The sequence below is a fragment of the Pleurodeles waltl genome, chromosome 7, assembly GCF_031143425.1.
Source record: "Pleurodeles waltl isolate 20211129_DDA chromosome 7, aPleWal1.hap1.20221129, whole genome shotgun sequence".
Lineage (NCBI taxonomy): Eukaryota > Metazoa > Chordata > Amphibia > Caudata > Salamandridae > Pleurodeles > Pleurodeles waltl.
This window is the reverse complement of record NC_090446.1, coordinates 1,248,453,300-1,249,606,732: the sequence shown is the minus strand read 5'-3', so window position 1 is coordinate 1,249,606,732 and position 1,153,433 is coordinate 1,248,453,300. Positions and strand designations below refer to the sequence as shown.

Here is a 1,153,433-nt window from a genome sequence, read left to right as displayed (position 1 = left end):
TGGTGGTCAGACCCAGCGATGTCATGAACTCCACAAATGTATTTAGCAATTTTTAAAGCTCCCTCCCTGTTCTTGCCATAAGGACACAGTCATCAGCGTACATTAACACTGGTTGTGGTCTGCCACCAATCTTGGGAGGGTCTGCCTTTTCATCTACTAGGGCTTCCTCTAGGCTGCTTACATAAAAGGTAAACAAAAAGGGGGGCCCCCCTCCCAACCTTGATGAAACAAGTACATTCCCCCTCCAGCCTATATCTGATCTTAGCTTCCACATCACCATGGAGTTTCACCAACAAACACACACATTTAGGATTAGCTCCTTGCTTGATCAGCATTGCCCATAATTTACTTCTGACCACATTATCAAACACCGCAGTTAAATCCATGAACGCTAAATATAAGCATCCTTGCCTTGCCCCCACATACTTTTCTCATAGCAAATGAAGGTTCAAACATTGATCAACTGTCCACACCGCCCTCTGAAAACCATACTGTGCCTAAGAAATTATATTATTATCAAATGCCCACACTTCCAAGCGATCAAAAGCATTCTGCCAAAAACGTTTGCTGTAGCATTAATCAATGAAATAGGGCGGTATCAGGCAGCATCTTTCCAATCTCGTTTTTGAAAATTGGGACAATAATAGCTTTGGACCAAGCTGAGGGAGGGGCAGAGGTTACAGCAGCTCTAAAAACATTAACCAAAATTGATGCCCATAAATCTAGATTGTTTTGAAAAGATCAACAGGGACACCGTCTGGCCCTGGGGCCTTATTTGGGAGTGAACAATTAATAGCCAATATAACATCACTCAGATATATAGCCACTTCCTCGCTGTTAGGATTTTCTAATCCATCTAACACAAATTTCGCACATTCATCCATATTACATGAATAGATCTTTGTAAAGTGAGTAATCCAGCTATGTTCTGGAATGTGAACCTCAATTCCCTTAGTTGAGTCTGTGTTAAAGAAAGGAGGGTTAACTACTTTTCAGATTTGTGCCCCTTCATTTGCACCTGAGGCATCTACTAATTTCTCCCTACCTCTTATCTAATCATCTTCTTCCTTAATGAAATTGCATTCTTATACTGAACTCTACACTTTGTAACCTCAATCTGATTCCTTGGGGTGGCCTTTAAGGCCCATATAAGTTCAGCATGGGCATGTGTGCATGGTTTACCAAACCATTTAACTGGTTTGTTTTGGCTAGGTTGAGTTGATATAGTTAAATAAACCCTAACGGAGGCGCAGATATCTGCGAATGCTCTCAAAACCTGAGCTGATGGGAATTCAGTGTTTAAACACTGTTCAAATTTTGCCAGATTATTACTGACTACATAGGATAGGAGAGCCTTTGGATCCACATTTTGCCATTTGCATTGCACACCTTTATTCCTATTATGTTCAATGAAACATCCCAGTCCCTGCTGACTCACTCTCCTATATCCATTGTAAATTGTAAGAACCAGTGGGTTATGGTCACTTAAACCACTGGTAATTACCTGAAAGGCTCCCATTTATTAAGCCACGACTTTGACATCATTATATGATCAATACCTGAGCCACGTCCTCTCCCAGTAAAGGTTGTATCTAGGGCAGAATGGTTTGGTGAGATATCACTTGTCAGTACTAAATCATAAGGCCTCATAAGATTGTTTAAATTATCCCCACAGGGGTTATGAGTAAAGTGAGAGTTATTACTACAATCCTCACAAACTCCCTGTAACAGGGTGGCGCAGTGATGACAAATAGCCAGTGGTCAGATGCTATGGTGATTTTTATTAGTTGTAAGAATTTCCAAAGAGTTCTAGTTTTCCAGGTGTGGATGATGAATGCTCCTTCTGATATTCTTCTCTTCGTCTTCTCTTTATAGGGCTCTCAGGAGGCACATGTGGGGGAAAAGAGCAAAACAGATAGAGGTAAGTGGACTGTCCTTTACTTGACTCTACTCCCCCCCCTTCTCTAGTCTTGGTTCTGATTTCTTTCTGTTCCTCAGTTTGCTGTAATTGCTGTCTCCGCCTCTTTTTCTCTTGTCCTTTTCTTTCTTCTTTTCTCCTTTCCACTCTCCTGTCTCCTTTTCTTTCTTTTTTTCCTTTTCAGATGCTATTGTAGGTTTCTCTATATAGTCTTTCCTAGTTTTCTTTGCCTCTCCACACTATTCACATTCCTTTAACTTTAAGGATCCGATCTAGTTGCCCAGTATATTTCTCTACACTCTCTTGCCTGTACAAACGCTTTTAATCCCCTCTTCCACCAGTTCTCGAAGGGAGGTCTTTGCTCTGGCCCTGTTTCAACCCTGTTCCAGCCCCCTCTCCTCCTTGGAGTCTGTATTGTCTTGGAATAACTCAAATATACCCTCCTGGTATGTTTACAATCCCAAACTTGGTCACAGGGTTTAAGAAAAAATAATAATTAAAGGCAAACTTTTAAACAAAAGGAGTCAATAAGTAAAGAAATGTCTTCTCCCACCCCCTCCCTCAATACGCTGGTTTATAGTCCCTTCCTTCCCCCTGTTTCTCCCTCCCTCTTGCTTGTGAAGGCCCTGCACCTGAAGGGGCCACGCTTTTCCCAAAGCGTGGCCGGAGCTTGCACTGGGCACCTCCCGCGCCGCTGGTTCGTTCCGTCAGTCGTCGTTACTGTATTCTGCTGGGCCATCTGTGGGGGTCCACCGCCGTCCTCGTTGTCTTCGTCCTCCTTTCTGTCGCCACGGCTCAGAGTTCCCCACTCCACTGCGCTGCTCCCCATATCCGGCAATTCTTTCTTTTCAAGCCGGGTGACGGCGCAAACGGCTCCCTCTGCCTGCTGTCACCTGGACGTGATTCGGGATTGGTTGGTACTCGTTGCACTTCCGGGTTGGGAGTGTCAATGGCGTTGATTCCCTCAGGATATGGTGGGTCCGATTGCGGTAGCATCGGCACGTCACACTCCCCCACAGATCTTATTGTCCCCTATGGTAGAGAGAGAGATATTGTGTGACGGTGCCCCTGACACTAGCATGGACGATAAACTGCCCACCACCTCCGCTGGCGCTAGTGGACACCACCACCCCGCCAAGAAATGAGACCACCCTGATTGTCAACCTACTTTGTCACCCTGTCCATACTTAAACTGCCCCAGCTCCACTTCCAATTCCCATATGGGCAATGTACCTGTGAGACTAATAGACTGGACTCTGCCATGGACATTCCTCTGCCATCAACCCTCACCATTTCACTACCCCCTCCAATATTGAGCACTTAAATAAACACACTTGAAGCACTAAACAATCTGGAGTCTGTCTGTGATTTCGAAATAGTGTATTAGCAATTACAGTGACAAAATGCTCTTTCAATTGTAATGTCAACATACCTATGTCACACAGCTCTAGTCCATGAGGAATCTAAGCAGATGTCATACAGTGGGACCCACATCTGTGAAATCGTAAGGGAAAGTGACAACTCAGTGACCATACATTGGGTGAAAACGACAGACAGTAGAGAGGTAGTAGTGTTAAAATACATGTAGTAGGCAGGTCTGTACTCTTACCTGTGTCTCACTGGAAATATTGCTGGATCACTGAGTCCCTGTTGTTCATGTCTTCTTCCTCTGCTTCCTCGTCTTCACTGTCCACAGGCTCCACAGCTCCACAACACCGCCATCTGGACCATCCTCCTGCAGAAAAGGCACCTGTTGTCGCAAAGCCAAGTTGTGAAGCATACAGCAGGCCACGATGATCTGGCACACCTTCTTTGGTGAGTAGAATAGGGATCCACCTGTCATATGGAGGCACCTGAACCTGGCCTTCAGGAGGCCGAAGGACCACTCGATCACCTTCCTAGTTCACCTATGGGCCTCATTGTAGCGTTCCTCTGCCCTTGTCCTGAGATTCCTCACTGGGGTCAGTAGCCATGACAGGTTGGGGTAACCAGAGTCACCTGCAAATGGTGAGGGACAACTGTTAGACACGCACTAACCTGGAGGGATATCCCCAGACCCAGACAACCATTCCCACTGACTTGCTTCCAGGTGCTCACCTAATAGCCACACACGGTGCCTCTGGAGTTGACCCATCACATAAGGGATGCTGCTATTCCGCAGGATGTAGGCGTCATACACTGAGCCAGGGAACATGGCATTCACATGGGAGATGTACTGGTCTGCCAAACATACCATCTGTAAATTCATCGAATGATAACTCTTCCGGTTTCTGTACACCTGTTCACTCCTGTGGGGGGGGGAACCAAAGCCACATGGGTCCCATCTATGGCACCTATGATGTTGCGGATATGTCCCAGGGCATAGAAATCAACTTTCACTGTAGGCAAATCCTCCACCTGAGGAAAAACGATGTAGCTCCGCATGTGTTTCAGAAGGACAGACAACACTCTGGACAATACGTTGGAAAACATAGGCTGGGACATCCCTGATGCTATGGCCACTGTTGTTTGAAAAGACCCACTTGCAAGGAAATGGAGCACTGACAGCACCTGCACTTGAGGGGGGATTCCTGTGGGATGGCGGATTGCTGTCATCAGGTCTGGCTCCAACTGGGTACACAGTTCCTGGATTGTGGCACGGTCAAGCCTGTATGTGATAATAACATGTCGCTCCTCCATTGTCGACAGGTCCACCAACGGTCGGTACACCGGAGGATGTGCCATCTCCTCACATGTCCCAGCAGACGGTGCCTATGAAGGACAACAGCGAGCACAGAGTCAAACAACTCAGAGGTACGTACCCACAGTTTACACAAAACACCATTCATACACAAAAGATGGCCTGTATGTGTGTAGAGTCTAGGTCTAGGTATGTGTGACGCAGTTGAAAATTAAGCCATGTGGGCCCCTGAAATGGCGGCTGCCCGACCTGTAAAGTGGGACAATGGGATGTGAGGTAACTGCTCTGGCGTTGTACACCGTCGCTGTAGGCGGTCGAAGACCGTGGCGCAATGTTGCATTGGTTAACATTGGACCCTATGGGTCCCAGGAGCCAATTACGATGTACGCCGGCGGTGACGGTACGCACCGCCGCGGACGTGACCGGCATTTTCTATCTGTTTAATCACACTATACCTGATCTTCGACAGGAGAGGACCTACACTGCAAGTGCTGCTGTGACCTCGGTCTGGAAGAGACAATGGCTCGAGTGTCTGGGGAAAGGGCCCCTGGCTTCACATCGGAGGAGTTGGAGAAGCTTGTGGATGGGGTCCTCCCCCAGTACACGCTACTCTACGGTCCTCCAGAAAAACAGGTAAGTACACAGGGAGCATGTTGTATGGGCTATGCCTCTGTGGAGAGGGCTGGATGTAAGAAGGAAGGGGGGAGAGTGCTGCGTGCATGAAAGACGGTGAATGCATGTGCCACATGGCAAGGGTAGGGATGGGGGCAGTTGGTAATAACTTCTCTTTTTGCCCTGTACATTTCATGTAGGTCAGCGCCCACCAGAAAAAAAATATTTGGCGTGCCATTGCCAAGGACGTCCAGACCCTGGGGGTCTACCACAGACGGAGCACCCACTGCCGGAAAAGATGGGAGGACATTCGCCGCTGGAGCAAGAAGACGGCGGAGGCTCAGCAGGGGATGGCCTCCCAATGTGGGAGGGGTGCCCGTTCCACCATGACCCCCCTGATGTTCAGGATCCTGGCAGTGGCCTACCCGGAGTTGGATGGGCGCTTGAGGGCATCACAGCAGCCTCAAGGGGGTGAGTACACTCTCATTCTGCTGGCTTTGCGCGCAGTGAAGGTGTCTGGGTGGGGGAGGCGGGCTGTGGGTTTCCCTAGGCCAGGGCGAGTTCCGTAGGCAAGGCCCCTCCGTAAGGCAGGCCATGTGGCACCCCACCTTTGTAGAGTGCCAAGTACACCTAGTCATGCCCCTGTGTCATCTATGTGTGCAGATGTCGTCCATAGCCTTGTAGGCCATTTCCCAGCAATTGAACAGTGGACCCCAAGAGCGCGGCGTAGTGCAGGGGGCTTCTGTGTCTGTTGTGTCCGCCAACGGTAGCGGTAATGCATGCACTCAACATGTCTTTCGTCTGTCGTCCCCCCCCTTTTTGTGGTCTCCCTGTTCTTGTGTGCATTAGCATCATCAGGCGGAGGAGCAGTGGCACCGGAGCATGAGGGAGCTGCATCCCACATTGCCCTGGAGGGCAAGACTACGGACTCAGAGTTCACCAGTGGGACGGAGGGCGAGGGGAGCTCCACGGCGGGGACAGGAGCTGACACCAGCGACACAGACTCATCCTCTGATGGGAGCTCCCTTGTGGTGGCGGCAACATCTGTGCCCCCCGCATCTACAGGTACAGCCGCCACCCTCCCTACCAGCACCGCCCTCCCAGCAGCCCCTCAGCCTTTGCCCCGTGCCCGCTCACCCAGGAGGGTGGGCATCACCTTCGCCCCAGGCACCTCAGGCCCTGCCCGAGTCACCCCTGCTGCCCTTAGTGAGGAGGCCATTGACCTCCTCAGGTCCCTCACTGTTGGGCAGTCTACCATTTTGAATGCCATCCAGGGTGTAGAGAGGCAGTTGCAACAAACAAATGCATTCCTGGAGGGCATTCATTCTGGTCAGGCGTCCCTTCAGCGAGCTTTTCAGACTCTGGCCTCAGCACTGATGGCAGCCATTGTCCCCGTCTCTGCCCCCCCCCTCCAACTTCCTCCACCCAGACCGAATCCCCTGTACCTCAGCCTATCCCAAGCACACCTACAGACCAGATGCACACACGTCAACACACAAAGGAAGCTCTGGCAAACATAAGCACCACATGTCACACACTTGCAGACACACCAACATCCATTGCCTCCACTGTGTCCCCCTCCTCCTCGTCTCCCTCTTCCCTCCCAGTCTCGTCTACACTCACACCTGCATGCACTACCTCTACAGCCACTACGTCCCTCTCCAGCACACCCACCACCACACCCCGCTCATGTGCAGTCACCACCCCCACTACCATTCACACGTCTCCTGTGTCCTCTCCCAGTGTATCTGTGATGCCCCCTCCCAAGATACACAAACGTAGGCACACACTCACCCAACAGCCATCCACCTCACGACAGCCTCCAGCGCATGCACCTTCACCCAAAGTCACCAAACGTACACCTCCTACAACCACCACCTCTTCCTCCACTCCCAAACCCCCTCCAGCTACCTGTCCCAGTGTGTCAAAAAAACTTTTCCTGTCCACCCTTGACCTCTTTCCCACACCTCCCCCACCCCGTCCGTCTCCTATGTCCCGAACTAGCACCTCAGCCACAACATCTCCGGGACCAGTGGTGCCTGTAGTCACCGGAATCTGGAGTGCACCGGCCACCAGGGCAGCCAGTGTGGCACGGAGCCACAGCACAGACCCCAACCTGTGAAGCATCAGAAGTTGGCCAGTGCCCGGCAGGAGAGGGGGAAGACTCCAGCCACCAAAGCCGCTCCCAGGGGTCCCGGTGGGAGTGTGGAGTCAGCTGTGACACCTTCCAAGGTGGGGAAGGGCCACAAGAAACCCAGCAAGTCTGGGAAGAGCAGCACAGCGGAGAAGACCGCCATCATCCCTGATGCCCTGGAGCCCACCTCCAGCACAAGCCCAGCTGCCCAGGACAGGACCGCCAGCACTAGCCCACCTGCCCAAGAGGCCAGCACCAGCCCACCTGCCCAGGAGGCCACCGCCAGCACCAGCCAACCTGCCCAGGAGACCACCGCCAGCACCAGCCCACCTGCCCAGGAGGCCACCACCACCAGCCCACCTGCCCAGGAGGCCACCGCCAGCACTAGCCCAGCTGCTCAGGAGACCACTGCCAGCACCAGCCTACCTGCCCAGGAGGCCACCGCCAGCACCAGCCCAGCTTCCCAGGAGGCCACCACCAACACTAGCCCCACTGGGCCATGAAGGACCGCCACCAAAAGCCCCGCTGGGCCATGAAGGACCACCAGCACAAGCCCCGCTGGGCCATGAAGGACCGCCAGCAAAAGCCCCGCTGGGCCATGAGGGACTGCCATCACAAGCCTGCTGGGCCATGAAGGACCGCCAGAACAAGCCCGCTGGGCCATGAAGGACCGCCAGCAGCTGAGACCCTGCCATCTCAAGCACCGCTGAACAGGGCACCGCCAACTCAAGCACTGCTGAACAGGGCACTGCCAACTCAAGCACCGCTGAACAAGGCACCGCTGAACAGCGCACCGCCAACTCATGCACCGCTGAACAGGGCACCGCCATCTCAAGCACCGCTGAAGAGGGCACCGCCAACTCAAGCACCGCTGAACAGGGCACCGCTGTGTCAAGCACCGCTGAACAGGGCACCGCCGTCTCAAGCACCGCTGAACAGGGCACCGCCGTCTCAAGCACCGCTGCACAGGGCACCGCCGTCTCAAGCACTGCTGAACAGGGCACCGCCATCTCAAGCACCGCTGAACAAGGCACCGCCGTCTCAAGCACCGCTGCCCAGGGCACCGCCATCTCAAGCACCGCTGAACAGGGCACCGCCGTCTCAAGCACCGCTGAACAGGGCACCGCCATCTCAAGCACCACTGGCCCATGAGCGGCAAGGGCACTGGTGCAACTGAGTCCGTCACGGGGTGAATGATGCACTCTGGGCACCATGCCCCCTCCAAAATCAGTGGAGACTGTCATCCACTACCTCTGTCCTTAGCAGAATGAAGCACTCTGGGCACAAAGCCCCCTCCAGAACCAGTGGAGACTGTCATCCACTACCTCTGTCCTTAGCAGGATGAAGCACTCTGGGCACCATGCCCCCTCCAGAACCAGTGGAGACTGTCATCCACAACCTCTGTCCTTAGCAGGATGAAGCACTCTGGGCACCATGCCCCCTCCAGAACCAGTGGAGACTGTCATCCACTACCTTTGTCCTTAGCAGGATGAAGCACTCTGGGCACCATGCCCCCTCCAGAACCAGTGGAGAATGTTATCCACTTGTGATACTCTGGCTTTGCACTCCCCAGGATATGGCAGTGGGCAACCCATCCACTGTAGAGACTTGAGAGACTGTGGCTTTGCACTCCCCAGGATATGGCAGTGGGCAACCCACCCACTGTAGAGACTTGAGAGACTGTGGCTTTGCACTCCCCAGGATGTAACAGTGGGCAACCCACCCACTGTAGAGACTTGAGAGACTGTGGCTTTGCACTCCCCAGGATGTAACAGTGGGCATGTGGCCCCCTTGTGGATTTGGCGTTGTTCACTCAAGCGGCTGAGGTGCCCCCCCTTTCCCTCCCCCTGAGGTGCCTGTTTAGTTGCTTTCTGATGCCCCTGCAGTGTTCTCTCCGTCATGGTTAGGGATCTTGTGTGGGTCTCGCCCATACCGTGTGGTCCCAGTGTTCCATGGACTTTCTTAGAGCACTAGCTGGACTACTATGATTGGTGTATATTATGTACATGGTGTATATATATATTTCTGCCTACTTGCTTTTAATATATTTCAATGGTTACACTCATTTTCTATTGTCTTTGCATTCTTCCGGGGGGTTTGGGGGGTGTAACTGTGATGTATTGATATGCATTAGTGTGTGTGTTGTAGTGGGTGAGGGTGGGGGTGTTGCGTGTGTGTGTCCCTGTTTTTTGCCTCCCCCGTCACTGTGTCGTAGGTGCAGTACTCACTGTGGTCTTCGCCGCCGGCGTTCGTGCTCCTAGTAGAGGAGCAAGAAGACTATTGCAGGTAGAATTTGGAGTCCCGGGTCCATGGCGTCCTCATTCCTCGTGGGGTGTGTAGAGGTGAGCGTTTTCCCTTCGGGATTCCTGTTTCCGCCGTGTTTTTATCTGCGGTGAATCCGCCCCGGAAAAGGTGGCGGATTGGCCTGTCATAATAGTGTGGGCGGTACATTGTCTCCCGCCTGTCTGTTGGCGTTGACCGCTGCGCTGTTTGTTTGTACCGCCGTGGCGGTCGGAGTGTTAAAGTGGCTGTCTTTGTTGGCGGTTTCCGCCACGGTCGTAATTGCAAATTGTTTACCGCCGGGCTTTAACACTGACCGCCAGGGTTGTAATGACCACCTTTGTCTCTTTCGTGATGGTAGAACTAGCAGTCACACTCACCTTCTCTTTGATCATTATACTGATGTAAATGTAGTTAGATCAACTAGCAGGAAGCCCTATGGCTTTGGTGCCCAAAAAACCAAGAGGAGGGGCCGAGCCGCAGGTGGGCCCAGGAGGAGCTGAGTGTCCTTTAAGCACCTCCAGGCACGAGAGTGCGGTGGAGGCCCTCCTCCTGCCACTATACATGTGGGAGATGTTGTTTCAGACTCCCCCCGCTGCTCCAAGTGTGCATCCAGCACTGCAGGAGCAGGCGAGTGTCCTTTGAGCGCCTAAAGGTGCGAATGTGAGGTGGCGGCTCTCCTCCTGCCGCTATGCATGTTGGTGATGTGGTTTCCGGCTCCCTCTCCTCTTCTGAGAGTGCGTCCTGTGCTGCAGGAGCAGCTGAGTGTCCTTCAAGCGCCTCTGCCGCTATGCATATGGGAGATGTGGGTTCAAGTTCCCCCCTCTTCCCGAGAGCGCGTCCCATGCCATGGGAGCAGCTGAGTGTCCTTTCAGCACCTTCAGGTGCTAGAGTGGGTTGGCTGCCCTCCTACTGCAGTTATGCATGTGGGAGATGTAGTTTCAGGTTCCCCACTTCTTCCGAGAGCGCGTCCCACGTCATGGGAGCAGCTGAGTGTCCTTTAAGCAACTCCAGGCACGAGTGTGAGGTGGCGGCCCTCCTGCCGCTATGCGTGTGGGAGATGTGGTTTCAGGCTCCTCTGCTCTTCCAAGTGCACATCCCATGCCGCGGGAACAGCTGAGTGTCCTTTAAGCACCTCCACGCATGAGTGTGAGGTGGCAGCCCTCCTCCTCCCGCTATGCATGTGGGAGATGTGGTTTCAGGTTCCCCTGCTCTTCCGAGTGCATGTCCCATGCCGCAGGAGCAGTTGAGTGTCCTTTAAGCGCCCCCAGGCGCAAGTGTGAGATGGCTGCCCTCCTCCTGCCACTAGGCGTGTGGGAGATGTGGTTGCAGGCTCCCCCCACTGTTCCGAGTGCGCATCCCGCACCGCAGGAGCAGCTGAGTGTCCTTTAAGTACCTCCAGGCGCGAGTGTGAGGTGCCAGCCCTCCTCCTCCCGCTATGCATGTGGGAGATGTGGTTTCCGGTTCCCCTGCTCTTCCAAGTGCACGTCCTGCGCTGCAGGAGCAGAAGAGTCCTTTAAGCTCCTCCAGGCACGAGTGAGAGGTGGCGGGCACTCCTCCTGCCGCTATGTGTGTGGGAGATGTGGTTTCAGGCTCCCCTGCTCTTCTGAGTGCATGTCCCACGCTGCAAGAGCAGCTGTGTCCTTTAAGCACCTTCATGCATGAGTGTGAGGTCGCAGACCTCCTCCTGCTGCTATGCATATGGAAGATGTGGTTTCAGGCTCCCCCTGCTCGTCCGAGTGCGTGTCCAGCACTGTGGGAGCAGCTGAGTGTCCTTTAAGAACCACCAGGTGCAAGTGTGAGATGGCTGCCCTCCTCCTGCCGCTGTGTGTGTGGGAGATGTGGTTTCAGGTTTCCCCCGCTCTTCCAAGTGTACAGCCCGTGCCACAGGAGCAGCTGAGTGTCCTTTAAGCACCTCCAGGCGGGAGTGTGAGGTGGCGGCCCTCCTCCTGCTGCTATGCGTGTGGGAGATGTGGTCTCAGGCTCCCCCCACTCTTCCAAGTGTGTATACCGTGCTGCAGGAGCAGCTGAGTGTCCTTTAAGCGCTTCCATTTGCGAGTGTGAGGTGGTGGCCCTCCTCCTGCCACTATGTGTGTGGGAGATGTGGTCTCAGGCTCCCCCGCTCTTCTGAGTGCACCTATGTCTGTCATTAAAAAGGCCACCTGTTCCTTGAAGCCCTTAATGCCCAGCTGCAAAATAAGCAGAATTGAAACATATAAGGTATGTAACCTTAGATGGTTTGGTACTAATAGGAACACCAGGGTGCTTTTACTATACAGGCAAGGCCAGCTGTACACAAACTGTGTTTAAAAAGCATTTCTGGTATCCTGGTCGAGGGACAAGCAGTAAAATTAATTCTTACGATACTTTACTGGTTAATGAAAATCTTATTCAACAGAAAATGTATATTGTCCGTACAAGCGTCACAAGATGATTTATGAAAAGGTAGATCAAATCTGCTTTCTCTGGACTGAAGTTAAAACAATTTTGCCCCGGTAGGACACAAATTAGATTTTGCATAAGTTTTCATGGCTTTAACGAACAAATGCAGGTGTAGTCTTATATTAATACTCACAAGTCAAACACAATAAACAGCAAGGAACAGCCTTTGATGACAGTCTTAGCAGAGAAATTTGGTACCCTCACTAAAAGGAAGTGGCATAGTTGGCAACAGTATAAGGCGGTTACTCATTGTTGGGAAGAAGCATGTACCCAGTTAAGCTAGACAAACCAAGAGGTAGTCTTAGAGAACCAAAGCATATGAGCAAGCTGAGCCTCATTTTTGCCATTTTGGAATACCCAAAAATAGTGCTTCCTGCAGTATGTTCTACCAGAAAATACAGAAGAGCTAAAAAAATATAAAGGGGGACAACACGAGTATTTTACAGTGACAGTTTTAAGGGGTCAATACCACTGACAACTGGGGTACCCATACAAATTATGTCTGGCAGTGCTTGCAAATCAAATTTCATCTCAAGCCTAGGAAGACAGGATACAGTTACAATTCCTGCCACCTAAAGAATGGAAGAAAATCTGCTGTACTTTGAATCATCAAAGCTGGAGGTCAATGTCAGCATTAAGGGAGCCAATATCCTGCTATTACTACAAGAGGAGAGAGACCCAGTATTGATCCAGGAGAGCTACAGCAATGCTTTGCCAATTTCTATGCTTCGGAAGAATGAATAGGTCCCCACGAACTCTGTGCGCTAGGCTCCTTGACTGGGTCTCTATCCTGAAGAAAGTGGCTGAGAAGCCTGTTTCTCACTGAAAGCTATAGCTTTATATGGCAAGGAGATTGCAGTGACAGAGTTCCAATTCTATGTCAGGACAGGAAGCGAGGATTATGCTAATCTTTCTTCATTTTAATGAACCAGCAGCCATCTTAAACTCCTAACATTAACCTACATTCCCCATAAACACTGGCTGGGAAAAGGAACATTTCATGACAGCCAATTCACACACTGCATCCTGCTTAACTGTCCGTGACAGCTCTCTCTCCCTCTTTTTCTTTGATGCTCAAGCAGCAGTCAGTTGACTCTTTGGACTTCAGTCCTCAATTTCTCTCTATTACAATATTATTCTGTGCTTGTTTGTATTTTGCTCCTCAGCTGGTTCAGCATTTTTCTCCCCTAGGTTCAAGGCCGTGAGAGCACTTCACCCGCTTCTATGTGGCCACTTCAATGCTGTTCGCCCTGTCTGAGACAGGCAATAGTAGAGCCAAACAAACCGACCTCTCTGCATAGCAGAGTGTGCCACCCTAATGGATTCTGAACTGGTGACGAAGACATCTTGGAAGTCCTGAACTGGCAGGCAAGTGTTCCATCTCATTTTATGGACACTTTGGGAGTTTAGGCGAGATACAAGTGTTTGTAAACAACCCCCAGATGGTAGGTGTAAGGGTCAAAAACAGGTACGAGGAACTTCAGCCCACAGACCTTCTACTTGAGAGCAGCAGGGTGATTCGGAGAATTGGCTTTTATAAGAGATGCCCAGAGGCCCTGGGGGGCTTACTGAGCCTGGAATGGGTGCAATAGATCACTGCCTCCCTGGGAAGGAACATGGCAATGTGCCATGTATAGATCTCTTGGAATCCACAATGCGGAGGGGTACACTGGCAATAGCGGTGTTTGAGCTGAATATGTGGGTTGGAATGTCTATCTTAGGACAGAATATTGTGTACCCTCCTACTGTACAGTAAGTCGCAAACTAAGGTGGAGGATTGTGCATCAATCTCATCTAAGAGTGAACATGCCAGAATCACTGCATTGCTCCTCTCTCACCATAGCTATGACAGAGAAAGATTTAGTCATTGTGCAGAATGCTAGCTTAAGAACCTTAGCACTGGGACCTGTAGCACTCAGTGACTCAGTAGGGACTGGACTATGCCAGGTAACATCAGGTGACTGCTTGCCAACCCTGGAAACAAGACCTATTCCAGACATGGAACCCAAAGATGCTTTCACCCTGGGACTTTGCATGGCACAGATACAAGAGGTTAAGTGGGTTGCATAATCCCGATGATCATGGTGGCAGGTCTCACTTTATGTGATGAATGCATTGATGGGTTAGGTTTATCTTCCTCATGGGTGGGGTCTATAGATTTAATGATCTACAGGTGAAATTCACCTGTTTATAAAGGATAGGCATGGAAACGTCTTAGGTGCACGAATCTTTAAAGCAGAAATCTTCAGCAGTGCACACAAGGTGTGCGCGTAGCTTGATACTAGGATTTGCGTCTGTGACACTTTCACTATGCAAAACGCATAAGTGGAATCAAAACATACTATGGCCCTCATTACAACATTGGCGGTAAAAGCCGCTTACCGCCACGCAGAAGACCGCCAACACACCGCCGCGGCAGCGGAATTCCACTACAGCTATTACGACCAACTGCTCATAAAACGCCAAAATCTAGACACCCACACAAGTCCGCCACACCAAAGGTCAGTGATAAACTGGCGATAACAAAACCTCCACTGTCACGCCAACAGGAATACGCCCGCACTATCACGACCCATGAATCCACACGGCGGTCTTTCAACCGCGGTAAACCATTGGCGGTACACACCACCGTGCTCAAAATACACACACTCTTACAAAACACAACAACATTGGACAATTCGAAATACACACACCTGACCCACATACACACACCACTTCCACACACCCAATACAATATAAAACACACACCCACATTACCCACAAACCCTTACTACCCAAAAATCCAAAGAAGGCCAGAGAGACAGCAAAGCAAACACCAGCATACAGAGGCACACAACACCATCACACATACACATCCACATACAAAACACCACACACCCCTAAACATCACCCTACACATCACAACACACACTACCTCACACATCACCCACGCCACCCCATGGCACCGCAAAGACACCCCAGATTTTCTGAGGAGAAGCTCAGGGTCATGGTGGAGGAAATCATCCGATAGAGCCACAGCTATTCGGATCACAGTTGCAACACACTGCCATAGCTAAGAAGATGGAGCTATGGCGCAGAATCGTGGACAGGGTCAACGCAGCGGGACAGCACCCAAGAACACGGGATGACATCAGGAAGAGGTGGAACGACCTACAGGGGAATATGCGTTACGTGGTCTCAAGACACCACATTGCGGTTCAGAGGAGTGGTGGCGGACCCCTACCTCCTCCCCCACAACTAAGAACATGGGAGGAGCAGGTCTTGGCTATACTGCATCCTGAGGGCCTTGCAGGAGTAGCTGGAGGAATGGACTCTGGTAAGTTAAATCATTAACTATTTCATCTCCCACCCTACCTGCATGCTATCACATACCCCCACCCTCGCCCTCACCCCCATCACTCCAACTCCTCAAATATGTCCCACTATCACAAACCACACATCCCAATACCAAGCCTTGCATGCAACAACAAAGCATGGACACCCATCACCAATGACTGTCCACTACACATACCCACACAGACTCCTAAACAATTATCACAGAAGGTCCTACACAGGAATGGAAGCACTGGGGTACAGGGTCACCCACCCATTGCACACCATGGCACACACAGATACTAAAACTATGCATTTACACCCATGCAGGACCCCTACCCAATGTCACTGGGCAGGAGGTTCCAGACATGTCCACTCCCCCCACAGAAGAGGCCCGCAGTGACGACAGCAGCTCTGTCCAACTGGATCTAGATGACCAGCCCGGTCCATCTGGGACTTCGGGTCAGTCGGATCCCCTCACACAGTCACAGGCCACCACAGAGCCTCCCCCCTCAGGAAACACCAGCACAGCACCCACCCAGCGGGCCCACACCTCTGTCCCCAGGACACGTCAAGCAGCAGTGTGTCCACCAACAAAGGGAACCCAGGCTAACTCACCACCCCAAGAACAGCAGGGACCTGGGGCAGTGGTAGTGGGCACCCAGTTCAGGGGACAGAGGCCCAGGAAAACTGGGGAACTGAGAGGGCTGCTGTGGGACAGGGGGAGGACAAGCCCAGGGGAACCCACTTTCCACGAGACTATCTCCAACATCATGGGAGCCTACCATCATTCCCACGAGACGATGGCAACAGTACTGGCCAAGTTTCAGGAGACCCAGCGGCTGCAGGAGGAACAGTATTTGGGGTTCATGAGGAACTCAAATCTATCAATACCACTCAGGGCACCATTGTAGGGGTGCTGAAGGACCTTGTGAACACCAGGAGGGACACTGTGGCACAACAAGGGACCCCTGACACTAGCCTGGACGATGAACTGCCCACCACCTCCACCGGCGCTATTGGACAGGAGGCACCACCACAGGACCACCACACCAGCACCCCACCCCCTGCAGATGGAGAACCAACCTGCAAACGGTCCTTGATATCCAGGACAAAGACAGAGAACAATGCGAAGACCCCCGCCAAGAAATTAGACAACCCTGATTGTCATCCTTCTGTCCCACTTTGTCACCCTATCCATCCTTCAACTGCCCTAACTGCACTTCCTATGCCCCTTTGGACAATGCACCTGCGAGACAAATAGACTGGACTATGCCATGGACATTCCTCCACCATCACCCCTTACCACTTTACAACCCCCTCCACTAATTTGCACTTAAATAAACACCCTTTAATCACAAAACAATCTGGAGTCAGTCTGTGCTTTCACAAATGTGTATTAGCTATAACTAAGGAAAATACCAATGTCCATTGTATTGTCAACATACCTATGTCACACAGCTCTAGTCCATGAGGTAACATAGCAGAGGTCACACAGTGGGACCCACATCTGTGAAATCGAAAGGGAAAGTGACAATTCAGGGTCCATACACTGGGTGAAAGTGACAGACAGATGAGAGATCAAACAATGTTATCAGATGTAGGAGGGAGGGAGGTCTTCTTACCTGTGTCTCACTGGAAGTATTGATGGATCACAGTGTTTCTGTTGTCTATGTCCTCTTCTTCTGTCTCCTCTTCTTCACTGTCCACAGGCTCCACAGCTGCCACAAGACCTCCATCTGGACCATCCTCCTGCAGAAAAGGCATCTGTCGTCGCAAAGCCAAGTTGTGCAGCATACAGCAGGCCACGATGATTTGGCACACCTTCTTTGGTGAGTAGTATAGGGAACCACCTGTCATATGGAGGCACCTGAACCTGGCCTTCAGAAGGCCGAAGGTCCTATCTATAACCCTCCTAGTTCGCCTATGTGCTTCATTGTAGCATTCCTCTGCCCTTTTCCCAGGATTCCTCACTGGGGTCAGTAGCCATGACAGCTTGGGGTAGCCAGAGTCACCTGCAAATGTTGAGGGACAACTGTTAGACACAAACTAACCCTTAGGGACAACCCCAGACCCAGACAACTATTCACACTGTATAGGGTCCATGTCCTCACCTAATAGCCACACACGGTGCCTCTGGAGTTGCCCCATCACATAAGGGATGCTGCTATTCCTTAGAATGTAATCGTCATGCACTGAGCCAGGAAACTTGGCGTTCACATGGGAGATGTACTGGTCAGCCAAACACACCATCTGCACATTCATTGAATGGTAACTCTTCCGGTTTCTGTACACCTGTTCACTCCTGCGGGGGTACCAAGGCCACATGTGTCCCATCAATTGCACCTGTGATGTTGGGGATATGTCCCAGGGCATAGAAGTCACCTTTCACTGTGGGAAAATCCTCCACCTGGGGGAAAACGATGTAGCTGCGCATGTGTTTCAGCAGGGCAGACAACACTCTGGACAACACGTTAGAGAACATTGGCTGGGGCATCCCTGATGCTATGGCCACTGTTGTTTGAAAGGACCCACTTGCCAGGAAATGGAGTACTGACAGGACCTGCACTAGAGGGGGGATATCTGTGGGATGGCGGATAGCTGACATCAGGTCTGGCTCCAACTGGGCACACAGTTCCTGGATTGTGGCACGATCAAGTCTGTAGGTGACTATTACATGTCGCTCTTCCATTGTCGACAGGTCCACCGGCGGTCTGTACACCGGAGGATGCTGCCATCTCCTCACCTGCCCCAGCGGACGTGCTCTATGGATGAGAACAGCGATCAGAGGGTCAGCCAACAATGAGGTACGAAATAAACAACTTTATTGCACACATTTGTCAATCCGCTATGTGCCTGTCTTAGTGTGTATGCAAGGCCAAGATATGTGTGACACGTGGCCCCTGAAATGGCAGCTGCCTGACCTGTAATGTGGGACAATGGGATATGAGGTAACTGTGCTGGCATTGTACACCATTGCAGTAGGCGGTGGAAGACCGCAGCGCAATCCTGCATTGGTTAACATTGGACCCTATGGCTCCCAGGAGCCAATGACAATGTACGCCGGTGGTGACGGTACGCACCGCCGCGGACGTGACCGCCATTTTCACTCTGTTCACTCACTTGATACCTGATCTTTGACAGGAGAGGACCTACATTGCGAGTGCTTCTGTGACCTTAGTCTGGAAGCGACAATGGCTCAAGTGTTTTGGGAAAGGGCCCCTGCCTTCACATTGGAGGAGTATGACAAACTAGAGGATGGGATCCTCCCCCAGTACACGCTACTCTATGGTCCTCCAGACAAACAGGTGAGTACACTGTGAGAATGCTGTATGGGCAATGCCTGTTTGGAGTGGTGTGGATGGGAGATGGGGGGGGAATGAGGCGTGCATGAAACGACAGTGAGTGGATGTGCGTCACAGCAAGGGTGGGAACGTGGGCCAATGACTATGACGCTCCAGACGGTTATAGTTTTTCCTTTTCCCCTGTACTATTCCTGTAGGTCAGCGCCCACCAGAAGAAGGATATTTGGCGTGCAATCGCCAAGGAAGTCCGGACCCTAGGGGTCCACCACAGACGGAGCACCCACTGCCGTAAAAGATGGGAGGACATTTGCTGCTGGAGCAAGAAGACGGTGGAGGCCCAGCTGGGGATGGCCTCCACCGTTGGGAGGGGTGCCCCTCACACCATGACCCCCCTGATGTTCCGGATCCTGGCGGTGGCGTATCAGGAGTTGAATGGGCGCTTGAGGGCATCACAGCAGCCACAAGGGGGTGAGTACAGTCACATTCATCTGATTCAGCGTGCATGGGAGGTGTCTGGGTGTGGGAAGTGGGCAGTGGGTTCCCCTAGGCCAGGGTGAGTTTTGTAGGCAAGGTCCCTTCGTAAGGCAGGCTATGTGGCACCCCACCCCACCAGTGTTAAGAGCCATCTACCCCTAGACAGGCTCCTGTGACTTCCATGTGGGCAGCAATTGGGCATAGGCCTTGTACCCCATGCCCTGTGATTAATTAGGGAACTGTAAGTCCATGGCGTAGTGCAGAGGGCTGCTGTGATTGCAGTGTCCGCCAACGGTAGCGGTATTGCATGTACTGAAATTGTCTTTCTACTTTCTTCCCCCCTTTTTGTGGTCTCCCTGTACTTGTGTGCATTAGCATCATCATGCGGAGGAGCAGTGGCACCGGAGCGGAGGGAGCTGCATCCCACATGGCCCTGGAGGGCGAGACTACGGACTCCGAATTCACCAGTGGGACGGAGGGCAAGGGGAGCTCTACGGTGGGGACAGGAGCTGAAACCAGCGACACCGACTCCTACTCTGATGGGAGCTCCCTTGCGGTGGCGGACCCCTCTGTACCCACTGCATCTACAGGTACAGCCGCCACCCCCCTACAGTACCGCCCTCCCAGCAGCCCCTCAGCATGTGCCCCGTGGCCGCTCACCCAGGAGGGTGGGCATCTCCTTCGCCCCAGGCACCTCAGCCCCTGCCCCTGTCAGCCCTGCTGCCCTCAGTGAGGAGGCCATTGACCTTTTCAGATCCCTCACTGTTGGGCAGTCTACCATTCTGAATACCATCCAGGGTGTAGAGAGGCAGTTGCAACAGACAAATGCATACCTGGAGGGCATTCATTCTGGTCAGGCAGCCCAACAGCGAGCTTTTCAGACTCTGGCCTCAGCACTGATGGCAGCCATTGTCCCTATGTCCAGCCTCCCCCCTCCAACTTCCTCCACCCAGACCCAATCCCCAGTACCTCAGCCTATCCCAAGCACACCATCAGACCAGCATGCACACACCTCAACACACAAGGGTAGCTCTGGCAAACTAAAGCACCACACATCCCACAGGCACTCACACAAGCATCATACACATGCAGACATACCAACAGCCACTGCATCCTCTGTGTCCCCATCCTCCTCGTCTCCCTCCTCCCTCCCTGTAACGTCTCCAGTCACACCTGCATGCACTACATCTTCAGCCACTACGTTCATCACCAGCACGCCCATCACCACACACCGCTCACATGCACTCACCACCCCCACTACCATTCGCACATCCCCTGTGTCCTCTCCCAGTGTGTCTGTGAGCCCACTTCCCAAAGTACACAAACGCAGTCACACACCCACCCAACAGCCATCCACCTCACGACAGCCTCCAGCCCATGCACCTTCACCCAAAGTCAGCAAACGAACACCTCCTACAACCACTACCTCTTCCTCCACTCCCAAACCCCCTCCATCTACCCGTCCCAGTGTGTCTAAAAAACTTTTCCTGTCAAACCTTGACCTCTTCCCTACACCTCCCCCACCCCTTCTGTCCCCTAGGGCCCGCCTTTCCAGGTCCCAACCCAGCACCTCAGCCATCACATTACTGGGAACAGTGGTGCCAGCAGTAACCGGCTTCTGGAGTGCGCCAAACAGCAGGGCAGCCAGTGTCCCAAGGAGCCAGGCCAAGGACATTCCCCCACCTCAAAAACAAAAGAAGTTGGCCACAGCCCGGAAGGAGAAGGCCAAAACACCTGCCACCAAGGGCTCTGCGAGGACAACAGTTGGGAGTGGCAAGACAGCTGCACCACCATCCAAGGTGGGGAAGGGCCAGAGAAAGAAAGGGAAGTCGCCGGCAACCTGCACGGCGGACAAGACCGCCACCGGCACCGCCACATGCACCCCGCCATGGGCACCGCCGCTCAGGACACCGCTGCCAGCAGCACGCTCAGTGAGCCCCCCACCAGCACCGCTGCCCAAGACACCACTGCCAGCAGCACGCTCAGTGAACCCCCCACCAGCACCGCCGCCCAGGACACCAACGCCAGCAGCACGCTCAGTGAGCCCCCCACCAGAACCGCCGCCCAGGAACCACCGCCAGCAGCACACTCAGTGAGCCCCCCACCAGCACCGCTGCCCAATGAGCGCCGCAAGCACCGCCGCTACTGAGGCCCCCGCCAGAGGCCACGCCACATCCTTTGCCAGTGGCACCACCGTAGACATGGCTGCCATCCCCAGTGGTCATTCGTACGAGGCTGTTGGTCAGTTCCAGGGGCCTGGACAGCTTCCATGTTGGCCCACCGTCAGTGGAGTGTCAGATCCACTACCTCAGTCATTGGCAGGATGAAGCACTCTGGGCACAAAGCCCCCTCCAGAACCAGTGGAGAATCACATCCACTATCTCAGTCCTTGGCAGGATGAAACACTCTGGGCACAAAGCCCCCTCCAGAACCAGTGGAAAAAGGCATCCTCTACCTCAGTCCTTGGCAGGATGAAGCACTCAGGGCACAAAGCCCCCTCCAAAACTAGTGGAGAATCACATCCACTACCTCTGTCTTTGGCAGGATGAAGCACTCTGGGCACAAAGCCCCCTCCAGAACCAGTGGAGAATCACATCCACTACCTTAGTCCTTGGCAGGATGAAGCACTCTGGGCACAAAGCCCCCTTCAGAACCAGTGGAGACTGTTATCCACTTGAGAGACTGTGGCTTTGCACTCCCCAGGATAAAGCAGTGGGCAAACCACCCACTTAAAAGACTTGAGAGACTGTGGCTTTGCACTTCCCAGGATAAAGCAGTGGGTAACCCACCCACTGGAGAGACTTGAGAGACTGTGGCTTTGCACTCCCCAGGATAAAGCAGTGGGCAAACCACCCACTGAAAAGACTTGAGAGACTGTGGCTTTGCACTCCCCAGGATAAAGCAGTGGGCAAACCACCCATTGGAGAGACTTGAGAGACTGTGGCTTTGCACTCCCCAGGATACATTAATGGGCATGGAGCCCCCTCGTGGAGCTGGCATCGTGAACTCATCCGGCTGAGGTGCCCCCCCCTTCCCTTCCCCCTGAGGTGCCTGTTTTATTTCGATCTGATGCCCCTGCAGTGTTCTCTCCGTTTGGATCGGGTATTGAGTGTGGGCCTCGCCCATGCATTTCGGGCCCAGTGGTCCACGGACTATGTGGGTACAGTACATGGACTTGAATTCTTGGTGTACATATTTGTTAATAGTGTATATATATTTTTGAGTAATGGATTTTTCCTGATTACAATCGTTCAAATCATTTTCTTTTGTCCTTGCGTTCTTCCAGGGGTGTTGGGGGGTGTAAATGTAATGTTTCAGCATGTATTGGTGTGTGTGTTGTTGTGTGTGAGGGTGGGGGTGGGGGTGTTGCGTGTGTGTGTCACTCTCTTTTCCCTCCTCCTCCACTGTGTTGTAGGTTCAGTACTCACCGTGGTCGTCGCCGCCGTCGGTCGTGCTCCTGGTAGAGGAGCAGGAAGACAATGGCAGGTAGAATTTGGAATTCCGGCTCCATGGCGTCCTGGTTCCTCATGGGGTGTGTAGAGGTGAGAGTTTTCCCTTCCAAGTCCAGTTCCCCCTGTGTTTTTGTTCGCGTTGAATCCGCCCCGGAAAAGGTGGCGGATTGGCCTCTCATAATGGTGTGGGCGGTACATTGTCTTCCGCCTGTCTGTTGGTGGTGACGGCTATGCTGTTTGTTTGTACCGCCCTGGCGGTCGGAGTGTTAAAGTGGCTATGTTGGCGGTTTCCGCCATGGTCGTGATTCCATTTTTTTTTACCGCTGGCCTGTTGGCGGTGTTACCGCTGCTTTAATACCGACCGCCAGGGTTGTAATGAGGGCCTATATGTCCCAAAGCATAGCACCATGGGATTTCCAGGAAACTTGCAAGTAAGGCTGATTCACAGAGTATGTTTCTCGTTTTTGAGAGCTTTCTTCGCTACGCTTGTCTCTGGGTAGTGCGAGTGTGCTGAATAGCTCTGACTGCATGTACTCTACCTCTAAACCATGACAACTCATTGACAAATTCCAATTAGGAGGTTTGGCGTAGGTATTGCCCAGTAAAAATTAGCAAAAGCTTTCACAAGTTGCATAAAATTATATTGACTGGCAATTTTAAAGCCCTGATTAAATCAAGAGCCCTTTGTCTTTTTAAGAAAACATGCCCTACGAACCCTGTTAACAAACATTTAGGGTTTGGAATAATTTCTAGTGTATATCAATTTAGGACATGGCTTTTTAACACCAACCCATGGTATAACAAAACATGACAAAAGAGCTAACAAAACTGTCCTCTGACACTGCACTCAAAGCAACAGTGGTAACATCACAAACCAAAATATGTTTATTCCGAAATCTAAATAAGTAATTTGTAACATGTGCCTTGAAGCCCCCAAGCTAAGTTAAATAATGGTCACAAGTTAAACATGGAAGTTTTGCTAGTATAAATGTTTAAGTAGCAATGAGTGCATCATTTGGCTGTTACTGCAGAGGCCTGTGGCAGCTGTACTTTGAAAGAGCCTTTTTTTAAAAGACAGTTTTTGTATGATGCGCTGAGGACCCTCCATAATTGTTTATTTTGATCACATTTTCCTGATAATAAACATCTATATCGGGCAGGAACTTACATTTCTAGCACAAGTGACACAAGAACGATCCCAGTAATAATGTTAAATTCTGCCTTCCTTGGACTGGAGTTCAACTCAGTTTTCTCATGTAGGAGACTCCTGCAGTGACTTGTAATTAGGTATTCCTCTAGTTAGAGTACTGACACTAGGAGTGCAATGCTGGCATAATTGCACTCTGCCTGGAGACAATGGGTCTGTGAGCTCACAAACCTCTACTGTAGGCACAGTATCAACAAGAAAGCAAAACTTAACTATAGGAGCCGACACAAACATACACTACCCAGCCCTGGGCTTACTCAGTAGTTAGAAGATATTTGGACACGTGTACCCCAAAAACACAGGCAGTTATACGCAGTCCAAGGGAGAATGTAGCGAGGACGGCCTTTGGAAACAGTTTCAAGACTGGGGATGCTGTTTGCTTGTTAGGGGTGTAGTGAGCCACTCGGGACTATCCCGCGTTGGCTCATTGCCTCGGATGCGCACTTTGTACATCCTCTGGCCAAGGGTGGCCAAAGGCTATGAGATAAACAAGATCTTTCACCCATACTAAACTGCTATGTGAGTGTACGTTATTGTTGCTGAGCAATAACAATATTTCTAGCTATCGCGTCCAGCATTTTTCAATTCTGTTAAGGACACGGAGGTGAGGATTGTGCTTCTCTTTCTATGGCTTTAATTTTCAGCAGCCAATAAAAAAAAATAAAAAAAACGTCAAACCCTGTGACACCATATCACATGGCAACCATAGAGCCTAGCTCTATATAAGCCCATAATGAACGGAACCCCTCCTCTTTCTTTGTGAGAGTCCAATAACAGTAAAAGTCTCAATAACAATCGCCAACAGGAGAAGAAAACTGCAAACCACACAGGATCAATGCTCCCCTGAAAGTCCAATTGACGATGGGACCATCCAAGAGCTCCAAAGCGGAGAACTCCGATGACAAGCAAACATCAACTTCTGAGAAATCTGGTATCACTTGTCTTCATTGCCTAGAAGCAAACAAATAAATTGAGCCATAAACACTGGACGATAGCTAATGATTTAACATTGTATTTCAAAGGGACAGGTAAGAAAAAGGGAAACACAACATGAAAATAAGACATATCAATAACATGCTTGATAAAACATATAAAACATTTTTCCAAGGGAGGGATAATCCTTGCCTCTGTGTCCTTATTTGAATTGAAATAGTCTTGACCTGATAGGTAGAATTTATTTATTTTAAGTCAGGACCGGAGGCTGCGATTATGCTAGTTTAAAGCTGGTCTAGAACAATAGTTGCAATATCTAGAATAGGCTTGTGGTAAAAAGCTTTAAAGGTAGATTCAGAAGACAAGTCAGCCGCTTTTAAAATGTCCTCAAGGCGTGATCCCAAAGAGAACGCCTTAAAAGCCATGGCGCCTCTCGCAGAGTGGGCCCCAAACAGAGATATCAATGCCTGCTTCACTCATTAGCCATCGCATCCATCTAGCCAAAGTGTCCGAAGATACTTGGCGGAACGGCTTTAGCAAAGAAATTAAAAATTGCCCACCCATATCCGAGCGAACCTCAGCAGTACTTACCTAATAAGCCTTCAAACACTGCACAACACACAATTTGGATTTATCAGGGAAACTAGGATAAAAAACAGACCTATTATTACATTTTGTACAGCAAGAAATATTAAAGGAGAATTCCTCAGTAGAAAAAACTCTGCCTAACAGCTCTAAAGCTCTAACATAAGAAACACGTTTGCAGGACACCAAACACAACAACATAGTAAGTTTAGCAGACAACTGCGTCCTGGACAGGTACTTGTTGGCTGCCCAGGATTCTAAAAAACTTAATCCAATGTTAACATCCCAAATGGTAGAATAACGTGATTGAGGGGATTTAGAAAAACGAATTCCTTGAAGATGCTTATACACAATCAGCTGCTCGCCAATAGGCTTCCCTTCTATAGGAAAATGACCTGTTGAAATGGCCAATCTATATTTGTTAACCGATCTGTAAGCCATACCTGAAGCAGCCAAATGAGATAAAAAATTGAGTATCAAAGAACAATTGACCGGGAATGGATCAACACTCCATTCACAGTACCAAGAACACCAGTGTTTCCAAGCGGATGCGTAACTCTTGTGCATGTAAGAGCCCAGGACCTTGCGATGAAATTTTGAGATTCACGTGAAAGGCTTGGGAGAGATCATCGTTCCCTGAAATTCTCCACGCCACCAGTCAGGGAGTGCGATTGTACTAGGGGACGGGGAAGACCCGACCGGTCTAGTAATAGGTTCCAATGATGCAGGAGAATAACTGGAAAGGCACAGGCCATCTCCAGAACTACAGGGAACCAAGCTTGAGCCCTCCAAAGGGGAGACACAAGCACCAATTCTGCTCTCTGACGACAAACCTGAGTCAGAATCCGTGGATATCATCATGAATGGAGGGAACGCGTATCCCAGAAACTTGGACCAGGTCTGCAGAAATGCATCTGTTGCTAGTGCCTCTGGGTCCGGGCGCCAACTGAAGAAACAATCCAATTGTCGGTTGAGGCGATACGCAAAAAGATCTATCGCAAATGGGCCCCACAGACGTTGGAGAGAATGGAATATTCTCAGGTGTAGTCTCCAATCGCTGAAGTCCCAAAGGTAACGAGACTGCCAATCGGCCACAGTATTGCTCTGACCCGGCAGGTACTCTGCAATTACTGAAATCCGATGTTGAAGGCATAAGTGCCAAAATTCCTTGGCAATCTCCACTAGAAGGTGAGATTTTGTCCCGCCCAGCCTGTTGACATACCGGACTGCCAAAATGTTGTCCATCTGGAGAAGGGTACAACAATTCGACTTTTCTAGAGACAGACTGCAAATCGCAAAAGAACCCACCAGGAGATCCAAGCAATTGATATGAACATCCAATTCCTCCCTCGACCAATGACCCCCGGTGACTACCGAGCCGCAGTGAGCTCCCCAGCCCCAGCGGCTGGCATCGGATTCGATCACAACCTCCGGAGACAAGCCAAAGATCGCTCTGCCATTCCAGGCCTCCATTTATTGAGCCACCAACAGATCTTGGTCATGGCTTCGAATGAGAGGGAACTAGGGCAGCATAGCTGAGGCCCTTCTGAAGATGAGAAATCTTCAGATGCTGAAGAGCCAGATAATGAAGAGGCCCTGGGAAAACAGCTTGAATCGTCGAGGAAAGGAGGCCCACCATCCGTGCATGGCACCTCAAAGATAACATCTGTTTGGACAATAATTGCCTCAATTCTTTCTTTATGTTCCGAACTTTGGAAGGGGGGTATCACAGTGCCCTTTCCTCGGGATCTGCACGCTGCTGAGCAAAAGGTCCACCTCCCAGCGTCAGCAACTGAGAAAGCTATTATAGCACAGAGTTATGATGAAGCCAGGCGGGGGGAAGGGAATTAGGGCAGGGAACTGCAGAGAGAGAGATCTGAAAAGAAAAGGTTAGAGCAAATATGCATATACTCATTCATAACAGTATAACTCACCAATAGACTCTTAAATTAAGGCATTTCCGTGATATCAGATTGAGACCCTTTTTGAATTGGGCGTAGCCCCTTCTTTGAATCATGGAACAAGAACAAACTGCAACCTCTGAACCTAGAGATGGCAAGAGCCTTGGACTATGGACATACTCTGATTATCAATCATGTAACCACTATACATTCATAAACCTAAACGCTTGATCTCAGCCTAGAAATTCTCAAAGACTTAAATATGTATCTCACTTATTCTCAAAGACTTAAATATGTGTCTCACATATTATGCTTCCCAAAAAACAATGAAGCTATAATTTGCTTATCTCCAAAACGTTTTCACATTGACTACCTAGGCCTGAAAGTTTTACTCATTGAACTTGAAGCGCTTTGTTTGTTGGGCAGAAGCGCCTTGTTTGTTACACATGAAGCGCTTTGTTCAATATGCCAGAGAACGCTTTTACTTGGTTTGTCTGAAGCGCTACGCTCGTTATGCTAAGGGGCGCTTTACTCCTGTGGCCTGAAGAGCTTTGATTGCTGTGCCCAGGGCGCTTTACTCATGTGGACTGAAGAGCTTTGATTGCCGTGCCAAGGTTGCTTCACTCATGCGAACTGAAGCGCTTTGATTGCCGTGCCCAGGGCAATTTACTCATGTGGACTGAAGCGCTTTGATTGCCATGCCAAGGGCGCTTTACAAGTGTGGCCTGAAGCGCTTTGCTCGTTGTGCTAAGGGGCGCTTTACTAATGTGATCCGAAGCGATTTATTCGTCGCGCCAAGGCCGCTTTACTCTTTGAACTGAAAACGCTTTGCTCGTTGTGCTAAGGGGCGCTTACTTTTGGAAGTAACAACCCCCTTCAAGATTGGGTTCATCAAGACCTTACCGCTACGAGTACAACCTACTCGTATCTGAATTCACCATGGAAACAAGTATACTCCGATTTACTGTCAATCTGCCATGCAGGAAATCTGCTCTTCTTCAGAGGAACCCCCACGAGGTCTGACTGCATCAAACTCTACAAAATAGTGAGCAATGTGCTTGGGTGTTGCTGGGCTTTATAGGCCTGCCACATCCCAAGATGGCCGCTGCCTCTAGAAACCTGGGAATTGTAGTCCATTCCTAAAATAGCACTGATAAGTGCATCTTGTCCACCAATGTCCTGACCCTGCAGCTACATGAGTTTTACCACAGGGCAGGCGACGCTGATGACCACTTTTAGAACAAGAGGGGATGACAAGTGGTGCGCATGAAGCGCCGCAAATACGTGCAGCGGAGTTTCGGGCGGGACCTGGACCGCAAACAGCTTTATTCCTGACAGGGGGAAGCTCAATTGAGCTAGCACCGAGTCTACATGAAAACCCAGAAACTCTATCTTCTGGGAGGGAACCAGGATGGACTTCTGACTGTTGAGGACGAAGCCCAAATCTTGAAGGAGGGAGATCACCCACTCTAAATGGGTCGTCAGAAGGAGAGGGCTTTGAGCCATGAGGATAATGTTGTCGAGATAAATGATCAGGCGAACTCCTTTGGCCCGAAATAATTCTGCTATTGGGCGCATCACTTTCGTGAAAGCCCAAGGAGCTAACCACAGACCGAAGGGGAGGACCTTGTATTCGTAACAACGGCCTTTCCAAAGGAACTGCAGGAATCTCCGATGAGGAGGAAAAATAAGAATGGTCAAATAAGAATCCTTTAAATCCATGCGGACCAACCAATCTTTTTCTCTTAGGACGTCTCGTAATAAGTGAATGCCCTTCATCTTTAAGTGGCGATAAGTGATCCAGCCATTGAAATCTTTTAGATTCAAGACCAGACGGAAACCACCACCTTTCTTTTTTACCAGAAAAATCGGAAAAAGAAAACCCTAAGGATGAGGAGAGGATACCACTATGGCTCCTTTGGATAGAAGTGCTGAGACTTCCAGAGACATGAACTCCTGATCTTGTAGGGAAAAAAACATTTCCGGGGGAAGAACCCCCTGAACAGGAGGAGAGTTGTAAAATTCCAGCCTGAAACCCTGAACGGCCTCTAGAACCCAGAGGTCCTGCGTGATCGTTTGCCAACTGTGAACAAACAAAGCTGTCCTGCCTCCCAGAATTACCTCTGAACATGAAATGATTCTCACCTGTAGTATCGGGCTCCTGACCTGATAGGTGGAGCAGGATCCCTTAAAGCTTCCTTTCCTGAATCGATTACGGCCCCCACGTGACCTGGTGGGGTAAAAGGTGGAAAAGGGATCCTGATATCCTCCCCTGGGATGTTGGTAGGAACCTCGTTGGGGGCCTTGAGAATAATTACGTCCGAAGGCTCGCCCTCTGTAGCATCCGCCCCGGAAAAAAGTGGCCAGAGAACCTTTTTTATGGAGCCTTGGGCCTTGTCAAGATTAGCATAAGTGGACATGAACTTCGAAAGTTCCTTGAGGAAGGGAGATCCAAAAAGTAGACCCTGCATCAAGGGACCTGATTCAGACGAGGCCAGATCAGTCAGTTTGGGATCCATCTTGACGCCGCTCACTGGAAATGGTGCAATTAGCGTTTCCCAGAAAACATAAGGCCCTCTGAGCCCAACCAACCAGCACTTTGGGATTAACAGGAGTACCTGATGCCTTAGCCTGAAAACCTAACTCCAAAATCTTATTGAGGGGACCTGAGTCATCCAGGAGTTTGTCCTGACATCCTCGCTAGGCACGATCAATGCCCTTCTTTGGAGCTTTAGAGATTTCTTAAGATAAGATACCAGGGTGGGATCTATCTCCGGAGTGTCCGTAATCTTCGAGGGAAAATCTGGTCTAGGACATTCCTATCTTATCTGAGACCAGACATCTTTATCAAAGCAATGGCCAATGTGCGCCTGAACATACTCAGCCACTTTGGAAGATGGCGTCCAGGAGAAAGATCTAGGATGAATGATATCTTCCGGTTCAAAAATAAACACCTTCAAAGTCTGCGAAGACACTGAAAAATGACGGGATTTGGCCTTATGCTTCCTATCCGGGCTGTTAGAGCAAGACGAGGTATCCAAATCACCTTTACTCTCATCTGCTAGATGAAGCGACTGTGAGGATGAGTAACCATGCTCTTTATTCAAGGCTTAAAAGAGTTGTTCAAAATCAGCTTGGTGAGGGTTTGCCCCAGAACTTGAGCCTGTATCTTGCAAAAAAGGCAGCTCTTCCTGGCTGTTAGACTGCAGGACCCAGCCCTGTTGCTCAGCAAATCCCAATAAGTGATGCTTAATTGGCTGAATAGCCTGGGCCAAGGCTACGTTGTCGAACACCAGCATCAAGGGCATAGACAAGGTCATGCTCAAATGACCTCACAGAGTCATCATAAAAGGTACCTTCCCCTGATTCTCCTTCATAGCCAGCCACGGCTCACAAAGACAGGTCGCCAACAGTGAAAAAACTTTAAATGGGCAGAACAGCTGCCAAGAGGGACTTCCAGTGAAGCGAGGAGGCAAGCTGAAGTAATTTTTAAAAGCAGGCATAATATGCCTGGGCACAACCCCAAGCAATAATTAGAACGTGGAGGAAGGCCTGCTTTCACAAGGAATTTTTTATACTAAAAAGTGGCATACACAATTCAAGGCCTATAATCTATTACAGCCCAAAAATTAAGAACAATCAGGCATAAATCGGAGAGCAGAGGATAAGCCTGGCAGAGACGAAAACACACGTCTCTCACGTGTTCAAAGCCCATGGGGAAATGAGCCAACAGGGAGGCTCACGCGTGCATGCGCGCGATGCAGGCATCTCTAAAACTAGAAAGAAGATAGCACGTCAAGCAAGACGTGCTGTCCTCGCTCTCATCCTCCCGCTCCACACTACAGATCAAGCAAGGGTTAACAGAAAACCCTCACGGGGAGGGAAGCCACTCCCCAGGACACGCGTATGTGACACGCTAATGAAAAGTAACTACCCAAGCCCACAAAAGTCAGGGCGAAAAGGAGCGTGTTGCGTGCAAGCGAGTTATTTGAAAACTGAAATATACAAAATTTGCTCAACGCGACACACTCCTCGTACACACATAAGTATAGCAATAAAAAATGTAAATACTTAACTGGCTGCGAAGCAGCAAAGAAAGAGGAGGGGTTCCATTCATTATGGGCTTATATAGGGCTAGGGTCTATGGTTGTCATGTGATATGGTGTCACAGGATGTGACTTTTTGTTTTGTTTTCTTATTGGCTGCTGAAACTTAAAGGCATAGAAAGAGAAGCATAATCGGAGCCTCCGGTCCTGACATAGAATTTGAGGGCCCAAGGCCTTTAGTATGTGGTGATCCCATTCCTGGGTCACCACAGAGGGCATGTTGCCCCTTCTGAAAATAGGCAGAGGCAGGCTTAAGCCACACAGGCTGCACGTTATCTTGCTTTGTGTGGACAGCATTGTTTTTCACGCTTTAACCCAGTAGCGCAGTGCTTAATTTGTGCTTGTTGTTTCCGGTGCGGAGCACCAACACTTATTTTTCAGGGCCAGCGCTTAATTCTTCTGCCTCAAGCATTTTCTCTGAGCAAAAGACACATATGGAAAGACGGAGGGAGAGAAAAACGAAAAAGCATCACAATAGGAGAAAGCAGAAAGCTGCAAGGGGCAGGGAGTGGCTGTACATGGATTAAAGAGGCCCGAGATGGCTTCAGGATTACTCTGCCTAAGTATTCCCTGTTCCCACATTTAACTGCAGCAGCCGCGTGTTTAAGAGGAGGGCTTTGAGCACTAGCATGTTTTTTACTTACTAATTAAGCACTGCAGTAGCGATATTCTCCAAGGTGTTGCAGTAGTTAGTTAAACATTTCAGGAGAATCACTACATAAACATACAAGTATAGCAAATCACAGTTAATAAACTGTAAAACACAGAAAACAAATATAGAAAATATAAAAAATGTAATGTCCAAAATGAAAGGCTCCAGATTGCAGTCACAGCTTTAAGTCTCTGTTTCCTCAGGCAACAAGTCACATGCAAGAACCTACTCAGACCAAAAATGATGTAGCCTTGGGTATCCACTTTAAAAAGCCTTAGTTCTGCTTGGTAATGCCTTAAACCCAAGTTCAAGTACATTGGTCAAATCCATTTTCCCCTTATCGCTGAGTAGATAGGACAGAAAAACAAAATGTGCCTTCAGTTTCAGACACATTTGTACAAAATGGGCAACAATCAGAGTCCGTGTTTTGTTTCATCATAAAATTACATGCTTGGAGTTTTTTTTTAGGGGAGAACATGGCGGCTAGCAGTTAGGCTGGTCGCTAGAGCGCGGACCCCCGGCCATGATTCTCTTTGATATGCAATATATGTAGGGATCTGGATATGCCCCCCTACCTGTCTCGGATCAGCAATTCAGAAGAGGAATACAGGAGTCTTTAGCCAAAGACCTGTATGCTGGCTGGAAGCTGCCCTGGAGCTGAGGAAGAACTGGAGGGCCACATCACGCATTTCCCTCCAGGGGGGCATGGGCAGCGGCAGCACAAGCTGTAGAACTGCGTTAGATGGGAAGGACATGCTTCCAGATGCTGGGGTAGCAGTAAATTCCTGGCAAGTCTGGAAAGGAAGAGAGAAGACCCAGCAGGGATCGGCAGCAATCAATTTGGAGGCAAGTGATCAAAATTGTGCAGCAGCAGGTAAGTCTTGGGGGAGAAGGGGTCCTCATGAGCTATGCTCAGTTGTCTATAATTGTGGGAGAAAACCCCTACCCAAAGCAGCACTTTCAGTTCCTCCCCAGGTATCTCCCCAACTTCAGAGACTTCTGTACAATCTGTGTAATCTTTGGAACAACGTCAGAAAGCCCAGTCGAGGAGCAGTAATTCTTGCAAGTGGAAGAGACACAAAAGGGTAGATTCATCGGCCCATCTTTCAAAAATTACGCTCTCACTTCCATCTTTTTTTTTTCTGCCTGCGGTGGTGGACCTGTGAGGGGAGTAAGAGAGGGCATTGAAGGAGGTGTGGAAAGTGGGAAAGACGCAGCAACACCTCAGTCTACGATGGCATTTGGTGGTAATCAGATGGGGAAAGAACGGAATAGGTTTGAGGCCTTGACAAATATGGAAGACACTCCTGAGATAATTGAAAGAGGGAAGGTAGAAGATGTTGGAACCCAGAATGGTAGTGAGGTGGCCATCGGTCCCACTCCTGTAATCCAGAAGTCAGCTGGAAGATACTCTCTGCACAAAGAGTCTCCTACAATGAAGGATAGTGGCTCAATGAATTTAGCCCTTGCTGTTGATGTCAAAAAGGGCTTCTCCGTTTCTGAGGCTAATCAGGCCGAAATAAGGGAGTCATGTGAAGTGTTGGAGAAAAAGCTGAATTTACTGAGTGTGAGGACCCAAGCTGTGGAATATACAGTAGATGTTAAAAATAGTAGAGCTGGGGAAAGTCTGGCAGATATACAATTATTAAAACGTAGGGAGCAGGAAATGCAGGACAAGTTAGAACAGCTCGAGAACAGCTTGCGCAGGAATAATTTAAGAATGTTGAATGTTCCCGAAGGGGAAGAAGGAGACAATCTTAAGACATATGTAATGTCTCATCTAAAAAGAAGAAAAACAATAACGTTAGAGGCGGAGGAAGAAGACATTGCACGGGCATTCAAAGAATCCATCAGGACCCGTTTAGGAAAAATCCTAACAGAACAAGGCCGAGGAAAAGTCTGATAAAGTTTCAGACTTATCCTTTGCAGGAAAATATATTAATGAAAGCGCTGAAAGTGAAATCCAAACGTCTCCTTTGAGATTAGATCAGATTTAGCCCAAGAAACTATAGACCGGCAATGGGAGTTGGGGAAGCATATGGATGAATTTAAGAAATTGGGAGCATCAGTCCAGCTTAGATTCCTGGCTATGCTTCGGGTTATGTATAATAATAAGATGCACAATCTGAAGGACCCCAGGGTAGCTGATGACTTGATGGAAGTCATCGGGGGGGCGCAGGTATCTGAGAACATTTCTTAGACCAGGGTAAATATTACATGCGGGAAGATAAGTGGTGTAGAGTTTTGATGGAAGCAGATAACATGTTTTCTTTGCCGGGTCGGGGGAGTTGGGGGGTCCAATAGGCGTTCTAAAATTGGACTAAAATCCAGTCCAGTTGGAAGTAGGTGATGTTTCTCCAAGGAACCAGGAAGGGGACAGTGGAGGTCAGGATGAGGTGAAGGGTGGAGAGCATGGAGGAAAAAAGAATACTCAAACCTTAGACAGGACTTTCATGGCTGTAGTCAATAGGCAAGATAGACTCCACCTAGGGAGGTAGATGTATTCAGATTTTAGCATGGAATGTTACCGGTTTGCACAGTAGGGAGAGGAGGGATGAGATTCTGCAATATTTGAAAGACTGTTCAGCTCAGATTTGACTTTTACAGGAAACACACCTGGAACTCCAGCATGTTTAGAAGATAAGTTGGCTTTACCAATAGAGAGGGCATGCATTGCATGCTGGGGTGATCTTGCCCAGGGGGCAGGCTACTATCCTGGGAAGACCTATGTGAGAAAACTTGGGGGAACCCCACAGAGAGGAAATTGAATTGGAGAAGAATAATTAGTCCCCACATTAGAGATGTCATGTAGTAAAGATAAAAGAGGGATTGTCTTCAGGCAAAAAGACAGTGTAACGAGCAGAGAAATAAAAAAATAAAAAAAAGAAACCTGTGGTTGGATATTGTAATCCACACGCTGTAATTATGCAAATTATCATGGGCAATATTATGCAAGAATATATGATTATTTTTATTCTTTGCTGCCTGACAATTATATGCATCTTAATTCCTCCTTGCTTGAAGCTGGGTGTGTTTGTAAAGTTTATAGTTACTGCAACTGTGGGTTTATTATGTGATTTGACAGCAGTCATTACATTGACTGGCAATTTTAATGTCCCGATTAAACCAAGAGGCCATTGTCTTTTTCTTAACAAAACGTGTCCTAAGAACCTTGTTAAAAACATTTAGGATTGGGAATAATTTCGAGTGTATATCAATTATTGATATCTGTCCCAAGGTTAGCGGTACCTATGGTATATGTATATGTCATCTAAAACCCTAAGTTTTCCTATAATATCTAGGGCCATATCACACATCATCACATGATTTAGTGTTAGATCAAGAGTATTATGATCACTATCTTCTCTTGCAATAATTTTTACATCAAGGAGTACGATCCATAATTTAAAATCAATACCACTCTTGAACATGTATTCCCTCCTAAACTCCAATGGTGTTCTACCTGTACATACATGCAGCCCATGATTTAAGGTCAGGCATGTCAACTGCGGTGATGCATCTGACCATTTCACAAAAGGTTTAGCCTCTAATACAGAAGAAAAGGTTACTTACCTTTGGTAACGCTTTTTCTGGTGGATACAGTAACTACCTGTGGATTCCTCACCTAAAGAATTTTCCCCTCTCGCCAGCCCTCGACAGAAATTTCTTCTAGCTCTGCACGTCGACGATGATGTCACAATTGCCCGACTCCACACGACGCCACATGACGTCAACCAGGCAATAGGAAGCCCTCGTCGACGTGCAGACGTCAGTTACCACCATTTTTTACGTGCCATTGAGGCGAACAGGTTAAACCTAAAGAGTACACATTCATCCAGAATAGATGAAAATAAAACATTTAATATAAAACTCAATATAAGTCACAGTTATGAACGCTCATTTCGAGATAGAAACAAATAAATATATATATATATATATATATATATATATATATATATATATATATATATATATATATATATATGTATAATCCCAGTCCAAAATGTCCTTTTCACTATCTTAATTACGAAGGAAAAGTATATACAATGAATATAACAATATGCATAAAACAGTTATATACATATATATACAAGACCAAGGATGCGCACCCAAAGAGATCTTGGTTTGACCAATCAGGCAATGGGGAGGTGGGTGGGACCATGAGGAATCCACTGGTAGTTACTGTATCCACCAGAAAAAGCGTTACAGAAGGTAAGTAACTTATTCTTCTGATGGATACACCTACCTGTAGATTCCTCACCTAAAGAATAGAGTCCCCAAGCAGTATAACCTCCGGTGGCGGGTGCCCGAATGGTCAAACCAAGAAATCTTGCAGCACCGAGTGAGCAAAATGGCCATCCCTCCTAACCTCAGAGTCCAAACAGTAATGCTTGGCAAAAGTATAGAGGGACGCCCAAGTCGCTGCCCTGCAGATGTCAGCCACAGGAACACCTCTAGCCAAAGCTGATGAAGCTGCTTTGGCTCTGGTGAAATGGGCACGAAGCCCCACAGGTGGATCCCTCTTCGCTAAAGAATAGCAAATCTTAATACATAGAATGACCCACCTGGATAGCGTTCTCTTGTGGACCGCTCTACCTTTCCTCTTCCCCACGTATCCAACGAAGAGCTGTTCATCTTGTCTGAACTCTTTCGTCCTGGCGACGTAGAAGCTCAGAGCTCTTCGCGGATCCAGCCGGTGGAGCCTCTCTTCCTCCTTAGATGGGTGAGGTGGAGGGTAAAAGGAAGAGAGAGTAATTGACTGCCCCAGGTGAAAGGGTGAAACAACCTTCGGTAGGAAAGCCGCCTTGGTCCTCAACACCACTTTGTCCTTAAAGAAAGAAAGGTATGGGGTTTCCACAGTGAGAGCCTGAAGCTCGCTAACCCTTCTGGCAGATGTTATGGCCACCAGGAAAACTGTTTTGAATACTAGGAACCGTAAAGAACAAGAATGCATAGGTTCAAACGGGGCCCCCATAAGAAAAGTTAAGACTAAGTTAAGGTCCCACTGAGGCATAACGAATGGCGTGGGTGGATACCTATTAGTGAGTCCCTTTAGAAACTTTAAAACGATTTGTGATCTAAAGAAGGATGGTTGATCAGGAAGGCACAAAAAAGCAGATAGTGCAGACAGATAACCCTTAACAGTGGCAATTGCAAAACCTCTCTGTGCTAGATAGAGCGTAAATGACAAAATGTCAGATAAACCAGCTCTGAAAAGGATCTAAACTATTCTCTCCACACCAGCTTGTAAACTTAGCCCAATGATTTGCATGGATTGACTTGGTGGAGTGTCACCTGGCCGATAAAATAACTTCCACCACATCTGGAGGGAGAGAAAAGGAACTCAGGTTGCCCCGTTCAATCTCCAGGCATGAAGATGCAGGCTCTGGAGGTGGGGGTGTAGAATCTGCCCCTGCGACTGCAAGAGGAGGTCCACCCTGCAAGGGAGACGGAGCGGAGGACACTGAGAGAGTTGGAGTAGGTCCGAATACCACACCCTTCTCGGCCAATCCGGAGCTATTAGGATGACTTGGGCTCGGTCTTGGCGGATCTTCTTGAGAACTCGAGGAATCAGGGGTATGGGGGGAAACGCGTAAAGTAACTGACCTTTCCAGGTCATCTGAAACGCGTCCCCCAAAGCTCCTTGCACCGGATACTGGAGGCTGCAAAATAGCGGGCACTGCACATTCTCCTGAGTGGCAAACAGATCTACTTGCGGATATCCCCACATCCTGAAGATATCCAGAACTAGATCTGGATGAAGACGCCACTCGTGATCGACCGAGCTGCGTCGACTGAGACTGTCTGCACGCACTTTCAGGACTCCGGCCAAGTGATGTGCAATCAAGCAGATCTTGTGGTCTTGAAGCCAGGACCAGAGACGAAGAGCTTCTCTGCAGAGAAGATACGACCCCACTCCTCCCTGTTTGTTTATATACCACATCGCAGTCGTGTTGTCCGTTAGAACTTGGACTGACCGGCCGCGAATGGAAGGGAGGAGGGCCTTGAGTGCCAGACGTACTGCCCGCAACTCTAACAGATTGATATGTAACTTCTGTTCCCCTGGAGACCAAAGGCCTTTGATCTCCAGGTCCCCCAGATGAGCTCCCCACCCTAGAATGGAAGCATCCGAAACCACCGTGGCCACTGGAGGAGGCAGTGAGAACGGCCTTCCTTGAGACAGGTTGTCGACCGCTGCCCACCATCGAAGATCCTCTGCAGTGTCTCTGGAGATCTTTATGGAATCTTCGAGATCCCCTTTGTGTTGAAACCACTGCCTGCGGATGCACCACTGGAGAGCCCTCATGTGCCAGCGTGCATGAGTGACCAACAGTATGCAAGAAGCAAACAGACCGAGCAGACGAAGTACCTTGAGGACTGGAACTACCGCTCCATTTCGAAACATTGGAATTAATGCCTGGATGTCCTGAACCCGCTGGGGCGGAGGAAAGGCCCGATTCAATGTTGTGTCCAATACTGCCCCTATGAACAGGAGGCGTTGAGAGGGCTCCAGGTGAGATTTGGGTACATTGACTGAAAAACCCCGGTCGTACAACAATTGAGTCGTCAATTGGAGATGGCACTGCACGAGCTCCGGAGTTTTGGCCATGATCAACCAATCGTCCAGATAGGGAAACACAGCTATCCCCCTTCTTCTGAGCTCTGCTTCTACCACCGCCATCACCTTCGTGAAGCCTCGAGGTGCTGAAGTAAGATCAAAGGGAAGGACCGCAAACTGATAATGCTGCGATCCCACTACAAACCGGAGATACTTCCTGTGCGATTTGAGGATCGGAATATGGAAATACGCGTCCTGCAAATCGACCGACACCATCCAGTCTCCTTCGTTCAACGCCAAAAGAACCTGTGACAGGGTCAGCATTTTGAACTTTTCCTGTTTGAGGAACCAATTCAAAATCCTAAAGTCCAAAATCGGCCTCAGCCGACCATCCTTTTTGGGAATCAGGAAGTATCTTGAATAACACCCCTGACCCCTCTCTTGCTCGGGAACCAACTCTATTGCACCTTTTTCTAATAGGGATAATACCTCCTGCTGTAATAGGAGAAGATGGTCTTCCGAACAGAAGGATGGGCCGGGAGGGAAGGTAGGAGGGAATTCCCGAAAGGGAAGAGTGTACCCCTTCTTCACAATGTTGATGACCCAGGAGTCCGATGTTATGACCTCCCACATTGGAAGAAAAGAGGCAAGTCTCCTCCCTACCGGAGACGAAAGGACAGGGAGTGGAGGAGGACTATGGCTGCCTACCTTGCTGCACCCCTCCCGAGGAAGAGGAAGAGACAGAGTGCTGCAAGGTGGCTCCTCTCGTACGGACTCTGCCCCTGAAGGATCTGTAAGGCAGGGTAGAAGCAGATTGTTGTGGTCCTTGCAATCTTCCCCGAAAGGAACCTCGGCCAAGGGCCAGATGTAGGAAACGTTTAGCGACTCGCAAACAGCAAAAATTGCCGTTTGCGAGTCGCTAAACGCGTTTCCGAATGCAGAAATGCATATTGCGAGTCGGCACCGACTCGCAATATGCATTTCGGAATCGCAAATAGGAAGGGGTGTTCCCTTCCTATTTGCGAGTCTGAGTGGTATGCAATACCATTTGCGACCGCGTACGCGGTCGCAAATGGTGTCGCAGTTACCATCCACTTCAAGTGGATGGTAACCCACTCACAAATTGGAAGGGGTCCCCATGGGACCCCTTCCACTTTGTGAATGGACCCAAAAATATTTTTTCAGGGTAGGTAGTGGTCCAAGGGACCACTACCTGCCCTGAAAAAAAACCGAAACTAAAGGTTTCGTTTTTTTTTTTAAGTGCAGCTCGTTTTCCTTTAAGGAAAACGGGCTACATTTTTTTTTTAAAAACGGCTTTATTGAAAGCAGTCACGAACATGGAGGTCTGCTGACGACAGCAGGCCTCCATGTTTGCGAGTGCCTATACTCGCTATGGGGCCGCAATTTGCGACCCACCTCATGAATATTGATGAGGTGGGTCATTGCGACCCCATAGCGAGTTGCAGTCGGTGTCTGAGACACCGTACTGCATACCAATTTGCGAGTTGCAAATTGCGAGTCGCATGGACTCGCACTTTGCAACTCGCAAATTTTTAATTTGCTACATCTGGCCCCAAATCCCTTAAATCTCCGAAAGCCTCTAAAGGAGGATGAGGCCGACGACTGGAGTCCCAAAGACCTAGCAGTCGCTCTGCTTTCGTTAAAACGTTCCAGGGCAGAGTCAGCCTTTGTGCTGAAGAGCTTCTCTCCATCAAACGGAAGATCAAGAAGTCTGACGAGAAGCCAGATGACCGTGGCCAAGACTGCCGTCTAGAGACTATGGTCGTGCCCATAGCTCTAGGCACCGAGTCCGAAGTATCCAATCCAGACTGGATCACTTGCGTCGCAGCCGCCTGAGCATCCGCTAACAGCTGCAACATCTCCTGGGACAAATTAGGGTGGCCCTTCGCCTCTTCCATAAGGGCATGGATGTAATGCCCCAGTATGCATGTTGTATTTGAAGATTTTAGGGCCATGCTGCAAGATGAAAAGGTATTTTTTGCAGTATAGTCCATCTTTTTTGACTCCCTGTCTGCAGGGGTCCCAGGAAACGAGCCAGGAGAGGATCTGGATGAACATGAGGCTTGCACCACTAGACTCTCCGGAGTTGGTTGTCTGGAAAGAAACACCGGATCCCCAGGCGCCGTCCTGTACCGCCGAGCCACCGCTCTGTTAACCGCAGTGGTGGACACAGGTTTCAGCCAGATATCCTTAATGGGGTCCAGCAGAGCCTCCTTGAATGGCAGAAGAGGCTCAGCAGAAGCAGACGCCGGATGCAGAACCTCCATTAATAAATTTCTCTTGACCTCCGCAGTAGGAAGGGGAAGATCCAAAAAGTCTGCAGCCTTACGAATGACTGCGTGGAAAGAGGCAGCTTCCTCCGTGACCTCTCCAGGGGAAGCCAGATCCCATTCCGGGGTAGTGTCTAGGCCACTAGCTGAATCCAGTCCTTGGAAGTCACCAGAGGGCTCTATAACTTCTCCTTCCTCCAGGTGTTGCCTCGCGTACTCTTCTTCCTCCAAGAGACGAAGAGCCAGACGTCTTGACTTAAGTCTTGACTCCAAGCCTGGAGTCGACAAGGCGTCGGCGCCGAACCTCGGGTCCATCCAAAGCCGGAGGCTCCGGCTCCAAAGGGTTCTTAGACGTCGATCGGATCCGAGGCGAATCCGACGGAGCCGTAACAGGTGTAGCCATCCTGGGCGACGTCATAGGCATCGGCGCCGCTTCAGGTGCAGCAGATAAAAACGGGGTGACCGGCGCCAACCTGTAAGACGCCGGAACACCCAAATCATAGGCCAGAGGGCCAGACGGATCCGCATGACTTCCACCCGGCGTCATGGAAGTAAAGATGTTATACATTGCGTTTAAAAACGCTGCAGGATCCGATCCCGGAGTCGGGAAAGCCGGGTACTGCTGCTGCTGCACCGGCGCTGGCAAAGCTGCCGAAGAGGGTCCAGGTAACTCCTAGCCAGGGGAACCTTCAGGCCTCTGGGGAGGCTCAACCTCAAAGACCGACCCGGGTGACATCGGGGTCGTCGGAGGCGTAGGGGTGACAGTCGGGCTTATCTCCCACGTCGGACGACACCGAGCCGACGGAGAAGCCGATCTAGATCTGGACCGTCCCTTGCTCGATCGGCACCGAGATCCATGACGGCGCCGAGAGTCACTATGATGGTGACGAGACCTTGAGGATCTCGACGAAGACTCCCTCCTATGACGCCTCTCCTTCTTCTTCTTGGACCGGGCCAAGAACAATTTTGCCTCCCTCTCCTTAAGTGCCTTAGGGTTCATGCATTGACACGAACCGCATGCCTCGACCTCATGGTCGGAACTAAGGCACCAGTTTAGCACTGGCTACAAGGTTTAAAGCTGGATTTTCTAGGCTGCGACATCGTAACCGCCGCTGGAAACAGTAGCTCCCTGTGAACCTCGAAGAATTAACCGTTACTCGGGCACGGAAAAAAGGGAACTGACGTCTGAACGTCGACGAGGGCTTCTTATTGCCTGGTTGACGTCATGTGGCGTCGCGTGGAGTCGGGCGACTGTGACGCCATCGTCGACGTGCAGAGCTAGAAGAAATTTCCGTCGAGGGCAGGCACGAGGGGAGAATTCTTTAGGTGAGGAATCCACAGGTAGGTGTATCCATCAGAAATACACATTACCTTGATCCTCTGACTTAATCAGGGTACTTACAGAGACAAGAGTTTAAACGTGATGATAAAATCCCCAGAAATCTGAATAAAATACCTGTCAATGCTTCTAATTAAATGAGTCTCCGAAAGACATAAGATTGCAGACACTACATTCTTATGTGTTGATCGGTCTCAAACGTTGAACAAAAGCACCGGATACCCATTTGGTGATTTCATTCTTATCGCTAACATATCAGGACATGGAATATCTACCTTATGGATTCAACAATTTAGCAAAAGTTTCACCCAAATAAGTAAGCCACCAGAGGGCCGATCAGCTGGTGAAGGTGAAGTTCGGGCATCTACACTAAATGTTAAATACCCCCACACCTATGTGGTGGACCAGTCACCCAGGTTTCTTTAAAGAAAAATATGTGCTATAATTAGGCCTTCTGGTTTCATGCTATTTTTTTTCCATCTGTATTTATCCATACTTATTTTTTGGCCCTCTTATTGGTATTTATCCATATTTTTGTTGTGTTTTGAGAATAAATGGAGTCATAAAATGGTATATTTCCACTTTTATTTAACTGATCAACATGCACACGGTTTTCTGTTGCGTTTTAGAAAATTAAGGACCCTAATATAGCGAAGAGGTACACGCACAGGTAAATATCAGCATAATAATACAAATACATGATAACATATGTCTCTATTTAGGGAAATCTCAACCTGGTTTTTTAACTTCCCATGCTATCTGCTAAGCTGTTGTCTTGGTAATCACAAAAGACAGCATAGAGGGTCACTGACAAGAAGCTCAATTTTCCATATTTTTCTGCTTTTAAAAATAAAAGCAGTCAGGAAACATATTGTTTTCTGTCTGTATTTATCTATAAAAATCAGTACAAACTGAAAACTGGGAGCCTTATATATAAATCTATAAACTCACCAATAGTGTATCAGTGAGCTTCGAGGTTAGAACTGCCAGAATCCACAAAAGTACTCATATTTGTTTAAAACCCCTTTTAATCGGAAGAGTATATTTATTATACAAGGTAGAACCTTAGTTTGTTGGTGGCTTACCGTTGAGGATCTTGTCAATCTGACATTTAAAACCTCCAAATCACTGTGGGGTTCCAATCCAATGTCAGTTATATTATAACTTTCATTTGGACATATGGTTGACCAAAACGGATGTATCCCTCAGTCAGCCAACATGTTCTAATGGGGACAAAGGATAAGGTAGATTTGATGTGTCAAGTTAGCTACTACTTGATAAATCTGTAGAACTCCCTCTGATGGATGATTGGGTTGCAAAGGGAGTATCAAGCGTGAACTGTATCTCGGATTTACAACTGACAAGGTTGAAGGCAATTCTGTGTCAGAAGTGGAGGTGAGGATTAAGCTTTAGATTTCTTCACTTTGTTCTACAGCAGCTATTTTTTATTAATTAACAGAACCACATTTCCCATGGAATACTGGGAACAGTAAAAACAAACAATGGGCAAATAGTCTTCCAGCAAGTGCCAATCACAGGTCAGCATCGGCATGGTAGTCGTCCTCCTCTGTCACCCAATACTCTTTCTTCGCTGCTCACAGCCCAGCTAAGTCGATTCTCTTTTCTCTCCTTGTTCTCCATGTTTGCAGTAGTTTTACTGCACGTGTGAGTATGTAAACAACGTTGCAAGAGATCGCTTTGCCCTCCTTCATGACTGCATATATCCCAGGTTGTAGCAGAGTGCAGGGAAGACCTCCTGAAATCCAATGGTGTTCTACCTGTACATGCATGCATCCCATGATCTAAGGTCAGGCATGCCAACTGTGGTGCTGCCTTTTTGTTGTGGTCTTGCATTGCACTATTTTGGAATTCCTGTCAGTGAAAGGAGCCAAAATTGAGGGTATCTTGCCCGAGTCTCTGTCCGCCCCTCGACAGGTATTGCCCCTGAATGGGGCCTGTAAAGGCTTTCAAGCCTCAGTGTTCATGTTGCTGAAGCCCTTCATGAAGGGCAGGTAGTGAGTGTTTCTGACACCTCAGAGGGGTCTGTATCGTATCAGGCTGCGTAGGTTCTCATTATTCTAATTAGACTACTGGATTTGAGCGGCAGAATCGCCTGTGGCGTGGGAGACTGAGTCTTAACCAACTACAGGTGACACCTGTCACCCCAATCCGGATTTTGCTCCGGTTAACTAGCAGTGCCTCATCTCTACCCAAGAGCAGGGATGATTGGGCAACCCAGCGCATGACACAATTGACTCCTCAAGGAAATCGTGGTTACTCACATCTTGTCCATTTCTCTCAGTTATATTTGTCTCACATTTACAATGACAAGCAGAGGCACTATATGTTTCAATAAGGTTTTAATAAAGTGACTGCATCTTTGACAATAAAGCATTTACTGCAATAACCATGACGATAAGGCATAACAGGATTAAAATTGTGACAAGGAGAGTAAAGCATAGAAATAACGCTACCATATCGTCACTAGAGTCAATATATTAATTCCTATATAGGCTATGTTAGAGCACAGCATGTTAAGCTCTAGTTCTGCCCTTCATATTCCCCTGGGAAGACATCATCCCCGATACCTGAGCAAAGGCCTGAAGTTTTCATAAGCAGCTGTAGCAAAGCGTTCAGCAATCAGCATACAGTTGTGGTCATCTGGCTGGAATCTCCCTCTAACGTGTACGGGACAGGGAAGTGTTTCTATAATAAAACAACTGATGTTCTGAGAAAATGTTGCTACGTAAGAATGTGTGTGATTCTATGAATACCAGAGACAAAACGTTTACCATGTTTACCGGCAACCTATCTTACTGTAGCCTTGAGAGAAGCACAGAGTGAAAGAAATGTTTTGTTTAAAAACACAGTGCTGGCCTAGGCAAAGAACAGCTAGATAGAGAGAAATAAAACAAGACCGCAAATGTGGCTATTGTTAAAATAATAAACAAAGCTGAATAAAATATATCTAGGTTAAAGTGCACAGTGGCAGACCTAGTGTGCTAAAAAAACGTGCATGGAGCTATAACTAAAATGGCTACACAACACCCTCCCCTTGCTGGTTGAAAGTGGTTCACTTATGTATAAAAGCTGCTAAAACTCAGCCTAAGATATATATATATATATATATATATATATATATATATATATATATATCAAAATGTCAATAATGACAAGTTTAAAAAGACACTTGAGCATATATAAAAGGACAATTTAAAAATGTTAACTTGTGGCGTAAAAAGGCCGAATTTCAAGAGTCAGAGTTATTTTGGAAGTTGCCATAGAATCCGGGACAATTGAAGAGAGGAAATCTTCCACTTCGGCAGGTGTTAAAGTTGGAAATGCATTGTCAGGAAGTACCAAGGAGCATTCGTGTTCCATAGCCTGAGCTTCAGCCAAGTGTAGGAAATTGGCTCTGTATATACTATTTCAAAGAAAGAAATAGTGTGCACAGAGTCCAAAGGTTCCCCTTAGAGGTAAGATAGTGGCAAAAAGAGATCATTCTAATGCTCTATTTTATGGTAGTGTGGTTGAGCAGTAGGCTTATCAGAGGGTAGTGTTAAGCATTTGTTGTACACACACAAGCAATAAATGAGGAACACACACTCAAAGACAATTCCAGGCCAATAGGATTTTATATAGAAAAATATATTTTCTTAGTTTATTTTAAGAACCAAAGGTTCAAGATTTACAAACAATACTTTAAATGAAAGGTATTTCACTCAGGTATCTTAGGAACTTTGAATAATCACAATAGAATGTACAGTTGTGGCAAAAATGGCAATAAGCTATTTTAAAAGTGGACACAGTGCAAAAATCAACAGTTCCTGGGGGAGGTAAGTAAATGTTAAGTTCACAGGTAAGTAAAACACTTACAGGGTTTAAAGTTGGGTCCAAGGTAACCCACTGTTGGGGGTTTAAGGCAACCCCAAAGTTACCACACCAGCAGCTCCGGGCCGGTCAGGTGCAGAGGTCAAAGTGGTGCCCAAAACACATAGGCTTCAATGGAAATAGGGGTGCCCCGGTTCCAGTATGCCAGCAGGTAAGTACCCGCGTCTTCGGAGGGCAGACCAGGGGGGGTTTTGTAGGGTACCGGGGGGAACACAAGTAGGCACAGAAAGTACACCCTCAGCGGCACAGGGGTGGCCGGGTGCAGAGTGCAAACAGGTGTCGGGTTTGCAATAGGATTCAATGGGGAGACCCGGGGGTCTCTTCAACGATGCAGGCAGGCAAAGGGGGGGCTCCTCGGGGTAGCCACCACCTGGGCAAGGAAGAGGGCCGCCTGGGGGTCGCTCCTGCACTGGAGTTTGGTTCCTTCAGGTCCTGGGGGCTGTGGGTGCAGTGTGTTTTCCAGGCGTCGGGTTCCTTGAAGCAGACAGTCGCGGTCAGGGGGAGCCTCTGGATTCCCTCTGCAGGCGTCGCTGTGAGGCCTCAGGGGGGTCAACTCTGGCTACACACGGGCTCGCAGTCGCCGGGGAGTCCTCCCTGTAGAGTTAGTTTTCCGCAGGTCGAGCCGGGGGCGTCGGGTGCGGAGTGGAAAGTTTCACGCTTCTGGCGAGAAACGTGTGGTCTTTAAAAGTTGCTTCTTTGTTGCAAAGTTGCAGGTTTGTTGAACAGGGCCGCTGTCCTCGGGAGCTTCTTGGTCCTTTTAGATGCAGGGTAGTCCTCTGAGGCTTCAGAGGTCGCTGGACCCTGGGGGATGCGTCGCTGTTGCAGTTGTTCTTGAAGTGGGGAGACAGGCCGATAGGGCTGGGGCCAAAGCAGTTGGTGTCTCCGTCTTCTCTGCAGGGCTTCAGGTCAGCAGTCCTTCTTCGTCTTCAGGATGCAGGAATCTATCTTCCTAGGTTCTGGGGGCCCCTAAGTACTCAATTTAGGGGTGTGTTTAGGTCTGGGAGGATAGTAGCCAATGGCTACTAGCCCTGAGGGTGGCTACACCCTCTTTGTGCCTCCTCCCTGTGGGGAGGGGGGCACATCCCTAATCCTATTGGGGGAATCATCCATCTGCAAGATAGAGGGTTTCTAAAAGTCAGAGTCACCTCAACTCAGGACACCTTAGTAGTTGTCCTGACTGGCCAGTGACTCTTCCTTGTTTTTCTCATTATCTCCTCCAGCCTTGCCGCCAAAATTGGGGGCAGTGGCCGGAGGGGCGGGCATCTCTACTAGCTGGGATGCCCTGTGGTGCTGGAACAAAGTGGGTGAGCCTTAGAGGCTCACCGCCAGGTGTTACAGTTCCTGCAGGGGGAGGTGAGAAGCACCTCCACCCAGTACAGGCTTTGTTCCTGGCCACAGAGTGACAAAGGCACTCTCCCTATGTGGCCAGCAACATGTCTGGTGTGTGGCAGGCTGGCAAAAACTAGTCAGCCCACCCTGGAAGTCGTGTATGTTTTCAGGGGGCATCTCTAAGATGCCCTCTTGGTGTATTTCACAATACAATGTACACTGGCATCAGTGTGCATTTATTGTGCTGAGAAGTTTGATACGAAACTTCCCAGTTTTCAGTGTAGCCATTATGGTGCTGTGGAGTTCGTGTATGACAGACTCCCAGACCATATACTCTTATGGCTACCCTGCATTTACAATGTCTAAGGTTTTGCTTAGACACTGTAGGGGCACAATGCTCATGCACCTATGCCCTCACCTGTGGTATAGTGCACCCTGCCTTAGGGCTGTAAGGCCTGCTAGAGGGGTGACTTATCTATGCCATAGGCAGTGTGAGGTTGGGATGGCACTCTGAAGGGAGTGCCATGTCGACTTAGTCATTTTCTCCCCACTAGCACACACAAGCTGGCAAGCAGTGTGCATCTGCTGAGTGAGGGGTCCCCAGGGTGGCATAAGACATGCTGCAGCCCTTAGAGACCTTCCCTGGCATCAGGGTCCTTGGTACCAGGGGTACCAGTTACAAGGGACTTACCTGGATGCCAGGGGTGTGTCAATTGTGGAGACAAAGGTACAGTTTTAGGGAAAGAACACTGGTGCTGGGGCCTGGTTAGCAGGCCTCAGCACACTTTCAAATCATACCTTGACATCAGCAAAGGCAAAAAGTCAGGGGGTAACCATGCCAAGGAATGCATTTCCTTACACCAAGGCAGCAGCATTCCGTGGTGTGCCCAGTAATGAGTTCAGAGCCGCATCCTCCAAGAAAGGCAACTCCTAAGCAGCTTCCCATAGCAAACGCACCCTCAATGCGCATGTCCGGTATTGAACCCTCAGCGAGAACATCAACAGATCAGCATCCAATGAAAGCAAGCACTGCATAGAAAGACCAGAGGCACCGAAACACGGGCTGCACACAATGCAAAACCGGTCTGAATGACAGAGACCAGTTACACTCCAATTCTTCCAGGAGTGTTGCTCCAAAGTACTGCATCATATGTTCAAGACACAGCTGCGCTGGTGGGAGCGCTTTCATTCCTTCTTATTGCGGCGGGACAGTCATTGCACAGAAAAAGTAGCAATAGCAAAATTCCAGCTATTATAGCCCAAGTTATTGGAAAACGCCAGAAAATACTGGCGAATACTGAGTAGATGGCTGATGGTATTAAACCCAATATGGAGAAGGTGTGAACAAAACCAGAACCAACAGCTTTAAAAAAGTTTGTGATTCCAGTAGTACTGGACACATTAAATATGTGTCCCACGAGTTCACCAAAGTGTCTCGGAAAGTTGGTACTTAAAAGGGACTGTATCTCAGCTGATGACCTTGCCACCTGAAGTGCGTAGGTCTTGCGTGCAGATGTGAGAGCCACATGTTGTTGGAAAAATAAAGCCTTGAGTCTGCTCAACTTGTCAAAAATTCACATTTGAAGTAGCAATATGGGGCTAAATGTCAGCTACCTCTTTTTGTCTAGTGGGAGGAAAAAGTACATTCCCGCAGCACGTAACAATCTTAGAGACCGAAACAACATAAACTATTTCAGCTTGCATCCCACAACAGTCTTCAATATTGAGGAGAACATAGCTGCCATTTGAAAGCACCTGGAACGCAGGTCTAATCAAGGGGACTGGAAATCCCTTCAGATAACAAGCCAAGTTCGCTGCCGAAGCATTACACACCCAGGGCAAGGACAGCTGTTTACAAACCATCGAATGGCTGACAGAAAACTCACATTCACTACTGCTAAGAAAGACCTCTTTCATGCCACTGAGACATTTGTCCAAAATGGGCAGCTCCCACACCTCATGGATGTAACTTTCTCCCAGCCTTTCATATCTGCCTACTGGAATGTGTTTTAAACAGGACGTGAATTGAAGTGTTGAATTAGGCAGATTAATGACCCCGTGCTAACGTGTTGCCAGGGAATGCGACCTGCCTTCAGTGTTTGAAGTGTCCAACCCAACTGCATAATGGAAGTTAGTTGGCTCTGTCCATGTTGCAAAGAAGACATATTAGTTTGTATTATGTCTATTGCAGAAGAAACAATGTTGTTTAATGTGTATACGCCGTTGGTCAGGGTATTATTCCCATTATCTACAACAGCTAATGCCTTCTGCAAATTTTCCTGGTCTATCTGCCTTAACCGGGCAGCTGCTTCTTGTTGGGAAAGCTTCCAAATTTCATTATATACTTTGTGTAAAAATCTTTTTCTGCGTTGTTTTCTGGGGCCTAATAGAAAGTTCTGTAAATCAGTGTTATTAGACAGGAGACTGAGGTGTTCTCTAACAGCATCTAGTGAGGAACTCTTCAGCCAATGCTGGCATACTTTCCCTACACTGTATGTCGTTACTATACCTGCATGTTCGTATGACACATAGCTAGGGTCTGGCCTATTAGTTCTAAAAAACCCTGTGGGGTTTATAAAACATTCATGACACCCATTGGTATCTATTGGCCACAATAACCACCCGCCAGGACGTGACAGTGAAGCATTAAACGTGCCATTCTGGACCCATTCATCCAGTTGATCTTCAGTTGCATTTATATATTTTTGCCGTTTGTGAAATTTTGCAGGGGCAGGAATACTGGGCGCATTCAATTCCTTAATTTTTGCTAAGCCTAAACAACTTGTTTGTTGTACAGTTTCATTTTAAAATACCACTTGAACAGGTATCAGGCATGCTCTAAATAAAGCTTCCTTCCCCCTTATTTGCCAATTTCGTGTTCCCCACACACTTTTTAAGTCGATCGACTTCAGCCAATATTCATAGCCTTCTATAGCCAACCGGGTAACAAAGGAATCCAAATAAATAAATTTCATATCTGTTAATAATATGTGTACATTTTCTATTGATGGCAATTTAAAATAATACGACTCAGCATTCTTAATATCGTGCATAGAAAAATATGCAAACTTTTCAGAATATGTTTTAGAACTCCCTTGTGGTGGAGTTGGACAATGTTCCCATTGTGTGCAATTAAAAATAGTCTTTTGAGGTACTTGCTCTGTAGATGAAATGGTGTCCATAATAATTATAGCAAAACATATCACCATAATTTCCTTTAGATTGATAAACATCTTCACTTTCAAATACAGTATAATACTGCATTTCAGTCATCATAGAATCAACTGCTTTCACATCCCAGTCATCTGAAACAACTCCGGGTATTATTACATTGGCCATTGAAAGTTTAAACACGTATGGTATTTGAATGACCTCTGTCGGGCCGCATATATCAAATGTTACTTTATCCCAAACAATCCCATCAGGAATTGATATAGTGGAAATGTTCACAAAAGACAAGTCTCTGCGGACCTTGTGAGAAGAAAAATTTGGTTTTAGGGCCTCATCCACCAGGAAGAAAATGACCATGTATTAATAGAAAGAATGTTATAACAAAACCAATCCAAAGGAGGAAAGCCAGTATAGTCAAAGAAAGACACAGGTAGTTCCATGGGAGAATAAAGTAAGTTGCTTTAAGCCAATTTGTCAGCTTACGTGTTTTTGACAGATCAGATGTAGAAGAGGCAAATGAGTCCGAAACAGTGTTGTTGATGTCGGCTAAGTATCCGAAGCAGTTTGTGCAAAAGCTGGAGACGTGTTTGTAGGTGGAGAACCGGTGGATGTTTCCCGCGGTGGTTCAGAATAAATTACGTAATTCGTCTGTGTTGAAGTTGTGTCAAATCGATCAATTATTTTTGTATTGTTTGTTGAAACAGATGTCAGTGGAACCAATGCAAGATCATTTTCCACCCTCCCCAAGCTAGGAGAGGTGTCAGTGTTGCTGCTCACAACTTGTAGAGGGACTTCTTGACCAGTAGTGAGAGGTATTCGGGAAGTACTGGCTGTCCCTCTTGGTCTGCTGTGCAGGATCAGCCACATGGTACAACTTGAATTGTCAGTAGATACAAAGTGGTTTTCTTTAGCACCAGCCAACGGTGATAGAATGACAGTCCTGGTACTGTGTATTCCAAAGACTGGGACCGGTGCATGATAAGAAGGACCAAACTCCGTTTTCACAGCGACCTTTTCATGTACTAGAAACCCCACTTTAGGAATCCAGCCAGTAGATGTTACTGGTACATCCCTAATTCCTGTGGAGGCAGCGCTGACAGAAGCGTTGTCGGAATGAAACTGTTATAATTCCTGTAAGATAGTGACATGTTCATTTATGTCAAAGGGTTTTCTGCCGCCTCCACACCAGGACCATCAAGATCTGGAACATACATTCAGGTTCCGAACAGGCACTCATATGAAGTACAACGTTCTAGGCACATTGTTAAGTGCTCTCTGGACTCCAAACAGATGATTAAGCCAACTACGACCCGTACCTAAGACTCTGGCTGTTAAGGGCTGCTTTAAATCACAGTGTAGTCACTCCACAACACTATTTCCCTCGGGATGAAATGGAGGTGAGTAATGGAGTTGGACCCCTAGCGAAGCCCTGGCGTCCCTGAAAGCCCTTGAGGTGAAAGCAGGACCCTGGTTCGAATGGAAAGTCGCAACTGCATAAGTACCAATAAAGGCTTGCGAATCTTTAATAACAGTCCGAGCGTCAGCCGAGTGTTGTGGCCACACCCATAGAAATCTGGAGCAAGGAATCTGGTGCAAGAGTCAACAGCGACTAAAAAGTATTTGTATGCACTATCTGTTGATAGGGGACCACAATGGTCCAAGTACACACATTCTAATGGTTTGTTGGAAATTAGGAGGGGTGTCTGCAGTGGGCGTTTAGCAGTGAAAACCTTAGTTTGTTGGTAGATGTCACAACAAAGGACATACTGCTTGGCCTGTTTGTATAGACCTGGCCACCAATAACATGCTTGCAACAATGATATTGTAGCCACTTCACCAGCATGGGCAGATGCTACCCCCTCATGCGCTGCTTTAATCAACTCTGATCTTATGTCTTTGTTGGGAATCACTCTAATCTCAACGCCTGGTATTTTTACTTCAGCGTCTTGGCAGCCTCCCATTCAGTAGGAATATTTTGCAGGAAATGCTTTTGGGTAGGGCGTGTCGTCAGTTGTAGCTTTCACGACAGCCCATATGTCATAGTCCGGTTTCGCTCCTGAACGGATTACTGCAGCAACAGTGGCTAGAGCTACTGCTGATTTGGCGGCTTCATCACCCAGTGTGTTTCCAGCAAAGTGTATTCCAACGTGCTGGTGTCCAAGTGTATGTACAACATGGACATTTGGTAGCGTTTCCTTCTGATCTGCTACTTTCCCCCACAGAAGTCTGTGTTTAATGGTGTTGCCTTTAGAATCTCTGAACCCATTCTGGTGCCAGTAATGCAGGTATTCATTGAAGGACTGGGCACAATAGTATGAATCACAGACAATCAGTGTTAGCTGGGCAGGATCCGTATGTTCCAGTGCCATCACCAGAGCATTTAGTTCTGCTAGTTGTGCTGTGCAATCCCCTAGGTTTTGTGTGAACGTATGCTGGGGGCAAAATGTATTGTCCTCCATATAGCCGCTTACGACTGCGCAAGCAGCGGAGTATTGATGTTTTGTGCCAATTGCAGGTACATGACTCTTTGATACTGATCAATAGGCAGTGTATTTGCTCGAACTGGGTATTCTACTTCATATTGCAAAGATTCTTGAGTTTGTAATTTTGGGTCAAAAATGTAGTCTACATCAGTGGCCGTCAAAGACGTTGCCCATTGACTCCAACGTGGATGTAATGCTTTAGCGTTTGGAAAGCTGGCTTTGGCAACAGCCTCAAGGGCTGGAATTGGCGAAACAATAATACTGCGTTTGCTCTGGGCTAGATCTTTTTTTAATGACAGTCATCTGAACAGCAGTGAGAGTTTTCTCAGTGGGAGCAAAGCGATGTTCTGCTGCTGAGTATAAATGTGATTTGTATGCTATTCGGACTGTCTGACCCTCACTGAAAGTTACATAGGTGAAACCACTGGCACCAGCAATTACTCTGATGACCAGATGTGTTTTGTTTTCCCTCGTGTGCTAATGTGCTGCAAGCATATCTGTTTCCAAAGCTCTGAGTATGCATGTGTGTTCGACTGTCCAAAATTTACTTGAAAAGTCAGGAAGTATCAAGGGCCAGATGTAGCAATCTTCCAAATTGCGACTTGCAATTTGCGAGTCCCTGCGACTCGCAAATTGCAACTCGCAATTTGGAATGCAGTACGGTGTCTCAGACACCGACTGCGACTCGCTATGGGGTCGCAATGACCCACCTCATGAATATTCATGAGGTGGGTCGCAAATTGCGGCCCCATAGCGAGTAGAGGCACTCGCAAACATGGAGGCCTGCTGTAGTCAGCAGACCTCCGTGTTCGTGACTGCTTTAAATAAAGCAGTTTTTTTTTTTTAAGTGTAGCCCGTTTTCCTTAAAGGAAAACGAGCTGCACTTAAAAAAAAAAACGAAACCTTTAGTTTCGGTATTTTTTCAGGGCAGGGAGTGGTCCCTTGGACCACTCCCTGCCCTGAAAAAATATTTTTGGGTCCAGTCACAAACTGGAAGGGGTCCCATGGGGACCCCTTCCAATTTGCGAGTGGGTTACCATCCACTTGAAGTGGATGGTAACTGCGACTCCATTTGCGACCGCGTACGCGGTCGCAAATGGAATTGCATCCCACTGCGAGTCGCAAATAGGAAGGGAACACCCCTTCCTATTTGCGAGTCGGAAATGCATTTTGCGAGTCGGAGCCGACTCGCAAAATGCATTTCTGCATTCCGGTTAGGCTTTTGCGACTCGCAAACGGCGTTTTTGGCCGTTTGCGAGTCGCAAAACCCTTGCTACATCTGGCCCATGGTCTTCTAAAGGTTTTATTCGTGATGGATAATCAGGAATGTAAGTTCTGCCAAAATTTAGGAAACCCAATAGAGATTGGAGTTTTTAATGGTATTTGGAGGTTATAACTGTGCACATTTTTCAAAGAATTGTGGCGCTAGGCTCTTTCCTTCACTTGATTGCTCATATCCCAAAAACAGGACACTATGGAAGGGTATTTTTGTTTTTTTTTAATTTAATTTGTAGCTGAACTCGACAAATCCCACAACGTCTTAAACTTGTCTTAAATGTTGCAGTAATTCATCATCCGTGAGATAAGTATCATCTATATAGGTCAATGCTTCAGGGTCAATGTCATGCAGTATTGTAGTCAAAGGAGCTGCGAACCGTCCTGGACTGTTCTTATACTCCTGGGATAAACTACAGAATTTTTTCTGGGAGCCTAGAGCTGAAACTTGTTAAGTCTCTACTCTCAGGTGCTATATTTTGGCGAAGAAACCATTGGAGATGTCCGGTGTTAGGGCAGGGGGTCGGGTAGTTTTTAGGAGTGTGCAGGGTAGGTTTTAGGTTTCAAGGTGACGGCGGCGGGTTGGGGTAGTTTTGAGGACAGGTTAGGGTCCTTTTTAGGACAGGGTAGTATTTAAGGCAGATGTTTGGGTAGTGTTTGGGACAGGGCAGGGCAGGTTTTAGGGTTTTCAACAGGGGGTTCGGAGTCATTTTTAGGACAGTGTGGGGTCGTTTTTAGGATAGGGTAGGCTTTAGAGTTTAGAGCGGTGGGTCGGGTAGTTTTTAGGACAGGGCAGGGTAGGTTTTAGGATGGGGTGGTAGCTTTTCGGGTTTGGGGCAAGACGGTGCTAGGTAGTTTTTAGGACAGGGCATGGAGTGGGGGTGGGGGAGTTGGAGTAGTTTTTAGGCCAGGGCTGGGTAGTTTTTAGAGCAGTTTAGGTATTAGTAGGGTTCAGGAAGGGGGATGGGTACTTTTTAGGACAGGGCAGAGTAGGTTTTAAAGGTTAGGGTGGGGCAGGTAGGTTTTAGGACAGGGCAGGGTATGGTTTAGGGTTAAGGGCAGAGGTTTGGGGTCGAGTAGTTTTTAGGACAGGGTGGGGACGTTTTTAGGACAGGTTAAGTTTTAGGTTTAGGGCGATTTGTTGGGGTAGATTTTAGGACAGAGTGGGATAGGTTTTAGGGCAGGGTAGGGCAGCTTATAGGGTTTAGGGCGGAGTACATTTTAGGACAGGGCAAGGTAGGGTTTAGGGCGGGGGTCAGGTAGTTTTTAGGACAGGGTGATGTAGTTTTCAGGACCGGGTAGATTTTAGGGTTTAGGGCTGTGGCGTGGTCCAGGTTGTTTTTAGGGCAGGGTAGGTTTTTAGGGACCAGGCAGGATAGCTTTTAGGGTTTGGAGCGGGGTATTCTTTTTTTTAGGACAGGGCAGGGTAGGATTTAGGGATTAGGGTGGGGGTTTGGGTAGTTTTTAGAACAGGGTGGCGTCGTTTTTAGAACAGGAAATGGTACCTTTTAGGGTGGGGTGGGTTAATTTTTTGGATTGGGCAGGGTAAGTTTTAGGTTTTGGGGTGGGGTTTTCGGGTAGTTTTTAGGACAGGGTGAGGTAGTTTTCAGGACCGGGTAGAGTTTATTGCTGGGGCGTGGGCCAGGTAGTTTTTAGGTCAGGGCAGGGTAGGTTTTAGGGTTTGGGGCAGGGTATTTTTTTAGGACAGAACTACCCCACACTGTCCTGAAAACTACTCGACCCCACACCTCTGCCCTTACCCCCGGGGCAGGGGAGCTCGGGGTCATTTTTAGGACAGTGGGGGTGGGTTTTATTTTTGAGGGCGGGGTCGGGGTAGTTTTGAGGACAGGGTGGTTTAGTTTTTAGGACAGGGTAGGGTTTAGGGCAGGGACGGGGTTGGGATCATTTTTAGGACAGGTTGGGCTAGGTTTTAGGACAGGGCACAGTAGCTTTTAGGGTGAGGGACGGAATTGCGGTACTTTTTTAGGACAGGGCAGGGTAGGTTTTAGGGTGGGGTTTTCGGGTAGTTTTTAGGATAGGGTGAGGTAGTTTTCAGGACCGGCTAGATTTTAGAGTTTAGTGCTGGGGCGTGGGCCAGGTAGTTTTTAGGTCAGGGCAGGGTAGGTTTTAGTGACCGGGCTGGGTAGGTTTTAGGGTTTGGGGCAGGGTATTCTTTTTTTTAGGACAGGGCAGGGTAGGATTTAGGGATTAGGGTGGGGGTTTGGGTAGTTTTTAGAACAGGGTGGCGTCGTTTTTAGAACAGGGAATGGTACCTTTTAGGGTAGGGTGGGGTAATTTTTTGGATTGGGCAGGGTAAGTTTTAGGTTTTGGGGTGGGGGATTTCAGGGTAGTTTGTAGGGTTTAGGGCAGGGGCGAGGGGGTCTGGGAAGTTGTATCACAACCATGCATGGCGTTACCAAATATACCTTTACTAACCATGCTTTTACAATGAAATTAGTTGTAAAGGCATGGATAGTTAAGATGTGTCGTTGCTCCAACTTTGTTATTAAGCCATATAAGGGTCTGCCAGGCATGGTTCTGTCACAACCAACCGGCAAATAGCCTTTACATGCGGCCGGAGTCACGCAGGCCGTAAGTACACAAGCGTTACCATGCTTGCTCTGAACCAGGCATGTGCCTGAACCACTTAAATGCGTGGTTAAGGCACCATGCATTTGTGTGGTTAAGGCACACAGGAGGAACAGCCGGAAGAGGAATGCGGAGGCTGGGTAAGTGGGGCTGGAGAGGTGGGGGGGATTTTTAAGGGCAGAGTAGGGGTAGGTTTTAGAGTTCAGGGCAGGGTGGGGATGTTGGGGTTGTTTTTAGGACTGGGCGGGGTAAGTTTTAGGGTTCAGGGCTGGGGCAGGGGCTAGGGTAGTTTTTAGAACAGGATGGGGTAGGTTTTAGGGTTCAACAGGGTGTCGGGGTAGTTTTTAGAACAGGGCGGGATTGTTTTTAGGACTGGGTGGGGTAGGTTTTATGGTTTAGGGTGGGGGTTAGGGTAGTTTTTCAGTCAGGGTAGGGTTGGGGGGGTCGGGGTACTTTTTAGGACAGTGTAGGTTTTAGGGTTGGGCAGTGGTTGGGGTAGTGTTAGGGACAGGGTGTAGTAGATTTTAGGTGGGGGTAAAGGGAATTGGGCTAGTTTTTAGGTCAGGGTGGAGGAGTTTTTAGGACAGGGTAGGTTTTAGGGTTTAGGGTGTGGTTGGGGTAGTTTTTAGGGTAGGTTTTAGGGTTTAGGGCAGGGGGTCAGGGTAGTTTTTAAGACAGAGTGGGGGAGTTTTTAGGACAGGGTAGGATTTAGGGTTTAGGGCCGGGGTTGGTGTAGTTTTTAGGACAGGGCAGGGTAGGATTTAGGGTTTAGGGTGTGGGCAGGGGGGCTGGGTAGTCTTTTGGTCTGGGAGGGTAGGTTTTAGGACAGGCAGGGTAGGTTCTAGGGTTTGGGATGGGTGGGTAGTTTTTAGGACAGGACAGGGTAGGGTTTAGGATGGGGGGTCGGGTTCTTTTTGGGACACGGCGGGGTAGGAACAGTGGGTTGGGGTAGTTTTTAGGACAGGATAGGTTTTAGGGTTTAGAGCAGGGTGGGAGTGAAGGTAGTTTTTAGGACAGGGCGGGGCAGGTATTACTGTTCAGGGCGGGGATAGTTTTTAGGACAGTGTATGTTTTACTAGGGTTTAGGGTGGGGGTCTCGTAGTTTTTAGGGCAGGGTATGTTTCAGAGTTTAGGGCGGTCGGTCGGGATGTTTTTAGGACAGGGCAGGGTAGGTTTTAGGACGGGTATGGTAGCTTTTAGAGTGGGGGTGGGGGGGCTGGAGTAGTTTTTAGGCCAGGGTTGGGGTAGTTTTTGTGATAGTGTAAGCATTAGTAGGGTTAATGGCGGGGGATGGGTACTTTTTAAAACAGGGCAGGGTATGTTTTAGGATAGGTTACGTTTTAGGGCGACGTGTTGGGGTAGATTTTAGGACAGGGTTTAGGGCGGAGTACTTTTTAGGACAGGGCAAGGTAGGGTTTAGGGTGAGGATGAGGTAGTTTTTAGGACAAGGTGGGGTAGATTTTGGGACACGTTAAGTTTTAGGGCGGGGGTCGGGTAGTTTTTAGGACAGGGCGGGTAGGTTTTAGGGAAGGTTACCTTTTAGGGTTTAGGGTGGGGTACTATTTAGGACTGGGCAGGGTTGGGTTTAGGGTGGGGTGGGCGATTGGGTAGTTTTTAGGACAGGGCAGGGTTTAGGGCAGGTGGGGGTCAGGGTAGTTTTTAGGACAGGGTGGAATAGGTTTTAGGGTTCAAGGTGGGGGCAGGGGGTCAGGTAGTTTTTAGGACAGGGTGTGTTTTAGGGTTTAGGGCGGGGTGGGGGTAATTGTAGGACAGGGTGCGGTGGGTTTTAGGGTTCAGGGCAGAGGGTCAGAGTCGTTTCTAGGACAGGGTAGGGTAGTTTTTAGGACAGGGTGAGCTTTAGTAGGGTTTAGGGTGGGGTGGTCGGGTAGGTTTAAGGACAGGGCAAGGAAGGTTTTAGGATGGGGTAATTTTTAGGACAGGGCACGGTAGGATTTAGGGTTTAGGGCAGGGGTGGGAGTTGGGTAGTTTTTAGGACAGGGTGGGGTAGTTTTTACGACAGCTTAAGTTTTAGGGTTTAGGGTTGAGGTTGGGGTAGTTTTTAGGACGAAGCAGTGTAGGTTTTAGGTTTCAGGACACGGGTTTGGGGTAGTTTTGAGGACAGGGTGGATTAGTTTTTAGGACAGGGTAGAGTCTAGGGCAGTGTCGTTTTTAGGACAGGGCAGGGTAGGTTTTAGGACAGTGCGGGGTAGGTTTTGGGTTTCATGGCGGGAGCAGGGGGGTCGAAGTAGTTTTGAATGACAGGGTGGGGTAGTTTTTAGGACAGGGTAGGTTTTAAGGTTTGGGGCGGGGGTTTCGGGGTAGTTTTTAGGACAGTGTGGGGTAGTTTATAGGACAGGGTAGGTTTTAGGGTTTAGTGCAGGGGTTCGGGGGGTTTATCATACAACCACGCATGGCGCTACTAAATATACTAAGACTGCTTTTACAATGAAATTTGATGTAAAGACATGCGTGGTTAATACGCGGTTTTTGTTCCGACTGCATTGTTAAGCCATACGTGGTTCTGCCAAGCGTGGTTCGTTCATACAACTAACCGGGAAATGGCCTTTACAATGCAGCCGGAGCCACGCAGGCCGTAAGTACGTAAGCGTTACCATGCTTGCTCTGACCCACGGATGTGTCTGTAGAACAAGTTACTTACCTTCGGTAATGAATTATCTTGTAGAGACTCTAGCTAGCTGCAGATTCCTTACCTTAGAATTCCATGGCGTCAGCTTCGAATCTGGAATTTTTCTGCTGAGCAGTACCCTGCGCGCGCCGTCGGATCCGCGTGTGTCATCCAGCTCCGCGTGGCGGCGTCAGCGTCGTTGGCGCTGTCTATGACGTAACAGTTGTCTATATAGATGCCACCTCGGCGCGTGTACGTCAGTTCTTTTCCCACAACTTTCCACGCCAGAAGCACAGAGTCATGGAAGAACTAACAGTTATGGATTTTAGCTTTTTCACTTGACTGTTTGAAGTAAAAAAAAATACATGCTTTTAAGAAAGGCAAAAATGCCAAAAACATATATGCATACATATGTATAAATATATATCCGCAGTGCTGGGAGGCTTGGGTGGGTGTAAGGAATCTGCAGCTAGATAGTCTCTACCAGATTATTCGTTACCGAAGATAAGTAACTTGTCCATCTGATAGAGACTTCTAGCTGCAGATTCATTACCTTAGAATAGGTACCCAAGTTATAACCCATGGGGTGGGTCTGAAGGATATATTTTATACTAAAAAGTCCTGCAGGACTGAACGGGCAAAATGCCCATCTCTTCTCACCTGGCTATCCAGGCAGTAGTGTCTTGCAAACATGTACAAAGAAGCCCATGTTGCCGCCTGACAGATGTCCAACATGGGTACACCACGAGCTAACGCAGTGGTAGCAGCTTTCCCTCTGGAAGAGTGAGCTCTCCAGCCCTCCGGAGGCTGCTTCTTGGCCAAAGCATAGCAGATCTTTATACAGAAAACGATCCAGCGCGAAATGTACAGTTTCTGTACCGCCAGACCCTTCTTTACACCAACATATCCCACAAAGAGTTGGTCGTCCACCCGGAACTATTTTGTGCCATCAAGGTAGAACTATAACACGCTTTTTGGGTCCTGTCCATGGAGACGCTCCTCTTCCTTAAAGGGATGCGGTGGTGTAAAGAAGGTGGGCAAGGCGATATTTTGACCCAGATGGAAAGGGGTCACCACCTTGGGGAGGAAAGAGGCATGAGTTCTTAACACTACCTTGTCAGGATATATTGTGAGATACGGCGGTTTTGAAGATAAAGCCTGCAGCTCACTCACTCTCCTGGCAGATGTAATTGGCACCAAAAAGGCTGTTTTAATAGTGAGCAGCCAGAGAGGACAGTTATGCAGGGGCTCGAAAGGAGCACACGTCAGAAAGGTAAGAACAAGGTTAAGATCCCACTGGGGCATGACGAAAGGCACAGGTGGAAACAAATGCACAAGCCTTTTAAAAAAAAACTTTGTACTATAGGAGACTTAAACAAAGATGGTTGATTGGGTAAGCGTAGAAAAGCCGATAAGGCAGCAAGATAGCCCTTAAGGGTCCCTAAGGAGGAACCCTGTTGGGCGAGAGAGAGAATAAACAAAAGGATATTAGAAAGAGAAGAAGAAAGAGGATCGACAGACCTCTCTGTACAATATGAAACAAATCGGCAGACATAAATCGACTTAGTAGAGGCACGCATGGCCGCCAGAATGACATCACAGACTTCGGAAGGGAGGTCATAAACCATCAACTGTTAGCGCTCAACCTCCATGAATGAAGCCGCAATGTTGACCGGTTCGGGTGGAGAACCTTCCCCTGCTGCTGCAACAGAAGATCCTCCCGAAGAGACAGCCTGATTGCAGTACTGATGCTCATTCTGAGAAGCTCTGGATACCAGAATCTCCGTGCCCAATCCGGAGCCACTAGGATTACTTGGGCCGGGTCGTTCCTGATTTTCTTGAGAACTCTGGGCAGAAGTGGTATGGGCGGAAAGGCGTACAGGAGGCCTGAACTCCACTTGCGACAAAAAGCGTTGTCTAGCGATAGCCCCCTTGAAAACTCCAACGCGCAAAACTGCTGACACTGCACATTCTCTACAGAGGTAAACAGATCTAACCAAGGCTCTCCCCACTGCTGAAAGAGTCCTTGAGCCACCTCCGGATGAAGATACCATTTGTGATTCGTTAAGCATTTTCAGCTCAACTTGTCCGTCCTGGCGTTCAGAGAACCTGCCAGGTGTTGAACTACCAGGGTTATGCCATGCTGTTCCAGCCATTTCCAGAGATGCAGAGCCTCTTGACAAAGGGTCCACAACCCCACACCACCCTGCTTGTTGCAGTACCACATTGCGGTAGTGTTGTCCGTGAACACCTGCACAACCTTCCCTTTCACAGTAGGAAGAAATGCTTTTAATGATGGTCGGATCGCCCGAAGCTCCAGCAAGTTGATATGGACTCCGGATTCCGCCGGAGACCAGTGACCTCTAATCTCCACCTCTCCCATATGGCTGCCCCATCCCAGAAGTGTCGCATCTGTCACTACTGTGAGATCTGGTTGGGGAAGGGAGAGGAGTCTGCCTTTGACCCAATCACAGTTCACTAACCACCACTGAAGATCTTTTGCAGTACCCTCCGAGATTTGAACCACGTCAGTAAGATTTCCGTGATGCTGTGCCCATTGGAACTTTAAGTTCCACTGCAGAGCCCTCATATGCCATCTGGCATACTTGACCAACAGGATGCAGGAAGCCATGAGTCCCAGCAGGCTCAGTGTCTGTCTCACCGAAATCCAGGATAGAGGCTGAAACATCTGTATCATAACCTGAATATCCTGGACTCGCTGCTCGGGAGGATAGGCCCGATACTGCACTGTGTCCAGAACAGCTCCAATAAAAGTGAGCTTCTGAGAGGTAGTCAGGTCTGACTTCGGCACATTGATAGTGAACCCCAGCGAGTGCAGGAGGTCCGCTGTCGTCTGGAGATGGGTGATGAGAGCCTGGGGCCTGTGAGGCTTCAACAGCCAATCATTGAGGTAGGGGAAGACAAATCCCTGACCTGTGCAGATGAGCTGCTACCACCGCCATCACCTTTGTGAACACCCAAGTGGCACTGGTGAGACCGAAAGGGAGCATGGTAAACTGAAAGAGCTCGTGGCCCACCTTGAACCGCAGGTAACGCCTGTGGGCTGGCAGGATCGGGATATGAAAACACGAGTCCTGAAAGTCCAATGCTACCATCCAGTCTCCTTGATCTAGAGCAGACAAGACCTGAGCAAGAGTGAGCATCTTGAATTTCTCCTTCTTGAGGAAGAGATTGACGTCCCTTAAATCCAGGATAGGGCGAAGGCACTTGTTCTTTTTGGGAATCAGGAAGTAGCGGGAATAACACCACTGCCCACTTCTGACATCGGGACCCTTTCTATGGCTCCCTTGGCCAAGAGAGCCGTAACTTCCTCACGGAGCAAAAACCAGATGGTCCTCCATCAGCCGTTCCTTTGTCGGAGGGATAGAGGGAGGATAAGACTGGAAGGGGAGGGAGAAGCCCTTCCGTATGATCTGCAGAACCTATTGGTGTGTTGTAATGGAAAGCCAGTGAGGGATATGAAACTGAATCCTCCCTCCAACTGGACGGATGTGGTCCTGCAGAACCACACTGGGAGGGCTTAGGCACAGTGGAGTGGGGCTGTGTGGGGGCAGACCTCTGGCCAGACCCTCTGGGTCTGATGGTACCACAACTACGTCCTCTTCTGGGATGTTGTGAAGCATGAGGATGGTGGCTAAACTGTGGCTGGCATGGTACCACGCCCCTTCCGAAGCCTCTATAGAAAGACAGGCTGCTGTCGTGCTGGCACTGAAAGGCCCAAGGATCTGGCCGTAGCTCGAGAATCCTTGAACCTCTCATGCACGGAGTCTGCCTTCTCACCAAAAAGGCGAGAGCCATCAAAAATGCATGTCCATCAAACTTGACTGGACACCCCCCTGAAAAGCCAGTTGAATGTAGCGAGGCCCAGCTGTCGGTCGCGTCCAATCCACACCTGTTCGTAAACTTGGCTGCATATCTCCCATCCTTGACAGCCTAGGTGAGAGTGTTCCAAACGCCCTCCGGGACCTGGTGTAGCACTTGTGCCACCGTATCCCATAAAGTATGGGAAAAATGACCTAAAAGGCAAGCGGTGCTCACGGACCTCAATGCCAGGCTGGTGAAAGCAAACATTTTCTTTCCAAGCTGGTCCAGCCTCTTGGATTTCCTATCTGGGGGTGCGGAAGGGAAGGCACCACGGGAACTAGAGGTTTGGACTACCAAGCTCTCAGGGGTGGGGTGTTGGGTCAGGAAACTAGAGTCGCTCGGAGCGGGTCTATGGAGGTGGCCAACTATCCTATTCACAGGAGCCCCTGTGCTGGGTTTGGACCATGTACCTAGAAGGGCGTCTGTTAGGGCCTCATTGAAGGGCAACATCGGCTCTGATGTTGTCACCCCCGGTTGAAGCACCTCTGTCAGGAGATTCGTCCTGACTGGCACAGTAGGCAAGTCTAGGTCCAGGACCTCAGCTGCCCTACGCACCACCATAGCATAAGACGCTCACTCCTCCGTAGCCACATTAGGAGGAGAGCATGCCAGTATCTGGAGATGTGTCCAGTCCACTGGCCTCCCCTAGATCCTCATACGAGTCCTGTTCCAGGTCATATTCCAAAGGGTCCTCAGACCCCTCCCATTACTCTCCTGTGCCTGGCTGTTCTAAATAATTCTCAGACAATGATCTGGGCCAAATCGAAGTCGTCGAAGACGGAGTCGGCATTGTATGACGTCGCTACGGCTCATCCAGAATAAGGATGGGGCTACCACCGGTGGGCACCGGTGGTGGAGGAAGCGTCGACGTCGGACCCGGCGCCGGAGAAGGTCAACTGTGAGGAACCGGTGCCGGTCCGGATCCGGTATCAGATCCTGGGGTCCCTAACGGCACCGAGGCCGAAGCTGCTGACGTCGAACCCGAAGGGGCCCCTGCAGACCCCGCGGGCCCAAAGACCTACCCCACGGTGCAGCCCGCTCAAAAACTAGACGCATGGCCTCGTAAAATTATTTTATCTGAGCGGGGTCGCTCTGGTCCCCCGAAAAGGGGGAAGATGCGGAGTCGACCCTGGTGACGGCTTCGAGAAACCGCACTCGGAACATCGATGTTCCCTAGATGCCTTGTCGGCTGACGGGCGTGGCGAAGTTGAAGTCCGCTTGGACTTCTTCTTGTGCCTCTTACCTGAATGATCAGATGACCTTGAATGCGAGGAAGAGGACTTGGGGCTCTGGGAGCGGTGCCGCAATCTCCTCCTTCTGCGGGACCGTGACCTCCTTGGAGTCGCGCCGACCGAATATGGCTGTCAGGCCGCAAGAAGCTTAAGGGATCTTTCCATCAAGGCCTTCGGAGCCATAGCCCGACAGTCGGAGCACGAGGTGGAATTGTGATCCTTCTCGAGGCATCAAAGGGAACCTCAGTGCGGGTCCGTCACCAACATGGTGCAATGACATGCACCACACGGCTTGAACCCAGTCGTTCTCGCAAACATGACTTCAAACAGTCGAAAAGATGAAAAGGCCTCGACGAACGTCGAAGAAAGGGCAGCTCTAATCCGGACCTGCGCTTAACTGGCGCGGAAGGAAAAGAACTGACGTACATGCGCTGAGGTAGCGTCTATATAGACAAGCGTGACGTCATGGACGGCTCCGACGATGCCACGCGGAGCCGGACGATGCACGCGGATCCGAATTACACAATTCAGTTCAGGGCGGGGTGGTGGGGTGTTGGAGTAGTTTTTAGGACAGGTGGTAACAGGTTTTAGGGCTCAGGGCGGGGGCAAGCGGGTCGGGTAGTTTTTAGGACAAGGTGGGGTACTTTTAAGGACAAGGTGGGTTAGGTTTTAGGATTTAGGGCAGTGGGGTTAGGGTAGTTTTTGGGACAGGACGGGGCAGGTTTTAGGGTTTCTGGCATGGTGGGGGTGGGGTAGGTTTTAGGACAGGATGGGGGCAGTGGGTTGGGGTAGTTTCTAAGACAGGGTGGGTGAGTTTTTAGGGAAAGGTAGGGTGTAGGGTGGGGGTCGGGTAGTTTTGAGGACAGAGCAAGGTAGGTTTTAGGACAGGATGGGGTAGTTTTTACAACAGGGTTGGCTTTAGTGGGGTTTAGGGCGGGGCAAGTAGTTTTTAGGACAGGGCGGACTAGGTTTTAGGACAGGGCAGCTTTTGGGGTGTAGAGCGGGGTGGGGTAGTTTTTAGCACAGCACAGGGCAGGGTAAGGTTTAGGGCAGGGGTGGAGGGGGTCGGGTATTTTTTTGGACAGGGTGGGCTAGTTTTTGGGACAAGTTAAGTTTTAGGATGGGAGTCGGGTAGTTTTTAGGACAGGACGGGATCGGTTTTAGGGCAAGTTACCTTTTAGGGTCTAGGGCGGGTAGCTTTCAGGACAAGGTAGTGTTTAGGGCAGGAGTTGGGCGGTCGGTAGTTTTTAGGACTGGGTGGGGTAGGGTTTAGGGTGGGTTGGTGGTCGGGGTAGTTTATGCGACAGGACAGGGTAGCATTTAGGGTTTAGGGCAGGGCGGGTCGTTTCAGGGAAAGGGGAGGATTTAGGGTGGATTCGGTAGTATTTAGGACAGGGTGGGTTCGTTTTTAGGACAGGTTAAGTTTTAGGGTTTAAGGCGGTGGTAGATGTCGTTTTTAGGACAGTGCAGGATAGGTTTTAGGTTGCAGGGCAGGGGAAGGGGCAGGGTAGGTTTTAGGGCAGTGCAGGATAGGTTTTAGGTTTCAGGGCAGGGGATCGGGTAGTTTTGACGACAGGGTGGGGTCGTTTTTAGGACAGGGTAGGTGTTTTTTTTTTCACTGTGGGGTTGTAAATCGTTCTGGCTGTGCACCCTTTGCCGCTGGCCACAGTCAAGTACCTTCTTGTTGGTGCATGGGTGTATTTGCTATGCTGTTGGAATATCCACCAGGGGCAGTGGCCTACCTTGTGCCCCTTTGCCGTGGTTATATCGTGGTGGGGTGCACTCAAAGCAAGTTTGCTACGTAGTTCAAGCCGGAGACTGCACAGGCACTCGAGCGGAGTCATCACGTGCACTCAGATGCCGTCACTCGTCTCCCTGCGGTGGCGCACACGTGGTCCACGGTATGTGCCGCCAGTCTGTCCTCGTCGCCAGTTTGTGGTGTCGGCAATGCGCGGGGTGCGTTACATCACTGGCACTGTTACATCATCTGACACCTTAGCGTTGAGGCGGTGCACGGGTTATATACTAACAGGCCGGACGCATACAAAATATACGGACACATGATGGCTTGTGAGAATGTGAGTCCGGCGGGCCGCAAGTGCCTCACCGCCCCTTCGGGTCTCGCCTTTATTACCCTGGTCACATGACCAGGAGAGACACTCACAATACCTAGATACACAAGGGTGGAAGGCCCTGCACCCCTGCGTAAAACACCTAATGTTTCCTCCCACTTAATGTACGTTCACGCGACACTACATTTGACTCACAATGTCTCTGCAAGGGAGGGATGGAGTTACTAAAATGTTACTGATATGTTCACAATTCAATTCACACTCATTTATTTGAATTTTGATATGCTGTCTATCGAAGCAACTGAGACTCTGATGCCGTAGGTCCATCAAACTAATAGGCAAACCAGTTAGACAAAGTAGCACATTCATGAATTCAACATTCTTCCAATTTCATACAATTTTTTCCAAGTGTCAGCTGGTGTTCAGAAATTATTTCCAAAACAAAAATGTGTGTACAATGAATAAACATTTTTATCAATACTCTCTATGCTCAACTGTTTTAAACCAGCATCTTGTTCAGATTGCAATTTTTGCAATAGCGACGTGCAAGAAACATCCTGGAAAGAGAGAACATGACAATTAAGTACATGATTCTAACAGTATTAGCTCTAATTCACATATTTACAGAGACCACATTTAAGATTGCAAATACTTTTGTCAGTGTAAGACACTTTCTCCCTCATTGTTCAGCGTCTTTTCCCAATGGTGTATGTATTTACCCAAAGAACAGTTCTTTTTGATTTTAAAGATCTGCTCTGATGTCAGCTTTTCTTCCAAGTTCGTTCTTAGAACTTTCAGTGATAGTCGGGGAACAAGCGAAATTCAGTTATTTAACCTTCTGGTGCTTTCAAGTTTAATTATTTTCAATCCAAAACCTTGCATGATCATAAAATATTTTCATGGCTGCCTCCATTTGTTTTTGATCTGTGGCTTGCATTACTTGAAAATCATCTGATGCTTATTGGGGTTTCACTCGCAGTAATGAGATGCTAGTGATAATTTATTGTTTTTATTTCCGCCATTGCTTGAATGGTTGATATTACAAACATCAATTGTGCAAACTGGTGTCTTTGTGTACAACAGCCCATAAGCCCAATTTGTGGACTATACCCAAAGATTGTTACTAAGAAGAAACCAAGTACATTGATTCCAGAGCAACTTCAGAATCAGCGCCTCTGACGCCATGCAGCTGCCTGCACCAGAGCCATGGTCCCCACTGGGTGCAGCAACTGCAACCGACGCTGCATGCTCACTGCCGTTGCAGCACCTCCAAAGTCCCGCCACAGGTGAATCCTGGTTGCCTTGTCCCCGCGGTCCGGCACTCCCGACTCTGCAGCAGCACCTGTGGCCCCGTGGTGTGATCACAACACTGCAAAGTTGATGCCTCACATCTTGACCTGCTGGATCCATTGACCCCGCCGGATCGTAAGGAACAGATGCCACATTACCTCCACTGCAACCTAAGGAACCAACACCTCACCCCCCCTGCACAGCAGTAAAGAACTGATGCCTCACCTCCCTGGCAGCAGCAGGGAACCAATGCTGGGTCCAGCAACGCCTCACCTCCCCGACTCTGTGCAAAGTCTTTGTGTCATTGTTTTCCAAAAGTACTGTACCTGGGGTCAGTGCCTGCACTTCCTTGTGAGTGGTATCAGACTGTTGGGAATGACTCCATCAAGACATTGCCATAGCCCTAGATGGAGCTATTGTGTTTCTAAGCACTTTACTGAGATTAAATGGTATATTTGCTTGTGTATGTTGGATTTTTGTCATTTTGGTTTTGTTTTACTCAGATAAACTGGTGTTGAGTACTTTTGTGGTATTTTCACTGTGTTACTATGTGTGTGTGTGTGTGTGTGTGTGTGTACACATACTTTATACATTGCCTCTAAGGTAAACCTGACTGCTCATGCCAAGCTGCCAAGGGGTAAGCAGGAGTTATCTTAGCTGTGTGGCTCCCTTGCCCTGGCTGGAGTGAGGGTCCCAACTTGGACAGGGGACAGACCACTGCCACCTAGAGACCCCAGTCCTAACATTGGTCATCAGCTGTGAGGATAGGACTTGAATTTGTACTTTACATATAGTGATTGGTGTACACTACTTCCATATCGCAGTTTGGTTTGATTGTTCTCTTTTTGTAACTTTTGGGTTTGACTCACAATCATGTCTCAGTTGATGAGCCATCAGCTGGAGTTGCAGAGCTGGTGTTTGAGCATGAGATGTTGGAGACCTATTCAGTGCCTCAGCTCAAAACGTTCTACCAGGAGATCAAATGTACTATTAAAGGCCACACTAAAAAGGAGGAGCTGCAAAAGGCCCTGAGGCCCTGAGGCCCTGGCTGGCGCAAAGGAGGCTGATGAGCATACAGGAGAGGAAAGTGCTATTGTGGAGGGAGAGGAACAAAACCTGCATGATGATTTTATTGAAAATCAGGATCTGCCTGGGAGGAAGGCACCTTCCAGGGCAAGCAGCAATGTTTCCTCAAGAGGTCTGACCCGAGAGGAGGTGGAGGACAGGCGGGCGGCTCCGAATGGAGCTAGAGAAGATGAAGCTGAAGCCGAAGCATGAAATGGAGAGGCAGAGAAAGAGAAAATCACCATGAAGGAGAAGAAAATGCTTTTATCTCAGCTTGAATGAGCTAGATCTAAAAAGCAGGTCTAGCAGGTGGTGGAAGCACTGCTACAGTGCGGTCTGAGGGGAAGGTACATATACCCAAGGATGTGGTAAAGGATTTTGTTATGGAGGATGACATAGAGCAGTTCAGGGGGTTATGAGGTGGCACTGAGAATGCACAGGGTCCCTGAGAGAGATTGGGGTAAAGGCCTGTGGAAGTATTTCTCAGAGCAGGGGAGGGAAACCTTACTGTAACCTGCCCTGAAGTACACCCCACCCAGGAGGTATGGTCTCACCCCAGCGAGTTACAAGGTAAAGCTTAGGGAAAGTGCTAAACTTGGTTCTTAAACGGGTCGAGTATGTTCATTCTTTCTGCAGAGCATTGGATGGTTGGGTGAAGGGCAGCGAGGTAACTGACTATCAGGGGCTGTACACTTTGGTTGCATGTGAGCACTTCTCTAGTCGGTGTTTTCCAGAGGTGCCCCATCATTGATTGACAGCAAGCTTACTGACCCCAGGAAGCTTGCGAAGGAGGGGAAGTGCTGGCTTAGCACCTAGGTCCAAAAGAAGTTTTATGTGGGAGACTCAGCCAAGGGTGGGCAGTGTCCTCAACAGAAGAAGGAGGGGGAGGTCAAAGGAGACACAGACAGGTAAGAGGATGAGAGGAGGGAAAAAAAGGTTCTCATGTCCCTTTTGACAGGAACGAGGAAGGTTTCGGTGGGTGGTGACCCAGGGCACCCCATTTTCAAACCAGTTGCTTTGAGTGTTCCCAGCTACGACACAAGCAAGGGGTCTCTGTCTGTCCTAAGAAAAACCCCACTGGCGGCCTGTCTACAGGGGGTGGCCAAGGTTTAGATAATCCAGAGGGGCATGTCCTAGACCATGCCGTGATTTCCTTTAGTTGGGAGGTGAACTCAGAGGGTGAGTTAGTCCCCAGATGCCCATAGACTGCATTCTGGGGAATGAATTGCCCCTGGTGTCAGGGGAAATGAGAGGGGAGGCTGCCAAAGGCGCTTTAACAATTCCGTCTTCTGGGGAACCATTCCAAAGCAGAAGTTACACGACCCCAGCAAGAGGGACGGGAGAGCCCACCCCTGTCCTCTGCTCAGCCTGCGGATACAGACCCTAGTTTGAGTGAACAGTCTCAGGATACCACCCCTTAACTGGTGGGAGTTGAAGTAGAAAAATGTGTCTGGCACCTGGGGCTACAGCCCCACACCTTTCAAAACCACAGTGGCTATAGACCCCGGGATAGCCTGGGGCCAGGCTCTTGACACTGACAGCTGTCAGTGGCCTCTGTTGGTTGTTGTCCGTTTGGTCAGAGTCTTCCAGGGGTGGGGGACCGAAGTCAGACCCAAGGGGTGGAATGGGCCACATCACACTGTAGGCCATGGTGGTACTGTCTGCCTACTGGGATGCATTTGTGATCAAGGTAAGGTTAGGTGCTGCACAGATGGAGTCCACAGATAAGGAGAAGGGTTCCCCTAGGTTAGCTCAGTGGGCCCTGAGTGTGTAGCCAGAGGGATCCACCTGGGTTCAGAGAGGCATAGTACTGGCAAGAGCCCTGCAGTAGGGAGCCACTGTCAAGGTTCTATCGTCTTAAGCAGGGAAGTCCAGCAATTTGTTGATTGGCTGACCCTGACTTTAGGCTGGGAGAGAGTCATGTTGGAAATTGCCCTGTATCTTTGCTTCTGACCTCCTGTTTTTGATCCTGTGCTGACTTTTGCTTTTGCTGGCTTTGGGACCCTGGACACTTCACCACTGCTGGCCAGTGCTAAGGTGCAAGTGCTCTCTGTCTAAATTGTATTGGTGATTGGTTTATCCATGATTTGCCTATTTGGTTTACTAAAGTCCCTAGTATAGTGCACCAGGTGTGCCCAGGGCCTGTAAATCAAATGCTACTAGTGGGCCAGCTGCACTGGTTTTGCCACTCACATGAGTAACCCAGTAAACATGGCGCAGACCTGCCACTGCAGTGTCTCTGTGGGCGGTTTTAAACTGCCATTTCGACCTGACAAGTGCACCCACTTGCCAGACCCAAACCTTCCCTTTTACTAAAAGTAAGTCACCCCTAACGTAGGCCCAAGGCAGGCCCATGGGCAGGGTGCCGTGCATTTAAAAGGTAGGACATATATTTGTGTGTTTTACATGTCCCGATAGTGAAATACTTCTAAATTTGCCTTTCACTATTGCAAGGACTATCTGACCCATAGGGTAAAAAGGGGATTGCCATGAAATAACTTTCAAGTGTAATTTCCCATTGGGAGCAGAGGTAGATGTGGAGTTTGGGGTCTCCAAACTCATAATTTAAAAAATCATCTTTTGATTTAATTGTTTTTTCAATTGTAAGTTTGAAAATGTCACTTTTAGAAAGTGTATTACAATACAAACAGGGTAATCCAATAGTAACACGAAGGACCTGGGTTGATCATAATACAAAACTACAATGGTCCATCCGGAGACTGTTTACCATCTTTGTTGTACACTTAATGATCCATACACAATTGTAATTAAATTCTAAACAAGCAGCATAACACTACAAAAACAATCAATAAAATACACTGTAAGAAAATACACTTTTAATTATTCCTTACATGATTCTAAAATTCATACCACATCAAAAAAGAAAAGAGGACAGAAAAAATGTGCAAAAGTGAGGTGCTTGTGAATAGAAAATATAGAATTACACAACCAATCCACAATATAGCTACAAACACTTCAGTTTAAGGAGCCTGTTGGTTGACCATTCATACAGTTAAGTCAAAATAATTTCACCCAATAGTGGCCAAACATGGCATGGCCAAACATTGGGGTTTGCCTGAGATTTCCACACTGCAAGATTGGCAGGAAGGAAGATATAGATATATGGCAGCGGAAAGAGTGACTTACAGAAGCAGAGGATGACCTCTGAAGTTCTTAAAAGCCCATGGAAGACTTCCTCGACCCTGGAGGATGGAGAGGAGGACATTGCGGGTGGATCTGGGAAGGATCCTGGATAATTTGGATAGCTGTTACCCCTTGAGTGCTCTCTCTCTCTTTCCCCACCCGTCTTTGCTTCTACACTTCTCCCCCCTCCCCTTCCCCCCTTCTTCCTCTGCCAGCCCGCCTCTTCTTACCCCTTCATTTACTTTCTTCAGTGATACCTGGTGGAGATATGACTAAGTGATGGTGTTTCAAATGTGCCGCATAAAATCTTGATTTTGTAACGGAAATGGAATTGTTGTACATGCTCCAGGTTGTTTGCTTCTTCTGTAAATCTAATAAAGATATTTAAAAAAAGAATAGCAATTCCATAGTAACTTACAAATATTTACCATGATGATATAGTGCTAGTAGATATTTTTGTGTCAAGATTTCTACAGATACATTTTTTCAAGAAACTTGATATTCTGGTCGTTCACCTCATTTTCGAATAAATAAATAAATAATTAACATACGATGGAGTCACATTTGACCCCCATCCCACATATAAAGGAAACAGCCGCACCTCAAATTATTATAATTGAGGATTAGGCCACTTGACACCATACCTTAATATATTAAATTCAATGGCCTCAAACCCACTGCAAGGCTACCAAAGTGTCTAGGGGCTTCACGCTCATAGTACATAGAATATTTTATTTAATTTATAGCCTGATTTAGGGGGTTATTACAACTTTGGAGGAGGTGTTAATCCGTCCCAAAAGTGACGGTAAAGTGACGGATATACCACCAGCCGTATTACGAGTCCATTATATCCTATGGAACTCGTAATACGGCTGGTGGTATATCCGTCACTTTACCGTCACTTTTGGGACGGATTAACACCTCCTCCAAAGTTGTAATAACCCCCTGTGTGTTTGGCTGACGGGTTACTACATCACAACGGTGGCGGATAGCCCGTCCACCAAAATTTTAATCCCACTGAAACCTAAATTTCGGCGGACAGAATATCTGTCACCATTCTGACGGAGTAACTCCTCCGCCAAACTCTAAATCAAGCTTTTAGTTTCTACAGAATTGGAGTGGCTAACAATGTATGTGGAAATCTTGGTTACTGTGTGCTGTAAGAAACTAATCATAGCTATGTTTAGAAGGTACAGGATTGAACCAATAGAAGAAATGTTTATTGAAAAAGAGGATTTTTATGATATTTAAATACTCTGTGGTACATAAAATGTTATTTACATGTTGACAATTATTCACAATGTAACTAAGACATCCTTTCAGTTTCCAAAGGCCAGGCCCTGCACCCAACCTCTGTTAGGTATCGCCAATACCACAACTCTGTGTGTAAATTACTAAGGATCGTTTGCCCATTTTTGGCAGGCTGTCCATTTCTGTGTTGGCAGACAAGGCATGGAACGAGCTTCTGCTCTCTTTGCATGCCATTCAGTGTGAAGCTTGTATCAGAAAGAAACTAAAAATGCTTCCTTTTTTATCTAATCTAATGTAAGTGTCTGTTCTAATTCAAGCAGTGTAGCGCCAGGTTACTCCCGTGAATTAACTCTGCACTCTATAACTCGGTTCATTTATTCAAAGTGGGTTATGACCACATTGGGAATAGGCCCGGTGCTTATTTGAAGTGATATTTCATAATGCTAAACAACAGTACATTACATTAGTCCATCAGTTAATAACACATGTAATTACAATGGCATATATCCCTAACATCAGTGTCACCTGTAACGTTACCTTGAGCTGTGCACTGAGGGGAGGGTTATAATTTTCATTGCTAAACATAACTGCCACGTTCGGTGTTTTTTTACAGTTGTGTTTCCTAATCATAACATCATCTCAATTATGTTTTTAAGAGAACATATATTTCTAAACACTTATTTTAAGAGTATGATAAAGTTACCTTTATTCTTGTGCAACGACTGTTTATCAAAAACACAGAAATTCCAATCACAAACTGCACTTAAAGTGACATATTCACAAAGCAAAACCTAAAAGCCACTGTAATTCCCCAGTTATACTACACCATGCAAACTAAAACCTAGGCCCACACAAGGTAGTGCTCATGACCGCACATATGACATCCAAGGACATTACTGATAATATTGATAACAACTGTAAGATCAAGCATGCATGATGTGTGTGCCGCTGGAGAAAGATACATCACTGAGCACTTCAGCAAATCCCAGAGTAGATTCATCAGGCCCACTCATCTGAACACCAGAACATAGTGACATCCTCCCATAGTCAGCAACCAGGTCATTATAGTCAAAATCAGTGAATGGCATTTACATCAAATCACACAGGAACTCCAGAAAAACTCATGGGCGACCTGATTTAGAAAAAGAGAAATAGCTAACTGTAAACCATGCACCACCCTACCCTAAATTGGTGCGCAGAGTCGGAGAATCAAAAGCATCACTCTACAGATCTAACCAAAATATTATCATAATCCTCACTTTCATGAACTACTAAAGCATGACACAGATTAAGTTCATAGATCACAAAGAGAAAATAGATTAGCCTATTCTCAACAGGACCCCCATGTTGCCAGGGTATAGTATTAAAATGCACGATTTCAACCACCATACTACACTTGTTTAATAGAAGTATGCATAAAAGATAAGGCTATCAGTTCAGGTACACTTGGCTGAGTGCCTATAATGCTATCCTTCTCTGTGTGCCATCACTGTAATTAGGATTGGAATCTGAACGGATAGGCCCATTTCTCTCCGAAGCCTACGATCTTTCATATTTAGCTAATAAACACAAGCACTTACATTCAGGCCCTGAAGAAACTGGAGAGAGATGAACAATGAGGGAGAAAGAAACGAAGGCCAGCTGTATGGAGACCATTATCACAAACTGTAGTCAAAAGGTTTACACTTTCGAAGTCTGAACACACTTCACAAGTAGATCACTAACTATGAATCTTTTGTTATTACACTTACTACCTGGGGGCTATGGGACAAGTCAGTCACCAGGCTGAATCTGGAGATTCTAAATTGAAAGGAGCGGATTGAGGAGCAGCGAGAAGTAAGTAGCAGCAACGGAAGAATCCCTACCTAGTAAAGATACCTTCAGGAATGGGAGAAAATACCAAATGTTGCAAATTTGCGACTACTTAATTTGATGGTGGTATTAAGCAGCAAGAGGATCCCCCTTTTACCAGGGGCACGTGTTCTGAACGGTTTGGCTTCACTCCAATATAAACATTTCAGCAGGAGCACATGGGGAAGCAGTGCTAGTCCATTAGCTGAGGCAAAAACATTTTCGTATGTACAGGATCTCTTTCCACAGTGCGCAACAGGTATTTGAAAGCAAGCAGGCCCAGTTTTTCGTACCCTTGTTGCACACAGACAGGAGGTCATTGGAGCATTCAGAGTCAGCTAATCCGTGTAATTGTCTGATTCTAGAGTGCCCAAGTAACTAAGTCACAGATGATGGGATCCAATTTCAGGCCACTACTGCCACAACATCCATCACCCATCTGTCTTCCTTTAGAAGGACGCAAGTAGAGCTGATTACAGCCTACAATCATAGAAGACAACTCCCTCCGATGTTCCTCAGGCAACCAAGCACGTGTACAGCACGAGGACATCTCTGTGGTGAGGCACACAAGGCTAGGGTTCTAATTAGCGGTGGGCAATCCACGGAAGGCTGGAACCAGATGCCTGGCTCTGACTCAGCTCTAGGTCATCTTGGATCATCGAGTCCAAAACAAACCGCTCTTTCGTGGGGCTTCTGCCTGCCACCTGTTGTACCCTCGCGAGAAAGAGCATTATCCTTTCGTGTAAAGCAAAGAGATACCCATCTACTGGCTGAACTGCACAAATGTGAAATCAGAAAAACTTGGATCAATCTGGTTTCTCAGCTTGACCAAACTATGTGGTCGTACATATTATTTCACCACACTTTTTAATTTTTCTATATTGAATATGAGAGCACCTTGAAATATGTAAATTAATGAAGTGTGCTGTACAAAATATCGTCTGATTTAACAGACTATAATATTGGTCCTTGCATAATAGGACTCTAACCCACATATAGTGAGCAACTGACAACTGCCTTGCCTTTTAGTTCATTTATGGCATTGTCACCAAGGCAGGGTCGGGGGTTTGGTCAATGTTTGATTCTACGTTCTTGTTTAAACATTCTCACTTTAAGTAAATGCCTCTAGATGCAGTGACAAACTGCATGACCAGTTCTGTATGCTAAAGTTAATAACTAATCCTACCCTCTTTTTCACAGGATGGAGAGGAGCAAGGAGCTTCCTCTGCTGGGGTGTGGCTGTAGGCACTGTTCACTCAATGAAGACTCTCTAGGTCAGAAATACTCTCATCGATCACTTAATTGCAGGTTGTACATCCTACCCTTCTTCACATCTGGTGCTAAGCAGCACCTGGTCAGAGTGGGCATGGAGCAGCCACTGGCTTTCCAGCCAGTGCTTAATTTGTAAATAAAAACGTGCCAGTGCCGAAAGCCCTCCTCTTAAATAAACGGCAGCTGCAATTAAATGTGTGAACATAGAATGCTGAGGCAGCGTAATCCTGAAGCCATCTCGGGCCTCTTCAATCCATTTACAGCCTCTCCCTGCCCCTTCAGCTCACTCCTGCAGCTTTCTGCTTACTGAATGCTTTTTAGTTTTTATGTTCCTCAGTCTTTCCCATATGTGTCTTTCACTCGCAATAAATGCTTGAGGCAGAAAATTAAGCGCCGGCCCTCAAAAATAAGTGCTGGTGCCCCGCAACGGAAACAACAAGCACAAATTAAGTACTGTGTCGAGCCCTCCGAACAACAGTGCTGCTTCAAGTGGTCTAAATTTCAGGTTTATACTTTCTTTGGGATGAGCACGATTTTGAACTTTTTTTGTCAGCTGATTGTTTTCAATTTCACGGGTGTCAGTGTCGTGGGGCCATGTTTGGTGGTGTGGATTGAAATTGGGTAGGTGGACTGGAGTGGGTTGGATTGAGGTGGGGTGGATTGGACTGGGGTGCACTGAATTGTGGTAGGTTGGATTTGGGAAGAGATGGACTGGAGTGGGGTGAATAAGACTGGGGTGAACTGGATTGGTTTTGAGTGGAGTGGATTGGAGTCAGTTGTTTTGGATTGGTGTGTGGTGGACTGGACGGCAATGGGTTGAATTAAAGTAGTTTGGCAGGGAATGGGGTGGATTAAGCTGGACTGATTGGATCAATTTGAATTGCTCTGGAGAGGGTTGGATTGGAGTGGAAGGGTGGACTGGAGTGGATGGATTGGGTTGTGGTGTGCTGGAGTAGGGTGTATTGGATTTGAGTGGGTGGGCTGAATTTACCCGGAGTGGGGTGGGCTGGAATGGAATGGGGTGGATTGGACCTGAATGGAATGGATGGGACTGGGGTAAGGTAGATTGGACGACTGGAGTGGGGTGAACTGGAGTGACGTGGAAAGGAGTGGGTTGACTGGTTTGGAGTGGGCTGGGAGGATTGGAGTGGGGTGAATTGGATTGGTGTAGGGTGGATTGGACAGCAGTGGGCTGGATTAAGGCAGTTTGGCATGGACTGGATTGAAGTGGGGTGGATTAAGGTGAATTTGATTGGAGTGGGATGGGTGGACTGGAGTGGGTGGATTGGGTTGCGGTGGATTGGATTGAGGTGGATTAGAATGGACTGGAATAGGGTGGAATGGATTTGAGTGGGTAAATCGGATTTAGCCTGGAGTGAGGTGGGCTGGATTGCACTGGAGTGGGGTGGATTGTGGAGGACTGGATTGGAGTTGGGTGGATTGGTGGGAGGCAGATTGCACTGGAGTGGGGTAGATTGTAATGGGCTGGATTGGAGTGGGGTGAATTGGGATGTAGTAGGATGGATGGGATTGGGGTGAGGTGGGGTGAGGTGGACTGGACTGTAGTGGGGCAGACTAGAGGGTAGCAGATTGTTTTAGACTGCAGTGGGGCAACTGTTTTGGACTGGAGTGCAGCAAACTGTTTTGGATCGGAGTGGGAAGATTGTAATGGGGAAGAATGTTTTGGATTACAGTGGAGCAGACAGGCGTGAGGCAGATTGTAGATGGACAGACTGATTTGGGTTGGTGTGGGGCTGTTTTTTTTATTGGAATGGGGCAGAATTTTTTGGATTACAGTGGCAAATTGTTTTGGACTGGGGTAGATTGTTTTGGACTGGAGTAGGGCAGATTGTTTTGGATTGGAATTGGACAAATTGTTTTGGATTGGAGCAAGGCGAATTGTTTTGGATTAGCTTGAAACAGATTGTTTTGATTGGACTGGGGCAGAATGGAGCAGTCAGGTTGTTTTAGATTGGAGTGGCACAGATTGTTTTGGATTGGCGCGAGACAGTTTGGAGTGGGGCAGATGGGTTTGTATTGGCGTAGGGCAGATTGTTTTGGACTGGAGTGGGACAAATTGTTTTAGATTGGAGTGATGCAAATTGTTTTGGATTAGCATGGAACAGATTGTTTTGGATTGGTGTGGGGTAGATTGCTTTTCAATTGGACTGGCGCAGAATAGAGTGGGCAGACTTTTAGATTGGAGTAGGGCAGATTGTTTTGGACTGGAGTGGTGCCAATTATTTTTATTGGAGTGGGACAGATTGTTTTGTTTTGGAGTGGGGCAGATTGGAATGAAGCAGACTGTTTTGGATCAGAGTGGGACAGATTGAAGCAGGGACAACTGATTTGGATTGGAATGGGTCTGATTGGAGTGGGGAGACAATTTTGGACTGTAGAGTGACAGATTGTTTTAGATGGGAGCGGGGCAGATTGTTTTGGATTGGAGTAGGGCAGACTGAGTGGGGAATATTGTTTTAGGTTAGAGTTGGGCAGATTGTTTAAGATTGGTGTGGGGCGATTGGAGTGGGGCAGATTGTTTTGGATTTGAGTGGGACAGATTGTTTTGGATTGGAGTGAGCCAGATTGCTTTTGATTGGCATGGGGCATATTGCATTGGGTGGGAGTGGGGCAGATTGCTTTGGGTTGAAGTGGGGCAGATTGCTTTGGATTGCAGTGGAGCAGATTGGAGTGTAGCAGATTGTTTTGGATTGGAGTGGGGTAGATTGTTTTTGAGTGGTGTGGGGGAGATTGGTTTGGATTACAGTGGGGCAAATTGATTTGGATTGGAGTGGGGCAGATTGATTTGGATTGGAGTGGGGCAGATTGATTTAGATTGGTGTGGGGCAGAATGTTTTGGATTACAGTGGCAAATTGTTTTGGAGTGGAGTAGATTGTTTTGGACTGGAGTAGGGCAGACTAGAGTGGGGCAGATTGTTTTGGATTGGAATTGGACAAATTGTTTTGGATTGGAGCAAGGCAAATTGTTTTGGATTAGCTTGAAACAGATTGTTTTGATTGGACTGGGGCAGAATGGAGCAGTCAGGTTGTTTTAGATTGGAGTGGCACAGATTGTTTTGGATTGGCGCGAGACAGTTTGGAGTGGGGCAGATGGGTTTGTATTGGCGTAGGGCAGATTGTTTTGGACTGGAGTGGGACAAATTGTTTTGGATTGGAGTGATGCAAATTGTTTTGGATTAGCATGGAACAGATTGTTTTGGATTGGTGTGGGGTAGATTGCTTTTCGATTGGACTGGCGCAGAATAGAGTGGGCAGACTTTTAGATTGGAGTAGGGCAGATTGTTTTGGACTGGAGTGGTACCAATTATTTTTATTGGAGTGGGACAGATTGTTTTGTTTTGGAGTGGGGCAGATTGGAATGAAGCAGACTGTTTTGGATCAGAGTGGGACAGATTGAAGCAGGGACAACTGATTTGGATTGGAATGGGTCTGATTGGAGTGGGGAGACAATTTTGGACTGTAGAGTGACAGATTGTTTTAGATGGGAGCGGGGCAGATTGTTTTGGATTGGAGTAGGGCAGACTGAGTGGGGAATATTGTTTTAGGTTAGAGTTGGGCAGATTGTTTAAGATTGGTGTGGGGCGATTGGAGTGGGGCAGATTGTTTTGGATTTGAGTGGGACAGATTGTTTTGGATTGGAGTGAGCCAGATTGCTTTTGATTGGCATGGGGCATATTGCATTGGGTGGGAGTGGGGCAGATTGCTTTGGGTTGAAGTGGGGCAGATTGCTTTGGATTGCAGTGGAGCAGATTGGAGTGTAGCAGATTGTTTTGGATTGGAGTGGGGCAGATTGATTTGGATTGGAGTGGGGCAGATTGATTTAGATTGGTGTGGGGCAGACTGGAGCGGGAAAAATTGTTTTAGATTCACGTTGGGCAGATTGTTTTTGATTCGAATGGTGTAGATTGTTCTGGATTGGAGTGGGACAGAATGTTTTGGATTCAAGTGGGGCAGATTGTTTTGGATTGGAGTGGGGCAGACTGGATTGGGCAGATTGTTCTGGACTGGAGTAGGGTATACCGTTTTGGATTGGAGCGGGGCAGATTGGAGCAGGACATATTTTATTTTATTTTTTACACTGGAGTGGGATTAGGTTGAAGTGTGCAGATTACTTTGGGTTGGAGTTGGGCAGAGTGGATGGCAGTGGGGCAGATTGTTTTCAATTGGTGTGGGGCAGACTGGAGTGGGTCATATTGTTCTGAGCTGGAGTAAAGCAGATTGTTTTGGATTGGAGTGAGGCAGACTTGTGTGGTGCAGGAGGACTGGAGTGTGGTGGTTTGGGGTGAATGGACTGGATTGGTCTGGGGTGGAATGAAATGAGTGGGGTGGATTGGTGTGGGTGAGGTGGATTGGCATGTATTGGGATAGGGAAGATTGGATTGGGGTGGATTGGGGTGTACATTATGATTTATGTGTTAAAGTATAATCCGGATATTACACATAAGAAACAAACTATGTCGCTTTGCAGTATTTAGAACAAAATAATGTCATTCTTGAAGTGTCATTCTTGAAGAACAGTGCCCACAAGCAAAAACAGAACATGAGTGAAAAGTAAGTGCTTGGCAAAATAAAAGAAACAAGTTAACTATAAAAAATAAAAACTTTGCAATTTTGTTTGTCCTGCTGGGGACATATTTGCCAGTCACACACCTTCTGTTTGCAGGGCCCTAACCATTAAAAAGAAGTACCTCAATGACATCAGGGGCAGCGGACGGGCACTGATTAGGTTGAATCAATCAGTGCTTGGTCCCTGTTTGACAGACAGGGACAGAAATTATGCCATAGGTTTTCTACAAAGCAATAAGCAGCAAGCATAATCACACCTCCCCTCCCCAAATAAGTGCTAAATGTCTTTCAAACCATCCTATTATGTGCACAACATCAAATACACCTGCTGCTCCAAGGTGCACCCCCAATGGAGGCAGAATGTCCAATCCCTTTGCTTGATTGTGCAGCAATGTGGTATTACTGCTTTTGATTTCAACTCCAAGTTCAACAGTGTACATTCATAAATCCTTTATTCATTCATATGCTTTTCACCAATAGTACATAACATGCAGCCAACGTGTTTTGTTGGCTTGCCGTGAACTTCATCAGGGCTGCAAAACAAACACAAAAAAATATAATACATCTGATACCACAATCCACAGATAAACCTATATAAACATTTTCCATCTTTACATAACAAGGACAGAAAAGACCATGCAAGGACACATATTATACATAACATTATATGACAATATACACAAGTGTAAAAAAGAATAAAAACCTGGTGGGTGTACCGTATGTGTCATCCAAACATACATGTAGGTCAGGCACTGGCTTCCATATCATACATAGGGGGTGATTCTAACCCTGGCGGTCGGTGTTAAAGCGGTGGCCAACCCGCCAACAGGCTGGCGGTAAAAAAAATGGGATTCTGAGCCTGGCGGGAACCGCCAACAGACAGCCACCTTAACACTCCGACCGCCACGGCGGTACAAACAAACTGCGCGGTGGTCACCGCCAACAGACAGGCGGCAGACAATGTACCGCCCACACTATTCCAACTCACCAATACGCCACCTTTTCCGGGGCGGGAGCACCGCCGATAAAAACACGGCGGAAACAGACTACGGACGGGAAAACGCTCACCACTACGCACTCCAGGAGGAAGGAGGACAGCATGGAACCCGAATTAAACATCCTACCTGCTCTCGTCTACCTTCTCATCTACCACGAGTACGAAGTCCGGCGCAGACGACAACGGTGAGTACTGCACCTACGACACACGGGAGGGGGAGGACGAAAGGTTACGGGCACACACATATGCGACCCCCCCCCCAACTATGTACTCACCAATGCAGAGCACCAAGTCACAGTGACACCACCCAAACACCCCTGAAAAATGCTAGGACATAATCATATTTGGAATAAATATTTATGTACCAAAAAGCTCCAGAAAATTATCGTACAACCATGAAAGATATTCACAACAAAACTAATGACATACACATCAGTGTATAACTGAAGTACCAAGTCCTGCACATCCTACGAATTCAGCATGTCCGTGGGCCAAAGTCTTGAGAAATAAGGGCAAAGCCCACACAGGAGACCTGAGTCCTTTGGAGAGAACACTGCAGGGGCATCAGATGTAAAAACTACAGGCACCTCAGGGGGAAGGGAAGGGGGGGGCACCACAGCCACATGAGTCCACGACGCCAGATCCACGAGGAGCCACCATGCCCACTGGACCATCCTGGGGAGTGCAAAGCCACAGTCTCTCAATGTCTCTACAGTGGGTGGGCTGCCCACTGGACCATCCTGGGGAGTGCAAAGCCACAGTCTCTCAATGTCTCTACAGTGGGTGGGCTGCCCACTGGACCATCCTGGGGAGTGCAAAGCCACAGTCTCTCAATGTCTCTACAGTGGGTGGGCTGCCCACTGGACCATCCTGGGGAGTGCAAAGCCACAGTCTCTCAATGTCTCTACAGTGCGTGGGCTGCCCACTGGACCATCCTGGGGAGTGCAAAGCCACAGTCCATCATGTGGATGACAGTCTCCACTGGTCAAGGAGGAGGCATGGTGGGCACAGTGAACCATAAACGGTGCTTGAGACGGCGGTGCCCAGCGGAGCGGTGCTTGAGATGGCGGTGCCCAGCGGAGCGGTGCTTGAGAGGAAGGGCCCAGCGGAGCGGTGCTTGAGAGGAAGGGCCCAGCGGAGCGGTGCTTGAGAGGAAGGGCCCAGCGGAGCGGTGCTTGAGATGAAGGGCCCAGCGGAGCGGTGCTTGAGACGGCGGTGCCCAGCGGAGCGGTGCTTGAGATGGCGGTGCCCAGCGGAGCGGTGCTTGAGAGGAAGGGCCCAGCGGAGCGGTGCTTGAGAGGAAGGGCCCAGCGGAGCGGTGCTTGAGACGGCGGTGCCCAGCGGAGCGGTGCTTGAGAGGAAGGGCCCAGCGGAGCGGTGCTTGAGAGGAAGGGCCCAGCGGAGCGGTGCTTGAGAGGAAGGGCCCAGCGGAGCGGTGCTTGAGATGAAGGGCCCAGCGGAGCGGTGCTTGAGACGGCGGTGCCCAGCGGAGCGGTGCTTGAGATGGCGGTGCCCAGCGGAGCGGTGCTTGAGAGGAAGGGCCCAGCGGAGCGGTGCTTGAGAGGAAGGGCCCAGCGGAGCGGTGCTTGAGACGGCGGTGCCCAGCGGAGCGGTGCTTGAGAGGAAGGGCCCAGCGGAGCGGTGCTTGAGAGGAAGGGCCCAGCGGAGCGGTGCTTGAGATGAAGGGCCCAGCGGAGCGGTGCTTGAGACGGCAGTGCCCAGCGGAGCGGTGCTTGAGAGGAAGGGCCCAGCGGAGCGGTGCTTGAGACGGCGGTGCCCAGCGGAGCGGTGCTTGAGACGGCGGTGCCCAGCGGAGCGGTGCTTGAGACGGTGGTGCCCAGCGTAGCGGTGCTTGAGAGGAAGGGCCCAGCGGAGCGGTGCTTGAGACGGCGGTGCCCAGCGGAGCGGTGCTTGAGACGGCGGTGCCCAGCGTAGCGGTGCTTGAGAGGAAGGGCCCAGCGGAGCGGTGCTTGAGAGGAAGGGCCCAGCGGAGCGGTGCTTGAGATGGCGGGGCCCTGTTCAGCGGTGCTCTTCTCCACGGCGGGGCCCTGTTCAGCGGTGCTCTTCTCCACGGCGGGCCCTGTTCAGCGGTGCTCTTCTGCACCGCGGGCCCTGTTCAGCGGTGCTCTTCTCCACGGCGGGGCCCTGTTCAGCGGTGCCTATCTCCACGGCGGGCCCTGTTCAGCGGTGCCTATCTCCACGGCGGGCCCTGTTCAGCGGTGCTCTTCTGCACCGCGGGCCCTGTTCAGCGGTGCTCTTCTGCACCGCGGGCCCTGTTCAACGGTGCTCTACTCCACGGCGGGCCCTGTTCAGCGGTGCTCTTCTGCACCGCGGGCCCTGTTCAGCGGTGCCTATCTCCACGGCGGGCCCTGTTCAGCGGTGCTCTTGTGCACCGCGGGCCCTGTTCAGCGGTGCTCATCCAGCAGGTCAAGGGAGCCAGACCTGGCCTGGACTCCCTGCTCAGTCGCCCTCGGACCGTGACGTTTCTAGACCCTTCGGGGACGGACTCCTGGCCTCCTTAGTGTCCTCCTTCCCAGCTGGGATGTGGCATGTGGGGTCCACCTTCTCCGCGCTCCTGCTGCCCTTCCGCTCCTTTGATGGGGCTCTCGGGCCCTTGCCTCCCCTAGATGGTGTGGGTGGTGAAGTGGCCGCACATTGCTCCTCGGGGGCAGCCCTGTCGGTCCTCGCACGGCGGCCCTTGTTTTTGCGGGTCCTCTTGCCGGGGGGGGGCCTGGACGTGTCCTTGCTGCTGATCGATGTGTCACTGCTGGCAAAGGGTGGGCTCCAGAACCCAGGCACAACAGTGACACCCGAAGCTGGGCTGGTGGTGGCTGCGGTGCTCTTGGGACTCTTTGAAGATGGATGGGGGAGCTCATCGGGGGGAAAGAGGTTAAGGTTAGCCAGGAAAAGTTTTTTAGGGCCAAGGTAAAGGGTAGGAGAAGTGGAGATGGAAGTGGAGGTAGAGGAGGTGGTTGTAGGAGAGTCAGGTGTGCTGTCATTGGGTGAAGGTGCTGCTGCTGTAGGCTGTCGTGAGGTGGATGGCTGTTGGGTGGGTGTCTGCCTGCGTTTGTGTGTCTTGGAAGAGGGGGTGACAGACACAGTGGGAGAGGACACAGGGGACGTGTAAATGGCAGTGGGGGTGGTGACTGCACGAGTGTGGACTGTACTGGAGGGTGAGGTGGTGATGGAAGCACTGGCTGATGTTGGGGTGCATGCAGGTGTGAGTGTAGACGTCACAGGGAGGGAGGAGGGAGACGAGGAGGAGGGGGACACAGGGGTGGCAGTGGCTGTTGGCATGTCTGCATCTGGGTGTTGCTTGGGTGAGTGTTTGTGGGATCTGTGGTGCTTGTGTTTGGATGAGCTGCTCTTGGGTGTTGAGGTGTGTGCAGGCTGGTCTGATGGTGTGGATGGGATAGGCTGAGGAACAGGAGACAGAGAAAGGCTGGAGGCAGTAAGAAGAGGGAGGCTGGAAACAGGGACAATGGCTGCCGTCAGTGCTGAGGCCAGAGCAGTGAACGCTCGTTGATGGGCAGCCTGACCCGAATGAATGCCCTCCAGGTACGCATTGCTCTGTTGCACCTCCCTTTGCACACCCTGGATGGCATTCAAAAGGGTCGTCTGCCCAACAATGAGCGTCCTTACCAGGTCAATGAGCTCCGCACTGAGGGCAGCAGGGGCAACAGGGGCAGGGGCTGAGGTGCCTGGGGCGAAGGAGACGCGCGCCTTCCTGGGCGAACCGGCACGGAGCGAAGACTGAGGGGCTGCTGGGAGGGCGGGGCTGGTGCGCTGGGTGGCGGCTGTACCTGTAGAGGCGGGGGGCACGGATGTTGCCGCCACCCCTAGGGAGCTCCCATCCGAGGACGTGTCGCTTTCGCTGCTCTCACCAGCGGTCCCCGTCGTGGTGCTCCCCTCGCCCTCCGGATCACTGGTGCCCTCGGTGTCTGTTCCTGGGCCCACCGGGGCCTTGTGTCCTGCAGCTCCCTCGTGCTCCGATGCCAAATCTCCTCCGCCTGATGATGCTAATGCACACATGCACAAGAAGATGAAGAGAAAGGGTGGGGGGAGAAAAAAGAAGACCAGGTTGAGTGCATGCAATGTCAACACCGTTGGCGGAGAGGACAGACACAGGTGCCTAATGCACTAAGCCGCGCATTCGGGGTACACTACTCAGTACTACTGACTAAGACAACAGGCCAAGAGACGTCAAACGCGCACAAGGGAGATGCTGGACCTTCAATGGCTGTACTTGTCACCCTACCGAGGTGGGGGCCGGGGGCACAGGGCCATGCCTAAGGGAGAGGACTACACTACAGAAAGCGCCCTGGCCTAATGTCACCCACAGCCCTCCTCCCCCACCCAGACGCCTCCACTGCGCAGAAAGATAGGAGAATGTGCTGATACTCACCCCCTTGTGTCTGCTGTGATGTCTTAAAGCGCCCATCCAATTCAGGGTAGGCCACCGCCAGGATCCGGGACATCAGGGGGGTCATGGTGCGACTGGCATCCCTCCTAGGTTGGGAGGCCATCCCCAGCAGTGTTTCTGCGGTCTTCCTTGTTCCATGGCAGATGTCCTCCCACCTCTTGCGGCAGTGGGTGCCCCGTCTGTTGTGGACCCCCAAGTTCCGGACTTCCTTGGCGATGGCATGCCAAATCTCGATCTTCTGATGGGCGCTGACCTATTTGACATGTACAGGGTGGAAAGGAGGAAATCATGAATGACCTGCATGTTAGATGTGATTGGCCCCCCCCACCAACTTTGCCATATGGCACATGCTCTCATCTGTCGGGCGTTGCACTCCTCATTCGCCCCCCACCCCACCAACTTACATCCACCCCAATCCACACAGACATAGCCCATTCCATGTGCACCCGGTGTACTCACTTGTTGGTCTGGAGGACCGTAGAGTAGCGCATACTGGGGGAGGACCCCATCCACGAGCTTCTCCAACTCTTCAGACGTGAAGGCAGGGGCCCTTTCCCCAGTCGCAGCAGCCATTGTATCTTCCAGACCGAGGTCACAGCAGCACTTGCAGTATAGGTCCTCTCCTGTGGATGATCAGGTCTCGAGTGATTAAGCAGATAGAAAATGGCGGTCACGCCCGCGGCACCGTCCGCTGGGACTTGCGATGAGAAGGAGGAATCCTCGCGTGTACCGACCGCTGGTGGACCTGTCGACAATGGAAGAACGCCATATAATACTTCGATACAGACTTGACCGTGCCACTATCCATGAACTGTGTTCCCAGCTGGAGCCAGCCCTGATGTCCCCCATCCGCCAACCCACAGGGATTCCCCCTCTGGTGCAGGTTTTGTCAGTCCTCCATTTTTTGGCCAGTGGGTCATTCCAGACCACAGTGGCCATGTCATCTGGAATGTATCAGCCTATGTTTTCTAAGATTTTGAGCAGAGTGTTGTCTGCCCTGATGAAACTCATGCAGAGCTACATCATTTTCCCAGAGGAGGGTGACTTGCCTACAGTGAAGGGTGATTTCTATGCCCTTGGACATATCCCCAACATCATTGGTGCCATTGATGGGACCCATGTGGCTTTGGTACCCCCAAAAGACGATGAGCAGGTGTACCGAAACAGAAAAAATTATCATTCGATGAATGTCCAGGTGGTCTGTTTGGCTGACCAGTACATCTCCCATGTAAATGCCAAGTTCCCAGGGTCAGTGCATGACGCGTATGTGATGCGAAATAGCAGCATCCCCTATGTGATGGAGCAGCTACAGAGACAACGTGTGTGGCTAATAGGTGACTCTGGTTACCCCAACCTGCCGTGGCTACTGACCCCAGTGAGGAATTCCCGGACAAGGGCAGAGGAATGCTACAATGAGGCCCATGGGCGTACTAGGAGGGTGATTGAGCGAACCTTTGGCCTCCTGAAGGCCAGGTTTAGGTGCCTGCATATGACAGGTGGATCCCTAATGTACTCACCAAAGAAGGTGTGCCATATCATCATGGCGTGCTGTATGCTTCACAACCTGGCTTTGCGACGCCAGGTGCCTTTCCTGCAGGAGGATGGTCCAGATGGTGGTGTTGTAGAAGCCGTGGAGCCTGTGGAGAGTGAAGAGGAGGAAGACTCAGAGGACGACACAGACAATAGGGACAGAGTGATACAACAGTATTTCCAGTAACACCCAGGTAAGAATCACCCACGCCATTTCACAATTGCTTCTAGCCTCCTGCATCTGTACTTTCTGTAGTTCCCACCAGATCTTTTTGGGTAATTTTTGATTTTCCCTTCCCTTCTCAGTGCTGTATGACGCAGTGCCTGACTTCTGCTTGGTTTGCCCATGAACTACAGCGTATTGACATTGGTATGTTGTCATCACTAATTGACAGAACAGATATTGAACAGTAATATGTAATACATTTGCTAATAATACAGCATGACTCCAAACTGATTTGTGTGCAATATGTGATTTATTTACAGGGCTAGATATTGGTACATGTGATTATAAGGGTGATGGGTGGGGGTGGAGTAATGTCCATGGCAGAGTCCAGTTCTCAGTCTCACAGGTGCATTGTCCTTTTGCCTGTGGAAGGATGGAGCAGAGGCAGTTCATGGTTGGACAGGGTGGCAATGTGGGACAGTGGGAAGAGTTCAGGGGGTATGTCCTGCTGGCGGGGGTCTTGACATCCTACTCTGTCTTTTTTTTGGATCTCAGGCTCCTCTTACGGGGTGGTTGTTCTTCAGCAGGAGGTGGGGTTCTGGTGGCCTGCCGTGGTGTTGGGGCCTCCTGTCCACTAGCGCCGGCGGAGGTGGTAGGCTGTTCCTGGTCCGGGCTAGTGACAGGGGCCCTGTGTGGTGCCACATGGTCCCGCAACGCGTCTTCTATCCTGTTGAGGACCAGGACGATGGTCCCCATTGCGGTCCCGATGATTCTCAGCTCCTCCCTGAACCCCATGTAGCGTTCCTCCTGCTGTGCCTGGATCTCCGTGAACCTGGCCAGTACCGTTGCCATCGTCTCTTGGGAGTGGTGGTAGGCCCCCATGATGGTGGTGAGGGCCTCTTGGAGAGTGGGTTCCCTGGGCCTCTCCTCCCCCCCCTGTCGCACAGCAGCCCTCCGAGCTGGCCGGTTTCCCCCGGCTTCTGTCTCCTGGACGGTGTGCCCGCTCCCACTGCCCCCAGGTCCCTGTTGTTGTTGGGGTGTTGGGTTAGCCTGGGTGCCCTGTAGTGGCAGACACACCGCTGATTGACGTGTCCTAGAGACAGAGGCATGGGCCCGCTGGGTGGGAGCTGTGCTGGTGTTGGCAGAGGGGGTCGGGTCTGGTGTGGCCTGTGTCTGGGTGAGGGGAACCGACTGCCCAGAGGCCCCCGATGGTCCGGGCTGGTCATCAGGTTCAGTGTCGACAGAGCTGCTGTCCTCACTGTGGGCCTGTTCCGGGGGTGGGATGGACATTTCTGGACCCTCCTGGCTGGTGTTTTGGCGTTCGGGTCCTGCATGGGGTAAGAGAGTTTGGTTATTGTTTCTGTGTGTGCAATAGCGTGCGTGTTATGGGTGCCCTCGTCCCCCAGTGCAGGCATTCCCTTGAGGGAGGTGTTGTGAGGGTAGTTAGTGGGGGGGGGGGGGGGGTAAGTGCGGTGGTCATGCTTGGGTGATGGGTGTCCATGGATTGTGTTGGCATGCAGGAGTTGGTGTTGGGATGGGTGGGTTGTGCTGGTGAGACATTGTCAGGGAGGATGTGTGCTGGGGGGTTGGGGGTGAGGGTGGGGGTGTGGGTTGGCATGCTGGTGGGGTGGGGGGGATCTAGTAGTTGAGATTGGACTTACCAGAGTCCATTCCTCCGGCTACTCCTGCGAGGCCCTGAGGATGCAGGATGTTGAAGACCTCTTGCTCCCATGATGTAAATTCGGGAGGGGTGGGTGGGGGTCCGCCGCCAGTCTTCTGGACCGCGATGTTGTGCCTGGAGACCATCGATCGGACCTTCCCCCGTAGGTCGTTCCATCGTTTGCGGATGTCCTCCCTATTCCTGGGATGCTGTCCCACCGCGTTGACCCTGTCCACGATCCGCTGCCATAGCTCCGCCTTCCTAGCTATACTGGTGTGCTGCACCTGTGAGCCGAAGAGCTGGGGTTCCACTCTTAGGATTTCCTCCACCATGACCCGGAGTTCTTGGTCCGAAAAGCGTGGGTGCCTTTGGGGTGCCATGGGGTGGTGTGGGTGAGGTGTGGGGTGGTGTATGTGATGATGAGTATGTTGGTGTGTGGTGCTTTGTGCTACTATGTGGTGTGTGTGATGGTGTAGTGTGCCTCAGTGTGTATTGCTATGGATTGTCTGCTGTGTCTCTCTCTCCTTCTCTCAGTAATTGTGGTCGTAGGGGTTTGTGGGTGATGTGGGGGTGTGTTTTATAGTTGATTGATTGTGTGGGAGTGGGTTGTGTATGTGTATCAGGTGTGTGTATTTGTAATTGTCCAATGTGCCTGTGTTTTGGTGCTGTGTGTGTATTTTGACCGCGGCGGTGTGTACCGCCAATGGAATACCGCGTTGGAAAGCCCGCCGCGTTGATTCGTGGGTCGTAATGGCATGGGCGTTTTTCTGTTGGCGTGACGGTGGAGGTTTGGTCATCTCCAGTTTATCGCTGCCCGCTGATGTGGCGGCCTGCAGTGGAGCTCGGATTTTTGGAGGTTTGGCCGTTGTGGGTCAGAATGACCGTGGCGGCTTTCCGCGGCCGCGGCGGTGTTATGGCGGTCTTCTGACCGGCGGTAAGCGCCTTTTACCGCCGAGGTCAGAATGACCCCCATAGTCTTAATATCTTGTCATATTTCAGATATCCCCTATTTTTAGATTGAATGACCCGTTTTGTTCTTTTATCACTACTAGAGGGAGGTAGTCTAAAGTTGTCGTTTCATCTAATGATGTTCTTTATATGCAATTCAGAATAAATTAAACCACTCCTCATTTCCCAAGATCATCTTGTCACATACTTCCCCTTCCTACATAGTAGAACAATTCCAAAATGATACATACCACAAATTGTTCCACGATCCCATGTATGAAAATAAGTTACTTACCTGTAACTGTATTTTTCCAGTATTGGAATCTTTCATAAATTCACATGCTTGAATCATTCCCCGTTGTTGAGATGGGAGCCCCTGGTATAAATTACACAAGTAGTGTTAAAATATATTCACAAAAAGGTCCTAGGCCTCTTCACTTTAACAGTCTATCAGAGTCATTTTAGGAAAAGGACCAAGCTTGAGTATCCACCAATCAGGCGACAACCACCCTCTAGAATCCTCCTGAGAGAAGCTTCAGCACCTCAGATTTTCCAAGCACAAGTGCGTTAAAGATAGGAAAAGAGAGATAGAGGAACAAAGGTGAAAGTGAGCTTCTCCGGGGAGGTGGGTGGGTCGCATGTGAATCTATGAACAATTCCAAAATTGGAGAACTACAGTTACAGGTAAGTAACTTATTTTCTTACTCCAGTATTGGAACTTTCATAGATTCACATGCTTGAATCAGAGTAGAGAGCAGTACTTATGCACATTGTAGCATTGTAACCATATATGATACAAAACGTGCATATATAAAACATAAGTATATACATCTATATAAATCTATATAACTATATATATATATATATATATGTATATATATATATATATATATATACATATATATATATATATTACAAGGAATACTTCAAAGAACATATGGTATGTGAATACTATCATTAATTATGTCCACTTCTCTGTATGTTACACTGTTCTCTTTCTTTTGTTTTCTTTCTCTTTTTTTTTGTAAATCATAACTCTATAACCGAACATAAGGGATATAAACAATGTGCATACCTGTTCTAGGATGGAGGGATGGAAAAGAGATGGCCCACCTTCACCTGAAGAGATTCCTGAGAACTGCTTGACCCACTGCTACCTCTCCCTGAGAAAGAGATTCCAAGCAGTAGTGCTTTGTGAATGTATGACAGATCTTCCATGTTGCTGCCCTACAAATGTCTTGCAGGGAAACTCCCGCGAACAGCGCTGCTGACGAAGAGGCTGCCCTCGTAGAATGAGCATGTACAGATGAGTGCAGAGGTTTACCCGCTGCTTGATGGCAGAAATGAATGGCTGAGGTGATCCATCTGGAAATACTCTGCTTGGAGAGCGGTTGGCCTTTTCTAGGTGCACTGTATGCTACGAATAGCTGATTAGAGCGTCGAAAAGATTTAGGGGGTCATTCCGACCCCGGCGGTCAAGGACCGCCGGGGCCGGGGATGCGGGAGCACCGCCAACAGGCTGGCGGTGCCCCGCTGGGCATTCTGACCGCGGCGGTTTGGCGGTCCGCTGCCCTTGGAATCCCCCATGGCGGCGCAGCTTGCTGCGCCGCCATGGGGGATTCTGACACCCCCTACCGCCATCCTGTTCCTGGCGGTTCGCCCCTGGGGGCCCCTGCAGTGCCCATGCCAATGGCATGGGCACTGCAGGGGCCCCCGTAAGAGGGCCCCACTGTGTATTTCAGTGTCTGCAATGCAGACACTGAAATACGCGACGGGTGCAAACTGCACCCGTCGCACATACCCACTCCGCCGGCTCCATTCGGAGCCGGCTTCCTCGTGGGGTGGGGTTTCCCGCTGGGCTGGCTGGCGGGCGGTCGCCCGCCAGCCCAGCGGGAAAGCCTGAATGGCCTCCGCGGTCTTTCGACCGCGGAGCGGCCATATGGCGGTTCCCGCGAGGCGGGCGGCTACAGCCGCCCGCCTCTGTCGGAATCACCCCCTTAGTTCTGTCCAAATAGAATTGAACACATCTTTTAACGTCTAAGGAGTGTAATGCTCTCTCCGCCGGAGTAGAAGGATGAGGAAAAAAGGATTTGAAGACTAAAGGCTCATTGATGTGAAAGCCTGAAGGAACCTTCGGGATGAAATGTGGATTAGTACGCAGCAGCAGTCTGTCTCGTTTAAACTGTAAGAACGGCTCTTGAATAGAGAGGGCCTGCACTTCACTGACACGTCTGGCTGATGTGAGAGCTACCAATAAAGCAACCTTCCACGAAAGGAATTTGAGAGAGGCACGATGGATTGGCTCAAACGGATGCTTCATCAGTTGTGCTAAGACAATATTTAGGTTCCACGAAGGAGGTGGTGGTCTGAGTGGAGGGAAAACCCTGAAAAGCCCTTTCAAAAACCTCTTGATCAGATGAGAGGAATAGAGTGAGGGTGAAGCATCCAAAAGTCTGTATGCTGCTATTGCCGCTAGATGTACTTTAATGGAAGAATGTGCCAGGCCTGCTTGTGCTAACTGCAATAAGTGCGGCAATATTTCCTCTGGCGGTGAAGATAGTGGGTCAACCTGCCGCTTATGACACCAGACACAAAATCATTTCCATTTGCAAGAATAAGCCTTATAAGTGCTATCCGCTCTAGCCTTGGACAAGATATCCCTACACTCCTGTGGAATATTCAGATGTGCGAACTCCCTGTGCCCAGGAGCCATGCTGACAACCGCATCGACTGCAGATCCGGGTGCCATTCTTGCCCTTTGCTCATTGTTAACAATTGTGAAATGGCTTCAGCGGAATGTGAGGCTTGATTGACAGTAGAAGAAGTTCCGCAAATCAGTGTTGACGCGGCCAATACGGAGCTATCAATATCAGAGTGCACGGCTCTGCCTTCATCTTTGTGAGGACTCTTGGGATCAATGGAATTGGAGGAAAGGCGTAAGCAGAGATTTCTGACCAGACCATCGAAAACGCATTCCCCCAAGATCCCTTTTGGTGATGCCAACTTGCGAAGAACTCGCATTTGGCGGTTTCTTTGTTGGCAAACAGGTTTATTGTTGGTGTTCCCCACTGGGAAAAGTTGTAGTCCACTATCGACTGGTCCAGCTCCCACTCGTGGCAGCTTGATTTTTACCTGCTGAGTGCATCCGTTGTCTTGTTTTCTATTCCCGGCAAATGCACAGCTGAGAGTGTGATGCCTTGCTGCGAGGCCCAATTCCAAATTCTCTGGGCTTCTCTGGAGAGAGTGAGAGATATTGTGCCTCCTTGTTTGTTGAGGTAATGCATTGTAATGGTGTTGTCTGTTCTTATTACTACGTGCGACCATGAGGTTTTGGAAAGAAAAGCCTGTAAAGCGAGGTACACTGCTCTGAGCTCTAGCCAATTGTTAAGCATCGCTGTGAATTGCAGTGGCCACTTGCCACTTACTTGAAGATCCTGTCACACGGCTACCCAGCCTTCCAGAGATGCGTCCCTAGTGATGGTCCACGGAGCCGGATGATGTAGGAACGAAAAGCCTATTGATAGATGATGCCTTAGAGACCACCATGTCAATGCTCTGAGTATTGCTGGGGTTATGTGTATCTGATCCTCGAAGCTTCCTGAAACCTGGAGCCATTGACGATTTAGTTGCTCCTGTGACAGGCGCATCTTTAGTCGGCATAGAGGAACTAGCGGTATGCATGATGACATCATGCCCAACAGAGACTTGAATAGGCGGACAGAAACCCAGCTTCTTTTTTGTATAGATCTTGTTAGTGTCAGTAACCTTTGTTGCCTGTCTAATGTGGGACATGCCATGGTGGATTGAGTGTCCAGGTTTGCCCCTAAAAAGGTGATACTGCGTGCTGGCAGAGGTTTGGACTTCTCCCAGTTGATGGTGAGTCCCAGATTGGTTAGTAAGGAAACGCACTTTCTTGTTGATCTGCGCGCTCCTGCGTAGGTATTTCCATTTATCAGCCAATCGTCTAAATATGGAAAAATATGGTGTTTCCTCCTTCTGAGGAAGGCTGCGATTGGTGCTAGACATTTGGTAAATATCCTGGGAGCTGATTTTAGGCCGAAGGGAAGGATATGAAATTGAAAATGGCTGCCGGCTATGGTGAATCTCAGGTATTTTCTGTGGGCAGGGTGGATGGGAATGTGGAAGTATGCGTCTTTCTGGTCTAGTGTAGACATGAAATCTCCCTGGTTGAGGCGCAGGAGGACATCTTGTAGGCTGATCATACGGAATGATTGCTTTTTTAAGTAGGTATTCAGGTCCTGTATGTCGAGGATCGGCCTCCAATCTTTCCACTTTTTTCGAATGAGGAAGAACCTGGAATAAAATCCTCTTCCCTGCTGTGCTCAAGGCACCTTCTCTATAGCTCCTTTGAGAAGCATTTTGTTGATCTCCTTCTTGAGTTGTTGTGGGTATCTTGAAGGAGTCCTGCGAGGAGGATTGGAGGGAGGCAGTTGGGTGAATTCTAGAGTGTGGCCCCGTTTCACTAATTGGAGGACCCACTTGTCTGATGTGATGACTTGCCATTGTTTGAGGAATAGGGATATCCTTCCGCCTAAAATCAAAGGAGGAGAGTTGGATGTAGCCGGCGCCTCGGATGCATCAGGCTCTCCAAGCCGAGTCTTTAGCCGGGCGAGTTGAGCGTCCTCTACCACCAGATCTACCATAAGCTGGTTGCGGTGGCTGCCTCTGGGGGTAGTACTGACGGTACTGTTGAGAAGAGGAAGGATAGGTGGAATATCTGTACTGCTGATATCCTCCTCTGTATGAAGGTTGGCCACGCCTTCTAGCTCGAAAGGAGGGCTTTTGATATTGTAGGGTCCCTAATGACCTTGCCGTGTCTGTGTCCGACTTAATGGATTGGAAAGCCTCATCTATGTGTTTTCCAAATAACCCCTGGCCATCAAAAGGTAAGTTCAAGATCTTATTCTGCACCTCAGGAAGGAAAGAGGTAGCTTTAAGCCAACCTTGTCTTCTAAGAACAGCTGCCCCGGCGAGTTGTCGAAATGCAGTGGTTGCTATGTCCATTGCACAGTCAATAAGTTTTGCTGACATGCGTTGACCCTCCTGCAAAGTTTTGTTTGAGTCTGATTTTGCATCTTCCGGCAACTGGCTAATATGTGGGGCAATGTCAGCCCACAGCTACCTGTCAAACCTAGCCAATACAGCTAATGAGTTGGCAGCTCTTACCACTAGGCTAGCCATAGAGGAAAACCTTTTTCCGAAATTATCTAATCACCTACCCTCCTTGTCTGGGGATGCGGAAATCGGGGCAGAAGGATTTTTTGACTTTCTCTGTGCTGCTTGAGCCACCACTGAGTCCGGATGAGGGTGTCCAGTTAGACATGGTGGTGCATCGTCCGGTGCCTTGTACTTTTTGTCTAAACGAGGCAGTACTGCTGTGATTGTAGCAGGATTGTGCATGACCTTTGAATAGAGCGCACGGATTTTTGGAAAGGCTCTTTAAAGTCGTAGAGAAAACAGTCTGTTTGCTTAGATGGCATTGGCAAAGCAAAACTCTTGGCAGCTCTTTCAAGGAGACTGTGAAATCCTCCGATGTCTGGTGGGGACTCTACCTTTGATTGAGAAGGAGAAGGAGGAGCAGGGATGATGTATTCATCCCACTCGGAATGAATGCCCAGGAGCTCCCCTTCTTCATGATCTCCCTCTGACATGTCCGTATCCAGAGGAAGCGTCATATCCAGAGTAGCCACATTCGTGAGAGGTCAAGAAGCTGGTCTCTGACATGGAGTGGTAACCCCAGAGATGGGTGATGGAGGAGGTTGCTCCCCTTGAGGAGGAAAACGCCTGCTGTAATCAGCTAACATTGCTCTGAGGTCAGACAATAAGAAGGATGGAATATATGCCCCTTGTTGGTATTGCTGTTCTTCTCCATAAAATTGAGGGTCATAGGATTCATCATACTCATCCTCTTCTTGATACTTCACGTTCAATTGGGATGGACTATGGGCTGCTCCGAATGGCCCATCGTTGTCTGAGTCTTCATCTCCCTCTAATAGGTGCACTGGAACAAGGGAGGAAACCTTACTAGGTGAGGTATGTTTTGGCGTTCGTTTTTCCTGAATTGTTTGATGTTTTTCCCTCGTCGACGATGTCGTCAACGGTGCACACATGGCCTTCGCCATCGGCGGTGTCGTAGACGCTGAACGCATGGAGATCTTGATGGAAGAAAGCCTCACCGTCAAGTCTACCGTCTACGACAGTAGAGCTGATACTGTCATAAGCGCCGTCGACGATGATGATGTCGGTGGGGTACCTGTAGTCGACAACGTCGCCAACGGTGAAAATGTAGAAGTCGTCGTCGCTGTCGGAAAAACACTCACTGACGGTTTCGTCAACGAAGAATCTGTCATCGACGGTGCTTTTTTCGCAGAAACAGAGGATGGTTTCTTAAAAGGCACAGATGGAGGGACAGAGGAGGATTTTTTGTGCTTCTCTAAACTGCTAGTATGACCTCTCTCCCCTTTGCTGGAAGATTTCTGAGGAGAAGAAGATGGGTGGCGGCCCTCGTAAGACCCTGAAGCAGTCTTTTTGTGGGCTTTCCTTGAGTGTTGGGAGGGAGATCTTGTGTCTGATCTCGCCCTCTTTGATGACCTTTTAGATGTTGAAGAGTCATCACTCTCAGATTCAGAAACTGGATTTTCCCTGTATTTTAGTTTCTGCAGCCATATCAATATTCTGCCTTCCCTATCCTTTAGAGTCTTAGAGGAAAAGGTACGACAAACCTTACAGTCCTTGGTCTGGGTAGAGGCAGTTAGTGCAATCCTGGTGAGGGTCTTCAGAATTAAGAGGGTCATTACAACATTGGTGGTAAAAGCCGCTTACCGCCGTGCAGAAGACCGCCAACACACCGCCATGGCTGCGGAATTCCACCACAGCTATTATGACACACATCTCGGAATCCGCCGAAACTCAGACACCCACACAAGTCCGCCACACCAAAGGTCAGTGATAAATTGGCGAAAACAAATCCTCCACCGTCACGCCAACAGAAACACGCCCATGCTATCACGACCCACGAATACACGCGGCGGTCTTTCAACCGTGGTATTCCATTGGCGGTATACACTGCGGCGCTCAAAATACACACACATCTACAAAACACCGCCACATTGGACAATTCAAAATACACACACCTGATACACATACACACACCACTCCCACACACCCAATACAATATAAAACACACACCCACATCACCCACAAACCCCTACGACCACAAGTCACGACCGAAGGCCAGAGAGACAGAGAGCACAGCAACTGAGAACCCCACCACACAGAGGCAAACAACACCATCACCCATACAACATTACACGCACAATACACCACACACCACTACACATTACCACACACATCAACACTGACACCACCCCACACATCACCCAAACCACCCCATGCCACGCCAAAGACACCCCCAGTTTTCCGAGGAGGAGCTCCGGGTCATGGTGGAGGAAATCCTACGGGTAGAGCCACAGCTATTTGGCTCACAGGTGCAGCACACATCCATAGCCAGGAAGATGGAGCTATGGCGCAGAATAGTCGACAGGGTCAACGCAGTGGGACAGCATCCAAGAAATTGGGAGGACATCAGGAAGAGGTTAACGACCTATGGGGGAAGGTGCGTTCAGTGGTCTCCAGGCACAACATTGCGGTTCAGCGGACTGGCGGTGGACCCCCACCTCCTCCCCCACAACTAACAACATGGGAGGAAAAAGTCTTGACCATCATGCATCCAGAGGGCCTCGGAGGAGTCGGTGGAGGAATGGACACTGGTAAGTCCAATCTCAACTATCATATCCCCCACCCTTCCTGCATGCTCTCACACACCCCCACCCTCACCCCTCCCCTATCACTATAACTCCTCACTAATGTACTAATAACACAAACCACACATCCCAACACCAAGCCCTGCATGACACAACAAAGCATGGGCACCCCTCACCATAGCATGCTCACTGCACATACCCATAACAACCCCCTAACCATCATCACACAAACCCACACACAGGAATGGTTGCACTGGGGTACACAAACACCCACTGTAGGAGGCTGGACTGGCTTGTAGTGAGTACCAAGGGGTACTTACACCTTGCACCAGGCCCAGGTATCCCTTATTAGTGTAGAGGGGTGTCTAGCAGCTTAGGCTGATAGAAAAGGTAGCTTAGCAGAGCAGCTTAGGCTGAACTAGGAGACGAGTGAAGCTCCTACAGTACCACTAGTGTCACTTGCACAATATCATAAGAAAACACAATACACAGATATACTAAAAATAAAGGTACTTTATTTTTATGACAATATGCCAAAGTATCTCAGTGAGTATCCTCAGTATGAGGATAGCAAATATACACAAGATATATGTACACAATACCAAAATATGCAGTAACAGCAATAGAAAACAGTGCAAACAATGAATTGTCACAATAGAATGCAATGGGGGCACATAGGGATAGGGGCAACACAAACCATATACTCTAGAAGTGGAATGCAAACCACGAATGGACCCCAAACCTATGTGACCTTGTAGAGGGTCGCTGGGACTGTAAAGAAGCAGTGAGGGTTAGAAAAATAGCCCACCACAAGACCCTGAAAAGTGGGTGCAAAGTGCACCTAAGTTCCCCAAAGAGCACAGAAGTCGTGATAGGGTAATTCTGCAGGAAAGACCAACACCAGCAATGCAACAACAATGGATTTCCAGACGAGAGTACCTGTGGAACAAGGGGACCAAGTCCAAAAGTCACGATCAAGTCGGGAGTGGGCAGATGCCCAGGAAATGCCAGCTGTGGGTGCAAAGAAGCTGCCACCGGATGGTAGAAGCTGTGGATTCTGCAAGAACGACAAGGGCTAGAAACTTCCCCTTTGGAGGATGGATGTCCCATGTTGTGAAGAGTCGTGCAGAGGTGTTTTCCTGCAGAAAGACTGCCAACAAGCCTTGCTAGCTGCAAAGGTCGCGGTTAGAGTTTTTGGATGCTGCTGTGGCCCAGGTGGGACCAGGATGTCGCCAATTGCATGAGGAGACAGAGGGGGTGTCCAGCAAGACAGAGAGCCCACTCAGAAGCAAGCAGCACCCGCAGAAGTGCCGGAACAGGCACTACGAAGTGGAGTGAACCGGAGCTCACCCGAAGTTGCACAAGAGGGTCCCACGACGCCGAAGGACAACTCAGGAGGTTGTGCACTGCAGGTTAGTGTGTCGGGGACCCAGGCTTGGCTGTGCACAAAGGAAATCCTCGAAGAGTGCACAGGAGCCGGAGTAGCTGCAAAACACGCGGTTCCCAGCAATGCAGTCTAGCGTGGGGAGGCAAGGACTTACCTCCACCAAACTTGGACTGAAGAGTCACTGGACTGTGGGAGTCACTTGGACAGAGTTTCTGAGTTCAAGGGACCTCGCTCGTCGTGCTGAGAGGAGACCCAGAGGACCGGTGATGCAGTTCTTTGGTGCCTGCGGTTGCAGGGGGAAGATTCCATCGACCCACGGGAGATTTCTTCAGAGCTTCTAGTGCAGAGAGGAGGCAGACTACCCCCACAGCATGCACCACCAGGAAAACAGTCGAGAAGGCGGCAGGATCAGCGTTACAAGGTCGCAGTAGTCGTCTTAGCTACTTTGTTGCAGTTTTGCAGGCTTCCAGCGCGGTCAGCAGTCGATTCCTTTGGCAGAAGGTGAAGAGAGAGATGTAGAGGAACTCTGATGAGCTCTTGCATTCGTTATCTAAGGAATTCCCCAAAGCAGAGACCCTAAATAGCCAGAAAAGGAGGTCTGGCTACCTAGGAGAGAGGATAGGCTAGCAACACATGAAGGAGCCTATCAGAAGGAGTCTCTGACGTCACCTGCTGGCACTGGCCACTCAGAGCAGTCCAGTGTGCCAGAAGCACCTCTGTTTCCAAGATGGCAGAGGTCGGGAGCACACTGGAGGAGCTCTGGGCACCTCCCAGGGAAGGTGCAGGTGCTGGGAGTGGTCACTCCCCTTTCCTTTGTCCAGTTTCGCGCCAGAGCAGGGCTGAGGGATCCCTGAACCGGTGCAGACTGGCTTATGCAGAGATGGGCACCATCTGTGCCCATCAAAGCATTTCCAGAGGCTGGGGGAGGCTACTCCTCCCCAGCCCTGACACCTTTTTCCAAAAGGAGAGGGTGTAACACCCTCTCTCTGAGGAAGTCCTTTGTTCTGCCTTCCTGGGCCAAGCCTGGCTGGACCCCAGGAGGGCAGAAACCTGTCTGAGGGGTTGGCAGCAGCAGCAGCAGCTGCAGTGAAACCCCAGGAAAGGTAGTTTGGCAGTACCCGGGTCTGAGCTAGAGACTCGGGGGATCATGGAATTGTCTCCCCAATGCCAGAATGGCATTGGGGTGACAATTCCATGATCCTAGACATGTTACATGGCCATGTTCGGAGTTACCATTGTGACGCTATACATATGTTTTGACATATGTCTAGTGCACGCATGTAATGGTGTCCCCGCACTCACAAAGTCCGGGGAATTTGCCCTGAACAATGTGGGAGCACCTTGGCTAGTGCCAGAGAGCCCACACACTAAGTAACTTAGCACCCAACCTTTACCAGGTAAAGGTTAGACATATAGGTGACTTATAAGTTACTTAAGTGCAGTGGTAAATGCCTGTGAAATAACGTGGACGTTATTTCACCCAGGCTGCACTGGCAGGCCTGTGTAAGAATTGTCAGATCTCCCTATGGGTGGCACAAGAAATGCTGCAGCCCATAGGGATCTCCTGGAACCCCAATACCCTGGGTACCTCAGTACCATATACTAGGGAATTATAAGGGTGTTCCAGTATGCCAATGTAGATTGGTGAAATTGGTCACTAGCCTGATAGTGACAATTTGGAAAGAGAATGAGAGAGCATAACCACTGAGGTTCTGGATAGCAGAGCCTCAGTGAGACAGTTAGTCATAACACAGGTAACACATACAGGGCACACTTATGAGCACTGGAGCCCTGGCTGGCAGGGTCCCAGTGACACATACAACTAAAACAACATATATACAGTGAAATATGGGGGTAACATGCCAGGCAAGATGGTACTTTCCTACACCCACCCATTGCACGCCATTACACACACAGATGCAATAATCATGCTCTTATATCCCTGCAGGACCACTAAGGAACGTCACCACACAGGAGGGTCCAGACATCTCCACTCCACCCACAGAAGAGGCCCACAGTGACGACAGCAGCTCTGCCCTACTGGATCCTGATGACCAGCCCGGACCACTGTGGGCCTCGGGACAGTCGGTTCCCCTTGCACAGGCACAGCCCAACACTGACCTTCCACTCTCTGGTAACACTAGCACAGCACCCACCCAGCAGGCCCATACCTCCGTACCCAGTGCACGTCAATCAGCGGTGTGTCCACCACTACAGGGAACCCAGGAGAACCCACCACCCCAACAACAACAGGGACCTGTGGGCAATGGTAGTGGGCACACGGTCCAGGGGACGGAGGCACAGGAACACAGGGGAACTTGGAGGGCTGCTGTCCGACAGGGGGCGGACAGGCCAAGGGAACCCACTCTCCACGAGGCCCTCTCCTCTATCATGGGAGCATACCACCACTCCCAGGAGACGATGGCGACGGTCCTGGACAAGTTTCAGGAGACCCAGCGCCTGCAGGAGGAACAGTATTTGGGGTTCAGGGAGGAGCTCAGGACCATCAGCTCCGCCCTGGGCACCATCGTAGGGGTGCTGAAGGACATACAAAAAACCACGAGGGACACCGTGGCACTCCAAGGGGCCCCTGACACTAGCCTGGACGATGAAGTGCCCACCACCTCCGCCGGCGCTAGTGGACAGGACGCCCCGCCACAGGACCACCACAGCAGCACCCCCCCCCCCCCTTGCAGAGGGAGAACCACCCCGCAAGCGGTCCCTGAGATCCAGGAACAGGACAGAGCAAGATGGCAAGACCCCCGTCAGGAAATGAGACCACCCTGATTGTCCTCCCACTGTCCCACTTTCTTACCCTGTCCATACTTAAACTGCCCCAGTTCCACTTCCTATGCCCATATGGGCAGTGCACCTGTGTGACCAATAGACTGGACTCTGCCATGAGCATTCCTCCACCGTCCCCCATCACCATTTTACAACCCCCCCTCTATTTCTGAGCACTTAAATAAACACCCTTGAACCACAAAACAATCTGGAGTCAGTCTGTGATTTGGTAAATGTGTATTATCAATGACAGTGTCAAAATGTGTTCTCAATTGTAAAGCCAACATACCTATGTCACACATCACAAGTCCTTGAAGGATGCAAGCAGATGACACACATTGGTAACCACACCTGTGAAACCGTAATGGAAAGGTACAACTCAGTGACCAAATACTGCTATTAAAAACAGACAGGATAGAGGTAGAAGTGTGAAAGTGAATGTAATGTTAAAAAATAAGATGTTCTCACCTGTGTGTCACTGGAAATATTGCTGTATGACTGACTCCCTGTTGTCCATGTCTTCTTCTTCAGCTTCATCCTCATCACTGTCCCCAGGCTCCACAGGCTCCACAGCTGCCACGACACTGCCATCTGGACCATCCTCCTGCAGAAAAGGCACCTGGCATCGCAAAGCAAGATTGTGAAGCATCGAGCAGGCGATGATGATCTGGCACACCTTCTTGGGTGAGTAGAATAGGGAACCACCTGTCATATGAAGGCACCTGAACCTGGCCTTCAGGAGGCCGAAGGTGCATTCGATCACCCTCCTAGTCTGCCCATGGGCCTCTTTGTAGTGTTCCTCTGCCCTGGTCCTGGGATTCCTCACTGGGGTCAATAGCCAGGAAAGGTTGGGGTAACCAGAGTCCCCTAAACCACACACAGTGCCTCTGGAGTTGACCCATCATATAAGGGATGCTGCTATTCCGCAGGATGTAGCCGCCATGCACTGAGCCAGGGAACATAGCATTTACCTGCGAGATGTACTGGTCTGCCAAATATACCATCTGTACATTCATCGAATGATAACTCTTCCGGTTCCTGTACACCTGTTCACTCCTGTGGGGGGGGACCAGAGCTACATGGGTCCCATCAATGGCACCTATGATGTTGGGGATATGTCCAAGGGCATAAAAGTCACCTTTCACTGTGGGCAAATCCTCCACCTCAGGGAAAACGATGTAGCTCCTTACGTGTTTCAGTAGGGCAGCCAACACTCTGGACAACACGCTGGAAAACATAGGCTGGGACATCCCTGATGCCATGGCCACTGTTGTCTGAAAAGACCCACTAGCAAGGAAATGGAGCACTGAAAGCACTTGCACGTCAGGGGGGATTCCAGTGGGATGGCGGAATGGTGACATCAGGTCTGGCTCCAACTGGGTACATAGTTCCTGGATAGTGGCACGGTCAAACCTGTAGGTGACGATTAAATGTCGCTCCTCCATTGTCAACAGGTCCACCAGCGGTCGGTAAACCGGAGGATTCCGCCATCTTCTCAAATGTCCCAGCTGACGGTGCCTAGGAAGGACAACAGCGACCACAGAGTCAACAAATTCTCAGGTATGTACCCACAGATACACAGAACACGACACCAAACACAAAACTCTTCCTGTATGTGTGTTGAGTGTAGGCCTAGCTATGTGTGACGCAGTAGTAAATGAAGCCATGTGGGCCCCTGAAATGGCGGCTGCCTGACCTCTAAACCGGGACAATGGGAATGTGAGGTAACTGCGCTGGCGTCGTACACCGTCGCGGTAGGCGGTCGTAGACCGCGGCGCAATGCTGCATTGGTTAACATTGGACCCTATGGGTCCCAGGAGCCAATGACGAAGTGCGCCGGCGGTGATGATACGCACCGCCGCGGACGTGACCGCCATTTTCTATCTGTTCAATCACTCGATATCTGATCTTCGACAGGAGAGGACCTACACTGCAAGTGCTGCTGTGACCTCGGTCTGGAAGAGACAATGGCTGCTGCGTCTGGGGAAAGGGCCCCTGCCTTCACTGCTCAGGAGTTGGAGAAGCTAGTAGACGGGGTCCTTCCCCAGTACACGCTACTCTACGGTCCTCCAGACCAACAGGTAAGTACACAGGGAGCACATTGTATGGGCTATGCCTGGGTGGGGATGGCTGGTTGTAAGAGGGAAGGGGGCAGAGTGCAGGGAACATGAAGGACTGTGAATGCATGTGCCACATGGCAAGGGTAGGGATGGGGGCCACTCACATCGACGGTGCAGTTGGTAATGACTTCTCTTCTTCCCTTGTGCATGTCATGTAGGTCAGCGCCCACCAGAAGAAGGACATTTGGCGTGCCATCGCCAAGGAAGTCCGGACCCTGGGGGTTCACCAGAGACGGGGCACCCACTGCTGGAAAAGATGGGAGGACATCCGCCGCTGGAGCAAGAAGACGTCGGAGGCTCAGCTGGGGATGGCCTCCCAACGTGGGAGGGGTGTCCTTCGCACCAAGACCCCCCTGATGTTCAGGATCCTGGCGGTGGCCTACCCGGAGTTGGATGGGCACTTGAGGGCATCACAGCAGACACAAGGGGGTGAGTACTCTCTCATTCTGGGGACTTGGCACGCAGTTGAGGGGTCTGGGTGTGGGAGGAGGGCTGTCGGTGTACCTAGGCCAGTCAGAAATATGTACGCTAGGCCCCTCCGTAATGCAGGGCATGTGGCACTCCCCCCTCCTCAGTAGTGGGCCAAGTGCAGGTATAGATGCCCCTGTGGCATCCATGTGTGCAGATGTCCACCATAGCCATGTAGGCCATATCCCAGCAATTCCATCTGTAGAGGCCAAGAGCACGGTGTAGTGCAGGGGGCTGCTGTGTCTGTATTGTTCGCCAACGGTAGTGGTAAGCCATGCACTCAACCTGTCTTTCTTCTGTCGTCCCCTCCCCCTTTTTGTGGTCTCCCTGTTCTTGTGTGCATCAGCATCATCAGGCGGAGGTACAGTGGCACCGGAGCACGAGGGAGCTGCATCCCACATGGCCAAGGAGGGCCACACCACGGACTCAGAATGTGCCAGTGGGACGGAGGGCGAGGGGAGCTACACGTTGGTCACCGGATCACCAACCAGCGACACGGACTCGTCCGCCGAGGGGAGCTCCCTTGTGGTGGCAGCACCATCTGTGCCTCCCACTTCTACAGGTACAGCCGCCACCTCCCCTACCAGCACCGCCCTCCCAGCAGCCCCTCAGCGTTCGGCCCATGCCCGCTCACCCAGGAGGGTGGGCATCACCTTCGCCCCAGGCACCTCAGCCCCTGCCCCAGTCACCCCTGCTGCCTGAGGGCCTCACTGAGAGGAGGCCATTGACCTCCTCAGGTCACTCACTGTTGGGCAGTCTACCATTGTGAATGCCATCCAGGGTGTAGAAAGGGAGTTGCAACACACTAATGCATTCCTGGAGGGCATTCATTCTGGTCAGGCTGCCCATCATCGAACCCTGCAATCTCTAGCCTCAGCACTGATGGCAGCCATTGTCCCTGTCTCTAGCCTCCCCCTTCCAACTTCCTCCACCCAGACCCAATCCCCTGTACCCCAGCCTGTCCCAAGCACACCATCAGACAAGCATGCATACACCTCAACACCCAAAAGTAGCTCAGGCAAACATAAGCACCACACAACCCACAGGCACTCACACAAGCATCACACACATGCAGACACAGCAACATCCACTGCCTCCACTGTGTCCCCCTCCTCGTCGTCTCCCTCCTCCCTCCCAGTATCGTCTACACTCTCACCTGCATGCACTACATCTACAGGCACTAGGACTCGCACCAGAACACCCAGCACCACACCCCGCTCACCTGCACTCACCACCCCCACTTCCATTTACACGTCCGTGTCCTCTCCCAGTGTGTCTGTGACGCCCCCTCCCAAAGTACACAAACGCGGGCACCCACACACCCAACATCCATCCACCTCACGACAGCCTCCAGTACCTGCACCTGCACCCAAAACACCTAAAGTGAGACCTCGTACAACCATCTCCTCTTCCTCCACTCCCAGACCCCCTCCAGCTACCCATCCCAGTGTTCGTCAGAAACTCTCCCTCTGCAACGTTGACCTCTTTGCCCCACTGCCACCCCTCCAATTCATCAGTCCCGTAGTAGCGCCTCAGCCAAAAAGACTCCAGTACCAGTGGTGCGTGTTACAGGTGTGTGGAGTGCACCGACCACCAGGGCAGGCAGTGTGACACGGAGCCAAGGCACTGCCAGTCCACCCCCTGTAAAGCATCTCAAGTTGGAAAGTGGCCGATGGGACCGGGGGAAGATTCCTGGAGGCAAAACTACTCACAAGGGTCCCAGGGGGATTGCAGAGTCAGCTGTGACTCCTCCAAAGCTGGTGAAGGGCCAGAAGAAGTCTGCACAGCCTCGTGAGAGCAGCACGGCGGAGAAGGGCGGCATCCTCCCCGGCGGACGGGACGCCACCGCCAGCACCGTCGTCACTGGTCAGGAGTCCACCGCCGGAGTCAGTGCCAAGGAGGGCACAGGTATCGTCACTGGTCAGGAGACCACCCCGGAGTCAGTGCCCAGGAGGGCAGAAGTATCGTCACTGGTCAGGAGACCACCGCCGGAGTCGGAGTCAGTGCCCAGGAGGGCACAGGTATCGTCACTGGTCAGGAGTCCACTGCCGGAGTCAGTGCCCAGGATGGCACAGGTATCGTCACTGGTCAGGAGTCCACCGCCGGAGTCAGTGCCCAGGAGGGCAGAAGTATTGTCACTGGTCAGGAGACCACCGTCGGAGTCAGTGCCCAGGAAGGTACAGGTATCGTCACTGGTCAGGAGACCACCGCCGGAGTCAGTGCCCAGGAGGGTACAGGTATCGTCACTGGTCAGGAGACCACCGCCGGAGTCAGTGCCCAGGAGGGCCCTGGCTGCCACAGCCCCGCTGGGCAATGAGGGACCGTCATGCCACACACCAATGCACAGGTCAGAGACTGCCATCCCACACACCAATGCACAGGTCAGAGACCGCCATGGCAAAGCACCGCTGAACAGGGCAAGCACCGCTGAACAGGCCAGAGACCGCCATGGCAAAGCACCGCTGAACAGGGCAAGCACCGCTGAACAGGCCAGAGACCGCCATGGCAAAGCACCGCTGAACAGGGCAAGCACCGCTGAACACGCCAAAGACCGCCATGGCAAAGCACCGCTGAACAGGGCAGAGCACCGCTGCAGAAGGAAAACACCACCACATCAATCATCGTTATCCCATGTACAGCTGGGACAGTGACGGGACAGGAACTGTCACGGGGAGCCTAATCCAGTCTAGGCACCATTCCCCCTCCAGAACCAGTGGAGAGATCCATCCACTCCGTCTGTCCTTAACAGGATGAAGCACCCTAGGCACCAGTCCCCCTCCAGAACCAGTGGAGACTGTTATCCACTTGAGAGACTGTGGCTTTGCACTCCCCAGGATGGTACAGTGGGCAAGCCACCCACTGTAGAGACTTGAGAGACTGTGGCTTTGCACTCACCCAGGATATGGCAGTGGGCAAGCCACCCACTGTAGGGACTTGAGAGACTGTGGCTTTGCACTCCACAGGATATGGCAGTGGGCAAGCCACCCACTGTAGAGACTTGAGAGACTGTGGCTTTGCACTCCCCAGGATATGGCAGTGGGCAAGCCACCCACTGTAGAGACTTGAGAGACTGTGGCATTGCACTCCCCAGGATATGGCAGTGGGCAAGCCACCCACTGTAGAGACTTGAGACTGTGGCTTTGCACTCCCCAGGATGTGGCAGTGGGCAAGCCACCAACTGTAGAGACTTGAGAGACTGTGGCTTTGCACTCCCCAGGATGTGGCAGTGGGCAAGCCACCCACGGTAGAGACTTGAGAGACTGTGGCTTTGCACTCCCAAGGATATGGCAGTCGGCAAGCCACCCACTGTAGAGACTTGAGAGACTGTGGCTTTGCACTCCCCAGGATATGGCAGTGGACAAGCCACCCACTGTAGAGACTTGAGAGACTGTGGCTTTGCACTCCCCAGGATGGTACAGTGTGCAACCCACCCACTGTAGAGACTTGAGAGACTGTGGCTTTGCATTCCCAAGGATACATCAATGGGCATGGAGCCCCGTCGTGGATCTGGCGTGGTGCTGTATTCCGGCTGAGGTGCCCCCCCTTCCTTTCTCCCTGAGGTGCCTGTTGTATTTCTATCTGATGCCCCGGCAGTGTTCTCTCCGTTTGTGGACAGGTATCTTGTGTGGGCCTCGCCCATGCATTTTTGGCCCAGTGGTGCACGGACATTGACATGTGCATATCTGCACTACTTCTCGTAATGTATATACTTTTGAATGTGTTTATATCTATCTGTATATATTTGGTACATGTATTTTGATACATTACAATGTTTGAACTGATTTCCTTTTGTCCTAGCATTCTTGCAGGGGGGTTGTGGGTTGTTAATGTGATGTTTGGAAATGCATTGGTGTGTGTGTTGTAATGTGAGAGGGTGAAGGTGGGGGTGGGGGTGTTGCGTGTGTGTCCCCCTGACTTTTGCCTCCCCCCCTTATGTCGTAGGTGCAGCGCTGGTGTTCGTAGATGAGTGGGAAGACAAGGGCAGGGAGGATTTGTAATTCCGGCTCCATGGTGTCCTCCTTCCTCGTGGGATGTGTAGAGGTGAGCGTTTTCCCATTGCAAAAGCTGTTTCCGCCGTGTTTTTATGCACGGTGAATCCGCCCCGCAAAAGGTGGCGGATTGTGCGGTTGTGATACTGTGGGCCGTACATTGTCTTCCGCCTGTCTGTTGGCGGTGACCGGCGCGCTGCTTGTCTGTACCGCCGTGGCGGTCGGAGTGTTAAAGTGGCTGTCTTTGTTGGCGGTTTCCGCCACGGTCATAATTCCCTTTTTTTGTCCGCCGGCCTGTTTGCGGTATTACCGCACCTTTAACGCTGTCAGCCAGGGTTGTAATGACCACCTAAGTCTTTTCTTTCCACAAGTTTAGCAGTTCCTGAAAAGACCCTTCTTCTCCTTATCAGACATGTTGGAGATAGTTTTCCAATCAGGTCAGATAAGTTTTTCTGAGAGAAAATGTGTTGAAAAGGTGTGAAGAAAGAGCAGAGCTCTGAGGAGACTCCCTAGCACGACGTGCGGTAGAAATTCTGAGGTGCTGGAGCTTCTATCAGGAGGATTCTAGAGGGTGGTGTCGCCTGATTGGTGGATACTCAAGTTTGGTCCTTTTCCTAAAATGACTCTGATAGACTGTTAAAGTGAAGAGGCCTAGGGCCTTTTTGTTAATAAATTTTAAAACTACTTGTGTAATTTATACCAGGGGCTCCCATCTCGATGATGGGGAATGATTCAGGCATGTGAATCTATGAAAGTTCCAATACTGGAGTAACAATGCTTTGCTCTTGTATTTCCAATTATTGTCAACCCTCAATAGTAATCATACATCAAACGTTATTGTGATGGAAACATGTGAATTTCTCAAACATAAATACCTCAAAACCACTAGGCCATTACAATAGATTCCCAAACATTAAGGTCAAAATTTCATGTAGGCAAACCTTTCCTACAACAGCCACATGTCACAAACATGATTGTATTTTTTGTGAAAAAAGCTCCATCTTTCCATGACTCCTGTTATACTATAACCCACCAAACCTGTTTTAATATGCCCCTTATCGGCCTCTTTATTACTGCCATGTACTACACTGCGCATCAGCAGGCAGGCTATGAGACATTCTCCACTTCACCACAAAATACCTCACTGTGGCACCGATGGTCTATTTATTTGAGTTCCCCTCGGCTCAAAAAGGAAACTCTACTTCTATTCTCCAACAACCCACCCATTTTAAAATGCCCCTCATTAACATCTTAGTCCCCGCAATGTTTTGCACTGCGCATAAATTTACACGTTGTGAGGCATTCCCCACCTCATCTGCAAATGAGAACATTATGCCAACCTCACCATGAAGCCGACAAAATGTTTATTTATATCCTCCTCGGCTCAACAACACTCCACTTATGATCCCCTTATGTTCCTCAAAAGGTGAGGAAGGCACAGAAACAATAGGGTGCACACCATAAAGCCATCCTTACAATCACTAAATCTAGTCAATCTCCCTCTGGTCTTACCATGATACGTGTCCTTGTTATCACTCAGCACCAAGACCTCGCAATTGGGTATTACGAGACGTGGTGATCCAAAAGTGGTAACCTCGCTCACCTGCCCTTTTTAAACTCTTGTCCCATAGTCCGCAGAAGTCATCTGACCAGGGCTACTTATTTTCTCACCTCCTTAAGGGAAACCCCATTCTATGGAGAACCATCTGATGCATGGTTATATGTACCATGCATGAATACATTCACAGTTACCTAAAATCCTTGTTTCATTGTTTTATACGCGCCCAAATGTGATCTTATATTAACATTACAAAAATATATATAGTGAGCATATTTTCTGATTACACTCGGTTGCGTTAGCCAAACTTCCATATTTCAAAAGGAACGCCCTGCGCAATCAATGAAATTGATTGCAAGTTATCTGGGATGAATATTGTAAGCATGTTTTATAAATATACCAGATTGTGTGAGCCAAACTTCCATATTTAGAGAGGAATGTCCCACATAATTAAAAACCTGTTAGGCATTACACTAAAATTAACCACATATTATCTAGGATCGGTTCTATAACAATTTGGCAGGCTTCGTTGTTCAGAATGTATACTATACTCCAGACTCAGTTAAGTATTGTCTTTAGGAGAGTGTTAAGAAAACATATTCCAATTTCCCTATAATATAATAGGCCAGATTTCCATATTTGGAGAAAGCCCACAAAGACCCACTCCAATCCAACTCATCACATGTATTCTTTCTATTTCCCTATTTTTGCACTTTATCTTTACTCAAGGCACACAAACATAGTATATTACCCGCCTTATCAGGGCTACTAAGAGTGTTTACTTGGGCTAACTTTGGATAAACCTTGGTACTTTCCAGATTTTGTAACAATTCAGATAAAATCTGCAGTACATGCAGCAACGTAATGTTCTTTCACCTCCCAACACTGTCTAGGGCATACAACATTTCCATCACATGTGAATACACCAACAGTGTAGTATAAACACTAATGGTGATCTCATGGGACTCCTAAAAAGTAATGATACTCGTCATCGGTATTTAGACCCACCTCTATACAGCATAGGCGACAAATCCAACCCTCTTCATTGAGTCGTAGCAGTAATTTCATGTCTCCACCCCAAGAGTTCACGGTGACATGGTAGATACCATGGAACCGTACTTCCAACTTCTCTGCATGATGTTTCAGAATAGCAGCAGTCACTGGATACCTACTATCCTTATCTTTAATGGTCCGGAGATGTCCTTGAATTCGAAAATTTAGCGGCCTCATGGTACTCACCACATATATCATTTCACATGCACAAACTATAATGTATGTTACAAACTTTGTCCTACACGTAATATGGTGTTGTATATTATAGGAATACCCCGTGTTGTAACTGATTTGTTTCGTCCTATTTCTAACAAATTTACAGCCATTCCAAGTACAGAAACCTTTATTTGTTCCTAATAACCACATCTTAGTGACAGATGATGTCGTCACATAGCTAGGACACAAACTATCCCTGATGGTTTGGCCCCTCCTATATGACATCCTCGGTCTCTGGGGTATAATCTCTTTTACACCAGGCACTTCTGACAACTGATTCCAGTGTTTCCAAAGTATTTTATATATATATAACATTGCTTTCTCTAGAGTACTTGGTCACAAACCCCATGTATCCCTTCTAGTCATCATGAGGCCTACTACTTTTTGTCAGTGTGTCTTCCCTCTATACTTGTTGAATCTTATTTGATGCCTTCCACACCATTCTTTCCTCATACCTTCTAGCTCTGAACTATTGTTTTATACCTTCCAAGTTTGTTTCATTGCAATTACGTTTAATATGTATCATTTCTCCATATGATATATTATTAACAGTAGATCTAGGGTGTGCACTAGTGGCATGGAGGACACTATTGTAGGTTGTGCTCTTTCCAAACATAGTACTCTGTATCTGTTGGTTTTTGGCATAGAGTTTAAGATCCAAAAATCTTCTCCTTATCATGGGTCATGGTTAATATAATGTTGTAGGGGTTGTCATTTAAGAATGTATGATAATCCATCAACTGTTCCGTATACCCCTTCCAGAGCATAATGATATCATGCTCCCTCTCCCACCACCCCATAAATAGGCCAGTGTATGAGGGAGCAAACCTGGTGCCCATTGCGGTCCCTTGTATTTGGTGGAAATGCTGCCCACTGTGGCGAAAAAAGTTTTTTGTCACAATAAGATCTATAATTTCCATAATCACACAATTATGTTCCAGCCAGTCTGCAGTTCTTGTGTATAGAAATGACTCAATAGCCTGCGTACCAAACCATCTCTGTACAAATGTATATTGACTAGTCAAATCAGATGTCACAAACATGAAGTCCTTAAACCAAGAGATATCTGGAAATGTATTCAAGATGTCTTTGCTGTCTTGTATGTATGATGGTAAATTACACACCAGAGGTTGAAGAAACCTACCTACATATTGTGAGATCCGTTCCGTAGGGGAATCCTCCCTTGAAATAATAGGTCTCCTTGGTGGAAATTCCCCCCTTTATGGATCTTAGGGAGAATACCGATGCATGGGAACCAGGGATTCTTAACAGTGAGATATCTGAATTCCTCATCAGAAATTAGACATCTCTCAAGCCAATAACCTAATTTGGTGTTTATAAGACTGCTCCCTTCCTTAATTGGATTATATGTCACCAATTTGTAATAGATGACATCTGACAATTGTCTATCAATTTCTTGTATACAATCATTCTTATCCATAACCACCACATTCCCACCTTTATCTGCTTCCCTTATTACAATAGTGTCATTGTTCTGCCACCTAGACAAAGCCTCCTTTTCTCCTTGTGCCAAATTATAAGGGCCATTATATCTCCTGTTGTTAATATCACTTAACTTAAACCTTTGTCACCTTTTCTTTGAAAAATTAAATATTCTGATGTGTACCAGAGGGGACCCATTTTGACTGTTGTTTAAAGCTCACTGTCAATATTCAGATTCTCTTCTATATCCAAAGTATATGAGGGCCTTTCAAGAGGAATGGGTTCTTCCTCTGTGATGGATAATAGCTGAAGATCACAAAGGTCAGATACTGTGTGTTCAAGTGGGTGAAGTTGCACAACATGAGACCGACCAGGTGCAGGGTTTGTGTGAAAATTATTTTTTAATTTTATCAATCTTGTAAATTTGTACAAACACTAACATCTCAAACAGATCACCTGTTTGTGCAGGGCAAAAATGTAACCCCTTGCTTAACACCCTCTGTTCATCCTCCTCCAACTTTTGGTTGGATAAATTAACCACCTTTAGGTCGTCGCATGTGATTTCCTTGTCAAACATCCCCTCATCACTCTTTATGTGTGACCCTAATTCTTTCTGGACCATGTCTGCATACCTACCTCCATTGTTCCTATTACCTATTCTCCATCTTCTCCCACCTCTCTGGGTTTAGATCTTTTTTTGGCTGACCAACCTTAACCTCTCCATTTCAATCAGAAATGTAGAATGACCTTGCGGGGCAGAGGTGTAGACACCACTCCCTCTAGATGTCATGTTCTCCCTTGAGGTGTGCGTACCACTATTTGTTGACTACATTTCTGGGGTCTTGTCACAACCCTGCGTACCCTCACCTTGTGGCTTTATGGTGTCATACTTTTTTTATGAAGGTGTAAACCCTCCCCTCCTTATAATCCATTTAATTTCTTTTCATCTTCCTTAGTTTCTTATCCCATAGGTACATCTGGTGATCTTCCATAACCTTATCGAAGATCTCATAATTCTTCTTAAAAATATCCTTCAAATCACTTTTTGCAATCTCTTTTTCCGTTATTTCAATTTCAGCCAGCAGTTTCATAACATTCTTGTCTGCATGCCTTATTAGTATCCTCATCATTGTCACAAATGTACTTCGTAAATTATCTTCCCATTCGTTCAATGACTCCTCATCCAAATCCTCAAATGTAGGGAATATTAAAATTCTTAGGCCCCTCGGAACTCTTATTATCCAAGTATTTCTGTAGTGCGACACCCATCCCACCATCTGGCCAATTACTGTTTTCTCAGCCTTTACAACTTTTGGAATTTAACCTTCAATCCCATTCCTACATTACTACTGTCCCCTTTGTTTGTCACTGCCTTTAGCAAGAACAAGACATATGACAGCTTTTTACCTTTTGTCCCTAAATCTTGACATATTAGGTTTTATCAAGGCAATTCCTAGGCAAGGAGTGCAGTAGGCTTATAACCCAAACATTTTCCAGACAACAATAAGCAGCAGGCTCAATCACACCACTCCTCCCCCAAATAAGTGCCAAATGTCTTTCAAGCCATCCCATTATGTGAACAACATCAAATGCGCCCGCTGCTCTAAGGTGCACTCCCAATGAAGGCCGAATGTTCAGTCCTTATGATTGACGATGCAACAATGTGGAGTAACTACTTTTGATTTCAATTTAAAGTCCAAAAGTGTACATTCATAAATCCTTTATTCATACATATCCTTATCACCAATAGTACATTGCATGCAGCCAAATTGTTTCATTCACTTGCTTTGAACTTCATTAGGGCTGCAATACAAACACAAAAATATAATACATCTGATACCATGATCCACAGGTCAACATTTTCCACCTTTACATAACAAGGACAGAAAACACCATGAAATGACACATACTATATATAACATTATATGACAATATACACAAGTGTACAAAATAATAAAAACCTTGTGGGGTGTACTGTATATTTAATCATGCATCGGACGGTTCTCAACTATAGAATGCGGTGTCCTTTAAGAAGGTGGGAATTAAGTAGCCCTGGTGAGATGACCGCCGACCAGGACAAGAGTTTAAAAAGGGCAGGTGAGCGAGATTGGAAATGATGATAGGCCTGCTGCCACTTACGAGGCAGTAGAGACAAGTACCACGCAGGCCAACAAATGGTAAGCAACAGGTGAGCTCTAAGCCCACTGTGGGATTACAATAGTCTTGAAGAAACAGCACATGCGCTGTCTAGCCGAGACTCAAAAAATATGGGTCATCATCTAGACCCTAGAATGTGTTAGAATATTTTTTATGTGAAACCTATATACATGTCTTATAAGTAAATAAAAGGCAGATTATTTTTCAAAGCCATAACTGTAACTAATAGAGTGCAATAACTTATGTATAGTATTGTTACAATTTCAGTGGCTCTTCATACGCTAGATGGGGCCCACAAAGTGTTCCAATTTGCATAGGGTCAGACATCTGATTTTCAAATCCTCTTCCACTTCCTTGAGTAATCCTCAAGTTGCTAGCCATAGAGAGTCAAGTGTTCAAGGGAAGCAACCATTGTAGGTCATTATGTTCTGAGTAGTCGCTTATATCACGAAGGCCGGCAACCCAACATGTTTTTTTATATTATTGGGTAAAGCCATTACAGTGCAAGCTTGTTGTTTACAAAGATAGAGGCATAATGTCAAGATGTGCATGGAACTGACACATTCTGCACCAAGGTAATTTAGGGCCTCATTAGGTGTGTGGCAGTCTGAGGAGTGCCACGCTCGCATTGACAGTCGGTCTGCCACAATTTAGGCGTGCCTGCCCAATTACAACTCTGGAAGGCAGACCCGCTATGGGACCGCTGTCCCCACCAGGAACATGGTTTCCGACAGCATGATGGCGGTCAGAGTTGTACTTAGCCAGGGCAGCACTGAACTCAGCGCCTCCTGGCTGATTACAACTCCCCTAACCGCAGGCCTTTCCATGGCGATCGTACGGCATGGAAAGGCTGGTGGTGAGGGCGTGCTGGAGGCCACAGGGGCCCTTCACCATCAGAATACACACTGTCTGCTCTGCATACAGTGTGCATTCCTAGGGTGATGGTCGGCCCCCTCTGTGCTACTAGATAGCACTCAGCTCCTTTAAGCGAGCAGTGTGCTATCTCAGAGCACTATTCCTACCGGTCTGACAGGCTGGAACGCTCTATTGTAATGTTCCTGTCAGTAAGACCGGAGGGGACATTGTAATAGGACGGGGGTACGCCACGGCCATGGTGGTGGCCTCCTCCCCTCAGTTTTGTGGTCCTGCAGTGGGACCGCCAAACTCTTAATGAGGCCCTTAGTCTTACAGAAACGTTATGGTCTCTGAACCCCTTTTTAGGGTCGAGCGCACAAGCGCTCCATCCCTGTTGTAATCTCGGTTTGTGCTTTTAACTACGCCCATGTCACACCTGTCACTTTCTTTGGTTTGTGGGCTTGCCTTTTAAAATTCGCTTGATTTTATTAGTGAAAGGCATGCCTACGTCATGCCTTTTCCGGTGTTTAGCCCTCCTCGAGAGCACAAGCCAACTACTGAAAACATACGAGGCTCCATGTTTTCAGCATGGTTCCGGAACTACGTTTTCTTTTTATTTTCCATGCAGCGCGATGGCGCTGGGTTTTTACATAGCACGATTGCACTCAGTTTTTTTTCTTTTAATTTGTGTGGCAAGAAAATTACTGTTAGGAGTTTACAACACTAATAGCTCTAACTAGAGCAAATGCGAGACCAGTTTAATTACAAATGCTTGTTTGTTTTGTAATTATGAGATAAAAATCAATGGTCACGTGGTTTATAAACACCAAGATTTGACCATGATTGACAATTGGGAGAGGTTGTTACACTAGAATTATCACCCAGGGTTATACAAGATTGCTGAAATGACCACTATTGATTGTTGATTCTAGAAGCAGTGCACACATACCCTTCACCAAGGGCACATATCCTGCATCTGCGGTAGAGCTCTAATAAGGAATAGCTACAGCTAGCTATTCAAAAGGTATGCTGTGCGATCCATCCTAAGAAACTCATTAGGCAGATTTTGCTACTTAAAGCTTAAGCTAAGGTTTAGCATAGCTCTTAGAAATAGGAATAAAGTGTTAGTATGTCAGAAACACAGTAAACATGTTGGAAACATACATCTTGTTTCCGCTTACCTGTACATGCTTAACTGCTTTTATTTTTGCATTCTGTCTGGTTACTGAACAAGTTTTATGCACTAGACTGGGGATTTTAAAATAAACATTTTAAAGTACAACTCCTCATTTCTTAGTGCTATCTTTCATAAACGAAAGATTTTTTAGACTGACACTGTGTCACTGAACTCATCTAGAGTGACCTTAAAACATGGCATGCCAAAGATTGCACAGAGGGCTCACATTAGAGCTGTGGTCCACAGACTTTTTGTTTTCACTGATGGTGCATTGAACTAAGTCCTTGCATCAAAGGTTTGGAAATTAAATTAAATTAAATTGTGAGTAGTGTAAGATTTTTTTTTCACAGTGCGGCCATTTTGAGTGTCTGTTCATGTCATCTGTAACGCACCAGCAATGACTTAATGATACATTTTGTATACCTTTGCTGTCACTTACTTGGATTGCCTTATTTTCCTTGACTCCTTACCAGAACATCGGAAACATTTAAGAGAGGATTAGAAGCACTCCGTATCCATCCATTCATTCAACATCAAACCGAAGAAACTTTATTTGGCGACAATGGTTTTTCTTTGCAATTTTATATGGAGCAATCTTGGCCTGGGAGCTTTGCACCAGAATATGATACAGGAGGTTAAATTAATTTTTTAAGTTCTGGGAGATTACGTTATTTCCCAAGAATCACAGGATGTTGATCTGACACTAGGACTTGCACCTAGTGCCCAGTTTCAAAGTCAGCAGCTCTGGCCATTAGGCTACACCTCCTCCGAACTTCCATTTCCTTTCTAGAATTTGCAATATCTTCAGCAGTTCATATGGATCCTGAAATGGTTACAGCAGTGTTAAATTAGCCTCAACCCCAAAATGTAAACACCATACACAAAATCTAGGGGACTGCACATTTTTACAAGCAATATGTACAAACCTTTTCAACAAGTGGTGTGGCATGGTGCTCAAAGGCTCCTTTCTACGTTGCTCCTTGTCCGTTTCTAGTCCCGTGTCTCCCTCTGTCCTCTCCTCCTTTCGCTGCTCTTCTCCATGTCTTCTTCCTCTTCTCCGTCCTCGCTCCTCCCCATGTCTTCTTCCTCTTCTCCGTCCTCGCTTCTCACCGCGTCTTCTTTCTCTTCTCTGTCCTCGCTTCTCCCTGCATATTCTTTCTCTTCTCCTTTGAAGTCCTGACCCCGGAAGTATGTTCGTTGGATCTCCTTCCGTTGAATTGCCCCCAGGGCACTTCTCCGCGAAACCAACTGAGTGTAAGCTGGCAACGGTCGCTGTCAGGATTAACCCTGTAACGGGATACCTGTTACAAAACTCCCCATCCCAGGATGGCCGATCGGGCCTTAATGATCCGGGAGTCCAGGACAGATAGTCAGCAGCGACCAGCAGCTTCCCTGGAAAATGGGTTGCCTGGAAGGAAACAGGTTGAAGAGCTAAGAACCAAGAAGGATCCTGGGATTCTTGTCTTTTTGTCGGGACAGCCATGTTAAAGAAGCGTCATCAGTAAGGATGGAAAAATGATGTCCCAATAGGTAATATTGAAGGGCCTCCACTGCCCACTTTATGGCCAAGCATTCGTTCTCTATGGATGGATACTTCTGTTCATAAGGCAACAGTTTACGACTAATGTAAACCACAGGGTGGGGCTCTTTGCAGTCATCAGGTTGCAATAATACTGCACCTAACCCTTGATCAGAAGCGTCTGTCTGGAGCAAAAAGGGTTTGGTAAAATCCGGGCAACATAACACCGGGTGGGTGCATAGACTCTGTCGCAGAGTTTCAAAACTAGCTGTTTGCTGGGCCCTCAGGACGGGAATGCAATTAGGGTTTTTTCCTTGCAACAAGTTGGCCAATGGGGCAGCCTTCTGTGCAAAGTGGGGTACAAATCTCCGGTAATATCCAACTAATCCTAAAAATTAGTGTATTTGTTTTTTTGTAGTGGAGTAGGGGATGCCTTATATTGCTTTTATTTTGGCTACCTGAGGGCAGATGGTACCCTGTCCAATATCAGACCCCAAGTACCGTATGGAACCCTGTGCTAGCTTACATTTGCTGGGATTCGCTGTGAGATTTGCTTCCCTAAGTGATTCCAATAACTTGTCCAAGTGCAACAGATGGGTATCCCAAGAAGGACTGAATATGACAATGTCATTGAGATATGCGGCAGTGTGGTCTTTATGTTTTAGGAGGAGTTTATCCATGAGTCTTTGGAAGGTGGCAGGGGCTCTGTGTAATCCAAACGGCATTACCTTGAATTGATACAGACTTCAGGGTGTAGAGAAAGCTGTTTTGCGTTCATCTTCTTGGGATAGGTGTATTTGCCAATATCCCTTTGTGAGATCTAGGGTGGACATATACTTTGCTGCCCCCAGTTGTTCTATCATTTCATCTACCCTAGGCATGGAGTAAGTATCAAAGGTCGAAACAGAGTTTAACTGTCAGAAGTCTATGCAGAACCGGAGGCTATTGTCCGGTTTCTTTACCAAGACAATGGGAGAACACCAACGACTTGTGGAAGGCTCGATAATATTGTTATCTAGCATTTTAATTACTTATTTCTCCATGTTTTTTCATCCGGGCCTCTGGAATACAATAGGGTTTCAGACGGACATATTTTTCTTGTTCCATATGAATGTGGTGTTGGGCTGGGATGTTCGCCCCGGTCTGGTGGACAATACATCATGATAGCGATTGATCAAGGACATTACTTGTTCCTTTTGGACTTGTGTAAGATCCTTATTTAGGGCGGGAAGGGGTTCCTCCTTTCCATTGTCTATTGGGGGAAACTGAATATTCAGAGCCTGTAATGAAGGACACTGGGGTCAGTGTTCCTTGGGGCTTTTCTGGCGCTTTTCACTCCTTTAACATATTAATATGATATATCTATTCATGTTTTTTAACATGTGGTACTGCCACTCAATAGGTAACTGGGGTAACTTTTCCAGTTATCAAAAAAGGGTCCTTGCCATTTCACCAACAGCTTATTCTCAGAGGAGGGGAGTGAAATGAGTACTTTACTCCCGATCTGAAGATCCCTTAGTTTAATATTCTGATTGTAATATTTCTTCGGTTTCTTTTGGGTGTTCTCTATCTGTTCATGTACTTCAGCCCAAAGGGAATGTAAAGTGTTGTTAAGGTTGTGTGCATACTCTAAGAAGTCCCTCCTTTCATACTCTTCCTCCTCCCACTCTTCCGCTGCAATGTCCAGTAGACTTCTGGGTAGTCTACCAAAGACTAGTTCAAGAGGGCAGTATCCGGTGGAGGATTGTACATGACTCTGAATAGCATAAAGGACTACTGGTAACTTCTTATCTCAATCTCTACCTGCCTCCGGATTTCTTTACTAGTGACTTATTGGTGCGGTTATTATATCTCTCCACTAGTCTATCTGTCGGAGGATGATAAACAGATGTCCTCAACTGTTTAGTACCTAATAGGTCACAAATCTGTTTCATTAGCACGGACATAAAGGGGGTTCCTTGGTCTGTCAACAGTTCTTTGGGAAAACCTGCTCTTGCAAAGAACTCATCCATCTATTGGGCCACCATTCTCGTGGTCATGTTTCTCAACTAATACCAAAATGTACTGACACTCTCTTAAGGATGTTACTAAAGGTCCTACCAAGTCTATCCCAACCCTTGTAAATGGGACATCAATAATTGGTAAGGGATATAGGGGTGCTTTGAGCTGTTGTGGGGGATTGGTGAGTTGGCATCTGGTGCAAGAGGCACAAAACGTTTGGATGTCAGAGAAGACACCTGGCCAATAGAAGTGGTTTAGTATATAGGCTTCTTTTTTTTCTCGACCATAGTGTCCTCCACCGCATTGACTATTCGCGAAGTGTAATACCTGGGATATAAAGGGACTGGGTTCCAGCAGTTGGGTTTTTGTTTGATCATGAGTTTTCACATTTCTTTAAAGTTAAACCCTTTTTAACAGAAAAGAAGATTCCTACCTTATCCTGTATTTCTGGAATAACCTGTTCCCAGGCATTTTTAAGGGTGGGATCTTCTCTCTGACAGGTACGGAAGCTCCCTGCATTGCTAATCTCGGATTATACTGTTGGAGAGAATGAAACAATATGAGATATGGCTCATTCATAATACTGTTTGTTATTCTGTCTTTTTTTTTTCTACGAGTTAGCTTCACCTTCTCCTTACCTTGCTCTATAGCCTTGTCATGAAAAGGTCCGTCAACAACCACTGAGAAGTTTTTTCTTGGTCGATGGCCTTATCCAACAATAATAAAAAAAAATCAGTGTAATCGGTACTTATTATGAGGTCCTCTATTAAACCCGGTATCCCTCCCACGTTAAGTGCTTCTATGCAACCTCTCCATTCAAGGGTCACTTGCGCAAGGGGCTATGCTCAGGTTTCTCCATGTACACAGGTTATGACCGCTTTCTGGTTATGTTTCCATTGCTTGGGTGCTACTCTTTTGGCTTTGATAATGGATTGGCGACACCCTGAATCTATCAGTACCTGGTTGGGCTGTCCATTGACTTTCAAACTAATTAAGTATTTAGCAGGCATACCCTGTGCACAGAACCCTCCCTTTTGTGAACCCAATCTCCATGGGTTCAGGACTACGCCGGGGATAATTTCTGTCTATGTGGCCCCACTCAGCACAGTTATAGCACTGGGGTTGGGCTCCTATCTCTCTTCCCCCTGGTCTTTTGAGCCTAGTAGAGTCCAAGAGTTCCCTTGGAGATGCTTGTTCCGCAGACGGTTTTCCCGCTGGAAGAAGGGCCTTGTTGCTTCGAGGAGGATAGCTTTTGAAGTCCATGGTTCTAGGATAGGCACTGGCTAACTCAATAGCCTAATTGGTAGATACATTAGGGTGTTGCCTTATCCAATGGCTAGTGGTACTGGGTAGAGCCTCCAAATATTGTTTTAGTAATATATTTTGTATTATTTCCTCTTTAGTGGACTCCTCAGGTTTTAACCATCTGAATCCCAGATCTTGAACTCAGAAAAATAAGGTCCTGGCGTTATCTTGGTTACCCCATTTCTCCCGTCTAAATTTTACCCTGTAGTGTTCACTACTGTATCCCAATCTTTCGAATATAGCCTTTTGATCTTGTTATATGGGGTAGTCCTACCCGGGTTGGCTGCCTGATATGCGGTTTGCAATACACCTGTCAATAAAGGGGCAACATACTGACCCCAATGTTCCTTGGGCCACGTAGTAGAGAGGGCAACCCTCTCAAAGTTAGTAAAGAAGGAGTCAGGGTCTTCTCCCGGCACATATTTCTGTAGGACCGTGCTAGGAACATTCGGGTGTACCTTGGAGCTTGCAATAGTCTCAGTTAGCTTTTCTATAGCTGTTTCATGAACTAATAGGGTATTAGCTTTTTTTGTTGCCTGACTCTTCAACGCTGCCTTTAATTGTTCCTGATCCTTTTCAGCATTTTTTTACTTGTTCTTCAAATATTATCTGTAAATGTCGCTGTCCTTCTGCTAAATGGCGCATCATGTCTGCTATACTGGTATCGGCATCCAATTTTCCAGTGGGTAATGACCTACTATAGACAAGTCCAATTAGATCCCACTTCTGACAACACTGTAGGAGGCCGATGTCATAAATAAGTGGGGTTACCATGGTCTGTACTTGAGGTCATAAAGGTTACTTTTTACTTTTAGGGAGTTCTGGAGATGCACATATTTAATTCACTAATTTTCTTTCTTTATTATTATTTTCTTTTTCTCTCTAGGTTGTTTCTTCAGTCCTCCGGATTGCCTTGGATTGAAACTGGCGTCCCTGGATCAAGCTCCTGACCGATGTGCCTTGTGGAGCCACGTTCTTCCAGGAATGTGGAGTGGTGTTCCCGAGGTGGGCATTGCTCCTTGTCGGTCTCTGCCTCTGATCCCACGTCTCCCTCTGTCCTGTCCCCGGAAGTATTCTGCTACCGTCGGATCTCCTTCCGTCGAAGTGCCCCCAGGGCACTTCTCCACCAAACTGTAAGCAGGCAACGGTCACTGTCGGGATTAATCCTGTAACAGAGTACGTGTTACACTGATTTAATAGGTACACTTAGACACATCGTAACTGTTGGGACAGAAAAGTCCCTTGCATGGTGACAGACCTACACCCCTGCCCTAATTGTCCGGACTGTAATGCCTGGATACCTGATGCTGATTTTTGTTGTCATGAGCAAACACCAATCATGCCTCTGCGCCATGACATAGGCTTGCCTCATGGAGTGCAGTCTTTCTGTACCCGGAGGGGTGCCCAAAGCACTATCCTCATTGTGGTGAAAGGTGACTGCCTTTGCCAGGAGTTATGCAGAACAAGTACTGTGTATTACTTTAGTGAGGATTACAGGCTCACTTATTTATAGTTCCACTGCTAAGTGCTCAACTCATCCTTGGACTACATCGGTTTGGTGTGCAGTGCTGCGCAGTGCATATAGGTTATGGTACAGAGCACATGTTCGCCAATGCTTTCTTGGCACGTACAACAATTCTTCTCCAACTAAGAAAACAAAAAGTTATTACTTGCTATCCGAGGTCTATTTAAAAAAGCAAGGTTTTAACAATTTTCAAAAGGTCCCAAACCCATCTCCTGCGAGATTTTATCTGATAGGGTATTCCAGGTGGCTGGAGCCAGCACTGAATAACTCTGGCCCCCTATGTTTAAAAAATGTTGGAACAAGGCGATTTGCCTTTGTTGATCTCAAATTTTGAAGAGGTGTATATTTCTTGATTACTTTTGCTACAAATTTTGGGGATGTTCCATTCATGCTTTTTATACACTTTACAACAGACCTTAAATTGAATGTGTTCCTTTATTGAAAGCCAGTGTAGTTTTCTTAAGAAGGACGCGGCCGAATTGATATGTCGACGGAGAAGAAAGATCTGCCATGTGGGCTAGTTTTGAATGACTTAAAGTTTATGCTGGGCAACATTAGGCTGCCAAATATAAAAATGATTAGAATAATCAAGACTTGAGGTGATTGCTCCGTTGACTATTAATTTCTTGCCTCAGAGATAGCAGAGGTGCAATTTTTCCCAGCATTTTAACAGAAAAGAGCATTTAGACACAATAGACCCTACCTGGGGATATAACGTAAGGTTTCCATCAATTACAACCCCTAAACTCTTTGTAGAAAATGTAGGAGTTGGTGCTGGACTGAGTTCACTTGGCCAGTAAAGGTTGTTCCAAATGCTGATTCTGCATAGGTATATACACTACAATCAGAAGCTGTCAATGCCTTTATCAAAAGCTTAATGTACAGATTGAATAGGTGCAGCAAAAATGATGAGGTTTGGGAACTCCACATTCTAGTACAATCTTTTCCGCAGAATAAGACTAATTTTATTGACTGCATCTGATTCTCTGAAAAAGGATCTAATCAATTCAAGGAGTTGCCCTGCACCACTGACTCAGTTATATGGACGATCAGAATCTTACGATCGACCATGTTAAAAGCTGCAGACAAGTCTAATAAAACCAAGGCAACATCCCTCCCTTGGCCCTCCTCCTCCCTCCTAAGTCATCATCATAGATGTCATCACCAACTCTGATCTGTGACAAGATCTAAATCCAGCTTGGGCAAGGTGGATAAAGGCAGTACTCTATAGATGTCTGCATAATTATTGGGATACATGGGCCTTTAATAATTTAGCTGGGAATGGAAGCAATGAATTGGACAGTAGGTTTTAAATACCTCAAGGAGCCCTCTCCTTGTTTATATAATGAAAGAAGTCTTAGGCACAATGCCCCGTTGAAGTGATGTATTAAGTAGCTCTGTCAGTGGACTATTTCTTACTGTAGCCATTTCTTTTAAGATAGCTGGTGGGCAAGGGTCCTTTGGAGATCCAGATTGAACCATAGCAAATAGCGTGTCCAATATGCTTTCATTAATTTGCGAGAAGCTAGTTAATTTTATAATATGAGGTTCCTCCATAGGCTCTGGGAAGTCAGAATGGATAGTCGTAATACTGTCTTTGACTATCTTAGTTTAGTCTGTGAAAAAACAATCAAGTGTTTCACATAGATCCTGAGAGTCTCTTGCTTTTGATATTAACTTTTTAGGAGAGGGTGGAATCTTCTAAGTTCATGAAAGTTTCTTTCTACTTCTACCTTCCATTACCTTATTAGTATAATAGTTGGATTTCACCAGGGTTAACTTAGCTTTATATTTTGCTAGCCCCTCTTTAAATTTAAATGTACATTCTTTGTGGAAGTTACTACGCCACTGACATTCAATCTGGCACAATTTGAGTTTGGCCTCCTTCAGCTGCTTAGTAATCCATGGTGCAGATTTTGCCCAGTTGTTTATTCACTTGCTTTTGCAATAGCACAAGCTTTTCGGCTGCAGCAGTTAACCAGTTGGTAAGCTCTCTTTTAGCCTCAACCACTAATTCACTAAATATAGGTCCAGACTGCTTAAGCATGGTTTCCATTTCTTTAGTAATCAACTGTTTCCACTTACGTTTGTAAATTCCACAGAATGACTACTTAACTTCTTCAATAGGGGAACAGACAGCTCTATCAAGTAATGGTCAGATTGGACGCAATCCTGTGTAGAAATATTGGATATCTCCAAATTAAGGGCCAGATGTAGCAAACGTTTGCGACTCGCAAACAGGCCGATTCGCAATTTGCGACAGTGCAAAATTGGAAATGGGATGCAAAAAGCCCATTTCCGACTCGCAAAAAGCGATGGGACCCGTTTGCGAGTCGCATCCGTTGCGAACCCATTTTGCGACCCGCAAATTGCGACTCGCATTTTGCGACTCGCAACCAATATGCAATTGCAAGTCGCAAATTGCGACTAGTCGCAAAAAGCCCAGTTTGCATGTCGCATTTACCACTAACTCAGAGCAGGTGGTAACCATTACCAAAGTATAAAAGGAGACCCAGAAGGCATCTGGGTTACTCAAGATGGCGGACATATACCTGATAGCAGTGAGGAGGAGAGTCTACGCAGCCCAGCAGAGGAGGAGGAGGGGCCACAGACAGGAGAAGATATATAGAACCAGGCAGACCCTTTTCCAGCAAACTGAAGAGGAGATCTATGATAAATACCGCCTTAGCAGCGCAGCCATTCTAGAATTAATAGATTTACTAAAACCACAGCTAGAACAAAAGACTCTGCGTGGCTGCGCCATCCCTACGCATGTGCAAGTACTATGCGCACTGCACCTCTTGGCCTCAGGGAGCTATCAGGGGGTCATTGCAGTGGCAGGTGGGGTATCCCAAAGTGCAGTGTCAAGGTTCCTCAGGGCCTTCCTAGATGCCTTAGTCACGCACAGGTCTCACTTCATATACTTACCAAGGAATGAGGCAGAAATTAACAGCACCAAGCTGGACTTTTACCGCATTGCCCACTTCCCCCATGTCATTGGATGTGTAGATGGGACACACATTCAAATATGCCCCCCTGCTAATCTGGAACATATTTTCCGCAACAGAAACTGTACCCACTCACTCAACATACAGGTTGTTTGTGATGCCCATTACGTCATCACGGACATCGTTGCTAAGTTTCCAGGCAGTACCCATGACTCATACATTTTTAGGCATAGTGGGATACATCAACGCCTGGAACGTGGAGAATTTGGAGACGGATACCTCCTAGGTAGAGCCACAGACACTTGCAGACATACACACAGGTCACTGTGCACGACTATCTGGACTTACTAAGAGTGTACTTTTGTGCCCAACAGGTGACAGTGCATATGCTCTCAGGCCTTGGATCATGACTCCGTTTTTAACACCAAGTAATGAATCTGAGAGGCAATACAACAGTGCGCATAAGAGGACCAGGAACCTGATAGAGCGGACCTTCGGACTCCTGAAGGCAAGATTCAGATGCCTCCACCGCAGTGGAGGCGCCCTCTAATACACCCCCATTACCGCATTCAAAATTGTGGTCGCATGCGCCATCCTCCACAACATAGCCACCCGACGTGGGCTACCTCTCACCCCTGCAGAGCCAGATCCTGATGAGGAAGAGCAAGAACAACCACATCGCCATCATGGGGATAGGAGTCTAGCTAATCAAGGCAGACTGAGACGGGAACACATTGCAACGCAATATTTTGGACGGTACGTGTCAACTCCCACCATACTCACCCATTAACCAAACACTCCTTTAGTTAAGTGGAAGAAAAATAACTGTTTTAATAATGTAATGAATGAACTATACACAAGATGAATTTGTCCATGGGCAGGGAAATGCCAACCAGTCATGTGGCACATTAACGCCATGTGCCACATTTATTTCTCCGGGCTGTTCTCTAGCTTCTCCTGCCCCTCCTGCCAGCCTGGCTGGTCCCTGCTGCGTCCATGGTGCTCTGCCTCCCACTCCTTAGCACCCTACTGTCAGTAGCAGATACACTGCTCACTGTGGAGCCCTCCTCACTATCTTGGGGTGTTTCCCCGGTGGCCCTCGACATCTCCCGTGTCTCCATTAGTTCGATTATATGTGTGAGACGTCCCAGGCCCCTGGCAACATCCCCAGCAAAATGGCCCATCTCTATTTGCAGGCCAACTGTCCTCCTCGACAGGCCTGTTGTGTTGATGGCTAGCCTGCCGATCGATGTGGCCATCCTGTCCAGTCTTAGCATAATCTGACGATCTCTGCGCCGCCCAGCCTCTGCCTGGCCCAGCAGTCCGGCCGCCAGTTCCCTGATGGCAGAGGCAATGTCCCCAGTGTTCTGGCACATCAGGTCCATGCGTCTGTTGAGGTGCTGCATGCTTGCATGGTTGTGTCTTACAAAGCGGTGCAGCACCCCACTAATCCTGCCCAATATTGTGTTCTGCAGGCGCTGACCCCGCAGCAGATGTGCCTCACTGCTGGTTGGAGGAAGTATCCGGGATCCAGACGCTCTTGCCCTGCGACGCCTGCGCTGTGGTGGCTGCCCTGTGCTCCCACCTGTATCCTCCCTGGCTGTTGCTGGGGCAGCTCCTGGCGTTGTTGTTGCAGCAGACGTTACCACTGCAGGAATGCTGCTGAATGTGCATGTGGGGGTGCTGGCGGGTCCTGGGGTGTCCTCCTGGGCCTGGGTGCTTGGGGTGTAGGGGGTGTCTTGCTGGAGACCTGTGGGACATGGGGAACACACTGTCAGTGTCTAGTATCTATTGCACAATTCCTAATAAACATTTGCCTATGAACTGCCTATTGGACTACATTTCCCATAATGCATCATTCTGGCTTTTTCTACCCTGAAATGGAGCTATTTTGGTTGTGCATGCACCTGTGTACATGGTGGGTGGGGTATGACATTGATAGGGGTACAGGCATGTCACATGGTACTCACCGGTTGATGTGCTGGGCTCTGAGGTGTCCAAGTCCCCAAATCCACACACTGCCTCCGGCTCAAAGGTTTCCTCAATCATGTCTTCAAGGGGTGTGGGTGGTGGCACAGATGATGGTCCCCCTCCAGTGCCTCTCATCTCCCGGAGCCTTTCTGCCACCCTCTCCTTGGTCCGGGAGCGGAGGTCATACCACCTCTTCCTTATGTCCTCAATTGTCCTGTGGCTCACACCCAGGGAATTAATTTTCTCTTGCATTTCCTGCCAGATTTTCTTTTTGGTGGCCTCAGGAACAGTGTGGGCTGCTCTCCCAAAGAGCTCATCATGGTGCTGACAACATTCTTCGGTCAGCACCTCAAGCTCCCTCTCAGAGAATTTCATTTTCCTTTTTCGGGGGGTTCCCTCCATGGCTGCTGCTGCTTGTTCAGTGTGAAGACTGGCAGTTATAAAAGGGTGTGGTCCTGCCTCCTCCCAGGTGTATTTGTTAACTTCCTGGCTGTGATGTCATCATCATGTGCCAGGAAGTGTTTCCAGAGTGTTCTGGTGTGCTTTCTGGAGTGTTCTGCTGCACCTGCAAGCAATTTTGAGGGTACCCGCAATTTGCGACACCCACTCGCTAATTGCGAGTTCGTTTTTTGCACACTCGCAAACAGCGACCTCGCAATCTGTGGACTCGCACACAGCGTTGCGAGTCCGGCTGCGAGTCGCTAAATCGGACCGGTTATTTTCCTGGCATACCAAAATGCGACTCGCAATTTTTATTTTTCCTACATCTGGCCCTTAGTGTCCAGACCAAATCCAGAGAATTGCTTTTTATGTGGATAGGTTCAGTTATGTGTTGTTGCAATCTTAATTATGTCACTGAATCTATAAAATCCTGACATTTAGAGTCTATGGTGGTCATTACAACCCTGGCGGACGGTGTTAAAACGGCGGTAAGACCGGCAACAGGCAGGCGGTAAAAAAATTGGAATTACGACCGTGGCGGAAACCGCCAACAAAGACAGCCACTTTGACACTCCGACCGCCACAGCGGTACAGACAAACAGCTTGGCGGTCACCGCCAACAGACAGGCGGAGGACAAAGTACCGCCCACAGTATCACAACCTACCAATCCACCACCTTTTCTGGGGCGGATTCACCGCGGACAAAAACACGGCAGAAACAGGATCTCGAAGGAAAAACGCTCACCTCTACACACCCCATGAGGAATCCGGACGCCATGGAACCCGAGCTGCACATCCTGCCAACCCTCATCTTCTTGCTCCTCTACCAGGAGCACGAACGCCCGCGGTGAAGACAACGGTGAGTACTGCACCTACGACACAGGGGAGGGGGAGGGATAAAACAGGGACACACACACGCAATACGGAACACCCCCACCCCCACCCTCACCCACAACAACACACACACCAATACATATTGATACATTATAGTTACACCCCCCCAGACCCCCGGAAGAATGCAAAGACAAAAGGAAATGAGTGTAATTCATTGTAATAAATTAAAATCAAGTATGCAAAACAAAATATATATACACCATAAACAAAATATACACCAAGCTTAGTAGTCCAGGTAGTGCTCCAATGAAGTCCGTGGAACACTAGGCCCACACGGTATGGTCGAGGCCCACACAAGATCCCCGACCATGACGGAGAGAACACTGCAGGGGCATCAGAGACCAAGAAAACAGGCACCTCAGGGGGAGGGAAAGGGGGAGCACCTCAGCCGGTTGAGTGCACAACGCGAAATCCACGAGAGGGCCACATGCCCACTGTTCAATCCTGGGGAGTGCAAAGCCACAGTCTCTCAAGTCTATACAGTGGGTGGGCTGCCCACTGTTCAATCATGGGGAGTGCAAAGCCACAGTCTCTCAAGTCCATACAGTGGGTGGGTTGCCCACTGTTCAATCCTGGGGAGTGCAAAGCCACAGTCTCTCAAGTCCATACAGTGGGTGGGTTGCCCACTGTTCCATCCTGGGGAGTGCAAAGCCACAGTCTCTCAAGTGGATGACAGTCTCCACTGGTTCTGGAGGGGGCATGGTGCCTAGAGTGCTTCATCCTGCTAAGGACAGAGGTAGTGGATGACAGTCTCCACTGGTTCTGGAGGGGGCATGGTGCCTAGAGTGCTTCATCCTGCTAAGGACAGAGGTAGTGGATGACAGTCTCCACTGGTTCTGGAGGGGGCATTGTGCCCAGAGTGCTTCATCCTGCTAAGGACAGAGGTAGTGGATGACAGTCTCCACTGGTTCTGGAGGGGGCATAGTGCCCAGAGTGCTTCATCTTGCCGTGGAGCTCTGCTCGCCCTCCGTCCCACTGGTGAACTCCGAGTCTGTAGGGTCGCCCTCCAGGGCCATGTGGGATGCAACTCCCTCGTGCTCCGGTGCCACTGCTCCTCCGCCTGATGATGCTAATGCACACAAGAACAGGGAGACCACAAAAAGGGGGGGGGGACAGAAGAAAGACATGTTGAGTACATGCATTACCGCTACCGTTGGCAGAAACGACAGACACTGAAGCCCCCTGCACTACGCTGCGCTCTTGGGCTCCACTGTTCAATCCCTGGGAAATGGACTACAAGGCTATGGATGACATCTGCACACATGGATGACACAGGGGCATGACTAGGTGTACTTGGCACTCTACAGAGGTGGGGTGGGGTGCCACATGGCCTGCTTACGGAGGGACCTTGCCTACTAAACTCACCCTGGCCTAGGGAAAGCCACAGCCCACCTCCCCCACCCAGACACCTCCACTGCGCACTAAATCAGCAGGATGAGAGTGTACTCACCCCCTTGTGGCTGCTGTGATGCCCTCAAGTGCCCATCCAACTCCGGGTACGCCAATGCCAGGATCCTGAACATCAGGGAGGTCAAGGTGCGACGGGCACCCCTCCCACGTTGGGAGGCCATCCCCAGCTGAGCCTCCGCCGTCTTCTTGCTCCAGCGGCATATGTCCTCCCATCTTTTCCGGCAGTGGGTGCTCCGTCTGTGGTAGACCCCCAGGGTCCGGACGTCCTTGGCGATGGCACGCCAAATATCTTCTTCTGGTGGGCGCTGACCTACATGAATTGTACAGGGGGAAGAGAAACTTATTACCAATTGCACCGTCACAGTCATTGGCCCCCATCCCTACCCTTGCCATGTGGCACATGCACTCACCGTCGTTTCATGCATGCCGCAATCCCCCACCATCTTATATCCACCCCACTCCACACAGGCATAGCCCATACAGCATGCTCCCAGTGTACTTACCTGTTTGTCTGGAGGACCATAGAGTAGCGTCCACGAGTTTCTTCAACTCCTCCGATGTGAAGGCAGGGGCCCTTTCCTCAGACACTCGAGCCATTGTCTCTTCCAGACCGAGGTCACAGCAGCACTAGTAGTGTAGGTCCTCTCCTGTCGAAGATCAGGTATCGAGTGATTGAACAGATAGAAAATGTCGGTCACGTCCGCGGCGGTGCGTACCGTCACTGCCGGCATACATCGTCAATGGCTCCTGGGACCCATAGGGTCCAATGTTAACCAATGCAGCATTGTGCTGCGGTCTTCGACCGCCTACCGCGACGGTGTACAACACCAGCGCAGTTAGCTCACATCCCATTGTCCCACTGTAGAGGTCAGGCAGCCGCCATTTCAGGGGCCCACATGGCTTAATTTTTAACTGCATCACACATACCTAGACCTAGACTCAACACACATAGAGGCCACTTTTCGGATTAGGATTCGTGTTCTGTGTAAGCTGTGGGTACGTACCTCTGAGTTGGTTGACTCTGTGCTCGCTTTTGTCCTTCATAGGCACCTCCGGTGTACAGACCGCTGGTGGACCTGTCGACAATGGAGGAAAGACATGTGATCATCACATACAGGCTTGACCGTGCCACAATCCAAGAACTGTGTACCCAGCTGGAGCCAGACCTGATGTCAGCTATCCGCCATCCCACAGGAATCCCCCCTCAAGTGCAGGTGCTCTCAGTGCTCCATTTCCTTGCGAGTGGGTCATTTCAAACAACAGTGGCCATAGCATCAGGGATGTCCCAGCCTATGTTTTCCAACGTGTTGTCCAGAGTGTTGTCTGCCCTGCTGAAACACATGCGGAGCTACATCGTTTTCCCTCAGGTGGAGGATTTGCCTACAGTAAAAGGTGATTTCTATGCCCTGGGACACATCCCCAACATCATAGGTGCCATTGATGGGACACACGTGGCTTTGGTCCCCCCGCAGAAGTGAACAGCTGTACAGAAACCGGAAGAGTTATCATTCCATGAATGTGCAGAGTAAATCTCCCATGTGAATGCTAAGTTCCCTGGCTCAGTGCATGACGCCTACATCCTGTGGAATAGCAGCATCCCTTATGTGATTGTGCAACTTCAGAGGCACCGTGTGTGGCTATTAGGTGACCACCTGGAAGCAAGACAGTAGGAATGGTTGTCTGGGTCTGGGGATATCCCTACAGGTTAGTGTGTGCCTAACAGTTGTCCCTCGCCATTTGCTGGGGACTCTAGTTACCCCAATCTGTCATGGCTACTGACCCCAGTGAGGAATCCCAGGACAAGGGCAGAGGAACGCTACAATGAGGCCCCTGGGTGAACTCAGCGGATTATCAAACGGACCTTCGGCCTCCTGAAGGCCAGGTTCAGGTGCCTCCATATGACAGGTGGATCCCGATTCTACTCACCAAAGAAGGTGTGCCAGATCATCGTGGCCTGTTGTATGCTTCACAACTTAGCTTTGCGACGACAGGTGCCTTTTCTGCAGGAGGATGGTCCAGATGGCGGTGTTGTTGCAGCTGTGGAGCCTGTGGACAGTGAAGACGAGGAAGCTGAAGAAGAGGACATGGACAACAGGAACTCGGTGATCCTGCAATATTTCCAGTGAGACACAGGTAAGGGTACAGACCTGCGTACTACATGTACTTTGACACTACTACCTCTCTACTGTCTGTCGTTTTCACCCAGTGTATGGTCACTGAGTTGTCACTTTCCCTTACGATTTCACAGATGTGGGTCCCACTGTGTGACATCTGCTTTGTTTCCTCATGGACTAGAGCTGTGTGACATAGGTATGTTGACATTACAATAGAAAGAGCATTTTGTCACTGTAATTGCTAATACACTATTTCGAAATCACAGACAGACTCCAGATTGTTTCGTGCTTCAAGGGTGTTTATTTAGGTGCTCTATATTGGAGGGTGTTGTAAAATGGTGAGGGGTGATGGTGGAGGAATGTCCATATCAGAGTCCAGTCTATTGGTCTCACATGTGCATTGCCCAAATGGGCATAGGAAGTGGGGCTGGGGCAGTTTGAGGATGGACAGGGTGACAAGGTTCGGACAAAAGGATGACATTCAGGTCTCATTTCTTGGCGGGGGTCTTGGCATCGTGCTCTGTCTTTGTCCTGGATCTAAGGGACCGTTTGCGGGGTGGTTCTCCCTCTGCAGGGGGTGGGGTGCTGGTGTGGTGGTGGTCCTGTGGCGGTGCCTCCTGTCCACTAGCGCCGGCGGAGGTGGTGGGCAGTTCATCGTCCTGGCTAGTGTCAGGGGCCCTTGTTGTGCCACAGTGTCCCTCCTGGTGTTGAGTACTTCCTTCAGCAACCCTACGATGGTGCCCAGGCTGGAATTGATGGTTCTGAGTTCCTCTCTGAAGCCCAAATACTGTTCCTCCTGCAGGCGCTGGGTCTCCTGAAACTTGGCCAGTACCGTTGCCATCGTCTCCTGGGAGTGGTGGTAGGCTCCCATGATGGAGGAGAGGGCCTCATAGAGAGTGGGTTCCCTGGGCCTGTCCTCCCCCTGTCGCACAGTAGCCCTCCCAGTTCCCCTGTGTTCCTGGGCCTCCGTCCCCTGGACCGTGTGCCCACTACCACTGCCCCCAGGTCCCTGTTGTTGTTGGGTTGGTGGGTTAGCCTGGGTTCCCTGTAGTGGTGGACACACTGCTGAGTGACGTGTCCTGGGGACAGAGGTATGGGCCCGCTGGGTGGGTGCTGTGCTGGTGTTTCCAGAGGGGGGAAGCTCTGCAGTGGCCTGTGACTGTGTGATGGGAACCGACTGTCCCGAGGTCCCCGATGGGCCGGGCTGGTCATCTAGGTCCAGTTGGACAGAGCTGCTGTCATCACTGTGGGCCTCTTCTGTTGGTGGTGTGGACATGTGTGGACCAACCTGTCCGGTGACGTTGGGTAGGGGTCCTGCAGGGGTATAAAACGATGTTTATTACATCTGTGTGGGCCATGGTGTGCAATGGGTGGGTGACTGTGTACCCCAGTGATTGCATTCCTGTGTGGGGCCTTGTGTGATGATGGTTTAGGGGGGTGTATGTGTGGCGGGTTCTTTATCCCGAGTCGAAAGGATATTGGAAGAAGGCGACAGACTCAGGATATTTAAGGGTTAGTGCTTTTATTTCTATCTGCTCGGATGGGACACTAGCCCGTGTCGCAAAACTTTGGTGTTGGCAGAGTCCAGAAACTAATATGAATCCCTTTTCTTTCAGGGCCGAGAGTTCTGGGAATGGCCTGGTCCGGTGTAGAGAGAGGCCTTGTTCCCCCAACACTCAGTGGGACCGGATTCCCCAAAATAAAGAAGAAAGAAAAATAAGGCACAGGTAAGTGGGGAATATACTTTATCTCCTGTTTCCTTCACAGTTAGTAGGAAGTGAGGGGCGAGGTATTGTGGGGAGGGGAGGGGGCTGAGGTAGGTGAAGCTATGTCTCTTAATTCCTTGTAGTGCCCTCTTGGTGACCCCTTTACTCTTAGCTTTTCTTGCTGGTTCTGGGTTAGGTCGTGGTTGTAGTTATAGGCAGGGTCCGGGGTCCCATCTATACTACCTCCCCCTCTTTGCAGGACCTTAACTCCCTCTTCTTGCCGTCCTTCCGCCCAGTCAGCCACCCGTAGCCCCAATTCCACCCCTGGTACGCTCGTACCTGGTTGGGCCACGCCCCTCCAGGGACGCGGCCGGCTTGTAGACAGTCTCCCGGCTTGTCTTCTGCAGGGGCGGGAGGCGCCCTGGGTGTTCCGCTCTTCGCGCGTCCTTCTCAAAGCCACAGTCTCTCAAGTGGATGACAGTCTCCACTGGTTCTGGAGGGGGCATGGTGCCTAGAGTGCTTCATCCTGCTAAGGACAGAGGTAGTGGATGACAGTCTCCACTGGTTCTGGAGGGGGCATGGTGCCTAGAGTGCTTCATCCTGCTAAGGACAGAGGTACTGGATGACAGTCTCCACTGGTTCTGGAGGGGGCATTGTGCCCAGAGTGCTTCATCCTGCTAAGGACGGAGGTAGTGGATGACAGTCTCCACTGGTTCTGGAGGGGGCATGGTGCCCAGAGTGCTTCATCCTGCTAAGGACAGCAGTAGTTGATGACAGTCTCCACTGGTTCTGGAGGGGGCATGGTGCCCAGAGTGCTTCATCTTGCTCGTGACTGACTCAGTAGCGTCAGTGCCCTTGCCGCTCATGGGCCAGCTGTGCTTGTGGCGGCGGTGCCCTGTTCAGCGGTGCTTGAGGCGCTGGTGCCGTGTTCAGCGGTGCTTGAGGCGGTGGTGCCCTGTTCAGCGGTGCTTGAGGTGGCGGGCTACTCTGCAGTGACTCAGCTGCTGGCGGTCCTCTCTAGCCCAGCAGGGATTGTGCTGGCGGTCCTCTCTGTCCCAGCGGGGCTTGTGCTGGCGGTCCTCTCTGTCCCAGTGGGGCTTGTGCTGGCTGTCCTCTCTGTCCCAGCGGGGCTTGTGCTGGCGGTCCTCTCTGTCCCAGCGGGGCTTGTTCTGGCTGTCCTCTTTAGCCCAGCGGGGCTTGTGCTGGCGGTCCTCTCTAGCCCAGCGGGGCTTGGGCTGGCGATCCTCTCTGTCCCAGCGGGGCTTGTGCTGGTGGTCCTCTCTGTCCCAGCGGGGCTTGTGCTGGCGGTCCTCTCTAGCCCACCGGGGCTTGTGCTGGTGGTCCTCTCTAGCCCAGCGGGGCTTGTGCTGGCGGTCCTCTCTGTCCCAGCGGGGCTTGTTCTGGCTGTCCTCTCTAGCCCAGCGGGGCTTGTGCTGGCGGTCCTCTCTAGCCCAGCGGGGCTTGGGCTGGCGATCCTCTCTGTCCCAGGGGGGCTTGTGCTGGTGGTCCTCTCTGTCCCAGCGGGGCTTGTGCTGGAGGTCCTCTCTACCCCGGCGGGCCTTGTGCTGGCGGTCCTCTCTAGCCCAGCGGGGCTTGTGCTGGCGGTTGCCTCCTGGGCAGTGGGGATGATGGCGGTGGCCTCCTGGGCAGCGGGGATGATGCCGGTGGCCTCCTGGGCAGCGGGGGTGATGGCTGTGGCCTCCTGGGCAGTGGGGATGATGGCGGTCTCCTCCGCCGTGCTGCTCTTTCCAGACTTGCTGGGTTTTTTGTGGCCCTTCCCCACCTTGGAAGGTGTTGCAGCTGACTTCACACTCCCACTAGGACCCTTGGGAGCGGCTTTGGTGGCTGGAGTCTTCCCCCTCTCCCGCCGGGCACTGGCCAACTTTTGATGCTTGACAGGCGGGGGACTGTCCGTGCTGTGGCTCCGTGCCTCACTGGCTGCCCTGGTGGCCGGTGCACTCCAGATTCCGGTGACTACAGGCACCACTGGTCCCGGAGATGTTGTGGCTGAGGTGCTAGGTTGGGACCTGGAGAGTCGGGCCCTAGGAGACGGACGGGGGGGGGGAGGTGTGGGAAAGTGGTCAAGGTGGGAAAGGAAACGTTTTTAGGAGACACTGGGACAGGTAGCTGGAGGGGGTTTGGGAGTGGAGGAAGAGGTTGTGGTTGTAGGAGGTGTTCGTTTGGTGACTTTGGGTGAAGGTGCATGCGCTGGAGGCTGTAGTGAGGTGGATGGCTGTTGGGTGGGTGTGTGCCTGCGTTTGTGTATCTTGGGAGGTTGCATCACAGACGCACTGGGAGAGGACACAGGGGACATGTGAATGGTAATGGGGTGGTGACTGCATGTGAGCGGGGTGTGGTGGTGTGTGTGCTGGTGATGGCAGTAGTGGCTGTAGATGTAGTGCATGCAGGTGTGAGTATAGATGAGACTGGGATGGAGGAGGGAGACGAGGAGGAGGGGGACAAAGTGGAGGCAGTCGATGTTGGTGTGTCTGCATGTGTGTGATGCTTGCGTGAGTGCCTGTGGGATGTGTGGTGCTTATGTTTGCCTGAGCTTCCCTTGTGTGTTGACGTGTGTGAATGCTGGTCTGAAGGTGTACCTGGGATAGGCTGGGGTACAGGGGATTGGGTCTGGGTGGAGGAAGTTGGAGTGGGAGGCTAGAGACGGGGACAATGGCTGCCATCAGTGCTGACGCCAGAGTCTGAAAAGCTGGCTGAAGGGCCGTCTGACCAGAATGAATGCCCTCCAGGAATGCATTTGTTTGTTGCAACTGCCTTTCTACACCCTGGATGGCATTCAAAATGGTAGACTGCCCAACAGTGAGGGACCTGAGGAGGTCAATGGCCTCCTCACTGAGGGAAGCAGCGGTGACTGGGGCTGGGCCTGAGGTGCCTGGGGCAAAGGTAATGCCCACCCTCCTGGGTGAGGGGGCACGGGGCAAAGGCTGAGGGGCTGCTGGGAGGGCAGTGCTGGTAGGGGGGGTGGCGGCTGTACCTGTAGGTGCGGGGGGCACAGATGTTGCCGCCACTACAAGGGAGCTCCCATCAGAGGACGAGTGTGTAGCGCTGGTGTCAGCTCCTGTCCCTGCCGTGGAGCTCTGCTCGCCCTCCGTCCCACTGGTGAACTCCGAGTCTGTAGGGTCGCCCTCCAGGGCCATGTGGGATGCAACTCCCTCGTGCTCCGGTGCCACTGCTCCTCCGCCTGATGATGCTAATGCACACAAGAACAGGGAGACCACAAAAAGGGGGGGGGACAGAAGAAAGACATGTTGAGTGCATGCATTACTGCTACCGTTGGCAGAAACGACAGACACTGAAGCCCCCTGCACTACGCTGCGCTCTTGGGCTCCACTGTTCAATCCCTGGGAAATGGACTACAAGGCTATGGATGACATCTGCACACATGGATGACACAGGGGCATGACTAGGTGTACTTGGCACTCTACAGAGGTGGGGTGGGGTGCCACATGGCCTGCTTACGGAGGGACCTTGCCTACTAAACTCACCCTGGCCTAGGGAAAGCCACAGCCCACCTCCCCCACCCAGACACCTCCACTGCGCACTAAATCAGCAGGATGAGAGTGTACTCACCCCCTTGTGGCTGCTGTGATGCCCTCAAGTGCCCATCCAACTCCGGGTACGCCAATGCCAGGATCCTGAACATCAGGGAGGTCAAGGTGCGACGGGCACCCCTCCCACGTTGGGAGGCCATCCCCAGCTGAGCCTCCGCCGTCTTCTTGCTCCAGCGGCATATGTCCTCCCATCTTTTCCGGCAGTGGGTGCTCCGTCTGTGGTAGACCCCCAGGGTCCGGACGTCCTTGGCGATGGCACGCCAAATATCTTCTTCTGGTGGGCGCTGACCTACATGAATTGTACAGGGGGAAGAGAAACTTATTACCAATTGCACCGTCACAGTCATTGGCCCCCATCCCTACCCTTGCCATGTGGCACATGCACTCACCGTCGTTTCATGCATGCCGCAATCCCCCCCATCTTATATCCACCCCACTCCACACAGGCATAGCCCATACAGCATGCTCCCAGTGTACTTACCTGTTTGTCTGGAGGACCATAGAGTAGCGTCCACGAGTTTCTTCAACTCCTCCGATGTGAAGGCAGGGGCCCTTTCCCCAGACACTCGAGCCATTGTCTCTTCCAGACCGAGGTCACAGCAGCACTAGTAGTGTAGGTCCTCTCCTGTCGAAGATCAGGTATCGAGTGATTGAACAGATAGAAAATGGCGGTCACGTCCGCGGCGGTGCGTACCGTCACTGCCGGCATACATCGTCAATGGCTCCTGGGACCCATAGGGTCCAATGTTAACCAATGCAGCATTGTGCTGCGGTCTTCGACCACCTACCGCGACGGTGTACAACACCAGCGCAGTTAGCTCACATCCCATTGTCCCACTGTAGAGGTCAGGCAGCCGCCATTTCAGGGGCCCACATGGCTTAATTTTTAACTGCATCACACATACCTAGACCTAGACTCAACACACATAGAGGCCACTTTTCGGATTAGGATTCGTGTTCTGTGTAAGCTGTGGGTACGTACCTCTGAGTTGGTTGACTCTGTGCTCGCTTTTGTCCTTCATAGGCACCTCCGGTGTACAGACCGCTGGCGGACCTGTCGACAATGGAGGAAAGACATGTGATCATCACATACAAGCTTGACCGTGCCACAATCCAAGAACTGTGTACCCAGCTGGAGCCAGACCTGATGTCAGCTATCCGCCATCCCACAGGAATCCCCCCTCAAGTGCAGGTGCTCTCAGTGCTCCATTTCCTTGCGAGTGGGTCATTTCAAACAACAGTGGCCATAGCATCAGGGATGTCCCAGCCTATGTTTTCCAACGTGTTGTCCAGAGTGTTGTCTGCCCTGCTGAAACACATGCGGAGCTACATCGTTTTCCCTCAGGTGGAGGATTTGCCTACCGTAAAAGGTGATTTCTATGCCCTGGGACACATCCCCAACATCATAGGTGCCATTGATGGGACACACGTGGCTTTGGTCCCCCCGCAGAAGTGAACAGCTGTACAGAAACCGGAAGAGTTATCATTCCATGAATGTGCAGAGTAAATCTCCCATGTGAATGCTAAGTTCCCTGGCTCAGTGCATGACGCCTACATCCTGTGGAATAGCAGCATCCCTTATGTGATTGTGCAACTTCAGAGGCACCGTGTGTGGCTATTAGGTGACCACCTGGAAGCAAGACAGTAGGAATGGTTGTCTGGGTCTGGGGATATCCCTACAGGTTAGTGTGTGCCTAACAGTTGTCCCTCGCCATTTGCTGGGGACTCTAGTTACCCCAACCTGTCATGGCTACTGACCCCAGTGAGGAATCCCAGGACAAGGGCAGAGGAACGCTACAATGAGGCCCCTGGGTGAACTCAGCGGATTATCAAACGGACCTTCGGCCTCCTGAAGGCCAGGTTCAGGTGCCTCCATATGACAGGTGGATCCCGATTCTACTCACCAAAGAAGGTGTGCCAGATCATCGTGGCCTGTTGTATGCTTCACAACTTAGCTTTGCGACGACAGGTGCCTTTTCTGCAGGAGGATGGTCCAGATGGCGGTGTTGTTGCAGCTGTGGAGCCTGTGGACAGTGAAGACGAGGAAGCTGAAGAAGAGGACATGGACAACAGGAACTCGGTGATCCTGCAATATTTCCAGTGAGACACAGGTAAGGGTACAGACCTGCGTACTACATGTACTTTGACACTACTACCTCTCTACTGTCTGTCGTTTTCACCCAGTGTATGGTCACTGAGTTGTCACTTTCCCTTACGATTTCACAGATGTGGGTCCCACTGTGTGACATCTGCTTTGTTTCCTCATGGACTAGAGCTGTGTGACATAGGTATGTTGACATTACAATAGAAAGAGCATTTTGTCACTGTAATTGCTAATACACTATTTCGAAATCACAGACAGACTCCAGATTGTTTTGTGCTTCAAGGGTGTTTATTTAGGTGCTCTATATTGGAGGGTGTTGTAAAATGGTGAGGGGTGATGGTGGAGGAATGTCCATATCAGAGTCCAGTCTATTGGTCTCACATGTGCATTGCCCAAATGGCATAGGAAGTGGGGCTGGGGCAGTTTGAGGATGGACAGGGTGACAAGGTTCGGACAAAAGGATGACATTCAGGTCTCATTTCTTGGCGGGGGTCTTGGCATCGTGCTCTGTCTTTGTCCTGGATCTCAGGGACCGTTTGCGGGGTGGTTCTCCCTCTGCAGGGGGTGGGGTGCTGGTGTGGTGGTGGTCCTGTGGCGGTGCCTCCTGTCCACTAGCGCCGGCGGAGGTGGTGGGCAGTTCATCGTCCTGGCTAGTGTCAGGGGCCCTTGTTGTGCCACAGTGTCCCTCCTGGTGTTGAGTACTTCCTTCAGCAACCCTACGATGGTGCCCAGGGTGGAATTGATGGTTCTGAGTTCCTCTCTGAAGCCCAAATACTGTTTCTCCTGCAGGCGCTGGGTCTCCTGAAACTTGGCCAGTACCGTTGCCATCGTCTCCTGGGAGTGGTGGTAGGCTCCCATGATGGAGGAGAGGGCCTCATAGAGAGTGGGTTCCCTGGGCCTGTCCTCCCCCTGTCGCACAGTAGCCCTCCCAGTTCCCCTGTGTTCCTGGGCCTCCGTCCCCTGGACCGTGTGCCCACTACCACTGCCCCCAGGTCCCTGTTGTTGTTGGGTTGGTGGGTTAGCCTGGGTTCCCTGTAGTGGTGGACACACTGCTGAGTGACGTGTCCTGGGGACAGAGGTATGGGCCCGCTGGGTGGGTGCTGTGCTGGTGTTTCCAGAGGGGGGAAGCTCTGCAGTGGCCTGTGACTGTGTGATGGGAACCGACTGTCCCGAGGTCCCCGATGGGCCGGGCTGGTCATCTAGGTCCAGTTGGACAGAGCTGCTGTCATCACTGTGGGCCTCTTCTGTTGGTGGTGTGGACATGTGTGGACCAACCTGTCCGGTGACGTTGGGTAGGGGTCCTGCAGGGGTATAAAACGATGTTTATTACATCTGTGTGGGCCATGGTGTGCAATGGGTGGGTGACTGTGTACCCCAGTGATTGCATTCCTGTGTGGGGCCTTGTGTGATGATGGTTTAGGGGGGTGTATGTGTGGCGGGTTCTTTATCCCGAGTCGAAAGGATATTGGAAGAAGGCGACAGACTCAGGATATTTAAGGGTTAGTGCTTTTATTTCTATCTGCTCGGATGGGACACTAGCCCGTGTCGCAAAACTTTGGTGTTGGCAGAGTCCAGAAACTAATATGAATCCCTTTTCTTTCAGGGCCGATAGTTCTGGGATTGGCCTGGTCCGGTGTAGAGAGAGACCTTGTTCCCCCGACACTCAGTGGGACCGGATTCCCCAAAATAAAGAAGAAAGAAAAATAAGGCACAGGTAAGTGGGGAGTATACTTTATCTCCTGTTTCCTTCACAGTTAGTAGGAAGTGAGGGGCGAGGTATTGTGGGGAGGGGAGGGGGCTGAGGTAGGTGAAGCTATGTCTCTTAATTCCTTGTAGTGCCCTCTTGGTGACCCCTTTACTCTTAGCTTTTCTTGCTGGTTCTGGGTTAGGTCGTGGTTGTAGTTATAGGCAGGGTCCGGGGTCCCATCTATACTACCTCCCCCTCTTTGCAGGACCTTAACTCCCTCTTCTTGCCGTCCTTCCGCCCAGTCAGCCACCCGTAGCCCCAATTCCACCCCTGGTACGCTCGTACCTGGTTGGGCCACGCCCCTCCAGGGACGCGGCCGGCTTGTAGACAGTCTCCCGGCTTGTCTTCTGCAGGGGCGGGAGGCGCCCTGGGTGTTCCGCTCTTCGCGCGTCCTTCTCCTCTTGCGGCGGGGTTTTCCTCCGGACTCAGTGGGTTGCTGCGTTCGGAGGTGCTCCTCGTGGTGTCGGCGTCTCTCTCTCTCCTTCGTTCCCCTTGTTGTCCGTCTTCCTGCTTCCGTATTTCTCCCTGACGGATGACGTTAGACGTCATCACGTCAGGAGTTCCTGGGATGCCCCCGGGGTATCCGTCGGCGGCCGTCTTCTCTGACCAAGCCGCGGCGTCCGTAGGCGCCCGGCTACACATCCCCTCACACGAAGGGGGCTGTTCGAGCCCCGCAAGACCCGGGAACCGGGATAAATAGTCAGCCTGACCCATAAGGTCACTAGGGAGATGGCAAACCTGGAAGGAGAAAGGTTGGAGCTCTATGAACCATCTTAATATTCGATTATTGGTATCCTTATACCTTGAGAGCCAGGTAAGTGGTGCATGATCTGTATATAACAGGAAAGGTCGGCCCAAGAGGTAATATTGGAGGCTTTCGATCGCCCATTTAATGGCAAGACACTCCCGCTCTATAATGGGATACCTTTGTTCCCTGGGAAGTAACTTACGACTAATGAAGACAACGGGGTGGCTTATTCCGTCTTTGTCTTTTTGAAAAAGGACGGCACCTACTCCGACGTCGGAGGCATCCGTTTGGAGATGAAAGGGACTATCAAACTCAGGGCATCTTAAAATCGGTTGAGTGGTGAGACACCTTTGTAAAGTACGGTAACTATGTAGTTGGATCGGGTTTAGGATTGTGATTTTGTTGGGTTGCCCTTTCCTTAATAGGTCTGTCAAGGGGGCCGCCAAACTGGAGTAGTGAGGAATAAACCTTCGATAGTACCCCACTAGTCCTAAAAAGGAACGAACCTCCTTCTTCGTGGTGGGAGTCTTGGTGTGTAGGATGGCTTCGATTTTATTCATTTGTGGACGTAGTATGCCTTTACCAATGTGATATCCCAGGTAGGAGATCTCGTTAAAAACTAGTCGGCTCTTGGCGGGATTGGCCGTTAGTCCAGCCTTCCTTAAAGCCGAGAAGATTCTGTCAAGGTGGACCAAATGATCCTCCCAGGTCTCACTGAAGATAACGATGTCATCCAGATAGGCTGCCGCGTATCTGTTATGAGGTCGTAATATGGTATCAATGAGACGTTGGAAGGTTGCAGGAGCGCCGTGTAACCCAAAAGGAAGTACCTTAAAGTGATATAACCCTGAGGGAGTAGCGAAAGCTGTTTTTCCCCTATCACCGGGGGCCAACGGAATCTGCCAATACCCTTTTGTCAAGTCGAGGGTGGACATGTATTTTGCTTTTCCTAACCTTTCCAATAATGCGTCTATCCTTGGGAGAGGATATGTGTCAAACTGGGATATGGAATTGACTTGTCTAAAGTCAATACAAAAGCGTACGGACCCGTCAGGCTTGGGTACCAATACCACTGGTGAACACCAGGGGCTTTGGGAAGGCTCTATGATGTCTAGGTCTAACATTTTTTCTATTTCGTTTTCTACGAGGATTTTCCTAGCTTCAGGGATACGATAAGGCCTTAACCGTACTGTTTTCCCTGGGGTGTGATGATTTGATGGTATAACAATCAGGTCCTACCGGGCATCGAGGAGAACACCCGGATATGGTTATAGAGGAGTTTGTCTAACTGTCTATTTTGTTGAAAAGAGAGGTCTGTATTTATGACAGGAATTTCCCTTTCGCCAGGTGGATCAGTGGGACACCATCCTATCTCCAATTCCTTAACGGTGTTAACTAGACAACCTGGCCTTGGTTCGGTCGGGGGTTCTTCCCATCGTTTTAACAAATTAACATGGAAGATCTGTGACCTATTAGGATTATCGTTGAGCTGAATTTTGTAGGTTACGGGTGTTACTATGCCTGTTATAAGGTATGGTCCCTGCCATTTTGCTAACAATTTGTTGTCTGAACTGGGGAGAAGTATTAATACTTTATCTCCTATGGCAAAAGACCTTAATTGGGTATTCCGATCATAATTCCTTTTCTGTTTGTCCTGGGCCCTCTCCATGTGTTCCCTAACGCTTTCCCATACTGTGTGTAGGTGAGTTTTTAAGTCTCGGGTATAGTTTAGAAGGGTCTTTTCTCCTTCTTCCTCTTCCCACATTTCCGAGGCCATGTCTAGTAGGGTCCTGGGTTGTCGCCCAAATAACAACTCAAAAGGACTATGGCCTGTAGATGCTTGTTCGTGGATCCTGATTGCGTATAAGACTAAGGGAAGTTTTCTATCCCAGTCCTTACCTGTCTCTGAGATGGATTTTTTTAGTAGTGTCTTTAGGGTGCGGTTATATCTCTCCACCAAACCATCGGTTTGAGGATGATAGACCGACGTCCGCAATTGTTTAATCCCTAATAATTGACATATTTGTGTCATCAAGTTGGACATGAATTGGGTGCCTTGATCTGTTAAGATCTCCCGAGGAAACCCGATTCGGGAAAAGAACCCAATCATGGCGTGGGCGACACTCTTGGTGTTAATACTAGAGAGGGGAATAGCCTCAGGATATCTAGTGGCGTAGTCCACTAATACCAATATGTAACGATAACCTCTGGACGAGGGCAAAAGGGGGCCAACCAGGTCCATCCCTATTCTGGAGAAGGGAACATCAATGATGGGAAGAGGTTGCAAAGGGGCCTTTCTCCGTGAGCCTGGATCAATCAATTGGCATTTTGGACATTGTTGACAGAACCTCCTAATCTGTGAAAAAAACCCCGGCCAATAAAACTTCCTCAACAAATATTCTTCTGTTTTCTCCCTTCCATAATGGCCACCCCCTGGCTGGCTGTGTGCTAAGTGTAGGACTTGTTGTCTGTAAGGTTCGGGAACTATCAACTGCTTTTTTTCTTCTTGGTTCTGATTAGTGACTCGATATAATAGATCCTTAATTACAGTGAACGAGGGACCCTTGTCCTGTGGGGTCCGTGGTCGTGCGCTTCCCCAGGCATGAATTAGACTGGGGTCTTCTCTTTGAGAGGTCCGGAAGGGGGGAAGAGTAGTGAGGGCAAGAACCTCTGTAATTACCCTCGCGGGACTGGGGTTGTCTGAGTTGTAGGTTTTCTTGATCCTTCTTTTCTCCTTCCGGGAGAGTTTGGGTCGCACCGTCGGAGGTGACAGAGGAATGGTGGAAAAAGGAGCATCTTTCCACCAGGTATTCGGTTCTTCGACCGGGCGAACACTCTCCAAGAGTTTAGAAAACTCCGAAAAGTCAGTCCCTATAATGGCTTCTTCAACCAGCTGTTCTACTAACCCCACCCTTATGGGGTTTTCTTTTCCTTCCCAGATGAGGGTTGTCCAGATCAGTGGGTATTCTCTGGTTTCTCCGTGAATACAGCAGATTGATACCGTAAATCCTGACGTGTGGAGATTCTTAATGAATAAATCAGCCCTGACTACTGACTGGCTACACCCTGAGTCAATAAGGGCCACCGTGGGTTTCCCATTGATAAGCAGTGTCTTTTTGTAAGGGGTTGCCCTTCTCCCAGTGTAAAAGACCCTTCCCCTCGTGACCCCTATTTCCATGGGTTCCGGTTTCTCTGTTTTCAGGGGGCAACCGCGAGCGATGTGACCCCATTCTCCGCAGCTAAAACACTGAGGTTGTTGTATGTATGGCCTTTCAAGACCCCGTGGTTTCCCTATTTCCTCATTGATTCTTCGGCCCCCTGAGGAAGATATCCCAGAACCTTGACGCAGGGGACTAGGCGTGGATCGAGGGGTTGTGACTTTGAATTCGAGGGAGCGATGAAAAGCACAGGCTAGCTCGATGGTGGTATTGGTATCCGGGTTTGGATGTTGCTTGATCCAGTTACGCGTAGAAGGCCGTAGAGCGTCTAGGTACTGTTCTAAGAGCACAATCTCAATAATGTCTTCCCGATTAGTCCCTATGGGGCCCAACCATTTGAGACCCAGATCTTTAATCCTAAAGTATAGAGCCCGGGGATTTTCGGAGGGTCCCCATTTAGATTTTCTAAATCGGACACGATAATGTTCAGAGTCAAATCCCACCCGTTCCAAGATGCTCTTTTTAATATCCTTATATGGGGTTGTTCCCCCGGGGTTTACCGCCTGATAAGCGGCTTGGAGTGTTCCCGTTAATAAGGGGGCGATATATTGGCCCCAGCGCTCCGGTGGCCAGGTAGCGGAAGTAGCAACTCGTTCAAAATTGGTGAAAAAGGCATCGGGGTCTTCACCTTCTTGATATCGTTGTAGGACTGAACTAGGCACATTTGGGTGCACACGAGTAGCGGCTATTGTATCAGTGAGATTTTTAATGGCGGTTTCATGAACCAACTGGTTGTTGGCCATTATAGTAGCCTGGCTTTTAAGTGCATTTTGTAGTGCCTCTCTTTCCAACTTAGCCTCTTTTTGTTGCTCTTCCCACACTAATTGTAGGTGTCTTTGTCCTGAGGCCAACTGTTGCATCATATCAGACATGCTACACTGTCCCTCCATTTTCTGGAAGCCCTTGTCGCCAATTCCAATATCCCACTTCTGACACCACTGTGGCGGGTTCTTTATCCCGAGTCGAAAGGATATTGGAAGAAGGCGACAGACTCAGGATATTTAAGGGTTAGTGCTTTTATTTCTATCTGCTCGGATGGGACACTAGCCCGTGTCGCAAAACTTTGGTGTTGGCAGAGTCCAGAAACTAATATGAATCCCTTTTCTTTCAGGGCCGAGAGTTCCGGGAATGGCCTGGTCCGGTGTAGAGAGAGACCTTGTTCCCCCGACGCTCAGTGGGACCGGATTCCCCAAAATAAAGAAGAAAGAAAAATAAGGCACAGGTAAGTGGGGAATATACTTTATCTCCTGTTTCCTTCACAGTTAGTAGGAAGTGAGGGGCGAGGTATTGTGGGGAGGGGAGGGGGCTGAGGTAGGTGAAGCTATGTCTCTTAATTCCTTGTAGTGCCCTCTTGGTGACCCCTTTACTCTTAGCTTTTCTTGCTGGTTCTGGGTTAGGTCGTGGTTGTAGTTATAGGCAGGGTCCGGGGTCCCATCTATACTACCTCCCCCTCTTTGCAGGACCTTAACTCCCTCTTCTTGCCGTCCTTCCGCCCAGTCAGCCACCCGTAGCCCCAATTCCACCCCTGGTACGCTCGTACCTGGTTGGGCCACGCCCCTCCAGGGACGCGGCCGGCTTGTAGACAGTCTCCCGGCTTGTCTTCTGCAGGGGCGGGAGGCGCCCTGGGTGTTCCGCTCTTCGCGCGTCCTTCTCCTCTCGCGGCGGGGTTTTCCTCCGGATTCAGTGGGTTGCTGCGTTCGGAGGTGCTCCTCGTGGTGTCGGCGTCTCTCTCTCTCCTTCGTTCCCCTCGTTGTCCGTTTTCCTGCTTCCGTATTTCTCCCTGACGGATGACGTTAGACGTCATCACGTCAGGAGTTCCTGGGATGCCCCCGGGGTATCCGTCGGCGGCCGTCTTCTCTGACCAAGCCGCGGCGTCCGTAGGCGCCCGGCTACAGTATGGGTATGTGCAGTGGGCATGCTTTGGTGATGGGTGTCCATGATTTGATGTTGCATGCAGGGCTTGGTGTTGGGATGTGTGGTTTGTGATGTTGGGACATTTGTGAGGAGTTGGAGTGATGGGGGTGAAGGTGAGGGTCGGGGTATGTGATGGCATGCAGGTAGGGTGGGGGATGTAATAGTTAAGATTTGACTTACCAGAGTCCATTCCACCATCTACTCCTGCAAGGCCTCAGGATGCAGAATCGCCAAGACCTCATCCTGATGTCATCCCTATTTCTTGGGTGCTGTCCCACTGCGTTGACCCTGTCCACTATTCTTCGCCATGCCATAGCTCCATCTTCCTAGCAATGGAAGTGTGCTGCACCTGTGATCCGAATAGCTGTGGCTCTACCCGGACGATTTCCTCCACCATGACCCTGAGCTCCTCCTTCAAGAACCTGGGGTGTCTTTGCCGTGCCATGGGGTGGTGTGGGTGATGTGTGGGGTGGTGTGTGTGGTGATAAGTGTGCTGATATGTAGTGGTGTGTTGTGTGAGGTGCGTGGAAGTTATGTGGGTGATGGTCTGGTGAGCCTGTGGATGCTTGGTAGTAGTTTGTAGTGTCTCTCTCTGTGCTTCGTTCTCAATTTTTGTCGTAGGGGTTTGTGGGTGAGTGTTTTATATTGTATTGGGTGTGTGGGAGTTGTGTGTGTATGTGTATCAGGTGTGTGTATTTTGAATTGTCCAATGTGGCTGTGTTTTGTAAATGTGTGTGTATTTTCAGCACGGCGGTGTGTACCGCCAATGGAATACCGCGGTTGAAAGACCGCTGCGTGGATTCGTGTGTCGTGATAGTGTGGGGGTATTTCTGTTGGCGTGACGGTGTTGGTTTTGTTATCGCCAGTTTATCACTGACCTTTGGTGTGACGGACTTGTGTGGGTGTCTGAGTTTTGGCGGATTCCGTGCTGTGGGTCATAATTGCTGTGGCGGATTTCTGCGGCGGTGTGTTGGCAGTCTTCTGCACGGCGGTAAACGGCTTTTACCGCCAATGTTGTAATGAGGCCCTATGTCATATAAGTTTATCCAGATATTAAAATCTCCAAGGACAATTAGTTGTGTAAACTAAGTTGTCTGATAACAACAATTTGCCATGTATTGAGGGCAATGGAACATAAGTAGGCAAGCCACTGTGCTATTTTTAATTCATTCTTAAACAGTAGGAAATTGACAGTTTCAATTCATTTACACTAAAGCTGATGTGTTTGTAGCCTCCTGTTCATAATACCTGCCACCCTGCCTCCCCTTCTTAGCACTTTCTCTATTACTGTATAATAAAAAATAATCCTCTGGGATTGCTTCAAATAGTTCTGGTATAGAATTCTCTGTTAACCATTGCTCATTAATCATCAGTCGATCAGGCTTTGGTCGCTCTATGTCATCATTAATTTCCAGCCTATGTTTAAATAACGAGCACATGTTAAGATATGCCACATGCAGTGACTGTGCCACAGATTCCCTAGTTAAATTATTGATGGCTTGAGTGGTTCGCAGTATGTTAATACCCACTCCTGACTCTATTTGTAAAATTGAGGCTAATAACCCATATTTTTAGAGTCCTAACCAGCTCTGTAGGGATATATAGGCCTACCTTCTTAAACTGATGCACTTCATTCATTGTGTAAGTGATTTTTTGACATAATGGCTGGACCCTGATCCCGGCTGGGCGTAGACAGGTTTGCCTTTGGTTATACATGTGCAGGGTGTATGTGTGCCTGTGAATGGTACAATACATGGATCACCCAGGAAATCCAGAATCATCTGCCCCTGGAGCACCAGTGCCTGCCTGCTTTCCAAGACCAGTGTGACCTTTGAGGAAGAGGAATGCGTTGGAAGGAGTGAAATCCAGTGGGGGACCCTGGTGATTGGATCCTGGTAGCGAGATCTGACGAGAGAGCCGTTGCACCAATTGGGTTGTAGCCCATGTGCGGCGTGGAGTCAGCAACCCCGTACACTAGATGGAGCCACCAAGAATATTACTGCCATGCTAACTGGGCTGTAGCCCTGTGTGGAGTGAAGTTGGTGACCCCATATGCCAGGTGGCGCAGTTGTCAAGGTTGCTGCTATGCCGGTCAGGCTGTAGCCTATGTACAGAGTGAGGATGGTGATCCTGTATGCTTGGGGGATTGAGGAACCACTGGGAAAAGGCAAGGAGAATGGTCTGGTTGGTAGCCATCGAGAGGAGGAGGCCGCCTTGGTGACCCACAGGGGTCAAAACCCTGATTAAGGACCAGAAGTGTCTGATCTCCCCCCACCTCAACTCCCCATCCAAAAGATCCCAGGAAACTTACTAGCATCAGAGAAGCATCAAGGACCCTGCCGGCCTGTGCAGGACCATATGCAAGGAGTTTTAGGAAGCCCAAATGCTGTCCCTCCACAGCTATGTGTATAGAAGTCACTGGAGACAACCTCTGCAGCTTCAGCAACCGCGAAGGGGGCATATTTAGAGACTCCAGGTGTGCGGTTCTGATTGATTTGTGGACCAGAGAACTTGGGGGAACTTGAATGCCTTATAGAGCTTGGTGGTGGAACATTTTTGAATTTAGTAAGACTTGGTATGGAACTCTGAGTCTTAGACCACCACTGGGACTTAACCTGAATGTGGCTTGTAGTGACTGGGGAATAACCCCTACGACACCGAATGGAGAAAGAGAACCCAGAACTCACCTGTTAAAACACTTAAGCCCTGACCTCAGGGAACTGTGTGAATTGTTTGTGAATGCCATATTCTACTTTGTGTTTGATATAGGTTTGTTATCATGAAAGTAAGTATATGACTAGACAATCATTTATTGCTGCTGTTGAAATTATTTTGAGTTGTGAACCTGTGTGCAACCTTGTGTTTATTTACCTCCTTAAGAAGCCTAGGACTGATTGACCCAGCTACCACTGAGAGTCACCGTAGGTTGGACCCCAGAACATCAAGAGTAAAAGGCCTCAAACCCCATAGTTGGATCCAGTAGCTCCTGCTTGCCCTGCGCCTCTTTGAACAGGGCTCTGACATTAACAGACTAGATTGTGATAACAGAGATTAACCTACAAGAGGACCAGCCCCAATTTGAAGCATCTTGCTATTATTGTCTAATGTTTGGGGACCCATACCAGCAATAAAGCCTCCCTAATATTGCACCTCAAACTGCTTTCTTCTTTCCAGATAGTCTTGTGATGGACCCCATATATATCCCTAATTTATTATGGGCAGGCTAAAGCATAGCACAACATTCAGACGGATCACAACAATACATAGCATCTCATAACTAGTCACTTGTCTTAGATAGAGCTACCTTTAACCAGGCAGTAGCCACTCTGCATTTAGCTAATAACAGCAGAGCTGGAAGCCGTGTCACAGACAATGAAATGTTTACTAAATGGCCAGGTCTTCAGGTTTTACAATCGTGGGGATCTGGGTCAGTGGGTTTCCCTGGTGGAAAACTAGTAGTTCAGTGACATGGCAGCACTAAGAAAAAATGCAGTGGGGCACTGCCAAGCCAGCTCAAAAAACTTACTCTCTTCATGGCATATCTGCGACATTCGGTACAAACCACATATATGTAGCACAACAGGAATATAATACATCTTATATAAAGATTTTAAATGAATAATTTTGTCCATATTTCTTGGAGATCAGCCTGACCTGATAACAGCAGTATTACCAAGTCTTCTCATCAATACCAAGTTCTGTCTTCCACAAACTGTAGGGCAGTAATCTCAAACAAACCAAAGCATAATTTATAACATTTTGAAACCTATTATTATAATTATATGAGAATTACACTGTTGTGTTGATGCTTAAGCATACGCAGAATGTTAGGTATGTCATACAGTGAGCTTTAGAATGTTGAATGTTTAGGTTAGCAGTTGAAGGTTGCTTGTTGGATGTGCCGGACGTGTTGGCCTCTATGTAATATATTATTGGAAATAAAGTGTGTTGAACCTCCAGAAGTTTACTGTATTTACTCAACAATGATGTAGACTAGTTGTGGAAAAAACGTGTGCAGATTTATATACTTTTCAACCGCTCTAGGAGATTTGGGAATCAAAAGGACTGGTTAATACCATATTGCAATTTTGCCCTGAGTAGTATATGACTGCTGCCTAGCACTGTGCTTTACAGGGCCAACACTTAGCAACGAACTGTAATTTATGCAAAGTAGCACAGGCATTTAACTGCTTTCTCTTGTGGCGCACAACCTAAAGTGATAAAGTGGACTACTTCCAACGTATGGAGATTATGGGAGTCTGCCTTGCGTGGATTGCTATAAATAGCTGGCATTTAGCTTAATACAATTGCCAATCGTAAAACTGAATTTTACCTTGTATGCAGTGCATTAATTTATTACCACCGCATGAGATTAATCAACGGATTCTTCAGAGCGTGCATGCTCGTCACTGGAAGGCAACACGAGAACGGAGCATATATCATTCAGACAGCGTGAGAATAACGTCACTAAGCGTATGTCACTGTGCGTACCAGGAGTGCACTGGAACGGCAGCGAAAGGAGTCTTTAGTACGAGCTAACACAAGGGTGAAAGTGGTTGCGTGTATGTTATAGCACGTACATATGGGAACACACAAAACAACATAAGGAAATTGTTTCATTGTGAAGCGGTGCGCAACAGACTTCATAGCAGTGACAGGCACACCAAACCAGACCAGTGAATGTTTGCAGTGATAGGCACACCAATTTTATGTCTGTCCATTAATACAGTGTCACGGTGACAGGCACACTGATTTATAATATGTCTACTGTTGAAATGGTTGTCAGTGAAAGGTACACCTATGGGTAAAACATTAGTCTTGATTAATCTGTAAATTTTCACCTGGCGCTAATCGGAGTATTGTGTCAGTTTTTTCTTCAAATACTATACCCTAAAGTGCTGGAACAATAATAAGTAATAACATTTTCACATAATATGTGTGCCAGTCAAACATTTACGTCGACATCACCTCAACCCTTCTTGGGAACCATTGGGTTACCCCACCTCCCCACCCCTCCCCCCCATCAAATGGCAAGAATGGACTGAGTACTCTTTGAACTACATTCAAACTATTGAGGAGGCAGATGAATGACTTTTGCCAATTAGGAAGACACAATTCCTTCTACATTCTTTAGGCCCACAAGGTCTTAAGGTATACAATTCTATTGAGAAGAAAACGCAAAGCGCTAGTGAGACAGATGTTTTCAACAATGCACTAGAGGAATTACACTTATATTATTCAACATCTGTTTGTATAGCCATTGATAGGCATACATTCTTAGTAGGAAACAAGGCAAGTCTGAAACAATTGAGGAATTTGTGTCCGATTTCAAAAAGTTAGCATTGACATGCAGGTTTGGATCATTACATGGTGTGTTTGTGTGTAATCAAATCATTATGCACGTCAATAATGAACATGTACAGGATAGGTTATGGGTACATGGTGAAGCTCAGTTAGGGGAGGGTAATTAGTAAAAGAAAAGTTAGTAAAACAAAAAAGCGGAGATATCGAACAAATGTGCTAACACTATTAATAGTGATTCTAAAGAAAGCCAAATGGAGGTGGTGAATAAAAAAGAAAGAAGTACAGAATCAGAAGGAAAAGAGAAAGAACGATTTCAAAACATGTTACAGTAAGACGTATCCGTCGGCAAGCCAGATATGTGGGGAGTGTGGTATCAAAGAACACTTTGCTACAGTGTGTATAAAATGGGAACATGGAAGAAAAGTTATAGTAATTTAGGATGAACGGAATCACAACTCAGATTCTGAAAAGTCAGCTGGGTAAGGAACATCCGAGGATTCTGATTGCGTCCTAAACATTTAAGGAATTAGTGTTTCTGATGACACCCCAGTCAACCATTTGAGTGTACAATACAGAAAAAAGCCTGCTTGCAAGATAAAATTGGGAGGAGTTGAAACTCTAATTGTTGCAGACTCAGGGTCTCACTATAGGATAATTTATAAAAATGTTTGGGAAGAAAAATTCAAAACGGGTCTTAGGTTCTACAATGGGTCCATCAGTTGTAACTCCTGAGAGATATACTGGCGAACAGATTCCTATGATAGGTTACAGAGTAGTAACTTTTGAATTCAAGGGGAGAAAGATTATTGGGAAATTGTATGTCGCAGAAGAAGGTCTATCAATTTTAGGGTGGATAGATCAAAGAAAACTGGACATTATTCTAGAACCTGATAGTGAACATTAGGTGCTAGTTATCGTTGAGAGTGAACGTTATGGAGTCCAGTTTAAAAAAGAATTTCATGAGAAATTGTCACGGAATATTGGCACACTAGATGGTTATTCTCTTAAAATTGTTCTTGAAAAAATGCTAAACCCAAGGTGGACAAACCAAGAGAAATTCCATGGATTTTTGGGAGGGTGGAGGTAAATAAGGAGCTAGACAAATTACTTAAGGCAGGAATAATAGAAGAAGTGTATGTTTCAGAGTGGATTGCATCGTTAATCATGGCCCACAAATCTAATGGGAAAATCTGCCTATGGGTGGACTTAAGAAAACTAAATAAAAATATTGTGGTGGAAACGTTTCCTTTGCCAAAAAAATATATATATTAGCAATGACAGAGAAAATGAGATGGTTTTCGTTGATTGACCCGTCATCGGTGTACTATTAGGTGAAAGTACAAGAGGAGAGTAAACACTTGACGACCTTTACGGCTCCCCAGAGTTGTTACAGGTATGTTCGTATGCCGTGCGGCCAGGCATCAGTGGATGCAGTGTTTCGAAAGCTAACGGATAAATTATTAAAGGACCTACCAGGCATAATTTTTTCCCAAGGTGATATTTTGGTCATAGCAGAGTCAAAAATGAGCACAATTCTAGGATGAAGAAAGTATTTGAGAAATTAAGAACACATGGGTTATCAGTCGAGTACTCTAAATGCAAATTTGGTGTGCATTCATTGAATTGTTTAAGTCATGAAATTTCGGCTGAAGGTATTAAATCTAAAAAAAGTTATTAAATGCAGTGAGAAATCCCCTAACTCCGGACAGTAAAGATGAACTATGATCCATCTTAGGGTTGGTTGAGTTTCATGCAAAATATGTACAAGGGTTTTCGGAGAAAACATACAATTTAAGGCATCTGTAAAAAAAACAAATCTAGGTTTGTATGGACTGAAATGTTATAAAATTAATTTGAAAGTGTAAAGGAAGAACTTTACAAAGCAGAACAACTGTATAGGTTTGATCCTAAACGTGTGTGTATTGTGACTACGGATGCAAGTAATAAAGGAATCAGTGCTGTATTATCTCAGTGAGGCATTGATGGTAAAGAATACATGGTAACGGTAACGTATTCTTCCAGAGCATTGTCACCAGCAGAAGAACGTTATTCAGTTATTGAGAAGGAACCCTTGCAGTAGTAGGGATTAGAGCATTTTAGGAATTTTATATGGGGATTTCATATGCTCATAAACCCCTCTTGAAAGCAACACCTAAAATGGCAAAGATATCTGTGTGGTTGTTGGATTTCTGGTATAGCATAAAGTATTTACTTGGAGTTAAAAACAGAGTGGCAGACTGTTTAGATTGTCTTTACCAATGGAGCAAGATCCAGGTAATTGGGAAGAAGTTAGTGTGGCTTGGACTAATAAAGGGATTCAAAATGAAGCCATAAAATCAAAAGAATGGAAGGATGCACATTTACAGGATACTGATTTAAATAAATAAATAAAATTATTGTACACGGATGACCTGAAAAGAAAACTTTGAACATAGAAATTAAGACATTTTGGGAAGTATATAACAAATTGGCTATAGTAAAAGACAATGGGGGTCATTACAACATTGGTGGTAAAAGCCGCTTACCGCCGTGCAGAAGACTGCCAATACACCACCGTGGCAGCGGAAATCCGCCACAGCTATTATGACACACATCTCGGAATCCGCCAAAATTCAGACACCCCCACAAGTCCACCACACCAAAGGTCAGTGATAAACTGGCGAAAACAAAACCTCCACCGTCACGCCAACAGAAACAAGCCCATGTTATCACGACCCACGAATCCATGCGGCGGTCTTTCAACCTCGGTATTCCATTGGCGGTACACACTGCTGCACTCAAAATACACACACATCTCCAAAACACAGCCACATTGGACAATTTGAAATACACACACCTGATACACATACACACACCACTCCCACACAATCAATACTATATAAAACACACACCCACATCACCCACAAACCCCTACGACCAAAGACTTTGACGAAGGCCAGAGAGACTGCACAGCATAGACAACCCCACCACACAGAGGCACACAACACCATCACCCACACTACTTCCACGCACAAAACACCACACACCACTACACATCACCACACTCATCACCACATACACCACCCAACACATCACCTACACCACCCCATGGCACGGTAAAGACACCCCAGGTTCTCGGAGGAGGAGCTCAGGGTCATGGTGGAGGAAATCATACGGGTAGAGCCACAGCTATTCGGATCACAGGTGCAGCACACCTCCATAGCTAGGAAGATGGAGTTATGGCGAAGAATCGTTGACAGGGTCAACGCAGTGGGACAACACCCAAGAAATCGGGAGGACATCAGGAAGAGGTGGAAAGACCTATGGGGGAAGGTGCGTTACGTGGTCTCCAGGCACAACATCGCTGTACAGCAGACTTGCGGCAGACCCCCACATCCTCCCCCACAACTAACAACATGGGAGGAGCAGGTCTTGACCATTATGCATCCTGAGGTCCTCGGAGGAGTCGGTGGAGGAATGGACTCTGGTAAGTCAAATCTTAACTATCATATCCCCCACCCTACCTGCATGCTAACACAGACCCCCACCCTCACCCCCTCCCCTATCACTCCAACTCCTCACTAATGTACTAATAACACAAACCACCCATCCCAACAGCAAGTCCTGCATTACACAAGAAAGCATGGACACCCCTCACTAAAGCATGCCCACTGCACATACCCACAACACCCCCCCAACCATAATCACACAAGCCCCCACACAGGAATGCTAGCACCGGGGTACAGGGTCACCCACCCATTGCACACCATGACACACACAGATGCAATAATCAGGCTTTTACACCCCTGCAGGACCACTATGCAACGTCACCAGACAGGAGGGTCCAGACATCTCTACCCCACCCACAGAAGAGGCCCACAGTGATGACAGCAGCTCTGGCCAACTGGATCCAGATGACCAGCCCGGACCATCGTGGGCCTCGGGACAGTCGGTTCCCCTCGCACAGGCACAGCCCACCACAGACCTTCCACCCTCTGGTAACACCAGCACAGCACCCACCCAGCGGGCCCATACCTCTGTACCCAAGACACGTCAATCAGCTGTGTGTCCACCACTACAGAGAACCCAGGATAACTCACCACCCCAACAACAACAGGGACCTGGGGGCAGTGGTAGTGGGCACACGGTCCAGGGGACCTGGGAGGGCTGCTGTGCGACAGGGGGCGGACAGGCCAAGGGAACCCACTCTCCACGAGGCCCTCTCCTCCATCATGGGAGCATACCACAACTCCCAGGAGACGATGGCTACGGTCCTGGCCAAGTTTCAGGAGACCCAGCGCATGCAGGAGGAACAGTATTTGGGGTCCAGGGAGGAACTCAGAACCATCAGCTCTGCCCTGGGCACCATCGTAGGGGTGCTGAAGGAGATACTGAACACCAGGAGGGACATCGTGGCACTCCAAGGGGCCCCTGACACTAGCATGGACGATGAACTGCCCACCACCTCCGCCGGCGCTAGTGGACAGGAGGCACCACCACAGGACCACCACACCAGCACCCCGCCCCCTGCAGACGGAGAACCACCCCGCAAGCGGTCCCTGAGATCCAGGAACAGGACAGAGCACGATGGCAAGACCCCCGCCAAGAAATGAGACCACCATGATTGTCATCCCACTGTCCCACTTTGTAACCCTCTCCATATTGGAACTGCCCCAGCTCCACTTCCTATGCCCATATGGGCAATGCACCTGTGAGACTAATAGACTGGACTCTGCCATGGACATTCCTCCACCATCACCCCTCACTATTTTAGCACCCCCCTCCAATATTTAGCACTTCAATAAACACCCTTGATGCACAAAACAATCTGGAGTCAGTCTGTGATTTTGAAAATGTGTATTGGCAATGACAGTGACAAAATCCGTTCTTAAATGTAATGTCAATATACCTATGTCACACATCACAAGTCCATGAGGAAGGTAAGCAGATGACACATGTTGGTAACCACACCTGTGAAACCGTAATGGAAATGTACAACTCAGTTACCATATACTGGTTGAAATTGACATACAGGATAGAGTTAGAAGTGTGAAAGTACGTGTAGTAGGCAGGAATGTATTCTCACCTGTGTGTCACTGGAAATATTGCTGGATAACTGAGTCCCTGTTGTCAATGTCTTCTTCCTCTGCTTCCTCCTCATCACTGTCCACAGGCTCCACAGCTGCCACAACACCGTCATCTGGACCAACCTCCTGCAGAAAAGGCACCTGTCATCGCAAAGCCAGATTGTGAAGCATACAGCAGGCGATGATGATCTGGCACACCTTCCTTGGTGAGTAGAAAAGTGAACCACCTGTCATATGGAGGCACCTGAACCTGGCCTTCAGGAGGCCAAAGGTGCGTTCGATCACCCTCCTAGTCCGTCCATGGGCCTCATTGTAGCGTTCCTCTGCCCTTGTCCAGGGATTCCTCACTGGGGTCAGTAGCCATGACAGGTTGGGGTAACCAGAGTCCCCTAATAGCCACACCCGGTGCCTCTGGAGTTGACCCATCACATAAGGGATGCTGCTATTCTGCAGGATGTAGGCGTCATGCACAAAGCCAGGGAACATAGCATTTACCTGGGAGATGTACTGGTCTGCCAAACATACCATCTGTACATTCATCAAATGATAACTCTTCCGGTTCCTGTACACCTGTTCTCTTCTGTGGGGAGGGGGACCAGAGCTACATGGGCCCATCAATGGCATCTATGATGTTGGGGATATGTCCAAGGGCATAGAAGTCACCTTTAACTGTAGCCAAATCCTCAACCTGAGGGAAGACGATGTAGCTCCGCATGTGTTTCAGCAGGGCAGACAACACTCTGGACAACACGTTGGAAAACATAGGCTGGGACATCCCTGATGCCATAGCCACTGTTGTTTGAAAGGACCCACTTGCAAGGAAATGGAGCACTGATAGCACCTGCACTTGAGGGGGGATCCCTGTGGGTTGGCGGATAGCTGACATCAGGTCAGGCTCCAAATGGGTACACAGTTCCTGGATTGTGGCACGGTCAAACCTGTAGGTGATGATTAAATGTCACTCCTCCATTGTCAACAGGTCCACCAGCGGTCGGTACACCGGAGGATTCCACCATCTCCTTACATGTCCCAGCTGACGGTGCCTAGGAAGGACAACAGCGACCACAGAGTCAAACAACTCAGAGGTATGTACCCACAGTCTACACAGAACACGAAACATAATCCAAAAAGTTGTCTGTATGTGTGTTGAGTCCAGGCCTAGGTATGTGTGACACAGTTGGTAATTTGGCCATGTGGGCCCCGGAAATGGCGGCTGCCTGACCTCTAAACTGGGACAATGGGATGGGAGGTAACTGCGCTGGCGTTGTACACCGTCGCGGTAGGCGGTCGAAGACCACGGCGCAATGCTGCATTGGTTAACATTGGACCCTATGGGTCCCATGAGCCAATGACGAAGTGCGCCGGAAGTGATGATACGCACCACCGCGTACGTGACCGCCGCGGACGTGACTGCCATTTTCTATCTGTTGAATCACTCGATACCTGATCTTCGACAGGAGAGGACCTACACTGCAAGTGCTGCTGTGACCTCGGTCTGGAAGAGACAATGGCTCGTGCGTCTGGGGAAAGGGCCCCTGCCTTCACTGCACAGGAGTTGGAGAAGCTCGTGGACGGGGCCCTCCCCCAGTACACGCTACTCTACGGTCCTCCAGACCAACAGGTGAGTACACAGGGAGCAAGTTGTATGGGCTATGCCTGTGTGGAGAGGGCTAGTTGTAAGAAGGAAGGGGGCACAGTTCTGCGTGCATGAAGGACTATGAATGCATGTGCCACATGGCAGGGGTAGGGATGTGGGCCACTCACTTAGACGGTGCTGTTGGTAATGACTTCTCTTCTTCCCCTGTACATTTCATGTAGGTCAGCGCCCACCAGAAGAAGGACATTTGGCGTGCCATCGCCAAGGACGTCCGGACCCTGGGGGTCCACCAGAGACGGGGCACCCACTGCTGTAAAAGATGGGAGGACATTCGCCGCTGGAGCAAGAAGACAGCGGAGGCTCAGCTGGGGATGGCCTCCCAACGTGGGAGGGGTGCCCGTCGCACCATGACCCCCCTGATGTTCCGCATCCTGGCGGTGGCCTACCCTGAGTTGGATGGGCACTTGAGGGCATCACAGCAGACACAAGGGGTGAGTACAACATCATTCTGCGGACTTTGCGCGCAGTGAAGGTGTCTGGGTGGGGGAGGAGGGCTGTGAGTTTTCCTAGGCCAGGGCGGGTTCCGTAGGCTAGGCCACTCCGTAATGCAGGCCATGTGGCACTCCATCCCACCTGTGTAGAGTGCCAAGTACAGGTATACATGCCCCTGTGTCATCTATGTGTGCTGATGTCCACCATAGCCATGTAGGCCATATCCCAGGAACTGCATCTGTAGAGCCCAACAGCGCGGCGTAGTGCAGGGGGCTGCTGTGTCTGTATTGTCCGCCAACGGTAGCGGTAAGCCATGCACTCAACCTGTCTTTCTTCTGTCGTTCCCCCCCCCCTTTTGTGCTCTCCCTGTTCTTGTGTGCATCAGCATCATCAGGCGGAGGTACAGTGGCACCGGAGCACAAGGGAGCTGCATCCCACATGGCCATGGAGGGCCACACCACGGACTCTGAATACACCAGTGGGACGGAGGGCGAGGGGAGCTTCACGGCGGTCACAGGATCAGCAACCAGCGACACGGACTCGTCCTTCTTCCGATGGGAGCTCCCTTGTGGTGGTGGCAAAATCTGTGCCCCCCACTTCTACAGGTACAGTCGCCACCCCCCCTACCAGCACCGCCCTCCCAGCAGCCCCTCAGCCTTTGCCCCGTGTCCGCTCACCCAGGAGGGTGGCCATCACCTTCGCCCCAGGCACCTCAGCACCTACCCCTGTCACCTCTGCTGCCCTCAGTGAGGAGGCCATTGACCTCCTCAGGTCACTCACTGTTGGGCATTCTACCATTTTGAATGCCATCCAGGGTGTAGAAAGGGAATTGCAACACACAAATGCATTCCTGGAGGGCATTCATTCTGGTCAGGCTGCCCTTCATCGAACCCTGCAATCTCTGGCCTCAGCACTGATGGCAGCCATTGTCCCTGTCTCTAGCCTCCCCCCTCCAACTTCCTCCACCCAGACCCAATCCCCTGTGCCCCAGCCTATCCCACTCACACCATCAGACCAGCCTGCACACACCTCAATACACAAGGGAAGCGCAGGCAAACATAAGCACCACACATCCCACAGGCACTCACGCAAGCATCACCCACATACAGACACAGCAACATCCACTGCCTCCACTGTGTCCCCCTCCTCGTCGTCTCCCTCCTCCCTCCCAGTGTCGTCTACACTCTCACCTGCATGCACTACCACTACAGCCACAAGGTCCTGCACCAGCACACCCACCACCACACCCCGCTCACCTGCACTCACCACCCCCACTCCCATTTACACGTCCCCTGTGTCCTCTCCCAGTGTGTCTGTGACACCCCCTCCCAAAGTACACAAACGCAGGCACACACCCACCCAACAGCCATCCACCTCACGACAGCCTCCAGCGCATGCACCTGCACCCAAAGCCACAAAAGTTACACCTCCTACAACCCCCTCCTCTTCCTCCACTCCCAGACCCCCCAGCTACCCGTCCCAGTGTTCCTAAGAAACTTTTCCAGAGCAATCTTGACCTCTTTCCCACCACCCCCCCTCCAATTCATAGGTCCCGTACTAGCACCTCAGCCAAAAAATCGCCGGTACCAGTGGTGCCTGTTAGAGGTATGTGGATTGCACCGGGCACCAGGGCAGCCAGTGTGACACGGAGCCACAGCACAGCCAGTCCCCCCCCTGTGAAGCACCAGAAGTTGGACAGTGCACGGCGGGACAGGGGGAAGACTCCAACCGCCAAAGCCGATCACAAGGGTCCCGGGAGGAGTGTCCACTCAGCTGTGACTCCTCCAAAGGTGGGGAAGGGGCAGAAGAAGTTGCCAAAGTCTGGGAAGAGCAGCACGGCGGAGAAGACCACCATCATCCCCGCTGCCCAGGAGGCCACCGCCAGCCCCATCGTCACTGGCCAGGAGGCCACCGCCAGAGTCAGTGCCCAGGAGGGCAGCCCCATCGTCACTGGCCAGGAGGCCACCGCCAGAGTCACTGCCCAGGAGGGCCCCGGCAGCCACAGCCCCGCTGGGCAATGAAGGACCGCCATGGCAAGCACCGCTGAACAGGTCAGAAACTGCAAAGTCAAGCACAGCTGAACAGGGCAAGCACCTATGAACAGGGCACAGACCGCCATGGCAAGCACTGCTGAACAGGTCAGAAACTGCAAAGTCAAGCACAGCTGAACAGGGCAAGCACCGCTGAACAGGGCACAGACCGCCATGGCAAGCACCGCTGAACAGGTCAGAAACTGCAAAGTCAAGTACCGCTAGCCCATGTGCGACAGGGGCAGTGACGGAACTGGGACCGTCACGAGGAGAGTGATGCACTCTGGGCACCAGTCCCCCTCCTGAACCAGTGGAGACTGTTATCCACTTGAGAGACTGTGGCTTTGCACTCCCCAGGATGGTACAGTGGGCAAACCACCCACTGTAGAGACTTGAGAGACTGTGGCTTTGCACTCCCCAGGATGGATCAATGGGCATGGAGCCCCCTCGTGGATCTGGCATGGTGCAGTCATCCGGCTGAAGTGCCCCCCTTGCCTTCCCCCTGAAGTGCCTGTTGTATTTCTATCTGATGCCACGGCAGTGTTCTCTCCGTTTTGATCAGGTATCTGGATGTTTTGGCCCAGTGGTCCACGGACGTTGAATGATGCATTACCTGCACTACTAATCGTGATGTATATTTTGTGGAATGTGTATATTTATCTGTATATATTTGGTTACTGTATTTTGATATATTACAATAGTTGCACTCATTTCATTTTATCTTGGCATTCTTCCGGGGGTTTGGGGGTTGTTACTGTAATGTTTGGATATGCATTGGTGTGTGTGTTGTCGTGGGTGAGGGTGGGGGTGGGGTGTTCCGTGTAGGTGTCCCTGACTTTTGCCTCCCCCTTCCCTATGTCGTAGGTGCAGTACTCACCATTGTGTTCGGCGCCGGCGTTGATGATGGTCGTACAGGAGCAGGAAGACTATCGCAGGGAGTATTTGGAGTTCCGGTTCCATGGTGTCGTCGTTCCTCGTGGAGTGTGTAGAAGTAAGCGTTTTCCCTTTGAAATGGCTGTTTCCGCCCTGTTTTTATCCACGGTGAATCCGCCCCGGAAAAGTTGTCGGATTGGTAGGTTGTGATACTGTGGGCGGTACTTTATCTTCCGCCTGTCTGTTGGCGGTGACCGCCGCGCTGTTTGTCTGTACCGCTGTGGCGGTCGGAGTGTTAAAGTGGCTGTCTTTGTTGGCGGTTTCCGCCACGGTCATAATTCCCATTTTTTTTACCGCCGGCCTGTTTGCGGTCTTACCGCCGCTTTAACACTGTCCGCCAGGGTTGTAATGACCACCAATGTGTTGAGAGGGGAGAGAATTATTCCAGCCAAAGGGTTAAGAGAAAGTCTAATCAATCTGTGACATGGTGGACGCTTGGGTAAAATTTAAAGTAAGAGAAGAATTAAAGAAGTATGTTGGTGGCTGGGTCAAGGCGCAGAGGTGGAAAGGGTTGTCAGACAATGCAGCTGGAGTACGAATGCAGATACATGTCAGACATGAATGAGACCTCCACTTTCACGCGTTCCATGTCTAGTGATGGCCTGGGAGGCCATAGGTATTGATATTATGGGACCTATTAGTAAGAGATGTGAAAGTTGCTATGTGCTAGTAGCAATAGACTATTTCTCTAAGTGGCCAGGGATAAAGGGCCTCATTATGACTTTGGCAGTCTTTTTGGAAGACCGCTGCGGTGGCGGCCACCAAAAGACCACCATGTTGGCGGTAATCCGACCACTGTATTAAGAGTCACACATTAAAGACCACCACTAAACAGTCACAAATCTGCCACCGCCTGGACGCATGAGGGTGGGAAATAGGCGGTTCCACCACCAGCACTACAACTTACCACCCACCAGTTCATGAGCCACAAATCACAACAGTGGTTCTTCCATGGCAGAAAACCATTGCGATGCGAACCGCCACGCTCAAAAACTCACTTCAGACAGAACACAAGACCACATTGGACGGTTTGAATACCCCACACCTGACACACATACCCACACCAGTCACACCTACTCACTGCACTATATAACACACCCCCACTCAACCCACAGTCCTTTGCTACCAAAAACAACATTCACAGACAGTGAGGACCCAAAAACGGATGATTTAACCCTTGTTCATCATAGGCACATATACAATTCCCACGCAGCGCACACCACACACCTGCACGAACAACACAATACACACATCACAAGTACACACAAACACCACAACCGACCATCACATGCAACAAAACACCCCCACTCCATCAAGCACCCTCCACTGCACCCTTACACACCCAACACCCACCCCAACACAACCACCACCATGTCCCGACAAAAGCACCCACGCTTCACTGACGATGAGGTGAGGGTCATGGTCGATGAAATTGTCAGGGTAGAGCCACAAGTGTTTGGAGCATATGTCCAGCAAACATCCATTGCCAGGAAAATGTGCGTGGATGGTTGCCTACTGAGTTCACCCTGTCGACAATTCTCTGCCATAACTTCAAGGGAGGACCTCAGGAAAAGGTGGAACGACGTACAGCATCAGATGCCGTGCAGAAGACTGGTCGACACCACCTCCCCCAGAGTTCACATGTTGGGAGAAGGTCTTGGACATCCTCCATCCAGAGGGCCTCACTGGAATACCAGAGGACTGGACTCTGGTAAGTGATTACCCTGGCACACATTTGCCCTGCATGCTTCCACACCATCCAAACACTCTCCAGTTCACTCCATCTCCCACTACACCACCCACCTAATCACCTAATGCCCCTCTCTTGCATGCCACACCACCACCCAGCCTCAATGCGCACAGAGTCCCTGGCAAGTGCACGGATAGCAGTGCCAATAACAATCACTACGACTCCCACAATACACTAGCACTTCTACATCAAAACCTGCAATGTGCACTTCACATCTCTTGCATGTATGACTATTGCACTAGCTACACCAACTGGACACCTCGACTCAGGACCACTACATGGCAATGACAGCAATGCAATGGCACAACACAATGGCAAACAAGGCCAAACACAGCTTCAGCACTGTCACTAAACCTAATGGCCACTTATCCAGCTCATCAACCCTGAAATGGACTGGACATGGGCTTGAAAGTAAGAAGGTATACTCCATGCACAACATGCACAGACAGGACAAGCAACCTTGCATACACAAATACCCTCCTTCCGCTTGGACATCATGCTGCAATGTAAGCCATTCCCACTCACATCTAGCAATCCTGATTTACCACAAGCTAACAGTGCACACCTGTCATGTGAACCATCACACAGGACCTGAACCCACCCACAGAGCAAAAGTTACCTAGCATGATTGACACCACCCTCAATGGCGTATGGTACACGTCACAATCCATTATCCACAAACAATGTTCGCAGTGTTGCATCGGTTATTGCCACTGATGGGAATCATGTCAAGCCACTGTATGCAACAGACAAACAAATAACCAATCACACATCCACCATTTAACTCTCTCTCACTTCCTCCACAGGTAACCCTGCCAGTGCCACCATGGAGAGGATACCAGAGACAGATAGCCCTCCTCAGGATGAAGGCCCCAGTGAGGACAAGGTCTCTGGATGTCTGGACATTGACGACCTACCTGGCCCATCTGGGACACATGGTCAGTTTACCACTCCCTGCTTCGCCCTGCCCACATCAACCCCCCCCCCCACCCTGTGGCATCATAACAGTCAATCCTTCATCCCCAAAACTGTACCCCAAGGAGAGTTCAATCAATTGTGTGCCCCACAATACAGGGACCCGAGTCGCCCTCTCACACCCAAGACAATGAAGGTCCTGGTGACACTGGAAGTGTGCACACAATGCCTGGGGCACAGGAACATGGAGGCAGGGGACATAGGAGGGTACCCCTGGGCCAGAGGGTGGGACACCAAAGGGAGTCAACTGACCAGCAAACCAGCTCCCAATTCTTGGGAGCTTACCAACAATCACAGGACAGGATGGGCCAGATCATTAACATGTTTGGGGAAAACCACCAGGAGGTCAAGCAGCATCAGTGGCAGGCCCACAATGCCACCACGGCCTCCATTGCAGGGGTGCTCAGGGATCTCAACACCCCTCTGTGTGCTTCCTCCACCCACCAGCATGCCATTTCCACTAGCCACATCACATCTGTGCCTTCCACATCTGCCGCAACTAGTGAAATGGAGGCCCGGTCAGGTAAACCTCAGGTAAACCTCAGGCCTCTGGCACCCCTCCCTCTGTAGCTGAAGAACCCCCCGCAAACTTAGATGTGGACGTTCATCCAGACATCCAGCTGAAGCAGATGCCATGACCAAACCCACTGCTAGGAAGTGAAACTCCCCTGATTTCTCTCCCTTGTGTGCCACTGAGACACCCTGTTGAATGTTCAATGACATTACTCCATTTTCCTATGGCCCTTGGACACTGGACCTGTGCTACCTACAGCTGTGCCACCTTCTCTGATGATTCCAACTACCATGACCCCACTCATCACCTATTTGTCACAGTATGCACCATATATTTATAAATCACATTTCCCCTGTATGCCCAATAAACACTTGATCATAGCAACTTCATATGTGTCTTTATTTAAACATGTACAAATGTTATGTCTGCAAAATGTTATGTGTGTATGGCCACTAAACCAATAGGTAGTGTAATGGACAGCAGAGGGAGGGATCTTCTGCAGGAGACAAAGGGAGTCACTATTCCAGGCACACACTACAGTGTATTCACTTATCCAACCTGAAAAAGAAACCATGACAGAGAGTTCCATCAGGATAGAAGGCGTGGTGCCACATAAAGCACATATGCTGTTCAAAGCTGTCCTGGCCAGTGTAGATTGCCACCAAAGCAGGGCAAAACGGAGATTATTTCTATATCACCAGTCTCAGGAAATACCTAAAAAATCACAGGAGCTAGGATCTGTCATGTGAAAAACTCTATTCTGTAAACAGTTAGCAAAGGCTAATGACCTTGAATGCCTCACGCCATTGGTAGCAGAGGCACTGATTGACATTAAACAGCAAGTCAGTGGAATGACATGAGAACAGGGGAATGCAGAACACACAGCTCAATACAGGTCTGTCCATAGGAGATGTGAATCTAGCAACCTGCAGTGAGTAGAGGTTAGAGAAGATACATTTTAACTCTACACCTTACATGCAATCAGTCACCTCCCCCAGCACACACGTAGGGATAGGAACACATTACAACACCACTGATGACTCAAATCAGGAGGACCATTATCACCAACCAATGATTGTCTGCATTACCAGCCACTGGTCCAGCTGCCTCGTCATCATTAGCTAGCAGTGGTATCTGATATCTCAGGGCAAGATTGTGGTGCATGCAGCAGGAAACTATGGTCTGGCATACCTTTTGGGGAGTGTAGAGGAGGGCACCTCCAGAGACTTCCAGGCACCTGCATCTGTCTTTCAGAAAGCCAAATGTCCTTTCGATTACACACCTCGTCCTGCTGTGGGCCTCAATGAAATGGAGTTCCTCTTCTGTGGCAGGGTACCTCACTGGTGTCAACAGCCAGGGAAGATTAGGATAGCCAGTCACCTATGTGCACAAAAGTAGGACCTGTTACAATACAGATACAGCCACAGGGAAGAATGTGATGACAGCTGCTATAACAGCGACACACATCCAAATGCATACATACCAATGAGCAAAGCCCTCTCCGTGTGTAGTTGTGCCATCATGTGTGGGGCATTGCTGTTCCTCAGAATATAGGAGTCATGCACAGATCCAGGAAACTTGGCTGTTACTTGTGAGATGTACTTGTCTGCCAGACACACCACCTGAACATTAATCGAGTGGTAGCTCTTTCTCTTCCTATACAGTTGCTCATTGGCACTGGGAGGGACCAAGGCTATATAGGTGCCATCTATGGCCCCAATCACACGAGGGATGTGTCCCACATCATAGACGTCTGCCTTCACATAGGCCAAGTTCGCACATTAGGGGAACCTGATGTAGCTGTCCAGGTGTTTCAATAATACACACAGTGCATCCTTCAACACAATACTGAATACGGACTGTGACATCCTTGCTGTCAAGCCCACTGTATTCTGAAAGGAGCCGGTGGCAAGACAGTGTAGCACTGACAGGACTTGTACTGTGGGAGGGATGGCATAGGGATTGTGTATGGCAGGCAAGAGATTAGGCTCCAACTGGGTACATAGATCCATGATGATATGCCTGTCCGCCAGGGTTGCAAGGTCAACTAGTGGACGGTACACTGGTGCATGTCTCAATCTCCTCATGGCAGGGTATCTAGGATAGAGAGGAGAAATGTGCAAAGTAATAAGCACTTCACACATGTAAGCAGAACATGTCATCATCGCACACACCTAAGACTGTAGACATGCGTCGCCCTGCTGACACATAATATAATGGATATGCTGAAGCGGCTTTGACACCATACTTGCTGCACATTGCTGCCCTGTAAATAATTAGTGAGACACATCACATGTGTAATGTACCATGTGTGGCAAACTGACCTGTCCTGCACTGATCATTAATATAGTCATGCTACATTCCTATATGGTTGCACCGCCTATGTGCCTCTGAGTATCTGTACATGCACGTCACCTGACCATATCACGCCACTGCTTCATGTATGTCACATGTATTAGCAAAACCATCATAGGACAACATAGGCCTACTCCGCAGTTTGGTTAAAAATGTGTATGGAGCACTTATTTAGGGACAGCAAGGCATGAAATGTGCATAAAATGGCAGCCGCCTGTCTTGCTGCAAAGGACAGTTGGAAGTGACCTAAGTCCGCCGGCGTATGTCGTCATGACGGTAGGCAGTCGCAACCGCCATGCAACTTCTCGTTGGTTTACACTGACGCCTATGAGGGACTGGGGCCAAAGGTGATCACCACCGGCCGCAGCCGTGACAGCCATTTTCTGCAGCCTTGCTCACTTGACTCCTGACACTCTTGCAAGCATGGCCTCCACAACCTGAGCTGCTGTGTACTGTCTCTGGGAGCCATCATGCAGGTGATAGGGCCCTTCACCCCAGAAGAGCGGGAGAAGCTTGTCCATAGCTGGTGGAGTACCCATTGCAGAAAGCGGTGGGAGGACCTGAGGCGCTGGACCCAGAAGACTGCAGAGGCCCACTGGGGATGTCCTCCCAATGAGTGATGGGTGCCCGTCGGACCCTGACCCTCCTAATGGCCCGCATTTTGGCGGTGGCCTACCCTCAGGTGGATGGGCGTTTGAGGGCAGCACAGCAGCCAGAAGGGGGTGAGTACTGACTGTATCCCGGGACTTGGCTGGGCTTAAATGGGATTAGGTGCCTCACTGCAGGCAATGTGACATTGTAGTAAAAGCACCCTGTTTTACGTCTACTGGAAATGGGTATTATGAACCCTGGCTGAGTATAATTAATAGATGTGTTGCCATGGTTTACTGTCAGTGGATGTACATCTCCCATTTCTAGACCTCTCCATGTCTGGAATGTAGAGATGGTCTAATAACATAGGCACATGTGACTCCGTCCTGCCTATACAATGTATGTGTGTATTTGTAACACCCTAAGCATTGAGTATGACAAGCTACATCAATCTGCATTTGTGGCTCTGTCCACTGTCATCTGTGTAGCATACCTGTATATGCTACTGTGTGACTCATTTTATCACAGGGACAATATACATCAGGTACTGGTAATGGTATTGACTGAATGTGGGGCTGCCATTACAGTTCCACCACAGATATGGCCTTCATGGGACAGGATTATTGACTTGATAGCTGTATAGCCATATATAGGTGATCTGCTGACTGTAGGGTATGTGAAGGTAGCTAAACTGTGATACTGATACATGTTCTATTGATTAGGCCTGGAAGCAGAGATCATGCATTCCTAGGTGCAAGACTTGTGGGGATGTAACCATTAAAACAATGGGATGGTATTAGAAATGGTAAGTGCCTTGACAGTTCTCTTATTTGTCACCATGGTATGTATATGGCATGTATGACAATGCCCTAGCAATTGCTACATTGCTGAGTTACTGCCTACATCATGTCCTAATGGTTAGTTGGGGGCACATCTGATAGGCTGGGACTTTTCTGCTTGCCTTGGCCCAGCTGAAGTGGCAGATTAGGAGACATGACACACAGCATGTTGATGAGATTCAAATGTTGCATTTAGTCTCTTCAGGCTGCCTCATGTAGTAGTGGGATGTGTAATTGGTATACAGGCAGTGGTGTTGGTCCATGTGTACCTAATGCATCCAGACATTTACCGTCTGAGATGTGTGTTGTCTGGGCTCTGTGACAGGTATTGTCATTTCTGTAATGGTGTGTGAGGGTGGAGTTGTCATGTTGTGCAGCAAAACTGGTGTAACTGTGTGTGTGGTGGCACTGTAAGTGGACAATGATGTAATTATGTACGCTCCTTAAGTACATCTGTTGAGACACTACACTCAGTGATTGAGTATGGATGTGTTACATGTGCTACATGGGCCATTGTAGAAGCACTTAGCAGTTTGTTAAGTTGCGGTATATGTGTTTGGTGTCTGTTGATCTGGCTCTGTGATTGGGTCAGACTATTCACATTGCTATACCACATACTCATATTGTACACATCAAAAGTAACTTGTTTGGGTGTCTGATTTGTAAAGGCTACATCGGTGTTGATTTCTATATCAGCATCACTGTACAGAGTGTTTGGTCTGCCATGTAATGTGACAGTCAGGTGCTCTGTGGATACTGAGGAGATGTGAGAGTGGGCAGTGAAGGATCTGTTCCTATTCTTGGACACTCTCTCAACCAGCCCTCTAGGGACAAAGGTAGACCTACTGGCGTGACCCCCCTTTGCACTGCTAACAGTGCTCCTAACCGGACAGTGGGTGTGCCTAAAGGTTCTCTGATCCTCCCTGGGAACTTCCTGGCCCACTTCAGTAGCTAAGTCTTCTTTGTCTAGCACTGGAGGATGAAAATCTACTTCTTCCTCCTCCTCCACTGGGTACCAGCATATTCCTGGTCATCCTGGAGGAGCAGGCCCAGAAGCAGACTCTTATTGGGCTTTTTCCCCGTCTTCAGCTTTCTCTCAGCACACATCTCCCTAAGTTCTGGGAAGGTCAGGGTCTCACAGGGAGAATCTATGGCCTGAGAGGTGTGCTCTGCTGAAGACATGTCATCTAGCTAGAGTGGTGCAGGGTCCCTAACTACTCTTACTCTCCTTACAGAGGTTTGGAGCAAGGGCTATGCCAGACCCCTAGCGTACCCAAACTTAAAAGACTAACTCCCTGCCACTAAGTACAGTGTGTACCCCTAGTCAGTAAGTGGTCTTTCCTGTGAAAAGTGGCAAGTGACAAAGTGGTAAGGCAATTGCAAGTGCTTATCCAACTGCTGCACCACCAATGTAGGGCGCTGGCCTAGTGTGTGGTGGGTACCTGAGGTACTTACACCTTATACCAGGCCTTATACCAGGCCCAGGTATCCCCTATTAGTGTAGTGTAGGCAGTGTGTAGAAGCCAGGCTCTCTAGGGGTAGCTGTGGATGAGCAGCCAAGGCTTATCTAGGAGTCATGCAAAGCTCATGCAACACCACTGTAGTCACACAGCACTTACACACATGAAAGAAAACACACAGTGTTACAAAAACAAAGGTACTTTATTTTAGTGACACAATGACCAAAAAGTACTAGAGAGGCAACCCTTTAATAGAAGGTAAGTAACGCACTAGATGTGTACACTAGTAATCAGAAATAGGCATATACAGCAATAGAAAACAGTGCAAATAGCAATAGACAATAGTGACCCTAGGGAGAGCCCAAACCATATACTAAAAAAATGGAATGTGAATGCAGGAACCCCACTTAGGTAAGTGGAGTGTGTAGAGGGGAGCTGGGGGAACTAGGAAACCCCAAAACTAAATACCACAGTGCTCCCCAGTGACCAGGAGGAAAGGAGTAAGTGACTGGATTTTCCCCAGATCACACAAAAGTACAAAAAGGAAGAGAAATACAACACCCAGACAGGACTACAAGAAAACAGTGGTTGACTCCTGAAGAGGAAGACCTGTGGAAGAAAGAGACCAAGTCCAGAAGTGGTAGGAGTGTCTGGTGGTGGCAGGAGCCACTGCTACCCACCCATCTGTAGTTGCAGGAGTTGGTCGACGGTAGGATGAAGACGGTCAGCAATGCTGCCTTAGAGCCAGAGAAGAGTTCCTGGAGGATGCAGTCGATGTCCCACGGCGGATGGAAGATTGCAGTCGATCAGTGGTGTGGAAAAGCCACCAACAAGCCTTAGCAAAGGCAGAAGTCGTGGTGAAGCAAAAGTGGAGCTGCCGGGGACCAGTAAGGTCCTGAGGACTCAACCCACGGGGTGGGGGAGGGGGGAAGAGTCCTATTGGTAGGACCCTGAGCAAGGCAGAGTCCCAGAAGAAAAGGCAGCCCCCATAGGAGACCACTGGAAGAGGAACAAGGAGTCACAGAGGAGCCCACGCAGCACAAGTGGAGAAGGGTCCCACGCCATAGAAGAAGCACGGAGAGGGTTGTGTGTCACAGGAAGGAGTGCTGGGGGCTGGGGCTACATAGAGCCTAAAGATCCCTTGGATGACTACTCCAGACCACCACCCATGATTCAGGATCCACGCAGCTCAGGATGAGAGGAGGTCCACGCAGCCGGTCGTCGTTGCAGTTGGTGCCTGCGGATGCAGGGGAGTGACTCCTTCACTCCAAGAGAGATTCCTTCTTGCTTCTCATGCAGATTGAAGACTTGCTGCCCTCAGAGGAGGCATTGCTGGGGGAATGTTGCAGAAGCTGGAAGGAGCCGTGCAAAAAGAGTGTTAGTCGTCGATGCAGATTGTCGGTTCCTGGACGGTTCAGTCACAGCTCCAGTGGCTAGAAGTTGAATAAGGGTTTTCAGAGGAGTCCAGTTGGAATCTTGCAAGTGGAATCGCAGCACCCACCCCAGAAGAAGACCCTAAATAGCCCTGAAAAGGGGACTGGTCACCTAGCCAGGTGACCACCTATCAGGGGGGGACACTTACCTCACCTGGCCACTCAGATGCTCCCAGAGGCCTCTGCCCACCTTGGATTCAAGATCGCAGAATCAAGGGACCCTCTGGAGGAGCTCTGGGCACCACTCCTGGGGTGGTGATGGACACTCCCCTTCCCATTGTCCAGTTTTGTGCCAGAGCAGAGACTGGGGGTCCCTTAATCGGTGTAGACTGGTTTATGCATGGAGGGCACCAAATGTGCCCTTCAAAGCATACCAGTGGCTTGGGGAGGCTACCCCTCCCAAGCCATGCAACACCTATTTCCAAAGGGAGAGGGTGTTACCCTCCTCTCCTAAATAAAATCTTTTGTTCTGCCTTCCTGGGCTTGAGCTGATCAAGCAGCAGAAGGGTGGAAGCCTGTCTGAGAGGCGGCAGCTGCTTGGGCTGCCCAGAAAACCTCAGAAGGCTGGTAGGAGCAATGCTGTGGGTCCTTAAAGGAGCCCCCTGAGTGCATGGAATCATACTTCCAATATCGGCAACGGTATTGGGGTATGATTCCGACATGTTTAATACCATGTTTGATAGCAAATATGCCTAGGTTTGGAGTTACCATTATGTAGCTGGACATTGGTAGTGACCTATGTCGAGTACATGCAAAAATGGCGTCTCTGCACTCATGAAGTCCAGGAAAATGGAGCTAGAGTTTGTGGTGGCACCTCTGCTAGAGCAGGGTTGCCCTCACACACAGGTACTTCCACCCTGCCCACTGGGCCAGGAGGTCCTACCAAAGGGGTGACTTACAGTGACCTGGTGTAGTGATCTGTAGTGAAACGGTGCATGGTAAGCCTGCAGTTACATTTTACATGGGCTCCCCCTGGGTGGCATTCTACATGCTGCAGCTCATGGGGATCCCCTGGTACCCCAATGCCCTCGGTACCATATACTAGGGACCTACATGAGGGCACCAGTATGCCAAATATAGGGTGTATGTGGTTTAAGTAACCAGGTTTAAATGGAGAGAGCATAATCACTGGGTTCCTGGTTAGCAGAATCCCAGTGAACACAGTCAAACACACTGACAACAGGCATAAAATAAGGGTAACCATACCAAGAAAGAGGGTACTTTCCTACAACCAGTATCTCACCACTGTCCAAAATCAATTGACCACACAGGGAAGAAATAACATTTAGAAAGAATAAACCCTTCATGATCACAAAAAAAGAGAAAAATCACAGAACCTAAAATGAATGACAAATTAGAGATACTAGGTAAAGGAATATTATGTCCTATTCATTTAATATCCAGTCTTTCAGCGGATTAAGAAATATTACATCCCAGCCATTCCGTGATAGGAACCCAAACCCTGCTCCCCCCTCCTCTTTGCTGCCCCACCCTTATGTACACACAGGATATTTTCAAGATGGAGAATGGAGAGCAGTCCAGCAAGCCAATGATTATATGTGGGAGGGTCTGGGCTAAGCCAGGCCGAGACAAAACAAATCCGTACTGCCTCGGACAGAAAGACAAAATATTGAAAGTGATCAGCCACCTCACCTTCATCTACACCCAATAAGATAAACTGAGGTGAAAGGCAAATCTGTACATGCATGATGGTTTCTAAAAACCCAATAATCGCCTCTTTTAGCCCAGCCAGGGACTGTTGCTAAACATATGAGCGAGAACTGCAATTTGACTGCTACGTCACAGATAATTTATGCCCACCGGTTTCCCCCAGCTAGCTATTTTTGAAGGGGTGTAATAAAGGTTTAAACGTGTTTTATACTAATGCTGAGCCTGTAAACAGCTGACCTGTCTCCAAAGACTCATAAAATTGTGCTTCATTAATGACCAGCCACATACACCATTTCACTTATTGTTTTCCCAAATCTTCCTGCAAAAGCCTGATTAAATATTGTTGTTTTTTTTTTAAATCAAAAAATCAATAAGATGAAGAAACTTTAAAAAATGCCACGTTTTAAGACCAAATTCCTCTTGCACCCCGCAAAATTGGTTGTGATTACAAAAAATCACCAAGCTTCCCAATTCCGGATTGTTCCCAGCTAATGCAGTACTAGTCATTAAATATGGCTGGATGAATCAGAGCTTTCCACAAGGAGGTAAAATAATTATACTGCCGAATGAGCACCTTGTGCTTGACCCGAGGCCAAATCTTTAACACAGATTGCACTGTCTTGAATTTATTCTTTAAAAAAAAGCTCAGACAGCCTGGTTGCTTTTTAAATATTAAAGGCTTCATACATTGAAGGGCTGTGGCCCAGTAATAAAGCCTAGAATTGGGTACAGCCCCCCACCCCTTCCCTTAGGCAGCACTAAATATTTAAGGACTCACCTAGTTCTGGCATATTAATATCCTCCATCTGATTGAATTAGTAATTAACAAATTCCAGTGGGATAGACCTGAAAAAATAAAGAACTCTAGGCAGATTTCACTTGATATGGTAATTCCAAGACTCTCCCAATTTCCTCCAGCTGAACCCACTAATTAGTGACTATCTGGCTTTTCTTCTTATTCAACCTGTATCCTGATATCTCACCAAACCATGATGCCTCACTCTCCACTTCCTTAATGCTGACTGAAGTTCAGGTGTAACCAATGCAATATCATCAGCATAAGCTAATACCTTTGTATTTAGCCGATGCGAAAACACCAGAACAATAGCCTCATTCTCTATGAACCTCCTATTTAATGGGTCTACATACAATGCCAATAGGGGTGAACAAAGGCATCCCTGCCCTGCTCCTCTCATTATCGGGAAAACCTCAGATTCTACCTCTGCTATTTGAACTCTGGCTTCAGGATTCCTATATAGTATCTGTACCACTCTTAGATTAAACCAAGTAGGGGTTAGATTTATGAGTATGGCCCACAAATAATCCCATGCCATCCGATCAAAGGCCTTTTCGGCATCAAATAAAATCAGGGACATGGGATCCTATGCTGCACTGGCCTTATCAAAATTGCTTGACCACACATCTGGTGCGGTTAGTGATCCCTCTTCCAGGTTACCTTGCAGCTAAGATCTTAGCATATAATTGTGCATCTCCATTTATTAATGAAATGGGTGTATACGACTCTGGCTTGATTGGAGACTTACCCTTCTTCTTAAATATTATAATGTTAGTAGAAGCCCAGGATTACGGTGCTTGAATCCCACTTTGCACTTCTCTGAATGAGCTTAACCAACCCTTAGGTCCATAAAAAAATACTTTATAAAATTTGAGGGGTACTCGGTCTGTACCTGCTGCCTTCTCAGATGCCAGTGACCCCAGACCTACTTATAGTTCTTCTGCTACAAATGGAACGTCTAGAGAGGCCTTCTCATTTATATCTAGCTGAGCTACTCCAAACGGTCCAAGATATTGTGCCTTCTCATCATTTGGAGGGGGTAACCTCTGCACAGTACAGTTTGTTATAAAACTCCTTAAATACTTCCAATATCGCTTCTGGAGTAGTAGCCATTTGCCCCTGCTTATCTTTAATTTTCTGAATGTTACCTTGGACCACCTTTTGGCTTGTGCGAAGTGCCAACAATCTGCCCACCCTCTCACTGTACTCATAGAACTCAGATCGATGGGCCAGGTATTTTTCGGCTGCCTGTCCAGCATGAAGATCAGTAATCCTAGCTCTTACCACAGAGATTTTGCATGATATCTACTGCACTGTCCCACTTTTCATTGCCCTCTGCCTAAGTTGTGTCTCCCTATTGCTCAATTCATCATTTTTGTCTTTTATCTTTTTAGTCTGAATTTGCTGTCTATACTGACTAAACCTAAGGGTCTCCCCCCTTGATTTCAGCTTTCAGGGCGACACAGACACAGACAACATTATCAGTGGTGCTTACCCTATTAACCTCCAAAAAAGTGAGGATCTCTTTGTTCATATGAATAACATATTTCAAATGAGACAATAGTCCCCTATCAAATGACCAGGTATGCAGCCTAAGCTGTTGTGTAAGGGTCCTGCTTTCAATCACTAAGGGGTAATGATCTGAGAAGATCTGAGGGAACTTCTCAATTGTTAACCCTTTCAGAAGGCCATAGGATTCCAAGAAATAATCCAGCCTGACATGCTTCTCATGAGGGGATGAATGAAACGTATACTCCTGGATCTGGATACCTCAAATGCCTCCATAAATCCACTAGCTCATGGTTTAATTTCTCTGCAATCCACCTGGAACCGTGTGGGTGTGGAGGAACCACTCCAGACTGCGTTATAGTCTTAAAAACAAAGAAAGATATTGAATGTGGCGTAAAGCAGGTAAGTTTGTTTCAATCTTGAGTTGCTGGGTTTTAGGTGGTGGGATGTTCTTGAGGTTTGGTCTTTACTCGTCTCTTTCTGTCTCTCTTGTTCACAGGTCGTTCCCTTGGAAGCGCATGTGGAGAAAAGAGAATAATATCTGTAAGTGACCGTGATACTAGTATCTCTTTTGTTTCCTTATACTTTCTTTGTTGTCCCTGTCTTACTGTTCTTGACAAGGTTACATTTCTCACATTAGCTCAGGTTAGTATGTGCTTTTTCCTTCTGTTTCTTAGTGGTCTAATTCATATTCTTTCTGTCTTTGTATTTTCCTTCCAGCGCTCAACCGTTCCTGTGCTCGGGTCTTGGCTGGCCCCTTAAAGGTGACGGTGGTCTATGGTGTCCGAAGGTAAGTTTTTGTATCTCTCCCTTGTCCTTGTTCGTTTCTCTCTGTCACCCCTTCCCTTTTCCCCAGTGCTCGTGCATTTATGTTTTCTCAGTGTTTGTCCGTCCCCCTCCCTTCTCCCTGTGTTACCTTTTCCCCTCTTCCCCCTCCCTTTGTGGAATCACGTTCTCCTGGATCCATTTGGACCTAGTAGACCCTGTGATACACAATGAAAATACAGGCCTGTTTCTGTTGAACACATTAAAATGTTGAATTAACTAGGCCTTGAAGAAATGTCTATTGTGCTTGAAACGCATTATGTTGCAAGGCTTGCTAAACTGATGGCCATCATGAGACACCACCGCATGCTAGCTTGCGAAATCCTCACTGCTAAAAGTACTAACGTATGCACTTATGGTTCCTCTTTCTCCACATATAGATGTATCACAAGACATTTGATTCAGAGGACATTGTGCAAGCTTCCTGTCCATGATTCTAACCCTTATATGGAACATCACGTGTGCTATATAGAAACATTTAATCATACGACATTATCAAGAACCAATGAAAATGTATTCAAATGTCTGCGGTTTAATGCTATAAAAGATCATGCATTACTCCTTTGGGCAGACTGTTCGAGCTAGATTTTGCTCGCTCAAGTCTCCGTGTACACGTATTTCTTATTGTGTCTTATTAGTTCTTATTAAAAGTAATCTAAAGAAGAGCGGCTGGTCTCGGTTTGTTTCCTGAATTGTCTGGATCTGGAATACTCTGACTGGGCTTCGATAACTTGGCTTCGACACCTTCTCACTCTGCTCCTTTATATCTTTTGTACTTGCACTCATTCAGGGACGTAGTCTCACGCACCTGAATGGCCACGCTTCTGAAGCGTGGTGGGATGCTGCGTTTCACCCTCCCGGTCGCCTGGAACAGGGTTGTCTGGCAATCGTCTTCCGATTTCTCCTCCGATACCCGGACGGTACCGCCGGCGCTGGTTCACAGGTGGGCTCCGCTCCTCGTCTTCCTCCGCTGGCTGGTTCTCGGCAGTTGTTTTGTCACCCGCTTTCTCCTTCCAGACTCTGAATGCCGCAAGTGCTGACAGCGGCACATTTGACCTTCTGGCGTCCCGCCACTGCGGATCTACCGACCAATCACGGGAAGAGTGACCAGGAAGCTTCGGAGTAACAGGGGCAGAGTCAGCACAAGTGAGAGCCATGTGCGGGCGAACTGGTTCCAGCCCGTCACACCACCCATCATCTGTTTTTGCATTTGTCGCCCCAAGTGGAAAGGATATGCCCAGACATGGGTCCTGTGCTTGCTATGCCACGGGATTCAAGCTAGCCTGGCTGATGAAGGGTGATTCCCTTAAACCGGTCCCAGAATGCTTGTTTCTGATTCAGGGAGGACATGGTCTGTCAGTTCGGGCTGGACTGCTCCCATGGGGAACAGGGTCAAGACTGATTTTCATATGGCGCGGTCCAAACTTGAATGGCATGGCAAGCAAAAAAACTGATGGATTAAACCCAGATCTGTGACTTGGGGGTGAATGTTTGATTTGCTCTGCATTCCGTCCCTCTTCTGTTGTTTTTGCATTTGTCGCTCAAGTGGGAAGGGTATGCCCAGACGTGGGTCCCGTGCTTGCTATGCCACCAGATTCAAGCTAACCTGGCTGATTCTGTCCATCATCTGTTGTTTTTGCATGGTTTATTATAGGCACCTGTAATGCCCAATAAACCCTAGGCGCCCCTCATACCAACAAGTAGGCACAACATCCAGGCCACAATTAAGATGTATGTTCAGATCCTCACATATTATCACTGGATTGGCCCAGGATGCAAGCTCAACATTCATAAAGTCAATTATTGCCAGGTCACCCAAATTTGACTCATAGACACAACATACTGTAAGCATACAGTCCCCAACTAAACACTCTACCAAAACCCAGCGACCATATTTATCTGTGAGTTTCAAAGTAGCCTCCACAATTTTTCTACAAGCTAAAATAGCTACTCACTTTGTAGTGGTCCACTGCATGGTGCATGCCGGAACCGTATGCCCGAGGGGTTCCAAAGGATGTTTCTTTGACCTTGCTATATGCGTCTCCTGCATACAAATGATGTCTGCCTTGTAAACTTTTGATCCTTCTGCTACATTCCTTCTTTTAGAAAAGTCATTCAGGCCAGAGACATCGATTGTAGCAATGCACAGATATCAATTTGTGCCATTTATAAATCTCTCCAACAGACCATATCTTACAGCAGCATCCATCATAAATCCCATCAATCATAACTTCCTCCTGCTTATATCTTTGCTCTGTCTTTCCTTCACTTCTTGTTTGTACCCACCCTCCTGCCCCTCCTCTCCAACCCTAAAAAACACACACACACACACACACACCCAAGCCCCCCCTGTGCTCTCCCCTTCTACTGTTAGAAGCAGTTAGACCTGTACTGGTCTGTAAGATGGACTGCAAGCTCCCCTCCCCTCTCAGCTTACCAAAATACCTGCCCGCCCCTCAAGAAGAAGAAAGAGAAAAAAAAAGAGTTAACAAATGTACTAAGAAAGGACCCTCCAACAGTGTAGCAGCTATTATTCCAGAGACCAATCTAGAAGTCCAGTCTCTCACTGTGAAACAGAAAATTAAATTTCATGCATACAGCAATCCTTAGCCCTGCTAGGTAAGCTCATTCAGACATTCTTTGGTTATAATTTCAGAGGAGAACCCCCAAGTCCCATTTTTATGTTTTTTCTTCAATTGTGCTGGGTTTGTAAGGTATGTCTAAGGTATGTCTCCGCCCCTTTCTGCTGGAAAGGGCTTCTAAGCTGCCTGAGCCTCCAGCTCCTTTCCACTGTAGCATCACTAATGCAGGCCTCATGAACAAGGAAAAACCATCAAAGTACCTTTAAGTCAAGTCGTGCTTTCTCAAATATAGCCTGTCTTAGCAAGACACCGCCCCAACCTTGAGCAGATCTCTTTAGGAAGAGTAAGAACCTATTGGCCCTTTGAATCTCCCTCTCCCAGATACAGCTGTGAGAAGGCACCCTTAAACAATTAACAAGGGACATTACATCATTGCCCTCCACACCTTCCTCACGGCCAAAATCCGTAAGTTGTTTCTCCGTTGTCAGTTTTTAAAGTTCTCCAATTTCCACAGAATATCTGTGATATGGGACTCCTGCATAGTGGATTGCTTCAGCAGCCACCCCCTTTTGTTTCCAATGCTGTAGCCTGAGTCTCAATTTCACTAATTCTTTTGACAGTCTCGGTGCAGGCTTTAGATATCCTACTGACCACCCACTGCAGTTTCCTATTAGCCACCCTCGCTTTTCCCACTGTGTCTGCTCATGATGTTGCATCATTGTACGAAAAATGAGGCCCAAAGAAGGTGGCTCAGGCGCTCCTTCCTGATGGACTGCTAGATTCTGTGGGGTGTTGTCCAGGTTGTCATAGGTTTGTGGGAATAACCCCACTTCAAGCCATGAATAGCCTATGTGGTAGTATTTTAATACTTTTTGGTGCTCTCTTCCAGGTTTTCTCAGTTAGATATAGAAGCTTTGGGTGAATTGCTTAAGCCCCTCAAATAGGAACCAAAGCTACCATCAGAGTCTCCACCAATTAATGCACTGGCATCACTGGTATAGCTTTAAGCAACAGAGAAAAAGAAACAATTCTCCTCAGATTCAACCATTCCATTGTCCAATATTCTTGTACTTATAGTGTCAACCTGTCTAAGTTATTTAATGGCCCCAAACTATTCCCACAGTTCCCCTTGATGACTCAGCACCAAAACCTTTTGAGAGGATGAACCTGTAATCTCTCAGCCGTCCACTAGACCAGGTCTTAGATTGCACTGTATTGCCCCCACTGGAGCCTCGGGCTCATTATTGTGCTCCCGTACCAATGTGTCCATCTCAGACCCAAGCTTTGTGGACATTACACCTTCCATCCCTGCACCATATCCACAAGAAGACTGAGTATCACCCAAAGCGCCTGTGTTACCAGCCTCCATACTCTGAGAGGAAGTATTAAACACAGGCCCCAGTGCTACTTCACTAGAGCAGACATGTACTCCACTCTAGGACCTAATCTGGAGTCCTGTTGCTGACATATACCAATGCACTTCCCCTGTAGCCAGATACTCCAATACGAACACTAACCTGAGGGCAGGGTCCATATAAATTTCCTTGCCAGGCAGATTCTGTTCACCTTGTGTGGCTTGTCTAGTGGGAGCAGCTCCACCCAAGAGTGCAGTATCAAGGGCCCCTACTCCCTCACTGGCATCCAATTCTTTAAGCCGAGAGTCTGTAATAAATCTTCCCCAATATTCAAGCTAGAGTCAACTGCTGGAGAGAGCAATTGAGGGCCACCAGAGAGGCAACTAAGTTGTCCCTTTTTACATGTCATAAACCTTTGGGGGTAAGCCGGGCATTTTACATATTTCGGCCGGCTGCCCCCTTTCTCTCCTCTGACCTCAGCCATTTCTTCTGCTTTCCCTGGCGTTGGGCATCTTCATTTCTGGGCGTACCTCCCTTCCTCTCCTACGTCATCTGCTGTCTGATGAAACACTCTACGGGGGGGTTGCTTCGTATAACTGGTTTGAAGCTGCACACCCTGGGAGCACCTCAGAGCCATCCTGCTGCTGAGACCCTTTAGTGGCTGCTCATGAGGCGTCAGCTGCTTTGCCAGGAGTCGTCTCCTGCTGTATTCTCTGAACTCTGCTTCTGAGAAAAACTGTTGATAGTACGCGGATCCACGTTCTACAGATGTACAGCACAATATGAAGTTCCAAGCCTCGTCTGCTGAATTTGCTAGATACTTTTCTTCAATATCCGCTTCCCATCCCGGTGTTAAGCAAGCATTTTCTCTCTCCTTCTCTCAAGAACCACTCCGAGAGGGAGAGGAGCCTGCACACAGCTGAACATGTAGCTACCACCTTGCTTTCCCACACCAAGTAGTTCCTGATGACATTATTGTATAAAATACTATGTACAGATTGCCTTACCCATAATGGCAGCCTTTAAACACTTGTCGACGATTAAGCTACAGTTTCATAGGAGTAATATAAATTAACTTTTTGTACAAAGATGGAATAAACTTCTTGATACTATCTATATACTATACATGGCCAAATGATGTACATAACCAACGTTTGAGGGAAGCTCGTTTTGAAAGAGCGGACTGCGTTGGCTGTTTGTTTCTTGTATTGCTCTGGACTCCATAATCCAAATAAAGAAAATGTTAATGCAGAAAATTGCCTCTAGGACTTCTGTGGAACGAGATACACTCTTATAAAATATTAAAAATACATTTAAGGTTACTAGCGGTCCCTCTTCTTGTCATATTATTCTGGTCTGGGATAAAGGTAACATCCGTTGCAGGTGGGCAGGACAACACCAGACATGGTGTTACTCGTGGATGATGCATCCCCTCAATGTTTGCACTATTACCAGAGGCTAGAGCATGTACAGGAGTAAGGGATTTTTGGCTGTAGGCACCGCAGGAGAGTAGAACATCTTTTGTAAAGTCCGTCCAGCAAGTCACCACCATGCCTTATGTGTACACCTCATCATATGAATTTCAGAGGGTCTAGGCTGCAGGATGGTTGATATAATTTTCAGTGATCCAGGTCACCTGATCACTCTCTCAAATGACACCTGACTACTGCATTAGTGTACAGAAACCATACGAGATGACCAATAGACGTCCATAAGCTTTGGAGATCTGAATGTCTTCTCAGCATCTAAAAATGCTGAGGCAGCGTCAACGTTAGGATGGATATATTGTATCATTGCAACAAGCATACACCCAGGTATGAACCCACACTGTTCAGGGAGGACCAGTTTAGCCATGTATGGGAACAATCTGTCCACAAGTTTTGTTAGGATCCTGTTAGCCATACTGAGCAATCATAGTGGACATTCTGACTGACACTTCATGTGATCCTTATCGGGTCCAAGCAGTACAGTAATGATGGTCTCCCTAGCTGATGCCATCAACAGGCCGCATTCAAGCTTGTCATTTTAGCAACTGAGATGTGAGGTAATAATGTCTTTGTGAGTTTTATAAAAGTTGGCCATAAGACCATATGACCCTGGAAACTTCCCTCTAAGAGTCTAGGGAAACATTCAATAGCCCTAATGATTTCATTGATGCTAAGGGTGCTTCAATGGGTTCTCAAGATTATCCACCAACTCAGCCCAGGATTTAGGCATTAAGATAAGTGTGCATTTCCCCTGGTGTAGGGGTTCTTTTTGTGGTTTATAGGTCAGTATAGTAAGATGCAAATTCATCTAGAATCTGTTTTCTGGTTAAGACCTTGTACCGCCACACCCACCTACCTCCTAGAAGTTTTACCTCCCTTTCAGGCCAGTCCTTGTGCTCCACAGGTAACTTATTATGTCCCAAGTGTACTAGAGTGGGGATTATCTATCTCAGTCTCACATATGTCCGTGCTGACAAGTATCTGTCAGGACTCCAGAGTACTGAGCAATTGGCACCCAATGTATATAACCTTAAAGGTTCCCAAGCTCTGTAATAAACTAAACTGAGCAAAGGTTACTGACAAAGAACTGTGATCAAACTCTGGAATTCTTCACTGAATAAGCTATCGTGCAGAGCAAGTAAAGGAAACCACCAAAGGAATACCTCCCTTCTTAGACTCAATGCCACTGGGCAGTGATCTAAGACAGTGCGTAGCAAGTCTAGACTTGAATGACTGTGTGCACTGAAAGGGAAAAGGCTTTGTATGTGCCCCTTTCCAACCACCATGCATCTTAAATAAGGCGTTATTTTAATAATTGCATGAGGGGTCTCACCGATCTGAAATGAGCTGGCTGAGTTGTGTCTAACGAGAGATCAACAGCAAATTAAGGACCCCCACCCTCGTATCACCAGAAATTCCTATACTGACTCAACAATGTCTGCACAAATCTGTTCTGTTTCAACATTGGGCGCAAACACATTGATAATACAATGTGATGTCTGTAAGGCAGACATCACTAGTATCCTATCTTCAGGATGAGTGGTGACAGATGAATGAAAAGTGTTGATTCTTCATAATTATGATAATAACCCCTACTGCATATAAACTACAGGACGACATGTAGCAGGATCAACCCCATTTTACTGTATAAGAGGAGGGCCTAGTGGGATCAAGATGTGATTCCTGTAAAAGGGCAGTATTTATTTTAAGCGTGTCAAGGGACCTTCTTTAGATTACATAGGCCTCTAACGCTCTAAAATATGCTTTTGATACAGTGTGCTTCTAGTTCCGTTTTTTGCTCAGTAACTGGATGATTAAAACAAAAAAATCAGGGTAATGTGGTAGATTTTCAACCATGTTTCAAGTGTGCTTTGACTACACTGGGACCATGCTTTGTGGGCAATACCTGTGTTGAGTGGGGTGGATGAAAGATGGTGGGGAGGGAAGCGAATGAGGCATGCATCGCACGACAGATGAGAGCATGTGCCATATGGCAAGGTTGGGGAGGGGGGGCCACTCACATCGACCATGCAGAAAATGATGATATTTATTTTCCCACCCTGTCCATGTCACATAGGTCGGCGCCCATCAGAAGATCGACATTTGGCATGCCATCGCCAAGGACGTCCGGACCCTGGGGGTCCACAACAGACGGGGCACCCACTGCCGCAAGATGTGGGAGGACATCTGCCGCGGGAGCAGGAAGACCACGGAGGCTCTGCTGGGGATGCCTCCCAACGTAGGAGGGGTGGCTCCCGTCAATTGACCCCCCTGATGTCCCGGATCCTGGCGGTGGCCTACCCCGATTTGGATGGGCGCGTGAGGACATCACAGCAGACACAAGGGGGTCACTCAAACTGTAATCCCCAACTTTCAGTACAGCTATCCCAAATAGATAACTACCGGTAGTGGTATCTAAGTGGAATGCACTGAGAAGTGCATGCTGGCACGTGCCACCAATGTCGATCAGCACATGTTAATAACAATGAAAGGAGTAAGTATTGCATTGTAGCTCAACAAAGAAATTCTGATGTTAAATGAACTACCGAGCCTAAGGCATACCCAGCAAGGGTATTAAGGTAAAAGTTAGAATTCTATAACCCAAGAACCCTGAAAACCATTCAGATTTTTGTAGCAAAATGCCAATAGCCCTAAACTTTCATTCAACGTTACTCAGGGGTGTCTTGAGACGTGCAGAGTATTTTGCAGAAGTTTAGCGATTTCATAAAGAAAAGCGTACGACTGTCAGAAACAACCCTCAGCTTAGCCAAATACAGTATGGAGTAAATTAGGCCGGACTCACGCAGCACTTTCTTGGCTCCTGTCAAGGATCTCCTGGCATCCCGCACTGTCACAGTTAAGTCAGGAAAAATTAGATTTTTACACAGTTTAGTGTTCCCTGGCATGTCTCAAAACAAGATCTTGGTCTCTGCGGGTAGGGGATCTATGAGCTCACTCCACTGTGAAGCATTCAAAGAACTTTTCCCTACCAAATGTCCCCATTAGAAGCAACTCAAATATATCAGGTTTTTCGAAGGCAGTAGATTCAGCCACCCACTAACATACATCTTGAGTGTGCCTTGAAGTCTTCATATTTAGCCTTGTGTGTTCTCCGAGCAAGAGTTTTGTTCTTTGGAAGTTCTGGCACATCTTCAAGGTCTGGTATGTGCTCCTCTGCCTAGTCGTCTGCCAGACCAGACACTCCTTCATGTATTTGATGCGTATTATCACCTTGTCTAATATTTGGACAACTTCTCTTAGGTTGGACATTAGTTCAACCTAAATGTTTCATGTTATCCATATAATGGACACTGATTCAAGTTGCGTGTGGTCCATGGTGTAAAGAGTTTTGGAGAACTTTCTGCGTTCAAAGGGAAGCTCAGACTGTCTGGTTTCAGATTTCCCCATGTTTTATGGTGAAGTGTGTTGCAGCAGACACCAATAATAGCTTTGTCTACATCATTATTCTTTGTGGTATTTGAGGGTGTCCAGGGGCATTTGCATTCAATGGATTATGCTTAGCAGTGTCAATTGGGTTGTAAAAAAAAAAAAAAAGGGAGGGGTTAGGGGTGAATCAATCCAGATGTACCCATCTTTCTGCAGAGTCCTAAGATCCCAGCTACAAGGCCCCAGACACCATCATATTAAACTGACATGAGCTCCAACTCGCCAGTCAGAGCACAAAACAATACTGCCATAGACTGTTGGGGAAGAAGCACGAAGGGTACTCTCATAGGCACTCAATGCCATCAGGTTTCCAGGGTTGTTGTGTAGCACGAGGCAGTCTCTGGTGATAGGGTTCTGTCCATAGGGAGCTCTCAGGGTCAAGGTGCCACCCACCTTGCCCATCGGCATAGCAAGACCATGCTCGCTGACTGCAACATGGCAGCTCCCAACCCAATGAAGGCAATACCTCCAAGCAGGTTAAATCTTTCAGCCTGTCCTCTACTGGCCACACTCCAGCCCAGACTGTACGACACTGTTTTTGTCAGCAGGGCACAGTAAGCTGCCCATGAGGCCTCCTTGCGCCACGGCACAGCCTGCCTCACGACTCAGTACTCGGACCTCTCTCCGTTGCCAAATGACAAATCTGCTAAACTACGGCAAAGAGCAGTTAGGGTATGATCTCCAATGCTGTGTGAGGGGTACTAACGAATGGAAGGCTCCTCGCTCGCTGTATTTGATGGTGCCCAATTTATTCTTATGACTCTAAATAACTCTGGAAATATACTGTGCTTCCCTATCAGTGATGATTGTTTTTTGATAACCTATGTCACCTGCCAACCTAAAAAATTTAAAAAATCTTATGTAAATTTCACTAAAGGAATAAAGTGAACAGTCTTTGTAAAGGAGTCCACCGTTGTGAGGGAGGCAAATATACTGTAAACCTCAAGGATATATGGGACACAGTTGACTGGGCACTGGAATGGGTTGTAGAAGCTCATCTGGTTTTCCATGATATGACTTTGCTTGAACTTAAAAGTAAATTTCTTACTATATTAATCAGTTGCCTTCTATATTAAGGGCCACCAAAAAGTGTGATAACAATTCTCTTGAATTCAGCTGCAGGAGTGCTCTGAAAGAAGGAGAAGTAACTTCAACTTTCTTTCCAGAATGTGGAGTCTCTTGTCCTGTTGTAAGCACCTTTCCTGTACATTCACCTCTTAACCCCAGTTGAAGTGTTTATATAAATGGACTTTGCTTGAGCATCCGTCCCCTTCTTCTTGCGACATGTCAGCCTTTCCATGCCTCTCCCTGGTTGATATGGGATTTCATATGAAAAATAATGTTCATCTTGCATGTCTGGCATTGGAATATTTCAGAGGCTTGAGAAACACTTAGGCCCATACTTATACTTTTTTAGCGCCGCATTTGCGCTGGTTTTTGATGCAAAAACCGCACAAACTTACAAAATATAATTGTACTTTGCAAGTCTGCGCTGCTTTTGCGTCACAAAATGACGCAAATGCGACGCTAAAAAGTAGAAATATGGACTTCAGTTCTTATGATATATCCATACTATAGCTTTCTGTACTGCTGTAACGTCTTACTTCATTGCCAACAGTTCTCTATCCCAGCTAGTGTAATTTTGTTCAGGAACCATTGGTGTTTTAGAGTAGTATGCGACTTGATGTAATTTTTCTTTGACTATATTTCTTTGAGCAGTGATGGCACCAATAGAAAAATCAGATTCATATGTCTCCAATACGTACTGTCTCTGCAGTCAGGATGTCGGACGATAAGATGTGCCTTTAGCTGTACAGGTTCCAGGTTAAACTAGCCTACTACCAGGGCGGAATCCTCCTCCAATGACAGGCATTGATAGGGAATCGGAGTTTAAAGTTGAACAAATCTCAGAATCAAGGAATAAGAAACGACAATTGCAGTATCTCACTGGGCTCAACGGTTAGAGATATCGGAGATTTCCTGGGAACTAGTACCATTTATGCAAGCTCCTTACTATAATTATAGCATTCCATCGTAGATATGGGAGGTGTGGGTTGTGCTGGGACAGCCTTTGGGCTCTTTCATAGGGCTACTTACTGTAAGGGTTTACTTTTCCTTATAACAGTTGCTTCCGAAAGAGAGAATAGTTACCACTGATGAGAATCAGGTGGAAAAAAAACAGAACAATGATAGGTCCAAGGAAGAGATGGAGGATGGCCCTGTGGAGGCCCGGGCACAGAATATGGGCAGGACATCAGAAGACACACAGGTCAAGAAGGAGTTAAAATAATTAAGTTTATGGGACTACATAGGCAGAGTCAGCACTAGCAACGAATTGGGTATAGTAAAATTCCTCCCCATTTGTACCAGTTCACACCTGATTTAAATTGTCCTTCATGGTTTATATCCTGTCCCTCTGTTCCCCTCGTCTTATTTGCCTGTACTTTGTTATATTTCTTACATTTTAGTGCTGTAGAGTCCAATTCCTGTCTCTCCCATGTTTGAGGGTTGCATCCCAGTCACCCTTCAGCTCATCGGCATCTGTACTTTTGGAGAAGCAGGCAAGACCTTAAAGAACTGTGTGTTTAGCATGCAGAGTTGGAGTACTGATTCGTGAAGATCTAATCTGATGGTATGCTTTGCAGTATTATCACTGTAGCGGTTACCCAGTCTTGCCTTGTGACCAAATCGAACAAGCCACAATACCACTTCAGCTGTGAACAAGAGATTTCGGCTCAAGTTAATATTGTACTCCTTACCCTCCTTCTATTCCTCACTGAGGATACACATGGGCACTGGGGGGTTAAATATTGAGTGATGTCACAAAGCAGCTGTGCAGCCCAAATTCTTGACAGAACTACATAAACACCAGCTCAAAGGGAACTAAAGGTAGGGATGATTCTGTGAGTAAAACAAGAGAAGAAATTATAATCAAAAATGTACAATTTAAGAGCAGGCTGTACACAACAACCAATGGAAAAGCCTATGTGCTGCTGATAAAGGGGATCAGCAAGTCAAAGATGCATGCAAAATACAATGGGACATTTAAAACTTTAGTGAAACTTGGAAACTAGAATGCAAAATGGAAGCGCGGGGGTGGGGTCGCTGATAACTCAAATACATGGCAACAGAAGCCTGACATCAGCAGGAAAGAGAATAGCGGCTAACACAGAAAACAAGCTTGGTATTTAAATAGGAGTAATAGGAATGAACGTTCTGCAGGTTATCATGCTAAGGTTCATAAGTGCAAATCGCAGGCAACTAGAGACGGAGCAGGAGCTCAAGTGTAAGCAGTGAATAGAATAAATATTAGCGGAGGAAAATATATTTTAATAGGTATTTCTGGCTTCTTAACACACATACAAAATTAACTCTGGAACAGAATGGATGTAGTTTGAAATCTGGTCATGAAAGCATCCAAGAGCAAGAAGGCACAATAGAGACTAAGGTTCGGAGTAAAATCAGTTTCTCTGAAGATCACTTCTGCAACACTCAGCCTTGGAAAAGTAATCAACTACCAGAACACAAGAACAGATAAAAACCAAACTCAGTAACAGAATACGGAATGGCTAAGATTTCAAATATTGATAAGATAGTATGCAAACAAAGGAGCACAGCACAGGTTTCAAAATATTATTCATGTGCCAGGCTGTTTTACAGAAGATCTTCCATCACCGTAGTCTAGAAGCTGAATGTAGGAACCAAGAAAGGTGAGAATTTGTCGGATTATCTGGTTTACATAACAGATGAATGCATTGTGTTCATGACGATTCTGGGGTTCTTGACCTTGCAGACTGAAGCTGGTGAGGTTCCTAGTTACCATTGGCAGTTGGCCATTCAATTACTGAGGATCCATCGCCCAGACACAAGGCTTTCGGTTTCTGCTGCCTCAATTTTGAGGTGGGTGATGCTCATTCATTAACAGGTAGCCAGGAGCAGCCAAAAGCCCTGTGATACAAGTCAAACGAGTTGTCATTGATTCAGGATGAGTATCAACAGTACATATGTAGCACAAGAAACTGTAAAAAGACCCTGTTAATACCTAGGAGCAGAGTGAGGTTGGATTTTAAAAGCAGGTACATTGTTCTCAAACTCTGCAGGACACTAAACTCAATGCAGAATGATGAAGTTTCAAAGACCGGAAGAGAAGTAATTGGTATAGGAACAAAGAGATACAGGGAAAAATTTGAATTACAAGATTGTTGAATTTGTGCGGTAGGGTGGGAGAATGGTATGTGTTGAAACAAGCTTAGAAATTGCGTAGCAGAATAGCTGCCAGACCACTCCATCTCAGTGCAGGCTTTAGGATGTCTCTTAGTGTCAGATCAGATATAGATCAGAAAGGGCTCATTTCATCTCCCAAGATAAAACATGGTGTGAATAACTGACAGAACACCGAAGTTCGAAAAATTAGGAAAGCTGCCTGAAGGGTGCTCTCTCAATCATCTTGTTCAAGAACCATACTCTCAAGATGGGGTTGCAGGTATCGGGTTTAGAAGGGTCATTATAATTTCATCAGGAGGGGTTTGATGTAGCCTTCTTTGAGATAACATCACAGCACATAAATGTTTAAGATGGTCATGGCCACAACGGCTGCAAAGAATGCTAGTAGTAGAACACTAAAGACACCTTGTGGGCAATAGTTTTTGGTGCAAGACTTGCTGCATGACTTTCTGAGAATACTGCAGCTAAGAGTAGCAAGAAAGCAATACAGAGGGCTTCCTGGCCATCAGGGCTTGGGCAAAGCATGGTTTCTAGACCAAGGTTCTGCTGATGCTTTTGTATGGAAGTAGTGTATAGATCTAATGTTTGGTGATGAAGATGCTGCAAGGGTATCACACATTATTTGCTAGTGGTTCAAGCACACAGAGGTGTCCTCATGATTTTTGAATTTAGAGATGATCTAGTTTAGCGTCCTTGATAAACAGGCTTATTCAATTATGCAGAATTCTCTTCATTCTCCTGCCAATTCATGTTGTCAGCCATGGTTGACCAGATCCCTCAAACCCTTACTTCTAGTGCTCTATTGAAGACTTCCAGTTCCTACGTCTGTATGAGTGAGTGTAAAAATAGCAATAGACCATAACACCCAACTAATCTCCTGAGTCCCAAGAGTGGGGCTCTCTTGTGCAGGTCATCTCTCTCGTTCCAATTTCTGGTGAGTCCCCCAGAGCTGGATTTCAATTATGACTTCAGTTAAAGTGTGTGGCTGTCCAGGAAGGAGACTGCATTGTGATCACTTCAGCTCTTTTCACTTCTAGTAATCTAAAAGTTGAATGATATTCACTTAAAAAAAAAAAAAAAAAAAAAAGGTTACAGAAACATTATAGTTAAGCTCACATTTTAAACCTACAAAACCAGAGAAAATCACCTGCTATTTCAAGTGACTGTAACTCGTGCTCTGAGGTAACTATAACTCGAGCCCCTACCATGCAGTTTTTTTAATGAATATTCTTACAACAAATGTTACAGTGATATAATCAATGAGGTTATAAAAGTTGGCATGAGTGCTGTAATATCTGGGGTAATTAGCAGTGCATGGCGAGGACGCGAGTTATAGTTACTTAAGATAACTAACTATAGCAGGTGAATTTCGAAACGTTTGTACGTTTAAAATGTGAGTAACTATAACATCCATGTAACCTTTTGTATTTTTTCAGTGAATTTATGTTTTTTTTTTCAATGTACAGTAATTTTAATTACTATACATTAATCAACCATTGCCATGCACAGCTGCACGGCAGAAGTTGACTGTAGGGCCTGGCCTGCAGCCATCCCTGGAATAACCACCCAACTCAGACAAAGTCTTTGACCGTGCATGACAACCCTGCACCACACCATGGAAGGCGGGGTTGTTTGCACTGCTTGGCCTGCAGCTAGCCCCTTTGGACAACCCTCCTATAACCACACCAACCCCGTGCCTTGCATGGCCTTTTCCCATGTGCGGTGGGGGTTGGCCACAGGGCCTACCCTGTGGGCAACCCCTATAACCACCAAACCTAGCACCACTTATAAGGAGAAATGTTCTGACAAATAGAATAAAATATGTATTTGACAAGTAAAAAGAGTGGGATCACTTTTCTGTATGCACCTTACATTTTTTACTTTAAAAGAAAATTAAAGCGGAGACATGAAATCTGACACTTCTAGACTGGAACCCTTAGCCTTCTGTGTGAGGGTCTGAGACTTTAACCACTAGGCCACAGGTGATTTTTTTACCACGCAGTGACCAGACATCTCTATGTCATTCAAAATAAAGATTTTGCTTGGAAAAAGTCTTCAGAAATATCTGCTTTTAGCAAGCAGGAGTTATGTTTGCTTTTGCTTGGCGGGAGCTGTCAGCTCCCACCCAAGCAAAAAGCTACCTCCCGATGGTGGGCCCCTAAGGAGACAGCAGGAGCAGGCATTGAGGGTGGGGTGGCGGTCTCCAGTTCCATCTATGGCTCCAAAGGGGGGGCCATGTGGCCCCACTTCATTGTTTGCATTTAGCCCTGGGTAGGTGGTGGTCACCGGGACAGCCCCCCCCTTCATTAAGTTATTTGAGCGCCTGGGACATAGTGGTCCCCAGGGAGCAGATGGGGCTGCGCACCCCCGCATACATAATAGTTAATCTCAGGGCACGGGGGACTGTCAGGCCCTCCCATAGATTAACAAACATTTGCCCCGGGGAGGTGGTGGTCCCTGGGAGGGTCGCATGCAGCCCCCCCCCCTACACATTAGAATACTCTTGCCCAAGGGAGGTGGTGGTCCTTGGGGCTTTGATAAGCCCTAGCAGGTGAGACCCCTGGACTCCCCTCCCATATTTTATGAGTGTCTCCAAGACTTCATTTTTACTCCACAGTGAAATTTGTGACCATTATTCTTTTTTTTATTCTTTTTTTTCCGACACTTCAACCAAGAAATGTTGGCAGCCAATCAGATCTCTGCACAAGATCGGCAGTATCCACAAATTTGTCGCAACCATAGATATACAAATTTGGATTTCCTTTAATTTCTCCTGAATGGTATTATCCCAACAAAAAAAAAATACAACTCCTCTATAGTCCAAAATCTACCTTTCTGCCAAATCTGGTGTAATTCAATGGGTCTATGAGAATTAACATAGGAAAAACACTCTTCCCCCCCCAGCCCCCAGTTGGCGCATCACCTCGAAACTTTCCATGCACAACAAGACTGTAAAGAGCACGTTTTTGGGAAATGTTTGTGAAGATTCAAACGGTGCCAAAGATATAAGCAAGTCAAACTATGCTTTTTCAAAGGAAATTAGGTTCTAACTATAACTACCTGCTGGCAACCGCCCGTAGTGCACATGTATGTATGTATATATATATGTATGTATATATATATATATATATATATATATATATATATATATATATATAATAAATATATATAAATTGCAGGCCACATGTAGATGTCAACATTGATCACTCAATCACTGTATTTAATTAAAAGATTGCTGCAAGTTTAAAATCTAACAAATAAATACGAAAAACACGGGAAAGCAGTTTGTGAGATGTATACACACTTCTGTAAAGGACATTAGAGAAAATGTACCCTAGCCTAGCACATTAAGTATTAGGACTAGAAAATACACCTATTAGCATGAAAGTAATATGACAGGCCTGTGATATCACTACTTGTCACATGTTATGCTACCGTAATTTGTACAGCGCATGTACAAAAATCTGTTTCTTGGCACTAGGGCAAAGAAGTCATGACCAAAATGACTGCAGGAAAAGAAATGCTCTAGTTATAAGCCTGTTGGAAAAGCCAGGTGTTAAGAACTTATCTGAATTTATTGTAGTTTGGTTCCATTCGTATCTCAAAAGAAGGGAAGTTCCATATGCAGAAGACCAAGACGGAAAATATGGAACCGCCTATTTTTTTTTTTAAATTCAGATGCCTACAAAAAATTCTTAGAAGAGGAACGCAGTGTCCTGTTCGGTGTGTATTTCAAGAGTCAAGAGGTTATGAAGGCAGGACTTTTTCTTTACAAAGTTTTAAAAATGATACCCCCCACTTTAAAGACAATCCTTTGCTCCGTAGGGAGCCAGTAGAGATCCCTCAGTAAAGGGGTGATTTAAGAGTGTTTAGGCTGCCAAAAACAAATCAGCCTGAATCTGAATAGGGCCATCAGAGGTAAGAAACATGGATTTTTTTTTCCCTGAGGAGCAGTAGGAAACAGGACGAGCACACTGCATCTAGTTTGGGTTTCATCAGTAACTCACTGTTGATGAAAACTCCAAGGCTTTTTACAAATATCTTAGGGAATATCCACGTGGGATGGCCCAAAAGAAGCATTCCAATTGTCATTTGCTGTTTGTGATGACAATATCAATTTTGTCTGTGTTGTGTTTGAGATGGTTGCTTTTCATCAATTGTGGATGAAAAGCATGATTAATTTGAAAGTTTTCCTTAGTCATGGGGAGTCATTGAGCTTGAAAAGTAGCCGTTTATCAGCGTAGTTGTCGATTAATTTATGTTTTTAAGGGCATGAATAAGGGGACGTACGTGTGTGTGTGTGTGTGTGTGTGTAATATATATATAAACATTTATTTTTTTGATTGATTGATTGAAAAGTTGCAGTGGTAGGTAGGAGCCCTGGGTTACTCCACAATACTGATTGGGAACATTCCTTCAAGAACAATTTGAGCCAGTCAATCGCTGGGCTGCGCAATCCTGTGACCTTGATGAGATCCACCAAAAGAGTATGGTCAACCGTGTCAAAGGCCGCTAAGAGCTACATCACTCACTGCATATGCAAATTAGTAATTCTCACATATTCGTGTGATACCAGAGTCTTTCGGTTTTGTTAACACATGTCTTGTTTTCACATGGCTTTTGTAACACTTTATTGTTGTGGAAGCTACCAGGCCCTCTCCATTGTAACAAATATTAGCAAAAAGCAAATAAAAAATAATTTTAAAAAAGTAAAAAAATTTGGTCTCAAAAAGCATGCCTTGCCAGACTAGTTCCTGGCAATGAAAACATTTTTGTGCCAATATGCTTCTTCTGGGAGAGCAACAGATGGATATAGAGAGAAATATAATTTTAATAAAAACTAAATATCTTGGTTAATGCCAGACCTAATTAGGGGCCCAATTCTTAAAGAAAGTCACAAAAGCAGTTTATTTGTTTGCATTAATGGCTTTCATGAATTCCCAAGAATTTAGAGAAGACCAGGGAATCATACTCCTAGAAAATATTTGTGAACTGTATTTTAGCATGAGTAAATTTGCATGTGTAGATTTGCTCATGTGAAAATGTATTGTGTGTTTACAAGTTCACATTCCCTCCAACCACTTCTTTAACCAACTGGAAGAACATTTGCTTCTGCCCTTGTCAGGAGTAAATTTCCAACCCTTCTCAGTATGGGAAAAGATTAGATAAGAATTGGTGAAAACCCTTAAAACATTCAAGTTCGTAGATTTGCACAGACACAAAGGCATTCCAACCTTGGAACTATTGCTTACTCCATCCCCGGTATGTAGATATGTGGTAAGGTGCCAAAATAAGAACATTGCTATAGTAGGGCTTGGAATTGCTAGTATTCAAGTCCTACTATAGTATTTGTCCTGATATAATCTGAGCTCTTATATAATGAGACTGCTGCCATAATTTGTAGCTGCAGTACATGGCACCAAAGGGATAAAGTAGATTGGTTTACAGGACAAGTAGATTTATGAAGCAACTCTTCTCATGGACAAGTATAGATTTTGTTCAATTCTACACCCCTGGCACCATCACATTTATGTTTAACCTAATGAGTTATGCCCCTCAAACAAGGAAAAAATTACTCACCAATTACAACCCTGACAAACTGTTGGAGGAAACACAAAAAAAAAATAGAATTACAGACTTTTTGTTGTTGTTGCTGCAATAGGTAAGCTTTTGTTTCTTAATTGCTGTTTTGCAGAAACCAGTGGTTTCCACCCGTCAGCTTATTGGAAAGCATGCAGCAGACCTGGCCTCGGCTCCTCATGGAGTCGAGGCCAATGTTGTCACACAGAGGGTGCTCCCAGCATCCTCTGAATGCACACTGTCTACCATAGCAGACAGTGTGCATTTCGAGAGAGCTGGGCTGGGGGGACCCAGCACTGGCTTTCTGCCAGCCTTTTCATGGCAGGTTCCCCACCATGAAAAGGCTGAAGAAAACTGGGTTTGTGATCAGCACGGCAGCACTGAACTTAGCACTGCTGTGGCTGACCCCGACTCCCACATCCGCCACCCCGCCGGGAAGCATGCTCCTGGCAGTCGGACCGCCACGGTCGTGGCGGTCCGACCGTGGGTCTGGTGGTCTAAAGACTGCATGACTCGTATTTAGGCCCTAAATTTTGCTGCATGAAGTTTAGCAGGAGACCAATGCCATTGGTGTAGTATTTTTAAATAGTTACATTTCAGATGGGAGTCTCGAAGACCTTTGTTAGACTTTTCCAGTAGTATGATCCATTTCTTATCTGAAAAAAGTTGTGTTTAGTCCGGAAGACCACCGGGCCTTAAGTTATTAGATGTTTCAGTAGAAAAGGAATATTCGATTAGTATAGAATACATGCTGGACACTGTGCCTTTATAATTCTTTCAAGAATTAATATAATGTGCGATTCGTGAATGAAGGATAATTTCCCTGGATTTAACCAAGGTAAGGTGGGATTGAAATGAATGGATTAATATTATTGACCTGTGAACCTAGAAGATTAAACTCCTCTTGTAGTGTTGCAAAAGATTTTAGAGAATTTTGTTGTGTAAACATGACTGAAATTGTACTTATTTTATGCTTAGCCCGAACATGCCCATTGAGTTCTTTCCCCATACACTTAATATCAGCATTAATCAATAATGGAGCTTGAGAATCAAGTATGGGGTTTTGTATTTTTATGTGCTTTTTGCTAGGCTGAGAAGAGTGTATAATAGGGTTAGAAGATTTCATAAAACATTGACTTTTAATATAATAAATAGCAAGAGGAGAATTGTTTTTTTAGTATCAAAAATAGCAAGAGGATTATTGGTTTTAAGCAACGATTGTTCAAATAGAACCAAAAGTGGAATACTCCAATATGCAGAAAGCATAACGAGTGGGCCAATGGTTGAGCCATCCATCTTTCGTAATGGACGCTGACGAATAAGAAATAAGTATTTTTCAGTGTGTGAGGTATACAAATTATTGATTTTGAATTTTATAGAAAGTAATTTCCTCAATATTTCTGGAGATTCCGTTCGAGAATATTTATCTGTAATAATAGAACTTTCTCTCTCAAGATTTAATCTAGCAACATTTAATTGCTTTTTAAGAAGAGCTGAGTCTTTCATAATCAATCCCCTTCTTGAAGCTTTTCCTGCGCCCCATAATGTACCTGTGCTATTAACCAAATACTCATTACCTTTCGGAAATTGTTTGACATGTAAACAAAGTTTAGCTTTATCTTGAGGTGTTTTTATAAAAAGCAAGATTAAATCTCCATGTAGATTTGGTGGGTAGGGACAGGCCTATGTCCAAGTGTATATCTATGATGTAACGATCTGAAAGACTGCAAGGGACTATATCTAGATTTGATACTAACTATAAGAGTGAGAGGGAAATGAAGAAGTAATCATTTCTTGTCCGGACTGAATGTGGACAGACGTGAAAGTGTAGTTCCTTTCACTTGGGTGTAGTAGTCTCCCTGGTTCGTAAAAGGGAGTATGGAGATCAAGTAGAATATGTCTGTCACTGGTATGGTGGGTATCAGGTTATCCTGCTCTACCAACAAATGGGCCAATAGTTACATTCCAAACTCCTCCCAATAATATAAGAGTGGTTCCAAAAGAAGATAATAATCTACTAAATTGAGAAATATATGTAAATTTAGACTTTTTAGGGGAATAAATTGATCCAACAATCAAAAGAGTTATGTATAGGAATTCTGGCAAAAATGTATCTTCCTTCCAAGTCTTCCCAAGTTTGTAGGTAGATTTTGATTAAGAAGAATAGCAACACCACATTTTTGTGTAGGACTACAATCTGCAGATGACTTATTAGAAGTGATACATATATATATATATATATATATATAATAACATGTCCAACCCAATCTCTCTTTAATTTATCACTTTCTATTGAAGCAAGATGGGTTTTTTGTAGTAATGCTTTAATTAAGTACTATTTTGCTTTTGATAAAATGTGTGAGACAATGAACATTTTACGATACAATCTTTAGTGATTTGGTCTGAGGAGACTGCATAATAAAGAAAATATAAATTGTAATACAAGTAAAGGGGGATAAAGAAAGGAGAAGAGAAAAGGTAAAGAACTGGTATTGCAACTATTGAGGGAGAAGGAAGCAGGGAAAGAAGTAAAAAGTACAGATAAAATATGAGATCTAAATATATTGAATAATATGAGTTAGTCTAAATAGAACTAAGGGGATGGGTGCAGAAAACAATATTTTAAGTATATTATAGTCTGGTTAGGAAACAAAAAAAACAAAAAACAGAGATGAAAAGGATCTAATATAATTAGGCCGATCTGCCTACGGGGGGAGCAGAAACCTCTAGTCACCAGGGATATATTTATATTTTTATTTACTTTATGTTTTTATGTATGGGGAGCGACCTCTTAGGCAAGGGTCGCTCCCCTCGGGGGCAAATTGTATTTAGGCCATTTCTGTCCCCCTTGGGGGCAGATCGGCCTATTTGTGTTAGGCCAATGGGGCAGAAACCATTAGACACCAGGGATTGGTGTGTGTGTGTATGTTTTGTTTGGGGGGGGCAGCCCCTTGGGCAAGGGTCGCTCCCCATGGGGACACATTACTGTTGGCCATAGAGTGGCCTATTTTTGGAAGGCCCATATGCCCCCAAGGGGGGCAGAAAGCTCACCAGAGACCGGGGAAGATTTTTTTTTCAAAATAAGAGTGTGGGGTTATGGCCATATACCCCACCCCAAATAAATGGGGCCAAAGTTGTTCTGCCCACCAGTGGGCAGATGAGGCAATTACCCCGATCCACACCCCGGGGGGGACAGAAAGTCTACTAGATGCCATGAAATTAAACAAAAACAAAAAAGAATAGTGGGGCGGTGACTACCAACCAGTATGGGCCTGGGTATGCCCTCACCCGAACTGAAGGGGCTAACAGTCATTCCGCTCTCCCCCGCACACTAAAACATCTTATCCCGTGGGAAGCAAGAGGACATTTGATTTTTTTAGTTTTTGTTTTACATTTGGGCCATGAGAGCTTGGTAACTCTCAAAATCCCACTGTGAATGGTGAGGGCTCCACTTTTTTATTTTTTTTACCTTTGGGACGCTGCCATGTAGAAAAATCCACGAGACCTAGACATCTAGTTGATTCCAGGGTGGTGTGCTTCACATGCACCCCGCACCATTTCCTTACCCACAATGCCCTGCAAACCTGCAACTTTGCTGGAAAGCACACATTTTTCCCACATTTTTGTGATGGAACCTTCCGGAATCTGCAGGAATCCACAAAATTCCTACCACCCAGCATTGTCTCATCTATACCGATAAAATGTCTGCTGCACTTGTCAGCCTAAAAATGTTTTGTTTTAAACTGCCCTTTTGGACCCACTGTTGTTACCCGTCAATTTCAACGTGTTTTTGGCTCTTCCCTGTCACCATCACTTGGCCCACCTACACAAGTGAGGTGTCATTTTTACGGGGAGACTAAGGGGAACGTTGGGTGGTAGGAAATTTGTGCCACAGAAATGTGGGAAAAATGAGTTTTTTTAGCTAAATTTGAGGTTTGCTGAGGATTCTGGGTAAGAAAACATTGGGGGATCCACGCAAGTCACACCTCCCTTGAATCCCTCAGGTGTCTAGTTTTCAGAAAATGTCTGGATTTGGTAGGTTTCCCTAGAAGGCTGCGGAGCCCAGGACCAAAAATGCAGGTGCCCCCACCGCAAAAACAGGTAGTTTTCTATTTGATAATTTGATGTGTCCAGATAGTGTTTTGGGGCATTTCCCGTCGCAGGCACTTGGAGGGGACCATAGAATATTATATATATTTACAAATGTTTTTTCCCTTTAATTCTTGTTGGTGAGAATTGGGGCATAAAAAATTATTAATCCGTTTGGTCTATTGGTATTGCCATCCTCACTTCCCCCTCTGGTGGGCCCCATTTATTTGGGGTGGGGGTATGGCCATACCCCCCCAACCTCTTATTTTTAAGGGAAAAAAAATCTTCCCTGGTCTCTGGTGGGCTTTCTGCCCCCCCCCCCCCCTTTGGGGGCAGATGGGCTTTCCAAAAATGGGCCAATCTGCCCCCAAGGGGGGCAGTTATGGCCAACAGTAATGTGGGAGCAACCCTTGCCCAAGGGGCTGCCCCCCTCGAACAAAACACACACACCAATTCATGGTGTCTAAAGGTTTCTGCCCCCCTTGGGGGCAGATTGGCCAAAAAAAATAGGCTGATCTGCCCCAAAGGGGGGCAGAAATGGCCTAAATACAATTTGCCCCCCAGGGGAGCGACCCTTGTCTAAGGGGTCGCTCCCCATACATAAAAACAAAGTAAATAAAAAAAAAAAAAAAATATATATATATATATATATATATATATATATCCCTGGTGTCTAGAGGTTTCTACCCCGCCCCCCCCCCCCCGGGGCAGATCCACCTAATTATATATCCAGGGGAGGCAGAAAAGGCCTGAAAATATTTTGCCTTCCCTGGGAAGTTGCCCTTGCCAAAGGGGTGGCTCCCCGTATGCGTTAGTATTATAAAAATTCCCTGGTGTCTTGTCTATATTAGGCCGATCTGCCCCCAGGGGGGGGCAGAAATGGCCTAAAAATAATTTGGCCCCCTGGGGAGCGGCCTTTGCCCAAGGGGCTGCTCCCCTTATGCGCAAGTATGAATAAAAGGAATAATCCCTGGTGTCTAGTGGTTTTTGCCCCCTGCCCCTTTGGGGGCAGAAATGGCCTAAAAATAATTGGGCCCCCCGGGAGCAACCCTTGCCTAAAGGGTCGCTCCCCAAACATAAAAAAATTAAAATAAACAAAAAAAATAATTATAATTATCCCTGGTGTCTAGTGGTTTTCAGAAATGGCCTAAAAATCATTCCCCTCCCCCCCCCCCCGGGGAGCGGCCCTTGCCCAAAGGGCCGCTCTCCTTGTGCGCAAGTATGAAAAAAAAAAAAAATCCCTGGTGTCTAGTGGATTTCTGCCCCCCCCCCGGTAGCAGATCAGCCTAATAATATTGGGCCGATCTGCCCCCGGGGGTAAAGAAATGCTCTAGAAATAATTTGCCCCACTGGGGAGTGGCCCTTGCCCAAGGGGCCGCTCCCCTTATGCGCAAGTATGAATAAAAGGAATAATCCCTGGTGTCTAGTGGTTTTTGCCCCCTGCCCCTTTGGGGGCAGAAATGGCCTAAAAATAATTGGGCCCCCCGGGAGCAACCCTTGCCTAAAGGGTCGCTCCCCAAACATAAAAAAATTAAAATAAACAAAAAAAATAATTATAATTATCCCTGGTGTCTAGTGGTTTTCAGAAATGGCCTAAAAATCATTCCCCCCCCCCCCCGGGGAGCGGCCCTTGCCCAAAGGGCCGCTCTCCTTGTGCGCAAGTATGAAAAAAAAAAAAAATCCCTGGTGTCTAGTGGATTTCTGCCCCCCCCCCCCGGTAGCAGATCAGCCTAATAATATTGGGCCGATCTGCCCCCGGGGGTAAAGAAATGCTCTAGAAATAATTTGCCCCACTGGGGAGTGGCCCTTGCCCAAGGGGCCGCTCCCCTTATTGGAATACAAAAAAAAAAAAAAAAAAACCCTGGTGTCTAGTGGGCATTTCTGCTGCACGATCACAAATGCTCAGAGAGACATGAAAGGAGAGGAAAGGCCTTTCATGCCTCCCTGCCCCCTCGACGTGATCAGAGGAGAAATGCTTTTGCATTTCTCCCCCAATCGGCGCTGGAAGCTGAGCTTCCAGCGCAGAGGGGAAGGCTTCTAAGGAGGTCAGTGTGCTGACGTCATCAGACACCACATCCTAGATATCCACGCCACATCCTCGGTGATACGCTTCCCCTGACGTTCGAGCAGGACCGGAGGAGTCAGAGGGATGGAAGTCAGGAGAGGAGGAAAATCAAGGGAAGGTAAGTGGTGCGTCCTGGGACTTCTGGGTAGGGTTAGAAGGCGTAGTGCAGCATGGTGGGTGGTGGTACATGGTAACTCCCTTTTATATGTGCCCAAAATATCACCAATTTGTGAAGTGGCTCTGGATATCTTCCAGCTGAATCTATTGAATGGTCTCAGTAGGACTGTTGACATCACTGTCCTCGCAAGTGCATAGTAGAAAAGCAGTCTGAAACCTCGCTATACAAACAAACAAGAGATAAGAACTCTATGCTCCTGGTTTAACTCAATAATGTTGCGTTGTTTATAAACAGCTCCTCCCAATACCTGCCCCCACGCCACACGCTCTCTCCTCCCTGCCGAGTAGCTTATTACAATGCACTCCAATGCAGGAACGTACCTGCGATAGCCACGTCCCTCCAGGGACATGGAGGGAAAGTGCGCCTGAACGCTGTTTTGCAGACAGCACTGCCGATTCTTGGGCTCCGACGTCTTCTCTGGTGCCTTCAGGTGTCTGTCGTTCTCTTTCCGTCTCCGTCTTCACTCTGCCCTGTGGACACCGCGCGTGTCGGAAGCTCTTCTTTTGAGGTTTTGGGAACCCGGATATCTGGGTTCATGCCGGCCTCCGTCGACTTACTTCGCTCTTCAGTGCCCCAAGGCACTGTGTGATCGGCTAGGGTCAGCCTCAGTAACCTGGGATCTTGCGACCCGGTTACAGCTGCATAGTAGTTTTTAAAATGATGATCCTCCTGCGGTTCCTATACATTTTGCAGAACCTAACATTTCCACTGCCACGTTCCTGGTTTTGCTACCTTAACCAGACCATAAAGTCATTCTTGTGGAAAGGAACCAGACATCTCATTACGCTGCGTCACTGCCAGCGGGTGCTCCATGATGGAGGGTGTTCGGTATGACTAATATCTACCTTTATAATCTGGCGACCCACCTCTTGGCTATACATGATTGCTTTGTTTGGGGGGGGGGGGGGGGGGAATGGTCCGATCCAGCTTACAAATTGGAACTTAATGCTCTGGATTTCCCTAAAGGTGCTAGACCAACTGTATGGATCACCAATCCCCTGGGTAGTGGTCCCAGTGACCAAGGTGGTGTTTCTTGCATGGTGGGCATCTTTCAGGTACACCCAATGGGCTGCCACACTGACGCAGCAGATCCCTCTCTGGTGAGGCATCTGGTTGAGGAAGACAGTGGCGCTACACGGGTTCCACAAATGGGACCAACTGGGAATCTCAAACTTGGGAGATGTATGGTGAGGCTCACACTTGTGCTCCTCTGCAGAATTACAAACGACTTATCAACTAGCACACTCACAGTTCTATAAATACTTAGAGCTTCGACACACACTCCAGGCACACCTTACAGACACTAGCCTTCTGCGGGCATACAGCCCACCTGAGGCTAAACTCCTCATGGGACAAATGGGGAAATGGGGGGGGGATGTCCCAGATATATAAAATGCTGATCAATAACACCCCAGGAAACCTAGCCCACGTACTGGGGTGATGGGAGCGTTGGATCGGACCACTAGCGGCTGAAGACTGGCGCGATGCCCTAATGGTCCCATGGGTTTTTGCCATATTCTCCCACCTGTGACTTATACAAACATATTCCCTTCATGAACTATGTCTATCCCCTGCAAGACTGTAACGAGCGAGGCTCTTGGCAAACCCCACCTTCCCCAAATGTAGTACAACCCCGGCAGACTTCTTTCACATGATATGGTTGGACCCTCTTATACGACGCTATTGGAATACTTATAGAACTCCTTGGCTGTGAGGTCCCGCTATCTCCTCTACCTGTAGTACTGGGAGTCAGGGTCATGGAGGGTCTTGGGGGCACCAGAGTAGAACAGCTCTTCCTGGGCACTGCCCTCATGGTAGCTAAGAGAGATATTGCAATGAGCTGGATGGCAGCGGCTCTGCCAACTTCTCTGCAGTGGAGAATGGGAGTGGACTGTTGTGCTAGACAGGGGAGGCTAGTCTGCAAGGCACCGGGATGCCCTCACAAGTATCATAAAATCTCGGGGAAATGGCTGGGCGAAGTATCCTAATGACCTTACGAAGGGCCTCTGTATATACGCTTTTTATAATAATTGATTGCTTTTGTGTATGTCTGACTGATATGAAGGTTCTGTCACCAAATGTGTTTGTACAGAAGCGTAACGCAATTGGAGTGTCAATGATCATTGGTTGTCCTTATTGCCTTTAAACTAATAAAAATTGATTAAAAAAAATAAAATACTTGTATAGAAGATTACACAATTTGAGACCCGCTTACGGGTCAACTACATTATAGTTAGGTCAAGTAGATTATTCAAATTACTTGATTTGCAGGCCTAGTAAGAATTTTATGATTTTCGAGGCCTGCATATGATAATTTACAACTTATTATTACAGTAAATTTTTTAGCACACACAAATCTCAAAAGGAAACAATTTTTAGCATTCCGCCATGAACTTAAAAAAAGAAACATTAAGGGGGTCATTCTGACCCTGGCGGTCAGTGTCAAAGCGGCGGCCAACCCGCCAACAGGCTGGCGGCCCAAAAAATTGAATTCTGACCCTGGTGGGAACCGCCAACACAGGCCGCCGCATTAACACTCCGACCGCCACGGCGGTACAAACAAACAGCGCAGCGGTCACCGCCAACAGGCAGGCGGCAGACAATGTACCGCCCACCCTATCACGACTCACCAATCCGCCACCTTTTCCGGGGCGGGAGCCCCTCTGATAAAAACACGGCGGAAACAGACATTTCAAAAGGAAAACGCTTACCTCGACACACTCCACGAGGAATCGGAACAGCATGGAACCCGAACTCCACATCCTCCCAGCCACTGCCTTCCTGCTCTTCTTCCAGGATCACGAACATCGCCGCAGACGACAACGGTAAGTACTGCACCTACGACACAGGGGAGGGGGGAGGAGGAAAGGTTACGGGCACACACACATACGCGACACACCCACCCCCACCCTCACCCCCACCGAAATACCTACACACCTATGCAGATAAAAAAGTCAGAGTGATACCTCCAAACCCCCCCCCCCAAAAAAGCTAAGACAAAAGGCAATGAATGTAAAAGTAGAACTATATTATTGCAACAATAAAGTATAGCGATCTTAGCAATATATGAAGAATTAATACACATCTAGAACTATATCCATACAAGTAGCAAAAGTCCGGCCCAGTCTTCCAAAGTCCAAATGTCCGTGGGCCAATGTGCAGCAACACATGGGCAAAGCCCACGCACGAGAACGAGTCCATTGGAGAGAACACTGCTGGGGCATCACAAAAAGATAAAACAGGCACCTCAGGGGGAAGGGAAGGGGGGGCACCTCAGCCACATGAGTCCACGACGCCAGATCCACGAAGGGCCTCCATGCCCACTGTGCCATCCTGGGGAGTGCAAAGCCACAGTCTCACAAGTCTCTACAGTGGGTGGGTTGCCCACTGTGCCATCCTGGCGAGTGCAAAGCCACAGTCTCACAAGTCTCTACAGTGGGTGGCTTGCCCACTGTGCCTTCCTGGGGAGTGCAAAGCCACAGTCTCACAAGTCTCTACAGTGGGTGGCTTGCCCACTGTGCCATCCTGGGGAGTGCAAAGCCACAGTCTCACAAGTCTCTACAGTGGGTGGGTTTCCCACTGTGCCATCCTGGGGAGTGCAAAGCCACAGTCTCACAAGTCTCTACAGTGGGTGGGTTGCCCACTGTGCCATCCTGGGGAGTGCAAAGCCACAGTCTCTCAAGTCTCTACAGTGGGTGGGTTGCCCACTGTTACATCCTGGGGAGTGCAAAGCCACAGTCCATCAGGTGGAATACAGAGACCACTGGTCATGGAGGAGGCATGGTGGGCAGAGTGCGTCGTGAAGGCCTGCCCGACACAGAACCGGGACTGCAATGGGCCAGCGGTGCTTGACAGGAAGGGCCCAGCGGAGCGGTGCTTGAGACGGCGGTGCCCAGTTCAGCGGTGCGTGAGACGGCGGTGCCCAGTTCAGCGGTGCATGAGACGGCGGTGCCCAGTTCAGCGGTGCTTGAGGCGGCGGTGCCCAGTGCAACGGTGCTTGAGTGAAAGGGCCCAGTTCAGCGGTGCTTGAGTGAAAGGGCCCAGTTCAGCGGTGCATGAGACGGCGGTGCCCTGTTCAGCGGTGCATGAGACGGCGGTGCCCTGTTCAGCGGTGCCTGTCTTTGTGGGCCCCTGTTCAGCGGTGCTTCTCACGGCGGGACCCTGTTCAGCGGTGCCTGTCTTGGCGGGCCCCTGTTCAGCGGTGCTTCTCACGGCGGGGCCCTGTATAGCGGTGCTTCTCACGGCGGGGCCCTGTTCAGCGGTGCCTGTCTTGGCGGGCCCCTGTTCAGCGGTGCTTCTCACGGCGGGGCCCTGTTCAGCGGTGCCTGTCTTGGCGGGCCCCTGTTCAGCGGTGCTTATCACGGCGGGGCCCTGTTCAGCGGTGCTTCTCACGGCGGGCCCCTGTTCAGCGGTGCTTCTCACGGCGGGGCCCTGTTCAGCGGTGCCTGTCTTGTGTTTCCAGTGAACCACACCTGGCCAATACTTGCCGCTCAGTCTGCATCGGACCTTTCCGTTGCGGGGCCCTCCTGTGATGGAGCCCTGGGTCTCCTCCGATACCCCCGGAATGGGGCTGGTGGGGCCCTCATGGCCAGGTCGGCTGCTCCCTGCCTTTTTCTCCTTGCTACCCTTGCCCTCCTTGGCAGACTGTCCGTGGCCCTTGGCTCCCTTACCCGATGTGGCAGGTGACGGTGCAAGGCTACCCTCCTTGGGGGCAGGCGTATCAGGCCTGTTGCGCCTGCCCTTGAGTTTTTTGCTCCTCTTCCCAGGGGGGGGGGGGGGGGGGGGGGGGGGGGCTGGCTGTGCCTTTGCTGCTGGACGATGTCCCAGACCAAGGAAAGGGCGGACTCCAAAAACCAGGCACGACGTTCTTGGGAGTTGCTGGGCTGGTGGTGGCTGAGGTGTTTGTGGAACTCTTACGGGAAGGAGGGGGTGGGTCAGGTGAGGAAAAGAGGTCAAGTTTAGAGAGGAAAATTTTCTTTGGAGCCATGGGAAGGGTAGCTGGAGTGGGTATGGGAGTGGAGGAAGAGGATGTGGTTGTAGGAGAGTCAAGTGTGCTGTCTTTGGGTGCAGGTGCTTGGGCTGGAGGCTGACGTGAGGTGGACGGCTGTTGTTTGGGTGCCTGCCTGCGTTTGTGTGGTTGGGAAGCGGGGGTGACAGACACACTGGGAGAGGACACAGGGGACGTGTACATGGCAGTGGGGGTGGTGACTGCACGTGTGCGGACTGGTCTGGAGGGTGTGCTGGTGATGGGTGCAATGGCTGATGGTGGTGTGCTTGCAGGTGTGTGTGGAGACGTCACAGGGAGGGAGGAGGGAGACGAGGAGGTGGGGGACACAGAGGAGGTAGTGACTGTTGGCATGTCTGCATCTGGATGTTGCTTGGGTGAATGCTTGTGTGTTCTGTGGTGCTTATGTTTGGATGAGCTGCCCTTGGGTGTTGAGGTGTGTGCAGGCTGGTCTGTAGGTGTGGATGGGATAGGCAGAGGAACAGGGGAGTGGGACTGGGTGGAGGGAGTCAGAAGAGGGAGGCTGGAGACAGGGACAATCGCTGCCGTCAGTGCTGAGGCCAGAGCGTTGAACGATCGTTGATGGGCAGCCTGACCCGAATGAAGGCCCTCCAGGTATGCATTGCTTTGATGCACCTCCCTCTCCACACCCTGGATGGCATTCAAAAGGGTAGACTGCCCAACAATGATGGTCCTCAGGAGGTCAATGACCTCCTCACTGAGGGCAGCAGGGGTGACTGGGGCAGGGCCTGAGGTGCCTGGGGCGAAGGAGATGGCCGGCTTCCTGGCCTTGCGGGCACGGGCCGAAGGCCGAGGGGCTGCTGGGAGGGCGGAGCTGGTGCGCTGGGTGGCGGCTGTACCTGTAGGATCAGTGGGCATGGATGTTGCCACACCGCAAGGGAGCTCCCTTCCGAGGACGTGTCGCTGACGTCTCCACGGGTCCCCGTGGTGGAGCCCCCCTCGCCCTCCGTCTCACTGGTCATGTCGGAGTCCGTTGCATGGCCCTCCGGGGCCATGTGAGATGCAGCTCCCTCTTACGCCGATGCCACTTCTCCTCCGCCTGATGATGCTAATGCACACATTCACAGAAAAACAAAGAAAATGGGGGGGGGGTGGAAAACATAAAGACAAGTTGAGTGCATGCATTGGGGACACCGTTGGCGGAGAGGACAGACACAGAAGCCCCCTGCACTACGCTGCGCACTTGGGGTACACTACTCATTCACTGGGACATGCCCTACAAGCCTATGGGCGACAACTGCCCACACAGTATACACTGGTCCATGAATCGCGTCACTAGGCACCCTACAGAGGTGGGGGGCGGGGGCACAGGACCATACCTCACGGACGGGCCTATCCTACAGAAATCGCCTTGGCCTAGGGATACCTACAGCCCTCCTCCCCCACCCAGGCACCTCCACTGCGCGCAAAATAGCTGAATGTGCTTGTACTCACCCCCTTGTGTCTGCTGTGATGTCCTCAAGCGCCCATCTAAATCGGGGTAGGCCACCGCCAGGATCCGGGACATCAGGGGGGTCAAGGTACGACTGGCACCCCTCCTAGGTTGGGAGGCCATCCCCAGCAGAGCCTCCGCGGTCTTCCTGCTCCCGCGGCGGATGTCCTCCCACCTCTTGTGGCAGTGGGTGCCCCTTCTGTTGTGGACCCCCAGGGCCCGGACGTCCTTGGCGATGGCACGCCAAATGTCGATCTTCTGATGGGCGCTGACCTATGTGACATGTACAGGGGGGGGAAGAGAATCATCATCACTTTTCTGCATTCTCGATGTGAGTGGCCCCCCCCCCTCCCCAACCTTGCCATGTGGCACATGCTCTCATCTGTCGTTCCATGCATTCGTCATTCGCTGCCCTCCCCTCCATCGTACATCCTCCCCGCTCAACCCAGGCATTGGGCACTATGCATTGCCCCCCGTGTACTCATCTGTTGGTCTGGAGGCCCGTAGAGTAGCGCATACTGGGGGAGGACCCCGCCCTTTCCCCAGTCGCAGCAGCCATTGTCACTTCCAGACCGAGGTCACAGCAGCACTTGCAGTATAGGTCCTCTCCTGTGGATGCTCAGGTCTCGTGTGATTAAGCATAGAGAAAATGTCGGTTACGGCCGCGGCGGTGCGTACCGCGGCGGTGCGTACCGCGACCGCCGGCGCTCACCGCCATTGGCTCCTGAAACCCATAGGGTTCAATGTTGTCCAATGCGGCTCTGCGCCGCGGACTGCGACCGCCTACCGCCACGGTGTGCCACGCCAGCGCAATGACCTCACTTCACATTGTCACACTTCACAGGTCAGGCAGCCGCCATTTCAAGGGCCCACATGGCTTAATTCCTACTGCGTAACACATGGCTAGGCCTTGCACCGATATTCATACTAACCATTCAATCCCGAGAGATTCGTGTACTGTGCATGCTGTGGGCACTTACCTGTGGGTTGCTTGACTCTGTGCTCCATGTTGTCCTTCCTAGGCACTGTCCGCTGGGACTTGCGAGGAGACGGAGGAATCTTCCCGTGTCCAGACCGCTGGTGGACCTGTCGACAATGGAAGAAAGACACGTCATACTCACCTACAGACTCAACCGTGCCACTATACAGGAACTGTGTGCCCAGCTGGAGCCAGACCTGATGTCACCCATCCGCCATCCGCCAACCCACAGGGATTCCGCCTCTAGTGCAGGTCCTGTCAGTACTGCATTTTTTTTGCCAGTGGATCATTTCAAACTACAGTGGCCATTTCATCTGGGATGTCTCAGCCTATGTTTTCAAAGGTGTTGTCCAGAGTGTTGTCTGCCCTGATGAAATACATGCGGAGCTACATCATTTTCCCTGAGGTGGGTGACTTGCCTACAGTGAAGGATGATTTCTATGCCCTTGGACACATTCCCAATATCATTGGTGCCATTGATGGTACCCATGTGGCTTTGGTTCCCCCAAAAGACAATGAACAGGTGTACAGGAACCGAAAAAATTATCATTCGATGAATGTCCAGGTGGTCTGTTTGGCTGACCAGTACATCTCCCATTTAAATGCCAAGTTCCCAGGGTCAGTGCATGACGCGTACATCATGCAAAATAGCAGCATCCCTTATGTGATGGAACAGCTACAGAGACACCGTGTGTGGCTAATTGGTGACTCTGGTTACCCCAACCTGCCTTGGCTATTGACCCCAGTGAGGAATCCCAGGACCAGGGCAGAGGAACGGTACAATGAGGCCCATGGGCGTACTAGGAGGGTGATTGAGCGGACCTTCGGCCTCCTGAAGGCCAGGTTTAGGTGCCTTCATATGACTGGTGGATCCCTAATGTACTCACCAAAGAAGGTGTGTCATATCATCGTGGCCTGCTGCATGCTTCACAACCTGGCTTTGCGACGCCAGGTGCCTTTCCTGCAGGAGGATGGTCCAGATGGTGGTGTTGTGGCCGCTGTGGAGCCTGAGGAGAGTGAAGAGGAGGAAGACGAAGAGGACGACACAGACAACAGGGACAGAGTGATACTGCAGTATTTCCAGTGACACACAGGTAAGAATCTACTCCTGCATTGTATTATATCTGTAACTGTAGAGGCTCTCTACTGTCTGACCTTTCACCCCAATGTATGGTAACTTAGTTGTGTATTTCACTTCCTATTTCAGTGATCTGATCCCCACGGAGTGCCCTCTGGTTTTTTTCCCCATGGACTACCGCTGTGCGACACTGGTATGTTGTCATCACAATGTTAATAGAAATGTTTTGTTGGTTATCTCGAATACATTTGGTTTAAAAAAATAGATAGCGGAATCCAGTTGGTTTTTGTGCAATAATTGTGTTTATTGAAGTTGAAAAATAGGTGTATAGTTCAAAAAGGGTGATGGGTGATGGTGGAGACATGTCCATGGCAGTGTCCAGACTGTCGTTCCTACAGGTCCATTGTCCATATGCCTGTGGAAGGTGGAGCAGGGGCAGTTCAAGGTTGGACAGGGTGAACAAGTGGGACAGTGGGATGACATCCGGGGGATTCCGTGCATGGCGGGGGTCTTGACATCCTACTCTGTCTTCTTCCTAGATCTCAGGCCTTTCTTGCGGGGTGGTTCTTGTTCTGCAGGGGGTGGAGTCCGGGTGGGCCGTTGCGGTTGTGTCGGGGCATCCTGACCACTAGCGCCGGCGGAGGTGGTGGGCTGTTTTTCCTCCATGCTAGTGGCAGGGGCCCTTTGGGGGGCCACATGGTCCCGCAAAGTGGTGACAATCTGGTTGAGTGCCACCACCATTGTACCCATTGCGGAACTGATGCTGCGCAGTTCTTCCCGGAACCCCATATTCTGTTGCTCAGGCAGAAGCAGGATCTCCTGCAACCTGGCCAGGACTGTCGCCATCGTCTCTTGGGAGTGGTGGTACGCTCCCATGATGGTGGTGAGGGCCTCTTGGACAGTGGGTTCCCTAGGCCTGTCCTCCCTCTGTCGCACAGCTGCCCTCCCAGTTCCCCTTTGATCCTGGGCCTCTGTCCCCTGGACGGTGTGCCCACTACCACTACCACTGCCCCCAGGTCCCTGTTATTGTTGGGGTTGTGGGTTACCCTGGGTGCCCTGTACTGGTAGACACACCGCTGCTTGACCTGTCCTGGAGACAGAAGCATGGGCCCGCTGGGTGGGTGCTGTGCTGGTGTTTCCAGAGGGGGGGTAGGTCTGCTGTGGCCTGTGGCTGACTGAGGGTAACCGACTGTCCAGAGGTCCCCGATGGTCCGGGCTGGTCATCAGGTTCTAGGTCGACAGAGCTGCTGTCATCACTGGGGGCCTGTTCTGGGGGTGGGATGGACAAATCTGGACCCTCCTGGCCGGTGTGTTGGCGTTCGGGCCCTGCAGGGGTAAAAGAGTATGGTTATTGCTTTTGTGTGTGCCATGGCGTGCGATTTGTGGGTGCCCTTGTCCCCCAGTGCTGGCAGTCCCTTGTGGGGGGAGTTGTGAGGGTGGTTTGGGGGGGGGATGGGTATGTGCAGTGGTCATGCTTAGGTGATGGGTGTCCATGGTTTGTGTTGGCATTCCCCCTAAATCTTGACTCTTGGAACCAACTATCATGTTTGTAACTTTTCAAGGGAAAACCAAAAAATGACTCATGATGTAGCATTCGTTCTAAACGATTTTAGACAAAAAGAGTCAGAAATGGAATTTAAATCTTCCTCCTCTCCACCTACATGGGAACCATCAAATGCTCCTCCCTCAGACTCAAATAATCAAGGAAGATGAGAAACTGTTCAACGTACTTCGTCTCATGGAGGTAAATTGAAAGCCTGTAAGAATTCACAACCTAGAGAGCAATCTAGATCACCTTTGAAATCTTGATCTTACATGATTTTGATTTTTTCTTAAGGTATAGGCATTACTATTTGGTTTGGTTGATTGTGATATGTTGAATGTGATTTCATTATTCAGTTTTTTTAACCCCGTGGGTGCCAAGGAAGAGACAGCACGTCCTGCTATGGGCCCCCTGGCCAAGCACCCCCCTCCCCTGGGCAGGGATGGAAGAGGAATCGCTTCCCCTTCCACCCCTAAAAGAAAGACAGAGCAACAAATTAGAAAACAGGGGAGAATAACAAGAGAAGACAAGAAAACAAAGGAAGGAGCCGAGGACAGAAAAGGGAAGTACTATTCAGAGCTCAGGAGAAAACAAAGGGTCTGAAATACTTAAGGCAATAGAACAACCACCACTAAAACCAAATCCCATCTCTTGGAGAGTTTATTATACTGTTTCTTCCATAACGCTACACCCACACCTCCTACAGCAGCCTAGAATGTTTAGGAGGAGGGAGCACCATCTTGCTAGGTCCGCTGGCGCACATTGTGTTAATGATCTCAGATTAAGGGTCCAGGTCAAGTCAGGGAGCAGCGCCACCCAAATCCCCAGATATTTAAAGCTTAGTCGCCTGATGGGCAGCGTGTCCTGCCAGGCAAAACAGTCATGTGATTGTGACAGGGGCACAATTACAGAATTCAGGGAGTTACTCAAAGGCCCGACACCTCTTCAAAGCACTGCAGAAAGTGCAGACAGTGTGGGCTGCTGCTCATCGGATTTGCCAGACAGACGTCGTTCGCGTATAACGATATGCGGTCATCGTGATCACTACTCCATCGCCATCCTTCCATTAGAGGATCGGTCCTGACCAAGTGTGCCAGTGGCTGCATCGCCAGGGTAAAGGCGGGGGAAGAGGGCAGCCCTGTCTTGTGCCTCGATGTAAGGGAAAGGCTTGGGACAAGACCCCATTAACCTGCACTCGGGCCTCAGGGTTTACGTATAGCACCCGCACCAACCTGCAAAACCGTGGACCCAACGCACCTCACCTCAGCACCAATTGCAGGTAATCCCAGTCCACAGAGTCAAATGCCTTTTTGAAGTCCTCTAAGAACAAGGCAAGATTCCCAGACAATAGGTGTCGGTGGGCAAGGGCCATCTGAAGTCTGCAGATACAGTGGTGTGTGCTTTGACTTTCCGTAAATCCACACTGATCAGGATGTACCAGTAGAGGCAGGACTCTCTCATTACGGGTAGCCAGGATGGTGGCAAATATTTTTACATCGCAATTTAATAGCGACATGGGGGCTGGGTCTTGGGCATTACTACTAAAGTGGCTGTATCCATCCCCAGGGGAAACACACCCGTGTTATCCACCTCTTCATAGAGGGCCTTATGTCTGGGTGTCAACTGTTCACGAAGTTTGACATAATATTTGGCTGGAAGGTAGTCCGATCCTGGGGTCTTCGCAGGAGCCAGCACCACTATAGCCCTTTCGATTTCTGCAGCCGATAGAGGCTCATCCAATATTTCTTTATCTGCTTGAGGCAGCCTGGGGAGGGTGATGTCATTAAGAAACTGGGCCGAATAGTCACGGTCAATTGTGGGAGAGGCCACATAAAAAGGAGCGATAATGGGCGGCAAACACTTCTAATATTTCAGGGAGAGTGTGTATGATGCAGCCTCACGAATCCTCAATCACAGGAATTATCCTGGCCGGCTGGTGGCGAGTAAGCAGCCAGTAGAGCAACTTCCTTTTTTTGTCTCCTCACCTATAAACCCAGGAAGTGAACGCTTTCCACAGGTGTTTAGCTGCCTCCATGGATGGATTACATGTCTCATCTCGAATGAGGGTCAGGCGATGTGAGTTTGCCTCGCTGGGGTGCCGCGTCAACACCACCTCGGGTTGAAAGGCCCAATCTACTAATTGCGCAATGTGGGACACGCACTCTCTCTCCTGTGAGCGTATAAACCCTCTAGCGAGACTCCTCAATACTGCTCCTCGGTCAACCATGTCAGGCCAAAGATGGTCTCAAAAAAACATGCTTTCCCATCATAGGTTACTCTGAGCCAGGTCAAAAAGAGGAAGTGATATGGCACCTCCATCACTCTCAGCTTTAGCTTAACTTCCAAGTAGGACCTGTGCTGTTGCTGGACCTCCCAGGTGTAACTGGGGAACAGGAGGACCTTGGTCTCTTTACATCGCAGTTCCGTTTGTGATCGGGCCTCTTGAAGGACTGCGTCTTGGTCTCTAAAGTTCAGGAACCGTGCTATCACTGGCCCGGGAGGGGCTTCAGGGGGAAGCCCTGCGGCCAAAGCACTGTGGGCCCCTCATTGGCGAACCACTGGGATAGGCGGGCCACCAGCCCCCATGATCTGATAGAGTCTCCAAGGAATTCCACCATCTGGAGATCTTCATTTTCTGGGATGCCAATAATGCGCATATTGTTGCGTCTTGAGCGGTTCTCTGTATCTTCGGCCCGATGATGTAGCTCAGAAGTATGCGCCATAAGAGGCGTCACTTGAGTTTTAAGCTTGGAGAGGCGAGATTTAGCCTCTGCAATGCATGCCGTGGCATTACGGGGATCTTAGCGCAGCAGTGCGACATCCACACTGACTTCTCCAGTTTTGTTCTCCACTGCTTCTTGGGACGCCTGAATCACTTACAGAATTGTGGCAAGGTCCCCACAGCTGGCTGAATGAAGGCTCCAGATTACACTAGTGGGGCAGCGGTGTACTGATCAATCTTCGTTTGGGCCGTGGAAGAGCAAGTCTCTTTGTCCTTGCCCATGGTTGTTGCACACGGTGGTACAGTTGACTTCCTGCGCTAGGTCGGCCGGGATCCTGGTTGTCCCGAGAAGGAAGGGGCAGTCGGATGTACATACCCCTACAAAGAATGTCTGAGGGGGTGTCGAGGGAAGGCGCTCGGTCATCCACTCTATTTGCTCCTGCTGGTCACCCAACCGCTCCAGGGATCCAGAGGGTGCGCAGGGACGGACCAAGCCCAACAATCTGTGGGTATGTTCAGTTAGGCCTGATCAAGTGGTGGCAATCTTCTGCTGATGGTGCTGGGGCGCTAGAGAACCGGTGAACTTGTCCAACTGAGTTTCGCCTCCTCTCTTGAGATTCAGGGCAGTAGTAAACGTTTACCTGCTAATGGTTGTGGCCATAAGCAGTCAACAGCCACGGACCAGGGAAGGGGGCATGTCTCAAGTGCCTCAAGGGTGCGATCTCTGGGTGGGTCGACCCGAGGCCAACGATTCAGCGCTAGCTGTCACATCACGTGGAGTCCTCTCACATCCTTTCCACCACCACGGCTCAAACTTTAGGGCCCCAGAGCCTCTCCGAGCTCCGTGCCACAACCTGTTACTCCTTTTACCCCTAGGCCCGACCTGATCCGTTCTTCACCCAGGAGGAGGGACCTAGGGTGTCAGTCCTGAGATCAGTCGGGCATCATCACGGGGCCACAGGCAGGGCAAGAAGGTGGGCGCCACCCACTCAGCTCCTCAAGCGTGGGGGCTCGAACCCCAAAACAGCCACAGAAGGGACGTGTGTGTGCGCTCTCACCCCCCTGGTAGGTGCGGCCTCAACCAGAGCGTCTAGCGGTCGCCACCATTTTCTTCTTCGGGTCAGGACAAGATTCCTGGCCACGTCTCAGTCTCAGAAAGGCCTGCATTTCTTTTGGTGTGAGCACATCCAGGACCTCAGGGGTATCAGGCAACCGGCGAATCACCCAATACTGCAGATCTGGGTGCTGAAGGCCGACGGAGGGGTCGGGAGCACTTCTAAAGTGCGACCGCCATCTTGACGTCCCATCCAGGCCCCCATCCTAAGCAAATATTTTATTTTACAGAGTGGCCTTTTCTTTTCTTCTCAAAGTGAGTGCACCTTCAAATATGTGAGTTCAGCATTTCTACTGTACAAAAAAAACCTTGTTTGGTTAAATAGATTAAGGACAAGTTTTACAAGCGGCCTGCGCTGCTGATGAGTCACTTTTTTTTAAAGCACTGGCCTCGCAAGCTGCTGACCCATATCTACAAGGCCACGCAAACCCACTTTGCATGACTTTACATGGCGGTGTATAAATGGAGTGAGGCAACGCAGCCCAAGTTGCTGCCTTGCCTTACTTTGCTTCGGGAGAGGTTCTCCAAGGGTGTTCCCACGCAACACCCATGGATTTTGATGCATTCTGAGATTTACAAGATTTTGTAAACCTGGGAATGTGTAAAAACCATATGCCTCTCCAGGGGTGATGTAGAAGTTATGTAACCAGGAGAAATATCTTTATTTCTCTCCGTTTTTTCCTCTTTCTATGTGTGCTCCATTTTGCAGCACACAGAACGAGGAAACATCCTCTTGGGATTGTTTTAGTGTTAGAAGGTGCCCCTTCCTGCACAAAAACAATCATCCCCAAAACAGCAATTTGTGGCCAGCGAAGGGGAAAAAGACAGGAATGGTCCTACCTTTTGTTTTGACGCAGGGCAGCCATGCAAGAAGGCTTGCGGTGCTGCCTTGCGCCAAAAGATTGTAAATCTGTCCCTAAATATTTGCTCCATGCATAATAAGAATCTAGCCCACATATAGGGTATACATGATCCGTGACTTGCCTTAGTTTACCAATAGTATTGCGTTCAGGTCGGAAGTATTTCCTAGTTTATCTTTAAACACTCTCTCTCAATAAACATTTTACTAAAGCACGATGTGGTAGCACATTGGCTTTTACAGACAGTAAATTTCCAAGAAATGTCCACACACCTTCCCACTAACTTGCAGCTTTACTGATAAAACTATAAGTGTATTAATGATCTGTGAAAACTGGGTTTCTGGAAACATACTTATCATTTGTACATCAACCAGTAAAGTGTTCTTATTTGTTTTCATCCTATTAAAATATTTTTTCATCACACTGAAGAACAAAAGATGGTCTTTCATAGCAACGGACATGTATTTTGAAATGTTTGCACAGTTGACTTAGCCATTTAAATGTTGTGTGTTAGGAAAATCCTGTAACAGGTCACCTTAGACAATCCCGGAACTCTGCAGCCAGAATGGAAAAAGATAAAGTGACTTTTGACCTCTGTCTCCGAACACAGAGCAAATGTAACAAGAACACGATTTAAAGGAATCTTTTTCACTTTCTGACTGTACAAAACATCTTTCTTTGTCAACTTGCCAGAACGGGTGAGTAGGTCCTAAAAATAGCTCGACCTGATTAAACATGACTCGCCATAGCGAGTGGTCGAGTAGATATTTCGAGCCCCGATATGGACCATGTTTCCTGGCTTCTATGATAATCTAACAGTTGCGTTGATGTCATAAGCAACAGGCTAAGATATGACGAAGTTGCGTGGTACGATTAGAGGTTTTTGAAACTATATGATGAGCGTGTTGGAATTCAAGTGGAGGAGTAAAGTTGATGTTCATTACAGTGGGGATTAGGTTAGTCAAAAATTGTAAGCAATCATCTTTTTTGATTGCTCAGGAAGCCCTATAATTCTAATATTGTCTCTTCTACATCAATAATTTTCAATTGTAAATACCAAATGCCTTGACAAGTATCAGGAATTTTATCAATACGAGTTTCAACTTCCGTAAGCTGACCTTCCATTATTTGCAAGCAGGACTGAAATTGATTTACTTCCCCTCTTAGACCCTGTACTTGGAGAGTATTTGCAGATAGAGCTGTATTCAGAGATGAAACTGAATTTTAATGTCAAATATTTCCTTGAGTACTAGATCCACTGCTGGCATAGGAACATCTGGGTCACTTGCCATTGTGTTAGAGGAGTTATTACTAGTAGGATATGACATTAAAGCCTCATTATATGAGAATTGTCTAATATGTCTGAATTATGACATGCAAACAGTAGACAAGGGAAGTAACTAAACCTCAGAAATATTTAGCTGTTCAAGGTGTATAACATAATAGAGGAAATCTACTCAAAAACCTCTGTTTCAACAGGTCATTGTTGATGGGATCTTAAATATAAATGGGACACTAACAATGCCCAAATAACGCACAAAGGAAAAAGCTTTTTTTCCCCATTAAAAAACCTGGGGGGCGGGGGAGGAAATCATGCATTTCACAGTCGCAAACATTTTGAAGACCTAGTACTAAGTTGCCATCTCCTGTGTTGCAGATCACCGCAATGCTCCAGGGATTAAAACTTGCGTCGGTCAGGGCTGCCAAGGGTGCTGTGTAGTGTGCCAAAATCGCCCCAATTTGTTATTGGTGTAGGATGAGGTAAGTATGGGTGATGTAGATGGACTGCAGTCTTGTCTCTGTTTTAATGGTTCTAAGAAAGAACTGTGTACAGATTTTATCCTTTACTAGTTTCTGAAGCCTCCCGTATTATACATTCCCAGTATGACATTGAGTCAAGGATTGTAAAAACAAGTAAACAGTCATATGTTGTGGGAGTGTTATTAAGTCTGCTGAGTGAATCTTATTTGTATGCAATATGAAGCAGAACAGGACGGAAGTTGGCAATTTGCAATCTCACCCTCAATTACGAAGTTCCGATGATGATCCACCATCTTTTGCAGCATTGAGCACTGTTCTTGTGCAGTCAGGAATCACGGCAAAGGAGGAGTCAGCAAGTAAAGTTTCAGCTCTCAAAAGCTGCCTTGATGGTTCCAGTTGTAAAATCCATTGTTAGTGTACGGTGAAGCGAGTGGGGATGTAAACACTAGTATGCAGCCTCACCTCTGCTCTTGAAGCTCTAACAAAGTGCCGCCATTTTCCATGGATGGCATCAAGCTCCAGCCCCTAAATTCAGTCCTTTTGTTAACTCCTTTGCATTCTGGTACTCCTAGGTTTTGGTTTTCTCTATTACACATAGTTTAGTGCAGGGGCCAAACTCTAAAAGAAGAACCAGAAGTGGTCAGAATGAGCTACTAAAGAAAGGCATGGGACAGCTTAAGAGCTCTGAGCTTACAACTCCCTATCAAGTCGAGGATATTGTTTCAAAATCCTTAAATCGTTGAGCAATGTCCTGCAATAAAGAAACGCTTCTAAACCACAACCTCTTACTTCACTGTAAGAAGCTAGGCTGAGGGAAGATGATTTGACAGCTGTACACATACATTAATTCAATTAATGCAGTCCATCCTCTTACTCTGGCACATATTCAAACCTCTTGGCAGTGATGAAACTTAAAATGATTGAATCATCTTACAGTATACGCTGATAGACAACTGAGATTCCCATCAGTGTTCCTTGGTACTCAAAGGTATACTAAGCCCGCCTATTAAAAATCCTTAACTGTAATACCAGAAGGGTGGTTTCTGAGTTCATAATGAGCTCCTAACATCAACATGAATTGAAGGTCAAATATTCAAAAGGATCAGCAAGGCACACTCAGTCTTTCATCTTTCAGAAGGCTATAAAATTACTAAAATAAAAGGGGGTCATACTAGCATGTGAATGACAGCTTACAAATGGCACGATTTACAGCATTAAGCACAATTCAGTAAACTATTTACTATTATTTTCAAGGGGGTAGCTATCAGTTTCTGGAACCCTCTGTAATACTGATTGTGGGGTTTCAACATGCATGGGGGGCGGTCATTCACAGTGGCAGTGAAGTACTTGTCTGCTAACACATTTAATTTTAATTACGAGTGTGTTCTGGTGCACTGGAGATGTAATGCATATTAGTACCTCTGTGTGCCTGCACTAAATTGGCTTCATTAGCTGTGTTATGCCAAGCTTTTAATTATCCAAAATATCAAAGAGCAATAGCTTGCACCAAAATATGCAATAAACTCTATGAAAGTACAAAAGTGATGAATACGTGAAAGGGTCCTTTGCTATCAACGTAAAGGTTCTTAGTCACAAAATTGTGGTAATTTGACAAAGTGCAAGATTTCTTCATCTTGAAACTGCTCTCTTTAAAAAAACAATAATACACACTATCAATCCTTTTCAGGAAGTATTCCTACGATCTGGAACTCAAATCCCACCAGCTATAAAAACTAACTTCTTTCACTTTACCTTAAAAAAAGAACGTATACTTCTAGTCATGATTGACCACACAGATACACCTAGTTGGTCACAGACTATTCCTGAAGAATCCACAGAGAATACAATAATCTATGGTATGCTTGCTTCTGCCATGTACTAAATGATGACCACCCTTCGGGCACAGTTCTGCATAGTCTTGATTACAATGGACAAACCCTGATCCCTCACTCCCTACTTTTGAGACTTCACGCCATATGCCCTTTTTGAGGAAATATTTAACATAATTTAATTTGTTGTACAGTACTCTGATACCCACATGCATCTGGTTTGTGCTATTTAAGCCACAAATATAAAAATACACATTTAACTCAGATTGTAGAAGTCCAAGAAACCAAGCAGAAGACAACAACAAGGGTGATATACACCTAGACAAATCAGAGCTGTGAAACGAGGCTGAGCCAAATGGATAATAGCAATTGGCAAGAAATACAAAAACCTTAATTGGATAATGTATTTACAGTGTTAAAGGGTGCCCAATATAGCCAGCGCCCCCAGACAATGCCTTGTGAATGCCAGAGGGCACAAGTGGTATAGGCTTCCTTCAATGGTGCAATCTTCTTTCAATGGTGCTTTATCCGTGAGCCAGGACCTCAGTAGTTAGAGCGTGTTTTAGAGGCATCTTCTCGGTTCTTGAGACCCTCAACAGTGTCACTGTGTCAGAGCTGCCGCCTCAGTGCTCCTACTACCTCAGCAATGTGACCTTTTTTCTGAAGAGCCTTTATAGTATACTTGGCCCTCAGCAGCTTGAGATTCCTTTACAAGAGATCTCACAATGATTCAGGACCCCAACACTGCATGCTTCATTCTGCAGTGTTATTAGTGCTCCAGGCGGGGTTCAGAGGTTTGAGCTGTCTTCACAGGAGACTTTTCGGCACTCCAGAACTTTGGCAGTTCAAGTTTCCTGTAGAAGAGCCTTCACAGTGATTTAGGACATCAGCATTGTAAACTTCAGCAGTGTCTTATCACGTTCCGGGGGAAGTAGGGGTAAGAGGTCTGAGCTGCCTTCAGAAGTGTATTGTTACTGCTCTGGAAGCAGAGGCCTCTAGGCCCACACGAGTTTTAATGATAAGCATATCAGCACTTACCTGGCACCCCTAGCGTGATATTCCTCAACTCATGCATTTTACGTGCTTTAGAATTCAAGCTTGTCTAAGCTGGGACTACATAGTGCTAGAAAGTGATTTTGCAAGCACTATTTTACATTTATTTGTATTCAGCCTCTAAACCTTGTAAGTTCTCGTTTATAAATATTTAAACGGACACACAGGTTGCCATAATGAGGTCACTACCATTTTCAACTGCACTCATACTAACATTTTGAGCTTATCTCTTTCCCTCTCCTGGATTTCAGGTTCTCCTACACCCACGTGTCCTAGAAGAACACAGAATTACTCTGGCAGTGTGCTAACGCGTCCCAATCTAGTTAATTTATTCACTCTGGGACTCGTTTTAGGCCAATTAATCTTTTTACCCTGATTGAATACACCTTAGGACGAGATAACTAATCAACAAGTCAATAACATTATCAATAAGACTCGGAAACCACCATGACCTTTCAGTCATGAGTAACCCCACCAGTTTAGTACGATTTTTGTGATATTTATTCCCTATTGATTACAATTCTACTAGTAAGTTTATTCGTCTCAAAACCAGGAAACACATTAGCATAGTCATAATATGGCAACTCGAATAGGATTTCATCAAAGCAAAGATCATGAACATTAGAACATAGCACGACGTCAACATGGATTTAACCTTAGCAGAGTATCATTAGCGCATTATTTAACAAAGCATTGATTCAGTCATTTGTCCATTTGCGTCCATTTAGTAAACCCCTTAACTAACCTCGAATTAGCATTGGTATGTTGGGCTTCATGCAAAACAATTTGGTAACACTAATTTTGAAAACATCTAACTATGGTCTCTGTCAAAAGAAGCAGTTGGTACTTAGAAAGGAAAGGCAGACAGACAATTACAATTTCATCATCATATAGTTACCCTCTGTATTGGGTCAGCATACAGGGTCAATCTTCGTCGTCAGGACATCAGTTGATTCGCCATCAGACAGGGAATTCAGCAAGACGGGTAACAAGGGACACTTCCCTCATAAGGAGGAAAAGTATAGAACGGGCAAGATAAGGACGAGGAAAGTTTGAAGAACCAAACAGCAAAGTCTCTATGCAGAGTGACAAAGTGTCTGGGTCATAGCAAATGTTTGCAATGGCATCGCCTCATGGCTCCTAGTGTCAAAGGTTTTTATCCCTTTTCTGTTGTTCAATCCCCTAATTTCTGATTGGATAGGGTTGGTACCCCACTATCTCCATCCAATGGGTCTCTGGTGATTTCATCAAAATTGTCACCTCATTACAATTCTCACGTAGTTTATTGGTTCTTGTGATGGACGTCTTCAGCGGGTAGAATGTCCGGTATGATTTCATACTCTCGTGGTCCTCTCGCATCTTCAGTCAGTAGGTCCATTGTCTGTACCGGTTTAGGCGACCTTGTACCTGTAACTAGTCTACACTGTTGCATCCGGCAAAAATGTTTCTCTGAGCAAGTCGAATTTCATGGGATCGGATCCTCTAGGATTACATGGAAAAGTACGAGTAAATGTCCTTCAGCAAGTCAGCACACTGCACCTTTGAAAAACACATTTAATATGAAACCGTGCAGCTAGGCCTCCACTCATGCTAACTAAAGCCTGATGATTTATTAGCAAACCTTAAAATATAACGCTTTACATTCGTGTAAAATCATACATTATCATCTTATTATTTCATTATTAGTCAATTTCATTAGTCATTGTATACATTGGCGGCCACTCCCCGTGGGCACATTTCAAGCGAACGTTTAGCAAAAACACATTAATACATTTTCTATGCAGCATTATTATGCATTAGTTCATAAACATTTCATGTTAATTTGGAGTATAAGATCTACGCACCCTCAGTCCCTCCTCTGATGACACTTGTCATCACACAAAACCTTTCCTTTCACAACGTTTCACTTTCTTAGTTCGCACATTTCATATTCTTCGCCCCTTCTTGATTTTTCCCAAATTTCTTTGAACATTTTCTCCTTTTTCTTTTCCTCTTTTTTATTGCGTTTCGCCAATTTTCTTTTAATTCTTTTATTAATTTTGCATAACCATAGTCCGAATAAACAAGTCAGATCAATATACCCCATATTATTTTGGCAAGTATCCCATTCCAAATACTACTAAACCAATTCCCTACTTTAGTAATTCCTTTTCCAATCTTTTCCCAAACTCCAGGTTCCTTCAGCTCCCTCAGATCTGTACTATCTCTTGTTAGGTTAGTAAGCATACCTCTAATCGTATTACTATTATCTGGAATAAATGCACAACAGTGGCGCTCATTAAGCATCTTACAGACTCCGCCACTCTTCGCTAAAAGAATGTCTAAAGCAAGCCGGTTTTGAAGAGTCATAGCTCTCTCCGCAGCAAGTTCAGTATTCATCAGGAGTATAGCCCCTGTGAAGTTTGTCAGCATGTTATCCACAATAGTAGACAACTTTCGAATCTTTATGGAGTTTAAGATAACACCCACTGAAGGAATTATGGCTCCAAATATATCACCTACGACAGCCGCCGCTATCTCTCTCTTTTGTCCAGTATGATGTAATTCAGACATTTTAGGAATCTGCTTTAATTCATCAATTTGGTAAATCTTTGGGAAAACTATTCCCAAATAACATGTCCCATACCATCCCTTTGGAAGGCGGTAATAAGCATTAAGTCCACATATGTAATAGATCCCAGGGATCGCTGGATCCTGTCCATTTATCATGAACGTCCACTTACTCTGAAACAAAAACACATGTCGGCATTCACTCGTTCCCACAAATAGTGTCATGGTCAGATTTTGGCCTATATATACAAAGCTTTCCTACGTGTAATGCATCCATAGCTAATTTGCCCTGTGTCTTTATTGCACTATAAGCATAATCATTTTCAAACGTTTGTTTTTCTAATCCCTTTTCTAGCCTTTCCTTTAATGCTTTTCGTCTATCATCAGTGTGATCTAAGAAGCTCTTCTCTACAGGCGTTAGTAAGCAGGTTAGATTATTGTGGTGTGCATAAGCTGTTCCAAATGTCAGTGTCGGCACAAAGAAACCCCTAACTATTTTTATGTTACGTTCCTTAGCTAATTTATTTAGAAACTCAATTAAAGGCACAAAAGAAAACACTACATCTAGATTAGAGTAGAAGTATTGAACATGTTCTTGATTACAGAATCTCGTTAATAGCAAACTACAGCTTATTCCATACATAAGCGGCAAACTATGGTAAGTAACCCCTTCTTGTACTGATGAAGGAATCTTTGTGCACACATAGCAATTCTTTGCATCCATTCTGTCAACATACTCATTCACCAAGCGATAGAAGACATTAGAAGATAGTTCCCTTTTTGAATTAGTTCCCTCATGCAAGTACTTCGTATCCTGCTCAAACCTCTCCCATGGTGTTAGTGTAGCAGTCTCAGGAGTTGAAGCATTATTAAATCGCACTCTTATCCACCAATGGCATTCCCACAATCACACCTATAATTATTATTGCACACACAATACCCAAAATAACACTCAATCAACCACACACCCTACCCCCATCTTCATTTCTAGTGTTACTCGTGATCTATAAAGAATCAGAGAGCAGAATAAGAATAAGCAAACAATCAACTTGAAGATTATATTAAAGCTCTTTTTTTTCGTGCAAAAGTCTCTCTTTTAGCAAGTATTCACTCACTCCCAGGACCCTTTTGTCAAATCAGGTTAGCAGCTTGTCATAATCGGCTTTTTCAAAGTCAATTCAGGTTAATAGTGTCACATCAGGTAATTTATTAATCTCTTTTCTCAGGTTTCTTTCTATTTAATTTTCAACTTAACACAGTCTCTTTCTATGGTTGAATTCAGGTGCCGTAGTATTGACCTGGAATTTCTCGATCAAAACAGAATGCCAAGAATTCTTGTTGCCATTCAGCTGATGTTGCATATGCCCATTCAGGACCTGCGTACCTCCTGTTTGCAACTCTTTTTCTTTTCAGTTTGTGATCACCCTGCAACTCTCCTTCACTGAGATCTTCTTCCCTGGTTGCATCAACTTCTTTCTCTATTGTTTCGTTAGGGATCACTTTTTTCATTTGCAGCTTGTGGCTCAGGCCAGTTATCTCCTTTAAATGTTTTCTTTCCACTCGGCCTTTCAGGATGTTGAACAGTGCCCTCCTCTTGTACTGTGGTGTTTTCTCTTGATGGATCTGCAAGCGGCTCGGGGGGGGGGGGAGGGTCAGAACACCTTCTTCTACCTCACCTCCTTCAGGGTCTGTTATGGGCTCAACTTCAAGCCCGTATCCGTCTGCTTCAGGGAGAACCTCTCCTTGTCTTAGTTCTCCTGGTGCCTCAGTTGAGATAGGCTCACCATCACCCCTCTGGATCTCGTTTGCTGTCTGAGTGACTATGCCATCCTCAACGGGCTGTCCTTCAGTCTCAGTTCCCCTTTGATTACTCTCAGGCCCTGAGACTTCCTTCTCTGCAGCTGTTGTTTTGGACAATTCAAGTTCCTCCTCAGTTGAACACGTCACCTTCTTTGTGTGACTTACATGGATCCAATTTGGAAGACCTGCGCATTTCACAGCAGTGGAAGTTGTCAGTATTACTTGATATGGCCCCTTCCAATGTGGCTCCAAACAAGACTTCCTCACGCATTTCTTGACAACAACCCAGTCACCAGCTTTCAGGGTGTGACCTGGATCACTTATCGGTGTTAATGTGGTAGCTTCCACCTGGTGAGAGAAAAAGCGGACCACGTCAGCCAGACCCTTGCAGTAGTCCAACACCATATCATCCGTGATATTTACAAGAGCATTTGCAGGCACTGCGGGCAATCTCATAGCTCGTCCCATAAGAGACAGTCCTGTTTTCTTGCCTGGTGTGTTTCTCATTGACATCAGCACTAAGGGCAGTGGTTCTGGCCACTTCATATTGGTAGCTGCGCACATTTTTGCCATTCTCGACTTCGAGGTACCATTCATCTGCTCCACTAGTCCTGATGCTTCAGGGCGATAGCTACAATGCAACTTCTGTTCAATGCAGCACACAAGAGCATATTCACCTCATTGTCAAAGTGTCTTCCCCTATCTGATTCTAAAGAGATCGGAAACCCGAAACGTTGTATCAATTCCCTAAGCAGCAGCTTCGCTACTGTGAGGCGGTCATTCCTACGTGTAGGGTAAGCTTCAATCCAGTGACTGAAAATGCACACAATAACCAACACGTATCTCCGACCTCCACACACAGGTATCTCAATAAAATCCATCTGCATTCTGCTAAATGGACCTCCTGCTCTCCCAATGTGGCTCAAATTCACCATAGTCCCTTTTCCTGCATTCATCTGCTGATAGATAATGCACCTGTGACAGATAACTTCTGCAGCTTGTCTGAATTTTGGATTGAACCAATCGACCTTGAACAACCTGATCATGGCATCTCTCCCAACATGCGCTTGACCATGGTAAAACCTTGCAAACTGTGACAAAAGACTGTTTGGCAAAACCATTTACCCCTCCTCTGAAACCCATAAGTCATCAGATCTTTGTACGCATTGCATTCTCAGCCAAGAGCGTTTCTCTTCCTTGCTGGCACGTCCCTGCAATGATTTTAACTCATCTAGTGTGTCAACCACCCTTAATGCATAATTTGAGCACGTTTCATTTTCAGTTTCAGGTAACAACTCCCATTGGTCTTGAAACGATATACAGTTCAATGCACAAAACCTTGCGACTTGATCTGCATATCCATTTCCCATTGACACAAAGTCTTGTGACTTAACATGAGCATTGCATTTCACCACGGCAATTTCAAGAGGTAACTGAATCGCATGCAACAAAACCTTAATTTTCTCGCCATTTTTCACTGGTGAACCAGAAGAGGTCAAGAAACCCCTCTGTGACCACAAATGGCCAAAATCATGTACAATTCCAAATCCGTATCTGCTGTCAGTATAGATAGTGACTTTCAGGTTTTCAGCTGCGTTGCATGCCCTAGTAAGAGCAATTAATTCAGCCACTTGAGCAGAATATACTCTTTCGAGCCAGGAAGCTTCTAAGATACCGGTGATTGTACACACGGCATATCCAGCTCTCAGTACTCCTACCGAGTCTCTCAGGCATGAACCATCAACAAAGATAATGTAATCATTTTCTTCCAAGTGGGTATCTTTAATGTCGGGTCTCGGTTTGGTGCACAGATCTGTTACCTCAAGACAATCATGTTCTACCTCCGCGGCATCATCAATGTCTGCATTTTCAATAGGAAGTAAAGTTGCTGGGTTCAGCACAGTGCATCTTTTTAAGGATACATTTGGTGACCCCAGTATAATTGTTTCGTACTTAGTAAGTCTCGCATTTGTCATATGCTGCGTCTTGGTTCAGGTCAACAGGATTTCAACTGAATGTGGGACCATTACTGTTAAAGGATGTCCCATCACTATACCTTCAGACTGAGTGAGGCTTTGACCAACTGCTGCAACTGCACGCAAACAACCCGGTAAGGCTGCTGCGACTGGGTCCAAAGTAGCTGAAAAATATGCTACTGGCAGTTTGCACCTCCATGGACCTGTGTCAGGACAGACAAAGAACAAGCATCACGTTCATGACAAAACAGTACAAAAGGTTTTGTGTAGTCAGGCATACCTAAAGCTGATGCCCTGCACATGCTTTCCCTCAGTTCCATGAATGCCTTCACCTCTTTCTCTGACATGGTTATGGCACCCGGGCCATCCTGAATCTCTTTGACAGTCAACCTCACCAAAGGTTTAGAGATAATTGAGAAGTTGGGAATCCACTGACGACAGTAGCCCACCATTCCCAAAAACATCCTAACGTCTCTCTTGGATGTCGGGGAATTCATCTGCAATATGGCTGTCACCCTTTCTTTGGATATTTTTCTCGACCCTTTCTCAATCAGGTGTCCTAAGTACTTCACCTCTTTCTGACAGTATTGCAGCTTCTTTGGGGACACTTTATGTCCATTCTTTCCCAAATGATTCAGTAAGGCAATTGTGTCATACCTGCAGTCATCTTTCATTCTGGACTCAATCAACAAATCATCAACGTACTGTACTAAAGTCGAACTAAAAGGCAATTCTAATGACTCCAAGTCCTTCTTTAATATCTGATTGAAGATGGAAGGTGATTCAGAAAACCCTTGAGGAATTCTACACCAGCTGTAAACCTTGTCCAGGAATTTGAAACTGAAAAGAAATTGGCTGTCCTCATGAAGAGGTACTGAAAAGAATGCTTGAGGCAGGTCCACAACTGTGAACCACTGTGCATCACACGGAACCTGAAACATGATCATGGATGGGTTTGGCACTATGGGACAACATTTTACCACAATCTCATTTATTTTCCTCAAGTCTTGAACTTTCCCACAAGGCTTTTTCAGACCCATTATTGGTGAATTACACGGGCTGCTCATCACTTCCTTTAGAACGCCTTGCTTTATAAAGAATGCAATTATCTGTGTCACCTGTATAAGGACATCTTGTGCCATGTGGTACTGCGGTACCTGGGGGAACACTGCATTTGGCTTTATTTCTACTTTGACCGGTTCTACTCCTTTGATTAGTCCCACTTCTTTTCCTGTCAGGTCCCACACCTTTTCTGTTACTGTTCCCTGTAATTTTGCTGGTAAGTCAGTTACTGTGAACATCGGGAATAGAGTTATCAAAGGGTATTCCTCATTTGCAGTTTATATCTCTGACTCTGAGATCTGACCATCGTCCCCTTCATCATCACTGTTTGTCTGCACTTCAATCCCTTCATTGGAACAAGTAATCGAACACCTCGTCTTACACAGCAAGTCTCTTCCCAGTAGAGATACGGGACTCGAGTCACAGACTGCAAATCTATGTAATCCCTGGAAGGTACCAATCTCTACTTGGACCGGATCTGTAATTGGATTTGTCAGGAACTGATTTGCTACTCCTACCACCCTTATGGTACGCCCCGAAAGTGGCAATTCCAGAACCTCTGCACTTCTGACTGTAGAGCGTGTAGCTCCAGTATCAACTAGGAACGAAACTTTGTGACCCATCGCCTTTCCTTCTACATAAGGACCCCTCTGATCTACTTCTAGGGACGCTGCAAGCTTGCACTCCTCACTATCTGAACAATCATCTGATCATTCATCGTTTATTCCATCCTCACCCCACAATGGGAACTGTTGTACTGTGTTATTTTGACTCTTGTTTGACCTGTAACCTGTTGAGGAAGCATCACCTGTTGCTGTCCCATTAGAGCTAAAGGTACCATGGGAATCTGCTGTTGTACCTGCTGCATTTGTGCTGGTTGAACACGTGGCATTTGTATTTGTTGCATGGGTTGGAGACCCTTCATCTGTACCATGTTATTCTGAAAGTTCGGATTTTGACCCCTCTCTTTTGGACCCCTCACATTTTGAATTGTACAGACATCAATGCTTTGTTGAACAACACCATCCTGCACCACCATTGGGCATGCCCGCTTCCAGTGCCCCACACCCCCGCATGCGTGACATGGTGACACCTTTTTTATCCCTTGCACGTCATTTTGAACCACAACAGTATTTAAGTCTGGACCACGGTTCACAAAACCTCCTCAACCTCGTCCTCTTGGCTGTGCCTGAAACATTCCATTTCCATGCGGTTGCTGCTGTACTCCATTTCCCTGCATCCCTGCTTGCGCTGCCTTAATTTGCATCACCTTCAACTTTCTCTGTTTCAGTTCAATCTTGTCACTACAGTATTTTGCATACTGCAACACCTCATCAATCGGCTTCGCTTGCCAACAGATCAAATGATTCTTAATCATCTGGCTAATCTCTGGTCTCAGCCCTTCAACAAACCCGAACACAAGATGATTTATGTCTTTCGGTTCTATGACCTCGGTGCCACTGTAGTGTTTGAGTGCCTTCAGCAACCTCTCATAGTAAGCATGTATTGACTTCTTGCCCTCTTGTGACGTTCGATCAATTTTCTGCCAGTCAGTCACCTTCGGCGACACTTTCTGCTTCAAAAACTCAATCACTTTATGATAATACCTCATCACTTCAGAAGACGGTGCTCCAGTAACCTTGTCCCTTGCCAGTTCCTCTGTCGGCCAATCCACACCCCTCTTGCACTCAAACCATAAATCAGCTGGGACTATAATCTCAAACAAGGTATTAGAGACTTCTCAGAGACATTTCACAAGCTTCACAAACCTATCCGTCTGCTGGTACCATTCTATCGGCTTCTCCCTTAACCTGGGATAATCATATGTGAATGACAGGATGTCACCCCTGGACCACGGTACATGGACTAAAACCCCCCCAGCTGTCTCTCTCATTGGTAACATCTTTATTGTCCCAGTGTCTGGTGAAGCTTTCACCTGCTTTGGTTCCGGGCCATCACCTTTCTCTTTATCTCTCTTCTTTGCCCATCTGCCTTCCCACTTCTCTAATGCTCCCCAAATTTGAGCACTTTGCAGTATCTCTTTAAGATGTGCCTTCATTCCAGTAGATCTCATGTGATCGAAGTCTTCAGGCTCAAAGTCTAACCTATAGCTCCTCTTCAAATGCTTAGTATTTTCTATGTCTATGCCATATTTGTCCGCCAGGTTTACCAACCACTGATGCACCCTGCTCACTTCCTTGGTTACTTTGGAGCAGAGATACCTCAATTCTGCTTCCGTGAATGACTCTAATTTGTTCACCCCCATTGTTCTTTCTACTAATTCGGTGGCTTCTACACCCAGTCTCACAAAATTCAGATATTCTTCTCTTTCTGACCTCTCTACGGTCACTGTAGTAGTTTGCGGAGTGCAGAGCTTGTCTAACCACTCGTTCAATTGTTGCGCTGTTAAGCCTTGCAACGATACATTTCTAGATTGCATCATTGGTGTCTGCGTCGTATTTGTACTCATTACCTGTGGGGTTAGTTTCCCAACCCTGCTTGCCTCATTGTCTCCAAAGGAACCCCAATCGGACTGAAGTCCAACAAAGATCTAGACCTTTCAGCTGTCTGTTCTCCCTGTGTCATTCTCTGTATGTTTCCCGTGGACCCTCCTCTTATTGCCTCCTGGCTCAATCTGCACTAGCTTTGATCTCGTGTATACTGGATCAGGCGGCACCATCAAACTCGTAGTTGTCTCCAATACTGGGACATCAGGATAGAGCCTCTGAATTTGTGGTGGCTGCAACTGTATCTGCGTGTCTGGTGCAGCGGGTACACTGACACCATTCGGTATCGAAACTGTATCACTTGTCTGTACTGTATTCGTAATTCCCTTATTTTGTATCAGATCTTCAGGACCCACACTAGTACTCTGTCCATTATCATTTATGGCATATGGTGGCGGGCGATCATGTAACAACTGATTAAGAAACTCTTCATCATCTGAATCATCTGCGTCTGCCCAAGACCTCTGAGTCTCCTTTGATTTACTAGAGCCTTTGTCTGTCTTACAAGTAGCCTTCTTTCCCTGTGTCTCATCTTCTTGGGTTATTGCTGGAAACATAATTCCATCAACTATTCCCCTTCTCCACATCATGGTCTCATTATCCCATTTAGCCTCCGCTAAAGTCTTCTCTGCTCTTTTCATTCTACTCATAAATTTCTGCTGCCTTTGTTGTATGGCCATTAAATCCCAGACCAATAATGCCTTATACTGAGCTGGACTTGGGGGCGGTTTTTGCACACTTAACATCAATCGCAAATTATCCAAAATTCTTATATTAAACGTTCTGTGTTCCGGAAATGCCAAACATCCCTCCTTCTCTGTCAATTTGCACCACTGCTTTAACCAAAGACATGGCGCGACTCCTTTCTCCTCCATTACGATATAAGTTGAAGTACCCTCAGGCGGTGTAGGCTCCCCCACACTCGCTGTAATGTATGTATCCCCCCTCAAAGCACTCTTTAGAGCCTTGAAAAACTTAATTTTTGCATCTTTTATTTTGTTTAGAATCTAATCGGGAAGTGACTTTAATTCCCAGAACACTTCGCCTGCCTTCTCAACCAACTGCCTCTCACAGACGGCTGCCAATCCGTGCGCGACCTCTCTCAGCAACTGACCTATCCCAGCGTGGCACCAATGAAGTCACACTCAGACACACTGCGGCTGACAAAGTCTTGCAGCTTGTCCTCCTCACACAAAAACTAATGCAATATATTGCGAGCACCTTTAACAACAAAAACCCGAATTTGCCGGTTTACTACAGGAAGGGTAACACAATCGCTTCAGAACTTTACAGAGATTTCACTTGAAGCCTCGGCCGCTACTCTCTCCTTCTCAGCTCCTGCACTCGCAAGCAGAATTCGACCCGCAAATCTTACTCTCGACTTGTCAATGGTTCGTTCTAGTGCACTTTAGAACTTGCCAAATCTCCATCGAAGGTTCCACTCACACAATTTGACTCAAACTCGACTCGTCAACCACGCCCGATTGACCTATCAAACCGCACAAATCACAACATAAACCAAGTGTCTCATACACTTATCAATTTCCTCCGGAGTCTTAGACCACAACGGGTGCGTACATCACCAACAACCACGAGGACAATTTTTTTTTTAGCACAAAGCGCCACATTCACATGAAGTTCGCCGACTTCCCTACTCTCATACTGCGGAGTACGCCCATTCCTACTAAAACAACATTACCTGACCTGAAATTCACACAAACTTCACAATTCACCTGCAATATGCATAAAGTGAGCAAGCGCAAATTCTACACCACACATGCTAAAACGCCAAGAACATACCCAACTCACTTAGGCAAGCTCCGAGATTCCGGGAAAGTCATGGGGAATTTAGAGACACATCATACCTCCAATTTGCATTATTCTGAAAAACACCTTTAAACAATGGTCCCTCGTCCTAGGGCCCCAAAGGGCCTAACCCATCGCTCTGCTACCAGAACTGCTAATGCGCCCCAATCTAGTTAATTTATTCACTCTGGGACTCGTTTTAGGCCAATGAATATTTTGACCCCGATTTAAGACACCTTAGGACGAGATAACTAATCAACATGTCAATCAACAAGTCAATAACGTTATCAATAAGACTCGGAAACCACCATGACCTTTCAGTCATGAGTAACCACACCAGTGTAGTACGATTTTTGTGATATTTATTCCCTATAGATTACAATTCTACTAGTAAGTTTATTAGTCTCAAAACCAGGAAACACATTAGCATAGTCATAATATGGCAACTCAAATAGGATTTCGTCAAAGCAAAGATCATGAACATTAGAACATAGCACGATGTCAACATGGATTTAACCTTAGCAGAGTATCATTAGCGCATTATTCAACAAAGCATTGATTCAGTCATTTGTCCATTTAGTGAACCCCTTCACTAACCTCGAATTAGCATTGGCATGTTGGGCTTCATGCAAAACAATTTGGTAACACTAATTTGGAAAACATCTAACTATGGTCTCTGTCAACAGAAGCAGTTGGTACCTAGAAAGGAAAGGCAAACAGACAATTACAATTTCATCATCATATAGTTACCCTCCATATTGGGTCAGCATACAGGGTCAATCTTCGTAGTCAGGACATCAGTTGATTCGCCATCAGACAGGGAATTCAGCAAGACGGGTAAGAAGGGACACTTCCCTCATAAGGAGGAAAAGTATAGAACGGGCAAGATAATGACGAGGAAGATTTGAAGAACCAAACAGCAAAGTCTCTATGCAGAGTGACAAAGTGTCTGGGTCATAGAAGAAATTTGCAATGGCATCTCCTAATGGCTCCTCATGTCAAAGGTTTTTATCCCTTTTCTGTTGTTCAGTCCCCTAACTTCTGATTGGATAGGGTTGGTACCCCACTATCTCCATCCAATGGGTCTCTGGTGATTTCATCAAAATTGTCACCCCATAACAGTTCTCACGTAGTTTATTGGTTCTTGTGATTGATGTTTCCAGCGGGTAGAATGTCCGGTATGATTTCAAACTCTTGTGGTCCTCTCGCATCTTCAGTCAGTAGATCCATTGTCTGTACCGGTTTAGGCGACCTTGTACCTGTAACTAGTCTACACTGTTGCATTCGGCAAAAATGTTTCTCTGAGGAAGTCGAATTTCATGGGAATGGATCCTCTAAGGTTACATACATCCTCTAGCTTTTGGAAAAGTACGAGTAAATGTCCTTCAGCAAGTCAGCACACTGCATGTTAGAAAAACACATTTAATCTGAAACCGGGCAGCTAGGCCCCCACTCATGCTAACTAAAGCCTAATGATTTATTAGCAAACCTTAAAATATAACTCTTAATATTAGTGTAAAATCATACATTATCATCTTATTATTTCATTATTAGTCAATTTCATTAGTCATTGTATACATTGGCGGCCACTCCCTGTGGGCACTTTTCAAGCACACGTTTAGCAAAAACACATGACTACATGTAGGGTAACGAAAGACAAATCCTTCACCAACTAAGCGTGTTTAGTGTAAGGTTTATTCAGGGATCCACGGCAGGCAGAGAAGCGACTGAAACGGATGAAAGTCAGCCTCCAACTGCCCTACAACAGAATACAGAACCTTAACATAGGAGTTCTATTAAAGGAACGGAATGGAACTAACAGAGTTAAATACTAATAAAAGGTAAAAGAGAAAAGAGGCAATAAGCACAGGCAAATGCAAACAATACATGAATACAAATAATAATAAATACCAATGCTACATCATATTCCTCCTTCACAATGCAAAAGAAAAAACATATTAACAATGGAAGGAAACAGCAGCTAAACAAAGGTACATACAAATAATACCTAAACAGAGGCAAGTGCAACAATACATGAATACAAATAATAATAAATATACTAATACATATACTAATATAAGCAATAATCACTGTATTTCGACGGAAGTTTAACAATTCTATGGCAGCGTGTATGTAGAGATTCTACAGCTGGACCAACCGACGAGGATAAATCAGGAACATCCAATCCTTCCTGATGACGGGAAACAAAAACTTGATCCTTGGAATTACTTTGCATGGGATTCGTCCGGTCTTCTTTGTTGATAGGTCTGTCTATAAATATGCCGCTAGAAGTAGCCTCCTCCTCACGTCCAGCATAGACTTGTTTAAAAATGTCAGCTTGTAAAGGAGAAATAGGGATAATAGAGTTTTTATTCCACCACCCCTTCCCCTCTAAAAGTACAGCAGCTTTAGAAACTCTTAAAACCTTTACAGGTAAAGAATATTTGGAAATTCCTTTGGGCACTTTGCAAGGTTTTTTAATCAGGACATAATCATTCACATTAACTAATATCTCACACACGTTTCTACGAGAATCATAATTACGTTTTTGAATACGTTGTTTCTCAGAGACTCTCTTTTTCAACTCATTAATATCAATCTTCACCTCCTTGTGAGGGATGGTCATCCATGATGGTGTTAATTTAGATCTAGATTCCCTCCCTCTAAGTAATACAAACGGTGAGAGACCTGTGGTGGAATGTGGTGTATTAAGATATGCCCACAGTTTTTCATTCAAAGATTCTTTAACATTACAGTTGGTGGCGATGGCTGTTTGAATCCCCTCTTTAAGAATGCGATTAGCTCTCTCCACCAATCCATTAGAGGAAGGACTGTATAAAGCTACGCATGGATGCTTTATGTTGTGTTTAACTAAGAAACCTTCTATTTTACTAGAAATGAATTGCACCCCATTGTCAGTGACAATGTTAGATGGTGGACCTTCTAAATAAAACATAGATGACAGAAATGCAATAACAGATTCTGTGTCAGTATATTCTACAAAGTCCTAATATATCCATTTGGAAAAATAATCGATGGCAACAATCATGTATCTCATGTTCCTAGGTAAAGCGTTAAAAGGACCAGAAAAATCTACTGCAATACTCTCCCAAGCACCATTGGGGAACGGGATACTATACAAGGGTTTAGTCCGGCATTTACAGTGCTTGTCAGACACCACACAAGAGGTGCACTGATCAACAAAATCCGACACTTGTTTGTCAATACATGGCCACCAGTATTTTTCTTTTAACCTTCTGCAAGTGGCTGGAATGCCTAAATGCCCCTCATGAGCAGCCTTTACAAGCAATGGTCTTAAATCATAGGGAGGAATGCACAGAGAGCCTCTCATGCACACCCCGTTCTCATATGACAATTCAGCAGCTAATTGACAATAGGTGTTGAGTTCCCCACAAAATTTCTGATGTTTGGGCCATCCATGAGTAATATGAAATTTCACTTTAGATAAAACTGAATCTCTAGTCATCGCAGAATTCCAATCATGTTCAGAAAAAAGACCATCAGATGATGAAGCTACCTCCAATACGCCAATGACACATTCAGTGTCCTCATACTCAGTATCAAACAAAGGTAAAGGCAACCTAGACAGGCAATCCGCCCTCACATTTTTCCCACAAGGAATGTATTTTACATCCAGATTGAACTCTTGCAACTTGGACAACAGTCTTACTAACCTTGAAGAGGCTTTACCTAGCCCATTCCCTCCCATTAGGGAAACAAGTGGCTTGTGATCAGTGTAGAGGGTACAAGCCATACCCCAAATGTAAGTCTTGAACTTATGTACAGCCCAGACACAAGCCAGAGCCTCCCTCTCAATGGTGCTGTAATTGACTTCAGTATCTGAGAGAGATCTAGATGCAAATGCAATAGTGTGTTCACGACCATCCACCCACTGGCCAAAAACTGCCCCTACGCCCTTCATACTGGCATCCACAGCTATAAAGGATTTGGCGGATGATATAAATGGCTTTAATGCCGGAGCAGATAGTACAAGTTTCTTCACAGAATTAAAGGCTTCCATAACTTCTTCACTCCATTCAAATTTGCTACCTTTTTTTAAGAGGTTTCTAAGGGGTTGCACTAACATAGCATACCCATGTACAAATCTTGAGTAATATTCGCAAAGGCCCAAAAATGAACGAAGCTCATCTTTATTTGATGGAGAAGGTGCATTTAAAATGGCATCTAGGTTCCCCTGTTTAGGCTTAATACCATCAGCAGACATTGAATGGCCTAAATATTCTACATCCTGGACCAAAAATTTACATTTGTCCTTTTTAATAGTAATCCCATGGTCTCTGAGTATAGTCAACACTTTGTCTAACATAATAGTATGTTCCTCTATGTTCTTGGTGTGAATTAGAATGTCGTCCTGAAAAGCACATACATTATTAAAATCACTAAATAAAGAATCCATTAATTTCTGGAAAACACTCGCTGCAGAGGCTAACCCAAAAGGAAGTCTGAGATACTTATAAGCTCCAAAAGGAGTCACAAAAGTAGTGAGTTCCTGAGAGTCTACACTAAGAGCAATCTGATGATATGCTGAATGCAAGTCAATAGTGGAGAAAAATTTAGAGGTCCCCAAACTAGCAATCATCTCTTGTATACGAGGTAGAGGATGACAATCTACAATTATGTTTTTGTTAAATGATCTTAAGTCCACACATAGCCTTAACTCCCCATTTTTTTTTTTTGTGATAACAATGGGCGAAACCCACTCCGAGGAATCCGTAGGGGTAATTATGCCATCTTTGACTAGTTTCTCTAAAAGATCTGACAGAGTTAGAGACAGGTCTTGCTTTATGAGCTACAGAAATGGCTCCATGCTTAAGCCTAATGCAATGTTCGAAACCTTTTACTACCCCGATCACGTCAGCAAATACTTCAGGGTATTTCATAGTAAAAATTTCCGAAATATTGGTAATGTGCAGGCTGATTTCTGATACTTCTAAAGGTATTTCCCCTAAGACTATAGGATTGTCAAATCCAGGACGTAAAGTTATGCCTAATTTAGCAAGATCTTTCCACCCTACGATATTTCTACCATCCACAGCTACATAAATCTTAGTCACTGTGCTCCTACCCAAGATAAATAATGTAGATGAAAAATATCCTAGAAGATTAATGTCATGGTTCCCAAACGCCTTGGGACTAATATCTGCCTCAATTAGTGTTTTATTTAAGGGCCAATGTCTGCGGTAAGTGGTTTCTGCAATGATGGTGATGGGTGAACCAGAATCAGCCATAGCAGAAATTTCAATAGAATCAATAACAACCTGACAAATGGGCCCCTTAATATTTCTAACCGTAGTAACATCCACAGTTAGTACAACATTAGATAAAATATTTGTACAGTCATTTACACCACCATCCTCCACCTGGTCACATTTAGCATATACATTACTGACTTTAACTCTGGCATTATAGTTAACAGGTTTGTAATTACGGTTATGTTGCCTACAAACAACCTGAAAGTGGCCAATTTTCTGACATCTCAAGCATTTCTTTCCCAATGCTGGACACGACTGATTGTTGCTTAAATGATTGTGTGACCCACAACGGAAACATATTGGTACATTCTTACTAAATTTTGTAGTTCTCTCCTTTATATCATTAATATCAGAGTCTGCTGTCATTTGGTTAACCATTATACCTTCAACATGTCCAGAAACTAATTTGGAAGTAACAATGGATCTCTCAATGGCTTTAGCTATGTCTAATGTCTCCTCTAATGAGGGATTACGACAAGCTAACAACCGTTCCTGAATTTTTTTTGAAGAACAATGAAACACAAACTGGTCTCTAATGTGTAAGTCTACTTGATTGCCAAAATCACATCTGGCAGCTAGCACCCGTAAGTTAGCCACATACTCATCCACTGTCTCATCTACAGATTGCTTGTACATTGCAAAATTGAATCTCTCCAAAAGTACATTGTGTTCATCCGAGAACTGCTTCCCAATCCTTTCTTTCGCCTCAATGTAAGTGTTCCATGTTGTATTATCACCACCACTTTCATCAGGTGGAGAGATCACGGGTAGGTTGTCAAAAACCCGTTGACCAGCCACACCAAGGTGATTAAAAAGTAGAGCTAATTTCCTTGAGGGAGAAAAGTCGTTGGCATCAATTGCCACTAAGTAATTCTCGAAAATTCTAATCCATTCTCTCCACTTAATGTCCGGTTTGCCACTCTTGGTTAAAAATGGTGGAGGTTGTACTACCAAATTATTGGATGCCATGAAGAGACAGCAGAATAATGCAGGTAATATGCTTGTACTGTTGTGACAATGCCTTCTTTATTTTAAATATGCTTGAGTTCAGATTATATTGTTAAGATATGGGATAGTATATCAAATAAATTGCACTCGGCAAATCAAACTTCCTAGAAATGTACTGACGCGTTCGTATAAGCGGAACACTTTTCCTTTAAAAATCCTCGCTAGGTGTAGGCACGTCAGTATCCTAGGAGACCACCACAATGCCACGACGTCAGCAGGGTGAACGCGCTAGTATCCTGGGAAACAGCGCGCGACGGCACGACGGCAGAAAATGCTGAAGACAGGCGCTGCGCGAGCACGGCCGTTGAAGCTCGTGACAAAAGGCGCGTTTAAAATGCATACAAGTAAGTCTTTATAATGCGCATAAAAACCCGCAAAACGCACACGTTACCAATCACCAAGGTAGAGGGTGAAGTCTATGCCGGTCGGTGAATCCCTGGACAGGCACCAACTCCGTTGTGGAACTGCTCCGCAAATTATCTTGAATGTTGGGTTTTCTTCACCCCACTCATGGTACCAAAATATGTAGGGTAACGAAAGACAAATCCTTCACCAACGAAGCGTGTTTAGTGTAAGGTTTAATCAGGGATCCACGGCAGGCAGAGAAGCGACTGAAACGGATGAAAGTCAGCCTCCAACTGCCCCACAACAGAATACAGAACCTTAACATAGGAGTTCTATTAAAGGAACGGAATGGAACTAACAGAGTTAAATACTAACAAAAGGTAAAAGAGAAAAGAGGCAATAAGCACAGGCAAATGCAAACAATACATGAATACAAATAATAATAAATACCAATGCTACAATACACTTTCTATGCGGCATTATTATGCATTAGTTCATAAACATTTCATGTTAATTTGGAGTATAAGATCTACGCTCCCTCAAGTGTTTATGGTCACTGGCAGCCTCCATCCTGTAACGTACCCGTGCTCATGAATGGCTGGAGCTTTCCTAAGCCTTCAAAAGCCTATTACCCCCTGTACTTACTGACATTGAATACTCCGTGGTCTCTCGCAAACCAACAGTAAGAGCTCTCTGCATCTTCGGGAAATCAGTCCCATTCTGAAATTCCCAAAAGCAGTCCTGGCGGCTTCCTCGGGGTCCAGTCAGCGAGAGCACTCCTACGCCGTCTAATGCCACCAACAACCGGAACCCAATCATAGGCAAAATAAACCTTGACTAACTTAATCTTTCGGAACTCACAAACAGGCGGCTACCTCCTCGCAATTAAAGAGAATACACTGAAGTTCCTCATAGCTCGCGGACAGCCCATCCTTTCAAAGCGTAGCGCTCACTGATATAGAGAGCTACTCTTTCACCTATCAAAAAATTCACTGACACCCCACCACAAGAGCTATCCTCCACGTTCCATCAGAGCTCCGGACTCCCGATCAACCTCAGTGTTAGACGACTGGTACTGTTGCCCTCCCCCCTCCTTCTAAAGAGGGCAGTTGGAACAAACCAAGTCTTTAGTCTATAGCGGGGGCGGTACATCTTGCTCCCTGAGGGAAATGTTTTCGGTGTGAAACGCACGTTGTCTCCGCGGAGTTTCAGCTGGCTCCTACTAAGAATATTTAAGTGCAGTATACCTTGTAAGGAGCGGTAGCTGTATGCGCTATAGGCTGGAGAAGTAGTGATTCCCTTGGATACCCCCACCGCTGTATGTGCTGCCTTCGCTGATTCCTCCTTCCCCCGCCTCCACTCCCCCCGCGCGATGACACGTCCCTGCGCCGGAGAGCCATGTCGCGCGCTGCGGCCGTTCACTGAGCCCTGGCCCGGTGCGCTGCGGCACTGCGGCCTTCAGGAGCCCTCCATGGCGGCGCCCAATCCGGGTGGGCTCGGCCCCGGCCTCACGGGGCCGCCGGCGCAGCACCCGGCCGTGAGCAGTATGCAGGGTAAGGACGGTCAGTGAGCTTTATTTCTCCTTATGTCTGTGACCGTGTGGGGGAAACAGTTCATCTCGATATTTGTATATAGACAAGCCTGGGGTTATTCTTAAATCGTATGACATACTCTCTGTGTGCTTCGGTCTGTGCGCTTGTTTATACTCTCACCGTGTTGTTCAAAGTACAAGGCCGGACATCTGCCCCTCGCCCGACAAGAACGGACAGACAGTGAGTGAGCTTTCTACTCTTGTGTGTATACTGTGCATATGCAAGGGCCAGAGCTCATCTCTGTGTAAGCTAAGGTTGATAAGGTTAAGTGTGGCCTTTACAGGATAAGGCGTTCGCTCATCATATATAATATATTCTGTGTGTATTGTGGCTGTAACCTTCAGCTACCTTAGTCCCAATTTATTAGTGTGCATTGAACAGAACCAGCACTTTCTACTCGCACAGGGCATAGATAACGATCAGGAGGATGCCGTGTCTTGAAAACATTCTCGGGCGTATACATTGTATATGTTATGCAGGACTGCAGTCGCAGGGTAAATATACGAAATTATTCTGCTATCCGAATTTTGTATCTCTGTGTAATCAATCAGCGTTTGTAAACTACCCCAAGCTGCATTGCAGGATCTGTAAATACTTGCATGATTGCAGTGTATGTGTGACAGTATTCCCTTTCACAAGTCGCGCTATGAGTCTTGTTTCTTCCTTGTCTGTAGTTACTTGTTTGTTGTATATAACAAGGAAGGCTCTCCTCTTTTGGTCTACACAAGGCTTGGGACTCACCCTCTCAGTCGGGACTTAGTTGAGCACTTTTCTGTGTGTGCTGGTGGGTATCTGCTATGAGTGTAAGAACGGTCGGTCAGCATGTCGCGTGTGTATGTGTGCGCGTAAGTATGAGCACTATTTGTGACTAACATTTTCGCATACTGCATCCCCATCAGAGTCTGATTCCACGTAGGTGTGTGTTGTATAATTGACCCGCAACGTCTATGGCTCGCCTCTCGAGTAAATAAGTCTATCGTTCCTCTTTTTACAGAAACCATAGGAAACGCTCCGGTAAAAAGTTTAAGACGTGGAGTTTGAAAGAATAGCAACAATACAAACAACGAAGTTAACGTGAGAGATTTTGGTATTGAAGTTGACCATAACATATTAAAACTCTAGAGTGCATTAGGGAATAACACCTGGACTAGCAGAACAGTTCTTTTCTAAATACTTTTCAGTTACACGTAGAGCGGTTTGGAACTCCTTATGTATTATTTAGCGCCCATTCAGGTTGAAAACCAATTCCAACTTTAACTCCTGAGGTGTTGTCCTAGTCATACAGAATGCCTCCTCACCGCTTTGTGTGCACCGCGAGGAATAGATAGTGATCCTTTTCACTACTGCACGTAAGTCGGTGTGTACAGTATTAGACTTTTCTTTCTGCTGTATATGACGCATCCACATTTCTCTGTACTGCTCCTTCATCACCTTCATATTGATATTGTGTCCCACGATCTCCTTCTTCCAAGCCCTGTTCTCTGCCTCTCACAGGATGTAGCACACTTCTTGTGTCTGCTTACAAGTCTCACTGGAAACGCACCCAGATTGTGAGGAAGAGCTGGCTAGTCATATTGTGATTAGCTTCGAAAAATTGTGCATCCATAACATATAATAAGATCCCCGGCTCAGCATTAGTAGCAGAAATATTACTGTATGTTGATATAATAATATACATACACCTGAAGAAATTAAATATCTCCCATTGGAAACTATAGCTGCGTAAGGAATGTGCCGTTGGACTGTAATGTCCGCAGTAAATGTATCATCAAAGGTAACCCCCATAGTAAAAACACTAATGTAAGTATTACACCCTCGCCCAAAAATAGCATTAGACACCCCGCCATTTATAAATGATCTTACCTTAAGAAAATGCAACACCCGAATCCCTCCCCTCACCAGGGCAAACACATCACATATCGCATTTGTATAAATATTCGTCCACGTACCCTCTAAGAAAGCACAATATCACTGTGTACACAAATAATAACTACAATATTTCAGGTACTTAAGCAAATAAAACGATGCATATACCTCCCCGAGCAGCAGCCCCTGAAGAAGTATCGCAGATATGTCAGCAGAAGTACCCTCGTAGGAAATGCAACCCGCAATTAATTATTCCTTTGCTAGAATAACTAGGTATAGCCAAATGCTAAATATAGGAGCTATATATTCCTTTCGGGTGAAGTCAAAGTAGCTGAAATATTCCCTCTACGAGTTCTGTAAACATCACACCCCATGAATAAATGCGAACATTAGCAATATCTCAGACAGAAGCAGTGTGCATTCGAAGAGAAGGATACCATAGAAATAGTGCCCTTGAAGAAATTTAAACATACAAAGTAGTTACCTGGAAATCCGCAATAACATTTCCCCCTCAAAATGTAATCCATAACCCCACCACTAAAGAAAAGAAAGTGACATCCTTGCAATAAATATGTTTCTGTGTTTGCACTTGATATCGGATACTGTAAGCAATCACCTTAAAATTGTAGCCTCCCTTCGAGAACTCCAGACGGCAACAATATTTCCCACGCATCAAAAACAAACACGGCAAAAACATCATTTAAGCCTTCCACCAACAACCGGTGGTGTAGCTGAGCTGCCATGGAACGTAATGAAAGCTAGAGAAATTGGCCCTCTGTCCCCTGATTTAGTAGCAAAAAACAGAACTATATTTGGACTCCAGTGGGACTCTGAGCCCCAGTGCCACAGCCCCTGCTGCACTGTGGTTAACTGTGCCCCAGCCGGAATGTTGTATTCATGAAATTTCTAGTCTCTCGCACTGTCAAGTGGTAGTTGATGCTGGCTGTTTCTACGCAACTGGCTGAATATTAGCAAGAATAAATGTTATAGTAACCAGTGTTTTGTAATAAAAATGGTTTCTACCTTTCTATGTTACACAGTGCTATAAGCATGGGTTATACCACCATATAGTGTAAAATAGCATTTTGTTAAATAACTTTAAATAAAATTAAAAAAAACTCAGGATGGCAGGTTAGTTCAAGAGAAAATAAGCTTGTTGAAGTAGCCTGACTGTAAATGTCCATTTATTTATGTAAGGCTTTACTTTAGCATTGAACCTCTTTGTAAGCCCTCCTCCTTTTTGGAAGCCACATAACTGTGACAATTGACAACCTTATGTACACAGTTAAACACACTCTAGGGTAACTTATCAAGAGCAACTACTAAGAAAGCTATCCATTCAGCTTCTAGGACAGGTTCACCAGGGACTAGTTCTGGAGCTACTGGTAGTTCATCAGCACCCTAGAAATAGCTTTTAGAAATGAAGCCACGCCCAGCATCTAACTCAGAGGGTCTGAACATATCAAACAAAGAAGCCCTAATAATTTCAAGACCCTTTTAATGGCAGCCAGCCAGACCTATACTAGGGCCTCATGATCACACCCAAACACACACTGTTTGCCTGCTGGGTTTGCTACATGAGCACCTGTTTCCATTCTCAACCCAGCAAAGTCACAAGGAGATTGGCCATGTTGCAGGCCTTTCTTTCAGTCACACTGTGTGATAACCATGGGCCAAGAACGAAGAGTGCCAACAGTAGCCAGGATAGTAGTGAGTGTGGGACTGCGAGATAAAGAGTGGAAATGTGTGAGCTTGGTACATTATAAGCCAGAGAGCAGGGTCTGGATCCAGAGCTGAGACAGTTAAGAGCCTGAGATGCATGCATCTCTGTGTATGTAAGCATGTGTTTCACATTTATTTGTGTGTGTGTGTCTGACATTATGCCCCTACATAATAAAGTGTTGTTCCCTGGAGCCAATTCCCGGTGTCAGGGATCACCAATCATTAATGCTGTCTCATTATAAGAGGTACATCTCTGACACAATTTTGTCCACTCATGAATAATAGTAGCATTGGCATAATGATGGTCACCCTTGACATAATATGGGCATCCTTTGCCTCATTGTGTCCTAGTGTTATCTGTCAGAACATATTAGGCGCTTGACTGGTGTAATTTTAGTAATCCCTGACATAAAATTGCCCTTGCTCACATAATAATGTCCACGACTGATATCTTGTTGGTATCCTGCACATTGTGGTGTCCAACCTTTGTATAATGGTGACCATTATTGACATCCTTGGCGTTCTAGTGAGCATTCATGACACACATATGTAATTTCTTAGCATTTGAAACAGAAACTGGCCATGTGAGGCATTTGTTCCTGTGAGTACTTAATGAAAATGCTAAGCTGATATCTGTGGACTGTGCATCTCATGAAAATTAAAACTGCTGTTTTTTTGTTTTTTTTTTGTTTTTTTTTTTAAAGAAAAAGGTTTTCTTGTGGAAAAGTGAGTTTGCCCAAAATTGAAAGGGGTATTCAATAAAAAATGTATTTCAGAAACTGATATGCTGATGAAGATAATAGGTTTAATGCTCAAAGCGTGTTGTGAAAGTGGGGATCCACACTTAGAAATGGTTGTTAACACAAGTTCTTTTATTGGAGTAGATTATAAACGCAGGCCTCATCCATAAATAGTAATGACTGCTGTCTTCAGAGTCCTACTAACGCCCCCCCCCCACTTTCAAATGTACATCTTTTACAACTCCTAGAAACATGAGAAACTTTTCTAAAACAATAGTACAAAATAGGGCATATCCACTGATAAAACGACATGCATAAGATACCACTCATGTTTAAAGCTAATTGAAAAGTAATCCAAGCTAAATTGGGGAGGTCGTATTGCTGCGTTTATATCCTTTGTGCCAGAGTGCACCAGCGGTCATTTTATTAGTCATATTGAGGCTTGACATCTTGCTATGTTTTTCCTGGCAACCTCGCCCAAAATTCTTGGGTGGTCACTATTGATAATACTGTTTAGTGTGGTCATAGTGTAAAGTTAACATATGTGGTCAATATTTACAGGGACAAAATCTGCTGTTAGCTCAGGAAGATTTCCTTTTGAGCAGAAGTCAGTCTCAGTACAGAAAACGTGGGTGACCACGTTTTTAGGATAATATACACCTATTGGAAACAATCTAATTTCTATCTGTAACAATATCTACCTGTAAACAATTGCCCAATAGAATCTCTCATTCTTTCCAAAGAATACACGTGTCTCCTTCGGTGAGAGGAAGCTCATCAACTAAGTTTGCGATAAAGAAATTTGTGAAACAGAAACTTCCCTCAACTAGCTGGGAAATAAACACATCTGAATTGCATGAGGCTCGCATGTATGGTAACTGCATAGTAAAGAGGATGGACGTTTTGCTGGTACAAGTTGTTATAGTAAATCAGTCCACTACATTTTTGTAATTTGAAAATGAGTTGCAGCTTTAGAGCTCTTATAATGCAGAATCCATTTATGTTGATTCTACTGCAATGAAGATGTTGGTGCTGCTCTTATAAACTTGTACTACATTTCTAAGCCTCCAATACACTCATCTGACAAGTAAAAACCTGAAGCTGAAATGGCAGACTAACAATGTTGGACAGTGTTGGCTGAAGTTAGTCACAAGTTTTGTTGGGCAGTCTCAAGCTTTCCTCACTGCGCTGTTTTCATTGGGCATCTGCATGATGGGTGATTGGGTCAGCTGACATTCTTGTTGGTGCCCATGGATGCCTGCAACTTGGCAGTAGCCATAGTAATCTGGGGAATTCCCATCTTAAGATGTGTGTAGGTGCTTTTCGCCTCCCATATCCCATCTATCAGGTGTTTGGGCATCCAGAAAGAGAGGATGTGTGCAGCTTTCTGGTGTTCCATGGGTGTGTGCTCTCTGTCCGTAAATATCATAACATTGAAATATTGTAACACAGTGTAAGGATGTGAAGTTTGGCTTCCTGGCATTCTGTGTCCGACATGCACAATTCACACCCGTGTCTGCAGTACATTGGGCTGTGGTAGAATTTCCCTGAAGGGTGGCTCTCCCCATATTCACTGCTGAAGTGGTGAGTGAGAGGTGGCTCGCCCTGCATCAGGGCTATGTGTTGTGCCTTTATCTGTGCAATATTTGTAGAACAGAGACTACAGAAAAAGTTAACTAAATCTGTAATTTTGGCACAGACCAGGCATATGTTGTTTACGCAACCATAGGGACTGAGAGAAACGGTGATACATTTGAAGCTAGGCTCCCTGAAGTGACAAATTACTTCCAAACCAATTAAAGACCAACTAATTGTCCATTGTGTCAGTAAGAAACTGTAGGAGTGCTTATGGGCTGCTTGAAACCCAACTTGGAAAGAAGTAATAGTCATTGCTAAGGTGTTAGAGGAATTTTAAATATGTATGAGTCATAGGGAGAAGATGGAGCAAAAGAAAAATAATCATGCTACTGTCACTGAAGACTCATCAAATTAAGTCAGGAATATCAAAAAGAGGTCTATGGTGTACAGCAAAAGCAGCATTGCAGTTTGACGGGGAGAAATATTTAGTGATGGTTCCCAGGCAGTAATGGGCAAGGGACATGCTACAGATATGTAAACCAATACTATGGATCAGACTCAAAGAACTGTTTTGCAATTGGCAAACAATGTGAAATATAGGGATGTTTTGCCCTGATGTTCTAGGATGGTAGCCATAAATGTGCCGCTGTAGTGACATAACTCGCTCAAAGGGTCTTGAATATAAAACGTTTGGCGGAACCTAAGAGAGGGAAACCTATCCTACAGCACTGTTTTCTGTGAGAGGAAGAGGGCCATCTTTGATGGCATAATCTGGCTTAGGACAGCAATTGTCATTCTTCCAAATATATTTAAAGCCACATTGTCTGGTGTCAATTTGAATACCAAAGACAGGAACCCCAAAAGTTACAGAAGCAGCACTATTGATGTTCCAGAATTCATTTAATGTAACATTAAATTTCATGACTGGGCTACAAGAGGGATGGTTTATGTGGCCAAGAGAGGACCACCCATTCTAGGTTGACTACACATGTTTGACTTGCACATTATTTTAAATCTGAAAGCCCCATACCAAGTCATGGTGATTGAAGAAAGTGGCCTTAATGAAATGGTAAGTAATGCTAGGAATGTTTTTGAAACAAAGTTGGTTTTAGTAAAAGGATATGTGCACATAATAATTCTGATAAAAGACGCAATACCCGTGAGTCATAAACCAAGGAAGATGCCCACAGACCTTGAAAAATCATAAAAATGTTCCTAAGCCTGCAGGTCGAGAAACTTGAATAAACTACTCAACCAGAACTATGTTGTACTTGGCCTGTAAATAGGCCTCAAATTGTGTGATCCTAGGCAAATATTTTAGTTTACAGAGCCCCTTTTCTTCATTCTCGCATATGGGTGTACTTTCAAATATGTAAGCTCAGCATTTCTGCTATACAAAAAAAGGTCTTTGTTTGATTAAATAGACTAAACGTTTTCTCCAAGCATATAAAAAGAAATCTAATCCACATATAGTGGTCCATTATTTGCTTCTTAGTTTACTAATAGCATTGCTACTAGGGCAAGTGTGTTTCTAGGTTTAAGTTTAAACACTCACTATAAATAAATGTATCACTAAAGCATGATGTGGTCACACACTGTCATTTACAGACAGAAAATTTCCAAGAAATGTCCAAAAACCTTCCAACTGACTTGCAGTTTATTTATAAAACTATATAATGAACTACCAGTCGGTGAAGATTGGGTTTCAGAAAACATATTTATTCTTTGCACATCACCAAGTAAAGTGCTCTAATTTGTTTTCATCCTATTAAAATATTTTTTTTTCATCACACAGGAGTACAAACAATGGGCTTTCTTAACTACTGAAAAATATTTTGATTTTGAAATGCTGGCACAGTTGACTTAGCTATTTACATATTGTGTGTTAGGAAAAACCTGACAAAATCATGTAACTCTGTAGTCAGAAGGAAAATTAATTGTAAGACAAACTGACTTTTGACCTCTGTCTCTAAACATGGAGCAAATGTGACAAGAACAAGATTTAGAGGTGTCTTTATTGCTCCTTCATTTTCAGACTGAACAGAACTCCTGTTCTTTATCAACCTGCCAGAAGGAGCGAGTAGGTCTTAAAAATAGCTCGACCTGATAAAATATGACTCGCCATAGCAAGAGTACATTTTCGAGGTCTGACCCATCCTGAGCAGAAAAGAACTGAAGAAAATGTTAAAACACATGACGGATGATGGTGTAATCAAACCTGTAGAGCCTGCAAAATGTCTTTCTTTGGTGTTATCACCAAGAAGGCTGATAGGAATTTAGATGCTGTGTTGACTTGTGTTGTTTAAATTAGCATCTTGTGACAGACTGCTTTCCTTTACCCAACAAAGTTAATGCTTAAAGTAGAAAGCACTTCTCAAAAGTAGATGTGAGAAGTGCTTACCATCAAATAGGATTGGATTCAGAATTAAAAGTGCTGACAGCATTTGTCACTAATAAAGAGGTTTCCCAATTTACTGGACTTCCTTCGTCTTATCCTCAGACTGTCGATCTCAGATGGCTATTTGTAAGGAACAAGAGAAAGTTATATTTTTTGGTGGACTACAAGCCTAAAAAAATCATAAAACTGTTACCAGACCTGCAGGTCTAGTGGTTTGAATAATCTACTCGACCTAACTGTAATGTGCTTGACCCAAAAACTGGTCTCAAATTGTGTGATCTTGGGTAAATATTTTATTTCATTGAGTCACATTTTGATTCATTATCACTTACGCGAACCCCTTCAAATATCTGAGTTCAGCATGTCTGGTATACAAAAACTCTTTGCTTGATTCAATAGACTAAGCCTTTTCTCAATGTACTATAAGAACTTAGCCCACATATAGGGTAAATGTGACCCCTGACTTCTCTGAGTTCGCTTATAGAATTGTCAACAGGGCAGGAAGAGGAATGTTTCTCAGTTTATATTTAAAATCTCTCACATTTAATATATTACTCTGCATGATGTGATAGCATATTGTCATTTACAGACTTCGCGTTTTCCATTGAAATGGCCACATTCTTTTCCACTGACGTGCAGTTTTCTAAGAAAACTTTATAGCCTACAAACGATAATGTGTGGAAATCAGCTTTCAGCAAATGGATATAATTTGCACATCTCCATGTAAAGTGTTCAGATTTGATTTCAGTTTAATTCCCTCGACTCTGCAGTCACAGAAAAAAAAAGTAAACACCAAAGTCCAGGATAAAATAAGCAGCAATTTGTAAGAAGACATAAGCCGACATTTGACTTCTGTCTTTTAACACCCAGAAAATGTGACGAGCTAAGAACAAGATTTAAAGGCATGTTTATTGCTCATTCACTTTATGAATGAATAGAAACATGTCCTTTGCCAACCCAAAGTATTTTTTCAGAACGTGCCAGTAGGCCCTAAAAATTGTTTGCCCTGATAAAATATGACTTGCCGTAGAGAGAGGGCGATTAGATTTTTCGATACCTTGGATTATATTCTTTTGCTTGGATAAACTATCAACGAGTACCATTTAGTTGATTATTTTGTGGGTTTACTTTATAGTAGGAGGTGGAATATCTAGGGTATATGATCTCAGTTGAAGGTGTTAAGCTGAAAGCAGAACTTGTTGAAGCAGTAGTTAATGCAGCAGTTCTAGAGAATACATATCAAATCAGTTATTTCATGAGACAGATAGAATACTGTGCAAAATGTGTACTAGACTGAGCTGATTGGACTGAGAAATTACCTATCTTATTTATAAAAGGCAGAGTTAAATTTTCTAAAGCAAAGGTTTTGTTCGCATTAGATTTGCGCAGGAAGACATTTATAACAGTAAATGTGAGTCTTATAAGAGTGGGTGCTGTGCTCACTCGATTGAGGGCAAGGAAAAGACAGTGGCGTTCACTGTTGGAAGTGGAATACTTTTGCCACAGCATAGGATCCGGAGTACTTCACAAGCTATATTTAAGTGCCTAACATCACTTGAAGAACTGATCGAAAGCCCTTGTTGAAGATGTTGTCTTGGTGGGAGAGGCAATGGGTCAGCCAGGTTTATAGGGCTTTCTGCCAGGTTGCAAGGTTTTAAATAAACATTCGACTACGTAGCTGGTTGGAAAAATCGAGTAGTTGATTGCTTACCCCACCGGCCAGATGTTAGTATGAGGAGTGATGACTAGGAGAGTGATAGTGAGACTGTCGGTCGTCATGGAAGAATTAGGAAGTGTAGTGGACCTTCTTAGGGGTTAGAGTGTTGAAGGTAGTGATATGTTTATTAAAAATAATGCCCAGACGTGAGAGCTGTATATCCGAGTGTGCCAAGCCTTTCTTTTCAGATAAAGTGACATGTAATAACTTGGGGTTAATTGAGGGGGGGAAGGGTCAAAGATTTGTGCCGCAGGTGGGTGCAAGAAGCATGCCATTAGGGGCACTTGGGTCGGACATGAACTCAAAAAAAGAGATCAAAGGAAAGTTTTGGTGGCCGGGTGAAAGCCAGGAAGCAATCAAATGAGTGACAGTGTGAGAATTACAAAGCAGTAGAGAAAAGAAAGATTACCGGTGGGCAGTGTGAATAATCATTCTCCACATTGATGATCCAAGTGCTCATTGGGGTAAAAATAAATTTTGTAGGCCTATTTATTATTTTACCTGATCACTTCAGATTTGTGTGCATTCGAAGAGGGTTGACGAGTTTGTAGGAAGAATCATTACTACCTCCACAGTCAAGATTCTTGAAGATACTTTCAGTAGAGAAGGATTTTCTTTTTGTCTGGTGACAGAAAATGGCACCCAATTAACATAGAAGGAAATTAATAATTTCTTAGAAACTTTTGTATGTGACATGTTCAAACATCTGTGTACAGCCCCCAGTCCTTTAATATGGAAGAGTCAAGGGCTCTTTGGAAATTGCTGTTAAGTCCAGGCTACACATTCAACGGTGCCATAGGTGACATGGTTTGGGCCCATCGCAGCTGATAGCGCCAGCAAAACCCCATTCCTGTTGATTTAAAAGGCAACAGTGCTAGTTCTAAAAATGACTGCGTTAAGGTCAAACCTGAAAGAACCTTGCTTGTTTTTTCCCCATTCAAGACACCTTTCAACTTAAGAAAAGTGTCTGAAAATGTGGGGCAATTTGAAAACAGACAGATGGAACAAGAGGTGTGTAGATCAATATCAGAATTGAGGTTTGTGCCATAAGGTCAACCTTGTGACGGTGGTTGTACTAGTATGATCATGTTTCATGAGAAAATCATGAAGCCATACACCATATCTTCAATGTATGTACCATAAGTGGAGGCTATGGTCAATCTGTAGGGGTGTAATCTTATGAAATCTATTTGGCCAGTGGATGCAGTGCTTCCAAAACCTACTTGTCATGTAAGAAATCCACTTGTCCAGTTAATGCTATGCAGTTAGGTGACAAATGATGACAGCATTCACCTTATAACACAGCTTTGATAATAGCTCCTCTATTTATGCTCAGGCATATGTTATGTTCGGAGTCTAACAAGGTTTTGGTTTTGCCACCTTTCTGCAACTCTACATAGGCCCTGATTACAAGCTAAGCACAAGTCCTGTATAATAATCCTTGTTTTCCTGCCTCCGGCCAAACCCTCAGCCATGGCACATAGGGAACATGTAGTGTTCTCACTTGCCGCCCATCATCGTCCTTCCTTATCACTCGCTCTGCAGAAGTCATAACAGGAGAGACACCACATTTTTCTACCTGGTAGTACTGGGTCTGCACAGTTATTCGCCATTTCCTGGGGATAATGTCTTATTTGCATTGTATTGGTGAGGTGTTTTCGCTTGATTCTGGTTTTTATGGGGGTAAATGTACCAACCTACAAGTACCTTGCTACTCGTAATCGGGCCATATAGGGCCTGGACGTAGGAGATGAAGCTGTATTTCTAGGGTTGGATTATTCTGTAAATCTGTTCACACCCTCAAATTTAACATGTTTACTCATATTCCCAAATTCTCCTACAATCTTTTTCCACATTAGAAATTGATAGAACTTTACTTCTGACAGGCAGGAGTAAAGACTTTTTTCATGGTTGGTGAGGGGAGGGGAAGGGTTTTAAGAAAAGTGAATGTGCAAATATAATCCCTATGCGACTGTGAACGTCATACAACTTTGCTAAAAGTACGTTTTCCAGAGAGATTTCTATCAGCACTTTTCAGTACTTGAAAGTTGTTAGTCTGCACTTCTGGAAGGACACATATATATGTGAAAGTGCACTTAAATGACGTTTTTTCCAAATACTGACATGCGTTAAAGCACGTTTTACTAATGAAACATCAGAGAAATGGCATTTAAGGCTAAATAATAGTTAAACCTTTTCTTACAAGTTGCAACTTGAAGTGTACGTTTTATTTTGGAAGGAATCGTGCTGCTATACTTCCTGCATGTATTTACTTATTACCAGGAAGCATTTTAAGTACCTTTGAATTGTGCACATGCTTACACTGCACCCACTGCCAGTAAGGCAAGCTCAACTCACTTCATTTTCTTAGAGAACTATAAAAATATAAGCTGGTGTATTAATGAATTGCCTTATTGGCAGATAATCCTTTTACACACATTCATAGATAATCTTTTTACACACAGTATTGTCAGCAATGATGTCATTTGATATGTTATCAGTGACAGTCATCAAAGCTTTATACGATTTTTAACAATTCACAAAAGCGCACATACGAATAAAACACAAATAACGTACAAAATAACTTAACTAAAGTTTTAAAATTCGAATAAAACAGATACAAAACTCGACTGATAAAATTAAATCATAAAAGGACCTTTCTCATCAACCGTTCTCATGCCTATTGCATTATCGTCTCTGTACCTAAAGCTAAATACCTTCATCCATTATGTTTTCTTATATGTAGTGCCCCTCTGATAAAAATTGAGAACTGCCAAGCAGACTTCCGGAGATTCCAACGAATACAACAACCTCTAATCATCATAAAGAGAGTCTTGTCTAGCAGATCTCAACAATGGAGGTAAAAATAAAAACCTGGGAGGATAATAACGTGAGCAATAAAACAAAAAAATGGGCAGTTGACTGTCTAGAAACATTATGAGAAGGACGAGCGTGGAGATTTCCCATCCAACCCCTCTCGACCAGAAAAGCTACTAAAAAGTTGACTGTGCCTAAGCACAGCCTTGTCAGATAGAATCTCTGCTGAGGGTTCGAAACAAATAACAAATACATCTGTGGCAAAAAGGCAGACACAACCTCACCAGTATTAGTCAAAGATAGTGGGTAAAGAGGAGAATATAGGGGTCGAATACAGGCCAGTACTGCTCTTTCCATATATGCCAACTTCTTCCGCGATTCGCTTGTGGGCGGATGTTAGCCAGGTCATCATCAAAGCTCCCTAAAGCCTAATTCTCCCAAAACTCGTTTGACATATGTTATCCATAGGAACTTATCATGATTGGACAGAGACAACCAGTCAGAGTTAACTTGTCTAGAGAATTCTAGCTCATCCGATGACCAACTTTTAACCCATAAAAGTAATAGGGCTATGCCTATTATGCTGTTCAGATAAATCAGTCCCACCTCTGAATGGCAAAAGTACATAGAGGACCATCAGTAACCTTCTAAGAAAAACATTCTCTGTCAGCTGTAATATGGAACAATCTGAGTAGCCCCAAACTCCGCTCCCATATGAGGCGGTGTACAGACATTTAGCTTTACATAATGCATGCAACACTCCAACGAGCCTCTGTCCAAGTTTGGCAGCGAAGCGAAAAAGTGCTTATACTATTCGATTGACTTGCTGCACCCTCCTAATGAGAGGATCCCCATTTATCTGATTATTAAAAAGTACCCCCAAATAACAAAACTTTGTCCACCTGTTTTCCCTCGAGATAAAAGGTTATAGTTATTAGATTTAGGGCCACAGACACTGACATATGATTTATTTCAGATTCACCTTCAAGTCCAGCAAGGATATGAATTCTGTGAAGGTGTCAGAAGCATTCTGCAGGCTATTTGCTATTCTGGCCAACAGAACTGCATTATCTACATAGAGTAACAATGGGATAGAAAATTACCTATCCTTGAGTAAGCTATATATATATTGTTTTTGCAGCAGAAAAGCCTCCAATCCGTTAATGCTCACTAAAAACAAGAATGGGGCTAAAATGCAACCTTGACGGATGCCCTCATTAGAAGTAATACAGTCAGTATTTTTACCCTCCCCAGCCCACTGTGGTATTCCATTGGAGCCTCCGAAAAAGGTTAACCAGTGGTTTCTCTACTCCCACGCCCCCTAGCATGTTCCAGAGTTGGACTTGTCCAGTGCCTTCGACACTGGAAAGACAATGAACACCAGATGCATAGAGCTCTTCATGGACTAGGTGTACTTACTTACAATCAAAACAAGTTTGAGGCACTGCTCAACAGTTCCTCAGCCTTTTATAAACCTGTATTGGACTCAACAGTATACTATCATCGCTGGCCCTCGTCTCCTAACAGGTTAACAATACTCTTCCCAAAACCTTCATTGTGTAATCCAACATGGAAATTGGCCTGTAACAAGCTGGATCATTTCTACTCCCTTTTTACGTCGAGTGTGCAAGCGCTTTGACCTGTTGTAAGAATTGTGGGCTTTTAACCACGCCCACCACTATCACTCGTTCATGGGCTTGCCTTAAAAAAATCCTTTGTTTTCATTGGTAAATGCTTTATATTTGTCAGTCCTTGGGGCAGTTTTGCTACCACCTTGCCCATCGACCCTGTTACATGGATAATTGCACGTTTGCCGATATGATTGACTGCGAGCGAACTTCTTTTAACTTTTGTGTCTCTCCTTTGCGCTCAAAGCGGCCGTGGCGCTTTGAATTGGCTTGCTTATGTCAACTGTTTTACTTTTCATTTTCAATTTATATGGCAAGAAAAGTCCAGTTATGAATTTACATCGCTAATAGCTCTAACTTGAGCAAACACGAGACCCATTGCATTGTAAATGCCTGTTTTAAAAATCGGGACTACAATAGCCTCTTTCCATAAAACCAGGAGTGTGCCTAAAATGGCTGCTCTAATTAAATTTGTTAAAATGGAGGCCCAAAGAGCAAGATGAGATCTAATGGGACTCCATCAGGGCACAGTGGTTTCCTCCTTCACTGTGATTGAATTGCTTAAATTGTTAGCTTGAATGACATCAATGGGTGCAGAAGGACCATATTTTGTACCCCTTGGGGGCTGAATATATTGGAAAAATGGGCAGTCCATTCCACCCCAGTGATCACACAGCTTATATTGTAGTCAGGCCCCTCTATAAACAGAGGTCGGTTAACCACCTCCTAAAAAATCCTCAAATCTTTAAGCTGACTAGCAGCCTATAGATCCAACCAAGCACTCTCTCTCCCTTCTTGCCTCAGCCGTGATCTTATAGTTCCTCCAGGTAGCTGCAACAGTTTCTTTTACTTTAGGGACCTCATGAAGGGCAACCTTCAAGGATTTACGGGCGTTCATACAAGCACTGTCAAACCAACTGACTAGAGGGGGATGTGTTTAAAGGTCGTTTGATAGTTAGCTCACTTGATATGGCTTGACACAAAAGCTCAAAGTCCCTAATGTCCCCTGAGGGGCTACCCTCAGAGGAAAGACAAAATAATACCTTGATTGGAACTGTGCAGGATGGCAGGAGTGTAAAGTGGCAGCGGGCTGTCTCTAGATTTTAGATGTAAATAAGATACCAATGAATAATGGCCACTCCCACAGCTAGTGACAACACGAAAATCCGGGGCCAGATTACTGTGGTTATTTAAAATGAGCATAAAATCTTTGTACTTGGTCCCAACCCACCTGAAAAATTGGGAGGCACAGGGAAGGCTTTGTCAGCACAGTCAGATACAAATATTAAATCATTAACAACGACAATACAATTTAAAGCATTACCATAATGTGAATTCCTACAATGTGTCAGGGGCTGGCAAGCCTTATTATCCAAACCACATACCCTTAATTTACTAAACACACATAAAGTGCAGTCAAAATCGTCTACCCGCAAAACACATACATCATGAGATGACCTTTATGACCTCTGAATAGCCTTCCTCAGCAGCTCCGCAACACTGGTGTTAAATTTCTCTCATAATGTACATTTAATCAATTTATCACCAAATGGTCAAGTAAGCCAAACCTCGCTACCTGCAACAATTGGAACCATGGAGAAGAATCTAACTGCCTAATATTCACATTATGGCATTTGTGGGAAAGTAAAACAGCCACACCTCCCTTTTCCCTACCCAATGGTGCTGGTATGGTGAAAGAACGATAACCATCAATGTGAAAATCTGTCTGAGACCATGTTTCCTGAAGACATATTAACTCATGTTCTAAAACAGAACTCTGCCAATCCTCATTCCCTAATTTGGTGATTATCCCCAAAGGAGATAACTTTGAGAAAAGAAGAATTCCTATCGGTGCAAATGAACGGGCCACTCCTTTCTCAGACTCTGGATGCTCAGGATTTTTCTTAAATGGCGCTTGAGGGGGGCTGCTAACCGGTGCAGAGGAAGCATTTAGTGTTGCACAAGAAGTAGCATCACCTCGTGCTTTGTCAGAAGTCAGTCAGGCAACCTCCTCCAAGTCATAGGGCTGAAAAATGATTTTTTTAATACCATATTGCCATCTTATTGAAGGAGTGGCAGGATAGACAGTTGCCTCTGAGGTAGACGGGAAGACCCTTATAGAACAATTCAAGTTCTCCAAATGGCGTAAAGAACATAAGAGCTGCCTTACCAACCTAGATGATCTAAAATTAACCACTACACAGGTGAGAGGGGGTCGGGGAGATGTGAACTGCTTGGGTGATTTCGAAAAGGGTTTGATAATAAGGCTTTACAACTGGTGGGAAATGAGGCCTTCAACAGATGACTTCCCTAATTCAGGTTTAAAGCTCTGACACATGTTGTCAGAAGATTACCCATTAAGTCAAACTTCCACAGGAGCAGATGCCTTTTACCCAACTCCCTCCAACAGATGCGTGCTCAGACTTTAACTGATTATCTGAGCCCTGCATCCACTAAGGGGAAAGGGAAATGGGAATAGAAAACAAGAGACCGCCTTCAGATCCTGTTTCCCTCCACTTGAAGATAGAGTATTCAGTGTGTGTCTCTGAAAACCTGCACCTTTCTTCTTTTTGAGATTTCTTTAAAGGAAGGACCTGGCTCTTTTACAGAGACTGGCCTCTCTCTAAGAGAACAATATTAACTTTAATATCTTCTTTTCTCCAGGAGTCAGGAGTTTCCAAGGTTCTCTGGAGAACTGTTCAAAAGTTCACAAATATACAAGATGCTAATTTCTTTTACAGGAAACGAAAACTCCTTCTCAAGGTTCAGTTTTCGCAATCACAGTCTCTAGTAATTAGTCTGAGAACTGCGGTTTGTCTCTGTATGTATGTGTGTGTATATATATATATATATATATATATAGGCAATTTTGGAATTCATACAAAAGGATTCCTTACTGCAGTTGCTTGAAGTTCTGTTAAGCTAAAAACAAATTCTCCTCAGAAAGCCGATAGCCAGTTGTTGGAAGAAGGAAAAAATTCAGCTTCTTCAAAAGGGAAAAAGTAGCTGGTGTGCACACAGGTACAAGAAAAATAATGAATTACTCAAAACTGGAAGAATTCTGTATGAAACGAAGTGCCTTAGGAACAATGCTCATTCTCCTCAGGATGACAGTTGAAGTGTAGGGCTCCCAGAGAGAAACATCTGGAGGGAAGCCTCAGCACAAGACTAAGGTAGAAACACTAGAGCGCTGACCTCACAAAGATTTGCGGCCACCATCTTGAGTGGCAGTTAAACCTGAGTGGCTAGTTCTAAGAACAGCCTCTGCAAGAGCCACCGTGAGTGAAGACGACGCTACAACCAATGTGGGTACAAGGAAAAGGGGAATCGTTTTTGCTGAGTGAAGAACTTAACTTGACAACCCTGGCAATAGATTTCCTGACATGTGTCATTGACCGACTCTCACACGATTGTTCGGTCGGATTTCTGATATTAATGGGGTTAGAGCAGACATTCTCTGGAGGTTGAAGTAGCTGGGCCAGCAAAGCCCAGAGGAATTAGCTTCGCTACAATGTGTCTGTTGACCCTTGGATGCTATAATGTTGTTGCTTAGGCTGTACTCAAACTCTTTGAGGAGATCCTTTTTCATATCCAACACTTACACTGACAATCTATTAAATAAACAAAGTTTAATTGCTCAAAAACCTCTTTTTGAATGATATTACCTAAGTTCAGATCACTATGGGATTTTTCCTTTGACGGTGGCTTTCTGTTCCGTCTGCTCTGCTTGGGCGGTGGTGGATTAGAACTCAAGACGACAGGAGGAGGTGGTTCTTTCAAAATAATATCACATCAACCCCAGCCCCAAAACAGACTGCTGCACTATTGGCCACAGTACTGGCCACATCCTCTAGGTCACAAACTGAACTACAGGGAGGCCTAGCCAGCCTGTCGACTAGGGGTTGAGTGGACAGGGACAAACCACCTTTATTACTGTGGACATCCGATTGTGGGGGGATTTGGTCATTAGGGAGAACTGTGAAAGTAGAAGGCTCTCCAGGTATGGTTACAGGCAATTAATGCATTGTAACTGTATTAATTCTTTCTTCCACCCTTCCTATTTCAGTCATGGATAGAGATAGTTTGTTGTTGGTGGTTATGTGGCTGTAGAGGCACAGTTATCAATGCTGGCTTTGAGGTCCCATGGCTTTGAATCTTTCTCTTGCCCATGATCCCCAATAACACTAAGGTGGCAAAACTGGTCACTCATGGGTCACACCCAACATTAGCTCTGACAAAAACAGCTGAGGCTTACCTCCAAGGACATTATAATAGGTAAAAGAAGCCAGCTGAAAGAGGATTGGCCCAGCCTCTACTGGCTGCGGACTAGCGCAGACGGGCCCGCTCTTGGCCCTGGCACTCTCCTCGGTCGTACCGCGCCATAGTGGTGATTATACGCTATATAGTTCGACAAAGGCAAAGACCCTCCTCCTGGGGCATATGATTTCTGGGGGACTGAGTCCCATCCCAGAAACCAGCAGAGAACAGCACAAAGCCCCAAAACAAAGAGGTACGTCCCACGCTGTGGTGGTTATTATGCAATATATAGTGCAACGAAGGCAAAGTCCCTTCTACTGGGGCAGATGGATTCTGGGGGACAGAGCCCCACCCCAGAAAGCAGCAGAGCACAGCACAAATACCCAAATCAAACAGGCACGTCCTGCTCCACAATGGTGATTATGCTCTATATAGCACGACAAAGGCAAACTCCCTCCTCCTGGAGCAGATAGATTCTGGGGGACCGAGTCCCACCCCAGAAAGCAGCAGCGCAAGGCACAAAACCTTAAATCAAACAGGTGCATCCTGCACCAGAGTGGTGATTAGGCGCTATATAGCGCAACATAAGCAAATTCCCTCCTCCTGGGGCAGATGGATTCTGGGGGACTGAGTCCAACTCCAGAAAGCAGCAGAGGGCACCACAAAGCCCCAAATCAAACAGGCGCACCCTGTGATGAATTATCAATTGAACGTGTCGTAAGTGACGCAGTCTGTGAGGTCATAAACAGAGCATGGTGGGGCATAAGTTATAGTAAACTATAGCTGGTAAATTGAGTTTAAACTGTTACATTTAACCAACATTTTCACTTTACTTTTTAATTTCACTTGTAACTTTTTTTTTTTTTAAAGTACACTTATAGGGTTACACTGGGATATACATCTTGCCTAATTGGTAGGCAATCCTCTTTTACAGATAACAGATAGATACTGTTGTATTGTGAATTAGCACCCAAAGGTATTGTGCTGCAGTGGGTAAGGCCTACTTTTCAAGAGACAAAATACATTGAAACATGTCCGTAAGCCCAAACAGTATGTCCTGGGCTTTGGGCAATAGGAATTCCACACCTCTGATGCCATTCTTTTTCGTCAGGTATGGGAAGGTAGAGGTTTCCAGCAAATGTGAGTGATCAACAAGCCTATAGTAGTAGTTCGGCAAGAGTTAAGCGTCTTCTGGATTTGGTTGGGAGATTATGTACTGTATGCCGTTAAAAACGAGGCAGGCATGTTTTGATTTTGTTATACCTCATATCTTGAGTACTTTTCTCCCTATGTTCTTTTCCTTTGTCTGATTAATTCATTTGTTAGTTGGTAAGGGAGTTAAATGTATAGTGACTTTTATTATAAATGTGTACATTGGAATTACTCATTCTCAGTCTGTTATGACATTTCAGGCTGTCAGTTAATAGCATCTGTGCCACCCTGAGGGGTGGTTACTGCAAGAAAGATCTTGTGTGGAATGTGCGCCAGGAGAGTTTTTTTTGTACATTTTTTTATTGGCATTTTAAACAAACGAAACTGGTTGCAAAATAGAATTGTTGGTAGGCAGAATGTAAAGTGAAAGCAATGTACTTTTCGTCTGGAGGGAGTATTGGAATTACGTCACACAGTTCGTTAATAGCAAGAGGAGAACACGAAACGGAAGGACCAGCGGCGGGGTCCCTGTAGGTAAACCTCAATCAATACCTGCTGTGCCGGGATTTGTGTTCCTTTCCAGAAATCTAAGGGCACGCTCACCCAAATCTGCACCCATATCCATTCAAAAGCATGGGGCAAACCACACTCAAAAACCAAGATTATTTAAGGAGGTTCCTCCAAATATGGGGTCGTTCCCTGCAATGTGGCAGCTGGTGAGGGGGGCCCCCAAAGGGTTTGGTCCACCCCAGCACAACCACCGGGGTCTGATCTGGGACAGGCCAATAACACAGCATCTCACGCGGGTTGAATCAACACTTTCCATACTCCCCGAGCCGCCTCCTTCCAAATTTTCTCTCCCCAAGTCTGCCCATTTGATCAATTCCAACTCCCATCTATGCACGTCTGGGCCAAAAGCTGACTTCCAGTTCCTTGTTAGCTGTCTGCGAGCAAGGATTAGTGCCAAATATGTGAACCTATCCATCACCTTCTGAGCCGCAACACATTCATGGAGGCCTAGTAGAGAACTGTTGGGGTAGGCACGAAATCCCGACCAGTAGCTCTGCAAACCACTTGAAGGACAGTAGTCCATTATGAGAGCAGCACCAGGCAGGACTGCACCATGTGGAAAAAAAAAAACCAAAAACCCTATATCTTTTGCATAGCACCTAGAACAACGTGGCGGAAAATATGACATGAATGAGTGGGGGATAAAGTAGGCCTAGTGCAAGTACCCTAGGGGTAATCTCCAGCTTCCTCCTCCTGGCTGAATCAGAGAAGGATGTCCCCAAGTTCTCCCAGCTCAAACAGAGATGTGTTGGGTCTGCACACACCCCCTTCAAGAGGGTCCTGTGAGTCAGCGTGACTGCCCTTGTTCGCCCGGTGATGAGAAAAAGGTGACATAAGTAGTCATGTTCTGGCGGTTCTGCAACTTCTCGACCCCCACCACTTACGCATCTCATGCACAATAGTTCAGTGGAGTAAAAATTGCCCCTTAGGGAAGTCATATGTTTCCTGTAAAACCAAGAAGGGGCACAACCCACCCCACCCCCCAAATAAATCACCTGGTATAGTGAACTCCGCATCCGTCCACTTGTGGAATCCCAACCATCCCCCTGTTCATTCCCAGCAGAAGCTCACACGTATACAGTGATTTGGTGCGCATCCTCTGAAGTGCCCTAGCTCAAGTGAACCATGCTATTCTAATTAAGACATTCATATTTTGCACCTTAGAAGAGGGCACCGGCCTCATCAAAACGTTAGATTTATATCATCTAAGTCGTGAAACAACTTTTGGTGGCAAATCTGCTGAGAGGGCTGCAAACAAAGGAGGCAAGTTAGTACAACTATTTTCGAGCTAGCCACTCGGCTCCTCACTGACTTTGGTAACAAGGTCCAGAAGGCCACAGAGCGTTGCAAAGATGCAAGTGCGCGGTAGTAATTTCCTTCATACAGCAAATCTGGAGGAGACTTTAAGTTAAGGTTTTTGTGCAATCAGTGAAAGGATTTGCAGTCTAGAATATTCATTAAGCCAAGATTGAACCACAGTGGAACTGTGGGAGGGTGAAATTAGGTGAAACTTTCTTAAGATTGTTTATTTTTTTATTTTTAAGATGTTGACTTGTTTCCAGGATTGGATATCTGCTAAAATCGTGGTTAGTATTATGATGCATTCAGGGTAGGATACATTTAGGTAGATTTGGGTGTCATAAGGTTAAAGGTGAGTGTGAGGTTGAGGAGAGAACCAAGATACTAATTGCAAAGATAGAATAATTTTAGGGAAACATGGAGCACTGGGGAACAAACACCTTCTGTTTTTACTTTTAAGTTCTGATCTTTTAAGTTAGAGGATGACTGTCATAGGACTTCCCTGTGTCTTCCCAAGCTTTCTGTTTTAATTGCTGATGGGATTGTGGTGGTTGACTCTAGTGAATGCTGCAGTGCTATCCACAAGGATGACCAGGCAAGACTCTGTGTTATCTAGGATGTGAAGTGCATCATCCATTACTGGAAGCATGTCTGTCAACCTACTGGTAAATCAAATCTAATTTGAGGTGTTGAGTCAATCACTCCTCAGTTTGATGATTGAGTTTTGAAGCTACACAGTTATCTATGACCTTTGTTAGGATACCAGATTAAAGTTTTTCAGGTCTTCTGCATCTTCTGTTGGTCTTTTTTGTAAATGCATTACTTGTCCTGTTTTAGGCTTTGCTAGTACCCATTGCTTCTGATGGATACATCTACCTGTGGATTCCTCATCTTTTGAATACCCCATGCGCCAGCACTCGCCAGAAACTTTTTTTCACTGCTCTTCCATGTCAACAAGCAAGTCAGTGTTGTGGTTCTGTGTGACGTCAGTGGAGCCGTAAAGACCCTCATCAGTGTGCTGACTAGTTCCCTTTTTTGTGCACCTTCGGCGCATAACTTTTTTTTCATAGGCTCTCCAGAAAGTTAGGAGTCCTTCGACGTTTCCAGAATTGCAGCGTTGTTGCAGGGTATTACTTTGCCACCTAGGTAATCTGGATTCAATCCTTGCATGGAATGTGACGGTCAGAGGTTAATCACTATTCTTCATGAAGATTGTCTTTGGTGTTTGAGTTCAGACCATGACATCGACGCTGGTTCATCATGTCAGAAGATGAACCCCAAAGCGCTAAAGGAGAGAGAGGCGAAACTGTTTGTGGCCAAGGTGAGACAGGAGAAGAGAGGGCGTTAAAAGTCTCATCCTTGTTCGAAGTCTCTGTCTCTGCATTCCTCAGTTAGCCAAGAGGAAACATAGGAAGAAATGACATCATAGTTCCCGACGTCGTTCTTCAAGAGAGGAGTCTCCGAAGTCTGTGTCACCTTGTCTGAGGCCGTCTGAAGGTTTGAGGTGAGGTGACTCTGGCCTCCTCTCTCCTGTGGACTCTCCAGCACGACCTTTGAGTCCGAGACCACCACTGACTTCGCCTGGACTTCCAGATCCGTAGGCAGAGATAGATGCACTTCCTCCTGTGCCTCCTCCTCATCCTCTGCAGGAGCAAGGGTATCCAGCTTTTCCTGTTCCAAGAACTGATCCTTACTTATTTTTAAATGTGATGTACAGCATTTTCAGCAGGGTGTTGAATCCATCCAGTGCACCTGCGGGCCCAATGGGTTTGCTAACATTTTCCCTAGGAGGATTTCTGGCGCAGTATCAGGAGGCACCCTTTATGCCAATGGCCCAGGTTTCCCGGCTAACTTCAGTGCTGAGAAAGGCTACTCCTTTTCCAGTCAAAGTTCAGCAGGTGTCACCAGTGCTGGTTGCTCCCTCGCCAATGTTGGCTGAATGTGTTCCGGCGTTGCACCATTTAACTCCAGGCCTTTAAGTTCTACACAGGTGCTGAAGTCACAGGCGCCATTACAGATGTCACCAATTCCGCCATATGCTTCACTGATGCCATTGTTGAAGTTGAGACTTAGATCTCAGAGGTAAGCTCAGAAGCTTTGTGAAGAGGAGAAGTATACTTTTGGAGAAGGAGAAATGGAAGAGAAAGAACTAGATTAGAAGTGGCAAGTGAGTTGGACACTTCCCTAGAATGGGAATTGTTGTCTCCGAAACGTATTCCTTCACCAGAGGTCACATCATAACATTCAGTGATAAGGAAGGTGGCTGATATGTTGGAACTGCTTCTTCCGCTGTAGGAAGTTGGCTCTGTATGTGCTATTTCAAAGTAAGGAATAGCATGCACAGAGTCCAAGGGTTCCCCTTAGAGGTAAGATAGTGGCAAAAAGAGATAATACTAATGCTCTATTTTGTGGTAGTGTGGTCGAGCAGTAGGCTTATCCAAGGAGTAGTGTTAAGCATTTGTTGTACATACACATAGACAATAAATGAGGTACACACACTCAGAGACAAATCCAGCCAATAGGTTTTTGTATAGAAAAATATCTTTTCTTAGTTTATTTTAAGAACCACAGGTTCAAATTCTACATGTAATATCTCATTCGAAAGGTATTGCAGGTAAGTACTTTAGGAACTTCAAATCATCAAAATTGCATGTATACTTTTCAAGTTATTCACAAATAGCTGTTTTAAAAGTGGACACTTAGTGCAATTTTCACAGTTCCTAGGGGAGGTAAGTATTTGTTAGGTTAACCAGGTAAGTAAGACACTTACAGGGCTTAGTTCTTGGTCCAAGGTAGCCCACCGTTGGGGGTTCAGAGCAACCCCAAAGTCACCACACCAGCAGCTCAGGGCCGGTCAGGTGCAGAGTTCAAAGTGGTGCCCAAAACACATAGGCTAGAATGGAGAGAAGGGGGTGCCCCGGTTCCGGTCTGCTTGCAGGTAAGTACCCGCGTCTTCGGAGGGCAGACCAGGGGGGTTTTGTAGGGCACCGGGGGGGACACAAGCCCACACAGAAATTTCACCCTCAGCAGCGCGGGGGCGGCCGGGTGCAGTGTAGAAACCAGCGTCGGGTTTGTAATGGAAGTCAATGGGAGATCTAGGGATCTCTTCAGCGCTGCAGGCAGGCAAGGGGGGGGTTCCTCGGGGAAACCTCCACTTGGTCAAGGGAGAGGGACTCCTGGGGGTCACTCCTCCAGTGAAAGTCCGGTCCTTCAGGTCCTGGGGGCTGCGGGTGCAGGGTCTCTCCCAGGTGTCGGGACTTAGGATTCAAAGAGTCGCGGTCAGGGGAAGCCTCGGGATTCCCTCTGCAGGCGGCGCTGTGGGGGCTCAGGGGGGACAGGTTTTTGTACTCACAGTCTTAGAGTAGTCCTGGGGTCCCTCCTGAGGTGTTGGATCGCCACCAGCCGAGTCGGGGTCGCCGGGTGCAGTGTTGCAAGTCTCACGCTTCTTGCGGGGAGCTTGCAGGGTTCTTTAAAGCTGCTGGAAACAAAGTTGCAGCTTTTCTTGGAGCAGGTCCGCTGTCCTCGGGAGTTTCTTGTCTTTTCGAAGCAGGGGCAGTCCTCAGAGGATGTCGAGGTCGCTGGTCCCTTTGGAAGGCGTCGCTGGAGCAGGATCTTTGGAAGGCAGGAGACAGGCCGGTGAGTTTCTGGAGCCAAGGCAGTTGTCGTCTTCTGGTCTTCCTCTGCAGGGGTTTTCAGCTAGGCAGTCCTTCTTCTTGTAGTTGCAGGAATCTAATTTTCTAGGGTTCAGGGTAGCCCTTAAATACTAAATTTAAGGGCGTGTTTAGGTCTGGGGGGTTAGTAGCCAATGGCTACTAGCCCTGAGGGTGGGTACACCCTCTTTGTGCCTCCTCCCAAGGGGAGGGGGTCACAATCCTAACCCTATTGGGGGAATCCTCCATCTGCAAGATGGAGGATTTCTAAAAGTCAGAGTCACCTCAGCTCAGGACACCTTAGGGGCTGTCCTGACTGGCCAGTGACTCCTCCTTGTTTTTCTCATTATTTTCTCCGGCCTTGCCGCCAAAAGTGGGGCCTGGCCGGAGGGGGCGGGCAACTCCACTAGCTGGAGTGTCCTGCTGGGTTGGCACAAAGGAGGTGAGCCTTTGAGGCTCACCGCCAGGTGTGACAATTCCTGCCTGGGAGAGGTGTTAGCATCTCCACCCAGTGCAGGCTTTGTTACTGGCCTCAGAGTGACAAAGGCACTCTCCCCATGGGGCCAGCAACATGTCTCGGTTTTTGGCAGGCTGCTAAAACTAGTCAGCCTACACAGATAGTCGGTTAAGTTTCAGGGGGCACCTCTAAGGTGCCCTCTGGGGTGTATTTTACAATAAAATGTACACTGGCATCAGTGTGCATTTATTGTGCTGAGAAGTTTGATACCAAACTTCCCAGTTTTCAGTGTAGCCATTATGGTGCTGTGGAGTTCGTGTTTGACAGACTCCCAGACCATATACTCTTATGGCTACCCTGCACTTACAATGTCTAAGGTTTTGTTTAGACACTGTAGGGGTACCAGGCTCATGCACTGGTACCCTCACCTATGGTATAGTGCACCCTGCCTTAGGGCTGTAAGGCCTGCTAGAGGGGTGTCTTACCTATACTGCATAGGCAGTGAGAGGCTGGCATGGCACCCTGAGGGGAGTGCCATGTCGACTTACTCGTTTTGTCCTCACTAGCACACACAAGCTGGCAAGCAGTGTGTCTGTGCTGAGTGAGAGGTCTCCAGGGTGGCATAAGACATGCTGCAGCCCTTAGAGACCTTCCTTGGCATCAGGGCCCTTGGTACTAGAAGTACCAGTTACAAGGGACTTATCTGGATGCCAGGGTCTGCCAATTGTGGATACAAAAGTACAGGTTAGGGAAAGAACACTGGTGCTGGGGCCTGGTTAGCAGGCCTCAGCACACTTTCAATTGTAAACATAGCATCAGCAAAGGCAAAAAGTCAGGGGGCAACCATGCCAAGGAGGCATTTCCTTACACAACCCCCCCCCCAAACGAAAGAGGATGAGACTAACCTTTCCCAAGAGAGTCTTCATTTTCTAAGTGGAAGAACCTGGAAAGGCCATCTGCATTGGCATGGGCAGTCCCAGGTCTGTGTTCCACTATAAAGTCCATTCCCTGTAGGGAGATGGACCACCTCAACAGTTTAGGATTTTCACCTTTCATTTGCATCAGCCATTTGAGAGGTCTGTGGTCGGTTTGAACTAGGAAGTGAGTCCCAAAGAGGTATGGTCTCAGCTTCTTCAGGGACCAAACCACAGCAAAGGCCTCCCTCTCAATGGCACTCCAACGCTGCTCCCTGGGGAGTAACCTCCTGCTAATGAAAGCAACAGGCTGGTCAAGGCCATCATCATTTGTTTGGGACAAAACTGCCCCTATCCCATGTTCAGAGGCATCAGTCTGCACAATGAACTGCTTAGAATAATCTGGAGCTTTTAGAACTGGTGCTGAGCACATTGCCTGTTTCAGGGTGTCAAAGGCCTGTTGGCATTCCACAGTCCAGTTCACTTTCTTGGGCATTTTCTTGGAGGTGAGTTCAGTGAGGGCTGTCACAATGGATCCATATCCCTTCACAAACCTCCTGTAATACCCAGTCAAGCCAAGGAATGCCCTGACTTGAGTCTGGGTTTTTGGAGCTACCCAGTCCAGAATAGTCTGGATCTTGGGTTGGAGTGGCTGAACTTGGCCTCCACCTACAAGGTGGCCCAAGTAAACCACAGTTCCCTGCCCTATCTGGCATTTGGATGCCTTGATAGAGAGGCCTGCAGATTGCAGAGCCTTCAAAACCTTCCTCAGGTGGACCAGGTGATCCTGCCAGGTGGAGCTAAAGACAGCAATATCATCAAGATAAGCTGTGCTAAAGGACTCCAAGCCAGCAAGGACTTGATTCACCAACCTTTGGAAGGTGGCAGGGGCATTCTTTAAACCAAAGGGCATAACAGTAAACTGATAATGCCCATCAGGTGTGGAGAATGCTGTCTTTTCTTTTGCTCCAGGTGCCATTTTTATTTGCCAGTACCCTGCTGTCAAGTCAAAGGTTCTTAGAAATTTGGCAGCACCTAATTTATCAATGAGCTCATCAGCTCTTGGAATTGGATGGGCATCTGTCTTGGTGACAGAATTGAGCCCTCTGTAGTCCACACAAAACCTCATCTCTTTCTTTCCATCTTTGGTGTGAGGTTTGGGGACTAAGACCACTGGGCTAGCCCAGGGGCTGTCAGAGCGTTCAATGACTCCCAATTCCAGCATCTTGTGGACTTCCACCTTGATGCTTTCCTTAACATGGTCAGACTGTCTAAAGATTTTGTTTTTGACAGGCATGCTGTCTCCTGTGTCCACATCATGGGTACACAGGTGTGTCTGACCAGGGGTTAAGGAGAAGAGTTCAGGAAACTGTTGTAGGACTCTCCTACAATCAGCTTGCTGTTGGCCAGAGAGGGTGTCTGAGTAGATCACTCCATCTACTGTGCCATCTTTTGGGTCTGATGACAGAAGATCAGGGAGAGGTTCACTCTCTGCCTCCTGATCCTCATCTGTTACCATCAACAGATTCACATCAGCCCTGTCATGGAAGAGCTTAAGGCGGTTCACATGGATCACCCTCTTGGGGCTCCTGCTTGTGCCCAGGTCCACCAGGTAGGTGACCTGACTCTTCCTTTCTAGTACTGGGTAAGGGCCACTCCATTTGTCCTGGAGTGCCCTGGGAGCCACAGGCTCCAGAACCCAGACTTTCTGCCCTGGTTGGAACTCAACCAGTGCAGCCTTTTGGTCATACCAAAACTTCTGGAGCTGTTGGCTGGCCTCAAGGTTTTTGGTTGCCTTTTCCATGTACTCTGCCATTCTAGAGCGAAGGCCAAGTACATAGTCCACTATGTCCTGTTTAGGCCCATGGAGAGGTCTCTCCCAGCCTTCTTTAACAAGGGCAAGTGGTCCCCTTACAGGATGACCAAACAGAAGTTCAAAGGGTGAGAATCCTACTCCCTTCTGTGGCACCTCTCTGTAAGCGAAAAGCAGACATGGCAAGAGGACATCCCATCTCCTTTTGAGCTTTTCTGGGAGCCCCATGATCATGCCTTTTAATGTCTTGTTGAATCTCTCAACCAAGCCATTAGTTTGTGGATGGTATGGTGTAGTGAATTTATAAGTCACTCCACACTCATTCCACATGTGCTTTAGGTATGCTGACATGAAGTTGGTACCTCTGTCAGACACCACCTCCTTAGGGAAACCCACTCTGGTAAAGATACCAATGAGGGCCTTGGCTACTGCAGGGGCAGTAGTCGACCTAAGGGGAATAGCTTCAGGATACCTGGTAGCATGATCCACTACTACCAGGATATACATATTTCCTGAGGCTGTGGGAGGTTCTAGTGGACCAACTATGTCCACACCCACTCTTTCAAAGGGAACCCCCACCACTGGAAGTGGAATGAGGGGGGCCTTTGGATGCCCACCTGTCTTACCACTGGCTTGACAGGTGGGGCAGGAGAGGCAAAACTCCTTAACCATGTTGGACATATTGGGCCAGTAGAAGTGGTTGACTAACCTCTCCCACGTCTTGGTTTGTCCCAAATGCCCAGCAAGGGGAATGTCATGGGCCAATGTTAGGATGAACTTCCTGAACAGCTGAGGCACTACCACTCTCCTAGTGGCACCAGGTTTGGGGTCTCTGGCCTCAGTGTACAGGAGTCCATCTTCCCAATAGACCCTATGCGTTCCATTTTTCTTGCCTTTGGACTCTTCCGCAGCTTGCTGCCTAAGGCCTTCAAGAGAGGGACAGGTTTCTTGTCCCTTACACAGCTCCTCCCTTGAGGGTCCCCCTGGGCCTAAGAGCTCAACCTGGTAAGGTTCAAGCTCCAAAGGCTCAGTTCCCTCAGAGGGCAGAACTTCTTCCTGAGAAGAGAGGTTCCCTTTCTTTTGCTGTGTTGCAGTTGGTTTCCCAACTGACTTTCCTGTTCTCTTGGTAGGCTGGGCCATTTTTCCAGACTCCAGCTCTACTCTTTCACCCTGTGCCTTGCACTGTGCTCTTGTTTTCACACACACCAGTTCAGGGATACCCAGCATTGCTGCATGGGTTTTTAGTTCTACCTCAGTCCATGCTGAGGACTCCAGGTCATTTCCAAGCAGACAGTCCACTGGGATATTTGAGGAGACCACCACCTGTTTCAGGCCATTGACCCCTCCCCATTCTAAAGTAACCATTGCCATGGGATGTACTTTTCTCTGATTGTCAGCGTTGGTGACTGTGTAAGTTTTTCCAGTCAGGTATTGGCCAGGGGAAACCAGTTTCTCTGTCACCATGGTGACACTGGCACCTGTATCCCTCAGGCCCTCTATTCTAGTCCCATTAATTAAGAGTTGCTGTCTGTATTTTTGCATGTTAGGCGGCCAGACAGCTAGTGTGGCTAAATCCACCCCACCCTCAGAAACTAGAGTAGCTTCAGTGTGGACCCTGATTTGCTCTGGGCACACTGTTGATCCCACTTGGAGACTAGCCATACCAGTGTTACCTGGATGGGAGTTTGGAGTGGAATCTTTCTTGGGACAGGCCTTGTCTCCAGTTTGGTGTCCATGCTGTTTACAGCTATGACACCAGGCCTTTTTGGGATCAAAGTTTTTACCCTTGTACCCATTGTTTTGTGAAGAGGCTCTGGGCCCACCCTCCTGTGCAGGTTTTTGGGGGCCTGTAGAAGACTCTTTACTATTTTTAGTTTTGGTTGTCTCATCACTCTTCCCCTGGGGAGTCTTTGTGACCCCTTTCTTTTGGTCACCCCCTGTTGAAGTCTTGGACACCCTTGTCTTGACCCAATGGTCCGCCTTCTTTCCCAATTCTTGGGGAGAAATTGGTCCTAGGTCTACCAGATGCTGATGCAGTTTATCATTGAAACAATTACTTAACAGGTGTTCTTTCACAAATAAATTGTACAGCCCATCATAATTACTTACACCACTGCCATGAATCCAACCATCTAGTGTTTTCACTGAGTAGTCAACAAAGTCAACCCAGGTCTGGCTCGAGGATTTTTGAGCCCCCCTGAACCTAATCCTGTACTCCTCAGTGGAGAATCCAAAGCCCTCAATCAGGGTACCCTTCATGAGGTCATAAGATTCTGCATCTGGTCCAGAGAGTGTGAGGAGTCTATCCCTACACTTTCCTGTGAACATTTCCCAAAGGAGAGCACCCCAGTGAGATCTGTTCACTTTTCTGGTTACACAAGCCCTCTCAAAAGCTGTGAACCATTTGGTGATGTCATCACCATCTTCATATTTAGTTACAATCCCTTTAGGGATTTTCAACATGTCAGGAGAATCTCTGACCCTATTTATGTTGCTGCCACCATTGATGGGTCCTAGGCCCATCTCTTGTCTTTCCCTCTCTATGGCTAGGATCTGTCTTTCCAAAGCCAACCTTTTGGCCATCCTGGCTAACTGGATGTCCTCTTCACTGGGGCTATCCTCAGTGATTTCAGAGGTGTTGGTCTCTCCTGTGAGGGAACCAGCATCTCTGACTATTATTTTTGGAGTCAGGGTTTGAGGGACCCTGTTCTCCTTAGATAGGACTGGTAGGGGGGAATTGTCCTCCAAGTCACTATCCTCTTCCTCTGAGTTGCCACCCTCAGAGGGGTTGGCCTTTTCAAACTCTGCCAAAAGCTCCTGGAGCTGTATTTTGGTAGGTTTGGGGCCCATTGTTGTTTTCTTTATTTTACAGAGTGACCTTAGCTCCCTCATCTTAAGATGGAGGTAAGGTGTGGTGTCGAGTTCCACCACAGTCACATCTGTGCTAGACATTTTGCTTCTAAAAGTTGGAATACTTTTTAAGAATCTACAACTGGTTCTAGAATCTAATTCAAACTTTTACAAACTTTTAAACTCTAAAAGAAATGCTAAACAGGGACTTAACACACAAGGCCCTAGCAGGACTTTTAAGAATTTAGAAAACTTTTCAAATTGCAAAAATCGATTTCTAATGACAATTTTGGAATTTGTCGTGTGATCAGGTATTGGCCGAGTAGTCCAGCAAATGCAAAGTCTTGTACCCCACCGCTGATCCACCAATGTAGGAAGTTGGCTCTGTATGTGCTATTTCAAAGTAAGGAATAGCATGCACAGAGTCCAAGGGTTCCCCTTAGAGGTAAGATAGTGGCAAAAAGAGATAATACTAATGCTCTATTTTGTGGTAGTGTGGTCGAGCAGTAGGCTTATCCAAGGAGTAGTGTTAAGCATTTGTTGTACATACACATAGACAATAAATGAGGTACACACACTCAGAGACAAATCCAGCCAATAGGTTTTTGTATAGAAAAATATCTTTTCTTAGTTTATTTTAAGAACCACAGGTTCAAATTCTACATGTAATATCTCATTCGAAAGGTATTGCAGGTAAGTACTTTAGGAACTTCAAATCATCAAAATTGCATGTATACTTTTCAAGTTATTCACAAATAGCTGTTTTAAAAGTGGACACTTAGTGCAATTTTCACAGTTCCTAGGGGAGGTAAGTATTTGTTAGGTTAACCAGGTAAGTAAGACACTTACAGGGCTTAGTTCTTGGTCCAAGGTAGCCCACCGTTGGGGGTTCAGAGCAACCCCAAAGTCACCACACCAGCAGCTCAGGGCCGGTCAGGTGCAGAGTTCAAAGTGGTGCCCAAAACACATAGGCTAGAATGGAGAGAAGGGGGTGCCCCGGTTCCGGTCTGCTTGCAGGTAAGTACCCGCGTCTTCGGAGGGCAGACCAGGGGGGTTTTGTAGGGCACCGGGGGGGACACAAGCCCACACAGAAATTTCACCCTCAGCAGCGCGGGGGCGGCCGGGTGCAGTGTAGAAACCAGCGTCGGGTTTGTAATGGAAGTCAATGGGAGATCTAGGGATCTCTTCAGCGCTGCAGGCAGGCAAGGGGGGGGGGTTCCTCGGGGAAACCTCCACTTGGTCAAGGGAGAGGGACTCCTGGGGGTCACTCCTCCAGTGAAAGTCCGGTCCTTCAGGTCCTGGGGGCTGCGGGTGCAGGGTCTCTCCCAGGTGTCGGGACTTAGGATTCAAAGAGTCGCGGTCAGGGGAAGCCTCGGGATTCCCTCTGCAGGCGGCGCTGTGGGGGCTCAGGGGGGACAGGTTTTTGTACTCACAGTCTTAGAGTAGTCCTGGGGTCCCTCCTGAGGTGTTGGATCGCCACCAGCCGAGTCGGGGTCGCCGGGTGCAGTGTTGCAAGTCTCACGCTTCTTGCGGGGAGCTTGCAGGGTTCTTTAAAGCTGCTGGAAACAAAGTTGCAGCTTTTCTTGGAGCAGGTCCGCTGTCCTTGGGAGTTTCTTGTCTTTTCGAAGCAGGGGCAGTCCTCAGAGGATGTCGAGGTCGCTGGTCCCTTTGGAAGGCGTCGCTGGAGCAGGATCTTTGGAAGGCAGGAGACAGGCCGGTGAGTTTCTGGAGCCAAGGCAGTTGTCGTCTTCTGGTCTTCCTCTGCAGGGGTTTTCAGCTAGGCAGTCCTTCTTCTTGTAGTTGCAGGAATCTAATTTTCTAGGGTTCAGGGTAGCCCTTAAATACTAAATTTAAGGGCGTGTTTAGGTCTGGGGGGTTAGTAGCCAATGGCTACTAGCCCTGAGGGTGGGTACACCCTCTTTGTGCCTCCTCCCAAGGGGAGGGGGTCACAATCCTAACCCTATTGGGGGAATCCTCCATCTGCAAGATGGAGGATTTCTAAAAGTCAGAGTCACCTCAGCTCAGGACACCTTAGGGGCTGTCCTGACTGGCCAGTGACTCCTCCTTGTTTTTCTCATTATTTTCTCCGGCCTTGCCGCCAAAAGTGGGGCCTGGCCGGAGGGGGCGGGCAACTCCACTAGCTGGAGTGTCCTGCTGGGTTGGCACAAAGGAGGTGAGCCTTTGAGGCTCACCGCCAGGTGTGACAATTCCTGCCTGGGAGAGGTGTTAGCATCTCCACCCAGTGCAGGCTTTGTTACTGGCCTCAGAGTGACAAAGGCACTCTCCCCATGGGGCCAGCAACATGTCTCGGTTTGTGGCAGGCTGCTAAAACTAGTCAGCCTACACAGATAGTCGGTTAAGTTTCAGGGGGCACCTCTAAGGTGCCCTCTGGGGTGTATTTTACAATAAAATGTACACTGGCATCAGTGTGCATTTATTGTGCTGAGAAGTTTGATACCAAACTTCCCAGTTTTCAGTGTAGCCATTATGGTGCTGTGGAGTTCGTGTTTGACAGACTCCCAGACCATATACTCTTATGGCTACCCTGCACTTACAATGTCTAAGGTTTTGTTTAGACACTGTAGGGGTACCAGGCTCATGCACTGGTACCCTCACCTATGGTATAGTGCACCCTGCCTTAGGGCTGTAAGGCCTGCTAGAGGGGTGTCTTACCTATACTGCATAGGCAGTGAGAGGCTGGCATGGCACCCTGAGGGGAGTGCCATGTCGACTTACTCGTTTTGTCCTCACTAGCACACACAAGCTGGCAAGCAGTGTGTCTGTGCTGAGTGAGAGGTCTCCAGGGTGGCATAAGACATGCTGCAGCCCTTAGAGACCTTCCTTGGCATCAGGGCCCTTGGTACTAGAAGTACCAGTTACAAGGGACTTATCTGGATGCCAGGGTCTGCCAATTGTGGATACAAAAGTACAGGTTAGGGAAAGAACACTGGTGCTGGGGCCTGGTTAGCAGGCCTCAGCACACTTTCAATTGTAAACATAGCATCAGCAAAGGCAAAAAGTCAGGGGGCAACCATGCCAAGGAGGCATTTCCTTACACAACCCCCCCCCAAACGAAAGAGGATGAGACTAACCTTTCCCAAGAGAGTCTTCATTTTCTAAGTGGAAGAACCTGGAAAGGCCATCTGCATTGGCATGGGCAGTCCCAGGTCTGTGTTCCACTATAAAGTCCATTCCCTGTAGGGAGATGGACCACCTCAACAGTTTAGGATTTTCACCTTTCATTTGCATCAGCCATTTGAGAGGTCTGTGGTCGGTTTGAACTAGGAAGTGAGTCCCAAAGAGGTATGGTCTCAGCTTCTTCAGGGACCAAACCACAGCAAAGGCCTCCCTCTCAATGGCACTCCAACGCTGCTCCCTGGGGAGTAACCTCCTGCTAATGAAAGCAACAGGCTGGTCAAGGCCATCATCATTTGTTTGGGACAAAACTGCCCCTATCCCATGTTCAGAGGCATCAGTCTGCACAATGAACTGCTTAGAATAATCTGGAGCTTTTAGAACTGGTGCTGAGCACATTGCCTGTTTCAGGGTGTCAAAGGCCTGTTGGCATTCCACAGTCCAGTTCACTTTCTTGGGCATTTTCTTGGAGGTGAGTTCAGTGAGGGCTGTCACAATGGATCCATATCCCTTCACAAACCTCCTGTAATACCCAGTCAAGCCAAGGAATGCCCTGACTTGAGTCTGGGTTTTTGGAGCTACCCAGTCCAGAATAGTCTGGATCTTGGGTTGGAGTGGCTGAACTTGGCCTCCACCTACAAGGTGGCCCAAGTAAACCACAGTTCCCTGCCCTATCTGGCATTTGGATGCCTTGATAGAGAGGCCTGCAGATTGCAGAGCCTTCAAAACCTTCCTCAGGTGGACCAGGTGATCCTGCCAGGTGGAGCTAAAGACAGCAATATCATCAAGATAAGCTGTGCTAAAGGACTCCAAGCCAGCAAGGACTTGATTCACCAACCTTTGGAAGGTGGCAGGGGCATTCTTTAAACCAAAGGGCATAACAGTAAACTGATAATGCCCATCAGGTGTGGAGAATGCTGTCTTTTCTTTTGCTCCAGGTGCCATTTTTATTTGCCAGTACCCTGCTGTCAAGTCAAAGGTACTTAGAAATTTGGCAGCACCTAATTTATCAATGAGCTCATCAGCTCTTGGAATTGGATGGGCATCTGTCTTGGTGACAGAATTGAGCCCTCTGTAGTCCACACAAAACCTCATCTCTTTCTTTCCATCTTTGGTGTGAGGTTTGGGGACTAAGACCACTGGGCTAGCCCAGGGGCTGTCAGAGCGTTCAATGACTCCCAATTCCAGCATCTTGTGGACTTCCACCTTGATGCTTTCCTTAACATGGTCAGACTGTCTAAAGATTTTGTTTTTGACAGGCATGCTGTCTCCTGTGTCCACATCATGGGTACACAGGTGTGTCTGACCAGGGGTTAAGGAGAAGAGTTCAGGAAACTGTTGTAGGACTCTCCTACAATCAGCTTGCTGTTGGCCAGAGAGGGTGTCTGAGTAGATCACTCCATCTACTGTGCCATCTTTTGGGTCTGATGACAGAAGATCAGGGAGAGGTTCACTCTCTGCCTCCTGATCCTCATCTGTTACCATCAACAGATTCACATCAGCCCTGTCATGGAAGAGCTTAAGGCGGTTCACATGGATCACCCTCTTGGGGCTCCTGCTTGTGCCCAGGTCCACCAGGTAGGTGACCTGACTCTTCCTTTCTAGTACTGGGTAAGGGCCACTCCATTTGTCCTGGAGTGCCCTGGGAGCCACAGGCTCCAGAACCCAGACTTTCTGCCCTGGTTGGAACTCAACCAGTGCAGCCTTTTGGTCATACCAAAACTTCTGCAGCTGTTGGCTGGCCTCAAGGTTTTTGGTTGCCTTTTCCATGTACTCTGCCATTCTAGAGCGAAGGCCAAGTACATAGTCCACTATGTCCTGTTTAGGCCCATGGAGAGGTCTCTCCCAGCCTTCTTTAACAAGGGCAAGTGGTCCCCTTACAGGATGACCAAACAGAAGTTCAAAGGGTGAGAATCCTACTCCCTTCTGTGGCACCTCTCTGTAAGCGAAAAGCAGACATGGCAAGAGGACATCCCATCTCCTTTTGAGCTTTTCTGGGAGCCCCATGATCATGCCTTTTAATGTCTTGTTGAATCTCTCAACCAAGCCATTAGTTTGTGGATGGTATGGTGTAGTGAATTTATAAGTCACTCCACACTCATTCCACATGTGCTTTAGGTATGCTGACATGAAGTTGGTACCTCTGTCAGACACCACCTCCTTAGGGAAACCCACTCTGGTAAAGATACCAATGAGGGCCTTGGCTACTGCAGGGGCAGTAGTCGACCTAAGGGGAATAGCTTCAGGATACCTGGTAGCATGATCCACTACTACCAGGATATACATATTTCCTGAGGCTGTGGGAGGTTCTAGTGGACCAACTATGTCCACACCCACTCTTTCAAAGGGAACCCCCACCACTGGAAGTGGAATGAGGGGGGCCTTTGGATGCCCACCTGTCTTACCACTGGCTTGACAGGTGGGGCAGGAGAGGCAAAACTCCTTAACCATGTTGGACATATTGGGCCAGTAGAAGTGGTTGACTAACCTCTCCCACGTCTTGGTTTGTCCCAAATGCCCAGCAAGGGGAATGTCATGGGCCAATGTTAGGATGAACTTCCTGAACAGCTGAGGCACTACCACTCTCCTAGTGGCACCAGGTTTGGGGTCTCTGGCCTCAGTGTACAGGAGTCCATCTTCCCAATAGACCCTATGCGTTCCATTTTTCTTGCCTTTGGACTCTTCCGCAGCTTGCTGCCTAAGGCCTTCAAGAGAGGGACAGGTTTCTTGTCCCTTACACAGCTCCTCCCTTGAGGGTCCCCCTGGGCCTAAGAGCTCAACCTGGTAAGGTTCAAGCTCCAAAGGCTCAGTTCCCTCAGAGGGCAGAACTTCTTCCTGAGAAGAGAGGTTCCCTTTCTTTTGCTGTGTTGCAGTTGGTTTCCCAACTGACTTTCCTGTTCTCTTGGTAGGCTGGGCCATTTTTCCAGACTCCAGCTCTACTCTTTCACCCTGTGCCTTGCACTGTGCTCTTGTTTTCACACACACCAGTTCAGGGATACCCAGCATTGCTGCATGGGTTTTTAGTTCTACCTCAGCCCATGCTGAGGACTCCAGGTCATTTCCAAGCAGACAGTCCACTGGGATATTTGAGGAGACCACCACCTGTTTCAGGCCATTGACCCCTCCCCATTCTAAAGTAACCATTGCCATGGGATGTACTTTTCTCTGATTGTCAGCGTTGGTGACTGTGTAAGTTTTTCCAGTCAGGTATTGGCCAGGGGAAACCAGTTTCTCTGTCACCATGGTGACACTGGCACCTGTATCCCTCAGGCCCTCTATTCTAGTCCCATTAATTAAGAGTTGCTGTCTGTATTTTTGCATGTTAGGCGGCCAGACAGCTAGTGTGGCTAAATCCACCCCACCCTCAGAAACTAGAGTAGCTTCAGTGTGGACCCTGATTTGCTCTGGGCACACTGTTGATCCCACTTGGAGACTAGCCATACCAGTGTTACCTGGATGGGAGTTTGGAGTGGAATCTTTCTTGGGACAGGCCTTGTCTCCAGTTTGGTGTCCATGCTGTTTACAGCTATGACACCAGGCCTTTTTGGGATCAAAGTTTTTACCCTTGTACCCATTGTTTTGTGAAGAGGCTCTGGGCCCACCCTCCTGTGCAGGTTTTTGGGGGCCTGTAGAAGACTCTTTACTATTTTTAGTTTTGGTTGTCTCATCACTCTTCCCCTGGGGAGTCTTTGTGACCCCTTTCTTTTGGTCACCCCCTGTTGAAGTCTTGGACACCCTTGTCTTGACCCAATGGTCCGCCTTCTTTCCCAATTCTTGGGGAGAAATTGGTCCTAGGTCTACCAGATGCTGATGCAGTTTATCATTGAAACAATTACTTAACAGGTGTTCTTTCACAAATAAATTGTACAGCCCATCATAATTACTTACACCACTGCCATGAATCCAACCATCTAGTGTTTTCACTGAGTAGTCAACAAAGTCAACCCAGGTCTGGCTCGAGGATTTTTGAGCCCCCCTGAACCTAATCCTGTACTCCTCAGTGGAGAATCCAAAGCCCTCAATCAGGGTACCCTTCATGAGGTCATAAGATTCTGCATCTGGTCCAGAGAGTGTGAGGAGTCTATCCCTACACTTTCCTGTGAACATTTCCCAAAGGAGAGCACCCCAGTGAGATCTGTTCACTTTTCTGGTTACACAAGCCCTCTCAAAAGCTGTGAACCATTTGGTGATGTCATCACCATCTTCATATTTAGTTACAATCCCTTTAGGGATTTTCAACATGTCAGGAGAATCTCTGACCCTATTTATGTTGCTGCCACCATTGATGGGTCCTAGGCCCATCTCTTGTCTTTCCCTCTCTATGGCTAGGATCTGTCTTTCCAAAGCCAACCTTTTGGCCATCCTGGCTAACTGGATGTCCTCTTCACTGGGGCTATCCTCAGTGATTTCAGAGGTGTTGGTCTCTCCTGTGAGGGAACCAGCATCTCTGACTATTATTTTTGGAGTCAGGGTTTGAGGGACCCTGTTCTCCTTAGATAGGACTGGTAGGGGGGAATTGTCCTCCAAGTCACTATCCTCTTCCTCTGAGTTGCCACCCTCAGAGGGGTTGGCCTTTTCAAACTCTGCCAAAAGCTCCTGGAGCTGTATTTTGGTAGGTTTGGGGCCCATTGTTGTTTTCTTTATTTTACAGAGTGACCTTAGCTCCCTCATCTTAAGATGGAGGTAAGGTGTGGTGTCGAGTTCCACCACAGTCACATCTGTGCTAGACATTTTGCTTCTAAAAGTTGGAATACTTTTTAAGAATCTACAACTGGTTCTAGAATCTAATTCAAACTTTTACAAACTTTTAAACTCTAAAAGAAATGCTAAACAGGGACTTAACACACAAGGCCCTAGCAGGACTTTTAAGAATTTAGAAAACTTTTCAAATTGCAAAAATCGATTTCTAATGACAATTTTGGAATTTGTCGTGTGATCAGGTATTGGCCGAGTAGTCCAGCAAATGCAAAGTCTTGTACCCCACCGCTGATCCACCAATGTAGGAAGTTGGCTCTGTATGTGCTATTTCAAAGTAAGGAATAGCATGCACAGAGTCCAAGGGTTCCCCTTAGAGGTAAGATAGTGGCAAAAAGAGATAATACTAATGCTCTATTTTGTGGTAGTGTGGTCGAGCAGTAGGCTTATCCAAGGAGTAGTGTTAAGCATTTGTTGTACATACACATAGACAATAAATGAGGTACACACACTCAGAGACAAATCCAGCCAATAGGTTTTTGTATAGAAAAATATCTTTTCTTAGTTTATTTTAAGAACCACAGGTTCAAATTCTACATGTAATATCTCATTCGAAAGGTATTGCAGGTAAGTACTTTAGGAACTTCAAATCATCAAAATTGCATGTATACTTTTCAAGTTATTCACAAATAGCTGTTTTAAAAGTGGACACTTAGTGCAATTTTCACAGTTCCTAGGGGAGGTAAGTATTTGTTAGGTTAACCAGGTAAGTAAGACACTTACAGGGCTTAGTTCTTGGTCCAAGGTAGCCCACCGTTGGGGGTTCAGAGCAACCCCAAAGTCACCACACCAGCAGCTCAGGGCCGGTCAGGTGCAGAGTTCAAAGTGGTGCCCAAAACACATAGGCTAGAATGGAGAGAAGGGGGTGCCCCGGTTCCGGTCTGCTTGCAGGTAAGTACCCGCGTCTTCGGAGGGCAGACCAGGGGGGTTTTGTAGGGCACCGGGGGGGACACAAGCCCACACAGAAATTTCACCCTCAGCAGCGCGGGGGCGGCCGGGTGCAGTGTAGAAACCAGCGTCGGGTTTGTAATGGAAGTCAATGGGAGATCTAGGGATCTCTTCAGCGCTGCAGGCAGGCAAGGGGGGGGTTCCTCGGGGAAACCTCCACTTGGTCAAGGGAGAGGGACTCCTGGGGGTCACTCCTCCAGTGAAAGTCCGGTCCTTCAGGTCCTGGGGGCTGCGGGTGCAGGGTCTCTCCCAGGTGTCGGGACTTAGGATTCAAAGAGTCGCGGTCAGGGGAAGCCTCGGGATTCCCTCTGCAGGCGGCGCTGTGGGGGCTCAGGGGGGACAGGTTTTTGTACTCACAGTCTTAGAGTAGTCCTGGGGTCCCTCCTGAGGTGTTGGATCGCCACCAGCCGAGTCGGGGTCGCCGGGTGCAGTGTTGCAAGTCTCACGCTTCTTGCGGGGAGCTTGCAGGGTTCTTTAAAGCTGCTGGAAACAAAGTTGCAGCTTTTCTTGGAGCAGGTCCGCTGTCCTCGGGAGTTTCTTGTCTTTTCGAAGCAGGGGCAGTCCTCAGAGGATGTCGAGGTCGCTGGTCCCTTTGGAAGGCGTCGCTGGAGCAGGATCTTTGGAAGGCAGGAGACAGGCCGGTGAGTTTCTGGAGCCAAGGCAGTTGTCGTCTTCTGGTCTTCCTCTGCAGGGGTTTTCAGCTAGGCAGTCCTTCTTCTTGTAGTTGCAGGAATCTAATTTTCTAGGGTTCAGGGTAGCCCTTAAATACTAAATTTAAGGGCGTGTTTAGGTCTGGGGGGTTAGTAGCCAATGGCTACTAGCCCTGAGGGTGGGTACACCCTCTTTGTGCCTCCTCCCAAGGGGAGGGGGTCACAATCCTAACCCTATTGGGGGAATCCTCCATCTGCAAGATGGAGGATTTCTAAAAGTCAGAGTCACCTCAGCTCAGGACACCTTAGGGGCTGTCCTGACTGGCCAGTGACTCCTCCTTGTTTTTTTCATTATTTTCTCCGGCCTTGCCGCCAAAAGTGGGGCCTGGCCGGAGGGGGCGGGCAACTCCACTAGCTGGAGTGTCCTGCTGGGTTGGCACAAAGGAGGTGAGCCTTTGAGGCTCACCGCCAGGTGTGACAATTCCTGCCTGGGAGAGGTGTTAGCATCTCCACCCAGTGCAGGCTTTGTTACTGGCCTCAGAGTGACAAAGGCACTCTCCCCATGGGGCCAGCAACATGTCTCGGTTTGTGGCAGGCTGCTAAAACTAGTCAGCCTACACAGATAGTCGGTTAAGTTTCAGGGGGCACCTCTAAGGTGCCCTCTGGGGTGTATTTTACAATAAAATGTACACTGGCATCAGTGTGCATTTATTGTGCTGAGAAGTTTGATACCAAACTTCCCAGTTTTCAGTGTAGCCATTATGGTGCTGTGGAGTTCGTGTTTGACAGACTCCCAGACCATATACTCTTATGGCTACCCTGCACTTACAATGTCTAAGGTTTTGTTTAGACACTGTAGGGGTACCAGGCTCATGCACTGGTACCCTCACCTATGGTATAGTGCACCCTGCCTTAGGGCTGTAAGGCCTGCTAGAGGGGTGTCTTACCTATACTGCATAGGCAGTGAGAGGCTGGCATGGCACCCTGAGGGGAGTGCCATGTCGACTTACTCGTTTTGTCCTCACTAGCACACACAAGCTGGCAAGCAGTGTGTCTGTGCTGAGTGAGAGGTCTCCAGGGTGACATAAGACATGCTGCAGCCCTTAGAGACCTTCCTTGGCATCAGGGCCCTTGGTACTAGAAGTACCAGTTACAAGGGACTTATCTGGATGCCAGGGTCTGCCAATTGTGGATACAAAAGTACAGGTTAGGGAAAGAACACTGGTGCTGGGGCCTGGTTAGCAGGCCTCAGCACACTTTCAATTGTAAACATAGCATCAGCAAAGGCAAAAAGTCAGGGGGCAACCATGCCAAGGAGGCATTTCCTTACATCCGCCATCTGAGCTCAAGTCTGATCTGGTAACTAAAGTGTTGCATTCTTCTTCCACCTCAGAGCCTTTTTTGACCTCTTAATGAGGCATTGACTGAGCCAATGAAAAATATTTGGCAGAAACTCATGTCCTCCTCTGGAGTATCCAGAGCGGTTGCGAGGATACACAAGCCTGCTCCAGCGATCCTCTGTTTTTGTCCACTCATCCTTCAGTTTCGTGGTACAAGCCTAGTGTTGGTCCAGGATTAACTGCTTTTATGACGTCCCCAGCAGATAGAGAGTCAAAGAAGATTCAAAAGTATGCGAAAAAGGTGTTTTCTTCTGGTAGCATGGCTCTGAAGTCAACCAATGCAACTTGTTTATTGGGACAGTACATTCATGGTTTGATTGTCTCAGCTAAAAGTGATTCTGAAATTACCAGAGGGTATTCAGGGTCACTTTTCTGAGATGCTAAACAATAGCTGCTGCTCGCGAGGTCATTCAGTTGGGGGCTGGATATGGCGGACTTGATTGAAAGATTCATGGGGACTTAAGTTGTTACAAGGAGGCACGCATGGCTGAGAGGGTCTGGATTCTTTCCACATGTGCAAAATACCTTGATGGATGTATCCTTTGATGGGTCCAGACTGTGACACGTAAGGAGATTCTGCCTTGGAGAGATTCAAGGAGAGCAAGGCAATGGCAAGATCATTGGGCCTTTCATCACAGCTTAGGAATTACAGGCAGTTTTGGATGTTCCGTGGATTTGACAGGAGCCTCTCCTTTTGTGAAAGGCAGCAGTACTAGCACCAGCAGCCGTTTAATCCTCTATAGGAGTCAGAGGAGCCGTCCATCAACCTTCCTCTTCCTCCCCGGCCAACGTCACAGAAAAGCAGCCCTAGTTTTGCCATTCCGTAACATGCTTTTGGGAGGACAGGTGTCCCAGTTTATGCCACAATGGAGATCCATAACATCGAATCAATGGAATTTAAGTATTGTAGAAAATGGGTACGCCCTACTCTTCTGAGAATTTCCCCCGCCCTTTACTTCTCAGCAAGGTTTTTGTGCTGATGACTATCTTCTGCTCCTTCAACTGGAGGTTCTATCCCTACTTTAAAATGGTGCAGTAAACGTGGGTCAAAAGCAGGAACTGGGTGAGGGATGCTATTTCTGGTACTTACGGATTCCCCAAAAGGATGGTTGTTTAAGTCTAATCCTAGACCTCAGGATTTTGTACTGGTTCATCAAGCAAGAAAAGCTCAACATGCTGACCCTAGCACAAGTGCTTATTCTGCTGGACAAAGAAGACTGGATGGTCTCACTCGATTTGCAGGATGCGTATTTTCACATCCCCATTTTGCAGTCGCACAAGAAGTATCTCCACTTCATGGTGGGGTTTCACCGTTACCAGTTTGCAGTCCTTCCTTTTGGACTTAATCCCACACCTTGAGCCTCCTTAATGGTGATGCCAGTGGTTACAGCACATCTTAGAAAGTGGGGATAATTGGCTGATCAAAGCCAAGTCTCCAGATTTGGGCCCTCATTCCAATTCTGGCGGGCGGCGGAGGCCGCCCGCCAGAATTCCCCCCTCCAAAATACCGCGCCGCGGTCAAAAGACCGCGGCGGGTATTCTGAGTTTTCCCCTGGGCTGGCGGGCGGCCGCCAAAAGGCCGCCCGCCAGCCCAGGGGAAAACGACCTTCCCACGAGGATGCCGGCTCGTAATCGAGCCGGCGGAGTGGGAAGGTGCGACGGGTGCAGTTGCACCCGTCGCGTATTTCACTGTCTGCCAAGCAGACAGTGAAATACTTTTAGGGGCCCTCTTACGGGGGCCCCTGCAGTGCCCATGCCATTGGCATGGGCACTGCAGGGGCCCCCAGGGGCCCCACGACAATCCCTACCGCCATCCTGTTCCTGGTGGGCGAGCCGCCAGGAACAGGATGGCGGTAGGGATTGTCAGAATCCCCTCGGCGGCGCAGCGAGCTGCGCCGCCTTGGAGGATTCTAAGGGGCAGTGGAAAACCAGTGTTACACCGCCAGGGTCGTAATGAGGGCCTTGGTGTTTCAGAATGGAGCTATGGTCCTAGAGATCTTGTGCCTGCTAAGTCTGACAGCTTCCTGCATTATGTGGGTCACCCATGCAGGCTGGCACATGAGGGCCCTCCAGTGGTGCCACCACAGGCAGTTCTCAGCACAATGGGGATCTCAAAGAGTCAGTCTGGATCTGCAGAGATACTGCAGCAGCTCTTTAATGGTGGGGTGTGGACGGCAATCTGTCTCAACGAAAGTCGTTTTGCTCTCCACCTCCGGTGGCCCCAGTGATAACGGATGCTTCTACTCTAGGGCGGGAAGCTCATCTGAGGCATCTAGAGATCAAAGGGCTTTGGTCTCCACAAGAACAATTGTTTCATATTAATCTGTTGGAATTGCGGGCATTACGTCTGCCTCTCAAGGCTTTGTCCATTCCATTTGCAGTCATTCGGTGCAGGTCTTAAGACAGTAATACCATAATGTGGTACTTCTACAAACAAAGAGGAGTAGGGTTGTTTTCTTTAGAGAAGCTCTACAAGTTTAGTCCTGGGCTCAGGATCATCATATTTGCATCATGCAAAGTCAGTTGGCCGGATTTCTAAACATTCCTGCAGACAATCTCAGTCCGCATTTTTCAGCTGATCACGAGTGCCATCCCCAGCCGGAAGTGCTACTTCACATTTTCTGGCTATGGTGACTCCTCCAATAGATTTTTTTGCCACTTAATACAACATGCACTGTCTGTCATTCTGCAGCCTTCAGTGTCTGATGTAGGGAGTATTGGGGGATGCGTTTTAATTGGACTGGGGATCCCGGCTGTGTTACGTATTTTCTACCATCCCTCCCCCACCCACTACTACCCTTGATTCCCCAGGTTCTGAGGGACACTTGCCAAGACTGGGCCAAACTCATATTAATATCCCCAGATTGGCCACTAAGGGTCTAGTACACAGACCTCCTTCGCCTTTCACTGTGCCTTTAGCTCAGTTTCCTTCACCGGGCAGACCTCCTCCTGCATAGGCAAGTCTACACCCCCACCACCAGAGCCTGTACTTACATGCCTGAATAGAATGGGGCAACCTGATTTCTTTTTCTCATCCTCCTGATGTGGTGGATGTTATTTTATTGGCCAGAAAACACTTCACCAAATCAGTTTATTCTGGAAGATGGTCTAATTTTGTTAAGTGGTGTGGGAAACATTCTTTAGACCCCTTAAAGGCCTATTTGTCTGCTTTTTAAAAAAGTTTTTTTACGGCATGCACCTTCCTTGGCACAGCAAGGTTGTGAGTGGTGATAGTCAAGGGCTGTCTTCCCTTTTGGCATTCCTTTGTCAACCTGATCAACCATCTCTGTTTAAGTTCCCTATAGTGTTAAGGTGTATTAAGGGACTTGCTAACAAATACCCTCTTACTCTATTATGCTACAGTGGGATCTTAATTCGGTACTAACTTAATTGATGTGTTCTCTGTTCGAACCTATATATAGTTAGCCTTCAAGACTACTTTTTTAATACACTTTTTCTAGTGGCTGTAACATCAGCTAGATGAATTAGTGAGTTGCAGGCCCTTAGTGTTAAGCCTCTCTTCACAACTTCTACGCTGATAAGTTGTTGTTTAGACCCATGGCTGCTTTCCTGCAAAAGGTGGTTACTCCCTTCCACTTGGACCAGTCTATCACCCTTTCTACTTTCTATCCTCCTCCACATCCATCTAAAGAGGAGGAGATGCTTTATCACTTCGACCCCAAAAGGGTAACCTCAAGAAGGTATTGGAGTTCATTCCACTAACGCTGAGTCTTCTAATTCAGCTTTAGCTAGAGGTATCCCTGTAGTTGAAATATGTAAAGTGTCAACTTAAGCTTACCTGCTTAAGCAACACTGTGGACCCAGTTATGTGAGGCCTGAGAGTCAAACACATATGTTCGATGACATGTGTGGCGGTAGATACACATGCGCTTCATAACTCCTGCAGTCAAGTGTTGGGTCCGGAGTGGTGCAAGTTGTTTTTCTTCGAAGAAGCATTTTGAGTCACGGGATTGAGTTACTCCTCCTCTCGGTGATGCATGGGCATCGACTCCTTTGTTAGATTGTTTTCTCTCTGCCATCTGGTTCGGACGTGTGCCTCTTCACTCTTTTTTTAGACTCGCTCCGGTTCAAAATCTTTTTGTCTGGGTGCGTCGACTGGAAATGGCGCACAAGACTCCGGGTGACACCCCGAGCATCTTTGCAGACTAACACGCCCAGGAGGAACCTGAATGACAGGAGGAGGCTTTCTCTACCCAGGACTCCGACATGCAGTTGGACATCGAAAGCCATGAGGTAATATCTACGCAACCTGTGAGTACCGTGGCCCCTCCTACCCACCACAAGACTGAGAAAAAGCCCCTTTCAGAGTTCCCCGACCACTACAAGGCCATGGCCGTTCTGAAAATCCATTATGGCTGCCCTAACCTGCCCGGCCATAAAAACAGCCAAGACAAAACCATTGTCTTCGGCTTAAACCTCCTGCACCTCAGCCTGAGACATTGTTTCCATCCGAACTTCGGCTCCGAGCCGACTGGCTACTTTCTCCACCTCAGTCCCAACTTCAGCTCCAAGCTGACCGGCTACCGCCTTTACCTCGGTGCCGACAAAATTGCATCGACCGAAGACTTCAATGTGGAAATCCATGGATCCGAAAACATCAGAGCAGAGAGACTCCAGTCAGTTTTCGGCTACACCTTCTCCCATGCAAGCTATTCTGGAGACTATGGACCGTCGTCAACAAAGTCTCTATATTTGAGAGGGTGCAGGATGCATTTTTGCTTCTTCCCCTGTACTGATCAAGAGTAAGCTGCCTTTTCAAGAAGCTTTCAACACTTCACCGCCGCAGGGAAGTGACTACCTCTGTGCCCCCACTCATTCCACAGCAGTTGGGGAGCAGCTCCAAACTTTTCATTCAGAATGGGTCAACATCACCAGAAACCAATGGCTCTTTTCCATTATCCAACATGGTATTGTCTGGAGCATATTACCACTTTTCAAAATATTCCCCATCGCACTCGCAGGCTATCCCACCAGCACCTCATCTTTCTCAAACAAGAGGTTCAATCCCGTCTTCTCAAAGGGGCCATCAAGCCTGTTCATTTACAGCCCCAGGTATCAGGGCTATACTCCATATACTTCCTCATTCCCAAAAATGCTGACTCCCAGGCCTATTCTGGACCTCGGATTATTAAACCTGTACATTCTCTCATAACACTTTCATTTGGTTACTCTTCAAGATGTTATTCCACTTCTGCAACAAGGCAACTTAATTACAGATCTAGATCTAAAGGACGCCTACTTTCATATTCCCACCCACCATGCACACTGAAAAAACGTAAGGTTTGAAGGCAGGCAAACATTGCCAGTTCAAAGTCCTGCCTTTCAGTGTCACGACCGCTCCCACAGTCTTCACAAAGTGTTAAGCAGTAGTTGCTGCACATCTTAGAAATCAAAACATCCATGTGGTCCCTTAAAACCTGTGCCTTGCGACAGTGCCAATATTGCACTCAGTTGACGAGGATCTCCTTCACACTCTGGGATTCACACTCAACATTTCCAAATCCCACCTACAATCCCTTCAGATACAGCCTTATTTAAGAGCTATTCTCAATTCAGAGTTGGGGCTAGCATTACCCAACCCGGCCCGCGTTCAGAGTTTTCAGTCTCTTCTCCCCCAGTTTCAGGAGAATCACACATACACAGTCAGGACTTTTATGCGTATGTTGGTGGTGTCCTGCATTGCTATTGTTATCCACCCCAGACTCCACATGAGTCCCCTACAGCAGTGTCTGTCTTATCAGTGGTTTCTGTGAAAAGCATCACATGCAAGATATAGGGGGTTATTACAACTTTGGAGGAGGTGTTAATCCGTCCCAAAAGTGATGGTAAAGTGACGGATATACCACCAGCCGTATTACGAGTTCCATAGGATATAATGGACTCGTAATACAGCTGGTGGTATATCCGTCACTTTACTGTCACTTTTGGGACGGATTAACACCTCCTCCAAAGTTGTAATAACCCCTATAGTGTTGTTAGAGCGCCATACTCTCCTCTTTCTGCAGTGGTGGAACACCACTACCCTGTTGAGCCTTTTCTGGACCCTGTGCCTGAGGTCATTCTGACCACAGCTGCATCACTGACGGGTTGGGGCACTTACCTTCAAGACCTCACAGTACATGGCCTCTGGGATCTCGCTCACCAATCCATACATATCAGATACCTTGAGCTTCAAGCAGTGTTCCTAGCCCTGAAAGCATGTCTTCATCACCTGTCTTACAAGGTTGTCTCCGTCTGCACAGACAATATGACAGCCATGAATTATTTACAGAAACAGGGTGGGGCCACGGTCGTCCCAGTTGTCACAACTCTCTGACAATAGAAGTGGGCACATTCACCTGGTGCCAGAGTATCTCCCAGGAATGGACAGCGACTTTGCAGACCTGCTCAGCAGAATGCAGCAATAAGTCCACGATTGGGAATGCCACCCACAAGTCCTTCAAACATATTTCGCAAAGGGCAGAGCTGCTCAGCTAGAACTTTTCACCACAGCAGAAAAAGAAAAATGCCCAAGGTTTGTCCCTAGGTATCCACATCCTCTATCCAAGGACAATGCTGTATGGATGAACTGGTCAGGGATATGTGTTTGTCTTTCCACGTCTCCCTCTCATTCGGTTTCTGGTTCAGAGGATAAGGCAAATGTTTCTCGTCATGATCTTTGTAGCTCCCACTTGGGCACGTCAGCTGTGGTTCATCACACTGGTGGTCTGATCAGTAGTTCCCCACAAGCAGCTTCCCAACAAGCTGAACTTTCTTACTCAAAATCAAGGACAAATCTGACATCCACACCCAGGTTACTAAACCTTGCATTATGGCTCCTGAAGTCGTAGAGTTTGGTTACTTAGGATTGCCTGCTAAATTCATGGACATTCTCAGGGAAGCTTGTAGACCCCCAACTAGAGCGTGTGTGAAATGTTTTGTTTGCTACTGCCAGGCCAAACATATTGATCACATTATAGCTGCTGTTCAAAACATTTTTTATTTGCCCAGTTTACAAAAAGCAAATTTAACTTACACTTCCATTCACCTACATCTTGCAGCTGAAGCTGAATATCTGTAGAATCAACAACATAGTTCTTTGTTCAGAATCCCAGTCATAGTAGCTTTCATGGGAGGCCTTAGAAGGGTCTTTCCACCCAGGGTGCCTCCTGCACCATACTGGAGTCCTCAATACTGTGCTTCCCGGGTCATGGGCCTTACTTTTGAACACTTCTTTCATTTCCTCTTCAATATCTTTCTTGGAAGGTGGCTGTCTTAGTTGCCTTCTCATCACTCAAGCATGTCACTGAGCTCCTGACCCTAACTTTGGAAAACTATTTTCTCCAAATTTATAGAGACAAGATGGTCTTTCTACCTAGAAGGTTTTCACAGTTCCATGTAAACTAATCCATTGAGCTACCAGTTGTGTGTCTGCAGCTCGACTCTTGTGGAAAGAGCTCTCCACACTGTACAGACTCATGTTTTACACTGACAGAACTAAAGAGTTTTGGAAAAGTAACATTTTTGTAGCCTTTTCACTACCTCACAAAGGCAGTCCGATATCCAAACTTGGCATGACTAGATGGATAGTAAAGTGTATACTATGCTAAAGCAAAGAGACAGTTACCTGTTACCCCTAGAGCACATTCTACTCGGAAAAAAGGGTACCACACTGGCTTTCCTTGGAAACCTCCCTATAGCTGACATTTGTAAGGCAGCTTCATGGTCTGCACCACAATCATTCACAAAGCATTACTGTGTGGATGTACTAGCACATCAGCAAGCCAATGTAGGTCAAGTTGTGCTACGAACGCCTTTCCAGTCAACTGCAACTCACAGGCTAGCTAACCCTTTAATGGCGGGACTACTTTACAGTCTGTGCAGAAAATGTGTATCTACAGCCACCCGTGCCATTGAACAGAAAGCATCTGTTCGTGACATGTAGTGCTGTAGATGAACATGTCCCCTCCCTCCTTTTTGGACTCCTGTTGCCGTTCCACTTACATTATATGTGTATATTTTGTACATATGTAGTTACTTTTGCATAGACATCTTTCTCTATTTTTGCTTCTACACTCCTTTTCTCCCCAACCTGTGGGAAAACAATCTAACAAAGGAGTTGGTGCCCATGCACACTATAACCAAGAGGAGGAGTCATTCGGTCTGTTAATCGAAACGCTTCTCAGAAAAAAACGGAAAAAAACTTGCATCACTCCATGCCCAACACTGGATGGCAGCAGTTATGCAGATGATTTCTATGAATCTAAAGCACTACATGCCAAGAACAGATGCTTAGTGGGTAATTAACATTTTCCTTCTTTCTCTTTTGTTTTTTTTCTCTCCTTTTTACTCCTTTCTCCAGTTCGCCTGTCTGTTTTTTTTTTCCTTTTCCCCTTGCACCCTTTCATTAGCTACTTTCTACATTTGACTTTTCTCCTGTCTCACTTGTTTCTTTTTTTCCTTTTCTTCCTATCTTTCTGTTTCTTTTTGTATGGCCTTGTTCAGTTACTTTATTTCTCTTCCCCTCCTGTTTCTTTCTAGCTCTTTCTATCCTTGTTTTTATCATTTTTTTCTACTCTCTAGTCCCTTCTCGCCTTTTTCTACTTCTTTCTTACCTTTTTGTCATCTTTTTGTTTCTTATTCTTTCCCTCTTTGTTTCCCTTTCTGTTTCTAGCCTGCTCTTTCCTACTGTCTTTTTTCATTTTTTTTCTTTTGTCTACTTTCTTTTGCTTCTTTTTTGCTTTCCTCTTTTCTTTTTATCCCTTCTTTCTTAATCTTTCTTTTGTTGTTTTCTCTGTTTTCTTGGAGCCCGTTTCTTCCTTTCTTTTTCTTCTTTTGTTTGCTCCTGTATTTTCCCTGGCACTTACTATCTCTGATTGATTGTATTTCTCCTTTTCTTCTTTTCTTACCCTTTCTTAATCTTTCTTTTGCATTTCAGTATTGTTTCTCTCCTTTCTTCCTCTTTTTGTTCTGTTTCTCTTTATCTTTTGGCCTCTTTTTATTTTTCTTTCTCTGTGTCCTCCACTCTTTCTTTGTCATTCTCTTTTCTAGTCATGCGTTCATTTCTGTATCATGATTAGCTTACAGGTATACTGTCTGTGGCGTGAGTCTGTGTGTCCAGAGAGATGTTTATTTGTGTTTTTGATAATAGGCTAAGTTAAGGGTACAATGTATATGTTAAAGAAAGAATCTTCTCATTTGCTTGTTTGTGGACCTCAACCAGTGGACTTCAGGGTAATTAGCAGGGCTCCAAAAATACATTCTGATGGATACAAACTACCTCACCTTATGAATTCACCTTTGCGCCAGCATCCTGATGTCACCGTGCCAATAGGAGGTCCTCGCTGGCGTCCTGACGTCAGTTACCTTTTTCCCGTGCCCCCGACGCTAACGTTTATTTCTTAGCTCTCGCTTCTGTTGGAGGTTTCCTCTTGTTACTCTTGTAGTTAGAATATTCTCCCCCGAGGAAATCAGGTTTTAAGCCTTGCAGAGAGTGTGGCGGTCGCATGTCGGTCACTGACCCTCATGTCAAGTGTCTTTGGTGCCTGAGCCCTGAGCATGACGTTGAGGAGTGTCCATCTTGCCAGAGCATGAATCCTAAGGCCTTAAAGGAAAGGGAAGCCAAACGCTTTTTGGCAAAAGCGAAGAAGGGTCATAGGAGCCATAAAAGATCCTCTTCCCACGCTTCTTCGAAGAAGCCTAAGAAACGGCACCATCATGAGACTCGGCGCTGTTCGGCTCGGGCTGATCAAGATCAAGGCCTCCATCTCGCAGTCACTGTGTGATGTGGGAGGTGAGTCCGACGATGACTCCACATCCCCAGAGTCCTGAGGCTTCTACGGTGCCGTCTGTCTTTGAGGTTGTGGCACCTCAGGACAGTCCTCAGTTTTCACCTGCTGCTCAGGAGACAGATGGTCAGCAAGTACGGATTCAACAAGACCAGCGGTATCCTGCCTTCCCGGCTCCGGGAGCGGATCCGGCGGCATTCTTGAATGCCATGTTTGCGATGTTCAACACCATGGCCCCTGCTGGTGCACCGGCTGGTCCCACTGGTCCATTGGCAATTTCTTTGGGACCCCCGGCTCCGTACAAGGCGGCGCCGTTTATGCTGTTCTATCCGGCTGAAGGTACCGGACTGGCGCCGATGACATCGCCTCAAGGTCCTGTGAATCCTGTGACGTCGCCAACTACATCTATGGCGCCGATATCATCACCCCGTCAGCCGGCGCCGATGGTGGAGTCACATGCATCTTCAGCGCCATTAGGATCCGTGCCCATGCCGGACTCGGGTGATGGATTCCAGCGGAGTCAACCCTCCTCTCCGATGCTTCGACAGGTGTTGAAGCTGGTGTCTTCGTCGGCAAACTCCATGTCGACGCTGAGGTTGGAGGCTTGTTTGAGGTCGCGTTGGAAGGCCTTGCGCCTCCTGGAAGAGGAGGAATATCAAAGGCAGTTGGAGGAAGGAGAGATTGTCGAGCCCTTGGGAGAATATCAGGGCTTGGAGTCGGCCAGTGGGCTGGATACTACACCGGAATAAGACTTGTCTTCACCGGGGGAGTTTACGGAGGACTTCCATTGCCTGCTGCAGAAGTTAAAACCAACATATTAACGGAAATGCTGCATCCTTATTCGGCTTGTGCAGACCCTTTGCTTCCTTTTAATGAGGCACTTATGGAACCTATTTTAGAACAATGGAGGATGCCAGTTTCGTCTCCTGCGGTGAATAGAGCTGTGCCAAGAAGATATAGAGTAGCGCCTGGTGATCCGGGGTTTTTATCTCGACATCCTACCCCGGAAAGTTTGGTGGTCAAGGCATCTTGCTCTTCAAGGTCTGCTCCTGGCTCTTTCCCTGTGATTCATTCTGACAGGTAATCCAAGCAGATGGAGCAATCCGCAAAGAAGACTTTTTCTTCTTGCAGCCTGGCTCTTAAGGCTGCGAACGCTACCTGTGTGCTGGGTAGGTATGTCCACGCCCTCATGGACTCTGCGAAAGACATGGTTCCGGATCTGCCGCAGGATACACAGAGAGCTTTTGGGGAACTCCTGTCTGATGCGCAGGCTGCGGCGAAGCAGATAATTCAGTCTGGCCTGGACTCTACGGACTCGGTGGCCAGGGCAATGGGTACATATATTGCTACTAGGAGGCACGCTTGGTTAAGGTCCTCTGGATTTTCTTCAGATGTACAGACCACCTTGTTGGATTTGCCGTTTGATGGGGAGAAACTGTTTGGAGATAAAGCGGACTCTGCCCTGGAGCGCTTTAAAGACAGCCGGGCCACGCCAAAGTCTTTAGGATTTCAAGCCTCCTCTGCTACCCCTTCTAGGTCCTTTCGTAGGTTCAGGGAGTTTGGATGTGGGGCAGCTTATCGAGTGAGACCCCAGTCCTCAGTCCAGCAGCCTACTAGCCTCCCATATCAGTCCTTTAGAGGGCGGGGGAGGGTTAGAACGAGAGGGGCGACCCAGCAGCACCCTACGTCATCCTCTTCCTCTGGAGGACAACAGCAAGGGAAGCAGCCCTAGTTTTCTCCCCTTTGTCGATTATACTTCTCCTATAGGGGGAAGATTGCGGCTTTTTCTCCACGAGTGGGAGTTAGTTACATCAGCCTCACGGGTGCTAAACATTGTGAAAAAAGGATATGTTCTCCCTTTTCAGGAGTTTCCCCCTCCTTTCCCTCCCCGTCCCTCATTTTGTTCAGAAGACCATCTTCTGTTGCAACAGGAAGTTCAGACCCTGTTATCAAAAGGTGCGGTGGAGTTGGTTCCAGAGCAGGAAAAGGGGTCAGGGTTGTTATTCAAGATATTTCCTGATCCCCAAGAAGGATGGTCATTTGAGACCAATCCTAGACCTGAGGATTTTAAATTGGTTCCTCAAACAGGAGAAATTCAAGATGCTGACTCTAGCGCAGGTACTTCTGGCATTGAACAGAGACGATTGGATGGTGTCTGTCGACTTGCAGGATGTGTACTTTCATATCCCTACACTCAAGTCGCACAGGAAGTATCTCCGATTTGTGGTGGGGTCGCAACACTACCAGTTTACGCTCCTCCCGTTTGGTCTTACTTCGGCACCTCGAGTCTTCACAAAGGTGATGGCAGTGGTGGCAGCAAGTCTCAGAAGGGATGGGATATCGGTATTCCCTTACCTGGACGATTGGTTGATCAAAGCCAAGTCTCCAGAGCTTGTGTTGCGTCACTTGCGGATGACAACTCAGTTGTTGTTCAGGCTGGGTTTTTCGATCAACGTAGCCAAATCTCACCTGGAGCCCTCTCAACGCCTCCTGTTCACAGGGGCAGTACTGGACACAACATTGAATCAGGCCTATCCTCCGCCTCAGCAGCTCCAGGATATTCAGGTGTTGATTCCAATGTTTCAAAATGGAGCGGTTGTACCAGTCCTCAAGGTCTTACGCCTGCTCGGTCTGTTTGCTTCTTGCATTCTGTTTTCACTCATGGACGTTGGCACATGAGGGCTCTCCAATGGTGCCTCCGCAGGCAGTGGTTTCAACACAAAGGGGATCTCTAGGATTCGATTACGATATCCAGAAACGCTGCAGAGGATCTACGATGGTGGGCTGTGGACGGCAACCTTTCACAAGGAAGGCCATTTTCACTGCCGCCGCCGGTGGCCACGGTCATGACAGATGCTTCCACTCTAGGGTGGGGAGCTCATCTGTGGGACCTAGAAATCAAAGGTCGTTGGCCTCCAGTGTAGCAGACTTTTCATATCAATCTGTTGGAATTGCGGGCGATTCGCTTGTCTCTCAAGGCCTTCCTCCCGTCCCTTTGCGATCAGTCAGTTCAGGTCTTGACGGCCAACACTACTGCGCTGTGGTATATAAACAAGCAGGGAGGAGTAGGGTTGTATCTTCTCTGCAAGGAAGCTCTGTGACTCTGGTCCTGGCTTCAGGACCTTCGGATTTGCTTGATAGCAAATCATCTGGCCATGGTGCTCAACAGCCGTGCGGACTCTGTCGGCTCCTTTCGGCCGATCACAAGTGGCGTCTCCATCCGGATTTGGTCCTGCACATTTTTCGGATTTGGGGTACGCTGGTGATGGATCTGTTTGTCACTCGGGAGAACGCGCACTGCCAGTCATTCTTCAGCCTCCAGTATCTGGTACAAGGAGCATTGGGGGACGCGTTTCAGATCTCTTGGTGCAACCAGTTGCTTTACGCGTTTCCCCCCATACCCTTGATTCCTCGGGTGCTGAGGAAGATTCGCCAAGATCGGGCTCAGGTTATTTTAATAGACCCGGGTTGGCCACGAAGGGTGTGGTACACTGACCTTCTCCAACTCTCGCTGTGCCCTCCGCTCTGTCTCCCTCTCAGGGCAGACATCCTCTCGCAGACGCAGGGGCAGGTTCTACATCCCCACCTCCAGAGCCTGCACCTTCATGCCTGGAGATTGAACAGGCAACCTGAGTTCCTTTTCTCTCCAACCAGATGTAGTCAATGTTATTTTATCGGCCAGGCGACACTCCACTAAGACCATTTATGCCGGTAGGTGGGCAAAATTTATGGCTTGGTGTGGAGAAAAGCAAGTTGACCCTTTAAAGGCCCACCTTTCTGATATTTTGTTTGCTTTGGACTTAGCAAAGAAGGGTTGTGCGGTGGCCACGGTTAAAGGTTATTTAGCTGCTCTGTCAGCTTTTCTTGGCCTCCCCCGATCAGCCCTCATTGTTTAAATCACCTATTGTAGTTAAGTTTCTTAAGCGTTTACGTAATACGTTTCCTCCCACTCCTTTTCTTGTGCCTCAGTGGGACCTGAATCTTGTTTTTACCTTTTTAATGGGGTCTCCATTTGAGCCCATGCACTCTTGCCCTTTACGGTTTTTAGTGCTTAAGACAGTTTTTTTCTTGTTGCCATAACCTCTGCTAGGCGGGTTAGTGAGCTCCAAGCTCTTTCTGTTAACCCCCCACCCCCTTACCTTGTTTTTCCCAGATAAAGTGGTGTTGAAAACCAGGGCAGCTTTCCTGCCAAAAGGTGTCACTCCCTTTCATATAGGGCGGACTGTTACCCTTCCATCTTTCTACCCTCCTCCTCACCCCTCGAAGGAGGAAGAAAGACTCCACCATTTGGACCCTAAAAGGGTGCTTAGTTTCTACATTGAGAGGACGAAGGACTTTTGCCTGGAAGATCAGCTGTTCATGGGGTACGTTGGACAGAGGAAGGGCAAAGCAGTCCATAAAAGAACTATCTCCAGGTAGGTTATTGTAGGAAGTTGGCTCTGTATGCACTATTTCAAAGTAAGGAATAGTATGCACAGAGTCCAAGGGTTCCCCTTAGAGGTAAGATAGTGGCAAAAAGAGATACTACTAATGCTCTATTTTGTGGTAGTGTGGTCGAGCAGTAGGCTTATCAAAAGAGTAGTGTTAAGCATTTGTTGTACATACATAGGCAATAAATGAGGAACACACACTCCGAGACAATTCCAGGCCAATAGGTTTTTGTATAGAAAAATATATTTTCTTTATTTTAAGAACCACAGGTTCCAATTTTACATGTAATACTTCAAATGAAAGGTATTGCAGGTAAGTACTTTAGAAACTTTGAATAATCACAATAGCATATATACTTTTCAAATAAATCACATATAGCTATTTTAAAACTAGACAGTGCAATTTTCAACAGTTCCTGGGGGAGGTAAGTATTTGTTAGTTTTGGTAGGTAAGTAAACCACCTACGGGGTTCAAGTTTGGGTCCAAGGTAGCCCACCGTTGGGGGTTCAGAGCAACCCCAAAGTTACCACACCAGCAGCTCAGGGCTGGTCAGGTGCAGAGTTCAAAGTGGTGCCCAAAACACATAGGCTTCAATGGAGAAGGGGGTGCCCCGGTTCCTGTCTGCCAGCCGGTAAGTACCCGCGTCTTCAGAGGGCAGACTAGGGGGGTTTTGTAGGGCACCGGGGGGGACACAAGTTAGCACAGAAAGTACACCCTCAGCAGCACGGGGGCGGCCGGGTGCAGTGTGCAAACACACGTCGGGTTTTCAATTGGAATCAATGGGAGACCAAGGGGTCTCCTCAGCGATGCAGGCAAGGGGGGGGGGGGCTCCTCGGGGTAGCTACCTCCTGGGCAAGGGAGAGGGCCTCCTGGGGGTCACTCCTGCACTGGAGTTCCGATCTTTCAGGTCCTGGGGGCTGCGGGTGCAGAGTCTTTACCAGGCGTTGGGATCTGGGAGTCAGGCAGTCGCGGTCAGGGGGAGCCTCGGGATTCCCTCTGCAGGCGTCGCTGTGGGGGCTCAAGGGGGGCAACTCTGGCTACTCAGTCTCGTAGTCGCCGGGGAGTCCTCCCTGAAGTGTTGTTTCTCTACAAGTCGAGCCGGGGGCGTCGGGTGCAGAGTAGCAAGTCTCACGCTTCCGGCGGGAAACGCAGTTGTTTTAAAGTTGCTCCTTTGAAACAAAGTTGCAGTCTTGGGTGAACAGAGCCGCTGTCCTCAGGAGTTTCTTGGTCCTTCTAGAGCAGGGCAGTCCTCTGAGGATTCAGAGGTCGCTGGTCCCTGGGGAGAGCGTCGCTGGAGCAGTGTCTTTAGAAGGGGGGAGACAGGCCGGTAGAGCTGGGGCCAAAGCAGTTGGTGTCTCCGTCTTCTCTGCAGGGTTTTTCAGCTTAGCAGCCCTCTTCTTCTTAGGTTGCAGGAATCTAGTTTCCTAGGTTCTGGGGAGCCCTTAAATACAAAATTTAAGGGCGTGTTTAGGTCTGGGAGGGCAGTAGCCAATGGCTATTGTCCTTGAGGGTGGCATCACCCTCTTTGTGCCTCCTCCCTGAGGGGAGGGGAGGCACATCCCTATTCTTATTGGGGGAATCCTCCATCTGCAAGATGGAGGATTTCTAAAAGTCAGTCACCTCAGCTCAGGACACCTTAGGGGCTGTCCTGACTGGCCAGTGACTCCTCCTTGTTTTTCTCATTATCTCTCCTGGACTTGCCGCCAAAAGTGGGGGCTGTGTCCAGGGGGCGGGCATCTCCACTAGCTGGAGTGCCCTGGGGCATTGTAACAAGAAGCCTGAGCCTTTGAGGCTCACTGCTAGGTGTTATAGTTCCTGCAGGGGGGAGGTGTGAAGCACCTCCACCCAGAGCAGGCTTTTGTTTCTGTCATCAGAGAGCACAAAGGCCCTCACCACATGGGGTCAGAAACTCGCGTCTCAGCAGCAGGCTGGCACAGACCAGTCAGTCCTGCACTGAACAATTGGGTAAAATACACGGGGTATCTCTAAGATGCCCTCTGTGTGCATTTTTTAATAAATCCAACACTGGCATCAGTGTGGGTTTATTATTCTGAGAAGTTTGATACCAAACTTCCCAGTATTCAGTGTAGCCATTACGGAGCTGTGGAGTTCGTTTTTGACAGACTCCCATACCATATACTCTTATGGCTACCCTGCACTTACAATGTCTAAGGTTTTGCTTAGACACTGTAGGGGCATAGTGCTCATGCACCTATGCCCTCACCTGTGGTATAGTGCACCCTGCCTTAGGGCTGTAAGGCCTGCTAGAGGGGTGACTTACCTATGCCACAGGCAGTGTGAGGTTGGCATGGCACCCTGAGGGGAGTGCAGTGTCGACTTAGTTGTTTTCTCCCCACCAGCACACACAATCTGGCAAGCAGTGTGCCTGTGCTGAATGAGGGGTCCCTAGGGTGGCATAAGACATGCTGCAGCCCTTAGAGACCTTCCCTGGCATCAGGGCCCTTGGTACCAGGGGTACCAGTTACAAGGGACTTACCTGGGTGCCAGGGTTGTGCCAATTGTGGAGACAATGGTACATTTTAGGTGAAAGAACACTAGTGCTGGGGCCTGGTTAGCAGGGTCCCAGCACACTTCTCAGTCAAGTCTGCATCAGTATCAGGCAAAAAGTGGGGGGTAACTGCAACAGGGAGCCATTTCTTTACAGTTATTCATTGTATCAAGATCTGCTACTCATTGGCGAAAGAGGTTCCCCCTGGAGGTATTAGAGCCCACTCCACCAGGGCTAAGTCTGCTTCTTCAGCCCTGGCAAGGGGTGTTCCAGTGGTTGATATTTGCAAGGCGGCAACTTGGGCGTCCCTCCATACCTTTGCGAAGTATTACTGCTTGGACTCTGAGGTTCGGAGGATGGCCATTTTGCACGATCTGTTTTACAGGATTTCTTGGTGTAATCAGACAAGCACTCGCCTCTGAGTGCGGTACTGCTTTGGGACTCTATTCATAAGGTGAGGAATCCACAAGTAGTTTGTATCCATCAGAAGAACAAGTTAATTACCTTCGGTAACGCTTTTTCTGGTGGATACAATAGCTACCTGTGGATTCCTCACGGTCCCACCCACCACCCCGTTGCCTGTCTGATTGCACTAGGATATGTGGTTGTATAGATGTATGTACGGTATATATTGATATTTTTCCTGTTTATATAAATGATGGTTTTTGATTGTTGCATCATGAAGGTTTTATGTATATATGTATTTATTGGAGTTATTGCGTAGTCGGTTCTCACCTGTTCGCCTCAAAGGCACGTAAAAAATGGGTGAAACTGACGTCAGCATGCCGGCGAGGACCTCTTATTGGCACGGTGACGTCAGACGGAGTCGCGTGGAGCTGTGCAATTGTGACATCCTCATCGATGTGGAGAGCTGGGAAGAAGATTTTCCGTCATATGCTGGCGCAAGGGTGAATTCATAAGGTGAGGAATCCACAGGTAGCTATTGCATCCACCAGAAAAAGCGTTACCGAAAGTAAGTAACTTGTTCTTTAGGCTGTAGCTCATAGAAGGAGAACAGTGCCATTTTGAATATTGCGTGGCAATGATGCTATAAGCCCAGTGAGACACTCTCCTCTTAAACTTGATCCATACAAGACAGAAAAACAACAAAATTGACTTTGGAACCAAACTTGTAAATCTTTTGCGATACAGCTCTTTTGCCAATAGTGGTATTCACAAATTGGAGCAGAATTGTGGTAATCCAGAGGTGGCATTGGAGTTACTTGGCCTTTGTGTAGCCTTATTCTATCTCTGTATTTGACAGTAGCTCTTTGTCATGTTTAATGATTGAAAATAGCTCTCACTATTGGGAAGGTTAGAGACTCATGCTCAAGATCGCTCTTGATTTTTTTTTTTTTCTAATTGTTTTCATTATTTTGCAACAACAAAAGAAGCCAGGTAAATAACGTACATTATGGTTCCATATAGGTGCTGCCCATAGGTCTGACAGTAACCACAGTTGCATAACCTCTTTGTTGCAAAGGTTCTTATGGGGGGGGAGGAAGAAATCTTCAGCGGGTAATGCAGGAGGCCTAGGAGATGGCAAACATGATCACCTCAGGGTTGCAGAGGCAGGCGTCGGTGACAATGAGGGGGCAAAGTCCGATGTATACTCCTAGCATCCCTCACCCTCTGGGCTTCTATAATCATGTAGACCTTTGGGTCAAGTATATCACTTTATGACAGTGATGGTCTTGTAGGCGCAGAGTATACCCTTTCAAGGTGAGCGTGTGTCGATCTTTGCTTCCACGTTTGAAATCTATATGTCCCATCTGTCACCCATCACCCTTGTGAACCTCTTGGCATGCAGGGATTGCTGCATATTTGATTTTATTCAATGCATGCTCATTGTAGTTAGGTAGCCAAGTATTAAGCATTACCAGGGGCTGTCGGAGCTTTCCGTTGCATTGCAATCTGCCTTTTAAAGAGAATGAACGCTGGGTTTATAATCAATGCATGTTTATCCCCTTGGGCTTTGGAGCAAAGGCCAAGAAGGCATGATTCAGGGGTGGGGGAGATAATGCATGACTAGTTATATCCGCTGTAGTGGTCATGATTTCCACCCATGTTAAGTGTACTGGAGGACATTCCCAAACCATGTGATAGAATTTGGCCTCTGTAAGCTTACATCTTGGGCATTCGGTTGGGGATGCAGTGTATATGCTCTTGATATGTTGTGGGGGTGGTTGTGAGGGAGGTATGCTTGATGTATGTAATTAAATTGTGTAAATCGGAATCGGGGATTTCCGAGACACCTCTTTGATGTGTTAGAGAACTCTCGTCCTGGCCTTATCTGCCTTTCCTATGTCCACTAGTCATCAGTATTATTTAGAATGTCGAGATGGTGCAAGGTGCTCTACCATGCATGAGTAATGCGTGTTGGATGGGCGACTGAGGCAGTTCCGCCTCTCCTGCTCCCCAAGTAGTTCTCACATTATACTGAATAGCTTGATAAGTCAAGAAGTGCCCTTTGGCCATGTCATATGTATCTATTATGTCCGCGAAGGACATGAAGGTACCCTCATGGAAGAGATCCCCCAAGTGATCGATCTCTGCTGCTTTCCACAATGTTGTGTCGGAGGGCCAGCCCTTGCATGCCGGATAATTGGTCTAAGGTAATTAACGGAGAGTAAGGGATGAAGGGGTGCTGTCCATGCATACACTGAAGCCAACATGCCCTCACCGTCCTCATGCTTGAACCCTGCTGAAGTGGGCAGGTACGGTTGTCAGCCAAGTACAGTCTGCCAAGCGTAGACTGGGCAGTTGTCTGCTCAGCAAAGATTGTCTTGTTTGAACTCAATCTCGTTTCATTTTCTCTCTGAAGAACCATGCAACTTTTTCCCTTTGTTGTTTATTGGAGGAACAGTTGATGAATTTGTGGTCTTCTTTCAATTTCATTTCTTTAGTCAGTTTGGGCTTGATCAGTTTTCACGATAGTGAAATTGGATTTAGACTCAAAAATCAGTCTCTGTGGTATCTGCGTCGCCACACAGATTTTTGATAAGTGGTGATTGGCCCCAGATATATTCCGAGTCTCTGCAGCATTCTTATTTTAAGATGTTTGGTGTACCCAAGGCCTGGATTTCTTCTGTGTTTTGTCTTTGTTAGTTCTTAAAGTACACAATCATTTAGTATTTCTGAAATAGACCTGTTGTAATGATTTGTAAATGAATGTATCTCCTGGTCTTTGGATGGATTTAGGAGATATGTTTCTACACAAGAGATATTGATGTGTTTTAGGTCTCTGATTCCAAGTTTTTGTCTTTTAAATGCCCAATTATTTACAGTTTTTGAGAACAAGATGGAGAAGAGTTGTTTTCTAACTTCACCTGGGTCAGTGTCATAATTTCTATCAGACCTCCATTGACTTTTGGAAGTTTAAGAGTTTGGCAGTAATTGTGGGTCTGTTTATCACAAAATTGTCAATGGTTATTGTTGGAAAGGAATGTATATAACTTGGAGAATGCTGTGGCATTGATATTTCCATAATGAAGGTTGATGTCTCCTAGAAAGAAATTATTAAAAGATGGTAGTGAATGAGGTGTAATTAATGAAACTCTCTAGAAAAGGTCCTGAATTATAGGGTACACGTGATGTTTTTGTATGAGTGGTATTTATCATTTTCAGTTTTACTGGTAGGCAAGGACATTTTTGAAGGGTCGATTTTCAGTTCTTTACTGTCTGTAAAGGAAAGACATTCCACTTTTTTGTCCCCTGGTCGAGGTAGTGTGTTTTTTATTGCAGTGCAACAAGGAAGTCTAAGAAATGTTGAGAAGAATCTTTCAACCACAGTGTATTAAGGAATATTAAATTAAGGCTTTTAATTAATGAGGTATGATACACGATTCACTTTTTAACTATCTATGTACATTCATGTAGAGTTCTTTTTAGTTTTAAATATTTTCTGTTTACCAGTAAAAAAGTAAGAAATAAAGTCTCACAACATCAAAGCAGTGCCCTTTTTTTTAAACCTCTTTTTCTCAGTAAGCGAGAAACTCTTCCTACTTTAAATGGACTGTCCATAGTAAGTAACTAGAAACATCTATACTAGGGATATGCACTTTGCATAGCTCACAGGATACCCCAGTGCCATGTACCTGCTTAAGGACAAGTAGATGCAGATTTAAAAGCTCAAAGGATTTCCATTTTTTTCCTAAAAACAGGAACTCATAACTGTATACAATCTAATAGAGGGCCAAAATATGTGTGCTCTGTGACTTGTGGCAGTTCGATGTTTTCCAAACATCAACCTTTATCTTGTTTAAATTTGTCAAATGCCATCATCTGAGTTTTAAGTCGATTAACTTTAAGACATTCTTTGCAACATAATGTAGTATAGCATTTATGTAAGCCAAGTAAGTGCAATATCAAGGACAATATTGTCTGTATTACTAGAGGAAAAACAATTATCTAACTTTTTTTGGTGGGGCTGTGTTCTAGCCCCCACCGTTTCTGAAATTACCCATACCATTAAATTGACTTCAGGTGGATCCTGGAAGAAGAAAGATTGAGGAAACATCGTATATGGCCAGGAACATCTAAGAGATGCATAAATATGCTCTTGGGTTAGCCCAGAAAGTGCACTTTAACGAGGAACTAAAGGGATTGCTGCAAGGGGTGGAAATGATGGGCACTTACTTGAATCATATTGTTAGTGCCGACCCCTTGTTATAGTGTCATTAGGTTTTTGGTTTCCCAGTCTATTACATATAAGATGTGTCACAGATTAGGATGGGTATTGTCCTCTGAATTTGATGCATTATAAACATTGAGTAGATAAAGGATAAGAATGTTTGTGGCCAGTGGAATGTTCTTAATAGAACTAGGGGGCATTGTTGATCCGTATTACCATGTTTAGATGAAGGGCTAAGCAAGATGTTTGGAGCATCTAATACTGTGTGTCTTAAGAGCGTGGTTCAGGAATACCATATCTAGTTTGGTGGAGATACTTTGAGAGTGGCTGTCTGTTCTCTTTTTTTTTTTTTTTTATTATTAAAAACTTCTCATTAAAGCTTTTGTGAACATCATTAGACAATCATAAACCAGACAGTAGGTTTTCTTTATTCCAGAGACTACTCAAATGGAGTACCTAATCTGCACTCTCAATTTAAATTATGGTAAGTGTTTCTGTTCTCAATCCCGAATGAAGTTAAAATATAATCATAACCGTATTAGTGGTATAGAAATCATTTAAGAAACAGGCTGCAGATAATGACCTTACACATTGGCCTCCATAAAGGAAAGGCAAAGGGAACACCCCAAATAAGAGCCCTTGGAAGAAAATCAAATAATTGGCATTATAGGGCAGTCCCTTCCATGTCTGGGCTAGCTTAGTGGCTTCTCTATTTGAAAGATGAGTCTTCTTTAGGCTGGCAATTTCTACCTTGTATTCCTTACGACAGGAGAGAACTCTAAACCATTTTTTATATGAACCCGTCACCCGTACATTCCACAAAAGAAGCTTGAGATTAGGTGTAATCATTATAGGATAAAACGCACAGGGCAGTCTTCACCCTTCCCTCTCTGAGACAGGATGGCAACAAAACCATTGAGAAACAAAGGACCTGTGCCCAACAAACCCCACCCAGGATAAGTAAGCGCAAACCACAACTTCATACAAGTTCACAGTGATCAGAGCCTCAGAGTTACGGCATACCTATCCAGCCCCTCCTCCCCAAAAATCAAATCCACATACAGAAATCCACACCCTCCCAGCTATATCAAATGTCACACACCCACATACAGATACCAAATGATAAACAACTTTCCATGCTGAGCGCACCCACCCCAGGCCAGTAGACGTTCATATGCAGCACCCAGGCCCCGACACCAGGGCGGATTAAGCGTTGGGGAAGAATCATCCTGTGCAGTGGTGGTCCTACGTAGGGGGTCCTCGTAAACTCAAATAACTCAGAGGGCCTCTTCATCCCATCCCCTTCAGTTTAGCAATCAGGAGAAGTAGCTCTCAAATACCCTCCACCTACGCATGGGATAGCATCCTTCCAGGCACCCCACCTGCGAGTAGGGGAAAAGCAAAGACCCTTCAGGGTGATACAGTATCTTGGACAACACCACTGACTTGAGATGGATCATCTGATGGCTTTCCATCTGGCATGGACCCACTCATCAGCATCTATGGCACTCGCTGGGTCTCTGGCTCAGCAGCGTCCATGGTGCCATCATCCCAGACAACAATGTGGCTGATGCCTGCCCTGAAGTATAGGCATATGCAGCAGCACCTCCCACCCCAAGTGTGCAAAGGATCAGTTTTGCTCAGTGCACATGCTGGGAAACGGCCATCTGACATGTCTAGCCAGGACCTAACGTCCTCATACCACCCAAAGATGTGTGACTTCCCTGCTGTGATGACACAGAGTTTAGCATGATAAAGGAGCATGTACTGGAGGTTCATGGTATGAAACTTTCTTTTCACCTCCAGAAAAGACGTTCGCCACTCCTGCACCCTCTGAGTATGGTCAGCGTAAATTGCAGTGTTATTGTTTCAAGCTGTGGAATGGATGCTTCTCTGGCAGTCCTCAGGATCACGTACCTGTCCCTATAATTCAATATTCTACTGATGAGATGCCTCAGCGGGGCACCCAGGGGAGGGACAGGTTGCCTGTGCCCTATGCAACCTTTCCATAACAAAGAAATCAGACAAATCTTTGGGGCATAGTGTGTGCCTCAACCAGTGGTCCAAGAAATGCTCCTCTGACTGTCCCTCCACCCTCTCAGGGAAGCCCAGCATGTGCACATTGTTCTGTCACAAGCGGCCTTCCGCATCCTGGACTTGGTGTTCCAGGGTGATGGAGATGACCTGCAGTTGGGAGACCTGTTTTGGTTGCTGTACTTCTGACTCAGGGGTGTGGAATTTAACAAAATATCTACTTGTTCATGGGACAGGTTGCTTCTTAAATCTATTTGTCCTGTAAAAAAAAAAAAATCTACTTGTCCCTTTGGTGTCATGTATTGCAGCGACAAATTTTGGCAGCAATCTCATTATATAGGAGCTCTGATATTAGCCTCTCTGATCATGCCAGGGATAATACTATAGCAAGGCTTGAATACTTTTAATTTCAATCCCTCCTATAGCAATATCCTTATTTTGCTACGTTTCTGCCGATGTACGTACTGGGGCAGGAGGAAGCAGTAAGCAATAGTTCCACGGCTGGAATGCCTTTGAGTCTGCAAACCTACTAATTTGCATGTTTTAAGGATTTCACCAGCTCTTCTCTAATCTTTTCCCATACTGGGATAGGTTGGAAATTTACTCCTAACAATGGCAGAAGTAGAAGTTCTTCCAGGATTGAGAAAAAAGTGGTTGGAGTCTACAGGAACTTGTAAACTCTCAATAGATTTTCACATGAGCAAATTTACACATGCATATTTGCTCGTGCTAAAATGTCGTTCACAAATATTTTCCCAGGATTATGATTTCCTGGTCTACTTTCTGTAAGTTCTTGTGAATTCATGAAACCACTAATTCAAAGATATATAGCATGGGTTCGCCTTTGGGGCTTTCTTTAAGAATTGGGTCCCTAATTAGGTCTGGTGTTCACCAAGACATTTTGTTTTTATTACATTTCTATTTCTTTCTCTATCTGTCAGCTGGCTTTACTGTGATAGTTCGCATTCTGCTGTTCCACAAGGAGCATATTGGCTCACAAAGTAGTTTTGTTCGGTGCCGGGAACTACTATGGCAATCAGTTGCATAACAAAACTGGAGGGGCCCCTCTGGAAAGAACATGAAGATGCTGCCCCCTCCAGACTCACTCATGGCAGGTGCTGTGCTGAGGGGCTCCCCTGGAGGGGTCCCCCCGCGCTCCAGGGGCTGCAGGGCCTTTGTCACAACACTGTTGGAAATGTGTGCTTTTTGAGACCCAAATTTTTTTTGTGCTTTTTTTTCAGTGTTCTTTACAATATTGAGGGCCTGGCAGCTCCCACAACAATAAAGTGTCACAAAAGCCATGTCAAAACAAGGAATGCATTGACAAAACCGAAAGACTCACAATAAATGTTTGGTTGGCTTTGCCAGTTCTGGTTTATTTTCATGCTTCCCATAATCTTGTCGAACATGGTTACACTGATTTTCCATTAGGAATATTTTTTGTAAATACTAGCATGCATCAACACATTTTACTGAATGACGCTTCAAAGAAATAGCACCTAAAATTTCATAGTAGCGAAACTGTTTTTTTCCTACATGCATTTTTCTTTTCTAAACATTTTATTTTGAAAACAAAGAATCATCACTCTTGCTTACAAGCTTCTGCAAACATTTGCATCTAATCAGAGAGCATTCTTGGGAGCATTATAATTCGAACACCATCAACATATGAATAGATCGTTTACCTCCACAGTACACAGTCCCTTCTCTGTTAACTGGCAGCCAAAGCATTTGTGCTGCAGGGGGATTGGACTACATGTCCCATGGACAAAATAAATATGAAAACTTGTTGCCCTTGACCCGAAACAATATGTCCGGGCGAAGGGGGCGATGGGAACTCCACATCCCTGTTGACTGCAGGGTAGTGATGTTAGTTTCTGCGTTCTCCACCTTCTCTGCCACCTGGCAGAGATCCACCCTCAGCAAATTCATCTCATTAGGACTCTTTCTTCCCCCCCCCCCCTCCAATGCTATTTGGCCTTAAAGAGCTGTTCTAAAGCCCTGTATCACCTTCAGAAGGGCGCTCCAGGGAATGCTCTGGGGTACGGTGTTGGTCCTGGAGAGTGAGGTCTGTGAGTGGCCTGGTGAGGGGTGGTGTGTTGAGTGATTCTATTTCCAGGCTACTAGGGTCTGTTCTTCCCCATAGCGGAGATGGAAAAGGGGGAAGAGTTGTAGGGCAGACCAAAGAGCATAGACAATGTAGAATATCCCAAGTCAGGTTCAGTGGGAATACTGGAGTCTTAAGGGGCAGTTACCACCATGTGCTTCCACCTTAGCCCCAGCAGCAGTCACACACCAAGGCATCAGGTTGTCATTACAGCAGCTGGGAATGACCTCCTCCGGCCTCTGAGGGTGAATGCATGCCAGTAAAGGACAAAAAGGCAGGGGTCTGCACAGGGCCTTGAAGTCTGAAACCCTGGCCAAGGTAGAGCACCAACTGTAGAGCACCAACTGTGAAATCAAAGGCTTTCACGCACTGCTCATGCCTCCAAACTTGACAGAAGCCTGCACACCCCCATAGCATCCCGCACTGTCACCCTGGTTAGAGAACCTGCCAGGTGAGGATGTCGGCTGCTCACAGTAAGGTTCCACCAGGCAGAGTTCACACTCCTGCATGCATCAGCATGATGGTGCTAAGTTCATAGGGGCCCCCTCTTACGGTCCGCCTCAGCTGTCGTCCTAACGGCACTATCCGGGCCACTGATGCCGGTCTGCTGACATCAAGGCCCGCATCCCAGTGAGGCGAGCAGTCAGCACTTCCAACCTCTGTGCGAGAGCAGAACTCCTTGGAGCCTCAAACAGCCCCTAGGGACAGCAGTAGGCCTCAGCCCCATATGGGATTTGGCGACGGAAGGCCCAATGTGCTGCCCCTAAAGTGCCTGCCCTCCAGGTACCCCACACCTGGAACCACGGAGGGGGAGGCATATCCAGCTGAGGGACTCCAAGGGGAGCTGCAGTGAGATGTCAGTCAGCCCCCTCCTCCTTCTCCAGATACTACCCACCAAAGACTCCATGGGCACGCACCAAGGCAGGGGGATCTCAGGTGCCGTGGTGGCCGCTGTCTTGGCTCCTTGTAGCTGACAGCAGCTTGCTTTATCTGGGACACACGGGCCCAGGTGGGACACCATTCCACCTTGGCTCCTCTGCCTTCCCCGGCAAGACAGCACAGCGAGGAGTATTCAGGCAGGCCCCGGGCAGCACAGACCTTGGCATGTTGCGTAGGCACCCTCTGCCCTGCAGTCTGCATCGGAATCACTTTAAGTGCTTCTCCGACATATCAGCTGTGTGTGGGAGACACCTGTCAACAGGCCTTGGCAGATTGGGTGCAAAGCATCAGGATATTGCACGATTTCAAAGCAGATAGACGGAGCTACCTAGGGGCATATCTTGTTGGCTATCTCAGCTGGTCACACAACCGAAATATAAAGTTGTTAGTTTACATCAGGTTTGTTAATGCTGATACAACTTTACCTTAGTAAGTGAATACAGGAAATAACTTGGTAACAGCTTTTTATAAGAGAGCAGTAAGTCCCTGCAACAATAATTTACCTGGAAGTTAGTCAAGAGTTTCATGTGTTGCTGGCATAGCAAGTAACATTCAGTGTACCAGGAACAGTCTGCCAAATAACCTGTTGCAAATCCAAGTATACGATGTGAGGCATGATATGAAACACTAGTGACTTCAATACCACTCTCCCATACTTTAGCCAGGAAGGTTTCCTTGGTCAGGAAGAAGTCTATGCGTGACGATGTTCCATGAGAGCCCAGCAGTACATGCTCTTTCATAAAGTTTTTTTTAGGATCCACATATCATTGTGATTCTGGAGGTCTGGGTGTCCAGATTTATCCAACACAAGGTTCATAGTAATATTCCAGGACCCACTTATGACTAGATGAGAAGATGTTGTGTAGATGGAAGCTATGTTGAATGTAGTGCTCTGTACTGATTATTTGGCAAAGGCTTATCTGCCCTAGAGGTCAGTCCATATATTGTGTACTCGGTTAGTCAATCTTTTATGGAACAGTTTGCTTTTACCCGTTCTGGCGGTCTTGGTAGGAGGTTGACTATCCTGACCTCTACTATCTTTGTTTGGTAAGTAAATCACTTTGCCCACCCAGTCTCTTTTTTTTTCTGATTCTGCCGCCGATAACGAGGTGTCTTGTTAGAAAGCTATACCTGGGTGTTTAGTTACCTGGTATGATAGAACCTTTTCCTTTTATATAATTGGTGATTCCATTTACATTGAGCGGACCGATTGTGAGATCGTTGACTAGAGTCATGTTTCTCTCTTGCTATGTCTGCTGTCCGGTTCAGTACTGATTATGATCTTTGTTATGGCAATGTTAAGCAGGTGGAAAGAAAGGTCAGATGTCCCTGTAACTAGAGACTAATTGTGGCGTGTCAGTGTTTTTTTTATATTTAGATATGTTTCTCAGAAACAGTAGTTAGCAGTTTCACCGAGGTTGTTATTTTGTAGGAATAATCAGCTGCAAATGAGATGGTGTTACATTCATATGTATAAGGCCTATAGTTCTTTGTAAAATCAGCCGAGCATGGGCATGTTGTACTGCACATGCAATAATCAGACTTAGTTTGATGGTGTTGGTGTATTCTTCGTACTCAGTTGTGCTGGTGAAATTCTATTGAGTTGAAAAGTCTTTTCCCATAGAATTTAGGGAGAAACCTGAGGAGGAACGCCGTCATATCTTGACCTTCTGTGCGTTCCAAGATGCCAGTAGTTCTAATATTCTCCCGTCTACTTTCTTCAAGAGACAGATTCTAGATGTGGAATTCTAAATTAGGAGATTTTAGAAATTATCACAGCCCCTGCAATGACAGTGGGGAGAGTTAACGAGTTGAATGGCAGACGTTTATGGTGATGTCATGAGTACATTTGTAGGGTTGGTTCGCCTTCGTCCCAAATTCTGAGAGAAGTTTTATCTGAACTTCACACATATATCTCTGGAGCACGGAGCCACTTTATATTTTGCTGTCACCCGCTTTTACTCATACATACTTTGAAATATCACTCGCTTTAGTCTCCTGTATTGCGCTGAATACATTTGTCATTCCAAAGGATCTTAGACAAGTAGTGGAGCAATCCTGCAAACTGTTTCACACCACGGCAATTGTGTGAGTGTTTGGTAAATGGTTTTCTGTCCAACACCGGAACATGAAAGAAGAGCGTAGGGGGTTTTTATCACCCCGTGGATTATCCTGCTTGTTGGCTATCCCATTATTAAAAAAGAAGCAATTGACACGCGGCATCAGTTGATCACCAGCACTTAAGAAGTTGTTGCCCCCCCCACGGGGAAACTCTAAGCATTTGATCCCACCTCTGGGTCTTAGTTTACAGTACGCGCTAAGAACGGGAGTGACTCCGCCTCTGTAGCACACGCCAAAAAGGTCATAATATTCACAAAGAAGCGCCTATCACTCCTAAGCTGGTGAACAGTGTATGCAGGACGATGACGCTTACAGTTGTTAACTGCTGCATATTCAGGGATGCACCTTTCCGGCGGTGCTATAGATGGCATGCCCAGCTAATTTCCATAGCCCTCCTCAGTTTTTAAGTCCGCTCTGCATCAAGTGATTTTTGTGGCGCAAGCTGGAAAAAGACAGTGAAATCTAGACAGCACATTTTTAGGAGGTTTCCCGGATCCTTGTCCTACTGGCATCCTTTTCCCTTAAAGTGTTGGAGTGAACAGAACTGTTCTTACCTGTGGTCCATGATGCAGTCTTGCTATCCACAAAGAGGAAAAGTTGTAAAGGCGCTGGAGAGTACTTCGTCCGGTTGTGTTATGCATTTCTAACAGGAACTTCCTGTAGTACACTGTTTCGACTTTCAAATACTTGATCTGTAGACAGCGCCATCTAGATCTGGAAACCACAAAAATCACCATCATTTCACTATATTGCTTCTACAACTAAACTAGTCTTGTATTTTTCTTGACATATTTATTAATTTGCATAGTTATCAGGTGCACCGTAAACCAGCATAAAGTTTACTATCAATATTGACAGCAAATCATATTGTACCTAACCTTTCACTTTTCTTTGCAAATAATTAGGGATTCACTACAATTTCACAAGATTCAAACGTGCAGAATGGAACTGCCCAACCATTTTATCTGATAGAGACTTCTAGTTGCAGATTCCTTACCTTAGAATTTCCCTTAGGCGTCAGACTGGATCTGAAGATTTTTCTTCGAGCAATACCCTTGTGCGTCGGTAGGTGGCGTTGGTTTACTCCGTGGGCATTGTTGGCGTCGTAGTCGCCGTGATGACGTCGGAAGTAGTACATAGGCGCCGCTCCCCGAAGACCGGTTTCAAGCCTTGTTAGGACTGTCACCGCATGATGTCGGTGACAGATCTGCATTGGTTTGTTTGTGGTGTCTCAAGTGCGACCACAACCCGAAGTCGTGCTCTGACTGCCGGGCCATGCACTGGAAGGCCTTGAGGGAGCAGTCCTTCAAACTCATGGCGGCCCGGTGCTCGACTCAGCGTAGGTCCCGGTCTCGATCGAGAGGAAGGTCTTGAGACTGTTCTCGGAGCCATCACCACTCGACATCAACATCTTCAGGTGCAGGGAAGAAGAAGAAGTCGAAGAGGTTCCATCGATTTTGTCCCGTCACTTGGCTGACGAGACGTGGGAGGAGCGTCGATGCTCAAGGCCTCCGTCCTCGGAGCCTGCGTCTGGGTCCACTCTGCGCTCCCCCAAGTTCCCAGGTGCCGGAGCGACCCCCGCCCAACTTTAGGAATTCTGTGAGGCCATGCGCCTCATCTTCAGGCAGACTGACCCTGATATCACGCCTTTGGGCCCAAAAGGTTCGGTTGAGGGGCCTTCGGGTTCCGCGCCGGCGGCTTCGGCTCCGATCACCGAGGTCCCCTCCGGATCTGCTTGCGGATTCGCACCGGGGCCGGTCGCACCATTGAGACCTTCCCCGGTGCTGGGTCGATTGTTGACGCTCCCGACGTCGGTAGTGCCCGCTATTGACGTCTACCCGATTCTTATCCCTGACGACTCTGAGTCGGAGCGCCGCCGCCGCCTTTGTCTTCGATGGGGCCTGTTCACCCCAGGTCGGATTCAAACCCTTTTTCTTAGGGGTTCCTGGACCCTTATGAATACCAGGATGACCCATCATGGGCAGAGAAATTGGGTGGGGCCAGTGGACTGGGTACTCCTCCAGACACTGTCATGCTGTCTCCTCCTACCGTGGCCAAGGTGGGGTAGTGACTTATGGTATGGTGTTCATTAGGGCGGCTGAGGTCCTTGGCCTTGAGCTTTCTACTGCAGAGGTCAGATCGAACCTCCTGACGGAGGTGCTTTAAACAGGGGCTTTCACATCTGAGCCGCTTTTACTGTTCAATGGAGCCCTCACTGATGTCCTTTTAGGTAGTTGGTCCAAACCCAACACAGGAGCTCCTGTGAATAGGACTATCGCACGCCACCATTGGCCCGCTCCAAACGACTCTAAATTCCTGTCCCAACACCCACGCTTGACAGTCTTGTCTTCCAGGCTTCCTCTTCTTCAGGCTCATTCCCTCCCCCACCCCTGGAAAGGAAAACAAAAAGGCTGGAACAATTTGGGAAGAAGTTGTTTTCTTCCTCCAGTCTCACACTGTGGTCTGTGAACACCACATGCCTTTTGGGCTGCTATACCCACTCTCTGTGGGATACGGTTGCACAAGTCCTGCCTCCATTGGTCTTTCCTCTTTTACACCCCCAGGGCGTGTCTGATTTTTGCCCCATTCGTGGCCTCGGAAGGGGTTCCCTGTCATTCCCCCACCTAGCCAACCATGCTGTTCTGCTGCTGCGTGGCCAGGGATGCGGAAATCCAACGTGGCCCTGGGACATGGAACCAGGGGTCTGCCCAGTCCATCTCTGCCCCTGCTGCAGCCTCCAAACCTTACTAGTCCGTCCCCTCACTCCCTTCCGGTCGGCGGCAGGATTTGCTGTCACCTGCCCCACTGGGAATCCATGACTACGAACAGGTGGGTTTTGCATATCGTTCGAAATGGCTACTCCCTTCCTTTTGAATCTGCTCCACCAGCCATGCCTCCATCACTCAGCCAACTCATCTGGCACTTCTCCGCCAGGAAGTTGCGACACGCTTGGCCAAGGGAGCTATAGCGAAAGTTGCTGTGCCCGAAGTAGGTCGTGGTTGTTATTCCCGCTACTTTCTGATGCCGAAAAAGGACAAGGGCTTTGCGTCCTAGCCTAGACCTTCGGGATCTGTTCAAGAAGGAGAAATTCAAAATGCTCACCCTGGCTCAGGTTCCCTCTGCCTTAGACCCAGGAGACTGACTGGTAACGTTGGACTTGCAGGACACTGATTTCCACATCCCCATCCTGCCTGCCCACAGACGTTACCTACGATTCGTGGTAGGTCACGGGCACTCTTTTTACTGTGCTTCCCTTCGGCCTTACCAGCGCCCCTCAGGTGTTCACAAAAGTGATGACGGTGGTTGCAGCTAATCTGCGCCGGTTAGGGGTATCAGTCTTCCCCTACCTTGACGACTGGTTGTTGAAGGTGACTCGCCCTAGAAAGTAATCTCCCACGTTCAGGCTACGGCGAACCTCCTGAACATGCTGGGGTTCACTACAAACGTTCTGAAGTCACACCTGACTCCCTCTCAGACGCTCCCCTTCATTGGAGCTGTTCTGGACACAGTGCAGTTTCTGGCTTATCCTCCCGAAAAGCGAGTCCAAGATATTCAGACTATGATTCAGATCTTTCTGCCACTGTCTTGGGTTTCGGTGAGACTGACTCTGAGGCTGCTGGGCCTCATGGCCTCCTGCATCCTGCTAGTGACACATGCCAGATGGCATATGCGGGCTCTGCAGTGGGACTTGAAGTTATAGTGTGTGCAGCATCAAGGGACTCTCTCCATCCTGGTCCAGATCTCAGAGGGAACTGCAAAAGACCTGCAGTGGTGTTTAGTGAACTGAGATTGGGTCAGATGCAGACTCCTTTCCCTTCCCCAGCCGGATCTCATTGTAGTGACGGATGCGTCACTTCTGGGATGGGGTGGCCATCTGGGAGAGGCAGAGATCAGAGGCCTCTGGCCGAATCCAGACTCCATATCAAGTTGCTGGAGCTCCGGGCGATCCAACTGGCATTAAAACCTTTCTTCCTGTTGTAAAAGGGAAGATAGTGCAGGTGTTCACAAACAACAACAACTTAATGGTACTGCAACAAGCAAGGCGATGTGGGGTCGTGGCCCCTTTGTCTAGAGGCTCTGCGTCTCTGGACATGGCTGGAACAGCAGGGCATAACCCTTGTGGTTCAGCACCTGGCAGGTTCTCTGAAAGCCAGGGCGGACGAACTTATCCGTTGATGCCGAGCGCATCATGAATGGTATCTCCATCCAGAGGTGGCTCAAGGACTCTTTCAGCAGAGGAGAGAGCCTTGGTTAGATCGGTTTGCCTCTGCAGAGAACGCGCCAGATCAGCAGTATTGCGCGTATGAGTTTCCAAGGCGGTAATCGCTTGCAAAGATTTTCACCACGAGTGGAGTTCAGGCCTCCTATACACTTTTCCGCCCATGCCACTTCTGGCCAGAGTTCTCAAGAAGATCAAGAACGACAAAAGCCCAAGTCATCCTAGTGGCTCTGGATTGAGCACGGAGAGTCTGGTATCCCGAGGTTCTCAAAATGAGCATCAATCCTCCGATCAGGCTGCCCATTCGGGAGGACATTCCGTTGCAGCAGCAGGGGAGGTTTCTCCACCCGAACCTGTCAACGCTGCGCTTTCATGTTTGGAAAGGCAGCGGATGGGTTCCTCACGAAGTCTGTAAAGCTATTTTGGCAGCTAGGCGTCCCTTCGCTAAAATGATATACGCCTGCCGTTGGAAACACTTTGTATATTATTGTAAAGAAAGGTCTATTGATCCTCTTTCTGATATCCTTCTCTTTATACTTTCCCTTGCCCAGCAGGGTTCTGCCTTGGGTACTCTCAAGGGCTATCTTTCTGCCTTATTGGCATTCCTTTGGCTGTCTGATCAGCTTTCACTTCAAAACCCCCATTGCACATAGATTCCTCAAAGGGCTTGTACATATGTTTACCCCTACGCGCTTTGGTTTGCCTCAATGGAACTTAAATTTGGTCCTCACATTTCTTATGTGTGCTCCCTTCAGCCTTTACACAACTGTCTCCTCCGGCTGCTCACCATCAAGACAGCCTTCCTAGTGGCAATAACATCTGCCAGGAGGGTGAGTGAGATGCAAGCTCTGTCATCAAAGCCACTGTATCTCACTATCTATCCAGACAAGGTGGTACTCAGAATGCATGCCTCTTTCCTCCCCAAGGTGGTGACCCCATTTCACCTGGGTTAGAACATCACCCTGCCCACCTTCTTTGCTCCACTGCATCCCTCTAAGGAAGAGGAGCAACTCCACTGACTGGACCCAAAAAGAGCGTTGTCGTTCTGCCTTGACCTCACAAAAGAGTTCCGGGTGGATGACCAACTCTATGTTGGGGGTATGTTGGAGCGAAGAAGGGTCGAGCAGTGCAGAAGCGAACCATTTTGCGCTGGGTCATTGTCTGCATCAAGATGCGCTACGCATTTTCGAGGAAGCAGCCTCCTTAGGGCTTAAGGGCTCATTTTGCAAGGGGCAAAGCTTATACCACTGCATTAGCTTGGGCGTTCCAGACCTGAAGATTTGTCAGTCTGCAACATGTGCATCTTTGCGCACATTTGCAAAGCATTACTGCCTGGACAGTCCGGTATGGAGAGACGGACACTTTGCCTGCAAAGTCCTACAGGATTTTTTAGTGTACATAGAGGTATCCACAGCCCACCGCTAGGAGGTTATGGGTTGGGTGTCAATTCAAAGGTAAGGAATCTACAGCTAGAAGTCTCTATTAGATGAACAAGTTACCTTTTGGTAATGCATTTTCTGGCTACAGATTTCTTACACCCACCCATGCATCCCCGCTCTGCCTATATGTCTAGTAGGGTTAGGGTCTATCCCTTTCAGGGCGGTAGTTTTGCCCAGACAAACTGTTTGTTCTAACCATGACTCAGCACTTCTGGCGTGGAAGTTTGTGGGTAAAAGATCTGATGTACGCGTTAGCGGTATTACGATGTCTGCTGTGCTGGAGGTGCTCACTTCCAGCGCGGCGGACTGCGGGTAAACGGCGGGATGCGCAGAGTATAGGCGGTTTGGCATTCGCTGAACTCGTAATTTAGCAGTCTTCACTGCCGACCCATCGATAGTTAGACCACCACCGCAGCCCTGGTAATGAGGGCCATTATGTCCATACTAAGATTGAAAGAGAATCTCTGTCCAGTATTAGCTAAAGTGAGGAGCTTACCACTGAGTATGCATGAAGCAGACCGAGAGGAGCTAGAAAGACTATGCAGTCTTGCCTTAATAGAGCCATTAGAAGCCACAGAATGGCTTGCGCTGATAGTGGTTGCAAGGGAAACTGATGGGATGATGAGGTTATGTGAACATTTAAGGGCTCTGAATAAGGAGGAGGTTGTGGACAGGTACTCCCTTCCTAACAGCACGGAAATTATGACCAGGGTAGCAGGGGCTACTGTCTTCTCAACATTTGACATCACATCTTAATATTATCAATCTCTTTGCACCAAGAGTCTCAGGACCTCACAGCATTTATCGTGTCCATGGGGGGTATACAAGTTTAAACGCTTGCTGTTTGGATTAGTGTCTGAGACCGTGAGACCTATATACTTCATTTTGGTGTCAATACATAGGTTTTGGGGGTCAAGTAGTCTTCTAGAGACAAAAAATAACTCCTCAGAACAACCATTCTGCCATTTTCCACAATGGAAGCTCTATAATGATATGGTTTAGCCATCTTATTGGTAATTTATTTTAATATTGTGTTTGTTTAAGATTTTCCCTTGATTCAAATTTCTAAACATGAGCGAAGCAGGTGGTAGCAGAGGATCTTTACCTCCTGATAGTGTTGCTAACTACAAAATCTGAGGACTCCTTCAACAGAGAAAAATATGTCATATGCCAAACTAATCCGAGAGAAAAGCTAACATCAGCTGCATCTGGACAAAACATAGTTCAAGATGCTGCAGAAATACTGTGAGACGAAATTCACAAAAGATTGAAACTGTTGTGTTTAGAGGATCAAATATTTGATCATTGTAACAACAAGTGCTACAAGTCCACAATAAAAAAAAACTTGGAAAACAATTGTCAACAAATAGCAGAAACCAGTGAATCGCAACAAAAATCTGAGACTTCTGAGAAAGTGATGACAGTTAGACCCAATGCCCTTCCACTTAGAAGATCGATAACTACCCCTCGTCCACCTCCAACACCTGATCAGAAAACAGATAACACACTGAAGATCCTCTGTGTGTTAGACAGAAGAAGGTCCAAAGGGATTTATGACAGAACAAAGTACAGAGTATGTGAATCTCAAAGGGCAAACATGTTTTTATTTGCAGCCAGTTTTTTCCAAGATGAAGTTTTCAACCGAGTAGCTGATCTATAAAGCGGGGTGAATGTATTTGGAGCAGAATTGTATCCCCCCCCCGAACTGCATGCATACATTCCAAAATATGAATGTACAGTTAGCTCCCAGCAACAAACTGTCAGCCTTCAGTTAAGTTTGCACTCTTTGAAAAACCAAATTAAGTTTTTGAAGCCACTCGAATGCTGGCTACAGGTTTACACTAGGTGAGATCAGAGAAATAATGGTCAACATTGATGAAACTGTATTGATCCATAATAATGATATTAAGATTTTCTGGTGAGAATGTACAAGCTGATTTGACTCCTGAAGTTCTTGCTGCCAAAATAAGATCACAGGATATAATAAAATCAGCATGAACCATTTTAAGAAACTCCGTAAAAGATTTAGATTTAGGACTTAATGACAGATTTTGTGATGCCCCAGAGCTCCGCAATCATGGGAGTCAACAAAAATGTCTGATGTTGCCTTAACATTTTTTTACATCATTGTTTAATATTAGAAAAGCAAAACTGTTATAAAATAAAGCTCTTGAATTTGGACCAGAAGCCAGCAACATTGATGATAGCTTTGAAGATATAAGCGAAGAAGTGGGAGTCAGTCCCATCACCTGACAGGCTTATGTTGTGCAAATGTACTGTCTTTTCCAAATCATGTTTTATGAATTACATCACAGAGAAAGAAGACATCCAATACACATGATGACTGCCCACACAATCTATGACAAGTGCAAAAGTAGAGAGCTAATCACTTAAATGAATAGGATTGGTGTATCAACAAGTTATGATGACATAGTACAGAGCAGGAACTTGTTAGCAGCTCATGCTGTAAAATCTTGTGAATCTAGCAGCCCACCACTTCCAATTCACTTTACCAAGAAAGGATTTACAATTGTTGCTCTTGATAATTTTGATTTTGAAGACAGCCCTTCTTTGTCTGGAACATCCTGCACACATGATACTGCCATAGTGCTTTTTCAAGACTTACCAATGAAGTAGCTGCTGGAAAACAAGCTGTCAGCTGTAGGCATAAACAGATGAAACTGTGAATTTATAACCCAACTGCCTTGCCAACGTGTGCAAAGTCACCACAAGCCATCAACATGTCCCAATCTACCAGAAAGTTTCAAAGTGACTGAGGACATGGATCTTCTTCTACCTGATGCTGTGGTCCGCAAAGCTGATTTAACTTAATTTATCATATCGCTTATTCATTGCAGACTGAAGGATGAAGAAAAGCCAGTTTGTCTGTGGGCTGGAATTCATGCTCTGATCTCCGAGAATACCATCCCACTAAAGAAGGTTGAGTTTTTTACCAGTAATACTATCTCTAGTCACTAACTCTTCAACAGTATACACAGCTCAAAAAGATTTCCAGTGTGCTCAGCTTTCTAGATGAGCCTGTCCTGACAATTTTCTGCGATGGTGTTTTCTGTATTGTAGCTGGCATTTTTATGAGCAATCCACTAGAATTTGATGATCTTCATTCAGTGCTGGGCGTTTTCTACATGACAAAAGTTGCGTTGAGTTGTACAGGAAGTTATCACGGTGGATGTGGCATAGACGATGCACTTATTGAGGTTGAAATCTTTGGAAGCAAACCTGTCCAGTCAGTACTGAGCGGAACTCATTATGTTAGTTCGTTACAAGGTATGTTCATCATATCTGAGGCTGTAGAAACATTGCATTGGAATGCTTTCTGGGACAGGAATGACAAATTAGATTTTGCATATCTTATCTCAGAAGTGAACAAGGCACAGGGTGCACTTCATTCAAAAGACATAATGCAAAGCCAGGCAATGTTCAGTACACTCAGTTCAAAATCAGAAAACCTAAAAAACAAGTTAGTAGAGTTTGTCAAAGAATTTGAAGAAAAATCAGAACTTTGAATGTACTGCTCTAGTGCAAAACTTGGTACATGCTGATCAGGAAGGTGATTGGGAGCTGCAGGTGAAGACAGCGGAGTCAGTGATTACTGTGTTTCACAAATTTGATTGCATAGACTACCTGAAATATGGAACCTGGTATTTTGGAAAGAGTGAAGAAGCTAATGGTGGAAAAACCATACCTCTACAGAAAATGTATCCAAAGACATTTTGTGGTGAAAGACAGAGAGAGCAAGTTCAAGGCTGTGGCTCCAGGTATGAAACTGGAACAGACGATCCAGAGATGACAGAAAAGCTCTAACGGAATTGTTGGTCACATAATGTGAATATGTTGCTCAATGGCAGATAGTTAACCATGAAGTCCTTTCTATTTGCAATGTTTTCAGAGAGATGACAAATTCAAAATTAATGGACCATCGTAAAACTGTTCCTCGCAATGAACCTGTAAGAAAGACAGGGGAACATTTTCATAAACATGTTGACAGACTTCTTCATTTCATGCAGCAGCAAGGAAACCCCTTTGAAATGACTGAGCCTGTGCGACTACTACTAAACAATGGCCCTCATTATGACCCTGGCAGACGGCGGTAATTTGGGGAAAGGTACTGCCATCTGCCTGGAGGTACCTTTTCCAAATTATGCCATTGCCAAACCGCCAATGTACCACTCCATCCGCCAGGGTGGTAACAGCCGCCGGGCTGGAGACTTCGGTCTCCAGCCCGGCGGCCGTCACAATCACCACCCTCGGGATTATGACCCCGCCTACTGCCATGGTTTTCATGGTAATCTCACAGCCACGAAAATCATGGCGGTAGGCACTATCAGTGCCAGGGAATTCCTTCCCTGGCACTGATAGGGGTCTCCAGCACCCACCTCCCCAGAGTTCTCCCCTACCCTCCTCCTCCCAACGCCCCCCCCCCCGACATCCACACACGCATACCCACAGCTACCCACACCCCGCAACACACACTAGCATACATTGTAGCACACACGCATTCACAACATACACGTACACACACATTCATTCAGACCCGCATGCACGCATACCAAAACAGACACACACCCGCACACAGCACCCCCCTCTCCTGTCGGAGAACCCAACTTATCTGCTTGCAGGGGGTCCTCTGGCAGGAGACGGGATGCAGCGCTGCTGCCAGCAGCAGTGTCCGCCAGCAAAACGTCACCAGGCCGTATCATGGCTCATGAGACGGTTGGTGGTGTTTTTCTGGCACAGCGCCACCTTACTGCTGTCATGATTGTCGACGGAATACCGCCAGCCTTCTGGCGGTATTCCGTCTAGGGTCATAATGCGGTTGGCAGATGGTAGCCACGGTATATTGGCGGTCGTCGCCGTGGCGGTAGGTGGCATTTACCGCCAATTTTGCAATGAGAGCCAATATGTGGGTAACAATATAAAGATACGTCTACAAGATGTCCTGGAACATGGATCAAAACTACGTGGAGAACTGACGCAGGAGAGATTTGTATTGAAGAAGAAAAAACTGTTTCACATAATCACTAAAGCTTCCATGCTTTAATTGCCAAAGTAAGAGTTTTGTCCAACCAGCCAGTACAAACAGGTTACGAAAAAAAAACTTTCACAAGCACATGGAGAGATGGATGTAGCAAAAGAAAGGGGTGACTTTATCAAGGACATTCTGACGCATGATCTTCTTCCAACAAACACATTTTTTAATGGAGAAGCTGCAACAAACAAGTGAAGCACAAACTGTCACCTGAAGAATTTAAATTTGAAAAGGTGTCCTCATTGAAAACTCCTGTTGTTGTGGACCATATATCACAATTGTGAATGGTCAATATTTCATATATGCAAAACCTCGGAGAGGTTGTTCAGAGTGTTATACAGATATCAAAGTCAGTGTGCACCTTGCAAGAACTGCACATTGTCTTTGACAGTTATCTTGAACTATTTGTCAAGGAATGTGAGAGAATCAGATGAATGTCTACAAGTGGAACAATTCACCTTGCCTGCATAAAAATGTCAACACCTACACCTGTGCAACTTGATAAATTCTGGTAATTACATTGAACAAGATGAACTTGGAGTTGTTAACTTGCCAAAACATTGCTGATGCTTCAGTGAACGGTGAATTTCCAATTATTGCAAGTAGATTGATTGTCAATGAGGATTTGGTACATGTAGAGCGAGATTCAAAAGGTACGGGCCATATTGTTCAAGAACTTAACCGCAAATTGAAAGAAGCTGACCTTTGTGTTGCGCCATATGTTGAGTGGGCTGTTCGGAATGGATCCAATTAAGTCATTATACTGTCAAATGACACACGTTGTTTTTGTGCTACTTAGATTTGTTGCAATGTTCATAAGGCAAGTATTGTCAGTTATGGATACGTTATGGAACAGGCAAGAAAAGACACTTGATCCTTCTTCAATATTCTGAACATGAAACCTGACCCAGAGATGTCCAGTGTTCTTACCAAGGCACATATTCTTACTGGTGATGACACTAGGAGCAAAATTGAAGCAAAGCTTGGAGCTTTAACTGCTGAACCTGTGAAGTTTCTAAAAGGATTTGCTGGGATAGAAGAAGAATTTGAGTTTAAAGATGTAGACAAATACCTTGTGCGTGTGTGGAAAACGAGTTCTGACTGTCACATGTTTGACGATCTTCGGTACAGTGAGTTCAAGAGATCAGTACTACTAAGTGACTTTCCACTAACGTCATTCTGTACGTGGACACATTAAAGGAGAGTTCTACTTGATCAGAAGATGTGTAAATGTTTTGGATCATACATATGTAGAGAAATTTGGTTGAGAAGATATTGATGAGGTGCTAAAACCTATGACATTTCTTAAGCCCCTACCCACAGAACTTATACATACATGTACATGCAAAACCTGTGCTACAAAAATGTGTCCCTGTCGATGTGCTCTTCTCAAATGTTCAACATTCTGCAAATGTACCACGAGCGATTGCTGAAACAAAAAAAAAGTAAAGTGAACTATAAGAAAGTGCCTAAAACAGGAGTGATGATCGTTTTTTATTTTTTTGTATTCAGATCATAAACATTGTTTGGGATATGCATAAAAGGATTAAAAAGTGTTTTTTCCCATTTCTATATGTATCTCTTCTTCCTCTATTATAGCTGCCATTTTGTAAAATGAAGAAAGGGTTGCTCTGAAGAGTTACTTCCTGTCTCCATAAGACTACTTGACCCCCAAAACCTGTGTTTTGACACCAGACTGCAGTCTCATGGTTTCTGAAATATTACATCATCACTGCAACACATCCGCCATTTTTAAAAATTTCATCCAGAAACATTCGGCCTAGATCAGCAAGGTCTACCCAAGCCAAATGAATTTCCTTTGATCCAAAAACGCATATCAAAAATGAAACAACTTTTGTTTTTACAGAATTATATCAGGGGTTGGGATTATGGGCAATCCATGGAATTCTGGGTTCATAATAAAGGGACAAGCAATCCTGAGAGATCTCTTGTGTTGTTCAAGACCCTTCCTAGCCCAGATCTTAATCCAGTTTAGGAGGGGATGAAGGGCGGCTATGTCCGTTAAAAATTGAGCCCGTAGTTGCTCATGCAGTACAAAAGCCAGTGTTTTATGTGGAACCTGTGCCAGTTTTCTAAGAAATTGTTTTTCAACACTTTAAATATTGGCTGACCTCACACAGCTCCAGACCTTACTGCCATAGTCAGCCTTCAACACACATTTGGCCTGATAGATTTTAATAAGATTATGCAGCAACCATGAGCCCAGCCTACATGCAAAACCATTCACTGCACCTATGGCCCTTAGTAACACTGACCTTCTTCCTGCAATCAGTGATTTCCAGCTATTGGAGGCATCAGATAACATCCCCAAATAGGGAAAAGCTGAAACTTTGTCCAAGTGTAATTGTCCACCTTAAAGGTCGTAGAGCTATAGGTTCGCGGGCCTTCAACCATTACAAATGGCTTGTTGAATTTAACAGACAAGTCCACAGACCCATAAATCCTACTGCCTTACACGCCATAAGGACTACACCATCAACGTAAAATAATACTGGTAGTGATCTCTGACCTACTATGGGGAAATCTGCCTGAACAGAAATAAGGGCTTGCTCATGACCATTAATATAAAGGGTGAACAAAAAGGGCGCAAGAGTGGACTCTTGACGAAAGACCCTCTTAGTAGGGGAAGTTTGTGTGTGACCAATTTGAGTGAACCGCAGTGATGCGGCAGTGCCGAAATGCAGATCCATGAGGTGGGCCACTATATTTGAGTCCACCCCTAGCTCAAGTAGCAAACCCCACACCTTTACCCGGTTAACCCTATCAAAAGCAGATGTAAGGTCCATAAATGCCAAATGGAAAGAATCATATGGAACAACCATATGCTTGTTGATGATTAGAGGAAGGTTCAGGCACTGGTCAGCAGTCAACCTTCCTTAACCTAAAGCCATATTGAACCTCAGTGAAAATATTATTTGAATCAGTCAGTCTGTTTAAAATTACTTTCCCAAGGACATTTACTACTGCATCAAACATTGCGATAGGGCGTTAGCACTATGGAGTAATTCTTGGCCACCTTCTTGAATACTGGCACCATCACCAAAGAGGGCCATAGGGCTTCACCCCCACCAGTACAGCTGCATTCAAGACCAAGGTCAGAACAGGGCTCCAGATATCGATCTCTTCCAAAAATAAATCCAGGGGAATCCCATTGTGGCTAAGGACCTTATTTCGGGATAGCACTTTAATACCATGCGCACCTTCCTTTAAAGTAAAGACCACACTATCCTGCCTGTTCTGCACTTCCACCATACCTTCACCGCCTTCAAGACCCCAAAATTATAAACCCCTCCAAAATGGACACTCCATTGCTGCTCTGAGATATGGTGACAAATTTCCAGGCTAATACCTTCTCTGAAATAGGGCCTGTTAACCACCTTCCAGAAAAAGTAGCGGTCTCTGAGTTTGCATGCCAGATCTAACTCCTTCCATGCTAATACTCTCAATGAGGATTTGAGTGGCTAGGGCCTTTTTATATGCCCTCGGCACGAAGCTAACAAGTTCCTATCTCTAGTTGCCTGCTTAAGTGCGTCTTTGAACACCGGAGACACCTAGAGCAATCCCCGTCAAACCACTTAGGGGGTGATTCTGACCCCGGCGGTTCCTTACCGCCAGGGTCGGCGGGAGCACCGCCAACAGGCTGCCGGTGCCCCGCAGGGCATTCTGACCGCGGCGGTTTTGCCGCGGTCAGAAGTGGAAAACCGGCGGTCTCCCGCCGGTTTTCCGCTGCCCTGGGAATCCCCCATGGCGGCACAGCTTGCTGCGCCGCCATGGGGGATTCTGACAGCCCATACCGCCATCCTGTTCCTGGCGGTTCTCCCGCCAGGAACAGGATGGCGGTATGGGTTGTCGTGGGGCCCCTGGGGGCCCCTGCAGTGCCCATGACAATGACATGGGCACTGCAGGGGCCCCCGTAAGAGGGCCCCTCTTTGTATTTCAGTGTCTGCATTGCAGACACTGAAATACGCAACGGGTGCCACTGCACCCGTCGCACCTTCCCACTCCGCCGGCTCAATTCTGAGCCGGCGTCCTAGTGGGAAGGGTTTTTGCACTGGGCTGGCGGGCGGCCTTTTGGCGGTCGCCCGCCAGCCCAGTGCAAAAGCCAAAATACCCTCAGCGGTCTTGCGACTGCGGAGCGGTATTTTGGAGGGGGGGGAAGTCTGGCGGGCGGCCTCTGCCGCCCGCCAGACTTAGAATGACCCCCTTAATGTCCTGAGAGGCTGGCCTAGACACTAGCACCTGCAATAACTTTAACACTCTTCGGGCAATATTTGCAGAAGCTTGTAGAATACCCCTCTCTGGGGTGCTAGGGTCCAGGCCGTTAAACTCCAGCTGGCTGCTGGAAAAAAGTTAAACTTTAAATAGTGTGAGTTTCACCTGGGTCCATTTAATCCGCTGCTCCTGGTCAGCAACGGTGAGCCACCTTTGCACCTCACCACCCACCTTGTCAAATTTTGCACCCAGGGACAAGGAGTTATGATCACTGAAGGGACTATGAATGACATGGATTGGAAATATACGTGAAGGGGGGTGGGGAATGAGATAAATATTTAATCTTTAGTAGATCTACAACCCCTCCCTTTGAATGTAGGCACAATATCTGGGGGATGGGGAGTTAACCAGCTTCTCTAATGCAAAAACAAGGTTGTGGGAATCTAAAATCGAGGTGAAGTCCAGTCCCTCCCTATTTTGAGCCAGGTGAAGCCCCTCTTTCATTGTGCATTTGGACACCTTTGGCCCTGTAAGTAGGGGGAAATCATATGAATGACAATTACCTCCCCCTTAGGGCCCTGCTTTGGCAGGAAGTCCAAAATAGATTGCAGCGTGCACCCCATAAAGCCCAACCTGAGCATTATACAAGCATTATACAAGTTGATAAATACTAGTGGTGGGATGCCTGGTACCATCATCCTCAACCCTTGCAACTCATTCATGTCCCATTCAAGATCCTTAACAAACCCACATAATGGCACAGAAACAAAAATAACCAGCCCCCACCCCACCCTCCTTGCCCTTTACAGCATAGCTGGAGGGGGAAAAAATTTATTTATGAGCCTCTACATAAAAAATTGATGTACCTCCCAAGTTTCCTGAAGACAAACAGTCTGGCAGCCCCTGACAAATACTAACCACGCTTGATCTTGAAACTTAGTGGATAACCCCGCAATATTCCATGACTGCAACTTCAAAGCCACAGGTTTCACATCCAGGTTGTCTACAGGAAGAGGAGCAATAGTGATGGGTGAAGATAAGGAGTCGTGGGTACTCAGTCAGCAGGATTCAAGATTACTTAGAGGGGCAAACCTGTTGGAAAGACTCAGGGCCGGCAGACCCGTAGAGTCTAAGCAAGGGCTGCCTTGGAGGTTCTTCCTATGCTGCACCAAAGTCCATGGGGGGCAATAAACTATTTCCGGCTTATTTGAGTAGCCCAGTGGGAGGGCTAAGATACTGGTTAAATTGGTGGACTCAGGAAGGCTAGTATATGTGCAACAATAGAAAATCGATTGAAGTTTACTGCAACACAATCCCCGTCCCATCGCTTCCTATCCGGGCCCACCCTACGAACCATGCTGATTGATCAGAAATACCCACCCCCACGTCGGAAGGTGGAATTAACCAATGCTCAGCCTTGTTTTTTTTAACTCTTCAAGGGACTCCGAAGAGTTAAGCCATGGTGGAATGTTTGCCAAGACGACCACGAACTGGGTGGCTCCCGGAGGCAAATTAATTAATACCCTGTTATTTGGGGAAGGAAGTAAGGGTGCTACTTGAGACCTGGACTTAGCATCAGAGGCCAGTTGGGCTAAGGCGGAACGCCACTAGGGCACTCCAAATTTTGCAAAACGCACCCTGAAGGAGGCAGGTCCTTAGAGGGAAAACTGGGGCAACTGATTTGACCTGCATCAGACAAGGGATATATCGCTAAAGCTGTTAGAGTGCGCAGCCCACCCATCGGGACACCACACTTTTTAATGTGACCACACAGGGAGGAAACTTGATGTTAAAGTGAGGATAACGTAGCCAAGGCGGGTTACAATCTGTCACTAAGCAATTTCAGGAGCTCTGACAAAAGACCCTCACTAGGAAAATCGAAGTCACAAGGGCAGGAGCACTGCAACTCAGTTTGAGCAGCCACGCTAACTGACATTGACCTCCGATTAGAGGCAACCACTTGTCTCCTACGCTTGCATCTGGGACTGACGAGCGGACTGGAGGGTGTAGGCTGTAACTTTTACTCTGCTGCCCTTCCCTTCCTTACCCCTGAGGAAGATGCGGGTCCCTTCTGAGCAACCCCTACCCCTATGTCAACACTAGTTACTCTCAGACCCAATGAATAAGTTGGCGAGGCTTAGGCATCCGGGCGAGGGGATGGACGAGAGGACGAAGGAATACTGTCCATAGTAAGCAACAGCCTTCTTTTATCTAACTCAGTCTCTTTAGAAACCACCCTTACAGTCGGTTCAAGAAGTCCTCAATAATAGAAACTCGAGGAACAGAATGTGAGGTCGTAGGATTAAGAGAGTGTGCTTTTTGTTTCCTTGTTGTCCGGACCAATCTCCGGGACGGATTCTGCCTCCAGCCACTTGAGAGCAAGATGCCTGTAACATAATGATAATGGAAAAAGCTCCAGTTCCTTCTTCTGTAGTGGAATTGAGACCCCTCACACCGGGTTACCTACAATAATCTGTCTGTGACTGTGTGGGTTACCGATAGAGTCTAAGAGGTCCATGAAATAAACACCCCAGGTCAACTTCTTCATTAGCCCACCTTGACAACAAAGTGCACTGAGGAGATAATCCTGGTCTTAAATCTTGCGGTATTGGGTCACAGGTGAATACCAAGAAATCAAACGAAGTAGGAAGCCAACCTGCATCCAAAGACGCAACCCAAGGGTGGTGGCCCGCCTCTTCCTGGCGCTGACGGGCGCAGGACGGGCTTGCCCTTGGCCCGCGCTCATCCCGTGCCGCAGGAATAGTCAAGGTGCTTTCAGCATGGGAGATAGTGGAAGCCCCTTCTCGTCCAACACAGAGCTTATGGGACAGGTAGTACCCCTCTCGGGCCTCCAGGCCCACAGCAGGAGCAACAGAAAAACTTGTGTAGTCATTTACTGCTTGTCTTGCCCACTGCCCCCCAGTTGCCAGTTACAGGATCACCGCCAGCACTCCTTGCCTCATTGGGGTGTTGGTGTTCATGGCACCCAAGTATGTAGACTTGTAGATAAGAGCGGCAGTCATAGTACTATTATGTATGCACTTCATATTTATGCTTTTGTAGCCCAGTAACGGTGCTTCAGTGAGGATGGTTCTTTCCTGATGATGGGTCATTGGTCCCTATGAAGGTTCAGCTTCTTCCATAACTGCAGCATGTATACATTTATACTCTATTTGAGGCTGTTTAGGCACATATGTCTGTGATTGCCTTTTAATAAAGGAAACTTTTTTTTGTTTTATGCTGTCCATTTAATTAAAAGAACGGGACTGAATTTAAAAGGAAAAGTTTATTCTTTCTTTTTTTGGGGTTGAGAGTTGGAAGTGGTCTCGTGGACCACTGCTTACTCCTCAACTGATTTTTATTTTTTTTCTTCACATTCACAAAGGGGGAGGGAAGCCAATGCATTTTGAAAATGCGTTATCACCGTTTTTGAGGTATTGGTAAAATATCAGTGTAGATATTGGTTGTAAGATATTTGTAGATTCTGTATTGATTCGGTAATTGAAGAGGATGCCACATGCCCCTTCCATATAACTAATATGCTAACCTTTATCCATTTGCAATCCCATTTTATGCGTCAATAAATGTTTCCCTACTGCTTAAAAGAGATTAGTGCATCAGAGAAACTAGTTTGAACCCCCAAAGTTTCGCGAAATTCTAGTTTCAAGTTAATAAACTGCTGTGTGTTGCATAGGGCATACCTCACATCCGGAAAACTCAACAGACACTTCCACATAGTGGGGGCAGCATGTTCCTACATATGGTGTGGAGGTGCCTGTAGTTTACTGAGTATTGGGGAAAGATTACAAATACTATGGCAGTTATCACGTCAAAGGAAGTCCCCTTAAGCTGGCACAAGGCTATGAGTAAACTCCAGGACTTAGATTTTATCCTAGAAAAAAGAGAAATATCTGAAATTGGAAAACCACTGGTGGGCCCGTGTACAAACATGGCGAAGAGAGCTGGACTTATGGTCCATGTTATGAGAGCACACTGCTGCTTTTTAGAAGCGAGGCAGAGGCAAGGTTTTTAGACTTGGCCAGGGCTTGGGAGGTATTAGTAGATAGCATGCAAGACCCAAATTCCTCTTCTCCAGCAGTATCCCCAGATAACTCTCAGGAGAGGGCCCTTGTCTTCAATGAATGAGTTGCCCTAGTACAGTTGCTACTAAGGTTCTGAGCTGTGGGGAAATTACGAAATATGTTTGTAAACTACGTACTACTTTGGGTTCAGATGCTTCCAATTGGGACACAACATCATGATATACTGACACATGGACGCAACTTCGGGAGGGGGTAGGATGGGTGAAAGATGGGGTGGGAGATTGTTTAATGATGCACATGTTAGTATGGTGTTTGATGGAAACTCATTGATTAGCTTACTAATCCCTCTGTGGATCATACCATGCTACTATGTAAAAACCAATAAAATCTTTTTTTTTTTTTTTTGTTTTTTTAACAGTCACAATTGCAGAATTGGAGTGCCTGCGACTTAAAATGATTAGATTGTCTGGGCCTTTGTCTTTTTGTTTCACATTTCTTTTGCAGCATTAGTGGTCTGCAGTCGGGCTCTGCTTTTCTTTGAGACATTTGTGTTTCAGATTTAAAGAGCAGATAGCAGTTTTGCATAGGTTAGGTGTAGATGTGTTTCTGTAAGAATGAAAGCCTTATATTGATAGGAGTGTGGCAGAATAAAGGGGCGTATCAAAACCTTTGAAAAGTTCACAAATACGTAAAACAAAGACATAGTGCCACTGTGCTGTGCCTTGTGGACATTTTAATTTATAATAATATGTGGGGTTAAATAGCCTCTATTCCCTGCCCAGTTTCGTACCTTGTTTGATATGATTTTAGAAAATCTCTTTGCTGGTGGACTTGGATTTGGCTCTGTGCCAGACAGCGTCCTTTTTTTTTTTTGGTCTCGCATGTGCTGTCTATTTGAGACACTTTGTTTACATTCAGTGTCACTCTCATTTACCCTGTCTCTATTTGCCATGGCATGTGGGCGTCATGTCATCTTCCTGTGTTTGGCCCTCTCCTGGAGCATGGACGAAGTACTTGTTGCCATCCCCGCTCCTGTTTTTGAGGCTACTGTTTATTGTGTTAAATCACTTTATATGAGTGTTTTTGATTTCAGACTCTCTCATATCGCCGTTCATATACATTCTTTTCCCTCCCAGTGCTGCTCTGTTTCTGTAAAATCCGCACCAGCATCCATATTGCTCTCTCCCCCCTCACTGTATACCTCCTTTCCTACTATATCCTCGTGTTATTTTCCCCTTCCGGTGTGCTTGCTGTCTACCTACTGCTATGCTTTCTTACTATGTGCTTATCCCCCAATTCTTTTTTCACCCGAGTGCTTCCCTCCCTGCCCCCCAAGTTTTGTGCTCTCTTGTTGATTTCGTCTCCTACCGTTCGTCTCGCTCTCTCCCTATGCATCTCACCGTCCATGTTGCTTTTCCCTCCCCACAGAAACCTGGTACTTCCTCCCATTGGTGTTGCACGATTCAAAATAAAACAAAAAGCATAAACTCGTAAACAGACATGTAACCAATCCACTGCTTAACGGAGAAGCAGAGTATTATCTTGGTTAGAAAATCTCCACACTCCCTCTACCGCCAGTTACTAACGGCAAAGCACCGTTTACCTAACAGATGTTTAAAGCATCTTTGCAAATGCCCCCACTCGCTCAGTAACATAAATAAAATATATATGTCGATACAGAAGCATCCAAGTGACTCGTTTTGCATACGTTTAAGATCGGTTTCACCAGAAGGCCACAGGTTTGAACCTGTTTTGCATCTCTAGCAGTCCATTTATGAATGCGTTGTAGAAAAAGATTATTTTTAGATTAAACCACATGAATGAATATGGATGGTTAAGCCTGACTTGTGATGTAGGAGGCAGCGAGGTTCACATATTATATATTCAGAATTCTAAGTGCACTTCTTTAAAAACTTTGTCACAGAAAATGCGCACATACTGAAATAAAGGAGTAGTTTTCCACTCCGTTTACTACAAGTGACATTCTACTTAATACTTTACCACATCTGTTAGAGGTAATATTTTAACTAACTTTTTCACATTTAAATACGTTCTTGTTAATTGGTTAGTGATGTGTGCAGACAAGACGCATTAACGTCTGGACTCTAAGTTACTGTCTGTCATATACTTCACAGGTCTGCAGTCTTTCTGACTTGACCTGTAAATGATTGTGTTTAATTACAATGAAATCAGAAGTAGAAGATTTAAGATTACCTGCTATGTTTTACCTTGGGTATACTGGGTATTCTTGGCCAGTTAGTAAGATGTTGTGGTGCATCCTATAGAAATTTCACCAACTAACCGCCGCTGCTGAGCAGCAATTTCTGTGCATTTGGGGTAGTGGTTATCAAGTTAACTTCAAGCACCTCTCATTCCATTAGAAGCACTTTGTGATTCCCCTTCTTTTCTTTGCCCACTCCTTTCTGTTGCTTATCCTCATCATCTATGTTGCCCCCGCCCCTTCTTTGATTCCTCCCTACCCCATGTTGCGTCCTTCACGCAAGCTACTTCTTTTTGGTTTACTCCTCTATTTCGGATTGGCAAATAGTAAAATATGACCCTGCTATTCTGTGTTCCCCACAAGTCTTCCAATAAAAATGGTAACTCACTGGTGTGGGTAGGCCTAGTGCCAGCGATAGGAAACCGCTCAAACTGCAATGTGGACACATCACATTCTTCCACTGAAAACTAACCTTTTTTTGGTAATGTGCCTAGCTGTGGATTTTGGGCCCTAGCTCGGCTGGCACATACGGAAACCTTGCAAACGTACATTTTCCAAAACTAGACACCTAGGGGAATTCAGGATGCAGTGACTTGGGTGGCTCTCACCAGGTTCTGTTACCCAGAAACCCTTTCGAAACTGGAAATTTGTCTAAAAAAAAAAAAAAAATTCCTCACATTTCTGCGATGGAAAGTTCTGGAACCCGAGGGGAGCCACAGATGTCGTTCCACTTAGCATTGCCCCAAATCACCCTATAAAAATGGTACCTCACTTGTGTAGGTAGGTCTGGTGACTCTGCTTTGGTCACCCACACAAGTGAGTTATCATTTTTATTGGGTGACCAAGGGAAATGCTGGGTGGTAGCAAACTTGTGGTTTATTTCTGTTTCTGGAAGAATATGGCTCAGAAATGCAAGGAAAATGTGTGTGTTAGACACATTTTGAGGTTTGCAGGGCATTGTGGGTAAGAAAACGTGTTGGGATTCACAAGAGGCACACCACTCTGTACTCCCTGGGTGGTCTAGTTTTCAAACATATTTAGAATTAGTAGATTTTTGCTAGACAAGAAGGGAGCACGCTACCAAGTCTCTTACTTCTGTGATGTCCCAAACACTCAAATTGTGAAAAAAGTACCCTTAGGTTTTGTTAAAAAGACCCCTCACCCACCAACCTAGTTGGTGACATGCTTCATCATTGGGGTCCCACCCAAGACAGCTAGCGTGTCAGGGTTGCGCTTCGACACCTGATTACAGCGGAGCAGTTTTTTTTTCCCCAGGTGAGAAGTGCAATAAGATTGTATTGTGGCTACCCTCTGTTATTACATATTCATACTGGTTAAATTTGGCATGAGGGTGAGTGCTGGTTCAATATATAAAATTGTATTAACAAGAGATTTCACAAACATGAAATGCACTGTTCGTAATTGAAAGGTCAAAAATATTAAACCAGTGACTCGCAACTCGAGCTGTAAAGTCCCACGTCAAGGCACCAACCTCTTTACAGTCCATTCACACACCTTACATATGTGACACACACAAGACCATTCACGATGCAAGCCGCAGGTTCATCACATTAAAACACTCACATCAACAGACAGTGCCATTCAAGGGCCCATCCCTTTCATATGCCTACATGCCTGACACAGCAATCACAATGGCTGACGGTGTGTGTGGACTGGTGTTTTTTTTAGCATTGTGTGTAGTGCCCAGAGCAAGTCACTACTCAGCTACCACCAGCCAAGCATCAGCCCACACACACCGCCTGCCAAGTGCCAGTCCATGCACACCATCACTTTTTTTTTTTTTTTTTAACAAAAAAGAAAACTCTGACCAATTGTAAGCAAATACAAACTACAAACGCAACATCTCTAACTAAATACATCACACTAATGTCAACCGTTAAACTGAAAAAAAAAATGTAAAGCGATACAGACCAAGCAACGGTCATGGGTGCTCCCAAAAATAATTTTGCTTGTGGTACATTCTAAAAGAAGCGGGGCACACAGCCCAGGTTTAGGAGGACAGTTGGGTAGTGCATACTACTCTCCTTCTGCATGCCTCTTCACATACAGACTCTACATCTCTTACAGGGATTGTTTGTTTGGTGCATGTGAGGAATGTGGTCAGCAAAGTGGGGATCTTTCAATCTAATGCAACAAATATTCCAGGAGGGCTCATTTTGATATTTAACTAAATATAGACGAATATCAACATTTAATGTTCTAGTCCAAGCATGGACCAATTCTATATCTGAATAAATCCACATAGGGTGTGATATAAAATGGATGTCAATTTTATATGATCATCAAGTTTATCCCCAATTTTTTTTAACAATTTATTTATACAACAAACACTGATTAATCATGTATACAAGCACAGGTAGCCTACTCCAGTCCCACTAGCTCCACATCTAGGGGACACAAGGTGGGCACCAACCCGTGCTTAATTTGTGCTTGTTGTTTCCGGTGCTGAGCACCGGCACTTATTTTTTAGGACCGGGGCTTATTCTTCTGCCTCAAGCATTTGCTGCGAGCAAAAGACACGCTTGGGAAGGACGGAGAAAGAGAATAACGAAAAAGGTCACAATGAGAGAAAGGAGAAAGCTGCAGGTGTGAGCAGAAGGGGCAGGGAGTGGCTTTAAATGGATTGAAAGGGTCAGAGATGGCTTCGGGATTACCCTGCCTCAGTATTCCGTGTTCGCACATTTAATTGCAGCAGCCGCGTGTTTATTTACAAATTAAGCACTGGCACCAACCCCCTGACTATCCAATGCAAACAATAGTTAATACTTAATCAGTCCTGTATGATGCCACAAAGGCAGTCAGAATCCTTCTTGAAATATTGCAGCAGAAATGTGATGTTTCTCGTCATGAGGGTCTGTGGTTGACGTTTCAGTGTCCTGCGGTTCAAACAGTCCCTGAAAACCATCCTCAGGGCAGCTGTCCTGGAGAAATTAATTACAATTGTTGCCCTTCAACATAATAAATACCTTATATTAATAAACCAGAATGTGCAGAAAAAACAAACTATAACCCAAAACATGCCATACATAAACGTGGATTGCTTGCTCACAGAATAAACCACATGCAGTATCCTGTGAATGGAAACATAGCCATCTCATGCGAACGTGAGCCAAACCGTACATTCGTGCCCACATCGAGACCTCACATACATTAGGAGGGACCGATCTCGCCACTAATGCCCGTGCCGCTGAATAGCCAAACCGCTACCTAAGCTCCACATAATATTTAGATGCACCATAACAAAACCACTGTGAGGGACATGCGGAGCAGAGCTTATTTCTGTTTCTGAGACACAGTATCAGGACCCTATTAACTAAATGAAAAAAAATAAAGCTAAACCACTAAATCTGAGAAACTGCCCAAAACCTAGACGACATAAACTTACTCCATCCAACTTCCCATTGTGCTCCAAAGATTCGCTCAGCTCAACATACTATGCCTCCTACTGTCACTCACAATGAGGAACATGTGGGGAATGCTTAATACTATATCTAGAAAAAGGTATCCGGACTCTGTTAACTAAACAAAAATGGACACGCTGGTGAGTCTAAACAACTCAATCTGTCATCATACCTTTAAAATACTGCAGTACAGAGACACCATAAACTTAATACATTCTGGTTACAAGCACGATACACAGATCTACTCCGTTTGGCAAGTCCCGACGGCTGCAAACACACGGGCAGCCAAAGCCACACTAAAAATATAATTCTCAGTCGAAAGCCTCCCATGGTCACATGATTGGTAGCTATCTTGGAGTGGAAAACATGCTCCAAAAAATATGTATTGATCCTCATGTATCTCGACCAAGCCAGACGCACGTACTGGGCAGAAATTCTTCAAACTAGACTATGCAGCAGAAAATACTCCCAAATTAGCTCACAGTTGCTAGCCTGCATATCGAGAACAGTAGCAGGAGCAAAACTATTGAATGGGACAAATGTCATCATCATCAGAATCTAACAACACAATTTACAACCCAAGGACTGGAACGGGGTATAGTACGCAGAAATGTCTCAAAATGCTACACTACCTATAACCCAGGATACTACTGACACAGCACTGTGCAGCTTACAATGTGGACAACATCTGCCATTTTATGTGTTGATTCAAATCTTGGTGCACTGTGTTGGCCAGCCAAGTCAATCTCTTGTTAGTTAGCAGATGATCCACGTCATGTTTGCGTTAAGAACATTTTACAATTTCCAACACAAACCATTTCATTGCAGTAGCAACATGAGACATTCATAAATAATGTTCGATGAGGAGGATTCTGTACTTTGCAACAGATTCTTGATTGGTGTTGTGTGATGCGTTTGGGCGCCTCTTGAGATGTTTTCTCTATGAAAAAGAGCGCAGAAGGACATTGACTACAATATACAACATTTTTGGACCCACAATTGGAATGTTGTTTCAGGGTCCACCTAGGACCATCAATCTCACGGGTTTTTACAACATCCGTTGTACTGCATGCATTAAAATTACCACAAGTGTAGTGCTCAGTGACAGGTTGTAAACCCTAGCATTGGTGCAGAGAACTGGATTCAGGATCATTGTGGGCTGTAACCCAGCAGTTTCTTAGATCTTTTCGTTTTTTTAAATCAAACAGGGGCCTGTATTGAAAAGTCTGACCAGTACACAGCAGATGCCAGTTTTTATAAATGATCTGCCTAATCCTATTGGATTCTGTGCCATAGGTAGATCTTTCAATCTAGTCACATCCTCCTCTAGTAACGCTTGCCTGCTCCACTACAACAAGGCTCCTGAAACTGAACAAAAGTCATCTTTGATTCTGGAGAACAATCCTTGAACAATCATTAAAGGTTGCTAAATGGAAGAGATGGATAACTAACTTCTTATACCAAATGTAAGCCCTACGAACAGCAGTATAAGGTTCCAATGTCTAATCTACTCTATCTACACTACCCATGTGCTTATTGTGGTCTAAAATGTACACAGGTTTGCGCACTTCAGCAACTAGACCCCAAAGGGTCACAGTTGAAGTACTTTCATCATGGATGGTAGTCAGCATGTAGACAAACCCTCCTGTCCGCAAATTTCGTAGCTAGGAGTTCATCACTGTGCAAGGCACTGCACTCTTCCCCTCTCAAGTTTTTTGACAAACAAGTTCCTTTGGATATCTTTTAAGGTTACAGCAGACTATGCCACAGCAACAGTGTCCACTTCGAACAATTTCCCGAACAACTGCACACCAATGTTGAACATTTCTAGATACAATGACCTTTGTTAAAAAGTCCTCTACCAAGTTCCCACGCAGGTTTCTCACTAAGTCTGAAAGTGGACAGATAACCAGGGGGATCAATAGTACAATCCATACCAGTGTGGACCTGGAAATCATAGACCTATCCTGTACCACTCTCAGACAGGAAATACCTCTTATTTCCATAAGTGCCCTGTTGCAAGGCATATAATGCCTAAAAACCAAATGGGCCTTAAACAGAACCAAAAACTCATCCACGGCGATCTCTTTCCCTGGAACATAGATCTCTAAAAATTGATCTACAAAGTGATCAAGGACAGGCCGAATCTTAAAAAGATGGCCACAATTAAGGCAATTTTGTGGCAACGCTAAAGAATTGTCGACAAAATTTAGCAGCCAAAGCAGAAGCAAATACCAATCACAACTTGTGATTGCAGAAAATGTGTCAGTTGCCATCAAAGGACTGGTAGACCAATATGAAGACAGCGACGGCTTCCTTATCAAGCCCATGAAAAATGTTGAACACAAGAACTTCATAAACTCTTCCCTATTTGTGGGAGTCCACTGAGTAGCTCTAGAGCAGAGTTTATGTCTGACACTGTTGTCTTTCAAATACTGTTCAGCATACAAATTAGTCTGCTCAACAATCTCACCCAAAAATATATACTCTATAAACACCTGAAAGTAATTTATAGGCAATAAGTTTTCAGAATTTACTCTACACCCTGTGACACAAATAAAGGCAGGCAACGCCGGGCGCACTGTGTTTGGGGCAGCCCAGAGTTCAGCTCTTCCAATGGGAAGCCTTTTAGTCTCGGCCTGCAATCCAGATGCCTCTTGCTGCAGTATCAGCACATCAGTGTCCTCCTCTAAAAAAGCCACTTCATCCGCACTGAACGTGGCTTTGTCATCAGATGTTTCCTCTCACACAGAAAATTCACTGCCAGAAACTTGCACTTCCTCCTCTGCCTCAGATACAGAATTAGTCTCATAATCATGGTCAGAGAAAGATTAAAAAAGTATACCAACAACCTACTGAGCGATCTTCCTCCGGCTAGCCATTATCCTTACTAATGAAAGTAAATTGACAAATTAGTCAACAACAACCACCAGTGTGTAAAATAAGTAATCAACAAAGTATAACGTCATCACAAAGTCCTATATACTCAACAGTTATACCACTCACTTGTGTGTGACAGCTGGACTCACCAGCACCTAATCTGCTCATACAGCAAGCACCAGCTATATCTCGGTTAAAAGGAAAAACAAAAAAGAATTACGCATAGGACGACACAATACACATAATGCACAAATCCAAGGAGAATTTCACACACAATAAAACATAAGCTAAATATGCTGCTATTATTACACCATTTCCAAAACACTCATTCATGCATGCCAGTGATACTCTTTGACGTAAATGGTTAAAAAATGTTACTAAAAACAAGCAACTACGCAAACTGCAGATTACCACTGCCGATACCGCAAGCAGAAGTAACAGCAAAGGAATCGCAAACTTTTGATTAAATAGAAAAAAGAAGGAGAAATGGAACATTACAATCACAAATGCAAAGAATGCGCCAGTCCACACACAGCAAGCTGGGGGGTAGATGGGCCTATAAATATGGGCAAAGCATTCATCCCCCCTCAAGGGGACGCTCCCCACAACAATATATTGCATAAACCATCCCTCGTATTTAGTGGCTTCTGCCCCCAAGGGGGGCAGAAACAGCCAGAATAATCATCCCCTTAAAGGGAGCAAACCTTGCCCCAGGGACAGCTCCCCACAGCAACAACATATTAAATAAAATAAAATAAACCCTGGTGGCTTCTGGCCTCCCCCGAGGGCAGATGGACCTAAAAGGATAAAGCAAATCTGCCCCCAAAGGAGGGCATAAATGGCCAAAAAACAATCACCCCCCAAGGGGAGCAAGCCTTGCCAAAGGGGTCCGCTCCCCAAACACAAAAACCATGCTCGTGTAGAAATCCCTGGTGTGCTTAAAGGAAAATAGCAAGTCTGCCCCTAAGGAGGGCACGAACAGCCAAAATACATTGCCCTCCAAAATTATGTCCTCTGGGGGCCTAGTTGTTTCTGTCCTCCCCTTGGGGGCGCATGGGCCTATGAAAATGGCCATGGGAAGCAGAAACAACAGGGGCCAAGCAAAAGTGGTTCTGGAAGCAATACAAAGGTCAGCAGGCATCACAGAAGCAACACTGGGAAGGACAGGGAGGCAGGGAAAAACACGGGCTAGGGTCAGGGGAACATGGAAGGAACATGGGCAGGGTTTGGGTTTGATAAAACATTGAGAAACATACAGGAGACTGCAACCGGGAGAGGCATATGAGGTTAACCAAGATCTTCTGAATTTAATGAAATAATATTTTTTTATAATATACTTGGATACTTTCATTCAGCCCTCTTCACCCATTAGTTTGTTGTTATTCACGTTTTAATTCCTCCCATTAAAGCATAGAGTAGTGGGTCAGCCAACTACAGCCATTGGTTAACATCACTGTGAGTGATGGATGGCATTGTACTCTTTTCAGAAAGAGCATTCCTGCACGCAAAGTAACTCCCTTCAGTGCCAGGGACTACTACCTCACTGGGTGCTTTTTGAGGCCAAAAAGACATGTTTGCCATTAGTCAGTGATATTTGTTTCTGTATCTGTGAGGGCCAGCCATCTCTCCTAACAAAGGTTTAATAAAACTCTGACAAAACAAAAACAAAATTACTTACAAAGTCAAAATGCTGTCAGCTAATGCCAGGCCTATTTTCTTTGCCAATGCTTGTTTCAAATATGGAGTGACCGAGAGGGTAAAAAGTCTGCTGAAATGTGAGAAGGGTATGTTAGACGTTGGTGGGGGATCTCATGCAGCCTTTTTTAGCCTTATTATACTAGGTTGTTTAATAAAAGACTGAAACAAGCACTTTCCATTATGTTTCTGAAACTGCATATTTCCAATTTGCATTACCAATTAAAAGCAGAATAAAATCCCTTATTTTGCTTTGTTTGCTGCATCTTGAATCTTATGAAGGTGGTGTGTTTCAGCAGCGTGGCCCCCCAGGTGTCTCACTATTTTCATCAATATAGAATGCCATTACTGAAAGTCTCTGGTGAACCTACTGCAAAATAATCTGACAGAGAGCTCCAGTCAAAATAGATTTTATTTAACGTGGTAGACTTAAATACGAAATGGATAAGAAAGATATACATGAATTTAGATAAAAAGTAATCCCAATTCATCTTTCTCAACAGCTATGCATAACTTCAATTACATACAAATGGACTAAAACTGTTTCCTCTCAGAGGTGGTATGTCAAAAAAAACACAGCCGTTGTGTCATTTTGTAGGTATGCGCACCACACTTGTGTGCACCTACAAAATGATGCAGACTATTGGTTTTTTGTTGATTTTTTCAGAATGGAAATCAACATTTTTACATTAAAATATAGTGTGAATAGTGTTGGGTTTAGATTCTAGTCCTGTGGTTCTTCACTTTAATCAGGTCAGCATCTACAATCCCAGTAACAATCTCTCAACCTTCCAGATATTTGTGAAAATCGTTTGGATTGATACCATCTCATCCTAGTAAAAATATATATTCAACTCTTGTGGTAGAACTCTTACCTTGGGGTTAAGACTGCACAGTGTTAGGGTGGCAGCTCCACCGATTGTGAGTGAAAACAGGGGTGGCGTGGTGAGAAAAAAAAACGATGGAATAAACCCAGATCTTTGTGACTAGGGGTGAATGTTTGCATTGTTCAGCATTCGTCCATCATCTGTTCCTTTGTGTTTGAAGCAGATATTGAGGCACCAGAAGCCACTAAGTCCACAAATAGTGGCTCATAGAAGGCAGCGTGTAACACCTACAGTTTCATGGGACTCTTCTGGCAATGAACCCTCATCCAGAACATTATCAGATTGGCGTCCACAGAAATGACATGTCGTGCAGCGAGAGCCACTTCCAGTGCATATTCAAAACGGCACTGTAAGCAGAAGAAAATAGGCTATATGCAGCTGAAAACCAGTCTGAATGACGGTGGCCAATTATTGTCAAGTTCTTCCAATAGCGATGCCCCAAAGTACTGCATCATACTTCAGGACACTGTTGGGCAGGTGGAAGCTCCATCATTTCTGTTTGTTGAGATAGGGCAGGCATTGCGAATCAAAAACAGCTACTGTAAGCTATTGCCAATTAATGCCAGTGTTATCAGGAATCCCCTAAAAATACTTGATGTCGTCAGACTCTCTCTCCTAGGCAGGATTGCTGGTTTAGGGATGACAGCACTTTTGTTTGTAGGCGACCTGAGTCACTCCTACCACAAGTCGCAACTCTCGGCCCAACCCTGCCAGCTTACTAGCAGTACTTCATGAAAACCCAAACAGTAAAAGGTGATTTCTAGCAGTCTTTACGCATAGACTCTAGATTGCAACATCTCAGGGGAGTCGTGGTGGAACGGAAGTTATCCTTTTCTCACTGTAGCAATAAGCCTCATTCACACACAGGCAATGAAGAAGATGCAGGAAAGTTTTCAATATATTTATTGAAATGACTGCAACCTATGATAAAATTCATGAGCTGCAATGATGAGAATAATGAATAATAAAAGAAGCAGAATTGTGAAGATGAGTAGTGAATACAAAGAACCCCACCATCTTGCAATAAAATAAACACGAAATGTAAAACCCTTAGCATGGAGACCCTAATCTCTAACCTAAGCAGAGCTAGGTTTGATAAACCTGATCTGCCAGTACCATGTCCATGAGAAGCACCTCCTCCCCTCATTACTTGGAATGAGGTCTCTAGGTCAGACTCCGTGGGTAAATGAAGGCTGGGTCTGTATCAAGGCGACATGCAGCATTGATGGCATCTGGTAGGAACTCCTCTGATTACATTGTCTGTGTGAGGTGTATCATGCTGTAGGCCCTCATGTTTGAAATTAGTATAAAACGATGTGTATTTGACAAATAAACAAAATTGCTCCTAGTCTCCAGTTGCTGCCTAACAAACTGGTGATAGTCATTTGAAGTCATTTTTTTTATTTCTTTTATTTTTTCCCTACACTGATGTAAATTGTGCCTAAAATCAATTAACACACACATTTCTTTACCAAGCTTTTCAATAGTGTAAAATCTTGCCAGGGTTGCACCTCTTTTTTTTTTGAGGTTTCCAAAGCATAGGAGGTTGGATAAAATTATTAAAACATACCTTGGTGCATTTCCCTGCCCAATCGGGGAGATGGGAGTCTGTAAGACCAATGATGAGTAGGTTTATGTAGACAGAAAAAGGCCGAGAGAATACAGAAAAAAAATCTGTGAAGAATTTACTTTAAATCAAAGAAAACACCAAAGATGTAGTGTATGAAAAAATATCAGAATTTTAAAGGTTTCGACTGGTTTAAAAAAAAAAAGACTTTTGTGCCGAAGACGTTTCAAGGCTCTCAGTCAAATTGCCTTGTACAAATTATACTCCCACTGGTGTGCTTACTTTTTTTTAAAATAAGCAATAATTCATAATAAAAATAATGATAATTCATTTACGTATTCATTAATACATTCATCTGCAAAGTCAATAAGATGAAGTGAAGTTGATACTAAGAAGATGCAAGTATGGAATTAATAATTGTGGCACCTAAAATACTATGAGCACTTTACTGTGGTTTGTGATGTTTGAATGTCCCTTCACCAGAGGAACAGTTAAGCATAAATGAGGATGTAGAAGTTTTCAGAGAGGGGGACGGGCCCGCCTAGGGGGCACCTCAAGTGATTCCAGGGAGGCGCCAGGCTCTGGCCAAAAGATGCTTTATGTTGATAACAGGGCTTTGTCCTTAGCTGAAAAAAATGATCAGCACCAAACCGCTCTAATGGGCCATCACTAACATGTTTTGTCATTTATATCCAAGCTGAAAGTATGTGTTCAAAGGGAAGAGACTCTAAATACTCTTCAACCCTCCCATTTCTAATAATCACTCTGTGGCTACTTTTACATGTTAGTAAGGCCTGCCTGACCAGAATAAAATGTTTGCCATCATGTATTTGATTGCCTTTTTAAAACAGTAACAGAATTGAACTGCAATCTTTAAATAAGTCTAGACATATTTAAACATTCAGTTTAATAGAATAATTGGGGAAAAATTCGAGGGGGCACAGCATTAAAAAGTTTGAAGACCACTGGATTAGAACAAGAAAAAAATGTTACTTTTAGATGTGTAATGTGATTTTGAAATTTTGTATTTTCAGATATGTTGTAAATTGTAGATATATATATTAATTAACGTGGATGTATATAATAGACATACTGTGATACTTTTTGAAGCGATATGATAAATTGTTAGATGAAAAGCGTGATTTTTGACTTGTCTCTTACGCCCTCTTTCTAAAAGTATTGATTACTTATGGTTTAAAACTAAAGCAAAACACCAAATATGTCAAGTGGTGAAGATTAAAGGAAAAAGCCAAATTGGAGAGTATTTCGTTGGAAAAATGTAGCCTGGAAAGGCAGAGGACTCAGTTTCAGGACCTTGCTACGGGAACAGGAAAAATAATTGTTGGCCACTGTTACTTATAGGGCACAATGGAGTAGTGAAAGAATGTGAGTCTTCAGAGGAAAAGTGTTGGTTTTCCAACCTCGAAAGGCGATCGCCTAGAAGCCTACTTTGTCCCTTTTTTTCTTCTTTTATAACATGTTCGTGCACAGTTTTTATCTGCCAGGTATTTTGCTGGTAATGCATACATTTATTAACATTGGGAAGTTTTCTTTTAATATAAATTGTACAGTATAGCCTTTTGCACCTTTCAGACTAACTCCTTTTTAATTAACTCTCTACTGAAAAGATTCTGCACATCTGTTTGTATTTCTGAAAAGACCCGGGGATCCTTCATATGGGTGGGACGAGTTGCTTCTTATGGCTTTATGGAACACATTCACACATCTCTTCTAAACCTTTTCACCTAGAAGGTTACTTAGTTGCTGTAACTCCAATTGGTGAGAAGCTTTTATGCACTTTCACAATGACAAAGTGGTGCTATAAACTCAACCCAAATTCATTCCAGAGATTTTATCAGTTTTCCAACTCAGTACATTGATTGTAGTGGTATAATTTTGAAACATGTGACTCTGAAAATACCAACATTATAAAACTTTAGTTACTTATAAGTAGCTTATCCCATTGTGAGGAAAACATCAGCGGACTAATTTTGTAACCGGGATCCGTCACATTAATTTATTACTTCGGTGAACACGTCTTCAAACTTGTAATGAAGGAAAGATTCACAGGTGTAAGACCCCAGTTTTCTAAGTTTCTCCCAAAGTATCAGCCCTTCTCTTTTGTCAGTCTGAAAATTTCACGGAGACCATATTTTGGTTGATACTTGTGAATAGCATATTTCAGGGAGAGTAAACTCAACAATGTCATTTTCTGTTATTTAGACTTTTAGCAGGATAAGGATTCTGTTTTTCTCTCTCTTTTACAAAAATATTTCTGATTGAATCCACCAGAGCTATTCTACCTCTGCCAGAGTTTGTTCAGTACGTTTTTGTTTTTAAATGTGAATGATTAAGCTTTCTTGCCAAGAACAAAGTATTTACATTTGTTTATTATGAGGCTTATACCGTGTTTGTAATAATTTTATCACAAAATGTTAGTTGTTCTGTGTAATGCATCTTAGTTCTGGTGCTTGGAACTGGACTACGACTCCAAGGCCTACCCTGACTGCTGTACGATGAACCCAAAAGTGGTCTTGAAGTGTGGGTTGAAGCTTCAGGTTGCTTGGCACTGGATGACTTCATGCTGCTCCAGGTCTTTGTTGCTGGGAAGGTCCTGGTCCCACTCTTTGAGTCGTTCACGTTGGTTGTCATCGAAGTCAAAATCTTCGTTGTTTAAGTCCCACAAAAAGAAGAAGACCAAGAAGTCAAAGCATTCTTTAACTTTGCCACGCCGGTCCAAGTCATCGGACGAAGCCCAGGAACTACCCCACAAGCCTAGGCTCTGCTCCCACACTTCCACTGAGGAGCATGATCCTTGGTCTAAACCTCTTTTTTCGGAAATTCCCAAGAGTGACACCCACCTCCCACCCAATTGAAAGAATTATGAGGCTCTGCACCTCATCTTTGGGCAAGCTGGCCCCTCCTTTGGCCCCCACAAGTCTGGATGATGTCTCAACTGGATTCCTAACAGGCAGGTTTGCTCTCAGTGACAATTGAGCCCTTTTGTTTTTTTGTAAGAAGATTTTATTGTGGTTTGCATCACAAATTATAATCCACACAATGACCCAGAGTTTAGTTAATTACCGCTGAATCTAAATATCCGGCTGTTACATTAAACAATCCCCCCTGCCTCCCACTTTTCCCTCCTCCAGTAGCATCCATGTGTCCCTGCTATTTGATAACATGTTCTAATGTTCTACCTGGATGTATCTCCCCGTCAAAAGTAAAGATGGCCTCCCCTTCAAGACCACAATGTCATTACCTCTCTCTCCTTTATTAGCATTTGTACTCATGCACTTCATCATCTCAGTCAGTGGTGCCAGAGGTCCTCCCCAGGGGGTTATCTGGGGAAACTGCTGTAGGCGTGGTATCTAGGTCTTGCATGGATTCCACTAATGCATCCCAGGCCGTGGCCAAGTCCAACCAACCTCGCCCCCTTCCTGCATCTCTAAGTAGCACTGCACTCTTCTATCCTGACCACCACTCAAGCTCTCTGCGCCATGTTTCCACTCTGCCCCCCCCCCCACCCCGTGGGTTTTTCCGATTACTTGTAATTTCCTGTTTAGCTAGGATTTATGCTAAGTCCTAGAATCGACTTGTAGCCTAATTCTTTGCCATATGTGGGAAACCATATTAAGAGGCACTGCCCCGGTGTGCAAGTAATGTCTTTGGATGGTATATCTGCCACACCTTCCTTTATCCTACCCCAATACTTTGTGGACAATCGAGCCGTGTTGATTTGTTCCCAGATCCGGACCGGCTCAGGTCGCAAATCCACAACCTTCACTGGAGTCTAGTCCAGTGGCGCTGTCAACTCATCGTAATTCTTGGCTCTGGTACAGAGATGAACTGGCGTTATCCAATGTTGACCCCCTTCCCCGGCCGGACCCAAACTCTGAGTAAGAGACAGCACCTCCATTTTTTGACAAGCCCTGTGAAGAATATGCATAGTTGGATCTGAAGAGCCGCATGGTTATCCTGACTCTCTTGAGGAGCTGTTGACAGAAAATAACTGGTATAGGGAAACTGGCTGAAGCCAGGGGTCTGGAAACCCCATCAGACACTGGCCTGGTCACATGTTCTAATTTGACTAGGGAAGAAGGAGCTTCTTTTGCCATGGTTGTGAGGTGGGTGGCTCATGTCTTGGACCTTACACTGTCCTTAGTGGAGGTCAAGGCCAGTGATTTAATGGAGGTGCTTCATCCTGGGGTATCCTCCACAGAACCTTTCCTCTTTTTCAGTGAAGCCCTCACCTAGGTTGTGCTCTGGGTCCGGGCAAGATCTGCACAGATGCTCTTGTGCACAGAATGATTACCTGCTGCCACCTCCCTTGCTCCTGGTCATCAAGCTTTCCTCACCCTCACCCCACCCTTGAGAGCCTGATTGTGCTGGCCTCATTGTCCAGAGTTAACCCTGGCTCATTCCCTACTACTTCACCGGATAGGGAAGAGTCTCAGCACCTTTGGTAAAATTATTTTCTCTTCCACCAGCCTTTTACTGTGGTCTGTGACCACCACGTGCCTCTTGGGCCGGTATACACACACACATTGGTGAACTCAATCATGCAATTTCTTCCTACTGTCTCTGCGGAGGCCTGAACCTTCATGGCCCAGGCTAATGTTGATGGCAGGGAATGCAGCAAAGTTCAAAATATGCTGTGGGCTGGACACAGCAGACGCTCTAGGTAGCGATATTGCTTCATCGGGTGCAGTCAGTCACCACACCTCTCTGAGATTAACTGGCTTCTAGGGGGATGTCCAGGCATCCCTTATGGACATACCCTTTGATAGCATTTGCCTGTTAGGCTTGAAGGCAAATTCATTGGTCGAGTGCTTCAAGGACATCCGGGTCACCGCCCAGTTGTTGGAACTCTCCCTGGCACACGCCAACCCCATTCTGCCTTCAGCTCCTTCTGTAGTTATGGTAGGAGCTACTATTCTTGTCCACTTCTACCTCGCCATCATGGCCAGCAAACTCCTCAGTCCTTTCATGGCTGCTTTCAGAAGCCTCATGGAACCCAAAGCCGGAGATCTGCCCAGTACCCCCAGCATCTGCAGATTCCAAACCCCTTTAACATGCTATTGTAACATCACAAGCAATTGGTTGGCGGCAGGTTCCAACACCAACAGCCCATAACATCGAACAGGTGGGTGCTCATGTTAGCTGAGGTCCTTACAACCCTGGTCCTCGGATACTGGATGGTAGCGATGGATTTGCAGGTTACATATATTTTAATATACCTGTCCTGCCGGCCCACAGACATTACCTATGGTTTATGGCGGGCCTCCAGCACTTTCAGTTTGCTGTCTTTCTTTTTGGCCCTACCAGTGCCGCTTGGGTGTTCACAAATGTGATGGCAGTGGTTGCAGCTTATCTGGGGAGGTCAGGAGTTCCAGTCTACCCCTACCTCAACGACTGGCTGATGAAAGTGGTGCTCGCCTCAAACAGTTGTCACTCGCCTCCAGACTAAGGCGGACCTCCTGCATTCGCTGGGACTCCCTTTCAGATGCTTTCACTGGAACCATACTGGATGCAGTGCAATTCTGCGTCTGTCATCATGAGCAGCCAGCCCTTGATATTCATTCTATAATACCAATACTACAGCCTCTTTCCTTTATTTCGGTGAGATACTCTGAGAATGCTGGGTCTGATGGCCTTCTGCATCCTGCTGGCTGGAATATGTGGGCTCTGCAGTTGGACTTGATATCCCAATGGTGAAGCATGAGGGGAATGTCTCCGACCTGGTCCAGATATTGGAAGGAGCTACAATAGACTTGCAGTGGTGGCTAATGAACCACAATAGGGTTAGTGGCAGACCCCTTTTCTCTTCCCAACCCAGGTGTCACAGTGGTGGCAGATGTGAACTGGGTTGGGTTTCTGGGAGAGGTGGAGATCAAAGGGCTCTGGACTCTGGTCTCTGGCAGAATCTTAGCTCCACACCAACTTGTTGGGTTTGAGGGCAAGTCACTTAACATTGAGAGCCTCCCTTCAAGGGAAGGCTGGTTCAATTGTTCACAGACAACACCAGTGTCTTGCAGTACTGCAACATACAGGGTATGGTAGGGTCATGGGCTTTGCCCCAGGAGGCTCTGTGCTTTTGGACTTGGCTGAAACATCAGGATATTTTCTTCGTCTTCAAAAACTTGAGGCACCTCTGAATGCCAAGGCGGACAAACTCAGCCATCGATGCCTCACGTTCAGGAATGGCGTCTATATATGGAGGTGTTGCAAGGTATCTTCCATGATTGTGAAGAACCTTGGTAAGATCTAGTTGCCACTAACCAGAACGTGTAATCTCAGTACTTTTGCATGTTAGAGTTTCCAAGGCAGCTCTCGATCAGAAACTCATTTCATCTAGTGTGTGGCTGAGAACTCCGGTTTCCGTTGCGACTGAAACTACTCCTGCCCAGAGTTCTCAAGAAGATCACGATGGATCGGGCCAAAGTAATCCTGTGGCTTTGGATTTGGCACAGACCATATGATACCTCAAACTCCTTAGCATGAGCATTAGTCCTCTGATCAGATTGCCTATTCAGCAGCATCTCAAGTTGTAGCAGCAGTGTAAGGTTCTGAACCTGAACCTGTGCATGCTCTGCCTTCATGTGTGAAGATTGAGCCCCAGCAGTTCAGAGTTGTCAATCTCTTTTCCAAAATCTGTGAGGTCATCTTGGCAGCCAGAGTCCCTCCACAAAGACCATTTATGCCTGCTGTTAGTCCAAGTTTGTGGCTTGGTGCATGGACAAACATGTTGGTTCTCTTTCTGTACCTTTGTCTAAAATGTCTAAAGTGTTACTATTTGTTTTGTCTTTTGCCCAGCAAAGCCTTGCGTTGGGCATAGCTAGGGGCACGTTTCGGCCATCTTGGCTCTTTCGCGGTTGCTGGACTGATCCTCCCTGTTCAAGTCACCTGTTGTGACATGTTTTCTTACAAGTATTCAAAATATGTTTCCCCCCCACCCCAAACCTTTCATTATCCCCCTAGTAGGACCGTATTTTGGTTTTGACTTTCTTACTGTGTTCACCCTTTGACCCATGCAGAGTTGCCCCCTATGACTTCTGACGATCAATATAGTTTTCTTGATGGCCATAATATTCACTAGGAAAGTCAGCGAGCTGCAGGCACTTTCTGTTCATCCTCTGTACACCAGCTTCTAACCACACAAACTAGTTCTTTGTATCTGTGCCTCTTTTCTGCCAAAGGTGGCAACACCTTTCCATGTTGGCCAAAGCGTCATGCTGCCTAATTTCATTGCTCCGCCTCACCCTTACATTGAGGAAGAGATACTCTGCTGGTTGGTCCTGTAAAGAGCATTGTGGTTATACATTTCCTGCCGCAAAGAAAACTGGGTGGATGATCAGCTCTTTGTTGGGCTCACTGGAGGGAAAAGCCATGTAGAAATTGACAATTTCCAGAAGGATTGTGTTCTAAATTAGGATCTGCTACACATTGACCAAAGAGCAACCCCCTGAGGGTTCACATGTTCATTTTACCAGAGTGAAAGCTGTGGCCACTGCGTTAGCTCAAACAGTCCCCATCCTGGACATCTGTCAGGCTGCGACGTGTTCGTCCTTGCACACCTTCACCAAAGACTACTACCTTGACAATCCGGTCAGTCTTGAACGTCACTTTGTCTGTTCGGTCCTGTAGGACTTTTCGGTCTAAACCAGTTTGCAGACCCACATCCGGCGAGGCATTGCTTGGGTACCTATTCTAAGGTAAGCAATCTGTGGCTAATCGTTTCTATCAGATGAACAAGTTACTTACATTTCGGTTGACTGCTCTGTCTAGGCCCAGATTCCTTACTGATCTTCTCAGCCTCCCAGTTTCTGTGAGCCAGTCTTTCGACTTAAAAAGGTCCCTATAAGCACTTAGTTTTTCCACTCTGGTCCGTCAGCCTTCTGATGTGACTTCTTCTAGCACAAAAAGAGTTGCCTAAAGAAACTGATGTTAACGCGATGGGGTGGCACCTAAATAGACACCACACAAGTCACATCTGATGTAGAGCCGATCAGCGCCACCTAACAACACGCAGAGTTACTGCATAAGATTTTCCGGATTCAGCCTGACACCTGGAGAATATTATAATGTAAGGAATATGTGGCTACATAGACTCTCTACCAGATTAGGCATTACCAAAGGTTAGTAAATTGATAACTAGTGTTAAAAAGCACTGTTACTGAATTTACTTCTGATATGTACGATGTTACTTGAAATTCCCATACTTGCTCCCCTACTGGAGTAAATTATTTCTACATTTCTTAGTCTTACCAGCCTTATGGTGGTCTTTCCTCAGACCTTTTGCCTATTCTTTGTTTTGCTGAAATTTATCCTTTATTGGTTTAAGGCCCATGTGCACTTTACCCCTACAGGGTTGAAAGACCACTGGCTATGATGGCAGTTTTCTTTTATTAGGCTGCTATTTTTAGATCATACTGCCCCTTCTGGCAGTGGACAAAGAACAGGTGTTCTATTCAGTGAGAAACTGAATTAGCAATTAAGATGCCTTTAAATCTTATTATTGTCACATTTGCTCTGTGTTCAGAGATAGAGGTCAAAAGTCAGTTTGTCTTCTTGTAGTGCAGATACTTTTGACTGCAGAGTTCCAGGATTTGGTAAGGTGAACTGTCTGACCCATGTGAAATAGAAGGCTGTTGGTGTCAGGTTTTTCCTAACACACAACATTTATATGACTATGTCATCTTTACAAACATTTCAAAATTGATTTCAGTAGCTGTGAAAGCCTATTTTCTGTATTTCTGTGTGATGACAAAAATATTTTAATAGGATGAAAAACAACTCAGAACACTTTACTTGGTGATGTGCAAATGATAAATGTTTTCTGAAACCCAATGTACACATATTTGTGTTAATACACTATATAGTTTTGTGAGTAAAGCTTCAATTCTGATGGATACAACTACCTGTGGATTCCTCGCTCATCGAATTTTCCCCATGCGGCAGCATCCGACGGAAATTTTCTCCTAGCTTGAGCACGTCGACGAGGACGTCACAATTGCCCAACTCCCACGCGACGCCGTCTGACGTAATTCATGCAATAAGAGGTCCTTGCCGGCGTGCTGACGTCAGTTCCCTTTTTTCTGTGCCTTCGAGCGACGGTTATTCTTCGAGGGAGCAACTGTTTCTGCTGTGTAGTTACAGTTACTGTTTCTATCGAAATGTCACAGCGAAAGTCGGGCTTTAAGCCTTGTAGAGAGTGCGGGGGCAAGATGTCGGTGACAGACCCACATGTGGATTGCTTGTGGTGTCTGAGCTCCGACCATGAAGTGGAGAAATGTGAATACTGTCAACGCATGAATCCTACAGCGTTGAAGGGACAAGAGGCTAAGCTGTTTTTGGCAAAGTCCAAAAAGAAGGAAAAGCGGCACCGGCGCAGATCTTCATCACCGAAATCTCATCGACGTCACCGTTACTCCCAGCGCCGCCGTGATTCTCGACGCCGTTCGAGTAGAGAGCGTTCACGCTCGAGGTCGCCTTCGGTTCGGCGCCGTAAGACATGGGAGGTTAGTCCCACCATCACTCCTCAGCCGCAGACGCCTCCCACTTCTCCGCCGTCTGTCTTCGAGGTCGTACCTCAACAGGATCCTGAGTTTTCACCTGCGCAATCTGAGATGCCTGGGCCGGCGCCGTTATCACCTCGGGCGCAGGCTCCGCAATATCCATTGTTCCCGGCGCCAGGTGCTGATAGTTCCGCATTTCTTAATGCGATGTTTGCCATATTTCAACAGATGGCTCCGGGTGGTGGTCCAGCTGGTCCTTCGGGGCCATTGGCTTTTAATATGGGTGCTCCGGCTCCTTTACGACCGTCACCTTTCATGCCCTTCCTTCCAATGGGAGGTGCTGGCTCGGCGCCGGTTCCTTTGGCGTCGCCTACAAGACCTGCGACTCCGATGAGGACTGCTGTCCCGGCCCTGGAGGGTTCTTCACCATCTCGTCCTCTGCCTCAGTCGGCGCTGAAAAAGCCCACGGTGCCAATGGATCCGGCGTCGGATGGATCAGAGGATCGGTGTCAGGCGAGGTCATAGACGTCGGCGGATGCCTTGTTGACGCCAAGGATCGAGGCCAGGCTTCATTCTAGGAGGCTAGCTCTTTGCCTCCTTAAGGAACAGGAGCATAACAGGCAGGCCTTGGAGAGGGTGAGATTGAGGAGCCTCTGACAGATCTTCATGGTTTGGACACTGCTAGTGGCTTGGACACTTCCCCGGAGTGGGACTTGACATCTCCTGGGGAATATACAGAGGAGGCTGCTTCTTTCCACTCTGTTTTAAGAAAAGCAGCTGACTTTTTAGGCCTTCCCCTCCCAGTGGCTGAGGCAAAACCCAACATTTTGACGGAAGTGCTACATCCGGCCTCGGCTATTGCAGAACCTCTTTTGCCTTTTAATGAGGCTCTCCCGATCCAATTATGGAGATTTGGAAAAAGCCAGTCACATCTACAGCTATTAACAGGACAGTAGAGCGTAGATATCGTGTGGCTCCTATAGATCCAGGCTTTTTGTCGAAGCGCCCGACTCCAGAAAGCTTGTTGTGCAAGCTTCATGTTCCTCACTTACTGCTCCAGGTTCCTTTCCGGGTGTTCCTTCAGACAGAGATTCTAAAATGATGGACCAGTCTTCAAAAAAGACTTTCTCGTCTTGTAGTATGGCCCTTAAGTCCACGAATGCCACATGTATCTTGGGCAGATACATCTACGCCCTTATGGAGGAGGTCAAGACATCTCATTCTGGATTACCTCAGGAGGTGTTGGGCCTTTTGTCGGATGCTCAGGCTGCGGCGACCCAAGTAATCCAGTCAGGGTTGGACACAACTGATTCTGTGGCCAGGGCTATGGGCACCACTGTCGCTACGAGAAGACAGGCCTGGCTTCGTTCTTCAGGTTTCTCTCCAGATGTTCAGTCGGCCCTGCTTGATCTACCCTTTGATGGGGATACACTTTTTGGGTCAAAGGCGGACTCTGCCCTTGAAAGGTTTAAAGAAAGTAGAGCCACAGCAAAATCTTTGGGCTTGCAGGCCTCCTCCTCTGTTTTTTCACGATCATTCAGAAGGTTTAGGGGGTTTGGTCGTGGCTCCTCCTTTCGGGGCAGGTTTCAACAGCAAGCCACCACTGCCCTCCCCTACAGATCGTATAGGGGGAGGGGAAGGGTTCGAACCAGAGGGGCCACCCAGCAGCACTCTGCCTCATCCTCTTCCTCTGGAGGGGTGCAGCACGGAAAGCAGCCTTAGTCATTCATCAATTCCCTTGCATACTACTCCTGTAGGGGGGAGCTTAATGTACTTTCTCCACATGTGGGAGGCAATAACATCGGACTCCTGGGTCACCAGTATTGTGGGGAAAGGCTATGCCCTTCCCTTTCGGGAGTTTCCACCCCCCCATGTCCATCCTTCTGTTCGGAAGAACATCTCCTGTTGTTAGAACAGGAGGTTCTAGTCCTCCTTTCAAAGGGTGCAGTAGAGTTGGTTCCAGAGCAGGAGAGGGGTCAGGGTTGTTGTTCAAGATATTTCCTGATCCCCAAGAAGGATTGTCGGTTGAGACCAATCCTGGACCTGAGGATTTTGAATTGGTTCCTCAAACAGGAAAAGTTCAAGATGCTGACCCTAGCACAGGTGCTTTTGGCATTGAACGAAGTAGATTGGATGGTGTCTGTCGACTTGCAGGATGCTTACTTTCATATCCCGATACTCAAGTCGCACAGGAAGTATCTCCGGTTTGTGGTGGGATCGCAACACACAGTTTGCGGTCCTTCCGTTTGGTCTTACTTCAGCACCTTGAGTCTTCACGAAAGTGATGGCGGTGGTTGCGGCAGAGCTCAGGAGGAAGGGGATAGCGGTATTCCCTTACCTAGACGATTGGTTGATCAAGGCCAAGTCTCCGGGGCTCGTGCTGCGTCACCTGCAGTCGACAACCCAGTTGTTGTTCGATCTGGGCTTTTCGGTGAATGTGCCCAAATCTCACCTGGAGCCCTCTCAATGTCTCCTGTTCATAGGGGCGGTACTGGACACAACATTGATTCATGCCTTTCCTCCGCCCCAGCGGATTCAGGACATTCAGGTGTTGGTTCCAATGTTTCAAAGTGGAGCGGTCATTCCAGTCTTCAAGGTCCTTCGTCTGCTCGGTCTGTTAGCTTCTTGCATTCTGTTGGTCACTCATGCACGCTGGCACATGAGGGCTCTTCAGTGGTGCCTCTGAAGGCAGTGGTCTCAACACAAAGGGGATCTCGAGGAATCGGTAAAGATTTCCAGAGACGCTGCAGCGGATCTTCGATGGTGGGCTGCGGACGGCAACCTTTCCCAAGGAAGGCCGTTCTCGCTGCCTCCTCCAGTGGCCACACTGATAACGGATGCTTCCACTCTAGGGTGGGGGCGCTCATCTGGGGGACCTGGAGGTCAAAGGTCATTGGTCTCCAGTGGAACAGATATTTCACATAAATCTGTTGGAATTGCGGGCGATATGTCTGGCTCTCAAGGCCTTCCTCCGTTCCCTTCGCGGTCAGTCAGTCCAGGTCCTGACGGACAACACTACTGCGATGTGGTACATCAACAAGCAGGGAGGAGTAGGGTCGTACCTTCTCTGCAGAGAAGCTGTTCGGCTATGGTCCTGGGCAAGGGACAATTGGATTTGCTTGGTAGCAAACCATCTGGCCGGAGTCTTGAACATGCGTGCAGACGGTCTCAGTCGGCACATCTTGACCGATCACGAGTGGCGTCTTCATCCAGATCTAGCCCTGTACATCTTCCAGATGTGGGGATTCCCTCGGGTAGATCTGTTTGCCACTCGGGAGAACGCGCACTGTCCTTTGTTCTGCAGCCTCCAGTATCCGGTGCAAGGAACGTTGGGGGATGCATTTCAGATGTCCTGGTACGGCCAGTTGTTTTACGTGTTTCCCCCCATACCCTTGATTCCTCGGGTTCTGAGGAAGATTCGCCAAGACCCGGCCCAAGTCATCTTAATAGCTCCGGATTGGCCAAGAAGGGTGTGGTATTCAGATCTTCTCTAACTCTCACTGTGCCCCCCGCTCAATCTCCCTCACAGGGCAGACCTCCTCTAACATCGCAGGGGCAGGTTTTACACCCCCCACCTCCAGAGCCTGCACCTTCATCCCTGGCGATTGAATGGGGCAACTTGAGTTCCTTTTCTCTCCCACCCGAGGTGGTGGATGTTATTTTATCGGCCAGGCGACACTCCACCAAATCTATCTACGCTAGCAGGTGGGCTAAATTTGTGAATTGGTGTGGAGAGAAGCAAATTGATCCTTTATGTGCCCACTTATCAGACATTTTGACTTTTGCGTTATCCTTGGCACAGAGAGGTTGTGCAGTTGCGACAGTTAAGGGCTACTTGTCGGCTCTGTCAGCCTTTCTGTGCCTGCCCGACCAACCCTCTTTATTTAAATCACCAATAGTTTTGAGGTTCCTAAAGGGCCTGACTAATAGATATCCTCCCACTCCTTTCATTATGCCTCAGTGGGATTTGAACCTAGTTTTAACATTTCTTATGGGCTCGCCGTTTGAGCCGATGCATTCTTGCCCCTTAAGGCTATTGGTTCTAAAAACTGTTTTCCTTGTTGCCATTACTTCGGATAGAAGGGTGAGTGAGCTACAGGCTCTTTCTGTTAAGCCCCCGTACACATCCTTTTATGGGGATAAGATGGTGTTGAGGACCAAGGCGGCTTTCTTGCCGAAGGTTGTTTCACCCTTCCATATGGGTCAGTCTGTTACACTCTCCTCTTTTTATCCTCCACCTCATCCTTCAAAAGAGGAAGAAAGACTGCATCGTCTGGACCCGAGAAGAGCACTGAGCTTCTTCGTCGACAGGACGAGGGAGTTCAGATTAGAAGATCAGCTCTTCATCGGGTACATGGGAGAAAGGAAAGGCAGTCCACAAGAGAACACTCTCAAGGTTGGTCATTCTTTGCATTAAGCTGTGTTACTCTCTGGCAAAGAAGGAACCCCCTGTTGGAATAAGAGCTCATTCCACCAGAGCTAAGTCGGCCTCTTCGGCCCTGGCTAGAGTTGTTCCTGTGGTTGACATCTGCAAGGCCGCAACTTGGGCATCCCTCCACCCTTTTGTGAAGCATTATTGCTTGGATTCGGAGGTGAGGAGGGATGGACATTTTGCATGGTCGGTGCTGCAGGATTTCTTGGTCTGACCATTCAGGCACCCGCCACCGAGTGTGGTACTGCTTTGGGACTCTATTCAATGAGTGAGGAATCCACAGGTAGTTGTTTCCATCAGAAGAACAAGTTACTTACCTTCGGTAACGCCTTTTCTGGTGGATACACTAGCTACCTGTGGATTCCTCACGGTACCACCCGCCTCCCCGTTGCCTGTCTGGTCTTACCAAGATTCCCTTGGGTGAGCACCTGTATGTCATTGATATGTTTATACTGATGCAGATGTTATACATGCTTGTGTTTTATATATATATATATATATATATATATATATATATATATATATATATATATATATATATATATATATTTATTATCGTATATTTGTATATTGTTTTATATGTATATATTTTTATATATATGCATATTTATACGAATGTTTTTCTATTTAATTTAATTAAATATTATGGTATAAGATTTTATTTGATGTGTTCGTATCAGATATGTTTTGTTGATATTTACCTGTTCGCCTCAAAGGCACGTAAAAAATGTTGATAACTGACGTCAGCACACCGGCGAGGACCTCTTATTACCTGTATGATGTCAGACAGCGTCGCGTGGGAGTCGGGCAGTTGTGACGTCCTCATCGACGTGCTGAAGCTAGGAGAAAATTTCCGTCGGATGCTGGCGCGCTCGGAAAATTCAATGAGTGAGGAATCCACAGGTAGCTAGTTTATTCACCAGAAAAGGCGTTACCGAAGGTAAGTAACTTGTTCGTTAGTGGGAAAGTTTTGGGACATTTCTTGGAAATGTACTGTCTGTAAATAACAGTGCACTACCACATCATGCTTTAGTAATATATTTATGACAAGTGAGTAAAAAAGAGTTTAAACATAAACTGAGAAACACTTCTGCCTTGATGGCAAAGCTGTTAGTAAACTAGGAAGCATGGATCATGTGTACCCTATATGTGGTCCAGATTTATTATACATGGAGCAAACATTTAGTGTATTTTATCAATAAAAGCTGATTTTTTTTTTACAGCAGAAATGCTGAACTCACATATTTGAAGGTGCACTCGTGTGAGAATGAAGAAAAAGCTGACTGTAAAATACAATATTTGTGTAGGATCACACAGCTTGAGACCCGTTTCTGGGTCAAGTATATTGCAGTTAGGTCGAGTAGATTATTCAAGCTACTCGACCTGCAGGTCTGGTAATATTTCTATGATTTTTCGAGGCCTGCACTGCTGACCAGTGCTAAAGTGCTTGTGCTCACTCATTTCCTTAAAATATAGTAAAATTGTCTTTCACCTAATTGGCACAATTAATTTAGTTGTAAGTCCCTAGTAAAGTGGTACAGCTTGTACCCATGGCTTGTAATTTAAATGCTACTAGTAGACCTGCAGCACCTATTGTGCCACCCACTTAAGTATTCCTTTAAATCATGTCTCAGGTCTTCCATTCCTGTCTGTGTGTCATTTTAAACTGTAAATTTGACCTTGCAAAATAATCCTGTTGCCGGGCCCAAACTCCCCTCTTTAATACATATGTCACCCCAAGGTAGGCTCAGAACACCTTACAAGGCAGAGTACATTGTATTTAAAGTGTAAGATGTCTTTTGGTTTTAACTCCCAGATTTGTTTTTCACTACTGTGAGGCCTACCTCTCCCATAAGTTAACATTGGGTTCACTTATTACATTTAGTAAATGATAACTTTTGTTTTGTTTGGGAAAAGGTGTAAAATGTCATGCTTACACTCAAAAGAATTGTAATTTTAAAATCCTCTTTAATGATGTCAGATTTTAAGTCATGATTCTGAAAATGCCACCTTGAGACAGTAGGCATTTTATTTCCCTAACCATTTGGTGCCTGAAGTATATGTTGTGTCCTGGGTCAATTAACTGATTAGAGTGAGAGTTGGTCTTTGTGTATTCCTTAAAGATACTGAGACAAAGGGTGACAAGGTTTTTACAGGAGGAGCCATTCTGTCTGGATGGGAGTGGGTGGAGCTGTTCCATGCCATGCTTTCATTTAAAAGGAGCTTCCTTAGCACACTCACAAAGAACTTCACACTAGTCTTTTATCACCTGAGACCCCCCTGAAGCCTGCACAAGGAGGAAGAACATTCCAAAGCCATCTTTGTGTGAGTTGGGAGGGGAAAACTTTAAAAGATTCTTCCACTTCAGAGCAGGCACCATGTCTAAAAATAGGACCTTCAGACCCACTTGTCAGTTCATTTCTGGACCTGCTGGGACACTCGGAAGGTCTGCCCCATACTTCAGAGTACTGCCCTGCTGCCCCCAGAGTACTGTTGTGCTGCATGAGCCCTGCCATGAACCCCCAGACAACTGCTTGCTACTTGAACCCTGGACTACCAGAGTGACTCCAAGGGCTAATTGGCTTGCCTACTGGTCTGAGCTACAGGGACACAAAAAGCTCCAACGACTTAAACCCTGCACCTGGACCCTTCTTGAAGTGAGTCCTGCTCTCCAAGTGGTGCCCATCCAGTCCTGGATCCTTGGATGTGGTGCTAAAGGTGCCCAAACAACCTAAAACCAAAATTTACAGCCAAAATGTGCCCTGACACCAGAGTGGAGACCGGGTCATATGAGGTTTCTGATCCAACTAAGGTGCAGCTCCGGTTGGCCTGACTTCCCTGTAGCTCTTGTTACGTTGTTCTTCACAGCAGCAAATCGTGTTCAACGACTCCTTGCAGAAGGGGTATCCAGCCCTCCTGGAGCCTCATTGGCTACAGCATGCAGCTTAGTCCTGCTGGAGATTTGCAACTTCCATAATAGTGATAAAGTTGAAGCGTAGAAGTCTTCACCACTCCCTTCGTTCAGTGGCTCCACAGCCCTTCGTCCAGCGTGTGACACTGCCACCTGACTTGCCCCCCTGAACTTTACCTTCTCAGACATATTTCTTAAAAATTTCTTCTAAGTCATGATCTGGCCCAATCCACCTTGTGTATCCGAACAGGGTCCCAGTGTGTCCATAACTTTCGACTTCAGCCTGGTCTTGCTCGACTAGATCTCTGCAGTTGGTGCTTGGTCTTTTAGGTGCTAGTTTTTACTAAAAACGTTCAAAAATTTAAAACTCCAGTTCTGGTGATGGAATTTTAGTTGTTTTGATGATAAATAACTTATTACACGTTACTCCATTTTTCCAAATTGGTGTGCTGTGTTTCACATTATTACTGTTTGTGTGCTGTATACATACTTTAAACAATTCCTTTAAGTTAAGCTTGACTGCTTTTGTGCCAAGTTGTCAGAAGGTGAAGCACAGCTACTTTAGTGACTTCTTTTGTGGTTCATCCTGTCAGGACTTGTGGTTATTGCTTGAGAAGGGTTCATACTGCCGCCCCCAACCAAAACCCAATTTCTAAAAATATTTATACATCTAGCCCGAGCGCCTGTGACAAAATAGAACATGTTGTTTATATTTCCTTTGACGAGGGGGCATGCATTCTACACTATGCTCAAGTCACTCAGGTTTATTTTATCTCATAATTACTTTTTTATTTAACTTATTGTGTTGTTTGACTTTTGGTTTTAGCCTGCATTCCGTGTGATCTTGATTGGGTAACTGGCTAGAAGGTAAGTAAACAGTAGGATTTTTGACCTGCTGTCTTTCCTAGAAACTATAGCCATAAAAGTATCAATCCAATCTATATTCTTAGCAAGGTTAATGGTTCTCTTCCAAATGGATGTCTGTGATCAGATTCCATTAACAAATGTGCTACTATAAATAATACTTTGAATCGCCAAATGAGAAACTTTTTATCTAGGGCACTAGCCTGCAAGGCCATTTCAGTAATGAATTAAATGTTTTCATTTACGACCTTTGGTTCACCGTTAATGCCTAAAACAAATAACAGCACAAGAATAACAAAAGTATACTTCATAGTAAAACTGAGACAGTTATGTATCCCTGCATCTCCCCTCTAGCTCTCTCTCGATATCTATAAAATCAGTAATAGCCTTTCATTGTAGCTTAGTTTGCGGGTAGCACTGACTGAGAGATGACTAGGCAGAGTGAATCCAGTAGAGTACTGGTTTATAGGCACTTCTGGGGGTGAGCATATTGCTCCTGTACTCTTGAAGGCGCATTACACATAGACTTTCCCAGCCAGATGTATGATGGAACCACACATGCATTTACAGCCTTTACCAGTCATCCATTGCCATGCAAAGCTGCCCACCGCCTCAGCCATATCTAGTTCCCATGTGCGCCAAGTGAAACTGGGCCCTCCTGACTAACTGTTGTACCTAGGTTCATGTTACACACAAGCACTGGCACATACCTTTTGGGCTCAAAAGTGCACACTTTACCATAGAAGTCCCGGGCACTGAAGGGAACTACTTCTTTGTCACACGTAGTTGGTGATTGTCTGCGAGATGAGAGTATAGACCTTTGCATGTCCCCACTATGTTAGTCAGGGTTCCAATTTCGGAGATGGTACTTCAAATATTGGTTTTATGTATTTATTTGTTTATTTGGATTTTATATAGGGCATGCAAGGCTCTAGGGTGTCGGAGCACTTACCAGATAACAGCAAAAACATACAAATAAAAAAAGAGAAATCAGACAAAAACTAGGTAAGGATAACAAGCCGATAGGGTACACAGTGGTAAGTTGGAGCTCAAAGAGTTGCAAGTTACGTTATATCTGTAAAGTTAAGGAACATATTTATGTGCAAGAGAATTCCAGCCATGGCCAAATAATATCTAGCAGTATTTATACAGCTGAAGGTTCATTAGAAGCTAGATGGAAATGGTGTTTAGTAATATTTTAAATAGGAGAAAGTCTTTAATTAGTTTCTTGAAAGTTCTACGTGAGGATATTTCTTGGATGTGAGTCCCACACTTTTAGTACACAGCCTGGAAAAGATTGATTCAGATTGTGCACTTTCTTGAAGATGTACTCTTCAAGAATAAGAGCGAGCCAGTGTTCCAATGTTCACGAATGCTGCTGTAATGCTTCAATTTGTTGGCCTAGTAGTGGGATTGGTCAATGTGTCGACAGGATAGAGGAAATTTGTTTGGAGTGTACAGATCCTGTATATGGTAGAAGTGACCAGATGTGGTCTTTCACAGGAAGCAAGATTTTTAATACCAAGAATGAATTTAAGGAGGTAGTTTGCATTTTTGGCAGCAGGATTGATGTGGTCCATGAATTTTAGTCTGCTGTCCAGGCTGAAGCCAAGAGATTTGGGGCCAGATGTACAAAGAGAAGGAATAGCAATCTCCAAATGGCGATTTTATCCAAATTGCTATTTAGAAATATCTATTCGTAATGTATGAAACATTTTGTTTCATACTTGCGGTTCCTAGTGAGCCATTATTATTCATGAGGTAGGTCTCACTTTACAAGCCCTTTAGGAATCGCTGCCATCACACGGATGATGACCTGCTGGGTACAGACCACCATGTCTGATTGCTTTTAAATATAGCAATCTTTTTTTTAAATGCAGCCCGTTTTCCTTAAAGGAAAACGAGATGTGTTTAAAAAGAAAACAATGGAACTCTGAAGTTTAATTTTTGAAGAACAGGCAGTGGTCCTTAGGACCACTGCCTGCTCTTAAAAAATGTTTTTCCAATACTCGCAAAGGGGAGGGTTCCTATGGGGAGCCCTTCCAATTTGCAAATACAATACAGCCAACTTGGAGTAGTAGTTAAAATATTAAGGTTTCCAACCACTTTTCCGTTGCAAAACCTTGATACTTAGAAATGGAAATCGCTATTTGGAGGGGAAGCCCTAAACACACCCGTTCCATATAGCAATTTGTGCACCCAAACGGCGATTCTGGTTTGCACATTTGCAAAAGCATTTTTGCTATTGCAAATGGTCCGATTTTTGGAAATCGGGTGAATTGCGACTGCTAAAATACTTTATGCATATGGCCCTTGGTGTTGTCAACAAATGAAGGGGAGCGGTCAAGAGGGTTCGCTGAACATAGTCAGTCTTGGATGGGCAGAGAAAGGAGACTTAGACCAAAAGTGAAGAAACTCTGTTTTATGTGAAATAAGCTTGAGGTGATGTGAAGTCTTCTAGGTCCTAATTTTTTTCAAGATTGTTGGCCAAGCAAGATATGTCAGCAAAGGAAGAAACATTTGAGGAGCTGTCATCGGTGTCATGGTAGTAGGAGAATCCCCAAGGAAATCCTTGTGGGAGGCCTTGAGGAACAACTGCTGAGTTTGACAGAGAATGCTTATCCTTCTCCACGTAATAGGTAATATGTCAACTAATTCATTCCTGATTATTTGAAACACAAGCTATCTTATGGTTGAGAATTTTGTGGTTGACAGTGCTGAAAGCTGCCAAGCGAGCAAGGCGAATGAGGGGGCATGAATCCATGTTGTCCAGAACTATAGGGCATCATTGATCTTATACAGATGTGTCTGTACCTCAACCAGGCCTGAATCCTGATTGGAACTTATCCAGCAAATTGATTTTTTTGGAGTCCAGACAGTCAGTGTTGCACTTCCTTTTCTTTTGTACATAATATTCTGTACCAAGGAAAGCATTTTTAATCGTGTTGCTAAGATTTTTAAATATTAGAAGCTGGAGGCCTGCTTTGTTTTATTTGCAGCTCCTACAGTCAGAATACATATGTCTGATGGTCTATAGATTAATTTCAGCTGCTGTGTGCTTAAGAAATCTTGTGGTGAAATCTCCTCTTTTGTTATCTGTTGTGATGAAATGGCGGAATTCTGTAAATGCATTAAACACGTTAGATTATCAATGGGCGTTAAGATTTTTTTTTCTTTTTTTCGGTTCTTGGATTTCCATGGTCTCAATGATTTGGCATCCTTGTCCATATACATAAAAGCTGTTTTATGTTATGAATCGATGTAAACTTACTTTTATGCCTCTATGCACAAAACCATTTTTAGATTTCAGGGATTCAATGACAATCTAGCTGAGCATTTTTACTATTGTTTTAGAATTTTTTCCTGTAATAACGACAAATAGTTGCCTACTAATCCTTTGCTATGATGTACCCGAGCTTGCACAGCTGACATAAGACTTAATAAATGCGTAGCCCATACCAGCACTTGGCACTTTGATTGGCACTTTATGATTTTAGGTAATAAAACAGCCTGCCTGCCACGAAGGCTAAAACCATACATTATTGAGGCCTCACAGACTGTGGATTTACATGAGCTAAGTTTTTTTTCTATTATTTATTGTACATTGCCTGCCATGGTGCACTGTATTACTATTTTAAGTATTTTTAACTGTTTTGTTGGATCTTTTAGGGTCTGCTCTTGACCGAATAATGTTTGCTTTGGCTTTGATTGTTTATGACCTGGTTAATTTTGATATTGACACGGCTCTCAAAGAACTTGGATAAGAGGTTTAGTCCAGAGATAGGATGTTAGTTGTTTAGGTCGCCAGGATCATATTTTTTTATTTTTAGTAGTTGAAGTTGTCCAATTTTCAAGGAAAATATATTTCCTTAAGTCAAGTATTTGAAAAATATTTTCTGTGATCATTTGCTGCATGGTAAGTGACTTAATTGTCTATTAGTAAAATGTGTTATTCAATATGCTTTTTAGCATGAAATCTGTTTTCCATGTACCCCAAATGTAAATCAATAACTAATAATTTGGAAGTAGTCAGTGTAAACTTTCATTTTATGGAATTGTCTCCACTATATTCTGAGTACCTGTCTGTTTGGGGATTTTCAAAGAAATATAGCTGATTGAGAAATGTTGGATGACGTTTGCTCAACAACATATTTTAACTCCAGTAGGTGAATATTTTAGCTACTTGACGTAATAGCCCGATTTATAATACACATGGTTCAGTGTATTGACAATTATTTGGTGTTAAATGTCATGGGCCTATTATTAATACGATTATTAAATGAACATAATGTGAGTGATATATGTTGAAAGCTTACTGTTCTTAAAATTACTTTGCAGTGTGAATGAAATAGAACTTATCTTTTTTACTTTAGGGTTTCAGATAAACCTCTGTGAAAAGGCACAAAGTAAGCTTTACGTTTTTTTAGTATCACATTTCCTTTTTTATATCCATCTTGGTACTGGGAATGTGTCCTCTGTTATTTCAACTAACTAACCAACCATGACAATTGTATATTGATGGAAGCTTTCATTTTCTTTAACCTTTGTTGTTATACATCTACTTTTTTGTTATATTTACATTTTTATTTTCAACACACGTTAGGGCATAAGTGGTAAAAATGTTTTCTTCAAATTAAGTTAATTTTGTGGCTTATGTTTTTTTTTTTTTTTTTTTGCTATAATGAATGTGATCTGGGTTTTATTTTCCTTTGTATTAATACGTTTGATCAGCTGATATGTGCAACCTTTTACAAAGGAGTTGCCTTTTGTGGATATGGTTACAATGTGTTCACTGGTATGCATGGTTTTAGCATGTTATTTTTTAGTTTGTGCTTAATATTCAGACATTTTCATCCCACAGCAGACGTGGTCCCATATTTTGAAACGGTCAAGGTATATTGTGGTTTTTAAATATGCTTGAGAAATTATTCTACACTCATCTTAGAGAATCAGTCCTTGCATCTTTCACACTGATGAATACAAGATAGTGGCTTTTGAATTTCTGCGCCAATTCAATATTGAAGTGGTATCCCCACATCATGTTTGCCCTTCAGTTTTTTATGACATACGTAAAACAAGAAAATTACGCTGTGCTGCAATGTTATGAGGCGGTAGAATCTGTATCCACTGCACCATACTCTGCATGTTTTTTTTCCTGTGGCTATTATGCCCCAGTCAGTAACAACAGTGTTTTTTTCACAGAATTTTCCGGGAAAGACTGCAGGGTGCTGTTCACACTCAGTAGCATAGGCAGAATTTTAAAGCAGTCAGTGACTGGGGATCAGACGAAGTTGCCTCTAGTCGTGACCGTACATATCTGACAAACCTCTGTTGGAAGGCTAGCTTAATCACTGCACCAAGCAAGTACAGGCACAAGATCCCAAGGATTGTGGCGAAAACTCGCTGGCAGTCTGTCACTGGTGCTGGAACCTCACTTGTTGGTTTTGAACACTGATGCCCGCCAGTGTTGGATTCTCAGCTGTGCTTTGGGAAAAGCTACACCATCGCTTGATTTACTCAGGTTTATAGGTGTTTGACACATTCAGTTTTTTTAATCTATTGATTTTCATACTACTGGGTGGAGAGTGGCCACCCTACCGCAACAAGCACAGCGAAAAAAAAACCTTGAGGTTTTTTTTTTTTTTTTTCTTTTTTCTTCATGGCATGTATAGCATCACTTGCCCAAGGAACCAGTCTTACCAAAAAGAGCACATGTGTAAGAACAGACACTACGGCGATCCCCCGTCAATGGTGTTAATTATGAAGCTCCGATGCCACCTGGGCTCGTCCAGTGTCCCTGACCACACCTCTCCTTCATGGTATGACCTCTGTGGCTTGTCTCCACAGTCCCCATACCTTATCAAATTTCTTAGGACATCGCACTTCCTGCTTCTTGTGTCAGGAATCATCCTATTCTACCCGGACATGGGACACATTAAAGTCCAATTTTTTTGTACTTCTGGGACAATGAACATTGCAGACAGAGGTAAGAAGCAATGGCACCTAGTTCATAGAAAGACAACTTGCCCATAGATTACATGGTCTCAGTTATGGGCTCTGCAGTCTCAGCTGAACAGACTTCCTCAAAAGTAATTATGTCCTTTCACTTTAATAATGTATCCTGATGTAAACGAAACCAATGTAAAGTCAGCACTTTTATTGCCAGTTGCATTTCTTATGCAGCATTATCGTTTGCATCTTTCATAAGCGTGGTATTGACTATGCTACTGTTCTTTACTTTCTTTTTTCCTATTATCTGTTACTTTCATCCTGCTCCAGTGAACCCACACAATAATAAACAAAATACAACTGCATTTCAATGGTTAAAACAGCAACATAACTGCAAGAGAAAGGAGTTGCATTAAAGGGAACAACCCTCTATACTCTCAGCACCAGGTTCAGCAGCGAGGGCAGTGTTCCTACCATCACTTTAGAAGAATTACTTGGTAGGGGACCCTGTGTCACTGCGGGTGGAATGCTTTGTCACTGTTACTCTGAACCTCTCTCTGCTCCCACTCAAGCCTTTTCGGACATCTTTCCTATTCTTCTTTCCTAATCTTCTGTGCAAGGATGGTTCCTTATTTGGGGCCTCTGTGACCTCTACTGTGTATCCACTGTATCTTCGCCTATTCTAACATAGCTTTAGAAGATGAAGATTATTTTCAACATCCCTGCAAACTTCAGTCCGGAACTATTTGATGTTTCTGTCTGAAAAGAGAGGTGTGGTGGGCAGCTTTGGTATGTTGGATGGAAGTTTCAGTTTCTTTTCTTCAAATGGTGTTGATTTTTGTTTATAAAACAGTACTCGAGCCATGGATAGGCTTAGGGACTTCAAAAAAACTGTTGTCATCATCCGACATTTGCGTTCCACAGTAGTGCATCAGTCAACGGATCCTCATAGTTTGGACTACTTAGCATGAAGCTTCCCATTGTCAGTTGTCTGTTACATCTAGTCAAAAATAATATTCCATGTATTACCCTGATGTCCAATCAGTCATAGCACATAAAGGAGTGGTTGGGTCATCTGGAATCTACTCCAGCTGGATAGACTTTTTAATCAGTGCCATGTGTGATCAAATGAAAGAGACTATAGATAATTGCAGCAACTGTCCAGGTGAGGGTATAGGTAATCCCTGGTTTACTGCATCTGTGATTGCTCAATATGATAGAGACTTCTAGCGGCAGATGCCTTGCCTTAGAATAGTCCCCAGGTGGCAGACTGGATCTGGACATTTTTGAGCAGTCCCCTTGTTTGACAGTAGGTGGCGTAGTTTGGTTTGCATGCCGTTGTCCACACCAGAAGTGAAGTGCGTGATGCCTATATAGGTGCGAACCCAGCACGCTGACCTCCGTTCCTTCTTTTCCACGCCAGCACAGATCGAATTGTGCTCCCCTCAGCTGATTTTTGACTGAATTTTTCAACCTTTTTGACTACTTCAACGACAAGTGTTCCTTTTTGTCCCACCATTTTTGGAGTTTCTCACTCCAAAAAAAACCTGCTGGTTTTAAACCCCGTGGTAGCTGTCACAGGCAAATATATGAATCCGATTGATTCAGCGCCCAAATCTGAATGGGCCACCAGCATGTGCACTTGAACCTCCATGTGGCAGACAACATTCACTGCATTCCCCCTTCAGCACTGATTCTGACAATGGCTATGACCAGGGTGATGAGTTCTCTGAACCCTGTGCCCAGGCTAATTTGTATAAGAACAAGCAGGAAGGTAGTGGGCTAGATACGAATGTACTAAGACGGCACGGAATGGTCTTGTTTTTAATTGGCACCTTGGGATTATGGGCAAGTCATTGGGTGTTATTTTCAAAGCTGGCCTACAGCAATCAGCATTTTTGGAATAAATAAACTTCTGCAGGGAGAGGGAGGTTCTAAAATTTTCATCTCTTGTTTGTTCAAAGTATAAGAGGCCGGGGCCAGATGGACCGGGGACAGAGAGTGTTTGCAGATCTCAGGCATATCCAGGACGCTGGAGTGTGTCATCCTTCCCGTGAGGATAATTGGTCTCTCTCTCCTCGATCGATTCTGTGATCTAGCGATCTGATGCTGAATAGGAGTGAGATGAAGTAGTGATGCCCCTGCCTCATGGTGATGCAAATTGTTTTGATTCATTATTTGCTTTGCATTAAAATATAGATACATATTTGTTGTGTATATTGCAGTGGAGGATCATTTGTACATGTTTTCATTTAATTTGTGTGACCATTTTTAAACGTGTGCTTTCAGCACGCTAATCTCCTTTTACGAACCTTACGGAGTGAAATAATAAATGTCTTCTTTGCACTAAGAAGCGCATTCCAGAGACTTTTGTCAGTGAATGAGTGTTTCAGCTCGGTTATTAGTGAAGCAAAACAATACCTCCCCAGAAACTTCTCTTTTCTGTCTTTCCCCAGCCTCACCATAGAAGAATCTGCCTCCTATTCAGTGGCTATGTGTGTTTTGCAGGTGACGTCCTTGACCTCCAGCTCCCCACAATGGAGATGAAAACAAACATGATAACTGAGGTCCTACAACTGGCCAGACTATTTGTGAGCCCCTGGTCCATTTCAACGATGCCCTTTCTGTTGCAGCATTCTTCCCCAGAAAGCCTTGTGGTCCAGGCTTTCACCAGCCGGACAAAACCCAACAATTGTCCTGCCACTCCCCATAACAGAGAATTAAAGCAAGAGGAGACCTTTGGAAAAATTATCATTGGCTATTTTGACCCTGAGATCGCTTAACATCTCCTGATTGGACAAGGCTGACTCTGCCCTGGAACATTTCAAGGAGAGTAGGGCTACCACTTGCTCTATGGGCCTCTATGCGAAGCGCCTCCAGCTACATCCACTCCAGTGTTCCTTTCCTGGCTTTGGCTGCAGTTTCATGAGAAAAGCTGAGGTGCCCACTGCTCCTCCCCCCCAGCCCCTCCCCCCCCCACAACCAAGGTCAGTCCTCCGAAATGCCCACTCCCCACAGCCCCACCTACTGTTTCTGTTTAGTGTACCCTTATAGGTCCACAGTCACCCGTTGAGAGGCAGAATCCACCAATTCTGTCTGGGTTCACAAGCAATTACATCAGATTGGTGGACCATGTGGATTGTCTGCAGAGGTTGTGCCTTACCCTTCCTTTCATCCCTGTGGGTCCTTCCACTGTTCTCCCAGTGACTAACTAGGAATCATCTCTCCATTTTGCAGCAGCAAGTGCAAGCCCTCTTGACTATAGGGGCTTTTGAGAGGTGTTGCCATCAGATGTAGGACGTGGTTGTTATTCCCACTACTTTCTGGTGCCCAAGAAAGACAAAGGTCTTGGGTGTATTCTAGTCCTATGCCTTCCTCCGTAAGGAGAAATTGAAGATGCTCACCCCCACCCAGGCTCTGTCTGCCCTCGTCCCTGAAGACTGAATAGTGGCATTGGACCTGCAAGATGCCTATTTTCCCATACCTGGTCTGCTGGCCCACCTACGCTACTGCAGTTCATGGCAGATAAAGAGCATTTTCAGTTCACTATGATCCCCTTTGGGCTCAGCAGTGCCCCTTGAGTGATCATGAAATTGATGGGACTAGTGGCAGCACACACTTGAAGGTCAGGAGTGCCATCTTTCCCCCTACCTCGACGACTTGCTTTTGCAGACAGGGTTGCCACAGTCAGTAATCAACCACCTCCAGACTACAGCGAACCTCCTGTCATCCTTCGGGTTCACTACCAACGTGCCAGAGTCACACCTGGCTCCTTGTCTGATGCTCCCTTTCATTTGAGCCATTTGGGATGCAATACAATTCCATGTGCATCCTCTGGAACAGCAAGTCCAGGATATTAATGCTGTGATATTGATGTTTCAGCTTCTACCATAGATTTTAGTGGGAACAACTCTGAGGCTGCTGGGTCCGATGGCCTCCTACTGGTAAACCCTACGCATTGGCTGGAGTCTCAATAGGCACAGTGTCAGGGGAATCTCTGGGACCTGGTCCAGCTACCAAAGAGAACTGCAAAAGACTTGCAGTGGTGACTGATGAACCACAGCTTGGGCAGCGGCGGATCCGTTCTCCACACAACCCAGATCTCAGTGTTGACAGATGCTTCACTCCTAGTTGGGGCAGCCATTTGGGAGAGGGGGAGATCAGAGGATTTTTGTCTCTGGAAGAGTCTCCACTGCACATCTTGCTTGTTGAAGTGGGGCTCTCTTTCTCCTGAGCTATTTTGGACATGGTTCAGTTTTGTGTCTTTCCTATGGAAAGGAGAGTCCAAGACATACAGGCCATGATCTTAGCCGTGGTCCTGGGTTTCAGTGACGTTGACACTGACGCTGCTGTGACTGATGGCCTCCTGCATCCTGCTGGTCGAGCATGCAAGGTGGTAGATGCGGGCTTTGCAGTGGGATCTGAAGTCCCAATGGCCCAACATCAAGAGAACCTCTCAGACCACGTTCAGATCATTTGCGGTCTCCTCGGAGATCTGTAGTCCTGGTTGCTAGACCACAATTGGGTCAGCAGCAAACCCCTCTTCCTTCCCTACACAGAACTGAAAGTGGTGACTGATGCATAACTTCTGGATTGGGGCAGCCATGTGGGAGAGGTGGAGATGAGAGGCCTCTGGTCTCTGGCAGAGTCTGAGCCCCAAATCAACGTTCTGGAGATGAAGGCCATGCACTTGGCATTGAATAGCCTTCCTTCGATCTCTCCTCCGGGAGGATCTCCTGTCGCAGCAGAGAGGCCAGGTTCTCCACCCAGGCATTTGCAGTCTCTACCTTCATGTATGGAGTTTGAGCGGGGCCAGCTGAATGCCTTTCATCTCTCCCAGAGGCAGTTGATATTATCTTGGCAGCCAGTTGTCCCTCAGCAAGGGCTGTAAATGCCTTGCAAGGGCACGTTTGTGGTGTGGTACAGTGTACGCCATATTGAACCCTTCCAGGCCCAATTGTCTGATGTTTTCCTGTTTTTTCTGTCCCTCGCCAGGCAAGGATTTGTTTTGGACACTTTAAAGGTTATCTTTCAGCCAGTTGACCTTCTTACCATTGCCTGATTAGCCTTTGTTATTTAAATCACCAGTTGTGATTACCCTTTTGAAAGGGCTGCTGCGTTTGTTTACCCCTTCTCCTTTTGTGATGCCCCAATGGGACCACAATCTTGTCCTTAGCTACTTAATGTGTTGTCCATTCAAGCCACTCCACAGTGGACCCCTTTGGCACCTCCTCTACAAAACAGTGTTCTTAATTGCCATCACCTCAGCACAGCATGTGAGTGACTTCCAGGCTCTGTGTCCATCCACCTTACACCACCTTTTCCCACTATAAACTGGTTCTGCGAAATAGCTAATGTTTTCTATCAAAATTTGTGATGTCGATTTAAACCATCATGCTTACAGCATCCTGCTCCAGTGAATCCATTTTATTTTTCCTCAATTCCTACATTTCACTTTCACAACATAATGTTATTGTTAGAAATGGGGTGTTTGGTTCGCAGTCAGGTTACCCCTCTGTCCAAGCAGGGACCCTCTCTCTAGTCAGGGTAAAAGAGAATCACCCTCAACTAACTCCTGCTTACCCCCTTGGTAGCTTGGCACAAGCAGTAGGCTTAACTTCAGAGTGCTAGCTATTTGTACGAACATACACAGTAACTTAATGAAAACACTACAAAAAGACACAACACAGGTTTAGAAAAATAGAAAATATTTATCTAAACAAAACAATGCCAAAATAACAAAAATCCACAAGTCAAGTTATCAATTAAAAAGCAAAAAAAATCTTTATGTAGTTTAAAACACACACTAGCACTGTTAGCTTGAAAATGTACCTTGGGTGTGTCAAAAATAACCCTGCACAGGCGAGTGTGCGTCAAAAAGGGCTTGCGATGCGTCGATTCCACTCACGAGCAGGACCTTGTCATTTCTCCTTTCGTCGAGTCTGGTGCATCGTTTCTTCTCTCCGCAGGAGAGCGATGCGTCTATCCGGTCAGCACTTTCTGGTCCGGGCAGGCCTTGCGTTGTTTTTACACGTCCACCGGTGTTTGCCTCGGAAATCCAGCCGCACGATGATCCAAAAACCACCCAGCGCAGGTTGCGATCTTACCAGCCCCTGTCAGCGATGCTGCGTGTCGTTTCTCAAGCTGCGTGCGTCGATTGTTCGGTCGCGTTACAGGCGAGCCGTCGATTTTCAGGCGCGAAGCCAGCGGCATGTCGATTTTCCAGCCGCAGATTGGAATTGCGTTGATCTTTTCACCCGCACGGCACACTGTGTGGATTTCCTCCTCTTTGGCTACCAGCTTCTCCTTTCAGAGTACCAGGAACAAGTTGGGCACCACTGGGCAAAGTATGAGTTGCTCAGAGACTCCAGGTGCTGGCAGAGAGAAGCCTTTGTTGTCACTGAGACTTCACACAACAGGAGGCACGCTCTAAATCAAGCCATTGGAGATTTTTTCTCAAGATGGAAGGCAGACAAAGTCCAGTCTTTGCCCTCTTACTCTGGCAGAAGCAGCAACTGCAGGATAGCTCCACAAAGCACAGGCAGGGCAGCTCTTCAGCTCTTCTCCAGGCAGAGGTTCCTCTTGGTTTCCTGAAGTGTTCTAAATTCTGTGGTTTTGGGTGCCCTTCTTATACCCAATTTCTCCATTGAAGTAGGCCTACTTCAAAGCAAAGTCTATCTTGAATGTGAAATCATGCCTTGCCCAGGCCCCAGACACTCACCAGGGGGTTGGAGACTGCATTGTGTGAGGACAGGCACAGCCCTTTCAGGTGTAAGGGACCACTCCTCCCCTCCCTCCTAGCACATATGGCTCATCAGGAAATGCAGACTACACCCCAGCTCCCTTTGTGTCACTGTCTAGGGTGAGGTGCAACCAGCCCAACTGTCAAACTGAAAACAGTTGACGCCTATGCATAGGAGTGGCACCATTATAGGCCTCACATGTTACTTCCTGAGCCGTATGGCATCAGTGTGCAGTAGCAAAGTGCCACCGTTTGGGACATACGGGCCCTATGAAAAAAGTTTCCAGATCTATCCGGTATGACCCCGATTAATATAAAAAAGGTGAGGATTCTGCAGCTAGATATAAGAGCATTACAGAAGGTAGGTGGTTCAACTAGGTGAATTCATGTTTTCAGCTTGATCATTAGAAACTGGGGGACAAACCAGGGCAGTCACGTTTCTAGTCCCTCAGATGCCCACAATGAAAACATGAGGAATCAGTCACCAGGTGTGGCAGACTCTCCACGTTCCTGCCCATGCCTTTGTCTGGACCTCCCCATCTTGCCTACTTAGGTCCGTCTTCCTTTACAGTCCTTCCTAGCATCTGCCTCTGACCTTTTGTTGGAAAGATTATTTTTCTAAAGACAAGTGCTTAGAGTCAGCAGATTCTTTATTTCTTTTATAACAAACCAATGATTGCAACAGAACCCAGTTCAGAAAAAACTTTAGTTTGCCATTCTGTGCAAATGGCGTTGCACGAAGACAATGGCCCTCGAGCAAGCACCACTCCAACAGCTTCTTGGGTGGTTTCTTTATCGTTAGCAGTACCAGAATAATAATAAACACAACTTTCAAACAATCAAGTTAATTAAGAGGAGTTTCACCTTTGTTTTGTGTACGCCTATTATTCCTGCCCTTGGTTTTCACAGGACATACAACAAAATGTCATTTGGTACTGGATCCTTAGCCTCAATAAAAGCAGCTACATCAAGTATGTGTGTTTTTTCCAGCTAACTTATAGTAAGAAATCCTTTAGTTCGTTTGGTATAATAATGTGTAATGACTGACATCCTCACATTTAGCTATATACTATTCAAATAAAGTTTGCAATTCTTCATGGAACTTTTGCGAATTATCAATTAAAATTGGAAATTGACTCTTGATGTTCAGCGGGTCAGCTGTGGACTAGTGGGCATGAATGGTGACTACGCCTCCCTACTCCAGGGCCTGGATATTTCTGAGTGGGTAGAAGACATTAAGCAGAACATGGGCAATATCATTGGGGGTATTACTGATTTACCTGTTATCCAAGCAAGAATGCTGTTCTACTTGTTTGTTTCCTTCTATTTCTGCTGTTCTTTGTCCTGCAGTCCTTCTTGGACTCGCTGTAATGATAGTCTGGCTACGATCGTTTCTTCAGCACAGTAGGGTACTGAGTTAAGACTGCCTCAGTAGGGGTAAGTTGGGTATCATTGTGTCAACTTCTCATCTTGTTCTCAAACCAGCCATGTTGTTACTTCCTGCACACACTTGTGCTGGATTTTCCTGTGTTTGCTGCTGGCTCATTGACATTGATAGGCGCTGCTCTGCCCCCAGAAGCACCTTTTGGTGTGTTCCAACATCTCCTGTGGTATGGGGAAACCGAAAACCTGTTTAAAAAAAAAAAAAAAAATGCTTCTTTATTCTTCTCCTTCTGAGTTGTCACCAGTGAGATGGGAAACGTATGGCTAAGAAACAGTGCACTAGGGACCCAATACCCTAACTTCAGGTCTCAAGTGACTAATATGGTATCTACATTTCTGTTGAGTGTCTTTCAATGCCTGCAACTTAGATCCATGTTTGCGCTTTATACTTTTTAAAGGTTGTCTATTATTCTATACTGATTTATACTTAGGATTGTTAATGCTGTTCAAATGTTCCATGTGAAAGCTACCATCTTCAGGGAATTACTTTTTATCCTCACCACTAATGCGTATAACCTAATCTAAAGTAACTGATTACACTTTTTAGGTCTGTCCTACTAAACAACACCAGCTGTCTGGTTGTGACAGACCTATTGTGGGCTTACCAAAAGCTTACAGTGGGATTACAGTTTGTCCATTTGTTGACATGTGTTGGTTTTATTATCATTCACATTAGCTTGCTTCTCTTTTTTGTCGGCTTGTTTTTCTCTTGTTGTGTTTGTCCCTCCTCTGAAAGATCCCTACACTGCTTGCTTTTAGAGAAATACTTTTTTCCTTTTGGTTAAGCACTCTTTAAGAGTGCATACTTTTCCAGCTCTCCCCCTTGTGTGCTTCTCCCACATACTCTGCGTTGGCCTCTCCCTTGTGTGTTGATTGCTGTTTTCCGTGTGTCCTTCTCTCTTTCAAATCTCACCGGTGCTCCGTGTTGCTTTCTCCCTCACATGCTTCTCCCCCCTGCTTTTCCCCACCCGTTCCCCAGTTTGCTCTTCTCTCCTGTACTTCACCCTACCCCGATATTAATCTCCTCCTCATGTTCTGCTCTTCCTACCCGGCTTTATTTTGATATAATTCCCCCACTCGTGGTAAAGTGTGTGCCTGCATACATCATCACCCATGCACTCGCCTACAAAAAGATGCTGTGTCATAGTCACACTTTTTTCTTTTTCTTTTGGCTTTACCACATCGCTACATGGTATTGGCAAAGTACAGTAGTTCCCAAAAGCGACATCTGTTCACTTTGCAACTGTTTGTTTGTGGTGGTACTGCACGTATGCGGCGGTTGACTTAGCTTTTGCTATTTTTTGCCTTCATTTCGTCTCTGTATTATCCTCCACAACCAGGTACAGTTAGGTGTCCACTAGCCTTGTTTTGCAGCTCTTCCCATGAAAGGGGTGGAAAAGTAAGTAGGGTAAGGATGGATTGAACAGCTCCTTCTGTCTGTCTGTTCTTGTACAGCGAGCTAGGGGAGTTTTTTCATCCTTGTACACTTATCTCATTGTGTTTTGATACCGAGTCACCGTCTTTTAAAGCTTGCAGGAGAGGTTCAGAGGCAGCTTCAACAGTAGACTTACACATTAATCTACTAGGTTCTGAGTTTAAAGCACTTCTTGTCCTCCCCCTCTGCACCCTTCATGAGCCTTCTGTTCTTTGCAGTGGATTATACACGCTTCTCACTCCTTGATATCATTGGGCTATCCTGTCCCTTTTTGAAACCATATTTGCTTCTCATTGCCTTGCCAGACGCAGTTCCATTTTCAATACAAATCTTTGTCCAATTACACAGAATAATTCAAAGTTTTTCATATGTCACATACATGCTGTTGCTTTCCTTCCCACTCCATATATGAATTGCTGGTGTACAGGTTACAGATACAGTGGCCAACAGCCATAGCTCCTTTAAGAACATAGCTAATGGAGTCCACTTTGTGTTGCAGATCAGTTGTGGCTAGGACAGTACCAATTTTTAGATTGAGCGTAAACTTGCGGCCTCTTGTATAATTTTAGTATATTTTCTGTGGGCTTGAAGCCTTTTTATTCACTTGTTTCAGTGACATTTAAAAATCCTTCCCTGCTAGCAGTCAGTCATGCTCTTTGTCCCTTCTTTTGCTCTTTCGGAGCAGATACCAAATACTGTGTAATTACACTTTGTCCTGTGAATCTCTTCTTTAGGGAACAGGCCTGCTTGTTTATTTAATTACTCATTTTTTTTGTTTTTTAAGCTTTGGAGGCTTTACATGAGTACAGATGCATTGCACAAGGACATATTTGTGTTTTTTGTAGGCACGGAGAGATTAAGTGATGTTGAGCTGATGCCGTGACTTGATCCCGGGTCCTCAGTTCCATAGTCGGGAGCTCTAGTCCTTGTGCCACACCTTCTCCCTGTTCTTGCAGGTTTCCATGGAGCGTATGAGGCATTCCAGTTTCTTTAATTGTTACAGCATGGCACGCTGCACTTTGTTTACATATGGAGGCTGTACCTTGCTTTCTGCACGGCTCGCCCACCTCCATTTTTTATTTATTTACTTGTTACTGTTGCTGGCTGTATTGCTGGTGCTTCTTGGTGCAATTCCAATGCTATAAGTATTAGAATGTACAACTCAGCACTCGCTATACATTGTACTGCTGTGGCTGGGTTTTTGCTTCTGTTCAGTAATTACAAATGCGATTAAGTGTGAATCGAATTGTCACACACAAAGTGTAAAAAGGCCACATGCAAATGCAACACAAACATGGAAGTGTCATAATTAAGCAGACCCAAAACTTGACAGCCGAGCATTAGGATTATCTTTTGAATTGTGACGTGCTTCTGTAACTCCTTAGATAAAGTATTTTAGCTCAGTCTGTACAGCTTTTTGTGCCAAAATGAAACAAAGGGTTTCCCGCAAACACACAACCATAGTTTAACTTGTACTTCTTCACTTTCTTTAAGCGGATGTACTGCATGCTTGTCATTTTACTCCGAGAGCCTGGCCTGTAGACAATGTGAGGCTTGAAACACATGCCGCGGGTTGGTGATTTGCGTGTGATGTACTACACTTGCACCTGTTTGTCTCTGCCAGCGTCCTGAATGGTGGTCCGCTGTCCACATGTGGCAGCAGAATACAGAGTTGTGGGCAGGGCGAGTGCCCCTCCTTTTTTTTTTTTTTTCCCCACCTGTGTCCGAAGCTTGCGCATGGCAGTACATAAAGTACAGTGACTAGCAACTACTTGTATTGTACAGTGCATACCAGGTTGTTGTGCACTAATAGTGACAGCTGATTGTGCCAGTGTAGAGTTTTCAAGAGCCGGGTGTAGTTTGCTATGGGCGACAACCGAAAGTGCGTTTATTGTGTATGACAATTGCCTGTGGCCAGTTAACAACAGACAGTGAGCAGTGTACTGCATGCGATTGCCTTCTGTTTTGTACTCTAGGTGGCTGTGCTTATAGCCCTTTGGCATTAGGTGAAGTGCTCAGTATACTATGGGTGGTAGTAGGCTCTGAACTGTATTGTGGTTGATGTGTTTTTTGGCTGGTAGAGCTGGTCTTATTCTTGTGCTGGGTATAATGCGTCATTCACTACAATGGGGTCATTTAGTTAGTGTGCCACATTTCTTTGCAATGTTGACATTTAGTTTGCATGCCTTATTTCTTTATAATTTTACATCCAGTATGCACTGCCACTGGAATTATGTGGCAGAGAGGACCAAATTATGCGGCTGGCTTGACCAATTTATGTGGCAAGAAAATTCCAGTTATGCATTTACAACACTAATAGCTCTAACTTAAGCAATCGCAAGTCCTGTTGCATTACAAATGATTACTTCGTAATAATACTCTTTTTGGTGTTTCCTGCCCAGCCGTAAATGTACTTGGTCAGGGTACTGGATCATGACAGGTAACAATATCAGAGTGCCACAAGCATTATACTTTTTGTATCTTTGGAGGCCTGTGGAATGTAAAAAATTGCACACTGCTGTTAGCTATGCCTAGGCCATATCCTTTAATGGATGGCTGGTGTTGAGTGACGTTAAAACTTCCACTTAGGGAGTATCCGACATATGCCCACGATGCTAATCACGGGCGTTTAACATTTGATGCATCAGTACCTCGTGGAAACACTTTCTGTGGTAAGTGGTTGTGATTATTTTATATACTTGTGTTACAGATGTTTGATATTCAAGTGCTGATGTCACTGTTCTGTTTCTTCCCATTTTTGTTTTAGTCAACGTCTTATGTAAAGCTCGTTTAGATAACTGCACGTTCATTTTTAGTTCTGGTCTAGAAACAAATTTAAATGTTGCACCAGCCTCATTATTTTTCAAAATACTTCATAATAAATATGCACGTATATACTTGCAAATAGGTGTTTTCAGCCACCCCTTTCCATTCCTCTGATCTGTTCAGATGTCATTTACGTTTTGCTTCCATGCACCACATCATACAGCATGGGGCAGTCCTTTTCATGCAATTTTTCTGATAACTTGTGCAGAGCCGCCTGAAGAAAGAGTGTATTTTAGTGTCAGGGCTGGTGTGCTGGTCTACTCATTTATTTTTAGATTTAATTTTTTCTCTAACTTTTTTTTGTACATTGCATACGTTTGCAAAAAAAAGTATTGCATGCTTGCCAAGGCGAGACATATTGGATTTGCTATTGCTTGTTCGTTAATGGAATTGGTTGGGCATAATATCGCCATTTATATAGCACTGACGTATTTGCATGCTTCAGAGTGAGACTGACAATCCTATCCTTATGTTACTGATCTTTAACCCGTTCATATTATGCACATTTAAGTGTTTCTTGCTTTCTCTTAACATAAATCACTTGTCAGTGAACACTTACATTGCAGTCAAGATCATTGCAAATGCGCCGTTTTTCAGCGCCTCTTTGTGCATATGATGAATTGAATGTGGCCTAATTATGGGCATTGTATTTTAAAACCAACTAATCAGGTCATTTATTAGCCTGAAAAATGTGCTGGTTGACTTGTATCAATGGACCTGATGTATCAAAAGGATTTACTAATTCTGTATCTTGAGGGGAATGCATCTATACACAAGGCCCCAAGCTCTTTTAGAACTGCGTATTTTTGAACTTTTTAAAAACGGAAAAGGCTTCACTTCACAAAAACTCTAAAATAAAATGTGAGTATAGCCACAACGAAGGATAGGAGAAGGTTATATGTGGACAACCGACAGTTGTGGTATAAATACGACCTCCTTCGTAGAACGTTATTTATTGCAAGTGACACTTAAGGTGCAAAAAGTACCAACAATGTGAGAATCAACATCTACGCATAGGAATATGCTCAGATAATATTTATAGCTGTCAATCTTGGATTGCTGCTTCAAATATTGTAAAGAGGCAGTAAATAGATTTTCTCAGGTGACTGTCGGGATGGTGAGCATTGGCTCGGCCGAGAAAATCCAAATAATATATAACTTTGTAGGGGTTAACAAAAAGTCCTAATTGCTTGTTCCACACCAAAATTTAGTTCCAGAAATGTTGGGGTACGTACTTTAACAAACAGCAATAGAAGACATGTACAATTGCACCTGTAAAACTAGCTTTACTCGGAGTATCCCTGAAAAGCTGGCATTTTCTTTGATTTTCAGATGTACTGCTTAAAATGTTGTGAGCCTCATCAAGCATGAGCAGATCTATGCAAATGTTCTAAATGTGTCTGTAATTTAGAGACTAACTCAGTGTTTTGTGAAACAGGCTTACAGTCTTACAATAACTTGGATATCAAGACTCACCATTGAGTCTCCCTAATACCTTCATGTTATTGCACTTCTCTTGTGAGATGCATGCTAATGTGAATATTAGCTTTGCTTACTTTTTCTATTGTTTCTTAGGTAAACGGAAGGCACTCAAGTTGAATTTTGCCAATCCTCATTTTAAATCAACAACAAGATTTACTCTTAATACCACAGCAGTTCCTTTCCAAAATCCACAAATGTGAGTATCCTATTACGTGATACTGAAAAATGCCTGAAAATATCAATTGTTTGAAAATTATTTGTTAAACCCCCATACTGATGTACATGTATGTACCTAATGTAAATACTAGCTGTTTCGCTTGTATGTTACAGTAGCTAGTGAGGAAAAAACTACAATGTTAACTTAGGTAAATTTAAGAAAACCATATATGCTCATTAGTTATTTGCAGACATAATTATTCCTTCTTCTTGCATCATGTTAAAACAATCTGTTGAATGTTTACTTTAAAAAACAAAACAAAAAATTAGGTAATTGTGAACTCAGTTGTTTTAATTTCAGATTGTTTTTATTCTGATTTTATACAAATATAAAAGTGCAACCATATTAAATGTATAACATTGCCAGTTAATTCTGTGTGGCAGATGTACAGCTCTGATGAGAACACCAGCGTAGCTTTATGATAAGGGTTAGGGTCCAGGGTTTGAAAAATCATAAAAAAAGTTACTGGGCCTGCAGGTTGAGTAATTTAAATAATCTACTCAATTTAACCGTAATGTACTTGACCCGTATACGGCTCTCAAATTGTGTGATCCTAGGCAAATAGTTTACAGAGTCACCTTTTTCTTAATTCTCACGTATGATTGCACTTTCAAATATATGAGCTCAGCATTTCGGCAGTACAAAAAACCTCTTTTGTTTGATTAAGTAAAGTAAAGGTTGCTGCATGCATCACAAGAATGTAGCCCAGATACCCATGAGGTCTAGCCCATATAACCCAGGACTTTTTAGTTTACTAACAACATTGCCATCAGGGCAGGAGTGTTTCTCAGTTTCATTAAACACGCAATTTTAATAAATATATTGCTAAACAATGATGTGGTAATATACTGTCATCTACACACAGTAACTTTCCAAAATTTTTTGCAAAATCTCTCCACTAACTTGCAGCTTTACTGATAAAACTATGTAGTGTATTAACAATCTGTGAAAATTTGTTCTCAGAAAACATATTCTTTACACATCAACATGTAAAGTAATCAGATTTGTTTTCATCCAATTAAAATATTTTTTAATCGCGCAGAAATATAAAAAAGGGCTTTCACAACTACTGAAATATATTTTGAAATGTTTGCACAGTTGACTTAGTCATTTAAAGGTTGTGTGTTAGGAAAAACCTGTCCCCCTATATACTTTTATTTTACATTCTTAGCAGCAGGTCACACAGTTCACCTTACAAAGTCCCAGAACTCTGCAGTTAGAAGGAAAATTAATTGTAAGAAAAACTGACTTTTGACATCTGTCTGTGAACACAGAGCAAATGTGACATAAGAACAAGATTTAAAGGCATCTTTTATTGCCCTTCAACTTTTTAACTGAAAAGAACACCTGTTCAGTGTCACCTATCCAGAAGGGATAGTAAGTATTAAAAAATAGCTCGACCTGATCAAAAAAGACTCACCAATGCGAGTGGTCCAGTGGATTTTTTGAGCCCTGGTGAGTCCGAGGCAAGTATGAGTTGGTTACATGGGTGTGAGTTATTGCATAGGAGGATTGGTGATGTTTGTATTGATAAGTTGACGTCTGATTGAAAGGGTGTCTTAGAAAACTGAGGTTCCCCCACCTTTAAGCTGTGGAAGCAGAGTGAATACAGAGCAGAAAAGATGATAGAGAGAGAACAGTAAAGATAGCTGAGGGGAGAATGGTTGGCGTAAGGTGTATGGAGGGGGTGGGAGGAGGGAATTGAGGTAGGGAAGGGGTGTGGTCATGGAGGGTATTAAAGCCCAAAATATGTCAAGCTTGGACCATGTTCTTTCCTTCCTTACATAGTTTGTTTTCAAGTATGAGTTTAGGGTGTTGTCTGCACCTCTAATGGGTAGTATCCATTCCCACCAGGTGTAGGGGGAGAGTTTGAGCGAACTCAGTTGTTTCAAAGCAGGAAATGGGGTGACTGTTTTAAGATGTCTTATTGAGTTCAATGCAATTTGTATATGACCTGGTTTCGATAAACATTACACATTTGCAGTTCAGTGTTAAGTAGGGGTCTACATCCATTTCTGTAAGAAGAGCTACTTATGTTCTGTGAAAATCATAATGAGATACTAATATTGCTAGTGCAATAATAGTGACGCATCAGACAAGATGGCTACTCCATGCAAAATTACCAGCAGTAATCACCTCTGTTTATTCGTTAGTGTTGCTAGCATTATTGTGACAAGGGCTTTATCAATTTAGAATGTCTAAACATTGTATATACATGACAGCCATAACTGTAGTCGGTCTGTCACCAGGTTAATAATTATGCTGGTAAGTCTACCCAAACTCTTTCGCCATATCATTCAAATATCAGCTTAAATGTATTTTTGAAATACAACACTTTTTTCATCAGGTTATGAGTTCTGAAAATACACCTGGTATATATTTATATCTTTAATAAATAATTGAATCAGAAAACTACATTTTTCAAAACAATTTTTGCATTCTACTGGGACATACACCTTTTTTTACTATTTTTTGTGCTTTCAGCCTCCTTCCAGTTAGTGACAGAAATGAGCGTGAAACCATTGATGGATCACGGACAGCAAAACATATCTGAAAAGTAGACAAAAGTCTGAATTCAGCAAGGGGTCATTTGTATAGATCCCACAAGGTGTTCCTACAGAAAAAAAATCTGAAAAAAAAGATATTGAAATTGAGGTGAAAAAAAAAACAGCCATTTCTCTCCACGTTTTACTCTGTAACTTTTTCCTGCAATGTCAGATTTTCAAAAGCAATACACCGTTACGTCTGCTGGACTTTCTGGTTCCGGGATCTATAGGGCTTGTAGGTTCATCAAAACCCAGAGCCAATAAAGGAGCTGCACCTTGCAATGGGTTTTCATTGTATACTGGGTATACAGCAATTAATTTGCTGAAATCTAAAGAGTGAAATATAGGTCTCAAGGAAATATTTGTATTTCCAAAATGGGCACAAGATAAAGTGTTGAGAAGCAGTGGTTATTTGCACATCTCTGAATTCCGGGGTCCCCATACTAGTATGTGAATTATAAGGCATTTCTCAAAAAGTTGTGTTTTTTACACACTACCTTACATTTGGAAGGGAAAAATGTAGAGAAAGACAAGGGGCAGTAACACTTGTTCTTCTATTCTGTGTTCCTCCAAGTCTCCCGATTAAAAAATGGTACCTCACTTGCGTGGGTAGGCCTAATGCCCGCGACAGGAAACACAACATGGACACATCACATTTTTTACATTGAAATCTGACGTGTTTTTTGGAAAGTGCCTAGCTGTGGATTTTGGCATTTAGCTCAGCCGGCACATAGGGAAACTAACTAACCTATACATTTTTTTAAACTAGACACCTAGGGGAATTCAGAATGGGGCGACTTGTGGGGCTTTCACCAGGTTCTGTTACCCAGAATCCTTTGCAAACTTTAAAATGTGGGAAACAAACACTTTTTTCTCACATTTTGGTGCCAGAAAGTTCTGGCATCTGAGAGGAGCCACAAATTTCCTTCCACCCAGCACACCCCCAAGTCTTCCGATAAAAATGCTACCTTATTTGTGTGGGTAGGCCTACTGCCCACAACAGGAAATGCCCCTAAAACACAACATGGACGCATCACATTTTCCCAAAGAAACCATACCTATTTTTTACAAAGTGCCGAGCTGTGGACTTTGGCTTCTAGTTCAGCCGGCACCTAGGGAAACCTACCAAACCTGTGCATTTTGGAAAACTAGACACCTAGGGGAACCAGGATGGGGTGACCTGTGGGGCTCTCACCATGTTCTGTTACCCAGAATCCTTTTCAAACCTCAATCCCTGATGCCTAAGTGGTTTCTGACCCCCTCCCCCCAGATGGCAGATGGGCCTAATAGAAATAGGCAGATCTGCCCCCAAGGGGGGCAGAAATGGCCTAAAATAAATTTGCCCCCCAGGGGAGCAACCCATGCCTAAGGGGTCTTCCCCTTGCGTGAAAATGTTGCACAAATAAATCCCTGGTGTCTGGTGGTTTCTGCCCCCCTTGGGGGTGGGGGCAGAAAAGACCTAATAATTAATTTTACCTCTGGGGTGCTCCCATTGCCAAAGGGGCCGCTCCCCTTATACATAAATAAAAAAAAAAAAAAAAAAAAAAAAAAAAGCTCCTGCCCGATTGCTTCACGATCGGGCAGCAGAAAAAGTCAGAGAGACATCAAAGGAAAGACCTTTCCTTTCTTTTGATGCCTCTCCCACCGCCCAGCACGTGATCAGAAGAGAAATTATTTTGCATTTCTCTTCCGATCCGTGCGGCCTCTGATGAGGTCAGCACGCGATTGCGCGCCAACGTCATCAGATGTCACTAGAGTACAGGGTAGAAGGGGAAGCTATTCCCCTTCCATCCCTGCCCATGGGAGGGGGTGCGGGGCCATCGGGAGGAACGCTAGCGCTTCCCCAGTGGGTCCATACCAGAACGTAACTGTTACGTCCTCAGCAGTCTAGCGGTGCAGCCGAGGACGTAACAGTTACGTCCTGGGTACCTATGGGGTTGAGGGAGGTGCGACATTTGGTGTACTACTGCTACCACTCCTTTGCTTGCATGATGTTATCACCTAAACTCACTCAAGACTAAAAATGTCAATAAGGCAGACTAATTGCATTGCTAATACTTCATTTTAGGTTGTTTGGGGCACTGGTAAAAATTATAAAAAATGATGTTGGAAATAATAAGAGGAGGTGAGAACATATGTGCTTGTTGGTTATTTGTAGTAGAATTAAGGACTTCAGGAAATGGGAAGCATTACAAATATGCTAGTTAACCAGTTATTAAACTGAGTGATTGTGTATCGACATACCTTCATACATTTTCCATTTTATACATTCTGATTACAACATGCCTTCTTGGACACAGGAAGGGATAGTAGTATGGAGGTTACCTCAAACTTGAGAACTGCGTTATTGATTTTTGGAAGGGTGCCACAATGGAAAGGGTATGCATTTTGTTGATAATAGTTACTTTTAAACTGCATGGGAAATTACATTCTTCTGTATGAATGAAATACTATCTTTCTTCTGTTACATTTTTAATGTTAATATGTCTGTTTATATATGATGTATCTTTTCTAAGAATTTTCTTTAATGGTAATGAAAATAAAATACACTTTTAAAAAACATGCTAATGTTATCTCTTATAATTTTGGTATCTTTAACTTTACCAATTACATCATTTGAATGTTGCAGTCACCATCACTTCACTCATTTACAAACTTCCACACCATCTCCAATGGTCATAGAAACTTTGTACAGAATCTCTGGTAGAAATATTTGTATTCGGAGTCAAACAAATGAGCAGATAAATCCTTGCTGGCCAGTCACTGATGCTTGAAGTACATTTGGTTGGTTTTATATTGTGTTGGCATCTAGAAAGACGTATCTTAAACAAAGGGACTATATTTACTGCATGGAACTCCTCCCCTTATTATGAATGATTATCCTTTTTTGTGAACAGAAAGCCGTTCATTACTGTACAGAGTAAAGGACTAGTAGTGTAGACAACAGTCAACTCTGTTGTGGGATACAGGAAGATAAGCTAAACGCCATGCTAGGCAGAGTGCTGCAGTAACAAACACTTTTTGATTTGTAGTTAGCTATATTCAGTTTATAAAACGTACCATAAAAGCTCAAACACATATTATGATAAATGAAATGGACAGAATAGTTCATATAACTAATACTTTGTATAGCATTAAAAATCATACAAAAATGCAAATTACAAAATGTATATTCGGTACCATACATTGTGTAAAGCCAGCAATGTCCCCATCCGTTAATAAGATTCATGTGTATTCCAGAACACATTCAGTGGTCATAAAAAATGAAACGTGCATTTGATTAAAACAGTAAGGAAGGGTATATGCCATAATACTTGCTTAACGAAAGTGACCACACCTGCACAAACTTCGAGTGTAGGAAGCCCTTGCAAGTATATAAGTGCAGGCATATAATGGGCAAAAGGAGTGTCCCTTAAAATGGAATTAAACACTTTCCAGTGTAATAACCATAAAACCCACAAAAACACAAAGTGCGCCAGAGTCTGCAATGAATGCTCATCACAGGGACAGCCCAAAATTCCTTTCGGATCCTGTTGGCCCAGCTGAAATGAAAGCTGACATCTTACCCAACCCACCCTTAATTTAGTTAAAATGATCCTGTCTCTATTTTTCAGGGTCATGGCCAGGTAAGGCGCCAACCCAGGTGATGTTTTCACCTGCAGATAATCTTGGACACTGAGCTTCCTCAACTCAGACAGTTCTCTTTTCCGAGCAGAATGCCACAATTTAGGCAGCCCGGTTTTACAGGACAGATTAGCATTATTTGTTAGTTTGTTGTGTTAAAGAAGTACTGGTTCCAATAAATGTTTATATGGTCAGTTGTAGATGCCGAAAAGGGCTGTTACTCATAACATATTTGTCTCAAAGGCCAAAAAGATACAGAAGACAACAACACTTAGCCCAGTGGCATTCTCTGTGTTATTTGATAATGATGTTGAGTCCACTCATTTTCTGCTCAACGGACATCTTCCAAGGAGATTATAACTTTAAATGGCGCTCTCAAACTAACACAGCCTCTTCACTTTTCTCCCTCTCACTGGACGGTGGTGACCTTTTGCAGTATTCATATGTTCCCAACCCCAAAAAAGGAGATATCCTCAGCCTGCAAAAAAGATAAGGTATACTAGGGTAAACTAAAACCAGTGGCTGTTTAAACAACTCTCTAATCCCATTTTGCCATCTCTAGATATACTTATGAGTTCCTACCCCACAGAGGAATGACATGGACCAAAGACTAGACCATCATATACCACAATCAAAACAGATCAACTCTAGGCAACCTTGGAAGAAGAAAGAACCATGGAAGAAGTAATTTCCCAGATACAAAGGATGAGAGACACCTAGAAACAGAGAATCCAGTTAATTAAACTGCTATAAAGCTAGAACATGATATCAAAACACTCTAAAACATGCTGAATGAAATTGCTCCTCTGAAATGAAAAAGGGAAACATTTAACAGCGACTCCAAAGAGTACACCAGATTAATCTAAGAAGAAATGTAAATGTGATTGATAAAACATGAAGGCACACTTTCAACACCTCTTACTCCTCTTAAAATGTAAAAGATACATCTATAAAAAGAAATTCAAGACCAGAGCAGATTCCTTCAAATACCACTTCAGCCTCGCTGAATACAAACCTACACAAACGTATTACCATGGCTTTCTAGGTTAAATCAGTAACACAGGAACAGACAAGAACAAAGATAGAGAAAAGCACATGATCCATCAAAAAAATAAATTAGTAGGCTGCTATTTGGGAGTACAAAGCTGTGATCTTTAAATAAAAATCTAAATAGTTTACTCACAAAATAGATGATGCTAAAAATCCTGTTAAAGAGCTCTTCTCAGTAGTCCAAGATCTTCCTCAACTTTTAATCCTCCCAACAGTGACATGATTGTCATTTTCTGGCAGCCAAGCAGCCTATTTCCAGGCAACCTTCCAGGATATTTATCCAGAATTTCCCTTAACTAATAAATTGGACTTTAGTATTTTGGTCAGAGAATATAATACAGTCCTTCAAAAATGTTCACACCTGTGGAGCAGCAAGTACAAGATCTTATTGTTATTATGAAGCCCAGGGTTACATGTGATCCTTGCTGTCCCCGAATTCTGCAACTCTTTCGGGCACTGTTGATAGCCATATTTACAGCACTAAATAATAAGATAATCAATTCAGACTGCTTCTCTAGGGATTGATAGAAAGTCACAGTAATCCCACTAATAAAAAGCCATACGTGGATCCTAAACATCTAAAAGAAGATCATCGGCTGAGCTCCCTCCAGCCATTGCCAGCTAAGATTCTAAAGAAATTGCTGAATCAAGAACTCATGACATTCCTGGAGAACCATGACCTTGTAGGTTTTTCCCAGAGTGGCTTTAGAAGCGGACACAGCATAGAGTCAGCTTTAGTAGCAGCCACAGATAATATCAGAGATATTGTGAATGGCGGTGGTTCTGTCTCTGTCATACTACTTGATCTTTCGGTGGCTTTTGCTACTGTCTGCCACCCATGTGCTTGTGACCCTCCTAGTTCAGTTAGACATTAAGATAAGACTCTGGAACTGTTGCATTCTTCCTTGACAGAAATTGTGGCCTGTGGTTAGTTCATATTCAGTCCTTTTTATATGCCCTTTGTGGTCCACAGGGCTTGTCGTTGAGTCTCACCCTTACAATCTTTGTTTCCCCCTTTGCTAATTTGATCAGATTGTTTGGCCTTTGTCTTTACGTATGAAAAATGACACGCAGATAATTGTTACAGTCGGGAAAGATGTTCAACCAGCAGCTGACACCTTACACAATTGTTTGTTAGAAGTAGGTAACAGGATAAAAAATAACTGCCTCAGATTAAATGCAGAAAAGTTAGTTATTATATTTGGAAAGGAGCCAAATACTTGGTGGCCAAAAAAATTGGTCACGCCATTTATTGCTGTCAAATCTTCCTGGAATCTAGGAGTTATATTTGACGATAAACTAAGATTTGGCAGTCAAGTTAGTCTAGTGTTTTAACATTAATGAGAATCCTGAGGAAAATCTTCCCTTTTGTCCCACTTTTTTTGTGTAAATTGGTGGTACTAGCTCTCATCTCATTTTGCTTTGATTACTGTAACACACTGTAGTTGAACACCAGCCAGCTGTGCCCCACATGTTTTGCTTTCACTAATGACCGAGCTGAAAACAATCTCTGGAGTGCACTTCTTAGTTTAAAAAAGACATTTATTATTACTTCACCACGAGGTTCCTGAGAGAGGAGATTAGTAGGTTGGAGGCACACGATTAAAAATAGTCACAGCAGTGAAAGGAAAATATATCAAAGTGATTCTCAATTGCAATGTACACAGCAAATATATGTGATTTATATTATAACAACTTCAAAGCAAAGAATAAAAGTCACAATTCATGACCGTAGGGCCTAACGCTGCTCTTCATCTTTCTCATGCCTGCAAGTTGATGACTCCTGTTTAACTGCGAGAAAGAGATTTTCCACCCGTACGGGACAGGTCAGGCAGCTGACGTCCGCTCCTGACTAAAGTCTTGGAAAATTCCCCTCGCTGCTGCCCAGGGACACCTTTTATCCCTTCCCTCTAATAGTAAAAAAATGCTGGCTACTGTAGGTCAGAGTTGGAAGAAACAAGCGCCAAAGGTTGGCCAAGTCTTCAGGGCCTGTTCTTCCCAAGGCTGACTAGAGAAAAACACAAAATATGCACTTCCTTGTCATGATTAGTGTTCGGTGAGAGAATCTACGAAAAACGCAGCTTGGTTTACCATGTGGAAAAACACAGCTCATCAGCGATGTCTCAACTGCAATGTCTAACTCCACGATAAAGCCAATAGGCAGCTAAACTGAATACAAAATGTCTAATGCCACGTTAAAGCCAATGGGCAGCGAAACTGAATACAAAATGTAATGTGCTACTTGTGAACATTGAACAACTAATATGCACAGTGGTGAAACAGTCAGTGGTCAAACATAATTATTTTCACTACAACTTTAACAGCAGTACAAAATGCTGATGCCCAACTGATCATAAACATTTTAAAATATCAATCAATATAACATTGGTGAATGGTGTCGTGCCTTGCTCAGCAACTATTAAGAGCTCTGTGTTACCCATAATGGGCCGAATTTGGTAGGGAGGTAAAGCCCTCTCCCATGCCACAGCTATTTTATGAAATTTAGTGCCCACTTCCAGTTCACATCTATGGAGGACCACAGGCCATTTAAGAAAACATTAAAACCTTGACCTTTCACACTTTACCTTCCTTCTTGCTCCTGGCCAGTACGCCCTTTGTTTCTCTCTTCTGTAAATATTTCTCTGGGTTATTTGGGGTTTACAGTCAAAAGACCCTCATGGGATTCACAAGTAATTTCTAATTTAATTTTATTAATTTCAATAACATAACATGCAAGCAGCTCAAGGCCTTCTCCCTTGAAGAGCCTGGTGCAACCACAAAAACTTTCAATTACCCCTAGGGGCCAGTACTTGCTCACCTGGCAAAGAAAATCCAGAAATCTTGCCTCATTTTTATGCATGGTACAGTATAACGCAAACCAGTATTTTATTTATAAAAAAAATAAATGGCAGTGCCCAAGGTATTGCACAGCCATTTACTGCAGTTGGCACCATCTCCAGCTCCTGGTGTTACTGTTGAATGGCAGCACCAGCATTATCTACTAATGATCTCACACAAACGGGGGCGGCTCCTCCATAAGTGCGGAGAAGCGTCCACCCCTCACGCAGCAGCGGCTGCAAAACTTTTCAAAGAAAAGGATAATAAACATAGTTATCTATGAAAGGGGCGGGGCCACAGGGTGACGTGCACTGAGCCAAACACACATGCACACAGGGCTCTCTCCAGCACAGCAACACAGTTGCTGGGCTGTAGAGAGCTTGCACAGGCTCCCAGTCTGCCTGGGAGTGCCCTGGTTGGCCGCTCCTAACCAATCCTGACATTGGTGTGAACAGCGCCACTATTGGCACAGGGCAAGCTGGGAGCCTGTGCCTGAAGCGACGACATGGGAGAGAGGAGCGGACTATTTGAAAGAGTTATACACAATGATCTGCTATTCTAAAATATAGACACGCAATACCACTGTGTGGGTAAAAAAAAAAAAAAAAACGTTCCTGTGTTTAGAAATAAATGGTGCTGAACACTGGAAGTCACCTACAAATTAAGCTCCTGTGCAAACCATGTCAAACGAATATTTTTTGCACTATAACTCATCCTTTAAATATTTGTTGCAGCTCAAAAATATCATTGAATACCTTAACAGAAGGTGTGCAAAAAATGAATATTCAGGTGCAACCCAATTATAGAATATCAGGCATCCCATTTTCTAGGAGCATCTCTTGTTCAAAAATAAACATGTACCCATGTTATAGTTTAACGCATCTCCTTCAATATTAGGCCTGTAGTAAACATGGGAATATTTCTGCTCACTGTGCTCTCCTTTGGGCTCAAAAGCGTCCCTCGGGTGTTTACGAAAGTGATGATAGTAGTAGAAGCGCACATTTGGAAGTCAGGTGTGCTATTCTTCCACCGACCTTGATGACTGTTGTTGAAGGCTGGCTTGCCCTAGGTAGTCAGTCACCTCCAGACTACAGGAAATCTCCTGTCTTCTTGGGCATGTTTACAGTGAACACCAAAGTCACACCTGGCTCCTTCCCAGATGCTTCCCTTTCATAAGAGCCATTTTAAATATGGTTTGGTTTTGTGCCTTTCCTCAGGGTAGGAGAGTCTAGGACATTCAGGCTGCGATACCGATCTTTCATCCTTGTTCTGGGTTTGTCAGGTCGTCTTTCAGGCTGCTGGCACTGATGGCATCCTACTGATCGAGCACGTCAGGTAGCATATGCAGGCTCTGCAATGACATCTTAAGTCCTAGTGGGACCAACCTCAAGGGAACCTCTCTGACCACATCCAGATCTTGGATACTAATAGTGTTGGTGCAGTGGCTTCTGGACCATGATTGGGTCAGCAGCAGATCCCCTGTCCCTTCCCCTCCCAGAGCTGACAGTGGTGACAGATACATCACTTTCTGGGTGGGGTGGCAATCTGTGAGAGGTGGAGATGGGGTCTCTGGTCCCTTCTGGAGTCCTGGCTCCATATCGTACTTCTTGAGCAGAGGGTCATCCATTCGGCGATGAAGGCGGTGCAGGTGCTCACGGACAGCACCATTGCCTAGTGGTACTGCAACAAACGTGCTGAGGTGAGGTCATGGACACTCTGACAGGAAGCTTTGTGCCCCTGGAAATGGCTGGCCCACCAAGGAATTTCCCTGGTGGTGAATCACCTGTTAAGCTCTTTGAATACCAAGGTGGACGAACTCTGAAAGAATGTCAGCTAAATCAGGATCTGCCGGGCCCAAGTCATTGGTATGGTTCCAGAAATCCATGGTTTGAGCATATTCTCTCCGATCAGGCTGCTGCTCTGGGAATAGTAAGGTTCTCCACCCTGGCCTTTGCAATCACCACCTACATAGGTGGATACTGAGCAGTGAGAGGTGAACTCCATTGTCCTTCCTCAGAAGATGCTTGATGTCATCTTGGCAACCAGGCATCCCTCAACAAAATCTGCATGTGTCTTACTTTGGGACAAGGTTTTGGAGTAGTGCAGTGGCCACCAGATTGACCCCCTCCCTGCCAAACTGTCTGATGTTTTAATATTTGTGCCTTTGCCTGGAGACAGTTAAAGGTTTTTTTTTTTTTTTTTTTTTTTTTGGCCCTCTCAACCTTCTTGCGGTTGCCTGATTATAGCTGTTATTATTTAAATCGCCTGTTGTGGTGCATTTATTTTAAAGGATTGCAACATCTGTTCATCATTTCCATTTGTGATGCCCCAATGGACCTCAGTCTTGTCCTTACATATCTGATGTGTACACCATTCAAGCTGCTCCACAGTTGTTCCTGTAAGAAATTAGATAGAGGGAAAGCTCTGAAGCTAGAGACAGATCTGACAAAGTGGGAGATAAATTTGGCGCTTTCCCAATTACAGACTACGAAGGCACCAGGGCTGAATTGCCTCCCGGTGGAGTTCCTTTGCTGACGGTCTGTGAAACTGGTAGCACACCTCCACAAGATGTATACCAAGGCCTATGAAAAAGGCTTACTCTCTGGAGATTTGCGGACAGTGACTGTGGTACCTGTCCTAAAATCAGGGAAACCCCCAGATAGGCGGGAATCCTACAGACCCATCTTCCTTCCGAATGTAGACGTGAAAATTGTGGCAAAAGTTCTAGTGAGCAAGCTGAGGGGAGTGGTTTTGGATTTGGTACATCCAGACCAAAGTGGGTTTATGTCCCACAGATCTACAGGGGTTAACCTTGGAAGGCTACAGAACAATATAGCAGCAGCCAGAGTCTTGAGTATCGTTAGTGGTAGCCTTCCGTGATGCCCACAAAGTGTTTGACTCTGTGGAATGACCCTATATGTTTGCGGTTTTGGAAAAAATGAATTTCAGACTAAAATTCTTGGCCTGGGTTTGTTTGCTGTGTACAAAACCTCGAGCACCATTGAAGGGGGAATGGGATCCTCTCTGAGACATTCCCAATTGGGAGAGGCACACAACACGGGTGCCCCTCTTACTATTGTTGTTCACACTAGAGCCATTAGAGGAATGGGTGCAAAAGGATACACAGATTGAGGGATGGAGATGGACCACCTCCATGGGAGGTTTTATATCTTGCTATATGCGGATGATGTGCTACTATATTTGGCCAACCCCGACAAGACCCTGGAAAGAGTAGGTGAAATATTTGCATCTTAGAGGAAATATTCTGGGCTCCAAATCAATTGGAGGGAATTCTCTCATGTTCCGAATGGGTGCCTGGATGGTGAGGGCTAACCTCTCAGTGCCATTGCTTATTGAAGGAACACGCTTTAAATATCTGGGGATATGGATATCTCAAAGTGCAACCTTGCATTATGAGGACAATTTTGCAACACTACTTCGGAACCTGGAAACAGATGTAAAACACTGGAAGGTTTGCCCCTCTCCTTAATGGGTAAGGCATCCTTGTTCAAAATGGTGCCCGTCCCACACTTTACTTACATACTACAAAATATCCCCCATAGGATCCCCAGAAATGTCTCATGGAAGTCGATGCAATAATTAGGAACTTACTGTTAGGCGTGGGGGGGGGGGGTGGGTGGGAGGGGGGGGGCTCAACACAAGCGCTCTCCACCCTACAATGCTCCACTTATAACGTTACTGATAGCATTGGCTAAAGTACAACAGTATTACGAGGCCGCACAGTTGAGCCTACATCAATGATTGTGCATATGTGCCGATGGAGAACCCAGCTTTTAGAATGGACAGTGTGCTGCTGGAAGGGAAAGAATATCTACATGTTCTGTGTGTGTGTGTGTGTGTGTGGTGGGGAGACTAAAAGAGCTCCCCCTTCCCCCTACATCCCTCATCCCCGTCCCCTGCGGCAAAGGTGACGAGAACTCTATGGCATGAGCTACACAGAGAAATGGAATGGAGGGGGTGCCTTTTTCAGGGACTTCATTATGGTTGGGCACAGGGTTGAAGGAGGTGGTCGGCCACGGGGTTTTGCAACAATGAGACCAGATAGGACTCCGTACCCTGGTCGAGTCATGCACAGAAAAAGAAGATTTAAATTTGTTGTGCGAGTGACTTAAATGGGTGGGGAGGAGGAGAGGATTGGTTTTTAGGTTGGTAAATACATGGTATGTGGTTGGAAAATCAATAAAATACTATTTAAAAAAAAAATATATATCTTCTCCACAGTTGTCGTTTAAGGCTTCTCACCCTCAAAACTGTGTTTCTGGTAGCCATCACTTCGCGAGTGAGCTTCAGGCTTTGTGTGTTCATCCTCCATTCATCACTTTCTTCCCTTACATGCTGGTTCTGCCTACTAGGCGAACATTTCTCCTGAATGTTGTGATGTCATTCTACATTACAGTCCATCACTCTGCTGATGTTCTGTGCAAAACCTCACCCCTCTAAGGAGGAGGAAACGAGGCTCCTTTACTTGGACCCTAAGAGAGCACTCTGCCTCTCCATTGATCACACGAAGGACCACCAGGTTGACTATCTTTATGATGTTTGCCTAAGCGGAAAAAGGCAAAGCAGTGCAGAAGCATACCATCTCACCCTGGATCATGCATTAAAATCTGGCTAAGGTGAAGCCTCCTGAAGGACTGGTGCCCACTTCACCAGGGCCGAAGGTCCTACCACACTGGATCCCTGTCCTAGTCATCCGACACGTTGCTAGGTAGGCATCCCTTCAGACATTCGCCAAGCATTGTTTTCTGGATGGCCAGTCCATTGAGAAGGCACTTTGCCTGCTCGTTTCTGTAGGACTTTCTGGTTTGAGTCATCTGCAGCCCCATCTCCCTTAGGTACTTCTTTGGCATCTATTCAAAAAGTGAGTAATCGGCAGCTGTAAGTCTAGATCAGAAGAGCATGTTCCTTCTGTAATGCTCTATGTGGTCAAGGCTCTACTTAGCCACAGATTTTACACCGATCCTCCCATCATCTCCGTTCCTTTTTTGGACTCTATTATTTAATAAGATCCCATGTCCAGGAACTGGCACACATACCAATTTGCTTTCGCGGATCCACGTCTGTAGGGGCGGACAGTCTCAAAAGCAACTGACATCAGTGCACGGTAGTGGCACCTTTATAGGCCATGCACATCCTTTTTGGAATGGAACAGCATCAGTATGGCTCCGCGCAACTCCACCTTCCATAATGCCAAAGTACCACAAAAGTTTCCTTATGCAATCTGATGCCTGGGGAATATTCAAAAGGTGAGTAATCTACAGCTAGATAGTATCTATTAGAAAGAGCAAGATAAATAACTTGTTCTTCTGATGGATACAACTACCTGTGGATTCCTCACCTAATGAATACTCCCGTTGCGCCAGCATTCGACGGAAATCTTCTTCCTAGCTTCTGCACGTCGACGAGGACGTCACATTTGCCCACGCGACGCCGTCTGACGTCATACAGGCAATAAGAGGTCCTCTCCGACATGCCGACGTCAGTTCCCTTTTTTCCGTGCCATTCGAAACGGTTATCTTCGAGGGAGCTACTGTTGCTGTTCGGCAGTTACAGTGTGTTTTTTGCTGTGTGTTTTTTCTCTGAGGTTACTATGTCTCAGAGGAAGTCTGGTTTTAAGCCCTGTCGAGAATGTGGGGGCAAAATGTCTGTTACTGACCCACATTCGGACTGTTTGTGGTGTTTGAGTTCCGACCATGATGTGGCCAGGTGTGATTCATGTCAGCACATGAATCCGAAAGCCCTGAAGGAGCGAGAGGCCAAACTTTTTATGGCGAAGTCGAAGAGAAAGGAGAAGAGGCACCATAGAAAATCCTCCTCGCCGAAGTCTCATCGACGTCATCGAGACTCCCGGCGTCGTCGTGAATCACAGCGCCGGTCGAGTAAGGAGAGGTCTCGGTCGAGGTCGCTATCGACTCGGCGTCGGAAGACTTGGGAGGTCAGTCCCACAGTCACTCCTCATCCATCGACGCCATTGCCTTCTCCAGCTTCGCCGACTTCGCCCGGGTCTTCAGGCCAGCCGCCTTCAGTATTTGAGGTGCCACAGGCTCAAATGTTCTCACCGGCGTCGGTGTCGCCTTCGATCCAGGCACCCCAGTATCTGGCTTTTCTGGCCCCTGGAGCTGATAATACCGCATTTTTAAATGCAATGTTTTCCATCTTTCAGCAGATGGCTCCAGGTGGCGCACCGACTGGGCCTTCGGGTCCGTTGGCTTTCAGTTTGGGTGCTCCGGCGCCGCTGCGACCAGCACCCTTCATGCCCTTTCTCCCCTTGGGGAATGTGGGCTCGGCGCTGGTGTCGGCTCCGGTGGCTCCAGAGGTTTCGGCTCCATCGGCTTCGGTGTTTCGGCCAAAAACACTGTCTGGGCCTTCTGCGACTCCGAGGCAGTCTTCTCTTCATCCGACTCCTGGTTCGGCGTCGAAGCTACCTGTGGCGCCTGTTGACCCGGCGTCGGACGGATCCGGTGATCGGCGTCGTTCCTCGACATCTGCGGACGCCATGTCGACGCCGAGGATTGAGGAGAGGCTACATTCGAGGAGACGTGCTCTCCGTCTCTTGGAAGAACAGGAGTATCAGCAGGTCCTGGAGGAAGGAGAAATTGAGGACTCTGGCGAGGGTCTTCATGGACTGGACACAGCTAGTGGCCTTGATACTTCCCCTGAGTGGGACTTGTCATCTCCAGGGGAGTATACTGAAGAGGCGACCACTTTTCATGCTGTGATAAAGAAGGCAGCTAACTTCCTGGAACTGCCTTTGCCGGTAACTGAAGCGAAGCAAAATCTGCTGACTGAGGTTTTACATCCGGCCTCTACATCAGCAGAACCTCTTTTGCCATTTAACGAGGCGCTGCTGGAACCTGTATTGGAGGTCTGGAAGAAGCCGGTATCTTCCTCGGCTGTCAATAGGTCTGTGGCCAGGAGGTATTGGGCTGCACCAACTGACCCTGGCTTTCTTTCCAGACACCCTACGCCTGAAAGCTTGGTGGTCCAGGCTTCCTGTTCGACAAGATCTGCGCCTGGATCTTTTCCATCAGTGCCGGCGGACAGGGACTCCAAAAAGATGGATATGCAATCAAAGAAAGTGTTCTCGTCATGTAGCATGGCGTTAAAGTCCACCAACGCTACGTGTATTTTGGGGAGGTACATTTATGCTCTGATGGACGAGATAACATCTACGTATACAGAGGTTCCTCAAGGGCTGTTGAATCTCGTGTCAGACGCTCAAGCTGCTGCAACCCAGGTTATCCAATCTGGGTTGGATACAACTGACTCAGTGGCCAGAGCGATGGGCACGGCTGTGGTTGTGGGAAGACAGGCTTGGCTTCGCAACTCAGGGTTCTCTTCGGATGTGCAGTCGACCCTGTTGGACCTCCCTTTTGATGGGGACAAGCTCTTTGGTGCCAAGGCAGATTCGGCTTTGGAGAGGTTTAAGGAGAGCAGGGCCACGGCCAAGTCGTTAGGACTACAAGATATTACTTCTGCCTCCTCCAGATTTTTTAGGAGGTTTCGAGGATTTGGTCATGGTTCATCCTCTTCCTCCTTTCGGGGAAATTCCAACAGCCTACCTCTTCACTCACCTATACGTCTTTTAGAGGTAGGGGTAGGGTTCTTACCAGGGGAGCCTCTCAGCAGCACTCTGCCTCTTCCTCTTCCTCTGGAGGGGTGCAGCAGGGGAAGCAGCCTTAGGCTTCCACCAATTCCCACTCACTCCTCTCCTGTAGGGGGAAGGTTACTGTATTTTCTTCACAAGTGGGAGGTCATCACATCAGACGCCTGGGTTACCAGCATTGTGAGAAAAGGCTACACCCTTCCCTTTCGGGAGTTTCCGCCCCCCATCCCGCCCCGTCCATCTTATTGAAAGTTGGCTCGCCCCAGTCATAGCCCTCCTCCAGGGAACTGGGGAACTACTTGCATTGTTGCGATTTGCTGTCAGTGTACAAAAGTCACACCTGGCTCCTTCATAGAGGCTCCCTTTCATCAGAGCCATCCCGTATATTGTTTGTTTTCATGCTTGTACATTTGGGCTTGGACCCCTTTGTGTCAACCTCAGTCCTGGGTGCCAGTGAAGGTGGCTCTGAGACTTGTTGACTTGTTGGCCTCCTGCATCCTGTGTGTCGGCCATGCCCAGGCTCTTCAGTGGGATCTGAAGTCTCAGTTGGCCCAACATCAAAGAAACCTGTTAGATTCCCTCCAGGTGTCTCTCAGAGACGCATTCCACTTGGAATGTAACACAGGACTCTTACATGCCTTCCTTCCGCCACATCCCTTTCTACAAGTTCTAAAGAAGATCAGGAATGTTTGGGCTGAAGTCATTCTAGTGGCACCCCATTGAGCCAGGAAAGTGTGGTGCCTCTATCTTCTTCGCATGAGCATCTGTCCTCTGATTAGGTTGCTGTTTCAGGAGGATCTTGTTGCTGAAGCAGGGCAGGGTTTTGCAACCGGGCCTGTGCAATTTACACATCTAAGTATGGAGATTGAGCTGCAGGAGTTGACAACATTCAGTCAGTCGCTTGAGGTAGTGGATGTAATCCTTGCACCCAAGGGGGCTGCAAAATCTGTGTATGCTGAACAACGGGACAACTTTGTGGCCTGGTGTGGCACTCATTATACGGACCCTTTCCAGTGAGCAAGGTTAAAGGTTATCTGTCCAACATTTTGGTCTTTTGTGTTTATCGGACCAACTGTCCTCCTTCAGTTTTGCCAGTTGTGATGCAATTTTGTAAGTGGTTTAATCCACGTTTCCTCCTACACCTTTTGTGATGCCACAGTGTGACATTAATCTCCTCTATTCTTATGTGCACCCCTTTTTAGCCACTGCACAGCTGTTCATTCAGTGCCCTCATCCTGAAGTTGGTCTTTATCATAGCAAAAACTTAAGGTCTTTGCATGCGTGAGCTTAAATGTTATCAGTTCAATTGCCCTACACCACTTTCCTTCAGGGCAAACTGGTAATGAGGACTCAGGCAACCTTCTTGTCGAAAGTAAGGACTGCCTTTCAAGTCGGACTGTCAGTCACTCTTCTGCCATTTTGTGCCCCACCTCATCCCTCAAAAGTGGAGCAAAGATGCCAGTGTTTGGTTCCCAGTAGAGTGCTGAGCTTTCAATTCAATCGCACAAATGAACATTAGGTGGACATCAGCACTTTGTGGGGTTCTCCGGGGCAGAATAAAGTAAGGCAGTGCAGAAAATGATTTTGTCCATGTGGATAGTCCTTTACATTAAGAAATGCTATTGTCTGGCCAAGAAGATGCCTCTTGAAGAATAGAGGGCATATTCCACCAGGTCCAAGGCTGCTCCTATGGCATTGACATTAGGAGTGCCTGTCCTAGATATTTGTTAGGCCACAGCATGGGCATCAGTGCACACATTCACGAAACATTACTGCTTTGACAGCCATTTCAGGCATTGCTTATTCAGTCCTGCAGGGCCTTTTGATCTGAGTCATTCTCCAGACCCACCAGCAAGCAATGTACTGTTTTGTTATCAATTCCAAAGATGAGGAATCTGCGATTTATAAGTATCCATCCGAAGAACAAGTTACTTACCTTCAGTAACACTCTTTTTGGTGTATACTCTATCTAAATGCAGATCCTCACTGCCTGCATCCTCTTTCTGTGGAATAGACTCTGTTGCATCTGAGAACGTCCCAAATGAGAGATATGCACACTAGCTCAAATAATTGTTTTTTGGACTCCAAGTCTGAGGGTGCGGACCGTGTCCAACAAGAAAGTGATGCCGGCACACTCGGATGGCGCTTATATGTATCTGCACACATCACTTCTGGGACGTAGTGAAGTTGATGCAGAGCCATGTGCCAACACGCAGAGACTATGTTGAAAAATCTTCTGGATTCAGGTTGGCTCCTGGAGATATTCTAAAGGTTAAGAATCTGCTATTAGATAGAGTATTCACCTGAAAGAGCTTTACCAAATGTAAGTTACTTGTTTGAGTTTGTATGGAGCTTATCATATGGTATCACGTTACACAGAGTTATATTTCTTTAAAATTTAAGTTTCAGAATTTTAAATCTCATTTATTAAAACTATTTTCATTATCTTAAAAACCTCTGAACAGATCCTTCATAATGAACATATTTTTTCTGATTTGTAGTATGTGGATAGCTGGCAGCGGGATGAACATAGTGCCATCAGGAGAAAAAAAGTGAGAATAAAATTAGTATACTATTAGCAACTCTGTTTTATTTGCAAATTGGTATTTTTGTTAAGGTTATAAAAAGTGAATTTTAAAATCACTCTATATTGATTTTCACTCTTGGAAGAACATCCATTTACCTGAAGTTCTGGTTCTGATTGACATAGCTTTTTTCCATTGTTATATGTTACTTGCTCCAACAGTTCAGGAGTGTTTCACATTTACTCACATAAAGCTTTTCTGTGAACTGGACCCTGTGTCTATTAGTGATGCATATTTGTGCTTGAAAGTGGTCGTGTCTAGTGGTGGTTTTTGACTGTGGTGCCAGAAAACGTTCAGCTGACTCACTGTTTTCTATTTGAACTGTTAGGATACCTTATAGATCCCTTTGCCCCAGCTCCCTGATGTTTTTGAATATTTATTAGACACAGAAGCATTATTGTGTGAAGTAGATGTTAAATGTTTCAAGTTTAAGGTATCTGAAGACTGCATTTGGAATCTACACCGTCAATGAAAGGCTAAAATGTTCGTACTAGTTGGTGAAAAGTTTTATCTTTTGTGCAAAGTAAGTCCAGGTAGACTTATCAGTATAATTTACAGGAAAGAGCAATAGGCAAAGAAATCCAAATGCAATCAACAGCACAAATGGAGGTGGAATTAGAGAAATAGAGTTGGGAAACTGGAAATTAAAAATTGAGGAATGGTACGGAGGTGAAAGCCCAGTAGAGCAGGTAACTGTTTAAAGCCACATACTGAAGAATGTGTAAGATATTTGTCTAGTTGAAGACCTTTAGAGACTTGTGTGTCCACCTGAATTAACCTAAAATTTCGAAGCTCAATTCTGAAAAGACTGAGTTCCTGATTATAGGTGGACTCCTTCCCTTTGGAACAAGCTTTGTGGCCTGCTTATTTAAGTAAAGCTCCCAGTCCAATACATACAGTTCTTAATCTTTGTATTTACTTGTAATAGAGATTTATCTTTAGTCCCCCATATTAACAAAACAGCTTTCCACCTGTTCCTTTTACTGAAAATGCAGCACAAAATACTTTATTTTCCTCAACAGGAAAATCGCTTTGTAGTTCTCCAAACTCTGGTGTGCTTGCTTAATCTTCTTTGATTGGGACAGATTGTTTGATCTTCTTGATTGTCTGCAAATCACTCGGAGACCTTCAGCTAAATTTATGCAGGCTGTCCCACACAGGAGCAACGTCTGCAGAAATATAGATATTCTTTTTGGTACCCAGTGGCAGAGATTGACCTTTAAAGTTTTGTGTATTTGTCATGAACCTTTCTATGGACTGGTACTATATTATTGCAGAACAGCCTCCAAACTTGCCTGCTTATAAGAAAGCCCCAGCCTTCTCAGCCAGACATCTCTCATTTTCCGGAATTATGAGAACCTGGTATGGAGGTAGAGCCTTCTCCTTCCTGATGGTCGAGAAGGGCATTTTCCTTCCTCTGACTCCATATAGTACTTCTGATCATATCACATTATGATCTTTCTCGGGCAGGCTTCTTTCTTTTTCTAAAATTAAAAGATCCTGACATGGCAGTTGACCCGTCCGGTTCCTGGCAATCAAGAAGTGGAATTCCCTTCTTCTGGTTCTATATTTCAACTCTAATATTGTCACTTTAAAAAAAATGTAAAAAAAATATCCTGAAAAAGTTGCTCTTCGCACAGTTCCCAGAAGTGAAGCATTAAACAGCTAAGCTGCTTCCTGGCACTAGGGCACCCACCAGAGGTAATTTAGTGCTTAACAAGTTGATAACAAATAGTTACGACTGATGTCAACACGTTCAGATCTATGACCCAGTTTCACACATTGCATGTTTTGAGCATTGGGGGATCTGGGAAAAGGTCTCTGAGTGTAGTACAGAGATGACTGAAGGACAAAGGATTACACCTAAAAAATAAAAAATTTAAATACTAAACTGTGGTGCTGGACCTTGGCTTCGCCACTCATACCCATGCACCTCATGCCCCAGTGGATATGGTGAGAAACGAGGAGCCAAACCTTGATACCCTGTCATTAACAAGCAATTTCAGTGGGTCTCGCGTTTGCTCGAGTTAGAACTATTAGCATTGTAAATTCCTAACTGGACTTTTCTTGCCACATAAATTGAAAATGAAACAGTTGACATAAGTGAGCCGATTCAAAGCGCCATACCCGCCATGACCATGAGCCAGGAGGAAAGACACAAAAAGAAAAAAGTTTGCTTGGAGTCAAACGTATCAGCAGTCTTGCAATTATCCAACAGGGTCGATGGCCACGGTGGTAACAAAATTGCCCCAAGGAGAGACCAACCTAAAGCATTTACCATGATAACAAAGGATTTTTGAAAGGCAAGCTCATGAACGAGTGATACTTATGGGCATGCAGTGGGCGTGGTTGAATGCCCAGAGATTACAACACGTCAGAGCGCTTGCACACTCGACTGATAAACAGAGGTAATGCAGTGATTACGCCTGAAGCTGGTCTTCTGCTTTCTTTAGCTAATATATGCCTTCAATTTTAGATGAAGATTTATAACGTTCTTGTGAAAGCAATGGTTGTTTCATAGCTACACTATTGAATAGTCTTGTATACTAACATCTTAAGAAAACTAAGTTAGTCTTTATCCAATGACAAAGTGACACAATGAATTCGGATGGTTACATGCTAACAAATATATCATGTCTAGGGCACTAGTGATGATGCTGAAACGGATAAACACATCCTCCTCAGGAAGTAATCTTTCTGTTCCTACTCCAGGCCGTTGCAGGCCAAAGCAACTACCCGTACAATATTGAAAGGTTTGGCTGTGGGATACAACTATCATATCCACTGGTGCCAAACTTTGAAATAGCCTGCCTAAGTATTTACTTGACCCCTCTCTCTTTCGATGCTCAAAAAGCAAGTAAAGAACTACCTGCTGTGGTTGAAATAATCCTGTTTGTGTCGGGGTCCTTTGTGAAATATTATCTTTGGTTTACTCTTTGATGGGAGATGTTGGTGCGCTACGTGCCTTAAATCTAAATATAGTTTTTGTTGTCTTTATACTGGGTGGTTGATTAAGTTATTGTGTTTTAATTATGTGTAATAGTTATGCAATTATAGTTTTGCCATCCTTGAATTAGCAGGATCGTCTGAATAATAAAATCCCAAGAGCAGCGGTTATAATTCTGAAAATTCTCAATGAGATGATGTTGTCTGTCACGTTGTTTTGTTTGTATAAATAACTTTTTACCTACCTCAAAAATAGTTTATGGATTTCCAGCATGAACGCCTGTGCATTGTTTACATTATTTTAAGTGTGTTGGTTTACATTGTAAATCAAATTATAGTAGTGTTGTAGAGAAAAAAACAAAAATGTTAATTAGGAGAAATGTTGCAAGCAAACATTAAAATTTGCTAATGTACCGCTAGCCCCTACCCAAAGTTGCTTAAGTCTTGCATGTGGCATCGTCATAGTTATTGTTTCATTACTATGCCTAGTTGTAACGGTTCAGTAAAATAAAGTTAAGTCTGTGTATTCACTGTATTTTCATATGTATGTCTTGCACAGTTTATAATATGTATTCAGAGAGCTGCAACTAGAAAACATTTTCTAAATTGAAATTCCACCCAAAACTCTTAAGTTTTTAAATCTTAATGGACGAATGGGAAAATAATATGCTAGGGTCCTGATTATGAGTGGGCCGGATTTAGCTGTGGGGGTTACTGTGTGGAAGGAAATAATGTTTCTGCCCAGTATCTAAGCTTCTGAATCTGGTTATTCAGAGTCTTTATTCCAAGATTGTTTTTGACTTTTAATGAATACAACAGAGAACATAGATATCATCTTAAGTGGTAGGATTCAAAGAATATATCATGGGGAAATAACAAACTGGATTATTTTATCCAAGTACAATGGCGTTTAACTATAGAGAGAATTTGTGGGTTATTTGGAAAACACATGACAGTACAGCTGTAGAGGGTTAATCTTGCTGGATGACATGATACTAAGTATCATCTGGTGTCTGGTCTGATGTCAAGATTGTCTGGTCTGACATCAAGCTTGTCAGATCAGAGCTGTTAGAGACTAATGCCATTAACCTATTTTTATTTTCAGAAGCTGGGGAACATGTGTGGTCAACCACCCATCTGTTCCTCATCTGAATGGCTTCTGCAGCTTCTGTTTTGTTCTTTTGCTAGACCATCATGTCTCTTTTTAAATTGTGGCAATAGCAGGAGCATTGTCATTTTGCATTATAGCGAATTCCTTTGATATTTCAGGATAGGCTTTTTACATCTACTTTGGGATCTTTATGTTGATTGACTTAGGATCTGCAATCTGTGGATGTTTGAGAATGTCTTTAATTTAAGAAGTGCCAATGATAGCTAAGCTCTAGAATGTATGTGCCTTCCTCTTTATGTTGCATAAGAATGTGTCTTAGCAGGTACGAAGTTACAATAGCAGTGATTAAGCTGCCCTAGGCAGTCAGTATCTTCAAACGATCAGCAAGAAGGGTTGAAAAACATGGGGAGAAAGAAAAGAGCATAAAGGCTAATAAACGGTACCAGACCAAGGAAAAGCTCAATCCTACGCAATGCTCACTCTGACCCTTACCGTGAGTTAAGTGGGAGAGTGGAGTCAGTGAGCGGTTGTACAGCAAAGAGCCCTGGGACCTCTTTCTATTTTTGAAGTGAATGATAGGTAAATGCTTTCTTGAGTATACCTACACAAGCAAAAAGATGGTAATCAACTAATGAAAAGGAGAAAGATTAGGCGTGACAGTTTGAGATATTAAAGTGGCGCTTGGTATTGAAGACGTTAATAGACTATGAAAGAAGAAAAGCACGAGTGGTAGTGCGCATGAGTGCAGGTATTTCAGTAGGATAGTAAGCATTAATGTGAGATCACATTTCGCTGGGAAAGACAGTATCGCTCAAATTGCTAGTTGAACACAAATAACTCTCATAGTAAGTGCTAACAAAAGCATGGTGATAAAACATACCAGTAAGTATGAGCAATAGATGACAAGAGTATCGGGGGCAGAATCTCTCAGTTGACCATTTCAAAGTCCGATACGTTTGACAGAAAGGAGTTCAAGACATCAAGTTAATTGAAAGTGAGATTTCTTTTAGTAAGTGATTTTTAAGCAGACTATGGGGGTTATTACAACTTTGGAGGAGGTGTTAATCCGTCCCAAAAGTGACGGTAAAGTGACGGATATACCACCAGCCGTATTACGAGTCCATTATATCCTATGGATCACGTAATACGGCTGGTGGTATATCCGTCACTTTACAGTCACTTTTGGGACGGATTAACATCTCCTCCAAAGTTGTAATAACCCCCTATATCAGCAAATTAGATGGAATTGACTTGGCTCTGAGGTCATTCCTTTTGGAGGGAAAAGCCTGCATGCTTATGGTGTTTTCTGAGTAATCTTGTAAGGTTCCAGTTTTGGTGCAGTTCCAGATTATATGTTGGTGTCTCTTAGATGTGGCAGAATCAACTTTGTGTGGGTAGTCCTCAGAGGCATGAATATGATGGCTTTTTGAGCTGCCTTTTATCTTTTCAACATTAGTACTTTATGGGCCATCTCAATCTCGGCTTCCCAAGCACAGTTGGTGCCTACTTTTTAAGAAATCAAGGACTATAGGAACACAGCTTATTAAAATCACTCAGAAGGCCAAAAATGCTTAGATTCTCTTCTGTGCTAAGAGCCTCCAATTCCATGATGTCTGTTTCCTGGAGTCTGATCTTGTGTGAATGAGCCTCCACTTCTTTTTGTGGTTTCGGCTTGTTGTCCTCCAAGTGACTAATACTCACTTTGCTTTCTGTGGCTTTTAGTTAGTTCATAAAAGTTTTTTCTCATGCCAGTAATTTTATTTTTCATTATGTCATTATGTGTTTTAGTTGTTTGTGTCAGATCATGTAATGTTGTCAGTCTTTGGAGGACATTTTCCATTGATGGTCCAGTATAACGCTGCCCCTTTATCGGAGACTCTGCAGTTGAAGGCTCAGGCTTGCAATGTTTTTGGCCCGTTTTCATCTCTTTCTGATCTCTTGGGTCTTTTTCCTTGGATCCAATATGTTGTGGCCTTCGGTAGTCAAGAAGGGTTATAATTTAACATTTGCAAGGTTTGGCACATGTTAAGGCTGTGGATGAGAGATGTCTCTGATCATCATATGTACAAGTTTAGTTGAATTACGTAGGAGTAAGTATTATAGGGAGAATTACCAGCAGATGTTTGTTTTTTCTCATGAGTATTCTTTGAAGTGTGCAAGTTGTGGAGTGACCATCTTTGATGGAGGTGGGATGGGCCACAGCTCACTGTTGAATCACTCCCGAAATTATTAAGAGATAGTTTATGAGCTTGGGTGGTTCACCAATATTTAGGCTGAGAATCAGGTTGAACTTAGCGTGATGGCACCGTTTTGGGTGTACTGCAAGAGAAGCTGTTGTAGACTTTCAGTGGCTTATTCTATATAATTTGTATCTTCTCCGGTATGTGAAGCAAAGCATAAAGCAAGTGTGAATGGGGACAGTGTGTATCACTGGAATACAGGCAGGGCATCATTTTGAGTGCACTGAAAAAAACAGTACTGTAGCCTTTCAGTGTCTATATGCTGTTCAGTATCATCAAACTTAGACTTATGGTGGTATGTGAAGGTAGTTGGCGGCAGGTGCATTTTGTACATTTTCACTAATTCTAGGAGGGCATTAGTGGTCGATTACAGCAGTACCAATGCTGATTGAATGAAGACTCGACTTCAGTGGTGGTGTGTCTTGCGTCCAAAATTAGTTTTATGTACACTGATCTCTCTCTCCTATCAAAGTACAGTGAAGAACCCTTAGGCACCTTACTACTCTTTTAGATGGTGGGCATCATGTTATCTTGTACCAATCGCACCTATGTGCAGGGAACTGCTCCCGATATCATAGTCTGGAGATTCAGTCTCCACTTTTTTGTCACTGGGCACAGAGAAGCATCCCACTCTTAAGGTGAAGGTGAGGAGCGTAAAGGTGAGAAATCACCATGATCAAAGTGGTGAGGTGCTGTAACTTTGCTACAAGGTGGTCATTTTCCTCAGGCGTTAATCTGCTGAAACCTTGAAATAAACATGTTCACCTGTTTTTCAGGTCAAATTCCTCACTGTACCCCTATTCTGTGTTAATAAACACTCCCATTTACTACCTGCTGCAAAGCAGTGTAAATAGGGTTCATAAGGGGTCTACTTGTAAGGGGGGTGGGGGCATTTCATGCTACCCTTGTGCTGAAGACAATGGGTTGAACACGGGCTAGGGCTCTGGGCCCTTGCCGCATAAACCTAATGTGATGTTACTGGCCAGATTTTCCAGACAGTAAATTTATTATGGTATTTACACACATGAATATTCTGGGTGTCAGAACAGCGACTAGTTGTTGTTGGGCAAAGCAATATCCCAACCGAGGGCATGGTTCAGCCCAAATCCTAATCTGGCCTTTAGTTGGTACAGTACTTAAGCTTGAAGTCTCAGATACTTTATTTAGATGCCAGTGATAGAACAATATGTAGCTACCAACTATCGAAAAGGTTCGTTGTCATTTCAAAAGATCATGCTGATATTCGTTCAGTCCACTTAGAGGATCAAAGCCTGGAATTTGTGTGATGTACAGACGGACTAACACAACGTTAAACTCTTTTCAATGTGTGTAGTTAAGAAATGATATGTTGTAGTTATTGTTTAGAAACTGTAATACTTTAACTGCTGTGATAATGAACAAAAGTATTTGTTTTTCTGAAACCCCGACGCTCTTGTAATTTTGGAATTGCTTCCATTCCATTCCCAATTAAAGTTCTTTTTTTCTAACTCTTCTAAGGATGCCGAAGCAGGATTCAATACGAAATCTAGAGACATCTTACCATAAACAAGAGCCGAGGATGACTGGCGTGAAGAATTACAGCACAAATGAGCAGGCATCAAAAAACAGGCTGTATGTGCTGTTTCACTAGAATGGGTTATATCAAATTGTTAGCAATCCATATGCTAGAAAGTTGCTTACCTCAACACTGTCAGAATCGGCACTCTTTTTGAGCAATGAGAAATTTAACCCTGTTGATTTGCTTTCCAGGTTTTTTCTTTCTATTAAATGCGAAATGTTGTCCAGTGTTTTGTGAGTTATATCAAACTTCTATGGTGACCTTTTGATATAAGCATTATAACGTGGAACATAGGTTAAAACTAAGCATATTACATTCGTGACACTTGGAGGTAAAGTGACTTGTGTTGCAAAAATGCAGTGCATCGTTTCCGTTCCAGAAAGGCAGTGATAGCATTCTTCCTCACATCACTTAAATTAAATTGTTATTGAAATCTGCAACATAAAACTTGTTAAATTGACAATTTGACATATTTTTAGAGTACTAACTTTACTTAAATGATCTTATGCAGCAGAAGCTATGATAACATGGATTTAAATTAGTGTCATCATGCATTGAATTTTCCCAAAAATGAATTCATTTAACAGAACTCAATAGCGTTTACTTAACTTTAACAGTTACTCCAATTGTAACAGTACCCGTATCATGACTGATACTGTACTCTTAAGACCTGCCAAATAAAATATTTAAAAAATACAATAAATTATTCCAACTTCCTTTTCCCCACTGCTGCAGTGAGTGTAGTAAGCCTGTGTATTATGTAAAGTGTGAATAAATACCTTGTTTATGACCAAACGTCATGGGAAAGCTGGAGCTCTAGTTCACCTTAACAATTTTAGGACTGGAACATCGCCCTGGAAATGTTATTACTAAGAAAATACTTGACCTTGAACCTGTCTGATTTTGATTCTGCTTCTCAGCTGACGGTTTCCAGAAAGAGATGAGGGACTTAGTTACTGCTAACAGTAGACACATTACATTTACAGAAATTATAGGCAGTACCTGGCAAGGAACCTAACGGGGTCCATATAGTTAAGAATAAATTAGCACCTTTCACTCTAATACTACTACTCAAGCTCTCGAAATTACTAGGGTATTTTGGCACCTTTCTAGGCGATGGACTCGAACTGCAGACAACACATGAGAAGATGTCACCTAGGTAATTTGATCTGTCAGATAATGAAAGGGCCAGGACTAGTGAAAAGGTTTGCATCGGACAAACGCATTTATTTGACCCCTAAGCTATAATTTGATTCTTTTGTTAACAAATGATATATTACATTGCTAGATAATTTGTTTACTGAACAATACAAATCTTGCAGTAGTGCCACAAACCTCTTAGTCTTCGGTGCGTTATCATTTATGTGTGAATCATTTTAATATTCCAACAAATAGTGGATGCGTTTAAGTGCATACATTTTCATTGAATTTCAAAGTACGCAGCCACCTAAGTCAGTCGATCTTTCATTTTTGCCACATGACTACAAAAAGATTGTTAACAAAGGAAAACCAAATAATGGTTTTTTTATTGTTAAGTTTGCTTCAACAGCGTTCTAGTCCTTGAAATACTTATTAATTAATACAATTGTTTCTTTTCTGCCCAAACTAAATATTATGATATCCCTGCCACCTAATAGTTGAATCACAACTGCCATTCAAATGCTGTATAATCAGAACATTACCCCTGTATTGTGCATGCATTTGTCAAGTGGTGCATGCACACAAACATCTCTTTGGGACCCGCATTGTGCATATCATTCCTTCACCAGTTTCCACTTTTCCTCCAAGTGGTGAGGATCTGAAATCTTCCCAAATTTTAAGTTTCGCCTGAGAGCGCGCATACACTATTGCTGACAAGACATGTTGTTCGCTTATAGTGGGTTTCGATCCCACCAAGTGCTTATCATTGGTTGGCTTCATTGTTGCTCTCATTTGTTTGCTTCAGACTTGTTAATGTTAACGTCCTCTTGTTCTGTTTGGCTATCCATTGGAGAATGGCCGAAGTACTTGTGTCATTCCACTGCTCATGAGAGTGCATGTGTCTGTGTTGCTTGCCCCCATCCGTCCCCTCCATAGGTGCGTCCTTACTGTTGTTTGTACTCCTCCCTTTCCTTCATGCCCTTTTCCTTCTCATTGCTTGCTCCTTCTGCTGTGTTGCTATGCATCTGCTTTTCCCATTATCTTTGCTTTTCCCAACCCCTCCTTGCTGTTAGCTCCCACTTGCCACTACAAACGAACAGTGCTATCATGCAGACATCCACGGCGGCGTCATAGCATTTTCACCTCACACACTCTGTGTTCCACTCCCTCCGTGATGCATCCTGCCAGCTGTCATGCTGTGATACGTGGTTGCGCTGCTGTACAACATGAATAAAAAAACATTGACAAAACCAATAGATCTCTCGCAGTTGAGACCCATTAACTTTGTCAGTTATTGTTTGCTTTTCTTTTCCCCTCTCCTCCTCCTTTTAGTTTGGCTCCTGTAGTTTCACTGACATTTTAGAGCAACAGACTTTTAAAACCTTTACTTCTCTTGTTCAGGATACATTGATCTGGCATGTGCTCTTTTGGCTACTCTTGCTTCAGGATTTGCGTTCAGACTGAGAATTCACCCATCCAACAGGAAAAGATTCATTTTATCATTAAGACCCTGAGTAAGTAGGCCAGAACAGGGTCTCTACCAACGGGGCAGGCTTTAACACACTTCTTTTTTCTGGTTAGATAGCATGCATTGTTCCCAGGCATCCTCCTTCCTTTTGATAAGAGGGCACTCTCATTAGCACGAAGCTGTTGGCACAACTATAAATGTAAAACACTGCATTTCATGACCATCCGTCCCATGGTACCAGACAACCTCATCATTGCTAATGTCCAGAGAAGGTCTCTTCTTGCTCTGCAGATCAAACGTCTTTTTCTCCAGAGAGTATGTTACACCATTGAGCCAAGCCCAGCTCTCAACTGGGTGCAGACTTTTTAAGCTGCCATTGTGCTGCAGAAGTGAGCTAATCTTAATTTTGTGAATGGTGCTGCAGTCAGGCTTCAGCATGAGTTGAGAAGTGAAAAAAAATCCTATTCTCATTAATCAGTGGGCAGTATCTCCCCAGAAGCTTGCAACATGGAGGAGAACCAAAACCTCATCTGTGCTTGTATATATGTGATATTTCTGATGGATACAACTACCTGTGGATTCCTCACCTCATGAATACTCCCATGGCGCCAGCATTCGACGGAAATCTTCTTACTAGTCTCTGCACGTCGACGAGGACGTCACTGTCTCGCACGCGACGCCGTCTGACGTCATACAGGCAATAAGAGGTCCTCGACGACGTGCAGACGTCAGTTCCCTTTTTTCCGTGCATTCGAAACGGTTATCTTCGAGGGAGCAACTGTTACTCTTGCGGTTACAGTGTATATCTTGCTGCGTACTCTTTCTCTGTGGAAATAATGTCGCAGAGAAAGTCTGGATTTAAGCCTTGTCGTGAGTGTGGAGGCAAGATGTCGGTGACGGATCCTCATTCCGATTGCCTTTGGTGTTTGAGCTCCGACCACGACGTCTCGACTTGTGATTCGTGTCAGCACATGAATCCGAAGGCCCTTAAAGAACGCGAGGCGAAGCTGTTTATGGCCAAGTCAAAGGAGAAGCATCACAAGAAAAAGTCTTCTCCAAGACATCGGCGTCATCGAGACTCCCGGCGCCGTAGAGAATCTCGGCGTCATTCAAGGGAGGCTCGTTCCAGGTCTCCGGATCGGCGCCGGAGGACATGGGAGGTCAGCCCCACGGTGACGCCGCATCCTTCGACGCCGTTGCTCTCTCCGGCGTCTCCAACTTCGCCTGGACAGGCGTCGGTGATTGAGGTATTGGAGCCTCAAGTGTTTTCTCCGGCGCAGACGCCGAGGCTGGCGTCGGGGTTGCCTCCGAGTCAGGCACCCCAGTATCCGGCTTTTCCCACCCCTGGAGCCGATAGTTCCGCATTCTTGAATGCGATGTATGCCATCTTCCAACAGATGGCTCCAGGGGGTGCTCCGGCTGGGCCTTTGGCCTTTTCTTTGGGTGATCCTGCGCCTCTTCGGCCGGCACCCTTTATGCCCTTTCTCCCGTTTGGGAACGTGGGCTCGGCGCCAGTGTCGGCGCCGGTGGCCGCTCCGATGGCTTCGGAGGGATTGGCCCCAGGGATTTCCATCCCGTCGACGTCGAGATTTCGGCCTGTGACTCCGGTGGGTCCATCCGTTTCATCTGCTCTTCAGTCGGCGCCGAAGTTACCTGTGGCGCCGGATGCGGCGTCGGTGGCTTCGGAAGATCGGCGCCGATCTCCGACTTCGGCAGAGGTATTGTCGACTCCGCGGATTGAGCAACGACTGCATTCAAGGAGGCGTGCTCTCCGGGTACTAGAGGAGCAGGAGTACCAACGAGCCCTAGAGGAAGGAGAGCTAGAGGACTCGGGTGATGGGCTGCGTGGACTGGAGTCGGCCAGTGGGCTGGACACTTCCCCTGAGTGGGACCTTTCGTCCCAGGGGGAATATACCGAGGAAGCTGCTTCCTTTCATACAGTGGTACGGAAGGCAGCTAGTTTTTTGGACCTGCCTTTGCCGGTGGTGGAGGCGAAACAAAACCTTTTGACAGAGGTGTTGCATCCGGCCTCAGCCGCGGCGGAGCCTCTATTACCTTTTAATGACGCTCTGCTGGATCCGGTTTTAGAGGTGTGGAAGAAGCCGGCATCTTCCCCAGCAGTTCACAGAGCCGTGGCCAGGAGGTATCGGACGGCTCCAACTGATCCTGGTTTCCTATCTAGGCACCCTACGCCGGAGAGCTTGGTTGTGCAGGCCTCCTGTTCGTCCAAGTCAGCGCCTGGTTCTTTTCCGACGGTGCCGGGGGACAGAGATTCAAAAAAGCTGGAGGCGCAGTCGAAGAAGATTTTTTCGTCCTGAAGTCTGGCTTTACAAGCCACCAATGCAACCTGTATCCTGGGGAGGTATATTCATGCTCTGATGGATGACATCTCCTCTTCGTTTACAGAGCTTCCCCAGGGTCTTTTGGATCTTGTCTCTGATGCTCAGGCTGCTGCGACCCAAATTATCCAGACGGGACTGGATACCACCGACTCGGTAGCCAGAGCAATGGGCACAACTGTGGTGGAAAGGAGACAGGCCTGGCTCCGTAACTCGGGCTTTTCGGCAGATGTACAGTCCACATTGTTGGATCTCCCGTTTGATGGGGACAAACTGTTTGGGGCTAAGGCTGATTCGGCCTTGGAACGGTTTAAGGAGAGCAGGGCCACGGCTAAGTCGCTGGGACTCCAAGCTCCTTCTTCCACGGCCTCTTCCAGATTCTTCAGGAGGTTTCGTGGATTTGGGCGTGGCTCTTCCTCCTCTTCCTTTCGGGGAAGATATCAGCAACCTGCCTCTTCCCATCCCTATAGATCTTTTAGGGGGAGGGGTAGGGTCCGCACCAGGGGAGCTTCTCAGCAGCACTCTGCCTCTTCCTCATCCTCTGGCGGGGTGCAGCAGGGGAAGCAGCCTTAGGCTTCCACCATTTCCCACTCACTCCTCTCCTGTAGGGGGAAGATTACAGCATTTTCTCACCAAATGGGAGACTGTTACGTCGGACACTTGGGTTCTCAGTGTTGTGGGAAAAGGCTACACCCTTCCCTTTCGGGAGTTTCCGCCCCTCATCCCGCCCCGCCCTTCGTATTGTTCACAAGAACACCTCCTGTTGCTAGAACAGGAGGTAGAAGTCCTCCTTTTAAAGGGCGCGGTGGAGTTGGTCCCGGAGCAGGAAAGGGGTCAAGGAGTTTACTCAAGGTATTTCCTGATTCCCAAGAAGGATGGTCGTTTGAGACCAATTCTGGACCTGAGGATCTTGAATTGGTTCCTCAAGCAGGAAAAGTTCAAGATGCTGACCCTAGCACAGGTGCTTTTGGCGTTGAACATGGAAGACTGGATGGTGTCTGTCGACTTGCAGGATGCTTACTTTCATATCCCGATACTCAAGTCACACAGGAAGTATCTCCGGTTTGTGGTGGGATCGCAACACTACCAGTTTGCGGTCCTTCCGTTTGGTCTTACTTCAGCACCTCGAGTCTTCACGAAGGTGATGTCGGTGGTTGCGGCAGAGCTCAGAAGGAAGGGGATAGCAGTATTCCCTTACTTGGACGATTGGTTAATCAAAGCCAAGTCCCCGGAGCTTGTGTTGCGTCATCTGCAGTCAACAACCCAGTTGTTGTTCGACCTGGGCTTTTCGGTGAACGAGCCCAAATCTCACCTAGAGCCCTCTCAGCGCCTCCTGTTCATAGGGGCAGTACTGGATACAACATTGGGTCGGGCCTTTCCTCCGCCTCAGCGGATTCAAGATATTCAGGATTTGGTTCCAATGTTTCGAAATGGAGCGGTAGTTCCAGTCCTCAAGGTCCTTCGTCTGCTCGGTCTTTTTGCCTCCTGCATTCTGTTGGTCACGCATGCTCGCTGGCACATGAGGGCTCTTCAGTGGTGCCTCCGAAGGCAGTGGTCTCAACACAGAGGGGATCTAGAGGGTACTGTCAAGATCTCCAGAGATGCTGCTGTGGATTTGAAGTGGTGGATTGCAAGCAACAATCTTTCACAAGGAAAGCCGTTCCAGCAGTCGCCACCAGTGACAACAGTCATAACGGATGCTTCCACTCTAGGGTGGGGAGCTCATCTGGGGGATCTGGAGATCAAAGGTCTTTGGACTCCAGAGGAACAGATTTTTCACATCAATCTGTTAGAGTTACGGGCTGTACGTCTGGCTCTCAAGGCCTTCCTCCCTTCCCTTCGTGGTCAGTCGGTACAGGTCCTAACGGACAATACTACCACGATGTGGTACATAAACAAGCAGGGAGGAGTGGGGTTGTACCTTCTCTGCAGAGAAGCTCTTCGACTATGGTCCTGGGCAAAGGACCATCGGATTTGCTTGATAGCAAACCATCTGGCCGGAGTTTTGAACGTGCGTGCGGACAGTCTCAGTCGCCACTTCTCGGCAGACCACGAGTGGCGTCTCCATCCAGATCAAGTCCGTTTAATCTTCCAGAAGTGGGGGTTTCCTCGGGTAGATCTGTTCGCCACTCGAGAGAACGCGCATTGTCCGTTGTTCTGCAGCCTTCAGTATCCGATGCAGGAAGCGTTGGGGGACGCGTTTCAAATGACCTGGTGCGGCCAGTTGCTTTACGCGTTTCCTCCCATACCCTTGATTCCTCGAGTATTGAGGAAGATTCGCCAAGACCGGGCTCTAGTAATCTTAATAGCTCCGGATTGGCCAAGGAGGGTGTGGTACTCCGACCTTCTCCAACTCTCAACGTGCCCGCCGCTCCGTCTCCCTTCCAGGGCAGACCTCCTCTCACAGTCGCAGGGGCAGGTTCTACACCCCAACCTCCAGAGTCTGCACCTACATGCCTGGAGATTGAACGGGGCAACCTGAGTTCCTTCTCTCTCCCGCCTGAGGTAGTGGATGTTATATTAGCGGCCAGGCGACACTCCACTAAATCTATCTACGCTAATAGGTGGTCTAAATTTGTTGCGTGGTGTGGAGAGAGGCAGATTGATCCCTTACATGCTCATCTATCGGACATTTTGTCTTTTGCTCCTCTATCTGGCGCAAAAAGGTTGTGCAGTGGCTACCATTAAAGGTTATTTATCGGCCTTGTCAGCCTTCATATGTCTTCCAGACCAACCATCTTTATTTAAATCCCCTATTGTTATCAGATTCTTGAAAGGTCTTCTAAATCAATATCCTCCAAAGCCATTCGTTATGCCGCAATGGGATTTGTCCTTAGTCCTGACTTTCCTTATGGGGTCCCCTTTTGAACCTATGCATTCTTGCCCCTTGAGGTATTTGGTTTTAAAAACAGTCTTCCTGATAGCTATAACATCAGCAAGGAGAGTGAGTGAGTTGCAGGCCTTATCAGTAAAACCCCCTTATACAACTTTTTATGGGGATAAGGTGGTGTTGAGGACCAAGGCTGCTTTCCTCCCGAAGGTTGTTTCACCCTTCCATTTGGCTCAGGCAATTACTTTGTCCACGTTCTATCCTCCGCCTCATCCTTCCAAAGAGGAAGAAAGACTGCACCGTCTGGACCCAAAGAGAGCGTTGAGCTTCTTTATCGATAGAACAAGGGATTTCAGGCTGGAGGATCAGCTGTTTATTGGATACGTGGGCAAGAGGAGAGGAAAGGCAGTCCACAAGAGAACACTATCCAGGTGGGTTGTTCTTTGCATTAAAATATGTTACTCTTTGGCAAAGAAGGATCCTCCTGAGGGTATTAGAGCTCATTCCACCAGAGCTAAGTCGGCCACTTCGGCCTTAGCCAGAGGTGTTCCTGTGGTCGACATCTGCAAGGCCGCAACTTGGTCGTCCCTTCACACTTTTGCAAACCATTACTGTTTAGATTCTGAGGTTAGAAGGGACGGCCATTTTGCACGGTCAGTGCTGCAGGATTTCTTGGTTTGACCATTTAGGCACCCACCGCCGGGCGTGGTACTGCTTTGGGACTCTATTCATGAGGTGAGGAATCCACAGGTAGTTGTATCCATCAGAAGAACGAGTTACTTACCTTCGGTAACGACTTTTCTGGTGGATACATTAGCTACCTGTGGATTCCTCACGGTCCCACCCGCCTCCCCGTTGCCTTTATGGTCTTGCCAAGTAATCCTTGAGTGCGCTCCTCTTGGTCCTTGAGGGTGCAATAGATGTATATATATATAATATATTTGTATATATATATGTGTATATGTGTATATATCTTTATGTATATACTTGGTGTGTGTATATATTTTAAAAGAGAGAGTTTTATATATATATATATGTACATAAAAAGATTTACAGTTATTCATACAATGTGGTGTATTTTACAATATAATGGATGTTGCCTTGCTCTTTCATTGCATTGCCTGGTTGTTCTCATGCACGTAAAAAATGATTGGTACTGACGTCTGCACGTCGTCGAGGACCTCTTATTGCCTGTATGACGTCAGACGGCGTCGCGTGCGAGACAGTGACGTCCTCGTCGACGTGCAGAGACTAGTAAGAAGATTTCCGTCGAATGCTGGCGCCATGGGAGTATTCATGAGGTGAGGAATCCACAGGTAGCTAATGTATCCACCAGAAAAGTCGTTACCGAAGGTAAGTAACTCGTTCTTCTAGAGCATTAACCTACCCAAAGCCAGCGGAGCACTGTACAGGGTCAAATGCAAGGATCTAGTAAACAAGTGATTTTAGCTGTCCCCTTAACAATGTAAAACTTATCAAGTAGGCTCATCCCATTGTGCCATCGCTATCCCTTCATTTTATTCCTGCTTCTGAGCTGTGCTATGGAGAGGTGCAAAAACACAAAAGCAACTGTTCTATGCTGTGGCTTTTGGACACCTCTACCAACCGTATTTATTTGACCAGCTGATGCAGCAGTTTTGTCAGGAGGTAACCCAGACAAAAGAAGCGTGCCATACCCTTAGTAGATAATACTGCCACATTTCCCACCAAACCAGATTCCCAGATGCTAGAAGGGTCTTCGCTGTATAGCAATGTAGTAAAACTCATGATAGTGTGGCTAGTAGCCCACCCGCAGTCCAGATTACAAGATCAGAACCATAAACATGACATCTTATCTACATACAGTAGTAAAGATGTACCAAATCACTCATCATTTTTTGGGAGCGCAGTAACTGTTGTGTTGGGACATTCACAGTTTACTCAAGTAGGACTTATTTCCCCCTCCAAGAATATCACATGCCCACACTGTGCCAGCATTTGGTGGCCTAACAGTGGTTAGGAGAAAGTAATTTTGATTCCCTGGTGTAAGAAATTGGGTTATTGGTGGAGAGTAGTGGAAGCTCCCCTCAGCCAAAAGCCACAGTCCTTATTAGGGTGAACCACAAAAAGCCCCTAAATTAACCTGTGCTTGCCCCTCTGGTAGTTTGTCACAAAACCAGTCAAGCTTACCTTGGAGGCACTGGGTATAATATTTATGCAGCACAAAAACAGTAATAAAGTGATGAAAACCCAACACAAGAAGTTCCCAAACCAATTTAGAAAAATGGTGTCAATTTATTTATTAAAAATCACTCTAAGACATATTAAATACATAAAATGATACCAGAAGGACAAAAATCCAGTTGCTAGATCCGGAAATTTTACATTTTGAAGTTTTAGGTAGCTATAACGCCTAAAACCACTCAGTGGCAATTGCGGTCATCCATTTGCGCTAGACTGGGAAAAAGTAACAAGTTCAGGCCAACCGCGATGAAGCACAGGTCGAATATAGGACCACTGAAATAATTACTTTCTCAAAGTCTGCCGCAAAGAGTTTGTTTCCAGTGGAAGAGGTTGCGAGGAGCAGGGAGAGTGTCACAGAAGGTTGTTGCTGGCCAGGCAGCATGGGCTTTTCTCTTTGTAGTGGGAAGAGCCGGCCAGGTGTTATGGACCGTTGTTGCTGGAGCTTCACGTCCGTGGTCACAGCAGGCCGTTGTTACTATAGTGTGAAGTGCAGATCTCGCCTTGTCGCTGCAGTGCAAAAAGCCGGTCTTCATCGGAGCATCACATTGGCAGTTGCTGCAGACTCTATATGCGAAGGGGCCCGTTTGTGGTTGTAAACAGCCCAAGTGTCAAGATTTCACTTTCTCTTCTTGGGAAGAGCTCAGACCAATGCCAGCTAAGGGTTTAGGACCTGGGTGGAACCTCTTGGAATTAGAAACTCACTCCAGCATAGACAAGCAGGGTTCAGGAGGGTCTTGTTCAGCAGATCAGCTGGACAGTTGCAGGGAGGTCTCTGGAGCTTATGTCCCTGTAGCTCAACAGGAGGTCAGCCAACTAACCCTAGGAGTCACTCAGGTTAGCTTGGGATCAAGGTATGCAGGTCTAGTGTTCCTTCTCAGACAGTAAGGCAGGTGTCAAGCAACATGGCAGTCCTCCTCCTGTAACTTCGACAGGTCCACAAGTGTTCTGATAAATGGCACTGGCGATCCAATATTTATACCTGGTGCCAGCCTTTATGTGGGGGTACTCCATATACTACCCCCACATCTGGCTTTTGAAAGTTCTTCCCCCTATCAGGGCTCCAAGAAATTTTGGGGTGACAAAAGGCTGGTGTCAGGTGACTGTGTGTGTACTGGAGACAAGCCTTTTGAAGCGCAAGTGGGTTGGGGCACAGCTCCATCCTAGCAGGGTGGCCCATCCTACCCACAATTAGTCCCCTTTACGTCACTATCTTGGAGGAATATACAAACCCTAACAGCGGAGCTGTTCAGTCATGTGACACTGGCACCTGGCACAAATGGCTAGAACATGAAATGCCAACTTTCCGAAAGTACAATTTTTAGCATTGTGACTTAAAATTCAACTTTACTGTTACAGGATTTTTAAATTACATTTAATTTTTGTGTCTAAATCGTATATTTCTATCTGCTCCCAACATAGAGTTAGCTCTTATAAATTGAAATGACGTAGCAGAGTGTTAGTCTGTGGGAGAGATAAGCCTTCCAGTAGTGAAAACCCAATTTGGGAGTTTCTCACTCCTAGGCCATATAAAACATAACTACAAATGTCCTACTTTTCAAATACAATGCGCCCTGTTTAGGGCTTAACTCGGGGGTAACTTGTATGTATTAAAAAGGAATGTGTAGGCATGGGAAAAGATTTATTTTGCCATGTCGAAATGGCAGTTTAAAACTGCACTACATACTACAATGGCAGGCCTGAGAAACGTTTTAAAGTGCTACCTCAGTGGGTGGCACAGTGAGTGCTGCAGGCCCACTAGTAGCATTTAAAGACCCTGGATACATATAGTACCATTTACTAGGGACTTATAAGTAAATTAACATGTACCAATAAGATATATGCCAATTGACCATGTTTTAGGGAGAGAGTACAAGCACTTTACCACTGGCTAGCTGGGAAAAGTGTTCACGGTCCTACTGCCAATAAAACAGGTTCAGCAACAGAAGGCAGAAGAATCTGAGGGAGCCCCTGCAAAAAGAGCCAGGTTCAACATCTCGTATTTGCATACTCATTGTAACCAATTTCTCTGATAACCCTCTTTCATCAGGAAAATTAAACTGAAATGAACCTCTTAGTAGCTCCAGCTTGCGCCAAGCAGCAGATGCAGTCCGGATTGTCACTAAACAACATGGACACTTTCAGCATTATCAGCCAACATCATTGCACCTAGCCTTACATTTCAGTTCTGTAGGCCTTTCTGATGCTTGTGTCAACAGTTTTAAAGCACACAGACCTCAAAATACCACTAAACGCTGCAACTTAAAGTTCAAAGGATTCTGTCTTTCGGGATTTTCTCATGTAATTGGCCTGTTTTTCATCACCCTACTGTAATTCCTTCCATCGCTCTTTCATTTGGCTGAAACGGGTTATGAGTATTCTTCACCTGACACCTTCTCTAGATACTGAAGACCACCAAATAAACAGCGTTTTCAAAGCATTTGAGGGGCCTGTTATTTGGACCTGTCCTGTCGATTCGGCATGGGAGATCTGCACTCGTTAAGGTCACTTGCCAAGATTCCATTTGAGATGATATTCAATCCTCTCTTCTCTTCCTTTTGTAGAAATTTGCTGTTTGGTTGCCAGTAACCTGAACTGGAAGGGTTAGAAGACTAAAACCATTACAGTCAAGAGCTCGTATCTCTTTCTGTAAAGACCAGATAATTTATGCAGACTAACCAAAAATGCTTTCTGAACCTTCCCACCTCTTTCCCCACTCAAACAGTAAATCATTCTGCCTTTTTTGTTTCGCACAAGTTGCATACAGTAGCTTTATTTGGATTTATTTTTTTGAAAACTGAAGCTTTCACTATGTGAGGAATGCATAGCTGCAAACTGGTCTACTCCATTCATGCTTCTCCAGTCTCTGTAGCGTTCAGAGAGTCACCCTCCTTTCTACACTTTTGAGACTCCTCCTAATGAAGCTTGTGCTTGCAAATCTGAACAAGGGGTGCATGTGTGTAGGGAAGAACTTGACTTCTATCCACCTCGTTGGCTAGAGTGTGGGTTATATAATTAAATGAATAGGCTGTAACTTGTGCAGTGTAAAACTCAAAAGTTAGGTATCAGTGCTGTTTAATGTTACTTTTGAGGAATTCACGTCTGACAAACCAATATCATTCAAGCATGTGCATTTATGAAAGGCACCAAATCTGGTGGTTGTAGGTCGCCTGTTTGCATGATAATTAAATCATAGCAAAAGCAGCGTTAATTGCTTTCTAAAGACATGCTCCAGTCACAGACATTTCTAGGACACCAACCTGCTTTATACTAGTGCCATTCTCTTGATTAATCTTATAATAAGAATGCAGCTTCTGACCAGACGTTAATTACAGCATAGTTTCATGATCTATTGGTGGACATATATTATGTCATCCCTTCTAGCATTTTAGCGGTGCTGTTGGTTTCCCCAAGCATTTGAGAAGAAAGGAGAGCACGGAGTTGAAGTCCAAGTCCTTAATTTTTGTATAATACCTGAACCAGTTTGTCGTGCTTGGCAGCGAGGCACCTGAAGAGACCTTCTTAATGGTTCTGTAAATATTCTTCCTCTACAGATTCCAGGAAAGGGAAAGAGGCTGTCTGATAATGCCTTCGAGATGAACGTTTTTTCATCCAGTATGTTCAAAAGGGAGACAAACCTCACTATTGTCAAGAAGAGGCACTAACCTGAAAAAGTTGAGGCTTTCATTTTTTTATTTATTTGAAACGTTGTCTGTTATTACCACTTACCGAAACATTATGTAATTGATTGTTTTTGTGGAAGTCTGAAGCTATTTTGCTTCTGTATGGAGATCGGATCCTCCGTGAGAGATTAATGTGAATTTAATGAAGGTGATCTTTTGAACCCTTGCACAGATCTAACCTTGAGCATATGTACTGAAAGTTATATTCTTTCAAATCTGGAACCAAAGCCAGAAGGATTAGTGGAGTTCAAGTTTTTGTTTCCATTGATGAGATTTAAATATTTTTCAAAGAAACAAGGCTGTTCGTTCCTCTGTAAGGGCGTCTGTATTTCAATTGAATGAGGATGTTACATTATCTGCACTAGTTAGTGATTCCAAATTGTCAGCTCAGCAGCCCATATTCGGTTTCTTAGAGATACACTGGATAAAGGGAATATCAAAGGGATTTGGAACATTATTTTTTTTGTAAGGTACCTTGTTGGAGAGCCCTTTACATATATTCATCAGCAGATTGTTAATCGTACTCTTTCTAGTGTTGATTTCAAATTCATTTTTAGAGAGCTCTGAAACTTCAGTGACTTTTTAATTCTCTGAGTAGGGGAAGAACACAGAACACACACACTGCTTATTCCGTTCGAGTAAAGCTGACACTGGATTTGCATCTCTTAAATTTGTCAGGCTCCCATTTGGGGAACTAATGCACAGGGTGTCGAGGCAATGTAGCATTAATACATAAAATTCACATGAGGGGAACATTTGTGAAAATGTAATATTTCTGACTGTGGTTGTAGTTTTCCACATGAAGTCTCTTATTGCTGCATAAATTATCTTCCTTGTCTTCTCTAGGCCTAAGAGCTCTTTCTGTCATGCAACTCCAACTGAAATGGAGGGTCAGTTAGGCTGCAGTGCATTGTGATGCAGGGTGGCTGGCTGGTGGCCCTAAGTGGTCAGCACGTTTTTCCATACCTGTGCATCATATGTATGCATACTGTTTGCTTTATAAAAAAAAAAAAAAAGACGAGTTAGTTTTTTTTGTTTATATTTTTACAACACATTTTGATTACAACCTATTTTGTTCATTCAGCTTGACTATGTGAATTGTCCATCTTGTCATAAGTAAGATGCAGCTAGGAAATTATTCACTAGAACACAGCAGTAAATAGTTGGAATTATAAGTAGTCAAACAGTTATCTTGTCTTAATAATTGAAATTAGCATGCCTTTTTGAATTACCTTGCCGGCAATCACTATCTCTAAAATACTGAAGCAATCATGCATCACACAGACATGCTTACTTCCTTTCCCTATTTGGTGCCCTGCTCATCTGTCGCTAAGATTTTGTTCTAGGCCTGTTGTGGCATGTTTTAAACCAATCTCTTCCTGTGACATTGATCTCTTCTATTTGGAAAATTCCTTCTTTATGTCGTCATCTACACTAAGCGTGAGAGGAGATGCACTTTTGTTAAGCAAGAGTTCAATGCACTGCATTATTTTTAAGTTCGTTCTGTAGATAAAGTCCAATTTGAGCTTGAATCAAAAAATACTACCATGAGACCTTCGGCAAAACAGAAACTGTGCCTTAGGGAACCTGCCTCTTTTGATTAATTCACTCTAGTATGTGCTTCTTATGGATAGAATTCTGTAGTATATTTCATGTTTCTGACATACTTCACAACTATTCTGCAATGGTTGTACACGGGCTTCATGAATCTGGAGCCAGACCTAACGTGGAGATAAATATCTAACAGAAACAGTGGCACTCCTACATGGGCTTCTTCCACGATCCAGTTGTCCCCTATCAAACCTTCCTTGTTCAGGGCCTGCATGATATCAAAATCAGTCGAAACTAAAGACAAGACACTAAATTTGCTCAACCTTTAAAATAGAGCTGTTGCTTCCTTTGAAAAAAAAAAAAAATTTGCTTATTGTGCATAATAGTTTATGTTCATGTTTTGTTGTTTGCCATAAGGTTCCGTAAACTTTAAATAAAAGTAATGGAATATTTTTTTCCGATTCTGTCCGCCTGCCTGGATGAATTCTAAGCCACAGGAATCTGAAAAAGGCATAAACAGTGACGCACCATTCTTACAGACCAGTTTTTTTTTTTTTTAGCCAGCCTGCTGTGCAATTTTACCCGAACCATTTGTGAAGAAATGTACACAAGCATGCTTTGTTTGAGACACTAAACTGAGTATGTTTGTATCATTAAATAATAAGGCTACAATAACAGCTGCTCAGAAAAACTTTGACCGTTATTGGGAATGTAATTTGCTGTTGATGAGATACGCCAGTTGGAAAAAAACCTTCTGCTTTGAACATTGTTTTAGACCTCTACTCTTAAAACAGAGATAATATTTTGATAGACATACATTTGTTCATTTAGTTGTACTGACTAAATAGACAGGCCTAAATGTTATAATACTACAAAATGACTATTCTTTTTTTTCACAGAGAGCGTCTGAGAACCCATAGTATTGAATCGTCAGGGAAATTGAAACTCTCCCCTGAACAGAACTGGGATTTTACTGCAGAGGACCTGAAAGATCTTGGAGAAATTGGGCGGGGAGCTTATGGTTCTGTCAACAAAATGATCCACAAACCTAGTGGACAAATAATGGCAGTAAAGGTAGGTGATTGTGATTTAATTGTTTTAAGCTTTAGTCCGTTTGCTGTTTTGAACTGGATGACGAGGAATTGTGAATACTTAGTTGTATAATATCATAAAAATGAGGCTTGGTCAGATGGGATCTACCATAAAATATGGAAATTAGCGAATATCCTCTGATTTTTTTTTTCTCCTCCAAATGTTGATTTACAAAAGTATAGATTCAATAGTCCAATATACTTTAGGCTATGGCACCAGTGCCCAGCAAGAGTTCTTAATTTATTTATAAAAAATAGAGATCTCTTAGTTAAGTCCAGCTTTCCAAGAAGACTCTACAGTTTCTAGTCAAAAAGAGGCCTCTTTAAATATAGAACACTTCCACTTTTGTTTTTTGGTTTCCTTGAACCCATCTGCCTGGCTTTATATCAGCTATAAACCTTTTTCTATTATGTCTACTTTGATGACTCACAAGAGTCGCAAACACTTATCATCCTATACTGTGTAATACTCAGTAATCTGGTGTTGGAAAACAAGAAGAGAAAAAAAAAACTGATATTGTGTTGTACTACTTCAATGTGCATATTCTGTTATTTTTGCCACTCCTAGTAAACTGCCAAACAAGGAAAAGTACCCATACGTATACTGTATTTCAGACTGTGCTGTCAAAAATTTCCTAAGTGCTTGACAATAATCCAGTCCTGCTCTAGTACTCCAGTGGGATTAATTGTAAGTTTGGAGTGGAGGAGGGGGCCATCCTATCAGGTATAGGAAAATGAAATCAGACCACTGGTACCCTTTCAAATATAAGGGTAGAGTTGCATTTTAGCCATGCCCAATAGGTTCTTCCTAGTTCTTTACTGATAAATATAGTTAATATTGAATAAAGGCCACACCCTATGTTTGTGTACAGGCTTCCATGTATTAATTTCAGGCATTAGTCATAAGGTAGTTAGGTCTCTCATTAGCCATGATCACAGCAAAATGATAGCTTGATGAATATTATATCTCAGCTCTACTAAAAAGTTTTTTTCCTCAGAAGAAGATCTCGAGATTTTTTAATATATAGGATATTCAGATATTCAATGAGCAGACTAGCCTAACAGAATAAGTAAGATTATTCTAGATGAGCGGACCTCAGTTTGGAGAGGTACTCCCAAATGGTTGGTCCAGATCATTGGGGTAGGACGGGCTTCTGAAATCCATGATCTCAATATAACTGTGTGTGACTGAATAGACCAGTAATGATAACAAATTAGAATAGCTTATTTTCTATACGGGAAAAAGCTGAGTCTTGGTCATACCAGTTTGGTAGTATTATAATATAGCATGTGACACAAGCAGTAGTGGACAAATGGTATGCAAACGAGAAGCAGTTGAACTTGGTTTATCATGGGCCCAGAAAATTAGATAAGGTGTCAGATCAAAGTCCAGATCCTCCCAAAGACATATAGTAACTTCACTATATTTTTTTTATTGGTACTATCTTAATGTCTAATTTGGTTAGTTGGTGAGAATATCTTGAAAACAAGGAAGCCTATTACTGCAATGGCTCTTGAATGCATTTAGGATCAGGGCCTGAATATAGAATTACAGTGTATTCTTTTATTTCATTACAGAGCAAGTGCTCAATACAAAGACGTAAAAATAATGTGATTTAAATAGATCAAACTGGGAATTACTGGTATAATTAACTCTGAGGAAATTTTCCTCAAAGGGCGGGATTGAAAGATTTTTTTGATTACTAGTGCTATAACTGATAATGGTGTCAGCTCGAAAGTTGAAGAAACATTTTTAAAAAATTAAAACGTGTCACAATAGCATTATGGATAACATGCAGATGGGGAGAGTGGCTGTGAATCATGAGAGTGCAACAGATTTGCTTTAGTGATTACCACGTTTCTGCTTCACCTGCCTTTAAGAGGGAAAAGTATCAGAATCTGGGTAGCCTGTAAAAAAACTTCGCACTTGTATAGCGCACTACTCACCGTTAGGGTCTCAAGGCGCTGTACGCATACTGCTGTGGAACCCCTCCTGACTTTTCCCTGTGAGGCGCCCACTCCTGGGCAACCCCCAGGGTGAAGCCAGGCATCCAAGTGCTGTCAGGGCCGTTGTGGAGATTAAGCAAGCTACTGCCCAGAGTTACAGAATGGGACCCATTAATTACATTAGGACCAAGGCGAGTATTATCTGGTCCAAGGGAATTGAGCCCAAGACCTGCCAAGGGGGAATTGAACCCTGGTCCCGGGCCAGATCTCTGCATCAGGGTCTGCCGCTCTAACTATTGTGCCACACTTCTCCACTAGCAGGAGTAAGCAGGAGAGAAGCTCTGAAAAACTCCCAGCAGGTAAAAAGAGGAGCCGATATTTGCCGACTCAGTAGGTCTGGCATTGGCAAACATGTTTTTTTTTTGCAAGCATATGCAGTAGCCTTTTAGCTGGTTGTGCACCGTCCATCATTCACAGTCGAGACCCAGTGGCTGGATTAGACTGACTATTGTCCCTGTTGTAAAAGAAAAATAACACTCTGAGAGGCCCATTGAAGTTGAATGCATGTTAAATGGCAAAAAAGCAAGGAGCCAAAAATAGTTGCAAATTTGCTATTCAAAATTTTCTTTAAGCCTCACATGTACTAAATGGAACTTCAGATAGCAGCTAATGAGCAGTTTGGTGCTTGGCTGTTCTCGTGAGAAGAATGTGAGGACCTTGGAATTAAAATATATTAGGCTACAATCGGAAAAGCGGACTAAACTAAATCTGTAGTTCATGCTGGTCAATGCTAGTCTCTGTTCGAGGCGACGTTTACTCGAGCAGTCACTAAATATGCAATATACAAAAGTGTCAGTTAATGTGGAGTAATGTAAGGTCTTTGGCACTACTTTAAGCAGTTATAAAGATGTTTTCACACTATAATATATGCAGTGGTTGGAGGAGGTAAAATGTCAATTTCACTTGAGCAGACCAATGAATAAAGAGGGCTGCCTGAAGGACCTTGGGTATGTTTAGGCATGTTTCTGGCATATACTTCAAACTGCAGATTCCTCACCTTGTGAATACCCCTAGACACCAGACTGGATCTAGAGATTTTTAGTAGCATTGTGCAGTTTAGGGTCAGCATTGTCCCGCCATGGATGTGATGCTAGAGTCTCTTATATGCACCACCCTTGCAGGATCAAGTCTGTTTCTTTCTTTTGGATCCGGAGATCACTCCTTCTACTTTTCCTCATCTTCTTGATGAGTTTTTATTTATCAACATTCTTTCACTGCATGCAAGGGATCTCCAAAGACAGGGTGTGAACCTTGTAGGGTCTGTCACAAGTAGATGTCTTTAACAGACAGATATGTTTATGTTGCCTAGGGTTTTTCCATTTTCCAGGACTGCACCAGGATAAATCCTAAGGCAATCTGGGACTGTAAAGTCAGGCTCTATCACCATCGAGGAACGTAAGTCCCCATTGAAGTTGAGGACTCTGACCCATTCCTGTACTCAAGGCCATTCCAGCAAGAGGGCCTCTTTGAGTTCCAAGGAACCAGATAAGTCTAAATCGAAAGGAAACATAAGTTGATGTGTTACTTACTGTCTTCTTGAGCCTTTCATCAGGAGAAGTCACATGGAGGTCATGGTGCCTCTCAATCTCTGTTCCAGTCCCCTGTATGGGAATGGATTGCACAACTCATTCTGATGCACCCTGAACTTCTTGGTCCATTAGTGACATCGCAGGAAGTTTAAGCCTTCAAGGAAGTCTAGTTGTGCATCGTATGCAGTCTTCCGGCTGGAAGTAGTGTAGTTGATTATACTATACATTACTAGTCACCTCTGTTTCCTATGGAGCTAAAATAGACTTCAGAAACATAAAACTAATATTCTGAAGCGTCTTTGTCTTCCCCACATTTTCGAAATTTTCCAGTGGTAACTATAACAAACAGGACTCCTTGTATACCCTATACAGGAGTCACTCTTTATGTAGCAACTAATAGAGCTGCAGCGGGGAGAGCATTATTAGCACTGGAAAGTACAAATGGGGGCAGTGAAGGAGATTAAAAAAAGGCTATCGCTCGAGGGTGTCTTGTCTCCACCATGGTACATTAGTGTCTCATTGCACCCATTGCGAGACCATTTGTCTGTGGCATCGGTTCTACTTAGGCCCCCCCCTCCATTGTGTAGGAACAGAACTGGCGCCTATCTTCACAGCATCCCCGCAGATGTGGTTCTCCTCCAGCCAAGACCAGGCCTCCTCCAGTGTCGGGAAGGATTTGAGCCTGGCCAGGAACATGAGCATGTATCGTAGCTGGAGGCCTCATAGTCTAACCTTAAGCTCGTCAAAGGTGCACCTTCCCTTCTGCAATTCCCTGGTGTGGTCGGGGAATATAAATGTTTGAGTTAGCATGGCACATTTCTCCCATCTTGCGCCTCTCCGTTAGGACCCTGTCTCTATCACTAAAGTACAAGAATCATGTAATCACTTTCTGAGGAGGTGCCCCAGGCAGGGGCTTGCTCTCCAGTGCACGGCACACCCTCTCTAGGACAAGGCAGGAGGAAAACTTGGCTTGGGGAACAATGGAGTGCAACCAGCTGTCTAGAAATTGCTCTGTCGGGCCATCGACTCCTTTGAGAAATCCCACAAAGCAGAGAGTATTTTGGCAGGTGTGATTTTTGGCATCTTTTAGTCGCCATCACATGCCTTGGTTGGCATCTCGAACTTCAGCACCATCCTTGCGAAAAGTGGCGACCTTGCCCTCCAGTTCTGATATCCTCAACTCCATGGAGGAGACCCTTTCAGCCACGTTCTGGAGGTCCTGACACAATAGGGTGGCTTCTAAGTGCCACCTTCCCTTCAGAGCCTCTCAGGAAGCCTGTATGGCCAGAAGGAGGGTTGTCATTTTCTGGCATGGGTTGCGGGGCAGGCTTCGGCGGGGGGGGGGGGTAGTCACCACTCCTGTATAATGATCAAGCTGCCCCTGGCTTGAGAGTTTGGAATCCTTGTTCTTAGCCATTCTGTCACAGAGGGGTATTCTCAGGGCAACGTCATGGCCATGGGGTCTGCACTAGGCGAAAGGAGGCTTATTCAATATTAGGCAACTGAGATGATACTCGGTCTAATTCCTGCCAGTTCAGACTCCAGCACAGCTCAGGAGTCTTTATCTTCCCCTTGTAGATTCGCTGTGAGAGCTCCTAGATTGAGAAGGAGGCAAGTCGTCCGGCTGTAGGGAGGCTCCGATGAGTGGGAGGGGGTATGGCTCAGGTAGCCCCAGCATGCCTCCATGCAGCTTGGATGCCCGTATTCCTCTCGACTTCAACCCCCCCCCCCCCCCCCCCCCCCCCCCCCCATAAGAAATAAGACTTTGGTTGGGACATGGAGGCACGACTCTGGACGCTTGAGAGCTCACCCAGGCTCTTGCTAATCTGGGACCTTCCAGGATCTTGAGTACAAGAAAAGAGATTGAGCTACAAGTAATGTCCACTGCTATCTACAATTGTAGAACAACAACAACAATCAAGATAACTGAAATACACAAAATGATATTTATTACATATGTATGTACAACAACAAAAGAGCATAATGATCAAGATTAAATATAAAATATTTACATATTCACAGGGAACGACACATACATTTATATATATAGTGAATAGACAGAGACAAAGAATAATGCAAAACAAAACACAACAAATAATGAAAAATAATAGAATCATAACATTGAAAAAAGAAGCAAAAAATCCAAATTGTCCAAAATACAATACAATACAATTTAAATATATACTTTCTCTATAACATTATTTTAAAGCCTTACTAGTATTCACAGTTTTAACATATTAACTTAGAACCAGATCGCGTCTCCACCTAATTCAAAAAAGAAAAATTACTTGGACCCTAAAATTCATATTCCATTATAACAACTGTAGGAACTAAGCCTACGCGCGTTTCGGCGGTAAACCTCTGTTTTGTAAAGCCGCCTTCATCAGGGCAGTTCCTTTTTGATGTTAGGTAACTGATATTGCAGATCTTTTAGATTCTCGTCTTTCCCATCCGAATCACATCTGATAAACATAAAAAGTAACAATAAGGAATACCATGGTCATACATTTAATCTAATTCCTTGAGATTCCGCCAACCTATCTACATAGTACCACAAACCAAGAATAATCAAAAGAAATACCAAAGTGCACCAACGAAGAAATCAAGTGAAAAGATTAAACAACCAAAATTAAAGAACAATAGAAACCAGGAAAAGATTCCACACCAAGAAAAAGTGCAAGAAAATTCAAACACCCACTACATGCAGAAAACCATAAAACCTATGTGGTTTCCCAAACTACTCTCCACAATTAATGTATTAACAATATTAAATACCGGATGACAATGTTGATACGTTCTCTCATAAAGAGAACACGGAAAGGTTGGTTCTCTAGCTTCAACTTTTGGTCACACGGGGCTCCCCATATAGGCCCACACTCAGATTCACTCCTGAACACCGTCATTCCCTCTGAAGGGGAGGGGTGGCGTACAAGTATGCTAACAAGGAGCATAAAGTTAAGGGCTACACCCAGGTCCCGAGGCCTACAGTCTGAACATGAGAAGTACTAGACCTTGAGGGCTAATGTTGTAGGAGGCCTAGTGGTTGCAAGTGGCAAGGGGTAAAGGCCTGCGGGAGCTCTGGGCTGATTGCTTTGAGTCAGGCACCTCGGGCCAGCCACCGACTGGGCTAGGCAGAGGGTTGCTTGATGGTCACTCCTGCACTGGAGGTTGGTTCCTTCCGGTTCTGGGGGCTGCGGTACAGTGCTTTCTCCAGGCACCGGGTTCTTGTTACCAGGCAGTCGCGGTCAGGGGGAGCCTCTGGATCCTCTCTGCAGGCATCGCTGTGGGGGTTCTCTGGAGCTTGAGCTGGGGGCGTTGGGTGCAGAGGGTGAAGTCTCACGCTTCCGGCGGGAAGAGTGAGTTCTTTAAAAGTTGCTTCAAAGTTGCTAAAATGTTGCTGTTGGTGAACAGTGCTGCTGTTCTCTGGAGTTTCTTGGTCCTTCGGTTCAGGGCAGTCCTCTGAGTCTTCAGAGGTTGCTGGTCCCTGTCAGATGCTTTGCTGTGCAGGTTCTTTGAGTCTGTAGACAGGCATGTAGGGCTGGGGCCAAGTCAGTTGTCGTCTCCGTCGTCTCTGCAGGGCTTTCAGGTCAGCAGTCCTTCTTCTTTCTTCAGGTTGCAGGAATCTGCTTTCCTGGGTTCTGGGGTACCCCTAAATACTAGATTTAGGGGTGTGTTTAGGTCAGAAGGGCAGTAACCAATGGCTACTGTCCTGGAGGGTGGATACACCCTTGTTGTGCATCCTCCCTGAGGGGAGGGGGGCACATCCCTAATCTTATTGGGGAAATCCTCCAATCTCAAGATGGAGGCTTTCTAAAGGCTGGGGTCACCTCAGCTCAGGGCACCTTAGGGACAGTCCTGACTGGTGGGTGACTCCTCCTTGTTTGTCTCATTATTTCCTCCAGCCTTGCCGCCAAAGGTGGGGGCAGTGGCCAGAGGGGCAGGCATCTCCACTAGCTGGGATGTCCTGGGGTGCTGTAACAAAGGGCATGAGCCTTTGAGGCTTACCGCCAGGTGTTACAGTTCCTGCAGGGGAAGGTGAGAAGGTTTTGGTCCTGGCCACAGAGTGACAAAGGTACTCTCCCCAGGTGGCCAGAAAGTCATCTGGTTGTGGCAGCCTGGTAGAAACTGGTCAGCCTAGCACTAGGAGTCGGACTGGTATTCAGGGGGCATCTCTAAGATGCCCTCTGGGTGTATTGTACAATAAATTCCACAATGGCATCAATGTGCATTTATTGTGCTTAGACGTTTGATACCAAACTTCCCAAATTTCAGTGTAGCCATTATGGAACTGTGGAGTTGGTGTTTGACACACTCCCAGACCAAATACACTTTATGGCTACCCTGCACTTACAATGTCTAAGGTTTTGCTTAGACACTGTAGGGGCATAGTGATCATGCACATATGCCCTCACCTGTGGTATAGTGCACCCTGCCTTAGGGCTGTAAGGCCTGCTAGAGGGGTGACTTACCTATGCCACAGACGGTGTGAGGTGGGCATGGCACTCTGAGGTGAGTGCCATGTCGACCTAGTCATTTTCTCCCCACCAGCACACACAAGCTGTGAGGCAGCGTGCATGTACTGAGTGAGGGGTCCCCAGGGTGGCATAAGATATGCTGCAGCCCTTAGAGACCTTCCCTGGCATCAGGGCTCTTGGTACCAGGGGTACCATTTACAAGGGACTTATCTGTGTGCCAGGGCTGTGCTAATTTTGGGGACAAAGGTACAGTTTAGGCAAAGAACACTGGTGTTAGGGCCTGGTTAGCAGGGTCCCAGCACACTTTCAATATAACTGGCATCAATAAAAGGCAAAAAGTCAGGGGGTAACCATGCCAAGGAGGGATTTCCTTACAGGGGTGTTTGCAGGTGTGTGGATGGGGGAGGTGTTTGCAAGTGTTTGAACATGTGGGGGTGCGTGTGCCGGTGACAAGAATGGGGATTCCTGTTGCCGGGTGCGTTACCGACAGGGTTTTCGTGGCAGGTTGATGGTCGTGGAAAGCCTGGCGGTTTGCCGGGTCGTAATACCGCCGGCGGTCTTACGGCTGCCCTAGCAACGGTGTGGCGGTTTGACTACAGCCAAACCACTGATGCTAATAATACGGTGGTCTTTACCGCCGGGCCAGCATCGGTAAGACTGCCATGCTTGTAACGAGGGTTACATTGTTATACTTTATATTTATTACACAGCATCTAAGTAAATAGCAACTGGTTAAGAGTAATGGCAACAATTATTAGAATTTAGCAAAGACAAACATAAAAAAACAAAGCAAGAAGACTTCCTAAACGTATTGAACATTTTTTTTCATAAGCCGATGTTAGAACTGGCATCCTTGGCGTGTTTATCCCCTAACATCTTGCCTTTAACCCTCCTGAAGCAGACTTCGTTTTTGCTGGCTTAAGGACTCTGGACACTTTACCTCTGCTAACCAGTGTTAAAGTGCTTGTGATTTCTCTTTAAAAAATGGTAGAATTGGCTTATACCCACTTGACGTAATCAATTCACTTCTAAGTCCCTACTAAAGTGGCACTACCTGTGCCTAAGACCTGTCAATTAAATGCTTCTAGTGGGTTTGCATTACTGATTGTGTCACCAACTTAAGCAGCTTTAAACATGTCTCAAGCCTTCTATTGCAGCCTGTGTGCGCAGATTAAAATAGCCATGTGCATCTTGCAAAATAAACCTTTTGCCATGCCCAAACCTTCTGTTTCAGGGTTGAGTCTGCTGTAGCATGGTCTAACACGTTAGTCTCGCTTGCGAGACACTCTTGTATCCAAAAAGGACTTGGAGTCCGCCTGTTGATTCCTATTTGTCTGCTCCAGCATCACTCTTCTTTGCAGGCATGTTTGTTGGCCAGTGCAGCCAAAACGTCCCTTCCGATGCTTGTCCTGGATCACTGACCAGGCATAATTTAATTCAACTTAGTCCATGCTCATCCAGAAGTTTCTGATGATTGAGGTACTTTTTATTGGCCCCCCAAGAGACAGACAGACACACACAAACAGACACACACACACACACACACACACACACACACACACACACACACCCTTCCCTGCTGTTCCATCTACAGCGCTTGCATTAGTTTAAATTGCACTACCGCCCACTCTGCATGATTGATTGTCCTATTTAACCTCCTCCTACTCTTGCTTTCTCCCTCCCGTCCCTGAGTCTGCTTGGTCTGGCCCTCTCCCACTGTCAGGGTGTTGTTCCTTTGCCCTCTCCTCTGTAACTTGTGTTTCTTGTTTACACTGTTATCCTGTGAGAACAAAGTCCCCTTGGATTGGTGTATGTAATGCAGTGTGCATACACTCACTCTCTAAAATCGTCCATTAAAACACCAGCACGGCAAAGCAGACGTCAGGGCCACTTGTGTGATCTTCTGCAGAAAACTGAGATGATTGTCTCCATTTGTTATTCCTCGAAAGGCTAATGTAAAGGCCAGACTTTGTATTGATTTAAAAGAACTCAACAAAGTGGTTGTAGTTGACCGCCACCCTCTTCCCAACATTAGTGAATTACTGAGTACTCTTGATGGAGCAAAACATTTTTCTTCTCTGATTCTATCTTCGGCCTACCCTTAGGTAAAATTGCACCCTATGTCCGAACATCTAACAGCTTTTATCACTCCTTTTGGCATGTTCAAGTTTTTAAGAATGCCCTTTGGCTTAATTTCTGCAGCCTCTGTATTTTAGAGGGGGGGTGGAAAGAATTCCGAGGGATGTGGGAGGATTCAAAGTATATCAGGACGATGTGCTTATAGTTGGAAAAGATCCTAAGGAACATAAATGTAGGTTAAGGGCAGTGTTGTCGATTACAAACTGCTGGTCGTACCCTTAGAGCAGATAAATGGAAATTTGAGGTGCAAGAAATCAAATACTTGGGCCGTGTGGTATCAGCCACAGGAATCAAACCGAAGAAGGGTCTGGCAGAAACAATATGTAAATTACGAGCACCTCAAAACAAAGAGGAACTCATGAAATTCCTTGGTATGGCTGAATTCTATGATAAATGTATCCAAAACTTGGCAAAAAAAACATACCACGTGAGATAATTACTAAGGAAAGGAATTCAAATGGTATAGTGTTTGTGAAGGTGAATTTGATGTTGTTAAGAAATGTTTGTCTAAAGCACCAGGTCTAAGGAGTTTTTAGCCGGAAAGAGAACCCTACATTAAAAAGGATGCAAGCTAAAGTGGTTTGGAGCTGTCCTTAAGCAGAGGATTGATAGAGAAGAAATATCTATTATGTTTATTTCCAAATCTATGAGGGGAGCTGAAAACAATTACTCAGTTATTGAGAAGGAAGCGCTAAGAGTTTTTTTGGCGGTACGCAAACTGAGAACACTTTTGTAGGGAAGGAAATTTGAGATTCAAACTGATCATAAACCTCTCAAGGAAATATTTATCAAAAAGTGCATATACTTTGTGTCTCACAGAATACGAAAATGGGTGGTAGCATTTCGTGATATTATTGCTGACTGTATCGCGATTAGGTGATACTGAAAGTGAAAATAAGAAAGATGGTGAATGGTTTGCTGGAGAAGAATTTGATGAAGAAATGAAAGTATGTATGATTATAGAAGGATTAGTGTCTGTGGAGTAATGGAGAGAGAATTTGAGAAATTACACTATTTTACGGAGAGCTTATAATGGTTAATGAGGGTTGGTTTGGAAAGAAGGACTGCGAAGAACAAGTAAAATGATATTGGTAAGTTAGAGGTGAGTGATTGTGGTGGGATTGACTTTTGATGTGCGGCAGCAAGCTGATTCCCCTGTGCGAGCTAAGAGAGAGATTAATAATAAATGCCCATGCGAGTCACATGGAAATTGCAAAAACAAAGAAAAGAATGAAAGAAGCATATTGGTGGCCTGCAATGGATGTGACAATTGAAAGAGAGGTTAGAAATTGTTTAGAATGTTCATGCAGTGAGAGTTCTGAAATGTAGGACTCAACCAATAGTAGTGAGGCAGCAAGCCAGTGGTCGGATGTTGCTATAGACATTTTGGGTCCTGTCAGAGCGAGATCTCAGGATCGCTATGTGTTAGTATGTCTAGACATATACTCTCAATGGCCTGAAATTAAAGTTGTGAATTTGAATCAAGAATTGTCATAGACGTTTTGGGGGAATTTTTTGAGAGAGAAGGATTTCCTATGACATTGCTCTCAGACAATGGAGTACAATTTACCTCTAAGGTGGTAGAGGTATTTCTGAAGACTAGAGGTATAAAACATAAAAGAGCAGCATTGTATCACCCTCAGAGCAATGGTGTTGTTGAGAGATTTGTGAAGGTTTTGAAAGAGACCTTACAACAAGCTCTGGTGTCTGGTTTGGATTGGGAAATGGCGATAAGAAAGGAGGTACATGAATATCATTCTACCCCACACTCCTCAATAGGAGTGAATCAGTTTTTTGTCTGTTCAAAGATAGAGTTGCTAATACTGAAGTGATTCCCATGTGGGTGACTGAGAAAAAGAGAAGTTTAAATGACAGTGTTGGCAGAATAGAAGGCTAGGAAGAGCAGGAAAAGGAGAGAATGGAGAAGAGGAAAAAGATGTATGATTTGAGCCCTAAATAGCACTCACCTGCATCTGCCGCCATAGCGTCCAGAAGCGCGCTCTCTCTCTCTCTCTCTCTGTAGTGATACATACATATGCCACGTTATACCCGCATTTCAGTCCCTCTGAAGCCGGAATTCTAGACTCCTGGGGTTTTTCAAGAGGGCTTCCTCCACCGTTCATTGTTAACTCTCTTATTCTTTTCATCATATTGTGTTGTAGCATTTTCTGATTGCTTTTAATTTTTCATCTCACATCGAGTCCTCCAATTAATTTCCTGTGGGTCAAGTGAATGGTTATTATTCCCATAGTGCATGGTTGTGCCTGAAGCTTAAACAGTGTGCTCCAGGAGTGATGCAGTAGCATGTAAGAACGAGTTATTCCTGTGATAACAGCTTTTGTGCAGCTGTGTTTGAACCAGTTAAGGTTGTGATCTGAGGCTCGCTTGAGTCCTGATTTTGAGAAAAGCCAAATCTTGTTTTTCTGAATTTGTAATAAGTCTTTACCCTGACCCTCTGTGCCAGAATATCCACTTCTTGTATGTAAGAAGTGATATGTGGAGTGAATCCTTTTTCCATCTAGGGTCTCACTTTGTTATAATTTATTTAACATAATGGGAATATTGCACCAATATTCAATTAAAAACCAAAGGTTACAGGGGCATTGTAGTTAGGCTAACATTTTAAATGTACCAAACCATAGAAATTCAGTAGTAATAGTTATTTCTGGTAACTATAACTTGTGCCCTAAGGTACCTATAACTCGCGCCCCCGTCATGCACAGTTTTCTCCTCACAAATTTTACAGAAAATATGACATTGATAACATAATTGATAATATCAAAGATGGCATGAGTGTTGCAATAATTGGGGTAATTGCAGTGCATGGCAAGGGTGCAAGTTATAGTTACCTTAGGGCACGAGTTGCACTTGCTTGAAATATCTCTAACTATGACTGTTGAATTTCTATGGTTTTGTATGTTTACAATGTGAGCCTAGATGTAACGTCCCTGTAACCTTTAATATTTAATTTCTTTTTTTAAAATTCTATTTCCTAACTGTAACACCCCGTAACCTTTGTTTTTTCAGTGAATTTCTATGATTTTTTTAAATGTAAAGTAATTTTAATTACTACTCGTTAATTCAACCACCACAGTGCACAGCCTTTGGCCATGTGCTGCAGAGGTTAAACCCACTTTTCACAGTCACTACTTGAGATATTGCTCTAAAAAAAAAGCAAGGATGCAGGCACCTCCATGAAGGTTTACAGATAACTTTTCAAGGTAAAACTGTAAAGAAACACTTGCTTTGCCTTGACCATGCAGAAGAAATTAGGTTGATTAGTACTTTACAGAAGCGGACATTGAAGTTGGCCACCTGCTTTGTTTATATCTGTAAGTGCTTCACGTTGAGGTTTAATTTCTGTGAAATGAGCATTGTGTCAGAATTAATTCTGCCATGCTTATTTATCTAATAAGGGACACTGTTTTGTGTGAAATGTCCACCCAACTTGAATACTTTGTACTGGCTAATTGGCAAGTGCAACCCCTTGGAGTAAATGTATAGTGCATCTCCTACAGCTGCGTAATGGATGTCGAAGAAATGTCTACAGTGATCATATGTGTCTCTAACTTTGCCAGTGTGATTCTTCCGCAAACGTCTTCATAAGGTAAGTTTACAAGATGGACCTGCAGAGAAAGCACACTTAAATTAAAGACAGGAGCGCTGCGGGAGGTGCCTGAAGGCCCTGCAGTCCCAGCCGGCTCCTGTCTCTTGCGAAAGCAATGATTTCATCCCTTTCGCTGCACGTGTGACCCTGCTCCATCATTTAAATTTTGCCCTGGGGAGGTGGTGGTTCCCTGGGCCAGAGGGGGTCTGCAGAACCCACCCCCCCCACCCAACCCCCATTTAATTTATATGTTTCCTCTGTAGGTGGAGGTCCCTGGGGCGAGGGAAATCTGCGCACCAGGATCTAGCTTCCTGCCAAATTTGGTGTAATTCCGTTCAGTGATTTGGTTGTCTAAAGACCATAGGGACCTAAGTGAAAATGCATGGGGAAAACAAGTTTTGGGTCCCCTCACGCCTTTTTTTTCTCAGCCCCCGCTTCATGGATCACCCCGAAACCTTAAGGAAAGCTGCTGAACCAACTGTCATACCAGTTCTGAAAATTTCATGAAGATTCGTAAACCTTCGCCAAAGTTGTTGACCAAACAGATAACGCTCTTCCTATGGAAACTAAATCCTTACCATAACTACCTACTGGTATATGTAAATATATTTACCTTTTTATTTCTACATTAGTATATGTTTAAATCGCACTTTGTGGTTCTCTTGTCAGTTGCTTTGCTAGACCTTTAACATAGTGTTCATGTTATATGGATTAATGTCCATTTTCTGTAATATAGAATATTCCCCTAGAAAAGGTCAAAATAATAAATGTGGCTCTGAAGGACATTCTAATTGGTGTAATGAAGTCGCCCATCTGCTCTTTTCCATTGTGGTTTAAAAAATGTATACAGTTATAGGAGCTAAGAGCGAAAGTAACTAAACTAATTCTGCATGCGTTCCTTTAGTCGCTTTTAACTTACAACTGTCTGACATATTTTTGTACAGAGAATACGATCAACAGTGGATGAAAAAGAACAGAAGCAACTCTTGATGGACTTGGATGTAGTAATGAGGAGTAGTGACTGTCCTTATATTGTGCAGTTTTATGGAGCACTCTTCAGAGAGGTAGGAAGTGCAACATTTTTTATTTCTAAAAAAATATTGTTAGCAACAACAATATCTCTCAGCCACAGACGTGCTATTTAGACATCTACCTAAAATCTCTAAGTAAACTATTATAATTTGGTGGAATGGATTTGTGTATTGTTTGGTAATATGCTTATGTTAGTAGCTTTTTTTGTTCACTTCTCCTTCAAGTACATCAGTTTTATATTTTGAAGAGCTTACCCTAGATTTATAATACAGGGTATTAAACATGAAAAAAAGTGTGTGTTTGCCTCGTTCAGAGTACTGTTAAAAAGCGTTGATAACCTGTGAACTAAGCAGACTCTGTAATAGTGACCACAGTGAGAAATCACTGATCCACCATAGTGCGAAACCAATCGCACAGATGCTGTGGGATGGAAGGTGTGTGTACAGCTGCCACACGTCTGAAAAGTTCTAGCTCTACTGCTCTCCTTAGGTGCTGAGAAAGAGAAATATGTGAAGGTATGCATTCCTTCATAGAAGACTTACTGAAACGTCATCAGCAAGATTTCATAGACTTGCTACAAGAGAACATTCTAGCAGCTATCAGATAATTAGTGTTGTGGTTGAATACAAAGTCATCTTCCTCTACAGGTCATACACTCCTTCCTCCAGAAGCAGACACCCATAACTCACTCCAGTGGAGGGAGCGGTATCCTTGTCTATGGCAGAGTGGACTTCAAGTGCAAGAAATAAAAGGGTTCTAATTATTCTAAATTGTGGATACCTTCTACGTTTCAAGACCACTCCACCTCGAGTCCCACCAAAATCAACTTCAGAGCACCAACTAGTCATTCTCCGGAGTTAAACATCAATACTGTTAAGAAACAAGCATTTGCAATGCAACGGGTCTCGCATTTCTCTGAGTTAGAGCTGTTAGCAGTTGTAAAGTCCCAACCGGGCTTTTCTTGCCTCATTAAATGGAAAAAAGAGCACAGTTGACTCATAATGAAACCTATCGGCAAAAGTGCAGTTATCTATGTAACCAGCAAAAGCGCAGTTAACTATGTAACAGGGTCGATGTCATGCAAAGCCCTCGACTTCTGCACAGCGAGATAGCGCTGCGAAAAAAGAGAAAAAGTAGTTTACAAACCGTATTGAAAACAGCGAGTCTCGTATGTTTTCTGTACTTGGTCGCTGCACTCGAGGAGGGCTAACCACCAGAAAAGGCGTGACGTATGCATGCCTTCCACTAATGGAAGCAAGCAGATTTTAAAAGGCAAGCCGACGAACAAATGAAAAACACTGACGTGACACGGCCGGCAAACGATACACATGCACATTCCGTCGGATCAGAAAAGCTTAGGACGTTACTCCAGATGCCTTCTAGTTGAGAAAAAATTCCAAAATGAATTTGGACAGATAATAAATGTTTGATGTGCAAAAAAGTTATAAATACAAAAACATTTCAGATGTTAGCCTTACATTAAGTATATCCATATCTGAATAAAAGTATGCAGTAGATCTACAAGATGGCTATTTCCACTTCTCAATAGCACAATTACACAGGAAATCCCTCCATGTTGTAGTTCGAAACAATCACTACCAGTACACAGTACTACCTTTCAGCCTCAAACTGTCACTCACTTTTTCGAAAAAGTGTGGCAGCCCACGTGAGAACTAAAATCATTTTAATGTATCCTTAGTAGGATGGCAGGTTGCTAAAGGCTCACAGCCAAAAGGAGGTTAAATAGGCTTTCATATCTGCAGTAAAGCAGGGGTACAACTTTAGTCTTCAGATAAGTAACAAAAAAATCAGTTGCAATACAGGTTCAAAGACCTTCTTATATAGGAGCAATTTTGGACAGCATTAAGGCTACTGTATTTCCTTCGGCAGAGAGATTTTCATCTATCTGGGACAAATGCCACATCCCCAAAGCAACCACACTGTGAAATGAAGAGGCTCACTGCTAGGTTGTATGACTTCATGCATATACGTTGTGCCAAATGCAAGGTTGCATGCTAGACGTCTCCAGCAATGTTTAAAGGGCCTATGTTGTCAAAGAAAAAATAACTGGTAAGGCAACATTATTCTGACCGCAGCAGCAAAACAATCACTGGCATTGTGAATAAGGCAAAAGAGACAGTTTGCTCATAGGGACACATTTCTAAGAATAACTTCTGTCTCAGAGTATCGGGATAGATGCTTCTCTTGCAGGATGCGGAGCTTAATCAAGATCTGACAGTTCGGGCAGTGTACACTGGGTAATTTCGTAACACATAAACTACCTCAAGCTCTGAGAGGTTCATGTGGGTCTTAAAGCCCTTATCCCATCTTTCAGAGCATTGTCTACTATTCAGGCACAAACAGACAACCTCGCTATGCACGGTTTAAACAGACAAGAAAACATCAGATCCAAAACTCTTTCGATGCAAGCTCAGTCATCTGTAATTGGGCTTTAACCAACAAACTGAACATAACAGCTGTGCAAATACCAGGAAAAATGAATAAATAGCCTAGCTGATTTTTTTCAGCCAATGTTATAAAGCATCACATGAATGGGTAGTGGGTGATAGAGTTTCAGACAACGGTTTCGAACAGTGGGGACTGCCTTCAGTAAACCACTTCACAAAATCAGAAAACAAAGAATGTAGAGTGTTTGCCTCCAGCCTCCCAAAACAGGTACTTCTAATGAACGCACCTTTTATTAAATTGTATAGGCTAGTTCTTTACAATTTTCCACCGATTCAGTTTGGTTCTAACTATTATAACGGAAACTTCAAATATTTACATTTATATTCACTGCGCCACATTGACTGAGAGCTGTTGTAGTACCTGGACTTACTTCAGATGTCCATAAAACCACACAAAAGGCTGCTGAACAGACTAGAGCTACTAATCAACCTATAGAATCAAATCCACCACCCTACTCTTTCATCATTGAATTTGCATGAATCTTGAAGTCAGATAGTATGGTCACCTAAATGACCCACCCGCCTGTATGGAGATCTTGAAAGAAATAAAACATCCATCCCTTCCCATAGTTATGTTATTCCTTAAGTTGGAAGAGATACTGTATTTCATGTCAAGAAAAAGGGCACAGTCCTATCACTTATAAATAAGTGGTTTTGCCTTATTTGCTTCATTTAGCTCAAACAAAACTTTAATTTCCATCAAGAAAAGTTAATTTGTCTGCCATTACATCTTACAGAAAATCTCCAAACCAGCTATATTTTTAAAACTTCGTCATTAAAGATTTGTTGGAACTTGGGGACTGAATACAACTTTGGCGGAGCGGTTTAATCCATCCCAATTGTAACGATATCCCGCCCACCGTATTACGAGTTCCATAGGATATAATGGACTCATAATACGCCGGGCAGGATATCCGTCACATTTGAGACGGATTAACCCCCTCCGCCAAAGTCCGTTAGTGTTTCCTCCAATTAGACATCCTTCCTCACCATGAAGTTGAACACTGTGCTGTCAATATTAATGGGCTCACCTTTCGGGCTTATTAGCAACTCTGCATTGTAGCGTTTGTCATGGCTGATTGCAGGCCATATCTACAGTAAGATTTGCAGACATTTCTCTGTGGAATAAACACCAACACACTCTGGACATCCGTGTTAACACAGTGATGATTACTAATAAAGTTGTATCATACATGTGCCAATAGCTGACATATGTAAAGCAGTGGAAATCATTATATATATTCTCAAGGCATTATTGCTTGCATTCTAATGCTCAAATCAATGCTAAAATGGGTTAGGGGTGAGAAATCTATTTAAATAGAGTTCCCCTTTTCTATATCAACTCACGTACACCTTAGTTTGGAGCAATTATCATCCTGCTTCCCAACAGCCACTCTCTGAACTTAGTTATTTAGCTTGCTATTCTGTTCTGGTGTTTATGACTATCAATGAAGACCCTACAAAGCAGAAGAAAAGATTGCTTACTTGTAGTACTTGTTCTGCTTGGTAGCAATCTTCATTGAAGTCATAAATGACCCACCTGCCTTCCTGGCTTAGTAAAATTGGGCACTGGAAAATGAATAAATAATGTAAAGCCCAATTATCTAACTCATCTTAAAAAGAACTGGCCTTCTGGGCTAACTGCCAGTAGGATGCACTATGGGTAGAAGAACATTCTTGACTCTTAGAAACAGGACACTTTTTCTCATTCTACAATGAAAACTTATAAGGGTGCCTTTTCTTTTTTATTTTCTTCACACACTTTACCTTCTTGCACGTTAGATGCAGGCTTGAAATTGTTATTCCAGTTCATCATCATCTTCCAGCAAAAATAAACTGAGCCTCTGATAGACTGTAACTGGGTGTGGCTGGTCATGAATGTGCATGGACATTAATACCTTGTGTGATTTATAAATGAATAATAGGTACATAAGGAACGATCAGGGTTCAATACAGGTAACGTACAATTATTCTATCGCTTTGTGAATTCAGTGAAGATTCCCATGATGCAGAACCAGGGCTACAAGTAAGTAAACTTTTCACTTATGGTCAAATAATCTTTTTATGGTCTTTCAGGTTTTATTCAGCTTTGAATTTTGCAATTAGAATAGGGTAAAACCTAGTCTTCAGCCTAAGAGTATGGTGTTAGTCTTTCTCAATGTCAAATTTTCCTAGCAGCTTTTGCCTCTTAGCAGCTTTCACCAATTACGTCAGAGTTTTTTCCCCCAGAAATCTTTAAAAGACCTGAAAAATTGTATTTTCTTTATAGTTTAATAATTCTGCTCAACCTATCACATTTCATTGTGATAAAGAGTCTTTAACAATCTGCAACTAGATCCATGCAAGAGCCAATGGAGATAATATATGTCCTTTTACATCACATTTTATGCTGAAAAAAAGAAAATGTTTCAATCTGATAGAAACTTCTAGCCACAGATTCTTTACCTTAGAATTATCCTCATGAGTCAGACTGGATCTGGACATTTTTCGTGAGCAGTACCCCAAGCACTGGTAGGTGGTGTCATTTGTCTCTGCGTGGCATTGTCTGCATTGTCCCCACCAGATCTGACATTCAACCTGCCAATATAGGTACCACCCCAGCTCATGTATGTCAGTTCTTTTTTTCTTTCCACGCCAGTCAGCGCAAATCCGGAGAGAACTACCCCAGTCGTTTTTTGACTGACTTTTTCAACATTTTGTCAATGCTTTTTGAGATCTTTCTCTTGATGTAGCAGGAATGTCAAAGGTTAGCTGACTTGTGGTGCCTATCAGTGACAGATGTCGGTGACTGACCTGCATCTTATTTGAGCAGGACCATGATGCCAGAACCTGCGTTGACTGCCGCCCCACGCACCCCAAGGCCTTTAGGGACCAGTCCCTGAAGCCCCTTGCTGCTAGAAGTGTGACACAGCAATGGTCTTTGGATTGGTTGCAGAGCCATCGATCTGTGTCGCAGTTGAAGTCATCTGGAGTTTTGGGTAAGTCTCAAGAAAAAAACAGTAAGAAGTGTTATCCAGTATTGGATCTTTCATAAATTCACGTGCTTGAATCATCCCCGTCGTCGAAGTGGGAGTCCCACGGTACATAAAATAGCAATTAACAAATAAAACTTTTTTGCCATAGGCTGTAATGGAAACAGTAATTGCTAATATAGCCTATCCATGTCCTTTTGTGAAAAGGACCTAAACTTGACTGCGGACCAATCAGGCACCAGCACCCTCTAGAACAGTCTCCAAGGAGAAGCTCCTTCCATCAGATTTTCTACCGCACGTCATGTGAAGGGAGTCTCCCTGAACTCTGCTCAGTTTTCTACTTCTTCAGAGCCTTTTTTCTCTCAAAGAATTTAAAATATGTCGGATTCTTCTAGAAAAAGCCTTTTCCACCCTTGCAGGACCTGTGGAAAGAAAAGGCTCCATGTGGATGATCCACATAAAGACTACTTGTATTGTCTCTACCCACAACTTCAGGTGAAAGACTGCAAGATATGTTGCACTTTCTCCACAAAAACCCTCAGAGACCGTGAGGGTAGACTCCTGACATGGTTACAGGCTAAATCCTGTACTTCAGGTGAGGAGAGTGGGTCAGAGAGGCCACACAAAAGGTCCAAATCTGAGGACCTGGGCCAGACAGAAAAATCTAGAAAGAGGCAGAAATTACATCATGGAAAGGTCTTACAGACTTCAATCTCCTCTGAGCCATCCTCTCCTCTTCAAAAGAAGGAGTCCTACCATCTTTCTCCTTCCTCAGAGCCTTCTCACTCTAGAAAGGTGACTATTAAAATCAAATTGACGACGACACCACCGTCGACGACCGTGACGACGGTACTAACAGCTACCATCTCCACTACATCATCGACGAGACCATCGTCAGCGACGACTACTTTGATATCAACGGTAAGGGCTCCTATCCCCTCAATCAAACCTCCGTCTACGAGGACTCCAGAACGGAGTGCGTCGTTGACATCATCGACGATAACATCGTCGCTTATAACACCGTCGAAGACAGCCCCGTTGACTATAATATCAACGACAACAGCGTCATCGGCTGTCTCACAGTCGACAAGGACACCGTTGAAGAAGCCGTCGTCGACGAGATCATCGTCGATGGAAAAATTAGTACCGTCCACGGCATCTTCAACTCTGACACCATCTACGACTACACTGGTGCCTGTCGGGCAGATAGAAGCTACTCCTTCTTTTTCCAGGTCTCCGGATCTCTGAGCCATTGTCAGGATCACATCTCTGCCCAGATCAGAAATTTATCCCATAGACACGTCTCCAAGCAAAGTGTCAACTTTAGTACCCAGTCATCTTCTTGACTGGGAGGAATCTGATGAGGGTCCATTCGGAGATGCACACAGCCCATCACAGCTCCACGTCAAATATCAAGAAGAAGATGACGAGTATGACCAATACCAACCATACTACTCACATCAGGAACACTATTACCAACCAAGAGAGCCTCAGACAAGAGACTCTATACAGATGCCTTCCTCCTTAATCCAGGATTTACAATCTGTGCTACAGGATTATAGGAGAAGGTTCCCAGTGGCAGCAGAAGATCAGCCACCACCGCCAGTCTCTCCTGCTACACCAACCAATGTCCCTCCTCCTCCAGCTACTCCAAGAATGACACCCCACTCTGTGTTAGCTGCACCCCCTAGAGATGAAGGTTCCACTTCAGGGGAAGAAGAGGAAGGAGAGATTTCTACCCCGCAACATCCTACTGAGGAATGGGATGACTACTTGGCCCCCACTCCTTCTCCACCACCTCCTCGCCCTTCTGATTCTCCACCCGAGGATATAGGTGGTTTCCAAAATCTTATGGACAGAGCTGCTGCACGCTTCCACCTTCCAACATCTGTCTCCCAGTCGGAATGTTTCCTGCATGATTTTAAGGAGCAGTCAAGGAAGTCTGTACGGTCCATTCCGATTATCGATTTTATATGGAGTGAGGGTACAAAGATTATGCGCAACCCGGCAACAGTCCCACCAGTCCCGCAAAAACTGGACAAGAAATACAAGGCAACCCAAGATTCTACGGCATGTCTTACTGGCCACCCAAAGCCTGACTCCGTTATTTCACAAGCTGCTCAAAGGTGTTCTAAGAACCCATTGACGCCTATCTCTACTCCTCCAGACAAAGAAGGAAGGAGATTGGATAATATAGGCAAAAGATTCTCCTCCATGTCATCAATCACTGTCAGAGCAGCAAATTCATTGGCAATCCTGGGTCGTTATGACCGGCGAATGTGGTCTGATATGCAACCTTTCTTGGACCTCATCCCTGAAAGCAAGCAAGCAGAGGCACGGAAGATCCTCCAAGAGGGTGAACGTACGTCGGAAGAAATAATCGACTGTGCTCTTGATATAGCTTCTACTGGTTTTCGTCAGCTAGCTGGTGCCGCTGTCTTACGCCGCCAAGGTTGGCTCAAAGCCACATCTTTCAGGCCGGAAGTGCAGTCCTGTATCCTCGACATGCCCTACGATGGCGAATCTCTCTTTTGCAAGCACTTAGATGACGCGCTCCAAGCCATCAAGACCGACACAGACTCTGGCAAGTCCCTAGGCACCCTGCAGTACCGGAAACAGCCCTTTGGGGGTGCTAGAGGAAGAGGTTTTACCTCATTTCGAGGTTCCTTTCACAGGCAGTACCAGCAATCCCAATATCGGCCTTCCTACCACCAACAGTACAGGCAACCATCTACGGCTTCCTTCGCCAGACAGGAAGGAAAGAGAAGACAGGGTTCACAAATCAGAGATCAACCCAGAAAGCAATGATCTTCTCCAGGCACTGGCTATGCTTCCCCAATGTTTACACCATCAACAAATAGGAGCAAACATTTCCAACTACATCCAGGAGTGGAAGAAAATAACATCAGACAAATGGGTGCTGGATATAGTGACAAGAGGTCATACCCTGGAATTCCTACAAAAACCACCGCATCATCCACCAAGATCAGGCAGACCTCTCCATCTTCGTCTGCTTCAACGGGAGGTATTCATTATGCTTGCCAAGGGAGCTATAGAGACAGTTCCAGTTCAACAACGAGGTCTCGGATTCTACTCCCGTCTCTTCCTAATAAAGAAGATGTCAGGGGACTGGTGTCCTATACTAGATCTCAGGAAACTCAACAAGTTCCTTCGGAAGCAATCTTTCCGGATGATCACACTGTCAGATATCCTGCACCTCCTCAATCCTGGAGATTTTATAACAACTTTGGATCTCCAGGATGCCTATTTCCACATACCAACACATCAAACATCGCAAATATCTGCACTTTACTGTAGCCGGTGCCCATTATCAGTTCAAAGTCCTACCATTCGGGCTGAGATCAGCTCCAAGAATCTTCACAAAATGCCTTGCCCCAGTCGCAGGTTTCCTCCGAAGCAAGGGTTTCCAGGTGTTTCCATACCTGGACGACTGGCTCATAAAAGCTCAGTCTACGCTACTAGCCTCCAAAGCGACAGACGCTTGCTTAAAATTATTCCACAGTTTGGGGCTAACAGTGAATCTACAGAAGTCGGTCACACTTCCCTCATGTAGAAGAGTTTTCCTGGGGGCAGAATTAGACACTATCCAGAACAAGGCATATCTCACTTCAGCAAGGCAGCAGAAGCTAACCCACTTGGCTGTCAGAATCTCCACAAAAGAGTTTGTTTCAGTACGACTGTTCAAGTCGCTTCTGGGCATGATTTCCTCAGCCATTGTCCTAGTTCGACTAGCAAGGCTGAGAATGAGACTGTTGCAAGAAGAACTGCAACTCCAATGGACCCAGTCGCAAGGGTCCTTCGACGACTTAATAATTATCACACCAAAAATTCGGCAGGCGTTGAAGTGGTGGTCTCACACCAACCATCTCTCCCAAGGCCCTACGTTTATAGCACCAATAACAGACTTTGTCATCACCACAGACGCCTCCTTGGAAGGCTGGGGAGGCCATTTGCAAGACATGCGCATTCAGGGCAGATGGTCCAATCTCTAGAAAGCAGTGCACATAAACCTGCTAGAACTGAAGGCGATCCATCTCACGCTCAAAGCTTTTCTACCACGCATCGCAGGGTCCTCAGTGTTGGTCAGGACAGACAACACAACAAGTATGTTTTACATCAACAAGCAGGGAGGAACAAGATCCCTCTCCCTCCCAAGGGAAGCTCAGTCTCTTTGGTCTCTCAGCAGGATGGACGACAACTGCCACGAGTGGGAACTCAACCAGAACATACTCGACTGCATCTTCCAACGATGGGGTCAGCCGATCCTAGACTTGTTTGCCACCAACCTGAACGCCAAATGCCAGTTCTACGCCAGTCGATACCCACTCCCGGGGTCGTGGGGAAATGCTCTTTTGGTGAGATGGTCCGGGATCTTTGCCTACGCATTACCCCCCCCCCCCCACCCCTTCCATCCCTCTGATTCCCAGGCTCCTCAGGAAAATGAAGTCCGAATGCTGCAGGATCATTCTCATAGCCCCCGGATGGCCCAGACAGTACTGGTACACGGTGCTCCTACTCTGGTCCATGGCCAATCCAGTCCGCCTTCCTTGCAACCACAATCTTCTAACGAACAATCAGGATCTCATCCTTCATCCCGACCCAGCTTCGCTGCAATTGTATGCTTGGCTCCTGAGTACAGAGAGTTTCACAATATGAACATCGATCAGGAATGTAGACTAATATTATCTAGTGCACGAGCAGAGGGCACAAATAAGACGTACAAACTCAAGTGGAAGAGATTTTGTGTTTGGTGCTCTCAGAACAACTTCCACCTGTTACAAATTAACCCTGAACAAATTCTTTCTTACCTTCTCTCACTCTCCAAGGCTGTTCTTTGCCATGCATCAGTCAAGATTCACCTAGCAGCTATAGCCTCCTATAGGCGATCAGCTGAGATGCCCTCTATCGGCTCATCCAGAATCATTAAGCAGTTTATGAAAGGGCTTTTCCGCACTTTCCGTCCGGTGCGGTTACCTCCGCCAGAGTGGCACCTTAATATAGTCCTGTCTCAGCTCATGAAAGCTCCTTTCGAACCCATTCACAGGGCGGAACTCAAGTACATCACATGGAAAGTGGCAACCCTGCTCGCTCTCACTTCTACCAGGAGAGTCAGTGATATACAGACGTTCACTACTAAAGAACCCTTTTTGTTTTTTTCTGATGACTTTGTTATGCTCAGAACCAACCCCAAATACATTCCCAAGGTGCCATCTTCATTCCATTTCAATGAGCCTGTGATACTACAAACCTTTTTTCCAAACCCAACTACAATCGCAGAAAAAACTCTAGACTCTTTGGACATCAAACGATGCCTCAAATTTGATCTTCAAAGTACCAAACAAATCAGAAAATCAGATCAACTCTTGGTATCTTATTCTCTTGGACGACAGGAAGCAGGAGTCACGAAGGCCGCTATAGCCCGGTGGATTTCCTCGACAATTCAATTCTGTCACACCAAGGCAGGAAGACCATTGACTAGGCTCCCGAGAGCCCACTCCACGAGAGCAGTCTCCACATCGGCTGCTTTGTTTCAGGGTATTGCCCTGGATAAGATATGTCAAGCTGCGACATGGAAAACTATGCACTCCTTTACGCAGCACTATTGTTTGGAGTCATCACAGAGAACCGACTCTCTAGCAGGACAAGCTGTTCTACGCCATCTCTTTCATTAAGGTGAGACCTTTCCTTGGTTATATAGAAATGGTTTGATATGGAAATAACCGTGATTTCCATCATATATACTTTGACATGCTTCTATCTATAAGTATATGTATGTATGTATATCTTTATATGAATATATATGTGTATTTATAACACAAATGTTCAGTATATGTGTAGATGTACTTAGAAGTATCTATATTTCTCTGAAGTTCATAATGCAAGATTTATGAGCTAACTATTTTATATTGGGGATAAAGGATTTTCATGCTTGCACCCTCCATCCACTGCGGGTGTAATGTTTATCAACAGTACTGCTGACTATTCAGATTCAAGCATGTGAATTTATGAAAGATCCAATACTGGATAAGAAAACAAGTTACTTACCTGTAACTACAGTTATCCAGTATTGGTATCTTTCATAAATTCACATGTGACCCAACCTCCTCCCCTTTGACGCTCACATTTCCTCTCAGGTTATAATCTTTCACTCTCGTGCTGGAAAATCTGAGGGAAGGAGCTTCTCTGGAGAGTGTTCTAGAGGGTGCTGGTGCCTAATTGGTCAGCAGGCAGGTTTGGGTCCTTTTCACAAAAGGACATGGATAGGCTATATGAGCAATTACTGTTTCCATTATAGCCTATGGCAAAAAAGTTTTATTTGTTAATTATTGCTATTTTATGTACCGTGGGACTCCCACTTCGGGGATGATTCAGGCATGTGAATTTATGAAAGATACCAATACTGGATAACTGTAGTTACAGGTAAGTAACTTGTTTTCTTCAGCTTTGCCCCGTCCGTGGAATGTCATGAACGAGACGCTGGAACATCGCAAATCGAGGCCTGGCTCAGCGGTTGAGCCTTGACTGTCTCTGCGCCTCCCTGAGCTTCTGGGAGTTGCAGTGACCCCCGCCCAACTCCAAGAATTTTATGAGGCCATACGCCTCATGTTTGGGTGAACCATGCCCGCTGGCTTGCCTTCAGGCCCTTGCAGGTTAAGAAGGGACCCCTACTAGTTTCTCACTGGCAGAGCTTCTCCTAGGCACCAGTCGGGCTCCTTGAATCCATGGGTGGATCCAGACCGGCGCCGGTCAAACTGTTTCAACCTTCCTCGACCCTGGTCCCAATTTAGACTTTGCTGGTACCCTTTGGCAGCGCTGTCCACATTGTCATCCTCGACTCCGACATGTACCAGACGGGCGTTACTGACTCTGCTGCAGACTGGAACCTTGGGTTCCAGAACCTGAGCCCTATTCTTACGGGGTAAGTCTTGGAGTAGATTGGGTGGGGCCACCCAACCCTGAAGAATACCAGCCCCTGGACCGCAACATGGACTCAAGTGAGGAATTGTTGGATGCCAGTGGACTGGATACCTTTCCAGATACTAGCATGGTTTCTGTAGTCTTCCAGTCACAACAACTCGAGTTAGTATCCTGGTTATCTTTTATTAGATGGGCCAGTCGAATACAGGCGTTAGGGGAAGTAATTTAAAGCCTTATAGTTGATCCTTATATCATCTCTGTGTTCTTTGGGGCTTTCTTCTGATGACTTTTTGGATTGACATCTGTGACTCTTGGGAGAACACAACAACGTGTGTGTGTTCACTGCCAAAAGCCAAAGGTTACTGGGACGTTATAGTTAGTATGTTTTACCTATAAAAAAAGCATCGAAATTCGGCCGTTATAGTTCTACTTCTACTAATCTAAAGAAACTACAACTTGTGGCCTAAAGTTACTTAACACCATGAGTAATAGTTTTTTCAGATAAGTTTAACTATAACGTCTCAATTTCTGTGGTTTTGTAAGGGTAAAACGTCAGCCTAAGTATAACGTCTCTATAAACTTTTTTTTCTTTGTTTCTTTATAAAGTAATACCTAGTTACTGCACTGTAATACAACCACCGCCATGCACTTGCCTTTGGCCGTGTGCAGCAGGAGTTGGCCGCATGCACCCAACCCAATGCCGTACATGGCCTTTGACCATGTGCTGTGTGTTTTGGTGTGCGAGTTGGTGATTTTCCTTCATTGTTTTTGGATCCTTGAATCCTTTACTAATTTACACTAGGGGTCGGGCTGAACGCCGTGATGGATTGGCATAAAAAAAGTTGCCAATTCTTTTACGCCCAACTTGTGCACCTCTCCTGTTGGCCGTACCTCTCATATCCCCTGCAGGGTTGTTGCTTCCAAGTTCCTGCAGACGTGCTCGCTACTAGCATGACGAGTTCTCATTGATTTGTGTGTTTAACGTCGGCCATATTGGATTTCGCTAAAGGTGTGCTGGGCTCCTGATCACAGTCTCTTCTCCCATCGAGGAAGGAGCCTCTTCTGCTATGGTGGTGAGAAGGGTGGCCGAAAACCTGACCCCTAGCCTGCTCTCAGTGGCAGTCAAGACTACCGTCTTGACAGATATGCTTCAACCGGGAGTGACACCCTCAGAACCGCTTCTCCCTTTTAATGAAGCCATTACGGACCCCAAGCTTGGGCCTAGTCAAAGCTCCGCAAAGGGGCTAATGTGAACAGGACAGTTGGCTGCTGCTATTGCCCTGCCCAGGGGACTCCAGTTTCCTCACTCAACATCCTGTAAATCCTGGAGCATTCCCTACCACCCCACCCGATATAGAATCCAAGAGGCTGGATACCTTGGGCAAGAAATGTTGTCTTCCACCAGCCTGGTGCTGTGGTCCATGAATGCTGTGTGCTTTTTGAGCTGTTGCTCCCATGTACTCTGGGATTAAGTTGCGCACATGCTGCCCCCTTGGCCTGGAGGAGGCCCTCACCATACTCTCCCAAGCTATGGGAGACAGAAGAGATGCATCCAAGTTCACATTCATATGTGGGCTGGACTCACTAGGCAGAGGGATTTCTTCATAGGGTGGAGTCCTTCGTCCTCTTTAAGGCCTGCTCCCTCTCAATTGCTTCCTGAGAAAGGAGACATTCAAAACACTCACACTAGCTCAATTTTTATCTACACTCATCCAGGGAGACTGGTTTGTAGTTTTGGGCTTGCACACGGGAGTTACCAGAGATTCAAGATAAGTCTTGAGCACTTTCAATTTTCCGTGCTCCCTTTTGGCCTTACCAGTGCCACTCGGGTGTTCACCAAGGTGAAGGCAGTGGTTGCAACTCTTCTGCGGAGATCAGGGGTACCAGTCTTCTCCTATCTCAGTGACTGGCTGTTAAAAGTGGGCTCACTCCATGCAGTTGTCTCCCACCTCCAGAATACGGCAGACCTCCGGCACTCGCCAAGGTTAATTTTCAGTGTGCCAAAGTCACACCTGACTCACTCTTAGATGCTCCCTTCCATCTGAGCAGTTCTGGACATGGTGCAGTTCCGGGCTTATCCTCTCGAATGGTGTGTCCAGGATATTCAGGCTATGATAACCGATATTTCAACTTCTATCCTGGGTTTCGATGAGACGGACTCTAGGACTGCTATGCCACATGGATTCCTGCATCCTGCTTTTGACACATACCCACTGGCCTATGCATGCTCTACAGTGGGACCTTATATTCCAGTGGTTTCAGCATGAGGGGAACCCCTCCGACATGGTCCAGATGTTGAGGGTACTGCAAAAGACCTGCAGTGGTGGCGAACCGAGATTGGGTCAACAGCTGACCCCTCTCCCTTCTTCAGCCAAAGGAGACTGTAGTGACAGGTGTGTCACTGCTCTGCTGGGCCGGCCACATGAGAGAGGTGGAAATGAGAGGTGAAAGGTCTGCCTTTATGCATGAAGTTTCACTAGTGACAATTGACATCCACCCTAAGTCTGCAATGTTATTGTGGCAGCCAGGCATCTAAGACTGTATACGCCTGCCGTTGGGAGACGTTTACGGCACAGTGTACAGAGAACAACGTTGATCTCTTACCTGCACCTCTAGCAGTTTGCCTTGTTTACTCTCTTTGGCCCAGCAGGGCTCTGTTTTGGGCACCCTCTCAGGTTACCTCTTTGCCAGCGCTGCCTTTTTGTGGTTGCTATCCCTGTTCAAGCCCCTATATTAAGTAGGTTTTTAAAAGATTTTCAATATGTTTTCAATGACGCCCTTTTTTATACCTCAGTGGGATCTCAACCTGGTTCTGACATTCCTAGTCTGATCTCCCTTTGAGCCGCTACATGATTGCCCACCGCATACGCCTCGATATCAAGACGGTGTTCATTGGGGAAATAACATCTGCCAGGAGGGTGTGTGAGTTACAGGCACTGCCTGCTAACCCTTCATATGCCTTGTTCTAGCCAGACCAGCTAGTCCTTCAGACTCGAGCGTCTTTCTTGCTGAAGGTGGTAACTCCGTTTCATGTAAGACAGTGTATCACCATGCATACCATTTATTCCCCACCACATCATACTAAAGAGGAGAAGAGACTCCACTTCGTGTACCCAAAAAGAGTTATTGTTCTACCATGATCATACCAAAGAGTTGCAGGTGGATTAACAACTCTTTGTTAGGATACGTCGGGCAAGTAAAAGGAAGGTGGTGCAGAAAAATACCATTTCTCGATGGATAGTACTCTGCATCAAAATTTGCTATGCATTGGCGAAGAAGCAACCTCTGGACGGCATTTGTACTTATTCCACCAGAGCCAAAGCTGCGGCCACTGTGTTTGCTTGTGGAGCCCTTGTTCTGGTTATTTGTCAGGCAGCAAGGTGGGCGTCTACTGCCTAGACAATTAGATCCAACGTGACAGGCACTTTGCCTTTTGATCTTGCATGATTTTCTGGTTTAATCTGTTTGGCAGCCCCACCTCCAGGAAGGTATTGCTTGGGTATCTATTCTACGATAAGGAATCTACAGCTAAAAGTCTCCATCAGATGAACACGTTACTTACCTTGGTTAATGCCTTATGTGGTAGAGACTCTATCTAGCTGCGGATTCCTTACATACCCTCTGATTCTCCCTGCTCTGTGAACGGATTACATTGATAGGATTACCCCTCTTTAAGGGCTCTAGACATGCTCACCAGTGCACTTCTGATGTAGAAAGTCACGAAAAGAAACTGGCTGCGATTTGGGGTGATGCCTATATAGGCACCATGAACATCATTTTTGAGGTGGCTGGCAATGCTGTGCTGAGCCAAACACCGTGTACTTCGCAACAAAGTTTCCGGATCCAGTCTGGCACCTAGGGAATATTCTAAGGTAAGGAATCAGTGGCTAGATCTGTATCAGATAAGTTGTTACCGAAGATAAGTAACTTGTTCTTCTTTAGTCTGCTTTGACAAACTAAGTATTTAACCACAACACCTAAATACCCCACACTGTGATGGGTGTGGTAATTGCCACTCATATTTTGCACAACTATAAATGAGGACTATAAAAGTTCATCTCTTGTAAGGGGAGAAACAGTTCAGTAATTATTTGTTAGTCTGAAACTGTTTAAAATCGACCACCGCTCAAAGTTATCACTTTCGGTATACTTGATGTAGGAGCTGATTTCAAATGCCTGACTTAGACTCACTCATTTCTAGGAGGGACATACACAAGAGCCACCATTTGTGAAGGACACTTTAAACATTACATTTCAAATTACCTGAACGTGTTGAGGTATGCTGAAAGCAATCTAATTATTTTCATCCCACTGTGGAAGTATCTTAATTGTTTGAGCGGGGGCAAGATATCACTGTTCTCTATCGTGGAATCTTTGTTTTTCTTAAATACTTCTTCAGTTAGTAGTTGGGTGTCAGTCATCTTTGTAGAACTTTTTTTTGTCAAAGCCTTGTTTTTAACTAGGTAGAGCTTTTCTCAGCTGAATCTTGAGTTACCCTGTTGTCTCTCTTTCAATATATATTCCCTGTTGTAGGACAGGGTCCTAGAATTCAGCTCTGAGGTGTCAGGTGTAATCGCAAGAGCCTCTACCACATAATTAAACAACAACATGCTCTGCTATTTTAACCTCCTAGGTCAATGCATCTGTGAGACTATAATAGTTACCCTTCTAAACCTGACCAAGACTGCCATCATGGTACACATTATTGTGTTGGCAACATAGAACAAGATCAGCATCTTGGATATTCCTCTCTCGTCGCTAATCTCACCTGCATCACCCAGTAGATTTGGACTAAGTTGATTGCCATCATCTTCACTCTGCTTCACTTAGACCCATTCACCAAGAACTGTAGAATCTACTCTGGCAACAGACCTACTCATTCAAAAATATCACCGTTTAAAATACTTCACTAGATTGAATCCTCCAGCAGCAGTATCAGACCCAGACACCAAATCTAGCTTTCATCATGCCTTCCTTTCCAGCTTAGACCCATATCCCATCATGTCTTCCTAAGATATGTGACACCTTTTGCTCCATTGTATAAATAGGACCATACCAATAGGAAGGGCTCCATCAGAAGACAGGAGAATAAATGACACTGAATGGATGTCCAAAAAGTTGTGATGACCATGAAGAAACTAGGCACATCTTCATAGCATCCCATCCCTGGAACCATGTCTTGCTACTGAACAAGATGGCTGTGAAAAGTGAAGCACCACTTCTTGTGCAAGCATTTGTCTAAATACAGCATTTAAGGCCGTAATGTGTACTGAACCACTGCGGAGTGGCAGAGCTGAAGATAAGGACACTCAGTGTCACAGAAACAGGACAGGAAACAGACAAGGCCTTCCACTCATGCTAACACGACTTTCGTTTTTTCAGCACAGAAGCTGCATCCTGCACTTAAAGAAGCAGTAAGGGCCCGCACCTAGAATTAAGGGGAATAAGTGACAAACTCCCAGTAAAGTATAAGGGGGCAGACTGCCAGATGCAGACAGATGTTGACCTACTAGTCATGCAAAGACACCTGGATAGAGGCTTGTATACCACATAAGATCTTTAGGACAGCTAAATTTAAATGGTTAAGGCAGATGGGAAGTGGTAACCCTCAAACAATTATTCTGCCAGAGTTGCGATGTTGGAAAAGGAGGCTTGAATCCTCTTGACCATTAGACTACCAAACACATTAATTATGGAGGGCTGTGAATGTCGACTGGCCACTGTGGAGGCTCTACAAGGCGGCAGCTGAACAACCACTACCTATTAAGAACAGACAACAGTAAGTGTTGGATCTCACACCCCTTATCCTCCCAATCCCTTCTGTCCAGCAATTAAATTATGCAACAAGGCTTACGCATACACTGACAGAAAAGGACATGCTTGTAATCACCTAAGTTCACCACATTAACATTAGTGTAGATGGTGTGCTTTGTTGAGCCCCAACCCAGACACTTGACTCTGCGTCTAACTGAGGAACATTGTTGGTGAAGACAAGAATGCAAAACCACCTCAACACCACTATAAAGGCAAATATGCTTTCCTGCAGCAAAAGTTCCAAAAGAGGATAAGCACACCAGTCTACACACTGATTATGGGCCTCGAGAAAACAAAGTTGTTGTTGGAAATCCAACTCATGTGGAAATCAAAATAGATACAGTGAACATTGTCTCTATCCCCGTACTTATTTGTGGGAAATTAAAGAAAGGGTGGAACTCACAGAGTACATTATACTCTGCACTACGGTGGAGGAAAAATCTTTATGCACTGCATAAAGATTTGAACAACCGCATGCATTCATGTATGCTTGGAAGAGGCAGAGGGAAGATCGAGGGGAAATAACATCAGCTAATGGGCTTTATGAAACAAATGTAAGGCCAGTGTGTGGAGTTCTTCTTGGAGGAATGGACAATGACAGTTCTTAAGCCAGCAGTCCTTTCTTGTTTAGAAGTAGCCATGATGCAAGATTTCAATATTATGTTCTTCCTTGATTTCATTTTGGCAGTGAAAAAGGCAGTGCCAATGCTCTTAAGAAAATCTTGAGGCAGAGGGAATTGAAAAATATGATGCTCTTCTCAGCGCATCTGTAAATCCTTGCAGAAGGAAAGTCATGGTACTTCCAAACCACTGATGAAGTATGGGAGTGGCTGAAAAGATTGTGATAGGCTTCTGTTTTGCTTTCACTAATGACAGAGCTGACAAAAATCTCTGGAATGCACTTCTTAGTTTAAAGAAGACATTTATTATTATTCCACCACAAGGTTCCTAAAAAAAAGTGAAGGAGATTAGTAGGTCGAAGGCACACGTTTAAAAATAGTCACAGCAATTAAAGGAAAATATATCAAAGTGATTCTCAACTGCAGTGTACACAGCAAATATACGTAATTATATTATAGCATAATTGCAAAGCAAAGGATAAAGTAAAAATTCATCACCGTAGGGCCTGACAAGCTCTTCATCTTTCTCATGCCAGCAAGTTGATGACCCCTGTTCAACTGCGAGAAAGAGATATCCACCTTCATGGGAAAATGTCAGGCATTTGACGTCCAATCATGACTGAGGTCTCGGAAATTCCCTTGCTGCTGAGCAGGGCCACCTCTTTAAATAACCGAAAGGGCTTCCTAGAGAAAACCCCTCCTCTCAGATGGAAATATTCAAACATGTTGGCTATTGTAGGTCAGAGTTGGAAGAAAAACATAGAAAATTGGCCAGCCTTTCAAGGCTCCCCTTCCAAGGCCAACCTGTTCTCTGCACTGGAGAAAAACAAAAAATATGTGCTCTATTATCAAGAACTGTGAAAAACACAAGCTTAGTTTACCATATGGAAAAACACAGCTCATCTGCAATGTCTAACACCATGATAAAGCCAATAGCTTCTAAACTGAATACAAAATGTAATCTGCAACTGGTGAACACTGAACAACTATTATGCACAGTGGTGAAAAACAAAGCCAGTGGTTAAACCGACCTATTTTCAATACAGCTTCCCCAAAATGGCACAGAAACAAAGATATGTAGGCCCCCAGGTGGAAATGAGATTGTGACCACCATAAGAGAGAGACAATACACATAAGTGGTCAAGGACAATTGGTACAACAAATGACTGCAGCTAGCTCCCAGCTAGCTCAAACAGAAGATGTTGCTACTGGATACTGTTATGACACCCCATGGAGTGGAGATAAAGGAAATGGCAGCCACTTGGTGTGATCTGATGATTCACAGCCATGGCAGCACATTTGGACTCCCAGTCGACATCCTGCATTTAAGGGGTATATGCATGATATAAACTCAAGCAACAGATGGTAAGAGACTGTGAGAGAGGGCGGAGGCAGAGAGTGAGAAAGAGATAAGCAAGCCATCGGCCCCTGCCAACCACCGTTGTCTTCAACTGAACTTGGTTAAAATGTTGACAGTTAAAGCACCAGAATAACCTCACAAATGGATTTTGTGCTATAAAAATACACATAACAAAACAGAGATACTGGTGAACGAAATTCTCTTTAATGTTTTGAATAGTTCAAAGGTGAGGCAAAGGGCACATTGTAAGTTGGGGGATAAGGAAAGTTAGGATTCCACCCCATGGTTTTGTAGCGTGGGTAGCTCATTTGTGAATTTCAGTCACAGATTGATGCATGATCAATGGTGAAGAAGGTTCAAAGATGGAGGGGTAATGTTCAGCTTTGACTTTGTCTGATAGACAGTCACTGATTACAGATATTCCTGAAACATGATGAACAGACTCACTTGTTGAACTTGAATGTCAGTGGACTTGGAAATAAAACCAAAAGATGGATAGTTCAGAGAATACTTTTCAGACACAGGGCAGGCTTAGTGTACCTTCAAATAAACCCACCCTCTCTCTCCGTCAGTGACTGATTGTTTAAGGATAGGCGCGACCAGCCGATAAGTTTGAACTTAATCTGCTAGATGGATCACAGATGATTGTCATGCTGTATCGCTCGCATGTCTCTTTCACTTCCCTCATTCACTAGGCTGACCATAGGCAGCTGGTGTGGTGCACCTGGATGTGATGGTAGCTATACCAATGTTACTCCTCTGTGGCATGGGAAATAGTTGCAGCTGGGAGCCAAACATCAGGGTTTCCATTCATCGAATCTCCAGATTGAGGTATGTATGGGAGTTTGCAGCATTCAAGCATTTGGGGTCCAACAAGAGACTAAATTATTCAACACACACCTGTATATACAGCTGAGGCATGACTTCGAAAATCATAAACAGGTCCTGGCGGAGTTGCTGGAGTTTAACCAGCTTGACACCAAATTAACCATTAAACCACAGAAGGGGAAAAGCTTTTCCAGTGTCACTAATAGTTGATGTCCTAGACCCCCTAAGGGGTCTGTGGGAAAAGTGGAAAGAGGATATTAGACTGATAGAGGATGCCGAATGGGTTGAGGTGAAGATGGCACACAGAGAAGTTGCAAAATCAACTTGTCTAAAAAGGGATGCAATTTAGATATCTGCCTCAGGTATACTACACCCTAGAGAGGATTGGTAAGATGAGAGGTGGTACAGGAATGAAGTGTCTCAGATGTGTGATGGAAGTGGGTACTTTGATGCACATGTTGTTGGAGTACCTGATCATAAAGAAATACTGCTCTCGCATACATACATTGCTGGGTAAAGTAATTCTGAGGCTGGTTGAGATAACATCTAAGTTAATACTTTTGGGTATAATGGGTGATTGGAGAGTGCTCAAAGTGTCCAGAACTCCTGTGAATGAGCCTTCTTTTTGCCACAAGGATGTTGCCCGTCATTGGAGCTCTAATGTCCCCTCCTCTGAAAAAGGAGTGAGAAGAGGGAATTGATATCTGTGATCTGGCGGAGGTAGTAATCTCCTTGAGTAGAGGGCTTCCACAAATGCACAAGAAAAATTGGGGAGCCCTGGAACTTTTATTCTAATGGTACTACAGCTTTTTTAGAGGGCTTGGGGAGGGTGGCTTGTGTAATTTGTATTACCTGTGTTGAAACTAGCTTGAATTTATGTTAAGTATCTGCATGCAAAATGTATATGTTTATTCTGCATATATGGAACATCAATAAAAAGATTTACAAAAAAAGAAACCCACCTATTGGTTAACCAGTGCCATGCTATTGGAAGAGGCAAATAGAAGGTCCTTGTCAATCTTTATGCTACAGGTATAGGGAAGTATTGATAGTTGCCCAAAAATCTGAATAATTTCACCTAGAGAACCCTATTGCTCTTGGGAGGGGGCTTTAATCTGGTGATAGATACATGGAAAGGCAGAACCCACACAACACAACTCTAAGCTCCCAACACATTAAACTGGATCATTGCTATTTCTTTTACTTAGGAGCACACAGTTTGTTTCCGGAATAGAGTTCTTCTTTATCCCCATGTCATACATATGGACACTCAGTGATGCTAAGTACTTGACAAGAGGAGTGTCAGACCTTTGTCCCCTAATGGTTACACTACTTGAAAGGCAAAAGAAACTGGGACTAGACTGGTGATAAGAAACCTTTTTCTTGAAGAGCCCTGGGGTAGTTAAGGGTCTAACATTAACCTCAGATCTTTACTTTAGAGAAAACTAAGGCTATTCTTACCGTGCACAAGTCATTTTTGGAGGCATTTACGTTAATTATTAGGGGTTACTTGATCTAGGGATCTGTGGGTAGTGCTAAAGTAATCAACAATGTCAGAAATTGGAAAACGATAGCTTGAATTTGGAGCGGGGTATATATGGTGTCCCTGGGTGGAAACTAAGAGGGGACTGCATATCAAAACTGAATTTTAATAGGGCATTGCCAGTATGGGAAGCACACACTCACTATCTACGTAAACTCTGAGATTAGAGTCAAAGGTGGGACACTTTGGGCTGGCTAGGTAGACAAGAGGGAGGACTGTGACATGTGCATCATCTCTTCACAGCAATTAATGCATACATTGAAAGTGATCAGCAGCTGATGGAAGAATCTGCTGATTACTTTGAATCTTTCCGTGCTTCACTATCAAATTGTGGGGAAACACTCTATTGAAAAACTGTGTAAATTCTGAGATTGGATAGAAAAATGGGAAACATTTGGGCTGGCTAAGTAGGCAAGAGGAAGGACTGGGACTTTGCAAGGCTCTTCACAGCAGCTGGTTCATACATTGAAGGTGATCAGCAGGTGACAGAGAAGTTTCCTGACTGTTTGGAATCCTTCTGTACTTCCAATATAGAATGTATCTGATAGAGACTTCTAGTTGCAGATTACTTACCTTAAAATTTCCCCCCAGGTGTCAGACTGGATCCGGAGAACAGTACCCTTGCATGTCTGTAGGTGGCGTCGGTCAACTCTTTTGGCGTTGTAGTCGCCGTGGTGACGTCAGCAGTGGTGCAACGACAGCGCTACAGCGCAGTGATGTCGGATCCGGAGAGAGCTACCCTTGGTCAATTTTTGACCGACTTCAACTCTTTTGTCGACTTTAGTGAGTTTTTGGTGCGTCAAAGGATGTCCCCAAAGACCGTCTTCAAACCGTGTGAGGACTGTCACTGCATGATGTTGGTGACGGATCTGCATCGGGTCTGTTTGTGGTGCCTGGAGCGCGACCAAGGCCCGAAGTGGTGCTCCGAGTGCAAGGCCATGTCTCCTACTAATGTGGCTACGGCGGAGGGAGCAACTTATTCCATTGTCACCAGTAGGGCAGCTGAGGTCTACTGTTCAGATCAGGTCTAATCTCCTGACGGGAGTGCGTTAACCATGAACTTCCACCTCTGAGCCTCTTTTTCCTTTCAGTGAAGCTCTCACCGATGCCCTTTTGGGTACTTGGGCCAGACCCAACACAGGGGCTCATGTGAACAGGACAATTGCAGGCCACCATCGGCCCACCCAGAACTACCCTAAATTTCTGCCCCAACACCCCTCGCCTGAGAGCCTTGTTATCCAGGCATCTTAATACTCTGGTGCATTCCCTTCCGCACTCCTGGATAGGGAATCAAAAAGGCTGGAACAATTTGGGAAGATGTTTTCTTTCTCCAGTCTAGTGCTGCGGTCAGTGAACACTGCATGCCTCTACTTGCTCTCTGTGGAATAGGGCCGCTCGAGTTCTGCTGAAGATACCGGAGGAGACCTGCGCTGTCATCTCCCAAGCTGTCACCAATGGGAGAGATGCAGCAAAGTTCACTCTCCGATGTGGGCTGGACATGACCGACTCTCTGGGTAGATTGGTTGCGACAACGGTGGCCTTGAGGTACCATGCCTGGTTTCTCAGGGGATGTCCAACAGAACCTTATGGACATTCCCTTTGATGGCTTCCGTCTCTTTGGAGAAAAGGCGGACTCTGCTTTGGAGAGGTTCAAGGACTCCCGAGCTATGGCTTGGTCCCTCTGCTTTTCCACTGCCCTTCATCCCCAACAGTCCGCCTTTTGCCCCTTTCATGGCCACGGAAGGAGTGTCCCTTTCCCAGCCACCGTGCCACCCATGCTGTTCAGCCTCTGCGTGACTGTGGACGTGGAATCCCATGTGGTCGTGGGACAGCGAATCAGAGGTCTGCCCAGTTCACCCCTGCTGCAGCCTCCTAACCCTCCTAGTCCGTCTCCTTCCTCTGGTCCAGTTGCGGCAGGATTAACCATCACCTGCCCCGCTTAAAATCCATCACTACAGATAATTGGGTATTTCAGATCGTTCGAAGGGGGTACTCCCTCCCCTTTGAATCTGCCCCACTAGCCATGCCTCCATCAGTCAGCCTTCTACCGGAGGATCATTTGGCACTTCACTGCCAGGAAGTTGTGGCTCTCTTGGCCAAGGGAGCCATAGAGAGGGTCCCTGCGCTAGAAGTAGGTTGCAGTTGTTATTCCTGCTACTTTCTGCTGCCCAAAAAGGACAAGGGCCTTGGCCTTATCCTAGACCTCCAGTTCCTCAATCTCTTCCTCAAGAAGGAGAAGTTCAAAATGCTCACTCAGGCTCAGGTTCTGTCTGCCCTGGACCCAGGAGACTGGATGCTAGAATTGGACTTACAGGACGCCTATTTCCATATTCCTACACACAATGCCTACACACAAAGGTTACTTGCGGTTTACTGTAGACCACACACATTTTCAGTTTATCTTGCTCCCATTTGGCCTTAACAGCGCCCCTCGGATGTTCACTAAACTGATGGCAGTGGTCGCAGCACATCTGCACAGGTCAGGGGTTTCGGTCTTCTCCCTACCTCAATGACTGCAGGTGGAAGACGACAGTCTGGGACGAGCCTGCCTTCAACAGCCAGATTGTGATGGACCTCCGGCATTTGCTGGGGTTCATTATAAACATGCAGAAGTCACACCTGACTCCCTCTCAGACATTCCCCTTTATTGGAGCTGTTCTGAACATGGTGCATTTTCAGGCGTATCCTCCCGAGTGGCAACTACAGGATATTCAGGCTATGATACTGATGTTTCAGCCTCTATCCTGGATTTCAGGGAGAATGAGAGTGAGGCTGATGGGCCTCATGGCCTCCTGCATACTGCTGGTGACACATGCCAGATGTCCTGTGCCTTGCTCTGCAGTGGGACCTGAAGTTCAAGTGGTCGTGGTATCAGGGGAATCTTCACAGCATTGTCCAGATCTCGGAGGGAACTGCGCAAGATCTGCAGTGGTGGCTTTTGAACTGCGATTGGGGTCAGCGACAGATCCTATTCCCTTCCACAACCAGATCTGACACTAGTGACAGATGTGCCTCTCCTGGGAGAGGCAGAGATCAGAGGTGTATGGTATCCGGTGGAGTCTGGTCTCCCCATCAGTCTTCTGAAGCTCAGGGTGATCAGACTGGCATTGAAAGCATTACTTCCCTCTCTCAAAGGGAAAGTAGTGAGTGTTCAAGGACATCGTCTCTGTCATGTGGTACCTTTCTGGACCCTTTGTCAGGAGGCGCTACACCTCTGGACATGGCCGACACATCAGTACATCACCCTGGTGGTTCAGAATCTGGTGGGTTCTCTGAACACCAGAGCAGATTAACTGAAGGTGCCGATGCATAGCCCATCACGAATGGCATCTCCATCCAGAGGTGGCACAAGGTCTCTTTTAGCAGTGGGGAGAGCCTTGGTTAGATCTGTTCGCCTCTGCAGAGAATGGGCAATGTCAGCAGGTTTGCATGTTGGAGTTTTCAAAGCGGCACTGTTTCCTTCTCAAGTGGAGCTCAGGCCTCCTGTACGCCTTTCCGCTCATACCACTTCTGCCCAGAGTTCTCAAGAAGAATCGGGCCCAAGGGCTCCTTGTGGCTCCAGACTGGGCACGAAGAGTTTCGTATCCCGAGCTATTGAGCATGGCCATCGATCCTCTGATCAGACTGCCCCTTTGGGAGGATCTTCTGTTGCAGCAGTATTGAAGGGTTCTCCACCCGAACCTGTCCAGCCTCCGGCTTCTTGTGTAGAGGTTGAGCAGCAGCAGTTAAGACAGCTTTCGACCTTCTGGCCAAAATCTGTGATGTTCTCTTAGCAGCCAGGCGTACCTCCACCAAAATGTTATTCTCCTGTCGATGGAACAGATTTGTGGCGTGGTGCACAGACAAGTCTGACCTCCTCTTGTCTCTTTTTTCAGAGGTCCTTTAATGTATTCTTTCTTTGGCCCAGCACAGCTCTGCTTTGGGCACCCTCAAAGGTTATTTTTCTGCCATCTCTGTTTTTTTGTGAATACCTGACCAACCGTCTTTGTTTAAATCTCCTATTGTTTGTAGAATCTTAACCATATTTTTTCCTCCATCACCGTACATAATGCCCAAATGGGATTTGAATCTGGTTCTTACTTTCTTAATGTGCACTCTCTTCGAGCCACATCATCACTGTCCTCTCTTTCTTATGACGTTAAAAAACACCCTTCCTTGGAGCCATCACATCTGCCCTTAGGGTGAGTGAGCTGCAGGCATTGTCATCTAAGTCACCGTACATTTTCCATGTATCCTGACAAACTGATGCTTTGCACCAGGGCTTCCTTTTTACCAAAAGTGGTCATGCCCTTTCAATTCAATCCATCATCTTGCAAGAGTAGAGACTCCATTGCCTGGACCCAAAACGAAGGTTGTTGTTATACCTTTATCATACCAAAGACTTCTGGGTTGATTATCAACTCTTTGTTGGGTATATGGGTGTGAAGAAAGGTTGGGCAGAGCAGAAGTAAACCGCATTGGCTAAAAAGCAACCCCCAGAGGGTTTGCGCGTTCATGCTACCAGAGTGACAGCTGCAACCGCTGCTTTAGTGCGAGAAGTTCCAGTCCTGGACGTGTCAGGCAGCAACATGGGCATCCCTACACACGTTTACCAAACACTACTGTCCAGACAGTCCAGTCCGTAGGGACAGGTGCTTTGCCTTTTTACTTCCTATTATGATTTTGTTTCACAGACCCTCACTTGGGGTTAGTGTTGCTTGGGTATCTATTCTAAGGTAAGGAATCTGCAACTAGAATTCTCTATCAGATGTACAAGTTACTTACCTTCGGTAACGCGTTATCTGGTACAGACATATTCTAGCTGCGGATTGCTTACTGAACCACCCATCCTCCCCGCTCTCATTAATTAATTTCAGGGCCCTAGTTTTGACTCACCAGTGGTCAGTGTTCTTCATGGTTCAGTTCTTCTGGCGTTGAAAGTTGTGAAAAGAAACTGATGTCAGTGTGCCGGTGTGGTGCTTATATAGGTCCTGTGATGTCATATGCAGCCGCTGCTGCGACAGATGCGGGTGAGGTGCACAAGGGCTATTAGGGCAAAAAGCAGGTGTCTTGCGGGTAGATGGAAGTCAATTTGATGGTTGATGTAGGTCAGTCCTTGGTCGTGTAGGGTTTTGTAGGTAAGTGTGAGGGTCTTGAACTGCATCTCCTCTGGGTGGGGTGCCAGTGGAGGTTTCCGAGGAATAGGTTATGTATGGTCTGCAGTCTTCTGAGGAGCTGGGTGGAGATATTGGCATAGAGAGCATTGCCGTTGTTGAGGTGGCTGATGACAAGGGCCTGAGCAATGAGGTTTCTGGTTTTGACTGGGATCCACCTGAAGATTCTGTGGAGCGTGCCAAGGGTGTGGAAGCATGAGGAGGTGACTGCGTTGACTTGTCATTTCATGGTTAGTTTACTGTTGAGGATGATGCCTATGTTGCTTGCATGGTCTGTTGGTGTGAATGTTGGTCTGAATTCTGCTGGCCACCAGCTTTGGTCCTATACGGAAGTGTTCCTCCCAAAGATCAGAAATTCTGACTTGGAGTTGAATTTAAGGTGTTGTCTCTCATCGAGTTGGCTACATGGGTCCTGGCGTCACGGTTTGCTCTGTTAGTAAAGGGGGTCTCCGGTGAGTGCGAGGATAAGTTGAGTGTCGCCTGCGTCGCAAATTATGTTGAAACCGTGGAATTTGAGTGTCTGGAAGTGGGGTCATGTAGGCGTTGAATAAGGTAGGGCTGAGGGATGATCCTTGTGGTATGCCGCATATGATGTCCTTCAGTTCGAAGGTGAAGGAAGGCAGCCGGATTTTCTGAGTGCGTCCTGAGAGGAAGGAGGCAATCAATTTGAGGATGTTTTGCTGTTTGCTGATGTTGTAGAATTAGTTTTTGAGGGTGTGGTGAGAGACAGTGTTGAACACAGCAGAGAGGTCGAGGAGGATCAGGGCCACCATTACTCTGTGGTTGAGGACGACTCTAATGCTGTCTGCAGCGGTGACTAGCGCAGTCTCAGTTCTGTGGTTAGCATGGAATCCTGATTGGGAGGCGTCACGTAGGTAGTTGTATTTCAGGTATTTGTTGAGCTGTTGGTTGATGGTCTTGAGTACTTGGGCCTGGTAAGGTAGCACGGAGAACGGTCGATAATTTTTAAGACTGCGGAGAGTTTTGTTTTTAACAGGGCTTAACCTGTGTGTGTTTCCATTTGTCCAGGAAGGCTGCTGTGGAGATATAGGGGTTAATGATGCTGGTGAGTTCTGTGCTGATAGGGTTGGTTCTGAGATCGAAGAGATATTGGGGGCAGGGGGTCGGGGTGGATGAATGACATGATGTATGTGGTGGTCTGAGTGGTGAGCAGAGGCCAAATGATAATCAATCAGCTGGTGTGTGCTGGTTGGTTGAGGGTGAGAACAGTGGGTTGGGGGCGGAAGTAGTCTGACAGAGTCTCGCTGACTTTTTAGGAGGGTGGATGGTGTTCTCTGTGGCTGCCAGGTTGGAAAATTCTTGGACTCTCTTGAAGAGTTCTTTTGTGTGGTTGGCCGCTGTATCGATGTGCGTTGTGAGATGCTGCTCTCTTGTCTTCCTTTATACGCAGTTGGTAGTTGCTGAGGGCTGCTTTTTGAGCGGCTCTGTTGGAGGGGTTCCTTGTGCTGCGCCATAGTTTCTCGAATCGGTAACAGTTGTGCTTGGTGCTTCTGTGCTCTGGGGTGTACCAGCTGGCCTGTTTGAGGTTATTGTTGTTTTTTTTGCTGGTTTTATCGGTGTGACTCTGCACATTTGCTGATCCATGCGGAGAAGTTCTGTACAGTCATGTAAAGGTCTGATGAGGCTTCAGGTTGGTTCCACTGTGTTTCAGCTACCTTGCCCCAGCTGCCATGGGAGAGGATGTGGTGCTTGGTGATGGTGTGCTGAGTGTTGGAGATGGTGACGTGAAAGATGGCGTGGTCTGTCCAGGGGAGCTCTGTGACATGACTGGATTTAATTCTGTCACTAGAAGTGAAGTTAGGAGTCGAGCATGGACCGATTTTGTGAGTGGGTTTGGTGACCAGTTGGGTGGTGATGTTCAGATTCTCCAGGAGGATAGTGGAGTTGGCGGTGGGGTCGTCAATGTGGAATTTGAGGTTGATAGATGGGGAAGGAGGGGAGGGGGATATGAGTTTGTAGGGCCCCGAGGGTCTGTATATGAGGGTGCATCTCATCATGGTGTTGGCATTAGTTTTTAGTTGGAAGTTGAGGTTTTCCATAAGAGGTATGGGGTCATCGTTGGTGGTGATGCATCGGATGGTATCCTTGAAGATGATGGTGATGCCCCGCTGTGTTTGTTGGTGCGCTCGCGGTGTATCATCTTGTAGTGGTCAGGTGTTTCAGTGGCGATGTTGAGGTTTGAGGAGGGGTTGAGCCATCTGTCAGTGATGAAGGCAACGTCAAAAAGAGAGGGTGGTGATGGTGCCTCAGATTTCTGTGGCATGCTTGCAGAGAGATTGGGCATTGAGTAGGATGCGTGGGAGCATTGTAGGTTGTCCGTGGTCCTCTGGGAGGGAGCGGCTTGTTCTCCAGTGTGGACTGCTGGTTCTGTGTTGCAGAAGAAGTGGCAGTGTCAGCAACTGAAGGGTCCTTTGGTTGATTGGTTGATTGTGGGGGGTGCTGTGCAGCAGCTGTTTGTGTCTTGGGTCCAGGAGCTTTTTGACAGTGCACCAGCGGGTGACAAGTGGGCCAGGGGTCCTGGCGCTGGGCATGTACAAGGTGCTGACGGGTGCAGACGTTCTTGCCTTTTGCGTGCTAACAGGGTATTCGGTGTGCGCGGCTGGGCAGCGGCTTCCATAAGCAGTCCTGGGATGGGCTGGCAGGGAGTCAAGTGGGAGTGTGGAAAACCGCTGGGGGTGCAGTGCCCTGTCTCCTAAGTAAGCAAATAAACAGAAGATGCCAAATAAACAAACTGAAAGAAACCAAACTCAACCAAACTAATACCCAGAACAGACTACTTCAGACTAATATTACCAGCAATATGAAGTATGGATTACCAAGCTGGGCAGCGGTAACCTGTCAGCAGGATCAAACTTTAGGCCTCGAAGGCAGAGAACGTGGCAGGAGTCTAGCAGAGCTGGGCAGTGAGAGAGTGGCTCATGAGACCAGCTCCATATCGACCTTTATCCATTTGCTGCTGAAAACCTTCCTTCCATCCATCAGAGGGAGGCTGGTACAGCTGCTTACGGACAACACTGCTGTCATGTTGTACTGTAACAAACAGGGCAGAGTGGGGTTACAGAACCTGTGCCAGGTGGCCTTGCACCTCTGGAAGTGGCTTGATCACTAAGGAATTTTCCTGATGCTAAACCACCTACGGTTGAAGGTTATTTTTCGTCCCTTTATGCATTTTGAGGTTGCCAGGTCAGCCCTCCTTGTTCAAGTGACCTGTTGTGATGCGATTTTTAAGAGGGCTTCAACAAGTTTGCCCCCTCTCCTTTTGTAATGCCCAATATTATCTTAATATATTCCTCGCTTACTTGATGATCACTGTTTGAACAGCTTCACAGCTGCCCATTGTGTCTGCTTACTGTCAAGACTGTATTCGTCATCGCCATCACCTCGGCTTGGTGTATCAGTGAGTTTCAGGCTCTTTGTGTTTATTCACCATTTACCACCTTCTTCCCAGACAAATTGGTTCTGCTGACTCTGGCATCTTTTCAGCCAAACGATGTAATATTGTTTTATGATGGACAAACCATCACCCGGCCTGTGTTCTATGCTCTGCCTTCCTCCTCTAGGGAGGAGGAGCGACTTCATGGTTTGGACAGCAAAAGAGCACTGAGATTTTACATGCATTGTACCAAAGACCAGTGGATGGGCTCTCTGCTGTACAAATAAAAAAAGGCAAAACTGTGCAGAAAAAACATTTGTTGCTGGATCATGCTATACATTAAGATGTGCTATGCATTGGCTAAAAAGCAGCCTCCAGAATAATTACCTTCTTATTCTACCAGGGCTAGACCTGCTACTACTGTGCTGGCACTTAGAGTTCATGTCCTAGGCATATTCCAGACAGCTATGTGGGTGTTCCTCTGTACGTTCATGAAACACTATTGTCTGAGTGGCCAAGTTTGCCCGCTGACATGTGTAGAACTTTCTGATTTGAGTCCATTCTTAGACCCACCTCCAATAAGCACTGTTTCGGAATCTATCCATAAAGTGATAAATCTGTGACTAGAAGTAATATTCTTTTTCTTAGAGACTGTAGCCGCAAATTCCTCACCAACTCTACCATCCTCCACGTTCTGTGATTGGACTCTATAGGACTCTGCACACTGATGTCAACCAATTCACTCTTGGGGTTTTGCATCTGGGGGATACAGACAGCCTCGAAAGAAACTGACTTCAGAATGCAGGGTTAGAACCTATATGAGCCCCGCATGTCATTTCCGGAGCGGAAAGGCGTCAGCGGGACCTGCATGACGCCCCCTGACGGCACGCCAGGGTACTCCTGAAAAGTTTCTGGATCCACTCTTACAGCTGTGGAATATTTATAAGGTGAGGGATCATAGATTATCTACCTTCACGTAACACCTCCTTACTCCTCCCTTAACCCATCTCCTTTTGTAGCAATAACTTCCAGCCACGCCCCTTTGTCCCTCCACATTTACTAAATACATGTATGCTTACGTGAGATCTCTGGACAGAAAAAATAGGAGATGCCCAAGTGTAGACCTCTGCACACAGGTATGTGAATAGCACTTTTTAATACATCAGTATTATTAAATGTACTCAGCTGTCTGATGATGAGCTCCACACAGAAAATACAGATGTCTGCATGCAGATATGTGAATAACATTGTCTAGTATATTAGTAGTATTAGTATATGTTAAACAAAAAGCAGTTTGTGAATAGGTCCCAGTATGAACTGCTCAATTTGTTTCTTCGCAGGACTTGCGTTTTTTCAGGGCTAATGATCTTAGGCTGTCAGATGTTTTTGAACAGTTGATTAGAGGCGCACTGCCTATCCTACCTATATGATATAGGTAGTCAAAGTCTGGGAATATCCTGAAGTGTTGAAAAGATTAAATTGTTGAAACATTGTAGTCCCAAACGGTTGTTCATATACTCATTGTTTAAGTCCACCTAATGGTTTTGTTGAAGAATTCTACTTATTTTCTGTTTGTGATACATGATAGGTGCATCACCTTGATCGCCTGATTTCTTGTGGTAAAATAGTCACCAATTGCTATGTCTCTCTAGGGACAGCACTCTACTGCATCCTCTGTTCTTTGTTCAGATATTAGTGTTGTCTTTCTGCTTATTCATTGAATTAAATCTGGGATGTACTGACCTGTGTTCTTGTTAGAGTAGCACATGTTCCAGTTTTCTAATTGGACCTTTCCTTAAGGATTGGCACCCACACCCTCCATGAAATCATCTAGAAGGCACAACTATGGCAGGGATAGCAGAACAGCCTGTGTCAGTTCCTGTCCCTCCTGGAATTCAATAGTCTTCTAGACTCTGCCAAACAGGCTCTTGATACTTGAGAAGTTTTTGGGAGTTGTCTTCTAGAGTTATTTTTTTTTGTAAGGATACTTCTTTCATAAACAAAGCACTATTGTCTTTTGGTTCTCTAAAGCCATTCTTATGAGGTGCCAAGGGGTAATTGATTTGCACTACAGTTGTGGACAAGAGGCTATCAAATGTATACCTGTGCATACTTGTTTTTATATTTACTCCAAAATCTGTCTACATAAGCCCACTATTCATACCTACTCTTAATAGTATATATACCTGCTCTTACTTGTGGTACTCTTATTTCTACTTACTCCTATACCTGCTACTGCTATTTTCTCACAAAACCTCTGCTAAAGTTTTCTTTCTGATGGATACAACTACCTGTGGATTCCTCACCTCATGAATACTCCCATGGCGCCAGCATTCAACGGAAATCTTCTTACTAGTCTCTGCACGTCGACGAGGACGTCACTGTCTCGCACGCGACGCCGTCTGACGTCATACAGGCAATAAGAGGTCCTCGACGACGTGCGGACGTCAGTTCCCTTTTTTCCGTGCATTCGAAACGGTTATCTTCGAGGGAGCAACTGTTACTCTTGCGGTTACAGTGTATATCTTGCTGCGTACTCTTTCTCTGTGGAAATAATGTCGCAGAGAAAGTCTGGATTTAAGCCTTGTCGTGAGTGTGGAGGCAAGATGTCGGTGACGGATCCTCATTCCGATTGCCTTTGGTGTTTGAGCTCCGACCACGACGTCTCGACTTGTGATTCGTGTCAGCACATGAATCCGAAGGCCATTAAAGAACGTGAGGCGAAGCTGTTTATGGCCAAGTCAAAGGAGAAGCATCACAAGAAAAAGTCTTCTCCAAGACATCGGCGTCATCGAGACTCCCGGCGCCGTAGAGAATCTCGGCGTCATTCAAGGGAGGCTCGTTCCAGGTCTCCGGATCGGCGCCGAAGGACATGGGAGGTCAGCCCCACGGTGACGCCGCATCCTTCGACGCCGTTGCTCTCTCCGGCGTCTCCAACTTCGCCTGGACAGGCGTCGGTGATTGAGGTATTGGAGCCTCAAGTGTTTTCTCCGGCGCAGACGCCGAGGCCGGCGTCGGGGTCGCCTCCGAGTCAGGCACCCCAGTATCCGGCTTTTCCCACCCCTGGAGCCGATAGTTCCGCATTCTTGAATGCGATGTATGCCATCTTCCAACAGATGGCTCCAGGGGGTGCTCCGGCTGGGCCTTTGGCCTTTTCCTTGGGTGATCCTGCGCCTCTTCGGCCGGCACCCTTTATGCCCTTTCTCCCGTTTGGGAACGTGGGCTCGGCGCCAGTGTCGGCGCCGGTGGCCGCTCCGATGGCTTCGGAGGGATTGGCCCCAGGGATTGGCCCCAGGGATTTCCATCCCGTCGACGTCGAGATTTCGGCCTGTGACTCCGGAGGGTCCATCCGTTTCATCTGCTCTTCAGTCGGCGCCGAAGTTACCTGTGGCGCCGGATGCGGCGTCGGTGGCTTCGGAAGATCGGCGCCGATCTCCGACTTCGGCGGAGGTGTTGTCGACTCCGCGGATTGAGCAACGACTGCATTCAAGGAGGCGTGCTCTCCGGGTACTAGAGGAGCAGGAGTACCAACGAGCCCTAGAGGAAGGAGAGCTAGAGGACTCGGGTGATGGGCTGCGTGGACTGGAGTCGGCCAGTGGGCTGGACACTTCCCCTGAGTTGGACCTTTCGTCCCCGGGGGAATATACCGAGGAAGCTGCTTCCTTTCATACAGTGGTACGGAAGGCAGCTAGTTTTTTGGACCTGCCTTTGCCGGTGGTGGAGGCGAAACAAAACCTTTTGACAGAGGTGTTGCATCCGGCCTCAGCCGCGGCGGAGCCTCTATTACCTTTTAATGACGCTCTGCTGGATCCGGTTTTAGAGGTGTGGAAGAAGCCGGCATCTTCCCCAGCAGTTCACAGAGCCGTGGCCAGGAGGTATCGGACGGCTCCAACTGATCCTGGTTTCCTATCTAGGCACCCTACGCCGGAGAGCTTGGTAGTGCAGGCCTCCTGTTCGTCCAAGTCAGCGCCTGGTTCTTTCCCGACGGTGCCTGGGGACAGAGACTCAAAAAAGCTAGAGGCGCAGTCGAAGAAGATTTTTTCGTCCTGCAGTCTGGCGTTAAAAGCCACTAATGCGACCTGTATCCTGGGGAGGTATATTCATGCTCTGATGGATGACATCTCCTCTTCGTTTACAGAGCTTCCCCAGGGTCTTTTGGATCTTGTCTCTGATGCCCAGGCTGCTGCGACCCAAATTATCCAGACTGGACTGGATACCACCGACTCGGTAGCCAGAGCAATGGGCACAACTGTGGTGGAAAGGAGACAGGCCTGGCTCCGTAACTCGGGCTTTTTGGCAGATGTGCAGTCCACATTGTTGGATCTCCCGTTTGATGGGGACAAACTGTTTGGGGCTAAGGCTGATTCGGCCTTGGAACGTTTTAAGGAGAGCAGGGCCACGGCTAAGTCGTTGGGACTCCAAGCTCCTTCTTCCACGGCCTCTTCCAGATTCTTCAGGAGGTTTCGTGGATTTGGGCGTGGCTCTTCCTCCTCTTCCTTTCGGGGAAGATATCAGCAACCTGCCTCTTCCCATCCCTATAGATCTTTTAGGGGGAGGGGTAGGGTCCGCACCAGGGGAGCCTCTCAGCAGCACTCTGCCTCTTCCTCATCCTCTGGCGGGGTGCAGCAGGGGAAGCAGCCTTAGGCTTCCACCATTTCCCACTCACTCCTCTCCTGTAGGGGGAAGATTACAGCATTTTCTCACCAAATGGGAGACTGTTACGTCGGACACTTGGGTTCTCAGTGTTGTGGGAAAAGGCTACACCCTTCCCTTTCGGGAGTTTCCGCCCCTCATCCCGCCCCGCCCTTCGTATTGTTCACAAGAACACCTCCTGTTGCTAGAACAGGAGGTAGAAGTCCTCCTTTTAAAGGGCGCGGTGGAGTTGGTTCCGGAGCAGGAAAGGGGTCAAGGAGTTTACTCAAGGTATTTCCTGATTCCCAAGAAGGATGGTCGTTTGAGACCAATTCTGGACCTGAGGATCTTGAATTGGTTCCTCAAGCAGGAAAAGTTCAAGATGCTGACCCTAGCACAGGTGCTTTTGGCGTTGAACATGGAAGACTGGATGGTGTCTGTCGACTTGCAGGATGCTTACTTTCATATCCCGATACTCAAGTCACACAGGAAGTATCTCCGGTTTGTGGTGGGATCGCAACACTACCAGTTTGCGGTCCTTCCGTTTGGTCTTACTTCAGCACCTCGAGTCTTCACGAAGGTGATGTCGGTGGTTGCGGCAGAGCTCAGAAGGAAGGGGATAGCAGTATTCCCTTACTTGGACGATTGGTTGATCAAAGCCAAGTCCCCGGAGCTTGTGTTGCGTCATCTGCAGTCAACAACCCAGTTGTTGTTCGACCTGGGCTTTTCGGTGAACGAGCCCAAATCTCACCTGGAGCCCTCTCAGCGCCTCCTGTTCATAGGGGCAGTACTGGATACGACATTGGGTCGGGCCTTTCCTCCGCCTCAGCGGATTCAAGATATTCAGGATTTGGTTCCAATGTTTCGAAATGGAGCGGTAGTTCCAGTCCTCAAGGTCCTTCGTCTGCTCGGTCTTTTTGCCTCCTGCATTCTGTTGGTCACGCATGCTCGCTGGCACATGAGGGCTCTTCAGTGGTGCCTCCGAAGGCAGTGGTCTCAACACAGAGGGGATCTAGAGGGTACTGTCAAGATCTCCAGAGATGCTGCTGTGGATTTGAAGTGGTGGATTGCAAGCAACAATCTTTCACAAGGAAAACCGTTCCAGCAGTCGCCACCAGTGGCCACAGTCATAACGGATGCTTCCACTCTAGGGTGGGGAGCTCATCTGGGGGATCTGGAGATCAAAGGTCTTTGGTCTCCAGAGGAACAGATTTTTCACATCAATCTGTTAGAGTTACGGGCTGTACGTCTGGCTCTCAAGGCCTTCCTCCCTTCCCTTCGTGGTCAGTCGGTACAGGTCCTAACGGACAATACTACCACGATGTGGTACATAAACAAGCAGGGAGGAGTGGGGTCGTACCTTCTCTGCAGAGAAGCTCTTCGACTATGGTCCTTGGGCGAAGGACCATCGGATTTGCTTGATAGCAAACCATCTGGCCGGAGTCTTGAACGTGCGTGCGGACAGTCTCAGTCGCCACTTCTCGGCAGACCACGAGTGGCGTCTCCATCCAGATCAAGTCCGTTTAATCTTCCAGAAGTGGGGGTTTCCTCGGGTAGATCTGTTCGCCACTCGAGAGAACGCGCATTGTCCGTTGTTCTGCAGCCTTCAGTATCCGATGCAGGAAGCGTTGGGGGACGCGTTTCAAATGACCTGGTGCGGCCAGTTGCTTTACGCGTTTCCTCCCATACCCTTGATTCCTCGAGTATTGAGGAAGATTCGCCAAGACCGGGCTCTAGTAATCTTAATAGCTCCGGATTGGCCAAGGAGGGTGTGGTACTCCGACCTTCTCCAACTCTCAACGTGCCCGCCGCTCCGTCTCCCTTTCAGGGCAGACCTCCTCTCGCAGTCGCAGGGGCAGGTTCTACACCCCAACCTCCAGAGTCTGCACCTACATGCCTGGAGATTGAACGGGGCAACCTGAGTTCCTTCTCTCTCCCGCCTGAGGTAGTGGATGTTATATTAGCGGCCAGGCGACACTCCACTAAATCTATCTACGCTAATAGGTGGTCTAAATTTGTTGCGTGGTGTGGAGAGAGGCAGATTGATCCTTTACATGCTCATCTATCGGACGTTTTGTCTTTTGCTCTATCTCTGGCGCAGAAAGGTTGTGCAGTGGCTACCATTAAAGGTTATTTATCGGCCTTGTCAGCCTTCATATGTCTTCCAGACCAACCATCTTTATTTAAATCCCCTATTGTTATCAGATTCTTGAAAGGTCTTCTAAATCAATATCCTCCAAAGCCATTCGTTATGCCGCAATGGGATTTGTCCTTAGTCCTGACTTTCCTTATGGGGTCCCCTTTTGAACCTATGCATTCTTGCCCCTTGAGGTATTTGGTTTTAAAAACAGTCTTCCTGATAGCTATAACATCAGCAAGGAGAGTGAGTGAGTTGCAGGCCTTATCAGTAAAACCCCCTTATACAACTTTTTATGGGGATAAGGTGGTGTTGAGGACCAAGGCTGCTTTCCTCCCGAAGGTTGTTTCACCCTTCCATTTGGCTCAGGCAATTACTTTGTCCACGTTCTATCCTCCGCCTCATCCTTCCAAAGAGGAAGAAAGACTGCACCGTCTGGACCCAAAGAGAGCGTTGAGCTTCTTTATCGATAGAACAAAGGATTTCAGGCTGGAGGATCAGCTGTTTATTGGATACGTGGGCAAGAGGAGAGGAAAGGCAGTCCACAAGAGAACACTATCCAGGTGGGTTGTTCTTTGCATTAAAATATGTTACTCTTTGGCAAAGAAGGATCCTCCTGAGGGCATTAGAGCTCATTCCACCAGAGCTAAGTCGGCCACTTCGGCCTTAGCCAGAGGTGTTCCTGTGGTCGACATCTGCAAGGCCGCAACTTGGTCGTCCCTTCACACTTTTGCAAAACATTACTGTTTAGATTCTGAGGTTAGAAGGGACGGTCATTTTGCACGGTCAGTGCTGCAGGATTTCTTGGTTTGACCATTTAGGCACCCACCGCCGGGCGTGGTACTGCTTTGGGACTCTATTCATGAGGTGAGGAATCCACAGATAGTTGTATCCATCAGAAGAACGAGTTACTTACCTTCGGTAACGACTTTTCTGGTGGATACATTAGCTACCTGTGGATTCCTCACGGTCCCACCCGCCTCCCCGTTGCCTTTATGGTCTTGCCAAGTAATCCTTGAGTGCGCTCCTCTTGATCTTTGAGGGTGCAATAGATGTATATATATAATATATTTATATATATATAGGTATATGTGTATATATCTTTATGTATATACTTGGTGTGTGTATATATTTTAAAAGAGAGAGTTTTATATATATATATATATATATATATGTACATAAAAAGATTTACAGTTATTCATACAATGTGGTGTATTTTTACAATATAATGGATGTTGCTTTGTTCTTTCATTGCATTGCCTGGTTGTTCTCATGCACGTAAAAAATGATTGGTACTGACGTCCGCACGTCGTCGAGGACCTCTTATTGCCTGTATGACGTCAGACGGCGTCGCGTGCGAGACAGTGACGTCCTCGTCGACGTGCAGAGACTAGTAAGAAGATTTCCGTTGAATGCTGGCGCCATGGGAGTATTCATGAGGTGAGGAATCCACAGGTAGCTAATGTATCCACCAGAAAAGTCGTTACCGAAGGTAAGTAACTCGTTCTTCTATGCACCTCCTTCGGTTTGTCTCTTATTTCTGCTCACTGCTTAGCCTCATCTAATGTACAACTATTCCTTCTCACCTACAAAATGCCATAATCTTGGCTTTTGCACTCTTCTCCCCTGTTCTACTCTACTCACTGTAGTCGGTCAATTTGGCCACAAGGTCTTCACTACAGCTGACTTTGTCTGTGTCCCTCTGAAGTCATTCTAAGTATTCGGAAGCAAAGTTACCTCGAGAGACTTGCTCTGCTGATTTTCCACAGCCTTATTTAGGATCCCCATAGACATCAATACATTTTAGGTGCTATAATGTGAGTCATTCAGCTTTTTAAATGTAATTTAACCTGCAATACTTAAGTAACTCTCCATTGGTAAACTCTTCAATGCTTAATCAATGTTCCTTCCATCCAACATTGGTACCTTTGACCTTAAAGCTCTTGCTCCAAATGCACCAACATTGATAACTTTGTCAGCACAAAATACGCTCACACTGGCATGCCTTGCAATCCAAGTACAATCTCCTATCTCAAGTTACTGAATGTCAAGCCGTCCACTGTTTTTCATCCTGAAATCTCCAACCTCATGTCTGACTATGATTTGGCATGATCAGTGAGTTCCAAACCGAACAAGCCACCTGCATAGTTTCAGACTTACTGGAGTTTTGAGAGAGGTGGATTGTGGAGACCAGCGTATAAACTGTTGCCGTAATTGAAGCCTGGCAGGGGATGACCACACTAACGCTTAAGGTGATTTTCTGAGATCAGAACAGCAACTTTATTATCCTATTTAGCACACGTAAAATATAGGATGCTGATTTAGAGATTTCATCTATTTGGAGGATTAATGAGATGTGGCTTAAAAAGATTGCTATCAACTTTCCACAGGGGTTGTTGGAGTGCCCAATTCTTCTGATGGATACACCTACCTGTGGATTCCTCACCAAAAGAATTCTCCCCCTTGCGCCAGCCTCGACGGAAATTTCTTCTAGCTCTGCACGTCGACGATGCCGTTACAATCGCCCGACTCCACGCGACACCGTATGACATCATCCAGGCAATAAGAAGCCCTCTTCGACGTGCAGACGTCAGTTCCCTTTTTTCCGTGCCCGAGTAACGGTTAATTCTTCGATGCTCACAGGGAGCTACTGTTCCAAACGCCGGTTACAATGTCGCAGCCAAGGAAATCCGGCTTTAAACCATGTAACCAGTGCGGGGGTCGGATGTCGGTTACCGACCCCCATGAGAATTGCCTCTGGTGCCTTAGCTCCGACCATGAGGTCGAGTCATGCGGCTCTTGTCAGCTCATGAACCCTAAGGCACTTAAAGAGAGGGAGGCGAAATTGTTCTTGGCTCGATCCAAGAAGAAGGAGAGGCGTCATCGGAGGGAGTCTTCTTCGAGATCCTCGAGATCTCATCACCATCATAGTGACTCTCGGCGCCGTCACGGATCTCGGCGCCGATCGAGCAAGGGACGGTCTAGATCAAGATCAGCTTCTCCGTCAGCTCGGCCCCGTCCGACGTGGGAGGTTAGCCCGACCGTCACCCCTCCGCCTCCTACGACCCCGTCACCCGGGTCGGTCTTTGAGGTCGAGCCTCCCCAGAGGCCAGAAGGTTCTCCTGGCCAGGAGTTACCTGGACCTTCTTCGGCATCTATGCCGGTGCCGGTTCAGCAGCAATACCCGGCATTCCCGACTCCGGGAACCGACCCTGCGGCGTTCTTAAACGCCATGTTTAACATTTTTACTTCCATGGCGCCGGGTGGAAGTCATGCAGGTCCGTCTGGCCCTTGGGCCTTTAATTTGGGCGTTCCGGCGTCTTATAAATCGACGCCCTTCACCCCATTTTTATCTGCTGCACCTGACGCGGCACCTATGCCCTTGACGTCGCCCAGACCGACTACACCTGCTATGGCGCCGTTGGATTCGCCTCGGATCCGATCAACAGTTAAGCATCCTGTGGAGCCGGAGGGTCCTGCTTCGGACGGATCTAAGGTTCGGCGCCGACGGAGATCTTCGGCGTCGGCCGACGCCTTATCGACGTCGGGCTAGAGTCAAGACTTAGATCAAGACGTCTGGCTCTGCGACTATTGGAGGAGGAAGAGTATGCAAGACAGCACCTGGAGGAAGGTGAAGTTTTGGAGCCCTATGGTGACTTCCAGGGTCTGGATACAGCTAGTGGCTTGGACACTTCCCCGGAGTGGGATCTAGCTTCCCCTGGAGAGATCACTGAGGAAGCAGCTTCATTCCACGCTGTTATTAGGAAGGGTCTTTTAGATCTTCCCCTCCCTACTGCGGAAGTCAAAAGAAATTTGTTAACAGAGGTTTAGCACCCGGCTTCTGCTTCTGCCGAGCCTCTTTTGCCCTTTAATGAGGCGCTGCTGGACCCCATTAAGGACATCCGGATGAAACCTGTGTCCACCGCTGCTGTCAACAGGGCGGTGGCTCGTCGCTATCGGGCGGCGCCTGGTGATCCGGTGTTTCTCTCCAGACAACCAACACCGGAGAGTCTAGTAGTGCAAGCCTCATGTTCATCCAGATCCTCTCCTGGTTCGTTTCCCGGAACACCTGCGGACAGGGAATTAAAGAAGATGGACCATACTGCAAAAAAAGACCTTTTCATCTTGCAGTATGGCCTTAAAGTCATCCAATGCGACCTGCATACTGGGGCGTTACATCCATGCCCTTATGGAGGAAGCGAAGGGCCACCCTAATTTGTCCCAGGAGATGTTGCAGCTGCTGGCGGATACTCAAGCGGCAGCGACTCAGGTGATCCAGTCGGGATTGGATACTTCAGACTTGGTGGCTAGAGCTATGGGCACGACCATAGTTTCTAGGAGACAGTCTTGGCTACGGTCTTCTGGCTTCTCGTCTGACGTTCAGGCAACTCTTCTCGATCTACCCTTTGATGGCGAGAGGCTCTTCAGCACAAAGGCGGACTCTGCCCTGGAACGTTTTAAGGAGAGCAGAGCTACTGCAAGATCTTTGCTCCAGTCTTCTGCTTCATCCTCCTTTAGAAGTTTTCAGAGGTTTAAAGGATTTGGACGTGTCTCTTCCTTTCGTGGAAGATTGCAAGGACCACAACAATCTGCTTCTACCCTGCCATACAGATCTTTCAGGGGCAGGGGCAGAGTCCGTATGAGAGGAGCCACCTTGCAGCACTCTGCCTCTTCCTCGGGAGGGGTGCAGCAAGGAAAGCAGCCGTAGTCCTCCTCCACTCCCTGTCCACTTGTCTCCGGTAGGGGGGAGACTTGCCCATTTTCTTCCGATGTGGGAGGTTATAACATCGGACTCCTGGGTCATCGATATTGTGAAGAAGGGGTACGCTCTTCCCTTTCCGGAATTCCCTCCTCCCTTCCCTTCTGTTCGGAAGACCATCTTCTCCAATTACAGCAGGAAGTATTGTCCCTATTGGCAAAAGGTGAGATAGAGTTGGTTCCCGAGCAAGAGAGGGGTCAGGGTTGTTATTCAAGATACTTCCTGATTCCCAAAAAGGATGGTCGGTTGAGACCGATTTTGGACTTTAGGATTTTGAATTGGTTCCTCAAACAGGAAAAGTTCAAAATGCTGACCCTGTCACAGGTTCTTTTGGCGTTGAACGAAGGAGACTGGATGGTGTCGGTCGATTTGCAGGACGCGTATTTTCATATTCCGATCCTCAGATCGCACAGGAAGTATCTCTGCTTTGTGGTGGGATCACAACATTATCAGTTTGCAGTCCTCCCGTTTGGTCTTACTTCAGCGCCTCGAGTCTTCACAAAGGTGATGGCGGTGGTAGCGGCAGAGCTCAGAAGAAGGTGGATAGCGGTATTTCCCTACCTGGACGATTGGTTGATCAAAGCAAAGACTCTGGAGCTCGTGCGGCGCCATCTCCAGTCGACAACTCAATTGTTGTAGGACCTGGGTTTTTCAGTCAATGTACCCAAATCTCACCTGGAGCCCTCTCAACGGCTCCTGTTCATAGGGGCAGTATTGGACACGACATTGAATCGGGCCTTTCCTCCACCCCAGAGGGTCCAGGACATTCAGGCGTTGATTCCAATGTTTCAAAATGGGGCGGTAGTTCCAGTCCTCAAGGTCCTTCGTCTGCTCGGTCTGTTCGCTTCTTGCATACTGCTGGTCACTCATGCACGCTGGCACATGAGGGCTCTTCAGTGGTGCGTCCGCAGGCAGTGGTTTCAACACAAAGGGGATCTCGAGGAGTCGATAAAGATCTCCAGAGACACTGCAGTGGATCTTCAGTGGTGGGCAGCGGTCGACAACCTGTCATAAGGAAGGCCGTTCTCGCTACCCCCACCAGTGGCCTCAATGGTAACGGATGCTTCCACTTTAGGGTGGTGAGCTCATCTGGGGGACCTGGAGATCAAAGGCCTTTGGTCTCCAGTAGAACAGAGATTACACATCAATCTGTTAGACTTGCAGGCAGTACGTCTGGCACTCAAGGCCCTCCTCCTTTCCATTCGCGGTCAGTCAATCCAAGTTCTAACGGACAACACTACCGCGATGTGGTACAGGGAGGAGTGGGGTCGTATCTTCTCTGCAGAGAAGCTCTTCTCTGGCTTCAGGAGCACAAGATCTGCTTGGTTGCACATCATTTGGCCGGAGTCCTGAACGTGCGTGCGGACATTCTCAGTCGACGCAGCTCGGCCGACCACGAGTGGCGTCTTCATCCAGATCTGGTTCTGTATATCTTCCGGATGTGGGGATATCCAAAAATAGATCTGTTTGCAGCCCAAGAGAATGTGCAGTGCCCGCTATTTTGCAGCCTCCAGTATCCGGTGCAAGGAGCTTTGGGGGACGCGTTTCAGATGTCCTGGAAGGGTCAGTTGCTTTACGCATTTCCCCCCATACCCTTGATTCCTCGAGTTCTGAGGAAGATCCGCCAAGACCGAGCTGAAGTCATCCTAATAGCTCCGGATTGGCCAAGAAGGGTGTGGTATTCGGACCTTCTCCAGCTCTCTCAGTGCCTGCCGCTCCGTCTCCCTTGCAGGGTGGACCTCCTCACGCAGTCTCAGGGGCAGATTCTACACCCCCACCTCCAGAGCCTGCATCTTCATGCCTGGAGATTGAATGGGGCAATCTGAGTTCCTTTTCTCTCCCATCAGATGTGGTGGATGTTATTTTATCGGCCAGACAACACTCCACCAAGTCAATATATGCTAATCGTTGGGCTAAATTTGCATGCTGGTGTGGAGAGAACAGTTTAGATCCCTTAAAAGCTAGTTTATCTGACATTTTGTCATTTGCACTCTATCTAGCACAGAAGGGTTGTGCGATTGCCACAGTCAAAGGTTATTTGTCTGCTCTATCCGCTTTTCTCTGCCTTCCTGATCAGCCATCCTTCTTTAAATCTCCTATTGTTTTAAAGTTCCTAAAGGGGCTCACTAACCAGTTTCCACCAACGCCATTTGTTATGCCTCAGTGTGACCTTAACTTAGTCTTAACGTTTCTAATGGGGTCCCCGTTTGAGCCGATGCACTCTAGCTCTTTACGGTTGCTAGTATTCAAAACTCTTTTCCTGGTGGCCATAACATCTGCCAGAAGGGTTAGCGAGCTTCAGGCTCTCACTGTAGAACCCCCATACCTTTCTTTCTTTAAGGACAAAGTGGTGTTGAGGACCAAGGCGGCTTTCCTACCGAAGGTTGTTACACCCTTTCACCTGGGGCAGTTGATTACTCTCTCTTCCTTTTACTCTCCACCTCACCCATCCAAGGAGGAAGAGCGGCTCCACTGGCTGGATCCACGAAGAGCGCTGAGCTTCTACGTCGCCAGGACGAAAGAGTTCAGACAGGATGATCAGCTCTTCGTTGGATACGTGGGGAAGAGGAAAGGTAGAGCGGTCCACAAGAGAACGCTATCCAGGTGGGTCATTCTATGTATTAAGATTTGCTATTCTTTGGCGAAGAAAGATCCACCTGTGGGGCTTCGTGCCCATTCCACCAGGGCCAAAGCAGCTTCATTGGCTTTGGCTAGAGGTGTTCCTGTGGCTGACATCTGCAGGGCAGCGACCTGGGCGTCCCTCCATACTTTTGTCAAACATTACTGTTTGGATTTTGAGGTTAGGAGGGATGGCCATTTTGCTCGCTCGGTGCTGCAGGATTTCTTAGTTTGCCCATTCGGGCACCCACCACCGGAGGTAGTACTGCTTTGGGACTGTATTCTTTTGGTGAGGAATCCACAGGTAGAATGCTTTTTCTGGTGGATATAGTAACTACCTGTGGATTCCTCACTGTCCCATCCGCCTCCCTGTTGCCTGACTGGTCAAACCAAGATATCCTTGGGTGCGCATCCTTGATCTTGTAAATATGTATATAACTGATTCATGTATATAGTTATGATAACTGTATATACAATTTCCTTACGAATTAAGATAGTTCAAAGAAGACCATTTAATCTTGGTTTATATATTTATTTCTCTCTGGTATTGAGCATTCATTACTGTTATTTAGAATGTGTTCTATAATAAATGTTCTATTTTCATTCATTTTCGATGAATATGTGCTCTTTAGGTTTAACCTGTTCGCCTCTTTGGCACGTAAAAAATGGTGATAACTGACGTCTGCACGTCGACGAGGGCTTCTTATTGCCTGGATGACGTCATACGGCGGCCCGTGGAGTCAGGCGATTGTGACGTCATCGTCGACGTGCAGAGCTAGAAGAAATTTCCGTCGAGGCTGGCACGAGGGGGAGAATTCTTTTGGTGAGGAATCCACAGGAAGTTACTGTATCCACCAGAAAAAGCGTTACCGAAGGTAAGTAACTTATTCTTCTGGTCTAAGTAGAGGAAAAGGATTCAGGCCCGAGGAGTAGGATTTACCTATTTACTATCCAGGCAGACATTTTTTTACTACATCCAACTAATATCCTTTGAAAGGTAGGTGGTCAAGTGTTGAAGGTTGCTAGTCTTAGGTTTAATCTTGGGATAAAACTGTTTCTTTAGCATAAATGATTGATAACCTTGTACGGTTATGAAATTTCCGCAAGGGAGTCATATAAGCATTGAACATATACATAAATGTCAATAGTGTTTTGGCTATTCTGGAGAGAAATTTGCCAAACTGATGGGAGCCCTTTTGCAGGAATGACAGCTCTGTTCCTCTGATGCTTTTTGCTATGGGCAGTCTTTCAATTAACATTTGCTAGTTTGTTGTTGATGGCACCAGGTGGGTGCAATAGGACCAAAGTGCAGAGATGGCATTTGACTTAGTTGTGTAATTCATCCCTTATGTTTAATAGAGGGAAGGTCTGAAGCCCGACTGAAAATTACTTATGAGGCTGTTTGATTCCAAGTAGGGTGACATTTGCCTTGTCCTCTGGGTTCATGCAATGCTAGAGTATGATCAGTAATGAGATCATCTATGTTTGTGGTAGATTTCTTTAGAAAAGGTGTCATCATTGCATGTTTGTGAGCTTAAGGGATTATTCATCATGTAGATAGAGGCATGGATAAGGCTGATGACGATCCAGATTTAGTGCTGTGGTTACTTTAGCGTTGTAGATGTGTCAAGCAGATCAAGATTTTCTGAAGGAGTCCAAATCATTGCCTATATCAAATAAGTGACATGTAGAAACAAGCAGACAGGGAGTCGCACAGTCTTGTGTAGGAGGGCAAGTGCAAGGCTAGATGAGTGAAGGTGACAATGTGACCCTAAAAGTCTAATTTCCACTGTGAATGAATGACACAAGATTGTCACAGACAGCCATGGTATATAGCGACGTGAAAAGCAACGTTCATCCTATTTGGTTGAGTTGAAAGATTCAGAAATCCTGATCTGGAAGTGTTCTTTCTTTGTCCTAGCAGATGGTGATTTCTTGCTTTTGCAATGTAACCGACGGACCACGTGATCATTCTGTGATTTGTTTTTATTCTGTCATCATTCTATTATCTTTCCAGTGCTAAGCCATAATGTTTTGACAGTCTACTAGTATACCACTACAGAGTGCAAGTATAGATGGGATCGAGAAAATGGAGTGCCTTAGTTAGTTTGAGTTCCAGGTGATGTATATTGACTCCATGCATTTCCATATGTGGATTAATCATTTTGAGCAGCAATTGAGTGAACATTTGTGGCTACGTTTTGCTAAGATTGCTCCCAAGAGTTGAGTCAGCCAGTGATAGGAGAGTTTGTCAATTTACTTACCTGTTGACTGGAATGTAGAATTATATAGGATACTGGTTGGTCCCGGATAGTCGTTGGAGTCCAAGGAGCTTTTTAAATTTTTTTTATTTTAAAGCGCAGTGAGACGCTCCCCGCTACGGGACCGGAGAGCTCGAAGGCTTCAAATGGCATTGACGCCGTTAGAACACCACGACGTTGAAAAGAGGAGACTTTCTCCATTGCAGACTCGGACGAGGCCGAAAGTGTGCAGTTGGCGAAAACTGTGAGTAAACCTGCCCCTGCCAAAACTCAAGCCAAAATCATGAAGGCCCAGGGGACGCCACCACCGGCAGGCCATGGCTTAACCCGTAAAATCGGTGATCAATCATCGGCACCGAAAAAGGGCACACATGTGTCGAAGTCATCCCGACTCCGGTCGAGATACCGGCACAGAGTATACTCGACACCGAGATACTGGTTCCGAGCAACCTCGACATCGAGATACCGGCTCCGAGCAAACTCAGCACCCCGAAACAAGTGGCTTCGGAGCCGAAAAAGACTGTGGAAAAAGTTTTGGTTCCGAAACACCCAGCATCGGAGCCGAAAACAAGCTCTTATTCCAAAGAACAAGGCCTTTCAGCACAACTACAAGGCCATAAATTTGGACAAGAGTTACAGATGGGGGAGCCGGACTATACACAGAGAAGGCTCCATATTAAAAAAGACACAGGTAAAAAAAAGAACTCTTCCCCCTATTGAAATGAAAAGGAAACTTGCTTTCCAAGACACAGAAAAAAAGCCAAAAGCAAAGGTGGCGAAAGAAAAAACTCCACCACGTTTTTCACCGCCACAACGCTCACCGCAACTGGCACCAATTGAAACACCCTCTATGATGCAATCTCCAACGCACACAGGGATGACTCAGGATGACCCAGATGCATGGGATCTATATGATGCACCAGTATCTGACAACAGCCCAGCAGCTACTTTTCACAATGTAGCACTGCATGCTGAACCTATTGAGGATGACTTTTTATTTAATACTTTGTCGTCAACACACAGCCAGTACCAGAGTTTGCCGATGTTACTAGGGATGTTAAAACATGCAAAATAAGTGTTTCAAGACCCTGTCAAATGCAGAGCCATTACACCTAGGGTGGAAAAAAAGTACAAGCCTCTCCCTACGGACCCTGTGTACATCACGCAACAACTAACACCTGGCTCAGTGGTAGTAGGCGCAGCACGCAAAAGGGCAAACTCACAGATTTCTGGGGATGCACCACCACCCGACAAAGAAAGTCGAAAGTTTGATGCCGCGGGGAAAGGAGTTGCAGCACAGGCAGCCAATCAATGGCACATTGCCAATTCACAGGCTTTATTGGCAAGATATGACAGGGCTCATTGAGATGAAATGCAGCATGTTATTGAACATCTTCCCAAGGAGTTTCAAAAGCGTGCACAGCAAGTGGTGGAGGAGGGCCAAAGTATCTCCAACAACCAGATACGATCGGCAATGGACGCAGCGGACACAGCCGCCAGAACTGTAAATACAGCGGTCACTATTCGGAGACACGCATGGCTCCTCACCTCCGGATTTAAGCCAGAGATCCAACAGGCTGTGCTTAATATGCCATTTAATGGACAACAGTTGTTTGGGCCGGAGGTGGATACAGCTATAGAGAAGCTAAAGAAGGACACTGACACGGCCAAAGCCATGGGCGCGCTCTACTCCCCACAGAGCAGAGTCACCTTTAAAAAGCCACACTTTAGAGGGGGGTTTTGAGCCCAAAGCACAGAACCCTCAACCTCACAAGCCAGACCCACATACCAGGGCCAGTATCAAAAGAGGAGGCTTTTGGGGACAATACAAAGGTGGACAGTTCTCTAAAACCAGAGGGAAATTCCAAAGCCCAAAGACCCCACAAACTAAACAGTGACTTCAATGTCACAAATCCCCAACACATAACACCAGTGGGGGGGGAGACTCACAGCTCATTACAAAAATTGGGAAGAAATAACTACAGACTTGTGGGTCCTAGCCATTATCCAACATGGTTATTGCATAGAATTCCTACAATTACCACCAAATGTGCCACCAAGAACACACATGTCCAAACAGCACTTCGACCTACTACAACTAGAAGTTCAAGCGTTGTTAAAAAAAAAAGAGGCAATAGAACTCGTACCCAACCATCAGAAAGGAACAGGTGTTTATTCCCTGTATTTTCTAATACCCAAAAAGGACAAAACTCTGAGACCCATCTTAGATCTCAGAACACTAAATCTTTACATCAAATCAGATCGCTTTCACATGGTAATACTTCTCAAGGATGTTTACTTCCATATACCCATACATCCTTCACACAGGAAATACTTGAGGTTTGTAATCCAAGGAGTACATTACCAACTCAAAGTGTTACCATTCGGGATAACAACAGCACCAAGAGTATTTACAAAATGCCTTGAAGTAGTAGCAGCACATATCAGAAGACAGCACATACACGTATTCCTGTATCTAGGCGATTGGTTAATAAAAACCAACACTCAGAAACAGTGTCTTCAACACACAAAATACGTCATAGAAACCCTTCACAAATTAGGTTTCTCAATAAACTACCTAAAATCACACTTACAACCGTGTCAAATACAACAATACTTAGGAGCGACAATCAACACAAAAAAGGGATTGCCACTCCAAGTCCCCAAAGAGTACAAGCATTCCAAAATGTAATACAAGGCATGCACCCAAACCAACAATATCAAGTAAAATTAGTGATGAAACTTCTAGGCATGATGTCTTCATGCATAGCCATTGTCCCAAATGCAAGATTACACATGCGGCCCTTACAACAGTGCCTAGCGACACAATAGACACACGCACAGGGTCAACTTCAAGATCTAGTGTTGATAGACTGCCAAACACACACCTCGCTTCAATGGTGGAATCCTATAAATTTAAACCAAAGGCGGCCCTTCCAAGACCCAGTGCCTCAATACGTGATCACAACAGATGCTTCCATGCTAGGGTGGGGAGCACACCTCAACCAACACAGCATCCAGGGACAATGGGACACTCAGCAAAAACAACTTCATATAAATCAACTAGAACTACTAGCAGTGTTTCTAGCATTAAAAGCATTTCAACCACTAATAGCCCACAAATACATTCTTGTCAAAACAGACAACATGACAACAATGTATTACCTAAACAAACAGGGAGGCACATACTCAACACAGTTGTGTCTCTTAGCACAGAAGATTTGGCATTGGGCGATTCACAATCACATTCGCCTAATAGCGCAATACATACCAGGAATTCAAAACCAGTTAGCTGACAATCTCAGTCGAGATCACCAACAGATCCACGAATGGGAAATTCAGCCCCAGATACTACAAACCTACTTCCAAAACTGGGGGACACCGCAAATAGACCTATTCGCAACAAAAGAAAACGCAAAATGCCAAAACTTCGCATCCAGGTACCCACAGCCTCACTCCAAGGGCAATGCTTTATGGATGAGTTGGTCAGGGATATTTGCTTACGCTTTTCCCCCTCTCACACTCCTTCCGTATCTAGTAAACAAATTGAGTCAAAACAAACTCAAACTAATACTAATAGCACCAACTTGGGCACGACAACCTTGGTACACAACACTACTAGACCTGTCAGTAGTGCCTCATATCAAACTACCAAACAGACCAGATCTGTTAACTCAACACAAACAACAGATGAGACACCCGAATCCAGCATTGCTCAATCTAGCAATCTGGCTCCTGAAGTCTTAGAATTCGGACATCTAGACCTTACACAAGAATGTATGGAGGTCATCAGACAGGCTAGAAAACCTACTATGAGACATTGTTATGCAAATAAATGGAAACAATTTGTTTATTACTGTCATAATAATCAAATTCAACCATTACATGCGTCGCGAAAAACATTGTAAGCTACTTACTACACTTACAAAAGTCTAAGTTAGCTTTTTCATCCATTAAAATACAGCAATTTCTGCCTATCTGCAAATTACACATTCAACTTCACTATTGGAATCCCAGTCATAAAAGCATTTATGGAGGGTCTAAAAAGGATCACTCCACCAAGAACACCACCAGTTCCTTCGTGGAACCTCAATATTGTATTAACACGACTCATGTGTCCACCATTTGAACCCATGCACTCTTGTGAGAAACAATACTTAACCTGGAAATTAGCCTTCCTAATAGCTATCACATCGCTCAGAAGAGTAAGTGAAATACAAGCCTTTACCATACAAGAACCCTTTATACAAATACACAAACATAAAGTGGTTCTACGCACAAATCCCAATTTTTACCAAACGTTATATCACTGTTCCACTTAAATCAAACAGTGGAACTCCCAGTGTTCTTCCCAGAACCAGACTCTGTAGCTGAAAGAGCATTACATACATTAGACATAAAAAGAGCACTAATGTATTACATTGATAGAACCAAACAAATTTGCAAAACAATCAATTGTTTGTTGCTTTCCAAAAACCTCATGCAGGGAATCCAATATCCAAACAAGGCATTGCCAGATGGATAGTTAAATGTATTCAAACCTGTTATGTTAAAGCAAAGAGAGAACTGCCTATTACACCAAAGGAACACTCCACTAGGAAGAAAGGTGCCACCATGGCCTTTCTAGGAAATATACCAATGACAGACATATGTAAGGCAGCCACATGGTCTACGCCTCATACATTCACTAAACATTACTGTGTGGATGTGTTAACAACACAACAAGCCACAGTAGGACAGGCAGTATTACGAACATTATTTCAAACAACTTTAACTCCTACAGGCTAAACCACCGCTTTTTGGGGAGATAACTGCTTACTAGTCTATGCACAACATGTGTATCTGCAGCTACACATGCCATTGAACGGAAAATGTCACTTACCCAGTGTACATCTGTTCGTGGCATGAGACGCTGCAGATTCACGTGCCCTCCCGCCTCCCCGGAAGCCTGTAGCCGTTATAAGTTGATAAAAATAAACTTGTACATTTGTAAACTTGTAAATATAACACTTTTAATCACATTATGTACATACATACTTACTCCATTGCATGGGCACTATTACTATATACACAACTCCTACCTCACCCTCTGCGGGGAAAACAATCTAAGATGGAGTCGACGCCCATGCGTAATGGAGCCGAAAGGGGAGGAGTCCCTTGATCTCATGACTCGAAAAGACTTCTTCGAAGAAAAACAACTTGTAACACTCCGAGCCCAACACTAGATGGCGGGATATGCACAGCATGTGAATCTGCAGCGTCTCATGCCACGAACAGATGTACACTGGGTAAGTGACATTTTCCATATATATGTATGTGTGTATATATATATATATATATATGTTCGGTGGCATGTGTAGCTGCAGATACACATGCTGTGCACAGTCCGCCGTCTGGTGTTGGGCTCGGAGTGTTACAAGTTGTTTTTCTTCGAAGAAGTCTTTTCGAGTCACGAGACCGAGGGACTCCTCCCATTTCGATTCCATTGCGCATGGGCGTCGACTCCATCTTAGATTGTTTTTTTCCGCCATCGGGTTCGGACGTGTTCCTTTTCGCTCCGTGTTTCGTGTCGGAAAGTTAGCTAGAATCTCGGAAAAAAACATCGGTATTGTTTGCGTTCGGTATCGGGTTAGTTACAACAAATCAACACCGAATTTGAAAGAGCTCCGGTGGCCCTTCGGGGTTTTTTCGATCCCCCGTCGGTGCCTGGTCGGCCCCGCCACGTGCGACTTCCAGGCTGATGGAACGAACCCCATTCCGCTTCTGCCCAAAATGCCATAACAAGTATCCGTATACGGATCAGCATCTGGTCTGTAACTTGTGCTTGTCCCCCGAGCACAAGGAGGATACTTGTGAAGCCTGTCGAGCGTTTCGGTCGAAGAAAACGCTGAGAGACCGAAGAGCCAGGAGACTACAAATGGTGTCCACGCCGACAGGTCAAGAACATTTCGAGGAGGAAGAAGAAGCTTTCTCCATCCACGAGTCGGATTCTGAAGAACTCGACGCCGGAGAAACAACCAAAACCGTGAGTAAGACGTCGAAAATCAAGACTCACGAGAAGTCCACAAAAGCCCAGGGGACGCCACCGCCAACAGGCCATGGCTTAACCCGAACACTAGGTGACCGATCGAAGGCACCGAAAAAGGGCATGCTGGTGTCGAAGTCATCCGACTCTGGTCGAGATACCGCCACACAGCAACCTTGAAGCCGAGACAGCGGCTCTGAGAAACTTCGGCACAGAGACAGCGGCACCAAAAAATTTCGGCACCGAGACACCACGCCGAAAACAAAGAAGGTTTCTTCGGAGCCTAAAAAGACTTCCGAAAAGGTTTCGGTTCCGAAACATCCAGCCTCGGAGCCGAAAACTAGTTCCTATACAGAGGAACAAGGATTAACCTCCCAATTGCATAGATTTGGAGAGGAGCTTCAAGCTGTAGAGCCTGACTACACGCAAAGAAGGCTTCATATTCATGAGGACACAGGGAAGATAACCACTCTTCCACCAATCAGGATAAAAAGGAAACTTGCCTTTCACCAAGGGGACAAGCAACCACAGGCAAAGGTGGCAAAGAAAACAACCCCACCACCTTCCCCACCACCATCAACACATGCATCACCAGCAACAACTCCACCACTGATGCACTCACCAGCTCATACCACAATGAGTCAGGATGATCCCGATGCATGGGACCTTTACGATGCTCCAGTGTCTGACAACAGCCCAGACTCCTATCCTACAAAACCCTCACCACCTGAGGACAGTACATCCTACACACAGGTGGTCGCAAGGGCAGCAGAATTTCACGTCACCTTACATTCGGAACCAATTGAGGATGACTTTCTCTTTAACACCCTATCCTCCACCCATATCCAGTACCAAAGCCTTCCCATGCTCCCAGGAATGCTAAGACATTCAAAACAAATATTTCAAGATCCAGTTAAAGGCAGAGCCATAACTCCAAGGGTGGAGAAAAAGTACAAACCACCGCCAACAGATCCAATCTATATTACAACACAACTGACACCAGACTCAGTAGTTGTCGGGGCAGCTCGTAAGAGAGCCAACTCTCATACCTCAGGAGACGCACCACCTCCAGACAAGGAGAGCCGCAAATTTGATGCTGCAGGAAAAAGGGTTGCAGCACAAGAAGCAAATCAATGGCGTATTGCCAATTCACAAGCACTTTTGGCAAGATACGACAGAGCTCATTGGGATGAAATGCAACATTTCATCGAACATTTACCCAAGGAGTTCCAAAAAAGAGCGCAACAGGTGGTGGAAGAGGGACAAAGTATCTCAAATAATCAGATACGGTCTTCCATGGATGCAGCAGATACAGCTGCAAGGACAATAAACACTGCAATCACAATACGAAGGCACGCATGGCTGCGTACTTCAGGGTTCAAGCCGGAAATCCAGCAAGCTGTGCTCAATATGCCATTTAATGAACAGCAATTGTTTGGGCCGGAGGTAGACACTGCCATTGAGAAACTCAAGAAAGACACCGATACAGCCAAAGCCATGGGCGCACTCTACTCCCCGCAGAGCAGAGGCACATTTCGGAAAACACCTTTTCGGGGAGGGTTTCGAGGTCAATCCACAGAAACCACAACCTCACAAACAAGACCCACTTACTAGGGTCAATATCAGAGGGGAGGTTTTCGGGGGCAATATAGAGGGGGCCAATTCCCAAGAAATCGAGGAAAATTCCAAGGCCCCAAAACTCCTCAAAATAAACAGTGACTCACAAGTCACACAACCCCATCACATAACACCTGTGGGGGGAAGACTAAGCCAATTTTACAAACATTGGGAGGAAATAACAACAGACACTTGGGTCTTAGCAATTATCCAGCATGGTTATTGCATAGAATTTCTCCAATTCCCTCCGAAAGTCCCACCGACAACACACAATATGTCAAAACAACATATAGATCTTCTAGGACTAGAAGTTCAAGCATTGCTACAAAAGGATGCAATAGAATTAGTACCAAATCTACGAAAAAACATAGGAGTTTACTCACTGTACTTTCTAATACCCAAAAAGGACAAAACTCTGAGACCAATACTAGATCTCAGAACACTAAATACCTACATCAAATCAGACCACTTTCACATGGTCACGCTACAAGACGTAATCCCACTACTCAAACAGCAAGACTACATGACAACATTAGATCTAAAGGATGCGTATTTCCATATACCAATACATCCTTCACACAGAAAATACCTAAGGTTCGTATTCCAAGGAATACATTACCAATTCAAAGTATTGCCATTCGGAATAACAACTGCGCCAAGAGTTTTTACAAAATGCCTAGCAGTAGTAGCTGCACATATCAGAAGGCAGCAAATACATGTGTTCCCGTACTTAGACGACTGGTTAATCAAAACCAACACGCTAAAACAGTGTTCACAGCACACAAAATATGTCATACAGACCCTTCACAAGCTAGGTTTCTCCATCAACTACGCAAAGTCACACCTTTTGCCGTGTCAAACACAGCAATACTTAGGAGCAACAATCAACACAGTAAAAGGGATTGCCACTCCAAGTCCACATATGGTTCAAACATTTCACAAGGTAATACAGGCCATGTATCCAACACAAAAGATACAAGTCAAAATGATAATGAAACTCCTAGGCATGATGTCTTCATGCATAGCCATTGTCCCAAAGGAAAGATTGCACATGCGGCCCTTACAACAGTGCCTAGCATCACAATGGTCACAAGCACAGGGTCAACTTCTAGATCTGGTGTTGATAGACCGCCAAACATACATCTCGCTTCTATGGTGGAACAGTACAAATTTAAACCAAGGGCGGCCTTTCCAAGACCCAGTGCCACAATACGTCATAACGACAGATGCTTCCATGTCAGGGTGGGGAGCACACCTCAATCAACACAGCATCCAAGGACAATGGGACATACATCAGAGACAGTTTCACATAAATCACTTGGAACTGTTAGCAGTATTTCTGGCGCTGAAAGCATTTCAACCCATAATAACCCAAAAATACATTCTTGTCAAAACAGACAACATGACAACAATGTATTATCTAAACAAACAAGGAGGGACACACTCGACACAGTTGTGCCTCCTAACACAAAAAATATGGCATTGGGCGATTCACAACCACATTCGCCTAATAGCACAATTTATTCCAGGGATTCAGAACCAGTTGGCAGACAATCTCTCTCGAGATCATCAAAAGCCCACGAATGGGAAATTCACCCCCAAATACTAAACAATTACTTTCAAATTTGGGGGACACCTCAAATAGATCTATTTGCAACAAAGGAAAACTCAAAATGCCAAAACTTCGCATCCAGGTACCCACAAGATCAATCCCAGGGCAATGCTCTATGGATGAACTGGTCAGGGATATTTGCGTACGCTTTTCCCCCCTCTCCCTCTCCTTCCATATCTAGTAAACAGGTTGAGTCAAAACAAACTCAAACTCATACTAATAGCACCAACATGCGCAAGACAACCTTGGTACACAACACTACTAGACCTTTCAGTAGTACCTCATGTCAAACTACCCAACAGACCAGATCTGTTAACACAACACAAACAACAGATAAGACATCCAAATCCAGCATCTTTGAATCTAGCAATTTGCCTCCTGAAATCCTAGAATTCGGACACTTAGACCTCACACAAGAATGTATGGAGGTCATAAGACAAGCTAGGAAACCTACCACTAGACACTGCTATGCAAATAAGTGGAAAAGATTTGTGTATTACTGCCTCAATAATCAAATACAGCCATTACACGCATCTCCAAAAGATATAGTAGGATATTTACTACATTTGCAAAAATCAAATCTAGCTTTCTCTTCCATAAAGATACATCTCACCGCAATATCAGCTTACCTGCAAATTACTCATTCAACTTCACTATTTAGAATACCAGTCATTAAATCTTTTATGGAAGGCCTAAAGAGAATCATACCACCAAGAACACCACCTGTTCCTTCATGGAACCTCAACATTGTCTTAACAAGACTCATGGGTCCACCTTTCGAGCCCATGCATTCTTATGAAATGCAATACTTAACGTGAAAAGTTGCATTTTTGATTGCCATCACATCTCTAAGAAGAGTGAGTGAGATTCAAGCATTTACCATACAAGAACCATTTATTCAAATACATAAAAATAAAGTAGTTCTCAGGACAAATCCAAAATTTTTACCAAAGGTAATCTCACCGTTCCACTTAATTCAAACTGTAGAATTACCAGTGTTCTTCCCACAGCCGGATTCTGTAGCTGAAAGAGCACTACATACATTAGACATCAAAAGAGCACTAATGTACTACATTGACAGGACAAAACTAATTAGAAAAACAAAACAACTATTTATTGCCTTTCAAAAACCTCATACAGGAAATCCAATTTCAAAGCAAGGCATTGCTAGATGGATAGTTAGGTGTATTCAAACCTGCTATCTTAAAGCAAAGAGAGAGCTGCCTATTACACCAAAGGCACACTCAACCAGAAAGAAAGGTGCTACCATGGCCTTTCTAGGAAATATTCCAATGAACGAAATATGTAAGGCAGCAACATGGTCTACGCCTCATACATTTACCAAGCACTACTGTGTAGATGTGTTAACTGCACAACAAGCCACAGTAGGTCAAGCTGTACTAAGAACATTATTTCAAACTACTTCAACTCCTACAGGCTAAACCACCGCTTTTGGGGAGATAACTGCTTACTAGTCTATGCACAGCATGTGTATCTGCAGCTACACATGCCACCGAACGGAAAATGTCACTTACCCAGTGTACATCTGTTCGTGGCATTAGTCGCTGCAGATTCACATGCGCCCACCCGCCTCCCCGGGAGCCTGTAGCCATTTAGAAGTAGATCTTCAGCTTTTGTACATTTGTAAATATATTACTTTAACCTTTATTATGTACATTTGTATTCATTCCATTGCATGGGCACTATTACTAGCATACACAACTCCTACCTCACCCTCTGCGGGGAAAACAATCTAAGATGGAGTCGACGCCCATGCGCAATGGAATCGAAATGGGAGGAGTCCCTCGGTCTCGTGACTCGAAAAGACTTCTTCGAAGAAAAACAACTTGTAACACTCCGAGCCCAACACCAGACGGCGGACTGTGCACAGCATGTGAATCTGCAGTGACTAATGCCACGAACAGATGTACACTGGGTAAGTGACATTTTCCATATATATATATGTATGTTTGGTGGCATGTGAAGCTGCAGATACACATGCTGTGCATTATCCTGCCATTTAGTGTTGGTCTCGGAGTGTTACAAGTTGTTTTTCTTCGAATAAGTCTTTTCTAGTCACAAGCCCGAGTGACTCCTCCCTTTCGGCTCCATTGCGCATGGGCGTCGACTCCATCTTAGATTGTTTTCTTTCTGCCATCGGGTTCGGACGTGTTCCTCTCCGCTCCGTATTTCGATTTCTGAAAGTTAGCTATATTATCGAAAAATCAACGGTATTGTTATTGTTCGGTAACGTGTCAGTGTATCGGCACCGACATCAAGAGCGCTTCGGCGGCCCTTCGGGGCTTCCGTTCTTCACCAAGGCCTGGTCTGGGACGACCACACCTGTCGTCCCAGACTAATGGACCGGACCCCCTTCCGCTTCTGTCCTAAGTGTCATTCGAAGTATTCTTATACAGACCAGCACTGGGTCTGTAATCGGTGTTTATCACCTGAACACAGGGAGGATACTTGCGAGGCTTGTCGAGCGTTTCGATCGAAAAAGACCCTAAGAGATCGACGAGCAAGAAGACTTCAAATGAAAGCATTTCCATCCTGGGGATGGACTCTGACGAAACCGAAAGTGACCAAACCTTGACGGTGCAGCGAACAGTGAGTAAACCTGCCCCGTCCAAAACTCACACAAAGACATTTAAGGCCATCGGGACGCCACTGCCAACAGGCCATGGCTTAACCCACCGAAAGGAAGGTGACCTAACATCGGCACCGAAAAAGACCAGAGAATTGCCGAAGACTTCCGACTCCCGTCGAGATTCCGGCACCAAACGATATCGACACCGAGAGTTCGACTCACCCAAAGTGAGAAAAATATCATCAGAACCAAAAAAGACTATATCTGAAACCTCGGTACCGAAAAAAGCGGCTTCAGGGCCGAAAAGAAGCTCTTATACAGAAGAGCAAGGACTTTCCAGCCAAATGAAGGAAAGACATAGATTTGAGCAGGAATTGAGTATGGAAGAACTGGACCATACACAAAGGAGGTTACATATCCAGAAAGAGACTGGAAAAATACAAACTTCACCTCCAATCAAATCTAAAAGAAAACTTGCATTTCAGGAGACAGAAATGCAGCCTAAGGCAAAGGTGGTTAGAGACAAATCCCCACCACCAAGGGTATCACCACAACTGTCCCCACCGCATTTCCCACAACTGTCACCAGTGAGAACACCACCAATGCAGTCACCCACACATACTGGGATGACACACGATGATGCTGATGCATGGGACTTATATGATGCACCAGCATCGGATAACAGTCCGGATTGTTATCCAACAAAGCCGTCACCTCCAGAAGACAGTACTGCATATACGCAGGTACTATCCAGGGCAGCTACGTTCCACAACATAGCAATGCACACAGAGCCAGTGGAGGATGATTTCCTGTTTAACACCTTGGCATCCACCCACGCTTCCTATCAGAGTCTGCCAATGCTCCCGGGCATGCTCAAACACGTGAAACAGGTCTTCCAGGAGCCGGTTAAGGGAAGGGCTATTACGCCTAGGGTTGAGAAGAAATACAAGCCTCCCCCAACAGATCCTGTGTTCATAACACAACAACTTACACTGGACTCTGTGGTTGTAGGAGCGGCAAGACAGAGAGCAAACTCTCAATCGTCAGGAGACGCTCCACCGCCTGACAAAGAAAGCAGAAAGTTTGACGCAGCGGGCAAACGAGTGGCAGCACAAGCAGCCAATCAATGGCAGATTGCAAATTCGCAATCCGTACTTGCTCGCTACGACAGGGCACACTGGGACGAGATGCAACACATCATACAGCACCTGCCGGAGGAACACCAGAAACGTGCTCAACAGGTTGTGGAAGAAGGACAGGCCATAGCTAACAACCAGATAAGGTCCGCACTAGACTCTGCAGACACGGCAGCACGAACGGTCAACACAGTGGTAACCATTCGCAGGCATGCATAGTTAAGAAGTTCTGGATTCAAGCCAGAGATCCAACAAGCGGTGTTGAATATGCCATTTAACCAAGAACAGTTGTTTGGGCCGGAAGTTGACACAGCAATTGAGAAGTTAAAAAAAGATACGGACACGGCCAAAGCCATGAGCGCGCTCTATTCCCCACAAGTCAGAGGCACCTTTAGGAAACCACAATTCAGAGGAGGTTTTTCGACAGCAAGCATCAGAACCTTCCACCTCCCAAACCTGACCCACCTATCAGACACAATATTAAAGGGGAGGGTTTTGTGGTTCCTATAGGGGACAATTCCCAAGAGGAAGGGGTAAGTTCCAAACAACCAAACCAAGCCAGACCAGTGACTTCAATGTCACAAAACCCCAACACTTGTCACCAGTGGGGGGAGGGTTAACCGCATATTATCAAAACTGGACACATATTACCACAGACGTATGGGTCCTATCAATTATCCAACATGGTTTATGGAAAGGATTCTCAAAATTCCCACCAGATGTGCCACCAAGAACACACAATCTGTCCAAACAACACTTAGACCTATTACAAATAGAGGTCCAAGCACTAGTACAAAAACAAGCAATAAAGCTCGTACCCAATCATCAGAAAGGAACAGGCGTCTACTCACTATACTTCCTAATTCCAAAAAAGGACAAAACGTTAAGACCAATCTTAGATCTCAGAACACTGAATCTCTTCATCAAATCAGACCACTGCCATATGGTAACACTTCAAGACGTGGTTGCCTTACTAAAAAAGGAGGCATACATGACAACATTAGATCTCAAGGATGCGTATTTCCACATACCCATCCATCCTTCTCACAGAAAATACTTAAGGTTTGTAATGCACGGCATACACTATCAATTCAAAGTGCTACAGTTCGGGATTACAATGGCCCCAAGGGTATTCACAAAATGCCTAGCAGTCTTAGCCGCTCACATAAGGAGACAGCACATGCACATATTCCCATATTTAGACTGGCTAATAAAAACCAACACTCAACAACAGTGTCTTCTTCATACGCAATACGTCATAGAAACTCTACACATACTAGGGTTCTCTATAAATTACCAGAAATCGCATCTGCAACCATCCCAAATACAACAATACTTGGGAGCAACACTCAACACACAAAGGGCAATTGCCACTCCAAGTCCACAAAGGGTCTAAGCGTTCCAAAATGTAACATCAAGCATACAGTCAAACCAACACTACCCAGTAAGGTTTGTAATGAAACTTCTAGGCATGATGTCTTTATGCATAGCCATTGTCCCAAATGCAAGATTACACATGCGGCCCTTACAACAGTGCCTAACAAAACAATGGACACAAGCACAGGGTCAACTCCAAGATCTAGTGTTGATAGACTGCCAAACACACTTCTCGCTTCAATGGTGGAGCCCTATAAATTTAAACAATGGGCGGCCATTCCAAGACCCAGTGCCTCAAGCTGTTATCACAACAGATGCTTCCATGATGGGGTTGGGAGCACACCTCAACAAGCACAGCATACAGGGTCAATGGGACAATCAGCAAAAACAACTTCACATAAATCATTTGGAACTGCTAGCGGTGTTTCTAGCATTAAAAGCATTTAAACCACTGGTAGCCCACACACATCCTTGTCAAAACCGACAACATGACAACAATGTATTATCTCAACAAACAAGGACACACACACTCATCACAACTGTGTCTCTTAGCACAAATGATTTGGCATTGGGCAGTTCACAATCACATTCGCCTGATAGCACAATACATACCAGGCATTCAGAATCAATTAGCCGACAATCTCAGTCGAGATCACCAGCAAACTCACGAATGGGAAATTCATCCCCAGATCCTACAGGATCACTTCCTCCGCGGGGAACACCAAACATAGACCTAGTCGCAACAAAAGAAAACGCAAGATGCCAAAACTTCGCGTCCAGGTACCCACATCCTCAATCCAAGGGCAATGCACTATGAATCAGTTGGTCAGGGATATTTGCTTACGCTTTTCCCTCTCTCCTACTCATTCCTTATCTGGTCAACAAACTAAGTCAAAACAAACTAATACTCATAGCACCAACCTGGGCTCGCCAACCGTGGTACACAACACTGTTGGACTTATCAGTAGTACCCCACATCAAGTTACAAAACATACCAGATCGGTTAACACAACACAAACAACAGATCAGACACCCGAAGCCAGCATCGCTCAATCTAGCAATCTGGCTCCTGAAGTCTTAGAATTTGGACATTTAAATCTTACACAAGAGTGTATGGAGGCCATTAAACAAGCGAGGAAACCTACAACAAGACATTGTTACGCAAACAAATGGAAAAGATTTGTTTGCTACTGCCACACTAATCAGATTCAACCACTACATGCCTCCACAAACGACATCGTAACTTACTTAAAAGTCTAATCTAGCATTCTCTTCCATTAAAATACATCTCACTGCAATATCTGCCTATCTGAAGATTACACATACAACATCGCTTTTTAGAATCCCAGTCATTAAAGCATTTATGGAGGGACTAAAAAGAATCATACCCCCAAGAACACCACCAGTACCTTCGTAGAACCTTAATATTGTATTAACATGACTCATGGGCCCACCATTCGAACCCATGCATTCTTGTGAAATGCAATATCTGACTTGGAAAGTAGCCTTTCTAATAGCTATTACATCACTTATAAGAGTAAGTGAGATACAAGCATTTACTATTCAAGAACCCTTTATACAAATACATAAACATAAAGTGGTTCTCCGTACAAATCCGAAATTCTTACCAAAGGTCATAATCACCATTCCACCTAAATCAAACTGTGGAACTCCCAGTCTTCTTTCCGCAACCAGACTCGATAGCTGAAAGAGCCTTACATACATTAGACATAAAAAGAGCACCAATGTATTACATTGACAGAACAAAACAATTGTTTGTAGCCTTCCAAAAACCTCATGCAGGTAATCCTATATCCAAACAAGGCATTGCCAGATGGATAGTTAAATGTTTTCAAACTTGCTATATTAAAGCAAAAAGAGTATTACCTATTACACCAAGAGCACATTCCACTAGGAAAAAAGGTGCCACAATGGCTTTTCTTGGGGATATACCTATGACAGAAATTTGTAAGGCAGCCACCTGGTCTACACCTCATACATTCACTAAGCATTACTGTGTAGATGTGTTAGCAATGCAACAAGCCACAGTAGGACAGGCTGTATTAAGAACAGCATTTCAGACAACTTTAACTCCTGCAGGCTAAACCACCGCTTTTTGGGGAGATTACTGCTTGGTAGTCTATGCACAGCATGTGTATCTGCAGCTACACATGCCACCGAACGGAAAATGTCACTTACCCAGTGTACATCTGTTCGTGGCATGTTCCGCTGCAGATTCACATGCACCCTCCCACCTCCCCGGTAGCCTGTGGCCATTCTAAGTTGAATGAAAATTGCAAATAAATATTCTTTTGATACGCTTTAAGTACATACATACCTACTCCATTGCATGGGCACCTCTAGTATGCTCACAACTACTACCTCACCCTCTGCGGGGAAAACAATCTAAGATGGAGTCGACGCCCATGCCAATGGAGCTGAAAGGGAGGAGTCACTCGGTCTCGTGACTGGAAAAGACTTCTTCGAAGAAAAACAACTTGTAACACTCCGAGCCCAACACTAGATGGCAGGATAATACACAGCATGTGAATCTGCAGCGTCTCATGCCACGAACAGATGTACACTGGGTAAGTGACATTTTCCATGTGTATATATATATGTTCGATGGCATGTGTAGCTGCAGATACACATGCTGTGCACATCCCGCCATCTGGTGTTGGGCTCGGAGTGTTACAAGTTGTTTTTCTTCGAAGAAGTCTTTTCGAGTCACGAGACCGAGGGACTCCTCCCATTTCGACTCCATTGCGCATGGGCGTCGACTCCATCTTAGATTGTTTTTTTTCCGCCATCGGGTTCGGACGTGTTCCTTTTCGCTCTGGGTTTCGGGTCGGAAAGTTAGTTAGAATCTCGGAAAAATCGTCGGTATTGTTTGCGTTCGGTATCGGGTTAGTTACAACAGATCGACACCGAATTAAGAAGAGCTCCGGTGGCCCTTCGGGGTTTTTTTGTCGATCCCCGTCGGGCCTGGTCGGCCCGGCCACGTGTCTCTTCAAGGCTGATGGAACGGACCCCATTCCGCTTCTGTCCAAAATGCCATAACAAGTATCCATATACAGATCAACACCTGGTATGTAACTTGTGTTTGTCACCAGAACACAAGGAGGATACTTGTGAGGCCTGTCCAGCGTTTCGGTCCAGGAAGACACTCAGGGACCGAAGAGCCAGAAGACTACAGATGGCGTCGGCGCTGACAGGACAAGGGCGTTTCGAAGAGGAGGAAGAAACATTCTCCACCCAGGAATCGGACTCGGAGGAGGTCGATCCCGAGGAAACGCCGAAAACCGTGAGTAAGACGTCGAAACAGAAAACTCACGAGAAGACCGCTAAAGCCCAGGGGACGCCACCGCCAACAGGCCATGGCTTAACCCGAAAAATAGGTGACCGTCCATCGGCACCAAAAAAGGGCGAGCTGGTGTCGAAGTCATCCGACTCCGGTCGAGATACCGGCACACAGCACTCTCGGGTCCGAGATAGCGGGTCCGAGAAGATTCGGCATCGAGACAGCGGCACCGAAATGGCTCGGCATCGAGAAGGCACGACGCCGAAAATAAAAAAGGTTTCGTCCGAGCCGAAAAAGACTGTCAAAGGTTTCGGTACCGAAACATCCGGCCTCGGAACCGAAAAGTAGTTCCTGTTCAGAGGAACAAGGACTGTCCTCACAAATGAAGACACACCGATTTCAACAAGAATTAGAGATAATAGAGCCAGATCACACACAAAGAAGGCTCTTTGTTCAAAAAGATACGGGGAAGATCAGCACTCTTCCTCCTATCAAGATGAAACTTAAACTTGCCTTCCAAGACAAGGACAAACCGCCACACGCGAAGGTGGCTAAACAAGTGACACCACCACCATCCCCACATCACTCTCCACCTCCATCACCTGTAGCCACTCCACCAATGATGCAATCACCAACTCATACGGGAATGAGTCAAGATGACCCTGACGCATTCCCTTTATGACGCACCAGTGTCAGATAATAGCCCTGAATGCTATCCAGCAAGACCATCGCCACCAGAGGATAGTACAGGCTACGCTCAAGTGGTATCAAGAGCTGCAGCATTTCACAATGTCAGCCTTCATTCAGAACCCATTGAAGACGACTTTCTTTTTAATACACTGTCGTCTACACACAGTCAATATCGAAGTCTTCCGATGTTACCCAGAATGCTCAAACACTCCAAACAAGTGTTTGAAGAACCTGTCAAGGGGAGAGCCATTACTCCAAGAGTAGATAAAAAATATAAAGCGCCACCAACAGACCCAGTGTACATCACACAACAGCTAACACCAGATTCTGTTGTAGTGGGAGCAGCGCGCAAAAGAGCCAACTCACATTCTTGTGGAGATGCACCGCCTCCAGATAAAGAAAGTAGAAAATTCGATGCAGCAGGCAAAAGGGTGGCGGCACAGGCAGCAAACCAGTGGCGCATTGCAAATTCCCAAGCTTTGTTAGCCAGATATGATAGGGCCCATTGGGATGAGATGCAACACTTTATTGAGCATTTACCAAAAGAGTTCCAAAAAAGAGCGCAGCAAGTGGTAGAAGAGGGACAGAGTATCTCTAATAATCAGATACGGTCAGCAATGGATGCTGCAGACACAGCTGCTAGGACTGTCAACACAGCAGTAACAATAAGGAGACATGCATGGCTGCGTACATCAGGATTTAAACCAGAGATACAGCAAGCTGTGCTAAATATGCCATTCAACGGACAGCAGGTGTTTGGGCCGGAGGTGGACACTGCCATAGAAAAACTTTAAAAAGACACTGAGACGGCCAAAGCCATGGGTGCACTCTACTCCCCGCAGGGCAGAGGCACATTTCGAAAGACACAATTTCGAGGGGGGTTTCGAGGGCAGACCACAGAAGCCACAACCTCACAAACAAAGCCCACTTACCAGAGCCAGTATCAGCGGGGAGGTTTTCGGGGACAATCTAGAGGAGGACAATTTCAAAGGAATAGGGGAAAATTCCAAAGTCCCAAAACTCCTCCAAACAAACAGTGACTCCAAGATCACAAAACCCCAACACATAACACCTGTGGGGGGGAAACTAACCAAGTTTTACACACATTGGGAGGAAATAACAACAGACACTTGGGTCTTAGCAATTATCCAGCATGGTTATTGCATAGAATTTCTCAAATTCCCTCCAAAAGTCCCACCGAAAACACACAGCATGTCGAAACAACATATAGAGCTTCTAGGACTAGAAGTTCAAGCATTGCTACAAAAAGAAGCAATAGAATTAGTACCAATCAAGAATTAAACACAGGAGTTTACTCACTGTACTTTCTGATACCCAAAAAAGACAAAACACTCAGACCTATACTAGATCTCAGAACGTTAAATACCTACATCAAATCAGACCACTTTCACATGGTTACTTTACAAGATGTAATCCCACTGCTCAAACAACAAGACTACATGACAACACTAGACTTAAAGGATGCATATTTCCATATACCAATACATCCTTCTCACAGAAAGTACCTAAGGTTTGTATTCCAAGGGATACATTACCAATTCAAAGTGTTGCCATTCGGAATTACAACTGCGCCAAGAGTTTTTACAAAATGTCTGGCAGTAGTAGCTGCACATATCAGAAGGCAGCAAATACATGTGTTCCCGTACCTGGACGATTGGTTAATCAAAACCAACACGCAAAAACGGTGTTCACAACACACAAAATATGTCATAGAAATCCTACACAAACTAGGTTTCTCAATCAACTACGCAAAATCACACCTTCTGCCATGTCAAACACAGCAATACTTGGGAGCAACAAACAACACAGCAAAAGGGATTGCCACTCCAAGTCCACAAAGAGTTCAAACATTTCACAATGTAATACAAGCCATGTATCCAAAACAAAGGATACAAGTCAAAATAGTAATGAAACTACTAGGCATGATGTCTTCATGCATAGCCATTGTCCCAAATGCAAGGTTGCACATGCGGCCCTTACAACAGTGCCTAGCATCACAATGGTCACAAGCACAGGGTCCGCTTCTAGATCTGGTGTTGATAGACCGCCAAACATACATCTCGCTTCAATGGTGGAACAGTATAAATTTAAACCAAGGGCGGCCTTTCCAAGACCCAGTGCCACAATACGTGATAACGACAGATGCTTCCATGACAGGGTGGGGAGCACACCTCAATCAATACAGCATCCAAGGACAATGGGACATACAGCAAAGACAGTTTCACATAAATCACTTAGAACTGTTAGCGGTATTTCTAGCGCTGAAAGCATTTCAACCCATAATAACCCACAAATACATTCTTGTCAAAACAGACAACATGACAACAATATATTACCTAAACAAACAGGGCGGGACACACTCAACACAGTTGTGTCTCCTGACACAGAAAATATGGCATTGGGCGATTCACAACCACATTCACCTAATAGCACAATTTATTCCAGGAATTCAGAATCAGTTAGCAGACAATCTCTCTCGAGATCACCAACAGATCCACGAATGGGAAATTCACCCCCAAATACTGAACACTTACTTTCAAATGTGGGGAACACCACAAATAGATCTATTTGCAACAAAGGAAAACTCAAAATGCCAAAACTTCGCATCCAGGTACCCACAACATCAGTCTCAGGGCAATGCGCTATGGATGAACTGGTCAGGAATATTTGCGTACGCTTTTCCCCCTCTCCCACTCCTTCCATATCTAGTAAACAAGTGAGTTTGTTTTGACTCAAAACTCATACTAATAGCACCAACATGGGCAAGACAACCTTGGTACACAACACTACTGGACCTCTCAGTAGTACCTCATGTCAAACTACCAAACAGACCAGATCTGTTAACACAACACAGACAACAAATCAGGCATCCAAATCCAGCATTGATGAATCTAGCAATTTGGCTCCTGAAATCCTAGAATTCGGACACTTACACCTCACGCAAGAATGTATGGAGGTTATAAGACAAGCTAGGAGGCCTACCACTAGACACTGCTATGCAAATAAGTGGAAAAGATTTGTTTATTACTGCCATAATAATCAAATTCAACCCTTACACGCATCCGCAAAAGATATAGTAGGATACTTACTACATTTGCAGAAGTCGAAACTAGCTTTCTCTTCCATAAAAATACATCTTACTGCAATTTCAGCTTACCTGCAAATTACGCACTCAACTTCATTATTTAGGATACCAGTCATAAAAGCATTTATGGAAGGCCTAAAGAGAATTATACCACCAAGAACACCCCCAGTGCCTCCATGGAACCTCAACATTGTATTAACACGACTCATGGGTCCACCTTTTGAGCCCATGCACTCTTGTGAAATGCAATACTTAACGTGGAAAGTTCCATTTTTAATTGCCATCACATCTCTAAGAAGAGTGAGTGAAATTCAAGCATTTACCATACAAGAACCATTTATTCAAATACATAAAAATAAAGTAGTTCTACAGACAAATCCTACATTTTTGCCAAAAGTAATATCACGTTCCACTTGAATCAAACGGTAGAATTACCAGTGTTCTTCCCACAGCCAGATTCTGTAGCTGAAAGAGCACTACATACATTAGACATCAAAAGAGCACTAATGTACTACATTGACAGAACAAAACTAATTAGAAAAACAAAACAACTATTTATTGCCTTTCAAAAACCTCATACAGGAAATCCAATTTCAAAACAAGGCATTGCTAGATGGATAGTTAAGTGCATTCAAACCCGTTATCTTAAAGCTAAAAGAGAGCTGCCTATTACACCAAAGGCACACTGAACCAGAAAGAAAGGTGCTACCATGGCCTTTCTAGGAAATATTCCAATGAACGAAATATGTAAGGCAGCAACATGGTCTATGACTCATACATTTACCAAGCACTACTGTGTAGATGTGTTAACTTCACAACAAGCCACAGTAGGTCAAGCGGTACTACGAACATTATTTCAAACAACTTCAACTCCTACAGGCTGAACCACCGCTTTTGGGGAGATAACTGCTTACTAGTCTATGCACAGCATGTGTATCTGCAGCTACACATGCCATCGAACGGAAAATGTCACTTACCCAGTGTACATCTGTTCGTGGCATTAGTCGCTGCAGATTCACATGCGCCCACCCGCCTCCCCGGGAGCCTGTAGCCGTTTAGAAGTTGATCTTGAACATTTGTAAATTTGTAAATATATTACTTTAAACTTCATTATGTACATACATATTCACTCCATTGCATGGGCACTATTACTAGCATACACAACTCCTACCTCACCCTCTGCGGGGAAAACAATCTAAGATGGAGTCGACGCCCATGCGCAATGGAGTCGAAATGGGAGGAGTCCCTCGGTCTCGTGACTCGAAAAGACTTCTTGAAGAAAAACTACTTGTAACACTCCGAGCCCAACACCAGATGGCAGGATGTGCACAGCATGTGAATCTGCAGGGACTAATGCCACGAACAGATGTACACTGGGTAAGTGACATTTTCCATATATATATATATATATATATGTGTATGTGTGTGTGTGTGTGTTCGTTGGCATGTGTAGCTGCAGGTACAAATGCTTTGCATAAGTCTGCCATCTGGTGTTGGCCTTGGAGTGTTACAAGTTGTTTTTTCTCTCGGTGATAATGCGCATGGGCATCGAGTCCTTTGTTAGATTGTTTTCTTTCTGCCATCGGGTTCGGACATGTTTCCTCTTGCTCCGGTAGATCTCGGTTCAGTAATATCTGAACTTCTCTCTTCTTTTCTATGGACGTCAGTATAGTTTAGTTTTATTAAAAGAGCAGCTATTTCAGGCCCCTGTGCCACAGACCATAATCACAACCAATGCATCAATGATAGGTTGGGGAACCCATCTCAACAACCTCACCATACAAAGGGAATGGAACTCAAATCAACAAACTTATCACATAAACCATTTGGAATTACTGACAGTGTTCCTAGCACTCAAAGCTTTTCAAACACAGATCACACACAAGACATTGTTAATAGGGACAGACAACATGACCACAATGTATTATCTGCAAAAACTGGGGTGGGGGTTTGGGGGCACACTCAACTCAATTGTCCCTTTTATCACAGACAATTTGGAAATGGGCAATTCACAATCACATTCACATACTAGCAGAGTATATCCCAGGGATACACAATCAACTAGCGCACCTTTGAAGCAGGACCCAGCAACAAATACACAAATGGGAGATTCACCCACAAGTGATTCAACAATACTTCCAAATGTGGGGAACACCAGAGCTAGAACTCTTCGCCACAAGCGAAAACGCAAAATGCCTAAACTTTGTATCCACCTCACTATGATACTCATAGCTCCAATGTGGGCATGTCAACACTGGTACAGAACACTGTTGAATCTCTCTGTAGTAACACATCACAAGCTTCCAAACAGACCAGACCTATTGACTCAGAACAAAGGTCAAATCAGGCATCCCAATCCCAGTATGCTCAACCTGGCGATTTTGCTCCTGAGGTCATGGAATTAGGCTATTTACAGCATCCATCTGAATGTATGGATATTCTAAATGAAGCACGCAATCCTACAACTAGACAGTGTTGTGCAACTAAATGGAAACGTGCATATTACTGTGAACCCAAAAGCAGAAGTCCTCATCCTCGGCTCCCCACCCTCTGCCTGGACCGAGTCCTGGTGGCCCACCATCCTCAGAATCGCCCCCCGCCCCTACTGACCACGCCTGCAATCTCGGCATCATCTTGCACTCATCGCTCTCAATGGACCGACAGGTGAGCACAGTCTCATCGGGTTGCTTCCACACCCGGCGCATGCTTTGAAAAATCTAAAAGTGGATCCTCACCGAAGCCAGATGGACAGTCACCCAGGCCCTTGTGAGCAGCCACTTCAACTACGGCAATGCTCTCTATGCCAGAACCACTGCCAAGACCCAGAAAAGACTACAACACATCCAGAACGCGTCCGCCTGTCTCACCAAAAAAAAGTGTACTTGTGGTTCTCATTGCACACAGAAAGTTTCAGGGTCATCTGTCAAGAGGGGGCAGAGAAAAAGTGGGGTGGGTTAAAAAAAAGTGATTCCCATGTTAATTCCCATAGGAGTTTTGAACAAAACTACAGCCTGAACCGCTGGACAGAATTACACCAAATTTGGCAGAAAGCTAGATTTTTTTTTACCACAGATTGCGTTTTTTGTTGTAAATGTGTTCAGTAGTTTTCAAGATATTGAAAGGAAAATACATTTATGTATGTGGGCAGAGGGTAAGGACAGATCTCATGGTGAGATCTGATTGACTGTCAGCTCTTCAACAAGAAATTGATAACAATCTTGGGACCAATATACATGATAGCTTCCCATTGCAGTCCTTTGTAGTGAATGGGAAGTTTTGAGGGTCACAAAAAAGAGAACACATAAAGGGTGATAGCACATTTTAGTTAGAATATAAATCATTTGCTAATTTTAGGAATTGTGGTGTGTGTTCTAAGATGATTTTACACTGCAGTAAATAAGGAAATGTGGTTACCAGATGCTGCGTCCAAACTTCCCGCCTGCCCCCCAACCCTCACCCCCACACCCCCAATCTAAACCTCCACCCCAATGCATTGCAATAGGACTCTTACTTAATATTAAAAAAAATCCTAGGAATTCACTGAAAAAAACTAAAGGTTACAGTGACATTATATTTAGGAAATAGAATTAAAAAAAATAGAAATTAATTTTTTTTTAAAACAAAGGTTACATGGACATTATAGTTAGATTCAGATTTTAAACGCACAATACCATAGAAATTCAGCTGTTATAATGAGTTACTTGAAGTAACTATAGCTCGTGCCCTAAGGTAACTTTAACTTGCCCCCTTGCCATGCAGTGCTAATTACCAGAGATATTACATCACCCATGACATCTTCTTTTACATCATTGATATTATCACTGTAACATTTGCAGTAAAATTGTTGATGAGAAAACTGTACATGGCTATCCATGAGTTATAGTTACCTTAGAGCATGAGAGATGGTGGCAACCATTTTAGGATTTGGGGACTCAGGCCCTGGTCACTTCAAAAAAGTAAAATAAAAACATATAGAGGGCAGGGTAGGCCTTTTGAGGGGGAGAGGAGGGTACACCTCCTTCCCCTTGTTGGCAAAAAACTATGGTATTAAATTGGCCCACATATGTCCCCCTTATTTCACTCAACCGATGCCAGAGTCCTGAGTGTCGAGTTTGGCACCACTGTCGCCAGATGGGGAGACAACAGTTCTTTCTAATATGAAAGCAAATCTGCTGTGACTCCTCCCCCACCAAAGTCTCAACCTTCTTGGCCCTTAGCTTATTCTATTTACTTTACACTATGGAGTGCCTGGCCCCAAGATGACGATACGTTCCAGATCTATAATGACAAAAATGTATTCCTGGGCCTTCAAGATGCCAGTAGTATTGGAAACTGCTCCTGATTCTGACCTCATTCACCCATCCCTGGCCTATCAATGGAAGCATCTGCCTCCTTCGCCATGGTCATTCTGAGAGCAGCAGAGGTGTTATACCTATGACTAGGTACCTCAGATGTCAAAACAATGTCCAAACAGTGGTCCTGCAGCCTGGACAGACCTCATAAGAATCCCTCATGTCTTTTAATGAGGCCTTTATTGACACACTCTCAGACACATAGGCAAAGATAGGATCTTGTCCCCCCACCAGCTAATTGGTAGATAGCCGGGAGACAAAGACCTTCTCCTGGGGGCCCAGCCTTTCTCCGGCAACACCCCATACTATAGAGTCTTGTGGTCTAGGCCCCAAACAGCAGACTACAACCCCACTGTGTTTTGGGCCACCCTGCCAGATAGTAGAAACACTAAAGCAAAGGACTAAAGCAGCATTTTTCCTGAACATTGTCACACCTTCCATATTGGACAGTGTACCCTTCCAGCTTTCTTCGCCCCATTGATCTAAAAAGGAAGAAAGACTTCAGTGCCTAGACCCAAAGAAGGCTTTGAGCCTTTACATTGAGCATGCCAAGGACCATTGGACAGTGGGGTTCCCTTGGTGTGAAGAAGGGAAAAGATATGCAGAGAACCGCCTCTAGATGGATTGTCCTGTATATCAAAATTTACCTTGGATTAGCCACGAAATAGCTTCCAGAAGACCACTGTGCTGGTATTATCTGATAGAGACTTCTAGTTGCAGATTCCTTACCATTTGAATTTCCCCAGGCATCAGACTGGATCCGGAGAATTTTTCTGTGAGAAGTACCTCTGCGCGCCGTCAGGTGGCGTCGGTCAACTCCGCGGGCGTCGTTGGCGTCATGCTCACCGTGATGACGTCCCCGTTGTATATAGGTGCCACCCCGGTGCGCTGACGTCAGTTCTTTTCTTTCCATGCCAGCCCACGCGCAGATCCGGAGAAGAGCTTCCTCAGTCATTTTTTGACTACATCGACATTTTTTCGTATTTTTGACGAGTCCGTGGATGCGTCGCGGGATGTCCCGTAAGACCAGATTCAAGCCCTGCGACTCCTGTCAGCGAACTATGTCGGTGACGGATCCGCACCGCGTGTGCTTATGGGGTTTGGAGCGTGATCACGACCTGAAGTCGTGCTCAGAGTGTCGGGCCATGAATCCGAAGGGTTTGAGGGAGCGGTCTCTAAAGCTCATGGTGGCCCGACACTTGACTCCGTGGCGCTCACCGTCCCGTTCGAGAGGAAGGTCTCAAGATTGGCCACGGAGTCACCACCACTCTTCATCCTCCAAGTCATCGGGACATTCGGGTCACAAGAAGAAGTCGAAGACAGACAAGCGTTCTTCGACTTTGATCGGATGATACAATGCGGGAAGAGTCTTGATGCTCTAGGCCTCTGTCAACGGAGCCTCCTTCTGGGTCAGCTCCGCGATTCCCTTACTTCCCGGGAGCCAGAGCCACCCCTGCCCAATTCAAGTGTTTTACGAGGCCATGCTTCGGCCTCTGCTCCGGAGGGCCCCTCTGGATCCAATTGTGGATCCGCCCCGATGCCGGTCGTGCCACGGCGACCTTCCCCGGCGTCGGGTCAGATGTCGACGCTCCTGACATCGGTTGGGCCCACAATCGATGTTGATCTCATACTCATAACTGACGACCCGGAGCTGGAACGACATCTATCAACGCTGATTCATTTCTCTATGGGCTCTCCTTGGCCCAGGGTTGATCCAGACCGTTATTCTTGTGGGTATGGATACAGGGAGAGTATGGAGGGGTCGCTGGACCCTTTAGAATACCAGCTTGACCCACAAATGGACTGGGTGCAGGATTTGAGTGATGGCAGTGGACTAGACACCTCCCCTGACACTCGTATGCTCTCTCCTCCTAGCAAGGCTAAAGAGGAGGGTGCTTCTTACTCTATGGTGGTGAGAAGGGAGGCTGAGGTCTTGGACCTCGAGCTTCCTTCTGTGGAGGTTAGGCCTAACATCTTTCAACCAGGGTCTTATTCTTCCGAGCCCCTTTTACCCTTCAATGAAGCACTGACAGATGTACTTTTGGGTACGTGGTCCAGACCCAGCACAGGGGCTCCTATGAATAGGACGATTGCCCGCCGTCAGACCCCAAATTCCTGCCCAACACCCCACGCCTGAGAGCCTTGTCATCCAGGCTTCTTCTTCATATAGCGCATTCCTTGCCCCACCCCTGGATAGGGAATCAAAAAGACTGGATAATTTGGGGAAGAAGTTTTTTTCTTCCAACAGTCTAGCACTGCAGTCCATGAACACTGCATGCCTTTTGGGCTGCTATTCCCATACTCTCTGGGATACGGTAGTGCAAGTGCTGCCTGCAGTTCTGGAGGAGGCCTGGGCTAACCTGTCCCGAGCCGTAACAGATGGGAGGGATGCAGCTAAGTTCATGATTCGTTGTGGATGGATATGACCGACTCTCTGGGCAGATCGGTTGCATCGACAATGGTATTGAGATGCCACGTCTGGCTGAGGTCTGGCTTTGCGGGGGTGTCCAGCAATGCCTTTTGATGGCACACATCTCTTCGGAGACCAGGCGGACGATGCGCTTGAGCACTTTAAGGATTCCCGAGACACGGCCCAGTCCCTTGGCCTCGCGCCTGCACCTAGACCCCAGCAGTCTACCTTTCGCCTCTACGGCAGACGCACCCAACCGCATCCTTTTCGATCTGGCCACAGACCCATGCATGCTTTACAGTCCCTGCGCGGACGTGGGATCCTACGTTCTCGGGGATCAGGGAGACAGCGGATCACCCAGTCCATCCTGCCCCCTCAGCCTCCAAGCCTTCCTAGTCTGCAGGTACATCAGGAGCCAGTAGGAGGCAGGATATGCCATCACCTGCCCCAGTGGCAAGCCATTACCTCGGACAGGTGGGTACTCCAAATTTTCCGAAGGGGCTACTCCCTCCCCTTCGAGACATCTCCAGCCATGCCACCTTCATACAGCCACATATCGGAGGATCATATGACGCTTCTCCTCGAGGAAGTCCAAGCCCTTTTGGCCAAAGGAGCTATAGAGAGGGTTCCGTTGCCAGAAGTATGTGGTGGCTGCTATTGCCGCTACTTTCTGGTTCCAAAAAAGGACAAAGGTCTTCAACCTATATTAGTTCTTCGGTCCCTCAATCTCTTCCTAAAAATGAAGGAATTCAAAATTTTAACATTGGCTCAGGTCCTGTCTGCCCTGGAGACTGGATGGTGGCGTTTGGACTTGCAAGATGCATACTTCCACATTCCGTCTTGCCGGCCCACCGGCGTTACCTACGATGCGTGGTAAGTCACAAGCACTTTCAGTTTATAGTGCTTCCCTTTGGCCTTACCAGTGCTCCACGGGTGTTCACGAAAGTGATGGTAGTGGTGGCAGCTCATCTGCGCAGGTTAGGGGTCCCAGTTTTCCCCTTCCTCGACGATTGGCTGCTGAAGGCAAACTCGTCCCAGACAGTCGTCTCCCACCTCCAGACTATGGTGAACCTTTTGCATTGAATGGGGTTCACTATCAACGTGCTGAAGTCACACCTGACTCCTTCTCAGACACTCTTTCATCTGAGCTGTTCTGGATACAGTGCAGTTTCGGGCATATCCTCCCGAAAAGCGAGTCCAGGATATTCGGGCTATGATACTGATGTTTTAGCCTCTTTCCTTGATTTCGGTGACAATGACTCTGAGGCTGCTGGGCCTCATGGCCTCCTGCATCCGGTTCAAAATGCCAGATGGCATATGCGGGCTCTACAGGTGGACCTGACGTTCCAGTGGGCGCAGCTTCAGGGTAATCTCTCCGACAAGGTCCAGATCTTGGAAGGGACTGCGAAAGACCTGCAGTTGTGGCTAACTAATCAGGATTGGGTCAAGGGCAGATCACTCTCCTTTCCCCAACCAGATCTTAAGATCGTGACAGCTGCATTACTTCTGGTATGGGGTGGCCACATGGGAGAGGCAGAGATCTGAGGTATCTGGTCTCCGGCTGAAACTGGTCTCTATCAAGCTTCTGGAGCTCCGAGCGATTCGACTAGCATTGAAAGCATTTCTTCCCTCCTTCAAGGGGAAAGCAGTGCAGGTGTTCACATACAGCACTACCCCCATGTGGTATTGCTAACAAACAAGCCAGAGTGGGTTCGTGGGCTCTTTGTCGAGAGGCCCTTCAACTCTGGTCTTGGCTGGAACATCAGGGCATTTCCCTGGTGGTTCAACACCTGGCAGGCTCTTTGAATGCCAGAGCAGACAAACTCAGCCAACGATGCATGGCCGACCATGAATGGCGTCTCCATCCGGAGGTGATGCAAGGTCTCTTCCTGCAGTGGGGAGAACCTTGGTTAGACTTGTTCGCCTCCATAGAGAACGCGCAATGTCAGCTGTTTTGTGCGTTGGAGTTTCCAAGGCGGCACTTGCTCGGCGACGCCTTTCGTCCAAAGTGGAACTCGGGCCTCCTGTATGCCTTCCCGCCAATACCACTTCTACCAAGAGTTCTGAAGATCAGCCAACCGGTCCCAAGTAATATTGGTGTCTCAGGGCACGGAGAGTCTGGTAACCCGAGCTCTTGAACAATGTCATAGCTCCTCCGATCAGACTGTCTCTTCGGGAGGATCTTCTGTCCCTGCGACTTCTTGTGTGGAGATTGAGCGGCGACAGTTGACGTCTTTCGACTTGCCACCCGAAGACTGTGACGTTATCTTGCAGTCAGGCGCTCCTCAACCAAAACTATGTATGCCTGTCATTGGAAGAAACTTGTGGCATGGTGCATCGACAATTCTGTTGATCCTCTATCTGCTTCTCTCTCTCAGGTCCTTCTCTTTATTCTTTCCCTTGACCAGCAGGGTTACACCTTGGGCACTCTTAAGGGATATCTTTCTGCTATCTCTGCTTTCTTAAGGTTACCTGATCAGCCTTCTTTATTTAAATCTCCCGTTGTTGGGAGGTTTCTTAAAGGCCTCACACATCTTTTTCCTCCTACCCCATTCATCATGCCCCAATGGGATCTCAACCTGGTCTTAAGCTACCTTATGTGTACCCCATTTGAACTGCTTCACTATTGTCCTCTAAGGCTCTTAACTATAAAAACTGTCTTTCTAGTCGCCATTACTTCTGCCCGCAGAGGTAGTGAACTCCAGGCTCTGTCATCTACGCAACCTTTTCTTGCCATACACCCTGACAAAGTGGTGCTTTGCACGAGGGCTTCTTTTCTACCCAAGGTAGTGACACCCTTCCATGTCGGACAGTCCATCACCTTGCCTACCTTTTATGCACCCCCACATCCCTCTCATGAAGAGGAGAGACTCCACCGTCTGGACCCAAAAAGAGCGTTGGTGGTCTATCTTGATCGTACCAAAGATTTCCAGGTGGACAATCAACTGTGTGTCGGATAATTGGGTGCAAAGAAGGGGAAGGCGGAGCAGAAGAGGACCATTTCAAGATGGGTACTCTTATGCATCAAAATGTGCTACGCACTGGCTAACAAATAACCCCCTGAGGGTTTGCGAGCTCACTCCACCAGAGTTACTGCTGCTACCACAGCGTTAACAGAGGGCGTTCAGTCCTGGATATTTGTCAGGCAGCAGCATGGACATCTCTGCACACTTTTACCAAGCACTACTGCCTGGACAATCAAGTCTGAAGGGACGGCTACTTTGGCTCTTCGGTTCTACAGGACTTTTTGGTGTGATCTTAGTTCGCAGGCCCACCACGGGGATGGTATTACTCGGGTATCCATTCAAAGTTAAGGAATCTGCAACTAGAAGTCTCTATCAGATGTACAAGTTCCTTACCTTTGGTAACAAAATATCTGGTAGAGACATATTCTAATTGCAGATTCCTTACCGACCCGCTAACCCTCCCTGCACTGCAAACTGATTTCTAGGGACAGGATTATACCCTTGAGGGCCCTAGTTTTGGCACATAAGATGTTCTTCATGGCTTCGCGCTACTGGCGTGGAAAGTTGTGAAAAGAAACTGAATTCAGTGCGCCAGGGAGGCGCCTGTAAACGACTGCGAGGTAAACACAGCGAGCACAACACCAGCGATGCCTGCCGAGTTGACCAACGTCACCTGACGGCGCACAGAGGTACTGCTCGAAGAAAAATTCTCCGGATCCAGTCTGACACCTGGGGAAATTCAAAAGTAAGGAATCTGCAACTAGAATATGTCTCTACCAGATATATTGTTACCGAAGGTAAGTAGCTTGTACTATTGTGCCAGTCTTGTGCATCTGCCAAGCTGCTACATGGTTATTAACTCACATACAGGGAGTGCAGAATTATTAGGCAAATGAGTATTTTGACCACATCATCCTCTTTATGCATGTTGTCTTACTCCAAGCTGTATAGGCTCGAAAGCCTACTACCAATTAAGCATATTAGGTGATGTGCATCTCTGTAATGAGAAGGGGTGTGGTCTAATGACATCAACACCCTATATCAGGTGTGCATAATTATTAGGCAACTTCCTTTCCTTTGGCAAAATGGGTCAAAAGAAGGACTTGACAGGCTCAGAAAAGTCAAAAATAGTGAGATATCTTGCAGAGGGATGCAGCACTCTTAAAATTGCAAAGCTTCTGAAGCGTGATCATCGAACAATCAAGCGTTTCATTCAAAATAGTCAACAGGGTCGCAAGAAGCGTGTGGAAAAACCAAGGCGCAAAATAACTGCCCATGAACTGAGAAAAGTCAAGCGTGCAGCTGCCACTATGCCACTTGCCACCAGTTTGGCCATATTTCAGAGCTGCAACATCACTGGAGTGCCCAAAAGCACAAGGTGTGCAATACTCAGAGACATGACCAAGGTAAGAAAGGCTGAAAGACGACCACCACTGAACAAGACACACAAGCTGAAATGTCAAGACTGGGCCAAGAAATATCTCAAGACTGATTTTTCTAAGGTTTTATGGACTGATGAAATGAGAGTGAGTCTTGATGGGCCAGATGGATGGGCCCGTGGCTGGATTGGTAAAGGGCAGAGAGCTCCAGTCCGACTCAGACGCCAGCAAGGTGGAGGTGGAGTACTGGTTTGGGCTGGTATCATCAAAGATGAGCTTGTGGGGCCTTTTCGGGTTGAGGATGGAGTCAAGCTCAACTCCCAGTCCTACTGCCAGTTCCTGGAAGACACCTTCTTCAAGCAGTGGTACAGGAAGAAGTCTGCATCCTTCAAGAAAAACATGATTTTCATGCAGGACAATGCTCCATCACACGCGTCCAAGTACTCCACAGCGTGGCTGGCAAGAAAGGGTATAAAAGAAGGAAATCTAATGACATGGCCTCCTTGTTCACCTGATCTGAACCCCATTGAGAACCTGTGGTCCATCATCAAATGTGAGATTTACAAGGAGGGAAAACAGCACACCTCTCTGAACAGTGTCTGGGAGGCTGTGGTTGCTGCTGCACGCAATGTTGATGGTGAACAGATCAAAACACTGACAGAATCCATGGATGGCAGGCTTTTGAGTGTCCTTGCAAAGAAAGGTGGCTATATTGGTCACTGATTTGTTTTTGTTTTATTTTTGAATGTCAGAAATGTATATTTGTGAATGTTGAGATGTTATATTGGTTTCACTGGTAATAATAAATAATTGAAATGGGTATATATTTTTTTTTGTTAAGTTGCCTAATAATTATGCACAGTAATAGTCACCTGCACACACAGATATCCCCCTAACATAGCTAAAACTAAAAACAAACTAAAAACTACTTCCAAAAATATTCAGCTTTGATATTAATGAGTTTTTTGGGTTCATTGAGAACATGGTTGTTGTTCAATAATAAAATTAATCCTCAAAAATACAACTTGCCTAATAATTCTGCACTCCCTGTATTCAGAAAGCACTGCTGCCTAGTTAGGTAGCCTCATCTGACAGGAGAGGCATGTTTCCTGATGTGTCCTGCAGGATTTCCTGATTGAGCCATTCCACAGATCCACCACCTGGGGTGGTACTTCTTTGGTATCTATTGCCAAGGTGAAAAATCTGTGGTTGAAAAGATCCATCAGAATAACATGTTACTTACGTTTGGTAATACTTTTTCCAGCGGGTACCCTACCTAACTGAAAGTTCCTCATAGACCCACCCTCCTTCAATTCTGTGGAATGGAATCTTCTAATCCATACTAATATGATTCCATCTTCGATATCGGGACACTGGCACAATGTGGATAGCAAGGGCAGATATCAAAAGAGTATCAACATTTGGAGGTGATGAGTGTGTAGGGGGCCTCAATTTCGCATTCAGGGTGGTTGGAACTGATGTGGAACCGCACAACACCACCTTTGTGAATTGCTGAAGAAAATTCTCTGTCTCTGGTTTTTCACAAGTTGAGGAATCTGGTTAAATCGATTTTCCACCAGAGAGACTGTTAACGAAGGTAAATAACATATTCATCAACACCATTTGAAACTGCTGGAGGTCATGACAGCGAGGGTTGCTCATGGAGCCACTGCAAGCTCACCACTTCAAGGGTTGACAGCTGATACTGTGACAGGACTGGCTACCATGTTAACAAGTGGTGATTCATGGTTTCAAATTATTTTGAATACTAGTTTTAAGGTAATCTTTGAATAGGAGTAAACAGACTGTTTCTAACCAATCATTTCATTTGAGAGTGTGTATATTAATACAAGTGTGGTTTCTGTTACGTCAGAGCACATTCACCATGTTTGAATGTTTGTGATTTTGTTTCTGCCCTAACCATAAAACATTTAACAAAATACATAGTCATTAAAAATGCTTCTGTCTCTTGTAGGGTGACTGTTGGATCTGCATGGAGCTCATGTCTACCTCATTCGACAAGTTTTACAAATATGTGTATGGTGATTTAGATGATGTTATTCCAGAAGAGATCTTAGGCAAAATCACTTTAGCTGTAAGTTTTCTTTTGTTTCCTATTGGTAAATGTCTCATAGTTTAAAAAAATTGGTAGTTAATATTTGGAATCTTATTGTAACAAGAATGGTGAAAATTTCCAAGCATATACTATGTAGTCTACCTCTTTGCATATTCTTACCCGGTACAAGTTGTTTCTAGTGAAAGTAAAACAATTTAATCTACCTTCATTAACAAGAATTATAATAGATAGATTTATGACTATCAGCTAACCAACTTTTATTTCTCGCTTATTGCACCAGCTGTCTTACCAACCTTAGTATACAAAAAAATGATGGGTGGGATGCTTGAATTTATCTCATTCACTGGTAATTACTCTGGCTGACATCCCTGCTATTTGTTCTTTTACCCAAAAGGCCACCTCAGATTAGACTCAGCCATATACAATCCGCCTTGATCCTGCTTCAATAGGAACAATCCAGGTCCTCTCTGAACCAGATAAAAAGCAACCCAGGACTGATTTTGTCTAGCTGGAGCTCGTCCGTTATGTGCAGCTTGGTTTCAGTAGCAAAGTGAGCATGGGGCCCACCTGCATCGGTTTTCAGGGGTGTTCTTTTCCTTTTCATAATCTAGGAGGAGATTTACACCTGTCATTGGCACAATGTAAATCTCTGACCATATGTACAGTGCCCAAGCACTCTTGGTTTGTCAGTGTTCATTTCCATGGCATTTATGTTTGGGAATGCCTGTTCCTTGCCAGTGTAAGCAGATATATGCTTGTGTAAAATGACAACTTCCTGATGTAATTCAATGGAGTAGATTGATTTACCAAGGCAAACTTACATTTTGTGTACTATAGAACATGATAGAAAATCAAGCAATTTATGCATCAATCAATCAATCACAGGAATGTGTATAGCTCACAGCTACTCCATAAATGTCCCAGCACTATGAAGATTTCACTGATCTTGCTGATGCCTGATTATTGTTAAGCCACACTCAAAAGCAGTGTCTTAAGATTGTGTTTGAATATACGGACATCCTTCGTACCATGAAGATGATAGGGAAGAGCATTCCAGTCCCTGGCAGCAAGAAAGTAGAAGGAGGTTCCACCCCACCGTCTCCTGTTTATTCACATGACTACAACCTTCAGGGCATTGGGGGAATGAAGGGTTATCAACTGCTTATAATGGAGAATCCGGTCAACCAAAAACTGAGGGACGATTTGATAGAAAGCTCTGTGTTCCAGTATAAGTCCCTTGAACCTTACTGTTCCTTGATAGTTAGTCAGTGAAACTCTTTCAGATGGGAACAAAATGATCTCTCTTGGGGGTCTCAGCAGAAGATGGGGCTGCAGCATTTTGCACTAGCTGAAGTCTCTTAAACTGAATTGTTGTTGTAATCCAACCGTGATGTAATGAGGGCTTGTATCACAATTGTTTGCTGCTGAGGTAGAAGTAGATAAAGAAAAGTCTTTAAGATTTCAGAATTTTAAAACAAGACCCAGTGGCACTTGCCCCTTAAGAATGAAATGAAACGGAACTGTCAAACTTCACCCCTAGTTTCTGAGCTGTAGTAGCTGGGGGAGGTGTTGATGGAACACAACTGGGCCAGCATTCATTATCCCAGCTGAGGGCGTAAGCTAAATAACAGTATTTGTCTTACTAGCATTGCACTGTAAGTTACTGTAGTGTATACATTGAAATACCACTTAAATCTAGTAAAAGCATTAGGTGCCTTTCTGTCCAGGGTGAGGTCAATCTGAGTGTCGTTGGCGTAAGACATGACTTGTACGCTGAAAGATTCCACCAGTGCAGCCAAAAGTGACATGTATATATTAACCACCGTTGGACTCCATGCTGAACCCTGAGGAGCACCAAAACCTAGGGGTTTTGGATTGGAGGCAAAAGGGGCCATACACACCACTTGCCTAGCTCCTGATAGGAACGGCTGGAACCAAGCTAGTGCTGATGAAGCAACACCAATATTTTCTAATCTCTGCAAACGGATGGGATGGGACACTGTCTTAAAAGCCGTGCATAGATCCTGGAGAAGCAGTGCCACCTGGTTCCCAAGGTCAAAGGCCAGCTTGATGGTATCCATGACTTCTAACAAGGTACTTTCAGTGCTGAAGCCTGAGCAAAAGCCTGACAGAGAAGTGTGTAGTAGTTGGAATTGTTCTAGGTAACCAAATAGTGGGTAGTTGACCAACTTTTCTATAATCTTAGCAAAAGCAGGTAACAAACAAGTTGGTCTGAAATTAGCCAAGATTAATTTATCAGCAAAGGGATCAGTTTGACTTGTTTCAACAGCTGGGTACCTTCGCTGACTGGATAGAACTGTTGGAAAGAGAAATCTATAGCAGTATAGTTTTGTTGTAGAATATGCGACGGACAGGGATCCTCAGGGGAGGCAGCTTTGAGGGAGTTAATTGTTTTGCTCCTCAGAACTATCATCTCTGAGCTCTTTTTCAAATTGAGAAATTTTTCTGACTAACTTTCAGGTCACTTGATTGTTGGGAAGAGTTCTTTGCCTTTACTGTTCGTGAATTACTCCTACTTTGGCACTATAAACTCTGACAAAGGTTCATAGCAATGTTTTTTCCTGTTGACAGATTCGGGCATTGTTAAACCATTGTTTTTACCAGAAAAGGTATGGAGGTTGTTAACTGACAAGTAGAAAATTCTTCTCAGAGGCCATGTCACCATAGACAATCTTTTAGGAGATATTGCTCCCTTTTCTGTACTTTTTCCACCAGCATTGGATTAGGAATAGATGAGAAACTCTTATTCTACCATTCACAACACTCCCTGTCATCTTCCAGACATTGAAGCTCTTCACATCAAAGGTGAAGTTATTCTTGACTTTGAGGGCCTACATGTAGAGAGGTGTACATTGCCTGGCTACATGACAACGAGGAACATTACTTCAATATCAGTAGGATGAATAGCCACAAGATTTCACCGATGACTGATCAGTGCAGAAGAAGAAGAAAAGCCCTTTCTTTCAAGAACTATCCAACCACTATAGCTTCAGAAGAAAGACCTATCTTAGTATCATATTTAAAAAACTGGTACTTTGAGTCAATAAGACTGTATTGTTAATGGGTCCCTTTCTTATATGTATGTCAATTCCACTAGTTATTACCAAATATTAGAAGGAACACCTTAAAAAAGGTTTACCTAGATTAAATCGTCAAACCTTGCTTACTGTCAAGATAAAATGTTAGCACACTCAAGAATGCTGGTACACAGAAGACCCAAGAGACTCCAAGTGCTATTGTAAACAATTAGAAAGACATTGGAGAACTAGCTGAGATAACCATTCTAGAGATGCCTATAAATCCCCAGTCGGGAAGTACCATACCCAGAGCAATGAAGTCAGGAAAAGGACCCTTCTACTAAGACTAGAATATAGCTCCAGCAAAGGACATTTCAAAATTGTCAGATTTCACCAATCTAACTGCATCCACCTGCCCCATTACCTCCTCACAAGACCTCTGAGACAACCTTCTTTTACTTCCCCCACAAAAAAATACTCAAGATCAATGCCAACTTCGCACCCCGACCCACCGCAGAAGACATCATCACGCAATTGCCACCACCACCAAGAGCGCCCTTCATCTAACGAACTAGAGCCCACTCGCTAGAGAAGGCACCACCAGAATTATGCACTCCATTAATTCAGAATCTCCTACAGAACCCTGCCTACACCACATTTACTACCTGAGAAGAACACTGATTAGCACCATCCTCACCACCATCATCATTTCCTCCATCTTTAGCAGAACTGTCCTGAATAGCTGGAAACATGCAGAAGTCACAGTTCTCAAGAAACCCTTGGCAAACCTGAAAGAACTCATCAACTACAGACCCATCTTGCTCCTTCCTTTCCTGTCAACAGTCCTGCAGAAAGAGACCCCCCCCCCCTTCATCTAGAGCAACACCACCACCGGGACTCCACCCATTCAGGGTTCCACAGCAACCAACAGATGACATCCAGTGGCGGCCTTTGACTTCGTCTTCCATGGCACCTTCATCACCAGACTCTGGGACTCAGAAATCCAAGGGCCTGCCCTGAGATGGATCACCTTCCTCTCCAGCAGAACTCACCGAGTCAGATTCCTCCCTATCCCCAATACCCAACACAAGAGGTTTGTCTTTGAAATCCCCCAGGGATCCTCTCTCGGTCCATCCCTGTTCAATGTGTACATGGCACCCCTCACCCGCATCACAAGAGCCCAGAGCCCACAGCATCAACATTGTCTACTACGCCGATGACACACAGCTCATCTTCTCTCTCACTGACACAAACACCACTGCCAGGACTAACTTCAATGCCTGCATAACCAATGTGGGCAACTGGATGAGAGAGAACTGCATTTAAATCAACATGGACAAAACGGTCATCCTTATCTTCGGGAACAAAGGCTCCCCATGAGACTCCTCTTGGTGGCCATCCGAACTAGGTCCAATGTCCACCCCCACAGACCACGTCAGAAACTCTGCCTCATCCTAGACTACAAACTCACGATGAACATACAGGTTAACAATGTGACTGCAACCTCCTACCTCATTCTCAGTGCTTCGCAGTATCTGAAGCTGGCTCCCCACAATAAAGATACTAGATGCATGGTCATCAAAGCCCTCTGAATCAGCAGACTTGTCTATGACAATGAACTGCACATCGGCATCTCCAACCAGCTCACGCAAAGACTCTGATCATCCAAAACACTGCCAGCAGACTCATTCTAGCTGTCCCCAGTACCTCTCATATCACTTCCTACTTCACTGAACTTGCACTGGTTGCCATCAAGAACGGTTGCCAATTCAAACTGCTCATTCACCCCTGTAAAGCCCTCTGCAACTCCGGACCAGCATACCTCAAGGACTTCAGTGACCGAATTCAACTGTACCAGCTATGCTCTACTTTTCTCACCCTCACGCGGTCAGGATGCCAGGAGAGTGCGCTTTCTCCTTCATCGGCGCCAAGTACTAAAATGATTTTTCCCAACACATTAGGACAACTCCTTCACTTCGCAGCTTCTGCAGGAAACTTAAGACCTGGCTGTTCACCTAGGAGCTCCACCTGGCCTACGTTCCTGCTCCAGAGCTTGGATACCCTCCCGTGTGATAAGTTGCGCTTATAAACCAATGGGTATTCACATGTTCAATTGACTGTTGTGTTGGCAAAGCAGACTATTTGAAGGATCTCTCAGGAAGAAAACTGAAAATAAAATATAAATTAAAAGACATAAGAATGTACTTGTGTACAATAGAATAATACCGCATTAAAGCTTGTAAAGTTTACTTGTAATCAGTTTAGATAAATCTTAATTGTTCACGTAATTGTGCATTCTGGTGCAGATTGAAGACTTGTATTGGGTGAAAACCTGGAAAGGCACAGGATGTCGATAATATCTTACATTAAAGAGTAACACAATCCAATAATGTATACTAAATAAATTAGTACAAAGAATCTTAACAATTTCTGTTACTCATTTCACTCTCACTCACTCTGGATTCTTAGGATACTTACACTACTCGTGGTACTTAGATGGTAAAATATGTTTTTTTTAAAATTATTATTATTATTATTTTTACAATACTTTTGTTCTTACCAGAAACCTGTAACTACTGCTTACCAGCCCGCAAAAAGCCCTAAGCTTTTTGAGCTACAGTGGGTCAGTACATGTACTCATCACTATAGGGTAGTATATACATTATTTCTAGTATAATCTCCATCCTTTCATGTGGTAAAAAGCTATGTATTAAGGCTAACTTAAGTGGTAGCAAGTTACAACGCCAATATGTTTTAATTAAACTAGAGTATGTGAAGCTCCTATTCTCTTGTGGGCCTTTTTTTAAAGACCATCTAATTCGTTTAGATGAAAGCTCAAGGCTGTTTTGTGTTGTAGGGTCTCAGACGATAGACCGCGAAAAAAAGACTTGTGGCATCTAGCAAAGCATGAGGTAACCAAAGCAAATTGCAGAAGTGTGGTTAAAAAGCAATTGTCCTATCATAGATGAAAACTACAAATTTATTGTGTGCATCTCACGAATTGGACCAGGGAACTATATGATAAGTGTATTTGAAAAGGTTTCAGAAATAATGGTCTGTTGGAATGGAGACTTACATTCCTAAGAACTAAAATGTCATTATAGACGTTGTGCAAATTAAGGAAGTTGTGTCCCCCAGGGAATCGAACTAAGGGCCACAATGATATACTGGAACTCAAAATACATAATACAGATTTCTCTTTTAAGAAATCTTTGTTTGAATTAGGATTTACTGACTTCCTCGAAGTAGAATGAATAGTGAATTGCCAGAAAAGCACTTAACAAACGAAATGGCAGAAGTCTTGAACCAGTGATAGTATGGGATTGTCTTGAGTTGACATCATACTAAACTACGGTGTACCAGTGTTTACCTTCATTATGAAAGGACTGAAATTTTAGTTGGTTCATGGGCATATAGCTCTCAATGTTAATTGTTTTGTGAAATAGCATTGCAAACATCTTCTTACTATGTATAAGACTAATGTCCACTTGCGCTGCTCTAAAACGTTGTATTATTTTCTTGATCGTGTCTTGCATACAATTCCCATTCAAGACTAGTTTGCAGATTCTTCATGTCCCCATTCATTGAGTATTACCAGATAGGATGTACTAATGGTTGCTTTAGTGCAGATTACTTTAGTGAGGTGATGTGTTTCATTGATGTGACTATGGGAGCTATTAGCTTTGGTAAAGAGATGGCATTTCATCAAATCAGATTTTCTTATTTGAGAATACTGTTCTAATAGTGTGAGTTCGGTGGAGGATAGAATTACAGCAAGGGAGAGAGTGATGATGGAGACAACTAGAAGGACGAGAATTCAGTGGATATGTAATTATAGACCATCGGATAGTCTTTTCAAGAGGATGTTGGGAGTTTTCATTCACTTCCTTAGAGCGCAGAAGCCATGTTCAATCTGTTTATGTGCTGCAAGTCCTGACTTCAAGGACAAAAATATGAAAAACAGAAAATGAAATCCACTTAATCTCCTCTGGTGGTAGAGCCTTCTTCATATGAAGTTGCTTTTGCCTATTGATTTGGTTGTTGAAAGACGGGAAAGCAATGTAAAGTGTCTCACTGTTGGGCCTCCTTGGTGAACCCATTGTGGAACTAATCATCACCGCTGCCTTCCAGACTTAGGGTCTGATTATGAGTTCAGTGGTAAAATCGCCAAAACTCCAATACGGCAAATTGCCATATTGGAGCCGGCGGCCTCATCACCGTCCTATTGCAATGTTTCCTCTGGGCAGACTAATGGAAACAGTGCGGCTGCATTGGCTTCAGCTCCCTCATGGAGCCAATAGCGTTGCACACAGCACCCTCGGAATGCACACACTCTGATGGTTGTGGGCAGTGCAGGGGCCCCCCTCTTACCCCAACTCTACCTTTCTGCCAGCCTTTTCACGGCAAGGACACACCGTGGCTAACCATGAATTTCACTGCCGCCGACCCTTTGGGATCACTGATCCTGGCGGTGGTAGCGGTCTCCTGGCGGTCCAACCGCCAGAATCCTAATCTGGCAATTAGACTGCCACTGCGAGTTTGGTGGTCTTAGGACCACCATACTTGTAATCAGACTTCGTGTAAGCTCCCACCCGTTTTCCACAGCTGTTAAATGCTTTATTGTCTCCACGAAGAAGGTATTTGCCAATGCAGTAATAGCTGTGAAGATGTTTATTATACTGACACGCTTGGCATGAAATGGCTGACTAGTATCATTCATTTCCAATGACAAGAAAGTGGAAGCTAAAGCCTCTGTCAGAATTGATGTCTGATAACATATTTGATGGGACTACATATATGGATTCAAGTAGTAACAAATTAAGACAAGGCTAGCTTCACATTACCAATTTTAGCTCAGAGATGCGACAAGGCTAGCTTCACATTACCAATTTTAGCTCAGAGATGCGTGCTAAGTCTCTTGACTTAATTGTTTGACTACTTCTCTTTCTTATAGAGTAGAGCAGACCATTACCAGTGATTATGCACCTGCAGAAAAATTGGGTTTCTTGCAGAAAAGATGAGACTATTTCCTTTGCAAAGCCAGTGTATTGAGTTTTGCCCTCCCATTGTGCATTCTGTGGGTACCTGTCTTACAGACAATCAACAGTTACCAGAATCAGGAGCAAAGAAAACAGGAGGCAAAATGTAATTCTTATCCACACCTTCTGTGAAACATAACCCTAAAGCAGGAGACTTACTTCAACCTACGACACCCCAATTTGTGTATAGCTTTCCCTTAGAACATTGGAGTTCTTTAACTGTGAAGAAATGTTAGCTGACTGTTATCATTCATGGACACTGAAGATTTATTTGGACCAGAAGTGTAAGAAAGTTCCCCAGAATGGAAAAACGTAGCAAGGCACTAACCTGCTTTGAAGGAATACATCCCGGCAATGCTATTGAAAGCTTCCAAAGAACCCAAAATCCGCAGAGTAAGATACAGAAACTCACCCATTTGAAAAACGGCAGGTGTTTGGCCATCTGTCCTGCATTTACTGATCCTGTTTCTATGGAAACAACACTGCACAATACACAACAGTGTCTCTTAAAAAATGTATTCTGTTAGTATTTGAAAGAAACATTCTGGTTTTGCAGCGTGAATCTCTTTTGGATTCACATACTGTGTTATTTCACCATCTAGTGGTTAGGTCCGGAATTCTCCATTATTTTGTAGTTCTTCATTTCTTTTTGTTTTTTTTTGTTCGCGCAGTCCGTCCTCTCTTTCTTGTTTTGTTTGTTGGTGGGCCTCAACAGTACCTCCATTTGTTGCCCCTTGTGATGATGTTGTGCTTTCACCGGAAGCTCCCACCTTTTGTCACCATCTTCAGATTGTCTTTTCTGCCGTTGGGTCTGGAAGCCTGCTGAACGAGCTCCAACACAAAGAAATAAATTGCGACAAAAAAGTTGCAAAAAATGCCAAAAAATGTCCCGAATTTGTCTACAACACCGACGCAATTACCCTGGGAGGAAGATTAAAGAGGTAAAGTTTAAAGTCATGAAGAATTTTAGAAAATGCTAGTTCAGGGTGCTCCCTGAAGGGTCTAGATGGAGAGAAAACAGTTTCAGTTCTGTAAGAACTGCTATCACAAGTTTTCTCAAAAGGATAGGCACCCAGTGTGCAACCTTTGTCTCCTCGTTGATCAACAGAGTGAGACTATAATGCTTGCTTGTCATTTACACAGAAAATGCTGAGGGTAAAGGAGAGACAGAGAATGGCTTACTACACCATGCAGAACCAGCAGACTGCACCATCTTCGAGAGACCTGGACCTCTCTAGAACCGTCATGCACACCAGCATTGGTAGGAAATTGGGGAGCTTATGAAGCACCTCCCAGAACAATACAGAAAGAGGGCAGCAAACTTGGTGAATAGTGGCTTCAACCAATTTTAGACTTAAGGTTCATGAACAGGTTCATAAAGACTCAAACATTTGAGATGACAACACTGCAAGAGGTCATCCCTCAACTATAGGAGGGAGACTTCATGACATCTATAGACTTTAAAGATGCATACTTGCATATTCCCATGAATGCACGTCACAAAAGATGTAAACGCTTTATGGTGAACAAGATTCACTATTGGCTTTTAGTACTGGCATTCTGCATGAAATCTGCTCCAAGGGTGTTCCTGGCAGCAGCTCACATCAGAAGAAGGGATACTCATGTCTATCCATACTTACACTATTGGCTGATGAGAGCAAAGTCTTATGAAAAATGCAAGAATCACACTCAACAAGTAATGAAGACACTATTCACCTTGGTATTCTGAATAAACATAGAGAAGTCAAACCCCCCATTCATAACAGGAAATTATATTTCTGGTAGCAAGAATAAATTCTATTCAAGGTAAAGTGTTTCCAAATGAGAAGAGAACACAATCTCTGATGGCGGAGACTCATCAGTACCGGAAGGTATTGCCAGTGGTATCTGACAGTCTGACAGTGAGGACGGTGAAGAAACTACTGTGGAAAATTGTATCGTCCATCCCCTTAATACCATATGCGAGACTGCACCTGAGACCATTACAGGAATGGCTACAAACTCAATGGTCAGAAGCAACAGAGAGTTGGGAGGATCTAGTGGTTGTCGCGCAAGCAGTGGAAACGGAGATAGCTTGGTGGAGCAGATAAAATATAATGCAAGGCATGAACTTTCCACAGCCAACTCCCTCAGTAACAACAAATGCCTCACATATGGGATGAGGCGCACACATGAACTCTCTCAGGGTCAGGGGACTGTGGAAGTAGGAGGCGGCAGTGCAACACATCAACATCGTAGAATTGAAAACCTTGTTCCTATCCTTAAAAGCGTTTCAGAGGCAGTTATCTGGTCAATCTGTGATAATTCAAACAGCCACTACAACAATCTTCTGCATCAACAAACAGGGAGGAACTCAATCCCTGCCCTTTTCAAGATTAGCCCAGGAACTTTGCAACTGCACCATGCAAAGGAAGATATTTTTTTAACAGTATGCATCTGCGGGGAAGGACAGTGTGGAGGCAGACCAACTCAGCAGGCAAGCATCCTGCTCAGACAAATGGGAGTTGTATCGGAAAGTGCTCAAAATAATCTTTCAGAAATGCAGAACACCACAAATCGACATGTGTGCAACACCAGAGAAAACAAAATGCCAAAGCTTTGTGCCCTGACAACATCACCACCAGTCTCTGAAAAATGTCTTGTCGATAAACTGGTCAGGGACATTTGCTTACGCTTTTCCCCAAGTATGACACTTTAACAGGATGATCAACGAATGCAAAAGGAGCAGGATGACACTGATTTTAATTGCACCGCAATGGGCAAAGCAAACTTGGTTTTCAGAGCTAGTCCGGTTGGCAAAGGGAAAGATTCAAAGGTTACCAATTCACAAACTCTGTTATCTATGGAGAAGGGAAGAGTCCTACATCCAGAACCAGAAAGCCTAAGACCAACAACACGAAAGTGCTATTCTTCAGAATGGAAATGATACTCCTTATGGTGTCTTAAAAGGGACTAGTTACGAAATAACACTAAGGAATCAAGGGTATTAAACCACTCAACAGATGTGGTTTGTAAATAATATTATAATTCATTACAGGTTCATCTAGCAGCAGTAGTAGTTTACAAAAGGGGTAGTTTAGGAAGCAGTTTCCTAACGGTACAAGTAATAAAACATTTCTTAGAAGGTGCTAAAAGAATAGCACCCCCAAGGAGAGTTACTGCACCCACATGATGAAACCACCATTTGAACCGTTACATATAGTTTCACATAAAATGCTCACATTAAAGACTGCATTTTTGGTGGCTATAACAATGCTTCAGAGGATGGCGGAAATACAAGCCCTCACAATCCAAGAGCCATTTATGCAAATCTAATTCATAAGAACAGAATTGTCATGAGAACAGATCCTCAGTTCCTATGAAAAAGTAATTTCACAATTTCTAATTAACCAAACTACCCAAATACCAAGTTTTTCCAAAACGCAAAGGATGAAGCAAAACAAGCTTGACATACATTGGACGATAGAAGAGCTATAATGTACTATTTAAAGAGGACAAAATCATGCAGAAAATCAAAGCAATCGTTTGTCTCCCGTGCAGAGAACAACATGAGAAAGCCAGTTACCTAAGATAGTGGCCAGATGGATTTCGGAGACAATAAAAATATGTCACACAAATGATGATTGAAGTAAGGCACACTCAACAAGAAAGAAGAGGGCAACCATCGCCTTTCTTTCAAACACAACATTGCAAGAGATTTGTATGGCAGCTACGTGTGCATCCATGCACCCTTTTACAAAACGTTACTAAATAAACATTCAAATGAGCAAGGAAGCTCAGATGGGCAGAAGGTACTAAAACATTTATTTTCAAATTCAAGTCCATCTTCAACCCATCCACCACAAAACAACCATACTGCTACGTAATCCATGCAAAGCATGTGAATCCAGAAAAGATTCACGCTACAAAACCTAAAGTTTCTTACCTGTAGGTGTAGGTTTTAAACTTCAAGAATTTCCTGGATTCACAAGCAACCCACCCGCTTTCACCAGGAAGAAGGAGAGGGGAAAAAAAATAATCTAAAGATGGCGACAAAAGGTGAGACCTGCTTGAGGAAGCACGACAGCGTCACAAGGGACACCAAATGGAGGTATTGTCGTCGCCCACCAACGAAACAATAAAGAGAAGGACTATGCAACAAAAAACAAAAAGAATATGACTACAAAATACTGGAGAATTTCGGACCCAACCACTGGATAGCAGAATAGTGCACAGCATGTGAGTCTAGAAAATACTTCAAGCTGCAGAACTACGCCTACAGGTAAAAAAACGTTACATTTCCATCAACCAAGAGATTGCCTGTTATCACAAATGGTTTGCTTTGCATTTTCATACCTGTGTTGGGAGTCAGGTCACCGTGCATTATTTTGGTCCAGCACTACAAACGTCATGGTACAAGAACAGGACAGCCAATGCCTACAAAAGCAAGTCTACTGGGATAATGATATCAGTGTAACACAGCATTTCAAGTCAGCCCTCATTGAGTAAACAAACCGTAAAATTCTTCATCTGGGTCTCTTTTTTCTAAAAATAGACCTTTAAGTCACCAACACTATGGGCGTTTCCTTGTGGGTTCCTTAAAGCCTAACTGTATAGGGTGTTAGGTGGAGCAGGAACAGGTGCCCATACAAATGTTGAAACTGAAAGGCATTTTGCTGGCTCACCATGCATTGTTGCGCAGAATACAGAACAACTTAGTCAACATTCAAACACCATTACATTTGTTCTGTATGTTATAAAGTGATGTGTCACAAGTCATGCTCCCCCCCCCCCACCCCACCCCCCCAAGTCAGTGTGCAACCTAGAATAAAAAACAGATTACATTAGAATAGCCATCTTTAGTTTTTGTTATGAATATTCAGATCTGCCTTTGGTTTCTTTATACGCTTGTCGGATTCAATCATGTCTGTGATGTTTCGGTTATTTTGGCCTTAGTTGATATGCTTGATTTCATTCATTTGGTTTAATACTCTCACCTCTTCCACTCTCTTCAGTTCTTAGAGTGCCTTCTTAGAATGTTGATGGGTAAACCACATGAACCTTTCGATAAAGAAACCTTGTAATTTGTGGAATGGAACACTAGTTGAAATTAATGATTACATGAACAGGATGAATGGGTAAAATGAAAACACTCCACATGGGAACCCTATTAAAAAAATCTGATAAGATGTATCCTAAGTCACATTTTCCATCTGCTTTCACCTCAGGAATTGGTCTGGGCCACTTTGTCGGAATCATTCCTCTCCCTTAGAAAGATCTTGATGTTTGCCAGTTGCTAAGAAAGTTTGCAGTAACTATTTGGACAGTACTGTTTACTCAAATCAAACCAGCTGTCTGTTCCCTGTCCCCAGACCAATAAAGAACAGTCTTTTTCGACACAGGGTCTAGAAATATGACTTTTGGCATGCATTACATTATGTCAGAGTAAACTAGAGAGTTACAGATTGTGTTGTAGCCCTTTACCAGAGAGATCATAGTATGCGCAGCACTCCCTGCCGTCATGAGTCATATGTCGGGACGGGGTTTTTAACATTACATGACATTTTCCCACATACCTTAATTGATTTCTCTTGTTAAAACTTACAGCCTTCCCTCAGATTTTACTATGAAGTATGTGAATTATCCATATGTATGAAAGTGTAACTCGTCGAGGCTTTCATTGGCTTTTTAATATGATTTAAATGTGACAGATCGTCTACTAAAATACTTTCAGAAGGACTTGGGAAATATTGTTAAACACACATTTCTTTTCAGGTTCTTTCACTGGCTGCTTTGTTGCCTTAAAGAGGTGACTGTAGCCAAATGTGAATATGAAATATACAGAAATGTGGTGTAAGTGACTGGGCATTTTAAAATGGTAAGTGGTCTGACAATGGCACTGTTATTGCTCCTGGCCCAAATGTCTACTCGCTCTGTTGATAATGACTACAGAAATCTGACATGGACCAGCTGTGAATGATGATACTGCATGATCACATGTATATTCAATGTATTTTAGTCAGACAGCCTTTTGATGGATAATTCTGTATGCAGAGTCTCCATCACCCGAGTCCTCCAAGGAACAGACTGGATGCAGAAGTTTGAAATAACTCTCCTTCACCAGCAAGGTGGTGACTTTACTCCTTCCCATATCCAGCTCCTCCCTGTTTGTGATGTCATGGGGGCATATGTCATATGACTTGCTGACATCTGTTCTTCTTTTTTCTGTGCTATTCAAAACAGATTCACGGTGCTCTCCCTGGTATTTCTTTATTAGTAGTGGCAGCAGTTGGTCCTTAGGCACTTTGTTTCTGCCTGTTGTTGTTACAGACATATGGAAAGCATTGTACATTGTTTTCCATATGTGCATTCATGCAGTGATGGGATCACTGAAGCACCACTGTTCTCTAACTTTGGCCTTCCCCATTCATTGATACTTGTAGTAACTTGAAAATGCCTATAGGGAAGCTCTAGTTGGTTGCAGTCATGGGATCCTGGCTTTCTTCCCTTCCTGGGCAAAGTTATCCATCTCTTTGAAATTTCAGCAGCAGAGCTATTGCAACTGGCATTAGCAGAGCTTGGAAATATTTTTTACTGTCCGTGTTCCAAACTATGATAGACCTGTCATGTGCAAGGTCAGTGGATCTTTTTAAATCCCAGCACAAACTGTTGGTGTGGTTTTCCATTAAATTTGAATTGCCATTAGGACCTTTTAGTCTCCATACTAACAACAAAAACGCTTTCTTCACTTGTATTCTCCCTGTGCTGCCTGCCTCTACTACACACTCTCCACAATAAATTGTCATCCTTATATGTGGAAGGGCCTTTATTTTGTTTGATTTGATTTCTCATTCTGATTTTAGATACTGTTATTTCCCAGAATTACCCAGTAGGCGAGTGCTTTCTAGTTGGAGTCAGAGCGTCTAGGCTTGAAGGTTTGTTTCATTAGTCTCCTTATTTTTATTGACTTACACGCTGACAGCACCTTCTAGCTGTGGACTTAGCCATGCCCTCTTTTTCATGGTGGACTATAACTTGAAGAAACACAGCACCCCTTCCAAAAGCAAGCTTGACAGTGCCCACCTTCACTTAATGCTAGTTCGTATGCATGCGATCTCTCATAGCATCTGGTGTACTCAGCTACTGAGCTAAGCCAACTTCATTCACTGGGTAAGTCATGATCTCACGATCTCACTGTTGTTCAAAATCTGTAACCACACAAGCTCTCTTTTTCTGCAACTTATGCAACATTACTCTTCCTGCAACCTTCTATTTTCCTTAATCCCCATATCCTCCAGCATCAATTGATTGTAAATCCCTTGAACTGTAAAGTACCCAAGAATTTGTTTTGGTCAATTGCATTTTTCTTATTGTCAGGTCTCCTCTGAAGAACCACCTAGAAAACCTTGAATTCAGTGATTCACATGAATGACATGTCTTGTCTCTAACTGAAACGTGGCTCAGTAACGTCTGTGGACCTGTTCTGGTAGAGGCCATTTCCCCTGGCTATTATATTTTCAGGCATGACTGTTAAAGTAGGCTAGGCAGCTGGACTGCAGATGTTTTCCACACCAACATCACCTTTACTGTCATAGATAACTAATTACTCCCATGCTGAGTGTTTTATATTTTTAGTAAAAATGTATCCCTCGACTACCTTCACCAGGGTGCTAATCTTTTGTCTTTGAGGCCCCAAAGTGGCTTTTCGTCATTCTCTACAAAGTCTCTCATGTCCTTATATTTGAGAGGCAACTAAAGTTGCAACGTCTTCAGATTGTGTAGAACTCAGCAGCTTGATACTTCCCAGCATTTGTTCATATGCCCTTATTTCATCTCATCTTGAGACTCTTCTTTGGGCGCCTGCTTACAAATGGTCTATTTTCAAGGTTCTTGTCATTACATATAGAGCAGTTACAAAGCTGATTGTATGTACTCAAGAACGAGATTCGCTCTTTGCCATCCTCCACATTATCTGATTCTAGTATTAAGCTGAAGTTCGAGGCATGTGTGGCTATAGATACATATGTTGTGCATACTCCTGCCATCTTGTGTTTAGTCTGGATGTGTGTGAGTTGTTTTTCTTCAAAGAAGTCTTCGGAGTTAAGCAGTAGAGTGATTCCCTCTTGGTGATAATGAGCCTCAGCTCCATTTTTACAATGTTTTCTTTCCACCATCGGGTTCAGATGGGTGCTCCGGTACTCTAGTAAGTCACCATTGGTGCACAGTATCTTCCCTCCATTGGTATTGTCTTAGATCTTGTTCCTCTATTTTCCTTGCGTATTTGACACTCAAATATTTTGATCAAGCTGGGTCTGTATTGATTGTGCCCTCTCCTGGGACTTGCCCATCGGGACCTACTCCAGTCTTCATTGCGTCTCTCCAGAATGCCTCAACAGTGACAGAATGGATGCCCATTTGCTACTGTCCTCACTGCCACACGAAATACCCTCAGACAGATTTACAGCAGGGCCGAAATTTGCTCCTGTTGCCAGAACACATTGAAGCTGACTGCAATGCCTGCAGCTCCTTCAGCGCCCAAAAAACTCTGTTACCGTTGCTTGTGTTGCCTCGGTATTTCGTGGAGGAACAAAGAAGAAACACCAGACCTTTTCAGACCTGGTGACAGCGAGGGGGAACAACACCCACATCCATTGGCTGCAGATAAAGAGGCTTTCGCCATTGAAAGCAGCCCTGGATCCTACCTAAAGATGGACCTAGAGCTAGAGGACCTACCACCTACTCAACAGTCTGTAAGTATGGTACCCGATCCCCCTCACCCCAATCTTGAGTAGTCTTCTGCAAAGAAAAGAAATGCAGCCCCTCTGGAACACCAAACACAGGCTCTTGGACCGCCACTGCTTTCCGGCCATACGTAGTACCGAGCAACTGCTTTGGACACCTCACCCAGCTCCGGCTCTAAAGATGCCTTTCAAGCAGAGAATTTCAGCAACCTCTGCACTTACCCGGCCCTGTACATCTACCTGACCTTTAACATCACCCTCTTCTGCCTCGGCACCAAGCAGACATTTGGCATTGAAACAATGACTTTCGGATCTGAAGACCTCTGAAGCCAGCCTCCAAGCCTGACTCAAGCATAGCAGTCGGGCTCCTCCTCCATACACTACAGAAACAGCTCTATTTGAGGCAAACCGTATGTAATCATTCACCTTCATATAGTCTGCATCCTTGCCCTGTCTTCAGCCTCTGCTGCTCCACCATCCAAACAGCAGTTATCATTCTAAGAAACCTTGGACACTCCAGTTCTTACAAAAGTACACATGAAGGGAGATAAGGCTACCAGCCCCTTAATTCCTGCACCATCACCAACACCCTTTACCCCACCTTTGTCCTCCCACCCTCATTCTCTAGGCGACTGACTTGACATTAAATCTTAGTGGTCTCCACACTCTGACATGGATGGACGTGATGAGGGGAGAACACATTTGATATGCCGCCACAGGTTGGTCTTTGGGACTCTCATGACATGGACCTGCCAGAGGACACAGACTCTGATTTTTACCCAGTCTTTCCCTTCCCTTCTAATGATTCTGCATCCTAACAAGAACTCATTGGTATGGCTGAGTCCTTCCATCCATTAGTACTTCACTAGTAGTTCTTAGAGGAGGAATTCATTTTTGAAACACTTTCTTCCACTCACTGCATCGCCCCTTTTCCTCCCAAAGCTCAATGGCATGCTCCGTTACACCCCAGACATTTTTAATGACGCAGTCAGAGCTAGGGTTATAACATACAGGGTGAAAAAACAAATCCCCATCTGACCCGACATATATTTGTGATCAGCTTCCACCAGACTCACAAGTCATAACCACTGCCCGTAAACAAGCAAACTCCCAAGCCACCGGAGATACCCCACCACCAGAAAAAGAGAGCAAACTTACTAATGCGACAGGTAAAAAGGGTAGCATGGCAATCAAGCAACCACTAGCATATTGCGAATTCTATGGGCATCCTTGCAAGGTATGACTGTGCCCATCGAGAAAAGATAGAGGATCTTCTCCAATACCTCCCTGAGGAGCACAGAAAATTGTATCAGAGGTCAAATTTATTTCGAATACATCCATTCACTGCTCCTTGATCAAGCTGACACTGCTGCTAGGGGGTAAGCACTAGCATTTTTCTCCGAAGACATGCACAGCTTCATATCTCTGGCTTTAATTTGGAGATTCAGCAGAGTCTGCAAAACATGCCTTTTTTGGCCCTGAGGTGGACCAAACATTAGAAAAAAAAAACAATTACATAGATGACAAAAGCAATGAGGGCATTGCAAACATCAGCTCCCTGTACCTCCTTTCGCATCCTACCGTGAAGGTTCAAAGACCAGCTCCTCTGATCTTTCCACTTCCTATCAGCACACCCAAGGCCAGCACTCATCTCCCAAGAGTTACTTTAGAGGGTCCTACAGGGAAAACTACAGAGGCAAGGGTATTTCCCCAAAAGGAGCTACACCTGCCACCAAACCTTGACTTGCCTCTTCTTCCTCCTCACCACACACCACCTGTCTGGGAGATGGGGTTGAAGGGCTGCAAGGTTTCTTAACAACATGGCAAACGGTCACCTCAGACCAGTAGGTGTTGGATATTATCCAACATGATTTTTGTCTGGAGCTCACTTTCACATCTCCCACCATTCCACCTTGCAAACAAAGACTATCACCAGAACATCAAACATTAGTCAAAGAAGAGGTCTAAGCCCTCTTCCTCAAAGGGGCTTTAGAACCCGTCCCCAACCATCGGCAGGGTACAGGAGTTTGCTCACTATACTTCCTCAAGCCCAAAAAAGACTGGTCCCACAGGTCTATGCTAAACCTCAGGCCCCTAAATAAATACATTCTATCAGAACACTTCCACAGGGTAAATCTTCAGGATATCATGCTTCTTCTCCAGCAAGGCAATCTCATGGCTGTGTTAGACCTAAAGGACGCCTATTTCCACATACCAATACACCAGACATATCACTGATATCTCAGGTTTGTGGTAGGTGGAAGTCATTACAACTTCTAAGTCCTCCCCTTCTAGTCTCTACTGCACCTTGGGTATTCACCAAGTGCTTGGCGGTTGTGGCCGCTCACCTACACAGACAGGGCATCCATATCTTCTTTTTTCTAGACAATTTGCTCCTCAAATTGCCCCCGTGAACAATGCCAAAACCATGAGCAAATCACAATAAATCTGCTACATTGCTTAGGGTTTACCATCAACACTACCAAATTCCACCCCAAGCCCCTACAAATCCAGCCTTACCATGTGCTATTCTTAGCACAGAAGTAGGCTTAGCCTTTCCCAATTCTACAAGGATCCCCTTAAGAATGCTCATGCATCTTCTAGGCATGATGGACTCATGCGAGGCTTCACATGCATCTGTTAGAGAATGTTTACTGCACCAGTGATCTCAGACAGAGGGTCATTTGGATGATCTTGTGTTGATTGCCTGCCACAGTCCTCACTCTTTGTGGTGGTGGAACACCAGCAGTCTGCAGCAGGGGCTGTCTTTCCTCGACCCTGTTCTACAGACCATTGTCACAATGGATTCCTCACTCACGGGGTGGGGTGCACAATTACAGGCTCTCCCCATGCAGGGGCTGTGAGACACACAGACCTATGTTTCCACTTCACCTGCCTTGAACTTCTAGCTGTTCACCTCACTTTAAAAGCCTTCTTACTTCACCTTATGGCCAAGATTGACCTTGTCTGGACGAAGAGTATGACAACCATGTATTACTGTCTGAAAAGACAGACGGGACAGGTTCCCCACAACTCTTCCAACTATCTCAAACCATTTGATGTTGGGCTCTCTGTCAAGACATTCACCTGTTAGTGGAGTACCTTCTGCGGATGAACAACAATTTTGCCGACCCCCTCAGCAGGATGCAGCAACGAGTCCATGAGTGGGAACTCCACTCGCAAGTCCTCCAGCCTTACTATCACAAATAGTTGTTCCTTCAAATAGATCTGTTCGCAACTGCAGGCAGCGCCAAATGCCCAAACTTCGCCTCCACGTTCCCACGTCCATGGGCAATGCACTTTGGATAAATTGGTCAGGGAGAATTGCCTACGCTTTTCCTCCTTACCCTCTTCTTCAATTTGTGGTTCGGAGGCTTTGGCAAATGCTGTCAGCTTGGTAGCTCCCACGTGGGCTCGCCAGCCCTGGTTCACAACTCTGCTCAACCTCTCTCTAGTCCTGCATCAAGGGCTCCCCAACAGGCCAGACCTTCTCACACAAAACCATGGAGAAATCAGGCACCCAGACCCCAGATCCCTGAACCTGTCGATCTGGCTCCTGAGGTCACAGAATTTGGATACTTAAATCTTCCCCTTTAGTGCATGAGCATTTTCAAGAAAGCCCACAAACCTACCACTTGTGCATGCCACACGGCAAATGGAAGAGGTTTGTCTTCTGCTGTCAGTCTAAACAAATTGACCCTTTTAAAGCTACTGGTCAAAACATTGCCTTGCATCACTTACAAATTTCTGGCCTCGCCTTCAGCTCCATACGGCCTCCTCTTGCCACAGTAGCTGCCTTTCTTCAAAAGAGGCAACATCTCTCATCAAAATACCAGTAATTAAGATTTCCATAGAAGGTCTCAAAAGAGTGATTCCATCATGGGTCCCACAGCACCCTCATGGAATCTTAACATTGTACTCGCACTACTCATGAGCCCTCCATTTAAGACAATTCACACCTGCCCCCTTCAGCTTCTCTCTTCGAAGGTGGCATTTTTAATTGCTGTTACCTCACTCAGGTGTGCCAGTGACTGTCATGCATTAACCCAGAAAGAACCCTTCTTCCACCTTCATTGGGACAAGGTTGTTCTCACCAGCTCCTAATTCCTCCCAAAGGTTGTCTCTCATTTCCATCTCAGTCAATCGACCTACCTGTCTTTTTCCCACAACCAGACTCTGTTGAGGAACGGGTGCTCCATATTTTAGATGTCAGGGGAGTCCTCTTAGACTACATTAATAGGACAAAAATGTTTAGAATGACTCAAAAACTTTTTTGTTGCTTTCTCCCAACCTCATAAAGGAAAGTTATCTCTAAATCAGACATTTCCAGGTGGATGGTTAAATGCATGCAACAGGTTATACTAAAGCTAAAAGAACTTTGCATGCTCCTCCTAGAGCACACTCTGCTTCATAGAAAGGAGCATCTGTGGCCTTTCTTGGGGAACATCCCAGTGGCTGACATGTAAAGCAGCTACCTGGTCTACACCACACACTTTCACTAATCACTACTGTCTGGATTTTCAAGCACGCCAACAAGCTGATGTTGCTCAGGTAGTATTACATACTCTTTTATTTTAAAACCACTGCAACACCAACAGGCAAGCCACTGTTTTTGTAGTGGACAGGTTTACAGTCTATGCACAGCATGTGCATCTACAGCCACACATGACTTGAACCGAAAATGTTACTTACCCAGTAACAGACATGGCCGTCCTTTAGGGCGGAGGGGCCACCTCCACCCCACCACCTTTTGCCCCTCATGAAGAGTGCCGGTCAGGCTGAACAAAGGTCAGCCTGACAGACACTCTACATGTTCAGGTGAGGCAGCCAGGAGCAGACCTGCGCGATTTGAGCAGACTCCTGGCTGCCTGAGCTGAACTTTTCTGGGCTAAAGAGGTCACAGCTCCTGTGGGCGTGACCACCTCAGCTCAGCACAGGTGCCCCAAGGCCCTCCCCCTGGTGACGAAGGAAGTGTCACTCATTGACTTTGACCTGGGTGCTTCAGGTTTAAGCACTGAAGCGCCCAGGGCGAGTGTCAATCAGTGACACCTCGTCACAGAGTGGGGTGGGGTCAGCAGTCTCACTGACACCATCCCACTCTGTGACGAAGTTTGGACTGCTGCCTTCCCATATATATATATATATATATGTTCGATGGCATGTGTAGCTGCAGATACACATGCTGTGCACATCCCGCCATCTGGTGTTGGGCTTAGAGTGTTACAAGTTGTTTTTCTTCGAAGAAGTCTTTTCGAGTCACAAGATCGAGGGACTCCTCCCATTTCGGCTCCATTGCGCATGGGCGTCGACTCCATCTTAGATTGTTTTCTTTCCGCCATCGGGTTCGGACGTGTTCCTTTTCGCTCCGGGTTTCGGGTCGGAAAGTTTGTTAGAATCTTGGAAAAATCGTCGGTATTGTTTGCGTTCGGTATTGGGTTAGGTATAACAGATCGACACCGACTTTTGAAGAGCTCCGGTGGCCCTTCGGGGTTTTTTCCAATCCCCGTCGGGGCCTGGTCGGCCCGGCCACGTGTCTCTTCCAGGCTGATGGAATGGACCCCATTCCGCTTCTGCCCAAAATGCCATAACAAGTATCCATATACAGATCGGCATCTGGTCTGTAACTTGTGTTTGTCGCCAGAACACAAAGAAGATACTTGTGAAGCCTGTCGAGCGTTTCGGTCCAGGAAGACACTAAGAGACCGAAGAGCAAGAAGACTGCAAATGGCGTCGGCGCCGACAGGACAAGGGCGTTTCGAGGAGGAAGAAGAAACCTTCTCCATCCAGGATTCGGACTCGGATGAGATCGATCCCGAGGAGACGCCGAAAACCGTGAGTAAGACGTCGAAACATAAAACTCACGAGAAGACCACAAAAGCCCAGGGGACGCCACCGCCAACAGGCCATGGCTTAACCCGAAAAATAGGTGACCGATCATCGGCACTGAAAAAGGGCACGCTGGTGTCGAAGTCATCTGACTCCGGTCGAGATACCGCCACACAGCAATCTCGGGCCCGAGATAGCGGCTCCGAGCAAGTTCGGCACCAAGACAGCGGCACCGAAATGAGTCGGCACCGAGAGACAACGACGCTGAAAGTTAAAAAGGTTTCGTCGGAGCCGAAAAAAGTAGCCGAAAAGGTTTCGATACCGAAACATCCGGCCTCGGAACCGAAATCAAGTTCCTACACAGAGGAACAAGGCCTGTCCTCACAAATGAAAATACATAGATTTGGACAGGAATTGGAGACAATGGAGCCAGACTACACCCAAAGAAGGCTCCACATCCAAAAAGAAACGGGAAAGATCAGCACTCTCCCTCCTATTAGGATGAAACGCAAACTTGCCTTCCAGGAGAAAGACAAGCAGCCACAGGCAAAGGTGGCTAAACAAGTAAGCCCACCACCGTCTCCACAACGCTCGCCGCAAACATCACCGGTAGCCACTCCACCTATGATGCAATCCCCAACTCATACAGGGATGAGTCAAGATGACCCTGACGCATGGGACCTTTATGATGCGCCAGTGTCAGATAATAGTCCTGACTGTTACCCAGCTAGACCGTCGCCACCAGAAGATAGTACAGCCTACGCACAGGTGGTGTCGAGGGCAGCGGCATTTCGCAATGTCAGCCTGCATGCAGAGCCCATTGAAGACGACTTTCTATTTAATACACTGTCGTCCACACAAAGCCAGTACCAGAGTCTTCCCATGCTACCTGGAATGCTAAAACACTCCAAACAAGTGTTTGAGGAGCCTGTAAAAGGAAGGGCCATTACTCCAAGAGTGGAGAAAAAATATAAACCGCCACCAACAGACCCCGTGTACATCACACAACAGCTAACACCGGACTCAGTTGTAGTAGGGCCAGCTCGCAAGAGAGGGAACTCACATACTTCAGGAGATGCACCACCTCCAGATAAAGAAAGTCGAAAATTCGACGCAGCAGGCAAAAGGGTGGCGGCACAGGCAGCAAACCAGTTGTGTATCGCAAACACACAGGCTTTGTTGGCCAGATACGATAGGGCTCATTGGGACGAAATGCAAAATTTTATAGAACATTTGCCAAGGAGTTCCAGAAGAGAGCACAGCAAGTAGTAGAAGAAGGACAGAGTATCTCTAACAATCAAATACGGTCAGCAATGGATGCAGCAGACACAGCTGCTAGAACTGTCAACACAGCAGTGACAATAAGGAGACATGCATGGCTGCGTACATCAGGATTTAAACCAGAAATACAGCAAGCTGTGCTGAATATGCCATTTAACGGACAGCAGTTGTTTGGGCCGGAGGTGGACACTGCTATCGAAAAACTTAGACACTGATATGGCCAAAGCCATGGGCGCACCCTACCCCCACAGAGCAGAGGCACATTTCGAAAAACACAGTTTCGAGGGGGGTTTCAAGGGCAAAGCACAGAACCCACGACCTCACAAACAAGGCCCACTTACCAGAGCCAATATCTGCGAGGAAGTTTTTGGGGACAATATAGAGGGGGACAGTTCCAAAAAAGTAGAGGAAAGTTCCAAAGCCCCCAAAACTCCTCAAAACAAGCAGTGACTTCCAAGTCACACATCCCCAACACATAACACCTGTGGGGGGGAGACTAAGCAAATTTTACAAACTTTGGGAGGAGATAACAACAAACACTTGGGTACTGGCAATTATCCAGCATGGTTATTGCATAGAATTTCTCAAATTCCCTCCAAACGTCCCACCGAAAACACACAATATGTCAAAACAACATATAGATCTTCTAGGACTAGAAGTTCAGGCATTGCTACAGAAAGAAGCAATAGAATTGGTACCAAACCAACAGAAAGGAACAGGAGTTTACTCTCTGTACTTTCTATTACCCAAAAAAGACAAGAGTCACATGGTGACATTACAAGACGTAATCCCATTGCTCAAACAACAAGACTACATGTCAACACTAGACCTAAAGGATGCATATTTCCATATACCGATACATCCTTCACACAGAAAGTACTTAAGGTTTGTATTCCAAGGGGTACATTACCAATTCAAGGTGTTGCCATTCGGAATAACAACTGCGCCAAGAGTTTTTACAAAGTGCCTGGCAGTCGTAGCTGCACATATCAGAAGGCAGCAAATACATGTGTTCACGTACCTAGACGATTGGCTAATCAAAACCAACACGCTAGAACGGTGTTCACAACACACAAAGTATGTCATAGAAACCCTCCACAAACTAGATTTCTCAATCAACTACACAAAGTCACACCTTCTGCTGTGTCAAACACAGCAATACTTAGGGGCGACAATCAACACAGCAAAAGGGATTGCCACTCCAAGTCCACAAAGGGTTCAGGCATTTCAAAATGTAATACAGGCCATGTATCCAAAACAAAAAATACAAGTCAAAATGGTGATGAAACGTCTAGGCATGATGTCCTCATGCATAGCCATTGTCCCAAACTCAAGGTTGCACATGCGGCCCTTAAAACAGTGAAGTCACAGGCACAGGGTCAACTTCTAGATCTGGTGTTGATAGACCGACAAACATACACCTCGCTTCAATGGTGGAACAGTATAAATTTAAACCAAGGGCGGCCTTTCCAAGACCCAGTGCCACGATATGTAATAACGACAGATGCCTCCATGATAGGGTGGGGAGCACACCTCAATCAACACAGCATCCAAGGACAATGGGACACTCGGCAAAAACAGTTTCACATAAATCACTTAGGACTATTGGCAGTATTTCTAGCGCTAAAAGCATTTCAACCCATAATAAGCCACAAACACATTCTTGTCAAAACAGACAACATGACAACGATGTATTACCTAAAAAAACAGGGGAGAACACACTCAACACAGTTGTGTCTCCTGGCACAGAGAATATGGCATTAGGCGATTCACAACCACATTCGCCTAATAGCACAATTTATTCCAGGAATTCAGAATCAGTTAGCAGACAATCTCTCTCGGGATCACCAACAGATCCACGAATGGGAGATTCACCCCCAAATACTGAACACTTAATTCCAGAGTTGGGGAACACCACAAATAGATCTATTTGCAACAAAGGAAAACGCAAAATGCCGAAACTTCGCATCCAGGTACCCACAACATCAGTCTCAGGGCAATGCGTTATGGATGAGTTGGTCAGGGATATTTGCTTACGCTTTTCCCCCTCTCCCACTCCTTCCATATCTAGTAAACAAGTTGAGTCAAAACAAACTCATACTAATAGCGCCAACATGGGCAAGACAACCTTGGTACACAACACTACTAGACCTCTCAGTAGTGCCTCATGTCAAACTACCAAACAGACCAGATCTGTTAACGCAACACAAACAGCAGATCAGACACCCAAATCCAGCATTGCTGAATCTAGCAATTTGGCTCCTGAAGTCCTAGAGTTCGGACACTTAGACCTTACACAGGAATGTATGGAGGTTCTAAAACAAGCCAGAAAACCTACCACTAGACATTGCTATGCAAATAAGTGGAAAAGATTTGTTTATTACTGCCATAATAATCAAATTCAGCCCTTACACGCATCTGCCAAAGACATCGTAAGATACTTACTACATTTGCAAAAGTCAAAGCTTTTTCTTCCATTAAGATACATCTTACCGCAATTTCAGCTTACCTGCAAATTACGCACTCAACTTCACTATTTAGGATACCAGTCATAAAAGCGTTTATGGAAGGCCTAAAGAGAATTATACCACCAAGAACACCACCAGTTCCTTCATGGAACCTCAACATTGTCTTAACACGACTCATGGGTCCACCTTTTGAGCCCATGCACTCTTGTGAAATGCAATTCTTAACATGGAAAGTTGCATTTTTAATTGCCATCACATCTCTGAGAAGAGTAAGTGAGATTCAAGCATTTACCATACAAGAACCATTTATTCAAATACACAAGCATAAAGTAGTTCTAAGGACAAATCCTAAATTCTTACCAAAAGTCATATCACCGTTCCACTTGAATCAAACAGTAGAATTACCAGTGTTCTTTCCACAGCCAGATTCTGCAGCTGAAAGAGCACTACATACATTAGACATCAAAAGAGCGTTAATGTACTACATTGACAAGACAAAAAAAATATTTATTGCTTTCCAAAAACCTCATACAGGAAATCCAATTTCTAAACAAGGCATTGCTAGATGGATAGTTAAATGCATTCAAACCTGTTATCTTAAAGCAAAAAGAGAACTGCCTATTACACCAAAGGCACACTCAACTAGAAAGAAAGGTGCTACCATGGCCTTTCTAGGAAATATTCCAATGACCGAAATATGTAAGCCTCATACGTTTACCAAACACTACTGTGTAGACATGTTAACGGGACAACAAGCCATAGTAAGTCCAGCAGTACTACAAACATTGTTTCAAACAACTTCAACTCCTACAGGCTGAACCACCGCTTTTGGGGAGATAACTGCTTACTAGTCTATGCACAGCATGTGTATCTGCAGCTACACATGCCATCGAACGGAAAATGTCACTTACCCAGTGTACATCTGTTCGTGGCATGAGACGCTGCAGATTCATTTTCCATATATATATGAGAGCGTGTTTTTTTTTTTTAAATGAATGTTTGGTGCGTGCTTGAATGTTGGGCACCCACCTTCCTCCCCAGACACCTGTGGCTGTTGCAGAATCTCCTAAGTCTCTTTTCCTCTTATGCATGGACATTTCTTACCACATTCCATCCTCATCCGCCGTGCAGGAAAACAGTCTAAAACTAGAGTGGATGCCCAAGCACATTATCACCAAGAGGATGCATCACAAACAGTTGCTTACGTGGTAAGTAACTTTTTCCTTTTGGTGCATTTTTCCCTACATGGCTGCAAATATTGGAATTCTCTTCCTGTACCTGGTAGGATGTCTCCCAACCTCCAACTTTTCACAAAAAAGCAAAAACTTTGTTATTCCATTAAGTCTGGCTCACCAGTTACAGGATATATCTTCCAGTGCCAGTATGCCTTTGGGTAACAGTCAAACTCTACAGCCCAATTTCATCCTCATTTTACATTTGTGGATAGTTAGCGCCGCATAGCTGCTAGGTAGTAGTTCCCAAATGGACTCCCTAGTACGTCTTGGTCCTTGGTCTGTTGGAAACAAAGTCTATCTCAGAAGGTCATAACCTAATTTTAAGGTGTGCAAATATTGTTTGTAGTTTGGCCATTTAGCATTCATGTAATTCTTTAGTTGGGGAAGGGATAGAACAAGCAGAATTTCTCATTGAAATTAGTACCTCACGTGAGTACATAGTCAACTTCAATACATCCATTCCAATTAAAACTTTGTTTTTACTAATCCGTTGTGCAAGATAATCCATAAAATGCGTTTATAGCATTATTAAAGGAGCGTGTTGCTGTCTTCTTGTTCTGCATATGGCAGATGGGGTGTGGAGCAGCCATTCATTTGTACAATGGCCTTGGGCTTTTCGTACCTTACTAGTCCACAATTGAGCAATCTGAAGCTGAAACTACAAATCTTGCAGGTCCTCCGGATGATCTGCCAACTCAGGGCCTGATTCTAACTTTGGAGGACGGTGTTAAACCGTCCCAAAAGTGGCGGATATACCACCTACCGTATTACGAGTTCCATAGGATATAATGGACTTGTAATACGGTAGGTGGTATATCCGCCACTTTTGGGACGGTTTAACACCGTCCTCCAAAGTTAGAATCAGGCCCTCAGTCTGTCAAACACCTTTTCAGTTTTGACCGATTTTTAGATGATAATTAAAATTGATGTAAATATACATTTTAATCAAATACAAACAAGTAATTTTGCTAACTTTTATGAAAAATCTATTAAGAATTTTAAATAACTTTAAGTCATGTACATAATAGTGAACTCCTACATATACTCCTGAAGACTGGTATATATAAATAACCCTCTGAAACCTACATATGTTGTACTTCAAACCAACACCATGTAAGTGCCAGTTAACTAGAACATAAAGATGAATGCAATGCAGATTCAGGTTCAACTCATGCTTCTACACCAACATTAGGGGGAAGTAGCTCAGCGTCTACAAAATATATAACATTGTAGAAGGAGACAGCATTGTCTTGATGTAAATGCAGCAGGAATAAGTGATGAAATCATTTTTGTTTCTAAGTAATAGATGCAAATGTTGATAAATAGTAGTTTTTTTTTTTACTTCTTAGATCTTCATTTAGTGATATTTATTTCGTGTTTTGTATTTTGTAAAGTTTCCATCAATTTTCAAAAATAAAGGCAGACCACCTCTCTGATAAAATAAACAGATCTTTGAAATTGTTATATTAATGTATTATAAAAGATTTTTTTGCTGGTGGTTTATTTCCATTTGGAATTCAAGCACTATGTGCAGATATGTGTCTGGGTATAGTTGGTGAAACTGGCTGCAAAGGCTGGGAAATAGCGGAAGTTGATATTGGTGGCAGAGGTGTAGTGCTGTTTTGTTCCAAGTCCCTAGATGGGTGAGAGGGCTGGAAGCTGAATTATAATTTTTAGAAAAACAGGTAAACCCCTTTCTAAAGGATGCTGTACTCGCCAGGGATCTATTAAGTCAAGGTCTTTGATCATTGGTGCTAAAAAACTGGTGGCATTGGGTTTATTATGAACTTTGTTGTTTTGAGACGAATCAAGCCTTAAATCCTACAAAATATTGAAATCTCCCCACCTATAACCAAAAGACCTGGAAATGCAAATAAAGCTTTTGACATTTCTTTGAGAGCAGTTATATCGTCCTCTATGGGACCGTAGAAGCTGGCTATACCAACCAGTTGAGTTCCTGCTTTCAGATGGACAAACATCCATCTTGCTTTGAGGTCCCTAATAATTTTCTAGACTTCCCCCATGAAATTTGGAGAAAGTAGAATAGCCACCCTCCCCTTGCAGCCGCATTTGCGGGTGCAAAAAAACCACAAAAAAAACTTAGAGACAAAGTTTGGTAGTTTGGGTGGCTCAGCTTGTAATTTAAAATGGGTATCTTGGAGAAGAACTACATTGGAGCATGGATTTAAGTTTGACTCGGTTATTAGCACCTTGCATGAGACTACCTTAATAAACTTTCTACTCATTGCCCAGAGCAGGGAATATTAACTTGGGAGATGTACTTTCCTCATACTTTTAAGTGTCCTGCGTTTCTGAGGTCTACACAACATATTTGTGAGTGGACTGACATTTTGAAATTCTTCAACTTGACAATACTGCTTTACCCTAATACTTCCACCTGCATCCCACCCGATACATCCAAAACCCCATCCTCCCTCTCCTCCCTGCCATGGAACCTTGGTTATCCCCACCCCTTAACACCCCCCAAATTCAGTCCAATCTCTGTAGTGCTATTTTCCCTTCTATATAACCATCTAAGAGACAGTGGGGGTGGCAGAGCCAGCGGGGCTTCCTTTTCCTCCCTTTCTCTAGAGGTAGAGAACAAAAGGTTTCTGGCGAGATTGACAGACTGAAAAATGTGTGCCTGCCCCTTGAAGAAGACCTTGAGCTTGGATTGCTGGATAATATCAGCAGGAGCTCCACACCATTTGAAGTCATCTATTAGTGCCACAAAGTCCTTGCATCGTTGTGCCACTAAAATAGACATATCTGGAAAAAATATGAAATGTGACATCCGAGGTCGTAAAGGATCGCTGCTTGATTTCTCTAGATAGGACTTGCTCCTTGATTCTCAAATCACATAAGTTCACAGTGGATACTTAGCATTGGTTGGACGAGTAATTGGAACCCGATGAGCATGGGTAATAGTTAAGTGGGTCCCACCAGGTACCTTATTTGGCTGAACATGTTTAAAAATAAGATATGATATCTCTGACTCTACTGATTGTCCTGTCTCACGATCTTCCGGAATGCCTACAGATCTCAAATTTGACTGCTGTGACCTGTTCTCTATATTATCTAGTTTCAATTGCAGTTCCTCAAGTTCTGCTTACGTTTTGGAGTTTATCCCCTCCTGATCCTACCTTAAATCTTCCAGGGAGGAAACTCTCTGCTCCACTTTGGTCAGCCGAGAAGAAAGTTGCTGGATACGTGTATTGATCTGGTCCAGCTGCTCATTAGTTAGTCCGCTTGCATTCTTCTGGGACAGTTTCATCTCCTGTAATTCACTTAGAATCTGGTTAAGCATAGCCTCTAGTGGGGAGGCCTGAAGCAGAGATGGCACCTCCACTGAGCAGGCATCCATATTCTGAATGGTTTTGCCACCTGTGGTGGTCATCAAGGCCAGCTATAGCCAGTTTTGTGCTGTTAATCTACCTACTGCTCTTTTCTTGAACTTGATCCCCTCCTTCAGGCCGATTCTGGCCTTCCTTGGAGCTAACTGTAGAGAACAGGGAATAAGCATTCTTCATTAGTATGTCTTTATTAGTGAGTGACAAACCAGGCTGAAAAGTAAGCTGACATGATGGTTGTGAAGCCATTGTCAACTGCCCTGTGTCTGTCTTCTGGGCTAGGAGCGGAACCATTTAGAGAGCTCATTAGAGGTGACGAAACCTGGCTTGATACATCCAGCGGGGGGACCGCACTTCAGCTTATGGACCACGGCGAGGCATCAGACTAATGCCTAATGAATCTTTTTTTCATTTCATTGATAGGTTTCTCAAGATGAGCTTCATTGATTTCAGCTGGATGGGTCATACTTGAGAAGGAGGAGGAGCTGGGGTTTTTCACTGGAGAGTTACAAGTTGTATCTGTGCTACACAGACTGCTTCCACATCCCACCGGCTATTGCACCCCTGAGGAGAGATCTAAAATACCTCCCTGGGCTGCTTCAACTTTCTGTCCTTCTCTCCTGGTGCTGCAGCTCCCCTGTCATCGCTTTAAGGCTCCTCCATTTTACAGTGCTTTCACCTTGCTGCTCCCGTCGACTGGTCCCTTTATAGTAGATTGAACATTTTGTTTCTAGAGATTGGTGAATGAAGTATACATCCAAATGTGGCAATGTCTTATCTTAATGCATAGGATCTCAGTACTTCGAGCATTTAGAGACAGGATGTAACTAAAGCAAACAGCTCTATAGAGCTGGAACACTCAATTCACACAGTATTGCAACCCTTCATTTGGGCTCTTCTACTGCCACTGCGCTCATCACTCACTCTCACCAGGTTAAGGGTGCAGAAAAATCAGCTTAAGCTTTATGAACTTTGCCAGCCCTATAGTTTTCAAGCCTTCTGAGTAAGGAAATGCTGTATCATGTTAGCCAAGCTGGTCTATATCATAAAACCCAAACTGCTGATACTTTATCGTCAGGCTGATACTGCTTCATGCAGGAAAGGGAGATTACTCCACTCCATCCTAGAATCTCTGTCTATACAGTGCGTCTTTTCTTCAGATCCTGCCACAGACATGCAGATCATTGCAGTTTTGAAAATCACAATTTGATTGCTATGCAGTCTGATGACTGTCTGAAAAAAAAAAAAGAACAATCACCAATTATAAGTCCGTACAGGGTAAACAGAATAATGCTAGCACTATAAATCTGTAGAATAAATATATGTGCCTTTTAAAATATACAATGATAATTTATCCTAGGACAGTGTTTTTGGAATCAAACATTGCTTTCTTCTGGTAAGTCATTGCTAAGATCTGTCACCAATGTTGAGCAGGGAGGTTTCTGTTCTTTGTTTACAGTCGAAGTCTGAGTTGTTGAAAATGGAGTATAGAGTCTAGATTGTCTCAGTGTGATTTTGGAGCTTACAGGTGACCTCTCTCCAATAAAATCCAAGGGAAACCTGCAAAGGGGAAGTAATTATTTGGGTTGGAGGGTTTAGCATGATCTTTTTTCTGGGAGCATGGTCAATGATTGTTTTAGCAGATGTGGGAATTGTCCTCTTTGTAGGCATTCATTATGAATGCTGTGATGTCCTCAGTGACAGTTTGTGTGTGTGTTTATTGGTGATATTGTGAGGACAGGATTCTATCATTACTTGATTATTTTTAGGCATTGCAGAAATTTGAAGAGTTTGACCCTAATTACTTTAGAAATGTTGAAGTTCTGTGGTTTTATTTCTTTAGTTATTCTGTGATGCAGTTGGGGAAAAGAGGGGCAGTGTTTGCTTTAACGTTTTGCAGTTTTTCAGGGCAAAATGTGGAATATGTAGTTGCACAGATCTTGGGATTTGTGTAATGCAGCGCTGGTGAATTGATGTTTGACGAATTGTTGGATTACTTTTAATTGTTCATGTGAGTTGTTGATTTCTTCTGGCTCTTGCAACGAAGAATGGTCTTTTTAATGAAAATTGTTGTTAGGGAAGTGGACCTAGCATATTTGGATGACTGTGTGTCAAAGAGTTGAGATCTGTTCCAAACATGATTGTAAGCCATGCCATTGGTTCTTGAGTTGCTTCATGAGCCTGACTCTGACAAACAGTCATTGTTTCTTTTTTCTCACTGGACTTTTTTTGTGGTGTTGTACTTATCTGTTATTGTGACTAAGGCTTTCTAAATGTGTGAAATCATATTTTCACCCAATTTGCTATAGAAGGTCTTGAAGTTAAGTTTCCTTTGTGTTTTTTGATTGGAAGATGGTTGGGGGATCTGTTATTTCTGATGGAGAGCTCGGTGGGACTTTCTTGAAGAAAATAATTTTGTGGGCTGACCAAACTGCTGGGAAAAATGTATAAAAATCAGATTAGGTAGGCTGTATTGTTCCACTTTGTCCCATCATTGACATTTGATAGGTAGTTCAAGAGAATCTCCTTATTCTGGCTCTGACAGTTGTTTGATAGTTATGTAGATGAGTGTGTGGTTTAATTGCCAAACAAAATAATGAGCTGATCTTTTACCAGTTGTTAATTACATGTGAGAGAGAGAGGTCAGGTAAGGGAGTAGAGAGATCCTTAAAAGGGTTTGAGCTGGGCTTTGAAAGTGGTAAGCATGGTAGTATATTTAAGGTGTTTACTTTGTTTTGACAGGGTAGGCTTGCAGTACTTACACCATTGCTAGATGAGAGAGTCAGTTTGGGTATGTGGAGTATGATCTTGTGTACCATCCATGGCTGGTGTAGTTGTGGGGCTATGGATCAGCCCTTTTCAGATATTATTTTTTTTTAAATATCTTTTTATTTCAACCAGTACTCAGCATACAATTTTGACACATGTCCTGACCACATAGAAAGCAGCACGTGTAGGGTTTACAGTATCTTCATTGAACTAGACAGCTTTACATGACAACCTTACAGTCTCAATCTCATAGGTCTAACACTCCAAACCTGTCATGTCTACCCCACCTTGGCCCGGAAACGTCACTTTTTCCCTACCCCAAATCATCCCCTCATGTCTCTGTAGGGAATCCACTTGGACCATATTTTCTCATACTTTTTCTGATATCCCCTACCTTTTAGATCACTTGCTCGTTCCGTTGGCACCAATCCTGGTCTTATTCCCAGTCTGCACCCAGTGGGGGGCTGCTCCCTCCCCACCCCTTTGTTATATTTCGCTTGGCAACTCCGGCTGCCAGTTGCAACCAAAATCTTTACATGCTTAGGCCACCCCTCTTCTCCTGTAATTCTTGGGACTAGCTACCTCACCTCCAGCGGCATGATCTACCCTGTGACCTTGTTCATGATTTGTACAACCTTTCCCCAGTATCCTTGAATTACCGGGCATTCCCAAAGGATGTGACAGAAGAATCCCACCTCACCACATGCCCGAACACACAAGTTAGAATCACTATGTCCCATTCTCCGCAGCAGTGATCTATAGTAATATGCTCTATGTAAGACCCTTTAGTTTATCAGTCGGAAGCGGACCCTTAGGGTTACCTCTCTGGGGTTCTGGACAGCCTCCACACAATCGCCATCGATTGTACCCAGATCGCCCTCCCAAGCCGCCCGTAATGACTGCATAGTATCTGGAGAATTATTCATTAGCTTCCTGTAGGTCAGGGAAGATGGCCTTGTCCGTCATGGTTTCTGACAGCAGTCTGTCCCCCAAAGGAGATGACTCTGGCAGTTGTTCCCCTTCCTGTATGTGCCTACGCAGCGCATGCCCCAGCTGCAGAAATCTATAGTATTTGGACTGTCCCATGTCGTATTCCCTCTCCAGGTCCTGAAATGCCAGCAGCGCCCCTCCCCTCTAGACATCGCCCAAATGTTCTTTCCCAATCAGCTCCCATTTCCTAAAACCCTGTAGTTTCCCGACCTCCTGCAGCAGCTTACTGTGCCACAGTGGGGTTCTATTTGTAAGCTTACTCTCCCAGCCCAATAATCTATTTGCGTCTCTCCAGGCCCGCACCACTGTTTGAGTGTGGAATGGCAGTTGGTCCTCCTGTGTCCTCCATACAGGATCCCCACCCTCCTATTGCCTCTGACTCGGAATGCTGGGTCGTCCCACTCCACGAACACCTAGTCATTTATCGTACACATTTGCTCTGGCCAGTAGTAGGAACTGTGGGGAACTGCTAGCCCTCCTTCAAACACACCTCTCTGGAGCTTGATCAGTGAGATTTGTGAACTGCCCCGTCCCATTGGAGACGCTGCAGCTTGGTGTTGATTCTTTGGAACACCATAGCCGGCACCCTGAATGGAGTGTTCTGGAGGATGTGTAGCAGCCCTGGAAGAGCCATAATTTTGAACAGCACTGCACACACCATCAGGGATGCCGGGAGTCCCCTCCAGTGTGAAACATCAGCCTGGAGGCACCGCAGCTGGGAAAGCAAGTTCTTCTCCAAAAACTTGTCCATATTACGTGATACATATATATTCAGGTATTTGAACCAATCTGTTTCCACTGGAGCGGTACAACGTGGAGGCAACTAGGTAGTGCCCCCTACTAGAGGGAAAACAAAGCACTTGTCCCAATTGATCTGATATCCAGAATAGCTACCAAAGGTCTGGAAGATGGGCAGCAGCCTGTCCACCGGGTGTGCTAGGTCATGTAGTATAAAGCAGGATAGATATCGTCCTCATATAGAGAGATACGTTCCTCCCACACCCCACTCACCACTATACCCGCACAAAGTGGTCCTGCCGTATCCAGGCGGCTAAGGGCTCAAGTGCCAGTGCCAGTGCCAGTGTAAAATCATTGGGGACAGGGGGCAACCTTGCCTTGTTCCCCTATTAAGAGCGAATGGGCGGAAGAGTGCCCCATTAACCCTCACTCGTGCCAAGGGGGCTTGGTACAGGAGTTGGAGCCATGCGCAGTACTTTGGGCCAAAACACAACTTGGCCAGGGTAGAAAAGAGATATGGCCACTCAGTACTGTTGAATGTAATCCTGGCATCTAGCGAGAGCACCCCTGCATCCTCATGGCCCGGGGAGTTCGTCATGTTTAAGACCCCGTATAGGCGTCTAAGGTAAGTCTGGTACACCTCTGTGGCTTGAACCCTGATTGATCTGAGTGAATCACTGTTGCCATAACCTTTCTCAGATTATTAGGTAGGACATTTACCAGAAACTTAGCCTCCCCATTCAACAGAGACAAGGGCTGGTGAGAACTGCAGGCCTCAGAGTTTCTCCTTTTTTTGGAATTACTACTATAGTGGCCATTCTCTGATCCATAGGTAGGATCCCCTCTGTCCTCGCCGCTTGGAAAATCTACAACATGTATTTTGTGGCGTCTTTGACCACACATTTGTACAGCTCAACCGGTATGCCATTCAGCCTGGCTGCATTCCTGGATTGTAGCTCCCTAATGGCTTGCCCAATCTCTTCCTCTGACAAGTCCCCCTGCATCTGCACTCGAGAAGACCCATTAGGAGACATCACCAGAGAGGTCTGCACAGTCCTTGATCTAAAATGTAGTCCCGCACTCCAACAGCCTCTCATAGTATTCTGCGACTAATTCGGCTATACCCTCACTGGAAGTGTGTGTTTCCTCTGCTGTGTCCCTGATCATCACCACCCAGCCTCTCTGCCTGTCTCTCCCTGAAGCCAAGCAGTTAGTTTGTATGGCTTGTCCCCAACATCATAGAGACAACACTGGGTGGCAAGGACGTGTCCTCTCGCCTTATTGTCCACTGGATCCCTAAGCTCCTGCTGACAAATCCGGAGCCAATGACACTGCTCAGGGCTTGGCCGTCCTCCCTGCATCATTGCAGACTCTAGAGCTGCAATTTCCTTTTCCAACACCTCACATCAAAGGAACTTCTCTTATCTAATCCCTCCAATCAGGGCCTGGGTCTGGCCTCGGATGACTGTTTTATAAGCCTCCCAGAGGGAACTTGGTGAAGTTACCGACCCGTCATTATCCTGGAAGTACTGAGTGGTCCGGTCCCTTGTCTTGTCTCTAAAGGTGGTCCAACCTTGGGGGTAGCCTCCAGTCTCCATTTGGGCCGCTGAGCACCACCGTCACTGGGGAGTGATCAGATACTCCCCTTGCAAGGTGTGTACCCCCCCTGAAACTGTCCCACTTGAGAAAGTAGTGTAAGGATATAGTCTATACAAGAAAAGCTGTTGTGTGCTGTTGGGAAATATGTATATTGGTTCCCCCTGTGGTTATGCTCCCTCCACAGGTCTGCCAGTCCCAATGCCTCCACAAATGTCTTAAGGGAACTAACATTTTCCCCTCTGCCCCACTGGCCCCTGACAGTCTGTCTTTCCCCTGGTCCATAACATCGTTCATGTCACCTCCCAAGATCAGAATGCCTCAGGGTAGCCCCAAGTGCTCCTCACCCAGCATCTGGTAGGTTTTACTTTTCCAAGCAACTGTTTAGCGTTTGACCCTCCCAGGTTCCTGTCTGCCGTACAAATCTACCCAGGGGATCCACCCTTGTGTTACCCGAAATAATTGGTGCTGATGATTTGACCAATATTCTCGTACCCCTTCAGTTGGACGTGTAACCAGCCTGTGCGACAAGTGCCTAACTGACTTATGTCTGTTGCCTTTCAGGTGAGTTTATTGTAGCACAACAATGTCCAGTGCATCTGTTCTGATGTGTTGTAAAGCTATAGTGCGTTAACTTTTATTCCCTAGGCCATTAACATTCCAGGTCACGACCCTCACCTCCGATTTACTCCTGCGCTCCATGTTGTGTCCGATAGTACCACATTCCCCCCCAACCCACGCATCTGTGCCCTGATGACAAAAAATCCCCCAACCCCCTTTCGACTATGTGGCCATTTCCCAATGCTGTGGATAGTGTGTAGCTGAGCAAGAATAAAACCTAAGGGATCAAAACCTAGCCCAGAACAAATTTGTCCCCGGAACGCCTCAAATCCCTCACCACCCTGCTACTCTGCATAGTGAGCTGAAACTGCCCAACATCCCATCTTGCAGAGCACCTGTCTTCAACTAGAATATGTCTCTACCAGATATATTGTTACCAAAGGCAAGTAACTTGTACCTCTTGCCTCTATATATATATTTTTTCAATCAACAGGGAGCGCTCCTCCGCTAAGGCGGAGGAGTGTGGCCCCACTGGATTGTGTGGAAAGGAAAAATAAAATGAAAATAACTATCTTTTATTTTTCCTGGTTGAAAGGCTGGGTCGGGCTGGGCTGGTGGGAGGGGTGTGCACCACAAGGTGCGCATGTGTGCTTGGCCGGTTGTGTTGGACTGGCCACACAGACATGCGCACTGTAGGAAGCTTGTGTGGTGAGCACCTATGGTGTTATCACCCTATACCAGGTCCAGGTATCTCTTATTAGTGAGGTGTAGTCAGTGTCTAGAAAGCCAGGCTCTCTAGAGGTAGCTATGGATGAGCAACCAAGGCTTATCTAAGAGACATGCAAAGCTATGCAATACTACTTATAGTCACACAGCACTAACGCACACACACCACAGTGTTAAAAAACATAAAGGTACTTTATTTTAGTGACGCAAATACTAAAATACTGTCTAGCCAATACTCTACTAGCAGGTTAGTAATCACACTATTATATAAGTGGAATCTGTAGAGGAGAGCTGGAGCAACTAGGAACCCCAAAAGGTAAGTACCAGAGTGCCCACCAGCGACCAGGAGAGGAGGGAAGAGGAAATTACCTGTTTTTCCCCAAACCCACAGAGAAACTTTGTCAAAGGACTGTGCAAGACTGAAAGAAACAGAAGATGGATCCAGACAGAAGAGGACCTGCAAATGAAGGTGACCAAGTCCAGTTCCAGTTGGAGTGTGCGGTTAGGGCAGGAGCCACTACCCACCTTTCTGGAGATGCAGGACCAGGTCGACGGTCAAGACCAGGAGTCAGAAATGCAGCAGAGGAAGAGTTCCAGTTGTAATTCAGTCGATGTCCCACGTCGGAAGAGTTGCAGTCTGTCAGTGGTGTGGAAAACCACCAATATGCCTTGGCAAAAGCAAGAGTCACAGAAGAGACATTGCAGAGGTGCTGGGGACCAGGAAGGTCTGAGGGGGACTCAACCCAAGGAGTGGGAGTCCCAGGCGACCCTCAGCAGTGAGGAGAACCAGAAGTCGAGGATGCAGCCCCTACAGGCAACTGACACGCAGAACGCACAGAAATCGCAGTAAGACCCACTCAACACACCTGGAAAGGAGTCCCACTTTGCTGTAGCAGCAGGCAAGAGTATGCGTCGCAGAAGAGTGCTGGGGGCCAGGGCGACGCGGAGCCTTAAGCCCTAACAGGCCTTGGTAGCGGCAAAAGTTTCAGTGCACAGGGGTACAGTCCTGCAAGGAGAGCGAAAGAGTCACCACCTCCAAACTCGGACAGCTGATAGAGGGGACCAAGGGGACCACTCAAGACCACTGTGTGTGTTGCAGGATTCATGCAGAGTCGCAGGAGAGAGGACCCATGCAGCCAGTCGTCAATACAGTTGGTGGTACAGATGCAAGGGAGTGACTCTGTCACTCCAAGGGAGATTCCTTCTTGCTTTGCGTTGCAGACTGAAGACTTGCCACCCTCAGAGGAGGCGCAGCCATGGAAATGTTGCAGTTGCCTAGGAAAGTCATGGATGGAGCTGCAGATTGTAGGTTCCTGTGAAGTCCAGTTGCGGTTCCAGTGGCCAGAAGTCAAAGTAAATGTTGCAGAGGGGTCCTGATGGAATCTTGTGTGTTGAATCTGAGGACCCATCCAAGAGGGAGACCCTATATAGCCCTAGAAGTGGGATTGGTCACCTATCAGGCGGGGGCTGTGATGTCACCTGCCTGACCTGACCACTCAGATGCTCCCAGAGGCCTCTGTCCGTCTTGGATTCAAAATGGCAGAATCAAGTGTCCACCTGGAGTAGCTCTGGACACCAACCCTGGGGTGGTGATGGACAGAGGAGTGGTAACTCCCCTTTCCATTTTCATGCCAGAACAGGGACTGGGGGGTCCCTGGACTGGTACAAACCAGTTTATGCAAGGAGGGCATGTCATGTAACACCTCTTTCCTAAGGGAGAAAAGTGTTTCCTACCTCTCCTAAAGGAAATCCTTTGTTTTGCCTTCCTGGTCTGTTAAATCAGCAGGTGGGCAGAAACCGCTCTGTAGGATGGCAGCAGCGCAGGCTGCCTGGGAAAACCGTGCAAACTGGTAGGAACAAAGCTGGATGTCTTCTAAGGAGCCCCCAGAGTGCATGGAATCATACAACCAATACTAGCAACAGTATTGCTGTATGACTCCGACATGTTTGATACCAAACATGCCTAGGTTCGGAGTCACCATTATGTAACTCTACATAGGTAGGGACCTATGTCCACTACACAGGTAAAATGGCTTCCCCAGCTTTGATGGGAGCACCAGTATGCCAATTGTGAGGTGTATAGAGTCAGGGACAACCAAATTTAAAGGGAGAGAGCACAGTCACTGGAGAGGTAGGGGATACATATGCGTCTCCCCCCCCAGGTAAGTGTTTTTTCCCCCTTCCACCCCCCTCTCTATACCCCCTCACTTCCCACCCGCTATCCCCGTTGAGTGGCAGATGCCGCTGCAAAACAATCACTATTTCAGAAATGTCTTGTGTCCATCAAACATCCCACCTCTATACATACCTATGGTTTACTCAATCTATCTTTCCAAAGGTGACTTTTTGTGGCTGCCACCATGATCTACTTTTGTGTTTTACACCCTTACAGTTTTTCTCCCTGTTCTTTCATGTTGGGTACGTCTTGTTCTACTTTCAGTATACTTTCAACGTTAGCGTACTGGGTTCCTGGTGCCCAATATAATTTGTTTCTTTCCCGATAGTCCTGTCTGTAACTTCGCCTTATGATGAATGCCTTCCACACTCCTCTCTACACCATTCACTGATTTTGTGTATGAGTACCTTTAGTAAAAGCAATAAGTCTGTTTCATGCTTGTCATATTGTGTAGCGCTTCGGGCGATTCTGATATTTAACAGCATCTTTGTTTCATGCCGTCTTAATGCCTTATTCTGTAAATGCCACACTGCATAAAGCAAGACTTTGATACTGTGTGCCCTGTTGTGAGAAATTTATTGCATGACATCTTTTGATAAATATATTTTTAAGAATATTCAACCCTGATAGCAGAGGAAAGTTCTTTACACCTTACAGTATAACGAGATGGAACGCCTTACGCTAAAAACAATTAAACATGACACATCACTCATAAGCCTGCAGACAAGGGATGTGGAATAGTCTTACAATATAAAAATTCATACAAACCTGAAAGATATTGTCAGCTTAATAACACAAAACATAATATCAGTATTTCCAGGGATCCTCGCACAGAGATTCAAGAAGAGAGGAGGAGGTTAGCATCAGACACAAGAGAGAAGGGGTAGCTAAACAGAAATACATTTATTTTCTTAAATGTTGACAATCCAAGCACACCTGCTACATATAATATACCTGAGGCCCACAAGAGTATCTGATAGAGACTTCTAATTGCCGATTCCTTTCCCAGGCGTTGGACTGGATCTGGAAATTCTTGCATATGCAGTACCCCTGTGCGTCGTCAGGTGGCTTTGTTCGCTTCCACGTGTCGATGGCGCTGGAAGTGACTTTGCGGTCAACTGTATAGGCCCAACCCAAGCGTACGGACATCAGTTCCTTTCTTTCCATGATAGTTAACGCTGATCTGGAGAAGAGTTACCCTTCTGTCTTTTTGACAGTTTTTTTCAACTTTTTGTCATCTGTTTGTGGAGTGTGTTGAAGGACTGTCTTCTAGGAAGGCATGTTTCAAGCTGTGTGGCCTCTGTCACCTTGCCATGCCAGTTACAGACCCCCTCACATGGTCTGTTAATAGTGTCTCAAGCGTGACCATGACTCGAGATCATGCTTGGATTGCTGGGCCATGGCGGTGAAGGCTTTGAGTAAGTGGTCTCCAAAGCTGCTTGTGGGCCGGCGGTTGACGGCAGGAAGCAAGACACCTAGGGGATCTCGGTCCTGATCAAGGAGAAGTTTGTAGGACCACACCAGGAGCCATAAGTCCTCTGCATCACAATCAAGGTCTTTGGGACCCTCAGAGAAGAGGCACAGAAAGAAGTTGTCGTCCAAACGGACTTCGTCTTTGCCCCATCCTTCAGCCGCTGTGAGGAATATCAGCATTCCAGGGACATTGCCAGGTCTGACTTCACACCTTCACCCATTTCCAGGAGCGGTAGCGCCCATCGCTCAGTTAAGAATTCTGTGAGGCCATTCGCCATGTGTTTGAGCTGTCCGACCACTCGGGAGCGACATCCGGCCCCACGGGTTGGAGGACGACCAATTAGGTTGTGCACCGATGTCTCCTGCTCAGCTCCGATGTATCTCATGGATTCGATCCGGATCGGCATCAGTCGTGCCAATGTGACCTTCTCAGGTGCTGATCTCGATGCGAATGCTCCTGCGCCAGCCTCAATCTCATTCCTGACACCTCACAGTCGCAATGGTGTTGAGCGATGCTGATTCTGGCAGGACCCATTTGTTCTTGGTCATTGCCTGAGCATTTTCTGGAGCAGCCAGGCATGGGGGAAGAGTGGGAGTGGTCACTGGACCCTTTTAGAATACCATTTAGCGACCCCAACTTCATTGGACTGGTATGAGGAATTAGGAGATGCCAATGGACTGGACACCTCTCCCCAGATACGGGCTTGCTCTCTCATCCCACAGTGGCTACGGAGGAGGGAGCATCTTATGCAATGGTGGTGAAGAGACGGAGATCCTTGAACTCGAACTTCCCTCTGTAGTAGTTAAGACCAATCTCTTGACGAAAGTGCTTTATTCTGGGGCTTCCTCATCCGAACCCCCTTGCCCTGTAATGAAGCACTGACTAATGTCCTGCTGGGAAATTGGTCCAGGCCCAGCACATAAGCTGCTGTGAACAGGACAATTGCCGCCACCATCGCCCTGCCCCTGGTGATCCTAGTTTCCTCACTCAACATCCCACCCCTGGGAGCTTAGTAGTTGAGGACTAATCTTTCCATGGGGTCTTCACTGCCGCTTCCTTGGACAGAGAATCCAAGAGGTTGGATAGCTTAGGCAAGAAAATGTTTTCTTCCCCAGCCTAGCATTGTTGTCCGTAAACACCGCATGCCTGTTGGGCCATTATTCCCATACCTTGTGGGATACAGTTGCACAAGTGCTGCCACAGGTCCCGGAAGAGGCCCAGGCCATCCTCTCCCAATCAGTGAAGGATGAGAGAGATGCAGCCAAGTTCACTATTGAACGTGTGGCTTGGGCATGACTAACTTGCTGGGCAGAGTGGTTTTGACAAATGGCCTTACAGTGCCACACCTGGCTGAGAACATCTGGCTTTTCGGGTGTTGTCCAGGCCACCCTCCTGGGCATGACCTTCAACGGGACTTGTCTCTTTGGAGGGAACAGGAGGGGGCGTGCCTCCAAACCAACCCTGTGCCAGCCACTGTTCTGTGTAAGCTTCCCAAGCTGTGCGAGGATGCTGTGCATTTCGGCTCCGTGAGTCTGGTAGCCAGAAGTTGTCTTCCACCCCCCACACCCTCCCAATTAACTCAAACTGCTGATCAGATTTACACCAAATCGTAAAAAGCACAATCTGCAGACCAAGATCTAACTTGTTGCCAACTTTGATATAATCCAAATCAGCGGTTAGGTCTGTAGCCGTAGCCTTGTCTACAGATTGCAAAACCCACATAGACATAGAATGGGGAAAAAAGCATTTTGGGACCCCCTTTTTCTTGGCACACATTTGAGGAATCACCCCAAAATGTTTCAGAGAGCAGCTAAACTAACTTGAATACTAGTTTCGAAAAATGTCATGAAGATTTGTCAGAGCAAACCCCCTCCTGCTTTAAACACCACCCCAGAGACCGCCACCTCCCCAAAGCATGGCCAATATATAAGGGGGGTGCGTAGCCTCCCTCCCAGGGGCACAGTATGAGTAAACAGGAGGATGACTGGTGTTTGGCCCCTTCCTGGGTCATATTCAGCAACAGGGACCACCACCTCCCTGAGGCTGACACTATGCAAAACTTAGGTTCTCCTCCTGGAGCCATTAATGGCCCTGGGGGACCCTCAGGACATAGTAGTTTGCTGTCTCTTGGTGGGATCAATCACAGCTCCCACCAAGCAAGAAAAAACTGTAAGTCCACTCCCAGTGGGTAGGAGCAGGGTAACTGATCCCACCCGCTGAGAGTGGATTTTTTTTTTAATCTGTTTACAGGTGGCAGGAAAACATATGAAAGGGCAACATAATTTCTTCCAGTAGCAGTCCATTACATGAGACAAATTAGTTTTGCAGATCATTCAGAGGGGCTACTCCCTCACTTTCCAGGGTTTCCCTCCCGTATATCAACACAAGAATGACTGGCGGAGGATCATCTGACCCTGCTCAGAGAGTAAGTTTCAGCTGTCTTAGCCAAGGGAGCTATAGGGAGCTATAGAAAGAGTTCCAATATCAGAAATAGACAGTGGTTGTTATTCCTGCTACTTTCTGATTCCCGAAAAGAACAAGGGTCTTCGAGCTGCGAACCATCAATCTCTTTCTCAAAAAGGACCAAGGAGGCCAGCTGCTAGCGTTGGACTTGCAGGATGCATATTTTCACATCCCCATCCTGCCTGCCCACAGGTGTTACCTGCGGGTCAGGGTAGGTCACGAGCACTTTCAGATCACTGTGCTCCGCTTTGGCCTTACCAGCCTCCATTGGGTGTTCACCCTGGTGATGGTGGTGATTGTAGCTCATTGGTGCAGGTCAGGGGTTTCAGTCTTCCCCTACCTTAACGACTGGCTATTGTAGGTGAACTTGCCCCAAGCTGTCCCTTCCCACCTCCAGAGTACGAATGACCTACTGCATTCACTGGGGTTCACTACAAACGTTCCGAAGTCACACCTGACTCCTTCTCAGAAGCTCCCGTTCATTGGAGCTGTTGTGGACACAGTGCAGTTTTGGGCTTATCCTCCCGAGCAATGAGTCCAGGATATTCAGGTTATGATATAGATATTTCAGTCCCTATCCTGGATTTCAGTGAGAATGACTCTGAGGCTGCTAAGCCTCATGGCCTCCTCTATCCTGCTGGTGAATCATGCCAGATGGCATATGTAGGGTCTGCAGTGGGACCTGAAGTTTCAGTGGACGCAGCATCAGGGGAATCTCTCCGACATGGTCCAGATCTCGAAGGGAACTACAAAGGATCTGGTGGCTGACAAACCGCGATTGGGTCAAAGGCAGACTCCTGTCCCTTCCACAACCAGATCTGTCAGTAGTGACAGATGTGTCACTCCTGGAATGTGGCTGCCATCTGCTGAGAGGTGGCGATCAGAGGTCTCTGGTCTCTGGTGAAATCCGGACTCCACATCAACTTGTTGGAGCTCTTTGCAATCCGGCTAGCCTTGAAAACTTTTCTTCTCTCTGTCAAGGGGAAGTTAATGAAGGTTTTCAGACACCACCAACGCCATGTGGTACTGCAACAAGCAGGGCAGAGTGGGATCGTTGGCACTTTGTCAAGAGGACCGGAGTCTCTGGACATGGATGGAACAGTAGGGTATAACCCTGGTGGTTTAACTCCTGGCAGGTTCTCTGAATACCAGGGTGGACTAACTCACCTGTCACTGCCTAGAGGATCATGAGTGGCATCTCGATTAAGAGGTGGTGAAAAGACATTTTCAGCAGTGGGGAGAGCCTTGGCTAAAACTTTTTGCCTCCGAAGAGAATGCTTAATGTAAGCAATTGTGTGCATTGGAGTTTCCAAGGCGTATATCGCTCGGAGGTGCTTTTCATCTCAAGTGGAGTTCAGGCCTCCTGTATGCCTTTCGCCCTTACCACTTTTTTCCTCGACTTCTCCAGAAGATCAGGAACAACCGGACCCACGTTATTCTTGTGGCTCCAGACTAGGCAGGGAGAGTCTGGTATCCCGAGCTTCTGAAGATGAACATCAATCCTCCGATCAGGATGCCCCTTCAGGAGTGTCTTCTGTTGCTGCAGCAGGAGAGGGTCCCCCACCTGAACCTGTCACCTCTCCGCCTCCTTGTTTGGAGATTGAGCAGTGACAGTTGATAGCTTTTGACCTTCCTCCAGAAGTCTGTAAAGTTATCTTGGCAGCCAGGCATAACTCCACCCAAATGGTATACACATGCCATTGGCAAAAATTTGTAAAATATTGTAAAGAAAAGTTTATTAACCCTCATTCTTCCTCTCTGTTCGATATTCTTCTCTTCATTCTTACCCTTGCCCAGCCGGGCTCTGCTCTGGGCACTTTACTGCAGCTGCCTGACCAACCCTCTTTATTTAAGTCTCCTTTTGTAGATATGTTTTTGAAAGGGCTTGTACATGTTTTTTCCATTGCACTTCATCATGCCTCATTGGGACCTGAACCTCTTTTTCGAGTACCTTGTGTGTGCTCCTTTGGAGCCACTACTTAATTGTCCCCTCTGGCTGTGCACCTTTAAGACAGCCTTTCCTGTGGCAATAACATATGCCCAGTGGGTGAGTGAGCTGCAGGCTTTATCGTCCAAGCTTCCCTATCTTACTGTGTTCCCTTACAAGGTGGTGCTTCGCAACCGGGTCTTTTTTTTCCTTCCGAAAGTGGTGACCCCATTCTATTTGGGACAGTCTGTCACCCTGCCCACCTTTTATGCTCCTCTGCTTCTCTCTAAAGTAGAGAAGTGACTCCACTGTTTGAACCCAATAAGAGCATTGTTGTTCTACCTTGCCGCACAAAACAGTTCCGGGTGAACAACCAACTCTTTGTGGGGTATGCAGGAGCTAAAAATAGATCGGGTAGTACAGAAATGAACTATTTTGTGCTGAGTCGTTCTCTATTAAGATCTGCTATACCCTGGTTAAAAAACAGCCTCCTGTAGTATTAGGGCCCATTCCACCAGCGATAAAGCTGTGACCATAGTGTTAGCTCATAGAGTTCCAGTTCTGGACTTCAGTCAGGCAGCAACATCGGCGTCCCTGAACACGTTTGCCAAACACTACTGCCTGGACAGTCAGGTCCATAGACATGGCCGTTTCGCCCAATTGATCCAGCAGGACTTTTCCGCATTCCACCGCCAGGAGGTTGTGGTTTGGGTATCTATTAAAAAGTAAGGAATCTGCAGCTAGCAGTCCCTATCAGATGAACACATTCCTTACCTTTGGTAAACCACTATCTGGTAGAGACATTATCTAGCTGCAGATCCCTTACAGATCCACCCATGCCTCCCTGCTCTGCTGACAGTTTACTTGGGCTAGGATTGTTCCCTTTCAGGGCCCTAGCTTTGACACACAAATCGGTCCATTCATTTCTGGGCTCTGCGCTTCTGGCGTGGAAAGTTGTGAAAAGTAACTGATGTCCACATTCCTGGGTGGTGCCTATATAGGTGACCACAGTGTAACTTTCGACGCCGCTGTGCAAAACCGTATGAAGCCATCTGACGATGTGCATGGGTAGTGCTCATGCAAAAGTTTACGGATCCATTGTGACACCTGGGAAATTCAAAGGTAAGGAGTCGGCAGCTACATAATGTCTCTACCAGATAATGCGTTACCAAAGGTAAGTAATTTGTTTGCTGATGCTCTTCTGGGTATACCGTTTGTCTCTGGATGCAGCTCAATATGGGAACCAATTGGTACATTTACCTTTCATTCCATTGTCTTAATTATTCAAGACACTTTGGATTTTGTTAATGACATTGCAGACATGCCATTCTCAGCAACTGACTGTATCTGTTGACTATATTGGTTATTGAATTCCTTTCATTCCTTTAAACTGATTTATCTCAGTCTGGTGGGATAACTGTCAAACATAACCTGCTTAATACCGGACTAGGTGCTGGCCTTTGTTTGTGGCTTACAGAGAAATTTCTTGAAATTTTACCCGGAATTCTTCTTCCAAAACAAGGGCACTTTCAAGGGCATTTTCTTTTCAGATTTTGCCCTTTTGTCCTTGAGAGCTCATTTATTTTGACACCCAGTAACCTGTTTAGACAAAACATTTTAATGTGGGAGCGTTACATAGATGATATCTTTTTGATTTGGAAAGGGTCTCAAGATACTCATCTTGGTCCAGTGAAGGCTTGACATTCCCCATGATCAGTAAAAGGAAGGATATCCCTTTCTTAGGTGTCTTAGCAGACTATATACAACATTGCACTTCAAGCCCACTGAACGAAACACTCAGAATACTCTAGTTTCCACCCACAATCATTACTGGATTCACTCCCCTACAGTCAGTTTTTAAGAATTTGATGAAATTGCTACCAGAGTGAGAACATCTTTAGGGAGGCTGAACTCTTGTTGGATAAATTGTTATCCCGATGGTACCCAAGATGCTTGCTGACATGCTTCTTGATAGGTGCCTGGTACTGCCCTTGCATAATTCTGCTGACACAACAAAATAGAGTTCAGGCACTGAAACGATTATCCAGTTTTGTTGCATGCTGCAATAAGAAACATTGAAAAGTGTTGGCAGCAGGTGATCTCACCCGCAAACCACCATTGTTTTGCAGTGAAAGATTTTAACCCCTTCGCTGCCAGGCCTTTTCCCCCTCAGGTGCCAGGCCTTTTTTTGGCTATTTGGGGCAGTTCGCACTTAGATCCTCATAACTTTTTGCCCACATAAGCTACCCACACCAAATTTGTGTCATTTTTTCCCAACATCCTAGGGAAATCTAGAGGTGTGGGTTCCCCAGGGGAGACCAAGAAATTGGCCAAAATACAGCGAAAATTGTGTTGTTTTTTTAAAAGAAAAAGGGAGAAAAGGGCTGCAGAAGAAGGCTTGTGGTTTTTTCCCTGAAAATGGCATCAACAAAGGGTTTGCGGTGCTCAAATCACCATCTTCCCAGCTTGCAGGAACAGGCAGACTTGAATCAGAAAACCCAATTTTTCAACACAGTTTTGGCATTTTACTGGGATATACCCCATTTTTACGATTTTTTTTGTGCTTTCAGCCTCCTTCCAGTTAGTGACAGAGATGGGTGTGAAACCAATCCTGGGTTCCAGAAAGCTAAACATTTCTGAAAAGTAGACAATATTCTGAATTCAGCAATGGGTATTTGTGTAGATGCTACAAGGGTTTCCTACAGAAAATAACAGCTGGAATAAAAAAATATTGGAATTGAGGTTAAAAAAAACTCCATATTTCTCCACGTTTTAATCTGTAACATTTTCCTGCGATGTCGCATTTTTGAAAGCAATATATTGTTACGTCTTCTGGACTCTTCTGGTTGCGGGGATGTATAGGACTTGTAGGTTCATCAAGAACCCTAGGGACTCAGCCAATAAATGAGCTGCACCTTGCAGTGGGTTTTCATTCTATACCGGGTAAACAGAAATTCATTTGCTGAAATATAAAGAGTGAGAAATAGGTATCAAGAAAACCTTTGTATTTCCAAAATGGGCACAAGATAAGGTGTTGAGAAGCAGTGGTTATTTGCACATCTCTGAATTCCGGGGTGCCCATACTAGCATGAGAATTACAGGGCATTTCTCAAATAGATGTCTTTTTTACACACTGTCTTACTTTTGGAAGGAAAAAATGTAGAGAAAGACAAGGGGCAATAAAACTTGTTTTGCTATTCTGTGTTCCCCCAAGTCTCCCGATAAAAATGGTACCTCACTTGTGTGGGTAGACCTAGCGCCCACGACTGGAAATGCCCCAAAACACAACGTGGACACATCACATTTTCCCAAAGAAAACAGAGCTGTTTTTTTGCAAAGTGCCTACCTGTGGATTTTGGCATGTAGCTCAGCCGGCACCTAGGGAAACCTACCAAACGTGCATTTTTTTAAACTAGACACCTAGGGGAATCGAAGATGGGGTGACTTGTGGGGCTCTCACCAGGTTCTGTTACCCAGAATCCTTTGCAAACCTCCAAATTTGGCTAAAACAACACTCTTTCCTCACATTTCGGTGAAAGAAAGTTCGGGAATCTGAGAGGAGCTGCAAATTTCCTTCCACATAGCATTCCCCCAAGTCTCCCGATAAAAATGATACCTCACTTGTGTGGGTAGGCCTAGTGTCTGCAACAGGAAATGCCCCAAAACACAACGTGGCCACATCAAAATTATTTTTGGTCCTGGGCTCAGTAGCCATATAGAGAAAACTACCAAATCCAAACATTTCTGAAAACTAGACACCCGAGGGTGTCCAGGGAGGTGTGACTTGCGTTGATCCCCCAGTGTTTTCTTACCCAGAATCCATTGCAAACGTCATAATTCGGCTAAAACAAAAAAAGCACTTTTTCTTCACATTTTGGTGACAGAAAGTTCTGGAACCTGAGAGGAGCCACAAATTTCCTTCCATCTAGCGTTCCCCCAAGTCTCCTGATAAAAATGATACCTCACTTGTGTGGGTGGGCCAGGTGCCTGCAACAGAAAAGGGCGAAAAACCTGTAGAGATTGAGGGCATAGCACAGGGAGTTGATAAGCACATATTTTCATTTTATACATCTTTAGGCTGACTCTGCTTTGGGGACTTTCACAAGTGAGGTGGCATTTTACTTGGGAGACTGAGGGGAACGCTGGGGAGTAGGAATTTTGTGCCAGAGCAGTGATCCTGCAAAGAAAAGCCAGGAAAATATGCTTTTTTAAGCAAATATTGAGGTTTGCAGAGGAGTCTGGGTAAGAAAATGTTGGGGGATCCACACAAGCCACACCTCCTTGGACTCCTTGGGGTGTCTAGTTTTAAAAAATGCCTGGATTTCATAGGTTTCCCTAGATGAAGGCCGCCCCTGGGATCAAAAACATAGGTGCCCCTTCCCCCCCACAACACAGGTAGTTTTGTAATATATCATTTTGATGTATCCATGTACTTCTATGATGTTCCACACACTAAAATTGTGAAAAGAAACGCACTTAGGTTATGTTAAAAAAAAAAAAAAACTCACCCACCAACCAAGTTGGTGGCATGCTTCATCATCGCGGTCCCACCTGAGACACCTAGCGTGTTACAGGTGTGCTGCGACGCCTGATTACAGCGGAGCAGGTTTTGTCATTTTTACCACACATACTGGTTGGATTTGGCACCAGGGTGAGTGATGGTTCAGTAGATCAAATTTTATTAATAAGAGGTTTCACAAAAGTGAAATGCACTGTTAATAACTGAAAGGCCAAGAAACTGAACCAATGACTCAGCTTGTGAGCTGTAAAGCCAAGTCAAGGCACCAACCGTTTTACAGTCCATTCACACACCTTTCATACATGACCTGCACAAGACCATTCACGCTGCCAGCCACGGGCCCGGCACATTACAACACTCGTATCGACAGACAGCGCCACTCAAGGGCCCATCACTTACATACGCCCACATGCCTGATACAGCAATCACTCTAGGTGAGGGGAGTGTGTGGACTGACGTTTGGCTGGCACCGCCAGCCAAGCGCCACTCCACACACACAGCCAGCCAAGCGGCACCCCACGCACACCGCCAGCCAAGCGGTACCCCACGCACACCGCCATCATTTTGTTTTGTTTATAAACAACGAAGAAATCACTAATTATAAAATAAGTACAAAACTACAAATACAAAAGCTTTAACTGAAACACATGACAGAAATGTGAAACTGAACATCTGAAAATATAAAAGAGGCAGTTTACACTCATGGTATTTCCCAAAGACCATTTTTTTGGTGTGGTAACTCCTGAAACAGCCGGCCACGCACAGCCCAGGCTTTGAAGGGCAATCAGGGCATTACATCCGGCTCTCCCTCTGGATACCTCTTCGGGCACATACTCTACATTTCTTAGTGGGCAAGTCTTTTTTGGGAGTGGGAGGAATGTGATCTGGAAATCAGCGATCTTTCAATCTAGCCACATCCTCCACCACTGCTACTCTAGGAACTCATGCCTGTTCCACCACAATAAGGCTCTGTATCACTGACTCCTGAAATTTAAAAAATGTCATCTTTGACTCAGGTGAACAATCCTTGAACACAATAAAAGCATTAAAAGTTGCTGAATAAAATAAATGTAGGGCCAACTTTTTATACCACACTTAAGACTCACGAAGAGCAGTGTTAGGTTCCAACCTCTGATTTACTCCATCACCAACACCCATGTGCCTATTGTAGTCCAAAAATGTACACATCCCTCCTGTCAGAAAATCTCAGAGCTAGCAACTCATTATTCTGCAAGGCCCTGCACTGTCCTCTCTCAAGTTTTTTTACAGACAAGCTCCCTTGGATAGCCTTTCCGGTTAAAACGGATTGTGCTACAAGCAACAGTGTCCACTCTAAACAACTCCTTGAACAATTGCACTACAGTGTAGAAATTATCTACGTGCAAATGGTGACCTTTGTTAAACAGTCGTCTACCACGTTCCCACACAATTTTCTTGCTAACTCCAAAAGTGGGCGGACAACCGGGGGGGGGTCAATACTGGAATCCCTACCAGTGTAGACCCTGAAATTATACATGTATCCTGTACCACTTTCTGACAGCATATACAATTTAATTCCACACCGTGCCCTCTTACTAGGAATGTACTGCTTAAAAACTAAACGCCCCTTGAATAAGACCAAAGACTCGTCCACACTTACCTCTTTGCCTGGAACATACACCTCTGAAAACCGATCTACAAAATGATCAATGACAGACCTAATCTTAAAAAGACGGTCACAGTCAGGGTGATCTTGTGGCAAGGCTAAAGCATTGTCTACAAAATGCAGCATACGAACAAGCAAATAGTGGTTACGAGTCATAGTTGCAGGAAATATAGCCATTGCCATCAAAGGACTAGTAGACCAATAAGAAGCCAGTGACGGCTTCCTTATCAACCCCATCAAAAAAGTCAATCCTAAAAACGTTTTCATCTCTTCCAGATAATGTGGGTACCGACTGAGTAGCTCTACACTAAGGCCTAAGTCTGGCAACGTTGTCCCTCAAATATTGGTCCGCATACAAATTAGTCTGCTCAACAATGTCTTCCAAAAATACATCGTCCATAAACAAGTGAAAGAAGTTGACAGGCAAAAAGTTTTCCGTATTGTCTCTAGACCCTGGGAACCAGTAAATGCAGATAACTATGGCTGCTCCATGTTTGGGGCAATCCAGGTGTCCGGTCTTCTAATGGGAAACCCTTCAACCCCCGGCTGCTGAACTCTTAGCACATCAAGTTCTTCCTCTAAAACAGGCCCTTCATCTGCACTGAGAGTGGCTTCCTCATCAGAAGAATCCTCTCAAACAGAAAACCTACTGACAGAATCTCTCACTTCATCCTCTGCCTCAGATGCAGAGTCAGTCTCATAATCATGGTCAGAAGACGACTCAAAACCCATGCCAACAACCTGCTGAGCGGTCACTCTGCGGCTAGCCATGATCCTTTCTAACAACAAATGGATTGCAAACAACAACTAGAACTAAAATAACTAATAAACAAAGAGTAGCTTTATCACAAAGAGTTATGTACTAAAAAAGCTATACCACTCACTTGCCTGAAAAAGCTACCCACCAGCAACTATTCTGCACAGACACAGCAATCACCAATGATATCCCACTAAAAAAAAAAAAAAAAAAAAGGCAAATTAGACATATGACCACACAAATATCATTGTGCTCAAATCTGTCAGGGAGACCAGATCCTCAGGGTCTGCGCACGTTCCCAACATGTCCAACACTAGATAGCTCCAAGAGTCTGATGGATAAATCACAGAGACTGAGAGAGTCCAAGCGGGAGAAGAGGGGATTAGGATCGGAACAGCTGGGAAGGAGACCTGTAGGAAATAAAAGGTTAAAACACACAATATCAAGATGATATCACATTGACATTTATTGATTGACATTTATGATTCTAAGCATTGTCATACTGTTACCATGGAAAACTTAAAAAAGGACTATATTACTAGGCCTCGACCTCTGGTTACCTGGGAAGGAATGACTAATAGAACTTCTCATTGAAACTTTTCATGAAATGTTACACATTGACTAGGAATATAAAACCTTCTAGAATTATGTTTCCAAAATCAAACATGGTCTTTTTGCATGAGGACAAAAAAAATATTCTGAAAGTTTCCTGGAACACAATAGGAATTGTATTAAGGACTTATTATGCAGATATAATGCAACTTCTAGAATTTTTAACACTTCGTTTTAAGTGCTGAAAAATGAATCGCGCACACTGCTGATTTCAACAAGTGTATATGCAAATGCCATGAAAAGATCGCTCACGCTGCAAGCGATCTGAAACATCAAGTTTTAATTGCAAGGAATGTATCGCGCGTCTTGCCGATTCGAATGCCACCATGTTGTGAGAAGATAGCCTCTTTCTAGCCTTGTTACCCCCACTTTTGGCCTGTTTGTGAGTGTATGTCAGGGTGTTTGTCACTGTTTTCACTGTCTCACTGGGATCCTGATAGCCAGGCCTCAGTGCTCATAGTGAAAACACTATGTTTTCAGTATGTTTGTTATGTGTCACTGGGATCCTGCTGGTCAGGACCCCAGTGCTCATAGGTTTGTGGCCTATATGTATGTGTCACTGGGACCCTGTCACACAGGGCCCCAGTGCTCATAGGTGTGCATGTATATGTTCCCTGTGTGGTGCCTAACTGTCTCACTGAGGCTCTGCTAACCAGAACCTCAGTGGTTATGCTCTCTCATTACTTTCAAATTGTCACTAACAGGCTAGTGACCAATTTTACCAATTTACATTGGCTTACTGGAACACCCTTATAATTCCCTAGTATATGGTACTGAGGTACCCAGGGTATTGGGGTTCTAGGAGATCCCTATGGGCTGCAGCACTTCTTTTGCCACCCATAGGGAGCTCTGACAATTCTTACACAGGCCTGCCACTGCAGCCTGAGTGAAATAACGTCCACGTTATTTCACAGCCATTTTACACTGCATTTAAGTAACTTATAAGTCACCTATATGTCTAACCTTTACCTGGTAAAGGTTAGGTGCAAAGTTACTTAGTTTGAGGGCACCCTGGCACTAGCCAAGGTGCCCCCACATTGTTCAGAGCCAATTCCCTGAACTTTGTGAGTGCCGGGGACACCATTACACACGTGCACTACATATAGGTCACTACCTATAATGTAGCTTCACAATGGTAAGTCCGAATATGGCCATGTAACATGTCTATGATCATGGAATTGCCCCCTCTATGCCATCCTGGCATAGTTGGCACAATCCCATGATCCCAGTGGTCTGTAGCACAGACCCTGGTACTGCCAAACTGCCCTTCCTGGGGTTTCACTGCAGCTGCTGCTGCTGCCAACCCCTCAGACAGGCAGCTGCCCTCCTGGGGTCCAGCCAGGCCTGGCCCAGGATGGCAGAACAAAGAACTTCCTCTGAGAGAGTGTGTGACACCCTCTCCCTTTGGAAAATGGTGTGAAGGCAGGGGAGGAGTAGCCTCCCCCAGCCTCTGGAAATGCTTTGTTGGGCAAAGAGGTGCCCAATTCTGCATAAGCCAGTCTACACCGGTTCAGGGGACCCCTTAGCCCTGCTCTGGCGCGAAACTGGACAAAGGAAAGGGGAGTGACCACTCCCCTGACCTGCACCTCCCCTGGGAGGTGTCCAGAGCTCCTCCAGTGTGCTCCAGACCTCTGCCATCTTGGAAACAGAGGTGCTGCTGGCACACTGGACTGCTCTGAGTGGCCAGTGCCACCAGGTGACGTCAGAGACTCCTTGTGATAGGCTCCTTCAGGTGTTGCTAGCCTATCCTCTCTCCTAGGTAGCCAAACCCTCTTTTCTGGCTATTTAGGGTCTCTGTCTCTGGGGAAACTTCAGATAACGAATGCAAGAGCTCATCCGAGTTCCTCTGCATCTCCCTCTTCACCTTCTGATAAGGAATCGACTGCTGACCGCGCTGGAAGCCTGCAAACCTGCAACATAGTAGCAAAGACGACTACTGCAACTCTGTAACGCTGATCCTGCCGCCTTCTCGACTGTTTTCCTGCTTGTGCATGCTGTGGGGGTAGCCTGCCTCCTCTCTGCACCAGAAGCTCCGAAGAAATCTCCCGTGGGTCGACGGAATCTTCCCCCTGCAACCGCAGGCACCAAAAAGCTGCATTACCGGTCCCTTGGGTCTCCTCTCAGCACGACGAGCGAGGTCCCTCGAATCCAGCGACTCTGTCCAAGTGACCCCCACAGTCCAGTGACTCTTCAGTCCAAGTTTGGTGGAGGTAAGTCCTTGCCTCACCTCGCTGGGCTGCATTGCTGGGAACCGCGACTTTGCAGCTACTCCGGCCCCTGTGCACTTCCGGCAGAAATCCTTTGTGCACAGCCAAGCCTGGGTCCACGGCACTCTAACCTGCATTTCACGACTTTCTAAGTTGGTCTCCGGTGACTCCTTTGTGCAACTTCGGCGAGCACCGTTTCACGCATCCTCGTAGTGCCTGTTTCTGGCACTTCTCCGGGTGCTACCGGCTTCAGGGAGGGCTCCTTGTCTTGCTCGACGTCCCCTCTCTCTGCTGGTCCAATTTGCGACCTCCTGGTCCCTCCCTCCCTCCGTCCAAAAACGCCAAACGCACGATTTGCGGCTAGCAAGGCTTGTTGGCGTCCTTTCGGCGGGAAAATACTTCTGCACGACTCTCCAAGGCGAGAGGGATCCGTCCACCAAAGGGGAAGTCTCTAGCCCTTTTCGTTCCTGCAGAAACCTCAGCTTCTTCTGTCCAGTAGAAGCTTCTTTGCACCCGCAGCTGGCATTTCCTGGGCATCTGCCCATCTCCGACTTGCTTGTGACTTTTGGACTTGGTCCCCTTGTTCCACAGGTACCCTAGATTGGAAATCCACAGTTGTTGCATTGCTGGTTTGTGTCTTTCCTGCATTATTCCTCTAACACAACTATTTTGTCCTTAGGGGAACTTTAGTGCACTTTGCACTCACTTTTCAGGGTCTTGGGGAGGGTTATTTTTCTAACTCTCACTATTTTCTAATAGTCCCAGCGACCCTCTACAAGGTCACATAGGTTTGGGGTCCATTTGTGGCTCGCATTCCACTTTTGGAGTATATGGTTTGTGTTGCCCCTATCCCTATGTTTCCCCATTGCATCCTATTGTAACTATACATTGTTTGCACTGTTTTCTAAGACTATACTGCATATTTTTGCTATTGTGTATATATATCTTGTGTATATTTCCTATCCTCTCACTGAGGGTACACTCTAAGATACTTTGGCATATTGTCATAAAAATAAAGTACCTTTATTTTTAGTATAACTGTGTATTGTGTTTTCTTATGATATTGTGCATATGACACTAAGTGGTACTGTAGTAGCTTCACACGTCTCCTAGTTCAGCCTAAGCTGCTCTGCTAAGCTACCATTATCTATCAGCCTAAGCTGCTAGACACCCTATACACTAATAAGGGATAACTGGGCCTGGTGCAAGGTGCAAGTACCCCTTGGTACTCACTACAAGCCAGTCCAGCCTCCTACACATGTAAATGCCAAGAAATGGTTGCGCACAATAATTATCAAGAGTTAAATGCAAGGAAATGAATTGCGCGTCTTGCCGATTCGAATGCCACCATGTAAATGCCAAGAAATGGTAGCGCTCAATGAGAATCAAGAGTTAAATGCAAGGAAATGAATCGCGCGTCTTCCGATTCGAATGCCACCATGTAAATGCCAAGAAATGGTAGCGCACAATGAGTATCAAGAGTTAAACACACGGGATGAATTGCGCGTCTTGCCGATTCGAATGCCGCCATGTAAATGCCAAGAAATGGTAGCGCAAAATGAGTATCAAGAGTTAAACACAAGGAATGAATCGCGTGTCTTGCCGATTCGAATGCCAATATGCAAATGTCTAGAAATGGTCGCGCACACTGTTGCCGACCCGAATCTCAAAAGTCAAATGGCAAGAATGAATTGCGCGTCTTGCTGATTCAAATATCAACATGTAAATGCCAGAAACCAAGAGCACATTCACACACACAAGGAAAAATCTTCCTATATGAAAACTAGGCCCAAGAACTCAAATGCCTTCGAAAACGGGATCGGGGGCCCAGCCCGCCCTCCGTCTTACCGCCCTGAACAAGGATCACCAATACAAAAAAGGGCAAGGCCTGGAAGATCAAGGTAGGCCTCTGGAACAGGAGCTCATGAAATTGCTGCTGCTCTGCACCGGGACCTCTGAATAGTGAGCACGTGGAGCTGGGCTGGCTACCTTATATAGAGTCTGGCCCAGCTCACAAACCACACCCAGTCATGCTGCAGAGAAAGCTTGGAAAGCCTGCAGCAATACATTGCAAATTAACAGTATTTACAAGCACCTTGAATATAAGTCTTCAGGATTAAACTCTGCAATGCAAAAGGTTAAACAACAGTATAGCAACATAATGCATGGATTACGTTATTTCATAAAACTTGGATTTTTGCATTCCAGTCGCCCGTAGAGGGCGCACTGCCCTGATGTTGACAAAATCCAAGGACAATTTCACACACAATCCTGCATTTAGTACACCACCTACAAACATGTCATTCATGCATGTCAGCAATGCTCCTTTGGAGTAAATTGCTTTTACTTACCTAAAACATGCAACTATGCAAACCGCAGGGCAACTACTGCCAAAACCGCAAAGATCCACAGCAAAGGAAGCAAAAGCTTTGAACTAGAACAAAAAGAAGAAACCAACTGTTATAATCACAAATACAAATACTTCGCCAGTTGACAAACACCCCGCCAGTAAGAACTTAGAAATTGTCCTGATGCCTAAGTGGCTTCTGCCCCCCTTGGTGGCAGATAGGCCTAAAAAACAAATAGGCCGATCTGCTCCCAAGTGGAGCAGAAATGGCCATCAGTAATGCGACCCCCCCACACACACACACACAAAACCCCCACACACAAGATCCCTGGTGCCTAAGTGGATTTTGCCCCAAGGGGGGGGCAGAAATGGCCAACAGCTCGGTGCCCCCAGCACACAAAAAAACAAAGGGGACCAAAAAAAAAAAAAATCTGACGTCTTGGTGGCTTCTGCCCACCCTGGGGGCAGATTGGCCTAAAAAAATAGGATGATCTGCCCCCAAGGGGGGCAGAAATGGCCACCAGTAACGTGCCCCCCCCCCCACACAAAATACACACACAAGGGATCCCTGGTGCCTAAGTGTATTCTGTCTTCCCCCCCCCCCCCCCTTTTGAGGGCATATGGGCGTAAATACTATCGGCTGATCTACCCCTAAGGGGGGCAGAAATGGCCAACAGCTCTGTCCCTTCTTTAGGGTGCGACCCTTGCCGAAGGGGATGAAAGGGGGCACCCCCAGGACAAAAAAACAGAGGGAAACAAAAAAAAGAAATCCCAGACATTTTGGTGGTTTCTGCCCTCCTTTGGAGCAGATGGGCCTAAAATAAACAGGAAATGGCAAACACTAATTTTTCCCCCTTTGGGGGGCACAAAACACACGCACACAATACCTGGGGCCTAGTGGGTTTCAACCCATAGCCGTCCCCTCCACCCCCCGTTTCCCCCTTCCCTTTCCCACATGGCTGATCTAGCACTGGGGGGGTGGGGGCTTATAAAAAAAAATATTGCCCCCAGGGCAATGACCCTTGCCTAAGGGGTCACTGCCCAAAAACGTCATGAAAACAAAATCCCTGGTTCCTAGTGGGTTTCGACCTCCCCCTGGGGGCAGATCGGCTGAAAAAACAGCCGATCTGCCCCCAGGGGGGGGCCAAAACAGGATTTATTATTGCCCCCATGGGAGCGACCCTTGCCCAAGTGCCCGCTCCCCAAAATAAAATCCAGAGGAAATCCCTGATGCCTAGTGGGAATTCCTGCTACACGATCCCGGGCCCCGTCTGTGATCGTGGAGCGGGAATCCATTGAAATCAGGCACAGGGGGAAAGGAAAGATTCTTTCCTTTCCCCCTCTGTCTGTTCCCTCCCCTCCCAAAACCCCCAAAAAGAGAAGGACTCGCCTCTAAAGGGTCCTTTATCTCAACGCGCTGGAAGCAAATGGCTTCCAGTGCGTCCTCAGCAGCTTCTGATGACGTCGGCATGCTGTGAGTGCGCAGACGTCATCAGATTGCCGGGGGGGTGGAAGGGGAAGCGGTTCCTTGTTCATCCCCGAATTGGGGTGTGGGAGGGATGCAGGACGAGCTGGTCTCTTCCCAGGCACCTTGGGGGTTAGGGAGAGTAAGGCCACCGCCAAGTCTCTAGGTCTTCAGACACTCTCCTCAACCTACAGACCTTTCCTTAGGTTTGGGGGGCTTAGCCACAGCTCCTCCTTTCGTGGGAGACAGCACTTCCAAAGTCAGCAGTCTGCCAACCCCCTCTATAAATCTCAGAGTTTGTGGGAGACCTAGGCAGAGTGGTGCTGTCCATGAGCCTTCCTCCTCCTCCACTTCATTCTCTGCTGGAAACCTTTCAGGGAAGCAACCCTAGTTCTCCCGGCTTTTAAGAGCATGTCTTACCTGTAGGGGGGAGGTTAATTTCCTCCAAGAGTGGGAGTCAGTAACAACAGACAGTTGAGTGTTAAACATTGTAGGAATGGCAGGGTGGCGGCAGTAAAGATGACCATCCTACCACGCATACTGTATCTGTTTCAGGCGCTTCCGCTGGAGCCCCCGCCGCGAACGATAGCGACCCTCCAAACGGCAGTCCTAAGATTTATATGGGAAGGGAAGGCGGCGCGTCTATCGTGACAGGTGCTGTATCGCCCTAAGCAGGAGGGCGGGCTGGCGGTCCCCTGCCTCCTACGATACTTTCAAGCAGCACAATTGCGCTTTCTCTTGGAATGGAGTCGACTGTCTTCTGAGAAGCATTGGTGTTTCATGGACCAGGCAGTGGCTGGCTCTCACATATGGAAGGAAACCTGGCTTAGGCGCCGTCACAGAGCGCAGGGGTTGTATGTATCCCCGGTCACGGAGGTTTCGATGAGGGTGTGGGATCGGGTAGCCGGCAGGGTGGGTTTGACGACCTTCCCATCCCCAATGACTCCCTTGGGTGCGAACCCTGATTTTGGTCCGGGCCTGCAGTCTGAGGCTCTGCGTCGATGGTACGAGGGGGGTTGTAAAAGGGTGGGATATTTATTCGATGAGCAGGGGTTGATCCCCTTTGATCAGCTGAGGGAGACATATGGCCTAACCGAGGCTGACAGGATGATGTACTATTAAATACGACACTGGGCCCTGCTTCCAGCCAATAGGATAATAATAGATAGGCCGTTAACACCGTTTGAAAAATGGATTCTAATGAAAAAGGGTGATAAGCGCGTGGTTTCTGAGCTCTATACTCTCTTGAGGGGGGAGGCCCGCCCGCCAAGACTAAGGGTCATTTGAGATGGGAGAGGGAACTGGAGAGGGAGCTATCGGAAGACGAGTGGGAGAGTATTTTTTATAGGGCGCACCACACAGCTTACAATGCAGCAGGTACAGAGACAGCCTATAAAGTGGCCTCCTCCTGGTATTACACCCCAGCAAGGATCCATGCTTGGGACCATGATAAATCTAGTCTTTGCTGGAGGGAGTGTGGGGGAAAGGGAGGGTCACTTGTGCATTTACTATGGCACTGTCCCAAATTACATTGATACTGGAAGAACATAATAGACACTATTGACACAGCTTTTGACACTCAGATCCCTAGATTCCCTGCGTATATCGTGCTGGGCCTCCCCAATCCTCTCACTATCCCCCTGAGATCATTGAAGGGACGGCAGATGGCCTTAGCTTTAAATGCTGCAATACAGCTTCTGCTATCCGTGTGGGGGGACTGAACAGATCCCGTCAGCAGTTTCATGGCTACACAAGCTCTGGTTTATCCTCGCTATGGAAAAGCTCACCCTGACCTCTCAGCAGCGGAGCGGGGACTTTAAAGAACTTTGGCAACCATACCTACAAATTCTATCTGGAGAGTTTTCACAATTGACATGTCCGACTTATTTGAGGGTTCTGAATTTGAATTGAGTGGATGGGGGCGAACCTTTAGGGAGATGTATACATAGGATCAGGACTATACTGTAAAGGAGCCTGGGATTGTTTGATTCTTGTATTGTCAGCCAGCTGTGGGGAAACAAAGTTATATTTTGTATTTAAGTTTTTTTTTTTTTTTTTTTTTTCTCTATCGTTGCGCATGGAGTACGCTGTCTATGAACCTAATGGTAATACTTTGATGTGTTGCATATGCGATGTTCTATAATTGAAAAGTCAAACAGATTTGATCCATAAACATTGTAGGAAATGGGTATGCCCTTCCCTTTTGGGAGTTTCTCCTTCCCTTCCCTCCCCAGCAAACTTTTGTTCAAAGAACATCTGCTGCTGATTCAGCGGGAGGTACAAAATCTGTTTTTAAAGGGCACTGTGGAATTGGTTACAGAGCGGGAAAGGGGTCAGGGATGTTATTCAAGATATTTGCTGATCCCCAGATAGGATGGTCATTTGCGCCCCATCCTGGACCTAAGGATTTTGAATTGGTTCCTCAAAAAGGAGAAATTCAAAATGTTGACCCTAGCACAAGTGCTTCTTACGCTGGACAAGTAATAGTGGATGGTTTCAATTGACTTTCAGGATGAGTATTTTCACATCCCCATTTTGCAGCTATACAGGAAGTATCTACGCTTCACCTTAGGGATACAACACCTCCAGTTTGCAGTCCTTCCTTTTGGTCTTCTGCCGTGTGAGTCTTCACAAAGGTGATTCCAGTAGTTGCAGCTTATCTTTGAAGGGGGAATACCGATATTACCTTACCTAGACGATTGATTGCTAAAAGCCAATCCTCCAAGGTTGGTGCAGCATCACTTGCAATTGACGACACATCTGTTGTTCAATCTGGGGTTTTCAATCAATGTCGCCAAATCTCATTTGGAGCCCTCTCAGCACATCCTGATCATAGGGGCAGTATTGGACACCACAGTGAATCATGTGTTTTCTCCTCCACAGAGGATTGAGGACATTCAGGCTAAAATTTTCATGTCTCAGAATGGAGAGCTTGTTCCAGTCCTAAAGGTCTTGCATCTGCTCGGTCCGTTCGCTTCCTGCATTCTGTTGGTCACTCATGCACGCTGGCACATGAGGACCCTCCAGTGGTGCCTCTACAAGCAATGGTTTCAACACAACAGAGATCTCACAGAGTCCATATTGACCTCCAGAAACACTGCGACAGATCTTCAGTGGTGGTCTGTGGACAGCAACCTGACTCAAGGTAGGCCGTTTTACCTACCACCTCAGGTGACCACAGTGATAATGGATGCTTCCACTCTAGGGTGGGAAGCTCATCTAGGGGATCTAAAGATCAAGGATCTTTGGTCTCTGGAAGAGCAGATGTTTCATATCAATCTGTTGGAGTTGCATGCGATAAATCTAGCTCTCAAGTCTCAGTCGGTACAGGTCTTGACAGAACACACTACAGCGATGTGGTACATCAACAAACAAAGGGAAGTAGGGTTGTATCTTCTCTGCAGAGAGGCTCTACAACTCTGGTCCTGGGTCGTCAACGTATGTGCGAACTTCTCAGCCATCTCTTTCAGCCGACCATATGTGGCGACTTCATCCAGATGTGGTTCTTCTTGTCTTCCAGTTATGGGAGACTCCTCAGATAGACCTTTTTCCACTCATGGAACGCACACTGCCCATTGCTCTGCAGCCTTCAGTATCAGATACAGGGAATGCTGGGGGTGGTGTTTTAGTTGAGCTGGATCAACAGGCTACTTTACTGGTTTCCCCCCATACCTTTGAATCCTCGAGTTCTGAGGAAGATTCACCAAGACCAAGCCCATGTCATATTGATAGCTCCAGATTGGCCAAAGATGGAGTGGAGAGCACAGAAAGTTGAAGGTCTATGTACCACACCATCTCCCTCTCAGGGCAGACCTCCTCTTGCTGTCACAGGGGCAGGTTCTACACCCCCCACCTCTACATGACTGGAGATTGAACGGGGCAACCTAAATTCCTTTTCTCTTTCTCCTGAAGTGGTAGATGTTATTTTATCAGCCAGACAATACTCCGCCAAAACTGTCTATGCTGGTAGATGGGCCAAGTTTGTCAAATGTTGCGAGGACAGATATGGGGACCCTTTAAAGGCCAACTTATCCAATGTTTAACAATTTACTCTTTCAGTCCCCCGTTCACCACTTTCCATGCCAACCAGGTGGTTTTGAGAAGCAGGGCAGCTTTCCTGCCAAAGGCCTTTTTATTTGAGGTAGTCCATCACCCTTTCGTCCTTTTACCCTTCTCCCCATTCCTCTAAGAAGGAGGTAAGGCTGCATCATCTGGATCCAAAGAGATTGCTGAGCTTCTACATGGACAGAACAAGAGAGTTTAGGATTGATGATCACCTCTTTGTCAGCTGCATAGGCAAGATGAAGGGCAAAGCCATCAACAAAAGAACTTTATCAAGGTGGGTCATTCTTTGCATCAAAATATGTTGTGCACTGGCAAAGGAAGATCCTCTTGCGGGCATTAGAGCTCATTCGACCAGAACGAAGTCTGCTACTTTGTCTTTGGCTAGAGGTGTACCTGTTGTAGATATTTGCAAAGCAGCAAATTGGGCTTCCCTCCACACTTTCATGAAGCATTACTGCGTGGACTCAGAAGTTAGGAGGGACGGCCATTTTGCTTGTTCAGTGCTTCTTGATTTCTTGGTATAGCCAGACAGGCAGACACCTCAGAGTGCGGGACTGCTTTGGGACTCTATTCAAGAGGTGAGGAATAGATGCATCCATCAGAAGAACAAGTTACTTAACTTCTCCTGTGGATACAAAATCTACCTGTGGATTCCTCAGTGACCCCCCCACCTCCTCGTTGCCTGTCTGAATTTACCAAGAAGAAAGCTATTTATGTATATTATATACGTATATTGCAAATTATGTATATATCATACAAAATGTACTTGGTTATATAAATATATATACATTTGAGTTTAGCTTGCACATGTGGTGCTTGTGATGTTGGTGTTCACCCATTCGCTTCAAAGGCATGGGAAAAAAGTGTGTGAAACTGACATCAGCATGCGGGCGAGGATTTCTTATGGCTCCGATGATGTCAGATGGAGGTTCGTGCCGAGCCGTTTCATTGTGACATCCTCATCGAAGTGGAGAGCTAGATAGAAAAAAAATCTGTAGAATGCTGGTGCATTGGGAGTATTCAAAAGGCGAGGAATTCACAGGTAGATATTGTATCCACCAGAAAAAGTGTTACAAAAGGTATCTTGATCTTCAGTGTTCTGCAACATCTTCAGGCTAAGCCACTGCTTTTGGGTTGACTGCTTTACAGTTACACATGCCACAAATGGAATATGTTGTTTAACCTGTAAGCACCTTTATGTGGCTTGTAGTGCTGTCGATTCACTAAACCCACCCTCCTCTCCAGAAACCTGAAGTCTGCTGCAGATGACTTTATCTTGATCATTTACTTTACCTAGTCATCTTTACTCTATCACTCTGCTCCAGCCACATCTTCTTGCTTTGTGCAGAAAAGCTAACTATGGAGCTGATGCCCATGCACATTACCTACAATAGCTGAAGTCACCACACCTCGTGACTCAAAAAGACTTATTCGAACAAAAACGAGTTGCACATGTCTGACTCTAACACTAGATGGCAGGAGTATGCAAATGTGTGAATCTGCAGCACTTTATGCCGTGAATAGATGTTTATAGGGTGAGTAATGTTTTCCTTATTTTTGATTCTGGTCACCTATGATTTTTTTTTTTTTTTTTTTGCATGACGTACTCCCTTTTCTATTTTCCTTCAGTCTTTTGCAAGGTCCATTTTTACTGTGAGTATCTTTTTATATATGATTTTTGTACTTCACACAGCATTTCTTGTTTCATTTCTATCTCGGTCTTTTCTTTACTTCAATATGGTTCTTGGGCTTGGTTATATCTAGAGTCCCGATTATGATTGTGTTATCTCCTTAGGGATCAAAACATCGATTGAAATCAAACTCATCTACATCGTTGATTAGCCAAGAACAGACCCTTGTATTTTTGTTTTTAGACATGCACTATTGTCTCCTGTATCATTGATAAGAGAGCACGTTTTTCACTCAAACCCACTGTGCCATTGTACAGTGCTTTTATAAAGAAACATTTTCTTCATTATTAGCATTGTTGCATTCAGATGTCTGTAGGCATTTGTTTTGTATTCTAGTACAAATGGATCAATACAGGGAGTGCAGAATTATTAGGCAAGTTGTATTTTTGAGGATTAACTTTATTATTGAACAACAACCATGTTCTCAATGAACCCAAAAAACTCATTAATATCAAAGCTGAATATTTTTGGAAGTAGTTTTTAGTTTGTTTTTAGTTTTAGCTATGTTAGGGGGATATCTGTGTGTGCAGGTGACTATTACTGTGCATAATTATTAGGCAACTTAACAAAAAACAAATATATACCCATTTCAATTATTTATTATTACCAGTGAAACCAATATAACATCTCAACATTCACAAATATACATTTCTGACATTCAAAAACAAAACAAAAACAAATCAGTGACCAATATAGCCACCTTTCTTTGCAAGGACACTCAAAAGCCTGCCATCCATGGATTCTGTCAGTGTTTTGATCTGTTCACCATCAACATTGCGTGCAGCAGCAACCACAGCCTCCCAGACACTGTTCAGAGAGGTGTACTGTTTTCCCTCCTTGTAAATCTCACATTTGATGATGGACCACAGGTTCTCAATGGGGTTCAGATCAGGTGAACAAGGAGGCCATGTCATTAGATTTCCTTCTTTTATACCCTTTCTTGCCAGCCACGCTGTGGAGTACTTGGACGCGTGTGATGGAGCATTGTCCTGCATGAAAATCATGTTTTTCTTGAAGGATGCAGACTTCTTCCTGTACCACTGCTTGAAGAAGGTGTCTTCCAGGAACTGGCAGTAGGACTGGGAGTTGAGCTTGACTCCATCCTCAACCCGAAAAGGCTCCACAAGCTCATCTTTGATGATACCAGCCCAAACCAGTACTCCACCTCCACCTTGCTGGCGTCTGAGTCGGACTGGAGCTCTCTGCCCTTTACCAATCCAGCCACGGGCCCATCCATCTGGCCCATCAAGACTCACTCTCATTTCATCAGTCCATAAACCTTAGAAAAATCAGTCTTGAGATATTTCTTGGCCCAGTCTTGACATTTCAGCTTGTGTGTCTTGTTCAGTGGTGGTCGTCTTTCAGCCTTTCATACCTTGGCCTTGTCTCTGAGTATTGCACACCTTGTGCTTTTGGGCACTCCAGTGATGTTGCAGCTCTGAAATATGGCCAAACTGGTGGCAAGTGGCATCGTGGCAGCTGCACGCTTGACTTTTCTCAGTTCATGGGCAGTTATTTTGCGCCTTGGTTTTTCCACACGCTTCTTGCGACCCTGTTGACTATTTTGAATGAAACGCTTGATTGTTCGATGATCACGCTTCAGAAGCTTTGCAATTTTAAGAGTGCTGCATCCCTCTGCAAGATATCTCACTATTTTTGACTTTTCTGAGCCTGTCAAGTCCTTCTTTTGACCCATTTTGCCAAAGGAAAGGAAGTTGCCTAATAATTATGCACACCTGATATAGGGTGTTGATGTCATTAGACCACACCCCTTCTCATTACAGAGATGCACATCACCTAATATGCTTAATTGGTAGTAGGCTTTCGAGCCTATACAGCTTGGAGTAAGACAACATGCATAAAGAGGATGATGTGGTCAAAATGCTCATTTGCCTAATAATTCTGCACTCCCTGTAGTTAGTAGAAAGTTGGTGACGTGTTGTCGCACAGTAAGACCCTTTGACAAAGTTGACTGGTCACCTTTTAGCTGCCCAATGTTTTATTTGGGTGGTAAACTAATACTAATGAGATTGGACATCTGTGTACGCTTAACTTTATAGCACAGCACAAGATAATAAAACAGTATGTTCAGAAATTATGCTGCTTTACATAAACAATTTTACCTTTCTTCACACATAATATAGTCAACAATGTCCTATAATTTGGTCCTCCTCTGTCACATAATTTCCATGTCCCTGCCTATCAGTAATGGCAGACAATCAGAATGGCTGAAACAGCTTTCGGTTTCAGGTTGCGTCGGTGAACCTAGTTAAGAGCCACTCAGAAGTTATCTCTGTGGTTAGACCCTTCTGGTTGGCTGCTGGTGCCAAATCAGAATACAGCTGGGCAGCCCACGTATCTATGAACTGTTTTGCATTTGTGGTACAGACTACGTGAACAGGAGAGATTTTCTATAGTTTGGCAAACAAAATCTGCCTTTTTTCTAGCAAAGCAGATTTAAACTGTTGTTGTTTCATGTCTTCACCACATGCACACCTAATAAATAAAAAAGAAGCACATGCCTTCTGCTTTGTATATTACACATTCATAACCAGTGTCCTGGCCATATTGAGTTAGTCTTGAAAGAGAACCAGGATAGTTCGGGGATGGAGCCAGACCTTTGGGTGATTGCTTTTATGATGAAAGCGAGCTGTTAAAAGATTCTCAACGTCTCCAATGTGCAAGTAGTCCACTTAAAAATTCTAACTGAATTCCTAGGGTAAGCCTATGACGTGTGGGTTTAACAGTCACATATGAACTTTCTAATTTCTTAAGCTCCATGGTAGAAGTGCCGAGATTGTGCCAAACCATATTGTGGAATCAGCCACATTATGGAACCATCAGTCATCACTTTGTGTTTTAAGACTTGTGCAAAAGCCTGAGAAAACTGCATTTTACTGGATCTGTGTGTTCGACGGCATTCCCCTTTATACCTTACTTTATTTGCTGTGTTGGTAGAGATGGAGGTGCAGTCTTGTAGAAGAGGTATTGTTGTTAGATATCGATTATGGAATATGCAGGTTTTCAGATTGTGTTGTTAGATAACTTTGTATTGTGGTGTCTCCGTGTTATTAGTGCAGTACTCAGACAAAATGACAAAAGGCTGCCTTTTCACAGCTGATATTTCTGCTTCTTTTCAGACTGTGAAAGCACTAAACCACTTAAAAGAAAACTTGAAAATAATCCATAGAGGTAGGTCTGTACTGTACTACAATACTTTTTCGAGTACTGTTAAACAATCATAATGTGCTATACAATTGTCTTCCCATTCTGCAAAATTTTGCATTACTCTTGTTCTAACTTATATCAAAATTTGAGGTGTTTGGAGGTTGCCTTATTTGAATATGCGTCTTCATATTGCAGTGTTCTGGAATACTCATTGGCAGTATTAAACATTAAAATAAAAAATTAACCGTACAGTCTTTAGTATTAAATTGAAATATTTTCTCCAGTGTGTTACTGCCCTTGAATCAATACTGGTAAAATTAGATCTCCAAGTGAATGACAATATAAACATTTCATATACCATATCATTTATTATATAGTGATCTCATATACAGTGCAGTTGCTTTTTGACACTAAAAATGTTTGTTATACTGTCAGGTATTGGTGATCTTCTGTTGATTTTGGAAGGGGGAAAAGCCGAGTTGGACTAATGCAGGGACGGTTTCTCTTTCAGGGCTGAGGGGCTGCGACCCTCTGAAATTACTACACATTCATATAAAAAATATTAAATAGATCAATTTGTTTGGAGATACGATCGTATCTCTAAACAAATTGATGCATTTAAGTCTGGGCTGTTTGACCCAGGCTGCTTACCCTGCCTTGCTTTGAAGCACGAGATGGAAGCCAGGAGGTAAATCAACTTTCTACACTGTGACACATGGCTCATTGCTGACTGCTCTAAGCCCTTTATTTCCATTGTGGTCTAAGGCAGTATCCAATGTAGGCCAGTGACGCTTTTAGTATCATGATTGTGGGCGTCAGAGTCTTCATCATGTTGTCAGGGCAGCCATCTGTCATTAACAGGCATAAATCCCCATTAGTCATGCGGTAAGAGTGGATGCAAGCATATGTGATATAGTGCCTTGTAAGAATTATAATGCTAATCTTTTCTTAGTTTTATTCTACTGAGATTCCTTGTCACACTAACCTCAACCCATGTGACACCCCAGGCCCTAGCTGCAGATCACTGGCTCGTTTAGAAGTGGAGCTGCTGTATTTGTTCCTCATGAAACTATTCCAAAAGACGAGCAGGGTTCTTGCTCCCTTGCAAAATGGATCCAAATATCCTATTCAAGCGCAAGAGGAGAAATACATGTTTAGAGTAAAGGCAGTTATCTGCTGTATGGCATTTAAAACTGGCTCTATCTTCATGCCACAAACGTGAATTCTTATGCTAAGAATGAATGTTAAAATGTATGTAATATGTGTCAGCTATTTCGTTTCTCTTACTTCACGTGTTTTACTGAATGTTGCATTCCGAGAGAGAGAGAGAGGTTAGCTATTTCATCATGCTGTGTTTCTGTGCATTGTATTACTCTTGCATAGTGCATACTTGGACTCAAGGTGTTTATGAGGGGCTTTAAGAACGCTGGTGCTGAGGCTGAAGGCAAAGCAAAGTGCCTGACAGTGGGTTGGTTTCTCTGCAGATCACACAGAACAATAGTCATGTATTCTGGCTGTAAATGAAATTCAATGTAAATGTGTGTGAAGAGGTGCATAGAGGTCCAAATATTTAGAAGGCAAAAGCAAAATGAAATAAAGTGCTTAAATGTGAATGAGTGCAGTGTATGTTAGGGGTAGTAAAATGAGGGAGATGCGAGGGAGTGCATTCAGGGGCGAGGGAAAAGAGGGTGCTCAAGAGGAAAGAGAGGAGGTTGAAAATGTGCAGATGGATGAGATGTGAAGAGAAAAAGGGCATACGTACCTAACTTGAAAGCAATACTCCTTCCATAGGCCTCAATAATATTTCATTTGCAGTCTCGCAATTTCAGAATTTAAACATTTCCAATGCTAACTAATCACTGTTACTCATTTATCTTAAACAGCTACCAACCATTGACAAAGCCAGTAGTACTGACAGGTTTTCAGTGCATGCCAGTAGTTGTGTTATATTTATGGATATAATAACATCCTGGAGAGAACCAAAATACAGGCCGGGGTGGGGGGGGTACACTATGGAAATCACAGAAATGTATTTTATATGTACCCTTTTAGAGAGCCCCCTCTTTTTTTCATCCCAATTAAGGATCTGTCTGCACATACTTCTGTATGACTGATTGCAGCCAGCAGCTGTGGGTGCTTCCTAATACCTGGTTAGAACATTTTCTTCTAAAGTTGGAACTGCATGCAGTGCAAGACACTGGGCAAGTACATACCATAAAAGGTCTGAAGGTGTTGTGCTGTACAATTTGCACGTTACAGTTGTTGAACTTATTAATGCAGTACGATATGGGGCACTTTTCAATATGCTTAGTGTTTCAAGACTATACATTCCCACTGATTTATAAACATTGCTTTTTAACAGGTTAATTTGCTTTCAAATGCACCATTTGTCAATCTTTTTTCAATTTTTTTCATGGTAGGAGGACTCACCTTGGACCCCACGTTATTCCATTATCTTGCTTGCTTCGCTCGCTACATAAGTCATGCCTAACTTTTACGCCCTATTACTTTCAAACGTCACCAGCTGCCACTGGAGTAATGGACTTTGAACCTCTGGGTTACAGGTTTCACATAGATTTCTGGAGTGGGTGCTTCGCTTGTGTAACTGACTCACTTCCTGAGGCAGTGCTTTGGAAGCCTACGCCACTTGCTATGGAAACTGCTATGCTGCACCACAAGGTGTCGAAAAAGCTCATTTTGTTTAATTTAGGAGCACAAGTTGTTTTGCGGTCAAGGAGTTTCGATTGAAAATCATTCAAATTAGTCTTGAGGTTTAAAGGTTGAACAATAAAAAGAAATATATATTTGCGAGTTACAAGACAATTAAATTTGTTATGAGAGGGAACAATACAATTTAAACTGAACAAAACACACACTACACTGTTAGTAGAAAGTGTTGCAAGGTAAATAACTCAAAAAATTGAAAAAAGACAAACTCTTCTTTGACATTAAAAGACAGCCCTTTACTGTTGCAACAGGGAAATCGACCCTCTGAACACAGGAAGCAGCCAGACTCAAATTACAGTAGCACAGAGAGCCTCTTGTACACAGAATAACACAATACTTCATTACAAAACAGTATTTAATTATTGACTGGCCAGCCATAGATTGAAACAGAAAACACCTGTGACCCTGTAACCCCTTAAGTCTAAACTAATCTTATACATGTTCTTTAGTTGTGGCTTTAACAGTGCTTGACAAACTACCTATTCTTCACTCCTAAATACATGCATTTCCAGGGCAAATATAATTTTAATACCATATGTGCCTTATTGTAACCCTAAAACCGCCATGTAATCTGAGCTGAATAGTTTTCCTACACTCATTGTCTAATCAGATTTACAATCTACTTGAAAACATGAAGTATGTGTCAGTGAACCTATGTGCTTTTGGGTTATAGATTCCTGCGTGTTTGCCTAGTCTGGAATGTGTTTGTTACTTATTTCAGTGTGTCCTTGAGTGAACTCTTCACCTTATTCTGGTCAGCATTGGATTGTGACCTGCAGTGCTCTTTTAGATCATACATCGTATCCATTCATGCAAATGTCTGCTGTTCCGCTATATTTCCGCATACATGTTCTTATTTCCTGTAACATTCCCCTCTCAAGTTGGCATGATAACTACTGAATCTAAGCCTTTGTCTTCATTTGGCTCTCAGTGATGCACATCACCCTGAGAATTTACCACATGTGTTGGTGTCCTAACTGAAAACATCCTTTCCACCTTAGCACCTACGCTTCTACAACATGCTAGAATCAACTGTATGACACAGTATATTAATAATAAGGCTACAATAGATGGAATCAAAGCTCCCAAGAGTCCAGACGTCTAGGATGGCAGTAATGTCAACCACCCACTAAACCAATTGTCTGGGGCGCCTCCTTCATCTACAATTTGTTTTGTAGATTAGGCAGTGTATGTATAGCTTCTGATAAAGTTCAATTGTCTGCATCATTTGCTGTAATAAAGGCACAGCACGCTGTTCCAATCAGTTTGCAGATACCCCCTTGTATGGTTGTCATACGATTGAGAACATCACCATTATTCTCACCACATGCAGTTCTTCCTTAACCACTTTGAACCCATCCTTGGTAGTGTTTATAGTTTTAAGAAGTTCCCATAGAGTCATCCGCAAACATCGAGCTGTTGCTTTGGCCTGAACAAACAGAGGAGTACTTCAGGAAAATAACTGTGCATCATTGAACAAACGGTACTCCTGAGGAATTTCCTTCCAAGTACTCGTACCATAATACGCCACAGTTTTTTTTCCTTCAATTATTATGCAGCAAGGTCGTTGGGCGGCTCAAGGGGTGTTAATGCAAAGATGTCAGATTAATGCCAGGGATTATCAAAACAGGGCGTGCAAAGCCATAGAGGAACAGAGTCCATCCCAGTTTAGTGACAACTGGGCATACAGCAGTTATCCACACTGCCAATAATAGTCTATGAGGTTGGAGGTGCCCCTCAGCATGTCGATGTTATCAATTGTAGTCTTACAACCAGTATTTCAGCCCAGTTTAACTGTGCCATTTCCTCTGAAACATAAAGAAACAGAAGTTAGTCTCATGACAGTCTGAGGATTCACTGTGCTATCCATCAAAGTGTAACGTGAAATGTTTTCATCCCAGATAGTTGTACACTTCTGTATCACATCCTAACATCAATACCTTCCCATAGTGATATAAACCTTCAAGAAAATCTGATATCAGATTGCCATTGATCGTGGGCAAAGACTGATCTGGTGGCTCTAAAACCTGGGCTACAGACAAAATCTGGGGGGGGGGGGGGGAGGCAAAGGATTTACTAAATAGCTGTAACACTCTGTAGGTGGTGTATTACTCCCAGAAAAACCTAGATCTAGAACCACCTGAATCTAATCTGCAGTAGCATGACAACCTGACTTCTTTATGTGTTATATCTCTTTGACATCCTGTCTGTCTGTCTGTCAGAATCTACACTAAATACTTCAGCTAAGGAATTATATTTTGTGACATTAACTGATAAATGTGCTACTTTAACTTGTGTTAACTGCATTTGGACCTTAATCCTGCATAAGTAAAGTTGTAATAAACACAAAGCTATACTTAGGGTCACTTCTCTTGTTAAATATAAGCTATCTGATCATGGCATGAGGAATTAATGAGCGCACAAAACAAGACTCATTAGTATTATCCAAACTTATGTCTAGCATATGCCAATACCACATGTTTTCTAACAAGTGAATATGGGCATTGTGGTTCACATTATCATGATAAGAAATTTCCCTTGGCACATATAACATATGATGACCAAATAACTCATTGTTGTAGAAAAAAAGGATAGAATTGAGAGACAAAAGAGAAACAAAAAAACATATATTTTGTGTTATTTAAAAAATGAATTGTTCAAAAGCAGAGGTGGTGGGGGTATTTTTACAATAGCAATTTTCCTCCCCCTCTTCTTCCATTTACATTGTTCAGAAGTCTTAATGAGATGATGGGCTTAGACGAAGTGAATGTGGTGAATCCAGGGTTTTCTGCCATCCACCATGAGAGTGATAGGGGTCACCATGTACGGCCCATCGAAGCGTGGCGCCTTTCATTTTCTAGGAAATTCCTCACAAAGACTTTGTCAGGCTTGTGGAAATTAACATAATATCTACTTGTCCATGGGACAGATTGCTTCTTAAATCTTCTTGCGGTGTAAAAATATTTACTTCTCTCTTTGGTGCCATGGAGTTCAGCGACAAATTATGGCAGCAATCTCATTATGTAAGAGCTCTGATAATAGCCCCTCTGGGTATGCCAGGGCTAATACTATAATATGGCTTGCAATTTTAAGCCCTGCTATAGCAATTTACTTACTTTGCCACCTTTACCCAGATCTACATACTGGGGCTGGAGGAAACAGTTAAGCAATAGTTCCAGGGTTGGAGTGCCTTTGAGTCTCTGCAAACCTTAAGGATTTTCACCAGCTCTTCTCTAATATTTTCCCATATTGAGAAAAGTTGGAAATTTCCTTCTGACAAGGGCAGAAGTAGAGGTTTTTACCAGGGTTGGGGAAAAAAGTGGTTGGAGGGAAAGTGAACTTGTAAACGCTCAATAGATTTTTGCACAAGCATAGCTACACGTGCATACTTGCTTGTGCTAAAATGCATTTCACAGATATTTTCTAGGAGTATGATTTCCTGCTCTACTTCTGCAGTTTCTTGTGAATTCATGAAAGCCACTAATTAAAAGACATATTCAATGGTTGCACTTTTGTGACTTTAAGAATTGGGCCTCTAATTAGGTCTGGTGTTAACCAAGTCTTATTGTTTTTATTAAAATTCTGTTTCTCTGTTTATCGGCTGGCTTCATTGTGAATGATGGCATTCTGCTCTTTCACAGGGTGCATATTGGCACCCAAAGTAGTTTGTTCAGTGCCAGTACCTATTGTGTCAATGTGTGCTTTCTGGCACCAAAAATCTTGTTTTGCTGTTTGCCAGTGTTTGTTAAAATGATGAGGGCCTGGCAGCTCCCAAAATAATAAATGGTTATAAGAGCCACATTGAAACAAGACACACATTGACAAAACTAAAAGACAAAAATCCAACATACACAAGTAAAGTTATGAATTTTTAAAATAATAGAATCTTATTCCATAGAAAACAATGGAAACTTTGTTACACAAAGTACCTGGTTTGGGTCAAAAATAAAGCTGCACGGGCAAACGTGCGTTGAAAATGTCATGAAATGTCATTTTTGTGTCCCGTAAGAGAGCGATGCATCGATCTCCGGATATGGCACCTTGGGTCCACGCAGGTTCACATAGATTTTGACACCCAGCAATAATTTGTGCTGAATCTGGGCGCACAGTGATGGGAAGCTGCGTTGGGTTCGTGTCGTTTTCAGCAGCCTCAAGCGGGTGTTGCATTGTTTCTCCAGCCGCGATGCAGGTGATGTGTTGATTTCCCAGTCACAATGCAGGTGGTGTGTCAGTTTCTCGGCCGGGAGGCAGATGGTATTTCATTTTTACAGCTGCGTTGCAGGTGGTGCGTCAAAAGGTTCCCACACGGTTCCTGTGCATGGATTTCAGTCTTTGTTCCACAAGCTTCCCTTTTCAAGGCCCAGGGACTGGAGTGGGCATCACTTGGCAGGGCAGGAGTCTCAGCAGAGAATCCAGGTGCTGGTAGAGGAAGTCTTTGTTGGCACTGAGACTTCAAAACAGGAGGCAAGCTCAGTCCAAGCCCCTGGAGACCCTTCACAAACAGGAGCATACCACAAAGTCCAGTCTTTGTCCTCTTTCAGGCAGAAGCAGCAACTGCAAGCCAACCCAGGATAGCACAGGCAAAGGGGCAGTACTCCTCTTCCAGCTCTTTAGCTCTTCCCCTTGAATACAGAAGTAATCTGAAAATCTGGGGTTTTGGGTCCACTACTTATACCTCTTTTTGCCTTTGAAGTAGGCAAATCTCATAGAAAAGTCTCTGTTGTTCACAAGGTCCTGCCTTGCCCAGGCCTGGCACCAGACTCACACCAAGGGGTTGGATACTGTATTGTGTGAGTGCAGGCACAACCCTTTCACCCTGCACGCTGCCGATCTGAACTGCAAGGGTTAATTGCCAAGAATGAATCGCGCACACTGTTGCTGATTCAACCATCAAGATTCAAATGCCTCGAAATGATCGCACACTCTGCCGATCCGAACTGCAAGGGTTAAATGCCAAGAGTAAATCGCACACGCGGTAAATCACAAAGCCAAAAACTCATGTTTCTAGAAAACTGAGTCGAGGGCCTGCCCCGAACGACGCCTTACCGCCCTGCTTGAAGATCAGCAAGATAATGAGGACAGGGCCAGGAAATGTCCAAGTAGGCCTCTGGAAAAGGAGCCCTGGAAAATGCTGCTGCTCTGCACCGGGACCTCTGAATAGTGAGCAGGTGGAGCTGGGCTGGGTTCCTTAAATAGACCTAAGCGCCACCCAGCTTGGCTGCAGGAAAGGCTTGAAAATGAACAATACTTTGAAAGCAGTATTAATGACATTTCAAGATAAATACCTGCAATGCAAAAAGTTAATATGCAATATCAGCACACAATGCATGAATTATTACATTGCATAAGATTTGTCATTTTGCATTATGTTGCCCGTAGAGCACGCACTGTCCTGGTGTTGACACACGGCACCCTGCCCATTGGGCTACCCAAGGACTACCATAGGGGTGCCTTACATGTATAAAAAAGGAAAGTTTGGGCCTGGCAAGTGGGTACACTTGCCAGGTGAAACTGACACTTCAAAACTGCACACACAGGCACTGCAGCGGCATGTCTGAGCCATGATTATAGGGCTACTCGTGGGTGGCACAATCAGTACTCAAGGGCCACTAGTAGCATTTGATTTACAGGCCCTCGGCGCCGCCAGTCATGGAAAAGCCAATAATACATACAATTTACATAGGGAGAGCTTGCACATAAGCAATGGTCGTCAGTGATAAAGTGCCAATAGTACCAAAACCAGCAAAATCAGAGATCAGCACACAGTCAAAACATGGGAAGCAGGGGCAAAAAAGACAGGATGACCTCTCCAAGGACGCCAGGATTAACAGTTCCCATCTCTGTAAACTGGTAGCCAAAAGGTTTGTGCTACAAGGGGTTGGTACTACTTGTCTCAAGGTAAAAAAAAAAAACTAAAAAAAAACAAATGTGTTGTCCTTGACCCCGAACTATACGTCCTGGGTGCCGTGGTATAGGAATTACACATGCCTGATTATCCCCTAGATGCACAACTGGGAGTTCGACCTTCGCACTGGCATGCTTTTCCTTTTCCTTAGTTACCTGTTTAGAAATGAACTTTGCAACATTCATTAATTCAGAAAAATACACATGCATTTCATAGTTTTGGATTTCTGCAGAGCTTTCCTCCTGTACGCTACTGCTGGTGGCAGGAACTTGAATGTTCATAACTCTCCCCGTCACTATCTGCTGGGGCATTAAGTGATGATCAGAACTAGGCGTATTCCTAAGGAAAAAGATTGCCAGTGGTAGGCAGTGTAGCCATTTCTTATGCAATGTAACACATAGCTTAACGATCCTGCTCTTCCAAAACCTGCTTAGACGTTCAACAATTCCATTACTTTGAGGATGATACATAGAGGATAACTTAAGCTTTATCCCTAACTGTGGAAATATTTCATTAATAAAATGGGTGGCATTGCCAGATCTTATTCCCTTTGGAATTACCCATTGTGGATTTCCTTCATAAATTAAAAAGGTAGCTGCTTATTTAGCGACACAATGAATGCATGGCCCTGCTTCAGTCCATCGGGGAAATGGGCAGACCACAACTATAAGATACCTATAGTTGCTGCGCCTCTCAGTAGTGTTCACAAAGTCCAGATGAAGAGCCTTAAAGGGATCTCGTGTTTGTGTGATGGGGGAATTGATTACTTTCAGTGTGGAATTACAAGAAAACTGCTGGGAGACGATGCAGTTATGAAGATACCTAGTAAGTATGTGGTGTAGGAACAAACCAGTCTTGTTGTATTTGCATGGGCAAGTGATCTCTTCAAGTATGAGCTGGTGAATACAACTGATCAAGAGCTATAATAAGTAAGGCCTGTGGCATCACTGGTTTACCTGTAGATAGATGTCTATATATTAGGTCATTCCCTGACTGGGTTCATCTTCTATTCCCTCATAACTGTTATTCATATTGAGGAGCAGGTTCCTGCAGTTCACGCAGATGTAAATGTGCTGTCTCAGCAAAATATGGCGTGTCATTGTCTGTGATGGAATTAGATCCCAACTCGGGCAGTGAAGCAGTTTGAGCTACCAAGATAGGGACGTTGCTAGCACAAACTGGGCATGTCTGTCTGCTCAATCTGCTAATGCATTACCCGAGACACAAAATCCTGTCCACTGGTGTGTGCTGCCCTCTTCACAACTGCCACTACGTTTGGTAGTGTAAGTTCCTTTAATAGAGCTAGGAGTTTTCTATGCATAACAGACTTCTATCTGACTTAAGAAAACCTCTTCTCCACACCACAATGCTCGAATGTACAGTAGTTTTCAAGTAAGCTGAACCTGAATAAATTGTAATACCTTCTCCTGTTCCTTGCTTAAGAGCTGCAATTAATTGTGCTGCTTGCGCACTATAATGCGCTGGTAATGTCAACTGCTCCACTATCTGAATTGTATCTGATAGAGACAACTAGCCGCAGATTCTTTATCTTAAAATTCTCCCCCAGGGTCAGACTGGATGCAGAAAAAAAATTCTTAGCGGTACCTCTGCACGTCGGTAGAGGACGTCGTGCGGCTCCGTATCAACTTCGTCCTCGGATATGACGGAGTCAATATAGTCCCTCCCCTGATGCACTGACATCAGTTTCTTTGGAGAAGCAGTTTTCTCTGGCCATCTTTGGTCTTCCCCTTTCAATGTTTTTTTTGTCATTGGCACAGTGTTTGTGCCTACTGGCTTTAAGCCTTGTGGGTCCTGTGCTCGACAGATGTCGGTCATGGACCTCGACTCTGTTTGCATGTAGTGCTTAGGCACCCACCACGGTATCGAAAATTGCAACGCCTGTCAACAGTTGAGGCCTAAGACGTTGCGAGAGCGGCGGATGAAGCTTCTGGCGGTGCAGTTAGTCGCAGTTTTCGCATGACTCTTGTACACATCTTAGTCCTTCATATTCCATTTCTCATCCCAGAAGACAGTTCTAGGAGTCGATTGTGTGCGGCTCATTCAACCTCTCCGGTTCTGGCAACATCTCAAGGTAAATGTTTCCTACGGGCAAAGTTGTGTCCTCTGGCTTCACCGCCCCCACGTGGCTTCCCGAGATCTTCTGAGAACAAGTCTGCACAGGAGTCAAGCCCGCCCCTTCTGCTTTATCCTGGAGCCGGAGCGACTCTGGCCCAGATGCAGCACTATTATTTTTCCTTGCATGCTGTTTTTGGGTCTACTATTTCCTCTGGTGCGCCTTCGGGCCCTATTGAGGTAGTGAGTACACCAACAGGTTCCTCAGTGGCAGCTTTCTCCTCGAGGCCCGTTGGGCCACCGACTTCGACTCTGGAGTCGGATTGGCACCTTTGCACAGCCTCCCATGGCTCCCATCATCTGTGCTTGGTTCATCCCTTCCAACGCTGACATCGGTTGTAGTGGTGCCTGCAACTTCGCTCAATGCCCTCACTATTGTATCTCTGGAGTCGGATGACGCCCCTTTCGAGGTCAAGGTCTCTTCCTCCCAGGTTGTCTCCAACGCCAGGAGCGGTGCAGTTGGAGTCAGATGTTCCTAAATTGGCATTTTTGGAGCCTCACACTATGGTTCTTCCAAAGGAAGGGCCTGGTGTCCTTCTCAGCCTCTACATTCCGGAGCCAATCCGCTTAATCAATTGGATTGGTTGATTTACTTTGCCAATGTGAGCAGTCTTGATTCCTCTCCGGCTTTCAGCCTCCTGTCACCTCCTGAGTTGGCTTCAGAGGCTAGTTCTGATCTTGCAGACATGTTGAAGCGTGTATCTGAAGTTTTGCTTTTATAGCTTCCTACTGTGCAATTATCCATGGATCCTTTGCATGACATCTTACATTCTTCCTGTCTTCTGTGGAGCCGGTCCTCCCATATTGGGAAGCCTTTTATGATATTCTCTTGGGAGTTTGGACCCAACCAGTTTCTGGTCCCAGTCTGGAGTATTGTATCTCACATTGACACAGGCCAGCCCCGGAGGATCCGTCACGCCTTTGGCGGCATCCAACTACTCAACGTTTTGTGGTGCAAACTACTTTGGCTGCACACAGTTTTATGCCGATTCCTCCTGTCCTGCCAGAGGGAGAAGTCAGACAGCAAGAAGCTTCTGGTAGGAGTATTTTTGCCTCCTCTGGTTCGGCCTTGCTTTTCACTAATACTTCTTGTGTCCTTGCACGCTTCTCCCATGTTTAGTCGGACTCAGTGGAGCGTATTCTGACTTCTCTGCCTGAAGAGGATAGAAAAGCTCTGACCCCTTTGTGCGAGATGGTTAGCAGGCTGCCAAGCTTACTGACAGATGTGGTATGGATACCACGAATTTGGTTGGACGGATTGTGGCGTCTTCAGTGGCGCTACTCAGAAGGGCATGGTTATGTTCTTCCAATTTCTCAGAAGCTGTACTTGCCTCGTTGCTTGATATGCCCTTTGATGGCACATCACTTTTTAGCGTGCATTCCGATTCGGCCTTACGCAGTCTTAGAGATTCCCATGGTGGGACTTCATTTTACATCCTCTTCATACCCCAGAGTCGTTTTCTGGCGTGTTTCCTTCTTCTGGTTACACTTTTTTATACTGCCATTATGGTGGTGTGTTCTTGTTGTTATTTGACATCCAGTGAGAGGTTCCTGCTTAAGTGCTTCTAATTGAGAAGGCCACTCCTGTACGGGGGTTTCAATCCACCCTATGCCCTTTACGTTCATTATACGCTGTTTTACCCCTATGGTGGACAGGTTTTATTATTATGTCGACCAGGTCTGAGACTCATTCCTCTACATAGGGTGTCTTCTGTTGCTACATAGGTTGGTCACCTATTATGTATGTGCTCTCTACGAAGAATCGTGTTCAGCCCCTGGTCTTCGGAGCAATTGGTGTAGGCTTGTAGCCACTCTCTCCTACTTAATTGTTCCCTGCTGTGAACCTGCTCAGTGCTCCTGTGGGAGCTGTATGGTTCCTTATATCCCTATGCAGCCTTGAACTGATTTCTTTTGTTGGTTACACTCTCATTGCTCTTGCTTACAGCCTTATTGTGATTTGTATCTCCTCAAAGGGTGTTTCTCTACTCCATGTTCGTGTACCGTAAGGTTTCTATCAGCTGGTGGTTCTACCACCCTCTACTTATTTTGGTGCACTGGCCTTTATTTTCATCTTTGGCTGAGGTTTTTCTTTCTTGAGGGGTGTACTCTCTCCCCTCTGCCATTTTCCTTTTTCTCCTTTGTGGTTGCTCTTGTGGGGACTTACAATACCCTTGGGGCAAACGAGAATACAAATACTGAGCCCCGTGACAAGAGACATTTTTTTTTTTTTTTTAAAGCATTTTTCAGATCAATAACAGAAAAGCACTTAGCATCCTGAGGAATGTTTGTCAAAATGATAGATGGATCAGGAACAATTGGAAATTCTGGTATTACTCCATCGTTCGAGGGGCACAAGTCTTGAACCAAGCACTTAGTATTACCCTTGGACTTTTTAACTGGGTATATCAGGGTGTTGCAAATAGATACTCCAGGGTAAATTACTCCTTGCTTTATCAAAGCCTGCATAGAAGAGGCAATGCCCTTGTCTGCTTCCTTAGAAAGAAGATATTGTCTCACTCTGGTGTAGCATTACAAATAAGGCCTACATCATGAGGGCCTTGAGTCCATAAAATGTCTGGTACTTGGGACAGATGGGTTTCCCTAACAGAATTGAAAGCTCTTCCTGGTGCTGGTGTCCTCACTTCCAACACTGTCCTTAATTGTGTGTCATATTGAAAAACGACAACTGTTTCACAACTGTCATCACAAAATAGTTGGTCATCCAATGTCCTTTTTTATTATTGAACCAATTTTATTTATTGTTCAATTTATTCTTACAAGCCGGCTATTTTATTACTGTGCACATCCTACAACGAATTATTACATTGTCCAGGAGGCAACATTATACATATGCTTCAGTGGCAAGACAGGAGTTACTGGTTCAGTCATTTCAAATTCTAAACAAAACTTAACTTGAATATCAAACAAAACTGGAAGTTTCTCATCAATAAATGGTGAAAGGATTACAGACAACCACATTGCATCTCTTAATTAAAGTTGAAGTACATTGGTCCACAACATTAGCATTGTCATTACTGGTGAGATATCTATGTATTCCATCCCAGTGTCTCTGACATCTCATTTCTGACAACCTGTGATGTTGAACTAGTCGCCACCGATATTTTCTACTATGGAGAACTGGTATATGACTCCTATGAGAATTTCGGATGTTTGGGGGGGGGCAGGATCTTTGTTTAGGTAGGCTATATACCTTTTAACTTAGTCGCTATAGTGCAACCATTAGAGCTGCATTTGTTCTTGATAGATACGCAACTCCTGCATGTACATGTCCCAGCCACTTGCGATTTGGGACCTTATGCAACCATCCGGCTTCTTTCTGCCTAAGTGCGATCATCTCAGCTTTACCCCATTTCAACAATGCAGCACTCCAGTGGGAAAATGTTGAAGCGTGGGTGACTCCCAGATCATAGCGATGGCTCACCTGCCTATAATTAGTGCAAGGTCAATAAAGTATTTAGTTACAACTGCCCGCTTTGGGTGGTGAAAAAGTCCAAATTGGACACCTTCTTCCATATGTATGTCTGTACGCTGAGTCAGTTTGGTAAGAGTCTCCGGAACATATGTATCATATTGGCAATTGGATCACGACAGCGGGGGCATTCTGATCCAAACATTTGATCTGATAGAGACTTCTAGTTGCAGATTCCTTACCTTAGAATTTTCCCCCAGGCGTCAGACTGGATCTGGAGATTTTTCTTCGAGCAATACCCTTGCACGTCGGTAGGTGGCGTCGGTCGACTCCGCAGCCATTGTGGTGGCCGTGATGACGTCGGGAGTAGTACATAGACGCCGCCCTCGTGCAGTGACGTCAGTTATTTTTTTTTCCACGCCACTTGCTGATCCGGAGAGAGCTACACTAGGCTATTTTTTTAATGAATTTGACCGTTTTGTCAAGCTTTTTTGGTGCCTTGGTGCGTCGAGGATGTCCCTGCAGACCGGGTTCAAGCCTTGTGAGGACTGCCATCGGATGATGTCGATGACGGATCCTCATCGCTTTTGCCTGTGGTGCCTCGAGCACGACCACAACCCGAAGTCGTGCCCAGAGTGTCGGGCCATGCACCCGAAGGCTTTGAGGGAGCGGGCCCTAAAGCTAATGGCGGCTCGTCACTCAGCTCTGCGTAGGTCCTGGTCTTGCTCGAGACGAAGGTCTCACGATCGGTTGCAGAGTCATCACCACTCGTCTTCTTCGAAGTCCTCGGGTCAAGGTAAGAAGAAGAAGCCGAAGAAGTCCCATTGCTCTCCGAATTCACCCTGTCGCTCGGCCGACGCGACGCGGGACGAGCGTCCATGCACTAGGCCTCCTTCCTCAGATATGTCTATGGCCCTTCTTTGTGATTTTTCACTGAATCAAAGAGCACCCTTTTGAAGCGCAAAGGGGGAGAGTCTCTCTCTCGCCCTCTTTTTTTTCTCCATTGTGCCTCACCCATCTCACAGGAATGCAGCAATCCACAAATCTGTCTGGGGGGATTCCTCTACTCCTCATCTTTCCATCAGACAGGCCTAGGATTCCCAAAATGGAACCTAGGTCCTCAATGTAAAGTACCATTGCAGGCACACTTGCGCTCCACATACTGTCCAGTGCGATCGCTTCCATGAATTATGCCACCACAGTCGCACATACACCACACACAGATATTCTATGTGCACTTCTCTGTAATGTGTCCGGTCTGTATTGTACCATGGTGTGCTGCTTGCAAAGATGTACATTGCCAGCACACACCCACACATTCTGGGTGTGCTGCACAACACTTCACCCTTCATGTATTGTATTTCTCACAAGCACACATACACCGAACACATGCTCTGCACAGCACTTCATCTCTCATATAATATATTCCTTGCAGTCATACATACACTTAGTATGTGCACTGACCATGCTTGTACTGCACAGCATTGCTCCATCCTTGTACTGCACCCTTTGGAGGCACATATACATCCATTGCAGAGTCATCACTCCTGCACTGTACAGCACTCTACGTATAACTAATGTATACCAAGGGTGAGTTAAACAATCAGCAACACAACATTTTAAAAGTTGAGTGACCCTGTAGGCCTCACTCAATGACACGGGTTAAAAATTACCTATTCACTCCTAATGATCACTACACAGTATGCTGCCCCCACTGTACTTATGCTGCTTAACTCTTGGTGAAGGTGGTAGCCTTCCACCACTATTGAGAGGAGCGCATTGTGCGCCCCTCCTGGTCCAACAAGACCGAAGTGTGCGAGAGAGGCTTATGTCATGGTGCAAACGCATGATTCGTATTTGCCTGTGACAAAAAAATATGTTTTCGGTACCCAGACAGTAGTACATTTGGGCAATTATGACAGGGGTGGACGTCTTTCACCATGCAGAGGTAAAAGACCTGCATGACCTGCAGATCATGCAAGACCTGAGGTAGGGCTGGTGCCTTACCTCAAGCTTTAGGAGCACCGGCTCTGATTATGGCACTTAGGTTTGAAGTACTCCTCAGTTCAAGGACTTGGGGCAGCCATATTAAGAAAGAGACAACAGCCTAAATCCCTCACCTTCAGTCGGCATCATCAAGCAGTTTCTGCAAGCCCTTCTTCTCTGCATTTCTTCTTGTAGTCAAATCAGCACCTTAGGTTTCTCTATATTGGTGGTTCATTTTATTTAATATAGGCATGCATAGGGTTCTAAAAATATGATGTGAAAGACTAAATGTTATGTTTGCCATAACATACGAGACGAGCTTTAGAATACCACATTTCCCTGACTAGTAAATATATTTTAAATGGATCAAGGGTAACATCGTTTTATTACCCACTCCAGATGTATATGCAGCTCATAAAAGAGAAGTTTCTCGGCCGTCATTAAGTTGTGACTGTCTTGCGTTCCTCCTTCCCATCTCACCTAGATACCGAATGAAAGAGATTGGATGAAAAGTGAGAATTGAGATTGCCTAGGTTGATTCCTGGGCAGAAAAAAAAATTGGTGCGTTTCCAGTTTTTGCTTTATAGGTTAGTGCCTGCATTATGAGTCGACCTTCTGGAACTCTTGTACAGATGCCCTGTCTGTGGTGGAAAATGTCCTGAATAGATAAAAACGGTTTGAATAGTTTATTTTGTAGGCTCACTTTCCAGTAGCAGTTGAGATTTATGTCTAGAGATTCCGTTGTGAAACCCAGAGGACAGGGTTGAAGTGAGCCGGATGGCCAAATGAGCTGCTTTGGGAAATGATCAGAACCATTTACTCCGGAAAAAGTACTATTGCTTTACTCACATAGCATAGAAATGTGAATAAGTTACATTGAAGCTAATGTTAATAAAACAACTGTAATACCAACACACCAGCCCCCTCAGTCACCATCATACATCAATACACCTATCCTGATACAACTAAACACTCACCATAGTACTTGTACCTTTCACCCACATACCCGCCATTTTTTCCAACATACTGACCGTCTTTGACCCACATTACTACCATTTAACAAGCTTGTACATTGTACACCAGCAGCTTAATTTTATTAATTTTACACATTTACAAACATAATGATTTGGTCTCTCAAACAGATTTTATTTCAACCTTTTTCAAGTATTAATATTGGTGGACGCTAAGGTTGATTTAGTATAGCACTGTTACGAAATTAGGTGAATTTAATTTTTCTGAAATTTCAATTGGGGACAAAAGGAAATAACCTAATAAAACTAAAGTTGAAAGGAGTTACATTTTGTTAATATGTTTATAATGTCTTTACTGTGACAAATAAAAATACCTTTCTGAAGTTAAGGTGCTACCTTCACCTTGTCTCAACCCGAACATGCTAAATAAGCCTTAACTCCCAAATCCATCATACAGTATCCTCGACATCAAAAACCTGTTGAAAGAAATGACAAACTATAGAATAGAAATCGCTAAGTGTATCGCACACCAACACGCAACTATCACATATTCCTTCAGTCAGCCCTCGTTCTTTCATGCATGCATTTATCCAACCTCAAATGACAATACAACTATAATCATGCAGCCATCAATACAACATTTTATGACGGCAGAAGCAGTATTACATGTGCACAAACACTGGTATATGATTGCACACCAGTTATCAAACATTCACATTCGTGTGCCAAAACCCAGCAACATATGTCTTCAAACATCAAATGTTCCCACAGCTACCAGCCTATAGTCCCACACACATCATTGTAAACCATAAATATATATGTTCGATGGCATGTGTAGCTGCAGATACACATGCTGTGCACATCCCGCCATCTGGTGTTGGGCTCGGAGTGTTACAAGTTGTTTTTCTTCAAAGAAGTCTTTTCGAGTCACGAGATCGAGGGACTCCTCCCATTTCGGCTCCATTGCACATGGGTGTCGACTCCATCTTAGATTGTTTTTTTTCCGCCATCGGGTTCGGACGTGTTCCTTTTCGCTCCGTGTTTCGGGTCGGAAAGTTAGTTAGAATCTCGGAAAAAACGTCGGTATTGTTTGCGTTCGTATCGGGTTAGTTACAGCAGATCGACACCGACTTTTGAAGAGCTCCGGTGGCCCTTTGGGGTTTTTTCGATCCCCCGTCGGGACCTGGTCGGCCCGGCCACGTGTCTCTTCAAGGCTGATGGAACGGACCCCATTCCGGTTCTGCCCAAAATGCCATAACAAGTATCCATATACAGATCAGCATCTGGTCTGTAACTTGTGTTTGTCGCCAGAACACAAGGAAGATACTTGTGAAGCCTGTCGAGCGTTTCGGTCCAGGAAGACACTAAGAGACCGAAGAGCAAGAAGACTGCAAATGGCGTCGGCGCCGACAGGAAAAAAGCGTTTCGAGGAGGAGGAAGAAACCTTCTCCATCCAGGAAACGGACTCGGATGAGGTCGATCCCGAGGAAACGCCGAAAACCGTGAGTAAGACGTCGAAACATAAAACTCACGAGAAGACAACAAAAGCCCAGGGGACGCCACCGCCAACAGGCCATGGCTTAACCTGAAAAATAGGTGACCGATCATCGGCATCGAAAAAGGGCATGCTTGTGGCGAAGTCATCCGACTCCGGTCGAGATACCGCCACACAGCAATCTCGGGCCTGAGACAGCGGCTCCGAGCAGATTCGGCACCGAGACAGTGGCACCAAAACGGGTCGGCACCGAGACACCACGACGCCGAAAATAAAGAAGGTTTCCTCGGAGCCCAAAAAGGCTACCGAAAAGTTTTCGATTCCGAAACATCCAGCCTCGGAACCGTAAACAGGTTCCTACACGGAGGAACAGGGATTGTCATCCCAGATGCAAAAACATAAGTTCGGAGAAGAACTTTAATCAGTAGAGCCAGACTACACTCAAAGAAGGCTCCACATTCAAAAGGACACAGGGAAGATAAGCACTCTTCCCCCAATTAAGATGAAAAGAAGACTTGCCTTTCAAGAAAAGGACAAGCAGCCACAGCCAAAGGTGGCAAGGCAAACAACTCCACCACCATCAGTGCACACATCACCGGTAGCCACTCCACCACTGATGCAATCCCCGACTCATACTGCAATGAGTCAGGATGATCCCGACGCATGGGACCTTTATGATGCTCCTGTATCAGATAACAGCCCAGACTGTTATCCTGCGAGGCCGTCGCCACCTGAAGACAGTACATCCTACACGCAAGTGGTCTCAAGGGCAGCTGCTTTTCATAACGTCACCTTGCATGCAGAACCAATTGAGGATGACTCTTTGTTTAATACACTATCCTCCACTCATAGCCAATACCAAAGCTTACCTATCCTCCCGGGAATGCTAAAACATTCCAAGCAAATATTTCTGGATCCTGTAAAAGGCAGAGCCATAACTCCAAGGGTGGAGAAGAAGTACAAGCCACCGCCAACAGACCCTGTTTATATTACGCAGCAATTAACACCAGACTCTGTGGTTGTCGGGGCAGCTCGCAAGAGAGCAAACTCTCATACCTCGGGAGACGCACCACCTCCAGACAAGGAGAGTCGCAAATTTGATGCTGCGGGTAAAAGGGTGGCAGCACAAGCAGCAAACCAATGGCGCATTGCCAATTCACAAGCACTTTTGGCAATATACGATAGAGCTCATTGGGACGAAATGCAGCATTTCATAGAAACCTTACCCAAAGAGTTCCAGAAAAGGGCGCAACAAGTGGGGGAAGAAGGCCAAAGTATCTCCAATAATCAGATACGCTCAGCAATGGATGCAGCAGATATGGCTGCAAGGACAGTAAATACTGCAATAACAATAAGGAGACACGGATGGTTGCGTACGTCAGGATTCAAGCCGGAAATACAACAAGCCGTCCTGCATATGCCTTTTAATGAACAGCAGTTGTTTGGGCCGGAAGTCGACACTGCTATTGAGAAACTCAAAAAAGATACGGATACGGCAAAAGCCATGGGCGCACTCTACTCCCCACAGAGCAGAGGCACATTTCGCAAAACACAATTTAGGGGAGGGTTTCGAGGTCAACCTACAGAGACCACAACCTCACAAGCAAGGCCCACTTACCAAAGCCAATATCAGCGGGGAAGTTTTCGGGGGCAGTATAGATGGGGGACAATTCCAAAAGAATAGAGGGAAGTTCCAAAGCCCCAAAACCCCTCAAAACAAGCAGTGACTTTCAAGTCCCACAAACCCAACACATAACACCTGTGTGGGGGGGAGACTAAGCCAATTTTACAAACATTGGGAGGAGATAACAACAGACACTTGGGTACTGGCAATTATCCAACATGGTTACTGCATAGAATTTCTCAAATTCCCTCCAAACGTCCCACCGAAAACACACAATATGTCAAAACAACATATAGATCTTCTAGGAGTAGAAGTTCAGGCATTGCTACTAAAAGAAGCAATAGAGTTAGTACCAAAACAACAGAAAGGAACAGGAGTTTACTCTCTGTACTTTCTCATACCCAAAAAAGACAGGAGTCTGAGACCTATATTAGATCTCAGAACATTAAATATCTAAATCAAATCAGATCACTTTCACATGGTGACATTACAGGACGTAATCCCACTGCTCAAACAACAAGACTACATGACAACACTAGACCTAAAGGATGCATATTTCCATATACCGATACATCCTTCACACAGAAAATACTTAAGGTTTGTATTCCAAGGGATACATTACCAATTCAAGGTGTTGCCAATCGGAATAACAACTGCGCCAAGAGTTTTTACAAAGTGCCTGGCAGTCGTAGCTGCACATATCAGAAGGCAGCAAATACATGTGTTCCCGTACCTAGACGATTGGTTAATCAAAACCAACACGCTAGAAAGGTGTTCACAACACACAAAATATGTCATAGAAACCCTCCACAAACTATAGGTTTCTCAATCAACTACACAAAGTCACACCTTCTGCCGTGTCAAAAACAGCAATACTTAGGGGCGACAATCAATACAGCAAAAGGGATTGCCACTCCAAGTCCACAAAGGGTTCTGGCATTTCGCAATGTAATACAGGCCATGTATCCAAAACAAAAACTAAAAGTCAAAATGGTGATGAAACTCCTAGGCATGATGTCCTCATGCATAGCCATTGTCCCAAAAGCAAGGTTGCATATGCAGCCCTTACAACAGTGCCTAGCATCACAATGGTCACAGGCACAGGGTCAACTTCTAGATCTGGTGTTGGTAGACCGCCAAACATACATCTAGCTTCAATGGTGGAACAGTATAAATTTAAACCAAGGGCGGCCTTTCCAAGACCCAGTGCCACAATATGTAATAACGACAGATGCCTCCATGATAGGGTGGGGAGCACACCTCAATCAATACAGCATCCAAGGACAATGGGACACTTACCAAAAACAGTTTCACATAAATCACTTGGAACTTTTGGCAGTATTTCTAGCGCTGAAAGCATTTCAACCCATAATAAGCCACAAACACATTCTTGTCAAAACAAACAACATGACAACAATATATTACCTGAACAAACAGGGAGGGACACACTAAACACAGTTGTGTCTCCTGGCACAGAGAATATGGCATTGGTCGATTCACAACCACATTCGCCTAATAGCTCAATTTATTCCAGGAATTCAGAATCAGTTAGCAGACAATCTCTCTCGGGATCACCAACAGATCCACGAATGGGAAATTCACCCCCAAATATTGAATACTTACTTCCAGAGTTGGGGAACACCACAAATAGATCTATTTGCAACAAAGGAAAACGAAAAATGCCGAAACTTCGCATCCAGGTACCAACAAGATCAGTCTCAGGGCAATGCGTTATGGATGAGTTGGTCAGGGATATTTGCTTACGCTTTTCCCCCTCTCCCACTCCTTCCATATCTGGTAAACAAGTTGAGTCAAAACAAACTCAAACTCATACTAATAGCGCCAACATGGGCAAGACAACCTTGGTACACAATACTACTAGACCTCTCAGTAGTGCCTCGTGTCAAACTACCAAACAGACCAGATCTGTTAACGCAACACAAACAACAGATCAGACACCCAAATCCAGCATCGCTGAATCTAGCAATTTGGCTCCTGAAGTCCTAGAGTTCGGACATTTAGACCTTACACAGGAATGTATGGAGGTCATAAAACAAGCTAGGAAACCTACCACTAGACATTGCTATGCAAATAAGTGGAAAAGATTTGTTGATTACTGCCATAATAATCAAATTCAACCCTTACACGCATCTGCCAAAGACATCGTAAGATACTTACTACATTTGCAACAGTCAAAGCTAGCTTTTTCTTCCATTAAGATACATCTTACAGCAATTTCAGCTTACCTGCAATTTACGCACTCAACTTCTCTATTTAGGATACCAGTCATAAAAGCATTTATGGAAGGCCTAAAGAGAATTATACCACCAAGAATACCACCAATTCCTTCATGGAACCTCAACATTGTCTTAACACGACTCATGGGTCCACCTTTTGAGCCCATGCACTCTTGTGAAATGCAATACTTAACATGGAAAGTTGCATTTTTAATTGCCATCACATCTCTAAGAAGAGTAAGTGAGATTCAAGCATTTACCATACAGGAACTATTTATTCAAATACACAAGCATAAAGTAGTTATACGGACAAATCCTAAATTTTTACCAAAAGTCATATCAACGTTTCACTTAAATCAAACAGTAGAATTACCAGTGTTCTTTCCTCAGCCAGATTCTGTAGCTGAAAGAGCACTACATACATTAGACATTAAAAGAGCGTTAATGTACTACATTAACAGAACAAAACTTATTCGAAAAACAAAACAATTATTTATTGCTTTCCAAAAACCTCATACAGGAAATCCAATTTCTAAACAAGGCATTGCTAGATGGATAGTTAAGTGCATTCAAACCTGTTATCTTAAAGCAAAAAGAGAACTGCCTATTACACCAAAGGCACACTCAACTAGAAAGAAGGGTGCTACCATGGCCTTTCTAGGAAATATTCCAATGACCGAAATATGTAAGGCAGCTACATGGTCTACGCCTCATACATTTACCAAACACTACTGTGTAGATGTGTTAACAGCACAACAAGCCACAGTAGGTCAAGCAGTACTACGAACATTGTTTCAAACAACTTCAACTCCTACAGGCTAAGCCACCGCTTTTGGGGAGATAACTGCTTACTAGTCTATGCACTGCATGTGTATCTGCAGCTACACATGCCATTGAACGGAAAATGTCACTTACCCAGTGTACATCTGTTCGTAGCATTAGTCGCTGCAGATTCACATGCGCCCACCCGCCTCCCCGGGAGCCTGTAACCGTTTAGAAGTTGATCTTGAACATTTGTAAATTTGTATATACATAACTTTAAACTACATTAGGTACATACGTATTCACTCCATTGCATGGGCACTATTACTAGTATACACAACTCCTACCTCACTCTCTGCGGGGAAAACAATCTAAGATGGAGTCGACGCCCATGCGCAATGGAGCCGAAATGGGAGGAGTCCCTCGATCTCGTGACTCGAAAAGACTTCTTCGAAGAAAAACAACTTGTAACACTGCGAGCCCAACACCAGATGACGGGATGTGCACAGCATGTGAATCTGCAGCGACTAATGCCACGAACAGATGTACACTGGGTAAGTGACATTTTTCATATATTCTTTCATGTTTGTCAGTTGTTTTTTTTTTTTTTTTTTTTTGTAACTGTACCTCGTGTGTTTTAGTGAGGATACATTACATGTGTGGATGCTATTATTGAACATGTGAAATTGTATAAAAACACATAATTCTTAGGGACCCCGGGCGAAATATGGGAAATATTGCATGGTTCCTTGTGAAAAACAGCTTTAATCATTATGACAGTTCCGAAACCACTCTATAGAGATTTACTTTCTCAGGGTCACTAGCCTTATGCAACAAGGTTATCTAAATTATGAGGCAAAACAGGGCCATTTGAGCTGCAAACATTTTTTTGTGAGATCTGCAAGGTGTGTGGCAAATTCAGTAAAACCATAATTATGTTGTACACTGTGCAGTCACAGAATCACATACATTTTTGGCCCTCACTCATTGTACATTGTTTTATCAACAATTTTTGATGAAAAGTAAACCTAAACACTATCAGTGCTCGTTGTAAGAGGTACTTTGAAAAAAACGGTGCTCTGAACATGTGTGACTGCAGATACACATGTGCTGCATATTCTTGCCTTCTAGTGTTGGGTTTGGATATTTGAAAGTTGCTTTCTACAAATAAGTCTTTTGAGTCCAAAGGTGTATGTGCATGGACACAGACTCCATAGTTGCTCCTGGTCTCGACGAGTTTGTCAGTTTCCATCATTGGCTTGGAGTTTGTTGCCTTCCGTCTCGTTGCGAGAAGACTCTTCAGCACACATTTTCTTCTTAAGACTCCTGTTCCGCTCTGCAAACCCATCGTCATTGAGCACCAGGCCTGCAAAGCCTTTTGGGCCACAGTGTGCTCCATTCTGCTTTCGGAGAATAAAGATTCTGTCGAGGTGATGGAACTGACACCTTTCAGAAGATGCCCACAGTGTCATTCTAAATACCCATGAGGTATGCTGACTCTTGTCTTTGACTCTCGTCTGAGCACAACGAGAGCCTGTGTGACTCTGGTTTGGCATTTTGTAGCAACAGGAGGAGTATTTTACAAATTATATATCCACACTAAAAGACAATGGAAGCATATTGTCACTAGAAAGAAACTGATGCATTGCTTCGGTCCGAAGGGGCTCTGAGTGTATACCCAAATGGAAAAAGAACTTGTGATGTGGATGTATTCAAGTGCGCTATTTTTGATCTTGAAGAACATTATTCTCCCACTGTGTTTGTGGCGGTTACTAGATGCACATTCTTTAAAAGGAAGTCACTACAGAACGAGTCCATTTATCAATATGTTTCTAATTTTAAGACACTTGCTTCAACATGCAGATTTGGTAGTTTGCATGATGATGTGATGTGTGATCAAATTGTTATTCCTTTGTACAAAAAAACAAAGGAATTCAATATCAACTCTGGTTTGAAGGTTACTCTAGTTGAAAGGTTATCATGCCTTTGGTAAAGAAGGCTGAGCTTTCTGATAGATGTGCTAAGGCAGTACCTCCCCAAAGTAGCAATCCATCTGTTAACAAGATATCGGGAGGTAGAAAAGGCAAAAGCTTGAATAAGTCTAATTCTGACAAAGGTTCAACCAAAGACAGTAACGTCTACCATGGCAAAAAAACCTCACTTTTTTTTATTGCCAGTGTAGTACCAGTTCACACAACGCTGGGTCTGAAAGGTGTCCAGCAAAATCTGAAAAATGCTTTTTTGGCTTGTGGCACTGCAGGGCACTTCGCCAGGGTGTGCAAGAAAACAGAAGAAAAAAAACAAGTCACTTGTCTAACAGAAACACTCTTCAGTGAATGAGGATCAGCAACATTCTGAGGTGTTAAAAACAAAACATGCCAAAAAGTGTTGCTTTGAATATCATATGTAATGGTGGCTACAAGCCATTGTGTATAATTAATTTTGGTTGTGTTCCCTTACAGGTGGCAGCTGATTCAGGTTCCCCCTTCACCATCATTGCATGCAGTGTGTGGGAAAGCAATTTTGTGAATGTCATTGGGTCACTTTTAGAACCAACTGATATTAATCCGGAGAGCTTTACTGGATTGACATCTTAGTTTACAGATTACTAGTATTCGATTTCAAGAACCGAAGAGCCATGTGCAAGCTGTATGTTGCAGCTGATGGTCCTTTGGTTTGAAGGACCAGAGGGCATTGCATATAATACTTGACCCTAACAGCTCCGAACACGTTTTGGTAGCTTGTGATAGTGAGGCACCAAGAAATTGTTGCTTTGAACTCCAGAAGGTGTTTAATTTGGAAATAAATAAATCATTTGTATAGCACAGCACTATCACCCCTGGTGGCATCTGGGCGCTGGGGTGCGAGGTCTCCTTAGAAAAGCCATCAATCATGGGCAATGATCTGTAGATGAACCAGTCAGTGATCTTTGCTGCTAATATGCAGTGCTCTCTCCGCTATTGTTCTCCAAACTACTTAAACCCTCTTGTCCCCACAGCACAAGACATTTTGTTCACTCCCACACTTACAAAAGTTGGAGTTAACCTACACATCAAATACACTATACCTAGCCATTGTTGCTGCATAGATGCAGAACATGGATCATTCTTCCCTCTTCAAAATCCTTCTAGTTAAAACCTTTATGTAGGACCTTCAACATGTTATTTTATCAAGGATGCCTCCATTCCTAGCCTGGAATCTCAATATTGTCCCTACCAGACTTATGGTGCCCCATTTTGATCGACGGCATTGATGACTGTTGCAATTTCTTACTAGGAATGTTGCCTTCCTTGTGCCTATCACATCCTTGAGGCATATCAGCAAACGACAGGCCCTCAGACTGAAGGAAACCTTTTTTCAGGTGCACAATGACAGATTGGTTCTTACAACCAATCCTGAATTCTTACTGGAGGTGGTATCCCCTTAATCCACCTTAAACACCTTAAACAGACTATAAAGCTCCCAGTTTCTTCCCCACATAACCTGTCTCAATAGCTGATAGAACGCTACACACAGTTGATGGTAAGCTGTCTCTTATGTAGTATATAGATAGAACTAACTGTAGCCTTATCCCAACCCTCATAAAGTCCATGCCATTTCTAAGTCAGGGATCACCAGGTGGATTGTCAAATGCATCCAAACCTGTTACGTTAAAGCTAAAAGAACTTTACCTTCCCACCCCAGCATCACCACCCGCAAACAGGGCGCTACTATGGCTTTTCTAAGGAGCATACCAATAGCAGATATTTATAAAGCTGCGAAATGGACCACTTCACACAACTTTACTGTGTGGACATCCTTGGAATGCAACAAGCAAGAGTTGGTTACACTGTCCTCGGGACCCTGTTACAGAACTCTGAACCATCTACTGGCTAGTAACTTCTTAGGGGAGTATTGCTTTACAGTCAGTGCAGAGCAGGTGACACAGCTGGCACAGCTACACTTGCTGCAAAATGATTATGTTGCTTACCCTGCAAGTATCTGTACGTTGCATGTAGTGCTGTAGATGCACACGTGCCAATCCTCCTCCCTGTAAGCCGGTGTTTGTTTCAGAAATCGTTCATTTTATCATTCTCTTTCAACACACATGGACACTTATTTTCCTGTACAGTACTCCGTTCCTACTCTCAAAAACAATCTAACAGTGAAGTCAGTGCCTGTGTGCATCCACAACCAGAGGAAGAGTCACAGAGGCCTTGTGACTCAAAAGACTTCTTTAAAAAAAAAAAAACATTAAAAAAAAACAGCTTGCGAACATCCGAACAAATGTTTACAGGATAAGTGGCACAATTATTTTCCAAGCTAACTACCCTAATATGAGCATGTAATATTAAAAATACTTACTGGGTAACATGCAATGTGATCCTATATTGCCACCTGAATTCAGGTGACATATAAAGCACACCATATTACAAGGACACTGTTTGGTATCCTGATCTTCATAAATTACATATTTGGGTGTTTTTATTGTACAAAAAGCAGTGGTATAAAAAACCCATGTTTTACAGTGAACTGTGAAGGATGGAAAATATTTCACAGTTCCCTATGAAGTACAGACTTAATCAGCCAAACAAAATCATGGAGGTTTGTCATTGTCTGGACTACTAGGATTAAGTAGCATGGAGGACAAAGTGGAAGGAGCAAGGTATCCCTCCTGATTATGCTGTAAACAAAAGCAAACTATGCAGCACATTATGTGGCACTACTATTTGTATCCATTTTAGATAGAAACTTTTTGTGTGAAATGGGCAAAGTTTGCAAATCATGCAGCAAATTAAGTGAGAAAAGCAGTCAATCCATACCTTTGGCTGCAGCCCAAACAAATCACAAATCTTCTGGTCTTCCCCATTTTTTATTGTTTTTATCAACAGTTTAATCGTAAAAAGTCAATTTAAATATACTAATTCCAATCAGTGTCCATTGTTATCTTCAATTTGAAGGAAAATATTTTTCAAGAAAACTGCTGGAAAATAAATAAACTTGTAACATACCAAATATCTATCTTGGGGTTCTGGGTGACATTAGCAAATCACTCTGACTTTGACCTCCTGATTAATATTGTCACTAGAACTGCTTGATAGCATTATAGGACCATATTACTTGTTTACCCCTTATATACACTCTAAACCTGCTTATTTCAGAATAGTGATCGCCACTGTGTAGTTGTATGCAAGTCAGAGTTTCCATAGGAAGAGCGTTTTTTGTTTAATAACTTTGGCGTTGTTTGATGAGCCTTCACAAACCTGTCCCAAAAAATAAGTTCTCTTCCAGGGGATCTTCATCAAAGTCATAAACATTGAATATTCCCGCCCTTGTGCGGGGACCCCGGAGCATATATCAAATATACACATATTATACATGTGTAATAAATAATCATGCAGACTATCATGTTAAAAACAGGCTAAAAATGCTTTATTTCTATGAAGTTTTTTTTTAATTTTTTTTTTTATATTAAATACTACAATAGAGCATAAATATGTGCCCAAGCTCCTAAAACTAGGATTAGTGAAGTGAGCAGTAGCAAACTCTAGAGAAGAAATAGAAAAAACTGCATTGAAAAACACTGAAGCATTCTTAGCCAATAGGCTGCATGCAGGTTAACACAGGAGAACCATAAAATCTTTGGCACCGTGCCTTTAAGACCCTGAGCACCTCCAGTATCCCACCATGCCTCAGGGGTGAAGGAAAGGTGACAGTTGGTTCACAGTTAGGTCAGTTCTTTTTTCCGGCTTCTTCTGAGAGGATCCTGGAGCATTGAGCTCTCAGTTTTTCTGAGTTTTTTCTCAGAAAAATTATTTAAAAAAGCGTTTTTCATTTTTCACTCGACAAATAACATCTTTGTCTGAGCTAGGAAGGTTTTTTCTGACAGAAAAATGCCTTCTCTTTTTGTCAAATGCCCTGCTTGTGGGAAGAAGAAGGCCCAGTCAGATCCCCACTCTCTGTGCATAGTGTGCCTGCCTCAGAGTCACTGCCCTGACACTTGTAAGTACTGCAAGAACATGTCTAGGAGGACTCTGAAAGACAGAGAGAAGATCCGGCTTCATGGGCTTCAGGAGAGGAAAAGAACATCGTCCTCATCACTTCCCAGACATCCAGAAGGCCATTCTCAGGAGAGAATGGCCCGGTCGACGTCGACAGGTAGGAAAATACCTGTTTGTTCACCGTCGTCGTCGTCGTCGCTACCACCGTCTCACCGGCATAGATCGCCGTCGACGGCGACACACCCGACGTCAAAGGGAACGGCGTCGGGGGAACATCAGAGCAGGGGCAGGTCTCCGTCGACGGCAGCCCGCCGATCGACGTCGAGCCATCGCCGGCGTGCCCGGTCACCGCCAAAGGCTGTGCGCCCCCCGACGTCAGGACACACGGCGTCGTCATCACCACGACGGCACAAGAAACATCCGCCGTCAACCTCCCATCGCTCCACGTCGAGGCACACGACGGCGAGCAGGTCGAGGTCCAAGGAACGTCGTTCGACGTCAAGACATTCAAAGTCGAAGCACTCAACGGCGATACAGGAACAAACGGCTGGGCGCCCCTTGACGTCGAAACAGCCATCGATGTCGAAACAGGTTTTACCTGTCCCACAGGGAGCAGAACATCGCCCCACGCCAGACAAGGCACCATCTCCAGTGGTCTCCATACCGAGTGGCTCTTCTCGGTCTAGAGCGGCATCATCTGGGCATGTCTCGCCCATCAATCTATCTCCGAGATGGCTGGAGAGCCTCAACAGACCAGCGGCATCCCCAGATTCGCAGTATTCGCGAATGTATTCACCTACTGCCTCCCTGCCAAGAACGCCATCACCGACAGCCAGGGCAGAACGGGCTCGTTCAGCTCCTCGCCAACCGACCGCGAGGCCTAGACGCTCTGCTACAGCGTCTCGCAGCAGATCTCGCTCTCAACGGAGATCCAGGTCGCGGTCAAGAAGAAGATCACCCTCTTGGTCTTCATCAGGTTCTTCTGTCGGGCGTTACTCACCCACCCTTACAGATTCACCACCTGCTAGAGTCTCACCGGTGGATGATATTACCACATTCAACGAGGTGTTGCTAAGAGGAGCGCAGAAACTCAACATTGAGGTTCCAGAACCATCTACCTCCTCATCGATCATCTTTGAGACTCTACAACAGAGATCAGCGTCGAAAAAGTTGCTTCCTCTGGTGCCTGGCTTGCTGCAGCCAACTATGGACACTTTTGTGGCCCCAGCCTCGCTTAAGTCTGCACCGGCTAGGATTCTCAAGAAATACAAGGCTCCAGAACAAGACCCTTTATTCCTTAGAAAAGATCCGCCACCGGACTCGGTGATCATAGCTGCCGCCCGAAAGACCCACTCGGTGGCTTCTTCATCCATGGTACCCCCGGATAAAGAGAGCAGGCATTTAGACTCTCTAGGGAGAAAGATATGCGGGACGGCGGCTTCAGCAATGAAGGTCTCCAGTGCGTCTGCGCTCCTGGGCAGGTACGATCGTTCTCTGTGGGATTCCCTCAGTAGATTTACAGAAAAATTGCCCAGAGAAGACAGGCAAGATTTCCAGGAGATACTACAAGAAGGATGCCTGGTATCCAACCAGGTTATCAGCGCGGCAGCGGATGGGGCGGATTTGGCTGCTCATGGGTACGCACATGGTATCTGTGCGAGGAGATCTTCCTGGCTGAGGCTCACAGGCTTGAAACAGGAAGCACAGCAACGCATCCTGAATCTCCCATTTGCCGGGAACTCTCTATTCGGTGCCCATGCAGACGAAGAGATGGCCCGCATGAAGACCGAGGTGGATACCTTGAAGGCGGTGGGCCTCGAAAGAAAGAAAGATTTCAGGCGGAGGTACAGGCCGTATGATAGGCGCCCTTTCCAGCAGAGGGTTCAAACCCCTCATTGGTCGCAAAGGACACAACAGCGACAGGGACGCCCTCTCTTTCAACGAAGAAACACAAGGGAGCGAGGGTCAAGCAGACCTCAACAGTCCACTCCGAAAGCACCCACCAAGCAATGAAATCTCGCTTCCCTCGACACTGTACACCACTCCGGTGGGGGGAAGTATTACGGCTTATCTTCACGAGTGGCACTCTATCACAAGAGACAAATGGGTGCTCAATATTGTCGAACATGGCTATTCTCTTCTTTTCAAACAGCCTCCACCACGCTTGCCACCAACCAAAGACAATCCATCTCACCTCAGCTTGCTACGCAAGGAGGCTCTCGCCCTCCTGAGAAAGAACGCCATAGAAAAGGTTCCACCTGCACAAAGAGGACAGGGGGTCTACTCCCGTTACTTTCTAGTGGCAAAGAAGGGTCGAGAGGGCGTTTTCAGGCCAATTCTGGATCTACGGCTGCTGAACAAATACATAAGGAAGCAGAGGTTCAGAATGCTAGCGCTTCACCAGATTTTCCCTCAACTGCATCAGGGAGACTGGATGTGCTCCATCGACTTGCAGGATGCGTACTTTCACATCCCAATAGCTCCAAAGCATCGGAAATTCCTGCGCTTCCGAGTAGCGTTACAGCATTACCAGTTCAGAGTTCTACCCTTTGGCCTGAAATCTGCCCCAAGAGTTTTCTCGAAATGTATGGCAGTGGTGGCGGCGCATCTCCGAAGACAAAGGATATAAAAATATCCATACCTAGACGACTGGCTACTAAAGGCTTCTTCTCCGGAGCAGGCGAGAAGCCATCGGGACATTGTACTAAGAGTTTGCGAAGCCCTAGGTCTTCAGGTCAATTACCAGAAGTCAACATTGACTCCAACGCAGAATCTTCACTACCTAGAAGCTATCATAAACACAGAAATACAAAAAGTGTATCCTTCGGAGGAACGACTATCCTCAATAAACAAGAAGTGCCAGGACTTGTTGAGAACCAGCGCACCTACGGCACGTCAGGTGACATCACTACTAGGCTCCATGGCATCGTGCATTTTTATTGTCCCAAATGCCAGACCCCACATGAGACCCCTCCAAGAGGCATTGGAGACCAACTGGAGCCAAAGAACAGGTCGCTGGGAGGACACGGTGCGGCTACCGGAGGTAGCACTTCAGTCATTGAGATGGTGGATGCACAGACCTCACCTGTCAGTGGGTGCTCCGTTTCACCAGGTGCTTCCATCCGACACCCTAGTAACGGATGCATCTCTTCAGGGATGGGGGGCTCATCTGGGTCCTTTTCAAGCGCAGGGTCTGTGGTCAGACAAGGAAAAGCAGTACCACATCAATCTGCTAGAACTCAGAGCGGTCCATCTCGCTCTCAAGTCTTTCATACCGCTAATTCAGGGGAAAACTCTCTTGATACAGACGGACAATACAACCACGATGTATTACTTGAACAAACAGGGGGGAACGAGGTCCCTACCCATATCGCGAGAGTCCCAAGCGATATGGCATTGGCTCCTGGCCAGAGGAATGTCAATTACAGCAGTTCACCTGCCAGGTCAGCAGAACGTGGAAGCAGACTTTCTAAGCAGACACCTGGAGGAGTTCACGATTGGGTCCTGCACGGCGAAGTCGCAGAATACATCTTCGCGCAATGGGGTCGGCCCCAACTGGACCTCTTCGCAGACGAAGTAAACAAGAAATCCCCAGACTTCGCATCCAGGTTCTACCGTCCGGGATCTCGAGGGAATGCCCTGTTGATCAACTGGTCAGGGATATTTCTTTCCGCCTTTCCGCCGATTCCCCTCATTCCGGCAGTGATCAGCAAACTTTACAGATCCAGGACCAGAATGATTCTTATAGCGCCGCAATGGCCCCGACAATTCTGGTACACGGATCTCCTCAACCTGTCGGAAGAACCTCACAGGAGGCTGCCGTGCAGACCGGATCTTCTGAGCAGAATGGAGGGCAGGATTCTACATCCCAACCTACCTGAGCTTAACAGCATGGCTCCTGAATTCCTGCAGTATGGGCACCTAGGGCTCTCACAGGAGTGCATGAGCATCTTGAAAGAGTCCAAACGACCTTCCACGCGGCGTTCCTACGCTTTTAAGTGGAAGAGATTCTACATATGGTGCTGTCAGCAAGGTCATAATCCCATACAGGCGCAGGAGGATGTCATACTATCCTATTTGCTTCATCTAGCGAAGTCCGGTCTGCAGGTATCATCTATTAAGGTACATTTGTCTGCTATTACTGCCTATCGCAAATCGCCTTCTCAGGAATCCTTCTTTACAAAACCTGTAGTCAAGGATTTCTTAGAAGGTTTGAAGAAAGTTTTTCCGCCAATTCGGAGGCCTTCTCCTCCGTGGGAACTGAACATAGTCCTGGCAAAACTTATGGGCCCTCCTTTCGAGCCTATCCATAAGGCTTCTTTACAACACCTTACGTGGAAGGCGGCTTTTCTAGTGGCCATTACTTCAGCGAGGAGGGTCAGTGAAATCCAGGCCTTGTCGGCAAAAGAACCGTACACGGTTTTTCATGACAATAGAGTGGTTCTACGAACTCACCCATCTTTCCTTCCGAAGGTGGTGTCAGAATTCCATATTAATCAGACCATTACTTTACCGACGTTCTTTCCCAATCCGGAGACTCCGGCAGAGAAAGCATTGCACTCATTAGACTTGAAAAGAGTGCTAAAATTTTATCTGGACAAGACAAAGTCGATTAGACACTCTAACCGTTTGTTTGTAAACTATGGTCATTTAAGGACAGGAGAGGCAGCATCTAAACGTACAATATCAAGATGGATAGTTTCTTGCATTGTTAATACTTATCAGCTAGCCAATAGACAATTGCTAGCGCGGCCTAAAGCGCATTCCACAAGGGGTAAAGCGGCTACTGCTGCTCTCCTTAACAATGTTCCAATATCTGAGATTTGTAAGGCTGCTACATGGAAGTCTGTCCATACGTTTACAAGACATTATTGTTTAGACTCAGATGCAAGAGCGGATGCCCAAGTGGGGCAGGCCTCTCTAAGAAATCTATTTGCGTAATACCTATCTATTCCTGCACTTCTATCGGACAGTCCGCTGGGTTTAGGGATGGGCTTGCTAATCTATTCAATGTTTATGACTATTGATGAGGATCCCCTGGAAGAGAAGGATAAGTTACTTACCTGTAAATCCTAGTTCTCTTCCAGGGGTATCCTCATCAAAGTCATAAACAACCCACCCTCTTCCCCGGACGCACGTCTCCTAGAAGTGCAGGACAGACTGTGTTTTGAATCAGTTATGAAAATTGTCACCGTAAAAAGAACTGACCTAACTGTGAACCAACTGTCACCTTTCCTTCACCCCTGAGGCATGGTGGGATACTGGAGGTGCTCAGGGTCTTAAAGGCACGGTGCCAAAGTTTTTATGGTTCTCCTGTGTTAACCTGCATGCAGCCTATTGGCTAAGAATGCTTCACTGTTTTTCAATGCAGTTTTTTCTATTTCTTCTCTAGAGTTTGCTACTGCTCACTTCACTAATCCTAGTTTTAGGAGCTTGGGCACATATTTATGCTCTATTGTAGTATTTAATATAAAAAATTTTTTTTTTTAAAAACTTCATAGAAATAAAGCATTTTTAGCCTGTTTTTAACATGATAGTCTGCATGATTATTTATTACACATGTATAATATGTGTATATTTGATATATGCTCCGGGGTCCCCGCACAAGGGCGGGAATATTCAATGTTTATGACTTTGATGAGGATACCCCTGGAAGAGAACTAGGATTTACAGGTAAGTAACTTATCCTTCATCCACCTCAGTTCCTTCCTGGCAAGTTTCAGGGTGAGCCGTCAAGTGAGGGATATGGAAATGGTGTTACTAAAACACTTTTTCGCCAGTGCAATTTCTACAGGGATTTTTGGACCGTGATAAAGAGAAAATGGCTGAACAGAATTACACCAAATTTGGAAGAGAGCAATATCTTTACCCAGAAACCAAGCTTTTTGTAATTTGTTGTTAATCTGTTCTCCCGAGGGAATCCCGAAGGATCACAAATTTTGGTAAAAACATTAACGCATTTTAATTGGTCGCAAGGGCTTTTTTCTTGTCAGCCGGTTTATTGGGTGCCACAGGACTCTGCCCTTATGTCCTGAACATGTAAACATATAAAAAATACAGTAGCAGGTTAAGAGTACCCTAACCCCTTGTTTTTATGAGGAAGTTTGGGCCATAATTTAAAATCTCTTGCAGGAGATTTTGACAGATCAAGCAGGACTGCTGCGTGACCCAGTGCTGCCCCTCAGTGGTCCTGTGGGAGCCAGAGTGCCGAGCCTGTTTTCGTGGCAGTCAAGAGGGTCTTTACAAAAAATTTAAAAAAAGAAAGAAAGAATGTGGGGTGGGGATACATGAGCAGTTGACTGCTCACGGGGACTTGACTGCCCATAGTCAAGCTCCTACTGTGCTATGCTGGGTTTGAGCATATGAAGGAAAGGCCATGCCAGACAGAGGCTTAGCCGTGGACGTATCATAAAAAGCTCTTCTTTTACATTAAAACACATATACATTAGCTGAAAAAAACTGAGATTTAAGTGGAGATATACATAAGTAAGGTGGTAAGATTTTAACTTGTGTTAAAACAAAAAACTTAGAAATTCACTAAAAAAGCTAAGGGTAAAGTGGGGGTATATGCAGATCTTGTAATAATAACAAAAAACTACCATTTTGAAACAAAACAACTAAGTGTAACTCACCACTGAGATGCGGTTACGTATAGCTGGTGAAAGTTAGTTTTTTTTCATTTGAAAATGGTAGGGTTTTTAATTATTATTTAACCTATGTTTTTTTTCAGTAAATTTATAACTATATAGAGTCTCAATGAAAAACAAAGCCTTGTTAAAAAACGGAAGTCTGGTGCAAAAGCACAAAACTACTGAAATGTGCCTGCTACGGTTAGCAGCACACACAACTCATGCCTTAAGTCACACCACCCACCATGTATTTCTCTAGGTAGTCTGTCTTTTGTTCCTGTGCAGTTGGCAAAATGGTGTATCTAGCGTTACGGGCAGTGTGATTTATTTCCTACATTATGTGCGTTGATAGCCATATCTGACTAATTTCATTGGTGTTTGAGCCGTAACCATGACTCACTTTTAACTGTGGTTGAGTGTATTTCAAGGGATTTCTATAATGCATTTTATAATTATAATCTACTTTACTACCAACACTACTGCCTTTGGCTGTGGCAAGCAGGATTTACCTGCAATGCGGGCCTTAGGCTGGTCCAGCACCCAACACACCATGAACAGCAAGTCCCTGCTGTAGCTATGCGCAGTGGGCATTAGTCAGAGGGCATAGACTACAACCTGGCCCAGGGACCAGCCTGGCACGGGCTGCCAACAGTTCATGTTTACTGTCCTTGGCCATGCACTGATAGGGTTGGCTACTGTGCCCTGTGTTGGGCCATCTCAGCTCCCTGTCCACCCTGAGTGCCAACCCCAACATTCTGTGGCTGTTAGCAGTGAGCATTGGGGGTTGGCAAAAGGACCCGGACTAGGCCCTGCAAACCAGTTGCCACAGGCTGTCAACATGTTGCTCATTCCCAACATAGGCAGGCAACAGCCATCAGACCTTGTCTATGCATGTCCTGTGGCTGTGCATAGCTGGTTTTATTTCCCTAATTTTCTCATGCGGGAAAACTATTATCCTATTTCTAATTCTTATTTTTTGTGAGAAATTGCAATTTTAATAGGAATTGTGATTTTCAGCACAGGATGGTGCCCTTTTTTTCCTGCTCACAAAATACCATCCAAGAGATAAGTTTTCCCTAAAATTGTAATTTCTATTGCAGCAACTTTAATGCCTTTGGCACTTTCGTGGGACAAGGTATCTCTAATGCGCCATTGGTCCCCCTCCACTCCCATGTATTTGGATGTTTTTTCCACATTGTGAAAATAGCATTTTTATTACAAATGGTGATTTTCAAGGTCACTCGAAATCAGAAAACCCAATTTTGGCATTTTACTGGGACATACCTCTTTTTTACGATATTTTGTGCTTTCAGCCTCCTTCCAGTCAGTGACAGAAATGGGCGTGAAACCAATGCTGGATCCCAGAAACCGAAACATTTCTGAAAAGTAGACAAAATTCTGAATTCAGCAAGGGGTAATTTGTGTAGATCCTACAAGGGCTTCCTACAGAAAATAACAACTGAAAAACAAAATATTGAAATTGAGGTGAAAAAAACAGCAATTTTTCTCTATGTTTTACTCTGTAACTTTTTCCTGCAATGTCAGATTTTTGAAAACAATATAGCGTTACGTCTGCTGGACTCTTCTGTTTGCGGGGATATATAGGACTTGTAGGTTCATCAAGAACTCTAGGTACCCAGAGCCAATAAATTAGCAGCACCCTGCAGTGGGTTTTCATTCTAGAGCGGGTATACAGCAATTAATTTGCTGAAATATAAAGAGTAAAAAATAGCTATCAAGAAAACCTTTGTATTTCCAAAGTGGGCACAAGATAAGGTGTTGAGGAGCAGTGGTTATTTGCACATCTCTGAATTCCAGGGTGCCCATACTAGCATGTGAATTACAGGGCATTTCTCAAATAGACGTCTTTTTTACACACCCTCTTATATTTGGAAGGAAAAAATGTAGAGAAAGACAAGCGGCAATAACACTTGTTTTGCTATTCTGTGTTCCCCCAAGTCTCCCGATAAAAATGGTACCTCACTTGTGTGGGTAGGCCTAGTGCCCGCGACAGGAAATGCCCCAAAACACAATGTAGACACATCCAATTTTTTGACAGAAAACAGAGGTGTTTTTTTGCAAAGTGCCTACCTGTAGATTTTGGCCTCTAGCTCGTCCGGCACCTAGGGAAACCTACCAAACTTGTGCATTTTTTTAAATTAGAGACCTCGGGGAATCCAAGATGGGGTGACTTGTGGGGCTCTGACCAGGTTCTGTTACTCAGAATCCTTTGCAAACCTCAGAATTTGGCTAAAAAAACACATTTTCCTCAAATTTCAGTGACAGAAAGTTCTGGAATCTGAGACGAGCCACAAATTTCCTTCCGCCCAGCATTCCCCCACGTCTCCCGATAAAAATGATATCTTACTTGTGTGGGTAGGCCTAGCACCCGCGACAGGAAATGCCCCAAAACACAACGTGGACACATCCCATTTTTTCACAGAAAACAGAGGTGTTTTTTGCAAAGTGCCTACCTGTAGATTTTGGCCTGTAGCTCAGCCGGCACCTAGGGAAACCTACCAAACCTGTGCATTTTTGAAAACTAGAGACCTAGGGGAATCCAAGATGGGGTGACTTGTGGGGCTCTGACAAGTGGCTAAAAAACACATTTTCCTCACATTTTGGTGACAAATTTCCTTCCACCCAGCGTTCCCCCAAGTCTCCCGGTAAAAATGATACCTCACTTGTGTGGGTGGGCCGGGTGCCTGCAACAGAATAAGGCCCAAAACTTGTAGAGATAGAGGGGATAGCACAGCGAGTTGATAAGGACATTTTCTTCTTTTATACATCTTTAGGCTGACTCTGCTTTGGGGACCCACACAAGTGAGGTGTCATTTTACTTGGGAGACTGAGGGGAACGCTGAGGAGTATGAATTTTGTGCTGGAGCGGTGATCGTACAAACGAAAGTCAGGAAAATATGCTTTTCTAAGCAAATTTTGAGGTTTGCAAAGGAGACTGGGTAAGAAAATGTTGGGGGATCCACGCAAGCCACACCTCCCTGGACTCCTTGGGCTGTCTAGTTTTAAAAAATGTCTGGGTTTGGTAGGGTTCCGTAGATGAAGACCGCACCCAGGACCAAAAACATAGGTGCCCCCTCCCCCACAACACAGGTAGTTTTGTAATATATCGTTTTGATGTGTCCACATTAGTCTGTGATGTGCCAAACACTAAAATTGTGAAAAGAAACGCACTTAGGTTATTTGAAAAAGACCCCTCACCCACCGACCAAGTTGGTGGCATGCTTCATCATCGGGGTCCCACCGAGGCACCTAGCGTGTCACAGGTGTGCTGCGACGCCTGATTACAGCGGAGCAGGTTTTGTCATTTTTACCACACATACTGGTTGGATTGGCACGAGGGTGAGTGATGGTTCAGTGGATCAAATTTTATTAACAAGAGATTTCACAAAAATGAAATGCACTGTTAATAACTGAAAGGCAAAAAACTGAACAATGACTCACAGCTCGTGAGCTGTAAAGCCGCGACAAGGCACCAACCGCTTTACAGTCCATTCACACACCTTTCATACATGACACGCACAAGACCATTCACACCGCCAGCCACGGGCCCAGCACATTACAACACTCACAATGACAGACAGCGCCACTCAAGGGCCCACCACTTACACACGCCCACATGCCTGATACAACAATCACACCAGCTGATGGGAGTGTGTGGACTGGTGTTTGGCTGGCAGTGTGTTGCAGTAGCCAACAGCAAGTCAATATGTACACTATGTACACACTCAGCCAAGCCCCACTCCACACACAGTGGCATCACTTTTTTTTTTTTTTAAACAAAGAAACCCCTAACTAATTAGAAATAATTACAAAACTACAAACACAAAAGCTCTAACTAAGTACATGACAGAAATGCTAACCATGAAACTGAACACATGAAAATACAAAATAGACATGAGTTTACACTCATGGTTGTTCCCAGTAATTCTTCTGGGTGTGGTAATTCTTAAAACAACCACCCACACACAGCCCAGGCTTTGAAGGACAATCGGGGCAGCACATTTGAGTCTCCCTCCGGATACCTCTTCGAAAACACACTCTACATTTCTTAGCTGGAAAGTCTTTTTTGGGTGTGGGAGGAATGTGCTCAGCAAAGTGGGGATCTTTCAATCTAGCCACATCCTCCACCACTGCTTCTCTAGGAACTCTGGCCTGTCCCACCACAATAAGGCTCTCTATCGCTGACTCCTGAAATTTCACAAATGTCATCTTTGACTCTGGAGACCTATCCTTAAACACAATAAAAGTATTAAAAGTTGCTAAGTGGAAGAGGTGAATTGCTAACTTCTTATACCAAACGTAAGACTTACGAATAGCAGTATAAGGTTCCAACCTCTGATCAACTCTATCTACACCTCCCATGTGCTTATTATAATCTAAAATGCACACAGGTTTGCGCACTACAGCAACCTGGCCCCAAACAGTCACGGGGGAAGTACTCTCATCATGGATGGTACTTAGCATGTAGACATCCCTCTTGTCTGAAAACTTCAAAGCTAGCAGCTCATCATTCCGCAAGGCACTACACTGTCCCCCCTCAATGTTTTTTTACAGACAAGCTCCCTTGGATAGCCTTTCCGGTTACAACGAATTATGCCACAAGCAACAGTGTCCACTCTAAACAATTCCTTGAACAACTGCACTCCAGTGTAAAAGTTATCTACATACAAATGGTGACCTTTGTTGAACAGTCGTCTACCAAGTTCCCACACAATTTTCTCAGTAACTCCAAAAGTGGGAGGACAACCAGAGGGGTCAATACTGGAATCCCTACCAGTGTAGACACGGAAATTATACACATATCCTGTACTACCTTCAGACAGCATATACAATTTAATTCCACATCGTGTCCTCTTGCTAGGAATGTACTGCCTAAAAACCAAACGACCCTTGAAGAGGAACAAAGACTCGTCCACAGCTATTTCTTTGCCTGGAACATAGACCTCTGAAAACCGATCTACAAAATGATCAAGGACAGGCCTAATCTTAAAAAGACGGTCAGAATCAGGGTGATCTTGTGGTAAGGCTAATGAATTGTCATTAAATGGCAGCATCCTAAGAAGAAGCAAATACCGATTACGACTCATTGTTGCAGGAAATATAGCTGTTGCCATCAAGGGACTAGTAGACCAATAAGAAGCCAGTCACCGCTTCCTTATCAACCCCATCCAAAGAGTCAAACCTAAAAACCTTTTAATCTGCTCCAAATTTGTGGGAATCCACTGGGCAGCTCTGGAGTGCGGCCTAAGTCTAGCAGCGTTGTCCCTCAAATACTGCTCTGCATACAAATTAGTCTGCTCAACAATCTCTTCCAAAAGCACATCATCCACAAATAACCAAAAAAAAATTGACAGGCAAAAAGTTCTCAGTTTTGACTCTGCACCCCGGGAGACCAGTAAAGACAGGCAACTCTGGCTGCTCCATGTTTGGGGCAACCCAGAGTTCAGGTCTTCTAACGGGAAACCTTTCAGCCCTCGGTTGCTGCACTAATGGCACATCAGTGTCCTCCTCTGAAACAGGCCCTTCATCTGCACTGAGTGTGGCTTCCTCATCAGAAGATTCCTCTCCGGCAGAAATCTCACTGCCAGAATCCCTCACTTCCTTCTCTGCCTCAGATGCAGAGTCAGTCTCATAATCATGATCAGACAATGACTCAAAAAGCATACCAACCACCTGCTGAGCGGTCATCCTGCGGCTAGCCATGATCTTTCCTACTAAAATTAACTGGACAAATGCACCACCAACAACCAGCACTGTGTAAGATAAGTAATAAAGTGTAGCTTTATTAGTAAGAGTTATAAACTCAATAACTATACCACTCACTTGCCTGAAAAAGCTTGAATCACCAGCAACTACTCTGCACAGACACAGCAATCACCAATGATATCCCACTAAAAAGAAAGAAAGAAAAGCAAATTAGAAATGAGACAACACAAATATCATTGTGCACAAATCTAAGGACAATTTCACACAAACCTGCATTTACTACACCACCTACAAACATGTAATTCATGCATGGCAACAATTCTCCTTTGGAGTAAATTGTTTTTACTTACCTAAAACATGCAACTATGCAAACCGCAGGTCAACCACTGCCAAAACCGCAAGGAGCCACAGCCAAGAAAGCAAAAGCTTTGAACTAGAACAAAAAGGAGGAAAAAAATTATCACAAATGCAAATACTTCGTCAGTTGACAAACATCCCACCATCAAGCATTTAGAAATTGGTGCCTAAGTGGATTCTGCCATAGGGGCAGATGGGCCTACTAAAAGATAGGCCTATCTGCCCAAAGGAGGGCAGAAAATACCTTTAGTAGTGTGCCCTGAGGGCTCACCCACAAACAAAAAATAACCACATGCACACACACACACTAACCCTGGTGCCTACGTGGCTTCTGCCCCCCTTGGGGGCAGATGGGCCTAAAAGAAATAGGGCCATCTGACCCCAAGGGGGTGCAGAAATGGCCAACAGTTCAATGCGCCTTGCCCAAGGGGACACCCCCACATAAATAAACATTTTTTTTTTTAAACCTGGCGTTCTAGTGGTTTCTGCCCCCCTTGGGTCAGATCAGCCTAAAAATAATAGGCTGATCTGTCCCCAAGGGGGGGCAGAAATGGCCTTGGTACATGTGCCTCCAAAGGGGGGGTGACCTTTGCCCAAGGGCCCCCCCCCCCCCCCCCAACACACAAACACACTATCCCTGGTGTCTAAGTGGCTTCTGCCCCCCTTTGGTGGCAGATGGGCCTAAAAAAAATAGGCTCATCTGCCCACGAGGGGAGCAGAAATGGTCAACAGTTCAATGCCCCCCTTGGGGGGGGGGGGGTGCCCCTTGCCCAAGGGGACGCCCCCACGTAAATAAACATATTTTTAAAAAATCCCTGGCGTTCTAGTGGTTTCTGCCCCCCTTGGGGGCAGATGAGCCTTAAAATAATAGGCCGATCTGTCCCCAAGGGGGGCAGAAATGGCCTTAGTACATGTGCCCCCAAAGGGGGGGCGACCCTTGCCCAAGGGGTTGCACCCCCCCCCCCCTCCACTAACACACACACACACCTATCCCTGGTGTCTGTGGCTTCTGCCCCCCTTGGGGGCAGATCAGCCTAAATATAATAGGCCGATCTGCCCGAAAGGGGGGCAGAAATGGCCACAATAAACATGCCCCCAAAAGGGAGCGACCCTTGCCCAAGAGGCCGCTCCCACACACAAACAATGCAAACAAAATAAAAATAAAAAAAATCCCTGGCGTCTAGTGGGCATTCCTGCTGCCCGACCGCAGTGCGTTCAGTCGCCACTCGTGATCGTCTGAGAAGAGCCGACTGAGACTGTCCGCACGCACGTTTTGAACCCTGGCCAGATGGTTTGCTCTTACGCAAAGCCGATGGTCCTGAGCCCAGGACCAGAGCCATAGAGCCTCTCTGCAGAGAAGGAACAACCCCACTCCTCCCTGCTTGTTGATGTACCACATCGCGGTCGTGTTGTCCGTTAGGACTTGAACCGAGTGACCGCGAAGGGAAGGGAGGAAGGCCTTGAGGGCCAAACGAATCACCCGCAGTTCCAGCAGATTGATATAAAACATCTGCTCCACTGGAAACCAACGACCCTTGATCTCCAGGTCCCCCAGATGAGCTCCCGACCCCAAAGTGGAGGCATCCGTTATCACTGTGGTCACCGGAGGAGGCAGTGAAAACGGCTTTCCTTGAGACAGGTTGCCGCCCGCAGCCCACCATTGGAGATCCGCCGCAGCGTCTCTGGAGATCTTTATCAATTCCTCGAGATCCCCTTTGTGCTGAAACCACTGCCTGCGGAGGCACCACTGAAGAGCCCTCATGTGCCAGCGTGTATGAGTGACCAACAGAATGCAGGAAGCGAACAAACCGAGCAAATGGAGGACCTTGAGGACTAGAACAACCACTCCTTTTTGAAACATCGGAATCAACGCCTGAATGTCCTGGATCCGCTGTGGCGGAGGAAAGGCCCGATTCAATGTAGTGTCCCATACTGCCCCTATGAACAGGAGGCGTTGAGAGGGCTCTAGGTGAGACTTGGGCACATTTATTGAAAAGCCCAGACTGAACAACAACTGGGTTGACAGCTGCAGATGATGCAACACAAGCCCCGGAGACTTGGATTTGAACAACCAATCGTCCGGGTAAGGGAATACCGCTATCCCTTTCCTTCTGAGGTCTGCTGCAACACCCGCCATCACCTTCGTGAAGACCCGAGATGCGGAAGTAAGACCAAAAGCAGGACCGCAAACTGGTAGTGTTGCGACCCCACCACAAACCGGAGATACTTCCTGTGTGACTTGAGAATGGGAATATGGAAATAAGCATCCTGCAAGCCGACCGACACCATCCAATCCTCTTTGTTCAACGCCATAAGTACCTGTGCTAGAGTCAGCATTTTGAATTTTTCCTGCTTGAGGAACCAATTCAAAATCCTCATCGTCCAAGATAGGCCTCAGACAACCATCCTTTTTGGGAATCAGAAAGTACCTTGAATAAAATCCCTGACCCCTCTCCTGCTCAGGAACCAACTCCACTGCACCTTTTGACAGTAGGGACAGAACCTCCTGTTCTAGCAATAGGAGATGATCTTCTGAACAAAAGGAAGGACGGGGAGGGAAGGGAGGAGGAAACTCCTGAAAGGGAAGGGCATAACCTTTTCTCACCACACTGATGACCCAGGAATCGGATGTTATGGACTCCCACATGGAAAGAAAAAGAGATAGCCTTCCCCCTCCTGAAGAGGCATGGGACTCAATGGCGAGAATACTAGGGCTGCTTTCCCTGTTGCATCCCTCCTGAGGAAGAGGAAGGGTGCTGCTGCTGGGTGGCCCCCTAGTGCAGACCCTACCCTGCCCCCTAAATGGTCGATAAGGGAGGCTCGAAGACTGCTTTCCTGCCTGCTGCGATCTCTCACGAAAGGAAGCCCCTCGTCCAAAAACTTGCAGCCGCCTAAAAGATCTAAATGGGGTCGTAACAGCCTGCAGGCCCAAGGACTTAGCAGTGGCCCTACACTCCTTAAAGCGCTCTAGCGCAGAGCCCGCTTTAGATCCAAACAATTTAGCCACATCAAAAGGCAAGTCCAAGAGCGTGGTCTGAACGTCTGATGAAAATCCAGATGTGCGCAACTAAGCATGGCGCCTGGTGGTAACAGAGGTCCACATGGCTCCAGCAACAGAGTCTGTGGTATCCAGCCCTGACTGAATGACTTGCGTAGCCGCTGCCTGGGCATCCGAAAGTAGGCCATGCAAGTCCTGGGGCGTTTCCGGTATCGCTGTCTTCGCTGCATCCATTATTGCATGTATGTACCTGCCAAGGATGCAGGTACCATTAGCAGATTTCAATGCCATGCTACACGAGGAGAAAACTTCCTTGGCCGACTGTTCCATACACTTGGACTCCTGGTCAGATGGTCCTCCCGGAAAGGAGCCAGGAGCAGACCGTGAGGAACAGGATGCCTGTACGACCAGGCTCTCTGGAGACGGATGCTTAGACAGAAATTCGGGGTCTCCAGGTGCAGACCTATACCGTCTGGCCACCGACCTGCTCACAGCCGACGAAGTGACAGGCTTCTTCCACACCTCTTCTATTGGCTCCACAAGAGCCTCATTGAATGGCAACAGAGGATCTGCAATGGCTGTGGCAGGATGAAGTACTTCTGTCAGGAGATTGGTTTTAACCTGCGCCGTAGGCAGGGTAAGTTCCAGAAAACCCGCAGCCTTCCTGATAATGGAATGAAAGGTGGCTGCTTCTTCTGCATACTCCCCTGGGGAGGCCAGATCCCATTCCGGGGAAGTATCCGGGGAAGTATCTAGTCCACTGGCCGTATCCAACCCTGGAAACTCACTCTGGGGATCAGCAATCTCCCCTTCTTCAAGATTCTGCTGCTGGTATTCCCTCTTCTCCAGCAACCTAAGGGCCTTCCTTCTAGACCTCAGTTTGGCCTCCAACCCCGGCGTCGACATGGAGCGCGACGACGTCGGCGAATGGCGCCGAGAAGGCGTCATTTCAGGATCTCCGGATACTCCAAACGCTGTAGATGGATCCATTGGCGCCGTGGACAAACGCCCTGCACCCGTCGATGCTATCCGGCTTCAGGGCTCCATCTCAACAGACAATGGCATCGAAGGTCTCTCCCTCGACATCTACTGCTGCAGCACCGGCGCCTGGCTAGCGTCTCTTGCCGGACAGAACGGCATAAACGGTGTCGGCCTGTACAGAGCCGGACTGCCCAAGTTGAATGCCAGGGGACCAGTGGGGCCAGCCGGTGCACCACCTCCCGGAGCCATGTTCTGGAAAATGGCAAACATGGCATTTAGAAATGCCGCGGATCCATACCCGGAGCCGGGAATGCAGGATAGTCCTGAGGAGCCGGAGCCGGACCCGACTCCTGTGCGCCTGGATGCGCTGGAGAAGCTTGTTGACTTGGAGGCTCCACAACCTCAAAAATGGACGGTGCCGGGGATGCCTGCGGAGTCACTGGCTGAGGAGACACCTCTGGGCTGATCTCCCAGGACTTACGGCGTCAAGTTGACGGAGACCTGGACTCCGACCGGCTTCTGGATCGACACCTGGAATCGCGATGACGCCGCTTCTTGTGGCTTGACTTCCCAGACGACGATCTGTGGTGCTGTTTCCTCTCCTCCTTAGCCTTGGCTAAGAACAACTTAGCCTCACGTTCCTTCAAGGCCTTCGGGTTCATTTTTTGGCATGAACCACACTTCTGGACGTCGTGGTCTGAACTCAAGCACCAAAGACAGTTGTTGTGGGGGTCAGTCACCGACATCCGACCTCCACATTCTCTGCAGGACTTGAAACCTGACTTCTTTGGGGCCGACATGTCGACAAAAAACACAAAGTATCCCTTCCGAAGAGCAAACGATACAGGTAGCTGGAAAAGTAACCGTTATCGAAGGCACGGAAAAAAGGGAACTGACGTCAGCGCTCCGGCGAGGGCACCTTCATGCCTGGAGATTGAACGGGGCAACCTGAGTGCTTTTTCTCTCCCGCCAGAGGTGATGAACGTTATTTTATCAGCCAGGCGACACTCCACCAAATCTGTCTATGAGAGCAGGTGGGCTAAATTCGTTCATTGGTGTGGAGAGCAACAAATTAATCCCTTAGATGCCCATCTGTTAGATATATTGCTGTTTGCTTTGTCGTTAGCGCGGCGAGGTTGCGCTGTGGCCACTGTCAAAGGCTATCTTTCGGCCTTCTTATGTCTTCCTGATCAACCCTCTTTTTTCAAATCCCCTTTAGTTAAGGTTTTTGAAGGGGCTTACCAATAGGTTTCCTCCCACTCCGTTTATCATGCCCCAGTGGGATTTAAATCTGGTGTTAACTTTTTTTGATGGGCTCTCCCTTTGAGCCACTTCATTCTTGCCCTTTAAGTTTCTTGGTTTTGAAAACTGTGTTTCTAACAGCCATCACGTCAGCTAGACGTGTGGGTGAGCTTCAGGCGCTTTCTGTTAATCCACCTTTTACAACCTTTCATAAAGACAAGGTGGTTTTGAGGACCAGGGCGGCTTTCCTCCCCCAAGTTAGTGTCTCCGTTTCATTTGGGACAATCCATCACTCTCTACATTATCTCGACATTATACCCTCCTCCGCATCCATCTAAGGAGGAGGAAAGACTCCATCGTTTGGACCCCAGATGGGCTCTCAGTTTTTACATAGACAGGACGAGAGAGTTCAACTTGGATGACCAACTCTTTATTGGATACGTGGGGAAGAGGAAGGGGAAGGCTGTCCACAAACGAACGCTATCCAGGTGGGTCGTTCTTTGTATTAAAATATGTTGTTCATTGGCGAAGAAGGATCCTCCTGAGGGGATCAGAGCCCATTCCACCAGGGCCAAGTCGACCACATTGGCCCTGGCCAGAGGTGTTCCAGTGGCGGACATTTGTAAGGCTGCAACTTGGTCTTCTCTCCACACCTTGTAAAGCATTATTGCCTGGATTCAGAGGTGAGGAGGGATGGCCATTTTGCACGGTTTATGCTGCAGGAGTTCTTGGTGTGACCAGACGGACACCCTCCTCCGAGTTGGTACTGCTTTGGTACTCTATTCATTAGGTGAGGAATCCACAGGTAGTTGTATCCATCAGAAGAGAACGTTACTTACCTTCGGTAACGCTTTTTCTGGTGGATACACTAGCTACCTGTGGATTCCTTAGGGTCCCTTCCGCCTCCCTGTTGTCTGTCTGGTCATGCCGAGATCTCCTTGGGTGTGCTTTTTTATATTCTATTTATGTATATATATATGTGTGTGTGTGTGTGTATGTATGTGTATATATATATATATATATATATATATATATATATATATATATATATATATATATATATATATAGTTGTATTTCTGTTTATTTGCAAGTTCTGAATTGTGTTCATAATGGTGTAGCACTTTTAGGAAGGTGCATTGGTATTGTTTCTATTATTGGCGATTGCTTTTTCCATAAAGGTTTATTGGAGACGGTTATGTGGTGTTTAGATTATCACTGTTTATCTTTTCGTCTCAAAGGCACGTCAAAAATGGCGTAAACTGATGTCAGCACGCCGGCGAGGGCCTCTTATTGCCACGATGACGTCAGGTGGAGCCGTGTGGAGTCGGGCAATTGTGACGTCCTCGCCGATGTGCAGAGTTGGAGAGAAGTTTCCGTTGAATGCTACTCATGGGGAGAATTCATTAGGTGAGGAATCCACAGGTAGCTAGTGTATCCACCAGAAAAAAGCATTACTGAAGGTAAGTAACTTGCTCTTTAGGTATATGGAATATCTAACTTCTATGAAAGTATATGCTACCCTGAGGGCAAGCCCTTCGGCCCTACGCCGCTGCTCCCTACAACAAGCACTTGCTGTGTACCGCCCTCACACACGCAGCAAACCATGGCCTCTGTCATGAATCCTGCTTTTTTGTGGTGTTTTTGTGTTTCCGGACCCTTTGTTGGGGTGTGAGGATCCGCACACTCTTGTAGCCTAGTTAGTCATCCTGTATGCTGTACAGTCCCGTCACTGGTTCTGCAAGCCCATGTGATATGACCAGCAAAGGGTTCTGGACCACAGTCCATAAGGCTAGGTTTGCATACATTGAGGGTCTCTGGGAACAGTGAACCTAGCTACAGAGCCAGTGAATCCAGTACAAAATACATATACAACACTGAAAAAAACAACAGTTACAGGGACGTTATAGTTTGAAAATAGAATAAAAAAACCTTAGAAATTCATTGAAAAAAACAAAGGTTACTTAGACGTTATAGTTAGGTTCTGAATTTACTCCTACAAAACAGTAGAAATTCAGCAGTTATAGTTAACTCACTGATGACATCATCCAGTGAGTGTATGTGGTTGTATCGATGTGTGAATGGGTGTGTGAGTGGGTCTATAGATGAATGAATGGTTGAATCATTTGCTGTATGGTAGACTGAATGGATGTGTAAGTTGCTGTATAGGTAAGCAAGTCACTGTGTGAGCAGCTGCATTTAATTTTTTGAGTGGGTCTGTGGGTGACTATGTGTGACACTGGGTGTCAAGAGTGCTTGTCTGGGTAAGTGAATGGATGTCACTATATTGGTGAGTGACTTGGTGAGTCAGTTAATGTCTGGGTGACTCAGTCAGTGTCTAAATGGCTGTAAGTATAACTGAGGGGCTGTGTCAGTGACTGTATTAGTGGCTGTATCGTAAACTGAGTTGGTTTGTCCGTTTTTAAATTGAATAGTGAGTAGATGTGTGAGAAATTGTGTTGGTCAGTGAGGGGCTGTATAAGTGACTGAGTGGGTATGTGAGTGCCTGTTCGTGTGAGTGAGTTGGTGTGTGAATAGTTGTATAGTTGAGTGATTAAGTGTGTAAGTGACTGTACTGATGAGTCAGTGACAATGTCAGTGGTTGTATGGTGAGTGTGTCAGTGCTTCTACAGCTGATTGACTGAATGTGCCACTAGATGAGTGATCTGTTAATGGGCTGTGTGAGTTATGGTATGGGTATTTGGATGAGTATGTCAATGGGTGTATGAGTGGGTGTGTAAGTAACTGTATGAGGCTGTCAATACCCGACTTAGTAGTGTATGAGTGAGTGGCTCTGTCAGTGGCTGTTTGACTGAATGAATGACTGTGTATCTGTGAGTAGTTGTGTGTGTATGGGTATACAAGAGTTTGTAGCAGCAAATGGCACCTGACCGGCCCTGAGCTGCTGGTGTTGTAACTTTGGGGTTGCCTTGAACCCCCAACAGTGGGCTGCCTATGCCCCAGGCTTGAGACTTGTAAGTGTTTTACTAACCTCCTAATCTAACAGTTACTTACCCCCGCACCCACCAGGAACTGATGATTTTTTCACTGTGTCCACTTTGAAAATAGCTTATTGCCATTTTTACAAAGACTGTACATGATATTGTTTTCATTCAAAGTTCGTAAAGTATCTAAGTGAAGTACCTTACATTTAAAGTGTTTGATGTAGATCTTGAACTTGTGGTTCTTAAAATAAACTAAGAAAATATATTTTTCAGTATAAAAACCTATTGGCCTGGAGTAAGTCTTTGAGTGTGTGTATCTCATTTATTGCCTGTGTGTGTACAACAAATGCTTAACACTACCCTCTGATAAGCCTACTGCTCGACCACACTACCACAAAATAGAGCATTAGAATTATCTACTTTTGCCACTATCTTACCTCTAAGGGGAACCCTTGGACTCTGTGCACACTATTTCTTACTTTGAAATAGTATATACAGAGCCAACTTCCTACAATCGCTAACCTAGTATTTATATCTTTTATAGCATTTTGTGAACACACTGCTCACTTTCTTCAACCTGATATTAATGTATTCATACACTAACTCTTTCTAAAATATAGTATATATCACTACACATACCTGAAGATTCTCTTTCTTTTGCTTCATTTCCTTTTCAGTATCGGTTAGAATTTCTTCTCACTGAACAAAGCTCAGTAAACCAACTACAAGAATGGAAGTCCACTCTTATAGCAAGCAACTAGTAATGGCAACCTCTTCAACTCTCCTTTCAACGTTACCGAGTCAGTAAACCAATGACAATCTCCCTTTCATGTTAATTCAATGTTATACAACTTCTCTTTTTCCAGTGCTCCTGAAAAGTTAGCCAGTACGGTGCGGGTTTCACCGGAGCCACGGATCCACTGCGGCACCCCTGTGTATATTTGCAGGTGGATTTGTGGATCCCTGTGGAAGTTCGAAAATTATTTTTTGTTCTTAAAAAAAAAAAACACATCCATATAAACAATTTCTTTAGAACACAAAACCAAATCATAATATTAAATAATCATTATGAATCATTAATGTCTCTAAATATATGGTAAAACAAAGTCACATTCTACTCTTTTTGTCTATTCCCTTCCCCCATCATGCTTCTCTAGCTGCCATGGTTACACAGTCTGCAACATTCTGCTGCATTAGGTCAAAAGTTCATAACAGTTTGACTAGAGCAAGCTTAGTTTCAAGCCACATATAGCAGGTGTGGTTGAATGTTTCAGAGTAAACATATCACCGCTATTCCTACAGTTTCCAATTTTTCTAAACCGAATCCAACACATACCTACCTTCACCCCCAAAATATCTACAACAGCCAATAGAATCACTTCTTCCAAAATGTACCTACTACCCACCATTTCAACTGATTTTCATTTCATACTGCTGCAGCCATTTCCTGTGTGCTTCTCTGTAATACCTCCAAGATGCTTAGAGTGTGGATTTTAGGTGACACCTTTGTATTTTGGGCCAGAGAGAGTGCAAAAAAAAGCGGTATTGACCTAGGTATATCTAATGTGGAGATTACTTGGATTGGTCAGAGAGGGTAAAAGTGACAGCAATTACTTCCTTTGGTAAAAACTATTGATTGTACACTGTGATGGCAATGACCTAGGTGTAGTCACAGGAATTGGTTTGGAAATCCTAATGAAAGAAACCTTTGGAAAATAGATGACACTCTTCCCACACAGTGCCTTGGTTTTTTCAAACATTTGCCAAAGGCAGAAGTGGAAATGTTAACTCAGTTCTGCCCACAAATACAGAAATTCATGAACCTGTATCTGCTTTCCTCAGGGACCATAACATGATTTCTATATACCACAGCAACTTACAATTTGATATGGAGGGTATATATAGAAGTGACGGAGTTCACCAAACAGAGAAAGGCAACAAACCTTTTCTGCCTACCTTGAGAGACTGTAGCCTCTATCATGTGTAGTAATCACCTACACATCGTAAACACAAAGGTTCTTTTCAGAGCCAATCTATTACCCATATATATGTCTATTTATGTACTTATTTTCTTTTCAAATCTCACTCGGATCTGCAAATGGCTCCGCGGATCTAGTAAAAGGAAAAATAACTTTTTTGGATGCAAGGGTGGGTGTGAGAGTGAGTGAGTGTGAGACTATCTGTAACAGTGTCTGCCTGGATGTCAACCTGAGTATGAGATTAGCTGTCTGAGTGTGAGGATGAGTGTCAGAGTGTCTCTCTGGGTGTAACACTAAATGTGAGCATCTCTGTGTTTGAAACTGAGCGTGAGAGTCTGTGTCTGGGTGTGAGAGGGAGTGTGACAGTGTCTGCCTGGATGCGAGGGTGGGTGTGAGAGTGTCTCTGAGTGTGAGCATAAGTGTAACAGTGTCTGTGTACATGTGACAATGGATGTAACAGCATCTCTGTAGGTGTGACAGTGTCTGCCTGCATGTCAGACTGGGTGTGAGAGGGTTTTTCTGTGTGTAATACTGAATGTGAGAGTGTTGATTAGAATTTACTCTTCTTTTTTTTTTTTTTTTTCTTCATGTTTTCTGAGCTATGCGGATTAACACCAGGCCTCTTTAGGCCCCGTGGGCAGGACCGGGGTTCTCGTGAAGAGTAAAAAAAATTAAAAAAAAAAAAAACATTTTCCACATTTCAAAGGGATTATTTGTCCCATCACCACAACTATATTACCCCAATGGGTTCAGGGAATCTGTACCCTAACCCCATTAACTGAGCTGGCCCCCACATTTCAGTCCGTGGGACCGTTTACCTAGAAAAAAAAATAGTGGCCACAACATTTTTCTCAGTTTGCAGGCAGCTAATTAAATTCATTCAGTGGCGTGTGGCTCCGTGGATCGTCCTGTGGTAAAACCACAGAGTATCCATGTCCCTATATATCTATATTTTTTTGGCCTTAAATTTCTACAAAACTACTGAATGGATTTGTGCCAAATCACAACAGTGTGCGATCTGCGGAACAGGGTCTAGCTTAGTGCCAAATTTGGTGTAATTCTGTTCATTGGTTCAGTTTTTAATATCTGGGGTCCCTTTGGAACCAACTCTCCTGAGTGAAGGACCCGGAAGATGAAAATAGCTTAAGGATGAAGAGAGAGAGTTCCACGTCCTGTAATGGTGACTGCCACATTTTTCTTCAAGTGGCAGCCGGCCAGTCAGAGATTTTCAGGTCCATAGACCCGGCTTTGGATCTGCAAAACCGAAATGGAATAAGGGAGAAAAAGCAATCGGATGCTTTTTGATCTGTTAACTTTGGGTCCGCGGAAACTCTGAATTTAGGTTTGAGGGCCTCTGCAGAATAACGGGCCAGATAGTATTGTATTCCAAAGTTTGATTGATGATTAACATGTGTCTCAGTTTGAGACCTTGACAACTTTTCTTTTGCAGATCTCTGGGGAAACTACTGAACAAAATTGCTCCAAACCAAGCAAAGGCACTTCCATGAGTAGCATTCTAATTTTAGGCAAAGTTTGTTGTATTCAAACATTTTTTTCTGTGGGTGTGTCAAGGGCCTGTAATGGAAGATGAAAGTTGAGAAAGACAATTTTTCTTTTTGAAAATCTCTCACCCCGATAAGCAACCGTTCACCTCCTCATTACTAATTAACAGGGTGTGGTGGTTCACTTGCTCAAATACAGTCAAGCAGCAGAGCTGATGAGCCTCATCCCAAATGACCAGCTATGGTTCAATTGACATAAAAGTACGGTTGTTTCTGTGTTTGCGCTTGGTCACCAAGAACAATATTTGCTTTGGGGAAAAGCTTGTAGTTGGACAACAGCACCTTTTAGTAATAATTTCTGAGGGAAACAAATATCTAGAATGGGTCAGCTATTTGTTCATTTTATATGATTCATTGTCTTTCTTGAATGGTGAAGTCACCTGAGAGTCCTTAAGTGATTCTGGAATTTATTCAAATCGAATGGCGCAGTTTAAAAAGTATTTACTATCCTGAAAGGTGACAATTCTTCTATAAGAATTGGTGAAGATCAAGTGGGCAGTCAATCACTTTCATCTTATTACTAATAGCCTTGCTGGCAAGAAGTTTAATTTGGTAGAAAAGTAGCTGTATCTAAAGCTTGATTAGTCCTCAAGGAAATTCAGATATTTTATGGTGAGTGTTCTTGTCTCTTGAGGATGGCTTGACATTCATTGCACCGTTTAGGTGGAGTCATCTTAGAACGAGGAGGATAATCCCTGTCCGACTGTGGGAGATTCACCCAACCATGTAAATCAATGGAGACATAAACTCTGAACAACAAGTAAAGTTGTGTTTTCCTGCTATTTGTCTAGGTTGTTTGTCTACTCTATATAGCACCATTAAAAAGTTAGGACCTAACTGTCTGCTAGATGATGATGGAATGAGCACTATTCAGAAGTTAGTACCTACTCGTCTGCTAGTCGATTATGATGAAATGAGAACTGTTTACTTGCCGTTAGTTATGTGTTACCTCCTTCCTTAATGGGTTTGCAGTTTAAACAGTGGCAATCAGTGCACACAGCTTTCTTGAGAGTCCTAGGTTTATAGGTATTGGCCTCATTTTGAGTCAGGTAGAATTGTGTCCTAATACTCTTTCCTAAGAAGCTTCCTACCAGGGTTACACTGGATTGGTGTTTCTGTACTGAAGTTTTCTATTGATACTTTATCTGAGATTTCGGCTGTTCTCAAAGCTGTAGTCTCTAAGTGAAATACCACATCTCACAGAATACCGATGAAGCAGCAAATCTTGTTACAATCCTGATTGTAGTTACCAGTGACACTCGCAATGAGAACCTACGTGGTCTGTTTTCTTCTTCTTATTTTTTGTTAAGGTGGTATTAAATGCCACATGATGCATCTGTATGTTTAATGTATTTCAATTAGTTTATCAGTGCTGTATATTTCGATATTTTATATTACAGACATAAAACCTTCCAATATTCTTCTGGACAGGAATGGGAATATTAAACTCTGTGACTTTGGCATTAGTGGACAACTAGTGGACTCAATAGCCAAGACCAGAGATGCAGGGTGCAGACCATACATGGCAGTAAGTAAGAAACCGATAACCCCTTAACATGAAATTCTGGTATAGTTAGTAGCTATATATAAGGCATCATGTGTTTTGTATCTCTTGTATTCTTCCTTATAGCCTGTGTTATTGTATGTTCTTGTGGAATGTTGGATTTCTTGTACTTGAATGTGCAGCTGTGAAGGCTGCCGGAATTTGTCCTGCCTTAGCTGCATTCAGTGACTGGAGTTTTGTTTTCCTACAATAAACTTGGGGATTATTTTAATGCTGGAGATAGTTCTTCTTTCCACAGAGACCCATTTTTATCAAGTGCTGATTAAATGTTGTCATCTTCACCACTCATTATGCACTTGAGATTAACTCTTAAAGCTCTTAAAGAAGAGTATTTTGTGTAACATGAGCCAAAACTGAGCCAACCTGACATTGTGCAAACTGTTGTGTAATTGACAGAGTGGTATGATGACATTAAATTATTTTCCATTCCAATGTCATTGTGTGTTACATTCTTTCTGAATGCATTATTCTTATCATACCGCTTTTAGCTCTCTAATGATATGCTTTTTAATAATTATAATTTGTATCTAGTTGGTGTTCAGGCAAAATTTAGCAGATAATCAAATTATGTTTGGTTGGGTGATTACCTTATTCGGTTGTATACTTTTAACCTCAGACTCCTCACATTTACAATATCCCCATCCTCCAGAGTGGATCTAGAAGATTTTTGAGCATTGTCCGTTGGCTCCAGTAAGTGGCATCATACAGTTCTGCATCTACTCCACTTCACCCAGGAGGTGAATTGGGCCACATGTAAGTGCCACAGTTCCTTTCTTTCTGCACCTTCTTACTCCGATCCAGTCAGTTGACAAGTCTTTTCTCTTCAAACTTCTTCCCAGTGTGGAAGGGAACATGTCCCCTCCTCAAACTACAGGATTAAAGCCTTTTAGAGACTGTTTGTTTCAAACAAATGTCTGTGACAAATGCTTTTGAGGTGCGTCTTTGGTGATTGGGCCACAACTCCTAGCCATGTGAGGAGTGTGCCTTGATACACCCGAGGGTGATCAGGGACATGAACCCAAACTCTGTCGTCAAGCTCAGCAGGAAGTCGTGTAAGGGCTGTTCCTGCTCAGAAGTCAGGGACATGGACCCATTTCCATCCTTGGGTCTGGTCATGCCTCAGGTTGTTGTCATGAACCAAGTCTTCAGGTGAGTGAAACTCCAACACAAAAGTCTCAACTCTCTCTCTAAGAAGTTGTGAGGATGTCAAGTTGCACTGCAGTCTTGCTCCGGTTTCCCTACCGGGGAGCCAATTCCACAGTCGACTCCAATGCATTCTGAATTCCCGGGTCAATAAGAGATACCTCAAGAGATTGAAGTGTTCAAGGTGGCCATGCTCTGCATCGTGGGCACCTTCCAGTTCTCTCTGACACACCTTTGGGCCCAACAGATCCACAGAGACCTCCAGTGGTTTACTGCCTGCGTTCCCACCCTTGGCTCTGACTGTACCTCCTGAAGCCACTTTGAGAGCCACTGGCGTCTCAGATGACTTTCAGATTTCACTCATGGATATGCCTAACAACAAATTCAAGATGCAAACATTGATCCAGGTTCTATCTGCCTTGGGTCTAGTAAGCTGGGTGGTGGTGTTAGACCTGCAGGATGCCTATTTCCCTGTCCTTGTCCTGCAGGCTCACTGGTAATACTTTTGGTTCAAGATGGACCGCAAGCAAAGTGTGCCATGCTCCCTATTTAACCTTACCATGCTTCTCAACGCAAAGGTGATTCTGGTGGTCACGACCTACCTTATGAAATTAGGCACTAGTCTTCACCTACCTCGACGACTGCCAGCTGTTGAAGGCAGGCTCACCAGTCAGTCATGGTTCAACTCCAGACGACTGTGAAACTCCTTACATTGCTGAGGTTCACAGTCAACTTGACAAAGTCACACCTGATCTCTTTGCAGAGGCTTTTGTTCATCTGAGACATCCTGTATACAATTCAATTTCTTGTATTCCCGGCTAGACCAGTGAGTCCAGGCTTTTTAGCCTTTAATTCCAGTTTTCATCATCTGTCCTTGGTTTCACTGAATATGACTCTGAAACTTCTTCACCTCCTGACCTCCTGCATCCTGCTTTTAGACTACGCCAGGTGACACATGTAGGCTCTGCAGTGGGATCTGAATACTCACTGGACCCACCGCCAATGGATCCTGTCATATTCCATCCATGTTTCAGAGGGGACTTAAGAAGATCTGCAGTGGTGTCTGCTCCACTGCAGTTTGAACAGTGGCACACACCTTTCCGTAGCCCACTCAGAGCTTATGGTGTTGACTGGATTGATGAGGTCATCTGGGAGATGTGGAGATGAGAGGACTCTGGTCTCTGGTGGAGACCTTCCTCCACATCGTATTGCTGGCCATTTGCTTGGCATTGAAAGCCTTTCTTCCATCCCTCAAGGGAATGCTGGTTCAGATCCTTACGTTCGGTGGCATGTGTAGCTGCAGATACACATGCTGTGCATAGTCCGCCGTCTGGTGTTGGGCTCGGAGTGTTACAAGTTGTTTTTCTTCGAAGAAGTCTTTTCGAGTCACGAGACCGAGGGACTCCTCCTACTTTGGTTCCATTGCGCATTGGGCGTCGACTCCATCTTAGATTGTTTTTTTTCCGCCATCGGGTTCGGACGTGTTCCTTTTCGCTCCGTGTTTCGGGTCGGAAAGTTAGTCAGAATCTCGGAAAAATCCGTCGGTATTGTTTCATTCGGTATCGGGTTAGATTAGACAGATCGACACCGAATCTTGAAGAAGCTCCGGTAGCCCTTCGGGGTAATTTCAATCACCCGTCGGGGCCTGGTCGGCCCGACCGCGTGCAACATCGAGACTGATGGAACAGACCCCGTTTCGATTCTGTCCTAAATGACACAATAAATATCCTTACACGGACCAACATTTGGTCTGTAACTTGTGCCTGTCCCCCGAGCACAAGGAGGATACGTTTGAGGCCTGTCGCGCGTTTCGGTCGAGAAATACGCTCAGAGACCGAAGAGCCAGGAGGTTGCAGATGGCGTCCACGCCGACAGGACAACAACGGGTCGAGGAGGAGGAAGAAGAAACATTCTCCATCCCCGATTCAGACTCCGAAGAATTCGACGTCGAAGAGCAACCAACCGTGAGTAAGACGTCGAAACAAAGATCACACGAAAAAACAGAGAAAGCCCAGGGGACGCCACCGCCAACAGGCCATGGCTTAACCCATAAAGTAGGTGACCGTCCATCGGCACCGAAAAAGGGCGAGCTGGTGCCGAAGTCGTCCGACTCAGGTCGAGACACAGGCACGCAGCAATCTCGGGACCGAGAGAGTGGTGCAGAAAAGGGTCGACACCGAGATAGCGGCACCGAAGTTGCTCGGCACAGAGAACAGCACCGAAGATGGTCGGCACCGAGAAGGCACGACACCGAAAAAAAGAAAGATCTTGTCGGAGCCGAAAAAATCCAAAGTCACGGTTTCGGTGCCAAAACACCCGGCAACCGAACCGAAAACCAGTTCCTACTCAGAGGAACAAGGACTATCCTCCCAACTAAAAAAACACAGATTTGAGGAGGAATTACAAACAATAGAACCAGATCACACGCAAAAGCGGATCTTTATCCAAAAGGATACAGGGAAGATCCGCACTCTTCCCCCAATCAAGAGAAAAAGAAAACTTGACTTCCAACAAGAAGACAAGCAGCCACAAGCAAAGGTGGTAAAGAAAGTAACTCCACCACCCTCTTCACCGCCGTCAACCCATGCATCACCGGCACAAACTCCACCATATTCACCAGCTCATGCCACCATGAGCCAAGATGATCCAGATGCATGGGACCTCTATGACACTCCAGTATCGGACAATAGCCCTGAGTCGTACCCAACTAAGCCCTCACCACCTGAGGACAGTACAGCATATGCACAGGTGGTAGCCAGGGCAGCCGAATTTCATAATGTATCGCTACATTCGGAGCCTATTGAGGATGACTTCCTCTTTAACACCCTGTCCTCCACCCATAGCCATTATCAAAGCCTTCCCATGCTCCCGGGAATGCTAAGGCACGCTAAACAGATTTTTAATGAGCCAGTTAAAAGCAGAGCAATAACTCCAAGGGTGGATAAAAAATACAAAGCACCGCCTACAGACCCTGCTTTTATTACATCACAACTGGCGCCAGATTCAGTAGTCGTAGGAGCAGCTCGTAAAAGAGCCAACTCGCATACATCAGGCGACGCACCACCTCCGGACAAGGAGAGCCGCAAGTTCGATGCAGCTGGGAAAAGGGTTACAGCACAAGCTGCAAATCAGTGGCGCATCGCCAACTCCCAAGCACTCCTAGCGCGATACGACAGGGCTCATTGGGACGAGATGCAGCATTTCATCGAACACCTCCCCAAAGAGTTCCAAAAACGAGCGCAACAAGTGGTTGAAGAGGGACAAAATATCTCCAACAACCAAATACGTTCTTCTATGGATGCAGCGGATACAGCTGCAAGAACAATAAATACTGCAGTCACCATAAGGAGACATGTATGGCTGCGCACCTCTGGGTTCAAACCCGAGATTCAACAGGCTGTGCTTAACATGCCGTTTAATGAACAACAATTGTTTGGGCCGGAAGTGGACACAGCAATTGAAAAATTAAAAAAGGACACCGACACAGCCAAAGCCATGGGCGCACTCTACTCCCCGCAGGGCAGAGGCACTTGTGGCACATTTCGTAAAACTACTTTTAGGGGAGGGTTTTGAGGTCAACCCACAGAACCCAGCACCTCACAAACAAGACCACCTACCTACCAGGGACAATATCAAAGGGGAGGTTTTCGGGGACAATACAGAGGGGGACAATTCCCAAGAAACCGGGGAAAATTTCAAGGTCCCAAAACCCCTCAAAATAAACAGTGACTCACAGGTCACACCACCCCTTCACACAACACCAGTGGGGGGAAGACTAAGCCAGTTCTACAAATCTTGGGAGGAAATAACAACAGACACTTGGGTCTTAGCAATTATCCAACATGGTTATTGCATAGAATTTCTCCAATTCCCTCCAAACGTCCCACCGAAAACACACAATATGTCAAAACAGCATGTAGATCTTCTAGGACTAGAAGTTCAAGCATTACTGCAAAAGGACGCAATAGAATTAGTACCAGGTCCACAAAAGAACACAGGAGTTTACTCACTGTACTTTCTAATACCGAAAAAGGACAAAACACTAAGACCAATTCTAGATCTCAGAACACTAAACACCTACATCAAATCAGACCATTTTCACATGGTCACATTACAAGACGTAATCCCACTGCTCAAACAGCAAGACTACATGACAACATTAGATCTAAAAGATGCGTATTTCCATATACCGATCCATCCTTCGCACAGGAAATACCTGAAGTTCGTATTCAAGGGAATACATTACCAATTCAAAGTGTTGCCATTCGGAATAACAACTGCGCCAAGAGTCTTTACAAAATGCCTAGCAGTAGTAGCTGCACATATCAGAAGGCAGCAAATACACGTGTTCCCCTACTTAGACGACTGGTTAATCAAAACCAACACGCTAACAAAGTGTTCACATCACACAAAGTATGTCATACAGACCCTTCACAGGCTGGGTTTCTCCATCAACTATGCAAAGTCAAAACTTTTGCCGTGTCAAACACGACAATACTTAGGAGCGACAATCAACACAATAAAAGGGATAGCCACTCCAAGTCCACAAAGGGTTCAAACAATTCAAAAGGTCATACAAGCCATGTATCCAACACAAAAGATACAAGCAAAAATAGTATTAAAACTACTAGGCATGATGTCTTCATGCATAGCCATTGTCCCATACGCAAGGTTGTACATGCGGCCCTTACAACAGTGCCTAGCATCACAATGGTCACAGGCACAGGGTCAACTTCTAGATCTGGTGTTGATAGACCGCCAAACATACATCTCGCTTCTATGGTGGAACAGTACAAATTTAAACAAAGGGCGGCCTTTCCAAGACCCAGTGCCAACATATGTTATAACAACAGATGCTTCCATGACAGGGTGGGGAGCACACCTCAATCAACACAGCATCCAAGGACAATGGGACATTCATCAAAGAAAGTACCACATAAATCACTTAGAACTGTTAGTAGTATTTCTAGCGTTGAAAGCATTCCAACCCATGATAACCCACAAATACATTCTTGTCAAAACAGACAATATGACGACAATGTATTATTTAAACAAACAGGGGGGGACACACTCGACACAGTTGTGTCTCCTAACACAAAAAATATGGCATTGGGCAATTCGCAACCACATTCGCCTAATAGCACAATTTATTCCAGGGATCCAGAACCAGCTAGCAGACAATCTCTCTCGAGATCACCAACAAGTCCACGAATGGGAAATTCACCCCCAAATACTAAACAATTACTTTCAAATTTGGGGAACACCTCAAATAGATCTATTTGCAACAAAAGAAAACGCAAAATGCCAAAGCTTCGCATCCAGGTACCCACACCGGCACTCCCAAGGCAATGCTCTATGGATGAATTGGTCAGGGATATTTGCGTACGCTTTTCGCCCTCTCCCTCTCCTTCCATATCTAGTAAACAGATTGAGTCAAAACAAACTCAAATTCATACTAATAGCTCCAACATGGGCAAGACAACCCTGATATACAACGCTACTAGACCTTTCAGTAGTACCTCATGTCAAACTACCCAACAGACCAGATCTGTTAACGCAAAACAAACAACAGATCAGGCATCCAAACCCAGCATCGCTGAATCTAGCAATTTGGCTCCTGAAATCCTAGAATTTGGACACTTAGACCTCACACAAGAATGTATGGAGGTCATAAAACAGGCTAGACACTGCTATGCAAGTAAATGGAAAAGATTAGTTTATTACTGCCATAATAATCAAATTCAACCATTGCATGCATCTCCAAAAGACGTAGTAGGATATTTACTACTTTTGCAAAAATCTAATCTAGCTTTCTCTTCCATAAAGATACATCTCACCGCAATATCTGCTTACCTGCAGATTACTCATTCAATTTCCCTGTTTAGAATACCTGTCATTAAAGCGTTTATGGAAGGCCTAAAGAGAATTATACCACCAAGAACACCACCTGTTCCTTCATGGAACCTCAACATTGTCTTAACAAGGCTCATGGGTCCACCTTTCGAACCCATGCATTCATGTGAAATGCAATACTTAACGTGGAAAGTTGCATTTCTCATTGCCATCACATCTCTAAGAAGAGTAAGTGAAATACAGGCGTTTACCATACAAGAACCATTTATTCAAATACACAAGAATAAGGTCGTTCTAAGAACAAATCCAAAATTCTTACCAAAGGTTATCTCACCGTTCCACTTAAATCAAACAGTGGAATTACCAGTGTTCTTCCCACAGCCAGATTCTATAGCTGAAAGAGCACTACATACATTAGACATCAAGAGAGCACTAATGTACTACATTGATAGGACAAAAGAAATTAGGAACACAAAACAACTATTCATTGCATTCCAAAAACCTCATACAGGAAATCCAATATCAAAACAAGGTATTGCCAGATGGATAGTACGGTGCATCCAAACCTGCTATCTTAAAGCAAAAAGAGAACTGCCTATTACACCAAGGGCACACTCAACCAGAAAGAAAGGTGCTACTATGGCCTTTCTAGGAAATATTCCAATGAACGAAATATGTAAGGCAGCAACATTGTCTACGCCTCATACATTTACTAAACACTACTGTGTAGATGTGTTATCTGCACAACAAGCCACAGTAGGTCAAGCCGTACTAAGAACTTTATTTCAAACTACTTCCACTCCTACAGGCTGAACCACCGCTTTTGGGGAGATAACTGCTTACTAGTCTATGCACAGCATGTGTATCTGCAGCTACACATGCCACCGAACGGAAAATGTCACTTACCCAGTGTACATCTGTTCGTGGCATTAGTCGCTGCAGATTCACATGCGCCCACCCGCCTCCCCAGCAGCCTGTAGCCATTTGGAAGTAATTCTTCAACATTTGTACATTTGTAAATATATTACTTTAACCTTCATTTTGTACATACTTATTCATTCCATTGCATGGGCACTATTACTAACATACACAACTCCTACCTCACCCTCTGCGGGGAAAAAAATCTAAGATGGAGTCGACGCCCATGCGCAATGGAACCAAAGTAGGAGGAGTCCCTCGGTCTCGTGACTCGAAAATACTTCTTCGAAGAAAAACAACTTGTAACGCTCCGAGCCCAACACCAGACGGCGGACTATGCACAGCATGTGAATCTGCAGCGACTAATGCCACGAACAGATGTACACTGGGTAAGTGACATTTTCCTTCCATGTGGTATTGCCTCAAGCAGGGTGCATGGAGTTCTGGCTCTGTACCAGGAAATCCTGCACCTCTGGACCTGGCTGAATTGTCGGACTATGTCAGTTATTGTATACCACCTAACATAAGAGTTAAAGCCTGAGTGGACATACACAGCTGGAGACCCAGGCAGATAACAAATGGCAGCTGTACCCTGAGGTAGTGCAGGGCGTCTTCCAGCAGTATGAGGAACTCTGGCTTTATCTCTTTGCCACCACCAAGAAAGTGCAGTATCAACACTTTCAGGCTTTGAGGTTCTTTAGAAGGCTGTCTCTTGGTGACCCATTCCACCTAGAGTGGAACACAGGACACCTTCCTGCATCTACCTCTTCTACTCCATGTCTGACCAAAATCAGGAACAGCCAGGCTCATCTTAGCCTAGTGTCCCAAATCAGGCCAGGAGAGTGTGTACCTAGAACTACTGTGAATGAGTATCTGTTCAAAGATGTGTCTGCCACTTCAGGATGATCTTTCATTCGTAATAGCAGAGCAGTGTGCTGCACCGAGACCTGTGCAACCTACACCTCCATGTGTGGAAATAGAGTGGTGGCAGTTAAGTGTATTCTTCCAAACTTCCCAAATTGTAGCTGTCATGCATCCTACTACAAAGTCTGGATGATGGGACATTGGAGGTCAGACTCTTGGATATGTTGTTGTTATTTTTGTTTTCTGCCCACCAAGGACCTGCAATGGACACTATTAATACTTATCTGTTTGCAATTTTCCGTTTACCAGACCATCCTTCCTTGTTCACATCACCTGTTGTGATGCATTTCATCAAAGGCTTGGTCCACATACTTCCTCCTAAGCACTTTTTGATGCCCAAGTGGTGTCTAATTTGGTCCTCACTTTGGTTGTGGGTGCTCCCGCAGAGCTGTCCTCTGTCTCCTCTTCCTGAAAATTGTCTTTCTCATAGCAATAACTTCCACTCGTCGCATGAGAGAAATACACCAACTTCTTTCAGGACAAATTGGTGCTGATGATTAAAGCAGCCTTTCTCTCGAAGGTTGTGACTCCCTTTCACTTGGAACAGTTAATCACTGTTATGATGGTCTTTCCCCCTCCTTTCCCCTTGAAAGAGGAGGAGAGACTCCATTGTTGGCATCCTTGATCATGCCAAAGACCATTGGATGTACAATGAGCTTTTTGTTGGGTCCTCCAGAGCAGAGAAGGGAAGGTAGTGCCGAAAAGGACTATTTTCAGTTGGATAGACCTCTGCATTAAGATCTGATATGCAATCAGATCTGTTATGATTGCAGACCAATTACACAAGGGCCACAGTCACTGCATTGGCATGAGGAATGCGTGTCTTAGATACTTGTCAGACAGCAGCATGGTTATCAGTGCACACGTTCAAGGGGTGCTTTTGCCTTGACATCCAGGTCCAATGGGAAGGAGATTTTGCGATTTGTGCTTCAGGACGTTTTGGTCTGAGTCTTTTCGCAGGTCCACAACTGAGTGGGGTACTGCTTTAGTGTGAAGAAATGAGGTGTATTTTTTGGAGTGGATGTGTGACCTCACCGGTTAATACACCCCTTTAGGACAGTAAGGTTTCTCTGTCAAAACCTCGACTCAACTTTGAGTAGCTGTGTCACTGAGCAGCAAGGCTAATACAGCACTTAAGCAATCTGACACCAATTTATAAAAATAGACTGTATTTGTGTAAAAAATTAGACACCACAATGAAAGATCTGTTGGAGGGTGTGGTAGATACAGATTTTTACAAGTAATAATAAATGAAAGCTATTTTTTTTTTCAACCTCTAACATCCCCTATCAAATTGAACGAATTTGATACACAAAGTTTTTCAAGGAAACCTTGGGTAAGTGTAAATGCGGTTGGTTAGAAGTACTTAGGGTAACAACCTCCTGCACGGAGGTACTCAGCTGGACCAGCAAGGTCCTCAAGAACAGTTACCCCCACAGAAGAATCAATCTTCAAGCAGTTCAGTGCACTTTATCTGTGTACCAATCTGCATGCCAATGGGTTCCTATGGAGTGGTACTGATGCTAGGGATGAAGGGTGCTGAAGATGCTCCAATGATGCTGTGGATGTGACTCAGTCGACGGAGTTCTTTCTGCAGGCACTTCTTGGTCCACGAAGATAGAGCAGGGGTCCTGATTGCAGGCTCGACGAGGTCCTCTTTTGTCTGGCCAAAGTCCAGTTGCCACTGAATTATCAGTTGCCCGGTCTAGGTCACAAGCCTGTCCTTGCTTGATCAGTATCTCACTTTCTGAGGGTCCAGCAGCTCTCTGACAACAGCCCCGGGCTCAGCAAACTATGTGTGTTGGATCTTGGTTCCAGGAGAGAGACGGCAGTGGTGGTAGCAGCTTGAAGACATTGGGCTACCATCTTGTCCCAACAGGCTTCTTTAGCTGTTGTGTCCCTGTGCTTTGAAGAGGAGGCCAGTCATCTGGCTCTTGGAGTTTCTTACTTTTGCTGGGCTCTGGAGACAACTTCTCCTTGAGCAAGACCCAGCAGGCACTGGCCCTTCCTTTGGTATCCACTCGGTATAGTCCTTGTTGTCAGGGCAGCCCCTCTTTGCTGGTCCTTTGGTGCAGCAGAGCAGTCTTCGGGTCTTCTTCCCTTCGATATAGATCAGGATGCCAGCAATGTCCTATTTATCTTTCGCAATAAAAAACACAGTTCGGGTTTTTCACTGGTGGCACACTGAAATAGCAATGTTGAGTTAGCAGTTTTAAACCGCCCTTTAAGTCTGCAGTGGCAGACTGGGAGCCCTATTTTACCTTGTACTCATGGGAACACAACTATTGCTACAGTACACGGGAGACATATAAACCTGCAGGCCCTAGGTACCCCTGGTACCATATACTAGGGACTTTTAAAGTGAGTCGGGCTGTGCCAATTTGGGACAAGACAATTAAAAATACACCAGTTTAAGGGTCAGCACACATACACTGAGACCTTTTTAGCAGGGCTCGGGGAATGTCAGAACCAATACCCCAGTACCTAGTAGTCAAAAGGGGGCCAAACCTGCAAAAAGCCTATTTTCTTACATTTGGTATCTATTCTTAAAGTGAGGAATCTGCTGTTGGAAGTAGCCATGAGAAGAACAAGTTACTTACCTTAGCAAAAGCTCTTTCTGGTGGATACTCTAATTGCAGCTTTCTCACCGCTAGCCCCCATCCTTATTCTTTGGAATGGTCTGTTCTGCATCTACAAAGGTCTCACATCAGTGATCTGCACACATGCACTAATAATAGGTCATTTTGAACTCTGTGTCCAGGGATGCGGATAGTATTTGGAAGAAACGGAAGTCAAACCTCTTGGAAGGTGCTTGTATGTGTCTCCACTCATCTTTTCTAGGTTGGAGCAAAGATGCCCCACAACCCCACCTACTGGCGTGCAGGGTCTAAGTTGAAAAATCTTGTGGCTTAAATCTGATGCCTACAGCTGTTTTAAAAGGGAGACATATGTAGTTCACTTATCCACCAGAAAGAGCATTAGCAAAGGTAAGTAACCTATACTTTTCACCTATTAAAATCCAAAGTCTTAAATGCACAGTCATGATGAAAAGTTATGCATGTTGGCATTGTTTCTTGCTTTGGTGTTTTGTCACACAAGTTGAGCTGATGGAATAAGAGGAATCAAGGAAGTATATGCATTGAGGAAGAGGAGGGAGTGCGGTGAGCACTCTTTGCCTCTATATTTCAATCAGTCACAGTTTTGTGAAGCGCAGTACTGTCACCCTTGTGGGTCTCTGGGTGCTGGGGAGCCGAGTCTCCATCAAAGAGCCATGTCTTTATCTGTTTCCTGAAAACTGCCAGAGAGGGGACTGTCATGAGGTGTAGGTGAAGGTTGTTCCATGCTTTGGTGGCGACATCGGAGAAGGAGCGGCCTCCACGGTGGGTGCGTGGTACATGTGCTTGGTTGAGGGAGGTGGAGCGGAGATTTCTTGCAGAAGTGTAGATTTTCGATCTGTGGTTGATGTACTCTGGTCCTTGAATACGTAGTGCCGTGAAAGCCAGCGTGAGGATCTTGAACTGGCACCTCTTCTGTACTGGGAGCCAATGAAGGGCTCTGAGGTGGTGGGTGATACTGGAGTGCCTGGGAAGTCCAGGATGAGTCCGGCTGCTGCGTTCTGTATTGACTGCAGTCTGGTAAGTGGCTGGGTGGGGAGGCCGGTGTAGAGGGCGTTGCCATAGTCAAGACCAGGCCCAAACATTTTGCCTTCCTTCTCCTATTTTGTTCTGACCGTTTTTGTTGAAGTTAGGACTCTGAGCACTTTACCACTGCTGATCAGTGCTAAAGTGCATGTGCTTCCCCTTCTAAACTTGGTATGATTGGCATACACCTGATTGGCACAATTAATTTACCTATAATAAGACCCTTGTACAGTGGTATCCCCAAACCCAGAGCCTGTAAATTAAATGCTACTAGTGGGCCTGCAGCTCAGCTTGCACCACCCACAGAAGTAGTCTTTCAAACCTGTCTCTGGCCTGCTACTGCAGAGCCTGTGTGCGCAGTTTACTGCCACAGGGACCTGGCATCTTAATTTACTTGCCAGAGCTGGAACTCCCCTTCTACTACATATATCACCCCTAAGGTGGTACCTAGTACCTTATGGGCATGATGCCATGTATGTAAAAAGCAAGACATGTGTCTTTATGTGCCACAATCGGCCTATTTGGTTTCTCACTAGTGTGAGTGCTGTGCCTCTCATAGGAGTGCATTGGAAATGCCCTAACATATGTCTTTGTGGTATTGTCTGATCTACGAGGGGTGACAGAGTCATGTTTGGTATGGTTGGAATGGTAGTGAGAAATGCTGCTTACTGGTGTAGGTGGATTTTTAATTACCATTATAGAAATGCCACTTTTAGAACGTGAGCATTTCTCTGTGCTTATGAATCTGGTGTTTTGCAGCTTCCCTCCAATCCATGTCTCGGACAGGGCTTCGTGCATACTTTTCAGACAGTCTGTACACAGAGAAGGGTGGAGGTGGCACAAGAGTGCATCTGCATACTTAATGGTCTTCCTGGGCTGGGAGAAGGAGAGGCAGGACACACCTGGATTTATAAAGGCTGTGCCCTGACCTCACACAAAGGGTTCGTTTACCCCCTACTGATGTCTGGAACCAGTGCTGGAGGAGAGCGGGGCGGGCCATTCCTTGAACCGGTTAGTGCTGGTTGGAAAACCCTCTCCGCCCTTTTGTAGAATCTGTGCCAAATGAGTATAAATACAGAGAGCTGCCCACACATTTTTAGAGCACTTTTGGAACTGGGACCTAACCTGTGCCAGAGTTGCTACTGGACTGCACAAAGGACTCATCTAGACTGTCCTGTTTTTGGTCCTGCTGCCTGGTGTCTGTTAGGTGGCACAAAGGACTCATCAGGATAATTGTTTCTACTTGTGGCATAAACTGCACTGGCTTTGCTGGACTAGTTTTGGTGATCGCCTCTACCTACCTGTTGGTTGCTGGTCTCCCTGTCCGTTGATGTCTGCCTTTCTGTTCCCCTGAGTGTCTCTGGGGAGCACAGCGCGTGGAGAGCGCCGTGGGTAGCTCCTTGCTTTATTTTTCTTGCATTCTATGTGTATGAAAAGCGTTTTCTTTTATTTATGTATTTATTTTTTGCTTCTTTTATTTATTTATTTTTTGCTTCCTTACAAGTGCTTGAAGAGCACTTTGCTTATGTCCTCCTTGGCGCCAGGAAGTGCTTCTGCATCATCCAGTAGACAGGCTTCCCCCCTCTCTGTGAAATAGAGCTAGCACGAGGAGCCTGGGAGTGAGCGCGGACGAGCACACTCTCCCAGGTGCCCCCTATGCCTTTGTGGGTCCGTACGGGAACGAACTCCATGGAACAACCACTTCCTGGATGCTCAAGGAGAGGAGAACGAAACTGGGAAGCCCCCGCCAGCCCCCCCAACCTCCACACACTCACCAAGTAACACCAGCCCCAGACTTCGCCCAGACTCAGACTTCGCCCAGCTCCTTCTGGCTTGAGGTCTCCCAGACCATCAAGCTGCTGCCACATCACAGAGCCCACCATCGACGCTTGCCATGAACTCCTCACCTGCACAGAGGACTGCCAGGGACTCGCGGGCACCACCATCCCAGCCTGCCTTTTTCCACCTTTGCCGCAGCAGGCATTTTTCCCCTCTGCACCAGTGAGGAAATCGGATCCTGCCTAAACCTACTTTTTTTCAGCCACTCAGTTAAAGAGAGCGTGCGACCAAGATTCTACTGCATGGACTGTAAGAGGAGCAGAGGCGTTTCTGTGCCTGCGGGGAATATTTCACTCCCCATACTGCCTACAAAAGAAGCACAGGGTTGCGTGGTGAGACCGTCGTGCAGGGGGTGCTTGGGGATGATCCCATTCAGTTCTCCCTTCTTTGGACCACTGCCATTACTGTAGCTGACCTAATAATCGGGCAACGATGATGGTTCCCCACTTCACATTTACCTGTCAGGGTGGATTTATGTTGTTTGCCAGATGGGGATGTTTCATGTCTATTCATGACAACATTTTTATTGTGGCATGTGCCTGAAGGGATTATTTCACTCTCTGTGCCTTCATGATGATATCTTGGCATCTTTGGTATTATTCTGATGTGCATTTTGGTGATAATGACAACCTGACTACTGCTTGTGTTGCCGAACAGGTTCTGCCTAGCTGAGGTGCATACCGTAGCCAACTAGAAACCCTGTTTCTAACATTCTTTCGCAGAGGGGAATCCACTTAAAAGTTCTGCGGAGCATCCTGAGAATGCAGAAGCAGGAGAAGGCCACTGCGTTGACTTGCCGTTTCATCAAGAGTTGGCTTTCGATTATGATGCCTAGATTGCTTGTGGGCTGAGGGGAGTGGGTGGGGGTCCGAGTTGAATCGGCCACCAGCTGTAGTCCCAAATGTTGTAAAAACATGTAAAAATGTATGTAAAAATCTAGTAATTTACTCCTTTCCTCCTGGTCGCTAGGGGGGCACTGTGGTACTTACCTTTGGGGTTTCCTAGTACCCCCAGCTCGCCTCTACACATTCCACTTAACTAGGTGGGGGGGTATAAGGTGTAAGTACCTTAGGTACCCACCACACACCAGGGCAGCTTCCTACAGTATATTTTACGATGTGCTTTAATTTTGTATTGCGCTGTGTTATTGCCCTTTGATTATTAAAATGTTTATGTACAAGATTAAAATTATTGAGATAAAGTCCTCTTCGTTTAGTCTGTTATTTCTGGACAGCCAGCTATTTCCAACACCCTCCTACCTCTCCCTCTGTAGTCTTTCAAAAGCATTACACTAATATTGTACGAATATAAGGTGTCACTGGTGAGAGCATCGCATATACATGGCGGTGTTCCATTCTGCATGCTTACAAATTTGCAGTGTCAGTTGCTCCAGTGCTTTGGTTTTAACAGCTTGTTGAACAGTTTCAAGTCCTACCACAAAGTGGCATGATACCCTCATGCTTAGGACTAAAGATTCACTGGGGATATGAAATATTAATCAGTTCTTCCAGAATTTCCACTTGCTTATTCATGCATCTAGAGAATTAACCTTATTTGTTAATTGGTACGTAAAATCATTTATTTAATTTCTCTAATTATTTTTAGCCTGAAAGGATAGATCCTGGTGCATCAAGACAAGGATATGATGTGCGGTCAGATGTTTGGAGTTTGGGTATCACTTTGGTAAGATTCACTTATACATTTTTTCTGCAATAAGCACACAATTTCAACTGAGTTCGTTTTTCTTTTCATTCTTTAAGTCCACCCATAATTTTGATACACATGTACAGTTTTAGGATGTATGTGTTCCTTGCGTTCTAAAGTTTGTACAAATATCTAGTCAGGAAAGAACAGTATATCTTCTTGTTGGCCTGCATCAGTGTCAATGTTTCAGTCTCCCTTTCCCTACTGTAGAACTTGATACCAGATTTTACTGTTTTCTCAGTGGCAGTGGTACGTTCCCAACATATCTACACATACCAAGTTGCACGTTTTAAAATCTGCTGCATTATAGTTTCTTAAAGTCAACTCTCAATTTCTTCGTTACTGATTTGCAAATTCTTTGTAGCGTGGCTGTGTTATTAATCAATGTCAGCTCTTCTTGGCAAGATTATCATCGAGAAAATGTAGAGACTACTAGATTATAGTGCCTGCTGTACTTCTCCAAATAAATTGTTAGTCTGGAAATATGACATTATGCCACTAAAATGGCAGCAGAGTATTTATCATTATTGTCCCTGTCAGAACCCCTTCCAGAGGGCCACGTGCATGCATTGCATCGGCTACTGGGCCCATTCATGGTGGTTGAGGCCTTTTACTCATAATATCCTGGGGTTGCCCTACTATGGATCCTGTCCAACTGGATCAAGTACCCCTTCTACACTTGACTGTCATTGGTAGCTGTGGTTGAGCACTCCTTGAGGTTGGGGGAATTTGATACAGGTCAGTGAACCCCACTCAGAACTTAAATTACAGTCAGTATGAACAATAAATCAGTGCCCAGCCAAATAATTGCCTTCATAAGAAAATGTAGTATTTTATGTCTAAGTGTACACATACAAATGAATACGACATTCAGAAGCAACAACATAATCCACCCCCATGTCGCGGCTCTACTATTTGTCTGGCAAATTCCTGTACCACCCTGCTTAGTGTAGCAAGTAGAATCTCCATTCACTGGTGGCCTCATCAGGGAATGCATACTGTTAGGCCATAATCAAGAATTCGCTTTGGACTCTTCAGGCTTTCAGTCAAAAATGTCTATGGTGCCACAGCACCTTTGGTGTCAGTCTTATCTGCTCCGGCAGTGTGACACGACAGTACAGTGCAGCAAATCCCCTCCCCTCCGATGCTCCCAAGACTGGATCCTGTACGGTGAAGTTGTGCAGCTCGATGGATGTGGCAGTACCCGACATCTCAGGCTCTTCCTGTCCAGCAGCATTGCTGTTCGGTTTCCAGCAATCAGAGCTGCTTTTGCTTAGCAGATAGAAATGTAAGTTGCACTTCCTCTGCAAAAGATGGGAGAGTTGTTTGGCTCCCGAATGGAGCTCCTGCGAGAGTGCAACATCCTCAGCAGCTTCTTGCGATTCTGGGGTGAACCAGTCAGGTGCAGTTGGCAGGCTAGACCAGCAGGTCACAGCAGTAATCCTTTTTTGTCCGGGCCATGGCCGTAGCGATACTGTCATCCCTTTCTTCAAGATGGGGTTGCAGCATGGCTCGCTATCAGGCACTGTCTTTTTGAGGTGGCTGCCGTAAAAAAAAAAGTCTCACGATCCGGCACAAATATTTTCACCTGCGGCTCCCTCTCTAGCATTCGGGGTCACCGCAGCAGTGCAGGCCTGGTGTTTCCTGCACAGCACACTTCACATGGCTGAGATCATGGGGGCATTCTCCTGGCAAACAGGGTCACTGTACTGTTCCTGCTCGCATGCAAGAACCCGCTCAGTGCACAGCTGCTCTCCTCATATCTGGCCCTGGTGACTCCTCTTGTTAGGGCTCACCCCTGGACCTCGCTCACTCCAATACTCTCCTTTTCCTCTCAGGACACACTTGTCTTGGCAAGCAATGGTGCCTTAGGCTCCAGGGCAGGGGCAGGTGATGTCCCCTCACCCAGCAGGGAGACGAGCAGGGCATGGCACCCAGTCCTTGTCACAGGCAGAAGTCTTGGAGAGCTTCCCCTCCTCCCACAACCCTGTCTGGGTGCTTGACAGATGACAATTCATTTTTGGGGACTCAACCTCCCCTTTCTGTAGTCCTATTCCAGGCGCCAAGTGTGATTTAGGGTCTGGTTCTTTGAAGTTGTATGTTATATTCTGCATCTTTTAAAGTGGGTACTTCTTCTTTTCATCTTCCTTCATGGAAGAGGTCTGCTACAACAGACACTACTCTGAAGGAGATTGCCCACAACATATTTCATGGGAGTAATGAGAGTTTACACCTGGAAGCCAGCCACATTGATACGTCCATCATAGGGTTAATCCCAGCCCAGTCCCCCAATACTACTCTTTAGGATTCACTTATCAGCCTCATCTCTCTTCCTGAAATGGCTCTAGCCCCCTTCCTTGTGACCTATCACTGAATCAAAGAGCAGTCTTATAAATGCAAAAGGAGTCTGCTCACTCCAGTGTGTCCTCACCCAGCTGTCAGGAATGCAGCAAACTACAAATCTGTCTGAGGGTGGTGGGGGGGTTGGGGGGGTAGTTCTCTCCTTCTTATGTCTTCACCAGAGGGCTGGCCTTCCCAAAATGGATCTCGGGGTCCTCCATGCACTGTACCACAAATACCTCTACACATTGTACCCTCACATGTATTCAGCAAGCACTCAGTCTGCACGCCCGGTTAAGCATGGAAACTTTTCTGTCTTGAACCAGGGTGCACTATTTGAAAACACGCACACTGCCAACACACACACCTACTATCTGCATGCTGCACAACTCTTCACCCTTTGTGAGTTGTACTTCAGGCATGCCCACATACACCCAGCAAATGTGATCCCTGCGCACGCACTGCACATCATTACATCTCTCATGTAATGTATTCCTCTCAGGCATACATATACTCTGCACATGTATTAGCCACACATGCAGTACACCGTACTGCTCTATCCCGGTACTGTAGCCTTCCTAGGCTTACATCCAGCACAGAGCCACTGTTATGCAGTACCACACACATGGTTGATGTAGGCCAAGGGTGAGTGAAGCACACAACAGCGGATCCTTTAAAAAAGGTGATCACTACTGATCACTACATGGTATGCTGCCACCACTACACTTGTGTTGCTTAACTCCTGGTGGAGACGGTAGCTTTCCAACACTATGGGAGTAGCGCTCCGGGCACCCTTCCCGGTCCAACAGGACCGCAGTCCGTGAGACATCCTATGTCATGGCATACACTCATGATCTGTGTTCGTCTTTGTCAAAAAATCTGCATTCGAGATCCAGACAACTGTATAGTTGGGCTCTCAGGACAGGGGTACACGTCTCTTGCCATGCAGAGGACTTTTCCATCCCAGCAGTCTCTCATTCATGGTTGTCCTCAAAAGTACCTTTTGCCAAGTTGTGTCCACTTAAAGACAGTGGGTTCACAGCGGTACATCCTAGGAAGCCCTGGATTAAACATCTTGCGAGTCCTTGTTTCCAAGCCTATTAGAAGTCTGTGCTGCTGTGTGTAGATCTGAAGCATCTCTCCAAATAGTTCAGTTTACTTAGATATCTTGAAGCAGCAATCTTTCTTAACTGTTCTTAACATTCTTTGACTCCTCCTTTTCACCCATTTGTCTCCAATTGTTTTCACCCATTGTTTATTTTTTACCTCCTTTAAGTAGGGTCAGGGTCGAAAATTGTTTTCCTCAATGGCGCATTTCCTTTCTAGCAGTGTCTGTGTTTTTTTAAACTAGCTTCCCTTTTCTTGTTCTCTTATTTTTTTCCTTCCCCTATATTTTGGAGTCTTGGTGGTTAATGCAAATTCAATTAGTATACATTTGATTAAATCATTTTAGTGCACTGATATTTAAAATAAGGTTTAAGAAAAAATGTGATCAGTACATGGAATTTATAACATTTAAAGGTTAAGGAGATGTGAACACTGAGATAAATGAATAACAAATACATACATTTAAAAAGAAAATTCAAACAATTATGTAATTGTAAAGAAAACATGAATTACTACCTTAAAAAATATACAATAAACATATAGGTAAAAGATTGGTTGTTAATTTGAATTACTTATAAAATTAAGAAATAGAGTAAAAGGCTTAACAGATGTTATCTGATAGTCTTCTAGCTGCAATTCCTTACCTTTGAATTCCCTGGTGTCAGCTTCGGATCCAGAATCTTCTTGCTGAGCAATACCCTGCGTGTGCCGTTGGGTGGCGTTGTTCGGATCCACGTGCGTTGTCCGGCTCCTCATGGCTTCGTCAGCGTCATTGGAGCCGTCGGTGACGTCATGGTCGCCTATAAAGGCACCGCAGTATCAGTATTTTACGTTTCATGTTCCGGCTCTTCCGATCCTTCCCAACTCCTTGTGGTGTGCCTTTAGGCTTGAAAGAGCTGAGAGGCCTTCCTTCTGGGGTACCACCGGCGGGTTCGCCCTCGGCACCAGTTGGACCCTCCAAGCCTGTCACAAAGCCTCTGCTGCCACGGTCCACGTCGGACCATGGGACTTTGACCCCAATACTGAATCCTTCAACATCAGATGAGGAAATAACCATAGGACTGTCCGACACTGAATTGCTGCCAGTCCAATCCCGACCAAAGCTGTGTCTTACAACAGTTGAGGGGCCTCTCCTTCCACTTTATCTGCTGCCTCCACAAGGGAGGCAACGCGCCCCACACTAATTTTTCAGGACGGACTGGGACAGTGACATGGGTGATGAGTTTGCTCAGCTCTATCAAGTTGGTGTGATGATTTGCAGGAGGCTAGTTGTCCCAGTACCTCCCCTGAAATGGGCCTTGGGCCTTCTCTCACCCCTTCGACCAACTACAGAGGAATCTGCTTCCTATTCCATGGTAATGCGAAGGCAGCCTAACTTCTTGACCTCCTGCTCCACACTTGGATGTCAAGTCTAACGTGTTGACAGGAGTTCTTAATTTTGTAATGAAGAGGTTTACCCGACTAACCCTACATGACCTGGGTAAGGAAACATGTATAGATACAAAATTGGTCAAAAGGCTGGGAAAGATTACTCTATGTTCTGGCAAGAGAATTGAGGAATACTCTCTTCGTAAAATAATTTCTTTGTTATATTTATTTATATATGATCATGCAGGACGAAGGAATAAACAAAGGGACGGATTGTCCCAATTAAGCCCGAACATAGCACCAAGGGTGACATTTACACAACATTACCAGTTAAACAAAATGTGAGAAAATGCAGACAAATCATGAGAAAATGACAATAAATTAACAAAATGTAACATCTGGAAATTGTCCCAACTTATTCTCACAAACAGTTAGGAGCGCACCTGCCTGACATCCCAGCAATTAATCTGCCCCATTGCATCATGGTAGATGTAGTATCTTCAAAAAACGCACTCCATTAATTTTTAAATATTTCACCTTTAAGTAGGTACAGCCTTTACTGTGCATCTCTGGACACATGTGTTTCTGGGTTAGTCCCTTCTTCAGCAGAGAACATATTTGCGGGGTGCTGGGAATGCTGCCATAAATCCCCCGGTTTCAGTACCTCTTTCCTGGCATGCTGGTGCCTGCTCCAGAGCTCGTCAGCCCAGTAGCTCAAGGGAGCCTTTAAAGTCACAAACAGTTAGGAGCGCACCTGCCTGACATCCCAGCAATTAATCTGCCCCATTGCATCATGGTAGATGTAGTATCTTCAAAAAACGAACTCCATTAATTTTTAAATATTTCACCTTTAAGTAGGTACAGCCTTTACTGTGCATCTCTGGACACATGTGTTTCTGGGTTAGTCCCTTCTTCAGCAGAGAACATATTTGCGGGGTGCTGGGAATGCTGCCATAAATCCCCCGGTTTCAGTACCTCTTTCCTGGCATGCTGGTGCCTGCTCCAGAGCTCGTCAGCCCAGTAGCTCAAGGGAGCCTTTAAAGTCACAAACAGTTAGGAGCGCACCTGCCTGACATCCCAGCAATTAATCTGCCCCATTGCATCATGGTAGATGTAGTATCTTCAAAAAACGAACTCCATTAATTTTTAAATATTTCACCTTTAAGTAGGTACAGCCTTTACTGTGCATCTCTGGACACATGTGTTTCTGGGTTAGTCCCTTCTTCAGCAGAGAACATATTTGCGGGGTGCTGGGAATGCTGCCATAAATCCCCCGGTTTCAGTACCTCTTTCCTGGCATGCTGGTGCCTGCTCCAGAGCTCGTCAGCCCAGTAGCTCAAGGGAGCCTTTAAAGTCACAAACAGTTAGGAGCGCACCTGCCTGACATCCCAGCAATTAATCTGCCCCATTGCATCATGGTAGATGTAGTATCTTCAAAAAACGAACTCCATTAATTTTTAAATATTTCACCTTTAAGTAGGTACAGCCTTTACTGTGCATCTCTGGACACATGTGTTTCTGGGTTAGTCCCTTCTTCAGCAGAGAACATATTTGCGGGGTGCTGGGAATGCTGCCATAAATCCCCCGGTTTCAGTACCTCTTTCCTGGCATGCTGGTGCCTGCTCCAGAGCTCGTCAGCCCAGTAGCTCAAGGGAGCCTTTAAAGTCACAAACAGTTAGGAGCGCACCTGCCTGACATCCCAGCAATTAATCTGCCCCATTGCATCATGGTAGATGTAGTATCTTCAAAAAACGAACTCCATTAATTTTTAAATATTTCACCTTTAAGTAGGTACAGCCTTTACTGTGCATCTCTGGACACATGTGTTTCTGGGTTAGTCCCTTCTTCAGCAGAGAACATATTTGCGGGGTGCTGGGAATGCTGCCATAAATCCCCCGGTTTCAGTACCTCTTTCCTGGCATGCTGGTGCCTGCTCCAGAGCTCGTCAGCCCAGTAGCTCAAGGGAGCCTTTAAAGTCACAAACAGTTAGGAGCGCACCTGCCTGACATCCCAGCAATTAATCTGCCCCATTGCATCATGGTAGATGTAGTATCTTCAAAAAACGAACTCCATTAATTTTTAAATATTTCACCTTTAAGTAGGTACAGCCTTTACTGTGCATCTCTGGACACATGTGTTTCTGGGTTAGTCCCTTCTTCAGCAGAGAACATATTTGCGGGGTGCTGGGAATGCTGCCATAAATCCCCCGGTTTCAGTACCTCTTTCCTGGCATGCTGGTGCCTGCTCCAGAGCTCGTCAGCCCAGTAGCTCAAGGGAGCCTTTAAATTGCTGGGATGTCAGGCAGGTGCGCTCCTAACTGTTTCCAACTTATTCTCCTTCATTGGAGGTGGTGGTACGTAATCGCTTAAAGACGTAATCCACTCCAAAGCGATGGTTGTAGTAAGTTCTAACAACAGATGCTGTACCCAGATCAATTACTTCCTGGGGTTCCTTGCACTGTGTGATGTACTTCTGGGGGGGTCAAGATATGCTTTCTACCCAACCTCGCCGCAATCCACAAGTTGTCGACGTGTTTCAGCCCCTTCAATTCTGGGCCTCATCAGGACTACAAAGGGACAACATTGCCTAATGGCAAACCAAAACAAGTAAATATCAGCTAAAAGCGTATAAGAGAAACACAAAAAATAATAAATAACCAATTCCAACCAATTAGACAAACGGTGCAGGCTCTGTGGCAGAATGGAGTCAAAAATCCTCCAGCCTGTAAGTCTGAACTGCCATGCTGAGGGCATGGTAATAGCCAAAGCTAAATAAAAATAACTAAAGCAATACATGTGACGCACGTGCTCAGGGTCCTATCTTACCGTGAAACACACAGGCGGAAATGTAAAAAAAATTATATATAAAATGCTCGGGCCCTTGGACAGGGCATGCTTTACCTTGACTGTGCCTGTAACTTGTGGCAGTCAAGGAGTACTCCGTCCGAATGAGCCCTAAACATGGGGAAATATCGAGCTATAAATTGCATGGCATAGAATCTTAAAGATCTATAAGAATTGACTGGGGTTCCAGAGCAGAAATATGAAGCTAATAGGGTTGACTCACTTACTGCAAGAGTCGGTTGGCTAAGTGCATCAAGCTGTCACGCGTTTCTGGTCTGCGTGAAGCTGCTGCCTGTTGTTTGAGTGGAACGTTCTGTTGTTTAGGGCATCGGGGTCACAGCCTCCTGCCAGGCATCGAAAAAGTTATGTAATGTGCCTGGCTCGAAGACACAGCGCTTTTGAAGCTGCCGCGGTTGTTCGCCGTGTCATAAAAAGAGGGCGGGCTGCCTTGGAAATCGGGTCAGCCATCTAGAAGTGGCTATAGGCTGAGGGAGAGGTAATACTAAAGGTTGAAGGGTATTAGAAAGAGTATTAGAAAGAGGGACTGCTGAACCTGCGGGCAAGCATAGCCCGTCCTAGGGGTAAATCAGGAGTCCACTAGTGTGCCTGAGTGTAGACTTTAAAAGGATGCTTGGTGGGAAACAAAAACCGCTAAAAGGGGGGACCCGGCTAATAGTGTGGAAAACTAACATAATGAAGATCTGTAAGCGGTCTTGGCAAACGGCCGTCAGCCGGTCGCACTATAAATAAATCGAAAATACGAGGGCTCTAGAGTCCTATGTGCTCTGGCTCTTGTGTGAGTTTGTGAATGTAGCTACAGGTGTCAAAGATAGAAGTGACGTGTAGAGCCACCTAAAAATACAAACAATAATTGAGGAGGCAAACAAGCAGACTGGCACTGGTTGTTAAATGAGTGCCCAGATTTCATCAATGTCATTAATTCCTTGCCAAGCTGTTTGATATTTTTCAATCAAACGTGCTTCCAGTCTCAGGAGTTTGTTGGTTATGGGTTGTCCATCTGTCTTGGTTTGTACTACAGTCGACACAGTCCAGCGAATGTCCTCTGCTGTGTGTTTCATTTCTGTGTAATGTTCCACCAATGGTGCTCCTTTTGTAGAACATTTTATCCTTGATCTGTGTTGTAGGATGCGGGTCTTGACCAACTGAGAAGTTTGACCAATATACACCTTTTCACAAGGGCACATAATTCAGTAAATTACATTCTTAGTGTTAAAGTTTGAAAAGTCCCTTTGGAAGTGCACTCTTCCATTTATTAACACTTCTTTTGAATCACATGTAAACTGACATGCCAAGCATTTACATCTGTATGTCCTTGTATATTAGGTAATTGAAGCATCGTTCTGAGCCCTCTTTTATGTGTCTGTGTGCTAGCTGCTCTCACCCATTGATCACGTAAGCTATGTGCTTTTTTGAAAGCAAACAGTGGTTTTGTTATCCCTAGATCTTTAACTATCTTCCAGGTCCTCTATATGATGGATCGGATCTTGTTGGCTTTCGGGCTGAATGCGATTACACAAGTGAGGGGAGTTTCTTTAGTTTTTTTCTTTGGGGACTAGACAGGAGTTCTTAAGTCAGGCAGACATCCTCTGTGCCTTTTATCATTTGGGAAGGTACTGATGGATATGTTTCCTACTAGTCCCTCCCCTGATTGGGAGTCTAAAATGGTGGAAACATTTTTTAAGCAATGTTTTCCTTCCACTAGCCTGGCTTCCTCATAAGTAAACGCCAGCTGTGTGCTAGAACGATATTCCCTCGCCCTTTATGACTCAGTGGCTCAAGTCCTCCCTGAATATCTCCTACCTGTACTTGCTCAGGCAATCCAGGATGGTTGTTTTGCAGCCAAGTTCAGGATTAGTTGTAACTTAGACACCACTGATTCCATTGAGGAGGCATTTGGCACCAGTGATGCCATTTGCTGCCATGCGTTGCTGCGATCAACTGTGTTCTGAGGCAATGTCCAGTCCTCCCTTATAGACATGCCTTTTGACTGGACTCACCTATTCAGAGGCAATGCTGACTCCGCTTTAGAGAATTTCAAAAAGAGCTACTGCACTTTCTCTGAGCTTATCTGCCTCCCCTTGCCAACCGCACACACCTAACCACTCAATTAGTGGATTTTGTCAAGCTGTCCCATACTAGCCTCAGCAAGGAACTTGGCAGTTTTGTGGTCTAGGCCATAATGCCCACTGCCCCTGCAGCTAAAGTCAACAGACCACCCAGTCCACTGCATCTCCACTTGTGAAGCCATGTAGCGTACCTTCAGCATGACCTTAGGGAAGTACAAACCCCTGGTAGGGGGCAGGATGCAACGATTTCCTGGCTTGGAAAGCTATAATGTCAAACAGGTGGGTCCTGCAGATCATCTGCCGATCTTCCTTTCTTCTCTGCTGCAAGTTCCACCATTCTCTCAGTGATTGACAGAGGATCATCTCTCTGTGTGGCAGGAATTGCAAGCCCTTTCGTCCATAGGGGTTGTTGACAGCATCAGTCAGGGCATGGTTGTTATTCCTGTTACTTTCTGCACAGAGTAAGGACCGAGGCCTTCATTCTATTCTAGACCTGCCTCCTCTCACTTCCTTCCTTCGGAAGGGGAAATTCAAGATGCCCACAAGTCTACCCTTGTCCCTTGAGACTAGATGGTGTCGCTCGACCTTCAGGCCCCTCTTTCCATATAACCGTCTTGCCTGCCCAGTGGCGCTACTTGCGGTTCATGGTAGGACAGGAGCATTTTCAATTTGCTGTTCTCCTCTTTGGTCTCACCAGTGCCACTCGGGTTTTCACGAAAGTGATGGTGGTAGCATCCAAACCCTTGGAGGTCAGGGATGACATTATTCTCCTATCTTGATGACTAACTTTTGACAGCAGGCTTGCCCCAGGCAGTCATCCATCACCTCCAGATTACAGCGAACCTCTTATCTTTGGGGTTCACTATCGATGTTCTGAGGTTAGTGGTTGAACTCTGCTATCCCCGTCGACATCCTGCATAATCCTCCCTATGTAGCTCCTTGATTCTCTGGTCTGGCAATCGAAGAGGACTGCGGAGGCTGTGCAACCTAGATGGCTCAGTCAGCACAGCGTGCTGCTTTTTCCTGGTAGGGGCCACTCGACACTGAGTGAGCATTGGCCATGGCGGGGCCCTGCCTGTCATCGTGGGAGGTAGAGCGCTGGCTCCTTCCCCATTGGGCGGTTTGGGCCTGGGATGAGAGGCCTGCGGTGCTCAGTGAACTCTTGGAGCGGTGACCTTCTCATTGCTCTTGGGTGTGTGCTAGTAAGCTGATCTTTGGGCTCTGGAAGCAGGGGCTAGCAACATAGGATTCTGTATGGACCTGAATCTATAGCTTACCTGCCCCTGCTGAGGAAGACTGAGCAGAGGAGGGCTCAAGAGTGCACCACATTCCTTAGGGGTTGGACACTAGGTGCTTAAACTGGTCTGGACTGAGGTGGTGTTAGTCATCATCCTGCACTTGAGACTGGCTCGGATAGGGCTGGGATACCTGCTTTTGTGGGAACCCCCATTTTTGACAGGGGACGATATTGCTGAGTGTCTCTGCTATGCTTGAGTGCTTTTCTTTTGCAACTGGCACACTCTTGGGGGTGACGAGGCTGCTGTGGCCATTACATCGAAATGGGAAAACAGAAATCTGCTAAATCTCAGCAGGGCAATACCATCACACAGTACAATGTACCTCCAAGCCTAGGGGCTAAGGAGTGAGGTGACTCCCCAGTGGATTGCACAACAAGGGTAGAACTGTTGGCTGCCTTAGATGGATCCAGGATGGCCATGGAGAGCAACATTTAAGCTGTGGCAATGGATGTCAGCCTGCTCTAGGCAACCCCCAAAAAGTGGCCAACAAAGTGCATGCTGCTGAAGTCATGATCACCAAGCTCCGAACAGAAGTTTCAATGCTCAGAGTGAATGGAGAGAATCAAGACTGTGTTGAAGACTCTGGAGGCCAGGGTGGACGATACAGAGGGGCACTTGAGGTGCAGGAACATTCAAGTGCTGGGATTTCCGAAGGGAGTGGAGAGCGCCTCTGCTGAGCGCTTCCTGGAGCGTGGATCCACCAAACGCTGTGGCCTGTGGGTCTTTCTGTGGTATTTTCAGTAGAGCAAGCGCATAGGACACTGGCGGGTCGCCCTCCCCCTGATCCTCCTCCTCCAAGGGCCATCATTTCTCACATATTCCAGTACATAGACATAGCCTTTATCTTTAAAGCGGCCAGAGAGGTGGGAATATTGCGCTATGAAAATCATAATATAGCTGTTTACCCAGATTACATCCACAGTTTACAAACTCAGCGAAAGTTATAGGGGTTAAGCAAAAACTCAAGGCTGTGAATTTGAAATATATATGGTGTTGTACATGACCATGCTGTGAGTAATCGCCAATGGAAAAACGCAAAAGTTTGATCTAGCTAAGGATGTATGTACTTTGCTTGAGCTCTGAGACAAGGTGCCTTCATGAAGGCTGGAGGGGGCGAGCAGCTCCTTGAGTTCCCCGAGGTAGGGGAGGTGTGTTGTGGCTGGCAGCATGAGCAACCGACAACAGCTAGCCCTGGTACACGTCGTACCCCACGGGTTTTGGTGCAGGAGGACAGCGCTATGCGGCACAAGGAAGTCTCCTCCTCAATGGAGAGCCTCACCTTTTCTGATGCACAAGGAGCAACTTCTGTGGCCGGGCCAGCGGGGACGGACCTGTAGGCTGAGAGACTTGGGAGCTATGGGTCCTGATGTGGCTCGTCTGGTTATAAATCTCTTATGCTGTTTTGGAACTGGAGCATGCCCATGCATTTGTGACTGATGGGATATAGATTTGCAGACTAATTGCTGGAGACCCTCATGCTTATATTTTCGAATATCTGATTTGTGGTACCAGTGTGGGGGGTTTGGGAGGGGGGGGGCGAGGGGGAGGAGATTGGCCACTGGCATGGGGGGAGGCAGTAGCAGCCTACCTGGCGAGATGCTGGGACTGTTATGTTGTGAAGTTATCATACTGCTGATACAGTAGGGATAGGCTACTGGGCTGTAGCCCGCCGTAACAGGGGACCTCTGTCACACCTTAGAGTCCTTCAGGTGTTGGGTGCGATCAGAGATCTCACTTGCTCCTGACAAATGTTTAAAGGACCGAAGGGAAGCTTGTTGAATTGTTGGGAATCTTGTTGCTTCTAGTTAGGGAAATGTGCCAGATTGTAGCTTTAGCCAGAATTATATGCACAAACACAGATTTGCTGGTTTACCCTCTCTATCTCCGGGGTGGGATTGTGAAGAGGGAATTGTTTCTACAGTGCCATGTCTACTTGTTAAATTACTGCTGTGAATTGCGTGGATTTCTCCTTGGTCTCCTTACCCCCTGAAAGGGAGAGTGAGAAGTTGGACTTAGGGAGTTCTTTGCTGGGTATGGAATTGTTGGACTTAATAACTACAACATTATTACTTGGAGTGTCCTGGGCTTTAGTGGATACATGAAGCGCCATAGCGTGCTTGCTTATTTGAAGTGTAACAAAGTTGCATTTGAATGCCTGCAGGAGACCCATCTTACAAAGGTGACAGCACAGAAACTCCCGAAAAAATGAAGGGTGTAGTTATAATAGGCCATGTACTCTGGCTATGCTTGTGGGTGGGGGGTATCAGTGTGGATAGCACCAGGGATACCTTTTAAGCTTAACTACTGATGCAAGCTACTACTCTAAAATTCTGGCACTCTTGACTGAATATGTAGGGGCACCCATATTGTGGGCTGGAGACTTCAATTGTGTCCTGGATGGCACATTGGACAGGATACCACCAAGGCAGCACGCTAAGCAGGGTATGTTAGCAGCCTAGGGTGCTGTTATGTCCAATGGATGTTTGGCATACATGGTCCCTTCACCCGATGTCTAAAGAGTACGCTTGTTGGTCCCCTACCCATAGCACATATAGCCAATTGGGACCGCATCTTGGTAGCTGGTCTGAGCCTCTATAAAATTGTGACTGCTAGATACTTGGGTAAATTCCTGTCTGACCATGCACAGAAGATTGTCAGCTGTATGTGAGTGTTGGAGAGTCGTCCTCCTTTGACTTGGAGTCTTGCGCTGGATATTTTGACAGATGAGATATACTGGGCTGACCTTTCTGAAGCCTTATATGGCTATATGTCCACTAACTGGGGCACTACAAATAAGGGCAAATAAATGGGAGGCAATGAAGGCATTAGTGCAACAGGTGTGTACAAGCTAAGTATATGGGGTAATAAAAAAACTCCTTAGGGATCTAGAGGACTAGGAGGAAAAGCTAGCTGAAGTGCAGTAGAGAGAAGGGGTATCCCCAGAGGCCTGTCTGGAAATGCTAGATCTGTGATGGAGAGTTGGGGAACAACACTGGACAAATGTACGCTTAATGCTTACCAGCAGGGGCTACACATGGAGGGGGATACGCTTGGCTGATTACTTGCATAGTTGTTGAAATGAGAAACAGGCATCTCTGGTGTGCTGCCTGGAGCACCCAGATGAGACAAAGGTGATTATGCAGAAGGCCATAAATTAGGTTTTCTGGTGTCATTTACAGGGTGTCTATAGGCAAGGATGTACTGATGCCTCTGACACTACTAGGAAGAAGTATGCAGCAGGTGTGGGAGACCCCAGGGTCCCAGAGGCTTTAATGGAGGAACTTGATACTGAGCTCACCTTGGATAAACTCAGAGAGGTGGTACGTGCAATGCCTAAAAAGGGTAGGATAATCGAAGGCAATGGCTTCCTGGCGGAGCTGTAGATGGACTTAACCGGTACTGCACTCACAACGTGCATTCTTGAAAGTCTTATTCAGCTAAGTATGGCGCAACATCTGATCAAGTTGATGTGCAGGGCCCTGTAGTCTGATTATCAGAGACCTTTGTATAGAGCTAGATTTGCCTCGGACGCGGGAGTGAGTGCCCTGCTGAATGATAGAGATTGGACAGGAATCTGTGAACTGGTAGGTAGGGTGTCAGTAAACGCACAAGTCAGATTAGTGGATTTTAATTGCCCGCATCGTACACACCTGACCGCAAGCACCGTGAGAAATATGTACCTGACTAGATCACAGGATTTCCCAAGGTATGGCTCCAACTGGGCTACCTTTCTGCATATGGCCTGGTCCTGCCCAAGTGTGATGGAATATCAGTTTGAAATGGGGGAGAGAATAGAGGGAGCAACAGGGATTTTGCTATCTCTGTATCTCCAGATATATTTCCAGTTTTCTGCTGGGTCTCGTGACTCGTCCAGAAGGGAAGCATATGCATTATACGTTTCAACAGCTGGCCTTTCTGCTAGCAAAAAGGTGGATTGCCATGGGCTGACTGGGCATGTGGCACCCTAGTACCACGCTGTGGATGCATGATGCATTAGAATGGTCTCTAGCAGAAGAAACTCACATTAAACTGGTTAGGAGAGATGAGAAAGTCCAGAATGACCTGGCAACTAAGGGATATATTGTTGAGTGCTTCACTGATGGGATGGATAGGCTGTTGGGTATATCTTACTCATGTCCCGAAGGAAATAATATACTGTTGTTCATTAATTGTGTTGGCCGGAAGGGGGAATTTGGGTGGCAGGGGAAGGAGGAGGATACAGAATTGTGAGATTCTTCTTAATTGTCTGCACTTTGACAAGTTCAGAGGGTTTCGACTGTTTTTTCTTTATTTCTGCAGAAATAAAGAAGTTTAAAAAAAGTTCCAAAGTTGTCCCTGACTCTTTCTCAAACGCTTCACTTCATCGGAGTCATTCTGGACTCTGTTCGGTTTCATGCCTTTCCCCTGGGGGAAAGAGTCCAGAACATTTAGGCTGTGACCCGAATCTTTGAGCACTGTTCCTGGTTTTCATTGAAGTCGACTCTGAGGCTGCTGGGACTGATAGCCTCCTGCTTCATGCTAGTCAAGCACATCAGGTGGCATATGCAGGCTCTACAGTGGGATCTGATGTTTCAGTGGGTCCAACATTAAGGAGACCTCTCTGACCACACCCAATTTTTGGAGGAGACTGCAAAAGATCTGCAGTGGTGATTATTGGACCACAAGAAACGTTGCTTAATCTTTTTGCTTCACTTCTGCGTGTTGGAGTTTCCAAGGCCTCCCTTGCTCTGAGACACATTTTACCTCAAACAGAACTGGGGACTTCTCTATGCCTTTCCACCAGTGCTGCTCCTGCCCAGAATTCCCAAGCCAAGTGGACCAGGACCATCCAAGCACAAGTCATCCTCGCGGCTCCAGATAGGACAAGAAATATATGGTATCCAGAACTCCTGAGCTTGTGCATGTGTCCTGCAATCAAGATGTCCCTTTGGGAGGATCTGCTGTCACAGCAGTAAGGCTGGATTCTGCAACCCATGCCATTACTACCTTCATGCTTGAAGATTGAGAGGTGACAGCTGAACACTTTCAACCCTCCACCATAGGTGGTTGATGCCATCTTGGCAGCCAGGTGTCCCTCGACTAAAAATGTATAGCCTGTTGTTGGGTCAGATTTGGTGCTTGCTGCGGCACTCACCAAATACACCTCCTCCAGTGCAGAGTTTTTTGACTTGTTATTTATTTTGGCCCCGCTTAGCAAAGCCTTTTTCTGGCCACTGTTAAAGGGTATCTTTTGGATTTTTCAGCTGTGGTTGCTGGATCACCCTTCAATGTTGAAGTATCCAGTTGTTAAAAAGGGTTACATTTGTGTGTCCCCTCCCCCATTGTCATACTACAGTCGGACCTTAATTTGGTCCTTACAATTCTGTTGTGTACCCTCTTTGAGCTGCTTCACAGCTTGTCCTTGCAGCTTCTTACCCTCAAGACAGTGTATCTCATTGCTAGTACACCAGATTTACCTTCAGCACACCTGCCTAGTAACCTATTCTTCTTTTGTGTATTGTAATCTCTTCTTGTGTCTCTGGCTTTCTAAGACATGGTCTCAAAATAAATCACAGTACCACGTTAATCTTCTAGAACTCGTGGTAGTTCCTCTAGCACTCAATGCATTTCATGTACCACTCCATGCAATTCATCTACCACTCAAATATTTCCAAGCATTGCTACAACATCCCCTGTCCTCACTGAGACACAACATTGTGTTATCTAAAAATGAATGGTGCTTGCTCAGACCATATGGAGGTGGCTGATCTCATGGAACCTCATGAGAGACCTGCTCATCTTAAAGCCAGAATGATTTCTGTTTGACGGCAAAATAGAGGACCCCCCTCAAATGCCTGAGGTACCACACAGAAAGCCACCATGCAAACTTAATCTTTGCAGCCTTAACCTACTTTTTGGGCCCCAAGGGGAAATCATTTCTTGCATCATAGCATGCCAGCCAGCATCCAGAGTACATACCGTACACTTGGTTGAATTTATTGTATACAGATTCTAAAAGAGTTAAAGCACATTTCAGGCGGTACTTCTACAATTTGAAATGTAAACTCAAAAACGTGTATCATATACCTTGCAGGCAAAAAGCAGTTCTACAAAACCTACTTTATTTGGCAAAATTATAATTCTTGAACAATATAACGTAAGTTTCTCCCTCAAATTTGACAGCTCTCCCTTGGGAAGGTATTATTGTTTGGGCAAAGTTACGGAGTCTCCCATATGAACCTATTGAAAAAGCATTTACAACACCTTGACTGGAAAGCATGTTATCTGTTAGATAACCACAGATGCCTTACCTTGTGATTCTCCCAGATTCACAGGCACTGGACGTTATTCAGCAACACTTGAAATAGCTTCTGTGCCCCAGCAAGTGGTGCCTTCAGGCCTCTCATGGCTACAGACATTAAGAAATAGAGTGAAACATAGACTGCACTCCTGCATACTTACATTAGCTCTTTCTGATTACAGCTATTTCTTCTCTAACATGTTTTTGACAGTGTGTATTGATCTCACACCGGAAAGCCACAAGCTTTAAACATTGTTGGGAATAGATCCCGGTTAGAGACTCATCTGATGTCTGCCTCCAATTCCTTGGTACCAATCACAACTTCGACTCTCTTAAGAAATGTCCCCCATTGCATCCCTGAAGCAGTCAGTGAGAGGGAAGCCAAGCTGTGCATCGACGAACACTAGAAGTAGCACTGTTCCTGATACAGTTCAGAAGGCCATTCTTATATCCCTCTGGAAACCCTTTGTGATTTCCAGAAGCTTCTGTTTCAGAGCTGAGGTCATGCTGTCAGAGTTCAAGGAACCAGACTCTGGATTCAGTTTCCTCTTTAGACCAGAAGCAAAATGCAGAGCTGATTCACCTCGTAGTTCTTAGAGTATCATTGACATTATTGTGGCAAGCCTTGCTGCAGATTTTAAAGTTAATTCTGGCTCCCTTTGGTGTGCCTTCTTCCCCCCTCAGCTATGTTGGGGCCTCCAGTAGAATGTCTACCAATAGGCCCTTTTCTGGTGCGGACTGATTCCCTGTGAAGTCATGCAACTTCTCCAGTATTGGGGTATCTTTCATAGATTTACATGCTTGAATCATTCCCCGTCGTCGAAGTGGGAGTCCCACGGTACATAGAAAGCAATAAATAGATTAATTCCCTTTTTTTTTCTTTTTTTTCATTGTAGTCAATGGCAAAAAGACATTCACTTTTCTAGCTATATGCCTCATTAGAAAAGGACCAAAACTCAGTCAATCAGGCGAGACTACCCCTTTAGAATCCTCAGCACAGAGGCTCAGTCTCTCAGATTTTCTACCGCATGTCGTGTGTAAGGGAGTCTCCCTGAGCTCTGCTCAGTTTACTTTCACTCTTAGCTTTGCTGTAGTTCATTATCCATCATGTCTACAGCTAGAAAAGGTTTGTTTAGACCTTGTGGTACCTGTGGAAAATTAAGCCTTCATTGTGAAGACCCTCACAAGGACTGCATATACTGTCTCCATCCGGAACATAAGGTCAAGGATTGTAAGATCTGCAGGACATTTCCTAATAAGACTCTAAAACACCGTCGACAGCAGCTTTTCCTTCATCAACGACAACAGCGACGGCCACATTTACAGCTCCGTCGTCGCCAATGATTATCACTTCATCTCCGCTGTCCGCTACAACTATAACGTCGGTGAGCTTGAAATACTGTCCTTCACCTGCTCACACCTTAAAGATTACAAAGAAACCGTCGGCGGGGAAAAAGGTGAGGTCTCTATCGTCGACGCACTCATCAACGGGTAAGCTCCAGAGCTCTTCGTCGACGATCCTACCGACTGAAGCATTGACAGCGCGGCAATCTACTTTGCCGTCAAAGGTGACTACTCTGTCAATGACACCTCCGTCGACGGCAGCTCCGTCGACACTGGCACCGTCTACGGCAACTCCGTTGACGCTCGCACCACCAATGACGTCATGGCTAACGACGACTCAGTCGACGTCTACACCTTGACGAGAACACCATCGACTAACGTACCGTCGACGAGGACTCCGTTGACGGCTCAATTTCCTGAATCTATATCCAAGCAATATGGAGCATCTCCTTACTTACCTCAAAGGATTCTGCCGATAAAGAGTAAATCTACTCACCTGTTACCGTCTCATACATCACCTAGTAAAGTCGCACCAGTACCCCCGCAGCATCTGTTTGCTGATGAGGAGGAGGAAGATTATATATATTCAGATGACGTTTTTTTCCCGGTGGAACGTAGCCCTTCAGAACTACGTATTAAATGTCAGGAGGAGGATGAAGAGGAGAGTGACTAGCTCTATTTAAGTCCACAGCCGCAGAGTCACTTACGACCTCAAGAACAGCAGGAGCAGACTATCCAGATCTCTTTGATAGCCAATCTTCAGCAGATGATGCAGGATTATTACACGAGATTCCCTCCACCTGGCTCCCCTACTCTGGTACAATCTCCACATACGCCGATATCTACTCCTGTTCGGCCATCGGATTCTACGGAACCTGTCCCAAGTCCTTCATCTGGGCAGGATATTGATCCACCTTCGTCAGAGGAAGAGCAGGAGGAAGGTGAAATTCAGGACACTGACTCACTCATTCAAGAATGGGATGAATATCAGATCCAGACGCCATCTCCTTCAACGCCACCACCGGTGGACTCTCCACCACAGGACATTGGTGGTTTTCACAGTGTGATGGAAAGAGCTGCGAAAAGATTTCAACTGCGAATAACATCAAAGCAGTCAGACTGTTTCCTATATGACTTCAAAGAGGACACTAGGAAGTCCGTAAGAACAATACCTATTGTTGACTACATTTGGGAAGAGGGACTTAGTCATGCAGATCCCATCTTCTACACCAGCAGTACTACCAAGGCTCGAAAAGAAATACAAAGCACCAGACAACTCTCCAGCATGTTTGGTTAGTCATCCTAAGCCAGATTTTGTCATATCACAGGCAGCTCAGCGAAGGTCCAGGAATCCGTCTTCATCTTTGACTGAACCCCCCCCCCCCCCCGGATAAGGAGGGACGACGGTTAGATTCGATTGGCAAAACGTTTTCAACTATGGCGGCCCCTACAGTCAGAGCAGCAAATTCCCTGGCAATCCTAGGAAGATACGACCGTCAGATGTGGTCCGATATGTCGCAGTTTATAGAGCTACTGCCGGAAGATAGTAGAGCGGAAGCGTGCAAAATTTTACAGGAGGGTGAAAAGATTTCGGCTGAGATTATAGACGGCGCCATAGATGTCTCGTCTACAGGTTTCCGCCAGTTAGCCGGAGCAGCCGTACTTGGGCGTCAGGGGTGGCTGAAAGCTACATTGTTTCGACCAGAGGTGCAATTAAAGATACTGGACATGCCCTAAGATGGTGAGCTCTTGTTCGGTAAGCATGTAGATGATGCTTTGCAATCTATTAGGACAGACACCGAGACAGCCAGATCCCTGGGTACATTGCAATACAGAAGACAGCCCTTTCGAGGAGCGAGAGGAAGAGGGATCTATTCTTATAGAGGCAGCTCACATCAGTACCGCCAATACTCATCCTACCAGGGACAGTTTAGTTCCACGATTGGCCAGCAACAGCCGCATACTTATCGGCACCTGTCATCCACACACTTCCGACAAGCTGCGAGAGGAAAGTCAGCTTATAAAGCCAAAGAGACAGCAAGAAAACACTGACCTGCATCAGGTGCCTGCATCCAACCCCTATACCAACACTCTAATAGGGGGCAGAATTTCCAATTTCCTCCACCAGTGGTCCCAGATTACTTCAGACAAATGGGTACTCGATATTGTCAGCAGAGGACATACACTACAATTCAATCAACCTCCCCCTCACGTACCACCGAGGGGTCACCCACCTTCCCATCTCAAGGAACTTCTAGCACAGATTGCCATCTTGATAGAGAAGGGAGCAATAGAGATCGTACCGAGAAATCAGAGGGGAACAGGCTTCTACTCTCGCTTCTTCCTTATGCGGAAAAAGACGGGAGACTGGAGACCTATTATAGATCTTCGTTCTCTCAACAAATTCCTCAAGAAGCAATCATTTCGCATGATCTCCCTTCAAGATGTCCTACGCCTACTCAACCGGGGATATTTCATGACGTCCTTAGATCTCCAGGATGAATATTTTCACATTCCCATTCACCCCAGTCATCGGAAATTCTTACGGTTCAGGGTTGCAGGCACTCATTACCAGTTCAGAGTGTTGCCTTTTGGGCTCAGATCGTCCCCAAGAGTGTTCACCAAGGTCTTGGCACCAGTTGCAGCCTCCCTCAGGCAACGAGGGATTCAGGTGTTCCCGTACTTAGACTACTGGCTAATAAAAGCACAAACAACGTTAAAAGCTGCCAGGGACACAAGAACATGTTTATCTCTCTTCAGGACACTAGGCTTAACAGTCAGTTACCCCAAGTCTCATTTAGATCCTTCGCAGAACATCACCTTTTTAGGAGCCGTCTTGGACACAGCCCAGACCAGAGCCTTTGCTTCGCAGGGCAGACAGAAGAGACTTAAAAATTTAGCAACACGTCTCAGCAGAAAAAGGTCCGCTTCTGATGGATACAACTACCTGTGGATTCCTCACCTCATGAATACTCCCATGGCGCCAGCATTCGACGGAAATCTTCTTACTAGTCTCTGCACGTCGACGAGGACGTCACTGTCTCGCACGCGACGCCATCTGACGTCATACAGGCAATAAGAGGTCCTCGACGACGTGCGGACGTCAGTTCCCTTTTTTCCGTGCATTCGAAACGGTTATCTTCGAGGGAGCAACTGTTACTCTTGCGGTTACAGTGTATATCTTGCTGCGTACTCTTTCTCTGTGGAAATAATGTCGCAGAGAAAGTCTGGATTTAAGCCTTGTCGTGAGTGTGGAGGCAAGATGTCGGTGACGGATCCTCATTCCGATTGCCTTTGGTGTTTGAGCTCCGACCACGACGTCTCGACTTGTGATTCGTGTCAGCACATGAATCCGAAGGCCATTAAAGAACGCGAGGCGAAGCTGTTTATGGCCAAGTCAAAGGAGAAGCATCACAAGAAAAAGTCTTCTCCAAGACATCGGCGTCATCGAGACTCCCGGCGCCGTAGAGAATCTCGGCGTCATTCAAGGGAGGCTCGTTCCAGGTCTCCGGATCGGCGCCGGAGGACATGGGAGGTCAGCCCCACGGTGACGCCGCATCCTTCGATGCCGTTGCTCTCTCCGACGTCTCCAACTTCGCCTGGACAGGCGTCGGTGATTGAGGTATTGGAGCCTCAGGTGTTTTCTCCGGCGCAGACGCCGAGGCCGGCGTCGGGGTCGCCTCCGAGTCAGGCACCCCAGTATCCGGCTTTTCCCACCCCTGGAGCTGATAGTTCCGCATTCTTGAATGCGATGTATGCCATCTTCCAACAGATGGCTCCAGGGGGTGCTCCGGCTGGGCCTTTGGCCTTTTCTTTGGGTGATCCTGCGCCTCTTCGGCCGGCACCCTTTATGCCCTTTCTCCCGTTTGGGAACGTGGGCTCGGCGCCAGTGTCGGCGCCGGTGGCCGCTCCGATGGCTTCGGAGGGATTGGCCCCAGGGATTTCCATCCCGTCGACGTCGAGATTTCGGCCTGTGACTCCGGTGGGTCCATCCGTTTCATCTGCTCTTCAGTCGGCGCCGAAGTTACCTGTGGCGCCGGATGCGGCGTCGGTGGCTTCGGAAGATCGGCGCCGATCTCCGACTTCGGCGGAGGTGTTGTCGACTCCGCGGATTGAGCAACGACTGCATTCAAGGAGGCGTGCTCTCCGGGTACTAGAGGAGCAGGAGTACCAACGAGCCCTAGAGGAAGGAGAGCTAGAGGACTCGGGTGATGGGCTGCGTGGACTGGAGTCGGCCAGTGGGCTGGACACTTCCCCTGAGTGGGACCTTTCGTCCCCGGGGGAATATACCGAGGAAGCTGCTTCCTTTCATACAGTGGTACGGAAGGCAGCTAGTTTTTTGGACCTGCCTTTGCCGGTGGTGGAGGCGAAACAAAACCTTTTGACAGAGGTGTTGCATCCGGCCTCAGCCGCGGCGGAGCCTCTATTACCTTTTAATGACGCTCTGCTGGATCCGGTTTTAGACGTGTGGAAGAAGCCGGCATCTTCCCCAGCAGTTCACAGAGCCGTGGCCAGGAGGTATCGGACGGCTCCAACTGATCCTGGTTTCCTATCTAGGCACCCTACGCCGGAGAGCTTGGTTGTGCAGGCCTCCTGTTCGTCCAAATCAGCGCCTGGTTCTTTCCCGACGGTGCCTGGGGACAGAGACTCAAAAAAGCTAGAGGCGCAGTCGAAGAAGATTTTTTCGTCCTGCAGTCTGGCGTTAAAAGCCACTAATGCGACCTGTATCCTGGGGAGGTATATTCATGCTCTGATGGATGACATCTCCTCTTCGTTTACAGAGCTTCCCCAGGGTCTTTTGGATCTTGTCTCTGATGCCCAGGCTGCTGCGACCCAAATTATCCAGACGGGACTGGATACCACCGACTCGGTAGCCAGAGCAATGGGCACAACTGTGGTGGAAAGGAGACAGGCCTGGCTACGTAACTCGGGCTTTTCGGCAGATGTACAGTCCACATTGTTGGATCTCCCGTTTGATGGGGACAAACTGTTTGGGGCTAAGGCTGATTCGGCCTTGGAACGTTTTAAGGAGAGCAGGGCCACGGCTAAGTCGTTGGGACTCCAAGCTCCTTCTTCCACGGCCTCTTCCAGATTCTTCAGGAGGTTTCGTGGATTTGGGCGTGGCTCTTCCTCCTCTTCCTTTCGGGGAAGATATCAGCAACCTGCCTCTTCCCATCCCTATAGATCTTTTAGGGGGAGGGGTAGGGTCCGCACCAGGGGAGCCTCTCAGCAGCACTCTGCCTCTTCCTCATCCTCTGGCGGGGTGCAGCAGGGGAAGCAGCCTTAGGCTTCCACCATTTCCCACTCACTCCTCTCCTGTAGGGGGAAGATTACAGCATTTTCTCACCAAATGGGAGACTGTTACGTCGGACACTTGGGTTCTCAGTGTTGTGGGAAAAGGCTACACCCTTCCCTTTCGGGAGTTTCCGCCCCTCATCCCGCCCCGCCCTTCGTATTGTTCACAAGAACACCTCCTGTTGCTAGAACAGGAGGTAGAAGTCCTCCTTTTAAAGGGCGCGGTGGAGTTGGTCCCGGAGCAGGAAAGGGGTCAAGGAGTTTACTCAAGGTATTTCCTGATTCCCAAGAAGGATGGTCGTTTGAGACCAATTCTGGACCTGAGGATCTTGAATTGGTTCCTCAAGCAGGAAAAGTTCAAGATGCTGACCCTAGCACAGGTGCTTTTGGCGTTGAACATGGAAGACTGGATGGTGTCTGTCGACTTGCAGGATGCTTACTTTCATATCCCGATACTCAAGTCACACAGGAAGTATCTCCGGTTTGTGGTGGGATCGCAACACTACCAGTTTGCGGTCCTTCCGTTTGGTCTTACTTCAGCACCTCGAGTCTTCACGAAGGTGATGTCGGTGGTTGCGGCAGAGCTCAGAAGGAAGGGGATAGCAGTATTCCCTTACTTGGACGATTGGTTGATCAAAGCCAAGTCCCCGGAGCTTGTGTTGCGTCATCTGCAGTCAACAACCCAGTTGTTGTTCGACCTGGGCTTTTCGGTGAACGAGCCCAAATCTCACCTGGAGCCCTCTCAGCGCCTCCTGTTCATAGGGGCAGTACTGGATACGACATTGGGTCGGGCCTTTCCTCCGCCTCAGCGGATGCAAGATATTCAGGATTTGGTTCCAATGTTTCGAAATGGAGCGGTAGTTCCAGTCCTCAAGGTCCTTCGTCTGCTCGGTCTTTTTGCCTCCTGCATTCTGTTGGTCACGCATGCTCGCTGGCACATGAGGGCTCTTCAGTGGTGCCTCCGAAGGCAGTGGTCTCAACACAGAGGGGATCTAGAGGGTATTGTCAAGATCTCCAGAGATGCTGCTGTGGATTTGAAGTGGTGGATTGCAAGCAACAATCTTTCACAAGGAAAACCGTTCCAGCAGTCGCCACCAGTGGCCACAGTCATAACGGATGCTTCCACTCTAGGGTGGGGAGCTCATCTGGGGGATCTGGAGATCAAAGGTCTTTGGTCTCCAGAGGAACAGATTTTTCACATCAATCTGTTAGAGTTACGGGCTGTACGTCTGGCTCTCAAGGCCTTCCTCCCTTCCCTTCGTGGTCAGTCGGTACAGGTCCTAACGGACAATACTACCACGATGTGGTACATAAACGAGCAGGGAGGAGTGGGGTCGTACCTTCTCTGCAGAGAAGCTCTTCGACTATGGTCCTGGGCAAAGGACCATCGGATTTGCTTGATAGCAAACCATCTGGCCGGAGTCTTGAACGTGCGTGCGGACAGTCTCAGTCGCCACTTCTCGGCAGACCACGAGTGGCGTCTCCATCCAGATCAAGTCCGTTTAATCTTCCAGAAGTGGGGGTTTCCTCGGGTAGATCTGTTCGCCACTCGAGAGAACGCGCATTGTCCGTTGTTCTGCAGCCTTCAGTATCCGATGCAGGAAGCGTTGGGGGACGCGTTTCAAATGACCTGGTGCGGCCAGTTGCTTTACGCGTTTCCTCCCATACCCTTGATTCCTCGAGTATTGAGGAAGATTCGCCAAGACCGGGCTCTAGTAATCGTAATAGCTCCGGATTGGCCAAGGAGGGTGTGGTACTCCGACCTTCTCCAACTCTCAACGTGCCCGCCGCTCCGTCTCCCTTTCAGGGCAGACCTCCTCTCGCAGTCGCAGGGGCAGGTTCTACACCCCAACCTCCAGAGTCTGCACCTACATGCCTGGAGATTGAACGGGGCAACCTGAGTTCCTTCTCTCTCCCGCCTGAGGTAGTGGATGTTATATTAGCGGCCAGGCGACACTCCACTAAATCTATCTACGCTAATAGGTGGTCTAAATTTGTTGCGTGGTGTGGAGAGAGGCAGATTGATCCTTTACAAGCTCATCTATCGGACGTTTTGTCTTTTGCTATATCTCTGGCGCAGAAAGGTTGTGCAGTGGCTACCATTAAAGGTTATTTATCGGCCTTGTCAGCCTTCATATGTCTTCCAGACCAACCATCTTTATTTAAATCCCCTATTGTTATCAGATTCTTGAAAGGTCTTCTAAATCAATATCCTCCAAAGCCATTCGTTATGCCGCAATGGGATTTGTCCTTAGTCCTGACTTTCCTTATGGGGTCCCCTTTTGAACCTATGCATTCTTGCCCCTTGAGGTATTTGTTTTTAAAAACAGTCTTCCTGATAGCTATAACATCAGCAAGGAGAGTGAGTGAGTTGCAGGCCTTATCAGTAAAACCCCCTTATACAACTTTTTATGGGGATAAGGTGGTGTTGAGGACCAAGGCTGCTTTCCTCCCGAAGGTTGTTTCACCCTTCCATTTGGCTCAGGCAATTACTTTGTCCACGTTCTATCCTCCGCCTCATCCTTCCAAAGAGGAAGAAAGACTGCACCGTCTGGATCCAAAGAGAGCGTTGAGCTTCTTTATCGATAGAACAAAGGATTTCAGGCTGGAGGATCAGCTGTTTATTGGATACGTGGGCAAGAGGAGAGGAAAGGCAGTCCACAAGAGAACACTATCCAGGTGGGTTGTTCTTTGCATTAAAATATGTTACTCTTTGGCAAAGAAGGATCCTCCTGAGGGCATTAGAGCTCATTCCACCAGAGCTAAGTCGGCCACTTCGGCCTTAGCCAGAGGTGTTCCTGTGGTCGACATCTGCAAGGCCGCAACTTGGTCGTCCCTTCACACTTTTGCAAAACATTACTGTTTAGATTCTGAGGTTAGAAGGGACGGCCATTTTGCACGGTCAGTGCTGCAGGATTTCTTGGTTTGACCATTTAGGCACCCACCGCCGGGCGTGGTACTGCTTTGGGACTCTATTCATGAGGTGAGGAATCCACAGGTAGTTGTATCCATCAGAAGAACGAGTTACTTACCTTCGGTAACGACTTTTCTGGTGGATACATTAGCTACCTGTGGATTCCTCACGGTCCCACCCGCCTCCCCGTTGCCTTTATGGTCTTGCCAAGTAATCCTTGAGTGCGCTCCTCTTGATCTTTGAGGGTGCAATAGATGTATATATATAATATATTTATATATATGTAGGTATATGTGTATATATCTTTATGTATATACTTGGTGTGTGTATATATTTTTAAAAGAAAGAGTTTTATATATATATATATATATATGTACTTAAAAAAGATTTACAGTTATTCATACAATGTGGTGTATTTTTACAATATAATGGATGTTGCTTTGTTCTTTCATTGCATTGCCTGGTTGTTCTCATGCACGTAAAAAATGATTGGTACTGACGTCCGCACGTCGTCGAGGACCTCTTATTGCCTGTATGACGTCAGACGGCATCGCGTGCGAGACAGTGACGTCCTCGTCGACGTGCAGAGACTAGTAAGAAGATTTCCGTCGAATGCTGGCGCCATGGGAGTATTCATGAGGTGAGGAATCCACAGGTAGCTAATGTATCCACCAGAAAAGTCGTTACCGAAGGTAAGTAACTCGTTCGTCTGTTCGGACCTACAAGTCTTTTCTGGGGATGCTTTCTTCATGCATTCCATTGATAGAAAACTGTCGTTTACACATGAGAACACTTCAGCAGCAATTGGACAATCAATGGAAGCACATAGAAGGTTCTTTCGACGATATAGTTCGAATAACTCCATCAGCGAGACAAGCCCTCAAATGGTGGAAGGATACCCCCCTCATCTCGGAGGGTCTCTCCTTCCTGAAAGACAAACCAGTGCACATTATGACAACAGATGCATCCTTAGAGGGATGGGGCACACACTTACAAGACCTATCAGTGAGAGAGAGATGGTCCACTCAGGAGTCGACGCCCCACATAAACGTATTAGAATTAAGAGCAGTTTCCTTGGCACTCAAGGCCTTCCTCACCAACATCAAGGGTTCCTCTGTGTTGATAAGAACCGACAACACCACAGTCATGCATTACCTCAACAAACAGGTGGGTACAAGATCACAGGCATTGTCTCTGCAGGCTCAGAAACTGTGGCATTGGGTGCTTCAGCATCGGATATCGATCAGAGCGGAACATCTTCCGGGGGCTTCCGACGCGTGGGCAGATGCCTTAAGCAGGACTCGAACCAGCTGTCACGAATGGGAACTCAATCAGACAATTATCGACCGCCTCTTTCGTCGTTGGGGCAGACCCAGACTGGATCTGTTTGCGACCAGAGAGAACAGAAGATGCCAATACTTCGCAAGCTGGAGACCGCAGAGAGGATCAAAGGGGAATGTGTTTTTGATCAAATGGTCAGGGATTTATGCCTACGCTTTTCCCCCGCTCCTCCTGAGACTTCTGCAGAAGATGAAGAGGGAACCATGCTGGATTCTATTGATTGCTCCCAAATGGCCGCGCCAGTTTTGGTTCACGGAGCTTCTATTGCTCTCGGAACAGCCTCACATACGGCTGAGACCAGCACCAGACTTGCTAACAATGAATCAGGGGCAGGTCCGTCATCCCAACCCGACTTCTCTTCGATTATCAGCCTGGCTCCTGAATTCTATGAGTTTGATGGCCTAGATATCCCTTCAGACTGCAGGGAAGTGCTTGCCTGTGCCAGGGCCCAGTCTACAAATAAGACGTATAAGCTCAAGTGGAAGAGGTTCTGCATATGGTGTTCAACTTCTAATGTTCATCCTCTGAAATTCTCTCCAGAACAGCTCCTTCCATACCGGTTGCATTTAGCAAAGTCAGGTCTTTCCCACTCGTTTGTCAAGGTCCACCTCACTGCTATATCCCGTTTCCGACGAACATCAGACTTACCATCCTTATGGTCATCCAGGATAATAAAGCAATTTCTAAAAGGCTTGTTCAGGATGTTTCCGCTGATTCACCGTCCTCCTCCTTCCTGGCATTTAAATATTGTGCTCTCCCAATTGAGGAAACATCCGTTTGAGCCTATTCACAAAGCAGACCTAAAATATATCTCTTTGAAAACAGCTCTCCTTCTGGCCCTCACTTCCGCAAAGAGGGTTAGCGACATCCAGGCATTCACAATCTCACCACCTTTTCTGCAATTCAAATCAGATATGGTCATTCTAAGAACTAATCCAAAATTTATCCCCAAGGTTCCATCGACCTTTCATTTAAATGAGCCAGTGGTTTAGAGAACATTTTTTCCAAACCCTCGAACTCCAGCAGAGCGAGCATTACATTCTTTAGACATTAAACAATGTCTGAAATTCTACATACAAAGGACTAGCAGTTTTCGTAAATCTGAACAACTGTTTATTAGCTATGGACAGGTCAATAGCGGCAAGGCCATTTCCAAACAAATTATAGCACACTGGATCTCTTCTACCATGCAACTCTGCCACCATTTAGCAGGAAAACCGCTATCGTCCAATGTCAAAGCGCATTCTACTAGAGCGGTATCCACTTCGGCAGCTCCATTCGCAGGAGTTCCTCTGAACCAGATCTGCAGAGCGGCAACGTGGACGCGTGTCCACTCCTTTACCCAACACTACTGCCTGGATGCTACTGACGGGATGGATGCCTCAGTAGGACAAGCAGTGTTACGTAACTTATTTGCATAAGGTGAGCCAATAATCTTGTTTGCCCTCCATCCTTGAATGTATTTCCAGACTGAGATTTTTCCATGTGTATATATATATATATATATATATATATATATATATATATATATGATTACTATTGATGTGTGTGTGTGTGTATATATATATATATATATGTTGATAAACATATTTAACTACCTATATAAGTCCATATAGGATGAAATGTGAACAAGCATGTTTTCTGGTATTTGCAGAACTTAAGCATCTCTTCTACTGCTGACTACTCTGATTCAAGCATGTGAATCTATGAAAGATACCCCAATACTGGAGAAGAAAAATTAAGTTACTTACCTGTAACTGTGGTTCTCCAGTATTGGTATCTTTCATAGATTCACATGCGACCCACCCGCCTCCCCATGGGGGCTCACCTCTTTTATTTTCTTAAAATCACTAGTGCAGAGAAATCTGAGAGACTGAGCCTTTGTGCTGAGGATTCTAAAGGGGTGGTCTCGCCTGATTGGCTGAGTTTTGGTCCTTTTCTAATGAGGCTGATAGCTAGAAAAGTGAATGTGTTTTTGCCATTGACTACAATGAGAAAAAAAAGGTTAATCTATTTATTGCTTTCTATGTACTGTGGGACTCCCACTTCGATGACGGGGAATGATTCAAGCATGTGAATCTATGAAAGATACCAATACTGGAGAACCACAGTGTAAAGAAATGGCTCCCTGTTGCAATTACCCCCCACTTTTTGCCTGATACTGATGCTGACTTGACTGAGAAGTGTGCTGGGACCCTGCTAACCAGGCCCCAGCACCAATGTTCTTTCACCTAAAATTTACCATTGTCTCCACAATTGGCACAACCCTGGCACCCAGGTAAGTCCCTTGTAACTGGTACCCCTGGTCCAAGGGCCCTGATGCCAGGGAAGGTCTTTAAGGGCTGCAGCATGTCTTTTGCCACCCTAGGGATCCCTCACTCAGCACAGACACACTGCTTGCCAGCTTGTGTGTGCTGGTGGGGAGAAAATGACTAAGTCGACATGGCACTCCCCTCAAGGTGCCATGCCAACCTCACACTGCCTGTGGCATAGGTAAGTCACCCCTCTAGCAGGCCTTACAACCCTAAGGCAGGGTGCACTATACCACAGGTGAGGGCATAGGTGCATGAGCACTATGCCCCTACAGTGTCTGAGCAAAACCTTAGACATTGTAAGTGCAGGGTAGCCATAAGAGTATATGGTCTGGAAGTCTGTCAAAAACAAACTCCACAGCTCCATAAGGGCTACACTGAATACTGCAAAGTTTGGTATCAAACTTCTCAGAATAATAAATCCACACTGATGCCAGTGTTGGATTTATTAACAAATGCACACAGAGGGCATCTTAGAGATGCCCCCTGTATTTTACCCAATTGTTCAGTGCAGGACTGACTGGTCTGTCCCAGCCTGCTGCTGAGAGACGAGTTTCTGACCCCATGTGGTGAGGGCCTTTGTGCTCTCTGAGGACAGAAACAAAAGCCTGCTCTGGGTGGAGGTGCTTCACACCTCCCCCCTGCAGGAACTGTAACACCTAGCAGTGAGCCTCAAAGGCTCAGGCTTTGTGTTACAATGCCCCAGGGCACTCCAGCTAGTGGAGATGCCCGCCCCCTCGACCCAGCCCCCCATTTTGGCGGCAAGTCCAGGAGAGATGAGAAAAACAAGGAGTCGTCACTGGCCAGTCAGGACAGCCCCTAAGGTGTCCTGAGCTGAGGTGACTCTGACTTTTAGAAATCCTCCATCTTGCAGATGGAGGATTCCCCCAATAGGAATAGGGATGTGCCCCCCTCCCCTCAGGGAGGAGGCACAAAGAGGGTGTAGCCACCCTCAAGGACAGTAGCCATTGGCTACTGCCCTCCCAGACCTAAACACACCCCTAAATTCAGTATTTAGGGGCTCCCCAGAACCTAGGAAACTAGATTCCTGCAACCTAAGAAGAAGAGGACTGCTGAACTGAAAAACCTACAGAGAAGACAGAGATACCAACTGCTTTGGCCCCAGCTCTACCGGCCTGTCTCCCCACTTCTAAAGTCACTGCTCCAGCGACGCGTTCCCAGGGTCCAGCAACCTCTGAAGCCTCAGAGGGACTACCCTGCATCTAGAAGGACCAAGAACTCCCGAGGACAGCGTCTCTGTTCCCCAAAGACTGCAACTATGAAACAAAGAAGCAACTTTGAAACAACACACGTTTCCCGCCGGAAGCGTGAGACTTTGCACTCTGCACCCGACGCCCCTGGCTCAACTTGTGGAGAACAAACACCACAGGGAGGACTCCCCAGCGACTACGAGACTGTGAGTAGCCAGAGTTGACCCCCCTGATCCCCCACAGCGACATCTTCAAAGGGAATCCCGAGGCTCCCCTTGACCGCGACTGCCTGCTTCAAAGATCCGACGCCTGGGAAAGACACTGCACCTGCAGCCCCCAGGACCTGAAGGATCCGGCCTTCAGTGCAGGAGCGACCCCCAGGTGGCCCTCTCCCTTGCCCAGGTGGTGGCTACCCCGAGGAGCCCCCCCTTGCCTGCCTGCATCGCTGAAGAAACCCTTGGTCTCCCATTGATTTCTATTGCGAACCCAACGCCTGTTTACACACTGCACCCGGCCGCCCCCGTGCTACTGAGGGTGTACTTTTTGTGTGGACTTGTGTCCCCCCACCGTGCCCTACAAAACCCCCCTGGTCTTCCCTCCGAAGACGCGGGTACTTACCTGCTGGCAGGGTGGAACCGCGGCACCCCCTTCTTCATTCAAGCCTATGTGGTTTGGGCACCACTTTGACCTCTGCACCTGACCGGCCCTGAGCTGCTGGTGTGGCAACTTTGGGGTTGCTCTGACCGGTGGGCTACCTTGGACCCAAACTTGAACCCCGTAGGTGGTTTACTTACCTGCAAAAACTAACAAACACTTACATCCCCCAGGAACTGTTGAAAATTGCACTGTGTCTAGTTTTAAAATAGCTATATGTCATTTATGTGAAAACTGTATATGCTATTTTGCTAATTCAAAGTTCCTAAAGTTCCTACATGAAATACCTTTCATTTGAAGTATTACTTGTAAATCTTGAACCTGTGGTTCTTAAAATAAACTAAGAAAATATATTTTTCGATACAAAAACCTATTTGGCCTGGAATTGTCTCTGAGTGTGTGTTCCTCATTTATTGCCTGTGTGTGTACAACAAATGCTTAACACTACTCCTCTGATAAGCCTACTGCTCGACCACAATAGAGCATTAGAATTCTCTTTTTGCCACTATCTTACCTCTAAGGGGAACCCTTGGACTCTGTGCATACTATTCCTTACTTTGAAATAGTGCATACAGAGCCAACTTCCTAAACACAGTTACAGGTAAGTAACATCATTTTCTTATAGGGTCATACTCTTACTTCCCTGCTATAGGTCCTGCCAGTTGCCCAGTTGTCCAGAGGCTGGTTTGCACATAGTCCTGCAAAATACCAGTAGTCTGGACACCTCCCCTAAGTCCACTATAGGAGCCTTGTGGGGTCCCTGATTAAGGAAAGTGTCTCAGAGTGCTCTGATGTGTTATAATTTGCCTTCCCAACTGAAGCACATTAATTTGCAGTAGTGATTCAAGTTTTCAGTAGTGAGTCAGAGGATAGCAGAACTTTTAGAATTGCATCTCCCAAATAAATAGTCCAAGGTTAATATCTGACAATGATTTTCAACATGGACCTTCCACTTCAGAGCCTCAATTGCTATTTAATAAGGCTCTTAGCAGTTGGTCTTAAACAGTGAACCCCCTACTGCTAGTTACCATAGACCAGCACAAGGACATCCCCTAAATTCCAAATACAACACCCTTCTCTGAAGAGCCTTGTGATGCAGGTCTCACCTTGTATGGTCAGACCTACTTTTCTACTATCCTCTTCTCCAGTTTAAGAATTGATAAAAGGGGGAAGAATGTTTTTCATCAGGCAGGCTACCACTGTGCTTATTAAATGCTGTATGCCTTCTGGGCTGCTATAATTTCATGTTCTGGGACATGAAGTTAGGTTTTTCTTGGGCTGTCAGAGCCCCCAGAGTAATGCTATTGCTCCAAAAGTTCATGATGGAGAAGATGAAGCCAAGAAACGCATTTGCTCCAGACTGGATTCCACTTACTTAGTAGCATGTTCAAATGGTAACACTGTCATTATTTTGCTGGCCTCTCATTCCACCATTGTCAGCCAACAGGCTTTTCATGGTGCTAACTGCAGGATTGGTTCCAGAGAATAAGAACATCAGCAGCACTAGCGTTCCCCCTCCTCGTCAGGCACTATTTTAAAATGTCTAGTTAGGGGAGGGGGGGGCATAACCATGGCTGGGAGAAATCAGCTGTCTCCCTGCTGAGCTCTGGGCTTGTGATCCTGGGGACACCCACGCACAGCGGGAGTCAACATTGTTGGAGGGTGGGGAATCAAAGGGGGTTCCTCCGCCGTTCTAGTGGTCCCCAGACAAGGAGGAGAGATCCCGGGGTTATCACAGCAGTTTCCAATCGGTGGCCAATGCCCCAGCACTATAACGATGGGGGATGCGGTTGCCTGAGGCCAAGCAGATGGAGCGAGGCTGAAGAAACAAGGCCAGCCTAATTTCTGGTGGAGACCACTCAGTGATTCACGCCTGAGGCAGGCATGTAGGTCGATACCAACCCTCTAACGTTGTTTCAGTAGCCATACCGTTGTGAGGTCCTCGTACCATTGTGAGGTCCTTGTCGACATGGAGAGCTAGAAATAAATGGTTTCTGTCGAATGCTGGCGCATTGAGAGTATTCAAAAGGTGAGGAATCCACTGGTAGATACTGTATCCACCAGGAAAAGTGTTACTGAAGGTAAGTAATTTGTTCTTTTAGATAAGTGCACTGCATTCAGCACTGTAATCCATAATATGCTCCTAATGAGGTTGAATACTATCGGAGTGAAGGGCACAGTTGCCACATGGCTTCATTCTTATTTGTCGGCTAGGCAGCACTTATTTTTCCCTGATTCAAGCACTGTGTAAAATCCCTCCTCTGCTGCCTCCTTCCTCCAAGATGCTGGTAGTCCGTTGAGTGATCTTGAGCAGGTTGGGCTCCTGAGAGTTGTTGCCATATGACATAAGTGCTTCTTTGTTTGGTGGCAATGTCCTCATATTCCTTGGCATCAAGAACTCCTCATAGAAATCTGCTGGTAAAATGCTGGGGGGAGGAGGTGGGACGCTTGATAAGCTCTCCATCATCCTGGCAAGAGGCAGGAAGACCTTTGGATACTACTCAGGTGGGTGTAGTGAGGCCAAATTTGCATACTCATAGCTATTTAAACGGCGAACCATGGACTCTGCTCTCAATGGTACAACAAAGAACCCACTGGTCATAGTCACATTATAGTGTATAAAAAAGACATGCAGTGTGCAGAGAGACCAGGCAACCCCACTTTGGTATCCAGAGGTGAAAAAGCAGACCACCTAATGCTCTGCTTTTGTGGTAGTGTGGGCCAGCAATTAGGCTTATGCTGGAGATGTGCTAAGCATTGGTTGTACTCACAGTATTAATAAATGTGGACACACACTCAGAAGAATAACTTGAGACCAACTTACAAAAATACTTCGAATTTTTATATAAAAAAAATGTAAGACCAAGATCATCAATGTATGGTAAGTACTTCTTTTGTTATGATTTTTCAAAGTTCAGAAAATATATGCTTCTGATGGATTCAACTACCTGTGGATTCCTCGCCTTATCAATTCTCCCAATGCGCCAGCATTCAACGGAAAATATTCTTCCCAGCTCTCCACGTCGCCGAGGACGTCACAATTGCACGGCTCCGCAAGCAACTCCGTCTGACTTCACCATGGCAGTAAGAGGTCCTCACCGGTGTACTGATGTCAGTTCCCTTTTTTCTGTGTCTTCGACGCTAACGGTTTTCTCCTGGCTCTCTGGGAGCTACTGTTTCAAAGGTGTTTTTTTGTCTCTAGTTACAGTGTCTCCTACTAGAAAGTCCGGGTTTAAACCTTGTCGTGAGTCCGGGGGTCGTATGTCTGTCACGGACCCTCACAATGACTGCTTATGGTGTCTAAGTTTGGAGCATGACATGGAGGAATGTGTGTCCTGCCAAAGGATGAATCCGAAGGTGCTGAAGGGGAGAGAAGTCAAACTCTTTCTGGCTAAGGTGAAGAAAGGACACAGAAGTCATCGGAGATCGTCTTCCCATAACTCATCGAAGAAGCGCAAGAAGTGGCGCTGGCACGACTCAGCATCGGTCGTTCACGATCCAGGTCTCCATCTAGACGGCGACGTGGGAGGTTAGTCCTACTGTGACCACACAGCCTCAAAGTTCTCCTGCGCCATCGGTCTTCTAGTTGTTTGGACCCCAAGAGAGTCCTCGCTTTTCGCCTAGGGTGCAGCATTCTGATGCCCAGCCGACTCAAGTGCTGCAGAAAGATCAGCGGTATCCTGCCTTCCCTCCTCTGGGAGCGGTTCCGGTGGCATTTTTGAATTCCATGTTCAACATGTTTAATGCTGTGGCCCTTGCTGGTGCACAGGCAGGTCACATGGGTCCTTTGGCATTCTTTTTGGGCTCTCTGGCTCCATATAGGTCGGCGCCGTTCATGGCTTTTTATCCAGCTGAGGTTGCCGGGTCGGCACCGATGACATCGCCTCAGAGGCCTGCGGCGCTGATGACGTCACCTCATACACAGTCGACGCCGGTGACAGGCCGATGGGATCAGCTCCGGCGCCGGATCGATCCCGATTGGATCGTAGTGTCTCCTTCTTCTACTGGTGTGTGTCCATCAGTCCTGAAGCCGCTGTCGTCGACGTCGGCTAACTCTGTTGACACCGAGGTTGGAGCCCAGGTTGAGGTTACAAAGGAGAGCACCGAGGCCCTTGGAAGAACAGAAGTACCAGAGGCAGCTGTTGGAAGAAGGAGAGTTTGCTGAGCCCTTGGAATATCAGGGCCTAGACTCAGCTAGTGGGCTGGACACTTCCCTTGAGTGGGATCTTTCATCTCCCGGGGAGTTTACAGAGGAAGCGGCTTCCTTCCATTCTGTGATCAAGAAGGCAGCAGATTTCTTGGACCTTCCATTGCCAGCTGCTGAGGTTAAAACGAGCATTTTGACCGAGGTCCTGCGTCCTTCTTTGGCTTCAGCAGAACCCTTGCTTCCATTTAATCATGCTCTTACGGAGCCTAAATTGGAGGTTTGGAGGAAGCCTGTGACCTCGCCAGCTGTAAACAGATCTGTTGCAAGACGGTACAGGGTGGCTCTGGGAGATCCGGGATTTTTATCGCAGCATCCGACTCCAGAGAGTTTAGTGGTCCAGGCCTCATGTTCGACTTGTTCTGCACCAGGCTACTTCCGTGTTACTCCTTCGGATAGAGAGTCCAAGAGTATGGAGCACTCAGCCAAGAAGACTTTTTCATCCTGCAGTATGGCCCTAAAATCGATCAATGCTTCCTGTGTATTAGGTAGATATGTGCACGCCCTGATGGACGCAGCTGAAGCTGTAGTTCCTGACATACCGCAGGATATGCAGGGGCTGTTAGGTGAGCTCCTGTCAGACAATCAAGCTGCGGCTAAGCAGATCATCCAGTCTGGTCTGGATACTACAGACCCAGGCACCAGGGCGATGGGTACTTCAATCGCTACCAGGAGGCATGCATGGCTGAGGTCTTCTGGCTTTTCTATGGATGTCCAGACCACTTTATTGGGCCTGCCTTTCGAAGAAGAAAAGTTGTTCGGGGCCAAAGCTGACTCTGCCTTAGAGCGCTTCAAGGACAGTAGGTTCACAGCGAAGTCTTTGGGTCTACAGGCTTCCACTACTACCCCTTTCAGGTCCTTTCGGAGGTTTAGGGGGTTTGGGTGTGGAGCGTTTATCGTGGAAGACCCCAGTCCAACAGCCTGCCAGCCTTCCATATAGATCCTTTAGAGGGCGAGGGAGAGTTGGACAAGAGGGGCCACCCAGGAACACCCTGCATTATCCTCTTCCTCTGGGGGAACACAACAAGGGAAGCAGCCCTAGTTTTCTACCCCTTTTGAGTCACAGTTCTCCTGTAGGGGGAAGGTTACTTCTTTTTCTCTGCGAGTGGGAGTTAGCCACATCGGACTCCTGGGTTATAAATATTGTGAGGAAAGGATATGCACTTCCTTTTTGGGAGTTTCCTCCTCTTATGTCCCCCTGTCCTTTGTTTTGTTCAGAAGACCATCTCCTGTTGTTGCAGCAGGAGGTTCATGTCCTGTTATCAAAAGGCGCAGTGGAGTTGGTTCCTGAGCAGGAAAGGGGTCAGGGTTGTTATTCAAGATATTTCCTGATCCCCAAGAAGGATGGTCGATTGAGGCCTATCCTGGATCTGAGGATTTTGAATTGGTTCCTCAAGCAGGAGAAAATCAAAATGCTGACTCTGGCGCAGGTGCTTCTGGCGTTGAACAAAGAGCATTTGATGGTGTATGTCGACTTGCAGGATGCTTACTTTCATATCCCTGTTCTCAAGTCGCACAGGAAGTACCTCTAGTTTGTGGTGGAGTCGCAACACTACCAGTTTGCTGTCCTTCCTTTTGGTCTTATTTCAGCACCTCGAATCTTCACAAAGGTGATGGTGGTGATTGCAGCAAGTCTCAGGAGGAAGGGAATATTGGTATTCCCTTACCTGGACGGTTGGTTGATCAAAGCCAAGTCTCCAGAGCTCGTGCTGCATCACCTGCAAATGACAACACAGTTGCTGTTTAGTCTGGGCTTTTAGGTAAACGTGCCCAAGTCTCACCTGGAGCCCTCTCAGAGTCTCCTGTTCATAGGGGCAGTACTGGACACAATATTGAATCGGGCCTATCCTCCGCCTCAGCGGATTCAGGGGATTCAGACGTTGATTCCAATGTTTCAAAATGGAGCAGTTGTTCCAGTCCTCAAGGTCCTAGGTCTGCTCGGTCTGTTCACTTCTTGCATTCTGTAGGTCACTCATGCAAGCAGGCACATGAGGGCTCTTCAGTGGTGCCTCCACATGCAGTGGTTTCAACACAAAGGGGATCTCGATGAGGCGATAACGATCTCCAGAGACACTGCAGCGGATCTACAATGGTCGGTGGTGGACGGAAATCTTTCCCAAGGAAGGCTGTTTGCTCTACCACCACCAGTGGCCACGGTCATGACAGATGTGTCCACTGTAGGGTGGGGTGTTCAGCTGGGGGACCTGGAGATCAAAGGTCTTTGGTCTCCAGTGGAACAGACTTTTCATATCAATCTGTAGGAATTGAGGGCGATATGTCTGGCTCTCAAGGCCTTCCTCCCTTCCCTTCGCGGTCAGTCAGTTCAGGTCTCTACGAACAGCGATGTGGTATATCAACAAACAGGGAGGAGTAGGGTTGTATCTTCTCTGCAGAGAGGCACTGCTGCTCTGATCCTGGGCTCAGGACCATCGGATTTGCTTGGTAGCAAATCATCTGGCCGGAGTTCTCAATGTACTTGTGGACAGTCTGTCGGCATTTCTCGGCCGATCACAAGTGGCGTCTCCATCCGGACCTGGTCCTTCACATCTTTCAGATGTGGGGTTTTCCGCAGATAGACCTATTTGCCACTCTGGAGAACGTGCACTGCCCGTCGTTCTGCAGCCTCCAGTATCCGGTGCAAGGAGCTTTGGGGGGATGCGTTTCAGATGTCTTGGTGTGACCAGTTGCTCTATGCGTTTCCCCCCATACCCTTGATTTCTCGGGTTCTGAGGAAGATTAGCCAAGATCGGGCTCAAGTCATTTTAATATCTCCGGATTGGCCGAGAAGGGTGTGGTACACAGACCTTCTCCAACTCACACTGTGCCCTCCCCTCCGTCTCCCTCTCAGGGCAGATCTCCTCTTGCAGTCGCAGGGGCAGGTTCTACACCCCCACCTCCAGAGCCTGCACCTACATGCTTGGAGATTGAACGTGGAAATCTGAGTTCTTTCTCTCTCCCACCAGAGGTAGTGGATGTTATTTTATCAGCCAGGCGACACTCCACTAAGACTGTTTATGCCGACAGGTGGGCAAAATTTGTGGCTTGGTGTGGAGAGAAACCAATTCATCCCTTGAGAGCCCATCTGTCTGATGTTCTGTTGTTTGCTTTAACTTTAGTGCAGAAGGGTTGTGCAGTTGCGACTGTCAGGCAATTTGTCAGCGCTGTTATCCTTTCTTTGCCTTACGGATCAACCTTCCTTGTTCAAATCACCTATAGTTGTTAGGTTCTTGAAAGGTCTAACAAATTTCCTCCCACTCCGTTTCTTATGCCTCCGTAGGATTTAAATCTGGTTTTGACTTTACTAATGGGTTCACCATTTGAACCTACGCATTCTTGTACTTTAAGGTTGTTGGTCTTTCCAGTGGTAGATATTTGTAAAGTGCCAACTTGTGCTTCCCTCCATACTTTTGCGAAGCACTACTGCTTGGATTTGGAAGTCAGGACGGATGGCCATTTTGCACGTTCTGTGTTGCAGAATTTCTTGGTGTGACTAGTCAGGCACCCACCTCTTAATGCGGTACTGCTTTAGGACTCTATTCATATGGTGAGGAATTCACAGGTAGTTGTATCCGTCAAAAGAACAAGTTACTAAAGTGGGGGAAGTGGAGGGGGAACCATTGGGGGGCCATCTGCTGCTATCAGCAGTGGTGTGGGTCAGATTTCAAAAGCTGTAAAGCTGATGCAGGATGCCTACATGGGGGAGGAGGTATAACACCTCCACCCAGGAAAGGCTTTGTGTTATGGCTCATGAGAGCAGAGGCTCTCACCCCAGGAGTACATACTTCTGCCTGGTGGTAGCAGGCTGGCTAAGACCACTCAGCACCCATTCCAGGGCTGGTAGGTTTTGCAGGGGGCACCTCTAAGGTGTCCTCTGGGTACACTGTGTAATAAATCCAACACTGGCATCATTGTGGGTTTGTTATTCTGAGTTGCTTGATACTAAAAAGCTCAGTATTCAGAGAGGCCATCATGTAGCTGGGGAGCTTTGTAATGACCAATATTCAGCACATGTAGTTGCTAGGGCTTCCCTGAAAACTTACATCATCTGGGATCTGGCCCACCTGAGGACTTTAGAAAAAACAAGTGTGAGAGACCACCCTTGTTCTTTAATTTTTATTTTTGCTGCAAATTAGTCGCAACATGTTTTACAAAAAGTGCTTTTTTGCTTTGGTGGGGTCCTTCTATGGGTTCCTCTTGGTAGTCAGGGTATTCCAACCCGGCCATCTTTTCTTGTTTTTTCAGTTTGTTTGTGGGACTCGGCTGAAGCTGAGACCCATGGTGGCTACCAACACTTACTGGTTGAAGTGTTGGCAGCCAATCAGAGCTTCTTGTTGTTCGCAAAGTTGTCATGGAGGATCCACAGCCCTAGACATACAAATTTGCATTCCCTTAAATTTCCCAACTACTACTGAACGGATTTACACCACATAACAAAAAGCACAATCTGCGGAACAAAATCTACCTTTCTGACAAATTTGATGTAATACCATCCAGCAGTTCCGGCTGTAGTCATGTTGAAAACTCCTTCGAGAATTGACATGGCAAACCCTTTTTTTTTTTTAAATCACACCATTCCGCATTGCTTAATGGATCACCCTGAAACTTTTCATGCGCAACAAGAATTACTGGCACACTTTTGTGAAAATCCTAAAACGGCACCATAGATATAAGGAAGTCAAAAAAACGCTTTTTCTATGGAAAGATGGTCCTAGATGTAACTACCTACCAGCCCCTACTGCTACCCAGAAGTTCCCAAGGATTGAACATCTGCTGGCAAAATTCGATTTGTGGCGACTTGTAGGCAGATGTTTAGAAACCCCTGCACTAGCAGCCAAACAGGAGTCACCAACACAACCCGATGGATGATGGGGTGCAGACACCACCGGACACGACATGATGAAGCGTCCCTCCGTGACAACACCTCTATAATGTTAGAGGCCCCCTTCAATACGCTGCCCTGGCTGAGGGCTCCTCCATGGAAATACCTTCGGTTTTCTGTTCCAGTGTAGCGGGCATGCCTCCCTTAAGCTTCACTCGCAGGGCTGATTCCCTGTCCATAGCACAGTGTATTGCCTGGCTGGGCGCATTAAACTGGATTCTTCACCCTGGATTGCACAGCATTAGGTCGTTAAAAAGAAAAAAAAAAGAAAAAAATGAATTTAGTCAAAGGCAAAACGGAGCCTTTTTCTGCTAAGAGAGAACATAGCTTCTGATTTAACAAAAAAAACAAGCAAGTATTTGAATTCATGTTATAGCTAGTTGACATTTTTATTCGGATGAACAATTGCTTCAGACATGCAGACTTTATTAAATACATATTTCCTCTAAATGTACACGCACCCCCTCTGCCCCTGTTAACCATTTTAAAGCCACTGCCGGTGAGTGAAGTTCTGCCCGTTTGCTCTTCGCGGTTGCGCGGTGCAAGGCAGGCCTCTTTTGATATCCTTACCTTCGAGTGCCCTCGGGGTATGGGCTGTGGAAATCTGGGGCAGGCATATGTCGGTGCCAGACAAATCCCACAGTCTTAATCCGATTCTGAAATGAAGAGGGAAGTTGCTCCCGCTCATCCTCTCTCTGCCGGATTCACAGCTCTGTCCCTGCTTTAATGATGCCAAGTTCACATCAGTCTCAGAAGTGTGGTCTTTGCATGCCCTCTAGTGGAGACATAGTTACATTGCGGCTTTTTAATTCCCCACCGAAACTCGATTTTGCGCAGAGCGAGTGGAAACAACGCAATATTTCATTCTATCAAAATAACTGCAAATATCACGGCAGAAGCTTACCAGCGTAGGTACATTTTACCTGCAAACCGAGAAATATTTAGATTCTTTTTGCCTACCGAAGACCAGAATAAAATTAGAAGAGATTTCATTGCAACGATACCGTGGCGCTAAAAGCAATGCAGGAGGTGCTGTAGCGCCCCCATAAAACGTTTAATAATGTAGGCGGAGAATGGGTGGGTAAAAGCACATCTGGATTTCTGGGGATCTACTGATCAAAATATAGTGACTGTCTAATTTTGAGCAGGTATTGGAAGGGAAATTGCATACATTTGGTTAGGAGGAGTCTTTTCAATACTGTGGTTTCTCTGAAGACGCTTATCTTGATATAGCCCCGCATTCAGACTGTATCTCGCTAGCATTTTCACACTGTCACAGCACTGTGGCGGGATTCTGAGGTGGCTAGTGGACAGGGCCAGTGAGGAGGCGGGGCCGAATGCAAGGATACTGACACAGGGCATTTTCATTATTATTTTTTCTGTAATCAGTGCTTTTTGCGAGAAGCCATGCCCAACAAATATGCACTCTAGACATAGGCCACTGCCAAAGGAAACAAGTTCTCCACAATATGTGCGGTTTAAAAACACACCCCGTAATATATTACCTAGTAGTTGCCACTAAGTAGTTATAGTTAGGATCATGTTTCCGTAGAAAAAAGCATTTTTTGACTTCCCTATATCTTTGGTGCCATTTGATGAATCTTTGCAAAATTTTCCAAAATAGTGTGCCGGTGATTCTAGTTGCACACGGAAAGGTTCAGGTGATCAGTCAAGCGTTTTCTGACTTTAAAGACTGTCTTCCCCTCTGCAAATATATTAGCTCATTACATGAGTGAACCCCAGGCACTTGCTGTGCAACCACCACGCACCACCATTTTCTTGGACAGGTTGGTGCTACGACTCATGGCATTCTTACAGAGATTTGTGACTGAGCAATCCATCACACTGCTTGGTTTCTTTGCTCCCCATTGCCTCTCAAAAGAGGCTCTATGTGCTGGCCTCAAAGTGGTTTTATATTGTTTGTAGCAAGGAACACGACCAATGCTTAAGTTGGGCCGGTAATTAAAGGTGGTCGGCATTTGTGAGAGTAAATATGACATGGTGGAGCTGTTTACCTGATCTTGAGATGAGCACAACAGCAGGGTGTTCAGTAATTCAGTATGTATTAAAAATTTGTAAAATATGGTAATTGGCTGTGCAAACTAATGTGGCATCTTGAGAAAGGGACCTGACACTAAGGTGCTCATTATGACATCAGCAGTAAAAACTGCCTACCGAAGGGGTGACAACAGGAAAAATACAACCACCGCCGCTACCATCCGTCCGCCATATTATGAGCACTGCCTGACTTCCGTCACAGGAAGGGCGGAAATCTAACAGTGTTCATGGTGGTGGACGGTGGTAAGCTTGCGCTGCTACCACCAGCACCGCCACACCACGCCAGTAGAGCGCCGCCAGCCATATTATGACAATTCACACGGCCTAGCAATGTTATGCTGGCGTGGCGCTGCTGGTGGTAGCAGCACCCCTTTCTCTTCCCTCCTGGAAGACCTCCTCGCTCAAGGTAAGTCAGGCTTTCCGACGAGGGTGGTAAGTGTTGTGTGTGCATGAATGTGTGAGTGAGTGTGTGAATGCGTCTGTGTGTTGTGGTGGTTGTATGCGTGTAAGAATAGTGAAGTGACTGTGTGTCTGCATGTCAGTGTGATCGTTGTAAGAATGTGTGTGAGCGTGTCTGGATGTATCCATGTATGAATGTGTGTATGCCAGTGTGTGTGTATGAATGCGTGTATGCCAGTGTGTGTGTATGAATGCGTGTATGCCAGTGTGAGTGATTGAGTGTATGCGTGGTGCGTGTCTGCGGGTGGTGGAGCCGCCTACCGGTGACAGGGAAGGATTTCCCTGTCACCGGTAGGGCCTACCTCCATGGTTTTCATGGTGTTGCTAACCATGGTGGTAGGCAGGCTCATAATACCGTCAGCGGGGCTATGCTGGCTGCTAGGCTGGAGATACAAATCTCCAGCTCAGCAGCTCATACCGAGAAGTGGTGGGTTGGCTGCAGCCACCAATCTTATAATGTAATGGTATGTACCGCCAGCCGGTTGGCGGTCATACAGCCACATTAACAATGACCCCCTAACTTTTTTTTTTCTTTCATACCATGCGCTGAGCACCATGTTATTAATTAATCATTTTTTGTGGGTTTCTCTGGGGTGAAGAAATGCAGAAGAGGACCCTGTCGGATGTATTGTCCTCTACATTTAGATTTAATTCACATTGGCCGAGAAGCGGCCTCCAGATGGTCTGAAAGAACTTATCTGATAGAGACTTCTAGTTGCAGATTCCTTACCTTAGAATTTTTCCCCTGACGTCAGACTGGATCCGGAGATGTTTTCTTCAAGCAATACCCTTGCGCGTAGGTAGGTGGCATCGGTCAACTCCGTAGGCGTCATGGTCGCCGTGATGACGTCGGGAGTAGTACATAGACGCCGCCCTTGCACAGTGACGTCAGTTCTTTTCTTTCCGTGCCACGCACTGATCCGAGAGAGAGCTACCCTCGGCTATTTTTTGGCCGAATTCAACCGTTTTGTCGATATTTTTTGGTGCGACCTTTGGTGCGTCGAGGATGTCCCCGAAGACCGGCTTCAAGCTGTGCGAAGACTGCCACCGCATGATGTCGATGACGGACCCTCATCGTGTCGTTCTGTGGTGCCTCGAGCGCGACCACGACCCAAAGTTGTGCTCCGAGTGCCGGGCGATGCATCCGAAGGCTTTGAGGGAGCGGTCCCTAAAGCTGATGGCGGCCTGGCACTCGACTCCGCGTAGATCCCGATCTCACTCAAGAGGAAGGTCTCGAGATCGGTCATGGAGCCACCACCGCTCGTCTTCTTCTAAATCTTCGGGTCAAGGTAAGAAGAAGAAGTTGAAGAAGTCCCATCGCTCTCCGGCTTCACCCCGTCGCTCGGGTGATGAGACGCCGGACGAGCGTCCACGAACTAGGCCTCCGTCCTCGGAGCCTATGCCTGGGTCGACTCCGCGCTTACCGAGTTTCCCGGAGCGACCCCCGCCCAACTCAGAGTTCTACGAGGCCATGTGCCTCATCTTTGGGCGTGCCGACCCCGATACGGCGCCTTCGGGCCCAAGGGGCTTGGTTGAGGGGCCTTCGGGTTCTGCGCCGGTGACTTCGGCCCCGGCCACCGAGGTCGCATCCGGATCCGTGCACGGATCCGCACCGACTCCGGTCGCACAGTCAAGACCTTCCCCGGCGCTGGGTTGTTTAGCGACGCTCACGACGTCAGTAGTGCCCACTATCGACGTCGACCCGGTTCTCATTCCTGACAACTCTGAGTCAGAGCGGCGTCGCCCGACGCTGCTATTGGCTTCGGTCGGCCCCATTTGCCCGGGTCGGATTCTGACCCATTTTCCTATGGGTACGAATACGGAAAGGAATTGGAGGGGTCCCTGGACCCTTATGAATACCAGGAAGACTCCTATGGACTGGGCACAGGACTTGGGCGAAGCCAGTGGTCTTGATACTTCTCCTTACTATGGCATGCTGTCTCCTCCTACCGTGGCTACGGCGGAGGGAGCTACCTATGGGATGGTGGTTAGTAGAGTGGCTGAGGTCCTTGGCCTTAAGCTACCTACTGTCGAAGTCAGGTCTAACCTCCTGACGGAGGTGCTTCAGCCTGGGGCTTCTACATCTGAACCCCTTCTCCCATTTAATGAAGCCCTCACTGACATCCTTTTGGGTACATGGTCCAAACCCAACACAGGGGCTCCTGTGAACAGGACGATCGCTCGCCGCCATCGGCCTGCGCCGAACGACCGAAGTTCCTATCCCAACATCCTACGCCTGAGAGTCTTGTTATCCAGGCGTCGTCTTCTTCTGGCACGTTCCCTTCTGCACCCCCGGATAGGGAATCCAAAAGGCTGGAACAATTTGGTTAGAAGTTATTTTTCTTACTCCAGCCTCGCACTGCGGTCCGTGAACACCGCATGCCTTTTGGGTCGTTATTCCCACTCCCTGTGGGATTTGGCTGCGCAAGTCCTGCCGCAGATACCGGAGGAGGCCGTGCTGTTGTCTCCCAAGCAGTCAAAGATGGGAGAGATGCAGCGAAGTTCACCATCCGTTGTGGGCTGGATACGACCGACTCTCTGGGCAGATCCACAGTGCGCTTTTCGTCCCTTTCGTGGCCACGGAAGGGGCACCCTGCCGTGTCCTCAACCCAGCCACCGGGCCATGCATGCTGGACAGCCTATGCGTTGCCAGGGGTGCGGAATCCCACGTGGTCATGGGACAAGGAACAAGAGGTCTGTCCAGTCCACCCCTGCCCCCCGCAGCAGCCCCCAAACCTTCCTAGTCCGTCCCCTCACTCCCACCCAGTAGGTGGCAGAATCCGCCATCACCTGCCCCACTGGGAACATAATTCGGAAGGGCTACTCCCTCCCTTTCAAATCCGCACCACCACACATGCCACCATCCTTCCATCCCCTTTCGGAGGATCATTTGGTGCTTCTCCGCCAGGAAGTCGCAGCTCTCTTGGGCAAGAAAGCTATAGAAAGGGTCCCTGTGCCAGAAGTAGGTCGTGGTTGTTATTCCCACTACTTTCTGATATCAAAGAAGGAGAAAGGCTTGAGCCGAGATCTTCGGGACCTGAACTACTACCTGAAGAAGGAGAAGTTCAAAGCGCTCACCCTGGCTCAGGTTCTGTCTGCCTTAGACCCAGAAGACTGGATGGTAGCGTTGGCCTTGCAGGATGCTTATTTCCACATCCCCATCTTGCCTGGCCACAGACATTACCTACGATTCGTGGTAGGTCACAAGCACTTTTAGTTTACCGTGCTCCCGTTCAGCCTTACCAGTGCCCCTCGGCTGTTCACGAAAGTGATGGCGGTGGTTGCAGCTCATCTGCGTAGGTTAGGGGTCTCAGTCTTCCCCTACCTAGACGACTGGCTGTTGAAGGCGCCTTCGCCCCAGACAGTGGTCTCACACCTCCAGACTATGACGAACCTCCTGCACCAGCTGGGGTTCACTATCAATGTACCGAAGTCACACCTGACTCCCTCTCAGACGCTCCCTTTCATCGGGGCAGTTCTGGACTCAGGCTTATCCTCCCCAAAAGCAAGTCCAAGACATTCAGGCTATGATTCCGATCTTTCAGCCTTGGTCTTGGGTTTCAGTGAGACAGACTCTGAGGCTTCTGGGCCTCTTGGCCTCCTGCATCCTGCTAGTAACACATGCCAGGTGGCATATGCGGGCTTTGCAGTGGGACTCTCCAACATGGTCCAGATCTCGGAGGGGACTGCGAAAGACCTGCAGTGGTGGCTTTTGAATCCCAATTGGGTCAATGGCAGATCCCTCTCCCTTCCCCAGCCAGATCTCTCAATAGTGACAGATGCGTTGCTTCTAGGTTGGGGCGGCCACATGGGAGAGGCGGAGATCAAAGGGCTCTGGTCTCCGGGGGAGTCAGGACTCCACATAAACATGCTGGAGCTCCGAGCGATCAGACTTGCGTTGAAAGCATTCCTTCCCTCAAAGGGAAAGTGGTGCAGGTGTTCACGGACAACACTACCGCCATGTGGTACTCCAACGAACAAGGCTGGGTAGGGTCCTGGACCCTATGTCAGGAGGCACTACGCCTCTGGACATGGCTGGATCATCAGGGCATTACCCTGATGGTTCAACATCTGGTGGGCTCTCTCAACGCCAGAGCAGACGAACTCAGCCACTGACGCACTGTCGATCACGAATGGCGTCTCCATCCGGAGGTGGCGCAAGGTCTCTTTCTCAAGTGGGGAGAGCCTTGGTTAGATCTCTTCGCCTCCACAGAGAACGCGCAATTTCAGCTTTTTTGCGCGTTGGAGTTTCCAAGGCGGCACTCACTCAGAGACGCTTTTCGTCTCGGTTGGAACTCGGCCTCCTTTACACCTTCCCGCCTATTCCTCTTCTGCCCAGAGTTCTCAAGAAGATCAAGAGCGACCGGGCCCAAGTTATCTTGGTGGCTCTGGACTGGGCTAGAAGAGTGTGGTATCCCGAGCTACTGAGCATGTCCATCGATCCTTCACTCAGACTGCCTCTTCGGGCGGATCTTCTGTCGCAGCAGCAGGGAACGGTCCTCCGCCCGAAACTGTCCAACCTCCGCCTTCATGCGTGGAGATTGAGCGGCCACAGTTGACGGCATTTGCCCTTCCACCCGAAGTCTGCAATGTTATCTTGGCAGCCAGGCGTCCCTCGTCTAAAACTGTTTACGCCTGTCGTTTGAATAAATTTGTGGCATGGTGCACCAACAAATCTGTTGACCCCCTATCTGCCCCTCTTTCAGAGGTTCTTCTATTCATTCTTTCCTTAGCCCAGCAGAGCTCTGCATTGGGCACCCTTAAGGAGTATCTGTCTGCCATTTCCGCCTTTCTTAGGCTTCCTGATCAGCCCTCACTCTTTAAATCTCCTCTTGTGAGTAGGTTCTTAAAGGGGCTCTCACCCACTTATTTCCTCCCACTCCCTTCATCATGCCTCAGTGGGATCTTAATTTTGTGCTAACTTTCTTGATGTGTACTCCCTTTGAGCCTATGCATATTTGTCCCTTACGGCTCCTCACATTCAAAACTGTCTTTCTTATCGCCATCACCTCTGCTCGCAGGGTAAGTGAGCTTCCGGCCCTTTCTTCAAAGCCTCCGTACTTGTCTGTACACCCCGACAAAGTGGTGTTACGCACTAGAGCTTCCTTCCTTCCTGAGGTGGTTACTCTGTTTCATGTAGGCCAGTCCATCACTTTGCCTACCTTCAACGCACCCCCACATCCTTCCCATGAGGATGAGAGACTCCACCGTCTGGACCCAAAAAGAGCATTGGCATTCTATCTCAATCGTACTAAAGACTTCCGGGTGGATGATGAACTCTTTGTTGGTTATGTGGGTGCGAAGAAAGGGAAGGCGGTGCATAAACGTACCATCGCTCGATGGGTGCTTCTTTGCATCAAAATGTGCTACGCTTTGGCGAAAAAGCAGCCTCCTGACGGCTTGCGGGCTCATTCTACCAGGGCCACTGCTGCATCCACTGCGTTAGCACGCGAAGTTCCTGTCCTGGATATCTGTCAGGCAGCTACATGGGCGTCTCTGCACACGTTTGCTAAGCATTACTACCTGGACAGTCAGGTCAGTCGGGATGGCTACTTTGGTCGTTCGGTGCTGCAGGACTTTCTAGTATGATCTTCGTTCGCAGCCCACAACCGAGAATGGCATTGCTTGGGTATCTATTTTAAGGTAAGGAATCTGCAACTAGAAGTCTCTGTCAGATGTACAAGTTACTTACGTTCGGTAACCAAATATCTGGTAGAGACATATTCTAGTTGCAGATTCCTTACCGCCCACCATTCCTCCCCGCTTGCGAACTGATTTCTAGGGACAGGGATTCCCCCCCTTTGAGGTCCTTAGCTCTGGCGCACCAATATCAGTGTTCTTAGCGGCTCTGCGCTGTGGCGTGGAAAGTCGTTAAAAGAAACTGACGTCACTGCGCGAAGGCGGCGTCTATGTACTACCTCCGACATCATCACAGCGACCACGACGCCTGCGGAGTCAACCAACGCCACCTACCGACGCGCAAGGGTATTGCTTGAAGAAAAAAATCTCCGGATCCAGTCTGACGCCTGGGGGAAAATTCAAAGTTAAGGAACCTGCAACTAGAATATGTCTTGTTGGTGGCAGGTCACGAACAAAGAAAGACAGGATTCAGTTTGGCAATTAATATGAGCATTTATGAATAACGGCCGGGAGGACAGCACAGCTCTAAGTCTGAAACTGCTCTCAAATTCATCAACTCAAGCAGCCCTTTTTATATACTTTTGCTACCTTGAATGCATCTTATCACTTGTCATGCATTTTGATTTAAGCTCTCACGTGGTACATTGTGTCACTGCTTACGTCAGCATAAAGCCGCATTTCTCATGAGAAAGCATCTAATTACACATTTGCAGAAAAGCGAAGGTTACATATCTGTCCCGTGCACATTTATTGATAAACAGCAATACCTTTTATCTCGCGTTCTAAAGGCTGCCTGCAGCTCCTCCTTTCCTAACTCCAGGCTTGGAACCCTCCCCAGACTGTCTAGCCTCCCTCACACAGCTGCTGACCTTCAAGCATCAAAGCTTATTATGCTCCTGTCCAGAAACTCCCTTTCCTCATTAACGTGGATTTGAAATGCGTGCCTTCCCTGTAACTATATTATCGAGTTATGATTCAAGCTTCTAGGCCTTTCTACGTGTAGCTGCTTTGTGGATAACTATGCCTTTGTCTCTCTTCTCTGTCTCCTACACTGACCTTTAACTTGGATGCCATGAGCACTCGGGGCCTGTATTCCTCTCTGAGCATATACGACTCTGCACGTTTTCCTCCCAACTCATGCATTAGCAAAAATGAGCCCTCTCTTTCTATATTTTCAGTAACATTCCCCCCTTTAGTTGAACTTTCAACTACTATTCCACCCTCTCTACTACATTCATTCATTTGGATATATACGTGATCCTCATCCTCCTTTACGTCCCTGGCTACCCTACTAGTGAACATCCCACCTAACTTCTGGCTAACCTTCTTGCAGCATCCTACCACTAACTGAAAGGTACAGAACATTAATAACATCACCACAAGTATCGGGAATAACCCCTTAATCAGTCCTGATAACCAAGATGGTATCCATGCAAACCATCCTGAAAACCATTCATTGGGGGCACCCCCCTCGTCTGCCATCTTCTTCCGCAAGTTATGTAGAGTCTGTATGGCCTCCGTGATTGTTCCATTGTCTGCATCGTTGGCCGGTACATATGTACAGCAGGCCGTTCCGATCTTGGCACAGACCCCACCCTCCATGGCCGTCATCAAGTCTAGCACATACCTATGTTGCATAAGCATCACTCTCACAGCCCGCATCACTTCCTTGACTGCATTGAATCCATCTTCAGTTGTATTGATTGTCTTCATCAGTTCCCATCGTGTTATCTGCAGCCAGTGGGCTGTGACGTTTGTTTAAACAAAGGGAAAGATGCTCCCAAAGAACAATTGGGCATCATTAAACAACCTGTGCTCTTGTCGAATGTCTTCCCAGGTTGTAGTACCCATATACTCTGCATACCTCTTTTTCTGATGACGCAATACATTTGTTGGACGGCTCATGGGGTGATCATATAACTTTGAGATGTCCACCCCTGGAATCACCAGGGAGGGGGTGTGCACAGTTACTAAGGAACAGAGACCTTTCCATCCGGAAGGAAGTCGCGAATACAGCCATTCTCCGCATTGCCAATAATAGTCCATCAGACTGGAGGTGCCCCATTGCATATCAGCATTGTACTCTGTGCTGATGCAATTGATGTTGACGGGGACTGTTCCATTCCCTCTGAAACATAAAAAGAAAACAATTGGTGTTCTGCCTGCTCGGAGAGTTGTTGGTGTTTCCACCCAAGTTAATCTAGATATATTTTCATCCCATATAGCCTGACACTTCTTCTGGGTGCTATTATCAGTCTGATTTGCCTTCCAGAGAGAGAGAGCTCTACATCCAAATGTTGCACCGTGGTACCACTGACCATGAACATACACTGATCCATTTACTTGAAAATATGGTCCTTCCTGACAATCTTGGGGCATGGGTGAAGCTGAATAATTCTTACAGAAAAGTGTAGATCTTGATATTCCCAGGAATCCCTGTTCTATTATTTTGTTCTTCCAATTTCTACTTTTATATTTCATTATTCCCGTCTCAGCCATCCTCCCTAATTTCACCACTAATTCCTTGCGATCTGTCAGGACATCTGTTATATCGGCTAATTCCTCTTCATATTGTGTGGTGTTTACTAGAAATGCTCCCTGTCTTATCTGCAAGGGGTGCATTCGTGCTCTCATCCTACAAAGGTACAAGTGCAATAAACATCGAGTAATATTCGGAAATACTTCTTTTGACGAATGTAGCCTGTCTGTGTTACTAGCACGTGGAATCAAAGAACAAACGAAACATGATTCATTAGTAGTTTGCATGCCTATCTCTGTCATGTGCTGATATCATACATTGTCTAATAAGCTAGCATGAATATTGTGGGATATATTTTCATATTTATATACTTCTCTCTGCAAGCGCTTAGTATACTGACACATTGCCATGCGTGGACTAAAATACCATTGAAAGGTAATTGGTAACATAACAAAGCATGAACAGAAAAACAAAATTGAAATACATAACTGTCCACTAGTAGTGTCGAGTAGAAGTTCTGCTGGCCTCTTTAGGAAGGACGCTGTCCTTCGTCTTTGTCTTGCTGTAAATGTTCCTGTGAAGATGGTGATGTATGACATGAAGCCGGGGACAATCGAACGTCTGATAGGTGTATCCATGGCTTCTTGTCCTCCACCTTCACCGCTGTGGGGGTGCTCTGGGTCACTAAGTAAGGGCCCTCGAACTTGCTGTCTTTCATTAGTCGCACAAAATTGCGGATGTACACTTGCTGGCCCACGGATATTGGACTGATCTGCTGGGCTGCGTTGGTGCACTTCTCTTGTCGTGCCACCTGTTTAGAGAAGAACTTGACAGACTTCAATAACTGAGATAGATAGCTACTCATTCCTGTCCTAGGACCTCAGCTGTCTTTTGAGTATCTGTTCGGTGTCGAGCTATTGTTAAGGGAGTTGGCATAGGCCGTCCTGTTCGTAATCATTTCAGATAACTGCGGAATGAACCAGTCTGTCTGTAATGTGGCAAGAAGGTATTCTTTGGCAGTGTGTGCAGGGAGGTGTAGTTGTTCAAGGGCAATATACAGCAGGGCTTGAGGCATCACTGGCTTGCCTGTACTTTCTTGCCTATAGATAAAATCTGTTGGTGACAGTATACACCCTCGCTGCTCCCACAGCTCCCTTTCATAAGGTAGTGCTTGTTCTTGCAATTCGCGTAAATGCAGTCGTGCCCCATAGATGTCTTTTGAGTCAGTACTGCTGTCATTGTTATTCCATTACAATGACAAAAGTGGTAGAAAGTTTTTTTGTAATCAGGTGTAGCTAACACTGGAGCATTTGTAATTGCTTCTTTTAGCTCCAGGAAAGCTGTTTCCCTGTCGGTCCAGTCTACTTTATTTGCATTTGCGTGGGACTCTTTTAAGGCAGTGAGAAGTGGTGCAATTAGGGTGGCATAATCAAATATCCACTGTCTCACATAATTGCAGAGTCCTAAAAACCTCTGCATCTGTTTAGTGGTTGTGGGCTTAGACATATTCCTAATACTCTGTACTCTATCTGGTGTCACCCTCCTCCCTGTCCTTTCTTTATGTCACTTACTGGTTGTCCCCCTGGTGTCTGCACCTGTACTGGCATGGTGACGGACATTAGTGGTGCAGTCACGAGTGCTCCTTCTGTACTTGGCTTCTTAAGCTTCTGTTGCACCAACTTCGCTGCGGCCCTTTCTGCTTGCTCTGTCCTCTCCTTGTCTTTTTCTTGTTTTCGCTTAAAATAATGTATTATGTGGGCCTGTATTTCAGGCCACGGCTTAGCTTCTATTCCCACCACTCCATCTAAATTTGCTTGAATGTCAGTGGGAAGGCCTTGCTTTAATACATTATAAAACAAAATTGCGTTTCCTCCCGTATTTTCCCAGTTACATCCTACCTCCTGAACCCATCGCTCTTTAATTCTGCTGATAAAATCTGCAATATCCTCAGTCGGCTTTATACTTTCTGCCAATAGGGCTCCAATGTCTGGCCTGTCTGGGTACGTCCGTCGGAGTTCATCCCAAACATGTTGGCGGACATTGTTAAAAGATGACCCATCAAACTGTGTATTTATCAATGTTACCTGAGGGAACCCTGCTCTTACAAATATGGTATTTACTTCATCTCCCACTAATGAGCTGAGCAGGCTTTTGACATCTCCTAAGGCAAGGTTGACCCCAGCAGTATGTTTTTCAAAACTTCCTATCCATTTCCCTGCACCTTCAGACAACGGAGGCAATGCTCTCTTTAAATTTTCTTTGTCCATTTGTGGCCATGGTACATATGTGGGCACTTGCCCTCCCTTAAAGATAAGGGGCAACTGAGTTATTGGTTGAGGGCTCCCTGATCTGCGGCTTAATCTTGGATCTGGTCTAGTACTACGTATCACTTGAGTGGGTTTGCCCTCAGCATTCTTTTCACAGACTGCAATGCATTCTTGCATGTAAGGGTAATTCCAACTTGGGTCACCCTGTCCATGTCGTATGCAATCTTCTGCAGTTGCTAAATAAAAGGGTTGAAAAGACCCTTGTTGGGGCCACGGCTTCCTTCCTTCTCTTTTAGTCCACTTTGCCAAATCATTTGAGAAGGGGTAACAATAATGACTACCCTCCTCTTGCTCTATTATCTCTATAGGTGTCAGTTCTGCCCTCTTTTTGACTGTTGACGGTCTTTTTGTGACTGAGACACCTCTGGCTGTCATTACTAATTCTTGTTGAGGGTGCGGACGAAAATTGTATAACCTATTAACTCCTTGCTCATGTGCACCCCTATTAAACCCATTGTCCCATTCCTCATCCTCTTCTGCCCCCCCTATGCCTTGTGAGCCTTCTGGGGGCTCCTCGTATGATGGCGTGTGTACACCTCCTCCCCGCTCCTCTTCTTCCACCATCCAATCCTCTGCTGCCTCTCTTAGTGTCTCTGCAGACGTGTCACCAAGCCTGAGAATAACATGCCCTGTAGTCCATTGTCCCCGAAGGGGTTGCTCTGCCTGTCTCAATGTGTGTTGCAATTCACTTACTAGCCTGTCTCTCCCACTCGACTCTGGGTCAGCTCAAGGGGCCGAAGGGACAGGAGCAGAGGTTGCTTCAGCTCCTTGTGCCTCTAACCTCTCCTCCTTAGGCTCTACCCGGACGGGATCTTGGTAAGCTGCAGCTGGCAAGATAGGGTACAACCCATAAGGTGGGGGTTCCCCAAACGAATTCCCTAGGGACTCTGTTTGAGTTTGTGCCACTTCTTGTATGGGTGTCACTACCTCTTCGGGTGTGGTAGACTTGTCTCTTTCTTTTTCATGACAGAATACTCGCGATAGTGATAGAATAGCTTCCCTCTTCTGCCTTTTCTTTTTCTTGTATGTTGAACAAATGTAAGTTAATGTGTGTTCAACTATATCGTGGTCAAATGTCCCATCTTTTGGCCATGGTTGAGCGTGGCCCTCAGTGCCTTTATGCCACTGTTAGCAATATTTTTGTATTCTTCCCTTGTCTGAAGGGAAAGTTTTCATCAAATGGTCCAAAGGGGGGTATCCATGATCCCCATAGGACGAATGTTTTCCTATGCGTACCTCTAGCAGCGTAACTGATGTGCTCCCTTTTTTTTTCCTCTGTTATCTTGTGCGTATTTTTAACTATGCCACTGTCACTAACTTATAACAGTATTGTGTAAGGTCAGTCCTACTGAGTATTACCAGACTTCACAAGTATTGTTGTAAGACCGTATCTGTGGACATCAGCAAATGCTTATCGCTAATCTGTGTAACACTTCTTCTGTGGTGATGTCTGGGGCAGGTGAATTTATGGGGGGTCTTAGTGGATTTGTAGCTGAAGCAATGTGTGTTATAACATTGTCATGTATGTAGATGAGTATTTGTGGTGCTCGGGGGTGCGTTGAGCCATTCATTATTTAAAGTAGTGAAGGTACGAATATCTGTGAGGAACGCATCAAGAAGAGCCTCTAATATAAGGGGTGATTGAGTTATTATTTCAAACCTAGAGGTGTTGCATGGGGGTTGACCGTGAGCCCACTTAAATGCTAATTTTAGCTCAAGTGTATCTGTTATTAGCCTCACTTATAGGGATTTATTATCAACTTTTACTTGCTTTGGTGTTATTTATTCGGGCCTCCTGCATTTTTATTTTCACTAATTACTGCCCCTTCACAGAACTCTTTAAGGGTGTCTATTGGGATGTCAAAAATATGGCAGAGATCTTGCACCCTCTCCTCTTCACTTATATCTGACTGCGTGACAACTGGAGGGGACACCTGCCACTTCTCTATAACCTGACCTTTATGATTGTAAAACACAGTATTATTTTTATTCTCTTTTTTACTCATTACTCATGAAACGCATTCACTGGTCCCTATTGCGCTTTGCAGGTTTGCAACCAGGGGTCTGACTGTACTCAGACTCTCACTAATATCTCAGCCCTGGTCGCTTCTCCTCAAAGACGCCTTCCAGAGGTTAATAAATCTGGGAATCTGGTGAACCGGGCGTGTGACTCAATCAGAGCAAAATGTTCACACCTGTTACTCGGTCCACTTCACTATTTCCTACTCTAACCCCTCTGTTCTAACCGGAATATCTGTTATGCATTCCCAAATGAATGTCTCTTCCAGGGGCTGCCCCCTAGGTAATGCTCTACTGTCGTCCAGGGCTGCCCCCTGGGTAATGCACTGTTGTCGTCCAGGAACTACCCCCTGGGTAATGCACTGTTGTCGTCCAGGGACTACCCCCTGGGTAATGCACTGTTGTCGTCCAGGGACTACCCCCTGGGTAATGCACTGTTGTCGTCCAGGGGCTACCCCCCTGGGTAATACTCTGGTGTCGTCCAGGGGCTACCCCCTGGGTAATACACTGATGTCATCCAGGGGCTACCCCCCTGGGTAATACACTACTGTCATCCAGGGGCTACCGCCCTGGGTAATACTCTGGTGTCGGCCAGGGGCTACCCCCCTGGGTAATACTCTGATGCCATCCAGGGGCTACCTCCCTGGGTTATACTCTGATACCTTCCAGGGGCTACCCCCCTGGGTAATACTCTGATGCCGTCCAGGGGCTACCCCCCTTGGTAATACTCTGATGCCGTCCAGGGGCTACCCCCCTGGGTAATACACTGATGCCGTCCAGGGGCTACCCCCCTGGGTAATACTTTGATGCCGTCCAGGGGCTACCCCCCTGGGTAATACTTTGATGCCGTCCAGGGGCTACCCCCCTGGGTAATACTTTGATGCCGTCCAGGGGCTACCCCCTGGTAATACACAGCTATCATCCAGGGGCTGCCTCCTGGGTAATTCACAACTATCGTCCAGGGACTACCCCCTGGGTAATGCACTGTTGTCGTCCAGGGACTACCCCCTGGGTAATGCACTGTTGTCGTCCAGGGGCTACCCCCCTGGGTAATACTCTGGTGTCGTCCAGGGGCTACCCCCTGGGTAATACACTGATGTCATCCAGGGGCTACCCCCCTGGGTAATACACTACTGTCATCCAGGGGCTACCCCCCTGGGTAATACTCTGGTGTCGGCCAGGGGCTACCCCCCTGGGTAATACTCTGATGCCATCCAGGGGCTACCCCCCTGGGTAATACTCTGATGCCATCCAGGGGCTACCCCCCTGGGTTATACTCTGATACCTTCCAGGGGCTACCCCCCTGGGTAATACTCTGATGCCGTCCAGGGGCTACCCCCCTGGGTAATACTCTGATGCCGTCCAGGGGCTACCCCCCTGGGTAATACACTGATGCCGTCCAGGGGCTACCCCCCCTGGGTAATACTTTGATGCCGTCCAGGGGCTACCCCCCTGGGTAATACTTTGATGCCGTCCAGGGGCTACCCCCCTGGGTAATACACAGCTATCATCCAGGGGCTGCCTCCTGGGTAATTCACAACTATCGTCCAGGGGCTGCCCCCGGGGTAATACACTGCTGTCTATTACACCAGCTAGTCTTCTGGTCTGACCAGGGAATCACAGTGTAATAATACCATACCATAAAAACATTGCTTTAACCCCCTGGCTAGTCTTCCGGTCTAACCGGGAAATCACAATTTATCATTATTTCTTTTTAGCATAACAGCATAACATTACATTAAAACATTTAAACCCCACATAAATCATGCATGCATTTTGCCATATTATAGTTGCCAAAAAGAATCATGTAATTAAAAATAATAAGGTACAAGCCCGACCTCTCTCCACCTTTTAGGACAGCAACATCTGGAATCCCCGACTGCCTGGTTGAATAGGCAGGTGTAATCTCACCTGTTTATGTTGCGCGCAGTGCTCTATTCAAGCAGTACAGACGTTTTTTACTTCAGCTGCGTCCGGAGAAGAGAAGGAGGGCTCCTGGCTCGGCTGCGCCAGATGTTGTTGGCAGGTCACGAATAAAGAAAGACAGGATTCAGTTTGGCAATTAATATGAGCATTTATGAATAACGGCCGGGAGGACAGCACAGCTCTAAGTCTGAAACTGCTCTCAAATTCATCAACTCAAGCAGCCCTTTTTATATACTTTTGCTACCTTGAATGCATCTTATCACTTGTCATGCATTTTGATTTAAGTGCTCACGTGGTACATTGTGTCACTGCTTACGTCAGCATAAAGCCGCATTTCTCATGAGAAAGCATCTAATTAATCATTTGCAGAAAAGCGAAGGTTACATATCTGTCCCGTGCACATTTATTGATAAACAGCAATACCTTTTATCTCACGTTCTAAAGGCTGTCTGTAGCTCCTCCTTTCCTAACTCCAGGCTTGGAACCCTCCCCAGACTGTCTAGCCTCCCTCACACAGCTGCTGACCTTCAAGCATCAAAGCTTATTATCCTCCTGTCCAGAAACTCCCTTTCCTCATTAACGTGGATTTGAAATGCGTGCCTTCCCTGTAACTATATTATCGAGTTATGATTCAAGCTTCTAGGCCTTTCTAAGTGTAGCTGCTTTGTGGATAACTATGCCTTTGTCTCTCTTCTCTGTCTCCTGCACTGACCTTTTACTTGGATGCCATGAGCACTCGGGGCCTGTATTCCTCTCTGAGCATATACGACTCTGCACGTTTTCCTCCCAACTCATGCATTAGCAAAAATGGGCCCTCTCTTTCTATATTTTCAGTAACAGTCTCTACCAGATATTTCGTTACCGAAGGTAGGTAACTTGTACTTCACTGGAACCAAGGCTGCTACAACTGGGTTGGTACGTATAGTTCATGTTCGTCAAGTGGGTGCACATGTTCACAAAGCACCTCTGCCTTAATAGCCAGCTCTGGTAGTAAGAGCATTTTGCCTTTTCAGTACTACAAGACTATTGAGTTTGAGCCCACTTCACAGTGCCTTCACCAGTGAGGTACTGCTTTGGTACCTATAGTAAGGCAAGGTATCTCGAATATAAGTAGCCACCAGATGAACAGGTTACTTTCCTTTCGGTAATGCTTTTTCTGGATAATCTATCTAATTGCAGATTTCTCTCTGCCCTCTCACCTCCCCGTTCTGTTCAGTGGCCCCTTTTTAACATCAAAGAAGGTCCCAAGTTAGGAACCTGCACACGGGTACCATTAATTATTCATGTTCTGCATCTACGACCTGGAATATGATCAGCAAGAAACTGACGTGAGTGCAAATGGGTGAAGCTTTAATGAGGTGCTACTCCGTCACATCTGGGGCGTGCAGAGCTGCATGGCGCCACTGAGAAGCGCAAGGGAGCATTGGTGACAAGTACAGATCCAGTTTGGCCTCTGGGGAGTATTCTTAAGTGAGGAACCTTTGGTTTGATACAGTATCTACAGTAAAGTGCGTAACCGAAGGTACGTAACTTGTTAGTTTGGCTCAACTGCTTTGTATTACTGAGCTGATATGCCTTTACTTTCTAGTAGGTCAGAAAAGATCATGCTTCAAATATTATTTCCGGAAATGCATGGCCGTATTTTAATTTTAATTATAGCGATCTGAGAACTAACAGGACTTCAGGAATTCACATGTTTAAAGCTGTCATTATTAATCTTATATGTAGTTATAAAAATGTCACCATTTTTTGTTTTATTTTATTGAATTTAAGCCTTCTGTTTGCAACTGTTCTAAACGGAAAAAGAAAACAAGGGCATAAGTTTGCACTACAATTACATTGGTTTGCATACAAGTAAATGCAAGCATTCACACGGCCGTTAGGTCTGGGCTTGCTAAATTCCGGAGGTGATGTTCTATTTATTAATTTAGCAAACATATGAGTGAGGCATCTAAGGGTTAGAATGAATAAAAATACCGAATTTTAAAGATGGCACATGTGAACCGTAATTTTGCAAATAATAGTGTGTCCTAGTATAATTCCTGGTGACACAACACACCATAAAATAAGATAGGATGATGCAACATAACCCACTTTAGCGCAGCACAACATAATGCATACTAATAAAAATGTTCTGGAATTGCATAGAGGAACCTAGCACGATCAAACATAATAACACTGCATGGCTGAGTATAACACAATACACCACAACATATAATGGCACAACATAAATTAACCTAATGCAACACAGCATGATACAGCATAACTCACGCCATTTCACCAGCACAGTGAATCATGATACTACACACCCTAATATAACATAACAAGACACAGCTAAGATGTGGCACAGCCCAACATGTCTTATCACAACATAAAATAATGCAGCATAACATTCTAATAGAGCACAACACTACATAACACACCGTGTGCTGTATAGTACTGCATGGGACAATATAACACACCCTTACTTACAATGCATAACAAAACATAACACAACACACTTTTAATGTAATACAACATAACACCACATGACACAGCAGACCATAAAATAGTATAGCACATAATATTACACTGTTCACTTAATCGTGCATAGCACTATACAACACACACATTAACATAGCACAGCAGAGCACTGCATAGTGCAACACAGCACAATAACACAGCAAGTCACTCTACATTATGCAACTCAGCATAACATAACAGAATAGTCCTGCACAACCCAACTTAACACAGCCCATTCACTAACATGACCCAACACACCCTAACATAATGCAGCACAAAACCATGTAACACACCCTGTCAACTTAACATAGCAGAGCATGGTACAACATAAACACATCATCGCCCATGTCTAGACCCAGTGCCAGCGCCTAAAAGGCATGCACGCTCTGTTGCAGAAAGCGGTATTGTATGCACTAAAGGGCTCGGAGCCCAGTCATCACTTAATATTTGCAGGCTTGATTGTCAGTCATTGTAGCTGGCTTGTAATTGGGTACTATACCTATTGCATCATTTAAAAAAAAATGTTTTGAAGCATGGATGAAGTGCTAATTAACAGTATTTTATTTGTGTCTTTCCTCTAGTAATGCTGTGCTTACGAGAACTTATTTTCTGTGCGACACAGGCATTTGTTTCTTTTGTTTACAATTGGCATGTATCTGCTTTCTTCTTTTGTTTACGACTCAAATGCTTTGCAGGAACACCAATTTTTGTTTTGTTTCCGAGTGCCACTTTTTTTTAACACTGCATCGGCATTTTTGTTTTTTGTTTACAATTGGTATGTATCTGCATTTTTCTTTTGTTTCTGATAGGCATGGTTTTTAACAATTTTAAAAATGCATGTGCTATTCGTTTGTCCCTCCTTAGTTAAATTAAGGAAAAAATGGCTGAAACTGCTTTTCTTGAATTTTAATATGCGTTCAGCAGGACAAGTTTTGAAATTTATCTGCAAACCTCTGAATGAAATATTTTGTTTTAGGACTTTTACGTTTTTTAAAGTCCTTTTTAAATCTTTATTGATTTTATTATCTGTTGGTGGACGTAACAGAATATAGTTTCCTAATGAATTATTTTTAAGCATATTTTACCTTATAGGCAGGGACATGATGTGCAGGCCCCTCCCAGAAGCTATTATCTTAGGATCATTCCACTTTATTCACTACAGATTGGTACGGAATTTTTATTTTGTCAAATGCTGCTGGGCTGTAACCTATCTTTTATGTATCATAACGTTTTGCATTGGATCATATTTGTGTAACTGGCTAGAGGGGTTGAGAACTAAAGTGATCATACAGAAGTTTTCTGTGTTACTGTTGTTCTATATACGTAGAATGGTATTCTAAGACATAATTGATGGGTAGAGACCTGATTGTATTGTATTTTAAAGATAACCTTGTTTTATATCCTCTATTGATTCTATTATTATTTTATGTATTGTTTTGATGATTTGTGTACATGTGGACCTCTTTGGAGTTCCAAATCGTGAAATAAAATAAATTGGACATAAAAAATTGGAAGACCGCTATCGAAACAAATGCATGCAGGCACACGGACTCCTTGCAGGCTATTAATCGAACTTTGCATTTGGTATTATTTCTCGCATATCTGTGATTTTTATAGAATCTTGAATATTAAAGAACAACTGCTAAAAGTTTGTGCAAAGACTTATTAATAATGTATTAATGGCCGATTGGATCCGTACTGTGAAAATGTTAATGTAAGTCGCCACAGAAACTGGGTGTTGAGTGGCGTGCCTTTAATTGCAACCTTAGTTGCAAACGTGAAACAAAAGACTTAGGCCCTCATTACAACATTGGCGGCAAAAGCCGCTTACCGCCGTGCAGAAGCCCGCCAACACACCGCCGCAGCAGCGGAATTCCGCCACGGTCATTATGACCCACTGCTCGGAATCCGCCAAAATTGAGACACCCACACAAACCCGCCACACCAAAGGTCAGTGATAAACTGGCGAAAACAAAACCTCCACCATCACGCCAACAGAAATACACCCACACTATCCCAACCCACTCGGCGGTCTTTCAACTGGGGTATTCCATTGGCGGTACACACCGCCGCGCTCAAAATACACACACTCTTACAAAACACAGCCACATTGGACAAATCGAAATACACACACCTGATACACATACACACACCACTCCCACACACCCATTACAATATAAAACACACACCCACATCACCCACAAACCCCTACGACCAAAATACTGAAAGAAGGCCAGAGAGAGACAATACAAACTACTACCAAGCATCCACAGGCACACAATACCATCACCCACATAACTTCCTCACACAACACACCACTAAATCTCACCCCACTTATCACAACACACACCACCCCACACATCACCCACACCACCCCATGGCACGGCAAAGAACACCCCAGGTTCTCTGAGGAGGAGCTCAGGGTCATGGTGGAGGAAATCGTCTGGGTAGAGCCACAGCTTTTCAGATCACAGGTGCAGCACACCTCCATTGCTAGGAAGATGGCGCTATGGCGAAGAATCATGGACAGGGTCAACACAGTGGGACAGCATCCAAGAAATAGAGATGACATCAGGAAGAGGTGGAACGACCTACGGGGAAGGTGCGTTCCGTGGTATCAAGACACCACCTTGCGGTTCAGCGGACCCCCACCTCCTCCCCAACATCTAACAGCATGGGAGGAGCAAGTCTTGCCGATTCTGCATCCTGAGGGCCTCGCAGGAGTAGATGGAGGAATGGACTCTAGTAAGGCAATGCATTACTACTATATCCCCCACCCTACCTGCATGCCATCACATACCCCCACCCCATCACTCCAACTCTTCACAAATGTCCCAGTATCACAAACCACACTTCCCAACACCAAGCCCTGCATGCAGCAACAAAGCATGGACACCATCACCAAAGCATGGCCACTGCAGATACCCATACACCCCCTTAAACCACCATCACACAAGGTCCCACACAGGAATGCAAGCACTGGGGTACACGTCACCCACCCATTGCACACCATAGCACACATAGATGCAATAAACATCCTTTTATACCCCTGCAGGACCCCTACCCAACGTCACGGAACAGGAGGGTCCACACATGTCCACACCACCAACAGAAGCGGCCCACAGTAATGACAGCAGCTCTGTCCAACTGGATCTAGATGACCAGCCCGGCCCATCTGGGACCTCGGGACAGTTGGTTCCCCTCACACTGGCACAGGCCACCACAGAGTTTCCCCCCTCTGGAAACACCAGCAAAGCACCCACCCAGCAGGCCCATACCTCCGTCCCCAGGACACGTCAATCAGCAGTGTGTCCACCACTACAGGGGACCCAGGCTAACCCACCACCCCAACAACAACTGGGACCTGGGGGCAGTGGCAGTGGGCACACCGTTCAGGGGACAGAAGCACAGGAACACAGGGGAACTGGGAGGGCTGCTGTGGGACAGGGGGAGGACAGGCCCAGGGAACCCACTCTCCACGAGGCCCTCTCCAACATCATGGGAGCCTACCACCATTCCCAGGAGACGATGGCAACGGTACTGGCCAAGTTTCAGGACACCCAGCGGCTGCAGGAGGAACAGTATTTGGGCTTCAGGGAGGCACTCAGATCCATCAATTCCATCCTGGGCACCATTGTAGGGGTGCTGAAGGAAGTCCTCAACACCAGGAGGGACACTGTGGCACAACAAGGGGCCCCTGACACTACCCTGGACGATGAACTTCCCAACACCTCCGCTGGCGCTATTGGACGGGAGGCACCGCCACAGGACCACCACACCAGCACCCCACCCCCTGCAGAGGGAGAACCACCCCGCAAACGGTCCCTGAGATCCAGGACAAAGACAGAGCACGATGCCAAGACTCCCCCCAAGAAATGAGACCGCCCTGAATGTCATCCTTTTTTCCCACCTTGTCACCCTGTCCATCCTCAAGCTGCCCCAGCTCCACTTCCTATGCCCCTTTGGGCAATGTACCTGTGAGACCAATAGACTGGACTCTGCCATGGACATTCCTCCAATGTCACCTCTCACCATTTTACAGCACCCTCCAATATTGAGCACTTAAATAAACACCATTAAAGCACAAAACAATCTGGAGTCTGTCTGTGATTTGGAAATAGTGTATTAGTAATTACAGTGTTAAAATGCTCTTTCAATTGTAAAGTCAACATACCTATGTCACACAGCTCTAGTCCATGAGGAAATAAAGCAGATGTTACACAGTGGGACCCACATCTGTGAAATCGTAAGGGAAAGTGAAAACTCAGTGACCATACACTGGGTGAAAACGACAGACAGTAGAGAGGTAGTAGTGTTAAAGTACATGTAGTAGGCAGGTTTGTATTCTTACCTGTGTCTCACTGGAAGTATTGCAGGATCACAGAGTTCCTGTTGTCGATGTCCCCTTCTTCTGCTTTCTCATCTTCACTGTCCACAGGCTCCACAGCTGCCACAACACCTCCATCTGGACCGTCCTCCTACAGAAAAGGCACCTGTCGTCGCAAAGCTAAGTTGTGAAGCACAGAGCAGGCCACGATGATCTGGCACACCTTCTTTGGTGAGTAGAATAGGGAACCACCTGTCATATGGAGGCACCTGAACCTGGCTTTCAGGGGGCCGAAGGTCCGCTCTATAATCCTCCTAGTTCGCCCATGGGCCTCATAGAGTAGCGTTCCTCTGCCCTTGTCCTGGGATTCCTCACTGGGGTCAGTAGCCATGACAGGTTGGGGTAACCAGAGTCACCTGCAAATGGCGAGGGACAACTGTTAGACACACACTAACCTGTAGGGATATCCCCAGACCCAGAAAACCATTCCCACTGACTTGCTTCCAGGTGCTCACCTAATAGCCACACACGGTGCCTCTGGAGTTGACCCATCACATAAGGGATGCTGCTATTCCGCAGGATGTAAGCGTCATGCACTGAGCCAGGGAATTTGGCATTCACATGGGAGATTTACTGGTCTGCCAAACACACCATCTGCACTTTCATCGAATGATAACTCTTCCGGTTTCTGTGCACCTGTTCACTCCTGCGGGGGGGGAGGGGGTACCAAAGCCACATGTGTCCCATCAATGGCACCTATGATGTTGGGGTTATGTACCAGGGCATAGAAGTCACCTTTCACTGTAGGCAAATCCTCCACCTGAGGGAAAACGATGTAGCTCCGCATGTGTTTCAGCAGGGCAGACAACACTCTGGACAACATGTTGGAAAACATAGGCTGGGACATCCCTGATGCTATGACCACTGTTTGAAATTACCCACTTGCAAGGAAATGGAGTACTGACAGCACCTGCACTAGAGGGGGGATTCCTGTGGGATGGCGGATAGCTGACATCTGGTCTGGCTCCAACTGGGCACAGAGATCCAGGATTGTGGCACGATCAAGCCTGTAGGTGATGATCACATGTTTTTCCTCCATTGTCGACATGTCCACCAGCGGTCTGTACATCGATGGATGCCGCCATCTCCTCACATATCCCAGCGGACTGTGCCTATGAAGGACAACAGCGAGCACAGGGTCAACCAACTCAGAGGTACGTACACACAGCTTACACAGAACACGATTCATAATCCGAAATTTGCATGTATGAGTGTTGAGGCAAGGCCTAGGTATGTGTGACGCAGTTAAAAATTAAGCCATTTGGGCCCCTGAAATGCCTGACCTGTAAAATGGGACAATGGGATGTGAGGTAACTGTGCTGGCATTGTACACCGTCGCGGTAGGCGGTCGAAGACCACGGCGCAATTCTGCAATGGTTAACATTGGACCCCATGGGTCCCAGGAGCCAATGACGATGTACGCCGACGATGATGGTACGCACCGCCGCGGACGTGACCGCCATTTTCTATATGTTCCATCACTCGATACCTGATCTTCGACAGGAGAGGACCCACACTGCAAGTGCTGCTGTGACCTCAGTCTGGAAGAGACAATGGCTCGTGCGTCTGGGGAAAGGGCCCCTGCCTTCAGCACGGAGGAGTTGGAGAAACTCGTGGATGGGGTCCTCCCCCAGTACACGCTACTCTACGGTCCTCCAAACAGGTAAGTACACTGGGAGCATGCTGTATGGGCTATGCCTGTGTGGAGTGGGGTGGATGAAAGATGGGGGGGGGGGGGGGAGGGGAGAATGAGGTGTGCATGAAACGACGGTGAGTGCATGTGCCACATGGCAAGGGTAGGGACGTGGAGGCCAATGACTGTGACGGTGCAGTTGGTAATAACTTTTCTTTTTCCCCTGTACAATTCATGTAGGTCAGCGCCCACCAGAAGAAGGACATCTGGCGTGCCATCGCCAAGGACTTATGGACCCTGGGGGTCTATCACAGACGGAGCACCCACTGCCGTAAGAGATGGGAGGACATTCGCCACTGGAGCAAGAAGACGGCAGAGGCCCAGCTGGGGAGGGCCTCCCAATGTGGGAGGGGTGCCGGTTGCACCCTGACCCCCCTGATGTTCAGGATCCTGGCGGTGGCGTACCCGGAGTTGGATGGGCGCTTGAGGGCATCACAGCAGCCACAAGGGGGTGAGTACACTCTCATTCAGCTGATTCAGCACGCAGTGGAGGTGTCTGGGTGGGGGAGGTGGGCTGTGGGTTTCCCTAAGCCAGGGCGAGTGTGCTAGTTAGGTCCCCTTCTTCTGGCAGACCCTGTGGCACCCCACCCCACCTTTGTACAGTGCCAACTACACCTATTCAGGCTCCTGTGACATCCATGCATGCAGATGTCGGCCTTAGCCTTGTAGGCCATGTCCCAGGGATTGAAGAGTGGACCCCAAGTGTGCGGCGTAGTGCAGGGGGCTTCTGTGTCTGTCGTGTCCGCCAACGGTAGCGGTAATGCATGCACTCAACATGTCTTTCTTCTGTCGTTTCCCCCCCTTTTGCCCCGTGCCCGCTCACCCAGGAGGGTGGGCATCACCTTCGCCCCAGGCACCTCATGCCCTGCCCCAGTCACCCTTGCTGTCCTCAGTGAGGAGGCCATTGACCGCCTCTGGTCCCTCACTGTTGGGCAGTCTACCATTTTGAATGCCATCCAGGGTGTAGAGAGGCAGTTGCAACAAACCAGTGCATTCCTGGAGGGCATTCATTCTGGTCAGGCAGCCCTTCAGCAAGCTTTTCAGACTCTGGCCTCAGCACTGATAGCAGCCATTGTCCCTGTCTGTAGCCTCCCCCCTCCAACTTCCTCCACCCAGACCCACATCCCTGTACCTCAGCCTACCCCAAGCACACCATCAGACCAGCATGCACACACTACAACACACAAAGGAAGCTCAAGCAAACATAAGCACCACACATCCCACAGGCACTCACGCAAGCATCATAACACATGCAGACATACCAACATCGACTTCCTCCACTGTGTCCCCCCTCCTCGTAGTCTCCCTCCTCCCTCCCAGTCTCGTGTCCACTCACACCTGCATGTACTACATCTACAGCCACTACTTCCAGCACACACACACCACCACACCCCATTCACATGCAGTGACCACCCCCACTACCATTCACACGCCTCCTGTGTCCTCTCCCAGTGTGTCTGTGACACCACCTCCCAAGGTACACAAACGCAGGCACACACCTACCCAACAGCCATCCACCTCACGACAGCCTCCAGCGCATGCACCTTCACCCAAGTCACCAAACGTACACCTCCTACAACCACAACCTCTTCTCCACTCCCAAACCCCCTCCAGCTACCCGTCTCAGTGTTCCCAAGAAACTTTTCCTGTCCACCCTTGACCTCTTTCCCTCACCTCCCCCACCCCATCAGTCTCCTAGGGCCCGACTCTCCAGATCCCAACCTAGCACCTCAGCCACAACATCTCCGGGACCAGTGGTGCCAGTAGTCACCGGATTCTGGAGTGCAGCAGGACAGCCAGTGTGGCAAAGAGCCACAGCACAGACAGTCCCGCGGGCCCAGACAGGACCGCCCGCAGCAGCCCCGCGGGCCAAGACAGGACCGCCCGCAGCAGCCCCGCGGGCCCAGACAGGACCGCCCGCAGCAGCCCCGCTGGCCCAGACAGGACCGCCCCCACCAGGCCCAGACAGGACCGCCGCCAGCAGCTGAGTAGCTGCCAAGTACCCCACCGCCACAGGCACCGCTGCCAAGGACACTTCCCCCACAAGCACCGCTGCCAAGGACACCTCCCCCACAAGCACTGCTGGCCCATGAGCGCCAAGGGCACTGACGCTACTGAGTCCGCCACGAGCAGGATGAAGCACTCTGGGCACCAGGCCCCCTCCAGAACCAGTGGAGAGATACATCCACTACCTCAGTCCTTGTCAGGATGAAGCACTCTGGGCACAAAGCCCCCTCCCGAACCAGTGGAGAGATACATCCACTCACACAGTCCTTGGCAGGATGAAGCACTCTGGGCACAAATCCCCCTCCAGAACCAGTGGAGAGATACATCCACTACCTCAGTCCTTGGCAGGATGAAGCACTCTGGGCACAAAGCCCCCTCCAGAACCAGTGGAGACTGTTATCCACTTGTGAGACTGTGGCTTTGCACTCCCCAGGATTGAACAGTGGGCATGGGGCCCCCTCGTGGATTTGGCATTGTGCACTCAACCAGCTGAGGTGCCCCCCCCCCCCCCCCCCCCTTCCGTTCCCCCTGAGGTGCCTGTTTGCCTGTTTTATTGCTATCTGATGCCCCTGCAGTGTTCTCTCCGTCATGTTAGGGTGTATTGAGTGTGGGCCTCGCCCATGCAGTGTGGGCCCAGTGTTCCATGGACTTCAATGGAGCAATACCTGGACTTGAATTCTTGGTGTATGTATTTGTTTATAGTGTATATATATTTTTGCGTACTGGATTTTAATAGATTACAATGGTTACACTCATTTCCTTTTGTCTTTGCATGCTTCCGGAGGGTTTGGGGGGTGTAACTGTAATGTATCATGCTGTATTAGTGTGTGTGTTGTCGTGGGTGAGGGTAGGGGTGGGGGTGGGGGTGTTGCGTGTTGCATGTGTGTGTCCCTGGTTCCCCCCCCCTCCCCTGTGTTGTAGGTGCAGTACTCACTGTGGTCTTCGCCGCCGGCGTTCGTGCTCCTGGTAGAGGAGCAAGAAGATAAGGGCAGGAAAAATGTGAAGCTCTGGTTCCATGGCATCCTGGTTCCTCGTAGAGGTGAGCGTTTTCCCTTCGAAGTCCTGTTTCCGCCGTGTTTTTTTTCACGGTGAATCTGCCCCGGAAAAGGTGACGGATTGGTAGATTGTGATACTGTGGGCGGTACATTGTCCTCCGTCTGTCTGTTGGCGGTTACCGCCACGGTGTGTGTTTGTACTGCCTTGGCGGTCGGAGTGTTAAAGTGGCTGTCTTTGTTGGCGGTTTCTGCCATGGTCGTGATTCCATTTTTTCTGCCGGCATGTTGGCGGTCTTACCGCTGCTTTAACACCGACCGCCAGGGTTGTAATGACCACCTTAGTTAGGTAAGTGTGTTTTTTAATTATGCAATTTAGTTAACATGCTTGCATAGCTGTTATAGAAATGTACATATTCCTTCTTTTTTTGTCTTGTGTTATATAGCTCAAACTCAAGCGCTTAACGAGCACCAATTACTTTCCACTCCTTTTTTTCTTTTTATATAATTGGGCACAGCGATATTACATAAGAGAGCCTGTGGATGCTTGCCATCCTTTCCTAGCTTCTTGCCTTTGTTCCATCCCCTGGCTCCCACAATGTTTGAATGCGCTGCAGACATTGTGTGGTAGTGGGCACATATTCGTATTTCCTTGAAATTTTGTAACACCAGCTGTGAATAAGTCTAGGATGGTGCTTTGGAATAAAAACATATAATTATCATTACATTGTCATTTTTAATGTTTCCTTACTGTTCCGCTATTTGCATTGGCATTTATATTTTTTCTACACTTTTCCTGTTGTTGCGTTATGTTTCAGAGGTAATAAGGAAATATTTTCAGAGGCTCGACCAGATAATCCAATTATTGGTTTGGCATATTTATCACAGTAGTATTTTTAGGTCTTGCCTAACAGCGCCCAGTATTGAAGGGGTTACAATATACACTACGGAAATCCTGTTACACTGCATGCAGATGACAGAACCCTTTTTGCATACGAATTTTTTTTTTCTTAACTAACAGATCCTGGCAAGTTGCTATTAGGTGCACAGTGCACGTCATTAATACGAATCCCCTTTGCACAACGTACTTTAATTAAAAAAAAAAAAATGACTTCCTTAAGAGATTTGCAAATAGTTATGTTGCAATTGCAACACAGTACATTCACAATTATAAGAATATTTAAATTTAAAACATGAATTTTTTAATCACTCCTATTACATCCATACTTATTGGTTATAAGCGTAATTTAGAAAATAAGAACTTTTCTAAAATAGATATACAGGCATGTTAAGCCAATTGTTTAGTTGCAAACAAAATAAAAACGCACACGCAAAAATAAACTTTTCGATATACAGTGGCAGCTTAGGTTCCAAATAAAAGCATACTGATACAAGAAAGCCATAAAGCCTAATGCCTGTGGTCAGTGAACTGTTTACTGGCTACTAAAGAACAACTGCTAAAAGTTCATGCCAAATATGTTAATGTAAGTCGCCACGGAGACTTGGTCTCGAGGTGCGTGCCTTTAATTTCAGCCCTAGCTGCAAATGTAAAACTGAAGATTTGGCTAATCAAGTGCAATAAACCCTTTTTTTTTTTTTTTTTTTTTTAACATGAAAACGCAGTGGGGTTGACATTCTTGCATAGCTATAAAAGAAATGTACTTATTCCTTATTTTTTGGGGCAGCATTATATAGGGGCAAACAAGTGCTTTACAATAGCGCAATTACATTACACATGTTTTTATTTTTATTTTTAACTAGGCACAAGCATATTATGAGAGAACCTGTGGATGCGTGCCATCCCGTCCCAGCTACTTGCCGCTGTTCCGTCCCACGTGTCCCCCGATTTGTTTTTTGAATGTGCTGCAGATACTGTGTGGTCCTAGTCTCATTTTTATATTTCCATGGTGTTTTGTAACAGCAGCTGTGAATACATTTGTTTGCCTCTTTTTCTCACTCTTGCCAACTGAAGTCTAACACACTTCCCTCTAATATGAAACAATCTACTGCACGCCACTGCACTGTATGCCAATGCACTTTAAACTACTCCTCTCCACTCTACCACACTCCACTCTAAAACACTACACTATAAACAAATGTACTCTACCCTATACCAATGTACACCATTCACCTCTGCACTCAACACTCCTATACTATAGGCCAGTACACTAAACACCACTTTGCAACAAACAATTACTCTTGCAACAAATACACTACACTCAAAACCACTATATTATACTCAACAACACACTAAAGCACTGCAATCTATATATCACTCTAAAACACTGCACAAAATGGCACTCTCTGTTACTAAATACTCAAATCTGTACCACTACACTTCCCCACTACACTCTATACTATTTCACTCTAAACCACCTCACAATACTCTGCAACACTGTTATACCACACTCTACTAGACGATACACAAATACTTTGCAGCACTCAACAAAAACAAAAATCAGCACCACCCACACAGCTATGCAACACAGAACTCTAATACTATGACTCTCTACACTGTAGCAATATACTCTATACCAGTGCACTCTACCACACTCAACAACACGCCATCTCACTCTAATCAAAACTATGCATAACACCAGTAAACGACACCCTACTGTATGCCACTTCACTCGCCAGCTGTATGTACTCACTGCCACATCATACAACCACACTAAGCTATGCCACGCAACTCAACAACATTTCACTTAACTCAAAAATGATAAACTCCATGCCAATACACCCAGTGGTACAGGAGACTACACCACTACACTCTACCACACAACACTCTATTCCACTACACTCTATACCACTACATCCTATTCCACTGCAGTCTACTCTGTAGCACTATACACCATTCTACTCTACAACACTACACTCTACACACCGTAACTCTACACCAATACACCTTACAACACCTTACTATAAAAACACATAACTACTCTACAGTGCTCAACAGTACAGCACTGTACAATACATCAATGTACTCTCCACCCGCAACACCTTTACTCTCTACCACTCTCCACTCCTACACTAATCCACATGATAACACTCCCCTCTGTCAATCTGCTGCACTCTTCAAAACACCCTCTACCCAAATACACTCATTTCTAAACCAAAGCACAAACCAATAGGCGAGACCTATTGGCTTTGACATTGCTTTTTCAGGTTCCCTCCCAAATCACTACAAGGACGTCAGATTTTTACATGGTCAGTCTAAACCAATGCATGTGGCACCCAAGCTGTCCGGCCACTGTTTACAGCAGTTTTTTTGTGCCTTTTCTATGTTGCCCCTATAAACCCTTCAGCGCCAAGGATGTAATGGTTACGTCTGGTGGCGCAGCGCTGGGGCGCTGCAGACATAAACATTACGTCGTGGTAGCACAAGCGCTTACCCCATGGGCTTCCCACCCCCTTCGCCTGGGCAGGGATGGAAGGGGAATCACTTCCCCTTCTATCCCTGCCTGCCTCCTCCCATCGCCCTATTTTCCTTGGGCTAGTCTGTCACCGGGGGGGGGGGGGGCAGAACCAGCTAGACACCAGAGACTTATTTTTGTGACAATTTCACACAAGGGGAGCCACCTCTTAGGCAAGGATCGCTCCCCTGGGGAGCAAATTTATTTTAGGCCATTTCTGCCTCCCTTGGGGGCAGATCAGCCTATCTTAATTAGGCCGATCTGCCCCCAAGGGGGGCAGAAACCACTAGGCACCAGAAATGGCGAGCGACCCCCTAGGCAAGGGTCGCTCCCCTGGGGGCTAATTCGGCCTATTTCTATTAAACCCATCTGCCAGATCGGCCTTTTTCTAATAGGCTGATCTACCCCCAGGGGTGGCTGCCTCTTGGGCAAGGGTCGCTCCCCACGGGGGCTCATTACTGTTGGCCATTTGCCCCCAAGGGGGGCAGAAAGCCCACCAGACACCAGGGAAGATTTTTTTTCTTCAAAAAAGAGGGTGGGAGTATCCATACCTCAACCCCAAATAAATGGGGACAAAGTTGTTCTGCTCACTGGTGGGCAGATGGGGCGATTATCCCTGATCCACACCCCAGGGGACAGAAAGCCTACTAGATGCCCGGAAAAATAGTGGGGTGGTGGCTACGAACCAGTATGGGCATGGTTATGCCCCCACCCCAGCTGAAGGGGGTAACAGTCTTTCAGCTCTCCCCCGCACACTAAAAGATCTTATCCCAACGAAAAGCAAGAAGACATTTGATTATTTTGGGTTTTGATTTTACATTTGGGCCATGAGAGCTTGGCTACCTCTAAAAAAAAATCGTCCCACTTGGAATGGTGGGGGCTGCACTTTTTGACCTTTTGGACGCTACCATGAAGAAAAATCTAAGAGACCTAGACACATCTGAAAACTGAACATCTGGGTGAGTCCAGGGTGGTGTGCTTCACATGCACCCCACACCATTTTCTTGCCCACAATGGCCTGCAAACCTCCAACTTTGCTTGAAATCACACGTTTCCCACATTTTTGTGATGGGACCTTCCGAAATCTACAGGAATCCAAAAAATGCCTACCACCCAGCATTGTTGCATCTATACCGATAAAACGTCTGCCCCACTTGTCAGACTAAAAACATGTTTTTTATCAAACTGCCCTGTTGGACCTGCGTTGGCTCCCCATCAGTTTTAGACATGTTTTTGACTCTTCCCTGTCACAGGCACTTGGCCCACCTATGCAAGTGAGGTATTATTTTTATCGGGAGACTGAGGGGAACGTTGGGTGGTAGAATATTTGTTCCGGTGCGGTGATCCCACACAGAAACGTATGGAAAATGTGTTTTTTGTTTTTTTGTTTTTTACCTAATTGTGAGGTTTGCTGAGGATTCTGGGTAAGAAAACACTGGGTGATCCATGTAAGTCACACCTCCCTGGTCTCCCTTTGGTGTCTAGTTTTCAGAAATGTTTGGGTTTGGTAGGTTTCCCTATACGGTTGCTGAGCCCAGGACCAAGAACGCAGATGACCTGAACCACCAGCCCCTGGCAAAAACAGGTAGTTATGTATTTGATAATGTTTGTGTGTCCATGTAGTGTTTTGGGGCATTTCCTGTTGCGGGCACTAGGCCTACCCACACAAGTGAGGTACCATTTTTATCGGTAGATGCAGGGAATGTTGGGTAGAAGGAAGTGTGTAGCGCCCCTCAGATTCTAGAACTTTGCAGCACCGAAATGTGAGGAAAAAGTGTTTTGATTTTTTTCCTCCGAAGTTTTGAGGTTTGCTAAGGATTCTGGATAACAGAACTGGGTGAGAGTGCCACAAATTACCCCATCCTGGGTTCCCCTAGGTGTCTGTTTTTCCGAAATGTCCAGGTTTGCTAGGTTTTCCTAGGTGCCGGCTGAGCTAGAGGCCAAAATCCACAGCTAGGCACTTTGCAAAAAACAGGACAGTTTTCTTTGGAAAAATGTGATGTGTCCATGTTGTGTTTTGGGGCATTTCCTGTCGCGGGCACTAGGCCTACCCACACAAGTGAGGTACCATTTTTATTGGGAGACTTGAGGGAATGCTGGGTGGAAGGAAATTTATGGCTGGTCTCAGATTCCAGAACTTTCTATCGCCGAAATGTGAGGAAAACGTTATTTTTTTTCCTTGTGCCAAATTTTGAGAGGTGCAAAGGATTCTGGGTAACAGAACCTGGTGAGAGCGCCACAAGTCACCCCATCGTCGATTCTCCTAGGTGTCTAGTTTTAAAAAATGCACAGGTTTAGTAGGTTTCCCTCGGTGCCGGCTGAGCTAGAGGCCAAAATCCAGAGCTAGGCACGTTCCAAAAAACACTTCAGATTTCAGTGTAAAAATGTGATGTCTATTTTGCGTTTCCTGTCGCGGGCACTAGGCATACCCACACAAGTGAGGTACCGTTTTTTCGGGAGACTTTGGGGAATACAGAATAGAAGAACAAGTGTTATTGCCCCTTGTCTTTCTCTACATTTGTTTCCTTCCAAATGTGAGACTGTGTGAAAAAAGACATCTATTTGAGAAATGCCCTGTAATTCGCATGCTAGTATGGGGACCCCGGAATTCAGAGATGTGCAAATAACTACTGCTTCTCAACACCTTATCTTATGCCCATTTTTTAAATACAAAGGTTTCCTTAATACCTACTTTTTCACTCTTTATATTTCTCAAAATGAATTGCTGTATACCTGGTATACAATGAAAACCCATTGCAAGGTACAGCTCCTTCTTTGGCTCTGGGCACCTAAGGTTCTTGATGAACCTACAAGCCCTATATATCCCTGCTACCAGAAGAGTCCAGAAGGCGTAACGGGATATTGCTTTCAAAAATCTGCCATAGATGGAAAAAGTTATAGAAGAAAACGTGGGCAGAAATGGCTCTTTTTTTCACCTCAGTTTCATTTTTTTTATTTTAGTTTTTAGATAGTAAAAATGGGGTATGTCCCCAGTAAAATGCCAAAATTGTGTTTAAAAATGTGGTTTTATGATTCAAGTCTGCCTATTCCTGAAAGCTGGGAAGATGGTGATCTTAGCACTGCAAACTTTGTTGATGCCATCTTCAGGGGAAAAACCACAAGCTTTCATCTGCAGCTCTTTTTTCCCCTATTTAAAAAAAAAAAAAAACATAAAATGTTAGCTGTATTTTGGATAATTTATTGCTCTCCTCCAGGGAAACCCACAAACTCTGGGTACCTCTAGAATCCCTAGGAAATTGGGAAAAAAAGTATACAAATTTGGCATGAGTAGCTTGTGTGGACAAAAAGTTATGAAGGCCTAAGCGCGAACCACCCCAAATAGCCAAAAAAAGGATTGGCACAGGAGGGGGAAAAGGCCTGGCAGCAAAGGGGTTAAATTACTGATGTGAGCTGTGTTTAGATAAACATGCTTGAAGGAAAACGCTACACAATATGGAAAGGCTGGGAAGCTTTTGAGAAGGCAAAAAAATTTACTTTAGCAGCTGTGCTGAAAATCAGATCTATTCCAAAATATTACCTGTGTTTTATATGACAGTGTGTTATTAAAGGTATAAAGTTAATAACGCAGTCCTATATTTCACCAACTTAATTTAAAGCTGTAACAATGAATAAACATTAATAAGAAGCCAGACCTATTGGCTTTGCTATTTCTAGTTAAGTTCAGACATTTAAATGCCTGCCTGCTAAAACATTGTTCCTTTGCCTGCACTTATGTAGAGATTTTTATTATTTATAAAGGTAATGAAATGTACATAAATAAGCACTGGTGTTATCTGCAAGGAATAATTACGACTTCACCAGCTGCAGTTCAGCTCTTTTCCAGAGTCGACTCGAGTAGATTCCACTGCAGTAGTCAAAAAGACAAATAATATAGTACTGGCAAAAATGGTTGGCCAGTTATCTCATTGACCATACATAGCATTTATTTGAAATCTCATCTAATGGCGTCTCTAGAAGTAAGTCTTTGGCAGGCGCACAATGAGCCACCTGCAGAGGCCATTCATTTGGAGTGTGATTTGTTTTTTTTTGAGGGGACTACTTAAAGGGCCACAAATAAAACTGATGAGGTCACCAACAAAGGGTAATCGTGAAGACTGTGGGAGCACGTATGTGTAAATATATTTCTTGTGTTAAAATATTTAACTATGACTTTGCAATTCTACCTTTTAATTTGTAGTTATAAGATAATGTCAGTACTTTTTTTCTAGTCTCAAATGAGTTATTGGCTTCCTTGTATGATTGGTGTAGCTGTGCTTGCTTTATGTCACAGCATACGGCTGGAACTCCATGGGTGTTCATTGGAATTCCAGCCGTATGCTGTGGCATAAAGTAAACGCAGCAAAATAATGCGTAATAAGGCAAAATGCAAATACATCATCCAGCTCTATATTTTATCACAAAATGTTCTCTCGCATCAATTTGTTTTATTTAAAAACACATTGTGTTTAAAAACAAAATAGTGCTAAATACCAAAAGCACTGCAAACAGCCACTTGCATTGTGGTGCTCCCATGCCTTCGCAGTCAGTTTTTACAGTGAATGGCACAGAAGTAAATTTTTACCACAAAGGGTGCCTAATTACACAAGGTGGCATAACAGTGTAATTTCTGAAAATTTGTATAACTAGTTTAACACAAATTTCCCAAAAATAATTTGTTTAGCCAGGCCTTATTACAAGTACTGGAAGCCAACATAAATTAATGTGCAACCCACCATAATTGTCCTCCCTGGAGCTGCTTCCCTATTTGACCACCCCTGAAAATGTCTTATGCTTCCTTACACTTGCAGCTGATTGCGTCACTATTCTTTGAGAAGAACTCCAAATGTAAAACCATTCACATGATATTAAGGGCTGAATATTGACTTGTTGCATTTGGTGCAAAAAGCACTATAACAACCAGGAAAGAGATTATCCTGACAGATGCATGCTTAGATATAGTGATGAAAAACATGTCTCTTGTTGAAATCATTGACATGTCCGGTAAAATGAAAACATCGGTCAGTCAGAAAGGAGTGTTTCCAATAGGGTTATCTATTGTCAACAAAGTTGATTTCAAATCTTACGAGATTCTGAACCTGAACAATTTCTCGTCGACAAAATGTCTTTGACAGATCCCCACCAAGTAAAGCTTGTGGGGCCTATGTTCATTCCACATCTCCTAAGCCTGCAGCAATTCCTCGTTGTTAAACCTGAAGGCTATCAGGGAAAGCAAGGCGAAACTCTACGTCACCAAGCATGAGAAGACTCTGCCTCACAGCTGCTCCAAGTCATAGTCTGTTTCCAAGTTTAATTTCTGGTTACTTTCCCATTCCCACAGCTGCTCGAGATGCCCTTCTTCATTGCGCTCCAAGTTATAAGTTAAATCTTTTTAAAAAAACATAAGTAGTAGAAGCGGACTTCTGCTCCGTCTTGCCATTCACTTGCGCAGGTGCTAGGGCAGCGCCACTCTTCTCAATTCCAAAGTAGGCTGACTTCTTCAGAGATGATCCTGCAACTTGTGCCTGCATAACCTGTGTTTCTGGGGTTAAATACACACTACTTGAGATCGAAGAGTTCAGTCATTCTCTGGCTGTACAGATCCCTACTGACTACCTTTTGCATGACTTTAGGGTGCAAGAAGCTGCACGACCCTCAATCAATCAATCAATCACGGTCTTGTATGCGGCACTACTCACCCACAGGGTCTCAAGGCGCTGAGGAGTGACCCCACAAATCAGTCGAAGAGCCATGTCTTGAGGTCCTTCCTGAACTGAGGCAGCAATGGCGAATGTCTGAGGTGCAGTGGTAAGGTGTTCCAGCTTTTTGCTGCCAGGTATGAAAACGATCTTCCTCCAGCCGAGGACTTCTTTATTCTGGGAGGGGAGTACCTGTTGATGCGGGTGTTGAGATAGTTGGGTTCATCATCGTGGAGGGCTTTGTAGGCATGTATAAGGAGTTTGAAGTTGATCCTCTTCTTGACGGTGAGCCAGTGGAAGTTCTTCAGGTGTTCTGAAATGTGTTCTCGGTGGGGATGAAGTCTAGGACGAGTCTGGCGGCGGCATTCTGGATCTGTTGTAACTTGTTCAGGTTTTTCTTGGAGGTTCCAGCTTAGAGGGCGTTACCATAGTCAAGTCTGCTTGTGATGAGGGCGTGTGTCACGGTTTTCCGGCAGTCGGTTGGTATCCATCTGATGGTCTTTTGTAGGACTCACAGGGTGTTGAAGCAGGTGAAGGCGACTGAGTTGACCTGCCTGGTCATGGTGAGCGTTGAGTCGAGGATGATGCAGAGGTTGCATGCATGGTTCAGGTTTTTCTTGGAGGTTCCAGCATAGAGGGCGTTACCGTAGTCAAGTCTGCTTGTGATGAGGATGTGTGTCACGGTTTTCCGGCAGTCGGTTGGTATCCATCTGACAGTCTTTTGTAGGACTCGAAGGGTGTTGAAGCAGGTGGAGGCAACTGAGTTGACCTGCCTGGTTATGATGAGCGTTGAGTCAAGAATGACGCAGAGGTTGCGTGCATGGTCCATAGGGGTGGGGGGGTTTGCAGAGCGTTGCAGGCCACCAGGAGTTGTCCCAGGCCGATGGTAGGGGGGGTCCCAGGACAAGGATCTTGGTTTTATCGGAGTTCAGCTTGAGGCAGCTTTCCCTCATCCAGGTCGCTACTGTTTCCATCCCGGTTCTGAAATTCTTCCTAGTTGTTGATGGGTTCTCGGTCAGGGAGAGGATCAGTTGGGTGTCATCAGCGTAGGCGATGATATTCATCCCATATTTTCAGACAGTGGGGGCAAGTGGGATCAAGCAGATATTAAAAAGCATGGGGCTCAGCGACGATCTTCGGAGTACATCCGCAGCTGATGTTCTCCCTGTCAGGAACGAGGAAATCAATTGAAGCACCTTGCCTCGTATGCCTGCTGCATGGAGTCTGACACATAGTGTACGGTGGGATACTGTAATGAAGGTGGCTGAGAGGTCAAGTAGGATGAGGGCTGCTGTCTGTCCTTGGTCGAGGAGGTAGCAAATGTCATCTGAGGCTGCAAGGAGGACGGTTTTGGTGCTCTATTTGGAATACCACCTGCAGGTTTCCCCTTGGTGCCAGTTGGACCTTCCAAGCCCTTCTTGCCTCTGGCTCCACTGTCAACAATGCTTCTGGGTCCAAGACCTCTGCTGGCCTCAGGTTCCTGGACACCTATGCCGCCTCCATTGAATGACTCAGTTGTTCTCTTTGATGTTGTGTTGGCGCTTGTTGGACCTGGCCCTTTTTGCAGGGTCATCCCCAGTCTTTTTGTCTCCTTCCTCCTTTTCTTGCTGACCTGTTTTTTTGGCTTTAGGACTCTGGGCACTTTATCACTTCTAACCAGTGTTAAAGTGAATATGCTCTCTGTGTAAATTGTATAGGTGATTGGTTTATCTGTGATTGGTATATTTGATTTAATAGTAAGTCCCTAGTAAAGTGCACTAGAGGTGCCCTAGGTTTGTAAATCAAATGCTACTAGTGGGCCTGTAGAACTGGGTGTGCCACCCACATGAATAGCCCTGTAATCATGTCTCAGACCTGCCACTGCTGTGTCTGTGTGAAGTTTTAACCTGCCAATTCGACTTGGCAAGTGTACCCACTTGCCAGACCTAAACCTTCCCTTTTTATACATGTAAGGCACACCTAAGGTAAGCCCTAGGTAGCCCCGTGTGCAGGGTGCAGTGTGTGTTAAAGGTCATGTACTTATGTGTTTTACATGTCCTGACAATGAAATACTGCCAAATTTGTTTTTCACTATTGCAAGGCCTATCTCTCATAGGTTAACAATGGGGATGCTTTTAAGTGTTATTAAAGTGCAGATTCCCTTTGGGAACTGATAGAAATATGGAGTTTAGGGTCTCTGAGCTCACAATTTAAAAAAACATCTTTTAGTGAAGCTGGTTTTTAGATTGTTTGTTTGAAAATGCAATTTTCTTGCTTAGCCCATTCTGTGACTCTGCCTGTTTGTGGATTCCCTGTCTGGGTCATTTGGGCTGTTTGCACCTCTCTAGACAGTGTCATAAAGAGGGGCTCGGGTGTAGCCTGCATATCCTGATGAGCCATCTGTGTTTGTAAGGGAGGGTAGGAGTGGTCAATCGCACCTGAATGGGCTGTGCCTGCCCTCACACAATCCAGTCACCAACCCCCTGGTGTGTGGCTGGGGCCTGGCCGGGACGAGAAAGGATCTTATAAACACTTGAGACTTTTACTTTGAAGTGTGCCAACTTCAAAGACAGAAAGAGGTATACGTATTAGACCCAAAACTCCAGACTTTAGATCACTTCAAGGATTCAAGAGGAACCTCTGCCTGGAGAAGAGCTGAAGAGCTGAGGAGAAGTGCTGCCCTGGCCTGTGATTGTGCTGTGTTGGGCTATCCTGCAGTTGCTGCTTCTGCCTGTGCAAGGGGACAGAGACTGGACCTTGTTGCATTCCTGCTTGAGAAGTGACTCCAGGGGCTTGGAGTCTAGCGTGCCTCCTGTTTTGAAGCCTCAGGGACAGCAAAGGCTTCACCAACCAGAAACGAGTCTACTTGCTGTGGACTCTAGCTTGCCAGAGGATGCCATTCCAGTTCCTGGACCCCTGAAAGTGAATTCTTGGAGAAAAACCAGTGTAACGATGCAGATGACGCTGTGCGACTTTGCAAAGGATGGGGCTGCCCGGAACCCTGATGCCGATTGCACTGCATGCCCATGGACCTCGTGGAATGTGATTAATCCGACGACCCTGTAAGCTGAAGCCGCATCCATGACACTGCCTGCCCCAAGGCCATGGACCTCGTAGAAGTCTGACAGCCCTGTAGGCCTCGGATCACTGCAGCTGCTGATCCCGCCCGATTTTGCTGACATCGAAGTGTCGTAAGTCCAGCATCCATGACGATCTGACATTGCAGCACCTGCGGCCCTGTGATGTCATTGCGACCCCGTGAGGCTCCCCCGCAGCATTGTGACTCTACCGGACTTTGCATCTGCCAGAACCAAGGCACCAACTTCGCATCTGACACTGCTTCACCTCCACCGCCCTCTAGTGAGGACCCAACGCCACAGTCCTTCTGCCCCGTGGCACCGGAACCGACCCCTGCATCGGACCTAGCGAAGCTGCTTTCCCAGACTCCGTGCACCGGCCTGTTTTCTACTTGTTCCTTAAGACTGTACCTGGGGGTCGAATTACTCCGTAAACGACGCCATTGGTGTTGCATTGTCGGAAACAACGCATGCACGATGCCGCAAAATACCAACTTGCAGTATTTGTGCCTCAAGGCACTGTTTTCTTGCTTTTTAAGTGCTAAATTTGTATTTTTAACTGTATATTGTAGATTTTTATTGTATTTGGTCTTGTTTATTTAGATAAAATATTTTCTATTTTTCTAAACCTACTTAACACATTGCCTCTGAGTTAAGCCTGCCTGCTCATGCCAAGATACCAAAGGGGTAAGCGGGGGCTAACCGAGTGTGATTCTCCTCTACCTTGACTAATGTGAGGGTCCATGTTTGGACAGGGGGTAACCTGACTGCCAACCAACGAACCCATTTCTAACAGCGCTGATCTGGCCTCAATCAAAGTTGCACCGAAATCCACCCGAGTCACCTCTTCCTCCATTGGACATACCAGCCCCTCTGTGGAAACAGCCCACTTTGCAGTTCCTCTTTGCCACCAATTCTGATGACTGTGACCAGGGTGATGTGTTTGCTTCACCCTACAATGGTGACAGTTGATACAACTACTTGCAGGAGCTGAGTGGCTTCAGTATCTCTCCAGCATCAGCTCTTTTTACCTCCTCCCAGACCTGCTGTAGAGTAATCCGCTTCCTACACTATGTTTGGGTAGAGGGCAACCTCCATCTCCCCATCATGGAGGTGAAAACTAATGGTCTTATTGCGGTCCTTCAATGAGGACAGACTTCGGCTGAGCCTCTTTTCCCATTTACTGAGGCACTAACGGACACCTTATTAGGCGCCTGGGCCTAACTTGCTCTGGGCACCCTGTCAGCTGACAGATTACCAGATGTCATTGTTCTGCTCCAGATGACCCTGCTTACTTGTCTCAGTACCCTTCACATAATAGCCTTGTGCTTCAGGCTCCCTCAAGTCTGTCTCATCCGAGATCGACTTGTTCTAGCACTTCCCCTACCAGGGAATCCAAGTGAATGAAAAAAATTGGCAAGCCGGACTTTTCCTCCACCACCCTGGCTCTCCGCTTTGTCAAAGCCAGCTGATTGTTGGGGTTGCTGCTCCCATATCCTTTGGAATTCCCTGGTGGTCTGAGAGTGGACTTAAACACTGTAGGCACATATTGTTCATACAGCTCTCTCCTCACCTGTGGTATAGTGCGCCGTGGCTTAGGGCTTTAAGGCCTACTAGAAGGGTGACTTAGCTATGCCACAGGCAGTGGTTTGTGGGCATGGTACCCTGAAAGAGGGGTACCATGTCGACTCAGTCTTTCTCCCCACCAACACACACAAGCTGCAATGACAGAGTGCATGTGCTTGGTGAGGGGTCCCCCCGGGGTGGCATAATACATGCTGCAGCCCTTGGGGACCTTCCCTGGCCACAGAGCTCTTTGGGACCTTACCTTGCCACAGGACCATGGGTACCTTTTAAAAGAGACTTAACTGTGTGCCATGTGTGTGCCAATTGTGTGAGCAATGGTACAGATTTTGGGAAAGAACACTGGTGCTGGGACCTGGTTAGCAGGATCCCAGAACCCTCTATCAATTCAGTATCAGGCAAAACGTGGGGGTAACCATGCCAAAATGGGCATTTTCCTACATGATGCATTTCTGAAAGTGCTTCAACATGTTTTCCCTTTTTCCCTTTGTCATGCCCCAGTATGAACTTAGTTTGGCTCTGACTTATCTGATGTGTATTCTGTTCAAGTCGCTTCACACTGTCCCTTACAGACCCTTACCATTAAGACAGTGTTCCCCTTTGTAATCTCCCTGGCACAGCGAGTGTGTGACCTGTAAGCTCTCTGTGTCCCTCTACCATACACTACCTTCTTCCCACACAAACTGGTTCTGCAGACTTTGACATCCTTCCTACCAAAAGTTGTGATGCTTTTCCACAACAGTCAAATGATCTCCCTCACGGCTTTCCATGCTCTACTTCACCCCTGTAGGAGGAAGAGACACTCCATTGCTTGCACCACAAGAGTGCACTTAACTTTTACATTGATTGTACCAAAGAGCAGCGGGTGGATGGGTTCTCTGGAGCGGCACAAGGAAAGGCGATTTAGAAGAGAACCATCTCCCTCTGGATTGTGCTCTGCATTAAGATTTGCTACACATTGGCTAAAAAGCGGCCTCCAGAAGAAATACATGCTCATTTTACAGTTGGCTACCACTGCATTACTATTTGGAGTCTTTGTCCTACATGGGCGTTCCTCCATACATTCACAAAGCATTATTGTTCCCATGGCTGTGTTTGCCATGGGTGGCCCCTTTGCCCTCTCTGTCCTTCAAGACTTTAAACTCATTCTCAGACCCACCTTCAAATAGGTACTGTTTTGATATCTATTCAAGAGGTGAGGATCTGTGGCTAGGAGGCTTTTTTTGTATTTTTTTCTTTTTTTTAAGAACAAGAAGTTACTCACCTTATGAAGCTGTCTTTCTGGTAGAGACTATATAGCGGTAGATTTCTCACCGACCCTCCGATCCCAGTTCTGTTGTTGGTTATATCCATTAATAATATCCCAAGTCTTGCAATCTGCATTCTGTATAGTAATTTGTTTTTGGAGCCCTGCGCCTGAAGGTGCCAACCGTCTCGAAAGCAACAGACGTCTTGGTGTGGAAGTGGAATCTATTGTTTTATACTGTGCTAAGTCATAAAGGGATGCACTTGTTCTTCCTATGCCTCTTTACCTGACCTGGCTCACCAGATAACTGGGCAAGGCTGTGGAATGCCTGACCAAGGCAGAAGAATGGCAACAGGCATTCCCATGCCTTTCCACAGACCCAAAGAAGGCAGAGAACACATATGGTGCTATGCTTCCCCCAACTGTCACATTCCCATTTTAGTGCCGGTATCTGCAGTCCTGCATTGTCACGGCAAAACCCAAGCTGTACTGAAATGTCTCTCAGAGAACCTGTTAGTTCTAGGAAGACTTCCTGCTTCATGGAGAGCAAAGAGCACAACTTTGGTCTGTAGGGGGAGGGAAGCCTCAGAGAGTGGTGAGTGGTACGAGGATAAGGTGGTATTTTGTTGTTTCTGATAGAGGTCTCTAACCACAGACACCTCACCTTGTGAATTTCCCCAGGTACCTGACTCAGTCTGGAAGATTTTCATTGCAATTACTCCCACTTCGGTTGGTGGTGTTGTGTGGCTCCTTATCTGGTCCCACCCTAGATATGACGTCAGTGACACTATAGCCACTTCCCCTAAGTGTGCTGTCAGTTTCTCTCTTTCCATGCCTTCGGACACTGATCTGCAACTTGCTTACTGGAACACTGAAAGAAGTCAAAAACAGGATGGTCTAAGTTGAAGTCAATGGAGTAGATGCGCTCCAGTGTTTGCTCACTTGCCCAGTCTTCGTCGAAGTCCCAGTCTTCAAGTAATGCAAGTCATCAAATGCAAATGGTCCAAATAATGTTCCACTTCTTCCTGCTAGTCCCACCATTCAGAGTTGCGGGACATGTTGGGCACCGCTGCGCCACAAACTCTGACCAGGTACCCATTCTGACCCTGATTCCATTGCGCACGGGTTCTATCACCCTATGGCAATACCACTGCATAGCTTGATATTTCAAGTGCCCATGGACCAAATACTTAGTGCCGGACCACATCCCTCCTATTCAGATCCAAAGTCCCAGAGATACCAAATATTTAGCCCATAGCCTTCGGGCCCAAGGTGGCTTTCATTGGTCTTTCGCCAGCGGATTCATCGTTGACTGTGTCACTAGACCTCATTCCAAGTTCCATTTTGTCTTGTGCCTTGATACCACACCCCATACCCTTTGTGGCACCACAAGCCCATGTTGCAGCCCCAAACAATCAACATCACCAATGCCGGAGGGGGAGCCCATTGGTACTTTTGAACTCTGTGTCGAACCCTTCCACTCACGTGGCACCAAATCCACCCTTACCCAGTGTCTTATCTGGTGACACCAACACACCGCCTACATGAATATGATGACGATTATTCACCTCTACACAACAATGAAAACCTGTTTTACGACCTGCAGGACGTCAGTGTCCCAGATAGCTTGCCTAACGCCTAATAGAAACACTGTTGGGCACCTGGTCAAAAATAGGATCTTCCTGCCAGTCAAACATAGATTGAAAGTCAGCACCGGCCTGCATCGGGGAACCCTGCCAACTTCCTGCCACATCCCTCTCCCAAGAGCCTTGTGGTACAAACCTCCCCCAGCCGATTAAACCCAAATGTGTTTCCGACCACCCCACCAGTTAGAGCATTAAAACATGTGAAGACCTTTCGAAAAAGGATAATATTCGTCTCAGCCAGCCTTTTATTAGTGATAATTATATAGGTGTTGGAGTATCTTTTAACATGAGCAGTAAGGTTGTGCACGTGATGCATAGAGCAAGTGCATTATCATAAGCACTAACTAAATTATATTGAAACTTTCGAAGCCATAGTGCGTCTTCGCTTTTGACATTAAGAAACACTGACCAACTCTCATATAAATAGCTTCGGTTTGCAGTGATTATCTGGGGACTACTATCAGAGGGACACACTGTAAAACAATTAGCATTATTTTGCGCCGCAATTGCTCGAGCCCTGAGTCAACGTTCATATTTGTTAAGTACCATATTTGTCTCTTACTTTAAAAAAAAAAAAAATCGCATGGATGTTACACTAAGTACTTTAATTCAGATTGACTGTAAAGATGGCTCCACCCCCATACCCTTGCTAAACCTATAAAACAAATTGAATACAGAATTGGGAGTTACAATGTAACGAATTGACAGGCAGTGTTGTCGATACTGGTTTAAAACGTAACTAAAATGCAAAAGATGTCATGCGACAATATAAGTGAATGTTAGAGTAACTAAAGTATGGAAAAATGTTCAGATCATACCTCTCACATGTAGTTTATGACTTCTTTAATATTTGAGGTTTGCCATAAATAGTGGGTGTTTATTACAAATACAAACTACTGAATGAATATTTAATTGGTATTGTCCCAAGAATATCTAACAAATGCTACTGCTTGTGCAACTCCAGGATAGAATCATTTATGCATTTGTTTTCCTTATGCATTGTGTATAGCCTGCTTGTGCTGTAGAATGCCAATGTTGCTTTAAACTGTTATTTAGGCTACTCGATTAAAGATGCTAGTGCCTCCAACCATCACAGTTGGTTGGAGAATCGCCAAATTGCTTTCTTCGGATAACATTGTAAATTAAAAAAAAAAGTGTCATTATGTTAGATCGTATATATGTATTCAATTACCGATTTGGACTGATCGGAGACTGAATTATTGTAGTAACTAGGGCCAAGGATTAGTAACTAATGCACTTTATACATTGCTCACCATTGTTAAAAACCTTTAATAGGTTGGTTAATTTTATGTTGACTGTGTTACTACTCTGGATTGATTATAAGTGTTTGTCTCTACATACTGCATTGTGGAAAAGCAGTAACTCATTTTAGAAAATTAAGAATATTGTGTTTAAGTCATAGATCAACACCAGCGTGGCTGCATTTTTTCTAAATACTACATTAATTATTCACTCTCTTTTCCGTGCTGCTTTCTAGCATATTTTTTTGTATATTACACACTGTGACTTTTGAGTCCTGGTTACAGACCCATGCCTCTCCATGTATGAGATTCTGAAAATGTTGGACATCAGGAGAAATGCTTTGCTTGCCTTCAGACGCTGAATGTATTTTCAAAACCGTAGTTGTGCTTGGTAGCGGCTGGTAATCTTTGAAAGTTGTGGGGCTTAACACTTACCCAGAATTCCTGAGCAAACGAAACCTCACATCTTTTAGGGAGGTCTAGGGTTGGGTAGAGTTTCCCCGTCTGATAGTTTTAAAATAAAATGGGGTCAAATAGAGCATTTTAGACAACAGGTTTCTCATAAACACGTTAAAAGCCCAACGTTGCAATACTTTACTAGGGGCCAATAAAGCATAATGCTTGCTTCGAACTGACCCTATTTAAAAAAAAAAAAAAAAAAAAAAAAAAATTGCCTTGGTTTGCTCTCCCCTGTATGTTAAGAATCCTTCAATATGCCAGGACACGCATTTTGCCACGGGTGTCCTGTCTTCCACTAGGAGCTACCTCCAATATGTCAGTGTCACAATCTTGCATGGGCGCCCCTATAAGCAAAAATTAACCCTAAGTGTACCCTGACCTGCAGCAAGCTTATAAGCCTAACACATACTTAACAATGTATTCTCACTCACTTCCTATTTATTACTCATATTCCTGACGTTCAGTCATTCTCACTAACTCATTCGGTCTACTTAAGAGCTGGTGGCACCTGAAGCAACAGTCTTTTTTTGACAGCCACTAATGACCTCCTCCACGGATTCCCTCACAACCACCCTCCACCAGAGTGCGTCATCTCTCTATAGCCCCTCATGTGCATTGCATTCGTTTTGTCACTACTCATACCAGTGTAGGCTGTCTGAGCACTTTACATCTCACTCGCAGTATTCAGAGACAATGAATCTTATGTGTAAATCAATCTACAGGAAATGTTACGAGACAATGAGGATTATAAGGTGTAGGCATCACATGACAACTGTACTGGCACGCAGTGTATTTTAAGAGTGTTTGGTCTGGAGAAGCACAAACTGAGGATTTAAATTAGAACACAGTGGTTGAGACCAGATTTACTATTGATAGTATTTCTACCCAGTGAACCCTTTTAGGATAATGAAGGACTAGGGAAAAAGCATAACGTTCTAGCAAGTTGCATGCAGCTCTTACATGACAGTTCATGTGTCACTGTGCTATGTTAGGATTGTATGAAATACAAGCAACTAAAGGTTCCCTCTGGCAAAACCAGTAAACCACTAAGCTATGGACATAAAATACAGTAGACAAAACCTGATATCTCTCTAGCAGGAACATTAATCACCAGTTACCTAGACTTTTTATTTTTATTTTTTATTGTTACCTGAAAACTTCTGGACACCCAAAAAACTTTGCAGCAGGTACTTTTAAACCCATAAGTTATTTCTAAGCACAACACCCCCACTCCAAGCTCAGTGCCAGGTGTTCTCTTGAATGTATTCTAACTCCCCTTACTCATTCTAACTCCCCTTACTCATTCTAACTCACCCACACTTCATTCACACTCACCATATTTCTCACACACATGCCTACACACTCACTGATTCTCATTTAACCCCCTCTCACTCACTCCCACACTTTCTCACACGATTCTCACTCATCCACCTAGAAATACACATGCATACAAAACACTCTAAAAAGTGACTGATTTACACTTCATCACGGTTATATCTCATTCGCTCAGAGACACATACTCGCTTTTCGTTCTCAAACATAAAATGAGTAGCAACAGTTGATTTTAATTTGTTTGTAATTTGTTTTTACCTTATGTAGTATAAAATTCAGTCAAAGGGGCACACTTCGGTTTCTGGAAACTAGGATCCAGAAAGAGCAGAGGTCCTGAATTAACAAGGGGAGACCCACCTGTAGCTCTCTATCTGATTTTGTTACTACTGGGAGCATAGGCCTACCGGAAACTGGGTTAGGGCTTGAAATCCCACCCTGCTGCTGTATTGTGGGCACAGACATGCACTGATATGGGCCCCATTTTAGAGGACATACTGTGCTCCCTGAGGCATGCGCTGTATGGCTAAAATAAACTGGGTCTGTGTGGGGGGTACCGTGGTTGAATTACGCTCCTCAGCCTACCCAATCCATCTACATAGTGTCATGTTTTTAACAGCACTCTGTAGATGGATCATACTTCAGGCCACTACTCCCGTCATCAGGAGCCCAGAAAGGCTGACCTGCACAATACCAGTTAATTTTTCATGAATATTGTTATTTTAACGAAATAGAAGTGTGGAGGGTGGCTCAGAGGGAACAGGGCACTGCCCAAATCCCCCTTTTGACGAGCCGCCACTGGTTCTGCTTCCATTTCTCATTTAGTAAGTGTTACATTTAATACATCATAACACAACCATATTGTTAAAAATCATGATGGCTGCTTTCCAAAGTATGGGCCCGTAAATGTGTGCCAGTGCAATGTACTGTCCACCTCAAATATATGTAGCCATAGATCCCAGACTGGTAGCAATTCTTTAGAGGTAGTAGTAAGTTAATAAGTTATGAAAATCTGTATGACTCTATCGCTTGTCAGTTCGGCCCCTTTGCTGCCCTTTTGACATGTGTATCTGTATGTCATAAAAAGTCTCATCAGGGCGCCCTTATAATCTATAATATGGTTCGTACAGGAGCCACAAATACCAAAGTAAGTGCCTCTCCATTGTTTGCCTAGTGTCTGGGTAAGCACTGACTGGTTAAAAAAAAAAACTGGTTCTGACATGCACTGTAACCCCACTGTCAATAGGTTACTAGTCACTATGCCACCACCTGTAACTGTCTATTGAAGGTTTATTTCTAGGGACTTATGATACATGTTATTATAAGATATGTATTTACATTAAGTCGGTGGTGTATGAACGAATAAAGATAAATGATATTTTTGAATTACATGATAAAACCATTCTCTTTCTTTTTTTTATAGTATGAACTTGCCACAGGTCGGTTCCCGTACCCAAAATGGAATAGTGTGTTTGATCAACTGACACAAGTTGTGAAAGGAGACCCACCTCAGCTATGTAATTCCGAAGAAAGGGAGTTTTCACCAAGCTTCATCAACTTTGTCAATTTGTGGTACAAGCTTTCATACTTCCTTTATACGTATTATGCATTAAATAGATGTTACTCAGTTTGTTGATGCTGAGGCGTTTTCAATGACAATGGATAAAGGGGTCATATTCTCATTTCTGAACAGCATTAATCACAGTAACTTCTCTACATACAAGCCTTTACATTTATGGATGACATGGTCACCTCAGATAGGTTCATATGACTTCATAATGCAATATATAGCTATAGCACTTTCAGTTCTCTTCTATAAAGATGTAGTCGAATAACATCTGCAAACAGCAGGATTTATCAGGTGGCAATTTTTAAAAGCGATAGCAGGAAGGCAAATCCATCCAGTATATCCACTTGCAAACAAAGTCAGCTGGCAAGATTCAGATTTTGCTGTATATTTATACAGAAGTTTCTGATCCATTATTTACAGTGAGGAGCCAACCCCAACATTAGGCACTTTCTTTCCTGACAGTCTCTGGTACATCACCTCCTTCGATGCTCGTCTGAAGGGAATTTCACTCTGAAGTACCTTCAGGTCTTCTCCTGGTATATACAGTGCCACGACCTCCGATTTGTTATGATTGTATTTTGAAACTGGAGACAGTGTGATATTTTGTCAGCTCTTTCAAAAGGGTTGTTAACGATCTCAGCTGATCAGAAAGCAAGAACATAACCTAGTTCACCAACTTTGTGAGTCTGAATTTATTTTTCCCTATCTGTACTCCATGGAAATCTTTATTTTTGCTGCCCTGTATTGCAAAGACCTCCATCGTAAGGGCAAATATGTAGGGCAACGGTCATCCTTGCCTTGTTACCCTACAAATTGCATGAGATGCCAATGTTACCCATTTACTGTAACTGTCTCTTTAGGCCAGTAATAGCGTCTGATAGCTGATGTCTAGTTCCTAAAATGTTGAGTCAGATTGCCTCCACCGTCTCCCCAGTGTATGCTCAGCTTGTCTGATCAAACACCTGCTCTGTGTTTGAGAAGAGGGCAGCGTTTTTACAGGCCCTTAGCTTTGGGGGGGGATCTGTGGGGCATTATGCCCGTCTCTTGCAGCAATGCCTGTGAAGAGTTTAGTGTCTTAGTTTGGAAGTGAGATCGACCATAGCATAACTCCCTTATGACCTTAATTCAGTGAGGTGCATCTCATCTCCTGTTGCATTGAAGAGGCACATCAGGATAGGAGTGAGTACATCTACATTCTAGCCATCTGACCCTGGGACATTCTCCTACTTCATCCTTTGGATACCCCTGACAACTTCAGAGGTGATCGGCTCTGCCAAGTCTTCTACTACAGAGGCCGAAAGCCTAGGTGAGAGCCATTTCTTTGTATATGTCCTTTTGCCTTGCTGGTATCAAGAGTTTTTCTCATGTAATTCCTAATAAAGCTGCCCCACTATGGCCTCATTATTATACATCATTGTCACTTTCCTTCAGTTCTCAAGTTCTTTCTCCCATCACCTGGACACCTATTTGGCTTGCTAGCTGGTTGCCTGGTTTGTTCTCTGAAGTAGTGTTTGTTTTGTGCTACCTAACATATACTCTGTTAATATCAATGGTTTTCACTTAGTTTCCCAGTGCCATTACCTGACTCCATGTTTTGTCAGTTTTTGGGTGCTTATGTAATTGTTCTACATCTCCTAACTTAATTTCCACTCTTCATTTCTCTGCCTTTTAAATCTAACTGACATTTTTATGACCACCCCCTCGAAGACCACTTTCATTGTATCCCAAATATTCCAAATGGCATATCTCCAATACCAATATCGTAAATGAAGTTCTCAGTGCTCTTTGACATCACTTTAGCACTGTTCCCATACCAGATAGTTGTTTGTGTCCCATGTCTGAAAGTACCCTGGTTTATCATCACTGAATCCAGGGGATGGTCAGGCAGCAATATCTGGCATATCTGCTTGCACAATACTAGGTCATAAACCTTCCTCTACTAGTAAATAGTCAAGCCAGGTTCAAGAGTGATGTGCTGCTTTGAAGGGGAAAAAATGAGTAGTTAACTGTGTCCGGCTGAAGTAACTCCCAGGAATCTATCCGTTAGTCGCATTGCTTGCATCCAGTCCTCGAAGGTATGCTGTAGCATAACACTCCCACCCTGTCTTCCACTTGATCTGTCCATCGCGGCCCAATTATTTTCAATATGCATTTGCTTTGTTGGTTATAGCCACCTTTAAGAAAGGCTCCTGGTTCTCATTAGGAGATGCTTTTGTGTGTGATCATTTATCTCCATGACTAACCATAGTCGCCTTTCTTATGTCTCTTTACTTTTTTAATGTTAAAATTAGCACTCTGTGAACACAGAATTACCACCTCTGCTTTTTAACTTTTTTGATGAGAAATGTTGTATGGGAAGCCATTTCAACTTCATCCTTTTTCAGTCCTGCCTACTCTCATTTGTGTCTCATGGAGGAGGTATACATATTTCTTTTCCCTCAGGTTATTGGGACTCACTAAGAACTTTGTCAGGGTATTAAGTCTCTTTGTATTAAGGCTGATTATCTTGACAAATTTTGTTATAAATTGGGTCTCTAGATGGCAGAGGTATGCACCCTGTCCAAGTAGGGAACCACAATCGTAGTCAGAGTAGGTCTGATACACACCCTGAATTAACCTGTGCTCACCCTTTGGTAGCTTGGCACAGAGCAGTCAGGCTTAACTTAAGAGGCAATGTGTAAAGTATTTGTGCAACACTTAATTTACAGTAACACAGTAAAATCACCACAAAGACTCCACGCAATTTAGGAATATAGAGCATATTTTTCTGAGTGAAGCAAGACCAAAACAAAAATCCAATAAGTAGAACTCGAGATATGAATTTTTAAAGACTAAACCACAAACTAGTGCTTTGAAGTCAGTAGCGCTAAAAGGATACCTGAGGTCACACTAGATCGTGGTAAATCCAAACTACAGGCCTACCACAATGGAGGGCAGGCTGGCTACAGGATCCACACACAGCCCACTGAAAAGTACCTTGGATGGCGCATGCGTCTGCATCGAAGTCTCGATGCATCGGTTCCAATCCATGCAGTTGGGTAGATGCGTCATCGCTGAATCTTGCAGTCTGTTCCTGTAAGCGTCAAACCTCTTTCATTGCAGGCGATGCATCGTCATCTAGTCACACAGTGATATCCTCGTATCAGTGCTGTGTTGTTGTTGAATAAACTCATAGTTGGATCTCGCATCGTCATTGAATCGGCACTGCACTGGAGGGCACTTAATCGCTTCTGAGCAGTGCAGCAGCCTTGATGCATCGATTGTTGCAGAAAAACAGCTGCAGAACCCACTTCTGAGGCCCAGGATTGGATTGGATTGGTACCTCAGGCAAGGGTGGACTCACAATTGGCAGAGTCCAGTAGCTGAAGCAAAGTTGAAGGAAGTCTTTGTCCTTGAGACTTCCAGAACAGGGGGCAAGCCAGCAAACCCTTGGAGAAACTTGGGTTCAAGGACATAGAGAGAAGGTCCAGACCCTTTCACTCCCTGCAAAAAGCAGCAGACAGCTGGCCAACACAGCAAAGCAGTTAGGAAAGTGGCAGTCACTCCTGCAGCACAACAGTTTTTCTTCCAGGCAGAATGTTCCAACAAAGATCTGATTCGATGGGGTTTGGGGTCCTGCACTTATACCCAGTTGAGCCATTAAGGCGGGGCAACTTCAAAGAGAGGCCTTTAAAGTGCACAAGGTCCCCATCCTTCCTTCCCTGGGGGTTATACAGCTCTTTGTGTAATGGCAGAGACAGCCCTTTTGAGGTGTATATGTCAGCTTCTCCCTCCCATCTAGCCCGGGAAGACCCATCAGCCTGGCAATGGGCCATAAGGATGTAAATGTCAAACTCCAGCTCCCTTTGTGTGTGACAGTGTAGAGGGAATGCACACAGTCCAGCTTTCACCAACCCCAGGCTTGTATTCAGAGACAGGCAGAGGCACAGAATGTTTTAAGTATGAAAATCCCAAATTTCTAAAAGTGGCATCTTCAGACTTAGTTTAAAATCCAAATTCACCATCAGTTGTGATTTTAAATTGTGAGTTCAGAGATACCAAACTCAACATTTAATTTTTTCCCAATTGGAAGTTACAATTAAAAGCTGCTTCAAGATAACTCTAATGTTAACTTGAGGGGGAGAGAGAGGCCTTGTAATAGTGAAAGCGAATTTGACAGTTTTTCACTGCCAGGACAAGTTAAACTTAAAAGCACATGTCCCACTTTTTAAATACACTTCACCTAGCCCTTAGGCTGGCTAGGGTCTGCCTTAGGGGTGACTTATATGTAATAAAAAGGAAGATATCTGCCTGGCAAGTGAGTGCACCTGCTCGGTCGAAATGGCAGTTTAAAACTGCACACACGCGCTCTGCAGTGGCAGGCCTGAGATATGTTTACAGATATACTCATGCAGGTGACACAGTCAGTGCTGCAGGCCTACTAGTAGCATCTAATTTACAGGCCCTGGGCACATACAGGGCACTTTGCTAGGGACTTACATGTAAATTAAGTATGCCAATTGTGGGTAAGCCAATATTACCATGTTCAGAGTACAGAGCACCTGCAGTTTAGCACTGGTCAGCAGTTGTAAAGTGCACAGAATCCAAAGCCAGCAAAAATGCAGCCAGAAAAACAGGAGGTCAGAAGGCAAAAAGTCAGGGGAAACTGCGCCAAGGATGCTAGGTCGAACAAACATTTAACTTGTGGGTAATTTGCTTTGTGGTTCTTATTTGATCCCTAAGTCACCAAATCGATTACTGCCTCTTGTGGGTATGCATATAGCAGAACATTGGAGTAACTTCAAATTCATCCTCTCTTTATTGTACACACTCCTACATTACCTAACTGTGCATCCTCTACTAAGAACGACTGAACCGGTAATGTAGTGAGATCCCTCTCTGTGTCTTTCTGACCCAGTCCAATGTTTTGTGCCGATCTCCTGTTCCTATTGAGCTACTATGAGATCCATCCCATCCTCCTTCCACCTTTCTTCCCATCTGTGGTGATGTTCCCAATGATCTTTTCCATAGCCCTAACATCTCTGAGTTCTTAATCACCTCTATAATCTTAGTAGATAACAAGTTATTTGAATAGGGAAATCTGGTTCCAGAGAGGATCTGCCGAAATATGGTCACTTATCTCTCCCCTCGCCCCTGACTCCTTTGGCCAGCTACATGTCTTTCACAGGCTGGTCTCTGATCTCTCAAAGGCTCAATTTCTCTTTGGTGGATCTGCCTCCTCCAGTCTGCTCAGTGTCTTCCCTTTCGGTCTGGTTGTCCTCCTGACACAAGGAGACCAACTCTTTCCACTTGTATGAGTGAGACTTAACCTGCAACAGGTGCACACAGACTTGGCCTGTTAATGCTTCGGGGTAAGCTCAGAGACCCATTTTCATTGTTAGCCAGTCTTGCCTTTGGGCCCCACTAAACACTAAGGCAGTTAATTACCAGTCACCTGCGCACCTTCCTCCCTGCTCGCATTTGTAACAAAAACTATGGCTGGACCAGTCAGCGTAGAAATTGCATAAGTGCAGAACTGATGAGAACTGGTTGCAGAACTGAGCTGCTGGAATACACACTGTCTTACAGCTTTAGTGTAAAGATGGAACAGAAAATCCCATTAAGTGTGCCAGGATTCCCTGACCAGAAGTCTGAGATTTTTACACCTGTGGTGACAGAGATTTATTAAAGCTCCAGGATTGGGAAACTCACTACCAGCCTGCCTTGCCACGTGTGAACATTTGACTGGCCTGCCAGGAGGAGCTGCTTATATCCTATGTCGAGGAAGAAAGCTGGATGACTGCACTTGCATGAATAAGCCGCTGGTGAGAAGATGCAGAGGCTGTGAGGAGCTCAGATAAGGCAAAGCATTGAGATAGCTATGTCACAGGGTGCAACCCACATTGAGATACAGTGAGTGAGGTCTGGAGACCAGCACATGCTTCTCCTGTACGCCCAGCATTGACACCTGTGACTGGAGGTGCTAAGAAAACCAAAACCAACAGATGCGGTCAGATCTACAAGAAGCTCCAAGCAGCAAGAAAAGACCAAGAATGTCACCACTGTGACCTGGAGCAGACACTTGCTTGTTTGGGAGAGGGAGATTGTGATTGGGCCAGAGGTCTTGGACTTCAGTATCTATGACCCCAAGCTCCGCACCCCTAGCACACCCATGGCTGACTGTTACTGACTTTTCTGAAGCAGTAGGTGACTGGAAAATAAGCCTGAAGAACAACCTCTTTTGGCTGGGCCAAGGCCAAGACTGCAGCATCCCCACTAGGTGGGCAACACCAGATGCACACTGCCCAAATGGTTCTGCCTACACTGATAGCGTCACCCACAGGCAGTGCCTGTGGAAACAACTTTCACAAAATCTGTAATCAGGACAGGAAAGGTCTCTAAATTTTTCTTCCCCAGGGGAGGGTTGAGTGCACACAAGGCTTGCAACTGAATAACTATTCTGGTGTGGGTAAGACTGATTTACAATGACAAGACCTACCCCCAGAAAGATGCATAGAGATTCCCCTCGCAAGCCCAGGACCAATGCACCTTACCAGTAAAACTGACCTCCCCCCTTAATCCATGGGTACTATCCTCTTTTGTGCCCTGTAACAACCTCCCTCTGTTAAATTGTGTCCAGTGACATTGTATGTGTTAACATTAAAGCACTTTTCTTTTTCTCTTAAAACCAAAGTACTAACTGGATAGTAATTTATTGCTTGTCACTCTGATAAACCTGAACTGAGCCCAGTAATCCTAGATTACCCGGGACCCTAGAATAAATATTCCCACAAGTGAAAGGTCTTTAAAGCTACTGCTAACAAACATTCCTGCTGACAGATATACTGTTGTAATTGTGAAGACAATCAGTCACTAGATTTCCTATTGGCAAATTCCATGATCCTGTGATACATTGAGGATGAGCATCATGACTCACTTTCATGGTTCTTGAGTCATGTCCCTTCTCCGCATTCAGCAATCTGTATGAATAGCATGTCACGATAGGTAGATCTTATACTTCTCGCTGCCGCTAAATGTATAGCTCCTAATTTATAAACATTTATTGTGGGAGTTAAAATCAAACAAGCTGTATCAATTGTGAATGATTGCCACTGAAATTTTAAAACACACATCTCAAGTGAATATCATTAGTCACAAAGTTCTGTTACAAGAAGAGCACATGATTAAAGGCAACCTTTTGCATGCCAATTTTGTTGTGCCACTTATGTTACCCATTGGATACTACAATAATATCCAACTCAGTATGTGTTGGTCTTATATGCTATCTGCGGGTCTGTGGCTGCAATCCTTGTTAGGTAATTAAACTGATCCGGAGACTGGCTGCAGAGAACCATGTATATTGCCTATTCTTCACATAGCCTACTTGTAGTCAGAACGCTCAGTTTGTAGATGCACTTATTACAGAGATCTGTCTGTCGTGCAATATGTTTATCCCAGTTAGGAATCTTACTAAGGTGTAAAGCACTAATGAAGAGTTTTAACATATTGGCCAATACTTTCCAATCCTATTGGCATAGATAAGTGGGTTAATTAACTAACTGCAGCGTATAACATGTGTAAATGTTTCCAGTAACTATAAGATATCTCCAGCCAATATTGTGGAACATACTGTAACCAATGACTAAAAATTGCAAGCCTCTCACATTCTAAAGATATATGTAGAATGCCATCAATTTGTGTTGAAGCAAGCACTTTGAAAACATGTAATATGTGTACTTAGGTTGTATATTTTAAATGCAGTTATTTATAGGCGGACATTGTTAGTGTAGGCTACAGGGGTGGTTCCTCCTCAATAGCGTATGATCACCATCTAACTGGCTAAGAGCCACCAGCAGAAAAATAAAATGATTTTTGACTATTGTTTGATTTTTCTGCTGCTAGTTCAGCCAGCATGTGAAGGGTGGGTCTGAGCCACAGGAGGTGGGAAGGGGGGTGAGAATGGAGTGCACTAAGGGCACATGTGTGTTTGGACGGCTGTGTACACAGTTGGACTGGAGAAGCTGCACAGGCCCCAGGGTTGTGTCTGAGCGGCAGTCTGAGCCACTCAGACCAACCTTACTCTGCTTTCATGCTACCTAGGGCATGACAGCATCAACAGGATTGCTAGGGAGCCCCTTGTGGTGTCCCAGCAAATGTGGAGACACCAGAACAGGAAAGGAGGACAAGCGAGGCAGCTGGAAGAGGGTGGCGGCGAATGGTAAGTATTTTTTTATTTATTTATTCCCAAACAACCCCTACACACAGCCAGGCCCTGTCCCTGTCAATTCCCCCCCCCATCCCTCCATCCCTCCATCCCCATCCCTTAATAGTTGCAGCAGTCAATGCTGGTAGGCTAACAAAATAGGTAAAAAAAATTCCCTCTTAAGAATTCTTTGACCCTTGCAATAACACTCACTCTTAAACCCCCAGGGCTCTTTCCATTACCTTCGAAATTGCTGTTCCTTTTTTCCTACACTTCACCACTGATCCACAATGGTAATGAATTGCGTATTAAACTCTGTACATCTCCACACATGGCTTATGCTAGAGGTCTTCAACCGTTTTTTGCTCTGGGCCCCTTACCAAATTGTTTTTAAAGTCAAGCTCACCTCCCAAACTTTATGGAAAACCTTGGGGGAGCAATAGGAGCAGGACTGAGCGCAGGGGGTGAGATTTAAGAGATCATTTCAGGGGTACTTTTTTAGTGGCTTACAATTCACACTAAATACGAGACATTTAAAAGAGAAAATACATACAAAACTGAAATAGACAATGGAACACTACTCCCATGACTCTAGGCACCAAGGTAACTGCACCTTCTGATGGATACAACTACATGTGGATTCCTCACCTAAAGAATTATCTCCATGTGCCAGCATTCGACGGAAATTTTCTTCTAGCTGTGCATATCGACAATGACGTCGCAATTTCCCGACGCTATATGACGTCATCCAGGCAATAAGAGGTCCTCGTTGATGTGCAGACGTCAGTTCCCTTTTTTTCTGTGCCTTCGAGTGATGTTTTTTTCTTCGAGGCTACCAGGGAGCTACTGTTTCACTTCGTGTGTAACAATGTCGCAGCCAAGGAAGTCGGGTTTAAACCTTGTAGGGAGTGTGGAGGTCGAATGTCGGTCACAGACCAACACGAAAATTGTTTGTGGTGTCTGAGTTCTGACCATGAGGTCGAGGTGTGTGGTTCATGTCAGCGCATGAATCCGAAGGCCCTTAAGGAGCGGGAGGCCAAGTTGTTTCTGGCAAGATCCAAGGAGAAGCATCATCGCCGTGAGTCTTATAAGTCCTCGAGATCTCACCGGCGTCATCGAGACTCCCAGCGCCGGCATGGATTGCGGCGCCGGTCAAGTAAGGACCGCTCCCGCTCGAGGTCGCCATCGGCTCGGCGTCGACCGACTTGGGAAGTCAGTCCAACTGTTACACGTCCGCCTCCGATGACTCCAGCTTCCCCGACGTCACTGCGGTCTTTGAAGTTGATCCACATCAGGAGCCGAGGGCCTCTCCGGCGCAGATGGAGATGCCTGAGGCGGCGCCAGCTTCGCCTCATGCATCGGCTCCACAAAGTTATCCGCCATTCCCGGCGCCGGGCACAGACCAGGCTGCATTCCTCAATGCGATGTTCAACATCTTTGCCACCATGGCGCCGGGAGGTGTGCATTCGGGGCCTTCGACATGGGTGTTCCGGCTTCATATAGAACGACGCCCTTCATTCCTTTTCTTCCTTCAGGAAGTGCTGGTTCGGCGCCGGTACCAATGGCATCGCCTAGAAGACCGGTGATGTCGACGATGTTCACCGCCCTGGCGCCGATGAGTTTTGCCACAGTTTCAATCAACCTTGAAGAAGCCTATGGCGCCGGTGGATCCGGCGTTGGATGACTCCGATGGTCGACGCCGTCTGAGGTCTTTGGCGTCAGCTGACGCCTCATCGACGCCAGGGATTGAATCCAGGCTCTGCTCCAGAAGGTTGACTCTGAGGCTCCTAGAGGAGCAGGAGTATGAGAAGCAGCTCTTGGAGGAGGGAGAGATTGTGGAGCCACTAGGAGACCCGCAAGGCTTGGACACGGCGAGTGGTTTGGACACGTCCCCGGAGTGTGATTTGGCTTCTCCGGGGGAGGACACTGAGGAGGCTGCCTCTTTTCATATGGTGGTCCGGAAGGCAGTGGATTTTTTGGACCTTCCTCTTCCAGCTGCGGATGACAAGACCAACATTCTCACTGAGGTTTTGCATCCATCATCAGCTGTGGCAGAGACGCTTTTTCTGTTTATTGAGGCGCTTATGGACCCCATTATGGAGGTGTGGAAGAAGCCTGTGACTTCGACTGCTGTGAACAGGTCTGTGGCGAGAAGGTATCGAGTGGCTCCAGGTGATCTGGCGTTCTTATCCAGACACCCGACTCCGGAGAGTTTGGTTGTGCAGGCTTCATGCTCCTCTTCTTTTCCAGGGGTTCCCGCGGACAGGGAGTCTAAGAGAATGGACCAGTCTGCTAAGAAGGCGTTCTCTTCATGTAGCATGGCCCTCAAGTCTACGAATGCTACTTGTATTCTAGGAAAGTATATTTATGCTCTTATGGACGAGGCCAAGGCGCACTCTGGATCTTTTGGCGGATGCTCAGGCGGCGGCAACCCAGGTTATTCAATCTGGGCTAGACACCTTGGACTCTGTGGCCAGGGCTATGGGCACGTCCGTAGCGACAAGACGAAATGCCTGGCTACGGTCCTCTGGGTTCTCTCCCGATGTACAGACAGCCCTGCTTGACCTGCCCTTTGATGGGGGCAAACTAGTTGGAGCAAAAGCTGACTCTGCCTTGGAGCGGTTCAAGGAGAGTAGGGCCACGGCAAGATCTTTGGGACTGCAAGCAGCCACCTCCTCTTCCTTAAGATCATTTAGGAGGTTTAGGGGTTTGGGCGTGGCTCTTCCTTTCGAGGGAGGCTCCAGGCAGCAGTACAGCAATCTTCAGGAGCTCACCCATATAGATCTTTCAGGGGCAGAGGTAGAGTTCATACTTGAGGGGCCGCCAAGCAGCACTCTGCCTCTTCCTCTTCCTTCGGAGGGGTGCAGCAAGGAAAGCAGCCTTTAGTCCTCCATTACTCCCTTTACACGCATCTCCTGTAGGGGGGAGACTGTCTCAATTTCTTCACATGTGGGAGTCAATAACATCGGACTCCTGGGTCACCGACATTGTGGGGCAAGGTTATACTCTTCCCTTTCAGGAGTTTCCCTCTCCCATCCCTCTCCGCCCATCCTTCTGTACGGAAGACCATCTTCTTTTACTACAACAGGAAGTGCTAATCCTTTTGTCGAAAGGCGCAGTGGAGTTGGTTCCAGAGCAGGAGAGGGGTCAGTGCTGCTATTCAAGATACTTCCTGATCCCCAAAAAGGATGGTCGGTTGAGGCCAATCCTTGGACCTGAGGATTTTGAATTGGTTCCTCAAGCAGGAAAAGTTCAAGATGCTGACCCTGTCACAGGTTCTTTTGGCGTTGAACGAAGGAGATTGGATGGTCTCTGTCGACTTGCAGGATGCTTACTTCCATATCCCGATCCTCAAATCGCACAGGAAGTATCTCCGGTTTGTGGTAGGGTCGCAACACTATCAGTTTGTGGTCCTTCCGTTTGGTCTTACTTCGGCACCTCGAGTCTTCACAAAGGTGATGGCGGTGGTTGCAGCAGAGCTCAGAAGAAGGGTGATAGCAGTATTCCCTTATCTGGACAATTGATTAATCAAAGCCAAGTCTCTGGAGCTCCTGCGGCGTCACCTGTAGTCAACAACTCAGTTGTTGTTCAATCGGGGCTTTTCTGTGAACATGCCCAAATCTCACCTGGAGCCCTCTCAGCGCCTCCTGTTCATTGGGCCAGTACTGGACACAACATTGACTCGGGCCTTTCCTCCACCGCAGCGGATTCAGGACATTCAGGCGTCGATTCCAATGTTTCAGAATGGAGCGGTCGTTCCAGTCCTCAAGGTCCTTCGTCTGCTTGGTCTGTTCGCTTCTTGCATTCTGCTGGTCACTCATGCACGCTGGCACATGAGGGCTCTTCAGTGGTGCATCCACAGGCAGTGGTTTCAACACAAAGGAGATCTCAAGGAATCGATAAAGATCTCCAGAGATGCTGCAGCGGATATTCAATGGTGGGCTGCGGACGGCAACCTTTCCCAAGGAAAGCCGTTCTCGCTGCCACCTCCGGTGGGCACAGTGATAACGGATGCCTCCATTCTAGGGTGGGGTGCTCATCTGGGGGACCTGGAGGTCAGAGGTCAAAGGTCAAAGGTCATTGGACTCCAGGGGAACAGAGGCTTCACATCAATCTGTTGGAGTTGCGGGCGATACGTCTGACTCTCAAGGCCTTCCTCCCCTCCCTTCGCGGTCGGTCGGTTCAAGTCCTAACGGACAACACTACTGCGATGTGGTATATAAACAAGCAGGGAGGAGTGGGGTTGTATCTTCTCTGCAGGGAATCTCTACGGCTCTGGTCCTGGGTCCAGGACCGTCGGATTTGCTTGGTAGCAAACCATTTGGCCGGAGTTCTGAACGTGCGTGTGGACGATCTCAGTCGGCGCATCTCGACTGATCACGAGTGGCGTCTTCATCCAGACCTGGTCCTTTACATCTTCCAGATGTGGGGGTATCCACAGGTAGATCTGTCTGCCACTCGGGAGAACTCGCACTGCCTGTTGTTCTGCAGCCTCCAGTATCCGGTGCAAGGAGCTTTGGGGGATGCGTTTCAGATGTCCTGGAAGGGTCAGTTGGTTTACGTGTTTCCCCCCCATATCCTTGATTCCTCGGCCTTGGAACCCTTGATTCCTCGGGTCCTGAGGAAGATTCGCCAGGACCGGGCTCAAGTCATCTTAATAGCTCTGGATTGGCCAAGAAGGGTGTGGTATTCAGACCTTCTCCAACTCTCTCTGTGCCCTCTGCTCCGTCTCCCTCACAGGGCAGACCTCCTCTTGCAGGGGCAGGTTCTACACCCCCACCTCCAGAGCCTGCACCTACATGCCTGGAGATTGAACTGGGCAATCTGAGTGCTTGTTCTCTCCCGCCTGAGGTGGTGGAAGTTATATTATCGGCCAGGCGACACTCCACCAAATCTCTCTATGCAAGCAGGTGGGCTAAATTTGTAAATTGGTGTGGAGAGAATCAAATTGATCCCTTGAGTGCCCACTTATCTGACATATTGTTATTTGCATTGTCCTTGGCACAGAGGGGTTGTGCAGTTGCCACTGTTAAGGGTTATTTATCGCGCTGTCGGCTTTTCTGTGCCTCCTTGTTTAAGTCCCCAGTAGTTTGAGGTTCATTAAGGGTCTCACTAACAAGTTTCTGCCCACTCCATTCATTATGCCACAGTGGGATTTGAACTTAGTATTGAGCGAACCCCCATATACCTCCTTTTACAGGGACAAAGTGGTGTAAAGGACCAAGGCGGCTTTCCTACGGAAGGTTGTTACACCCTTTCATTTAGGACAGTCCATCACGCTTTCTTCCTTCTATCCTCCACCTCACCCTTCCAAGGAGGAAGAGAGGCTTCACCGACTTGACCCAAGAAGAGCATTGAGCTTCTTCGTCGACAGGACGAGGGAGTTCAGACAGTACGATCAGCTCTTCGCCGGTTACGTGGGGAAGAGGAGAGGCAAAGCTGTCCACAAGAGAACGCTTTCCAGGTAGGTCATTCTCTGCATGAAATTGTGTTATTCTTTAGCAAAGAAGGAACCTCCTGTGGGGCTACGTGCGCATTCCACCAGGGCTAAGGCGGCTTCATCGGCCTTAGCTAGAGGTGTTCCTGTGGTTGACATCTGCAAGACGGCAACTTGGGCATCCCTCCACACTTTTGCCAAGCATTATTGTTTGGACTCTGAGGTTAGGAGGGATGGCCATTTTGCACGCTCAGTGCTGCAGGACTTCTTGGTTTGACCATTCAGCCACCCACCACCGGGGGCGGTACTGCTTTGGGACTCTATTCTTTAGGTGAGGAATCCACAGGTAGTTGTATCCATCAGAAGAACAAGTTACTTACCTTCAGTAACGCCTTTTCTGGTGGCTACACTTGCTACCTGTGGATTCCTCACAGTCCCACCCGCCTCCCTGTTGCCTGGATGGTCTTATCAAGATTTCCTTGGGTGAGTACCCGTATGTTCTACATATAGATATGCTGATGCAATGATAAACTGTAAACTTCGTATTTGTATAGCGCACTACTCACCTGTTAGGGTCTCAAGGCGCTGTACGCATACCGCTGTGGAACCCTTCCTGGCTTTTCCCTGTGAGGTGCCCACTCCTGGGCAACCTCCAAGGTGAAGCCAGGCATCCCAGCGCTGTTGGGGCCGTTGTGGAGATTAAGCAAGCTATTGCCCAGAGTTACAGAGTGGGACCCATGAATTAGATTAGGCACTGATGCGAGAATTATCAGGTCAGAGGAAATTGAGCCCAAGACCCGCCCAAGACCCACTGAGGTGGGAATTGAACCCTGGTCCCGGGCCAGATTTCTGCATCAGGGTCTGCCGCTCTAACCATTGAGCCCCACTTCTCCACAATGATTTATATATGTCATATATCATATATATATATATTTGTTTCTGTATATTTAGGACATGTGTATATATGTATATATTTATGCACATATTTTGTATTGTTTATTTCTATTGGTAATGTTTCACATTAGTGGAAATAAATGTTGCTATACAAGTTTGATTGATGTGTTCATATCACATCTGTAGTGTCAATGTTCACCTGTTCACCTCAAAGGCACGTAAAAAATGGTGATAACTGACGTCTGCACGTCGACGAGGACCTCTTATTGCCTGGATGACGTCATACGGCGTCTCGTGGGAGTCGGGCAATTGTGACGTCATCGTCGACTCGCAGAGCTAGAGGAAAATTTCCATCAAATGCTGGCGCGTGGGAAGAATTCTTTAGGTGAGGAATAGGTAGCTAGTGTATCCATCAGAAAAGGCGTTAACGAAGCTAAGTAAGTTGTTCTTCTGCACTAATGATAGCTGTGGCTCTGAGTAGCAGGCTTTCCCGCTGCCTAAGTCACTTTTTCCCCACCAAGTCTGGCCCTTACTCCAATTTTGGAATAGAAAATCTGTCCCTTTCAGACAAAAAATTGGATCCCTTATGTTGCATGCCCCTTTGTAGCAAGGGTGAGCTTAGAACTAGTGCTCTCCTCCATGCCTTTGTTAGAAAGTAATGCATAACACACGACGGTTCACTGTAGACTTATTTCTGAAAAATAGTAATTATTTAAAAACGTGGATGCAGACATTCTGTACAACTGGCACATTGTTAACAAATAGTACGTCATTTTGTTCTTCACGATTTATGAACTCAGTTTAAAAGACCAACTGTGAACTAATTATACTTATTCAATTTATTTTCATTCATTTACAAAGTCAATAAAGACCAACTACAGTAACATGGAATAATGTGCTCAGAATTGTGCACTGTTGTGCGAATAAGCATGAGAAAGTGCATCAGACCAAAAAAGACTCGTGTCAATAAACTGTTTAACAGATTTGCATGAATGGGGGTCCAAATAGAAGCGTATGTGACATCTTAGGGTCAACAACTTTATGACCTCAGGTCATTTAGATGTCACCATCATCAGAACGAGGTGCGGGGTCTTAGCACAGAGGTCTGAATAAAAGGAAAAATAATTAAATAATTACGGGTTGGTATAGGTGAGGCCATCCTAAGTAATCAGAATATATATATATTAACTTACATAAGTTAATACTCCTGCTGACTAGGAGTGATGCATTATTTGGACATAGTAGTGGGTGAAGAGGCAATCTAGTCTATGGGGGAGAAACAAATCAGAGAACCACACACGGGAACATGGTTAGAATGGATGGCGTGGTTGAGGAGGGTTACGTTTTACAAGGGGAAGTAAGTCTTAACTTAGAAAGTAGGTAAGTGTTCCTAGTCAATCAATAGGTGTGGGCTGGAGGAGTAGGGAGTCACAAACTGCTGAATGAAACAGAATCGGCCCAACAGTTCCAGCGAGGGGTTAAGAAATAGTTGGAAAGTGGATTATTGTTAAGGGCAGTTAAGTACCTACACTAACAATAGGCCACTAAATCCAGTTAGGTCTCAATAAATTAAATTAATCCCAGGCACTGCACGGCAAGGTTTAACTTAAGAGACAGGTGTGTAAAGCATTTAAAAATCACAAAACAGTAAATATGTAAAACACAAAACAAAATAAAAATCCAACTCCAATTTATAAACATAGATTATATTTTTATCTCTAAATTGATTAAAATTGGATAAGGGGAACCAGAGATATTAATTTTTAAAGAATTAATATTTTCTGTTGCATAGAAACTAAAAGCCCCAATCTGGTTGCACTCGACCGGGGCAAAGGTAAAGTTTGAGGCCGACCACGATGGAGCCCTACTCGGATACAGCAAGCAGGGGGCCTCAGTCAGAAGGTTAGCTTCTGACTTAGTCTTTTCCTTGAAGATTTTCTTCAGCGGGTTGAAGCCACCAGTCTGATCGAACCTCCCTGGAGTCCTCTTTAGAAATTGGTCGCAGGAGACCTTGGTGAGGAATTCTACCTTCGGACGTAGATGATTTTTCAGGATGAAAATCTTCGTCAGGGCCGAAGTTGAATTTGGATCCAACGTACCTGGAGCCCTCCTTGGATACGATGCACAGGAAGTCCCGGTCAACTATTTACGTTTGACTTTGTCAATTTTTTATGGTGCTTTTTCTCTCTGATGGACGACGCTCCACAGCAAGCCAGTTTCAGTGTCGTTGGTTTGTCTTTCCATTAGCCCCAGGTGAACTCCTGGAAGTCTGGGGCTCTGAAGCTTTTCAGCCGGACGAACCTGCAAGTCGGGCTGGGTCGCGGTTGAGGTAAGCCGGCTTAACTCACGACGTCTGGTTGGTCCCTTTTTGGAGCTTTTTTCTAGAAGGTCTTTGAAGGTTTTTCGGGAGTCCACAGCTCACCCCAAGGTTCCAGAATCTCTGAGGTGCTCCTTGAGGGTCAGGATTCCAACTCTCAGAATGCACCTTACTCAAACTCCAAAATGACCACTGGACAGTGCTCAGCTGGTCAGTTTCTCCAGAATTTAATGCAGGGACTCTGTGTAGCTATTTTTCACATGTACCAAACAGGGAGTCCCTTCTTGAACCAGTTAAAGCCAAGCAAAGTCCTTTTAGTGGTGAAGCCCAAGAGTGCAGCTGCTGAAGACATTCAGAGTGCAGTGTCAAGTTGCAGGCTAGGGGTCCAGCAGAGCAGTCCCTCCTCTATCTTCATTCCTTGTAGAGATCTGAGGTGTGGTTGCGGCTCTGCCATATTTATACTTGCTCCTGGGGTGAAAAGGGGGAGGGTTGGGCCTTGGGGGGAGACTGCCCATTTACAGGCAGGCCACCACCCTCTTGGATGACCACTTTCTGGGAAGTGTGGCAAAAATCAGTCCTAGGAAGCAACATTCTTTAAAATCCAAAATGGCAGAATCTCAATCAATTGATCAATCAATCAAAGCATTTGTAAAGCGCACTACTCACCTCAAGGGTCTCAAGGTGCTGAGGTTGGGGGGGGGGGGCGGCTGCTACTGCACAAACAGCCAAGTCTTGAGGTGTCTCCTGAAGGTAAGTAGGTTCTGTGTTTGTCGGAGGTGGATGGGAAGAGTGTTCCACGTCTTGGCGGCGAGGTGGGAGAACGATCTGCCACCGGCAGTCGTACTATGGATGTGTGGGACTGTGGCGAGGGCAAGGTCAGCGGAGCGAAGCTGTCGGGTCGGGGTGTAGAAGGAGAGCCATCTGTTGAGGTATTCTGGTCCGGTGTTCTGCAGTGCCTTGTGAGCGTGGCTGAGGAGTTTGAACGTGATTCTCTTGTTGACGGGGAGACAGTGCAGGTCTCTCAGGAGGGCTGTGATGTGGCTGTTGCAGGGGATATCCAGGATGAGGTGTGCAGAGGCATTCTGCATGCGTTGCAGTCTTTTCTGGAGCTTGGCTGTGGTTTCTTCGTAGAGGGCGCTGCCGTCGTCCATTCTGCTGCTTACGAGGGCTTGGGTGACTGTCCTTCTGGTTCCAGTGGGGATCCATTTGTAGATCTTCCGAAGTATGCGGAGGGTGTTGAAGCAGGAGGAAGAGACGGCGTTGACTTGCTGGGTCATTGATAGCAATGAGTCCAGGATGAACCCCAGGTTGCATGCGTGGTCAGTGGGTGTTGATGCGGTTCTCCATGTGGCAGGCCACCAGGAGTCATCCAAGGAGGAGGGGTTGGAGCCGAGGATGAGGACCTCAGTTTTGTCAGAATTCAGTTTCAGGCAGCTGTTATTCATCCATTCAGTGATGGCCTTCATTCCTTTGTGGAGGTTGGTTTTGGCAGTGGTGGGGTCCTTGGTGAGGGAGAGGATCATCTGGGTGTCATCGGTGTATGAGACGATGCTGAGGTTGTGAGATCGGACGATGTTTGCGAGCGGAGCCATGTGGATGTTAGAGGGTTGGGCTGAGGGACGATCTCTGGGGTACGCTGCAGGCAATTTTGGTGGCTTCAGAGCAGCATGGGTTCTACCACTGAGGAAGAAGGTGGTCAGTTGTTTGTTGGCAATTTTCTCAATGACTTTTGCCAGGAAGGGGAGCAGGGAGATGGGCCCGAAGTTCTTGAGGTCCTTTGGGTCCGCCTTGGGTTTCTTGAGGAGGGCATTGATCTCGGTGTGTTTCCAGCTCTCTAGGAAGGTGGCAGTCTCGAAGGGACTGTTGCCCGGAGTTGGGGTGCGATGACAGAGCTTGCTTTGTTAAAGATGTGGTGAGGGCAGGGGTCGGATGTTGAGCCGGAGTGGATGGTGTTCATGATTTTGATGGTGTTGTCGTTGACGTGTGTCCAGGAGAGCAGGAGGCTGGTGTGGTTGGGGGCGGTGAGTCTGTGGTGTTGGTGGTTGATGAGGGGTCTGGATATTGAAGCTGTCTTGGATGTCTGGGATCTTGCGTTAGAAGAAGATGGCTAGGGAATCGCAGAGGTTTTGCGATGGCGGAATGTTGTTGATGTTGGAGCCTGGGTTGGAGAGTTCCTGCACGATTTTGAAGAGCTCCTTGTAGCAGTATGCGCTGTTGTCGATGCGTGGTGTTTGCAGATGGTGTTCTTGAAGGCTGTGTGGTTGTCCGGTGTCTGTTCTTGGCGCCACTTTTTCTTGAGTCTTCGGCATGTTTGCTTGGATTCTTGAAGGTCAGCCGTAAACCAGAAGGCCTTTCTGTCGGTGTGTGTTAGACGGTTTCTTGATCGGGGCAAGAGTGTTCCATTGCCTGAGGTTGTGGGCTTCAGTGTCGATAGGAGGGTTCTGGGAGAGGGTGGTGATTAGCTGGTCTTCGATGACCTTGTTCCATCTGCGGTGGGGAATCCGCTGCGGGTGATGGTGTGTTGTGGATTTCTCGAAGGAGAAGTGGATGCAGCAGTGGTCGGTCCTTTGGAGTTCGGTGGTGAGGTTGAATGAGACGTATTTGCTGGTGGAGAAAATGGGGTTGAGCGTGTGTCCTGCGGAGTGGGTGGGTGTTTTGGCGAGCTGCTTGAGGCCGAGGTTGTCGAGTAGGGTGGTGGAGTTGTTGTCGTTGGTGTTCTCGAGGTGGAATTTGTGGTCCCCGAGAAGTATGTAGTCTGTGGATGCAAGTGCGTGCTGATGACGTCGGAGATTGAGTCGTTGAACTGCTGTTGGAATACGGGGAGTCTGTAAATGAGGGTCCTTCTGAGGGTGGTGTTTGGATCGGTGTGGATCTGAAAGTGCAGGTGTTCGGTGGCGCTGAGGGTGTCTTCGGAGCTGGTCCCGATTCTGAGGGTATTTCTGTGGACGATGGCGTTGCCTCCACCTGGTCTGTTGGTGCGGTCCTAAGGGGGATCTTGTAGCCGTCCGGGATGGCTATGACGATGTCGGGTGCTGAGGAGGGGTTCATCCAGGTCTGTCAGAAAAGCGACGTCTGGGGAGGCTGTCGTGTAGGTTCCAGAGTTAGATGCTGTGTTTGTGGACAAAGCGAGTGTTGAGTAGGATGCATCTGAGATGGCTGCGTCCTGCCTTGGTGGGTGAGTCGTTGGCGTGGAGGCTGGTGAAGGTGAATGAGCGGCCGCGTTGAGCGCGTGGAGGCGTTGTAGCGAAGCTGAGTCTTGCGGCAGTGGGGGGGGGGGAGAACCAGGGGTTCTGGTGCTGGACGTGGTCCATGCGCAGCCACGCAGCAGCCTCCATTAAGTAGGGGGGGGAGGAGAGGACAGCTGGGAGGCGGGATCGGGGGTGGAAAACGGCATGAAAAAAGGGGGCGGGCAGCAGTGGCATGGGAGAAAGAGAGGGGTGACAGCGAGAGAGAGCGCGGAGTGAGGGGAGAGAGAAACGAGGAAATAGTGTAACACTTAAGCAAAAGGAGCAAAAAAGGGGCAGACACAGAAGTAAAAGCATACAAAGAGCAAAGCAGGAAAAAGGAGGAGAGAGAGGCAGAGGGCAGTTTAGTAGGAGAGCAGAGCTCTCCCGCTAGACACCAGGGATGAGGCGCAGGAAGAAGCCTGCTGGTGGATGAGAGCCTCAGACTCCTGACTGAGGTCAGGAGTTCAGAGAAATGAGGGCTCTACTCACTGGTGGAGCTACGGGAGGCAGAGCAGTTCACTGACCAGGTCAGTGGTATTGCAACTCCTACTGCGCAGCGGCCACCATTAAGTAAGGAGGGGGGCGGAGGAGGACAGCTGGGAGGTGGGAGTGGGGGGCAGAAAATGGCACAAAAAAAGGGGGCGGGCCTGCAGTAGTGGGAATGCAGAGTGAGAGGGAGGGGTGGGGCAGCAGCGGCAGGGGAGAGAGAGAGGAGGGGAGAGTGAGTGAGTGAGAGCATGCGAGCAGAGTGAGGGTAGAGAGAAATGAGGAAAGAGTTTAACATAGAAGTGAAAAGCAAAAGGAGCTGAAAAGGGGCTGACACAGAAGAAAAAGCACACAGAGTAAAGCAGGAAAAAAAGGAGAGGCAGAGGGCAGCCTAGTAGGAGACCAGTGCTCTCCCTCCAGACACCAGTGATGAGGCACAGGCAGAAGCCTGTGGGTGAAGGAGGGCTTTGAACCCCCTGACAGAGGTCAGGAGTTCAGAGGAACAAGGGCTCTACTTACTGGTGGAGCTACGGGAGGCAGAACAGTTAACTGACCGGGTCTGAGTTTTGGAGGTTAGGTCTGGCTGAGTCCACCCACTGGTGCGGCTAAGTTCCCTTAACACATCCCTCTCCAGCCCTCTCCTAATCAGGGGGCACCTGGCTGTTGGGTTTGCAGGAAATGGGGGAGGTCCTGAGCTGTTCCAAATGTCCTTCCCTCCTTTGGAAGACCAGTTTGGCTGCTTTCCCCCCAGTCTGTCTCACCATCCGCAGAGGCAGATCTCCTTCCCCAGGCACTTCCTTTGTCTTCAACCCAGGCCACTTCACACCTTATCAAGGCTGCCTGGTCAGGCTGCCAGAGGCTGGCCAATCAGAGAAGGATACTACAGAGCTGAAGTTGGCAACTTTCAGGTGGAGTTTCAAAACTCCTTCCCTGAACTAGTTATATTAAATTCAACAATGGCAAATTGTTGTATTTATTATACAAATAAGTTTGATACTAAACTTGACATATCTATCTCCTTTTGAGATTTTAATAATTAAAATAAAGTCTTACCATATTAGCCTATGGAGCCCATTCAGTACAATGAGGGAAAACAAACGTTGCTATTTTTCCTCACCAAGACTTTTAAAACATCTTGTATAAGGTTCCTACTTATAGTTACACTGCACCCAAACATGGGGGCACCTAGGGCACACCTCAGGGGTACTTATATGTCTTATATGTAAAAATAAGATAGTTTAGATCTTTGGAAGTACTTTTATTTCCAAAGTCAAATTTGCATGCAACTTTAAAGCAGCCAGCAAGGCTGGCCTGTCTTTAAAATGACACTAGGCACCTCAGCAGTGCACCTTTGGGTGCACTACCTATGCTGGGGTCCCTGAACCTACATGCCCTACCATATAATATGGACTTTATAGGTAGGTTGATACTGCCATTTATAATTGGCCTAATTTGCATAGTCATTTAAATCAGAGCACAGGCCCTGGCGCTGTTTAGCAGTGCCCAGGGCACCATCAGTGTCAGGAAAACACCAGCAAAAAAGTAAAAAATGGGGGCAAAAATTTAAGGTGATTCTGCAATCAGCCCAGTTTTCCCACAGAAATACAACTTAATAGTCTGGGAGTAAAGATTTCCCTTCTGACAAAGTTGAAGCGCAGACGGCAAAGTGGGCCATCCTAGATTTTATCGATTTAATATATGTAGCCACCGTCTGATTAATTGCTGGTGGTTCACAAGGGCCACTGCGGGCCTGAAAATAACTCCCCACAAATAGGGGGTATTCACAACGTAGTGCAGCATCCACCAGTTATGCATTTCCATTGGAACTGTCAGAAGCTGGTTGTGTTACGTAGTACAAAACTACAAGACCACTTCTGAGTATGCATCATGTCATACGTATGCATGCAAGTGAGTTGGAAATGTCAGCACAGGACCTTAAGCAAAGGCAGAAAATGATGAAGTCCAATTCAGATATTAGCAGTCCATCTGGGAGGTAAAGTGAATATCTAAAAAAACATAAATACAAATATTAGCCTGTGATAGTGTCATTATTGTGTCAACAATTATGTTACAAGGATTTTTTTTCAAAGAATGTGTGTTTGTGTGTGTGTGTGTATATATATATATATATACACATATATATATATATGTTCGATGGCATGTGTAGCTGCAGATACACATGTTGTGCATAGCCCACCATCTGGTGTTGGGTCGGAGTGTTACAAGTTGTTTTTCTTCGAAGAAGTCTTTCGAGTCACGAGACCGAGGGACTCCTCCTCTTTTGCTTCCATTGCGCATGGGCGTCGACTCCATCTTCGATTGTTTTCTTTCCGCCATCGGATTCGGACGTGTTCCTTTTCGCTCCGGGTTTCGGAACGGAAAGATAGTTAAAACTTCGGAAAATTACGTCGGTATTGTTGCGTTCGGGATCGGGTTAGATAGAATCGACACCGAATCGAATGGTGAAGAGCTCCGGTATCCCTTCGGGGTAATTTCGATCCCCCGTCGGGGCCTGGTCGGCCCGACCGCGTGTAACATCGAGGCTGATGAAACGGACCCCGTTCCGATTCTGTCCTAAATGCCACAACAAATACCCATATACAGACCAACATTTGGTCTGTAACCTGTGCCTGTCGCCCGAGCACAAGGAAGAAACTTGTGAGGCCTGTCGTGCGTTTCGATCCCGAAAAACGCTCCGTGACCGGCGAGCCAGAAGATTACAGATGGCGTCCACGCCGACAGGACACCGAGAGTTCGAGGAACAAGGAGAAGAAGAGGAAGCCTTCTCTATCCATGAATCGGACTCGGAGGAATTCGATGTCCAAGAAACAGTGAGTAAGACGTCGAAGCCAGCACACAAGAAAACAGACAAGGCCCAGGGGACGCCACTGCCAACAGGCCATGGCTCAACCCATAAAGTCGGTGACCGCCCATCGGCACCGAAAAAGGTGCCGAGGTCGTCCGACTCGGGTCGAGACACAGGCACGCAGCAATCTCGGGACCGAGAAAATGCTGCTGAAAAAGATCGACGCCGAGACAGCGGAGCCGAAGCTGCTCGACGCAGAGACAGCGGCACCGAGGAAGATCGACGCGAGAAATTTCGACTCCAAAAAAGAGAAAAGTCGCCTCGGAGCCGAAAACGAGTAAGGACATAGTTTCGGTGCCGAAACGACCGGCAACCAAGCCAACTACCAGCTCATATTCAGAGGAGCAATCACTGTCCTCTCAAATGCGCAAACATAGATTCGAGGAAGAGTTACAGACCACTGAAGTAGACCACACTCAAAAGCGGATCTTCATACAGAGTGGAACAGGGAAAATCAGCACCCTTCCCCCTATTAGGAGAAAAAGGAGACTTGAGTTCCAAACACAGGAACAAGCACCACAAACAAAAGTGGTGAAGAAGGTAACTCCGCCACCCTCTCCTCCACCTGTAACTCACATATCACCGGCACAGACTCCGTCACACTCACCGGCTCACACCACCATGAGCCAAGATGACCAGGACGCTTGGGACCTATACGACGCCCCAGTGTCAGACAACAGTCCAGAGGCGTATCCTACCAAGCCCTCACCACCAGAGGACAGCACAGCGTATACACAGGTGGTAGCTAGGGCAGCAGAGTTCCATAACGTGTCGCTACACTCGGAACCTGTCAAGGATGACTTCCTTTTCAACACCCTCTCCTCCACCCATAGCACCTACCAGAGCCTGCCTATGCTCCCAGGAATGCTAAGGCACGCAAAGCAAATCTTCAAAGAGCCTGTCAAGAGTAGAGCAATAACACCAAGGGTGGAAAAAAAATATAAAGCACCGCCCACGGACCCTGCTTTCATCACCTCACAACTGCCACCAGATTCAGTTGTAGTAGGGGCAGCTCGCAAGAGAGCCAACTCTCACACATCAGGCGATGCACCACCTCCGGATAAAGAAAGCCGCATGTTCGACGCAGCCGGAAAAAGGGTTGCAGTACAAGCTGCAAACCAGTGGCGCACCGCTAACTCTCAAGCGCTCCTAGCGCGATATGACAGAGCCCATTGGGACGAGATGCAGCACCTCATCGAGCATCTACCCAAAGATTTACAAAAAAGGGAGAAACAAGTGGTTGAGGAGGGACAAAACATCTCCAATAACCAAATACGCTCCTCTATGGATGCAGCGGACACAGCTGCAAGAACAGTTAACACAGCAGTAACCATAAGAAGGCACGCGTGGTTACGAACATCTGGCTTTAAACCGGAGATACAGCAAGCGGTGCTCAATATGCCATTCAATGAGCAACAATTGTTCGGACCTGAAGTGGACACGGCAATTGAGAAGCTAAAAAAGGACACTGACACAGCCAAGGCCATGGGCGCACTCTATTCCCCGCAGGGCAGAGGCACTTTCGGCACCTTCCGCAAAACAACCTTCAGAGGGGGGTTTCGGGGTCAGGCCACACAAGCCAGTACCTCACATTCAACACCGTCTACCTACCAGGGACAGTACCAAAGGGGAGGCTTTCGGGGCCAGTACAGAGGAGGACAATTCCCTAGAAACAGGGGAAAATTTCAAAGCCCAAAAACACCTGCAACCAAACAGTGACTCACAGGCCACTCATCCCCTCCACACAACACCAGTGGGGGGAAGAATAAGTCAGTATTACCAATCTTGGGAGGAAATAACAACAGACACTTGGGTCTTAGCAATTATCCAACATGGTTATTGCATAGAATTTCTCCAAATCCCTCCAAATATACCACCAAAAACACAGAATATATCAAAACAGCATTCAGACCTTCTGGAAATATAAGTTCAAGCATTACTGCAAAAGAACGCAATAGAACTGGTACCATGTACACAAATAAACACAGGAGTTTACTCACTGTACTTTCTAATACCAAAAAAGGACAAAACACTGAGACCAATCCTAGATCTCAGAACACTAAACACCTACATCAAATCAGAACACTTTCACATGGTCACGCTACAAGAAGTGTTACCATTGCTAAAGCAACAAGACTACATGACAACCTTAGATCTCAAAGACGCGTATTTCCACATACCGATACATCCCTCGCACAGGAAATACCTAAGGTTCGTATTCAAAGGAATACATTACCAATTCAAAGTATTGCCGTTCGGTTTAACAACCGCACCAAGAGTCTTTACAAAATGCCTAGCAGTAGTAGCTGCACACATCAGAAGGCAGCAAATACACGTATTCCCGTATCTAGACGATTGGCTAATCAAAACCAACTCACTGACAAAGTGTTCACACCACACAGATCATGTCATACAAACCCTCTACAAACTCGGTTTCTCCGTCAACTATGCAAAATCACACATTCTACCGTGCAAAGTACAGCAATACCTAGGAGCGACAATAGACACAAAAAGGGGAATAGCCACTCCAAGTCCACAAAGGGTTCAAAATTTCCTAAAAGTTATACAAACTATGTATCCAACACAAAAAATACAGGCAAAGATGGTATTACAACTCCTAGGCATGATGTCCTCATGCATAGCCATTGTCCCGAACGCAAGACTGCACATGAGGCCCTTACAACAGTGCCTAGCATCACAATGGTCACAAGCACAGGGTCACCTTCTAGATCTGGTGTTGATAGACCGCCAAACATACATCTAGCTTCTATGGTGGAACAGTATAAATTTAAACAAGGGGCGGCCTTTCCAAGACCCAGTGCCACAATACGTAATAACAGATGCTTCCATGACAGGGTGGGGAGCACACCTCAATCAACACAGCATCCAAGGACAATGGGACGTACATCAAACAAAGCTGCATATAAATCACCTCGAACTGCTAGCAGTTTTCCTAGCGTTAAAAGCATTCCAACCCATCATAACCCACAAGTACATTCTTGTCAAAACAGACAACATGACAACAATGTATTATCTAAACAAACAGGGGGGGGGACACTCGACACAGCTGTGCCTCCTGGCACAAAGAATATGGCAATGGGCAATTCACAACCACATTCGCCTAATAGCACAGTTTATTCCAGGGATCCAGAATCAACTTTCAGACAATCTCTCTCGAGATCACCAACAGGTCCACGAATGGGAAATTCACCCCCAAATTCTAAACACTTACTTCAAAATTTGGGGAACACCTCAAATAGACTTATTTGCAACAAAGGAGAACGCAAAATGCCAAAACTTCGCATCCAGGTACCCACACAGGCAGTCTCAAGGCAATGCCCTATGGATGAACTGGTCAGGGATATTTGCATACGCTTTTCCCCCTCTCCCTCTCCTTCCATATCTAGTAAACAAATTGAGTCAAAACAAACTCAAACTCATACTAATAGCACCAACATGGGCAAGACAACCCTGGTACACAACACTACTAGACCTGTCAGTAGTACCCCACGTCAAGTTACCCAACAGGCCAGATCTGTTAACACAACACAAACAACAGATCAGGCATCCAAACCCAGCATCGCTGAATCTAGCAATCTGGCTCCTGAAATCCTAGAATTCGGACATTTAAACCTCACACAAGAATGTATGGAAGTCATAAAGCAAGCTAGAAGACCATCCACTAGACACTGCTATGCAAGCAAATGGAAAAGGTTTGTTTGCTACTGCCATAATAATCAAGTTCAACCATTACACGCATCTCCAAAGGATGTAGTGGGTTACTTACTACACTTACAAAAATCGAATCTGGCCTTCTCTTCCATTAAGATACACCTCGCAGCAATATCTGCATACCTGCAGATTACCCATTCAACTTCACTATTTAGGATACCTGTCATTAAAGAGTTTATGGAAGGCCTGAAAAGAATTATACCACCAAGGACACCACCTGTTCCTTCATGGAACCTCAACATCGTCTTAACAAGATTCATGGGGCCACCTTTTGAACCCATGCATTCCTGCAAAATACAATTCTTAACCTGGAAAGTTGCATTTCTCATTGCCATCACATCTCTAAGAAGAGTAAGTGAAATTCAGGCGTTTACAATACAAGAACCTTTTATCCAAATACACAAAAATAAGGTAATCCTAAGAACCAATCCTAAATTTCTACCAAAGGTTATTTCACCGTTCCACTTAAATCAAACGGTAGAACTACCAGTGTTCTTCCCACAGCCAGACTCGGTAGCTGAAAGGGCACTACATACATTAGACATCAGAAGAGCCCTAATGTACTACATTGACAGAACAAAAGAAATCAGAAAAACAAAACCACTGTTTATTGCATTTCAAAAACCTCATACAGGAAACCCAATATCAAAACAGGGTATAGCCAGATGGATAGTTAAGTGCATCCAAATCTGCTACCTTAAAGCAAAAAGGGAGCTGCCCATTACACCAAGGGCACACTCAACCAGAAAGAAAGGCGCTAGCATGGCCTTCCTAGGGAATATTCCAATGCACGAGATATGTAAGGCAGCCACATGGTCTACGCCTCACACATTTACTAAGCACTACTGTGTAGACGTGCTATCCGCACAACAAGCCACAGTAGGTCAAGCCGTACTAAGAACTTTATTTCAGACTACTTCCACTCCTACAGGCTGAGCCACCGCTTTTGGGGAGATAACTGCTTACTAGTCTATGCACAACATGTGTATCTGCAGCTACACATGCTATCGAACTGAAAATGTCACTTACCCAGTGTACATCTGTTCGTGGCATTAGTCGCTGCAGATTCACATGTGCCCACCCGCCTCCCCGGGAGCCTGTAGCCGTTTGGAAGTTATCTTCAACTTTGTACATTTGTAAATATATTACTTAAACCTTCATTGGTACATACTTATTCACTCCATTGCATGGGCACTATTACTACTACACACAACTCCTACCTCACCCTCTGCGGGGAAAACAATCGAAGATGGAGTCGACGCCCATGCGCAATGGAAGCAAAAGAGGAGGAGTCCCTCGGTCTCGTGACTCGAAAGACTTCTTCGAAGAAAAACAACTTGTAACACTCCGACCCAACACCAGATGGCAGGCTATGCACAACATGTGAATCTGCAGCGACTAATGCCACGAACAGATGTACACTGGGTAAGTGACATTTTCAATATGTTCGATGGCATGTGTAGCTGCAGATACACATGCTGTGCACAGTCCGCCGTCTGGTGTTGGGCTCGGATTGTTACAAGTTGTTTTTCTTCGAAGAAGTCTTTTCGAGTCACGAGACCGAGGGACTCCTCCCACTTCGGTTCCATTGCGCATGGGCGGCGACTCCATCTTAGATTGTTTTTTTTCCGCCATCGGGTTCGGACGTGTTCCTTTTCGCTCCGTGTTTCGGGTCGGAAAGTTAGTTAGAATCTCGGAAAAATCGTCGGTATTGTTTGCGTTCGGTATCGGGTTAGTTACAACAGATCGACACCGAATTGAGAAGAGCTCCGGTGGCCCTTCGGGGTTTTTCGATTCCCGTCGGGGCCTGGTCGGCCCGGCCACGTGTCTCTTCAAGGCTGATGGAACGGACCCCATTCCGCTTCTGTCCAAAATGCCATAGCAAGTATCCATATACAGATCAACACCTGGTCTGTAACTTGTGTTTGTCACCGGAACACAGGGAGGATACTTGTGAGGCCTGTCGAGCGTTTCAGTCGAGGAAGACACTCAGGGACCGAAGAGCAAGAAGACTGCAAATGGCGTCGGCGCCGAAAGGACAAGGGTGTTTCGAGGAGGAGGAAGAAACATTCTCCATCCAGGATTCGGACTCGGAGGAGGCCGATCCCGAAGAAACGCCGAAAACCGTGAGTAAGACGTCGAAACAAAAAACTTACGAAAAGACTGACAAAGCCCAGGGGACGCCACCGCCAACAGGCCATGGCTTAACCCGAAAAGTAGGTGACCGTCCATCGGCACCGAAAAAGGGCGAGCTGGTGTCGAAGTCATCCGACTCCGGTCGAGATACAGGCACGCAGCAATCTCGGGCCCGAGAGAGTGGCGCAGAAAAGAATCGGCACTGAGACAGCGGCACCGAAGTTGGTCGGCACCGAGAGGGCACGACGCCGAAAAGAAAAAAAGATTTTGTCGGAGCCGAAAAAAGCAGCAGAAAAGGTTTCGGTGCCGAAACATCCGGCATCCGAACCGAAAATTAGTTCCTATTCAGAGGAACAAGGACTGTCCTCTCCAATGAAAACACACAGATTTGAAGAGGAATTACAAACAATAGAGCCAGATCACACGCAAAGGCGGCTCTTTATTCAAAAAGATACAGGGAAGATCAGCACTCTTCCCCCAATCAGAATGAAACGAAAACTTGCCTTCCAAAACCAGGACAAACAGCCACAAGCAAAAGTGGCTAAGCAAATAACACCACCACCATCCCCACATCACTCTCCACAACTATCACCGGTAGCCACTCCACCAATGATGCAATCCCCAACACATACGGGGATGAGTCAAGATGACCCTGACGCATGGGACCTCTACGACGCACCAGTGTCAGACAATAGTCCTCAGTGCTATCCAGCAAGACCCTCGCCACCTGAGGATACTACAGGCTACATTCAAGTAATATCAAGGGCAGCAGCATTTCACAATGTCAGCCTTCACTCAGAACCCATTGAAGATGACTTCCTTTTTAATACACTGTCGTCTACGCATAGTCTATATCAAAGTCTGCCAATGTTGCCCGGAATGCTAAAAGACTCCAAACAGGTGTTTGAAGAGCCTGTCAAAGGGAGAGCCATTACTCCAAGAGTAGATAAAAAATATAAACCGCCACCAACAGACCCAGTGTACATCACACAACAACTATCACCAGACTCTGTTGTAGTTGGAGCAGCGCGCAAAAGAGCCAACTCTCATACTTCAGGAGACGCGCCACATCGAGATAAAGAGAGTAGAAAATTCGACGCGGCAGGCAAAAAGGTGGCGGCACAGGCAGCAAACTAGTGGCGTATTGCAAATTCGCAAGCTTTGCTAGCCAGATATGATAGGCCCCATTGGGACGAGATGCAACACCTTATTGAACACTTGCCAAAGGAGTTTCAAAAAAGAGCGCAGCAAGTGGTCGAAGAGGGACAAAATATCTCCAATAATCAAATTCGATCAGCAATGGATGCTGCAGACACAGCTGCTAGAACTGTCAACACAGCAGTAACGATAAGGAGGCATGCATGGCTGCGTACATCAGGATTTAAACCAGAGATACAGCAAGCTGTGCTGAATATGCCATTCAACGGACAGCAGTTGTTTGGGCCGGAGGTGGACACTGCAATTGAAAAACTTAAAAAAGACACTGACATGGCCAAAGCCATGGGCGCGCTCTACTCCCCGCAGAGCAGAGGCACATTTCGAAAAACACAATTTTGAGGGGGGTTTCGAGGGCAAACCACAGAAGCCACAACCTCACAAACAAAGCCCACTTACCAGAGCCAGTATCAGCAGGGAGGTTTTCGGGGACAATATAGAGGAGGACAGTTTCAAAGAAACAGAGGAAAGTTCCAAAGTCCCAAAACTCCTCAAAACAAAGTGACTTCAAGGTCACAAATCCCTAACACATAACACCTGTGGGGGGGAGACTAAACAAGTTTTACACACATTGGGAGGAAATAACAACAGACACTTGGGTCTTAGCAATTATCCAGCATGGTTATTGCATAGAATTTCTCAAAATCCCTCCAAACGTCCCACCGAAAACACACAATATGTCAAAACAACATATAGATCTTCTAGGACTAGAAGTTCAGGCATTGCTACAGAAAGAAGCAATAGAATTAGTACCAAAAGATCAATTAAACACAGGAGTTTACTCACTGTACTTCCTGATACCCAAAAAGGACAAAAGCCTGAGACCGATACTAGATCTCAGAACATTAAATACCTACATCAAATCAGACTGTTTTCACATGGTTACTCTACAAGACGTAATCCCACTGCTCAAACAACAAGACTACATGACAACACTAGACCTAAAGGATGCATATTTCCATATGTCAATACATCCTTCACACAGAAAGTACCTAAGGTTTGTATTCCAAGGGATACATTACCAATTCAAAGTGTTGCCATTCGGAATAACAACTGCGCCAAGGGTTTTTACAAAATGCCTGGCAGTAGTAGCTGCACATATCAGAAGGCAGCAAATACATGTGTTCCCATACCTAGACGATTGGTTAATCAAAACCAATACGCTAAAACGGTGTTCACAACACACAAAATATGTCATAGAAACCCTACACAAACTAGGTTTCTCAATCAACTACGCAAAGTCACACCTGCAGCCGTGCCAAACACAGCAATACTTGGGAGCAACAATCAACACAGCAAAAGGGATTGCTACTCCAAGTCCACAAAGAGTACAAACATTTCACAATGTAATACAAACCTTGTATCCAAAACAAAAAGTACAAGTCTAAATAATACTGAAACTACTAGGCATGATGTCCTCATGCATAGCCATTGTCCCAAATGCAAGGTTACACATGCGGCCCTTACAACAGTGCCTAGCATCACAATGGTCACAAGCACAGGGTCAGCTTCTAGATCTGGTGTTGATAGACCGCCAAACATACATCTCGCTTCAATGGTGGAACAGTATAAATTTAAACCAAGGGCGGCCTTTCCAGGACCCAGTGCCACAATACGTGATAACAACAGATGCTTCCATGACAGGGTGGGGAGCACACCTCAATCAACACAGCATCCAAGGACAATGGAACATACAGCAAAAACAGTTACACATAAATCACCTAGAACTGTTAGCGGTATTTCTAGCGCTGAAAGCATTTCAACCCATGATAACCCACAAATACATTCTTGTCAAAACAGACAACATGACAACAATGTACTACCTAAACAAACAAGGAGGAACACACTCAACACAGTTGTGTCTCCTAACACAGAAAATATGGCATTGGGCGATTCACAACCACATTCGCCTAATAGCACAATTTATTCCAGGAATTCAGAATCAGTTAGCAGACAATTTCTCACGGGATCACCAACAGATCCACAAATGGGAGATTCACCCCCAAATACTGAACACTTACTTCCAAATTTGGGGAACACCACAAATAGATCTGTTTGCAACGATGGAAAACTCAAAATGCCAAAACTTTGCATCCAGGTACCCACAACATCAGTCTCAGGGCAATGCGCTATGGATGAACTGGTCAGGGATATTTGCTTACGCTTTTCCCCCCTCTCCCACTCCTTCCATATCTAGTAAACAAGTTGAGTCAAAACAAACTCAAACTCATACTAATAGCACCAACATGGGCAAGGCAACCTTGGTACACCACACTACTAGACCTGTCAGTAGTACCTCATGTCAAACTACCAAACAGACCAGATCTGTTAACACAACACAAACAACAGATCAGGCATCCAAATCCAGCATCGCTGAATCTAGCAATTTGGCTCCTGAAATCCTAGAATTCGGACACTTACACCTCACACAAGAATGTATGGAGGTCCTAAAACAGGCTAGAAAGCCTACCACTAGACACTGCTATGCAAATAAATGGAAAAGATTTGTCTATTACTGCCATAATAATCAAATTCAACCCTTACACGCATCTACAAAAGATATAGTAGGATACTTACTACATCTGCAAAAAGTCAAAGCTAGCTTTTTCATCCATTAAAATACATCTTACCGCAATTTCAGCTTATCTGCAAATTACGCACTCAACTTCATTATTTAGGATACCAGTCATAAAAGCGTTTATGGAAGGCCTAAAGAGAATTATACCACCAAGAACACCACCAGTTCCTTCGTGGAACCTCAACATTGTCTCAACTCGACTCATGGGTCCACCTTTCAAACCTATGCACTCATGTGAAATGCAATACTTAACATGGAAAGTTGCATTTCTAATTGCTATCACATCTCTAAGAAGAGTAAGTGAGATACAAGCATTTACCATACAAGAACCATTTATTCAGATACACAAGCATAAAGTAGTCTTACGAACAAATCCTAAATTCTTACCAAAAGTCATATCACCGTTCCACTTGAATCAAACAGTAGAACTACCAGTGTTCTTCCCACAGCCAGATTCGGTAGCTGAAAGAGCTCTACATACATTAGACATCAAAAGAGCGTTAATGTACTACATTAACAGAACAAGACAAATTCGGAAAACAAAACAATTATTTATTGCTTTCCAAAAACCTCATACAGGAAATCCAATTTCAAAACAAGGCATTGCTAGATGGATAGTTAAGTGCATTCAAACTTGTTATCTCAAAGCAAAAAGAGAACTGCCTATTACACCAAAGGCACACTCGATTAGAAAGAAAGGTGCTACCATGGCCTTTCTAGGAAATATTCCAATGACTGAAATATGTAAGGCAGCCACATGGTCTACGCCTCATACGTTTACCAAACACTACTGCGTGGATGTGTTAACGGCACAACAAGCCACAGTAGGCCAAGCAGTACTACGAACTTTGTTTCAAACAACTTCAACTCCTACAGGCTGACACACCGCTTTTGGGGAGATAACTGCTTACTAGTCTATGCAAAGCATGTGTATCTGCAGCTAACCATGCCATCAAACGGAAAATGTGACTTACCCAGTGTACATCTGTTCGTGGCATGAGTCGCTGCAGATTCACATGCGCCCACCGCCTCCCCGGGAGCCTGTAGCCGTTTCGAAGTTGATCTTGAACATTTGTAAATTTGTAAATATATCACTTTAAACTACATTATGTACATACATATTCACTCCATTGCATGGGTACTATTAGTATAATACACAACTCCTACCTCACCCTCTGCGGGGAAAACAGTCTAAGATGGAGTTGACGCCCATGCGCAATGGAGCCGAAATGGGAGGAGTCCCTCGATCTCGTGACTCGAAAAGACTTCTTCGAAGAAAAACAACTTGTAACACTCCGAGCCCAACACTAGATGGCAGGATGTGCAAAGCATGTGAATCTGCAGCGACTCATGCCACGAACAGATGTACACTGGGTAAGTGACATTTTCCATATATATATATATATATATATATGTTCGATGGCATGTGTAGCTGCAGATACACATGCTGTGCATATTCCCACTATCTAGTGTTGGGCTCAGAGTGTTACAAGTTGTTTTTCTTCCAATTAGTCTTTTCGAGTCACAAGATCGAGGGACTCCTCCCATTTCGGCTCCATTGCGCATGGGCGTCGACTCCATCTTAGATTGTTTTCTTTCCGCCATCGGGTTCGGACGTGTTCCTCTTCGCTCCGTGTTTCGGTTCGGAAAGTTAGTTAAATCTCGGAAAACTCGACGGTATTGTTTGGGTTCGGTATCGGGTTAGTTATAGCAGATCGACACCGAATAAAAGAAGAGCTCCGGTAGCCCTTCGGGGCTTCAATTCCCAGGTGGGGCCTGGTCGGCCCAACCGCGTGCTTCTTCAAGGCTAATGGAACGGACCCCATTCCGCTTCTGCCCCGAATGCCAGAGTAAGTATCCTTACACAGACCAGCATTTGGTCTGTAATTTGTGTTTGTCCCCCGAACACAAAGAGGATACCTGCGAGGCCTGCTGGGGATTTCGGTCAAAAAAGACGCTACGGGACCGGAGAGCTCGAAGGCTTCAAATGGCGTTGACGCCGTCAGGACAACACGACGTCAAAGAGGAGGAGACTTACTCCATTCCGGATTCGGACTCGGATGAGGCCGAAAGTGAGCAGCCGGCGAAAACCGTGAGTAAAACTGCCCCGGCTAAAACTCACACCAAGATAATGAAAGCGCAGGGGACGCCACCGCCGGCAGGCCATGGCTTAACCCGTAACCACAGTGACCAACCATCGGCACCGAAAAAGGGCACACATGTGTCAAAGACATCCGACTCTGGTCGAGATACCGGCACAGAGTATACTCGGCACCGAGATACTGGCTCCGACCAGACTCGACACTGAGATACTGGCACCGACCAAAGTCGTCACCGAGAGATCGGCACCCGGAAACCAAAAAAAATGGCTTCGGAGCAAAAAAAAAAACTGCGGAAAAAGTTTCGGTGCCGAAACATCCAGCGTCAGAGCCGAAACAGAGCTCCTATTCGGAGGAACAAGGCCTGTCATCCCAACTTCAAGGCCATAGATTTGGACAAGAATTGGAGCTGGGAGAGCCAGACTATACACAAAGAAGGCTCCATATTCAAAAAGACACAAGGAAAATAAGAACTCTTCCCCCTATTAAAATGAAAAGGAAACTTGCTTTCCAAGAAACCGAGAAACAGCCAAAAGCAAAGGTGGCGAAAGAAAAAACTCCACCATGTTTTTCGCCACAACCATCGCCACAGCACTCACCGCAACTGTCACCTATTGCAACACCCCCTATGATGCAATCTCCAACGCCCACAGGGATGTCCCAGGACGACCCAGATGCAGGGGATCTCTACGATGCACCAGTATCTGACAATAGTCCAGACTGCTACCCGGCAAGACCGTCACCACCTGAAGATAGTACTGCTTACATGCAGGTGGTGTCCAGAGCAGCTACTTTTCACAATGTAGCACTGCATGCTGAACCTATTGAGGATGACTTTTTATTTAATACTTTGTCGTCAACACACAGCCAGTACCAGAGTCTGCCGATGTTACCAGGGATGTTAAAACACGCAAAACAAGTGTTTCAAGACCCAGTCAAAAGCAGAGCTATTACACCTAGGGTGGAAAAAAAGTACAAGCCTCCCGCTACAGACCCTGTGTACATCACGCAGCAACTAACACCTGACTCAGTGGTAGTAGGCGCAGCACGCAAAAGGGCAAACTCACAGACTTCTGGGGATGCACCACCACCCGACAAAGAAAGTCGAACGTTTGATGCAGCGGGGAAAAGAGTTGCAGCACAAGCAGCCAATCAATGGCGCATTGCCAATTCACAGGCTTTATTGGCAAGATATGACACGGCTCATTGGGATGAAATGCAGCATTTTATTGAACATCTTCCCAAGGAGTTTCAAAAGCGTGCACAGCAAGTGGTGGAGGAGGGCCAAAGTATCTCCAACAAACAGATACGATCGGCAATGGACGCAGCGGACACAGCCGTCAGAACTGTAAATACAGCGGTCACTATTCGGAGACACGCATGGTTCCTCACCTCCGGATTTAAGCCAGAGATCCAACAGGCTGTGCTTAATATGCCTTTTAATGGACAACAGTTGTTTGGGCCGGAGGTGGATACAGCTATAGAGAAGCTAAAGAAGGACACTGACACGGCCAAAGCCATGGGCGCGCTCTACTCACCACAGAACAGAGGCACATTTAGGAAGCCACACTTTAGAGGGGGGGGTTTCGAGGCCAAAGCACAGAACCCTCAACCTCACAAGCCAGACCCACATACCAGGGCCAGTATCGAAGAAGAGGCTTTCGGGGACAATATAGAGGTGGACAGTTCCCTAAAACCTGAGGGAAATTCCAAAGACCCCACAAACTAAACAGTAACTTCAATGTCACAAATCCCCAACACATAACACCAGTGGGGGGGGGGAGACTCACAGATTATTACCAAAATTGGGAGGAAATAACTACAGACTTGTGGGTCCTAGCCATTATCCAACATGGTTATTGCATAGAATTCCTATAATTACCACCAAATGTGCCTCCAAGAACACACAACATGTCCAAACAACACTTGGATCTATTACAACTAGAAGTCCAGGCGTTGTTACAAAAAGACGCAATAGAACTGGTACCCAACCATCAGAAAGGAACAGGTGTTTATTCCCTGTATTTTCTAATACCCAAAAAGGACAAAACTCTGAGACCCATCTTAGATCTCAGAACACTAAATCTTTACATCAAATCAGATCACTTTCACATGGTAACACTTCAAGACGTAATCCCCTTGCTCAAACAACAAGACTACATGTCAACATTAGATCTCAAGGATGCGTACTTCCATATACCCATACGTCCTTCACACAGGAAATACTTAAGGTTTGTAATCCAAGGAGTACATTACCAATTCAAAGTGTTACCATTCGGGATAACAACAGCACCAAGGGTATTTACAAAATGCCTTGCATTAGTATCAGCACATATCAGAAGACAGCACATACACGTATTCCCGTATCTAGACGATTGGTTAATAAAAACCAACACTCAGAAACAGTGCCTTCAACACACAAAATACGTCATAGAAACCCTTCACAAACTAGGGTTCTCAATAAACTACCCAAAATCACACTTACAACCGTGTCAAATACAACAATGCTTAGGAGCAACAATCAACACAAAAAAAGGGATTGCCACTCCAAGTCCACAAAGGGTACAAGCATTCCAAAACGTAATACAAAGCATGCACCCAAACCAACAATATCAAGTAAAATTAGTGATGAAACTTCTAGGCATGATGTCTTCATGCATAGCCATTTTCCCAAACGCAAGATTACACATGCGGCCCTTACAACAGTGCCTAGCGACACAATGGACACAAGCACAGGGTCAACTTCAGGATCTAGTGTTGATACACCGCCAAACACACACCTCGCTTCAATGGTGGAATCCTATCAATTTAAACCAAAGGCGGCCCTGCCAAGACCCAGTGCCTCAATACGTGACCACAACAGATGCTTCCATGGTAGGGTGGGGAGCACACCTCAACCAACACAGCATCCAGGGACAATGGGACAATCAGCAAAAACAACTTCATATAAATCAACTAGAACTACTAGCAGTGTTTCTAGCATTAAAAGCATTTCAACCACTAATAGCCCACAAACACATTCTTGTCAAAACAGACAACATGACAACAATGTATTACCTAAACAAACAGGGAGGGACACACTCATCACAGTTGTGTCTCTTAGCACAAAAGATTTGGCATTGGGTGATTCACAATCGCATTCGCCTAATAGCACCATACATACCAGGAATTCAGAACAAGTTAGCGGACAATCTCAGTCGAGATCACCAACAGATCCACGAATGGGAAATTCATCCCCAGATACTACAAACCTACTTACAAAACTGGGGAACACCGCAAATAGACCTATTCGCAACAAAAGAAAACGCAAAATGCCAAAACTTCGCATCCAGGTACCCACACCCTTACTCCAAAGGCAATGCGCTATGGATGAGTTGGTCAGGGATATTTACTTACGCTTTTCCCCCTCTCCCACTTCTTCCATATCTAGTAAACAAATTGAGTCAAAACAAACTCAAACTAATATTAGTAGCACCAACTTGGGCACGCCAACCTTGGTATACAACACTACTAGCTCTGTCAGTGGTGCCTCATATCAAGCTACCAAACAGACCAGATCTGTTAACTCAACACAGACAACAGATCAGACACCCGGATACAGCATCGCTCAATCTAGCAATCTGGCTTCTGAAGTCTTAGAATTTGGACACCTAGACCTTACACAAGAATGTATGGAGGTCATCAAACAGGCTAGGAAACCTACTACAAGACATTGCTACGCAAATAAATGGAAACAATTTGTTTATTACTGTCATAATAATCAAATTCAACCATTACACGCGTCCACGACAAACCTTGTAAGCTACTTACTACACTTGCAAAAGTCTAAGTTAGCTTTTTCATCCATCAAAATGCATCTCACAGTAATTTCTGCCTGTCTGCAAACTACACATTCAACCTCGTTGTTTAGAATCCCAGTCATAAAAGCATTTATGGAGAGGCTAAAAAGGATAATTCCCCCAAGAACACCACCAGTTCCTTTGTGGAACCTCAATATTGTATTAACACGACTCATGGGTCCACCGTTTGAACCCATGCACTCTTGTGAGATGCAATACTTAACATGGAAAGTAGCCTTTCTAATAGCTATAACATCTCTTAGGAGAGTAAGTGAACTACAAGCCTTTACCATACAAGAACCCTTTATACAAATACACAAACATAAAGTAGTTCTACGCACAAACCCCAAATTTTTGCCAAAAGTTATATCACCGGTCCACTTAAATTAAACAGTGGAACTCCCAGTATTTTTTCCACACCCAGACTCTGTAGCTGAGAGAGCATTACATACATCAGACATAAAAAGAGCACTAATGTATTACATTGATAGAACCAAACAATTTCGCATAACAAAACAATTGTTTGTAGCTTTTCAAAAACCTCATGCAGGGAATCCAATATCCAAACAGGGTATTGCCAGATGGATAGTTGAGTGTATTCAAACCTGTTATGTTAAAGCAAAGAGAGAACTGCCTATTAAACCAAAGGCACACTCCACTAGAAAGAAAGGGCCACCATGGCCTTTCTTGGAAATATACCAATGGCAGAAATCTGTAAGGCAGGCACATGGGCTACGCCTCATACATTCACTAAACATTACTGTGTGGATGTGTTAACAACACAGCAAGCCACAGTTGGACAGGCAGTATTACGAACATTATTCCAAACAACTTCAACTCCTACAGGCTAAACCACCGCTTTTGGGGAGATAACTGCTTACTAGTCTATGCACAGCATGTGTATCTTCAGCTACACATGCCAGCGAACGGAAAATGTCACTTACCCAGTGTACATCTGTTCGTGGCATGGGACGCTGCAGATTCACATGCGCCCTCCCACCTCCCCGGGAGCCTGTAGCCGTTATGAGTTGATGAAAATAAACTTGTACATTTGTAAATTTGTAAATATATATATATATCACTTTAGATACATTATGTACATACATACTTACTCCATTGCATGGGCACTATTACTATATACACAACTCCTACCTCACCGTCTGCGGGGAAAACAATCTAAGATGGAGTCGACGCCCATGCGCAATAGAGCTGAAATGGGAGGAGTCCCTCGATCTCATGACTCGAAAAGACTTCTTCGAAGAAAAACAACTTGTAACACTCCGAGCCCAACACTAGATGGCGGGATATGCACAGCATGTGAATCTGCAGCGTCCCATGCCACACTGGGTAAGTGACATTTTCCATACACACACATATATATAAAACATAAACTAATTATGGCAAGGCCAATCCATATAAGTAAGAGATACATATATGGGAATCGGAAACAGACAATCAAAATTACATATATGACAATATAGAAAGAAATCATATAAATACATTGAAATAAAAGATGACATATGCTGTTATGGCAAGGAAGCTGCCGGAAAGTAGATACGAAATTTAAATCTGCATAAATCATATTATAAATACACAGACCAAATAATCAACAAATTGCATAAAACAAAAGTATATACATGTTTCCTATTTAGGATTACCAGGAGTAGGAGGGGGCAAGAATGGATATATGAACAGAAGAGGGATGGGAGCACACTGCCTCACATCACATCACAGTTCACTGCTTTGCCTTGTGGTAAATGCAGTACAGCGTTTGAGCTACTTGAATATTAGATGTCGTTTTTCACCAGAGTTTGTGCAGTCAGTGCTGTACATCTCTAGACACCCGTTTTTAGATTGTATCCTTCATTAATAGAGGTCAAAAACGAGTTGCTGAGAATGCTGCCAGTCCTCATAGGTCTCAGTACCTCTCACTGGCGCACAGGTGCATCTCCAAAAACTTGTCAGTCAGTTGGCTCAAGGGAGCCTTTTTAAACAGAAGGGGGATAGGAGCACACTGCATCACACCACAGTTCACCCCTTTGCATTGTGGTAAATGTAGTGCAAAATTTGCGCTTACTTGAATATTAGCTGTAGCTTTTCACCAGAGTTGGTGCAGACAATGCTGTACATCTCTAGACACGTTGCTGCATCTTATACAAAAGATTAGGTTGTTCTGTGATGTGAGACAGTGTGCTCCCATCCCCCTTCTGTTTTAAAAGGAATAGATGTATGTTATAAGAAAACAAATAGGATTGTGATTGGGAAGTTCTGTCTGTCAAATGAGGCCAGCCTCACATTTTAAGGACTGTGATGACGAAGTATGAATATTAATTATGAATATTATTGGTAGGTAACCAAGCATTATTGGCTTTTGAAAAACAGTTGGCCACAGGTGCACGATTTTAATGTCTGAGCAGCAGATGATGTGCAATGCTTAGTGGAACAAGACTATAAACCATGCAATGTTTGTCTAGAATTGTCTCTGGTATGTATGTGATGTGACAATAAGTTGAACTACTGTTAGCTCATCAAGACCACTTCAGGAAACTATTTCCTGTAACAATTTATATATATTCTTATTGTAGCCTTACAAAGGACGAATCCAAAAGGCCAAAGTATAAAGAGCTTCTGGTAAGTATTTCATCTTAATATTTCTGGATTAAGATCATATTCATTTTCCCTTATTTCATTCGAATATTGGGAATCTAGAATTGTGTGATCACAAGAAACACTGCCATTATCTGGAATGTTTTGTTAGTTTGTATGTACTAATGTTTTAGTGTATTGTTTCTAAGTACTCTGCTGGTTTCCATTGATTTAGACATAAAATGGAGATTAGGACACCTGCCAGACCTAAAGGAAGTATTTGAAATATTAATGGTTGTGATAGGCACGTGATGTGTCTATATCATGCACAGTTTGGGTTACGAGATTCTCAGGTTCATTATGGTATGAGGCCGCGATTATAGTGTTTGGTCAGAATGCGTAGAACCGTTGAGCAGCAGAGCCCACAGGTGAGCGCTGTGAGGCATTACTGATCCATAGTCCTCAACATCTTGAAAAATAGTGGTGAGTTATCTCAAATGAAAGTGCCTAATTGAGCCGCATGGCTGGCGGAGCAGCTAAACGATGGGGAGAGGTCTAATTAGGGCAGAAAGAGGAGCCCAAAAAGGCAAAATCAGGGCAACTCCCACCGGGTCAGGAGAGGCCCCTACTGGTTTTCCACCTGCGTGTTCATCCCTGGTGCCATTCAAGCCCCTTCGACCCATCAACGGATCTGGACCGTGCCAGACTAGTCACCCCGACCTTCCCTGGCACCCATCTCACTGCTGGTGTCCCCAGCGACCACAGTCAGCAGCGCCCCCATTCCTATAGCCAACTCCGACACTGAGCCAGATGGGTGGCGTCTGACTCCAGCACAGACTGGAGGCATTCTGTCCAGTCCGGAGCCCTATTCCTAAGTGCTAGGACTTAGAGAAGATTGGGAGAGGCCATTGGACCCTTATGAATACTAGCACCTAGGACCCATGAGGACATTGGGTGTGAGAATATGGCAGATGCCAGTGGATTGGACACTTTCCAAGATACTGGCTTGGTCTCTCCTCCTAACATTGGTATGTAGGAGGGAGCCCCATTTGCAGTGGAGGAAGCCTCAATTGCAATGGTGGTGAGGAGGATGGCTGAGATCCTGAACTTTCATCTTTCCTCCATGACTGTCAAGGCGAATGCCTTGATGGAAGTGTTTCAGCCAGGAGTTTCCTTTTCCTAGCTGCTTCTCCCTTTTAATGAAACCCTCATGGATGTCCTTCTCAGTGCCTGGTCCAAGCCTTGCACATAGGCTCCTGTGAATATAACAATTGCCCGCTGACATTGCTCTGCCCCAGGACACCCCAGTTTCCTCACCCATCTCCCCACCCCAGATTGCTTGTTGGTCCAAGCCTCCACTTACATATTAAATTCTGTTGCATTCCTTACCATTCCACCAGGCTGGGAAACCAAGAGGGTGGTTACCTTTGGAAAGAAGATGTTTTCTTCCACCAGCCTGGCACTGTGTTCAATGAACACTGCATGCCTTTTAGGCCAATACTCCCACTCGTTCTGGGACTCTGTTGTGCAGGTGCTGCCTTTGATCTCAGGGGAGGCCAGAGCCATACTCTCCCAGGCTACTGCTGTTAGAAGGGACAAAGCTAAGTTTGTCATACGCTGTGGGTTTGGTACAACCGACTCACTGGGCAGAGCAGTTTCTTAGTCAGTGGCTGTTATACACCATGCCTGGTTGAGAACCACTGGATTTTCAGGGGATGTCCAGGCCTTCCTCCTGGACATGCCCTTTGATGGCTTCCGTCTTCCCGGAGACCAGTCTGAGTCAGCGCTAGTCCGCTTCAAAGACAGCAGAAGTTCGGTAGGTCCTTGGGTCTTTCCATGGCCCCTCAGCTGCCCTAGTCCACCTTTCGCTCCGTTCATGGTCACGGCAGGGGCTTCCAGCCACATCTCTATGGCATTCAAACTTCCTAAGCCCTTGCGTGGCCAAGGACATGGTACCTACAGACCCTCTGTGTCGGGAATCCAGAGGTTGGGCTAATCCACCACTCACCCAGCAGCTGCAGCCTCTAAGGCTCTTTAGTTTGCCCCTATGACCATCATGGGCACCTAGTGGGAGGCAGGACATGCCATCACCTGCACCGCTGAATGTTGATAACATCTGACTGCTAGGTTCTCCAGATTGTCATAAGGGGCTACTTCCCCCACTTGTATGGCTTCCCCTCCACTTATGCCCACCTGTAGGAAAGTAGCACCTTTCTGGCATAGTTACACACACTTTTTGTCTGGTGTGTGTGTGTTAGAATGTAGTACACTGGGATCCTGCTAACCACTGGGATCAGTGCTCTGTGAACCAAACTCGGGCAGGGGAAGGTAGAACAAATAATAGGTGTGTCCACCTCTTCTTTAGAAATAGTTGTCTTCGGGCTGGGGTAGGAGTTACTCTGAGCACCACCAGACTGCTTTGAAGGGCACATTTTGTGCCCTTCTCTCATAAACGTACACTAGTTCCTGCTCTGGCGCAAAACCACACAAAGGACAGGGGAGTGACTACCCCCTATCCAGCTCCTCCCCTAGTGAGGTGACAGAGCTCTGCCAGGTGCCCACTTGATTCTGCCATCTTGGAAATAAGATGAGCAGAGGCCCCTGAGAGCATCTGACTGGTTAGTCCAGCTGGGCAACATTCCAGATAGGTGGGTCATTGCAGCAAGTATCCAACCCCTTTCCTGGGTTATTTAAGGGCTCCACTGATTTGTCTGCAAGACTTCAGGATCTGTCTGAAAGTATCCTCTGCAAGACACTTCTGCAACCTGGACCCTGGAACCTCTGCTGTTCTTTGCTGGAACCAAGACCAAAACTAACCAGTAGGAGGGCTCCTACTGCAACTTTGTTTACAAGTTCTGCAAAGACTTCTGCAACTCAGTGGCCAGGCATCCTTCAGAGTCACTGGGACTCTGCATTCATTTAGGGAAGGAATCTCCCTTGGAGTGAAAGAGTCGCTCCCCAAGGCACCTCAACGACGACGACTAGCTTGTAGATCCTGCTGTCCCTCGGACTCTTAAAGGCTCTGCAACACAGGTGGTGGTTCTGTGGCTCTCCAGAGGTCTGACCAATCTTTCTTGCAACTGGGAAGTTTGTGGTCCCTCTCTGGAGCTGCTTGGCTGGAACCCCTGTGCACTGCATCTGCTGGTCATTGTCAAGACTTGTTGGCTCTTCAGCCCGAAGACCGACCTCCTAGCCCTAAGAAGCCCCGCCACTCTCCAGCTCGAGGAACGACATCCTCTCTGCAATTCCTGCGATGTGGGCCTCCCTCTTTGCTGTGCTGCTGAGCCCCCCTTTTGACTCTGGTGCCTGCTGCCAGAGGTTCCTGCTGGGGGCTCCAATGATTCCTGCTGGCTCTACTGCTTGCTGAGGGCTGGCCCTGACCTACCTGCCACGTTTGGGTAACTTGGACCTTGTTGGTGCCCACGAATCCTGCAAATTCCATGCAGCGCTTCTCTGCATTTGCCAAGGCTTGTTGGTGGTCCCACTGACCCCTCTGCAATTCGAGGACCGACGTTGGACAGCTTGTGGACTACTCCTAGGATCTTCCTGCATTACCTGTACACCACAGCTACACTTCTTCATCCACCGTCCTACAGGAAAGCATCTCCAAGAAGGGTGGGCATTGTCCTCTTGCACGTCCGGGTTTTATTGACTCTGTCCCATCTTTCATTAGGCCCTCTTCTTCTGGAATCCAGTCCTGGATTCCACCAATCTAGTCCTCATGTCACGACAGCAGCTGGACAACCAAGGTCCCCATTGACTTCAGTGGGAGGTTCCGGCACAACTTCACCCCTATGCACCTGGGCTCCTTGGTGTAGGTAATCTACTGTTCTGGGTAGCCACATGTGGGGGCACATCCTCCCTTGTCTCAATGGGTTTCCTCAAGGTCTTCTGAGAAGGGTCCTGAAACGTTAAAACTCCAACCACAACTTCACCATGTTAGCCTATGGACACTGAACCAAGATTTCTCCTCTGCATACGGGCGCCTGGGGAATCCTGCCTACTTACCTTTGGGGTTTTACTTGTGACACATGCCTGCTGGCATATCCTGATTCTGCTGTGGGACATGCAGTTCTACTGGGTGCAGCATTAGGGGAATCTTTCAGGCATAATTCAGATCTCGGAAGGCACTGTAAAATATCCGCAGTGGTGCTTAACGAACTGCGATTAGGTCAGGGGCAGACCCCTCTCTCGTCCCCAACCAGATCTGACAGTAATGACAAATGTGTCTACTCTTGGGCCTCGGTGGCCATCTGGGAGGGGTGACAATCAGAGGCCTCTGGTCTCCAGCGAAATCCGGACTCCACGTGAACCTGTCGATTCAACTGGCATTGAAAGCCTTTCTGCCTTCCATCAAGAGAAGGCTAGTAAAGGTGTTTATGGACAACACCACTGCCATGTGGTACTGCAGCAGATACCGTGGGGTGTGACCATTTGTCAAGAGACCCTGCATCTCAGGACATGACTGGAACGTTCCTGCATTTCCCTGGTGGTTCAACATTTGGCGGGGTATCTGAATGTCAGAGTGGAAAAACACTGCCAAAGATGCCCAGCTGATCATGAATTGCATCTCCATCTGAAGGTGGTGCAAGGTCTCTATTAGCAGTGGGAAGAACGTTGGTTCTCAACCGCCGAGAACTTGAAATGTCACCAGTTCTGCATGCTCAAGTTTCCAAGGCTGCTCGTGCGCAGAGAAACTGTGGAGTTCAGGCCTCATGTGTGCCTTTCCTCCCGTACTACTCCTGCCCAGAGTTCTCAAGAAGATCAGGAATAACTGGGCCAAAGTCATCCTTGTTGCTCCAGGCTGGGTTTGGATAGCCTAGCATCCTGGGCTGTTGAGCATGGCCGCCGGTCAAGATCTTCTGTTACAGCAGCAGGGGAGAGTTCTCCACCAGAATCTATCAATGCTCCGCCTTCATGCGTGGAGATAGCTTTCGACCTTCTGCCTTGAAATTATAGACTTATTTTGGCAGCCAGGCGTCCATCCACCAAGCTGGTATACGCCAGCCTTTGGGGCAAATTTGTGGCATGGTGTGTAGAAAAGCAGGTTGACGCCTTTTCTGCTCCCCTTTCTAAGTTCCTTCTATTTATTCCTTTTCTTGCCCAGCAGGGCTATGCTTTGGGCACCTTAAAGGCTATCTTTCTGCCACTTCTGCATTTCTGCAGTTGCCAGATCAGCCATCCCTTTTCAGGTCTCCTATTGTACATAGGTTACTGAAAGGTCTCCAACACTTGTTTCCACCTTCACCCTTCATCATCCCTCAGTGGGACCTACATTTAGTGCTGACATTTCTGATGTGCGCTCCTTGTGAGCTGTCCTATCAGGTTCCCTACTATCAAGATGGCCTATCTAGTCGCAATAACATCTCGCAGAGAGTCAGTGAGCTCCAGGCTTTGTCATCAAAGCCTGCATATAACTCAACATCTTCCCAGATAAACTGGCCCTGTGCAATACAGCTCCCTTCCTTTCATAGGTGGTCACGCCCTTTCACATAGGCCAATCTATTACTCTGCCTACCTTTTATGCTCAGCTTCATCCCTCTAAAGAAGAGGAGTGACTCTGCCGATTGGATCGAAAAAGAGTGTTATGATTATACCTGGACTGCACAAAAGAGTTCTGGGTTGGCAAACAATTTGTAGGCTATGTCAGAGTCCAGAATGGGAAGGTGGTACAGAAACTTACCATCTTCTGATGGATTATGCTGTTTATCAAAATTTGCTACGCATTGGCCAAGAAGCATCAACCTGAGGATTTGGATGCTCATTCCATCAGAGCTAAGGCTGCGACCACTGGGTTAGCATGCAGAGTCCAAGTCCTGGACTTCTTCTAGGCAGCAACTCTATCTAGCTGCAAATTCCTTACCAACCCACTCATCCTCCCCGCTCTGAAAACAGATTTATAGACTTAGGTATTTTCCCCTTTTAGGGCCCTAGTTTTCACACACCAGTGGTCAGTACTCTTTGTGGGTCTGCGCTTCTGGCGTGGAAATTAGTGAAAATAAACTGATATCAGCGCACCGGGGTGCACCTATATTGGCATCTTGCACGTCACCTATAGTGCGGGCGATGCCGACAATGTCACGCAGAGTTGAGCAACGCCACCTACTGACACCCAAGGGTACTGCCCACAAAAAAAAATCCAGATCCAGTTCGAAGCCTGCGGATAATTCTAAGATAAGGACTCTGCAGCTAGATAAGAGTCTGTACCAGATAAGGCGTTACCAACAGTAAGTAACTTGTTCATGTATATTGCACACATAGCTTGACATGTATTCTGAGGAGCCCTACTACCTGGGGCATACTACTCTTCAAAGATGACAAACAGTTGTACTCAAATTAAGATAAAGCGTATTGTTTTTCATCCATCCGGTCACTTCTTGGAGACAGTCCTGAGAGTTGTTTCAGGAAAGTCGGTACAAACTGGTTTTTTGGGGGTTTTTTTCAGATGTTTACTGCTTTTTCAAAACAGCATTCAATGCAGCATGAGTAAGGACCAATTAGGATTATTAACAATACAGACAATTGTAGCCAGGTTAGGCCAGTCTTATAAAATTGCAATTATGTATTGCTGTGTTTATTGCATAGTTTGCATTGGTCCGCTCAGTGCTTGTTTTCTCATCCATCCTACCGAACTTAACCAAGCACTCCTTTTGCTCCTGTCCCTAATTTCTCATTTTCATCAGGTGTCTTGAATAATGTAGGCTACCCGTGAGTGGTAGGTTGTTACTTGACAGGGTGTCTAGATGCTCACTACCAGTGGTCTATTCAGATTCATCCCTCTTGTGATGTACAGTCATGAGTCATCCTGCTCTGGAACAGATAGTTGGGAACTGTCAGGGGAGTTACTGTCTGATTATTTTAGGCATTACAGCAAAGTGTCCCAGGCCCTTGCTATGTCCAGTGTGCTATGTCCCCTCTGTGCTTCACGGAGCAGTATTGCTACCTCGTATCCCGTCTACAGTTTTTCCTTCCATTTGTGTAACTGGGGGACTCCTATTGTCCTTCAACCTTGTGGTAATTTCTCATTTTGCTAGGATTAATGCCAGATCTGCAAATCTAGTTATTATCATGTGTTTGGCGAGGTGCTGAAACCCTCCTAGAAAACAGATCAGTGGGGTACAGGGGAGAGTTGTCTGTCGTTCCATTTATTTATGCTACTACTCCCTCCCAGTATTCCAGTGAGTCAGGACAGTTCCATAGTGTTGGACTTTTGGCCATACGCATGGTCATCCCTAGTCTTTTTGCCTCCTTCCTCCTGGTTTTTCTGACCTCTCGCTGTTGGCTCTAGGACTCTGAGCACTTTATCACTGCTGACCAGTGCTAAAGTGCAGGTGCTCTCCCATCTAAAGTTGGTATGATTGGCTTATACCTAATCGGCATATTTAATTTACCTATAAGTCCCTTGTACAGTGGTATCTCTATACCCAGGGCCTGTAAATTAAATACTACTAGTGGGCCTGCAGCGCTGCTTGCGCCACCCACTGAAGTAGACTTTCAAACCTGTCTCAGGCCTGCTAGCGCAGGGCCTGTGTGCGCAGTTTTCTGCCACAGGGACCTGGCATCTAAATTTACTTGCCAGGCCCAGAACTCCCCTTTTACTACATGTAAGTCACCCCTAAAGTACGCCCTAGCTAGCCCTATGGGCAGGGTGCCATGTATGTAGAAAGGCAGGACATGTGCCATATTGCATGGCCTGTCCTGGTAGTGACAAACAGCCTAACTTGGTGTCTCACTGCTGTGAGTGCTGCCTTCTCATAGGATTGCATTAGAAATGCCCTGCCTTATGTGTAAAGGGTATTGTCTGATTTATGAGGGGTAGCGTAGGCGTGTTTGGTATGGTTGTGATGGGGATAATAAATACTGCTTACTGGTGTGGGTGTATTTTTTATTACTATCACAGAAATGCCACTTCTAGAAAGTGCGCATTTATCTGTGCTTATGATTCTGGTGTTTTGCAGCTTGACTCCAATCCACGTCTGGGCAGAGTGACAGTTGGGGCTTTGTGCATACTTTTCAGACAGCCTGTACACAGGGAGGGTGGAGGTGTCACCAAGGTGCATCTGCATGCTGAATAGTCTTCCTGGGCTGAGAGAAGGGAGAGGCGGGGCACACCTACATTTGTAAAGGCTGTGCCCTGGCCTCACACAATAGGGTCGTTAACCCCCCCCTGATGTTTAGAGCCTGTGCTGAAAGGAGAGAGGGGGCACTCCCAGAACCAGTTGTAACTGGCTGGAACCTCCTCTCCCTATCACTGTAAAACACTGTAAAAACAGGACTATAAGTACAGGGGAATTTTCCCCACAATTTGAACATTCTTGGAACTTGAAACTGGACACAGAACGCTGATGAATGGACTCACCAGGAAACCGCCATGGACTGCTGCTGCTGTGCTGACCTGTGACCTGCCTGGTCACTAGGAGGAACTGCCACCATCTGCACCCCTTGTGCTGGCCTGTAGCTGGACCCACCAGCTTTGTGCTCTTTCTGGTTTGGTTGTTCCCAGGGGCAGGGTGCTGTGGCCCCTGGCCCCTGCAACGCCTGTTTGAAACCTTTGCCCAGAATGGTTTGACAGAGAACAAGGCATTCTTTCAGTTGCTGGGCTGTTGATGCACTATAGCGCTTGGAAAGCGCTTTTCTTTTCCTAAAAGAAATCACTGCCGCAGCCCGGGCTTTAAACTGTGCCCTAGCGCTTAGTGAAGCGCTTCTTCGTTGATGAAGTCACCGCCGCAGCCCAGGCAGCATAATTGTACTAGCGCTGTGAAAAGCGCTTGATTGAAATCACCGCCGCAGCCCAGGCTGCATAATTGTGCTAGCGCTGTGAAAAGCGCCCGATTGAAATCACCGCCGCAGCCGGGCTTTGAAAATAACCCCGAGCGCGAGGTTCGCTCAGCACTGTGCCCCCAGGGCACGAAGGAAACCTCCGTTTTTGTGTAAGGAGCAAGCGTGCTCCTGTTGGTGCCCCCGGGGCAAGGACTGCTCTTTGGAGTCCCCCCGGGGCACCGGAAGGCCCTGCCTTGGGCCGGAGAGCCATAGAGACGGCGAGGGGAGAGGAGGACGCCTCTCCCTCGCCTGGAGGAGCCTCGGGCGGCTTCGGTAGCCATCCGTGGGGCGGGAGGAGAGGAGGACGCCTCTCTCCTGCCGGGAGAAGCCTCGGAAGGCTTCTGTTGTCAGGGGGAACGGGCAGCAGCCTCATCGGAGGCTCGCTGCACCCTCAGGTCCCTCGGGGCCCCTGCGAGGGCCAGCCCTGCCGTGAAGGGGTCTCCCTTCCTGAAAGGGCCGACGGAGGCCCCGGGAGACCCCAGGAGTTTGCGGGCCCCCAGAGGGGCCCGTTCGCATATTGGAGGGGGTGCGTGGCGCCCCCCTCCTTACCCAGAGGATTTCCCTGACTTGGGCCCCTCCTGGAGAGGGCCGGTGGAGGCCCGGGGTGCCCCCGCAGTGATCACGGGTCCCAGAAGGGGCCAGTCAAGGAATCAGAGAGGGTGATTGCCGCCCCTCTCTATCTGCCAGGTTTAGGGAGGCCCCCGTTCTGCGCAGAAGAGCGCCGGGGGCCCCATTATTCGTTTTAGGCACCAGAAGTGCCTCTTCATCAAACAGGTACTGTTTAAAGAAACCAATAGAGTTATAATTGAAGTTCTTTCTACAGACTTTACTAATTATAATATATTGCCTACCTGTTCTATGATGCTTTTACATATGTGTGCACATGTTCCTTTTATGGGCATGACTTGCTAATATGTTTCCCTAACTTGCCATAGATTTTCTAATGTTCCTACTATGGGCGTTTTATGATATTCTTATGACAAGTGTCCTAATGTGATAACGTGTTTCCTGACTACTGCTTATGTTGCAGAATACTGAGTAACCTGTGTGTTATGTGTGACTACTGCTAGTTTGCAGGGTAACTAATGTGTAAAGTTCTGACAACTGCTAAGGTAGCAGGATAGTACTGTTATGTGATGTTGGTCTGATAATTACGTTGTGTACAATACAGTATATTTTCATATAATCTGGTGTTGTGTTCCTTTGTGGTGGGGATATTGCGTCACGTGTGTGTGTGTTGTGCAAACGCTTTACACATTGCCTCCGGGTTAAGCCTGACTGCTCGTGCCAAGCTACCAAGGGGGTAAGCAGGGGTTATCTTGGACGTGTAACTCCCTTGCCCTGACTAGAGTGGGTAAGTTCTGCCTGGCTGAGGTACATACCCTAGCCAACCAGAAACCCCATGTTCGATGGCATCTGTCGCTGTAGATACGCATGTTTTGCATAGCTCGCCATCTGGTGTTGGGTCGGAGTGTTACAAGTTGTTTTTCTTCGAAGAAGTCTTTCGAGTCACGGGACCGAGTGACTCCTCCTTTTGTCTCCATTGCGCATGGGCGTCGACTCCATCTTCGATTGTTTTTTTTCCGCCATCGGGTTCGGACGTGTTCCTGTCGCTCCGAGTTTCGGAACGTAAAAACAGCTAAATTTCGGAAGATTTTCGTCTGTATTGTTGCGTTCGGGATCGGCGTAGTTAGAATCAACACCGCATCGAAGATCGAAGAGCTCCGGAGCCCTTCGGGGTAGTTTTCGATCCCCGTCGGGGCCTACTCGGCCCGACCGCGTGTAGAAGAACGCCGATGGAACGGACCCCGTTCCGTTTCTGTCCCAAATGCCACAAAAAATACCCCTATTCAGACCAACACTTGGTCTGTAACCTGTGCCTGTCACCTGAGCACAGTGAAGACACTTGCGAGGCCTGTCGTGCGTTCCGGTCCCGAAAAACACTCCGAGACCGTCGAGCCAGAAGACTTCAAATGGCGTCCACGCCGACAGCGCACCGAGAGTTCGAGGTACAGGAAGAGGAAGAAACCTTTTCGATACACGAATCGGACTCCGAGGAATTCGACGATCCACGAACCGTGAGTAAGATGTCGAAAACCACTCATAAGAAGATTGTCAAGGCCCAGGGGACGCCACTGCCACCAGGCCATGGCTCCACCCATAAATTCGGTGACCGACCGTCGGCACCGAAAAAGGCCCAATCAGTGCCGAGACCGTCCGACTCCGGTCGAGACACTGGCACGCAGCCTTCTCGGGACCGAGAAAGTGCTGGAGACATACATCGACACCGAGATAGCGGTGTAGACACGGCTCGACGCCGAGACAGCGGCACCAATGAAGATCGACGCCGAGATGTTTCGACTCCGAAAAAGAAAAAAGCCACCTCGGAGCCGAAAAAAGATGCAGACAGGGTTTCGGTGCCGAAACAACCTGCAACCGACCCAGTTTCAGGCTCTTATACCGAAGAGCAATCAATGACCTCCCAAATGCGAAAGCATAGGTTTGAGGAAGACCTGCAATCCACCGATGTAGACCATACGCAGAAACGTATTTTTATACAGCAGGGGACAGGAAAGATAAGCACCCTTCCCCCTATTAGGAGAAATAGAAGACTGGAATTTCAAACTGACCAAACACCACAAACAAAAATGGTGAAAAGGGTTACTCCGCCACCCTCTCCTCCACCTATAATTCACGTCTCGCCAGCACAAACTCCATCACATTCCCCGGCTCACACCACCATGAGCCAAGGTGACCAGGATCAGGACGCATGGGACTTATACGACGCCCCTGTGTCAGATAACAGTCCGGAGGCATACCCTACAAAGCCATCACCACCAGAGGACAGTACTGCATATTCTCAGGTGGTGGCTAGAGCAGCACAATTCCACAATGTAAGCCTCCACTCAGAACAAGTCGAGGATGACTTTCTATTCAACACCCTCTCTGCCACCCACAGCTCCTACCAAAGCCTGCCTATGCTCCCTGGTATGCTTCGGCACGCAAAAGACATCTTTAAGGAGCCGGTCAAAAGTAGGGCAATCACACCAAGGGTGGAAAAAAAGTATAAAGCGCCTCCTACAGACCCTATTTTCATAACTTCACAGCTGCCTCCAGATTCTGTCGTTGTAGGAGCAGCTAGGAAAAGGGCCAACTCCCACACATCTGGGGACGCACCACCCCCAGATAAGGAAAGCCGCAAGTTCGATGCAGCTGGAAAGAGAGTCGCAGCACAAGCTGCAAACCAGTGGCGCATCGCTAACTCACAGGCACTTCTTGCGCGCTATGACAGAGCCCATTGGGATGAGATGCAACATCTCATTGAACGTCTACCCAAAGACCTACAAAAGAGGGCAAAGCAAGTGGTTGAAGAAGGACAGAACATTTCAAACAACCAGATACGCTCCTCCATGGACGCAGCAGACACAGCTGCAAGAACAATAAATACATCTGTGACCATCAGAAGGCATGCATGGCTACGAACGTCTGGGTTTAAACCAGAGATTCAGCAGGCAGTTCTCAATATGCCATTCAACGAAAAAGAACTGTTCGGTCCAGAAGTGGACACGGCGATTGAGAAACTTAAAAAGGACACGGACACTGCTAAAGCCATGGGCGCACTCTACTCCCCGCAGAGCAGAGGAAATTACAGCACCTTCCGCAAAACACCCTTTAGAGGGGGGTTTCGGGGTCAGGCCACACAAGCCAGCACCTCACAGGCAACACCATCCAGTTACCAGGGACAGTACAGGGGAGGCTTTCGGGGCCAATATAGAGGAGGGCAATTCCCTAGGAATAGGGGAAAATTTCAAAGCCCCAAAACCCCTACAACTAAGCAGTGACTCACATGTCACTCACCCCCTCCACACAACACCAGTGGGGGGAAGAATAGGTCATTATTACAAAGCATGGGAGGAAATCACTACAGACACTTGGGTTCTAGCAATTATCCAAAATGGTTATTGCATAGAATTTCTACAATTCCCTCCAAACATACCACCAAGAGCACAAAATTTATCAAAACATCATTCCGAGCTCCTGGAGATAGAAGTTCAAGCACTATTGCAAAAGAACGCAATCGAGTTAGTACCAAACACACAAATAAACACAGGAATTTATTCACTGTACTTCTTAATACCAAAGAAGGACAAAACGCTAAGACCAATCCTAGACCTAAGAATACTAAACACATACATCAAATCAGACCACTTTCACATGGTCACACTACAAGAAGTGTTACCATTGCTGAAACTACACGACTACTTGACAACATTAGACCTCAAAGACGCGTATTTCCATATACCAATACATCCATCGCACAGGAAATACCTAAGGTTTGTATTCAAAGGAATACACTACCAATTCAAGGTACTGCCTTTCGGTTTAACAACCGCACCAAGAGTCTTTACCAAATGTCTAGCAGTAGTCGCTGCACACATCAGAAGGCAGCAAATACATGTATTCCCGTATCTAGACGACTGGCTAATCAAGACCCATTCGTTAATAACGTGCTCACACCACACAAATCAAATCATACAAACCCTCTACAAACTAGGGTTCACAGTCAACTTCGCAAAATCCAACATTCTGCCGCGCAAGGTACAACAATACCTAGGAGCCATAATAAACACAACAATAGGAGTAGCCACTCCAAGTCCACAAAGAATTCAAAATTTCAACAACATCATACAACGCATGTATCCAACACAAAAAATACAAGCAAAGATGATATTACAATTCCTAGGCATGATGTCTTCATGCATAGCCATTGTCCCAAACGCAAGACTGCACATGAGGCCCTTACAACAGTGCCTAGCATCACAGTGGTCACAAGCACAGGGTCACCTTACAGATCTGGTGTTAATAGACCGCCAAACTTACCTCTCGCTTCTATGGTGGAACAATATAAATTTAAACAAAGGGCGGCCTTTCCAAGACCCAGTGCCACAATACGTAATAACAACAGATGCTTCCATGACAGGGTGGGGAGCACACCTCGATCAACACAGCATACAAGGACAATGGAACGTACATCAAACAAAACTGCATATAAATCACCTAGAACTGCTAGCAGTTTTTCAAGCACTAAAGGCTTTTCAACCAATAATAGTTCACAAATACATTCTCGTCAAAACAGACAACATGACAACAATGTATTATCTAAACAAACAAGGGGGGACGCACTCAACGCAATTGAGCCTGCTGGCACAAAAGATATGGCGTTGGGCAATTCACAACCAAATTCGCCTAATAGCACAATTTATCCCAGGAATTCAGAATCAACTCGCAGACAATCTCTCTCGAGATCACCAACAGGTCCACGAATGGGAAATTCACCCCCAAATTCTGAACACTTACTTCACGCTCTGGGGAACACCTCAAATAGACTTGTTTGCGACAAAAGAGAACGCAAAATGCCAAAACTTCGCATCCAGATACCCACACAGGCAGTCCCACGGCAATGCCCTATGGATCAACTGGTCAGGGATATTTGCCTACGCTTTTCCTCCTCGCCCTCTCCTTCCTTATCTGGTAAACAAACTCAGTCAAAACAAACTCAAACTCATATTAGTAGCACCAACTTGGGCAAGGCAACCCTGGTACACAACGCTGCTAGACCTATCAGTAGTACCCCACATCAAACTGCCCAACAGGCCGGATCTGTTAACACAACACAACCAAACGATCAGACACCCAGATCCAGCATCGCTGAATCTAGCAATCTGGCTCCTGAAATCCTAGAATTCGGACACTTACAACTTACCCAAGAATGTATGGAAGTCATAAAGCAAGCCAGAAGGCCATCCACCAGGCACTGCTATGCCAGTAAATGGAAGAGGTTTGTTTGCTACTGCCATATTAATCAAATCCAACCATTACACGCAACCCCAAAACATGTAGTGGGTTACTTGCTTCACTTACAAAAATCTAACCTAGCTTTCTCTTCCATTAAAATACACCTTGCAGCAATATCTGCATACCTGCAGCCTACCTATTCAACTTCCCTATATAGGATACCAGTCATTAAAGCATTCATGGAGACCCTTAAAAGAATTATTCCACCAAGAACACCACCTGTTCCTTCATGGAACCTAAATGTTGTCTTAACTAGACTTATGGGTCCACCTTTTGAACCCATGCACTCCTGCGAAATACAGTTCCTAACATGGAAGGTTGCATTTCTCATCGCCATTACCTCTCTAAGAAGAGTAAGCGAGATTCAGGCGTTTACAATACAAGAACCTTTTATACAACTACACAAAAATAAGGTCGTCCTAAGGACTAATCCTAAATTTCTACCAAAAGTTATTTCACCGTTCCATCTAAATCAAACAGTGGAACTTCCAGTGTTCTTCCCACAGCCAGATTCCGTAGCTGAGAGGGCACTAAATACTTTAGATGTCAAAAGAGCATTAATGTATTACATTGACAGAACAAAGAGCATCAGGAAAACTAAACAGCTATTTATTGCATTCCAAAAACCTCATGCAGGAAACCCAATATCAAAACAAGGTATAGCCAGATGGATAGTTAAATGCATCCAAATCTGCTACCTTAAAGCTAAACGACAACTGCCCATTACACCAAGGGCACACTCAACCAGAAAGAAAGGTGCTACCATGGCCTTTCTAGGAAACATCCCAATGCAAGAAATATGTAAGGCAGCCACATGGTCTACGCCTCACACATTCACCAAGCACTACTGTGTAGACGTGTTATCTGCACAACAAGCCACAGTAGGTCAAGCCGTATTAAGAACATTGTTTCAGACTACTCCCACTCCTACAGGCTGAGCCACCGCTTTGGGGAAATAACTGCTTACTAGTCTATGCAAAACATGCGTATCTACAGCGACAGATGCCATCGAACTGAAAATGTCACTTACCCAGTGTACATCTGTTCGTGGAATCAGTCGCTGTAGATTCGCATGTGCCCACCCGCCTCCCCGGGAGCCTGTAGCAGTTCGGAAGGTACCTTCAACTATTTGTATATATATTATTTTAACCTTAAATAGGTACATACTTAGTCACTCCATTGCATGGCCACTATTACTACAATACAACTCCTACCTCACCCTCTGCGGGGAAAAACAATCGAAGATGGAGTCGACGCCCATGCGCAATGGAGACAAAAGGAGGAGTCACTCGGTCCCGTGACTCGAAAGACTTCTTCGAAGAAAAACAACTTGTAACACTCCGACCCAACACCAGATGGCGAGCTATGCAAAACATGCGAATCTACAGCGACTGATGCCACGAACAGATGTACACTGGGTAAGTGACATTTTCATTCTAACACATACCATAAGTGCATCATTTTCCCTGGTGTAAAGTATGCCCTATGCAGGAAATAGTTTATCAACTTAAATCTGGTGTTGCATGATATTGTGCAAATGATGGTTAGAATCATCCTGGTCCATTGTGTGTCAGTAATAGGGTGTTCTAGGTCATCTACCCATTTCTGACGTAGTTCTGCAAGTGGAGTAGTAGTATCTTCCGTAAGTGCTTGGTATATGAGCGTTCTAGCTCGTGTTTTGCCCTTCGTGTTACAGGGTATGCTAGTACCCTGCTAGGTTGGGGGGTTACATAGCTCCCTGTCTCCATTGCTTCCTCACTGCTAGCTTCATTGCTTGGTGTAAAAGGAACTGTCCCGGGGGCAACTCAGATGTTTCCGCTAATTCACAGAATGGCAGCAGCTCACTGTCCCGGTAGAGGTCACCTATTTGTGTTATGCAATGTGCAACCAAATCTAGGGCTCCCCTTAGTGTCCCAGGCTCATCCAAAGCCACTTTTGTTTGTAACTGTATCTTGTTCTCCAGAGCTCTCTGTTTCCAGTTTTGTAGACGCCAGAAGTAAACCAAATAAGGCCTTGATGTCTGGAGTTCCCCTTATAACCTCACCCCCTGGGCTCAGTCTCAGGTGTTACCATTGATTAAGCCATTGGATGTGAGCCGCAAGGTAGTAAAGTTTGAGGTTGGGTGCTGTTAGCCCTCAGTCCTTGGTGTGTCCATGAAGTTTTGACGTTGCCACCCTACGCCTACCCGTTCCCCATGTGAGTTCCACTATCCGTGTATTTAATTATGTGAATAATTTTGGAGGGGATCACAATTTGTAGTGTGTTTAAAATAAATAAATAATCAAGGAAGTGCTACCATCTTGGCTACTGCTGTCTGTCCTGTTATGGACAGTGTACGTGTTTTCCAGAACCTCACATTAGTCCAGAGTGTCCGTATTGCTGTCCCAGTATTCCCCTCCAAGACATTTTTGGGCATGTGGTATACTCTTACACCAAAGTATTTCATGCAGGATCCCCCACTGGTGAGCCCATATAAGTTTCGGGGTTGTGGCATTTTGTGGTTAATAGAGAATAATAATGATTTCAGACAGTTTATAAGCAGGCCAGATATGTTGCCAAATCTTTCTAGTAAGGAGAGTCCTGCTCCGCATTAGCTAGGGTGAGGAGCATATCATCTGCATATAATGCAATTTTGTGACAGGTGCCATGGCGGTCAAGTCCCCGGTAGTATGCCCCTGTTTGTGCTATTCTAGCCAGAGGTTCAGTAGCAATAGCGAACAGTAGTGGTGAGGGGGCATTCTTGACATGTTCCCCTGCCTACTACGTAAGCCTCCTAAATCATCTTTCCTGGCCACACACGTGCTGAGGAGCCTGTATAAAGAAGTCTTGTCTGCTGGACAAATCCTGCTCCTAGTCCCAGATTTTCCATCACTATAGATAATCCCAAAGTAAGCTATTGAATGTTTTTGCTGTATCTATTGAGATAATCACTGTGTCTGTGTTCCGGAGGAACCATGTCTAAAACAGAGAACAGCCTAAATATGTTTAATGCCGTATTCCATCCGGGGATGAATCTGGATTGGTCTGTATGGGAGGAGGAAGTATGGTAGTATGCGACTCAGTATTTTATAATCCAGGTTTAGCATTGACAGCAGACGATACGCATGGACGTCTTTGGGGGAACGTTCTAGTTTAAGGGGACCACTAGTGCCTCGCTGGTAGTATTAGGAAGGCGATTTGCTTCTCTAGCTGCTGCGTATAATTCCACTAGCCTTGGTGTGAGATCTTCCACGTATGCGGCATAGAACTCCACAGGGATGCCGTCAGTTCCAGGTGTTTTGCCCCAGGCCATATTTGTAATTGCCGTACGCACTTCCGATGAAGTGATGGGGCCCTCCAGGTCTTCTGCAGTGTCCATATCAAGGTGTGGCATCTCTGAATTCTCAGAGAATTCAGTCTCCCAAGTTGGCGTGCATACTATTCCTTGAATTTGATTTATGTCTTGTTTGCTGTATAAAGTTGTTCCTGTGTCCACCTTGAGTATTAGGGATTCTCTAGGGACTGATTTGGCCAGCCAAGCCAGCAGCGTCCCAGATTTATCTCTCTTAGCGTGGGCCTTAATCATGAATTCTCGGTGATCAAAGCATCTAACCTTCTCTAAACATACTGCTAGTTGTTCTTTTGCGAACAATGGTTGATGTTGTAGGCCCAGATTGCCGGGGTAAGCTTTTTCTAGTTCTCTCAGTGCCTTGTCTTGGTTTTCTATTTCCTGTATAAGGGTCTGCCATACCTGTACCACCTCAGCGATTCGCCTGTCCCATAAAACAGCTTTGAAGGAATCCCATTCTGTAAGTGGGGATGTAGCTGATTGTGCATTATTCTTAAAATAGCCTGTGATGGCCTCACCTATGGATTGGCAGAATGCGGGTCTTCCAAGTCCTTTCTCTTAAGTGCCTATCAGGTATTCGGGATGTTCCCAATGCCAGTCCACTGCAAGCAATATTGGATTGTGGTTTGATACAGTGCGGCAGAGATATTCTATGTCCCCCACTACACTTTGTACTTCTGGGGAGCAAAGGAAGGTGTCCAACCTTGCATGTGAGTTATGTAGATGGGAGTAGAAGGAGTTGTCTCTAATTCCTAGGAGTTGTCTCCGCCAGGCATCTTTGAGCCCCCATGTCTGGTGCCAATTCCTGAATGTATGTGCTCGTCTTGTCACTGGGGAATCATGCAGAGGTGGATTTGAGCAATCGAGGATGGGGTCACTCACACTATTATAGTCTTCTCTGATTATAATGGGCTGTGTTAAATGTAATGCGTGTGTGAGGGTGAATGTGTGGTAAAAGCCCCCTTGATCAGTATTAGGAGCCTAGAGCCCGGTAATGGGCAGGTCTTGACCCACCGATCTGCCTGTTATCAGAACATATCTGCTGTCAGGGTCAGTGATTTTTTTTTTTTTTTTTTTAAAGAGCTCCAGGGCGAACCCAAATCACGCCCCCCCCCCCCCTCGCCAAATGTTGAGTACATCATAGCATACAGTTGCCCTCTCCATAGTTTGTTGAGCGCATCCTTTTCTGACCTTGTTAAGTGGGTCTCTTGCAGAAAGGCTATATGGGTGCCCTGTCTTTTTAAGTTTCTGTAGATTTTATATCATTTGATCATAAATTGTTCAAGCCCCTTAAGTTAAGCTCATAAAGGTGTATGTCGGGGTGGTTATGTTGTACGTATGTGCTAGTGATTAGGATAGCTCTCTATCAGGTGATGGGTTCTTGATTTGTTAATGTACTCTTTCCACCTCACTGATAGCCATGGAAAAGAGGCTAGGACAGTATGGAAATACCACTCTAACAACTAGCGCCAAGCTTCCCAGCTCCCCAACCCTAGGAAGAAAAGTAAAATCACCCCATCCAAACTAGCAAACAACATGCTAATATCCATGCATTCAACATGTTCACAACTCGTAAATAGGTGGGGTGCTCTTAGCCAGGTGCATCCCAGCGTCACTACACGCCATCCGGGCAGTATTAGAGGTTACATCTAGTCAAACAATCTTCGACCTCAACCACAGTTGACATCGTCCCCTCTTGGGGGGAATCCCAAAGCCGTGGGGACTCATTTCTGGTCCGCTCCTGCCCCCCTGTCAAGTCAGTGTTCTATTAATTTGTCCACTGTGCTGGGGGTGACTGGTGGAAAGGGAAATTTCAGAGTAGTGGGAACTTGTTGAGTCACGATCTGACTCCTTGTTCTGATTGTGGCGTAGCCCCTCTAATGGCTGCTACCACCTCTACTACTCTTTGACATTCTTACTGCACCTGGGAGCGTGACGGGATTGCTCTAGGCGTAGTTTATTTTTATTTTTCTGAGAAGGTTGAACTTCTTAGCTGGTGTTCAAGTCAGAAGCATTTCCCTTCAGGGGGTGCTGTTCTATCCAGTCCCATACCTGAGGCAGGGAAATGAAGAATTGTGCTACACCATCGTAGTTGACACTGAATTGTGCAGGGAACTGCATGGTGTATGTGATGCCTAATTTCCAAGTTATTTCTTAGCTTCAGTAAAGACGCCCGCTGCTTTTGCACTGCTTTGGTGAAGTCAGGGAAAATCAAGACTACTTTATTTTCCACTGTGAATTCTCCCTTGATTTGGGCCGGAGTCAATATGTGTTCTCTCTTTCTAAATTGGAGTACTTTAGCTACTTCAGGGTAAGTTACTGCTCCGTACAGTGGTGGTCTGGAAGGCACGCGGTGGGCTCTTTTACACACATAAAGTGACAAGAGGCCCTCTCGGACGACCACCGTGTGAAGCCATATTTCCAGGTAGGTGACCATATCTGTGCCCTCCACATGCTCAGGGAGCCCAACAATGCAGATGTTGTTACGTCTCGCCCTATTTTTTGCTCTCACTTCTAAGAATTTCACTCTGTCCTACATTTCTGTTAGTCTGATTCCTATCAACGTCATTTCGGGATTTAGTGTGTCCCAGGCTCTCTCTATCTGTTAGTCACCTGTGGTCATCTCGAAACAGGCCCAGATCTGTAACCATAGTATCAATATTAAGCTCTAGCCTTTCACTGGATGCAGATATGGCCTGCAGGATGGTGTCCAGTTTAGCGCCTTATTGCGCCTCCGTCAATGGTTCTCCAGTCATGGTTGACGTCCTTTGGAGGTGGTGTGCCCGGCTTGGATGAAGTAGCCTGTGTCTTTTTTCCGGCCAGGTTTGACCATCACTGCTTCCCCTTTGGGCCTGGGACACTGGTTCTAGTTGAGTCCAGAGTAATGAGTGAAGGGTGTTGTCCGTTTTTCTGGGGTGCAGTTTAAATCCTAATCTTGTTCTAGTGTTCCATTTGCGGGAGGGCCCCCCCCTTCTTATCGAGCTTAGAGGGGGAAGGGGGTTCCTTATTGGCCTGGGAGGGACTTGCACTCTGCGTGCTTCTGATCTGGTTAACCCCAAGTGAGGTGGGTTCACGGTGTATTTGTTCTCACGTACATCTGTATTTAGTGCTCCTGCAGGGCCCTGAGAGACAAAGAGGAAGGGTCCCAATTCTGTCCTCAAGTAATTAGATAGTGCTTCCTGCGATGCTAATATAGTATTCCACATGTGCCAGCTGTTTCTGATCACTTTTTCAGCCCCTGGACTGTGTTTAAAAGTTGGGAGCGCGTATGTAGGTGCCTGTTTTCCTTATGGATCCATTTCGTGGTCTAAGGTTGGTGCGCTAGCTTCTTCACAGATTCCCCCAAGAAGCCTGTATGTTCATGATCTTTTGTTTTCCTGGAGGGTCTCACTCGCTGCCTTTCAGTCTCCTGCCCTCCCTCCCAGTGAGGTTGCATGCCTCGTATCAAGTCCCAGGGCTTCTCTCTGTGTCATCACTTCCTGAGTGGTTCAGTTAATTGCGCATATTTCTGCTTATTTTTTAATGGGGGAGTCTCTCGTTATTTGTGTCTTCAGAGCAGGCCCAGCTTTTCCATACCTCGCCCCCCCTCCTTACATCTTGAACTTCTCTGGGTTTCCGCCAAACTCTGGAGCATGCACACCAAGTCTTGCCTTCCTCACTTTTAGGCCTCGTCTCTCTGCAGAAGCTGCAGTGCCGGCGGGCATGTTTAGGAAATCAGTGCGGTTGCAGCTTGCTGTCTTTTAGTCTCCTGGCCTCCCTCTGGAGCGGTCTTGTTCACTGCTCCAGATCTCCAGGGCCCCCCTCTCTGCCTCTTGGAAATCACTGTTGGTTATGTTTATTTCTTTTCATGAGGGGCCTGTCGACACTCGTGACTATGTTAGGCCCAATTTTCCATTATTTCTACCCCTCTCCTTACTTCCAGGCCCCTCCAGTGCTGCTGCAGAAGTCTGTTGCTTGTTTGCTTTTTCCTCTGCCTTCTCGGGTCTTGTCCTGTTGCAGTAGCAGTTGTGCAAACAATCTTGTTTTATAAATCAGCATTTCTGCGTCCCACTGCCATTTTAGACAATTTTTTTGTTCGTTCTTGCCTCCGGGCTCCGCAGTGCAGCTGGGGCAACAGTAGCGTGGGGAGGATTACTGTTGTCCCCCCCCCCTCTATATTTTTATGGGGCAAAAAGAGTTGTAGGTTGGCAGGATGGGCCCAGAAGGCGGAGTTCTGCTGGGAGCCCCACAGGTTGCATACGATCACATTGTCGCCAAGCCACGCTCCTCCAAGTGGGGACAGACTGTTGCTGGAGTGTTGGAGTCATCAAAATTATCTAGGATTTTTGCAATTTTGTGGCCAGAAAATCAGTGAAATTATCACACTGGGATTGAGAAGCATTATCTGATAGAGACTTCTAGCTACAGATTCCTTACCTTTGAATTTCCTAGGTGTCAGACTGGATCCGTAAACATTCCGCGAGCAATACCCCTGCGTGCCATAGAGTGGCTTCTTTCGGTTTCATGCATCGGTGCCGGAAATAATGCATAGTCACTTATAAAGGCACCACCCAGGCACACAGATATCAGTTCTTTTCTTTCTGCGCCAGTTAGCACTGATTGCTGAGAAGATCTACCCCTCTGTCTCTTTTTGACATGCTTTTTTCATCTTTTTGTAAAATAATTTTCGAAGTGTGTCAAGAAATGTCATCAAGAAAGGTGGAGTTTAAGCCATGTGGTTGCTTTCACGGCCCTATGTTAACGGACCTGCACTTGGTGTGCTTATGGTGTCCCGAGTGCGACCACAACTCAAAGTTGTGCTCAGACTGCCAGGCCATGGTGCAGAAAGCTTTGAGGGAGCAGTCCCTAAAGCTAGTTGTGGCACCGGAGGCCGATGACAGTTTGCATGGCTTCTAGGAGGTCTTGGTCCCAATTGAGAAGAAAGTTTCAGGACGTCTCCGGGGCCCCAAGTCGTCTTCCTCTCACTCGACGTCCTCGGACCACTAGAGGAAGAGGCACAAGAAGATGTAATCTAAAACTTCTATTTGACCTTGTCCATCGGCTGATGCAGTGAGTGAGAAACATTGGCGTTCCAGGCAGAAATTCTACAGAGCCATTGCCAGGTCTAACTCCGTACCCCCCAGCCAGAACGAACTCTGCTCAAGTAAAGGACTTTTATGAGGCCAGGCACTCTGTATTCAAGCAGTGGCCCCTCTGGAGCTCGTACAGGCCCCTTGGGGTCACAAGAGGCCCCCCTGGCCTCGGCTTTGTTGGGGTCTCACCGATCCGATCTCAGTCCGGCACCAGCATGTCAATGTGACCTACTCCGGCACTGTCACGATGCTCCCGACACAGCTGAGGCCTCTTGGCAGCGTCTGCCCTATTCTCGTCGCCCATGACTCAATCAGAACGGCATCGATCAATGCCGATTCTGCCGCTGACCGGGCCCCAGTGGCTCTAAGTCTTTGCCTGAGCGTTTTCTGTAGCAGCCAGGCATGGGGAAAGAGTGGAAGGGTTCAAGGGGCCCTTTAGAATACCAGTTACACACTCCTTGTGATACTTTAGACTGGTATGAGGAACTAGGAGATGCCAGTGGACTGGACACATCTCCATATCTTGCTTGCTCTCTTCTCTCACTGTGGCTACGGAGGAGGGAGCATCCTACACAATGGTGGTGAAGAGTGTAGGAAAGTACCCTCTTTCTGGCATGGTTACCCCCACTTTTTGCCTACTGTCAGTGGGTTTTGACTGTGTTCACTCGGATCCTGTTAACCAGGACCCCAGGTACTGTGCTCTCCCCCTCTGAATGTATTGCCTGGGACACCTAAAATTGGTATACTGGTGCCCCCCATGTCACTAGTATATAGTACTTTGGTACTCAGGGCATTGGGGCGCTAGAGCATGCAAAGTGGGTCTGCAGGCCTGCCAATGCAGCCTGCATGAAAAGGTGCATACACCCTTTCACTAAAGGGCACTGCACCAGGTCACTGTAAGTCCACCCCTATGGTAGGCCCTCCTAGCCCAGAGGGCAGGGTGCAGGTACCTGTGTGTGAGTGCACCCCTGCTTGAGCAGAGGTGCCCCAACAAACACCAGCTCCATTGTCCTGGACTTCTTAAGTGCGGAGAAGCTACCTGTGTAGTGGACACAAGTCACTACCTGTGTCCATCTACATAATGGTAACTCCGAACCTGGGCATGTTTGGTATCAAACATGTCAGGAACTTACCCCAATACTGTTGCCAGTATTGGATGTATGATTCCATGCATTCTTGGGGTTCCTTAGAGGACCCCCAACATTGCTTCGACCTGTCTTCTGGGGTTTTCCGGGCAGCCTGAGCTGCTGCCACCCCTCACAGGTTTCTGCTCTCCTGCTGCTTAACCAGCTCAAGTAGAGGGGGCAGAACAAAGGATTCCTTTGGGACAGGGAGTCAACACCCTCTCCCTTTGTAAATAGGTGTTACGTGGCTTGGGAGGGGTAGCCTCCCCAAGCCACCGGTACGCTTTGAAGGGATTGCACCAGTCCAGGGATGCCGGTCCCTGCTCTGGGGCAAAACTGGACAATGGAAAGGGGAGTGACCACTCCCCTGTCCATCACTTCCCCAGTGGTGGTGGTGCCCAGAGCTCCTACAGGTGGCCATTTGATTCTGCCATCTTGAATTCAAGGATTGGCAGAGGCCCCTGGGAGTACCTGCGTGGCCAGGTCAGACAGGTGACATCACAGCTCCCTCCTGATAGGTGGTCACCCTGCTAGGTGACCAAACCCCCTTCCTAGGCTATTTAGGGTCTCCCTATTAGGTTGGTCCTCAGATTCGATGTACAAGATTCCATCAGGCTGCCTCTGCATCATTTACTTCATCTTCTGGCCACCAGGACTGCAACTGGACCTTCCAGGAACCGACAATCTGAAACTCCAGTGACGACTCCGCTCTGCAACATTGTTTTTCTGTGTCCTTCCACCAACTGCAACATTTCCCTGGCTGTGCATCCTCTGAGGGCGACGAGTCTTCAGCCTGCACAAGAAGCAAGAAGGATTCCCCCTTGGAGTGAAGGAGTCACTCCCCTGCATCTGCAGGCACCAACTGCAATGACGACTGGCTGCGTAGATCTTCTCTCCTCTGGAGCTGAGTGGATCTGGCTTCACAGGTGGTGGTCTGGAGTGGTCCGCTCTACCAGCTATCCAACTTGTGAGACAGTAAGCCCTTGCCTCGCCTTGCAAGAATACCCCTACGCAACTCTTACAGCTATCAAGGCTTGGTTGTTCCTCCTCCAAGGAATCTCAGGGTTCCATGTTGCCCTGGCCTCCAGCACTCTGGAGACATCACCACCATGTGATACTGCAGCAAGTGGGGTGCGGTGGGGTCATAGACCCTTCGTCTATACATTCTGTGCCTCTGAAGTGGCTAGAACAGCAGGGCATATCCCTGATGGCTCAACATGTGGCGGGCTCTCTGAACGCCAGGGCAGACAAACTCAGCCAAAAATGCCTACTGGATCATATATGTTGTCTTCATCGGGAGGTTGTGAAAAAGAACTGAGGCAACTGCCATCTGCTGAGCATGATGGGATACTGGTGGTCTCTGCAGCCTTAAAGGCATAGTCAATATTTTCCTCTCACATTATAGCAGCCTATGGGGCTAAACCGTTTTCCTATTCTTCATTACTACTTTGTCAGGAAAAAGGGTTTGTGAATGAGATTTAAGGTTTGGTGTAAAACAGTTACCTCAAATTATACATTTGAGGGTATTTTAGCCTGGTTTCCTAAGTACAATTCAAAGAATTACACCACTGTAGCCTGCTTACATAGGCTGCACATTATGCTCTTTCTTAAGGCGAACGTCTACACTTAAGAAGAGACTATGTAAAGAAGTGCTCTGGGATATTGGATGTGGGTGGAACTATTCAAATACTTATGACTTCAACGGAGATTCCCCTAGAGATAACTGGATTTACAGGTAAGAAACTATTCATTCCTTACTATATCCAGTTAAATCTCAATAATTTAAACCTGAGCTTAACCCTAGCTGCAGTACAGAGCCGGCAGGCTTAATGTAGGAGAAATGTGTAAAGCATTTCTCAGTATTAAAACAGTTAAATTAAAAAAACACAGCACAATAGAAGTCCCTATCTAATTTATAAAAAAAGGGGTACATTTTTATGAGAAAATTAACGCTAAAACTACAAATGTCGTCTGTAGGGAACCAAGGATATATTTTTTCAAAGTATTGGATGTTTTTAGCACCCAAAACTACAGAGCGCAAATCACAGATGTCTGGTTTCAGTAGACCAGGTCAAAGTCAAAACTTAAGGCCTAACGCGATGGAGTGCGGGTTGGGTACAGGGACCAAGTTTGTCTGAGTGGAAAGTTTACCTTCCGATATAGTTGTTTTTTTCTGGAGAAAAGCCCTTGTAGGAAAGGTTGTCTGGGTGGCAGCTGGATCGGAAGGGTGCTCATCAACAGTTTCCAGGTAGAGCGCAGAACCTCGTGGGAGCCCCGGCTCTGGCAGGGAGTTTGAGGCTCATGATGATAGGAAAACGCCAAATGGGTGAATTCCTGAGTCTGATACCGGGAAAGTGTTGGCAGCCGGGGGGTGGGGGCGCTCGGCATTGGTCCCGGTGACGTTCTCTATTTTCGGACTTAGAAATGTATTTGGAAGTCAGTATTCTTTCAGTGGGCGCATCCAAGTGGTCTCCGTCCAGCAGTTCAGCATCAGCAGCTGCAGCTCGGCGGCAATCTGGTGGTAGCCCCTGACCTTTTTGCAGGAAGTTGGGAAATAGTTTCTAAGTGTCCAGTCTTGCAGTTTTTGATGAGGAAAGAGTACAATCTTCAAGGGCCCAGGATTTTGTGGGCTTCACTTAGAAGTTATGACTCAGTCTTCCAGAAGCCGTCAGCAGGGTTCAGGGCAAATCCAGTGGGAACTAGGCAGCTGGTCTCAGCAGATATTTGGGCTTTGTGCAGCTTTTCTTTTCCTAAAGCTGAATAGGAGACTAGCCAACCAGTCCTTGGAGTCTACCCTCTGTCCTAGGTACAAATAGGAAGCAGCTCCAGCCCTTGGGGTTTCTTTCCAAAGGTTCAGCCGCAGGTGCAGTCTTCCACAGGTCCAATGCCTAAAAGAAATGGTATTTAAAGTTGCACTATAGTATAGCTGACATTTTGTTCAAGTTACAAATGTTCTGCACAGTTTTAATTTTGAGCCAATCATGCTTTTATGTTTATGCATGTATTTCCATATAATCTGGGAGTCACTGTCAGTAATGCATCTGGAGCTCACCACAGTCCCTTAGAGTGCTTGACTTGACAATAAAGGCTTGATTAATTAATCAGGTTTAAACCGCTTACACCAATGGATTCAAACCTTGCCTTAATGAAATACCATCTTTTTTCACTGTGGTACTGTTAACTGGCAACTAAATGCTTTGTGCTGCAGAGGGATTAGGCTTCCTTGTCCAGTTGACAAAATAAACATAACAGCTTTGCTGGACCTGGCCCTCCCTACAGGGTCACCCCAAACATTTTGCCTTCACCCCACAGCCACACTAAGTAGAAAGACTAGGTGTGCCTGAATGGGCTATTTCAGGCAGGAAAGGGGACAGACCTGTGCACAGTCCCACTTACACATTAATAGTCTGGACCAAGCTCACGGAACTTCACACTAGCCTTTTCTACCTGCAGAGAGGCAGAATACTTCTGTGGGGGTAGAGGGAAGCCTCCTGAAGTTTCTCCTACTTAAAAGTAGGCACCAGGAATACAAAAATGCAGTCCTCAGCCCTGGACCTGCGGAAGCACGACATGTTGCTGTTGTATACTGTGTACTTCAGAAGCATTGCTTTGATGCCTGATGCCTCCTCTGAATCCAGAGGTCTGCCCTGCTCTTCTCTTTTAGCCTAGGACTTCCAGAAGTGACCTCAAGGGCTAGTTGTCTGGTCTCCTGAAAGGAGCCTCAGGGGACAGAAAAGGCTCCAACCATCTTGAACCCTCACCTGGACCCTGCCTTAGCAAGTCCCGACACTTCAAGTCCTGGTCCCTTAGGAGTGTTGCTAAAAGTGCCCAGGTAGCCTAAATCCAAAACTTGTGACTTGAACATTTTTTTGTCCAAAAAGTGCTCTAAGATCTGAGAGGAGAATGATATCTACCTGTTCGTTGATCTACTCAAGGTGCATCACTGGTCAACCTGACTTCGAACAGCTCCTGCTACATATTCTTTTCTGCAGCAGCAAATTCTGTTCAGCAGCTCCTTGCAGAAAGGCATATTCAGCCTCATGGAGCCCTCATCGGCTATGGTCTCTATTTTCTCACCGCTGGAGATTTTTGACTAACCTAAGTCTGAATAAAGGAATCTTCACCACACCTTCATCCAGCGGCTCCCCGACAATGACGCCTCCTCCTTGGACACCATCTGCCTTGCCCCACTGTTCTTTACCTTCTCAAGCACTGTTTTATTGAAATTTCTTCGAAGTCCAAAAGTAAGCGGGTAACAAGCCCTCCTACTTTTTGTATCCAAACTGTTAGAAATGGGGTTTCTGGTTGGCTAGGGTTTGCACCTAAGCCAGGCAGAACCCATCCACTCGAGTCAGGGCAAGGGGGTTACACACTTAAGGTAACCCCTGCTCACCCCCTTGGTAGCTTGGCACGAGCAGTCAGGCCTAACTCAAAGGCAATGTGTAAAGCGATTGCACAACTCACACAACACGTGTGACACAATAAATACACCACAAAGGAAATACATCAAGTTATGTAAAAATAAACTGTATTGCACAAAACATCATTAGACCAAACACAACAGGTGAGTAATACCCTGCTACTCAAGCAGTTGTCAGAATATTACACAGGTTACTAGTACTCTGCAGAAATGAGCAGTAGTCATAATAAAGCACATAGGTCACATAGACATGTAGGTTAATGGTTGTCCTGCAACATAAGCAGTAGTCAGATTGTTGTTATTACCAACAGTGCACATGAAGCGTAAACATTCCCCAATAGGCACATGTCTGAATGAACATACTATCAGGATAAGACATTATTGCAACTGCAAAAATAACCTCATGAAGGCACTTAGTGCAACAGCAGAACTGCACATAGCATGTCACAATATTCTCACCGGGTCCAGTGAGTAGGGTCTGCCATCTGCACAAGGTGCCGAAATGATGCGGGCAAGAACGGGGACGTCCATGCCGCAATATCAGAGCTCCCATGCTCCGATCTCCACACTGAGGATTAGGGTTAATGAGAGCCGGACCGGGGACCTCCTTTGAGGGTCGCCTCCCCCGGCTTGCTGTTTTGCCACCGCTGCGAGTTGGGGTAGGGGAACCCAGCAGTAAAGGGGAAAATCTAGCAAGGTCACCAACCCTGCCCGCGAGCTGAGCAGAACGAGGAGAGACCCAGGAGGAAAGCGTGGGCCCTCCGTTGAGGTCTCCCTTCCTTCTAAAGGGGCCCAAGTTGGTCGCAGCAGGGCAGTTGCAGCCTGACGAGTGCTCAACTCTTACTCAGTATCCTGGGAGGGGGCCTGCTACGTTGGGCTCCTTGGGAGGCACCTGAGGGATCACTGAGGGTCAGATAGACCAGCTCACGCAGCCAGAGGGTCAGGTGGCGGTTCCTTCTAAACAACCCCCCCCCCCATCATTACGTTGCAGTCGTATATAGGCGTCACCCAGGCTTGCGCTGACGTCCGTTCTTTTCTTTCCACACCACGCGCAGATCTGGAGATGAGCTACCCTTAGTTTTTTTACTAGCTTCAACCATTTTGTCGTATTTTTTTACATTTTGGTGCATCAAGGGATGTCACGGAAGACTGGGTCAAACTATATCAGTCCTGTCACCGATTGATGTAGGTGACTGATCCGCACCTTGTGTGCTCATGGTGTCTGGAACGCGACCACGACCTTAAGTTGTGCTCTGAGTGCCAGGCCATGAACCCAAAGGCTTTGAGGGAGCGGTCCCTTAAGCTCATGGCATCTCAGCGCTGGACTCTGCTTCACGCCATGCCTCGTTCGAGAGGACGGTCACAAGACCACTTGCGGAGTCATCACCACTCTTCGTCCCATTCAAAATCATCGGAACACCCGAGCCATGAAAAAAAGTTGAAGAAGGCGAAATGCTCTTTGACTTCATTCTGTCACTCGGCCAATGTGATGAGTGAAGAGCGTTGACGCCCTAGGCCTCTGTCCATGGAGCCTACTTCTGGGTCCGCTCTGGGCCTACCCAACTTCCTGGGAGCCAGAACCACCCCTGCCCAGCAAAAGGAGTTTTATGAGGCCATGCACCTCATCTTTCGGCAGACCGATCCCCGATGGGGGCCCCTCAGGTTCTGTGCCTTTGGTTCCAGCCACTGAGGTCCCCTCTGGATCCGTTGTCGGATCTGTCCCGACACTGGTCGTGCAAACGCAACCTTCCCCGGCACCTTTAAAGCCACTGATGCTCCCGATGCCAGTTAGGCCCACAGTCGACATCGACCTAGTCTTGACGAGTCGGAATGGCGTAGCTCGACGTCAGACTCGTCTTCGATGAGGTCTTCTCACCCCAGGTTGGAATCTGACCATTATCCTGACCCTTTTTATTTTGGGGATGAATATGGGAAAGGTTTGGAGGGTTCGCTGTACTCTCTTGAATACCAGCTAGACAACCCTGAATTGGACTGGGCGCAGGAATTGGGCAACACTAGTGACTGGATACTTATCTAGATGCTGCCATGCTTTCTTCTCCTACCGTGTCTACGGCAGAGGGGGCGTCATATTCAGTGGTGATCAGCAGAGCGGCTTAGGTCCTTGGCCTCGAGCTTTCTTCTTTGGTGGTCAGGACTAACCTCCCGACTGAGGTGCTTCAGCCTGGGGCTTCCACTTCGAAACCCTTTTTACCCTTCAATAAAGCCCTCACAGATTTCCTTCTGGGTACCTGGTCCAGACTCAGCACAGGGGTTCCTGTGAATAGGACAATTGCCCGACGCCTTTGGCCTGCACTGAATGACCCTAAATTCATGTCTCACCCTACGCCTGAGAGCCTTGTCATCTAAGCATCTTCCTCATCTGGCACATTCCCATCCCCTCCCCTGGATAGGGAATCAGAAAGACTGGATCAGCTTGGGAAGATGGTTTTCTTTCTCCAGCCTGGCATTGCGGTCTGTGCACACCACATGTCTCTTGGGCCACTAAACCCTTTCCTTATGGGATACGGTCATGCAGGTGTTGCCACAGGTACCGGAGGAGGCCTGGGCCATCATCTCCCAAGCATGGGATGGGATCCGTTGTGGGCTGGACACGATTGACTCACTGGGTAGATCAATTGCATGGACGGTGGCCTTACGGTGCCAATCTAAGTTGAGGACATCTGGCTTTTCGGGGGCTGACCAACAGTCTCTCATGGACATGCCCTTCGATGGCAGCCGTCTCTTTGGAGAGAAAGTGAACTCGACGCTGTAGCGTTTTAAGGAGTCCTGGGCTACGGCTTGGTCCCTTGGCCTCGCAGCACCCCCTCGCCTAGCACAGTCTGCTTTTCGCCCTTTTAATGGCCACATAAGGTGCTTCCCCCCGGCGTCCTTTCCCTGCCAGCCAATGAGCGGCACATACTACGCAGCCACTGCATGGCCATGGGCGCGGATTCACACAGGCTTGTGGGTCAGGGAGCCAGAGGTCTGCCCAGTCCACCCGCCCCTGTAGCAGCCTCCAAACCTTTCTAGTCAGTCGCAGCATCCTGTACCAGTTAGTGGTAAGACCTGCCATCACCTGCCCCACTGGGAAGCCATCACGACGGACAAGTGGGTTTGGCAAATAGCTGGCTCCGTATATACTATAGCAAAATGAGATATAGTGTGCACAGAGTCCAGGGGTTCCCCAGAGGCTTAACAGAAGCTAAAGTAGATAATACTAATGCTCTCTTTTGTGGTTGAGCAGTTAGGCTTTCCAGAGGGTAGTGCAAAGCATTTGTTGTACACACACAGGCAATAAAGGAAGCGCACACTCGGTGACTAACTCCAGGCCAATGGTTTTTATATAGCAAAAATATATTTTGTTAATTTATTTCTAGGACCCAAGATTCAATTTGCAGGTAAGTACATTTGCAAGTAAGTATCCAACATATGTATCAATACCACTTTGTGTCAATTTGGCAAGTTAAATGGTTTTAAAGAAAATAGCAAATATTTGTTGTAAAAGTTGACAGTGCAATTTTCAGAAACCGTTCTGGGGGGGCAGAAAAGTTAGTACAGTTTTGAGGTAAGTACAAGACTTACAGTTCTAGTCTCCGGGGATTAGGATGTCCACAGGTTGGGGTTTAAGTTAACCCCAAACACCCAGCAACATGGTGTCGGCCTGGTGCAGAGGTCAAAATTTATGTAGATTTAAGATAGGCTCCTATGGAGACTGCGGGGCACTTTGAATCAGGCCTACTTGCAGGTAAGTATCCGCGTCTTCGGAGGGCAAACTTGGGGGTTTAGAGGAGCACTGGCAGGGGTGGGGGGGGGGGGACACAGGTCAGCACCAAACACACACCCTCAGCGGGGCAGCCGGGTGCAGGGTGCAAACACAGCATTGGGCTCCCAATGCTTTCCAATAGGGGAACCCCGGCAGTCACAAAGATGCAAATGTGCCCTCACCTGTGGTATAGTGCACCCTGCCTTAGGGCTGTTAGGCCTGCTAGAGGGGTGACTTATCTATGCCACAGGCAGGGGCGCCTGAGAGGGGCGCCATGTCAACATTGTCTTTTTCTCCCCACCAGCACTCACAAGCTGCTATGGTAGTGTGTATGTGCATGGTGAGGGGTTCCCCAGCGTGGCATAATACATGCTGCAGCCCTTGGGGACTTCCCTGGTCACAGGGCCCTTGGTACCAGGGCTGCCTTTTACAAGGGACTTAACTGTGTGCCACGGGTGTGCCAATTGTGGGAACAATGGTACATTTTGTGGGAAAGAACACTGGTGCTGGGGCCTGGTTCGCAGGATTCCTGCACGCTGTCAGTCAAATCAGCATCAAGTGTGTGTGGGGGGGGCTAATGTTGCTAAAAGGGGCACTTTCCTACACCTCCACCCATGCCACCATCAGATGGCTGCTTAGCGGAGGATCATTTGACACTTCTCTGCAAGGAAGTTATGGCTGTCTTGGCCAAGCAAGCCTTAAAGAGGGTCCCTGCGTCAGAAGTCGTCCCCCGCCTTCCGACTACAGCAAACCTTCTAAATTCGCTGGGGTTCACTATAAACATGCCGAACTCACACCTGACTCCCTCTCAAACGCTCGCCCTTCATCAGAGCTGTTCTGGACACAGTGCGGTTTCAGGCTTATCTTCCCAAAAAGCAAGTTCAGGATATTCAGGCTATGATACCAATGTTTTAGCCTCTATCCTGGATTTCGGTGAGAATGACTCTGAGGCTGCTGAACCTCATGGCTTCCTGCTTCCTGGTAGTGACGCATGCCAGATGGCATATGCAGGCTCTGCAGTGGGATCTGAAGTTCTAGTGGGTGCAGCATCAGAGGAATCTTTCCGACATGGTCCAGATCTTGAAGGGAACTGCGCAAGATCTCCATTGGTGACTTTCAAATCAGGATTGGGTCAACGGCAGAGTCCTCTCCCTTCCCCATTCAGATCTTACTGTAGTGACAGATGCGTCGCTCCTAGGGCGTGGGCGGCCACATGGAGAGGAGGCCACATGGAGAGGCAGAGATCACAGGCCTCTGGTCTCCTTGGGAGTCTGGACTCAACATCAATCTATTGGAGCTCTGAGCGATCAGGGTTGCATTAAAAGCATTCCTTCCTTTTCTAAAGGGTAAGTGATTCAGGTGTTCCTGGACAACACCACCGCCATGTAGTACTGCAACAAGCAGAGCGAAGTGGGGTAGTGCACTCTTTACCAAGAGGCTCTGCACCTCTGGATGTGGCTGAAACACCGAGGCATAACCCTGATGGTTCAAAATCTTGCTGGCTGTATGAACACCAGACAACTCAGCTGTTGGTGCATGGCCTATCATGAATGGCGTATCCATCCAGAGGTGACAAAAGGTCTCTTTCAGCAGTGTCGAGAACCTTGGTTACATCTATTCTCCTCCGCAGAGAACGTGAAATGTCAGCTGTTTTGCGTGTTAAAATTCCCAAGGTGACGCTCGCTCAGGGATGCTTTTCGTCTCAAGTGAAACTCAGGCCTCCTTTACACCTTCCAACCAATGCCATTTCTGCCTAGAGTTATGAAGAAGATCAAGACCAATTGGGCCCGAGTAAGCCTTGTGGCTCCACAATGGGCATGAAGAGTTTGGTATCCCGAGCTATTGAGCATGGCCACAGATCCTCCGATCAGACTGCCCCTTCGGGAGGATCTTCTGTCGCAGCAGCAGGGGACGGTTCTCCACCCGAACCTGTCCAGTCTCTGCCTTCTTGCGTGGAGATTGAGTGACGGCAGTTGACCGCTTCCGACCATCTGCTCGAAGTCTGTAATGTTATCTTGGCAGCCAGGTGTCCCTGCACTAAAACGGCATATGCCTGTTGTGGCACAAATTTCTGGCATGGTGTACCAACCAATCTATTGATCCCCTTTCTGCACTCTTTGTAAGGTGCTACTGTTCATCCTCTCTCTTTCCCAGCAGAGCTCTGCTTTGGGCACCCTCAAAGGCTACTAATCTGCTATATAGGCCTTTCTCAGATTGTCAAATCAAACTTCTCTATTAAAGTCCCCCATTGTGGGGAGATTCCTTAAGGGGCTTGCCTATTTGTGCCCACCTACCCTCTTCATAATGCCCCAGTGGGATTTGAACCTGGTCCTCACCTACCTTATGTATGCCCCTTTTGAGCCACTCCATAATTCACTTGTGGCTCCTCACACTAGAAACTGCTCTCTTGACTGCCATCACTTCTGCTCGCAGAGTGAGTGAGCTTCAAGCTCTTTCAAAGAAGCCACCATTTTTATTTGTGCATCCTGACAAAGTGGTGCTTTGTACCAGGGCCTCCTTCCTTCCTAAGTTTTCACGTAGGCCAATCCATCACTTTGCCTACATTATACGCACCCCCTCATCCCTTTCATGAAGAGAGGAGACTCCACAGTCTGAATCCAAAAAGAGCGTTAGCATTATACCTCAGTTGTACCAAAGATTTCTGGGTGGACAATCAACTCTTTGTGGGTTATGTGGGTGGAAAGAAAGGACAGGTGGTGCAGAAGCAAACCATCTTGTGATGGGTGATGCTGTGTATCAAAATGTGCTACACTTTGGCAAAGAAGTAACCACCTGAGGGCTTGTGTTTTGGTATGATCTTGAGTCACAGCCCACATCCGAGGATGGTATTGCTTGGTATCTATTCTAAGGTAAGGAATCTGCAACTAGAAGTCTCTATCAGATGAACAAGTTACCTACCTGCGGTAATAATTTATCTGGTAGAGACATATTCTAGTTGCAGATTCCTTACTGACCCTCCCATCCTTTCCTCACTGCGAACTGATTTCTAGGGACAGGGATTCCCTTTTCAGTGCCCGAGTTGTGATGCACCATTCCCAGTGTTCATAATGGTTCTGCGCTACTATGTCAGCGCATATGGGTAGTGCCTTTATACGACCCAGACGTCGTCATGGCCATCACGAAGCACGAGGAGTCGATTGACACCTCCTGATGTTGAGCAAGGGTGCTGATCGAAGAAAAATCTCCAGATCCAGTCTGACGCCTAAGGAAATTCTAAGGCAAGGAATCTGCAACTAGAATATGTCTCTAACAAATAAATTGTTACAAAGTAACTTGTTCGTTTAATAGAAGCTTCCCAAAATGTTTACTGCTAAACCTATCAGTGGTATTGGCCTATAATTCACATGCTCACTTTTATCACCTTTCATCTTTTGAGGGCTCTATTATGGCTCTCTAAAGAATCACAGTTGTCAGATGTAATAACAGTGGAGCCTGTGTTAAACTTTCAGACGTCAAACGGAAGCAAAGAATTTAGTACAAGAAGCTTCCCAAATCTCTTACTGTTATTCTTTAGTTTATATACATAGACTGAATTTTCTACTTTTTCATAGGCCTAGTTTACCAATTCCACAGTGAGAATCCCAAGATCTTTACTAATCTGTAAATCCTTTAAATTGATGCTTCACTAAGGGATGATTTTCAAAAAATGTCCTTTTATTACTTTCGTAGTGGGGATGCATGTAAAATATTTTTGGGGGACAGAATCCTCCATATGTTTGATGTCAGAAGAACCATGCACTTCCTCCAGATTCATTCCATACAAGTCACGGCTTTTCGCAATCATACTTCTGTCATTTTACAGCTTACTAACAGAAAATCTTTAGCTGTCAATTGGCCAGGCCTTTTGTTTCCAATAAACACAATATTGGCTTTCAGTCAGCCTCTTGCTCATTACTGCTTGGCTGCCGTGTCTGTCTCACTTGCCTACTCCTGACTTGATGGCTATCCTCTCAGTTCTTCTGGTTTTACCACCCAGGAGCATTTTGGCCTCCAATTGTTCTGATTGGATGAGTTGTATCCTTCCAGTGCTTAGTTGAGGGGAACTTAATATCATTTTACTGTGAACGTTTTATTAGAGTACATATGTGCTCTTGCTCTCTCTCTCCTATGTGGTACTTCTTTCCTCCCATTCTCCCTCACCTCCCTCAAGGTTGTATGTTGCTTTTACTGCCAATCATAATCCTGCTAGGCTTTTTTTTTTTTTTTTTAAATATGTCCCCAGCTCCTCCTTTGTTTCCCATTCACTTACTCTCACTGCATGTCAGTGTTTATGTAGGAAAATGGCTCCCTGTTGCAGTTTCTGCCCACTTTTTGCCTGATATTGATGCTGACTTGACTAAGAAGTGTGCTGGGACCCTCGCCACAATTGGCACACCCCTGGCACACAGGTAAGTCCCTTGTAAAAGGTATTGGGGGTCCCAAGGGCCCTGTGACCAGGGAAGGTCCCTAAGGGCTGCAGCAGGTGGTATGCCACACATGCACACTGCTATTGCAGATTGTGTGTGTTGGCAGGGAGGAAAAGGCAAAGTCGACATGCACACAAAATACTGCAAAGTCGACATGCACACAAAATACTGCCTGTGGCATAGGTAAGTCACCCCTCTAGCAGGCCTTAATCCCTAAGGCAGCGTGCACTATACCACAGGTGAGGCCATAGCTGCATGAGCAATATGCCCCTACAATAAGTCTATTCTTAGAGATTGTAAGTACAGTATGGCCATATTAAGTATATGGTCTGGGAGTTTGTCAAAACGAACTCCAGAGTTCCATAATGGCTACACTGAACCCTGGGAAGTTTGGTATCAAACTTCTCAGAATAATAAACCCGCACTGGTGCCAGTGCTGGATTTATTAACAAAATGCACACAAAGGGCATGTTAGAGATGCCCCTGTATTTTACCCAATCTATCAGTGCAGGACTGACTGGTCTGTGCCAGCCTGCCACTGAGATGAGTTTCTGACCCCCCTGGGGTGAGAGCCTTTGTGCTCTCTGGGGCCAGAAACAAAGCCTCCCCCCTGCAGGAACTGTAACACCTAGCAGTGAGCATCAAAGGCTCAGGCTTCGTGTTACAATGCCCCAGGGCACTCCAGCTAGTTGAGATGCCCGCCCCCACTTTTGGTGGCAAGTCCGGAGGAGACAATGAAAAAAACAAGGAGTCACCCACCAGTCAGGACAGCCCCTAAGGTGTCCTGAGCTGAGGTGACCCCTGCCTTAGGAAATCCTCCATCTTGTTTTGGAGATTCCCCCCAATAGGATTAGGGATGTGCCCCCCTCCCCACAGGGAGGAGGCACAAAGAGGGTGTAGCCACCCTTCAGGACAGTAGCCATTGGCTACTGCCCCCCAGACCTAAGCACACCCCTAAATTGAGAATTTAGGGGTGATCCTGAACCCAGGAAATCAGATTCCTGCATCCTGAAACAAGAAGAAGGACTGCTGACCTGAAAGCCCCGCAGAGACGACGGATACGACAACTGACTTGGCCCCAGCCCTACCGGCCTGTCTCCAGACTCAGAGAACCTGCACAGCAACCCATCCAGCGGGACCAGTGACCTCTGAGGACTCAGAGGACTGACCTGCACCCAAAGGACCAAGAAACTTCCGAGGAGAGCGGATCTGTCCAAAACGAAAACATAGAAACCAACTTTAAAGAGACTCCCTCCTCACTCCGGAAGCGTGAGTCTTCACACTCTGCACCCAACGCCCCATGCTCTTGTCCAGAAGAACCAACACCGCAGAGAGGACCCTCAGGCGAATCCAATAAAGTGGACACCCTGAGTTGACCTCCCTGCATCCCCACAGTGACACCTGCAGAGAGGATCCAGAGGCTCCCCCTGACCGCGACTGCCCGTTAACAAAGTAACCAGACGCCTGGAGGAAGCATTGCACCCGCAGCCCCCAGAACCGAGAGAAACCAACCACCGGTGCAGGAGTGACCAGCAGGCGGTCCTTATCCTAGCCCAGTCGGTGGCTGGCCTGAGAAGCCCCCCTGTGCGCTGCCTCCATCGCCAGAGTGACCCCCTGGTCCCTACATTGATTTCAATACAAAACCCGACGCCTTATTCACACACTGCACCCGGCCGCCCCTGTGCCGCTGAGGGTGTATTTTGTGTTCCTGTTTGGGATCCCCCCCGTGCTCTGCAACACTCCCCTGGTCTGCTCCCCGAGGACGCAGGTTCTTACCTGCTAGCAGACTGGAACCAGAACACCCCTCTTGGGCGCCTATGTTATTTGGGACCTACTTAGACCTCTGCACCTGACCGGCCCTGTGTTGCTGGTGCTGGGTGTTTGGGGTTGACTTGAACCCCCAGCAGTGGGCTGCCTATGCCCAGGAGACTGAACTTGTAACTGCTTTACTTACCTGAGAAACTAACCAATACTTACCTCCCCAGGAACTGTTGATTTTTGCAGTGTCGACTTTTAAAATAGCTTATTGCCATTTTGCCAAAACTGTGTACATTACTGTTTTTATTCAAAGTACCATACTTACCTGTGTGAAGTACCTTACAATTTATGTAAATTCTGAATCTTGTGATTCTAAAATAAATCAAGAAAATAATATTTTTCTATATAAAAACCTATTGGCTCGGAGTTAAGTCTTTGTGTGCGTGTTCTCATGTATTGCTTGTTTGTGTACAACAAATGCTTAACACTACCCTCTGATAAGCCTACTGCTCGACCACACTTCCACAAAATAGATACAATGATCTAATTGTGCCACTATCAACCTCTAAGGGGAACCCTTGGACTCAGTGCACACTATCTGTCACTTTGAGATAGTATATACAGAGCCAGCTTCCTGCAGTTTACTTTTCTCCAACCCTTGCCTGAATTATGGTTGCTCCTTGTGCCCCCCCCCCACATTCATTTTATGAGAGCCCAGCAGCTAAAATCTACTGCCAGACCTCTCCTTTCTCAAAATGTGCTTTCATTTTTCCATATCAGTGCCAACAACCATTAGCAGAGCCAATGACTTGGCCATTCAAAACTGAATCTTACTGGCTTTGCAATTGCTCGTTTGCAGTCACTTGTCTGACTCCAAATTCTTGGGTAATGATTGACTGGTGTACAAATGAGAGGGGCTTATATGCAACAGGTGTGTGAAATGTGAGCGATGTCAGGCATTCCTTTATGGAATGTTCAGCCCTGATCTTTTTTACTTTTATCTAAAGGATTACTTCCTTGTAGCAGTTTGATATCTTGCAGTTACTTGAAAGTTGATATCTCTGCTAAAAAAAAAAAAAAACTACATTCAGACGACTCACTAAAAGGTTTAGGAGAAAAATGTTTTTAGCACATTTGGTTGTAGATAAACATTCTCTGCATAGTGTAATGTTGGGCTCTGACAAATAAAACTTGCTTTTCTTCTAAGAAGTCTTGACATGGTATATGCACCTGGGCATCAACTAACATTTTTAGTTTTTTTCCGCAATCTGGTTCGGATGTGATTCATTATGCTCCTGGCCTTATCAAATTTATTGGTTCCCATTGCGGCCTCGCAGTCCGTTACCTTCCATGTGAGAAGACTCTTTGACGTGTTTCTTAAAACTTTGCAGGTTTCATTCCTCAGGTTCATTGTTGTATTGCAACTGAGCCTCTTGCCTCTCGGGCCACCGTATGCTTCAGACTACCCATCAGAGAATGAACACCTGAGATAATGGGACAGATGACCTTCAGGAGATGACCGCAGTGCTACTCTAAGTAACTCTGGCCCAGCCTCCATTGCCACCTGCAGTCTTTGCCTCTCACAAGAGTATAACCTTCTGGGAGTCGGGTGGGGAGACCTGTGCTGAAGCTGCTGCCATCTTCCAGTGTACCACCCCCATCCTGCACTGGTTGACAATGTAGCAAGGCCATACAGCTGGACAAAGACACTTTCAAGAACCTCGACCCTTGGCTGCGCTCATGTTTGAGGACACCTGCCGACACCTAGCCTTCGAAAGCATCTTCATCATTGAGGCCAAAAGCACCATTAGCACAGAGACTTTCAGATCCGAGACCCACTCTCAATGTTGAGGACTGCCTACCATAAGGGAGTGGTATACCCCCACGCCCACAGAGGATGAGCTCTAAGTAGAAACGCTCTCAAAGACAGGATGCTGTGTCCAGTACATCAAGTTGCTCAAGGGGCTGATTAAATCTGCTGAGATCTTCAAAGAGCCGGTGAAAGCTTGCATGGTGACACCTTTCATCGAAAAGAAATATAAGCTGGCGCCCTCTGATCCGCTTTATATCCCGAGTCATATCCCACTGGACTCCTTAGTTATTACTGCTATGAAGAGAGCAGCAGCTCAGGCCACTGCGAATGCTCCTCCTTCTGACACTGCGAGCAAGCTGATTAATTTTACGGGGAAATGAGCAGCAGTGTGTGTGCCACTCACTCGTGTCGGTAATTCTGTAGGCCTCTTCTCTGGCTATGATAGAGGCCATTGAGAGGGGATGGAGGGACTGCTTTACCATCTCCCTGATCAGTATTGCAAGCCAGGGGAAGAGCTAGAGGACAAAGGCAGGCTATTTCTAATGCAACCATCTAGTTTGTACTGGATAGGGCAGAGACAGCAGCCAGAGGGAGGGTCAACACCTCAGTCATTCTACTGCGCCACTCTTAGTTCTGTGTGTCTGGCTTGAAGCCGGACGTGCAGCAGCACATCGTCAACCTGTCTTTCAACAGGAGCACCTGTTCAGACCGCAGGTCAATGCCTTTCTTGAGGAGACCAAGAAAGACACATAAACCGCCAAGTTGGTGGGTGCCCTTCAAGTTACTTCAGGTAGGGAGCAGGCAAGAGGTGACTTGAAAACCCCTTCTTCAGTTAAAACCCAGTCCTACCATCAATACCCACTGAGTGGCATATTTTTCACACAATGGTCTTTCAGAGATAACTGTTCCAAGAGCCGTGGCAGAGGCACCTCTAATAAAGGAGCATCTGCCTTCAAAAACTAACTTGTCCAGCATCCCTCTAATCACACAACACCTGTTGGGGGAGAGACTTCCAACGGTTTCTTCCACACTGGGAAGAGTTCACCACAGACTGGTGGGTCATATCCCTCATCAAGCACAACTATTTCATACAGCTAATCTCAACCCCACCAAGCATTCTGGCCCGCACTTGCAACCCAGAACATAGTACATTGTTACAATAAGTAGTTCAAGCATTCCTACTTAAGGGATTCATACAGCTAGTGCTCATTCAACATCAGGGCAAAGACCTTCCTCATTCCCAAGAAGCACAGGTCTCAGACCAGTCTTCTACCTCTGTCCTCTCAACAGATACATCCTGTCAGAACATTTTCATTTGGTCATCTTTCAGAATGTCATCCCCTACTGCAGCAAGATGACTTCATGGCCACACTAAACCTCAAGGATGCCTACTCTCACATCCCAGTCTATCCAGTTCATCAGCACTACCTCCACTTTATGGTGAGTGATAAACACTACCAGTTCAAGGTACTGTCCTTTGGTATCACCACAGCCCCAGGGGTCTTTACCAAGTAGCCGGTCACATTAGGAGGGGAGGAAATAACCTAATCCTGAACTTCGACAAGTGGCTGATCAATAGCTCAAGCAGACAGAAATGCCTAACCCACACCCAGGCCACAGTCCCACTGCTGCACAGCCTGGGGTTCATAGTGAATGCCGCCCAGGAGCCCTTCTCAGGGTCAGGATGCACCCACTACTGGGCAAGACCTTCCCCATTTCCCAAAGAGTGCAGGCATTCCAGCAGCTTCTCCCTCTCTTTCAGCCACTCCGTCTGCTTCCAATTCCCACAGTAGTGCACCTTCTGGGAATGATGGTTTTATGCATTGCTGTAGTGCCCCATACCAGACTGCATATGCACCTGCTTCTGGAATGCCTCTCAAAGCCAGTGGTCACAAGTGGGAGTTCAGTTAGGAAGATCTAGTGTTGGTAAGGGCAAGCACCCATTACTCCCTGCAGTGGTGGAAGAGCAACAATGTGTTGGAGTGCTGGCTCTTTTCAGACCCAGTTCCACAAGTAACCATCAATACAGATGCACCTATGATCATCTGGGAAACAGACCTCAACATGACAGTCTAGGTCTGTGGCCACCTCAAAGGGGTCTCCAAATCAACCACTTGGAACTGTTAGCCCTATATGAAGCCCGCAAAGCCTTTCTTAAGCCGATTCAAGGCAATGTAGTCCTGTTCACACGGACAACATTACAGCCACGTTCTACCCGCAGGAGCAAGGGGGCACTCACTCCCCTTGGCTGTTAGCCCTAATACAGCGAATATGGTGCTGAGCCATCCATCAGCAAGTTCATTTCCTGGCAAAGTATCTTCTGTGAGTGGATAAAGACTTCCCAGACCTACTCAGCAGTATACAGCAATACTTCCATGAGTGGGAAGTGCACCTTCACATCTTACTCTCTTCTAGAGATGCAGCACCCCAAACATAAATCTTATCGCTATCCATGAGAATGCAAAATGCCCAAACTTCCACACCCTCAGTCCATGGGCAGTGACCCGTGGATGAATTAGTCAGGGATCTTTGTGTTTACTGATTTATTACGTGATCAGTAATCTCAAGCAAGCATCCCTTTGTTGGCTTCACATTGGCTAGATAACCATGGTTCTTGATCCTTCTAGAAATGTCCTTCACCCACCCACAGAAAGCTCCTCAACAGATGGGACTGTGTCACACAAAACCACAGCAAAGTCAGAGACTTGGACCCTCAACAACTCAACCTGGCGATTTGGCTCCCGGAGTTTGGTTACCTTGACCTACCTCAGGAGTGCTCTGACATAGCTTTGTGCCACTGTAGTCAAGCTGTTTGCAGTTTCCTTTTTTGGAAAGTTGCCATCCTGGTAGCCATAATGTCTCTGAGATGTATTAGTGAATTACAGGCCTTCACATTGCTGGAACCTTTCTTACGAAAACAGCAGGATAGAGTAGTTGTTGGAGCAAATCCAAGATTGTTACCGAAGCTGGTCTCATCATTTCACCTTAACCAGAACATCCATCTCCCATTCTTATATCCACCTCTAGATTCGGTAGCTGAAAGGGCACTTCACACATTTGATCAAGCATGCTCCTGTGTACTACATTGAAAGAACCAAATCTTTTTCACAAAACTGTTGCGGCCCTTGTAGGAACCTGGCCTGGTGTGTGGTGAGCATGTATATTTATAGCATTACCAGCAATTACCAGATGCTTACAGGGTAAATAAAATAATACTTATTTGACACTGTTTCCTTCTTAACTTGATGCAAATGTAGTATGTCGATTTATGTGCCGATCTATAGATATATATGTATTGTTTTAACTTCCTTTTCTTTATTTTTCAGAAACATACCTTTATCTTGATGTATGAAGAGCGTCCAGTGGAAGTTGCCGCATATGTATGTAGAATCTTGGATCAAATGCCAACAACTCCCAGCTCACCTATGTATGTCGATTGACATTGCTGCTACATAAAACTGTCTAGAAAAAGGGCTGAGTGAAAAACAAGATGTAAAGAATTTTCATCAACGTTGCAGTGTTTTCAATACTCGCCCAGACACCATGTGCAATAAGATTGGTGTTCATTTCCATCATGTCCGTATGTTGTCATGTATAAAAACACATCCCTGTAATACATGGATCACAGTGTTCGTGCTAGTCATAAAGGAGACCTCATCCTGCTCTTTTGTGGACATATTGATGAAATGTGGAACTCAGAAGTTTATTTTGGTGACTTTAAGTGGGTAGCACCCAACATATGATTGGTAGGCTCTTAAACCTGGAGACTTCTCAGCTGTCTACTGGAAAGTTTTTTGTCAAATGCTTCCAAATATTGTTGCAAAGAAGAAACAAATTATAAGCATTTAATGTATGGATATAAATCTTGTGTTATGCAAGATGATATTACATAATCAACCAGTTACATTTTCTTCGGGAACCTGCAAGGCAAAGGACATTTTCCTTCGTGAAGTGCAATAGATATGCTGATTGAAATTCTGTTGCTGTATAGTCGGTCTTTGGTTTTGGGACAGTGTCACAGTTGATTTTTTTTAAACAGAAGAATCATGCTAAATATAGTGAAAATGTTTTTATCTTCCTACCCCAGAAAATGCTGCATTGGAAGAAGCTGACATTAAAATATGAAGAGATGGAACGTTATATATTTTCTTCTTTTTTCCTCCGTTGCTTGAATTAAGACCTTGATTTCAAGGGAATGACACCTTGGTGGTTATTGCTTGTAATATGCTTATGACCCAAACTGTACCTACATTGCTACTTGTGCCAGTCGAAGGTTCATTTTTATTGTACATGCACTGTTAATAACAAGGATCTACTTTTAGCTATTGTCGTCAAACATCATGTTCCCCACCATTCTCACGTTTTATCAATAACTAGGAAGCATGTTTCCTTGCTCGGGGTATTTAATTTGGCATTACTACTCTGCTGCTGACCAGGATGTACTAGAAGATCAAGTGTACCTGCATTTGTTCTTCTAACTGTGAGGCTTATGATCTCATTTCACAGACAATGTTCTCTGAATATTCGTTCCATACCTTAAGGTATGTTATCAGTGTAGCCTGTCTCAGACCACGAGTTCTCACCATAGAACAGGAAAAGCTGTGGACCCCCAGCTCTTTCGAATGTAATGGAGCATGATGGTGTTTGTTATTAAAACATTTGGATTTTAAACAACAATTTGTCTTACGTCGCAAAGCTGTTTTGTTTAATCTGCTATTACGTTTTTTTTATTTCACATTTGTCGTGAAGCAGCAAACAGCATAAGACAAATACACGTTCATGTAGCAGCATATAGATGGGAGCCACTGTTTTCCATTTTTATAATTTGTCATAATCATTGATGTTTTCTGATGTGTTTTGTGAAAGCATGCATTTGAAAGAAGATTTAAATCTAGATTGCATTTTAGTTAATGTCAAACTCACTGTAAGCTTCTAATAATTTGTTCAAAATGAAGAGGGAATGTCTGCTTGCTAAAAGTCAGGGATAAGGACATGCCATTTTTACAGCTATATAGAATACGACCATACTTCTGTGCGTGATTTATTAGCTAAATAACTGTGTTAATAATTTTAAATGTCTGATGACAATATCAATTCAGATGTCAAACTACTCGCCCAGTGCAGACATGCAGGGTAGCAAAAGTTGCATAATGTACGTCGTTGAGTTGCATACTGTGCTTCATGAGGTGCTCAAAGCACATTATTTCGTTGGAAAGCTTATCTGAAATATAGTGAGCATCAATCTTAGTCAAGTTGAACAATTATAGGTGCCAAAGATAAGGAAAGCAGTGGTGCGAGTTTGTGCTCAGAAGAGCACCTCGAGAACATTTTCTAAGTAGTAAGCTAGCCTGTGATATCAGCCCTGTCAAAATTAAGTTAAAGTTCCTCGTTTGTGATATTAAAAGTCATAAAATAGCTCCTAGGTGCTGGACCTAGAGGTATGTTTTTGCAAAGTAAACATGCAGTAGAGAACAGTCTTAACATTTTAAACACGATTAAACATGTTTTGCTCAAAGAACCATTTTAATTTCTTCCCTTTAAAAACCATCCAATTATTATATCCAGAATCGGCCATACTGTGTTCCAGAATGAAAAGTGTGTAAGTTTTGTAAACTTAGTGCTGAATTTTATATAAGAAGGTGAGTTTAAAAAGTAAACATATTAACAGCAAGTCATTAGACACAGTAGGTTTTGGAAAAAGCCATCAACATGCATTCTTAGGTAGTAATACCCAGAAAGAAACTGATTCAGGTCAGTGAGTTCTTGAAGTCAGTTTCAAGGAACATCCTGAATCAGAGATGGTAATAAAGTTCTTGTGGGTGGTGGTGTAGATCCATTCCAATGCAGTGGTGCGATTGGTTGGTCAGTGGGATGTGAGTTCTAGTGCTGAAGTCCAGGTAATGTCAATGACTAATTTTGAGGACGCACAAGAAACTATTGGTGTGGCTAGTAGGTTTATGTGAGCAAAGCTGGTAGAGAGGTTTATGTCAACAGAGATTTCAGCTGTCTTTGGAGATAATTTGTTATTAGTTTTAAAGACAAGTATTTGTAACTTGTATAGATTTGTTTTTTTCTTGTTACCTTTCAATTTGGTTATGGTAATACGGGGTTGGTTTGTGTCTCAGGAGATTATGAAGAGTCCTTGTGACAAATTTTTAAACTTTGTCCAAGTGACAGAATTAGTGGAGTGGTAGACATATTAGCAATTTAGTGCGGAGAGCTGTATTTTAACTGTATGGGAGTAGATGTTATTTGGCTTTCGCAGATGTTTAGTAATTGGTACCCAGCAACAGTGGCTATCTGATAGAGACTTCTAGTTGCAGATTCCTTAACTTTGAATTTCCCCAAGTGTCAGACTGGATCTGGAGATTTTTCTTCGAGCAGTACCTCTGCGCGCCATCAGTCGACTCCGTGGGCATCATTGGCGTTGTGTTTGTCGTGATGACGTCGCGGTCATATATAGGTGCCACCCCAGTGCACTCAGCTCACTTCTTTTCTTTCCGTGCCAGCCTATGCGTAGATCCGAAAGAAGCTACCTCAGTCATTGTTTGATAAGTCGACACTTTTGTCAATGTTTTTTTTATGAGTTTATGTATGGTTCGAGGGATCTCCCATAAGACCGGACTCAAGCCCTGCAACTCCTGTCACCGAACTATGTTGGAGATGGATCCGCACCTCGTGTGTCTTGGTGCTTGGAGATTGATCACGACCCGAAGTCGTGCTCTGAGTGTCGGCCCATGAATTCGAAAGCTTTGTGGGAGCGGTCCCTAAAGCTCATGGCGGCCTGACATTCGACTCCGCGGTGCTCACGGTCTCGTTCGAGAGGAAGGTCTTGAGTCTCCACCACTCCTTATCCTCCAAGTCATCAGGACATTCGGGTCACAAAAAGAAGTCGTCGAAGGACAAGCGGTCTTCAACTTCACCCCATTCATCTAACGATGCACGGCAGGAAGAGCATCGATGCTCTAGGCCTCTGTCATTGGCGCCTTCATCTGGGTTCCGGGGTGGCTCCACGCTTCCTCGACTTCCCGGGAGCCAGAGCCACTGCTGCCCGGCCGACCCACCTTTGGCACTCTCGGGCACAGGTGAGTCGGTGGGGGCCCCCTCGGGTTCAAAGTCGTCGGCTTTGGCCATGGCTCCGGAGGGCCCCTCCGGATCCAATTTTGCAATCTGTCCCGACGCCGTGCCACGGTGACCTTCCCCGGCGTTGGGTCAGACGTCGACACTCCCCACGTCGGTTGAGCCCACAGATGACGTCAATCCCATCCTCATACCTGACGAGCCAGAACAACGTCGCTCGACACAGATTCCGTTCTCTATGGGCTCTCCTGGTCCCAAGGTTGATCCAGACCCTTATTCTGGTGGGTATGGATACGGGGAAGAGTATGGAGGGGACACTGGACCCTTTAGAATACCAGCTTGACCCCCAAATAGACTGGGTGCAGGATTTGGGTGATGCCAGTGGTCTAGACACCTCCCCTGACACTGGTATGCTCTCTCCTCCTATAGTGGCTCCATGGTGGTGAGAAGGGCGGCTGAAGTCCTGGACCTTGAGCTACTTTCTGTGGAGGTTAGGCCTAATATCCTAACCGACGTGCTTCAGCCGGTGTCTTCCTCTTCCGAGCCCCTTCTTCCCTTTAATGAAGCATTGACAGACGTCCTTTTAGGTACTTGGTACAGATCCAGCACAGGGGCTCCTGTGAATAGGACGATTGCCCACCACCATCAGCCTGTGCCGTCAGACCCGAAATTCCTCACCCAACATCCCATGCCTGAGAGCCTTGTCATCCAGGCTTCTTCTTTATCTGTCGCATTCCCTGCCACACCCCCGGATAGGGAATCAAAAAGACTGGATAATTTGGGGAAGACGTTTTCGTAACAACAGTCTAGCGCTGTGGTCCGTGCACACCGCATGCCTTTTGGGCTGCAATTCCCATACTCTCTGCGATAGTCGCGCAAGTGCTGCCTGCAGTTCCGGAGGAGGCCCAGACTATCCTTTCCCAAACCGTAACAGATGGGAGGGATGCAGCGAAGTTCATGATTCGTTGTGGACTGGATACGACCGACTTTCTAGGCAGATCGGTTCCATCGCCGAGTGGATGAACGACAGCCGCCTGAAGCTCAACTCCGACAAGACGGAAGTCCTCATCCTCGGGCGCACCCCTTCGGCCTGGAACGACTCCTGGTGGCCCACCGACTTCGGTCCCCCACCCACCCCAGCCAGCCATGCAAGAAACCTCGGCTTCATCCTGGACTCCGCCCTCACCATGTCCAAACAGGTCAGCGCCGTCTCCTCTTCCTGCTTCAACACCCTTCGAATGCTCCGCAGAATTTTCAAGTGGATCCCAACAGGAACCAGAAAGACGGTGACCCAAGCCCTCGTCAGTAGCAGACTCGACTACGGCAACGCACTCTACACAGGCATCCCAACAAAAGACATCAAACGACTCCAGCGTATCCAAAATGCATCCGCCCGCCTGATCCTCGACATACCCCGCCGATGTCACATCTCCCCTCACCTGAAGGACCTCCACTGGCTCCCCGTGGACAAGAGGATCACCTTTAAACTCCTCACCCACGCTCACAAGGCTCTACACAACACCGGACCTACCTACCTCAACTCCAGACTCAACTTTTACGCCCCCACTCGTCAACTCCGCTCTGCCAATCTCGCCCTCGCCATCGTCCCCAGGATCCAGCGCAAGACCTCCGGCGGCAGATCCTTCTCCTTCCTCGCCGCCAAGACCTGGAACTCTCTCCCCACCTCACTACGCCAGACCCAGGACCTCCTCACCTTCAGGAGACTCCTCAAGACCTGGCTTTTCGACCGCTAACAGCTCACCCACCCCCACCCCCCAGCGCCTCGAAACCCTGACGGGTACATAGTGTGCTTTATAAATGTAATGATTGAATGATTGATTGATTGATGGTGGCATTGAGACGCCACGCCTGGCTGAGAACATCTGGCTTTTCAAGGCATGTTCAGCAATCCTTAATGGACATGCCCTTTGGTGGCACATGTCTCTTCGGAGACAAGGCGGACCCGGCATTCGATTGCTTTAAGGATTCCCAAGCCACAGCCCGGTGCCTTGGCCTCGCGCCCACTCCTAGACCCCAGCAGTCCACCTTTTGCCCCTTTCGTGGCTACGGAAGGGGCACCCAACTGCGTCCTTTCTCCTCTGGCCATTGACCCACGCACGCTGTCCAGCCCCTGCACAGACTTGGGATCCCACACCCCTGGGGATCAGGGAGCCAGCGGGTCACCCAGGCCATTCCCGCCCCCTCCCCAGCCTCCAAACTTTCCTAGTCCACAGGTACACCAGGAGCCAGTTGGTGGCAGGATTCGCCATCACCTGCCCTAATGGCAATCCATTACCTTGGACAGGTGAGCCCTCCGAATTGTCCGAAGGGGCTACTCCCTCCCCTTCGAGACACCTCCAGCCATGCCACCTTCATACAATCCGATATCGGAGGATCATCTGGCGCTTCTCCGCGAGTAAGTCCAATCCCTTTTGGCCAAAGGAGATATAGAGAGGGTTCTGTTCCCAGAAGTAGGTTGTGGTTGCTTTTTCTGCTACTTTCTGGTGCCGAAAAATCACAAAGGTCTTTGGCCTACATTAGATCTTCGGTCCTTCAACCTCTTCCTCAAACAGGAGAAGTTCAAAATGTTCACATTGGCTCAGGTCCTATCTGCCCTGGATCCTGGAGCCTGGATGGTAGAGTTGGACTTGCAAGACGCATTCTTCCACATTCCTGTTTTGCCGTCCCACAGATGTTACCTATGATTCGTGGAAGGTCACAAGTACTTTCAGTTTACCGTGCTCCCCTTCGGCCTTACCAGTGACTCTCGGGTGTTCACGAAAGTGATGATAGTGGTGGCAGCTCATCTGCACAGGTTAGGGGTCCCAGTCTTCCCCTACCTCGACGATTGGCTGTTGAAGGCGATCTTGCCCCAGACAGTCGTCTCCCACCTCCAGACAACGGTGAGCTTTTGCTGGGGTTCACCACCAACATGCCAAAGACACACCTGACTCCTTCTCAGATGCTCCCTTTCATTGGAGCTGTTCTGGATGCAGTGCAGTTTCTGGCATATCTTCCCGAAAAGCGAGTCCAGGATTTTCGGGTTATGATACCGATGTTTCAGCCTCTGTCCTTAATTTCGGTGAGAATGACTCTGAAGCTGCTGGTTCAAAATGCCAGATAGCCTATGCAGGCTCTGCAGGGGGACCTGACGTTCCAGTGGGCGCAGCATGTGGGGAATCTCTCCAGCAAGGTCCAGTTCTCCGAAGGAACTGCGAGAGACCTGCAGTGGTGGTTAACAAATCAGGATTGGGTCAAGGGCAGAGCCCTCTCCTTTCCCCAACCAGATCTTACAGTTGTGACAGATGTGTCACTCCTGGATGGGGCAGCCACATGGGAGCGACGGAGATCAGAGGCCTCTTGTCCTCAGCGGAAACCGAGCTCCACATCAATCATGTAGAGCTCCAAGTGATTTGACTAGCATTGAAAGCATTCCTTCCATCTCTCAAAGGGAAAGCAATGCAGATGTTTACAGACAACACCACCGCCATGTGGTATTGCAACAAGCAAGGCGGAGTGGGGTCGTGGACCTTTTGTCAAGAAGCCCTTTGCCTCTGGACTTGACTGGACCATCCGGGCATTTCCCTGGTGGTTCAACACCTGGCACACTCCTTGAATGCCAGAGCAGACAACCTCAGCTGACGATGCGTGGTCGATCACAAATTGCGTCTCCATCCGGAGGTGGCGCTTTTCGTCACAAGTGGAATTTAGGCCTTCTATACGCCTTCCCTCTCATACCACTTCTGCCCAGAGTTCTGAAGAAGATCAGGCAAAACCGGGCCCAAGTAATACTGGTGGCTCCGGACTGGGCATGAAGAGTCTGGTATCCCGAGCGGTTGAGCATGTCCATAGCTCCTCTAATCAGACTTCCCCTTCGGGAGGATCTTCTGTCGCAGCAGCAGAGGAGGGTCCTCCATCCGAACCTGTCAACTCTGTGGATTCATGCTTAGAGATTGATTGGTGACAGTTGACGTTTTTTGACCTGCCTCCTGAAGTCTGTGACATTATCCTGGCAGCCAGGCGTCCCTCAACCAAAACTGTTTACGCCTGTCAGAAGAAACTTGTGGCATGGTGCATTGACAAATCTGTCAATCCTCTATCTGCTCCTCTTGCTCAAGTCCTTCTCTTTATTCTTTCCCTTGCCCAGCAGGGTTCCACCTTGGGCACTCTTGAGGGATTTCTTTCTGCTATCTCTGCTTTCTTGAGGTTACCAGATCAGCCTTCCTTATTTAAATCTCCTATAGTTGGGAGGTTTCTTAAAGGCCTCACACGTCTCTTTCCTCTTATCCCATTTATCATGCCCCAGTTGGATCTAGACCTGGTATTAATATACCTTATGTGTACCCCTTTTGAGCTGCTTCACAACTGCCCTTTACGGCTTTTAACTGTCAAGACTGTCTTTTTAGTTGCCATAACTTCTGCCCGCAGAGTAAGTGAACTCCAGGCTCTGTCATTTAAGCCACCTTTTCTGGCCATACATCCTGTCAAAGTGGTGCTTCGCACAAGGGCTTCTTTTCTACCTAAAGTACTGACACCCTTCCATGTCGGACAGTCCATCACCTTGCCTACCTTTTATGCACCCCCACTTCCTTCTCATGAAGAGGAAAGACTCCACCGTCTGGACCTAAAAAGAGCATTGGCGTTCTATCTTGATCGAACCAAAGTCTTCCGGGTGGACGATCAGCTGTTTGTGGCATATGTGGGTGCAAAGAAGAGGAAGGCAGTGCAGAAGAGGACCATTTCACGATGGGTACTCTTATGCATCAAAATGTGTGCTACGCTCTGGCTAAAAAGCAACCTCCTGAAGGCTTGCAAGCTCACTCCACCAGAGCTACTGCTGCTACCACAGTGCTAGCACGAGGTTCTATTCCTGGACATCTGTCAGGCAGCGACGTGGGCATCTCTGCATACTTTTACCAAACACTACTGCCTGGACAATCAGGTCTAAAGGGACTGTTACTTTGGGCGTTCGGTCCCACAGGACTTCTTTGTGTGACCTTTTTTCGCAGCCCACCACCGGGGATGTTATTGCTCGGGTATCTATTCAAAGGTAAGGAATCTGCAACTAGAAGTCTCTATCAGATGTACATGTAAATTTCCTTCGGTAACAATATATATGGTAGAGACAAATTCTGGTTGCAGATTGTAGGAAGGTGGCTCTGTATATACTATTTCAAAGTAAGAAATAGTGTGCACAGAGTCCAAGGGTTCCCTTTAGAGGTAAGATAGTGGCAAAAATAGATAATTTTAATGCTCTATTTTGTGGTAGTGTGGTTGAGCACAGTAGGCTTATCAGGGTAGTGTTAAGCATTTGTTGTAGACACACAGGCAATAAATGAGGGGCACACACACACAAAGACTTACTCCAGGCCAATAGGTTTTTATATAGAAAAATATATTTTCTTAGTTTATTTTAAGAACCACAGGTTCAAAATGTACAAGTAATACTTCAAATGAAAGGTATTAAACTCAGGTATCCTAGGAACTTTGAAAAATCACAATAGCATGTACAGTTTTGACAAAAATGACAATAAGCTATTTTAAAAGTGGACACTGTGAACAAATCAACAGTTCCTGGGGGAGGTAAGTAATTGTTAAGGTCACAGGTAAGTAAAACACTTACAGGGTTCAAAGTTCGGTCCAAGGTAGCCCACCGTTGGGGGTTCAAGGCAACCCCAAAGTTACCCCACCAGCAGCTCAGGGCCGGTCAGGTGCAGTGGTCAAAGACGTGCCCAAAACACATAGGCTTCAATGGAGAACAGGGGTGCCCCGGTTCCAGTCTGCCAGCAGGTAAGTACCCGCGTCCTCAGAGGGCAGACCAGGGGGGTTTTGTAGGGCACCAGGGGGGGGGGGACACAAGCAGGCACTGAAGGTACTCCCTCAGCGGCACAGGGGTGGCCGGGTGCAGAGTGCAAACAGGCGTCGGGATTTGTATTGAAAGCAATGGGGAGACCTGGGGGTCTCTTCAACGATGCAGGCAGGCACAGGGGGGGCTACTTGGGGTAGCCACCACCTGGGCTAGGCAGAGGGTCGCCTGGGGGTCGATCCTGCACTGGAGTTCGGTTCCTTCAGGTCCTGGGGGCTGCGGGTGCAGTGCTATTTCCAGGCGTAGGGGTCCCTTGTTATAGGCAGTCGCGGTCAGGAGGAGCCTCTGGATTTCCTCTGCAGGCATCGCTGTAGGGGCTCAGGGGGTCAACTCTGGCTACTCACGGGCTCGCAGTCGCCGGGGAGTCCTCCCTGTAGTGTTGGTTTTCTGCAGGTCGAGCTGGGGGCGTCTGGTGCAGAGTAGAAAGTCTCACGCTTCCAGCGGGAAACGTGCAGTCCTTGAAGTTGTTTCTTTTGTTGCAAGAAAGTTGCAGATGTTTGAACAGAGCCGCTGTTCACAGGAGGTTCTTGGGCCTTGGGTGCAGGGCAGTCCTCTGAGGCTTCAGAGGTCGCTGCTCCCTGTTGGATGCGTCGCTGTTGCAGTTTTCGTCGAAGTTGGGAGACAGGCCGGTAGGGCTGGGGCCAAAGCAGTTGTCGTCTCCATCTTCACTGCAGGGCTTCTGGTCAGCAGTCCTTTTTCTTCTTTAGGTTGCAGGAATCTAGTTTCCTAGGTTCTGGGGGCCTCTAAATACTGAATTTACGGGTGTGTTAAGGTCTGCGAGGGCAGTAGCCAATGGCTACTGTCCTTGAGGGTGGCTACACCCTCTTTGTGCCTCCTCCCTGTGGGGAGGAGGGCACATCCCTAATCCTATTGGGGAAATCCTCCTTCTACAAGATGGAGGATTTCTAAAAGTAAGGGTCACATCAGTTCAGGACACCTTAGGGGCTGTCCTGAGTGGGGTGTGACTCCTCCTTGTTTTCCTCATTATCTCCTCCAGCCTTGCGGCCAAAAGTGCGGGCAGTGGCCGGAGGGGCGGGCATCTCCACTAGCTGGGATGCCCTGTGGCGCTGTAACAAAGGGGGTGAGCCTTTGAGGCTCACCGCCAGGTGTTACAGTTCCTGCAGGGGGAGGTGAGAAGCACCTCCACCAAGTACAGGCTTTGTTCCTGGCCACAGAGTGACAAAGGCACTCTCCTCATGTGGCCAGCAACATGTCTGGTGTGTGGCAGGATGGCAAAAACTAGTCAGCCCACACTGGAAGTCGGGTATGTTTTCAGGGGGCATCTTGAAGATTCCCTCTGGGTGTATTTCACAATAAAATGTACACTGGCATCAGTGTGCATTTAGTGTGCTGAGAAGTTTGATACCAAACTTCCCAGTTTTCAGTGTAGCCATTATGATGCAGTGGAGTTCGTGTTTGACAGACTCCCAGACCATATACTCTTATGGCTACCCTGCACTTACAATGTCTAAGGTTTTGCTTAGACACTGTAGGGGCATAGTGCTCATGCACTTATGCTCCCACCTGTGGTATAGTGCACCCTGCCTTAGGGCTGTAAGGCCTGCTAGAGGGGTGACTTACCTATGCCACAGGCAGTGTGAGGTTGGCATGGCACTCTGAGGGGAGTGCCATGTCGACTTAGTCTTTTTCTCCCCACCAGCACACACAAGCTGTGAAGCAGTGTGTATGTGCTGAGTGAGGGGTCCCTAGGGTGGCATAAGACATGCTGCAGCCCTTAGAGACCTTCCCTGGCATCAGGGCCCTTGGTACCAGGGGTACCAGTTACAAGGGACTTAACTAGGTGCCAGGGTTGTGCCAATTGTGGGGACAAAGGTACAGTTTAGGGAAAGAACACTGGTGTTGGGGCCTGGTTAGCAGTGTCCCAGCACACTTTCAAGTCATAACTTTGCACCAGCAAAGGCAACAAGTCAGGGGGTAACAATGCCAAGGAGGCATTTCCTTACACAACCCCTCCTCCTCCCCCCACAAACGAAAGAGGATGAGACTAACCTTTCCCAAGAGAGTCTTCATTTTCTAAGTGGAAGAACCTGGAAAGGCCATCAGCATTGGCATGGGTAGTCCCAGGTCTGTGTTCCACTATAAGGTCCATTCCTTGTAGGGATATGGACCACCTCAACAGTTTAGGATTTTCTCCTTTCATTTGCATCAGCCATCTGAGAGTTGTGTGGTCAGTCTGAACTACAAAGTGAGTGCCAAAGAGGTATGGTCTCAGCTTCTTCGGGGACCAGACCACAGCAAAGGCCTCCCTCTCAATGCACTCCAATGCTGCTCCCTGGGGAGTAACCTCCTGCTAATGAAAGCAACAGGCTGGTCAAGGCCATCATCATTTGTTTGGGAGAGGACTGCTCCTATCCCATGTTCAGAGGCATAAGTCTGCACAATGAACTGCTTGGAGTAATCTGGAGCTTTTAGAACTGTTGCTGTGTACATAGCTTGTTTCAGGGTGTCAAAGGCCTGTTGACATTCCACTGCCCAGTTTACCTTCTTGGGTATTTTCTTGGAGGTAAGTTCTGTTAGGGGTGTCACGATGGATCCATATCCCTTCACAAACCTATAGTAACCAGTCAAGCCAAGGAATGCCCTGACTTGAGTCTGGGTTTTTGGAGCTACCCAGTCCAGAATAGTCTGGATCTTGGGTTGGAGTGGCTGAATTTGGCCTCCACCTACAAGGTGTCCCAAGTAAACCACAGTACCATGCCTTATCTGATATTTAGATGCCTTGATAGAGAGGCCTGCTGCTTGCAGGGCCTGCAAAACCTTCTTCAGGTGGAACAGGTGATCCTACCAGCTGGAGCTAAAGACAGCAATATCATCAAGATAAGCTGAACTAAAGGACTCCAAGCCAGCAAGGACTTGATTATCCAACCTTTGGAAGGTGGCAGGGGCATTCTTTGAGCCAAAGGGCATCACAGTAAACTGATAGTGCCCATCAGGTGTAGAGAATGCTTTTTTCTCTTTTGCTCCTGGTGCCATTTTAATTTGCCAGTACCCTCCTGTTAAGTCAAAGGTACTCAAGTATTTGGCAGCACCCAATTTGTCAATTAACTCATCTGCCCTTGGAATGGGATGGGCATCTGTCTTGGTGACAGAATTAAGTCCTCTGTAGTCCACACAAAACCTCATCTCTCTCTTGCCATCTTTTGTGTGAGGTTTGGGGACTATGACCACTGGGCTAGCCCAGGGGCTGTCAGAGTGCTCAATGACTCCCAATTCCAGCATCTTGTGGACTTCCACTTTGATGCTTTCCTTAACTTGGTCAGACTGTCTAAAGATTTTGTTTTTGACAGGCATGCTGTCTCCTGTGTCCACATCATGGGTACACAGGTGTGTCTGACCAGGGGTTAGGAAAAAGAGCTCAGCAAACTGTTGTAGGACTTGTCTGCAGTCAGCTTGCTGTTGGCCAGAGAAGGTGTCTGCGTAGACCACTCCATCTACTGAGCCATCTTTAGGGTCAGTGGAGAGGAGATCAGGGAGAGGTTCACTCTCAGCTCCCTGGTCCTCATCTGTAACCATTAACATGTTTACATCTGCCCTGTCATGAAAGAGTTTGAGGCGGTTCACATGGATCACCCTTTTGGGGGTCCTGCTAGTGCCTAGGTCTACCAGGTAGGTGACCTGACTTTCTCTCTAGCACTGGGTAAGGGCTACTCCATCTGTCCTGAAGTGCCCTGGGAACCACAGGCTCCAGAACCCAGACTTTCTGCCCTGGCTGAAACTCAACCATAGCAGCCTTTTAGTCATACCACATCTTCTAGAGTTGTTGGCTGGCCTCAAGGTTTTTACTTGCCTTTTCCATGTACTCCGCCATCGTGTAACGTAGGCCTAGTACATAGTCCACTATATCTTGTTTAGGCTCATGAAGAGGTCTCTCCCAGCCTTCATTCACAAGCGCTAGTGGTCCCCTTACAGGATGGCCAAACAGAAGTTCAAAGGAGGAAAACCCTGCTCCCTTCTGTAGGCGAAAAGCAGACATGGCAAGAGACCATACCATCTCCTTTTGAGCTTTTCAGGGAGCCCCATGATCATGCCCTTCAATGTCTTGTTAAACCTTTCAACAAGACCATTGGTTTGTGGATGGTATGGTGTGGTGCACTTGTAAGTCACCCCACACTCATTCCACATGTGTTTAAGGTATGCTGACATGAAGTTGGTCCCTCTGTCAGAAACCACCTCCTTAGGAAATCCCACTCTGCTAAAGATACCAATGAGTGCTTTGGCTACTGCAGGGGCAGTAATGGACCTAAGGGGAACTGCTTCAGGGTACCTAGTTGCATGATCCACTACTACTAGGATATACTGATTCCCTGAGGCTGTGGGAGGTTCAAGTGGACCCACTATGTCCACTCCCACTCTTTCAAAGGGAACCCCTACCACTGGAAGTGGAATGAGGGGGGCCTTTGGATGGCCACCTGTCTTACCACTGGCTTGACAGGAGGCACAAAACTCCTTGACTTTCTGGGACATGTTGGGCCAGTAAAAATGGTTGACTAACCTCTCCCATGTCTTGGTTTGTTCCAAATGCCCAGCAAGTAGAATGTTATGGGCTAAGGTCAAAATGAACTCCCTAAACTCCTGAGACACTACCACTCTCCTAGTGGCACCAGGTTTTGGATCTCTTGCCTCAGTGTAAAGGAGACCATCTTCCCAATAAACGTTGTGTGTTCCACTGACTCTTCCTTTTGTTTCCTCAGCAGCTTGCTGCCTAAGGCCTTCAAGAGAGGGACAGGTTTCTTGCCCCTTACACAGCTGTTCCCTTTTGGGTCCCCCTGGGCCCAAGAGTTCAACCTGATAAGGTTCCAACTCCATAGGCTCAGTTCCCTCAGAGGGTAGAACTTCTTCCTTGGAAGAGAGGTTCTTTTTCTTTTGCTGTGTTGAAGCTGGTTCCCCAGTCTTCTTTCATTTTCTCTTGGAGGTTTGGGCCATTATTCCAGACTCCAACACCTCTTTTTCACCCGGAGCCTTGCACTGTGCCCTTGTCTTGACAAACACCAGTTCAGGGATACCCAGCATGGCTGCATGGGTTTTGAGTTCTTCCTCAGCCCATGCTGAGGACTCCAGGTCCTTTCCAAGCAAACAGTCTACTGGGATAGCAGAGGAGACTACCACCTGTTTCAGGCCAGTGACCACTCCCCATTCTAAAGTTGCCATGGGATGTACTTTAGTCTGTTTGTCAGCGTTGGTGACTGGATACGTTTGTCCAGTCAGGTATTGTCCTGGGGAAACCAGTTTGTCTGTCACCATTGTGACACTGGCACATGTATCCCTCAGGGCTTCTAAACTAGTCCCATTAATAAAGAGTTGCTGCCTGTATTTTTGCATATTAGGGGGCAGACAGCTAGTGTGGCTAAGTCTACCCCACCCTCAGAGACTAATGTAGCTTCATTGTGGACCCTGATTTGCTCTGGGCACACTGTTGATCCCACCTGGAGACTGGCTGTTCCAGTGCTTACTGGAGTAGTAGTAGAAGTGGAACCTTTCTTGGGACAGGCCTCGTCTCCAGTTTGGTGTCCCTGCTGATTACAGCTATGACACCAGGCCTTTTTGGGATCAAAGTTTTAACCCTTGTACCCAAATGAGGATTGTGAAGAGGCTTTGGACCCTCCCTCCTGAGCAGGTTTTTGGGGCCCTGTAGAAGACTCTTTACTCTTTCCCTTGGATGTCTCAACACTCTTCCCCTGGGGAGTCTTTGTGACCCCTTTCTTTTGGTCACCCCCTGTGGAAGTCTTGGTCACCCTAGTCTTGACCCAATGGTCTGCCTTCTTTCCCAATTCTTGGGGAGAAATTGGACCTAGGTCTACCAGATGCTGATGCAGTTTATCATTGAAACAATTACTTAAAAGGTGTTCTTTCATAAACAGATTGTACAGCCCATCATAATCATTTACACCACTGCCATTACTCCAACCATCCAGTGTTTTGACTGAGAAGTCAACAAAATCAACCCAGGTCTGGCTCGAGGATTTTTGAGCCCCCCTGAACCTAATCCTGTACTCATCTGTTGAGAATCCAAAGCCCTCAATCAGGGTAGCCTTCATGAGGTCATAGGATTCTGCATCTTTTCCAGAGAGTGTGAGGAGTCTATCCCTACACTTTCCAGTAAACATTTCCCAAAGGAGAGCTCTCCAGTGAGATCTGTTTACTTTTCTGGTTGCACAAGCCCTCTCAAAAGCTGCAAACCATTTGGTAATGTCATCACCATCTTCATATTTTGTTACAATCCCTTTGGGGATTTTTAGCATGTCAGTAGTATCTCTGAACCTATTTACGTTGCTGCCACCATTGATGGGAGCTAAGCCCATCTCTTGTCTTTCCTTTTCTATGGCTAGGAGCTGTTTCTCCAAAGCCAATCTTTTGGCCATCCTGGCTAACAGGAGGTCATCTTCATTGAGGCTGTCCTCAATGCTTCCAGAGCTGTTGGACTCCCCTGTGGGAGAAGCAGCACCTCTGACTATCACTTGTGGAGTCAGGGTTGGAGGAACCCTGGGCTCCCTAACTAGGAGTAGAGGGGGGAAATTGTCCTCCACTTAACTAGCTTCCTCCTCTGTAATGTTATCTTCAGAGGGGTTGTCTTTAGCAAACTCTGCCAAGAGCTCCTGGAGCTGTACTTTGGTAGGGTTTGATCCAGTTTTTATCTTTTTGATTTTGCAGAGTCTCCTTAACTCTGACATCCTAAGATGCAGGTAAGGGGTGAGGTTGAGCTCCACCACCATCTCTTCTGCAGTAGACATTATTTCTCTAAAAGTTGGGATACTTTTTAAGAATCTAAAACTATCTCTAGAACTTAATCAAACTTTTACAAAACTTTTAAACTCTAAAAGAACTGCTAACAGGGACTAACACAAGGCCCTAGCAGGACTTTTAATTTTTTTTATAAATAGCTAAAATTTCAAAAATCAGTTTCTAATGACAATTTTTGGAATTTAGTCTTGTGATCAGGTATTGGCTGAGTAGTCCAGCAAATGCAAAGTCTTCTACCCCACCGCTGATCCACCAATGTAGGAAGTTGACTCTGTATATACTATTTCAAAGTAAGAAATAGTGTGCACAGAGTCCAAGGGTTCCCCTTAGAGGTAAGATAGTGGCAAAAATAGATAATTTTAATGCTCTATTTTTTGGTAGTGTGGTTGAGCAGTAGGCTTATCAGGATAGTGTTAAGCATTTGTTGTAGAGACACAGGCAATAAATGAGGGGCACACACACAAAGACTTACTCCAGGCCAATAGGTTTTTATATAGAAAAATATATTTTCTTAGTTTATTTTAAGAACCATAGGTTCAAGATTTACAAGTAATACTTCAAATGAAAGGTATTTCACTTAGGTACTTTAGGAACTTTGAATGATCACAATAGCATGTACAGTTTTGGCAAAATGGCAATAAGCTATTTTAAAAGTGGACACAGTGCAAAAATCAATAGTTCCTGGGGGAGGTAAGTAATTGTTAAGTTCACAGGTAAGTAAAACACTTACAGGGTTCAAAGTTGGGTCCACGGTAGCCCACTATTGGGGGTTCAAGGCAACCCCAAAGTTACCACAGCAGCAGCTCAGGGCCGGTCAGGTACAAGGTCAGAGGTCAAAGAGGTGCCCAAAACGCATAGGCTTCAATGGAAACGGGTGCCCCGGTTCCAGTCTGCCAGCAGGTAAGTACCCGCGTCCTCAGAGGGCAGAACAGGGGAGTTTTGTAGGGCACCGGGGGACACAAGCAGGCACAGACAGTACACCCTCAGCGGCACAGGGGAAGCCGGGTGCAGAGTGCAAACAGGCGTCAGGTTTCAGATAGGAATCAATGGGGAGACCCAGTGGTCTCTTCAACGATGCAGGCAGGCACAGAGGGGGCTCCTCGGGGTAGCCACCACCTGGGCTAGGCAGAGGGTCGCCTGGGGTTCGCTCCTGCACTGGAGTTCGGTTCCTTCAGGTCCTGAGGGCTGCGGGTGCAGTGTTGGTTCCTGGCATCGGGTCCCTTGTTACAGGCAGTCGCGGTCAGGGGGAGCCTCTGGATTTCCTCTGCAGGCGTCGCTGTGAGGGCTCAGGGGGGGGTCAACTCTGGCTACTCACGGGCTCGCAGTCGCCGGGGAGTCCTCCCTGTAGTGTTTTCTGCAGGTCGAGCGGGGGGCGTCGGGCGCAGAGTGGAAAGTCTCACGCTTCCGGCAGGAAACGTGAAGTCTTTAAAGTTGCTTCTTTGTTGCAGACAGTTGCAGTTTGTTGAACAGAACCGCTGTTCTCTGGAGCTTCTTGGTCCTTTGGATGCAGGGCAGTCCTCTGTGGCTTCAGAGGTCACTGGTCCCTGTTGGATGCGTCGCTGTTGCAGTTTTCGTCGAAGTAGGGAGACAGGCCGGTTGGGCTGGGGCCAAATCAGTTGTCGTCTCCGTCTTCACTGCAGGGCTTCAGGTCAGCAGTCCTTCTTTTTTAGGTTGCAGGAATCTGTCTTCTTTGGTTCTGGAAGCCCCTAAATACTGAATTTAGGGGTGGGTGTGTTTAGGTCTGGGAGGGCAGTAGCCAATGGCTACTAGCCCTGAGGGTGGCTACACCCTCTTTGTGCCTCCTCCTCCCTGTGGGGAGGGGGGCACATCCCTAATCCTATTGGGGGAATCCTCCTTCTACAAGATGGAGGATTTCTAAAAGTAAGAGTCACCTCAGCTCAGGACACCTTAGGGGCTGTCCTGACTGGGGGGTACTCCTCCTTATTTTCCTCATTATCTCCTCCAGCCTTGCCGCCAAAAGTGGGAGCAGTGGCCGGAGGGGCGGGCATCTCCACTAGCTGGGATGCACTGTGGCGCTGTAATAAAGGGGGTGAGCCTTTGAGGCTCACCGCCAGGTGTTACAGTTCCTGCAGGGGGAGGTGAGAAGCACCTCCACTCAGTACAGGCTTTGTTCCTGGCCACAGAGTGACAAAGGCACTCTCCTCATGAGGCCAGTAACTTGTCTGGTGTGTGGCAGGCGGGCAAAAACTAGTCAGTCCACACTGGAAGTTGGGTATGTTTTCAGGGGGCATCTTGAAGATGCCCTCTGTGTGTATTTCACAATAAAATGTACACTGGCATCAGTGTGCATTTATTGTGCTGAGAAGTTGATACCAAACTTCCCAGTTTTCAGTGTAGCCATTATGGTGCTGTGGAGTTCGTGTTTGACAGACTCCCAGACCATATACTGTTATGGCTACCCTGCACTTACAATGTCTGAGGTTTTGCTTAGACACTGTAGGGGCATAGTGCTCATGCACATATGCCCTCACCTGTGGTATAGTGCACCCTGACTTAGGGCTGTAAGGCCTGCTAGAGGGGTGATTTACCTATTCCACAGGCAGTGTGAGGTTGGCATGGCACTCTGAGGGGACTGCCATGTCGACTTAGTCATTTTCTTCCCACCAGCACACACAAGCTGGCAAGCAGTGTGTCTGTGCTGAGTGAGGGGTCCCCAGGGTGGTATAAGACATGCTGCAGCCCTCAGAGACCTTCCCTGGTATCAGGGCCCTTGGCACCAGGGCTACCAGTTACAAGGGACTTATCTGAGTGCCAGGGTTGTGCCAATTGTGGAGACAAAGGTACAGTTTAGGGAAAGAACACTGGTGCTGGGGCCTGGTTAGCAGTGTCCCAGCACACTTTCAAATCATGACTTAGCATCAGCAAAGGCAAAGAGTCATGCCAAGAAGGCATTTCCTTACCACTTAGCATCAGCAAAGGCAAAAAGTCAGGGGGTAACCATGCCAAGGAAGCATTTCCTTACACAGATTTCTTACCGATCTGCCCATCCTCCCCACTCTGCGAACTGATTTCTATGGACAGGAACTTCCCCTTAAGGGCCCTGGTTTTGGCGCACCACTCTAAGGCCCTCATTACAACCCTGGCGGTCGATGGAGAAATGGCGGTAATACCGCCATCTCAGGCCAGCGGGAAAAAAAATGACATTACAAGCATGGCGGTGACCGCCATGCTAAACCGCCACTTCTCCACTCTGACCTCCAGGGTGCTAACGACCGCTGGGCTGGAGACTTCGGTCTCCGGACCATCGGCTGTCACAACACCGCCGGCGATGCCATGACCCTGCATACTGCCATGGATTTCCTGGGGTTTTGTACCGCCACGAAATCCATGGCGGTAGGCACTATCAGTGCCAGGGAATTCCTTCCCTAGCACTGATAGGGGTCTCCCCCACCCCCGAGTCCTCCCCCCACACCTCTGACCACCTACCACCCCTCCGACATCAATACACACACACCCCCTACACCCACACAGACACTACCACTACACATACCCGCACACATAATAACAAACATTCCAACAGAGAGACAGTCATACACGCACGCATGCACACATACATACACACACACACACACACACACACACACACACACATACTCACAGACATGCACCCATTTTCAAAAACACAACACCCCCACATGCATACACGCACTCACACACCCCCTCTACACACTCACACCCCCATGCACGCACACAACACCCCCCACCACCACCCTCCCCTAACGGACGATCACCTTACCTGGTCCAGTGATCCTCCGGAAGGGAACAGGATCCATGGGGGCTGCTCCGCCGTCAGCACCCCATCACCAGAACACCACCACACCAAATCATGGGACGTGATTCGGTGGGCAGTGTTCTGATGACATGGAGGTGGAGCAGCCTCCACTTCCCCGCTGACCGCCAGTATGGCTGCTGGCGGATCTCCATCCGAAAAAGGACGGAGGGCTGCCAGCAGGCATAATACGCTGCGTGGAAAACTGCCTGCACTGGCGGTCCTCCGCACGGCGGTACCTCGGTGGTCCTTAAAAAAGACCGCAGAGGTCGAAATGAGGGCTTAAGTGTCCTTCATGGCTCTGGGCATGGAAAGTCGTGAAAAGAAACTGGCGTCAGCACGACAGGGTGGCGCCTATATACGACCGCGACATCATCACGGCAAACACAACGCCCACAGAGTCGACTGACGCCACCTGGCGGCATGCAGAGGTACTGCTCGAAGAAAAATCTCCGGATCTAGTCTGATGCCTGGGGAAATCCAAAGGTAAGGAATCTGCAACTAGAATATGTCTCTACCAGATATATAGTTACCGAAGGTAAGTAACTTGTACGTTATGAAGATTCCATGTGAGTAGTAAGTATTAAGTATATGTCATAGTTTCTGTAATGTTGATGAGCATGGGTTGGAAAGTGTGTTCTGTAGTTTGAAGACATGCGGTCATTAGCAAATACATCTGCACTGAGTCTGTGTAGGAAGTTGGCTCTGTATGTACTATTTCAAAGTAAGAAATAGCATGCACAGAGTCCAAGGGTTCCCCTTAGAGGTAAGATAGTGGCAAAAAGAGATAATTCTAATGCTCTATTTTGTGGTATTGTGGTCGAGCAGTAGGCTTATCAGAGGGTAGTGTTGAGCATTTGTTGTACACACACAGGCAATAAATGAGGAACACACACTCAAAGACAATTCCAGGCCAATAGGTTTTTGTATAGAAAAATATATTTTCTTAGTTTATTTTAAGAACCACAGGTTCAAGATGTACAAGTAATACTTCAAATGAAAGGTATTTCACTTAAGTAACTTAGGAACTTTGAATCAGCAAAATAGCATGTACAGTTTTCACAAAAATGACAATAAGCTATTTTAAAACTAGACACACTGCAATTTTCAACAGTTCCTGGGGGAGGTAAGTGTTTGTTAGTTTTGCAGGTAAGTAAACCACCTAGAGGGTTCAAAGTTGGGTCCAAGGTAGCCCACCGTTGGGGGTTCAGGGCAACCCCAAAGTTACCACACCAGCAGCTCAGGGCCGGTCAGGTGCAGAGGTCAAAGTGGTGCCCAAAACGCATAGGCTTCAATGGAGAAGGGGGTGCCCTGGTTCCAGTCTGCCAGCAGGTAAGTACCCGTGTCTTCAGAGGGCAGACCAGGGGGGTTTTGTAGGGCACCGGGGGGGACACAAGTCAGCACAGAAAGTACACCCTCAGCGGCATGGGGGCGGCCGGGTGCAGTGTGCAAACAGGCGTCTGGTTCGCAATAGGTTTCAGTGGGAGACCCAGGGGTCTCTTCAGCGAAGCAGGCAGGCAAGGGTGGGGCTCCTCGGGGTAGCCACCACCTGGGCAAGGGAGAGGGCCACCTGGGGGTCGCTTCTGCACTGAAGGTCGGATCCTTCAGGTCCTGGGGGCTGTGGGATGCAGTGTCTTTACCAGGCGTCGGGTTCTTAGAAGCAGGCAGTCGCGGGGAGCCTCTGTATTCCCTCTGCAAGCGTCGCTGAGGGGGCAGTCCTTCTTCATCTTCAGGTTGCAGGAATCTATCTTGCTAGGTTCTGGGAGCCCCTAAATACTCAATTTAGGGGTGTGTTTAGGTTGGGGGGTTAGTAGCCAATGGCTACTAGCCCTGAGGGTGGCTACACCCTCTTTGTGCCTCCTCCCTGAGGGCAGGGGGGCACATCCCTAATCCTATTGGGGGAATCCTCCATCTGCAAGATGGAGGATTTCTAAAAGTCAGTCACCTCAGCTCAGGACACCTTAAGGGTTGTCCTGACTGGCCAGTGGCTCCTACTTGTTTTTCTCATCCTCTCCTCCGGCCTTGCCGCCAAAAGTGGGGCCGTGGCCGGAGGGGACGGGCATCTCCACTAGCTGGAATGCCCTGGGGCGCTATAACAAAAGGGGTGAGCCTTTGAGGCTCACCGCCAGGTGTTACAGTTCCTGCAGGGGGAGGTGAGAAGCACCTCCACCCAGTACAGGCTTTGTTACTAGCCACAGAGTGACAAAGGTACTCTCCCCATGTGGCCCGCAACATGTCTGGTGTGTGGCAGGATGGTAAAACTAGTCAGCCCACACTGGAAGTCGGGTATGTTTTCAGGGGGCATTTCTAAGATGCCCTCTGGGGTGTATTTCACAATAAAATGTACACTGGCATCAGTGTGTATTTATTGTGCTGAGACGTTTGATACCAAACTTCACAGTTTTCAGTGTAGCCATTATGGTGCTGTGGAGTTCGTGTATGACAGAGTCCCAGACCATATCCTCTTATGGCTACCCTGCACTTACAATGTCTAAGGCTTTGCTTAGACACTGTAGGGGCATAGTGCTCATGCACCTATGCCCTCACCTATGGTATAGTGCACCCTGCCTTAGGGCTGTAAGGCCTGCTAGAGGGGTGACTTATCTAAGCCATAGGCAGTGTGAGGTTGGCATGGCACCCTGAGGGGAGTGCCATGTCGACTTAGTCATTTTCTCCCCACCAGCACACACAACCTGTTAAGCAGTGTGTCTGTGCTGAGTGAGGGGTCCCCAGGGTGGAATAAGACATGGAAATTTTGTGATATCACTTCTTAGGCAAATTATGACAGGAAATGCAGTGGTGCAGATTGATTCAACATGGTAAGTCTTGAGTTCTCAAGAGGCCTCAACAGGCCATGCCAAAGAAGTAAACCCTTTGTCACTTTCTCCTAGATGAAATCCTGTCCATGCTTTTGAGAGTGGTAGTGAAGCCCATCACCAGATACCAATGAAACAAGGAATATTCAAATTGATGTCCTTCTTGTCAGGCACATCAGGCTCTGATGTGTAAATTGAGGGGATGGCAGCTAGCAACGAAGGCAGCACCAGTAATGGAGAATGTTACACTGGCGCCAGATCAAGCTGGTGGTGGTGGCAAACAACCAGGTCAAAGACACATAACTGGAAACTTCACTTTCAGTTTAAGGGTGGCAGCATATGTTGCCTGTCAACATTGCGTTGGCAGGTTCCTCTGTCAACTAATTTGACACACGCCTTGTGATGCTGCGCACTACCTCGGCCTCCCTCCATCGGAACGCAGTCGGCCCGGCATTCTGCGTTTCGGGACGCCAGCACCTTTGCGGCCCGTTTTTCTGTCTTCGTTTTGCTGCGTTGCACCTCAGGAGGTACATTTCATGCTCTGGGTCGCGCCGCAGCCCCTGCCAGCCTCCCTGATTTTCACTCTACTCACCTCCTTGGGTTTTTCCTCTTCTTTCCTTTCTTTTTCTCTTTCTTCTGTCTTCGTTTCTTCTTTTTTCTTGGTCTCCATATTGTCTTCTTCCTTGGTGTTCTTCTTCCCAGCATGCTTTTTTCCTTTTCCTTGTCTACATTGTCTTTTTTCTTATTCATTTCTATATGTTCTTTCCCAATCCATGATGGTGTCGTACTTTCTTCCTGTTGGCAGTTCATTTCTTCCTTGTGTTGCAAACACTTCCGCTTTGGTGGTGATCCTTGCTCATGAGCACCGTTCTTTCAGTGTTCCTGCTTGTTTCTGCAAGAATATATTATATATTTTTATTCCTATTTTCAGTGTTTTGTACTCTTTTTCAGGAGTTCCTGTGGTAGAGGTTTTTTCCCCAATTTTTGGGGTTTTTCCTCTGGGACTCCTTCTCGAGGGTACGGTCTGCCTTGGCGTCTTTTCCAGTCAGCAGCACCGTGGCTACTTGACAGGGTCACCCCTATCTTTGTCAGTACAGAACCAGTAAAATACCAGGTGTTCCTTCAAGTTAGTCAGCCTACAGTGTTAAGAGACGTGCAGACTGTGATACGTCTCCGTAGTGGCCTACGTTTGTTACTTTGGCATGTTTCCCTTTGGATACAAATTAGAATTCAATGAGAAACTCATGGACTCCCGTTCTTCCTGAAGTAGGTATCTTCCAGCCGCAAGTATCTTTTTAAAAATTTCTTGTTACATCCTGCTGGCTATATTCCGTTATCTTTGCCTTGGTCAGTAGGTAAATGTGTAGTGTAATTTTCTCTGTGGAGCATTGATATTTACCATTTTCCAATGTATGTGATTTGATGTATCTCTATTTTAATGAATTATAACTCAAGACATATTCTTCTGCCTTCCATCTTTTCGCCCCTTTTGTCCCAGAGCCTTATCTTCAGTACCCGTGTATTACAATTTCACAGGCCTAAGATTTGGGTTGCAGGAAAGCAGTAGCGAGTAATAATTTTAGCAGGAAGAGGGGTAGGCACACTCATGTGTGCGCGCGCACACACACACACACACACCCACACACACACACACACACACACACACACACAAACTCTCTCTCTCTCTCTCTCTCTCCCTCTCTTTCTATCTCTTCTCTCTTTTCTCTCTCTTTTCTCTCTTCTCTCTCTTCTCTCTCTCTCATACATACATACACCAAACATTATAAAATGTAACATTCTTGCAACCTTTCAGAAGGAAAGCCTTGGACGTCCCAAGAGGGTTGTGACTTCTGCCTTCCCTTAGGTCAGCCAATGAGGGAAGGCAGCGTACCCTTACTTGCTACAGCTGACCCCACTCTGTGACGAGGTGTCACTGATTGCTAGTAGGCCCAGGGCACTTTAGGGCTTGAAACAGAAGTGCCAAGGTCTGAGGCTAGACGATCAGTGATGTTTCCCCCCTCATCACGACGGGGAAGGCCTCAAGGCACTTTTGCCAGGCTAAGGAGGTCACGCTCTCGGGGTTGCAAAGTTCAGCTCATGCAGCCATGAACCTGCACATTTAGAGCATGTCTAGCTCCTGGCTACCTGACCAGAACAAGTAGAGTGTCAGTCAAGCTTAACTTTTCTCATCCTGACAGACACTCTTCTTGTGGGGTAAAGGGTCGGGGTGTGTCCCCTCTGCGTCAGCAGAGAAAGAATGTGGCACGTTGCGGCAGCAGGAAAGAATGTGGGTTCATTGGTGCAATCCCTGTTTTTCCTGGAAGCATAAGTTTGCCAGCCCATTATACACCCTATCATTCATTTCTGGGTGGGACTGACCCACTTTGAGGCATAACATGAAGAAATGCAAGCAACCCATACAGAATGGGTTATATCATTGGACAGAATGTATCATTACAAAAATAGCCTACTTCGCTTCCAACTAGCTCTCAAACCGCTTCTACTGTATCAATTACTTTCACTGAGGGAGTCTCATCATCGCCGGAGTTAGCTCCACGTTTCATCTAATGTAAATCCTGATCTGATGATCAAAAACTAGAAGGATGCTAAGGAGCTCTTTGATAAGACTTGAACAACCTCCAAACTAATTGTAGTACCTACCACCTGGCATGAGAAAAGGCAGCTTTTGGGTTCGAAATGTAACTATTTATCGCAGATGCTAAAAGTTGATAATGGTAAATTCATCAAAGTTCGTGTCTCTCAGCGAGAGAACAATAGGCATTTTTTTAATCAGTTCAAGAATAGTTTTCGTTTTTTAAGTTGGTGATATTTTTTTTTTTATTCTTGAAGTACAAATGAGTGTAGATCAATTTTCAAATTACAAAAAAAGGCCAACCCGTGTTTGCTACTTTTGCACACTTGTGTCGCTTTTTCAGTCAGACTGTTTAAAATAATGTTTACAGTGTTAATTGGTATGTTTAACATACCAAATGTTACAACAGGAAGAAAACCAGAAAACCGCCATCAAATAGAAAGAACAGAGAAATACTAAAGAGACAATGACAAAGTAAACTTAAAATTATGACATAAATACAGTTCTAATTGCAATAGACAGACCCAAAAGATGTCTTAATGATCATGAAGATGCTAGTGGTATAGTTGTTGCCATTGGTTCTTAAATCATGAAAAAAAATTAAAATAACTTAAAAATAAACGATACCAACTCCAAAGTGTAAACAATCGTTCTCATTGTCTATTATTCAAGCACCAGCATTAAAAATGCCATCCATTATAATTCTTCGGGGCCGAAAACCTGTGAAACAAAACCGGAAACTACCAGGTGATTATTTCCAAAATTTTATTTTATTTACATGCAATAAAGTGAAGAGGCCGATTCCTTACAGTTTAATACCTTGTAAATGAAACAACATATTAAACAGTTGTTTTTCCAATTATTTATTTATTTTAAGTGTTTCAGTATTTAGTACCTAATTCTACCAAACAAACCTCTATATTTTCACCAATTTCAGGCAAGCCAAAGGTAAGAAAGGATTTCAAATAACATGTGATCCTCTGAAAAATAAGGAAGAAACACTTATAAGAAACTGTAACATATTAGTGTTATGCACACTAGAATCTGTGGTTCTGGGCTAACTGTGAACAGGAAGTACGTAATGTCCAGGGAGGTATTAATTTAAGTGAAAGTATGATGCAATGAACAATGTGTGAGTGTATGCTGAAGAATAAATTAATGTTTGTAGCGTAATTCATCTGCATTCTCACGGGCTGGGAAAGACGCTTTCAGTCTCACCACACATAAAACAAAAAATGTAATTGTTAATCACATTCACTGTCATTATAAAAAGAAACCTCTTCCTGGTCTGCGCGTCAAACTCCGCTAGCTGACAGTACTCCTGGTCCTAGAAAACAGCTTGCAGCTAACAAGTCTAAAGTATACAGAAAGCCCACAAGCATGAATGCTATTAAAACATTGCTGCAGTATTATTTAGAAAATTGATACGTAACGCTGAAAAATATTACACTTGAGAAAACATGCCTCCTCACCTTAAAATGCCATAAATGAATATTAAGACCAATGAATCAAAATCAAGCAAAAACTGACCTGGCAATACAAAATCTGATAGAGCCTTCTAGCTGCAGATTCCTTACCTCTGATTTTCACAGGCATCAGGCTGGATCATTTGGCTCCATGTGGTGTCGTTGGAGCCGAATGTGAAATGGCAGCCACCTATATCGGTGCCATCCAGGCATGCATGTGTCAGTTCTTTCCTTTCCACGAGTTAACGCAGATCCGGAGACAGCTACTGTTGCTTTTTGACAGGCTTTTTTCAACTTTTTGTCAAGTTTTTTCTTAAGTGTGCGAGATATCCTCATGGAAGGCAGGATCAAACCATATGGCATCTGTTACCGCGCCATATCTGTCACTAACCCCCACCTTGTTTGACTCTGGTGCCTTAAGAGCGACCATGACTCCAAGTCATGCTTGGACTGCCGGACCATGGTGCCGAAAGGAGCGGTCCCTAAATCTGCTTGCATCCCGGCAGTCGGCAAAACCGGTCTTGGTCCCGGTAGAGAAGGAGTTTGCAAGACTGATCTCGGAGTCCCAAGTCCTCTTACTCCAATTTAAGGGTCCTCAGGAAAGAGGCACAAGAAGTCATCCAAGAGGACTTCGACTTCACCTTGTCCACTGGCTGATGAGACGAGCGGAGAACTTCGGCGCTCCTGGCTTGGTTCTGCAGAGCTGTTAGCCAGTTTCACTTCACCTTCCCACCAATTCGGGTAGCCGGATCGACACACGCTCAGATGAAGGAGTTCTATGAGGCCACGCACCTTGTATTTGAGAGGGCTGGCCCCTCTGGCACACCTTCGGGCCCCGCAGGGTTGGATGAGACATAAATCAGATCCACACCGGTGGCTTCAGCATCGCTTCTGACGGAGTCTCATGGATCCAAGTCTGGATCTAGACCGTCGCCGGTCGTACCCAGATAACCTTCCCTGGCACCTGTCATGACACTGATGCTCCTGGCACACACCGGCGGCGCCAGCCCCATTTTCATCCCTGATGAGCCAGAACGGCATTACACGATGCCAATTACAGCAGCAAAGCCACCCATAGGTGTCAGATCATTGCCTGAGCCTTATTTTACACAGCCAGGCATGGGGAAGGAGCAGGAGGGGTCACTAGAGCCTTTAGCCTACCAGTTGGAAAGGTCTTTGGACTGCATGAGGAGCTATGAGGAGCTATGAGAAGACACCTCTTAAGATACTGGCTTGCTCCCTCCCCCACTGCGGCTACAGTGGAGGGAGCATCGTTTGCAGTGGTGGTGCGGAGGTCCTCAATCTCAAACTGCCCTCAATGGCTGTCAAGACCAACAGAAGTGCTTAAGGTTTCTACATCTGAACCCCTTTTGCCCTTCAATGCAGTACTTACAGACGTCCTGCTAGGAACTTGGTCCATGCCCAGCACAGGGGCTCCTGTCTACAGGACGATATCCCGCCCTCATTGACCCGCTCCAGATGACCCTATCTTTCTCAGCCAACATCCCACCCCTGAGAGGTTGGTTGTGCGAGCCTCCATGTTTTACAGCACATTCCCTTCAGCTCCCCCTAATAGGGAATCCACAAGGCTAGACCATCTTGGAAAGAAGTTGTTTTCTTTTATCAGCCTGGCACTGAGATCAGTGAACACCTCATGCTTATTGGGCTGTTTTTCCCTTACCTTTTCGGACATGGTTGCGAAAGTGCAGCCTCAGGTCCCGGAGGCGGCCCAGACTATACTCTCCCAATCTGTGAAAGATGGAAGGAACGCAACTAGATACAACTGACTCACTGGGCATAGCGATTGCGTCAACAGTGGCTTTAAGGCCCCACACCTGGCTGAGGACATCTGTTTTTTGGGGGGATTTCCAAGCAAATCTGATGAACATGCCCTTCAATGGCACTCATTTGTTTGGTGGAAAGACAGACTTGGCTGGGCTACGGACCTCTCAACGACCCTTTGTACACTATCTGCCTTTTGTGACTATGGAAGGTGTGTGGCACTGTGCCAGCCCTATGCCAGCCACCGCTCTGCGCAACTACCCAGGGTATGTGAGGATGTGGGCGCAGAGCCTTCAGACCGAGAGGGTCTGCAGGTCAGAAGTCTTCTACCACACAGCCCCCAGTAGCTGCAGCCTCTAAGCACTTCTAGTTTGCATCTGCCGGGCCATGCTTGCCCAGTGGGAGGGAGAAAACACCATCATCTCCTCCACTGGAAGTCTATAACAACAGACACATGGGTACTGCAGATTATCAAAAAGGGGTGTGCCCTGCCTTTTCAATCCTTTCCTCCTCTTATTCCACCAACATCAGAACAACTGGTAGAGGGTCATTTGTCTCTACTGCGAGAGGAAGTTACTGTTCTCTTGGTCAAGAGAGCCATAGAAAGTCCTGATATCAGAAGTAGGCAGTGGTTGTTAGTCCCGCTACTTTCTGATGCAGAAAAAGAACAAGGGTCTTCTCCCGATTCTAAACCTATGGACTGTAAATCTCTTACTCAGGAAGGAAAAGTGCAAGATGCTCATGTTGGCTCAGGTCTTGTCTGCCCTAGACCTAGAAGACTGGTTGGTTGTGCTGGACTTACCAGATGCATATTTTCATATCCCCATCCTGCTGGCTCACAGACATTACCTGCATTTCAAAGTAGACCACTAACACTTTCAGTTCATTGGGCCACCAGTTGGCCATACCAGTGCCCCTCGGGTGTTCACCAATGTAATAGAGATGGTTGCAGCTCATCTATGCAGGTCTGGGGTTTAGTCTTCCCCTACCTCCATGACTGGTTGTTGAAGGCAACTATGACAGACCTGCATTTGCTGGGGTTCACTATAAACATGCCGAAGACACACACTTTCTTTCACAGGAGCTGTTCTGGACAGAGTGCAGTTTTGGGCTTATCCTACCGAGCAGAGAATCCAGGATATTCAGACTATGATACCTTTGTTTGAGCTTCTGTCCTGAATTTCGGTCAGAATGACTCTGAGGCTGCTGGGCCTTATGGTCTCCTGCATCTAGCTGATGAAACATCCCAGATAGCATATGCAGGCTCTGCAGTAGTACCTGAAGTTCCAGTGGACGCAGCATCAGGAAAATCTCTCCAACATGCTCCAGATCTTAGAGGGCACAGTGCAAGACCTACAGTGGTGGTTTACAAACCCCAATTGGGTCAGAGGCAGACTTCTCTCCCTTCCCCAACCAGACCTCACAGTAGTGACAGATGCGTCGTTCCTGGGAATGGGGTGGCCATTTGGGAGAGTTGGAGATCGGAAGACTCTAGTCTCCGGTGTGATCCAGGTTCCACAGCAACATTTTGGAGCTCAGGGCGATCTGACTAGTGTTGAGGGGAAGTTAGTGCAGGTTTTCACAGACAACACCACCGCCATGTGGTACTGCAACAAGCAGGGCATAGTGGGCTTGTGGACCCTTTGTCAAGAAGCTCTGCATCGCTGAAGATAGCTGGAAAAGCAGGGCATACCTCTGGTGGTTCAACACCTGGCAGGTTTTCTGAGTGCCAGGGCTGATAAACTCGGCCATCGATACCTAGTGGATTACGAGCTGCATCTCCATTCGGTGACAAGGGCTCTTTCAGCAGCAGGGATAGCGTTTTTTCCATCTATTGCCTTTGAAGAGAACACACAATGTCAGCAGTATTGTGCATTGGAGTTTCCAAGGCAGCACTTGCTCGGCAACGCTTTTTGTCGCAAATGGAGCTCAAGCCTACTGTACGCCTTTCCGTCCATACCACTCCTGCCCAGAGTTCTCAAGAAGATCAAGAACGACTGAGCCCAAGTATTGTGTGGCTCTGACCTCGGCATGTAGAGTCTGGTATCATTCGTTTCTGGAAATGGGCAACGATCCTCCAGTCAGGCTGCCCCTTCGGGAGGATCTTCTGTCGCAATTGCTGGGGAGGGTACTCCACCCGAACCTGTCAACTCTGAACTCTCTAATGTTATCTTGGCAGCCAGGCGTTCCTCCACAAAAATGGTATATACCTGCCATTTGCATAGATTTGTAAGATATTGTTCAGAGAAGTCTATAGAACCTCTGTTTGCTTCTCTATCTGATATTCCTCCCTTCATTCTTTTTCTTGCCCAACGGGGTTCCTCTCTGGGGACACTGAAGGGCTATCTCTCTGCTCTATTAGCCTTTCTGCAGCTGGCTGAAAAACCTTCTCTTTTCAAGATCCCTATTGTAAATAGGTTTCTTAAAGGGCTTGTAAATATGTTTCCCCGATGCCCTTTGGCATACCTCAGTGGTATCTCAATTAAGTTCACACATATCTCATGTGCACTCCTTTCGAGCCATTACACAACTGTCCCTTCCGGCTGCTCACTATCAAGACAGCCTTCTTTATGGCAATAACATGCCCGGGGGTGGGGGTGAGTGAGGTACACGCCTTATCATCTAAGCCACCATATCTCACAGTGCTTCCAGAAAACATAGTGCTACTCACTAGTGCCTCTTTCCTTCTCAAGGGGGTGACCCCATTGAGTCAAACTGTCACCTTGCCCTGTTCTGCTACCCCACATCTCTCTGAGGAAGAGGAGCGACTCCACTGTCTGGACCCAAAAAGAGCGTTGTTGTTCTACCTTGACCGCACAAAAGAGTTCCGGGTGGAGGACCAACTTGTTGTGTGGCTATGTGGGAGCAAGGAAGGGATGGGCATTACAGAAACGGACCATTTTGCGCTGGGTTGTTCTCTATATTAAGATCTACTCTCTGGCTAAGAAGCAGCCTCCTGAGGGCTTAAGGGCCCATTCTACCAGGGGAAAAGCTGCTACAACGGCGTTAGCATGTGGAGTCCCAGTCCTGGATATCTACCAGGCAGCAGCTTAGGCATTCCTTCACACGTTTGCCCAGCACTACTGCCTGGACAGTCAGTTCCTCAGGGACGGGCGTTTGGCCCCTTTGGTCCTGCAAGACTTTCTAGTCTGAAACATTGTCCGCAGCCTACTGCCAGGAGGATATAGCTTGGGTATCTAATCAAAGGTAAGGAATCTGCAGCTAGAAGTCTCTATCAGAGGAACAAGTTGGTTCCCTTCGGTAACGTGTTATCTAGTAGAGACTCTAGCTGCAGATTCCTGACACCCATCCATGCCTCCCCCCTCTGCAGATTTGTTACTAGGGTTAGGTTGATCCCTTTTTTTAGGGCCCTAGTTGTGACACATATTACACCAATTCTTATCATGGCTCTGTGCTTCTGGCGTTGAAAATTATGGTAAACGTAACTGACGGATTTGTGCCTGTGTGCGGCCTATATAGGTGGCCGTGACATCACATCAAATGCCACACGGAGCTGAATGGAGCCACCTGACGGCATGTAAGGGGTATTGCTCAGTAAACGTTTCAGGATCCAACATGACGCTGTGTAGGCAATCTGCAACTAGATAGTCTCTGCCAGATAATGCATTACCGAAGGTAACTAACTTGTTCGTCATGCAGTAACAACCTATATTTGACATTATCTGCATGATAACCTTGCTTTAAAGTGCAGCTCTCTGTAACAAAATGTTGTAAACGCCATTATGCTAGTATATCACAGCAGTGACGAAAATGCACCTCTCTGTAAAGAAACGTCAACAGCGTCATTATGCATGTATATCACATAAATTATGTCATCACTTCTAAACAAGGAGGCATTATCGAATAAAAACAACTAAAACACTGAATGCCAACAAGACATACCACGGTCATGTCATGGCAACCCCATCAGGATGTACTTCACTCTTCTGTCTTTAATAACGATTCTTTCATAAATATTACCAAATTAAATGCTAACCAAAGAGAACCAGTGTTCGACTGAATTTATCAACATCAATAAAACGTATCCCTCTTCATCTGATAGCGACTTCCTTACCTTCGAATTTTCCCCCAGGCATCAGGACTGGATCCGGAGATTTTTCTTCGAGCAGTACCCTCGTTGGTAGGTGGCATCAGTCGACTCCGCAGGCGTCATGGTCGGCGTGATGATGTCGGGAGTAGTACATAGACGCCGCCCTCGCGCAGTGACGTCAGTTCTTTTCTTTCCGCGCCATGCGCTGATACGGAGAGAGCTACCCTAGGCTATTTTTTGGCTGAATTCAACTGTTTTGTCGAGCTTTTTTGGTACGACTTGGTGCGTCGAGAAAGACCGAGTTCAAGCCTTGTGAGGACTGTCATCGGATGATGTCGGTGACAGATCCTCACCGCGTTTCCCTGTGGTGCCGCGAGCGCGACCACGACCCAAAGTCGTGCTCCGAGTGTCGGCCCGTGCCCCCAAAGGCTTTGAGGGAGCGGTCCCTAAAGCTAATGGCGGCCCAGCACTCGACTCTGCATAGGTCTTGGTCTCGCTCAAGAGGAAGGTCTCGAGATCGGTCACAGAGTCCTCACCACACGTCTTCTTCGAAGTCCTCGGGTCAAGGTAAGAAGAAGAAGAAGTCCCATTGCTCTCCTACTTCACCCCTTCGCTCGGCTGCTGCGACGCGGGACGAGCGTCCATGCACTAGGCCTCTGTCCTCAGAGCCTACGACTGGGTCGACTACGCACTTACCCGAGTTTCCCGGAGCCGGAGCGACCCCCGTCCAACTTAGTTTTACGAGGCCATGCGCCTCATCTTTGGGCGTGCCAACCCTGATACGGCGCCTTCGGGCCCAAGGGGTTTGGCTGAGGGGCCTTCGGGTTCCACGCCTGCGGCTTTGGCCCCAGCCACCGAGGTCACCTCCGGATCCATGCGCGGATCCGCACCGATGCTGGTCGCACCATCGAGACCTTCCCCGGCACCGGGTCAATCGACGCTCCCGACGTCGGTAGTGCCCACCATCGACGTCGACCCAATTCTCATACCCGACGATTCAGAGTCGGAGCAGCATCGGCTGATGCTGCCATCGGCTTCGGTGGGCCCTATTCACCCAAGGTTGGATTCAGACCCATTTTCCAATGGGTACGAATACGGGGAGGAATTGGAGGGGTCCCTGGACCCTTATGAATGCCAGGATGACCCTACTATGGACTGGGCACAGGACGTGGGCGAAACCAGTGGTCTGGATACTTCTTTTGACGCTGGCATGCTGTCTCCTCCTACCGTGGCTATGGCGGAGGGAGCTACCTATGGTATGGTGGTTAGTAGGGCGGCTGAGGTCCTTGGCCTTGAGCTACCTACTGGTAGGTCTAATCTCCTGACGGAGGTGCTTCAGCCTAGGGCTTCTACGTCAGAACCCCTTCTCCCATTTAATGAGGCCCTCACTGATGTCCTTTTGGGTACGTGGTCCAAACCCAACACAGGGGCTCCAGTAAACAGGACTATCGCTCGCCGCCATCGGCCCACGCCGAACGACCCAAAGTTCCTGTCCCAACATCCAACGCTGGAGAGTCTTGTAATCCAGGCTTCCTCTTCTTCTGGCGCGTTCCCTTCCGCACCCCCGGATAGGGAATCCAAAAGGCTAGAACAATTTGGTAAGAAGTTGTTTTCTTCCCCCAGCCTAGCACTGCAATCTGTGAACACCGCATGTCTTTTGGGCTGTTATTCCCACTCACTGTGGGATACGGTTGCGCAACTCCTGCCGCAGATACCGGAGGAGGCCCGTTCTATCGTCTCCCAAGCAGTGAAAGGTGGGAGAGACACGCCAAAGTTCACTATCCGTTGTGGGCTGGCTACGACTGACTCTCTGAGCAGATCGGTTGCGACGACAGTGGCCTTACGGCGCCATGCCTGGTTACGTACTTTTGGCTTCTCGGGGGTTGTTCAATAGTCACTAATGGACATGCCCTTTGATGGCACCCGTCTCTTCTGAGACAAAGCGGACTCAGCCTTGGAGAGATTCAAGGATTCCCGGGCTACGGCTCTGTCCCTTGGACTTTCCACCGTTACACACCCACCACAGTCCGGTTTTCGTCCCTTTCATGGCAACGGAAGGGGCGCCCTGTTGCCTCATCAACCGAGCCACCGTGCCATGCACGCAGGACAGCCTATGCGTGGCCGTGGACGCGGAATCCCACATGGCTGTGGGCCAGGGAACCAGAGGTCTGTCCAGTCCTCCTCTGCCCCGCTGCAGCCTCCAAACCTTCCTAGTCCGTCCCCTCACTCCCACCCAGTTGGTGGCAGGATCCGCCATCACCTGTCCCACTGGGAACATATCACCACGGACGGGTGGGTTTTGCAGATAATTCAGAAGGGCTACTCCCTCCCTTTCGAATCTGCACCACCACACATGCACCATCCTTCCATCATCTTCCGGAGGATCATTTGGTGCTTCTCCGCCAGGAAGTCGCAGCTCTCTTGGCCAAGGGAGGTATAGAAAGGGGCCATGTGCCAGAAGTAGGTTGTGGTTGTTATTCCCGCTACTTTCTGATACCGAAGAAGGACAAAGGCTCGCGTCCTTTCGCAGATCTTCGGGACCTGAACTACTTCCTCAAGAAGGAGAAGTTCAAAATGCTCACCCTGGCTTAGGTTCTGTCTGCCTTAGACCCAGGAGCCTGGATGGTAGCATTGGACTTGCAGGACGCTTATTTCCACATCCCCATCCTGCCAGCCCACAGACGTTACCTACGATTCGTGGTAGGTCACTAGCACTTTCAGTTTACTGTGCTCCCTTTCGGCCTTACCAGCACCCCTCGGGTGTTCATGAAAGTGATAACGGTGGTTGCAGCTCATCTGCGCAGGTTAGGGGTCTCAGTCTTCCCCTGCCTAGACGTCTGGCTGTTGAAGGCGCCTTTGCCCCTGACAGTTGTCTCCCACCTTCAGACGACGGTGAACCTCCTGCACCAGCTGGGGTTCACTATAAACGTGCCGAAGTCACACCTGACTCCCTCTCAGATGCTCCCTTTCATTGGAGCTGTTCTGGACACAGTGGTGTTTCAGGCTTAACCTCCCGTGAAGCGAGTCCAAGACATTCAGGCTATGATTCTGATCTTTCAGCCTTGGTCTTGGGTTTCGGTGAGACTGACTCTGAGGCTGTTGGGCCTCATGGCCTCCTGCATCCTGCTAGTAACACATGCCGGGTGGCATATGTGGGCTCTGCAGTGGGACCTGAAGTTCCAGTGGGCGCAGCATCAGGGAAATCTCTCCGACGTGGTCCAGATCTCGGAGGGGACTCCGAAAGACCTGCAGTGGTGGCTTTCGAATGTCGATTGGGTCAACGGCAGATCCCTCTTCCTTCCTCACCCAGATCTCTCTATAGTGACAGATGCATCACTTCTGGGGTGATGGGGCCACATGGGAGAGGCAGAGATCAGAGGCCTCTGGCCTCCGGCGGAGTCGGGACTCCACATCAATATGTTGGAGCTCCGGGCGATCAGGCTTTCGTTGAAAGCATTCCTTCCCTCTCTCAAAGGGAAAGTGGTGCATGTGTTCACATACAACACTACGCCATGTGGTACTCCAACAAACAAGGCAGGGTAGGGTCCTGGACCCTTTGTCAAGAGGCACTACGCCTCTGGACATGGCTGGAACATCAGGGCATTGCCCTGATGGTGCAACATCTGGCAGGCTTTCTCAACGTCAGAGCAGACGAACTCAGCCGCCGACAAACTGTTGATCGTGAATGGCGTCTCCATCCGGAGGTGGTTCAAAGTCTCTTTCTCAAGTGGGGAGAGCCTTGGTTAGATCTGTTCGCCTCCGCAGAGAATGCACAATGTCAGCTATTTTGGGGGTTGGAGTTTCCAAGGCAGCACTTGCTTGGAGACTCTTTTCGTCTCGAGTGGAACTCTGGCCTCCTTTACGCCTTCCCATCTATCCCTCTTCTGCCCAGAGTTCCCAAGAAAATCAAGTACGACCGGGCCCAAGTTATCTTGTTGGCTCCGGACTGGGCTCGAAGAGTGTGGTATCCAGAGCTATTAAGCATGTCCATCGATCCTCCACTCAGACTGCCTCTTGGGACGGATCTTCTGTCGCAGCAGCAGGGGATGGTCCTCCACCTGAACCTGTCCAACCTCCGCCTTCATGCGTGGAGATTGAGCAGCAACTGTTGACGGCATTTGCCCTTCCACCCGAAGTCTGTAATGTTATCTTGCCAGCCAGGTGTCAATCGACTAAAACTGTATACGCCTGTTGTTGGAATAAATTTGTGGCATGGTGTACCAACAAATCTGTTGACCCCCTTTCTGCCCCTCTTTCAGAGGTTCTTCGGTTCATTCTTTCTTTAGCACAGCAGGGCTCTGCATTGGGCACCCTTAAAGGGTATTTGTCTGCCATTTCCGCCTTTCTTAGGCTTCCTGATCAGCCCTCACTCTTTAAATCTCCTCTTGTGAGTAGGTTCTTAAAAGGCCTCACCCACTTATTTCCTCCCACTCCCTTCATCATGCCTCAGTGGGATCTTAATCTTGTACTTACTTATTTGATGTGCACCCCCCTTTGACCCAATGCATAATTGTCCCTTGCGGCCTCTCAAATTCAAAATTGTCTTTCTCATCGCTATCACCTCTGCTCGCAGGGTGAGTGAGCTTCAGGCCCTTTCTTCAAAGCCTCCATACTTGTCTGTACACCCTGACAAAGTGGTGTTACGCACTAGAGCTTCCTTCCTTCCTAAGGAGGTTACACCATTTCATGTAGGCCAGTCCATCAACTTGCCTACCTTCTATGCACCCCCACATCTTTCCCATGAGGAGGAGACACTCCATCGTCTGGACCCAAAAAGAGCGTTGACGTTCTACCTCAATCGTACGAAAGATTTCCGGGTGGACGATCAACTCTTTGTTGGCTATGTGGGTGCAAAGAAAGGGAAGGCGGTGCAAAAGTGTACCATCTCTCGATGTGCTACGCTTTGGCAAAGAAGCAACCTTCTGACAGCTTGCAGGCTCATTCTACCAGAGCAACTGCTGCATCCATTGCGTTAGCACGAGGGGTTCCGGTCCTGGATATCTGTCATGCAGCTACGTGGGCATCCCTGCACTGATCTTGGTTTGCAACCCACCACTGAGGATGGTATTACTTGGTTATCTATTCTAAGGTAGGAAATCTGCAACTAGAAGTCTCTATCAGATGTACAAGTTACTTACCTTCGGTAACCATTTACCTGGTAGAGAAATATTCTAGTTGCAGATTCCTTACTTTAGAATTCCCCCCAGGCATCAGACTAGATCCGGAGAGGTCTTCAAGCAGTACCCTTGCGTGCCCAAACCAGTGTAGCAGAACTCATATTTAAGCTTGTCTTCCAGTGTTCCTCTATGGGCCAGACAGTTCCTCCTTATGCTGAAAATTGTGTATAGAGCCCATTCACTGTAGGTACATGATGATATGATTTTTCTTCGGTAACAAAATATCTGGTAGAGACATATTCTAGTTGCAGATTCCTTACCGCCCACCAATCCTCCCCGCTTGCAAACTGATTTATATGGACAGGGATTCCCTCCTTCAGGTCCTTAGCTCTGGCGCACCAATCTCAATGTTCTTAGCGGCTCTTCGCTCTGGTGTGGAAAGTCGTTAAAAGAAACTGACGTCACTGCGTGAGGGCGGCGTCTATGTACTACTCCCGACGTCATCACGGCGACAGTGACGCCTGCAGAGTCGACCGACGCCACCTACTGACACACAAAGGTATTGCTTGAAGAAAAATCTCCGGATCCAGTCTGACGCCTGGGGGAAATTCTAGGGGAAGGAATCTGCAACTAGAATATGTCTCTACCAGACATTTTGTTACCGAAGGTAAGTAACTTGTATATTAATTCCTTAGCTGCTGGCACCCCCTCCCCTCCCACAGACCCTAAAACCCCCAAAGTGCTCAGCTGTTTTTAGCTATCTAGGGTACTTCACGATTAAGGATTCATAAAAATTTTTGCCCTTAAGGTATCTGTGCCAAATTTGCAATCTTTTTTCCAGCATTCTGGGGATTCTAAAGGTACCCAGGGTTTGTGGATTGCAAAATATAGCAAAATGATTCATTTTCTTGAGAAAAATAAGAATAAAGCTCTCTGGATAAAATTGTCTTGTTTTTTCCCTAAAAATGGCATCAACAAACAGTTTGTTTTGCTACAGTCACCATCTTCCCAGCTTTCAGGAACATGCAGAACTGAATCAAAAAAGTAATTTGTACCACAGTTTTTGCATTTTTCTAAGAGGTAGCTTCCCCCCTCTTTTTTTGCTGTCAACCTATATCCGGTTTGTGGTGGAGACCTGTGTGAAACCCATGGGTGATCCAGGAAAGGTATAAAGAAATATCAAAATGAGTAGGATGGTGTTATCACCTTTTACCAGGTCCAGGTATCCCCTATTAGTGAAGTGTAGGCAGTATCGAGGGAGCCAGGGCTCTCTAGAGGTATGGATGAGCAGCCAAGACTTGTTTAGGAAACATGCAAAGCTTAAGCAATACCACTACAGTCACACAGCACTTACACACATGAAAGAATCACAGTTATTACAGTTATTATAGTAACACAAATACTAAAATACTGTATAGTCTATACCCCAACTTGAGGTAAGTAAGCACACTGTTATGTACACATCAGCAATCAGTAAATAGCATAGAAAGCAATAGGCATTGTTAGTGAGGGCCAAACCATTTACTAAAAAAGCAAAATATGAAAGGCAGTGCCCCAACCAAGGAAGTGGAATCAGAAGGAGGGAGCAGAGGAACTAGGAGCCCCAAGAGGTGAGTACCAGAGTGACCACCAGTGACCAGGAGAGCAGATGTAAGTACTTTCTTTTCCCCAAAACCAGTAGGAGGTGGATCCTGACAGAAGAGGACTTGCAAAAGAAGGGGACCAAGTCCAGTTCAAGTTGGAGTGTCCGGCTATGGCAGGAGCCACTACCCACCCTTATATGGATGCAGGACCAGGTGGACAGAGAAGGTCAGCAGTGCAGCACAGGAGCAGAATAGGAGTCCTAGGAGTGATACAAGTGATGTCCCACGTCAGCGATCATGATGCAGTTGGTCAGTGGTGCTCGAAAACCACCAACAACCCTTGGCAAATGCAAGTGTCAGAGAAGAAGGTTTGGCAAGGCTGAAGAGGACCTGCGAGGTGTAAGGGTATCAACCCAGGGAGGAGAGTCCATGGTGACCCTCAGCAACTAGAAGTGTCACGAGAAGCAGCGGCAGCCCCCAAAGTTGACCCACGTGCAGAAGGCACTGGAGTCGCAGTGAGGCCCACTCAGTACACTTGAAGAAGTGGCCCACGTCGCTGGAGCAGCAGGAAGGAGACTGTGCATTGCTGGGGGCTTGGGGCTACACGCAGCCTAAAGATCCCTTGGAGGAGGAACAAACAAGCCATGGTAACTGCAAGTGTTGCAGTGCACAGGGGTACTGTCCTGTAAGGAGAGGCTAGGGCTTACTGTCTCCCAAGTTGGACAACTGGTAAAGAGGACCAAGGGGTCCACTGCAGACCACCAGCTGTGATGCAGGATCCACACAGCCCCAGAGGACAGAAGATCCATGCAGACGGTCGTCGATGCAGTTGGTGCCTGTGGATGCAAAGGAGTGATTCCTTTACTCGAAGGGAGATTCCTTCTTACTTCTTGTGCAGGCTGAAGACTCATCGCCCTCAGGGGATGCACAGCCGGGGAAATGTTGCAGTTGCTGAAAGGAGCCGGAAAAACAATGTTGCAGAGCGGAGTAGTTGTTGAAGTTCTTGGATGGTCCAGTTGTAGTCCCAGTGTCCAGATCTTGGTGGGTCCACTTGTAGTACCAGTGTCCAGAAGATGAAGTGAACGATGCAGAGGAGTCCTGCTGGAATTTTGCATGTCGAATCTGAGGATCCACCTAAGAGGAAGGCCCTAAATAGCAGAGTAAGGGGGCTTGGTCAACTAGCATGGTGACCACATATCAGGAGGGGGCTGTGATGTCACCTACCTGACCTGGCCACTCAGATGCTCCCAAGGGCCTCTGCCCACCTTGGATTCCAGATGGCAGAACAACGTGGCCACCTGGAGGAGCTATGGGCACCATCCCAAGGATGGAGATGGACAGGGGAGTGGTCACTCTCCTTTCCATTGACCAGTTTCACGCCAGAGCTGTGAGCGGGGGTCCCTTGACTGGTACAAACTGGTTTATGCAAGGTGGGCACCAAATGTGCCCTGCAAAGCATACTGGTGGTTTCGGTAGGCTACTCCTCCCAAGCCATGTCACACCTATTTCCAAGGTAGAGGGTGTTACCTCCCTCTCCCACAGGAAATCCCTTGTTCTGCCTTCCCCTGCTTGAGCTGGTCAAGCAGCAGTAGGGCAGAAACCTGTCTGACGGGTGGCAGCAGCACGGGTGCCCATAAAACCCCAGAAGACTAGTAGGAGCAATGTTGGGGGTCCTCTAAGGAGCCCCCAGAGTGCATGAAATCATGCAACCAATACAGGCAATAGTATTGGCGTATGATTTCAACATGTTTAGTGCACGGGTAAAATGGCATCCCCGCACTTTCGAAGTCCAGTGCAATCGAACTGTAGTTTGCAGGGGCACCTCTGCTCATGTAGGGGTGCCCTCACACACAGGGACTTGCACCCAGCCCTCTGGGTTAGGAGGGCCTACCATAGGGGAGACTTGCAGTGACCTGTAGTGAAAGGGTTCATGCACCTTTTCATGCAGGCTGCAATGGTAGGCCTGCAGACACATTTTGCATGGGCTCCCATGGGTGGCACAATACATGCTGCAGCCCCTGAGGAACCACTGGTCCCCCAGTGACCTGGGTACCATAAACTAAGGACTTATATGGGGCACCAAATGTAGAGGGAGAGAGCACAGTCACTTGGGTCCTGGTTAGCAGGATCCCAGTGAACACTGTCAAAACACACTGACAGGTAAATAGTGGGGGGTAAGCATGCCAAAAAGTGGGTACTTTCCTACCCCAGTTGGACCTATTATATGCTTCCACAAGTCTTTGAATAAAAATGGGACCCACTTGTGTGGGTAGGTTTGCTTCTTGCAACCGGAAATGGGCCAAAACATAACCTGGATTAATCACATTTTTCTACTGAAAACGGACCCTTTTTTTCTAATGTGGATATTTCTAGTTTTTGCACCCCAGCTCATTCGGCACTGTGAGAAATCTTAGAAGTTGGGTGTAAGGTTGTCAGAGTAGGCACCCTGTACAAGCAGGAACCAGCACTTCTAGTCAGGGGAAGGTAGATACCCACTTAGAGGTAACCTGTGCTCCCCCTTTGGTATCTTGGCATAGAGTAGTCAGGCTTATCTAAAGAGGCATTGTGTCACTTTGTGACACACACACACACACACGCACTCACCCCCCCCCCCCCCAGATGGTTAGAAAGTAGAACAAGACCAAAATGACAAAAAATCCAATCACTAGAAGTCACCCAAAATAGTGTTTAGAAGTCAATGGCCCTAAAAGGTTACTTGAGGTTTTGCTAGACAGGGGTAAATTCAAAGTTCAGACTGACTTTGATGAAGGACATGCTGGCTACAGAACCCATGCAGTGTCTGCTGAAAAAGTACCTTAGGTGGAAGAAGTGTCGACATCGAGGCTCGATGTGGAGAGCAGAGGAAGAGATGTTGGGGTTGTTTTGAGTTTTACAGCGTTGAGGCTAGGTCGAAGATCAGGCAGTGTTAAGCATCGAGGAAACAGCCCATCATCAAAGTGGTCCAAACTGGGGTGGCATGGTGAGCAAAAGAACAATGGATTAAACCCAGATCTGTGACTGGGAGTGAGTGTTTGCATTGTCAGCACTACGTCCATCATCCTTTTGTGTTGCTAATGTCGCCAAAAGTGGGAAGGGTATGCCCAGACGTGGGTCCCTTGCTCACTGTGCCACTGGAATCAAGCTAGCCTGGCTGAAGAAGGGTGATACAGTGAAACCGGTCCCAGGATGCTTGTTTCCAGTCCAGGGAGGATCTGGTCTGGCAGTTCGGGCTGGACTGTTCCCATGAGTAACAGGGTCAAGACTGATTTGCATATGGCTGGGTCCAAACTGGGGTGGCATGGTGAGCAAAAGAACGATGGATTAAACCCAGATCTGTGACTGGGGGTGAGTGTTTGCATTGTCAGCACTCCGTCCATCATCCTTTTGTGTTGCTAATGTCGCCCTAAGTGGAAAGGGTATGCCCAGACGTGGGTCCCTTGCTCACTGTGCCACTGGAATCAAGCTAGCCTGGCTGAAGAAGGGTGATACCCTGAAACCGGTCCCAGGATGCTTGTTTCCAGTCCAGGGAGGATCTGGCTTGGCAGTTCGGGCTGGACTGTTTCCATGAGGAACAGGGTCAAGACTGATTTGCATATGGCTGGGTCCAAATTTGGGTGGCATGGTGAGCAAAAGAACGATGGATTAAACCCAGATCTATGACTGGGGGTGAGTGTTTGCATTGTCAGCACTCCGTTTATCATCCTTTTGTGTTGCTAATGTCGCCCTAAGTGGGAAGGGTATGCCCAGACGTGGGTCCCTTGCTCACTGTGCCACTGAAATCAAGCTAGCCTGGCTGAAGAAGGGTGATACCGTGAAACCGGTCCCAGGATGCTTGTTTTCAGTCCAGGGAGGATCTGGCCTGGCAGTTAGGGCTGGACTGTTCCCATGAGGAACAGGGTCAAGACTGATTTGCATATGGCTGGGTCCAAACTGGGGTGGCATGGTGAGCAAAAGAACGATGGATTAAACCCAGATCTGTGACTGGGGGTGAGTGTTTGCATTGTCAGCACTCCGTCCATCATCCTTTTGTGTTGCTAATGTCGCCCTAAGTGGGAAGGGTATGCCCAGACGTGGGTCCCTTGCTCACTGTGCCACTGAAATCAAGCTAGCCTGGCTGAAGAAGGGTGATACCCTGGAACCGGTCCCAGGATGCTTGTTTCTAGGCCAGGGAGGATCTGGCTTGGCAGTTTGGGCTGGACTGTTTCCATGAGGAACAGGGTCAAGACTGATTTGCATATGGCTGGGTCCAAATTGGGGTGGCATGGTGAGCAAAAGAACGATGGGTTAAACCCAGATCTATGACTGGGGGTGAGTGTTTGCATTGTCAGCACTCCGTTTATCATCCTTTTGTGTTGCCAAAGTCGCCCTAAGTGGGAAGGGTGTGCCCAGACGTGGGTCCCTTGCTCACTGTGCCACTGAAATCAAGCTAGCCTGGCTGAAGAAGGGTGATACCCTGAAACCGGTCCCAGGATGCTTGTTTCCAGTCCAGGGAGGATCTGGCCTGGCAGTTCGGGCTGGACTGTTCCCATGAGGAACAGGGTCAAGACTGATTTGCATATGGCTGGGTCCAAACAGGGGTGGCATGGTGAGCAAAAGAACGATGGATTAAACCCAGATCTGTGACTGGGGATGAGTGTTTGCATTGTCAGCACTCCGTCCATCATCCTTTTGTGTTGCTAATGTAGTACAGATACTCACTTCCAAGGGCCCAGTACTGGATTGTCACCAGTTGGCAGAGCATGACTTACAGCAGTCAGAGTCCAGGTTCTGGTTGCAGGCAGTCTTTGATGTCCCTGAGACTGCAGTGTAACAGGGGGAGCCAATGGAGTCAGTCTGGGTTCAGATGAGAGGCAACCAGTCCTTCCCCAGCAGGGTAGAGCTCAACAGGCAGCAGGGTAACTCATCAAAGCAGAGAACAATCCTTCTTGGAAAGCAGTCTAGCAGAGTGGCATTTCCTGTAGCACAGCAGTCCTTACTTCTGGTAAAGTTCTCCACAGGTCCAGTAGTGTACTAATTAATTGAGGCCAGAGACCCAGCTCTTACACCCAAATGTGTCTTTCAAGTGTGGGTGACTTTAAAGTAGGGTCTTTGAAGTGCACAGATGTCCTTTCTTTCTCAGCCCAGGCCCCAGACTTTCAGTAGAGGTTAATCAGCCTTTTGTGTGGGGACAGGCATTCCCTATTCAGGTGTAAGTGTCATCTCCACTCCACCCTTCCTGCCCAGGAAGGGCCATCAGAATGCGGATGAGTACTCAGACACAACTAACCTTCCTGTATTAATGGCTGTCTAGAGGGAATGTACAAAGTGTAGCAGTCACCCACTCCAGACTTGTATTGGAGACAGTCTGCAAGCATACACAGCTGTAAGAGTGGGGAAATACCCACTTTCTAAAAGTGGCATATCTAAAAAAGTAATGTTAGGTCCAACTTTACCAAAAAACAGCGTTTATCATTCCCATTACAATTATATGAAACATAATGGAGTTACTCTTTTCTGATCAGGAATTACAGCTTCAGAGTATATTAAGGAATTCCCAATGCTGTCCTATGAGAGGAGTATGCCTCAGTAGTGAAAAACAACGTTGGGAGTTTTTCACTACCAAGACATGTAAAGTTAGGAGTAAATGTCCTACCTTATAATTACATAGCACCCTGCCCTATGGGCTGCCTAGGGCCTACCTGAGTGGTGACTTACATGTAATAAAAAGGGAGTTTAAGGCTTTGCAAGGGATTTTAACTGTCAGGTCGACGTGGCAGTGCAACTGCACACACAGTCTGCTTTGGCAGGCCTGAGTCATGTTTAAAGGCTACTTAAGCGGGTGGCACAATAAGTGCTGCAGGCCCACTAGTAGTATTCAATTTACAGGTCCTGGGTATACGATATACCACTATACAAAGGACTTACAAGTAAATATGCCAGTTGAGGATGCACCAATGTGACCATGTTCTAGGGAAAAAGCACCAGCACTTTAGCACTGGTCAGTAATGGTAAAGTGCTCAGAATCATAAGAGCAATAAAAACATACAGCAAAAATGTGAGGCAAACAGGCAAAGGATCTTGGGGAAAACCACCCTAAGGCTGATGAGTCCAACAGGAAACCTAGCAAATCTGCACATTTTTTAAAACTAGACACCTAGGGTTATCAGAGTGGAGTAACGTGGCTGTCACCAGGTTTTGTTTTTACCTAGAATCCCTTGCAAACCTCAAACTTTGGTTAAAAAAAACAAATTTTCCTCACATTTCTGTGATGAAAAGTTCTGAAATCTGTAGGGAGCCACAAACTTCCTTCAACCTTCCATCTCTCCCGATAAAAATGGTAACTCACTTGTGTGGCTGGGCCTAGTGCTCGCAACAGGAAACAGCCCAAAACGCAACATGGATGCATCACATTTTTCCACTGAGAACTGACCCTTTTTTTAGGTTTCGCCAGCACGTGCGAGCTTGCGTACTGTTTGCAAAATCTTTTGTTGATTAAAAAAAAAAAATCTTAAAAGGGGCTTAGAACCTGCCCCTTACTTACATGAACTTACCATTGCCTTAGTCCAATGTCACTCTAATTTGCATGCTTCTGATTGGCTAGCAGATCTGCTTTCTTTTCCTGCTCTCTGCTGCTTTGCTGTTCTGCTGTCCATGTTGTTGGGTGGATTCTGGGCCTAGTACTCCTTTCGGTCACTGCCATTGGCTACAGGTGAGTGTCCTTCCACTCCACAGTATTTTCTTTCTAAAATTTTCAAATGATCACTTCATATGACTGCATCTGCATGCTGTCCCTCTCCTCCATGTGTTTTTTCAGCCTCTTCCCGGCTCACAACTCGCTGCTTCCCCCCTTGTGCTCCTTCACTGCCCGCTCCTTCAATCCAGTATCATATGCTCCATTCCAGTTTGTGGCTTGCCACACCTATCTGTCATTTCTTTGACCACCCCCCTCCTCCCGCTTGCTGTCATTTCTTAACCTCCCGCTATCTGCCATTTTGCCCCCATTTTACCCCAGTCACACCAACCTCCCCTCAGGTTAGCTGGTTGTTTCTGCTCACTTCATTCAAACATTCCCTCTACTGCAGGAAATGTGTTTGTTCTTAGCGTGTACTTTTCACCATGGTTTGTCATGTATTTTGAGTGCCTTGATCAGAATACTTTCTCTGTTGTTCAAAGGAAATTTGTTTTTCTGTGTTATGCCTATTGAAATATTCCACATTTGCTTCACAGTTGTTTAATCTTCCTGTTGTTTTTCTTTTCTTTGGTTTGTTTTTTTTCAGTTATTTTTGGCAATCTAGTGTGAACTCGAGACCTGCATTCCGTACTTACTTTCCCCTCTCATCTGCCTCCTGCTGTTTGTCCTTTTTTTCTTTTTTTTTTTACTTTGCACTGTTACTCAGCGCAAACTCGTTTTAGTTTGGTTGCACTTTTATACAGGGTGAACTCAGTATCATGGTGCTTTACACGAGCGCCAGTGGCATTACAAAAGGACAGTGTGCATTGGAGCCAGCGGGGAGAGACGGGGGGCTCCCACAGTGAGGTGTCCATGACAGCCCTCTGGTTACCCCCCATGGGGAGTGCTAATAAGTGCTCATCTGTCTCATCAGGAGAGCTCATGTAATCAATCAAGCAGTCAGTTTTTGTAAAGCGCGGCTACTCACTTGTGAATGTCTCAAGGCGCTGGGATGGGGAGGGGTCCTCATCCGAAGTCTTGAGGTTCTTCCTGAAGATGGTGAGCGATGGGCTTTGTCAGAGGTGCAGGGGGAGGTTGTTCCAGCTTTTTGCTGTGATGTAGGTGAAGGATCGTTCTCCGGTCCAGGATGAGTCTGGCGGCGACGTTCTGGATGAGTTGTCATTTTTTTACATTTCTACTCAAGGTGCCTGCATAGAGGGTGTTGCCGTAATCAAGCTTGCTTGTGACTAAGGTATGGGTGACTGTCCTGCGGCAGTCTGCTGGGATCCATCAGAAGATTTTCGAAAGCTTGCGGAGTGTGTGCCAGCAGGAGGAGGTGACTGAGTTTACCTGGGGGGTCATGGCGATGCTTGTGAGGGAAAGGCAGACTGCACTGTAATCCTTTTCCTCAGAGACGAGAATGGGCACTGTGAGCCAAAGCTATTTTCTGTTATAAATGTTTTAGGCATTCATTCAGAAGATTGTCCCCCTTAATATACCTAACAGATTTCTGATGCCACGGCCACCCCATATTCTCCTTGTTGCAGGAACAACTTGTTTCAAGTTTTGGATACTCATTGAGCAAATGCCTTCTGGCAAATTGAAGAAATAATGAAGTAATACTGTTACAAAATGTGCGGCATTATGTTGCATATTTTGCCTTTTCTCAACACATATTTTACTCAACCCTGCCACATAATTTGTCTTCTCCTGCGGCATAATTCTAGTGGCTTTGCCAATGCTGGTTTCCAATGTGGATAGCTGTAGAGTTTGCACCCTACCTCAGCTGCCACCAAGGGAAACCTAGCAAAGCCATACATTTTTGAGAACTAGACAGCTAGGGATAACCAGTGTGGGGTGATTGTGAGGCTTTCCCCAGGTTTTTTTAAACCCATAATTCCTTGCAAACCTTGAACCCGGACTAAAAAAAGAAAAAAACAAATTTTCCTCAAATTTCTGTAATGGAAAATCCTGACGTCTGTGGGAAACCACAAACTTCCTTCCACTCAGCATTCCCCCAAGTCTCCCAATAAAAATGGTACCTCACTTGTGTGGCTAGGCCTAGTGTCCATGACAGGAAACTTCCCAAAACGCAGCATGGATGCATTTTTCCACTAAAAACTGACCCTTTATTCCGATGTGGGTAGTACATTTTGGACCATACGTCAGCCGGCACCTAGGGAATCCTAGCTAACCTGTACAATTTTGAGAACTAGACACCTAGATAGGGTGACTTGCATGACTCTCACCAGGTTATTTTTACCCATAGCCACAAACTTCCATCCACCTGGTATTCCCGCCAAGACTCCCGATAAAAATGATACCTCACTAGTGTAGCTAGACCTAGTGCCTGTGACAGAAATGGATGAAACCAAGGTCAATGTGAGGCTCATGGTGAGGGCTCACATTGACCTTGGTTTGAGCAGTTTGTGTAACGGGCACTAAGCCCAACCACACAAGCGTGTTTTTATTATCTTGGGAGGCAACGCAAGCCATGCACCCCTGGACGACCCTTGTTTGCTTTTAAAAAATGTGCTGATTTACCTATGTTCCTAGGTGCCGACTGAGCTAGGGCCAAATTCTACAGCTACACACACATTACAAAAAAATGTGGAGTTATAAGAAAGGGCCATATTTGTTTTTTGGCTGTCTTAACCTCTGCCATGCTGAGACTACTCCACCCACCAAATTTAGAAATGACCGCCAACCTGGCGGTCAATTAAAAAACATTGACAGAAGCTAGCAAAACTGCAGTTTTTGTCAATGCCTCTTTACATTTGCTGCACTATTCCATCAACATGACAGAGCTGTCTGTCAATTTATTTTTTCTTTTTAAGAACAATCCAAAAGCCGGATTTTCATTCTTAAAAAAAAAAGATACCCCTCTTACCACAGGAGTTTTCTCCCATGGCAAGGGAGGTATTAGCCAGTTATCACTGCCTCTTACCCTCATGGTTTTCTTGGTGGTGACTGGCAATGAAACTAACCTGTGTGTCTGCCCATCTAAATTAGATGGACAGACACAGATGTCAGCCTCAGATGGCCCTTACTCAGTCTGGACATAGGAGTACAGCCGTCCCACAGATGGAGTAGTATTCCCCACTGTTGCACCAATCCTCCGTCCTCATAAATATCAGGCAGTCGTACTATTGCTTCACAGTAAGGATACACTGTTGCCGTTGCGACAGAGTATCCCTAATGCCACAGATATAAATATTGTACTGTATTTTCAATGTTAATCCACCACTTGTTTGTTTTAAAACCTCCAAAAATGCTAGATTCAAAGCACAAATACTTACCAAAGTATCTGAATATTAAAGCCCTAGCTTCAAATCACAAATACTTATTGTTAGACAGGGCATCCTTGGCGTAGTCTCCCCTAACTTTTTGCCTCTGTTTCCCAGGTTATTGATGTGTGTTATATGCAATTTTGACTGTTTTTGATACTCTGGGCACTTTACCATTGCTGAAGTGCAGGTGCTACTGTGTAAAATGTATGTATAATTGGTTATCCATGACTTACATATTTGCTTTACTAGTAAAACCCTAGTAGAGTGCACTAGAGGTGCACAGGGCCTGCAATTCAAATGCTAGTGTGGGTGGTACTAGTTGTGCCACCCACATTAGTAGCCCTGTAAACATGGCTCAGACCTGCCACTGCAGTGTGCATGTTTTAAACTGCCAATTCGACTTGGCTAGTGTACCCACTTGCTAGGCTTAAACCTTCCCTTTTTATATATATGTAAGCCACCCCTAAGGTAGGCCCTAGGTAGCCACATGGGCAGGGTGCAGTGTATGTTAAAGGTGGGACACGTACTTATGTGTTTTACCTGTCCTGACAACGAAATACTGCCAAATTTGGTTTTCACTCTTGCAAGGCCTACCTCTCTCATAGGTTAACATGGGGGCTGCTTTTAAATATTATTAAAGTGCAGATCGCCTTTGAGGATAGATAGAAATATGGAGTTTGGCGTCTCTGAGCTCACAATTTAAAATTACATCTTCTGAAGTTGGTTCTTGGATTGTGAGGTAGAAAATGTCACTTTTAAAAAGTAGCAATTTTCTTGCTTCAACCATTCAGGGACTCTGCCTGTTTGTGGATTCCCTGTCTGGGTCAGTTTGACAGTTGGGCTGTTTGCACCTCTCCTCTAGATAGTGACACAAAAGGAGCTGGGGTGTAACCTGTATATCCTGATGAGCCATCTGTGTTAGGAGGGGAGGGAGGAGTGGTCACTCACACCTGAAAGGGCTGTGCCTGCCCTCACACAATGTAGTCTCCAACCCTCCGGTGTGTGTCTGGGGCCTGGCCTGGGTAAGGAAGGATCTTGCAAACAAGAGAGACTTTGCTTTGAAGTTTACCAACTTCAAAGGCAGAAAGGGGTTTAAGGATTTAACCCAAAACCTCTGCAAACCATATTACCTCAAGGATTTAAGAAGAACCTCTCCCTGGAGAAGAACTGATGAGAAGTCCTGCCCTGGCCTGTGCTTGTGCTGTGTTGGGCTATCCTGCAGTTGCTGCTTCTGCCTGTGCAAGGGGACAGAGACTGGACTTTGTTGTATTCCTGCTTGAGAGGTATCTCCAAGGACTTGGAGTAGAGCTTGCCTCCTGTTTTAAGGCCTCAGGGACGGCAAAGGCTTCACCAACCAGTTCTGAGTCTGCCTGCTGTGGACTCTAGCTTGCCAGAGGCTCCCATTCCAGTTCCTGGCCCCTTGGAAGTGAAAATCTGTCTAACAATGCTGCGCAATTTCATAAAGGATGCTGCTGCCTGGAACCGCAACACCGCCTGCCCCGAAGCCGTGGACCTTGCAGAAGTGCAATGACCCTGTAGGCCTTGCGTCACTGCAGCTGCTGATCCTGCCCGACTTCGCTGACTTCGGAGTGTCATAAGTCTGATGACCGTGACATCCGACGCCATTGCAGCACCTGCGGTCCAGTGGTGTCATCACCACTTGGTGAGGTCGCCCCGCAGCATCGTGACTTCGCTGGACTTCATACCTACCGGAACCAAGGGACCGACTTTGCAACCGATGGTGCTTCACCTCCACCACTCTGCAGTCAGGACCCGATGCAGCTGCGTGACACCTCTGTCTTTCTGTCCCGTAGCACCAGAACCAACGCTGCATCGGATCCAGCGACGCCTCGCTCCCTGACTCCATGCAACGGCCCGTTTTCTACTTGTTTGCTAAGGTACTGTACCTGGGGGTCGAATGACTCTGTAGATGGTGCCATTGGCTTCTCATTGTAGGAAACGACTTCGTCATGATGCCACCTAATACCAACTTGCAGCATTTGTGCCTCTAGGCACTATTTTTGTGCTTTTAAGTGCTAAATTCATATTTTTAACTGTGTATAGTGGATTTTTATCGTATTTGGTCTTATTTATTTAGATAAAATAACTATTTTTTCTAAATCTGTGTTGTCATTTTGTAGTGGTTCACTCTATTACTCTGTGTGTCTGTTTGTAGAAATGCTTAACACTTTACCTCTGAAGTTAAGATTGCCTGCTCCTGCCAAGCTACCAAGAGGGGGTTAACTGAATGTGATTCTCCTTTACCCTGCCTAGAGTGAGGGTCCTTGCTTGGACAGAGGGTAACCTGGCTGCCAACCAAAGACCCCATTTTTAACACTTATCAAAGTATCTGAATATTGAAAGCAGGATTACCATCCGCCTTATGGTCCATTTACACACCATTCATGCACCCCACACAAGACTTACATACTGCTGACCATGGGCCCAATCTGACAGATCATTGCACTCACATCATCACACCACCGCCATGCAAGGGGCCATCATATCTGTATGCCACTGGACAGAATCCCCATTTATATCCAGACATGTTGACAGTTGATGCATCCACGACTTTCACAAATGAAAAAAAACAATTTGACTACATTTTTACCATCTGTCAAGTAGCCACCTCTATTCTGAACATTACCAAATGGATGCCTAGTGAAACTTTACTAATGTTTCCCTTGACAGCCACATGGGACTTGGGGAGATGTCTTACATGTGTCTTTAGTGCTCTCACTGTGGTAAATCCAACTCCTTCCAGTTTGTGGGTGCACGTTGGGGATGTCCAAGTATGCGGCTGAGGACAAATTCCTTGAACTGAGTGAGCATATCTACCTTTGAAACAAAGGCAAACATGCTGGGCAATACTGCCTAAGTTCCCTAAGGAGACCATCATAAACTACATGTAGTTTTTGACATGACGCACAGGGTAGACAGTGAGAACATAGCATATGTCACACTGAATGTTATGTGTGACTGTAATGCACATGTCATGCAGTAAACTGAACATATAAGTTCTGGTGGAGGATGAACATGGCAAGCAGGGCAAAATGTTACCCATAAGTGTAGCATTGGGTGCAGAGTTCTCTATAATCTTATGATTTGTTTTTTTGTAAAATGCACTATCATCCGAGAGGGTATATTGTTGCCAACGCAAGATCAATCAGGGCTGCTCCATGGAGTTACCTAGTCGAAGAGCCAAGTGTTCACCTTCATGCAGAATGCACCAATTATAGAAATGGCGCATATGTGTAGAGGCAGGTAATTCTGCCCTTTTGGAGCCAATTAGGAGAAGCCTATTCTCTTTGTTCTGGGGCTGCCTGTGCTGAGCAAAGGTATCTGGAAGGTTTCTCATATCTGAAACGTTACTGAGGTATGCTGAGCTAGTGCTGTGTAAGACTTTGAATGTGTTTCAGGAGTTTGAAAGAGCTGTGGATTGGGAGTCAGTGAAGATGTTTCAGGTACTGGGTGTGTGCGTGTTGGGATGTTGAGAGAGGAGGCTGCCTGCTGCGTTCTGTATGGTTTGGAGTCATCTGCTTAGTTGAGTGAGGGAGTAATTCAGTATCGGGGCATATGCTGTGCCAATCGATTTGAATACATAGGTGAAGATAAAGTGATGGTGTTTATCTGTACTACCTTTGCCATCTGCCTTCTGCCAGTGCAGTTTCCCTGTGATAGCACCCCTAGCCTAAGCTTTTCTTACACGTTCATGTCTCTGTCCTCACCAGAGTTTTGACTAATCCTGTATGCTTGCCAAGTGAGCCTATACTAATGTCTTCTGTTGCTAGCTACTTGAAGATCAAGAAAACGTGGCTTTCATGCACCTTCAACACACTTGCTGTGCTATATTCAACTCCTTCCAGTTTGTGGTTGCAAGTTGGGGATGTCAGAGTATACCTCAGAGGCCGTATTGCTCGAACTGAGTGAGCATATCTACCTTTGAAATTCTGTCTAACATGTTGGGGAATACTGCCTAAGTTCCCCAAAGTAATAAGTGAAACAAATGTCTTGTGGGACTTATTTACCAGCAATTCTACTTTAGCTATGAGAGTGTGAAAACTCTTAACTTTTATCATACCCAGTGTTATTGAAAAAGGATTAAGGGCATACTATCTTGTATGATGATTTTTTCCCCACATCTTTAGCATAAGGATAATATACATTTCATTATATATCCAAATTAATCCAGGTGCAGTGTTCACACAGTGAACAAGTATGTATGTTTACACATACAACAAGTATGTGTAAAACAAGACACTGAACAGATCCCAAGGTTGCAAAGGATTTTATATCAAACAAATATTAAGTGGAAATCCAATCTTTTAATAAAATGTTTTGAAAGCAACTAGGGGAGGGGATGTCAACGTTTAAACCTATAGTTAGTCTTCAGGTCTCATCAGAACAAAAGCCACCTGACTAAAGTCCCTCTAGAAACTGGAATCCTGGGACCTTCAATAAGGCATCCTGTAAGACATATGTGCAAGAATACGTTGTCAGAGTTTATAATGTATATCAGGTTGCGCGGTTAGTCAGACAGTTCTGGTGGGGGTAAACAAATTATTCAGGAGAAGTACACCTTTGTATTTTATGGAGAAAGTGGTCATTCCTACAAATAAAGGAGTACTATTGGACAAAGCCAATAAAATAAAATGGGCCTCTTGGTTCCTTAGATGGTCTCATGGAGATAAATGGATTACTCCAGAAAAGCACACCTTTAAAGCCCTTTTCATTAAAGGTGTGGTTTTCTCAAGTAATCCATTTACCTCACAAGACAGTCCGAAAGTGTGTGAAGGGACAGTATGGCTACCATCATCATCTTCCTTCAAAATTGCTGGAAGATGAGTCATCAGATGAAGCTCTGCTGACTGAAAAATCACTTCGAGATTCTGCTCCATTTTCCTCTCCCTCGTCCATAACCAGAGTTAGGTCCTAGGCAGTTGTCATCCACTGAGACACCATCTCTGCTGACTGGCTAAATATGTCTTTCTAAAACACTGTCCTACATAGAAGGCAGAAATATTGTTCTAAATCAGTTGTGGGTGTGTGCGTCCCAGATGTGTGCAATGGAAAAAAGACAGTATTATTTCACCTGCCACAATCCCAATATCATAGTGTACTTTTATCACAGCTTAAGCAAAACTTTATTTTTGGGGAGCTAGTGGGCATTTGCCAGTATAATAATAATTCCCCAAAGCTACAAACCTACCTTTGATCTCAGGAAGCACACAATCAGTAGTAGTAGTCCCTGCAACGTTATGAACAGGCGTGCTCCTTGTGAAACTCACTTTGCTATTACTAGGGTTAATGGAATTATGCTGCACAAGAGCACCACATTATGCTATAGGGTAAACTAAATTATGCAGTATGAAAAGGCAAATTAAGTAGCATAATGCAATCTCTGACTTTATAGGGGCAGAGCTGTCACCTACCACACTTGTACATCACAAAGACTCTGCCTCAGCACATTCAAAAAGTTTCACACTAGTCTTTTGTGCCTCCAGACGAAGTGGGCAGGAAATTCCAGACATCTCTATAGTGGGAGGATTCCTGAAGCCTCTCCCAAGTCAAAGTGGGCACCATTTATAAATTTGGGACCTTCAGATCCGACTCTCCAGTAATCTCCTGGACCTGTCAATACTAAAGCAGAAGGGCTGGCTGCTTGAAGCCTGTCCTGCTTGCTGAGAATGAAGGCTGGACCTACATCCTTTATCACAGACTGAAGTGATTCCAAGGGTCAGCTGAGTGACCTCTCCATCCCGCACTGCTGCTGCCCCTGCAGCCCCCCGCGAAGCACTTTTCCTGCCCTCCTGCCTCCCTACTCTTCTTAATGGCAGCCGCAGTGCTGTGAGAGGGTGACTCCTCTGACCTGGTCAAGGTTTGTTGCCCTCCCCAGCTCCTCCTCCTCCTCCTCCTGCTGCCACATCTGCATCGAACTGAGAATCATATTTCTCACTGAAGACCCGGACAAAGCTTAGAGGAACTTTCACACCGGAATGGAACCCTTCGCCACCTGCATGAGGGAGAGCTGCCTCAAGCTCAACTCACACAATACCAAGCTCATCATCTTTGGAAGCTCCACTTCAGCCTGCGACGACTCCTGGTGGCCCTCATTGTCCCGCCTAATCTGACTGACCACACCCGCAACCTAGGAATCATCCTCGACTCTCCCCTATCAATGACCCGACAGGTAAATGCAGTCACCTCTTCCTGCTGGCACAACCTCCGCCTACTCCACAAAATCTTCAGATGGATCCCAGTCGACTGCCGCAAGTCACCCACGCCTTAGTCACAATCAAGCTCGACTACGGCAACGCACTCTATGTCGGCACCACAAAAAAGAGCATCAGAAAGCTACAACTCATCCAAATTGTCGCCGCCAGACTCGTCCTGAACCACCCCGCCAGGAACATATCTCCCAGCACCTGAGGATCCTCCATTGGCTCCCAGTGGAGAAGCAAATCAACTTCAAACTACTCACCCACACCTACAAGGTTCTTCACAACATCAGACCGGCCTTCCTGAATCATTGCATCTCTTTCCATAGCCAGCCAGAGCCCTCCACTCTGCCCGGTAGGTGCTATCCACATCTCACATGTCCGGAAAACCACCGCCGGAGGAAGATCTTTCACCTACCTTGCAGCTAAGAGCTGGAAAAACCTGCCAACGCACCTCAGACAAAGCCCATCACTCACCATCTTCAGGAAGAACCTCACGACATGGCTCTTCGAATGAGTTCCGGACCCACCACCAGCACCTTGAGACCCTCACGGGGGAGAAGTTGCACTTTATAATTGATAGATTGAAAGTCCTGCAAAGCCTCACTGCACTGCTACTGGCTTCATTGGAATTGACGTAAAGCCTCACAGCATAACTCATCAGAACTGACTCAAAGGTCTTGCCACACATCTTCATTGGTACCAACGCCGAATTACTTGAAGCCTCACAAAGCAAGGTCACGCAGACCGCGCACCAAGGGCATAAATTACAATCCTCAGTAGGCAAACCTGGTGCTGTGCCCGCCCTTTTTTTTCTTTTCTTCTTCTTCTTCTATGCAGTCAGTCTGAACTTGTGAGTTTGACCCAGACCAGTGTGACCACATATTCTCAGTTGATGCTACGTTTACCAAGTCTTAAATATTGCATATATCTAGTTCCACAAATTGAATTTTTACCATTTTTGTGTCAAATATGGTGTTGGATTTTCCTCTGTTGTTTTGTCACTTCATTACTGTTTGTGTGCTGCATAAATTATTTATACACTGCCTGTAAGTTAAGCTTGGCGGCTTTTGTGCCAAGCTACCAAAGAGTTAAGCACAAGTTACTTCAGGGTTTGCTTGTTTTTCACTCTGACCCGAGTTGCTGCTTGAATAGGGTTTCACTCTATCAACCACCAACCCAGTTTCCAACATTGGTGTTCAGCAGTGAGATTCGGTATTGTGTTTATGCAGTACCATAGACTGATTTTGTGTAACACTAAAATACCATATAAAATATTTGATACCATATTCGACCTATTTTTTAAATTCTCTTTGATTGGCCCTTTTTTCTTTTTCCAAGTTTGTGCCTGTGACCATACCTGCAAGAATTGAATTTGAGCTTACCAATTTGGAGAGCTGCACTGTGGCTGATCTCAAGGACTTCTGTAAGGAAAGGGACTTCCAACCAAGAGTAGCACCGGGAAGCCGGAGCTACGGAAGGCTCTGAGGGCCTGGGTAAAAGCTCACCAGTTGCTGGCAACAACAAAGGACCAAGATGAGGAGTGGTTGAAGGGGCAGGAGGAGGACCAGAGCACAGTTCCTGAGCTGCAGCACTTGGGGGAGAGGTGACAACTCTACCCCAGGAATGGAGCCCATTGTCAGGGTGGAAGGCTGTGTGTCTTCCCAAGGCCTGCCCCCTGAGGAGCTGGCAGAGAGCAAGGCTGAGAGAGTGGGCAGGCTTCTGCTGACCAAGCCCAAGATGGAGCAGGTAGCATCCCAGAGAGCCCTAGAGGAAAATAAATTGATCATGGTGGAGAGCTAAGTCTTAAAGAGCTGGCTATCACAGCCAAACAAGTGGAGTCCAGCAACTAATAGTAGCAGCATACCTACAGTGTCCACTGAAAGATCTAGTGCCTAACTTTGTTGTGGGGATTATGGGACATTGAGTAATGTATGCAGCATCACAAACTGCTTACATACCAGCTGGTGGGTTTGAGGGGACGGGGGCAGAGGGGGAATTCCTGGTTGCAGACAGTTGTGATTTTCTTCATATTTTCCTTTATCATTATTGTCTAATTGACCCCTGGCTTCGGCCTCATGGGCCATGTTTCTTGTTTAACAGCAAAATCAATAAAATATGTTATTAAAAGAAAGTTTGTTGTGGCGATGGGGCGGGTGACATACATAAATGGTGTGAGGTTTATGAAGTTGTCCTAGAAATGCACAGAGTCCCTGAGGAGGATTGGGGGAGGCACATTCCCAGTGAAGGGAGGTTTGCCCCATTAGCCCTAGGGAAAGGAAACAGGGTGAGGTATCCCTGCATGAAGGACACTCTCACCAGGAAGTATGGGCTTACCATAGAGAAGTATAGGCTCAGCACTGGATGGTGGGCAATCATTGTTTTCAAGGGAACACACTTTCAGCAAATGTTTTCCAGAGCTGTGCCAATACCTTGTTGATAGTAAGCTCTGAGCCCAGGCAGCTTGCTACGGAGGGAGACTGCTGGCTATGGAACTGGGCCCACAAGAAGGTATCGGGGGGGCTCCAAAAGAGTGTTCAGGGTTCTCACTAGAAGAAAGAAGGAGGAGAGAAAACTAGGAAGGAGTTCTCACAAGGTCTTAATAAATTGCTCACAAGGGAAAGGGATCCAGCCCCAATCTGACTAGAAGAAAAATGAGTTTATGGATAAGAATACTGGAAAATTTGTCCCCAAGTGCTGTGAGTGTCACCTGTGTGGGCATACCCAGGGAGATGCCAAGTGCCCAAGACAAACAAAGCAGTCAATGCCTAACGGATCACAAGTGGTGTCTCCATTGAGAGGTGGCACAAGGACTCTTTCAACAGTGAAGTTCGCCTCAGAATAGAACGCACAATGTCAGCAGCATTGTGCGTTGGATTCTCCAGGAGGCATTCGCTCTGCGATACTTTTCATCTCGAGTGGAGCTCAGGCCTCCTGTACACCTTTCAGCCCATACCACTTCTGCCCAGAGTTCTCAAGAAGATCAAGAATGACTGAGCCCAAGTAATCCTGGTGGCTCCAGACTGGGCGAGAAGAGTCTGGTATCCTGAGATTCTAAAAATGAGCATCGCTCCTCTGATCAGACTACCCCTTCAGGCAGCAGCAGGGGAAGGTTCTCCACCCGAACCTAGCAACTCTACACCTTCACGTGTGGAGTTTGAGCAGTGACAATTGACAGCCTTCGATCTTCAGCCGGAAGTCTGTAAAGTTATTTTGAATGCCAGTCGTCCCTTCACTAAGATGGTATATGCCTGCCTTTGGAAATGTTTTGTAAATTATTGTACAGAAAAATCTATTGATCCTCTTTCTGCTTCTCTCTCTGAAATTCTTCTCTTTCTCTTATCTCTTGCCCAGCAGGGCTCTGCCTTGGGCACTCTCAAAGGCTATCTTTCCACCTTATCGGTGTTCCTTTGGCTGCCTGATCAGCCTTCATTATTCAAATCACCTATTCTACACAGATTTCTCAAAGGGCTTGCACATATGTTTCCCCCTCGCCCTTTGTTATTCCTCAGTGGGACTTTAATCTGGTTCTCACTAGTTAAACTGCTATCAATAAAAGCATTCAAGTTGAACGCAAGGATTTGATGTATTATTATTGACTTCAAACTGAGGCACTTTTACAACATTGATACCTTATATGAGTGGGTTATCTACGTTTTTGGAGTTCTATCTCTGACCTGGGGCAAACTGGTCCATACCGCTATAGATAACCCACCTATTGGCTGAGAATTGGGCATTTACGAGGACGGGAGAAATGGACCTTTCCAACTTTGATATTTGAATTACCATCTAGACAGCCTTCTTAGTGGCGATAACATCTGCCAGGAGGGTGAGTGAGATGCAGGCTCTTTCATCTAAGCCCCGTATCTCACCATGTTTTTGGACAAGGTGGTACTCAGAACTCGTGCCTTTTTCCTCCCTAAGGTGGTGACCCTAATTCACCTGGGTCTGAACATTACCCTGCCCACTTTCGGACTCCACTGCATCACTATGAAGAAGAGGAGCGACTCCAATGACTAGACCCAAAAAAAGGGTTGCCGTTCTTCCTTGACCGCACAAAAGAGTTTTGGGTGGTTGACAAACTCTTTGTGGGGTACATGAGAGCAAAGAAAGCTCGGGCAGTACAGAAAGGAACCATTTTGCACTGGGTCATTCCCTGTATTAAGATCTGCTACACACTGGCCATGAAGCAGTCTCCTGAGGGCATGTGGGCTCATTTAACCAGGGACCAGGCTGCTACCACTGCGCTAGCACGAGGTGTTCCAGTCCTGGATATCTGTTAGTCAGCGACAAGGGCATCCTTGCATATGGTCGCAAGACATTACTGACCTGGACAATCAGGTCCGTAGAGATGGGCACTTTGCCTGTTCAGTCCTACAGGACTTTCTAGTGTAAGTCCGCAGCCCACCGCCAGGAGGTTATGTCCTGGGTATCTATTTTAAGGTAAGGAATCAGCAGCTGGAAGTCTCTATCAGATGACCAAGTTACTTACCTTCAGTGACGCATTATCTGGTAGAGCCTCGAGTTGCAGATTCCTTATATGCACCCATGCCTCCCCGCTCTGTGGATACATCTGATAGGTTCAGCGATTGTCCCTTTCAGGGCCCTAGTTTTTGCGCAGACAAACTTTTAGTTCTCTCCATGTCTCTGTGCTTATGGTGTGGAAGTTTGTGGAAAAGGCGTGCATGGGTGGTCCCTTATATGAATAACACACAAGTTTATTAGTTAATTAAAACCATAAAACTTTTCCTTCCACATAAAAGTTTAACAGAGCAATATTAGTGCAATAAGGCAATTACAAATCTTAATGAAAAAATATATAACATTTCATTCCACGTAAAATTAGTTTTTATTATTTTTAAAAATAACTTACTAATGCTATTTGACATTAATATTGATAGGGCAACAAAACAAACTTAGTCTAGATATGGCAAATACAGCTTAAAAGGTCCTGTGTTTAAATGAAATTATATATGAAAATTTTCTTCCACATTGAAATGTAGAAGAGAATAGAAATAGACCAATGAGACATTTTTTAAAATTTTTGACAAATTGGGGAGAGATCTTCTGTTGATTATGTTTGCCCCTACTTAAGTCTAATTGTTAGTACCAGACTTTATTACCAACCTGCTCAGCAACCCGAATCAACTACCTCAAAGCCTTCCCTTCTTTTATATATTTCGAGTGGGCTACAGGGATTTTGCTATCGTTTCTACCCTCCCTATGGCTTGGTTATTTCGAGAGGCTGTGATTTTGAGAGAGAAAATTTCCAAAAATTTAACCAGCCTAATGTTCAATATTGTGTTTCGAGGGTTAAAAGCTGCAATTAGTGCTTGTCTGCAGGATCTAATTCTTAAACTGTTTAGTTCTTTTTTCAACAAGAGTCTCCTTTCAACCGGCAACGCTGGACAAATGCAGACCACATGCACCAAGTTTTCTTCTGCTAGATGACAGAGACGGCACTCCTGGGGACCTACTTGCCGCTCCTTTTTCCATTTTGGCAAGAGGTCTAACGTTGGGACTTCACCCAGCCTAAGTCTGAGAAAGGAATGCTTTATTTTCCGTGAGTAGGAGCCAGCCATAAGTAGTGATTCTTTAAACATTTTGTAGGAGTCTGATCAACCAACTATGCTCCCTTTTGGTCAGCAAGTCCCTATCTTCTAGCCAGCTCTGTAGTTTGCTTGCTTTATTCACAGCTTTATTGAACGTGGGGATGGGTAGGGACCGATCCCATACCTCATCTAAGTTCACAAGACTCTTACTTTTTTCTAGGTGAATATGTAGTTGCAGCTCCCTCTTTCTAGGATAATTTCCTGCCAGACTAGATGGGCCAAGGACCCTTTTAATGCACGGCTCATTTTGTAGCAGCATTTAATGTATGCCGCGGGTCGGGCTAATGACTGTTTGACCAGCATGAATTCCATTCTGACCTGGGCTAGCGAGGCCCGCCCAGGGAGCCGAAAAACGCACTTATATGTTTTTGTCAGAAGCTTATCCAGCAGCCCTACTTCCATCCCCCTCATTATTTCGGTCCCATAGGTGATAGTCGGAAGTAGTTTCGCTCTCATGACAGCTGGTAATGTGTTCAGAGCCTGACCGTAGATTGAATTTGCTAGCTTACAAAAGGCGTAAGTGAGGGCCTGCGTCTTACTTTTTATTGCTTCTTTTTGTAATGAGTAATTACCTCTGGCGTCCACCACAAATCCTAGGTATTTATATGATGTTACTTCCTCTAGGGTTTTCCCATTCATATGCCATTTACCTCGGCTGGTTGGCCTGCGGTTTAAGATAATCATTTTAGACTTTTTATGATTGATTTCTAAATCATTAGATCCTAAGTATTCTTCTAATGCCTTTAACAATTTCTGCATGCCTATTCTGGAATTGCTGATTAGTAGTAGGTCATCTGCATATAGCAGATTGGATATTTGTTGACCGCCCAGTGAGGGAGAGTGGGAGGAATGACCATTTAACTTAGTGGGGAGATCTGCTATGTACAGGTTGAACAGTGTTGGGGCCAGTACACAGCCTTGCTTCACACCCACTTTTGTTTTGACTGCACTGGATAGGGGAGAGTCTTCCCCCAATTTCACCTTCACCCAAGTATCAGAGTATATCATTTTGATGGCGTTTAAAATAGAATGTGGCAGACCCCACAGTAGTAATTTAGCCCACAATTTGCCGCGGGAGACACAGTCAAAAGCAGCTTTAAAGTCCACAACACATAAATAGGTTGGAGTCCCTTTTGCTTTTGCTCTATTTATGATCAGACCTAGCCCCATAAGGTTTGTTAATGTTCCTTGGTGCTTAGTGAAGCCGGTTTGGTTAAGGGGTAAAATGTCGTTATCTGTGATCCAGGCTTCTAGGTGAGTTAGCACACAGCAGGAAAAGTACTTGAGGTCAACGTCTAAAAAGCTGATTCGTCTGTAGCTACTTGGGGAGAGCGCACTCCCACCCTTATACATGGGGTGGATTATTGAGCCTTTCCAAGATGCCGGGACGTTGCCTGTTGTGAGCACATTGTTGAACATTGCAGCCAGGAAATTGGCCCACCTTTCCGTTTCTTGTTTGAATAATGCTTGGGGTAAGCCATTAGGGCCGGGCGCCCAGTCCGTTCGTGACTTTCCAATGATTTTTATCAGTTCTGGTGCCGTAAATTTCAAAGAATCAGGGATGTTGGATTCCCAGCCAATCTTATGCCCCTGAATTTGAGGGCCTTCTTCGATGGGCAGTTCTTTTAGATGGGACTTTAAATGGGATACCCATACTTCCTCTGCTATATTTGCATTATTGCCTGCTTCTGCGCCATTGTCTATTGTGTTGATGATTTTCCAAAATCTTTTGGAGTCAGATGTTTTGATCGCAAAATGTAGTTTGGCCCACAGGGCCTCCTGTTGGCCTTTTTTGAAGGTCCATAGATCCCTTTTGTACCATTTCCTTTGCTCTCTCAACGCGGTCAATATTGACCCATTATCTGGACTTTTACGCAGTGACCTTAACAGTTTACCTACTGCTGCTTTCCCTTGGCGCACTGACAGCGGTAAGAGTGAACTTTGGAGGTGTTTCAATGGTGCTCCCTTTTTCTTGTTTTTAAGGAATCTTTTTTTACGAGGTAGGTGGCAAAAGACTCCCAAACTGTTGTCAGCTTTGCCCCACTTGTGGCCATTGACTCTAGCTTTTGTAGGGCCTCATCTGTCTGGCTTTCAATGGTGTCAGAGGACCATTTGAGTCACTTTAGGTTTTCGGTGCCCAATGCCCCGGTTAGGACTACCGCTTTCTCCGGATTTTGTGGTGATGCACAGATCCCGAATACCTGTGGCTTATGATCACTTTCCGTGCAGTCCATGATGGTAAAGGTAGATAGGAGACCGATTTCCTGGAGAATCTTGTCCATGTTGGTGGAATATCGGGGCACTTCCGTCCGTTTAGCACGAAGAGGCCTACTGATTCACAGCTGCGTATAAAACTCTCCCCTATTTTATCTTTCCTGCATTTGTTTGGGAGGGTTTGGCTGGGCATTCTTGCCACTGTTTGAATGTGGTCCTCACTGGGGTTGTGGAATAAGCCAAGATTGAAGTCGCCCGACATTAGCCAGAATGCTGATTTTCCTGTGCTTTTTATCCTTAACAGTTGCGTTAGCAATTTGTTTGCTTCAATTTTTTTATTTTTTGGATTGATGTATATAGGTTAACCAGAATCAATGGTTCCTGTGTAGTTTTCCCCCAATATTCCAGCCGGAGTAATTGAAAGGGCTGGTCTTCCTCCTTATGCTCAGAGATTTTTACCAAAAGGCTCATACTAAGGTAGGTGGCTAGGCCTCCCTTCTGCCCTCCGGGCCTATTGGTTTTTGTTTCTGGGCTAAGATATTCCAAGAATCCGATTATCGGTATTGATTCCATTGCCCAGGATTCCTGTAGGAGTAAAATGTCGAAGGTACTGAATAAATGGATTTCTGCAGGATCCTCCAGTTTTGCCGTAGGCCACCGACGTTCCAAGAGCAAAATGATAATATGCCATGTGCGGGTTGATCCTTACCTATTCAATTTTTGCCCATCAGTCTTGGTGGTAAGTTCGTCGCTGCCCATTCCCTTTCCGCATACATTTGTTGACCCAAAACCACTCTTTCCCTCCCTTCTTCTCTCCATATTTGGACTGTCAGAAGGTGCTTAGGTGAGCCTTTCTCACTGGACTTTTCTTCAATGGGCCTGCTGGCTTGATGTACTCCTTTCAAAACTGACCATGTACCTTTGGGATTTCCCAGGGATTGTGAGGCTAGCAGCGGAGTTGGATAGCGCTCTTCTTTGTAGATGGTCATCTCAATGCCCCAGGCTTTCAATAGGTTCTTTCTTTTCATGATCCGCTTTGGGATATCTGATGAAGAGAAGATGGTGAGTGTTGGGTCCGTGTGTTGGTTGCCTCTTGCTTGGATGAATTTTATTGCTGCAAGATCCTCTGAGGCTACAGACTGACGATCCGGTAGGGCTTTTATGATTCTTAGAATAGAAGAGCGATTGAGAATATCTGTGGGGGACCTGGAGGTGTATTCTGGAATCCACAATAACTGGCGAGTGAACTCCTGGGCACTCGTGTCTGATATAAGTGGCTGGTGTTGCTCTATATGCTGGTTTTCCCTATAAGCGTCTTCCCACTGACCAGTAACAGGCTTGTGTCCCTTGCTGCCCACAGTGGCCCATGTTAGTTGGGGGTGCAGAGCAGGCGTGATGGCTTTTGGTTTTATACTCTGGTGGCTCCTTGTGGGGCTTGGTCTTAAGTTCGTTGTTGAGCCAATTGCTGCCGGTGACCTCTGGGGGGACATTGTTAACTGGGTGTTGTCTGCTGAGCCGGGGATTGTTATCACATCTACTATTGTATTGGAGCTTGTACTTATGTGGGCAGCAATGTCTTTATTAGACCCTCCATTTGACGTTGCATGGTCCTTAGGTGATTCCTTTAGGCTGGTATCAGTGCTTTTTATGGCAATTGGATGATGTAATTGTGCGGACTTCCTTCCCTTCCTTGCCCGCTTTCGTTCTCTTTTTGAAAGGATCTGGGTTGTGGGAGGCTCAGGGTTCCCGGTCTTATTGATGGACTGTAGCGGAGGATGATTCTCCATGGGTTCCATACTAGCACTTGCTAGTTGGCGACTGTCAGACGATTTTCTCTCCTTGCTTGTGGTTGATGAAACAGGTGCTATAGAGGAATCGGGCTGCTGCTCCTCTTGTTTCAGCTCCCTCAGAGTAGATTTTAGCTTGGTGGCGAGTGGTTTAGTGCAAGTATCTTCAACCTTCCCAGTGGAGCAGATTTCTTGGAGTATTCCCTCTAGGATTTGCAGTAGTTGGGATATTTTTTCTACTACCTCCTTACAGGAACAAATTTTAAAATCATTAGAGTGATTGACTTGCGCCCTTGTTATAAGTGCGTTTACTTTTTTCCAATTTATTGTCAATCCCAGAGACAAATACTGCCAGGGTATTTAGCAAGTCGACTTGAATGTCCATTTTATTTGAGTGAAATTGAAGCGCCAAGACTGTTGCTTGCATTGAATTTAGGATTGCGGCCCACATTTCTTCTGACCTGACTGCCACTCGGGCTGGTGTCTTTAAGTCGGGCTCTTGGTTACCACTTAATAATACTTTATTTGTTGTTATTTTGGGTGGGACTTTCTGTACAGCTGTCCCTGTTTCTGCCTTTGCTGATCTGCTTGTGAGGACCTGTTCCTTATCCCAGAGGTCCTGTTCTTCTTTTTCACCTTCGTACGTTGGAAATGAGTGGAGTTTCGGGCTTTGGCAGAATGGGTCACCTTCCTGAGATTCTTGTTCTAAATGTTCTGCGATTGCTACCAGTTCTGAGTCCAGGATGGGTAGCTTGGCTGGACTAGAAGTCCATTGGTACTTAGAGGCATCTACTGATTTATTGCATATGATTGAGTTTCGTCTAAGATTGTAGTAGGTCCTGGTGTAGGAGTGGGTGGTATTGCGTCTTCCTGGTCAGTACTTAATGCGGCTATTTTCATGGGGTGATTTTCTCTAATTACTACTGTTGGCGATAGGGGGATGGGGGGAGGTGACTTCATTCTGAGGTTATTTTCATTGCTTCCTTGCTGTTGCCGGTCTTGGCTGGATGAGGTTATTTCCCCAAAGTTTGTTTGGGTTTGAGCCAGGGAGGCGATCATTTTTCTGGCGGCGTAGGCTCCAGCTGTAGTGAAGTAATCGGTTATCTTGCAATGCTTAGGGGAGACTGTGGGCTCTGGAGCCCCCTCCGGCAGGGTCACTGATTTCCAAAAGCCGGGCTCTTCCCAGATCATTTCTTCCATACTGGCGTTATGGTCACCTCCCCTGCATGTGCCAATTGTTAGATTATGCCTTCTGCGTGGGAGGGGGAGATCCTGTTCGCTGCTTGTCCTCCTTTTTGGGGTTGCTTCATCCAGAGTCAGGTCTCCTTTCCTTTTTCTTTTTCCTTGTTTTGCAGGACGGTTGATAGTACTGCCTCGTGTTTTGCCTGATCTCATGGTCGGTGGATTTTTGCTGCCTTAGAGCGGGGTGATTTGGGCGGGCTGTCGAAGCGGGGGAGATAGGCCTTATTGCGCCTTTTTGTGCCTTTTACTGTTTTTATTTTTCCAAGAAGAAACATTAACGTCTTAGGGTGCAGTGGAAGTACCCCTGGGGAACTTGGAGCTTTTGAGGGCCTGCGCTGAGCCCGGAATTACCAGTCCTTGTTGGTCCTTTCCTGCTCCTGCCTGTGGAAGCCCTGGGTAGGATGCAAGGGCGAAAGGTGGAGCAGGGGCGGGGGAGGGGGGTGCTCCACGGGCTGGCAGCGGGACCGGGCAGCACCAGGACCTGGACTTCCTCCCTTCCCTTCCCTTGCCTTGTTGCCCTTCCTGCCCCCCTTTGGCCCCATGCCCCTTAGTCCTCTGCCGCTCACTTGCTCACCTGCTCACTTGCTGGTGCTGGTGCTGGTACTGGTGCTGGTACTGGTGCTGGTACTGGTACTGGTGCTGCTTGCTGGTGCTGGGGGTTTCTTCACGGCCACCTAGAAGGCCAATAGGTGATGCTCTAAGGCCAGACCTGACGTCCCCGAGGAGTGTTTCTCCTTCCTTTCCTCTGCCTCCTCGCCTTCGTGATTTGTGGCACCATAAATTGCCAAAAATTGCCTCAAAAAACCCTAATACCCCAATGCCTCCCGAAAGCCGCACCTGCAATCGGTCCGCTTCCGCAGGGGTCCGCAGAGGGGGGGGGGGGGGGGGGGGGGCGGTTGTTGCGTGCACGCCGGGCTACTGCGTGCAAAAAACCTGCAAAACCTGTAAACCTGCCGTCCGAATTGCTGGGCAGGTCCCGTCGGTCCCGCCTGGTCACGACCTTATTGATGCTAGTGTTGGCGGTGAGTGGAGAGCGGTGAGCTACGGCGGGGCTGCCGCTGCCGCTACTGCTGCTGCTCCGGAACCGGAAACCTCAAACCGGAAACCGCCTCGTCAAACTGCTGAACGTGGATTGCAAATGTAAGTTGCAGTTTAGAGTTCTCCACTGGATGGTTCCAGTTTTCAAGGGATTCAGGTTGTTATGCTTTAGCGGCCATGGTTCCTTGGGATGCTGCCTCAAAGGGTGCAACTGCTTTGCCTGCACCGGAAATGACGCCCGACTGACAGTTGTGTTGACGCAGCTCATTTAAATCCTTCAAAGACATAACTCTCAAATTATTTTACGCGTCTGCCTACCAAGCGATCCCTATAAATGACGCACTCCTTTATAGGCAACTGTGACATCACAGACTGCTCCAACAATGCCATGCGGATCTGAGCGACGCCACCCAATGGTGCGCATAAAGGTATTGCTCAGCAAAAGTTCTGGATTCCAATCTTTTCAGGAAATTCTATTGTAAGGAATCTGCAGCTAGACAGAGTTTCTACCAGATAATGCATTACTGACGGTAAGTAACATATTCTTTTGTGTAGTTTGTCAACTGTAAAGTTTACCACATGGACATGTATTACATTCACCACATTAGAAATATTGGAGTTGGAAAAACGTAAGGGGTACCACAGTGGTATTTTTTTATGTTTTGGATTCTATAGAAAATGGTATAAACAGCAACTGCCACATTTGAAAGGCCCAATGACAGGGGGTAGGCCCAATGTTCCACCAGTGTTTTGGTTGATTTATCTGATGTCACATCAGCCAGTACAAGGTGATCCTTGAGACTGCTTCCCCTCTTACATAAAAACATGGGCAACTCTATTCTCCGGAGGCAGTTTCCTAGCGCTTTTCATTATTATTATTATTGTCATTATTATTATTATTATTATTATTATTATTATTATTGTCATTATTATTATTATTATTATTGTTATTGTTATTATTACATGGGTTGTTCCAGAGCAAGGTTCCCAGCTTCCAGTACCATCCAATGTTTTCTGATGCTTTTGGAAACCAAAGATGAAATAGGGGAGAAGGTAGTTACACGTGTAAGTTTTTTTTCCTTTGTGTTCTCTATCCTGTGTTATAAGGAGGGCAATAACATGCATGTTTAAGTGAGCACCTAACTAGGCGTTTCGGATACCCTCTGTTTATGAGTGCCTTGAGCAATCTTTCTGCTTTCTCTACAAAAAAAAAATCCCACTTATGGTAACAATTGCGTCGGATCTTTAGGAATTGGCTGTACATAAGGAGTCCCTTAGGGAACGAGGTTAGAGACTTGAATATTGCAATAAAGTATTCCTCTCTTTTGGTTTACACTACAATGTTGTGTGCAAAGTATTGTTTTCTGCTGTCACTATTACATCAGGAAAAGGGATTTGATTGTATTCGCTTGTTAGGGTAAAGGTTACCCCATTTCAGTTTTGATTTAGCCATCTTTGAAGTAGTGCCACGGTCTCAACGGGGCCCTCCCAGATCAGACACATATTGTGAAGATAGAGTCTGGAGCAACAACAGAGCCATAAAAATACCTTTTATTTGTATGAAATAATTGTAAATTTGAAAAAAAGCATTTGTAAGTGCCAGGGTGAGTAAATCTATAATGAAAGTGGTCGGAGGTTGGTGTGATTTGGGTCTGTTACTGAGATGGTCACGGACAACCCTGATCCCTTTTTGCCGTGGTATGTTTGTATATAAGTGTAGGAGGCTGGACTGGCTTGTAGTGAGTACCAAGGGGTACTTACACCTTGCACCAGGCCCAGGTATCCCTTATTAGTGTATAGGGTGTCTAGCAGCTTAGGCTGATAGATAATGGTAGCCTAGCAGAGCAGCTTAGGCTGAACTAGGAGACGAGTGAAGCTCCTACAGTACCACTAGTGTCACTTGCACAATATCATAAGAAAACACAATACACAGATATACTAAAAATAAAGGTACTTTATTTTTATGACAATATGCCAAAGTATCTCAGAGTGTACCCTCAGTATGAGGATAGCAGATATACACAAGATATATGTACACAATACCAAAAGTATGCACTATAGTCTTAGAAAACAGTGCAAACAATGTATAGTTACAATAGGATGCAATGGGGACACATAGGGATAGGGGCAACACAAACCATATACTCCAAAAGTGGACTGCGAACCACGAATGGACCCTAAACCTATGTGACCTTGTAGAGGGTCGCTGGGACTATTAGAAAATAGTAAGGGTTAGAAAAATAGCCCACCCCAAGACCCTGAAAAGTGAGTGCAAAGTGCACTAAAGTTCCCCAAAGGACAAAGAAGTCGTGATAGGAGAATTCTGCAGGAAAGACACAAACCAGCAATGCAACAACGATGGATTTCCAGTCAAGGGTACCTGTGGAACAAGGGGACCAAGTCCAAAAGTCACAAGCAAGTCGGAGATGGGCAGATGCCCAGGAAATGCCAGCTGTGGGTGCAAAGAAGCTGCTACTGGACAGTAGAAGCTGAGGATTATGCAGGAACAACAAGGGCTAGAGACTTCCCCTTTGGAGGATGGATTCCTCACGCTGTGGAGAGTTGTGCAGAAGTGTTTTCCCGCCAAAAGACCCCCAACAAGCCTTGCTAGCTGCAAATTGTGCGGTTAGGGTTTTTGGATGCTGCTGTGGCCCAGGAGGGACCATGATGTCACCAATTGCGTCTGGGGACAGAGGGAGCGTCGAGCAAGACAAGGAGCCCTCTTAGAAGCAGGCAGCACCCGCAGAAGTGCCGGAACAGGCACTATGAAGACAGGTGAAACGGTGCTCACCCGAGGTTGCACAAAGGAGTCCCATGTCGCCGGAGGACAACTTAGGAAGTCGTGCAATGCAGGTTGGAGTGCCGTGGACCCAGGCTTGGCTGTGCACAAAGGATTTCTGCCGGAAGTGCACAGAGGCCGGAGTAGCTGCAAAAGTTGCGGTTCCCAGCAATGCAGTCTGGCGTGGGGAGGCAAGGACTTACCTCCACCAAACTTGGACTGAAGAGTCGCTGGACTGTGGGAGTCACTTGGACAGAGTTGCTGGATTCAAGGGACCTCGCTCGTCGTGCTTAGAGGAGACCCAGGGTACTGGTAATGCAGTTCTTTGGTGCCTGCGGTTGCAGGGGGACGATTCCGTCGGCCCACAGGAGATTTCTTCGGAGTTTCTAGTGCAGAGAGGAGGCAGACTACCCCCACAGCATGCACCACCAGGAAAACAGTCGAAACGGTGGCAGGATCAGCGTTACAGAGTTGCAGTAGTCGTCTTCGCTACTTTGTTGCAGTTTTGCAGGCTTCCAGTGCGGTCAGCAGTCGATTCCTTGGCAGAAGGTGAAGAGAGAGATGCAGAGGAACTCTGATGAGCTCTTGCATTCGTTATCTAAGGAATTCCCCAAAGCAGAGACCCTAAATAGCCAGAAAAGAGGGTTTGGCAAATTAGGAGAGAGGATAGGCTAGCAACACCTGAAGGAGCCTATCAGAAGGAGTCTCTGACGTCACCTGCTGGCCCTGGCCACTCAGAGCAGTCCAGTGTGCCAGCAGCACCTCTGTTTCCAAGATGGCAGAGGTCTGGAGCACACTGGAGGAGCTCTGGGCACCTACCAGGGGAGGTGCAGGTCAGGGGAGTGGTCACTCCCCTTTCCTTTGTCTAGTTTCACGCCAGAGCAGGGCTGAGGGGTCCCTGAACCGGTGTAGACTGGCTTATGCAGAAATAGGCACCATCTGTGCCCATGAAAGCATTTCCAGAGGCTGGGGGAGGCTACTCCTCCCCTGCCTTAACACCTTTTTCCAAAGGGAGAGCGTGTAACACCCTCTCTCTGAGGAAGTCCTTTGTTCTGCCATCCTGGGCCAAGCCTGGCTGGACCCCAGAGGGCAGAAACCTGTCTGAGGGGTTGGCAGCAGCAGCAGCTGCAGTGAAACCCCTGAAAAGGCAGTTTGGCAGTACCAGGGTCTGTGCTACAGACCAGTGGGATCATGGGATTGTGCCAACTATGCCAGGATGACATAGAGGGGGCAATTCCATGATCATAGACATGTTACATGGCCATATTCGGAGTTACCATTGTGAAGCTACACATAGGTAGTGACCTATGTGTAGTGTACGCGTGTAATGGTGTCCCCGCACTCACAAAGTCTGGGGAATTTGCCCTGAACAATGTGGGGGCACCTTGGCTAGTGCCAGGGTGCCCACACACTAAGTAACTTTGCACCTAACCTTTACCAGGTAAAGGTTAGACATATAGGTGACTTATAAGTTACTTAAGTTCAGTGGTAAATGGCTGTGAAATAACGTGGACGTTATTTCACTCAGGCTGCAGTGGCAGGCCTGTGTAAGAATTGTCAGAGCTCCCTATGGGTGGCAAAAGAAATGCTGCAGCACATAGGGATCTCCTGGAACCCCAATACCCTGGGTACCTCAGTCCCATTTACTAGGGAATTATAAGGGTGTTCCAGTATGCCAATGTGAATTGGTGAAATTGGTCACTAGCCTGTTAGTGACAATTTGGAAAGAAATGAGAGAGCATAACCACTGAGGTTCTGGATAGCAGAGCCTCAGTGAGACAGTTAGTCATGACACAGGTAACACTTTCAGGCACACTTATGAGCACTGGGGCCCTGGCTGGCAGGGTCCCAGTGACACATACAACTAAAACAACATATATACAGTGAAAAATGGGGGTAACATGCCAGGCAAGATAGTACTTTCCTACACAATCCCCCCCCAAACGAAGGACAATAAGACTAGTCATTACCTGATGGGTCTTCATTGTCTAAGTGGAAATATCTGGAGAGTCCATCTGCATTGGAGTGGGTACTCCCAGGTCTATGTTCCACTGTATAGTCCATTCCCTGTAGGGATATGGACCACCTCAACAATTTAGGATTTTCACCTTTCATTTGTTTTAGCCAAAGTAGAGGTTTGTGGTCTGTCTGAACAATGAAGTGAGTGCCAAACAGGTATGGCCTCAACTTCTTCAGTGCCCAGACCACAGCAAAGGGCTCCCTCTCAATGGCAGACCAACGCTTTTCTCTAGGGGTCAACCTCCTACTAATAAAAGCAACAGGTTGATCCTGGCCCTCAGAATTAAGTTGTGATAGGACTGCCCCTACTCCTAATTCAGATGCATCAGTTTGGACATAGATTTTTTTTAGAGTAACAAGGGCTTTTTAGGACAGGTGCAGAGCACATGGCCTGCTTCAGCTCCTCAAAAGCTTTCTGACAGTTTGCTGTCCATAATACCTTCTTAGGCATTTTCTTTGAAGTGAGGTCATTAAGAGGGGCTGCAATGGAGCCATAGTTCTTTATGAACCTCCTATAGTACCCAGTGAGGCCTAAAAAGGCTCTCACCTGAGTCTGAGTAGTAGGGGGAACCCAATCTAAAATAGTTTGGATTTTCCCCTGTAGTGGTGCAATCTGTTCTCCACCAGCCAGGTGTCCCAGATAAACCACCTTCCCCTGCCCTATCTGGCACTTTGAAGCCTTGATAGTGTGGCCTGCCTTTTGCAGGGCCTCTAAAACTTCCCATAGGTGGACCAGGTGATCATCCCAGCTGGAGCTAAAGACAGCTATATCGTCCAGATATGCTGCACTAAAAGCTTCCAGCCCTTGCAGGACTGTGTTCACCAACCTCTGAAAAGTGGCATGCATTTTTCAATCCAAAAGGCATTACTGGGAATTGGTAATGTCCTCCAATGGTTGAAAATGCAGTTTTAGCTTTAGCATCTTCTGATAATTTGATCTGCCAATACCCTGCAGTCAAATCAAAAGTGCTTAGATACTTGGCAGATGCCAGTGTATCTATGAGCTCATCTGCCCTGGGTATAGGGTGAGCATCAGTTTTGGTTACCTGGTTGAGACCTCTGTAGTCTACACAAAACCGCATTTCCTTCTTTCCATCTTTGGAATGAGGTTTTGGTACAAGTACCACAGGAGAAGCCCATGGACTTTCAGAGTGCTCAACCACTCCCAGTTCTAACATTTTCTGCACCTCTTGCTTTATGCAGTCCCTGACATGGTCAGGCTGCCTATAGATCTTACTTTTGACAGGCAAGCTGTCTCCAGTGTCTATAGTGTGCTCACACCAAGAAGTGGTACCTGGCACAGTAGAGAAGAGTTCAGAAAACTGACCCAGGAGATTTATGCAGTGGTCTTTCTGCTCAGCAGTAAGACAATCTGCCAGTACAACACCTTCCACTAGAGCATCTTGTTCTGTGGAAGAGAAGAGATCAGGTAGAGGATCACTGTCTTCTTCCTGTCCCTCATCAGTTGCCATGAGCAGGGTGAGATCAGCCCTGTCATAGTAGGGTTTCAGGCGATTGACATGGAGCACCCTAAGGGGACTCCTGGCAGTGCCTAAGTCAACTAAATAGGTGACTTCACCCTTCTTTTCAACAATTGTGTGGGGTCCACTCCATTTATCTTGGAGTGCTCTTGGGGCCACAGGCTCTAAGACCCACACTTTCTGCCCTGGTTGGTACTGAACCAAAACAGCCTTCTGGTCATGCCATTGCTTTTGGAGCTCTTGGCTGGCCTGAAGAGTTTTACTGGCCTTTTTGATGTACTCAGCCATCCTTGATCTGAGGAAAAGTACATAGTCCACTATGTCTTGCTTTGGAGCTTTTAAAGGTTGTTCCCAACCCTCCTTAACAAGTGTTAGGGGAACTTCCACAGGGTGACCAAAAAGAAGTTCAAAGGGGCTGAAGCCCACTCCTTTCTGGGGTACCTCCCTTTAAGCAAAAAGGAGGCATGGTAGAAGGATATCCCATCTCCTGCGGAGTTTTTCAGGGAGTCCCATAATCATGCCTTTGAGAGTTTTGTTAAATCTCTCCACCAGTCCATTTGTTTGTGGATGATAGGGTGAAGTGAACTTGTATGTCACACCACACTCCTTCCACATGGCCTTTAAGTAAGCAGACATGAAATTGCTTCCCCTGTCTGATACCACCTCTTTTGGGAAGCCCACTCTGGAAAAGATTCCCAGGAGGGCCTTTGCCACTGCAGGAGCTGTAGTGGTCCTTAGAGGAATTGCTTCAGGATATCTGGTGGCATGGTCCACTACCACCAAGATAAACCTATTGCCTGAAGCAGTAGGAGGGTCAAGGAGGCCAACTATGTCAACCCCTACCCTTTCAAAGGGAACCCCAACCACAGGCAGTGGAATAAGGGGTGCCTTTGGAGTGCCACCTGTCTTGCCACTGGCTTGACAGGTTTCACAGGACTTACAAAATTCCTTTGTGTCCTCTGACATTCTAGGCCAATGAAACAGGGGAACAAGCCTGTCCAAAGTTTTCATTTGCCTCAAATGTCCAGCTAAGGGAATGTCGTGAGCAAGAGGTAGGAGGAACTTTCTGTACTCCTGAGGAATCACCAATCTCCTGGCAGCTCCAGGTTTTGGATCCCTTGCTTCAGTGTATAGAAGATTGTCCTCCCAGTAAACTCTGTGAGAGTCACTGACATCCCCATTTGCTTGTTTGACAGCTTGCTGCCTTAGACCCTCTAGTGTGGGACAGGTCTGCTGTGCCACACTCAGCTCCTCCCTGGCAGGCCCCCCTTCACCCAAAAGCTCAGCAGTGTCTGCTTCCAGCTCCTCTGGTGTAGGTTCTGCACAGGGTGGAAATTCTTCTTCCTCAGAAGTTGAATCCACTGTAGAGGGAGGGATAGTAGGTAGTGCTTTACTTCTACGAGCCCTAGCTTTAGGGAGCACTTGGTCCATTCTTCCAGGATCCAAGTCACCCTGTCCTTTTTGCTTTTTGGCCTGAGCCCTGGTCAAAGCAAAAATATGCCCTGGAATGCCCAGCATTGCTGCATGAGCCTCCAACTCCACTTCTGCCCAAGCTGATGTCTCTAAATCATTCCCTAATAGACAGTCTACAGGTAAATCTGAGGCAACCACAACTTTCTTTGGGCCAGTAAACCCCCCCCAGTTGAGATTTACAACAGTCATGGGGTGGCTAAGGGTGTTGTTGTGAGCATCGGTTACTTGGTACTGGTGACCAAGTAGGTGTTGTTCAGGGTGGACCAGTTTCTCTATTACCATTGTAACACTGGCACCAGTGTCCCTGTAGGCCTGAACCTCAACACCATTTATTAGGGGTAGTTGCTTGTACTTATCCATGTTAAGGGGACAAGCAACCAAGGTGGCTAAATCAATAGCCCCCTCAGAGACTAACACAGCCTCTGTGGTCTCCCTAACCAGACCAACCCCAACTAAGTTACCAAAGGTGAGCCCAGCTACTCCCTTAGATTGGCTATTAGTAGGTTTGCTCCCACCACCACTGCTATTAGTAGGGACACTAGGTGTAGCAGTAGGGGTTGTAGTGGTAGGAGGCTTGGTGCTTTTCTTTAGACAACTGGGATCTGTTGTCCAATGGCCTTTTATTTTACATAAATAGCACCATGGTTTCTTTTCTTTGTTTTGATTGGAAGATGATTTGGGCCCACCACCCCCACCAGAGTGTTTTTGTGGGCCTGATGAAGACTCATTTTTAGATTTGTCCCCACCCTTGTCAGAAGACTTACCATCCTTCTTCTTATTGCCATCTTTGTCACCCCCTGTATGAACTTTTCTGTTCACCCTTGTTCTGACCCATTTGTCTGCCTTCTTTCCCAATTCTTGGGGAGAGGTCAGATCAGAGTCCACCAAGTACTGGTGCAACAAATCAGACACACAATTATTAAGAATATGCTCTCTCAGGATCAAGTTATACAGGCTTTCATAATCAGTAACTTTACTGCCATGTAACCACCCCTCCAAGGCCTTCACTGAATGGTCAATAAAATCAACCCAGTCTTGTGAAGACTCCTTTTTGGTCTCTCTGAACTTCATCCTGTACTGTTCAGTGAACAGGAGTGCATTCTTAAGAACTGTAAAATTATTGGCATCACTTTCTTTCACAGTAAGGAGCCTATCCCTACCCTTTCCACTAAATGATACCCATAGGATAGCAGCCCACTGCCTTTGAGGGACATCCTGTACAACACAGGCCCTCTCAAGTGCAGCAAACCACTTGTTAATGTCATCCCCCTCCTTATAAGGGGGAACTATCTTGTGCAGATTCTTGGAATCATGCTCTATTGCAGGATGACTATGGGGAATACTGCTGCTGCCACCATGGGTTTCTAAACCCAATTTCTGTCTTTCTCTCTCCACTTCTAAGCACTGTCTATCCAAATCCAGCTGTTGCTTCTTGATCTTCAGTCTGGTTTGTTCCACTCTCAATCTATTGAGCTCCCTTTCTAACAATCTGTCATCAGGGTGGGTGGGAGGGACATGCCTTGAAACAGAGGTATGGTGAGAATGAACAGAAGGAGACCCATCCCTTACAGAAGGCATCCTAACAGCTTGGTTAACAGAAACATCACTTCTACTGTGGTGAGAAGGAATACCCTTGCTATGATGTGAAACAACACTATCAGTATGGTGTGTATCTACATCAGTACCAACTATGCTAGGCTGTCTAGTAATGGGCAGGCTAGGAAGTTTCTTTCCTGAATCTTTTTCTAGGGGAGTCCCTGGATCAGATTGTGAACCATTAGCTACTTTTTCAACAGAGTGGGCCCCTTTGGCCTTATCCTGTTCTATAAGCATGTTAACCAACAATTCTCTGGGGGGATTCTTCCCTACACTCAAACCTCTCTCTATGCAGAGACTCCTTGCTCCTTTCCAGCTAAGGTGATCATATGCAAGTTTGGACAGATCAATAGTTTGTGCCAGACATTTTAGACAGTGTTTAAGTGACAGAAAAAGAGAGAAAAAGTTTTTCAGAACTTTTAAAAAGACAGAAAAAAACTTTTTAAACTTTGTAAGAACTTTTAGAAAGTTTAGAGGTACTTTTCAGCACTTAGAAAAGAGTGAAAAGAGGAAATGCAAAACTTTTTGGTTAGGTGTACATACACTGAACTTGTTTTGTATATTTTTCTCTTATGAAAAGTACAACGACAAAAGTGGTAAGTAGTTACAAAGCACTTATCCCACCACTGCACAACCAATGTAGGAGGCTGGACTGGCTTGTAGTGAGTACCAAGGGGTACTTACACCTTGCACCAGGCCCAGGTATCCCTTATTAGTGTATAGGGTGTCTAGCAGCTTAGGCTGATAGATAATGGTAGCTTAGCAGAGCAGCTTAGGCTGAACTAGGAGACAAGTGAAGCTCCTACAGTACCACTAGTGTCACTTGCACAATATCATAAGAAAACACAATACACAGATATATTAAAAATAAAGGTACTTTATTTTTATGACAATATGCCAAAGTATCTCAGAGTGTACCCTCAGTATGAGGATAGCAAATATACACAAGATATATGTACACAATACCAAAAATATGCAGTATAGTCTTAGAAAACAGTGCAAACAATGTATAGTTACAATAGGATGCAATGGGGACACATAGGGATAGGGGCAACACAAACCATATACTCCAAAAGTGGAATGCGAACCACAAATGGACCCCAAACCTATGTGACCTTGTAGAGGGTCGCTGGGACTATTAGAAAATAGTAAGGGTTAGAAAAATAGCCCACCCCAAGACCCTGAAAAGTGAGTGCAAAATGCACTAAAGTTCCCCAAAGGACAAAGAAGTCGTGATAGGGGAATTCTTTAGGAAAGACACAAACCAGCAATGCAACAACAATGGATTTCCAGTCGAGGGTACCTGTGGAACAAGGGGACCAAGTCCAAAAGTCACAAGCAAGTCGGAGATGGGCAGATGCCCAGGAAATGCCAGCTGTGGGTGCAAAGAAGCTGCTACTGGACAGTAGAAGCTGAGGATTCTGCAAGAACAACAAGGGCTAGAGACTTCCCCTTTGGAGGATGGATCCCCCAAGCCGTGGAGAGTCATTCAGAAGTGTTTTCCTGCCAAAAAAACGCCAACAAGCCTTGCTAGCTGCAAATCGTGCTGTTAGGGTTTTTGGATGCTGCTGTGGCCCAGGAGGGACCAGGATGTCGCCAATTGCGTCTGGGGACAGAGGGGGAGTCGAGCAAGACAAGGAGCCCTCTCAGAAGCAGGCAGCACCCGCAGAAGTGCCAGAACAGGCACTACAAAGAGGAGTGAAATGGTGCTCACCCGAGGTTGCACAAAGGAGTCCCACGCCGCCGGAGGACAACTTAGGAAGTCGTGCAATGCAGGTTGGAGTGCCGTGGACCCAGGCTTGGCTGTGCACAAAGGATTTCTGCTGGAAGTGCACAGAGGCCGGAGTAGCTGCAAAAGTCGCGGTTCCCAGCAATACAGTCTGGCGTGGGGAGGCAAGGACTTACCTCCACCAAACTTGGACTGAAGAGTCACTGGACTTTGGGAGTCACTTGGACAGAGTTGCTGGATTCAAGGGACCTCGCTCGTCGTGCTGAGAGGAGACCCAGGGTACCGGTAATGCAGTTCTTTGGTGCCTGCGGTTGCAGGGGGACGATTCCGTCGGCCCACGGGAGATTTCTTCAAAGCTTCTAGTGCAGAGAGGAGGCAGACTACCCCCACAGCATGCACCACCAGGAAAACAGTCGAGAAGGCGGCAGGATCAGCGTTACAGAGTTGCAGTAGTCGTCTTCGCTACTTTGCTGCAGTTTTGCAGGCTTCCAGCGCGGTCAGCAGTCGATTCCTTGGCAGAAGGTGAAGAGAGAGATGCAGAGGAACTCTGATGAGCTCTTGCATTCGTTATCTAAGGAATTCCCCAAAGCAGAGACCCTAAATAGCCAGAAAAGAGGGTTTGGCTACTTAGGAGAGAGGATAGGCTAGCAACACCTGAAGGAGCCTTTCAGAAGGAGTCTCTGACGTCACCTGCTGGCCCTGGCCACTCAGAGCAGTCCAGTGTGCCAGCAGCACCTCTGTTTCCAAGATGGCAGAGGTCTGGAGCACACTGGAGGAGCTCTGGGCACCTCCCAGGGGAGGCGCAGGTCAGGGGAGTGGTCACTCCCCTTTCCTTTGTACAGTTTCGCGCCAGAGCAGGGCTGAGGGGTCCGTGAACCGGTGTAGACTGGCTTATGCAGAAATGGGCACCATCTGTGCCCATGAAAGCATTTCCAGAGGCTGGGGGAGGCTACTCCTCCCCTGCCTTAACACCTTTTTCCAAAGGGAGAGGGTGTAACACCCTCTCTCTGAGGAAGTCCTTTGTTCTGCCATCCTGGGCCAAGCCTGGCTGGACCCCAGGAGGGCAGAAACCTGTCTGAGGGGTTGGCAGCAGCAGCAGCTGCAGTGAAACCATTGAAAAGGCAGTTTGGCAGTACCAGGGTCTGTGCTACAGACCAGTGGGATCATGGGATTGTGCCAACTATGCCAGGATGACATAGAGGGGGCAATTCCATGATCATAGACATGTTACATGGCCATATTCGGAGTTACCATTGTGAAGCTACACATAGGTAGTGACCTATGTGTAGTGCACGCGTGTAATGGTGTCCCCGCACTCACAAAGTCCGGGGAATTTGCCCTGAACAATGTGGGGGCACCTTGGCTAGTGCCAGGGTGCCCACACACTAAGTAACTTTGCACCTAACCTTTACCAGGTAACGGTTAGACATATAGGTGACTTATAAGTTACTTAAGTGCAGTGGTAAATGGCTGTGAAATAACGTGGACGTTATTTCACTCAGGCTGCAGTGGCAGGCCTGTGTAAGAATTGTCAGAGCTCCCTATGGGTGGCAAAAGAAATGCTGCAGCCCATAGGGATCTCCTGGAACCCCAATACCCTGGGTACCTTAGTACCATATACTAGGGAATTATAAGGGTGTTCCAGTATGCCAATGTGAATTGGTGAAATTGGTCACTAGCCTGTTAGTGACAATTTGGAAAGAAATGAGAGAGCATAACCACTGAGGTTCTGGATAGCAGAGCCTCAGTGAGACAGTTAGTCATAACACAGGTAACACTTTCAGGCACACTTATGAGCACTGGGGCCCTGGCTGGCAGGGTCCCAGTGACACATACAACTAAAACAACATATATACAGTGAAAAATGGGGGTAACATGCCAGGCAAGATGGTACTTTCCTACAATAAGAACTCGATGTACATAGTGGCCATGAAACATTCAATTTGAGAGAACAGCATTTTATTTACCAGATTTCTTAAGTCCACGGTATCACCTATGTAGCAAGTTGTCAATGAGGTAAATTGTTTTTATGAACAACTCTACATGTTTCCATATGGGTTCCTATACAGGACAGTCGACTAGTTCTACGTTCCTGATTTGATTGTATATTACTTGATGCACACACTGTTTTTTTTTTTTTTTTTTTTTTTGAAACTTTATCAGTTTTACATCCTATATCACACCGATACAATATTCATTGCAAAAGGTATTGACTCTATTGCATAGAGCAGAAGAGACGCAAAGAAATAAGAAAAAAACACAACAATAACAAAGTACCATCATAATATAAAGGTTCATAATATAACTGGTACATGCACAGGGCCAAAAAGTGTTGGGAACATGTCCATGTCAGGTGCGCCAAATCGGCCTGCTTCGTATGGCACTTGGGGCATTGCATGGATCTGGAGGGGTCAAGTTAACCAATGTCCTCAGACGAGTGTATGCATGTGTGAGGAATTTAAAATGGGTGAGTTTATGTCTGTGATTCATGGATAAGAGCTTTGTTGGCAACAATAAAACCAGATTTTAACCATGAGCTGGCATTGCATTTTTTTCCCCATGTCTCCCTAACCTTCCCATCTCGAGTTGGCGGCAGAGACAGACTAGTGTGCTATAGTCTGGACGACATACGTCTGCTATTCAGATCAACTTTGTCAAGGATACAAACTCCTCGGGTAGCAAAGGATAGGGGGCAGCCTGCACGCATAGGGGCTTTTTAGGCGGCATATTCCAAAGTGGTCCGTACTGTGGCGTCTACAAAGCGAGTGTTGTCAGCATGCGATATTGCGTGTCTGTCAGGGAAACGTTCCGCAAAAGTGTGCGCTTCAAAGCGGTATAGTGTGCGCCTGACCAGCAGTTCGCCAGCAGGCACTAGCCAAGGAATATCGGCAATAGGTAAGGAGGAAGAGTACAGAATTACCTTGCCCAGTAAGTGGAAGAGTTTACGCCAAGCCCATATGGTAGGGTCAATATGTCCCAGCGAACCCGCAGTCGGGGGCCCACCCACTTCAGTCGATGAAGCAGGATCTGCAATGACAGAAAAAGGAATTTGTGAGTGGGACTGGTATATTTAAAAAAGATGAGTAAAAATCGAGGTGGCACCGCCATCTTAATAATGGCGATCCATCCAGCCATTTGAAGCGATAGTCTAATCAATGCTCAACTTGCATTGAGAGGTGGTCGATGGCCGGGCCGTAGTTCAAACTGACGATTTACTTCTTCTTGCGGTGTGTATGATTTGCTAGGTATTTAACTGAATTCATGCACCACTTTAGGGGGACGTTACCCACCAAAGAAGCTGTGGCATCCATAATCTGGAACAGTTCAGACTTGTCCCAATTAATTTTGAGACCAGAGTATCGGCCGAACTACCCAACATTGCGCAGTATGTGGTGTCAATTCTGCGATGGGTGTTGCACAAAGTGCAGAAGATCATCTGAAAAAGAAAAATCAACAAGGGGGCTGTCCTAAACTGAAGGCCGTGGATCCCAGTCAGAGGCGCAAGTATGTGGGCATCCCGAGATGCGTCTCTTGCAATGAGGCAATTCTGGCGTTGTGTCCTGTAAGGTATTGAAGAACGTGTTTACCCTTTCCAGGGTTGTTTACACCCCAGATGTTACAGGATAGGAAAGAAATGTCAAGGGTGGCATGGCTTATGTGTCACACGCAATGTCAAGTATAGGGACAGCAGTGTACTTCCACATGGAATATGTATGTGGTCCTTCCTACCTAAGAAGTAAATGAATGTTGCCCAACCAGAGATGAACACCCTCCCACACCAGGCCAATAACAGCTGAAATAAGGCAAAATATAAAAAACAATACTTATTTAAATGTTTGCCATTCAGAGTCCAATTTGTGCTCAGTGGGTGGACTGGTAGGTCCAAACCCGGGAAGTTAGGTCAGACTTCGCTCAGCTATGTGTAAAGAGTTCCGAACTGGTTGAGGCGTGAAGGTCCTGAGGGGACCATTCTGGAGTGTCGCAGTGGAGCTCCAGTGGTTTTTCATTTATTGCTGGCAGAGCACCGGGGCATCTGCTGGTGTTTTAAAAAATCACACCTTGCCATTGACATCCACTTTCAAACTGGTAGGGTATAGCATGCCATATTTCAGTCCAAACTTCCTTAGCATGTCTTTGGCATCAGCAAACTTGTAGCGCTTCTCTTGGACGGCCAAAGCGAAGTCAGAAAAGGAGAGTTTTTCCCCCGGTACTTTATCGTCACTGTTGTTGAGCTAAGCGGAAGGCAGTGTCTCGGTCTCTGAAGTTTAACAAACATGCAATAATTGGGCACAGTGGGGCTCCAAGGAGAGGCCACAGCCCAAGGGATTCATGCGCTCTCTCGACTATGAATGTGGAGGTGAACTGCTGGCGATTCAAGAGTTCAGTCAAGAGGCGTTCAAAGAATAGATCCATCCTGCCTGTGGCAGTTGATTCAGCAATGCCTAGGATCCACAAGTTATTGCAGCAGGACCTGGCGTCTAGGTCTTTGTTTTTAATGGCAACTGTTTTAAACAGCTTTTTCAGTCTTTCCAGCCTTTTCGTGGTTGTGGCAGCATTGTCCTCCAGAGTGAAAATACATTCCTCTGCTGCCTCCAGTCTTGTGTGTTGGCGGGCCAGGTGCTTTCCATTGTATCCAGCCTGCCTGTGAGGGTATAGAACCACGCTTCTATAGTGAAGAACCCCAATTGTAGTTCAACCATAATGTCATTGGTGCACACAGATGTTCAGGAACGGGGGGGCCGGTCGCACTACTCGCCATATGAGCCGGGGTTCCTTGTCTGTCAGAAACTCGTGCCTTCTCAAACTGTAGCCTCGTGGGTAGGGTATCCCTTCCATGTATCAGAATTCACACACCACACTTATTCACCTGGTTAATTTCCAAGGGCAATGCACATGCAGTTCAGGGCAGAAAGTGTAAGCGGAGGGGATGTTACAGGTGTTACAGGTTTTACTAGCGAATATTATGTGCCTGCAGTACCTCTGTCTGGCTCGCAGGCAAGGGGCCCAGCGGGGACAGCAGCCTGACAATGTAGGTTATTCACTCCAAGTTGGCCACTGATAGATGGCAGAGCTGGTGGTTGCAGCCCCCAAGCACTGCAATGAAGGAAAAATCACAGGGGTGCAGAGCTGGAGTGGGGGGGGGGGGGGGGGGGGGATGCCCTCGAATATAGTCCAGCAGGGGGGCTCAAAGTTCCCAAGGGGCTGCCTCCTACCAGCCCCCCACCGGCTGTGTATGGCCAGCGTCTGCGTGTCCCAAGCGGATCTCCAGGTGGCGGTATCAGGGACATAAGGTGGGGTATTGCATACAGTGGAGGAGGAAGTCTATGCAGCTTGCCACTCACCGCAGGGCACCCAGTATGTAGCAGCTGTCTCCTTCATGCAGCGCTGCATCTCTCCCCAGGCATCCCACGTGTTTGCAGGCCTGCACATACTGTTATGGTGCGAGTGCACCAACTAGGCCTCCCGGCCACCAGCAAGGGTCCTCAATCTCACAAGATGGCCACAGAAGGCCTCCGTGGGTGTTCATAGCAATACGCTCCCTCACTGACCTCACTCCAGGTGCAGGGGGCAGCCACACGAGTCACGCAGAGCACACTGCGGTCTGGCCTAGCCTTGAAGGCATGCCACACCCTCCAGGATAGACGCAAGGAGACGGCGAGCAGCACAGCCAAGCTGCCAGATGCCAGGCCCCACAGACAGGAGGAGCATGTCAATGTCTGACGCAGGCAGGAAGCTGATGGAGTACCCAGTTGGGGGATGTAAGGTGGGGCACAGGTGGCCGGCAGGGCTGGATAGTCCTAAGTCTTAGGCTCACCCATGACCCCTATCATCTCAGTAAAAGACTATGAGGCAAGTACCCTCTAACCCTTATGACCAGGGTAATAAATGTGTTTTAAATAAAGGTCAAGGCAAGGGGCAAGTAACCTAGACTTCCACAGTAAATAGATAACTAAAGGAATTAAAGAAATTCTCTGCGTACCAATAATGTAACATCACAAGAAATTTATTACATCATATATTTCTTTGAACATATTATTCCAGACAATTGCATGTAAATTTCTTTTAAACATGTCATTCCGTATGTCAAAATTGCATTTGTCTAGATAGGTGCTCCTAATAAAAACAGTGAAAGTGCTGAGGTGCGGGTGAGTGAAAGTGATATATACAGTATGTGCAAAAGGTGGTTAGAAGAAAAATTATGGAATTCTAGTGGCTCCTGCTGTCCAGGAAGCCCTGAAATCTCACAAAGAATCTTTTGTATTCATATAATCCACTCTTAGAGAAATGTCGACGTTTCGACCCCGTAGAGGAGGCGAGTCAAATTGGGGTCATCATCAGGACAAAGAAATTCCAACTGGTAGCACCTAAATTCCAGTGTTTGAAAACAGTCTGGTGGTCAGGGACATCTACAGATATTGTAAGTGTCCCAAGGTCTGGGGGTCTACTCTTATCCTGTAGTCTGTGGTCAAAATCCCACAGACATGTTTAAAATAAATTTACATAAAATTGTCTGGAATAATATGTTCAAAGCAATATATGATGTAATAAGTTTCTTGTGATGTTACATTATTGGTACACAGAGAATTTCTTTAATTCCTTTAGTTATCTATTTACCGTGGAAGTCTAGGTTACTTCCCCCTTGCCTTGACCCCTATCACCTCAGGGCCTCCGAGACTGATGGCAGGCCGCCGATCGCATAGAAGCCATCCGACCTCCCCATATCTGCCATTCAGTGGCATCGACCCTCTGTTACTAGGGTGGTACCTGTAAATGTTGGTGTGTCTCTGATTGCATCCGATTACGTGGAGAGTGCCAGAATCCGTATCATTTGAGGTTCTTGCCACCAGAGTTTGTTCAGAAGGCCACTCTGGTGGATTTTTCAGCATGGCCGGAAAGTGTGGGTTATGGAGCCAGTGGCGCCCAGTGGTCTCCAAGACTGTTGGACTGGGCTCGATAAGATGTACGGGGAAGCTACCTCCTTGTTGGATCTCAAGACCCGAAGAAACCCTTAAGGGTACTCCATATCAGTTGCCCCAAATCCGACTACAAGAGGTCTGAGGTCACCATGCTCTTGGTGACAGATGATGGACCTCTCCCTGACCTCCTATCATCTAAATAAAAAGAGCGGTCAGTGGAAGGTGTCGACCTCTCCCCTAAGCTGACTTCAGAGCAGCAGAAGGACTTTCACCAGTTGTTGGAGCAGTTACTTCACTGTTTCCTTCAATCCTGGGCATACATACTTATGTAACCATGATACAGATACTGGGGATAGATTGTCTGTCAAAATTAAAATATACAAGCTGTCAGACAAAGTGAGGGCCAGGGTTAAGGAGGAACTCCCCAAACCTTGGAATTGGGAGTAGTTGAACACTCCAGTAGTCTTTGGTCCAGCCCAGTGGTTCTGGTACCCAAAGCTGCCCCCCGAGTGCTGCTCCAGAACTCAGATTCTCTGTGGACTGCAGGGGGCTCAAATCAGTCACCAAGATTGATGCACATCCCACTTCCAGAGCTGATGAGGTCATAGATTGGTTGGGGATGATAGGTTCCTGAGCACTTTTTCGCTACAAGGTACTGGCAGATAGCCATAACTGAGCGGGCAAAAAAGAGGTCAGCATTCTGTACAACAGAGGGTCACTTTCAGTTTAAGATGATGCCTTTTGAATTGAAGAGTGCCCTGCCACTTTCCAGAGGTTGATGAACCAGGTCTTAGCTGGAATGGAGGGCTTCAGTGCTGCTTAATTAGACATACCTGTCTGCAACAGAGGCTGGGAGAACCACCTGTTTCACCTACAGGAAGTGCTTTGTGCCCTGTAACAGGGAAGCTTACCTATCAAGACCAGTAAGTGCCAGATAGGGGAGGATCAGTGGTATACGTGGGACACCTTCTGGGCAGGTTCTGATGCAACCCGTCCAGGCCAAAATAGAGACTATCCTGTCCTGTGAATCCCCAAAACCCAGATAGAAGTGACAGAAGTTTGGGAAGGATATGGCACCATTGGTGCCCCTTTAACTGAGCTGACTTCGAAGAAGTAGCCAAATAAGGTGATCTGGACAGAGGCCTGTCAGAAAGCACTCGACACCCTCAAACAGTCCACGTGCGCAGCTCAGGTACACAAGTCCCTGCCTTTTCCCAAGAATTCATTGAGCAGACGGATACCTCAGAGCATGACATGGGGCAGTGTAATCACAGTTGAATAAGAAGAACCTAAGCCAACCTGTAGCCTTCATCCGTAGGTGGCTACTTTCCAGGGAACAGAGGTGGATAGCTATTGAATTGGAATCTTTGCTGTAGTCTGGGCACTGAAGAAGCTGAGACCATGCTTGTTTGGGACTAACTTCCAGGTTCAGAGAAACTCCTCAGATGGCTCATGCATATGAGGGGAGAGAATCCCAAACTGATGAAGTGGTTTATCTCCCTACAGGGAATGGGCTTTAGAGTGGATCATCATCCTGTTTCAGACCACTCCAGTGCTAATCGTCTGTCCAGGTTCTTCAGCCTTAATGATGAGAACTCCCAGGAGGTTGGGGAGACATGTGTTAGACCTGTTAGCCTTAGGGTGGTCTTCCCCCAAACTTTTTGCTTTCATCCTCCTATTTTTCTGGGTTTGTCTTTGCTGGCCTTAACCCCTTCGCTGCCAGGCCTTTTCCCCTCTTGTGCCGAGCCTTTTTTTGGCTATTTGGGGCAGTTCTCGCTTAGGCCCTCATAACTTTTTGTTCACATAAGCTACCCATGCCAAAATTGCATCCTTTTTTTCCCAACATCCTAGGGTTTCTAGAGGTACCCAGACTTTGTGGGTTCCCCTGAAGAAGACCAAGAAATTAGCCAAAATACAGCGAAAATGTTGTTTTTAAAAAAAAAATGGGAAAAAGGGCTGCAGAAGGCGGCTCGTGTTTTTTCCCCTGAAAATGGCATCAACGAGGGGGCGTGGCCAAGATGGCGGCCGGAGCGGTAGCTTAATCTTAGAGCTCTGCTCTCGGCCCACCGTTTCTTCAAAATCCTGTGCCCTGCTGTGACCCAAAGCGCCTGGGATTGCAGCGCAACCACTCCCGGGTATAATCAGAAGTTCCGGGAGTTCGGTGTTCCGGAAGGCGCGGCCATCGTGGTGGATCCGGCGATCGAGAATCGAAGCGGCCGCCATAGCTGAGGATCGCGCCGAACAAAGAGGAGGTAGGGAGAGCGCCCGGCCTCCTCGCCCCTCGACGAGCTCCCTTGTCCCGACGATTGGATTGAGGAGCGGGAGGTGCTCCTCACTCCAGAGCGAGCGCCCCAACCGGGCTGGGCCCGGCCGCACGCCTCGAGGAACGATAGGGAGCGGCGGATGCCAGCACCAGACGCTCGGGCCCATCCTGCCCCCAACGCGGGACCATCACTCGTGCACATTGTGCGCCGAAACAAGAGGAGGTAGGGAGAGCGCCCGGCAGCCTCGTACCTTGACGAGCGTCGCCCGACGTGCCGCCCGGATTGGGGAATGGGAGACGCCCTTCGTCCCTGAGAGGGCCCCCCACCCGGGCTGGTCCCCGTGGGATGACCGATGGTGATTTATACCTACACTGAATGCCTGGGGCCTATTCAACTACCCACGGGGGGAGAAACATCGTCCCCCACCACGGCGCCACACGAGAGCCCTGGTCCCAACGTGCATGGCCTAAATCCCCCAATGAGGGAGACCTAGGGCCTTCCACAGCCTCCAGATATCGTCGTTGGAGCCCTCAATAATCATTGCTGCAGGTTTTCCCTTGGCCTCGGCTCATGAACTGCCCCCCCCGCCCTGGCGCAGGGCCCCACATGGGGTGCCGGATCTAGCTGAGCCCCTCGTACGGGCCGTGGGGCCCGCTGCTGCATTGCCAGGGGCACTCATGAAACACACTGGGCCCCAACCCATGGAGGCGCAAACAAAATCAAAATGAACACCAACAATAGCATGAGCAATGGAACCCCTTATTGATTTGGAAAGCCGCTGAAACGAATATTGTGTTGGGCAGAGTCCGGAGGTATAAGTGGACCCCCAGCAAACACCTGTCCATTAATCCCAGTGGAACGTTTCAGTGCAAGATCTCAAAGAACCATGGTCAAACCAAAACACCCCAAGACAGGGCCGCTAGGAGATGGTGATCCTCCCCCGCCATCTGGACATCCAGACAAGCAATCGGTCACTTCCCTACAACTCACTGAAACACTCCGCACGCACTCCCTCCAATTCGATAAAATAATGCAAGCAATAATGGACACTAAATCCTCGCTGGAAGGGAAAATTGACGCCGCAGTACTGGAATTCTCACTGCTACGTGCCGACCACCGCAAATTAACAGAAAGGGTCCATGACACTGAAACGACCCTGAAAACCATCCAACCAGAAGTATTGGTTATGAAAACTAAAATGCAACAAATGGAACTGGACATAGCTCAACTACAACGCAGAGCGGAAGAAGCTGAAGGACGCTCCAGACGCAATAACATCAGATTCCTTGGAATCCCAGAACATATGGAATCCCCCAAGGCAGAGGTGTTTTTGGAGTCCTGGTTGAAAAACATACTTACAGAACAGTCCCCTGGTACAACACCAGTGATCGAAAGGGCGCACAGAATCCCAAACAACCCGCCCCGCCCTGGAGCTCCGCCTCGACCACTAATAGCACGCTTCCTGAATTATAGGGACAGAGACCTGGTGCTCCAATGCTTCAGAACGTCAAACCAGATCCAGCTGGAAAATAGTAGGGTCACAGCTTACCCTGACTACACTATGGAGGTACAGCGCAGAAGAGGAGCGTATAACAAGGTCAAACAGTTGCTGCGAGAAAAAGGCATTACCTACTCCCTCATGTTCCCAGTGCGACTACGCATAGTAACGGACGAGACAACCCTAATGTTCCCCACACCTGAAGATGCATGGACATGGATCCACGCAAAAGGTCTGGTAGACCCAACCAAAAAAGACACACCTACCGAAGAATGTACTACCGCTTGCCCCAGAAAGAAAAGGAAAAAACCTAAAACGTCCTCTCGCCCCACAAAAGCGCCAATGGCGTTACACCAAGCACAAACACTAAAAGACACTAACTCCTTTGCCCGTGCGATGATGGACCTTAGGAGTGAATCGGACACTAACGACACTACCTCACATGGGGGAGACACAAGCCCTACTCCCTCCCCACTGCTAGTGGGCCCAGACCTTACCCCATGATCGGCAGACGAACTTTAAAAGGAAAAGATCGGTGCCCGCGGTCCCCCCCGGGCGGCGGCAACAACTGAGGTGCAGCCCGCCCTCACTATTGGGGCTCTCTCCTTGGAATCTTCTGTGGACTACAGTCCTCAACTTAAGAATCAATAACTGTATCCTTGATAAACAGTACAATTGCGCTTGGGCCAGCAGAGGCAGAGTCGTATCCTGACGGTGGGCCTCCCAAGGGCCCGACCTCGTCCATCCACGACCCCCTAAAACCTGAACGGTTTCCGAATGGACCTGACTTCCCCGGAAGTCATCTTAGGCACCGGTTGTGCTAACGAACGGACATTGTCCGTAATATCCTTTTGGTTGGAATATTCTTTTCTTTATCTTTCTCTCTTAACCCACTATGGGATTCTTTTCTCCTCCTCGACGCGCGAGAGATGGTTGGGCGTGGGATTGTGTTGGTTGGGGCGGGTGGATGCGGATGGGTGCGGGTGGGACGGGGGGGTCCTGAGGGATGGGGTGGCTCGAGCTAATACTGATTAGACAGCACCCACCAATTCCCACACAACGCAATGAACAAGGAACCTATATATAACTTAATAACCTGGAATGTGAAGGGCATGGCCGGTGCCAGTAAACCGCATAGAGTACTTGCATATCTAAAGCGCCACCATACACACATAGCAATATTGCAGGAAACACACATTACAACTGCGGAGGCTGCCCGGCTGGAAAAACCCTGGTCGGGCTCAATATACAGTGCTGGCGACTCATCCTTTGCTAGAGGGGTGCTGGTCTGGATTGCCCCGGGGGTCCCCTTCACAGTACAACATAGCATAAAAGACAAGGACGGTAGGTTTATACAATTAAAGGGGCTACTGGACGGGGAGGAGCTCACGATAAATGGACTATACGTCCCTAATATTAAGCAAGGTGAATTCTTACAAACAACAATATCACAACTAACCAACGACCTAACAACTTCATGCATCTGGGGAGGGGACATGAACTGCGTCCCACACGTCGATAAAGATAGATCTCATCCCCCATTAGTGGCCACCCTCCCAATGAAAAATTCCCAAGCCTTAAGTACTTGGATAGAAGAACGCCGGCTGACAGATATATGGAGGCATTTGCATCCACATAAAAGAGAATATTCTTATTATTCCCCAGTACACCAATTGTACACCCGGATAGACCTCATCCTTACCTCACAGAACATAACACACAAAATAATGGAAGCAGAGTACTCTGCCGGGGTACTCTCGGATCACTGCCCGCTCAAAGCACAAATCCGATGGGGCAAGCCCCGCTCATGTATCCCAACTTGGCGGCTGCAAACGCAATTATTACAAGATCCACCATTCAGGAAGGACATAGCCACGCATATATCAGCATATTTTAGGTCGAATGCTGGGACAACTAGCTCTAGAGCTATTGAATGGGACGCACATAAGACAGTCATAAGGGGGGTATGTATCTCAACCACAGTCGGAGTACGTCAGACTTTAGTGCGCGATCTCCGAGCATTGGAACAAGAGATCCAAACCTCTGAATGCGAACTTGCTAAAGGCACCATAACCCTTGCGAAATTTACTGATATGCGCTCTAAATGGACTGACGCAGATAGCCGCCTCAGGCATTACGATTATCGTCACTATTTAGCTCGTACACATGCTGAAGGCGACAGATCTGGCAAATTATTAGCATGGCTTATAAACAATGAACGCCGGAATCTCCCCATTGTCGCCTGGAATCTGGGTCGATAGTAAACACGCAGGCAGAGATAAATAATGCTTTCAGAGAGTACTATAGCTCACTGTATCAACCACGTCCACCTCCCACTAACGCACAACTAAAAGACTTCTTCAGTGGTATCACCTTGACTCGTTTATCTGCTGCCCACGCGACAGACTTAGACAGACCAATAGAGATAGCTGAAATTCAGCGTGCACTACAACAGTTAACGCATGGCAAAGCACCTGGTAGCGATGGTATTCCCATCGAATACTACACCACGTTCCAACCCCAGATTCTGACACCATACCTAATAATGTTAAGGGAGGCTCTAGAGCGAAACCAGCTCCCCGACACATGCCGGGAAGCACTGATAGCAGTACTACTGAAGGCGGGCCGTGACCCTCTAGATGTTCGCTCATATAGGCCATTATCACTGCTAAATACTGATTGTAAATTACTTGGTAAGATTTTAGCCAACCGCCTGCTACCGCGCATAGCTGACCTGGTCCATCAGGACCAGGCAGGCTTCATACCCGGGTGCAGCACCTTCAGCAACATCAGGAATCTGTTACGCCTGATGGGAAACTCCCCAGCGAATGATGAGCTGCAAGTTGCAGTCTCACTGGACATTGAAAAGGCGTTCGATACACTGGGATGGCCTTTCTTAATAGAAACACTCAATCGAATGGGTTTTGGGCGAACATACATCGGCTGGGTGGAAACACTATACGCTGGCCCGGTGGCCAGGGTCAAGACTGGAGACACGATTTCCGAAAAATTCAACATTGGAAGAGGCACCAGACAAGGATGTCCACTATCCCCACTCCTTTTTGCACTAGCCATCGAGCCCCTGGCCGCCCGTCTCCGTGTAATGGCTCCCATATGGGGCATCCTTGATGGCCAGTCGCACCAGATAGTTTCCTTATATGCAGATGATGCCCTTATTTTTCTACGTGACCATGTTACGGCCATCCCGGGCCTGCTGGAACTCCTTAAAAAATACAGTGAGGTAGCCGGGCTAACAGTTAACTGGGCAAAATCCTGTATATTCCCCTTACACCCGGTCCCCGAGACTCTCAGAACGCAATCAAGCCTGGGTGGCTTGAAATGGTGTTATATCACATTCAAATACCTAGGTGTAAATATATTTCATGACAATCAAGACCTAAGAGATGGCAACCTTGGTCAAGTGATCAGATCAACGAGGGGCTCCTTGCCCTTCTGGTGCTCACTCCCATTGTCTCCCATGGGCAGAATTGCCATCGCAAAGATGATAGTGCTCCCGCGCCTCCTCTACTATTTCAGGGCATTGCCCCTAACATTGCTGAGCTCCTTTTTTAAACAACTGAATAGCCTATTAACAGACCTAATATGGGGCAAGGGACGCAGACGCGTCGCATTAGCAAAAATAACCCAGCCACTTAAACTAGGGGGGCTGGGCGCCCCCAAGTATGAAGCGTATTATGCAGCTTCCCAGATACAATGGATAACCACCTGGTTGGGAAATCCCACCGGAGCGGAAGCACAGAAGGCGCTGGCTGATCTCGATGGAACGGAGGTTCTGCAATACCTCATGAATCGGACAAATCCTAGACACACAAGTAATACGCTACTGACCACAGCACACTGGGCCTGGGGACGCTATGTACTGCGAAACAGTAAAGACCCGCAGTACTCCCCCAGGATACCACTATTGGCACACCCATCGCTGGCAAATATTGCGGTCACACTGGGGCTGAACGCTTGGGTCAGGAGAGGTATACACACACTTGGAGACATTTACCAAGAAGGGCAACTTCAATCATATGGATCATTAGCCGATAAACACGAATTGGGTCAGGGCGGGTTCATAGCCTACGCCGCAATCAGACAGGTAATACGAGAGTCCTGGAGAAAAGGCAGCTCGGAACCAGAAGTCTCCCCCTTGCTCCATGAGTTATTGGGGAACATCAATGTCTCATTGAGCATTTCAAATATATATTGCATCCTCACCTCCCATACCGAACACAAACAGGAACAAGCGAAGAACAGATGGGATAGTGTGCTACCAGAGCCCTTAACACTTAACTTATGGGAACAGGCGATGAGAGTGATCCGAGAGGTCTCGCGCAATCCCCGCTTTCGATATACTCAGTTTAATTATGTACATCAGACTTATTTAGCACCACACCGTTTTACACGCATGTTCCCCCTCTCACCCCAGACATGCCCCAGATGCAATACAGAAGAAGCCACCTTTTATCACATGACTTTGGAATGTCTCCCGGTTAGGAACACTTGGATAGCCATAACATCGTTATTGACTGAATGGACGAACATTCCATTATCCCCCACTCCTGAAGTATGCTTATTGGGTATAACACCCCTCTCCAAGAAACACAAACGATCATATAAATGCATCGCCCTGGTGCTATATAGACGCCTTATTGCCATGCACTGGAAGGCCCCGGGCGCCCCTACGACCGCCCAATGGCGAGAAGAGGTAATACGCTGGGCTAAAGCAGAATCACAGACCCTACAAAATATGCTGGAGAAGGGTATCCCAGTAAAAGGCCTAAAGGTATGGAATACATTCGTGATAGCAGCAGAAAACAAAGATGACGTTCGTCCTCCCTAAAACAATACAGTAACACAACCCCCGTTACTTCTGCAGCAAATGAATCATTACTACAAAGATTGACCGAAACGCTCGGTGAAAGAGATACACCAACACAGAATCCGAAATAAACTGCGTAAAAATCCCAGTCAGCTCTCTAGAGATGCTGAAAATGAGCAGCGCTACCTCTCCCCATCCCGACATATAATTCACGCAGCTGCTGCCTCCCCCCCCCGCCTGCCCCCTCTCCTCCCTTCCTGACTGTACCTGCCGCGCCCACTCTATCTCTCTGTTTAATTTCCTTTGCTACATTTCTCTGATTATCTACTGACGTTGCACATACTAAACTACTGTATGTCTTAAAAATATAATCTGTGATGCACAAATGTGCTGCGGTTGAACTGTGACATGTGGTGTGTGCTTATAACGACAGTCATGTACAACGCGTCTCGAATACACTGTAATCTTGGTTATTTCATCTGTAAGTTGCCACCTGGCTGATAAAACAATAAAATATATCCAAAAAAAAAAAGAAAAAAAAAAAAAAAAAGAAAATGGCATCAACGAAGGGTTTACGGTGGTAAGATCACCATCTTCCCAGCTTTCAGGAACAGGCAGACTTGAATTAGAAAACCCAATTTTTCAACACAATTTTGACATTTTACTGGGACATACCCCATTTGTACTATTTTTTGAAAAATAGGTATCAAGAAAACATTTGTATTTCCAAAATGGCCATAAGTTAAGGTGTTGAGAAGCAGTGGTTATTTGCACATCTCTGAATTTTAGGGTGCCCATACTAGTATGTGAATTACAGGGCATTTCTCAAATAGACGTCTTTTTTACACACTGTCTTACATTTGGAAGGAATAAATGTGGAGAAAGACAAGGGGCAATAACACTTGTTTTGCTATTCTGTGTTCCCCTATGTCTCCCGATAAAAATGGTACCTCACTTGCCCAAAACACAATTCCCCAAAACACAATGTGGTCATTTTCACAAAGAAAACAGAGCTGTTTTTACAAAGTGCCTAGCTGTGGATTTTGGCCTGTAGCTTAGCCGGCACCTAGGGAAACCTAGCAAATCTGCGCAATTTTGAAAACTAGACACCTAGGGAAATCCAAGATGGGGTGACTTGTGGGGTTCTGACCAGGTTCGTTACCCAGAATCCTTTGCAAACCTCAAAATTTGGCAAAAAAAACACTTTTTCCTCTCATTTCGGTGACAGAAAGTTCTGGAACCTGAGAGGAGCCACAAATTTCCTTACACCCAGCGTTCCCTCAAGTCTCCCAAGAAAAATGGTACCTCACTTGTGTGGGTAGGCATAGTGCCCGCGAAAGGAAATGCCCCAAAACACAACGTGAACACATCACATTTTCTCAAAAACAGCTGGTTTTTACAAAGTGCCTAGCTGTGGATTTTGGCCTGTAGCTCAGCCGGCAGCTAGGGAAACCTTGCAAACCTGCGCAGTTTTGAAAACTAGACACCTAGGGGAATCCAAGATGGAGTGACTTGTGGGCCTCTGACCAGGTTCTGTTACCCAGAATCCTTTGCAAACCTCAAAATGTGGCCAAAAAAAACACTTCTTCCTCTCATTTCGGTGACAGAAAGTTCTGGAATCTGAGAGGAGCCACAAAGTTCCTTCCACCCAGCGTTCCCTCAAGTCTCCCAATAAAAATGGTACCCCACTTGTGTGGATAGGCCTAGCGCCGGCGAAAGGAAATGCCCCAAAACACAACGTGGACACAACACATTTTCACAAAGAAAACAGAGCTGTTTTTTACAAAGTGCCTAGCTGTGGATTTTGGGCTGTAGCTCAGCCGGCAGCTATGAAAACCTAGCAAACCTGCACAGTTTTGAAAACTAGACACCTAGGGGAATCCAAGATGGGGTGACTTGTGGGGCTCTGACCAGGTTGTGTTACCCAGAATCCTTTGTAAACCTCAAAATTTGGCCCAAAAAACACTTTTTCCTCTCATTTCGGTGACAGAAAGTTCTGGAATCTGAGAGGAGCCACAAATTTCCTTCCACCAAGCGTTCCCTCAAGTGTACCGATAAAAATGGTACCTAACTTGTGTGGGTAGGCCTAGCGCCCCCAAAAGGAAATGCCCCAAAACACAACGTGGACACATCACATTTTCACAAAGAAAACAGAGCTGTTTTTTTACAAAGTGCCTAGCTGTGGATTTTGGCCTGTAGCTCAGCCGGCACCTAGGGAAACCTAGGACACCTGAGCAGTTTTGAAAACTAGACACCTAGGGAAATCCAAGATGGGGTGACTTGTGGGGCTCTGACCAGGTTCTGTTACCCAGAATCCTTTGCAAACCTCAAAATTTGGCCAAAAAAACACTTTTTCTTCTCATTTCGGTGACAGAAAGTACTGGAATCTGGAAGGAGCCACAAGTTTCCTTCCACCCAGCGTTCCCCTAAATCTCCCGATAAAAATGGTACCTCACTTGTGTGGGTAGGCCTAGCGCCCGCAAAAGGAAATGGCCCAAAACACAACGTGGACACATCACATTTTTCCACAGAAAACAGAGTTGTTTTTTACAAAGTGCCTACCTGTGGAATTTGGCCTCTAGCTCAGCCGGCACCTGGGGAAACCTAGCAAACCAGTGCATTTTTGAAAACTAGACACCTAGGGGAATCCAAGATGGGGTGACTTGTGGGGCTCTGACCAGGTTCTGTTACCCAGAATCCTTTGTAAACCTCAAAATGTGACCAAAAAAACATTTTTCCTCTCATTTTGGTGACAGAAAGTTCTGGAATCTGAGAGGAGCCACAAATTTCCTTCCACCCAGTGTTCCCTCAAGTCTCCCAATAAAAATGGTACCTCACATGTGTGGGTAGGCCTAGCGCCCGCGAAAGCTAATGCCCCAAAACACAACGTGGACACATCACATTTTCACAAAGAAAACAGAGCTGTTTTTTTACAAAGTGCCTAGCTGTGGATTTTGGCCTGTAGCTCAGGCGGCACCTAGGGAAACCTAGCAAACCTGCACAGTTTTGAAAACTAGACACCTAGGGGAATCCAAGATGGGGTGACTTGTGGGGCTCTGACCAGGTTATGTTACCTAGAATCCTTTGCAAACCTAAAAATGTGGCCAAAAAAACACTTATTCCTCTCATTTCGGTGACAGAAAGTTCTGGAATCTGAAAGGAGCCACAAATTTCCTTCCACCCAGCGTTCCCTCAAGTCTCCCAATAAAAATGGTACCTCACTTGTGTGAGTAGGCCTATCGCCCGCGAAAGGAAATGCCCCAAAACACAACGTGGGCACAACACATTTTCACAAAGAAAACAGAGCTGTTTTTTACAAAGTGCCTAGCTGTGGATTTTGGGCTGTAGCTCAACCGGCAGCTATGAAAACCTAGCAAACCTGCACAGTTTTGAAAACTAGACACCCAGGGGAATCCAAGATGGGGTGACTTGTGGGGCTCTGACCAGGTTCTGTTACCCAGAATCCTTTGCAAACCTCAAAATTTGGCCAAAAAAAAACACTTTTTCCTCTCATTTCGGTGAAAGAAAGTACTGGAATCTGAGAGGAGCCACAAATTTCCTTCCACCCAGCGTTCCCTCAAGTCGCCCGATAAAAATGGTACCTAACTTGTGTGGTTAGGCCTAGCACCCCCAACAGGAAATGCCCCAAAACACAACTTGGACACATCACATTTTCACAAAGAAAACAGAGCTGTTTTTTTACAAAGTGCCTAGCTGTGGATTTTGGCCTGTAGCTCAGTCGGCACCTAGGGAAACCTAGCAAACCTGAGCAGTTTTGAAAACTAGACACCTAGGGGAATCCAAGATGGGGTGACTTGTGGGGCTCTGACCAGGTTCTGTTACCCAGAATCCTTTGCAAACCTCAAAATTTGGCCCAAAAAACACTTTTTCCTCTCATTTCGGTGACAGAAAGTACTGGAATCTGAGAGGAGCCACAAGTTTCCTTCCACCCAGCGTTCCCTTAAGTCTCCCGATAAAAATGATACCTTACTTGTGTGGGTAGGCCTAGCGCCCGCGAAAGGAAATAGCCCAAAACACAACGTGGGCACATCACATTTTTCCACAGAAAACAGAGGTGTTTTTTACAAAGTGCCTACCTGTGGCATTTGGCCTCTAGCTCAGCCGGCACCTGGGTAAACCTAGCAAACCAGCGCATTTTTGAAAACTAGACACCTAGGGGAATCCAAGATGGGGTGACTTGTGGGGCTCTGACCAGGTTCTGTTACCCAGAATCCTTTGTAAACCTCAAAATATGGCCCAAAAAACACTTTTTCCTCTCATTTCGGTGACAGAAAGTTCTGGAATCTGAGCGGAGCCACAAATTTCCTTCCACGCAGCGTTCCCTTAAGTCTCCCGATAAAAATGGTACCTCACTTGTGTGGGTAGGCCTAGCGCCCGCAAAAGTAAATGCCCCAAAACACAACGTGGACACATCACATTTTCACAAAGAAAACAGAGCTGTTTTTTTTTACAAAGTGCCTAGCTGTGGATTTTGGCCTGTAGTTCAGCCGGCGCCTAGGGAAACCTAGCGAACCTGTGCAGTTTTGAAAAATAGACACCTAGGGGAATCCAAGATGGGGTGACTTTTGGGGCTCTGACCAGGTTCTGTTACCCAGAATCCTCTGCAAACCTCAAAATTTGGCCAAAAAAACACTTTTTCCTCTCATTTCGGTGACAGAAAGTTCTGGAATCTGAGAGGAGCCAAAACTTTACTTCCACCCAGCGTTCACCCAAGTCTCCCGATAAAAATGGTACCTCACTTTTGTGGGTAGGCCTACTGTCCGCGAAAGAAAATGCCCCCAAAACACTATCTGGACACATCAAAATTATCAAAAAGAAAACTACCTCTTTTTGCGAGGGGCACCTGCGTTTTTGGTCCTGGGCTCAGCAGCTATCTAGGGAAACCTACCAAAACAATTCTGAAAACTAGACACCCGAGGGAGTCCAGGGAGGTGTGACTTGCGTGGATCCCCCAATGTTTTCTAACCCAGAACCCTCAGCAAACCTCAAGTTTAGCTAAAAAATCTAATTTTCCAACATTTCTGTGTGGGATTACCGCACTGGGACATATTTCATACCACTCAACGTTCCCCTCAGTCTCCTGGTAAAAATGATACCTCATTTATGTAGGTGGGCCAAGTGCTTGTGAAAGAGAAGAGCCAAAAACATGTCGATATTGAGGGGGAACCAAAGGGGATCCTAAAGGGCAGTTTGCAAAAGAACATTTTTAGGTTGACAAGTGCAGCAGACTTTTTATCGGTATAGATGAGACAATGCTGGGTGGTAGGAATTTTGTGGATTCCTGCAGATTCCGGAAGGTTCCATCACAAAAAATGTGGGAAAAATGTGTGGTTTCCAGCCATGTTGGAGGTTTGCAGGGCATTGTGGGTACGAAAATGGTGCGGGGTGCATGTGAAACACACCCCCCTGGAATCACCCAGATGTTTACTTTTCAGATGTGTCTAGGTCTTGTGGATTTTTCTACATGGCAGCGTCCCAAAGTCCATAAAGTGTAGCCCTCACCATTCCAGGTGGGATGATTTTGAGCCAAACTCTCATGGGCCAAATGTAAAAACCAAAACCCAAAATAATCAAATGTCTTCTTGCTTGCTGTGGGATAAGATGTTTTAGAGTGCGGGGAGAGCTGAAAGACTGTTACTCCCTTCAGGTGGGGTGGGGGCATAACCAGGCACATACTGGTTGGTAGCCACCACCCCACTATTTTTTTTTTTTTTTAATTCCCTGGCATCTAGTAGACTTTCTGCCCCTCCGGGGTGTGGATAAGGGGTAATTGCCCCATCTGCCCACTGGTGGGCAGAACAACTTTGGCCCCATTTATTTGGGGTGGGGGTATGGGCATACCCCCACCCTCTTATTTTGGAGAAAAAAAAACTTCCCTGGTCTCTGGTGGGCTTTCTGCTCCACCCCCCTGGGGGCAAATGCACCTTCCAAAAATAGGCCCATCTGCCCCCAAGGGCAAAAAAACAAACCCATTTTTTTTTTATCCCTGGCGCCTAGAGGTTTTGCGGGCAGATTGACCTAACCAAAATCGGCCAATCTGCTTCCAAGGGGGGCAGAAATGGCCTAAATACATTTGTCCTCCAGGGGAGTGACCCTTGCCTAAGGGGTCGCTCCCCATCTCTAAAAAAAAAAAAAAAAAAAATATCCTTGGCGCCTAGAGGTTTCTGGCCCCCTGGGGGGCAGATTGACCTAACAAAAATCGGCCAATCTGCCCCTAAGGGGGGCAGAAATGGTATAAATACAATTTGCCCCCCAGGGGAGCGATCCTTGTCTGAGGCCGATCTGCCCCCAAGGGCAATGCTTTGCATTTCTCTTCCGATCGTGCTGGAAGCTCAGCTTCCAACGCGATGGGAGGCGGCCTCTGTGATGTCAGCACGCGATCACGCGCTGACGTCACAGGGGTGGAGGGGTCAGGGAGGTTGTCGGGGGTGGAAGGAGAAGGGCTTCCTCTTCCATCCCTGCCTTTGGGGGGTGGGAAGGAAGACCACAGAGGGAGCGCTAGCGCTCCCTCTGAGCTCTGTGCCCAGGACGTAATGGTTACGTCCTCGGCACACAAGCACTGTGCCGCAGGACGTAACCATTAGGTCTGCGGCACAGAAGGGGTTAAGACTCTGTGCACTTTACCACTGCTAACCAGAGCTAAAGTGCTTGTGTTCACTCCCCAAAACATGGTAAAATTGTCTTACACCGGATTGGCATATTTAATTTATTCATGAGTTGCTAATAAAGTGGTACACCATATACCCAGTGCCTGTAAATGAAAAGCTACTAGTGGGCCTGCAGCACCTACTGTGCCACCCACTTAACTAGCCCTTTAAAACATGTCCCAGTTCCACCATTGCACCCTCGATGCCTTTTTGAACTGCCAACTTGACCTGTTTTTCAATACTACTGTGAGGCCTACCTCTCCCATAGGATAACATTGGGTTTCCATATTACATTTAATTAACTTTTGATTAGGAACAGGTAGGAAATTCATGTTTGATGTTTAAGTAGTTGTAATTTAAAATCTTCCCTAATGGTGAAGTCAGTTTTTAAGTCACTTTTTTGAAAAAGCCACATTTAGAAGTCTGGCATTTTTCTACCCTATCCATTTTTGGTCTGCAGCCTGTTCATGGGTCGCATGGCTGGGGGTAGTTTCCATTTGGACCTTGTATATTCCTCCCAGACAACACAGACTAGAGGGATTAGTTGTGCCTGAATTGTGCATCAGTGGCTGGATGGTGAAGCTGGGCACAGCCTAATTTGCTATTCAATAGGCTGTGTCCTGCCTTCACTCAAAGGATTTCACACTACCTCATTGTGCCTGCAGGCAGGCTGGAGTCAGGTCGGGGGGAGGCAATTCCACAAACTTAAAATAAAAATCACTAGAAACTTCTACTTCAAAGAAGGCACCAAGTAGTTTACCTTCTGGATCTGTGAAAGCACTTAGCTGTGACATCTGATTGACACAAGACTATTTTCAGTACCTGGAAGGACTGCTGTGCTGCTGTAAGCCTGCCTTGAACCCTCAGAGGACTGCCCTGCTGCTTCAGCCTTCTTCCACTGCTTGAACACAGGATCACCAGTGTGACTGCAAGGGCTAGCTGGCTGGCCTCCTGATTAGAACCTCAAGGACATAAAAGGTTCCAACCATCTTGAACCCTGCACCTCGACTCAGCTTGCTGTGAGTCCTGATACCCCCGCACCCAAGTGGTGCCTCTCCATGCTCCTGGACTCTTGGAAGTGGTGCTAAAGGTGCCCAATAGGCAAAATCCAAAACCTGGGATAAAAAGTGCTTTGAGAACCAAGAGGAGATGGTACCTACCTGCTCAATGATTTGCCCAAGGTGCATCACCAGTCAGCTTGACTTCACGGCAGCTCCCACTACATTCTTCTCTACAGCAGCAGAAAATCCTATTCAGCAGTCCTTCGCAGAAGGGATATCTTACAACGTGGGGCCGTCATTGGCTACAGCTTACTGCTTAATCCTGCCATAGTTTTAAAATTTCCAAAAAAGAGACTAAGTCTGAACGTAGAAATCTTCACAGTGACTTTATCCAGCGGCTCCCTAACGATGACACCTCCTCCTTGGACACCACCTGGTACCTTGCCCTGTTGAACTTTACCTTCTCATACATTTTTTTCAGAAATTTCTTCTAAGTCCGAAGGTGAGCACTGCCCAGGCCCAAACCACTTCTTGGATGTGACCCACGCTCCATTGCAGTTGGACATACCTTTCGACTTTGACCTGGTCTCGCATGACTATATGTTCGTGGTTGCCGCATTGATCTTTCAGGGGCTAGTTTTCACCTTAAACTTTAAAAATTGATAACTCTGGTTCTACTGATTGGATGTTTGTTCTTTTGGTGTCAAATAATATATTACAATGTACTCTATTTTTCTAAATTGTTGTGGGATTTTGCTTGTCTTGTTTTTTAACTTTATTATTGTTTGTGAGCAGCATAACTACTTTACACATTGCCTCTAAGATAAGCCAGGATGCTTTTGTGCCAAGTTACCATAGGGTTAAGCCCAGTTTAAGTTAGTGGCTTTTGTAGTTCATCCTGACAGTGGCTGTTGCTTGATCAGGGTTAACATCGTACTCAACCGAAAGTCTTATACATCCAGATAGTGCATCCAGATAGTGCAATATCAGTGGCAGGGCCAAATATAAGTGTACGTAGCAGTGTGGGGAAAGCCAGTTCTGCCTCCAAGTCTCCATGTAGAGGCTGTCTTGTGTTGTGATATCAACAGTGCACAAACTAAGTCTGGTCCACAGGGTAATAAATAGTAAAATTGTGGGGGGAGGGGGCAGTAGGCTGTCTTTTTTTATAAGGTATAGTCAGTTTCTGCCAAGAAATTCTAGGCTGCTGCCCTGCCCACACCAGATGCACCAACAAAGACACAAATTGATTATTTTAAGCAAGTGTGAGAGGGATTAGAATATTTTGATATATATGTTGCAGGTTTGGAAAGAAAACCATATTCATTAATGCAATTCGAACCTACACAGACAGAGATATTTTGGTCCATCACTCAACCAACTGTGTGATGGAGGTTATGCATCGCACATAATGTTCTCTAATTATTACTGCCGGGACCCAGTGATAATGAATACCTACATATCTTACAAGTTCAAGTTGCAATTTTAATAGGACAGTGAAATCGGGGCTTGTTGTACATCTGGCAAACGGGATGATCAACTTTGCTTCGTTTATAGTGGGGCCTGCTTTGCTACCAAATTTTATCACTTTGAAGACAGAATAATTTTGTTTTGGGATCTCTCATCAAAAACAAAATGTGATCAGTGTATATTGAAGGAACAATTTAGCAAGAACCAAATTGTATGCCCCAGTGATGTTTTTTTCTTAGGATACTAGCAAGGACTTTAACCATCAGGGCAAAATAATTTGGAGATGGGCACCCCTGTCTTGTGCCTCTGCATATGGGATTGAGTAGACATCCCTCGTTAACCTGCACCCCTAGCAAACGTGTATAGGAGGTTCATACACTTCATCATGGCTTTGCCCATGCTCATTCTCTCCAGAACCGTCATGAGAAAGAGCCAATCCATAGAGTCAAGTACCTTGGTGGCATATAGGACAGTGGCTACTGTCTCTTTCTCATGATTAATTTGGTGGGTTTCAGCAAAGTACATACATTGTCAGCAGTAGATCGACCTGGAATATATCTTGACTGATCAGGGGTGTATATGATTTTGAAATTTTTTATTTTGTGTGCCACCAACCCTTCTGGAGGAGTTACATAGATGAAGTCTGCTAATTTGGGAGTATTAGACTTTTCATCCTTGGTGTGGTCTCCCTTAACTTTTTGCCTTTGTTTCCCAGGTTGTTGACGTGTGATGGACTCTGATTTTGCTGATTTTGTTACTCTGGGCACTTTACCACTGCTAACCAGTGCTAAAGTGCAAGTGCTCCTATACAAAATGTGTATGTAATTGGCTTATCCATGATTGGCACATTTGATTTACTAGTAAGTCCCTAGTAAAGTGTACTAGAGATGCCCAGTGCCTGTAAATCAAAGGCTACAAGTGGGCCTGCAGCACTGGTTGTGCCACCCACATACATAGCTCTGTAATCATGTCTCAGGCCTACCACTGCAGTGTCTGTGTGTGCAGTTTTAAACTGTAAATCCGACTTGGCAAGTGTACCCACTTGCCAGGCCTAACCTTTCCCTTTTCTTACATGTAAGGCACCCCTAAGATAGGCTCTGGGTAGCCCCAAGGGCAGGGTGGAGTGTATTGTTAAGGTAGGGCATATAGTAATGTGTTTTATATGTCCTGACAGTGAAATATTGCTAAATTTGTTTTACACTGTTGCAAGGCCTGTCACTCTCATAGGTTAACATGAGGGCTACCTTTAAATCTGATTAAAGTGTAGATTCCCTTTGGGAGCGGATGCACATGTGGAGTTTGGGGTCTTTGAGCTCTCAATGTAAAAATACATCTTTTAGTAAAGTTGATTTTAAGATTGTGTGTTTGAAAATGCCACTTTGAGAAAGTGAGCATTTTCTTGCTTATACCATTTCTGTGGCTCTGCCTGTTTGTGGATTCCCTGTCTGGGCCAGTTTGACAGTTGGGCTGGTTGCACGTCACACTAGACAGTGACACAAAGGGAGTTGGGGTGTAGTCTGCATTTCCTGATGAGCCATCTGTGCTAGGGGGGAGGGAGGAGTGGTCACATATGCCTGAAAGGGCTGTGCCTGCCCTCACACAATGCAGTCTCCAACCCCCCTGGTGGGTGTCTGGGGCCTGGCCTGGGAAAGGCAGGATTTCACAATCAAGAGAGACTTTGCTTTGAAGTAGGCTTACTTCAAAGGTGAAAATGGGTATAAGAAGGGCACCCAAAACCACAGACTTTAGAACACTTCTGGAAACCAGGAGGAACCTCTGCCTGAGAGCTGCCCTGCCTGTGACCGTGCTTTGTGGAGCTATCCTGCAGTTGCTGCCAGAGAAAGAGGGCAAAGACTGGACTTTGTGTGCCTTCCATCTTGTGAAGATCTCCAAGGGCTTGATTTAGAGCTTGCCTGTTGTTTGAAGTCTCAGGGACAGCAAAGACTTCTCTCTGCCAGCACCTGGAGTCTGTGGAGAGACTCCTACTCTGCCAAGTGGTGCCCATCCAGTTCCTGGGACCCTGAAAGGAGAAGCTGGCAGCCTAAGAGGAAGAAATTCATGCACAGAACGCCGTGAGGGGGAAAAGATTGATGCAACCCCAATCTGCGGCTGAAAAATCAACACGCCGCTGGCTGCGTGGCAGAAAATCAACGCTCACATGCAATGCGACCCGAAGATCGATGCCCGGGGCTGGAGAAACGACGCACAGCATTGCTGACGGAGGTTGGTGAGACCGCAACCTGCGCTGCGTGGTTTTCAGATCATCATGCAGCTGGATTTCCAACGCATACACCACTGGCCGTGTACAAACGATGTAAGGCCTGCCCGGACCTGAGAGTGCTGACCAGATCGATGCATCGCTCTGCGGAGAGAAGAAACGACGCGCCTGACCCAACGAAAGGAGAAACGACGCAAGGTCTTGCTCATTGGGGAAATCGACGCCTCGCAAGCCCTTTTTGCCGCAAACTTGCCCGAGCGGGGTTATTTTTGACGCGCCCAAGGTACATTTTAATGCTAACAGTGTTATTGTGTGTTTAAAATTACATGAAGACTCTTTTTACATTTTTCAGTGATAACTCAACTTGTGTAGTGTAGATTTTTGTCATTTTGGTCTTGTTTTGTTTAGATAAATATTTTCTATTTTTCTAAACCTGTGTTGTGTCTTTTTGTAGTGTTTTCATTGAATTACTTTGTGTGTTGGTATATATACTTCACACCTAGCACTCTGAAGTTAAGCTTACTGCTCGTGCCAAGCTACCAAGGGGGTGAGTAGGGGTTAGCTGAAGGTGATTCTCTTTTACCCTGACTAGAGTGAGGGTCCTTACTTGGACAGGGGTAACCTGACTGCCAACCAAAGACCCCATTTCTAAGACGGAGGGTGATCAGGAACAAGTTACTGCCTTCTTCCCATGTTTAAAGAGCTACAATGTAAACTTTTGAAACATGCACTCTACAAGATATAGGGAACTTAGCTTTCTAGACGTAAAAATGTCACCAGAACAGGGCTTCCTGAAGCCTGAAATGTACCAGAAACCTGAAATCTGACAGTTTCCATCCGAAACCACTGCAGAAAAATCTACCACATGAACAATGTTAATGTTTAAGGAGAAACTGTAGTAGAGTTGAAGATTTCAAGAGGCAAGCCTACACTCTATCAGAGAGATAGATTATCTCAAAAGGATCATTCAAATGTAAAAGAAAAATACAGAGAGAGAGACAATCAGGATGACGGAATGATCTGTGTAACAATGTATAGCATAACATCCAGTTACATTAAGAAAACTAATAACAGAAACGGACACTTTCTGAAAACAGAGACACCTACACTGGCGAAACCATCGTTTTCACACAGAAGAGGCACCATCCTTAAGGACTGTTCAGTACACACTGGAAGAACATGAAGAATAAAAACGATACCAACACCTACTACATGAAACCTACCAAAGATAGTAGGCTATTACCCTTGCAGATTCTGCAGTTTGACAAGCCAGTTAAAAACACCGGATCTGGGCATGAAAAGTCCACGGACATTGAAAAAGCACTCTAATTTTACCTCTGCACAAGTGATTTGTATGATCATCTGCCCTAGCTTTCTGAGATCCACCGGTATGACAAGCAGGAAAAATAAGACTCATATTTGCGAATATCGCAGTAATATACAGTATGGACGAAGTACCGCAAAATTGTCAAACATTTTATTAATACTGACATACAGTAAAAGACCTTCCATGAGCATTGATTGAACAACTGAAGTTAAGCACATAGCACCTCGAAAAAAAGTGGTGCTTTTTGACAAAGAACAGTGCTGAAGTGACCAGCTAACAACACAAAGGAAAATGCTGAATGATGATAGCCCATACCACAAACCAAACACTGGGACGACCTTGAATGTCTTCTGGTGTCTGGAACACAAACAGGAGTTTTATCTTCTCAGTTTGTTACCTGTCCTTGACCTTGCCAATGTATCCTCCTGCTCAGCCACAATAAGCCTTTCATTAACTGTAGACTCGTACGTACCTGCAAAGAACTCCATGTTGAAGTTTAAATACGAGAAATCACATGTTTCAGGCCTTTGATTTTGCAAACTTAATAAAACAGCCAATGCACATTTGAAATCCATGATTATAAGTTAATCTTGCATTTATAAATAAAAACAACAATTATAAATGAAATTAATATATGCAGTTACACCAATGAACCATAATTAGAATTCATATATAAATGTGCACCAGTACTACAAATAAGCATTTTAAAATAAAACGTTAGAACACATACATATGTGAACTTCTAGTGTTCGACTGTGAATGCACCTTCATTAATACGATTTGGATGCTCCACTTACATTAGTAACGTTAAGGCACACTATATATATTGTTGATTACATTGTCATGTCACTTCTGCAATGAATGATGGTTCAACCAAAATTATCCGTACCAGGGGAATAATGAAAATCTATGAGACTGGTAGGACTTAATATAAGACTAAAGAAATATGCACACACTGCAGGTTAATATTTAGCCACACTTTATAATAGAAAAAGCCTAAAGCAGTGGATTATATAATAGCAAAGAGTCCCACTGTACAGTGCATTGAGAAGATCGTCTAACCCAACTGATTCTGGATTGACATATGGGTTAGTTTCTATTTCTCTCTTTTTTGTTTTTAATAATTATTAATATTTACCTGCTCTGCAATGAAAAAAAAGCATAGATGCAGTAAAATATATAAAGCCAAACAGGCTAAATGCACATTGTTTTTGTGTATAAAATCATATTAGTATCAAGTCCAACCATTTCGATAGACATTTGGGCTAATGTTCAGTGCAACAGTGACCAAATGCAAAAATATAGAACAAACATTACATAGTACGTCATGCATGCATGTCAATCACTGACCATGTGATGCTGAAGAAGTGAATTCCTTGCTGAAATAGCATCAGAAGAAGCAGACTGCCAACGTACAGTTATACACGAGGCAAGTAGGAGAACATGGTTGTTGGCCTTTGATGAAGTAAGTGCTATGGTGGCCGAAAGCTGTATGAGTGGACCCTTATTGCACATTGCCTTCGCAAAGATGCTACTTGAGATATACACACATTAGACTGGTGATGCAGGAGTGCCCTCGAACAACCACCCTGCACTTTATTTATACGCTTGGGCTGTGCCCGGCCCTCAGAGTGCACATATATACATTAAATCAGGTGGCACTCTACATCCCATCCAAATTTTATTAAAATAAACTCATCAGTCCAGGTCTTAACACTGAGTAGACATAGGCCCTCATTACTACTTTGGTGGTCTTTTTACAAGATCTGCCTATACGCCCTGAGGACCCTGTGAAGTCCTCAGTCAGTGTCTTCACCCTGCTCCACTCCTATACGGCTGACTCAATTTAGTGTCCACATGAAGAGTTCCACTTCACCATTTGCCTGAGGCAATTGAGGGGTCACTTTTATATGTTTGATGGCAAGGGAGGTGAGATAATTCTGAAACTCTTTTCCCTGGAATGGCAGGCATTGTCTGTCTTGATCTCCTTGGGAAGGCCAATCAGGGCAAATTCTTTTTCCAGGACCGGTTTCACTTTTGAAAATTCTATCGAATGAACTGACTCAACAACTGGGAATTTTGTGTTGAAGTCCATCAGCACTGCTGTGAGTCAACCATCAGGAATACTCCTGAAGTCCATGCTGATTTTTGACAAGGGCTTCAAACTGGGTTCCTCCGTGATCACAGGTGCAGGCAAGGGCTCTCTGCTAGTGATGGCACATGAATGACAACTGCATGCCTTCTTCTCAATTCAGGTATCCTTCCCAGGGAACCACACGTTGTCCGTTAGCCTCGCTTTAGTTTTAACCACACTCTGTTGACTTTGATGGGAGCCAGATCAACCGCATTGGCCAACAGACTCTTGGACGTCATGATCTGCCGACCCCGGAACCGCAACCCATGTTTGCTGGTGCTTAGCTCATCCCTGAATCTCTAGAGCTGGTTTCTTATGGCTCGCTCTGAAGGCATTAGCAACTTGGAGCCATTGAGGGAGCTGCGCCATTGTTTTCAGTAGGGCACTTCTTTCTCTTGATAGCCCGTCATCCACCATAGTCTCTTCCTTGATCTCCTAAATTGACAATGCGTTTAGGCATGCCTTGTGCACCACCATCCACACAAAATCCTCTGCTTCCTCGTCATACGTGGTCATCCTTGGTCTGATACCATCCCTCTGGTGCTTAGGGATGTTGGGACAAGTAGTCTGTTCAGTTGTTCAATCCAGTGCAGTATATCACTTCAAACAAGTAAGGCTGCAGCTGCACCACCCACCTCTGGATACATGGGGGCACCAGTTGTGCCATCTATTCAAACAGAGGAACTAACAGTTTGTGGCCCATGACCACTTGAAACTGCTGCCCACACAAGTACCAATGGAAGTGGTGACATGCTCATCCGATGACGTGGGCTTCCTATTCGATCCGAGCATACTGGGTCTCAATTCCAGAGAACACTCTGCTCAGGTAGACAATAGGCACCCACGAGTCCTCTGTTTTCTCTGCAGGAGAACAGGCCTGAGGCACATGGAGCTAGCCTCGACCATGTGTTCAGTCCCAAATCGAGGGTTTAAGTACGTCATGGTGGCATCACCAGAGAGGTCTTCTTTCACTTGTCGGAGCGATGTGTCTGTTGGTGAGATCTTAAGCCCAGGGAGAATCGGCCCGCGTCAAGCCTCTCAGGGATTTTGCCAGCGTGGTCAGGTTAGGGATAATAAGGCCACAGTATGTTGCCATGCTGAGGAAATTCCTCACCTATATGACATTTTGGGGTATTGGTGTGCTTCTGATGGCTTCCACCTTCTTCAGGTCGACCCGTTGGCCGTCCCTCGAGAACACACATCTAAAGAACTCAACAGAGTTTGTGTAAAACGAGCATTGCTGTTGGTGTAGCTTTAGCTCTCAGTCTTCAAGCCACTTCATTATGGGCTGAGCCTCATATGGTGGTTTTGAGGGTATCTGAAAAGATCAGAATGTCTTCACTTATGTAGAATACGTCCATCATGCTGGAGAGGGCCTCTCTAATAGTGTTTTGGAACACATCACCAGCTGATGAGATGCAGAAGTTGAGCCTACAATACCTCCGGAGAACCAGGTGGGTTGAGAATGTGGTGATTTAGCAGTTGGCGGGTCCAAGCTTCAATTGATGATAGCTGGCATTGAGACCAAGCTTAAAGTACCATTGGGTGGTGTTAAGGTCCGCCACAATGTAATTCATGGTTGATGTGATGTGTTGCTCCTGCCAGATGGCCTTGTTCGGGATTCTTAGGTCTATCCTCAGCCAAATGGTCCCTGGCTTTTTGGGTTTCGGTGTAATCACTAGTGAAGATAACCAGGGCGTAGGGCCTGTGACCTTCGCAATGACTCCCTTCTGCTCCAGGTCCCGTAGCGCTTACTCGACCTAGGGTCATAGATGAAAAGAGACTCTTCAGTGCCATAGCCCTGTGGGTCTTACAGCTTTGTCGATGTGCAAATGGACTTGTTTGCCCTTGAGCCACCCAGGCCTCTGAATAGCTGAGGAAACTCCTGCATGATGGGAGCAGTATGAGATTTATGTACTTGCCTGATGAAGATGGCCAGGCCCAGATCTTCCACTTTGTGGCACTCCAGGAGGGTGCCTGTGTCCCCTTCAGTGATGTGGAATCAGGCTTGCATTGATCATCCTTCACTCACAATGTCCACCTCTACCATTCTCCTCAGTGGCAGGGCTCCATTCCTCCATACGCATAAATTCTTACCTTAGTGGGGGACAACTTAGGGTGTAGTGTGATCTTGTCGAATTGGGCTGAGTCCATAACATTGACTGATGCTCCTGTGTCTAACAAGGCTCTTATAAATGTACCCGTAATCTCTACTGCGCACATGGGCAGTGAATTCTTTTGGTTCCCGCCTTTACCTGCAAATGAGATTACAAAGACCTCTTTGTTGTCATCATCACATCGTCCCACTGTGCACAGGGTGCATCCCTCTTTGAGAGGCCCTCTGTCTCCCACTCATCTAGCAATAGCTGCCATAGGCAAAATGGTTCATTCACCGGTATGCACTGCTCAAGGCCACAGTTGCTGCACTTGTCACCTTGGCTTGGCACGTCAGAAGGACGGGGGCAAGCCAGTAGTTTCTGGATGAGATTGACTTGTTCCTCCTTCACCTTCACACTACATGTGGATCCCACGGAGTTTGAGCCTCTCACCAGAACCACTTCCATGTCATATGCTTGGCTGTTCGATAGCTCGTGGTACCGAGCGAGGACCAAGATGTCATCCAGAAATATCCCTGGCTGGCGCAGGATAAGACGCCTGAGGACCACTGACTTGCAGGCCTGTATCAGCTGGGCCCAGATTTCCTTCAGCTGATCAATGTTGATGCACATGCTTTGCAGTTTTCTGAGGTGTGCGTAACACATGTCGACTGACTCCTCCTCTGTCGGGCCTACCACAATTTGAATTGCCCGTAGTCGGGGTTGAGCTGCGAGTCAAAGTGTTGATTTAGTGCCACCACAGCAACATCAAAGTTGGTGTCCCCCATCTCTGTTGGCCAAGGTCTCAAACAAGTCAAACAGTTATGCCCCTCTTTACTGTACCATCAGTCTTGCATGTGGCGCGAAAGTATTGTTGCATTCATCTTATCCAGGAGCTCCATCTCGGAACTGCTGTGGCTGGGTCCATTTGCTCACGGAAAGGAGGGAGTGCCATGACTGATAAATGGTCATAGGGAGCTAGTGGCTGAAGAGCTTAGTTCTGCTGTTGGCCATTCATGTTTAAAGGTTACTGTGACTCTGGGCCCTCCTGTGCACTCTGCCCAATGCCTCCACGTGCCACCTTTGAAGTGAGCAAAAAATTGGTGGAGCACTGCACTCCTCAGCCAGTAGGTGGTGTTAACGGTGCACTCCTTTCCTCCCTGCAGCAGAGTGTTCTTACCCTCTGTATAGATCACCCCTTCCAGCAGTGCCCCTCAAAGAACTGTCCAGGGGCAAGTGTCAGCAACCGCCTGAGTCCCCAGTAGTACTCTGGTCGTTCCGCCCCAAAGCGTTCTCTGGGCTGATGACACCCTCCTCCTCCCTTTTAGCCCTGACAGTGTCCTGTGGGCTTCCCCTGGCAGCAGGTCTCAATAATGCAGGGCCCTGTCGTGGGCTGCACTCAACACACCCTTTTCTCACCATGCTGAGGCCCTCGAGGTACTTGCTGGAGCCTGCTCCATGTAGTACTCACATCAGGCCTTATCCGAGCTTCCGGTGCTCATACTCTCATCTGGCAGATGCTTGGGACGGGGACATGCTGGAAGGCAGGTAGGCAGGGTGCACTCACCTGCTTGCAGTAAAGAAGCCTTCCATGCTGCAGGAAAATGCAGCAAAAGCGGGGATCGGGCTGGAGATCATCGCTGCTCACTGTCCCTTCAGAAGAGCTGTGACCCAGAGGGACACGGTATGTGCCGTATGCGGAGCCACACACCAGCAGATTAACTATGCATTTCCATCCTCGTTGCTAATGTTGAGTTGGCCGAAAACTCTATGGTAGGCCCTTATTGCTCAGTGCCTACATGCAGATATTACTTGAAATGCACACATTAGACTGGTAACTCAGGGTGGCCTTGAGTGACCAACCTGCACTTTATTTATGCCCTCAGGTCGCACCCGGCCCTCAAGGTACACATGGACAGGTAGCACTCTACAGTAACTCAGAAGAGGAATACTGGGTGCATGTAATGTTCAGTCCACCCTTGATGGACTATAGTTTTAGCTCCTGACTTCCTTTTTAGTTCCTCCCCACCAGAATGCAACAATAACCTCTGCCTACCTCTAATACCTTAAGAGGCATGATAAGCACATTGTGATAGTAACCTCTGAACAATTGTCAGGACTGAGACTTGCATGGTCTTATGTGTGAGAAAACACTGGATACAGGATAAGACTCATAATGAGTGCAATAACTGTCTAAGAAATTTAGATGGTTCATTTATAATGATTGGGCACTATATCATCACATGTATTTATAGTTTTTTGTGTGCAGTGCCCACTGTGTTACACACCGTATAAATATAAAGCTTTGACAGCTACTAATGTTTTCTCTCAAGACAGTATTTATCTTATCAGAGATTGTGATTCGTGGGTTTGTATGTGTGGCATGCCTCAAAGACTGATTAGGATGATGTGTGAGAAATGCTCATAAACAGTTGAGTATGTCCGCGAACAATAATAATAGTAATAAGAAAACCTAATTAATTTAATTTAGGGATCTCTACTCGGTCCTGAAGAAAGCCATTTGACCTACAGAGATACAATTCAGTGGCTGAAAGGTGTTGACCTGCAGATACAGGAGGCAATTACGTTGTCCAATAGCATCACCATTTGTTTTAAACGTTTTGAGGGTTCCCTCTTCACAAACCAAAGCTAGTCGACATTTTTACTCTTGGATGTCTTAAGATTAACAAAGAGCTCTCTTAAGCTTCAATTTTGAGCCCATCCTGATACAGAAAGTATCTTGATGGGAACTCTATGATGAAGCATGCTGTTAGTAACCCTAGTGGGGAGAGTCCTTTTAAAGGCACATAGGATTACCCCTCTAGGTCAGGGAAAGAAAGACAAATGAATAATGTTTTGTAGGTTCTTCTGGGTTGATTATTTGTGTTATGGAATTGGAAAGTTGGGGTGAACTCCTGGAATGCTTCTACCTCTCATTTTGATTAAGGTTAACATATTTGCTGCTGGGCCTTTCCCCACACCTAGTGCTGAGCATTTGTTTGGCTTTTTGGAGTAGTTTGTGCTTAGACCTCTATAGCTTTTTGTGCACATAAGCTATCCATGCTGAATTTGTGTCCTTTTTGACCACCATTCTGGGGATAGTAAAGGTACCTGGAGTTTGTGGGTTCCCCTGGAGGAGACCAAGAAATATACAGCAAAAAGGTTTTTTTTTATTTTTTTTTAAATGGCAAAAAGTTCTTCAGAAGAAAGCATATGTTTTTTACCCTGTAAATGGCATCAACAAAGGGTTTGCAGTGCTAAAATCACCTTCTTCCGAGCTTTCAGAAACAGGCAGACTTGAATCAGAAAACCACATTTTTCAACACAGTTTTGGCATTTTATTGGGACATACCCCATTTTTACTATTTGTTGTGCTTTCAGCCTCCTTCCAGTTAGTTACAGAAATGGGTGTAAAACCGATGGTGGATCCCAGAGCTGCTAAACATTTCTGAATTCAGCAAGGGGTAATTTCTGTAGATCCTTCAAGATTTCCCCACAGAAAGTAAAATACGAGAAAAAAAAATTGAAATTGAGTTGAAAAAACAGTTTTCTTCCTTAACTTTTCCAACTATGATAGATTTTTGAAAGCCATATACCGTTATTTTTGCTGGACCCTCCTTGCTGCGGGCGTATATAGATCTTGTAGGTTCATCAAGAACCCAAGCTACTCAGAGCCAATAAATGAGCTGCACCTTGCAATGGGTTTTCATTGTATACAGATAGAATAGCAATTCATTTGGTAAAATATAAAGAGTGAAAAATAGGTATCAAGGAAACCTATGTATTTCTGAAATGGCACAAGATAGGGAGTTTAGAAACAGTGGTTATTAGCACTCTGAATTCGGGGGTCCCCATACTAGCATGTTAATTACCGGGCATTTCTCAAAATGACTAGTTTCTTACACACTGCCTTACATTTGGATGGCAAAAATGTAGAGAAAGACAACTGGCAATCACACTTGTTCTTCTATTCTGTGTTCCCCCAATTCTCCGGATAAAAATGGTACCTCACTTGTGTGGATACGCCTAGTGCCCGTGACAGGAAACGCCCCAAAATGCAGCAGGGACACATGACATTTTTCCATTGAAAACAATGTGTTTTTTGCTAAATGCCTAGCGGTGGATTTTGGGCTGTACCTCAGCCGGCACCTAGGGAAACCTACCAAACCTATACATTTATGGAAAGTAGACACCTAGGAGAATCCAGTATGGGATGACATATAGGGCTCTCATCAGGTTCTGTCAACAAGAATCCTTTGTAAACCTCAACATTTGGCTAAAGAAATACATTTACTACACATTTTGGCTTGGGAAGGTTCTGGAATCTGAGGGGAGGCACAAACTTCCTTCCACCCAGCATTTCCCTAAGCCCCCCGATAAAAATGGTATCTCACTTGTGTGGGCAGGCCTAGTGCCTGTGACAGAAATGGATCACACAACAATCAATGTTAGTCCTCACATGAGGGCAACTGTTGACCCTGGGGTGATCCATCACTGATGCAGGCACTACGTACAGGCACTCAAGTGAGGTAGTGTTTTTATCAGGACAGGTGGGGCTGCGTGGTAGGAATTTTGTGGATCCCAGCATACTCCTGTAGTTTGTGTGACAGAAATGCGAGAAAAAAATGAGTTTTTATTCAACATTTCACCCTTGCAGGGTACTCTGGGTAAGAAAACTTTGGGGAATCCACACAAGCCACACCTCCATGGACTCCCTCGGGTGTCTAGTTTCCAGAAATATCTGGGTTTGGTAGGTTTGGTAGGTTTTCCAATATGGCCGCCGAGCCCAGGACCAAAAACGCAGGTGCCTTCCTTACAAAACCAGGTTGTTTTGTAATAGATAATTTTGGTGTCTCCACAGTATGATTTGGGAGGTAGAATTTGGGGCTGAACTAAACTGGGGAGCCCCCAAGAGAGCACTCTCTCTGTGATTGCCGCCGCATGCACCTGCTCTCTGGGTTGGGCTAACCCGCTATTGTCCCGCTGCACAGACTGTGCTTGTGAAGCGACAGCATGACTGTCCTCATCACCTCCTTCAGAATCACTGAATGAGGAGGTGTTGGATGGGACTCCTCCACCTGAAAAATCACTCCCAGAGTCTGCTCCATTGTCCTATCCCTCAGATGCTGTATCAGTATCTGCTGTCTCAGTCCGCGAACAATAATAATAGTAATAAGAAAACCTAATTAATTTAATTTAGGGATCTCTACTCGGTCCTGAAGAAAGCCATTTGACCTACAGAGATACAATTCAGTGGCTGAAAGGTGTTGCCTGGGGTGGAGAAATAACTCGACAGCCTGCAATGACTGCGCTTTGATGAACCGGAAGGCCATATTGGACCTCTAGTCAAAAATTAACTGGTTGTTAAATGTGGGCTTACCCTAGGCAGTCGTCAGACACTTTCAAACTATGGCAAACTTCCTGTCATCTTTGGGGTTAACTATCAACATACCAAAGTCATACCTGGCTCCTTCTAAGATGCTCCCCTTCATCAGATCCATCCTAGACAAGATCCGGTTTTGTGACTTTCCCCAGGAAACAAGAGGCCAGGACATTCAGACTATGATTCTGATCTTTAAGCCTTAAGGTTGACTCTGAGGCTCTGGGCCTGATTGCCTCCTGCTCGTACAGCACACCAGGTGGCAATCTGTGTGCTCTGCAGTGGGATGCAGCATGTTGATGGGTCCGACAACAAGGAGACCTGCCCATCACCATGTCCAGATTTCAGAGGAGACTGCAAGAGATCTGCAGTGGCTATTACTGAACTGCGATTGGGTCAGCGACAGACCCAACTCCCTACCGCTGTGCCTAGAGGCCCTGTGCCTCTGAGAATTGCCAGACCACCAAAGTGTTGCTCGCTAGGAGATGCATTCTGCATGGATTGGGACTTGTGTATGCCTTTCCGCAGATAAGATTAGGTCCAGAGAGGTCAGGTCATTCTCGTGGCCCCTGTTTGCAAATGGAGAATGTAGGAAAGTACCCTCTTTTTGGCATGGTTACCCCCACTCTTTGCCTGCTATCAGTGTGCATAGACTGTTTTCACTGGGATTCTGCTAACCAGGACCCCAGTGATTGTGCTCTCTCCCTCTAAATGTTATTGCCTACTACCTTTGTGCACTCCACAATTGGCATATTGGTGCCCCCTTCTAAGCCCCTAGTATATGGTACTACCAGGGCCTTTGGGCACCAGGGGTTCCCCATGGGCTGCAGCATGTATTGTACCACCCATGAGAGCCCATGAAAAATATGTCTGCAGGCCTGCCATTGCATCCTGGGTGAAAAGGTGCATGCACCCTTTCACTACAGGCCACTGCACCAGGTCACTGTAAGTCACCCCTATGGTAGGCCCTCCTAGCCCAGAGGGCAGGGTGCAGGTCCCTGTGTGTGAGGGCACTCCAGGATGATCATAGCTGCCCCTGCGAACTCCAGTTCCATTACACTGGACTTTGTAAATGTGGGGAAGCCATTTTACCTGTGTACTGTATAAAGGTAACTCTGAACCTAGGCATGTTTGGCATCAAACATGTCTGAATCATACCCCAATACTGTTGCCAGTACTGGTTGTATGATTCCATGCACTTTCTGGGCTCCTTAGAGGACCCACCAGTATAGCTCCTACCAGTCTTCTACGGTTTTCCAGGCAGCCCATGCTGCTGCCACTCCTCAGGCAGGTCTCTACTCTCCTGCTGCTTGACCAGCTCAAGCAGGGGATGGCAGAACAAAGGATTTCCTGTGGGAGAGGGAGGCAACACCCTCTCCCTTTTAAATAGGTGTTACAAGGCTGAGGAGGGGTAGCTTCCCCAAGCCACCACTTTGTTTTGAAGGGCACATTTGGTGCCCTCCTTGCATAAATCAGTTTGCACCAGTCCAGGACCCACTGGTCCCTGCTCTGGCACGAAACTGGACAAAGGAAAGGGGAGTGACCTCTCCCATGTCCATCACCACCCCAGGGGTAGTGCCCAGAGCTCCTCCAGGTGACTGCTCAAATCTTCCACCTTGAAACCAAGATGTGCAGAGGCCTCTTAGCATCTGAGTGGCCAGGTCAGACAGGTGATGTCAGAGAGTTCCTGATAGGTGGTCAACCTTGCAAGGTGACCAAACGCCCTCTTAGGGCTATTTAGGGACTCCCTTGTGGGTGGGACCCCATATGCGATGTGCAGGACTCCACCCGAACTCCTCTGCATCATTTACTTCTACTTCTGGCAACTCGAACTGCAACTGACCTCCTTAGGAACCGACAAGACTGCAACTTCGGTGACGACCTCGCTTTGCAACATTGTTTCTCTGGCTCCTTCCAGAAACTCCAACAATTCCCCGGCTCTGCATCCTGTGGGGTCAGCAAGACTTCAGCCTACACTAAGAAGCAAGAAGAAATCTCCCTTGGAGTGAAGAAGTCACTCTCCTGCATCTGCAGGCACCTACAGCAATGACGTCTGGCTGCGTGGATCTGCTCTCCCCTGGAACCGCGTGGCTCCTGCATCACGGTTGGTAGTCTTGAGTGGTCCACTTGGTCCTCTCTGCCAGCTGTCCAACTTGTGAGATGGTGAGCCCTTGTCTCTTCTTGCAGGACAGTATGCCTGTGCACTGTGACTCTTGCAGCTACCAAGGCTGTTGTCTTCTCCTCCAAGAGATCTTCAGGCCACAAGTAGCCCTGTCCCTCAGCATTTCATCCTGCCAAGCAAAGTCTCCTCTCTGCTGCTCCAGTGACGTGGGACTCCTCTCCAGGTGTGCTGACTGGGCCTCACTGAAACCTACTGTGCCTGCTACCAGTGAGTTGCTTGTGGGGGCTGCAACTGCTTCTGTTGGCACTTCTGATTGCTGAGGGTCAGCCTGGACTCCCTCCAAGGGTCGAGTCCCCTGGACCTTGCTGGTCCTCTTCAGCCTTGCAACTCTTCTTTTGCTCCTCTTGCATTTTCCAAGGCTTGTGGCGGTTCTCGTACACCACAGATCATCTGCAACCTCACAACCGATGTGGAACACCATTTGCACCGCTCCAAGGACTCCTCTTCAGCTCCTGAGCTCCACAGCTGGCCTTCTTCTTCTCCCATCGGCCAGGATCATCATCCACAGGAGGGTGGGTAGTACCTCCTGCCTCCAATGGACACTCCATTGTGGATTGGATTCTGTCCCCTTCCTTTCGAGGTCATTTACTACCAGAATCCACCTTTGGTTTCTTCTAGTCTGGCCTTGTTCTTGCACAATCCTTTTTCTAAGTCTCCTTGTGAGTCCTTGGAAAGACCAGGTACTTACTTCTGCTTTCCTGGTCGCTGGGGGCACTCAGGTACTCACCTCTTGGGGTTCCTAGTTCTTCCAGCTCCCCTCTAAAAACTCCATATCCTTGGGTGGGGAACTTCACTTCACATTCCATCTTCTTAGCATATGGTTTGGCCCTCTCCTAGGGCCCTCTCTATTTGCTATAATTCTTGCCACTGCTTGTTATTTCCATGCTAATTCCTGATTGTCACTATATATATATATATATACATATATATAGTGTATTAGTGTATACTGACCTCCAGTTGGGGGACTGCCTAGGGCCAGATGTACGTAGCAATTTTCTAGTCGCAAAGGGTCCGATTCGCAGAATTGGCCAGTTTGCAAATAGGAAAATGCTTTTTGGGATGTAGAACTTGTTACCGAATCGCAGTTTGGGTTTTGCGATTCGGTATTAGGAAGGGATGTGTCAAAGGCATCCCTTCCTAACACCGAATCTAAATGGTATGTGTGATTGTTTTGTGACCATGAATGCAGTCGCAAAACGATCGCCGTTTGCACCAATTTCAAATTGGTGCTAACCCATTCGCAAAAGGGTCGCCATGGGACCCCTTCCCCTTTGTAAATGCATGCAAAATAATGTTTTCAGAGCAGGCAGTGGTCCGACGTTACCACTGCCTACTCTGAAAAATTGAAAAGAAAACTTTTCATTTTTGTTTTCGAAATGCATTCTGTTTAAGGAAAATGGGCTGCATTTAAAAAAAAAAAAAAATACTGCTTTATTTAAAAGCAGTCACAGACATGGTGGTCTGTTGAGACCAGCAGGCCACCATCCCTGTGAGTGCAGCCATACCCAATGGGGTCGCAAATTGCGACCTACCTCATGAATATTCATGAGGTATGTCATTTGTGACCCCATTGCGAATTGCAGACAGTGTGATTGACACTGTTGTACATCCGGTTTTGAGACTCGCAAATTGCGAGATGCAAAACCGGATCTTCGTACATGTGGCCTGTAGTGTTGTGTTTGTAGGAGGCCGATATCGTAAATAATTATGGGTACCACGGTCTGTATTTGAGGTTTTGAAGCATACTTGTTTTGTTTTTCTTTTAGGGCCAAAATTAGGTAGCTTTTTGCACGTCGCAAACAGCAAATTTCACAGTTTGCAACATGCAAAAGGCACATAGTGATGCACAAACCCAGTTTTGCGATTCGGTAACCTGGTTACCGAATCGCAAAACAGGTTTGCGACTCGCAATTAGGAAGGGGTGTTCCCTTCCTAATTGCGACTAGCAGTGCAATGTTGGATTGTTCTGGGACCCCTTCCCCGTTGTGAATGTCACTGTAAATATTTTTTCAGAGCAGGCAGTGCATTACAAAAAAAAAAAATGCTTTATTGAAAAGCAGTCACAGACATGGTTGTCTGCTGTCCGCAGCAGGCCACCATCCCTGTGAGGGCCGCCACTCGCAAGGGGGTTGCAATTGTGACCCACCTCATGATTATTCATGAGGTGGGCATTTGCGACCCCCTTGCGAATCGCAGATGGTGTCAGGGACACCATCCTACATTCGGATTTGCGAGTCGTTCTGACTCACAATTTGCAGGTCGCAAATCTGAACCTACCTACATGTGGCCCTTAGAGTGTTATAGAGATTTAAATATTTAAATCTACTGAAGTTCTTTCTTTATTCTTTTCTTTTTCTAGGTCATTTCTTTGGTCCTCTGGATTGCCATGGATTGGAACTAGCGGTCCCGGGTCAAGCTCCTGACTGATGTGCCTCGGGAGAAAGAGATAGAAACCAGATATCAGGTAACTGATTTTATATTAAGGTATAGTGTAAGGTTCACCAGAGTAGGTGTAAGTGGAGGACATGAGGTAGGGATTACTCCAAGTGAGTCACACATGAGTTGCATGCATCAGTGATTTATGGGGTCTTCATTCCCCGCCTGTCCCACAGTATCTAGTAAGTTATACCCCCTCGGTGTTCTGCTACCCTCCCCTCCCCTCGTGTCCCCTAAGTCCAATAGGAGCTACTTTACTTAAATAAGGCGGTACCTTGTGGAGCCACGTTCCTCCAGGAACATGGTGTGGACTTCTCGAGGTGGGCTCCTCTCTGTGTTGTTCCCGGTCCGTCTCTGCCTCTGGTGTTGTGTCTCCCTCTGTCCTCGCTTTTTCTCTCTGCTCCTTTCTGTCGTCACTCCTCTCCACGTCTTCTTTCTCTTCTCTGTCTTCTTTTCTCTCCGCCTCTTCTCCCACCTCCTTGTCCTCTCTCCTCCTCGTCCTAGTTCCTCTCTGCGTCTTCTCCGCCCTTTTCAACCTTGTGATCCCAGAAGTACTCCAATTTCGTCGGATCTCCTTCCGTCGAAGTGCCCCTGTGGCACTTCTCCGCAAAACCAGCTGCAGGTACGCCGGCAACAGTCGCTGTTGGGAGTAGCCCTGTAACAGGGTTCCTGTTACATAGTTGCTATAATAAAGTACCTTTATTTTTGTAACACTGTGTGGTTCTTTCATGTGTGATAAGTTGCTGTGTGACTATTGTGGTATTGCATAAGCTTTGCATGGCTCCTAGATAAGTCTTGGCTGCTCATCCATAGCTACCTCTAGAGAGCCCTGGCTTCCTAGACACTGCCTACATTCACTAATAGGGGTCACCTGAACCTGGTATAAGGTGCCAACACCATAGGTGTCCACAACACCCCAGGCCGGCTTCCTATACTGGTGGTACAGCAGTGGGATAAGACACTTGCAATTGCTTTATGACTTTTGTCACTAGTAACCTTCCACAGGAAAGTTCACTACTAGTCTTTAGGACACACAACACTAAGTGATCAGGGTCACTAGCCTCTTAGTTCTTAGTCGAAACTCTTAGAGAGTCTAGTACCTTAGAGTTGATAGGTGTACCCACACTACTCTAGCAAATGTCCTCAGTGGAAGACAGAACTCAGGTTTGAGACCCTCAGTATGAGAGCTTTACTTTTCAGGAATTGAGGGAGATTTGTGCTTCCAGGAAGCTGAAGACGGGGAGAAATCCCAACAAGAGTCTACTTCTGGGATTACTACTCCAAGCTTACCAGGAGAATTTAGGCAGCCAGGAGGAGGAAGTAGAGACTGACCCTCCAGTCTTAGACAGGGTAGATTTAGGCTACACTGAGGAGGATCAGGAAGAAACTGTTAGCCCTGCTAGGCTAACTGCAGCCCTGTCAGGAGCATTGCAGGTAGTGAAAAGTGGGGTCACTTAAGTAGACCCACTTTTACTCCTAGAGGGTTGGTACAGAGGGTCTCCAGGAGGAGGGCTAGGTCATCCTCATATGTCTCTTCAGGATCTGAGGGTACACACCACTCTAATGCAGGGGAGAATCTCTAGATAAATAATTCTTCAGGTTGAAATTAGACCAGGCCAAACTGAGACTGTAGCAACAGCAGTTAGTCCTAGAAAAGGAGGCTCTGGCAGTGGAGAGAGAGAGAGACAGATTTTGGGGTTAACTCCCCATGGTAGCAGCAACAATAACTTTAGGATTACACAACATGGTCACAACACAGTCAGGGAGGACTCCTATGACTCTAGGAACCTGAGTAAGATAGTCCCACTTTACAAGGTGGGAGATGACATCCACAAGTGGTTAAGTGCCTTGGAGAGGGCCTGTAAGTATAGAGAGTAGCTCAAAGACAGTGGGTAGCAATTTTGTGGCTCTCCTCTGATAAAGGCAGAGACAAACTCCTCACTGTCAGAGAGGAGGATGCAGAAGATTACCAGGCATTGAAGAATGCACTCTTAAAATGGATTTGGGCTAACCACTGAACAATATAGAGTCAAGTTCAGGTAGACTAGAACGGAGTCCTCCTAGGATTGGGTAGAATTGTGGACTGCTCTGTTAAAGCTCTGGAAGGCTAGTTGAATGGAAGCAAAGTAAGTGACTATCAGGGCTTGTACAATCTAATCTTAAGTGAGCACATTCTTAACAATTACATGTCTGATCAGCTGCATCAGTACCTAGTGGACTCTGATCTGACCTCTTCCCAAGAACTGGGAGATAAGGCAGACAAATGAGTCAACCCCAGGGTGGGTAGGAAAGCTCCCATGGGTGGGGGGGAACCACAAGAAGAAGTATTTAGGTAAGAATCAGGACAAAGGTGGGGACAAACACAAAGAAAAGAGTCTTCATCAGGCCCACAAAACTCTTCTGGGGGTGGGTCTGAGTCCACTTCAGGAAACCCACAGGAAACCTTAGTGCTACATATGTAGACAAAAAGACCATAGAGTAGGTGACAGCACCTGTCCTAATAGGAGCACCAAGCCTCCTACCACTACTACTGCCAGTTCTACCCCCAGTGCCCCTAGAAGTAATAGCAATAGTGGTAGCAGCAGTCAGTCCAAAAGTGTAGCTAGGTTCACCTTGGGGACTGTAGTGGGCTCTGGGTTAGCCAGAGAGACCACTGCGGCTGTTTTGGTCTCTGAGGGTGTCATTGCCCTACCCATCCTAGCTGCTTGTACCCTTAATATAAATAAGTACATAAATAGTGTTGAGGCTGAGGCCCACAGGGATACAGGTGCCAGTGTCAAAATGGTAATTGAAAAACTGGTGTCACCTTCTTGGTCACATGTACCAAGTGACTGATGCTCACAACTCTAAGGCCCTCATTATGATGTTGGCAGTAAGTGCCGCTTACCGCCATGCTGACTGCCGTCCACATTCCGTGACCGCGGCGGTATACCGCTACACGTATTATGGCCCACACATAGAAATCGGCCACTATATCGACACTCACACAAGTCCGCCAGCCCAAAGGTCAGTGATAAACTGGCGGTACCAAAACCCACACCGTTACACTAACAGAAATACGCCCACAGTATTATGACCCACGAATCACCGCGGCGGACATTCAATCGCGGTAAGCCATTGGCAGTACATACCGCTGCGCTCAAAATACATAGACACTAACAAAACAATACCACATTGGACAATTCAAACTACACACACCTGATACACATAAACACACCACACCAACACACTCACACCACTATAAAACACACATCCACATTACCCACAACCCTTTACCACTACAAACAATTTACAACAGAGAGAGAGACACGCAAGGAATACCCACAGAACCAGAGCCACAGAACATCATCACCCATACACCTTCCATGCACCACACATCACCCCACACACCCTCACACACACCACTCACGCTACACCCATGGCACCATAAAGACACCCCAGATTCTCTGAGGAGGAGCTAAGGGTCATGGTGGAGGAAATCATCCGGGTAGAGCCACAGCTATTCGGATCACAGGTGCAGCAGACATCCATTGCTAGGAAGATGGAGCTATGGCGGAGAGTCGTGGATAGGGTCAACGCCGTGGGACAGCACCCCAGAACAAGGGATGACATCAGGAAGAGGTGGAACGGCATACGGGGGAAGGTGCGTTCCGTGGTTGCAAGACGCCAGATAGCTGTAGAGAGGACTGGTGGTGGACCCCCAACCCCTCCCCCACAACTAACAACATGGGAGGAGCAAGTCTTGTCAATCATGCATCCTGAGGGCCTGGCAGGAGTAGCAGGAGGGCTGGACTCCGCTAAGTCAAATCTTTACTACTTTCACCCCCTCTACCTGCATGCCATCACATGCCCCCACCCCTACCCACACCCCATCACCACACCACCTCACACATACCCCACCATCACATCCCACCCATCCCAGTAACCAGCACTGCATGCACCACCAATGCATGGACACCACTCACAGCCCTGCATGGACACCCATCACCACAGCATGCATACTAGTGACAATCACTTAGCCAACCAAATTACAACTCACACAAGCCAAAGCTGCCTTGGTAATAACAACCATAGAGGGAAACATACCCATGCACAAGATGTCACACGCAGTAACAATAACACTGCTTTTACATACCCACAGGACCCCCACACAACGTCACCAGAGAGGAGGTGCCAGCAACATCCAGCCCCCCCTCAAAGTGGCCCACAGTGATGACAGCAGCTCTGCACGCCTGGATATGGATGACCAACCTGGCCCATCAGGGACCTCTGGACAGTCGGTTACCAGGCACAGTCCTATACCACAACAGAGCCTCCCCCCTCAGGAAACACCAGCACAGCATCCACCCAGCAGGCCCATACCACTGTCCCCAGGACACGTCAATCAGCAGTGTGTCCACCACTACAGGGACCCCAGGCAACCTCACAAACACAGGACAATCAGGGACCTGGGGTCCGTGGCAGTGGGCACACGGTTCAGGGGACAGAGGCACAAGACAACAGGGAAGCTGGGAGGACTGCTGTGCGACAGGGGGAGGACAGGCCCAGGGAACTAACTCTCCACAAGGCACTCACCAACATCCTGGGGGCATACCACCATTCCCAGGAGATAATGGGCCAGATTCTTACCAAGTTGCAGGAGACCCAGCGGCTGCAGGAGGGACAGTACTTTGGGATCAGGGAGGACCTGAGGGACATCCAACCCACCCTGGTCACCATTGAAGAGGTGCTGGCAGACATGGCCAACACCATGAAGGAGGCAGTGGCACACCAACGGGCCCTGACACAAGTCACACCGATGACCAGCCTTCCACCTCCGCTGACGTTAGTGGACAGGAGGCCCGCCACAGGAACAACAGGCCACCAGCACCCCTCCTCCTGCAGAAGGAGAACCACCATGCAAATGGTCCCTGCGATCCAGGCAGAAGCCAGAGTACATTGCCAAGACCCCCACCAGGAAATAAGACTCTCTTGATTGTCACCCTTGTGTCCCACTCTGTCACCCTGTCCACCTTGAACTGCCATCGCTCCACTTCCTATGCCCCCTTGGACAATGCACCTGTGATACAAATAGACTGGACCCTATCTTGGACTTTCCACCACCATCACCCAAGCCCATTGCACATCCCCATTTACTTCTCAGCACTGAAATAAACACCCTTGGAAAACACAAGTATGGAGTATGTCTAATGATTTAAGGATGTAGTTGTTTAACAATCAGTAGACATTGCAAATAGAATGTACAGTGATGTATACATAGTTATGACCTGTAATATGCTGCAGTCAATACACCAGGAGCCACGGGAGGGCATAAATATCTGCAAATAGACATGTTAAAGGGTACAATAAGTGACCTTAGTAGTGGGACCAGCAGCCAGCCAGTGAACATATACAACACAAAACTGCAATGGAAGGTGAAGTTACAGTGTCTTACCTGTGTGTCACTGGAAGTACTGTTGAATTATAGTTGTTCTGTTGTCCACATCCTCTTTCTCTGCCTCCTCTTCATCACTGTCCACAGGCTCCACCGCTGCCACACAACCATCTCCAGCCTCATCCTCCTGCAGAAAAGGCACCTGGCGTCTCAAGGCCAGGTTGTGCAACATGCAACAATCAATGATGATCTGGCAGACCTTCTTGGGTGAGTAGCACAGGGATCCATCTGTCAGATGGAGGCACCTGAACCTGGCCTTCAGGATGCCAAAGGTGCGCTCAATGATTCTCCTTGTTCAGCCATGTGCCTCACTGTAACATTTCTCTGCCCTTGTCCTGGCATTCCTCACTGGTGTCAGTAGCCATGAGAGGTTGGGGTAACCAGAGTCACCTGTAAATATCGAGGGATACCTGTTAGCCAGACACTCACCCTTAGGGCCAAACCCACACCCATATACCAAGACACAGGGTGGGGACCATGGGCTCACCTATTAGCCACACCCTGTGCCTCTGGAGTTGAGCCATCACATATGGAATGCTTCTATTCCTCAGATTAAAGGCATCATACACCGACCCAGGATACTTTGCATTGACATGGGAGATGTACTGGGACGCCAGGCACACTATCTGCACATTCAGAGAGTGAAAGCTCTTTCGATTTCTGTACACCTGTTAATTTCTCCGGGGGGGGGGGACAAAGGCAATATGTGTACCATCAATAGCACCAATGATGTTGGGGATATGTCCCATTGCATAGAAGTCAGCCTTCACTGTGGCCAAATCCTCCACCTGGGGGAATACGATGTAGCTGCGCATGTGTTTCATTAAGGCAGACAACACTCTGGTCAGTACGTTTGAGAACATAGGCTGTGGCATCCCTGCTGCCATGGCCACTGTCGCTTGGAAGGAGCCACTTGCCAAGAAATGTTGCACTGATAGGACTTGCACAAGAGGGGGGATCCCAGTGGGGTGACGGGTAGCTGAGAGCAGGTCTGGCTCCAATTGGGCACACAGCTCTTGGATTGTGGCCCTTTCAAGTCTGTAGGTTAGGATAATGTGCCTGTCCTCCATTGTTGCCATGTCCACCAGGGGTCTGTACACAGGGGTATGTCTCCATCTCCTATTCATCCTCAACGGTTGAACTCTAGGGTGAAAAACGGTGAGCAGATGGTCATAGTCAAAGATTGCCTCAGAGTAAAATGCTGTGCATTTTGTGACAGAAACAGTATGTGAACGTGTAGGTCCATTAATGTGCCTATGTCTGCTGTGATGCAGTTAGGTAACATGGCCTGTTCCCCCCTGAAATGGTGGCCGCCTGAAATGTGAGGAGGGACAAGTGATTCCGTTGCCGTTGTGCACCGTTGCGGGAGGTGGTCAACGACCACCGTGCAACACCTCATTGGTTATCATTGGGACCTATGGACGTGACCGCCATTTTCTATCTGTTCACTCACTTGCTACCTGACCTTCAACAGGAGAGGACTTACACCTTAAGTGCTGCTGTGACCTGTGTCTGGAAGCAACCATGGCTCAAGTGTCTGGGGAAAGGGCCCCTGCCTTCACTTCGGAGGAGTTGGAGAGACTAGTGGATGGGGTCCTACCCCAGTACCGTTTACTTTATGGTCCTCCAGACCAACAGGTGAGTACACTGTGAGCACGATGCATGGGGCATGAATGCATGGAGTGCTGTGTGCGTAAGCCTCGTGTAGTTTGGGGGGTGCGGGGGGCCTTGGGCAGAGTGCTGCATGTATGGTGGGCTATGTCTGTGTGTAAGGGGATGGGAGGGATATGGTGGGCCATGAGTGTAACAGGCCGGACTCTTTCTATGTATCTTTTCTGCAGACCAGCGCCCATCAGAAAAAGGGTATTTAGCGTGCCATCGCCAAGGACGTGCGGACCCTGGGGGTCTTTGACAGGCGGAGCATCCACTGTCGCAAACGGTGGGAGGACCTGCACCACTGGGCAAGGAAGATGGCGGAGGCCCAGCTGGGGATGGCCTCCCAACGAGGAAGGGTGCCCATCGTACTCTGACCCCCCTGATGTTCCGCATCCTGGCGGTGGCTTATCTGGAGTTGGATGGACGCTTGAAAGTATCACAGCAGCCACAAGGGGGTGAGTACAGTTTCAGAATCAAAAAAATTGCACCTGTTGAGGTGTTATCTGGGTGGGGGATGTGGGTTTGTGGGTGCCCCTAGGCCAGGACGAACATGGCAGGGTAGGTTCCATGATGGGCAGGCTCAGATGCACTCCAAACCCAAATATGCTAGTGGGCATCTACTACTGTGCAGGGTCCTGTGGGTTTCAGGTGTGTTGCTATTGGAGTTAGGCATTGTACCCCATGGCCTGGTGACTAGCAGTGTAACTGGTAGTGCATGGCCTAGTGCATAGGGCTGTTCCCTGTGTGTTGTGTACGCCAACGGTGGTGGTGTTGCTGGCATTGACCAAGTGTATCCTCTGTCTCTCCCCCCCTTTTTGTTTTGTCATCCTGTCCTTGTGTGCATTAGCATCATCTGGCGGAGGAGCAGAGGCAACGGCGACGGAGGGAGCAGCATCCCACATGGCCCATGAGGCCAAATCCACTGACGGTGAGGGCACCAGTGGGACGGAGGGCGAGGGAAGCACCACAGTGGAGACTGGAGGGGACAGTTTGGACAGTGACCCCCTCCTCCGATGGAAGCTCCCTGATGGTGGCGGACACCTCTGTGGCCACACCAACTATAGGTACAGCCGCCACCCCCATACCAGCACCTCCCTCCCAGCTGCCCCTCAGCGTGTTTCCGGTGCCCGCTCACCCATGAGGGTGGACATCTCCTTCGCCCTGTAGTAGCCTAATTATTCAGCACCCATTCAGGATACAAACGACCGTTAGCCAGCTCTTCTAGATAAACATAAAGGATTTATTAGAGATAGAAATAGAAAGACATGTACATGGAGGATGCTCTGTACTAGTGTACACGAGCAGCCTAATACAAGGAAGTAATACACGATCTTTTATAGTATTAAACCACAAACATAATTCAACGTCTTATTGGTTCTTTGGCTTTGACGTATGATTGACATATGACTACTTCTCCATTATGGCTGAGGTAGTTTTTCCTATCATACCAAATATAGTAACAAAAAGCATAGAAAAGGATTTTAGACAAGGTGGCCTACGTGCCTAATATCACATGGTCCATCTTGTGACAGAACTTGAGAACATCACGTACTCAGACTGGTACTTTCCAGAAGGGAGATTGATTCAGCTAGCATGCAATGACGATGATATTTCATGATGGCTGTTCAGAGGGCAAGCCTTGCAACATAATGCGTTCCTAGCAGTAGCGAATTACATTTGTAGGCCTCTTTACTTAATGCTAGGCCTGTGCAGAGATTGTCATTGTGTATCACAGGGGCCACTAGGCATAGCATACCTAAGAACTGTAAAATGCGATTCCACATTCCGCCCTCTGATACGCAATGACAAATCTAAGGGTCATGGTGTATTGCTCTCATTTATACCTCTTGCTCATCCCTGTTGTCATCCTTATATCTTTTTCTTTGATAATGTGTGTGTTTCTGGTTACAGTTTTTTTATTTTTTTATTCAAGAGTAGGGCCAGGAAGGATGGACAAACTGGTATGAGCACACATATCGTTATCAGTGCCACGATCCCTATCGCTAGTACCTCTACCAACCAGGTACCCTAACCCCTGAACCATGCTGCTATTTGATCCAGCATTCCTCCGACGTCTGTCCCATCTGCCACTTTCCCAGCTCCTTCTTCTACCTTTTTTATATCATCTATTTCCTTTCTTATATTCCCCACGTTGGTGTCCTCTTCCTGCGCACCCCGCCAAGTGTTCTCTTTTCCCCCTTCTGTAATTCTGTTCTATGCGCCATTTTTGGTAGCACGAATGCTAGGTAGCAGGTACCTTGCCAACCTGCTGGCAATTAAAAAAAATGCAGATGTCCCACATATAATAAATATTCCTTTGGGAGGTGTCAAGCCTATGGACAAGCCTGTTGTGTCATTTCTTTTGTAGTCCAGGCTCAATGTTGTATTGCATATACTATGTCCCACATCAATTCCGTTTTTGCTAGTGTCTGCTTTACCTCTTGAGTATTTGAAACACCATGGTGCCTTTATATCTGTATCTATGGCCAGGCATGGTATTCGTTGTTCTGAGCCATGATCCCTTTCAGTGTAACCCTTCCCTCTTTCTGTTGTAAATGCATTCAATAAATTCTCTTCTTCTTTCTTCGGATCTAATCTCCTACACTTCTTTCTTCTCCTTCTATCTTCTTCCTTCAATTTATTTTACACTCTTTCTACCAATTTTCCTTGCATATCACCTACATAAGGTTCATCTTCCAAAGAAAATTTATTTTCTCCTGGCTAGTGGTCGGTAGGTGGGTACATATATAACAATCAGACACATTTGCTAGTTCTTTGTACATTGATACCATTTGCACAAATGTATTGTCCTTATAATCTTCTCCATCTTCTTTCCATTTTGTATATTTCACCCATTTTGTTTTATCCTCCACCCTCTCATGTTATTTTGAGATATTGTTGTTCTCACCATCTGTTGTTCTTTCACCTTGGCCATTTTTGGGGATGTAGTGTTCCTGGTCGAGCCATGGAATATGTATGTCGTCTTTATATACTACCAGGATTGTTGTTAGTACTATAGCTGCTACCGGGGTGAGTAATGCTGTGACCACCACGGGCCACTTCTTCTGCTTCTTTTTCTTACGTTGTAATCTGAAATCCATGTCGCCTTATAGGGTGTGGTTGGATGTGGCTAGCACTTGAAACCAGTTCTATTGGTATGTAACCTTTGGTACCTCCTTATTCCTGTAGGAGTGCCACACGAGTAGTCTATTCCTTCTGTATATTTTCGGGGCGACGTTGAATGCTATTTGACACTTGTAGTTCTGCAGAGTATAAAGGGATCAATCCCAATGTCCAGTTCTTATGGAGTTGGGTGCGATAGTCCGCTGACCCGAGGGATGGCCCTTTTTCCTATTTTTTTTTTTCTGTATTCCTAATTGGAAGAGGCACCTCCCAATGGGGCTACAAACCGCACTGATCCTAGTGACCAGCCGCTTCCGTAGGACTGGGATCTGTACCTCTTGGCGCAACTTTTTCTAGCGGACTTTTAGTATTCTGTTCATTTATATCCTGATGTCTTTAATACTTAAGTGGCCTTGCTTGACTCTCCGACTCCTGTGGAGAGTAGCACGAGCAGTTCTGAAAGAGTATCCTGGTGTCTTGAAGGACCCCCTTGCACCCTCCGACTCCTGTGGGGTTGCAGCACGAGCAGTCCAAGAACAATGCTCTGGTGTACTGGGGAACCCGCTTACACTCTCCGACTCCTGTGGGAGTGTAGCACGAGCAGTTCCGTCAGTGTTGGCTGGTGGCGCTTGTTGAACGAAGGTTGTACCGCTGTGGTGAAGGTGGCATTACTCTCATCGGCAACTTTGTTGGCGGCTGGTCGTCCTTTGGTCCAGCGGCCTTGGTGTGTGAGGTATGGACCCAGGATGTGATGCCCTCACACTTGACTGCTGTGGCTGTTGTCAACAGGACTTGGTGTGGTCCCTTCCACCGTGGTTGAAGGCAGTGACGTCTGTTGTGGCCTTTACCCACACCCAGTCTCCAGGATGCAGTCGTGTTCCGGTGGTGTACCTTCTTGGTGTAATAGCTGTGGATCCAGGAGGTCAGTCCCTCCTACTTTTCAGGTGGCCCAAGCCCAATCTCCCTGTTGGAGATCATGTCCAGGTAGTGTTGTCCAGCCAGGAAGGGCCTGCAGCACCTAATGCTGAAGGTAAGGCAAACTGCTGTCAAAATGTCTTATCAGATAATAACTTCTCAGCACCAGACATGTTCATAGGCCAGTCAAACAGTATCTCAGTCGGTGCTCACTTTGACAACTTTGTCAAGGGTGCCTTTCTTGACCAATGAAGCAAGCGGTAGTGCATCAATCTAGAACCGCTCAGCAGATGCACAAAATCTTATAAAGGGACATATCTGACTGGTTTATGGGGTAACTAGCACACTCTTAAACTGAAATCAACACTCAAAAAATAAATAACAATTGCACTCAGTAACAGTGGAATATTCACACAAACTATTTCACCAAACAAATGGTGATCCAAAGGTCAGGAGAAAACACATGTTACACTGGTATACAGCCAGTATATTTTTTAACATAGCATTGTATCCTATTATTCTATTTCAACACCCTGAATATCTGCATCAATGCTGGAAGGGTTGGGACTTTTCAGGCATCACCGCCATCAGAAGTCACTTCCCCTTTCTCATACAAGTGTGATGTTCTGAAATGCTGATATTCCTTTAAGATATTATATTTATTTTATTTATTTATATTTGGCACCCTCATCATCAGAAGTATATTACTCATAGCTGTATTGCAGTACTCCATAGCACATCCTAAGGTAGTAATAACTCTATCCTAATATAGGTATTTTCAACACCCAAAACCAGTTTGGAGAATTTTTAGATGCAATCTACCAACACATGAAGGCAATCCATGTCACTGTGCACATTAAGATGTACCACGGAAGACTCCCATTAATTATGAAAACATAAAACGTAACATAGACAGACGGATACAGAAACCACATCTTCTTGTCCATGTTCTGAAACCTAGGAAAAAATATGGATAGAAAAATACTCCTCCTGCCGCCAATTATATGCACATATATATACGTAGATACATACATCCTGCGTCCAGGGTGTATATAAAAAAAATCCTATAAACTTTAAAATTAACTGTAACATTCAGCTGTACATTTATTTTACATTTCTACTTGGAACGTCATGGTAACATATCGCAACAATCCGTGTCTTTGCCCTTGGAGTCATGCCCAGAGTCTGTCGTTTTCAGAAATGGGGAAGGTAATCTTAACTGCTACAATTTAATACAGGGATGGGACCTCGCAGATAAATGCATAAAATAAAATGCCATAAAAATAAAACACATTTGTGACAAATGTGCTGCATTTTTACCCATTCATTGCCCTTTTGACACCCTGGTTGCACTCACATGACTTCAGCATACTACATGTACTGCAGATGTTTAAACATCCACTTGTGTTATTTTCTTTTAGCCTCTTATTAAGTGAAATCGATCAGTCACTAACACGTCATGTGTAATCATTATTACTGCACTAATGTGTTTATTTTAAATATCAATACACCTTAGTAGAAGTTTGTTATCACATAATTAACTCACTCTACACCCCAACAACAACCCACATTTTTATATATCTATTATTTCCTTATATTATTTACAATTCATCACATTTTAACTCTTCTGTTAATTTCTATATCTCTTCTGTCATTGAACATGACTAAATTATTAGTATGTACTCTATAGAGCTATGAAGAAGTACACAACCAGGGGTATGGAATTACCGTAAACAAATGCCCAGTACAATTCTTCCAGAATGCTCTCTCATCAGATGCAAATATCTGCAGAAACTTGAAAGCAAAATTTGCTATTCCCTGCTTTCAAAATATCTTCCCAAACAATGTAACTAGGAAAGAAACATTCTGCTAAACTACCATGATATTTTAGGTGTCATCTCTTTGAAGCATCATTTAGTAAAATGTGCGGATGCATGGTGGTATTTCCAAAATGTATATTCATAACAGGAAAAATTAATGTAACCTTTTCATCAAAGTTACATATTGCCATAGTAGTTCCTGGCATGAACAAAACTACTTTGTGTCAAAACTACTTTGTGCCAATATTCTTCGTATGGAAGAGCAGAATGGTGTCACTACCACTGAAGCCAGTCAATAAACAGAGAGACAGAATTCAAATAACAAAAGATCTGTGATAACCAGTTTATAACAGAATTCTTAAAGAAAATCACAAAGTGCACCCATGGTATCTCTTCCTGCATTAGTGCAGATTTCCAGCTTTTATACATGAGCTAGCATTTAATGAGGCAGACCAGGAAATCGAACTTCTAGACAATATTTGTAAACACCATTTTAGCAGGAGGAAAATATGCATGTGTTTTTACAGGACAAGTAGACTGATGACACAAACTGTCCCATGGACAATTAGACATTTTATAAAATTCCACACTCCTGACATATTGTTAACTGCTGCAAATGAATCCTCTGTTCCCTCCAGACTAAATTTGTTCACTGTAAGAATTTTGGCAACCTTTGCATGGGTCAAATATTTTTAAATGTAATCCCTACATAAGAAAGTTCTAATTTATTGTACACCTGTGGTTCCTAACCTTTTTACTCCTGGGGACCACCAGTGAAACATTACTGGAAGCCAGGTACCCCCAAGCAATTTGCACAATTTAAATTTCAAACATGAAATAATTCTTTTATATTAAAAAATATGCAAAAATCTAAACATTTTATTGGAAATGTTGGTGCTGCATCTTGGCGACTAACTTTTCAATTTTTTAATTTTATTTAGGAAAGGTGAATCCTTCGGGCAATTTTTTCTAAATTATCTCCGGGGCTATTTCTGTTATTATTTTTAGGTACATAAGATCTAAGAAAGCTTTTATACATAAATATGTGGTGGGGAAAGGAAGTAAACCATAAGTGCCTCTCTTCTCTCCCTATCCTTTTTGTCACATGTAATTAATTTTTATTATAGCATCTCTCATACCAGTGTAGGTGTTGGAGCACTTTACAGCACTTTAAAATGAAAGACTGGGAAAAAACAGCTTTCTAATTTGTGCTATGCAGTTGGCATGCAGCTCCTTAATTGCAGTTCATAGCTCACTGTGCTAGATTACTATTATGAACTGTACAGTAACTAAAGAATCTCTGTGACAAAAGCAGTAACCCACTGTGCCATCCACATAAAATACTGTTCTTTTCATGATACACATCCTTTGCAGCCTGCATATTAACCAGCTGCACTATCTTTCAGTCAAAAATGCCACTGTCCAAAACTCTCATTCCTCCCCAGCAGGTACATTAATCACTGGTGTTATCTTGACGCTTTTATTTTCGCTGTACAATGCTCTTGGCAGTGCTTTTAAAGCCATTAACAAGTAATAAAGTCAGAATTTTGTGTCTTATTACGTGTGATAACTTAACAATTAACCTTACATTTTCTACAGTGTGTAAGCATGTTACAGCCATCCCTTGTCTACTTGCAAACCTTTCCCATATTCAGTCTAGCGCCAAATGCTAGTGTAGTAATTGGAGTAGTGGTCACATATTTCAGGCCAGTGTATCGCCTTCTTACAATCCTCCCACAAATCTCATGGTACAATAATGCTAAACAATGTATCCAGATCCTTCCAAAGCAGCCCTTCCCATGGCTATTATTCTGTTTAACTCTACATTTTTATGTACGTCGAGAGACTGTGTCTTGTGATATCCAGCTGTGTGTTTGTATTGCTGAGCACCTCCTTCCACATATTGATGTTATGGATTGTGTGATGTGCATACATGGACATATCCCATAGTAAATTGTGTGATCCCTCTCGACCCTTGCCAATACATCTTTCCATTTCATTTGATATCTGTTCGTACTTCTGTTCATGTTTTCTAATTGCGTTAGCCACTTCCACTTTACCCTGGCTATGGAATAACTGTCTAATTCTTTCACAAGGTCTCTTACGTTTTGCTTTTATTTTTCACTTCCTCATCCATCAAACGCCATGCCATGGTGCGGCTTTCACGTTCCATCTCTGCCTGCTGTTGTAGAGGCAGCTCAGAGTGTTTGGTCCCTGTTGTGGTGCCCTCAGGCTGTAGTGTATTTCCCAAATGTCTTCAAACAAAATCGATGTTTTGTTCCTGTGACTGTGCACTCGCCACAGGAAGAGAGCTTGACAAGCCCCTATTATCTCTATTTTTTTTTTTCTTCGTCCTCCAATCTTCCTTGCCCTTCTCAGCCCCCCACCATGTGGAGGAAACCATTCTTCAGTTCAGTTTTTTTTTTTAATCCTCCACATACAGAACAGCCCCACATTCAAGGGACATCCCATATGCTACTAGTATGTAGGCGCCATTGTAAAGCACCACACATGTCCGCAAAGCCACAGAAACACTACTGTCAGTTTCCTTGCAAAGTCAATGTCTAAGTACAGTAGTGCCTATAGGCCTTCTTTTGTCGCTATTTGGTATGCTGGACTGTCCTTGGGGTTATGTTGATTTGTCTCTAGTTTGCCTTTACTAAGAGGGTTCCTCGTGACTGTCTTACCCTAGCCTTTTGTTACATAACACGAAGACAATTACAATCGCTCCAGAAAACAGTAGGATGTCGGTGTTTTTTTTTTTTTACACCGCTCATACCCCATGACACAGAAGGGATAACAATCGGTACATTCACACATGCAGCCTCTCTCTGCCAGCCGTAATTATTGATTAGTAAAAGCAGGAAGCAAGCCGGTCTGCATCCATGCCACAATTTCAGCCAGCCATGTCCAGCTTAGCTCACACAAAGTTTGAAATCAGACAGTACCCAAGGTGCTAGTGACGGCGTCCAAACTGGCGTCCTTTGGGGCGAATCAAGAGATGACAGAAAAGTCAGGAGGGAAAGATAAAAACAAATTCCTTTCCTGCCCTGGGGCAGGGTGCGGCTGTATGATATTGGAAACAGGACCAGATCCTTGGCCAGTGACACACAGATAAATCAGGCAACCACATGTGACGGCAGAACCATAGACAAGGGTCACAGTACAACTAGCCCTGTGGGGTGATCCTACTCCCACCCCTTGTATCAATATGTAGTGAGTGCAGGGGGGGTGTTTGTACTGTGTGATGTTTGCAGATTAAATCAGTCAATTGTCATAAAAATCTGTATTATGTCGCCCAGGAGTCCACCCACCTAGTCTTAAATTTTCTAAAAATTCTTATCATAAATCGCAAATGTATGCAGTCAAAATAAATCACAGTACACTACCTAGTGGTGAACCCTTCCTTCATCAATCAAAAACCACTTTCGCACACACACGTTTTTATAGCTCAAAACCACTTTGACACACACACACGTATTTATAGCTCAAAAACCACTTTCACACACACACGTATTTATAGCTCAAAAACCACTTTCACACACACACGTAATCAAACCAGCATCTATAGTTTACACCATTTCACATGAGTAGCCGATAGTTCAATATGCTATAAGCATTGTTCAAAGAGCTGCAATATCACAGGAAACAGATAACATAACAATTGTTTAACACGACAAACAGAGCCTGCCTGCTCTACTGGAATGAACAACTATCATCCAGTTACTGGAATGAACCACTATCACTCCTATAAACACAAGGACGCTGACAACACCTGCCAGTTCCTCTTAAATGTACACATAGACCCTGGAACGGACCACTACTATTCCACATCTGGGCAACGCCCTTTCAACCTGGGGTTGGCTTGGCGCCTAAAACACCCTCTCTGACCAGAGTTATCCGCCCCAGCCCCTCCGGCTGGGGACTTCAAACAGCGACTCGCGCTGTGTTCTGAAGAAACACCGCTAGTTGCCTCTATTCCTCGGACTTCTTTTTTTAACAGTAACAAGCTACATGAAATACAGGAAGCTATTCTAAGTATACAGCTGCAGCGCAGGGAGGAAGGAAATGGTGTAATACAATGGAAGGACCAAATTAACACAGAATGCTAGCAGCCGGCGGACGACTATAGTTAACTATCTGAATGTTTTCACGAGGTGCATTATCGGAGCCCGCAACAGAGGACAACAGAGGAAGAAATGCCCTTCGCATGCCACCGGAGACAGAGAAAAAAATTTTTATTATAAAGAGCTGGCTAAGGGGTACGGCAAATAGAAATATTAACCATAAATGCATAACCACTCTATGCAGGAAACATATTAACGAAACACCCCAGTTACCTCCCTGTTTCGCAATATTTACACCGAAAATACAGTAGAGCAAACAGCGAGAGCAGGACCACGAAGCAGCAATAGATACTCACGACAGCTCCAGCCTCCGTCGCAGGAGGGGCCCTGTCCAATGGGTCAGCTGTCGCCCCAACCGAAACAGGAGCCGGGCTGAAGGAAGCTATTCGCTGAACGAGACCGCAATTCTTTCACTAAATGTAGTAGCCTAATTATTCAGCACCCATTCAGGATACAAACGACCGTTAGCCAGCTCTTCTAGATAAACATAAAGGATTTATTAGAGATAGAAATAGAAAGACATGTACATGGAGGATGCTCTGTACTAGTCTACACGAACAGCCTAATACAAGGAAGTAATACACGATCTTTTATAGTATTAAACCACAAACATAATTCAACGTCTTATTGGTTCTTTGGCTTTGACGTATGATTGACGTATGACTACTTCTCCATTATGGCTGAGGTAGTTTTTCCTATCATACCATATATAGTAACAAAAAGCATAGAAAAGGATTTTAGACAAGGTGGCCTACGTGCCTAATATCACATGGTCCATCTTGTGACAGAACTTGAGAACATCACGTACTTTCCAGAAGGGAGATTGCTTCAGCTAGCATGCAATGACGATGATATTTCATGATGGCTGTTCAGAGGGCAAGCCTTGCAACATAATGCGTTCCTAGCAGTAGCGAATTACATTTGTAGGCCTCTTTACTTAATGCTAGGCCTGTGCAGAGATTGTCATTGTGTATCACAGGGGCCACTAGGCATAGCATACCTAAGAACTGTAAAATGCGATTCGACAGCCCCAGACACCTCAGGCCCTACCCCAGTCAGCCCTGCTGCCCTCAGTGAGGAGTCTATTGACCTCCTGTGATCTATCTCTGTTGGGCAGTCAACGATTGTGAATGCCATCCAGGGTCTGGCAGGGTATTTGCAACAAACAAATGCATTCCTGAAGGGCATTCACTCTGGCATGGCGGCTCAACAGAGATCGTTCCAGGCTCTGCCCAACTCCCTGATGGCAGCCATTGTCCCAGTCTCTAGCCTCCCCCTCCAACTTCCTCTACCCAGTCCCATTCCCCTCCACCTCAGCCTATCCCAAGCACACCTTCAGACAAGCATGCACCCAAATCAACACACAGAAGTGGCTCAGGCAAACACAAGCACCACACTTCATCCCACAGGCACTCACACAAGCACCATCCAGATGCAGACACACCAACATCCACTGCCTCCACTGTGTCCCCCTCCTCCTCGTCATCCACCTCCCTCCCAGTAGCATCTCCACTCACACCTGCATGCACTACATCCTCATCCACTACCTCCATCACATCACACCTATCACTAGACCGCCCCTCACTGGCAGTCACCACCCTCACATCCATGCACACATCCCCTGTGTCCTCTCCCACTGTGTCTGTGCCCCCTCCTCTCAAAGTACACAAACGCAAGCACTCAGACACCCAACAGCTATCCACCTCACGACAGCATCCAGCCCATGCACCTGCACCCAAACACAGCAGACAGACACCTCCTACCACCACTCCCTCTTCCTCCACTCCCAAACCTTCACCCTCTTCCAGCTCCAGTGTCCCTAAAAAGCTTTTCCTCTCCACCCTTGACCTATTCCTTGCCCCTCCCCCCATCCTTCACTTTGGGCCAGGGTGGTCAGGACCCAGGCTAGCACCTCAGCCACCCACTCCACGGCCACTGTTGTTTCTGCAGCCACTGAAGTTGTGAGAGGCACTGTGAAGAGACCCGTCCACACAGCCAGTGTGCCTGCACCAGCTGCCAAGGGCAAAAAGTGAGCACCAGCTCGAAAACGCAAGGAGGCACCAACAGCTGGAAAACGCAATGAGGCACCACCAGCTGTCAGAAGCAAGGGGGCACCACCAGCTGCCAAGGGCAATGAAAAAAGCACAGGCGCCGCAGGCAGGATGGATCTGGTGCCTGGTGCTGGAGCAGCTTCTGGGCAAAAAACACCAGCCTCCTCCCACCACTGGCATCCCCACCGCCAGCATCGCCACCTGCACCGCCACCAGCACCGGCACCTGCACCCCCACCAGCACCACTGCCAGCAGCAGCAGCCCCAGCGGGCAGCCGTCTGAGGCTGCAAGGGAAGGGCTTGAGCCTCCTCCCACCACTGGCATCACTGCTGCCAGCACCGCCACCTGCACTGCCAGCAGCATCAGCCCCAGTGGGCAGCTGTCCGTGGCTGCTGGGGAAGGGCTGAAGCCTCCACCCACCACTGGCAGCACCGCTGCCAGCCCCGCCACTGCCCCCACTGAGCAGCCGTCACCGCCAGCGGGCAGTGTGTAGTCGTGCCTCCATGGGCTGTAGTGCTTCTTGGCCCCTGCAACAACTGCAGGTGTGACACCCAGGTGAGAGACTGTGACCTTGCACCCTCCAAGATCTGCATCACTGGGAACAAGGCCCCCTCCAGAACCAGTGGAAGAAGGCATCCCCTCACCCTCTCCTTAGCAGGATGAAGCACACTGGGCGCAAGGTCGCCTGCAGAACCAGTGGAAGAAGGCATCCACTCACCTTCTCCTTGGCAGGATGAAGCACACTGGGCACAAGGCCCCCTCCAGAGCCAGTGGAAGAAGGCATCCACTTACCCCCTCCTTAGCAGGATGAAGCACACTGGGCACAAGGCCCCCTCCAGAACCAGTGGAGAAGCCATCCACTTGAGAGGCTGTGGCTTTGCACTCCCCAGGACCAAGCAGTGGGCAAACGACCCACTTGAGAGACTCTGGCCTTGCACTCCCCAGGACCAAGCAGTAGACAAACCACCCACTTGAGAGACTGTGGCCTTGCACTCCCCAGGACCAAGCAATGGGCAAACCACCCATTTGAGAGACTGTGGCCTTGCACTCCCCCGGACCAAGCAGTGGGCAAACCACCCACTTGAGAGACTGAAGCCTTGCACTCCCCAAGACCAATCATTGGGCAAACCACCCACTTGAGAGACTGAGGCCTTGCATTCCCCAGGACCAAGCAGTGGGCAAACCACCCACATGAGAGACTGTGGCTTTGCACTCCTTAGGACATCACAGAGGGCATGTAGCCCCCTCCAGGAGCAGCGGCGTTGTACCATCTTCCTGCAGAGGTGCCCCCCTTCCCCTGAGGTGCCTGTGTATTTTCAACCTGATGCCCCAGCAGTGTTCTCTCCGTATTGAGGCGTTTCCCTTCTGTGTTCTGTTTCCGCTGTGCTTTTGATGGTGTTGGTACCGCCCCGGAAAAGCTGGCGAATTGGCTTGTTGTAATAGGGTGGGCGGTACATTGTCTTCTGCCTGGTTGTTGGCAGTTACTGCTGCGGTGTTTGTTGCTACCGCCGTGGCGGTCGGTGTGTTAAAGTGGCTGTCTGTGTTAGCGGTTTCCGTCCTGGTCAAAATTAAAAAAATTTTACCACCGTCCTGTTGGCATTATTACCATCGCTTTATCACCGACTGCCAGGAAGTGCCACCCCATTCCTGTTGTTGACTTTAGCTGGGGGGAAAGGGGACTGGCCCTAAGAAATTTGTAGTGTACTCTGATCTACCTGTGGAGTGTCTGCTAGGTAATGACTTGGAGACTTCAGCTTGGGCTGAAGTGAAGTTGGAGGCCTATGCAGCAATGCTGGGCATATCTTTGCCCTGACCAGAGCACAGGCCAAAATCAAAGGGAGCAGAGCACCTTAGAGCTTGGAACAATGGCCCAGGAGGTTCCTAAAAAGAAAGGCAGGCAGGGTAAAGTGTTACCCCCGGCTCAAACTTCTTCTGAGGATTCCACTCCTGAGGGAGAGGAATCTACTTCTTGGGCGGGACCTACACCAGAGGAGCTTAAAGCTGATACAGCTGAGCTCCTAAGTGCAGGGGGTCACCAGAGAAGAACTCCGTTTGGAACAGCAGTCCTGTCTTATACTGGAAAGTTTAAAGCTTCAGCACAGGAAGCAGGGGATGTCAAGTGGGACCCATAGGGTCTACTGGGACAACAGCCTCCTCTATTCAGAAGCAAGGACCCTAAACCTGGTGCCACCAGGAGATTGGTGATCCATCTGAAATTTAGGGAGTTCCTGTTAACTTTGGCCCATGACATGCACCTTGCAGTCTATCTGGGGTAAAGCAAGACTTGGGACAGGCTTGCCCCTCACTTTCACTGGCCCCACATGTCTGAAGATGGGAAGGAGTTTTGCCGCGCCTGTGTGACCTGTCAAGCCAGTGGCAAGACAGATAACACTCCAAAAGCCCCCTTAATTTCACTATCAGTTGTTGGGGTAAACTTTGAGAGGGTTGGCGTGGATACTGTTGGCCCCCTGGACCCTCCGTCAACCTCTGGGTACAGATTTATACTGGTGGTAGTGGACCATGCCACTAGGTACCCAGAGGCAATTTCTGTTAGGACCACAACAGCCCCTGTAATGGCTAAGGCCCTCATGGATCATTCTCCAGAGTGGATTTTCCTAAAGAGGTGGTATCAGACAGAGGTGCAAACCTCATGTCTGCATACCTTAAAGCCTTGTGGAAGGAAGAAGGAGTGTGGTGCCACTTACAAATTCACTTCTCCTTACCATCGACAAAAAATAGGTAAGTTGAGAGATTCAACAAAACCCTCAAAAGCATGATAATGGGGCTCTCAGAAAAACTGAGGAGGTGGGACGTCCTATTTCCTTGACTCCTCTTTGCCTACAGGGAGGTTCCTCAAAAAGGAGCGGGCTGCAGCCCCTTTGAACTTTTGTTTGGGAACACTATTAGGGGTCCACTTGCCCTTGTGAAAGAAGGCTGGGAGCAACCTCTCAAGCCTCCAAAACGGGATAATGTGGATTATGTATTTGGCCTAAGATCCATAGTGGCCGAATACATGAAGAGAGCATCTAAAAATCTTATGCCCAGCTAAGAACTGCAGAACCAGTGGCATGACCAGAAGGCTGTGCTGTGTGTTTATCAGCTAGGGCAGAAAGTGTGGGTGGGCACTCCAAGACAAGTGGAGTGGCCCACACACTATTGCAGAGAGAAAAGGTGAGGCCACCTGCCTGGTTGACCTGGGCACTCCCAGACACCCCCACAGGGTGCTTCATGTGAATCACCTACAACCTTATTATGACAGGGCTGACATGGCTTTACTCATGGTCGCTGATCAAGGTCAGGAAGAAGAGAGTGACCCTCTACCCCACCACTTGTCTCACAATATAGTTGATGATTCAGTAGAGGGAGCTGTCCTTGCTGACTGCCTCTCTGAGCAACAAAAGGAAGATTGCAAAAATCTCCTGGGTCAGTTCTCTGAACTATTTTCTTTGACTCCTGGTCAAACAACATGGTGTGAGCACACCATTGTTACAGGTGACAGCCTGCCTGTCAAAAATAAAATACATATACAGGCAGCATTGGCAAGAATTGTAGAAAATAGTGCAGGCCCTAGGGGAGGGCTAAACCATACACTAAGAAAATGGAATGCGAAGTGAAGTCCCCAACCCAAGGATATGGAGTTGTTACAGGGGACCTGGAATAACGGTAACCCCAAGAGGTGAGTACCTGAGTGACCCCCAGCGACCAAGAGAGCAAAGCTAAGTACCTGGTCTTCCCAAAGACTAACAAGGGGACTTAGAAAAATGATTGTCCAAGAACAGGACCAGACTAGAAGACGACAAAGGTGGATACTGGTAGAAGAGGGCCTGCAAAAGGGGACAGAGTCCAGTCAATAGTGGAGTGTCCATTGGGGGCAGGAGCTACTACCCACCCTTCTCTGGATGACGATCCAGGACTATGGGGGAAGAAGAAGACCAGCTGTGGAGCTCTGGAGCTGAAAAGGGGTTCTTGGAGTGATGCAGATGGTGTCCCACGTTGGTCGTCGGGTCGCAAATGGGCAGTGGTGTAGGAGAACCACGAACGAGCCTTGGAAATGCAATAGGAGCAAAAGAAAAGTTGCAAGGCTGAAGAGGACCAGCAAGGTCCAGAGGACTCAACCAGTCTGAGCTGACCCTCAGTAGTCAGAATCGCCAACACAATCAGTTGCACCCCCCACAGGCAACTCACTGGCAGTAGGCACAGTAAGTTGCAGCGAGGCCCAATCAGCACACCTGAAGAAGAGTCCCACGTTGCTGGAGCAGCAGAGAGGAGACTGTGCTTGGCAGGATGAAGTGCTAGGTACCACGGATACTTGGAGCCTGAAAACCTTTTGAAGCAGGAGACAACAAGCCTTGGTAGCTGCAAGAGTCATGGTGCTCAGGGGTACTGTCTTGCAAGAAGAAGCAAAGGCTCACCCTCTCCCAAGTTGGACAGCTGTCAGAAAGGACCAAGGGGACCATTCTAGACTACCACCTGTGATGTGATCCACATGGTTCCAGAGAAAAGCAGATCTATGCAGCCAGACATCATTGCTATAGGTCCTGCAGATGCAGGGGAGTCACTCCTTCAGTCCAAGGGAGATTCCTTCTTGCTTCTTGGTGCAGGCTGAAGTTTAGCCAACCCAGAGGATGCACTGCTGAGGAAATGTTGCAGATGCTGGAAGGAGCCAAAGAAACAATGTTGCAAAGCAAAGTCATTGCCGGAGTTACAGTTTTGTCGGTTCCTAAAGAGTCCAGTTGCGGTTCCAGTAGCCTGAAGTAGAAGTAAATGATGCAGAGGAGTCCCAGTGGAGTCTTGCATGTCGAATCTGGGGACCCATCCGCAAGGGAATCCTTAAATAGCTCTAAGAGGGGGTTTTGGTCACGTAGCAGGGTGATCACCTATTAGGAGGGGTCTCTGACATCACCTGCCTGACCTGCCCACTCAGATGCTCCAGGGGCCTCTGCACATCTTGATTTCAAGATTGCAGAATTGACTGGCCACCTGGAGGAGCTCTGGGCACCACCCATGGGTTGGTGATGGACAGGGGAGTGGTCACACCTCTTTCCTTTGTCCAGTTTCATGCGAGAGCTGTGACCAGGGGGTCCCTGGACTGGTGCAAACTGGTTTATGCAAGGAGGACACCAAATGTGCCCTTCAAAACAAACCAGTAGCTTGGGAAGGCTACCCCTTCCTAGCCTTGTCACACCTATTTCCAAGGGGGAGGGTATTGCCTCCCTCTCCCACAGGAAATCCTTTGTTCTGCCATCCCTTGCTTGAGCTGGTCAAGCAGCAGGAGGGCAGAAACCTGTCGGAGGGCTGGCAGCAGCGTGGGCTACCTAGAAAACCCTAGAGGACTGGTAGGAGCAATACTGGGCAGTCCTCTAAGAAGCCCTAAGATTGCATGGAATATTACAATTAATACTGGCTACAGTATTGGGGTATTATTCAAACATGTTTGATACCAAGTGTGCCCAGGTTTGGAGTTACCGTTATGTAGCTGGACATAGGTAGTGACCTGTGTCGAGTAGACGGGTAAAATGGCTTCTCCACACTTCTGAAGTCCAGTGTACTGCAACTGGAGTTCGCAGGGGCACCTCTGCTCGTGCAGGGGTGCACTCACAGAGAGGGACCTGTACCCTACCCTCTGGGCTAGGAAGGCCTACCTTATGCGTGACTTAATGTGACCTGGTGCAGTGACCTGTAGTAAAAGGGTGCAAGCAATTTTAGATGCAGGCTGCAATGGCAGGCCTTCAGACATATTTTGCATGATTCTTATGTGTGGCACAATACCCGCTGCAGCCTATGGGGTACTCTTGGTGCCCAATGTCCTCGGTACCTAAGAACCATATACTTGGGACTGAGAAGGGGGCACCAGTATGCTAATTGTGGAGTGCACAAAAGTCTTAGGCAACCAAATTTAGAGGGAGAGAGCAGAATCACTGGGGTTCTGGTTAGCAGAATCCCAGTAAAAGCAGTCTAAGCAGACTGATAGCAGGCAAAAAGTGGGGATAACCATGCCAGAAAGAGGGCACTTTCCTACATAAGCCCCAATCCCCCAAATGAAGGACAGTAAGACCAACCTTGTCCAGTTGGGTCTTCATTGTCTAAGATGGAAATACCGGGAGAATCCATCTGCATTGGAGTGGTTACTTCTAGGTGAAAGTTCCACTGTGTAGTCCATTCCCTGTGTGAGATGGACCAATTCAACAATTTGGGATTCTCACCTTTTATTTGCTTAAGTCATACGAGGGGCTTGTGGTCTGTTTGAACAAGGAAGTGAGTGTCAGACAAGTATGGCCTCAGCTTCTTAAAGGCCCAAACCACAGCAAAGGTCTCCCTCTCAATGGCTGACCAATGCTTTTCCCTATGGGGGGGGTCAACCTTCTGCTTATGAAAACTACAGTTTGGTCCTGGCCCTCAACATTTAGTTGAAAGAGTACTGCCCCTATCCCTACCTCAGAAACATCTTTTTCTACAGCGAACTGCTTGGAGTAGGCAGGACTTCTTAGTATGGGAGCGGACCACATGGCTTCGTTAAGGTCATCAAACTCTTTTTGGCAGCTAGCTGTACATAAATCTTTCTTGAGCATCCTTTTGGATGTGAGGTCATTTAAGGGGGCTACGATGGAGCCATAGTTCTTAATGAACTTCCAGTAGTACCTTGTAAGGCCTAGGAAGGTTCAGGCATGGGTCTGAGTTGTAGGGGCAGTCCAATCCAGGATTCTTTGGAGTGGCTAGATCTGGCCTTTACCTACCAGGTTGTCCAGATAGATTACTTTTCCCTGCTGTATCTGGCATTTTGATGCCTTGGTAGTGAGGCCTGCCTTTTGCAGAACCTCCAATTGATTTCCAAGGTTTACCAGTTGATCCTCCCAGGGAGCTAAAGACAGCTATGTCATTGAGATAAGCTGCACTGAAGCTTTCCAGGCCTTCGAGAACTTTGCTTACCAACCTTTGAAATGTGGCAGGGGCATTCTTCAATTCAAAGGGCATCACTGTAAAGTGATAGTGCCCACTAGGAGTGGAAAATACTGTTTTGGGCTTGGCATCCTCTGCTCTTCCAGTATCCAGCAGTCAGATCAAAGGTGCTAAGATACTTGGCAGAAGACAGAGTATCTATTAGCTCATCTGCCCTAGGGATTGGATGAGCATCAATGTTTGTTACTGTATTGAGGTCTCTGTAGTCCACACAGAACCTCATCTCTCTTTTGCTATTTTGAGAGTGGGGGTTTGTTTCAAGGACTACAGGACTAGCCCAAGGGCTTCCAATGTTGTTTCTGTGTTAATTCCTGATTGCTATTCTGTGTGTGTGTGTATATATATATATATATATATATATATATATATATATATATATATGTATAAATATAAATATATATAGCATGTACATACCTCCAGTTGGGGGGCTGCCTATAAGTAATCTTGTGTTGTGTTACTGTAATAAAGTAATTTTATTTGTGTTACACTGTGTGGTTCTTCCATGTGTGATAAGTTGTTGTGTGATTTTTGTGGTGTTGCATAAGCTTTGCATGTCTCCTAGATAAGTCTTGGCTGCTCATCCACAGCTACCTCTAGAGAGCCCAGGCTTTCTAGGCACTGCCTACATTCACTAATAGGGGTCACCTGGACCTGGTGCCAACACCATAGATGTCCACCACACACCAGGCCAGCTTCCTACAGACACTATGATAGCCTGAGTTCTTAGGCTTAAGCATATGTCCTATCAGACTGCTCCTCTGGAAGGACTTGCTGTCGCAGCAATGGTGCAGGGCACCAAGGTCTTTTACAAACTTCACCTTATGGTTGGAGATTGAGCTGCAATAGAGGAACACCTCTGATCTTTCTCTGGTGGTGGTGGATGTAATCTTGGCAGCCAGGCATCCCGCCACAAAACCTATATACTCCTGCGGTTATGAGAAATTTGTGTTTTTTTGCGGCACACACCAGATTTACCCCCCTCTAGGCCAAGTTAACTGAGGTTCTGTTGTTTGTTTTGGCTCTTGTCTGGCCAGGCTTTGCTTTGAGCACAATTATATGGTGCCTTTCAGCTCTTTCGGCCTTTTCTTGGTGGCCAGACCAACCCTCATTATTTCATTCACTGGTAGTAATGTTTTTTTAAAAATGTTTACAACATCTGTTTCCTCTTTCTCCCATCCTCATGCCACAATGGGACCTTAGCTTGGTTTTCACATTTTTTATGTGCATTCCCTTTGATCTGCTTCACATCTGTCATGTGTGTCCTTTGTGGCTTTTCTCCCTCAAGATGATGTTCCTCATCACCATCACATTGGCCTGGTGGGTAAGTGAGCTTCAGGCTCTCTGTGTTAACCTGCCATACACCACTTTTTCCCCAGACAAACTGGTTTTGTGGCCGCAAGCATCCTTCTTGCCGAAAGTTGTGACGCTGTTCCATGTCGGTCAAATCATCACTCTGCCTGCTTTTAATGTTCCATCTCATCCTTCTAAGGAGGAAGAGAGGCCCCATTGCTTGGACTCCAAAGAAGCACTGAGCTTTTACATCGATTGTACCAGAGAACACCGGGTGGACAATCAGCTCTTTGTGGGTTTTGTTGGAGCAAATTGATGCAAGGCCCTGCTGAGGTGGACCATCCCCCTCTGGATCGTGCTCTGCATCAAGATCTGCTACGCATTGCCCAAGCAGCAGCCTCCAGAAGGACTGTAAGCTCATTCCACTAGGGCCAAGACTGCTACCACTGCATTGGCATGCGGAGTTCCTGTCCTTGACATCTGGAAGGCTTATGGAGTGACGTGGATGTCACTCCATATGTTCACAAAGCAATACTGTCTGCCAGGTTTGCCGTGAGGGGCATTTGACCCTTTCAGTCCTACTGGACTTTCTGGTTTGAGTCCATTCACACACCCACCTCCAAATAAGTTCTGCTTTCGTATCGATGCAAAAGGTGAGGAATTTGCCGTTAGAGTACAAGTTACTTACTTTTGGTAACACACTTTCTGGTAGAGACTATCTAACTGCATATTACTTATTAACCTACCCATCCTGCACTCCTCCCTGTTCTGTGCTTGGGCTCCATCCATGAACAACATCCCAAGTCTAGGAATCTGCACCCGGGTTGCATCCAATTTGCTATAGAGGCTCAGCATCTGGGGGAGTGGACAATCTCTAAAACATCTAATGCCAGCACTCAGGAGTGGTGCCTACAAAGGCTCGCATTGCCCTTTCATGAGCATAACAGCATCAGTGTGGAGCCTACCGATACTGCTGAAAAGGTTTCTACATCCAGCCTGACACCTAAGGAATATTCAAAAGAGAAGGACTCTACAGTTAGATGGAGGCTCTACAAGAAAGTGTATTACTCAAGGTAGGTAACATGTTCATTTGCACCATAAGTCTCCGGGGTCTTGTAATGATGACCCCAGGCGAGACTGACCACTTGTGTAAAGCACTCCTAGAATCCCTATGTGGTTGGTCCTTTGATTGCAATAGCAGTCTAATTGTGGTAAATGAACCTTCTGGGCCACATGTTTTGTACTGAAATGCTTTGTTTAAAATATTGATGTTGACAATGGCAAGTTTACCATTATAATGAATGATTTTGTGTGATGCTGCTGTTCCCAGTGACAGTTAGAAGTGTTGCAATATGACATATGGCTGTTTTTATTAATGTGGTGAATCCCTCACAAAGACAATATGCCTACCATATTCAAAATTACACCCCCTTATATTATGATCATTGTGTATGATATAGGAGGAGGATATTGTGGTAAAGGGTTCAGGACCCATTGGGGGTGTAATGTGACATAAGGGTGTTACCAAAGATATTTCCATATACCTAATGTACATATTTGTAATTAAATGCATCGTATTTAATAGTGTGTGTGTGTGAAAGAAAATTACTTTTTCTTTTAATAAAAAAAGACTTCCTGGGGATTGATTTATTGAGGGTTGTTATGTCCCCTTAGTTGATCTTAGATTTCTCCGCTTCTCTACACTGAGAGAGTTAAATGCTACAATAGGGTACTTAGTTCCCAGTAAAAAGATAGTTGAAGACTTATTACTTGTGAAGGACTCACATCCTTGGCAATTAATAACCCAATCCCCTACAGCCAGGTATCCCCTGCCATTGATATCTTCTCTCTTAGAGAAGATGAACTCTGCTTGTTGGTTTACTAAACTGGACTTCAGAGGGGCATACAATTTAGTAAGAGTTTTATCTGGTGAGGGATGGAAACCAACTATTAATATGAAGAATGGTTACTACTACTATGCTATTTGGTCTATGTAATGAACCTGTGGCTTTTCAGTAGTTTATAAATTAAATGTTCTGAGATGTTTTGTACTGGTTTGTTGTGCCTTATTTGGATGACACTCAGAATCCTAAATGTACACTTGTTCATTTACTACAAGCAAATTTACTTTTACACATTTGAGTAACCATACTACTTTTGGCTATTCACCATTTACAAGTGTAAAGTTACTCAAATGTGTACACTTACTTGTCCCCACCCACTTAAATAGAGAGTGGAGTCAGTAAAAACATCAAATATGACTATATACAGTAATTGCTACTAGTATTGAGTTTACAACCATATTTTAAGTTCCGCATCTGGCAGAGACCTCTGCTATCAGGGTGGAGATCTTCATATGGTAAAATATAGGTAAAAGTTTATTAAACTTTAAAAAGTAAACAGGAAAAATATTTTTATCTTAAATAATAATGTTAATTTTAGCTCTTTATCTTTATTTTAAAAGTAGAATAATATAATAAAATGTTATTGCAATAATAACTTAATTTGAAATTCAAAATAATCTTTTGAACATGTTACACTAAATACATATTTTGAAGTTTAAATGAAGAATCATATTCCCACAAAGTATAAATATATATGTATATTGTAAGAGGCTGGCCTGTCTTAAAGTGGGTATTGGTTTATTGAGGGTTGTTATGTCCCCTTAGTTGATCTTAGATTGCTCCGCTTCTCTACCCCGAGAGAGTTAAATGCTACAATAGGGTACTTAGTTCCCAGTAAAAAGATAATTTAACACTTATTACTTGTGAAGGACTCACATCCTTGGCAATTAATAACCCAATCCCCTACAGCCAGGTATCCCCTGTCATTGATATCTGCTCTCTTAGAGAAGATGAACTCTGCTTGTTGGTTTACTAAACTGGACTTCAGAGGGGCACACAATTTAATAAGAGTTTCATCTGGTGAGGGATGGAAATCAACTATTAATATGAAGAATGGTCACTACTACAATGCTATTTGGTCTATGTAATGAACCAGTGGCTTTTCAGTAGTTTATAAATTAAATGTTCTGAGATGTTTTGTACTGGTTTGTTGTGCCTTATTTGGATGACACTCAGAATCCTAAATGTACACTTGTTCATTTACTACAAGCAAATTTACTTTTACACATTTGAGTAACCATACTACTTTTGGCTATTCGCTATTTACAAGTGTAAAGTTACTCAAATGTGTACACTTACTTGTCCCCACCCACTTAAATAGAGAGTGGAGTCAGTAAAAACATCAAATATGACTATAAAATTGCTACTAGTATTGAGTTTACAACCATATTTTAAGTTCCGCATCTGGCAGAGACCTCTGCTATCAGGGTGGAGATCTTCATATGGTAAAATATAGGTAAAAGTTTATTAAACTTTAAAAAGTAAACAGGAAAAATATTTTTATCTTAAATAATAATGTTAATTTTAGCTCTTTATCTTTATTTTAAAAGTAGAATAATATAATAAAATGTTATTGCAATAATAACTTAATTTGAAATTCAAAATAATCATTTGAACATGTTACACTAAATACATATTTTGAAGTTTAAATGAAGAATCATATTCCCACAAAGTATAAATATATATGTATATTGTAAGAGGCTGGCCTGGCTTAAAGTGGGTATTGGTTTGTTGAGGGTTGTTATGTACCCTTAGTTGATCTTAGATTGCTCCGCTTCTCTACCCCGAGAGAGTTAAATGCTACAATAGGGTACTTAGTTCCCAGTAAAAAGATAATTTAACACTTATTACTTGTGAAGGACTCACATCCTTGGCAATTAATAACCCAATCCCCTACAGCCAGGTATCCCCTGCCATTGATATCTGCTCTCTTAGAGAAGATGAACTCTGCTTGTTGGTTTACTAAACTAGACTTCAGAGGGGCACACAATTTAATAAGAGTTTCATCTGGTGAGGGATGGAAACCAACTATTAATATGAAGAATGGTCACTACTACAATGCTATTTGGTCTACGTAATGAACCTGTGGCTTTTCAGTAGTTTATAAATGAAATGTTCTGAGATGTTTTGTACTGGTTTGTTGTGCCTTATTTGGATGACACTCAGAATCCTAAATGTACACTTGTTCATTTACTACAAGCAAATTTACTTTTACGCATTTGAGTAACCAAACTACTTTTGGCTATTCACCATTTACAAGTGTAAAGTTACTCAAATGTGTAAACTTACTTGTCCCCACCCACTTAAATAGAGAGTGGAGTCAGTAAAAACATCAAATATGACTATAAAATTGCTACTAGTATTGAGTTTACAACCATATTTGATGTTCCGCACCTGGCAGAGACCTTTGCTATCAGGGTGGAGAACTTCATATGGTAAAATATAGGTAAAAGTTTATTAAACTTTAAAAAGTAAACAGGAAATATTTATCTTAAATAATAATGTTAATTTTCGCTCTTTATCTTTATTTTAAAAGTAGAATAATATAATAAAATGTTATTGCAATAATAACTTCATTTGAAATTCAAAATAATTATTTGAACATGTTACACTAAATACATATTTTGAAGTTTAAATGAAGAAACATATTCCCACAAAGTATAAATATATATGTATATTGTAGGAGGTTGGCCTGGCTTATAGTGGGTATTGATTTATTGAGGGTTGTTATGTCCCCTTAGTTGATCTTAGATTGCTCCGCTTCTCTACCCTGAGAGAGTTAAATGCTACAATAGGGTACTTAATTCCCAGTAAAAAGATAGTTGAACACTTATTACTTGTGAAGGACTCACATCCTTGGCAATTAATAACCCAATCCCCTACAGCCAGGTATCCCCTGCCATTGATATCTGCTCTCTTAGAGAAGATGAACTCTGCTTGTTGGTTTACTAAACTGGACTTCAGAGGGGCACACAATTTAATAAGAGTTTCATCTGGTGAGGGATGGAAACCAACTATTAATATGAAGAATGGTCACTACTACAATACTATTTGGTCTGCGTAATGAACCTGTGGCTTTTCAGTAGTTTATAAATTAAATGTTCTGAGATGTTTTGTACTGGTTTGTTGTGCCTTAATTGGATGACACTCAGAATCCTAAATGTACACTTGTTCATTTACTACAAGCAAATTTACTTTTACGCATTTGAGTAACCAAACTACTTTTGGCTATTCACCATTTACAAGTGTAAAGTTACTCAAATGTGTACACTTACTTGTCCCCACCCACTTAAATAGAGAGTGGAGTCAGTAAAAACATCAAATATGACTATAAAATTGCTACTAGTATTGAGTTTACAACCATATTTGATGTTCCGCACCTGGCAGAGACCTCTGCTATCAGGGTGGAGATCTTCATATAGTAAAATATAGTTAAAAGTTTATTAAACTTTAAAAAGTAAACAGGAAATATTTTTGTCTTAAATAATAATGTTAATTTTCACTCTTTATATTTATTTTAAAAGTAGAATAATATAATAAAATGTTATTGCAATAATAACTTAATTTGAAATTAAAAATAATCATTTGAACATGTTACACTAAAAACATATTTTGAAGTTTAAATGAAGAAACATATTCCCACAAAGTATAAATATATATGTATATTGTCGGAGGCTGGCCTGGCTTATAGTGGGTACCTTGTGGTACTTACACCATGTGCCAGGTCCAGTTATCCCTTATTAGTAGAATAAAGGTGTTTCTAGCAGCTTAGGCTGATAGAAGGTAGCTATGACAAATCAGCTTAGGCTGAACTAGGAGACATGCAAAGCTCCTACTATACCACTTATATCATATAGCACAATATCATAAGAAACACAATAATCAGAGTTACTAAAAATAAAAGTTCCTTGATTTTTATGACAATATGCCAAAAGTATCTCAGAGAATACCCTCACTTAGGAGGTAAGTAATATACACAAGTTATATGTACACAAACCCAAAACAGGTAAGTAACAGTAAGAAAAGTAGTGCAAACAATGTAGAATCACAATAGGATGCAATAGGTGAACATAAGTCTAGGGGCAACACAAACCATATACTCCAAAAGTGGAATGCGAATCACAAATGGACCCCAGACCTATGGGAGCTTCTAGAGGGTCATGGGGACTGTAGGAAAACAGTAAGGGTGTCCAAAATACCCCACCCCAAGACCCTGGAAAGTAGGAGTAAAGTCACCCTACTACCCCAGAAAGACACATTAGTCGTGTTAGGGGATATTCTGCAAGAACCACAAGCACCAGCAAAACACTGAAGATGGATTCCTGGATGTGAGGACCTGCAAGGCAATGGGACCAAGTCCAAGAGTCGCGATAATGTCCAGGGGGGACAGGAGCCCAGGAAACCCCGGATGAAGGTGCAAAAGGGCTGCCTCCGGGTGGAAGAAGCCAAAGATTCTGCAACAACGAAAAGGGCTAGGAACTTCTCCTTTGGATGGAAGATGTCCCACGGCGTGATGGATGTTACAGAAGTGTTTCCATTCAGAAATACCGCAAACAAGCCATGCTAGCTGCAAGGGTCGCAATAGAGGTTTTTGGATGCTGCTGGGGACCAGGAAGGATGAGGATGTCGCCCCTTGGAGGAGGAGATGGGGGGCACTCAGCAACTCAGAGAGCCCCCGCAGAAGCAGGCAGCACCCACAGAAGTACCAGAGCAGGCACTTAGAAGATTGGTGTAACCGGAGTCATAAAAGGAGGGTCCCACAACGTCGGAGTCCAACTCAGAGGGTTGAGCACTGCAGGACGGAGTGCTGGGGACCCAGGCTAGGCTGTGCACAAAGGAATCCTTGGAGAAGTGCACAGAAGCCCGAGTGGGTGCAAATCACGCAGTACACAGGTTTGCAGTCTGGCGTGGGGAGGCAAGGACTTACCTCCACCAAACTTGGACTGAAGGATCACTGGACTGTGGGGGTCACTTGGATCTAGCTCCTGTGTTCCAGGGACCACGCTCGTCAGGATGAGAGGGGACCCAGAGGACCAGTGATGCAGTCTTTTGGTGCCTGCGTTAGCAGGGGGAAGATTCCGTCGACCCACAGGAGATTTCTTCTTGGCTTCCAGTGCAGGGTGAAGGCAGACAGCCCTCAGAGCATGCACCACCAGGAAACAGTTGAGAAAGCCGGCAGGATGAAGCGGTACAATGTTGCTGGTAGTCGTCTTGCTACTTTGTTGCGGTTTTGCAGGCGTCCTGGAGCAGTCAGCGGTCGATCCTAAGTCAAAGAGGGAAGTGCAGAGGAACTCTGGTGAACTCTTGCATTCGTTATCTGAAGAATACCCCAGAGGAGAGACCCTAAAGAGTAAAAAAAGGAGGTTTGGCTACCAAGAAAGGAGGTTTGGTTACCAAGAGAGGTAAGAACCTCTCAGAGGGGGTCTCTGACGTCACTTGCTGGCACTGGCCACTCAGAGCAGTCCAGTGTGCCCCCAACACCTCTGAATCCAAGATGGCAGAGGTCTGGGTCACACTGGAGGAGCTCTGGGCACCTTCCCTGGGAGGTACTGGTCAGGGTAGTGGTCACTCCCCTTTCCTTTGTCCAGTTTCGCGCCAGAGCAGGGCTGGGGGTCCCTGAACTGGTGTACACTGGCTTATGCAGAGATGGGCACCATCTGCGCCCATCAAAGCATTTCCAGAGGGTGGGGGAGGCTACTCCTCCCCAGCCCTTCACACCTATTTCCAAAGGGAGAGGGTGTAACACCTTCTCTCAGAGGAAATCCTTTGTTCTGCCTTCCTGGGCCGGGGCTGCCTTTACACAAATAACACCAAGGATTTTTCTGATTGTTAGAAGAGGATTTGGACCCACCACCCCCAGAGGATTTTTGTGGGCCTGATGAAGACTCAGAATGCTTACTTTTGTCCCCACCCTTCTCAGAAGACTTACCACCCTTCTTCTTGCCATCCTTGTCACCCCCTGTATGAACTTTTCTGTTCACCCTTGTTCTGACCCATTCTTTTCCAATTCTTGGGGAGATGTCAGATCAGAGTCCACTAGTTTTTTTTTTTATTCATTTAAACACAAACCAAAGAAACATACATTAATTCAGCAGATCTCTCGACAAGAAAGTAAGGATATATGAGAGCCATTACACATCATATAACTACTGTGGTATCCCATATCGCAGACGTAACTCTGCCAGTATCTCTCTCTATGTGCTGATGTCCAGAGGTCCGTTCCGGGAGAAAGAAAGGAAAGAAAAAACAAACCCTCCATATCGGACGAGTGCAACAGTCCGCCACCCCGGAGAAGGGCAAGGACAGACACGCCCGATGGTATTAATCTAACAGCGTCGAGCAGGGAGAACTGCAAAAAGATAACAATGCAAAAAACCTCTACAAACAGGCAGGTGGAGCACACAGCCACATCGCGCAGAATTATCGCACATCAAGGTAACTCGCATGATTCAGGGGGGGATTGAAACACACAGATAGGAGACATCAGTCACTCAGCGCCCTCAGTCTGCGTCGCCAGATATTCATTTAAGGGGCTCCATATATCTTTGGGGCGGGATCCCTCTGGCATGAGTTCCCAGAATACTAACAGCTGATCATGACAAAAAGCAGCATCTCGTAACCAATCTGATCTATGGGGGGCTCTCCCCCGGCCCCAGCACATTGCGACTCTTCGCTTAGCCAGCAGCATGAGTAGGCCCACTAAGCGTCTATGAACCTCGTCCATATATCCCAACAGCGCAATCCTAGGGGAGAGGGGTATCTCTACCTCTATCATTTCAACAATCGACCGTCTTATCTCCTCCCAAAACTTACACACTTCCGCACACTCCCATGCCAGGTGAAAAAAACCCGCATCCCGAGCCCCGCAATGGGCGCAGCATGTGTCCGCTAGCAATCCCATGGAATGTAGTTTCCTAGGCGTATAGTATAGCCGGTGCAGAAATTTGAAGTGCAGCAAGCGCAGTCTATAGTTCGGGGACAATGTCCTCATATGAGCACAGCAGCTGCGCCACATCGCTTCCGGGATAGGCTCCCCCACATCCCTCTCCCATGCAGCCCGAGCAGGCAACACAAGGCCGCTCCCCTGCTCCTGCACAGCATTATACAGCTTAGTTATCAACTTGGAGGGGGATCTCGCGCTACAAAGTGCCTCCAGAGCCCGAAACTCCGAGGGAGCATCCGGCTCCTCAAAAAAACGATCCCACAGCAAAGCGCGGACGCGGAGAGCACAAAAACGCTGCAGCGGGGTGCCATCGCAGTTCGAAAGTGCACCAGTAACATCCAACAGCCGACCGTCCACTACCCAGTCTCCCAGCACCGACAAGTCAGCGTCTCGTAGAAACCCGCGCACCCCTCCATCACGATACATCTGGGCATCAGCCACTGCCATAACAGGCAGCGATGGAGCAAAGGGTGCAGGCATCCCGGCCCGCTGCCTCAACGCTCTCCATGCTCCCGCAGTGCAGGAGACCGTGTCAATTCCTCTAGAACGGGGGAGAACCCGCCCGCCGAGCGCACATATCAAGCCGTCAGGCCAGACAGAATCACTCTCTGGTGCAAGGTGTGGCACATACCGGGTCGGATTCAGCCAATAGTATGCGAAAGCGCCTGTGCACAGTGATAATATAACTCCAGGTCTGGGGCTGCCAATCTCCCCCGCTCAAACGGCAGCGTCAATTTCTCCCAAGTGATGCGGGGCTGTCGCCCTGCCCACGCCAGCCGCACAAGCGCAGATCTCAGGCGACGGAAATAAGCCTTAGTGAGTGGCAGGGGAAGATTCACGAATAAATACAAGAATTTAGGGAGTACCACCATCTTAGCAATAGCAATGCGACCAGTCAGCGAAAGGGGCAGAGTTTTCCAGACCTCCACCTTTTCCTCTAGCCATGTCAGAGCTGTCCCGTAATTAGCAAGCCGAAGCGATTCCGCGTCGCAGCACAGGTGTATGCCCAGATAACACACCGGCCCGTCTGCCCAAACCAATGGGTATCGCAAATCAAATCTCTCCACGCTAGGGGTTAGTGGCAAGGTCATTGATTTCGACCAATTAAAAGTGACCCCAGAAAAGTTCCCAAAGCGAACAATTTCATCTAATAAGATATCTAAATTTTGCCCAGGATTGCGCACGTATATCGCGAAATCATCTGCATATAAAGATATCAAGACAGGGCGTTGCCGGAACTGTAGGCCGCTATTACTATATTTCTGTCGCAGTCCTGCCTCCAGGGGCTCCATTGCAGCGCGAAAAGAAGCGGAGACAGCGGGCAGCCCTGTCGCGTACCCCGCGAAACCAGGAATGGGTCCGATATACCACTGTTAAGGCGCAGCCTGGCAGTAGGCAGGGTGTACAACAACCTGATCCAGTTCACAAAACGCGCGCTGAGACCCACTCGGTTCAGAAGTGCAAACATATATTCCCAGGCCAGGGAATCAAAGGAATCAAGAAACACTGCAGCTACCTCATCGCCTGTCTCTAGTGATCCCAGCACCGCAAAGAAAGTACGCAGATTATGGCTCGTGGATCTCCCGGGAATAAAGCCCGATTGATCCGGAAGCACCATTCTAGAGAGTAGTGGCTGCAGTCGAGTCGCTATCATTTTTGCGAGAATCTTGTTATCAATGTTTATCATAGAAAGTGGGCGATACGAATCACATCGTGTCGGGTCCTTCCCCGGTTTCAAGACAGTTATTATTAAGGCCTCCCGGAGGGAGGTCGGAAGCGACCCAGTCGCTATAGACTCCTCATACACCTCCAGCAAATAAGGAGCAAGGATGTCCACATATTCTTTATAAATGGCAGGGGTTAAACCGTCGGTGCCCGGAGCCTTATCCCCGGGTAGGCTTTGGATCGCCGCCGCCACCTCCTCTACTGTGAACGGCATATCCATATACATCCTGTGTGCCTCCTCAAACCATACTAACGCAATGCTCTCAAAATACTCCTTCATATCTGCCTCCCTGAGACCCACCGGAGGCGCGTATAGCTGCGAGAATTTTTTTTGCAAATACCTGCATCACGCCTCCCGTTCCAGTCACCTTGCCCCCTCAGTATCTATTACCTCAGTAACGTAATTACTGGCCCAGGGGCTACGCAATAATCCCGCTAGTGTCCTCCCGGCTCTCTCACCCTCGCCATACCTACGGGCCTGCGCATGTCTCCCCAGGAAGCAAACCTCTCGTCGAGAGGCCTCCTCATATATTGACACCTCACGCCTGATTTCGGAAAGCACCTCGCCTGACCATGTCGCCTCTAAGCGCCGTTCCAGATCACCAAGCCTCCTTTCGATATCAGCCATCTCCCGCCTTAAAGCTTTCACTATCCCATGCTGCTTTGCAAGACACACCCCTCGGATAACCACTTTAAATGCCTCCCATACAGTACCAAGGGAGTCCACCGAACCTCGATTCTCCTAAAAAAATAACCGAACAGCCTCTCGTACTTCCTCTCGGAAGATGTCATCCCGGAGAGCACCACTGGGCAACCGCCACAGCACCATCGGTTGCAGCTCACAAGGTATCGCCAGGTCTAATAACACCGGTGAGTGGTCTGACAGCGTACGGGGAAGATGGTCTATTGCTCTAGTCCAAGCCTCTACATCTCTAGTGCCCAGCCATCTATCAATACGGGACCAACTACTATGGAAGTAATTCAAGCAGGTGCCCTCCCGTACTCCTATATGTCTCTGTCTCCACAGATCTACCAGCGCACCGCTATCCATTACTGCTGTCAATGATCTTGCTGAAGAAACATGTTGCATCCTGGCCGCACGCTCCCGGTCCAGCCAAGCATCTAGGACTACATTAAAATCCCCGCCCCAGATCACAGCTCCAGCTCCCAGCGACTCTACTTGGCGCCATACCTCCAGGAAAAACTCCGGGTCATCCACATTTGGCCCATATACTGCCACTAGCCGGCAAGCCCTGTCCAATAGCACTCCACTCAGTATTACGTATCTGCCATTGGGGTCAGAAATAATTTCGCGCCACTGCAGCCCCTTACGGATAATGATTGCAACCCCACGAGCGTAGCTAGAGTATGTAGAATGGTGAGCCTCCCAGCCCAGCCAGCTTTCAGCCTACCAGCTGTCGATGCCATCAGATGCATTTCTTGTAACATACAGATGTCAATACCATGCCGCTTAACATAAGCCATCACCAGCCGGGCCTTTCGATTATCATTAAGTCCCCGCACATTCCATGTCAAGCATCTCACAGCGGAGGTAACATCATCCCCCATCCTGAACCACAGTCATACAACACTGCGCATGGACACAGCTCTCCACCTGCCAAGAACTTAACAAAAAAGGAACCAGGAACCTTTCCCAATTAGCCCCACCCTCCCACCACCCACCCAGGCCCCCCAATCGGACCCTCGTAGTGTCCCATCTAACCACCCCTAAAGCCCACACTGCAGGCATAAAACAGGAAATAACCGGACTCATCCGTGGGGGCAGAAGCCAGCCATGCAACCCTCCACCCAGATGTCTAGGGGAGAGGGGCCGCGGGCAAGCAACAGCTACACATCAGGGGCCAGATCGAGGAGCGGACCCACACGCACCCACAGCCTCAAACATAATGGAGTCCCGCACATGTCACTTAATCATTGTCACTGAGAGAGGCGTCCTCAGAGCCCACCCCCCCGGCGTCCCCGCCCCCCGCTGCCTAGGTAATCGTCTAGCGAACTTGGTCGCCTGCTTTGGATCTGAGAAATACATCACTTTGCCTTCATGTCGCACCCTCAATTTGGCTGGGTATAACAGAGCAAACCCGATTCCAGCCTGGCTGAGCAGGCGCTTTGTCGGTAGAAAAGCCCGTCTCTGGGCTTGTACACCTGGGGTATAATCGGGAAAAAAGTTAATTTCGGAGTTCTTATATACTAGAGGACTTTCCTCCCTAACTAGCCGGAGCACAGTATCTCGGTCCCTGTAATTCAATAGTCGTGCAATAATTGGGCGTGGAGGAGTGCCAGGAGGGGGCCGAGGCCCCAAGGAGCGATGTGCCCTCTCAATCACCAGCATCCGAGATAGCTCGCCAGCAAACAGCTCTTGTAACATATTCTCGACGAAGTCCTCCATGCGACCCATGTCAGTTGCCTCCGGCAGCCCCACGATACGGATGTTGTTACGTCGGGACCGGGCCTCCAGATCCTCATTTTTGTTTCGTATCACCTCCAGGAGACGCTCCATCTGTGCAATCTGTTCTCTATCGCCACTGCGCACATCCTCTATCTCAGATGTGCGAGTCTCCAGAGTCTCAAACCTAGCATCGTGGTCATCTACCCGGGCTCTAATGCGGTCAAGCCGCTCCGATACATGGTCCAGCTTAGCGTCTATCCCAGCCAAGCTGGTCTTAAGTTCCATGAACATGGATCTCACAGACAACTCTGGAGACTCCCCCTCGGTGTCTGCCTCTCCAGTCTGGGAGGCGGGGGGGGGCCCGCGTTTTTCTCCTCCAGAGAAGGAGAGTTTAGCCTGCCGCTTATCTGCCTTGCCCATCTTGCAGTATTACACGAATAGTGTAACTAGCACAGTCCAAATGCACCTATCCAAGACTACGGGTCTCTGTCTCCAAAAAAAACACCTGGCCAGCTACTTCGTTCTCCTCACCAGTTTACCAGGCGGCCCCCAGGCGTACCTGACAGTCTCTTCATCTCCCAAGTCAATCCGTTTCAGTATGTGAGTTCCACAAGCCCCACCAGCAGCAGGGGGGTTTCACACACCCAGGGGGGAAGGGGGGGGGGGTCAGCCGGCCACCAGTTTTCAGAACCAGGATGTTTAAGCTCCATGAGCCAGGTGGGGACCTCAGGAGCACGGCGCCGTACCAGCCAGAGCCTCCGACCCCCGTCCCACACCCCGCTCCGCCCCTTACCTGGTTCTGTGCCGTCAGTACAATGCAGGGCTCCAGAAGCGGTCCGCAGGGCACCAACAATGTTCGTATGTAGGCAGCAGGGGGAAGAACCGGGGACCACCAGGCGGATCCTCCAACAGGCCCTGTATTCAGGCCCTCACCTCCTCCAGTCTCCGCGCGCTCAAAAAGCGCTTATTATCAGCCGGGCCCCGCATGCTCCCGCCGGGGGCCCGGGCACCAGAAAGCCCGGAGGGAATCCCCAGCCGGGGGTCGGGAGAGGCCCACGAGGCCGGCGCCCCCAGCCGCAGCACGCACCGGGAGCCGATCAGCAAAAGAAGGGGAGGGTGGAGGGAGCCGCGGCCCGAAACGGCCGCCGATCAGGCTCCCCTGGGGGTCTTCCGCGCCCCCGTCATCTTTCCCCTCGATCGAGGGAGGCTGCAGCGTCCCTCCCCTCCGCGCACACCGAAGGAGTCGGCGCGCGCGGGAGACAGCCGGCGCCAGGCCCCTCAGTGCACCTCCAGTCCCCGGGCGCCCGCAGCAGCCAAAACCGGCTCGCGCAGCCTCGCTGGAGTCTCCGGGGGGGAGTCCCAGGGGTCCGCTCCTTTCACCGCCACCCGTAGGATAAGTTATGTCGCATAAGTTGCCCGGCCCCGGCAGAGCCTCACAATGTGACGGCCATCTTGCCCGGTGGCCAAGCCACGCCCCTCAGAGTCCACTAGTTATTGGTGCAACAAGTCAGACGCACAATTGTTAAGAATATGCTCTCTCAGAATAAGATTATACAGGCTTTCATAGTCAGAAACTTTACTGCCATGCAACCACCCTTCCAAGGCCTTCGCTGAACAGTCCACAAAATCTGTCCAGTCTTGAGAAGACTCTTTTCTGGTGTCTCTGAACTTAATCCTGTATTGTTCAGTGGTTAAGCCAAATCCATCCAAGAGTGCATCTTTCAAAACTTTGTAGTTATTGGCATCACTTTCTCTGACAGCAAACAGCCTATCCCTGCCCTTTCCAGTGAAAGATAGCCACAAAATAGCAGCCCACTGCCTTTTTGGGAGCAACTGTACCATACAGGCCCTCTCAAGTGCAGCAAACCACTTATTAATGTCATCCCCTTCCTTGTAAGGGGGGACTATCTTGTGCAGATTCCTGGAATCTTGCTCTCTAACAGGATTGCTATCAGAAATACTGCTGCTGCCACCATGGGGAACTAACCCCAACCTCTGTCTTTCCCTCACTATGTCTAGAGATTCCCTATCTAAGGCCAGCTGCTGCTGTTTAAACATCAGTCTGGTCTCTTCTACCCTCATTTCTCTGAGTTCCCTTTCCATTAAGTTATCCTCAGGGTGGGTGGGTTGGGAATGTTTAGACACAGAGGAAATGTGGGAAGTTTCAGAGAGGGACCTGACCCTAACTGTCTGGACCCTAGTAACTTGGCCTTTAGGGGTGAAAGATGCTCTACTGGTATGGGACCCTCTAACACTACCAGTGTCACTAGGTGGCCTGCTAGGGGGCAGGACCTTGTAAGAACCCTCCCCAGCTTCCTCATGGAAGTCCTCTGAGTTTGACTGGGAAGCTTCCCCATTTTCTAACCTCTCCTGAGATGGGCCACACTGGTTCTGGTCATCTACAATGAGCATGTTAAAGAGAAACTCTTTTGTAGGATTCTTACCTATACTCAAACCTCTATCCAGGCAGAGGCCCCTCAAACTTTTATAGTTCAAACTCTCATATGTTGCATTAACAGTTCTGGGAGTGGGCTCTACAACATAAATGGTTTAAGGATAGTGAGAGAAAAAGTTTTAGAACTTTAGAAAGCACATAGAAAAAAAAAACTTTGGCGGCGGTAAAAACTTTGGAATTACAACCGTGGCGGAAACCACCAACAAAGACAGCCACTTTAACACTCCGACCGCCACGGCAGTACAAACAAACAGTGCGGCGGTCACCACCAACAGACAGGCGGAGGGCAATGTACCGCCCACACTATTATGACAGGCCAATCCGCCACCTTTTCCGGGGCGGATTCACCGCGGATAAAAACACGGCGAAACAGGATTTATAAGGGAAAACACTCACCTCTACACACTCCACAAGGAAGGAGGACACCATGGACCCGGAACTCCAAATCCTACCTGCGATAGTCTTCCTGCTCCTGTACCAGGAGCACCAACGCCGGCGGCGAAGACCACAGTGAGTACTGCACCTACGACACAGGGGAGGCAAAAAACAGGGACACACACAAGCAACACCCCCACCCCCACCCTCACCCACTACAACACACACACTAATACATATCTATACATTATAGTTACACCCCCCAGCCCCCCCGGAAGAATGCAAAGACAAAAGGAAATGAGTGTAATCATTGTAATATATGAAAATGCAGTACGGAAAAATATACATATATACACCATTAACAAAATATACACCAAGAATAGTAGTCCAGGTATTGCACCATTCATAGTCCGTGGACCACTGGGCCCAAAATGCATGGGCGAGGCCCACACTCGATACCAGATCAAAACAGAGAGAACACTGCAGGGACATCAGATAGAAATACAACAGGCCCCTCAGAGGGAAGGGAAGAGGGGCACCTCAGCCGGATGAGTGCACAATGCCAGATCCACGAGGGGGCTCTATGCCCACTGCTGTATCCTGGGGAGTGCAAAGCCACAGTCTCTCAAGTCTCTACAGTGGGTGGTTTGCCCACTGCTGCATCCTGGGGAGTGCAACGCCACAGTCTCTCAAGTCTCTACAGTGGGTGGTTTGCCCACTGCTGCATCCTAGGGAGTGCAAAGCCACAGTCTCTCAAGTGGATAACAGTCTCCACTGGTTCTGGAGGGGGAATGGTGCCCAGAGTGCTTCCTCCTGTTAAGGACAGAGGTAGTGGATGCATGTCTCCACTGGTTCTGGAGGGGGACTGGTGCCCAGAGTGCTTCATCCTTTTAAGGACAGAGGTAGTGGATGCATGTCTCCACTGGTTCTGGAGGGGGACTGGTGCCCAGAGTGCTTCATCCTGTTAAGGACAGAGGTAGTGGATGGATCTCTCCACTGGTTCTGGAGGGGGACTGGTGCCCAGAGTGCATCACTCACACCGTGACGGTCCCAGTTGCGTCAGTGCCCCAGCCGCTTATGGGCTAGCAGTGCTTGAGTTGGCGGTGCCCTGTCCAGCGGTGCTTGCCCTGTTCAGCGGTGCTTGCCTTGTTCAGCGGTGCTTGAGTTGGCGGTGCCCTGTTCAGCGGTGCTTGCCCTGTTCAGCGGTGCTTGAGTTGGCGGTGCCCTGTTCAGCGGTGCTTGAGTTGGCGGTGCCCTGTTCAGCAGTGCTTGCGCTGTTCAGCAGTGCTTGTGCTGGCGGTCCTTCATGGCCCAGCGGTGCTTGTGCTGGCGGTCCTTCATGGCCCAGCGGTGCTTGTGCGGGCGGTCCTTCATGGCCCAGCGGGTCTTGTGCTGGCGGTCCTTCATGGCCCAGCTGGGCTGTGGCTGGCGGGGCCCTCCTGGGCAGCTGGGCTGGGGCTGGCAGTGGCCTCCTGGGCAGCTGGGCTGGGGCTGGCGGTGGCCTCCTGGGCAGCTGGGCTGGGGCTGGCGGTGGCCTCCTGGGCAGCTGGGCTGGGGCTGGCGGTGGCCTCCTGGGCAGCTGGGCTGTGGCTGGCGGGGCCCTCCTGGGCAGCTGGGCTGTGGCTGGCGGGGCCCTCCTGGGTAGCTGGGCTGTGGTTGGCGGTGGCCTCCTGGACAGCGGGGATGGGACTGGTGGGGCCCTCCTGGGCAGCGGGGATGATGGCCGTCTTTTCTGCCGTGCTGCTCTTCCCAGACTTGCCGAGTTTATGTGGCCCTTCCCCACCTTGGGAGGTGTCACAGCTGAGTCCACACTCCCACCAGGACCCCTGGTAGCGGCTTGGGTGGCTGGAGTCTTCCCCCTCTCCCGCCGGGCACTGGCCAACTTCTGGTGCTTCACAGGGGGGGGGGCTGGCTGTGCTGTGGCTCGTTGACACACTGGCTGTCCTGGTGGCCGGTGCACTCCACATACCTGTGACTACAGGCACCACTAGTCCCGGAGATGTTGCGGCTGAGGTGCTAGTACGGGACCTATGAGATGGACGGGGTGGGGGGGGGTGGGAAAAAGGTCAAGGCTGGACAGGAAAATTCTTTTGGACACACTGGGACGGGTAGCTGGAGGGGGTTTGGGAGTGGAGGAAGAGGTGGTGGTAGTAGGAGGTGTACGTTTGGTGACTTTGGGTGCAGGTGCATGCGCTGGAGGCTGTCGTGAGGTGGATGGCTGTTGGGTGGGTGTGTGCCTGCGTTTGTGTATCTTGGGAGGGGGCGTCACAGACACACTGGGAGAGGACACAGGGGACGTGTGAATGGCAGTGGGGGTAGTGACTGCACGTGAGCGGGGTGTGCTGGTGGGTGTGCTGGTGAGGGACGTAGTGGCTGTAGAGGTAGTGCATGCAGGTGTATGTGTAGACGAGACTGGGAGGGAGGAGGGAGACGACGAGGAGGGGGACACAGTGGAGGCAGTGGATGTTGGTGTGTCTGCATGTGTGTGATGCTTGCGTGAGTGCCTGTGTGATGTGTGGTGCTTATGTTTGCCTGAGCTTCCCTTGTGTGGTGAGGTGTGTGCAGGCTGGTCTGATGGTGTGCTTGGGATAGGCAGAGGTACAGGGGATTGGGTCTGGGTGGAGGAAGTTGGAGGGGGGAGGCTAGACACAGGGACAATGGCTTCCATCAGTGCTGAGGCCAGAGTTTGAAAGGCTCGGTGAAGGGCGGCCTGACCAGAATGAATGCCCTCCAGGAATGCATTGGTTTATTGCAACTGCCTTTCTACACCCTGGATGGCATTCAAAATGGTAGACTGCCCAACAGTGAGTGACCTGAGGAGGTCAATGGCCTCCTCACTGAGGGCAGCAGGGGTGACTGGGGCAGGGCCTGAGGTGCCTGGGGCGAAGGTGATGCCCACCCTCCTGGGTGAGCAGGCATGGGGCGAAGGCTGAGGGGCTGCTGGGAGGTTGGTGCTGGTAGGGGGGGTGGCGGCTGTACCTGTAGATGCGGGGGGCACAGATGTTGCCGCCCATCAGAGGACGAGTCCGTGTTGCTGGTCTCAGCTCCTGTCCCCGCCGTGGAGCTCCCCCGCCCTCCATCCCACTGGTGAATTCAGAGTCCGTAGTGTGGCCCTCCATGGCCATGTGGGATGCAGCTCCCTCGTGCTCCGGTGCCACTGCTCCTCCGCCTGATGAAGCTAATGCACACAAGAACAGGGAGACCACAAAAAGGGGGGGGGAACAGAAGAAAGACATGATGAGTGCATGGATTACCGCTACCGTTGGCGGACAAGACAGACACAGAAGCCCCCTGCACTACGCCGTGCTCCTGGGCTCTACAGTGCAATTCCTGGGAAATGGCCTACAAGGCTATGGACGACATCTGCACACATAGACGACACAGGGGCATGAATAGCTGTACTTGGCACTCTACAGAGGTGGGGTGGGGGGCCACAGGGCCTTGCCTTACGGAGGGGCCTAGCCTACGGAACTCGCTCTGGCCTAGGGAAACCCACAGCCCTCCTCCCCCACCCAGACAACTCCACTGCGTGCAAAGTCAGCAGAATTATAGTGTACTCACCCCCTTGTGTCTACTGTGATGCCCTCAAGCACCCATCCAACTCCGGGTAGGCCACCGCCAGGATCCTGAACATTAGGGGGGTCATGGTTCGACAGGCACCCCTCCCACGTTGGGAGGCCGTCCCCAGCTGAGCCTCCACCGTCTTCTTGCTCCAGCGGCGAATGTCCTCCCATCTTTTCCAGCAGTGGGTGCTCCGTCTGTGGTAGACCCCCAGGGTCCGGACGTCCTTGGCGATGGCACGCCAAATATCTTTCTTCTGGTGGGTGCTGACCTACATGAAATGTACAGGGAAAGAAGAGAAGTAATTACCAACTGCACCGTCAAAGTGAGTGGCCCCCATCCCTACCCTTGCCATGTGGCACATGCACCCACCGTCTTTCATGCACGCAGAACTCTGCCCCCTTCCTTCTTACATCCAGCCCTCTCCACACAGGCATAGCCCATACAACATGCTCCCTGTGTACTTACCTGTTTGTCTGGAGGACTGTAGAGTAGCGTGTACTGGGGGAGGACCCCATCAACGAGCTTCTCCAACTCCTCCGATGTGAAGGCAGGGGCCCTTTTCCCAGATGCACAAGCCATTGTCTCTTCCAGACCGAGGTCAGAGCAGCACTTGCAGAGTAGGTCCTCTCCTGTCGAAGATCAGGTATCGAGTGATTAAACAGATAGAAAATGGTGGTCACGTCCGCGGCGGTGCGTACCATCACCGCCGGCGTACATCGTCATTGGCTCCTGGGACCCATAGGGTCCAATGTTAACCAATGCAGCATTGCGCCGCGGTCTCCGACCGCCTACCGCGACGGTGTACAACACCAGCGCAGTTACCTCACATCCCATTGTCCCACTTTAGAGGTCAGGCAGCCGCCATTTCAGGGGCCCACATGGCCTAATTTCCAACTGCGTCACACATACCTAGGCCTAGTCTCAACACACATACAGGCCACATTTTGTGTAAGATTGGTGTTCTGTGTAAACTGTGGGTACGTACATCTGAGTTGTTTGACTCTGTGGTCGCTGTTGTCCTTCATAGGCACCGTCCGCTGGGACATGTGAGGAGATGGCAGAATCCTCCGGTGTACCGACCGCTGGTGGACCTGTCGACAATGGAAGAGTGACATTTGATCATCACCTACAGGTTTGACCGTGCCACAATCCAGGAACTGTGTACCCAGTTGGAGCCAGACCTGATGTCAGCAATCCGCCATCCCATAGGAATCCCCCCTCAAGTGCAGGTGCTATTAGTGCTCCATTTCCTTGCAAGTGGGTCTTTTCAAACAACTGTGGCCATGGCATCAGGGATGTCCCAGCCTATGTTTTCAAACGTATTATCCAGAGTGTTGTCTGCCCTGCTGAAACACATGGGGAACTACATCGTTTTTCCTCAGGTGGAGGATTTGCCTACAGTGAAAGGTGACTTCTATGCCCTTGGACATATCCCCCACATCATAGGTACCATTGATGGGACACATGTGGCTTTGGTCCCCCCCCCACAGCAGTGAACAGGTGTACAGAAACCGGAAGAGTTATCATTCGATGAATGTACAGATGGTATGTTTGGCCGACCAGTACATCTCCCATGTGAATGCCAAGTTCCCTGGCTCAGTGTATGACGCCTACATCCTGCAGAATAGCAGCATCCCTTATGTGATGGGTCAACTCCAGAGGCATCGTGTGTGGCTATTAGATGAGCACCTGGAAGCTAGTCAGTGGGAATGGTTGTTTGGGTCTGGGGATATCCCTCCAGGTTGGTGTGTCTAACAGTTGTCCCTCGCCATTTGCAGGTAACTCTGGTTACCCCAACCTGTCATGGCTACTGACCCCAGTGAGGAATCGTTTTTCCTCAGGTGGAGGATTTGCCTACAGTGAAAGGTGACTTCTATGCCCTTGGACATATCCCCAACATCATAGGTGCCATTGATGGGACCCCTGTGGCTTTGCCCTCCCACCCCCCCTGAAGTGAACAGGTGTACAGAAACCGGAAGAGTTATCATTCCATGAATGTACAGATGGTATGTTTGGCAGACCAGTACATCTCCCATGTGAATGCCATGTTCCCTGGCTCAGTGCATGACGCCTACATCCTGCGGAATAGCAGCATCCCTTATGTGATGGGTCAACTCCAGAGGCACTGTGTGTGGCTATTAGGTGAGCTCCTGGAAGCAAGACAGTGGGAATGGTTGTCTGGGGTTGTCCCTACAGGTTAGTGTGTGTCTAACAGTTGTCCTTCGCCATTTGCAGGTGACTCTGGGTACCCCAACCTGTCATGGCTACTGACCCCAGGGAGGAATCCCAGGACCAGGGCAGAGGAACGCTACAATGAGGCACATGGGCGGACTAGGAGGGTAATCGAGCGGACCTTCGGCCTCCTGAAGGCCAGGTTCAGGTGCCTGCATTTGACAGGTGGATCCCTATTGTACTCACCAAGGAAGGTGTGCCAGATCATCGTGGCCTGCTGAATGCTTCACAACTTGGCTTTGCGACGACAGGTGCCTTTTCTGCAGGAGGATGGTCCAGATGGCGGTGTTGTGCCAGCTGTGGAGCCTGTGGACAGTGATGAGGATGAAGCAGAGGAAGAAGACATGCAGAACAGGGACTCAGTGATCCAGCAATATTTCCAGTGACACACAGGTGAGAATACATTCCTGCCTACTACATGTACTTTTACACTACTACCTCTATCCTGTCTGTCATTTTCACCCAGTGTATGGTCACTGAGTTGTCACTTTCCCTTACGGTTTCACAGATGTGGGTCCCAACGTGTGTCATCTGCTTAGATTCCTCATGGACTAGAGCAGTGTGACATAGGTATGTTGACATTACTATTTCAAGAACATTTTGTCACTGTAATTGCAAATACACTATTTCAAAATCACAGACAGACTCCAGATCTTTTTGTGCTTTAGGTGTGTTTATTTAAATGCAAAATATTGGAGGGGGAAGTTAAATGGTCAGGCGTGGTGGCGGAGGAGTGTCCATGGCAGAGTCCAGTCTATTAGTCTCACAGGTGCAATGCCCATATGGGCATAGGAAGTGGAGCTGGGACAGTTTAAATATGGACAGGGTGACAAAGTGGGATGACAATCAGGGTGGTCTCATTTCTTGGAGGGGGTCTTGGCATCGTGCTCTGTCTTGTTCCTGGATCTCAGGGACCGTTTGCGGGGTGGTTCTCTGTCTACAGGGGGTGGGGTGCTGGTGTGGTGGTCCTGTGGCGTCCTGTTCACTAGCGCCGGCGGAGGTGGTAGGCAGTTCATCGTCCATGCTGGTGTCAGGGGCCCCTTGTAGTGCCACAGTTCCCTCCTGGTGTTGAGTACTTCCTTCAGCACCCCTACGATGGTGCCCAGGGTGGAGCTGATGGTTCTGAGTTCCTCCCTGAAGCCCATATACTGTTCCTCCTGCATGCGCTGGGTCTCCTGAAACTTGGCCAGTACCGTTGCCATCGTCTCCTGGGAGTGGTGGTATGCTCCCATGATGGAGGAGAGGGCCTCGTGGAGAGTGGGTTCCCTTGGCCTGTCCGATCCCTGTCGCACGGCAGCCCTCCCAGTTCCCCTGTGTTCCTGGGCCTCCGTCCCCTGGACTGTGTGCCCAGTGCCACTGCCCCCAGGTCCCTGTTGTTGTTGGGGTGGTGGGTTATCCTGGGTTCCCTGTAGTGGTGGACACACAGCTGATTGACGTGTCCTGGGGACGGAGGTATGGGCCCGCTGGGTGGGTGCTGTGCTGGTGTTTCCAGAGGGGGGAAGGTATGTGGTGGCCTGTGCCTGTGTGAGGGGAACCGACTGTCCCGAGGCCCACGATGGTCCGGGCTGGTCATCTAGATCCAGTTGGGCAGAGGTGCTGTCATCACTGTGGGCCTCTTCTGTGGGTGGAGTGGACATGTCTGGACCCTCCTGTCTGGTGACGTTGGGAAGTGGTCCTGCAGGGGTGGAAAGGTATGATTATTGCATCTGTGTGTGTCATGGTGTGCAATGGGTGGGTGACCGTGTACCCCAGTGCTGGCATTCCTGTGTGGGAGCTTGTGTGATGATGGTTTAGGGGGGTGTATGGGTATGTGCAGTGGGCATGCTTTAGTGATGGGTGTCCATGCTCTGTTGTTGCATGCAGGGCTTGGTGTTGGGATGTGTGGTTTGTGATATTGGGACGTTTGTGAGGAGTTGGAGTGATAGGGGTGAGGGCGAGGGTGGGGGTATGTGATAGCATGCAGGTAGGGTGGGGGATGTAATAGTTAAGATTTGACTTACCAGAGTCCATTCCTCCAACAACTCCTGCGAGGCCCTCAGGAAGCAGATTCGCCAAGACCTGCTCCTCCCATGTTGTTAGTTGTGGGGGAGGAGGTGGGGGTCCGCCACCAGTCCGCTGATCCGCCTGGTGGTGTCTTGAGGCCACGGAACGCACCTTCCCCCGTAGGTCGTTCCACCTTTTCCTAATGTCCTCCCGATTTCTTGGGTGTTGTCCCACTGCGTTGACCCTGTCGACTATTCTTCGCCATAGCTCCATCTTCCTTGCAATTGAGGTGCGCTGCACCTGGGATCCAAATAGCTGTGGCTCTACCCGGACGATTTCCGCCACCATGACCCTGAGCTCCTCCTCCGAGAACCTGGGCTGTCTTTGCCGTGCCATGGGGTGGTGTAGGTGATGTGTGGGGTGGTGATAAGTGTGTGGTGATAAGTGTGGTGATATGTAGTGGTGTGTTGTGTGAGGTGCGTGGAAGTTGTGTGGGTGATGGTGTTGTGTGCCTGTGGATGCTAGTTTGTTGATGGTGGTGTCTCTCTCTGGCCTTCGTTCGTGAATTTTGGTCATAGGGGTTTGTGGGTGATGTGGGTGTGTGTTTTATATTGTAATGGGTGTGTGGGTGTGGTGTGTGTATGTGTATCAGGTGTGTGTATTTCAAATTGTCAAATGTGGTAGTGTTTTGTAAGAGTGTGTGTATTTTGAGCACGGCGGTGTGTACCGCCAATGGAATACCACGGTTGAAAGGATTCGTGTGTCGTGATAGTGTGGGCGTATTTCTGTTGGTGTGATGGTGGAGGTTTACTTTTTGCCAGTTTATCACTGACCTTTGGTGTGGCGGACTTGTGTGGGTGTCTGAATTTTGGCGGATTCCGGGCAGTGGGTCATAATGACTGTGGCGGAATTTTGCGGCCGCGGCGGTGTGTTGGCGGTCTTCTGCACGGCGGTAAGCGCCTTTTACCAATGTTGTAATGACCCCCTTAGAGTAGAAAAGTAAACAGTTTTGGTTAAGTGTACATATACTGAACTATTTCCTATGAAAAGCACCAAATGACAAAGTGGTAAAGCAGTTACAAGTACTTATCCCACAGCTGCACCACCAATGTAGGAGGCTGGCCTGGCTTATATTGGGTACCTTGTGATACTTACACCCTGTGCCAGGTCCAGTTATCCCTTATTAGTAGAATAGAGGTGTTTCTAGCAGCTTAGGCTGATAGAAGGTAGCTATGGCAAAGCAGCTTAGGCTGAACTAGGAGACATGCAAAGCTCCTACTATACCACTTATATATCATAAGAAAACACAATACTCAGAGTTACTAAAAATAAAGGTACTTTATTTTTATGACAATATGCCAAAAGTATCTCAGAGAATACCCTCACTTAGGAGGTAAGTAATATACACAAGTAATATGTACACAAACCCAAAACAGGTAAGTAACAGTAAGAAAAGTAGTGCAAACAATGTAGAATCACAATAGGTTGCAATAGGTGAACATAGGTCTAGGGGCAACACAAACCATATACTCCAAAAGTGGAATGCGAATCATGAATGGACCCCAGACCTATGGGAGCTTGTAGAGGGTCGTGGGGACTGTAGGAAAACAGTAAGGGTGTCCAAAATACCCCACCCCAAGACCCTAGAAAGTAGGAGTAAAGTTACCCTACTACCCCAGAAAGACACAATAGTCGTGATAGGGGGATTCTGCAAGAACCACAAGCACCAGCAAAACACTGAAGACGGATTCCTGGACGTGAGGACCAAGTCCAAGAGTCGCGATAGTGTCCGGAGGGGCAGGAGCCCAGGAAACCCCGGATGAAGGTGCAAAAGGGCTGCCTCCGGGTGGAAGAAGCCAAAGATTCTGCAACAACGAAAAGGGCTAGGAACTTCTCCTTTGGATGGAAGATGTCCCACGGCGTGCTGGATGTTGCAGAAGTGTTTTTACGCAGAAATACCCCAAACAAGCCTTGCTAGCTGCAAGGGTCGTGGTAGAGGTTTTTGGGTGCTGCTGGGGACCAGGAAGGAGCAGGATGTTGCCCCTTGGAGGAGGAGACAGAGGGGGCGCTCAGTAACTTAGAGAGCCCCCACAGAAGCAGGCAGCACCCTCAGAAGTACCGTAGCAGGCACTTAGAAGATTGGTGTAACCGGAGTCACAAAAGGAGGGTCCCACAACGTCGGAGTCCAACTCAGAGGGTTGAGCACTGCAGGACGGAGTGCTGGGGACCCAGGCTAGGCTATGCACAAAGGAAACCTTGGATAAGTGCACAGAAGCCGGAGTTGCTGCAAATCACGGAGTACACAGGTTTGCAGTCTCGCGTGGGGAGGCAAGGACTTACCTCCACCAATCTTGGACTGAAGAATCACTGGACTATGGGGGTCATTTGGATCTATCTCCTGTGTTCCAGGGACCACGCTCGTCAGGATGAGAGGGGACCCAGAGGACCGGTGATGCAGTCTTTTGGTGCCTGCATTAGCAGGGGGAAGATTCCGTCGACCCACAGAAGATTTCTTCTTGGCTTCCAGTGCAGGGTGAAGACAGACAGCCCTCAGAGCATGCACCACCAGGAAACAGTCGAGAAAGCCGGCAGGATGAGGTGCTACAATGTTGTTGGTAGTCGTCTTGCTACTTTGTTGCGGTTTTGCAGGCGTCCTGGAGCAGTCAGCGGTCGATCCTTGGCATAAGTCGAAGAGGGAAGTGCAGAAGAACTCTGGTGAGCTCTTGCATTCGTTATCTGAAGAATACCTCAGAGGAGAGACCCTAAATAGCCAGAAAAGGAGGTTTGGCTACCAAGAAAGGAGGTTTGGCTACCAAGAGAGGTAAGAACCTATCAGAGGGGGTGTCTGACGTCACCTGCTGGCACTGGCCACTCAGAGCAGTCCAGTGTGCCCCCAACACCTCTGAATCCAAGATGGCAGAGGTCTGGGACACACTGGAGGAGCTCTGGGCACCTCCAGTGGGAGGTACTGGTCAGGGGAGTGGTCACTCCCCTTTCCTTTGTCCAGTTTCGCGCCAGAGCAGGGCTGGGGGATCCCTGAACCGGTGTAGACTGGCTTATGCAGAGATGGGCACCATCTGTGCCCATTAAAGCATTTCCAGAGGCTGGGGAGGCTACTCCTCCCCAGCCCTTCACACCTATTTCCAAAGGGAGAGGGTGTAACACTCTCTCTCAGAGGAAATCCTTTGTTCTGCTGGGGCTGCCCAGACCCCAGGAGGGCAGAATCCTGTCTGAGGGGTTGGCAGCAGCAGCAGCTGCAGTGGAAACCCCGGAAAGGCAGTTTGGCAGTACCCGGGTTCTGTGCTAGAGACCCGGGGGATCATGGAATTGGTATTGGGGGGACAATTCCATGATCTTAGACATGTTACATGGCCATGTTCGGAGTTATTATTGTGACGCTATACATAGGTAGTGACCTATGTATAGTGCATGCGTGTAATGGTGTCCCCGCACTCACAAAGTTTGTGGAATTTGCCCTGAACAATGTGGGGGCACCTTGGCTAGTGCCAGGGTGCCCACACACTAAGTTACTTGGCACCTAACCTTCGCCTAGTGATGGTTGGACATATAGGTAACTTATAAGTTACGTATGTGCAGTGAAAAATGGTCGTGGATGTTTCACTCAGGCTGCAGTGGCAGGCCTGTGTAAGAATTGCCTGAGCTCTCTATGGGTGGCAAAAGAAATGCTGCAGCCCATAGGGGTCTCCTGGAACCCCAATACCATGGGTACCTAAGTACCATATACAAGGGAATTATGTGGGTGTACCAGTGTGCTAATGAGAATTGGTAAAATTAGTCACTAGCCTGCAGTGACAATTTTAGAAAGCAGAGAGAGCATAAACACTGAGGTTCTGGTTAGCAGAGCCTCAGTGATACAGTTAGGCACCACACAGGGAACGCATACAAGGCATACATTATGAGCACTGGGTTCCTGCCTAGCAGGATCCCAGTGACCCAAGGGCAAAAACAAACATACATACAGTGAAAATGGGGGTAACATGCCAGGCAAGATGGTACTTTCCTACATATATTTTGTATTAATAAATACCAGCATAGATTATTTGAAAGTAATTTAAATGTTTTAATATAAATTAGTGTTGTTGGACTTCCCTTTCTGCAGGATCATCCCCAAACTTTTTGGTGAATTCGTTTTTGTTGGCACTTTATCACTGCTAACCAGTACTAAAGGGTTAGTGCTCTTCCCTTCAAACATGGCAAAATTGAATTTTCAAATGGCATATTTAATTTACTTCCTAGTCCGTAAATTAAATGCTGCTAGTGTGCCTGCAGCACTGATTGTGCCACCCAAACGTAGCCCTTTATAACATCTCAGGCCTGCCATTGCAGCCTGTCTTTTGCCTTTTGTTAGGCCCAAACCTTCTTTTTTAGTACATATAGGTCACCCGTAGGCCCTGGACAGCACGGAGGGCAGGGAGGAATGTATTTAAAAAGTAGGACGTACTTTTAAAGTTTACATGTCCTGGTAGTGAAAAACTCTTACATTTTTATTTCTCTACTGCAAGGCCTATTTCTCCCTCAGGATAACATGAGAGATCCCAATGTATCCAAACCTTTTATGGTGGAAACTGATACATCAGCTATTGACATTTCAGTTGTCCTATCCCTACAAGACCCAAACATCAAGGCATTAAACCCATTTGCTTATTAATTGAGGAAGTGTAACTTGTAGGAATGACATTATACCATTTTTCTGATAGAGACATCTAGTTGCAGATTCCTTTCCTTAGAATTTCCCCCAGGCATCAGACTGGATCTGGGGATATTTCTTTGAGCAGTACCCTTGTGCTCCGTCAGGTGGCGTTGGTTGACTCCGTCATTTTCGTTGTGGTCACCGTGATGATGTTGGGGTCGTAAATAGGCACTTCCTTGGTACGGTGATATCAGTTCTTTTCTTTCTGGACCACACGCTGACTCGGAGAGAGCTACCATGGTCGTTTTTTAACCAAATTCAACATTTTTGTCATATTTTTGTGTGACTTTTGATGCATCGAGGAATGTCCCCGAAGACCGGTTTCAAACCATGCTAGGACTGTCATAGCATGATGTTGGTGACGGATTCGCACCTGTTCTGTTTATGGTGTTTGGAGTGCGATCATAACCCGATGCCGTGCTCTGAGCGCTGCGCCATGTACCTGAAGGCTTTGAGGGAGTGGTCCCTAAAGCTCAAGGCAGCCCAGTGACCGACTCCGATTCGCTTCAGGTCTCGAGACCGCTCACTGAGTTACCACCACTCGTCTTCCTCAAAGTCTTCGGGTCATTCGGGTAAGAAATAAAAGAAGTCGAAGGAGGCAAAACATTCTTTGATTTCACTCAGTCGCTCGGCCAATGCAACGCCGGAGGAGCGTCAGTGCTCAAGGCCTCCATCCTGAGAGGCTACTTCTGGGTCTGCTCTGTGCCTCCCTGAGTGTCCGGGAGCCGGAGCGACCCCTGCCCAACTAAAAGAGTTCTATGAGGCCATGCATCTCATACTTGGGCAGTCCGACCCCCCCGCGGCGCTGTCGTGGTCTGGGGGTTCGTATGCGGAGTCCTTTGGGTTCCGTGTCGATGGTTTCGGCCTCCGAGGGCCCCTCCAAATCCATTATTGGATCCGTGCCGATGACAGTTGTACCACTGTCACCTTCTCTGGTACGGCTATGGACATGCCGTTTGATGGCACCTGTCTCTTCGGAGACAAGACGGGCTTGTTGCTAGAGAGGTTTGAGAAGTCCATGGCTAGGGCTCGGTCCCTTGGCCTTTTGCTGCCCCTTGTCCACAACAGCCCACCTTTCACCCCTTTTGTGGCCACAGAAGGGGCTCCGTGTCACATCCCTTTCCTCCCAGCCACCATGCCACCCATGCTACTCAGTGTCTGCGAGGCCAGGGATGCAGAATCCCACAGGCTCGTGGGACAGGGAACCAGAGGTCTGCCCAGTCCACCCCCACCTCTGCAACAGCCTCCAAATCTTCCTAGTCTGTCACCCCATTTCAGACCAGTTGGGGTCAGGGTTCGCCATCACCTGCCCCACTGGGAATCCATCACAACAGACAGGTGGGTTTTGCAGATCATTTGAAGGGGCTACTCCCTCCCCTTCAAGACTGTCCCTCTGGCCGTGCCTCCCTCTTACATCCAGTTACCGGAGGATCATCTGGTACTTCTCCTTGATGGAATCATGGCTCTTTTGGCCAAGGGCACCATAGAGAGGGTCCCTGTGCCAGAAGTAGGTTGTGGTTATTATTCCCGCTGCTTTCTGGTGCCCAAAAAGGACAATGGCCTACGTCCTATTCTAAATCTTCGGTCCCTCAGTCTCTTCCTCAAGAAGGAGAAGTTCAAAATGCTCACTCTGGCTCAAGTCCTGTCTGCCTTGGACCGAGGAGACAGGTTGGTAGCGTTGGACTTGCAGGACGCTTACTTCCATATACCCATCCTGCCTGCCCACAGACGATTCGAGGTAGGTCACGAGCACTTTACATTTTCCGTGCTCCCTTTTGGCATTATCAGCACCCCTTAGGTTTTCATGAAAGTGATGATGGTGGTTGCAGCTCATCTGCGGAAGTTCGGGGTTTCAGTCTTCCCCTACCTCGACGACTGGCTGTTGAAGGAGAACACGCCCCAGAAAGTCGTCTCCCACCTTCAGACTACTGGCAACCTTCTGCACACACTGGGGTTCACTATAACCATGCCAAAGTCACACCTGACTACCTCTCAGATGCTCCCTTTCATTGAGGCTGTTCTGGACACAGTGTAGTTTTGGGCCTATCCTCCCGAAAAGCAAGTCCAGGATATTCAGGCTTCCAATGTTTCAGCCGCTCTCATGGGTTTCGCTGAGAATGACTCTGAGGTTGCTGAGCCTCATGGCCTCCTGCATCCAGCTGGTGACACATGCCATATGGCACATGTGGGCTCTGCAGTGGGACCTGAAGTTCCAGTGGGCACAGCATCAGGGCAATCTTTCCGACATGGTCCAGATCTCTGCAGTGGTGGCTTTTGAATCAGAATTGTGTCAACGGAAGATCTCTATCCCTTCCCCAACCAGATTTTACAGCAGTGACAGACGCGTCACCCCTGGGATGGGGCAGCCACATGGGAGAGGTGGAGACTCCACTTCTACACGGCCACCAGGCATCTCCGCTCTGCTGACCTCGCCCTTGCTGCCGTCCCACGCATCCGGAAGGCCACAGCCAGAAGAAGGTCCTTCTCCCACCATGCCGCCAAGACCTTGAACTCCCTCCCAATCCACTTCAGAAGTTCTCCCACGCTTAATCAATTCAGGAAGGACCTCAAAACTTGGCTATTCACCTGATCCCCTCTGACCTTCACTGACTGAACACCCCCACCCCCCAGCGCCTTGAAACCCTAATGGGTGAATAGCCACGCTTTACAAGTACTTGATTGATTGATTGAGATCAGAGGTGTTTGGTTTCTGGACTCCACATCAATCTTTTGGAGCTCCAGGCAGTCAGTCTTGCTTTGAGAGCATTATTTCCCTCTCTCAAAGGGAAAGTGGTGCAGGGAGGAGTGGGGCCCTGGACCCTTTGTCTAGAGGCTCTGCGCCTCTGGACATGGCTGGCACATCAGGACATTACCCTGGTGGTTGAACATCTGGTAGGCAGACAAACTCAGCTGTCAATGCATAGTTTATCTCGAAATGCTTCTCCATGCGGAGATGGAGCAAGGCCTCTTTCAGCAGTGGGGAAAGCCTTGGTTAGATTTGTTCTCCTCTGCCGAGAACGTATAATGTCAGCTGTTTTGCGTGTTGGACTTTCCAAGGCGGCACTCGCTCTGCAATGCTTTTCATCTTGAGTGGAACTCAGGCCTCCTTTACACCTTGCCGCCAATACCACTTCTTTCTAGAGTTCTGCAAAAGACCAAGAACGACCGGGCCAAAGTATTCCTTTTGGCTCCAGACTGGGCACGAAGAGTATGGTATCCAGAGCTTCTGAGCATGGCCACAGATCCTCCAGTCGGAGCAGAGGACGGTCTTCCACCAGAACCTGTCCAGACTTCACCTTCATGCGTGGAGGTTGAGCGGTGAAAGTTGACAGCTTTTGACCTTCTGCAGAAGTCTATGAGGTTACCTTGGCAGCCAGGTGTCCCTCCAACAAAACCATGTTCGTCTGGTGTTGGCATAAATTTGTGGCATGGTATACCAACAAGTCTGTTGATCCCCTCTCTCTGAGGTTCTCTTGTTCATCCTTTATTTAGCCCAGCAGGGCTCTGCTTTGGGCACCCTTAAAGGTTACTTGTTGGCTATCCCTGCCTTTCTTAGATTGCCAGATCAAACGCCCCTTTTCAAATCTCCTATTGTTGGTAGATTCCCAAGGGACTCACCCATTTGTTTCCTCTAACCCCATTTATTATGCCCTAGTGGGACCTCAACCTGGTCTTCACTTACTTAATGTGTGCCTCTTTTGAGCTGTTACACAATTGTCCCTTGCAGTTCCTTACTCTCAAAACTGCTTTTCTTGTTGCCATCACCTCTGCTCGCAGAGTGAGTGAGCTTCAAACTCTTTAACCAAGCCCCCATTTTTGTCTGTTCACCCTCAAAGTAGTGCTCTGTACCAGGGCCTCCTTCCTTCCCAAGGTTGTTACGCCTTTTTATGTAGGCCAATCCATTATTTCGCCTACTTTTTACGCACCCCACGTCTTTCTCATGAAGAGGAGAGACTCCACCGTCTGGATCCAAAAAGAACGCTGGCTGTAGGAAGCTGGCTCTGTATATACTGTATCAGAATGAGATATAGGCCCTCATCATGACATAGGCGGAAAATCCCGCTTACCGCCACAGTGACGGCTGCCAACATACTGCCATGGTGGCGAATATCCGTTCACTATATTATGACACACGCACACCAATCAGACAGAATACTGCCACATACACAAATCCGCCTGCCCAAAGGTCAGTGTTAAACTGTTGGTACCAACATCCATACTGTTACGCCAACAAAACAAAGCCCACTACATCATGACCCAAGAATCACCATGGCAGACATTCAATGGCGGTAAACCATTGGCGGTACACACCGGCGCGCTCAGAATGTCCACCCAAACACTAAACTACACAACATTGGCCATTACCAAATATACACACCTGACACTCATAGACACACCACACACCCCCACCCACAGTACTATAAAACACACACCCACATCACTCACAAACCTTTACGAATACAAATTCTTGCCACCAGATTGACATCAAGACCATTGCGACAACTAGACTCACACACACATACATCCCTCATGCACCCCACTATGCACACCCAACCACATTACCCAACACCCACACACTTACACACACCACACAGCACACATCCCCATAAAGGCACCCCCATTCACAGATGAGGAGTTGCGGGTCATGGTGGAGGAAATAGGGTAGAACCACAGCTGTTTGGAGCACAGGTATAGCAAATATCCGTTGCCAGGAAGGTGGAGCCATGGCGAAGAATCGTGGGCAGGGTGAATGCCGTGGGACAGCATCCAAGAACAAGGGACAACATCAGGAAGAGGTGGAACGACCTACGGGGGAAGGTACGTTCTGTGGCAGCAAGGCACCAGCTTGCCATACAGAGGACTGGCGGCAGACCTCCACCTCCTCCTCCCCCACAGCTCTCAGCATTGGAGGATTAAGTGTTGGCATTACTGCATCCTGAGGGACTCACTGGAGTTGCCAGAGCACTGGACACTGGTGAGTTAATATTGACTAATTATTAATCCCCATACCTGCATGCCATCTCACACCCTCACCCTCACTCCCATCATTGCACACCATCCCACACACTGCACCTACACATATGACTAACCCCAATGCCAAGCCCTGCATGCTATATCAATGTATGGAGAGCCCTTCCAGCCCTGCATGGACACCCATCACCAAAGCATGAACAGCATAGGGGAACTAACAATCCTACAATACATCACCATACACAATCCAAAGTGGCAGGGCAACAGCAACGATAGAGGGGAAGCTAGGGATGTACAATATGTCACAGGCATGAAGCATAATACATCACTTATATCCCCGCAGGTGCCCCAGCCAATGTCATCGGAGAGGAGGTGCCACAACTATCCAGTCCCTCAACAGAAAAGGCCCCCAGTGATGACAGTAACTTTGGACTTCAGGATCTGGATCCACAACCTGACCCATCAGGGACCACTGGACAGTCGGTCACCCCAGCCCACTCCCAGTCCACAACAGAGCCTCCCCCATCAGTATCCAACACCACAGCACCCAGCCAGCATCCCCACACCTCTGTCTCCAGGACACATCAAACATCAATCAGCAGTATGCCCACCTATACAGTGACCCCAGTCCACACCTCACCCCCCAGACAATCAGGGACCTGGGGTCAGTGGCAATGGGCACACCATTCAGGGGACAAGGGGCACAGTGGAACAGGGACACTGGGAGGACCGCTGTGCGCCAGGGGGAGGACAGGCCCAGGGAACCGACTATCCAGGAGGCACTCACCAAGATCCTGGGGGCCTACCAACAATCCCAGGACATGATGGGCCAGATCCTTGACATCATGCAGGAGAACAAGTGGCTGCAGGAGGAACACCATCAGGAGAGCAGGGAGTACTTGCAGGCCCTCAACATCACCATGATCTCCATAGCAGGGGTGCTGGCAGACATGGCCAACATCATGAGGGAATCAACAGCACAGCAGCGGGCCCCTACCACTAGCCAGTCTATTGACCAGCCCTCCACTTCCGCTGCAGCTAGTGGACAGGAGGCCCTGCCACAGGACCCACAGTCCACCAGCACCCCTTCCCCTGCAGAAGGTGAATCACCCTGTAAATGTTCCCTGAGACCCAGACAGAAGCCAGAGATGCTTGCCAAGACCAAGACCACTGCCAGGAAATGAGACTCTCCTGATTGTACCCCTTGTGTCCCACCCCGTTACCTTGTTCACTTTGAACTGCCTTTGCTCCCCTTCCTATAGCCCCTTGGACACTGGACCTGTGCTGCAAACAGACCTGAACAATACCCTGGACTTTCCTCAACCATCACCCCATTTCATAGCACTTTCCCGTCAATTGTATAGCACTACAATAAACACCCTTGAACACAACTTGACTGATAGTATTTTATGTGTTGAAAATGTGCATTTAGGGGAACAGTCACATCTAGTGCAAATGATTTGAACACTGTGATAGCATACAACTAATGACCTGTAACTGTCTGTAGTAATCACATCAGGACACTGTTGTTAAATCACCAAAATCTGTAAAATGCCAAGCCATGGGTGACTGTAAGTTGAGATGCAAAGGAAGTGGATGCCATCATGCTACAGTCACACAGATGAAATCAATAGTCAGAGCAATGATCATTTCCACTGTCTCACCTGTGTCATTGGAAGTATTGACGTATAACTGATGTCCTGTAGTCCACATCCTCTGCCTCCTCATCCTCACTATCCTCAGGGTCCACTGCTGCCACAGGGGCATCTCCAGTCTCCTCCTCCTGCAGAAAAGGCACATGTTGTCTGAGGGCCAGGCTGTGCAACATGCAGCATGCCACCACTATCTGGCAGACCTTCCCTAGTGAGTAGCACAGGGATCCACCTGTCAGATGGAGGCACCTGAATCTGGCCTTCAGGAGACTGAAGGTCCTTTTGATTATTCTTCTGGTTCGCCCATGTACCTCATTATAACGGTTCTCAGCCCCTGTCCTGGCATTCCTCACAGGGCTCAGGAGCCACAATAGGTTTGGGTAGGCAGAGTTACCTGCAAGTATTGAGGGACAAACATTAGCCTGACACAATGCTATGGGGATAACACTTGAAAGCATACACTGACATACAGTGGGTGGGGACTCTGGTTGACCTATTAGCCACACCCTGTGCCTCTGTAGTTGGGCCATCATATTTGGGATGCTGCTATTCCTCAGGACAAAGGTGTCATGCACTGACCCAGGATACTTGGCAGTGACGTGGGAGATGTACTGGTCCACCAGGCACACCATTTGCACATTCATTGAGTGGAAACTCTTCCAATTCCTGAACACCTGTTCATTCTGGGGGAGGGAGCAAAACGCAATATGTGTACAGTCAGTCGCCCCAATATTATTGGGGATATGCCCCATTGCATAGAATGCTGCCTTCACAGTGGCCACATTTTCCACCTGGGGGAAAGCAATGTAGATGAACATGTGTTTAACCAAGGTAGACAATGCCCTTGCCAGCACGATTGAGGACATTGTCTGACATTCCTGCTGCCAAGCCCTCTGTCACTTGGAAAGAACCAGTTGCCAGGAAATGGAGCACTGATAGCACTTGCACAAGAGTGGGGATCCCAGCGGGATGACGGATAGCTGATATCAGGTCAGGCTCCAATTGGGCACACAGCTCTGTGACTTTGGCCCTGTCCAGTCTATAGGTGACTATAATGTGCCTGTCCTCCAGTGTAGCCAAGTCCACAAGGGGTCTGTACACGTGGGGTTGTCTTCTCCTATTCATCCGCAGCGGTAGGTATCTAAAGGACAAAAGAGTGAGTAGACTGTCACAATGGAACCACCACTTCAGTACATACAGCATCAGTGTGATGGGACAGTGGAAATGGCAATATATGTGCCATTCTAGGCAATGACACAGCTATGGATAATCTGATCGTTGTCCACCACCATGAAAGGGCAACTGCCTGTCCTGTATCTTGGGACAGGTGGAAAGGAGGTAACTCCACCCACGGTGGGCGTCCTGGCGGAAGGCAGCCTTGCACCGCTGTGCAATTCCTCATGGGCTAATATGGGGCTCTATGGAGTACAGTGGCCAATGGCGATCAGCGCCGGTGGTGACGGTGTACACCCCCGCAGACGTGACCAGCATTTTCTATCTACATCCCCACTTGTTTCCTGACTTTACACAGGACAACACCTACACTGTGTGTGCTGCTGTGACCTGTGTCTGGAACCTACCATGGCCCGTGTGACCAGGGAAAGGGCTCCTGCCTTCACTTCAGAGGAGTTGGAGCGACTGGTGGATGAGGTCCTACCCCAGTATGGACAGCTGTATGGGCCTCCAGACGAACAGGTGAGTATACCTTGGGCACGATGCATGTGGGAAGGATGCTTGGATGTGTGTGCAAGCATTGTGCAATCAGGGGAAATGTCTGGTGGTAGTGTATATGGTGAGCGCCAGGCGATGTGTGTGCCAATGGAGATTCAAACGGGATTGGTTGGACATATGTGTGACAGGGTGGATTGTATGTGTAATGGTGTCCCCCTGTCTGTATCACCTCTGCAGGTCCCAGAGGTGATACAGACAGAAGAAGGGATTGTGGCGTGCCATTGCCAAGGACGTGCAGACCTTGGGGGTCTACAGCAGGCAGAGCACCCACTGTCGGAAAAAGTGGGAGGACCTGAGACAATGGGCACGGAAGACCACAGTGGCCCAGCTGGGGATGGCCTCCCAATGAGGAAGGGGTGCCCGTCGAAACCTGACCCCATTGATGACCCACATACTGGTGGTGGCCTACCCAGAGCTGGATGGGCACTTGAGGGCATCACAGCAGCCACAAGGGGGTGAGTACAGTGGGAGTTACAACAAAATTGGTAGTTGGCATGGGATCCCGGTGGTGGTTATGACTTAGTGGGTGCCCCTTAATGCCAGGTCAGACATTGCTGTGTGATCCAGCTCAAGGATAATGGGTGTATAGCAAATCCAGGTAACCTAGCTAGGTTGCATTCCATGTCAGACAGGACTTAGTTGGTCCCAGGAGGGATGGAGTTGGCGGTGGTTGGCCCTCATCTTGCTGTGACATCTACCAATTGAATGCCAGTGCAATGCACAGTGCTCAATCCTGATCCCTGTGTGTCACAGTACTGTGTATGCCAACTGTGGTGTAATTGACCCAGTGCTCCCTTTCTTACCCCCCCCCCCCCACTTTCTCCTTCTGTCATCCTGTCCATGTGTGCATTAGCATCATCTGGCAGAGGAGCAGGGGCACCGGAGACAGAAGGAGCTGTATCCCACAGGACCCAGGAGGCAGAGTCCACCAACGCCGAGGGAACCAATGGGACAGAGGGTGAGGGGATTACGTTGACAGAGACAGGAGGTGACAAGACTGACTCACATACCTCCTCCGATGGAATCTCCCTGGTGGTGGCGGACACCTCTGTAACCACCCCAGCTGCAGGTACAGCCGCCACCCCGTACCGGCACCGCCATTCCAGTAGCGCATCAGCGAGTTGCCCGTGCCCGCTCACCCAGGAGGGTGGGCATCTCCTTCACCCCAGGCACCTCAGGCCCCACCCCAGTAAGCCCTGCTGCCCTAAGTGAGATCCATCATTGTCGGGCAGTCAACCATTGTGAAATCCATCCAGGGGCTGGCACTCCTGTGAGGGCATCCATGGTGGATTGGCGGCCCAACAGAAATCAATTCAGGCTCTGGCCTCCTCTCTTATGGCAGCCATTGTCCCTGTTCCTATTGTTCCCCCTCCACTACCACCTCCCAGTCCTAGTCTCCTCAAACCAACCCGTCCCATGCACACATACAGATGAGCATGCACACAGGACATCACACAAGAGTGGCACGGTCAAACACAGGCACCACACTTCAGTCCACAAGCACTCACGCAAACACCAGACAGTTGCACACTCAACCACATCCACTGCCTCCACTGTCTCCCACTCCTCCTCCTCCACCTCCCTCACAGTCACGCCCACACTGCCATGGTGCGTAGTGTGGTACATTGGCTGTCTATGGGAGTTCTCACCACCATGGCCTTAATTTGGCGGTAATTACCGCCAGCCTGTAGGCAGTATTACCGCCACTTTAACTCTCACCGCCAATGTCATAATGACCACCATAGTGTGCACAGAGTCCACGGGTTCCTCAGAGGCTTAATAAAGGCTAGAGTAGATAATACTAAAGCTCTCTTTTGTGGTAGTGTGATCGAGCAGTTAGGCTTATCAGTGGGTAGTGCAAAGCATTTGTTGTACACACACAGGCAATAAGTGAACCACACACTCAATGACTAACCCCAGGCCATTTGTTTTTGTATAGCAAAAATATATTGTGTTATTTTATTTCTAGAACCACAAGAGTCAAGTTGCAGGTAAGTACATTTGCAAGTCAGTATCCAACATAGGTATCAATACCACCTTTTTTAAATTTGGCAAATTATACTTTTTTTTCAATAAATAGCAATTATCTGTTTTAAAAGTTTATAGTACAATTTTCAGAAACAGTTCTAGGGGGAAAGAAAAGTTAGCACAGTTTGAAGGTAAGTACTTACAGTTCCAGTCTCCAGGAATTAGGATGTCCACAGGTAGGGGTTCACGTCAACCCCAAACAACCACCACCTGCAACATGGGGCCGACCGGGTGCAGAGGTCAAAGTTGAGGTTGATTTAACATGGGCTCCTATTGAAAATGGGGGCATTCGGAATCAGGCCTGCTTGCAGGTAAGTGCCCGCGTCTTCGGTGGGCAGGCCTGGGAGGTTTAGAGGAGCACTGGGGGGGCACAGGTCAGCAACAAGCTCACCCCCTCACAGTGCAAACATTGCGTAGGACTTCCAATGCTTTCCTATAGGGGAACCCCGGCGGTCACAAAGATGCTGCAGGTGAAGTCCAGGGGTCGGTTCCGGGAAACCAAAGACTGGACCAGGAAGAGGGCCGTCTGCTGGACATTTCTGCACCAAAGGTTGGATTTCTCAAGGCCAGGGGGCTGCGGGTGCAGGTACACCTTTTGGCATCGTGAATCTTCGCCCTGTTCTGTCGCGGTCACGGGGGCCTCCGGATTTAGGCTGCAGGTGTCGTTGTGTTGGACAGGAGGGGTCAACCCTGGGTGGACACTTGCTCAGAATTGCCTAGGGACCAGCTCTAGTCTGTTGGGCTATCTGGACACGGTGCAGAGTGGGCAGGACTCACGGATCGAGGGCGGTTCTGGAGTTCTTTGCTGGTGTTTCCTTCTGGACAGGGCCGTTGTCCACGGGCGATCTTGGTCCTCTGGGGTGCAGGCAGTCATCTTGAGGTCTTTCAGAGGTCACTGGTCCTGCAGGATGCATCGCCTTTTGGTTGCAGGGCTTCAGAAGCTGGAGACAGGCCTGTAGGGCTGAGGATAAGTCGGTTGGTGTCTTCAGTCTCCTCTGCTGGGGGTCGGCTTAGCAGTCCTTCTTCTTTCTCCTTCTTCAGGTTGCCAGAAATCTCATGAGCTTGGTTAAGGGGAGCCCTTAAATCCTGGATTTAGGGGCATTACAGGGGTCAGAGGGCAGTAGCCAATGACTACACCCTTCCGGTTTCCACTCCCTTTGGGGAGGGTGACATAGACCTAACCTTATTGGTCCCTGTCCTCCAAACCAAGATGGAGGATTTTGCAAGGAGGGGGTCACTTGAGCTCTGGACACCCTAGGGGTGGTCCCAGCTGAAGTGGTCACTCCTACTTGTTTTCCCTAATTTTCCCGCCAGACTTGCCTCCAAAAGTGGGGCTTTGTCTGGGGGAGCTGGAGTGCCCTGGGGCACTGTAACAAGAGGCTTGAGCCTTTGAGGCTCACCACCAGGTGTTACAGCTCCTGCAGGGGGAGGTGTGAAGTACCTCCACTGAGTGCAGACTTTGTTTCTTGCCACAGACAGCACAAAGGCTCTCACTCCATGTGGTCAACTCATCTGGAAGTGGCAGGCTGGCACAGACTGCTCAGTCCTGTTTGGCTAAATGCAGGGGGCATCTCTAAGATGCCATCTGAATGGATTTTTCAATAAATCCAACACTTCCATCAGTGCTGGTTTATTTTGCTGGGAAGTTTGATACCAAACTTCCTAGACTTCAGTGAAGCATTATGGAGCTGTGGAGTTCGCAATGACAGACTCCCAGCCCATATACTTTATATGGCACACTGCACTTACAATGTCTAAGAATGGACTTAGACACTGTAGGGGCATATTGCTCATGCAGCTATACCCTCACCTGTGATATAGTGCACCCTACCTCAGGGTTGTAAACCATGCTAGAGGGGTGACTTACCTATACCACAGGCAGTGGTTTGTTGGCATGTCACCCTGAGAGGGGTGCCATGCTGAATGTATCTTTTTCTCCCCAATTGCACACACAAGCTGCAAAGGCAGTGTTGTGCTTGGTGAGAGGACCCCCAAGGTGGCATAATACATGCTGTGGACCTTGGGAACCTTTCCAGACCACAGGGCTCTTGGTACCATGGGTACCTTTCACAAGGGACTTAACTGTGTGCCAGGAGTGTGCTAATTGTGGAAGTAATGGTACATTTTAGGGAAAGGACATTGGTGCTGGGGCCTGGTTAGCTGGATTCCAGCACACTCTCAGTCAAGTCAGCATCAATATCAGGCAAAAAGTGGGTAGTATACATGCCAAAGGGGCACTTTCCTACAGTGGCTTTCTTCCTCAATCATACTAAAGATTTCCGGGTGGACAATTGTAGGAAGCTGGCCTGGTGTGTGGTGGGTACTTAAGGTACTTACACTTTATACCAGGTCCAGGTATCTCCCCTTAGTGAAGCTTAAGCAGTGTCCAGAAGCCACGCTCTCTAGAGGTAGCTGTGGATGAGCAACAAAGGCTTGTCTAGGAGAAGCTCATGCAATACCACTGTAGTCACTCAGCACTTATACACATGAAAGAAAAACACTCAGTTGTAATTTTTGGAACAAATCACCACAAAATACTAGAAAGGTAACCCACCCTTAGGAGGTAAGTAAAACACTAAGGTCCAGATTTATACTTTTTGATGCAAACCTACGCTAGCGCAGGTTTGCCTAAAAAAGTTCACCGCCGGCTACCGCCATTTCTTGATGCCAGCCAGGCATCAAATTTAAGGAAGGCCCGGTTAGCGTCAAAATAACTGACGCTAACCGGGCAGGGGAGGCGTAGGGAAGACTGGGGGTTGTGCGTCAAAGAATGATGCAAGTCATGTTAGCGTAAACAATATTGACTCTAACCTGACTAGTGTAATTTTTGGGTGCACAGTCCCCATGGACATGACTCCTGTCTTAGCAAAGACGGGAGTCATGCTCCCCTGCCCAATGGCCATGCCCAGGGGACTTCTGTCCCCTAGGCATGGCCATTGGTCACAGTGCCATGTAGGGGGGCCCAAGTTAAGCCCCCAATGCCACTTTAAAATAAAATAAAGAAAAACTTATCTGGACTTACCTTGGATGGGTCCCCCCATTTTGGGTGTCCTCCAGGGGTTGGTGGAGGTGGCAGGGGGTGTTCCTGGGGGCGGGGAAGGGCCCCTGTGGACTGCTTCCATGGTCTCCGACCATGGAAATGAGCCCACAGGTCCCCTAACGCCTGCCCTGACCCAGGCGTTAAATAATGGTGCTAAACAGGCTTAGCCCCATTATTTATGGCCCTCCTCCTCCTGTGCGTCATTTTTGCACAGGAGGATAAATAAAGCGCAAATGCCTGAGAGTCATTTTTTGCCCAGGAACGCCTACCTTGCATCTCATTGACGTAAGATAGTTTAGACGGTAAAAAAATTACGTTAACGCCAATATTTTGACGCTAGACGGGTCTAGCGTCAAAATATAAATATGGAGTTAAGTTTATGCCGGATTTGCATACAAAAAATGACGCAAATCTGGCGCAAACAGAGTACAAATATGGGCCTAAATATATATACTAGTAATAAGAAACAGGCATAAGGAAGGTTCGAAAAAAGTGCAATTAGCAATAACCAATAGTGACCCTAGAGGGAGCACAAACCATACACTAAAAAAATGGAATGCGAATAAGGTACCCCCACCTAGGTAAGTAAAATGTGTAGAGGGGAACTGGGAGTACTAGAAAACCATGGAGGTAAGTAACACAGTACCCCCCAGGGACCAGGAATGCAGGAGTAAAACACTGGATTTTTCCCAAACCACCCAAAAGGAAGAAAAGAAGAAAAAGAAGACACACAGACAAGACTGCAAGAAAACCAGCGGTGGATTCCTGAAGAAAGAAGACCTGTGAAGAGAGTGGACCAAGTCAACGAGTCACAGTGGAGTCCAGGAGGAGTAGGAGCTACTACCCACCCAGCTGTGGATACAGGAGTTGGTCAACGGTGATGAAGAACTGCAGTCCTGGAGCCGGAGAAGAGTTCCTAATGGGTGCAGATAAAGTCTCATGCTGTAAGGAAGATTGCGGGTGAGTGTCATGCAGGATTTCTACCAACAAGCCTTGGCAAAGGCAAACTTGCAAATATTGGAAAAGAGGTGCTTCCAGGGACCAGCAAGGCCCAGGAGGACTCAACCCATAAGGGGGCATTGCAGAGAGCTCAAGGAGCAGAAGCAGCACCCACAGCAGTACCATGGGCCAGAGACACAGGATTCGCAGAAGAAGCCCACACAGCACTGCAAAAGAGGATCCCATGCTGCACGAGAGCCACTCAGGAGGCTGTGCTTTGCAGGATGGAGTGCTGGGGGTTGAAGCTACACATTTCCTGAAGATCCCTTGGAGGAGATGCAAACAAGCCTTGGCAGCCGCAACAGACGTGGTGCATGGGGATACTGTCCTGCTTGGTTAGGCAAAGGCTTACCTCCACCAAAGTTGGACAGCTGGCAGAGAGGACCAAGAGGACTACTCCGGACCACCACCGGTGATCCAAGAACCACGCAGCTCAAGATGAGAGGAGATCCACGCAGCCAGTCTTCGCTTGCTGTAGGTGATTGTGGTTGCAGGGAAGTGACTCCTTCACTCCAAGGAAGATTCCTTCTTCTTCTTGTGCAGGCTGAAGAGTTGCAGTCTTCTGAGGATGCATGGCTCTGCAAATGTTGCAAAGCTGGCAGGAGACGTGGAAACAACGTTGCAGAAGACTCTTCTTCATTGTAGCAGCGTTTGTCGGTTCCTGGAGGGTCCAGTCACGGTTCCAGTCTGCTGGATTGCAGAGGAGTCCTGATGGAATCTTGCAAGCCAAATATGAGGACCCACCCAAGAGAGAGACCCTAAATAGCGCTGAAAGGGGGATTGGTCACCTAACCAGGTAAGCACCTATTAGGAGAGGGCTCTGACAACACCTGTCCGGCCTGGCCACTCAGATGATCCCAGAGTTCCCTGCCAACCTTGGAAACAAGAAGGCAGAAACCAGGGACCCTCTGGAGGAGCTCTGGCACCACCCCTGAGGTGGTGATGGACAGGGAGTGGTCACTCCCCTTTCCATTGTCCAGTTTCGTGCCAGGACAGGGCCTGGGGTCCGTGAACCGGTGTGGACTGGTTTATGCATGGCTACCCCTCCCAAGCCAGTCACACCTATTTCCAAAGGGAGAGGGTGTTACCTCCGTCTCCCAAAGGAAATCCTTTGTTCTGCCTTCCTGGGTTTGATCAGCTCAAGCAGCAGGAGGGCAGAAACCTGTCTGAGGGGTGGCAGTAGCTTTGGTGCCCGGAAAACCCTGTAAGACTGGTGGTAGCAATGCTGGGGGTCCTCTAAGGAGCCCCTTTGAGTACATTTAATCATACTTCCAATACTTGCACCAGTATTGGGGTATGATTCCAACATATTTGATACAAAACATGCCGAGGTTCAGAGTTACCATTATGTAGCTGGACATAGATAGTGACCTATGTTGAGTATACGCGTAAAATGGTGTCCACGTACTCACAAAGTCCAGGTAAATGGATCTGGAGTTTGTGGGGGCACCTCTGCTAGTGCAAGGGTGCCCTCACACACAGGTACCTGCTCCATGCCCTCTGGACTGAGAGGGCCTACCATAGGGGTGACTTACAGTGAACTGGTGAACCTGCAGAACCCTTTGCATGGGCTCCCTATGGGTAGCAGAATAACTGCTGCAGTCCATAGGGATCCCCTGGAGCCCCAATGCCCTGGGTACCGAGGTACCATATACTAGGGACTTACATGGGGAACCAGTATGCCAATTGTGGGAAGAAGAAGGTACAGTTTAGAGGAGAGAGTAAAACTACTGGGGTCCTGGTTGGTAGGAACCCAGTAGACACAGTCAAACATACTGACAACAGGCAGAAAAGGGGGGTAACCATGCCAAGAAAGAGAGTACTTTCCTACAATGACCAACTCTTTGTTGGATATGTAGATGTGAAGAAAGGGAATGCGGTGCAGAAGTGTACCATCTCACGATCGGTACTGCTTTGCATCAAGATGTGCTCCGCTTTGGCAACGAGGCAACCCCCTGAGTGCTTGCGGGCTCACTTCACCAGAGCAACTGCTGCTACCATTTCCTGTCCTAGAAAGGCAGCAACCTGGCCATCTCTGCACAAGTTCACAAGACATTACTGCCTGGATAGTCAGGTCCGCAGAGACGGCTACCTTAGACTGTCGGTCCTGCATGACTTTTTAGTATGATCTTGGTTTGCAACCCACCACTGAGGATGGTATTGCTTGGTTATCTATTCTAAGGTAAGAAATCTGCAACTAGAAGTCTCCATCAGATGGACAAGTTACTTACGTTCGGTAACCATTTACCTGGTAGAGAAATATTCTCGTTGCAGATTCCTTACTTTAGAATTTCCCGCAGGCATCAGACTAGATCGGAGATGTCTTCGAGCAGTACCCTTGCGTGCCCAAACCAGTGTAGCAGAATTCATATTTAAGCTTGTCTCCCAGTGTTCCTCTATGGGCCAGACATTTCCTCCTTATGCTGAAAATTGTGTATAGAGCCCATTCACTGTAGGTACATGATGATATGATTTTTCTATATGTTCCACTTTTAAATGCAAAACACTTTACCTTCTGGCCTAAATGTCTTATATACATGTGACTTACTAGTATTTAAAAGGTTTTTTTTTTACCTTTCAGAAAAATTGTAATTTTGACAGGTTGCATTGCAGGTTTCACACTGAAGCAGTCAGGTTACAGGTGGTAGGCTTGAAGTCATGGTTACTCTGTCACTTTGGTGGATTGCACAATAGGTTCTGCAATTCACAGAAGGCAACTTCGGGGCCCTGGATGCACTTTCTACACAAAATACTAGGGACATACAGCCATGTTAAATGTGGCATAGAAAAAAAAAACAATTCAACTATGTTTAAAAGGGGAGCAGAGGCACTCCACTCTTGGTTATCAGGGGTGAGGTACATAGAGTTCTAAACCCAGCAAAGCAGATAGTGCCAAAATGTAGGGGGCAACACAGAAACAATGAACATTTCCTACAGCACCAAACATTGTAGGCCTATCTGCTAATGGACCCCCCAAGACTAGCTATAAATCCAGTATACTCTGTAAACAAGAATTTGCAAAGTCAGCCAGCTTTTTGGCAATTCTTGTTTTGTATTGTCATGGTTTTTGCAAATTGTTATTGTTTAGAAAGCCACCAGGCCCTCCTCAATCTAAAAAAAGGAAACATTGGCTAAAGGCAAACCTTTTCTAGTCTCTATAAATGCACATTGACATAATACTCCTTGTAACTGAAGGGAACTAGTTTGCGAGTAGATGAGCCCCTTGTGTAAGGGGAGTGTAAAGAAATGCCTCTTTTTGCATAATCACCCCCAAGATTCTGGACTGGTGTTGCTGATCGTTCGACTCTGAGTGTGCACTGAGTCTTGCTAAACAAGCCTCAGTGCCAGTGCTCTGACCCCTAACAAGGTATATTTCTAATTGCCCCCCAGCAATTGGCATAAGTTAACTTACTTATACAGCCCTAATATATCATACCAGGAGTACTGAAGTCCTGTAAGTTAAATGTCCTTTGTAGACTGCAGCACTTATTGTGCCACCATGATTGTGACAAAGAAAAACATGACTTATAGCTCACCACTGGCAGAGCAGTTTTCCAGCTGCTAATCCAACTTTGACATTCACATTAATGGCAAATCCCGGAACACTATTTTTAATATTCATAAGTCACCTCTATGGCAGGCCTAGTGAGCCCTAAAGGCAGGGTGCATTATATTAAAAGATGGACTGGGATTTATTAACTTTACGTGTCCTTACAGTAAAAACCCCATATTATAATTTTTACTGTGGAAAGGCCAGTAGCCCCATTGGAGGGTATAGAGTTACATGCTGATAGCTCAGTGGTGTTAACTTCCAAAAGGGACTACTAAACATGGTACTTCAAATGTATGAAGCAAATTGTTGAACTAAACCCAACTTCTTGCTCAATTCTAATTTAATGTAACTGTGGGGGACTGTGGCGAGGGCGAGGTTGGCTGAGCGGAGGCTTCGGGTGGGGGTGGGGAAGCTGAGTCGGTTGTTGAGGTAGGTGGGTCCGGTGTTGTGCAGTGCTTTGTGTGCGTGGATCAGGAGCTTGAAGGTGATCCTTTTGTTGACGGGGAGCCAGTGCAGACCTCTCAGGTGGAGTGTGATGTGGCTGCGGTGGGGGACATCGAGGATGAGTCGGGCCGAGGCGTTCTGGATGCGTTGGAGTCGTCTCAGGAGCTTGTTTGTAGTTCCTGAGTACAGGGCGTTCCCGTAGTCGAGTCTGTTGGTGATGAGGGCCTGGGTAACGGTTTTTCTCGTGCCGAGGGGGATCCATTTGAAGATCCTGCGGAGCATATGGAGGGTGTTGAAGCAGGACGTGGAGACGGCGTTGACTTGCCTGGTCATGGAGAGAGTGGAGTCGAGGATGACCCCCAGGTTGCGTGCGTGGTCCGTGGGTTCCGGGGCTGTGTCTAGTGACATGGGCCACCAAGAGTCGTCCCAGGCTGATGGGGTGGGTCCGAGAATGAGGACCTCCATCTTGTCTGAGTTCAGCTTCAGTCTGCTGTCCTTCATCCAGTCGCCTACGGCTTTCATTCCTCGGTGGAGGTTAGCTTTGGCGGTGTGGCGATCTTCGGTGAGGGATATGATCAGCTGGGTGTCGTCGGCGTAGGAGATGATGTTGAGGTTGTGTTGTCGTGCGACGTGGGCGAGGGGGCCATGTAGATATTGAACAGTGTCGGGCTGAGGGAGGATCCCTGTGGGACGCCGCAGATGATCTCAGTGGTTTTGGAGCGGAAGGGTGGGAGGCGGACGCTCTGGGTTCTGCCGGAGAGGAAGGATGTGGTCCAGGCCAAGGCCTTCTCTTGGATACCGGCGTCATGGAGGCGTGCTGTTAGGGTGCGGTGGCAGACTGTGTCAAAGGCTGCTGATAGGTCCAGGAGGATGAGGGCGGCTGTTTCTCCTTTATCCATCAGGGTCCGGATGTCGTCAGTGGCGGCGATGAGGGCGGTCTCGGTGCTGTGGTTACTGCGAAAACCGGATTGGGAAGGGTCCAGGATGTTGTTAACTTCGAGGTAGCGGGTCAGCTGTTTGTTGACAATCTTCTCGGTCACTTTTGCCGGGAAGGAGAGCAGGGAGATGGGCCGGAGGTTCTTGAGGTCCTTGGGGTCCACCTTGGGCTTATTCAGAACTTCGTTGATCTCGGCGTGCTTCCAGCTTTCTGGGAAGGTTGCTGTCTCAAAGGAACAGTTGATTGTTTTCCGGAGGTGGGGCACGATGGTTGCGCTGGCTTTGTTGAAGACGTGGTGAGGGCAGGGGTCCGATGGGGATCCGGAGTGGATGGAGTTCATGGTTTTGATGGTGTCTTCGTCGCTGACGCTGGACCAGATGGTCAGGCTACTGGTGCGAGTGGTAGTTGCAGCGGTGGTGGACTCGGTGGTGGGTGCGGGGCGTCGGAGTTGAAGCTGTTGTGGATGTCGGTGATCTTGCGGTGGAAGAAGGTGGCCAGGGAGTCGCACAGGTCTTGAGATGGCGGGATGTCATTGGTGTTGGAGCTGGGGTTGGAGAGTTCTTTCACAATGCTGAAGAGCTCTTTGGTGTTGTTCTCTAGGCGGTCCTTGAAGGCGGTCTTCTTGGTGGTCCTGATGACATGGTGGTGTCTGGGGGTGGCGCTCTTGAGGGCTGTGTGGTTGTCTGGTGTTCGGTCGTGGAGCCATTTCTTCTCCAACTTCCGACAGGTGTGCTTGGAGATCCGGAGGTCCTCGGTGAACCAGGCGGCTTTCTTGTTGGTGTGGTTGGTTGTAGAGGTCTTGAGAGGGGAGAGGGTGTTGGCGCAGTCGTTGATCCACTGTGTGAGGTTGGTCGCGGCAGTGTCTGGGTCGGTGGGGTCAGTGGGTGGTCTCAGGGCAAGGGCGGTAGTCAGTTGGTCCTCGGTGACCTTGCCCCAGCAGCGGCGTGGTAACTGTTGGGTGCGGTGGTGTGTGGTGGGTTTTCTGAAGGTGAAGTGGACGCATCTGTGGTCGGTTCAGTGTGGTTCGGTGGTGTGGTTGAAGGAGACGTGGGGGCTTGCGGATAAGATGGGGTCGAGCGTGTGTCCAGCAGCGTGAGTAGGTGTCGTTATGAGCTGTTTGAGTCCGAGGTTGGCGAGGTTGGCGATCAGGGTGGTGGAGTTGGCGTCGTTGTTGTTCTCGAGGTGGAAGTTCAGGTCCCCGAGGAGGATGTAGTCAGTGGAAGCGAGGGCGTGGGTGCTGATGAGGTCGGCGATGGTGTCACTGAACTGTGGGCGGGGTCCGGGAGGTCTGTAGATGAGAGTTCCTCTGAGGGTGGTGTTGGGGTCGGTGTGGATCTGGAAGTGCATGTGCTCGCCGTTGGTGAGGGTGTCATCGGTGTTCGTTGAGATTTTGATGGAGTCTTTGTGGATGATGGCGATTCCTCCTCCCACTCCGTTGGTGCGGTCTCTGCGGGAGATCTTGTAGCCCTGTGGGATGGCTATGGCGATGTCTGGTGCTGAGGTGGCGTTAAGCCAGGTCTCCGTCAGGAAGGCAACGTCAGGGGCGGTGGAGTCTAGGAGGTCCCAGAGTTCGATGGCGTGATTGCGAGCGGAGGGGGTGTTGAGGAGGATGCAGCAGAGGTGGTTGGGTTCTCTGGCTGGTGGTGTGGAGGGTTGGATGCTGGTGAATCTGCAGTTCCGGCAGGTGAAAGGCCCCTGGGTGCGTTTCGGGTGGCCCGGTAGCAGGGGTGGTCTCGTCAGATGTTGAGTGCGCGGAGGGTGCTTGCGTCGTAGTGCAGTCTGGCATTGCGGGGGGTGTGGGTTCCAGGGGTTCTGGTGCTGGTGCTGGGTGTGGTCCAGGCGCGGACAGGCTTGCCTTAGGTGCGCGTTTGGCACGCCGGCAGGAACGCCCACTGCGCGCGGCCGCTTCACGGCCTCCATACGAGGGCAGAGGGAGGGAGGAGCAGCTGGGAGGTGGGAGCGGGGCGGCCAATGGGAGTGAAGGGGGCGGGGCAGCAGGGGCTCAGTGGCGAGGGAAAAACCCAGGATAAAACCCGGGGAAAAAACGGGGGGAAAAGACGCCGGGAGAGGGACAACAGAGCACAGGGGTACAGAAAGCAAAACACAGGGGCACAGAATGAAAAAACAAAGTGGCACATGGAGCGAGTAGTCAGGCGGCAAAAGCGTCAACGGAGGTTCAACTCACAGGGGGCTGCGTGGCAGATGGGGGGAGCGACCTCCCTGGTGACAGGGTCAAAGGTCGCTTTACTGGAGAGAGGATTGAAGAAGGACTGCCCCGTTTGTCCCTGGATCCAGTAAAGAGATGGTGCACAAAATGCTGGATTGCAGCTGCTGCATCTTGGGCTAGCAAAGAAAGGACTGTGCCTGTGGTATCCTACTCCTGGAAAAGTTGTCCCGGAGCCCCAGACTGAGAAGGTGAGTCCTTGAGTCAGTTGGCTGAATCCTTGTTACATTCATAGGGCCATAACATCTGGGGAGCTTGCTTCTTTGAGAGAGAACAAGAAGCCTGCCAGCCTCTGGATGCTGAGGTGCAGCCTGAGCGACTGGGTCCGAACTTCAAAAGATGCACCTAAATCCGCTGGACCTGGTAGAGCCATCAGAGTACAGTTTGGTCACCAAGCACATTAGTTACTGTAAGTTAAGGGGAACCACTGGTTCTGCTGTTACCGGATACCAGTAGACCAGTGGCTTTTGGATTTATGCTGGAGTTCTCCTGGACTTTGTAGTACATCTAGCCATAAGGCCAGAGTCATATCGCCCTGCTGATGAACCAAGGGGTGGAAACAGGAGGATCCCTGACACCGACTCAGCATCCTCAGTAGTCTTGAACATCTTCAGCATCTTGCACCCTTTGCATCAAGACAACTTCATTGGCGCCTATGGAAGTTTGCCCATAGGACCTGGAACTGGCCCGGAGACCAATTATTCTACAAGGAAACTGTTCAACTGCACCTGGCTGGTCCCTATGACTGGCTCAGAGTCCATTAGTCTCCACAAGAATGCCCATATAGCCATTTTCAAATCACTTATCTCGCCTAGCCATAAGTCACGAGTCCCAGTAGATTACAAAGAATTATTGCATTGGGTGAAAAACTGTGATTTATTATTTCTGTCAAGCTTCATAACTCTGGAACCCTCTGGTGGATTTTTGTTGTTAAAGTGTCTATTTAAAGATAAAAATACAACCTATTTTTATAAACGTTTGTCTTATTTTTATTGTGTTGTGTTTTCTTCTTATTGTAGCATGTTGGTACTTTTTAATGATTTACACTTGTTTCTTTGATAAAGCCTGACTGCTCTAAGCTACAGCTAGCCGGGACTGAGCTTAAGTTTTACAAAAACAAGTTGACTGGCTCCGATATGGAATGGTGACTTAAGTACATAATGAGGTTGCACAACCACACCATGAAATAAACCATTTTGTTCATAGCAGCATGTAGTAACTCTTAGTGAAGTAGGCCAATGGCTAAAGTGTGCTGACAACGCATGCTGGAGTGGGTGGAAGAAAATGTGAATGACACACCCAAAGACTATGAGGATGAGGTCTGGCTGACATACCCTGTATGGATCTATATTATACACAAAATGTTAGTAAAGTCCAAAAGTCTTGGCCAACTCCAGACCTAAATAAACAATAGTTCTGGCATTGACTACCAGCGTCCTATCTTTGAGAAAGAAGGCATGAAAGCAGAAAGGCAACAGACAAAGAAAGAAACAAGGAAAGAAAGAAAGCAGGCAAAAAACAAAGCAGGAAAGAAAGGAAGAAAGATAGAAGGAGTGAAAGAAGGCACGAAGGTGGAGAGAAACAAGAAAGGTGAAAGATGAAAGGAAAGAAAGAATGTAAGAAAGAAGGTAAGAAATAACATTTAAAGAAAGAAGGATAGAAGGAGTTAAAGAAAGAAGGAAAGAAACAAAGAGAGGAAAGAAAGAACTGTAGCATTACAATGCTATTAGCTTATTCAGAATCAAAAAAATGAGCTCTCTCAGAGGCATGCAGAAGTATTACTGATTCCAAGGGGATGAGCTGTTTACCTGCTCATGACTATACATAATAACACTCTTAATGAAGTATCTCACCAGCTTCAAACGTATCCGTTATTATATTGTAAATTAACTATCCTTTTGATGCATAAAGATAACTGTAATTCCCTTTTAAGATACCGAGGCACTGAGAATTTCTCAATTTTGTAGGGGTCACAGTCGAAAATATTGGATTCTAAAACCCACATGAAACCCAATTTTTTTTAAATAAAAGTACTATAACTGTGTTGCAAATTAAACTCTATGAAGCCCTGTTTTCTTCCTGGGCAAAGTTTACTAAAAACCATTGCTGAAACCAGGTGTCAATAAAGTCGCCGTCCCTTACCAGGAGAGAAGCAAGTCCTTGCAGTTATGATATGGAACTAATCCAGCTTCCTGATTTTACCTATCAGATAGGTTTTATTGAAAGCTAGCGATCTTATCATAAAAGGGGAGAGGGCCCTTGTTGGGTGGTGTGTGAAATCCCTGCTGACTTGTCGACCTGCTTGAAACACAAGAAGGAATGTGTGGGACTCATTAGATTCCCTTTGACTCACCCCTTTCTCTCAGTGCATGCACAATACCTGCAAGGCAACTGGTGTATGTATGCACCAAAATGAGATGTGGTGGAGTCCGGAAGACTAGGCAATGGAAGATGAGTGGAATTTGGAAGGGCTGGGGAACGACTGTCCAAGTGACACAAGGGTTAGGTTATCTATCAGAAAGCACATCTCCTTCAAGGCTTTATGTCTTACATATAAGGCTCTTCACTCCCAGGAATCTGAATATCTCCGATCCACTTTAAGATGGTATACTCCTAGACACCTATTAAGATTAGTGAGTTTCTAGGTTCTTGTCCCAATCTGAAAGAAAGTCAGATGGGGAGACAGGGCATTTTCAGTTGCTGCAGCTAGGCTTTGGAATTTCCTTCCGATGTATATTAGAAGGCTGGAGGGCTATATTTCTTTCCGTAAACACCTCAAAACCTGGCTTTTCTCTCAGTAATCTGTTCATCTCTGTTCTGTTCTTTTGATTCTGCTCTTCTCACTTGCTAGCGCTACAATGCTATGTCCGGAATGTGCTCTATACATGTAAATGTAAATGTCTAGAGATTAAGAACTTTTGGACCTGGCCCTTTTCACAGGGTCATCCCCAGCCTTCCTCCTCTTATTTTTCCTGACCCTTTTGTTTGACCTTTGGACTCGGGCACTTTACCACTGCTGATCAGTGCTAACGTGCATGTGCTCTCCCTTCTCAACTTTGTATGATAGGCTTACACCTAATTGGCATATTTAATTTACCTATAAGTCCCTTGTATAGTGGTATCCCTATACCCAGGGCCTGTAAATTGAATGCTACTAGTGGGCCTGCAGCGCAGCTTGCACCACCCACAGAAGTAGCCTTTCAAACCTGTCTCAGGCCTGCTACAGCAGGGTCTGCATGCACAGTTTACTGCCCCAGGGGCCTGTCATCTAAATTCACTTGCCAGGCCTGGAACTCCCCTTTTACTACATATAAGTAGGCCATAGCTAGTCTTTTGGGCAGGGTGCTATATATGTAAAAGGCAGGACATGGTCCTAGTTGTGTGGCCTGTCCTGGTAGTGACAAGCAGCCATTTGGTTTCTCACTGCTGAGAGTGCTCATAGGATTGCATTGGAAATGCCCCACAGTATGTCTAGGTGGTATTGTCTGATCTATGAGGGGTAGTGTAAGCATGTTTTGTATGGTTGTAATGGTAGTTCAAATGCTGCTTACTGGTGTAAGTGGATTTTTTTATTATCATTATAGAAATGCCACTTTCAGAAAGTGTGCAATTTCCCTTGCTTATGACTCTAGTGTTTTGCAGCTTGGCTCCAATCCAAAACTGTGGCAGAGTGATAGACTGGGCTTTGTGCATACTTTTCAGACATCCTGTTCGGAGGGATGGTGGAGTTGTCACGGAGGTGCATCTACAGATTGAATGGTCTTCCTGGGCTGAGAGAAGGAGAGGCGGGGCACACCTGCATTTGCAAATAATTTTTCCTGGCCTCACACAAAGGGCTTGTTTTCCCCCCACTTCTGTGTGGAGCCTGGGCTGGAGGAGAGAGGGGACACTCCTAGAATCAGTAAGGACTGGTTGGAACCTCCTCTCCCCCCCTTTCATAAGTGTTGTGCAAAACTGAGTATAAGTACAAGGGGTTTACCCCATGTTGGGGAGACACTAATGGACTACTGAACAGGACACAGTATGCTTCCTCTTGCTGGAGGCTCATGTAGCAGGCTGGGGTGGTGATCCTCGACGGAGGTCACCAGTCCTGCCCGAAATCTGCTGCCATTACCACCTTCCCCCTATGAGGAGCACAGGAGCTCCTTCTTGTTGGACCGGGGCAGTGAAGTGCCACAATGACTGTATATTATATAAAAGAAGGGCTAAGGCTCTACCACCCCTGATCAGGAGATATGGTGGATGAAAGTAGCACTGTCTGCCTGCAATACGCCTACTTGGTTGGTTGGATTTATGATATGTGCTAATTGATGATGTTTCACTTTATGGGACTCATGATGTTGGTTTGGCATTTATGATGAGTTTACTGCACCATGTGCATTTTTGGTGATATGTGTTTTATCATGACGTGCATTTTAATAACAATGCCAACCTGACTACTGCTTATCTTAAGGGTCACCAGTAACTTATATGTTTTATGTGACTACTGCTAGCTTTTGCAGAGTACTAGCAACTGAGTAATTTTCTGACAACTGCTTGTGTAGCAGAGTATTACTGACATGTTGTGTTTGGTGTAATGATGATTTATGCAACACAGTTTATTTTTATATAACTTGGCATTGTGTTATCTTTGTGGTGTATTTTTTGCGTCACATGTGTTGTGTGCGTTGTGCAATGGCTTTACACATTGCCTCTAGGATAGGCCTGACTGCTCATTCCAAGCTTCCAAGGGGGTGAGCAGGGGTTATCTTGAGTGTGTAGCTCCCTTCCCCTGACTAGACTGGGTGGGTTCTGTCTGGCTTAGGTGCATACCCTAGCTGACCAGCAACTCAATTTCTAACAAGAACCAAGTAGAATAATGAGGCACATGACATAACACTCTGAGGCACATTGCACTTGTACATAACAAATACTTCTGCTGCAAATATACCTGGCACTTTCATACTTGTTCTTTTTTAACTCAAGAATGATATCCTGTTTCTTCACGGAAAAAGAACTGTCATTGTGGCATCAATGTTTGGTTCCTAGGTTAGGCCAAGCCAATGCCAATGTGCCAAAGCAAGTGCTAAGTCAACAAAACGTTTTGCAAGAGCTGGAAAAGGATCCTTTCACTTCTCTGTAAATACGTCTCGAAACTTGTAATGCCATGTCACTCAGCCAAGTCACTTACAACTAAAATGAAGCCTTGAGTACGTGTTAGCATCTCCTGTAGTAAATGTACCTTTTAGTCATAATCATCTTTTGTTCTATCTTACAGGTACCTGTGAGAATAGACAAGGGTAGCTGACGCGCTGCAGAAGATGGTTCCTGGTAAGTATCAGTAAAGCTGTCTCAAGCTGTCTCTGAAATGCGGGCCAAGAAAGAGAATCTAGTTCCCAGTCGTGGGGAATCACAGTCAGAGATAGGTGGGAAGATAGAGACCTGAGATTGCAGCTAGCACAACTGGCTGTGGAGGGGAGAAGGGCTAAGGTAGAGAAGGCCTTAGTCCAGGAGAGGTATAGCAGAGGCTGAAATGGCCTTTGCCAGGGAAAGACTGTGAAAATGTATGAACATTTGTATCACAAAGACTATATAAATAAATCATGATACTTCGAAGCAAAAAAAACAATGAATCCTAAACATGCTAAATACAAACAGCATACATGAGCTCAGGGAGAGCGATGAGTGTACATTATTCTTCTTTATGTCATCGACAGGACTCTATAGAGTAGGTAGGGGCAATGTAAGGGACAATGCCCTATAGGACACAAGGGCGAATGTAGTCAGATCCTTACAGTAACCCCCTCTAAGAAGGAGCCACAACGTCGGAAGGATGGAATGTGGTTTAGTTGGGTGGCAATAATGAAATGCACAAATCATTCACTTTGGTAAGTCTACTATGAAGTCTATGGCTGTGGTGTGCCAAGGATTGGGAGGTACAGGAATAGGACATTACAAACCCAAGGGGGATTATTGGCTGCTCTTTCCTTGCAAACATACCAGACATTTTTGCACATATTGTAGGGTATCTGCAGTCATGAGGGCTACCAGAAGTGTTTTTTGAGTAAAGCTAGTTTTTTAGGAGCTCCTGGGTGACTTGCGGGAATGGAATCATGACACATTTGGAGTACTAGTTCTTGTAAATCATCAGTGGGTACAAACACAAATTGTTAGTGTATTAAGAGCCCATTATGGAACACTACATTATCTACCTCTTCAAGCCATTTGCTCTGTTGTTTGTCTTGAAAGTGTGTTGGTAAATGATTAGGTACAGTTGTGATGATAACATTTTGGAAGAAGTTAGGAGACAGAATGGAAGGAGCATCATGCTTCAGTTCAAATGGTTCTGCTTCTCCAGTGCTTGGAAGGGCATTGTCTTTTCCTGGTTGGTATGTGATCATGAAGTTATAGTCATTGAAGAAAAATGTCCATCGAAATTGTCTGGGAGTGAGAGCTCGGATTGAACGAAAAAATTGCAAATTTCTGTGATCAATGTAAATTTTTATGGTATGTTTGGCTCCCATCAGGTGCTAACACCATTTCTCAAATGCAGCTTTTATAGTCAGCAGTTCTCTGTCACTGATAGAGTAGTTGATTTCTGCTGGTGACAACTGCCATGAATAGAAGGCAACAGAGTGCAATTGCCCAGTTACTTTTATTTCTTTGAGACACGATACCCCATTGTGGCCTGGGAAGAAAGCTTCTTCAGTGTTTTTATCCCACAGAAAATGTACTTTTTGCGCAATTTGTGTGTGATAGGAGTAAGCGTCTTAGAGAATTGGTCTATGAATTGGTGATAGACATTCGTGAAAACAATGAACTGCTGAATTTCCTTCACTATTGGTGGGCAAGGCCACTCTATTATGGAAGCTGTTTTCTTCTGACTCATGCTGATGCCTTTGGAGTGAAAATGTATCCTAACATTTCCACTTCTGTGGTCGAGTTTGTCATTGTGCCGCAACTTATGCAGAATGGCGTGCACCTGCTAAGTGTGTTCCTTTTCGGAGTAATTGAGAATATCATCTATGTATACCACACAACAGATGTCTATGCATTCTCTTAGTACTCCATTTGTAAAGAATTGGAAAGTGGCTGGGGCATTACATGAGCCAAAAGGCATTACTTGATACTCGTAAATGTCAAATTTAGTTCTAAACACTGTCTTCTACTCCTCTCCAGCTCATACTCTCACCAAATGGTACGCCCCTCTAAGGTTCAATTTTGTGAAAATTACTGCCCCTTTTAACTGATCCAACAAATTAGGAATAAGTGGTAAGGGAAATCTGTTCTTCATTGTGACATTATTGAGGGAGTGATAGTCTACGCATGCTCTTAGCTCCTCCCCTTTTTTCAGACGAAGAACAAGGGAGAGGAGACTGGGGATTTAGAATGCCTAATAAAACTGTTCTCTCTAAGTATTCATCTAAATATTGTCTAAGGTGGTCATTCTCGTTTTCGGTGAGGGAATAGATGCTACTACAAGGCCACTGGGAACCACGTCAGTTTTACAATTGAAGCTGCGATGCGGCGGCAGGGTATTGGCCTTTCCTTTGTTGCAGACATCAGCCAATCTGCATAGTGTGTTGGCAAATCCTCAGTGATAGCCACACTTAAATCACGTAATGGTATGGTATGCAGTGTTAAGTCAGTGGCCAGGCACTGTTCGTGAGGATTATAACAGTGTTTAACACAAAAGGGTGGATCCAAAGTGACTGTTTTAGCTCTCCAATCATGGCGGTAAAACCATGACAAACCTAAAATAGGGTGAAATTGAGGGGCATTGATAAGATTGAAGCAGATGTCCTCTTGGTGGTGGGAAAGATAAGTCATGGTGAGATGTTGGTGTAGTATTGTAACATTCCAGATGTGAGCTCCTTCCCATCTACAGCTCTAAATATTTCAGGGTTATTTTTGCAAAGTGATTAAATCCCTAAGGTTTTTGCATATTTTATGTCCTTGAAGTTTCCTGTGGCACCAGAGTCTATTAGGCCTTCACCTTGTCAAGTGGTCCCAGACAGGGAGGCTAGGGTTACAGGTAAACTAAGATGGTGAATAGCAGTATCAAGAGGTATTTTTGAAGTTGATTGTAGAAAGGCACCCAATAGGTCAACTTCACTTCCTACCAAGTTCCTTTGTTTCCTGTTTCCTCATCAGGTTATACTGGAAATAATGCAGCACTGGTTTCAGAGGGAGTTTGCTTGGGCGGACAAGTTGGACATACCTTCACAAGGTGGCCTCTCTTGCCACAGTATAAACATTGGTTCAACTTTTGGCATTTCTCTTTTTCCATTTTTGTCAATGATCCCCTGGTCTGCACTAGCAGAGGTGCCCCCACATTGTCCCAGCCCGTTTTCCCGGACTTCGTGAGTGTGTGGATGCGTTTTTAAGTGTGCACTGCACATAGGTCAATACCGATGTACAGCTTCACCATGGTAATTCCGAATATGGCCAATTAAGGTGTCTAATAACTGGGAATTGTACCCCAATACTGATTCCAGTATTGGTTGCACAATTACATGCACTCTGAGGGCTCCACAGTGGACCCCCAGTACTGCCATACTAGCCTTCTGAGGTTTTCACTGCAGCCCCAGCTGCTGCCACCTCACAGGCAGGCTTCTGCCGTCCTGGGGCTTGAACAGCTCAATCCCAGGAAGGCAGAACAATGCATTTCCTTTAGAAGAGGGGTGTTACACCCTCTCCCTTTGGAAATAGGTGTTACAGGCATGGGAGGGGTATCCTCCCAGAGCCTTTGGAAATGCTTCAAAGGGCACAGATGGTGCCCTCCTTGCATACTCCAGTAGACACCAGTTCAGGGACTCCCAGTACTTGCTCTGGCATTAAACTGGACAAAGGAAAGGGGAGTGACCACTCCCATGTCCATCACCACCCCAGGGTTGGGTCCCAGAGCTCCTCCAGAGTGTCCCTGGGTTTTGCCATCTTAGATTCCAAGGTGGTGGGGCACTCTGGGAGCATCTGAGTGGCCAGTGACAGCAAGTGACATCAGAGACCCTTTGTGATATGTGCTTACCTGGTTAGGTGACCAATCCCCCTCTCAGGGCTATTTAGGGTCTCTCCTCTGGGTGTTTCTTCAGATTCGGATTCCAAGCCTTCAGCAGAATCGTCTGCATCCTTTACTTCATTTTCTACTGACGGATCAACCACTGACTGCTCCAGGAACTCTACCAAACTGCATCAAAGAAGCTAAGATGACTTCTGCAACATTGTATCTTCAGCTCCTGCCAGCAACTGCAACAGTTCCCAGGTCGTGCATCCTTCAAGGACTGCCTGTCTTCAGCCTGCACCAGAAGAACTGAAGGAATCTCTTGTGGAGTGATAGAGTAACTTCCCTGGATCCAGCGACATGAGTGGTGGACTAAAGTGACTCTTACAGTCCAACATCCAGCTGTCCAAATTTGGTGGAGGTAAGAGCTTGCCTCCCCATGCAAGACAGTACCCCCATGCACCTCATGACTTGCAGTTGCCAAGGCTTGTGTGTGCACTTCCAAGAAGTTGTTCATGCACAGCACAGCTTATGCCCCCAGCACTCCATCCTGTGATGCGCAGCTTCCTGAATGTTGGTTCTCCTGTGGCGTGGGAATCCTGCATGAGCCTCTATTTGCATCTCCTTTGTCCCCATGCTGTTGGACTCCTGTGAGCACTGCCTGGTCTTCTGAGGGCTCTCGGGGTTGCTGAGAGCTCCCTCTGTCTCACCCTCCTGGGTAGAGGCCACCAGACCCTCCTGGTCCGGGGCAGTGCCATTTCCCGCCAACCACGTGATTTGCGTGAGCCAAGACTTGTTGGCGAAATCCAGCGAAGCAAACCAGACTGCATTCATCCATCCATCGTGTGACATCTTCTGCACCAACCAGGAACCCACATCTGTCTTCTTTGGTGCAAAACTGACTTTGTCTTCTCACTGGTGATTCTTCTTTTGCACCTTCATATGGGTTAGCAGGGGCTCCTGTTCTCCCTGGACTCCTCAGTGCTTCTTGGACTTGGTTCCCTTCTTCCACAGACCTTCAGGTCCAGGAATCCATTGCTGCTGTCTTGCAGTCTCTTCTGGTTCTTGCACTGTTTTCTATCATGACTTCTACTGTGTTTTAGGAAACTTGCTGTGTTTTACTCCTGCTTTCCTGGGCTCTGGGGTGGGGTATTTTACTTACCTTTGGTGTTTTGTTACACTCCCAGCGTCCCTCTACACACTACACTTGCCTATGTAGGAAACCAACTTTCTCATTCCACTATTTTAGTATATGGTTTGTGTTCCCCCAGGCTCATTACAACCTATTGCGATTTTCACTGTTTGCACTAATGTTCTGACTATTTACTTACTTGTTTTTGGTTACTAGAGTATGTATTGTGTAATTTACTTACCTCCTAAGGGAGTATAGTCTCCAAAGTATTTTGGGCATTGTGTCACTAAATAAAGTACCTTTATTTTTGGTAAAACTGAGCATTGTCTCTCGTGTGTAAGTACTGTGTGACTACAGTGGTATTGCAAGAGCTTTGCATGCCTCCTAGTTCAGCCATGACTGCTCTGCCTACAGCTACCTCTAGACAGCCTGGCTTCTAGACACTGACTATATTTCACTAATAAGGGATAACTGGACCTGGTATAAGGTGTAGGTACCTTAGGTACCCATTACAAACAAGGCCAGTCTCCTACATTGGTGGTGCAGTGGTGGGATAAGTTCTTGCAATTGCCTTATCACTCTGTCACCGCTGTTTTCCACAGGAAAGTGTACTCTGTACTTAGAGCTATACAAAAAGTATACCTAGTATTTTCACTTGCATTCTAAAGTTAGATAAAGCAGGTCTTTTCTTTCCTTTTACTTTACTCTAACTTATCTATCACTATGTCTTTCTCGGAGGCCACGCCTAGGGTTGTCAAAACTTCCTATGAGTACCTAAACTTTGCAAGTTTGAGAGGGCTTTGCTTAGAGAGAAGCCTAGGGATTGGGAAGAACTCTAACAATGACTTCCTTTTAAATCTCCTTCTCCAGGATGGCCATGAACAGTCTCGTAACCAGGTAGAGGAGAGAGAGTGGGATTCTAACCCTACAGAATCAGGGGAAGGTCCTAGGGATGCAGGTGAGGGTCATTCACCAGGTCTTCCCTGTGGTAAAACATCTAGTGTAGCTGGCAGTGGGAGGGGGTCACACAAAAGTAGAGCTCTCTTCACACCTAGAGGCCAGGTTACTATGGTTACTCAAGCCAGGGAAAATTCTGCCTCTGCTCATTCCCATGTCACCTCTGTCTCAGAAGTGTCTCACAAATCCAATCCTGAGGATAACTCCTTAGAGGGGGAACTCAGAAAGCTGAGATTGGAAGAAGCTAGACTGAGGCTGCAACAGCATCAGTTGGCCCTAGATAGGGAAGCCTTAGCTGTGGAACGGGAAAGACAGGGGTTGGGGTTAGTTCCCTATGGTGGCAGCAGCAATAGCAGTTTCAGGAGCTATGGTGTTAGGGAGAACACATTTGACTCTAGAAACGTGCACAAGAGTGTTCCCCCTTACAAGGATGGGGATGACATCTAAAAGTGGTTTGCTGCACTTGAGAGGGCATGTAAAGTTCAGAGGATCCCTCAGATGCAGTGGGTTGCTATTCCGTGGTTGTCCATCTCTGGCAAGGGGAGAGACAGACTCCTTACTGTCAGAGAAGATGATTCAGATAATTGCAATGTTTTGAAGACAGCACTCTTTGGCTTAGCCACTGAACAATATAGGATTAGGTTCAATGAAACCAGAAAAGAGTCTTCACAAGATTGTATCGACTGTGTGGATTGTTCATTGAAGGCTTTGGAATGTTGGTTACATGGCAACCAAGTGTCTGATTATGAGGGTCTATATAATCTAATTCTGAGAGGGCATATTCTTAGCAATTGTGTGTCTGACTTGTTGCACAAGTACTTGGTAGACTCAGATCTGACCTCTGCCCAAGAACTGGGAAAGAAGGCAGACAAATGGGTCAGAACAAGGGTGAGCAGAAAAGCTCACACAGGGGGTGACAAGGATAAGAAGAAGGATGGTAAGTCTCATGATAAGGGTGGGTACAAAGATAAAAAGTCAGAGGTCTCATCTGCTCCCCAAACATCTTCTGGGGATGGGCCCAAATCCTCCTCCAACCAACAGAAAAAGCCTTGGTGTTACCTGTGTAAAATCAAAGGCCATTGGGCAAGTGACCCCACTTGTCTCAAGAGGAACACCAAAGCTCCCACCACCACAACCCCCACTGCTTCCACTAGTGCCCCTAGTTATAGCAGTGGTGGTGGGAATAGCACTACTAATAGCCAATCTAACGGTGTAACTGGGTTCACTTTTGGTAATGTAGTGGGAGTTGGTCTAGTTAGGGAGACCAATGAGGCTGTTTTAGTCTCAGATGGTGGCATTGACCTTGCCACCTTGGTTGCTTGTCCCCTTAATATGGATAAGTATAAGCAACTCCCCCTAATAAATGGTGTTCAGGTTGAGGCCTACAGGGACACAGTTGCCAGTGTCACTGTGGTGATGGAAAAACTGGTAGCCCCTGAGCAACACCTACGTGGTCATCAGTACCAAGTGACTGACACCCATAATAACAATGTTAGCCACCCCATGACTGTTATGAATCTCAACTGGGGGGGGGGGAGTACTGGTCCAAAGAAAGTTGTTGTATCCACTGACCTACCTGTACAATGTCTACTGGGCAATGATTTGGAGACTTCATCTTGGGCTGAAGTAGAATTGAAGGCTAACGCAGCCATGCTGGGCATTCCAGGGCAAATCTTTGTTCTCACAAGGGCTCAGGCCAAGAAGCAAAGAGGTCAGGGAAACTTGGATCTTGGAACAATGGACAAAGTGCTCGCAGAAACTAGGGGTAGAAAGGGCAAACCCCTGTCCACTATCCTTCCCTCTCCAGAAGATTCATCTTTTGATGAGGAGGAGTCAACTCCTTGAGCAGAACCTACACCAGAGGAGCTTTCAGTGTGACACAGCTGAGCTCTTGGGTGCAGGGGGGCCTGCCAGGGAGGAACTGAGTGTGGCACAGCAGACTTGTCCCACATTAGAGGGTTTAAGTCAGCAATCTGTCAAACAAGAAGCAGGGGATGTCAATGACTTTCACAGAGTTTACTGGTAGAACAATCTCCTTATACCGAAGCAAGGGACCCCAAATCTGGTGCTACCAGGAGACTGGTCATTCCCTTGAGGTATAAGAAATTCCTTCTAACACTGGCACATGTCATTCCCTTGCTGGACATATGGGGCAAAGCAAAGCAAAACTTGGGACAGGTCACTTTCACCGGCCTCACATGTCAGAAGACACAAAAGAGTTTTGTCGTTCTTGTGTCACTTGCCAAGCCAATGGCAAGACTGGTGGCACAAAAAGGCCCCGTTAATCCCACTGCCTGTGGTTGGGGTGCCCTTTGAGAAGGTTGGGGTTGACATTGTTAGCCCCCTTGCCCCTCCAACTGCTTCTGGAAATAGATTAATCTTAGTGGTAGTGGACCAAGCCACTAAATACCCAGAAGCCATCCCCTTAAGGACCACTACAGCTCCTGCAGTGGCAAAGGCCCTCCTGGGAATATTTTCTAGGGTGGGCTTCCCTAAAGTGGCAGTATCAGACAGGGGTAGCAACTTCATGTCTGCACACTTAAAGGCAATGTGGAAGGAATGTGGTGTAACACCCTAACATCCACAAACACCCTGTCATCCACCCTATCATCCACAAACTAATGGATTGGCTGAGAGATTTAATAAAACTCTCAAAGGCATGATCATGGGACTCTCTGAAAAACTCAGGAGGAGATGGGATGTCCTACTGCCATGTCTCCTTTTTGCCTACAGGGAGGTACCCCAGAAAAGAGTGGGCTATAGCCCCTTTGCACTCCTTTTTGGTCACCCTGTTATAGGTCCACTTGCACTTGTCAAAGAGGGGTGGGAGCAACCCTTGATGCCCCCTATACAAGACATTGTGGATTATGTGTTTGGCCTAAGATCAAGAATGGCTGAGTACATGAAAAAGGCCACTAACAACCTTCAGGCAAGCCAAGAGTTACAGAAACAATGGCATGACCAAAGGCTGTCCTGACTGAGTACCATCCAGGACAGAAAGAGTGGGTTTCGGAGCCTGTGACACCAAGAGCACTCCAGGACAAATAGAGTGGACCACATCTCATAGTGGAGAAGAAGGGTGAAGTCACCTATCTGGTGGACCTAGGCACTCCCAGAAGTCCTCTAAGAGTACTTCATGTGAAGCGCCTGAAACCTTACTATGATAGGGCAGACTTGAACCTACTCATGGCCACTGACAATGGGCAGGAAGAAGAGAGTGACCCTCTCCCTGACCTTTTCTCCAACAGTGCAGATGATGGCTCAGTAGAAGGAGCTATCCTTACAAAGTGCCTTACAGCAGAGCAAGAGGAGGACTGCAGGAACCTCCTAGGTCAATTCTCTGAAATCTTTTCACTTACACCTGGTCAGACCACTTGGTGTGAGCATACCATTGATACTGGAGATAGTTTACCTGCCAAAAGTAAGCTTTATAGGCAGCCTGACCATGTCAGAGACTTTATTAAATCTGAGGTTCAGAAGATGTTAGACTTAGGAGTGAGTGAACACTCAGATAGCCCTGGGCCAGCCCAGTGGTGCTTGTACCAAAACCTCATTCTCAGAATGGGAAAAAGGAAATGAGGCTTTGTGTGGATTATAGAGGGCTCAACATAGTAACCAAGACTGATGCTTACCCTATACCCAGGGCAGATGAGCTGATAGATACACTGGCATCTGCCAAGTATCGGAGCACTTTTGACTTGACTGCAGGGTTTTGGCAGATCAAGCTATCAGAAGATGCTAAACTTAAAACTGCATTCTCAACCATTGGAGGGCATTACCAATTTACAGTTATGCCCTTTGGCCTGCCAAATGCACCTGCCACTTTTTAAAGGCTGGTGAATACAGTCCTCCAGGGTCTGGTAGCTTTCAGTGCAGCATATCTAGATGATATTGCTGTATTTAGCTCCACCTGGGATGACCACGTGGTCTACCTAGGGAAAGTTTTGGAGGCCCTGCAAAAGGCAGGCCTCACTTGCAAAGCTTCAAAGTGCCAGCTAGGGCAGGGGAAGGTGGTGTATCTGGGACACCTAGTTGGTGGGGAACAGATTGAAGCACTACAGGGGAAGACCCAGACTATTTTAGACTGGTCTCCCCCCACTACTCATACCCAGGTCAGAGCCTTTCTTGGTCTCACTGGGTATTACAGGAGGTTCATTAAGAACTATGGCTCCATTGTTGCCCCTCTTAATGACCTTACCCCAAAGAAAATGCCCAAGAAGGTATTATGGAAAGCCATCTGTCAAAAAGCTTTTGATGAGCTTAAGCAGGTTATGTGTACTGCTCCTGTCCTGAAAAGCCGAAACTATTCTAAGAAGTTCATTGTCCGGACAGATGCTTCTGAGGTATGGATTGGGGCAGTGTTATCACAACTAAACTCAGAGGACCAGGATCAACCTGTTGCTTTCATTAGTAGGAGGTTGGCCCCTAGAGAAAAGTGTTGGTCAGCCATAGAGAGGAAGGCCTTTGCTGTGGTCTGGGCCCTGAAGAAGCTAAGACCCTACTTGTTTGGGACTCGCTTCATAGTTCAGACAGACCACAAACCTCTCTTATGGTTAAAACAGATGAAAGGAGAAAACCCTAAATTATTGAGGTGGTCCATTTCCCTACAGTGTATAGACTTTACAGTGGAACATAGACCTGGGAGTAACCACTCCAATGCAGATTGACTTTCCACATATTTCCACTTAGACAATGAAGACTCATCTGGGACTGGTTAGCCTTATTGTCCCTCATTTGAGGGGTTTGTGTAGGAAAGTACCCTCTTTTTGGCATGTTACCCCCAAATTCTGCCTGATGTCAGTGTGTATTTGGCTGCGTCACTGGGATCCTGCTAGTCAGGACTCCAGTGCTTATGGTTTATGGCCTGCTTGTCAGTGTGTTTCACTGTTTTCTAAATTGTCACTGGAGTCCTGCTAATCACAACTCCAGTGCTCATGCTCTCTCTGTTTCTAAAATTGTTATTATATACTAGTGATTCAGTATTTCACTCCAAATTGGCATATTGGTCCCCCCTTATAAGTCTCTAGTAAATGGTACATTAGTACCCAGGGCATTGGGGTTCCAGGGGATCCTTATGGGCTGCAGCATTTCTTTTACCACCCATAATGAGCCCATACAATGGCTTATATAGAACTGCCATTGCAGACTGTGTGAAATAGTGCATGCACTATTTCACAGCCATTTTCACTGCACCAGGTCACTTATAAGTCACCTATATATCAGGTCTTCCAACGCTGAAGGCTGGGTGCAAAATACCTGTGTGTGAGGGTACCCCTGCACTAGCAGAGGTGCCCCCACATCATTCAGGCCCATTGTCCCGGACTTTGTGAGTGTGGGAACGCCATTTTAAGTGTGCACTGCACATAGGTCAATACCTATGTACAGCTTCCCCAGGGTAACTCAGAATATGGCCAAGTAAGGTGTCTATTAACTGGGAATTGTCCCTTAATACTGATTCCAGTATTGGTTGCACAATCACATGCACTCTGGGGGCTCCACAGTGGACCCCCAGTACTGCCATACCAGCCTTGTGAGGTTTTCACTGCAGCCCCAGCTGCTGCCACCTCACAGGCAGGCTTCTGCCCTCCTGGGGCTTGAACAGCTCAATCCCAGGAAGGCAGAACAATGCATTTCCTTTAGGAGAGGGGTGTTACACCCTCTCCCTTAGGAAATAGATGTTACAGGCATGGGAGGGGTATCCTCCCAGAGCCTCTGGAAATGCTTTGAAGGGCACAGATGGTGCCCTCCTTGCATAATCCAGTCTACACTGGTTCAGGGACTCCCAGTCCCTGCTCTGGCACAAAACTGGATAAAGGAAAGGGGAGTGACCACTCCGATGTCCATCACCACCCCAGGGGTGGTGCCCAGAGCTCCTCCAGAGTGTTCTTGGGTTTTGCAGACTTGGATTCCAAGGTGGTGGGGCACTCTGGGAGCATCTGAGGGGCCAGTGCCAGCAGGTGGCCTCAGAGACCCCTCCTGATAGGTGCTTACCTGGTTAGGTGACCACTCCTCCTCTCAGGGCTATTTAGAGTCTCTCCTCTGGGTGTTACTTCAGATTCGGATTGCAAGACTCCCGCAGGAATCCTCTGCATCCTTTACTTCATCTTCTACTGACGGATCAACCACTGACTGCTCCAGGAACTCTACAAAACTGCATCAAAGAAGCTAAGATGACTTCTGCAACATTGTATCTTCAGCTCCTGCCAGCAACTATAACAGTTTCCAGGTCATGCATCCTTCGAAGACTGCCTGTCTTTCAGCCTGCACCAGTAGAACTGAAGGAATCTCCTGTGGAGTGACGGAGTCACTTCCCTGCTTCAGCAGGCACCTCTCTGCAGCGATGACCAGTGGATTGGGTCCCCTCTCCAGAGGACAGGCGTGGATCTAGCGACATGAGTGGAAGACTAAAGGGACTTTGACAGTCCCAACATCCAGCTGTCCAAATTTGGTGGAGGTAAGAGCTTGCTTCCCCACGCAAGACAGTACCCTCATGCACTGCATGAGTTGCAGTTGCCAAGACTTGTGTGCGTTCTTCCAAGAAGTTCTTCATGCACAGCACAGCTTAGGCCCCCAGCACTCCATCCTGTGACGCACAGCTTCCTGAGTGGTTCTCCGGCAGCGTGGGACTGCTTTGTGTTGTGCTGCATGGACCTCATTTGCACCTCCTTTGTCCCTGTGCTGTGGGACTCTTGTGTGCACTGCTTACTCTTCTGAGGTCTCTCTGAGTTGCTGAAAGACCCCTCTGTCTCCCCATGCTGGGTAGAGGCCACCAAGTCCCTCCTGGTCCTGGGCAGCACCATTTTCTACCAACTGCGTGTTTTGCATGAGCCAAGGCTTGTTGGCAGAATCCAGCAACACAAACCAGACTGCATTCATCCATCAAGCGTGGGACATCTTCTGCACCAACCAGGAACCTGCATCTGCCTTTTTTGGTGCAATGCTGACTTTGTCTTCTCACCAGTGGTTCTTCTTTTGCACCTTCATCTGGATTAGCAGGGCCTCCTGTTCTATCTGGACTCTTTAGTGCTTCTTGGACTTGGTCTCCTTCTTCCACAGATCTTCAGGTCCAGGAATCCATCATTGGTGTCTTGGAGTCTCTTCTGGTTCTTGCAATGTCTTATATCACGACTTCTTGTGTGTTTTAAGAAACTTGCTGTATTTTACTCCTGCTTTCCTGGGCTCTGGGGTGTGGTATTTTACTTACCTTTGGTGTTTTCTTACACTCCCAGCACCTCTCTACACACTACACTTGCCTAGGTGGGAAACTGACTTTTGCATTCTACTATTTTAGCATATGGTTTGTGTTCCTCTAGGCCTATTGTGATTTTCACTGTTTTCACTTTTCTCTGACTATTTACTTACCTGTTTTTGGTTACTAGTGTATATATTGTGTAATGTACTTACCTCCTAAGGGAGTATAGTCTCCAAAGTATTTTTGGCATTGTGTCACTAAATAAAGTACCTTTATTTTTGGTAAAACTGAGCATTGTCTCTCGTGTGTAAGTACTGTGTGACTACAGTGGTATTGCAAGAGCTTTGCATGCCTCCTAGTTCAGCCATGGCTGCTCTGCCTACAGCTACCTCTAGACAGCCTGGCTTCTAGACACTGACTATATTTCACTAATAAGGGATAACTGGACCTGGTATAAGGTGTAGGTACCTTAGGTACCCATTACAAACAAGGCCAGTCTCCTACATTGGTGGTGCAGTGGTGGGATAAGTTCTTGCAATTGCCTTATCACTCTGTCACCGCTGTTTTCCACAGGAAAGTGTACTCTGTACTTAGAGCTATACAAAAAGTATACCTAGTATTTTCACTTGTATTCTAAAGTTAGATAAAGTAGGTCTTTTCTTTCCTTTCACTTTACTCTAACTTATCTATCACTATGTCTTTCTCGGAGGCCACGCCTAGGGTTGTCAAAACTACCTATGAGTACCTAAACTTTGCAAGTTTGAGAGGGCTTTGCTTAGAGAGAAGCCTAGGGATTGGGAAGAACTCTAACAAGGACTTCCTTTTAAATCTCCTTCTCCAGGATGGCCATGAACAGTCTCGTCACCAGGTAGAGGAGAGAGAGTGGGATTCTAACCCTACAGAATCAGGGGAAGGTCCTAGGGATGCAGGTGAGGGTCATTCACCAGGTCTTCCCTGTGGTAAAACATCTAGTGTAGCTGGCAGTGGGAGGGGGTCACACAAAAGTAGAGCTCTCTTCACACCTAGAGGCCAGGTTACTATGGTTACTCAAGCCAGGGAAAATTCTGCCTCTGCTCATTCCCATGTCACCTCAGTCTCAGAAGTGTCTCACAAATCCAATCCTGAGGATAACTCGTTAGAGGGGGAACTCAGAAAGCTGAGATTGGAAGAAGCTAGACTGAGGCTGCAACAGCATCAGCTGGCCCTAGATAGGGAAGCCTTAGCTGTGGAACGGGAAAGACAGGGGTTGGGGTTAGTTCCCTATGGTGGCAGCAGCAATAACAGTTTCAGGAGCTATGGTGTTAGGGAGAACACATTTGACTCTAGAAACGTGCACAAGAGTGTTCCCCCTTACAAGGATGGGGATGACATCTAAAAGTGGTTTGCTGCACTTGAGAGGGCATGTAAAGTTCAGAGGATCCCTCAGATGCAGTGGGTTGCTATTCCGTGGTTGTCCATCTCTGGCAAGGGGAGAGACAGACTCCTTACTGTCAGAGAAGATGATTCAGAGAATTGCAATGTTTTGAAGACAGCACTCTTTGGCTTAGCCACTGAACAATATAGGATTAGGTTCAATGAAACCAGAAAAGAGTCTTCACAAGATTGTATAGACTGTGTGGATTGTTCATTGAAGGCTTTGGAATGTTTGTTACATGGCAACCAAGTGTCTGATTATGAGGGTCTCTGTAATCTAATTCTGAGAGGGCATATTCTTAGCAATTGTGTGTCTGACTTGTTGCACAAGTACTTGGTAGACTCAGATCTGACCTCTGCCCAAGAAATGGGAAAGAAGGTAGACAAATGGGTCAGGACAAGGGTGAGCAGAAAAGCTCACACAGGGGGTGACAAGGATAAGAAGAAGGATGGTAAGTCTCATGATAAGGGTGGGGACAAAGATAAAATTCAGAGGTCTCATCTGCTCCCCAAACATCTTCTGGGGATGGGCCCAAATCCTCCTCCAACCAACAGAAAAAGCCTTGGTGTTACCTGTGTAAAATCAAAGGCCATTGGGCAAGTGACCCCACTTGTCTCAAGAGGAACACCAAAGCCCCCACCACCACAACCCCCACTGCTTCCACTAGTGCCCCTAGTTATAGCAGTGGTGGTGGGAATAGCACTACTAATAGCCAATCTAAGGGTGTAACTGGGTTCACTTTTGGTAAAGTAGTGGGAGTTGGTCTAGTTAGGGAGACCAATGAGGCTGTTTTAGTCTCAGATGGTGGCATTGACCTTGCCACCTTGGTTGCTTGTCCCCTTAATATGGATAAGTATAAGCAACTCCCCCTAATAAATGGTGTTCAGGTTGAGGCCTACAGGGACACAGTTGCCAGTGTCACTGTGGTGATAGAAAAACTGGTAGCCCCTGAGCAACACCTACGTGGTCATCAGTACCAAGTGTCTGACACCCATAATAACAATGTTAGCCACCCCATGACTGTTATGAATCTCAACTGGGGGGGAGGGGGGAGGTACTGGTCCAAAGAAAGTTGTTGTATCCACTGACCTACCTGTACAATGTCTACTGGGCAATGATTTGGAGACTTCATCTTGGGCTGAAGTAGAATTGAAGGCTAACGCAGCCATGCTGGGCATTCCAGGGCAAATCTTTGTTCTCACAAGGGCTCAGGCCAAGAAGCAAAGAGGTCAGGGAAACTTGGATCTTGGAACAATGGACAAAGTGCTCGCAGAAACTAGGGGTAGAAAGGGCAAACCCCTGTCCACTATCCTTCCCTCTCCAGAAGATTCATCTTTTGATGAGGAGGAGTCAACTCCTTGAGCAGAACCTACACCAGAGGAGCTTTCAGTGTGACACAGCTGAGCTCTTGGGTGCAGGGGGGCCTGCCAGGGAGGAACTGAGTGTGGCACAGCAGACTTGTCCCACATTAGAGGGTTTAAGTCAGCAATCTGTCAAACAAGAAGCAGGGGATGTCAATGACTTTCACAGAGTTTACTGGTAGAACAATCTCCTTATACCGAAGCAAGGGACCCAAAATCTGGTGCTACCAGGAGACTGGTCATTCCCTTGAGGTATAGGAAATTCCTTCTAACACTGGCACATGTCATTCCCTTGCTGGACATATGGGGCAAAGCAAAGCAAAACTTGGGACAGGTCACTTTCACCGGCCTCACATGTCAGAAGACACAAAAGAGTTTTGTCGTTCTTGTGTCACTTGCCAAGCCAATGGCAAGACTGGTGGCACAAAAAGGCCCCGTTAATCCCACTGCCTGTGGTTGGGGTGCCCTTTGAGAAGGTTGGGGTTGACATTGTTAGCCCCCTTGCCCCTCCAACTGCTTCTGGAAATAGATTCATCTTAGTGGTAGTGGACCAAGCCACTAAATACACAGAAGCCATCCCCTTAAGGACCACTACAGCTCCTGCAGTGGCAAAGGCCCTCCTGGGAATATTTTCTAGGGTGGGCTTCCCTAAAGCGGCAGTATCAGACAGGGGTAGCAACTTCATGTCTGCACACCTAAAGGCAATGTGGAAGGAATGTGGTGTAACACCCTAACATCCACAAACACCCTGTCATCCACCCTATCATCCACAAACTAATGGATTGGCTGAGAGATTTAATAAAACTCTCAAAGGCATGATCATGGGACTCTCTGAAAAACTCAGGAGGAGATGGGATGTCCTACTGCCATGCCTCCTTTTTGCCTACAGGGAGGTACCCCAGAAAAGAGTGGGCTATAGCCCCTTTGGACTCCTTTTTGGTCACCCTGTTATAGGTCCACTTGCACTTGTCAAAGAGGGGTGGGAGCAACCCTTGATGCCCCCTATACAAGACATTGTGGATTATGTGTTTGGCCTAAGATCAAGAATGGCTGAGTACATGAAAAAGGCCACTAACAACCTTCAGGCAAGCCAAGAGTTACAGAAACAATGGCATGACCAAAGGCTGTCCTGACTGAGTACCATCCAGGACAGAAAGAATGGGTTTCGGAGCCTGTGACACCAAGAGCACTCCAGGACAAATAGAGTGGACCACATCTCATAGTGGAGAAGAAGGGTGAGGTCACCTATCTGGTGGACCTAGGCACTCCCAGAAGTCCTCTAAGAGTACTTCATGTGAAGCGCCTGAAACCTTACTATGATAGGGCAGACTTGAACCTACTCATGGCCACTGACAATGGGCAGGAAGAAGAGAGCGACCCTCTCCCTGACCTTTTCTCCAACAGTGCAGATGATGGCTCAGTAGAAGGAGCTATCCTTACAAAGTGCCTTACAGCAGAGCAAGAGGAGGACTGCAGGAACCTCCTAGGTCAATTCTCTGAAATCTTTTCACTTACACCTGGTCAGACCACTTGGTGTGAGCATACCATTGATACTGGAGATAGTTTACCTGCCAAAAGTAAGATTTATAGGCAGCCTGACCATGTCAGAGACTTTATTAAATCTGAGGTTCAGAAGATGTTAGACTTAGGAGTGAGTGAACACTCAGATAGCCCTGGGCCAGCCCAGTGGTGCTTGTACCAAAACCTCATTCTCAGAATGGGAAAAAGGAAATGAGGCTTTGTGTGGATTATAGAGGGCTCAACATAGTAACCAAGACTGATGCTTACCCTATACCCAGGGCAGATGAGCTGATAGATACACTGGCATCTGCCAAGTATCGGAACACTTTTGACTTGACTGCAGGGTTTTGGCAGATCAAGCTATCAGAAGATGCTAAACTTAAAACTGCATTCTCAACCATTGGAGGGCATTACCAATTTACAGTTATGCCCTTTGGCCTGCCAAATGCACCTGCCACTTTTTAAAGGCTGGTGAATACAGTCCTCCAGGGTATGGTAGCTTTCAGTGCAGCATATCTAGATGATATTGCTGTATTTAGCTCCACCTGGGATGACCACGTGGTCTACCTAGGGAAAGTTTTGGAGGCCCTGCAAAAGGCAGGCCTCACTTGCAAGGCTTCAAAGTGCCAGCTAGGGCAGGGGAAGGTGGTGTATCTGGGACACCTAGTTGGTGGGGAACAGATTGAAGCACTACAGGGGAAGACCCAGATTATTTTAGACTGGTCTCCCCCCACTACTCATACCCAGGTCAGAGCCTTTCTTGGTCTCACTGGGTATTACAGGAGGTTCATTAAGAACTATGGCTCCATTGTTGCCCCTCTTAATGACCTTACCCCAAAGAAAATGCCCAAGAAGGTATTATGGAAAGCCATCTGTCAAAAAGCTTTTGATGAGCTTAAGCAGGTTATGTGTACTGCTCCTGTCCTGAAAAGCCCAAACTATTCTAAGAAGTTCATTGTCCAGACAGATGCTTCTGAGGTATGGATTGGGGCAGTGTTATCACAACTAAACTCAGAGGGCCAGGATCAACCTGTTGCTTTCATTAGTAGGAGGTTGGCCCCTAGAGAAAAGTGTTGGTTAGCCATAGAGAGGAAGGCCTTTGCTGTGGTCTGGGCCCTGAAGAAGCTAAGACCCTACTTGTTTGGGACTCGCTTCATAGTTCAGACAGACCACAAACCTCTCTTATGGTTAAAACAGATGAAAGGAGAAAACCCTAAATTATTGAGGTGGTCCATTTCCCTACAGTGTATAGACTTTACACTGGAACACAGACCTGGGAGTAACCACTCCAATGCAGATTGACTTTCCACATATTTCCACTTAGACAATGAAGACTCATCTGGGACTGGTTAGCCTTATTGTCCCTCATTTGAGGGGTTTGTGTGGGAAAGTACCCTCTTTTTGGCATGTTACCCCCAAATTCTGCCTGATGTCAGTGTGTATTTGGCTGCGTCACTGGGATCCTGCTAGTCAGGACTCCAGTGCTTATGGTTTATGGCCTGCTTGTCAGTGTGTTTCACTGTTTTCTAAATTGTCACTGGAGTCCTGCTAATCAGAACTCCAGTGCTCATGCTCTCTCTGTTTCTAAAATTGTCATTATATACTAGTGATTCAGTATTTCACTCCAAATTGGCATACTGGTCCCCCCTTATAAGTCTCTAGTAAATGGTACATTAGTACCCAGGGCATTGGGGTTCCAGGGGATCCTTATGGGCTGCAACATTTCTTTTACCACCCATAATGAGCCCATACAATGGCTTATATAGAACTGCCATTGCAGACTGTGTGAAATAGTGCATTCACTATTTCACAGCCATTTTCACTGCACCAGGTCACTTATAAGTCACCTATATATCAGGTCTTCCAACGCTGAAGGCTGGGTGCAAAATACCTGTATGTGAGGATACCCCTGCACTAGCAGAGGTGCCCCCACGTCATCCAGGCCCATTGTCCCAGACTTTGTGAGTGTGGGAACGCCATTTTAAGTGTGCACTGCACATTTGTCAATACCTATGTACAGCTTCCCCAGGGTAACTCAGAATATGGCCAAGTAAGGTGTCTATTAACTGGGAATTGTACCCCAATACTGATTCCAGTATTGGTTGCACAATCACATGCACTCTGGGGGCTCCACAGTGGACCCCCAGTACTGCCATACCAGCCTTCTGAGGTTTTCACTGCAGCCCCAGCTGCTGCCACCTCACAGGCAGGCTTCTGCCCTCCTGGGGCTTGAACAGCTCAATCCCAGGAAGGCAGAACAATGCATTTCCTTTAGGAGAGGGGTGTTACACCCTCTCCCTTAGGAAATAGGTGTTACAGGCATGGGAGGGGTATCCTCCCAGAGCCTCTGGAAATGCTTTGAAGGGCACAGATGGTGCCCTCCTTGCATAATCCAGTCTACACTGGTTCAGGGACTCCCAGTCCCTGCTCTGGCACGAAACTGGACAAAGGAAAGGGGAGTGACCACTCCGATGTCCATCACCACCCCAGGGGTGGTGCCCAGAGCTCCTCCAGAGTGTTCTTGGGTTTTGCAGACTTGGATTCCAAGGTGGTGGGGCACTCTGGGAGCATCTGAGGGGCCAGTGCCAGCAGGTGGCCTCAGAGACCCCTCCTGATAGGTGCTTACCTGGTTAGATGACCACTCCTCCTCTCAGGGCTATTTAGAGTCTCTCCTCTGGGTGTTACTTCAGATTCGGATTGCAAGACTCCCGCAGGAATCCTCTGCATCCTTTACTTCATCTTCTACTGACGGATCAACCACTGACTGCTCCAGGAACTCTACAAAACTGCATCAAAGAAGCTAAGATGACTTCTGCAACATTGTATCTTCAGCTCCTGCCAGCAACTATAACAGTTTCCAGGTCATGCATCCTTCGAAGACTGCCTGTCTTTCAGCCTGCACCAGTAGAACTGAAGGAATCTCCTGTGGAGTGACGGAGTCACTTCCCTGCTTCAGCAGGCACCTCTCTGCAGTGACGACCAGTGGATTGGGTCCCCTCTCCAGATGACAGGCGTGGATCTAGCGGCATGAGTGGAAGACTAAAGGGACTCTGACAGTCCCAACATCCAGCTGTCCAAATTTGGTGGAGGTAAGAGCTTGCTTCCCCACGCAAGACAGTACCCTCATGCACTGCATGAGTTGCAGTTGCCAAGACTTGTGTGCGTTCTTCCAAGAAGTTCTTCATGCACAGCACAGCTAAGGCCCCCAGCACTCCATCCTGTGACGCACAGCTTCCTGAGTGGTTCTCCGGCAGCGTGGGACTGCTTTGTGTTGTGCTGCATGGACCTCATTTGCACCTCCTTTGTCCCTGTGCTGTGGGACTCTTGTGTGCACTGCTTACTCTTCTGAGGTCTCTCTGAGTTGCTGAAAGACCCCTCTGTCTCCCCATGCTGGGTAGAGGCCACCAAGTCCCTCCTGGTCCTGGGCAGCACCATTTTCTACCAACTGCGTGTTTTGCATGAGCCAAGGCTTGTTGGCAGAATCCAGCAACACAAACCAGACTGCATTCATCCATCAAGCGTGGGACATCTTCTGCACCAACCAGGAACCTGCATCTGTCTTTTTTGGTGCAATGCTGACTTTGTCATCTCACCAGTGGTTCTTCTTTTGCACCTTCATCTGGATTAGCAGGGCCTCCTGTTCTATCTGGACTCTTTAGTGCTTCTTGGACTTGGTCTCCTTCTTCCACAGATCTTCAGGTCCAGGAATCCATCGTTGGTGTCTTGGAGTCTCTTCTGGTTCTTGCAATGTCTTATATCACGACTTCTTGTGTGTTTTAAGAAACTTGCTGTATTTTACTCCTGCTTTCCTGGGCTCTGGGGTGTGGTATTTTACTTACCTTTGCTTACCTTTGGGGTTTTCTTACACTCCCAGCACCTCTCTACACACTACACTTGCCTAGGTGGGAAACCGACTTTTGCATTCTACTATTTTAGCATATGGTTTGTGTTCCCCTAGGCCTATTGTGATTTTCACTGTTTGCACTTTTTTCTGACTATTTACTTACCTGTTTTTGGTTACTAGTGTATATATTGTGTAATTTACTTACCTCCTTAGGGAGTATAGTCTCCAAAGTATTTTTGACATTGTGTCACTAAAATAAAGTACCTTTATTTTTGGTAACACTGAGTATTGTCTCCCATGTGTGTGAGTACTGTGTGACTACAGTGGTATTGCAAGAGCTTTGCAAGTCTCCTAGTTCAGCCTTGGCTGCTCTGCCTACAGCTACCTCTAGGCAGCCTGGCTTCTAGACACTGACTACATTTCACTAATATGGGATGACTGTACCTGGTATAAGGTGTAAGTACCTTAGGTACCCACTACAAACCTGGCCAGCCTCCTATACCTTGTAAAAGATACCAGTGGTACCAAGGGTCCTGTGACCAGTGAGGGTCCCTAAGGGCTGCAGCATATATGGTGCATTCCTATGGGACCCCTCACCAACACATGCACACTGCCATTGCAGCTGGTGTGTGCTAATGGGAAGGAAAAGGTAAAGTCCACATGGCATCCCTTTCAGGGTTCCATGCTCACCAACCACTGCCTGTGGTATAGGTAAGTCATCCTTCTAGCAGGCCTTACAAGCCTTAAGGCAGGGTGCACTATCCAACAGGTGAGGGCATAGTTGCATGAGCAATACACCCCTACAGTGTCTAAGTCCCTTCTTAGACATTGTAAGTGCAGTGTGGTCATATTAAGCACGTGGGCTGGGAGTTTGTAAATACCAACTCCACAGCTCCATGATGGCTACACTGAAGGCTTGGAAGTTTGGTATCAAACTTCTCAGCACAGTAAACCCACACTAATGCCAGTGTTGGATTTACTGTATAATTTACCCAGAGGGCCTCCTGTATTTTGACTAACCCTTTAGTGTAAGGCTGACCAGTCTGTGCCAACCTGCCACTAAAAGATGAGAATCTGACCCCATAGGTTGAGGACCGGTTGCCCTCTGGAGTCAGAAACAAAGCTTGCAATGGGTGGAGGTTTTTCACACCTCCCCCCCTGCAGGACTTGTAACACTTGGAGGTGAGCCTCAAAGGTACAGGCCTCCTGTTACAGTGCCCCAGGACACTCCAGCTAGTGGAGATACCCACTCCCCAGATGAAGTCCCACTTTTGATGGCAAGTCTTGCGGAAAAATTAGGAAAATAGGGAGGAGTGACCACCCCAGCTAGGACCACCACTAAGGTATCTAGAGCTGAAGTGACCCCCTCCCTGCAGAATCCTCCATCTTGGCTTGGAGGACAGGGACCAATAGGGTTAGGAATGTACCCCCTCTCCAAAAGAAGTTGGCACAGGAAGGGTATAGCCACCCTCAAGGACAATAGCCATCGGCTGCTGCCCTCTGACCCCTTTAACGACCTAAATCTTGGATTCAAGGGCTTCCCTGAACCTAGCTCACCAGATTCCTGGTAACCTCAAGGACAAAAGAAGCAAGAAGAAGGACTGCTAAGCTGAACCCAGTAGAGAAGAATTCAGATATCAACTGACTTGGCCCCAACCCTACCGGCCTGTCTGCAGCTTCTGAAGCCCTGCTCTAAAAAGGGCAACACATCCTGCAGGACCAGCAACCTCTCCAACCCCCCAGGGGACTGCCTGCTCGCTAGAGTTCCAAGAAATCCAGAGGACAGCAGCGCTGTCCACAAGAAACACCAAAAAGTACTCCAAAACTGCCCCAGATCCGCGAGTCCTGCCCACTCTGCACCCGATGCCCTAGTCCAGGTGGCCCACCAGGCTAGAGCAGGTCCCCAGGTGATTTTGACCTTGTGTCCACCCTGGGTTGACCCCTCCTGGCCAACACAACAACACCTGCAGCCTAAATCTGGAGGACCCCCCTGTCCGCGCGAGAACCAGATGAAGATTCCCGACGCCTAAAGGTGCCCCTGCACCCGCAGCCCCCTGGCCTTGAGAAATCAGACCACTGGTCCAGCAACGTTCAGCAAATGGCCCTCCTCCTTTCACAGCCTCTGGTTTTCCAGAACTGACCCCCCCTGGATCCAGCCTGCAGCATCTTTGTAACCCCGGGGTCCCTCTATTGAAAAGCATTGGGAACCTGATGCTGTGTTTGCACCCTGCACCCGGCCGCCCCTGAGCTGCTGAAGGTGTGTTTTTGGTGCTGACCTGTGGCCCCCCCGGTCACCTAAACTTCCCCCCCCCATGTCTGCCCGCCGAAGTCGAGGGTCCTCACCTGCCAGCAGATGTGTTTCTGAGTGCCTTAGCCTCTATAGGATCCCATTCTAAACCTACCTTCAACTTTGACCTCTGCACCCGGCCGACCCCGTGTTGCTGGTGGTGTAAGTTTGGGGTCAACCTAAACCAGGTCCAGTTGACACCCTAATCCCCGGAGACAGGAAATGTAAGTTGAGTACTTAGCTCGAAACTGCACTAACTCTTTCCCACCCCAAGACTGTTCTGAAAATTGTACTGTCAACTTTTAAAAGCGAAAAGTGTTACTTGCCTGTAAACCGTTATCTTTGCCAAATTCAAACAAAGTGCTATTGATACATATGTTCATACTTGCAAATGTACTTACCATCAACCAGATCCTTTTGGTTCTAGAACTAAAATAACAATAGTATATGTTTCCAATACAAATACATTGGCCTGGAGTTAGTCATTGAGTGTGTGCCTCATTTATTGACTGCGTGTGTACAACAAATGCTTTGCACTTCCCTTTGATAAGCCTAACTGCTCAACCACACTACCACAAAAGAAAGAATTAGTATAATCTTCTTTAGCCTCTGTTAATCCTCTGGGGAACCCCTGCACACTGTGCACACTATGGCCCTCATTACAACCCTGGCGGTGGGTGATAAAGTGGCGATAATACCACCAACAGGTTGGCGGTAATAACTGCAAAATGATGACCACAGTGGAAACCGCTCAGCCACACAGCCACTTTAACACACCGACCGCCAGGGCGGAATCAACAGGCACCACGGCGGTAACCGCCTACAGCCAGGCAGAAAACAATGTCCCGCCAACTGTATTATGAGACACCAATTCGCCACCTTTTCCAGGACGGTACCAATGACATCAAAAGCCTTGCGGAAACACTGCATAGAAGGGAAACGACTCACCTCTGGAGACTCTGGGAAGAACCACAACGCAATGGAGCCCGAGTTGCATGTATTCCCCATGCTCTTCTACATGCTGCTCCACTACGAACACCAATGCCGGTGAAGACTACCACAATGAGTACTGCCGCCTAGCACACAGGGGAGAGGGGGAGGAAAAATAGAGTGACACACACACACAACACGCAACATGCAACACCCCCACCCCAACACTGTACACAAAAGCAGATGCAGTAACATAACATATTCACCCAGTACCCCTCAGGAATAATGCAAGGACAACTACTAAAGAGTAAAAGAGTGTAACAAGATAAATATAGCAGTAATACGTGCATCCAAATCAAAACGTATATACATATTTACAAATCAAGGGACACTGCCCAGTCCTCAATGCTCATGGGCCACAGTGCCACATCACAAAGTACTAGGCCCCACCTCACTCCTGCAACAACACGGAGAGTACACTGCAGGGGCATCAGGTCGAAAATAGCCAGGCACCTCAGGTGGACAGGGAATTGGGGGGCACCTCAGCCGGAAGATGGTACAACACCACTGGTCTTGAAGCGGGCAACATGCCCTGTGCTTGGTCCTGGGGAGTGCAAGGCCACAGTCTCTCAAGTGTGTGATTTTCCCACATGCTCTGGAGGGGGCATCGTGCCCAGTGAACTTCATCCTGGGGAGGATGGGGTGAATGGATGTCTTCTCCACTGGTTCTGGAGGGGGCATTGTGCCCAATGAGCTCCATCCTGGGGTGGATGGGGTGAGTGGATGTCTTCTCCACTGGTTCTGGAGGGGGTATCGTGCCCAGTGAGCTCCATCCTGGGGAGGACGGGGTGAGTGGATGTCTTCTCCACTGGTTCTGGAGGGGCCATCGTGCCCAGTGAGCCTCATCCGGGGTGAGTGGATAGCTTCTTTACTGGTTCTGGAGGGGGCATCGTGCCCAGTGATGCAGATCTTGGGGAGTGCAAGGTCACAGTTTTTCAGCTGGGTGTCAGACCCACAGGTTTTGCAGGTGCCAGGCCGCACAACAGCCCATGGAAGCAGGACTACACACTGTCCGCCGGCTGTGACGGCCGCTCAGTGGTGGCAGTGTTGTTGCTGCTGGTGGAGCTGGCAGTGGTGGGGGGAGGCTCCAGCCCACCCCCTGCATCCTCTGACGGCTACCCACTGGGGCAAGTGGTGGTGCTGCTGGTGGAGCTGGCAGTGGTAGGGGGAGGCTCCAGCCCATCCCCTGCAGCTTCGGACGGTTGCCCACTGGGGCAGGTGGTGGTGCTGTTGCCGGTGCTGCTGGTGGAGCTGGCAGTGGTGGGGGAGGCTCCAGCCCATCCCCTGCAGCCTTGGACGGCTACCCACTGGGGCAGGTGGCGGTGCTGCTGGTGGATCCGGCAGTGGTGGAGGGGGGCTCCAGCCCATCCTCTGCAGCTTTGGATGGCTGCCAACTGGGGCAGGTGTCAGTGCTAGTGGCTGTGCTGCTTGTGGAGCTGGCAGTGGTGGGGGCAGCTCCAACCCATCACCTGCAGCCTCGGATGACTGCCCACTGGGGCAAGTGGCAGTGCTGGTTGCGGTGCTGCTTGTGGAGCTGGCAGTGGTGGGGGGAGGCTCCAGCCCATCCCCTTCAGCCTTGGACGGCTGTAACACCATGGTTGATGGTGGGGACTCTGACAGAGTCCCAGTACCAAGCCCCTTGTCTCCACTGCCTGCTGTTGCAGGTCCCTTGCCCTTCCTTCCAGCAGCTGGGGCTGGCTCCTTGCCCTTCCTTCCTGCAGCTGGATCTGGCTCCTTGCCCTTCCTGCCAGCATCTGTGGCTGGCTCCTTGCCCTTCCTTCCGGCAGCTGGGGCTGGCTCCTTGCCCTTTCTTGAAGCACTTGGGGCAGGCACCCTTTCTGTCTGGCTGGCTGGTGGCCGGGATCCTTTCCCACCTGGAGTTGCTGGGGACACTACTGTGCCCGTGGACTGGGTGGCTGAGGTGCTTGCCTGGGTTTTGACCACCCTGGCCTAACGTGGAGGGATGGAGGGGAGGGATAGGGAAGAGGTCAGTGGTGGAGAGGAAAAGCTTCTTAGGGACATTGGGGCAGGAAGAGGGACATGGTTTGGGAGTGGAGGAAGAGGGAGTGGTGTAGGAGGTGTCAGTCTGCTGTGTTTGGGGGCAGGTGCATGGGCTGGATGCTGTTGTGAGGTGGATGGCTGTTGGGTGTCTGAGTGCTTGCGTTTGTGTACCTTGGGAGGAGGGGGCACAGACACAGTGGGAGAGGACACGGGGGACGTGTACATGGATGTGGGGGTGATGACTGCCAGTGAGTGGTGTGGACTGATAGGTGTGCTGGCGATGGTGGTAGTGGATGAGGATGTAGTGCATGCAGGTGTGAGTGGAGACACAACTGGGAGGGAGAAGGAGGCGGAGGGGGCCATAGTTGAGGCAGTGGATGTTGGTATGTCTGCTTCTGGATGGTGAGTGCCTGTGGGATGACGTGTAGTGCTTGTGTTTGCCGTTTCAGAGTCACCAGATCCTCGGGGTCTGTGCACGTTCCCAACACGTCCACCACTGAACAGCTCCAAGACTCTCATAGATAAATCACAGAGACTGAGAGAGTTCAAGAGGGGAAGAGGGGATTAGGAAGGGAACAGCTGGGAAGGAGACCTGTAGAAAGAAAAAGGTTAGAACACACAATATGAAAATTATATCTCCTGAAATCAAAACTAGACTATGATTCTAAGCCTAGTCACTCTGAAAACATGAACAATCTAAGAGTTAAGTTTAAAATGACTAAGTTTCAAGATGGCCGGATACCTGTAAGGGAATCAAGATGAATTCAATGAAAACTTTCTTATTCAAGTACTTTCCTTTACATGAGAATCAGAAAAAACATTCTGACTAAATTTTAAACCAGTCATATAAATCCTGTTTTGAGAATGTATACTAGGACCATACAATATTGCATCTAGAAACTCTGGCCTTCTGTGTACTCTTAAAATGTTTCAACACAAATTGCGCATATTGCATATATATATACAGGGAGTGCAGAATTATTAGGCAAATGAGTATTTTGACCACATCATCCTCTTTATGCATGTTGTCTTACTCCAAGCTGTATAGGCTCGAAAGCCTACTACCAATTAAGCATATTAGGTGATGTGCATCTCTGTAATAAGAAGGGGTGTGGTCTAATGACATCAACACCCTATATCAGGTGTGCATAATTATTAGGCAACTTCCTTTCCTTTGGCAAAATGGGTCAAAAGAAGGACTTGACAGGCTCAGAAAAGTCAAAAATAGTGAGATATCTTGCAGAGGGATGCAGCACTCTTAAAATTGCAAAGCTTCTGAAGCGTGATCATCGAACAATCAAGCGTTTCATTCAAAATAGTCAACAGGGTCGCAAGAAGCGTGTGGAAAAACCAAGGCGCAAAATAACTGCCCATGAACTGAGAAAAGTCAAGCGTGCAGCTGCCACGATGCCACTTGCCACCAGTTTGGCCATATTTCAGAGCTGCAACATCACTGTAGTGCCCAAAAGCACAAGGTGTGCAATACTCAGAGACATGGCCAAGGTAAGAAAGGCTGAAAGACGACCACCACTGAACAAGACACACAAGCTGAAACGTCAAGACTGGGCCAAGAAATATCTCAAGACTGATTTTTCTAAGGTTTTATGGACTGATGAAATGAGAGTGAGTCTTGATGGGCCAGATGGATGGGCCCGTGGCTGGATTGGTAAAGGGCAGAGAGCTCCAGTCCGACTCAGACGCCAGCAAGGTGGAGGTGGAGTACTGGTTTGGGCTGGTATCATCAAAGATGAGCTTGTGGGGCCTTTTCGGGTTGAGGATGGAGTCAAGCTCAACTCCCAGTCCTACTGCCAGTTCCTGGAAGACACCTTCTTCAAGCAGTGGTACAGGAAGAAGTCTGCATCCTTCAAGAAAAACATGATTTTCATGCAGGACAATGCTCCATCACACGCGTCCAAGTACTCCACAGCGTGGCTGGCAAGAAAGGGTATAAAAGAATGAAATCTAATGACATGGCCTCCTTGTTCACCTGATCTGAACCCCATTGAGAACCTGTGGTCCATCATCAAATGTGAGATTTACAAGGAGGGAAAACAGTACACCTCTCTGAACAGTGTCTGGGAGGCTGTGGTTGCTGCTGCACGCAATGTTGATGGTGAACAGATCAAAACACTGACAGAATCCATGGATGGCAGGCTTTTGAGTGTCCTTGCAAAGAAAGGTGGCTATATTGGTCACTGATTTGTTTTTGTTTTGTTTTTGAATGTCAGAAATGTATATTTGTGAATGTTGAGATGTTATATTGGTTTCACTGGTAATAATAAATAATTGAAATGGGTATATATTTTTTTTTGTTAAGTTGCCTAATAATTATGCACAGTGATAGTCACCTGCACACACAGATATCCCCCTAACATAGCTAAAACTAAAAACAAACTAAAAACTACTTCCAAAAATATTCAGCTTTGATATTAATGAGTTTTTTGGGTTCATTGAGAACATGGTTGTTGTTCAATAATAAAATTAATCCTCAAAAATACAACTTGCCTAATAATTCTGCACTCTCTGTATATATATATATATATATATATATATATAAATATATATATATATATATATATATATATATTAAACACCATAAAAGGATTGTGCACCATGAATAACACAATATGGATTCAGGAAACAAATCACATAACTTGTCAACTCGAATATTACATAATAAATATCTTAGAATAGTGGCATACAATAAACAACATGAAATAAACTCGAGGAGAGAATCGTGTGTCTTGCCGATTCGAGTTTCACCATGTAAAATACCAAGAAATGGTAGCACGCAATGAATATCAAAGTCAAATCATCATTAATCGAATCGCACGTCTTGGCGATTCGTAAAACACGATGTAAATGTCAAGAAATAACAGCTCACAATAAATAACAAGATCAAAGTACAATGAAACGAATCGCGCTTCTTTTGCCGATTCTCATGAAACGAGTTGCACGTCTTGCCAATTCATAAAACATCATGTAAATGTCAAGAAATAGTAGCGCGCAATGGACAACAATGTTTAAACACCATAAAAGGAATCGCGCGTCTTGCCGATTCTGAAGCCACCATGCCAATGTCAAGAAATGGTAGCACGCAATGAATAACAAAGTCAAACCTTTATGAAACAAATCACGCGTCTTGCCTATTTGTAAACTACCATATAAATGTCAAGAAATGGTAGCGCGCAAGTAATCTGTTACTCACGTCCAAAAGCAATCTCTGATCCAAAAATCTCAAGTAATTTCAAATTCCACTTGGTCTTCAAAACAATAGTACGATACGCCCCCTTAAAATGAGAATTTCTGAACACTGGAGAGCGATTAGGCAGGAAGACGAACGATATCCCATAGCCTCTCATATGAAGGTATGTGATGCACAGGGAATTCATAAAGAATTTAGATTTTTTGGCTTTGATTATTGTGAATTAAATTCACGAGGTGGTAACAGGGAACTGGCCCTACGGAGAAGGGAGTCTATATGGATTATATGATTCGGAGCTGTGGAGCGGGGTCTGAATAGAGACTATGAGAGGGAATACTTTCTTGGCGATAAGTAGAAAAGTATGAGGAGACAGACTTAGGGATGATCAAACAGAAATGAATTTAATGAAGGACGGTATCTATATGGATAATATGAATAAGAGCTGAGAATGTGATGCTTTAAACTTAGACAAGAGATGTAGTTTTCCGTTAGCTGGGCATAGGAGAATGTCTGGTATTATGAATGAGAATATCAGGATTGGACAGCCTTTTGGGGATTTTCGGTTTGGTGGTATTTATACATTTTGGAGTGCAATAGTGGATATTGTTTAAATTTTCTAAAAGTTTGCTCTCATTTAGAATTTTTTGGTTTAGAATGTAGCTTCCTTAGATGATATAGATTTAGGAATTTTTATTTTCTTTACCTTTATTTTGAAATTACATTAGAACAGATGTTAGTATTCAATTGTATACATGTCGAGCATGTTTTGTATATTGGCATAATATAGTGTAATATGAGATTGGAATAGGAACCTGTTTTAGTTTAATATGGTTTGGATAATCTAATATTATGATAAAAATAGGACTCGCGGTTGAAATTACTTTAGAAGTGGGTCTTACTTCGGTTGCTACGTAGTCTACACACAATCTGACATTGATTCTTTTTTTTGTTTATAATTCCATGTAATATAACTTTTGTTTCACACTCGATACAATAGTAGCTTTATATACGGAACTATTGGTGAAAGGCATCCATATTAAATTGAAACAGTCTGTTTTCTATTTCTTTATCTCTTTACACGGACGCTAATAACTCTTAGTCCGCTTTCTATTACTATTATAAGACCGTGGCTCTTAAATATGACGTAGTATCTCGGCTTTGATAGTAGTTTGTTGGCGTACTCGCCGTAAACTGGTTAAAGGGCACAAGTTATAAGGATATGAGACAATATACAGGTAAGATACGTTATTTAGCACTAGGTTTTGGTTTATTAGAGTAGTGCGGTGTTAAAGATTACTTACTTTTGGTTCTCTCATGGCATATATTGCAGGATACGCTGTCAGAGACATGCATGGACTAATATAAGACATATAGCATACAGAACTTTAATCTGGGATAGGTGAGCATTACAGATGACTAAAATTACCACAACACGTATATCTTTTGAAGAATGTGAGGTATATTAAATATTTATGTATTTATTTATCTGTTTTCAGTTATACGTATAGATACTGAAGTTCCCGAAAAAACGGGTTTCTAAGTAATTGGTTCGGATAAGTAATCAATAACTAATTGGAAAGTATACATTATATATTATTTATTTGGATGCATGTTTTGGTCTGGATTTGAGGTGGTGTATGGGGTTTACATAAGGTACATAGCACTCATGTGGTGGATACCTTAACTCTTATGAGCATGCTCTACACATAGCACAGTTTATTTCATATTAATAAGATTTTCACATGATTGGATATCACTAAGCGTTATAGATTAACAATTCGCACGGTTCCCACTGTTTGGCAAGGATATACATGTTTACTATTAAGAATGAGACTAGGAATGTAATATACATGTTGAATACTGATATGTTATTTATGGAAATACTGTTTTAGGAGGTCCTGAAGAAATCCAGGGGCACTCCCCGGATGAAACACGTGTTGACGGACAAGCAAGTGAAAATTGAAGGAATTGTTTTTGGATATTGTATATGTGAATTTGTTTTGAATACCAAGTGGAATTTGAAATTACTTGAGATTTTTGGATCAGAGATTGCTTTTGGAAGTAGGACTATACCTTATGTTGAAATTACAGACGGATCATGTAAATTTGGATTGCTAAATTTCATTTGGAATAAACGTTTTTTCTGAACTTAAGAAAGGACAATATTTTGGACATAATATTAATTTAGATTTACCATATGTCTGTTTGATATATTTTATGTACTGTTATATTGTAATTTTTATATGTGTGCCATTACTTACTGTCATTATTGGATAACCATTTGTGTTATCGTGTGGGGTGTTTTGGGGGTGAAACCCTAGTATTTGGCACCGTGTGTATCTTATACTGTATATGGGTGGTTCGATTTGAGGGTAGAAGCGCTTTTCACTCACTATATCACCCTCTCTCTTATTTGTAATCTGTTACTCATTTAAGAATTAAACCAAGAATATGAAAATTCTCAATAACGGTGTCGGAACAGTCCAACCACCATCTTACCGCCTGGAACAATGATCACCAATGAAGGATGAAGGGCAGAAGACTGGAAGATCCAAATAGGCCGCCGGGACAGGAGCTCAGGAAGAAGCTGCTGCTCTGCACTGGGACCTCTGAATAGGGAGCACTGGGAGTTGGGCTGGCTCTCTTTTATAGAGCCCAGGCATGTTGCAGGGAAAGTCTCTGGAAGGCCCTGGAAAGGGGCCACACCCTAACACTCTGAAAACCTGCAACAATACATTGCAAAGGAACAGTATTTGTAAGCATATTAAAAATAAGTTTTCAGGATTGAACTCTGCAATGCAAAAGGTTAAACCACAACATATCAGCACAATGCATAAATTACGTTGTTTTGAGAGTGCTGGGTTTTTGCATTTTTGTCGCCAATAGAGCGCGTACTGCTCTGGTGTTGACACTTGTGTGTTGTCCTGGGTGCCTGCTCGTCTGACTGGGTGCTTGGGATAGGTTGGGGTTGAGGGGAATGGGATTAGGAAAAGGAAGTTGGAGGGGGAGGGGGAGGGGTGAAACAGGGAGAATGGCTGCCGTCAGAGAGGAGGCCAGGGCCTGGATTGATCTCTGCTGGGCCGCCAAGGCAGTGTTAATGCCCTCCAGAAATGCATTGGACTGTTGCATTTGGGCTGCCAGCCCCTGGATGGCATTCACAATGATTGACTGCCCAACAGAGATGGATCGCAGGAGGTCAATAGCCACTCCTCACTCAGGGCAGCAGGGCTCACTGGGGGAGGGCCTGAGGTGCCTGGGGTGAAGGAGATGCTCACCCTCCTGGGTGAGCTGGCATGGGAAACTCGCTGCGGGGAGGGTGGTGCTGGTACAGGGGTGGCAGCTGTACCTGTAGCTGGGGTGGGCACAGAGGTGTCTGCCACCACCAGGGGGCTTTCATCCGAGCAGGTGTCTGATGTCCGAACTGTCCCCTCCAGTCTCTGCTGTGGTGCTCCCCTCGCCCTCAGTCCCACTGGTGCCCTCACCGTCGGTGGATTCGGCTTTCTGGGTCCTGTGGGATGCAGCTCCCTCCATCGGCGGTGCCTCTGCTCCTCCGCTAGATGATGCTAATGCACCTAAGGACGGGGTGACAAAACAAAAAGGGGTAGAAGAGACAAAGGATACACTTGGTCAGTGGCGGCAACAACACCACCATTCACGTACACAACACACTCACACAGAGAGAACAACCCTACGCATTAGGCAATGCACGACCAGTCACAATGCTAGTCACCAGCCCCTGGATAGGGACACCTAACGCAAATTGCAGCATATCTAAGAGCCACAGACCCCTGCCCAGTAGTGGATGCCTCCTAGCTAGGTTGGAGGACTTTTACATCAGAACCCTGCCCAAAATGGGACCTACTCTGCAATGCCAGGCCTGGCCTAGGGGACCCATAGGGCCCCCCACCCGGATACCACCCCACCAGGCGTATGTTGTAAATTAGGGCACTGTACTCACCCCCTTGTGGCTGCTATGATGACCCGAAGCGCCCATCTATCTCCGGATAGGCCACCGCCAGTATACGGGCCATCATGGGGGTCAGGGTGTGACGGGCACCCCTTCCTCGTTGGGACGCCATCCCCAGCTGGGCCTCCTCTGTCTTCTGTGCCCACCGTCTCAGGTCCTCCCACCATTTCCGACAGTGGGTGCTCCACCTGCCGTAGACCCCCAGGGTCTGCACGTCCTTGGCGATAGCACGCCATATACCCTTCTTTTGATGGGCGCTGACCTGCAGGGAAATAGACACAGGGAAAAGTATTAGTCCGACCATCCTGCCTGTTACACTTATGGCCCACCATAGCCCTTCTTCTCCCCATACGCACAGACATGGCCCAGCATACATGCTGCACGCTGCCCAGGGCCCGTCCACCAATCCCCCCACATGAGGCCTTCACACACAGCACTCCATGCATTCGTGCCCCATGCATCGTACTCACAGTGTACTCACCTGTTGGTCTGGAGGCCCATACAGCAGTCGGTACTGGGGTAGGACCCCATCCACCAGTCTCTCCAACTCCACTGAGGTGAAGACAGGGGCCCTTTCCCCAGTAACACGATCTATGGTCGGCTCCAGACATCATGTGCAGGTTCTCTCATGTTGAAGGTCAGGTAGTAAGTGAGTGAACAGATAGAAAATGGCGGTCACGTCTGCGGCGGTGCGTACCGTCACCGCCGGCCTACATCACCATTGGCCGCTATACCTCATGGGGCCCAATGATATCCAATGAGGAGTTCCACGGCGGTTCTTGACTGCCTCCCGCAACGGCACACAACGTCAGCGGAATTACCTCATTTCCACCTGTCCCTCCATACAGGACAGGCGGACACCATTTCAGGGGGGGCTGCAGGCCATGGATCCTAACTGCATCACAGTACACATATTCACTATTTGGACATATCCCACCAAAATAATGTTACAATCACAATATGCATTGAACTGTAGTGGTTGGAATGTACAGATAATGACCAGCTGCTCACTCTTTTACCCCATAGATTGCAACCGCTGTGGATAAATAGGAGATGGAGACATACCCCCATGTACAGACCCTTGGTGGACTTGGCAAAAATGGAGGACAGGCACATTATCCTCACCTATCCTCACATATGGAATTGACAGGGCCACAATCACAGAGCTGTGTGCCCAATTGGAGCCTGACCTAATATCTGCTATCCGACACCCCACCGGGATCCCCCCTCTTGTGCAAGTGCTATCAGTGCTCCATTTCCTGGCAACTGGTTCTTTCCAAGTGACAGTGGGCTTGGCTGCAGGAATGTCACAGCCAATGTTCTCAATAGTGCTGACCAGCGTGTTGGGTGCCCTGATGAAACACATGTGCAGCTACATCGTTTTCCCCCAGGTGGAGGATATGGCCACTGTTGGAAATGGCCTTTCTGAAAGGTTATCCCTAGACTTTAGCCTTCCTCACTCTCTTTTTCTGATCTCATTTTTACTTTCTTTAGGACTCTGCGCACTTGTCCACTGCTAATCAGTGCTAAAGTGCATATGCACTCTCCTTAAAACATGGTGACATTGGCTCATACCCAATTGGACTATTTAATTTAATTATAAGTCCCTAGTAGAGTGCACTAAATGTGCCCAGGGCCTGTAGATTAAATGCTACTATTGGGCCTGCAGCACTGGTTGTGCCACCCACTTAAGTAGCCCCTTATCCTTGTCTGAGGCCTGCTATTGCAAGGCCTGTGTGTGCAGTTTCACTGCCAATTCGACTTGGCATTTAAAAATACTTGCCAAGCCTAACTCTCCCCTTTTTCTACATATAAGTCACCCCTAAGGTATGCCCTAGGTAACCCATAGGGCAGGGTGCTGTGTAGGCAAAAGGCAGGACATGTACCTATGTATTTTACATGCCCTGGTAGTGTAAAACTCTTAAATTTGTTTTTACACTGCTGTGAGGCCTGCTCCCTTCATAGGCTAACATTGGGGCTGTCCTTATAAATTGTTTGATTGGTAGCTGCTGATCTGAAAGGAGTTGGAAGGTCATATTTAGTATGGCCAGACTGGTGATATAAAATCCTGCTGACTGGTGAAGTTGGATTTAATGTTACTATTTTAGAAATGCCACTTTTAGAAAGTGAGCATTTCTCTGCACTTAAATCTTTCTGTGCCTTACAATCCATGTCTGGCTGGGTTATTTGACAGCTCCTTGTGCATTCACTCAGACACACCCCAAACACAGGATACTCAGCCTCACTTGCATACATCTGCATTTCGAATGGGTCTTCCTGGGCTGGGAGGGTGGAAGGCCTGCCCTCACACAAAGGACTGCCACACTCCTTACTGGGACCCTGGCAGACAGGATTGAACTGAAAGTGGACCTGGTGCACTTTTAATCCACTCGTTGAAGTCTCCCCCACTTCAAAGGCACATGTGGGTATATAAACAGGGCATCTGCCCCTGCCAACTCAGACGCTTCCTGGAGAAGAAACTTGTAACCAGAACCTGCATCCTGCCAAGAAGAACTGCCTGGGTGCCCAAAGGACTCACCTGACTGCTTTCTGTGAAGGACTGATGCCTTGCGTTGCCCTGCTGCCTTGCTCCTCTCTGGCTGAGGTGAAGAAGTGCTCTCCAAGGGCTTGGATAGAGCTTGTCTCCTGTTCCCTGAAGTCTCAGGACCAAAAAGACTTCATCTCTTCAAGAAGGACTCCTTGTGCGGCGAAATTCGATGCATAGCCTGCCAGATACTACGCACAGCCTGCACCGTGGTGAACCGGAACGACGCAGCCTGACTTTGCAACAAGAAAATCGATGCAGCACCAGCGTAGCAACCGGAAATTCAATGACGCGCGGCCCACTAGATCGACGCATAGCTGAGCCAGAATGACGCAGCCCGACTTCCAGAGAGGAATCGACGCAGCGCCTTACGTGCAGTAGAAAATTAGACGCAACGCCCACCGGATCGACGCAGCTCCTGTGACTTTGTCTTGCCAGTGCAGGAAATCCACGCACTGTCCCCGGGGCGTCTGAAAACCCCGCAACCTGAAGAGTATTCACGACTGAGCGCAGGAAATCGACTCACAGCTGCCCCTGCATGGAAACTAAACAAACGCATCGCTGTGTGTGGCCCGAGAAATTGACGCACACCCCTTTGTTTCCACACTTCTCCTCCTCTGCGATTCTTTGCGGAGATTTTTCACGCAAACCAGTTACTTTGTGCTTGAAAGAGACTTTGGGCCTCATTACAACCTCGGCGGTCTTTCAAAAAGACCGCCGAGGCTGCGGGAGCCGGAATACTGCCATTGCCGGCGGTATTCCTGGCTCCCTATTATGACTTTTCCGCTGGGCCAGCGGAAAAGTCACATCAACATTGCTGCCGGCTCGTAATAGAGCCGGCGGCAATGCTGATGTGCAGCGGGTGCAGTAGCACCCGTCGCGCATTTCACTGCCCGAAATTCGGGCAGTGAAATGCGCAATGGGGCTATGCCTGGGGGCCCCTGCACTGCCCATGCCAAGTGCATGGGCAGTGCAGGGGCCACCAGGGGCACCCCAAGTCCCCTTACCGCCAGCCTTTCCATGGCCGCCACAGACAGGCTGGCGGTCGGGGACTCATAATCCCCTGGGCAGCGGTGCTTGCACCGCTGCCCTGGGGATTATGACCGCCAGGCGGAAGCCTGGCGGTATGTTGGAGGGGCCGGCGGTATGGCCGTGGCTATTGCGCCACGGTCATAATAGCTGGCGGAACACCGCCAGCCTGTTGGCGGTGTTACCGCCAGCTTACCGCCGGCCGCCAGGGTCGTAATGACCCCCTTTGTGTGCTTTTACAAGACTTAAGACACTTTACATCACTTTTCAGTGATATCTCTACATTTACTTATTGCATCTTTGATCGTTTTGACCTGCATTTATCCTGCTAAATATTATATATTTTTCTAAACCCTGTGTGGTGTATTTTTGAGGTGCTATATGGTGGTATTGTATGATTTATTGCACAAATACTTTACACATTGCCTTCCAAGTTAAGCCTGACTGCTCAGTGCCAAGCTACCAGAGGGTGCTGCACAGGATAATTTGGATTGTGTGTGACTTACCCTGCCTAGAGTGAGGGTCCTTGCTTGGACAGGGAGTAACCTGACTGCCAACCAAAGACCCCATTTCTAACAGCCACAGTGAAAGCTGACTTCTATGCAATGGGACATATCTCCAACATCACTGGGGCAATAGATGGAACACATATTGCATTTGTCTCCACCCGGCAAAATGAACAGGTGTTCAGAAATTGAAAGAGTTTTCACTCCATGAATGTCCAGATGGTGTGCCTGGCAGACCAGTACATCTCCCATGTCAATGCAAAGTATCTTGGGTCTGTGCATGATGCCTTTATCCTGAGGAATAGCAGTATCCCAAATATGATGGCCCAACTCCAGAGGCACAGGGTGTGGCTAAGAGGTGAGCCCTGGTTCCCACCCAGTGAATGTTGGTGTATGGGTATGGTGTGGGCCCTAAGGGTGAGTGTGTGGATAACTGTTGTCCCTCGATATTTGCAGGTGACTCTGGTTACCACAAGCTCTCATGGCTACTGACCCCTGTGAGGAATGCCAGGACAAGGGCAGAGGAATGTTACAATGAGGCACATGGGCGAACAAGGATTATAGAAACGACCTTCGGCCTCCTGAAGGCCAGGTTTTGGTGCTTCCATCTAACAGGTGGATCACTGTGCTACTCACCCAAGAAGGTCTGCCAGATAATTGGTGCATGCTGTATGTTGCACAATCTTGCCTTGCGCTGCCATGTGCCTTTTCTGCAGAAGGAGGAGGCTGGAAATGGCTGTGTGGCAGCAGTGGATCCTGTGGACAGTGAGGATGAGGACAACAGAAGTGTAATTATTTGTCAATACTTCCAATGAGACACAGGTAAGACAGTGTTAATACACATATAATTCACACTTTGATGTGTGACATTGTCACTGGCAGGCAGTGTATTCCTACTTCTATGCCCACTCACTGTACCCTTTGGCATCTCTTTTTACAGATGTTGGTGCCCCACTATTGCTCCTGGTGTGTTCAATGCAGCCAACTACAGGTCTTTCATACGTAAACATTACTGTACAGTTGAATTGCAATATTTGAACTTGGTGTAACAAATACATTCTGAAATCATTTGACATACACCATAATTTTATTTTTTCTAAGTGTGTTTATTGCAGTGCTCTGAAGAAGAAGGGGTAGTGCAATGGGCTGGGGTAATGATGGAGGAAAGTCCAGGTTAGAGTCCAGTCTGTTTGTTTCACAGGTGTATTGTCCAAGGGGACATAGGAAGGGGAGCAATGGCAGTTCAAGGTGGACAGGGTGACAGAGTGGGTCACAAAAGTGATAATCAGGAGAGTCTCATTTCCTGGCGGGGGTCTTGGCAATAGTCTCTGGCTTCTGCCTGGATCACAGGGAACGTTTGCGGGGTGGTTCTCCTTCTGCAGGGGGAGGTGTGCTAGTGGCCTCTGGTCCTGTGGCGGGGCCTCCTGTCCACTAGCGGCAATGGAGGTGGAGGGCTGTTCAGTAGTTTGGCAAGTCAGGGGCCCGGTGGTGTGCCACTGCCTCCCTCACACTGTTGGCCATGTCTAGCAGCACGCCCGCAATGGAGACCAGGGTGGTGTTAATGGCTCGCCAGTCCTCCCTGATCCCCAGGTACTGTCCCTCCTGCAGCTGCATGTTCTCCGGCAACTTGTTCAGGATCTGGCCCAGCGTATCCTGGGAATGTTGGCATGCTCCCATGATCGTGGTGAGTGCCTCCTGGAGGGTCGGTCCCAAGGGCTTGTCCTCTCACTGTTGCACAGCAGTCCTCCCAGCTTCCCTGTTGTCCTGTGCCTCTGTGCCCTGAACCGTGTGCCCACTGCCACTGACCCCAGGTCCCTGATTGTCCTGTGTTTGTGGGGTGGCTTGGGGTCCCTGTAGTGGTGGACACACTCCTGATTGACGTGTCCTGGGGACAGAGATATGGGCCTGCTGGTGGGTGCTGTGGTGGTGTTTCCTGAGGGTGGAGGCTTTGTGGTGGTGTGAGAGTGTGCCTGGGTAACCGACTGTCCGAGGTCCCTGATGGGCCAGGTTGGTCATCCAGATCCAGGCGAGCAGAGCTGCTGTCATCACTGTGGGCCTCTTCTGTGGGGGGACTGGATGTTGCTGGCACCTCTTCGCTGGTGACATTGGGTGGGTTACCTTTGGGGATGTAAATGCAGTGTTATTGTTTCTGCTTGTGACAGATTGTGCATGGGTGGGTTGCCCTCTATGGTTGTTATTGACCTGGCAGCTTTGCCTTGTGTGAGTTATTTGGTATGCTAGCTGATTGTCTCTTGTGTGTATGCTGTGGTGATAGGTGTCCATGCAGGTCTGTAAGGGGTGTCCATTGATTGGTGTTGCATGCAGGGCTTGGCATCGGGATGAGTGGGTTGTAATGGTGGGGTGTGTAGGTGGTAGTGGAGTGATGGGAGTGAGGGTGGGGGTATGTGGTATGGGCATTCAGGTAGGGGGGTGATAGTAATAGGGAATTGGCTTACCAGAGTCCAGTCATCCTGCACTCCTGCCAGGCCCTCAGGATGCATGATTGCCAAGACTTGCTCCTCCCATGTTGTTAGTTGTGGGGTAGTTGGTGGGGGTCCACCGCCAGTCCTCTATACAGCGAGTTGGTGTCATGCTGCTATGGAACGCACCTTCCCCTTAGGCCGTTCCACCTCTTCCTGATGTCATCCCTTGTTCTGGGGTGCTGTCCCACGGTGTTGACCGTGTCCACGATCCTCTGCCATAGCTCCATCTTCGTAGCAATGGATATGTGCTGCACCTGTGATCCAAATAGCTTTGTGGCTCTACCCAGATGATTTCCTCCTGCATGACCCTTAGCTCCTTCTCAGAGAATCTGGGGTGTTGTTGTGGTGCCATGAGTGTAGTGTGAGTATTGTGTGTGAGGGTGTGTAGGGTGATGTGTTGGGGTGTGTGTTGTAAGGTGCGTGGTGGTGTATAGGTGATGGTGGTGTGTGGGTCTGGTCTTGTCAGTAGTCGTGATGTCAGTCTGTTGGAAATGGTTTGTAGTCATAAAGGGTTGTGGGTAATGTGGGTGGGTGTTTTATAGTGGTGTGTGTGTGGTGTGTGTATGTGTGTCAGGTGTGTGTAGTTTGAATTTACCAATGTAGTGTTGTTTTGTTAGTGTGTGTGTATTGTGAGCGCAGCGGTATGTACCGCCAATGGTTTACCGCCATTGAATGTCCGCCATGGTGATTTGTGGGTCACAATGTTGTGGGCGTAGTTCTGTTGGCGTAACGGTGTGGGTTTGGATACTGCCAGTTTATCACTGACCTTTGGGCTGGCGGACTTGTGTGTGTGTAGCTGTATAGTGACGGATTGGTATGTGTGTGTCATAAAATGGTTGGCAGATATCCGCAGCGGTATGTTGGCGGCAGTCGTCATGGCGGTAAGTGAGATTTACCGCCAATGTCATAATGAGGGCCTATATCTCATTTTGATATAGTATATACAGAGCCAGCTTCCTACAACATTGGTTCATGAAAATCGCATATTTAGCACTGTCACAATAAAGCGCTCTAGTGGTGCTAACGGAACTCGGTGGGAGTTATTACATGAATCTGAGTGGGTGTGAACTGACCAGCAGACTCCACATCACTTGGTACAAATGTGGACGGTTTTAGATATGGGGAGCCCTTTGCCAGTGCTCCACCCCCAGGGATTGTCTACTTGTGTGTGCATTTGCCCTTGTAAGGACATGAGGTCACGATGTATAGCACGGTTTTCATCTTGAAGAACTGATAAGATATGTGCAATGTCCTGCAAAGGGAACTCTGGATTGTCAATATTGCCTGTGTAAGGCTAAATCGTGGGCTTCTGTCAATAAAGTCACCATCTCTAACCTGGAGAGAAGCGAGGCCTTGCAAAGATTATGTGGAATCAATCCCTCTTCCTGATTTTACCTAACAGATAGGTTTGAATGCAAGCTAGAGGTATAATCAAAAAAGGGGAGAGGGCCCTTGTGGGTTGGTGCATGGAATCCCTGCCGATCTGCGTGAAACACAAGAAGAAATGTGTGGGTCTCAATAGATTTTCTCCAAAGATGGCTGTTGCTTGTTTTGCCTTCGACCCACCCATTTCCTCTCAGTGCATGCATAATACCTTCAAAGCAACTGGCATATGTATGCACCAAGATGAGATGTGATGGAGTCCTGAAGGCTAGGCACTGGAAGATGAATGGAATTCAGACGAGCTGGGGAACAACTGTAGAAGTGACACAAGGGTTAGGTTATCTAGAGATTAAGAACCAAGAAATGTAATGTGACACATGACATAACACTCCGAGGCACATTGCACTTGTACATAACAAATTCTTCTGCTGCAAATACACCTGGCACTTTCATACTTGTTCTTCTTTAACTCAAGAACAATATCCTGTTTCTTCATGAACAGTTGTTGTGGCACCAATGTCAAGTCAAAAAAATGTTTTACAAGTGCTCGAAAAGGATCCTTTCACTTCTCTCTAAATAAGTCTCGCTCTTGTAATGTCAAGGCGCTTAGCCAAGTCACTTACATCAGAAATGAAGCCTTAAGTACGTGTTAGTATCTCCTGTAATTAACATAGCTTTTAGTCATAATTGTCTTTTGTTCTCTCTTACAGGTACCTGCGAGAATCGATGAGGGTAGCTAAGAAGGAGCAAAAGATTGTTCCTGGTAAATATCACTAAAGTTGTTTCAAGCTGTCTTTGAAATGTGGTCCGGGAAAGAGAATCCAGTTGCCAGTCATGAGAAATCATGGTCGCTGCTGCAGGGTGCTGACTGGTTTCATGAGATAGCTGGCAGGGCAGGAATCTGTAGGCGATGGGGGCTCTTAGGGGTGGCATCTGTAGGAGGTCCTCCCCCGGGGTTCTTTGGGCGGGAGTTGGAATCCAGGCCGTGGGAGCGCCGCTTTTTGGCTGTTGGATGGGCGAGAGGAATTTTCTGTAAAAACAGCTGATTGGAACATTAAACTGCAGTATGACGCTGTGGATATTTAGTGCAGGTTGGAAGAAAGTTTGACTGAAGAGAATTTGTCGGGGGTATGGCGGATAATGTGGCAGCGGTGAAAGAAGTGCTGCGGGTGCTTTGTGAGGCAAGCAGGGAGGATTTGATTCAAGCAGGCGTTTTGTCTCAGCCCTGGGTTGGCCTTGAGCGCCTGAAGCGTGCTGCGTCAAGAAGGGTGCGGCGGCAATATTGGCTTGTTCGCCACCGCATCAAAGGGTAAAAGGAGAAAATGCGCTAGGGGAGGTGGGTCTAAATAAGAAAAAAATAGGTGAAACACCACAAGCTAATAAAGCCTCACCTGTGATGAAGAAGCAAGTGTGCGTTATGTTGCCGCGTTTGTGCTCCACCCAAAGTCAACATGAGAGGGAGGACTGAAGGGTGGGCCCTGGGGGTTTCCAAAAACGAAAGCAAATGCGAGCAAGGATGTGCAGCTTCGGCCCCGCCTTCACATCGGGTGTTGTGTGATACATTGAATGACGGAGCATCAGTTATGAAACGCACATATGGCAGCGCGTCTCTGCATGTGTCAGGAGAAAAATTTCAGAATATTTACAGTATTCCACATAAGAAAGACGTTTCTGCAGAAGATGCTTCAAGCATGGAGAGAGCACTTCTGCCTATTAAGCCAGCATGGGGAGAGGAGAGGATGGAACTTAAGAGGCCTCTTAAAGCTATTAGTAAATCAGTTAAAGTTTGTGAAAAAGAGGTGGTGGGAATTCCTGCAATGGTTACAAGTGATTTCATCAACACAACAAGCAAAGGGGAATTATTAGATAAGGGTGCAGGTGTAACACAGTCAGTAGCTGTAGGAAAGTACAATCTTGCCTGGCATGTTACCCCCATATTTCACTGTATATATGTTGTTTTAGTCTATGTGTCACTGGGACCCTGCCAGGCAGGGCCCCAGTGCTCATAAGTATGTGCCCTGTATGTGTTCCCAGTGTGATGCCTAACTGTCTCACTGAGGCTCTGCTAACCAGAACCTCAGTGATTATGCTCTCTCTGCTTTCCAAAATTTGTCACTAACACGCTAGTGACCAATTTCACCAATTCACATTGGCATACTGGTACACCCATGTAATTCCCTAGTATATGGTACTGAGGTACCCAGGGTATTGGGGTTCCAGGAGATCCCTATGGGCTGCAGCATTTCTTTTGCCACCCATAGGGAGATCTGACAATTCTTACACAGGCCTGTCAGTGCGGCCGGAGTGAAATAACGTCCACGTTATTTCACAGCCATTTACCACTGCACTTCAGTAACTTATAAGTCACCTATATGTCTAACCTTCACCTGGTGAAGGTTGGGTGCAAAGTTACTTACTCTGTGGGCACCCTGGCACTAGCCAAGGTGCCCCCACATCATTCAGGGCAAATTCCCTGGACTTTGTGAGTGCGGGGACACCATTCCACACGTGCACTATACATAGGTCACTACCTATGTATAGCGTCACAATGGTAACTCCGAACATGGCCATGTAACATGTCTAAGATCATGGAATTGTCTCCCCAATGCCATTATGGCATTGGGGAGACAATTCCATGATCCCCCGGGTCTCTAGCACAGAACCTGGGTACTGCCAAACTGCCTTTCTGGGGTCTCCACTGCTGCTGCTGCTGCTGCCAACCCCTCAGACAGGTTTCTGCCCTCCTGGGGTCCAGGCAGCCCTGGCCCAGTAAGGCAGAACAAAGGATTTCCTCTGAGAGAGGGTGTAACACCCTTTCCCTTTGGGAATAGGTGTGAAGGCTCGGGAGGAGTAGCCTCACCCAGCCTCTGGAAATGTTTTGATGGGCACAGATGCTGCCCATCTCTGCATAAGCCAGTCTACACCGGTTCAGGGATCCCCCAGCCCTGCTCTGGTGTGAAACTGGACAAAGGAAAGGGGAGTGACCACTCCCCTGACCTGCACCTCCCTGGGGAGGTGCCCAGAGCTCCTCCAGTGTGCCCCAGACCTCTGCCATCTTGGAAACAGAGGTGTTGCTGGCACACTGGACTGCTCTGAGTGGCCAGTGCCAGCAGGTGACGTCAGAGACTCCTTCTGATAGGCTCTTACCTCTCTTAGTAGCCAATCCTCCTTCCTAGGTAGCCAAACCTCCTTTTCTGGCTATTTAGGGTCTCTGCTTTGGGGAATTTTTCAGATACCGAATGCAAGAGCTGACCAGAGTTCCTCTGCATCTCCCTCTTCACCTTCTGCCAAAGGATCAACCTCTGACTGCTCAGGACGCCTGCAAAACCGCAACAAAGTAGCAAAGACGACTACTAGCAACCTTGTATCGCTCATCCTGCCGGCTTTCTCGACTGTTTCCAGGTGGTGCATGCTCTGGGGGTAGCCTGCCTCCTTTCTGCACCAGGAGCTCTGAAGAAATCTCCCGTGGGTCGATGGAATCTTCCCCCTGCAACCGCAGGCAACAAAAGACTGCATCACCGGTCCTCTGGGTCCCCTCTCAGCACGAAGAGCGTGGTCCCTGGAACTCAGCAACTCTGTCCAAGTGACTCCCACAGTCCAGTGACTCTTCAGTCCAAGTTTGGTGGAGGTAAGTCCTTGCCTCCACACGCTAGACTGCATTGCTGGGTACCGCATGATTTGCAGCTGCTCCGGCTCCTGTGTACTCTTCCAGGATTTCCTTCGTGCACAGCCAAGTCTGGATCCCCGACACTCTAACCTGCAGTGCACAACCTTCTGAGTTGTCCTCCGGCGTCGTGGGACTCCCTTTTTTGACTTCGTGTGGACTCCGGTTCACTCCTCTTCTAAGTGCCTGTTCCAGTACTTCTGCGGGTACTGCCGTCTTCTGTGAGGGCTCCCTGACTTGCTGGGCACCTCCTCTGTCTCCTCATCCAGTGGCGACATCCTGGTCCCTCCTGGGCCACAGCAGCATCCAGAAACCCTAACTGTGACCCTTGCAGATAGCAAGGCTTGTTTGCGGTCTTTCTGCGTGGGAACACATCTGCAAGCTTCTTCACGGCGTGGGACATCCATCTTCCAAAGGGGAAGTTCCTAGTCTTCTTCGTTCTTGCAAAACACCAAGCTTCTTCCATCTGGTGGCAGCTTCCGTGCACCCTCAGCTGGCATTTCCTGGGCTCCTGCCCACTCTCGACACTGTCGCGACTCTTGGACTTGGTCCCCTTGTCTTACAGGTACTCAGGTCCGGAAATCCACTGTTGTTGCATTGCGTGTGTTGGTTTTCCTTGCAGAATCCCCCTATCACGACTTCTGTGCTCTCTGGGGGTTGTAGGTGCACTTTACACCTACCTTACAGGGTCTTGGGGTGGGCTATTTTTCTAACCCTCACTGTTTTCTTACAGTCCTAGCGACCCTCTACAAGCTCACATAGGTTTGGGGTCCATTCGTGGTTCGCATTCCACTTTTGGAGTATATGGTTTGTGTTGCCCCTATACCTATGTGCTCCTATTGTAATCTATTGTAACTTTACAATGCTTGCATTAGTTCCTTTTGCTATTACTGCATAATTTTGGTATTGTGTACATATATCTTGTGTATATTCCTCATCCTCATACTGAGGGTACTCACTGAGATACTTTTGGCATTTTGTCATAAAAATAAAGTACCTTTATTTTTAGTATATCTGTGTATTGTGTTTTCTTATGATATTGTGCATATGACACCAGTGGTATAGTAGGAGCTTTACATGTCTCCTAGTTCAGCCTAAGCTGCTCTGCCATAGCTACCTTCTATCAGCCTAAGCTGCTAGAAACACCTCTTCTACACTAATAAGGGATAACTGGACCCGGCACAAGGTGTAAGTACCTCTGGTACCCACTACAAGCCAGGCCAGCCTCCTACATTGGTTGTGCAGCGGTGGGATAAGTACTTGTAACTACTTACCACTTTGTCATTGTATACTTTTCATAAGAGAATAATATACAAAACAAGTTCAATGTTTGTACACCTGACCAAAAAGTTTTGCTTTTCTTCTCTTACACTTTCTACTAAGTGCTGAAAAGTACTCCTAAACTTTCTAAAAGTTTCAAAAAGTTTCAAAAAGTTTTTTTGCCTGTTCTTTAAAAAGTCCTGAAACTTTTTCTCTCTTCTCACTGTCTCTAAACCTTCTTCTATCATGTCTGATGTAGGAACTTCTCTTAAAATGGTCAATACAACTTCTGACAATTTAAACTTTAAGAGCCTAAGGAGTCTCTGCATTGATAGAGGTTTAATGATAGGAAAGAACCCCTCTAGAGAATTTCTGTTTAACATGCTCATTGAGAATGATAAGTCCCTAGCTGGCACTTCAACTGAGAATTTAGTAGATAGCTCACACTCTGACTCAGGGGAACCCCTTGAGGGAGGTGTGGAGGGTTCTCTTCCAAATCTGCCTCTTAGCAGACCTCAGAGCAATGCTGGTAGTAATAGAAGCTCTCACCATAGTAGGGATGCTTTTGTTCCTGGAGGCCAGGTTGTTAGAGTCCAAACTGTTAGGGACAGATCTCCCTCTGTTATTTCCAATTTGTCCTCAGTGTCTAAACATTCCCAACCCACCCACCCTGAAGACAACATGTTAGAAAGGGAACTCAAAAAGTTGAGAGTGGAAGAGACCAGTCTGAAGCTTAAACAGCAACAGCTAGCTCTAGACAGGGAATCCCTAGACCTGGAGAAGGAGAGACAGAGATTGGGGTTTGGACCCCATGGTGGCAGCAGCAGTATTCCTGATAGTAATCCTGTGAGACAGCATGATTCCAGGAATCTGCACAAGATAGTTCCTCCTTCCAAGAAGGGGGATGACATTAACAAGTGGTTTGCTGCACTTGAGAGGGCCTGTATGGTACAGGGGGTCCCTCAAAGGAAGGAAGAGGGCTGCTATAGTGTGGCTATCTTTCAGTGGAAAGGATAGGGATAAGCTCCTTACTGTTAGAGAAAGTGATGCTAACAATTTTGCAGTTTTGAAGGATGTACTCTTGGATGGATTTGGCTTAACCACTGAACAATACAGAATTAAGTTCAGAGACACCAGAAAATAGTCCTCACAAGACTGGATAGACTTTGTTGACTGTTCAGTGAAGGCCTTGGAGGGGTGGTTACATGGCAGTAAAGTTTCTGACTATGAAAGCCTGTATAATCATATTCTGAGAGAGCATATTCTGAATAACTGTGTGTCTGACTTGTTACACCAATATCTAGTGGACTCAGATCTGACCTCTCCCCAAGAATTGGGAAAGAAGGCAGACAAATGGGTCAGAACAAGAGTGAACAGAAAAGTTCATACAGGGGGTGACAAGGATGGCAAGAAGAAAGATGGTGAGAAATCTCAGGATAAGCATGGGATGAGGGTAAAACTAAAGATCCTTCTTCAAATCCTAAACACTCTTCAGGGGGTGGGGATAAATCATATTCTTCCTCCTCTTCACAACCTACACACATTAAAAAGCCTTGGTGCTTTGTGTGTAAAAATAAAGGCCATAGGCCAGGGGATAAGTCCTGTCCAGGTAAACCCCCTGAGCCAACCACCACTAATACATCAAACTCTAGTGCCTCTAGCAGTAGTGGTAATAGTGGTGGGACTGCTGGCAACAAAGTAAGGGTGTAGTTGGGTTCACTTATGGGTCCATCATAGAAACTGGGGTAGTCAGTCCCAAGAGAGTTTCTGTCACACCTAGTGGCATTGGCCTTGCCACACTGGCTGCTTGTCCCCTTACAATGGATAGGTACAGGCAGACAGTTTCAATAAATGGTGTTGAGGCCCAGGCCTACAGGGACACAGGTGCCAGTATCACTTTGGTGACTGAAAACCTAGTGGCTCCTGAACAACACATCATTGGACAACAGTACAAGATTATTGATGTCCATAACTCCACTAAGTTTCTTCCCTTAGCTATAGTTCAGCTTAGTTGGGGTGGAGTTACTGGCCCTAAGCAGGTGGTAGTGTCACCTCGCTTACCTGTAGACTGTCTCTTAGGTAATGACCTAGAGACCTCAGGTTGGGCTGAGGTAGAGTTTTATACCCATGCAGCCATGCTGGGTATCCCTGAGGAATTGTTCCTGTTAGACTTTTCATCCTTGGCGTGGTCTCCCTTAACTTTTTGCCTCTGTTCCCCAGGTTATTGATGTGTGCTGGACTCTGATTTTGCTCTTTTATTACTCTGGGCACTTTACCACTGCTAACCAGTGCTAAAGTGCAAGTGCTCCTGTTTAAAATGTGTATGCAATTGGTTGTCCATGATTGGCATATTTGTTTTATTGTTAAGTCCCTAGTAAAGTGCACTAGAGGTGCCCAGGGCCTGTAAATCAAATGCTACTAGTGGGCCTGCAGCACTGGTTGTGCCACCCACACAAGTAACCCTGTAATCATGTCTCAGACCTGCCACTGCAGTGTCTGTGTGTGTATTTTTACACTGTAAATTCGACTTGGCAAGTGTACCCACTTGCCAGGCCTAAACCTTCCCTTTTCTTACATGTAAGGCACCCCTAAGGTAGGCCCTAGGTAGCCCCAAGGGCAGGGTGCAGTGTATGGATAAGGTAGGACATATAGGCCCTCATTCTGACCTTGGCGGGCGGCGGAGGCCGCCCGCCAAAGTCCCGCCGTCAGGTTACCGTTCCGCGGTCGAAAGACCGCGGCGGTAATTCTGACTTTCCCGCTGGGCTGGCGGGCGGTCTCCTTCAGACCGCCAGCCAGCCCAGCGGGAAAGAGGCTTCCACGATGAAGCCGGCTCGGAATCGAGCCGGCGGAGTGGAAGCTGTGCGACGGGTGCAGTTGCACCCGTCGCGTATTTCACTGTCTGCGCAGCAGACAGTGAAATACATTTAGGGGACCTCTTACGGGGGCCCCTGCAATGCCCATGCCAGTGGCATGGGCACTGCAGGGGCCCCCAGGGGCCCCGCGACCCCCCCTACCGCCATCCGGATCTCGGCGGTCCGACCGCCGGGATCTGGATGGCGGTAGGGGGGGTCAGAATCCCCGCGGCGGTGCAGCAAGCTGCGCCGCCGCGGAGGATTCAATGGGGCCGCGGTACACTGGCGGGACCCCGCCAGTGGTGCCGGTCCGACCGCGGCTTTACCGCCGCGGTCGGAATCCCCATTGAAGCACCGCCGGCTTGTCGGCGGTGCTCCCGCGGTCCTCCGCCCTGGCGGTCAAAGACCGCCAGGGTCAGAATGAGGGCCATAGTAATGTGGTTTATATGTCCTGACAGTGAAATACTGCCAATTTCGTTTTTCACTGTTGCAAGGCCTGTCTCTCTCATAGGATAATATGGGGGCTACCTTTAAATATGATTAAAGTGTAGATTCCCCTAGAGAGTAGATGTACATGTGGAGTTTGGGGTCCCTGAACTCACAATTTAAAAATACATCTTTTAGTAAAGTTGGTTTTGAGATTGTGTGTTTGAAAATGACACTTTTAGAAAGTGAGCATTTTTTTGCTTAAACCATTCCGTGACTCTGCCTTGTTTGTGGATTCCCTGTCTGGGTCAGTTTGACAGATGGGTTGTTTTTCACCTCACACTAGACAGTGACACAAAGGGAGCTGGGGTTTAGCCTGCATTTCCTAATTAGCCATCTCCGCTAGGAGGGAGGGGTGGAGTGGTCACTCTCATCTGAAAGGACTGTGCCTGCCTCTGACAATGCAGAATCCAACCCTCTGGTGTGTGTCTGAGGCCTTGCCTGGGAAAGGCAGGATTTCACAAGTAGGTGTGAGTCCCCTTTGAAGAAAGGTGACTTCAAAGACTAAAATGGGTATAAGAAGGGCACCCAAATCTACAGACTTGAGAAACACTTCTGGAACCAAGAGGAACCTCTGCCTGGAGAAGAGCTGAATAGCTGAGGAAGAAGAGCTGCCCTGCCTGTGCTTTGTGGAGCTATCCTGCAGTTGCTGCTTCTGCCAGAGTAAGAGGGCAAAGACTGGACTTTGTGTGCCTTCCATCTTGAGAAGAAATCTGCAAGGGCTTGATCTAGAGCTTGCCTCCTGTTGTTTGAAGTCTCAGGGACAGAAAAGACTTCTCTCTGCCAGCACCTGGAGTCTCTGGAGAGACTCCTACTCTGCCCTGTGGTGCCCATCCAGTTCCTGGGACCCTGAAAGGAGAAGCTGGCAGCCTAAAGACAAGAAAATCCACGCACAGAGCGCCGTGCGGGGAAAAGATTGATGCAAATCCGATCTGCGGCTGAAAAAACGATGCGCCGCCGGCTCCGCAGCTGAGGAACGACACTCGCAGGAAACGCGACCGAAAAATCGACGCACGGAGCAGGAGAAATGACGCGCAGCATCGCTGACGGAGGCTGGGAGATCACAACCTGCGCTGCGGGATTTTTGGATCATCGTGCGGCTGGATTTTTGACTCAAGTACCGCCGTGCAGAGTTATTTTTGACGCACACCCGCCCGTGCGGGGTTATTTTTGACGCACACCAGGTACATTTTCACTCTAGCAGCGCTAGTGTGTTTTTAAAACTACTTAAAGACTCTTTTTGATTTTTTATTGATAACTTGGCTTGTGTATGGTGGATTTTTGTCGTTTTGGTCTTGTTTTGTTTAGATAAATATTTCCTATTTTTCTAAACTGGTGTTGTGTCATTTTGTAGTGTTTTCATTAAGTTACTGTGTGTGTTGGTACAAATACTTTACACCTAGCACTCTGAAGTTAAGCCTACTGCTCTGCCAAGCTACCAAGGGGGTAAGCAGGGGTTAGCTGAGGGTGATTCTCTTTTATCCTGACTAGAGTGAGGGTCCTTGCTTCAACAGGGGGTAACCTGACTGTCAACCAAAGACCCCATTTCTAACATTGGTGATCAGCGGTTGGGATTTGGACTTGTATTTGTACTTGACATACAGTAATTAAGTGTACACTACTGTTTGAGTTCAGACCACTACTTGACCACATGCTACTAGTCTTGTGATTTTAGTTTTTTTCTATTTGGACTGTTTTGCTCTGCATTCAGTTTCTTTTTTCGCTGATCCTGTGATTTACTTTTCTGGAACTTCATTTGAGAAGTTGCTTTTCTGTATTTGGAACTTTGCACTTTTTTAAACCTCTCATCATGTCTCAGTCTGGAGATGCCCTAGCTGGAGCTGCTTTTGATTTGGAGAAATTGGAGAGCTAAACAGTGGCTCAGTTGAAGCAGTTTTGTAGTACTGTTGGCTGTCCCATTAAGAGCTCATACAGAAAGGATGAGCTGCAAAAGGCGCTGAGGGCCTGGGTGACAGCCAAAGCAGCTGAGGGGCACACAGATGAGGAGCCAGAGGGGGAGGAGGAGTTGCAAGTCACTCACACTGATGTAGTTGGTGGGCCTGTTATGTCTCAGGAGAGAGTCTCCAAGGCAGGTAGCAGTGTGTTCTCCAAGGGTCTGACACCTGAAGAGTTACAGGACAGACAGGCAGAGAGGGAGTACCAATTGGAGTTGAAAAAGCTCAGTCTAGAGATGGAACAGAGAAGGCTGGCCATTGAGGAAAGGAAGTTAGCAATGGCTCATGAGCTCAGTTTAAAAGAGATAGATCAGAGGAGTCAGTCCAGTAGGGATGGTGGCAGCAATCCTACAGTGCAGCCTGAGAGAAGGGTACACATCCCAAAAGACCTTGTGAGGGATTATAAGAGGGAGGATGATATCTACTTGTGGTTCATGGGTTATGAGTCAGCTCTCCACATGAACCTGGTCCCTGAAGCTCATTGGGGGGCAGCCCTGTGGAAGCATTTTGAGGCAGAGGGGAGGGACACACTGACAGCCTTAGGGGATACTCAGGGTCTCACCTACCCTGTCATGAAGGAGGCCTTACTCACCAGGTATGGTCTCACCCCTGAGCAGTACAAGGAGAAGTTTAGATCCTACAAGAGAAAAGAATCCCAAACATGGTTGGAATGTGTTGATTCGTTTTGCAGGTCACTGGATGGTTGGGTGAAGGGCAGTAAGGTAAACACGTATGAGGGGCTTTACAATTTAATTGCTTGGGAGCACTTGTACAGTTTATGTTTTCCAGAGCTGCGCCAGCACCTCATTGATAGCAAGCTGACTGACCCCATGAAACCTGCGCAGGAAGCGGACCGCTGGGAGAGCACCAGGGTCCAAAAGAGATATGGGGGAGACCACGCCAAGGGTGGGCAGGGTCCCTCTCAGAAGAAAGGGGGGGGGATAAGGGCAAACAGGGGGAGTTCTCTAAAGGGCCCCAAACTGATTCCCAGGGTAAGGATTCCCAACCCCCCAGTGAAAAGAAGCCATGGTTGTCCAAAGGGAAGCCAGTGGCAGGTGGTCCCCCACGTAAGTGTTATGCATGGGACCATGTGGTTCATATGAGGGGGGACCCCAAATGCCCCAAAAGTACACCGGCACCCACTGGTGCACCGTCCCAGGGTTTGGCCAGTGTAGCGCTTGGGGAGGAGATGGTTTCAGGTGGGTGGGAACCAGCAGAAATGACCCTTGTCTCACTAGGGGACGTTGAGATGGTCCAGAGAAACCTAGTGCCTGATAACACTAAGAAGTACAGGCAATGGGTGACCATCAATGGACAGAGGGTGGAGGCTCTGAGAGACACAGGAGCCAGTGTGACTACAGTGAGGAGTCACCTGGTGTCTGAAGAGCAGATTGATCCCCGGGTACTTTACCAAGTAGTTGCGGTGGACAACTCTGAGCGCCTCTGCAGAGTGGCGCAGGTTCCCTTTGAATGGGGGGGGTCTCAGGTTCCTGGAAAGTAGCTGTGAGTCCAACCATGCATGTTGATTGTTTGCTAGGCAACAACCTGGAGGATTCCCCTTGGAAGGAGGTGGAACACAGGTCTCACTTGGAGATGTTGGGTCTGCCTGGGTGGGTATGCGTATCCACCCTGTCTATGGCAGCCAATCAGGGTAGTCAAGAGCCCCTGGAGCCTGAAACAGTGGCCCAGGGGAACGCCAAGAAGAGGAAGGGCAGGGGGCGCGGGAAACCGGCCTCAGAGGTTCCCACGGTCCGGGAGGAGGCGGAGCCTGAGGGTGACGCCCCGGAACCTACAGGGGAGCAGGTGGCTGAACTGGGGGAGGTCCCTGAGTTGTCACAGTGGCAGCAAGAAGGGGGACCCACTAGGGAAGCATTCTGCACAGCATAGCAGGAGTGCCCTACTCTTGAGGGGCTGCAGCAGCAGGCTGCAGCCCAGGCGGCTGGTGAGGCGCCAGGTACTCACCTGATATATTGGGAGGATGGCCTCTTGTATAGTGAGCCTAAGGTTCCTGAGCCTGGGTCAGCTCGTATGCTGGTGGTACCCCAGTGCTTCAGGGCCTTCCTACTGGGTTTGGCTCATGATGTGCCTCTGGCAGGACATCTGGGGCAGGACAAGACCTATAAGAGGCTTCTCTCCCACTTTTACTGGCCCTTGATGCACAAGCAGTCAGCTGCTTATTGTAGGTCTTGTCAGACTTGTCAGGCAAGTGGCAAGAGTGGGGGGAAATGCAAAGCTCCCCTCCAACCTTTACCTATAGTCAGTACCCCCTTTGAATGGGTAGGAATTGACATTGTGGGGCCTCTGGACCCCAAGACAGCCATGGGCAACAGGTTCATCCTGGTCTTGGTGGACCATGCCACACGGTACCCAGAAGCCATTCCTCTAAGGACGGTTACTGCCCCCGTGGTGGGACGTGCCTTTTAGGGAGTTTTTACCCGCATGGGGTTCCAAAAGGAAGTGATATCTGATAGAGGTACAAACTTCATATCCACTTATATGAAGTCTCTGTGGAAGGTGTGTGGGGTAACCTACAAGTTCACCACACCTTACCACCCCCAAAGTAATGGTCTAGTTGAGAGATTCAACCGCACCTTGAAAGGCATGATTCAGGGCCTGTCAGAGCCCTTGAGGCGTAAGTGGAACGTCCTCTTCCCATGCCTTCTGTTCGCTTACAGGGAGGTGCCTCAAAAGGGACTTGGCTTTAGCCCCTTTGAGCTCATCTATGGCCACCCTGTGAGGGGACCGCTCAGTCTGGTGAAGGAGGCTTTGGAGAAAGCTCCTAGTAAACCACCCCAGGATGTATTTAGCTACATGCTGGCACTAAGAAACCAGACTGCCCGCTTCAGGAGTCTCGCTCAGGAGAACCTGGAAGCAAGCCAGGAGGATATGAAACGGTGGTACGACCAGAATGCTACTCTGGTTGAGTTTCAGCCTGGACAAAAAGTGTGGGTCATGGCACCAGTGGAGCCTAGGGCTCTCCAAGATAAGTGGACTCGGCCTTTTGAGGGGTGGAAAGAAAGCGCGAGATCACCTATCTGGTAGACTTGCAATCCCCCAGGAACCCTTTGACGGTCCTACATGTCAACCGCCTCAAACCACACTTTGAGCGAACTGAGCTATCCATGCTCCTAGCGACAGATGACGGGGTGGAGGAAGAGAGTGAGCCTCTTCCTGACCTCCTGTCAGCAGGAGAGAAAGATGGGTCTGTGGAGAGAGTGAACCTCTCCCCCTCCCTGACTGAGGAACAGCAGAGGGACTGTCACCACGTGTTGGGACAGTTCGCCTCGCTGTTTTCCCTGATCCCAGGAGTCACACACCTGTGCACACATGATGTGGACACTGGGGACAGTACACCTGTTAAACATGAGGTTTACAGGGTGACTGACAGGGTCAGGGCTTGCATTAAGGAGGAAGTCTCCAAAATGTTAACCCTAGGGGTTATTGAGCACTCCAGCAGCCCTTGGGCCAGCCCAGTGGTATTGGTCCCAAAGGCTGCTGTTTCTGGTGCCACTCCGGAACTTAGGTTCTTTGTGGACTACCGGGGTCTCAATGCGGTCAGCAAGACTGACGCACACCCCATCCCCCGAGCTGATGAGCTCATTGATCGGTTAGGAGCTGCCAAGTACCTCAGTAAGTTTGATTTAACATCCGGGTACTGGCATATTGCCTTAACTGAGGGGGCAAAGGAGAGGTCAGCATTCTCTACCCCAGATGGGCACTTCCACTTCAACGTGATGCCCTTTGGGATGAAGAATGCCCCTGCCACCTTTCAGAGGTTGGTCAACTAGGTGTTGCAGGACTGGATGAGTTCAGTGCTGCCTACCTGGATGACATTGCTGTGTTTAGTTCCACATGGGAGGAACACCTGCAACACCTCTGGAGAGTGTTGGAGGCCCTGCAGAAGGCAGGCCTCACTAATAAGGCGAGCAAGTGCCAAATAGGGCAGGGTTCTGCGGTGTACTTAGGACACCAGGTGAGGAGTGGCCAGGTGACACCCCTACAGCCTAAGATTGACACCATTCTGGCTTGGGAGCCTCCCAAGACCCAGACTGAAGTGAGAGCCTTTTTAGGTCTCACAGGATTTTACAGGAGGGTTGTTAAGGGATATGGTACCATTGTTACCCCCTTAACTGAGTTGACTTCTAAGAAGCAACCCAAGAAAGTGATCTGGACAGATCTGGCTTTTGATGCCCTGAAGGCTGCCATGAGCACAGCACCTGTGCTGAAGGCACCTGACTACTCCAAGGAGTTTGTTGTACAAACAGATGCCTCAGAGCATGGTATTGGAGCAGTACTCTCACAGCTTAATGAAGAGGGCCTAGATCAACCCGTAGCCTTCATTAGCAGGAGGTTACTACCCAGGGAACGTAGGTGGGGTGCCATAGAACGCAAAGCGTTTGCTGTGGTCTGGGCACTGAAGAAGCTAAGACCCTACTAGTTTGGGACTCACTTCTGAGTTCAGACCGACCACAGGCCCCTCAGATGGTTAATGCAGATGAGAATCCAAAACTGTTGAGGTGGTCCATTTCCCTACAGGGGATGGAATTTACGGTGGAACACCGTCCTGGTACAGAACACGCCAATGCGGATGGTCTGTCCAGATTCTTCCGCCTTAGTGATGAGAACTCCCATGAGGTTGGGTAGTTGCTCCCCACTTTTAGCTGGGGGGGGACACGTGTTAGACTTTTCATCCTTGGGGTGGTCTCCCTTAACTTTTTTCCTCTGTTCCCCAGGTTATTGATGTGTGCTGGACTCTAATTTTGCTGTTTGTATTACTCTGGGCACTTTGCCACTGCTAACCAGTACTAAAGGGCAAGTGCTCTGGTTTAAAATGTGTATGTAATTGGTTCTCCATGATTGGCATATTTGTTTTACTGTTAAGTCCCTAGTAAAGTGCAGTAGAAGTGCCCAGGGCCTGTAAATCAAATGTTACTATTGGGCCTGCAGCACTGGTTATGCCACCCACACAAGTAACCCTGTAATCATGTCTCAGACCTGCCACTGCAGTGTCTGTGTGTGTAAACGTGCACTGTAAATTCGACTTGGCAAGTGTACCCACTTGCCAGGCCTAAACCTTCCCTTTTCTTACATGTAAGGCACCCCTAAGGTAGGCCCTAGGTAGCCCCCAGGGCAGGGTGCAGTGTATGGTTAAGGTAGGACATATAGGCGGTCATTCCGACCCTGCCGGGGACCGCGGGAGCACCGCCAACAGGCTGGCGGTGCTCCCAAGGGCATTCTGACCGCGGCGGTACAGCCGCGGTCAGAAACGGAAAACCGGCGGTATACCGCCGGTTTTCCGCTGCCCTGGGGAATCCTCCATGGCGGCACAGCTTGCTGCGCCGCCATGGGGATTCCGACCCCCATACCGCCATCCTGTTCCTGGCGGTTTTGGCCGCCAGGAACAGGATGGCGGTATGGGGTGTCGTGGGGCCCTTGGGGGCCCCTGCAGTGCCCATGACAATGGCATGGGCACTGCAGGGGCCCCTGTAACAGGGCCCCACCATGATTATCAGTGTCTGCCATGCAGACACTGAAAATCGCGACAGGTGCAACTGCACCCGTCGCACCCCTTCGACTCCGCCGGCTCCATTCGGAGCCGGCATCCTTGTGGAAGGGTGTTTCCCGCTGGGCTGGCGGGCGGCCTTCTGGCGGTCGCCCGCCAGCCCAGCGGGAAACCCAGAATACCCGCGGCGGTCTTGTGACCGCGCAGCGGTATTCTGGCGGCTCCCGCTGGCCCTGCGGATACTGCGGCCGGCGGGAGTCAGAATGACCCCCATAGTAATGTGTTCTATATGTCCTGACAGTGAAATATTGCTAAATTCGTTTTTCACTGTTGCAAGGCCTGTCCCTCTCATAAGTTAACGTGGGGGCTACCTTTAAATCTGATTAAAGTGTAGATTCCCTTTGGGAGCGGATGGACATGTGGAGTTTGGGGTCTCTGAGCTCACAATTTAAAAATACATCTTTTAGTAAAGTTGGTTTTGAGATTGTGTGTTTGAAAATGACACTTTTAGAAAGTGAGCATTTTCTTGCTTAAACCATTCTGTGACTCTGCCTTGTTTGTGGATTCCCTGTCTGTGTCAGTTTGACAGTTGGATTGTTTTTCACCTCACACTAGACAGTGACACAAAGGGAGCTGGGGTGTAGCCTGCATTTCCTAATTAGCCATCTCTGCTAGGAGGGAGGAGTGGAGTGGTCACTCTCATCTGAAAGGACTGTGCCTGCCACTGACAATGCAGACTCCAACCCCCGGTGTGTGTCTGAGGCCTTGCCTGGGCAAGGCAGGATTTCACAAGTAGGTGTGAGTCCCCTTTGAAGAAAGGTGACTTCAAAGACTAAAATGGGTATAAGAAGGGCACCCAAATCTACAGACTTGAGAAACACTTTTGGAACCAAGAGGAACCTCTGCCTGGAGAAGAGCTGAATAGCTGAGGAAGAAGAGCTGCCCTGCCTGTGACTGCTTTGTGGAGCTATCCTGCAGTTGCTGCTTCTGCCAGAGTAAGCGGGCAAAGACTGGACTTTGTGTGCCTTCCATCTTGAGAAGAAATCTCCAAGGGCTTGATCTAGAGCTTGCCTCCTGTTGTTTGAAGTCTCAGGGACAGTAAAGACTTCTCTCTGCCAGCACCTGGAGTCTCTGGAGAGACTCCTACTCTGCCCTGTGGTGCCCATCCAGTTCCTGGGACCCTGAAAGGAGACGCTGGCAGCCTAAAGACAAGAAAATCCACGCACAGAGCGCCGTGCGGGGAAAAGATTGACGCAAATCCGATCTGTGGCTGAAAAAACGACGCGCCGCCGGCTCCGCAGCTGAGAAACAACGCTCGCAGGAAACGCAACCGAAAAATCGATGCACAGAGCAGGAGAAACGACGCGCAGCATCGCTGACGGAGGCTGGGAGATCACAACCTGCGCTGCGGGATTTTCGTATCATCGTGCGGCTGGATTTTTGACTCAAGTACCGCCGTGAGGAGTTATTTTTGACGCACACCAGGTACATTTTCACTCTAGCAGCGCTAGTGTGTTTTTAAAACTACTTAGACTCTTTTTGATTTTTAATTGATAACTTGACTTGTGTATGGTGGATTTTTGTCGTTGTGGTCTTGTTTTGTTTAGATAAATATTTCCTATTTTTCTAAACTGGTGTTGTGTTATTTTGTAGTGTTTTCATTAAGTTACTGTGTGTGTTGGTACAAATACTTTACACCTAGCACTCTGAAGTTAAGCCTACTGCTCTGCCAAGCTACCAAGGGGGTAAGCAGGGGTTAGCTGAGTGTGATTCTCTTTTATCCTGACTAGAGTGAGGGTCCTTGCTTGAACAGAGGGTAACCTGACTGTCAACCAAAGACCCCATTTCTAACAGTTCCCTCTCATTTCTACTGAAATGAAAAAGCAAAGGAGAGAAAAAAGGCCTGAAAAATCAGGATCCTTCTCCAACAACAGGTAAAAAGGGTATCACAGTATCCCCTACCCACCCTGCCATTCAGGATACCATTCCTGTGGTGGGAGAAACCTCTCCTGGGGTTGCACCTGTACCAAGGGAATCATCAGCTGGCATAGCTGTACTCCCTGAGGTGGAAGTACCTCTCTGTGGGATAACTAATATTGGTGATAAAATGTCCACCATTGTAATTAACATGGAGCATCCCTCCAACCCCCCCAGAGAATGCCATTCTGGCATTGGGGAGACAATTCCATGATCCCCCGGGTCTCTAGCACAGAACCCGGGTACTGCCAAACTGCCTTACCAGGGTCTCCACTGCAGCTGCTGCCAACCCCTCAGACAGGTTTCTGCCCTCCTGGGGTCCAGGCAGCCCTGGCCCAGGAAGGCAGAACAAAGGATTTCCTCTGAGAAATAGGTGTGAAGGCTGGGGAGGAGTAGCCTCCCCCAGCCTCTGGAAATGCTTTGATGGGCACAGATGCTGCCCATCTCTGCATAAGCCAGTCTACACCGGTTCAGGGATCCCCCAGCCCTGCTCTGGCACGAAACTGGACAAAGGAAAGGGGAGTGACCACTCCCCTGACCTGAACCTCCCAGGGGAGGTGCCCAGAGCTCCTCCAGTGTGCCCCAGACCTCTGCCATCTTGGAAACAGAGGTGTTGCTGGCACACTGGACTGCTCTGAGTGGCCAGTGCCAGCAGGTGACATCAGAGACTCCTTCTGATAGGCTCTTACCTCTCTTAGTATCCAATCCTCCTTCCTAGGTAGCCAAACCTCCTTTTCTGGCTATTTAGGGTCTCTGCTTTGGGGAATTCTTCAGATACCGAATGCAAGAGCTCACCAGAGTTCCTCTGCATCTCCCTCTTCACCTTCTGCCAAAGGATCGACCTCTGACTGCTCAGGCGCCTGCAAAACCGCAACAAAGTAGCAAAGACGACTACTAGCAACCTTGTATCGCTCATCCTGCCGGCTTTCTCGACTGTTTCCAGGTGGTGCATGCTCTGGGGGTAGCCTGCCTCCTTTCTGCACCAGGAGCTCTGAAGAAATCTCCTGTGGGTCGACGGAATCTTCCCCTTGCAACCGCAGGCAACAAAAGACTGCATCACCGGTCCTCTGGGTCCCCTCTCAGCATGAAGAGCGTGGTCCCTGGAACTCAGCAACTCTGTCCAAGTGACTCCCACAGTCCAGTGACTCTTCAGTCCAAGTTTGGTGGAGGTAAGTCCTTGCCTCCCCACGCTAGACTGCATTGCTGGGTACCGCGTGATTTGCAGCTGCTCTGGGTCCTGTGCACTCTTCCAGGATTTCCTTCATGCACAGCCAAGCCTGGGTCCCCGACAGTCTAACCTGCAGTGCACAACCTTCTGAGTCGTGGGACTCCCTTTTGTGACTTCGCATGGACTCTGGTTCACTCCTCTTCTAAGTGCCTCTTCTGGTACTTCTGCGGGTACTGCCTGCTTCTGTGAGGGCTCCCTGACTTGCTGGGTGCCCCCCCTGTCTCCTCATCCAATTAGCGACATCCTGGTCCCTCCTGGGCCACAGCAGCATCCAAAAACCCTAACTGTGACCCTTGCAGATAGCAAGGCTTGTTTGCGGTCTTTCTGTGTGGGAACACATCTGCAAGCTTCTTCACGGCGTGGGACATCCATCTTCCAAAGAGGAAGTTCCTAGTCCTCTTCGTTCTTGCAAAACACCAAGCTTCTTCCATCTGGTGGCAGCTTCCTTGCACCCTCAGCTGGCATTTCCTGGGCTCCTGCCCACTCTCGACACTGTCGCGACTCTTGGACTTGGTCCCCTTGTCTTACAGGTACTCAGGTCCGGAAATCCACTGTTGTTGCATTGCGTGTGTTGGTTTTCCTTGCAGAATCCCCCTATCACGACTTCTGTGCTCTCTGGGGGTTGTAGGTGCACTTTACACCTACCTTACAGGGTCTTGGGGTGGGCTATTTTTCTAACCCTCACTGTTTTCTCACAGTCCCAGCGACCCTCTACAAGCTCACATAGGTTTGGGGTCCATTCGTGGTTCGCATTCCACTTTTGGAGTATATGGTTTGTGTTGCCCCATACCTGTGTGCTCCTATTGCAATCTATTGTAACTTTACACTGCTTGCATTACTTCCTTTAGCTATTACTGCATAATTTTGGTATTGTGTACATATATCTTGTGTATATTTCTCATCCTCATACTGAGGGTACTCACTGAGATACTTTTGGCATATTGTCATAAAAATAAAGTACCTTTATTTTTAGTATATCTGTGTATTGTGTTTTCTTATGATATTGTGCATATGACACCAGTGGTATAGTAGGAGCTTTACATGTCTCCTAGTTCAGCCTAAGCTGCTCTGCCATAGCTACCTTCTATCAGCCTAAGCTGCTAGAAACACCTCTTCTACACTAATAAGGGATAACTGGACCTGGCACAATGTGTGAGTACATCTGGTACCCACTACAAGCCAGGCCAGCCTCCTACAAGGGGACAAGTCATACACCATACATACCCTCTTTGCACATCGCAAAAAGAAACACATACCACTACAAACACAACACAATGCCATGACACCAACATTTCAGCTACATACCCATGCCCATCACACAACACAAACCCTAATCTTGGGGGATAATAGCACTGCACACAAACTCACAAAATGCAAAATAAACAACATGGAGCAGCAGGCAGCACAGACACACACAACTACCGGCACACATCCAATGTTAGCCTGGAACAACAGTAACATAGGGGAGGAAATGCAGCACACAGGTGTATGTAAAAAAACAACTAGTTGGCTTTAATAATAAATAAGTCCATTAAGAGAGTTTTTGTCCAAGGCCATAGGCCAGTCCAAAATCTGTAGCCCAAAAGGCGTAATATTATGCCCCAACTCAACTCCTGACTGTCATCTAACCTCCAGAGGTGGGGGCAGGCAAGCACCTCAGTGATAATCGGGGGTGGAGGGGGTGGTTTGGGCTTGAGAGGGGTGAGTTTGGGTTTTGGGTTGAGGGGGGGAACCTTCTTGAGAGGGGTAAGCTTCTTTGTGGTGGTGGGGCATGGGTGCTTGCAAGGGGAAGGGGAGGCCATGGAGGTAAAAGGGATGGCCTTTGGGAGGGTAACAGTCATTTAGGGGGTGTCATAGGGGTAGGCGAACAGGGGTAAGGTCACAAAGGAAATGTTTTTTAGACACATAGAGACTTGAATCTGTAGGGTGTGGGGATTTGGAGGTTGAGGGAGTGGTTGTCAGACGTGTAAATGTGGATATCTTGGGTGCATGTTTGTGGTAGGTGTGCTTGTGTGTGATGGGTGACTGTTGGGTGGGTGAGTGAGGGGGTTTATGTGTCTTGGGCTGAGGGGGAGTGGAGGTGCTGTGGGTGCTGTTGTGGGTGTCTGTTGGGGTGCTGACTGCAGGTATGGTGGATGTGATGCATGTAGGTGTATCTGTGATTGTGGTGTCTGTGGGTGTGTCTGGGATGGATATCTGAGAGTTTGCTAGGGTGGTGTCTGTGGGTTAGATGGATGTGGTGGCTGTATTAGTGACTGTTGATGTGGTGTCGGTAGGTGTGCCAAATGTTGTGTGTTATGCTGGGAGTTGGGTGGGAATGTCAGGGCAAGCTGTGACTGTTGCTGTGTCAGCAGTTGGATGTTGTTTGTGTGAGTGCCGTTGGTGTGTCTTGTGGTGTTTGTGTTTGTCTGCACTTATCTTGTCCGTTGAGTTGGATGCATGTGAGTCTGTATTCGTGCTTTGGCTGGGCCAGGGAAGGGGGGATTTGAACTGAGAAGAGGAAGGTGGAAGAGGGTGGTAGAATGGTAGAAAAAGGGGTGATCTGCTGCCGTCATTGTGAAGGCCAGAGCCTGAAAAGATCTCTGTAGCCCAGCCATTGCACCATAAATGCCCTCCAGAAATGCGTTTGTCAGGTGGAGTTGAGCCGGCAGTCCCTGGATGGCATTCACAATGGCAGACTTACCCACAGACATTGACCTCAGGTGGTCAATAGCCTCCTCACTGACAGCAGCAGGGGTAACCGGGGCTGGGACAGAAGGGCCTGCAGCAAAGGAGACGCCCACCCTCTTGGGTGAGCAGGCACGACCAACTGGGTGGGGAGCAAGAGACAGGGCGGTGATAGAACAGGGGTGGCGGACAAAGATGGTACTGGGATGACCCACAATGGGTTCCCCCACTACTAGAGAGTGGCCACTGGAGGAGGAATCTGATGATGTTGATGAATGTTCAGTCTCCCTCGAGGCACTCCCCTCACCCTCTGGGCCACTGGGTCCCTCTGCATCAGTGGTGTCATGATGGCAGGCCCCATGGCCATATGCTTCCCCACTTGCCGTGGCCCGTCTCTTTGGCCTACCGGTGCTGATGCTACCAAAAGAAAGTGAAGTAGGGTCATAATATGTACATGATCACACATCAATCACAACTCTGAGAAACAAAGGGCCATATTTATACTTTTCGACACACAACTGCGCCAACGCAGTTGTGCGTCGAAAAAGTTAACGCCGGCTAACGCCATTCTGAAGCGCCATGCGGGCGCCGTATTTATACAATGACGTTAGCCGGCGTTAGCCGGAGGCGCTGCCTGGTGTGCGTGAAAAAAAATGACGTACATCAGGCAGCGCCGGCGTAGGGGAATATGGAGCTTGGGCGCCAAAAAATGGGGCAAGTCAGGCTGAGGCAAAATTATCGCCTCAACCCGATTTGCGCCATTTTTTTCGACTCCCAACCCCCATTGAAATGACTCCTGTCTTAGCAAAGACAGGAGTCATGCCCCCTTGCCCAATGGCCATGCCCAGGGGACTTCTGTCCCCTGGGCATGGTCATTGGGCATAGTGGCATGTAGGGGGGCACAAATCAGGCCACATGCCACAAAAAAAATAAAAAAATTACTTACCTGAACTTACCTTATGTTCCCTGGGATGGGTCCCTCCATCCTTAGGCGTCCTCCAGGGGTGGGAAAGGGTGACAGGGGGGGTCCCTGGGGGCATGGAAGGGCACCTCTGGGCTCCTTCCGAGCCCACAGGTCCCTTAACGCCTGCCCTGACCAGGCGCTAAAAAATGACGCAAAAGCGGCTGGACGTCATTTTTTTTGACCCGCCCACTCCCGGGCGTGATTTTTGCCCGGGAGTGTAAATACGGCGCACATGCCTCGGAGTCAATTTTTTAGACGGGAACGCCTACCTTGCATATCATTAACGCAAAGTCGGTGTCCACGCTAAAAAGTGACGCAAACTCCATGGACTTTGGCGCTAGACGCGTCTAACGCCAGAGTATAAATATGGAGTTAGCAAATCCGGCGCAAACGGAGTATAAATATGCCCCAAAACATACCATCACGTCAAGTGGCCCCCCGCATGAATTGACAGCAAAGTGGTACCATCATGTGCCAACACAAAACCATGCATGCCACCTTGAATTACAAAGGTAACACATGAGCAAATGTTGGTCGCAGATGACTTCAATAGCAGGGAAGAAGTCTAGCTATCACACTAACCATGCCACAACTAGGTGACCTCTCTACCCCAAACCTGTGCCACATGCAGCACAACACAGTGAAGCAGTATCCAACAATTGGATACCATTGTAAGGTAGTCTACCAATTACACTGACACAGTCCTATGCACACATCTACCTTGCAATGATTTCACGTATCAACAAAACTGACTTTGCTAGGGAAAGGCAGACAACCCTGGTACCAACATGCGATCTCTTCAATAGGTGACCTGGAAACATCCATGTCACTATGGACACATCCCAACAAATTCAACAAATTACAGCTCTACAAGTAACACCTACCCTAATTGAGTCAAGGAGGTAGTAGCGAGGTCACCCAGATGTGCCCCACATGTGGTGTTACAAGGGACAACAATGAAGTCAGGTCCAAAACATCATGGAGAAATGTCTCCAGATTACACACAAGAATGGCCCTGTAAGGGCCTGGATGGTCCCCAGCAATGTCTCACATCCATTTCAATATAAGCTTCTGATTGTGTTTGTAGTTAACAACTGTACCATGCTGGAAGGAGGGAGACAGACCTTGCAATCACTAACAGGAGGACACCAAATTGTTGTACAATGAAAGCCAACATCACTACCCACATATCAGACATGACAAGAATGGAATCTACCTGTGGAAGAATCCCTAACCCCAAACACAAGTAATGCAAATATCACTGCAAGTCATTCCATGATGTATCACAAAAGTCATGGTACATTTTTCAAACAACACACAGGTGTTGTACACCTACAACAACATACACCATCAATGTTCTAATAGATCATGAAGTGGATCAACACCCTGGCCCTACCTGTCATGTCCATCATAGCTAATGCAGTTACACATGACAAATTACACACCATGAGGCATGAATGTATCTGTCTGACTACATTTAATGGTGGCGCAGTCCTGTCTGGAGCATCACAGTGAATGGACAAACCATTGCAGAAGTATCATACCGTCAACAGGACCCAATAGACATACATGTGAGAGATTTCAGACATCATGCCGTCTGCATGGCTAGCACATGCTTACATCTAATACATACATATGTGTCCCAGTGGAAATGGAGCACTTGCACAGAAGTATGCAAAATGTATGTTGGTCACACCTATGAGACATCATCCATGACAAAGCACATTTCCTACTTACTAAGGAAAGCACCTTGCTACAGCTGTAAAGATTATGACATGTAAGTCATGTCACATGTATGATGGACACCCATCCATCACAGACCACAGTGAGACATCAGCACCCAACATACAATGGAGAAAACCTGCCCCTGGCTTAAAGAATTCAACCTTGACATTTCCCCACATACATGGCAGAGGACAGTGAGCCACATCCTACCCACCATTGTACTGTGACATTTGGGGCGAGTGATCTGTTGGTGGAAACTAGACCCCCACCAGGGTAGTTAAAGCAAAATAATTGAACACTAAACACAGTCATATGTGCTCCCTGCTCTGGAATTGGACTGAGGGGTCCCCACAGTTCAGTCACAGGTCCCAGAGCCAAAAGGATTAGCACACCGGTTGAGAACACAAGGTCCATCTACACCAACATGAACAAAGATGATCTGTGACACATGACACGTCCCATATTGTCAGAGGGAGTATTCTGTCCCTCATTCAATCACATGGTAAAAGGGTCAATAATGTAATTGCATTGTACTCACCCCCTTGTGGTTGCTGTGCTGCCCTCAAACACCCATCCACCGCTGGGTAGGCCACTGCTAAAATGCAGGCCATTAGGGGGGTCATGATCTGACAGGCACTACGTCCTCATTAGGAGGACAGCCCCAGCTGGGCCTCTGCAGTCTTCCGAGCCCAGTGTCTCAGGTTCTCCGACCTCTTCTGACAGTGGGCGCTCCGCCAGCTGTGGACCCCCATGGTCCGCACCTTCTTGGCAATGATTCACCAGATCCCCTTCTTTTGATGGGCATTGACCTGCATGGATACAAAACACAAGACAAGACAAGCTCTTATGTTTACAAGTCCCACACAAAAGGAGTCACGTACCTGCCAGTGTACCTAGCTAATAACATCCTGTCTTGACCATCCTGTCCACATGTGGTACATAGCAGTCTTTAGACAAAGGGACATGACTGCAAACACTTCCCAATAGGGTGCCCTACACCCCCCTGATCAGGCCCTGCACTGACCAGGCAGGGAAACAGTGTCTTTTGTGGGACATGAGCTAACCACATGACATTGACCTGGAATGTGATGGAACACATCACAGAAAGTGACAAGTGGCAGGTACACCACACAGCTAACAATGCACAAAAAAATCCAATACTTCTTTTCCTCAACCGCTGCATACAGGTCACAGCCAGCCTACAGACAGACACATTGTACTTGGACCACATTGAAGGAAGTGACATGTAAAGCACTCAAAGTGGCAGGCCTTTTAAAGTGTGGATATGTGCTTATGTAGATGCAGGCAATTGCTACTTCAGGGGGTGGAGGTCTGTGTGACACATCAACATTGATATGCACACTTCCAAACGTGTGTACTAAAAACCTATAGCACTGTAAGAGAAACCTGGTCATGCATTGTATATGTCCATCCTCATGGCCAAACCACAGAGTCCAATATCATGGCACATCAGTGAACAATACACAGTTTGCAGTTCTGCAATGTCAAAAATGCAAGGGGCCTGCACAGGACACATCAGAGACAACAGGGCTGTGGGACCTAGGGGTCTCTCAAGGATATGTGACACACATTGTCAGAGTTGATATGAGCACGTCAGTCATAGATTAACACCATTCCCCCAATGCAATTTCCATGGTAATCAGTGGACTTAGGCTCAAAAAGCTGCATAGTGGCTGTGAGGCATTATATGGCAGTATTGCATGCTGTCCAGGGATATAGGGTATGGGCACAATGTCACACTTGTAGTGCAAAAGGGAATCTATATCAACCCAGATTCCAAGTTTTGCAGTGAGTAACAATTGACAATGCCTGTTCTCTGTAGGCTGAGCAGACAGACCTACACAATACACCATGTCCAATAAATCACATGCACTACAGAACATTACGGATCCCACAGCCAATTACTAATGGGTGTCTATGTGCAGAGCTGAGGGGCATAGGGAGTCATTACCTGGCTTCAGAACAACAGTTCAAAAAGGCCAGATGTGGACAGAGATCAATTTACAAACAGGCCTCAAATAGAAAGCAACCGACCAATACAACATGTATTCACCCCTCCTGCTGTCATGCAACCATGTGACCACACATTTTCTACATCATCTGGCAAGATTTGCTTGGGGATGGCTGTCATGACACTTCACCCAGCCATGTGCATCAAGCACAAGTTGGGTCAGGTAACCCTCAATGCACACTCACTACATTGCCTCAGGACTCCAAACCTGTCACTTGACATAGGTACATGCCCATTGACTCTACCATTAATGCACACTGACAGCACCTACATGCCATTGAGGATACAATCTAACAAACTGGGCCTAAGCCTAGTCTAAGATAAGTAGAAGTACAGAGAAAAGTGTGCACATGGTGCACTTACCTGCTTTTCTGGTGCCCCATAGAGCTGTCCATACAGGGTTAGGAACTCCTCCACAAGCTTCTCCAGCTGTTCTGGTGAGAAGGCAGGGGTCCTATCACCTGTAGGGCGCAGTGTGATTGCTCCCAGAGGTGGTACACAGCAGCTCAGGTCTGGAGGTCTTGCTGGCAGCAATGTCAGGAGTCGAGTGAGAGATTCAGCAGAAGATGGCAGTCACGTCTGCCAAGTAAGTGACCGTCACCGCCAGCGGACACTGCCATTGGGCCAAGACCGCCACAGACAACAATGTTATCCAATGGCAGGGTCAGCCAATGTAGCATACGCCTACCACCATGACGACTTCCGCTGGCAGTTTCAGGCGGTTCCTAACATCCAAATGAGTAGGTCAGGCAGCCGTCATTTTAGAGGCATACATTGCTATTAGACACTAAGGGGCTCATTATGAACACGGCGGGAAACCCCGCCGTGTTCATGCTGGCAGTCTTTTCATAGACCGCCAGCCCCCTGTACTGTCCCTGTCTGTGTCATAGTGTATGTTAATTTGGTAGACCTGGTTTTGGTATGTGATAAGGGTGAAGCTGGTGACAAAATCCACCAATCTGTTAGCCTGTTCTACAGGGCAGGGTGTGACATAGCACTTTCTTCTGTGGTCAGGGGGTGGTACTTTGAGAGATCTAGTAAGAAGCAACAATGTTTTGTCATTCTTGGCTATGACAGTACAGATATTTTGGCAACCTACGTGCTGCACAGTGTAAATGGAACGATTTGTGTAATTATCACTTGTGTCATTGTCCTGGTAGTTTCCTTAGCATGACATTACCTGTGACATATCCCTCCTTCCATTATCATCTTATGAGTACCTCATTTGCATCACATGAATTTCACATTGACCATCACACAATGATAAAAAATGACTAGTATATATTGATTGTGCATTTGTTGTGTTTATTTGCATGTGCACAGGACATGAGGGTGAAAATGTGAAAAAGAAATGTCAAACAGTGAAGGGGTCAGTCATGGTAGATGTAATCATTAGAGTAGCTGTCACAACATTTGAAGTCCAAAGTCCAGTGTCCTACTATCATGGAAAATGGAAAGTGGTTGAAGAACAGTCAACAGAGTGAATCTGTGGCACACAAAGGGGTTCCATCAGTGAGAGCTCACTTCTTGGCGGGGGTGTGGTCTTGCCATCTGCACCTCCTGGATGTTTGGGTGGACGTCCCCGCTTGCAGGGTGGAGTTCCTCAGCTCCAGAGGCAGGGGTGTGTGAGGCAGGTCCTTCTCCTGGCAGGGCCTCCCTTCCACTGGCTGCCATGGATGTATAAGGGGCTGGTGTTAGTTAGACAATGGAAGAGGTCTGGTGTTGTTGACAATCCCTGCTCAGGGTTGTGTTGATGTCTCTCAGCACCCCCGTTAGGGAGGTCATATGGGCATTGTGGGTCTCCCACTGTTGATCGGAAGACCACCAGCAATGGTGGTCTTCTGGCGCCCATAGCTTCAACGGTCTTAGAAAAAGACAGCCAAAGTCATAATGAGGGCCTATATGTTAATCCAACCACTGCCACGCACACCTTTGGCCATGCATGGCAGGGGTTGGCTGAAGGGCCTGGCCTTTGACCCCTATAACCACTCAACCCTGCGCGGGGCACAGCCTTCGATAGTGCATGGTGGGTGTTGGCCACAGGGCCTGTCACTCTGGGTCTGAGAATAAGTGTGAGAAGGTGTCTCTGGAGGTGAGAGTGGGTGTGACAGTGCCTGCCTGGGTTTGAAAATGGGTGTGAGAGGGAAAATCTGCCATGAGCACGGTGACATATGCATAAAGGAGACTGGCTTAACTTACCAGCGTGTGCATACTTGCTCAAGGGTGTTAACCATTTGTGAGTGGTGACTAGTAACACTCGCCTGAGTGTGCAACTTACACCCTGGTGGTTTTCCTATATAGGTACTGGAACTGGCATCACTTGCCAGGGTGTGCAAATTTGCGCACAGGTATTCTAAGTTAGGAACTGAGTCTGATAGAGCAGTTGAGTATCGGTGCACTTGCACCTTTGTGGTGCCTTTAACAAAAGTGTCCCATATGCCTAGCAGAGATGGGTGTGCGCAGGGCATAAGTGTCCCAGGGATTGCCAAATACTCATGTGTGTTTGCACTACCTATGAGACCTGCTCTGCCCATAAGTAACATGGGAGAATGAGTCTTATTAAGTCTGGCTGCAACAGTGAATTGCAGGGGAGCAGCCTCATGATGTTTAGTATCATTGAACTCTGAATGACAAACCCCTTCGGATGGTAAAGGTAGTTTTGTCACCAATGCCATAGAAATGCCACTTCTAGGAAGTGGGCATTTCTAGGTTCTGAAATGGTTTTGGTGCCTTGTAAATTAGGCTTCATTCCACGGGTCACAGGTAAACAGAGCATCTGTGCATTCAACAAGTGACCGCTATAAAACTCAGCATCCAAAACGACAGATCCCTGCCATTTGGGTCCTGGATAGGTAGATTGGGGGGAGAGGTTGTTGACACTTGGCCTCTTGAAGCCAGGGCATGGACCCACCAAAGAGAAAGATCTACATTTCAGAGCCCCAGGGCAGACAAGGAGTTAAAATTAGGGTTACTCAACATCTGCAAGGCAGAGTAACCTTTACAGCGGTGCAAGACCGGTGCTGCTGGACCGCGTGGGCACACTGCCAGAGGAATCTGTTGTGCCCAGGAGGATAACTGTCTGAGGAGGGGATCCACTCCCCTTCCTGCTTAGAGACTGGCCTGAGGCTGATTGCCTGCTACTGTGTAGCATCCCGAATGGTAACTCACCAAGGGCACGTTGTCTTGCCCCCTGTTCTTGAAGGAAGTTTAAGGGACATCAAATGCCTCCTGAGAGGGACTTACATTGACAAAACATAATGTCTGGAAAGCGGTTCACTCTGCTGCACCTACGTGGAATGCTGGACTTCATCTGGGAGCAACAGTGTTATTGTGGCCTAAGTATTGTGTCTAGAGACTTGAATTGCCTTGTGCGGAGCTTGCCAAAGATTGCCCGCACTTCAGGTGAGTGGCCCTTCATTGCGGGGACTACTGCATGCTGAAACATCTTGTTGGTGTGAACAGGATCAACAGGGGTGAGACCCTGCAGGGCCCGCTATTGTTGAGTGTGTGGCATTTCTTTTCTGTGAGCCTCAGCTGCATGCTCATTGTGTGTGATGCCCTGTTCATTGGCAATGACCCTAGAAGGTGAGGATGCAACCTGAGTTGTGCTGTACTTGACCTCATATGGCACAGCTGAACTTGCGTCGAAATGTGTGACCGAGGAGTCTGGTGCGTCTAAAGCCATTGTGCATTAGAAATTGTGCCTCATTCCATAGAGGTATGGCATTACGTCTTACTAGTGTGACTGCTCCTGTAGTGCTACGCAAACGTTTTCTAAACCTTGTATGTTGCTGCTAACGTTGGGAACCAGGGTGCGCCCTAAATGTATGTATTAAACTGATTGTGGGGAATTCTTGTGCTGGCAACGTTTGGCGCCTTATGTGGATGCAGGGAGGGTATGTATCATTTTTTCTCATGTGTACATACTGTAGTAGTGTTTAACATAGCTGGGCCTCCTATTGTGGCTTTCATTGAAAATTGGTGCAGACACCTAGAGTTACATTATACCCGTACTGTGTTGACAAGGTTTGTGCTGAATCCAGTCTTTTTCTACATACTCTGTGTGTGAAGTCTCCCTTGTGCAGCGCAGAATGGTTGCAGCGGGGAAGTGCTGTGACTTTGCTTTACACATTGCCTCTGTGATAAGCCTGACTGCTTTGTGCCAAGCTACTCAAGGGTGAGCACATGTTATACAGTAAGTGTAATCACCTACCCTTGACGGGAGTGGCGGATTCTGCCTGGCTAGGGTCCTGCCTCAGCCAACCATAACTAAGGGTGGGCGGAGCTCATGGAGTTCTACTCCGTGGAATTCCATGGAGTTCGTTGAAATCTCTGTGGAATTCCATGGAATTCTGTGTGTAGCGGGATGCCGTCTGCCCTACAGGCACCCTGGCCTGAATGCACCCGATCTCTGAATCGCTAAGCAGGGCCGGGCCTGGTTAGTAGTACTAATCAGGCCTGACCCTGCTTAGCGCTTCCAAGATTGGGCGCATTCAGGGCAGGCCAGGATGGTATGCTGTAGGCAGCGAAAACTGCCATTTCAGGTCTCTTGTGTTGACACAGCCCAGCGGCCTGGAGCCTGCTGCTCTCAACCACACCCGCACACTTCCTTTCACTAACTGCTCTCCTTCAAAAACTTGCTACGGAGGACCAAGCACAACCCATGTTTTGCACCAGCCTTGCAATTGCTTCCTCTGCACTTACACACAGCCTTAACTAGGGGTCTCTTTGACTGTTGTAGGGCAAATGTTGTCTTCATTTTGGGAAGAGTTTAAAGTGCAGCCCAGTTATGAGTCACACAGCGCAAGCGCACACTGCGCTTGCGCTGCATGGTCCATAGCAGGGCTACAGTGCGCACGCCAGTGAGCTCCACTTTGCTGCCGGGCTAGCAGAGTTTTGGGCCAAATTCCACATTCCAAGTAGAGCACGGAGTGCCAAAAACTCAGTTAACTCTGCCAGCGGAGCAGAGCTCACCGCCCACCCCTAACCAGAATGTGCCGCCTCCAACAGTCAGTTAAAACATAACATTTTGAACTCAAAAATGTTGAACTTCACTAGTTACAGTTAGCTGAAGAAACCATATAACCCACTCCCTCACCTTGCACTGTTTATGACCTCACATATTACATCACTCATGACATTTTTTATGATATAATTGATAACATCTCCGATGACATCTGAAATTACTATAAAAAGGAAGTGAGAGGGGCCCCCACAAAACCTATCCACCTAAGGGGACAGGGAACTGTATCACAGTGATATAAAAGTATAACTCCCTGGGAGAAACTTCATACAATACATCACACATAACACTTATCATACACTCATCTACTCCAATGATCAATCTTAATAAAGAAATAACAAAAATAGCATTTAATAAATAATCCCATACAAAGCTTATATAAAAAAAAACACAGTGAAAAAAAATCCTGCAGGCCCCTCAAAGGGCATCTGTGCATATTCCAGCCTAACAAAAAATGGGAGACAATACACAAGACACCCCCCTGGTCTATTGTCACTCGCTGTCCCAACTTAGTTATCCAATAGCCAATTGATTAGTGCACCAAATTTCTCATCTATTCTTCGCCAGTTCCAATGGGTCCAGCTATCCAGCTTGCATCGAAACGTTTCAGTGGTTTCTCACAGTTCTTTCACCACCTTCCTCAGGACGATTTTATATTCTCCCAACACATTACTTCATGTCTATACAACAATAAAAGAATGACCAGAAAAAAGCACACATTCCAAAGTACTAGAACCTCTTTAAATCAAAACCGTCTATAAAAACAGAAAACCGTCACCTGTATCCCCCCAATTCCAAACAAAATGCAGTTGCCCCCTTAAACTTCCTCCCTCATTCCTTTATTAAAACATTACATTGAGAACACCCTCTGCAGTCAATCAACCAGTCAGTGCCAGCTCCTTCAAGAAGGACCAAACAATCATTCTAATTATTTTTATTCACCCACAACACTCACATGCATCCATAAAGAGTCATACAAGCATCTAATAGTAACCATCAAGTCATATACACATCCAGAGAGTGTTTCTTACTTCTCTAGTGTCCAAAATCAGGTCTCTTCTATTGGGCAGAATAAATTAATAAATAATTAAAATAAATTTCAAGTGACCCAACTTTCCTGCAGGTCCCCAGTGACTTCAACCCGTGGTTCACCATCCACATGCAGGGCCCACTTTCCAACCCCAGGCAGCAATGTTTGTGAGTGAAGTTAATACCATATGGTACCCAGGGGGAACCATCTAACCCCAAACCATTATCAGATATTCTCCCCATCTCTTACCGTTTGTTCCATTATATCCTCAAATTCATAGGAGTTAAAAATGAGTACTATGCCGTCGATTTGGCTCTCACTCTCAAATCTATCTGCAAAAGTTGAAATGAGACATGTTTCCTTATCTTTGAAGACTACATTAGTCTCTAGGTGTCCTTATCGGGAAACTGTGTTCCTTTAATCAATACGAGCGACACCTTCTGGTTCCTGAAACGGGCACAATTCTCCCCCCTACAGTATAGTCCATTCAATACTTCATTGTAAGTTACCTGCACAACAGCTCATTTAGCCTAATAATCATGAATGAATGAGCTATTAAAAGGCCTCTAAATGTGTGGGTCCGATCCCACATTCCATAACCTAAATCTTGATCAATCTCAAAGCTATAAATATTAAGATGGCATGTTAAAAAAATCATTGAGTCAACGTCCATCAAATCACATTCTAACCCCGGTGCAGTCCCGATGTTATAATGGAATCGCATCAGGGGTCCTGAGTACGTAAAGAAACTTTCACTAAGAGAATCATTAAATCAGTGCCCAATAAATCACATCCTAAACCCGTCACAATCCCGATGTTACACTAAAAACCGCATCCTGAGTACCGAGTGCATAAAGCACCTGTTATCTTTGGTTCCCTTTATAAATTAGGAAACTAGGTAACCAACAGCCACAACCAAATCACAATTCTGGGAAGGCTCAGTCCTGTGGTCATATTGGCGCTAAAAATTCTCCTTACTGCTTCAACGGAGCAACGTTCCGTCCTTCCCGTCTATACGTAATAATCGATAATAATAATAATAATAGCTTCCCGTCTATAATAATCGAGCCAGCTACACCTGGCTTACTTCCTTATATTTTAGACGGACGTTATTACGGTGGTCAAATCAGACAATCCGTGTTGTTCTAATCCTCACTCGACCGTCCTTCTTAAATTACCACATTTCCTGAACTCTGCGTTCTCACTTCCTGTATTGCTAAGACTGAGGATCCTGCACTACTAACCCATACATTTAAGATTCTTCCTTGGGCACCATATTAGATTCTCCTCTTTTCCTAAAAGCGCTTCTCTAAACAAACCCATATAGATTCAGGCCCTTGAATATTCACCTGCCCTGATATCAAGACCAATACACATCCTATATAGTACCTCATACAAATGGACACCTTGGATCAATAAAGTCCTCCTCTATACCACCTTCCAAACCTAGTTCATAGATAATTTGGAATCCTTTCTTAGATGCCATCTTGTACTCCCCTCATTTTTAAGGAGACCTGTCTTAGAAAACGGTCACAAACCCAGGTTACATCACACTTACCTCACCTATATCAAACCTCCTAAAGTCATATAAAATAGGACACTGAAATTAATACTACCATATCCCAGAGCATCGAAATTCCTACTCTATGTCTAGTGTGACATCCCAAAAGTGGTCTTGGGTACCTTGGATCAACAAAGTCCTCCTCTGTGCCAGTTTTGAACCTAATTTAGCTTGGAATCCCCTCCTTTTTAAGGACACCTTTAACCCCTTCGCTGCCAGGCCTTTTCCCCCTCCTGTGCCAGGCCTTTTTTTGCCTATTTGGGGCAGTTCGCGCTTAGGCCCTCATAACTTTTTGTCCACATAAGCTAACCAAGCCAAATTTGCGTCCTTTTTTTCCAACATCCTAGGGATTCTAGAGGTACCCAGACTTTGTGGGTTCCCTTGAAGGAGGCCAATAAATTGGCCAAAATACAGTGAAAATTTAGTTTTTTTCAAACAAATTGGAAAAAGTGGCTGCAGAAGAAGGCTTGTGGATTTCCCCCTGAAAATGGCATCAACAAAGGGTTTGCAGTGCTAAACTCAGCAGCTTCCTAGCTTTCAGGAACAGGCAGACTTGAATCAGAAAACCCAATTTTTCAACACAATTTTGGCATTTTACTGGGGCATACCCCATTTTTGCATTTTTTTGTGCTTTCAGCCTCCTTCCAGTCAGTGACAGGAATGGGCATGAAACCAATGCTGGATCCCAGAAACCTAACCATTTCTGAAAAGTAGACAAAATTCTGAATTCAGCAAGGGGTAATTTGTGTAGATCCTACAAGGGTTTCCTACAGAAAATAACAGCTGAAAAAGAAAAATATTGAAATTGAGGTGAAAAAACCATCAATTTTTCTCTACGTTTTACTCTGTAATTTTTCCCTGCAATGTCAGATTATGGAAAGCAATATACCGTTACGTCTGCTGGACTCCTCTGGTTGCGGGGATATATAGGGCTTGTAGGTTCATCAAGAACCCGAGGAACCCAGAGCCAATAAATGAGCTGCACCCTGCAGTGCGTTTTCATTCTATACCGGGTATACAGCAATTCATTAGCTGAAATATAAAGAGTAAAAAATTGCTATCAAGAAAATCTTTGCATTTCCAAAAAGGGCACAAGATAAGGTGCTGAGGAGCAGTGGTTATTTGCACATCTCTGAATTCCGGGGTGACCATACTAGCATGTGAATTATAGGGAATTTCTCAAATAGATGTCTTTTTTACACACTCTCCTATATTTGGAAGGAAAAAATGTAGAGAAAGACAAGGGGCAATAGCACTTGTTTTGCTAATCTATGTTCCCCCAAGTCTCCCGATAAAAATGATACCTCACTTGTGTGGGTAGGCCTAGCGCCCGCGACAGGAAACGCCCCAAAACACAACGTGGACACATCCCATTTTTTTGAAAGAAAACAGAGGTGTTTTTTGCGAAGTGCCTACCTGTAGATTTTGGCCTCTAGCTCAGCCGGCACCCAGGGAAACATACCAAACCTGTGCATTTCTGAAAACTAGAGACCTAGGGGAATCCAAGGAGGGGTGACTTGTGGGGCTCGGACCAGGTTCTGTTACCCAGAATCCTTTGCAAACCTTAAAATTTGGCTAAAAAAACACATGTTCCTCACATTTCTGTGGCAGAAAGTTCTGGAATCTGAGAGGAGCCACAAATTTCCTTCCACCCAGCGTGCCCCCAAGTCTCCCGATAAAAATGATACCTCACTTGCGTGGATAGGCCTAGCGCCCGTGACAGGAAACACCCCAAAGCGCAACGTGGACACATCCAAAATTTTGGAAGAAAACAGAGGTGTTTTTTGCGAAGTGCCTACCTGTAGATTTTGGCCTCTAGCTCAGCCGGCACCTAGGGAAACCTACCAAACCTGTGCATTTCTGAAAACTAGAGACCTAGGGGAATCCAAGATGGGGTGACTTGCGGGGCTCGGACCAGGTTCTGTTACCCAGAATCCTTTGCAAACCTCAAAATTTGGCAAAAAAAACACATGTTCCTCACATTTCTGTGGCAGAAAGTTCTGGAATCTGAGAGGAGCCACAAATTTCCTTCCACCCAGCGTTCCCCCAACTCTCCCGATAAAAATGATACCTCACTTGCGTGGGTAGGCCTAGCGCCCGCGACAGGAAACACCCCAAAGCGCAACGTGGACACATCCAAAATTTTGGAAGAAAACAGAGGTGTTTTTTGCGAAGTGGCTACCTGTAGATTTTGGCCTCTAGCTCAGCCGGCACCCAGGGAAACCTACCAAACCTGTGCATTTCTGAAAACTAGAGACGTAGGGGAATCCAAGATGGGGTGACTTGCGGGGCTCGGACCAGGTTCTGTTACCCAGAATCCTTTGCAAACCTCAAAATTTGGCTAAAAAAACACATGTTCCTCACATTTCTGTGGCAGAAAGTTCTGGAATCTGAGAGGAGCCACAAATTTCCTTCCCCCCCAGCGTTCCCCCAACTCTCCCGATAAAAATGATACCTCACTTGCGTGGGTAGGCCTAGCGCCCGCGACAGGAAACACCCCAAAGCGCAACGTGGACACATCCTAAATTTTGGAAAAAAACAGAGGTGTTTTTTGCGAAGTGCCTACCTGTAGATTTTGGCCTCTAGCTCAGCCGGCACCTAGGGAAACCTACCAAACCTGTGCATTTCTGAAAACTAGAGACCTAGGGGAATCCAAGGAGGGGTGACTTGCGGGGCTCAGACCAGGTTCTGTTACCCAGAATCCTTTGCAAACCTCAAAATTTGGCTAAAAAAACACATGTTCCTCACATTTCTGTGGCAGAAAGTTCTGGAATCTGAGAGGAGCAACAAATTGCCTTCCACCCAGCGTTCCCCCAAGTCTCCCGATAAAAATGATACCTCACTTGCGTGGGTAGGCCTAGCGCCCGCGACAGGAAACACCCCAAACGCAACGTGGACACATCCTAAATTTTGGAAGAAAACAGAGGTGTTTTTTGCGAAGTGCCTACCTGTAGATTTTGGCCTCTAGCTCAGCCGGCACCTAGGGAAACCTACCAAACCTGTGCATTTCTGAAAACTAGAGACCTAGGGGAATCCAAGGAGGGGTGACTTGCGGGGCTCGGACCAGGTTCTGTTACCCAGAATCCTTTGCAAACCTCAAAATTTGGCTAAAAAAACACATGTTCCTCACATTTCTGTGGCAGAAAGTTCTGGAATCTGAGAGGAGCCACAAATTTCCTTCCACCCAGCGTTCCCCCAAGTCTCCCGATAAAAATGATACCTCACTTGCGTGGGTAGGCCTAGCGCCCGCGACAGGAACACCCCAAAGCGCAACGTGGACACATCCTACATTTTGGAAAAAAACAGAGGTGTTTTTTGCGAAGTGCCTACCTGTAGATTTTGGCCTCTAGCTCAGCCGGCACCTAGGGAAACCTACCAAACCTGTGCATTTCTGAAAACTAGAGACCTAGGGGAATCCAAGGAGGGGTGACTTGCGGGGCTCGGACCAGGTTCTGTTACCCAGAATCCTTTGCAAACCTCAAAATTTGGCTAAAAAAACACATGTTCCTCACATTTCTGTGGCAGAAAGTTCTGGAATCTGAGAGGAGCCACAAATTTCCTTCCACCCAGCGTTCCCCCAAGTCTCCCGATAAAAATGATACCTCACTTGCATGGGTAGGCCTAGCGCCGCGACAGGAAGCACCCCAAAGCGCAACGTGGACACATCCTAAATTTTGGAAAAAAACAGAGGTGTTTTTTGCGAAGTGCCTACCTGTAGATTTTGGCCTCTAGCTCAGCCGGCACCTAGGGAAACCTACCAAACCTGTGCATTTCTGAAAACTAGAGACCTAGGGGAATCCAAGGAGGGGTGACTTGCGGTGCTCGGACCAGGTTCTGTTACCCAGAATCCTTTGCAAACCTCAAAATTTGGCTAAAAAAACACATGTTCCTCACATTTCTGTGGCAGAAAGTTCTGGAATCTGAGAGGAGCAACAAATTGCCTTCCACCCAGCGTTCCCCCAAGTCTCCCGATAAAAATGATACCTCACTTGCGTGGGTAGGCCTAGCGCCCGCGACAGGAAACACCCCAAAGCGCAACGTGGACACATCCTAAATTTTGGAAGAAAACAGAGGTGTTTTTTGCGAAGTGCCTACCTGTAGATTTTGGCCTCTAGCTCAGCCGGCACCTAGGGAAACCTACCAAACCTGTGCATTTCTGAAAACTAGAGACCTAGGGGAATCCAAGGAGGGGTGACTTGCGGGGCTCGGACCAGGTTCTGTTACCCAGAATCCTTTGCAAACCTCAAAATTTGGCTAAAAAAACACATGTTCCTCACATCTCTGTGGCAGAAAGTTCTGGAATCTGAGAGGAGCCACAAATTTCCTTCCACCCAGCGTTCCCCCAAGTCTCCCGATAAAAATGATACCTCACTTGCGTGGGTAGGTCTAGCGCCCGCGTCAGGAAACACCCCAAAGCGCAACGTGGACACATCCCATTTTTTGAAAGAAAACAGTGCCTACCTGTGGATTTTGGCCTGTAGCTCAGACGGCACCTAGGGAAACCTACCAAACCTGTGCATTTCTGAAAACTAGAGACCTAGGGGAATCCAAGGAGGGGTGACTTGCGGGGCTCGGACCAGGTTCTGTTACCCAGAATCCTTTGCAAACCTCAAAATTTGGCTAAAAAAACACATGTTCCTCACATTTCTGTGGCAGAAAGTTCTGGAATCTGATAGGAGCCACAAATTTCCTTCCACCCAGCGTTCCCCCAAGTCTCCCGATAAAAATGATACCTCACTTGTGTGGGTGGGCCAGGTGCCTGCAACAGAATAAGGCCCAAAACCTGAAGGGATAGAAGGGATAGCACAGCAAGTTTATAAGGGCATATTCCTTTATACATCTTTAGACGGACTCTGCTTTGGGGACCCACATAAGTGAGGTGTCATTTTACTTGGGAGACTGAGGGGAAAACTGGGGAGTAGGAATTTTGTGCTGGAGCGGTGATCCTACTAAGAAAAATCAGGAAAATATGCTTTTTTATGCAAATTTTGAGGTTTACAGAGGAGTCTGGGTAAGAAAATGTTGGGGGAGCCACGCAAGCCACACCTCCCTAGACTCCTTGGGGTGCCTAGTTTTAAAAAGTTTCTGGGTTTTGTAGGTTTCCCTACATGACGGCCACACCCAGGACCAAAAACATAGATGGGCCCTCCCCCCCAAACACAGGTATTTTTGGAATATATCACTTTGATGTGTGCACATACGTCCGTGATGTGCCAAACACTAAAATTGTGAAAAGAAACACACTTAGGTTATGTGAAGAAGACCCCTCACCCACCAACCAAGTTGGTGGCATGCTTCATCATCGGGGTCCCACCCGAGGCACCTAGCGTGTCTCAAGTGTGCTGCGACGCCTGATTACAGCGGAGCAGGTTTTGTCATTTGTACTACACATACTGGTTGGATTTGGCACGAGGGTGAGTGATGGTTCAGTAGATCAAATTTTATTAACAAGAGATTTCACAAAAGTGAAATGCACTGGTAATAACTGAAAGGCCAAAAAACTGAACCAATGACTCACAGCTCGTGAGCTGTAAAGCCACGACAAGGCACCAACCGCTTTACAGTCCATTCACACACCTTTCATACATGACATGCACTAGACCACTCACGCCGCCAGCCACGGGCCCAGCACATTACAAGACTCGCATCCACAGACAGCGCCAGTCAAGGGCCCATCACTTTCATACGCCCAGATGCCTGATACAGCAATCACACCAGCTGATGAGTGTGTGGACTGGCGTTTGGCCGGCACTGCCAGCCAAGCGCCACCCCACACACACCGCCAGCCAAGCGCCACCCCACACACACCACCAGCCAAGCGCCACCCCACACACACCGCCAGCCAAGCGCCACCCCACACACACCGCCAGCCCAGCGCCACCCCACACACACCGCCAGCCAAGCGCCACCCCACACACACCGCCAGCCAAGCGCCACCCCACACACACCGCCAGCCAAGCACCACCCCACACACACCGCCAGCCAAGCGCCACCCCACCCACGCCGCCAGCCAAGCGCCACTCTACACATGCCATCCCCTTTTTTTTGTTTTTAAACAACAAAGAAACCACTAATCATAAATTAGTACAAAACTACAAACACAAAAGCTCTAACTGAATACATGACTAATGCCAACCGTGAAACCGAACATATAAAAATATAAAACACCAGTTAACGCTCACGGAATTTCCCAATAATTCTTCTGTGTGTGGTAGCTCCTGAAACAGCCACCCACACACAGCCCAGGCTTTGAAGGACAATCAGGGCAGTACATCCTAGTCTCCTTCCTGATACCTCTTCGAGCACAGACTCTACATCTCTTAGCAGGAAAGTTTTTTTTGGCCGTGGGAGGAATGTGCTCAGCAAAGTGACGATCTTTCAATCTAGCCACATCCTCCACCACTGCTTCTCTAGGAACTCTTGCCTGTTCCAGCACAACAAGGCTAGCTATGATAGACTCCTGAAATTTCACAAATGTCATCCTTGACTCTGGAGAACTATCCTTAAACACAACAAAAGCATTAAAAGTTGCCAAGTGGAACAAGTGAAGCGCTAATTTCTTATACCACACATAAGACTTACGAGCAGCAGTGTAAGGTTCTAACCTCTGATCTACTCTATCAACACCACCCATGTGCTTATTATAGTCTAAGATGCACACAGGTTTGCGCACTTCGGCAACCTGACCCCAAACAGCCACAGGTGAAGTACTCTCATCATGGATGGTGCTTAGCATGTATACATCCCTCTTGTCTACAAATTTCAGAGCTAGCAGCTCATCATTCCGCAAGGCACTGCACTGTCCCTTCTCAAGTTTTTTACAGACAAGCTCTTTTGGATAGCCTTTCCGATTAGAACGGATTGTGCCACAAGCAACAGTGTCCACTCTGAACAACTCCTTGAACAACCGAACTCCAGTGTAGAAGTTATCTACATATAAATGGTGACCTTTGTTAAACAGTCGTCTACCAAGTTCCCACACAATTTTCTCACTAACTCCAAAAGTGGGAGGACAACCAGGGGGGTCAATATTGGAATCCCTTCCAGTGTAGACCCGGAAATTATAAACATATCCTGTACTACTTTCTGACAGCATATACAATTTAATTCCATACTGTGCCCTCTTGCTAGGAATGTACTGCCTAAAAACCAAACGACCCTTGAACAGGACCAAAGACTCATCTACAGATATTTCTTTCCCTGGAACATAGATCTCTGAAAACCGATCTACCAAATGATCAAGGACAGGTCTAATCTTAAAAAGACGGTCAGAATCAGGATGATCTCGTGGCAAGGCTAAAGCATTATCTACAAAATGCAACATCCGAAGAAGAAGCTCATACCGGTTACGACTCATGATGGCAGGAAATATAGCAGTTGCCATCAAGGGACTAGTAGACCAATATGAAGACAGCGACGGCTTCCTTATCAGCCCCATCAAAAAAGTTAAACCCAAGAACTTTTTCAACTCTTCCAGATTTGTGGGAATCCACCGGCTAGCTCTAGAGTGTGGCCTAAGTCTGGCAGCGTTGTCCCTCAAAAACTGCTCTGCATACAAATTAGTCTGCTCAACAATCTCTTCCAAAAATATATCGTCCATAAACAACTCAAAAAAGTTGACGGGCAAAAAGTTTTCCGTATTAACTCGACACCCTGGAAAACCAGTAAACGCAGGCAACTGTGGCTGCTCCATGTTTGGTGCAACCCATGCGTCAGGTCTTCCAATGGGAAGCCTTTCAGCCGCTGGCTCCTGCACCATTGGCACATCACTGTCCTCCTCTAAAACAGGCCCTTCATCAGCACTGAGAGTGGCTTCATCATCATATGATTCATCTCTGACAGAAAATTCACTTCCAGAATCCTGCACTTCCTCCTCTGCCTCAGATGCAGAGTCAGTCTCATATTCATGGTCAGAAGATGACTCAAAAAGCACACTAACAACCTGCTGAGCAGTCATCCTACGGCTGGCCATGATCCTTCCTACAAAAATTAACTGGACAAATACACCACCAACAACCAGCACTGTGTAAGATAAGTACCAAAGTATAGGTTTATCACTAAGAATTATAAACTCAAAAACTATACTGCTCACTTGCCTGAAAAAGCTTGACTCACCAGCAACTACTCTGCACAGCCACAGCAATCACCAACGATATCCCACTAAAAAGAGAAAAAAAAAGCAAATTAGACATAAGACAACACAATAATCATTGTGCATAACTCTAAGGACAATTTCACACACATCCTGCATTCAGTACACCACCTACAAACGTGTCATTCATGCATTGCAACAATACTCACTTGGAGTAAATTTATTTACTTACGTAAAACATGCAACTACGCAAACCGCAGGACAACTACTGCCAAAACTGCAACAAGCCACAGCAAAGTCAGCAAAAGCTTTGAACTAGAACAAAAAGGAGAAAAACTGTTATTATCATAAAAGCAAATACTTCGCCAGTTGACAAACACTCCGCCACTAACCATTTTTTCATTTTCCCTTGTGTCTAGTCTTCTCTGCTTGGGGGAAGATGGGCCTAAAAAAAAATAGGCCAATCTACCCCCAAGGGGAGGGGGCAGAAATCGCCCAGATTACATTGCACCCTTTGGGGGGGGCGACCATTGCCCAAGGGGCCACACCCCCACACAAAGCACACACACACATATAGTATCCCTGGCGCTATGGGGATTCTGCCCCCCTTGGGGACAGAAAGGCCTAAAAAATAGGCATATCTGCCCCCAAGGGGGGCAGAACTGCCCAAAAATACATGTGAGCCCCTGGGGGCGACCCTTGCCCAAGGGGCCGCCCCCCAACACAAAAAATAAAAACCAACAATAAAATCCCTGGTGTCTAGTGGCTTTCTGCCCGGCGTAAAAATAGGGCCAATCTGCCCCCAAGGGGGGCAGAAACGACGATAAATACATTGCGCCCCCGGGGGGAGCGACCCTTGCCCAAGGGGCCACCCCCCAACACAAAGCACACATACAAACATATCTTTCTGGCGCTATTGGGATTCTGCCCCCCTTGGGGGCAGAAAGGCCTAAAAAAAATAGGCCTCTCTGCCCCCAAGGGGGGCAGAACTGCCCAAGAATACATGTGGGCCCCTGGGGGCGACCCTTGCCCAAGGGGCCGCCCCCCAACACAAAAAATAAAAACCAACAATAAAATCCCTGGTGTCTAGTGGCTTTCTGCCCCCCTTGGGGGCAGATCGGCCTAAAAATAGGGCCAATCTGCCCCCAAGGGGGGCAGAAACGACAATAAATACATTGCGCCCCTGGGAGGAACGACCCTTGCCCAAGGGGCCACCCCCCAACACAAAGCACACATACATACATACTATTTCTGGCGCTATTGTGATTCTGCCCCCCTTGGGGGCAGAAAGGCCTAAAAAAAATAGGCCTCTCTGCCCCCAAGGGGGGCAGAACTGCCCAAAAATACATGAGGGCCCCTGGGGGCGACCCTTGCCCAAGGGGCCGCCCCCAACACAAAAAATAAAAATCAACAATAAAATCCCTGGTGTCTAGTTCCTTTCTGCCCCCCTTGGGGGCAGATCGGCCTAAAAATAGGGCCAATCTGCCCCCAGGGGGGGCAGAAACAACGTAAAATACATTTGCCCCCAAAGGGGAGCGACCCTTGACCAAGGGGTCGCTCCCGCACACCAATAAACACACACACACACACACATAACGAAATCCCTGGTGTCTAGTGGCTTTCTGCCCCCCTTGGGGGCAGATCGGCCTAAAAATAGGGCCAATCTGCCCCCAGGGGGGGCAGAAACGACGTAAAATACATTTGCCCCCAAAGGGGAGCGACCCTTGCCCAAGGGGTCGCTCCCCCACACCAATAAACACACACACATAACGAAATCCCTGGTGTCTAGTGGCTTTCTGCCCCCCTTGGGGGCAGATCGGCCTAAAAATAGGGCCAATCTGCCCCCAGGGGGGGCAGAAACGACATAAAATACATTTGCCCCCAAAGGGGAGCGACCCTTGCCCAAGGGGTCGCTCCTCCACACCAATAAACACACACACATAACGAAATCCCTGGTGTCTAGTGGCTTTCTGCCCCTCTTGGGGGCAGATCGGCCTAAAAATAGGGCCAATCTGCCCCCAGGGGGGGCAGAAACAACGTAAAAAACATTTGCCCCCAAAGGGGAGCGACCCTTGCCCAAGGGGTCACTCCCCCACACCAATAAACACACACACACACACATAACGAGATCCCTGGTGTCTAGTGGGCATTGCGATCGGGCAGCAGGAATGCTCAGAGACATCGAGGGAAAGGAAAACCCTTTCCTTTCCCTCGATGCCTCTCTCAGAGCACCCCCACCCCGCAGGAAGGTGAAATACTCACCTTCTCCCTTGACGCGCTGGAAGCAAATGGCTTCCAGCGCGTCATTCCCCCTTTCCATGAAATCAGCGCGCGATCGCGCGCTGACGTCATGGGGGGGGGGCGGGAGGGGTGGGCGTGAAAGGGGAAGGGATTCCCCTTTCAGCCCTGGCCTGGGGGTGTTGGGGGGCGGCCCTCGGGGGAAGCGCTAGCACTTCCCCCGACTGCCAGTCCCAGGACGTAATGGTTACGTCCATGGCGCCACACGGGCGCTGCCATGGACGTAACCATTAAGTCCCTGGCGGGGAAGGGGTTAATATGGTAAACAGTCATAGAACCAGATTGCACAGCACTATTCTACCCTATATCAGACCTACTAGCATCATATATAATAGGCCACTACAATAAATTCCTCTATATCTCAGAGCATCGGGAATCCTACTCTGTTTCACCTTCAGCACCCTGTAAATTAATTACCTAAGAGACTAACCCCTCTCCCAGTCTTCCTTGCTATTTAGCTCTTTCTTCACAGTCTCAAGTTTGATGACGAACCAAAGTTCTATCCTCTTCTTTAGCGTATCCCTATTACCACCTCTCTTCTTTAAGAGGATCTTCTCCAAAAAAATCCCTGGTGTCTAGTGGCTTTCTGCCCGGCGTAAAAATAGGGCCAATCTGCCCCCAAGGGGGGCAGAAACGACGATAAATACATTGCGCCCCCGGGGGGAGCGACCCTTGCCCAAGGGGCCACCCCCCAACACAAAGCACACATACAAACATATCTTTCTGGCGCTATTGGGATTCTGCCCCCCTTGGGGGCAGAAAGGCCTAAAAAAAATAGGCCTCTCTGCCCCCAAGGGGGGCAGAACTGCCCAAGAATACATGTGGGCCCCTGGGGGCGACCCTTGCCCAAGGGGCCGCCCCCCAACACAAAAAATAAAAACCAACAATAAAATCCCTGGTGTCTAGTGGCTTTCTGCCCCCCTTGGGGGCAGATCGGCCTAAAAATAGGGCCAATCTGCCCCCAAGGGGGGCAGAAACGACAATAAATACATTGCGCCCCTGGGAGGAACGACCCTTGCCCAAGGGGCCACCCCCCAACACAAAGCACACATACATACATACTATTTCTGGCGCTATTGGGATTCTGCCCCCCTTGGGGGCAGAAAGGCCTAAAAAAAATAGGCCTCTCTGCCCCCAAGGGGGGCAGAACTGCCCAAAAATACATGAGGGCCCCTGGGGGCGACCCTTGCCCAAGGGGCCGCCCCCAACACAAAAAATAAAAATCAACAATAAAATCCCTGGTGTCTAGTTCCTTTCTGCCCCCCTTGGGGGCAGATCGGCCTAAAAATAGGGCCAATCTGCCCCCAGGGGGGGCAGAAACAACGTAAAATACATTTGCCCCCAAAGGGGAGCGACCCTTGACCAAGGGGTCGCTCCCCCACACCAATAAACACACACACACACACACATAACGAAATCCCTGGTGTCTAGTGGCTTTCTGCCCCCCTTGGGGGCAGATCGGCCTAAAAATAGGGCCAATCTGCCCCCAGGGGGGGCAGAAACGACGTAAAATACATTTGCCCCCAAAGGGGAGCGACCCTTGCCCAAGGGGTCGCTCCCCCACACCAATAAACACACACACATAACGAAATCCCTGGTGTCTAGTGGCTTTCTGCCCCCCTTGGGGGCAGATCGGCCTAAAAATAGGGCCAATCTGCCCCCAGGGGGGGCAGAAACGACATAAAATACATTTGCCCCCAAAGGGGAGCGACCCTTGCCCAAGGGGTCGCTCCTCCACACCAATAAACACACACACATAACGAAATCCCTGGTGTCTAGTGGCTTTCTGCCCCTCTTGGGGGCAGATCGGCCTAAAAATAGGGCCAATCTGCCCCCAGGGGGGGCAGAAACAACGTAAAAAACATTTGCCCCCAAAGGGGAGCGACCCTTGCCCAAGGGGTCACTCCCCCACACCAATAAACACACACACACACACATAACGAGATCCCTGGTGTCTAGTGGGCATTGCGATCGGGCAGCAGGAATGCTCAGAGACATCGAGGGAAAGGAAAACCCTTTCCTTTCCCTCGATGCCTCTCTCAGAGCACCCCCACCCCGCAGGAAGGTGAAATACTCACCTTCTCCCTTGACGCGCTGGAAGCAAATGGCTTCCAGCGCGTCATTCCCCCTTTCCATGAAATCAGCGCGCGATCGCGCGCTGACGTCATGGGGGGGGGGCGGGAGGGGTGGGCGTGAAAGGGGAAGGGATTCCCCTTTCAGCCCTGGCCTGGGGGTGTTGGGGGGCGGCCCTCGGGGGAAGCGCTAGCACTTCCCCCGACTGCCAGTCCCAGGACGTAATGGTTACGTCCATGGCGCCACAAGGGCGCTGCCATGGACGTAACCATTAAGTCCCTGGCGGGGAAGGGGTTAATATGGTAAACAGTCATAGAACCAGATTGCACAGCACTATTCTACCCTATATCAGACCTACTAGCATCATATATAATAGGCCACTACAATAAATTCCTCTATATCTCAGAGCATCGGGAATCCTACTCTGTTTCACCTTCAGCACCCTGTAAATTAATTACCTAAGAGACTAACCCCTCTCCCAGTCTTCCTTGCTATTTAGCTCTTTCTTCACAGTCTCAAGTTTGATGACGAACCAAAGTTCTCTCCTCTTCTTTAGCGTATCCCTATTACCACCTCTCTTCTTTAAGAGGATCTTCTCCAAAATAAACCACCGCAGGTCTCTATCCAAGTGTCTCATCAGTTGAAAATGTTCCACTAGTGGGGCATTAGGCTTGCCAGCTCTAATAGCCGATCTGTGTTCACATAAACAGGTCCTGAACTCTCTACCTGTTTCCCCACATAGCCCATACCACACGGACAAATGATTAAGTATACAACATTTTTACTGCAACAGGTATTCATGCTACTAGGAGTAGCTTTAAAGCCCTGATACTCAATGTGTTTCTCCTCTAGATCACAGCAGTCTTGTAGATGCCCTTTATTTCCCCTCCTGTCAAGCGTAATTGTCCTAATGGACGTTCCTCCCTATAGGTATGTACCAAACTGTTCTTGAGATTCTTATTGCACCTAAATGCTAAAAGGGGTTTATTCAAATGAGTTTCTTCTTCACTGTTCAGGACATGCCAATTCTTATTAATTATATTCTTGACCCTATCACTGATGCCACTGAATTTACTCACAAATACTATCCTGTACATATCCTTTTTCCTAACCTTTCTTTCAAACATAGTCTCCCTGTTATAGAAATGGGCCCTCTTAAAGGAGTGGCTGATCAACCCATGAGGATACCCTCTATCCTTTAAGTTTTGTTTTAATACCTCAGAGTGTTTATAAAAGACATGTAGGGAGGTGAAATTTCTTCTAATTCTCAAAAATGGTCCTAAGGGAATACTATCCTTCTGAACCTTAAGGTGGAAACTTGAATAAGGGTATTCTTGTCTGTTGGCTTCGTAAATAATTCTACATCCAGAAATCCGCTGTTACGCTTGATAGAGATATCAAGAAAGTCAACTGAGATGTTACTCACATGAGGTGTAAATTTCAAATTGGTGTCACCCAAATTTAACCATACCAGAAACTCGTCTAGTTCTTGACGGGAACCTTCCCATATGTGGAAGATGTTGTCAATAAAGCAATGCCAAATCAGCACATTCTCAAAAGGCAGGCCAGACTTGGAGCACAAGTAGCTCCCATACTTGTCCCCTTGAGTTGTAGGTACTGATCATTTTTTAACAACAAAATATTGGTTTTGAGAACCAAGGTGAAACATTGTAAAATGAATTCCCTATTCCCCCCTCTTAAATCACCTTCCTCTAGATAATCATTTATCACCTTAATGGTATGGTCCGATGGAATGTTTGTATAGAGTGCTTCAATATCTAGGGTGAGCAGAAATTTCCTCTGCCTATTGAAAATCAATCCTTCAACTTTTGAGATCATATGGGCAGAATCCCTAATATATGATCTTTGTTCCTCAACTAGGGGTTTTAGGAAACTGTCTACATATTTGCTAAGGGGTTCCCATAGCGACCCAATGCACAATAATATTGGTCTCAGTGTGGGATAGCTCATATCTTTGTGAATTTTTTGGGAGCCCATAGAATGCAGGGATGGTCGGGTTAACATGGTGAGGAACCGGCCCTCTTCCTCACAAATCCACCCTTCTGTTACTCCTTCTCCTATTACGCCTACTACCTCCCTTTTTAGAATTTCCAGCTTAGTCATAGGATCTCTTAAATAGTGTTCCTTCACTGACAAGAGTTTTTCCGCCTGTCTCGCATAATCAGGAGTATAAAAGATCACAATCGCACCCCCTTTATCAGCACGTTTTATAGTAACACTGGGATCCTGATTAAAGGGATTGGAGGGCATTTCTCTGTTCAGGTGTTAGATTACTCGGGGTTTAAAAGGATCCCAAAGGATTCTCTGAATATCTATCTCAGCAATGTTTTCAAATAGTTCTACCGCTTTTCCCACTTGTGCAAGAGAGGGGGTAAATGTTGCTTTCGATCTTAAACCAGAAATATGATGTCCACCTGTAGTGAACTCCCACCCTGCAAAGGATTTTTGTAGTCTGACTATTCTAAGGAAGGCCTGTAAATCTCTTTGCAATTCTAATCTATTCACTCTGGCTGTTGGGGTAAAACTAAAGCCCTTCTCCAAAACTTCTATTTCCCTATTTATCAAAGTCTTATGGGATAAGTTCGCTATAGGGGCTTTGTCAACCACCGATATCTCTGATTCCTTGTCCTCATGTATTCTTCTGAAGGTTATTTACATTGAAGTAGACCCCTCCCTCTATTCCCCCCGATCCTATGACCTGATCATAGACGTGATTCTAAAAAACTATTACTACTCTGTTCCCCCATCCCAGAGAAGTTATACTTTTATATCACTGTCATCTGAAATTACACCATTGATGATAACACTGTGCATGGCAGGGACGAGAATTATAATGACTTCAGTTAACTTCACCTCACATTTCACATCAGATGGCGGGCTGGGGCGATGAGGGGCTTTCTAAAGTGGATGAGGCATTATCTATACAATGTGATGAAATAATCTTACCATCAGATATGTGCAGAATATTTTTTTTCAAACTGAGTGTGAAACCCATATGTTTTTATATATATGTATGTACAGAGACAGATGAAATCTGCTAGGAATTATGGACAAGATAGATGTACAAAGCATTTTTATGGGCGCAAACCGCACGATTCAACAGAATCAGGCTGCTTTCACTGGAAAAATGCTTTTTCTAATGTAAGAAACGCAAAATGTGATTTGGTAAATTGTGACCAATTCGCATTTTGCATTTGTGATTTGGTAGTTGGAAGGGGCGTGTTTATGGCGTCCCCTCCAAATACCAAATCGGTATGGCATGTATTACTGTTTTGCGACTGAATTCTGGTTCGAAACAGTAATACTTTATCACCAGTTTAAAATTGGAGGAAACCCATTCACAAAAGGGAATGGGTCCTCTGGGGAGCCCTTCTCCTTTGAGAATGTTAAAAAATATTTTCTAAGAGAAGGCAGTAGTTCCCAGGTGATTCGTCAAGTGGGGACTGATAAAAAAAGAGGGGGGTCCCAAAACGCATTTCCTCCATGCAATTTCCCATAGGGATTTTAGACACGAATACAGTACAAACTGCTGGGTAGAATTACACCAGATTTGGCAAAAAAATGGCTTTTCGTCCAGAAAGAGCCCTTTTTGTGATTTGGTGTAAATACATTCAGTAGTTTACAAGTAACTAAACAAAAAATGAAAATGTATATCTAGGGATGCGGACCCTCCGCGGATCCAACAGATCTTATGCTGAGATCTGACTGACTGCCAACAAACACTTCAACCAAGAAGTGCTGGCAGCCATTTTTGGATTCGGACTCAGCCAAGTCCTAGAAAAAAAGTTTTTTGAAAAACCCGCCCCCCTAGGCCTACTGGTGGGGTGCCCCAGGGACAAAAAGCTTTTTCAAATGTTTCACCACAAATTTGCGTGGGATTTGCAAATCCACAGCAAACATTTTTTAAAGAACTAGGATGGTCTTGTGCAGTGGCGGTTTCTGCACGAGGGTGTCGGGGCTTCGCCCTCGTAAACATAACAAAAAAAAATAAGGTGAAAACAAACTCCCCTAACTCCCAGTCCCTCCCTAAAAGAAATGCACACACCTCTTTCTTGCTTGGGGCTGGGTCACGTGAGATTAGACTGGCAGGATCAGGCCAGGCCCTCCCCTGACTGAGTCTATGTTTGCCGGGCTGATAAGCTCATAGCCTGAGGCCTGTGAGGTCATCAGCTCGGCACAGACATAGCTCAGAGGACCAGTCTCCACCCACTAATGACGTGTAGATAAACTTAGCCCCGGGCGCTTCAGGTTGAAGCCCTGTAGCGCTAGGGGCTTCACGTCAGTCAGGGTAGTGGAGGATGGTCACCCCACCCTTTCCCAATTCGTCACGGAAGATGGGTGTAGCCCTGTGACAAGTTGGGAAATGGCGGGTTGGGCTTCAGGCAGGAAGGCAGCGGCAAGCTCAAAATCGAGTCTGCGCACTGCGCAGTTTATGCACTGTCAGCAAACACGAGGTGTTTGCTTCCCGCGCCTCCTGCTCCTGAGAAGTCCGCACCAGCAGCAGCACGGCTTCCAGGTGCCTCGTGGCCGTGCTCCGGGCCGGCACCGCTGCCACCCTCGCCTTTCTGCTTTCACCCCCAGAGAACGAATGAGGATGGCACCTGCCTGCCGCCTGGCCTTCCGCGACCGCGACTCCTTCTGTGGGTAGCGTAGCCGGGACCCAGAGGAGCCCCTGGTGTCAGAAGAAGACGCTGCGTCACCGCAAAAGGCAGGGCTGTCTCCGTTCACAATAGGTGAGTCATGGCTCGTGTCCATCTTTCATTCCTGTGAGCTCTGACCAGTGCAGGTAAACGTTCATACACAGCTCCTCCACTCACTCAGACACGCACATAGGGAGACATTCAAAGTTAGGAACTTGCCAATTTAGGCAAAGGGACAGTAAATGCGTGCAACATCTCACTCCACAGGTTGTAGATAATGAAGGAATAAACAGATTCTAAAACTCGTTGGGAGAACTAGGAGACCACAGCAGCGTGTCAACGGTTCGGGAGAGTGCATAAAGCGTGTGTCTCTCTGTTGCAGCAGCCTTTGGGTTGAAGCAGCACTGATTTCATATTTTAAACAACGTTTATCTCGAAAACCACAGACTAACGCGCATACCCGTGCATTATGAGGTTAAAAAGATCCCACCACCGTTGGGGTCAGAAATGCAGATTCTAATCTGCTCAAAGTGCCGCGGGTCTTTGCCGCGAAAATGAAGGAAAACAACGTAGCCTGAGCTATTCTGTAGCTGGAGGCAGTAAACAACAGCTCCCATGTGATTCTAACTCATGCTCACCGTGTTGCTGCTTAGAATATAGGAGTAAATATTTGACACCTCTTTGCACACATGACTCCTGCCAGGAATTTTTATTAACTCTTGTTCATGTAACCTTTTTCAGCATTGTTGCCACTGTTCGTTTTGATTTCCGGCGCGGCCCTGAAAGCCATGTAGCCCCTATATATATATGAGGCCTTCTCTGTTGTCGACGGCTGCAGATTACAATAGACTAGACTCTTTCCAGAGCTTGACCGACCTTTGATCTCGCAGTGCTAATAGAATCTCATACTGGGTACTGTGTGCAAAGGGCAGAAGTACCTCGTTATAAGAATTGTGATAATGCCTATTCCGGATGAATGTGTTTTAATGTCTGCCCTTCAGCTGAGGGGCTGATTTGCATAGCGTTATATACCCTATTCATAATGCAGCACGATTATCATTTGAAGTGGCATGGCAGGGACAAAGAACGATTAGAAGACGGTCACAAACTTTAGTTTATCTGGTTGACTAAGTTATGCTGCCAGAAAAAGAGAGGTTATGCAGCAAAACGTGGCGGCATACCGTCATCTTTTTTACACGCTATGGCTTAATGTGGAAAAAAGGTTTCACCCAATTAGTGTCGGCTTAACACCTAAATTTAGCGTTCGTGTGAACGGTGACCAGCTAAACTCTGTCTTTCACCACATCTCTGGCTTTATTTTATTAACTTTTGGTCTGTTTAAGCCAGAAACAATTTTGTATTTTTTTTAATTTGCAACGTATGCAGTAGATTATGGATTCTGTTGCAACTGCAGCAAATCCATAATTAGGCAGAAAATGCTGCTGCTGCAGAATAAAATAGTGATGGGGCCCCGCTTAGTGCCCTTTTGCAGTTATCGTGTCTAACCTTGCCTGGTTCTTTTAAAGGTATGTACCTGTACTTAGTGCTTTTTAAAAGCCATGTGCCTCCCGATAGTGCCTTTTTGTCTGTATTTGTTTGTGCCGTTTCAGGGGTATATTCCTCCACGTGATGCCTTTTGAGGACCTAAACTGTGGGATTTCAGTTATCATGATCTGTTCTGTATCCGGTCACTCAGCTCTAGCTGGTACCCTTTGGTTTGTGGTTTTTAATATATACCACGTACGATGCAGGTGCTGTTTGGTGGTAGGTCTCACATGAAAATGCATGAGGGTCATACGCACTGGCATTAGATTTGAAGAAAGAACCTTTTTTCCCTTCAACTGAAGCTGTGTCTCGATAGGCTTAATTTCCATCAAAAATGATTGCAGTATGAAGGCACTTAGAAACAATATATAGCTTCTGCTGAAGGGTGAACGCTTACAATAAGGGCTTATTAAAAGCACTGCAGGTGTGTACCTGAAACAGTGTAAAGGAGCGACCCAGGTTTGTCTTTGGGGCAGCGCAAGCCAGGTGAGTGAACAGATATGTGGGCATTTGCTAGTTCCCTGATTGGGTGCACGGATCAGTAAAGAACATGCATCTTACTGAACAGTGAGGACTTGACACCTCATGCTGAGGTAGCATAATATTCCTGTGGATTGAAATTGTATTCTGAAGTAATGTCTTCATGAATGTTTCATAAAAACACCACTCTGCTTTTATAAACTCTTTCATCTCGAGAAAGAAGCGAGGCGTGTTTACTACTCATACCCTTAATTATCGAGGATTGCATTTTTTTCTACTCCATATTCGACAAAAATAGATAAAAGCTGAAACGATCTCATCTCTTTTTTTCATTCTGAAGAATCTCTCAGGCAGGCCTACGAAGAGCAAAGGTCAGTGGGTAAGAGCTATTTGAAATTCATTCCAAATGCGTCTAATACATTATTAATAATTCTCTTCGGTGTTTCCATTTATGATGGTGTTTTGGCGCACAGGCTATGTCAATGTGTATTGTAAGCTAATAAGCAGGAGTGGCATTAAATGCACTGGCCCGTCCAATGGTAAAGTAGTTCTAATTAGTGCCTGTAACTGATGTGACAGCAGTTTACAGCGCGCCAACTTGCTTCCTCGTTTATCAAGCGTAGCTGAGGCTTATGGGAGCAGTCTGACCCCCTGGCCCCGCCTCCCTTGCCCCAGGACCTGGGAGCACCTTCAGAGAGCTTTCTATCATTGATCTTCAGTCCAGCCTGAGAGCCAGCAGCATTACCAGAAAGAAGACAGATAGATGCTGCACCAGCATGGGAAATATCACTTGTTTAGTGAAAAATGGTACCTTGTCGCAACCTTTCTGCCCAGTAGCTGGGCTGCTACATTTGGAAAAAAAATATGCAATTACTTTTGTGCTATGTGATTGAAGAGGAAATCAACACTACAAAGTCATATGTGATAATGTTTGCTTAGCTTTGTCCCGCAAGGAATTTTTTTCAATATTGGTTGTGCAGATACACATCCGAACAACTGGTCTAGATATTTGTGTTGGGATTTGTAGAGCGTACCTCTAGCTCACGAGCAAGGGAGCTCTGAGAAGGAGGCACGGACCCCAGGAAGATGCTATCATTGGGAGAGGTGAAGAGTAGACTGTCGGTCCAGGGGCAGTGATTTAGCCATAAACTCCAGTTTAAGGCTAAATCTAGATTCAGAGTTGCGCAGAAAACACACTTTCGAGTTCCTTTCCGTGTGCACATGTTGCTAGGGAAAACTTGGAGAAATGTGCGTGAAGAAAAGGCTGAGGAACGTAGGAAAATCATGGAGAAAGCAGTGTGACATTACTACTGCAGTTTTCACAGTACCGCCACAATAAAGGCCAGTGTTTATCACTTGTTTCTCCTTTTGCCCTTGTTTCCCATTTTTCTCTTCCTCCCTTCTTTTTTTCTTCCTTTCACTCTCTTGTTGTGGGTCAAAGTCTGTTGCTGAAAACTCTGTCTCATCCCTAAAAATAAGTGTTGGTACCTGTCCCTTGCAACCATCTGCACATATTAAGCACTGCACACACTAATCATTCAACACAGAGGCAAGTAAGACAGTCTCTGATGGATAAAGCATTCTTACAGAACTGACAATCTAACAAAACCACCTGGGATACCAGTGTCATTTTAAGGATTTCGGGGGCTCCAGGCAGTACATTTGGTAGAGGCCCCTATTGTGAACTACTTTCCATTTTAACACACATTCTCTAGTAAATCAAATCCCACAATGCCTATGAATACTGAATAACACATTAAAGGTAGGGATGGTGAAATAGACAGATGTAAGGTGGAGAGAAAGTTCACATTCCAAGAGGGCCTCTTGGAAGGTGGGGCCCTGCCCTCTTTGCCCATACTTTAAAATATATTTGTGGGACTGTTAGACCTGGAATAATTGCTGTGGTTCCCCCTAACGTTTTGCCTTCAGACCTCCTGTTTTTGCTTACATTAAGATTCTGCACACTTTACCACTGCTAACCAGTGCTAAATAGCTTGTGCTCTTTCCTTAAACAGGGTAACATTGGCATATACCTCATTGGCATATGTGATTTACTTATAAGTCCCCAGTAAAGTGCACCACTACCTGTGCTCGGGGCCTGTAAACTAACTGCTACTAATGGGCCTGCAGCACTGATTGTACCACCTACTTAAGTAGTCCTTTAAATATGTCTCATGGCTGCCATTGCAGAGCACGCATGAGCAGTTTTGGACTGTCATTTTGAACGCGCAAAATAAGCCTTTTACCAGGCTCAAGTCCTTCCTTTTTAAAACACATAGGTCACCACTAGGGTAGGTCCTGGACTGCCCAGAGTGCAGGGTGCAATATACTTAAAACTCAGGACATTTACTTTTTAGTTTTGCATGTCTTACCAAATTGCAAATTTGCAAATTGGGGTTGTGATTCGGTACAAGTATGGGATGTGTTTAGTGCATCCTTTCCTAATACTGAATTGCTGTGGTATATATGAATGGTTTGCGACCAAAATGCAGTTGCAAACTGTTTGCATTTTACCACCTACTTGAAGTAGGTTTCAACGCATTTGCAAAAAGGGACCCCTCCCCCTTTGTGAATGTTTGTAAAAACATTTTTTAGTATCAGGCAGTGGTCTCACGGACCACTGCCTGCTCTTAAGAAAATGAAAAGAAAACTTTTTTTTTTGGGGGGGGGGAATGGGCTGCATTAAAAAAAGATTGCTTTATTTAAAAGCAAAATGTGTCAAAGACATATTTGTACACTGATGTTTGCGAAACAGCAAATTGCAACTAGTTGCTATTTGGTAATCGCAAATGATTACCTTTGCACATCCGGGGACAAGTTCTTTTAAGAGTAAGCGAAGCAGAAATTGAAAGAACCACGTGGAAATAAATGGTAATTAAGTGAAGGATGTACCCAAAAATTATTATATGTGGCGACCATGAAGGAAGAACATGTCTTGCAGATATGGAGAAATTATCATTGCAGAGAACCTTATATATGGAAAGTGCTATCTCAGGAACAAAAGTAAAAAGGGTATCGGTAGGTATAAGAAATAAAACAAGAAATTGGTCACAGCCACAGATCTCTGCAGAGGCAATCTGTGAGGGGAGATCATGGTTAGCTAAGTTTGAAAACAGTTTGTTCTTAGTTGTAGGGGGAGTGCGGCACCAGTGGAGGCAAATCTATCCTTAAGACAGAGGTATGAAGGGTGTAAGTCAGGGCTGCGGTACATGGCTCAGGTTTCCCTTAAAGTAATCATGAAAGAGTAATAGAGTTGCACTCTGATGTGAAGTGATTTGCATTATGTTCATTCGGTTAGGCTCAAAGTCTGTACGTTATATTGTACCAGGAATCATCGGTAGTGGAGCATCCTGCGAGTGACCTAGAGTATCAGGGAAATCAAGGGGCAAGATAAAAGTGAGATGTAAAAAACTGACTCAAGTTGAATCCGGAGTCGAAGTGAGAAGTGACTTCAGGGCTAGAAAGTGAAAGTTGCAAGGGGGACTGACTAGTAGTGCCTGTGGTATGTGTCCGGTTTCAAAAACTGTCATAGTATGTAAGCAATGGTGGTTTCTGCATGAGGGCGTCGGGGCTCCGCCCCCATTACAAAAGTGAAAACAAACTCTTAGGGGGTTCTTACAACTTTGGAGGAGGTGTTAATCCATCCCAAAAGTGACGGTAAAGTGACGGATATACCACCAGCCGTATTACGAGTCCATTATATCCTATTGAACTCGTAATACGGCTGGTGGTATATCCGTCACTTTACTGTCACTTTTGGGACGGATTAACACCTCCTCCAAAGTTGTAATAAACCCCTTAATCTGTAAAACAAAAATGCACACACCTCTTGCTTGGGGCTGGGGCCTGGCCCGTGGCTACTGTTGCTGTGATCGTAAGTATCTTTGCGCACGACTCTCTGTATCCAATGGTCCATAGTCTCAAAGCCTATATCATATTTCAATTATTCACAGGCACCAGGGAGAAGGTCAGCAGATAGCTAAATCTCAAGCAGCAGAGAGGAAACCAGCAGAAACTTTTCTCCAGGCACCAGAGATAAGCAGCAGATAGGTTGACAAGTACCAGGAAGGAAATTAGCAGATAGCCTATCAATTGGAACAAGAGAGGAACTCAGCAGAAAGTTGTCTCCAAATTCCTGAGGAACTCAGCAGATAGTTTATCAGGAGGCATGATTTACTAAATCAGCAGAAAGTTCATCACCTGTTGCTAAAAAGTAACTTGAAGTACAGTTGCAAGTGGGTTAAGAATCTATAATCTAGTTTAGCCTTTCTTTGTCTTGTTCATTTAATTGTTTGCAAAAATGAATACAGTAGACAGTTTACTGACAAAACCATTTCTGGGAATGACACCCAAAGACAAACTTCGTGTTAAAGCACTAGGACCAGAGAAACCCGACATACACATTGAGCAGTCTGCAAAAGACCGGGGGAAAGGTTACACATGCAGGTTTGCACGAACATGGTTTGATAAAATGGAGTGGCTTACTGCCAGTTCTTCTAAGAATGCCTTGTTCTGTTTCCCCTGCTTGCTCTTTGGGGGTGAAGTTAGCTGGACTAGAACAGGAGTTACTGATCTTAAGCATCTGGCAGAAAAAATAAAGAGACACAACTCCAGTGAATCCCACTTGACCAATGTGTTAAAGTTATCTTTGTTTGGAAAATCAAATATTGCACTCCAGTTAAATGAAGCCTACCGTAAGGGAGTAATAAAACATAATGAGGAGGTTGATAAGAACCGTTAGATATTATCAAAATTGATTGACTGTCTGAAATTTTGCGGAGCCTTTGAATTGGCGCTGCGAGGCCACGATGAAACAGAAGAGTCACTAAATCCCGGTGTCTTCAGAGGGCTGGTTGATTTTGTGTCCAGTATAGACAGTGCAATGGAAGCACACTTGAAAAGTGCAACTGTATTTAAAGGCACTTCTAAGACAATCCAGAATGAGTTGCTTGACTGTATGCTGGAGGTAACAAGAGAAACCATTGTACAGCAATTAAGAAGCACTGATTACGTGGCTATCCAGGCCGATGATACAACTGATGTCTCTACCAAGACACAGTCAGTACTTGTTTTTCGCTACATTGATGGCAAATCCAAGGTTGTAGAAAGATTTTATTGCTTCTCGTATCTGAAAGATTCATCTGCTGATACAATTTCAGCAGCTATTCTTAATGAACTTAACCTTATATTACCAGAGCGGAGTGGTAAAGAGAAGTTAATTGCTCAGAGCTATGATGGTGCTAGTGTCATGCGTGGTGCCTCTAGTGGGGTTAAAAAAAGAAATCAGAGATATATACCCTAATACACATTATGTCCACTGCTATGCCCACCAACTAAATCTAATAATGGAACAGGCTGCATCAAAAATATCCAGAGTCAGAATTTTCTTTAAAGAGCTGGGTGGCATTACTGCATTTTTTTCCCATTCTCCAAAACGGACTGAAGTTCTTGAACAGATAGTGGCAAGAAGAATACCGAGATGGTCTGCAACTCGCTGGAACATCAACATTCGAGCTATCAATATAATTCACGAACACAGAGAGGACCTTGTAGAATGCATTAAATCTATAACACAAAACACTACATTTGATTCCACATCTGTATGTGAAGCAAAGGGCTTTACCAGAACTCTGGAAGACAAGGAGTTTCGTTTTTTTCTTCTGCTGTTCCACAGTATAATGCCACATGTCAATATTTTATACAACCAGTTGCAAAAGCGAGAAGTTGATACTTTATTTGTACAAAGGGCCACTTCAGACTTTGTGATAAGCATCAACAAGGTACGGGAATCCATTGACAATTTGGACTCTGAATTGCCACATGATTGTCAATTTACAAACCGCAAACTGCAGATTAGTACCTTGATACAGGAGGGAAAAGAAGTATGTGACATTATTGTAGTGCATGCCAGGGAACGCTTTGCATTTACAAGGCATCTTGTCAGTGCAACACTACTGCATAGTGAGCTGTTTCAAAAACATGCCAAATGTTTTCCTACTGCAGCTCTCAATGAAACAGTTGAAGCATATCCAATGCTAACAAAGTCAAGACTACGCACTGAGCTATCAATCCTGTATGGAAGACAGGATTTTCATCAGGCTACAGGCGGTGGTGCCATGTCTTTATGTATATTTTTATGCCAAAATAACCTGCAGAAATCTTTTTCTGAGACTCTAAAGTTATTGAGAATTGTCATTACAACGCCAATGACAACATCTGAAGCTGAAAGATGTTTTTCTACACTGAAGAGAATAAAAACATTTTTAAGAAACACAATGACTCAAGCTCGACTAAATGCATTAGCCATGCTATCAATGGAAAAGGAACTAATAAATCAGATTCCAGAATTAAAAAAAAAAACTATTGAAAGGTTTGCTCACATTAAAGAACGTTGTGCAAACTTTCTGTATAAATAGAAACCATGGCAATGCATGCAGTGTTGTAAAATATTGTTCCTAGGGGATACAGTTTTGGTTTAGTTTGTATTGCAAGTAACATTAAGAAAAACTGTAGGTACCTTGTATGCAAGAAAGTGCACCATGTATTAAATGTATGTTTCAGTAGTCTAATCGCCATCTGCAGTGATGCAATGCTATGAAGGTACACTTACATTTTCATCAAAGTTGTCTGAATGTTGGCTCATTTTTGATTGATAAATGATGATATAACAATGTTTGTGTATGTTGGCACATGTTGACTTATCTATGACTACTAGTAAGATTTTGTGATGGGGCATGGGTGTCAGATAATATATTTTTTATATATAAATGGGTAAACCTATACATCTTGGAGACAGGTTTATTTCTTCTTTGAACCAATACATATTTAATTTCATTATATAATTTCTCTAAAGTACTCTAAAGTACTGGGTATATAATTTCTCTAAAGTACTGGGTAACTAAAGTTCTTATCAGAGATGTACAAAGTATTTAATCTTAAAGTATAATGTTAAAGTATGCAAATTTACTTTTTGAGCTATTAAACCGTTCCTACACAAGGAGTTTTCAGCGATGGATATTTACTTTTTGTGTTTCAACTACCCTGGTCAAAATGTAGTTTACTTTCTATAAGATCAAATTATTATTTATTTATTCAAATAAATATTTCTTCTATCTGACTGTGGCCAATTATATTATATGAATATTTGTTTCAACTCCTGTGTGCTTGGCTTTGAACAGATGCTTCAGAAAAGAAACATACACACACTAAAGGTAAGAAAAGCATTTTCTGTGTTGCATGTATATATTTCATCTCTCCATGTTTCTGTTTTTTTAGCGTATGTGAGTTGCCTTTATGCATGATCTTGAGTTTCAGTATGGGAAAACTAAACAATATATTATTGTATGTGGACTAAGAAGGCATTGACTTTGTTGGACCATCCTGAATGCCATTTTATCTCTGGCATGTACTGGCTCAATAGACAGCCCCAACCTTTTTATGCAACAGCAACATCATTAAAATGGTATCATTCTCTATATATCAGCCTGACATATTCACATGGAGAGGAGAACTCATTTCACAAACATGTTGTGAGTGAGATATCAACCCCAAAACGTCTTGATGCTGTACACATTGCTAAAGAAGGAAGTCAGGCTTGCCTACCAAGCCAGGCCCATGAAAGCTATTTTGGTTCTTTTTATCTTAAAAAATGTATCTCTATTTTGTTAAATAGGATTTGTAGAAGAAAGGGAAATTGCTACCAACCTCCCGAAAAAATGCGCACGCCCATCCCCCTCGACGCCAAGCCCAGCCCCACCACTCACAAACCTCACCAGCCGCCACTGGTCTTGTGCACGTTTTTATACTTCTGGTGTTACTCCTAGCACCCACAAGTACCTCTGCTGCTGTGGAATCTGTGGGCAGGGTTTACATGTGTTAAATTTACAAAGAAGCACATTTGGAGGAGAGAGGAAAGGCTGCTCGGATTTTCCACTAGTGTGGCTGCAGTGGGCCTACTGAAGAGGAATGGAAGAAAAGGCAGATCCCAAGGCACTGTGTTTACAAATAAAGTACAGTCTTTCCTGATCGGGGTCATTCAGGGAATGTTGTGGTGTCTTGCAGTTGTGTGCGATAGCTGCTGTCAGGAAGAGAGGTGTCTTGGAGAGCATCTGCTGTTGGCACGGGTGCCACCACCTGCTACGGCACCCGCAGAACTCCACTCCCTATTTAACCCTCATTATGCCACTATGTGCATGTCCTGGGAAAGTTCTGGACTTGGAGGAACTGCCAAGACTCCTTCGCCGTTGCCCTGATCTGAAGATGGGGGGGTCCTATCGGAGAGTGTCGGGTGGCCCGGGATGGGGGGGTCCAGGGGGTGTTGGGCACTTGCCACTTCGAAAAAAATGTTCCCCAGAAAAAATGTCTCACGCTAACCCCCTCCAGAGAGGTGAGGGAGAAAACCTGCAGTGCCAATTAAACACGCACAGTTGACGAGCACCTTTAAAATGTTGTAAACATAATGAATCAATAAAGAGACAACCAGCAAAGCGAGTGGCACGTGCCACCGGTGTCGTGTATTTTTTACTCAATCAAGTATAATAAGATTTGAATATAACCAATGGGAAACTGTACGTGACCGTTGCTTATATCTAATTGGAGGGACTTGTCCTAGATAGCATTAAATCATGAATTAGCACGATTGTGGCTGTTAAAAAACGTCGTTTTTAATACCAGAGGAGTTACCATGATTGGAGCATCTAATCGTGTTGATTTACTGGCTGAAACCCTGGACGAACAGCTGGAAATAATTCCAATGTACCCAGTTGCAAAACATACGTTTTTTAACTGTAGTCTAAATGTTCTAGCAAAAAGAAATGTCCTTTTTGAGACAGCGGAATACAGAAGACCAGCGAATCAAACACAAGACAAGAATTATATTGGTGATAAAAGATTAAGGCGTGAGGTCAGTGTAGGGCAATTAATCATAAATGAACGTCACTGAATAGCATCAGAAACCACCATCGACCTACAACTGTAATGAACTTGAATTTCTGCACGGATCTCCCAGATGCTCTGTCGGTACCCGCATTTCCCCATTCTGCGCTCGTTGTTTTTGTTACTTTTCAACAACCTCCAAAACCTCCCATAGGGATGTCTGAAAGCTACCTGAGAGAAAAGAATTGGTCTTTGAGAGTGCACTCTAAAAATGTCCCCCGCACATGTAAGGGAGTTGAAAGGGTCTCACCTGGAGTGGGGCTACTACCTCCCCGCACACCTGCCGGAAAATCAGTACTCTGCATGCGGACAGGATTTGAAATTAGTCAAAGGACCTCACTCTGGCCCTCTCCCACACACCTTCACCAGCCCCTTGCGGACAGTCGCGAGTGGAAAGTGTCTCATCTGGGGCAAGGCGGTATAGAACTCCTCCGGCCACCAGCCCCCTCTGGACGGACTGAAAAGTGTCTTCTGTGGTGGGTGGCTTCTAGGGGTGCAGGGGAGCCGCTGCTCTGCCACCAGGTGCCGGACAGGAATCGTGCTGTGCGTGTGTACTCTGTGTTCCAGGGCGCTCAACTCCTTCGTCCCGGTACTTTCAGGTGCCGGGGACTCCTTGCTTTTTCCTACATATAAATGTGCTTATCTGAAAAAGTAGCCCCCAGTCCCGTGCCCCACTCCCAGCACAGACTCATGCAGCTCGGTAAGTTTGTTTCCCTCCCCTCTGGCGTGCGCAAAACACAGGCCATGCGGTGGCGTGGAATAAATTGCTCCTAAGTGTAAACACGGCTGCTCCTGCCGAACAGCCCTCTCACCTACTGGCTCTTTGGTGGGGCGGAGAGTGGAGACGTATTCACATGGTCCCGCTTCACAATAGTTGGGTAGTGGCCTAGCGCCTCACTCACCCCATCACACGCAAGGGTACCACGAAGAATGTTCTACAGATTCGAGGGACAGGAAGTTAGCACCCCTCACAACACACCACCCATTAGGAGCACACTGAGGTGTGTTGTTCGGGTGAGGGATTGCAGTGCCCTTGGTCAAGCACACCACACTCCAGCTGTTTAAAGAGTCCCTGAGATGTGTTCTGAAGATAGGGGGGGAGGAGGGTGACTTCCTTGGAATTCCGTGGAATAACTAAACTTCTCGGCGCAGTGCCAGCCCCGCCTCAAGTCTGTGTCTCCGCGGGGCTGGGGCTCCAGATGTGGCCTGCTGTCGGTGTGCGATGGCGGTGTACGTTAGATCTATCTGCGGTTGGTAGCGCGGGCGGGAGATTACAGACTTTCCTCCGTAGGCAGGAAGCCCTCCATTAACACCAACACCCCTTAGAAGAAGCATGGCCTGCAATGGCACTATATAGTCTTGTAACCTGCACACGTCACTTTTTCCTTTCGTATTGCCTCATGTAATGTAACGTTTGCTTTTGTAACAGGCTCACTTGTAATTCTTCTCCTCTTGTATCTTTACTTTGCCTATTGTGAAGCGCTCTGACACCTTCGGGTAAAGTCCGCGCTATATAAAAACGCATTAAATAAATAAATAAAAAATAGTCCCCTAGTTCGCCCCCAAAAATAATGACTTGCTATTTCTTTCAACAGTGTTCTATTGAGTCAGCAGCATGCTTTGAAATTATGAACCTTCCAGTCGCTATAATCAGGCAAACAAATATTCAGTTGTGTGAGAAGAGAGAGAGATCACGTGCTTTTCATACCACACTTTTGACGTTTTACAACAGTAAAAGGCAGGCGCTATCGTTAGCAATTACAATGACATTGCATTTACTAAATTCTGGAAATGGGAAGCAGGTGTTAACTCACTGGGATTGAAACTACATAGCGCTGCTACCCCTAGCTCTTTAAGGTAAGTACAATCACTGTTTATCACAATACCATGCATGCACGTAATAATGCCAGGACAAAGTTTGTGGGTATAATATGTCGCAATTTATTGATTTCACAGGTAGGGTTAGCTTACGGGCGATCCCGGTGTCGGAGATGAGTTTATTAATATTGGCCGACACCCATCCTGAGAAAGTTAGAGCTGTTACGTCTGGTGTTCTCTGCACCAACATGTTTAGCATCTTACAGTTCGTTCCTTTATCGTGGTTTACCACTTTATTAGTTTGTCATGCTCCTGACAAGTCAGAGCGAGACCCCGGCCAGTCTCCACAGTTGCTCAGGATTCCAACTGTCCCTTGCGGGATTAAGGAGCGCCGTCGCGTCATCCCAGGCCCCGCCGTAAAGGCTCCCAGGGCCCTGAGGAATACCTTTGGCTCCAGGAATCACCATCTGGAGGCCTTTTAACCAATTTTTAAGCTTTAGGATCGCCCTGTAACTCCGCCAAGCCCCGGGATGGCATCTCGCGATACCCGGGGCACCCCCAACCTGTGCTCCCTCTTTTAAATGCTACTCACACCCTGCTCGCTCCAGAACGTCTCTGACATTTATTAGAAAAATATCCGCGCCTACGTCTGACAGGTGTATCCCATCTGCCTCGAAATTAACGCTCAGGCATCTACTCAACAGGGTATGTCTGACGAAACCAAATCTGTGGCGATTTGCAAATTTTTCTATCGACCGGTTGATTCTCCTCCTGGATCTTTCAATCGCGGCAGGGGACCTGGCTCCTTGCCACGCCTCCCTCGGGATAATCTCAGACCAAATTAATTTGCCGCCCTCCATCAGGGTGGCAAGTCTGGCCAGGCCCTGTGACATGGCCTTTAGCAGCGGGCCCCTCCCACAAGAAGTGAGGTCATTCCCACCCAGGTGGATTACCAGAATGTCCGGCTTAAACCCTTTCTCCCTCACCAGCTGGCGGACTCTCGGTTCCAGCATGGCCCATCTCATTCCCGGGGTTCCCATCCATGCAAGTTTGATGTTTTTGAAACCGTGCTTCCAGTGACTCTCTCTGGCCCGGTTTCCTGCTCTGTCCACCAGTGCATGGCCCATCACCCAGATTGTTTTAGCTCCTAGACGGACAAGAAGGTAGGCGTTACCACTATATTTATTGACAACCGTGATCCCACATTTTTTTTTTATCACGTTACAATATAAACACTCTTTGTGCACCCTAGTACCCCCTCCCCATCTCCCCCCCCACCCCTGTCTGGCGAAGTGCGTTCTTATGCTAAACCGCCCCTACTATCGCAGGTCCTGATGTACTGCTTGTATCTCCCTGACTGCCACCTTCCAATCTTCTTAATGGCTTCCGCCGGCAGACCCTCCGCATAGGCCGTGGTGGCCGCACCTATTCTAAAGGAGTGCATTGACCATTTTTTCCCCTGGTACCCCGCCTTTGCGATTGCCCAGCTCAAGACCCTTCTATATTGGAACTGTGTCAAAGGCTGGCCATTACGGTGTAGCAACAGGTATCCTGGCCCTGAGGGACGGCATGCCATGTACCTCCTGAGGAGTTTTATAGGGCAACATACGGGGTCTCCTAGTACCCTCAAACGCACCACCACACCTAACCCTCTCTGGTCAGTTTTTGATCTACGAACTTTTAGTTCGGCCATGTCTTGGCCCATCTTGAGATCCGCCCATATTAGAGCCCTATCGGACGCGTCGCTCCTTGACCTCGCCACTAACTCCGAGGTCCTGAATGCTCCGAAGAAGGCTAGGGAAAATGTGACACTGAATAACAGCTCCTCGTATGGTGTGTCACAAATGGCTGAGAGTGCCTCCACCAAGCCCCTGAGCATGTCTAGGTCAATCGGCGCCCTATGGTCGTGTGTCTTCTCCTCTTGTCTGGCCCATCCCTTCAGTGCTGCCCTCAACGGGAAACCGGCCGTAGGGTCTCCCTCTCCCCTTAATTTTGAGAAATGGGCAATGGCCGCCAAGTGGCTGGAGACCCATGCGTGCGATTTCCCGTTGTCCTTTGCCCATAGTACGAAGCGGTGCACCCCTGTGGCCGGCGTGTGGGCGTCCCCAACCCCCCATGACTGTGTTAGTGATGTGAACCTGTCGAAGCACGCCTTGTACTTGGCGCGGGTAGCCGGAGCCACCGATAGCTCCCCCAGCGCCCCTATCCTTTGCTCCACTGAGCCAAGCGCCACCACTCCTCCTTGAACGGTGTCATCTCCTCCGTCGCCTGGGGGCATGCCGCCCTGAATTTCGCCCACTGAAAACGAGAAAGAGCATCAGCAGCCACGTTCTTCACCCCTTGCACATGTCGCGCTCGAAAAACCACATTTCTCAATAGGCAACCTCTCACTAACTCCCTCAACAGTCCTAACAATACAGTACTGGGCAGTTCCCTGACTGGCAATTGATGGCCTGCACTACTGCCATGTTGTCCGACCAGAATGTAATCCTCCTGTTGGCTAACACTTGTGGCCACAAATAGAGCGAGAGGACAATTGGGAACAAT

At 46.7% G+C, this 1,153,433-nt stretch overlaps 1 protein-coding gene across 10 annotated transcripts; it reads left to right on the top strand.

Annotated features, from left to right (window-relative positions):
- The first annotated feature begins 243,098 nt into the window (after positions 1-243,098).
- On the top strand, positions 243,099-842,704 carry MAP2K4 (mitogen-activated protein kinase kinase 4). Of its 10 annotated transcripts, none has more exons than XM_069200379.1 (14): positions 243,217-243,489; positions 368,161-368,193; positions 383,758-383,860; positions 404,068-404,118; positions 411,946-412,059; positions 428,137-428,311; positions 443,030-443,149; positions 525,153-525,272; positions 594,080-594,131; positions 649,177-649,304; positions 665,264-665,341; positions 756,443-756,591; positions 798,183-798,228; positions 841,891-842,704. In XM_069200379.1, the coding sequence occupies exons 1-14, from the start codon at positions 243,309-243,311 to the stop codon at positions 842,002-842,004; spliced, it is 1,464 nt and encodes a 487-aa protein (XP_069056480.1). In that variant the 5' UTR covers positions 243,217-243,308; the 3' UTR covers positions 842,005-842,704. The 10 variants fall into 10 exon arrangements, with proteins under 10 accessions (XP_069056482.1, XP_069056486.1, XP_069056487.1 ...); XM_069200378.1 differs by having other exon boundaries at positions 243,217-243,498; XM_069200381.1 differs by lacking the exon at positions 368,161-368,193 and having other exon boundaries at positions 243,099-243,489.
- The last annotated feature ends 310,729 nt before the right edge of the window (positions 842,705-1,153,433 follow it).

What these genes read in the sequence shown, in the direction of transcription:
- MAP2K4 (XM_069200378.1), top strand. Translation starts at nt 243,309, where the DNA reads ATGACACGTCCCTGCGCCGGAGAGCCATGTCGCGCGCTGCGGCCGTTC. An exon ending in ATCAACTTTGTCAATTTGTG is followed by an intron (nt 756,592 to 798,182) that starts GTACAAGCTTTC and finishes TTCTTATTGTAG; the next exon opens with CCTTACAAAGGACGAATCCA. An exon ending in CAAAGTATAAAGAGCTTCTG is followed by an intron (nt 798,229 to 841,890) that starts GTAAGTATTTCA and finishes TTTATTTTTCAG; the next exon opens with AAACATACCTTTATCTTGAT.